The 1071484-nt window shown below is 42.9% G+C and overlaps 2 protein-coding genes across 8 annotated transcripts; both read right to left on the reverse strand.

Annotated features, from left to right (window-relative positions):
* Positions 1 to 84986: 84986 nt before the first annotated feature.
* On the reverse strand, positions 84987 to 972379 carry LOC140476930 (receptor-type tyrosine-protein phosphatase mu-like). 7 transcript variants are annotated; one of them, XM_072569878.1, is made up of 34 exons: positions 972140 to 972379; positions 806556 to 806681; positions 699671 to 699942; positions 674900 to 674978; positions 642019 to 642134; positions 631877 to 632051; positions 586452 to 586745; positions 455687 to 455995; positions 442891 to 443000; positions 406792 to 406993; positions 401161 to 401263; positions 338258 to 338531; positions 326357 to 326393; positions 323203 to 323277; positions 314883 to 315018; positions 306302 to 306331; positions 243418 to 243569; positions 243254 to 243331; positions 231703 to 231729; positions 228389 to 228576; positions 187336 to 187423; positions 180112 to 180188; positions 176566 to 176602; positions 142985 to 143082; positions 129382 to 129498; positions 128170 to 128324; positions 126538 to 126673; positions 123707 to 123856; positions 120672 to 120845; positions 118341 to 118472; positions 99371 to 99496; positions 97063 to 97226; positions 93709 to 93844; positions 84987 to 90978 (listed from the first exon to the last, which is right to left on the reverse strand). In XM_072569878.1, the coding sequence occupies exons 1-34, from the start codon at positions 972210 to 972212 to the stop codon at positions 90925 to 90927; spliced, it is 4500 nt and encodes a 1499-aa protein (XP_072425979.1). In that variant the 5' UTR covers positions 972213 to 972379; the 3' UTR covers positions 84987 to 90924. The 7 variants fall into 7 exon arrangements, with proteins under 7 accessions (XP_072425979.1, XP_072425981.1, XP_072425980.1 ...); XM_072569880.1 differs by lacking the exon at positions 306302 to 306331; XM_072569879.1 differs by lacking the exon at positions 231703 to 231729.
* A 45213-nt stretch (positions 972380 to 1017592) lies between these two features.
* Positions 1017593 to 1022182, reverse strand: LOC140476731 (uncharacterized). The gene is made up of 2 exons (XM_072569550.1): positions 1021940 to 1022182; positions 1017593 to 1018770 (listed from the first exon to the last, which is right to left on the reverse strand). Exon 2 carries the CDS (start codon positions 1018710 to 1018712, stop codon positions 1017813 to 1017815), a length of 900 nt encoding a protein of 299 aa, XP_072425651.1. The 5' UTR covers positions 1018713 to 1018770; positions 1021940 to 1022182; the 3' UTR covers positions 1017593 to 1017812.
* Between the last annotated feature and the right edge of the window lie 49302 nt (positions 1022183 to 1071484).

A 1071484-nucleotide genomic window follows, 5' to 3' on the forward strand; every position in this document is an offset into this window, starting at 1 on the left:
TTTAACTTTGACACCTTAAGTTTTAACTTCAGATAAGTGAAGAGATGAGCAAATTTGATATAAAAACAAAAGTGTTGGAGAAACTCAACAGATCTGGCAGCAACTGTGCAGTGAGAAACAGAGTGGATGTTTCAAGTCCTATATGACTTGAAGCTATTTCAGATTTCTAGCATCTGCAGTACTAAGAGAGGAGTAGGAGTTGTTTTATTTAGAGTCGTGAGTTTAAAGGTAAATCTAATAGAAGTCCATAAAATCATGGTAATTGTTTAAATAAATCAGGAAAAACTGTCTGGCAGCATGGATCGTACCCAGAGGACACAGATTTACAGAAGGTGTCATGTTATACAAGAACAAAGACAATGGAGAGAATTACAATAACTGCGAGTGCATCTCACTCCTCAGCATCCCGAGAAATGCCTTTTCCAAGGTAATTTTATCGCGCTTGACTAGCCAATAGAAGATTTTGAGCAGCACAGTTTGGCTTCAAAGAGATCGATTCACACTGGCCATGATCTCAGAACATAATATCAGTGCAGTGAACAGCACACAGCAGGCAGCACTCTTCTTTGGTTTTGTACATCTCACAAAAATATTGAGTATCATGTGTTTGATGGGCTTTTCTTGGATACTGGGGAAAATTGGCTGTCCTCCCAAGCTTTGCCAGTTCATACCATCCTTCCATGACAACATGCACAGCATAAATTAGTTCAATGGCTGTCGGCTTTCAAATCTAGCATTGGGTGACATAGGGTTATAATTTCAAATTAGCAGTGCCTTTCAGACCCTGTATTATGTTTGTCTGTTATTTTCATTCATTGGGAAGGCCTTGAGCCATGACCATGCAAACTGGAGGTCAAGGCCTTAAATATGAGGAAATTTGAATTTCCTCTTCAGCCCCAACCAATTCTGTGCAGTGTGCAAGTTTTGGAAGCTATCAAAACAAAAAAAAAATCTGTTTCATTAGAGAGATTGTGACTATCAGGCAAGCCTGCTAAAGCGTTAAAACCTTTCAGCAGATAGGTGTTTATTTAGAGATGTTCAGCATAGAAACGAATTCTTTGGTCCAACTCATCCATGCCAACCAGTTATCCTAAACTGATCTAGTCCCATTTGTCAGTACTTGACCCATATCCCTCTAAATCCTTCCTATCATGTACCCATCCAGATGCCTTTTGTTGGACTTTGGCTCAATCTACCAGCTTACTTTCCTCTATGTGTGAGCCGAGTCCTGCGTGTTCTTTCAATGAAGCAATAGGAGAAGATATTCAGTCTCAAACTCTTAGTTTATTTTAGCAGTAAGTGGATAAAGTATAGAGAGCTCTGGGTCTAGGTCTTCCTGTCCCTGACAAACAGCAAAGTGTGTCAGTTCATGAAGTCCAACGCATTCCTGTCCCTGACCCAGTCTTTTATGTAGTACAGAACGTCATGCAATCACTGAGGTGGGATTGTCTTCTGATTGGGTGTTGATCTGACTCCATTCTCCGCCTTCTCGCGTTCCTGGATGTCTAACCCCATGTGACCTCCTTTTGCCCGCGAAACAGTATCCATGTGACCTCCTCTTGCACGCAAAACAGTCTAGCACATTCTGATCTGTGTTAACAGTTTTTTCGATTACAAGTCCCCCTTTTGGTCTCCCTTCTTGCCAGAGCCATAGTTTCGGTCTCCATCTGTGACATCTGGTAGGGCGGGGGAGCCTTCCCTTCAATTGCTGTGATGATTACCCTGTTTAACAGAGATCGAATACAGGGAATACAACAACATCCACACAACACTAATGTAGTCATGATACCAACGAGGGACATAAACACAGACACAATCAATCCTTTCCATTTCCCAAACCATGAGTCGAAAATGCCTCCTAGAGGGTTGTCAATACCTGAATGTTCATGCATTTCTTCAGACAAGATTCTTAGTCCTTCCAGGGCTCTGTTTACCAAGCCATCAGGTGCTGTATTGTTGGGGATGAACGTACAACATTGATCTCCGAACATAGAGCACACTCCCCCTTTTCTGCCAACAACATATCTAAGGCCATTCCATTTTGTACTGTCATCAATAAGGTCGCTGCCATTTGTTCAGAGTCCCGCCACCACGTCTCTAGTTCTATTGGCTAGCCCAAGTACATTGTAATGTACATAGTTAATTCGGTTGATGTTTTTATTCGGTGTGACTGGGAATAGAACCCCGATAATTGGGAGATTCTCAAATCCTGCTGCTACCTGGTCTGCCAATTTATATTCATCAGGTACACCGCGGGGAACACCTATTGCAAGTGGTTGAGCCAGAAGTGACATCAAACAAATCCCTGCGTTTTCGTGCATGCAGATTTATTCCCTGTTGTCGTTCTCCTAAGAGGAATAAGGGTAACCCTAGCCTGACCATTGCACAGGTTCCAGACCAATCTGGAGGTAGACTAATATGCAGTGTTCTATCTCCACAGTACCAAAAAAGATCAGCTCTGGCCCAAACCATTGTGCTAGCATTCTGCCAGCCGGTTACATCAATCGTGTCCTGACACCAGTCAGTGAGCATGTCTCCCAAGATTGTATTAGAATTTCGAGCGAAACAAGTGTAATTGTTGGCCCTTGGGGTAAACACTGGAGGTAATGTGGAATTCTTTACAGGTGGGAAAATAGCACTTAAGGTGGTACAATTTGGCGGGTCCGCCTGCATGGTGAGTGCCATCATGCAGTGAAATCCTGCTGGGTCTATATTAGGGAACAATGGGGCTGGGGTAGTAAATAGGGTTGGCCTGGCCGAGGAACACGCGACGCAATTACTCATATTCATTGAAGTTGCGGTCGCTGTCATCCAGTCCAGCCATAGGTTCTTATCCCCGTACCCGGTGGCTAATTTAATAATGATGTCCCTTCTCGTGAGGTTGTTGTAGTCTATTACCACGACTCCTGAACTTGGTTCTACCACCATACTTGTTGTGTTTTCGGTTTGTGGCTGGTTCGTAGGAGGGTCCACCAAGGTTATCTTCACTAGTCCCATGGTATCCACTCCTGATTGATCTACACCTATTACAAAATAAAAGCTTCTGTCATCAATCCCACAGTAAATCTGTACCTCTTTGGGACCAGGGTTAATGTCGAATCTTGTCAGGGTTAACAAGAATGGATTTTTTAGCTCTGAGGAATGATCGAGCTGCCCCTTAGTCAGGCTCACATGGTCTCGAACTTTCCATCTATTATCAGAGGGTGATGACTTCTTGGGTGTCCATCGTACCCCAGTCCATGTTAATACATGATCCCACAATGGGCATGGGTCATAGTAAATGGCATAGATGCAAAGATATACATCATACCCCCTCCAGTTCCCTGTATCTTGGCCACAGTCAATTACTTTGCATAAGTCAAACTGGTATGTTGTACCACGCGTTTTATCATGTCTGATGTGTACCTGGCTCCCCGCCTCCCTTAAACATTTGTCTGCCTCTTGTCCTGTTGATCTTTTGTTCCTGGGATTTTCTCCCTTGCCTGTGTGTTTGTCCCTCGTGGTTGATACCCTTATTAATAGCGGCATTACATTTATACATAAAATAATAGCAAAAACTCCCTACTACAACAGCCTAGGGTCGTATGGGCTTCTTACAGAGATGAACATTATGTCCTTTACACAACTTTCCTATATGTTTTAAACAAAATCTTCTTGTGTTCCGGTCCTGTCCTCACTTATGCTCTCCAGAAAAACCTTTCCTTGGAGATCTTTAGAACCTCTCCCCCTTTTTCCAGGACCCTCTTTCTGCAAAAGTTAAAAGTTTAAGACCCTTCTGCTTTTTTTCTGTTCTTATTTGTTCTCGAGTTCTCGTTGGCGGTTCCGTGGCTGCACACTGGCTCCAATGGTACCAGCTTTCCCCTTTCCCCTGTAGTCTGACTGCATGAGATGTCCTCTCCACCACCTTGTAAGGTCCTGTCCACCTTGGCTCCGAGCACTTCCGTTTGATCACCTTCAGCAGGGCACAGTCTGTGGTAGATGGCGCCTGGCTCTGTAGGTCCCCCTTTGCCGATCCAACCTGTTTGGAGAAAGCTGACACCAAAGCTGTTAGTTGGTCATAGTAAGGTTTGTACCTTAGAGAGGGTCCTCCTCCCTCTAACATCTGTATTCCAGCTCCCGGTCCCGGGAACTGCTACCCTGTTGTTAGCTCGTATGGGGTGAACCCTGTGATAGAGTTTACTGAGCTTCTAATGGTCATTAAAGCTAAGGGTAGGGCATCACACTTATCCTATTTTTCCTTTTATGGACTGATTCATTCTTTCCACTTTTCCCTGTGACTGAGGATGGTACACTGTTCCAAACACATGTTTCAGTCCTAAAGCTGCTTCAATTTCTTGCAGGTCTTTGTTCTTGAAATGTGTGCCATTATCTGACCTGACTCTCTTTGGAAACCCATGCATTGGAATGTATTGGTTTATCAAGAATTTGATCACTGTTTTCGCGTCTTCTTTTTCGCAGGTATCGCTTCTGGCCAACCAGTGTATGCATCCACTGCTACCAAAAGGTACCAGTATCCGTTTACTCTCTCTATCATGTCAGTGTAGTCAATCACTATTTCCTGACCTGGCATTCTTGGGAGAGGGAATTTTTCCCTCGTGTGGTTTCACTGTTGCTTTTACATTGTATTCTGTACATGTTCTACATTCCCTAATATAATTTTCAATCATTGCCGGCAAGAACGGATGCCACCAATGTGTCAGATACCTCTGCATCTGTGTTTTTCCACAGTGTGTCAACCCATGAGCTTCCTGAAGCATGGAAGCTATCAAACCTGGGGGTAGGACTGGTCTGGGGTACAACCAGTAAGGTGGTCCCCGCAGAAGCTTCAATCTGCTGTATTTTCCCACATACTCAATTGCTTGCCCAACTATGCTCTCCAGTCGCCCATAGCTAACTTGTTGCCGAGTATATATTGGCAAAATTTAGTCATCCAGGGCCCTCCTCCCTCCGTGGGTGGGGGCATTTTATCCAGGATGCAGTTCACGTCAGTAAATGTAAAGGACTGATAAACATCCCCCATGTAGGAGCCTCTGTAAGTTAATGGCATTTGGTGGTGCTGATACTTTATGGGTTGTCATAATGTGTCTCTTTGAAGCAGGTTATATCTTGTTTCAGGTAGGGGCTTCAGTGGAGGGCCGTGTTCCGTGTGCGTTGTGAGTGAGCCTGTGAAAGTGACGGGGTAGGTGTGTGGATCATCATCTGTCAGGGATTCTTTGTCCTCAATTTCCGTACTATTTTGAGACGCCTCCTCATTCAATTTCTCTCTGTCTCTTTCTTCCCTCAACTCTCTCCTTCTGTCTGAGAACCTGTCATCTAGTAACTGACCTGAGTCATGTAATCTTCCCCTCTTTTCACTCTCAGCACTATACGGTGTCGAGTGAGCATCTGGCTCTTGCACTGATGAATGTCTCCCCTCTTTCGGTTGTTCTTTGTTTCTGCTGTGAGTCATTATCACCCTGCTTGCTTCCTCCGCCTCCTTAACTGTCTGTTCGGCTTCTAGTCTTAGTTTTTCTACTTTTCTGATGCTTTCTTCTACTGCTTCCACCAGTCTCTCTTTTGCTACGTTGTACTGTCTTGTTCCTACTTCTTGCACATCTAACACCCCTTCTTGAACATACATGAGTGGCATTTGTGTAACAGGATATGGGGGCAGTGGTTGTACCCCAGGCAGTTTAGGATATAATGGCACGGATGGTCCTGCCTTTTCTGTCTCCTTTACCAGTTCTGTTTTAGAGGTACCACCAACTCTCTTTTGTAATGTTTCTACCGCTACACAGGCTAATGTCATGTTGTGCAGGTGAATCCTCCTCTCTTCTTTCTCCTCGCCTTCTTTCGTCCACTTTCTTCTAACCAATATTGACCCTTTTTTTCCCTTCATGTGCTCTTCCACTTCTAGTTTAGCTTGCTCTTCTGCTTTTCCTAAAAATGGCGACAATTTCTTCCTCTCCTCATCTTTAGGGACTTTGGCCTGTTTTTGTAATTCTACCCAAACCTTGTCATATTTCTCCATCATTGTTTTTTGTTTGTTCTTTGCGAGCCCACTGACTAACTGACTTCTGGCTTTACCCCACTGATGTTTTACGGGCAACATTAAGTTGGAAAAACATCCTCCGTATTCTTCACATTCTTTATCAAATTCCCCTTCCATTTTATATGTTTTTTAATCCTCGCGTCCAGTAGTCAGTTGGTTTGGGTGTAATATAACCAAGCAACCAACCCAATCAGAGACAAATCCGGTGGCCAGTCAGTTTGTTTGGAGTACACCCGAGCAACTGACCCTTTCACTGAGAATTATCAGCAGTTTCGTTGTCACCGTTAGGTTTCCACTGCCGACTCTCTCTCTCGCTGAGACATCACCATCCTTGTCTCCAAGACACTATTGGCTTTTCTGCCACCCTCCATACGTTGCCCAATATAATTTTAAAACTTACAACACATCAATCATAAACCAAAATTTGTGAGCGTTGCTTTTATGAGATCCTGCTCAATGGACTTTAAACCTCCTCACACTTACATACCTTGTTGCTTTTATGGGGACTCTAACCCCACGGGACTTTAAACCCGTACGTATTATACCTTGTTGCTTTTATGGGGACTCTAACCCCACGGGACTTTAAACCCGTATGTATTATATCAATACTTTATCCACTTACTATTACTAGGACACTTGCAGTATAATGACAACAATCAATTTGATATCTCCAATTGCAGAACTTCTATATAAACAGGCGTCTGCTCACCTTTTTATGCGGCGCCGCTTGTTGTTGTCATCAGACGTCAGTTGTCCGTTGTTTCTATTTTTCTCTCTTTTCCGTCACTTCTCCGTCTTCATCACGTCGGGGTCACCAAATTGTTGGACTTTGGCTCAATCTACCAGCTTACTTTCCTCTATGTGTGAGCCGAGTCCTGCGTGTTCTTTCAATGAAGCAATAGGAGAAGATATTCAGTCTCAAACTCTTAGTTTATTTTAGCAGTAAGTGGATAAAGTATAGAAAACTCTGGGTCTAGGTCTTCCCATCCCTGACAAACAGCAAAGTGTGTCAGTTCACGAAGTCCAACACATTCCTGTCCCTAACCCAGTCTTTTATGTAGTACAGAACGTCATGCAATCACTGAGGTGGGATTGTCTTCTGATTGGGTGTTGATCTGACTCCATTCTCCGCCTTCTCACGTTCCCGGATGTCAAACCCCATGTGACCTCCTTTTGTCCGCGAAACAGTATTTACGTGACCTCCTCTTGCCCGCGAAACAGTATCCACGTGACCTCCTCTTGCCCGCGAAACAGTATCCACGTGACCTCCTCTTGCACGCGAAACAGTCTAGCACATTCTGATCTGCGTTAACGATTTTTTCTATCACACTTTTAAATGTTGTAATTGTACCACTTCCTATGGCAGTTCATTCCATACACATAGCACCCTTTGCTTAAAAAAGTTGCCCCTTATGTCCATTTTAATCTATCCCCTCTCACCTTAAATCTAGGTCCTCTAGTTTTGGATTCCCCCACCTTAGGGAAAAGACCTTGGCTATTCATGCAATCCATCTTAATGCATTGGTTTTAACATTTGTTCTTATGACTCAGGTTCAAATTTTGCTTGGTAATGCTGATCTGATGCATCCTGGGACATTTTCCTACTCTAAAGGTGCTATATAAATGCAAGTTGTTCATGTTGTTGGAACTGGCTGTCTGAAATAAATGCCTATTCAGAGAACCTGGTGGCGACAGGGTTAGAACCTTTTAGGTTTGTATGCTGAATTTAAAAAGGTGCTGGTGATATTAGAATTTTGCTGTTCTCTGTCTTAGATGGTTTTTTTAAAATTAAGCTACCAGCATAGTTTAATAGACAAAGTAATTTTCTTCGGAACATCTGTTTCCGAAAGCAATGGTCAGGGTGCACCTCGTATTAATAGACCATGTTAACAATGTTCTGGCAATCTGAAGTATTTTTTAACAGTGATGTTGGTGCAGCATTTCAGTAGGTGGCAGCAGAAGATTACAGACTGGAGATTGTACAAAATCAGGTATTGAGAGTCCAGAGTGTGTATGCTGCAGCTGTCTAACCAATGAGCTCCTTATTAACAGTGCGATTTTAAGAGAATGCTGGGCCTTACGTTCCCTTATACATAACAAACCACAGTACTTGTATTTCAGAAGTACAGTCGGTATTCTCATGCAGGAAATGTGGCAGCCAATTTACAAAGAGCAAGGCCCCTGAAGCTAAATTGAGATCGTGGTGAGATCATCTGTGCCGACATCATCATCAATCAAAGTCCCAGTTAGTGTGACTCGGCACCAAGGACTTATGTGTACATCAAGAGATAAACTCCAACCAGAGTGAGATATTCACACTTAAGGGGATCAAGGGTTATGGGGAGAAAGTGGAAGAATGGGGGTTGAGAAACTTATCTGAGAGGAGAAAGTGAGGACTGCAGATGCTGGAGATCAGAGTTGAAAAGTGTGGTGCTGGAAAAGCACAGCTGGTCCGGCTGTGCCTTCCCAGCATCACACTTTTCGACGATTGGGAAACTTATCAGCCATGATTGAATGGTGGAGCAGACTTGACAGGCTGAATGGCCTAATTTCTGGTCCTATGTTAATGGTCTTATGAATGGCCCTCCATCACCTTTGCCTTTATGATATAGAGAAATACCGCTCATAACCTCAGGAATTCCTAAAGTTTGGCATTCGACCAAGTGTTCTTCAAAAAAGTGCTGTGGGACATCTGTTATATACACCTAGGAGAGTATCAAGTCTTTGGTTTAATTTAACATGAGAAAAGACAGCACCTTCAACAGTGCAGTATTCCTTTAGTACTGCATTGGTGTGGTCAAGATTTTGTGCTTAAGGATTGGGACTTGAACCTACAGTCTTCTGATTCAAAAATGAAAATACTGCTGACTGAGCCACAGGTAATACTATCATTGCTATTATAAACATTTTTCTAATCATGTGGGATTTGGGCATCATTAGCTGGCTAACATTTATTGCCTGACCCAGTTGACTAGAGAAGGTTGTGGTGGTGACCTGCCTTTTTGAACTGCTGCAGTTCATGTGCTATAGGTTGACCCACAATGCCATTAGGGAGGGAATTCTAGGAATTTGACTCATTGACAGTGAAGGAACAGTGATATGTTTCTAAGTCAGGTAAGTGGCTTCGAGGGTTATGTGCAGGATGGTGTTTCCATGTATCTGCTGTCCTTGTTTTTCTACATGGAAATGATTTGAAACATGGTATTTAACAATCCTTGGTGGACATTTGTGGATGTGGTGCTAATCAGTTGGGCTGCTTTGTCCTGTATGGGGTCAATTTTCTTGAGTTGTATTGGAGCTGCACCCATCCAGGATAGTAGGGAAAATTCTATCACACTTCTGATTTGTACCTTGTGGATGGTTTAAGGAGTCAGGAGGTGAGTTACTCACTGCAGGTTCCTAGCATCTGACCTGCTTTTGTAGCCACAATGTTTATATAACTAGATCAATTCAATTCCTGATCAATTATAACCCCAAATATGTTGATAGTGGGAGATTCAGTTATGGTAACTTAATTGAATGTCAAAGGGCAATGGTTAGATTGTCTGCTATTGGAGATTGTCATTACCTGGCACTTGTATGGTGTGAAGTTACTTGCCATTTCACAGCCCAGTCCTCAATATTGTCTTCTTGCATGCAAATATGGACTGCTTCAGTATCTGAAGAGCTGTGAATGGTGCTCTACATTATGCAATCATCAGCGAACATCCGCACTTCTGAGCTTATGATGGAGAGGAAGTCATTGATGAAGCAGTTGAAGATGGTTAGGCTGGGATAATACCCTGAAGAACTCCTGCAGAATTATCCTGGAGCCAAGATGACTGTCCTCCAACAATCACAACCATCTTCCTGTGTGCCAAGTATGATTCCAACCAGTAGAGAGTTTCCCCCTTGATTTTCATTGACACCAGTTTTGCTAGTAATCCTTGAGGCCACACTGGGTCAAATGCAACCTTGATGTCAAGCGCTGTCACTCTCACCTCACCTTTTGGAATTCAGCTTTTTTGTCCATGTTTGAAACAAAGTGTAATAGGGTCAGAGCTGAGTGGCCCTTGTGGAACCCAAACCGAATGTCAGTGTGCAAATTAAAGCTCCTTGTGCAGAGTTTCACATACTGGAAGTGCAGTTTGGCAATTCTATTTCATTTATGCAAATCATGCACGGTGTTCTGGCCTCCTCAATCTTTTTGTAATAACTACGATGAGGAGGTGCCAGTGTTGGACTGGGGTTGACAAAGTTAAAAATCACACAACACTAGTTATAGTCCAACAGGTTTATTTGGAAGTACTACCTTTCGGAGCACTGCTCCTTCATCAGGTAGCTAGTAGAGCAGGATCATAAGACACAGAATTTATAGCACAAGGTCATAGTGTCATGCAACTAATCTGATGTTAAACAAACCTAGATTGTTGTTAAGTCACATTCCTGAGATAACTGAAGGTTTTATAAAAAAGGTAACATCTCAGCTCAGACAATGCATTAACGGTGTGAGGTTGAGTCAACCTCATGGAACCTTCAGTTATCTCAGGAATGTGACTTGAAAGAAGTTCTGAGATTTCTCAACATTTTATTAATTCTGCTTGAGAAGGCCTTTCATATTGGAGAAGCTGTATCCTAAGTGTAACCTTCAAAATGAGTGAGTGCCATTTAAACCGTCAACAAACACAAGTCTTTTTATGAGGTAGAGCAAATACTGTTAGTAGTTCTCTTTCTCAAAGGAGCAAGCCAAATACTTACTTGTGAAGTGGTAAGTATGCCAGCTATTAACCCAGTAATATGAGTGCCAGAATAACCTTATGTAAAGGTGTACAGAATAATTTATTAGAATTTTGCACGTAAGTTGCATTTTAATGCATTTAATTCACTGCAAATGTTAACTCCGGGTGTTGCACTGCCAGGATAAATCCAGAATACTGATCAGCAGAATGGGCAAAGAGTGGAACCTTTGTCATCTTTGCTTCTTTCATATTGGATTCATTTTAAGATATAGCTATCAGGGGACTGTTCAATAAACTTGCTAATTCATCGGATGAGTTGAAAACAGGACCATTTATGTGAATGATACCAGCAGCAGTAAAAATGCCTTCTCAATGATTATGAAGAAAAACAAACAAATTACAATGTCTGATTTACAACTTCAGGAGGAAGAGAACGTTGCCTTTATCTGACTCATATATGGTTGGAAATCACTGTCAAACTTGATGAAACTGAGCCAAGTTTTCTTAATTGTCTCTTTTAAACTATTGCATAATAATATATTACCTGGCTACAAAGTTCTTCATTTTTAATAGATTGTACATGTTAATAAAGCAGAGAAGAAATGAGATCGGAAGTATAAATACATCAATCTTTAAAGATGTGAGTGAAGGTAGGTGAAGGAAACAAATGAACACAATGTGAATTTGGTCCTGGGCCTCTCAATTTAGAGAATATCTGTATGAGTAGACCATTTGGCCCTTTGAGTGTACTGCATTATTCAATACAGAATCATAGAATTATGGAGATTTACAGTATAGAAGGATGCCATTTGAACCATCGAGTCTGTACTGGTTCCCAAAACAGCTACCCAGCTAGTCCCATTCTCCAGCCCTATCTCCGTAGCCCTCTAAATACATCACTTTCAAATATATATCCAGCTTTCATTCAAAACTTCCTGTGGAATCCACCGTCACTGTCCCAGCTAGCACATTCCAAATCCTAACAACTCTCTGAGTAAAGAAGTTTCCACTCACTCCACTCCTAGCTCTTTTGCTGAAAATCTTGCATTTACTGACATACCAACGAGTAGAAACAGAATATCCTTCTTTACTCTGTCTAAACTCTTCATAATTTTGAACACCTTACTAAAGTCACCCCTTAATCTTTGCTCCAAAGATTCTCCTCCTCGATGCTGCCGATTCTCCTGCTCCTCAGACGCTGCCTGACCTGCTGTGCTTTTCCAGCAACACACTCAACTCTGATCTCCAGCACCTGCTGACCTCACTTTCTCCAAGGAGAAAAAGCTCAGTTTCTTTAATCGTTTCCTGTATCTAAATCTTTCCCTGCACTATCTTCAGGGCTTTAACGTCCTTCCTTAAATAAGGTGCCCAGACCTTAAGACAGAATTATCATGGCAGATTTGAGAAATAAGTAAGTAATTGTGAAACAACACAGCAGACCAGATAGCATTGGAAGAACAGGAAAGTCAACCTTTTGGGCCAGGACCCTTCATCAGGACTGGGGAGGGGGAAGGGAGCTCAGAACTAAATAGAGGGAGGGAATGGGGCTGAGGTAAGGTAGATGGGATAGCGATTGATGAATGCAGGTAGGGGATTATTGTGATTGGACAGTGGGAAGGATGGAATGGATAGGTGGGAAGAAAGATGGACAGGTTAGGCTAGGGCAGCTCAAGGTGGGGAGGAGAGGGAGGTCTGGGCATGGGATGAGATTGGGGTGGGGAGATTTTGAAAGTGGATGTCTATGTTGAGGCCATTAGGCTGTAAGCTCCCAAGGTAGAATTTAAGGTGTTGTTCCTCCAGTTGTTGTAGTCTCATTTTGACAGTGGAGTCGCCAAAGGTGTGGGAGAGGGAGTTGAAATGGCTGGCAACTGGAATTGGTGTTGATTAGAGCATACAGAGCCCAGATGTTTCTCGAACAAGTCCCTGAGTCTGCTCTTGGTCTCTCCAATGTAGAGGAGACCACATCGGGAACAGGGGATGCAATACACCAGGTTAGAAGTGCAGGTGAATCTCTGCCACATTAGGGATGATTGTTTGGGGCCTTGGATGGAGGTAAGAGGGGAGGTGTTCCAACTCCACATTTTATCGACTCTGACTTCCAGCATCTGCAGTCCTCACTATCTGGAAGTGATCTTGAATGTGGAAAAAATCTGTTCGGCCACATTTGGATTATTTCATGTCTTGAGGCTATAGTTTTAAAAATTAATTCTTGGAATTAATTCTTGGAATCCAAGCATCGTCAGCAAGACCAGCATTTTATTGCCCAACATTAATTGCACTTGAGAACCAATGTAGTCTGTGTGGTGTAGGCATGGCTACTGTGTTTTTCTTCTATAATAGTTTTTGCTAAGTTATTAAAGAGGGCAGTTAAGAATCAAATGCATTGATATGTGTTTGGAGTCATATGTAGGCCAGACCAGGTGCAAAGGCAGATTTTCTTCCCAGAAAAGCACCAGTGAACCAAATGAATTAAAAAGCCTTATGATCATTATGACTTAGACAGGCAATACATTTCAGGTTTATTCACTCAATTTAATTTCTTCCAGTTTCTGCAGTGGGGTTGAACTCCATTCAATGCAGCGCCAGTCAGGATGTCTGGATTACTAGTCCAGTGACATTACCACCATGCTCCTGTCTGCAGTAGCATTAGGTGGTTTCTCTGACAATTGAAGGTTCAAAATGTTTGTGATTTTTAGAATAAGTTTGTTATAGTTGTGAGACTCTACAAGGCACTTAGTTCTTAATATCAGGTGAAATACAATCTGCTGAAATTTGGGATAGTGATCATACTGAAGTTTACCCAGAGACAGGCTCAGGTGATTCCTGAAGAAGGGCTGATGCCCGAAACATCGATTCTCCTGTTCCTTGGATGCTGCCTGACCTGCTGCGCTTTCCCAGCAACACATTTTCAGCTCTGATCTCCAGCATCTGCAGTCCTCACTTTCTCCTCAGGTGATTTTGTTATCAGGAAGACAGAGACCGAGGTTGAAGCCTATCAAAACTCAAGTACTAGTTTTTGCAGCTTGATTACAAGAGGGCAACTGGCCTTGTTGGACAAACACCCTTAGACAGACAGCGAGGCTTGGAGTGGTAGACTGAAAACAGTACCTAAGTGGAGAGAAAGATTGTGTGTTAACCACCATGCAAATGTCTGGTGAGAGCAAATTCTCTGATTGACATTAAAGGGACTTCTTAGAATTCCAGCAGTACTCCAGAGATTCAGCAAAGGGACTTTTAAAGTGGGTCACTTGAAGACTTGCCTTGTTGGAAGAGGAAGAAGAGTCTATTGAATAGCCTGGAAGAACTTGTATCTTTATCTACAAGGCTTTATATCTGCTGAGAATATGGAGAAATGAACTCTGGTGGGTTTCAGTTGTGTACAGAATGCTAGGAGCTGCAAACCAAAGTCTCCAAGATGAGATCTGGGCTTTGGCAACCCATGTGGAGACAAATGTGGAGATCTTTATAAAATTCAAAAACAACATTAGCCTTGAAGCTGACGACCACTAAGCTGCTTATTCTCACCATTCACATTTCATTCATAGAGTCATAGTCAGAGAAGATTGATTTACCTTCACAATTTGGACAGCTATTGCAGATTGCATTAGGAACAGTGATTTTATTTTTGCAAAGAATCAGTTATCATTCTGTTCATGATTATTGGACTGAATATGACGATTTTTGTCATGCAGCTCCATTCATTTGATGGAAACATAGTGATTGGGAAAGTAATCTTTTCATTGGTTCATGTATTAGTTTTTGACTATATGAAATTTTTTAATGATTTACAATAAAGTCTGAAAACATGAACTACATGATTATTTTGTTACTTGGTGAGAAATTCATATCCCTTCAGTCATAAAGTCATTGAGACATACAACACAGAAAAAGGCTCTTTGGGCCCATTAGAGCGGTGCCAGTCATAATCAAGGACCAAAGTATTCTAATCCCATTTCCCAGGATTTGGTCTACAGCCATGTATGCTTTGGTATTATAAGTGCACATCAAAATTTTAGACAATAGACAATAGATGCAGGAGTAGGCCATTCTGCCCTTCGAGCCTGCACCACCATTCAATATGATCATGGCTGATCATCCTTAATCAGTATCCTGTTCCTGCCTTATCTCCATAGCCCTTGATTCCACTATTCTTGAGAGCTCTATCCAACTCTTTCTTAAATGAATCCAGAGACTGGGCCTCCACTGCCCTCTGGGGCAGAGCATTCCACACAGCCACCACTCTCTGGGTGAAGAAGATTCTCCTCATCTCTGTCCTAAATGGTCTACCCCATATTTTTAAGCTGTGTACTCTGGTTCGGCACTAACCCATCAGCGGAAACATGTTTCCTGCCTCCAGAGTGTCCAATCCTTTAATAATCTTATATGTCTCAAACAGATCCCCTCTCAGTCTTCTAAACTCAAGGGTATACAAGCCCAGTCACTCCAGTCTTTCAGCTTAAGGTAGTCCCGCCATTCCAGGAATTGACCTCGTGAACGTACGCTGCACTCCCTCAATAGCCAGAATGTCTTTCCTCAAATTTGGAGATCAGAACTGCACACAGTACTCCAGGTGTGGTCTCACCAGGGCCCTGTACAGCTGCAGAAGAACCTGTTCGCTTCTATACTCAATCCCTCTTGTTATGAAGGCCAGCATGCTATTAGCCGCCTACGCTACCTGCTGTACGTGCATGCTTACCTTCATTGACTGGTGTACAAGAACACCCAGATCTCTTTGTACTGCCCCTTTACCTAAATTGATTCCATTTAGGTAGTAATCTGCCTTTCTGTTCTTGCCACCAAAGTGGATAACCATACATTTATCCACATTAAACTGCATCTGCCATGCATCTGACCACTCACCTGACCTGTCCAGGTCACCCTATAATCTCCTAACATCCTCCTCGCATTTCACCCTGCCACCCAGCTTAGTATCATCAGCAAATTTGGTAATGTTATTACTAATACCATCTTCTATATCATTAACATATATTGTAAAAAGCTGCGGTCCCAGCATTGATCCCAGCGGTACCCACTGGTCACTGCCTGCCATTCCGAAATGGAGCTGTTTATCACTACTCTTTGTTTCCTGTCAGCTAACCAACTTTCAATCCAAGTTAGTACTTTACCCCCAATACCATGCGCCCTAATTTTGCTCACTAACCTCCTATGTGGGACTTTATCAATAGCTTTCTGAAAGTCCAGGTGCACTACATCTACTGGATCTCCCTCGTCCATCTTCAGAGTTACATCCTCAAAAAATTCCAGAAGATTAGTCAAGCATGATTTCCCCTTCATAAATCCATGCTGACTCTGACCTATCCTGTTACTACTATCCAGATGTGTCGTAATTTCATCCTTTATAACAGACTCCAGAATCTTTCCTACCACTGAGGTCAGACTAACTGGTCTATAATTTCCTGCTTTCTTTCTCCCACCTTTCTTAAAAAGTGGTACAACATTAGCCACCCTCCAATCCACAGGAACTGATCCCAAATCTATTGAACTCTGGAAAATAATCATCAACGCATCCACGATTTCTCGATCCACCTCCTTCAGTACCCTGGGATGTAGACCATCAGGCCCCGGGGACTTATCAACCTTCAGACCTGACAGTCTCTCCAACACCAATTCCTGGCAAATATAAATTCTCTTAAGTGCAGGTCCTTCAGCCACTGTTACCTCAGTGATTGCTTGTGTCTTCCCCAGTGAACACAGATCTGAAGTACCAATTCAATTCTTCCTCCATTTCTTTGTTCCCTGTAATATATTCCCCTGTTTCTGTCTTCAAGGGCCCAATTTTAGTCTTAACCAATTTTTTGTCTTTCACAGACCTAAAAAAGCTTTTACTACCCTCCTTTATGTTTTTAGCCAGTTTACCTTCGTACCTCATTTTTTCTCTGTGTATTTCCTTCTTAATAATCCTCTGTTGATTTTTTATCCTATGTTTTTTAAATGTTGTAGGTTTTATGCCTCTATCTCCCTTACAGGCAGCGAGTTCCAGATTCCCATCATTCTCTGAATGGAAACAAAATCCTCACAACCCCTCTGAACCTCTCAATCTTGTTTAAAACTTTTTTAAAAGCCTTTGCATGTGAAGTCTGACCAGTGGCTGAAGGTGGGATGGGGCAGGCAATGAAACCTTGGAAATGTGGCCCCAAAGCCACACAAAAGGTAGATTGAAGATTCACTGAAATAAAATCAGGAACAATAAGTTATGGGAGCTCCCACTCAAATTGAAACGAAGTTTCCAGTTAGAATGAGCTGCATAGACTGGACGAGCTGCATAGACTGGACAGCCAATTGTCAGTTTTGCCTTCCCGACCTGCAATTAATCAAATCCTTGCTGTTTGTACATAGAAAGAGCAAGAGAGTTGGTGTGAATTTAATGAGCCAAATTATTTTCTTTCTGTAATTTTTTTTGATAGATTCAGAGAAGAATGCCTATATCAGTGCATTCCAATAATGTTCACTGCTGCAATTAATGGTTTTGAAGAACCACAATTATCATAAATAATTTAAATCCACCTAATGCAGTCAACCAGCAACCATATCTAAACCCTAGGGTTAACAATGACTTTTATCTTTCCACAAATTGGCAAAATTATATTAACTTGCTTTTGAACATAGCATTTTATTTTAATATAGTGTTTAGACCACATTCTAATATGTGAACCCAGCAATAGATCAGGTCATTTTAACAGTTTACCTAAATGGATTAAGTGTTGTCATATAAGCACTAGCCTCAACTTTGCAATTTCACTTAAACCTTGTAGTAGCTTTACTCTTGCTGCTCAGAAATACATCCTTTTAGTATCTGCAACTTGCCAGTCAGAACCAGCCTTCTTGAAAGAAAATGCAAACATAGGTACATCACATTTTAACACTCAGAGCTGCCAAATCCTATATGTGGAATATAGCAGGTTCCTGTGTAAAAGTATTGACGTGTGCTCCAGTTTATAATTGGTGTATGGATATAATTTGGGATTTTATTCTTCTCTAGCATCTAATCTCTGTATTAATTTTGAGTTGTGTGAGGCTGTTAAAATTGAACAATGCACTTCTACACTGAGGTGCGATGAATAATTAATAGCTGGGACCTGCCTCCTATTGTCTGCTAAAGTGAAGAACATTCTGTAGAAGGAAATAGCTAAGTGAGGATGAGCAAGTTGCCTCACTTGCAATGCCGTCTCAGACTTCACTGACTCCCACTGTGGTTTTAATTTGAATTGTGCAAACTGCTGTAGAGAAATTCAGGCAACAGGAGAAGTAACTAATGAAGAAGTGGCATTTTGCTCTCTTAAAACTGATAGACCTAAGGAGAAACCACAGGGAGGAGGAATGTGTAATGAGGAAATGGTAGTGGGCAGGGAAAGGTAGTTGGGTTTACTACATATGCAGCTTTAGAAGTTCATGAGCAACCGAAGGCACAGTTTTCCCTTTAGATCTCTGAGAAGGAAATTTTAATGTACCTGGCATTGTAAAGAAATATGAATAGAACAAAACTAGGAAATTATAGAAGGCTGGGAAAAGGGTGTGCTACAGAAGCAGGAACAGCAAAGAAGTACATGACCCTTCACACGCAAAATAAACAGAAATTCAGCACAATTATATCAAGCCGTAAATAAACAAACAAAGTCAAGAGACTTTGATTGAAGTACCATACATAATAAGGAAGCTTTGGGTATGGAGGTTACATGGAGAAGTGGGAAGAGAAGTGTGTAGGGGCCAAGGACCTTTGTAATGAATAGTTTATGGCAATATCCTGGTAAAGGAAAACAGATTTTCAAAGTAGCCAGCTCTTGCCTAAGATCTGTCTCAGGAAGCAACAGCCCTGCTTCCAGCCCAACCCTGTCTCTCCTGAGGCTTATACTAAGATGTGAATGTAAATTTAGATAGGAGATAGGGATATGGTGTAGGAAAAATGGTCAGACTTTGAATTCCTGACTCAAATATAAAAAATCTAGCCATAAATTTCCAGTTGACTGACTAAGCGGTTGAAATAATCTTTCATAACTTGCACTCAAAACTCTTCTATAATTTTGAACACATAATAGCGTCCCTCTTAAATCCTCTGGTTCCGCTGAATCAAGTAGTAGCTTTTTTTCAAGTCAATCATCATAATTACCACTTCACATCTCCAGTATCATCCTAACCATTTCAGAAAATGTTTTGCCATGAGTTCTTAGCAAGTAGCTGTACAGACACAAACAGCTGATACCCATAAGGCTGTGCAGCACTAGTTGAGCAAATTGCTAAGCCTTCATCAAGGGATCGCTTATCTCCAATCATACTGTCTGCTCAGAAAATGAACCAAATATTTCTTGTAGATTTCCACCAGGATTTTTCTCACAAATTGCTTGCTTGCAACAGCGAGCAGGAGATTTACCCTCACATACAAATCAGGAGTAGAAGTAGACCATTCAGCCCATCGAACCTGCTCCACCATTCAATAAGATCATGGCTGATATGTTTGTTCTGAATTCCACTTTCCCGTCCATTCTTGATAATCTTAGATTCTTGTTAGTCAGGGGAAATCAATCTACCTTTACCGCAATGATATTCTGTGACCCTGCCTCCTCCACCTTCTGAGGCAGAGTTGCAAAATCATATTTTCTCTGAGAGAAAATAGCTTCCTCTGATCTCTGTCCTAAAGGGGTGAACCTGATTTTGTCCCCTAGTTCTGAAATTACCTATCCATGTGCACCTTGTCAAGACCATTCAGGATCTTACACACTTCAATTAATTAACCCCTCACTCTTTTAAAAACAAGCCCTTTAGTATTAGGAGATCCAGTGCAATGCCATAACTATTTTGAATTGTGATTGCATGTATCATCTCATCATCAGTGTCCATGATGTTTGGGTAAACCATCTATCTGTCCCTCTTCTCTTGTTTCTCCATTTGTCTTTCTCCTCCCTTCCATCCATTAATCACCTAAAACAGGACAGGTATTGAACCAATGTTGTCGGCATCACTATGTATTAGAAACCAGCATCCAGTTAATTGAGCTAATCAATTCATGATCAACATACAACAAGCAAATGGGCATCAGATTTTATAACAAGCAGGCATATTAGGGCTGGAATTTCATTATAATAAACACTAAAAGCTAATTTAAGTATAATTGCAATAATCCGTTTGCTCCCTATTTATTTAGCAGTGTAAAGATTATGAAAAATCATGCTAAGACTCACTAAACCCAATTTCTTGACCCCCCCGATCCCATTAATTTTAACATAACTTAGTGATCAACTTTTAATATTTAACCTTTAACAAAGTTAAATCTGATATAGAGTTATTTACTGGGATAGAAAAAAATTCCTCATGATAATTGAAGTGCAGCTAATAAACATTTCAGTTGCAGGTTCAGATTAATGCTTATTATAATTATACAAACCAGTGGGAAACCTGACTGAATGAGAGATGGAGGTGGTGCAGTTACACCTTCCAATGCTGGGACATTGACATCCTTTGTTCATGGCACAATGAAAAAGACACTCTTGACATTAATATAAAACTAGCGTGCAACTTTATGGATGAAGTGCAGGTACCAGAGTCAGGTTTTAACATTTCACTGCCATGGGCTTTGATGTGGAGCTTCAAAAGTCATTATGCCAAGTCTGTGCAGCTTGCACTGTACGCAGGGACAGTGATTTTCTGAGCTGCATTGTATTGTGACCTCTGGACTATCCTACTAATCAAACTTTGCCTCTGCCAACTCCAGGAAAGCCAAGCAATAATATCATAGCAGGAAATAGGTAGAAGAGTGAGGTTGAGAGGCATATCAGCCCTGATCAAATGGCAGAGCAGATTCGATTGACTAAATGGCTCAATTCTGCTCCTATGTCTTATGGTTTAATCTTTATAAGTCAGAAATCGAAATTATCGAAGACATAAGATTTGTTGCTATGAATTTATTAGAAATTAGAGTTGTCTAATGGTGTTGGGGCAGGTATAAAAGTTGGTGGACATCACTACATTAAAGCTGACTATTGATGCATTTCACTGTGTCTCCACCATATTTCAAAGGTTATGAAAAGGATGACATAGATGGACCGGTCTGTTAAGAGTGTCATACTTCTTAGTCAGTGGCATCTGTTGGAATTGTTAACAGTTAGGTAATGAGACTAATGCATTTCCTTTACTGCTGAGTTAAATGGTCTCCGGTCTGGTCAGTGTATTGTAAATAACTTCAACACTGGAAATGTGAGAGGGCGGGATGAAAATATTAGCAGTGTCCTCAGTCTTCATTGTTTTCCAGCTGTCACATACTGGGGCAGGATTGTATTTCTGTACTGCATTAACAAGGAAGTAAATTTGCTGAATTTTTTTATTTGCAAAAAAAAATACTATATTCACAAAAATTATCTTCTGTACAAGCACAAGGTACTAAAACAGTTCTGCACAGCCTTTGCAGAGGATAAATAAATGCACATTATTTGACAGTCCTCAGGATTTCCCTGCAGTTGCAAACAATGGCATTTTCTACTCACACAGGATATTACTTATGTATATTTTGAGGCAACGGGAGGTCTAATAACTGAACAGCCCTCTTTATACTTTGGCAGAGAGACCTTAGATGGTGGTTTCTTCAGTTTGATTAATGTACTCTGAATGTATATTAATAATTTTTCTAACCTCCCTACACTTCATGAACACTATGTTGGATGCAGTTGTGATGCTCTCTGTTCAAATGATCAATCTGTTTGCATTTGCTGAATATTTTCATCTGTGGTTCGCAGCCTCCTGGGTATTGGAGATTGTGCCAATCGAATAAAGGTTATAACCCAGCAGTATGCAAATTAGGGGAGAAAACAGTTCCTTTAATTTACGGAAACTGACTTGCATTTTGAGTGCTACCACTTCCCTGAATAACAATTACTGCTTTATGATTTTTCAAGTTACTGATTAGACAGGTTGGCTTTAGTGCAGAAATTTTGTGTTTATTAGGAATGAAGGTGCAATCTAAACTCCACATCACTGGTACCAGTAAATTAAGAGTCTACCTCCTTTCAAATTTAACCATGCAATTATCTCATACGTAGAGACATACAGAAAAAGGCCCTTTGATCCATTGAGTCTACACTGATCAAAAACGATCACTGAACTAATCTAGTCCAATTGTTCAACACTTTGCCCATAGCATTATATACCTTGGCATTGCACTTACTCCTAAATACTCCTTAAATATTATGAGTTTCAGTGAGTTCCAGATTCCCACCATTCTCTGGATGAAGATAATTTCCTCACATCCCCACTAAACCTTCTGACCCTTACCTCAAATGTATACCCCTGGTCATTCATCCCTCCATCAAAGGGGAAAGGTTTCTTCCTGTCTATTTTAATTTTATACATCTCAGTCAAGTCTCTTCTCAATCTCCTCTGCTCTAAGGAAAGAAACCCCAGTCTGTCCAATCTCTCTTCATAACTGAAACACTCTAACCCTAGCAACATCCTGGTAGATCTCCTCTGCACCTCTCTAATACTATCACATATCTCTAATACTATCACATCCCTCCTATAATGTGGATTCCAGAACTACACACAATACTCCAACTGCAGCTTAACCAATGTTTTATAAAGTTCCAGCATAATCTCCTGACTTTTAAACACTGCATCTCAGCCAATAAAATCAAGTATTCCATCTGCCTTCTTAACCTGTTTCACTATCTTTGACGCTTCCCAGGGTCCAACTGTTCGTCATGTATTGCCTTGATGATGTACTGGTACAAACACGTATGACAATATATTACAACAAAAAGTACTGTTCAACTATATGTTTCTATCATCTCCACATTCAGATTTTGTTTTTATTTAGTTTATTTAGCGGGCAATATTAGATGTCATGGCCCCTTATAGGAATTCTACTAAAATGGGATTAACTCAGGCTTGTCACACTTCATCTTAATCCATTTGTCCTGGACTGATTCAACTTTATTGGTATGAAAGTGACAACTGTAGATGAGATGATTGCTCCGAGGAAGTCAGTTTTCTACAATCAAAGTGAACTGTGTATAGATGTGGCAATATAAAACAATTAGTTACTGACAAGAGAATAATCAATAGTGTTTGGTAGAGTGCGTCTTCTGAGTCCGCACATACATGTCTGTGTTACGTGTGTGTCTGTGTGTGTCTGCATGTGTGTATGTGTGTAAATGTGCATGTGTGTATTTTTGTGTTTGCATGTGACTGTATGCATAAGAATCTGTGCTTGTTTGTAGATTTTGATGTCTGTGTTTATGCGTGTGCACATGCATCTGATTGTGTATGTGTGTGTGTGTATACCTGTATGCCTATGTATGTGAGTCTGTATGTATGTGTGTGCGTATCTATGTGTCTGTATATACGTCTGTGTGTATGTGACTGCAGCTGGGCTCAGCTTTGGAGGTGCTGCATTTTGGAAAGGCAAATCAGAGCAGTTAATGGTAAAGTTCTGGGGAGTGTTGCTGAACAAAGGGACCTTGGAATTCAGGTTCAGGATAGTGAAGAAGGCATTTGATATGCTTGCCTTTATTGGTTATACTGCATTGAGTATAGGAGTTGGGAAGTCATGTTGGGAAGTCATGCTGTACAGGACATTGGTCAGGCCACTTTTGGAATGCTGTACGCAATTCTGGTCTGCTTCCTATAGGGAAGATGCTGTTAAACTTGACAGGATTCAGAAAGGACTTACAAGGATGTTGCTTGGGTTGGAGTGTTTGAGCTATAGAGAGAGACTGAAAAGGCTGGGGCTATTTTCCCTGGAGCATCAGAGGCTGAGGGATGACCTTGTAGAGGCTTATTAAATATTGAGAGGCATGGATAAGGTGAATAGTCAAGGTGTTTTCCCGAGGACAGAGGAGTCCAAAATGAGATGGCATTGGTTTACATGAGACGGAATGGATTTAACAGGGGCCAAAGGGGAAACTTTTTCACACAGAGTGCTGCATGTATGGAATGAGCTGCCAAAGGAAGTGGAAGAGGCTGGTACAAATACAGCATTTAAAATGCATCTGGATGGTTATGTAAATGGAAAGATTTAGAGGGATATGGGCCAAATGCTGGCAAAATGGGATGAAATTAATTTAGGATAACTCGTCGGCATGGATGAGTTGGACGGAAGGTTCTGTTTCCAAGCTGTAACTTTCTATGACTCTTGAAAGGATTCAGAAGCAACTTAAGAGGATGTTGCCAGGGTTGGAAGATTTGAGCTATAGGGAAAGGCTGAATAGGCTGGGGATATTTTCCCTGGAGCATCACAGGCTGAGGGGTGACCTGATAGAGGTTTGTAAAATCATGAGGGGCGCGGATAGGGTAAATAGCCAAGTTCTTTTCTCCAGTGTAGCAGAGTCCAAGACTAAAGGACATAGGTGTAAATTGAGAGGGGAAAGATTTAAAAGGGACCTAAGGGACAACGTTTTCATGCAGAGGATGGCATGTGCAGGGAGTGGCCTGGCAGAGGATGTGGTGGAAGCTGGTACAATTACAACATTTAACAGGCATCTGAATAAGTATATGAATAGGAAGGGTTTGGAGGGACATGGCCCAAATGCTGGCAAATGAGACTTGATTAGTTTTGGATATCTGGTCAGCATGAACCAGTTGGATCATAGGGTCTGTTTCCGTACTTTAGAGTTCTATGACTCTATGACTCTAATATGTTTGTGGATTGACTGTGACTACTGCAACATTTTAGAGGATGAGCTTTAGCTTTCCTGTTATTTTCTCCAGTAAAAACTTAAAAGGCTTAATTTTGTTAATGCTTAAAAAAACAGATAATGCAAACACCTCATCTAGAGGAAGGCATTTCACTCATCATGTCTGTACCACCTCTTTAAACAGCTTTTCAGTTGTTCTCAATCCCCTGCTCATTCCCTTCACTTTGATTCCAATTCAACTACATTCCAGATCAGAACAGCTTGCTCCCTTTAATCTTTCTGTTCCTCATGTTGTGCCCATTGTTTTCCAACCCTTCTGTCATGAAAAGTACTTTCTTCTTTGTTCTTCTATCAAAGTCCTTCTAGCTTTTTAAACAGATCAATTCAATTTTCCTCTTAACTCTTTTCACTCTTCTGAGAACAGGTCCAGTGTCTCTAAACCTTCATATCACTGAGGTCTTTCCTCCCTGGTATCATTATATTAAATCTTCTTTGCTCCTCTAAACTGAGTATTGTTGGTAATAACATTATAATTGTAATATCATTGTAATCTTCTCTAAAAACAAGATACCCAACGCACAACTCACTGAGTAATAAGAGCCCCATGTAGCTAACCATCTTGATTCTTAAATGAATCTGTTTCTTGAGGTCTCTGTTTAAGCAAGGTGCTAAGGACAAGCCAGGGAACTATAGACCAGTGAGCCTGACATCGGCAGTGAAAAAGTTGTTGGAGGGAGTGCTGAGGGACAGGATGTATTTGGAAAGGCAAGGACTGATAAGGATAGTCAACATGGCTTTGGGAAATCTTGTCTCACAAACTTGATTAAATTTTTTGAAGAAGTAACAAAGAGGATTGATGAGAGCAGAGCAGTGGACGTGATCTATATGGACTTCAGTAAGGCATTCGACAAGGTTCCGCATGGGAGACTGGTTTGCAAGGAATACAGGGAGAACTAGCCATTTGGATACAGAACTGGCTCAAAGGTAGAAGACAGAGGGTGGTGGTGGAAGGTTGTTTTTCAGACTGGAGGTTTGTGACCAGTGGAGGGCCACAAGGATCGGTGCTGGGTCCATTACTTTTCATCATTTATGTAAATGACTTCGGTGTGAGCATGAGGTATAGTTAGAAAGTTTGCAATTGACACCATACTTGGAGATGTAGTGGACAGCGAAGAAGGTTACCTCAGATTAAATGGGATCTTGATGGGCCAATGGGCTGAGAAGTGGCAGATAGAGTTTAATTCAGATAAATGTGAGGTGCTGCGTTTTGGGAAAGCAAATCTTAGCAGGACTTATACACTTAATGGTAAGGTCCTAGGGAGTGTTGATGAACAAAGAGAACTTGGAGTGCAGGTTCATAGCTCCTTGAAAGTGGACTTGAAGGTAGATAGGATGGTGAAGAAGGCGTTTGGTATGCTTTCCTTTATTGGTCAGAGTATTGAGTACAGGAGTTGGGAGGTCATGTTGCTGCTGTACCAGGACATTGGTTAGGCCACTTTTGGAATATTGCATGCAAATCTGGTCTCCTTCCTATTGGAAGGATGTTGTGAAACTTGAAAGGGTTCAGAAAAGACTTACAAGGATGTTGCCAGGGTTGGAGGATTTGAGCTATAGGGAGAGGGTGAACAGGCTGGGGCTGTTTTTCCTGGAGCCTCGGAGGCTGAGGGGTGACCTTATAGAGGTTTATAAAATCACGAGGGGCATGGATAGGATGGATAGACAAAGTCTCTTCCTTGGGGTGGGGGAGTCCAGAACTAGAGGGTATAGGTTTAGGGTAAGAGGGGAAAAATATAAAAGAGACCTAAGGGGCAACTTTTTCACACAGAGGGTGGTATGTGGATGGAATGAATTTCCAGAGGAAGTGGTGGAGGCTAGTACGATTATAACATTTAAAAGGCATTTGGATGAGTATATGAATAGAAAGGGTTTGGAGCGATATGGGCCAGGTACTGGCAGGTGGGACTAGATTGGGTTGGGATATCTGGTCGGCATGGATGGGTTGGACTGAAGATCCTGTTTCCGTGCTGTACATCTCTATGACTCTATGAGATGAATGCAATGAGATGTGTGTGGGAATAAAGGTACAGGTACAGGTTTGATCGAGGTCTAAGTGGGTCTTTTCCAGATCTCTCCCCATGTGTATCTTGAAAATTCTGTTACTTAAATATGTTTCCATTAAATTCATAAGTAGTGCTGTGTCTAACCTGAAATAAGACAGTTAGATACAGCATCCTGAAGAATTAATTCTGTTCACAGATGTTGCCAAAATGTTTCTAGTCTTTTCTGGTTTTGTTCAAAATAAAATAACTGCTTTTTGATTTGACTGCAGCTTTGGAATACAATGCAAGTTTATCATTTATCATGGTCTTAACAAGGTATACTCTTACTTTATGGAGAAAGTGAGGACTGCAGATGCTGGAGATCAGAGCTGAAAAATGTGTTGCTGGAAAAGCGCAGCAGGTCAGGCAGTATCCAAGGAACAGGAGAATCGACGTTTCGGGCATAAGCCCTTCTTCAGGAATGAGGAAAGTGTGTCCAGCAGGCTAAGATAAAAGGTAGGGAGGAGGGACTTGGGGGAGGGGCATTGGAAATGCGATAGGTGGAAGGAGGTCAAGGTGAGGGTGATAGGCCGGAGTGGGGTGGGGGCGGAGAGGTCAGGAAGAAGATTGCAGGTTAGGAAGGCGGTGCTGAGTTCGAGGGATTTGACTGAGACAAGGTGGGGGGAGGGGAAATGAGGAAACCGGAGAAATCTGAGTTCATCCCTTGTGGTTGGAGGGTTCCTAGGCAGAAGATGAGGCGCTCTTCCTCCAACCGTCGTGTTGCTATGGTCTGGCAATGGAGGAGTCCAAGGACCTGCATGTCCTTGGTGGAGTGGGAGGGGGAGTTGAAGTTTTGAGCTACGGGGTGGTTGGGTTGGTTGGTCCGGGTGTCCCAGGGGTGTTCTCTGAAACGTTCTGCAAGTAGGCGGCCTGTCTCCCCAATATAGAGGAGGCCACATCGGGTGCAGTGGATGCAATAGATGATGTGTGTGGAGGTGCAGGTGAATTTGTGGCGGATATGGAAGTATCCCTTGGAGCCTTGGAGGGAAGTAAGGGGAGAGGTGTGGGCGCAAGTTTTGCATTTCATCGCTCCATCTCCTCCATCGCCAGACCATAGCAACACGATGGTTAGAGGAAGAGCGCCTCATCTTCCGCCTAGGAACCCTCCAACCACAAGGGATGAACTCAGAATTCTCCGGTTTCCTCATTTCCCCTCCCCCAACCTTGTCTCAGTCAAATCCCTCGAACTCAGCACCGCCTTCCTAACCTGCAATCTTCTTCCTGACCTCTCCGCCCCCACCCCACTCCGGCCTATCATCCTCATCTTGACCTCCTTCCACCTATCGCATTTCCAACGCCCCTCCCCCAAGTCCCTCCTCCCTACCTTTTATCTTAGCCTGCTGGACACACTTTCCTCATTCCTGAAGAAGGGCTTATGCCCGAAACGTCGATTCTCCTGTTCCTTGGATGCTGCCTGACCTGCTGCGCTTTTCCAGCAACACACTTTCATACTCTTACTTTATACCAGCTTTTTCAGCTCCCCCTCCGTGCATTCACTTTTCCACTTTTAATTTAGTTCTTTAAAACAAATAAATTGGAGCTGGGAGTGGAAGGTGAATGCGGAGAGGGCTAGGCTTTGTCTTAAACTATTATGTCACAAAAAACGGGGAAATCAATACTTATAATTAAGCCAAATAATCCCAAGACTAGAACATTAAGATTGAAACTAATGATCTATGGTTTGTCTCTAACTGAGTGACTTGGTGAACTGCAAGAGTGAACTTTGATACATAGCTGTCATTTAAATCCTCAGGGTTTAGTTTGAGTTAATTTGTGTATGCATTTTGCTGACAGTGACAGTCATGGTGAATGCCAGCTGATAGTCAGCTCCTTTTGAATGAGGAATGCATTTTGGTGACAAGTTTCTTCAATTGTACCATATGAAAGAAAAGCATTTCTCTATGAAAGGCCTTTGTCTGCTATTTTAATAGACACACTGACTCATTTAAAAGAATTTGACTAGCACTTCTATTAAAATGAAAGACAAACAAATTTCATGCAAATGTGTGAAAAGTACTCTAATACAAGAAAAGCCTAATTTCAAGCCAGTGTTCACCAAATGATTCTGATGTGATCATTACAAGTTCATTGAACATTAATCCACAGTTGAAAAAACAAGTTCAGTAATGTATTTAGTACAGTGGATTAAAATTCTCTATGTTATAGTGTACTGGTACCCTGATATGTAGTAAAAACAAATATTGGGATTAAGGTCTTCTCCATGGAAACATGGAAATCTGATCATTTTAGAAATATAGTTGCTGTCAGCAGAAAACACGAGAAGTCAAATTATGCTCAATATGTTGAAGTTTAGCATGGAAACAGAAACATCTGCCTTATGATTTGCAATATCTTACGAGAGTGTAAGAAATACCTTTCTTTAGTTATTCACAGGATGTGAGCATTACTGGCTTGGGAAAGTTGTTGCCCATCCCTAATTGCCTCCAAATGGAAATTAAGATAGGACTGTCTGGACATACTGCTGACTTGACAAATCGATGAAACAAATGGAATATGCTTTTAAAATTTGTCACTTTTGGTAATCTGTGTAGATGATATTGTATCTCCATTACTTTTTGACACTGCATAATAATGGTTTATCCTTACTAAACACCATCGGGGTTGGGCAGGGATCCAATGTCATTTCAATCTCAGCTGCACAAAAGGAGATAAGATTCGAGGGATCATGTCCTCATTGTTAACAATCTTAAGACAAATGTCAGTTCCTCTTATTGCATTACTGCATTGACAACCACCAGTTATGTGGCATTTTTAACTGAATAAACACACTGTGAGGAGATTAGTGAACACTCTTTTTGACAATTCAATCTATCAAGCTAGTTAGAGGGGATTCCAGAAAAATTAATTCATAAGAGAACAGTAACTATCTGTTTGATGATCAAGTGTTTCTAAGGTTGAAAACAAGAACAATGTTGAAGTAGCTAGCATGTGGAAATATATCTAGAAATGAGCATCAGTATTCCTTCTTTCTGCAGTTTTACATGGAATTGATGTGCTTCAAAATGACATTTTCTGTCTGCGATGACAGTCTAAAAATTGTCAACTTTGAAATCACAGAGATGGCACAACTACCTGCTATGGGACGATTTTCCACAGGTTTCCACTTCCAGAAGGCATGTATGAACTGATTTGAATTTATTATTCGTTGATATAAGCAGCCTCATGTCAATATAATTGGAAAGAGCTCCTCAAGAGGCAGACAAAGACATAAATGGAAGATATCATATTGTAAAGAATTATCTTAAAAAAAGCACCTGAGATAACTTCAACTTGAATGCATGTTTTATCCATTCCCTCAAATAATCAATGTTGACGTGAAGCAGATGCTTCGCAGGGAGGAGTTTCACACTGACACTAGCTCAGAGTGTGTAATTTACAAGAGTCACTTTACTAAGCTCATTAATCACGTAACAATAAATGGCACATAGAAACAATTGGAAATGGTAAGCAATGTTGAAACCTATGCATGACAGAAGACAAGGAAGCTGTAGAAGAGAAAGGCAGCTTTAGCAAATGGATTAGTTCTATCAATTGAAAATTTAGATTGTAGTTCTTATTACCTACTTACAACCTACATTAAGAGAATATCAGTGAAAGACTGTTTAAGCACAATTAAACAAGAAGCTACAATCATTTCAAACAGATATCAATCAAACTGTTGACCTTTATGGAAAAGTGGCACATCCAAGATTTTCTTTCCCAATTTGTCTTTTTCCAGAATCACTGCTTTGAGTTAGGTCTGTGATCCTAATAACATCTCCTGCAGAGAAGGAGAAATTGTACAAGGATTCTGTAAGAAAACAAAATAATAAAAAATTGCCAAATAAATGCTTGACGGATCTATGAAACAAATAACACTCTTTCATTTGTGTATTCATACTACATGCAATTTAATAAATTTGCTGGCCTAGTTTCATTTATTCTTTAAAGGGATGTGGGCATTGCTGCTAAGGCAAGTATTAGTCCAGCAGATTTATTTGGAAATGCTAGCTTTCAAAGTGTTGCTTCTTCTACATCCGAAGAAGCAGCACTTCGAAAGCTAGTGCTTCCAAATAAACCTATGGACTATAATCTGGTGTTTGATTTTTAACTTTGCCCACTACAGTCCAACACTGGCTCCTCCAAATCAAGGCAAGTATTTGTGTCCACGAACTGATTTCAGAGAATGGTTGTAAGTGAACCACATTGCTGTGGATCTGGAGTTACACAGATGTCAAACTTGGTAAGGATGGCAGATTTCTTTCAGGGCATTATTGTTTTTACGACAAATGTATATAATTTCATGGTCACTGTAATGGAGTGCAACTTTGCATTCCAGATTTTTAAAATGAATTTCAATTCCATCAGCTGTGGACTATGAAACAGTGTTCCCTTTGGCCATTATTTCCGCCATGATGGCTTTGATTCTGTTTAGGTGTGGTTCATAGGCATTAGGAGCTCTCTGCTTCATTGAAAATTGTTCCTTTGTAAGGAAAATGATAGTCGGCAAGTTGTTAAGGCATCATGATAACTGAATCCTATGCTTATCTGATGGCCATGAAACATAATGTTCCATATGAATCACTGCATCACACAGTGCTACAGTATGCCATTTGGCCTATCATGACTGTGCCAGCTTGTTCAATTCATCCCCGACATCATGTTGTTTCACATCAGGTCTGCAATTTTCTCTGCAATTGACTTTGCTACATTCTTTGTGCATTACAGATCATAACAACTTGCTGTGTTAAAAAAATCCTCATCTGACTTCTTGCTGTTTTGCTAATTACCTTAAAACCTGCACTCTCTGGTTACTGACCCTTGTGTCAATAGAAACTACTTCTCTTTATATATTGCATCAGAGCCCTTTGCAGAAAGGACAAACCTAGATTGCTATTTTTAAAATTCCCAGCTCATCAGAGCTGAGACAAGAGCTAACTAAGATCAGCTAACGTGGTACAAAGGGGATTGTATCAAGGACCTGTGGTTTGTGGGTTTCAGGTGTAAAATCATTTCATTTTGCCTTTAACTATCAGTTATAGAATTGTAGAATTTGCAGCACACGAGGAGGCTATTCGACCCATTAAGTCTGCAATGGCTCTTGAAAGAGCTACCCAGCTAGTCTCCTTTGTAGAATCAAACCAGCTAATCAGCGTTACGAATTGCCCACACAAGTAATAACTTCTGTTCTAAAGTTATGATCTATCAGAGAGTGTCATTTTCGGAAAAACAATAATTTAATAATGAAGAATTATGGTCAAACTTGTCAATGAAAGTCCAAAATGGTCTTGATCCTGTTCCATGTACAGAGGTAGAGGAATACAAAAATAACTCAAATAGAAAGTCTAATGTCTATTTTAATGTACATCTCAATGTACAATATAAACTTGTGATTACTGTCATTATGGTCTTTGGAAGATGGAATTCTGATTCTTACTACCTCTGGGTTAAGAGAGGAGGTGGTTAGATATATAAAGCAGAATACAGAATGTTCTGGAGAGAGAGGTAAAAGGTATTGTTCTAGTCACTAGTTATCAAGTATTATTAGATATACTTTATGCGGAATTTTCCCATTTTTTTTCTAAGTTTGGGCAAGCATGTTGGATGGCAATTAACATATCACCCTCACTGACGAGATAGTTCACCTGATCACCTGGCGTTCTCAGTGTGACTGTTGAGGTTCTTTTAACAAAGTACATTTCACTACCATTTTAAAAAGTCATTTTGAATATTCAGTGGGAGTAGTCGGATCTTTAATGGTCAAGTATGGCCAAGCTGTCAGTGGCTTCATCATCTGCTGTGGATCTGTTTGTACAAAGAGACCATCTTTGCTGGTGTATTTGGGGATTCCTGCACAATTTCATTACAATAGGCCACTGTTCATGAGTCTCCAGTGCACTGTCACCTAAAGATAACTGGGTAAGTTTTACTACGATCAGAGCAAGATTCTCACTCTGATCAGAATATCTGGGCCATTCCATTATTGTCATGTCAGTCAATAGATAAATTTTGGCTAAGATACCATGGAGAAATCCTTGCTCTCCTTTGAGCAGTGTTATTGAATGTTTGCATCCACCTGTCAAAGGAGCCAGTGCAATGGCCTAACGCTTCAATATTGAGCTGATTGGCATTTTCAAATTTCTGCTGGTGTCACTGAAATGGAACTTAATCATCAAAATTTCTGGTGCAGAGGTGAAAATAGTATCACTAACCAAGGCTAACGCTTAAGTTTGAAGTGTTTGTCAATCATGAACAGTAGTCGCTGAAGTTTCATTTTGATTTTTTAAATGACTTTCTTGCTTTTGATGTGTTGTTTGTTGCAATCTACTTTCGTTACTACCAAATCTTGTGCTACAGCAATGCGTTGTACTTCTTGGGCATGTTATTGATTTAAAATGTTCTGATAATCCAAATATACCTGTGATATTTTTGATGAAGTATCTGCTTAACAAAAATTAACAATCCTTTGCAAAACAATTGTGTATTTATGGGCAGCACAGTGGCACAGTGGTTACCACTGCTGCCTCACAGCGCCAGAGACCTGGATTCAATTCCCGCCTCAGGCGACTGTCTGTGTGGAGTTTGCACATTCTCCCCGTGTCTGCGTGGGTTTCCTCCAGGTGCTCTGGTTTCCTTCCCCAGTCCAAAAATGTGCAGGTTAGGTGAATTGGCCATGCTAAATTGCCTGTAGTGTTAGGTGAAGGGGTAAGTGTAGGGGAATGGGTCTGGGAGGGTTGCGCTTCAGTGGGTCGGTGTGGACTTGTTGGGCCGAAGGGCCTGTTTCCACACTAAGTAATCTAATCTATTTGCACCTTGCTTAAGTGCTCACTATTTTCTATAGAAAATGTCCACGTCTTGAATTAACTCCAATGTGGCTAAAATCAAATGATTTTTATAGTACTTGAGTAGATATTATACTGATCAATAACACAGGCAGACATGCTATTATAAATAAGGAAAGGTTTTGCTAGTTGCTTACCTTGTACGTAAGTTTCACTGATCACCTTCACTGTCCGGTTCAGGTTGTTTGGATTCAGAGATTGGATGAAGGAGTGCCAGACGTGTACTTTCTGTTCATCGCATTGATTCATTTTCTTTCTTTTTCACATTAACTGAACAAGAACCCTGTTGGAACCACACAAATCTGAATACATTTAAAATGGCAAGGTGGATTTTGTTTACGATTTTTCTGAGCAAAGACAATATATTCATTAAAAAACTGGTTCCTGGAAAAAAAAGTGTAGTTAATAATCACCCACTTGTTTGCAATCATCCACAATGCTTAGAATGTGGTTTTGGGCTGGCTCCAATAATTTGTTCAGACCATGAAACTGTGTTATCCTGGCCACATAATCCTGGCCAAGTCTTCATATTTATGAAGGTCTCCTCTGTATTTAGTGATTCACATTTCCTTATGCACAAGTCATAGGGAAAACACTAACAATAACGACTAAGCTAATTGCACACCAGTCAAATATCAATGTCTTGCCGTGCTGAAATACTTGTTTAACATGAAGCCTCGTTCACCTAAAATACAAACTGCTACTATTTTGTACTATTTCTATTGCGTCAGTGGTGGCTCAGCTGATAGCATTCATGCCTTTCAATTACCAGATTCTTGGTTCAAATATCCCTCCAGGTTTCAAGACATAGCAATTGTGACTAGTAGAAAGAGATCATTGCAGTGAGACAGCATCTCGGACTCCTGGAGGAGCTGTTAAATCTGCCTAATGGGGGAACAATCCAGTAGTGCCTGACAATGGGGCGGCATGGTGGCTCAGTGGTTAGCACTGTTGCCTCACAGTGCCAGGGACCCAGGTTCAATTCCCACCTCAGGCAACTGTCTGCGTGGGTTTCCTCCAAGTGCTCTGGTTTCCTCCCACAGTCCAAAGATGTGCAGGTTAGGTGAATTGGCCATGCAAAATTGCCGTAGTGTTAGGTGAAGGGGTAACTGTAGGGGAATGGGTCTCGGTGGATTGCTCTTCGGAGGGTCAGTGTGGACTTGTTGGGCCGAAGGGCCTGTTTCCACACTATTGAGAATCTAATCTACATAGTGGATCTTCAACAGGACAAGTTAGACCATAATGTCTCATTCACCAGTTTTATGAATTTCTTTCCCTCTTGGTGTTCAGGTGAACAGTACTCAGATTATGGCATAGTTGGAGAAGATCATTAGAATTATTCTGACATCTGACCCATATACGACCCTCAACTAACATCACAAATTTGGATTACTCTGCAGGGTTTACGTGATTAACCACATTTCCAAATGTTGGCAGAATACAAATGTACATAGAACAGTACAGCACAGTCCAGGCCCTTTGGCGCTCGATGTTATGCCGATCTTTTATCCTACTCTAAGATCAGGCTAGCCTACTGACCTTTCATTGCATTATCTTTCACGTGCCTGTCTAACAGTTGCTTAAATATCCCTAATGTACCTGACTCTACTACCATGGCTGGCAGTGCATTCCAAGCATCCACCATACTCTGTGTAAAGATCCTACCTCTGATGTCTCCCCGAAATCTTCCTCCAATCAACTTAAAATTATGTCCCCTTGTGATAACCATTTCCACCCTGGGATAAAGTCTCTGGCTATCCACTCTATCTATGCCTCTCATCATCTTACACACCTCTATCAAGTCACCTCTCATCCTTCTTCACTCCAATGAGAAAAGCCCTTGCTCCCTCAACCTTACTTAATAAGACATGCCTTTCAGTCCAGATAGCATCCTGATAAATGTCCTCTGCACCCTCTGTAAAACTTCCACATCCTTCCTATAATGTGACGACAAGAACTGAACGCAATATTCCAAGTGTGGTCTAACCAAGGCTCTGCACAGCTGCAGCATAACCTCACGGCTCTTAAACTCAATACCCCTGTTAATGAAAGCCAACGCACCATATGCCTTCTTAACGACTCTATCAACTTGGGTGACAGCTTTGTAAACCTATGCACATGGACCCCAAGATCTCTCTGTTCCTCCATGCTGCCAAGAATTCTGCCTTTAACCCTGTATTCTGCATTCAAATTCGACCTTCCGAAATGAATCACTTCACATTTTTCCAGGTGTAACTCCATATCTGCCACTTATCAGCCCAGCTCTGCATCCTGTCAATGTCCCTTTGCAACCTACAACAGCCCTCCACACTAACCACCACTCCACCAACCTTTTTGTCATCTGCAAACTTACTAACCCACCCTTCCACTTCCTCATCCAAGTCATTTATTAAAATTACAAAGAGCAGAGGTCCCAGAATCAATCCGTGCAGAACACCACTGGTCACCAAGCTCTAGGCTGAATACTTTCCATCTACTACCACCCTCTGTCTTCTATGGGTCAGCCATTTCTGTATCCAGACAGCCAGATTTCCCTGTATTCCATGCCTCCTTACTTTCTGAGGAGGTGAACCTTATCAAACACCTTGCTAAAATCCATGTACACCACATCCACTGTTCTACCTTCATCCACATGTTTTGTTACATCCTCAAAAAATTCAATAAGGTTTGTGAGCATGACCTGCCCCTCACAAATTCATGCTGACTACCTCTAATCAAGCTATGGTTTTCCAAGTAGTCATAAATCCTGTCTCTCAAAATCCACTTCAATAGTTTGCCCACCACAGACGTAAAACTGATTGTCTGTAGTTCCTGAGATTATCCTTATTCCCTTTTTTGAACAAGGGTGTAGTTTTTGCTGCCCTCCAATCTGGCACTACTTTAATGGACAGCGAGGACGCAAAGATCATCCCCAAAAGTGCAGCTGTTTCTTCCCTTGCTTACTGTAGTAACCTTGGGTATATCCATCTGGCCCAGGGGACTTACTTATCCTTACGTTTTTCACAATTTTCAGCGCATCCTCCTTCTTAACAGTAACCTGTTTGAGCATACCAGCCTGTTTTGTCCTCTCAAACATCAAGGTCCCTTTCACTAGTGAATACTGAAGCAAAATGTTCATTAAGGACCTCCCCTATTTCCTCCAACTCCAGGCACAAGTTCTCTCCACTATCCCGGATCGGCCCTACCCTCACTGGCCATCCTGTTGTTCCTCACATAAGTGAAGAATGCCTTAGGGTTTTCCCTAATCCTACCCTAGCTTTTTCATGCCCACTTCTAGCTTTCCTAAGTCATTCTTCAGTTCCTTCCTGACTACCTTGTTACCCTCTAGAGCCTTGCCTGATCCTTGCCTCCTCAATCTTAAGTAAGCTTCCTTCTTCCTCTTGATTAGAGATTCCACATCCCTTGTCATCCATAGTTCTTTCAACCTACCATCCCTTCCTTGCTTCAGTGGGACCAACCTGTCTAGCACTCGCAGCAAGTGCTCCCTAAACGACCTCCACATTTCTAACGAGCATTTTTCTGAGAACATCTGTTCCCAATTCAGGTGCCCCAGTTCCTGCCTAATAGCATTGTAATTTCCCCTCCCTCAATTAAACACTTTTTCATAGCGTAACAGCTCATGGGATCCAAGAAAGTACAGAAGTGATTTGCCAGGTTGTTGCCTGGGCTGGAGAGTTTCAGTTATGAAGAGAGATTGGATAGACTGGTTTGTTTTCTTGGAGCAGAGGAGACTGAGAGGGGCATGAGTGAGATGTGTCAAATTATGTGGGGCATAGACAAAATAGACAGGAAGAAATATTTCCCCTTGATAGAGGGATGAATGACCAAGAGGCATAGGTCTAAGGTAAAGGTCAGGAGGTTTAAAGGAGATGTGAGGTAAATGCTTTCAACCCAGAGGGTGATGGGAATCTGGATCTTACTGCCTATAAGGGGTAGAGGAAGATCTCTTCTTAACATTTATGTAGTATTTTGATGCGAAAGCATAAAAGACTGTGGGCAAAATGCTGGAGGATGTGATGAGAATAATTAGGTGGTTGTTTTTGATTAATGCAGACTCAATAGGTCAAAAGGCCTTTTTCTATACTGTAGGTGTCTGTGGCTCCATGTTGGACTTACCTTGAAGTCTGGTTCTATTACAGCAAATTTTCCTTAAGAACTGCTACAGTCCCGGTAGTGGCCATCATTCTTGGTGGCACAGTGCAGACCAGAGACTTGCCAGCTATTTTACTGGATCTCAGAGTTGGGACTTCTTCTCTGGTTGGGGTAGAATACCTGCCTCAAGCCAGTTACTGGCTTACCGGTTATTAAATGGCTGTGGGACGACTTCACCTATGGTAAGATTCGTCTCAATGTGTGCAGATAGCATTGCTGATGTATGATGATGCACTGTGTAACTAACTTCTAACAAATCCCCTCAGCATCATATTTTATTAAATTTTCTGAATTCATGATTTGATCATGGAAGTAAATACTACATTAATAAATAAAGTAAAGAATCAATGTTGTACATTTGGATCTCATAAAGATACTATCTTAGAAATGCATTGTTGGCAGGTCCACATCACAGACAAAATGACATCAAATGTCTCTGAACATTTTAGAAACAATTGGAGTTGTAGCTTGGCATATCACCAATAAATGTTCTTCTCCAAAATAGCTATCGCTTTGTGCATCAATAGAACACAGTATAGTGTTGCTGGAGAAAAACAGCCCTGTTATTAATAGCAGACAGATTCTGATAAAGAAACACTGTATTTACTCCATCTGGGAACCATATTGAATAGGAACACAAATTCAACATTTTCATCAAGAAAATGATTATTGTATTACCTGCTACCTCTTAGGGCTCCATCAGCTTACAAAATGACAAGCTGAACAACTTAGTAAGACACAAGCAGCAAAAATGCAGGAATGTTACCACATGGAAGTTCCACACACCCTCATCCTACTTGGAACTATATTGTCATGTCTTCACCTGCCACTGGGCCCAAATGTTGGAATTGTTTTTTTTAACAGTACTTGTCGTCATACAAAGGGCTATTACAACATTATCACTATTGCCTATTATGAGATAAACTTTAACAAGACAAATGGACAACATTTGCAAAGGAAGAATAAGTAATAATATTGAGAAAAGGGAGAGAAATGGGATGATTGTATAATGTATCTGTTGAGTGAGCAATTACATGCACATGATGGGTGGAATGGCCTCTTCCTTTGCTTTAATTTCACTAACTTTGTTTATTCCCAGGGAGTCAAAATTCACACATCAGGTTATAGTCCAACAGGTTTATTTGGAGGAAAGCTAGTACCTACAAATAAGCCTGTTGGGCTATAGCCTGGAGTTGTGTGATTTTTAATTTTGTCCACCCCAATTCAACACCGGTACCTCCAGGGTAGGGTGAGCACCTGGATATTACTTTTTGATCCCTTTATCCATTCTTCAGTTCTTGCATTTCCAATCTTTATTGCAACAGTTGAAATTTGTTGGGCCTAATTGAGATTATTGAAATTGTTTTACAGTAAACAAGGATTATTACCTTCAGCACCCTTTCTCATATAAATTATGTGTAACCTATTTGTTTGATTACTAACATTCAATGAATTGTAATATGAAAACTTTATTCAAAATGCCTTGTAACCTAATTAGGTTAGCAAGGGAGATGGAATTGTTGCGATTGAATTCAGTCAACGTGAAGCATTTCTTATTCATGTACAATAGCTGTATAGAGTGTAAAACTCCAACTACTCTAACTCGACAATATCCATCAACACCTCAGTTGAATATTTCTGACTGGATCGTTTTTCCACTTCTGACAAAGTGACCTTGAGTTATGAGTGATGTTGTCAATTGAAAGCAGAAACTCAGGGACATACAGAGCAGGTCTGCCAGCTTTTGTGGAGTTTCAAATCGTCAGCTTAACATTTTACTTTCTCAACAGAAATTGGAAGGAGGCAGCGCATTTGTTTTTCATTCACTCCTAAGATGTGGGTGTCTCTGACTAGGCCTGCATTTATTGCCCATCTCTAATTGTCCAGAGGATAGCCACATTGCTGTGGGTCTGGAGTCACCTAGCAAAGTCTGTGTAAGGGGGATGGCAGTTTCCTTCCCTAAAGGAAGTTAGTGAATCAGAGGAGTTTTCCCAACAATTGACAATGGTTTCACTGTCATCATTAGACTCTTAATTCCAGATTCTTCCACCTGCCATGGTTGGATTTTAACCCAGGTTCCCAGAACATTAGATGAGTTCCTGGCTTAATAGTCCTGTTATAATGCCACTAGGCCATTGCACACCTTTAGAGCCAACAGTCAAAGACTTCCATGCCATTAATCTTGGCTGGGTTTGAATCACATCTGAGAAGTGAAATGGCCATATCTAACATATTTTACTACACATTGTCCCTAAGTTTGAATCTAATGATGATATGTCATACACATTGGCAAATCAAAGGGTGAAGAGCATACCAGATGTTCAATCATTGCTCCTTATTGTGGTTAGTGAATGTATATTACATCTTGAAATGGTCAAAAATATTTTAAGGCATTAAGAAGGATGAAGGAGATGTGCAATTCTATCCAGTTAACTCCATTCCTCATGATTCTGTTGTTCAACTGAGTTTCAGATGACAAAATATTCGCCACAGTGGGAATTGCTGTCAGTACTTCAATTCTTTAAAGTGTCTTGGGGCATTTTATTTTGTTAAAAGTGTTAAATAAATGCAATATGCTGTTGTGATGGTTACTTGACGCTGATTCAAGAGACCAACCCAATAAATGCTCAGGTTTAGTAGCTAGGTAAAAACAATGACTGCAGATGCTGGAAACCAGATTCTGGATTAGAGTGGTGCTGGAAGAGCACAGCAATTCAGGCAGCATCCGAGGAGCAGTTTCGGGCAAAAGCCCTTCATCAGGAATACAGGCAGAGAGCCTGAAGGGTGGAGAGATAAGTGAGAGGAGGGTGGGGGTGGGGAGAAAGTAGCATAGAGTACAATAGGTGAGTGGGGGAGGGGATGAAGGTGATAGGTCAGGGGGGAGGGGGGAGTGGGGAGTGAATAGGTGGAAAAGAAGATGGACAGGTCATGGGGACAGTGCTGAGCTGGAAGTTTGGAACTGGGGTGAGGTGGGGGAAGGGGAAATGAGGAAACTGTTGAAGTCCACATTGATGTCCTGGGATTGAAGTGTTCTGAGGCGGAAGATAAGGCGTTCTACCTCCAGGCGTCTGGTGGTGAGGGAGCAGCGGTGAAGGGGGCCCAGGACCTCCATGTCCTTGGCAGAGTGGGAGGGGGAGTTGACATGTTGGGCCACAGGGTGGTGTGGTTGATTGGTGTGGGTGTCCCGGAGATGTTCCCTAAAGCGCTCTGCTAAGAGGCGTCCAGTCTCCCCTATGTAGAAGAGACTGCATCGGGAGCAATGGATACAATAAATGATATTAGTGGATGTGCAGGTTTAGTAGCTGATAATTACTGTGTCCTCTAGTTCAGGATAAGCTGCAAACACTTTCACATGCTGGGCTTGTGTTGACACCGATCATCAAGGAGACCACTGTCTCAGTCTTTTATGTCTCCAAATCCATCTAGAATTTTTCATCCTACATGGAGAGATATTCTGAAAATGCCATACTTAGTGACAAAAATTGATCATGAGACTGAATCTCATGACTGAGACACATGTGACTAACTAGGCAAAAATGAGGACTGCAGATGCTGGAAACTAGAGTTTAGATCAGAGTGGTGCTGGAAAAGCACAGCATGTCAGGCAGCTTCCAAGGAGCTGAAAAATCGATGTTTCAGGAATATTCCTGATGAAGGACTTTTGCCTGAAACGCGATTTTCCTGCTCCTGGGATGCTGCCTAACCTGCTGTGCTTTTCCAGCACCACTCTGATCTAAACACATGTGACTAACTGCTTGGGCTACTCCTTTTAGCATCGTTAATGTGTATAAAGGACCTTGACTTAGTGCAATCTGTAAATGATGTCTGTATATTCTTCTTAAATTATACTTTCTGTGTAACTCCATAATTTGCAGTTTATGACTCTTTTATAGAAAGTGATAAGTGCTTTAGGTACTTCAGGGTTCACCAACAATCGATTGGGACACTGGAGATTCAGATGTCTCTAAATTGTATGTTCTGGTGGCCCAGAAATGTAGCAGGCTACCCGCTTTTAGCTATCCCCTCCAAAGTCCAATGTGTCATGCAGAGCCCATGAAGCAGAATAGCTACACTGCAATACTCAACTTGATCTTGATTTCACTGAATTAAAAACAGACAATCCCGGAGAAATATAACAAGCCTGGCAACGTTTTCGAACAAGAAACAGAGTTAATGTTTTGATTCTGATATGACCTCTTCAAAACTCTGAATTGATCTCCCTTTGTGGACTGCTACTCTATGACTTTTTCAGATACTTACAGTTTCTTCAGGATTGCAAAGATAAGTAGAAATGGTTCTCCTTTCTTATTGACTATCCTGTTGCGCAGGTGATACAATCCATATTTTACTCCATAGATTTAAATGACAAAACTATGGAAAAAGTCATATATGTAAATTATCTGTTAACTGTTAACCTATAACTGTTAACTTTCAGCAGAATCAGTAAACTACTAAATAAATAATGCTAGTTCAAGTACAGTGAAGTAGTTTAGGTTTCTGTATTTTGCAAAATGGTGTCAGTAATTTGATGCAACGCCTCCACATTGCATTCCAGATATTTTTAGCACTTTGACAGTGTTAGACTGTCTGTAACACTCATTTACAAAGGCATACTCTGTTGGTATTCTATTACTTCGAGGCTGTTTTAAGCTGTCTAAAACATCATACAGAAAGTTCTAAATTGATGCATTTCAAGTTACCATAATTTTTGAAAGATACTTGAAAGTTACTACCATCTAATCAGTTACTCAGGATAGAGCACAAACACTATTGTAGAATATTGAGCTTAATAAAAGATTTTAAGGTGGGATATAAAGCACTAGATATACAGCAAAATGTAGGGCCATAGGAAGTAATGATCTGGATCAGGTAAGTATCTGCAAATAGCTTATCCTTTCTTCGTATTTCACAGTTTCCTCAGGGTCCTTGTGTTAATTCCTCAAAATCCAAAGGAGTCTTCCTTCAGAGTCTCTTTCCATCACCCACTGCACTGAGCTTTTAAAAATGTTTCTCTTGATACCATTTTGCAAGAATAGATACCTGGATGGATTATTGACACTCTATAAAGATTTATTTTAGTTTTAAAAATCACGTAGCTCCTTGCCTAAACCTTGGATTGACCATCCTGTCTTTAGTTCATCTGTCTTCTTAGCATCTGCAAATGCTGGCTGGCTTTTATTCATTTTTCTTACCTCATTTGTGCCATCTCACATCTCAAACCAAGAATTAGTTCGGGGTCAGAGGTTGAATGTTGCGAGGCAGGGACAAAAGGCTAGTTTGAGAGACCCCGAACTAATTCTCTTTCTGATTTGGAGGTGCCGAATGTTGGACTGGGGTGGACAAAGTTAAAAAATATGCATCACCAGGTTATAGTCCAACAGGTTTATTTGGAAATATTCAAATAAACCTGTTGGATTATAACTTGGTGTTGTGTGATTTTTAACTAATTCTCTGACATTATTTGTGTTGAAATCAGTGATTTCTGCCTAAGGCTACTTGTCAGACCTCCTAACAAGCTACACAGAATGGTCTCTAAGGTCAGTAATCTTTAATCATCAGCAGGCTGTTGAAATTGGCTCTGTTCTCTAAAATAAATGATCTGCTACCTCAATAGACAATTAATTCATGTTTGTTAATATTACTCAAACTAACCTAAATAAAAAAACTTAACATAACTGAGTGCTATGATTGTTTTAAGTATTCGCTGGTTGCTATCACATAATTATAGGAGTCCACACCTATCCAAAGGCCTCTTTTTTTGAGCTAACCAAGGCTAATTATCGCATTGGCATGTTTCTATGGAAAGGAGTTAAGTAATTTTCAGTGAAATAAATCTTGCAGTACTGCCCAATTCCTTTTTCAATTTCAAGCTGATTTTAAATGTGTACTTAGACACATTTAATATCCCAACTGCTTCCCCTAAGCCCACACCTCTGCTTCTTGCCAAGTTGTCTGCCAGGTACTCCTGTGAGGAGAGAGAGCAGAGAGCTAAGAGTGTTCATAATGTATTGGGTTCAAACAGGGAAAGGACAATATTTCTGGAAGGAAATTGTGTGGTGTAGGTATGAGGTATTAGGGTGAATATAGGCTTGGCTGTTCAGAAGTGGATCTCACTGGAAGAGATCAGAAAGGCACAACGAGTGGAACTGCAAAGCCACTGTCATTAGTTGGGAAACCTGAAGGTGGTATCCGTTGTGTAAGGGTGTTAGGACCCTGGAGCAATCTTGTGATGATGCAGAAAACATTATTGAATCTTTCTTTGATAGAGTTTCTACCCACAGATCTTTGGAAATCCCTCAGCCTTCTTGGAAAAATAATATTTTCATCTGTTTCCATGATGAAACAGATCATCATGGATAACAACATTTAAAACAGCAAAAGCATTAACAGCTTTCAGTTTTAGTACCTGAACTTTACAGCAATAAAAGTTTAATAGTAACTTTCAAATAAAAATTAATAGATATTTTTATTGAAAATTTAACATGTTTTTACAAACTTACAAAATAATACACACAAATACAAACATTAATATACAATTAAATAAATAATAACCAAAACCTAACAGACAAAAAGAAGAGATTAAAAAAAAACAAAACTCAACTAACTACTAATCTAACCTATAACTAACCAGAGCGTAAAATAAAATAACTTACATTACTCAAGAGAACAAAAAAGGATAACATAGTAATTAAATAGTAAAGTACACGCTTGGAATGAATTAACATCAAGTCATAATAAAAGCCGTATTTATGCGGGATTCCTCCCCCAAGGGCCCCTGGACCAGCCAGAACCGCGACCACAACTAGATGAAAGCCATTGACAAAATGGCCGAAATATCTATCTATATAATTCAGGAAGGGCTGCCATACTTTATAGAATAATTCAGTTTTTTAGTGCACCATATTTGTAAGGAAGTCAAGGGGAATACATTCCATAACCAACCTATACCAATTTGAAATTCCTGGAGTGCCCTCAGCTACCCAGTTTACTAAGATATTTTTCCTTGCACAAAAGGAGAGAATGGAAAATAATTTCCTCCTGTGCACACCCAGGGAAGACAAGCTCAAAAAGCCCAGGAGAAGAGATACCGGATCTACTCTAATTTCCGTTCCCAAGGTTTCTGTCAAAGCATTTGCTACTCTGACCCAGTATTTGCAGATCTTATGACATGTCCATCAGCAGTGTGTGAGAGCACCCACCTCTATTTTACATTTGGGACACATTGGAGATGCTCCTGCCCTAAATTTTGCCAATCGCTCCAGTGCTGTAAGAGTCCTATGGAGTATCTTTAACTGAATGGCTTGGGTTCTATTACAAATGGAGATTTTCCTGGCATTTTCCCAGATGTCGTCCCACATTTCTGTGGATATTTCCAACCCCAATTCCTGATCCCATGTTCTAAGCAAACGTTCCATGTCTGCTGAAACTTCATTATGTAATAAATGATAGAGAGTGCTGACCGAGGGTAAACCCATTGGTCACAACACTCTTTGTTCCCTATCTGATTTATAAAGGCTATCTAATAACGTAGGAGAAAGTGAGGACTGCAGGTGCTGGAGATCAGAGCTGAAAATGTGTTGCTGGAAAATAACGTAGTCTTCTTCTGTATGTAATCTTGAATTTGGAAATATCGAAAGAGGTCTCCATTAAGTAGTCCAAATTTCTGGTGCAGCGGTTCAAAAGACATCATGACCCCCTCCTCAAACAGATCCCCTAAACTAGAGATATCCCTGGACCTCCAGGATTTAAATGTGGCGTCTGTGAGCCTCGGTTGAAAACCCCATGCCCCCACTATAGGAGTATAAGGGGAGGTTTTATGTGAATTACCTTCGTTTTGCCGCATTATCTTCCAGGCTTTAATTGTGTTAATACTATAGGGTTTTTACAATGGTCCATAACGACTTTCATCTTATCCAAAAATAAGAGGTTAATAAGAGGACACTTTGCTTGAGAAGCCTCGATGTCCAGCCAGAATGATTGCGGGTCAGACGAGACCCAATCTGCTATGTAGCTTAGTAGAGAACTCAGCTGATATTTCCTAAAGTCTGGAAAATCCCGCCCACCCCTTGCTTGTGGAAGCTGTAGCTTCTTTAACTTAATGAAGGGCCGTCTATGGTTCCAAATGAAAGAACCAAGCCAACCATATAATTGCACAGTGCCGGCCTCAGCAGCATCACCAGGAGCATTCTCATAGGGTATAAGAGACGGGGCAAGACATTCATTTCTACCTATCCAAGAAATTGGAAGATCCCCCCAACATTGAAGGTCCTGCCTTATCCTTTCCAGTAGATGCACAAAATTGACCTTGTACAGCTGACCAAATACTGGGGTGATAAAAATACCTAAATATAAAAAACCCTCCAGAGACCACTGAAAGGGAAAATGAGATCCGTCCAATAAGTGGGGCATACTAGCGAGACCACCCATCATCCTCCAATTTTGAGAAATTAATTTTGTAACCTGAGAATGCACTAAATAAATTAATAACTTGGATCAGGTGAGCCACGGACATCAAAGGATTACCAAGAAAAAGGAGAACAACATCTGCATAAAGGGTAATTTTATGTTTACCTGTGTCAACCTTCGGGGCCGTTATATGAGAATCAGCCTGTATAGCTTCCGCTAGTGGCTCAATTATTAGCGTGAATAGTAACGGTGAGCGAGGACAACCCTGATGGCAGCCCTTACCCACACTGAAGCTATCCGAGCCTAAACCATTGGTGATCACGGCTGCTTTGGCATCATTATACAATGTTGAGACCCATTTAGCGAATACCTTTCCAACGCCAAACCTTTCCAGTGTATAGAACAGGTATGACCATTCAACCTTGTCGAATGCCTTCTCCGCGTCCAACGAGACTACTGTTCCCGGTATTCTTTCCTGATGACAGACTTGAATCACATTCAAAACCCTTCTAATATAATTAGATGATCTACAGCCCTTGATAAACCCCATCTGGTCCTCTTTTATGATATATGGCAATACCCTCTCCAGCCTCAATGCTAATGTTTTAGAAAGAATTTTAAAATCTACATTTAGCAAAGATATTAGTCTGTATGATGCGCAATCTTCTGTGTCCTTTCCTTTTTTGAGAATGAGAGAAATATTTGCTTCTCTCAACGAAGGTGGGAGGCAGCCCTGACTATATGAGTAGTTGTAAATGTCCATAAGTGGACCAGCTAATACCCCTGTAAACTCTTTGTAGAATTCAACCTGAAATCCATCTGGACCAGGTGCTTTACCACTCTGAAGCTGCCTGATTGCGTCAAGTACTTCCTGGGTTGTTAGGGGAGCATTCAGGACCGACACCTGTTCTGGGGTTAAATCCGGAAAGGCCAGGCTTTTAAAAAAGGACTCCATCTTCCCGGTTCTATCTTCACAATCCTGCGATTTATACAAATCAAAGTAAAACTTTCTGAAGATTGTGTTGATCCTTTTATGATCATGAGTCAGAGTACCAGCACTTTCCCTGATGGACATGATAGCTTGAGGGGCCTTTTCTTTCCTTGCGAGAAACGGTAGGTATCTACCAGGCTTATCGCCATGTTCATATAATCTTTACTTTGCAAATAATATTTCCCTCTTTGCCGTTTGGGTAAGCACAGTATTCAGGGCTGTCCTAAGGGCTGTAATCCTTTGTAATTTAGCAACAGAGAGCCTATCAACATACGCTGTCTCAGCTGTCTTTTAGCGAGCCTCGAGTAGAAGCTGTTGTTTTCCCTTATGTTTTTTCTGGGTCACCAAGTATGAAATGATCAGACCCCGCGCATAAGCCTTAATGGTCACCCACAACATCGATGGGCTACTAGCCGTATCTGAATTAATTTCCAAAAAAGGTTTGAATTCTTGAGAGAAATATTTTACGAATTTACTATCCTTCATTAAGAAAGAGGCCATACGCCAATGTCGGGGGGCTGTCTCATTGTTCCTAGTCTTGATTTCCATATACACTGCAGTGTTATCAGCAATTATTATATTACCTATTTTGCAGGATAATATGGAATTCAAAAAGGTCGGGGGGCAAAAAACATGTCAATTCTAGTGTGACACTTTTGTGGATTAGGATAAAAAGAGAAATCTCTGCCTTGCGGGTGGAGGCACCTCCACACATTTACTAATTCTAGCTCTTTATTCAAATCCGCCAATTGCCTGGATCTGGGGGATATACCTGCAGTACTTTTGGGTTTCCTGTCTATCTCCGGGTCCATAATGCAATTAAAATCTCCTCCTATAATTGTGTGTAACGAACCCCGAGAGCCATCAGTTTGGAGAATGCTTCCATTATAAATTTGAAAGGATGTGCTGGGGGACAATAAAGATTCAAAATCCCCATATTCCTCTCCATTTATAAGGGCTTTAATCAGTATGTACCGTCCAGATTCATCTTTTATCTGACTTAAGATTTTGAAAGGGAGATTCTTCCGAATGAGAATAACTACTCCCCTACTTTTTGAACTGAAGGGTGAAAAGAAGGCCTGATCAAATCCACCCTGTTGTAATTTCAAGTGCTCTTTATCCAGTAAATGTGTCTCCTGTAAGAGAGCTATATCAACCCTTCCTGTTTTGAGGTTTGAGAGTATTTTCTTCCTTTTTGATTGGCGAATTACTCCCCTTGACATTCCAGGTGCACCATTTAAATGAATGACTAACCATAATCATCCAGGCAAGTCCAAGACCGCCCCCTGCCCCGGGAGGAAGAACCCCATCCAAAACACCCTGAGCATAGACCATAGAAAATTCACAAAAATTGAGATTCTTTAATACACTCACACCAATATAGTAAAAAACTATTTCTAAATAAAAAAATTAAAACATATTTAAAAGGAGATTTTCCCTCTTGCTTCTAGGGGGCATCACTTCCTATCTGAAAACCCATCGTATCCTCTCCCAACCAGTGCCCCACCCTCAACCCAGGCACCCCATAATAAAATAGCAAAATTCAAGTGTACTATAAAGCTAAAGTTAACGGTGAGCATCCTACACCGCCCCCCCCACCATACTAACACTTAGATATATTTAGTAATGATAATACCATGTATAAACATATAAAGCTATAAAGTTACAATCTCAGTAGGTAATAACTAAGTATAATAACACAAAAATAGAAATAAGGGGAAAAAAACCCACTCTAAAAGAAAAAAATAAGATAGGACAAAGCAAAAGCGCCCTCTCACCTGAATCAACTAAACCGCCCGGCCTATTAAAAAAAAGGAAATCGCATAGTGGAGAACAAATAAGCCCCCCCCTCCCTACCCACCGGAGATGATATTAAACAGTAAAGGAAATAAGGGAAAAGAAGAAGGGTAAACCGGGGGGGCGGGGGGGAGGGGAAGCAGAACAGCATCATTAACCACACGGATTAATTCTTACAATCTCTTTAAGAGAGTCCAAAAATTCCTTGGCCTTCTCAGGCGATTAAAAGTTATAGATGGATGCTTCGTGGTTAAAACGCAGCGTCACTGGGTAAAGCAAGGAGTACTGAATGTTTAAGTCCCTTAGACGCTTCTTCATTTCATCAAACTCCCTCCTCTTGCGGACCAAAGCTGGGGAAAAATCCTGAAACAGCATAATCCTAGATCCCTTGTATGTCATGGCCTGGGTATCTTTCCCGAGGGTTCTGGGGGCTTCCAGAAGCATTTGCTTCTCTCTGTAGCACTGAAGCCAGAACAGGACCAGGCAGGGGTGCTGGTCCGACCCGGGCCTGCGTATTGCAACCGATTCTCGAGGTCATCGATGTGATTTTTGAAGGCCTGGACTCGGTGTTTGAGAATCTGGACCCGACCCACGGCCAATTCTGCAGCAGCTTCCAAGGTTTAGCTCCGTCCCTCCACTTGATGTTTGCTTTTTTCAATATCTAGGTCGTGCTATTGTAGCGCAACTGAGAGCAATTCCCACCTGCTTCTGGACTCCTATATGAAGACATCAATCTTCTCTTCCAGCTTGGTAATTACAGCAACAAGGTTCGCCACCATAGGTAAGTTCCCTGGGGCGGCTGCGGACGTCTCTGCTGCAGCTGGGGAGGGTGGGTGAGGGGTTCCTGTCTGCTGTGAGCTGTCGGCATTCTTTCCCTTAGTCATTTTAACAAAGCACCAAACTACTCAAGTTTGATGCAAGATGACTAACTGTATTGAATAAAAGTTATTTTGAATGGTTTGGCAGGTGTGGTGGAGGCAGGCAGCTACTTTGCCTGAGTCTTGGGCAGAGCACTACAGACTCAGACTTGCTGGGGGGCCGCCATCTTGGATCTCCTAATAGTAACTTTAATTAACAAAATTATATCATGGCAACAAAATGAGTATAGTACAAAAATGTCAATAATTATGCAATCAAGAAAATAATCTGCAACTTCAAAAGCTTATCAACTATCAAATAATACAATTAATTTTTCCACCAGAAAGTTTGAAGCTTTCACATCCATTTGGTCGATTACTAAGTTAGAAGATGTTGATGTTATCTAAAATTCCGAAAGTGTTCAGCATTGGGCACAGAATCGAATGCACAGCAGGTTGGTAGACTTCTCTACGACGTGGAATAATTTTTTTATTTACACATGTGTTATGAGAATTGCTGGTTGACCATCCCTAGTTGCCCTTAAGAGGATGGTGGTGAGCTGATGCCCGAAACAGCTGCAGTCCGTGTACTATACGTTAACCCACAACGCCCTTTGGGAGGGAATTCCAGGGTTTAACAATGAAGGAACAACAATACATTTCCAGTCAGGATGGTGAGTAGTTTGAAGGGAACTTACAAGTGATTGTGTTCCCATGTTTCTGCCATCCTTGTCCTTTTGGATGAAAGTGATTGGAAGATATTGTCTGAGGATTTTTGGTGAATTTCTCCAGCACATCTTGTAAATAGTACACATTGCTGCTGCTGAGCATTGTTGTCAAGGGAATGAATATTTCTGGATGTGGTGCCAGACAAGTGGGCTGCTTTGTCCTGGATGGTGTTGAGCTTCTGGAGAGTTATTGGAGATGCAACTATTTAGGTAAGTGGGAAGTGTTCTGTCACACTTCTGACTTGTGCCTTGTAGCTGATGGGCTTTGGGGAGTCAGAAGATGAGTTACTAGCTGCAGTATTCCGAGCCTCTGACCTGTTCTTGTAGCCACTGTGTTCGTGGTTCAGTTAAGTTCACAAGTGGGAATGTTTGCCAATGAGTGCACAATGTTCAGCTCCATTCATGTCTCCTCAGATACTGAAGGAGTCCGTGTTCAAATACAACAAGACCTGGACAACATCAAGGGTTGGGCTGGCAAGTGGCAAGTAATATTGGTAATGGTAACAACCATGGATGTAGGTAGTGGCACTCTCAGTGATGGTATTACCACTGAATGTCAAGTGGCAGTGGTTAGATTATCTGTTATTGGAGATAATCATTGCCTGGCATTTCTGTGGCGCCAATGTTACTTGGCACTTGCCAGCCCAACCCTTGATATTGTCCAGGTCTTGTTGTATTTGAACACGGACTCCTTCAGTATCTGAGGAGACATGAATGGAGCTGAACATTGTGCACTCATTGGAAACATTCCTACTTGTGACCTTATGCTAAATGGATGGTCACTGATGAAGCATCTAGAGGTAGTTCAGGACACTGCCCGAACAAACTCCAATGGAGAAGTCCTAGAACTGAGATGACTGACCTCCATCAATCTCCACTATCTTCCTGTGTGCCAGCTATGACTCCCAGAGTTTCCCCCCAATCCCCATTGATTCCAGTTTTGCTAGGGCTCCTTGATGTCAGGGGCACTGTGATGATGCTGCTCCTTTAACAAGATGATGTTGTCTTTGTTTCGTTTTTCAGGAGTTTGTAAAAACTCAGGTTCTGAAATGTCTGGGGTTGAAGAAACTTTTAAGTTAAAACAAAACACTTGTCCGATGAAAGGGGAGTGGCTAGTTGCCTAAGCTCAGCTTTTCTCTGTGTTTGGAATGGTTTTAGCAAGGTCAGTTGTGAAGCTCCTGGACCCAAAGAAACAGGTCCATGCTGATTCTCTCTCTCTCTGACATCTCTCCTGTAAGGACCTGTGTTTGATTTGACCATTTTTACCAAGGTATGTTTATGGCGAGTGTTGCAAGTATTTGAAAGAGCAGCATTAAATTGAGATAATCTGTTGGTTTTTCAGATAGGATAAGTTCCATGTTCTGTTCTTTTTTGTTTGTTTCATTTGGTAATCTTGCAAATAAGTTCTGTTTGTGTAAAACTAAGTGGTTGGGCCAGCTGCATCACTCTTGGAATATCCATGTTACACCTACTCAATACAGATCGCAAAGTTAGGGTCTGGGCTATTTTATTGAAATATTTCAAGGGGTCTGGCATGGTCCATAACAAGCACTCTCACTTCAACTCTGGAATTCACCTCTTTTGTCCATGTTTGAACATAGGTATAAACAATGACTGCAGATGCTGGAAACCAGATTCTGGATTAGTGGTGTTGGAAAAACACAGCAGTTCAGACAGCATCCAAGGAGCAGGAAAATCAATGTTTCAGGCAAAAGCCCTTCATCAGGAATACAGACAGAGTGCCTGAAGGGTGGAGAGATAAATGAGATGAAGGTGGGGGTGGGGAGAAAGTAGCATAGAGTCCAATAGGTGAGTAGGGGGTGGGGATGAAGGTGATAGGTCGGGGAGGAGAGTGGGGGAAGGTAGAAAAGAGTACAATAGGTGAGTGGAGGTGGGGATGAAGGTGATCTGTCAGAGGGGAGGGTGGAGTGGATAGGTGGAAAGGAAGAAAGGCAGGTAGGGCAAGTCATGGGGACAGTGCTGAGTTGGAAGTTTGGAGCTGGGATGAGGTGGGGTGAGGGGAAATGAGGAAACTGGTGAAGTCCACATTGATGCCCTGGGGTTGAAGTGTTCCGAGGCAGATGAGGCGTTCTTCTTCCTGGCATCAGATGATGAGGGAGTGGCGGTGAAGGAGGCCCAGGACCTCCATGTCCTCGGCTGAGTGGGAGGGGGAATTGAAATGTTGGGAGCAACAGATACAATAAATGATATTGGTGGATGTGCAGGTAAAACTTTGATGGATGTGGAAGGCTCCTTTAGGGCCTTGGATGGAGGTGAGGGAGCAGGTGTGGGCGCAGGTTTTGCAATTCCTGCAGTGGCAGGAGAAGGTGCCAGGAGGGGAGGGTGGGTTGTTGGGGGGGCGTGGACCTGGCCAGGTAGTCACGGAGGGAACAGTCTTTGCGGAAGGCGGAAAGGGAAATATATCCCTGGTGGTGGGGTCTGTTTGGAGGTGGCAGAAATATCGGTAGATGATTTGGTTTATGTGAAAGTTGGTAGGGTGGAATGTGAGCACCAGGGGCGTTCTGTCCTTGTTACGGTTGGAAGGGTGGAGTCTAAGGGCGGAGGTGCAGGATGTGGACAAGATGCATTGGAGGGATGCGTTGCTCCCGATGCGGTCTCCTCTACATTGAGGAGATTGGACGCCTCCTAGCAGAGCACTTTAGGGAACATCTCTGGAACACCTGCACGAATCAACCACACCACCCTGTGGCCCAACATTTCAACTCCCCTCCCACTCAGCCAAGGACATGGAAGTCCTGGGCCTCCTTCACTGCTGCTCCCTCACCATCCAACGCCTGGAGGAAAAACGCCTCGGAACATTTCAACCCCAGGGCATCAATATGGACTTCAACAGTTTCCTCATTTCCCCTCACCCCACCTCACCCCAGCTCCAAACTTCCAGCTCAGCACTGTCCCCATGACTTGTTTTACCGGCCTATCTTCCTTTCCACCTATCCACTCCACCCTCTCCTCCCTGACCTATCATCTTCATCCCCACCCCTACTCACCAATTGTACTCTATGCTACTTTCTCCCCACCCCCACCCTCCTCTCATTTTATCTCTCCACCCTTCAGGCACTCTGCCTGTATTCCTGATGAAGGGCTTTTGCCCGAAACATCGATTTCCCTGCTCCTTGGATGCTGTCTGAACTGCTGTGCTTTTCCAGCACCACTCTAATCCAGAATCCATGTTTGAACATAGTTTGTAATGAGGTCAGGAGCTGAGTGGCCCTGGCAGAACCCAAACTGGGTGTCACTCAGCAAGTTATTGCTGAGCAGGTGCTACTTTCTAGAACTGTTAATGACACTTTCCATCACTTTACTGATGATCCAATGAATCAGATATGTTTCAATAAGGTCTCTTCTCATTTTTCATGTATAGTCCTATCTACTCTCTTCATGACAAAGTCCCTCCATATCCAGGATAATCCTTTGCTGGACTGCCTCCACCAGCATATTTTTCCTTAGGTAAGGGGAACAGAATTGCCTACAATATTCCCAATGAGATCTTACAGGAGCCTTTTGTAGTTTTAAGATTTCCCTATTTTTATACGAGATTCTCTCTGAAATACAGATCTGCATTCCATTTGCCTTCCCTATTGCTTGCTGAACTTGGATGCTAGCTTTTTGTGATTCATCACGCAACATGTAATGTTAAATATTGTATGGATCAGGAAATAAATCGTGTGATAGCATTATATTTTAACTTGAGTAGATGCTTGCTCTGCAAAATGTGCACGATGTACTTCCACTGAGGAAAGTAGTGGCATGCTCCATGATCCATTGGCATAGGGGGCTGCAACCTGTAACTTCATTTGTGGCTTTTCCAGGGGATTGCAATAAAATGAACAATTCTGAAAGATATTTACTTCATGAGAAGCAAGAGCTCTTTTTTATTGTAATAAAAAACTAATTGCTATACTACACCTCATAGCTTCAAGTAATTTTTGTAATGAAAGGTATCAGAAATCTTGAAATAAACTGAGTTGTAGATGTCTTTTGCTTGAAGAACAGGTTTTATGGTCTCAACCATTAGTCCTGCTAATATAACTGTGATAATAAATTATTCTGCATGTACTATTAGAAGTGTTTTTGGCCAATAGCCAAAAACATTTTAAAGTTAGGTCTATTTTAGTAATCTACCAATACATAAATCAAAAACACAAGGAGGAAGCACTGAGGGTGCCAAGGATGCAAAATGTACTCTGAGTGGGGGAATTTCAATGTCTAGCACCATGAGTAGCTCAGCAGCACTTCTGTTTGAGCTAAAGGACATTGCTGCTAGATTGGGTCTGCAGCATGTGGTAAAAGAACCAACAAGAGAGAAAATTTGACCTCATCTTTACCTATCTGCCAGCTGCAGGTGCATCAGTCCATGACAATATAGGTGAAAGTGACCACTGCACGGTCTTCGCAAAGCCAAATCAGCAGGAACATTCTCTGTCGTGTTGTGTGACACTGTCACTGTGCTAACTGGTACAGACCTCAAACAGATCTAGCAACTCACGATTGGGCATCCATGAGGTGCTGTGTGCCATCAACAGCAGTAGAACTCCAGCACAATCTGCAACCTCATCACCTTTCTCAAAAATTACCATCAAGCCAGGAGATCAACCTTGATTCAACGGAGAGTGCGGTGGGCATGCCAAGAACAGCATCAGGCACACCTAAAAATGAGGTGTCAACCTGGTAAAAATACCAAACAGAACTACTTGCATGCCAAATAGCAGAAGCAGCAAGTGATTGACAGAGCTAAGCGATCCCACAACCAACAGAGCAAACCTCAGCATTCACACCTCATCCTGCCATGAATGATGGTGCAAAATTATACAAGGAAGAGGCTTCCCAACTATCCCCATCCTCAATGATGGAAGGGCCCAATAAATCAATGCAAAAGATAAAGCTGAAGAATTCACGGCAATCTTCAGCCAGATGTACCAAGTACATGATCAGTCTTAGTCTCCTCCATGATGACAGTCTTCAGCCAATTCGATTCACTCCATGTGATATCAAGAAACAGTTGGAGACACTGAATAGTGCAAATGCTAAGGGCCCCGATATTATTCCAGCAATAGTTTTGGAGACTCGTGCTGTGCTCCAGAACTTGTTGCTCCCTTAGCTAAACTGTTCCAGTCCAGTAACAACACTTGCGTCTACCTGGCAATGTGAAAAATTGTCCAAGTATGTTCTGTACACAAAATCCAGCCCAGCGAATTACTGTCCCATTAGTATACTCTTGGTTCACCTATGACATCAAGCCCACACTTGATAGTGGCATCAAAGAACCCTGGTAAAACCTGAACAATGTGAATCGGGGGCAAGTAACATTTGCACCACACAAATGCCAGGCAATGATCATCTCCAATAAAAGGCAAGCTAAACACCTTCCCGCTAAATTCAATGGTGTTGCTATTACTCAGTCCCCAACTATAATTGTCCTAGTGGCTCCATTGACCAGAAATTCAACTGGCTATAGTGACTATGAATACTGCAGCAAGTAAATCACCTCCTGATTCCCTAAAGCTTGACAAGGCACAAGTCAGGAGTGCAATGGAATGCTCCTCACTTAGCTTGAAGAATGCAGCTCCAACAATACTCAAGAGGCTTGACATTCAGGACATAGCAGCTTGCTTGACTGGTACTACATCCACAAGCATCTACTTCCTCCACCATTGGTACAGAGCAGCAACAGTGTGTACTATCTGCAAGATACACTACAGAAATTCACCGAAAATCTTTAGACAGCACTTTTGAGACCCACAACCACATTCATCCAGGAGGACAGGGCAGCAAATACATGGGAACACTACCACGTACAAGCTCCCTTCCAAGCCACTCACCATCCTGACTTAGAAAAGTATCACCATTCATTCACTGTTGCTGGGTCAAAAACCTGGAATTCCCTCACTAAATGCATTGTGTGTTTGTCTACAGCACATGGAATGCTGCTGTTCCAGGTGGCGGCTCAGTGCCACTTTTCAAGGGTAATTAGGAATGGACAATGAATGTTGGCCAGCCAGCAACATCCATGACCCCTGAGTGAATAAAAAAAATCTAATATATATATTTTTCTACATATGGAGGTTATGCATTCTATCAGAGTCACTATTTGTCTTCAAGATACCTTTTTTTTGTCTTTCAACTTACAATAGCTTGTATCTTAGGCAACATTTTTAAAAGACTCTCTGAGTAAAAAAGAAATGGTGGTTTTAATTGTCTGTCTTGTCCTGAGCAAATGGTATGGTGAATTTAGAGGGAGGTAACAGGGAAGAGTCATTGACTTAGCCCAGTAACTCATCAGCTTCCTCAGGCTAAAATCCAATCTGCTCCCATGTTTAAATACAGAATATGCATTACAAAAGCTGCAGCTGTTTTGTTTTCAAAATTGAGTGATAGAAAACTGTGTAGCAACAGCGACTTGACTGAGAACGCCAAACTGTGACCTTATTAAGCCTGCATCTATGGAGCACCTCTACAGAGGCAGGGGCAGACTGCAACAAATGCATGGAATGTTGGAGATTATCAGTAGATCTGGCAGGATCAATGAGGAGAGAAACAAAATTAACGTTTTGGAACAGGTACGACACTTCTTCAGAACTAAAGGTGTGGGTAATTTATTTTAATTTTAACAGAGGTAGAAACCCAGTACAAAAGACAAAGGTGTTGTTAATGGTGGAGAAAGGAAAAAAAGAGTTGTAAAATGGGTGTAAGTTAAGGTTTGAAAGGGAGAGAATTACTCCTCTCTAACAGTAAAATAACCAAGATAAGGTTATGCAGAGATGTAGGAATGCAGCTATAAAATGGTCAGTATCTGAAGTTATTGAATTCCATGGCGAGACCTTGAGAGTGTAAAGTACGTAAGCTGAAAATGAGGTTGTGTTCCCTGCGCTTGTGTTATGCTTTGTTGGAACATTGCAGCAGGCCCAGAAAGAAATGCTTGCATGTTAGGAGTAAAGACTGAATGGGGTTTGCCTTTGCTGTCTCAGACCTATCCTCTTAACAGGGCAAACTCACCGCTCCAGGTGAATGTTACTTCCATCAGTGGTCACTTGTTATTAAACCAATAGTTTGTGTTGGCTTGGTCATGTTTATCAGATGAATGGTTGCCAAAGAGCTGCTGTGCAGTGAATTGGCCATTCGGTCGCAATTTCCTGGAAGATCATTTATCTGCTACAAGGGCACCTGCAAGAGATATGAAGATGATGGATGTTAACAGCAGGTGGGAGATAGTTGCTGAAGGCTATGTCTCTGGAGGCTGACTGTTTGGAAGGGCATTGAAAGATGGATGAGCAGGAACAAAAGATAACTTGGCTAACTGCAAAGAGGACCAAAGGAAAAGAAAGGCCAGTAAACTGTGCACTTCGTCAGCTCACAATCTGCCTCCACAACAAATGCAGCAGAGACTACCATAGCAGAATGGGGCTCCTGAACCATACCAGGTGGTGCTGTATACTGTGTTGACCTAATACAGAAGGATGCCACCACTATTTAAATACAAGATCCTTGTTCCTATCATTGACTTCTCAACTCCAGTCTTTTTCTGCAATGTTATAGAGTCATAGAGTTGTACAAGATGGTAACAGACCCTTAGGTCTATGCTGACCAGATATCCTAAATTAATCTAGCCCCATTTGCCAGCATTTCACGCATATCCCTCTAAATCCTTCCTATTCATAAACCCATTGAGATGCCTATTAAATGTTGTATTTATACCAGCCTCCACCACTTCCTTTGCCAGGCCACTCCATGCACATATCACCATCTACATGAAAAAGTTATCCCTTAGGTCCCTTTTAAATCTTTTCCATCTCAGCTTAAACCTATGCCCTCTAGTTTTGGACTCCACTTCCCTGGGGGAAAAAAACCTTAATTATTTACACTATCAATGCTCGTCATGATTTTATAAACTTCTATAAGGTCATCCCTCAGCCTCCAATGCTCCAGGGAAAATAGCCCCAGCCTATTCAGCCTTTCCCTGTAGCTCAAACCTTCCAACTCTGGCAACATCCTTGTAAATCTTTTCTGAACACTTTTGAGTTTCACATCAAATAGCAGGGAGACAAGAATTAATCACAGTATTCCAAAAGTGGCCTAATCAGTGTCCTGTACAGCTGCAACATAATCTCCCAATGCCTCTACTCAATGCTGTCCTCACTTAAAAACAAATCAAGCAAAACGTCAGGATGATTGCTAAAGGTTAGGACTATCACAGATGTAAGGATGGTCGTTTAGACCACCTAGCTCACTCTTCCACAGAAACCTGTGATTTTCCTGCACCTCAAACCACCTCTTAAAGAATATTAGAATTTTCCCTGCAGTAATTTAGCTAGAAGATCACAGTTATGAAATGCCCGTAGGATTTCCTAATAGTCTCCCACTGAAGATTTCTGAGTGTAGCTATTAATCAGTGTGAGGAAGTTTTTGGTCATATTCATTTGAACCAGTTCAGATGATGGGTCACTGGACCCAAAATGTTAATTCTGATTTCTCTCCACAGATATGACCAGACCTACTGAGCCTTTCCAGCAATTTCTGTTTTTGTTTCATTTGAACTTGCCTATTAACAGTTCACTATGTCTCCTTGTTTTGGAGTCAAGGTATAACTTCAAATTGTCTGATGTGAACTGTCTAAGTTTTGTGCAGATACCAGAATCCTGAAATCTCATTCATGACTGAACCTGGTGTTCAACTGGCTGTCAATGGTGGACAAGTACAGAAAGCATCTTGTATGTGTAATATTATCCCTTTAAAATCACAAATATGTCAGGGAATAGTCAGTAATTTTAAAAAACAGAATCAGTAATGCACAAAAGGACAGCATGTGATGATGCACCTAATCTTTCTCTTGTGCTTCACTTACAAAGTTTGATTTGTGATCACTGTTACAGCAGATACATTGTCTGTTGCAGACAAAAGGTTTCCTGCTGGGAGTTTGAATTATGATTTAATAATTGTGCAAGTCACAACTTCTGTTCTCCTTTCCCCTCTCCCAGTTTAATTTAGACAAAATAATTATGACATTTTGTTTCCATTACATTTCCAGTCATTGAACTCTCTGAGGAGGGAGTACACAACATCCCATCGTACCCAAATCACCAGAGCAGCCTGAGGAAATGACGGTGGGGATAGCTGGGTAAGAAGTGAGGGTAGGGATATCTGGGTAAGAAGTGAGGGTAGGGAACTAGGCAGGAAGTGAGGGTTGGAATATCTGGATGGAATGATGGTTTTACTGGGCATGCAGCAGAGTTTGCCCTCACAGTCATCTCCCAATCCTCTCAGACATCTTTAACATGTTAAGTCCAGGTGTTTAGCACTATATTGATCCCACATATTAACAGGTTCTTATTGCATATGTGGAGTGGGAAAAAAAAACACTTGCCAATCTGGTCAAAACATTAACCAATATGTATCTGCTTGCTCCCTCATATTAGAACAGAAATTGACCCATCTACGATTGATTGCAGTTAGAATTATGTATAGTGGGTTTTATTTATGGACCATTATAGCAGGAATGTCTACTCCCTGCAAATTGGGTCCTCTGCTGCAAATCAGTTAGCAAGTTTCAGAAATTGTATCTCTTAATCCCATGACTCTGCTGCCCATTTGTGAATTAATATTGTGGAAGTTGTCAACATGTATAGATGTTTCCAGCAAGATTTTGACCATCTATTTGATCCATTTATGTTTTCAGGAATGACTTAGACATAGTTCTTAGGCCTAGAAGGATCAAAGGGTATGAGAAGAAAGTGGGAGCAGGGTACTGAGTTGAATGATCGGCCAAGGTCATATTGAACGGCAGAGCAGGCTCGAAGGACCATAAGGACTATGTCTGCTCCTATATTTTACATTGCTGTTTTATTCTGTTGTAAACAATCTTCTCACGGTGTAGCAACCAAAGAAAACTTATTCACCATAACAATTATTTGTACATTACAAATATATCTATATATACATATTAACAGGAATCAAATACAGTTGCCGGAGTTCAACATATTGGCTTCAGATTTATTAAATCTCTAGCTCAGTTTGGATTTATTGACTGCTGTTCAAAAATGACTTGCAAATTAATTCTGTTATCTAATCAAGGAATTTTGTTATACAGTATTTTGAAAGAAGCCCATACAATTGTTGCATTTAAATTCATGCTAAATATTCCACATTTCCCAAGGTCTTTGTGGTTGGTTACATCCTGTTCTTGAATGTGGGTTCAGTTACTTTACTGGCTGAGGTTACCATCACTTTCTCAACTTCGCCCTCTGCCTGAGTTAATTCTCAGGTAAAACTCATCACCAGTCATCTCTCTCTTTGTCTCTCTCTCACTCTTACTATCGCAAGAGTAGCCTCCTGACCCTCTGGGGTCATAAAGATTTTAAGCTTCATTTGGGGTAACACTCACTGTGCCTCAAACCTTCCTGTAAAAGCTTGTGCAATTGAATCTGGCAATATGGCAATGCTTCATGTAATGGACAACAGCTCCCGAGCCTGCTCGAGATGGCCACCAGCAGGTTGAGATAGCAATCCGAGAGTATTGCTTGGCCTGAATGACTTTGGCTACTGTTCCTTCTCTGCTGTGTCATTGGCCATGTATTAATGGAGAAGGTGAATGTGGTGTTTGTAAAAACCAAAGGGAACCTAATGGTTAGGTAGAAGTAGTGAGTTGATTGGATTCATCATCTTCCAGAATGTCATTTTAAATTGACTTGTTAAGTCTATTTTTAAAGACCTGCATTCTTGTTATAGTGGATTAATCATGGCCATTTCATGTGGGATGGGTCAAAGGATGTATAACTGGACTCAAACTGTGGTTAAAAGCAAAATACAACAGATGTTGGAGGTCTGAAATTAAAACAAGAAGTGCTGGTAAAACTCAACAAGGCTGGCATAATCTGTGGAGAGTGTTATGATCCCAACTGATGTTATTACTGGATAAGTCAGATCCCAGACTGAAACTTGGCTTGATAGATCATATTTTGCGTTGCTTTGGTGCTAAAAGGTGGTCTCTTACTGATACATAAACACACATTGTTGCAGATTTTGTTTTATAAAAACGGAAATTTATTAAACAAAAGAAATGAAGATCAAATAAAAAAAAGCTAAACCATTTACTTATCACACAATTCCAAAGATTTTTAAACACATTGTAAGAGTTAATCTCAGGACTACTTAAAAATGTATTCATTAAATGAAAGTGTTTTCCTTAAGCTTGAATAAAATCTCTTATCTTCTAAACTGGAGCTTGTTTATTTTGTTCAGTTGTAAAATCCTGCCAATGCACATAAAACCCATTAATTCTAAAACTCAGACTCAAGCACTGTTTCAAAAGAAACCACCATGGCTGTAGAAATACTTGCAAGTTAATTATTAAATTACATGTTACTAACTTAAACCAAAACCCAAAAAAACAGAAACAACAGTGAACATTTCCAATCCAAATTGATTCATCAAAAGATGAAGCAAGGCCTGTTTCAACACTGTAGGAATTCTATGAAAATGGGATGAAGAGATGTGTAAAAGAATCATAATGGTTTAAAAAGTTTCTCTGTCCAGATGTTTCAGATTTGTTGAGTTTCTGTAGAACTTTCTGTCTTTATTCCAAACTGTGAATGTTGGTTTAGGAGGTGCCTGTTTGTAACTGTAACTCTGGAAGTATATAGAAATAGAAAATAATGAAGATCCAGGTTAAATGCAGTGAGCCATACCTTCAGGTTGATTCATGGGAGCAGATATGTGCTTAACTAGATACCTGCATTAACTAGTGTTGTTTTCCCCTCAGCTGTTGGAATACATTAATAATAAAATGGGTGTGTATGCAATATCTAAATAAACTAGTTCTGGCTTCCAATATTATTTTCATTTAGATAAGCATGGGATTTACATATGCACATGGGAAAATTACTTCCCATTGCTAAGCAGAGAAATTCTACTGAGAGAACTTCAATTAGACCATATTGACATGAAAAGTAATTCAGAAACAAACATTAAAAGGGACCTGTCAGATAAATTGTTGCAACCATCAAAATAAAATTTGGAATATCTGGGAGTGGAACGGCTGTGCACAAAGGAAGGAAAATGAACAATTTGCAATTGCACATGACGTAAATTCAAGGATTTGTGGTCTATATTTAGATTGGAATCAGATAGGACAGAGAGTGAATATTTATTGATAGAGAAAACAACTGACTGAGTAGATCAAAGGCAGAAACATCATCTAGGTGGTTAGAAGAATCAAACACCTTGTTAGAAATTCTCCATTAATTTTATATCGAAATTTAAAAAAAGTTTTCTTTAATTATTTCAACTACACACATTTTTGGGTGGAGGGGGACATGCAAAAACTACAAATTAATTAGCAGTAAGTTTGACAAATGCATTGGTATCCATCATTAGAAATGTGAGAAAATCTTGAGAGTAGTTTTGAGTTCAATAAACAGATCACCTTAGTTCTTTTCAGACAATGATACATGATTCAAATGAGCATCAAGTGTGGCAAATTCAATGGTCGGAGAAAGAGAGTTACCACATCTGATTAATGAATTTTCACTGGAAGTGGTGCATGGTTTTGAGCAGAGATTTTAGAAAGGAAAGAGGAAGTGAGGGAGAAATAAGGGGCCGAAGCAAGACGACAAAATGTGGCTGAATCTACAGTCGATGACATGGCAGGAAGCTGTTATCGTTATTCTATTTGAATTGTTCAAGACAGGAAGCAACTTGATGACAATGAATTGGCTTAAGATTTGAGACTGTACATCAAGGAGGAAGAATGAAAGTCAGTGAAGTAGAATGCTAGTCTGGCTGGAAAAGTCATTGGCAACCCCTAAACTTGTCAGGGCCACCATCTTAGAAGCAGGAATAGCATGAAGCTGATGAGAACCTTGTTGAAAATGGCTGACTGGAAGCTCAGAAAGATCCACTGGAATGTGACAGACATGATCTTTGTTATTTGATAATCGGTCGTAGAATGTAAAAATCATATAACTTTTGGTGGCTCCTTGACAAGAATGTTCACTATGCACTTTAAAAAAAATACAAGAATTCAGAGCAGGACTAGATCAAATGATCCCATTGAACCTGTTCCACCATTCAGTAGGATCACGGCTTATCTTCTGTCTCAACTCTACTTTCCTACCCACTGTCCAAATCCCTTGATGCCCCAAGAGTTCAAAATCGACTTCATCCTTAAATATATTCATCTAATGAAGCGTCTATAATATTCCTGGGTAGCATAATCCCAAATGGTTTGAGAGAAGAGATTTCTCCTCATTTCAAGATTCAGTGATTGGTCTCTTCTCTTGAGACTGCGCCTTTGTATTCCAGATTCTCCAGGCAGAGGAAACAACATCTTAGTGTTCATTATTTCATGACTCACTAAATAAAAACATCACTTTGCATTCTTCTAAACTCCAGCGAGCGTGATATAGGCCGGTTCATTTTACCCAATATCTCAACATCGGACAACTCTTTGATTTGAGGAACCAAACTAGTGAACATTCAATGTGCAATGGCCAAGGGAAATATATCCATCTTTAGATATGGAGACCAAAACAGCGCACAAGTCTGAGCATTTTGACAATTACAATGGAAGACCTCATGCTTATTAAATGCCCCAGAAAACAGAAACATTTGACTGAAGATCCATCAGGTGAGTTTTGAGCATTTGAGTAGCCATCCAGAATGTAAACAATGGCACTGATGTTGTAAGAGTTGTTGTGGCAGCTGAGATCTGAACTGGACTTGATAAAAAGTATTCCTTCACATTGTTTTTATTGAGTGAAGAAGCTGGAACAATGCAAACCATACTCTATGCTCTCACCCAATGTATATAAGTTGCCACTGGTTCAATTAGACCTCACAAAATTGAACTCCATATATCTAATATCATTGCTACTGCTTATGTTCTGTACTCCCCTTACTTTACCTGCTGGGTGCTCATCAAGGAGATGTGCTATACAGGAGAATGACAGATGTTCCTTAATGACACTTTCGCCTTGTTTGGCTATTTTTATATCAACTCATACCTTCATACATCACCTGTAGGTAGAGCAGCGAGCAACCTAATTACAGAGTTCCATTGTGTTCTAAACCTGACTGCTGAGCCATTTTTATGTAATTTTGCTGCTAAAGTTGAACAATGTACTCAGAGACTTACAGCTTCTTTACCTCATTACCAACCATACAGAATGACAGGTTGAGCAAGCAGGTCACATTGCAATCGTTAGGAACAGTGGATATATTGTGTTTGCTACATGAAACATTCTGGTACTTATTCTTACTTTCATCAATAACTCCATTCCTGCAAGTTAGTTTGATAGTCTTTTACCTTCCAAACAAAAAACACAGAGGTGAAACACTGCAGATGCTGGAAATCCTAAATTGAAAACAGAAAGTGCTGCAAATGAACATCAAGTGTGGCAAATTCAATGGTCGGAGAAAGAGAGTTACCACATCTGATTAATGAATTTTCACTGGAAGTGGTGCATGGTTTTGAGCAGAGATTTCATGTTATGGCAGTTCAAGAAACATTGAACGTCTTGGTGATATCTCTAATAAAAGGTAGATTGGAAAACACGAAGGATGGAATTTTAAGTGGATTTCATGCATATTGATTCAGATATGGAGATGGTTGCTGGGAAAAGAGATGTAACTGCGAAGATAAGTTTAGGTAGACATTTGGTGGCATTAATCCAAACAATTATGTGTGCCTCTGGATTGTTATCCAGTGACATTACCACTATACAACCTAGCGCTAACCCTGTTAACCTCACGCTAACCCTGTTAATGAAGCCATTAGTACACTCTGGATTGTTAAGAAAGTGCTGCACAGTTGTGAAATTACATCTAATAATAGATGTTTTGGTTTTGGCTGATGAAGGTTGGTGGAATATAGTTAGTGGTATTGTTATTACCAACAATCCAGATAACATGCTATTTGATATGACCAGCCAACTGAATATTAAAGGCACTAACGTGATCCTCCCATCAGTCCAAAAAGATATTCTGCTTTTAAAAGTCAAAACATTCATCTAAAAATTTCAGATATATATTTTATTTTTACTCACCCAATTCTAAACCACAGCTGCAACAAACTCAGTGAAGTGGCAGAAAATTATAGTGGGAAGGGGTGCTTGGCTTAACTGCCCATCCGGAAGAAAAGTTAGCGATAGGTCATTACCAAGCCTGACCCACAATAATAATGCATTGCAGTTGGGCTGAATTAATGGATAACTACATTTCCATTGCTGTCTGGAGAAAAAAACTCCCATCCCATTCAGAAATGAGTGCTGCTGGGACTGCAGAGTAAAGTAAAACTGAGAACTTTTGGGCAGGGATGTTTTTGATGCTTCTGGGAGGGGTACAAGGGATTAGGGAGGAGCAGGTACGAAAGAAAGGGGTAATCTCTTTCCAGAGGTGACTCCAAATGAACATGCAGACGGTACTCCCTTCCTTCTCTCACCTCAAAAAAGGAAGAGCTGCTCACTCCTGCTTGCTTTCCCATGTCTCCCACATTATTGCATGAGCAGAATAACATTGCGTCAATTGTGCTTTTAAAAAGCCTTAATAAATGTGACGTGCTGCATTTTGGTTGGGCAAATCAGGTTAGGACTTATACACTTAGTGGTAAGGACGTGGGAAGTGTTGCTGAATAAAGAGACCTTGGAGTCTAGGTTCATAGTTCCTTGATAGATAGGATAGTGAAGAAGGTGTTTAGTATGCTTTTATTGGTCAGTGCACTGAGTTTGGGTTTGAGATATCATGTTGTGACTGAACCGGACATTGCTTGGCCACTTTTGCCATACAGTGTTCAATTCTAGTTTCCCTGCTAAAGTTGTTAAACTTTAAAAAGTTCAGAAAAGGTTTACAAGGACTTTGTCAGGGTTGGAGGGTTTGAGCTATAGGGAGCGGCTGAATAGATTGAGGCTATGTTTCCTGGAGCATCGGAGGCTGAGGGGTGACCTTGTAGAAGTTTTCAAAATCATATAGGGTGACTAGCCAAGGTCTTTTCTCCAGGGCAATCATGTCCAAAACTAGAGGGCATAGGTTTATGATGAGAGGGGAAAGATTTAAAAGGGACCTAAGGGGCAACATTTTTCATGCAGAGGGTGGTGCTTGTATGGAATGAGCTGCAGAGGAAGTGGTGGAGATGGGTACAATTACAACATTTAAAAGGCATCTGGATGGGTATATGAATAGCAAGGATTTAGAGGGATATGGGCTAAATGCTGGCAAATGGGACTAGATCAGTTTAGGATATCTGGTTAGAATCCAAAGTAAGGAGCTGGAAGAACACAGCAAGCCAGATAGCATCAGGAGATGGGGAAGTTGATAATTTGAATCTAACTCTTTTTCAGGAATAGAGGTGGGGATAGGAGAGTTGCAGGTAAAGAGGGCGGGGGGGGGGGAATGTTATGGGTGGGGATGAGGTAATGATAGTTGAACACGGGCTGGGTACAACCTACTTGGTTGATAGGAGGAATGATTTTGGTTGGTAGCTGGAAGGAGGAGTGGGTTGGAGGGATGGAAGCGAAGAGGCAGGGCTAGAAAGGGAGTCAGGGAATGGGTGGGAAGGTTATTTGAAATTGGCAAATTCAGTGTTGAGTCCTCTGGGCTGTAGGCCACCCAGGCAGAAGATGAGGTGTTGTTTCTCCAATTTGCAGTCTGGTTCACAGTGGCAATGGAGGAGACCAAGGATGGACATGTCGAAAAGGGAGTGGGAAGGGAAATTGAAATGGGATGAGTTCGACCAAATAGTCTGTTTAATGCTTGTACAGTTCTATGACTCTATAACTAAATTACCCTTAATTATTTACTTACACAAGTTGGTGGGTTGCCAATTTCATAGTCTGCCCACCTTCTGTATTATAGAAGTGAGCTCAAGGGTGCCTGGGAAGCTGGTGGCATGTATGCAACTTATATTATGTCACTTTCTCCCAAGAACACACCTGATGAGCAATGTAATAACGAGCCTGATATATTTGAACAAAACCGACTTATAGTTTATACAGTCATTGTGTCATACAGCATGAAAACTGTGGTCATAAGTCCATGACAACAGTTCCCAAACTAACTTAGTTCTACCTGCCTGCATTTGGCCCAAATCTTTCTTATCCAAATATCTTTTAAACTTTATAACTATACCTGCATCAGCCACTTTCTCTGCAGTTCATTCCATACACAAACCATTCCCTGTGTAAAAAATGTTGCCCTCATGTCTTTTTTAAATATTTCGCCTCTCACATTTAAAAAAAGCCCCCCGTTTTGAACTCCCCGCCCTAGCAAAAAGATCCTTGTCTTTCACCTTATCTATGCCCCTCATAATTTTATAAACCTCAATAAATTCACCCCTCAATCTCTTATGCACCATTGAAAAATGCTCCTGTCTTTCCAGTTTGATTTTATATTTCAAACCCTCCATTCCCAGCAGGATCCTGGTAAATCTTTTCTGAATTCTTTCAAGCTGAATAATATCCTTCCAAAAATAGGGCAATCAGAACTACACACAGTGCTCCAGAAGATAGGATAGTGAAGAAGACATTTGGGACACTTTCCTTTATTGGTCAGAGCACTGAGCATAGGAGTTGGGCGGATGCTGCCTGAACTGCTGTGCTTTTCCAGCACCTCTAATCCAGAATCTGGTATCCAGCATCTGCAGTCATTGTTTTTACATAGGAGTTGGGAGATCATGTTGCGGCTGTATGGGATATTGGTTAGGCCACTTTTGGAATATTGTGTGCAGTTCTGGTCTCCCTTTGATAGGAAGGATATAGTGAAACTTGAAACTCATTCAAATTATTTATATTAATGACAAACAAATACGGACTCAGTACCGATCCCTGTGGAACACCACTGGTCACAGGTCTCCAGTCTGAAAAACAACCCTCCACTACCACCCTCTGTCTCCTTCTGTCAATTTTGTATCCATTTGGCAAGGTCACCCTGAATCCTGTGTTACCTAACTATACTAATTAGCCTTCAATGAAGAGCCTTGTCAAAGGCTTTACTAAAGTCTACGTAAGCAATGTCTACCGCTGTGCCCTCACCAGTGTTTTTGGTTATTCATTAAAAAACTCAATCAAGTTTGTGAGACACAATTTTCCTCACACAAAACCATGCCGACTATCTCTAATAAATTCTTGACAATTTGAAATAATTTTGTTAGCATTAACAAAACTCTGATTTTTTTTAATGCATTCTGGTTTCTCTGCTCTCCATTGACTTCCTCCCATTATTACTTTCCCTGTCCTGCTCTTGTTTGTAATTGACCTGAACAGTTGTCAATTTGATTCATTCTGACCTACCCCAGTCCCCACTAAAACAAACACCAGCAGACTCAAGAGTATTTTCCTTCCTGGGCTATTGTTAATCTGAACCATGCAGCTTGAAGCTCTTTTGCTTTTACTTCCTTTTGCAGGATGCAGCACAGAAGTCTTTCATTACTACAGTGCTCTGTTTTCTATCCACCTTACTCTGCATTGTTTCCAGAAATGCTACCATCTGTGTAAGGTCCCTGATCCCTTGTTTCTGCAGCTCCAAATCCAGGAAGTGGTGATCCAAAAAGGAATAGTTTAAATATTAAAAAGGTGGAAATTAACATGTGAATGCTGAAAGATATGTTATACTTGCCACAAGGTTCCTAGTACAAATCCCATTTTAAAGTTTAAATTCAATCCCTTCTGCACTACTGAGGGAGGCTGGCACAGCTGTCAGAAATGTTGTCCTTCAGATAAGAGAGTAAACTGAGGTTCCACCTGCTTTCTCTGGTGAATGCAAACGATCTCATGCAATTCATTTGAAGAAGAGCAGTGGAGTCATCCCTGGTGCTTAGTCAATTTAATTTCCTGGCCAATACCACAGAAACATGATTTGCTCATGATCACATTGGTGTTTGTCAGAGTTTACTATGCACATAGTGTTTGCCATGTTTTTCATGTTACATTAGGCACCACACCTCAAAACTACTTCAGTGATTGAGAGAGTGCTGTGAGAGGTCTCGTGGCCGTGAAAACTGTGATATAAATGCAGATCTTTCTTCAAGGTGCCTATCTGTACAGGCCTGCTGTAGTGGCTATTACTGCAGTGCTATTTGCCTTGCTATATGACTGTTTCCTTTCTCTCATCTTCATGGCTGGGCAGTAAACTGGCATTAGCAAATTAACAGACAGCAAGGATGTAGACCAATCATAGAATCCCTACAGTGTGGAAACAAGCCCTTCGCCCCAACAAGTTCACACTGACCCTTTGAAGAGTAATACACCCAGGCCCATTCTCCTACCCTATTGTCTGATAATTACCCCTGACTAACACACCTAACCTACACATCCCTGAACACTATGGGCAATTTAGCATGACCAATTCACCTAACATCTTTGGATTGTGGTAGGAAACCAGAGCACCGGAGGAAACCCACATTGACAAGGGGAAAATGTGCAAACTCCACGCAAACAGTTGCCCGAGGCTGGAATTGAACCTAGGTCTCTGGCCCTGTGAGGCAGCAGTGCTAAGCACTGAGCCACTGTGCCACCCCCAAAACAGAAAGTTAAAATCACCAATGGAAAGTTAAAATCTACATCTTTGGCTTCAACGAAGCTTGCATTAGCCCTCAGAATGCAGTTAACGTCACAGTCTTAACAATTAAGGACACAAATATGTGAGTGATACCTCTCCCTTTGCCGATCTGCATTGATCTTGGTGGTGATTAACTGGAAAGACGGATGATTTTGTGGTGGTGGATAATCGGTGAAAAGTGTCATGGGTGATTTGATGTGGAAAAAAAGCTATTTGGCTGTGTGTGTTAACACTTTCAGATATTGAGCCATACAAGTCTATTGATAAGCCTAAGGTAAGGCTGAGCAAACAGTTAGTTGTCATTCATACTGAAATGACTAGGATAGCAGCTGAGAGAAAGAGAAATGTGTTGGCTTTGTGATGGGAACATTAGGATTGAAGAAAGAGAGATTTCATAGTGACTTCCTTTCTGTTGTGAAGTAAATGCTATTATTGCTGTTCAGCTGCTCTATCACAATCAGGATCATAAAATCTTCAATGTTGTAGGTTCTAGTTTAATACCATTTGCTTAAATGTATTTTAAAATATCGTTGACTCGTGTGAATCAACACGAGCCAATTAGTGTTACTTTGAGTATCAGGTGGTACTGCATATCGAATGTATGGTAGATGAAGTATAATGTGGATAAATGTGAGATTATCCGCTTTGACGATTAAAAACAGGAAGACAGGTTATTATCTGAATAGTGAAAGGAAAGGAGGAGGTGCAGTGAGACATGGGTGTCCTTGTACACCAGTCACTAGAAGTAAGCAATGCAGGTGCAGCAGGTGGTGAAGAAAATAAATGGTATGTCGGCCTTCGTAGCGAGAGGATTTGTGGACATGAGCAGGGATGTCTTGCTGTAGTTGTTCAGGGCTTTGGTGAGATTACACGGAGAGTATTGTGTGCAGATTGGGTCTACTTATCTGAGCTATGCAGAGAGTTCAAAAAAGGTTTACCAGACTGATTTCTGGGATGGCAGGACTGACATATGAAGAGAGATTGGATCGCTTAGCACTATATTTACTGGAGTTTGGAAGAACGAAGGGGTGGGGAGAATCTCATTCCAATCTATAAAAATTCTGAAAGGACTAGACAGGCTAGATGCAGGAAGGATGTTCCTGATGACTGAGGAGTCCAGAACCAGGGGTCACAGACTGAGATATGGGGAAGACCATTTTGGACAGAGATGAGGATAAATGCCTTCAGCCAGAAAGTGGAGAGCCTATAGAGTTCTCTACAACAGAAAGAGGCTGAGGCCAAAGCATTGAATGTTTTCAATAAGGAGTTAGATATAGTTTTGGAGGCTAAAGTGATCAAAAGGTATGGGGCAAAAGTGGCAACATCGTACTGATGTGGATGATCAGCCATGATCATACTGAATGGGGGAGCAGGTTTGAAGGGCCGAATGGCTGACTCCGATTTCTATTTTCTATGTTTCTATCTATTTGAAGAGGCCTTCAAAAACTATTGTTAACTATAGTCATTGCTAGATTCTTTGAATGCTGGTATTGGAATTAAAGGTACAGGTTTGATTAATAGTTGGTGTTTCCCTACTTTTGCGATTGATGGCATGCCTGGCAAAATTTCATTTCATCGTTATGTAATTCTAATCAACAAAAAATGTTTTAATATTTTAGCCTGTATTTTCCCTATACCTCAATGAGCTACTGTTGAAATTTTGCTCGCTGCTATGATACCTATATATTTTGACACTATTTTTCCTTCCCTTGTCCAGTCATTCTTTTGATCTGTGATTCTTTTGACACTTTATGTCAGTTCTACAATTTCTAGTTTCTATTTCTATTATCTGTATTTCTGCAATTGTCTCTTCACTATGGATGTGCAAAAGTGGTGGCACTGGCAAAGTAGACAGTGTTTGGAATCCTGAGCCAGTCTGCTACAGACAGGCCGGTTCCTCCCTTCTTTCCTTACTCTTTGCATCTTCCTTCTTTTTAATTTTTCTTCATCTTTTTCCTGTGAGTGGCACTGGAGAAGGTAATTTCATGAGGAGGACAGCCAGAGCTAGACTCTTGGCGAGGCAGCATCAGCCTAGCCTGTCATCGGGATCTAGAAGCTACTGGTTGTGATAGGCCCAGAGTGAAGACCCCAAGAGTTGGCGAGGTGGCACTACAGTGGATCCAGGGATCCCTGGTTGTGGTAGGCCTGAAGAGCAGGGATTGCTGATTATTGGCAAAGTGGCAGCAGTGGCAGTGGAGCTGGGGTCTCCTGGTTGTGGGGTGAGTGTTGGTCCAGCACAAGACTTGGCATCAGTGGAGGCATTGGTGATGTGGGCCCAGCAGCAAAGTGATGGAGCCTGAAGAGTGGCAACTCCTACATTGGTGCATCTGGTGCAGGTGGCAGCATGGTGATGGAGGAAGGATGGTGTTGGTGTTGTTTGTCAGCCGGCGTGGGGTTGAGGACTCTCTTTCAGCTACATCTTTTTATTCTTTTCAACGTCCCTCTTTCCCTCACTTTGTTCAAATAAAAGGTTGTTACTCACATGTTACTCACATGCTCCCCCATTATGTCTATGTTTTTGTTCCAGTCCTACCCAGGTTCCCTCCCAAAATATTTTCTTTGTTGCATTAATGGCATCATGGGTGCTGCTTCCTATTCTTGTTCAGAATTGTAAAAAATAAATAGATTTGTTTCTAATTTTCATTCTTCTCTCACCTTCCCTGAGCCATCTCTGACTTCTCCCTTCGCACCTTGACCTTACAGTTTTCATTTCTGGGTAGAGGTTGTTCATCAACATCTATCACAAGGATACCATCCTGTGGCATTCAAAGGATCATACTCTGCCATTTCCACCATCTCTACCATGGTCTACAACAAAGAAGTCTTCTCCGTCCCTTCCTTGTCCCCTTCCTCAGGGATCATTCCCTTTGTGGCACTCTTGTCTACTCCTCCCACTTCCAATACCTCTTCACCTTTCCATGGCATCTTTCCATGCAATTGCAGGAGGTCTATCACTTGTTCTTTTACCTCCTCTCTTTCCACTATCCAACCCCTGAACACACCTTCAAGGTGAAGCAGCTCAAAGTATATTTACAATGGCGAGACCAAACTGTGACTGGGAACACCTTTGCTCTAATCACAATAATGATCCAAACTTCTAATTGCTTGCTATTTCAACACCCCATCTTGGTTTTCCAGTGAAGGCCTGCTGCAATTTTTGAACAAAGCCCAATGCAAGCTGGAGGAGCAGTACCTAATTTTCAACTTCAGAAATTTATAGTCCTCAGGACTCAAACATTGAGTTCAGCAACTTCAGAGCATGAACATTGCCCTCCACTTTGATTGCAATCTCTCCCCAAACCCCACCAGTGTCCTGTTTGCATGGGTTTGCTCTCAGCGGAGCTGACCTATTTTCTGCAATGAAAATTTACCATTAACACTTACTCTTCCCTGATATCATTAGTGCATCTTTTACATTTCATTTGGGCTCTCCCGTTATCTGTTTCATTTGCTCCTGCTCTCCACTTATTGAACTGTATAAAAAACATCAGTTTTCCAGCCCTCCAGCTCTGAAGAAGTCATGTTTAACTCACAATGTTAATTTTGTTTCTCTGTCCACAAATGCTGCCAGGCCTGTTGAGTTTCTCAAGCACTTCCTGTCTTTATTGGTTCACCTGCTGATTGGAAAGATGAGGAAATATCTTTCCCTTCCTAGTAGATTCCAAGGGAATATGTTCCACCTGTACTACACTACCCATTTATTTTCGTGATATACCCTTTTCTGAAGGTTCTTTAGGAATTCCACCTACTTTAATTGGTCTCTCATTTAACTTCCAGCAATGGACTTTAGTAGGTTCAGCCTTATTACAATGCAAGTATTGTACTTTCTTTCTACCACTTTTGTGCTTTAAACTTTCTCTTTTATTATTAAGGCAGTCTTTTGATTAATCCCCAAAACTAATAGTTTTTCAAATATCAGCTTTGCTATTCCTCCAATTTCATTGCTGCTGTCTGTGTGAGATATCACAGGTTTCTGCCAGAGCTGCTGCTTCTTGGATCTTTAATACTTGATGTTCAATTGAATAGGTTTAATGCTTATTGAAGCGGTATTTCATAATTCTTCCATTTTCATGATTTCCCTTACATTCTCAATTCTGTTTTCTAATTTCCATCATTGTTACTGGTGCAACAATATTTCTTTCCATTCTTGCAATTCAACAGATTTCTTTCTTAAAAGTGCAACATTTTAATTGATAAACTAGAGATAAGTGCGTATTCATTGTGTATTGTTTTCTATGAACAGTTTAGTACACTGCAGGTTTCTAATCTGAAAAACTGGTGTAAACAGTCATAGCTGTACCTGTCATGGCACTCTGTAACAATAAGATCCAAACATCAGTTGGTCAGCTACCTTTTCAACCGACTTGTGGATAGGAGAGATACCTGGCGATACTAGCCTACTGTAGTAGGTATCAAGTTAAAAGTCATACAACACCAGGTTATAGTCTAACAGGTTTAATTGGAAGCACTACCTTTTGGAGTGCTGCTCCTTCATCAGATGGTTGTGGATGAAGAAGTGGAGCTCCGAAAGCTAGTGCTTCCAATTAAACCTGTTGGACTATAACCTGGTGTTGTGTGATTTTTAACTTTGTGCACCCCAGTCCAACACCAGCATCTCTAACTCATGTAGTAGGTATCGATTGATTTGGCTCAAGATGTCTACAGAAATAGGACTTTGCCATCGTCTGCAAAGAAGCAATGAAACATCGTGTGTAATGAGGCAGATCCCGGTATACATTGTAATGGCTGAACCTTCTGGTCAGAGTCAAGATTAGAGTGGTGTTGGAAAAACGCATCAGGTCAGTCAGCATCTGAGGACCAGGAAAATCGATGTTTCAGGCAAAATCCCTTGATCAGGCATTCCTGTTGAAGGGCTTTTGCCCGAAACATAGATTTTCCTGCTCCTCAGATGCTGCCTGACCTGCTGTGCTTTTCCAGCATCACTCTAATCTTGACTCTAATCTCCAGCAAAGGCAGTATCCACTTTCGCCTTTCTGGTCAGAAACAACCTGGTACAGAGATATCTACTACTAGACAGGCCAGTTTCTGGCAGAGGAGCAGTCACATCATGGTATGGAGGAGATACAGAGGGATTGTGAACCTTCCCTCCACCATGCCATCATCTTCCTTATTGGCCTCCCATCCCTTTTACCATGAGAAATGGTAAGACAGGAGGGGGGATATTTTAAAGGAGATGTGTGAGGAAAGTTATTTACACAGAGGGTGGTAGGTGTCAGGAACATGTTACCAAGGGTGATGGTAGAAAAAGATATGATAGCAAAATTTATGAGTCAATTTGGCAGACATAGTTAGAGGCAGGGAATAGAGGGATATGGACCATATGCAAGCAGATGGAGATTAGTTTAGAATAGCATCATGGTTAGCACAGACATAGTGGCCCAAAGGGTCTGATCCTATGTTCTATGTTACTTATTTATTCTTTGTGTTTGCCACTGTATTGACTGCATATTGTGTTTTGTACCATTTGACCTGATATTTATTGTTTGTTCTTCATTTTTTAAATATATTTATGCCTTTAATTAAATGCGGACTGTTACAGTTCAGATTTGTTGTTTGAATGATGTGTTATTTATTAATAGTGCTGTTTATCATTACATAAGTATTCACATTTTCCAATACTCAAGTTACACATTAGCAGTCATCTTTGTAAAGTGTCCTGAAAGATTCATGAAACTAAAGAAAAGCATTATAAAATGCTAAATATTTGAAAACACAATTTTTTTGTCTAACCTTTCACTTAGACATCTGAAACTTTAACTTATTTAGCACTAACTTACTTTGAACTTGCATGTTGATACTGAATTAGAGTAATTTGTTTAAATAATAGTTCAGTTGTCTTTATTCAGGATAGAGGCTGGGAGAGGGAGTTGGCCTAGCTGGAGGAGGGAAGAGGATTGTCAGTAGAACCCACACTAATCTGTAAACTTTCTGCCAGACTTGCCTTCCTCTGTTAGTCTGTGGTCAGTCACTGGGCCTGTAGAAAGGGCACCGGATGGCATCTCCCAGGATGGTGAGGTCACACATGAGTTCTAGCACAGAGGATTCACTTGAAGACTTGGATTGAAAAAAGAATGCTGATGACTGTTGTGATGAAATGCTTGGGCATTGACAGGATTTCCAAAAAGCATTAGTTGCTGCTGAGGAGTGTCGAGGATGGGCTATGTGTCAGCGGAAACACAAATAGTAGCCACACATTGTCTCAGCTGGTTGCCATGAATGCCTAACTCATTGCCATACAGACTTAGACTGTTCTCATTTTGTGGATACCAACGCTCAAAAGTTCTTGCAGGCTCCAACAATGTGGTCCTCCAGTAGATTACCAAGACTGCTGAGGCTCTGCCCCAGAGCGATGGCAGCAACTCCATGAACTCTCAGGATGACGCAATTTGTGTGCCCACAGCTGCCACTCTATCTAATGTAAGGCTGTCCTTCAGCCAGCCACATTGGGCTGCTGCTATGTTGAGGTGGTGCAGTCGAAAGCTGGGCTTTCCTGATGCAAAGCTGCTCCAAACTGACTCTTACCAGGGTAAGTGCAATGTTCTTCAGTCAAAGTCAGCAACCTTCCATGCCTACACTGCAGCCTCTGGTCTGATATTCTGTGGGAAGGTGATAGGCCAGACAAATACAACCAAGGTTAGCCATCAACAGAATGCATAAAACTGACTCATTGAGTTCTTTGGGATGGTCACTGTAGCTAACAGGGTGCAGTGATGGCCAATAATAGAGGGAAGGTAGGGCTAAAGTTGGTATGACCTAAGGATTTGGGTTATGTTCACTAGAATTTGGATGGAGTGATTATGGACGGCGCTGTCTGAAAGGAAAGTTGGTAATAGTCTCCCTTCTTCCTCCCTGCTTTTTCTCCTCCTTCCAGACGTTGACTGCACCGTTGTTCTTGGGTTGAGTCACAAGATGGCAAGGTTTTGTTCATTGAATTGTGAAATATGCTATCGTGACTACTGCAGGGATCCTCCAGAAACGCTCAGACAGTCGGGATTAGCTGGAGCACTACAGTGGGCTGTTGATGATATTATGTGTGACAGAGTACTCTCAAAGAGGTGTTGGACACTGGAGTTGTGAGGCATTTGGTCAATGGATAGTCCACACCATCATGCAACCATGGTATGATTTAACCATATTGCCTCACATACTGAGGAGAGATGGGAATGGTCCAGAATAGAGCATTGTAACTGTTTCTGGGGTACAGCTTAGAGTCTACTAACAATAGCATTTGCACTGTTTGGAGGCACTTCTTTGCCTCAGTCCTTTCTCAGCTTTGTTCTGCAGTGGCCTTCTAATTTATCCCAGCACATAGAGTCATAGAGTCGCATACCCTTTGGTACAACTTGTTCATGCCAACCAAGTTTCCCAAACTAAATTAGTCCCACTTGCCTGCATTTGGCCCATATCCCTCTAAACCTTTCCTAATCATGTACTTGTCCAAATGTTTTTAAATGTTGTAACTGAACCTGCGTCTACCACTTCCTCTGGCCGTTCATCACAAAATACTAGAGGGCATAAGTTTGAGGGGAGAGGGTAAAGATTTAAAAGGGACCAAAGAGGAAACATTTTCCTGCAAAGGGTGATGCGTGTATGAAATGAGCTGCCTGAGGAAGTGGTGGAGACTGGTACAATTACGACATTTTCAAGGCATCTGGATGAATATATGAATAGGAGGGGTTTGGAGGGTTATGGCGATCAGAGTCAAGATTAGAGTGGTGCTGGAAATGCACAGCAGATCAGGCAGCATCCGAGGAGCTGTGTGGAAACAGTTGCCCCTCAGGTCCATTTTCTCCTCTCACCTGAAAAATGTACCCTCTTGTTTTGAATGCCCCTACCCAAGGGAAAGGATCTTTGCTATTCACCTCAATACCCCTCATGATTTTATAACCTCTATAAGGTTACCCCTCTGTCTCCTACACTCCCGGGAAATCATTCTAATAAATCCAACTTCACCTTATTACTCAAGCCCTCCAGTCTCAGTAACATCCTGGTAAATCTTTTCTGCATCCTTACCAATGCACAGAATTGAAACTGGAGAACTTAATTAAGCTTCATCTTGATAACATAGCTTGTTCTGAGCTATCATTAACTTGACCTTTAAGTTAAGGAATCTTTATTCACAATTTCTTCTTTGATCTGATGAGATAAATGTGCTTACTATGATGGATGGACTGAACATGGTCATGAACCAACTGAGCTTCCAGGAATGGAAACTTGTGAGGTTGTGGTGCATTTCAGAATATGTGTGCAGTCAATAACACCTGAAAAAGTCATATGTGCACTCTGCTTCTCTTTGGTATGAGAAAACATTACGTACCCCTTTTTTCTGACATAAAGTGTGTCACTCGGCTTTGCCATACAACAGTGACAGAAAACTGGGAAATGTTAGACTTGCTAGAAACCCTAAGCTTGTGTGCACCTCTTCCCTCTGTGATCATTTCCTGGTACATTGGTCAATCACCCTGTCAGACTGCAGCCAAGTCGACGTTAACCCCTGCTCCCACAACTGGGACAATGTGGTTTGACCAGAAATTGGAACCCAGGCTATGCAACTGGCAGATACATCACTGCTTGCCAATTCAGATAGAGTCAGTGGAAGTCGAACAGTAACTAAAGTTGATGATCTCTCCGTAGACCTCATGGAGATTGGTGGGTGGGCGATGATGTTTGTTGTATTGTGGGGAATTCATTTCTGTTGCTGAATACAGTTTGCATGTTTAAAAAGGGTCATTAGTTGGAATTATATCACCATTCCTTCATTGTCGGTGGATCCAAATCCCCGAAACTGTGGTGTACCTACATGGACTGCAGAGGTTCAAGAAGGTGGCTCAATAATAACTTTCTCAAGGGCAAGTAGGCATGAACTGTGGGGTAATTCTCATTGCTATAATAGTTTAATAAGTGAGTTGTTGGCATTTCAGTGTATATATTTCTCTGTAGCGTTATGAATACTATTTTATGGCTCGTGTTTTAGTACATAATTGATTAAATTTAGCAGCTAGAAAGGTAGAAACATAAAACAGCAGGTGGCCTTGCTGAGTTGAAGAGCTGGAGTTTCCAGTCTGCACAGCTGGTGCAGAAATACGGTCCAGCGAAATTGGTTTGGGAATTAAAACTGAATTGTATTAAATGTATTTCTTTAACTCTGATAGGTAGAAAAACCAATTTATCTCATCATATCAAAGAAGAATTGCAAATGAGGCATACTTAAGTTGAGGATAATGATGGTTCAGAGTAGGCTATATCGGCACAGAGATGAGTGAAGCTTAATAAAGTTCTTCAGTTTCAGTTCTGTGCATTTGCTGGGAAAAGTTAGAAGGCCATTGTAGAATAAAGCTGAAAAAGGACTGCAGCAAAGAAGTCAGGGAGCTCAAGAGGTATTGTTAGCAGACTCCAAACAGTGAGGCAGGAGATGTTCAGAATGCTAGAATTGTTCAAGCGTAGACGGGGCTCCCAATCTGAGGGTTCCTTTCTGCGAGCCCCCACAAATGATGAAATGCTTTCGTGTGGAGCTTGATATACATAGAATACAAAGAAGTTAAAAATCGCAGACAAGTGAATTTTGCTTGCGGATGTTGATTTTGCTTGTCAGTTATTTTTTGGCAATTTTGTGATTTGTGATTTCACAGATACAGAAGACTTACTGTATTTACATGATGGAACGATGAAATATTGGAACTCAGAAAAACCTGAGGCATTGTGTCAGCTTACACATGCAGTCTATGAAACAGCTTTAACTATGCCCATGAGCAGGTGCTGGAGAGAACCTCAGAAATCCAATAGAACACAATTGCAAGGAAAATGATTAAACAAACTGGATTTCTTTAAACCCATGTATTGGACGTGAGCATTGCTGGCTGGCCAGCATTTATTGCCAGTCCCTAGCTGCCCTTCGGAAGGTGGTGGTGAACTGCCCTTTTGAACCACTGCAATCCACATGCTGTAGGTTGACCCACAATGCTCTTAGCTGGGAATTCCAAGATTTTGACCCAGCGACGGTGAAGGAACAGCAATGTATTTTCAGGTCAGGATGAATAGGTTGGAGGGGAACTTGGAAGTGGTGGTGTTCTCATGAATCTGATGCCATTGTTCTTCTAGATGGAAGTGGTCATGGGTTTCAAAGGTGCAGCCTAAGGATCTTGGGTGAATTTCTGCAGTGCATCTTGTAGAAACTGAGGGTCAGTGGTGAAGGGAATGGATACTTGTGGATATGGTGCCAATCAAGTCAGCTGCTTTGTCCTGAATGGCTTCAAACTTCCTGAGCGTTGTTGGAACTGTGCTCATCCAGACAAGTAGGCATTATTCCATCACACTTCTTGCAGATAGTGGACAGGCTTTGGGGAGTCAGGAGGTGAGTTATTCCCAACACTATTCTTAGCCTCTGACCTGCTCTTGTAACCATTGTGTTTATGTGGTGAGTCCAGTTGAATTCCTAGACAATCAAAATCCCAAAGATGTTGATAGTTGGGGATTCAGTGATGGTAACACCAATATCAAAAGCTATTATTGGAAATGGTCATTGCTTGCAATTTTTGTGGCAAGAATGTTACTTGCCACTTGTCAATCCAAACCTGGATATTGTCACGATCTTTTTGCATCTGAACATGGACTGCTTCAGTATCTGAGGAGTCAGAAATGGTACTGATCATTGTATAATCATCAGTGAACATCCCCACTTCTGATTTTATGGTGGAGGGAAAGGTCGTGATGAAGCAGCTGAAGATGGTTGAACCTAGGACACTTCCTTGAGGAACTCCTGTCATGCAGCCGAAACCTTTTTTTTTATAAAACCTTTTATCTCAAGAATGTGACTTAAAAGAAGTTCTGGGCTTTACTTATGAATGAACTAAAACCTACAACCCATTCTAAAAGCTGCAAGACTAAATACAAACCTTATGTTTGTTCAATAAATCATTTCAGTTGCATGACGCTGTAACCTTTTGCTATAAATTCTGTGTCTTATGGTCCTGATCCACAGTTACCTGAAGGAGCAGCACTCTGAAAGCTAATGCTTCCAAATAAACCTGTTGGACTATAACCCGGTGTTGTGTGATTTTTAACTTTGTCCAACCCAGTCCAACACCGGCTCCTCCACATCACCGTTGATTCCATTTTGCTGTGTCTTCTTGATACCACACTTGATCAGATGCAGCCTTGATGTCAAGGGCTGTCACGTTCAGCTCACCTCTGGAATTCAGCTCTTTTGTCCATGTTTAAACAAAAGCTGCAATGAAGTCAGAACCTAAATAGCCTTGGCAGAACCCAAATTGGGAATCACTGATCAGGTTGTTGCTCAGCAGATGCTGCTGGGTAGTACTGTTGATTACACCTTCCATCACTTTATTGATGATTGAGAGTAAATTGTTGGGTGGTTAGTGGCCAGGTTGGATTTGTCCTGCTTTCTGTGGACAGGACATATCTGGGCAATTTTCCACATTGTTGGGTAAATGCCAGCGTTGTAACTGTACTGCAATAGTTTGGCTAGGGAAGCTGCAAGTTCTGGAGCACAGGTCTTCAGTGCTATTGTTGGAATGTTGTCAGGGTCCATGCCTTTATAGTATCCAGTGCCTTCAGCAGTTTCTTGACATCATGAAGAGCGACTCGAATTGGATGAAAACAGTGTGATGCTGCTGATGCTGTTGGAGGCTGAAATGGATTATCCATAGATCATCTTGGCACTTCTAGCTGACGAATGCTGTGAATGCTTCAGCCTTATTGTTTGCACTAGTGTGCTGGGCTCTTCCATCATGTAGGATGGGGATGTTTGTGGAACCCCCATATCCAGTGAGTTGTTAAATGTCCCCCATCATTCACAACTGGATGTGGCAGGACTGCGGCGCTTAAATCCGATTCGTTGTTTGTGAGATTGTTTAGCTCTGTTTATCACTTGTTGCTTATGCTGCTTGGTATGAAGATAGCTTCAGCGGGTTCCTGATGAAGGGCTTTTGCCCAAAACGTCGATTTTACTGCTCCTCGGATGCTGCCTGAACTGCTGTGCTTTTCCAGCACCACTAATCCAGAATCTCATTTTTGAGTATGCTGTTGCTGCATCTGCCCTCCTGCACTCTATATTGAACCAGGGTTGATCCTATGGCTTGATGGTAATGGTTGAGTGGGGGAACGTCAGGCCAAGAGGTTGCAGATTGTGCTGGAGCACAGTTCTGCTGCCGCCTCATGGATGCCTTGCCTGGATTTGCTGGATCAATTTGAAGTCTGTCTTATTTAGCATGATGTTACTGCCACATAACACAATTGAAGTTATTCTCAAAGTGAAGATGGGACTTTGTCTCTACAAGGACTGTGCAGTGATCACTCTTACCGATACTGTCATGGACAGGTGAATTTGCAGTTGGGAGCTTGGTAAGTATGAAGTCAAGTATGATGAGCAAAACTAATGTAGTGTACAAAATCCCATGCAAGGACTGCACAAAACACTACATCGGACAAACAGGAAGACAGTTAACGATCCGTATACACGAACACCAACTAGCCACAAAACGACACCACCAGCTATCCTTAGTAGCCACACACACAGATGACAAGCAACATGAATTCAACTGGGACAATGCTACCATTATAGGGCAAGCCAAACCGAGAACAGCCAGGGAATTCCTAGAGGCATGGCACTCATCCACAGACTCTATCAACAAACACATCAACCTGGACCCAATATACCGGCCACTACAGCGGACAGCTCGAAATGACAACCGGAAGCGGCAGAGACAGGCCACAATAAATGCCGGAAGAAACAGCACAGAAACGCTTCACAGGAGGCTCCCAAGCACTGAGGATGTCACCTCGACAGGGGACGAAATGTTTGCAAGATAAATTCCCAGCTCGGCGAACAGAACCACAACAACGAGCACCCGAGCTACATATCTTCTCCCAAACTTTGATCAAGTATGATTTCACTCTTCTTGGTTCCCTCATCACCTGCTGCAGACCCAGTCTAGCAACTGTGTCCTTTAGGACCTGACCAGTTCGATCTGTTGTGCTACTGCCGAGCCACTTTGAAATCCCCAACCCCGAGTTCATTTTGGATTCTTGCCATCCTCAGTGCTCCCTCCAAGTTTTGTTCAACATGGAGGAGTACTGAATCATCAGCCGAGGGAGGACATTATGTGGTAATCAAAAGGAGGCTTCCTTGCTCATGTTTGACCTGAAGCCATAAAACTTCATGGAGTCTGGAGTCAATGCTGAGGACTCTCAGGGAAGCTCCATTCCGACTGTTTCCCATTGTGCCACCATGTCTGCTGGGACTGTCCTGCTGGGACAGGACATATCCAGAGAGGATGACTTTTTAAAATTCACTAATAGAATGATGGCATCACTGGCTGGGCCAGCATTTATTGCCTATCTCTAATTGCCCAGAGGATAGTTAAGAGTCAGTTGCTTTGCTGTGAATGTGGTGTCATATGTAGGCCAGATCGGGTAAGGATGGCAGATTTCCTTCCCATTAGTGAGCCAGATGGGATTTTCCTGACCATTCACAATGGTGTCATAGTCATCATTTGACTCTTAACTGCAAATTTTTTTTAATGAACTCAAGTTATTTGAACCCGGGTCCCGAGAATATTGGCTTAGTTTCTGGATTAATAGTCTAGCTATAATACCACGATGCTATCACCTCTCCAGATAATAGTGTCTGGGACATTGTCTGACAGGTTTAATTCTGTGAGTGTGACTATGTCATGCTGTTGCTTGATGAGTCTTTGAGACAGCTCTCCCAAATTTGGCACTAGCCCCTAGATGTTAGAAAGGAGGACCTTTCAGGCTTGACAAGGACTCTGCCGTTGTCTTTTCTTGTGCCTAGACTGATGTCAGGTGGTCTGTCGATATTCATTTCTTTGTTGAGACTTCATAGTGACTACACAACTGAGTAGCTTGCTAGGCATTTCAGAAAGCAGCTGAGGGCAACCACATTGCTGTGGGTCATGGGTCATATGTAGGCTGCACTAGGCAAGGATAGCAGATCTTCCTTTATGAAGGACATTAATAAACCAGATGTGTTTTTTTGTGGCAATCGATAATGGTAGACTCTTAATTCCAGATTATTTTGATTGAATTCAAACTCCACTGACAACTGTGGCTGGATTTGAACCCAGGTTTCCAGAACATTAGCTGAATTTCTGGATTAATAATTGAATGACCATACCACTAGGCCATTGTCTCCCCTTAAAATATGGCAGGTGTGAGCAGTTATTGAGGCAGTCGGTGACAGGCAGTTTTTGAGGTAATTCTGAAGCGAGATCTTCAAAAGTGAAGAATTGGAATCTCTGACAAAAGAGTGATTTAGTGACTTACAATGTCATTAGCATCAGAGTATTACCTGTTTTGACTCAAATGGCCATTTAAAGTACAGGAGACCATAGTTTGATAGTAAACCCATATTTTCCTCATCTTAATTATAAGCTCTAGGTTGTTTTGCTTTTCTAACTCGTATGATAAAGTTTAGTTTGTTTTTTGAAAACCATGGAAACTCGTGGCTAAGTTCTCATAGTAAGTACCTGAGATCAAAAATTTTGTTTTTTTAAAAATTACCTGCTCCTAAGCAGATCTCATCCAGGATTATAACAGTAGAAGCTTCACAGATGACTGCAATATAGACCATGTAGATACTAGTTACTAGGAGTCTGTGAGTCTGATCCCTAAGTGAGTAGTTCTTAGCTCAAGCCTGTGACACTGAAACACTGTCAGATGAGATATCAACCTTTGGATTTTCTGGGCTTGTACTTAGCAATGTATTCATAAAGTCATGTGAAGACAGCAGCAGGAGGAAGCATGTGTTTAACTAGTTTTGATTCTACTACATCAACCAAAAATTAGTCTGGTGAGGTACTTGGTGAGGTAAATAAATGGAAATCTCATAACATTTTGTAAAGAATCTGTGAAAGGTCCCAAATTTGATAAATCACTTGCAAAAGAAATTTCACTTCAACTTTTTGGAGAATATTTCGCAATCAACAGCTTCTTAAACACTAACCATTTTTAGTGCTATTTGAAAGAATTGTGAACTATTCAATTGGATGAGATGTGAAAATTTTAACTTCCAATTCATTTTTTTGAAGGATTGTGAATGAAAGTATACAATGTCACAGCAGGAAGACAACAGGAGGGGGAAGATAGAGCACAAGGGAACAACATGCAGAACACTAGACTCGTAATTCTTTATTGAACAATTAATTACTGAAATACAAGTTAAACAAAAAGTTGACAATATCATTCTGTGGACAATAGTAAGGTTTCTGGAAAAAATGATTGTCACTTACTGTGCTTCACATAAAGAGTGTTCTTCATGAATAAATAATCAGATGATTCATAAATATTTACAATATAAACAAATGAAGGAACAAAATAAAGCTTTGGCTCATTCGTTTAGGGCTGGACTAATTTCTGGCTTTTGTTTTTTGTCATAGCTGCACTCAGCATTAAATCTAAGTTGACAAGCAGATGAAATGATAAAGGTAGCAATCACTGATTGAACAAAATAACCAAAAGATTTACATGTACAAATAGTCTGTTAAGTCTATATTAGCCACATACACTAAGTGTTATTTTCTTTTGAATATAAGGATAATAATTTTAATAAAGAATTGTATTCCCCACAAAATGGAAATACAATTTGATCCTTGAACAGAGGTTCGTTCAGTGACTCAGTGCCACAAGCAATCTAGTTTATCGCTGGAAGTTGACTAACACCAGTGAGAACAGACAATACTGTTAGAACTAAAGCCTTCTCAATGACAATTACTGAGAGATCGGTCTCCATTTAAATAAATTTATATAAAGCCAGTGTCATCCACTATATTGTTTGAGAGACTAGAGCATTACAATGTATTTATCATATTAAAAGGACTACTTTTAACTTTTGTTTCCTTCTCAATCAATTCCTTAAACACTTCAAAATGATTTCTAAATGTCTGGTGCACCAACATTTCAGGAAGTATGGGAACATTAAATGCTGATAATTTGAGAAAAATGTAAGAAAGGATGAAATGAGAAATAAAGTTTGCTTGCCAAGTCAAAATCCATCTTTCTGGAGACATGTACAACCTATTGCACCATGTACCCTTCTCAGCCTGGTAGCATCATCATTCCAACTACCAATACTGTTAATGGTTTGATGGAACCGAGCTTAAATAATTGATAGTGAAGAGTAAATTGACACTTCCTTTTGACACTACACAAAAACACCACTGGGCATGAGTGGATACAGAGATTAGAATAAGTATTTTAATGTGGTTCTGAATACCCAAAATATTACAGGAGGTCTGGAGAATTTCATGGCCATTGCGAATAAGAATCATAATCTTAAGATAGTAATTGTGGATACAGTTCTACTTTCATTTTTTTTAAAGCATTGCTCTTTTCTCTAATCATTTTTCAACTTGGAACTTGATGTCAGAGCTCATGCATATGTTCCACAGACAGAAATAATAACACCTTTGACTGGATTCTTCTCTATTAGTGCTTGGATAGAGCAGGGTCTGAAAGTCATTAAAAAGGTCTTGATAATACGACCCCTATAAAGCATCAGATGTGTTGTTTGGGCATTCTGAGTGGTTTGATGTGAAAGAGCTGATCTTGCTGGTTAAAGGAAGATGAACTAATTTACAGCAACACCTTGCTTCAATGTATTGCCTTTAATATAATAAGACATTACACAGCAGCACACAAAGAAAACAAAGATAGCCAGCCATTTGAGATTGTGGCTAAAATGTTTGGTCTGAATAACAGAGGAGGAGAGAGAGGTGAAGAGTCAGGAAGTACAAGACTGATAAACAAATGGGTTTAGTTTATGTTAGGGTATAAGAAGCAGAATTTGGATAAGTTTAGGTACATAGTTGGTATAAGATGGAAGGCCAATCAGGCGAGCTTTGAGCCTTTCGTAAAAATGATTTCACAGGACATGTGAACCAATAATTGCTCCTGAAGTGAACAGCTTGCTAGGTCATTTCAAAGGGCAGCAAAGAGTCAACCAGGTTGCTGTGGGCCTGGAGCTATGTTTAAACCAGACCAGGTGAGACTGGCAGATTTCTTTCCCTACAGGACTTCAGTGAACGTAAGTTTTAACAAGAGCAATAGTTGTCATGGTCACAACGATACAAACCAGTACTAGATCCTTTTGATTAATGCAGCTTAAACTTGATGAGCTGTCATGTTGAGATTTGAAATGACAGGTAGCCTGCTCCTCAGGATTACTAGCTGTTTGAGATTACCAGTATGTCACTTTTCCCTTCCTTAGGCAGCAAAAGCATAGATGAGGCTTTCAGCATCAGCTGTGGAAATGGGTGGTGATACAGAGATAGAAGGAATTGATTCTGGTAATGGAAAGGATATGGGGTTAGGAGCTGAATTCAGGAGACTATATAAATCTGGCTCAGCCTGAAGCAGTAGGCCAGGAAGGGGGATGGAATTGTTCGCTAGGAAGGAGAGTTACTCCTTTATTTAAATTCCTGGCATCCCATTGGTGTTGCTTATGATTTGTTACAATCAGTATATCTAGAATTTCACAGTAGCGAAGGGCTGTTGACAGTCTAGCTTAAGATAATAAACAACTTTTATCCATGGAATTGGTGATTGTCACGAGTCACCACTGAGGCCATTTGAGATTTAGGACCTGCCCCGGCTTCAGGAACTTTGTTCCTAATTACAAATGTTGCTCACTGAGCTTTAGTGCACTGGAATGTAAGCAGTTGGATAGTGAGTTGGGAGTATCAACAAGCTCATGTTTCCATGAACTCCTTAGGCCCTAATTGTCTGGCCCCAGGAGGGTGGGAATGGGGGTAGCCAGTCAATATCAATATCACTGCCAGGCTGCATGCTGGCTCTACTCCACACTGCCACCATCCTGCCTCCCCAATCCCCAAGCCTCCCCACTCCATGCCCAAGCATCCAGATTCCAGGCAGTTATTGCAGAGGCAGGTGTATGGGGGGTGGCTAGTCTGGGTCACTAATGGCCTTTTATAAAGGTTCCACAAAATGAAGCCAGATGAGATTTTCCAATTGGCATCTGCCATTTGACCACCCAGAGGCAACCTCCCACAGCCACAGACAGGGCAGCCAGTGCTCCAGGCTCTCATTGTCCACTAAGGTGCGCAAGCAGCCACATGAATGCATTCTTCCTGAACAGCAGCAGCCAGGTTGCAGAGATAGTAAAAGCTTGGCTGCCTCTGTTTTTGAGCTCCCTCTCTTTGGCTCAACTTGTGTTACTTCCTGCTGTTATGTTCCAACTAGACTGTCTCTGACTGGGCATCCAAATTTGAAAGTCCACATTCTGGTCATGAACTGGCTGCTCTGGGATAAACCATACTGAATGACTCTTCAGCATGTGGAGGCTTCTACTTGAGCCTGGCATTGGGTTCAGGAGCCCATAGAGAAAGTGAAGCTGCTTGAGTTTGCATTTTAAGGGTCTACATTCAGAACTGTTTTAGATCTGTAAGGGTTTTATTTGAGGTAAGTAGCCTGCTTACAGTAGTTTTCTAGTTTAGTATATATAAGACCATAGAAAACAAAGAGATTAGAAGCCTAAGTAGACCATTCAGCCCCTCTGATTGCTCTGAGCTGATGTGATAATCCTCAACTCCACTTTCTTGCCTTTTCCCCATAACTGCCAAAACCCTTACTAATTAAAGATCTGTCCATATCAGTCTTGAATATTCTTAATAACCCAGCATTAGTGGCTCTCTGCGGTAAGTTATTCCATAGATTCTGACAGAAGAATTCTTCCTCATTGTCTTTAATGTGCATCCCCTTATTCTGAGATTATGTCCTCTGTTCCCAACTCTCCCACAAGGAGAAGTAACCTTTCCTTTTCTTAAGTCCCTGAAGAATCTTGTATGTTTGAATAATTTATAATTGGACAGTATCTTAATTTGAGGAATTCTGAATCTGTATTCCCAATATATCAGCCTGGAGTTACTGGGTTGTGGGCACAGTGTGACTATCATGATGCCAGCACCATTTCCACCTCATGAAATTTAAGCACAGGCTCCTTAGGGACTACTTACTGCCTTGATCTCATTGTATACCTCAATCCTATGTCAGGTATCCTCCATCATAAAATTGACTGTTGGGTGATGCGGCTAACTAGTGCCTTCCTCTTCTAGCAGCTTTTCTACAGATCTGTCAATTAAATACTAGTGCATCTATCAGTATTAAAGACACACTGTGCTATCACCTCAATACAAGTTATCACTCTTGCCACCAGAATCATTGGCCCTTTTAGCATTCAAAAACAGATGTTTGTCTTCTTCAATATGAAAATCTGGAGTCAATGCTTCCATTGTAGAAAGCTGTCGTCAGGTCTCCATCAGGATTACTGCATACAGTTTTGGGCAGCAAACCACAAACGTAGATTCACCAGACTCATACTAGGACTTTGAGGGTTAGAGTATGAGAACAAATTGCACACACACAGTTTGTATTCCTCTGACTTTGAAAACTTGAGAGATGGTCTGATTGAGATCTTGAAGACAAGGAGGATTTACTCAGATAAAATGATAGATTTATAGAGGAATGAGATTCAAGGCTATGATAGAGAGGTTTTTAATCAATAAGTAAATGAAGGTGTTAGGAAAGTGGAGTTGAGGAATATTAGTTGAGAATGGCAGTGAAGACTCAATGGGCTGTATGGCCTACTTCCGTTCCTACGTCTTATGAGGCCATTTGGTCCATGTGCTTAATTGATAGGGAGTTTTTTTTTGGCTGTGGAGTCCTAGAAGAAAAAGTATTATCTTCACAAAACAAAACCCAAAACTTCAAGAAATGGGAACAGGAGTATTCCATATTGCTATGGCATTTAATACAGTCTTGGAAGGTCTTGGAATTCAAATCCTCTTTTCTGACTACTTTCCATATCCTTTGACTCCCTGAGAATCTAAAGGTTTATATATCCCAGCCTAAATGCATTAAATGATAACCCCGTGGTGTCAAGAACTCCAAAGATTCACAATCGTTTGACTGAAGTAAGTTTTCCCTAAGATCTTAAATATTTCGAGTGGAACCTGTTTACATGTGTACAGCAGGAATCTGAAACTCACTCTCTCAAAATATTGCCAAATGCTAGGTTTGTTAGCATTCTTACAATGGAGATTGATAGTATTAATTAGGTCAGGTTATCGAGCGAGTGGAGGAAGGTTGGGTGAATGGATGAGCTGCAAATCAGTCACGGCCTCATTGCGTGGTGGAATACGCCTGACGAGAATGAATGCTTTTCTCCTGGTCTTATATTCCTGTATCAGAAATTGGGGCTAATGTGGAATTACTTTAATGTAATGAAACACCCCAAAATGCTTAACAGAGACATAATCAAGAAATGACGATGGATGGAGATGAAGGAGAAATGAAAATGTTTTAAAAGTGTAAAATAATGAAGGAGAATTGGAAGAAAGAAGCAGCCAGAAATGGCGATTGAAGAAACTGGTTCTAAGTCTCAACTTTTTTAATCAATGGAATTGTTCATTAATTCATTAACAGAATAAAATGGCACCAAGTACATCGATTGCAGAATATCTCAGATCATTTTGCATGGCAAAAAAAATGGAGAGACTCCAAACCAGTAAGTGAGAGATAAATGGGATACAGACATAATGCTGACAAGGTCTGGAATAGGTTTTTTTTAGAAAATTGTACTTAGAGCCAAGAAGACACATCAGCTAAGGCCAATGGCCTATTCCTAATTTTCACTCCTGAATATTAGTCAACTCCTCTGGACTGCCAGTAAAATATCTTGCATTAAAACAAAAATGTGCTCTTTAGTTACACCAGCTAACTAACAATGCTCTGAGTAATGTGTATACATTTAGTATGAATACCAATTTCCTTTTAAATATCAAACAGCTGCAGTATGGAGAGCTGCTGGTTTAAAGTAAATGTTTGGCAGTGCAAGCAGATTTTTTTTTACAGTCTCTCTCTGAGACCCCAGAAGGGACCCAGTTTGTGGAATTAAAAACAAAGAGAAGCGTTGGCTTGTAGAACTGATGGCCACTGATTTATAGCTCTCTTGTCATAGTTTACCAGGAGCCTGCGCATTGTTTTCTGGATGTGGACGGGAGGGGCCTCATGTGATGCCACGGATCTTGCATCAACCAGAATTCAAGCACTCAATTGCCACTTCATAGCAGAACTTATACTGTTCCTGAAAGAGAAACACAATTCAACATTTTGAGAACCATTTTAATGTCATTTTATATTTGATTCATGCTTAGATCTTTCAGTGTTGGTCATTGATCAGTCAGGACAGTATGTACAGTAAAATTCAAATTATCTGGCATACACCAACATTGGTTGTTTCCTGTAAATTCAAAATGCTGGGTAACCTACTGTAGTTTGTGTGAATATTAGGAATCGATCAGAAAACATATCTCAACATACACTGCGCCATGCAGAGAATTGGACCTTGTCCATCTGTGACTCTTTTCACTCAGGGAAAATGCTTCAACCTTCATCCAGTTCTTTTACAATCGCTTCAGACTGACCAGATTGTTATTTTATGTAGTCCCAGGAATACATGTTTCATCTGTCCTGCTAATGGGTTATTTTGGTGGCATGGGAATCATTGATGAGTTTGTGTCCTAAACATTTCTAGCAAATTGGAATTAGGACTGCAGTTCCAGCTGAGTTCTTTTGTTTGCTTTCCCAAGATCAGTATATCATGCTTTTGCGAATTAGTTTTGAAAATTATAAATCTGTTGGTGTTAAAATTTGTTTTATTAACAGGCAGCTATGGCCCCAGAAGTGATCAAGTACTCCAGATGATTAAGAGGTTCACGTAATCAACGTAAAAACACACATTAAGCAATAGTTATGTAACTGAGAGAATATATATATATTACTGTTATACTTTATTTACTGTGTAAATCAGTGAAATTAAAATGTTACTTTGCCTTGAATAAAACTTACCAGTAGAGAGCCTTCCCACTCTCACCCTCAGCTGAATACTCATACATCATTGTGGAAAAATTTACTTGAAATTGAATTAACTTTTTATATTTCATGTGGCCATTCAGTTGAACAAGTATAATTACACTGAGGTAACTAAATTAAAAACTATAATAATTGGACAAAATAATACAGTAAATTTCATCGGGTTTTTTTTCCAGTTTACTGAGAATACCAGATTGTTAGCTGTTGGATAAAATAAAGTTTACTGGATATTAAAAGTCTGAGAATTACAGTGATTTCTCTTTTGTGCTACTTTTTAAATGCACTGGCTAGTGTGTCTAATGTCTAATGCCATCCTTGGATTAGGCTAGCTTGTGATGGTTTGCATGTGTCCAATACAGGCATAAAAATAGACACAAAAAACTTTTAAGATAGCTGGCTACAACATCATGTGTTTTTGACAATATCTGCTCCAGGTAGACCTAAAACTCAGCTAAATATTAGAATATGGACAGTCATATTCACAAGTCACTTTGTTGAGAATGGACCGTCAGCAGAACAAGATTGTCACTTATCAGTCAACTCATTTCTCTATTTCACTTTGGGCAGTAGAGATACCAAATGTCAGTGTCTCTTCCTGAAAGGCATTCAGAAAGGTAATTTGGAATAGGTTTTCTATTTATAAATTCCTAGTTGTCTCAAAGTTTTGTAACACATGATGTAAGAGCCCAAAGCACTATATTTCCTGAAAGAAGGATTTTGGAATTGTAATATGTTATATGGTTAAGGGATGCTAGTTTGTTACATGCTGCTTTAACAATGACAAGAACTATTCTGATGACAAGAAGCATAATCAGAAAAAGCCATTAAACCAGTTACAAGGCAACTATGCAGCCAAGGTAAGAAAACTATATATTGAAAATCACAGAGGAACTTTTCTCAATCCAGTTCCAAAGTTAAGGCACTTAATGACAAGAAGACTTGTAGATTACTGAGAATTCTTTTCTTTTGTTAAGTTAAAAATCACACAACACCAGGTTATAGTCCAACAGGTTTATTTGGAAGCACGAGCTTTCGGAGTGCTGCTCCTTCATCAGATAATTTGTTAGACTTTCACTCTAGACAAAACATCAAGTCTTCCATGAAACTACAGGCTTGCTACAAAAGAGATTGAAATTATGACTACTTGTATTATTTTTCTTTACTTCCTTTATATCTGATCTTTATGTATAGGATAATTTGTGTGTTATTGTATTTAGACCCGCTGAGCAAGTGTGAGATAATAAATGATCTTTATTTTTAAATACACAAAAGCTTGCTGCTGAAGAGTATTTAACTTGGGAGAAACCTCTCTTTAGATATGAACATACATTTAACTCACTCGTGAGTACACCTTGATCATGGACCATAACAAAACACATGAACTCTGTCCTTAACATATGAATGAATAGATTGCTAGCACAACGTCTGCACTTACGTTGAAAAATATAGCCTATTGAGCAATGTATGGAGAACAGGGCCCACAGGTATTAATTATAGCTTCAATTGATCAAGCAAAAAAATAAGATAAGAACAATTCTTTTTAATAGTATCCTACTCTATTCAATGACAATTATTATAATGGAACTTTGATGACCATACAATAGCCCCTGATCTTAGCTGTCCACATGGATATAAAGAAACCATATTTACTTATAAAGTCAGTTGCTAGTTAGTACTACACAGGGGGATGAAGATGGATGGATGGCTAAGGTGCTGGTGGGGAGAGGGCTGAGGCACGGAGAAGTTTCTTAACATTTTACACTGCTACTTTGGGCCTTTTACTGATTTCTCACCAAAGTTACAGTGAGAGATTGGGAAAGGCAGTTGGAATGTTGAGCCTATTGATTGCTCTATGGTCTCTGAATGAAAGATGCACACTTATTATCCATGAAAAATAAGTAAAATCGACAGGAATTCATCTGCATAAAGGTTTTGTACTCACCAGCAGGTCCACCATATTGGGCTTGTTGTTTCTCAGTGTTTTCACAGCATGGAACACATCGACTGCTCGCTGGTGTCGGAGCATCTCACACACGATACTGATGGCACAGAAAGCTCCACTGCGCCCTCCACCATTCCTGCATTTGTGTTAATGTTTGGACATGATTCAGTGCTCAGCTCAGGAAGATCCAATTGTCAGTACACACATAATCCGCAGTCAATTCATCCTTCACAAACTGACAATGTACAGTGATTGCCAAATGGCATTTGTTGCTGTATTAACACACAATCTATCTCACACAAAGCAGCAGAAGCCACATTTTCCAAGCTCTCCTGAGAAATGTGAATCAACATCGACTACACTGTGGTATCCAGGTTTCAGTTTAATTGTTTTCAGTCCCTTATCTAAGCTGTGCTGAATTGGGTCTGGTGTATTGTTCAGTATTTCCCCAAGGATATATAGTTGGGGATTGGGGGGGAATAATTATAGATGGAACATTTCAGACGTGGCTCAGTTGTTAGCACACTTGATTCTGAGAAGGCTTAAGACTCTTCCTCAGTAAACTTAAGCACTGAGTCTAGGCTGACACTCTGGAACAGTACTGAGGGAATGCTACACTGTTGGAGGCATGGTCCTTCAAATCAGATGTTAAGTTGAGGATCTATCTACACTGTCAGATGGATGGCATTATTTTGAAGAACAACATAGTCCTTCATAATATGCCAGCCAATATGTTTACCTCAACTAAAACCACTGAAAGGGATTAACTAATCATGTTTACATTGCTGTTTATGAGAGCTTGGTACGAACAAATTGACTGCTGTACTTCCTATGTTAAAGCAATGAAAATACTTCAAGACCACTGAATTGGCTGTAAGAGATATTGGGATGGCCTGAGATTGTAAAAAGATGCTAAGAAAATGCAATTTTGGAAAAACCAGTCAGACATCAATGGGAACCATACTGACGGCCTAGAAAAAAATCCATGTGTATGTGGAAAAGGGGAAAAAGATGAATTTTTTTAAACAGGACTTCAAAAAAAGTTTATTTATTGAACATTTATTATCCATTCAGATCACATCACATATTGAGACACAGGGTAAACACAGGCATTGGAATCTGTGACTACTGAAGGAATGACGAGGAAATAGCTCCAGATGAAGTTGAAAGAGGCCAAGTAACTTGCTAGACTTAATGCTGAGCATGTTCAACTAACAGAACAGCAATCAACAAAGCAAACAGAATGGTGCACAAACAGAATGGTGCACAAACAGAATACAAGTCAAGGTTTAGTGAGCCACAGATTAAGTTGGAAGTTGCTCTTACCAGACTGTAACTTTGGGTCAGGTTTCTGATAAACAAGGGAAGTATTCAGATACTGGAAGCAGCACAGAACAGCGCTGGAAGGCTGATTTTTTTTTAACCAGTGGTGGTGGGGGTGGGGGGGGGGGGGGGTGGGGGAGGGGTTTGAAATCTGAAGAATGACCTGAGATTCAGCCTTTCCAACGACAACCAATGGGATGAGAAACTGGACACAATCAATAGTTACTGCGTGCCAGGTTCCTGTCCAGTCAGCAAAGTTACACACTTCCTTCAGATTATCAGTAATGTATTGTCAAAGAAATTCCATATAAGAAGTGATATTGAAGGGTTCATCTTGAATGTAACTTTAAATTAAACATAGAAATTGGACAGGCTGATGTAAACCTGGATATGAACAAGGTAAGGAGACAAGTACAGCAAGCGCTATTGGTGGGAAGAAGGAGCAATTGGTTTCTGATGGGTAAATCCCACAACTTCCACATTCCACAGCCGCATTCCTCTTTTATCACGATAACCTACTGCCTGGAAGTCAACCTGAATGATGGGTCTTGGCTTCTAGGTGGCCAGGGAGCACCATGCAGATAGGTCTATTCTATGATGCAGCAGAATGGGCAAGGGGGAAAGGTAAAGTGACCTGGTTAGAGGGCAGGGTGCTTTGGGAGTTGGAGCAGAAGAGCTCCTGCTTCTCTTGTCCCACAAATAGAGCAGTAAAAGCCTTCTCTTTGTAGATGATGCAAACATAGGTGAAGGGGCAGGTAGTATTGAGGAGGTGGGGAGTCTTCAGAAAGATTTAGACAAGTTGGAATGTGGGCAAAGAAGTGGAAGATGGATTACCACGTGAAAAAGTGTGATGTCATGCACTTTGTAGGAAGATAGAGGAATAGACTATTTTCTAAATGAGGAAATTCAGAAATATGAATTGCAAAGGGACTTGGGACTTCTAGTCTAGGATTCTCTTAAGGTAAACTTGCAGGTTGAGTTGGGAGTTAGGAAGGCTAATGTAATGTTGGCATTTAGTTCGAGAGGACTAGAACATAAAAGCACGGATGCACTTCTGAGGCTTTATAAAGCTCTGGTCAGACCACATTTTGAATTTTTTGAGTAATCCTATCTCAAGAAGGCTGTGCTGGCCCTGGAGTGGGTCCAGAGGAGGTTCACGAGAATGATCGCAAAAATGAAAGGCTTAACACATGAGGAGCATTTGAGGACTCTGGGACTTTACTTGATGGAGTTTGAAGTGCATTCTCCCTTATCGACAACAATAGGCTGCCACCTCTCTTTGTGGTGGTCATCCTCCAATATCCATTCACCATGTCAAGTCCATCAAGGAATTAGCCAACTCTGGAAACATCAATGTAGGGACCTGTACCTGACTCCAGTGTCAGTATCTCGACCCAAAATACAAAAACCTGCCCATGGGATTGTGTTTGTATTCAAACCTATTATTCTATCTATGAGCTTACAAACTCAATAATGTCAAGATTTGTACAAATTCAACTCTCAGTAACATATGGTGCAAATCTATTGTTATTTGTGTGGAATAATAGAATCTGCCTTCCCTTTTCACTGGTTATATTCCCACTTCTGAGTCTCTTTTTTGAACCTCATTCCAGACAGGCCAGAATTTGGTGACAAGAGCTCTGAATCTGAATTCTGGGTTAACATCCAAAGGGCAAGTGAGAACAAATTTTCTCCTTGTGCCTGCTACTTCATATGGAAGTTCATTGAAATGCTGTCATCATACTGGTCTAATCACTCTACTGATTGATATGAAGGTTGTTATGGCTATGGATAGAATGCTCCAATGTTAAGGCTGTCTACCAATCCTTCCACTGCAAAGGAAGAGTACAACCATAAGGTGACAGTCAAACCTCCTCAATCCAAGTTGTCCAACATTTGCAAGTCTACCTTTCCCATCACATCAACACCAGGTGCACAAAATAGGAATCCATTTATTTGGGGGAACTTCCAAAGTCTAATCAAAGCATAAAAAAAATGAGAATCATGCTGGAGAACAGAAAACACACTTACAGACAGTGTACAACGGTGCGTCCCTCTCCACCATCATATTCCTCCTGCCACTTCTCCACCTGCCTGATGAGTTTCAGGAAGGAACGCTTTGAGACAGGATTGTCACGGTACATAGGCCAGCCCAGAAACTGGAACTGCTGAACCATTCGGTAACCATCCTGAGGCTGTTTGAGCACACATATCAGCCAATAGGAAGACATGAAAGGAAATAGACATCACCGAATAAGATTTTTCAACTTTATTCATTAATATTTACTCTTATCTATAATCTTATTAAATCTTTTTTTCTGACATAATTGAAAGTTAGTTAAAAACAATATTAAGAAAGTGTCAATGTTTTCTGAAAGTAAAGTGCAGCCATTTGCCATTTTTCTAATTGCTTTTGTTGGAAGTGTCATGAACATGCTCAATTCCTTTGCTTGTGCTTATTACATGGTAGAGAAAATTTTGACAGAGAACAAGTCCAACGAGGGAGAAGAGGAGGTGCTGAAGAAGTCATACTGGACTTGAACTGTTAACATGGTTTCTCTCTCCTTAGATGCTGCCAGGTCTGCCTGAGTTTCTCCAGTGTTCTCTGTGTTAGTTCCAGAGAGGGAGAATTGAGGTGGACAGCTCCATCAGAGTAAGGACAGATGGACACTAACAACCTGATCTAAGATTAATTTGATTAATAGGATGACAAACCAATTGAACTGGTGACAATCATTGACATTTCAGCATCATGTAATAAACAAATCAAGGAATTAGCCAACTCTTTCTCAAAGTGAATGAGCTTACTTTTCCTGAGATTGTAACCCTCTAATACCTAGAATCTTATGGTTCTCCTACGTTGCCTATTCCCCACCCCACCCCATGCCAACATTGTTACCTTTCAAAGCCAATAACCAGAATAGTGTTCAAAAATGTCCTCTTTTGAATTCCATTCCATACCCCCAGCCAATTTAATATAACACCTGATTCATGTTGTTACTTTATTACAGCTAGTCTCTAGATTGATGTATTTATTGAGGGAGATGGGTCTGGGTGGGTTACTCTTCGGAGGGTCGGTGTGGACTGGTTGGGCTGGAGGGCCTGTTTCTGCACTGTAGGGAATCTAATCTAATCTAACACTGGCTTGGGTCCACCACCACTGAAAAAAAGGGGGTGGCACAGTGGCTCAGTGGTTAGCACTGCTGCCTCACAGCATCAGGGTCCCAGGTTCGATTCCAGACTCGGGTGACTGTGTGGAATTTGCACATTCTCCCCGGGTCTGCGTGGGTTTCCTCTGGGTGCTCCGGTTTTCTCCCACAGTCCAAAGATGTGTAGCTCAGGTGAATTGGCCATGCTAAATTGCCCATAGTGCTAGATGCATTAGTCAAAGGGAAATGGGTCTGGGTGGGTTGCTCTTCGGAGGGTCGGTGTGGACTGGTTGGGCTGAAGGACCTGTTTCCAAACTGTAGGGAATCTAAAAATATAATATTATAAGTTGATGATTACGAAATTTGCAACACAAAAAACTAAATCAGTTCAGTGCCGTATAATAAAATATTGATCAAACCTAAAACAATGGTTGGGTGGGGGGGGTGGGGGGAGCGGTGCAGGCAGGGAGAGCGATGTGGTGGGCTCAAGAGAAGCGATGTCAGTTACATCCATTCAACCTATCAGTATTTCAAGCATCCTGTTTTTTAAGATTTTTTAATTAAAACAGAAGAACATTTCTATTACACGATGTTTAAACTCATGCTCTGTTAAAAACATTTGATAACAACTGTTAACATGAGTATATTCAGTGTTGATAATAATCCTGTTGCAAAATTATAATACTTCAACAAACATTTCATCCATATAATGGAATTTTTAATATATCCTTCAGTTTAAAGTATGGTTACTTTTTTAAACGGTCCCATTTTCAGGATTTAAGTAATGTCCAGAAGTATGATTGATATGTGTGGTTTCTCAGACCGAATACAAGTCTGACATTCTTTTTACATTAATATATAGAGACCTTGAATAGTGTTCCTTCTTGAAGTAACTGCACAGAGTCTGGTATCCCATCACTAACTCACCCTTTACTCAAAGCCACTCCCTAGAATGAGGAGACCTTTTGAATCTCCTGTCTAAATCTATCATCTGGGGCTCCCTGATTTGCCCAGGTTAACAAATCCAATCAAGGATCTCAGAGTCAATGAGATCCACTTGGCCATGGTTCCAATCACTACACTTCTGAACTACTGTTGATTACAAGTGAGGATGAAAAACAACATGGAAAGTCAAATTTGAAAAAGCTTGTGAGGATTTCAATAGACTGTGACAGAAAACAGGTTCTTACCCTGGATGCATTGTAAATTCGGAATATTCTGCTGATAATGTCTTCCTCCAAGTCAGCAGACACAAACTCAACCTGGAGGGGACCATGCCGATGGACACCATTTTCTGGCCAGTACTGGGGGCACAGCTATTTTGAGAAAAGACAAGAGGCATTTATATCTGCTAAATAGTATTAATATCAGCATTATTAAACGGTTTGCAGATGTGTAGTGTCTTATGACAGCTTTCAGAAACATCTCAATGTGCTTCTGTTGTGGACCAGATCAGACACCCACGAAATATTTTAAGAAGATAGTGTAGACCCAAACCTTTTCTTATTTTAAATGCAACTGTGAAGTGTCTGTTCCCAATGCAATGTGTTAAGGAATAGGCCAGACGCCTCAAAACATTTCAAGAAGGTTGCCCAGACCCTACCTTTGCTAGTTGTTTTAAGCAGGTGTAGAGTGCATATTCCAGGAGAGATGCCACTGGTCAAACCACTTAGTTTTAAATAAAAAACAGAATTTCCAAAAGAGAACAGAACACCGAATAACTTAACCTATCTGAAAACCCAACAGATCATTCCAACTTAATGATGCTATTCCAATACTTGCAACAATCCCCCTTGGTACAAAAGGTAAAATCAAACATAGGGTCTTACAGGAGAGAGGTCAGAGAGAAAGTACCAGCCTGGACCTGTTTCCTTGGGTCCAGCAGCTTTTTTTCACACCATTACTAAAAACTAAATCAAACCAGAAAAAAGCTGAACTGGGAGAACTGACTAATCTCCTTTTATTGTACAAGTGTTCTTTTTAAAACATGAAAGCCTTCTGGCTGAGGCAGTATCTGTTAGCAATTAACAAATTGGCTCTGAAACCCTTCAACCGCAGACTTTGCGTAGTCTGTGTCTTTTATGACCTCTCTGAAAAAAAGCCAAGGACACCACAGCCTTGTTAAAGGAGCAGCTTCGTTATAATTGCAACTGTCAAACTACTTGACATTAAGCAAAATGCAATTTATTTAAATACCTTAGTTAACACTCAACCAAAGAAAGAGGAGTAGAGAATAACAACTTTATTGGATAACTTAACAGAATAATAGATACAGTAACTGTTACGCATTAACTGTTCTTATATAGGGTAAAAACAATGACTGCAGATGCTGAAAACCAAATGCTGGATTAGTGGTGCTGGAAGAGCACAGCAGTTCAGGCAGCATCCAAGTAGCTTCGAAATCGACGTTTCGGGCAAAAGCCCTTCATCAGGAATAAAGGCAATGAGCCTGAAGCGTGGAGAGATAAGCTAGAGGAGGGTGGGGGTGGGGAGAGAGTAGCATAGAGTACAATGGGTGAGTGGGGGAGGGGATGAAGGTGATAGGTCAGGGAGGAGAGGGTGGAGTGGATAGGTGGAAAAGGAGATAGGCAGGTCGGACAAGTCCGGACAAGTCAGGGGACAGTGCTGAGCTGGAGGTTTGAAACTAGGATGAGGTGGGGGAAGGGGAAATGAGGAAGCTGTTGAAGTCCACATTGATGCCCTGGGGTTGAAGTGTTCCGAGGCGGAAGATGAGGCGCTCTTCCTCCAGGCGTCTGGTGGTGAGGGAGCGGCGGTGAAAGAGGCCCAGGACCTCCATGTCCTCGGCAGAGTGGGAGGGGGAGTTGAAATGTTGGGCCACGGGGCGGTTTGGTTGATTGGTGCGGGTGTCTCGGAGATGTTCCCTAAAGCGCTCTGCTAGGAGGCGCCCAGTCTCCCCAATGTAGAGGAGACCACATCAGGAGCAACGGATACAATAAATGATATTGGTGGATGTGCAGGTAAAACTTTGATGGATGTGGAAGGCTCCTTTAGGGCCTTGGATAGAGGTGAGAGAGGAGGTGTGGGCACGGATTTTACAGTTCCTGCGGTGGCAGGGGAAAGTGCCAGAATGGGAGGGTGGGTCGGAGGGGGGTGCGGACCTGACCAGGTAGTCACGGAGGGAACGGTCTTTGCGGAAGGCGGAAAGGGGTGGGGAGGGAAATATATCCCTGGTGTTGGGGTCTTTTTGGAGGTGGCGGAAATGTCGGCGGATGATTTACTTCACCAACACATTCCACCCTGACCTTAAATTTACCTGGACCATCTCTGACACCTCGCTCCCCTTCCTGGACCTCTCCATCTCCATTAGTGACGACCGACTTGACACTGACATTTTTTACAAACCCACCGACTCCCATAGCTACCTGGATTACACCTCTTCCCACCCTATCTCTTGCAAAAATGCCATCTTGCATTCCCAATTTCTCCGCCTCCGCCGTATCTGCTCCCAGGAGGACCAGTTCCACCATAGAACACACCAGATGGCCTCCTTCTTGAGAGACCGCAATTTCCTTTCCCACGTGGTTAAAGATGCCCTCCAACGCATCTCGTCCACATCCCGCACCTCCGCCCTCAGACTCCACCCCTCCAACCGTAACAAGGACAGAACGCCTTCCACCTTCCACTCTACAAATCTTCGCATAAACCAAACCTTCCGCCGACATTTCCGCCACTTCCAAACAGACCCCACCACCAGGGATATATTTCCCTCCCCACCCCTTTCCGCTTTCCGCAAAGACCGTTCCCTCCGTGACTACCTGGTCAGGTCCACACCCCCCTATGACCCACCCTCCCATTCTGGCACTTTCCCCTGCCACCACAGGAACTGTAAAACCTGCGCCCACACCTCCTCCCTCACCTCTATCCAAGGCCCTAAAGGAGCCTTCCACATCCATCAAAGTTTTACCTGCACATCCACTAATATCATTTATTGTATCCGTTGCTCCCGATGTGGTCTCCTCTACATTGGGGAGACTGGGCGCCTCCTAGCAGAGCGCTTTAGGGAACATCTCCGAGACACCTGCACCAATTAACCAAACCGCCCCGTGGCCCAACATTTCAACTCCCCCTCCCACTCTGCCAAGGACATGGAGGTCCTGGGCCTCTTTCACCGCCGCTCCCTCACCAGACGCCTGGAGGAAGAACGCCTCATCTTCCGCCTCGGAACACTTCAACCCCAGGGCATCAATGTGGACTTCAACAGCTTCCTCATTTCCCCTTCCCCCACCTCATTCTAGTTTTAAACTTCCAGCTCAGCACTGTCTCCTTGACTTGTCCGGACTTGTCCGACCTGCCTATGTTCTTTTCCACCTATCCACTCCACCCTCTCCTCCTTAACCTATCACTTTCATCTCCTCCCCCACTCACCCATTGTACTCTATGCTACTCTCTCCCCACCTCCACCCTCCTCTAGCTTATCTCTCCACGTTTCAGGCTCACTGCCTTTATTCCTGATGAAGGGCTTTTGCCCGAAACGTCGATTTCGCTGCTCATTGGATGCTGCCTGAACTGCTGTGTTCTTCTATAGTAACATCCCATAAACACATCCCTTGGCGGAAAGGACAGTTCAGACACAGATTCTCACATGCAGTTCCCCAATCCAGGAGGAAAAAGAACATAATGAGAACATTCAGAGAGAGTAGCAGCCAGGAGACATTCACTAAGGATTTGAAATCCTTTGAGACCTCAATAGCTTCCGCTTAAAGCTAAACCTAAAAAAAACTCGAAAGTCTGGTTTATGAAAGCCAGCCACACTCAGGCTGCTTCCATTGTTCCCACTTTTAAAGCAAAACCCAAGTCCTCACAAACTGTTTACTCAAGTGGTCTTCAGTCGCTGGCTCTGTATCTCTTCTTCAAAAAAACCAGGACAAAATAAACTCTTTAAAGCCACATCATCATCCGACTTCACATGCAACAACTTGTTTCAAATGCCCTTTACTATAGCAATATAGCCATACGCAACATTGAAGATTCAATAAATAGTAATTGGGTGAATGGTTATCAATCTGCTTTTGGTATGGGCTTTTGAGGAAGGCTATGTTGGATACAACACAGGGAGAGGTCCCTTCTTTTTCTAAATCATCTCTTGGGTAATGGAATCTCAATTCAGGAACTTCAAAGGATTGAGGAGATGGTGAGTAAAGTGAATACATCTGTTCAGTTACTGACAATACAATGAGTGGTATATTGCACTAAACAATCCTACAATGTTCCCTATGCCACAGCCAAAGCCTCTCCTTGACTGATTTTAACCTTCTGCGAATCCTCTTGCAAGGATGCCTTCCTTGAAGAAGCTCTCCTCGTCCCTCTACAAGGATCTCAGTGAGTCCCTCTCTCACTGCACCCCCCAGGTCATCTCCTCTGCCCTGAAGCTCTTCAGCCACATCCTCAAACAGACTAGCCAGACCATGGCAACACGACGCCTGGAGGAAGAGCGCCTCATCTTCCGCCTAGGAACCTTCCAACCACAAGGGATGAATGCAGATTTCTCCAGCTTTCTCATTTCCCCTCCCCCCACCTTATCTCAGTCCCAACCCTCGGACTCAGCACCGCCTTCTTGACCTGCAATCTTCTTTCTGACCTCTCCGCCCCCACCCCCTCTCCGGCCTATCACCCTCACCTTAACCTCCTTCCACCTATCGCATCACCTTCCCAACGCCCCTCCCCCAAGTCCCTCCTCTGTACCTTTTATCTTAGCCTGCTTGGCACACCCTCCTCATTCCTGAAGAAGGGCTTATGCCCGAAACGTCGATTCTCCTGCTCCTTTGATGCTGCCTGACCTGCTGCGCTTTTCCAGCAACACATTTTTCAGCTCTGATCTCCAGCATCTGCAGTCCTCACTTTCTCTTCCCTGCTCCATTCACTTTGTAAGTTTGTCACTGAAGGCAGCTCTGATTTTGACTGGACTATTGGGATGTAAATGAGACAACATCCCCCACTTCAACAGGCAGTTATAAGAAGGACACTGTAACCAGAATTAAATGGAAACAGCTGCCTCTGGGTCTAGCCACCAATTTTCAGGGTCATGTTACCCTGGTATATTGCTGGCTGGTAAGAGCATCCATCTGACTTTAGGGAAGGATGGAAGGCTAAAGTCATAAAAAGTATCATCTAAACAACTGCACACATGCAAACACAGACACTTGCAGCTGTTTCTGTGTTGCTGTCAATGCTCCATACTCCAGGGTGAGTGACAAAGATTCCAGAATAGTAGAATTCCTTGGATGTCTTCCTCCCATTTAAAGATGTTTAGCAATATGAACTTGCCATATGTTGTGCAACTGGATATTTCCACCTTTGTATACTCAAAACAGCATTTTAGATAAGTGACTTAATTAGCTAGCACTGACTGTGCAAGTGATGAGTTTTGAAGTGGACCTCTGCAAATATTCATCAGAGTTAAAAAAAACAAATCTTGAGGACTGTTGTAGCTAGAGAGCAGGGACTTGTTCCAACTATCTGGACCCTAGTCCCTGAAATGACAGGTCAGTATACAAATACACCAATTCTCCAGGGAAAAGATGTGGCCTAATGATGACTGCAGGAAAACACATAATGAACCTCAGTCTGTTATGGTTCTGAAGGTTAGCAAAAAGCAAGCTGATGCCAGTCATTTATGGTTTGCGGTCCATAAATTTCCTGAAGTCATGAACGATTTTGCCCCATCAGATTCCCTATCTAACATTTGCTTTCAATTCCACCACAGGCATGAAGTGGTATTCATAATAGAAACAAAGAAATAAGAGCATCAGTAGACCATTTGGCCCTTTAAGCCTACTCCACCATTCTTTATGATCATGGTCGACTATCCAACTCAATAGCTTATTCCTGCTTACTCCCCACATATTTTTGATCCTTTTAGGCCCAGCCATTATTATCCAACTCATTCTTAATATCATACAATATTTTGGCCGTGACTGGTCTTTTATCTGGTAGTGAATTTCACAGGCTCATCATACTCTGGGTAAAAGAATTTCTCCTCATCTCATACCTAACTGGTTTACCATGTATTCTCAGATTGTGACATTCTCCTGGTGCTGGACTTGCCCATCACTGGGAATATCCTTCCTACACCTTACCCTATCTAGTCCTTAGATTTAGATTAGATTAGATTCCCTACAGTGTGGAAACAGGCCCTTCGGCCCAACAAGTACACACCAACCCTCTGAAGAGTAACCTACCCAGACCTATTCCCCTACCATATATTTAGCCCTGACTAATGCACCTAGCCTACACATCCTGAACACTATGGACAATTTAGCATGGCCAATTCTCCTAACCAGCACATCTTTGGACTGTGGGAGGAAATCGGAGCACCCGGAGGAAACCCACACAGACACAGGGAGAATGTGCAAACTCAGTTGCCCAAAGCTGGAATCGAATCCTGGCCCCTGGCTCTGTGAGGTAACAGTGCTGACCACTGATCCACTGTGCTGCCCTGTTAGAATTTTATAGGTTTCTATCACATCCCTCCTTAATCTTTTGAACTCTAGTGAACAGCATTCTAATTGATCCAACCTCTCCTCATACGTCAGTCTTGCTGTCTCGAGACTAAGTCTGATAAACTTTTGCTGCACTCTCTCCACTGGAAGAACATTCTTCCATCGATGAGCTGCACAGAATACCCCAAGTGAGGTCTCACCAAGGCCCTTCATTCAAAAACAACAAGCATAAATAATGTCACTGCTCGTAACAGAGTGTAAAAGGAAGTTAGGAACATCATACCTGGCATTTTTAAAAATTAACTCGTGAGACCTAGGCATCGCTGGCTGGCCAACAATTATTGCCCATCTCTAGCTGCTCTTGGGAAGGGAGTGAAAGGACAACTCTTTCGAACTGTGATGAGGAGGAATGTTTTTCAGCCCGCAGGGAATGAATCTGTGGAACTCCTTACTGCAGGAGGCTGTGGAGGCCAAGTTATTGGATGGATTTAAGACATAGATAGATAGGTTCTTGATTGGCAAGGGGATCAAAGGTCACTGGGAGAAGGTAGGAGAATGGATTGAGAAACGTATCAACCATGGTTGAATGATGGAGCAGACTCATTGGGTCAAATGGCCTAATTCTGCTCCTGTATCTTACGGTCTTATGTTATCTGCCTTTTTGAGCCACTGCAGTCCATTTGCTGTAGGTAGACCCACAGTGCCATTAGGGAGAGAATTCCAGGCTTTTGAACCAGTGTGAAGGAAGGATGGAAATTAGGAAGTATTATTATTGTAGAAGGCTTTACATGAGACTACACCTGGAATAGAAAATGCTATTTTCATTACCACATTTAAGGAAGGATATATTTGCATTGGAGAGGGTACAGCAATGGTTCATTAGTTTGTTCCCCTTGGTGATTGGTTTCCCTATGATGAGAGACTGAGTAAATTAGAGATAATTTTCCAGACTACTGAAGAATAAGAGGTGATCTCATTAAAACATACAAAATTCTGAAGGCGCTTGAGATGATAGATATTGTGAGGTTGTTTCCCTAATGGGGAAATCTGCAATATAGTATCAGAGTAGAGGGATGATCATTTAAGACTGAAATAAGGATATCTTCACTTAAAAAGTTGTCAATCATTGGAATTTTTATGGAACATGGAAGTCACTGGGTACATTAACATTTATTGTCCATCTGGTTGACTCATGCCCAGAGTGCAGTTAAGAATCAACTAGATTCACAGGAGGCTCCCAAGCACTGAGGATGTCACCTAGACAGGGGACAAAACATCTGCAACACAAATTCCCAGCTCGGCGAACAGAACCACTACAATCAACTAGATTGTTGTGGATCTAGTCATAGGTAGGTCAGAGCAGGTAATGATGACAGATTTCCTTCCCTAAAGGGGTTTAGTGAACCAGTCGAGAGGGTGGTGCTGGAAAAGCACAGCCTGTCAGACAGCATCCCAGGAGCAGGAAAAGCGACATTTTGGGTAAAAACCTTGGAAGTTATCAATGTGAATCTGACAAGTGAATAAATGCCAACAGGAGAACAACAGAGCTTGCGTAGATTCTTACGTGACAATAGAATTTGCCTGAAATGTTGATTTTCCTGCTCCTCAGATGCTGCCTGACCTGCTGTGCTTTTCCAGCACCATACTCTCCACTCTAAACTCCAGCACCTGCAGTCCTCACTTTCGTTTAGTGAACCAGATGGGTTTTATAACAATGGCTGCATCGTCACCATTGGTGACCATCTTACCATTTCAGATTTTATTGGATTCAAATTTCATCAGCTACCACAGTAGCATTTGAACCGACGCCCTGAGAATATTTACCTGAGGTTACCTGTCTCTGAACATGGACAAGATGAAAGAGATGGTTGTTAACTTCAGGAGGGCACGGAGTGACCACTCTCTGCTGGACGTCGACAGCTCCCCGTTGAGATTGTGAGATTCACCTGGCAGAGAATCTCACCTGGTCCTTCAACACGAGCTCCATTGCCAGGAAAGCCCAGCAGCATCTCTACTTTCTGTGCAGGCTGAGGAAAGAACCCCCACCCCCCCCGATCTTCCCCACATTCTACAGAGGGTTCATTGAGAGCACCTTGAGCTGCTGCATCACTGCCTGGTTTGGGGATTGCACTGTCTGGGATCGTAAGACCCTACAATGGATCGTGAAGACAGCTGAGAAGATCGTTGGGCTCTCTCTTCCCTCCATTAGAGAAATTTACACCACACGCTGCAACCGAAAGACTAAGACCATTGTGGACGACCCCATACACCCTCACTCAAACTCTTCTCCCTCCTGCCATCTTGCAGAAGATACCGGAACATTCGATCTCTCACAACGAGACTGTTTCTTCCTTCAAGCCATCAGGCTCTTTCACACAGTTTGGTTGGATTCTTTCCCATCTGAAATTCTTTGCATGACTTCAAATTGCTGCTAGAAAAATGTCTATTATTATCATTCATCTATTATGCTGTAACTTGCATGTTTTGCACTTCTTTTACACTTTATGCCATGCATAATTGTGCAGTTTGTGCTGTCCATGTAGCACCCTTGGTATTGGAGGGTGTCTCGTTTTTACTGTATCAGTTGTATATGGTAGAAATGACAAGTAAAAGCTAGTCTACTCTATTAGTCCAGTGACATTGCTTGATTGTTGTACTAAGATACAGTGAAAAGTACTGTTTTGCGTGCTGTACAGGCCGATTGTACCACGCAAAGTGCATCAGGGTAGCTGAACAGAGTACAGATTACAGTCTTACAGCTGCTGAGAAGGTGCAGAGAGGGAGAGATCAGAATTAACATCTGAGAGTCTGTTCAAATTTCTGACAACGAGAAAGAAGTTGTTCTTCAATCTATTTGTACGTGTATTCAAGCTTTATATCTTTTGCCCAAAGGAAGAGGGTGCAAGAGAGTATAGCTGGGGTGGGAAGGGTCTTGATTATATTGGTTGCTTTCCCAAGACAGTGGGAAGTATAGACACAGTCAATGGTTTAGGTGGTGGACTGGGAAAGTGAAATTGAAGCTGAAGACAAGCCATGATTGTATTGATTGGTGGAGCAGGCATGAGAAGCTACCCTGCTTCTAACTTTTATATTCTCAGTCCTCATGTTCAAAAACCTTTAAAGTATATTTTGCAGATAGACAAGTTAATGGTTTAGAAATAATTGATTCTATTTCAGTTTTACAAGAGGCTAAGTAAATAAGTTTGATCTGTAGAGAATGATAGAGAAAAAATAACTGATGGTTCATGAATAAACATCTGAAATCATTGTATATATCACAGTGCAAAATCTGTGCTTTTAAATCATAGTAGCTACCCCTGCTGTTAATTGATGAATGGTTGAATTTTCATTCATATTTACTGCTTGTCGAAATTTGTTCTTTTATCTGTGTCTCACACTTCCCCAGCAGTTAGCTTCTTAATAACAGATCAGCTAAATTGTAAATCTCTGTACTCCCAGGAGGGAGGGGTGTGGAGAGGGGTAGGAAGGGGTTGCTTTCAATCTCCAGCTGATGTGTTGGTGGCAAATGTAAACTGACGGGCTTTGAACAATTCCAGAAAAAATATTGCATCAATATTTGTAATGCAGGATCAGGGTGCTTTTGGGAGCAGGGTCACCAGTCAGAACATATGGAAATTCTTGCTAAAACTATACAAAACACTAGATAGATCACAGCTGGAATATTGTGAACAGTTTTGGGCCTCTTATCTAAGGGAAAGATATACTGGAATTGGAGACAATTCAGAGAAGGTTCACTAGGCTATATTATGTCTAGAGGGACTGTCTTATGAGGAGAGATTTAGTAGGTTGGGCCTCTACATATTGGACTTCAGAAGAATGAAAGGAGACCTTATTGATAGATATTTGAACAGTAAAGGAATTAAGGGTTATGGTAAGCAGGCAGGTGAGTGGAGCTGAGTTCTTGAAAAGATCAGCCATGATCTTATTGAATGGCAGGGCAGGCTCAATGGGCAGATGGCCTACTCCTGCTCCTAGTTCTTATGTTTTTGTGAAACATACAAGATTCACTTTAGACTTGTAAAGGTGGACATGGAGAGGTATTTTTTTCCCCCTTCTGAGAGAGTATAGGATTACAGGGCATGATCTCAGAATAAAACGTGCCCATTTAAAACAGAGATGAGGTGGAATTTCTGCTTCTCTCAGGGGATAGTGAAATTGTGGAATTCTTTACTACAGAGGGCTTTCAAGGCTGGGTTGTTAAATATATTAAGACTGAGGTAGGCAGAGATTTAATCAGTAAGTGAATCAATGGCTACGGGTAAACGATAGGAATGTGGATTTGAGGATTACCAGATCAGCCACGATCTCATTGATAGTAGAACAGACTTGATGGGCTGAATGGCTTACTTCTGCTCCTATGTCTTATATACATCAGGCAAATGAAGGTTTGGGCCAGTGGATTCCATTACCCTGTCCTCTAAGAATCTTTTGGCCCTGATTAAAACTTTCTGAACAATATGAGCACTCTGCAGCACACAACAAATGTAGAAAGCCATAATAATCATAGGCACATATCAAACAACCAATTAAAAAATCCCACTGTACTTTGAAATCAACTGGTTTTATTGGCACTCCACTTTAAGATAAACAACATGGGTTGGGCCAGTATGGATTTCTTTCAGCTGTGCACCAAAGCGAATGATATTTGTGAATGAACTTATCATAAGACAAATAAAGTTGAAAAGAAATTAGAAATTCAATGATTGTGTGAATAGGAGGATGGAAAACATGCTAATTATTTTTAATTCATCCTCAAAGAAAGGACAGAATGTTTGGCTGAGAGACCCAAAGAATTGGGCTGAATTTTCCAGACATAGGGCAGAATCATAAAGGGGTCTGAGTGATGTTGGCTATGACAGAATTGGGGAATAAGTACGGCAAGACCAATATTGACGTCAAGATTAACTCACTCTAGCGTTTCTACTTCTCAAAAGTGGCCTGATGAGATTCTCACTAAGCAGCGTCAAACTGCCAACTGATTATTGGTTGTTGAATGCCATGTTAACAGGCCAACCCATCTCATTAATATTCAACCTTCCATCTTACCAAACTCACCAAACAAGCTTAACATCAGGAAAACTCAACAATAAAACCAGAGCCTGATGGATTCAGCTCACCGCTTGCTTTGAACGACCTCCATGTTAGAGACTTGGCACCAATAACTTAGGGTATGCTCCATGGGCACTAATATCCTATTTACATGGATATTGGCATCTAACATGTCAGCATCTAAGAATTCTCATGCATCTCTCTAAACCACTTACAGTACGCATCTGCACACTAACAGGAATTCTGATTGTAATGCTGCAACAAGTGTACTGTGCATTCAGGGACACACACCTAGCTCATGAACCAGATCAGGCTGTATCTCTGGCCTGAAAACAACAAATGCTGGAGATCACAGTGGGTGAACAGCATCCATGGGGAGAGAGCAAGCTTGTGTTTTGAGTCTAGATGACTCTTCATCAGAGTTGAAGTGAAGTGTGTAGGGAGCAGCATTTATGCTATAGTTTGGGAGAGGTGAGAGTTGAAGTAGTGGGTGAAAGGTGCTGATGAAGAAAAGATGTTGATAGTTCAGATTAAGTGACTGGAATGTGAGAATGGCAGAAACAGTGGTGTGTCTCCTGCCAGATCGGAGTGGAATTGGAGGGGGGGAGCGGGGGGTGGGGGGAAGGACATGATAACAAGAAACGAAAGGAATGGGAGTTGGTTTGCACTTTAAAGGTGTTGAACTCAATATTAAGTCCAGAAAGCTGTAAAGTGCCTAGTCTGAAGATGAGATGTCCTTCCAGTTTGTGTTGTGATTCACTGGAACACAGCAGCAAGCTAAGGACAGGCATGTGGGCATGTGAGCAGGATGCTGTGTTAAAATGACTGGCTATAGGAAGGTCAGGATCCTGCTTGCACAAAGACAAGAGGTGTTCTGCAAAACAATCACCCAGTCTGTATTTGGTTTCTTAATGTAGAATAGACTACATTGGGTATAGTGAGTACAATACACAAGATTGTAAGAGGTACAGTGACATGCTGCTTCACCTGGAAAGACTGTTCAGTCACTTGAATGATGAGCAGAGACGAGGTAAAGGGGCAGGTATTGCACCATCTGTCGTTACATAGGAAGGTGCCATAGAGAAGGGGATGTTGTTAATGGTTGTGAAATGGACTAAGGTGTCCTGGAGGGAACAATCCCCGAAAAGTGTAGACACGAGTAGAGAGGGAAAGATGTGCTTGGTGGTGACGTTTTCTGAAATGGCCGAGGATGATCCTTTGAATGGGGGTGGTGGGATGAAAAGTGAGGACAAGGGGAACCTGATCACTCTGTTATGAGTGATGGGAAGGGACAAGGGCAGAAGCACAGGTGATAGGTCGGCTGTGGTTGAGGGCCCTGTCAACCATGGTGGGTGGGAAGCAAGCCATATCAGCAGCGTTGTTTTAGAAGGTGGCATCATTCAAACAGATATGACATAGGCGAAGCAACTGGGAGAATGGGATGCAGGTCATGAAATGTGAAGAGCTTAGTGAAGGTAGCTATGGGAGTCAGTGGCTTTGTACTGGATTGCAGTGGACAGTTTATTCAACAAAATGGAGACCGAGAGGTCAACGAAAGAAAGGGAAATGTCTGAAATGGATGATGTGAAAGTCACAAAGGGGCGAAAATTGGAGGCAAAATGAATGAAGTTTACAAGATCCTGACGGGAGCATGAAGCGGCACTCAGACGTCACTAGTGTACCGAAGGAAAGGTTGTGGGAACAGGCCAGTGTAAGACTGGAACAAGGATGGTTCCACATATCCCATAAAGCAGCAGGGCATATTTGGGACCCATGCGGTGCCCATAGCCATTCTTGGATTTGGCAGAAGTTAAATGAACTAAAGGAGAAATTGTTCAGTGAGAGAACAAGTTCAGCCAGGCAGAAGACAGTGGTGGAGGATGAGGATTGTGCAGACATCAAGTCAAGGAAGAAGCCGTGAGTCCATCCTGGTAGGGAATGGGGTTATAGAGGGATTGGACGTCCATGGTAAACAGGACGCAGTTAGATCCAGGGAACTGGAAAATGTCAATATGGTGGAGGGCATCAGAGGAGTCGCGGATGTAGATGGGCAGGGTCTGAACAAGTGGACTGAAGATGGAGTCAATGTAGAAGGAAATGAGCTCAGTGGAGCAGGAACAAGCTGATACAATGGACTCACTGGGGCAGTCTAGTTTGTGCATTTTGGGAAGAAGGTAGAAGTGGGCAGTCTGGAGTTGGGAGACCACAAGGTTGGAGGCAGTTGGGGAGATCTCCAGAGGTAATGTTCAGATGTGGGGTCATAGCCTGGGGATGAAAGGAAGGACTATCCGAGAATAGGCACTGAACCTCCACAAAGTAAAGATCAGAATGCCAGACTACAACAGCACCAACTTTGTGAGCTGGTTTGATAATAAAGTTAAGTGTTGGACCTAAGGGAGTGAAGTGCGGCAATTTCAGAAGGGGACAGGTTAGAATGGGTATCTCTGGCCTGTTTATTTTCTTTGATAGTGCTCACTCACTCTGAGCCCATCTAGTCGAATTATATTGACTTGCTTTTTTATGCCTTTTTTTGCACCTTTCCCCCTCAGCCAGCGATACCAGGCTCTTTTTACTACAGTCCTCAGTCAAGTCAAGAGAGATAACCTTTGCTCTGTGATTCCAAGCACAGTAAGTCAACAGCAGCCTCCAATACCTGTCCAGGCCTGTGTTGGGGTGGTCAGGGTCAGGACGCTCCCCTTATTAGAGGTGAGGAGCGAAGTGACAGCTAGTACACCATCAGTCTTGGCTCTTTCTGCCCTAGCGTCAATTATTTTGCTCATCGAATGAGGGAGAGGCAGGTATAATGGAAGATGAAAGTGGGTGGCACAGCTATGATTGCTGATGCAGGTGGGCAGGTGACCCGAGTGATGTTGATAGGAGTTGGGATGGGTGACACAAAGTGGGGAAGGCATTTCAGGCAATAGTAAGAGTGGTAGAATAAGAGTCCTGATGGGGGGGTGGGTACCTTAGTAGTCCAACTTGTCTGGGTACACAATGGGCTTTTAAAGAGGCTGTTTTCATTGGAGAAAAGAAGGTTTAGGGGTGACTTGATAGACGTGTACAAGATGATTAGGGGTTTAGATAGGGTTGACCATGAGAACCTTTTTCTGTGTATGGAGTCAGCTATTACGAGGGGGCATAGCTTTAAATTAAGGGGTAGTAGGTATAGGACAGATGTTAGGGGTAGATTCTTTACTCAGCGAGTTGTGAGTTCATGGAATGCCCTGCCAGCAGCAGTGGTGGACTCTCCCTCTTTATGGGGGGCATTTAAATGGGCATTGGATAGGCATATGGAGGATAGTGGGCTAGTGTACGTTAGGTGGACTTGGATCGGCGCAACATCGAGGGCCAAAGGGCCGGTACTGTGCTGTATTTTTCTATGTTCTATGTTCTAGATGGAACGGATGTAAGCAATACTGGTGAATTCCTGCATAGCCACATAGCGAGCTGCTCTGGGAATGGTGTGTGGTAAGATGTGGTGGAAATTAGACATAAGAGATGCCAAAGTGGCATGATGGGAAAGTAACAAGGCGAAAGTGAGGACTGCAGGTGCTGGACATTAGAGACGAAAGTGTGGTGCTGGAAAAGCACAGCAGGTCAGGAAGCAGCCGAGGAGCAGGAAAACCAACATTTCAAGCAAAAGCCCTTCATCAGAAATGAGGCTGGGAGCCTCAGGGTGGAGAGATAAATGGGAGGGGGTAGGGCTAGGGGGAAGGTAGCTGAGGTGCAATAGGTGGGTGGTGGTGAGGGTGAAGGTGATAGGTCAGAAAGGAGGGTGGAGCGAATAGGTGAGAAGGAAGATAGACAGGTGGGTCCGATCATGAGGGCAGTGCTGAGCTGGAAGCTTGGAACTGGGATAAGGTGGCGGGAGGGAAAATGAGGAAACTGGTGAAATCCACATTAATGCTATAGGGTTGGAGGGTTCCAAGGCAGAAGATGGGGCGTTCTTCCTCCAGGCATTGAGTGGTAAGGGAATGGTGATGGAGGAGGCCCAGAATCTGCATTTCCTTGGTGGAGTGGGAGGGGGAGTTGAAGTATTCAGCCACGGGGCGGTGGGGTTGATTGGTTCAGGTATCACAGAGATGTTATCTGAAGTGCTCTGTGAGTAGGTGTCCTGTCTTCCCAATATACAGGAGACCGCAATGGGAGCAACGGATATAGTAATTGACATGTGTTGAAGTGAAGGTGAAACTTGGATGGATGCACGGGGGGAGGCATGGGTGCACGTTTTGCAATTCCTGCAGTGGCAGGGGAGGTTGATGGAAGGGGACAGTGGGTTGTTGGGGGGGCATGGACCTGACCAGGTAGTCATGGAGGGGATGGTTTTTACGGAAAGCAGATAGGGGTGGTGAGGGAAATATATCTCTGGTGGTGGAGTCCATTTGTAGGTGGCAAAAATGGCAGAGGATGACGTGATGTATATAGAGGTTGGTAGGGTGGAAGGTGAGGATTGGGGGAATTCTGTCCTTGTTGCGGTTGGAGGGGTGGGGTTCGAGGGCACAGATGCAGGAAGTGGATGAGATCTGCTGGAGAGCATCATCAACCACATGGAAGGGGAAATTGCGGTCTTTAAAGAAGGAGGCCATCTGGTGCGTTCTGTGGTGAAACTGGTCCTCCTGGGAGCAGATGTGGTGGAGGCAGAGAAATTGGGAATAAGGGATAGCATTTTTGCAAGAGGCAGGGTGGGACGGGGTGTAATCCAGGTAGCTGTGGCAGTTGGTGGGTTTGTAGAAAATGTCAGTGTTGAGTCAGTCACCATCGATGGAGAAACAGTCCAGGAAGGGGAGAGAAGTGTCAGAGATAGTCCAGATGAAGTTAAGGTCGGGATGGAATGTGTCGTGAATTAACGAGGCAAGTTTGGTAAGACACGGTGAGATAACATGTGCAACCTGGATTTGCTATTGACTGGCTCCTGCTTGCTGCTGGTTCGTCACATAGAAACTGCTCCTGGAAAAAGTGGCAGAAGCTAGGACCATATTGGGTAACTGATTTATGATTCATGCTCACTCCCAGCCTCAGTCATTGAAATAGATTCAAGACACAGATGAATGGATTTCTACAGATTAAGGATTTCTACAGATTAAGGATTTCTACAGATTAAGGATTTCAAGCGATATGGAGATTGTGCAGAAAATGGCGTTGAGGTATAAGATCAGCCATAACCTAATGAATGGTGCACCAGGCACAAGAGGCTAAATGACCTCTGCCTGCTCTTATTTCCTATGTCTCCAAACCCTCTTCCCAGTGCCTGGTAACATCCCTGCCATTAATTCTGCTTCTGTAATCACAGATCCTGTCAGATTTGCTCAGTATTTCCAATGGTTTCGGTTTTCATCACAAATAAACTAAGCAGCAGCCAATGAGTAATGTGTACCAGCAGCTCTCAATATTACAATAAATATTCACATGGGACAAAATATTGATGGAGAGAAATGTAAAGCATAATGTTGCTTGTTTGTTTAAACAGACAAATGGATTCTAATCAATTAGGACGAAAGAGTAGGAGTTTGTTCACCTCTCTAAATGTCCACTTTGCAGACCTGACAACAGCTGTGACAATAACCTGTTCCCAAAGAACTGAGATCTTGTAAAAAGGCTTAACTGTCAGTAAATCTGTCACTTCCTTTTACCTGAGTCTTTTAATTTCCCATTTTCTGTTCAACCCCCATTGCCCATCTCACTTATCACCATTTCATGCCATCAGGAGAAAGCTTTATTAATGAGTATCCCAAGGTGAATAAATTCTAAAGGAAAATCAAGCTTGCACAATTCCGAAGAGTCTAACCTGTTACATGAGTATAATTCTTTTGCTTTTCAAACTCTCACTGATTTCAATTTGAAGAGCTGAATGCCTGCACCTCATGTCAGTAATAAAATGCCATTGGTCAAAGAAAACATTCGATGAAGAATTTAAACAAAGTGCCCTTAAAGAAGGTCTATTACAGTCCTTCAGTGTTGTCTTCAATTTATGTTTTTCATCTCATGAAAACCTTACTTTCTGTGATTACATTAATTTTCTATCAGGAAAAGAAATTGGCAGGCACAAAATAGGTGTGAGAATTTATTATTTTCCCTCTCGCACTTACTTTGATGAAGAGTTTGGAGAAATTCAACTTCTTTCCAACACTCTCTTTTGTTTGAGCAAGTTTCTGGAAAATAGGTCTTTACACAATTTTCTATTCAACCTGCTCAGAGTGATGTTGGAGAAGCAAGTAGTGACTTGACTGAAACATTGAAAATGCTGGGGTGTTTGACAGGATGGATGTAGAAAGAATGTTTCCTCTTGTGGGAGAATCTAGAACGAGGGGTCACTATTTAAAAATGAGGGGGCATTGTTACAAAATTTGATACACATAGAAGTATTTTTTTTCTCACAGAGGGTCATGAGTCTTTGAAACTCTCTTTCTCAGAGGATAGTGGAAGCAGAGTCTTTGAATATTTTTAAGGTAGAGGTAGATAGATTCTTGATTGGAGTGGTGCTGGATTCTTGTTAAGCAAGGTAAGGGGGTGAAAGGTTATTTGGGGTAGTTGGGAGTGTGGTGTAATTAGACCTCACTAATTGGCAGAGCCTTGCAGCCTGCTACTGTTCTGAGTTGGTCTGAACTTCACAGTCTAACAGATTCTTCCCACAAAAAGCCTTGCTGCATTCTTCCTGCACATACAAACATACAACTTAGGAGTAGACTATTCAGCCCTTCAAACCTGATCGGCCAATTGACAAGATCATCGTGGCTTATCTGATTGTGGCCTCAACTCTACTGTTTTGTATACTGGATACCTTTTTATTCCCTTGTTAGTGAAGAATCTATCTAAACCAGCCACCACCACTGCCTGGGAAGGATTAATGACAGTCTAAGGAAAAAAAAATTGCTCCTCATCTCTGTCTTAAATGGGAGACCACTTATTTTTAAATCAGTGAAGTGAATCTTACTAGAACTGCTCCTAATGCAATCATTTCCTTTCTTAAATAAAAAGAACAAAATTGGATTCAGTACTCCTGATGTGGTTTCATCATTGTTCTATATAACTGTAGCAAAACATCCCCACTTTATACTAGATTTCCTTTGCAACAAACATTGACATTCAATTTTCCTTCCTTCCTCCGTATCCAGAAACTAGCTTTCGTGATTCATACACCAGATATCCAAGTATGTAGCACAGAGCTGTGCAATTTCTCTTTGCTCAAATGGTTTGGTTTGCCATTTTTCTATTCTTTTTGCCAATGTCGACAAATTCTCACTTCACTACATTGTGTTCCACCTACCAAATTTTTCTCCACTCACTTAAACCTATCTACATCCCATTGCATATTCCTATCCTCTTACGATTTACTGTCCTTGGCATCTTTGAGTTATTAGTGACTGCATCCAAGTTATTGATATAGGTCATAAATTGCTGAGGCCCTAGCACTGATCCCTGTGGTTACAGCTTGCTAATGTGGAAATGACCTATTGATTCCTACTGTCTGCTTCCTCTTAACTAACCAATCCTCTATCCAAAGCAAACAAATTAGAAACAACCCTGCTTGTAAATCTGAAACGCACCCAACCTGAAGTGTTTCTCTCTCCAAAGCTACTGTCGGATCTGCTGGATATTTCCCAATTCTTATTAGTCTTATGTTTACACCTACCTGTGCAGGGTCCATATCATTGAGCATGACGATTGAAGTACAGTGGTAGTCTAACACGAGCCTCCAGAAGTCCTTCACAGTGTTCGGTAAGGGATGTTGAGTAACAATGAAAGCTGAAGGTTGCTTGTAACTCTGTAAGTGGGAAATAAGAGAAAGGATGATACAACTGGCTTTTTCTTTCCTCGCTGCACATATTGTCAGAGGAACCCCAGGCCTACAAGTAGCTGCTGGTACCCCGACAAAGTCTCTCAACGTTGACCCAATGTTTCCATTGTTTTCATTTCTCAACACTGCCAAAAAAACTATACTTTCCCAAATGGCTGAGTAGATGAATCACTTATGTGGTGTGGCAGTGAGTCACGGAAAGCAGGAAAGTTCAGTTTCGTTCCTCTGTTATGTTTGTTAATCCCAGCTGAGTCAACAGTTGAGATGTCAGGTATAGCTTACTCCTGCAAACCAAACATTTCCTGGTTTCAGTCCAGTGGCACCTACTGGGAAGTATGAGTCTGCCTATGGGTGTATGTATATGCGATGATATGTGCATGTGCCCACGTGTATGGTATGTATGATGGTGAGCATGTGTGATTATGCTTGAGTGTGTCTGTGTGTGCATGTGAAATGAGGACAGCATCAGGCTAGGCTGGGCAGGACAAAGAATTTGACCAGTCCTCCTCATTTCTCAGTGATCTTTCCCTCCTTGCTTTCGCAAATTCATACATGTCATGATTTACACGCTAGCCAGGAGGTCTAACAGACACTGCCAGTTGAACACAGCACATAGTAAAAGTATGAGATCAGCTGGAGTCGGTTCATCCTCTGCTTCTGATTTTCAATTTGCCTCTTCCCCTCTCACAGTGGCTGCCCCCAACTGGCACACATCCCTGCTTATGACTGAAAACTTGCTATGTGCTGAATTACAAATTGCATACTCTGTGTCCTACTACTGCTTCTAACCCGCCAGACAATGGGTTTGGGTAAATGTTTCTAATCGATCATTTTCTCTATTCTTTCCCTTCATAAAGATGAGATGTCCGTTTTCCACAGGGCAAAGGACTAGTCAAAGCAACTGGATGGCATTCAATAGATGCTTTATGGGTTGCTTGAACTATAGCACCACCATACAGTGCTGTATAATTAGCAACAAAGGCTGGAGGAAGGAGCAGTTAATGTAGTCAGCTTGAGCAATCAGAATATGGGATGTTGGGTGAAGCAATGGTAATGTCACTGCACTAATGATACAAAGGGCCAGGTTAGCTCAGGCTAATTTCTGGGAGGATGTAAAAAAAGATACAAATTAGGAGTGGGATCAAGTCATTCAGCCCATTGAGCATTTATAGACGGTTCGTAATATTATGGCAGATCTGGCGTGGTCTGAACAACATTTTCATGCCTGACATGGCAACCAATAGAATTTAAATTCAATCAATTAGGAAATAAACACAGAGCCCGCTGTAGAAACTCAGCAAGTTTGTCAGGATCTGTGGAGACAGAAACAGAGATAATGTTTTATGATTCACCTTCAGAGCTTAAGAAGTCATATTGAACTTGAAATATTAACTGTCTCCCACTCTCCACAGACCCTGACAGACTTGCTGAGTTTCTTCAGCATGCTCTGCATTTGTTTCAGATTTCCGGCATCAACAGTATTTTGCCTTTTTTTATATTTTTGTGTTGGACACTGAATGCTGGAAGCCTCCATCCCACTAAAGAATGAAGTAAAAGATAGTTGCCACAGGCCGGCAGAGGAAACTCAACCAATGAAGAGCATGTGCAACAAGACATAGCACAAGAACAGATCAGTAGCTCCTCGCTGTAGTTCAGATCGATAGTGGTGACACGTCTGTAGGGTCTCACTGGGTGAATATTTCTAAAAAGCTCCAGACAAAAAACAAGAAGCTCTAATAAGATGTTTTGACTCTGGCAAATCCATGCTCTAAATGCAAATTTTGGTGACAAAGAAAGATTAGAAAGGTTCATACTGAATGATAGAAGATTTTTGTGAAATATGTTTAATCGTATCGTATTTTATTGAAATCATAGGGTGTGATCCACATGGCTCAGCTGTAGCCATGCCTGTGGTAAACCAACAATTTCTACCACACCACATTGTTTAAAACATAGGATTTGTATCCATGACATTTGAATTTATACTCCACTGATGATATATATAATGAGTGATGAGATGTATTTAATATATTATCTTTAAAATGATCAATAAAACATTGAAGACATGGAAAAAATAAAAAAGTAAGTGGGAAATAGAAAACAGAAAATGCATTGTCTTGAGGCTTCTTGTAGATCTCATTATTGGAAAGAACAACAGCTACTTACATCCATTAGGGCAGCGTTGATGTAGTTGCTACTTTCACCATCTATTGTGATCAGGAATGGGAGGCATCTATCTGGTGGGAGGACATCCATGCATCGATTCTTCTCATGGTTTCGTGGTAGAAGTGCTATACTGCAGTCCTCCACTCGTAGGTTTGGGGTCACCATGTTAAGAGTCTTATGAAGATAAATGACAAAAATTTGACACAAGAATATGGCCTGAGAGGAGCCCCTTTCACCCTTTGACCCTATTCCTTCGTTTGATAGGTTGTCTTGCTGTAGACTCTATCCAACTGATTCAAAAGGCAAGTGACCTCTCAGAGGTAAAGCCTCTTGTTTCAGGACACCAAATTCATAATTATCACCAAATCATTATTGTGGTTTACATCACAAATATGGCACTTGAACTGTGTATTTATCCAGACCCTCACATGTTAATCTGTCTAATTGTTAACTTCTCCACTGCTGCCACAGAATTAATTTTAAAAGTATTTCCACTTATCATCTTGAATTTTCCTTTCTACATTCGTTTTTACCACCAATAACTATTTACTGAAAGATATGTGCGCATATGTCAGGGTTACTGTTGCTCACCCACCAGCTCCCTTTTACACCCACCTCACCTGCCCTCCACAATGTTATATCCTTGATTGGTCCATTTCACCCAAACAAACTTTTGAGAGCATCCTGTTCGATGAGTGGTTGAGTAGATCCAGCAGATCAAATCAGAGGGAGTAGAGGGGAGGCAATGGCCAAGTGGTATTATTGTTAGACTATTAATCCAGAGATCCAGGAAATGTTCTGCGGACCTGAGTTCGAATCCCACCCCAGCAGATGATGGAATTTGAATTCAATAATAATATGGAAATAAGAGTCTAATGATGACTATCAAACCATTGTCCATAGTCATGAAAATCCCACCTGTTTCACTAACTTCCCTTTAGGAATGAAATCTGCCTTCTTTACCTGGTCTGGCCTTCATGTGATTCCAGACCCACAACAATGTGATTGACTCTTAATTGCCCTCTGGGCAACTGGGGATCAACAACAAATGCTGGCCCATCCAGTGATGCCCACATCCTGTGGATGAATTTAAAACAAAAATCAGATCCACAGGTCCAACTCGATAGTTAATCCCTCCTTGATGGAGATACCTGTCATCGGCATCCCCAGTCTGGAGACTATGCTCAGATTGGAACTTGCATTCTCTCAGACCATGGCATTGGCTCTTCATCTCTGGTATATGACACATGGCCCTGCTTCCTTTGCCCATTTGTGGTGTGAACAAGATTGTGATTCACTGTGAGAAAACCTGAAACAAGTGCCACCCATTTTGGATCTAAAAGTGTCAACTTCAATGATATATTGGATTCTATTAGATAACCCCAAGAGCTAAATGAGTTTGTGATTTCTCTCACCCTATTTAATCATATCAAGGTTATTTGGTTCTTGTTCTAGTTTGGTGATGAATGCAAGATGATGCAAATATACTCCTTCTGTCTATTAACTGACATTGTAGAGCTTTAAAATCACCTCACTTCTCTATCAGCAACAGCTCCCTCACCACCACCCCAAAGTTTCCCTGCACCCCAACGCCCACACTGGCTTTTTGGTAAGTGAAGCAAATTCGATCAACATTGCGGATGTGGATTTGTTTTGATCAGGATTTGAACCTGAGTAAGATAATGGCCCATAGTGTTAGAGGTAAGGTGCTAGTATGGATATAAGATTGGCTATCTGGCAGAAAGCAGAGAGTTGGGACAAAAGGGTCCTTCTTAGGGTGCTAGCCAGTGATAAGTGGTGTTCCGCAAGGCTCAGAGTTGGAACCGCAACTTTTCACTTTATACATTAACGATCTAGATGAAGGAACTGAGGGCATTCTGGCTACATTTGCAGATGATACAAAGATAGGTAGAGGGACAGGTAGCATTGAGGAGGTGGGGAGGCTGCTGAAGGATTTGGACAGGTTAGGAGACTGGGCAAAGAAGTGGCAGATGCAGTACAACATGGGAAAGTGTGCGGTTATGCAGTTTGGTAGGAAGGATAGACTCATGGACTATTTTCTAAATGGGGAGAAAATTCAGAAGTCTGAAGTGTAGAGAGACTTGAGAGTTCCAGTCCAGGATTCTGTCAAGGTAATCTTGCAGGTTGAGTCAGTAGTAAGGAAAGCAAAAGCAATGATGGCATTTATTTTGAGAAGACTTGAATATAAAAACAAGGATATACTTCTGAGGCTCCATAAGGCTCTGGTCAGACCGCATTTGGAGTATTGTGGCAGATTTGGGCCTCATATCTCAGGAAAAAGGTATTGGCCTTGGAGCATGTTCAGAGGAAGTTCATAATAATGGTCCCAGGAATGAAAAGCTTAGCATATGAGGAATGTTTGAAGACCCTGGGACTATATTTGATGGGGTTTAGAAGGATGAGGGGTGGCTCAAATAGAAACTTACAGAATATGGAATAGCCCGAACAGATGTTGGGAAGAAGTTTCCATTGGTAGGAGAGAGTAGGACCCGGAGGCTCAGCCTTAGAGTAAAGGGAAGATCTTTTAGAACGGAGATAAGAAGAAACCTCTTCAGCCAGAGAGTGGTGAATCTATGGAATTCATTGCCATAGAAGGCTGCGGAGGCCAGGTCATTGAATATATTTAAGGCTGAGATAGATAGGTTCATGTGTATCAAGGAGATTAAGGGCTACAGGGAGAAAGTGGGTGAATGGTGTTAGAAACTTATCAGTCATGATTGAATGGTGGAGCAGGCTCGATGGCCTGAATGGTCCAATTTCTGCTCCTCTCACTTATGGCCGTATGGTCTTTATGGACATGGAACTCCTTATCAATAGCACTGTTGGTGTCCCTTCACCAGATGGCCTGCACTGTTCAAGGCTCATCATCACCTTCTCAAACAGTAATTAGGAACAGGAAACGAATAAGGGCCAATCCAGTGTTGCTCGGATCCCACGAATGAATTGGTCAAAAAAATATGTAATTGGCTTTTACAGAAAACACTTTTTCATTGTTCACAAGTGCTTTTGCTTACCCTATACTCCTCCTTTATCTGTGAGGAGTTAGTCTGTGGCTCCAGTTTATTCATCTCATAATATGCAGACCTGAGCTGAGAGGCTGGAATTGCTGTGTCTCCACACAAACAGGCCTCCAGGATAGCATCATGGATGAACACATACTGCTCCTGTTGAGTTTGAGAAGAGAGAGTGCAGGCAATTTTCAATCAAAGTGGAATCATTTTATGTGCAGGAATTAATGATTCAAAAAGGCTTTTCACAGCTGCATTTTCTGAACACCAAGTTTAATGATTTGTTGCTGAGTAAGATGTAATTCATATCACAGCAAATGATCTGGAATGGTTTCAGTGTACATTAAGCAATAAACTACGGCACAATAATAGCCTCAAACATAGTACATCTGATTTTTATTATCCATTCACTGCAATCCTAATTTCACATTCTTTAACTATTTGACTGCTGATTAATCATATTGTCAGACATAACCCTCCACCTTCCTGTACAAGAAACAGTCATCATTTCTCAGCTGTAGAATTGTGCAGAGCACTGTCACATAAGTGGCTCTCTAACGTAATGTTAGGATGCGATTGGCAGTAAGTCAAACTGCCAGTGCTGTTACAGAACAGATTGTAGAGTGTTTCATCTGACCTTCTTTCCTCTCTCCTTCCAGTGCAAAAGAAATCATCCATTATTGGAAATGTTATCATCATAGGGAGCTGAGGATTATCTTCTTGTAGTCCAGTTTGACCTGAGTTCTTTGCAAATATTAATACCACCACCAAAACCAAACAAAATACTTGCCATCAAGAACTCAAGCCTCATTTGTATAGGAGTCAAATTTAGGCAAACCCTTAGTGCCCATTTTTAACTATCACAGAGACCCCACCATGCTTGCAAACTACCATCCTACCTCTAACATACTATTTCTTTCCAAAGACTTTAAACACACTGGGTTTTTGAACTCCGTTCCCATTGTTCATAGGGGCGGCACGGTGGCTCAGTGGTTAGCACTGCTGCCTCACAGTGCCAGGGACCCAGGTTTGGTTCCAGCCTTGGGTGACTGTCTGTGTGAAGTTTGCACATTCTCCCCGTATCTGTGTGGGTTTCCTCCGGGTGCTCTGGTTTCCTCCCACAGTCCAAAGATGTGCAGGCCAGGTGAATTGGCCATTCTAAATTGCCCATAGTGTTAGGTGTGTTAGCCAGAGGGAAACGGGTCTGGGTGGGTTATTCTTCGGAGGGTCAGTGTGGAGTTTAGAGTAGATTACTTACAATGTGGAAACAGGCCCTGCAGCCCAACAAGTCCACACCGACCTGTCGAAGCACAACCCACCCACACCCATTCCCCCCTACATTAACCCCTTCGCCTAACACTACAGGCAATTTAGCAAGGCAAATTCACCTAACCTGCACATTTTTGAACTGTGGGAGGAAACCGGAGCACCCGGAGGAAACCCACGCAGACACGGGGAGAACGTGCAAACTCCACACAATCAGTCGCCTGAGGCGCTATGAGGCAGCAATGCTAACCACTGTGCCACCGTGCCGCCCACCACTTGTTGGGTCGAAGGGCCTGTTTCCACATTGTAGGGAATCTAATCTAATCTAAACTCCATGCCTGAATCTCTACCATCAGTTTTCTGCCCTTGTCACAGTACTAATAATGACAGAAAGTGAGGATTGCAGATGTTGGAGATCAGAGTTGAAAAGTGTGGCAATGGAAAAGCACAACAGGTCAGGCAGCATCCGAGGAGCAGGACAGTTGGTGCTTCGGACATAAAGACCTCCTATGTGACTGTGACACAGGTAAATTTCCCATCTTAGTCCTTCTTAACAACCCCTGGTTACACTATACTTCCATACCCCTCTAATGCCTCTCCATTGTTATCAAGCTGGGTGGAACTGCTCTCTGTGGTTCCATTCTTAACCATTTAACTATCATTAGACGGTCACTTGCAATGGCTTCATATGTCTTGCTGCTGCACCACTACCTTTCGTTCCCTAAGAATCTGTCTTTGCCCTCTCCTATTTCTCATTTGCATGATCTGAAAATGTGTTGCTGGAAAAATGCAGCAGGTCAGGCAGCATCCAATGAACAGGAGAATCGACATTTCGGGCAGAAGCCCTTCTTCAGGCTTATGCCCGAAACGTCGATTCTCCTGTTCATTGGATGCTGCCTGACCTGCTGCGCCTTTCCAGCAACACATTTTCAGCTCTGATCTCCAGCATCTGCAGTCCTCACTTTCTCCTCATTTGCATGATGCCTCACAACAACAACACCAGATGGCACCCAGTAGTACCTCAGCACCATGCCTCCTCACTCTACTACTACTAAATTATTTAACTGTTCATAATAAATATAGAACCATGAAATATACGTGCAGAGTTAGGCCATTCAGCCCATTGAGTCTACTCCTCTATGCTATGAAATCATGGTTGATTTGATAATGCACAAGTCCACTTTTCTGCCTTTTGCCCATAACATTGACCCCCATACTGATTAAAAATCAGTCTCTCTCAGCCTTGAATATACTTAATGACATAGCCTCTTGGTAGTAAAGGATTCTACAGATTCACTCCACTCCGAGAAGAAATTTCTCCTCATTGCTGTCTTGACCAGATGACATGTTCATTTGAGATTCTGCTCTTTTGTCCGAGAATTTCCCACAAGGAGGAACAACTTCTCTTCATCTTATTGGGATCCACCCCCAAGTTCTTCTTCTCTAGTGATAGGGATGGGCAATAACTGCTGGTATAGCCAATGATACCCCCATTCTATGAATGATTAAAAATGACTCATAAACAATATAGATGGAGGTTAAGTCTTAAAAGGATCCTGTGGATTTAGTACCTCTGTCTGGACCATGTTGACCCGGCGTGAGCGGAGTTCCCTGACACAGTTGTAAATATCAACAACCCCTTCTCTATCTGCCATGTCCAACATGATGTCAATGACCATAAAGCAGCCTGTTCTTCCTGCTCCAGCACTGAAAGACAGAGAGAGAAAATTAATATGAGCTCATTGTTCCCAGCCTGTCAGAAACACTCAAACATTGCATATTCTAAATGTGATAGATTTACCAATTCTTACTTTTTTTTAGACACTGTAATGCCTATAGAATGAATACAATTTATGACAAACTAAATCATCCCAGATCTGTTAATGGTCTTCATTAATTTGGACATTGTCAGGTGGGCACAATTTATCAGTGCATTATTCTCTTCTCAACTTGAGATGTTTCTTGGGAAAATTAAATCTGCGCAATCGCCTCACATAAATCATGTACAAGAAGAAATCTCGCATTTATACAGCACCTTTCATTACCTCAGGCCATTGTATAGCACTTTACTAATTAAGTACTGAAATGTAGTTCTAATGCAGGAAACGGGGAATGGGGCAATTGGCACATGAAGTATCCCACAAATACGAAATATGATAAAGATCAGATAATCTGTTCAGTAACAGAATAAGAAAGTGCTGGAGAAACACTGTAGATCTGGCATCTGTTCTGAAGAAGAGTCATAGACTCAGAATCTTAACTCATTTTCCTTCTCCATATATGCTGCCAACCTAGTGAGTTTCTCTAGCAATCATTGTCTTTATTTCAGATCTCCACTGCCTACAGCATTTTATTTTTACATTAATCTGTTCAGCAATGTTAGTCGCAGGAGGCATATCTGCTTGGTCTCCAGAACATCCTGATTCTGTTTTGAAGGACAAGGGCGGCAGATATATGGGAATACCACCATCTGCAAGTTCCCCTCCAAGCCAATCAGCATCTTGATTTGGGAATACATTGCCTTTCCTGCAGTGTTGCTGGATCCAAATCTTGGAATTCACTCCCTCATGGAGTTGTAGGGCAACCTGTAGCAAAGGGATGGCTGTGGTCCAAGAAGGCAACTCCTTCTCAAAGACACCTAGGGATGGGCAATAAGTGCTGGCCCAGCCAATGACATCCATGAGTCAATAAAATAATTCACCACTCTACCAATTTTCATGTCATTGATGAACTCCTTGAATATACACCCTAAATTTAATTCCAATTCATTCAGGTACACCACAAACAGAAAGGGCCCCAGCACCAAGCCTTGCAGAACCCCAATGGAAACAGACTTCCAGTTAGAGAAATACCCCTCAATTATCACCCTCTGCTTCCTGCCGCCTATTCAATTTTGGATCCAGTGTGTTGCTGTATAATATTGCAAGTTGCTTTTAGAATGCCTATTTTAGGGCTCATTGTCAGATTTCCTTATTAATTAGTAACTGCTTTGGTGGCAAAGCCAATTCTGGGGCTATATTCCTAAGGATTATCAAACCTAAACCTTTTTGCTCAGAGATATGGACTTCTATGCTACAGGAGTCCTTAAAGGAGCACTGAAATTGAACCAAGCTGCATATTCTGCCAAAGTCCAGGACTAAGCCAGACACTTACTAGATAGTCAGTCTAACTCTCTCCCAACTGAGCTGTAATGGTTGACCTACCTGCAATGTACCACAATAGGGCCAGCACCCGCTGGATTCTTTGTCTTTACCCGCCGTACAAAGCCCAGCAGTCCTGTAGCATGGTATGGAACACCATGGTCTGGCCATCCAGTGAAGTGGAGCTGTCTAATCTCTCGAATCTCATGAGCACCTCTCTGTTAAAAGGTGAAAAAGTTAAATTAGCTACTTTCAGAAAAGTGTAATTAAATCCAGGGGAAACAATGACTAGAAGGATGTAAAATATAAATATAATAGGTAAGGAGGAAGAACTTTCATAGTTCATGAGCAAATTTCACATCATTTGAAATGAAGTCAAATTACAACTAGCTTCTGATGTATTAAACATTGCAGTTACGAGATAGAAGTTTGCACTTAGATAACAGAACTGAGATAGCAAGGATTTGTTTTCTGGTGGCAAAACTTCAAATAGAGAGATGAGGCAATCATATTGAAATAACAGAGATTTGCACTGAATTCACACAGAGAATTGACATTGAGATAGCAGGAATTGGATTGGGAATTCAAGCCATATATAAATCATGTCAATGTAGCAATTTTGCAGTGCATTATTTTCTGGAACTCTATTAAAAGGAGGAAAAGTTGCAAATGCCTTCAGAAGAACTACAAATCTATATTTGGAAAGAAATAATTTTGATATGATGATAAAGATTCAATCATGGTAGCTCAGTGGTTAGCACTGCTGCCTCACAGCATCAGGGACCTGGGCTCGATTCCAGCCTCGGGCAACTGTCTGTGTGGAGTTTGCACATTCTTCCAGTTTATGTGTAGGTTTCCTCCCACAGTCCAAAGATGTGCAGGTTACGTGAATGGACCACGCTAAAAAATTGCCATAGTGTTTACAGGTGTGTAGGTTAGATGCATTTGTCAGAGATAAATGCAGAGTAACAGGGTGGGGGGGTGGGGGGGGGGGAGGGTCGGTGTGGACTTCGGCCAAATGGCCTGTTTTCACATGTAGGGATTTTTAAAAAAAATTACTCTGACACTCATTAATGCACATCAGTTTGCAGGCCTTGACCTTTCAAATTGTAATGTAAGTAGCTAATCCTTTTTAATCTATTACTTAGAAGCAATACAAATTGCTCAAGCAAACACAATGTGACCATGTGTAGATTTCACCAATAGATTTCTCCAGCCATCGGTTTGAAATCAATATCGCTCTTCATTCCAAATTTGTACATTCAAAAGGTTTACCTTCTCTACTGCAAATGTCCTTATCACATATTCGGCCAGCAGCTCTGTCTCAATGAGAGTTACTTTAATGTCTCCGTAAATTTCAGTGTCATCGGGCCAATACTTGCAGCACTTCACCTGTTAGCAGAGAGCAATATTAAAGTAACCTGAGATTGCAGACTTTTCCCTCTTTTTATATTCCACACAAATTAAGAAATTGAATTTATCTTTAGAAATTTTAAAACAAGCCCTGGGAAAATGCTCAAAAATATGTCACTGATTCAGCTTCCTTTGTTAATGCAGATATGGCCTTCGGAGATGATTTGATCCATTACCTGGCAATCTCCTCAGTCTTTTTGTATTGCAGCAGAAATTTATCTCCTCACTGGTTTGAGTTGCTACTTACGTGGATTTGTGAAATTGTACTTTATCCTGCAAACTTTACACAAAAGCAAGTGTCGAAAACATTGCAGTTCAGAGTACTTGCAGAGATTCTTGTGCCTGAACACAAATGCATCTTTCTCCTAATCTGCAGAATCTTGACATTATTCAGATGGAAGCATTGACCTTTCTATTAATATTCCTGTAAATTTCACTGAGCTTCAATGATCTGGAAATTGGCAGTTTTCTGAGATTTAAATTATTGGTATTTTAAGTTCTCATTATTGACCTGTAATGCATTTAATTACCACATTAGATTGGAACTAGCTTCTTACACCAGATCATTCTTCTCCTTCCTTCTTGAAGTAAAAGCAAGGCTAGGGATCTCAGCAAAGCAAACACACTCCTTGTGTTGTGTGAGGAGCAGATATTCAATTCTGAATACGTCCCCAAGAGTGGATGAATTTTATTAGCAAAAGCTATGCTTTTAATGAATTGTTTTATTGTAAGATATTAAGAGGGTCTTCATTTCAGCCCCAGTGTAAGTCAAAAGCTGCTCTTGATTTCACTGAAAGGCCATAATCTTTAGAATAGTTCACAAGATTCTGCTAAACCCTTCAGGCTTGGTTAGATGTAATCAACATGGAGTTTTAAAATGAAACCCATCCCAGTTCTGTCTTCCTTTCATTTCAGGCACCCACTGAAGCATTAAGCTCCCTACTGCTGAGTTTGGTTTTCTTATGCCAAAGGCCTTTTAGCATCTTGGTGCCTAGTGTGGTGTTGTCCTGATTGTCACTGCTGGTACCTCATGGTATCTACTGCCTCAGCCAGGTGGAAGGCTTGTTTGAGGCATTTCGCTACCACCATGACAAATCCTCTTTTGCCAATACTGTATCAGGGCCTGTCTAATAATCAGTGGCAGAGGATAGATCACTTTATAGAAGAAAACAATGTTCTTTGTTAACAAGATGAATTATTACATGATAGCAGGAAGAACAATTACATTACAATTAAGGCATAATTACTGGGATTCCCAGGAGCAGTGTGGAATATCTTTGCTCCCTATGAACTCTAGTGTGGACCTCACTGTTCCTACCCAAAGGCTACATGTGACATTATCAGAATGGATGGAGCTCAATGTATCAACAACATTAGCTCCTTTGGAACTAGCATCTTCTCCAATACTTAGTTTTCTGATGCAGTGCAGCTGGAACGGTTGCTTTATATGTAAAAGTTCACTGCAGAAAGTGGTTTCTACAGCAATCTGACCTTAACAGAATAAGGTGTTATGGTTGACTCCTAATGAAGTTTCCTTCAACTCTTCTGATCTTCACGCCTGCTCAGTTTTTCTTGGATAGATGCTCAGCCACTGATGGTTTACATTGGTTGGTCAACATTGTAAATGCTAGAGCTTGGCGGAGAGTTTGCCCCCAATGTCCATTGATTCCAGTTCTGCTAGGGCTCCTTGGTATATTATACTCGGTCAAAACCCTTGATTCAAGGGTTGTCACTCTCACTTCATCACTGGAATTCAACTCTTTTATCATGTTTGAACCAAGACTGTAATGAGGGCAAAAGGCTCCGATGGAACCTAACTGGGTGTCACTAAGCAGGTTATTGCTGAGCACCCATTGTTTGATAGTACTGTTGTTGACACCTTCTATCACTTTACTGCTGACTGAGAGTAGACCTGTAATTAGCTGAGTTGGATTTGTCCTACTTTTTGTGGATAGGACATACCTGGGCAATTTTCCACATTGTCTGGTAGATGCCAGTGTTGTAACTGGGGTGGAACAGCTCAGCCAGGGGGACAGCAAATTCTAGAGATCAAATCTCTAGTACTATTGCCAGAATGCTGTCAGGGCTAATAGCCTCTGCATTATCCAGTGTCTCTGACCATTTCTTGATATTGCACAGGGTGAATCAAATTTACTGAAGACTGGTATCTGTGATGCTTGGAAGCACTGGAGATGTTGGGATGAATAATCAACTCAGCACTTTTCGATGAAAATTGCTGTGAATGGTTCAGCCTTGCATTTTCCACTGATTTGTTGAGTTCTTCAATTATTGAGGATGGAGATATTTATGGAGCCTCCTCCTCTGTAAGTTATTTGTTTGTCCAGCACCATTCACAAGTGGATGCAACAGGACTACAGAACTTCAATCTGATCCATTGGTTGTAGGATCATTTAGCTCTGTCTATCACATGCTGCTTATTCTGTTTAGCATACAAGTAATCCTGTTTTGTATAAACACCAGGTTGACACCTCATTTTTAGATGTGCTCGGTGCTAATCCTGGCATGTCCTCCTGCACTCTCCATTGAACCAGCATTGATCCCCTGGTTGGATGGTAAGGGTTGAGTGGGGATATGCCTGACCATGAGGTTGCATATTGGGTTGGAGTACAGTCCTGTTGTTAATGGCCCACAAGGCCTCATTGATGTCCAGTCTTGAGCTATGACATCAGTTTGAAGTTTGTCCTATTTAGCACAGTGATAATGCCACTCAACACATTATTCTCAATATGAATGTGGGACATTGTCTTAACAGTGGTCGCTCTTACCGATACTGTCATGGACAGATGCAGATGCAGTCTGCTATGCCATTTAGGACCCAACCAGCTCAATCAGTGGTACTGTTGCTGAGTCACTCTCAATGGTGGTCATCCAAATCCCCCACTCAGAGTATCTTTTGTGACTTTGCCACTCTCAGTGCTTTCTCCAGCTGTTGTTCAACATGGTGGAGTACTGATTCATCAGCTAATGGAGGACGGTATATGGTAATCAGAAAGAGGTTTCCTTGACGACATTTAACCTGAAGCCATGAGACTTCTTGGAGTCTGGAGTCAATGTTAAGGACTCACAGGGAAATTCTGTCCTTACTGTATACAACTGTGCCATCAGTCTTAGCATCTTGGAGTTCCTTTGCAGAGGGAATCCATGTCTTGTGGGATTTGTATGTAGCTGTCTAAGCTTCAACATCTCCCCTAAACCCAGAAAGGTGCTTTTCCACAGCTTGAATGTTTTGATCATTCTGTTGGTGGGACAGGACATATCCAGGGATGGTGGTGTCTGCGACTATATCAGGCTGTTTCTTGACTAGTTTGTGATACAGCTCTCCCAGTTTTGGTACTAGCCTCCAGATGTTAAGAAGGACGACATTGCAGTGTCAACAGGACTGCTTCTGCTGTTGTCTTTTCTGGTGCCTAGGCCAATGCCAGGTGATCCGACCGGTTTCATTAATGTTGAGACTTCAGAGGCAGCTGAGAGTCAGCTAAATTATTGTGGATCTGCAGTCCTGTGTAGGCCAAATCAGATGAGGTTGGCAGATTTCCTTCCCTGAAAGACATTAGTGTGCCAGGTAGTCCAAATCCTGGAATATGGGACCAGTGTACATAGGTGAAGGCAGGCTCGATGGGCTAAAGGGCCTCTTCTTCACTATATTAGTCTCAATGACAATGTAATAAATGAGGGGAGTTTATGATGAGCTGATTTCCCCACTAATTATTTCAACTGCCAAAACAAAATAACTACTATAGGAATAGTGGACTCTCCAAAGTACTGCAAACAACACTTTAATTCATCACTCTCGAGCATAAAATGGAACAATAAACAGTGACTGAAAAAGACTGATAAGGTACAAGGTTTAAATCTCAATTCAATGCATTTGCCCCTTATAAGCCCTGCAGGCTGACACACTGCTGCCAAAACAGCAATCAAAAAACTCTTCACCAGGCAGATGCTATTTAAAAACAGCAAATTGCCGTCAGCGTATTGATTAGCAGCAAGGTTTTCATTAGCGTGTCACTCGCACTGATCCAGCCAATAAGATTTCTTCATTAATTAGACTATTAAACTTTAATTTTTCAACAAATTACAGCCATGAAAATAGAAAATGAAAACCGTTGTTCTATTATACAGTTCCCTAAATGACTTTGATGTTGCTCATAGTCTCCTGCTGAAGATTGGGCACTTTCACTGCTACATCTAATTATTTTGCTCCATAATTGGACAACTTGTCCATCAGTCACCATTGAGCCTCCAGCAGCAATAGAAGTACATTCTGAGTGGAGTGATATAAAAAACAAATCGTCTAATTTAAGAATTAAACAAAATGTAACAGTGCACTATGGTAAAAAGGAAGCTGCTTGACATCTGATCTCATCAAGTCAGAATATTCTGGAAAGGCAGGGTAGGTTGAAAGGTCGTCAGAAAGAGTGACAGGTTAATATTTGAAAAGCTGTCAGGTAACCATTGAAATTACAGACCACAAAGTGGCAATTTGACTGTTGTGGCGGTGGCTGTGTTTGCTTTTCATTTGGAGTTTGCAACCGCAATCCCCTCACCCTTGGAAAATGCACAGATCGTCAAGTAATAAACACAGGGAGAAACACACTTTAGAACATCGGCCATCATATGATTGATCCTTCTTACCACAGAAAGAAAAATATTGCGTACAGGTCGTTCTGCCATAATATGTGTTTCATTAACATGAATTTGCAATAATACGATTGACAAATTGGGGACACTGTTTCCAAAGCACAAACTTTTAAAACATGTGTTGGCTGTAATATGATTACATCGCTGACATATTAAGCACTATTTCTAAAGTGAGATTTTTCTATAACGCAGGGTTGTACAAGAATGCAACTGTCATGTTATAGACAAACTACCTGTATTCAGAGGCAGTGGGGCTGAATTTTTTCAAAGATTGTTAATTTTGATGAGATCCATGGAGGGTTTCTCTTTGTCTGAACATTCCCACTTCTGACCTTATGACGGAGGGAAGAACATTGGTGAAGCATCTGAATGTCGGATCTAGAACATTACCCTGGAACTCAGAGTTCTTGCGGTGTAGTGGTAATGACCCTACCTCTGAGGCCAGGTTCAAGTCTCACCTGCTCCAGAGATGTGTAATATCATCTCTCTGAATATGTCGATTTGGAAAATAACTACCTGAGGAACCCCTGCAGAGACATCTGGGAGCTAAAATGATTGATCCATAACAACCACAATTATCTTCCTCTGGGGGTGATTCTAATTACTGCAAAGTATTCCCCTGATTCGCATATTGAGAAGGCTCCTTGATGCCACACTCAGTTAAATATGGCCTTGCTTTCATGGGTGGTCATTCTGTCTTCTGGAGCCCAGCTCACTTGCTCATGTTTGGAGCAAGGTTGCTAAGGGATGGGGAACCGAGTGCCATCTCTGTTGTCTGGCTAGCTGGTTTGCAATGCAGACCGATGCCAAAAGCATGGGGTTCAATTCCTGCACCAGCTTAAGTACTATGAAGATCCCACCTCCTCAGCCTTTCCCCACACCTAAGCTGTGGTGGCCCTCAGGTTACCCTTCCACCAGTCATCTCTCTCTCTCTCTCTCTCTCTCTAATGACAGAGCATCCCTATAGTCCAGTAAGAGTATTCACAACTTCACCTTTACCTTTTATCCCTCTGGAGCACATATTTTCAGTAGTATTGTACTGTAAATAAAATCTGTCCAACATTTTCACCTAACACAACCCCTTCATCCTAGAAATCAGACAACTGAACACCTTTTGAACTGCTTCTAATGCAGTGACATCCTTTCTGAAGAAAAAATGTTTTAAAACTGATCCTTGCTACTTTTCTGGCCTCAATTCCACTTTCAACCTGTCACCACAGCAACAACAAAATCCAGTGCAAAGTTTGAAAGTGATAGGATTCTTTTCAGAAAAAACTAGCATATTAATAAAAATTCCATAAATGTATAAAACATTCAAAAAATGTCTTTACAGAAATGAAACCCATCACCACATTATAATAAAGGCTTATCTAGTGAGTATTTAAGAGCAACTACTTGCAGGTTCCCTTATCAAAGATCATTCTATGAAAAACACTAAATCCCAATGAAAATTCTCTTCAATTATCCTGGATGAAAGTGTTTACAAAAAAAAAGAATAATATTTGGAGGCTTCAAGCAGATTTTTGCAGAAAAAGAATGCAAACACTTTATCTAATAAATGTTGAAATGAGTGAAATCACAACCAGAATTTAATTGGTTGAGATTGCTGTTCTTCTGTCCTCTCCAATTTCAAAGCTCCTTGAGAGGTCCTTGAGCACTTGGTCTCACAGCACAATGAACAACAGATTGACGCTATTTTATTTCCTTAAAACTACTCCCCCACCTCAACGTATTGAATGTGCTAATATTTCTAACCAAATGCATAGCAATTCTAGTGACCATCATATCTACCAAGCTCTGAGGCCATGGATTTATGTCTCCAATAACATTGTGACAAAGACATACAAGTTAGTTTTGTTCATTGTTTTTCTTGCTGGAAAGGTCCATACCAATTGAAAAGATTTTTGAAATTCTGATAGGTTTGATGTAACAAGTACCGCACAAAGCATGCACTTACCCACCAAAGCAATATCTCAGACTTCAACACTGAGATTTCACACCATGCAGATAATTCATTAGGTTTCTCAGCTGGCTCTTATTAATTTAATGAAAGGAAAGTACTAATGGTTTCCCTGCAGCTTTAAATTTGTTGGACTGTATGGAATTCTGTTCTGTCATTTCCGTCAATATCATGAACCATTGTCAAATATTAAAATAAATCAGATTTCCAGCATTTTTAATGTCATTACTATAACTAGGAGTTGTCAGATAAGATTAGTTGGTGGGCTGACAGGACCATACTGCAGTTGGGGTAAGAAAGATGCCTCAGTTCCTGTTGGGCCTGTGGCAATCTGACATTCCCAAAAGTACCTTTGATTTGTGGATCTCCCTTGAGTTTTCGATTGGCAATTCAGTGCCAAAGGTGTGGTTTTGCTACCAGCTTACAAGATTTCATTTTCACACACATTTTATTAATCACAAGAAAACAGGGTTAAGGCATTGTCACAGTTGGTCTTGCTCTTGAGGTGGAATCTGACTGACAGAAATAGGTAACTTATTAAGAACAACTAAGTACCCTTCCTTCCCAAGTTTGAAGTCTGGTGGGTAACAGGCATTTTAATCTTTGTGCCTGGAGCTGTGGGGATCAGAGGGCTAGGGCTGAGGTTATAGATTGGCCCTCCACACTGGTAATCTGACAGCTGTGGCCATACCTATTTGAGACAATACAAGAAATCTTCAGACAATACCTACACTTGGATGTGCCGTTTCATCCTCTGTCCTGCACCAGTGATAGCTACCTCTTGTGCTAGCGTTCAGTTATCCATAACATTCGGTGCTCTGATTGCCTCTTCTGCTGCAGAGTGGGCACCCCTAACCCCAGCCTATCCCTAGTTGGACCATTGGCTCGCAGAGGTTGCATATCGACCCAAAGACCAAAAGATTTTGAAGTTGGGAACATTTCAACCCGAGATTGCACTCCAATGGGCCTTTGCTGACTGACTTACAGAGTCCAAGCAATCGAATTCAGAGGAGGAGTTGTAGGTCCTCAGAATATTTAGAACAATAAGAAAGTGAAAAAGAGATTGAAATATAGGCATTAAAACAGTAAATCTGAGGATTTCTGGAACCAAGAGTCACTGCAGATCTGCGAAGATAATCGAGATGGAAATGCAGGATGTCAACAGCAGAGTTTTATATGAGTTGAAATTCACAAGGCATGGAGGATGATTGTGAGGATGATTGTGACATAGGATGTAGGACTTTGACTTAGAAGCAGGAGTAGGTCATTCGACCCTTCACACTTCACCATTCAATAAGGTTTTGAATGAACTGATTCCAGGTGACACCAGTGTCAGTGAAGACTTCATCACAAGGTGGACTCAACTAATAGTGATATGCCTGAAGAGTAAGTAGATTCTATGGTTAGAAGCAAAGTCCAGTATTAAACAGAAAAACAAGACTGCCAACAGTTCAATTTAGTCTGACATGGTTATTAGGGAAGTGAAGGGGGTTGAGTGGTGATGGGACACCTGTGATGGGGTCACTGGTAATTGCTTCAGTTTTTCCTTTGTTTAGTCAGAGAAGATAGATTATCTCTGTGTGAATGCTGGACAGCCAGTGTGATGACACAATGAAGGTTCTCAGAGAGATATTGGAGAGAAAAAGAGTTGATAGTCATCAGCAGACAAATGGAAGTGACTGTCCATGGAGGCCATTTTAAATTAACCCAGTCAGGGAGAGAGTGACAGATTTAAATGATTGAGTAATTTCCATAATCTTGCTTTCCACTGAAGAAAACCAATGAATATGATCCCAGTAGGTTTTACCCGACCAGGTAGCATTGCCAATGGACAGTATGGTGATGAAAAAGAGGGGCAACTTTGGATGGACCTATAACAATGGACTAGACAGGTATGAAGGGATTGTCTGATGAGTGGAAATTGAACAGGTTAGACCTGTGCTCATTGCAGTTTTGGAGAGTGAGAAGAGATGTTTTGGAAATGTAAAAGATTCTTAGGGGAAGGCAAATGCAGTAAGGTTGTCTCCCCTTATGGGATGGTTTAAGAACTGCTGGCATAATCTCAGAGTAAGGGATCAGACAAAGATGAGAAGGAATTTCTTCTCTCAGAGGGTACTGGATCTGCATATTGATAATTTTTCTATTCAGCATATATTTGGTATGGAAAGATCCTTGAGAAATTGTGCTAAGAAGAAAATTCTAATAAATGTTTCTCAGGCAGCTGATACCACAGGTTACAATGGGCCTGATACACAAAATAATGATTCACTAGATACTGAGATGATGGCTTTTCAAAGGTTCCTGAAATATGCCATTTCACCATCTGAGCAAACAGCAGGTACTGATGAGCTCTCCATTAAACCAAATATATTTTACTGCTAAACATATTGAAAAATCATTAAGTAAAATTGCCACTTGAGGTTTTGCAGTAATAGGAATGTTGGCAGAGGCAGCAGATGGATCTTTGTTAACAGTCTATCAGAGGTTTTAGTCCCAGCACAATTGGGGCAGATGTGAGCAGCTGTGTGATATGCTATTCGATAAATGGGTTATGGCATCTCGTGTGGGTTCATTATATGAAAACAGCCAAAACAGAGCTTCTGTATGACTTAAACAGCTGCAATAGACAGGGCAGCTGGCACAGGGAAATCTCTCAGACAACCTTCCTTCACAAATGGCATACAAACAGGGAACTGTGTCCATATTCATGAGCAACATTTTGAACATGACAGGCAGTGACAGATGAGCCAAATCCCAGCATAAAGTTCCTGAACGTCCTGAATCATTGGCAGCAGGTGCACATCCACCTTCGGGAATCTCATACTAGGACACTGCTCCATTAGTAATATTGAAAAATTGTTTAGGGAGTACAGGTGGGCTAGCAAAGAGGAATATTAACTCACAGACACAATCTAGATGGAAAAACAGCTCAGATTTGCCTAGTAGAAAAGGTGTTGCTAGTTTTTGGACTGCCCTTTCAGTTGCCAATTCTTCCCCACTGTGGTGTTAAGATTTGACTGAGAAGCTCGATCATGTAGTGTTACAAAATTGTGCTTTTAGTAAGTTCACTTCTTGCAAATCAGAAACTAAAAAAAAACCGTGAAGAGGGCACTGAGGACAGTTTATGTCTCCATCATGATGTGAACCTTATTACAACTACATAGTTCTTCTTTGTGGCTTTTGTCTGCCTAATTGATGCTCCATGAATACAAATCTGAAAATGGAAATCTGTTTTATTGAGAGGTTTCATCGCATGCTTCAGGCCACTCCATATCCAACAACCTGCTCAGAAAACTCTGCTCCCATTTTGACTGCTCTGACAAATACCACCACAGCAGTTGAGACAATCTCAGCATTCTAAAACAACAACCAACAACACTCTAAACGAAAGGTTCATCTGGCCTACTCCCACATGGTAATGGACACTTTACAAAGTCCCTGGATGCAGATCAACAACTTCATCAAAACCAAACAGCATATCCTTGAACCATGTTGTATTTATTTACCCAGGATTTGTCCATTAGTTTTGAGATATATTATTGACAAACAGATTACCAAACAGTGACAAAAACATTAGCACTGCCACCATTAATAAATAGAAGTAATAATGTAACCAAGTAACTAAATAGATGCATGTGCAGGTTAATTTTACATCTGTATTTGATTGAAATTGAGCTTCATCAAATTACACCCTGACCTAAATAATTCTGCTTCAGGCGAATGTTTTTGGTTGAGCCAAAGACTCAGAAAACTGGTGTAACTGTCATTCCCTGCTTTTTACCCAAGGCTCTTCTGAAAATGTGCTGGTAAGATGGAACCCCACCCCCAACAACTGTTCAAATCCTTCTCTCAAAGAAACTCTCTCAGCCTGGTTAGACATTTGAGGCCTTTGGAAGTAAAATTTGTCACTGTTTCATCAGTTTATCTCTCGTTGGATATAAAATTCCAGCAGGAAGAATTTGCAGGTTGTTCTGGCATCATGTGCCCATGAACACTGACCCCTGTGATGAAGGGCTTTTGCCTGAAACGTCGATTGTCCTGCTCCTCAGGTGCTGCCTGACCTGCTGTGCTTTTCCAGCACCACTCTAATCTTAACCTTGTGAAGATATCACTTGGGATGCTCTGTTGTAAATAGAGGTATGGTTAAGTGATGTCACCCCCCCCACTTCCAGGTCACAGTTGGGGGTGCAAGCCCCTATTGAAGACTCAAGCTCAAAGGTTAGGGCTGAAGGTCCTTTGTTATACCGCCAAAGGTTTACATGAGATGTTAATATTAAGATGTTTGCTGACGACACCATCATTGTAGGGAAGATCTCAAACAATGACAAGACATTGGAGAAAAGAAGGTTTAGGGGTGACTTGATAGAGGTGTACAAGATGATTAGGGGTTTAGATAGGGTTGACCATGAGAACCTTTTTCCACGTATGGAGTCAGCTATTACGAGGGGGCATAGCTTTAAATTAAGGGGTGGTAGGTATAGGACAGATGTTAGGGGTAGATTCTTTACTCAGCGAGTCATGAGCTCATGGAATGCCCTGCCAGTAGCAGTGGTGGACTCTCCCTCTTTATGGGCATTGAAACGGGCATTGGATAGGCATATGGAGGATAGTGGGCTAGTGTAGGTTAGGTGGGCTTGGATCGGCGCAACATTGAGGGTCAAAAGGTCTGTACTGTGCTATATTTTTCTATGTTCTATGTTCTATGTAAGAAAGAGATTGAGAGCTTAGCGGCATGGTGTAAAGTCAACAATCTCTCCCTCAGTGTCAGCAAAATGAAGAAGCTGGTCATTGTTTGCATCAATGTTGCTGAGGTGAAGATGGTCAAGAATGCAAAGTTCCTGGGAGTGATGATCACTAACAATCTGCCCTGTCCACCCAGACTGATATAACGGTCAAAAAAGTACAACAACAACAATGACAACATCCCTACTTACTCAGGAAGCTAAATAAATTCAGCATGTCCCCAAAGACTCTTACTAATTTTTATAGATGCACCATAAAAAGCATCCTATGTGGGTGCATCAGAGTATGGCCGCTGCTCTTCCCAAGACTGCAAGAAACTACAGAGTCATGAACACAACCCAGTCCATCACATAAACCAGTCTTACATCTGTTGATTCCATCTATATTTCTCACCAACACAAACACAATCACAGACCTCTCCCACCCCAGTTATACTCTCTTTCACACCCTTCTGCTAGACAGACAATACAAAAATTTGAATACATATTTGAATAGATTCAAGAACAGCTTCTTCCCTGCTGTTATCAGACTTTTAGATGGACCTCATAAATGTTAATTCTGATCTCTCTCTCTCTCTCTGCACCCTCTCTGCAGCTGTAACACTGTCTTCTACCCTGATGTACTTTGCATGGTACTTTGTGCCTGTACAGCACGCAAAACAATTTTTCACTGTATCTCAGAACATGTGACAACAATAAAACAATCAATCAATCAATCGATCGACTGGTACAGTTTTGAAAAATGGAGGCATTCCTGATGTCCTATTAACTACTTCAATCAACAGATTTCAACAATAGATTGTCTGGTCATTATTGAATTTTTGTTTATGGGAGTTAGCCATGTGAAAATTGGCTGTTATATTTCCGACATCAGCAAAGTGACTACATGTTAAAAAGTACTTATTTGACCATAAAGTGCTCTTGGAAGGCCTAGGTGAAAGGTGAAATATAAATTCAAGTTCAAATTCAGAGGAGACAGTGGCATAGGGTTAATGTTTTCCTCAGATGGCCAGACTGATCTGGGATTAGGGGTTCACATCAGCTTTGAAGGTGGTGACATTTAAATTCAATTAACAAATATTGAACTGAAATCTTGTCTTGGTAATGACAGTTTGAAAGTATTGTTGATTGCTGGAAAAACTCATCTGGCCCACTAATGTCCTTTGGGACCTAATGCTTTACCTGATCTGGCCTACAAGTGACTCCAGGCCCACAGGATGTGATTGATTCTAACTGCCCTCTGAAATGATCTAGGCAAGCTAATATGTTCATACACTGACCTTGCCAGTGATGTCTACATCCCATTAAAAGAATAAAATAATTGTATCTTTTTTATTTGGCACAAACTGTTAGAGTGGCATGGTGGCTCAGTGGTTAGCACTGCTGCCTCACAGTGCCAGGGACCTGGGTTCAATTCCTGCCTCAGGCAACTGTCTGTGTGGAGTTTGCACATTCTCCCTGTATCTGCGTGGGTTTCCTCTGGGTGCTCTGGTTTCCTCCCACAATCACAAAGATGTGCAGGTCAGGTGAATTGGCCATGCTAAATTGCCCATAGTGTTAGGTGCATTAGTCAGGGGTAAATGTAGGAGAATGGGTTTGGGGGCCTCTTTGGAGGGTCGGTGTGAACTTGTTGGGTTGAAGGGCCTGTTTCCACACTGTAGGGCATCTAATCTAATCAAATCTCAAATACAAACAACTAACCACCCATTAAATTGGAGTCTCAACTCTGACAAACTGAACTTGAAACAATAAGCTCTAAATCTCTGTGGCTGCTACCAGTCCTGCTGAGTCACACCAACACAATATATTTTTATGCAGAATCCCTCCTTCTGTTTCCAACCCAATGCCTCCTGCACATGTGACAGCTAAATGGATCAAACGCAAGAACAATGGATTGTGTGCTCAAACACTCATAAACCATTACTCAGGAAAGAAGAAACAGTTCCTTCTTGAAAGGGAGGGGTGATTCCTGGAACCAAGGCACATTACAGGAGGGACAGGAACAAGACCGAAACACATAGAAGCATCAGTTAGACATAAATGTCTGTGTCAAACCCTTGTAAAGCAAAAGGGAAATCCAGAATCTGTGTGATATACTCACTCTTCCAACTTCCACCAAGTTTGTAACCATGACGATGGTGGCTGAGTTTTCTTGCCAGATCATCCTCCAAAAATCGTAGACAGTCTCTTGCATTGGTCCTGCACATAGACAAAGGGATTTAAAACTCAACTAAGTGACAAAAAAAATACATCGAAGCAGACACTTCCATTCCACACTCAGAGCGAGCAGAACTGGCCTGACAGTGAGAACACAGATCAGATTCCAGTCTCCCAAGGGATTAGGCTTTCATTGTGAAAAATGCTAGAGGTAAAAGATATGGTTCTAACCATATTTTAAAATAAATCTTGGATGTCAATGAAAACAGAATTGCAGTTAAAGACTCATTATTTTACAGCACCACATAGATTCAAGTTTCCTTTATATCCATTACAGGAATTTAGGTTTCCATGAGACCTCATTTTTCTAAATTCCGATGAGTATAATCTTAACTGATCCAGACTGATTGGTGGGCTATGGTCTATAAGTTCACCCGGCACGGTGGGCACAGTGGCACAGTGGTTAGCACTGCTGCCTCACAGCGCCTGAGACCCGGGTTCAATTCCCGCCTCAGGCGACTGACTGTGTGGAGTTTGCACGTTCTCCCCGTGTCTGCGTGGGTTTCCTCCGGGTGCTCCGGTTTCCTCCCACAGTCCAAAGGTGTGCAGGCCAGGTGAATTGGCCATGCTAAATTGCCTATAGTGTTAGGTAAGGTGTAGATGTAGGGGTATGGGTGGGTTACGCTTCGGCGGGGCGGTGTGGACTTGTTGGGCCGAAGGGCCTGTTTCCACACTGTAAGTAATCTAATCTAATTCATGCTGACAGTTTACCTAAATGGCCATACTCCATTTTGTCAGTTTGAAGTAATTTTACTTTTCATTGATTGACCAGGATATTTTACAAGAGTGTTAAAATGGAGCAAGCAACAGAGCCCAACATTGCAGGGGTCATTGCTGTAGTTGTCTATTTCAATGGCCATCCAAATTAATCTGTTCCATCATTTGATTGTGTTTTGCAGACAACCAAGGAATAATCTGAGAATCTGCTAAAATAGGAACAAAAGAAATGTTGCATGAGGTAACGGTCCTGAAACGGTTACAATTTAGAAGTGGCTGTTCGTTTACCAGTGTAAACCAAATAAGCATTTAGATGGAATCAAGGAAACAGGAATGTCCTTTTATCCATAAAGACCATAAGAAATAGGAGCAGGAGCAGGCATTAGACCCACTGATGGCTTTGCCATCCAGTAAGGTCATGCTGGTCTGGTTGTGGTGTCAAATCCATTTTCCAGGCTGATGCTGATAATCCCAGGCACACCTGTCAATCAAAGATCGATCTAACTCTACCTTGACTGTGTTCAATATCACAAACTCTACTACTATCTTGGGAACAAGGTATCATAGATTAATAACCCTCTGAGGGAAGAAATCCCTCTTCATCTCCACTTTAAATGGAGGACTCCTTACTCAGAAATTTGATTCCTCCAAACTTCCTCTCAGCATCTGCCCCACCAAGACCCTGCCGAATTGTATACATGCCAAGAGGATCATAGAATCCCTACTGAGTGGAAACAGGCCTTTGGTCCAACAGATCCACAGCAACCCTCCAAGACCCATTCATCTACATTTACCCCTGACAAATCACTTAACTTACACATCCCTGAACACTATGGGCAATTTAGCATGGCCAATTCACCTAACCTGCAAACCTATGGATTGTGGGAGGACACCAGAGCATCCAGAGGAAACCCACGCAGACAGTTGTCCAAGGGTGGAATCGAACCCAGGTCCCTGGTGTTGTAAGGTAGCAGTGCTAACCACTAAGCTACTGTGCCACTGCATTGAGCCATTATTAGGGATTATAATATATAGTGGATCAGTTAACCAAGAGGAAATAGGAAGATTAGATTATTTTCAGATTTACAAATTGAAAAACAGTAGGGTAAAGGGATTAATGCTGGGTCTTCAACTGTTTCCAATCTGTACTAATACCTTGAATTAAGGAACTGAATGTATTGGAGGCAATGTTGCTGAATATGCAAAGATAGTGGGAAGATAAGTTATGAGGAGGACATAAAAAATCTGGAAAGAATGGAGGGTGATCGCTGGCTGGCTAACATTTTTTACTGTCCATCCCTAGCTGCCCTTGAGAATGTGTGGTGAGCTGCCTTCTTGAATTTAAGCTATCAATACCCCTTTCCAGAGTTTTTATGTCCTCCTCATAACTTATCTTCCTACTATCTTTGCATATTCAGCAACATTTCCTCCAATACATTCAGTTCCTTAATTCAAAATATTACCACAGATTACAAACAGTTGAAGACCCAGCATTAATCCCTTTACCCTACTGTTTTCAGTTTGTCAATCTGAAAATAACCTAATATTCCTATTTCCTCTTGGTTAACTCGTCCATTATATATTATAATCCTTAATATATCTACACACACACACAAAATCAGCTCTTATCGTGTGTAGTAAACTTTTATGTGGCACCTTATTGAATACCTTTTGGAAAGCCAGATACACCACTACATCTCCTGTTCCTCTTAATCCATCCTATTTGTCACGTCCTCATAGGAATCTAATAAATTTGTCAAACATGATTTCCCTTTCATAAATCCACATTGATTTTACTTGATTATAAATGTTTGCTACTACTGACTTAATGATGGATTTCAGTATTTCCCAACAGCAGAAGTTACACTGACAGGGCCTTTCTGTTTTCCCTCCTTTTTTTGAAGCTGTATTGAAACTGTAGCTGCTATAAAATATTACTTCATACACAACGTACTCCTTTGAAGCACAAAGCAATTTGATTTATACATTAAAATAGAGCATCCTCGGGTAAAGACGTTGGTATCATCTCTATATTTGCAACCTCCACCACAGACATAACTTACAGCAAGTAAGTTAAAAATACTATATGGGTAATGCATCAATCCCCCAACTTCTTCACCTTAAGCATTTCACTTCTGTTCCCATCTAATAAACTGTCAACACAGCCTGGATGAAACCTGCTAACTTTCTCTATACTTCTGAAAATGCTTGATATTGTTCTAAGTCCCTTGTCGATAGAGACATCACAAATGCAGTTCAATATCTTCCTCGCTCCTTATGCATGACTCTCAAACTCCTGTGGTGAAAGTTCCAATTCTTTCATTGTAGTAACAACATGATTATTCAACAGCAGGGGTTTCTAGAAATAATGAAAACCTCAGTTTGTCATGGGTCAGAAATGCTCACAAAAGTTCCATGCTGCACTTCAACCCAAATTTTGTTCAATAAATGAACACATTTAGCATAAGTAACCTTCCAATTTGACAAAATGCCCTTGGAAATACCTGGCATTTCATATAAAATATAACGCAATTTGTGAAAATATTTAACCTTCCATAAAAGGAAAATTCCAAAGGAGCCATTTCTTCCTCATGATATTCTTTATAATGCTGAAACCCTCTCCAGAGCTCTCATTAACAGTCTATCTTTGCCCTGTTGTTGTTTGATCCCAAACTGATTTACAGTGAAGTAAATTTACTCCTTGTTGCCTTGCTTTCAATTGGAGAAAACTACATTTTGAAATATTTATGCTCTGCTTTCTTCTCAGAATTGACAGGATTGAGTGGTTTTGAAACTATTTTCCCTTTAAAATTGTTCTTTATAAATAGCAAAAAAATTAATAATTTCCATCTAGACTGTCTGCAAACATTCTGTCATAGTGTTATCTTTAATAAGTCTGTGATTGGGATTCGTTGTCAAGGCTTCTCTGCATCATTATGAACGTTCTTTTTTTTAGTGTTATCTGAACTTAAGATAGACATTAGTACAATTCCTGTTCTTTTGTCATTCTAAGGTAGCCTGGTCTATATTATGTTGCAGAGCTGCATTCCTTGGAAGCATGCACGATCCCTATAATCAAAGAGTTCCTTATCTATCTTGGGAACTGCATTTCAGAAGCTGCAACAGGAAGAATATCAGATGTTTATCTGCGAGGAATCATGGTTTGATTTTCCATTGTTATTTTTGGAAATGCAATGAAAATCATAGCAATTACTGTACCACATAGCGGTGAAGTCCTATTTGAGGTGGAACTTGTGGCCCTAACGCACAACTTGGGTGCAGTTATCTACCCTTGACTTATTCTCTATTCAAATACTGAAGCACACTGCAAGTTGGAGATACCGCCATTCAGATGAAGTCTTTAGTGGAAATTCCTGGGGATGTAAAAATCCATCCATTCGCAGCATTTTTCTTGTTATGTAGCTCAGTACTTATCCTTCAAACATCATGAGATAATAATATTGTCACAGTTGCTTGTGTGAGCCTGCTGCATCCAAACTGTTTGCCACATTTCCTAACACAACAGGGGCCACCCTTTAAAAATAATAAAAAAGCTTTCATTGATACTGAAGCTATTTGGTCACCCTGAGGGGAGAGCACTGTGTCAATGCAAGCTCGCTCTTCCAGAATATGTGGAAGGTAAAGAAAGGATGGCTTACTTGTGACTACACTGCATTTACAAATTCTGTACAGTTCAAAGTTCTAACAGAATAGATGAAGATCTCAGGCATGTACACACACTTCCCTTCCTGAGCTTTGTATAAAATGTATAAAAAGCCGCATTCACACTGTGTGTGATGATGATTTACTTTCACAAGAAATGTCGCTAGGCTTGAGTTCAGCCTGCACGAGTGTGTCACGGAGAAATAATACTGTAATTACACCGAAGGGAAAGGAAATGAAGGAGCAAATTAATGCAGATGCTGGTATCTGTACTGGCAACAAAAAAAATGCTTGTGATCACAGTGAGTAAGGCAGCATCCGTGGAGAGAGAGCAAACTAACATTCTGAGTCTAGATGACTCTTCAACAGAGCTCTGGGTGCTGCCTGACCTGTTGTGATAAAGAACAAAGAACAAATAAAAATACAGCTCAGGAACAAACCCTTTGGCCTTCCAAGCCTGCAACAACATATTCTGCCCTTCTATATCACTTACACAATCCAATTCCCTTTATTCCTGACCTATTCATGTAATTATGCAGGCTCTTCTTGAATGCTGCTATTATGTCTGCTTCCACCATCACCGCTGGCAGTGTATTCCAAGCACTCACCACCCTTTGTGTGAAAAACATGCCTTGTGCTTCTTTTTAAACTTCCCCCTTGCACCTTGAATCTGTGTCCCCTAGTAATTGACCCCTCCACCCTGGGAAAAAAGCCTCATACTTTCTACTCTATCCAGTCATTCACAATCGTATCAACTTCTATCAGGTCATTCCTCGTCCTCCTGCGTTCCACTGAAAACAAACCCAGTCTATCCAACCTTTCTTCATAGCTAGAGTTCCCCATACCAGGCAACATTCCAGTAAACCTTTTCTGTACCCTTTCCAAAGCATCCACATCTTTCTGATAGTGTGATGAACACAAATGTAAGCAATATTCCAAGTGTGATCAAACTAAAGGTCTGTAAAGCTGCAGTATAACTTGTCTATCCTAATACTCAATGCCCCTCCCAATGAAATGGAGGAGCTGGTGTTGGACTGGGGTGGACAAATTTAAAAATCACACAACACCAGGTTATAGTCCAACAGGTTTATTTAGAAGCACTAGCTTTCAGAGCACTGCTCCCTTATCAGGTGGCTATAGAATGGGATCATAAGACACCGAATTTATAGAAAAAGATTACAGTGTCATGCAACTGAAATGATATGTTGAACAAACCTAGATTACTGTTAAGCCTTTCATCTTTTATAATGGGTTGCAGGTTTTGGTTTATTATTATATAAATCCCAGAACTTCTTTTAAGTCACATTCTCAAGATAACTTAAGATTTATAAAAAAAGATGACATCACAGCTCAGACAATGCATTGAAGATATGAGGTTAGAGTCTGTATCCCAATCTTGAGTCAGACTAGTTCTATTTCCAAAGTCAGAATTTATTACATGGATTTATTGCCTGCATTGACTTCCTATAGGTTGTGCATTTTTTGAACAAAATAGAATATATCGGCAAATATAATTCTGCCTCCAAATAAACCTGTTTGATTATAACCTGATATTGTGTGATCTTTAACCTTCCAATGAAGGCAAGCATGCCATAGGCCATTTTTAATACTTTATTTACCTGTCCTGCCACCTTCAGTGATCTGTGGACCTACACACCCAGATCCCTCTGCATATCAATACCCCAAAAGGTTCTGCCATTCACTGTATAATTCCCACCAGTATTGACCTTCCAAAATGCATCACCTCACATTTGTCCAGATTAAACTACATCTGCCATTTTCCTGCCTATGCGTCCAACTGATCTATACCCTGTGGCAACCTCTGACAATCCTCTTCACTACCCGCAACTCCATCAACCTTTGTATCGTCTGCAAATTTATGAATTAGACCAGCTACATTTACCTCAAAATCATTTATGTGGATCATGATAGCAGAGGTCACAGCACTGACCCCTGTGGAACACCACTAGTCACAATGCTCCATTCTGAAAGGTATCCTTCCACTGCTACCCTCTGTTTCTAGTGGCTAAGATATGGAGGTGCCGATGTTGGACCAGGATTGGACAAGGTCAAAAATCACACAACATCAGGTTTTGGTCCAACAGGTTTATTTGAGAACACTAGTTTTTGGACCGATGCTACTTCACTACATGGTAGTAAGACAGGAAGACCTTAGGCACAGAATTTATAAGGAAAAGATCAGAACTAAGCCAGTTCTGTACATTGCCAGCTAACACCTGATACCATGGGACTTCTCCTTTTGTACCAGTCAGCCATGAGGGACTTTGTCGAAAGCTTTACTGAAGTCCATGTATACAACATCAGCTGCTTTTCCATCATCAACCATCTTTGTCACCTCCTCAAAAAACTCGATCAAGTTAATGAGGCACGATCTCCCTGTACAAAACCATGCCTATTGCTAATAAGTCCATTTGCTTCAAGATGCATTAGGATCTTGTCCTCGAAAATCTTTTCCAATAATTTCCCTACCACTGATGTGAGGCTCACAGGTCTGTAATTTCCTGGATTATCCCTGCTACCCTGTTTAACCAATGAAACAACATCGGCTATTTTCCAGTCCTCTGGAATTTTACCTGTGGCCAAAGAGGGTACAAAGATGTCTGTCAGTGCTCGAAGGAATTTGTTCTTGTGCCTCCCTCAATATTCTGGGATAGATCCCATCAGGACCTGGGAATTTATCTACCTTAATACTTTTTAAGATGCACAACACCTCTTTGTTTTTAATAGCAATTTGACTTGGAAATTTGACACTCCCTTCCCTGAAATCATTTTCCACCAATTCCCTCTCTTTGGTGAATACTGACACAAAGTATTCATTCAGGATCTCACCTACCTTGTCTGGCTCCACACATAGATTCTCTCCTTTATCATTTCCTTGGCTACCCTCTTGCTTTTCATAAATGTATAAAAAGCCTTGGGATTCTCCTTAATCATGTATGTTAATGAATTTACATGACCACTTTTAGCCATTCTAGTTCCCTCATTTAAGTTCTTGCCTATTTTCTTATATTATTCAAAAGTTGATCTCTAGCATTTCTTGTTTTCAGGAAAGGGAATGAAAGAATCCTAAATTTCATGTGGTATAATCTCTGATGCTGAGGATACCTCTTGTACTCAGTACTCAGCAGGTGAACATTGTCTTTTGGATCATTAATTATCTGGAGTATTGCAGGAGCATTAAAGTGAGAAGTAGGTCCATCTTGCAACATTTGCTTCACCTCTCATGCATAGATTTGTTACGGTAATAGTTAAGCTATATATGCAAAATGAACACATTTGTATTATGACGAGCTGGTACTTTTACTCTAATTAAGAACTATTATGATTAAATTACTTTCAGGAAACAAATTATGCTGCAGCACATTACTTGTTAAATGTCACGCATGCCTGATTTCATGCTTTTCCTGGGGACATATAATAACAGCTTACAGTAAATTATACTAATGACTACCATATGTGTTCCTATCCAATAAGAAAAGAAGACAGGTTTGCATTTATATTCCCTTTCCCAACCCGTAGGATGTCTCAAAGTGATTTACAGCAATGAAATATTCTGGAGTGTAGTTACTTGCTGCAGTTTAGGAAATGCAGTAGCGAAATTCTGTATAGTAAGGTCCTACAAACAGCATTGTCCAGACACCTGTTTTTAACAATGTTGCTCAAGAGATAAGTATTAGTCAGCACATTAGGGCGATTCACCTTTCTCTTCTTGCTATTGTATCATGAGATCTTTTACATCCACTGAGAAGGCAGACAAAGATATCTTAATGTAACATCCAAAATCACATCTCTGACAATATACGGTTCCTTCAGAACTGCACTGAAGCTGCAATTAAGGATAAACATGGATTCAAGATTGCACCACATCCTTGTTTAACATAAGACAATGCTCAATGTGTATTGTGAAACATGTGGTCACGACAGTTGCTGACTCTCATTGTCAACATTTTGGCTGCTTGAACGTCTGTGCAGTGGCTATAGAAGTTTTACCTCATTAAAGACATTATATAAGTGGAAGTTTTGTGTGATGGCATCAAGGCAGCTTTGCTGTTACGCCACATTCAGTGCCATAAGATTGATTCTGCTGTGAGTTGCCATGTTACAAATTGCTGTTCATTATTGGCATCGTGTTTCCCAATGTCTGGCCCCAGCCCTGGTCGTGGATCTTTGAGGAAATGTCTATTGCTGGATTATTTACTATGCCCTCACTTCAAAGGGAACAGAGCACAGAATAAGGACAGAAAGAAAAACAGAATTACTTTGGCTTGAAGTCCATGGAATTTGGCCAAACCTTGGTTACAATTGGAAAAGCATGAATCACCTTAGCTCATGGCCTTGGCATTACTTTGCTCAGGGCCTAGCTTAGACAGGACTGCACAGCTTTTCAAAAAAATGCAATTTCAGTTTTATGAAGCACATTCTATCCACATTACATCACAATGAACTGTGGATACCAACTACTGGTGGCCTTTAGCTAAGGTTTCAGCTACCAATCCTGTTCTGAGTATAAGTGTCTGTGTAATTATCAGTGAGAAAGAAGAGTTGACAAGAGACTTAACAAGAAGAGGCACTTGAATTACATAACAAGGCATGTTGCGGAGTGGACTCAATGGGCCGAATGGCCTTACTTCCACTCCTATGTCTTATAAGTTATAACATTATAACAATACATACAATTAATGAGTCTGGTAAATTACAACTGTGAAGAGTCAGAAATGACATGTGCCTCCAGTGGGTCCTTGTGCAAGACTACCTGGTTGTCCACTCAAAATCTGTGTGGCATCATCAGAATTGGTAGGACTGAATACAAATTCAGCATTAATGTTTGGAGATCCCTAGCATTCCATTGACACTGGAACCCTGGCTCCGCACTTCGTAACCCACAAGTGTCCCTGGAGAATCTTAGTGAGGATGTTGTCCAACAGCAAAGTTGGAGTGACCTACATTTGATCAAACACCAACAAATTATTGATAGTGGCGAAATGTTGGTGTTCAACATAGAGTTTCATGTACAACCACTCATGTTCTTTGATCTGGCAATCCTCCAATACTATACTGACAAATGGCAACACCTGTTTTCATTTGTTCCAGTTGAATTTGATTGAGCATTGGTGTGGCTGAGCAAAAGATTCGGTTTTACCAGCAAGGCTATTGGCAACCACTCTGGAGAGAATATGTACTATTGTTTGTAGCTTCCCCTATACAAATTTGGCCTCATAGCAAGCCTCAGAAGGTGGAGTTGGAACTTCTGTCTCTGTGAAGACATCTATGCATTGATTAGGAAGACAAAGACTTTATCATCTGTTTCCAGGAGAACCTTGAAGATAAAGAAGTATTCTGAAAATCTCTTGCATGCTCACGTGACAAAAAGAGACTCTTTATTTATTACTGCTTTGTGAATCTCCATGTCTGACAGTGCCTTGGAGACATGACACACCAGTGTCTGATGCCCATCTGGTTGCTCCTGATGCAGCACTGTACCTATGCTAGTAGCTGAAGCATTCATATGATTGCTGGAGAGGATGGATTTCAGTGTCTGAGATAGCCATGCAATGCATCATGTCTTTGATTAATTGGAATTCATCCACTTGAAGTGAGTCCCAGTACCAACTTTAAGGGCACGTCTCAAGAATTCAGACATTGGTGCTCCAACCTAGAAATCTGTGCAGATCATAAACTGATTTTGCAGTAGAAAACTCCTTAACAAACTTGTTTTCTGTCCAAACAGATTTATCTCAAGCAGTGAACAAGTTCTTTGGAAAGTTTGCATTTTTCATTGATGATAAGGTCTTTGGCTTGTAGACAATTTAGAACTGCCTCTAGTTATGTACTCCATCTTTCATTGTATGTGGCCTTCTAAACCTTGTAACATACTTGACATCATCCGTTGGATGAATCAATCCTAAATGACAATCAAATGATATGAAGTCTCCCAAATGGGATGAGAAGTGTAGTCTGGAGGCTTACAGTCATACAGTCATAGAGCACAAAAACAGACCTTTTGGTCCAACCAGTTGACGTCAAACATAATTCCAAACTAAACTAGTCCCACTTGCCTGCTCCTGGCCATATCCCTCCAAACCTTTCCTATTCATGTACTTATCCAAATATGTTTTAAACATTGTAAATTTATTTACATTTACCACTTCCTCAGGAAGTTCATTCCACACCTTTCTCTAAATTAAACTCCATCTGCCACTCCTTGACCCATTGGCCCATCTGATCAATATCTCGTTGTACTCTGAGATAACCTCCTTCACTGTCCACAACACCTCCAATTTTGGTGTTACCTGCAAACTTACTAACCATACTTCCTATGTTCACATCCAAATCATTTACATTAGATTATCCTTAGTGTGGAAACAGGCCCCTTGGCCCAACAAGTCCACACCGACCCGCCGAAGCGCAACCCACCCAGACCCACTCCCCCACATTTACCCCTTCACCTAACACTACAGGCAATTTAGCATGGCCAATTCACCTGACCTGCACAATTTTTGATTGTAGGAGGAAACCGGAGCACCCGGAGTAAACCCACGCAGACACGGGGAGAATGTGCAAACTCCACACAGAGGCGGGAATTGAACCCGGGTCTCTGGCGCTGTGAGGCAGCAGTGCTAACCACTATGGCACCGTGCCGCAATGACAAAAAACAGTGGACCCAGCACTGATCCCTGTGGCACTGGTCATAGGCCTCTAGTCTGAAAAGCACCCCTCCACCATCACCCTGTCTATTGCCTTTGAGCCAGTTCTGCATCCAAATGGTTAGTTCTCCCTGTATTCCATGTGGTGTAAGGCTGTTTTAAATCAGTAGTATAGAAATGCTGCTTGTAATCTGTTGTCTTCAGCTTATATTCTTTAACTAAATCTATGCTGTTCAAATTCTGTTCTCTTATATTTTCTTCAGACTATTAAACTCTATTACAATGATTTTACATTATTCATTTTGTCTGCAAGCATTTAAAAATGAACAAATATTGGCAGGTAAAATCAAGGAAAACCAGGAGTGCTTTTATCAGTACATTAAAAGCAAGAGGGTAATTATGGAACAGGTAGGGCCCTGCAGAGATAAAGGAGGTAACTTATGTGTGGATATAGAAGATGAGGACAGCATCTTAATGAATACTTTGTCTCTGTGTTCACAAAGGAGAGATGCAGATTTTCTCGTTAAGGAGGAGGAATGTGAAATATTAGATGTAATAAATGTAATGAAAGAGGAAGGACTGGAGAGATAGATAAATTATCAAAACCATATAGATTGTATCCCAAGCTATAACAGGAAGACAGGAGGAAATGAAGGATGCTGTGAGGATCATGTTCTAATCCTCACTAGGTACAGATTAGGTACCAGGAGATTGGGGGTTCTGTGAATTATGCAATTGTTTTGTAATTCTAAGCCAGTCAGTCTGCCTTCAGTACCAGATAAAGTATTAAAATCAATTCTGAGACACGAGATAAATTGTCACGGAAAGTGATAGTGTGGTTTTGTAAAGGGAATGTCATGTCTTATTGCCTTAAGTATATGTATTGAAGAAATAACAAGGGGGATTGGTGAGGAGAGTATACTGCATCTTGATTACGGATTTTGGTAATGTATTTGACAAGGTTCCACATGACAGATTGGTCAGGAAAGTAAAATGTCTTGGGACATAGGGGCAAGTGGTGAGCTGGATCTGAAACTGGCTCAGTGACAGGAAAGAAAGAGTAATGGTTGATGGACAATTTTGCAGTTGTAAAATGTCTTCCAGTTGTAAATCCTTTGCTGTTTGTCGTACACGTGGCTGGATTGAACTTAAATGTGGAAAGCATGTTTATGAAATTGCAGATGATATAAAAATTGAGTGTGTAGCTGATAATGAAGACAATGGCTATTGACTTGAAGATGGTCTCAATGGTTTAGTTGAGTGGGTGCTAAGTGGGAAATGGAATACAATCTGGAGAATTGTGAGGGAATGTATTTGGAGAAGGCGAATAAAGCTTGGGAATACCCGATAAACAGAAAGCTATTGAGGGGTAACAGAAGGTGAGAGATCATGGACTGCAAATACATAGGTAGCAGGACTGGGAAGATAAAGTGGTAATGAAAACATATGGATGCTTTCGTTTAATGGATAAGATATATGCTGTCAAAGCAGGGATGACATGTTGGAACTATGTAAGACACTGGCTAGGCCACAGCTGGAATTTGTGTTTAGTTCTATTCATCATGTCACAGGAAGGACTCAATTGTTCTGGAGAGAGTACAGAGCTCGGGCTCGGGCTTGAAAATTGTAGTTATGAAGAAAGATTGGACAGGTTAGGATTGTTTTGCTTAGAATAGACAGATACTAAAAGGTCAATTTTGGCTTGATAAATCATATGCTTTTCAAAACAAAGGCTAACACGATGGACACACAATGAAAAACATGTACAAAAGACATGTTATTTCCTTAAAGCAGAACAGTCTTCTTTACACAACAGAAAACAAATGAGTAAATAACCAGGTAATGTAAATGTAGAACAGAGTCTGAAAGATCTCAAAACATACAGCAAAGCAAAGTCTCATCCTGTTTGTCAACACTATTTGTTTACAGAGATACAAATCCAGAGAAGTTATCCCTCTATATCAAATGCTTAGGTTTGATTTAATTGTTTCTCCCCAATCTTTTTCCCCAGTAGATTGTTCTCACATGAATACACAAAAAATTGAAAAGTTAGAGTTTCTCAGCTTTAAGCAACCTGAAATTTCTAACCAAAAACTTCTGGTTGTATCAACTAAATTTTGCACTGACTAATTATGCTTTAACTGAACTGTTGGAGACCCCCTTCGAGTTAAAATCAGAAGTCACATGACAGCAGTGTGATTGCTGTCACACTGGGTGGCACAGTGGCTCAGTGGTTAGTTGTTGTGGTTCTGTTCGCCGAGCTGGGAATTTGTCTTGCAAACGTTTCGTCCCCTGTCTAGGTGACATCCTCAGTGCTTGGGAGCCTCCTGTGAAGCGCTTCTGTGCTGTTTCCTCCGGCATTTATAGTGGCCTGTCTCTACCGCTTCCGGTTGTCAGTTCGAGCTGTCCGCTGTAGTGGCCGGTATATTGGGTCCAGGTCGATGTGTTTGTTGATAGAGTCAGTGGATAAGTGCCATGCCTCTAGGAATTCCCTGGCTGTTCTCTGTTTGGCTTGCCCTATAATGGTAGTGTTGTCCCAGTCGAATTCATGTTGCTTGTCGTCTGTGTGTGTGGCTACTAAGGATAGCTGGTCGTGTCATTTCGTGGCTAGTTGGTGTTCGTGTATACGGAGCGTTAACTGTCTTCCTGTTTGTCCGATGTAGTGTTTTGTGCAGTCCTTGCATGGGATTTTGTACACTACATTGGTTTTGCTCATGTTGGGTATCGGGTCCTTCGTTCTGGTGAGTTGTTGTCTGAGCGTGGCTGTTGGTTTGTGTGCTGTTATGAGTCCTAGTGGTCACAGTAGTCTGGCTGTCAGTTCAGAAATGCTCCTGATGTATGGTAGTGTGGCTAGTCCTTTGGGTTGCGGCATGTCCTCGTTCCGTTGTCTTTCCCTTAGGCATCTGTTGATGAAATTGCGAGGGTATCCGTTTTTGGTGAATACCTTGTATAGGTGTTCCTCTTCCTCTTTTTGTAGTTCTGGTGTGCTGCAGTGTGTTGTGGCCCTTTTGAATAGTGTCCTGATGCAACTTCGGTTGTGTGTGTTGGGGTGGTTGCTTTCATAGTTTAGGATTTGGTCTGTGTGTGTGGCTTTCCTGTAAACCTTTGTGGTGAATTGTCCATTCGGTGTTCTCTGTACCATCACGTCTAGGAATGGGAGTTGGTTGTCCTTTTCTTCCTCTCTAGTGAATCGGATTCCTGGGAGTGTGGCATTGATGATCCAGTGTGTGTTCTCTATTTCTGTGTTTTTAATGATTACAAAGGTGTCATCCACATATCTGACCCAGAGTTTGGGTTGAATTTGCGGTAAGACTGTTTGTTCTAACCTTTGCATTACTGTTTCTGCCATGAGTCCAGAGATCAGTGAGCCCATGGATGTTCCGTTGATTTGTTTGTATATTTGGTTGTTGAATGTGAAGTGTGTTGTGAGGCACAAGTCCAGTAGTTCAAGTATGCCGTCTTTGTTGATAGGTTCAACGTCCTGTTGTCTGTTATGTCTGTCCAGCAGGTTGGCTATTGTTTCTTTGGCTAGGGTTTTGTCGATGGAGGTGAACAGTGCTGTTACATCGAATGAGACCATAGTTTCTTCCTTGTCTATGTGTATATTTCTGATGATGTCCAAGAATTCCTGTGTCGATTGTATAGATTGTCTGGATCCGCTGATCAGGTGTTTCAGTTTCTGCTGTAGTTCTTTGGCCAGTTTGTGTGATGGTGTCCCTGGTAGTGATACTATGGGTCTGAGTGGGATGTCTGGTTTGTGCACTTTGGGTAGTCCATAGAATCTGGGGGTGTTGTTGCTTTCAGGTTTCATTCTTTGTAGGTCAGACCTGGTTATCTGTCTGTTTTTTTGTAGATTCCTCAGTGTGGAATCCACATCGACAAAACCCTAGCCAAAGAAACAATAGCCAACCTGCTGGACAGACATAACAGACAACAGGACGTTGAACCTATCAACAAAGACGGCATACTTAAACTACTGGACTTGTGCCTCACAACACACTTCACATTCAACAACCAAATATACGAACAAATCAACGGAACACCCATGGGCTCACCGATCTCTGGACTCATAGCAGAAACAGTAATGCAAAGGTTAGAACAAACAGTCTTACCACAAATTCAACCCAAACTCTGGGTCAGATATGTGGATGACACCTTTGTAATCATTAAAAACACAGAAATAGAGAACACACACCAGATCATCAATGCCATACTCACAGGAATCCGATTCACTAGAGAGGAAGAAAAGGACAACCAACTCCCATTCCTAGACGTGATGGTACAGAGAACACCGAACGGAGAATTCACCACAAACGTTTACAGGAAAGCCACACACACAGACCAAATCCTAAACTATGAAAGCAACCACCCCAACACACACAAACGAAGTTGCATCAGGACACTATTCAAAAGGGCCACAACACACTGCAGCACACCAGAACTACAAAAAGAGGAAGAGGAACACCTATACAAAGTATTCGCCAAAAACGGATACCCTCGCAATTTCATCAACAGATGCCTAAGGGAAAGACAACGGAACGAGGACATGCCGCAACCCAAAGGACTAGCCACACTACCATACATCAGGAGCATTTCTGAACTGACAGCCAGACTACTGCGACCACTAGGACTCATAACAGCACACAAACCAACAGCCACGCTCAGACAACAACTCACCAGAACGAAGGACCCGATACCCAACATGAGCAAAACCAATGTAGTGTACAAAATCCCATGCAAGGACTGCACAAAACACTACATCGGACAAACAGGAAGACAGTTAATGCTCCGTATACACGAACACCAACTAGCCACGAAACGACATGACCAGCTATCCTTAGTAGCCACACACACAGACGACAAACAACATGAATTCGACTGGGACAACACTACCATTATAGGGCAAGCCAAACAGAGAACAGCCAGAGAATTCCTAGAGGCATGGCACTCATCCACTGACTCTATCAACAAACACATCGACCTGGACCCAATATACCGGCCACTACAGCGGACAGCTCGAACTGACAACCGGAAGCGGCAGAGACAGGCCACTATAAATGCCGGAGGAAACAGCAGAGAAGCGCTTCACAGGAGGCTCCCAAGCACTGAGGATGTCACCTAGACAGGGGACAAAACGTTTGCAAGACAAATTCCCAGCTTAGCGAACAGAACCACAACAACGAGCACCCGAGCTACAAATCTTCTCCCAAACTTTGATCAGTGGTTAGTACTGCTGCCTCACAGTACCAGAGACCAAGGTTTAATTCCAGTCTTGAGCGACTGTCTGTGTGGAGTTTGCACATTCGCCCCGTGTCTGCGTGGGTTTCCTCTGGTGCTCCGGTTTCCTCCCACAATCCAAAAGATGTACAGGTCAGATGAATTGGCCATGCTAAATTGCCTGTAGTGTTAGGTACATTAGTTAGGGGAATGGATCTGGGTGGGTTACTCTTCAGCGGTTTGATGTGGATTTGTTGGGCCGAAGGGCCTGTTTCCATACTGTAGGGAATCTAATCTAATCAGTTTATAATCCAACACGTTTATTTGAGGTGAAGTGAGTCCACTTGTGATTTCACATAAATCTTTTGAACTATAACCTGGTGTCATGTGACTTCTGACTTTGTCCACCCCAGGCCAACACTAACACATCCACATCCTTTCTAGTTAAGAAACTATATTTACTTCTGACCATGTACAGGGGTTTGCTCTGAACTCTGTCTAAAAGCTTTCAATGTCTGGGTTTCTTAAACTAAAGGAGAAAGTGAGGACTGCAGATGCTGGAGATCAGAACTGAAAATGTATTGCTGGAAAAGCGCAGCAGGTCAGGCAGCATCCAAGTTTCTTAAACTAAAACCAATATTTAATTATCCTAAACAAAAAAACAAGTTAGTTAGCTTCCAGACTTGCTGAGTTTCTCCAGCTGTTCCTGATCTTTGATACATGCTGGACAGGTCACTGTCCTTCCAGGAATGTCTGACCTAGTTAATATTTATCTTTTGAAAAAAAGTTCATTAAAGTACTGACCCCCATATGCCACTATTTTAAAATCTGAATCCTAAAAGTTTTATTTAATATATTTCAATCTGATACCTTTCATAACACTCTGTGTAACTACTTTTGTCCTTAGCTTGCAACGAATCTGTTTAACATAGATCTGGCATTCTCAATTTTAAAATAAACAAGAACAATTCTTATTTGCTTTGAACTTTGACCAAAATTTTGTGTGATGCAATGTCTCCTTAATTTTATTCTTTAAGTTCAGCTCTAATTTTTTTAACGATGCTTCCCAGTTTGAGTTCTCCCAATGCACTCTGTCCATTCATCTTGACAGAGGGTCCTGTCATGCAATTGGCAGTATCTCTAATCTACCCAGAACCTCTGGGTTCAAGTTCCAAGGACTTGAGGGGCAAGGTTGGTGTTTGATGAAGGTAATGGTTTAGAAGGGGTTAATGCTCATCTTCCATTGCCTCCCACCCACTCTACTGTCGTTTCATACAGTCTGTGAATGGAGATAAAAAGTGCTATTCAAGTTTTTGGAAGGAGTAGATGATCTGTACTGGTTCTGTAAAGGTACTAGCAGCTATGACTGAACAACGTACTTATTGTTATCATGCAGTAAACTTCTTGTTAACTAACTACAGGGCCACTTCATTCAATCCCCTACCATATACTTTTAGATTGCCTTTGCTTTCTCTTAGGCCAAAGAAGGATTGGTAGCAGTGAACTACCTTAATCAACCTTTATCATAGAATGCTTCATCATAAAGTGTGGAAACAGGCCATTCAGCTCATCAAGTCCACACCGACCCTCTGAAGAGTATCACACCCAGCACCCCCCCCTCCTCCTCCCACCACCACCACCACCACCACCACCCTATCCACATAACCCTGCATTTCCCATGGCAAATCCACCTAACCTGCACATCTATAGACTGTGGGAGAAAACCGGAGCACATGGAGGAAACCCACGCAGACACAGAGAGACTATGGAAACTCCACACAGGCAGTCACCCGAGGGTGGAATTGAACCCTGTCCCTGGTGCTGTGAAGCAGCAGTGCTAACCACTGAGATACTGAGTCACCATGCCACCCTTATTTTACTCAGTGTCACGTACTGGCAGAATTAGCAAATACCACAAAGTATCAAAAACAATCATCTGTGAAAAATCACAGAAGTTGCATTCAGAATTCATCCAAGAAAGTTGAGTATTAACCTATAAATCGTTCCTACACACTACAATAGCAAGTGGTAAGAATATGAGTGATTCTTGGGTAGCCATTTACTGTGGAAAGAATATTGGAGTCTCTACTGGCTGTGCTTCCATTAAATAAGTGGAACTGCAGGACAAAAATCTTAAAATTCAGCCCAAGAATCATGAACAAAATGATGACTGATCGTGTTGTAAAAAAGTGTCACTGTTTCCTAATGCAATCTGTAATAGTCGTCCAAGTTGGGAAGTTAAACCATTCAATCAACTGAAATGTGACTGGTGAGAATAAACAGCTTAAGCTGTCATGGCTTCAAGGTTAATATTGTTTCCAATATTGTTTTTGAATAGAGACCATTCTCCTCATCTGTCTGTCAGTTCAGTATCATCACGATATCATCGCTGTACCACAGGCATGTTACCTGAGGATACAAAGTTTTATACTCTATTTTACCTAAGGATTTCTTGTAGCAGATCATACTACTCTGCCTCTGCTCTATTCTAATAGCTGAAGGTTGTGACTGTGAATGTGCTGTTGTATAGAAAGTTGAAATTAATATCCGTTTGATTCTTCAATACCATACCCATGCCTACATGACGGGGGTGGCATAAGCATTGCCACGTTAGGTAGGACATCCTGCTGGAGGCAAAATCACACCATGATCATCATTATCCAAATGTCAACATCTATGTAAAAATGCATGAAACCTTAGCCACCTAGACTCTGAGTGAACTGTAACTCACGATTAACATTTCCTTTAATAGAGTCATAGAGTCACAGAGATGTACAGCACGGAAACAGACCCTTTGGTCTAACTCATCCATGCCAAACAGATATCCCAACCCAATCTAGTCCCACCTGCCAGCACCCGGCCCATATCCCCTGGAAATCCTTCCTATTCATATACCCATCCAAATGCCTTTTAAATGTTGCAATTGTACTAGCATCCACCATTTCCTCTGGCAGCTAACTCCATACATGTTACACCCCCTGCGTACCTTGAAACTTTTGATCAGGTCTCCCCCTTAAGCCTTTAAATTCCAGGGACCAATTTCTAGCCTTCTCCAGCCTCGCTAGGTCTTCAGCCTTTTCATCCTCCATTATAGAGGAGCCATCTGATCCATTTGTCACATATCTTGTTAAATCCTATATTTTTTACAGGAGTCAAGTGTTCCAACCCTATTTAGGCTAAACCTTTTAATAATATTTAGAAAAAATGATTTACGAAAGGCATTAGTGATGGCAAACCCACATGTGGAAAGTTTGTGTCATATTAATTTCTGGAACATATCTGGCTCCTGACAAGAGTTACTTAAAGGGAAAGGAAAGTCTCGTGGGAGTTCCTTTTGCCCTGATTGCTCCCTGCTTTTTATTAGCATGGTTTCCATGGCATCAAAATAAATGTCTGTATTTATATTATTTTTTATGAAAATAGGGGAGCACATATTCTGAGACATTCTCCCAAAGACTTTCAGTTAGCTTTCATCATGATTATTTTGAATCAAAACAGACTGCAACTCAATTAGCTCCACATTGAAGTACATCTGGGAACCAGATCAGTGGTGTACAAGGATTGCTGTGTTTGAGACGCTGTTAATAATCCACTGTAAATACCAGGGTGAAGCAGGGCAGACAGACTGAAAACTACTGCTATTGACTTTATTATTCAGGATTAAATCACTAGCATAAACCAGTGGGGCTGAATGGCCTATTTCAGCACTATCTTTTGTGTACTTCTATGCATTGACATCAGTGTAGGATAATATTTTAAAACAACATCGTAATAAAATGTTATTGGGTTAACAAGAGATTAGCTATACTTATACTTAAAATGAAAGTAAGACATTAATATTAACTTTATATAACAATATAAAGACTGTAAGTACCACATCACATGTTTTCTTTAGTCTCTGGGGAATTATCAACTGTCATAGGCACCACTTGGTCCTTTAACTCCTAGCTCAGGGCAGAAAGTTGTGTGTTAATGGGTTTGACCACTCTCCTGGTTGACATTGCAGTGTACTGAAGAAAAGATGCTTTGTCCGTTTTGAGGATGATTCAGTTCAAGGTCCTCTCTGCCTGTTCTGACCTTGCAAATCAATCTGAATCCCACTATTTGAAGAGTTAGTAGTTCTCTTGGAATTCTGGTTATATATTCCCCTTGTAACCAATATAATTAAAAATAAACCCCCCTGGTCACATATCCTATTAGTGACCTTGGGATATTTGTGTCTTTGAACTTGTTTTAGGAGGACTGTCCCTTCAAGTAGCAAAGAGGCCATCATTATTCAGAAGACCTTTACTGACAAGCTGTGAACACCAAACAGGTCCTGATGAAGCTCAGTCTGGGTCAGCAGAAGATTGCCAAGTTTATGTGAAGCCAGATTAGTGTGGCTGCTCCCACCAGCTCCACAAACAAGATTACATTTGGGAACACTTACACAATGCGCTGTCAGTAAATATTGGGCTGTGTGGTTTTAATGCAAGCTCTAGACATTGGTCCTTCAATCAATCGAATGTCCACGTCTAATTTAACCGGCCACCTTGGAATATGTTGCCAGCTCCATCCCTGGAGTTACTAGGGTGATAAAGCTACCTATCTAACTTTGTGGTCATTACACTTCGATTAAGAGTAGAAGTCAAAATGGACCTCACTATTCACAAAATGGCTGCAATTTTTGCCAGCATAACTGTGCTTCGATCGTATTAATTTTATGTGGAACACTTTAACATACCACAATTTCTGTTGTCATGATTAGGCACCTAATCAATTCAGTGGGTAGGCTGATTTCTTGACAAAGCTGCTGAGCCAAACATAACTTTCAACTGCTTAAACAAGAAAATGAAAGAACTGTGGATGCTGGAAATCAGAAACAAAAACAGAAACAGAAATTGCTGGAAAAACTCAGCAGGTCTAAGTTAACCTGGAATGTTAACTCTGATTTCTCTCCACAGATGCTGCACAAACTGATTAGTTGTTCCCTTGCTGGTCACTTTGCCTCAGTGTAAACTGAGTGATCTCAAAAGGCATGCAGGCCTAGACTGTCCTACTATTACTTTAAGTCTGGAATCGGGAAAATTTCATGGAGTGAAACCCCTGCCTTGCTTTATAAACTGCTTAGCAGCGGATTGACTTCCCGCAAGATTACCATTGGAATTCTGAAGTCGGACCTGGTAATCCCACCCACCTGGAGCTACTGGCCAATCTGAAACTGGTATCTCTAGCATCATGGATATTGCCAGGATACCTCCTCTCAGAGCCCGAGGCAGAGAAAGGTAAGTGTTGTTTGTGCGGGGTTTCTAAGGTCAGGGGATGTGGTTTTGTGCATTGGGGGGGGGGGGGGGGGGGGGGGTGAGAATAAGGGGCAGAAGGGGGTGGTTCTCAGAGGCCACCTGACTTCCCAATGTCAAGATTCTCAACTGTGCACAAATCAGAACAGATCAATAGAATATCTCCATGCTGCCTCCACACTTCCACATCCCCCCACAAACTGACAGGTTTGCCCTCATCAGTTCACCTGTTCGTTTGGTCAACTCTTTCTCGTGCTGCCTGGAGTTTTAATAATGGCAGTCCAACAGGATGACATCCTTATGACCATTTAAGGGCCTTCTTTGGCAGATCAGGAAGGTTGATCTTGGACCTTCTTACCCACAACTTTGATATCTGAGGTGGCGGGACATCCCAAGTGATCAGTATCTTCCCGGTGCCAAACCTCGCCCCCTCCCAACACCTCCCCCCCTCCCCCCCCCCCACCCCCCCCACCCCGCCCGATTACTGCCACTACCTTTGGGAGGGAAAGCCCAAGTTGGATGCAACAGAAATACCGGATCAAGTCTGACTGGGTATACATTAACTAATTTTCCCATTAATCCTGCAGAATTACAGACAACAGATCTCATACTACTCTGAGAAAAACATAGAAATGAAACCATCTTACTTCAAACAAGGGATGCATACAAAGTTCTTTCAGGATGAATCACATTAAGTGACTCTCTTTGAGCAACCCTTTGTATTTATGAGGGCCTTGGAACAAAACAGGCTCTTTTTTTTTGTTTAATTTGAAGATACAACTAAACAATCCTTCCTGACTTTACACTCGAATCACTTCCATTCTAATTTTCTTCAATTTGCTGCTTCTCACACTCAGTGTGAGCTGGAAATGAAACAATCTCAAGTGCACATTTGTTCTCACTAAGTACTCACTAATTCCGTTCCTTTCAGAGTAGAGCAAGTCGAGGAGAGGAATAAAACAGAGTTCAATTGTTTGAGGTATGTAAATGGCACAAATTTAGAGACAGGAACTGCGAACAGTTAAGGACATCTCCCCAGCCTTGAACTGTCACTGAACCAAGAATGTACAAGCCCACCTGCAGCACTTTGGTCATTGTCTCAGTGGTTATGTTAAGTGCTAAGTGGAGTTGCAGGTAGACAGGATAATGGAGAAGGAATTGTATATGCTGGCCTTTATCGGCCAGTGCACTGAGTACAGGAATTGGGAAGTCATGTTGTGACTGCACAGGACATTGGTTAAACCATTTTTGGAATACTATGATCAATTCTGTAGGAAGGATGTTGTGAAACTTAAAAGGTATCAGAAAAGATTTAAAAGAATGCTGCCAGGGTTGGAGGGTTTGAGCTACAGGGAGAGGCTAAATAGGCTGGGGCTATTTTCCCTAGAGCGTTGGAGGCTGAGAAGTGACCTTATAGAGTTTATAAAACCGTAAAGGGCATAGATAGGGTGAAAAGCCAAGATTATTTCCCTGGGGTGGGAATAAGGCATAGGTTTAAAGTGAGAATGGTGTGTATGGAATGAACTGCCAGAGGAAGTGATGGAGGCTGGTACAGTTACAACATTCAAAAGGCATCTGGACAGGTATATGAATAGGAAGGGTTTAGAGGGATATGGGCCAAACGGGTCTAGAGTAATGTAAAACATTTGGCCAGTATGGACGAGTTGAGCCGAAGTGTCTGTTTCCATATCGTACATCTCTATGACTCTAAGAGCAGAGGAATTTCCTCAGTACGTCATTGACTATATCTACCGCAAATAATAGCATCACTCTTATCATTGAACTGACATTTCTGGAACATTGCTATGCACAAATTAGTAAATGAAGGCCAAAAGTAATGTCTTTTTGTGATCTGGTCACCAAGGTGAGCATGGCCTCAATGATCACCATCCTTTGAATGGACATCACGGCATCTAACTTTACAATTTTTGTAATTCAGAGGCCCAGGTAATATTGTTGGAACATGGTTTGTATCGCATATCTGCAAAATTCAATTCATAAATTCAAGAATTGAAAGCTACTCTTAGGTGATGATTTTTGTTTTATTCTTTTATGGAATGTGGTGTTGCTGGCTAGGCCAGCATTTATTTTCCATCCCTAGTTTCCTTTGAGTAGGTGGAGGTGGTGAGCTACCTGCTTGAACCACTGAGGGAATGGTGACACATTTCCAAGTCAAGATGGTGAATGACTTGGAGGTGGTGGTGATGTTCCCGCATAGCAACTGCCCTTGTCCCTCAAGATAGTAGTAGTTGAGAGTTTGGAAGGTGCTGTCCAAGTAACCTTGGTGAATTTCTGCAGTGCATCTTGTAGATGGTACACACTGCTGCAACTAAGCACTGGTCGGAGCATGCGAATGCTTGTGGATGTGTTGCTAATCAAGTGTATTGTTTTGTCCTGGATGGTGAAAAGTGTCTTGAGTGTTATTGCATTCATTTAGGCAAGTGAGTGAATACTTCATCATTCTCCTGGCTTGTGCTTTGTGGATGGTAAATAGGCTTTGTCAAGAAGTGAGTTACTTGCTGCAGGATTCCCAGTCTCTTACTCCTTTTACTCTTGCCAGGTGTAGTATGTGTAGTTTTGGTTTCTTTACCTCAGGAAAGATATTATTGCCCTCGAGAGAAGGTTCACTAGATTTTGTTCCCAGGATAGCTTGACTATCTATGAAGAAGATTGGGGAAATTGGGACTGAACTCTTTAAAGTAAGAATAAAAGATAGACCCATTGAAACATACAAAATACCTAAAGCGATAGACAGGGAATGCAGACAAGATGTTTCCCTGGTTGAGGATTCTAAAAATGATGTCATTTAGGGCCAAGATAAGGAGAGATATGTTTACTCAGAGGTTGGTCAATCTTTGGAATTCTTGATTCTGGAAGACTGTGGAAGCTTAGTCTTTGAGTATGTTTAAAGGGAAGGTGAATAGATTTCTGATTATCAGTGACATAAAGGGTTATGGGGACAGTGTGTGTAAAAGGTACTGAAGGGCTTGATTAGCCACAATTATATTAAATATTGGAGCAAATTCAATGGGCTGAATGGCCAACTATGTTCCTACATTCCCAAATTAGACAGACACTATTTCCCCTCCAACAATCTATGTTGGCTGTTCCTAAACAAACCAACTGTTTTCATGTGACTTTTAATTCTACCCCAAATAATTGTTTCCAGACCTAAAACAACATGGTTGATACTTACTTGTTCTCTGGGACACCCGCACCATACAACCCCACCGCTCAGTGGCCCAACATTTCAACTCCCCCCTCCCACTCTGCTGAGGACATGCAGGTCCTGGGCCTCCTCCACTGCTGCTCCCTCACCACCTCACACCTGGAGGAAAAACATCTCATCTTCCACCTCGGAACACTTCAACCCCAGGGCATAAATGTGGACTTCACCAGTTTCCTCATTTCCTCTCCCCCCACCTTACCCCAGTTCCAAACTTCCAGCTCAGCACCATCCTCATGACCTGTCCTATCTGCCAACCTTCCTTCCCACCTATCCGATCCATCCTCCCCTCTGACCTGTCACCTTCATCCCCTCCCCCATCCACCCATTGTACTCTTTGTTACCTTCCCCCACCCTCCTCTCTGACCTATCGCCTTCATCCCCACCTCATCTATCTATTGTAATCTTTGCTACCTTCTCCCCAGCCCAGTTATCTCTCCACCCTGGACGCTCCCTGACCTTTTCCAGCAGTCTAATCTAGACACTGTCCTTTAACACGGCCTAACAAGCCACTCTGTTCAAGGGCAGTTAGAGATGGCCAATTGCAAAATTGCAGTGATATCCAAACCCCATGAAAAAATAAAAAAATAAATCTACAAGATTTGAAACAGCCTACTGTTTTCTTACTCACTGACCCCATTCACAAGATCAGTGACCATTCTTTGTAACAAAAAACAATATCAATTAATTTCTGTCATTGTTGCCTTTGTCTCTACCATTGTAATTCAATTGAAAACCATGCTGCAGATTAAAATCTTCCATTGTGCTTAATATTTTATAGATCACCATAATTCTCTTTTCATTGGCCCCTTGTGGCTATGCAGCCATGAACCCAAATCCTTATGTTCCATGATGTTCTCTTTTAAGAAATGCTATTTGCTTAACAGATGTTTGAAAAGCACATTGACTAAGCCAATAAAACATCTGCTTGCTGAGGCAGGTAGATATGCTTTCAGAATCTGTGCTAATGCGATGCGGCTGTTGTCTCAATAAAACACCATCATTAACTATGTCTGAATCATATGACACATTTTACTCATCTCCCCATGGGGTTGCCAATAAGAAAGTGATCTGTAGAAGCCACACTCAGATATAGCGCAGAAAGACAAAATTCCTGAGAGGGATCAAAATAGCTTTTCCTGGCACTAATCCAAGTCAACAAAACTCAACAGGGGTAGTAAGAACTGTGCTTGTTTTGTGGTTTACTTGTGGCTCTTTTCATCCTCTGGTACAGTGTTAAACCAAGCTTCTGTGTATGTGACTACTTAGCCTGTAAGTTTACAATATCTGTCAGGGCTCGCTTTGTGTTGAAGTCAGAGGGATGGTTTCCTGGTCTTTTATGCTGGGAGAAAAAATGTGAAAAAGGCAAGGAGAGGCTGAGGGACTGGGATTTGGATGTAGAAGTCCAGGACCAATTTTGTCCAGATCATTAATTCCCCTTCCTTTCTATTATGAGTGACCTGAGGAATAGTATCAATTTCATGCATCAGTTTCTCCTCGCAGGGTACTGAATATCAGATAAACAATCTGAAAATTTTAACACACTGGATGTAGTTGACAGAAAAGATTTACAAGGATATTGCCAGAGTTGGAGAGTTCGAGCGGCAAGGAGAGGCTGAATTGGCTGGGGTATTTTCCCTGGGGTGTCAGAGACTGAGAGGCGACCTTATTGTGCTTTATAAAATCATGAAGGGCATGGACTAGACAGCAAAGTTTAAAGTGAGAGGGGAAAGTTTTAAAAGGGACCTGAGTGGCAATGCTGTCGCACAGAGGGTGGTGTGTGTATGGAATGACCTGCTGGAGGAAATGGTGGAGGCTGGTACAATTACAACATTTAAAAGACATTGGATGGATACATAAATAGGACGTGTTTAGAGGGATATGGGCTAAATGCTGGCAAATGGGAAGAAAGTAATGTAGAATATCTGGTCAGCGTGGACGAGTTGGACTGAAGGGTCTGATTCTATACTGTACATCCCTGTGACTCTAAGTAGTGCTGAGTGGAGGAAAGTTGGCTTTAAATACAGGAGAATTCACTCCTCTTCTTTGTACCATACTCTGGTGATATTCATCTTAATTAACAGCTGGCATCTCCAACAATGTAACATCCCCACAGTGGAGCACCAGGGTATCAGCACAAGTCCTCTTGTTGTCGTTTTAAAAAATTCATTCATAGAATGTCAGGGCAGTCACGAGTCAACTGCATTGCTGTGAGTCTGGAGTCACATGTGGGCCAGGCTAGATTAGGGCAGCAGACTCCTCCCTAAATGCAACATTTTTTAACCTTGCAGTGAGCATGTGAGCTCGACATTATCCTTGACATCTCCTGTACGTTCTATAAGTACATGCTTAAAGAAATGGTTGTATTGCCAGAATTGTGTGGATCAAGAGAGGTGCAAATGTCATGCTAATGCATCATGTTCCCAAAAGAAATAAACATCCTGGTCACAGATTAAATTACAACTTCACCTTGCTGTCGTGTTGCTATCCAGCACTACGCATGGAGACAGCCCACAGGACTTAAATAAATCCTCGCATACTGCGGAAATGGCAACACACTAATGAACAGGTAATTATGTAACTCCCCAGTCTATTAAAACCAGATTGCAAGTCTATTACAGCTGATTACATTTGCCAATTTCAGCTGCATCCATTTACATTTGTGCATCAACACTTGTGCTAAAAGGAACTCAATAAGAATTTTGAAACAATTAGATGTCATTGAATTTAACTCTGGGGGAATTCAGCACAGTCGTTTCAAATGACATTTGTCAGTGGGAATAACAAATGAATGTAAACTGCGGTCTGAATAACTTTCAAGGCTAACAGATCTGTCACTTTACTCTTTTATTTAGACATTGATGATGTTGCTATATTATTTGTGCTGTTATTGTCATTATTCCCTCCCTCACATTTTCAAGTTCTTTTATATTACAGAAATCTCCAAATACATCTTGTCAACTAGGGATTCAAACCACAAAAAGAAACTATTGATGTACTAAAAAACATGGATCATGAAACTTAAAGAAGAACCCAGAAGAAACACCCTCTTTTAACTGTGACAAAACAACTTGGATTCATACAGCACCCTCAAACTAATAATAAAACCCAAGGCATTTCAGAGGGACACTAGAAAACAGAACATTAAACTGAGCAACACAAGAATTATAGATATTTTTAATCAACCTGCTCAGACGTGTTATGATACAACTCTGGAATAGGTAGGACTTGCATCCAGGCCTCCTGGCCGATATGTAGGGATGCAACCATTGAGAGAGCTCAGACATATGGAGTTGTTGGCTGGGATTTTCATTCCCGGTCAGGAGTGCTGAAATAGAAGAATTCCCTGCTCTGTGAACCCAAACCTAAGCGTGGCCATCCAGCCAGCGGATCAGAGGGGGCAGGCTGGGTTAGAAGCTAGGTTGGGTAATCCTGGAAGAACAGCTGGGTGTGAGGGTCGGATAACCACAAGTCCTGACTTGGGAACTCAGCGCAGTGTCCAAAATTAAAAACTGCCCTGAGCTCTCACTACTCCTTCCTACAACCCCATATACTCCCCATTCTTCATCTATGACAACTGTCTCATGCCTTTCACTCAACACCTGAACATGCCCTCATGCATCTCATGCCAAATGATTATCCCAAAATAACCTTTATGTCCTCTTGCCATCTATCTTCAGGTATTCACATCTGCCGTCTCCACCATGACATTTTGTTTGGTCCTTATCACAGCTCATGCCAACTTATATAACCCGCTCACCACCCTTGTTCATAACACCTACCAGGCCAACTCACCTAGTATTTACTATGGCAGACCTAAGGAGTCATTGCATAGATGAGATAAAATAACTTTCTTTCAAATAAATTTCTAAGTATCTTTTGCAGACTTTACTGAATTGTATAAAAGAACTCTCATTCATAAACAAACAGTCATTTACTATAATTGCTTACATTCAACAAAATAAAGCCTTATAATAACATTTCACTCAAGTGTACAATCTAATGCAGCAGCAAGTATTAGAAATCATAATCCACAGCCATAAGTTTAGAAGCACTTATAGCTGTCAATCAAAATATGAGATGACAGGGACCTTACTGTGATAATGGATGGTTATAAATTCAGTTATGCAGCATCAGACCACAGATTTTTCTTATACTTTTGACAGTTCATTTTGACAGATCTGTTGGCAATTCCAATGAACTTGGCAGTAATAGGTTTATGCATCTTTAAACACACATTCATACCTATTTCCAATAATTTTACGTGCAGTTAGACCTATGTTCAACAATTCCAAAGAGCAACTGACTAATCAAAATGAACCCTGACCTCTACCAAAAGGCATGTCATGTCCATCAAAGGTGCCACAGGACCAGATTCAAAGTGGCACTATATTTCTTCAAAGAAAGAAATGCACACATTTCAGACGTACCCTTACTAAGTCCATTCCCGACAGTCGGGTTTCACAACACTGGGCTGCCTTAAGTGAGGGCAGCTGTTGATTTAGGTTGTCAGCTGCCTCCTTGAACGGAACAGGTATGAATCTGGACTGAACCCCATTGCCACTCCCTGAAATGAGAAGTGTTATGTCTAGGCCAGACTTTCATTTCTCGGCTCATTCGCCATTTCTGCCCACATTGTGGTGAATATCCGAGCTGTTAAGTCAGATAAGCAAAGGTTCAGTCAAAGAGACAAATTTTAAGCAGTGCACTAAAGGAGGAAAGTGTGATAGAAAGGTTCAGAAAGGGAACTCCAGAGCTCAGGACCTCAAGTCGTGTATAAATTAATGTCACGGCTGCTTAAGGATCCTCAATTGGAGGGATATTTCAGAGGGTTGTGGGGCTAGGGGAGGTAACAGAGATAGGGAAGGGCATGGCTGCAATGAGAATAGATAACAACAAAGATGATAGTAAACACAATATGCTCTTTGTCTGGAAGCATGTGAGTTTGGTGTGAGTTAGGACATAGGCAGCAGAGTTTAGGGCTGGCTTTAGGTTTATGAGAGGCCAGCCAGGAGTGTGTTGGAATTGTCAAGCCCACAGCTAACATGGACATGATAGAGAGTTTCTGCAGATTAGATGCTGTATAACTTGAAGTATGTTATGAGTCTTTTCTACGTTTGAGTATAAGAGCTGGCAAGTCATGTTAAAATTGTACACAAAGTTGGTTTGGCTGCATTTAGACTACTGTGTACAGTTCTGATCACCACATTACCAAAAGGATGTGGACGCTTTGGAGAGGATGCAGAGAAGGTTGCCTGGTATAGAAGGTACTAGCAATGAAGAGAGGTTGAGTAGCTTAGGTTTGTTTTCATTAAAAAAAAAGGAGATTGAGGGGGCGACCTGATTAAGGTCTACAAAATCACGAAGGACATAGACAGGGTGGATAGAGATAAGCTTTTTCCCAGGGTGAAGGATTCAATAATGAGAGGTCATGCTTTCAAGGTGAGAGATGGAAAGTTTAAGGGGGATACATGTGGCAAGTGCTTTACACAGAGGGTGGTGGGTGTCAGCAGAGGTGGTAGAGACAGGCACGGTAGATTCATTTAAGATGCATCTGGACAGATGCATGAGTAGGTGGGGAGCAGAGGGATACAGATGCTTAGGAATTGGGCAACAGGTTTAGACAGTATATTTGGATCGGCTCAGGCTTGGAGGGCCAAAGAGCCTGTTTCTGAGCTGTAAATTTTCTTTGTTCTTTGTTTACTGAAATTTATTGAAATCATAGTTTTTCGTTTATGTATTGTGACAATATTATGCAAGCACACTTATTTGAGTTTCATCGTATCATTCTGTCATATTTATTTACAGAGTAACATTGGGAATGGACCTGTATTTATGATAGAATGGTTAAGCTCAGACTTATAAAGCGTGACATTAAAATTCCAGACTTAGATTTATCAGGCTGTTGTTATTGTTGAACTTGGATACATGTTGTGGTTCTGATTTATTTTCTAACATGGTCACACAGTGATTAATTACAAAGTGATACTGTGACCAGACCCAGCCATATTATAGAGTGACACTGTGAATGGGTACACAATGTTTTATAATGAACCATGGCTCAAGTCAACCTATTACAGAGTGACTGAATGTATAGGACAGGATTTAAGGTAGGAGCAAATTGCTGCAGATGCTGAACTCTATATTGAAAACAAATGCTGGAGATCAGAACCGGATTTAATGCTCCTTTGCTGGCAGGTTTGGGATGGTGGGTGACCTTAACTAAGTACATTCATTCTTTTTATTTGAAAAAAAATTGTAATGCAACCTATTGCATTAATACTCTTCACAATTCAAAGTTAAAAGTCACCTTTTACCTGACTATCACCTGATGAAGTTGCTCCGAAAGCTAGTGTGCTTCCAATTAAACCTGTTGGACTATAACCAGGTATTGTGTGATTTTTAACTTTGTACACCCCAGTCCAACACTGGCATCTCCAAATCAATCTTCACAATTCAAGTAGCCATTAATTGTCAGAACTGATTTAAACAGACCAAGCTGTAATATCCCTCACTCTACTCAGCTAAAAATACCTATTGCCATCCAATCCTTTAGTGTGGAAGCAGGCCACTTGGTCCATCAAGTCCACACCAGCCTCCAAAAAGCATTCCATCCAAACCCACCCTCCCACTGATGCTATTCCTATAACCCTGCATTTCCCATGGCCAATCTGTCTAGCCTGAACATCTTTGTACTGTAGGAGGAAACCTATACAGACAGAGGGAGAATGCGCAAACTCCACACAGACAATTGCCAGAGGCTGGCATTGAACCTGAGCCATTGGCGCTGTGAGGCTGCAGTGCTAACCACTGAGCCACAGTGCCATACCTTACTCCCTATACCTGAAACTCAGAGGTCAGTAAGTGCTCATTTTAACTAATTGGTTCCCTATTTAACTTCCTTCCATCCTATCTTCCTCATTTTAAAGATGAAATATGAGGAACCCACTTGGGCTTCTCAGTTGGGATCATTTAGTTATTTTTCTATGTTGCTTCTTTGTGTTTTTTCAATTTCCAGGATCCAGCAGTGTTCTGGCTCCCAAACTCTCCTGTCTGCAACTTTTGGCCCCACTTTTAACACACTCAGAGGCCATTCACTCACAGTGAGTTAAAATCGACCATGTCTTTCTCTGTCTTTCTACACCTGTCTCTCCTTGCCTATCATCTATTCTCTCAGTCCCCTCCACATCCACTTTCTGGCATCTGCGGCTCCTTTCTTTCATCATTGTATCTTCTTCCTTTCAAAATCATCTTAAATGAAAGAACACGATCAGTTTGGCTTCTCCACTAATGCTCCACCTCCGCCTGCCCAAAAGATTCTCAGATATGTCTTTTGCCCCCCGTTATAATTTCTCTCGTAACTTGTTTGATTCTATCCAGGCCAGCACCAGCTTCACTCTCTCCCCAGCCACTTTCAGGATACAGCACATTTTAACACTAAGGCAGCCCAACAACATAGCCCAAAGTTAAGTGGCAACGTTTTAAAAGAAGTGAAGGATGTGAGTGGTCATCACATTAAGTATAAGTGTGTTTTCTGAGTGATGAGAAACTTTGAATGGCAAAACAGTGGCAGATGTAGGTATTCAATCACACAAATCATAAAGACTAGTGTATTGCAAAGGAATTGAATATAGAATGAGTGGAATTCATGCAACGATTATATAAAACTCCGGTTAGAATATTCAGTTCTGGGTACCTAAACTGAGAAGTGTACAAATGAAACCAGCATTGAAAGGGTTAAGGACAGGTTGCATATATGAGGGCTTGTATTTCTATGCCTGTAAAGAATAAGGGTGAACAAATGAAAATACTTAAGATGTTTAAAGGAGTTAATTCAGTCGATAAAAATGAAATATTTCCTTTGGTGGGGAAATTCCACAAAAAGGAGATAGAACTTTAAAATTACAGAGAGCAGAACCGTTCAGAAGAACTGTCAGAAAGCACTGCTTCATGAGCAGAATGGTCCTGGCAATCTGGACTTCTTGGCCCCAGAACATGAGTGAGTTTCAGTCCATTGGAGATTTCAATACAATGTTTGATAGGCCTTTAAAGGGCAAAGATTACAGACAAAGACATACAAATAGATTTATGATACAGATCAGGATAGTCTAATGGAATGGTGGAATACCTCCACAAGGTTCAATGGCCTGTTTCTGCCTTTATGTTACCTTTCGGGATACAGAAACATATTGGGAAAGTTGGTTTTCCCTGACCGATTGGGAGACAGCAAAGCCGGAATGGCGGTGGAAATGTTTTATTTTCTAGTTGCTTGCAGACAGAGGATTCAGATCATTCCCTCTTTGGCAGCAAGTATGAATCACCCAGAGCCATTTGCTAAGAAGCAGAGATGGAGGAAAAGACAGCAACCCAGCTATAATCACAACACTCAAACAACAGTGTGCACACAAGCCTACACTCAGCCAAATGATGGGTGATGTAGAAATGCCTCACCACATAAATGGGGTATGGGGAGAATTCCAAGCAGCAGGAGGTATTTAATAAGAACTCCCACTCACTTGAAGAGCTTCTCTACAATTAACTTAGCAGAAGTGAATGTAATTGATTTATATTCCTCTATTAATGTAAAGACAGCATAATGTTAATGCAGGGAAACATATATTTACACTGATTCTTTTCAACTAACATTATAAAGTGGTAGAACATTTAGCACTTTGAAGAGGTTTTAAAAGTTGCTTACCTTGTGTGGCGATATAATGGTTTGGTCTGTGATAGCCCTGAAGAGAGAAAATAAAACATTAAACGCCTTTAGCCGCATAATGCAGAAATTGCAAATGGCTCTCAATGATATTTCTTTTGACCTAGGTTAGTGAATTACTCTAAAGCAGGTCAAGGAGTTGGAACATCAAATTGCTTGAAGATTATGACAGGGGTCTTCTATACCAAACTAAAATGCATGCAGCAATTATGCAGATTATTGGTATTTATGTTGGATATTTGGTCTTCTATATCTATTAGCATTTTTAAAATTCTTTCTTCATGGGATGACCAGCATTTATTGCACATCTTTAATTGCCCAGAGGGCAGTTAAAAATCAACTGCATTGAGGTAAGTATTTTGGTAAGTTGAGGTAAATTGGTTTAAAAAAAACTTCTCTTTCCTTTTTTGTAACTTTAGTCTCAACTTAGGTAAGTCTTAAAATTAAGAATGGCAGGAGATCTCAGACCTGTATTATGCTCCTCTTACTCAATGTGGGAGCTCAGGTACACAGCTGGTGTTCCTGACTCCTTCACATGCAGGAACTGTGTCCAGTTGCAGCTCTTGTTAGACTGCATGATGGGTCTGGATTTGTGGATGGACTCACTTTGGAGTATATGCGATGCTGAAGGGGTCATGAATAACACGTTTAGTGATTGGTCACACTGCAGATTAGGATTGCTGAGGGAGAAAGGGAGTGGGTGACCAAAAGGCAGAGAAAGAGCAGGAAGGCAGTGCAGGTGTCCCCTGCGGTCATCTCCCTCCAAAGCAGGTATATCGTTTTGGATACTATTGAGGGGGCTGGTTCACCTGGGGATGGCAGCAGTAGCCAGGTTCAGGGCAAGATGGCTAGCTCTGCTGTACAGAAGGATGGGAAAAAGAGTGGAAGGGCTACAGTCATAGGGGATTCAATTGTAAGGGGAGTATATAGGTGGTTCTGTGGTCAATAATGAGACTCCCAAATGGTATGTTGCCTCCCAGGTGCACAGGTCAGGGATGTCTCGGATTGACTGCAGAAAATTCTCAAGGGTAAGGGTGAACAGCCAGTTGTCATGGTATATGTAGGCACTAATGATATAGGTAAAATCACAGGATGAGGTCCAACACAAAGAATTTAGGGAATTAGGAACCAAGTTAAAAAGTAGGACCTCAGAGGTAGTAATTTCAGGATTGCTACCAGTGCCAAATGCAAGTCAAAGTAGGAATGATAGAATATTCAGGATGAATGCATGGCTTGAGAGATGATGCAGGAGGGAGGGGTTCAGATTTTTGGGACATTGGGACCAGTGGGGGAGGTGGGACTATTACAAAATTGGATGGTCTACACTTGGTCAGGACTGGAACCAACGTCCTTGGGGGTTCTTTTGTTTATGCTGTTGGGGAGGGTTTAAACTAATGTGGCAGGGGTTGGAAACGAAATGAGGAGGTTAGTGGATAGTAACTAAAGCCTGTAAAGAACTAGATAATGAAGTCAGCATGACAAGGGGAAGAGTAGACAGGAAGCGGCGGATGAACACAGAGGAACTGGTGGTCTGAGGTGCATTTGTTCCCCAAACAACAGTGAACAAGTGAACAAGTGCTTTTAAATACTAAACATAATTAAAAATACAGTTAATACTAAGTGTGAAATGAAAGCTTTGATACTACAGTCATGGAGATAAATGTTATCCTTTGTCGATATGTCTGTCAACAGAATAGCAAGAGTTGCTCGAAATTTTCACAAACTAACATCTTTCAATTCTTTCCATTAAAAAAATTAATTAAAAATAAACAACTCTGTACTACAGAGGGCTGAAAATCAACTTCAGTTCAATGGGCACTGTTATATGTTTAGAAATTGAGGTATGCATGTTCCATACTTACCCTGTTAAATAATTGCTTTTCTGAAGATAGCAGAGGTGTAATACAGCTTATCTACAGAAGAAAATAAAATTGTTTTCCTCTTTTGGATTTGTGTTCAAGCCAATGCCTTTGATTTCTGCTCCAAATTCCATTCTCTGGTTAATGGCCCCATCCCTCTCCCCAGTCGCTGCTTGGATAAAGTAGATTACCCATGCCTTTGGTGTCATCTTTAACCCAAAGGTAAGTTTTCATCTGCATTCTTGCATCATCATGATTTCCACGTCTTAAACAGTGCCCAACATTGTCCCTGTCTCAGTCCAATGCTGCTGAAAGACTCATTCATGTTTCCCTTGCTAATCTATCCTAATGAACTCCTGACTAGTCTCCCACATTCTACCCTCTGTAAACTTGAGATCAATCAAGCACTTAACTCATTTTAAATCATATCAAGTCTTGGTCCCTTGTCACCCTTGTGCTCACTGACCTACTGTGAGTCCCATTCAAACAATGAACTGTTCTTAAAATTCTCATTCTTGTTTTGCAAATCCCTCTATGGTCTCCTTATCTCAAGAATCTCTTTCAGCCCTAAAACTCTGTGTGATATTAGTGATTTTCAAATTTTAACCACTTGACCATGCCCAACCTTAATCACTCCACCAAGTAGGCCATACCTTCAGATGATGAGGCCTTAAACTCTAGAATTCCGTTCATAAACTTTCTACATCTTCAACTTGCTTTCTTTTAAGAACCTACTTAAAACCTATCTCTTTAAACAAGCTTTTGGTCATCTGGCCTAATATATCCGTGGGTGGCTTGATATTTTGTTTTGTAATGATCCTATGAAGTACCTTGGGATTGACTAATACATTAAAGGCGCTACAAATTAGAAGTTGTTGTTGTAATGGTGTTTACTTCTGCAGATTTGTAAATGTGTTCACTAACGATTCGTTTAGCATGATGTGTAGATTGACATTTTCTCATGTTTTTCACCTAGCATCATCTCCAAGCACTCCTAGGTCAGTGCAGCATGATGAGATATAAAATAAGCAACCGTCTATTGTGCTATTACGATGGATAAGAATGTACCTATATTTATGAAGAAATCGGTATTTCAATAAATTTCTTTTCCAAAGTGCTCATGATTCCATGAGAAGTAGGATGACTAAAACCTTCAGAAGCGCATTTATATTCTTACACAAAGCAATCACAGGTATTCTTCGCCACAATAGACTCAAACCACAACACTAAAAGCACCCCCTAAAGTATAATATTCAATCCACCGCTCACACTAAAGGGATGAAAGCAGTGACTCTCTGGCAGTTAGCAAAGAAAATGAATTTGTGACAGTCAGTTCCTAATGGGCACAAGCCCATTGAACAAAACTGCCCATAATCAGCATCAAACTGACAGCTTCACTCTTTGAAGCCACAGAATGACTAGTGTGGGAAATGCAAGTAGCACGCTGGTATAGTGGGACATGCTGTTCAGAGATTGTCAATTTGTTACAACAGAGTGAAAAGAGCTTTAGTCTGAATCTACTTGATGTTCTACCTGACCTGAAAGCATTTGATGTTGGCAGTTTTTACCAAAAGTGAAAAAAAGATTTCTTCATTCAGCAATGTTGACTCGTAACCAACTAAAGAAAGAAACCAAATTCAGGTTTACATTTAATAATTTCAATACTTACTTCCACATAGTTTGCATTAATATAGTCAGAGTTTGAATCTCCCTCCAATGGTTGCAGCCTGACCCGAGAATGATCATCTGAAAAAGAGATAAATCAAGATTCATTCATGAATCACCTTGAACTGTAAAGGAAGACAGAAATTTGCTTTTGGACTGAGCCATGAGGAGGAGACATGGTGGAGCACTGAATCTTCTGACTTTCAAACATTATCGTTGGCAGCTCAGACCAAAATAATCGTGGCCTGATCCTAACTTGCTACTCACTTCCCTTGAGATTCCTCTCTCTCCGTGCAGCTCTCCCTCATTCCCCACCATCTCCCATGCCACCAACTCCTCCATCCCAGAGCTCCGTCTCTATTTTCTACATTCCTAGACTTGCAGAAGGCACTGGCTAAAGAACTATAGTCACTACCACTCTCTCAGTATGAAGAAAGGCAGGAAATGTTATGGTCATAGAATGAGAGAATCCCACAGTGTCGAAGCAAACCATTCAGCCCAGCAAATCCACACCTACCCTCTGAAGAGCATCGCACACAGACCCTACCCTGTAACCCTGTATTTTTTCATGGCTAATCCACTTGGCTTGTATATCCCAGGACACTATGGGCAATTTAGCAAGGCCACTCCACCCTAATTACAGCTTTGGACTGTGTGAGGAAACCAAAGCATCGAGAGGAAATTCAGTCAGACACAGGGAGAATGGGCAGTCACCCAAGGGTGGAATCAAACACATGTCCTGGTACAGTGAGGCAACAGTGCTAACCACTGAGCGACCAGGTCCATCAGCCTTTGTCCCAGTTTCACATATTGGAGATCTTCCAGCATGATTCACCAACTGAATGCAGAAGCTATGGTATATAAAAGCAAATTTGGCCATGATATATATTTAAAAATTGCATTTTCTAATGGTCCCCACAGATTCCACCCTCCCCAACATAAACACTGCCACTCAAACAAAAGCAAAATACTGCGTTTGCTGGACATCTGAAATGAAGACAGAAACTGCTGGAGAAACTTAGCAGGTCTGAAATCATCTGTGGAGAGAAAAATCAGAGTCAACGTCTTGAGTCCAGTATAACTCTTCTCCAGGGCAGAAAGGAGTTGGAAGATAGTAATTTTGCGCTGTTGACTGAGGAGGAAGAGTAATAAGTGAATGAGAATGTGTGTGCTCAGAGCAAAAGACAAAGGGAGTACTAATGGTGATAGAAGAGAGACATAAAATCAATGTAAATGATTAGTGTGAAAGTGAGAAATGGGTCCTGTCTGCTGACAGTAAGGTTAACAAGCATAACAAAAACATAGCAAGGCATGGGCCGTCGGTTCTGGTGTCAACAAAATGCAGGTCAGAGAACATGGTCTGAAGTTGGTGGATTCAATATTAATCTCTAGAGCTAGAAAGTATCTAAATGGAAAATGAGGTACTCCACCAGCTTGCATTGAGCTCTATTGGAATACAGTAGCAGGCCAGAAATGATAGCAAGATGCCCTACTGAAATGGCAAGGTTGGGGCCATTCCTTCAGACAGAGTAGAGATCCAATTGCAGCAAACTATGTTGAGTCCAACTCAAAATTAACATGCACTTTGTCCTCAAACTTCAACCTTTCCCTGCAGATAACTGTGGAAGGAGCCATGAGTAGAACCTCCTTCATTCTGGCCAAGTCTACAAATCCAGAGGATCGTTAGGAACACCTCATCTCATTATCCCACAGGATATTGGGGCCTGCTTACTGACTGAGACAGGCTGATTAGTGCAACAATTGTTACGGATGAAGGGAGTCCCTCCTGTGACGACCTGGTCAGATCACATCTGAGATACTCAAAATGAAGAGCGTTTGGTTTGAACCCTACACTGTGGACAAGACAGGCAGCCTGAAGAGCAACATAAAAGAAAAGAATGCAGTTCTTCATTCAACACTCCATTCATTGGTCACAAGAGAGATCAATCAACAAACAGAATCACTAGCTTCCTCAGCATCACAAATACAAACTAACCCATGAACAAATAAGCTGCATTCATCCTTGACCTGCATTGGCCTGATAGCTGGTGATTTGACTGTAACACGAGATTCCTCCTGCAGGATGTACAACGACTTCATAAGCTGCATATGTACGCTCATCAAAATGCATTTATTTTTGCACTTTAGTAAGGCTATATAAATGATCAAAGTAAATATGCCATCAATTGTATAACAGCTTCCTAAAGTAAAGATATATTTGCTTCATAAAATGTCAATGTAATTCCTTGTGTCTGCAATTAAAAACAAAGCAGAAGGAAAAAGGACTAGCAAATTTGATTTTTTTTCTCCAATCTACCGTGAAGTCCTACAATCACAAACCACAGCACAGGTATATGTTCAACCTGAGCAGCAGCTTCCCAATGTCTTTCAAAGCCTTGTTGGAATCAGATGCCTGCCTGCTTCTCATGTAATAGCCCTGGGACACTCCCTATAATTCATATCTGTGGGATTTTTTAGCAGCAGTTTGGGAATAACATTCGGAATAAAATCAAAAGACAGTTTCCTTCTGATTTAATATTAACATATTTGCTGGTCATACAGTCATACAGCATCAAAAAAGACCCTTCGGTCCAACCAGTCCATGCCGACCATAATCCCAAGTTAAACTAGTCCTGCCTCCCACGCTGGGGCCATATCTTTCCAATTCATGTACTCACCCAATTGTCTTAACCAAAGCTGGTTGGTTTTTGGAACATGTGTGGCCTGCCTGTTTCAAAATGCTCCATTTGACTATGAAGGAAATGCTGGTGAACAACTTCACTCCAGCTATTTGTTTTGGTCATACCTCATTTCATCATATTTAAAGTTATGGAGCTTGCTTCTGCTCTCAGGTATTTCTGACTACTAAGGGCAATTTTAACTGAATCTCTGATCAAGTGAGTGGGTTCGACACTAGATTATGTCGCATTTATTTGTTGGAGGAGAATACTGAGCCGAGTGTGTGAATACTACAGCCCTCAATGTTATATCACTTCCATCCTCAGCCCTTGATCTTAACTGGAATGGCGCTTGGATGTTACAATTAGCTTCAGTATAGCTTGGCTAAATCAAGGAGAAAAATGTTTTCCTGATTCCTTCTCCCAGCTACTGTCTAATGCCTGCTGCTGGGTGGCGTTGAATGAGAACAGAATTAGTCTTAATTTCAGTCAGGTTGTCTGACCTGGATAGTCAGGCTCAGCAAAGAAGAGTGGGTTAATGAAGATGCCAAACATTGACCAGCATTCATGGAGCTCCAGTACTCTCAGCAAGGTTCCGGAATTGCACAGCCCTGGCATTTTTACCAGTACAATTAGGGAATATGGCAATGACTGTAGCTCCGACTTTGAGCAAGACCTGACACCGCTGCTACACAAACCTAATGTGACTGAATACGGCTGCAAATCAATTTCCATATAGACAGCGTTGCTAATAGGAAAACAAGTGATTTAAATTGGGGAATTCTGGCTGCTCCGGCACAGAGAAATGGATGGTGGTTTCATGAATTAATTTCACATGTAGAAATCACAAAGGAAATGCACCAGCTTATTTTATCACAGTGATAGCCTTCAAAATTCTAAAAGCTCTTTGTACCATGGGAATTAATGTCTTTGCAATTGCCTCAGTCATTTTACCTTTGTCTCAGAGCTAAACAAATACGCTTAATATCCATGGAACAAGGGATTGGATATTAATGTCCTCTGCCTACCCATTCCCCCCACAACAATTTATCTGCATGCTTACAGGGAAAAGAGGCATCAGGCTGCCCTTTTGGGCTATTCAGATCCTTTGGTGGCCAATTAATGGCCATTTAATTGGCTAGATTTAACATTTCCTTCAGTGGACTTGAAGGCATTGGGCTCAACCCTATCACTAATACTGTTGGCTGCCTTTTCTTAAGGCATGCTCTCTAGATTGTCAATGAATGATTATAGAATCCCTACAGTGCAGATAGAGGCCATCTGGCCCATTGAGTCTGCACCAACTCTCCAATGAGCATCCCATCCAGACACACTTGCTCCCTCCCATCCCCCTGTGCTAATCCACCTAATCTGCACACCCTTGGACACCACAGGGCAATTTAGCATGGCCATTCCACCTAGCCTCCTGATCCTCGGACTGCAGAAGGAAACCAGTGCACACAGAGAAAACCCATGCAGATACAGGAGTAATGTGTAAACTCCACACAGATAGTCACCCAAGGCTGGAATTGAATCATTGTGAAGTAGCAGTGCTAACCACTAAGCCAACCTGGTTTTAATTCAAGTTCAAAAGATGCTGGAATGGATGATAAATCAACTTGTGATCTGCAGACTCTGCTACATGTGGGGCAGGTAATGCTTTAAGAGTTGGATGGCTTAGATGTCCATGCACTCCCTCCAATATTTCAACTTCACATTCCTAATAAAGTCTCTTGACATGTTCATTGCCTTTCTGATTGGACCTTCTATATTTTGAGTTGACCAAAAGCTGGGTGCTGGCATGATTCAGTGAAGGCTATTTGCCCCTTTCAGGGATCGCCAAAGTATTTTTGCTGTGCCCGGCAGGTCTCCTGCATGACCAGGTTCTGAGGATGCAGTAGTTTTGAGAGTTTGGCGTCAGGGGAGATGGCTTTAACTGATTAGCACCTCCATGCTGGATGTGCGTGTTTGGAAGAGGATTTTGTTATTGGTCTACCTTTCTTGCCACTGAATTTGAAGGACTTTGGAGACCCATGCTCAGCTCCTTGAGATGTTTGATGTCAGTTGTCCACATTTCCACAATGAAAATAGCATCAAGGAGGTCCACCAACCTGTGGAAAGCCCATACCCACTTAAGGGCTTCCTCCTGATACCACAGAGGGACCCACACCAATGTGTCACCTCGATAGGTTTCCCTGCGTGGGCTGGTGGTGGCTTACCCTTTGAGCCCAGTTGCCCCCACATTCCCCCATTCACACCTTTCCTTCTGCACTCACCTCTCTCTCTCTCTCATCACTATCTCCAGCCCCAGACTATCTGGCCGTAGGGTCTAGATTAGACTGGTGCTGGAAAAGCACAGCAGGTCAGGCAGCATCTGAGGAGCAGGAAAATCGATACTTTGGGCAAAAGCCCTTCATCAGGAATCTATGAGGTGAAATGCTGTATTGGGGAAAAGGGCTTTCCTCCTCCCTCCCTTGACATGGTATTGCTTAGTTGACAATGAAACATGAAAGTAGAAAGAAGAATTTTAAGTGAAAATTAAAATAGACAAGTGGAAAACTTTGTACATAAGGAGGAAAACTGTTCTGAAGAAGGGTCACTGGATCTGAAATATTGATTCTGCTTTCTCTCCACAGATGCTGCCAGGTCTTCCAACTTTTTGTTTTTGTTTCAAATTTTCAGTGTCTGCCATTCTTTATTTTATTTTACTGAAAGAGTTAAATATGTATTTAAACTTTGTGGCAAGGTAGACATTTGTTTATCATTGCTCCCATTTTCTGGCAGGAAATAGGGGTAAAATGACCACAGTTTCAGACAATGCTACAAACTCAAAATGCTGAAATACATGACGAGACTTGAGAACAAATTCTGCTGCATACCTTAATTTCTGTAATGTTATTTATTCTTCTGAACAATGAGAATCGTTACCTCTGTGTGAGTTGACTGTTTTATATCTATGAGCATGTTGGGGTGATCCAAGGCTGGATACCTGTATCTTTAGCACGGATATTCTTCAATATTTAATAATATTGCTTTACCAATAGGTGAGAAGATGTCATATGTGTGGGCCATTCAACTGATTTATTTCACAATGACATGAATGTACAGTGTAGTTGTTTCACATTCATGAAGGTTTTTGGCATATATTCATACAAAATAATGAACATGTAACAAAGAAATGAGTTGTTATATTTGATAAATATAGATCGCCTCCTCTGCTGTAGCCTGGGGCCAGAACATCCTCTTATTATTTACATGAAGTACTGGATTTCACAGAGTAGTGCTGACTCTGGAGGCCATTAAAAATGGCTGGAATGAGATGAGGTTTAAATCATACAAGAAACTGAGTCATACCATTTGAAATTAATGCTGAGGTCAAACAGGTCTCTTTTTCATTCTTTGATGGATCATAACCTGTCATGTGGAAGTTACAAATATATGGAAGTGACTAAATGCTCTTGAAAGGCAGGTAAGGTCTGTTAAGTGTCACAGTTTCATGTTATTTAAATCCCTAGTCCTTTAAACTTTGTTTGATTGTTTCTGAGTTAAAAAGGCACATACATTAATGGACATCTAGCCAGAATTGATTCTGATGACGCGATTTCATTTAGCTCTGTTGAATGCCCTCTCTTCATTATCGGCCCGGTCAAGATATCTCTCGTCAATATCAGTTCACTGTGCTATAGATAGGGCAAATGCAACATTTTATATATGTACAGTATGTAACAGAGCATTAATATGGTTGTCAGTGATGATGGAAGTGAAGTAAGAGTGGAATCAGATGATAAGGTAACCTTGTCACTGAGTTTGTGAGACAGGAAACTGGAAGGCTTTCAACACCATCAATTGTAATCAATTGTTTGAGGTTCATGAAACAACACGAGATGCGCCACATTTGGAGGTGGAATTCACCAAGATACTGCATATGAACAGAAAGCACAAGAAATGCACAAGAAATTATAGCCATGATGTGGAAGTGCTGGTGTTGGACTGGGATGGCCAAAGTTTAAAAATCACACAACGCCAGGTTATAGTCCAACAGGTCAATTTGGAAGCACTAGCTTTCTGAGCGCTGCTCCTTCATCAGCTCCAAAAGTTAGTGCTTCCAAATAAGCCTGTTGGACTATAACCTGGTGTTGTATTATTTTTAAAGAAATTATAGAACCAATAACTATTTTCACTGAACAGTATCCTTTTTGTCATGTGCTGCAATTGGAGACAACTCTGTCTCAGAATAACCTCACTAAGGCAAAGGAGAAGAAGCTGTACTGATCACAGAGTTGGATGGCATTGACTGTAGTTGCCAGAGGCATGTGGGGCAAGAAATCTCTGAAGCTAACAGACAGAGGGCTGTAAATAACCACTGGGCATTTACATAAATAATGAAGCAAAAGACAGGAGAAGGATTCTTAAAAAGATTTATATGCATTCACCGAGGAGCAATATAAACCAAGATCAGACAGCAATGCCGCAGCAGTGTCACTGAATTCATAAAATAATGCAACCTTTAAGTAGAGTTGGCATCATTTTTCAAGAGAAACAGTACTCACAAGCAATGATATTCCCATATCTATTCTTCATCCTGTTTTCATCTTTCTTGGCAGAATCCCATGGGGCAGACTGTCCTTCATAAAAACTCTGGAACACACAAATGTTACAATTAGCAACAATACTTAAAAAAGATGTTTGATTATAGGTAGGACGGGGGAGAGAAGTAGACACATAGGCCACAATAACAGTGTCATGCTCCAATCGTGCACACAAAGGGACTGCAAAAATAAAACTAATTTCTTGTCAAGTGAGATCAAATCTTTGAAGTTGCTCTTCAGATTGATCACAATTAAACTTCCATTCTATTATGGGCATGTATTATTTAAGCTTAATGTAGGAGCCTTATAAGGCTAATGTTACAAAGCTGTGCTACAGATGAAGAGGATACCATGGTTGTTCATGGATTTCTACCCTTCCATTTTAATGGAAGCGAAGTTATGGGCAATTCACCTTTGGCTACATGCAGCAAGCAAATGATGTTGCATGACACTGATACAGATTGAGAATTGTTTACTTTTTTAGGTGATAGTGTAAAATGGACAATATTAAATGGCTACTGATGGGAAGGAACGGCAGGTGTCCGATATTGTTCGCTCCTGACCGGTCTAAATTATCCCTCCCTATCACCTTCCCATCTCACTCCCTTTATTTCTAAGATGGTTCTTACTTAGTTCTTCAGATCAACTGTAACATTCCTGCCACCCATGCTACCTCAGCAAAAAAAAGGATTGAACTGTGGGGATGGTCTGAGCCGAAAGACATCAGGACTCTTTCCGTTTACCCACGAATCCACTAAGAATCCGAGCTGAATGGATTCAGTGCAGCACTTTGAAAGTTTATTGAATTGCAGTTTGAAAACAACTGCTGAAATACTCACTTTACAATCACCAAAAACCAATGCAAACAACATCTTAAATGCAATTGAGAAAATGTAGCAGGTGGAATCAAATATTTGTGTCTGAGGTTGATGGCAATCTGTTTATTCCTGAGGGAGCCCTTTTATAAGCTGACAGGCTGTTCAACCATGAAATGGTTGTATTTCTCCTCTGGAATGTGTGTGTTTCTGTGTGCATTGTGCAATTTCAACATCTTTTGTTGCCAGTTTGTTTCTCTCCGACTTGATGCACAACTTAACAAGGAATTCTGTCAAGACAGGAGTGGTCACTACATGGCATAGTTGATTCGCATAAAGAGTTGGCAACCTGCAGTAAAACAGAATATTTGGACTAATTTGACCTTTGCCCATCCTGGAAGGAAGATTGTATAACATTAACATGCAAATTTCACGTGGGTTAGATGACTTTATTGTTGGTAATTATCCAGATATTAAAGTTTAACATTTCCACTCTTGGATTTGCAAGAGGAAGATTGGTCAATACTTATGCTTTGTAACTTTGTTGAAACCAGTAATCAGGCCTAACAGACTAGCCTGCATTTACACATTGTGCACTTTATGTTTGTATTCTACAAGAAAAGAACCATTTCATATAGTTCCAAAGTACGCCAAAGCTAATAAAGTACATTTGAAGCATTGTCATTGTGACGCGGACAACAGGCAAACTAATCAGTCCACAGCAATTGTACCCAGACAGCAAAGTGGTAAGAACAAGATACCATATTGGCTGAAGGATAAATATTAGTCAGGATACCAACTGCTCTTCCAAAAGAGCATGACAGAATGTTTCTGTTCATTTCAGTGGGTAGGTTTGATGTCAGTTTTAACATCTCATCTGAAAGATACAATCTGGCAGTGTAGCCCTCTCAGTAATGCCAGTTATGGAGTCAGTGATTCATACAGCACTGAAACAGACCCTTTGGCCCAACTCATGCCAACCAGGTTTCCCAAACTTAACTACTCCCATTTGGCCCATATCCCTCTAAACCTTAGCTCCAGTGTATCCAGACTGGGCTATGAAACATCAGACATATTTTCCATTGTGGAGGTGGGTACTGCAGATGCTGGAATTTAGAGTCAAGATTAGAGTGATGCTGGAAAAGCACAGCAGGCCAGGAAACATCTGAGGAGCAGGAAGGGCTCCTGATGAAGGGCTTTTGCCCGAAATGTCAATTTTCCTGCTCCTTGGTTGCTGCCTGACCTGCTGTGCATTTCCAGCACCACTCTAATCTTGACTCATATTTTCCAGTGCTGCTCAAATGACCAATGGCAAAAGTACTTGAAGTTCAAGTGAGGATTAATAATGATGCTCTAGCATAGCCAAACATCACACTAATACTCGCTGTCAAAGCTCATCGCTTAGACATGAATAAGGGTGTCTTGGAAAAGGTATTGGAGGAAACCTGGAGGTAAAGCCTATAGGAGAGGAAGCAAAGGAAGAAATTTGGGAGAATATCATTTACAAGCTATTTCAAAAAAGACTTTGCAGATGAAAATTGGAGCTTAATGCTTCTAATCACAATTGGCCAGCCATGGTCTTCACCTACATGTTGAGTTCCAGCTAATCTCACCTTGACCATGTGCATTCCTTGTATTTATTGGATTCACAATGTAATGTAGGATTGTTGTATGTTGTTATTATTTGGGAACTTGGATTCAAAAGTGAAGGAAAAACAGATTTAAGATTATAATTCCATGAAGATGATTGGTTTGAATAAAGGTCAGAATGTCATTTTTGAACAGAGAGTTTAAACATAATTTCAAAGAAAGCATGTGAAGTAATAACTAATTAAAACTACCTGCATAGTTTTTATTAGTTCATGGGACATGGGTGTTACTGGCCATGCCAACATTTATTGCCCATCCCTAATTGCCCAGAGAGCCGTTAAGTATCAGCCACATCGCTGTGGGTCTGGAGTCACGTGTCAGTCAGACCGGGTAAGGATGGCAGTTTCCTTCCCGAAAGGACATTAGGGAAGATGAGGATTTCCCAACAATTGACAATTCATGGCTATCATTAGACTCTTAATTCCTGACGTTTTTTAAAATTGGATCCAATTGCCACTATTTCCATGGTAGGATTCGAACCTGTGTGCCCAGAACATCACCGGGGTCTCTGGGTTAATAATCCAGTCGGGTCTCTGGATTTATAGTCCAGTAATTTTACCAGTACGCCATCACATTCCCATGAGGTGATGAATTGATTAAATGGTTACAAAGTTGAACTTTGATGACATATGGAAAATCAGACCAGGGACCACAATCAGGATTCAGTTTAGAACAAGTTTCAGACTAATAGAAGAGCAGCTTAACTTGTGGCAGTCCAGACTTTCAGAAATGGAAAAAAAACGTAACTGCTTTAGCAGTTTTAAGTAGACAGGGTATTTTTAAAAATTCAATTGCGAAAAGTCAGTGATGAAGCTGGCGTATGTATATTTTGACAAAGAGAATTGCATTTGGTGAGCATATAAAACATTGCTGAAGGGAAGGCTTGCAACTTTGTCAATCAAGTGTGAAACTGAAGAGTTGAGGTAAGACTGCTGATGCAATGGGGTTGAATAGCTATAAAGGATACGAGTTGGGAAACGAGTTGAAATTTTCTTTTTGTTGCTAATGTTAAAATTTTCCTAACTTTTCATACATGTCTCTAGCTTTGATTTTTTTAAAGTTTGTGTTATAAACATTTGATAAAAGAACATTAGCAGCCTCCCGTGGATTTGATCATTGACTGACCGATGTGGTAACCAAACCGCAAAAGTAAAACTTATGGTCTATGAAACCAGGTTTCACTCTGAGATCTGACTTGCCTATCAACTGAGGATCATATCTCAGTCAATCTGGGGAACGTGGTCAGGAGGCAGCATTGTAAAGAGGGGAATTAGCTAACGAATTAGATAGTGAATTAGCTGAAACGAAGCATATAGTACAGAGCTAGCTGCTATCAGTTGAAATAAATTAACTGTGGATGCTGGAAATCTGAAACAAAAACAGAAAGTGCTGGAGAAACTCAGCAGGTCTGGCAGCATCTGTAGAGAGAAAATTACAGTTAACATTTCTGGTCCTGTAATCCTTTTTTCTGCATAATTTACAGGAATGGGAGTCTGCCCTTTTACCCTTCAAGCCTGCTCCACAACTCAATAAGATTAGGGCTGATACATTTTGGCTTTCACCCCATTTTCCTGTCTGTCCCCCATATATCTTAGCAAGCAAAAATCTGTCTAACGCAACCTTGAATATATTCAATATCCTTCACTGTTCTCTGGGGGAGACAATTCCAAGGTTAACAAGTCCCTGAGAAAATAAATTCCTCCTTATCTCTGTCTTAATGGGCGACTCCTTACTTTTAACCAGTGCCAACTCATTCTATATTCCTCCTTGAGGAAGTTATTATCATTAGTCTTTGATCTCATTTAGATTTTTAAAACAATGTTTCTAAGTTAAATAATGATCCTGACAAACAAAACTATGTAGAGCTTTCACTTTGGGCACTATCAGGAAATAGGTCACAATAGGAGTTTGACATTATGTTAGGCTTCACACTCACACCAAAATTCATCATTAGTTTAGTATAAATGTAAATGTTCTATGAATTCCTGCTACCGAGAAGTGTAAAAGAATGTAATTATTTTGTTTTATATTCTATAAAAATGTATTCTTGGACATTTTTGAGAATGGTAGGCTGGTAGAGTTTACTAATGGAACCGAAAATTATAAACAAAAATAAATATTTTTAATAGGTATGTCCAAATCTCTATTGCTGCGTCACTGACTTTAAAATACCAGAAATTGACTTTAAAAGCAATACCCAGCCTTTTAGCAGTTTCATTAGCATGGGACTGATAAATCTGTTTCTATATAAGTTTTTTTGAGATGGAAAAGCTTTTAAAAATTTACATACTAACGTTCACCTGTCTGCCCAGCCTGAAAAATCAGCTTTGTTTGAACAGCTTTCCCGAGGCAGTGGAATTGAAAGAATTTTAAGACTTGGGGCAGAACTCAATTTGTTACTTGCATGAACTGAATCTTGAGGCTGAAGGATTAAGGGAAGCACAAATAAAATTTTGTTTTGAAGATTAACAAGAAAATGACATTTAATGGTCCTAACCTTTTGCACTGTCTGATCGCTTTGACCTAATTGGAGTTCAATATCACCAGTGGAATTTCGGCTCCAGGTTATTCTGCAATACTAAAAGCCTGTTTTACAGTTCTGATGAAAAGAGAGACTTAGAAATGAAATGTATCCATGCCTTATTGCTTTGGTCTATAGATGGAGCTGTAGAATTGGAACTTGCCTTTGGCGAAACATGATCAAAGTTTCCACTTTATTTGTAACAAAAGGTGTTGTGATGGCTCCATATGATAGACTTTCAACAAACTACATGATGAGCAAAAAGCCCTCAGGCTACAGCAAGTCTTAAGACTGTTCTTTTTGCAAAGTGAATAATCATTTCAAGCCTAAAAGAACCAATGATTGCAATTTTGGTAATTAATTCTAATTACATTGATATAATACTAAACAAATCAGAATCAATTATATCAGATATAGCTTTTATCCCCCTTTCCTCAATATCTTACTGTCAAAGTCTTAGTTGGAACTTCCTGAATATCTTATATTTTTCACAAATAATTCAGAGTCTCCATGTAGTGAACCAGGGGAATATATTTTGCTGTCTGAAACTATAGCAAAAGTATAAACATTACTTACTGAAGACGGTATTAACTCTCTCTGAGCTGCATGATCCTTTTGGCACAATTTATAGGTTTAGAATCGGCTTTTCCTCCTCACTCATCCAATGTTTGTCACAGAGTAAAACAGACCCTTCATTTGTGAATGATGACATTAAAGTAATGGACTCATAAATCCAGAGCTTTCCAGCTGCAAAAAATGTTTGTTTTTCTATCAAGGAAAAATGTCTAACTATCCTAATACAAGTAGTACAGTCCTAGTCAGTTTGAATTGCTTTGAAATTGGATGGAATGGAATTGAATAAGTTATTGTCACATGTATTCAATGTAAAATACAATGAGAAGTTTATACTGTAACCATGAATTGGCACCATTCTCATTAAATTAAGATAAATTCAAAGATAAAGAAAGATAACTAATAGCCCTCTTTAGATCTTATACAAGATTTTCTTTCCATCACCCCTTCACATACTAAATTCACTTTTCTGTGGATTGATTTTCCAATTCAACAGCTTGGCCAGCAAATTTTTGAATTTCCATCTAGTCTTCCTCTCACTGTTGTAAGTAACACTTTTTAAAAAAAAGGTTATCTTGTTGGAGTGGAGAGGTTGTAGCACTCTCGTCCCTCCTGTCTACTGTCTTCTGCTTTGCAGAATTCACCACTCCATCCCTGAGTTTGGGGCCGGTAGAAAGGTTATCAGGTGGTCACATACTGCATTTTACTGGGCTCTAAGTCTTCAGTGAGGGAGCATAAAATTCAGGCCTTCTAAGGAGTTATTGCAAGAGGATTTGAGTACAGGAGCAAGAAAGCCTTACTGTAGATGTACTGGGCTGTGGTAAGGCCGCACCTGGAATATTGAGGGAGGAAGTGAGGACAGCAAATGCCGGAGATCAGAGTCAAAAAGAGTATTGTGCACAGTTTCGGCTGCTCGATGAAGAAATGATGCATTTGCCATAGACAGAAAGTGCAGCAATAATTCACCAGCTTGATTCCTGAGATGGTAGGTTTGCCATATGAGGAGAGATGGAGTAGACTGTGCCTGTATTCACCAGAGTTGAGGAGATTGAGGGGGTAAGCTGATTGAAAAATATAAAATTCATACAAGGCTGAATAGACTAGACACAGGGATGGTGTTTCTCCTTGCTGTCAAGGTTTTTTTAATTCACTCATAGGATGTGGGCATCACTGGCTGGGCCTGCATTTATCACCCATCCCTAGTTGCTGGAGGGGCAATTAGAAGTCACCCACATTGCTGTGTGTCTGGAGTCACATGTCAGCTGGATCAGGTAAGGATGGCAGTTTCCTTCCCTAAAGGACATCAGTAAATTGGATGGGGTTTCCCCCTGATAATCAGTAGCAGTTTCATGATCAATTTAACTTAATTCCAGATTTTTAATTGAATTCAAATTCCACCATCTGCTATGATAGGACTTGAACCCAGATCCTCAGAAAATTACCTGGGTTTTTGGATTAATAGCCCAGTGATATTCCTGCTAGACCACTATCACACCTGTTGCTGAGCTTGGTAGTGTTGGTGTTGATAATAACAAGTGGTCATGGTCTCAGGATACAAAGTAGACCATTTCAGATTGAGATGCAGAGAAATCTCTTCACTCAAAGGGTGGTGGCCCTATTTACATTTCTACATGAAGGCTGTGGAAACAAAGTCACTGAATATATTTGCAAAAGAAAAAGACAAGGGTGTGAAGAGGTATGGGCGAGATGTAGAGTATTGCATTGAGATAGATGGTAAGCCATGATCATATAGAATAGTGGAACTGGTTTGATGGGATGAATAGCCTATTCCTAGTTCTTGAGTTACTGAAAATCTAGGAAACACAGGGTAGAGCCTAAGTTCTCAGAGTGTTCTATGGCTTGGGAAGTGGAGATATAGGGATGAGTGAAGCCATAGAAAATGAGTATGAGGAATTTCAATTGAAGTGTTGGTGACCAGGAGCTAATATAAAGGAAATGAGTGTCAGGGTGAACTGGATTTGATGTGAAGTAGAATATCAGCAGAAGAGTTTTGTAAGACCTAAAGCTTTTGGAGGATGGAAAACGGTGATCAGTCAGGAAAGCATTGGAATAATTGATCTTAGAGAGAACAAGAAAACTATTGAGGGTTTCAGCAGTAGACACCCTGAGGCAATGACAGTGATGGTTTTTGTTATACTAATGGAACCAGTTTGTCTTTACAATAGAGAAGCTATGGGTTGAATTTAACTTTAATGGCAAGGGGCCTGATCTCTGTCCTGAAATCTAGTGGCAACCTTGTGAATACAATCACCTAGTCAGGAGCCCTCTCACTGGGTCTCACGATACATTGCACAGGGAATGTGGTGATCACTGGACGGGTAACCTAGAACTCCAGACGAATGTTCTGGTGGCACGAGTGCAAATCTCTTCACGTGAAAGGGTGAAACTTGAATTCAATAAAAATCTTGTCTCATGGTGACCATATAATCACTGTTGATTGCTGCAAACACCTGTCTTTTTCAATAATGTCATTGGGGAAGGAATACCTGCCATTGTTGCCTGGTCTGGCTTATATGTGACTCTAGGCCATCAGTGATGTGATTGCACTTAGCTGCTCTCTTGGCAATTATGGATGGGCAGTAAATGCTGGCCTGGCTGGATTGAGGATAATAAATAATGTTCTTTTTTGATGGGGTTGCATTAATCAGCTGTAAATCAAATGCCCTGTGCAAATGTTAAATAGGGCATGGTGACATTGAGTCTGTGACCATTATACCAGTGTCCCAAACTGGAGAAGGTGAGCAGCACAGAAATTGTCAGACACCCATCATTTTGAAGTGAATTATTTAGATTTTGAATGACTCAACCATCTATAATGTTTTGTTATCTGCAATGACCACAAAAAGGATTCAAAGTGTTTTGTGACAACTAAAGTGAGTTGGTTCAATGGCAGGCAAAAAGACACACACACCAGCACATAAGCTGAGTGTGGCAGGAGAGCCCACTGCCAAAGGGTAGCAACTTGTATATGGTTTGTTTTCCAATCTCATTATTTTCAAATGTTTTGGAGTCTGATGTAAGAAGTTAAGAAAAATTCTCAGTACAAGGGGAAGTTTTCTAAGCTTCTGACTGGTTTCCTGTTCTCTCTGTTGTACTATGTCTCAGGCTACAGTCACAATTGGATCCAGAGCAGCCCCTTTTGCTTTTCTCATTGGCTTCCTTCCCACTGAACAATCATGTCAGCCATCTGAAAAACTGAGAAGGGAGGGGGCAGGAGCAAACTGACCATCCGTTACCCCCCTTGCCTCCTTTGCCCAGCCAAGAAAGGAAAGATTCAATATGTTGAGATAATTTAATCAACTCAGAGTTAAATGGGGCATAGATCAGGCTGGTTCAGCCTGAAGTTAGAGGAATGCAAGCAGAGGGTGAGGACCAGAGCTGACGAATTGATTGGAATGAAGTGAAGAGGCTTCATTCTTCTCAACATTCAACTGAAGGAAGTTTGATCCTATTCAAGACTTTGTCAGAGCTGTCATTCAGTGGTGGCACCACCAGAAGATTGTGGCTTCTGACCCCACTCCCTAAATATAGGCTGACCCTGCTGTGTAACTACACAGTATTCGATTAGAGCGGTGAAGGGAGACTTGAAATGGAGGACCCACCTCAGTTTGATGCCGAAGAAAATCTCACAGCAGTACTTTGAATTTTAGCAAGGAAGTTCTGCCTGATGTCCTATCAACACTTAGCTCGCAGTCTATATCACCAAAACACCCGATGCAGTTTGTGTGATCTTGCTCAGGATAAATTGCCTGACATACCTCCTCCATGACAACAGTGACTACATTTTAGTGTTGCTTCATGGGTCTGAAATGCACTTTGAGGCATCTTGAGAATGTGAAACATCCTTCTTTTTCTTTGTTTTGAACTTCAGAAGCAACGGAGGAGGTGGTGGACAGGTAGAGCCAGTGTCGTCAGCTATATTTGGAATCTAACATCACAGTTTAGAAGATATTGCTGAGGGGCAGCTTGGAGGAATTATGCAATTTTGTAAAGGCTTTGTTCCCTATCTCCTGACTAATGATGAGCTATAAATCTATGGGGCCCTCATACACTCTATTATCTCAGGTTGAGACCTGAGTAACAACTCTGCAACCACAGGGTCAATGTAACCCCATCCTGTGCCCGTTCAATAACTGCCTTCAAAATCAGGAGATAAATCTGAAATAAAATCCTGGCTGTGTTTCCTTCCCTCTCAAACTTTCATATATGCAGTCAACTCCGTTTTGCCATCTCTAGATGCACCAGGTAGCACAACCCTGCACCTGTGAACAGTATTCCACAAATCTAGAGTAAAGGAGCATGTGTCAACATATTTGTGAATTGCTGAGACCTCAGCACTGCTGGAAGTGCTTTGCAGTGAGATATATTATAGACTGTGCCATGAAGTGTGGAGAGTTTAGTAATAATCAATTCTGCTCAGTTACCTCAGCCTCACCTCATGGCAGTTAATTATTGTCCTTTGGGCTATCAGTTTATCAGTAAGGCTCATAGAATAAAACGATAAAGCTGCCAAAGCAACAACTGTGTTTTCCATCCTTCGGTGAAGTCAAATGTTTACAAAATTAAAGCTGCTAAATTTCAGAGATAATTACAGTCTGTGAAAGATTCAGATTGAAATATTAGTAAAACATGCCTCATTGAAATGTTTATTAGATACAAATCATTTCAAAGCTCAGGTTGTTATTCAAGAGTGTTAGAGTCAGCTGGATTGCTGTAAAATGCTGGAGGATATACTCTAAGCAATTCTCTTATCCTTTCACCACAAATACAATATTTAATTGTCTTCAGCAATAAAAAGATCCATCTTGCAAACAAAGAGACACAGCAAATGACTCTGACAGTTGATTAAATGATATGAAAGTGAAGAACATTGTGGAAGATCACATTTTGCCTCTTTGAGTTGGCCCAGAAACTTTTCACATTTGCCATATAATATTGCAAATCACTTACACAGTCAGCCACTGTGTTGTGGAATGATTGAACTGTTCATCTGTGTTTGCTGTGGAATTTAGGAGTTCATACCATCTCCAGCACTTAAAGAACTCAGCACTCTTACTTATGTAATGCCATGGAACTTTTAACATCCACCCGAACCACTGGAGCAGGCAAAGAAAGCATCCCCAACATTGCAACAGTCCCTTAGAGTGGCCACTGAAATGTCTGGATGCATTCTTCTGCCTCAGGCAAGCAAGTGAGGGAGTGCATGTAGACTGATTACAGGGTGGCTCAGTAGTTAGCACTGCTACCTCATAGCACCAGGGTCCCTGATTTGATTCCAGCCTCGGGCGACTGTTTGTGTGGAGTTTGCACATTCTCCCTGTGTCGGTGTGGTTTTCCTCCCACAGTCCAAAAGATGTGCAGGGCAGGGAAATTGCCCGTTGTGTTAGGTGCATTAGTCAGAGGGAAATAGGTCTGATGGATGGGTGTGGATATGTTGGGCCGAATGGCCTATTTCCACACTATAGGGAACCTAATCTAATGTATTACACTTATTGTCAAGATTTTGTGGTGTTCTATAACATAATAGTATTGGATATCAATCTACATTTACCTTTATTAATTAATAACTAGTTAATTAATTAGTTAATTTCCTAACTAATTATCTTCTTCAGGATGTTCTGATTCTGTTGGAGCAGTGCTCCAAGAACTGAGACCAAAGATGGAATCTCAGGGTTAATCAATTTGTTAGCTCAGTTCATAAGTTAGAGGAATAATAATTGGCAGTACAGAGAGAAATCACAAGACTGAGATTAAACTCAATTCTTGTGGAGAGAAAAAAAATGATGCTGATGAAATGGAAAAATGGTTGTAATTTTGAATATAGCAGAGAAGACTTCCAACTTTAATCAGTCAGTCAAACCTTAGATTTTGATTTTGCATCAAATGGATATTGCTCTGTCACAGGAGGGAAATGCATTAAATAAGCTTTGGTTGTGATCTTTCTATTGTCCAAACTGATTTGAAATGTATGGATCATAAATAAATTGCTGGCCCAGTTGAGTTTTTGGTCAATGGTAATGAGTTTCAGGTATGATGAGAAGATGAAGCTCATCAAGTGTTCTCTCCTAATAGATAGCATACATGAGTAAATATTGATCTTAATCTGTGACTCTCCAAGAAATCAATTTGACTGCTATTAAATATAATCCTGGCAATGAGTTAGTGGGATGAGTTAGCGGGCGGCACGGTGGCACAGTGGTTAGCACTGCTGCCTCACAGCGCCATAGACCTGGGTTCAATTCCCGACCCAGGCGACTGACTGTGTGGAGTTTGCACGTTCTCCCAGTGTCTGCGTGGGTTTCCTCTGGGTGCTCCGGTTTCCTCCCACAGTCCAAAGATGTGCAGGTCAGGTGAATTGGCCATGCTAAATTGCCCGTAGTTTTAGGTAAAGGGGCAAACGTAGGGGAATGGGTGGGTTGCGCTTCAGAGGGTCGGTGTGGACTTGTTGGGCCGAAGCGCCTGTTTCCACACTGTAAGTAATCTAATTTGATCAGGTCTTTTAAAGAGGAAACATAGAAACAAGAATAGACCTTTCAGTCCATCGAGTCTATCCTGCCTTTCAGTACATTCACGTCTGATTGAACACTTCAATGCCATTTGCCTACCCATTCCATTAGTTCTGTATGGTATTGGCAATGAGATATCTATCAATCTCTACCTTAAACTCAGACTGAGCTTCTGCAGTTCTCTGTGGTAGAGGACTTCAAAGGTTCACAATCTTCTGAATAAAGCAATTTCTGAAAATCTAAGTATGCTGCATCCATAAGCTTTCCTTTATTAACTTTGCAATTAACATCTCTAAAAATCATCAACATGTTTGTCAAATATGATTTCCAATTCACAAATCAATGCTGGCTGTGCCCAGTTAGACCATTATCAACCAGGTGGCTATTTACCTCATCCATTCTAATAGATTTTATCATTTTCGCTAACACATCCGTAGTTTTCTGTTTTCTCTCTTGCTCCCAATAGAGGGATGACATTTGTTCTCTTCCAATCTGCAGGAATTCTTTCAGAATCTACAGAATTTTGAATGAAAGTCACTAATGCATCAACTTTCTCTATAACCACCCCTTTTCAACACAGACAACATTGATGTGATGGACTGAATGCTCACTTTCATCACAGCTCAACATTGCCTCAATAGATGAACATTTCTGATTGGGTGATAATTTGACAAAGGTGAGGTATATAGGTGAGATACTTAGATTCTCAATGACATACTGAGAGATAATAGCTAGAGTCATTCAAAATAAGGAAGCACAAAAAAGAGGGGTCACAACAACAGATGATGTCAACTATGAGCTCTCTTTTGTATTTTATGACAAGACAAAGCATTTCTTGTCTTGATGCAATGACAAAAGATCCTAGGTCAATAGTCCAACTGTGCAATTACACAACTCCTTTTGTCTCTTGACATTCAGGCAGCTCTCTCCCCGATTTTACATTTAAAAAACATACAAATCTTTCACAATCAACTGCAAACATCTGAAGGCTGATAACTGGAAGGCATCAGCAGTCGACTTATTTGTTGCGAGAACACTGCTGTATTATCTCAGAATAAACCACACATCAATCACCATAATACAGCAATTGTGCTTTGTGGGTGTCACATCTTATGTCTCACATCCAGGAAGTCTGATATTTAGATAATGTCAATTACAAGCATTGGACTTTTCTCCTACAGCTTGTACCTATTCAGAGGGAAAAAAAATAGCAATTCAATCTGAGGTGTTAACCAATAGCGTTCATTTATTTTGCTTTGGTAGTTGAGTATAGGAGTTGGGACATCATGTTGAGGTTGTACAGGATGGCGCCACTTTTGGAATATTGTTGATCGCCCTGCTATAGGAAGGGTATTATTACATTGGGGATGGTTCAGAATAGCTGTACAAGAACATTGCAGGAACTTGAGTTATAGGAAGAGGCTGGATAAGCTGGGACTTTTTCACTGGAACACAGGAGGTTGAGAGATGACCTTACAGACATTTATAAAATTATGAGGGGCATAGACAAGGTCTTTTCTCTCGGGTGGGGAGTTCAAAACTAGGAGGTATATTTTTAAGGACGGGGATAAAGATTTAAAAGGGACTCGAGGGGCAACTTTTCGCATAGAGGATGGTTCATATGTGGAATGAACTGCCAGAGGAATTGGTAGATGCAGGTACAGTTATTGTATTTAAAAGACATTTGGAAAGGTACATGAATAGGAAATGTTTAGAGGGATATGGGTCAAATGCAGGGAAGTGGGACTGGTTTCATTTTGGGAAACACAGTCAACATGGATGAATTGGACTGCGGGGTCTATTTCCATGCCGAATGAATGAGTTTATGAAAGGGTTTCACTTACTATCAATGTACCAGTCAACATTTATACCTTAAACAGTACTACCAAAGCAAATTAACTGGTCATTCACCGGAATTTTATCTGTCAAACCATGCCTTTTGAAAAATAGCTTTCCTGCATCTTTTTTGTAGATTCCATGCCCTCATGCCAAGTTATACTTCAGAAGAACTTCCTTTCTGTTACAGAAGATGGAGATTACTGAAAAGAGAATCGTGTGGCCAAAAGTTTTCACCTTATAACTCATCAGAATGAATGATCAGGACAAGAACACCCAATAGAGGGCAATACATTGATATACAGTACCCCACGTTGAACACAACTTCGAGGAAGTACAGAACGTGGAAAGATCTCAAATTTACGATAAGGTGGAAACCATCTAGAAAGATGAGGGCAGCAGATACATGGGAACACCACCACCTCCAAGTTCCCCTCCAAGCCAGTCACCATTCTGATTGGAAATATATCACCATTTCTTCACTGTCGAGGGGTCAAAATCCTGGAAATCCCTCCCTGTTGTGAGTCAATTAGCAGCAAGTGGATTGCAGTGGTTTGAGAAGGCAGCTCACCAGCGTCATCCCAAGAGCAGTTAAGGATGGGCAATAATTGCTGGCCCAGCCAGGATACCCACATCACATGAGTGAATAAAATAAAAATTTTAAAGCACCAAATGATGTAACTGGCCACATGTGCCTTGATTGACCACTGATTCTCTTCAAAACTGGTGAGGGAATGAGAAAGTGACGTGAGGGACGGTGTGAAAACAACTAGGATTTTAGCTAATATGGGAATGTGTATGACATTAATATTAGCAAGAAGGGAGTTCAATGGGAACTACAGTTGGGGACTGGGAGAGGAAAGTCTGAGTCAGGTGGTATCTGATGCATTCCTTGTAGGGCTTAGGGAAGATCTCTTGCTTCTACTGGCGTACCAGAAACCTTGATAGACAAATAGTTACAGGTACCAGTGTCTTTTCTTGCCACAGCTTCGTGTTGCCAGGTTTAGGACCAACACTGGGAGTCACAGCCTTAATCCAGAATTAAAATTGTACCTGTATCTGAACCATGGACATCAAACCCATCAATTAATTGTCTAAGAGGTCCCTGCAAGGCTGAGGAAACGTTCTGTCCGAAAATGATGAAAGAAATATCAGATGTGATCGTTTAAAGAAGGCAGATCACCAGCATATACTCGAAGATAGTTCGGAATGGACAATAAACGTTGGCCTAGCCAGCGATGACGACATCCTATTAATGAATAAAAATGTAGCCAACACAGTTGATTTGAAAGCCCTATTCCTGACAGGCAGGCAGGATTAAAATGGGAGTTTACCTCTCTGAGCACCTCTGCTTTTTCTTCTGCTACAGCTGAGCTTGATTCTCAAATGTGAAGTTCTCTGGGAAGTTTGCTATCGTCAAGGCTTGAAATGATTCAAGGTCACTGATACCAATATCCCCAACTCACTCTTGCAAATATAACCTGGTGTGAATTTGCTGAGAAATCATCAGAGCATAAACGTTACAAGACCCTAGTACCTGAACCTTTTCCACCTTCTGAAAAGTGGCAGTTCTGTCAAGGTCTATGCATCACCAAGAAAACAGTTGTCGATTCTAATGTAGCTTTATAATGACAGTGTGTTAAATCAAAAAAGGTGCAAAATGACATACTTGTTCATTAAGTGAGGACAAGCAAAGGCAACAGTACCTCATAGATTCTGGGGAGGTCAGCAAAGTCTGAATAAAAAGCATATTTGGATAAGTAACACTTGAGAAAGTTTCTCCTCTTGTGTTTTTTTTAAACTTTGCAGAAGCATGCTGAAGTAAACAAAAAAGTCTCTTCAGAAAATAGCTTAAAAAACCATTTACTGCAAATTACTCGAAGTGGCTCCATCACACCATGGGATCTGCCTGCTGGATCCTTCCTCACATTTAAGTGATTACCATTTAACTCGTGCTGTTCATTTGAGGTCATTTATTATGTCCTGCATGAACACAATTCTTGCTGCTATCTTACATAGCACGAAAGAGGTTTTCTTAAAGGCGACAAGTTCCATTTTTCACATACTCCTGCTCTCTTACTTGTAAAAGCCTGGAATACATTCCCTTCCCTCATGCACACGATCCACTCTGGTCAAACTACTGATCTTATAAATATAAACAGGAATAAAGAGAAATGAATCACAAAACTGAGTGTTCATTAATGCAGAGTTGCTTAAACTAATAGGATTATAATTAGTGTAGAATGTGTTATCACTGTGTTTGTCATATTCCCTATAGATAGCACTGACACTGATCAGTTTAAACAGAAACGATGGAAGTCAAGATACAGATCATTGGGTTTTATTTATAATCATATCAAAGGTCTCAACATTGTCCCTTGACATTTATTGCTCTGATCTTTAAAATATAAATTAATAGATGGTTGACTGAAACCTATTATTCTAAGTGACAGACCTCCGTTCACAAGCTTCTGTTGGAGATGTTTACATTTTAGGGTACATTTTGAATGCTAGCCCAAACAGTCTGGGTGAAGCTGCTCAGTTACATTTACCAATGAAGCAAATCATTGCATCAGAAAATGCTGGAAAAGCTCAGCAGGTCTGACAGCATCTGTGAGAGAAATAGAATTAATGCTTCAACTTCATAGGGAAATGGTTCTTGGGAAATTGTTCAATTCTAGAGAAGGTATTTAGTATACAACCATGCAGGTTAGCAGGCAGGTACATCTGATAATTAGGAAGATAATTGAAATACTGGATAATAATGCAGGGGGATAAAGCATGCAAGCAGGAAAGAGATTTCACAACTGCATAAGGCATTGATAAGACCACACTTTGAGTATTGTCTACACCTTTTCTGTCCTTACTGAAGACAAGGCATACTTGCATAGGAGGTAGTTAAGTGAAAGGCCACTTGGTTGATTCCTTGAATGAAAAAAACGTCTTATGAAGAAAGTTGAGTCAGTTAGAGTCCAGAAGAAGTCCATTTAAGTATGAGTGCTGAAAAATGTGTGCTGGAAAAGCGCAGCAGGTCAGGCAGCATCCAAGGAGCAGGAGAATCGATGTTTCGGGCATAAGCCCTTCTTCATAAGCCCGAAACATCTATTCTCCTGCTCCTTGGATGCTGCCTGACCTGCTGCGCTTTTCCAGCAACACATTTTTTAGCTCTGATCTCCAGCATCTGCAGTCTTCACTTCCTCCCTCATAAGTATGAGTGGTCTGATAAGCTGAACAGGAGAGATGCTGAGAATGTGTTTCCCTGAGCAACCACGGGACATAATTCCAAAATTATTTGTCGGATTTTGAGGGAAGACTGTTCAGTGGTTAGGAACCATTTGACCTGTAAAAGGTCATAATATTATTTTATGAAGAGTACATTTTTAATGTAGTAATTTGGAATTTATTCAGAAAAGGTAAGTGACCATTGATTTGACCAACATTTGAAAGTGGAAAAGTATTCAGAAGTAATGGATTACTTTATCCTTTGGATAATGTACTCTTCTACATTAATCGCTACAGTACTACCATTAATTGTCATTAAAACCCATCTGTTTCACAAATGGGGGAACAGTCCCAACTTCTTCAGTCTACCCTCAGACCTGGTTTTGTGAGTGATGCCCCCATTCTGCGAATAAATGAAGAAAAGGTTTGAAACCTGTATGTGACCACACCAATGGTCTTAACTTCTGAAATAGCCACTCAGTTAAAGGGAAATTAGGGATTGACAATAATACTGGCCTTGATGCTATGCCCGCATTTCCCAAAAAGAATAAAGAAAAATTTCCAATGTACCGTGATCTTAATGAACAGCAGAGGCAAAGTCATAATCTCACTGAACTAAAAATCTTGAGTCTTAGCTGAATATTTAGTGGATATGGTTCCCCTCCCGCCGTGGCAAGTGGTTAAAAAAATTTGAAACGATAAGAATTTGGACTTAAAGCCATGGTACCATTGTTGTAAATACCCATCTTGTTCATTAACTTCCTTAGGAAAGATAATCATCCAGCCAAAGCCAGTCTGGCCCACATGTGAATCCAGCTCCAGGGCAATGGGGATGATTTTGAACTACCTACTAAAATGACTGGCAAGTCATTCTGTTCAAACAGCAATTAGAAATAGATAACACAAAATCACAAAATTGGTAGAGTGCAGAAATAGGCCAGTTGGCCCATCGTACCTATATTGGTTCTATTACCTCTTGCTAATCTCCTGCATATCCCCCATAATCCTGCATACTCTTACTCTCCAAATAATCATCCTATCTTTTTTTGAACTTGTCTCTATGACATTCCCATTCCATTCCATTTCCTAACCACTCGTCATGTGAAAAAATTGATTTGTTTGATTACTTTAAATGCACGCCCCCTTGTTTTTTCATTTTTTTTTAACGAGTGAGAACATCGTCTCCCTATCTGCTCCATCCAGCCCACTCATAATTTTGAAGAACCCCTCAAATCTCTGCTCAGCCTTCTTCTCCACAAAGACAACAACCCCAACTTCTGCAAATTACCCTCAGACCTGGTTTCTTGAGTGATGCCCCCATTCTGTGACCAAATAAAGAAAAGGTTTGATAGGTCAAGTAACCTATCCTCCACCTGTTTCTGAAGGAATCTAAGACAATTTCACCTTGACAAGGCCAGGTTGCTTGAATGGCCAATTGGCTGGCTTAGTTGAGGTCACAGTATCTGTGGGATGTAACCGCAGGAGGGTTGCATCTTATTGGCATCTTCCTGATGCCACTAGGGCCAAACATAGGATTGAGCCCTGCATCAGCATTCATTTTACTAGTAGTGGTCAATAAAGATAGCTCTTTTGGGACTGCCATCGAATTGAGGATAGTATCATGTCCCTGGAAACCATCAGTCTAATCAGAGTAAAAAACAAAAGAACTTTGGATGCTGTAAATCGGAAACAAAAACAGAAGTTGCTGGAAAAGCTCAGCAGGTCTGGTTGGTCAGGTGAAGGGAAATTAGAGTTAAGTTTTGGGTCCGGTGACCCTTCCTCAGAACACTCTGCCCATTACTGGTGACCATTGCTCAGGCTCCCATCTCGGTGGCAAGGTTTGAAGATAGGATATGTTTTGTTGAGCAAATCAGGCCCTGGCACTGTCTGCAAGGAGCATTGTCCAGTCTTAGCCACTGCCACTGGAGAGCCCTTCCCTGGACCAAGGAGCAGCAAGAAAAGAGGAACACCCCCCCCCCAACCTCGTAGGAGGCTGGCCATCCCCATGTGGGCCAAATATGGGAATTGCAAATAGCCTTAATTGGCTACCACCGAGGTACTCATGCTGCTGGAAATACAGTGTCTATGGGAAGATGCTGGGTTCTCATTGCAACAACCTCACCCATCATACAATCAGCCTCCCTGCTACCTGACCTGCCTGCACACGGCTGGTAAAATACACCCCATGATTTACTTGATCGGTGTTGCTCAGTCACACATCAATTAATAATTGGAAATATTCCGTACTCAAGTTAGCACATATGTTAAAGCACATACGACCAGACATCTTCAAGGACAGTAGGCACTTCAAAGACAATAACTTTGCGACAACTTGGGATTTGATGAGTTAGCCCAGTGCTGTGGCGACTGTAACCTCATAGAATATGAGTTCCCTGAGTGGGGCTGTCTGGAAGACCTGTCTGACAGATAAGAACATCCATCCTGTTCTCTCTGAGAGCTGGCTCTGAGGGAGATGGATCAGTATGAAGGACTCTCCCCATGTAAATAAAGGATGACTTGGTGAAGCGATACTGGTCTCTGTGGAGTCGTTTCAATTGCAACACCACAAGGTTACAGTACCTGACAAGGTCAGAGCAAATCCAGAGATGGATTTTGACGCAGAATTTCAGAAAATCTGTATTAGAGTTACAGCATTTAAAGCATTAGCTCCCAGGAAGTATAGGGTTCGTTATGTGTGAAATACCTGTGAGTGCTTTTAAATTGCTTTTCTGATAGGAATCAGTTGATTTCAATGAGTGGGAGCAGTTTGCACTCTGCTTTATTAAGAGATGAGGGAGTGTTATTAGAGTGCAGATGGAGGTTGTGTTTGTAATCATAATACATCAGTATTTTTGAAGAAAGGACTGTGACCTTATTATATCGGGAAAAGGATGATCGCCTGGGAGTGTGGCCTCTGACTTTCCACACTGCATTAAAAAAAATTAGGTATTAAATGGGCCTATTACCACCTCCACAGGGATCAAAACTTCCCTTTAACCAAAGCCATGTACTTATCATTGAACGTTATCCATCCATCTCGACTATAATTCACTCAGATTCTTGCCTTTTCTGTCCAATATAAATCAGCCACTCCTCATAATAAGGTTCATACAATCTCTTTTGAATGCTATGGCTATAGATGAACACAATTCATTACAAATGACTATGGCCTCAATGTCAGCTGCTCCACAATAGCAGGAGAGGGCCAGTGGATGGTGATTTCAAGACTCTACAGACTATCCTCCTCTCACCCATTACCAACCTGCCAGGTATTTTCATGACCTTCCTCACGGCATCAGATAACATTTTGTGCAAGTATCTGGTTCTCAATTTCACAGGCTTCCAGGTGAGAAATGAAAGACAAAAAAAAAGTTATTTGACAGGACCAATACATCTGAGGGTCTTGCTGGGTTGATTCCCATGAGCTTTCCTACACTCTTCCTGTCCTCCCATGACAGGGCTATGGCCTGACTCACTCCTGACCCATATTGAGCTTGCTGTTTCTTACTGGCAGCACATTTTCAGCTCACTGGTTTGCAGCTGCCAAATCATTAATAGGGCAAGATTTGATCAGTTCTCTGGTGACAATCTGGGAAGCCTCCAAAAATGGAGGAGGGAGGTGAACCAGTCATGGTACGATGGGCCAAATGGCCTCCTTCTGCACTGTATCTACTCTGTGATTCTGCTGAGGTATCAAGACTGAAGCCTGCTGTTTCGCCGCTGACACAGGAAAATGTCAGTGGTGTGCATGGCTGCAGCCTGGCTGCCTCACCAACCCGAACGGGTCACCGATTAAACTGATTCATGAAAAGCAAAATACTGCCAATGCAGGAAAGCTGAAACAAATACAGTCAATAAGAGGAGAAGCTCAGCAGGTCTGGCTGCATCTATGGACAGAGAAACAGAGCTAATATTTTGAGTCCAGTAAGACTGTTCTTCAGAACTGCAAGGTGTTGGAAATTAAAAAAAAATACTTTTGACAGAGGCAAATGCGGAGCAAGGGCTCATTGTGTAGAGGTCCATTGCAAAAGACAAAGAGGTAGTTAATGCTGTTGTAGATGAAAAAGAAATATAAAATGGGTGGAAATTCAGCTGTGAAAGAGAGAGAATGGATCCTGTTTACAAAGAGCCAAGTAAAAATGACACAAACAAAAAACAAAAGCAGAAACTGCTGAAGGGTCACTGGTGCAAGTGTTTTCTTCCTTAATGGAGGCTCCTCAGTTGAAGTGGAGGGTAATTCCCCCATCCCCCACCAATTCCATCAGTAATGGCCACCTCCACCAGCTCTGTCACCGATTGCTGGGGGACCATCAGTCTGGCCTTGGCACAGTGAATATCAGGCCTCAATGTGGAGCCTTCCTTCTTCCTGTAGACATCCCTATGACTCTACACCTCCCACAGTCCTCCACTTTAACCTCTCTTCAACTGGGGCAGCAGGGTGGCATGAATAAGCCTCTGCCCAAAGTCCTGCCATTCATCCGCACAAGCTTGGGTATCCACGTTTTGGGTCCCATGTCTAATAAGCCTGGGCTTTTGGTAAATTCAAGCCACAGAATCCTCACCATGCGAAAATCATAGAATTTCCGCAGTGTGGAAACCAGCCATTTGGTCCAACAAGTGTAAGGTGTGTTAGTCAGGGGTAAATGTAGGGTAGGGGGATGGGTCTGTGTGGGTTACTTTTCGGGCGGTCAGTGTGGATTTGTTGGACCAAAGGGACTGTTTCCATACTGCAGGGAATCTAATCTAAAGTCCACACCAACCCTCCGAAGAGTGTGCCACCCAGACCCATTCCCTTACTCTGCTACTCTACATTTCCCCTGACTAATGTACCTAATCTACACATCCCTGAAGACTACGGGCAATTTAGCATGGCTGATTCACCTGACCTGCACACCTTTGGACTGTGGGAGAAAACCGGAGCACCCAGAGGAAACCCACGCAGACACGGGGAGAATGTGCAAACTCCACACGGACAGTCACCTGAGACTGGAATCAAACCCAGGTCCCTAGTGCTGTGAGGCAGCAGTGGTAACCACTGAGCCACTGTGAACATTTCACTGTGTAAAATTAGTCTTGAGAATCAAAAGTGAGGCATTTTATGGAATGATTCTCCCAGTGTTCTGATTCTATTCAGATGCTCCAATTGTAGAAAATAAACCAAGAGATTCGAGGAGGTCTGCCTTCTAGCCAAGCCATTAAAGATAGTTAAAGCTAAATTGGACTCTCCGGCAATAATTTTGACCCTTTTTTAAAATCCATGTTCCTCTCTTGAATTCTTTCGGCACCATTGCACCACACAACACTGCACCTCACAGTACTTCAATGATCTCTCTGACTGAATGCCTCATCTTTAATTCAGAACACAAATAAATTAAGGCTTTTCAGATGCGCGTTTTCTAATTTATACTTCAAGTATTGATTTCTCACAACATTAATGTCAATCATTTGAGAAAATCTGATGAGTTCAATTGCCTGGGCACATTTTTATAAGATTAAAGTTGCTGAAGCTTTTCACCTTGTGCTCTCGCAGGATGAACATAAGAATGACCAAATTACAAACAATCAGAACAATTTATATCACGGGAGTTGAGTGGTTCACAAGTTAACTTTGATTCGTGGAGGCCTTTGAGATAGGAGCAGAAGTAGGCCATTCAGCCCACTGAGTCTGCTCCAACATTCAGTGAGATCACAGCTGATCTGCAGACTTACATTTTATTTTGCGCATAAACTGCATAACTCCATGAAAGATTCTGTAAATCCCACTTTAGAAATAGAATCAGTCTGACATTAGGACATAGACAGACTTTAATTTCACACCTTCAATGCATTGTCTGAGCTGAGATGACACCTATTGTTAAAAGCTATCTTGAGAATGTAACTCTAAAAAAGTTCTGGGATTTACATATGAAGGAATCGAAATCAATATGGTCATTCTAAAAGATGAAAGACATATTACATTCCATGACACTGCAATCCTGTTGTCATAAATTCTGTGTTGTACGATTCTGCTGCACGACAGCTGATGAAGAAGCAATGCTTTGAAAACTAAATAAACCTGTTGGACTATAACCTGGTGTTGTGTGATTTTTAAATTTGTCCACCTCAGTCCAACACCGGCACCTCCAAATCATGGCTGATCTGATAATTGTCAACTGTTCCTCAACTGTTGATTCCCTTACTGTTTAAAAATCTGTCCACCTCAGCCTTAAATATGCTTAATAACCCAGCCTCAACAGCCTGCTGCAGAGATGAATTCCACAGATTCATTACCCTCTGAGAGAAGATATTTCACTGTTTTAAATAGACAACATTTCAGTCTGAGATTATGCCCCCTGGTTCTGGACTCTCCCACAGTGGGAAACAACATTTCGGCATCTATCCTGTCAAATCCGTAAGAAATGTATGTGTTTCAATAAGGTAGCCTGTCATTTGTCTGATGTCCAAAGAGTACAAACCCAACCGACTCAATCTTTCCTCATAAAACAGCCCTTCTAAGCCCAGAATCAATGTAGTGAACCTTCTCTGGGGGTGTCCAATGTCAGTATATCCTTCTTTAGATAAGGGGACAAGAAATACTCTTGATATTCCAGTGTTGTCTGACTTAATTAGATGTGGCAAGTTCTTCCTTTTTTAAATCTCCAGTTCTGTTGGAAAAAAGACCAACGTTCTATTTGCCCCCCCTATTTCCTGCTGAACATGGATGCTAGTTTATCTGTGATACAGAATCCAAATCCGTTTGCTTTGGGTGTACAAACATGAGCTGGTTGAACGTGGTCTTTACTCAGTGTATTATGAACAATGGAAAGATTAAACTGTTTGAGTTGATCGCCCAATCCTGTCTTTTATGGGCTATGTTTCCAGGTTACACAAGCTCTGGAATTTATAGATGAGGTCACTCAGCTGTGCTGTTGGCCCAACAAGGACACAGTGGGGAAAAAAAGAACTGTGGATGCTGGGAATCAGAAAGGAAAAACAAAGTGGCTGGAAAAACCCAACAGGTCTGGCAGCCTCTATAGAGAGAGATACAGAGTTAATGCATTCGAAGAAACAAAAAATATCTACTTTTGGAAGTGATTGGGCAGAACATGCTGAACAAGCCTGAATTTGGCTAATAGCCAGACTAACAACCAAGTTAAGAAATTCAGTCAAGCACATAACATGGCTCATTTATACTTGGAGAGAAACATCCAGTCTATGGACAATAATAATGCTGCGGGTTATGGGACTTACATACTCCCTATCATAGAAAACTTTGGAAACAGGGTCTTTGAATGCTTTTTTACAACAGAGGCAGATGGATTCTTGTTAGACAAGGGGACCAAAGGCTTTTGGAGGTAGATAGAAAAGTGAAATTCTGAACATAAACAGATCAGCTAGGACCTGTTTGTGGAATGTTGGAGAAGGCTGAAGGAGCTGAATGGTTTACTTTGTTCCTATCTCCTATCTATACAGGACATTATCTGTGAAAACAGAAGAAGGATATTCAAACCTTGCACATTGAATTATATGGAAGCTTGGAAAGCCTATAATTCCCTTTTGTGTTCTCCATCACCACCCCTCAGAGTTGGCTTTAACCCAATCAGATCCTGTTTAGTAAGTTGTTGTGATTGTGAGAAATTGGCATTCTTGCACTAGTCCTGATCAGAGCAAGATTAGATTCCCAACAAATCCACACCGACCCTCTGAAGAGTAACTCATCCAGACCCATTCCCCTACATTTATGCCTGACTAATGCACCTATCACTATGATAAATTTAGCATGGCCAATCCACCTAACCTGCACATCTTTGGGTGGTGGGAGGAAACCATACAGACACAGGGAGAATGTGCAAACTCCACACAGACAGTCGCCCAAGGCTGGAATCGAACCTGGGACTCTAGTGCTGTGACGTAGCAGTGCTAACTGCTGAGCCACCATGCCACCCATGAAAAACTTCAGTGAAAAGTCTCTCTTTTCAGCAATATTCAGCTTCCGTATCAGTGAGTGACATTTAATATGTTAATGGTGTTTTATGAGGGCAAAGTTTGTTTTTATGAATAAGCTCATGGAAATAACAGAGTGAAGATTGATCTTCTATTTCACAGACTAGGGCTAGTTTGACTTTGTGATTGTTTAAAAAAGGGCAATAGCAATTAAACTACCAGTTTAAATCTCTTCTGATTTGTATTTTCAGTGACAGCACTATTTCGCCGCTCTGAAATGAAACAACAGAAGTTAAAGGGGTTGGCTTTGGAAATTATGGTTCAGCTGGCAACGAAGGGTTAATCCTTTGGAAGAAAAGAACAAAAGACTAATGGTATTGAACAGTTCCCACCGACTATCAAATTGCTCAATGAGCATTTCTCCTTCATTTATGCTTATTATTTCCCCTTGCTTAGCTTTTGAAAGTCTATTAAGGGCATATTAATGATAATAATTATCTATAGTCTTAATGTTGAAATGATAATGTAGCTGTTTAACCAAAGCCGTTTTCAGCAATTATTTTAATTGGTGCTGATAAGATAGTGATCCTGAAGGATTACTAGACTTGATGCTTTCTACTTGAAATCATCCTCCATCACTTTGTTTGATTTAAGGAATTTGCTTTGTATATAAGCTTTCCCATGTGTGTGCATGAGTGTAGAGTGGTCTAAGTCTCTGAGAGGATGCCTGTGGGAGTGTGGGAGTGTGTGTGTCTGTAAGGGTGTGTGTGAGTGTCTGTGTGCGTGTCTGTGTATATGTGTGTCCATGTGTATGTGTGTGTATAGGAGTGCCTGTGCTTGTGTGTGTGTGTGGCGGGGGGGGGGGGGGGGGCGAGTGTGTGTGTGTAGGAATGTCTGTGTGTGTGTGTATAGTATAGTGCAATGGTGGTCACCTATAATGTGACATGAATCCAAGGTCCTGGTTGAGGCCCTCCCTATGGGTACCGAACTTAGCTATCAGCCTCTGCTCGGCCACTTTTCCCTGCTGCCTGTCCCAAAGTCCGCCTTGGAGGATGGTCACCCGAAGGTCCGAGGTTGAATGTCCTGGACCACTGAAGTGTTCCCCAACTGGGAGGGAACACTCCTGTCTGTTGATTGTTGTGCGGTGCCCATTCATCTGTTGCCGTAGCCTCTGCTCGGTTTCCCCAATGTACCATGCCTCCGGGCATCCTTGCCTGCAACATATAAGATAGACAACGTTGGCTGAGTCACATGAGTACCTCCCACGTACATGGTGGGAGATGTCCCCCCATGTAATGGTGGTATCCATGTCCACACTCTGACACGTCTTGCAGCGCTTTCCGTGACAGGGTTGTATGGAGTTGTCCTGAGAGCCGGGCAGCTTTCTACGAACAATGATTTAAACAACCGCCAATCCTCAAACAAATCATTGTTTGTAGCAACCTGCCTGGCTCTCAGGACAACTCCATACAACCCAGTCACGATAGGCGCTGCAAGACGTGTCAGAGGGTGGACATAGATACCACCATTACACGTGGCGACACTCCCACCTTGTATATGGCAGGTACTCATGTGACTCAGCCAACGTTGTCTATCTTATACGTTGCAGGCAAGGATGCCCTGAGGCATGGTATATTGGGGAAACCGAGCAAAGGCTACGACAACAGATGAATGGGCACCGCACAACAATCAACAGACAGGAGGGTTCCCTCCCAGTTGGGGAACACTTCAGTGGTCCAGGACATTCAGCCTCAGACCTTCAGGTGACCATCCTCCAAGGTGGACTTCGGGACAGGCAGCGGGGAAAAGTGGCCGAGCAGAGGCTGATAGCTAAGTTTGGTACCCATAGGGAGGGCCTCAACCAGAACCTTGGGTTCATGTCACATTACAGGTGACCACCATTGCACTATACACACACACACAGCCACTCCTACACACACATTTGCGCGCACACACACATGAACACACATATACACAGACACGCACACAGACACTCACACACACCCTTACAGACACACACACTCCCACACTCACACAGGCATCCTCTCAGAGACTTAGACCACTCTACACTCATGCACACACATATACACTTTCTCTCACAGACACTCAGAACCCCCCATCCCAGACATGCACACACACTGCCACACTCACACATGCACCCCCTCACAGATTTAAGACACTCTACACTCACTACACACACATATACACTCTCTCTCATACTCACAACCCCCCAACCCAGACAGACAAACACACACAGACAGACCAAGACCCACATGCACACATATATTTTGTGGGGTGAATTTGTACTTGCAGAGTTACATTGCACTTTGCTCAAAAACTGCATGAATTCATATAAAACTCTGTTATCTCACTTTTTAGATTAGAATCAATCTAAACATCATGGCACAGACAGAGAACACAGGGGGCTAACACCTTCAACATATTATCCAGTTAACACCCATTGTTACAGCTAAGCTGAGAATGCAACTTTTTAAAAAAAAAGGTTTTGTGATTTACACATGAAAGAAGTGAAACATGGTATTCGAACAGATGAAAGACTCAACAGACAATCAAGATATTTTTCAATGTATAATTTCAGTTACATCACACTGTAATTTTTTGCTACAAATTCTGTGCCTTAGAATTGTGTCCTCCACAATCACCTGATGAAGGAGCGGTGCTCTGAAAGCTAGCGTGCTTCCAATTAAACCTGTTGGACTATAGTCTAGATTAGAATGGTGCTGGAAAAGCGCAGCAGTTCAGGCAGCGTCCGAGGAGCAGTCTATAACCTGGTGTTGTGCAATTGTTAACAAAAATACACGTCTTTGAGCTGAGGATCTTTTCAAACTTACCTCGATACCTATAATGAAAGTCTGGCATAAACCACTTTCAAGTAACTATTCAGGCTGACCATTCATTATCCACCTGAGATTATAAATTCATAAATTAAAGGAGCAGAATAAGGCCATTCGGCCCATCGAGTCTGCTCTGCCATTCGACGATGGCTGATCTGCTCCTCACCCCTATTCTCCTGCCTTCTCCCATGTGCCTTCACCCATCACCAATTAAAAATCTGTCAAACTCCTGCTTAAATTTACTCACTGTCCCAGCATCCACTGCACTTTGGGGTAGCAAATGCCACAGATTCACATCTCTTGGAGAAAATGTTTCTCCTCAACTCTGTTTTAAATTTGCTACCTCTTATCCTAAGACTATGAACTCTCGTCCTAGAATGCCCCACAAGAGGAAGCATCTGATCCACATGTATTTTATCCATTGCCTTTATCATCTTGAATACCTCAATTTAACATCCCCTCGTTTTCCTGAAGTCCAGAGTATAGGCCTAAACTGTTCAATCTTTATTCATAGGACAAACCACTCATCTCTGGGAGCAATCTGGTGAACCTCCTCTGAACTGACTCCAATGCCACTATAGCTTTTGTCAAACAAGGAGATTAAAACTGTGCACAATACTCTAGGTACAGTCTCAACAATGTTTTGTATAGCTGTAACAATACTTCCTTACCTTTATATTCTATTCCTTTAGCTAGAAAAGCTAACATTCCATTCACTTTCTTTATTATCTGCTGTACATGCATGCTAGTTTTCTGTGACTCATGAATGAGGACACCCAGATCCCTCTGGACTGGAGTGCCCTGAAGTCTTTAATAGGTCAATCTAAATGGGGACAGACTTCAGGCTGCTACACCTTCCAATTTTTCCAACCAAAATGTCTGACGTTACACTTATTCACGCTAAACTCCACCTTCCACACTTTTCCCCACTCTCTTAACCTATCTATATCCCTCTGTAAGATTCTTATTTCCTCATTGCAATTTATTGTCCTGCCTATTTTTGTGTCATCCGCAAATCTGGCAATAGAGCCTTCTATCCCTGTATCCAAGTTGTTAATACAGATACAGTTAATACAGATTGTAAATAGCTGTGGGTGAGGACCGAATCCTGTGGCACCCATTAGTTACTTCTTGCCATCCAGCCAATTGGAAAAGTCCCTGAGGAAGTTTACAATGATGATATCTGGAAACTATTGGGTCCCATGTAAACATATTACAGATCTGAAGAAAAAGATAAGGCATGAGCAGAAGAAAAGACATATATTTTATGTTGCCCTTCAGAACTGCTGGAATGATAATTCCACTAATTCACCAGCCTGAGGAATTTGTGCTGAAGCTATGGATAGAGGAACTGATAGATTTCATTAATGACATTAAACGCAGCATGCAGGGAGGATTCTACTTTTAGATTTGCAGCATTTCTTAGAGTAAGAAGCCAATTATTTCCCACATGTCGGCAGATAAGGCAAAATAAATACTTCTGGTTGATAAATATCAGTGTCATTGTATGTCGGTGATTGCCTAACACTGGAAGCTCTTTTGTGTACTTTGTAATGTTCTTTCCATTGTTAGGAAAGATCAGTACTTACTGTTCTCTGCAGCTGTTTATTGGGTAGAATGAGTCCAAAAATAGGCAGTATTTTTGGACGTCACACTGAATACCCTGACATTGAGCTGTAAATGGTTTTAGGAAAAGTAATATAAATGAAGATTTGACTATAATATGGAAAGTCAGTGTCTGCTATCCTCTACGTGTTAACATTGGATGATTGTAGCTGAATAATCTGCACTGTTTCCTTCACTCACTGTTACAGAAAACTCAGAATAGAATCACAACACATTCACCCCACTGTGCTTGCATTAGTTGTTTGAGAGAATCAACCAAAGAGTCATAGTGCCATTACAGCATAGAGGAGGTCATTTGCACCATCCATTGTTTGTAAAGCAATCCAATCAGTCCCACTTACAGAGTCATAGTCATAGAGATGCACAGCATAGAAACCAACCCTTCAATTCAACTTGTCCATACCAATCAGATATCCTAAATTAATCTAGTCTTATTTGCCAACATTTCGCCCATATCACTTTAACTCTTCCTATTCATGTACTCGTCCAGATGCCTACCAGCCTCCACCATCTCCTCTGTCTGTTCATTCCATACACACACCTCTGTGTGAAAAGATTTCCCCTTAGGTCCCTTTTAAATCTTTCCCCTCTCACCTTAACCCTATGCCCTCTAGTTCTGGACTCCGCTTGCCTGGGGAAAAGACCTTGTCTATTTACCATATCCATGCCCCTCATTATTTTATAAACCTCTGTAAGGTCACCCTTCAGCCTATGACGCTCCTGGAAAAATAACTCCAGTCTATTTAGCCTCTCCCTTTAGCTCAAACCCTACAACTCTGGCAATATCCTTGTAAATCTTTTCTGAACCCTTTCAAACCCTTGGTCTCACCCATTGTCCTACAAGTTTATTTTCCTTACATGTCCATCCCATTTCTTTTTGGAATCATTCACTGTCACTGATGCAATACCTTCAAAGATACTGCATTCTAGGGGTTACAATTGTTTAACTTTACAAGACCATTGTGTTTTAAAATGTTTCCTTTACTTTAAGGTGAGGCAGAATATTCCCAATAGAGATGCGGCAATCATATTAAACCTCTACCTGGAGACAAGCTCTCAGGTTTGGAAAATCTTTCTCATCTGTGTGTATTTGCTGATCTTGAGACTTTCCTTCATTTAGTTCATGAATACCCTGCATTTTTCCTTTGTTCACTGCTCACAATCATTGACACTTTTCATGCTATTACACACAAACAGTGCTCACATTTTTGCGGCTTCTTTCCTCTCACTCTCAGTCATCACTTCCATTAAAATTTGCTGGAACATTATCAAAATTTGTTGAGTTCTTGAAAAAAACTCAAGGCTTTTCATCTGCATTTATGAAACCATTCAGATTTGCTTTTGAACAGTCTTTGAAGGTCTGCACACTTGGAGCTCTGCACATGTCCTCCATTTCACTGTTTTCAAGGTTCAACCTACACAAAGGCTGTAATTTAATACTCAAACCAGAACCAAGCTAGAAGGCAGGGCAGGTGACATAAAATGGAACATGAAGGCTCACGGTGAAGAACAAATCAGCTTCCCCAGTAAATCTGGAACAGCAAGTGTCAAGAGTAACCTTACTGCTAGGACGCCAAATGAAGCCTTCAGGTAGGGCTTAGACTTTGGCAGGTGACTGTGTGGCACCCTCTTTCTACAGTGCTCTGTGACTAACTGAGGCTGGAGGGAGAAAGTGAGCACCGCAGATGCTGGAGAGTAAGAGTCGAAAAGTGTGGCGCTGGAAAAGCACAGCAGGTCATGCAACATCCGAGGAGCAAGAGAGTCAACTTTTCGGGTATAAGTGTTGCAGAGTCTTCCAGTGTCTTCCTGATTGTCCCCACAATCCTGCCCCACTTACTTACATTCCAGTGCCCTTACCTCATCCTCAGGTGGCAATGTAGTACTAGCAGTAGCCACTAGTCCTGGTGGTGCCACTGGTCTTGCATGGCTTTGGGCATATGATTGGCTATCAGTTGCCAGAGTCAGCACTTGGGAAGATTTTGCAGAAGGATTTCCCCCTGCAGGAACTGTGACCCAACAAAGGAAGGCAGTAGACACTTGCTATAATCCCAGGGAATGGCTGAAGTGGCATTGTCATAATTGCACCAAGCGAGCATATTTAGGAGTGAACTGGAAAGTGGGATTGGACTAAAGGCCTCAACTGGAGAAGTCATAGAATGGCTGAGATTGATGATACGCTGAGGTATTCAGAGGAACATTTACTACAGAATTCTGTTGTTCTCTAATAGATTACAGTTATCCCTTCCTAGGTAGGCATGCCATGGGTTGCTAGCCAACACATACATGACTGTAATGCAAAGACTGCAGCAATAATATATACTTTTAGAATGGATACAAACTGCTCATATTCCTGCTTGTCCCTGTTTATGTGGTTGTTATGCAGTCCATATTGAAATCCTTTTCGTTAGAACAGGGGATGGCAGATTTTTGTGTGGTTGCACAGAAATAACAGAATGGTTATGGTGCACAGGGAGGCCATTGAGCCCATCTTGACTGCCTGCTAGAATATAGTTCAAAGCCTGCTTTCAGTCTCACTGTAATGGTGTCTGAGCAGCCATCCCTGCGCATAATTACATACCAGATGATCATATACCTGGTAAAAAGACAGACATCATCACCATGGATGCGTAAGTGCTAAAGTTCATGATGTGAGATCAGTTTGTGTGAAATTAAGGAATGGCAAGGGAAAGAATTCACAGGTGAGAGTCCTCTATAAGCTTTTTAAAAAGTTTCCTCAATGTAGAATGAAGTATAAATCTGGGAATAATGGGGGGACATAGAAGGACACTAGAACTGTTATGGATGATTTCAAACTGCATATTGGTTAAAGGTGACAAGGAATATAAGTTTGTGGAGTACAGCAATGTTTGTTCGTTCGAAGACTACCTTGCAAAACCTCATCAGGAAGAAGTTACTTTGGATCTAGTAATGTGCATTGGGGTGGGATAATAATGAGGTCTCATATTAAGGATCATCTGGGAGGTAGCAATCGCATCATGGTGGAATTTCAAATTCAGTATGAGGGAGAGGAATTTGAGTCTCAAACCAATATCCTCATTATAAATAAGACTAAAATAGAGGGACGAATAGATAATTCTCGAAAGCTGGCTGAGGGGGTAAAAGTCAATATATGAGCAATGGCAGATGGTTAAGCAGCGATTTCATAATCACAATTATTCTGGTGCAGAAGGTGGCCATTTGGCCCATCATGCCTGTACTGGTTCTACTGCCTAGTTTGGCTCTTTTCTTTAGTGCCAATCTCCTGCCTTTTCCCTATCTCTCTGCACATTATTACGATGCAAAATGAAAACCCGTGGGCGGCACGGTGGCACAGTGGTTAGCACTGCTGCCTCACAGCGCCAGAGATCCAGGTTCAATTCCCGCCTCAGGCGACTAACTGTGTGGAGTTTGCACGTTCTCCCCGTGTCTGCGTGGGTTTCCTCCGGGTGCTCCGGTTTCCTCCCACAGTCCAAAGATGTGCAGGTCAGGTGAATTGGCCATGCTAAATTGCCCGTAGTGTTAGGTAAGGGGTAAAGGTAGGGGTATGGGTGGGTTGCGCTTCGGCGGGGCGGTGTGGACTTGTTGGGCCGAAGGGCCTGTTTCCACACTGTAAGTAATCTAATCTAATCTAATCTAATACCCTCCTGAATGTCTCAGCTGAACCTGCATCCGCCAACATTTCGAAGCAGAGCGTTCTAGACCTTAACTACTCACTGTGTGAAAACGTTTCTCTCACTGAAACTGTTCCTTTCGATTGAATAATTGCAGATGTCAACTTGTGATAATGTGCACAGCGTCACACATGAAGAAATGGTAATTTGAATGTATCCTAGGGAATGACCTGTATTTGTGGAACCACCTCTCGTAAGACTCAGCGTTTTGATCAGACAGCAAGGGAAAAGGGTCTGCAAGGAGTTTCTTTCTATCGAGCATCAGCAAGTTGGATAATGTATGAATGCAGCTCTGCTGTAGATTCCCACTGCGGCCACAGATCAGCCATAAAGCTCCAACTCCCTCCTTTCTGCTGGAGTAGATGTGATCTAGAAACCAACATATTACTGAATAAACTGCACTTAGTTTCTGATAAGTCACTGTCAGCCTAAACTTGAAAACACATTGATTTCTATGTGCTGCCTGTCATGTCTGCTAAATGTAGATCATCTTTCAGTGCCAGAATAACAGCTGTATCACGTTTAGCGTAGCTAATCGTTATTCTCTACTGGCAATGACCCCCAGCTAAGTACAGATAGAGTTGTGACTTGTAATTGATTTGCTGTGTAACTGCAGCTGTCAGTAAGACATATCTCTTCTTTTGCATGTTCTTATTACTTTAGCACTGACTTAGGGTAATACAATACAGACAGGGTTGCTTCTTCGTGCCCCGATGAGAAACTCTGAGAAAAAAAGTTATTTCACTGCACTTCACATCAGTTGAAACTGCCCAGCATCACAATGTCTACCTAAACCTGGGGTATTAATTATATCCTGATTTGCCAATGCCCTTGCAGTAGAGTCAAAGGTATGGCGCAGGAAAAGCACAGCAGATCAGGCAGCATCCGAGGAGCAGGAGAGTCGACATTTCGGGCACTCCTGACGAAGGGCTTATGCCCGAAATGTCAACTCTCCTGCTCCTCGGTTGCTGCCTGACCTGCTGTGCTTTTCCAGCACCACACTTTTTGACCCTAATCTCCACCATCTGCAGTCCTCGCTTCCTTCACTTAAAATAGAGGGTGGGTTCAAAAATAAACTGATATAAGGTCAGGCTGGATTTTCTCCCTTGAATTCCACAGGAGATTTACAAAAAGGCCATTCAGCACCCCAGGGATGTTGCTAGACTTATCAAACCTCCAAGGTTGGCATGCAGACACCGGGAATGATGGAAAAATCTCCAGGAAAAACTCAGTACTGCAGTTGCTGGAAACCAGAGTCTAGATCAGAGAGGTGCTGGAAAAGCACAGCGGGTCAGGCAGCATCCGAGGAGCAGGATCCTGCCTGACCTGCTGTGTTTGTCTAGCACCTCTCAAATCTCCAGGAAAGTGCAGAGAGCAACTCATGAAAACAATTATAGGGGCAACAAAGAAGTGCAATTTTAAGAATTTTCTTTTTTGATGGTACTTTACTCATTGGGAAAACTTTGAACATGGTTAGGAAGGTTGTTTTGCCAAAAATTAATGAATCAGGTATGACGAAGAGCTGATTCATTTATTGGCGGCAAAGAAAGTTGGTGTACCATGAGAATAAACATATCAGGAGAGCAATAGTGAACGTGGAGGTGTGGTGCAGGCCTAGCGGAGAATGGAGAGCAACAAGGAAATCATGTGGTTAACCTGAAGTAGGATGTTCAGCCAGGATTAATGAGCAACAATGGGACAAATTTGCAGCTACTAGATGTTGCAAAAATCAGTGAATTGAAATTTCGATTGGAAAAGGAGAGGTGCAACGAGACCTGGGTCTTCTGGCATGATGGCTCAGTGGTTAGCACTGCTGCCTCTCAGCACCAGGGTCCCAGGTTCGATTCCAGCCTCACGCAACTGTCTGTGTGGAGTTTGCACGTTCTCCCCTGGGTGTGCCCACAGTGTTAGGTGCATTAGTCAGAGGGAAATGAGCCTGGGTGGGTTCCTCTTCAGAGCGTCGGTATGGACTGGTTGGGCCAAAGGGCCTGTTTCCACACTGTAGGGAATCTAATCTAATCAAATCAAAAAAATCACTGAAAGGAAGTGTGAAGGTTCAGCAGGTGGTGAAGAAAGCAAATGATATGTCACCTTCAGAGTAAGAGAATTCAAAGGCAGGAGGAGGAAAATCTTGCTGCAATTGTACAGTGCCTTGTTGAGACTATACCATTTTCAGCAACCATGGGAGCGGTGACAGCAAGGACCAGGGGGCTGTTGGGAAGGTAAATTTCCCTTTAAAAGGACTTATCTCGAGAGTCAGTGGCCTCCATTTTGCAGCAGTGGAGGCGATGAGAGTGAGGAGCTGAGTGGGAACGGTCAAATTTCACTCTGGGAAGGTGAGTGAACTGAAATGTTTGGGCAGCGACTAAACGTGCATCACATGTTCGTGCGTTACACGCGACATTACACGTGCAGTGTGTTTATAAGGTAAAGCTTTTTTTAATTGTGTGATTGGTAAAAATTTTTCCTTTTTTCTTCATTTGCCTATTATTTAATATTACTGTTAGACCAAGATAAGGTTAAGATTAAAAATAGCAGAGATGTCAGACCCGTGTTATGTTCCTCTTACTCAATGTAGGAGCTCAGGGATGCGGCTGGTGTTCCTGACTCCTTCATGTGCAGGAAGTGGGTCCAGTTGCAGCTCTTGTTAGACCGCATGATGGCTCTGCAGCTGCGGATGGACTCACTTTGGAGCATATGCGACGCTGATCGGGTCATGGACAGCACGTTTAGTGAATTGGTCACACTGCAGATGAGGACTGCTGAGGGAGAAAGGGAGTGGGTGACCAAAAGGCAGAGAAAGAGCAGGAAGGCAGTGCAGGTGTCCCCTGCAGTCATCTCCCTCCAAAACAGTATATCGTTTTGGATACTGTTGGGGGAAATGGCTAACCAGGAGAAGGCAGCAGTAGTCAGGTTCATGGCACCATGGTTGGCTCTGCTGTACAGAAGGGCGGGAAAAAGAGTGGAAGGGCTACAGTCATAGGGGATTCAATTGCAAGGGGAGTAGATAGGTTGTTATATGGTCAAAAACAAAACTCCCAAATGGTGTATTGCCTCCCAATACACCATTTGTATTAGGTCAGGGATGTCTCAGATCGGCTGCAGAACATTCTAAATGAGGAGGGTGAACAGTCAGCTGCCGTGGTGCATATAGGCACCAATGATACAGGTTAAAAAAACGGGACAAGGTCCTACAAGCAGAATTTAGGGAATTAGGAGCCAATTTAAAAAGTAGGACCTTAGAGGTAATAATCTCAGGATTGCTACCAGTGCCATGTGCTAATCAGAATAGAAATGAAAGAATACGCAGGATGAATGCGTGGCTTGAGAGTTGGTGCAGGAGGGAGGGGTTCAGATTTTTGGGGCATTGGGACCAGTTCTGGGGAAAGTGGAACTATTACAAATTGGATGGTCTACACCTGGGCCAGACTGGAACCAATGTCTTTGGGGGTGCTTTTGCTAATGCTGTTGGGGAGGGTTTAAACTAATGTGGGCAGGGGTTGGGAACCAAATGAGGAGGTTGGACAAGAAGGCGGTAGTAACTAAAGTTTGGAAGGAACGAGATAATGAAGTCAGCGTGACTAAGGGGAAGAGTAGGCAGGGAGCAGATGATGAATGCAAAGGGACCAACAGTCTGAGGTGCATTTGTTTTAATGCAAGAAGTATAGTAGGTAAGGCAGAAGAACTTAGGGCTTGGATTCGTACCTGAGAGCATGATGTTATTGCTATGAGTAAGACTTGGTTGAGGGAAGGACATGATTGGTAACTAAATATCGATGTTTCAAGTGGGATAGAGAGGGAGATAAAAGGGTTGGAGGAGTTGCATTATTGGTCAGTGAGGATATCACAGCTGTGCTAGGGAGGGCACTATGGAGGACCCGAGCTGTGAGGCAATAAGGGGAGAGCTCAGAAATAGGAAGGGTGTGGTAACAATGTTGGGGCTGTACTACAGGCCTCCCAACAGCGACGGTGAGATAGAGGTACAAATATGTAGAGAGATCATAGAAAGATGCAGGAGCAACAGGGTGGTGGTGATAGGAGATTTTAATTTTCCCAACATTGACTGGGATTCACTTAGTGTTACAGGTCTAGATGGAGTAGAATTTGTAAGGAGCATCCAGGAGGGCTTCATAGAGCAGTATGTAACTCTAACTCAGGTAGGGACCACACTGGACCAGGTGTTGGAATATGAACCTGTCCAGGTGGTCGAAGTTTCAGTGTTGGATTACTTTGGGAATAGTGATCTCAATTCCACAAGTTTTAGAATACTCATGGACAAAGACAAGAGTGGTCCTAAAGGAAGAGTGCTAAATTAGGGGAAGGCCAGCTATAGCAAAATTTGGCAGGAGCTGGGGAATATAGATTGGATCAACTGTTTGAGGGTAAATCCACATTTGATATGTTGGAGGCTTTTAAAGAGAGGTTGATTAGAGTGCAGGACAGACATATCTCTGTGAATGAGTGATAGAAATGGCAAGATTAGGGAACCATGGGTGACAGGTGAAACATTGAGAGTAGTGAAGAGGAAAGGGAAATCATACAGAAGGTCTAGGTGACTGAAAACTGACAAAACTTTGGAAGAATATCGGGAAAATAGGACCAATCTGAAATGAGGAATTAAGAGGGCTAACAGGGGTCATGAAATAGCCTTAGCAAACTGGGAAAATCCCAAAACCTTTCACTTGTTTATAAGGAGCAAGAGGATAACTAGAGAAAGGGTTGACCTACTCAAGCACAAGGGAAGAAAGTTATGCATGGAATCAGAGAAAATGGGTGAGGTTCTTAATGAGTACTTTGCATTGGTATTCACCGGGGAGAGGAACATGATGGATTTTGAAGTTAAAGATAGATCTTTGATTACTCTAGGTCAAGTCAGCATAAGGAGGGAGGAAGTGTTGGGTATTCTAAAAGACATTAAGGTGGACAAGTCCTCAGGTCCAGATGGGCTGTATCCCAGGTTACTGAGGGGAGCGAGAGAGGAAATAGCTGGTGCCTTAACAGATATCTTTCAGCATCCTTGAACACAGGTGAGTTCCTGGAGGACTGGAGAATTGCTTATGTTGTCCCACTGTTTAAGAAGGGCAGCAGGAATAATCCAAGTAATTACAGACCTGTGAGCCTGACGTCAGTGGAAGGGAAGCTACTGGAGAAGATATTGAGGGATAGGATCTATTCCCATTTGGAAGAAAATGGGCTTATCAGTGATCGGCCAGATGGTTTTATGCAGGGAAGGTCATGTCTTAACAACTTAATAGAATTATTTGAGGAAGTGACAAAGTTGATTGATGAGGGAAGGCCTGTAGGTGTCATATACATGAACTTCATTAAGGCATTTGATAAAGTTCCCCATGGTAGGCTGATGGAGAAAGTGAACTCACATGGGGTCCAGGGTGTACTAGCTAGATGGATAAAGAACTGGCTAGGCAGCAGGACACAGGGAGTAGGAGTGGAAGAGAGTTTCTCAAAATGGAGACCTATGACCAGTGGAGTCCCACAGGGATCCGTGCTGGGATCACACTGTTTTTTATGATATACATAAATGATCTGGAGGAAGGTACAGTTGGTCTGATTAGCAAGTTTGCAGATGACGCTAAGATTGGTGGAGTAGCAGGTAGTGAAGAGGACTGTCAGAGAATACTACCAAAATAGATAGATTGGAAAGATGGACAGAGAAATGACAGATGGAGTTCACTCCAGGCAAATGCGAGGTGATGCATTTTGGAAGGTCCAATTCAAGAGCGAACTATACAGTAAATGGAAAAGCCCTGGGGAAAATTGGTGTACAAAGAGATCTGGGTGTTCAGGTCCATTGTTCCCTGAAGGTGGCAATGCAGGTCAGTAGAGTGGTCAAAAAGGCATACAGCATGCTTTCCTTCGTCGGACGGGGTACTGAGTACAGGAGTTGGCAGATCATGTTACAGTTGTATAGGAGTTTGGTTCGGCCACATTTGGAATACTGCGTGCAGTTCCAGTCGCCAAATTACTAAAAGGATGTGGATGCTTTGGAAAGGGTGCAGAGGAAGTTCACCAGGAAGTTGCCTAGTATGGAGGACACTAGGTATGAAGAGGGGCTGAGTAGATTAGGATTATTTTTATTAGAAAGACAGAGGTTGAGGGGGGATCCTGACTGTGGTCTCCAAAATCATGAGAGGTGTAAACAGGGTGGATATCAAGAAATTTTTTTCCCAGAGTGGGGAACTCAGTTACTTGGGGTCATGAGTTCAAGGTGAGAGGGGAAAAGTTTAAGGGGGATACGCGTGGAAAGTTTTTCACGTTGAGGGTGGTGGGTGCCTGGAACATATTGTCAGCAAAGGTGGTAGGGATGGGAATGATAGCATCATTTAAGATGTATCTAGACAGACATATGAATGGGCAGAGAGCAGAGGGATACAGATCCTTAGAAAATATGTGGCAGTTTAGATAGGATCTGGCTTGGAAGGCCAGAAGCCTGTTCCTGTGCTGTAATTTTCTTTGTTCTGGAATATCGTGTGCTGTTTTCTTTATTTGAGGATGGATGTTCTGGCTCTGAAGGGTGTGCAATCAAGGCTTACCAGCCTGAGTCCTGAGATGGTATAGCTGATGTATGTAGAAGGGACTGGAATGGTTAGGACTATATTCACTAGAGTTTAGAAGAATAAAGGAGATCTCACAGAAACTGATAAAATTCTAACAGGACTATACAGGCGACCGGGGAGTCTGTAATTAGGTGCCACAGTATAGGAATACAGTTTAGGCCATTTAGGACTGAGATACGAAGAAATTTCTTAACTCAAGAGTGATGAGTCTGTGGAATTTTCTCTCACAGAAAGTGGTTAAGGCCAAACATTGAATTTTTTCAAGAGGTTAGATTTGGTTCTTAGAGTAAAGTGTTCCAAGGGTCTGGGGAGAAAATAGGAACAGGGTACCGAGTTAGATGATCATCCATGGACATATTGAATGGTGAAGTAGGGTCACATGGTTTGCTCCTGTTCTTATTTTCTCTGTTTTGTATGTTTATGATCAGTCCAGTACCAATTTTACAACATGTACTAACTATAAGGCCTCTCCAGTGTCAGGCCATGGAAGATTTGAGAATCAAATCTCTCCCGTCGATCAGTCAGAAATTAAGATGGCAAATAGTATGGCACCACAGGATCAGGGGAGTCAATGTTTCAGGTCAGGACCTGATGAAAGATCCTGACCTTAAACGTCGACTCCCCTGCTTCTCTGATGCTGCCTGACCTGCTGTCCTTTATCAAACTCCATACTTTATTGACTCTGACTTTCCAGCATCTGCAGTCCTCACGATCTCCACACGGTATGTCACAGTAGGTTCTGAATTATCGTCTCTTATCTCCGAGTCTTGGCTTCAAATCAGCTGAAGCTTTCAGTTATCTGTTCACCAACCCACTCGACGTGTGGCTAAATATTGACTGTAACGCGTGGCGGAACAATTGCAAACTGCTCTTTGAGAAACTGTATCGTGATGTTGTGGGAAATGGAATAAAGTGTTTACTTCCTGAGGATTGAGGCGCTGCATTGATCAGAAGTGAAAAGGAGAGGGAGAGATTTCCTCTGCATCTAACAATGATGTCCCTGTACTGAGTCTGCTGGATACTGATGTCAGTCACCAATAAATAATATGGACTGGATCTCACAACATCGAAATTAAGCCCATTTTTGTTACCTTTGGGAAATGTGAGATAGGTGCCAGAATCAGCAGAGCTAGTCTAGCTGTTGGCATGTATTGGAGGAGTTTTGTACACAAGACAATACCAGGCATTGCAAGGTTTTACTCTTGAGCTCCATGACCTACCTCATATTCCTCTTTGAATCCATAGCCTTCAGCACATTTCATCTGGGTAATATGCTGCAGCAGGTCTGCCACTCGTATGGCTGGATGAAGCTGCCCAGTTTGATAAGGTACATCCACAGTCTCTCGCTTCTTATAGGGATGTGGCTTTCCCAGGTTGCTGGCCTCACTGGTGACTGTGTGATTTTCATCTGCAGGTAAACAGTGACAGTGATAATTAACTGTTGCTCATCCAAGCTGGTTGTAAACGCTCCACTTCCGAAGTAAAATGGTCGTAGATTTGAATTAGTCAAACAAAGTGAATCAATGTATCATTTTATGTTTCGCTTTGGTTGGTAATTTTAAAGTTGCAGTTTTACACAGACATTTAGGTAATTGGCATAAATGTGAAATGGCATGTCCATTAAAGGGGTCAGGGTGTGGTGCTGGAGAAAAACAGCAGGTCAGGCAGCATCCAAGGAGCAGGAGAATCAACGTTTTGGGCATGAGCCCTTCATCGGGTCCACAAAAGGGTTCGATTTTAATGGATGGAGAGCAAATGTGATCCAATTCTATATGTGGATAGATAAAAGGAAATGACTACATTTTATGGCAGAAAAGGTCTACCATGTAGGTCAAGGTAGTCTCAGCTTTAATGATTTGGAGACCGTTGTTTAACTTCATCCTTAAATAAGTCATGGAATTAAGGGATATTGAGTTGTACAACTGTAAAATCACAGCATGAAGAATTTAGTGTTTCTTTAATGGGGATTGGCAGTGATGGGGTGGGGGTGGGTGAGGAGCGTGTTGAGTAGGTGTGGATCACATGAGAGAACAAGCTTTGATGGGCTGAATGGCATTCCTGTGTTTGAGTTTGTTAGGGTTTGATCTCAGCTTGAGACATCAGCTGGGGATGTTGGAACTGCACTCAGTGCCAACTGCTGTTCAACGACTCCTGCCGGAAATGGTAAATGGTGGTTTCAGCTTGGTTAAGGACATGACTGTAGTGAGCTGTGATGCTGCTTCCAGTCAAACAGCCTGTTAACGTTAAGGTGTCTGCAACCCCAGCTGCATGATGGAAAGTGTTTCAAGGTGGTCAATAAGTTATTAGTAGCAGCAAAAAGTGTCAGTAGATTGAGGAATAAAGGTGCAAAATAAAACTCAATTGAAAATTGATTTTAAGTGAATCATATTTCGCTGAAAGTGAACATTTTATTTGAAAGGAGCCACTTTTTCTTGTTTGGGAAGTTACATTATACCATTACCTCATGCAATAGTAACATACTGCAGCCTTAGAATAGTCCCAAATAATTAGAAAATTAAATGCATCCCTCACCGTAGTGGTCATGCCAATAATCAAACAGATTACAAATTATTGGCAAGGTGACCGCCAATAACCACAAAAGTTCAATAATCATACCAAGTACAAGCAACCAATAAGCTCATCAATTAAAATGAAATCTAGGTTCAGAAACCATTCCAGCTCTTTTCACTTAAGAGAATTGAGTAGTTAAAAAAAAGTAAAACAGCAACTTTTCCTTGTTAAACAAAATGCTCTTGGGTCAGATGGGCCAATAAAATCTTTATAATTCAGGAAAGGGTTTCCTCCTTTTCTCAATTATAAAGCAAAAATCAAACATTCACAACAGATCCTATCACATTGTATAGAACACTTAACAAATCAGTTCTCATTTTTGGCCTTGATTTCATTTTTTAAAAAATCACAGCAAGCCAAGTCAATGCACATTCGGAATGAAGATGACACGTTCAATGGCTCTCAAGCTCAGCTTAAACAAAAATTACAATGAAAGGCCGGGCGTAAAACATTCAACGGAATATAAAATGGGAAATGCAGTTGGGGTCCATCAAGGGTGGGGTGGGAGGATTGTGCGGTGGCATAGAGGGAGAGAAATGGGGAAGACAGGGTTAACATCTTCAACACTTACTCAACATGCCATGTAATGAATGGCTTTATGAGTTATTACACAGGGCATGAAATGCTATATGTCAACTGCCATGCAAGTCAACACACAACAGAACTGGCCAGAATCGGGTGAGCTGGAAAAGGCACCTCTGGAACAGGGCAAGCAAGTAACTTACCATTTATTGGCACTTTTTAAAAAAAGATACGTAAGAGGTCAATGTGGAGAGAGAAAAAAAAAGAGGAGGAGAAAAGGAAACAGGGCATAAGCAACAATATTGTGAACATCCTTAAAATGTCTTAAAATTAATTTTATCTGATTTTCTTTTAAAGAATAAACAGCTCTTCACCAGTTCATTATAATATCGATGGAAACGTTATATTATAAATAAATTTGTTTTTATTTGGTTACTACTTAAAGCCCAGTACCCCAGTGGTCCCTTTAACACTACAGTAATTATCTCATTGTTGGACAGACTGCTTGAAGGCTGAGGGGATGCTTCAAATTGTCAAATGACTGGAATATTTTTTAGTTTAATATTTTGTGGATCTCAGTACAAATCTATGGCCATGGTCTTCAGAGACAGCTATGACTGACTAGTGGTGTGGGGACATTGCATCACAATTTCAATAGCATGTCATGCTCAAGTACCTTTAACCAGCAATTTCAAAATACCCAGTTCCATTAATTCAGTTTGGATGAAATAAACAGAAGGAAAAAAGAAAAGAGTGGCTGTTCGAAATAAGAGAAGTAAAATCCCGAATTTCATTGCGACTGATAGGGAATATTGCTTTTTTTAAAAATGCAGTTTGCATTGCTGACTTCAAGATAAGATCAATTGCAAAGTGACGTGGGTGTGCATTTATGTTGCAGGTGTTCTTTTCCTTTATTTCTAACCTCCCTCCTCCAGCCCCCAATCCTTCTCCTTTCCTGAGGTTCAGGGTTTTTTTCTGGTATATAATCCCATGGGAGCCAGCAATCTTCCAAGGGCTCAAAATGTGGCCATTCTCCACATGTGAGCATTGGTGAACACAATAGTTGAGTCAACCCTTACGTGATGTCCACACATGCGTAGTTTACAGGCGTGTTCTTGGTGTGGGGAAACAGATAAGAGGGTGGGTAACTGGACAGCAGATAGGAGCAGGAACCCTGGTTGATGTTCTCCTCCCTGACCCATTTATCACACCCCTTTCTTTCACCAGCTCACTCAACGCAGACCAGGAATCGAAATTGGGAATCTCCTGGGCACTGCAGCCCAGTTGCATGCCAGCCAATGCATCCGGGAGTATTATTTAAGGGAGATGTGTTAAGTTAATTCGTCTTTGCCAGATAACAAATGCAACACAAGCCACTGTATTAGTTTATTTCATCTCCTTAAATTGCAGTAAACTGGGAGAAAAACAGAAAGGTCCTCACCTAATATTGCAGTTGGCACGAATGGATCTGGTGAGTAGCGAGTAAGTAGACCCAAGTCACAAGGTGGTACCATACCAGAGAAAAAACTGCAGTTAGTTTCATTTTAATTTTCTCTAAGCATTTATACCCTATACCTTCATTTTGAATTTTTAAAATGAATTATAGTTTGTGACAGAGGAGTGGTTAACCTTCACATCACCAGATTTGTACTGGATTCTATACACCTGTAAGCTTGTCATAATATGGTTACATTGAAAATAGTGGAGACCTGGAAGTGACTGCAAGGACAAATTGAAGGGTTAACAATATCTAATTGCAAAATAATGAAAATGTGGAATTAATAAGTCGGCAGGATCTAACCTCTATCCAAGCTATTATAATTTTCATAGAAAATAATGACTAATTAGGCATGATTGTAATGCAATAATTTAATCAAGGCTTTATCTTGCTTTGAAAATGAGGGCTCATGGATTGCTGTAATCTTGTTTGCCTTAGGATTTGGCTTTGATCAGCTTGTAATGATTGTAACAAGGTCAGCCAGGTGGACCTTAAAGACCTCATGGGGCTGTTAACCTGGTCCAATCAAGGAGCTCTGGCTGACAGATATAAACAGGAGTATTTGGTGGTAGAAACTGAATAAAGATTTGTGCAGAAAACCAAAAAAGAAACAGGAGATTGGAGAGGTGACCACTGCAGGGAGTGGAGTGTATTATTTCCCCCTCCAATTCTATTTTGATTTAATCCTTGTCCTCCCCTTCACTGTTTGATCACACAGCATTGTCTTCGTTTTGATGGGCATTACTTGTCACTGGCCACTTGGGTGCCTTGTTTCTTCCTGGTGGTAGAAACTGAATAAAGATTTGTACACCTTATTCCGCACCTGCACACACACAACTTGGGTGCTGGGGAAAATATAAGCACTACTGCAGTTAGTGTAGGGGTTTAAAAAAATTTTGTGAGAACATTTTTTAAAAAAGAAATAAAAATAGGACATTCAGAGAGTCTCATTAAAAAACCTTTTTTAAAACAGGAGTGTTACACATGCTGGTCTGAGAGCTGGCTCTGAGGGAGCTGAATCAGTGTCACGGACTCTCCATGTGTAAGTAAAGGGTGACTTGGTGATGGGATACCAGTCTCTGTGCCATTATTTCAAGCTATTCTGGAGTATTTCTAGATTTACCTTTCTAGAGGGGTAGACAGGAACTACACTAAAGACAAGTGAAACAGGAATCAAAATGTGTAGAACTGAACATAGATCAGATTGTACATGAGCCTTCTTTATGTCCATTTAGTAAACTATCCTCAAATTACTGTTGGTAATATTGATGAATATCATTTTGATGGAGGAATTACTCCATTAAAAATGGACACCACCATTGAAATATCTAATGGCCAAAGTCACAATTTGTAATTTGTAGCTGACAGAAAATAATGAAGAACAGGGTATTTCACTCTTGTGTGTGGTCACTTCCACACAGAAAGGTTAAGACATGTCAAGCTAAAACTGTACATTTGTTAAGAAATAGTCTGCAACTTTTTCTGAAATCTAAGTCCATTACATATTCTAATGACTACAAAATGGCAGTCACTGATTTTCCAAAAGTAGTTATTGACGGTTTGGTGTAAAGCCTTGAGCATGTTGTATGAATATCAGTTCCATTTCCACTTGAACAAGTTGTGCACTATCTTACATGCTTTTAATATGATCCATGGAACATGCATGGGAACAAAACCATAGGATCACAGGTTAGAAAGAAACCTTCATTTGCAAGGCATGAAACCAGTAACTTTGAAATCCTGCGGTCAACTTTATTATGCTGTTCACATATTGAGGACACGTGAATCAGTTCACAGCCAATGTATTACTTTTGAAGTGGAGTTGATTTGCTGGTTTATAACTTAATTCAAGTGTTTTCAAATGGCAAAAAGTGGAAAAAAAAATTAGTCAATTGCTGGTTGATGGAGAAGTGTTGACCTGGACTCTGGGAGAAAACCTACTCGTTTCATTTTTCTACTGATGGGATGTTGGTAAGGCTAGAATTTATCACCCGTCCTGAATTGCTCTGGAGAAGCTGGGGGCTGAGCTCGTGTGATACAGATACACACGCAATGTTGTGAGGGACGGAGGTCCACGATGTTGAACCAGTGACATTGAGGGTAGTGAGTAGTCAATTTGGTTTTATCATTATTAGACATTTCCACTACTGTTAGCTACAACTCAGGGCTTTGCTAGGCCATTTGGAAGGGCAGTTAAGAGTCAACCACTTTGCTGTGGGTCTGGAGTCCCATACGGTGTGATGATGGCTGATTTCCTTCTCTATAGGATATTGGTGAACCAAATGAAATTTTGCAACAATCTGCTAGTTTCAGGGTCAACATTACCGATAGCAATTTTTATTTTAGACTTTATTAGCTAGTTTTGGATTCCTTGGTTATCAAGATGAAATTTGAACCAATTTTCTAGATTGTTAAGTCTTGGTCTCTATTATGTTACTGTACCAGGAAAATAGCCAGTCTTTAAATTGCCTCTTGTAAGGCCAGCTGAGTTCACATTGCTCACACAATTCTAGAAGTATTCTTTAAGCACTCATGGGACATGGGTGTCTGTAGCTTGACCAATATTTATTGCGCATCCCTAGTTGCCCTTGAGATGGTAACAGAGAGCTGCCTTCTTGAACCACTGCAGTCCATATGCTGTAGGGACATCCACAATGCTGTTAGGGAGGGAGTTCCAGGATTTTGACCCAGCAACACTGAAGGAGCAGCAATACATTTTCAAGTCATGATAGTGAGTAATTTCGAGGGGAACTTGCAGATGGTGGTGTTCCCATGTCTCTGCTGCCCTGGTCTTTCTAGAAGTAAGTGGTGGTGAGTTTGGAAAATGCTGTCTAAGAAGCCTTTGTGAACTTCTGCAATAGATCTTGTCAGTGGTAGACACTGCTGCAACTGAGTATTAGCAGTGGTGGGAGTAGGAATCTGTGGATGCTAGCAGCTTTGTCCTGGATGGTGTGAAGCTTCTCGAGTGTTGTTACAAATGAGTTGGGAGTATTCCTTTACACTCTTCACTTGAACCTTATAGGTGGTCAATCGGCTTTGGGGAGGTCAGAATGTGAGTCACTCGCTACAGAATTCCTCGCCTCTCCAGGAACTGTTCATCACAGTAAAAAAATGAACTCATTTGTGACATTCTTACAACAATCTTTCAAATAATAAGATAAATAATTCTGGATTGTTTTATAATGCTCCAATCTTATCAGTATCTTCCCTTTCAGTCTGTGATAATGCTGAAAATGTTCTTTTTTTTGGATCATCCCTCCAATTTCCTCCCCTCCACTTGACTGATTCATTTAGATTTTAGATTCCATCATCCCGCATACTCAAGTACAGGAGTACAGCGAAAAGTGTATAATGTCACCACACATCTTAGGTACCAAGGTACCTGGGTACAAAAAAGAACTTAGGGACAAAGTATCAAGAGAAATGAGAGTTAAAACGTTCAGCATTATTTCACAGAATTGTAGAAAAATAATGAAATAGGTAATAATCTACACAAATGTCTTTTGTAGTTTAAACTAGGAAAGTAAAGGTATAAGTTAAAAGTTCAACAGTCTTTGATGAATCCTTCACTTATGAATTTTCTTGCTGTGTGTTTGACTGATTCTTGCTGTCCCCTGGTTTCTCACTCAAGTGAAAGTTTCGCATGTTTAAAGATTAGAAGTTGATAGCCAAAGACTATGCTTTTATTTCCAAGGAGTGTACAGGGAATTAAAAATTACGGGAATCAAAAGTTATGGGCAAAGGCAGTTGAAGATTATCAGATCCATCGTGATCTCACCGAAAGGCAGAGCAAACTTTATGGGCTGAATGGCTTACTTCTAGCCCTTTGTCTCATCAGAACCGAATTTGGATTGTGATGTGTAGATAGGGGTAAATGCAGGATTCATTGGCAAGAATTCAGGAGCAATCTGTTTTAGTCCCTGTTGCTCCCCAGTTTCCCGTCTGCAGGCACGATATCATCTCCAGCCAAATGCTAGCCAACCAAAAGTAAGAAAACTCAACACGGAGTAGACTTAGTATTTAGATGTTATTGCTTCTCAAAATATGATATACAATCAGACAATCATAATCCCCATAATAATCCAGTGTTTCAACAAGAATCAGTCTGTTTGAAACTGATAAGAAGATTGCTGAATTTGTCTATATTAAGCTGCTGTCTGGGCCAGGATCTGGAATTATTTGATGGTAATGCATTAATTTATTCTGTCAGCCAATGTATTTAGTACTTACATTGTGTCATCTTTTTCCATTATAAATTTCTACCTCAACCATGATAATGAGTTTGAAATGAAGACATCAAAATGAAGACATAATTAGGTGGTTTTAAAATGGAACATGAAGTGTATCTGAATGCTCGCTCTAATTATTCTCCATCCTCCAATCTTGTATTTATTCAGAGACTCCATTTGGTCTGGACTCTCCCAATGCAATGCCACTGTGTTTGAGTTTCCACATATGCTTATCATCATTAAAGGCACCTCTCTTTGTTGTGTTGATCACAATTGGTTCAGGTTGGTTATTGAGATGTACAGCATGGAAACAGACCCTTCAGTCCAACCTGTCCATGCTGACCAGATATCCCAACCCAATCTAGTCCCACCTGCCAGCACCCAGCCCATGTCCCTCCAAACCCTTCCTATTCATAAACACATCCAAATGTCTCTCAAATGTTGCAATTGTACCAGCCACCACCACGTCCTCTGGCAGCTCATTCCATACACGTACCACCCTCTGCGTGAAAAAGTTGCCCCTTAGGTGTCTTTTATATCTTTCCCCTGTCACCCTAACCTATGCCCTCTAGTTCTGGACTCCCCGACCCCAGGGAAAAGACTTTGTCTATTTATCCTATCTATGCCCCTCATAATTTTGTAAACTTCTATAAGGTCACCCCTCAGCCTCCAACACTCCAGGGGAAACAGCCCTAGCCTGTTCAGCCTCTCCCTGTAGCTCAAATCCTCCAACCCTGGCAACATCCTTGTAAATCTTTTCTGAACCCTTTCAAGTCTGAAAAACAACCCTCCACCACCACGCTTTGATCCAGTTCTGTATCCAAATGGCTCGTTCTCCCTGTATTCTGTGAGATCTAACCTTGCTAATCAGCCTCCCATGGGGAACCTTGTCGAACGCCTCACTAAAATCCATATAGATCACATCTACTGCTCTGCCCTCATCAATCCTCTTTGTTACTTCTTCAAAAAGCTCAATCAAGTTTGTGAGACATGATTTCCCATGCACAAAGCCATGTTGACTATCCCTAATCAGTCCTTGCCTTTTCAAATACATGTACATCCTGTCCCTCAGGATTCCTTCCAACAACTTGCCCACCACTGAGGTAAGGCTCACTTGTCTATGTCCGGCCTTGTCCTCACCACCCTTCTTAAACAGTGGCACCATGTTTGCCAACCTCCCGTCTTCCGGCACCTCACCTGTGACTATCGATGATACAAATATCTCAGCAAGAGGCCCAGCAATCAATTCCCTAGCTTCCCACAGAATTCTAGGGTACACCTGATCAGATCCTGGGGATTTATCCACTTTTATGCGTTTCAAGACTGTAGAACTATATGCCAAAACATTTTTTCATCGAAAAGTTATGGAGCAATTGACAAGTCGATTGGAAACCCTGGATGAATGGACAGTACCCTGGATTGATCCAGCCACTTTGACATACTTGTGCTAGTACTGAAGGTTATGGAAAGAGTAATATTTCATTTGTGCTTCCATCTGTGTTCAGTGTGTCACAGCTGTATCAAAATTACTTTAGCTTTTTGGTACCACTCTACAATGTTCCACCACACTTCAGACAGTTGAAATGAAGGCACGATGGCAAGTGTGAATGGAACAGACGGTAAATATATATATATATGGTAATATGAATCCATGTTGGTGATCACATAAACCTTCCAGGTGGAGATACAAATAATCCTTATTTTCTAACATAGGACACAATAATGGTTCCTGAGTAACAAATAGATGACTTGCTTAACTCAAAGAAAGTTCTGTCGGACTGTCTTAATAGCAAGACAGGATGGGACTCTACACATTGGAATTCAGAAAAATGACAGGTGATCTCTTTAAAACATAAAGAGTTCTTAGGGAGCTTGACAGAGTAAATATCAAGAGGTTGTATCCTCTCAAGGAAGAGTCTAGGACCAGAGGGCATCATCTCCAAATAAAGGGGCATCAATTTAAGACTGAGATGAGGACGACTTTTTTCTCTCAGAGTGTTATGAGTCTTTGGAACTCCTTACCACAGAGATTTTTGGGTGGGGCAGAGTCCTTGTGTATATTTAAGGCTGAAATAGATGGATTCTCATAGGCAAATCAAGGAATGTGGGGAAAGAGCAGGAGAGTGAACGTGAGGAACACTGAATCATCTATTAAGTGGTGAGGCAGGTTCAAGAGGTCAAATGACCTAATCCTGTTCCTATTTCTTATGGTCTAATGGTCTGTTACCCTTTCATTTTGATGTTGCTGCTAAGTTCTAAAAGTACTGATGTATTTGACCATGATGGATAATGTAACCACAGATAGAACCACAGATTTACACAGAATAGAAACAGACCCCTTAGCGCAATTCGTACATGCCCAACAGATACCATAAGCTGATTTACTCCTGTTTGCCAGCAATTTGGCCCATATCCCTCTCAACCCTTCCTATTCCTTCCCAGATACTTTGTGATTGTACCCACCTCTAACACTCTCTCTGGCAGCTCCTTCAATATGTACATCAACCTCTGTGCAAAAACGTTGTCCCTCAGGAAGTTTTAAAAAATTTTCTCCTCTCACCTTAAACCTATGCCCCCTAGTTTTAGTTCCTCTACCCTCATCTTCTAGATATTTATAGGTGGGCAATAATTAGGATGACACTGGAAATACTCTTAGTTCTAACTTGGAAGGAGCCCATTGCCAACATTCAGGCCTGTTCAGAGTTTATCACCACTAGCGACACTGCACCAACTTTAATTGTAATGCAGAAATTCTTGTCACAGTCTGCCTTGTAAACTTCAACTTTCCCAGGGATTTTTATCACCAGCAGGAACATTGCTTGATTTGGAGAACTCGCGATGCTGCAGCGCACTGAGCACTGAAGGCTTGGTGCACATACCCGTCCCTGTTGTTTTTGATAATCAAAAATCCTGTCCAGTGAAGACTGAGCCAATACTTTCCAGGGCTGAATGGCCTAATCCTGTTTCTATGTTAAATATAAGTAAAGAATGAAGCCATCATTTGGCTGTCTCTTCCTCTCCCGCTCCACTCTGGTCAAACTAAGCATAGCTTTACAGGTACTTTCTAGGTCTAAAGAGCAATAGGAATGTAAGCCCCCTGATATAGCCACCTGTGTTATATCTTCATTTCTTCGCTTTCTCTACACCTCTTTCAACCCGAAACTCTTTGCTAATACCCTTGACATACCTTAAATCTTGACTGAAAATGGCAGAGTATTATTTAAGTGGAGATAAATTTGGAAATGTTGATGTACAATTCAAGGAACCTGGGTGTGCTTGCACATCAGTCATTGAAATGGAATCTGCAGTCATTGAAATCAGATTAAAAGGAAAAGCATCACATCTTTCCAGCCACATTCACTTGGTTTTCAAATCATATCACAGACTTGACAATATCGTAGTCATGATTTGGAGATGCCGATGTTGGACTGGGGTGGACAAAGTTCAAAATCACATAACACCAGGTTATAGTCCGACAGGTTTATTTGGAAGCACTAGCTTTCGGAGCGCTGCTCCTTCATCAGGTAGTTGTGGAGTATAAGATCTTACAGATAAGTAATTTCCCATTTAAATGATACAGTTTGGTACTATCCGTGGTAGGTCTTGGAATGTATCACCCGCGGACACAGGGTGACACCTGTATAGCCTTTAAAGAAGTAAAGCATACTAAGTTGCTTCATAACAGCATAATCAGAAATAAAAACTTGACACTGATCCAAAACATTAGAAAGTTAGTTAAAAAACTTGTCCAAAGTGCCACGTTCTAATCAGGACTTGAAGGAGGAGAAAAGTTGAAGGAGGTGCTGCTTGAAACACGCATTCTTGACCAAACTTTTAGTCATGTGTCCTAATAGTTAGACTTGGCACCAAGTTTTGCTTTACTACGTTTCTGTGATGCACATTAAAATGCTTTATGCTGAAGGTGCAATGTAAATGAATTGTGTTATCTGCAACATCCTCCAGCCCCCCCACTCTCAGTTTTCTACCATTGATCAGAAACTCATCTATGTTATATTATATCATTGTTGATGCATATTGTCCATGACATCCATTTCCTAAATCCCAATGGCTAAGTTTGTAGGTGGCTTCTCATTCCGTAAGCTACCGTTCATACTGAGTTAACTGTTCGCTATAGAGTGGCAGGATGAGCACTGAAAGCGACCTCAGCAATACTGAAAGTGGGAAGGCTGACAGAAATCAAGCACTGTTCCTGGTTTGCATCACTGTCCAGTGACCAGGGATCTGCAAGTTTAGACTTGCTAATGAGCTCTCTACTGTATTCTAACACCCACCCAATTGTGTCTGTAAGTTTAGCCAGCAGAAGTAAAGGCCAAGCTCTACTGACTCCTGGACTGATGTACTGGAAACACAAGTTCAAACTCAAACCCAGCAGCTCACTTGGATTCAATTAATCATGGTGTCAAGATATGACACTTCCCTGTAGAAGGAAGATGGGAGATGGGTTGTTTCCTGTGAAATTCAACAGGTCAAGTGTGTAATAGTGCAGATATAGGGTTGAAGAACAATGAAGTAGCTCAATTGCCATAAAATGCCATCTCATTTATCTGAATGGAGGAAATTTGTATTTATGTGTGATTTGACCCCTAGCATTACGGTAGACTCTTAACGGCCCTTTAGTCCAACAGGGAGAAAGTGAGGACTGCAGATGCTGGAGATCAGAGCTGAAAAATGTGTTGCTGGAAAAGCGCAGCATCCAAGGAGCAGGAGAATCGAAGAAGGACTTATGCCCAAAACGGCGATTCTCCTGCTCCTTGGATGCTGCCTGACCTGCTGCACTTTTCCAGCAACACATTTTTCAGCTTTAGTCCAACAGGTTGTATTCAATGGACAACAAGGGATGATCAATAAGTGCTGGCCTTATCTCCTTGAGAATGAATATATATATTTTTAAAAACTGCCTGCAGTCCTGTATTGTAGTACCAAAGAAATAAAATGGCTTTCAGGAACGGAGGGGGACAATTACAATGAGGGATAATTTATGGTAACAGGTTGCCTTGTATGTCATGCTGATTATATGTAGAAAGGCAGGGCCCGGGAGCACTCACGCTATTTTCTCAATGCCATTTGTATCTGTTTCTGTACATGGAAGCATGTGATAATAGATGGAAACAACATCATTATTCGCAGGGCACTTATACTAATGGACAGGTTGTCAGCATGCAGCAAAACAAAGCTTTAAGAGTGTTATTCTAAACAGGATGATGTGGCAGAGTACATTATATTATGCGCAAGTAGGAAGAAATACATGAAACTAGAGCTTTTCACGGTGCAGAACTTGGTAAGCGTTGAAATCAAAACAAGTCTTTGTGCTGCAGGTAATATCAGAGCAGGCTTGTATCTAGGAATCAGGCCTTTGTTGCTCGTGGATACATGAAGTGAAACAAGTGTTTAAGCTATCAGCTCTTAAAGTAGTAGGAATCAACCTTAGCAGTTTAAGGGGAAGACCACTATTCAGAAATACAAGTTAGACAAAAGTGGGTACTGCAGATGCTGGAGATTAGAGTCAAGAATAGAGTGGCGCTGGAAAAGCACAGCAGGTCAGGCAACACCCGAGGACCAGGAGAACCGATGTTTCGGGTAAAAGCCTGATGAAGGACCTTTGCCCAAAATGTCGACTCTCCTGCTCCTCAGATGCTGCCTGACCTTCTGTATTTTTCCAGAAATACAAGCAACCTTACTTGCTGCTTTTAAAAGAATTAACATCTTCTTTGGCATCCTCACCAAAGCCTTGTAGAATTTCCTTTAAAAAAAGGTTGTGCTGAGGATTATGTCCATTTTTCCCATTCAATGTGGACCAAAATGATGGGGAAATTCCCATTTCCCAATAACTAATTTTCTGGTTAACAACTGCTAAAGGATTAACATGCACTGACCCAGAGCACGACTTTGTGTGGTGGTATAAAGTGGATATGGCGATTGCAGAAATTACAACAATCAGAGATACTGAAAAGGCTCCTGAACTTGCACCAAGATCAAATCAATCCCCAGGCACTTTTGTTCTTTATATTTTTAAAAATAACACCAAACTATTTTGGCTTTCTCAATGATGTTTGAGCCCATCTAGTTCAACTGCCTCTGAAATGATCACAGCCGGTGAGATGGTAAGTGCCCGATAATTAACCTCAGAGTACAGAAAGGAGAACAAAAAGAGAATCACCCAAGGTTCTGCTCCTGATTTCTATCCAGTTTCCCTGCTGGAGGGTGTGGACAATAAGTGAGGATGGGATGTAGCTCACCTGTAAAGATCTCAGTGAGAGGGTCAGAAAGCTATTGGGCTAATGTTCACACATGGAGAACAACGCTAACACTCACACCTGCACAGTGGTCACGAGAAGGAAGCAACACAGGACTAGATGAGTCTGTGCCTTCAGTAAAGGAGGGCAGAAAGCTGGACTGGTTTTTTTTGTAAGTAATGCAGTTACTCCGTTTTTATTTTGTGAAGTGTGCCATTTTTAAAGTGGCCTTCTATGACTACATACAGGCCAGAGTTAGACTTTGCATTTATACAACTCACGATTTGGGAATATCTGAAGTTTTGGTTTTGCAGCTAGCTGTGCATCTGTGAAATTGATAAACTGTAGATTTATTTTAACATAATTTTTGGATCTGTGACAAAAATATATTTAACCTAAGCAGTAAACCTGATCAATTTCCCCAAATGTAACAGACAATATGAAACTCTGGCAATTTGAACATGCATGGACACTTGGTAGCAGCTTTAGTATTGGATTTATTGATTGCACCTCATTGTTGACCATGACAACTAAAAATAAGACATAAATCAGTTGCAAGATTGCTAAGTAAAGATAAAGTTGCCACAGTCCTTAGAGCTGCTCCCTCATTGGAGAGAGAGAGAGAGAGAGAGACAAGTGGTAATTAATTAGTCTGAAGGTCACCATGACTCAGGTGAGGGGAAAAGTTGAGAAGGTGGGACCTTCATCATAACCTCAGCCAGTGCAAACAGTGAACTTATGCTGTTGGTGTTACTCTGCATCACAAACTAACCATCCAGCCAACTCAGCTAACTGGCCTTAAAAACCTACCTTAAAGTCGTTACAATGATTTGACTAACATTTGAACAATGATAGGCAAACCAGAACATTTGACCTGCCTGTAAGTTATATTTTCAATATATTATGAAAGAAATTATTCTTCAAATGACCCGGGATGTAACATAAATTTTACAGTTACGATGTCCTCTCAAAAGGATAATGAAACTTTATAAGAACAAGCAACTCAACTACCTGGGTAGTAGGAATTCTGCATAGATGGACTCTTCAGTGTATTTGTCTTCACAGTAAATGAAGACGGTGAGGACATGGCTAAGAGAAAATGAGAAAGAATATATCAGTGATTAATACAGTTCAGGGACAGTTTCATTAAATGATGGAGGGTCTTATGAACTCACCTCTCCCATTCAGATTGTGGGTATCCATGAAGGAGAATGCCTCATCACAGTTAGTACCTTGCTCAGTAAAACTCTTGTCCATTGAATTGACCATCACAGTCATCTCCTGACGGGTGCTGCTCAGGGTATCCTTTCGCTTCTTTGCCAGTTTCCTTGAAAGCAAGGAAAGAAATAAAGCCCAGAGTTTACTCTTCAATGAAACATGGACACAACATTTGAATTCTATTGTTTCTTAAAATGAAGTTTTCTGAGTTACCAACTAATTCTAAAGGAGATTCCTTTACATTTGCTTAATGTCCAAATATATTACTCACACTGTTTAAATTCAGACCCCTACAAGAACTGTACACTGAGGGTAACTCTGAGGAGCAACTTTAAAGCAAAAAGAGTCCAGGAACAAGGGAGTTAATGAACATACCCAATGAGTGTACGGGAGTCTTCCCTTCTAACATGATATAACCTATTCATTCTGTAGTTTAGAGATTGGAGTAATGTTTTAACTTTCCAATTAGCTGGTACCATAAGGAATTAGAAACACAGAAACACAGAAAATAGATGCAGGATGAGGCCATTTGGCCCTTTGAGCCTGCACCACCAATCATTATAATCACGGCAGATCATGCAATGTCAGTATCCCATTCCCATGTTCTCCCCATACCCCGTAATCCCTTTAGCTACAAGGGCCATGTTCAGCTCCCACTTGAATATATCTAATGAACTGGCCCCAACAGCTTCCTGCAGAAGAGATTTCCATAGGTTCACAACTCTCTGAATGAGGAAATTCTTCCTTATCTCAGTCCTGAACCGGTGACCCTTTATTATTAGACTGTAACCCCTAGTTCTGGATCTCCCCAACATCTGGAGCATTCTTCCCACATCTAGCCTGTCCGGTCCCATCAGGATTTTATTTGTTTCTATAAGATTCCCTCCTCATTCTTCTAAATTCCAGTGAGTATAAGCCCAGTCAATCTATTCTTCTTCATATGTCAGTCCAGTCATCCCAGGAATCAGTCAGATGAACATTAGGGGCAGCATAGTGGCTCAGTTGGTAGCACTGCTGCCTCACAGCACCAGAGACATAGGTTTGATTCCAACCTTGGGTGACTGTCTGTGTGAAGTTTGCACATTCTCCCCGTGTCTTTGTGGGTTTCTGTTGGGTGCTCCGGTTTCCTCCCATAGTCCAAAGATGTGCAAGACAAGTGGATTGGCCATACTAAATTGTTCAGGGATGCATAGATTAGGTACATTAGCCACTGGAAATGCAGGGGAGGGGATGGCTCTGTGTGGGAGTGTCAGAGGGTCAGGGAGTACTTGTTGGGGCGAAGGGCCTGTTTCTACACTGTGGAGATTCTATGATGAACTGAATGACATAGGAACAACCAAAATTACCCTTGACAATGACAACTTCAGGTTTTGCTTCACAGTGTCAGCTGGCAAGCTTGTTATTGAGCTCATTCTTTCCTGATGACTTTCTCTGGTTCTACAAGTGATAGCTGCTCGTTGGTATTTTGCTCAAGCCCATTCTCAGTATGTTACCTTTGACTGTGAATGTTGGCCAGCTGTTAACTGGATTCGTGCCTAATTCAGTCCTCATCTGGATTCTGCACACTGCATTTCTGGAAGTGAGGTTTACATGTCGCAGTCAGAAGAAGGAACCAATGCTGTCCTTCCGAAGTGTCTCCTTCCTTAGTCTACATGCTTATAATCAAAATATTTTCTGAACAAGAATTCCAGTGCTATAGCAGGCAACCATATTTATTTAAAACTTACTCATGGGATGTGGGTGTCATTAGCTAGCTAGCATTTATTGCTCATCACTAGTTGCCCAGAGACCAGTTAAGAATCAGCCATAATGCTGTGGGTTTGGAGTCACATGTAGACCCGACAGGGGAAGGATGACAAATTTCCTTCTCTGAAGAACACAATGAACCAAATGGGGTTTACAATGATCAACAGTGATTACATGAATAGCATTAGGATAGCATTAGCAAGTTTTGAGAAGATTTGTAGCTCAGATTGAGGTTCTGGATGTATGTTTGCTAGCTGAGCTAGAAGGTTCATTTTCAGATGTTCCGTCACCATACTAGGTAATACCATCAGTGAGCCTCCGATGAAGCACTGGTGGTATTGCCTGATTTTTATTTATGTGTTTAGGTTTCCTTTGATTTGTGATGTCATTTCCTATGGTGATGTCATTTCCTGTTCTTGGCATCATAGTAGCCCACAAACTCACCAACACACTAAAACAGCAGCTAATAAACTTGAAAGACCCTATACAGACAACAAGCAAAACTAATGTCATTTACAAGTACCTTGCAAGAACTGTAACAAACACTACATTGGACAAATAGGCAGAAAATTAGCCACCAGGAGACATGAACATCAACTAGCCATAAAATGACAGGACCCACTCTCACTAGTATCTTTTCATACAGATGAGGAAGGACACCTTTGACTGGGGCAACACATCCACCCTCGGACAGCCAGAGACAGGCATGAGAATTTCAAGAAGCATGGTACTCCAACCAGAACTGTATCAACAAACACACTGACTTGGATCCCATTTACCACCCCAGAGAAAAATAACAGGAAATGATGTCAACACAGGAAATGACGTCACCATAGGAAATGATGTCACCAACCCAAGGAACCCCAAACACATAACTAAAAAGCGGGCCATACCACCAGTGCTTCACCAGAGGCTCATTGATGATGTTATCTAGTATAGTCATGAAACATCTGAAAATGAACCTTCCAGCTCAGCGAGCAAACGTATATCCATCAGGCTTGCATTTTCTTAAAATTCCATTTTCTTTGATTGAATAAAACATTCACCACCTGCTATGATGGTATTTGAACCAAAACATTATCCTGGGGATTTGGATTTCTAGCCCAGTGACATTATCATGATGTTCCTTGAATTCAATCTTTGGTCTGTGAAGGTCTGTGCTTGTACTAGAGTCACTCTAATTCCAGTCAGTCACTGGAATTTGTGGCTGAAATGTAATTTCTCACTGCATTTGAACCTGAAGCTAATGGTGGTGGAGTGATGAGCCAGGGGTGTGGGGAGGGTGGGGGAAGACATTGGTGAGGAATCAGGATAGAAAATTGGGGGGCAAGAAGTGGGTTGAGGTCAAGGATACTGGATTAGTGGTGCTGGAAGAGCACAGCAGTTCAGGCAGCATCCAACGAGCAGCAAAATCGACGTTTCGGGCAAAAGCCCTTCATCAGGAAGGATAGCTTGTCCTCACAGAGGCCGATTGAAGCCTGCAAGCCCAAAAGAATAGGAGCAGAAGTAGGCCATTCAGCCCATTACATCTGCTCCACCATTTAATGAGATCATAACTAATCTGATAATACTCATCTCCAATTTCCTGACTTAGGCCCATAACCCTTACTGACTAAAATCTGTCTATCTCAGCCTTGAACATTCATAATAACTTAACCTCAACAGCTCTTGGTGATAAAGAATTTCACAGACTCACCACCCTCTGAGAGAAGAAATTTCTCTTCATTTCTGCCTTAAATGTGTAGCAGTTTATTCTGAGATGAAGCCCTGAGGTCCTAGACTCTCCTACTGATTCTGGAAACCCTACTGGAACTGATTTGCTGCTGGTCCTCTGAATGTCCTGGAGCTCTTGAAGAAAGAGATGTTAACGTTGAAAGGCATGGGACCCGCAACGGAAGGCAGTTCTTCCAGGTCTCTGAAAAGGGTCATAATGTGGATGATCTGGTTTACTGGCTACTACATGGAGCCTCTTCATTAGCCATTGCTTTGAGCCCTGAATGTGTGGAATTCTGTTTTCTTGTATTAAGCTTGTTATTAATAACTCTATGCTGTTATTGGCTATTCTAGGGGCATGGATGAGCACTTGCTACTATTCAGTGCTACATTTTGCATCCCAACACAAACCTTCATCTTCTCTCTGTCCCATCTGCCCTTGCTCGAAAAGATTTACATCTCTCTTTTTCCCAGCTCTGACAAGAGATCATTGACCTGAAATGTTAAGAGTGCCCTCTGAGTATTCACTGCATTTTCAGTCTTTCTTTTAGATTTCCAGCAGCCGCTGTATTCTGCTTTTCGATTAGTCCATTTCATTTCTGTTGTCTGCCAAGGAATGTTGAGGAGTTTCTCCTCTGTTCTCCTTCCGTTAATCTTCAAGCGAGGCAATACTTTGTGATGGAGAAATTGATTGATCACCACTGGGATGAAAAATCACATCTTCTGGATGACATGGTGGGAGTAATATCAGCATGAGGACTATGATTGTTCAAAGCAATGGTCCAGCATTACCTTCTCAAGATAGATCAAGACCAGCTACAAACATAGTCTTGCCCAACCCATGCCCACCTCCTGAGAACAACTAAAATAAGAACAAGATGCCAGTTCACTGACAAGAAGCTTTGCCCTTTCTTTGAGAGTCTGAGGAAGGAACTTTACTGACAGATATTTTTAAACGTAATCTAGGCAAATTTCCAAGTCCTGGCTCCAATGACGTCTCAGATCTGAGCCTCTGCACAATATTGCTCTTGGCAGGCAGCTAAATTAACAGGCCAAGGCATACAAGGCTATGAGCCAAGAATAGTTACAGAATCATCGAATCCTTACAGTGTGGAAGCAGGTGATTCGGCCCATCAAGTCACACACAACCTCTGAAGAACATCCTACCCAAACCCATCCCATCCTTGAAATCCTGCATTCCCCAATGGCTAATCCACCTAACCTGCACATCTCTAGCCACTATGGGTAATTTAACCTGGCCAACCCACATAACCTGAACATCTTTAGACTGTGGGAGGAAACCAGAGCACCTGAAGGAAACCCCATACAGACACAGGGAGAATGTGCAAACTCCACACAGACAGTTACCCAAGGCTGGAATCGAACCTGGGTCCCTTGCGCTAGCTACTGTGCTGCCCAGGTTGGTTGCTTGTTTTGGACTGGTGCAGAATTGATTGGCCACAGGGTCTTTTTCTGTGCTGTGGACCTCTATGACTCCTTCAGGAGCTGCATCCTGTCAATGAACAGTGGGTGGACGGCACTGCCAATGGGAGCGTCTGATCTGTCGTTGGCCAGGAAGCCCAAGAGAAGAGCTATATGTTGCTGATGGAGGACGGATCCATGGGACTGGCTCTAGACTCGCAGAACCATCTAGGTGACTTCTGAATTTAACAAAAAGTTAAGGTATGTCTGCAGGCTGCCAGTCCAATACAGTAAAGGATCAATCACTTCACAAGGCTCCACCTGGACCATTTTCATAGCCCCCTCTGTATGACTGATCATACTCTGACCTAAATGAATAGCTCGAGTGTCCTGTAGATTAATTCCACATTTAACACTTGCCTTATTGCGATTTCTGCTGTGATTTATAAGCTATCTACATTGCTTCAAGTATTTTCTTTTCTTTCTAGGTCATTCTATGAAGAATTTTGTCTAAGATGCATTCTGCAACAGAAAATCCATTACTGTTTTTCTCCAGTGCTTTTGTACATCAAAGCAACCTTCTGATTTGGAAGCAAAAGTCATTTTCAATCACTTACTACTCAAAAACAAAAATTGCTGACTGACAAAGCCAGTCTTTACATTTCTCCTTAAGGCTAAGCCTCAACGCACATTCTGAAGCAAATTAGTTCCACTGCAATTGAGTAGTACAGGTAATATTTTGTCATATTCTAATACTAAGTGATGTGGGAGGACATTTGAATAAGTAACAGTGTCTATCCTGCAAGATTCATTTAAAACCTGCATTTTCTCATAGTTGTTTTTGCCGGAATGGTTTTGAGTGGCCAGAATATGTAATGTTTGCTGATCAAAGGCAATTCTGCTGGTTATGGTATTAGAACGAAGCTTTCTCATATATGGTTCAGATTTTCATGTATGTAGTAGCTTTTATCAACCAGGACTGATGTTTCTTATATTTAAAACACTTATTCACAAGTTACATGATATAGGATATAAGGATGCAGATACATCGCTAAGCACACAAATGCCTGTGTGCAAAGGATTCTTGCACAAATACACAGAAGGCAAGTCTTATTGGGAGATGTGCTCTCTGCCCCACCCTCACCACTGCCTGAGAGATCAGATCAGGTCAGGTCAGAGTGGGGAAAGGCAGCCTCAAGGGTGGCTGGAAACCTAGGGGGAGGAGTGTGTGCTGCTGATGTAGGAGGGACACCATGGGATTCTCTCCAGACCACACAATCATCTGGAGACTTGGGCATGTTTAAAAAGAAATTAATATGCACCTACAGCTGTCAGTCCCTCACCTTTGAAGATCAAGACTCAAGGTGAGGCTCCACAGTGTCCCTTTTTGCACGTGGCTCAATTAACAGGCCAAAGTATACAAGGCTTCAGGCCAAGGGCTGGGAAATGGGATGAGAATAGTTACATGTTTGTTTTTGACCATTGCAGTGGTAGAGTCATAGAGATGTACAGCACGGAAACAGATCCTTCGGTCCAACCCATCCATGCTGACCAGATATCCCAACCCAACCTAGTCTCACCTGCCAGCACCCGGCCCATATCCCTCCAAACCCTTCCTATTCATATACCCATCCAATGGGCTAAAAGGCTCTTTTCAGTGTTGTAGATCTCTACAACCTTTCGCACTCACCAACCACATTCACACCTATCAACAACCGACACACGTATATTAGATTACTTACAGCGTGGAAACAGGCCCTTCGGCCCAACAAGTCCACACCACCCCGCCGAAGCGTAATCCACCCATTCCCCTACATTTACCCCTTTTACCTAACACTATGGGCAATTTAGCATGGCCAATTCACCTGACCTGCACGTCTTTGGACTGTGGAAGGAAACCGGAGCACCCGGAGGAAACCCATGCAGACACGGGGAGAATGTGCAAAGTCCACACAGTCAGTCGCCTGAGTCGGGAATTGAACCCGGGTCTCTGGTGCCGCCCATATACATATCCTGCAATCCTGCAATCTTATGTTGAGTCACCTAAAGATTGCTGAAAATGGGAATGATGGTGAGAATTCTGAAATCAGGTTCCAGCTGCCCCTTTAAAACTGCTTCAGGTTGGTTCAAACCAGCAAAATTCAATGTTTAATGTTGTATTGACGTTTAACATCCCTGATCGTCAGAGATGCATGACGCTGTGGCTATCAGCTTGAACAACTGTCAATCCTTTCCCTCTTTAAACCTACAGCTGTATCACTCTCCCATATTGCAATAGTGAGTAGACTTCCATAGCACTTCAACAGCATTGTGTGTGAAGTGCTAAGTGCATGGAAGGTATTATCTTTCTTAAGCTACAGTTTCTCTGATCTTTCTCATCAACCACAGTCATATTGCTCTTTCCATATCTCCTTGACCCCTTCACATCTACTTGCTCGTTTCTTATCTCCCTGCTCATAGCTCATTTCACATCACCTCGCCCCTTTCATATTGCCTTGGTCATTGTTCATTTCATATCTTTTCACTCATTTCATATCTCCTTCCCCATTTCTTCCACTTTCAAAAGAAACCATTCAGACCATTCCTTAAGTTTTTCCACTTCCCTGCACCATCTCGGTGATAAAGTGATCACACCATTTCTTGCTTCTGCTCTACTTTCAGGCATTTCAATCCTGTGGGAGCTCTTATTTTCTTCAGTCATCCCGTTCTCCTGCATTTCCAGCTTTTGAAGTGAAAGTTAGATCTCAGCAAAACATTAATTGATCTATTTAGTTACCATCTGGTCTTTTCAAAGACAGGATGCCAGGGAACCTTAATCCTTCAAAGACACCACAATAAAAACAGAGATAACACTATTGCAACAGTATACATGGAATATTCATTGTCTACAGTACTCATTTTTTTGCCTGTGAAAATGATGACAATTATGAATGACTCCTCATAACCAGTATGGCATTGCAACTCTAAGGCTCATTTATTCATTTAAGTGGCATTGACATTCAATATGGTACGTAATTTCTGTTGTGTGAAACTGCCAGCTAATGCAAAAAAGCAACAGGAAGCTAATAGTTTCACTGATGTATAATTTATACTTAAGAAAACTTTTTTTTAACTATGTTGGATCATGCTGCCTTTAATGTATATTACACCACCCAGGGAGGCAATATTCATATTTACCTCTTTTTGTTAAATGCAGAATTAATATTTTGGGTCCACTGCAAAGGTATGGAATTTTGATACGCACAATTATTTAATTCCTTGTAATAGCAAACAATTAAGTAAGACATCTTCAGAATGTCTTGATGCATGAGAATCTTATGTGGTGTAATTTAGATTTTTAGTTTAATGCAGCAAACTAATTTTCTATGTTAAGTTAATGATCTGGAAAACATCTTTCCAGCTCCTTAGTGGGCACAAACAGAGTACCAGTACTCAAAACAAGCTTCTGTGTATAAATTACCAGGCTGACAAACCACAAAGCTAACTCAGACTCTTTGGAGTTTATTCATTTTATTCCCCAACTCCACAGAGGCCAATGTCCCCTTACCAAGTCCCCCTTTATTTACATGTGGACATACTGACTCAACTCACTCAGAACTAGGTCTCAGAATGAACAGGATGTCTGACACTCCTGTATATATCTGTCAGCCAGGGCTCCCTGATTGAACCAGATTAGCAGCCTCAATCAGGAAACTCATATTCTATGAGGTCCACCTGGCTGACCTTGTTACAACTACTACCTCCCTTCCACTCTGAGTCCGAGGACATAGCTGGATCCTTTTTTTTTGTAGTTCCTCCTGGGGCATTTTAGCACTGGGTCAGGTTCCTTCATCTCTGCTTCTGATACGGGCAGCGTGTGACGCACAGTAGCTCGCCCCGTGAGCCCTGAGCATCTCAGAAGAAATTCATTCTCTTCTTCAGGTGGGCAAAGGCGTTGAGACAGCAACATCCACCGTGTCTGTCCCAGATTCTGAGGTATCTTCAACGCTTGACGGAGACGGAGATCCCCTGAGTTTTGGAACAGTCAGAAAGGCTGTTGAGGAGCCTTTTGCAAGTTTGCACTGTTTGCAAGTTTGCAGCTTTCATATGGTCCACGTGCTTGTTCAGGATGGTCACACCTACCCAAGGTCACTGGACCTGACCTTGCATCGAACGTGCCTCTTACCATCGCAGGGCCAATTCCCGTGGTTCCGACATTAAACTTCATCCCCTAAAGTAAACTGCCTCTCTCGTTTACCAGTATTGTCAGCTGGGACCAGAAGTATAGCCAGAGGGTTTAAAACCATTACTTCTCTTCCAGTGGTGGTATCTGCCAAATTGCTTTCTGGTCTCAGGGATAAGTTAAATCACCTCAGTAGACCAGTAAGGTAATATGCTCCAATTGCACACAAGATCCTGAAGGGGGAAGGAGGAGGAGACTAGCAGTCAACATGCCCATAAGTAGAGCAGAGGGTATTTGCCAGATGTTGTTGTACAGTAGGGAGGAGAAAGAAACTGAGGCCAAGACTTCAGATGGAAGGATGTAAGTGGACTGGACTGGAAGTGGACTGGGGGACAAGATTCTTGGGACAGGCAGAGTGGGGGTAAGTAGGGTACAGGGCTGTAAATGTTTACCAAGGTGAGGATAGTTGGTCAGTGGATCCCACTGTTGACGTCCAGCTAACCTCAAGTCTCATCCTTGCTCAGAACAGGAATATCCAGGAGCTCCTGCAATATTCCGGGATGAAAGAGAAATTCAGAATCTCTGACCTAGAAGAGGGTAGGAGGTGAGGTTGGAAGGTAGGTTACGTTAGGGAGGGAGGCAACAGGTTGTTGGGAAGGGGCGCAGCGAACAGGGGAGCCCAGAACGAATAGGTTTGCTGGTCTTAACTGATTGCTAATAAAGTTACAGTGGGAACAGGCAAAGGAGAGGAGGAGACATCTGTACTTGAACAAAGTGACCTTGGAGTGCAGGTTCATAGCTCCTTGAAAGTGGAGTTGCAGGTAGATAGGATAGTGAAGAAGACGTTTGGTATGCTTTCTTTTATTGGTCAGAGTACTGAGTACAGGAGTTGGGAGGTCATGTTGCGGCTGTACATGAGATTGTTAGGCCACTGTTGGAATATTACGTGCAGTTCTGGTCTCCCTCCTTTCAGAAGGATGTTGTGAAACTTGAAAAGGTTCAGAAAAGATTTACAAGGATGTTGCCAGGGTTGGACGATTTGAGCTATAGGGAGAGGCTGAACAGGCTGGGGCTGTTTTCCCTGGAGCGTCGGAGGCTGAGGGGTGACCTTATAGAGGTTTATAAAATCATGAGGTGCATGGACAGGATAAATAGACAAAGTCTTTTCCCTGGGACGGGGGAATCCAGAACGAGAGGGCATAGGTTTATGGTGAGAGGGGAAAGATAGAAAAGAGACCTAAGGGGCAACTTTTTCACGCAGAGGGTGGTACGTGTATGGAATGAGCTGCCAGAGGATGTGGTGGAGGCTGGTACAATTGCAACATTTAAAAGGCATCTGGATGGGTATATGAACAGGAAGGGTTTGGAGGGATATGGGCCAGGTGCTGGCAGGTGGGACTAGATTGGGTTGGGATATCTGGTCGACATGGACGGGTTGGACGTAGGGTCTGTTTTACTTGCTGTACATCTCTTGACTCTGTCACTCTGTGGGAGGATGTGAGGCAGCATTGAACTGAAAATAAAGATATCAGACAACTAAACAGTTGCATGTGAATGTCTTGGCTTTAAATAGGCAATAAAGCAAATGAGGGAGTGTGGGGGAGCAGCTGGAGTGTGGAGTGTGTATCCTAGGGGAGCAGCCAGATTTAGAAACTCAGAGTGGCCTTTGTAGAGGGCAGTAGGGTAAAACCACTACTGAATTACTGGGGCAAGCTGGTCAGAGAAATCACTGCAGCTGGAACATTTCAGAAATGCCCAACAGAGCGAAGGCAGCAGAGGATAGCCCAGTCTGGGTGAAATTCCTTTGGAAGTTTAATGGTTCAGGGTGGTCATCGCCACCTACAGTAGGTTATGGTTACAGTAGAGGCTTCAGTTGATGGGATAGACTTCTCAGGTTTTAGTGTGCCAAAGATCAATACAGGTAAATGGATAGATAGAAAGTGGTTGAACGGGCAGCCAGACAAGTATTTCGCTAATTCTGATCTTAATTAGTCTCAAATTCAGGAGGTGGGGGGGGGAATTGATTCTTCGGAATTAAGCAAGAGTGACACAATCTGACTCATCTGATTCTTGCACCTTTTTCTCTGTCTTTGCTGATTCCTACGTTGATAGAAAATAGAGTGAGGAACAGAGATGGTGCCTGCCAGCTTGCAGCCTTAAATCACAAATTTCGATTGGTTTGTTGATGAGAAAGCAATTTGAAGAATCGCAATCAGTCCTTCTCCACGGTCAATCCTAATGTTGCATGTTCACAAAGCAAAACAGAGGACAGCATTGGCTGTAGCCTGTTATTTAAAAAGCAGCTCTATGCACACACAAAAAAACAAGATCCTCACAAAGTACACAAGCACTTCTGAAATGATTGTGATCTTTGAAAGAACACCATCGATGAACATGGAGCAAGACAACTGAGGAGGTTTCACATGCTGTGGAAACTGGATTGTTAAACACTGCACTGGGGTGAAACCTGATATCAAAATGCCTGGTCATATAAGCATGCAGCATAATTGGTTTAACCTCACTGATCTTTGTGAACAGAAAGCTTCTCTGGCTATGTATGCGATGAAAACACATTAGCTCCACAACAATCGAATCTGCTCACTCTGTGGTGAGAAGTTGTGGATAGACTCCACAGGCTGGGAGTTCTAAGGACAGCAGGATTTGAATATCTTCAGAAGAGAGCAGATGGTACGGAAAATGATTTTTTTGTTATCAGCTTAGTACTCTCAGCTCCCAGCCTGTATTATTTGGTTTTGTAAATGTCATGCTTATTACAGTGTGGGGAATGGGACACTTAACATTTCCACGTTCAGTCCACCCCGTCACCAACCACAGAGCTGGTTGATAAAATGCAAAGCAGCCTTTAGTCTAGCCCAGTGACATGCCTCTGTCCCAACCTCAAAAGAATCATTAGGGCAGGTTTTCCATTTAATCCATATCATGCTGGATTATCTCTGATCAAAAGTGATCTTTAATCAAAATTAGCTGAAGGTTCGTCAATTTTTAAAAAGGTATTTCCTCACAAGGTGTGGGCATCGCTGGCTGAGCCAACATTTATTGCCCCTCCCAAGGTGCCCTTGAGAAGGTGGGGGTGAGCTGCCTTCTTGTACCACTGCAGACCATGTGCTGCCGATGGACCCACAATGTCATTAGCCAGGGCCTTCTAGGATTTTTTTTTAGATTAGCTTCCCTACATTATGGAAATAGGCCCTTCAGCCCAACAAGTCCACACCGACCCTCCGAAGAGCAACCTACCCAGACCCATTCCCCTGATTAATGCACCTAACACTACGGGCAATTTAGCATGGCCAATTCACCTGACCTGCACATCTTTGGACTGTGGGAGGAAACCGGAGCACCCAGAGGAAACCCACGCAGACATGGGGAGAATGTGCAAACTCCATACAGACAGTTTCTCAAGGTCGGAATTGACTCTGGGTCCCTGGCGCTGTGAGGCAGCAGTGCTAACCACTGAGCCACCATGCTGCCCCATGGAAGGTCCTGTCCAAGGAAATTAGTAAGTTTCTGCAGTGCATCTTGTAAATATTGCACATTGCTGCTTCTGAGTGTCATTGGTGTCGGGTGTGTGCAGATGTGGTGCTAAACGTTTGTCTTGAATGATGTCAAGCGTCTTCAGTGTTGTTAAAATTGCACTCTTCTGAGCAAACGGGGAGTACTGTATCACATTCCTGACCGTGCCAAATGGTCTCACACTGTGCTGCAAAACCTGCCGTTTGTAAATAAACACACTGTTGCAAACTCATTTACTGATTCAGCCTGGTGCAAATTCTGGCAATGATATGCTCCCTGTCGAAGAGTGTGGTCCTGGAAAAGCACAGCCAGTCAGGCAGCATCCAAGGATCAGATATATCCACTCCACCCTCCTCTCTGGCCTATCACCTTCGCTTCATCTTCATCTACCTATTGCATTCCCAGTTACCTTCCCCCTCAATCCCCAACCCCCTCCCATTTATCTCTCAGCCCTATTCAGCCTCATTCCTGATGAAGAGCTTATGTCGAAACGTTGATTTTCCTGCTCCTCGGATGCTGCCTGCTTTTCCAGCACCACACTCTTCAACTCTGATCTCCAGCATCTGGAGTCCTCACTTTCTTCTAATGATATGCTCCCTGTCAAGCATTACAGTATGTCTTCAACATGAGTCAACATCGAATTGATTTTGAGTTCTTGTTCCTTTGCTAGGATATGTTCATGAACAAAGCAAACAGAATGAGAAACAAATTAGCCAATGGAGGATATCTCCTTAACCAGTAAGTACAGACTGTACAATATATTAGAAATTTGCCAGACAACACCCTCCAACCACTGATTAACCTCAACTGCTGGGGTAATTGTCCCTAAATAGCATAGAATTAGCAAGATTAACCTCCCCCAAAATTCCAGGGAAATAAAACAACTGTCCTTCCCCCAATGCTCCACCATTCTAATGTAAGAGGTATTTCTTGGTACCAACTAAATTTGTCATTTGATCACCGAAATCTACTGAAATTTGCAATCACTAATCGAATCTGAGATGAAAAGAACTTTGCAATTTTCACTGAACGACATCAAAAAGGTAACCTTTGTACAAAGCAAGGTCACAGATTGTACATTGCAAAATGTTCATGGGCTTAAATTAAGCCAAGTATAGCTGTTTGTTCGTCTCTACGTTCTGGTGCAATTTATATCAATTTTGTTATTTGGAACGTTCAAAATGTTTCTTTACAGAAGACAGGATAAATATTCATTGCACCACAAGACTTCATCTCCTTGAACATCATTTGATGTGCTGAGGATAAGACATATTCAATACTCCCTTCATCCCAACATTTTGATTATACTGCTGCAAAACTTGAAAGAGGTTAATTGCACTTCATCAGTTGTCTACCATCACTATATATTTGACTTCAGGGACTAGACTTGTGATAAGAACATTCAAGGTTCAGCCTATGGTATGTTAGTTGGCTTTAGTCAGACTGATGGTCAAGTCTGGTCCAGCATCCTATGCCATGAGGGAATGGGGAATCAGTGAGGACTCTTAATTCTGATCCCTGTCCATTTACCGAGTGTAGACATTGGTTAAAACTAATATCATGCGCATCCCTCATCTTTGCTTTGTTCAAACAGTTTTCAGATTAGAAGCATTTACCTTTAAGAAAAAGATCCAAAAATTGTGGTGTATCAGCAAGCATTGAATGTCGCTGATGCCATTGCCCTGTTAAGTGTCTTAACATCAAGCCCATGCCCATCACCTCATGCACACCAACATATACACACATCATATACAGACACTCACTGATGTAAAAATAGTCTTGATATCAAAGTGAGTCATATTTAATACGGAAGCAACACTTTCAAATTGAATATTTAATTTAGAAAACTTCACCTTAGTTGAAAAATGACATATTGGAGTGTATTGCTACTGCCTGCAAATGATAAATTATTCAGATAACCCAAACATGCAAATTAACAGAGAATAAGAGAAGACTACTTCAACTCCCCCAGACCTGCCCTGTCATTCCAAAGATCAGGGCTTGTCTGATTACTCCATAGTCCTACCTATGTTTGTTAATCTGCCATCACACCTGTTCATCAATAATCTATCTAATTCTGCCTTAAAACAAAACAAAGACTCAGTTTCCACCAGCTTGTGAGGAAAAGAGTTCAAAAGATTCACAAACATCTCTCAGGAAGAAAATCTCCTTATCTAGTTTTAAATAGTTGGCACCTTATTTGGAAATAGTTCTAGATTTTCCCACAAGGAAGCAATGTGACTGGTGACTTCAATCAAGCCAATCTAAGGAAGGTGTTGCCCAAGTACCATCAGAACATTACCTGCTCCATCAGGGGCCCAAACATATTAGACCACTGCTACACTACTGTGAAGGATGCCTACAGCTCCACCCCCGCCCTCATTTTGGGAATTCTGATCAGTATGTCGTGCTTCTTCTCCCTGGCTTCAAGGCAAAAGCTCAAGCAGGAGACCCCCTTGTGAATACAGGTCCAGTGATGGTCGAAGGATCAACTCTGGTGCTGTCTGGAATCGGCTGATTGGGCCATGTTCAAACAATCTACACGTACCTTGGATGAGTACACCACCACCAACACTGACTTTATCAGCAAGTGTGTGGAGGACTGCATACCGAGGAAGTCAATCTGGGTGTTCCCCAGCAGGAAACCCTGGATGATTCAGGACATACAGAACCTGCCAAAAACCAGGTGTGAAGTCTTCAGATCAGGAAACCCACTCAAATATAAGGAATCCAAGTATGACCTTCGCAGAGCCATTAAGACAGCAGAGGACCAATACTGATCCAAACTAGAGACCCAGACAGACACCTGGCAACTATGGCAAGGACTGAGTGACATCACAGGTTCTAAAAAGAGACAGTGCAAGATAGCAGACAATAACATATTCCTCAGCGCTTTCTATGCTCGCTTTGAGCAGAATTTCGGCAGAGAGGTAACACCTATTCAGAGAAGTCCTGACGAACCTATCCCAATAGTCACTGCATCTGAGGTCAGACCAGTTTTCCCTTGTGTGAATCCAAGCAAAGCAATGGGACCAGACGGAGTGTCTGACCATGCACTCAGAGCATGTGCAGATCAACTGGCAGAGGTCTTCTCAGACATCTTCAACCTTTTCTTGCAGCAGGCCCCTGTCCCTGCCTGTTTCAAGAGGACCAACATCATCCCTGTGCCTAAGAAGGCTCATGCAGCATGTCTCAATGACTACCGCTCAGTGGCCCTAACCTCGGTGGTTATGAAGTGCTTTCAAAGACTGGTCATGGCATTAATCCACGCCAGCCTCCCCACTACTATTGACCCACTCCAATTGGCCTATTGGACCAACCGATCTACGTCAACTGCCATATCACTTGCCCTTCACTCCTCCCTAGAACATTTTGACACCAAGAACAGCTACATCAGAATCCGACTCATTGATTACAGTTCAGCCTTCAGCACTATTATCCCCTCAAGGCTGATTACTAAACTTAGTGATCTCGGACTAAGCCCCACTCTCTGCAACTGGATCCTCAGTTTCCTGACCCACAGGCCACAATCAGTGAAGACTGGGAACAATATTTCATCATCACTAACACTCAACACTGGAGCCCCCCAGGGGTACTCAGCCCCCTACTTTACTCATTGTATACCCATGACTGTGTCGCCAAATACCTGACTAATGCCATTTACAAGTTCGCTGATGACATCACCGTAGTCGGCCAAATCTCAGATGGCAAAGAAACAGACTACAGACGGGAGATGGAAGATCTGGAAAAATGATGCACTGAGAACAACCTAGCTCTCAATGCCAGCAAAACCAAGGAACTCATTATTGACTTTTGGCAGGATGTTACTCATGCTCCCCTAAACATTAACAGCACAGAGGTGGAACGAGTGGAGAGTGTCAAAGTCCTGGGAGTGGTCATCCACAACAAGCTTTCATGGACTCTTCACGTGAATGCACTGGTTACAAAGGCCCAACAACATCTCTTCTTCCTCAGGCAGCTGAGGAAATTTGGCATGACGGCGAATACCCTTGCCAACATTTATAGGTGCACCATCGAGAGCATTCTGTCCGGATTTCTCACTACCTGGTATGGCAACTGTACCATTCAAGATCAGAGACGGTTACAGAGAGTGGTGAACTTGGCCCAGACAATCACAAAGGCCAACCTCCCGTCTATAGAATCCATCTACCAGGCCCGCTGTCAAGGAAAAGCCGCAAGCATTCTCAAAGATCCATCCCACCCTGGCAATGTTTTTCTACAACCTCTACCATTGGGGAGAAGGTACAGAAGCCTGAACACACGCACCAGTCAGTTTCGAAACAGTTTCCAACCTACTGTTGTTAGAATACAGAATGGACTCACAAACTCTTAACATTCACCTGTACCTGTGTTTTTAGTTTTTGCCGCTGTTTACCTATTATTTACTATCTATGCTACTTAACTCTGTGATCTGTCTGCATTGCTCACAAGACAAAGCTTTTCACTGTGCCTCTGTACATGTGACAATAAATTCAATTCAATTCATCTTTCCACACCCACTTTGTCAAGACCCCTGAGGATCAGAGATTGATCAAGTCACCTCTTACTCTTCTGAACTCTAACGGATACAAGTCTAACTTTTTTATTGCCCATCCTTAATTACACAGAGGACAGTTAAGAGTCAACCACATTGTTGTGGTTTTGGAGTCACATGTAGGCCTGACCACTAGCATCTGGTAAGGATGCCAGATTTCCCAGTGAAGTAAATGGGATTTAAAAACCATCAACATTGCTATTTATTTCAGATTTATTTTTAATATACAGAATTTAAAATACACAACACCCACTGTTTCTCCCTCATCTATTCTACTAGTAAGGTCCTCAAAAAACTTCAGTATGTTTGTCAAACATGATTTCAGTTTGACATGACATGGCCACCTACATGCACAGAAGAGGCTAGTGTCCTTGCTGGTCATTATTCACCTGCCCTCAACCCCTTGCAATTATTTACATGTCCCATTGTTTCCATGATGTCTTAGAACCTCAGAGCAAGCTACTAGTTCGGTCCTCAAAAAACTTCAGTATGTTTGTCAAACATGATTTCAGTTTCATAAATCCATGTTGACTTCATGTAATATTGTAGCCATTTTGTGAGTCTCCTGTTAGCACTTCTGTTATATCAGGCTCCATATTTTCCCTATGCTCATGTTAGGCTAACTGGTCTGCAATTCCCCATTTTCTCCTTCTCTCCTTTTTACTAAAGCAATGCCAGCAGACTGAAGGGTCCTGAAGAAGGGTTACAACCAAAACATTGACTTCTCCACCTCCTGTTGCTGGCTGGCTTGCTATGTTCCTCCAGCTTCCTGCTTGTCTACTCCAGTCTGCTGGGACTGTTTCAGAAAATTGACAATCAATACTTCTACAATTTCCATGGCCAATCTCCTTGAAAAATCTGGGATGACGATTATCAGGGTCTGGGGATTTATTAGGTTTCAATCCCACTAGTTTGTCCAGCACTTTTTTTTTTAAGAAAGAGTAATTTCTATCAATTCTTCTTTCCCAAAAGACCTTAGGTTCCTTTGCACTTCTGAGAAGTGTCTTCTTCTGTGAAAATAGAACAAAAGCAATTTTTAATTGCTCTGACATTTCCTTATTCTCTGTTGTCAATTTTCCTGTTTCAGACTTTAAGGGGCTGACATTTGTCTTCTAGTGTCCCGCTAACTGTAATCTCTGATGTAACATAGCAGCCAATATGCACGCAGCCAGCCCCCGACAAGGCAATAAGATGAAAAGGCAAGGTCACCCTTCTCCTTAGGTGTTGTTTAAGAGATAAATTGTGCCTAGGGGGACACAGAGAACCCTCCTGCATTTCTGGGATGCTTTACGTCCAACTCAGGAGGCACACGTGACATCTCATCTGAAAGATGGCACCTCCAATTATACACCATTCCTTTGGTACTGCGCTGAATTATTAGCATGGATAACATGCTCAGATCTTTTGAGTATGACCCAAGGAAGTTAATTAAACCTAGTGCCTGGGACCTTTCAACAGATTCAACAGAACTTACTTCCTGACAAAGGATTGAATAGACTAGGTTAATGTTCCTTACTTTTAGAAGAATGAAATGTGATCTTACTGAAACATATAAGGGACTTGGTTCAGTAAATGCTGATGTGTTTTTGTCTCCTTCCCTTTTTGAATAAAGGTGTTTCAATCCTTTTCTAATTCTTCAACACTTTTCCAGAGCCTAAGAATTCTCACTATTAATGCATCCTCTATCTTTATAGCTATTTGCTTTAGTATCCTAAGATGCAACCCTCAAAGTTCATTTTTTTCCTTTGTCGTATTTTCCTAATTTTTAAGGCTTTCCTAATCTTCTGGCTTGCCTTAATTTTGGCACATTGTATTTTTATTTTTATTTCAACTTAGTGACTATACTTATGCTCCCTGATTAAGCATAGTTGGTTTATTCCTTTTTTGTCACTGGGATATATCTTTGCTATGAGTTATCAATTATTTAAATATCAGCCATTGTTCCTCAACCATTTTTGCTGCTGAACTCCTTTCCCAATTCACTCCAGCTAACTCTGCCCTCATTCCTTTGTGATTACTCTTCTTTAAGTTTAGTACAGTTGTTTCTGACCCAAATTTCTCACTCTCACACTGAATACTAAATTCCAGCATGTTGTGATCACTGATTTCAAAGGGATCTTTTACTTGGAGATTGCTTATTAAACTTCCCTCTTCACAAATTGCTTGTTGACCAGCTCTTTCTAACCTGGCAACATCTACCAATATAGAAAGACAAGGACAGTGGGTACATGTGAATAGCATAAAGTTAAAAATCACACAACACCAGGTTATAGTCCAGCAGGTTTACTTGGAAGCAGATTTATTTCCAAATAAACATGTTGGTCTAAAACCTGGTGTTGTGTGATTTTTAACTTTGTACACCCCAGTACAACACCGGCGTCTCCAAATCATGTGAATAGCATCACCTGCAAATGTCTCTCCAAGTTACATACCCTCTTGACTTGTAACTGTATCACTGGGTCAAAATCCTGCAACTGCCTCCCTAACAGCACTGCAGGTATACTGTACTAACACCCCAAAGCCTACAATTAAAAATGAGCAATAAATGTTGATCTATCCATTGATGACCACATCCCATAAGAGAATAAGAAATGCCTCACTTTAGTTTTTCTTATGCCACACTGAGGTCAAATATACCTCAGAACACACAGCAAAGCATCAAATATATTCTATAGAACGTGCTCATGTTACTCAGGGAAGAGTAACCCTAACGTATATTTGTGGCAGCAGCTAAACTAATGAGCTATTGCTTCTCAGTCTGCTGTTTGGTTTAACCCCCAAGTACAATACCTCAACTAGCTTCATGTATGAGTAATTTGCACATTGGTGTTGCAGATTGATGTTCTGCAGTGACAGTTGTTTCATTAATTCTGGGAACTCTTAGTACATGTCAGAGTAAAATAGTGCAAGCATGAAAAATGTGCCACTTTGCGTTCTGAGAAAGAAACATCAGAATTGCAGCCTCTCCTGCCTTTTTGTTTCCAAAACCTTAACCCCTGTGGTGCGATAACTCATTGCTTCACCTCACTCCTTCACAGGACTCCATTTGTCACTGTCAATTCCAATCTGTTTCAGTTGTGTTAGGTTGAAGGCTGGGAGGAGGAATCCTCTCCCCTGTGAAGTGCAGACTAAGTGAAAGATAAACAATCTTGCTTTATAATACATCAGACCTCAGCCTCTTGGTCCCTACTGGGGTTATAGCAGGCACAATTCCATGAATATAATAAATTTTGCCATCTTATAATCTATCCAGAAAAAAAACTTTATTCTTTAGCTCATGAAGGACCTTGCATAGCGAAGTGATTTTCCCTGATTTTCCACTTCGTGCATCAGGGGTTAAGTATCCTACAAAATCAATTGGAAAGAGGGACCAATCATTCAGTGAGCCCCTCATTTTTCCTGCCGATTGCCTTAACGAGTCAGAAATTAGAAGAACCATTATGGTACTTTCTTTCCCACCACATTTCCGGAACTCACTGCACTCTGGCAATTTTAATTCCTTCTGCAGGTTACAGGAATATACTTCACCAAGAAGATAAGTGTTTGGACCTTCTTCTAATGCTGCCAGCACCACTGATCAAAACAGCAGATTTAATGGGATGAGGCCAGAGCAAAGTATCTGTTGACTCAGGAGGGATTTCCTTATTCCACTCCTGGCAAGTTATACCCCTGCCAGCAATAAAAAGAAACTAAAGAAAAATTTGTATCAATAGTACCTTTCCATAGAATCCCTACAGTGTGGAAATAGGACATTCAGCCCAACAAGTCCACACTAATCCTCCGAAAAGCATCCCATGGCTAACACGCCTAACCTGCCAATCCCTGAACACTATGGGAAATTAGCATGGCCAGTCCACCTAACCTGCACATCTTTGGACTGTGGGAGGAAACTAGAGCACCCGGAAAAAACCCACACAGACATGGAGAGGATGTGCAAACTCCACACAGACAGTCGCCTGAAGCTAGAATTGAACCCAGGTCCCTGGCGCTGTGAGGTAACAGTGCCAACCACTGAGCCACTGTGCCTTCTCTGACATTAAGATCACATTCCCCCCTTCCCTCACATTCAATGAAGTACTGCTTGCTTTAGTATTGGTCCATATGCTCAGATTAGCTCAGACCTGAACTTAAGGTGCTTCTTCAAACAGTATTTACATTTTTTGTATGCAGGTCTTGGAGCAGGTATCTCTGACCTAAGTTGCTCTGGTTCCAGTCTTCCAACAGAATCCTCCCAGATGACAACAGAGGTATAGCAGACCTCAGAGACTCATTTATTTATTTATATCCTACTCTACTAAAGGTAAACATTATTCTACTGTAGGAAACACAGCAGCTAATATGCATGCAGCAAGCTCCCACAACTGCAATGTGACAAAGTCCGAATAATCTGGTATTTGCTGGGTTGATAGAGACCTAAATGTTGGCCAGGGTGATGGACAAAATTTCCCTTCTCTTCTTTAAAATTGTGCCATTAACTTTTTTTTCTGTGAGGGGAGAGTAAAAGGTTCAGTTCATGTCACATGTAAAGCCACACGAAAAAACCCACAAAACAATGCACACTCCTAGTTGCCAGTTGTAACAATAACAGCAGACATTTCAGTTCAGTGAAACTATTGTTCCCATTTGAACAGATGGTATTTAAGAGGGATTAATGCTAGTGTTTTCATGCAGAAAGGGATCATCAATCTCTTTGTATATTACATATACATCGTTAGAGATATGTAAAGCCAGTTAGATGCCAGAACATCCAGTTGCTGACTGTGAGTGTGAAATTGATGCGTTTATTGCATTTCTACCAGGAGAAGAAAGGACAATTACGGGCTGCCATCAAAGCAGACAAGCCAACAACAACACTCAGAGAACAGCAATTGGGGAATGTGCAGACAACATAGCACATTAAATTGCTAACTGTCTGAAAACAAGACATCGTGTTTGATTGGTATCGTAGTACATTGTTCAATTGTTTCACATTAGTGCCAGGTCTCAGAAAACAGAATACGTCAAATACTATTTTATGCAATCTTAACAGGTTTCCTTTTAAAAAGGAATCCTCTTTTCAAATCACACTGTGAGAAATCCTAAATTCAGTTTTGAATGTTAGCCGCTAAAACTCTTCACATACAGTACACCAGCACATGAGGTTGATTCCATTGTTACAAAAATGGGCGAAATGGAAAACTGCTAAGTCAATTTCTTCAGAATACAAACTGGTAAATGATTAACAGGAAATAAATCTAAATAAATATCTCATGTGAATTCTGACAAGCTAGCATTTAAAGATCATCCCTCTGTGCGTTTTTTTTATTCACTCATAGGATGAGGGTGTCACCTGCTTGGTCAGCATTTATTGCCCATCCCTAATTGCCTTGACAACAGTCTAAGAGTCAACTACATTGGCTTTGGGTCTGGAGTCTGGAGTCACATGAAAGACTGGCCATTTCCTTGCCTAAAGGATATTAATGAACCTAAAGGATATTAAAGACCAGATTGGTCTTTCCAACAATCTATTAGTTTTTTTCATTCCAGATTTTTATTAAATTCAAATTCCAAGATCTGCTGTGGCAGGATTCAAACCCAAGCCCCAGGACATTACTTAGGTCTCTGGATTAATGGAGAGTGAGGACTGCAGATGTTGGCGATCAGAGTCAAAATGTGTGGCGCTGGAAAAGCACAGCAGGTCAAGCAGATCCGAGGAGCAGGAGAGTCAATGTTTCGGGCATAAGTTATGACCGAAACATCAATTCTCCTGCTCCTCAGAGGCTGCCAGACCTGCTATGCTTTTCCAGCACCGTCCTTTTTGTCTCTGGATTAATAGTCTAGCGATAATACCACTAGACCATCACTCATGGTATAGTTTACCAAATTGTATGGAACTGAAATAATGGAGTAGGAATGCTGGGTGCCCATCCTTTGATTGATGTATTTGCTCTGTTAGACATATACACCAACCTGTTAATTTCCTTGGTTGATTTTTATGTCCATGCACAAATTGAATTCAATTTCACAATTGTCCGATGTGGGATCCCCTCAGATGACAAGCGTCATAACTATTGAATGATACTATCCAATAAGAAGGATCAGCAAGTAAAAGAGAAGTATGGTGAAAAGTAAATTTGCAATGGAAAGCAAGAAAGCCTCTCTTGTCAAAAGATGCTGAATGCTTGTGATACACTAAGCGAGATAATGGGATAAAATGTTGGAGTTGTTAAAAATGCAATGAGGTGTTACAAAGGGACTAACACAGTCACGCTGATGAGCATCAACAAGCCAAATGTCATTTTTTAATCCTTGACTATTTGTATCTTCCAATTATAAACCATATTGCAGCAAATTGCAAGATTAAGATCTTCCTGACAACAGCTACTTCAGTCTGAAGGCCATTGCAACAACAATCATAAGGCTTAAATACTTCACTAACAATTCCTTAATTTAAACATAATTCACAACTTAAATGTCTTTATGAAGCAGTGAAATAAAAATTTAACAAAAAGCAACACAAGGTCTTACCTATATTGGGTTTTGCAAATAGCAATTAGAACAGCATAACTAACAAATGCTACATAACTAACAAATAATTGAATGTGCTCTTTCTATCAAGTAACATTTCTACCTTACATGCCTTGTCCATCACACTTCATTAAATTTTGTTACTCATTACTCTGTGGGTAATTAATCCATGGAGTGAGAGATAATGAGTGTGAGAGATTGGATTGAAGGGAGTGCATTTGATTGATGGGAAGAAGGAGATTGGAGTGTGAGGGGAGAAAAATTGAAATCCAGAAAAAAAGAGAATATAACATGGTGGGGAGAGATTCGTGGTGGGGGTGAGAGATTGGATGATTGGATCACAGGAATAGAGGTTGGATCATGGGAGAGAGATCAGATTGCATACAGAGACATCAGAGAAAGCCATAAAGAAGTTCACACCATCCAGAGCAGAGTTACTTGAGCTCAATATTCAATATTGCAGGAGCAGACTGACTTTGAAAGACTTTCACAATGGCTCTAACACTGAGAATGACAACAGCCACATATTGTTGCAGAAATAGTCAACTGCAAACTCTCCTCAAGTTACGGAGCTTCTCGATTTGGACATTCTATCACTCTTCCATTCCCATTTCTAGCATCATTGTGGGAGCATCAACAGCACAAATTCTGCAGCAGTTTAAGAAGGCAGTCTGCCATTACCTTTTGAGGATTTGTGATAAATGTGTTATTGCCAATATTGTCCATATCTGTTTTGCAAGTGTTTAGTAAATGTGTGTGATTCAGCATTGGGAGGATGATTGACTTCTTGGTTCCTGGTTTAAGTAGGAAGATACAGTCCCCAAGGTGTCCCAATCCTGACTCCTGCCTGGTGATAGCTGTTGAAGGATCCTTTTGTGCAAATGCGCAGGGAGCTCTGGAATTGGCCTCAGGCTCCATGCACTCCGCCCCAACACCCCAACCCCCCCCACCGCCAATGCTCCAAACAGCCTGTTGAAATTTTGTGTCCAGCTCAGACATGACAACCAGCTCCCTTGGTCATGTAGTAAAGAGTCATCACTAAATCCATTCTTCAGTTTCAACTTCACTCCTTTCACTCAGGGACAATTTGAAGGTAGATCTTCTGCTCTGCTTAGGAGATGAAAACTGTGACTGTCAAGTCCAAAATCAACAACCTGTTTCCACTGATCATCGACAGAGAATAACTATAGCAATGAGTAAAGGAAACATTTATCATGTGGGCCAAGGTGTTTGAACTGCCCAGAGATTTTCCACATCACAAATGACAATAAATGAATAATAGGATTAACAGCCAGATATGCAGCAGTATGAAGACAGCAGAGCCATTCCTAACACAGCAAGGGTGCAGAAAGATATAATTTACTACTGATAGTATTTTGTTGGAAGAACAGCTGGAACACATCAATGGAAGTAGAATGCAGTTGCATTACCTCCCACTCCTGTTATTTTCTGAGAGTTGTGTAATAAATCACTCCAGCGAGGCCATAAAACAAATAAATGTACCTATCAAAAATACCCCATAGTGCTACTGACAAGTAATGAAGAACTGTTATGTACTCAATGACATGTAATTTTTTGTTATGGAATATTTGACAGAAAATTGTGGAAACATTATTATTACACATTGTCAAAAGACAATCTATGATTTAACCAATATAATCCTCACAGTTTTGCAGGAGTCCTGCAGCAGAAATGCTTTTTGTTTGCAGCAAGGAAGAAGATAGGAAGATACATATAGAATGAGCCTCAGATGTAGTAACTTACAAAGTACTGACATAAAGCGCCATGTAGCTAAGACAGACAAGGAGAAATGCAATTTTGCTTGATTTGTAAAGAAAATGTGGATAAGTAAATTGGGAATTCTAGGATAAACTTCCTTTATTGTGCCGTGTTGTACTTTTCAAAATAATTTTTAAAAATTGATTGTCAGGAAGCAGATTTCAATGGTATAATCTTATCCCTCTTTAGTGAGATTATTTGTTCTGTGATTTGCTGGATCACTATAGAGAAAATAGTTAAGAGTCACACACATGGGTGTGGAATGGAGTCACATAGCGACCAGACCAGGGAACAACAGCTTATTTCCTCCTCTCAAAGAACATGCCTCAGTTTGTTGGATTTTTGAAACAATTGAATAGCTTCGTGATCGTTTCTACTGACTGTGGCTTTTCATTTATAGATGTTTCTGAATCGCAACTTAAGTTCTTATATTTGCATTGTGCATAGAAACAGCCTTTCAGCCCAATCAGTACACGCCAGTATTTATGCTTAACTCAACTTTGTATCATCATTCTTCAGCTAAAATCTAGCATTATAATCATCTATTTTCTCTCTCTCTCTCTCTCTCTCTACTCTCTCTCTCTCTTTCTCTCTCATGAGCTGAATTCACCTTGATATGCACCTATACCATTCACTTCAACCACTCTCAATGATGGCAGGTTTCACAACCTCACCATTCTTTCAGGAAAGAGGTTCCTTCTAAGTTCTCTATTGGATTTCCTTGCATTGTTTACCTTGCATTGATGCCCTCCAGATATGCTCTTCCCAAAAAAAGGAAACATTCTCTCTGTATCGATCAAAACATTTCATAATTTTAAATATCTCTATTATGGCATTACTCAGCCTTCTCTTTCAATAGAGTACAAACTAACCATATCAACCCTTTCCTTTTTTTAAATGGCCACACAACTTTGGTGTCATCCTTGTAAATCTTCTCTGCATCCCTCTCCAGTGCATTGTATTCTTTATATATGGTGGCTAGATTGTATGGCGTATTCTAGATGTGGTCCAACTAAGGTTCGATGCAGATTTAGGACAATTTCTTTTCAAGGTTAAACCATTAGAAATAGCATCCAGTTTGCTTCATTGATGGTCTCTGAACCAACCATTATTGATTTGTATATTTTCTTGAAATCCTTCTTGTCTCCACCTCACCTGCATATTTCTATTTGTTAATGGGAAGTGGGCATCGCTAGCTGAGCTAGCATTTAGTACCTGTCTCCCAGTTACCTCTTGAGTAGGTGGTGGGGAGCTGCCTTCTTGAATCACTACTGTCATTGTGCTATAGACCAACAATGCTGTTAGGGAGGGAATTCGAAGATTATGAGCCTGCAGCACTCAAGGAAAGGCGATATGGTTTCAAGTCAGGATGGTGAGTGATTTGGAGGAGAGTTTGTAAGTGGCAGTGCTCTCATGTATCTGCTACCCTTATCTTGCTAGATGGAAGTGGCTGTGGGGGTTTGGAAGGTGTTGTCTAAGTAGTCTTAGTGACTTTCTGTAGTGCACCTTGCAGACAGTACACATTGCTGCAACTGAACATCAGTGATGGAAGGAATGGATGTTTGTGGATGTGGTGCCAATCAAGTGGGTTGCTTTGTCCTGGATGGTGGCTAGCTTTTTGAATGTTGTTGAAGCTGCACCCATCCAGGTAATTGGGGAGTATTCCATCACACTGTGTCTTATAGGTAGTGGCTTTGGGGTGTCAGGGGATGAATTACTCACTGCACGATACTTAGCCTCTGATATGCTCTTGTAACCATTATATTAGTATGATTTGCACATTCCAATTAATATACAGTCTCCCTATTCTCCCTAATAAAATGGGCCAATTCTCATTTATCTTCTTTGAATTCATCTATCAATTATTTGCCTATTCTGAAATTTCAATGACATCCTGCTGTGACCTACAGTAGCTGTCCTCAGCATTGACTATCTAAACCTAAGTCCCTGACCCCAACTCAATTTGGCATTACCATGAATACAGAGGCTGTGTTTTTGATTCCAAAGTCCAAATTGTTAATTTTAATTTTCTTCCGTTAGTAATCCAGGTTAATTCAGTGGCACAATCAGCACATTAATAGGTGCAACAGCATCACACATAGCAAATTACTTGAAAGTGCAATGGCTGCTGATATCCAGGCAAAAGAGTGTGGCTGGTGAGCTCTCACTGAAAGCAATTGATACTCTACAAAGTCTGCATTTATCCACTAAATTGATCAGGAAGACAACAATTTGTCAGGGAATGGTTTTGTTGCTGTTATTTTGGTGGATGAATAATGTTTTTGGGGATTGGGATTTTACAAGGGAAATCACAATCTTAGCCAGGCATTAATCCTTTAATCTTCCTAACTTTCAGAGCTTGATCCCAGCCAACCTTCCTCATTTTTTGAGCTGTGCTTGTGTTCTGATAAATTGGGCATGAAGTGGAATATTGAATTTTTAATTATGCCTTTCAATTTTTTTTGTTTTGTGCTAATGCTCAGACTTACTCTTTATGTCATGAAAACTAAAGTCTGCAGCGGACAATTCTCCTCTGTTCAGACTCTAGTTGTTTTACTGCCTTCAATATTTGAGTCTCTCAGAGTATAATTCAGTTCGACCGAAATAAGGTTCCTCTTGCATGGAATGTTAAACAATTCAGTCTTAAATATCAAATTAACCTTTTCTCTTCACAGCTCTGGTGTGTTCCACATCTTTGAACACTCTGTTTTATAACCCATAAAAATGCTGCAACACAAATAATTTTTATTGGGATTGTATGCCTGTCTCTTTGAAAAAGAGTCTGTTCTACTGAAATGAGTATTGCCGTTCGAAGTTTGGCTATTGTCTTGGAATACATAACAGTACAATCAACAATAGGTAAAAGTCACCACTGTCCCAGAGGGCTTCTCTCTCATTAGAGAGGGACAACAGGTCACAGTTCAACCTGAGCATCACCACAACTCAAACAGGGGGAACAAGGCTGAGAAGGGAGGACTGTAATAGTAACTTCAGCCAGTCCAGAAATTAAGCACACACTGTTGGCGTCCAGCTAACTGAGATGATTGACCATGGTGTGAATAATCACAAATCCCAGAAGACAACAGAGTGGATAGGTTAAGAACCCATACGGGATACTTGCTTTTATTAACCAAGGAATCGAGTACAAGACCAAGGAGGTTCTGCTGGAACTGTATAAAACACTGGCTAGGCCACAACTGGAGTACTGCATGCAGTTCTGCTCACCACATTGTGGGGAGGATATGATTGCACTAGAGATGGTGCAGAGAAGGTTTACCAGTACACCGCCTGAGCTGAATAGCCCGAGCAATGCAGAAAGATTGGATAGCATGGGTTGTTTTGCTTGAATCAGTGAAGGTTGGGGTAGGGCTTGATAGAGATGTATAAGGTTATGAGGAGCATACATAGAATGGTTAAGAAGGCATCTTTCCCTTTGTACATAAGCAGGGGCATACATTTAACATGAGACAGAATGATAAGAGGGGAAACTTCCTTTCACTCAGAGGGTGATGGGAGTCTGTAATTCACTGTCTGAAAGAGTGGTTGAGTCAGTAACTCTGAGCCAGGGTGTGTCAGCAAACAGAGGGAAGACAGAGACATGGAACTTGCTGTGAGCTAACATGTAGGCAGCAGGGTCACTTTACAGGATAGAATGTGAGAAACATATCAGGGATGCTTTGGAATTAGTTAATTTAGAGGTAACAGTGGTACATGAGATTCAAATAAATCGTAATGATGGAAGTGATCACATGACTCTGATATCAGTGAAAGAGCAGACACTAGTCTAGAATAGGCATGTGAGAAGAAAGAGGTTTTCGAAACCAGACAAGAAAGCTGTTTTTGAGAACTTGCTTGGTAAAATGCAAAATGAAGGAGTATTGCATAAGGAGTCAAAGACTTTTAGTTAGTGATAGGGAGAAAGTGGTCTCAGAACTGTATATGTGCACACACCAACAGCCAAGGTCATCCAGACCGGTATCTCAACATGCAAGTATTGGTATAAAACAGAAGATAAAGCGGTAATAAAAGCATCAATGATAGTTTCAGCAGCAGATGAGCTGAAACAGATTTTATGTTATAGAGATGGAAACAAATGGCTTTAATGATGTTGCGTAGCTGAGGCTGGCAATTCAGCTAGGGTCTACAGCTCAGACTATTGCCATTAGAGGGATAGAGTCAGTAGCTATGGATTAGAATCTGGAGCTCCGACAAAATGTTTAACTGGACAAAATGTTTCCCAGTGTTTAATTAGAGAAAAATAGCTGTTGAGTGAGCAGTCTCAACATTTAGCAACAGTACAGGAGCTGAAAGAAATGGTGATGGGCAGAGCTGGGTGTCATCAGTTCACATTATACAGTATGCACTCTACAAAAATAGCTGCATGTAAAATTCTTTACATTAGTACAATGAGTTCACATAAAAAGTCAGAGGAATATATGTTATTCTGATAAGCATTTACGAAAGGGCTTGCTGTTACAAACCATTCTCTCTTTGAAAGGCACAATCATTGGCTATGTTTTTGCTCACTTTATTTCTTTTTGACCAAGGCATCCTGATACATCAGTATGGAGGAGAATGGAGCAACTAAAAGGCATACATTTGTAATCAGTTGTCACAGGTACACATTTTAGATTGGGGAAAAGGCCTGTCATTTTTTAATGCCAACTTACTAAATGTGTCACCTCGCTATATCTTCACTGTATTGAAATTAGGTTTCCTCCCATTGCCTGTTAATCATTTTTTGTTTCCCTGAAATTCAAAGCCATAGAACTCCTAAACTGCTTCAATTCTCTCTTTCTCCCTCTATTCTCAGGCTTTTAAAAACTGATCTCAAAATTCTATAAAGGTTGCTTCTTGATTTGTTTCTTTTTCTCACACTACTGATTCACGTGGTCTGGTCATTACTGATGAGGCAAGCAATTATTGCCTATTCTAAATGGTCCTTGAGAAGGTGGTGCTGAGCTGCCTTCTTTTGACACGTTCAGTATGTGGTTTAGGTGAACCCACACTGTGCAGTTAGGGAGAGAGTTCAATCTTGTTATGAGGGTAGAATTTTCAACTTTAATGTTCTGTGTCACTTATTTTAGCTCTTGTGTTGGCTTCTTCACAGATTAAATGCAAGACAACGCCAAAGCTCAGAAGCTGGTTTGATCCACAACACATGATCTCTGTCTGCGTATTACAATTGGCACGGACCAGGCTGGACCCCCCTCAAAACATTTCAAGAAGGTAGCCCGTTGCTACTTATAGAGTCATAGTCAGACAGTCATAGAGATGTACAGCACGGAAACAGACCCTTCGGTCCAACTTGTCCATGCCAACCAGATATCCCAACCCAATCTAGTCCCACTTGCCAGCACCCGGCCCATATCCCTCCAAACCCTTCCTATTCATATACCCATCCAAATGCCGCTTAAACGTTGCCATTGTACCAGCCTCCACCACTTCCTCTGCCAGCTCATTCCATATACGTACCACCCTCTGCGTGAAAATGTTGCCCCTTAGGTTTCTTTTATATCTTTCCCCGCTCACACTAAACCTAGTTGTTTTAAGCAGGTGTAAGGTGGATATTCCAAGAGTGTTGCATCTGGCCCAACCACTTAGTTTTAAACAAATCAAAATTTATTTACAGGATTACTGAATGAAACACAAACAAAAGAGAACAGAATATAGAATAACTTAACCTATCCAAAAACCCAACAGACTATCCCAAATTAATGATGCTGCTCCAAATTCCTGCAACAATCCCCACAAACACCCCTCGGCACAAAATGTAAAATCAAATACAGGGTCTTACAGGTGTGATGGCAGAGAGATTCAACATGGAACACCTTCTTCCATGTAACTGTTTCTTTGACCAGCAGCCTCAAAACTGACTGATTGCTTTCTCTAAACAGCCAGACTGCTTAAACCCAAACCCAACCCAAACTAAACCAGGGATAAAAACGAGCTGGGAGAACTGGCCAATCCCCTTTCATTGTATAAGTGTTTCTTTTTAAACTTAAAAGCTTCTTCAAGTAGTTCAAGTCAGACATTTCGGAACCTGTGTCTTATAAAACACTTCTGGAAAAAAACCAAGGACAACACAACCTTGTAAAGGAGCAGCAACATCACACAATGAAAGCCCTAAAGCTGAAATTATGTAATCTAGCTACTGTTACATTAATCGTAAAACTGATTCAAAAATTTGCAGCAATTCAGCTGTGTCTGTAGCATCTCAATCATTGAACATCAATTAAATACTCTCAAAATACCTTTACCACTTCAATGAAATGGGCATGGAACATAGAACATAAAAATGTTATTGATTGTTTGAGGTTATACAATAACAAGATTCCTAACATTCAAAAATGAAATATTGATCTTTAATTGTATTTGTTTAGTGCTAATCTTATGAAGTTGTTGTTTAACAAGGCAGTAGAATAAATAGAACCTATTCATTTAAATTACTGGTGACTGAATGAATAAATGACTTAATCTTTGCGGAGGGTCAGAAATAGCCAGATATATGCTTACACTAGGCAGACTAGGTGATGTTATTTGGACAGTGAAAAGGATGTCTTTCTACTTTGGTCAGTCCACTCTGGATGAGTGCTGCATATTATTGGCATGTCGATCATTTACTGAAGAGATGAGGAAGCTCTGTAATCTTGAATAGCTTTCAGTTATTGATGTGCAAGACTTAAAATTGCTCCTTTCAAAACAATGCTGAAAATTATACCAGCACTTCAAAAAGTAAAACATAAATACATTGATGATTTTTATTATTTTTGGTGACAAAATAAGTGCTGTGTATTTCTACGAGTCATTTGTTTTTTTTGATGGATAATGAACACCTCTGACATTACAGAAGTTCTGTGATTACAACAGATTGGATGCAGAATTTCAAAGACAATAACGAAAACAAAACCAAAATAATCCTTTCTGTGTTATGCATAATGAAATGGTCAATCTATTTGTAAAGAACAGATTTATGATTTCATTACACAGTGCAGAAAAAGTACTCCCTCACTCTGAGCGAAGATGATGAAGTTCCAAATAACATTCCTGCATTATGCATTCTAAAATACATATATCTGCTTATTTTATTGTTTGACTGAAGTGTTGCAATCAGCCATGTTATTCTCATGCACTGCTCTGTACAGCTGACAATTCTTATTTTCCTGATACATTTAAAAGCCTGTTGAACAGTAGTTCAGGAAGCAGAGGTTCTGTTAAAGGTTAAATTTCCTCCCGACATCATGGCTTCCGGAACTGGTGCAGTTCCATATGTTGGGAATGCTTTCCCCATTGTTGTAAGTTGAGGAGCAGTCGTCCAATATTATATTTGACACACACAGCTCCACAAACTAGCTCTCAGGGAATGGTGATCAGCAGCTAAACCCTTGACTGATTCACCGACTCATGAGTTTGCATCAGGAACATGACAAATCTGGTGCTGCAGTAGAAATATTCCAGTTTCCAGTTGATGGTTCATGGTGATACCATTCCCTGTTTTCTTTACGTAAAGTTGCCATTTGCTCCATGATGATCAAGACAATGATAGAAACTCAGTCCTAGGAAGTGGGGAATTATTCCTATTCTCTTTTTCTCATTTATGTCATCTCAACCATATATTAAAATATCAACCCAAAACTCTGCATCTCGATTTTCCACTACTGCACCAATGTGATATTCTACAATTCCCGTACAGCGATTTCCATGAATCTGTAGCTGAGATTGCCAACAGAGCACATCTTTCTTTGTGACTGAATAATTTTGTTTGCTGGAACGGCCTTGACAGAAAAGATCTCAAATGTCATAGACTTCAGTCTGAGGAAGCAGGTACAGGACTAAGTGTGGCCCACTAAGGGGATGGGTGGAGATCATGAGGCAACATGGATTGGCAGAGGAGCAATTAAGGGCTGTAGGGGTGGAAGTGGGTGGGGGGGGGAGGGTTAGTGGGCATAAGTAGGCACTGAGTTGGAATTGAGGAGGCAACCTTTTGAACTTAGCTTTCAAAAGGTCCCTGAATCTAGGCAATGATTCACAGTGAGATGCTGCAAATGAAGCATCGTCCCAAACACCATGTCATTTCATAGAATCATAGAATCCCTACAGTGTGGAAGCAGGCCCTTCAGCCCATCGAGTTCACACTAAGCCTCTGAAGAGCATCCCATTAAAACCCACCCAACCCTCTAACCTTGCATCTCCCATGGCTAATCCACTGCTTTTGTAGGGGAACATTTACAGGGGCAAAGGACAGGCTTACCTTCCTTAATGGAACTAGTTGCATCCAAAGTGCAGGGGGCTAGCTCGTTAACCTCATCCTTAACCTGGACCAGTGAGAACTTGTAGGCTGGGAATGAGAACACGGATCCTGGAACCAGAGCCTGGCCGCTATAGTTTAACACCTCCAGAGTTGTCCCGACTCCATAAAAACGCAGGCTTGTTTAGTGTCAATCAATGTTAATTTTCTACCCCGAATCCATGTCTATCAGGTGGCATTACCTCAACGAATCTTTCAGAGTATTCTGACAGTCAGCAAACTAAGGCACTTTCACTTCATTGGTTTGGACTGGATTTGAATGTATGCTACAGTAGTGAAAGGCACTTTGTGGATCGATCTCATCATCTAATAGTTAAACTGTGAACAAACTAGACACAAAATATTTGTTCTTTCAAACATATCACTCATACATGATGATTTATGTTTTTTTCTCAAATCTTCACATTACCACTGACATCAGAGGCACTCAGGGAGTTTTGTATTGCCCTTCAAGAGGGCTGACCATATGCGTCCATTGAATCTATTTATGACTGGGGTCAATATATATTTGGATTCTTGGGAACTTAGGCTTCAGCTGATAAGCGACTAGTAAAACTTTTAATTGTGCAAGGCAAGGACTACCTTTGGAAAGAGAGAATCTAACCATCTCCCCTTGATATTCAATGGTATTACCATCATTGAATGACACACTATCAATATTCTGGGGCTTACTATTAACTAGAAACATACGCGAATCTCTCATATGAATACTATAACTACAAGAGCAGGTCAGATGCTGCTAAATCTGTGGTATGTAACTCAACTTGCTGAATCCTCAAAGTCTACAAGGCACAATTCAACAATACCCTCCACTTGCCTGAATGAATGCAACTCTAACAACATTGAGGAAGCTCAACATGATCCAGGACAAAGCAGCCAACATATCTGAAACTCATCCATCTGAGATCACTACCACCTAGGATGACAAGGACAAGGGCAAGAGGTGCATGGAAATACCAGCACTTGTAAGTTCCCCATCAAGCCACATCGTACTTTGTACAATATTGTTCTGTTATCTCAGTCCTTTCATCAAAATCCAGGAGCTCCCTCCCAAACAGTACTATGGGAATACATTCATCACAGTAGACTACAGAAATTCAAGAAGGCAACATACTACCAACATCTAAAGGGAAATTCGTGATGAGTGACAAAAGCTGGCTGAGGCAGCCATGACAACATTCCCTGAAAGAATAAACAAAAAAACAAGTTCAACAATGCTGCCTTTCTTGGACTGGAAACGTACTGCCAATAAGAACATAAAGAGAATAAACTCTTATTTTGAAGATGTTATGTCAGACTTAGGTTGATGATGATGTCAGAAAGATGGAGGAAACAGCTACTTTGCTGCACGATACATATGAGACTTATTGCAGAGTCAGTTATGGAAGAAATCTCACCTAAGGACAGAGAGAATTGGAGCAGGAACAGGGTACTAAATCTCTGAACCCTCACTGTTTAATAGGACCATGTCTGATCTTTTTCATAGGAATCTCCCCACATCCTTTATGAAAGTGTAAGTGATTTCCTCTCAGGTCACGGAAATGAGAAACATTAAAGAAATTAAAGTGCAGCTGTGGTTGCTGACAGTGGAGACACTAATTTTCTATGCCCTTGCTTTTCTTCTATTAGTTCAAGAGGTGTGGGCATTTTTGGCTGGACCAGAATTTATTGCCAATATGTAATTGTGCTTGAGAAGATAGTGAGATGCCTTCTTGAACCACTACAATCCATGTGATGTCGAGACACCCACAATGCTGTTAGGCAGGGTGTTCCAGGATTTTTACCCAGTGACACTGAAGGAATGATGATACATTTCTAAGTCAGAATGGTAAGTCGCTTGCAGGTGATGGTGTTCCCATACATCTACTGTCCTTTGGAATCTAAAGAGTAGAGGTCTTGATTTGGAAGGTACCATCTAAGGAGAATTGTTGCAATGCATCTTGTAGATAGTCCACACTGCTGGTGGTGCAGTAGGTGAATAGGGCGCCAAACAAGTGGGCTGCTTTGACCTGTTTGGGATTGGGTTTTCTGAGTATTGTTGGAACTGGTTACAGGTATTAAATAAATAAGAAAAGTCCCAGGGCTGACCGAATACTTTTGAGCACCCAAGCAATGAGGAAGTTGGTCAAAACAGAATGTACAACAGAAGGCAGCAGACTCTCTGTGGCACCACGGTAACATATCATTTTTTCATTCCAAGAAAGCAGTCAGGTGCTCAGGCAAATGTGAAACTTGCCTATTTATAGCCCAATGCATGCTTTCTGCAGCTCACTGTGAATGAAAAAAGATTGCAGCAAAATGTGAGAAAGCTGAGAGCTGTAAGAGTTCACGAGTAAGTGACAGCCCAATTGAAAGTCACACAATAGACCCTCACTGCTATCACTCGAGAAAGGAAGCAATAATCTTTGGAATAGTATATCAGTCAGACTACCAATTGTATTGACCAAACGAATCCACTTGCGAGCTTTTATTAGCAAAACTGACCTTTTCAAAAAGCTTTCTGTTACTGGGGATTGTGTCACACCCCCAACCCCCATCACTGTCCACCCACCCCCCCCAACCCCCACCCCCCCCGCCCGTGGTTACTAATTTCTGCAGCCCTGAGATCAAATAAATTCCTTTCATTGACTTTCAATCAACATGTTTCCAGTATTAATTTGTCTAAATATAAAATAGTTAGCAGTGTTTGCGCTGGCTTGGTCAAACATGCTATTTAGGAAATGAAAGAAATCGTGCTTCTTCAAAAAAAAGCAAAGGTGGCTGTGACCTCATAGCAGTGAGGATTAAATGAACAGATATATACTTCTACCTTCAAACCACTGATAATCACATTCTTCAAAATAAGCCAACACAAGGAATGGAGATGGACAGCTCAAATCTTCAAAGTCAATTGATGTGAACAGTTGATTATGTTTCTTTCATGAACTTTTAAGGTGGTCCCTTGGGATACAGAATGACTTCTCCCATTCTGGTGTGACGGGTTCAGAACTGTCTGATGCTCCCAATCTGCAGGTGTTGGCACCTTGTGACACTCAAAGAGGTTGGCTGTGCACTCCCTTCAACCCGATCAACATTGCCTCCTTGCGGCCAAGCAAGCCTTCTCCACTTCCGTTAACTATAAGTCTCTCATCAGTTGGGTTGGGTTGGGGGGAACGTGGTGGTGAGCGAGAGTGGGGCTCAAACACATCTTCTTAGATGTAAAGAATAACATGGTCCCAAGTGACAGGCTGGGGTGGGAATTTAATGGCTGGAAGTTATATGGAAACAGACAGAGGAAGGAAAGGTTATTAGAGGTTATGAGGTATGAGGTGATTGGGTTAGGATGGGGTTGTGCAGAGGCTTAAAGCAATCAGCTTGACAGGCCCTGTGCAGGACTTAAGGCTTTCAGGCTGGAGGTGGTGGAGGAACTGGAGGAGATCAGGGTTCAAGGGGAGGGGATTGGGAAAATACGCTATATCTTTGTGTGAACAATCCAAATACAGAACAAGACGATCAATCCATGGAACGTCTCCACACAGAAAGTGGTGGATCTCCTCAGGATCACTGTTACAACTTCCTTCCCATTCTCATCTTGAACTGTTATAATCTCCGACCAAATTTTCAATATTTGCTTCAGCATTAATAATATACCTTCCTCTGTGGCACCCTTCGTCCAATTGGAGAAAAGCTGACTTTCCACTTTAGCCTTCTAGTTTCATCTCAGAGAGAACCAGGGAGTGCAAGAAATATGCAGTAGCTTCAACTGTGTCTGGTGAGGGGAGCCGGGCTATCTTTTTTAAAATGAACCAGTTGTCAGTTTTAAGACAGGAGTCTTATAGAGGCAGTGATGAATCCCTTTCTCTTTTGTTTTGGTATTGGCAGCACTTTATTTTGGGTTACATTAATTCATTCTCAAGGTGTGGGTGTAAGTGGTTCGACCAGAATTTACTGCTCATCAGTAATTACCCTTGGAAGAATTTTGAAGTTGATTTTATTTTCATGTGTATTTTATAGTAAAAATACAATAAAATACAGTGAAAAACTTTCATTTGTTACAGCAAAACTGTGAGCTACCCATCAGGGATGTGTAGGTTAGGTGGATTAGCCACAAGATAGGGTAGGGGAGTGAGTCTGGGTGGGATGCTCTTCAAAGGGTTGATGTGGACTTGATGGGCCAAATGGCTTGCTTCTGCACTGTAGGAATTTTATGACATTTCCTGCATCTACTTAAATAGCGTAGTTGGCGAACTCAGAGGGAGTTTAAGGGTCTACCAAATTGCTGTGGTTCTTGAGTCACCTGCAAACTAGACTGGATAACTTTGGCAACTTTTCTTTCCCTTAAGGGTGTTAGTGAACCAAATGATAATCGAGTAGTTTCATGGTCACCCTTACTGGAACTAGTTTTTCTTTTTTCCAGATTGATTTAACTAATGGATGAAAAATCTCCAGCTGCAGTAGTAAGATTTAAACTCCCTAGGGTTTAATGACTTTATATCATTATATCAAGCCTCAGGGTTACTAGTCTAGTTACATAACTATGATGTTATTGTGTGATGGCAATGTCATTGGATTAATAACCTAGAACCACAGGCTAGTGATTTGGAGATAAAAACAGAAGTAACTGGAGAAAATGAAGAAGGATCAGAACTGAGAGATTACTTGCTGGAAGAGGGGTCACTGGACTCATAACATTAACTCTGCTTTCTCTAAATAGACACTGCCAGACCAACTGAGTTTCTCCAGCAATGCTGTTGATGGAATTGTGTGAAGTTTATGCTGCCTGCCACAGATCAGCTCAATATGTGTCTGCATCTGGGGATTCTGAAATGGTGCTGAATATTGTGCCATCTTCAGGGAGCATCTCTAATTCTGACCTTGTGGTAGAGGGAAGCTCATGATGAAGCAGCTGAAGATATCTGGGCTGAGAACCATACCCTGAGGAACTCCTGCAGAAATCTTTTGAGGTTGAGGAGAATGACCTCCATAACCAAGGCTATCTTCTTTTGTGCTAATTAAGATTCCAACCAAGAGAGAGTTTTCCCTGATTCCTATTGGCTCTACCCTTGCTGGGGTTCCATGCTATGGTCAAATGCTAAACTGATATTAAGGGCAGTCACTCTCACCCTTAACCTCTGGATTTCAGCTCTTTTGAGTATGTTTGGAGTAAGGCTGTAATCAGGTAAGGAGCTAAATGGCCCTTTCTGAATCTAAACTGAGCACTAGTGAGCAGATTATCACGAAATAAGTGTTGTTAGGCTTATAAATGACCTTTTCCACTATTTTGTTGATGATTGAGAGTACAGTCATAGGGCAGTAATTGGCTGAGTTGGATTTGTCCTGCTTTTTGTGGACAAGTTACATATAGACAACACTCCTCATTGCTAGTTGGATGCCAGTACTGCACTGGTCCCAGTACAGTCCAGCTCAGGACCTTTTTTTGGTTCTTCAGCACAGTTCTTTATATACCAGGTTTAATTTAAAGTTAATTTCAATCAATCCACTTTTGTCACTGCATCGGTTACCATTCCTATCCTTTTAGCTTTTCACTAAATGGCTTACTTGTTAAAAAGTGCTTGTTCAAGGCCATGTGAATAATCACTCACTATTTCTCTTTACAGTGGCTAACTGTATAATTCCACAACTCCTTGTTTCTTTTCAGAGTTCCAATGTTTGCTCTCTTTAATTTCTATGACTATTCTTGTTGCCTCTTTTCTAAGAGAGAAACAGTTGCCAAAGGCAAAACATGCATGGCTTTTAAAACTGACTCAGAAATACACATATATCATTCTAGCCATGTTCCACCTCAAGATTCAAAGTTATTACTCAACTTTAAAGCAAGTCATCTCTTACAGGTGCTTAGCATGTATTACCCTTTGCTTGGATTGGAGTTAGGGAGCTTGCTCTTCTGTTTAATGAAACACAAAAAAACAAAATGACATGAGCAATACCTTGCTTGCTCTTGAGAAGCTTAGCAGCAAGAAAGCTTTTCTCAATGGAATCTATTTGTCGAGTTATTAGCATAAAAATAACATCACACAGAAGACATCAGTGACCTTCATATACATGCAAAATGATACAAGATTGTTAACGTGAGTGTGGGTAGATCTTCAAGAAAGATACACATATCAGTTGACCTTGTCAATGTAGATCTCCAGGCTTGTCACAGACTGAAATGCAAGTGCCCTGTTGCAATTAATGTATTTTTTTCTGGACAAGTAATACCAATGGAATTTAATTAATGCTACCATCCCAGTGTGTGTCCTGAAACCACCAGAATGTAATAGCTTTGCGTTCCTTCTCTGTGAATAGCGTATCTGAGCAGTGAAGGTTACCAATTTCGATACTAACCCGATTTGACAGTCAGCAAGGAGTTATTATCTACAACAAGATTTTAATTTACTTCCACTTTCTGGTTTTAATGGATTTTCCCAAAAATTGGTTTCTGCTGTGAGGATATTCATTAATATCCGCTGCTGATTAATTCTGTTTTTATTTTGTCTGCCACTTCCCCATATCAAACAACCTACTCGTCTAAAGTATAGGAATGAGTTGCAACTGTTCTATTCAGCAGAAATATGTCTACTTGTGGTGCTGTGAAAAAAAACAAGTGTGACTTCAAACACATGGCCACATGGTCAACACCCAAAGTCGGAAGAAGGTACGTGCTCAGAGACGTAGAAAATTCTGGGTGACCACCTCCTCATCCTCTCACCTACAATGACAAACTATCGACAATATAAGTTTAATGACAAAAATAGAATTTGCTGGAAAAGCTCAGCAGATCTGGCAACATCTGTAGACAGAAATCAGAGTTAGCATTTCGGGTCCTCTGAGATACCAGACCTGTTGGACCATCTCAGATGAAGGGTCACTAGACCAGGAACATTAACTCTCGATTTCTGTCCGCAGATGCTGCCAGATTGGCTGAGCTTTTCCAGCAATTTCTATTTTTGTCTCTGATTTACAGCATCTGCACTTCTTTCAGTTTAATAAGTGTAATGATGGCCATTTCAAAATGGATTACCGGATGTAAGCTTGCTGGTAAGACTGGCATTTATTATTCTTTGTTAGCATATCATGGTCACCTTCCATGGCACACTTGAACTCTTCTCCTTCCTGCCTCCGTTACTCAACTCTATTTCAGGGACAGGCTATTAAGCAATGCTTACTGTAAATCTACTAATTCCCAGTTACCTCGAATACATCCTGCTTCATTTATTGACTCTATTTCCCAGTTACTACAGCTCAGTGCCATCTGCTTTAATGAAGCAGCCTTTATATCATTCCCCCCCAACCCCCCTGATATGCTCTGCTTTCTCCTGAATGATAATGACCTTGTTTGACAGAGATGCTGACTGTCATCATCCGTTTCCCGTTCTTCGACTCTCAGCCCCTTCTCCTCACTGCAAGAATCATGACAGGGTTCCCTTTGACGACGAGAGTGAGCTGCTGGAAAAGCACAGCAGGTCAGGCAGCATCCGAGGAGCAGAAGAGTCGAGGTTTTTCCAGTACCCCACTCTCGACTCTGATCTCCAGTATCTGCAGTCCTCACTTCTCTTTGACATCAGGTTGCATCTCACCAGCCTGTGTTGTTCATGGATCATCCTGCATTAGTTCGGTTATGTCCAGCATGACATCACGACTAAACACATCTCCCCCTCCTCATTCAGCAGACTGAAGGTGCTGCTTAATCCATTACTCCATGGTCCACTCGTCAATCACCCCCAAAGGCCCTTGCTGTTCTGGTCCCACGGCATCTTCCCAGGCAAGTCGACCCTTATCTCCCCCTTCTCTATTCTCCTCAAACTGACCTTCAATACTTAATATTCAACAGGCTCAGATGGGAACCTTTAACCTCATTTCTTACTTCTTGTGTATTTTGCAGGTTTTATTTTGGATGGAAGCTCCTGGACACAGTTCTGCAATTTCGATTTACACCTCCTCTGGTACGTACTTTCTTTCTTAACTTATCCCAAATCCACCTTTATTTGTCTTGCATTATCTGCCCTTTCTCCTTCATCCCTTCAACCTTTCAGAGATCTTCCCTTTTTTTAAATTCCCTTTCCAGCTTTCCTCTTCCACGCCCCCCTCCACCCCCATCCCAATCCCTCACCCCCTCACTGTTGAATCCAGAAGTAGAGGACCCAGCCTCAGGTCATTTAGAACAGAGATGGAGAAGAATTTCTGCACTGAGAAGGTGGTGAATACTTTGCAATTCTCTCCCTTGGTGGGCTGTTGGAAACTCAGTTCAAGAAGACAATGGCAATTTTGACATCAAGGAGCTTGGGAATAAAGCCGGAAAGTCTCACTGAGGTAGATGATTAACCATCATGGAGAATGATAAAACAAGTTGGAGAGGCTGAATAACCTATTCCTGTTCATGTGTTCCTTGTTTAAGAACAGCTAGATCTCAAAGCAGTCCCAGCTCTGAAGTTATCCATTGATCTGAAATGTTGACTCAGTTTCTTTCTCTGTAATGCTGCTGAGCAATTTATTTGGAACATAGAATCTCTACAGCATGGAAGCAGGCCATTCAGCCCATCAAGTCTACACTGACCGCTCCCTCCCTGCCCCCCCAAAAACAGCATCAACGTTTCGGGTCGGACCCCTTCATCCTGCTCCTTGGTTGCTGCCTGACCTGGTGTGTTTTTCCAGCAACACACTCTCGACTCTGATCTCCAGCATCTGCAGACCTCACTTTTTCCTGGTCGATTTCCCCCAAAAGAGCATCCCACCCAGACCCACTCCCCCTATCCCTGCAGCCCTGCATATCCCTGGTCAATTTAGCATGGTCAATCTACCTAACCTGCACGTTTGGATTGTGGGAGGAAACCGGAGCATGGGTTTCCTCCGGGCTCTATCCACAGTGAAAGGGGTCCGTGCCACTTCCATGCTTAAACACAATCCCAGAACCTCACTACAGCATTTTGGAGCAACTTCAGAGAGAATGTACAAACTGCAGACAAACAGTCGCCTGAAGGTGGAATCGAACCCAAGTACCTGGTGCCGTGAGACAGCGGTGCTAACCACTAAGCCACTGTGCCACCCCAAATATTATTGATTGACCATTCCTAGCTTCTCTGAGAAAGTGGTGCTGGGCCTTTTTGAACTCTAGTTTTTGTGCTGCAGACATACCAAAACACTACAGTGAGGATCTGGGATCTAGACCCAGCAATGAAGGGCTCTTGATAATCTATGTCCAAGTCAGGATGTTTGTGCCAGTCAAAAGGGATCATGGAAGTGACGCAGACCACTTGTACCAGCCGCCTGTTTTTATAGGACATGGGCGAGCTGGCATTTATTGCAAATCCCGAGTTGCCCTTGAGAACAGGGTGGTGAGCTAGCCTTTTTGAACCTGAGTGGTCCATTTGATGTAGGTAGACCCACAATGCAGTTGAGGATGTTTGAGGATTTTGGCAACACTGAAAGAACAGCAATATATTTCCTTATCCTTCTTGTATGGAGATCAGGCTTTGGGAGGGGTTGTCAAAAGAAATGTCAGTAAATTTTATATCTTCTGGATAGAGCATCTTCCAGTTAGGACACACTGAAGCCACAGTCCACTGTTAATAAAATGTGGTGATATTGATTTCCGTGGATGAAGCACCAATTAGTTAGTTGCTGGAAGCATTGCTCTTTGTTGTGTCTAATGCAAGCTCCCAAAAGGGAGGAATGTGATAAGATTCACTCTTCAAAAAGTTTAAAGGTTGGGAGGTAATGTTGCGGCTGTGCGGGACATTGGTTGGGCCACTTTCGGAATACTGTGTGCAATTCTGGTCTCCCTCGTATAGGAATGATGTTGTGAAACTTGAAAGGGTTCATAAAAGGTTTACAAGGATATTGCAAGTGTTGGAGGGTTTGAGCTATAGGGAGAGGCTGAACAGGCTGGGGCTGTTTTCCCTTGAGCATTGGAGGCTGAGGGGTGACCTTATGGATGTTTATAAAATCATGAGGGGCATGGATAGGGTAAAATGTCAAGAGCTTTTCCCTGGGTTGGGGGAGTCCAGAACTAGAGGGCATAAGTTTAGGGTGAGAGGGGAAAGGTTTAAAAGAGAGCTAAGGGGCAACGTTTTCATGCAAAGGGTGTATCAAATGAGCTGCCAGACATGGTGGAGGCTCATACAATTACAACATTTAAAAGGCATCTGGACGGCTAAATGAATAGGAAGGATTTAGAGGGATATGGACCAAGTGCTGGCAAATGGGGCTAGATTAATTTAGAATATCTGGTCAGCATGGATGAGTTGGACTGAAGGATCTGTTTCCGTGCTGTACATCTCTATGACTCTATGGATCTTTTGTGTTGTCCTGTGAAGATAGTTGGAAGGCCTTGGCTAAACTCTCAGACAAAAGACAATACCTCCAACAGTACAATGCTCCAATACTGGAGTGTCATCCTTGGTTTTTATGTTGGAGTTTCTGAAAATTCCGGTCTCCTTCCTATCGGAAGGATGTTGTGAAACTTGAAAGGGTTCAGTAAAGGTCTACAAGGATCTTGCCAGGGTTGGAGGATTTGAGCTACAGGGAGAGGCTGAACAGGCTGGGGCTGTTTTCCCTGGAGCGTCGGAAGCTGAGGGGTGACCTTATAGAGGTTTACAAAATTATGAGGGGCATGGATAGGATAAATAGGCAAAGACTTTTCCCTGGGGTCGGGGAGTCCAGGACTAGAGGGCATAGGTTTAGGGTGAGAGGGGAAAGATATAAAAGAGACCTAAGGGGCAATGTCTTCACACAGAGGGTGGTACGTGTATGGAATGAGCTGCCAGAGGATGTGGTGGAGGCTGGTACAATTGCAACATTTAAGAGGCATTTGGATGTGTTTATGAATCGGAAGGGTTTGGAGAGATATGGGCCGGGTGCTGGCAGGTGGGACTAGATTGGGTTGGGATATCTGGTCGGCATGGACAGGTTGGAGCGAACGGTCTATTTCCATGCTGTACATCTCTATGAATCTATGTCTCTAAGTGGAACCTGAACCCAGAATGTTCGAATTCTGAGTCACAGCTAACAAAGGATGTCTGGTGCATTCATCCATATAATGATAGCCAGCATATTAAAAGTAACTAATAATCTCCTGTTCGTCAAGACATTTTAACAATTAAAGATGTTATGTACTGCAGTAATTTTTAAAAATAATTTTATGTTTGATTAGATTACTTTGCTGTGTACAAACTCAGAACAATTATTTTACACAGGCATGATTACTGTATTTAATTTCAGTTCAATTAAGGACGACTACACTTCAATTAGTCTTTACATCCAGGTACATGGCTGCACTCAAATGTGTGATTCATCCACTGATATTTCCAAGGGTAGAACTCCAAAATGCCAAATGGCTTCCCTTTGAGTGAACTTATTCTTACATTAATTGCATTTCTGATCTAATTCCATATTAAACTGTCTGCTAATTAATTACACTTTCAGTGTGATCAACAGTAATAGAACCTTGCATTATTTTCATTCAAAAACTATGTACAACATTATTTGACAACCACATCGATTTCAGGAATCAGAAAAATGTGCTTAATATCTTTCATATGAGACTGAAAAGACACAAGCTTTCAGCTTCAGGCATGGGGCATTTTTTTCTTTGATAATGAAGTGTTGTCTAAGATCTAATTCTCAGTCTGATCACTTGCGCAAATTAAATTTCTGAACATTTATGGAAGTAGCAAAGCCAGCTTACTACGCAGTGCAGTGAATGGTTGAGAGAGTAACAACAGATGCATTTATGTAGCTTCTTAAAGTGATAAGACATCCCAATGGGCTTCAGAGCAACATTATCAAATGAAATCTAGTAATGAACCAAATAAAGAAATATGAAGATAGGAAATTGGTGTCAAGGAGCATCTTAAAGTAGCAGAGAGATGGAGAAAGAATTCTCAAGCTTAGGAACTAGAATGAGACAGCTGACAGCACTTTGACTAGTGGTGGAGTTATTAAGGCTGGGATAGACAGTGTTCAGAACTGAAGGAGTGTAGACATCAAAGATGATATCAGAGTTGGAAGGATTTCCAGAAATATAGGAAGACACTTATAAATTTCAGAAATAGATTTCCTTTCATCACATGACAATAAAAAGATTTCTCTGATCTTAAGGACTCCTTAGGCACTTTAATACCAATCCAATAAAATGCAACCAAGTATTTTGATCAGATTCTTTGTTTCTATCCCCACCTATCATTTACTCCTTACCACACCTCTCCCCCCCCCCCCCCCCCCACTCTCTCCCAGCCTATCTTCCACATATAAACCAACATTTTCCAAGCTACCATCAGTTCTGAGGCAGGATTGGACCTGAAACGTTAACTCTGATTTCTCTCCACAGATCCTGCCAGACCTGCTGAGCTTTTCCAGTAATCTCTATTTTTTTGTCTCTGATTTATAGTTCTTTCTGTTTTTATTTGATCAGGTACTTGATTGATTCAAGGTATATTAGGTGATTTTCATATTAAAATGCAATGACATGGTGCATGTTTCTAAACATCTATAACACAGATTAAATTAAAAGAACTGCTTTGTTTAAATGCAATGTAAAATAGCTATGGTCCCAGAGGAACATAAAGCTGCTCTTTCATCAGAGAGACTGTGGTAATTTAACCTGAATATTTACTCCTCAGGCAAGGGCTGAGGTTGCAAAGGTGTGAACTTTATGATAACCTCAGACAGTGCAGGAATTGAATGCATGCTCTTAACATCAGAAGTCAACTGCCCAGTTCTCACTTTCTCCTAGCTGATGCCCAGTCAACTGAGCTAATCACTAGAGTACCCACTGCTGTCGAAAGGGGTTCAGAAGTGCTAGTGGACACTGCTTACTCCATCTGCAAGAACATCTGGGAAACAGACAGCAACCAAGGTGAAAAACCCCGTGTCTGCGTGGGTTTCCTCCGGGTGCTCCGGTTTCCTCCCACAGTCCAAAGATGTGCAGGTCAGGTGAATTGGCCATGCTAAATTGCCCGTAGTGTTAGGTAAGAGATAGATGTAGATGTAGGGGTATGGGTGGGTTATGCTTCGGCGGGGCGGTGTGGACTTGTTGGGCCGAAGGGCCTGTTTCCACACTGTAAGTAATCTAATCTAATCTAAAACTGAGCTCACAGCAGCTATAGGAAACAGCATTACAAACCAACATTCTCAACATTATGCCATCACATCTGCACCTTGGACAACATTGAGCTTAGGATATGTTCATTGATTGCTTAAGGAGCTTATTGGCTGGCAGATTTTCAACTCAACTTTTCTGACAACATTTATGTGCTGGGGTGGTGAGTTAGCAGGGTTACTTTCTGCAGTCTATGAGGAGCAATGTGAGGTAGAGAGATGGAGAGAACAAATTTCTAAGCCTGGAGACTTGGCAACTTCAGCTGATCAATCAACTGATGTAGAGTCCATGAGAAGGCGCAAGACAAGTTCACAATGAGGACAGTCATGACTGAGATCAAGAGATTTTCAGAATGAAGGGACACAAGGGGTACAGGGAGTAGGATGGGGAAGTGGAGCTGCTGCAGAAGGTCGATCATGATCTTTTGGATTGCTGAATAGGGTCAATAAGCCATATGCTGAAAATGCGTTGCTGGAAAAGCGCAGCAGGTCAGGCAGCATCCAAGGAACAGGAGAATCGACGTTTTGGGCATGAGCCCTTCTTCAGGAAATTTCCTGAAGAAGGGCTCATGCCCAAAACGTCGATTCTCCTGCTCCTTGGATGCTGCCTGGCCTGCTGCGCTTTTCCAGCAACACATTTTTCAGCTCTGATCTCCAGCATCTGCAGTCCTCACTTTCTCCAATAAGCCATATGACCAATCCTGCTGTGGGATTCTTACGTTTTACACATGTCAATAGGTAGGGAGAAAGCCTACCAACTGTCTCCAGTCTATGTGTAGAGGTAAGCTTCAATATTACAAACTAGATGTCTTTATCAACCCAAGATGTCAACAGAGTTTCTCCTTCAGTAGATGCTGTCAGGCCTGCAGAGGATTTCTAGCTCTTCCAATCTCCAGAATTCAATCAGTGGATAAACTATTGCTTATTAATATAAAAACCCTTGGGAATGAATTGCCTTTAAATTGCTTGAGCAGGTAACAAAAGTGTAAAATGCCCTTGAATGTAACCAGTTAGTCATCCCAAAAAATGTGCTTTCCATTTGAAGCATCCAATGGCTATATTATTCAGCTAGCCATTTATGGGCAAAATAATTTTTCTATCATTTCTAATGGTCTTAACTCTGAAGGACTTGAGGCGGTGGTACAGTGTCGCATTAGAACATCTTGAAAACTAAACACTCAATCCAATTATAACTGCTCTTTCACAGCACCATAAATTACTGAGCTGGTCTGGCTCGGATAACAGGAAGGAGTAAAGGAAAGATTTATCACTGGGCGCCCACAGCTCATCACTTTCTGGTTTGCAAAAGGTTGAATTTCACAATAAGTGTCAAGGAATTCTGAAGGGATTTATAAAGCCTATTGAAAGCCTGACAAAAGTCCAAACTAAAATCTCAAGGCTCTCCATTCAAAAAGCAAATGCTGCCTCTATAAACCTGGTAAACAAAAGCTCTGATCTAGCTTGAGTAGAAGTGCAAGTCCTTGGTCAGAAATAATAGGAGACATTGAGCCTCCTGGTATCTATGCTTTTAATAATGATCTGTACTCAATAATAAGCTGTTGAAATAATTAATACTCAAATCAAATGGTATTTCGGCAAAGTGACCACTTTAATTATTGAGAGAGCATTCAGCCATATGGTCACCTTTTGTTAAAGCAAAAATAATTAGTTTCAAAAGCTGACCATTAATTTTACTATCGTTTTGCTTCTGTTGCTTTTATGAGTACATCTGCGTAAGCTGCAAATATTAATACAGCCAATGAAAATGCCTTCCTTTTGTGCTCTTCACTCCTTATTTTCCAACCTATCTTTGTGTCAACAGTAAATTTAGCAACTATATCTTCAGTCCCTTAATAAAGTCCCTTCAGTTCCTATATAAGTTGTAAAAGTTTGATGTCCTGGAACTGATCCCTGTCACTTGTTACACCTTGCCAACCTGCTAAAGACCCATTTATGTCCACTCTCTTTCCTGTTAGCTAGTCAGTCTTTTTTTTCATTCCTTCATGAGATGAGGGTGTCACTGGCTAAGCCATTCCAGAGGGCAGTTAAGACTCAACCATTTTGCTGTGTATCTGGAGTACCATATAGGTCACACCACATAAGGATGGCAGTTTCCTCCCCTATAGGACATTAGTGAATCAGATGGATTTTTACAACAATCATTTCAAGGTCATCCTTAGACTCTTAATTCCAGATTTTTACTGAATTCAAATTCTATCACCATCCACAGTGGAATACACTACCTGGGTTTCTGGATTAACAGTCCAGCGATAATCATCTCCTCCATTCTATTCATACCAACACTTTATCATCTACAGCTTCAGATTTTATTTTCCATAATAATCTTTCAACTGACATCTTATCAAATGCCCTCTGGAAATCCAAGTACAGTATATTCACCAGTTCCCCTTTATCCACATGTACATTACTTCCTGAAAGAACTCTAATAATTTGCTGAAATATGATTTTCCTGTTCACCAAACCATTTGGATCCTGTCTGATTAACTTGATTTTTTTAACTATGTCCTGCTATATATCCTTACTAACGCCTTCTCTAAGACAGATACTAAGTTAACTGGTCTGTAGTTTCCTGCTAACTGTCTCTCTCCTCTTCTGAATAATAATACATTCACTATCTTCCAATCAACCAAAACCTCCCCAAATCTTTTGAACTTTCGAATTTTAGAACCAATACATCAACTGTCTCTTGTCACTTCTGTTAAGACCTGGGGATAAAGTCCATAAGGACCCAGGCCCTTGTCAGCTTGCAGAGACAACAATTTGCTCAGTACAGGGGGTCCCTAATTTATAAAGGTCTGGCTTAGCGACAGCTCGTACTTGATTTGCTTTGTTTTATTACTGACACGTGTACCAAGGTATAGTGAAAAGTGTTGTTTTATGTGCTTACAGGCAGATTGTAGTATACAATGCATCAGGGTAACACAACAGAGTGTAGGATACAGTGTCACAAGTGGGGCAGCACAGTGGCTCAGTGGTTAGCACTACTCCCTCACAGTGCCAGGGATCCAGGTTCAATTCTTGCCTCAGGCAATTGTCTGTGTGGAGTTTGCATATTCCCCCTGTGTCTGTGTGGGTTTCCTCCTACAATCCAAAGATGTACAGTTCAGGTAAATTGGTCATGCTAAATTGTCCATAGTGTTAGGTGGCTTAGTCAGGGGTAAATATAGGGTAGGGGTTTGGGTGGGTTACTCTTAGGAGGGTCTGTGTGGACTTGTTGGGCTGAAAGGCCTGTATCCATACTGTAGGGAATCTAATCTAAATTGCTGAAAAGTTGCAGAAAGAGATCAATGTTAGTATTTCTCAAAAGCCTGACCAGAGCAGGGAAGAAGCTATTCTTGAATCTTTTGATTCGGAGATGCCAGTGTTGGACTGGGGTTAGAACGGATGAAAGGCTTAACAGACAATCAATTCTTCAATGTATAATTTCAGTTACATCACACTGCAAATTTTTGCTCTAAATTCTGTGTTACAATCGAGCCCTCCACAATCACCTGACGAAGGAGCGTCGCTCCAAAGGCTAGTGCGCTTCCAATTAAACCTGTTGGACTATAACCTGGTGTTGTGTGATTTTTAACTTTGAATCTTTTGGTATGTGTATTCAAACTTTTATATCTTCTGCCTGATGGAACTGGATGGAACAGAGTACAACCGGGGTTGGAGGGGTCTTTGATTTTTTGGTTACTGTCCCAAGGCAGCAGGAAGTACAGATGAAGTCAGTGGATGGGAGGTTAGTTTGCCTGATGGCCTGGGCTCTGTTCACGACTGTCTGCAGATTCTTCTGCCCCCAGGAAGAGTCTTTATGCACATACTGAATTTCCTTAGCCTTCTCAGGAAGTAAAGGCATTGCTGTGCTTTCTTGATCATATTGTCAACGTGTGTGGACCCTGCAAACTTGATCTCATACATGATTGTAATTTTAAAGATCTGACAAACAAACATTTCCTTTTCTTATGAATGACTCCTTTATAATGTCCTGCATTGTACTCCGACTTGCATATAAATCACTTGTGGACAGATTCCGGAAGGGAATCCATTTTCAATCCAGGGACTGCCTATTCCTGGTGATTGTGATTTTCTTAAGTTCCTCCTTCCAATCCACTTCCTGATTTACAGCTAATTTTGTAATTTTTTTTACTTGCTGTTTTTTATACTGTGTCGAATCATCTCACCTGCCACCTATTTTTGCACAATTTGATGTTTTTTTCTTTAATGTTGGTACTGTCCGTGGCTGTGAACCTGAACTAATTACACAGCTGTCATCATTTGTCCCTGAGGAAAGAAACATCAGCAGCAGCAACTTGCTGTTAGGTCCCATTTTTAATTCAGTAGGACCTCCAAGTCCCTTATTAAGAGTGCTCTCAGTTAACATTTGATGTCATGTCACACAAAGAGGCATCAGACAGGAGAAGACAGAGATAGATAAAGGCTTCCTCAAACAGGTAGGTTTTCAAGAATCTCTAACTAAAAGAGGTGAGTGAAGTCAATAATTAAGCAGAAGAGTTAGGGAGAAAATTTAGACCATAAGATATAGGATCAGAAATTAGGCCATTCAGCCCATCGAGCTTGCTTTGCCATTCAATCATGGCTGATAAGTTTCTCAATCCCATTCTCCTGCATTTTCCCTTTAACTCTTGATTCCCTTGATACTCAAGAACCTCTCTATTTCAGTCTTAAAACTCCTCAAATACCTGGCCTCCATAGACTTCTGTGACAATGAATTCCATAGATTCACCACCATCTAGCTGAAGAAGTTTCTCCTTAAATGCATTCTAAAAGGTATTTCCTTTACTCAATAACCTAATTTCAAGACTTGGAGCAAGGCTTGGTCGTTAATTATGAAGTGGTGATAATTGGAGACATGCAAGAGGCCTGCACTGGAGGAACACATAGATGTTGGATAGTTTTCGTCAATGTTCACTGTAAATATTTTTGCAGATATGTAGTTCAAGTACTCAGCCCTTTCCAATATATTTACAGGTCCAGCAATAAGCAATAATAAAGTGAGGAGAAACGGTGACTGGCCTGGACAGGAACCTGAGCGGCTGCATGACCTGGAAAGATTATGATTTGTCGTGATGCAAAATGCTAGGGAGGGAGGGTGCAAGTGAGGCTATGGAGGGATTTCAAAGTAAGACTGAGACCTTTTGAGAAGAGCACAAGAAATGTGCATCATTGTGTGCGTGATGATATCTGTGTAATGTGATTTATGTACTGCCATTTCTACTCAGCAAACAAGTGTAAGGTTTATTGAAGAGGTTCCTCTGTAAATTATTTTACAATAACAACAGGGCTACAAAGGCAAAGCGTTTTAAATCTAAACTCCACTCCTGAGAGGATAATACAACAATGAACATCTGTGCTTCTCAAGTGGATAATTTCATTTTTAATACACCTGAAAGGCAACAAAATGAAGATCTTTAATAACAGGCTTCCTGACCAAAACTTCACAGAGATAGAAAAGCCGGTCAATCCCACATGTCATTCAAGTGAAAAGGAGCTGCATCTTTCCTCATCCTGAATATATAATTTAAATTCACCAACTCACTAATAACTCCGATTTGAAACCTGAGTGCCACAGTATCTTTGAATTGAGTTCTGATATTTAAATGCAGCTTCAGATTATTCTCCCTCTTTAGGAACTGTGACTTGATTCATATTAATTCAAACCTTTCAAGAGCTTGGACTCAGTTATTCCTTGCACTTCTTTGAATGATACCATCTGTGCTTAAAGGCTTTAATATCTGGATTCTTTTAAGCATTTTTCAGTGAATTGCTTTCACCCCAGCTGGCCCACGATCATACGTCTGATTCTCCTCTGGTGTAAACAGATACAATTATAAAGGGAACGCGTTCTGTAAGATTCAATACTGTTCCTGAATGGTACTGTTTCTGCACTTGCCCTGCTGTCCACATTAAATGTTTGTGAAGCTTTGTGCAGCAATGTGTCTTTTATGCAAAAAAATCTTTGATGTCTCAACATGTTGCCTCTCCTCTGACAGCACAAGATTCAGTTCAAGGTGCGACACATTCCAGATCTGCTACTTCAGTACGATATAATTCTAGCCTTTTGGATCATTTAACTGTCAGCAGTTGTAGTCCTGTATTTGCAAATCCTGTCTCCCTTACCCTCTCAAAATTTCAACATCTCTCTCCTCCTTGGAGATGTTCCATGCCCTAGCTAATGTTTATCTCTCAGCAAACAGCCTTAAAACAGATGTTTTAAATCCACTCACAGGGGAAGCACGGTGGCTCAGTGGTTAGCACTGCTGCCTCACAGCACCAGGGTCCTAGGTTTGATTCCAGCCTCGGGCAACTGTCTGTGTGGAGTTTGCACATTTTCCCCGTGTCTGCATGGGTTTCCTCTGGGTGCTCTGGTTTCCTCCTACAGTCACAAAGTTATGCAGGCCAGATGAATTGGCCATGTTAAATTGCCCATAGTGCTTGGTGCATTAGTCAGAGGGAGATGTGTCTGGGTGGATTGCTCTTCGGAGAGTTGGTGTGGACTTGTTGGGCCAAAGGGCCTGTTTCCACACTGTCGGTAATCTAATCTAATCATATGGATATCCCAATATTTATTGCCAGTCACTAAATGCCCCTTGAGAAGGTGGTGGTGAGCTGTCTTGTTAAACCGCTGCAGTCCATGTGTTTTATATAAACCTACAATGCTGCCAGGGAGGGAAGCCCAGGATCTTGATCTGGAATGTCAGGATTCCAAGCAGATCTGGAATGTGTTGCACCTTGAACTGAATCTTGTGCTATCAGAGGAGAGGCAACATGTAGACAGTAAAGGAACAGCAATATATTTCCAAGTCAGGATGGTGGGCAGCTTGGAGGGGAACTTCCTGGAGATGGTCAAAAATCACATGACACCGGGTTATGGTCCAACAGGTTTATTTGAAACTGCAAGGTTTCTGAGTCCCCGCTCCTTCCTCAGGCAGTTAGTGAGAGACAATACATCGGACACAGAATTTATATCGTAAAAGATCAAAGGATCATACAACTCATGTGAATGTATTAAACAAACCTATTAAGCTATGAAGTCTTTAATCAGTTAGAATGGAGTTGGAGGTTTCGATTGATTAATATATAAATCCCTGCCCCAAGATAACTTTAGGTTTTATCAGAATAAAGGTGACACCTCAGGTCAGACAATACATTTTAGGTGTGACACCATGTTTCAAGTCTGCTTGTATCTCATCCAGGAGCTAGAATTGTTATAGTTCCAAAGTAGAAATTTATAAAATGCCACATTGACTGACTCTCTACAGTTTTTGTGCCTTTTAAGCAAAATAGTATGAGAGGGAGAGAGTGCATGTGTGTGAGAGGGTGTGTGTGTGCATGCATGGGTATGAGGAAGAGAGAGAGAGTCTGTGCGTGTGCTTGAGGGGGAGTGTGTGCGAGTGTGAGGGAGTATATGGGTGTGAGAGCATGTGTGTGATTGTGTGTGACAGTGTGTCTCATACATACAGACTCACACTCTCTCACAGGCATATACTCCCTCACACTCGCGCATACTCTGTCAAGCGGACACACTCCAACATATTCTCACACATATATAGACCCTCACACTCACACAATCTTTCTCAAGAACACCTGCAGACGCACACACATACATGCACACACACACTCTCTCTCTCAGACACAGACACACACACAAACATACAGCCACACATATAAAACTATTTGATGAATTTGCATTGGCAGATACATCCTATTTTGTTCAAAAAGCATACAATCTGTAGACGGTCAGTGAATGTGGCATTTCATAAATTCCTACTTTGGAAATAAAGCCAGTCTGGCTCCAGGATGAGATACAAAAAGACTTGAAACATGGCACCACATTTAAAATGCTGAAAAAGCGCAGCAGGTCAGGCAGCATCCAAGGAGGAGAATCAATGTTTCGGGCATGAGCCCTTTTTCAGGAATGAGGAAAGTGTGCCCAGCAGGCTAAGATAAAAGGTAGGGAGGAGGGACTTGGGGGAGGGATGTTGGAAATGCGATAGGTGGAAGGAGGTCAAAGTGAAGGTGATAGGCCGGAGTGGGGGTGGGGGCGGAGAGGTCAGGTTAGGAAGGCGGTGCTGAGTTCGAGGGATTTGACTGAGACAACATGGGGGGAGGGGAAATGAGGAAACTGGAGAAATCTGTGTTCATCTCTTGTGGTTGGAGGGTTCCTAGGTGGAAGATGAGGCATTCTTCCTCCAACCCTCATGTTGATATGGTCTGGCGATGGAAGAGTCCAAGGACCTGCATGTCCTTGGTGGAGTGGGATGGGGAGTTGATGTGTTGAGCCACGGGGTGGTTGGGTTGGTTGGCCCGGGTGTCGCAGAGGTGTTCTCTGAAACGTTCTGCAAGTAGGCGGCCTGTCTCCCCAATATAGAGGAGGCCACATCGGGTGCAGCGGATACAAAAGATGATGTGTGTGGAGGTGCAGGTGAATTTGTGGCGGATATGGAAGGATCCATTGGGGCCTTGGAGGGAAGTAAAGGGGGAGGTGTGGGCGCAAGTTTTGCATTTCTTGCAGTTGCAGGGGAAGGTGCTGGGAGTGGAGGTTGGGTAGGTGGAGGGTGTGGACCTGACAAGGGAGTCGCGGAGGGAGTGGTCTTTCCGGAACGCTGATAGGGGAGGGGAGGGAAATATATCCCTGGTGGTGGGGTCCATTTGGAGGTGGCGGAAATGACGGCGGATGACACGCTGTATATAGAGGTTGGTGGGGTGGTAGGTGAGGACCAGTGGGGTTCTGTCCTGGTGGCGGTAAGAGGGCGGGGCTCAAGGGCGGAGGAGCGGGAAGTGGAGGAGATGCGGTGGAGGGCATCGTCGATCACGTCTGGAGGGAAATTGCGGTCTTTGAAGAAGGAGGCCATCTGGGTTGTACGGTATTGGAACTGGTCCTCCTGGGAGCAGATGTGGCGGAGACGAAGAAATTGGGAATATGGGATGGCATTTTTACAGGGGGCAGGGTGGGAGGAGGTGTAGTCTAGGTAGCTGTGGGAGTCGGTCGGTTTATAGTAAATGTCCGTGTTGATTCGGTCGCCCGAGATAGAAATGGAGAGGTCTAGGAAGGGGAGGGAGGAGTCTGAGACGGTCCAGGTGAATTTGAGGTCGGGGTGGAAGGTGTTGGTAAAGTGGATGTGTTCAACCTCTTCATGGGAGCACGAGGCAGCGCCGATACAGTCATCGATGTAGTGGAGGAAAAAGTGGGGGGTGGTGCCAGTGTCCCTTGGGGCCTTGGAGGGAAGTAAGGGGGGAGGGGGGAGACAGACTGCCTACTTGCGGAAATGGGGAGGCAAGCCGCCTACTTGCGGAACGTTTCAGAGAACACCTCTGGGACACCTGGACCAACCAACCCAACCACCCCATGGCTCAACACTTCAACTCCCCATCCCACTCCACCAAGGACATGCAGGTCCTTGGACTCCTCCTTCGCCAGACCATAGCAACACGACGGTTGGAGGAAGAACGCCTCATCTTCCACCTAGGAACCCTCCAACCACAAGGGATGAACTCAGATTTCTCCAGTTTCCTCATTTCCCCTCCCCCCACCTTGTCGCAGTCAAATCCCTCAAACTCAGCACCACCTTCCTAACCTGCAATTTCTTCCTGACCTCTCCGCCCCCACTCCCACTCCAGCCTATCACCCTCACCTTGACCTTTTTCCACCTATTGCATTTCCAACGCCCCTCCCCCAAGTCCCTCCTCCGTACCTTTTATCTTAGCCTACTGGACACACTTTCTTCATTCCTGAAGAAGGGCTCATGCTCGAAACATCAATTCTCCTGCTCCTTGGATGCCGCCTGATCTGCTGCGCTTTTCCAGCAACACATTTTCAGCTCTGATCTCCAGCATCTGCAGTCCTCACTTTCTCCTCCACATTTAAAATGTATTGTCTGACCTAAGGTGTCACCTTCATTCTGATAAAACCTGAAATTATCTTGGGGCACGGATTTACATATTAACCGATCAAAACCTGCATCTCCATTCTAACTGATTAAAGACTTAATAGCCGCCTGGGTTTGTTCAATACATAAGTTGCATGACCCTTTGATCTTTCACTATAAATTCTGTGTCCAATGTGTTCTCTCTAACGAGCTGACTGAAGAAGGAGTGGGGGGTCGAAAGTTGGCGGTTTCAAATAAACCTGTTGGACTATAACCCAATATTGTCGGGTTATTTACTTTAATTTTTGACTTTGTCCACCTCAGTCCAACACTGGCATCTCCACATCATTTCAGGAGTCGGTATTCCCAGGTAACTGCTGTCCTTGTTCTTCTAGATGGTAGTGGTTGCTCTCTTTGAAGGTGCTGTCAGAGGAGCCTTTGGTGAATTTCTGCCATGCATCTTGTGGATGAAGCACACTGCTGCTACTGGGCATTGTCATTGGTGGAATTTTACACTCGCAGGCAGGTGGGTTTAAAGCTGCATTGGGGGTGGGGGAGAAGAGGGTTGTAAAATCCACCAACAATTTTCCTGCATCTACCTCCCCACTCCAGCCCCAACACAAGCATATGGGCAGTGAGAGGGGCATTGGATGGCTTGCTTACCCCCCTGCCAATAGACTGGCCAAATAAGAGTTACTTGTCACTTTCTTTGATCAAGGCCAGTGATGTGCCAGAGGTCCTAAGACTGCTCAAGCTCCAGGAGGGCAATGAATTAAACTCCATTTGCCACTTCTCACGTTTATTGTTATTATCAATCACTGATTGGCCAGCAGCCAATTGGGGAGTGGGACTTCCTTCCCCAGATGGAGGCAGAGGTCTTGCCTCAAAGTCATTCATAGCTCATAGAATCATAGTATCTCAACAGTACAGATAGAGGCTATTTGGCCCATTGAGTTTGCACCAACCTGCTGAAGAGTATCCCACCCTATCTCCATAGCCTTGCATTTTACCATGACTAATCCATACATCCCTGGACACTTAACATGGGAAATTCACCTTACCTGCACACCTTTGGAGTGTGGGAGGAGACTAGAGCATCCGGCAGAAACTAGAACACCCGGCAGAAACCCATGGAGACAAGGGGAGAATGTGCAAACTCCACACAGTCACCTGAGGCTGGAGTTGAACCCAGATCTCTGGCACTATGAGGCAGCAGTGCTAAGCACTGAGCCACCATGCTGCCATTGCAGACCTGAAATAGAACATAGAACATCACAGCGCAATACAGGCTCTTCGGCCCTCGATGTTGCGCTGGCCTGTGAAACCAATCTGCAGCCCATCTAACCTACACTATTCCATTCTAGTCCATTTGCCTACCCAATGACCATTTAAATGCCCTTAAATTTAGTGAGTCTTAAAGTTTCAGGCAGTGCATTCCACAACCCTACCAGTCTGAGTAAAGAAACTACCTCTGATATCTGTCCTATATCTATCACCCCTCAATTTAAAGCTATGTCCCCTTTTGCTAGCTAACACCATCCAAAGAAAAAACACTCTCACTGTCCACCCTATGTAACCTTCTGATTACCTATATGTCTCAATTACCTCAGTCACCTCTCAGCCTTCTTCTCTCCTTCGAAAACAGCCTGAGGTCTTTCAGCCTTTCCTTGTAAGACCTTCCCTCCACATCAAGCAACATCCCAGTAAGTCTCCTCTGAATCCTTTCTAAAGCTTCTACATCCTTTTTATAATACAGTGACTAGAATAGTACGCAATACTCAAGTGTGGCTGCACCAGAGTTTTGTACAGCTGCAGCATGACCTCATGGTTCTGAAACTCAATCCCTCTGCAAATAAAAATTAATACATCGTATGTCTTCTTAACAACCCTATCAACCTGGGTGGCAGCTTTCAGGGATTTATGTACATGAACACCAAGATCTCTCTGCTCATCTGCACTACCAAGTATCTTACCATTAGCCCAAGGAAATGGTACTCTGCATTCTTCTTATTCCTTCCAAAGTGAATCACCTCACACTTTTCTGCATTAAACTCCATTTGCCACCTCTCAGCCCAGCTCTGCAGCTTATCTATGTCCCTCTGTAACCTACAACATCCTTCATCACTGTCCACAACTCTATCAACCTTTAGTGTCATCCATAAATTTACTAACCCATCCTTCTATGCCCTCATACAAGTCATTTATAACAATGACAAACAACAGTGGACCCAAAACAGATCCTTGTGGTACACCACTAGTAACTGAACTAGGATGATTATTTCCCTTCAACCATCACACTCTGTCTTCTTTCAGCTAGCCAGTTTCTGATCCAAACCACTAAATCACCCACAATCCCATGCCTCTGTATTTTGTGCAATAGCCTACTGTGGGGAGCCTTATCAAAGGCCTTAGTGAGATTCATATCCACACATCAACTGCTTTACCCTCAACCAGCTGTTTGGTCACCTTCTGTGACATATGGTCACAGAAATTTGAGGGTGCATACATGAGGATCAGTGGTTGGCACAACATCGTGGGCTGAAGGGCCTGTTCTGTGCTGTACTGTTCTATGTTCTATGTTCTATGTTCTATGTTCTAACTCATTAAGGTTTGTGAAGCACAACCTACCCTTCAAAAAACCATGTTAACTATCCCTAATCAACTTATTCCTGTCTAGATGATTGTAAATCCTATCTCTAATCACCCTTTCCAACACTATACCTGCAACAAAAGTAAGGCTTACTGGTCTGTAATTTCTAGGGTTGTCTCTATTCCCTTCTTGAACAAGGGAACAGCATTTGCTGTCCTCCAATCTTCTTACATTATCCCTGTAGATAATAATGACATAAAGATCAAAGCCAAAGGGCTCTGTAATCGCCTCCCTGGCTTTCCAGAGAATCCTAGGGTAAATCCCATCCAATTGAGGGGACTTATCTATTTTAACACTTTCCAGAATTGTGAACACCGCCTCATTGTGAACCTCAATCCCACCTCGTCGAGTCGCCTGTATCTCAGTATTTTCCTCAACAACATTGTCTTTTTCTCGTGTGAGCACTGATGAAAAGTATTCATTTAGCACTTCCTCTATCTCCTCTGACTCCATGCACAACTTCCCACTACTATCCTTAGTTGGCCCTAATCTTACTCCAGTCATTCTTTTATTCCTGATGCACTGATAGAAAACCTTAGGGTTTTCCTTGATCCTATCCACCAATGACTTCTCATATGCCCTCTTTAGGTCTTTCCTGGCTAACTTGTAACTCTCAAGTGCCCTAACTGAGTCATCACATCTCATCAAATGTTATCTCTATTAATCTCTGTACTGATCTGTTGAGTTTTTCCAGCGCTTCATGTTCTTATTTCTGATCTCCAGCATCCAGAATAATTTTCTGTTTTGATTTTGTTTTCGTCCTCATTTAGAATTGGCTTGAAGAGGGAAGGACAACGCAGATGCCTCACAAAAAGGGAAAGTGAAATGGAGGGGGCAGTGGAACAAATATGCAAGTGATGCAGCTATGACTAGTGAACGGATAGGGAGAAAAAAGTGCATCAATGAATGGAACATAGGAACATTCAGTTCCTCAAACTGTTCACTATTCAATTGGATCATTAATAATTCAATTCATCGATCAACTTTGGTCCTGTAATCCTTAATGCACTTGTCTTAGAAATAACCATTTGACCTGGCTTCTTTTTGGGGAAAAGAGTTAAAATTTTCCACAATCTTTTGCTAAAGATGTGTTTTCTGACAACATGCTACCTGACTCTCATTTTAAGGAACCTGTGTTCAGGTCATCTCAACCAGAGGAAATTGCTTTTCTCTAAATACCTTATCTTTGTCATTTCCTATGCCTCAGTTAGATCTTCTGTATTCAATGGCATTGTGTGCGCTGTGATGCCCACCAATACCAGCATGTGGTTGGAGTAGTTTCCTGTCCCCATCCTCTTAGTTTGTCTGGGTATGAAGGTCTACTTGGTTTATAGTGAAAAAGGAACAGCCGCTAGGGTGCTTCAACATGGAGAGGCTCTTGACCTAAACAAGGTGCAGCTTATTGCATTGGTAGCTGTCGGGTAAAAGTAACATTAATAAGCTAAATATGGCATCAAGTAATACCCTTCTATGATTAACATCAGAAGCCCACCAAGAACGTGGCTAGTACTGCTGCCTCACAGCGCCAGAGACCCGGGTTCAATTCCCGCCTCAGGCGACTGACTGTGTGGAGTTTGCACGTTCCCCCAGTGTCTGCGTGGGTTTCCCCTGGGTGCTCTGGTTTCCTCCCACAGTCCAAAGATGTGCAGGTCAGGTGAATTGGCCCGTAGTGTTAGGTAAGGGGAAAATGTAGGGGTATGGGTGGGTGGCGGGTTGGTGTGGACTTGTTGGGCCGAAAGGCCTGTTTCCACACTGTAATATAATCTAATATACAATTCAGTGAATAAATCTTAAAATTACCTGGAGAAATCAAAGAATTTTGATCTTCTCATGCCAGTGTCTCTAAGTAAAATGTTACTTTCAGTGAGGTAGCATAAAGAGACAGTGGGATAAACTCTCAACAGAGAGATTTTTTTTAGCCACATTGAAAATGCAACTGACCTATGGTTTATTTATTACTGGCAAAAATTACATTGTGTAAAACAGGGATTCTGATGGTAGATCAAGCATGCTGTCAAAATATTCAATAAGACTTTGCCTTTAACTTTCTCTTCAATGGCAAAAACAGAAAGTGAAACAAAAAAAATGGATTATTCTTCATACCATCTGAAGATAAATGAATTCCCGCTGAAGATGCGGGACTTATCAATATGGTAAGCTCCAGACAGCCACATTGTCCTTTGAATACTTCACATCACCATAGTCTACAGGAATATCACTGTCCAGAATGGCCAGGAACAGTTTTTAGTTCTACTTTTCATTTGTGTGTATGCTGGACTTGACATTGATTCTATGCTGATGAATATAGCAAGAGCTTTGGTGCTCAATCCGTTGTTATTTAATTCTCTGCCTCATCTATTGTCCTTCTCTAATCTTGACTATCTGGACTACCTATATTGCACAAAGAATGACATAAATTAGAAAGACCTATAAAAAAAATCCATGTTTATAGTTCCCTAAATACTTTTGAAACCATTTGCAATTACTGCCCTTTATCTTTTCAGGTTCAATAAGTCATTTTCCCCTGTATCGTGGGTCTGCAGTAATATAGTATGGTGAAAGTGAGGACTGCAGATGCTGGAGATTGGAGTCGAGAGTGTGGTGCTGGCAAAGCGCAGCAGGTGAGGCAGGATCCGAGGAGCAGGAGAGTCAACGTTTGGGGTAAAAGCCCTTCATCAGGAATGAGGCTGTGAGCCAAGGGAGTGGAGAGATCAGATAGTAGTGGTAATATAGTATGTAATTGTCAATACAATGTGATAACCTTTTCACACCCACAAACTATAATTACGACGTTTTGATATTGTTTATATGGCAAGTCCTTTTGCATCTCACATGTGGAAGGTCTTGGGTTCATTGCCCTAACCTTGGGTTTAGTCTTGCCTATGGTGCACTGCCTTCCAAATAAAATTGTTGTCTTGTTTTTCAGTTTTTTTTTAATTTGGCTCGTGCCATGATGCAGTTAATGGGAGCCAAAAACTCTGCGGTATCTTGTCCCAAGTGTGTGCCTTGACAGATTATGAGGAGATTGCAGCTGAGCCTCATCCTTTGCTCTCACGCAATGTCCACTTAATCTTGATCAAGATTGGGTACACTGTGTAGCCCACAGATACTGAGAGCAACACAATGAATGGAAGCAATGAAATCAGCTCCAAAGAGGGACTGAAGTGTTATTCAGTTTGAAAATGGAATGTGTACACTTTATACTATGTGGGTCACTCCTCAAAGCCACGTGAATTCAATAACACCTTTGATTAATGCAACTTGATCTGCAGAATTTGCAGAACCGGTACTCCACAATATTCCAGGAAAGTTTCTTAGGAGCAGATGAAATTAGGCGAATAAAACAAACAAGAGATAGTAAATCTCGGCGGCATTTCAGAATGCCTGCTATAATTGCAGATACCTGAGGAGAAAAGCCATGAATAAAACAAATGAAGTGCATGGAACAGAAGGAATTAAAGCATGGAGCAGTTCATTTGCAAAGCAGTTACTTACAGATAATAAGTGTAGGACTGGGAGCTTCTTCTGCCGGGTGGGATGGTTGGAGGATTTAGGCAGTGAGGGGAAGGATGGAATGAAAGGAAAAAAAAACAAATATTAATGGATCAAAAGAAAACTAAAAAAAAAACTTGCTTCCTTAATTAAAAGAAACTGTTAAAAGCTGTGATGGTTGATGCTTAAGTGAAGCTCGTGGTAAAGCAGAGAATCACACATTGTGGTACAGTTAATGACAGGCACAACAAATTAATTGGAGAATGAGAACAATACACTAAGCATTCCATTGCCTTGAAAACCTACAGAGCATTAATATCTCACACTGGCTGTACAGTACAGTGTTAAGCCATTGCTGCTTTTATTAGTGATGTTTAAATATGGATACATGGGGAATCAATTTTCTGGAGCTGACTTCCAGCATTTACAAATCCATTCCTTTCTCCAAAGCACAGATTGTTCCATTCATTGCTTTTTGTTCACGGCTGTTTGATGGGGTAAAGGAGCTGGATTCAGTTGTGAGCTCGCACCATGAATCCCAGGATTGCTGAATCTGAATTCAAACAGCAACCATGCAGAGCTCCTGCTGCAAAGATGTTAAAAATGACTTCATTTGTTCTGTGTCTGAGATGGATGGGTTTGGGAAGTCCAATTATTTTCTGCTAAAATAGCTTGTCAATACTTGGCACAAGACAGCATTAGATTATAATCTTATTTATAACAGCAGGTCTTTTTTTGTCAAGACTATTTTGCAGAAATATTGAGGTTCCAGAAATCAATATGGGGAAGCTCGTTTTAAAATTTATGAAACATTATGAAAGTACTGGGCAGTCACAAGAACGCTCAACTTCACCGCAAGGGGATGTTAGTGTGATGGTGCACTCCTGTTCAGATCCCAGTCTGAATGAGAGGAGTACAGTCCAAGATGTGGCACCTTCTTGAGGAATGGGAGGGAGGAAGCAATCAGATGGAAGTGGCCTTATATCTCTGAGTACAATGCTTCCCAAATGTCTTCCCACCATGAGGTTTGGAAAAATGCAGTGATATCTTAGTGGAAATGATGAGAGGTGGGGTAGAGGGTAGTGGCGGGGAGACAGCAGTCAGGGTAGAGGTGGACAGGGATAGGAAACGTCTGTGAGTGCAGGGTGGAGACTTGCCAGGGCCAGGGGAGTGGGCTGCTGTGAGAACAAGAGCATAGCTGTTGTATTGCAGTGAGAGACCTACAATGGCCGCTGCTGCCTCCGAGCACACCAACCCAAACTTTCAGCCCGTGACCCCACTTGGGGTCCTGACTCTCACTTTGGGAAGCTCTGTTCTTGTGGATGGCTGATACAAATATTAAATGTGTGGAAGATATGAATGCAGGTGAATTTAGTAACATGGGGATAAATTCTGATTAAGGAAAAAAACAGATTTTTAGGTAGGCTACAAATCTGAAACAATGAAACTGAAAATGCTGGAAATGCTCAGCAAGTCAGTCGTATGTGGAGGGTGAACCAGAAATCAAAGTTTATCATTGTTAATTCTGTTTCTAGTGCATATTGCCAACAGTTTCTACTTTTATTGTAAACTTCATTGTCCCCTCTCATTTACTTAAAACAATTTCTGGTTGTGAATTTCCACAGGGCTTTCTCCAATTATTCACTGTAAATTCTGCTTTAAGAACATAGGAATGGAAGCACAAATTGGTCATTCAACCCCTTAAACAGTCTCTGCCTTTGAACCTGACCATGGTTGATCACCTATTCCAACACCTTTTTCCTGCATTGTCACCACTTCCCATAAAATCTTTAATATCTTCAATCTGTTACGACACGGGGTAAATACCTCTGCTAATTTAAATCTGACACACAGAGAACCTCACCTCTGTTAAATTTTGAGAGGCAAAGAACTATCCCAGAGGTCACTATTTAAAGCAAAAAATTAACAACTTTATTCTTTAAGTCCACAAGAGAACATTAAACAACTATTTACAACTCCTTTCTCTTAAACCTATCTTTTACCTCCCACTCTCCAATACTGGTCGGATAAAAACCCCGATTAAGATTTACAAAAAAAAAATTAAAATTTCACGGTGGCACAGTGGTTAGCACTGCTGCCTCACAGTGCCAGAGACCCGGGTTCAATTCCCGCCTCAGGCGACTGACTGTGTGGAGTTTGCACATTCTCCCCGTGTCTGCGTGGGTTTCCTCCGGGTGCTCCCGTTTCCTCCCACAGTCCAAAGATGTGCAGGTCAGGTGAATTGGTCATGCTAAATTGCCCGTAGTGTTAGGTAATGGGTAGATGTAGGGGTATGGGTGGGTTGCGCTTCGGCGGGGCAGTGTGGACTTGTTGGGCCGAAGGGCCTGTTTCCACACTGTAAGTAATCTAATCTAATCTAATCTAATCTAAAACCAGCCAGCTGTCAAATCTTCTCTTTGTATCTTCCTCTGTAGCTTTTCCTCTGCCATCTTTTCTTCAGTATATTGCTTCACAGGTCTTTCATATGAACAGATACCATTCAGAGGGTTATTCGTTTGGCAGTCTATACTTATTGGTTTTGTTGGCAGTTCTCCCTCTTACTGTTCAAAATATACAGTTTTTTACCCCAAAACATCGGACCATTTCATTGGTTTGATGTCATCAAAATGCTAAATTCAAATTCAATTGGATTTTGGTATCTGGGGCATAATTTAAACTGTTGGCCGAACTTTAATTTGTTTTTGTTCTGTGGCAACACAACTCCAGCTATTTGTTTCGACCAAGTGTTACATTTTTACTTTGTTCAGTACACTCTGGGCTTTCAGTCAGTCCTTGTTAGCTTCCTCTTTCTCTTAAAGGTACAGTACACCTTAACACCTTCATAACAGATCTCCTCCATGAAGTTATACAGTCCCTCGAGATAGAGAATGCCAATGATTTACTGCTCTCTGAGTGAAAACGTTAGTCCACATCACAGTCTTAAATGGGCACCTCAGACTCTGAGACTGTGACCCTGATAATTGATTCCTCCTACCCAGGACAGACATCATTCTGGGATCTACCCTGTTAATCCTTGCAACATTTTTGTATCCTTCATTTTTCTGCTGATTTCTCTAAATTTCATTTTCTAAACTGAACAGAATGTCGACACAGTCTCTTCAACCCCTCCACTTGAACAATGCTGTCATTTCAGGAACTGTTCTAATGAAGCAATATTTCATTAGATAGATTTCTTAGGACTAATGAGATTGAAGAGTATGGGGACAAAGTGGTTACGTCACTGAGTTGGATGACCATGACCATATTGAATGGCCAAATGGCCTTTGCCTGCTTATATTTTCTACGTTTCTAATGTTAAGTGATTAAGTGAAATGAGACAGATGATTTTAAGGAAGTTGTCTTTGCACGGTGGGAAGTTGGATGTTAGTGGTGGGGGATAGTGCAAATCTAGGACATTCTCCTTAAAACATTGTTGAGGTTAGGTCAACTGAAGTTCTTGAAGCTCACGTTGTTTTATTAGACTGGGTGTTAAGAGTTTTGGAACAAAGGTAAGTTGCCACAGTCTTACCAGACCGTTGGACTGCTGTCTCATTGGACAGACAGACAACTAGCGGTGGTTTAACCTGAACGACAGTGTGGTGCTGGAAAATCACAGTGAGTCAGGCAACATCCCAGGAGCAGGACAATCAACATTTTGAGCATAGGCCCTTCATCAGGAAGGGCTTATGCTCAGAACTTCACTTCTCCTGCTGCTTCGATGCTGCCTGACCTCCTGTGCTTTTCCAACACCACACTTTTCAACTCTGATCTCCAGCATCTGCAGTCCAAGGGGAGTACAAGGCTGGGGGGCAGGGGTGTATGAGGTTTGGGGGGGAAGGGAGAGTATGAGGCTGGGGGGGAGTGGGAGTATGAGGCTGGGGGGGGAGGGGGAGTACGAGGCGGGAGGGAGGGGGAGTACGAGGTGGAGGGGATGGGGAGCATGAGACTGGGGGGAGGGGGAGTACAAGGCTGGGGGGAGGGGGAGGGGCAGTACAAGGCTGTGGGGGGGAATACGAGGTGAGGGGAGGGGGCGGGGGAGTACAAGGTGGGGGGGAGGGGGAGGGGGAGTACAAGGTGGGAGGGAGGGGGAGTACGAGGCGGGCGGGAGGGGGAGTACGAGGCTGGGGGTGAGGGGGAGTACGAGACAGGGGGGAGGGGGAGTACGAGGTGGGGGGAGGGGGAGTACGAGGCGGGGGGGAGGTGGAGTACGATGCTGGGGGGGGAGGGGGAGTACGAGGCGGGGGGGAGAGGGGGAGTACGAGGAGGGGGGGAGGGGGAGTACGAGGCTGGGGGGGGGGGGGGAGGGGAGTACTGGATTAGAATTGTTTTGACTAGTGAAAACACAATGGGCCAAAGGGCCTTTTGTTTTAACCTCTGTAGGTTTGTGTATCTGTTCATCATCCTGACCTGCCTTCCTGTTCCTACTACGCCAGTTCTCCTGCTGTCATTAGGCTGAGATTCACTGCTAATGAATAACAAGATGGATCACCACAACCATTATTCAGTAATCATTTCAAAATTAGAAAGCTTGAGGTACTATGTAAACCAAATTGAAAAATGTCCGTAGAAAATGTTAGTAACTACTCTTTGGATGTACATTTGCTGAGAAAGGTTTCCCCTGGACAAACTACAAACTGAGAAGGTGCTGCCACACTGTTTTTTCAGTTTGCTGATTTTTGACCAAGAAAAGAAAGATAATCTCTAATTTTGTGTGTTCGGGAGAGATGGGGCTGGGGGGCGGTGGTGGGGGTGGGGTGGTTGCAAACTGTGCTCCAAGGGAGAGATTGACAGCTCATGGACGAGTGCAACTTCAATAGAGCGAGTGCTGACATTGCAGAATTCAGCCTCTCACTACCCAATAAGCACCGAACAGAGGTATGGTCACAATGTCCATATGGTGAGCAGTGCTGTTAATATGCCAATAAACTAAACATTTCCATCAGCTAGTGACCTGAAGAAATAATTCTCCCTTGAAATTCATTGATTATTTGTGTGTACACTGGTTTGAACCCCATATAGGATAAGTGTGATCAAACGGATGGCAATGCAAACTCTACTGTGCAGTTACAAAAGAGACAAGGGACTGGGATGACAGAACAGACGGGGTGGACCCATAGGACAGGGCGCTGTGCCTGTCACCACCCTGCAGGCCTCTGAAATAACTCCACGGTGGCCAATATCCCATCACCAAGTCACCCTTTAATACATGTGGAAAGATCTGATTCTGGCACAGCCTCATCTTACAGTGCAGATGATGGCCATTCAGTCAATTGTGCCTAATTCTGCCAGGATCTCTGTTCTTTTTTTCAGGAGAGGCTCAGCAATATTTATTAATTTTTTTTCTTGTTCCCTCCATTAAGTTATCTCTACAATGCACAGTCCAACTAAGAGCGAGCAGTGGAGAGCTATCTCCTATACATGGCTAATGGAAAATATATTCAAATACCAAGAGACATAAAAAAAATCCCAAACAATTCAAAGTGCAGTGATAATTTTCTAGAATCTCTGTTCTTATCTGTTGGCCAGGGCTCCTTGATTGGACCAGATTAACAGCCCCAATTAGGGAACTTGCCTACTCCTTGGATGCTGCCTGACCTGCTGTGCTTTTTCCAGTGCCACACTTTTCGATTCTGCCTGGGCAGAGTAAATAGAGTGAGAGTGTTCCCATTGGCGAAAGGATTGAGAAGCAGGTGGTACCGATTGCAGCTTTGCACCAAAAGAAGTCACAGAGACATGGGGAAACAGCCTTGCACACACACAGTCGTTAATATCGGGAAGGCTCAGTCTGGGAGTGCAGTGGAGATTGAGATATTTGGGAGAGAATTAGATTACTATTTGAAGAGGAATATACATCAGGTTATGAGGAGAAGGTGGGGGGGATTTAGATAAAGTGAACCACGACAGGCACAATTGACTGAATGGCCATCATCTGCACTGTTAACACTGAATGACTTCATGAACTACTCCACACCAACCCCTCCCCCAACACTCTTACCATTGGTTACCTGACAGGTTCATCTCCAAATATTCCCACACCACTTGGAAAGTAAACAGTTGTAATTGTTTGATTGAATGGTTCTTTACTGACAGTCAAAGTGTCATTAATCCCTCCTTATCCAATTATTTCAAACCCGGAGACAGATGTCTTCAAAACCATATTTGTCGGACAAATGGCCCACTGGTTTTCCTCTGGGCTGGTCATATCAGCTATGGTCGAATGGTTGCGTAGACTCAATCTGCTGAACAGCCTAATTCTGCTGCTAGATCTTACAGCCCAGTGATTATTGCTCAAAACAGCATTGCAGTCATGGAGGGCTGGCAACGTCAGTATGTAAGGACAGCAACCCCTGGAAAGTAAGGCCTTCAGCATCTCTGGGTATGACTGAGATATTTTCAAATCAACTCAGTCCAAATGTAGTGGATGGATTGTGTAAAGGTTCAAAAAAGTCAGAGAAACTGGGAAAAGCATTTTAATGGGGAAAGGGGTCTTCTTGTGAAATTCCTATGTAAAATAACATTTCTGTATCATTTAATCCCTTCATGTGGAGTTAAGGTAACAAATGTGGATATTTTGAGAGTACAGAATAGAGGAGCCTTCGGATTGCTGTTCGATCTCGATATCCATCTGAAGTCAGCATTCTGCATGCAGCAATTCTCACTCGGCCACTCCTGTTCTCTTGTAAGAAAACTACATTGTTTGAAGTGGATGAGAACAAATACCTGTGGCACTTAATGAAGTAGCTGGAGAAAACCATAGCTGCTGGGTTGCAAGGTCTCTGATTGCAGGCTTCTAAAATCTAAACCCTCCAGTTGTATTTTGCTCACTTTATTTCCACTATTCTTGTCAAATGTTCTCACGCTAAGAGGCCTTAGGGTCACTCTTCCCATTATAAAATATCAACTATATTCAGTCTTATGAGAAATGAGGGCCAATTGTCATGGATGACAATCGATGGCACTTTCTAGGTCGGTTCAGCAAGCCGGCAGAGTTTTGCCTCAGAGTGCAGCCTGGAGCAATTCAATGCTTGATTATACACAGAGCACTATATTATCTGTATCCTCTCGGCCTTTGTCTTTACAGCTCACCTTTCATGTTTAATCTGCAAACTGCAAAGGTTCAAAATAATACATTAAACTGTAGAAAGAGACCACTGAAAACCCAGACTTGGTTGGATGGTGGGTGCTTTGATATTACAGCACTCAGATGCAGCATTTTCAAATGATTTCTGTTTTGTTATCTTTGAGACACATTTGAAAACCATCTGCGGTAAACTTCACAAACTGCACTGAACAGCCTGGTTAATTTCACAATTACATGGGACTTGCCTGGAGCAATTTGGGTGCACTTTTCACAAGATGTCTTCTAATCTTTGAATGTGCACAGGACTCAATCAGGCACAGCCCTTTATAAAACCTTTCACTTGCACATTTTCCTCCACATACCCTAATCCACATGTTAGATAGTGATGGATTATGATGGTCACTTCTGCAACTCACAGGCATTTCCTGTGAAACACAAACCTGTTAATTGAGACCAGTTTGAGCTGAGCTGCATTGCTATGGCAATATGTGTTACATGTCACCACTTCCAATTAGAATAGAAGCCTAGATCCTTTGTGAATTCTCAAAGAGGATGAGAATGAGAGTTGCTTTATTTTATCTCACCTTTAAACATGTTTCAGATTAGCTTTTATAAGAACTAATTGCATAGATATCACGCTTAACTGTATACACCAAACAACATCCTACTTCAATGACTGGTGTCTCCTTCAACTATTATGTTAGGACTGAGTCTGCTTTTTTCTTGTGAATGCTCATGGCCACAAAGGGCCATAGTAACTGACAGCAAAGCCCACGGTGATTAACGTGATAAAGGATAAGCTATATTCTGCAGTGTTTATAACCAAGTATTGATCATAAATAATATAACCGTGTCTCTTTGAAAGACGTACTACATTTACTTCGTGCATAAAGTAATGGATAAGTGACCCAAGAATTTAGAGCAGATGTTAAAGCTCTTGATCTATCTGGTTCTCCGAGGGGCTCACTCAATGACGGCAGACCACAGACATACTGGATTAGATTGATGTAGACAAATCACATAGTCAGGATCAGGGCACAAAATGCTCAAGGATCCTTGTTAAGGCCACATTTTCACCCCACAAATTGACCAGAGATAATAAACTGCACCCTCCCTTCTTTAGAAAACAAAGAAATTTGTGTATCGTTTTACAATAGTAGTTCCCAGTGACTTGCAAGGCAAATCCTTGTTACATGGGATCCTATGTGATTTATCAACATTTTAGGGAGTGTATTTCATTATTTTTATCGTTAAAGTGGAATGCCAGTGGCCTTGACAATAGATTTACCTTATGCACATTTTTTTAATGAGGAATAAATATGTTTGCATTTTAAAAGATTGATCCATTCAAGTAAGGGACTGTTAATAAATCCAAGTCAATCTCTTTACACAGACTGTGGTGCCACATTCCTCATAACTATACAAAGCAAGGGTTACTCTTGAGGAAACGGATTCTTTTTGCTACGGTTCCACCGCTACTGCTGTCTGTTGTCTAACACATACCTTTTCTTCATGACCAAAACTATGCCAAGGAAAATGATGACAAACAGCAGAATTCCAGCAATAACCCCAGCGATTTTTACAGTGTGGTCTGTCTGTTTTTCTGGTTCCTCAGCGCTCGGTTTGCGAGTTGCACCTCCTGAAAGGCAGTAAATTCAGACAGGAAGGAAATTAAAGAAAAAAGAAGTCCACATTTATTCTTACTTCTACCTAGGGAAGAAAGATCTTCCTTGATTATTATCTCCCAAAGACACAGAAGAAATAACCTTGGCCTCAAAATTACCCTGTGAAGATTAGCATAATGACCACCTCTGACATGTTTGAATTTAAGAAAAGGTGGCAGTATAACATACTAATTCTTTTATTTTAATCGGGTTGGGGTGAGTTTGATCTAATTAAAAATCCATTCACTTAACTGAGTAGACATGAGAGGTTATTATTAATGGATTGAATATTCTTTATTATATAAAAAGAAATATAGTATGTAATTGAATTCATAAATTTGCTTATACATTTGCCGATCTTAAACAGCATTATTTTGAGGTCACATTTCTTTAAACAAAAAACACAACTTTTAAAAATACGTTGTTCTTTCATATATACTTTATTGTGAAATATACCACTATGATGACCCATAAAATAAAAGAATACATGCAGTGTATTCCTTTCTATGTTGGTAGTTATCAAGCCACAAACAGCAGTGTGCCTCCATATGAACTGACATTGTCATAAGTGGACACACTGGACCAAGAAATAAATGAATTCTCCATCCACTCTTCATGAATTAACTCTCACTGCGCCCCCAAATACGGAAGTGTCAATAATTCTTCATCTTGTTGCTCCTGTGTCTGAAGGAGTGAGATAAGCTCATTTATCATGCATTCCCTCTCTTTGTTTTTCTCTAAGCTCTACAGGTCTTGTCACTTTTGAGAGATCCAAATCGTAGCTATACATCTCGCCCACAAACTTTTATTTCCTAACAATTTATTCATAAACCGGCAGCCACTGAATGATCACAGAATCACTTAATATCTGTGTGAATGAGATAACTAGCATCGTGTAGTGAGTGCCTTAGCACTTGGAGGCTTTCTTTATCAACTTCCATTTGCACTGTTTACCACTTAATGTGATGGAATGTCAAAAGTACATTTATCGAAATTGCCTTTCTCTCATGTAAGTCAGATAACGAAAAAAAGTGCCGGGAACATTGAATTTATGTTGTCAATGCCTCACATGCTCCACTGTAACACAGTATCACAGTGCACAGAATGAGGCCATTCGGCCCTATTATGAACTCTAACTTTTGGAGATAAATTTGGAATGGAGAAGAATGAGGCCTGATTGGAACACACAAAATTCTCAAGGGATTTGACAAGGCTGATGTGGAAAAATTGCTTCCCTTTGTGGGAGAGTCTAAGACCAGAGGGCGTAAACTCAACATAAGAGGCTTATTTAAAACAGACATGAAGTTTGTTTTTCCCTTATAAAGGTTAGTGAAGTGGTGAATTCTTTACTGTTGGGTCATTAGGATATTCAGGGATTAGATTACTTACAGTGTGGAAACAGGCCCTTTGGCCCAACAAGTCCACACGGACCCTCCAAAGCACAACCCAGGGCTGAGATAGAGAGATTTTTGATCAACATGTGAATAAAGGTTTATGGTGAAAGGGTAGCAAAGTGCAGTTGAAGATTATAAGATCAGCCATGATCTCACTGAATGGTCGGACAGGACTAAATGGGCTAAATGGCCTGTGTCTAGTTCCACATTGGACTCCTCAATGAATAGCCGAAAGGATGACATGACAAAGTTTCACATTTTATGAGTTTCATTGTAACAAAGGTCTAAACGCACAATTGATAAGTGCTACCTTTGTAGAAAATTAATACTTTAAACCACAAAACAGAATGTCCAGTTTTCCTTTTAACGCCAGTGAAAATACAATGCGCACATGTATGCTCCTTTATTTAGACATTTTGTTCTTTTGGAATCAGTCAAAGGTGATTCTTAGCTCCCAAGGGTTTACCTCTGGTTGTTTCCTTTGTCAGCCTGGGAATATTTAATCTCAACTCTGTCTGTCACAGTGATGAACTTCCACTGGAGGTTCTTCCTCTAGTACAGACTAAAGGAGTTTTTTTTAATCCTTGTTTTAACACCTCATGATTTGCTCTGTTCAGCATGAGTACAAGCTCCTAACTGCAATCCTCCCTCGTGAGGGACAGAGTCTTGCTGCTTATAGGTGTCTCCCCTCTCCCAAAACCTGGCAGGCTAACCTTGTCAGTTCAAGGATATCTGAAACCCTTCCTCTCTCAGAGCCCATGAGGTGAGATTGAGGAGACTCAGCCAATCAAAAGATTCACATTAGTTTCCTGGCAGATCTCAGAACAGGACGCAAGACCCCTTTTTTTTAAACTTAAATTAAGATTATAGTCCCAAAACCTGACACCCTCAATAACTTCATAATTCTAACGGTGTTTAGATTAGAGTAGTGCTGGAAAAGCACAGCAGGTCAGGCAGCATCCGAGGAGCAGGAAAATTGATGTTTTGGGCAAAAGCCCCTCATAATTCTTGCAGCCGATTGTGCCTGTGCTAATACTTTGGTCAAGATCATATATTAGCTCCTCTTCCCTCTGTCTTTACAGAGCTCTGTAATTTATTTTCTCCTTAAGCAATTATTCTGTTTCCTTTCCAAAGTCCCAGTTGTGTTTTCAGGCAATGTATCCCAGATTACGACATCTTGCTGTGTTAAAGGAAAACTTTGCTCATATCGCTTCTGCGCCTCACATCGATACTTGGAGATCTCATCATCTCATCTTTGTTTATTCTTGACTTAAAATATTAAAGCATGAACCACACAAGTTACCTCATTGTTAGAAAACTGACATGAATTTTACAATCGCTGGCATTGTCAGTTCATCAAACAAAAACCTCCAAGCTTTTCTCTTGCCTACAGATGCCTACTTGAAATGGGGTGGAGCTCAGTCTGTTCCTTTTTGTTCAAGATGCCCAGTGCTGGAACGATATATTTGGCTGACAGCATCAGCTCCAAATTAACTCGATTTCCCACACAATCACCATTTGCCAGTGAGAATGGGGGAATCTAGGATGACTTTACATTTTCACATTAGTTATTACAAGAGGTCAGCTGGTAGACCACCTACTCAACCCCTACTACATTCCCAAACGTAATCACCTTGAACCATATCAGGAATAAAATCTGTTTCCTTCTGAAAAATGTGATTAATGTACACTAGGAAGTATCAATAGAGAAAAAAGAAGTGACTATATTTGGTTAACATAAAAAAAGCAGCAGGAGTGAAGTTAATTGTGTTTTTAGAGTGAACTAAATGTACAGAAAGCAAAGATGTATTGCCAGGTATTTGTTTCAATAAAGTATTATAGACCATTCTTACATGGGTGCCCACTATGTCGGCTCTTAACAGCTTCACATTACTGTGCTGTGTCATAGCTTGGAAAACCACAGTTGAAATATAAATTTATCACAGAAATACAAGAAAAAGTGGGCGATAAATCATAAATGACATTGGAAAGCATTAAAATGCATTTGGTTTGTATTGCAGAAGGTATGAAAGTCTGTTTCAGCTTACATCAGACTCCTTTGAGACAGTTAACCCTGACCCTCTGCAATTGTACCCACAGAATCGCACGAGATTAAAATATAAAACAGTTCACCCTTTACCCAGCACATCAGGCCAGATGAGAAAAATCCCCCCACCCCCCACCCCCAAGTTGCTAAAACCTTTTAAATAGGGTAAACTAATATTTAAATAAATTACCACTTCTTTCAAAGTTGGATAAGGTGATAGCATATGGCTTGTGCACTAACTAATGCACATTGTCACTTTGGTAAGATTGCTGGAAATCTACTTCTGTTGGTTTATTTTTAGGTATCACATGTCAATTTTGGTGCCATATTAATGTGTTGGCAACTATGAATCATACCCAAAGGTTATGACATCCTCATTACTCTTTTGCAGCCTACTGCCACCAATCACCTTTCTGATATACTGGTCCCCATCTGTACTCAGTCCTTGGAACACTTTTCATTGAAAGACTAACACAGTAAAGTACTTTCTACCTTGGCTTTAACTTAATCAGAACTGACCTGGCAAGTGGAGAGAGTCCTTGCCCGCTGTTCAAAATAACTTAATATTTCATCAATCATCTTCTGGTTTTGGGTAACGTAAAAACAGATTTAAGGTCTGGAGGACAGTCACTCTTCAAACAAGGCAGACTTTTCCCTAAGTAAATACTTCCCGTGGAAATTTGGCGAACATTGCAAACACAAAAAGATGCTATTCCACTAAATGTTGCCATAATGCGTATTATTTCTAACTTGCGTTAATTTGACCTATGATTCTTTGATCTTCTAGTTAGGTACTTCCAACAAAATACAGTAAAAGGTTTATTCCTGATCTCCAGCCATTCCAAACCACCTTACTGTCAATGGAGTACCTTGGAGTGTAGACATTATTGTAATGTCAAAAACATGGAGGCAAGTTGCACAAAGAAGATTGTGTGAAGAGAATGTCATAATGACGAGATAACCTCTTTTCAGTTGTGTTGGTTGAAAGATAAGCAGTGGTTGAGCTATTTGCAAGAATTCATCATCCCTTCTTTGAATTAATATCACAGGATCTTTGAAATCCATCTCTTGGGCTGAATCCTCAGCCAAAAGGTAGATGAAAGTGAGGCATTGCATTTTAGTAAAAGAAACAAGGGCAGGACTTATACAATTAATGGCAGGGGCCTGGGTAGTGTTGTAGAACACAGACACCTGGGGGTTCGGTACAAAATTCTTTGAAATGTACGTCGCAGGTAGATGGGCATTTAGCAAGCTTGCCTTCATTGTTCAGACTTCTGAGTGTAGGAGTTGCGCAGTCATGTTAAGGTTGTACAGGATGTTGGTGGGGCCACTTCTGGAGTACTGTGTACAGTTCTGGTTGCCCTGCTATAGGAAGGATATTATTAAACTGGAGAGGGTTCAGAAAAGATTTACTAGGGTGTTGCTGGGAATGGAAGGCTTGAGTTTTAAAAATAGGCTGGTACTTTTTCATCAGAGTGCAGGAGTTTGAGGGGTGATGTTATAGTGATTTATAAAACCATGAGAGGCATAGTTAATGTGAATAGCAAAGGTCTTTTCCCTAGGGTGGGGGAGTTCAAAACCAAGCGGCATATTTTTAGGATGAGAGGAGAAGGTTTCAGAAAGGATATGAGGGACAACTTTTTTACACAGAGAGTGGCAAGTGTGTGGAATGAACTGTTAGAGGAAGTGGTGGATGCAGATACAACATTTAAAAGACATTTGGATAAGTACATGAATAAGTACATTGTTTGGAGGGAGATGGGCCAAATGCAGGAATTAGTGTTGTTTTGGAAACATGGCCAGCGTGGATTAGTTAGACCTAAGGATCTGTTTCCAGGCTGCATGAATCTATGAGTTTCTGACTTCCAGACATGCAGTGTGCCGAGGAATGGCAGATGGAGTTTAATTTTGAATAATGTATGATGCTGCATTTGGAAAGGCAAATCAGGGCAAGGCTTATACACTTAATGGTAAGGCCCCTATGGAGTGTTACTGAACAAAGTGACATTGGAGTGTAGGTTCATAGTGCCTTGAAAGTGGAGTCCCAAGTGGACAGCATTGTGAAGAAGACATTTGGTATGCTTGCCTTTATTAATCAGTGCATTGAGTGTAGGAGTTGGGATGGCATGTTGTGGCTGCACAGGATGCTGGTTAGGCCACTTTTGGAACATTATGTGCAATTCCAGTCTCCCTGCTATAGGAAGGATGTTGTGAAACTTGAAAGGTTTCAGAAAAGATTGACAAGAATGTTTCCAGGGTTGGAAGGTTTGCAATAAAGGGAGAGGCTGAATAGGCTGGGGCTATTTTCCCTGGAGTGTCGGAGGCTGAGGGGTGACCTCATAGAACTTTATAAAACCATGAGGGGAATGAATAGGGTGAATAGACAAGGTCTTTCTCCCAGGGTAGGGGAGTCCAAAACTAGAGGGCATGGGTTAAAGGTGAAATGGGAAAGATATAGAAGGGATCTGAGGGGCAACCTTTTCATGCAGAGGGTGGTGCATGTATGGAATGAGTGGCCAGAGAAAGTGGTGGAGGCTGGGGCAGTTACAACATTTAAGTGGCATCTATATAAATTGGAATGTTTAGAAGGATATGGGCCAAATGCTGGCAAATTGGACGAGATTAATTTGGGATACTGGGTCAGCATGGACGAGTTGGACCAAAGGGTCTGTTTCCATGCTGTACAACTCTATGACTCTAAGACTCAGTATGGCAGTGGAATGCCAGCCTAGATTTCATGCTCAAGTCTCTGAAGTGGGATTTGATCTTAAGAATTTCTGATTCAGGTATCAGAGCACTGCCAGCTGAAACTTAGGTAACACTTTCAAATATTGAGGCCTTATAATAGATCTAGACTATCCAGAAAGCTACAGTGAAAATAGACATTCTTCCACGCCACCAGGATAGTTGAAAATTGCTCAGACAGCATTGCAGTTACAATGTTTAAGTTCTCTGTTAACTTCACTGGTGAATGCACAATTTTGGGTAGTCAGGAAGGCAGAATTGTCTGAGCAAACAGAGGTTATCTGATTTAATATGGAAGGCACAATAATTGTTCATTATGTTGCTGAGATGGGCAAACGAGATATCAGCCAGAATTCTCTCTGCAGGGCAATTTCAGTTGACTACTCCTGGAAAGTGAGTATCTGCATATATTCAATGGCAAGAGATCCTCTCAGCTGCAAAGGAGATGGATGGGAGATTTAATAGAGCCATAGAGTCAAAGAGATGCACAGCATGGGAACAGACCCTTCGGTCCAACCCGTCCATGCTGATCAGATATCCCAACCCAATCTAGTCTCACCTGCCAGCACCCAGCCCATATCCCTCCAAACCCTTCCTATTCATATACCCATCCAAATGCCTCTTAAATGTTGCAATTGTACCAGCCTCCACCACTTCCTCTGGCAGCTCATTCCATACCCATACCACCCTGTGTGTGAAAATGTTGCCCCTTAGGTCTCTTTTATCTCTTTCCCCTACAGTGATACACGATTGTGATAGATTTAGGTAAGGCAGAAAGAGGAAAGCTATTTTTAGTGGATAATGCTGCAAAGGTTTTGAGTAAGAAATGGAGGGGTGAGTCTGAGGAGTAACCTTTTTTTACACAATGAGTGGAAATGACCTGGAATTTGCTGCCCTATGACAGTGCTGGAAGTGGAAACAATGTACCATTTCAAAATGGGCACATGAGGGAAATAAATGTGCAGGACTCCGCAGACAGAGTGAAGGAAGAAGACTCAGTGACTACTCAACAGAGAACCAGCAAGGACTCAAATGGCCTTCGTTTGAGTCATAATGATTCTGTAATTTCCCTTCTTAACCCTAAATGGCCATCTGAGATGCTGAGCCCTAGTTCTCAACTCAATAACCAGGGAAATGTTTTTTCCTGTAGTTACTCTGTGAAGCCCCTTTAAAAGTTTATATTCAATTGCACCATCTTTCATTTTTTGGAAACTCGAGGGAATATTAGGCAATTCTCACATCCTTGGAATCAGGCTATTGAAACCTGTGGGGATCCAGAGCTGGATTAGTGGTGCTGGAAGAGCACAGCAGTTCAGGCAGCATCCAAGGAGCTTGCTGCCTGAACTGCTGTGCTCTTCCAGCACCACTAATCCAGAATCTGGTTTCCAGCATCTGCAGTCATTGCTTTTACCTCGGGATCCAGAGCTGTCTAGAAGCAGAATATTAAATTTTTAACAATTCATTCATGGCATATAGGCGTAGCTGACTAGGCCAGCTATTCCTGCATCAATCTTCTCTCTACATTGACTCCATGGATGCAAAACCATACTTGTGGAATTTTGGATGAATTGTTCCAAAATACTAACTGTGCCTATAGCATCCAAATAGTACCCTTGTTGACTATGTTAGAGGCTGATTTTGCATTTCTTTCTTCGAAAAATACACAAGCAAATGCAGTTTTTCTCTGCTCAATTAAGACTTTGCATTAGGTTGGGTTTGTCACATATTAGGCCCAATTAACCGTTCACAGACAAAATGCAATTTGAAAGCATGCAGTGGAGAGAGATCCTACGTGCATTGGTTAGTTGCAAACTTCCAAAGGCAGACACAACACAATGAGTTTGCTGTGTGGAAGGTAACAAGAGAAAATAAAATCTCTAAAACTGAAGAGAGAGAGAGAGAAAGAAAGGGAGTGAGTGAAGAAGAGGCAAAAAGAATGGCATGATGATTTGGTCTGTACTTGAACGTCTGACCTGTTAGTTGGTTGTCGCCTGCAGCAGGGGCGATGCGAATGTATGGTGTTGTAAGCTGAGTCACAATTATCGCAGCTAAGGCAAAGGAAGATTTTCCAGGTCAGCATGCATGAGAAAAAAGCCAGACTGAAGCTAGACTAGTAACAAGAATTACTTAGCGATCATATATAATATGCTACCATATGTTTAAGAAAGTGAGCAATACAGACAACTTAACTTGAACATTTCTGAGAAGAGGGACATGTGGCCAAAGCTTTCTGCTGTGCACATATCAGGGTGAATGCAAGAATGCAAATTTCACATGATCTCAAGAATTTGTACAACAGGAGAAAAGGGTGCTGTCTGGCGGGTGCGTGAACTCAAATTGGCCAAGGCTTTGACATGGGGAAACCAATGGTCTTGCCTTGGCCAATCCGAGGACTTGTCAGCCAATCAGTCTCCTTTCCTACTGTAGTATAAATTGTTGTGATTGGTTGAAATTCGGCATTCTCGCATTTGTCCTGGAGATCGCAAGATAAACAATTTTGGTGACATATCTTTCTTTTTAGTAATATTCAAGTTCTGCACTACCAAGTGACAATGTTACTTATTCTGTTGAGAATCCAAATAGTTTGGATATAAAATAACATAAACTCTTGCATCAATTTATTAACCCTTAAAGAACTGTATTTTTGTCTGATAACATTAGAGGTGAAAGAAATAATTGTTTAATTGGCTTCATAACTTACCGTAACATAGCTACTGTGCAAATAAAAATGGTACTGGCTTTTTCCTCATTTATTTTCCAGATATTTTCCCGTCCCTTCTTACACCATGTTCCAGTCCTCAGCTGAGAGCACAGGTGTAAGCCTTTTGCATTTCAGCCAGAATCCATGCAAATGAGTTCATTTTAAATAGGCCTCCAATTTCTCTCCTTCTTTCAATATGATGTGTAGATGTCAGTGTTGGACTGGGGTGGACGTAGTTAAAGATCACACAACACCAGGCTATAGTCCAAACGATTTATTTGAAAGTATAAGCTTTCGGAGTGCTGCTCCTTCATCAGATGGCTGTCTGTTTCAAATAAGCTGTTGGACTATAACCTGGTGTTGTCTTTGAACATGGATAATGTTTCCCTCTCTCTTCTTGGTCAGTCATTTGTTCTTACCCAATTTTTCCCTCTACTATTAATAATGTTCTTTGTCCCATTCAATGCTTTGTTTTGGTCAGGCTTCCCCACAACTGGGATTGTGATCATATTATACGGGGTGTCATGGACTGTAACAACTCAGTGCTTGCAACCTAGAATATAGTATGCTATTTAAGCCAGAACTACCATAATTGTGACTTAAATTTTCTCATTTTAAATTGATGTATTCCTTTCCCTCTTGTTGTCTCCTGAAAGTTAACTCCACAAAATAGCTCCAGCTTTTCTGACAGAATGGCTGGACCAAATCATTGGCTATTCCACAGCTGATAGCAATCTTGGTCTGCCTGGCAGTTCAAAAGGTGAGCTTGTTGAAGGGAACAGCACTAATGCCTAATGTAGCGACAAGATTCTTTCTAATTATGTTGCTGATGGATTGATTGATGAGGCCAAGATACATAATAATTTTATGCTGCTGCACTGCTGCCTCATCACCTTAGGTTTTAAATGGTACTATTGTGTAAGTGGTCGCCATAGTGACAATTACCATTTCTTTTGTTTTGCTTCAAGCAGAGCTGTTCTAGAAACGGAAACACCGAGATAATGATTTCTTTTCTCGGTTCAACTTAATTCTTATTTGTGAGAAAGGTTTGGCAATTTGCAGTGGGTGCTCTGCACTGCATGGACCAGGACAGCACTAATTAGGATTATGATTGACCTGGCAGCATTGATGGCATTGTGCAAGGATGGACAATGTTGAAATGACAGCGTGCAAGCTCAATGACACGTTTTAAATATATCACAGTTACAGCAGTCATTCCAGATTAAAGACAATGCTTCATCAAGCCACGCACGCTTAACGTTATTCACACAGTGAATTTAAAATGATCACCCTTCACTTTTGAACAGTGCACTCAAAGGTTGTCCATTGTATTACTGGCCATGTTTTCAAAATCCACAAAAATAACCCCAAAATGTTTGGTACATCCAAGTTCTCCCTTTTTCTCTTGAATCCACTAGCTTTCACCAGGGTATGGTTCCCAACTGACCAAATGTAATCCTAGAGAGGGAGGTTTTGAATATCCTGCAGGGTTTCTCCCCACTCGACAGAATAACTGCAACTAAGTGACATAAAAATCAATGACTCTGTTTCGGAGTGTCTCAATGGCTCTTCCAATGAAATCAAAGCCAAAAGAGGAATTCCCCTGCCTAATGCCACGCCCATGCAGACATTCACAATTGGAGCACAGAATTTAACTAGAATGGAGGTCTGAACAATGCCTGATGCTACCTGTGCCTGATATCCAGGCTCTGGTTGAAACCAAATGCTGTTGCTCAACAGTTGCCAAGACTGAGGTAGTTATGTCGCCCAGCACTGTGCTTGGTTTGGCTCAGCATGACACAAGACATTAAAACTGCAGTGGGGTTAACACATATCATGTATATGTGCCTGGTAGTTTGGAAATGAGAGTCCTGCTTTAACACATGGGTTTTGTGCTCCCATTGTAAATCATTTCATAATTCAGAAGAAGACACCGGCTATCAAATTGGAAGTAGTCCTTTGAGGGTTAATAAAATCACAGTAAATGGGTACCGCAGCAAACCAGGAAAACAACAATAGCAGAGAACGAGCAACAAAATTCATCAAGTTACCAATATACAGTCATATTCAGATGCATGCTAGAACCAATCTGATCTATGTACAGCAGAGTACAGTTAAGCAAGGAGAAACTGCCACAGAACTAATTATCAGAATCATTTTCAGGCATTCAAAGGTAAATAAAACTTGTGTTGATGAGCTGATGAAACCAAAATATACACACAAGTTTTGAATAATCAATTTATAAAGAATTATCAAAGCATGTAGGAGACTTAATGTATGAAGGTGAAAAGAAAACATTTTCGCTGACATTTTGGCTGTTGAGAACATACATATTGTCATGCATTTTAAATGCCTTTTCAATTAGAAAGACAAGAATATAATGGCAGATGTCTGCAGTAAGAAGAAAGGTGAGAACTAAGACATACCTTTTGTGGCCACCCTGACGCAGTCAATTTTGGTTTCCTGTGTTAAATGAAAAGAGAAACTGTCAATTTTGGTGCATCAGCTAAAGCAAACATAACCTCATCACTAACTCTATTTAAAATCCATCGATAAGACTGACTTGGAGGAACAGGGACGTGTTTGGTAACATATTAGCAATAGCTCTTAACAAATTCAGAATGTATGCCAGCTGTTGACAATTGGAATGAAATGTACTTGGCATTTTAGATAAATACTTCAGTTAACATTTATCTAACAACCAGAGATATTAATTGGCAAAGGCAGAAAACAGCCTTCACTTCAGCACCTCTTTGACCTTGAGTGATGTACAGAGAAAGCCTCTGCGACATATCTGACAATTATTAAAAAAAAAATCAATGGTGCTTCAGCTTGGCATTGGCACAGCAATGTGAAAAGGAAGCCATCACTTTGCATAGCAAAACACTTCCAGATTGCTATAAATAAGCAGAGTTCATCAGAGGCAATTTTTACACGCAATTCCTGCAGAATTTATCAGGCAGCCACGAAGATAAATTTGATTTGCTTGAGTCTAATTCACAAGTTCTCATTTATTTAAAGTGAACCCACAATGTAACAGACAAATACAGATGTATGGACTGACATTCTGGGGTAGAAGGATATTGAAGTGCTCAGAACTGATTACTAAGAAAGCATTGGGAACAGAAGTGTGCAAGAAATAGAAAAGGTCATTGAGCATATTGTACTCGTCACTTCTAAATCACATGTAAAATCTGCTTCGTCATGAGCTTTTCCAAATCATGTTATCTACAGACAGAGAAAATATTTTGTGTTGTTCTTCCCTTTACTTCAAACGGAATGAGAAAATAAATAAATCAATCCTACAAATCTTTCAATAATTACATTTTAAGTTGCCTTTCTGAGCAACACACTTCCATGGTCCTATCATCTCAGAATTTGTCTTATTTTGGAACAAAGGAACATGGGTAAACCATTCTGTCTATCGAGTCAACTACAGTATTCAATGGGATCCTGAATGATCATCTGAATACCACAATGTAGATGTGACCGTCCCATACTAACTGCAGATCTACTCAGTCTCATATCTTTACACAAAGGAAAGTGAACCTTTGGAAGTCTCGATCCAGAGAGCTGCAGAAGCTCGGTCACTGAATATGTTCAAGGCGACAACCAACATATTACTGTGCTGGGTCAAAATCCTGGAATTCCCTCCCAAATGGCATTTTGGGTCAACCCACAACAGGTGGACTATCGCAGTTCAAGAAGGCAGCTCACCGCTGCCTTTTCAAGGACAACTAGGGATGGGCAATAAACGCTGGCCACCGATGTCCACATCCCACAAATGAATAAAGCAAAAGAAACGTTCTCGCCTATCCAAGTCCCTTGAAGCCAACTTGCATTTTATTCCCACCTCACAATTTTATTTCTACCTTTTTTTTGTGTCATAGAAATAAAGAATATAGGAGTTGGAGTTGGTCATTTGAACCGTTGCCTGCTCTTCCATTCAATATGATCATGGCTGATCTTCATGCTCAACACCCTAATCCCAGCCTCTCCCCATATCCCTTTATCCTTTTAGCCACAGCAGCTACATCCACCTCCTCTTGGAAATGTTTTGCCCTCAGTCTCTGTGAGAGTGAATTCCACAGGCTCACCATAATCTGGGTGAAGACATTTCTCCTCATCACAGTCCTAAAAGGTTTACTCCTTATCCTTAAACTATGATCCCTGGTTCTGGATACCCCCACCATCCATTCTGTCTTAGCCTGTTAGGATATTACATGCTTCTATGAGATGCCCATCCTTCCTTCTCAACTCTACTCAATAAAATCCTAACCGACATCAGTCTTACCATCCCAGGAATAATTGGTAAATTTTCACTGTACTACCTCCATTGTAAGAAAATTCTTCCTCAGATAAGGAGACCAAAACTACACACAATATTCCAAGTGTGACCTCACCATTGCCTGCTTAAATGCAGCAAGACATCATTTTTGCTCTGCACCTATACCTAAAGAAAATATGAAAATTGTTCCCCACATCCAAAACATTGATATAGATTATGCATGGATGTGAACGCAGCACTGATCATTGCAGAATTCTGCTAGGTACAGTCTGTCAATGTGAGAATTATCTGTTCACCCAACAACCCTGCTTTCAGTATATTAACCAAATCTCAGTCCATACTAATATAATAACCCCATTAGCTATACTTTTGTTTATTAACTTCTCGTGTGGGACCTTACCAAAAACATTCTGGAAGTTCAATGCATGCAGTAGAGGGAATGTCACTGGACTGGCAAGACAGAGGACCAGGTTAATGTACTGGGGACAAGGGATTTGAATCCCACAGTGGCAGATGGTGAAATATGATTTAACTAAAAATCTGGAATGAAAATCTAGTCTAATGGTGACCATGTCACCATTATTGATTGCTGAGAAAATCCATTTGGTTTATGAATGCTCTTTGGTGAAGGAAAGCTGCTATCCTGACTTACATGTGACTCCAGACCTACAGCAATGTTAACAAGTTGTGAGAAGATTTGTAGCTCAGGTTAAGGTTCTGGATGTACATTTGCTCGCTAAGCTGGAAGATTTGGTTTCAGACGTTTCATTACTAGGTAACATCATCAGTCAGATTCCAGATGAAGCATTGGCGGTATGGCACCCTTTTTATTTATGTGTTTAGGTTTTCTTGGGTCAGTGGTGTCATTTCCGGTGGTGATGTCATTTCCTGTTCTTTTTCTCATGGGTGGTAAATGTGTTTGTTGATAGAATTCCGGTTGGAATGCCATGCTTCTAGGAATTCTGACGTATGACTCTGTTTGGGTTGTCTTAGGATGGATGTATTGTCCCAATCAAAGTGATGTCCTTCTTCATCTGTATGTAAGTATCTTTACATTTCAGTTATTCAGGTTTCCGAATCTCTTGATCATGTAATATTTCTGCAAGATTGAAAACCCCAGGACCTGATCAGGTGTAACCTAGAACTCTGTGGGAAGCTAGGGAAGTGATTCCTGGGCCCTTTACTGACATATCTGGATCATTGATCGTCATAGGTGAGCTGCCAGAAGTCTGGAGGTTGGCTAACGTGGTACCACTATTTAAGAAAGGTGGTAAGGACAAGCCAGGGAACTATAGACAATAGACAATTGTCTATTGTCTATTGGAACTATAGACCGGTGAGCCTGACATCAATGGTGGGCAGTTTGTTGGAAGGAATCCTGAGGGACAGGATTTACACGTATTTGAAAAGGCAAGGACTGATTAGGGATAGTAAACATGGCTTTGTGTTTGGGAAATCATGTCTCACGAACTTGGTTGAGTTTTTTGAAGAAGTAACAAAGAGAATTGATGAGGGCAGAGCAGTAGATGTGATCGATATGGACTTCAGTAAGGCTTTCAACTAGGTTCTTTATGGGAGACTGGTTAGCAAGATTAGATGTCATGGAATAGAGGGAGAACTAGCCATTTAGATACAGAACTGGCTTGAAGATAGAAGACAGAGGGTGGTGGTGGAGGGTTGCTTTTCAGACTGGAGGTCTGTGTCCAGTCTAGTGCCACAAGGATCGGTGCTGAGTCCATTACTTTTTGTCATTTCTATAAATGATTTGGATATGAACATAGGAGGTGCAGTTAGTAAGTTTGCAGATGACACCAAAATTGAAGGTGTAGTGGACAGTGAAGAAGGTTACCTCAGAGTAGAATGGGATCTTGGCCAATTGGCCAATGGGTTGAGGAGTGGCAGATGGAGTTTAATTTAGATAAATGCGAGGTGCTACATTTTGGGAAAGCAAATCTTAGCAGGACTTATACACTTAATGGTAAGGTCCTGGGGAGCATTGCTGAACAAAGAGACCTTGGAGTGCAGGTTTATATCTCCTTGAAAGTAGAGTCGCAGGTAGATAGGATAGTGAAGAAGACGTTTAGTATGCTTTCCTTTATTGGTCGGAGTATTGAGTATAGGAGTTGGGAGGTCATGTTGTGGCTGTACAGGACATTGGTTAGGTCACTTTTGGAATATTGCATGCAATTCTGGTCTCCTTCCTATCGGGACGATATTGTTACATTTGAAAGGGTCAAAAAGATTTACAAGGATGTTGCCAGAATTCGAGGATTTGAGCTACAGGGAGAGGCTGAACAGGCTGGGGCTGTTTTCCCTGGAGCTGAGGGGTGACCTTATAGAGGTTTATAAAATCATGAGATGAGTGGATAGGATAAATAGACAAAGTCTTTTCCTTGGGGTAGGGGAGTCCAGAACTAGAGGGCATAGATTTAGGGTGAGAGGGGAAAGATATAAAAGGGACCAAATAAGCAACTTTTTCATGGAGACGGTAGTGTGTGTGCATGGAATAAGCTGCATGAGGAAGTGGTGGAGGCTAATATGATTGCAACATTTAAAAGGCATCTGGATGGGTATATGAATAGGAAGTATTTAGAGTGATATGGCCAGGTGCTGGCAAATGGGACTAAATTAGATTGGGATATCTGGTCGGCATGGACGAATTGGACCGAAGAGTCTGCTTCTGTGCTGTACATCTCTAAAACTCTGCGACTCTAAGACAGGTGCAAGTAATTATTTATTTTCTCCGCCATTTCCCTGTTCTCCATACTGCCACATTTGTCCCAGATAGCCTAGATTTTACAGTCGGTCTTTACATTTCTTGTCAACTTGTATTCATAATCTATTTTCCATTTCTTTATCAGTTTCTTTACTGCATTCTAAATAGATTCAAATTCTTGAGCTTCTCACTTTTTATGACTTCTTATCAGCCATTTCCTTCAACTTTTAACATCTTTTGTTCGCCACAGTTGAGTCACCTTTCCCTTTGGCTGTTTGTGTCTTTGAAGAATGGATATATATTGTAAACCATGAAATATTTGTTTGAATACTATTTATTACCTGCCCACTGTCAAATATTTTAGTGAATTTTCCCATCCACCACAGCCAACATGCCCCGATACCCTTGATTTCTTTTACTCAGATTTTAGACTCTCGTTATATAATGAATTATATCACATTAAAACTAAACGTGAAATTTTATGATATTATGATCACTATTTCCCAATGTTCCTTTATAGCAATGTTATTAATTAATCGTTTCTCATCGCTTGTTATAAAGCGAAAATAGAAGACCCCCCAGCTGGTTCTTTAACATACTACTGCAGAGATTCACCTATCTCATGCGGTCCCATTTGCCACAGAACCAGTCAAAAATCTAATGCCCTTCTTCCTATACCAGCTCTCCAGCTGTATACTCAATAACTCAATTCATTTATTCTTGCGCTCTTGAGGTCATCGGATTTAAAGTAGTATTGAGCTTAATGTCTTTGAGGTCCTAATTTTTAGCCTCTTTTCTTGCTCCCTAAAATCTGCTTTCATCCCTCTTCCTACCTAAATTATTGGTACCAATGTGAACTATGACCCTTGGTTGTTCTTCCTCCCCAAGAAAGATTTCCTGTGACTGCACTGTGATAGCCTTGGCCTGCCATCAGAGAGGCAACGTGTCATCCTGCAGTCATGTCTATAACCATAGAAATACTTGGCTGTTCTGTTCACGAATGAACTCCCTATCAGTACTGCCTTTTCAATTTTCCTCCTCCCCTCTTGTGCAGCTCAGCCACCCTTAGTGACACTAACTTGATATAACTGCACTCCTCTGGGGAACCACAGCCCTCATCAGTATCCAAAATGGAGAAGAGACGAATGACCGGGATACTCTCAGCAGATTCCTGCCTAGCTTGTTAGGCTGTCTGGCAGTCAGTCCTTCCTCTTTGAGCTCCCAAACTGATGGTGTGACCAACTCTCTCAATGTTCCATCCGCGTAGCTCACTGCTCCCATTGGCTCCAAAACCCAGAGCTCAGCTTCTGCAGCTGGTAAGACTTGAGTATCTTTTGGATATCAGAACCAATACTTGAAGGGCCGGGGGCAGAGATATCGTGAATGAAGAACAATCTCTGGTACAACTAGGGCTAAGAAGTATTTCTTGTTACTCTGTAGCTGTAGTAATTCTTTTAAACAGTCAATGCCTTTGGGTATCAACAGGCCAGCATTTAGTCTACATCACTAATTGCCTTTGTGAAATGGAAAGCTGCTTTCTTGAACCAGACCAGGTAAGAATGGCATATTTTCTTCCCTAAAGGACACCAGTGAACTAGATGGATTTTTAATGGCATTTTGGGTAGGGGATTATATGATCTCCACTGCTAATGCTAATTTTTCATCTCAGATATTTTGCATGCAGATGGTATTGAACTTAATAAAGACAGAGTAAAATAGCTTACTCTGACAACAAAGTAAGTTGATTAAGGGATCTGTGCTATGAAAATGAATGAAAACATAGCAATGGAAGGGGTGGCACAGTGGTGAGCACTGCTGCCTCACAGTGCCAGGGAACCCCGGTTTGATTTCACCTCACTGCCTGTGAGGTGTTTGCACATTCTCCCCATGTCTGGGTGAGTTTCCTCCCACAGTCCAAAGATGTGTAGGTCTGGTGGATTGGCCATGCTAAATTGCCCATAATGTCCAGGGATGTGCAGGTTAGTGGTTTAGCCATGGGAAATGCAGGGTTACAGGAATAGGATAGGGGAGTGGATCTGGGTGGGATGCTCTTTGGAGGATCAGTGCTGACTCGATGGACTGAATAGCCTGCTTCCATATGGTAGGGATTCTATGAAGTTGAAGGATAACTGCTGGCCACTGTTTCTCACATGTCCTGTTCACAAATGCACATCTGCGAGTCAGAATGCTTTCTGTATTTAGATATGGGAGATTAGAGGAAAAGACTATAAAATGAGGAAATGTACAACAGGCAGTTAGTATCTGCGGTAAAAATAAGATAGGTTAATATTAACAGGTCCCAGCATTAAGAGATGAACATACACATTACTGGAATGAAATAGAGAGAGGTGGGTGTGGGTGAAACATAGGGAAACAATGAAACAAACACAAAGAAGAACTGTTCAGAAAAAGAGTTGCGAGATACAATAGATCATCTCAGAGAAGGAATAGGGATAACAAAATTGAAGAAATGAACCTAAGCACATGGTAAATATAAGGTCAGTGGGAGACCTGACCTGGGCAAGAAATGGGTGAAATGGAAGTGACAGAATCAAGGCTGTGGGTCAGGCTTGAAATATAGAGAGAAAATCCATTAAAGTACAGCATGTTTGACAGTGCCTAAAAGGTAGAGAACAAGCAGACCCTTATCTCATACCAGCAGACTGTGCTAATTACGAATATCTAGATTAGTTTCCCTGCAGTGTGGTCCACACTGAGCCTCGCACTCATTTCCCTATTCACCCTGACTGATGCACCTAACAATTTAGCATGGCCAAACTACCGAACCTGCACATTTTTGGATTGTGGGAGGAAACCAGAGCAAACCCATGCAGACACGGGGAAAATGTGCAAATGCCACATAGATAGTTGCTCGAGGCAGGAATTGAACCTAGGTCCTTGGTGCTGTGAGGCAGCAGTGTTAACGATTGAGCCACCATGCTGCCTGAAACAACAAAGCTGCTCCCTTCTGAATCACAGAATCCTTACAGTGTGAAAACAGGCCCTTTGGTCCAACGATTCTCCACCAACCCTCCAAAAAGTATCCCACCCAAACCCATTCCCCTACCCTATTACTCTACATTTCCCCATACCAATGCACCTAACCTACACATCCTTGATCACTATGGGCAATTAGCATGGCCAATTCACCTAACCTGCACATCTTTGGATTGTGGAAGGAAACCGGAGCACCTAGAGGAAACCCACGCAGACACGGAGGGAATGTGCAAACTCCACACAGACAGTTGCCCGAGGCTGGAACCAAACCTGGGTCCCTGGCGCTGTGAGGTAGCACTGTTAACCACTGAGCCACTGTGCTGCCCCCAGAGCTGATCCACATCATTAGAAAGTCCTGCTGTGAAAATCAAAAGCTACAGCTGATGTTTGAAGTTACCGGTCAGTCCTCAGGTCAGAAGTTGTTAAGCTTACAGCAGAAAGATAATTGATCATAAAACCTGTGATACACTTTACTGTGTCAAGGCAGGGCAGAGGACAGAAACATGAGAGAATTGGAATTAAAATACGAAAGCACAGTAAGATCAGGGATGCTGTTGTGGACAAAACTTGGTCTGAAAAAGTAACTATCAACTTTGTAATGCGGAGCAGAATACAGCAGTGAATACAGGGTCCTACAGCAAAGGAAGTGCAAGTGAATTCTAATGAAGAGCAAAATATATGTGACTGTAGGCATTGGTGAAAGGATGAGATGTATTGGTAGGTACCAGACACCAGAAGGTTATGGATCAGAGAAGAGTGAACCAGAGTCCCTCATTAAAAAAGGGAGAAGCGCAAGATATATTTGGTGACTGGAATAAACCACAAATATTGGAAATGTAAAAAACTGGTGGAACAGTTGATGAGAGTGAAAGGGACCTCGTAATAATTTGCTGAGAGGAGGGGGAGGATGTGTGCTTAGAAATGGAACAATTCAATCCGGCTGCATATCACTTTGAAAAGCCAAAATGCTTCAGGTAATGCACTACATTTAGAACTATTATTCCAATACCTGCAGAATCTTTAACATCGAACCAATTAGGCATATTATTTTAGAAAATTAAAATAAAGAGGATGCACATGGCAAAATATTCAAAGGAACGGCAAACTTCCTGTTTTGCTGAAAGTAACTTAAGAAAGCATTCCCAACTGACACTTGATACTCAATTAAAACATTGTCAAAGATCAGCATTGCTTCAAGGTGTAACAACAACACACCAAAGGCCAAATTATAAACATGAATTAAAATCATCCAGTAATTATCTCCTCAAGATGAAAATAGTTATTTTCTTTCAGTGTCTCTCTAGATTTGTTAAATGCTAATAGGCAATTGCTTTTAAGTTTAGGCTACTTTTTAAGGAATATTTATCATCCTTAAGGAAGCTGGAATAAATACACACTTAATTCAATGCAAACTGCTTTACTTCAGTGATTACAAGTTGGTCCATTTTTAATTTTTTTATCCTCCACCTCCCCTTTTCTGATTCAGAGGATTGGCTGTCATGCCTCACACAACGTTACCTCATCACCAATGCTCAATTTTATCCTACAAAACACCTGAGGTGACTCAACATCCTATCTTTCATCTCATCCCATTGGGAAATCTCTCTACTTGATATGCATTAGCAGGAGTTCTGACAAGTTAACTCTGTGGAATGAGGGCATTTTACCTTTTTACTTTGTGCGTGTTCATTATTGTACTAAACAGCCAGCTCCCCGGACTTCCAGATCAATAGCAATGCAACTTTGAAAACAGCATGAATTATCGGTGAACAATGCAGCTTTATTTTTAAATAGCTATGTCAATTGAATACAGGGGGTCAACACCTTCAACATATTGTCTAGCTATCACCATTGTTAACAGCTAACCCGAGAATGCAACTTTTTAAAAAAAACGTTTTGTGATTTACACATAAAAGAAGTGAAACTATCATGGTATTCAAACAGATGAAAGACTTAACAGACAATCAATTTTTCAATGTATAAATTCAGTTACATCACACTGTAAATTTTTGCTATAAATTCTGTGTGTTAGGATTGAGCCCTCCACTATCACCTGATGAAGGAGCGACACTTCGAAAGCTAGTGTACTTCCAATTAAACCTGTTGGACTATAACCTGGTTTTGTGTGATTTTTAACCTTGTACACCAAACTGGTTATGCATTTAAATACCAAGGCGTGTTTTGGTTTAGAAAAACAGCAATACTCTTCTTCATTAACTTTCATAGGAACCCTGGTGAAAATGAACTCTTTGGACAACAGCTACTTGGATGCTGCCTGAACTGCTGTGCTCTTCCAGCACCACTAATCCAGAATCTGGTTTCCAGCATCTGCAGTCATTGTTTTTACCATGTCTGAAAAAGGCTTGGTAATGCTGTACCCAGATAATGACCAGTCCAGCAACATTTACTTTCACATTATTTCACATTTTGCTATCACACACAGGGTGATTGCCATTTGGTGAAATGCCAGAAGATTGGGCATTTCTTTAAGTTTGCTCCCTCTCATGATTAGCACACTGAATGTAGAGTAGGAAAAACTAGAAGGGTGGAGAAGTTTCAATAAAGAATGTTCAATTAGCAAACTAACACGCTTTATTACCAGCTTTCCGAAGAGTTATTTCTCTCGCCATTGGATATGGGCATTGTTGGCAAGATCAGCATCAATCGCAATCCCTAATATCATTTGAAAAGTTGGTGGTGAGTTGTTTTCTGGAAATGCTGCAATCCATATAATGTTGTGTTTTTCTACAGAGAGTACCAGGCTTTTGACCCTGTGACAGTGGTGGGACAACAACATAGTTCCAAGTCAATATGGACCTTTGACTTGGAAGGGAGTATTCAGATGGTGGTGTTTGCATGTGCCTGTTGCAAGTTTTAAAGGCTTTGAAAGCAAATGTTAAAGAAGCTTTGATGAGTTGCTGAAGTGGATTTTGGAGATGGTGCCCGTAATGGAGGAAGGGAAGACTTAAGTTAGTCGTTATGTGCCAATCAAGCAAGGCAGCTTTGTCCTGGATTGGTATTGAGCTTCTTCATAGGAATGTAGCAAATAGATACAGGAGTCGGCCATTTGGTCCATTGAGCACATTCTGCCAGAGGTGTTGCTGGGCCTGCACTCACCAAGTAGGTGAAGAGTACTCGAATATATTCATGCCTTGTGTGTGTAGACATTGGGGTGGCTTTGAGGAATCAGGATGTAAGTTACTCACCACAGATTTCTCAGTCTTTCCCCGTTCTCATTGCCACTGCGTTTACATGATTTATCCATTCAATTTCTGGTCATTGGGCACCAAATTGATTATTGAAACCAGGATGTTAATAATGATGGAATTCTACAATAGCAATTTAGTTTAATGTTGAGGGGCAGTGGTTGGATTCTATTCTGTTGGAATCACTGCCTGGCACTCATGAGGCACAAGTGTTCCTAGTAGTTGGCAGTTGCTACAGGAGATAACAGTAGATGTGTTCCTTGAATGTAGAAAAGCTAATTTATTGTACTTCAAACAAAGCTGCTTTATACCAACTGAACTCTTGCTTAGTTAGTTCCCAGTTCACGTAACAGAAGTGTGCTAAAGTGTGGGTATATAAAATACCCAGGACACCTCTTGTGGTAGAGTGATAGAGTTCCTACCTCTAAGTGAGGAGACTGGGTTCAGTCTGTGGTTCCTGATGTGCGTATAATGTCTCTGAACAGATTGATTAGAAAATCTCCATAATACACAGGAGTAATTACTGAGCTTTTACTCCAGATGGCTGTCTGCGCTTTCGGTCAATGTTTGAGCTGGTTACTTCAATTTTGCAACTTATCCTTGCTAATATGGGGCATTGCAAGCTTTGCTATTGCATGGTCAGCATTGAGCTCAGTACAGACATAACCACCAAGAAGCAGACGATAACCTATTTTATGAGGAACCAAATGGGCAGACCAATGGTTTTTCATGTTTAAGTAAGAGGCAACATGGCCATTGTCCTATGAGACCATACGGCTGTTCGCTCCTTAGAGAAAGAGATGACTAGTGCTCGTTTAACCTAAGGGTCACATGCAAGAGGTGAGATTGAGAAGGACAATCCTTCATGGTGACTGCAGTTGGTGTGTGAACTGCTATTGGTGCCACTGTGAATCTCAAACCAGCTTGGCTTGCCAACTGAGCAAAACCAAACCCCATTACTTTTCAATTTTACATGCACTTTATAGATAAATGATGGCAATATTAGGTAATGTATGGAAATAAATGGATAAATGATGGCATATTCATTAATATATGAAAACAAAAATAATCATTGACTATCTTATGGTTGTGCTCAACAGTTACAGCTATGGACACTTACCCTATTGGCTTTGCTCACTGCCTGGAAGTAAATGCTGTAGCTCTTATGAGGGAGTAAGGGAGCATTCCAGTAGCCACTGTAGGTCTTGTTATCTCCAACAATAAATGGTTGGGCTACTTGAAGAGCATCTGGTGGAAATTCTGCAGCAAAGTAATGAGGGGAGTCTGAAATCGAGGCGTTTTGGTAGGTGATGGGGACAAAGTAGCAGTCCAGGACATCAGTGGCCTTCTTGCTTCTGCGTGGGTGTTCCTCTTCCACAATGACCTGATAGGCACTGATCATAAAGCGGAGAGAAAAGAAAACATCAACTAAAATATTTACAAGATTAATTGATTGTACAACAACTACTACCTTCCACGTTGGCACATACTCTTTTGCAATTTTCTCATTTGGTTGGGATTTTGACTCATCATCCCATGGAAAGAACCTTAGGCTGATTAAAATTAAAAATCAAAACAGAAGTTGCTGGAAAAGCTCAGCAGGTCTGACAGCATCTGTACAGAGAAATCAGAGTTAACGTTTCAGCTCAGGTGAGCCTTCGTTAAAACTTCCCCAATCGTGAGGAAGCATCACTGGACCCGAAACGTTACCTCTGATTTCTCTTCACAGAAGCGATCAGACCTGTTGAGGTTTTCCAGCAACTTCTGTTCCTGTTTCTCATTTACAGCATCTGCAGTTCTTTCAGTATTTATTTAAAATTAAAAATGTTACTTTTGAACTCGTTCTAACTCTCAAGCAATTAAACTAACCACAGCAGAAGCAGTTCTTTCTAATCTACTTCTTCAGATGTGTTATGGTACACCTCTGGAGAACCTGGGTTTCCTGGCTCAAAGGTATGGTCACTACCAATGTGCCACAAGAAAGCTACAATGTGCACTTTAGCTATATGGATCAGTTTGTAGCATGTTTCAACTACTTAGAACCAGTCCAATGAGACCAGAAGATCATAGGAGCACAAATTTGGCCATTCAGCCCATCAAGCCTGCTCCACTATTAAATCATGGCTGATGAGTTTCTCAACCCATTTTCCTACTTTCTCCCTGAACTCTTGATCCCCTTGACAATCAAGAACCTATCTATCTCCGTCTTAAACATACTCAATGACCTGGCCTCCACAGCCTTCTGTGGCAATGAATTCCATAGATTCACCACTCTCTGGCTAAAGAAGTTTCTTCTTATCTCTGTTCTGAAAGGTTTTCCCTCTACTCTAAGGCAGTGCCCTCAAATCCTGGTCTCTCCTACCAATGGAAACATCTTTCTATTATCCACTCTCTCCAGGTGATTCAGTATTCTATATATTTCAATTAGATCACCCCTCATCCTTCAAAACTCCATCGAGTATAGACTCAGAGTCCTCAAATGTTCTTCATATGTTCAAATCCTCTCAAAATAAATACCATCATTGCATCCTAACTACTGACTCAACCTGCAAGTTTACTTTGAGAGAACTCCCAAGTCTCTTTGCACTTCAGACCTCTGAATTTTCTCCCCATTTAGAAAATTATCTATACCTCTATTCTTCCTACCAAAGTGCATCACTTCACACTTTCCAACATTATACTCCATATGTCACTTCTTTGATGACTCTCCTAATCTGTCCAAATCCGTCTTCAGTCTCCCTGCCTCCTCAATACTACCTGTCCCTCTACCTATCTTTGTATCATCTACAAACTTAGTCAGAATGCCCTCAGTTTTCTCATCTAGATCATTAATGCATAAAGTGAAAAGTTGTATTCCCAACACTGAGCCTTGTGGAACATCAGTTATCTGCCACTCTGAGAAAGACCCTTTAATCCCCATTCTCTGCTTTCTGCCAGATAGCCAATCTTCTATCCATACCAGCACCTTGCCACTAACATCATGGGCCCTTATCTTACTCAGTAGCCTCCTGTGTGGCATGTTGTTAAAGGCCTTCTTGAAGTCCAGGTAGATAACATCCATTGGCTCTCCTTGGTCTGATCTGCTTGGTACCTCCTCAAAGAACTCTAGCAGGTTTGTCAGGCATGACCTATCCTTGATGAAACCATGCTCTATTTTACTGTACACTTTCTTGCATTGAGAAATCTCATGCTTCATGATGGATTCCAGGATCTTACCCATGACCAAAGTTAGGCTAATTGGTCTGTAATTTTCCATTTTCTGCCTTACTCCCTTTTTAAATAGTGGTGTTACATTAGCGATTTTCCAGTGCTCAGGGACCTTCCTTGATTCTAGTGATTCATAAAAGATTACCACTGATGCCTCCACTATCTCTTCAGTTATCTCCACTAGAACTCTGGAATGTAGTCCATCTGCTCTAGATGACTTATCCATCTTCAGGCTATTCAGTTTTTCTAGCACCTTCTTCTTGGTGATGGCAACCATACTCAGCTCTGCCCCTTCACTCTCTTGAATGTTTTAGACATTACTCATGTCTTCCACCGTGAAGACTGATGTGAAATAATTATTCAGTTCCTCAACCATTCCCTTGTTCCCCATTACTATCTCTCCAGCATCATTTTCCAATGGCACAATGTCCACTTTTGCCTCCCTTTGCTCTTTATTTATCTAAAGAAACTCTTACAGTCTTCCTTTATATTACTGGCTAGCTTACCCTCATATTTAATTTTTGCCCTCCTTATTTCTTTTTTGTTGCCCTCTGTTGGTCTTTGTAAGCTTCCCAATCCTCTGGTTTCCCATTGTTCTTCACTACTTTATATACTTTTGCTTTTGCTTTTATGCTTCCCTGACCTCCCTGGTCAGTCATGTTTGCCTCATCCTCCCTGTACCATGTTTCTTTTTCCTCAGGATGAATAGTTGCTGTGTCTCCTGAATTACTCTTAGAAACTCCTGCCATTGCTGTTCCACTGTCTTTCCTGCTAGGCTTCTTTCCCAGTCAATTCTACTCAGCTCCTTCCTCTGTCGTTGCCAATATTCAGCTGAAATACATTTTCTCTGATTCTATATTCTCTCTCTCAAATTACAGAGTAAATTTGCTCATGTTATGATCACTTGCTCCTAAGGGTTCCTTCACCTTAAGCTCCCTTATCAAGTCTGCCTCATTGCACAACACTAAATCCCATATTGCCTGTTCCCTAGTGGACCCCATCGCAAGTTGCTCCAAAAAGACATTCCACAAATTTCTTTTCTTGTGAACCACTACCAACCTGATTTGCTAGTCCACCCACATATTGAAATTTCCCATGATCACTGTAACTTTGACTTTCCTTTGCATCTTTTCTATCTCCTGGTATATCGTATGCCCCAACTCCTGACACTGTGAACAACTTATATATGACTTCAACGTTTTTTTTAACTTTGTGATTTCTCAATTGTATCCACACAGATTCTACACCATCTGACCCTACTTTGTTTCTTACCATTGACTGAATTTCATTTCTGACTAATCAGGGCAACCCCTCCCTGTCTGCTCACCTGCCTATCTTTTCGATAGGATGTATATCCTTGAATATTCAAGTCCCAATCTTGGTCCCCTTGCAGCCACATCACCGTGATGCCTACCCCATCAAACCTGCCAATTTCAATCTGCGCCACAAGCTCATTTACCTTATTCCTTATAGTGTGTGCATTCAGATATAAAACCTTCAGTCCTGTATTAACTGTCCCTCCTTTCATTGTCATTTATTTGCCCAGTCTATTTGAAGTTCGACCGCGAACTCTTTCCAAATGCTCTGTCCTGGTTGTGTCTGTGCTGCAGATTTTAATAACCGCTCCTGAGTTCTGCACTCTTCCCTCCTCCTTTTAATTCAGGATTTCGAATTCCCCCTATAACTGAATGAGAGTCAATTGCCTCAATCCATACGCAAGTCAAAATTGTACTATTAATTTTGAGAACTACAACTGCTAGGGCTGGAAATTTGAAGTTTAACTTGATAGACGGATATTGAACTCCCCTGCCCTATTTTCTTGCTTTCTTTTCTGTTGGTTGTGCACCATCAAAAGGTCCTCAGGATCTGTTTTACATATGCCACAAAATAGAATGAGTTTGGAAATCAAGGGGAATCTGTGCAATCAATCAGGTTGAATGAAAGCAAGGAACATTTCCCATCGATCATCTTTAAATCTCTCATCATCTTGTTGATGTTATGAAAATTAAAGAACAAAGCTGTCAGACAATTACTTGTGCACATTATGCAAAACATGTTTAAGAAAGTACAACTGTAGAAATATTTCTCTTCTTGAGATGCCAGTTTGTTTGGGATAATTAAAATTACAAAATCGTTGACAGTTCAAGGCAAATGGGGCACTTGTATACAGAGAATATATTCATTTGACAGTACTGAATCTGAGTATTGCTATAAAAAGGACATATTTTGTTGAATCTTTTTATTTTTCTTTCAGAGAATGATAGAATCTTAAGTACAGAAGCAGTCTATTTGACCCATTTGTATCTATACGGGCGGTGGTGGGGGGGGGGCGGAGGCGGTGGAATATTGAAGTATCACATATATGTTAGTCCTCAAACCACCCCTCCCCTGGGCTAAATCCCAGGGAATCAGGAAGTTGGTAGGATCTCCACTCTCCAATAAATGACCACTCCTCCCCCACATTCAAGACAGTACATTAAGTTGCATTGTGTAAAAAATTAGGGAAATAAATTCAATGGCAACACTAAAATGTCAATCTAATAAGCAAGCACATTATTCACTGATGAGAAAAACACTTTGATTGAATATCTATTTATAGATGTGATTATTCATGCAGAGACAAGCCATCAGCCAAATAACAGGTTGAGTAATGTAAGTTAGGAGCGAATCTTCTTTCTTCTCTTTCCATAAGTTAATATTTTTTCTTCACTATCTTTAAGTTAATCACACCATTACACCCCTCTCTGAACATCTCTGTCACACTAGAAATATCTCTGAACTGGGCAACAATGTAAGGCTGCAGACTGATACAAATTGGTTAAGTAGGTGGGCAAAAGGTCTAGCAATGGAGTATAATGTGAAGTTTTTCTCTTTGGCATTTAGGATTTAAAAAAACAGAGTATTAGTTAACTGGAGAATGACTTATAGAATTCTCAAGTGTACATCAATCTAGGATCTTTAGCACATGAACCACAATAAATTAGTACACATGTGAATAAGGTTAATGGAATAATTATAAGAAAAATTGAACATAAAGTAAGAATGTAATGCTTTAGGTATTGATGGCATTTGTGAGGCCACCTTTTGATTACTGTGAACAATTTTCTTCTTCTGATTTAAGGAAGAATGAAAATGAATTGGAGGTAGTTCAGAGGAGGTTGACTATGTTACTGGCCAGAATGAGCATGCTATCTTCTAAGGAAGGATTAGACAAACTGGACTTCTTTTCAATGGAGTTTAGAAGAGCTAGGACAGTGATTTGATTGACGTTTATGAACTGCCAAATGGTATTGACAAGGTGGACATGGAAAGTATCTTTCAGGTTTGTTCAGAACTAGAGGAAATTAGTTCAAAATTAGTGGTCACCCTTTTAGGACAGAGGTGAGAGGATTTTTCTTTGTCTCAGAGGGATGTGCAGCTTTGAAACTCTCTACATCAAAGGCAGTGATAGTGGGGTCAATGAACGTTTTTAAGGAAGAGACAGATAGATTCTTGTGAGGCAGGGGAATTAAATATTGTTGGCTGTGGATGGGGACTATGGAATTTGGAACACAAATAGATCTTATTAAAAAGCAGAGCAAGCTTGAAAGGTTGAATGGTCTACTTCTGCTCCTAATTCGTATGCTCTTATCTAAATGGGCAGTGCTGAATTGGCAGACCATTTTATAGCTCTTGTGAGTTTTGTTTTCATTGATGTTTTGGGGGAGATGTAAAGCAAGCCAACGATGCATTGTTGTCCACATTTTCTGCTGGCTGAATTTAGAAGTTGTCTCAACACCTTGCTCATAAGAAATTTGGTTCTAGGACTCAGTTACTCAGGAATTTCACCCTGTCTAACTTCTGACAGGAAAATCATGAGATTGTCCTGGGTTTCCTCCGGAAATGCAACCTGATCTTTCCAACTGTTTCAAGCTGTGTAAAATTGTGAAAACAATAGGACACTGGTCAAAGGTATTTCTGCTTCGTGTCAGCTCATATCAGTTGTCTTATATATTCCAGGCAGCATATTAGTGCAGCAAATGACGTAATGAAAAAAAAGTTAATCAATTCATCTGCGTCAAAAGTGCCTTTAAACCACACAAAAGAAAATTGCCCATCCATACTACTACAATGTGTATCAGTACAGGTCTACAGTAATATGCAAACCAGAATTGGTTTTCCTCAATACATCACATTACAATATAGAGCAACACTGTTCTTTTGAGAGATCATATTACACTGTACTGCAATGGTTTTCAGGTTACTCTAAAACACACATTACACTGCATTATCATGGCAACAGTGAGAAACATACTGCAGCATCTCAATGCACCATACTACAGTGTGAACCAGAACTGTCTATACACATTACACTGCATTGTAGAGTTATCTCAGTGATGTGATTACTGGACAAGTCACAAACCAGAGTGATGTCTAGCTTAAAAGAACATATTTTGTTTTGTTTTGGTTTTAACAAGGTAATCATTTACTGAAGCATAAGTAAATAATGTTGCAGATTTGGTTTTAACAATAAAATAGAAGTTTATTAAGCAAAAGAAATAAGATCAAGTAAAATAAACCAGACAATTTGCTTATAACATGGTATGGTTCTTAAAAGCACCCCTTTCACAGTAATAACATGTACTGTGGTGGTGTAATTTGCCACAAATATCAATGGTTCCAAAAACCTAGCAACTACTTTATTATCCAAATGTCATTTATTTTTTCCTCACTTTTTTTTCATCATGGCAGTAGTCAGGGTTGCTGGTTTGTACCAGTCAGATTTTCATAAGATTAGATTCAGTAATATTTTTAAATCTCACATTTGTTCTGCTAGGTTTCTCCCCAAACTTATTTTCTGATTTTTCTACATGGATTATGTTGACTATCCCATGTACTGTTGTCCTTCTTACTTCCTGGGAAAGTGGATAAAAAGTATTCATTTAGCAAGTCTGCTATTTGAATTCATTCTTCTTGACAGGCACAAATTATTGTTTCTCAAGGACTTTTCTTGAAATGTTCTCAAGGAATAATTTGTGGATTTTGGGGGCTCCTTCTTCAATAATTATCAACCTTCAAATTAAAGCCACAATAAGCAATAAGAACAGTCCCTCCTCAAATGGCTCAATTTTTAAACTGGTACAAGACAACAGGCATGGTTAGTAACAAAAGATTTTGTTTCCAAAATAACTGATACACATTTCTACAGTCAAAAAGCCACCATTCTAAATGCACATTTGACAGACTGGTGAGGTCATAGTTAATGTATTTCCATTGCTTATGCAGAAAGTTGGAAAATTCTAATAAGGTAGATAGTACGCTTTTTAGCATATCTCAGATCCTAACCTCAGATTTGAATTGTACAATGAACAAAGTTTTCACAAGAATATTATTCACTACAGTATTTCCCCCTCCAGTAGCTCCTGAATATATATATCTTAAGATAGGAATTCCACATACATTTGCAAGGGCTACATTGGTGTTTCTAAGTTTCAGAGGCTCCCCTAGTTTGCAGACTATCTATTTGTTGACAAGTTTATAACTGTTTTCTCTACTTTGTAGCCTCCCTCTCATTCTCACACTAAGCTCACATTCATTTCCCCACCTTCTAGCTGCCGCTTCTCCAAACCTCTTGCAGTCTCCCTCTCAGTCTCCATCATGTAATCCCCTCTTACCTCCTTCTCACCCACTAAACCCTTGCAGTCTCCCTTTCCACATGTTCACCTAACCCTTGGAACCTCCCTTGATACCTCTTTCTCACATATACAGTCAACATGAAGGGTCAGCACCAAGTGAATAATCAAAACTTCAAAGGTCATTATATCTGAGTAAATGCAAATTGGCATCGGGAAAAATAAGATTGGAGACATGAATGAATATTCTAAAGACTGAAATTAAATAGCAAAGGCAATGAGTTGAATTTGGAAAGCTGTGATAAATCAAAGAGTTACAGTCAAGGCAAGGGAGAAAGGTAAATATGGGAAACAAGCAACAGACTGTAATAGGAAGGACTGCGAGTACAAACTAAGAATAAATCAACAGATAAAGCTAGAGGCTACAAAAATAATAAAAAGGACAATGCCAAAGGCTGGACTATTACTTGAAATGGGGTCGAGAGTATAGTGTTGGGAAAGCACAGCAGGTCAGGCAGCATCCAGGAGCTGGAGAACTGACATTTTGGGCAAAAGTTTCCTGGTGAAGGGCTTTTGCCTGAAACATTGATTTTCTTGCTCCTGGCTGCTGCCTGACCTGCTGTGCTTTTCCAACACCACACTCTTGACTCTAGTCTCCAGGATCCGTGATCCTTACTTTCGCCTATTACTTGGAATGGTTAAATTGCTGGTCTAATATCTGGAATGGATGGGTTGACTTATGAGAAAAGGTTGTATAAGCTTGACTTCTAATCACTGGAGTTTAGAAATGCAAGAGGCTACTTTGCTGAAGTGTATAAGATTCTGAAGGGTCTTGAGGAAGGTATGTGTGAAAAGGATGTTTCCTCTTGTAGGAGAATCTAGAACCAAGGGTCAGTATTTCAAAATAAGAAGAGGACAAAGAACAAAGAAAATTTACAGCCCAGGAACAGGCCCATCAGCCCTCCAAGCCTGAGCCGATCCAAATGTACTGTCTAAACTTGTCGGTCAATTCCTAAGCACTTGTATCCTTCTGCTCCCCACCTACACATGCATCTGTCCAAACGCATCTTATAAGAATCTACCATTCCTGCCTCTACCACCTCTGTTGGCAATGCATTCCAAATGCCCACCACCCTCTGTGTGAAGTACTTGCCTCGTGTATCCCCCTTAAACTTTCCACCTCTCACCTTGAAAGCATGACCTCTTGTTACTGAATCCTTCACCCTGGGAAAAAGCTTGACTCTATCCACCCTGTCTATACCCTTCATGAGTTTGTAAACCTCAATCAGGTCCCCCCCCCCATCTCCTTTTTTCTAATGAAAACAAACCTAACCTAGTCAACCTCTCTTCATAGCTAGCACCTTCCATACCAGGCAATATCCTCGTAAACCTTCTCTGCACCCTCTCCAAAGTGTCCCCATGCTTTTGGTAATGTGGCGACCAGAACTGTACACAGTATTCTAAATGTGGCCGAACCAATGTCTTGTACAATTTTAACATGACTTGCCAGCTCTTATACTCAATCTCCCGTCCAATGAAGGCAAGCATACTATATGCCTTCTTGATCACTCTATCCACCTGTGCAGCAACCTTCAGGGTACAATGGACCTGCACTCTCAGATCTCTCTGCCCATCAACATTTCCCAAGTCTCTTCCATTCATTGTATTCACTCTAGAATTAGACTTGCCTAAATGCATCACCTCACATTTGTCTGGATTGAAAGCCATCTGCCACTTTTCTGCCCAACTCTCCAGTCTATCTATATCCTCCTGTATTCTCTGATAGTCCCTTATGCTTTCTGCTACTCCACCAATCTTTGAGTCATCTGCAAACTTGCTGATCATACCAACAGTGCCCTCTTCGAGATTATTTATGTATATTACAAACAACAGTGGCCCCAACACTGACCCCTGTGGAACACCACTGGTCACCTTTCTCCATTTTGAGAAACTCCCTTCAACTACTACTCTCTATCTCCTGCTGCTCAACCAGTTTTTTATCCACCTAGCGAGAACACCCTGCACACCATGTGACTTCACTTTCTCCATTAGTCTACAATGGGGAACCTGATCAAACACCTTATTAAAGTCCATGTATATGACATCAACAGTCCTTCCTTCATCTAACAACCTGGTCACCTCCTCGAAGAACTCTATTAAGTTGGTAAGGCACAATTTCCCCCGCACAAAACCATGCTGCCTATCACTGATAAACTCATTTTTTTCTAAATATAAATAGATCCTATCTCTCAGTACCCTCTCCAGCAACTTTCCCACCATCGATGACAGGCTCATTGGTCTGTAGTTACCCGGAATATCCCTACTACCCTTCTTGTACTGGGGGACAACATGAGCAACCTTCCAGTCCTCCGGCACCTCACCTATATTTAAGGATGCCACAAAGATATCTGTCAGGGCCCCAGCTATTTCCACTCTCGCCTCTCTCAGCAACAAGTCCTGGGGATTTGTCCACCTTAATAACCTCTAGCATACCCAACAGATCTTCCTGACTTATGCCAACGCGATCCAGACTTATCAAACGCCTATCTCTAATCTCAAGATTCATCATGTTCCTCTCCTCAGTGAACACTGATGCAAAGTAATCATTCAGAATCTCATTCATTCTTTCAGGTTCGGCACACAGCCTTCCTTCATTATCTTTTAGTGGACCAATCCTTTCTCTAGTTACCCGCTTGCTTTTTATATAAGAATAAAATGCTTTGGGATTTTCCTTAATTCTGCTTGCTAAAGCTATTTCATGATCCCTTTTAGTCCGCTTGATTCCTTGTTTAAGACTTGTCCTACTCTTCTGATATTCCTCCAGGGCCCATTCTGTTAGCTGCCTAGATCTTACGTGTGCTTCCCTTTTCCTCTTGGCTAGTTGTACAATTTCTCCTGTCATCCACGGTTCATGAATCTTGCCCTTCCTATCCTTTGCCTTCAATGGGACATGCCTATCCTGCACTGTCTTTAACCTACCTTTGAAAGCCTCCCACATCTCAAACGTGGACTTCACTTCAAATACCTGTGTCCAATCCACATTTCCCAGCTCCTGCCAAATTTTGATATAATTAGCCTTGGCCCAGTTTAGTACTCTTCCCTTAGGACCACTCTCTTCTTTATCTACAAGTATTCTAAAACTTACAGAATTATGGTCACTGTTCCCAAAGAAATCCCCCACCACAACTTCTACTACTTGTCCTGGCTTGTTCACCAGTACCAGGTCCAATATGGCCCCAGTATGGTTGCTAATTTAACACACAGATGAATAGATTTTCCTTTCTCTCTCAGAGGGCCAAAAGGTGACAGAAGCTGAGTCTTTGCATATTTTTAAGGTGGGCATAAGGAGATTCTTGTTCAGGGAAGGGGTAATAGGTTAGTGGGGTATGTGCGATTGTGGAGTTATTAGATCAGCTATGATCTTATTGAATGGTGGAGAAGGCCCAAGACACTTTTGGCCTATTTATGCTCCTAATACATTTGTTTACATGTTATTTTTATTCTCTCAAACCATATTGGCATTGCTGGCTGGCCAGCATTTACTGCTCATCCCTGGTTGCCCTTGGGAAGGTGTTGATGAGCTGCTTTCTTGAACCACTGCAGCCCATGTGCTAAAGGTGTACCCATAATGTTGTCAAGGAGAGAATAAGAAGATTTTGACCAAGAGACAGTGAAGGAACAGTGATATATTTCCAACTCAGTATGGTGTTTGGCTTGGAGGAGAGCTTGCAGGTTTTGGTGTCCACATCTATCTTTCTCAAATGGGATATCATTGTTTTTCCACTTTAGTCATTCACAGAATGTGGACATCACTGGCTAGACCAGTGTTCATTGCCCATCCCTAACGTTCAGAGGGCAGGTAAGAGTCAACCACATTGCTGTGGGTCTGGAGTCACATGTAGGCCAGACCAGGTAAAAACAATGACTGCAGATGCTGAAAATCAAATACTGGATTAGTGGTGCTGGAAGAGCACAGCAGTTCAGGCAGCATCCAACGAGCAGCGAAATCAATGTTTCGGGCAAAAGCCCTTCATCAGGAATAAAGGCAGTGAGCCTGAAGCATGGAGAGATAAGCTAGAGGAGGGTGGGGGTGGGGAGAGAGTAGCATAGAGTACATTGGGTGAGTGGGGGAGGAGATGAAGGTGATAGGTCAAGGAGGAGAGGGTGGAGTGGATAGGTGGAAAAGAAGATAGGCAGGTCGGACAAGTCAAGGAGACAGAAACTGAGCTGGAAGTTTGAAACTAGGATGAGGTGGGGGAAGGGGAAATGAGGAAGCTGTTGAAGTCCACATTGATGCCCTGGGGTTGAAGTGTTCCGAGGCGGAAAATGAGGCGTTCTTCCTCCAGGCGTCTGGTGGTGAGGGAGCGGCGGTGAAGGAGGCCCAGGACCTCCATGTCCTCGCAATATCATTTATTGTATCCGTTGCTCCCGATGTGGTCTCCTCTACATTGGGGAGACTGGGCGCATCCTAGCAGACCGCTTTAGGGAACATCTCCGAGACACCCGCACCAATCAACCAAACCGCCCCGTGGCCCAACATTTCAACTCCCCCTCCCACTCTGCCAAGGACATGGAGGTCCTGGGCCTCCTTCACCGCCGCTCCCTCACCACCAGACGCCTGGAGGAAGAACGCCTCATCTTCCGCCTCGGAACACTTCAACCCCAGGGCATCAATGTGGACTTCAACAGTTTCCTCATTTCCCCTTCCCCCACCTCATCCTAGTTTCAAACTTCCAGCTCAGTTACTGTCTCCTTGACTTGTCCGACCTGCCTATCTTCTTTTCCACCTATCCACTCCACCCTCTCCTCCTTGACCGATCACCTTCATCTCCTCCCCCACTCACCCATTGTACTCTATGCTACTCTCTCCCCACCCCCACCCTCCTCTAGCTTATCTCTCCATGCTTCAGGCTCACTGCCTTTATTCCTGATGAAGGGCTTTTGCCCGAAACGTTGATTTCGCTGCTCGTTGGATGCTGCCTGAACTGCTGTGCTCTTCCAGCACCACTAATCCAGTGTAGGCCAGACCAGTCAAGGACAGCAGATTTCATTCCCTAAAGGGCATTGGTGAGTCAGATAGGTTTTCTTTTAAAAAAACAATCAATAGCATTTACATCCCAACATTAGGCTAGCTCTTAAATCTATTTTCTTTCTTAAACTCAAATTTCACCATCTGCCATGGTAGAATTTGAACTTATGTCCCTCGAACATTAGCCAGAGATTCTGGACTGCTGGTTCAATGATATCATCCCTCCACTACCACCTGCCAAAATGTGATAATATAATATTCACTCTTTGCAAGATGCTCTCTCACTAAGAAAACCATTCCCCAATTCATAAGAGAAATTTTAAGGGTTTTACTAGAGATATATTCCACCAGTCCATAAAGAAATGAAAATTGCCATTACAACCACAACATGTTTGTTACGTTGTTCATTGATCTTAGTGTTTATATGCACACCTTCACTATATTATTATAAAGGCACAGTTGGCTCAATTGGTTGTACGGCTGGTTTGCACTTCAGAGTGTTGCCAACAGCAACACAGTGGCTCAGTGGTTACCACTGCTGCCTCACAGTGCCAGGGACCTGGCTTCAATTCCATCCTTGTGTGACTGGCTATATGGAGTTTACACATTCTCCTTGTGTCTTTGTGGGTTTCCCCCACAACCCAAAGATGTACAGGCTAGGTGGATTGGCCATGGGAAATGCAGGGATAGGATAGGGGTGTGTGTCTGGATGGGATGCTGTTCGGAAGGTCCGTGTGAATTTGATGCGAAGAATGGTCTGCTTTTACACTGTTGAGATTCCATAACAGGTTGGATTCTTCTCCCTCACCAGTTGAGGACACTCCTTCTTGACCTCTCCCCTTGCCTGAAGTGTGGTAACCCTCAAATTAAACTAGTACCAGCTATCTCTCTGTAATGAGAGAGCAGCTGCGTGGTTGTTTGGGATGAAGGTGATTTACATCCTTTATACTATAGCATTGTGATTAATAGTCCAAAGAAAACTCTGTCAGGTATGGTTCATTGTTCCACAGTGCTACTCATAGGACATCCACTGCCTCATCATTCTTCCTGAAAACCCTTCTTTCTAATATCACCTTTTCCAAAAAGTTCAAAGACATGGCCTTGGTGATGATTGTTGCTGAGTTTCTGTGGTACTTTCCACAAAAGGCCATCATCCATACTAAATTGGACCAATCAACTAAATACTATTGTGAAAATAGCAGTTCAGAAGCTAGGAACATTGTGCTAACTCATGTGTCCACCATCTACAACATGACATCCTAAAGCTTCAAAAAAACACTCAAGAGGTTTGGCAGCATCCAGGACAAAACATCCCTACATGTTTGGCATCAGATTCAATACCTTCAACATTCACTCTCTTCATCACCCATGTTCAGTAGCAGCAATGAATAGCATCTACAAAATACATTGTAGCAACTCACCAAGGCTCCTTCAACAGCACCTTTCAGACCCATGATATTTTTCACCTAGAAAGACATGCCGTACCATCCTGATTTCGCGCAATAATGCCGAATTTTACTGTCACTGGGTCAAAATCTTGGAATTCGCTTCCTAACAACACTGTGGGCATCCTTAAACTGTAAGGATGGCAATGGTTCACTCAGACAGTTCCCCATCATCTTCACCAAGGCAATTAGAATATGGACAATAAATGCTGGTTTAGACAGTGATACTCACACAGAACATAAAACATAGCCAGAGACTTTTCCCCAAGGCAGGATTGACCGGTATGAGAAGTCATAGTTTGAAGATATTAGGAGGACGGCATAAAGGAGATGTCAGAGGTAGGTTTTTTACTCAGAGAGTTGTGAATGCATGGAATGCGTTGCCTGCTGTGGTGGTGGAAGCAGAGTCATTAAAGACATGCACATGGATAGCAATGAGTTGAGGAGTGAGTAGGTTGTTACTATATTTGACATTAGGATTAAATCTCGGCACAACATCATGGGCCAAAGGACCTGTTCTGTGCTGTACTTATCTATATTCTATGTTCTAGAACATTACGGCGCAGTACAGGCCCTTCGGTCCTCGATGTTGTGTTGATCTGTGGAACCAACCCGCACCTCATCTAATCTACACGATTCCATTCTCATCCGCATCCCATGAACAAATTAAAAAAGAAATGGGTGGTAGTATGGTGGTCTAAAGAAAATTACATTGTTCTTTTGTAATGTTTTGATGTCATTTTTAAAAAAAAGTAAGTAGAATTAATGGTACTACAATAAAACCTGATACCCATACATCATGCACATCAGTTTGATATTATATAGGAAGAGAGAACTAAGTGGATTCTATTTTTATTTGACCCGTTGAATGTTTTCCAGCTATTTAAAAAAAGACGTTCTGATTACATGGATTCATGGTATTTTGCTATTGGTTTCTATTTCTGCCACTTTTTACACACTTTGCATGCCAGATCTTTTAGCAGCTCATGGGAAAAAAAAAGAAGAAAATAAACACAGAACAGACCACTGCTCAAGTCAGCAAGCCTCCTTTGATAACACCTCCGGAATCCCTAATCTCCACCATCCAGGAGGACAATCCAGCTGATGACTAGGAACAGCACAACCTGCAAGTTCCCCTCTGAGGTACACATCATCCTTTCACAGAATGGTACCTCCATTGAGTTGAAATCCTGGAACTCCCCACCCTAACAGCACCTTAGATTATTTTAATTGGTTCAATTAGATTTGGTTCAATGAGAAGTTAGGAATAGGCAATAATGCTTACATCTCAAAAAAAGAACAGCATTGTAATTAAGGCACTGCAAGAATTTCATTATATACAAGGAGAACTAACATTTACATGCAGAGGAGTCACCACTTAAGATCGCAGACATACTTTGTTTATTAGATAACTCATTCCAAGTCTAACTGTCAAACTGACTTCAAGAGATCCGATGTTAAAAGCTATAAGGCCCTGACATAGCAGCATAACATGAACAAGTGAAGATTAATGACCTTGAATCTGTATTGATGTTAGTTCATCTCATCTGGCTTGTTGGACTTACTACCCTTCTTTGGGTCAAATTTCTGATGACGTGATCCATAGTCACTGATGTGACCCTGGGACCTTGTAGTCTGCACAGTTTAGGAATTCACTATTCAGCAGATTCTCTTATAATAAAAGGACTACAGGAGACATAGGCCCATTTGGGATGAACAATGTCACATGGATAAATAATTGAATGGTTAACTGATATTGTTCTAAGTGGTACATGTCAAAAGTCAGAAGCTCACAACAATTCCTCTCAAAAGGACAACTGTTTGAAAAGCTTTTGAAATCTATTTAAAAAACACTCCAACTGTGATGTGAAGAAAATAACTTTTAGAATTGCAAATGTTATTGTAAACTGGAAATCTTTCAGTGTAAAATTTATTCTGATGTGAGCATGATATTTCAGTCGAACTTCAGCATTTATACCAGTGCTTTAATGAGTTTGTGTTAATTTTGGTTTGATTTGTACATGAAGTGATATTCTCCCTGAGCTGGATGAACCTCTTAAGCTAAATTAACATTCATCTCTCCACGTCATTTGATGATTCAATCCCTGGCTCCAAGTGCAATGCTCCAATCTCAAATCTTTACTGACATTTGAAAGTGTCCAGTTGTTTCAGTGCTGAGGTCACCAAGCAGAAGGCTGGAAGAACACAGCAGGCCAGGCAGCATCAGGAGGAGGAGAAGTCGGGTATAACCCTTCTTCACCAACTCACATTGATCTTCCTGCACTCAAACTCAGGGCAAAAATTAACTGCTTCCATTTCAGTCAGAGTGTTTTGTGTCATTAAAATATTGCAAGACACAACAGCACACATGAACAGAACTCAATCACCAGTGACTGCTTGTTTAGGGGGTGGGGGGCTCAGTGGGGGCAGCAGGGGTGTGTCGTCCAGCTGACAAACTAGCTCATGGCCTCAGTTGATTCCTGAAGAGGCAATCATCAAGGGCATGGACTGCTCTATGTGAAGATTGGCAGCATCCCCAGCCCTGGGTTCCTCGCGACTGCACAATCAGGTGAGTATTTTTTGTTCGAGAAGCTCACCTGTCTGCAATCCTGCTGAGATCCTGGATAGAAGCTATTTTGAAAGCAGTGTTCAGGGCAATTTCATTTTAGATTTGGATCCTTGTTAGTATGGCAAAGGGGCCTATTACTACTTTTAGAATACCCGTGGAAATGCCTCTACAGTCTTTGGAAATCTTAATTCTACAGCAAGCCATCATGACCTTGAATGCCCTGCCTTGGGGTGTGCTGGGCATTAATTCAATTGTGATGCTTAAAGAAGATTGGACATTTATCTGAGGAGAAAAATATTTCAAGGCTCCAGGGAAATGATGAAGTAGTGGGACTAGGTGAGTTGCTCTTATATAGAGCTGGAATGGACACGAGGTTCAAATAGCCTCCTTTGATACCGTAGCATCTCTTTGGCTGCTGCTGCGCAAGGATTAGAGTTAAAACATAGAGCAGTGTTGAGAAAAAAGTTTCACATACTTTATTATTTGAGTTCCTAGTGTTTAAATAGGATTTTCTTTCACTTCACAGTATGAATCATGATTTGTATTTATATATGCGCTTCAACACAATGTAAAGTGATCCAAATCCAATGAACATAATGCAAGCAAATAGAGGAAACAATTTCCAAACACAAAATTCTACAAATAGCAACTAAATTGAAGGGCCTCGTGGTGCTGAAGTGGTATGGCTAAGTCTGGGTCAGAAAGCTTGGGTTCAGATCTCACTTCAGGATGTAATGGTCACAGAAGCACATCAGACAGATTACAGCTTTAAAACAAATTAGTCACTCAATTTATCAGGATGTTTCTCTGGTGGTGGCAGATGGGAAAAGTTAACATCGATAATAGTGACGAAGTAATGATAACTTTTCATTGAGCACTGATCGACCTAAAAGCTGAGGAAAATTGAACAAAATAAGCTCACTGTCCTGATAATTAGGTGGTCTGATCTTAATAGAGGATGCTGTTACACTGTCCATTAAGTTCCACTCCCTACCTGACAGGTTTACCAAGCCTCTGCGGCCTGCAATGGTTCCAGCAGGCAGTTCACCGTCACCTTGAATAAAGGTCAGTTAGGGGTGGGAAACAAATGCTGGCCCAGCCAGAAAAAGCTCACATCCCATGATCAAGCTGAAAAAATGCAGCAAAGCAAAAGATGCATCAAGTAAAATCTGAAAAAAAAAATTAGTTTGGGAAAGGATCATCTAGAGCTGAACACTGACTAATGTTTGTGGACAGAAGCAGAAATTTTAGGATGTCAAGACACATTGGGGAGGCACAGTAACTCAGTGGTTAGCACTGCTGCACTCATAGTGCCAGGGACCTGGGTTCGATTCCAGCTTTAGACAACTGTATGGAGTTTGCACATCCATCCATGTCTGCGTGGGTTTTCTCCGGGTGCTCTGGTTTCCTCTCACAGTTCAAAGGTGTGCAGGTTAGGTGGATTGGCCATACTAAATTGCCCATAGTGTTCAGGGATGTGCAGTTTAGGTGGATTGGCCATGCTAGTTTGCCCCATAGTCTTATGTGAGTTAGCCATGTGAAATACAAGGATAGGATGGGGTGGATGAGGATGGGATGCTCTTCGAAAGTTTAGTGTGGGTTGAATGGTCAGCTTCCACACTGTAGAGATTCTACATCTTAAGAGGAAGCCATATGAAGACTGCTCAAATTTTGATCAACCAGTTTTCAGCCACTGAGGTGGTAAATTAACCAATTATATAATATAAACTCGTATCTTATTCCTTGTTTTCAAATCCTTCTATGGCCTTGTCTTCCCTATTTCTGTAATTCTTCAGAGCCTACCCACTATGCTTATCTAATTCTGATTTATTCATGTGGTCTGGGTGCCATTGGCTAGGCCAGCATTTATTGTCCATCCCTACTTACCCAGAGGGCAGTTCAGAGTCAACCATATTGCTGTTGGTCTGGAGTCACGTGTAAGTAAGGGTAGTAATGAACCAGATAGATGCTTGCCCAAAAATTAACAATGGTATGTTCATCACTTGACTCCTAATTCTAGATTTAAAAAAAAAATCAAATTCCACCATCTGCCCTGACAGGATTCAAACCTGAATCCCTAGAATGTTACTTGGATTTCTGGTTTAATAATGTAGTGATGTTACCACAAGCTCATTGCCTCCCTACCTTGCTTCATCATTAAGGAACACACCTTAACTTGCATAAGCCACAAACTCTGGAATTCCCTCCCAACTCCTTTCCATCTCCTCACACCAAATACTCACTTAGGTACACACCTATTACCTGCAAATCTGCTTTACATTGTGCTTGAAGACAATACTACTACCAGCACATTGCGATAGCAGTCTAGAATTTCTCAGTTTTCACATACACTGTTCCTGAGGCTGCTTGCTCCTTATGTTCTGGAACATATGCTCATCTCTCTTCTTGTTGTCAGAGATGAATTGATGAATTATGTGAGTCTCATTGATCAAGCAAGTGCCTCCTAATACCCAATACCCCCTTCTGTATCTCAGTGTCATACCTTATTTTATAATGGCCTGTGAAACAGTCTGGAAGTTTTCATTACATTGACAACATTATATAAATCATATAGTAGTTGCTGTTGGATGAAGAGGCTTTTTCTCATTCCATGTCTTCTCATATTCTTAAATATCAACTAAAGGGATTCATCAATGACAAAATTATTAGCAATGTATCAAAATAGAGAACATTGAAATTTCTGAAGTACTCATGTAATCTTATTTCTACTTTCGGCTTAGATTGAAATCAGTAATGTGTTTAGATTTGAGCTCCTTTAAAGCATCAATCTGAAAGCCCCAGGTGCTGACAATCTGATGCACAGCATGTGCTCTTATTATAGAACAAAGGGGAAATGATGTCCATCTGCAATCACTGAGAATAAATTGGATACAAGTTCTTTGGCATGATTTGGAGTATTTCTTTCCACTTTCAGACACATTGTTATGGCTTCCCCACACTTGGAAGGAAAATGTATTGTCTATGCTTCAAACATAAGAACTTAAACTGGGTGAGCTGACACTGGATGAAACCATTCATTTTCACTGGATGGTTACTGATCCACATGCAACATGGAACAAAATGCCATTCATCAAAAGTTTGATCAGTATTTGTGTGATGCTGAAAATGTGAATCCAACTTTCTCTAGTCTCAAGTGGAAACATGAATGAAAGACCATGCTTAAAATTCAATACACTACATTGCAGCTCCTGTTTATTAATGCCCTTCCATCATGTTAAAGAGTTATGACATCCAAAATTTGAAGGTAGAAGATCACTGACTGGACAACCATATTTACCTCTTGAAATTTCAAAATGAATGCTTTGCAAAACAAAAGACACTACTTTCAGCAGCAACAATGTTGTGTTTTCAAGAAATGGACACAGCAAGTCCACATCAGAGAGTGGTCACATGACTCACTTTGGGGTTGATATAAAATGCCAGAGTTGAACAAAGAGAGATAATTTGCCTGGAGTGACAATCTGTCCACTCCTCTCTATTTTCTGTGAAACTCCACTCAAAAATGTGTGAATAGTAAATCCACTGGAAGACCTCATCACCACAAGTGGACAGTCGCTAAAGGAGAATCCAACATACCATTCATCAAATGTTTGATCAGCATTCGCAGCAAGCTGAGAATCTGATTCAAACTTGCTCCAGTCTCAAGTGGAAATATAAAATGAAGACCACATTTGGAATTAAGTATATTACATCGCACACTACAGCCTCTGTTTTATTTGTGTTCTATTTATCTTCTTGTAAAATTGTGGCATCCAAAATCACAATATATAATCCAATTGACTGGACAGACCAATAGTTTTCCCAGAAAAATGATCAAGGAATCATAATTGATCAAGGAAGTAGTCCCACTGCCAACACCTTGTGTGAAAAGTGACTTTGACTGCAGACTACCATCTGGGACAACCTGTGAACAATCAGTTCTTTTCTGAATTATAAAAAATTGACAATACTAATCCTGCTTTTAAACTCAATTTTTGCTGGGACCATTGGCGGAATGAGATAAGGAAAGAGTCAGTTCACCCCTCCTAACTGGATTGTAACAATCTGATGAAGTGAAAACAAACATCTCCATACTGTGTTATATTTCTAGCACGGTGGGGGTGGGGTGGGAGGTAGCTGGGAAGGCAATAGGTGGGGGGGTGATAGTGATAGCTTGGAGGGGGGTGCTGACTGGTTACATGGGACAGAAAATGGACATTCAGACCATCACAATTTGGACCTGAGTGAGACACTTACTGCCTCCAGCAAATCCACAGCCTCCAGAAATGGTTCTCCTTCCAGATGCTCCTCTCCATGCTCACAGCTCTGTGTCGCCACCTACTGTCCCTGCAGTCAGCCCTGCCCCAGCTCAGGGCCACACTCTCCAAGACCTGCAAAGGACCTCTGCTGTTCTTCATCCTGACAAGGATCCACACACTCAACAAGTACTTTCTCATCAGCTACCTGTCCATCTTCCTTCCCACTTATCCACTCCACCCTCCCCTCCGACCTATCGCTCTCACCCTCCACCTGCATCTACCTATCACCTTCCCAGTTATCTTCCCCCCACCCCACCCCACCCCCACCCTCCTAGTTCTCTCTCAGCTCCCTCCCCCCACCAACATTCCTGATGAAGGGCTTATGCCCATAACATCGATTCTCCTGCTCCTTGGCTGCTGCCTTACCTGCTTCCAGCGCCACACGTTTCAACTCTGATCTCCAGCATCTGCAGTTCTCACTTTCTCTTATGCTATATTTATATTGAGCATCCCATAAGACAATTTGCTGTTAATTAAACTGCTTAGACATCAATGTATTTGAAATATTCTGAACAAAAAATTTACATGGCCACCTTTGGCTCATTGAGGCAACTACAAATTCAATGCACATCATGTGTACTAAATCAAAAATATCATTGCATTTTGACATTTAGCAAATATTCCTCTACATGAAAATGGTTTACAGTTTAACATTACAACAGCATAAGAGCCCAGTTTTGTTCATTGAAGCCTTGTTAAAAAAAAAACAGCCTGGTGAATTCCATTAGGTTTTGGAGTCATTTCACTGAGCAATCATTTTTAACCAAATTGTTAATCTGGTTGAAGTGCTCAAGTAAATTGACATTCTGCTCCAAAGAATACAGGTTCGAATTAGGTTTATAAGAAATATTGCTGAAAATGTGTTGCTGGAAAAACGCAGCAGGTCAGGCAGCATCCAAGGAGCAGGTAAATCGATGTTTCGGGCATGATCCCTTCTTCAGGAATGAGGAAAGTGTGTCCAGCAGGCTAAGATAAAAGGTAGGGAGGAGGGACTTGGGGGAGGGGCGTTGGAAATATGATAGGTGGAAGGAGGTTAAGGTGAGGGTGATAGGCCGGAGTGGGGGTGGGGGCGGAGAGGTCAGGAAGAAGATTGCAGGTTAGGAAGGTAGAAACTAATGTATGTTGTCTGATGAGGCTGCCAATTTGTCAAAGGTTAGCTCAGTTTAATGAGCTTTGTGCTTAGCTAATTTTATTGAGGGCTAGATACTGACCAGAATTCGGAAAGTACCCTTCAAATAATGCCATGGACTCTTTCAGATCCTGAGAGTCTAGAGAGTCTTTGTTTGTGACAAAAGAAAACAAAATCTTTCAGTCAAATCTTAAAGATATTAGTAAGGATCCTCTGACAGTGGAATATCCTACACTTCTTGCCCACATCCCCCCCTAATATATGTGCATCTGACAAGATTCTAGTTTTGTTTTGTCAACAGTTACAATTGCTACCCTACAAGTTCCCTTCTCTTAAAAATATAAACAGCATCCAGAGTAATTGCATGGTGTCAATTTATGAAATGGCTGCCAAGGGAGTGGCATGTGGCTCAGTGGTTAGCACTGTTGCGTCACAACACCAGGGATCTGGGTTTGCTTTCACCCTCAGGTGACTGTCTGTGTGAGTTTGCACATTCTCCCCATGTGTACATAGAGTTCCGTGCTCTGGTTTCCTCCCACAGTCTAAATTTGTGCAGGCTGGGTGGACTGGCTGTGCTGAAGTGCCCATAGTGTCCAGGGATGGGTTGGTTAGCTATGGGAAGTGCAGGGTTACGGGGGTAGGATGAGGAGGTGGGTCTGCGTGGGATGCTCTTCAGAGGGTCGATGTGGACTCAATGGGCCGAATGGCCGCTGCCACACTGTTGGGATTCTATGAACACTGAAGAATCCTGAAATCGCAGACACATTTTTCAATGACCATATAATTTAGCTCCTCAAAATATTTTACAATGAAGTTGACCATAAGGAAACTTATTGCTCGGGCAATTTGTATTTCATTTGTCCATGTCTCATACTGTAAAATTAAATTGCACATTTTCTCACATTTATAATTCAGAATTTGTGGCTTTAATTCTGCCCCGTCCCTTCACTATTGGGATTAGATCTGTAATAAACTGCTGCAGAATATTACCTAGATACTGTAAATGTGCTTTGTGTTCCCTCAACCATAACTCATTACAGAGAACTTTCATTGTGTCAATAACTCACCATCACTCTTTGGTTGAGCTCAATACACCGCCTCAATAGAGATAAAATCTGATGTAATAAAATATTAATTATCACTGAAAGGTTGCACTGGAATTATGAAATCAATTATGGCTCACATACTGTGTATGTAGGGCAGGACGAAATAGTCTCACTGGCATAGAAGACTCAGTCTTTAAAAGTGCCGTGAAAGATTAGATTTAGAATGATTTCTTTTTGTATGAGTTGAAGAAAACAATATTTGTGATGGAATGTTAATGCAAAGTTACTGTTTCCCAGTTTCTTAATACTTAGAAAGTTTTGACATAAACCTAACTTGCTCTTACCTTTTTATATTCAGCTAGCAGTAAAACGCAACCTTTGAAGAAAGAACTAACAATTTGCTTGAGCTAGTCCTGATACTGCAGTTCCTCCGGTATCACATATATCTCACAACTTGTGCAGTTCCCTGGGGCAGATAGTTAATAACGAAAGGCAATGAAGTAATAATTTTAAAAAAAGAACTGCAGATACTGGAAATCAGAAATAAATCACTGGACCCGAAACATTAACTCTGCTTTGTCTGCAGAGATGCTGAGTGTTTCCAGCAGTTTCTGTTGGCAATGAAATAATCCTTGTCAATGTTTTAGTAAATACCGAGAAAAGAGATGGTACATCACATCATTCATTACATTTAACAATTAATGGAGTACTGTGGCATTGCAGTACTGTCACTGGGTAGGCATAGGTTAATACTTTGAGTACATGGCTCAAGTCCCACAGCTGGTGGAATTCAAACTCAAGTAAAAAAAAACCTCAGTAATGGTGGCCATGACAATTATCATCAATTGCTGTAAAATTCCATTGGGTGCACAAGTATCCTTGAGCAAAGGCAATCTGTTGAGACCAGGTAAGGTCGGGAGACTTCAGACCTTTAGCAAAATGGCTCACTCTCACGTGACTCTGAAATGGCTGAGCAAACATGCTAGTTCAAGGACATTTAGAAATAGGCAATGAATGCTGGGACTGTGAGTGACATGCACATTCCATGGAACAACAAAATATTACTCCCCTTATATGAGACATATTGGCCTGAAATTGTTGCACTTCAGCTCTCTTCATGTTTTTCTATCATGAACCATAAATGAAATCATTTAAATTGTTTCAGTTGGGTGAACTCAAAATCGCAACTTATCCCTAGGAGGCATTCCTACTTGGCTTCTAAGGGCAAGCAAGGATTTTGGAAACGGGTCAATGTTCCAATGTAGACACTTCTTCAGCTTCTTAATAATCGTTGTCATCTAACTGCCTCAACACTGTTACAGTGAAAACATGCGAGCATTTAATTCCTCTGCATTATTGGAAGAAGAATAGAATCTCTACAGAGCAGAAAGAGGCCATCGGACCATTGAGTCCACACTAACCCTCCAAAGAAGGATCCTAACCCAGATCCTTACCCTATCCTCGCAACGCTACATTTACCAAGGCTAATCCACCTAGCCTGCATGTCCTTGGACACGATGGGGCAATTTAACATGGCCAATCCACCTAACCTGCACAGATTTGTACTGTGGGAGGAAACCGGAGCACCCGGAGTGTGAAAACTCCACACAGACAGTCACCCGAGGCTGGAATGAAATCTGGGTCCCTGGTGCTGTGAGGCAACGGTGCTAATCACTGAGCCACCCACCATGCCAGCCCAAGTGTTTAACGCTTTGCAGTTTCATTCCAGTCTGCGTATATATTTTTAACAAAGCAATTCCTTACTGAGAACAAAAACAATGCAACCACTGAAGCAACACAGACAGGAATGTAATGTGAGAATTTCATGTGAATATGGTGATAGGACAATCCAACAGTAAAAATCAAAAGAACTGCAGAAGTTGGAAATCAGAAACAAAAATAGAAATTGTGGAAAGTTATTTCACTGAAATGGACTGTGCAATGGCAGGCTCAGGTCTCTTTCCTCCCTTGTGGTTCTTTTTATTCATTCATAGAATGTGGACATCGCTAACTACGTTAGTATTTATTGACCAGAGGGCAGCGGGGATAAGGACTGCTCTTTGTTAACATACAGAATCAAACTCTGATGATTCTTTTCCACAGTGATCAGCTATGGGATGGGCACGCTTGCCCGTGTCTGTGGTGATATTAATGAATTCAAGTTACACCATACAGACATATCAATTGGAGGCAGGAGGAGGCCATTCAGCCGCTCAAACCTGCTGTACCTTTCAATAAAATCATGGCTGATCTGACTGTAACCTCACATCCACATTTCCATCAATCCCTAATAATCTTTCAACCCCTTGTTGAACTAGAATCTATCCACCACTGCTTTCAAAATATTCAAGTATTCTGCTTCCACTACCTTTTCAAGGAGGGTTCCAAAGACTTACAATTCCCCGGGAAAGGAATTCTTAAAGTGACCCATAAAACTAGATTTCCCCATAACAGGAAACATTTTCTCCATCTCCACCCTGTCAAGACCCAATTAGGATTTTATATGTTTCAGTCAAGTCTTCTCTTACTTTTTGAAACTCCAGTGGATGCAAGTCTAGCCTTTCCAATCTCTATTCATAAGATGGCAGCCCATTCCAGGTATTAGAGTGGCAAACCTTTTCCAAAGTGCCTCCAAAGCATTTATATCCATCCTTAAATAAAGACATCAGTACTATGCACAGTACCCCAGTAGTGTGGTCTTTTTAGTGCCCTGTATAACAGAAGCATTGTGTTCTTACTTTTGTATTCAGTTCTCCTCACTATAAGCAATTGCATTGTATTTGCTTTTCCTGCTGTACCAAAACTTTGACTTCTCCACCTCCTGATGCTGCCTGGCTTGCTGTGTTCTTCCAGCCTTCTGCTTATCTACCTTGGATTCCAGCATCTGCAGTTTTTTTGCCTCATACCAACACACTAATCTTTTATTATTTTGCATGCACACTGGATCAAAATCCTGGAATTCCCTCCCTAAGAGCATTATGGGTCTCCCACAGCAGTTGGACTGCAGTGGTTCAAGAAGCAGCCCACCACCAGCTTCTCTAGGGTAACGAGGGATGGGCAACAAATGTTGGACTGCCAGCCATGCCCACATCCCACAGATGAATAAACAAAACAGCTTCCTCTACATCTCAGAGCTTTGCAATCCCTCACCATTTCAATAATACACATCTTCTTTATTCTTTCTACCAAAAAGAACACGTTTGCATTTGTCTCATGTTGTACTCTGTTTGTCAGAGCTTTGCCCAATCACTTAACTTCTCTGCATGTTTTTGTAACCTCCTTTGTGTTTTCTTCACAATTTACTTTCCAACCTATCTTTGTGTCATCAGCAAATCTGGCAACTATACCTTCCAGGTATTAGGCTAGGAAACCTTCTCCAGGGCTAGTAAATCATTATTCAAACGATTTATATAACTTTTAAACTGTTGAGGCCCCAGCATTGACCCTCGTGGTGCACCACTTGTTTTATCTTGCCAATGTGAAAATTACCTATTTACAGCTTCTCTCCACTTCCTGTTAGCCAGCTAACCATCTCACCTTCCATCCCTTCCTGATACACAGCACATCTTGAGCTTTCACTTTCTTCAATAGTTTTCCAACATGCCCAGCAGCAACTCCTTCCAGTCACGGAAGGAAATTCAAATATGCAGATTTTAATAAACGTTGCTACTGATCACTTCTAATCTCTCTGACTGTCAAACACAATCTTTAACCACCCTGCCTGACAAACAGAGGCACAACAGACAAGTAACATGACTTTCAATTGCCACAACCTCAGCTGCATTACCTTTCCGTTCACCTCAACAAATCCAAGGGCAAGTTGCACAGCAGAAAAATGGGACTCGAGCAGATAGCTTCAGGTGAAGAGCTATCAGCAGCCCTGGTATAATGAGCTGAATAGCCTTGTTCTGTGCTGTTACTTCTCTGACACCTGCCTCACTTTGTCACATTACAGAAACCATCGTGGATGTTGTCTGTTCTCAATATCCGCAGGGCAAAATTGTAGCAATCTTGCCACAGTCATATTCCGTTTATTATTGCTACAAAATACATCAGCTTGCGTGGAGCTATGTAAAATATTTATTGGTTGCATCATTATGTAGATCACACAATTAGTGGTGATTGACCTGAAATGGTCTATCTTCTAACTTTTAACATTTTATGCTTATTTGAATATTTCCGCTGAGGAGAAAGTGCGGGAAAAATACCAATAAATTATTCGATATTGAGCGTGATAGGTAAGAAAACAACTACACAATGCAGCAGAGAAGGGAAATGTCATCAGGTTGTCAGTTGGTGTAATTCTGCTGGTTCATAGAACATTGAGAAAGATACAATAGGTTTTTGCAAATAAAACTGCCTATTCCAAACAACAGAAGAAGTAATTTGTTTGTGTATAGTTATTCAGAACTTGTGTGTGATTAGCATCACCAAGTTATTTTAAAGCTTTTGAATTTGTGCAAATAGACACGGTCAACTCGAAGGAGGATTAGTATAAGATTGTTTGGAGAGGAAGTGATCAGTCTTATGATCTTTCATTTTGTGAGGTACCCGTTCCAGTAATTTTGAGTTCCTTTAAAACTGTTTCTTTCAATATAAAATATATGTTAGCAAGAATCAATCCAATTAATGCACCGAATACTTGGTCCAAAGTCGAACTCTTGTCTCTGAATCAGAAGGAAGCAGGATTAAGCTACAATTCCCATTATTTTGTCCAACATTTGCCCCTCAAGCAATTCTGCCAAAATAAAGTCACTTTTCTCATTGTCAGGTTTTGTTGTGTTCAAAATAGCTCCCTCATGTGCTTACAGAATAAGAATAATGACACACTTAAATTCATCCAACTCACTGAGTAACTGAGTTTTTTTTTATTTCAAACATATACTTTATTCATAAAATTATTTTGATATCTATACAATCGGTCATGCCATACACACGTATACATTCCATTTCTTTACATACAGAGATTGGAATTAATAAGTTGTATGTACAAGTCTGGACATTGACCATCTCGGTATTTAGCTGAAGTGTCAGCGGGGCCCAATTACTGAGAGGACTCCCTGTTCTTCTTAGGCAGGCAGACCTTACACAGTGGTCTTTCCCCAACGCGCCTTAGCGGCAGCTGCCCCAAGGTTCAGCGCGTCCCTCAGCACGTAGTCCTGGACCTTGGAATGTGCCAGTCTGCAACACTCAGTTGGGGTCAGCTCCTTCAGCTGGAAGATCAACAGGTTTCGGACCACCCAGAGAGCGTCCTTCACCGAGTTGATGATCCTCCAGGCACAGTTGATGTTCGTCTTGGTGTGCATCCCGGGGAAGAGACCGTAGAGCACGGAGTCCTGAGTCACGGAGCTGCTCGGGACGAACCTTGACAAACACCACTGCATTCCTCTCCAGACTTCCTTTGCATAGGCACATTCCAGAAGGACGTGTGTGACAGTCTCGTCCCCTCCACAGTCGCTTCGGGGACAGCTTGCAGTGCGGCAGAGAGTCTTTAAAGGCTGTGTAAGCTCATGCTGGGCAGCCACCAAGCAGGAAGGTTTGTGGTGGTACCAAACTGACTGTAATGTCACATTCATATTTATTGATAGGTTGGTGTCCCTGGCTCAACTGGCTAGGCTCAAAGCAATTCCTCTTTTAATCCTCTCTTGTTCTTTTCTCCATAATGCAGGTTTTTGACCAATCTTTTGGCCACCTGCTCATGGAGCTCGATGTAAATTATTTTTGATAACACTCCTGTGAACTTGTTTGGGATGTTTTACGAAGGTAAAGGCAGTGTATCAATGTAAATTGTTGTTGTTGATGACTTAGATGGCATTTTCATCATAAATATTGAACTGTCTGGTCGAATAGACCGTTTCATTGGCTGTACAAAATACAGAGAGTCAGGAGGCGACCAGTAAATTAGCTGACCCTGGATTATGAGCTGTCAGTCAAACCTCATTACCTTCTTATTTCCAGTACAGGTCTAGCACCAGGATTGCACCTTGTGTGGCCTGATATTTATAGCTGCCTTCCTAACCCATCACCCCCAACCAAAGTTTAACTCTTAAAAAGGTTAAAAACTCCATCTTTCTAACAACCACCTAAAGTGCAATATTCTTGCTTTGCAAAATTACCAGTAAAAGATAATGGAGCAAGTAAAGCAAACTAATTTCTTCGGAGACCCAGGATGACACCAATTAGATCTCGCAGTAGTACCCCGCCAGATATATTTCACTATTCAGACTACAGAATGACAACCAATTACTTGGTTCTGACGTGGCCTGAAATGCATTGTGACCTGGGAAACAGATCGTTTTTATGCACTTTGACAGGAAAGCATTTACTTTCAATTTAGACAGTTGAAGAAAAGCATTTAAATCTCATTTACCAGCTTCTAATATTAATCATTGCACCTCTCACATATCACTGCCATTGATCGCTGGAGTGTTGAGGCCCTAAAGAATATTTCTACGGCCCCTGTGCCTTGTAAGTCTAAAAGGTTCCGTAGGCAGATAATACCTGACCCTGCACGTTCACTTTCAGAATTACATAATAGTTGTCATTTAGGAACTTAAATGGGTTGGGAAAGTCATACAACAAAGACCACTGAAGGAATGCACACTATTATCACACAAATCCTACACTAAAGTGCTGATAGAATGCTTCATGTCAAAACAATTTGATTGGGTCAAGATTTTCAGGGTTTTAAAAATTTGTTAATTTTACTGCCATTATTTTCAGTAAATGTAACAAGAGGTGACTGTCTATGTGCTGAGAATCTTAACTTCACCTATTCAACGAACAATGTTATATCCAAGAACTGGCTACATGAACACTCCAGGAGCTGAAGAATTTTATGTTGAGCCTATGGTATATACAGGATGTTCCTTCTCATCTTCTCCTGATGTTGGTAACATCAGAGTTGCCAGTTTTCAGTTAATTCAATTCACTCCGCAATGATATCAAGAAACAGCTGGACACAGCAAAGGTTACAGCACTAGCAACATTCCCCATGTAGTTTTGGACACCTGTCATCCAGAAGCTGATTCTCACTAAGCTGTTCTCACACTGACATCTCCCCCAAGATGTGCATGTTCTCCCCGTGTCTGCGTGGGTTTCCTCCGGGTGCTCCGGTTTCCTCCCACAGTCCAAAGATGTGCAGGTCAGGTGAATTGGCATGCTAAATTGCCCGTAGTGTTAGGTAAGGGGTAGATGTAGGGGTATGGGTGGGTTGCGCTTCGGCAGGGCGGTGTGGACTTGTTGGGCTGAAGGGCCTGTTTCCCCACTGTATGTAATCTAATCTAATCCAACAATATAGGAAACTATTCGGGTGTATCCTGTCCACAAAAATACAGTATAAAATCAAAGACAAAACTAGCTGGAAAAGCTCAACAGGTCTGTGGTGAGAAATCAAAGTTAACCTTTCAGGTCAAGTGACCCTTCCTCAGTATAAAACCAGCTCAGCTAGTTACCCAACCCCACCGGCTGAGTGAGGGAAGGAATTGTCAACTTGTTGCTGTTAACATCAATGATGCAAAACCATCATAGCCCCAGAAGACATTTAAGAGGCATTTGGATGGATATATAAATAGGAAGGGTTCAGAGGGATATGGGCCGGGTGCTGGCAGGTGGGACTAGATTGGGTTGGGATATCTGGTCGGCTTGGACGGGTTGGACTGAAAGGTCTGTTTCCATGCTGTACATCTCTATGACTCTATGACTCTAAGACCATAAAGCTGCTGCCTCATTAGGAGAGGTGACCGCTAATGGTTCAACCTGCAGGTCACCACTGCACAGCTGAGGGGAGAGGTTGAGAAGGTGGGACCTTCATGGGAACCTCAGATGGTGCAGGAATTGAACCCATGCTGTTGGTGTCACTGAACCAGCCAGCCGGATGGCATTCTGTTCCTATAGGTGTCTACCAGTGAAAAGTGGGAGCGTTAACCATGAGTGTCCCAATGATGAGCGTGTGATAACAGTGTGGCTATCTGTTGGGGCACATTTTCCGATGTACTATGTGGTTTGACATGGAATGAGTGGAATCGATGTGGCTCAGATCTTAATGAGCAGCTTAAGATGACTTCTTACCCTGACAAGTAATTTTTAAAATCAATGGCTGATAGTCCTGCCTGATTTATGGGCAAAATGAATGGGATATACAATGGACCACTTAACCAAAACCATCTGCTTTACACCCACTGATGACAGTGAGAACGATCTCTCAATTTGCCATCAGACATTGAAGTGCTTCCCAGATTGTCCAGATGGAGATGGAAGTTATGACACTGTGATGCTGCTGTCAATTCAGGCTCACAGTCTTAGAGTGACTGATGTGCAAATATCCTGTTTCAGATATTAAAGGCATCAAGGTGAACAGGAAGAAAGTGAAAATGTTGAAATAGAGATTAAGCCATATCATATTAAATGGATGAGCAGGCTCAAAGGACAGAATGGTCCATTCCTGCTCTGGTCTCTCTGATTCTAAGGGAAGGACTTAAGATAATTAGACTTATCATTAAAGCAGGTAATTTAGCTGCTTTAATGAAACTTAAATGCTTTGTCAAACAAATTGAAAATGATTAGAGTTAAGCAGAGGGCGAACAAATCAAACTAATGTAATAATATGAAACAAACAGGTTTAAAATTAGACGTGCATTTGATTTTTTTACATCAAAGATAGAAAACCTTGTATTTGCATAGTGCCTTTCAGAATGCACAATGCACGACACAGCCAATTAAATATGTTTAAATGTGCTTACAGATGCTTTAAAGGAATCATGATAGCAAACAGCAAGTTCCCACAAACAGCATTATGAAATTAGATCATCTGAGGTGCTGACTTAAGGATAAATATTGACTAAGGCAAGGGGGAGTCTCCCACGCTCTTCTTTTGAAGAATGTTGCAGGACCTTTCACATCCACCTGAAAGATGGGGGTTTCAGTTTAACATCTGCCCTGAAATTCCACCAACACTGCAGCACTCCCTCAGTACTGAAATGGAGTGTCGGCCTGGATAGTGGATTCAATTCGAGAACTTGGTGCTGGAAAAGCACAGCAGGTCAAACAGCATCAAAAGAGCAGGAGAATCGACATTTCAGGCATAAGCCCTTCATCAGGATTCCTGATGAAGGGCTTATGTCTGAAACATTGATTCTCCTGCTCCTTGGATGCTGCCTGACCTGCTGTGCTTTTCCAGCACCATGTTCTCGACTCTGATCTCTAGCGTCTGCAGTTCTCACTTCCTGCTAGTGGATTCAAGTGTCTACAGTGAAGCCTGAACACATGACTTTATGACTTAGATGTGAGACTGCTAACTACCTATTGATGTTACATCAAGTTCTATTCATTTGTGTATGAATGCCGTATCCCATTTGTGGTTGAAAAAGTGTACTTGGAGATTAATTTAAATTTAAACAAAAATTTAAATTGAAGATCAAATGGGCCTAAACATCTTCATCTGCTTTATCAATGACTTCCCCATCCCTTCTGTTGTCAGCACCATTCATGATCTCATCAGATACTTTAGCGTTCCATGCCACATTTGGGCTTTAGTTGGTAGATGGGAAGTAACATTCATGCCACACAAATGCCAGGAAAGATCATCACCAGCGAGAGAAAATTTAACAATCTGTTCTAGAGATTCAATTACATTGCTGAATTCCAAGTTATTCATGTTCTCTGGGTTACTATTGTCCAGAAACTCAACTGGACTAGCCATACATAGACATTGGCTGAAAGACCAGTTCAGAGGCTAGGAACACTGTGGCAAGTAATGCATCTTGTGACTCCCCAGATCATCTACAAGGCACAAATTAGGAGTGATAGAATACGCCCCACTTGCCACAGCTCCAAAGACATTCAAGAAGCTCAGTATCATCCAGGTCAAAGCAGCCCACTTGATTGCCACCACATCCATCATTTTAAACATTCATTGCCTCTAACACTGATGCACAATGGCAACTGTATGCAACATCTAGATGCATGACTGAAACTCACCCAGGCTCCTTCAACAGCACCTTCCAAGCCCATGACCTCTATTACCGAGAAGGATGAGGGCAGCAGATATATGGTAACACCATCATCTGCAAGTCTCCCACCAAGTCACTCAACATTCTGACTTGGAAAAATATCACTGCTCCTTCAGTGTCACTGAGTCAAAATGTGATTCTCTTTCTAACAGGTTGTGGGTGTCTCTGATGTGGTGTGGACTGCAGTGGTTCAAGAATGCACTATCTTCTCAATTTAGGATTTGCAATGAATGCTAACTCAGCCAGCAATGCCCATATTCCATACATATCTAAGGTAGGAGTAACCCTTCTGATTTTTGCACACACCTGTATCCCAAGTGCTGGCCTCTGCTTCTGTCTTAGGCTGTGGTCATTAAAATCTGTTATGAAGGCTACTGAAGGAATCCATCCTGTTATCAAGTCATCTGCCTTGGGTACATGACTGAGGTGCAGGGCCTACACAGCTGCACTTATTTGTTGATCATCCACCTCTTTACTCAAGAATATTACCTTTCCAATCAGTTGCACTAGCCTGGGCTGCCCATGAATATTTACATGAATTGAATTAGTATCACTGGATGTAAGGAGGGTGCTTTCAAGGACAAAGGTGTGGAAAGTGGAGGAACAGTTCACAAACACCTTCCACCCTGACCTCAAGTTCACCTGAACCATCTCGGACACCCCTCTCCACTTCCTGGACCTCTTCATCTCCATTTCCAGTGACTGATTCAACATGGACAACTACTTCAAACCCACTGACTCCCATAGCTACCTGGAATACAACTCATCCCACCATCTCTCCTGTAAAATGTTATCCTTACTCCCAATTGCTCCACCTCTGCCGCATCTGCTCCCAGGAGGAACAATTCCACTCCGGAACATCCCAGATGGCCTCCACTTCAAGGACCACAATTTCTCTTCCCATGTGGTAAACAATGCCCTCCAGTCCATCTCCTCCACTTCCATCCTTGAATCCCATTCCCGGTCCTCACCTTCCACCCCACCAATCTCCAGATACAATGCATCATCCCCCACCATTTCCGCCACCTACAGTCAGACCTCATCACTGGAGATATATTTCCCTCCCATCCCTATCTGTGTTCCGCAGAGACCACTCCCTCCACGACTCCCTCGTTAGGTCCATGCTTCCCCCCACCACCAACCCACCCACACACTCGACACTTTCCTCTGCCACCACAAGAGATGTAAAACCTGTACCCACACCTCCCCCCTCACCTCCATCCAATGCCTCAGAGGATCCTTCCGCATCGAAAAGAGATTTTCCCACACATCCCACACATCATCAAACACATTATCCCGACCAGGGATAAGGCGATTCTGGATCTGGTATTGTGTAACGAACCAGAATTGGTCAGTGACCTCGAAGTGAAGGAGCCATTGGGAAGTAGTGACCATAATACAATAAGCTTCAATCTGCAATTTGAGAGAGAGTGGGTACAATCTGATGTGACAATATTTCAGTTGAATAAAGGGAAATATGGAGCTATGAGGGAGCAACTGGCCAAAGTTCAATGGTTCAATACCTTAACAGGGAAGACCGTGGAGGAACAATGGCAGATATTTCTGTGTATAATGCAGAAGATGCAGGATCAGTTCATTCCTAAAAGGAAGAAAGATCCCAGGAGGAGACATGGGCGGCCGTGGCTGATGAGGGAAGTAAAGAAACATATAAGGTTAAAAGAGAAAAAGTATAACTTAGCGAAGATAAGCGGGAAAACGGAGGACTGGGAAGCTTTTAAAGAACAACAGAGGATTAGTAAGAAGGAAATACGCAGAGAAAAAAATGAGGTACGAAGGTAAACTGGCCAAGAATATAAAGGAGGATAGTAAAAGCTTTTTTAGGTATGTCCAAGGCAAAAAAATGGTTAGGACAAAAATTGGGCCCTTGAAGACAGAAGCAGGGGAATATATTACTGGGAACGAAGAAATGGCAGAGGAATTAAATGGGTACTTCAGATCTGTGTTCACTGGGGAAGACACAAGCAATCTCCCTGAGGTAACAGTGGCTGAAGGACCTGAACTTAAGGGAATTTCTATTTGCCAGGATTTGGTGTTGGAGAGACTGTTAGGTCTGAAGGTTGATAAGTCTCCGGGACCTGATGGCCTGCATCCCAGGGTACTGAAGGAGGTGGCTCGGGAAATCGTGGATGCCCTGGTGATTATTTTCTAGAGTTCAATAGAACCGGGGTCGGTTCCTGAGGATTGGAGGGCGGCTAATGTTGTGCCACTTTTTAAGAAGGGTGGGCGGGAGAAAGCAGGAAATTATAGACCCGTTAGTATGACCTCAGTGGTGGGAAAGATGCTGGAGTCTATTATAAAGGATGAAATTACGGCACATCTGGATAATAGTAACAGGATAGGACAGAGTCAGCATGGATTTATGAAGGGGAAATCATGCTTGACTAATCTTCTTGAATTTTTTGAGGATGTAACTCGGAAGATGGACGAGGGAGATCCAGTGGATGTAGTGTACCTGGACTTTCAAAAAGCTTTTGATAAAGTCCCACACAAGAGGTTAGTGAGTAAAATTAGGGCGCACGGGATTGGGGGCAAAGTACTAGATTGGATAGAGAATTGGTTGGCTAATAGGAAACAAAGGGTAGTGATTAACGGCTCCATTTCGAAATGGCAGGCAGTGACCAGTGGGGTACCGCAGGGATCCGTGCTGGGACCGCAGCTTTTTACAATATATGTAAATGATATAGAAGATGGTATCAGCAATAACATTAGCAAATTTGCTGATGACACAAAGCTAGGTGGTAGGGTGAAATGTGATGAGGATGTTAGGGGATTACAGGGTGACCTGGACAAGTTAGGTGAGTGGGCAGATGCATGGCAGATGCAGTTTAATGTGGATAAATGTCTGGTTATCCACTTTGGTGGCAAGAACAGGAAGGCAGATTACTACCTCAATGGTATCAAATTAGGTAAAGGGGCTGTTCAGAGAGATCTGGGTGTTCTTGTCCACCAGTCAATGAAGGCAAGCATGCAGGTACAGCAGGTCGTGAAGAAGGCTAATAGCATGCTGGCCTTCATAACAAGAGGGATTGAGTATAGAAGCAAAGAGGTGCTTCTGCAGCTGTACAGGGCCCTGGTGAGACCACACCTGGAGTACTGTGTACAGTTCTGGTCTCCAAATTTGAGGAAAGACATTCTGGCTATTGAGGGAGTGCAGCGTAGGTTCACGAGGTCAATTCCTGGAATGGCAGGATTGCCTTACACGGAAAGACTGAAGCGACTGGGCTTGTATACCCTTGAGTTTAGAAGACTGAGAGGGGATCTGATTGAAACGTATAGGATTATGAAAGGACTGGACACTCTGGCAGGAGGGAACATATTTCCGTTGATGGGGGAGTGCCGAACCAGAGGACACAACTTAAAAATACGGGGTAGACCATTTAGGACAGAGATGAGGAGAAACTACTTCACCCAGAGAGTGGTGGCTGTGTGGAATGCTCTGCCCCAGAGGGCAGTGGAGGCCCAGTCTCTGGATTCATTTAAGAAAGAATTGGATAGAGCTCTTAAAGATAGTGGAGTCAAGGGGTATGGAGATAAGGCTGGAACAGGATACTGATTAGGAATGATCAGCCATGATCATATTGAATGGCGGTGCAGGCTCGAAGGGCAGAATGGCCTACTCCTGCATCTATTGTCTATTGTCTATTGTCTATTGTCTACTGTGTCCATTGCTCCTGATGTGGTCTCCTCTACATTGGGGAGACACGACGCCTACTTGTGAAATGGTTCCGGGAACATCTTCGGGACACACGCACACAACAACCCCACCACACTGTGGCCGACCACTTCAACTCCCCCTCCCACTCCATCAAGGACATACAAGTCCTGGGCCTCCTCCAACACCAAATCCAAGCCATTTGACACTTGGGAGAAGAATACCTTATCTTCCGCCTTGGGACCCTCTAACCACATGGCATGAGCGTCAATTTCACCAGCTTATTCATCTACCCTCCCCCCACCTTATCCCAGTTGCAACCCTCCAACTCGGCACCACCCTCGTGAACTGTCCTACCTCTCCATTTTCCTTCCCAACTATCCGCTCCACCCTCTGCACCAATGTACCACCATCATTCCCTACCTTCTTCCAACTATTGCCTTCCAAGCTACCTTCTCCACAGCCCCACCCCCCTCCCATTTATCTCTCAACCCCATGGGCACTCCCCACATTCCTGATGAATAGCTTATGCCCAAAATGTTGACTGTCCTGCTCCTCGGATGCTGCCTGACCTGCTGTGCTTTTCCAGCGCCACACTTTTTAACACTGGATTCAAGACGTTTTCCTTAGATAACACATCTATTACTGTCGTTAACACATCATTAACTTGCCTGGACAAACGTGCCTGTTCCAAATATTGAGGGGTATATGAGAGGTCAGTTGTAACTTCCAGTGTGGAAAGGCATCTCGACTCATTTCCTACTTCCACTACCAAATTTTCGGAACGCCATGGAAAATGCTAACCTAGATTTCACTCATTGATACTGACCCTCAGAGGCACCATAGTATAGCTCACCTGGGAAATCTGTTGCTGGGGTTGAAACACAATCTGGGGACAGAGGGAATTTTACTCCTTATTTCTTGAGCTCTGCCTGGCCTCAGTGGTTCTAAGAAGTAGATGATCCATCCTCAGGTGTTGCTTTCACCCAGCTCAATACTAAAGTCTGCTGAAATTATATGTATGCAAGAAAACCTTACACTTAAATTTTCTAGCGATTTCCTGCAGATTGAGTTCTGATAATGCTGGATGTCATCACATAGTTAAGCATTCAATAACAATGTCACCACTCATTAACTACAGGAAACTAGCCTTCCCTTGCTAGCCACGAACCATCTTGCATCCTCTCACAGATGACAGCCTAATAGATCAGGCAGTTTCTTTAGTAATCAAAAATAATGAGTGCATGGGACTGATTATTATATCATCGCATCTGAACTTGAAGGAAATGATTCTCTTCCCATCATTCACACTCTGACATTGCAATCTACTGTTCTTCTGGAATTGCATGGTATTCATTATGAGCATTGCCATAGCAACTGCCAAAAGTAGCAAAAGCAACTGTGGGAAGGCAGGGGGCATCATTTTCTCTGGGATCAAAGAGTGAGTGAGTCCCAGTCGATACCTGAGCACTACTGTGTGCTTACTCCAGGTCACCTCCCTACGTTTCACGTTGTTAGTGGGTCCCCTGTGCAACTGCTCATAAAATTCAGAAGAATGAGAGGTGATCGCATTGAAATACAAAGGGTTCGTAAGGTATTTGACAGGGTAAAAGCTGAGAGGATGTTTCCTCTCATGGGAGGAGTCTACAACTAGAGGGCATAGTCTCAGAATAAAGAGGTGCCAAATTAAGACTGAGATTAGAATTCCTACAGTATGGAAACAGGCCCTTTGGCCCAACAAGTCTACACCAACCCTCCAAAGAGCAAAGCACCCTACACTCATCCCTGACTAATGCACCTGACCTACACATCTTTAGATTGTGGGAGACACAGGGAGAATGTGCAAACTCCACAGAAACAGTCACCTGAGACAGGAATTGAACCCAGGTCCCTGATGCTGTGAGACAGCATTGCTAACCACTGAGCCACTGTGCCACACCAAATGAGGAGGAATTTCTCCTCTAAGGGGGTTGTGAGTCTTTGGAACTCTTGACGCAGAGAGCAGCAGGGGCAGACTCCTCATGTGTATTTATGGCTGAGATAGATAGATGCTTGATCAGTCAGGAAAAGGGCAGGACAGTGAACATGAGGAGAGTCAGATCAACCATGATGGTACATTCAGCTTAAGGGGCCAAACTCTTGTTCCATTTTCTTATGGTCTTATACCCTGTATTCCACCATGTAACACACAATACAGCATCAAAATATTGATCATCTGTGAGCAGTTCACAAAGTATTACAAGGATAAGCCACAGAGTCATAGAGATGTACGGCACGGAAGCAGACCCTTCAGTCCAACTCGTCTGTGCTGACCAGATACCCTAACAGAATCTAGTCCCACCTGCCAGCATTTGACCCATATCCCTCAAAAACTTTCTTATTCATATACCTACCCAGACACCTTTTAAATATTGTAGTTGTCCCAGACTCCAATACTTGATCTGACAGGCCATTCTGTACACATGTTACCCTCTGTGTGAAAAAGTTACCCCTTAGGTCTCTTTTATATCTTTCCCCTCTCACCCTAAACTTATGCCCTCTAGTTTTGGACACCCCATCCTGAAGAAAAGACCATGTCTATTTATCCTATCTATGCCCCTCATGATTTTATAAACCTCTATAAGGTCACCCCTCAGCTTCCGATGCTCCAGAGAAAATAGCCCCAACCTGTTCAGCCTCTCCCTATAGCTCAAATCCTCCAACCCTGGCAATATTTAGTAAATCTTTTCTGAACCCTTTCAAGTTTTACAACATTCTTCCTATTCCAGTGAGACCAGAATTGAATGCAATATTCCGAAAGTGGCCTAAATAATATCCTCTACAGCCACAACATGACCTCCCAACTCCTATACTCAATGCACTGACCAATAAAGGAAAGCATACCAAACACCTTCCTTACTATCTTGTCCACCTGCGTCTACACTTTCAAGGAACTATGAGCCTGCACTCCAAGGTCTCTTTGTTCAGTAACACTCCCCAGGACCTTACCATTAAGTGTATAAGTGCAGCCCTGATTTGTCTTTCCATTATGCCGCACCTCACATTTATCTAAATTAAACTTCATCTGCCACTCCTTGGCCCATTGGCTTATCTGATCAAGGTCCCGTTGTACTCCGAGGTAACCTTCTTTGCTATCCACAACACCTCCAATTTTGGTGTAATCTGCAGACTTACTAACTATACCTCCTATGTTCACCTCTAAATCATTTATAGAAACAATGAAAAAAATTGGACCCAGCTCTAATCCTCGTGGAATAGTGCTGGTCACAGGCTTCTAGTCTGAAAAACAACCCTCCACCCCTCTATCTTTTACCTTGGAGCCTAAGTTATGTATCCAAATGGCTAGTTGTCCATGTATTCCATGTGATCTAACCTTGCTAGCCAGTCTACCATGAGGAACCTTGTCAAACGCTTGACTGAAGTCCATATAGATCATGTCAACTGCACGGCCCTCATCAATCCATTTACTACTTCTTGATACAACTCAAGTTAGTGAGATATGAGTTCCCACACACAAAACCATGTTGGTTATCCCTAATCAATATTTCCAAATACATGTACATCCTGTCCCTCAGGATCCCCTCCAACAACTTGCCCACGACTGATGTCAGGCTCACTGGTGTATAGTAACTTGACTTTTTCTTACCACCTTTGTGGTCCAACCTGAAGTCTATATTGCAGGAATAGCATTGCTTGACTCATTTCACAACCTTCAATTCTCACAGTGGAGTGCTCTGTGCTCGCAGTTTGATTGATAGAACCAACTTGTTATGAGCACTTTAAACAGAACCATGAATTCCAGTGCTTATTTTTAGAAGGAATTAAAGGAAGCCAGATATGATATATTTTAGAGATAGTGAATCCTTCAAGAGACACCTGAAAACTTTATTTGGTCTCATCTTGGTATAGGTACTAAAGTCTGAATATGGTTAGTGTAAATGGTTGATAGTGCATGGTTGACTTAAGTTGGCTCTATGTTGGTGTGGGGCTTGAAAGGGCTTTGGGTGAGTGGAGGGCAATGGTTGCTAAAGAAGGTGAAGGGTGATTGGGGAATGAATACAGGTGAATTACATGACTGGAGGGTTTGAGGGGACATACACTGGAGGGATAAGGGTATGAGGTGACGTGGGTTGGCATGGATGGGGCCTGAGGTGTTTTTGGGATGATGTGGTGGGGGGTGTTGTGAGGGCTGAGGTCAGGAGAGCTGCTATTTATTTTATCGACTTTTGCAAAACTCTTTGACAAAGTGCTGCTGCACTGAAGCTGGTGTTCTATCCAGCCCACCCCAACATTCGGCAGCCTCTGCACATTTTCTGGAATGACACCCCATGATTTCTGGGCACCCGAGCAGCTGCCCCCTCCTCCAAACATCCCCACCCTTTCTTGCACCCTGAAATGGAAAATCGAAGTTCTGGGGCACTTAAGTCCTGGACTAGGTCTTCAGATCAGAATTTGCCACAACTCTACATTCACTACCCAGGAGTGAAAATTCAGACTGAACATGCAGATTTTGTTTGAAAAGCAAAACACCACAACAACTGATTTGAAGCCATTGTGAACCTGAAATTTTGACTCTATTTCTCCCCACAGATGTTGCCCGACCTGTCAAATATTTCCAGCAATTTCTGTTTTTTATTCCAGATTTGGATCTAATTGAACAGAAGGAGGAGTGAGGTACAAAAGTTTGTTAGTTTAATAGATTTGTAACCTCGGAACTACATTTCTTGCTGAGGCAACTACCAGAATGCAACTGGACTGTTCCAGCAATTTATAAAACCTATGTGTCCAACAACACTAAAGATGCTGTCATGTTTCACACATAAGGTGATAAGCCTGTACCAAGCAGTTTCTAATTTTGTTCCAGAACTGAGGTATTTACTCTGTTCTTCAAACGAATGGAGTGTGATAGCACAGGACACCAGGCAGGTTTGAAAACTGAATGATAAAATGAGTGAAGGAAGTCTTAATGTGGATAAATATAAAATAGGGGAAATTATGTCAGACACAGATCTGAGACTTGGTGAGTACCAAGAGAGAAAATTTCAGTGCAGTGAGCGTTATAATTTGTATCAATCAACAGACAGAACAAGGGAAAAATTGGAGGATAAGGAACGAAAGAATGACTTAAACCGATATACTTATTCTATTATATTGGGTATCCCTTGCAGGTGAAAATAAGCTTTTCTTCAGCCTGAAAATGGCTGTCAAGGTTAAGAGGAATCTACCGACTTGATAATGTATGGCATTTGTTATCATGTGGCATGTCTGGTTGTTTATTAATAGTTTGCATCGTGACTTAGCTGTCCCTTCTTACTTTGTCACTATTGGTTCTTAGAATACTGGAATCCATCCCACAGACTCAGCTGCCTTCTGGTCTTGGTCCAGGTCCATGATCCCCAACAATTAATGTCAATGGTGGGAAGCAATAGTCTAGTGGTGAGATCGCTAGATCATTAATATAGAAATTTAGCTAATGTTCTGGGGACCTGGCTTGGAATCCCACCATGGTAGATGGTATTTAAATTCAATTATAATTATATGAATTTAAGAACCTATAATAGCCATGAAATGATTGTTGGGAAAAACTCATCTGGCTTTGGGAAAATGTCCTTCAGGGAAGGAAATCTACCATCCACCATATGACTCCAGACCCACTACAATATGGTTGACTTTCAACAGCCTCTGAAATGGCCTAGCAAGCCATTCTCTTGTATCAATTGCTACAAAGTCCCAACAAAGAAATTAAACCAGACAGACCATTAACATTGACGTAGCCATCGGAGAAGACAATATCTCCTGTAGATTCCTCCTTACTAACATCTGGGGGCTAGGGTCAAAACTGGGTGAGCTGTCTTACAGACTACTCAAGCAACAGCCTGATACAGTTATACTTACAAAATCATACCAGACAATGTCTCAGACACCACCTTCACCATCTCTCACATCGGCAGCACAGATCCAACAGAGATAGCAGCATAGTCGTGAATTTCCAGTTGGAATTTTGCAGCAATCTTCAGCCAGAAGTGCCGAGTGGATGATTCACCTCCAGTGGTCCTCAGCATCTTCAACCAATTCAATTCACCCCATGTGATATCAAGAAATCACTGGAGACACTTGATACTGCAAAGGCTATGGTCCTTGACAATGTTCAATAATACTGAAAACTTGCGCTCCAGAACTTGCCGCTCCCCACACACCTGCTGTTGGTCCATATCCCTTAATAACCTTGCTTCACAAAAATACATCTATCTCAGATTTAAAATTATCAACAGATCCAGTATCCACTGCTATATATGCAAGCGAGTTCCAAACATCTACCACGCTTGTGTGTAGAGTGGTGCCATGGCATCTTTACATTTACTACAGAAAACAGTTGGGGCCTGAGTTTAATGTCTCATCTGAAAGACTGCATGATCCTCCTTCAGCACCCATGCATTGCTAGGCTTGACTATTGCGCACAGCCCTGAACCCTTTGATTCAGAGGCAGAGGTACTACTATCTGAGTTATGGTCATGAAGTAAAAAGAGTCAAGTCAAGAAGTGAAGCAAGGATTGACAATCAGAAAACATGTTGTCTTTTTGTAACTTCACCATGTGAATGAAAGTAGAGCCTTTCCAGATACAGGAAACGTTACCACAAGGTTTTGAGTAGACTTTTAGAGTAATAGATGCTGATAAACCAGGATATAAAACTTATTTCATCTGACTAAGACTGTTTCTCGACAAACCACCAGAAGTTGAAGAGCAGAACATCAATACTCATTGTCATTGCTGAGGTTAGCTGTTACCATAGCAATTCATACCATAATGATTGAACTTGGTTCTCTTTGTATTAGTATGACAAAGAAATCATAACATGGTAAGTAGTGGAAAAAGTCCCTCAAAGATTCAGTAGCAGTCAGCGTGTAATTGAACAATACAACCCAGAGTATTGAAGCTTAATGTGGGCTCTGGTAGCTAATCCCAACTTGAAGTAGCAATAGTATCTTCAGCAAGCTGGTCTGATGAAGAAAAGCCAACTTGTTGATTGTGATTGCTATTAAGGATCTTTCCACCCAACACTGTTAAATAATCTGCCAATGCCTCTGTGCTCTGCACTTCAGACCCACATTGGATTCTGGGCTAGCAAGTCCTCAACCTTCCAGCTCTCATCACTCTCTCTCTTCAAATCCCTTGAAAGCATTCACAACTCCCTTTCTATAACTTGCTCCATGTTACAACCCTACAGGATCTTTGAGCACTTAATTTTTACAGGTCTGTCATCTCACCTCCAGGACACTTACGTAGGATTTCCTCAGGGTGGTGTCCCAGACCCAATCATCTTCAGCTGTTTCATCAATAACTTTCCCACCACCATAAGGTCAAAAGTGAGGATGTTCGCTGATGATTTTACAATGTTCAACACCTTTTGCAACTCCTCAGATACTGAAGCAGTCCATGTCTAAATACAGCAAGGCCCTGACAATATCCATGCTTTAACTGACAAATGACAAGGGACATTTTCACTACATAAGTGCCAAGCAATGGCACCACCAACAAGAGGGAATCTAACCATCTGTCCTTGATATTCAACTGCATAAACATCACTGAATCCCTCTCTTTTAATGTACTGTGGGTTAGTAATGACCAGGAACAGAACTGGACTAACCAGTTTTGCTATGGCTACTAAAGCAAGACAGAGGCTAGAATTTAGCAGTAAGTAATGTACTTCCAGTCACTCTAAGCCTGTCTATAATCTACAATGCACAAGCCTTGAGCATGATGTTATACTCTCCATTTTTCTGGATAGGTGCAACTCCAACAACCTTCAAGATGCTCAACACCATCCAAGACAAAGCAGCCCACTTGACTGGCACCACATGCACCACCTTCAACATTCACTTTCTTTGCCACTATCCACTGTGGCAATAGCGTGTACCATCTAAAACACAGTAACATAGAAAATAGATGCAGGAGGAGGCCATTCAGCCCTTTGAGCCTGCACCACCATTCATTATGATCATGGCTCATCATGCAGTTTCAGTATCCCATTTCCTCTCCATACCCCTTGAACCCTTTAGCCTCAAGGGCCACTTCCAGCTCCCTCTTGAATATATTTAATGAACTGGCCTCAAAGGCTTCCTGTGGGAGAGAATCCCACAGGTTCACAACTCTGAGTGAAGAAATTCTTCCACATCTCAGTTCTAAATGACTTATCCCTTATTCTCAGACTGTGATGCACTTATCTAGGCACCTTCAACTGCAATTTCCAAATATAGGATCTTTACCATCTTGAAGAAGAAGGGGAAATGAGGCATGGCAATGCTATCCCCTGCAAATTCCCCCCACGTCACCCTGACTTGAAAATACATAACCGTTCCTTCAGTGTCATTGGGCCAAAGTCCTGGAATTCCCTCCCTCATGGGTCTACTACAGCACATGGACTCAGGTGCCTTAAGAAGGCAGCTCACCACCAGCTTCTCAAGGGCAATTAGGGGATGGGCAATAAATGCTGGAGTAACCAGCGGTGCCCACATCCCATGAATGAGTTTAAAAATGTGATGGTTTCTTACACACAATGACATCCTCTTTTCCATTATTCAAGGACATGCCTTCAGTTGCCTCATGCCTTATCCCTCCTTAAGTCTCTAATACCTCTCATTCTTTATTCCTTTGAGATGCTTCTTCCAAACTGCCTCTTTGGGCTCCTAACTTAATAACACCTTTGTGTGGCTTGGTGTCAAATTGTGTCTGCTCATGTTCCTGTGGAAGGCTTTGGCATTTTTTCACATTTGAAAGTTGTTGATACCAGTGTAAATTGTTGATACCAGTGTAAGTTGTTGATACCAGTGTAAGTTGTTGATACCAGTGTAAGTTGTTGATACCAGTGTAAGTTGTTGATACCAGTGCTAATTACTCAGTTTCCTACAACATGAAGATCCACAAGGTAACAGAATGCAACCATTCCTCACTGCACAGCATTGTGACCTGAGTTGGCAATGTAAGGTAATTAATTTTTGTGGAGTAAGAGCAACTTAAAGGAAAATTCTTAATGCTGGCTTTCAGCATTTATCAACATCCTATCTCTCACCATGGCAACCAAGAGAATAACTTCACCTACCTTATCATTACACCTTCATTAGCATTACTGCTTCAATAAGTCTACCATAACATTACCACAGTCTGCTTCTGAAGTATGGTATTTACCTAATTAAATCATGGTTTTACAAGTTCCTTCTTAATTTGCTGTTGCTTGAAAACTCAAACATCAAAATAGAACCAAAGGATGTAAACTTCTCAGCTCAACGATAAGCACGAGTTGAAGGTACAACCTTAAATTCTTTCTATCCTGACTGTCCAGATCAGCTAAATAGCTGAAAATGTGTTGCTGGAAAAGCGCAGCAGGTCAGGCAACATCCAAGGAGCAGGAGAATCGACGTTTTGGGTATGAGCCCTTCTTCAGGAATGAGGAAAGTGTGTCCAGCAGGCTAAGATAAAAGGTAGGGAGGAGGGACTTGGGGTAGGGGCATTGGAAATGCGATAGGTGGAAGGAGGTCAAGGTGAGGGTGATAGGCCGGAGTGGGGGTGGGGGCAGAGAGGTCAGGAAGAAGATTGCAGGTTAGGAAGGCGGTGCTGAGTTCGAGGGATTTGACTGAGATAAGGTGGGGGGAGGGGAAATGAGGAAACTGGAGAAATCTGAGTTCATTTCCCCTCCCCCACCTTGTCTGAACTCAGAATCAATGGGTGTCATAGAGTAATAGAGATTTACAGCACAGAAACAGACCCTTCGGTCCAATTCACCCATGCTGACCAGATATCCTAAATTAATCTAGCTCCATTTGCCAGCAATTGGTCCATATCCCTCTAAATGCTTCCTATTCATGTACCCATCCAGATGCCTTTTAAATGTTGTAATTGTACCAACCTCCACCACGTCCTCTGGCAACTCATTCCACATACACACCAACCTTTGTGTGAAAAAGTTGCCCCTTAGGCCCTTTTAAATCTTACCTTAAACCTATGCCCTCGTTCTGGACTCCCCGCCCCAAGGAAAATACCTTGTCTATTTACCCTATCGATGCCCCTCATGATTTTGTAAACCTCTATAAGGCCACCCATCAGTCTCTAATGCTCCAGGGAAAACAGCCCCAGCCTGTTCAGCCTCTCCCTCTCGCTCAAACCCTCCAACCCTGGCAACATCCTTGTAAATCTTTTCTGAATCCTTTCAAGTTTCACAATATCCCCCCTATAGCAGGGAGACCAGAATTGCACAGTATTCCAATACTGGCCTAAACAATGTCCTGTACAGCCGCAACATGAGCTCCCAACTCCAAGGCTCAATGCTCTGACCAATAAAGAAAAGCAAACTAAATGCTTTCTTCACTATCCTATCTAGAGTCATAGAGATGTACAGCACGGAAACAGACCCTTTGGTCCAACCTGTCCATGCCGACCAGATATCCCAACCCAATCTAGTACCACCTGCCAGCACCTGACCCATATTCCTCCAAACCCTTCCTATTCATATACCCAAGCAAATGCTTTTTAAATGTTGTAATTGTACCAGCTTCCACCACTTCCTCTTCCTCATTCCATACACGTACCACTCTCTGTGTGAAAAGGTTGCCCCTTCGGTCTTTTTTATATCTTTCCCCTCTCACCCTAAACCTATGCACTCTAGTTCTGGATTCCCCCACCCCAGGGAAAAGATTTTGTCTATTTATCCTATCCATGTCCCTCATAATTTTGTAAACCTCTACAAGGTCACCCCTCAGCCTCCGACGCTCCAGGGAAAACAACCCCAGCCTGTTCAGCCTCTCCCTATACCTCAAACCCTCCAACCCTGGCAACATCCTTGTAAATCTTTTCTAAACCCCTTCAAGTTTTACAACATCTTTCCAATAGGAAGGAGACCAGAATTGCATGCAATATTCCAACAGTGGCCTAACCAATGTCCTGTACAGCTGCAACATGATCTCCCAACCCCCTACTCAATACTCTGAAAGGTAAAGGAAAGCATACCAAACAATCCTTAGGAACAGAAACTCTCCAGAACTCAGAAATTAACTTGAAGCCAGTGTGTGAGCTTCTCATCAGTTATGCTTAGTATTTCCAGCTGTGGGTCTTTGCCACCAGTATTTCATTACATTTATGAAGAAGCCCATCTTTAACTCTCAGTCACCAGTTGAGGAGAAATAACTTGCACATCACAGAGACTTCAAAATATTTTGTTTCCCATCGACCTTGTTTTAATAGGGAAACCTAGCAACTAGCAACACACAAACAAAGGCCATGTGACATTTTTTTTCAGATGGCTACTCCCAATACATTGTGGTACTTGCCATCTCTACCAATCTGTGGTACTGGGAAAGGGTTGATAACCCTCCACCACCAATGCTCCTTTGTTTTTGCTTTAATTTGGCTCTATCTCATGATTAATGGTAGAGTAGCTACCTTAGAGGCACTATTCTTTCATAACTGGAAGATTTATTATATGACAGCAATATGTACAACTACATTTGATGAAACATAATTACTCAGACCATACGGAATTGGTACATATACTTCTGGGCTCTCCTTAAACTCAAAAAGAATTCCTTGTCTCCATCTACATTCTGTGGGTGTAACAGCTGGAATGGGTGGAGTCAATGTATTGCAAACATTAACCCCTACAGAAACATTCCCCTACACAACAGTCCCTACAAGTATTATTAAGTTAAATGGGTGCAGGTGCAGGGGGAGGGTATGAGTTAATGGACTGGCCTTAATCAAAAAGTGTTGCATAATTTTTTTTCACGACAGACAAGGAGAAGACCTTTATTTAAGGTCTCACCTGAAAGTTTGCATTTCTAACAGGACAGCACCTTAGCAGAACTACATAGAGCAGCCAACTAAATTATCTGGGTTCGCCCGCTCATCCTTTGTATTCTGGCAAGTAAATGTAGAAGCTGCAGAAAAGCAGTATAGGCACTAGCATCTACCAAAGATTTACACCACTCCTCTAAGGTCTGTGGGACCAATGGGCGAAACCTGCACTGGCAATTTACCCAAGTGGTGCTTGAACCTTCGATTTCTGCCCCAGGAAATAAGACTAGCACCTTCATACATTTGATGACTATGCTCAAGTCATTGGATCTTTTTCCTACTTCCCCATTGTTCCTCTCAAGAGAAGTACCGATCAATAAACTGCCAGTAATGATATCCTTCTGACTGATTACACAGTAGAACTCAAATCGCACTGTGAGAATGTAATAAGATCAATATGAAAGCTGTCTTCATGTAAGAGAGGTATAAAAATGAAATGAGATGGATTTTCAAGTTGAGAATGGATGGATTTTTACAAGAACCAATTTACTGATGAGATTCGTAATGAACATAATTGTGTGTCTGTTAGAATCTGCAGAATAACAGTCAAGAGAAATCATGAAGAATGATGGTGTAACAAGTTTCCACACCAGCCCAATACAATCATGTTGAGGGCTGTTTTATTTTTGGACAGGTAAAGAGTTGTACTGCATGTTAGTGTTGGAGGCTTGGGAGGAATGAGGGATTCAGTGGCATAATGTCACCCAGGCTAGCAATGTAGAACCTTGTAGGTGAAATGTTCTGAGGACATCAGTTCCAATCCCACCATGGTGAAAATTTGTATTGAATAAAGGATAGCTTAATGGCAACTATAACCACTGTCAGTTACTGTTTAAAAACCTTTGTTGGTCTTCATACTCTTAAAGAAAGAAAATCTACCTTCCTCACTTGGTCTGGTCCACAAGTAACTCCTGTAGTTATGGTTGATACTTAACCATGGGGGATTGAATTCTGGCTTAAACAATGATGCTCACATCTTGTGAACAAATAAAGGCCACAGCTTAGTCTTGTTTTCAAATTCATTCTTGAGGTGTGGCCACAGCAGCAAGGTCAGCATCTATTGTCCATTCCTACTTGCCTTTGAGAAGGTAGTGGTGACGTTGCTTTGTTACATGCTTTACCAGTCTATTTCAGAGGGCAATTGACAATCAACTGTGCTGCTGTAGGTTTGAAAACAAATACTGAATAAGGATCACAGATCTCATCCCTGAGGAAGATGAGTGGCAATCAAATATTTTCATGATCAGTGTAAATGAGACGAACATGTTATTCAGAACTGATTAAATAACTGATTTTAAATTCCACCTCTCCCCACCTCCAGCTGCCGTGGTGAGAACTGAACTTACAGGTGGAAAGTTATGCTCTTAGAGGTGGCAGGCAATTAATCAGGAGGGATGGTGGATTACATGAACCTCAACACCTTTCCATCCCACCACGTTAAATCCTGTGCAGAAAGGTCAATGGTCAATCGTTCAAACCCGCTGCCAATTAAGGCCTTCACATGGGCAAATAATGACCACCCCGAGGCCTTAGCCCAGAACTGCGCAGGTTAACCTGACCGGAGCTGAGCTTTGTGAAATTTCATCTCAGTAGCAGAGAGCCTCACCACCACAACAAATATTTGCCACATGTCTCAGGTCAGCAGGTCAGAATTACCAGTTCAGTAACAATGCAATTCTACCGAGGAGGAGGTTATTAATAGAGGGGCTCGTGGATTTCTTTTGGGGCATATCACACTTTCCAGAAGTAAAAACCAATAACATTTGCTCAACTAATTCAGAGAGTCAGCACAGAAACAGGCCCTGTGGCCCAACATGTCTATGCCAACCATAATACACCAGGCCACACCAATCCCATTTCCCTGCATTTGGTCCATAGCCTACTATGACCTGACATTTTAAATGTTCATCCTGATTCTTCTTAAATGCTGCATGAGTACTTGCCTCCACCCACCTTCTCAGGCAGTGCATTCCATATTTCTACCACCTCTGGATGAGAACATTTTTCCTCAGATCTCCTCAAAACCACTTACTCCTGACATTAAACTTATGCTCTCTATGCTTAGACATATCTGCCATTGGGGGGGTTGGGGGGGGGGGGGGGGGAGGGGAGTCGGAGAAATCACCACTTACACTAGCTATGCGTCTCATAATTGAGAATCCCTCAATCAGATCCCATCCCTCAGCCTACGCTGCTCTAAGGAAAACAAATCCAGCTCATCCAATCTCTCCTCATAACTGAGACTGTTGGCAGCATTCCTGACAAGTTGCTATCGCGCCCCCTCTCCAGTGCCAACCTGTCCTTCATATAGTGTGGGGACCAGAACTGCACACAGTATTCTGTGGTCTAACAAATGCTTTATAAAGTTGTAACAAGACTTCTTTGCTTCTATATTCTGGACCCAGCTAATGAAGGCAAGTATCCCTTCAGCCTTCTTCACCACCCTGTCTACGTGTTGACACCTCCAGGGATCTCTGGACTTCTACACCAAGGTCATTTTGTTCCTCAGCACTCCTTAGGGACATACCATTCATTGTGTACATTCTTCCCTTATCAGAGCTTCCAAAATGTATCACCATGCACTTACCAAGAAATTCCATCTGCCATTGCTCTGCCTAATTTGCCAGCTTATCAATAACAGTCTGTAGCATGACATCATCGTCCTCACTATTAACAACACCACCAACTTTCATGTCAGCTTCAAGCTTACTAATTATAACTTCTACATTCATATCCAAGTCATTAATGTACAGCACAAACAGCAAGAGGACAAGCACTGATCCCTCCATTACACCACTGATCACAGACTTCTAATCATAAAAACAGCCCTCCATCATTACTCTTCTCCTATTTGTAAGCCAATTTTGGATCCAGTTTGCCAACTTGCCTTGGATCTCATGGGATCCAATTTGGACTAGACTTCCATATGGGACCTTGTCAAAGGTCCTATTGAAGTCCATGTGAACCACATCAACAGTACACCCTCAAGATATTCAGTTATCTTTTCAAAAAAACTCAGTTGAATTGATCAGACAGGATCTCCCTCTAACAAATCCATGTTGACTATCCCTGATCAATCCCTGCCTTTCCAAGTGTTGATTAATCCTGTCCTTCAGACATTTTCCCAGTAATATGCTGACCACTGATATCAGACTGCAACTATTCATGCTACATATTGATAATCTGGATGAAGGAACTGAAGGCATTGTTGCTAAGTTTGCAGATAACACAAAGATAAGTGGAGGGATGTGTATGTGTTAGGGAAATGTGGAGGCTGCAGAAGGACTAGGACAGGTTAAGAGAGTGGGCAAAGAAATGGCAGATGGAATACAATGGAGTGAGGTTATGCAGTTTAGTAGGAAGAAAAAAAGCACAGACTATTTCTAAATGGGGAAAGAAATCTGAAGCACAAAGAGACTTAGGAGCCCTAGTTCAGGATTCCCTTAAGGTTAATATACAGGTTCAGCTGGTGATTAGGATGGTAAATGCGATGATGCTATTCATTTTAGCAGGGCTGGTATACAAAAGCAGAGATGCACGGTTGAGGCTATATAAGGCTCTGGTCAGACTGCATTTGGAATATTGTGAGCAGTTTTGAGACCCATATCTAAGGACGAATGTGCTGATGTTGGAGGGGGTCCAGATGAGATTCAGAAGAATGATCCCATGGATGAAGGGCTAGTCATATGAAGAGTGGTTGAAGACTCTGGGTTTGCACTCAATGGAATTTAGAAATATGAGGGGGGACCTGAGTGAAACTTACAGAATACTGAAAGGCCTGGATAGAGTGGACATGGAGAAGATGTTTGCAGTACTGGGAGACGAGTACTTGTGGACACAGCTTCAGAGTGAGGGACAACTCTTTTGGACTGACATGAGGAGGAACGTTTTAAGTCAGAGGGTGGTTAATCTTTGGGACTCATTGCTGCAGAGAGTTGTAGAGATGAACATATTGAGTGTATTCCAGGCAGAGGTAGGTAGGCTCTTGATTGGTCAGGGGATCAAAGGTTACAAGGAGAATGGGATTGAGAAACATATCAGCCATGGTCAAATATAAACACTATGCCTTCAAGGGCAGGGCAGAGGCTAGGAATTGTGCAGTGAGTAACTCACCTTCTGACTCCCATATCCACTATCCACCAACTATGAGTCACAAATCAGGAGTGTGATGGAATACTCTCCACTTGCCTGCAATACTATGGTCTATCAACACTTAAGAAGCCCAGCATCATCCAACACAAAGTAGGCCACTTGACTGGCACCCATCCACCACCTTTAACATTCATTCCCTGCACCACTGATGCTCAGTGATAGCAGTTGTACAATCTATAAGATGCCCTGCAGTAATTCGTAGAGATTCCTTCAACTGTACATTTTAATTCTATGACCTGTACTATAAGAAGAAAGAGAGCAACACTACCTGCAAGTTCCCCTCTAAAACACACAACGTTCTCCCTTGGAACTGTCATTGGATCAAAATCCTAGTACTTCCTTTCCTAAGAGCACCGTGCATATATGTACACGTCATAGACTGCAACAATTCAAGATGGCAGCTCACCGCTACTTCCTCATGCGTGATTGGTGATGCGTAATAAATCTTGTCGTTGATGCTCATACCCAGGAATGCATTAAACAAAAGCCTGGAGCCTAATCAAAGGGTTCAGAAAAGATTTACAAGGATGGTGCCAGGGTTGGAGGGTTTGAGCAAGAGGGAGAGGTTGAAGCTGAGGACTGACCTTATAGAGGTTTATAAAATCATGAAGGGCACAGATAGAGTGAATAGTCAAGACCTTTTCTCCAGGGTAGGAGACTCCAAAACCAGAGGGCATGGCTTAAGATGAGAGAGGAAAGATTTTAAAGGGGCCTAAGGGGCAACGTTTTCAGCAGATGATGGTGCATATTGAAATGAGCTGGCAGAAGTAGTGGTGGAAGCTGGTACAGTCACAACATTTAAAAGGCATCTGAATAGGGACATGAATAGGAAGTGTTTAGAGGGATATGGGTGAAATACTGGCAAATGGGACTAGATGAGGTTACGATATCTGGTTGGCCTGCTTGAGTTGGACCAAAGGGTCTGTTTCCATGCTGTACATCTCTATGACTTCATTTGTAAAGTACAAAAGTAGTTTTGTACTTTAAACCTGTAGCTAGAAAGCCAAACATCTTCTTAACGCATCTTGCCACACGCAAAAATACATATATCTATATCCCCAGAATCTGCTGTTCTTGAAATGACTTTAACAAATTACATTTAGTTTCTATTATCTCTCCTAGTTTTTCCTAACACATAACATCACATGTTTCTGCATTAAATTTCATAGATCATACATCTCCCCATTTTATGAATCTGTCTTTGTCTTCCTTAAGTTCCCTCATCATTGTCCAAATCTTTTGCCATTTTGCTATGTCATCTGCAACCTGTGAAATTATGTTCTTGGGAGGCTAAAAGATTGGAGAATATTAAAATGGCAGGGTGGAATTTCAACACAAGTGATAAAGATTGATTATGATTGCGGATCCATGATTATGAGTATTGCTCAATTTAAAGACAACAGGCTTATCCTAACATCTGAATGAAGAAGTGAGTGATCAGACCATGAAATAATCATAATTTGCAAGGTAACACACCACATTTAAAAAGCATACTTTCATAAAATGTCACATCCTGAAGTATATCTTAAGGAGTGAAATAACTCATGCATATATCTCTTAACAAATATATTTCCTAAGCAGATTACTACCAAATACAGCAGTAAATCCATAAATCAATGTCAAATTCAGTTCAGTGTTAGTGTTGATGATAACCTAATGTTTGCTTTCCACAGGGTAAATGAATCAATTGAATTCTGCCTTGTGGCTGCCAATTGCTATTTTAGATAATGTTTTCTACTTGTCTAATTATATAATGCACATCAAATTGGAAAGCACGTTTCCCACAACATAGCCACCTCCACATAACCATAAAAAACAATTTTTGTCAACGGTGCCAATACTAAGCTTTCAGGGGTGTGTCTAGATATGTAGATGAGATAGCATAGTTGATATCATCTACATGGACATCTGAAATACTTTGACAAGATCTCGCATGACTGGCTAAGACAGTAAGAGCCCATGGGATCCAGGGCAATTTGGCAATTTGGATCCAAAATTGGCTTGGGTGCAGAAAGCAGCATGTGGTAGACAACACTTGCTTTGGTGACTGGATGCGTATTACCCAGGGGCCTACTGTCAGCCTTAATGATCCAGAGATGAATGCAGGCAGTTTGATCAGTATGCTCGCAGATAGCATGAAAATTGGTGGTATTGTAAATAGCAACAAAAAGAGCCTTAGACTACAGGATAATATAGATGGGCTAGTCAGGTGGACTGAACAGTGACAAATGGAATTTAATCTCGAAAACTGAGCGGTAAAATACTTTGGGAGAACTGACAAGGCAAAGGAGCACATAGAGTCATAGAGATGTACAGCACAGAAGCAGACCCTTCAATCCAACTCGCCCATGCAGACCAGATATCTGAACCTAATCTAGTTGCATTTGCTAGCAGTCGGCCCATATCCCTCTAAACCTTTCCTATTCACATACCCACCCAGATGCCTTTTAAAAGTTGTAATTGTCCCAGCCTCCACCACATCCTCTGTCAGCTCATTCCATACATGCGCAACAATCTGTGTGAAAAGGTTTCCCCTTAGGTCCCTTTCAAATCTTTCCCCTCTCACCCTAAACCTATGCCCTCTAGTTCTGGACTCTGCCATCCCAGATAAAAGGCTTTCTCTATTTACCCTATCCATTCCCCTCATGATTTTATAAACCTGTACAAGGTGACCCCATCAGCCTCTGATGCTCCAGGGAAAACAGCCCCAGACTATTCAGCCTCTCCCCACAGCTCAAATCCTCTAACCCTGGCAATATCCTTGTAAATCTTTTCTGAACTCTTTCAAGTTTCACAACATCCTCCCAATAGGAAAGAGACCAGAATTGCACGCAATATTCCAAAAGTGGCCTAACCAAAGTCCTGTACAGTCACAACATGACCTCCCAACTCCAAACCATCCACTGACCAGTAAAGGAAAGCATACCAAACGCCTTCTTCACTATCCTATCTACCTGCGACTCCACTTTCAAGGGACTATGAACCTGCACTCCAAGGTCTCTTTGTTCAGCAACACTTCCTAGGACCTTACCATTAAGTGTATAAGTCCTGCTAAGATTTGCTTTCCCAAAATGCAGCACCTCACATTTATCTAAATTAAACTCCATCTGCCACTTCTCAGCCCATTAGCCCAGCTGATCAAGATCCTTTTGTAATCTGAGGTAACCTTCTTCACTGTCCACGACACCTCCAATTTTGGTGTCTCTTCAAACTTAACTAACTATACCTCTTATGTTCACATCCAAATCATTTATATAAACAGTGAAAAGCTGTGGACCCAGCACTGATCCTTGTGGCCTCCAGTCTGAAAAGTAACTCTCCACCACCACCACCACCCTCTGTCTTCTATCTTCGAATCAGTTCTGTATCCAAATGGCTAGTTCTCTCTGTATTCCATGAGATCTAACCTTGCTAATCAGTCTTCCATGGGGAACCTTGTTGAACGCCTTACTGAAGTCCATATAGATCACATCTACCATTCTGCCCTCATCAATCCTCTTTGTTACTTCCTCAAAAACTCAATCAAGTTTATGAGACATGATTTCCCACGCACAAAACCATGTTGACAATCCCTAATCAGTCCTTCCCTTTCCAAATACATGTACATCCTGTCCCTCAGGATTCCCTCCAACAACTTGCCCACTACCAACGTCAGGCTCACTGGTCTATAGCTCCCTGGCTTGTTCTTACCATCCTTCTTAAACAGTGGCACCACGTTAGCCAACCTCCAGTCTTCCGGCACCTCACCTGTGACTATCGATGATACAAATATCTTAGCAAGGGGCCCAGCAATCACTTCCTTAGCTTCCCACAGAGTTCTAGGGTACACCCGATCAGGTCCTGGGGATTTATCCACTTTTATGCATTTCAAAACATCCAGCTCCTCGTCCTCTGTGATATGGACATTAATCATGATATCTCCATCTATTTCTCCATATTCTATATCTTCCATGTCCTCCTCCACAGTAAACACTGATGCAAAATACTTGTTTAGTATCTCACCCATCTCCAGCGGCCCCACACATAGGCTGGCTTGCTGATCTTTGAGGGGCCCAATTTTCTCCCTAATTACCCTTTTGTCCTTAATGTATTTGTAAAAACCCTTTGGATTATCCTTAACTCTATTTGCCAAAGCTATCTCATGTCCTCTTTTTGCCCTCCTGATTTCCCTATTAAGTATACTCCTACTGCATTAATACTCTTCTCAGGATTCAATCGATCTGTCCTGTCTGTACCTGACATATGCTTCCTTCTTTTTCTTAACCAAAACCTTAACGTGTTAAATAATAGGACCTTAGGAAGTACGGCATCCTAAGAGAATCACAGGGACCTTGCTGTGTCCATTCATAGATCCACAGTGAAGGCCACAGGACATGTACATTAGGTAGTTAGGAAGGAATATGGAATACTTACCTTCATTAGTCAATGCATTGAACACAAGAGTAGGTTAAGATGGAGCTGTAAAAGATGTGTATTCAGCCACAGTACAATCACCATGTTATTAGAAGGATGTGATTGCACAAGAGAGGATGTGGAGGAGATCCACCATATTGCCTACATTGAAGTGTTTCAGCTATGAAGAGGGATTATTTTCCTAAGAACAGAGAAGGCCAAGTGGGAACCTGATTGAGGTGTACAAAATTACAAGTGACACAGGCAGGGTAGGTAGGAATAAACATTTCCCCTTTGTAGAGGGATCAATCAGCAAGGAGCATGGATTTAAGGTGAGGGACAGAAGGCTAATAGGAGATTTAAGGAAGAATATTTTCACCCGGAGTTTGTGGGTGTCTGGAACTCACTGCCTGAAAGGGTGGTAGAGATGAGAAATATCTCATGAGTTATGAAATATTTAGAGGAACACTTGAAATGCCACAGCGTACAGAGCTATGGACCAAGTGTTAGAAAATGAGACTGGACCAGATAGACGCTTAATGAACAGAGTGAGACGATGGACCGAAGGACGTCTTTCCATGTTGCAAAACCCTGTGACTACCTTTGACAGAACCAAATGAAGAAGCTTTTCATTCAAGCAATGTTAACATTTGAGCAAAACAGAGGCACATTGCTGCAGGACGAACGAGGGTTTTGCAAAACCAATGGCTCCAACACCCCAAGTTCGTATGCAGAACCTGCAATCTCTCATGCAAATTGAGACTTGGTCGAAGATCACATGTGAGACGACATCAACCTGGGTTGCAAACCTGTCTTTGTTTCTTTGTTGAAATGACAGGAGAATCCATTATATGCTGCAATGCATTAAACATCAGCATCATTATAATGTGGTCCTTAATTGAGAGGCTCAGACACAAAACAAAATGTTTAATCTAAAATTCATTCAATGTTGAAGTTTCCACAACCCTGGAGAGTAGAGGATTCCAAAGATTCAGAACTCTTTGAGTGAAGAACTTTCTCATCTCAGTCCTGAATCCCCTAGATCCCTTAATCCTGCAACTGTACCCCATTGCTTTAGATTCTCCAGCCCAGGCAGCAGCCTTTTAGTATCTACCTTGTCTAGATTCTTAAGAATCTTGTGTGTTTCAATCTGATCACCTTTAATTCCTCCAAGTTCAAAAGAGTATAAATTCAGTTTACTTAGTCTCTCATCACTGGATAACTCTTTCATCCCAAGACTGATTTAGTGAACACTCGTTGTACTGTTGCCAAAGCAAGTATATCCATCAAAAAGCATGCAAACAAAAATTACATGCAGGTGTTTCCTTACCAAAGCCCTTTATGCTTGTGAAAATACTTATTTATTCTTGCACTCCAATCACCTTGCAATGAACGGCAATAAACATGCTACTTGCCTTCCAAATTGTTTGTTGTAACTAACTCCACGTTCCCTGTGCAAATAGTTGCAAATCTGTTGAAGGTTAATATTTACATTTCACACCTTTGAAAAAAAGTTCTGTTTTCCTATTCTTACGAGCAAAATGAATCAGCTCATATTTCCCCATATTTTACTTCATTGACTAACTTGCTGCCCACTCATTTAACAGAACTATATTTCTTTGCAATCTCCTTACATTCCTCTTATGGTGCACCTTCAACCTAGCCTTGTATCGTCAATAAATTTAGATACATTGCTCTATTTGTGTAAGTCAACAATATGGATTATAAATACCTGAGGTCCCAGCACTGATCCTTCCAGCGCTTCTCAAGTCATATCCTGCCAATGTTAATGTGGAGAAAGTGAGGACTGCCAATGCTGGAGATCAGAGTCGAGAGTGTGGCGCTGGAAAAGCACAGTGAGTCAGTCAGCATCCGAGGATCAGGAGAATCGATGTTTCAGGCATAAACCCTGCATCACGAACAAGCCTCGTGAACGGGTTATGTCTGCAACATCGATTCTTCTGCTCCTTGGATGCTGCCTGACCAGCTGTGCTTTTCCACAGCACCATACACTCAACTTTAATGTGGCCCATTTGTCCCTATTCTCTGCTTTTGTACATCAAGCAATCCTCCATCCATGCTCACGTGTCACTTGCAACTCTATAAACTCTTAAGCTTGTGTGGCTTGTTATCAAATGCCTTTTGATGTCACAAAATCCAATGGCATGGATAATAGTATATCTACCTAACATGGATCATATAGTTTTGTTTAAATTGGAGTCTGAATGGGGGGAATGTCTCAGTGACACTTACCCTTTCAGGCCAGACCTACTATGACTTGAATATGGGTCACAAGATGCCAAGGTGTGCATGTTTTAAAATTTTATTTCAGGCATCCTTAACGTCCAGAAGAAGGTGTGCTATTCTGGGCCACACAACAATGCTTTGGACCTCCCTTTTCTCGGATATTTTTACGGCAAAGATAGATTTTTGAACAATAAGGGTATTTGGAGTGATGGTGACTGGGAATATAAGTCGACGAGAAAGATCAGCCATGATCTTATTGAATGGCAGAACAAGCTCAAAGGGCCAGATGGCCTACTCCTGCTCCTATTTCTTTTGTTCCTCACCTGTCCCACTTGACGCAGCCTAGAGTTCCCACTGACCTGGCTGCTTTGGATGCCATGCTTCCTGACATCCAAATTGCAGCTCCAGGCCAAAACCCAGGGATCTGGCCGAGCTTGATTCAGGCTGGGTTCAGAAAATCTGGCACCGAGTGGACTTCTAAAACAAAAACCAAACAATGCGGATGCTGGAAATCTGAAACAATTACAAAGAATTCTGGAGGAACTCAATGGGTAATCCTGGGATATAAAGAACACAGTCACCTTTGGGGCTCATGTGCATCGCATTCAGTCCCTATCCAACACTACCCATTCCCTTTCTTTTAAAACCATGTCCATGATGTCATAGTGTATGCCCACAGTCCAAACATTCATGGCACCATCACCAAAAATGTATTAAAATCAAGCAAAGTCTTCTTTTGTGAATAAAGGTACAACTACATTTATATAAATATATACATTTATATAGTTAGCTTCCTGCAAGAGAGATTGTTTTCTTGAAAGTTTTGTATGGCCTGGTCAGTTCATTTCATACCTTCAGAGACTGGGGAAATTGAGGTTACCCTGGGACTGACTAATTGTTCATGATGGTTAATCGGTGCACAACACTGGGTATCCAGTAACATAACAACTAATGCCTGTGCAATCTGGGGGCAGAATACATTAAGGAAAAGATCCCCTGGATTAAGTCTACGTGTAACGTCAATTCTTTCCTAGTCAACATTTAGCAAGTTCCTGAGACATCATCAAAGTAATGACTGAAGTTTCAAGGAGATAGCCAGTGCCAATAATAGTTATGAGCAGGTTGCTAGGAGATGAGTGAGAGGAGTACATATTGATTTACAGACTAATTTACCTCCTTTCTGAGATGTGTGCACCTAACCCCTCACATGATATTTTCTGAAATAATTACAGCAATTTAAAAAAATGGCCTTAAGAGATAGTTAGAAAGCTGTGTGTGCCTGCATATTACTGGGAAGCTCAGGAAGCAAGCCGAGAACTGGAGGAATTAATCATTGCCTATTCTCTGCGGAATTTCAATGCCATTTGCTATTCAAATATCGACACAAGGAAAATCTTTGACAAGGTATAGACTTTAAAATGGACACACATTTCACTATTTAAATAGTAGCTGTTACCAACTAATGGTTGTGAGTAGAACAATAACATTAAGCAATATCTGTATCACTTGTTTTAATCAGCACTAAACTATAACGTCTGAGAATTTCCAAATTTGCACATCTTATTGGTGAGCTCATATTTTACTCAACTAAGATCAGCAAATTCAAGAACTTTCTCAAAGCCTTGGGGGGGGGTGCCAAAAATATGCAGCGTGGCAGCTACCAATTAGGTAATAGCATGGTGGCACGGTGGTTAGCACTGCTGCCTCACAATGCCATGAACCCAGGTTCAATTCTACTCTCAGGCGACTATACGTGTGGAGTTTGCACATTCTCCTCGTGTCTGCGTGGGTTTTCTCTGGGTGCTCTGGTTTCCTCCCACAGTCCGAAGATATGCAAGTTAGGCAGATTGACCATGCTGAATTGCGAATACTGTCCGGGGAGAGGCTAGAGGGGTGAGCCATGGGAAGTGCAGGGTTACAGGGATGGGAGGGTAGTCTGGGTGGGAAGTTATTCAGAGGGTCGGCAGATGTTTATTCCACAGCACTCAACCCAAAGAGACCAGCCGTCAGCTGATTGTCAGTCTCCTGATAAATGTCAGCTCTCCTAAATGGGTCACAAATGCCTGCAGCAAGTGGGCATTGTCAGCAAGGTCAGTATTTACTGTCAGCCCTTAACTTCCCCTTGAGAAGGTATTGCTGTGCCTCTTTCCAAACTTGCTTGGCCATTTCAGAGAGAGGTTGAGTCAACTACATTGCTGTGAGCCTTGAGGCACCCATAGGCCAAGTAATTTTGGCAAATTTCCCACCTTGAAGGGCATCAGTGATCCAAATAGACTTTCCGGGGAATCTGATTATGATTCCAATTTCCCAAGGATTCAAGGTCGAACTTGAACTAACTGTCCACAAAGTTGGCAGAGACCTCATATCTGTCAATTATGCCTGCCCTGACTGAAGTTCCCATATCTCTCAACTGAATACAAAAAGAATTGACACTCCGAGGGGCATTAACTAACTGGAGGCAATACTTGAACCCTCAGTGGGGAGGAAGTCCCACCTCAGAGTTTCCTGAGTGGGTGGCAGTTCTGCTGGGAATGGTGGCTACTATGAGGACTTTAAAAAAATTCCTTGTAATTCATTCACCGGGATAAGAGCATCACTGGCAGTATTTATTGCCTGTCCCTGATTGCTGAGAGGGCAATTGTGAGTCAACCACATTGCCATAGGTCTGGAGTCCCCTGTTGGTCAGACAGGGTAAGGACAGCAGTTTCTTTCCCTAACGGACATTAGTGAACCTGATGTGAGGAGGTGCCTCCCCACCTTCCCACCCAAGAACAGCCTGGCTGGGCTTCCTGTAGTCCTTCAACTGCTCAAAGCTGAAGCTGGGGCATGGAAGGCAGCCTTTAAGTTGGTCATTAGTTGGAGAGTTTTTGAACTTTGAGAAAGCGCAGAGAATTTTACAGGCTGTCCATCAAGACCGACAGCATTCTCTCTCTGATGCACACCTCCCTTTCCCCAGACATGAATACCCACTGGACAGTGCCCATCAAATACATTACCTTAGCTCTGGACATAGGGACACGTCCCTGGATTACTATTGCTACGTTTCTGTAGCCCATATTACAGACATCAAGTTTCAGCATAAGACCTTTACCTTTGCAGGAATCCTTTGAGGCTGATTCAAAGCTTTGTCAAACTCCAGGGCAAGTTACCCAACATGAACATGAAGCAGTTCATTCATGTCAAAAACACACACCGCAAGCATTCTGAGGCACTGCATTAATCAGATTAGCACGCTTGACAACATGTTATGAAATCTCTCACGCCCCCATCCCCGCCCAGTCCCCTTGTCAATATTGAAGATAAGAAACAAAGACAATTCCCAGTGAAAGATATCATCTCAATTAATCTACCTGACTGGGGCTCCTCTGCTCTGAGCAGGCTTCAGCAGAACAGTCACTGTGCTGTCAGTCTGGTTCAGTGGTGCGTCATAATCATATGCTGGCATGGATGGTGCTACAAAAGGTGACAACAAGAGCAATATATTGTTAGGTCTTTTTGCCATGCAATTTTCTCAAATACATAAAAGTACGTCATCTATTTTTTAATTGTCTTCAACGTTGCACAACACATTTACTATTAAATCTGAGGTAAAGCTGCACACAGTAACTCTGGAATCATCGTGCCATACCAATGATGGTAACTAGCTCTACCCGTGCAAATGTTAACATTCATCTGCGCTGCCAGAATATCTGAGGCAGAAACAGATGGTAGATACATGCACATTCACACCAAAGAAGCAGGGAAGCAGAAAACAACTGGAAACAATAAATTAAAAACTAAAAGACAGAATGCCATGAATTGAAGATGGCTCCATGGGGCTGGGCTTTGAAATATTCTAAAAGCTGCTAAAGTTCACAATTTTATCTGAATCTTCTGCGAATGCAGCAAATACTGAATGCTGGAGCCTTCTACTTGTTAGAATTCACGTTTGGGTAGATGACACATTAAGCTTTAAGTGGAAGGGACTCCAATGGTCTGAAATTTGGTTGCAGTAATTTGTCACAACAGCAGCAAAAGGCATTCCATGCTAAATATCCACAATGTCAGGGAGCCCAAGCAACTGTTATTCTCGGTAACACACATCAGGCTAACTGTTATTATCTGTGACATATTTCAAGCTAATGGATATTCCCTGTCACGTGTTCCAGTTCAATGGTTATTCTTTGTAACACTCTGCAAAGCAGCTGTTATTCTGTGTAACATTCTGACAGTCCTCTGCTTTCCTGTACGAGATCTATGGTCTCTATTAATGTCCTAATAGAAGATTATCTGTGTTCAGCTACTAAAACAAAATAATGCTGTTGCTGGAAATCTAAAATAAAAACAGAAAGTGCCAGAGAAACTCAGCAGGTCTGGTTGCATCGACAGAGAGAGAAAGTAAGTTAATGTTTCGAGTCCGTTATGACTCTTTCACAACATTTTTCTATGTTCTTGCTTCTTTTCTATGAAAATGATGCTAGAGGGTTAGGAAGCATTAATGTAATATTCAGATTGCTTTTTTAAAATTAATTAAAACCAAAAGAACTGCGAATGCTGTAAATCTGAAACAAAACAGAAACTGCTGGAAAAGCTGAGTGAACGGGGCTCTGAGAAAGGCTTATGAGACTCGAAATGTTCACTTTGATTTCTCTCCATAGATGCTGCCAGACCTGCTGAACTTTTCCAGCAATTTCTGTTTTAGATGCTTTTTTTCTTAGTTTTGGCAAGTTAAGAAAAGCCATGTGACTACATAAAAAATGTTATGTTGCAACAAATTCCTTACATAGAAGTATAAACTAGAGCAGGACTAGGCCATTCAGCCCTTTGAGCCTGTTCCGCCATTTAATATGATCAAGCCTGATCTGCATCTCAATGCTTTATTTAAGGCAAAGTTGTATAGTTGATCACTATATAAAGTGATTTATGCTGTAAATAATGCATAACATTGATGTGTTCACCCCCTGCATTATGTTTCTATTACTTAGTGTGTTTTTATATTGATTATGTGGACCTCTTGATTATCCAGAATATTTGATCAACCAGCACACTCCTGGTCCCATAGGTGTCAGTAAATAAAACAGTTGATGTATTATAATAAAGTAACTGTACAATTCTTCATAAAAGGAACACATTATTACATCTCTGCACTTTAACACCTTCATCTTGAACAATTTCACCTGAAATCTTTCGCCAGGGGACAGCTATCATTACAGCTTCCAGATTCTAAAACTTAATGTGAATTCAAATGGCTTTACTGCAAGTGTCCAATAAAATCAGTGCAGCTATGTAAATGATTGGTTCATGCTATTATTTAAGAAACTTTCTAACTTGTATCATTTGTTTCACAAAAATCTTTGCTGGAAAGAAGTTCAAGAAAAAATCAGATGTATTTTGTCAGCTTGTTTTCTTTATACTGTACAGACCATTGAATGTTCTCATACCTCTCTTGATATACTGGGTAGAAGTCCATTGGGTTCAGGAGTCTGTGATTGAGACTTCCTTACTGTCTCCCTGTCAGTAATCTGTAGTAGCTTGCCCCATCAGTAAAGATGGTGTTGTAGTGCTAATATCACAGGCTTGTAAATTAAAGACCACACTAATGTTCTGGCAATGCACATTCAAATCCCACTGCAGCAGCTAGTGGAATTTAAATATAATTAACAGAAGGAAATTGGAACCGAAAGCTTCTGCCTATAGCAGTCACCCTGAAATTAGCATTGATGGTCATTAAAAATCCTATCAGGTTCACCGATGTTGGTCAGGAAAGGAAATCTGCCATTCTTGCCTGGTGCCGTGACTCCAGACAATCTGGCTGATTCTTAATCAAGTCTGAAACAGTCCAGCATTCCACTTTACAAAAAATTCATTCACAGGATGAGGATGTCACTGGCTGGACCAGCATTCGTTGCCTATCCCAAAGGCCAGTTAAGAGTCAAAACATTGCTGTGTGTCTGGATTCACATGTCAGCCAGACCAGGTCAGGATGCCAGGTAAAGGGCCTTAGTGAACTGGGTGGCTTTTTCCTGATAATTCCATGGTCATCATTAGACTCTTAGTTCCAGTTTTCATTTAGAGAAATTCAAATTCCCACCATCAAGAACCCAAGTCTCTGAAACATCCCTGGGTCTCTGGTCCAGTGATAAGGCTACAAAGCCATCACCTCCCCTAATTCAAGCTTGGTTCAAGAAATAAATGCCACTCACAACCCATCAAAGAATATACAGGGCTTTGATTGGAAACATCTGTGCCATCATTAAATCTACTCTCCACTCACACACTCTTTCACAGTAGAAGTCACAGAGTAGAGATTTCAAGAGCAAACACTGATTTTTATTTCCCTCTCTCTGGAGTCTAAAATTTCAACATAATCTATTTGGATGACCTGTGTGTTGAAGCCAATTTCAAGCCTGTCAAATTTGTTGGTAATGAAGAAATAGATTAAATCAGGGCTGAGGCAAAGGATTCACAACACAGTTTTGATTGGCTATGTAATTGCTCAGACATGTAGTAAATCAACTGTTTCACAGATAAAATGTAAAGACATTGCACAAAGATTGAAAAGAATTGCCGTGCATAAATCAGGATCAAGTATAGTAGTAGTTATGCTGCAGAATTAGTGTTCTTGATCTGGATTAATACCCTGATAAAATGAGTTTAAAGAAACAGCATAGTTGGAGGCCATTCAGCCCATGTCTTGCCTGTGCTGGCTTTTTGAAAGAGTGGACTGCCGTCCACAGCAGTTTTGAGAAACTGAATTCAGTTTGATTCACAAATTGAAATTTCTCACACATTAGAGAGTCCATGATCAACACTTAAGCAGGAACAATAGGAATTTCTACACATTCTCTTCCTGAAAGCAGGTCTTGAGCTCAATGCCTACCGATGTTTTATCTTGAGCTGAAACAAAAACAGAAATTGCTGGAGAAACTCAGCAGGTCTGCCAGCATCTGTGGAGAGAAAACAGAGTCAATGTTTCAAATGCAGTGTTCTGACAAAGGGTTACTGAACCCAAACCATTGACACTGATTTCTCCTGGAGATGCTGTCAGACTTGCTGAATTCCTCCAGCAATTTGTTTTTGTTTTGGATTTTCAGCATCCACAATTCTTTGTTTTATTTCACCCTGAGCTGTTTTCTTGGTAAATAGATGGAAGTGGTTTGAGAAGAAAACCTCCCGCCCGTTTCTCAATGGCACGTAGGGATAGGCAGTAAATGCTTCATCAGCAATACCCACATCCCATGGATGACTGAAAGAGAAGCTTTTTCCAGCCTTAGTTTGCCATTGCCTTTAGCACTTAGGTGCAGGGTGAGGAGGCCAATCCCAAGTCTACATGAACTAGAATGCAACCTATCCACACTGTTGGTGTTATTCTGAACTACATGGTAGTCATGTAATCAACCGAACTAATGGACTCCCAAATCCTATACAGTTAAGTTCCTGAAAAAAATCCTTCACTCAGAAAATGCCCTCTCTTCTTTCGGTGCCATTTGTACATGAGTTTTTTAACTCACGATGTCCATTTCATTTCAGTTGCATTACACTGTAATCTTTTGCTATAAATTCTGTATCTTATGACCTTGTACTCCACAACCACCTGATGAAGGAGCGGTGCTCCGAAAGCTAGCGCTTCCAAATAAATCTGTTGGACTATAACCTGGCGTTGTGTGATTTTTAACCTTTTAAATTCAGCAGTAGGTCTAGGGTCTCTCATAAACTGGGAAATGAATTTAATCTGCACAAAACTTTAACTTGAGTTTTCACATCTAATGCCATTAGGAAATTGTCAAATTTGACATTTTCTGCAGCATGTTTTCATTTGTCCTTCACCTTATAAATAAACAAAAATCACTGTGAATTTTAATTAGTAATACAACTAGGTTCAAACGCTGGTTCTTTGAAGTCTTGTTGATGTCTACTTGTTATGATGAATTTTGAAAGCTAAGAATTTGGCTGTTCATGTTACTAGTGTGGCAATCCCAGTGTTAGAAAAAATTCCAGGTCAGGAACCTGGAAGCAAAAGTGGTGCAACATCTAAGTGATCTTCCCAGACGCAGCCTATTAAGACTCTGCCTTCAGAACAGCTGACCAATGGGGGACACACCAGTGACAGCTCGCTTATGTCAGTGGTGACTTGCTGCATTGTAACAATTCTGTGACTCAGACAGACATGGATGTGGGAAGAACAACTAGCAGTCACCATCAGAATGGTGTATGTTATGCCCCAAGTGGAGGGGGTGCTAGTAGTTAGAGGCATGCTGCTAATGCTGAAACCAGTGGACAAATCCCAATACTCACAAATATCAGACATATTCATCCATGAGGAATCATTGGACTCAAAATGTTTACCCTAGTTTCTTTCTCCACAGAATGCTGAGTTTCTCTAACATTTTCTGTTTTCAATTCAGGCAGAAATTTCCTGTTGACCCTCCTCGTCCAACAAGCTTTCTTTTCAATTCTCCATTGTGTTTACTTAACATTGCCCTCTAGTAATCCATGGTATTTTCCTCAGTCAATTCTTTTAGCAAAATCCACATTCTAACAATTGTCTATGTAAAGACATTTATCGTGATTTGGAAACCGGATTCAATAGAGACTACGTAATATTTATAACTCCTAGTTTTGGTTCCAGATGGGTGAAAAATATCTCTTCTGTATGGTTCCAATTGCAATTCACTACACGATCACACTTTGTTTCATTCATATTAGTTGCTTTCAAACACTCTAAGTACTTTGGAAGAAATCTTATTTAAATATTCATCATCTAGCCGAACATCTGAAGGTGAAAGAGCATTTATCTCTGCATTGGACCAAATGGTGAATTTTAATAACGCAAGGCTGTGTGGGTATCAGTTTTCCAAAATGTGATGAGGTTTGAGACAGTTGGTTCTGTCCAAAAGACAATTTTGAGAAATAATCTTGAGTGTCTTCATACCCTCCTTCCAACAAAATAAATGAGTCTGAAGTAATAAATAGTAAAAGATGCCTGCATTGGAAAACAATACCTGATATCTTTGTGGTAAACTGCTTGGTTACAGGGTGTCCATAACCTTTGACAGTGCTGGCACTGATAGTGAATGAATAGGTGGTCCCTGGGTACAAACCCACAAATAGATGGTGGGTCTCATTTCCCAGCTTGAACACTCGGCCACTTTGGTTCGATAAGTCAATCTCAGGATCAAAGGAACCAATGCCATTGTAGGAAACCTGTTTGGAGAGTTAAAAGAAAAACAAAGTGAGAAAAAGGCTTTGCAGATTGAAAGAGATTGCATGATTATCCAGTAAACCCTCGTGATTTATGCACTGTCAGGTTTTCGATATTGCGTTTTTGCAAAACCTGGATTCTGATGTATAGAATGTCAGGTAAGGCAATAAGTCCCAGAGCATTATTACAAATACATATTCAGAACTTTTTTTTTGATAGGTAAGCAGTTCAACTTTTTTTTCCCTTTAATAACCTAGTGATTATTTGATGTTACAGAGTCAAATTCCTAATGTGTTTTTTATTCTTCTTCCAGACTGAGGATGTAGGTAAAATGATGACCAGCAGAGGTCATTTTATCAATCAGGGCAGTAAGTGGTTGGTTTAACAGCTATTCATGTGCAAATAATGAGCAAGTCATGTGAAATTGATCTTCTCTGAGCCGTTTGCAGTTGTGGAAGAAATCTCTATCATCACAATAACAAAGGCATTCCGTACAGAACAGACTAGCTGCACACCTACAGAGCAGGAGAACCGAACACAGCCTTATGAAAACCAAGATTTGGAGATGCCGGTGTTGGACTGGGATGTACAAAATTAAAAATCATACAATACTAGGTTATATTCCAACAGATTTAATTGGAAGCACTAGTCTTCGGAGCCCCGCTCCTTCATCAGGTGGTTGTGGAGGACACAGTCATAAGACATAGAATTTATTGAAATTTGTTAAAGAGCACTTCTCCCCCAGGTTATCACCAATCCTGAACAGGCCATGCTGATGGTAAGCTTGGTTAAAGGGGGCCATTGGAGTCTTGGCAAAATGTCTTTCATTTCATCAGGTTTATTTTCTTTTCCATGCTGAACTTGAAGATCCTCAGGGTAATTTTATCAAAGGTGGGTGGAGATGTGTGATTTAATGTCACACTTTTTTTGCAGCATTATCCATGGTCGACATGGCCTCTATTATTCTTTTCTTACAACCACAGAAATTTTCAGCATTAAAAGAGGCCCTTTGGCCCATTGTCCCTGTGCTTTTCATCGAACATCCATCTATTCTGATCTCATTTTCCAGCCCAAAGTTTAGTATGCTCTGGCATTTCAGTACTTCTTCATAGGTCTTCCAACCTCTTCTACTCTTTTAGGCAATGCGTTCCAGATATCCATAACCTTCTGATGAAACAACCTTTCCTCTGAACCTCATGACCCTTATCTTAAGTCTGTGTCCCCTGGTCATTGATTCATCTACTAAGGAGAAATGTTTTTCTGTATCAACCCTATCTAACATCTTTACATCTTAGTATGCATCAATCAGATCCCCCCTCAGCCTTTTCTGCCCTTAAGGAAACAATCCCTGCCTATCAGAGGGTTAGATAGGGTGGACAGGGAGAGCCATTTTCCAAGTATGGTGACAGCAAGCATGAGGGGTATATAGCTTTAAATTGAGGGGTGATAGATATAGGACAGATGTTAGAGGTAGTTTCTTTACTCAGAGAGTAGTAAGGATATGGAATGCTTTGTCTGCAACGGTAGTAGATTCACCAACTTTAAATACATTTAAGTCATCATTGGACAAATACATGGACCTACATGGAATAGTGTAGGTTAGATGGGCTTCAGATTGATATGACAGGTCGGCGCAACATCGAGGGCCGAAGGGCCTGTACTGCGCTGTAATGTTCTATGTTCTATATCCGGTTTCTCTTTATAACTGATTTGCTACAACCCAGACAACATCCTGGTGAAGATTCTCTGCAACATCTGTAGTGCAATCAAATCCTTCCTATAGTGTGGTGACCAGAACTGTACACAGTGCCTGAACAGTAGCCTAATTAACTTTGAATACAGCTCCATCATAACTTCCTTGCTCTTGTATTCAAATGTTTAACTAATAAAGGCAAATATCCCATTTCTCTTCTTAATCACATTATTTGCTTTTTTTGCTACCTTCACCGATCTGTGGTCATGAATACCAAGGTTCCTCTGCACCTCTGTCTTCCTAGGGTCTTATATGTACTCCTTTACCCTGTTCATCCTTCCAAAATTCATCACCCCACACTTTTCAGCATTTAGCTCAGCCCACCTGCATCATTCACTAGTCTAAAATTATTTACCATACCACCAATTTTCGCACCATCTATCATTTTGTTGTATAAGCATTTCCCAGGTGCATGTTATTCTTGACAGTAATGGTCACCTTTCATGTGTAAGTCCATCAGGGCACCATCAGCAGAATGGACAGCACCACGGCTGTCCCTACTGCTATTCCTATCCTATATAAAATCCTGCTGGTCTTTATGGCTCAGTGCTACTTTTCGGAGAATCAACTGATTTTAACAACAAGGTATTGTTCTCTAACACCTGGTATGTTCCAGGATGCTTCTCAGAAGCATAGTAAGTCATAGAAGGAAATGCATGGTCAGATGACCAACATGCCCATGCCATAGTCATGGCTTTGAAAAAGTGACTTCAAGGAGGAGTGAGTTAGAGCCAATACAGTAACATATCTGACCTTGACTTTTTTTTAATCTCTTTTGGACCTCTCTGAAGGCATTTGTTGTTTTCAGTACAGATTCCAGAATCTGCAGTAATTTGTTCCCACCTATTCCAGTTTCTTGGCTACAAGACATGCATGTGCCATAGAGAGCTCTGTGATACTAAAACTGTGTTGTACAGTACGGACTGTGGTTGGTGTGATCAACAGTTGAACACAGATTCAGGACTAGGGGAGAAAAGCATTAATGATTAATGAACCAGTCCTCAAAGAGATTATTCCATATTGGTTCAGAGATTGAATCTGTACACAAATGACCCACAGAGCTGGGACTATTCCTCAAAGCCAGCTTTAACTTCTGCTTGACACCAATCACTAATATTCAAGGTTGAAATAGAAATTAAAGAGACAAGCCATACACACAATCAACATGGAATAGTTAAAACATATGCCTGGGCTTTGTTCTTGAATGTAAATAATACTATGTTTTTCACTGTTGAATATTTACCAGGGAAAACTGATGCCTTTATTACAAGAACTGGCATGGACAAAATTTGGGAAGTAGCCCAGCATAGTCAGGAAGTTCTAATCAGACACAACATAGCTGGTATGTCTTCACTAAAGCTCTCAGGGTCATCACTTTTCTAGATAATGTTAATTTAGCTTCTTCACACTCTCAGATTCAATAACTCCTTCCAACTAGTTCCTTTGAATAAGCCATCTGAAGTCATCATTTAATATCAAAGAATTCGAAGATCAACAGAGTGAAAAATGACAACTAACATTAAGGAGCTCTTTTCAGCTAAATCATTAAATGGTGAAACTCCTTCTTCAACGTAGTAAGAATTCAAATGTCCTGCTATGTTAATAATCAAATGTACCATTCAGAAAATGTCTTAGATTCAATTTCTATCTGTGTTGAGTTAGTTAATAAGGGAACTGATGAAACTAATCTTAACATGGTTCTCAGTTGCAAGAGTATATTATGAATGTATAGTCAACACCACTCCCTACATACATAAACAGTATTCCTGTTCAGAAGAGTCATACTGCACAGAAACAGACCCTTTGGTCTAACCACAACACACCAAGCGTAATCCCAAACTAAACTAGTCCCACCTGCCTGGACTTGCCCATATCCCTCCAATGTTTCTTATTTGTGTCCTTATGTAAATGTTTTTAATTGTTGTAATTGTACTTGCATCCCGCACTTTCTCTGGAAGTTCATTCCACAAATGAACCACTCTCCATGTTAAAAAAAAAATGCCCCTCATGTCTTTTTTAAATCTTTCTCCTCTCACCTTAAAAATATGGCCCTAGTCTTGAAATCCCTCACCCTAGCGAAAAGACACCTGCCATTCACCTTAGCCATGCTCCTCATTATTTTACAAACCTTGATAAGGTCACTCCTCAACTTCCTATGTTCCAGTGAAAATAGTCCCAGCCTATCCAGCATCTCCCCATAACACAAACCCTCCATCCCCAGCAACATGCTGGTAAATCGCTTCTGAACCCTCTCCAGTTGAGTATTATCCTTCCTATCATAGCGCCACCAGAACTGGACACAAGAAGAGGCCTCATCAACATCTTCTACAACCTCAACATAAAGCCCCACTCTTCTATTCAAAGCTCTGAGCAATGAAGGCAATCATGATAAATGTCTTCTTAACCACTGTATCAATATGTGATGGAAACTTCAAAGCATTTTTTACCTGAATCTCTCGGTCTCTCTGTTCTACAACACTGCCCAGGCCCGACTTTTAATTGTACAAGTCCTGCCCCTTATTTGCTTTACCAAAATACAATCTGTCACATTTATCCAAATTAAATTCCATCAGCCCATTGATCCAATTGATCAAGATCTCATTGTAATCTTTGATAACGTTCTTCACTGTCCACTATACCAACAATGTTGGGTCATCCACATACTTACCAACCATGCCTTAATAACCAGTATGTGGATGCTATGTGTTAATATAATGATGATTTGAAGTGTAATAGGTTTTAAAGGTACATTCTTTACTTTTCATTCAAAGGACAGAAGCATAACTGGCTTAACCAGAATTTCTTGGAACCCGAACCTGCCCTTGGGGAGGTGGTGTAAGCTGCCTTCTTGAACCACTGCAGTCAGTTTGGTGTGGGTTGACCCACACCATGTATTCCTCTGACCTTCTAGATGGTAATGGTTATGGCCTGGACGTTGTTGTCTAAGGAACAGCAGTAATTTCTGCAATGCTTCTTGTGGAAGGTACACTCTGCTGTTCCTATGTATCGATGACGGAGGGAGTAGATGTTTGTGGATGTAGGGTTTATTGCTACCAGATAGATAAAAGTCAGTTAAATTCCAGTCAGTTGGTTAACTCTTAATTGTGATGCTGACAGAGGCTTTCATCATTGTAGTTTCAAATTGACATTTTAGCAATTTGAGCCAAAGTTAAATTACGTAGTTTGTTTTATTTTAAGCCAAAATTTAGATTAATTTCAGTCTTCAAATATAGATGTTGAGTCTTTTTTTTAAAAATAGACGGGGCAGAGGAAGGAAAGGAGATGACGAGGAGTGGGCCCCACCCAGGATTGAATGAAGTACTGCAAAAATGTGCTTCTTGTTTTCCCAGTTTTTAGATTCTGTGAAGGAATTGAAAGATTACAGCTGGAATTGTGCAGGAATGCTTATAATTTGGTTTGTGCATATGATGCTGGTATCAAGTTTATGCTGATATTGTAGAGGTTTTAACCTTGTTTCTTCAAATTCAATGTGATTTTTTATTTGTAAGGATCACAAGAGACTACCTTACCTCACTCTATCCGACCTCACCAGGAGCTGCTTGTTTCCAATCACTTTCATTGGAAACAGTTCATTTTAGATTTCAAGATTTCTTTCCACATGAGGGAAACCTATTCACTCTCTCCTTCACTAAGAAGCTATGGCTGTCCCCTCAGCATGTTGGTCTCTTGAATGGTTCGTGGAATCTGTGGGTGGAACCTTCTCCTCTCAGATGCTTCTCAGGTGTCAGGAGTATGTGATGACCTCAATAGCGATGGTGTCCATGCCCTACCTGTGTGTGCAACTTCTTCCTGGACCCTTCCAGCCACCAACGCTGGGAGCTAAGGCCCATGAGACTGCCCATTGATGTGGGAGGAAGGTATTGTTATAGTAGCTGGCAAACCATAAGGATTAAAATCAACAAGGTAAAAACAATGACTGCAGATGCTGGAAACCAGATTCTGGGTTAGTGGTGCTGGAAGAGCACAGCAGTTCAGGCAGCCTCCAAGGAGCTTCGAAATCGACGTTTTGGGCAAAAGCCCTTCATCAGGAATAAAGGCAGTGAGGCTGAAGCATGGAGAGATAAGCTAGAGGAGGGTGGGGGTGGGGAGAAAGTAGCATAGAGTACAATGGGTGAGTGGGGGAGGGGATGAAGGTGATAGGTCAGGGAGGAGAGGGTGGAGTGGATAGGTGGAAAAGGAGATAGGCAGGTAGGACAAGTCCCAACAAGTCATGGGGACAGTGCTGAGCTGGAAGTTTGGAACTAGGGTGAGGTGGGGGAAGGGGAAATGAGGAAACTGTTGAAGTCCACATTGATGCCCTGGGGTTGAAGTGTTCCGAGGTGGAAGATGAGGCGTTCTTCCTCCAGGCATCTGGTGGTGAGGGAGCAGCGGTGAAGGACGCCCAGGACCTCCATGTCCTTGGCAGAGTGGGAGGAGGAGTTGAAATGTTGGGCCATGGGGCGGTGTGGTTGATTGGTGCAGGTGTCCCGGAGATGTTCCCTAAAGCGCTCTGCTAGGAGACGCCCAGTCTCCCCAATGTAGAGGAGACCACATCGGGAGCAACGGATAAAATAAATGATATTAGTGGATGTGCAAATAAAACTTTGATGGATGTGGAAGGCTCCTTTAGGGCCTTGGATAGAGGTGAGGGAGAAGGTGTGAGTGCAGGTTTTACAGTTCTGCGGTGGCAGGGGAAAGTGCCAGGATGGGAGAGTGGGTTTTAGGGGGGGCATGGACCTGACCAGGTAGTCACGGAGGGAACGGTCTTTGCGGAAGGCGGAAAGGGGTGGGGAGGGAAATATATTCCTGGCGGTGGGGTCTGTTTACACCGGCACCATTCCCCACCTCTTCCTCCGCTACATTGATGACTGCATTGGCGCCACCTCGTGCTCCCGCGAGGAGGTTGAGCAATTCATCAACTTCACCAACACATTCCACCCTGACCTTAAATTTACCTGGACCATCTCTGACACCTCCCTCCCCTTCCTGGACCTCTCCATCTCCATTAATGACGACTGACTTGACACTGACATTTTTTACAAACCCATCGACTCCTACAGCTACCTGGATTACACCTCTTCCCACCCTACCTCTTGCAAAAATGCTATCCCTTATTCCCAATTCCTCCGCCTCCGCCGGATCTGCTCCCAGGAGGACCAGTTCCACCACAGAACACACCAGATGGCCTCCTTCTTTAGAGACTGCAATTTCCCTTCCCATGTGGTTAAAGATGCCCTCCAATGCATCTCGTCTACATCCCGCACCTCCGCCCTCAGACCCCACCCCTCCAACTGTAACAAGGACAGAACGCTCCTGGTGCTCACCTTCCACCCTACCAACCTTCGCATAAACCAAATCATCCGCCATTTCCGCCACCTCCAAACAGACTCCACCGCCAGGAATATATTTCCCTCCCCACCCCTTTCTGCCTTCCACAAAGACCATTCCTTCCGTGACTACCTGGTCAGATCCACGCCCCCCAACAACCCACCCTCCCAATCCTGGCACTTTCCCCTGCCACCGCAGGAATTGTAAAACCTGCGCCCACACCTCCTCCCTCACCTCTATCCAAGGCCCTAAAGGAGCCTTCCACATCCATCAAAGTTTTATTTGCACATCCACTAATATCATTTATTTTATCCGTTGCTCCCGATGCGGTCTCCTCTACATTGGAGAGACTGGGCGCCTCCTAGCAGAGTGCTTTAGGGAACATCTCCGGGACACCTGCACTAATCAACCACACTACCCCGTGGCCCAACATTTCAACTCCCCCTCCCACTCTGCCGAGGACATGGAGGTCCTGGGCCTCCTTCACCGCTGCTCCCTCACCACCAGACGCCTGGAGGAAGAACGCCTCATCTTCCACCTCGGAACACTTCAACCCCAGGGCATCAATGTGGACTTCAACAGTTTCCTCATTTCCCCTTCCACCACCTCACCCTAGTTCCAAACTTCCAGCTCAGCACTGTCCCCATGACTTGTCCGGACTTGTCCTACCTGCCTATCTCCTTTTCCACCTATCCACTCCACCCTCTCCTCCCTGACCTATCACCTTCATCCCTCCCCCACTCCCCCATTGTACTCTATGCTACTTTCTCCCCACCCCCACCCTCCTTTAGCTTATCTCTCCACGCTTCAGGCTCACTGCCTTTACTCCTGATGAATGGCTTTTGCACGAAACGTCGATTTCGAAGCTCCTTGGATGCTGCCTGAACTGCTGTGCTCTTCCAGCACCACTAATCCAGAACCATAAGGATTCCCAGGGTGCACGTGCCCTGTGAATATGTAGTTAACTGTTCAAATTCAATGTGACCACAGCTGCCAGGTCACCAACACTGAAAGGCAAATCTCTCCCTCCATTTATCCCAGCATCACCCAACCTGCTGCTAAGAAGCTGCCCTTCAGACAGCTGCCAGCATTCAATTGCAGAGGGGGTTAGCTCAATTGGCTGGATGGCTGGTTTGAAATGCAGGCTGATACCAATAGCATGGGTTCAATCTCTACGTTGGCTAAGATCCCTCTGAATGTACTTACTTTCACAACCTTTCCAGTCACCTGAGGCATGGTGACCCTATGGTTAAGCTTACCACCTGTTGTCTTTCCCTCGTGAGAAAGCAGGACAACAGCAACATCATTTGGGAAATCACTCTTGGTATTATTCTCAGTCAGAAAACTATTCAGTCTTATTTTACCAATTTGCAACAGTGCCCTCTTGGCTCTTCAAATGGAGACCGATACAGTTAAGATTTCAATCAGTAACCTCTATATGATTCCACTATTTTTAAGTCTGAGAAAGCCATCACTCTGACCTATTGCGACCTTCTTGTGCATGGCCCCAGGGTTTTGATATTTCCCATGTGTGTGTGTAGGAGCCTTGTAGGATATGTGGGCGTGTGCTGACTACTGCCCAGTTCGTAGCTTGAGTTGGTAACATCCAGCCAGGCACCCCAGGGAATCAAGTTTAGCCCACAGTCAATAAAATGTCAACTTGAGACTTTGTGCTGACATATGTCAGATGCATTTCAAATGAACCAGCCCTAAACAATAATCTGACCAGAGTTTGAAACAATCAGCCTTATTACATGCTGTAAAACTGTGGAAGATTCCAGAGAGATTTAAAATGTGCCCTCGGCTTCTGAGCAAATATAAAACTCGTCCTAACACAGTGGTTTATGGCTTTGTCCTTCGCTGTGAGGACCTGAGATCGATCAATGTCAGACTTGTGGGATGAAACGTTTCCCATGTCATTCACAGCAGCGAGGACACCATGTGAAATAAATGGGACAGTTTTAATATGGCTTCTGGTGAACGCAAATGTACAGCATGTAAACAGAATTCATAAAGAAGTCAGTCGCCTATCAAGGACAGCTGGTTTAGTGAGATTATTTTTTATTCATTCATAGGATGTGGGCATTGCTGGCTGAGCCATCATTTATTGCCCATCCCTAATTGCCCCTGAATTATAACAGTTTGCCATTTCAGAGGGCAGTTAAGAGTCAATCACATCAAAGGATAGCAAATTTCTTTCCCTCAAGAAGTTGAGGAGTTGGATAATCAGGACGTTGGTGAGGCCTCTTCTGGGATTCTGTACCCTGCTCTGGTTGCCCTGTTAAAGGAAGGATATGATTAGGCTGGTGAGGGCTCAGAAGAGATCTGCCAGGATGTTGCAGGGCATGGAAGGTTTCAGTTATAAAGAAAGGCTGGACAGGCTAGGATCTTTTTTCACTGGAGTGTAGGAGATTTGAGAGGTGACCTTATGGAGGTTTACGAAATCATGAAGGGTTTCGATAGGGTTAATGGTGGATGTCTTTTCCCTAGGATGGGGAATTTCAAAACTAGGGGGCACGTTTTTTAAAATAAGAGGAGAGAGATTTAAAAAAGACATAAAGGGAGAATGTTTTACATAGAGGGTGGTTGTTATGGTTCTGTTCGCAGAGCTGGGAATTTGTGTTGCAGACGTTTCGTCCCCTGTCTAGGTGACATCCTCAGTGCTTGGGAGCCTCCTGTGAAGCGCTTCTCCATTAGGTGTTCTCTGTACCATCACGTCTAGACGTCTAGAACATCTAATGGAGAATTCACCACAAAGGTTTACAGGAAAGCCACACACACAGACCAAGTCCTGAACTACGAAAGCAACCACCCCAACACACAAAAGAACTTGCATCAAGACACTGTTCAAAAGGGCCACAACACACTGCAGTACACCAGAACTTCAAAAAGAGGAAGAAGAACACCTGTACAATGTATTCACCAAAAACGGACACCCCCGCAATTTCATCAACAGATGCCTAAGGGAAAGACAATGGAATGAGGACATGCCGCAACCCAAAGGACTAGCCACACTACCATACATCAAGAGTATTTCCAAACTGACAGCCAGACTACTGCGACCACTAGGACTCATAACAGCACACAAACCAACAGCCACTCTCAGACAACAACTCACCAGGACAAAGGACCCGATTCCCAGCATGAGCAAAACCAATGTAATGTACAAAGTCCCATGCAAGGACTGCACAAAACACTGCATAGGACAAACAGGAAGACAGCTAACGATCTGCATCCATGAACACCAACTAGCCACGAAACGACACGACCAGCTATCCTTAGTAGCCACACACTCAGATGACAAGCAACATGAGTTCGACTGGGACAACACTACTATTATAGGACAAGCCAAACAGAGAACAGCCAGGGAATTCCTAGAGGCATGGCACTCATCCACAGATTCAATCAATAAGCACATCGACCTGGACCCAATATACCGGCCACTGCAATGGACAACTGGAACTGACAACTGGAAGTGACAGATTCAAACCACTACAAATGCCGGAGGAAAGATCACAGAAGCGCTTCACAGGAGGGTCCCAAGCACTGAGGATGTCGCCTAGACAGGGAAAGAAATGTCTGCAACACAAATTCCCAGCTTGGCGAACAGAACCACAACAACGAGCACCCGAGCTACATATCTTCTCACAAACTTAGAGGGTGGTTCATGTGTGGAATGAACATCCTGACAAAGTGGTGGATGCAGGCACAGTTACAATGTTTTGAAAAATTTAGGTAAGTACATGAATAGAGTTTGGAGTGATATGGGCCAGGAACAGGCAGGTGGGGCTATTTTAGTTTGGGATCATGTTTGGCATGGATGAGATGGATCGAACAGTCTGTTTCCGTGCAGTCTTACTTCAAAACATGAGAGTTGAAAGGTTAATGTGGGTAAATTAAGGGACACATACTTCCTCATTGCATGCAATGTTGCAAGATCTTGACTGAGGTGCAGTATACATGTACTAACAGACCCAAGAGACCAACATTCTGAAAATTAGGATGTCATAGACAGAGTTGTACAACTCAAAAATGGCCCTTCTGTATTTCCCTCACAGCAGTGGTTTGTCGCAGTTGGTTGAAACATAATTTCATACTTCCCTGTGCTGTAGATATCTCCACCCTCATGGTAGGCTTCCATATCACTGATGGAAAGCTCCCTCAACCTCAACTGCACCTTAGTCCTGCTCTTCATGTGTAACCTCCTGCAAGTTTAGAAATGTAAAGTACTCAATGCCCTCTCTGAGTCAAGTATTTTGTTTTATTCTTTCATGGGATGCTGGTATTTATTGCCCAATATTAATTGTCCTGGAGAAGATGTTGGTGAGTTGCCTTCTTGAAACGTTGCACTCTTTCGGGTCACCTTGCTGCCAGGGAGGCAACTCCAGGATTTTAACTCATTTCAGCGGTTCCAAGTCAGGATGGTGGGAGGATTGGAAAGGAGCTTGCAGTCCCATCACCTGCCCTCCCTGTCTTTCGAGCCGGTACAGGATGCAGGTTTGGAAGGTGCTATTGGAGCAGCCTTAGTGGGTGAGTACAGTACCTTGAATTGATGGTACACACTGATGCCACTGTACATTGGCAGTGAGGGGAGTAAATATTGACGGCTGTGAAGAGGGTACCAGTCAAGAGAGCTGCATTGTCCTGGATGGTGTCAAGCTTTTAGAGTATTATTGGTCCCAAGTACGAGATGAAGTCAACAAGAGATATTGAGTGGCTCATGTGAAGCTTTCTGCTGATGGACAATTGTTAGCATATAACTGAAGAAATATGAGTAAAGAAATATTCAGCCCCATCAAGCCTGTTCTGCCATTTGAAATGATTATGGCTGACCTTCCGTCTTAGCTACACCATCCCATACTATTTTATATCCCTTAACTTCCTTAGTACTGTAATTCCAAAATTCCTTCTATCCAAAATAGTACCAATCTGTGTCTTTAATGTATTCAACAATAGAAAATCCACAGTTCTCTGAGATTGAAAATCCAAAGACTCTTTGAATGAAAAAATTTCTCCAGATCTCAATGTAGAAAGGCTGATCCCTTCGCCTGAAACTGCAGCACCATGTTCTTTACTCTCCAGTCAGAGGAAGCAACTTTCAAATATCCAAACTCACAAACCTTTTAAAATTGCTCTATGTTTCAAGAAAATCACCTCACTTTTCTCTAAATGCCAAGAAATGTAAGCCCATTTCATTCAAAATCTCCTCAAGCCTAACCAGTTATACAAGGTTTTCTGAGTTCCACTGTCCGAGGATGGGAAATGAAGAATGTTTGGTGACATTCCACATAAGCAGCTAATCCATAATGACTTATTTAACACACACGTAGTCCATGGGGTAAATTTGCATTTGCAGAATTGTATTTGTAGATACATCCATTTTTGCTCAAAATACGCATAACCTGCAGGTAGTCAATGCAGGCAGTCAATCCATATAACATTCTATTAATTCCTTCTTTGGAAATAGAACCAGTCTGACTCAAGATTGGGATGCATACAGACTCTAACCTGACACTTTTAATACATTGTCTAAGCTGAGATGTTACCTTTTTTGATAAAACCTTAAGTTATCTTGAAAATGTGACTTAAAAGAAGTTCTAATATTTACGTAGACTTAACAACAATCAAGGTTTGTTCAAGATAGTGTTTTAATTGGATGACAGTGTGATCTTTTCCTATAAATTCTGTGCCCTACGATCCTGCCCCACTAGTTACCTGACTAAGGAGCAGTGCTGTGAAAGCTAGTGTGTCTAAATAAACCTGTTGGACTATAAGCTGGTACTGTGTGATTTTTGTATTTAAAGTGGTCTATTTAAGTGAGGCCAGGACTTGAAGGGGCTGCTCCTCAGCATAAAATTTCACAGTCTGACAATGTTGCTTTTCTGAAACAAAATGGTAGTCATGATGCAGAGATGCCGGTGCTGGACTGGGGTGGACAAAGTTAAAAATGACACAGCACCAGGTTATGGTCCAACAGGTTTATTTGAAAGTACAAGCTATCGGAGCTCTGCTCCTTCACCAGGTACCCACCTGACAGAGGAGCGCTCCAAAAGCTTTTACTTTCAAATAAGTGTGTTGGACTACAATCTGGTGTTGTGTGATTTTTAACTTTAAACAAAATGGACAGAGCAAGCAGGCTTATCTTGGTGAAACCTGTAATCTGTAGGTCTAAGATTGCTTCAATCGTATTCTCTGCCTGTTTACTTATATTCAATGACCTGCAAAATGCCTGCGTGACCATAAGACATAGGAGCAGAATTTGGCCATTCAGCCCATTAAGTCTACCCTAGCATTTGATCATGGCTGAAATGTTTCTCAACCCCATTCTTCTGCCTTCTTTCCATAATCCTTGATCCCCTTACTAATCAAAAGCCTATCTTTTTCTTTCTTAACCACACTCAGTAATTTGGCTTCCATCACCCTCAGCAGTAATGCATTTCACAGATTCATCACCCTCTGGCAGAAACATGGAGTACAGAGTGTCACCAAAACTTCTTTGAGGGCACTGTTGGAAGGATGCCACTTATAAAATGGTATTCTGTTTATATAAACTTAAATTCTTATTTTCAGGTCAATGAACAGCCTGTTAGATAGGTCAATTATGTGGATGTTTTCTTACAATACCCACTTTGCTAAAGAAAGTATTAATGAACCATTGGACACTATATGCTCTGATTGTGTTTTCACCTCAGTAATTATTAACCTTTAAACGTCTCAAATTATTTGGGAACTTGCAGAGGATTACTCTAATCTTTAAAACATTTTAGCTTTGCACAAATTAAAGTGAATTCAAACTAATAACTGTTAGATTAAATCTAGGAAATGGTTGGAATTAATTATCTTGGGAAGGTCATTACAGGAATGTACATATCATTTTCATAATCCAGTGTTTCCAGAGACAGCATCATTTGACCCTGGAAAGACCAATGTATACAATACTGTACATATTTACAGTAAATGGTTACTTCCATCAACACTCGATTTCTATTAAGAGAAGCATCTAAGCTCATAGTCCTTCAAGTTTGTTCCACCATTCATGAAGATCATTTCTGATCTGAATCTTAACTCCACCGATCTACTTTGGTTGTATTAGTCTCATTAAAATTATTCAGTCCCAGTTTCATATTTTTGTTTGACCTGACACCAACAGCTTTTTGGGAGATCTACACGATTCTCCTTCAAAGGATTCTTGCCTGATATCATACCTCAAAGAGCAGATATTAATTTTCAGGTTAAACTCCAGCATCTTGGACTACCCCATAACTCCTCCCTACCAACTCCTGCACAGAGGAATAGTTTCTCTCTCTCTATCCTATCAAGCCTCATGGCAATGCCTCAAAATACCTCACAGACAACTGATTACTTTGAAGCTTATTGACTATTGTTATTTCGATACATAAGTTGCTGTTGAAGAATAACAAGCTCTTTCTCAAGCAGCAATGGAATATATTAACATCAATCTGTTTCAGTGATGTTGAGGAACACTGGGAGCACTGTTTGCACATTCTTGCGAAGTTTAATGCTCATCTCAAATCACTGGGCAAGCAGTTGCAAAACTTGTCTCATTTGAAGGACATACCTCGGACAAGTCAGTGCTCTCCCAACACTCGACTGAAGTGTCGGCTTAAATTATGCAGTTAAATCCGAGCACAGAGCTGCAACCCACAAGCTTCAAAACCTGAGGCAAACGCACTACCCACTGAGCCAAGGAGACAATGTCAGACACAACTGAAGCGTGAGGTGCTTTCTGACTGGAACATATCACAGGATGGGGCTACAGTTAAGCTTGTGTGGAATTTAAAAGATGAGTTTAATGGATGGATCTGTCAGACAGCAATCAGAAACAATGCAATCGGTGCACATGAGGCTGTTAAAATCGCCTCGTCATCCTGTGCTTATAATTAGTCAACAGTTCCTGGCCCATACAGAACACGTATGGCCCAGTAACATTTCCCAAAACTTTAAGGCTTGCCTTCATAACAGAAAATTGATGTGTTCAGAGAAAAAACAGAATTTAAAAATGCACAGAACTCTATAATATAAGTAAACATTGCGATCAATTGGAAATCATTATAATTTACCACTGAATGAAGAAGCAATATCCAACACACATAGCGCATGTCAATAATCGTGACTGTGACACTATTAAATTGTCTTAAAACAAAACATTTAGTTGACTGATATCATTTAGGGAAGAAAGAATGTAAGAATACAAGGGACCTGGACTAAACCACCAAACTCTTCCAGCTCTCACGTTCTGATCTGCTGCCTCAACTCTATGTTCTGACCCATTCTTCATGTCCCCTGATCTTCCGAGACATGAAAAATCTGTCTGGTTAAACCTTGAATATAGTCAATGATGGAATATCTGGAGTAAAGAACTCCAAAGAATCACAACCCCTTGAGTGAATTTTTCTCCTCATTGCAGACCTAAATTACCAGCCCCTCATAATGTTTGGGACTTCCCAATGACAGGGGAAGCAACCTCTCAATGTATCCCCTGTCCAAACCACTGAATTGCTTTGTATTTCACAGAATCCCTCCAGTGTGGAAGCAGGCCATTCAGCCCATCGAGTCCACATTGACCCTCTGAAGAGCATCCTACACCCCCCCCCCCCCCATCCCCATAACCTCTCATATCCCTTGGCTAATCCACCCAGCCTGTACATCCCTGAACACTATGGGCAATTTCCCATTGCCTATCCACCTAACCTGCACATCTTTTGACTGTGGGAGGAAACTGGAGCACCTGGAGGAAACCCACACAGACATGGGGAGAATGTGCAAACTCCACACAGATAGTCACCCAAGGCTGGGATTGAACCCAGTTCCCTGGCACTATGAGGCAGCAGTGCTAACCACTGTGCCACCATGCCACCTAATTCTACTCCTTCTCAACTTCAATGAATAGAGATTCAATTACTCATCACTCATTATCGGACAGTACTTTTATCTCAGGGACCAACTCAATGAAACCTCACTGCACTGTCTTTAAGTACATTCCTTCAGCTATGTCAAGTAAGGCTGCACAAATAATTGTATGTGTGATCTTACTGAATCCTTAATGCAATTGTTGCAAAGTTTCCTTATTATTGCAATAAAGGCTAATATTCCATTTGCTATCTGATGGAATACACAGATCAAAATTTGCATTTTTTAAACCCAACTCAAGTTGAAAATGAAATCAAAGGGAACTGAGACCAACATAGAGACTGGAAAGTAAAACCTCTGAGGAAATGAAAACTGAGATATGAAACCAAAACTTTAGGACTGACTGACACTGTTTGAAACGAGAAAAGAAAGAACTCAGAACTCAGGTGAAGATGATGATCCTTGCAATGCAGAACATGCGAGCTGAAGAAAACAAACCCCTCCAGTTTTGGCTTTTGTTGGTTTTCAGGCCATTAACTTTTCCCTTGCTAATATCTCTGGTATCTATTTTCTGCATTCTACCATAAGGATAGGTACAAAATATTTCTTCAATGTCTTTTCCTCACTTCAAATGCTGATTGTTCCCATTTCGAGCTCCAGATACTTGATGTTTATTTTAGCTACTTCCCTCCGTACATATTTGTAATATGTTTAAAAACAATGTTTATATTCCTGGCTATCTTGCTGTCAAATTATCATTTTTTCAGCTTTTTATCACTGATCACTCTTTAGTGGTTTCAAAACCACTCCCAATACTAAGACTCAAAACTATACTTCACAATATTAATAGCCTCTTATTTTAGTTTCACAGTACCCTTCACTTTTAATCTATGGGTGGATGTTTCTTGTCAAGCATAATTTTTCTTCATGAAATTTGTTTTCCTTGGACACTGAATCATTTCTTGAAATGTTTTCTATCTTTATTTACCATTGTACCTATAACCTATTCAAACAAACCACCTTCGCCAACTATCTTGTCATATCTAAACAGAGGCTTTGTCAATGTGCTGCCATATGCAGAAGCTTGAGGAAATGCCCATTTATAAGTATTGCAAGCTGATGGGAGCAAACTGGTACTTGAACCCATTGATGAGTTGGCTCAAAATGGTCAAATAAATAATTAGCTGTTTATGTTTGCCTCTACTGGGAGCCAGAAGCATCAAACAAAATCCCTGCTGAGTGGAATTATATGCAGTGTAATTCATTAAGTTACTCATCCTACCTAACTAATTGACAATCCAGAAAAGGATAATGTATTTTGGATGAGTAAATCCAAGGTGTGTAAGGCACCATTATAAGGAATTTGATCTCAAGATGTGTATTTGCATGCTGCATGCATGTGTAATTTATTAATTCATGTGAGGCAAAATAGAAAACAGAGTGTGCAAATAGTTTTTGACCCTTTTACATTCCTTGCTTCCTTTGTACTGGACGCTTATTAAAATTATATGAAAACACCAACAATATCACATGTTGAGAGTCATTTTGGTCAGTTGCAATAATTCAACTCACCACGCTAGACTATTGGCATTATCTGACCCAATCATTAAAAAAGAATATCCAGTGATGTATGGCATGGATCGGGAGCAGGGGTGGCGGTATGGGGTGTCACTGTGCAAGTCAGCATTCTCAACAAATACTCTGATGAAGCCAGAGTGTTGCTTGCAATGGCTGGATGACTTCAGGAACCAGCAGTACTCTATCCATGAATTTGTGGAAAAATTCCAAACTTTGGTGAATGAGAAAAGCTGAAGTTCAACACTGAGCAGAGACAGATACGTTTATCTGTATTTTGTGGCTGCATTAAGATCGACATAAGAAAGAGTTGCCTTTATATCACTTTTTTCATGACTGCCAGCTTTCTCGAAACACTTTGTACTTACCTATAGTTTTAGTTTAGAGTGGCATGATGGTCAGTACAGATATGATGGGCAGAAGGGCCTATTACTGTGCTATGCTGTTCCATGTCCTTTGTAAAACAGGGTTGTTTAACCATTTGTGCTGGATGAAACTGTTATAGTGGAGGCAACATCAGTGTCTCTGGCAGAGTCCAGCTTTCAGAGACAGCAGAGTGAATTATCCCTGAACAGAATCATTGTGGAAGTTAAGTGTGCCTGATTGTACCAATTTATATTTATTTATTTAATTCCATCAACAGTATAATGTCCCTCCCATTTTCAGTGGAGTTGGAACATCTGTCAGAGCATCAGTGCCATTTTGTTTCGGTGATTGATTGTCAAGAGGCAACGTTGAGTTAATTAGGATATCAGGATCGTTCAGAGTGAATCTCAAGAACTCCTCACAGTTAGTTGATCTGATCAGATGACAAGAAAGTACAGGGCTAATTTTCTTTCCAGTTCAGCACCTGTGGCCCACCTATAGCACAGCGTGACATTCACTCAACGTAGTCCTCTATTACTTTTCTCCGCAGTTATTTATTTAGCTCCACAGTAAAGATACACATGGGAGCAGCCTCAAACATTCTCTGACTAATCCAATCCAACCCAAATATTCACCGTCTTGGAACTAAAAGCTTTGCATATTTTATCCACATCATGAATAAAATATAGCTTTTTAACCTTTGAATTGGGTTTACTCATATCAAAGGTCACTTAATGGAGGCTTTCCAATGGTCAACACACTGTTTTTTACTTACTTAGTGTGGAAACAGGCCTTTCAGCCCAACAAGTCTGCACCTCCGAAGAGCAACCCACCCAGACCCATTCCCCTACACCTAACACTACGGACAATTTAGCATGGCCCATTCACCTAACCTGCACATTATTGGACTGGCGGGGGAAACCAGAGCACCCAGAGGAAACCCACGCAGACAAGGGGCGAATGTGCAAACTCCACACAGACGGTTGCCTGAGGCAGGAATTGAACTGGGATCTCTGGTGCTGTGAGGCAGCAGTGCTAACCACTGTGCCACCATGCCGCCCAAGGTTTTAACAGATATATAACTATGGTGAGGTGCCTGATGACTGGAGGATGACTAATGTTGTACTTTGGTTTAAGAAAGGTTGTAAGGTGAAACTGGGGAACTATAGACCTGTGAGTCTGACTTTGGTTGTGGGTAAATTGTTGGAGGTGATTTTAAAAGAGATGATTTATGGACATTTAGAGAGGCAAAAATAGTCAGCATGGTTTTGTGTGAGGAAAATAGTGTCTCACAAACCTGATTGAGTTTTTTGAGGAAGTTGCCCAAAGGATTGATGAGGGCAGAGCAGTAGATGTTGTTTACTTGGAATTTAGTAAAACCTTTGACAAGGTTCAACATGGCAGACTAATTAATAAGGTTGGGTCACATGGGATTCAGGGTGACCTTGCCAACTGAATACATAATTGACTTAATGGCAATAGACAGAAAGTGTTGGTGGTATGTTTTTGAACTGGAAGTCTGTGACCAGTGCTGTTCCACAAGGATCAGCCCTGGGTCCTCTTTTGTTTGTCAATTTTATAAATGATTTGGATGAGATTATAGAAGATATGGTTAGTGGCATAGTGGCATTGGTGGCATAGTAAACAGTGAAGAAGGTTTTCTAAGATTACAAAAGGGATGAATGGCTGAAAAATTGTAGATGGAGTTCAATCTGGGTAAATGTGAGGCATTGTATTTTTGTACAACAAACAAGGGTAGGGCTTATACCATTAATGGTAGGGCCTTGGGTAGTGTTATAGGACAGAGGGACTTGGGATGCAGGTACATAATTCTTTAAAGTTTGTGTCACATATGAACAGGGTGGTTAAAATGGTGTTTAGCATGCTTGCCTTCATTGCTCAGTCCTTTGAGCACAGGAGTTGAGAAGTTATGTTGAGTTGTACAGGACATTGGTGAGGCCTCTTCTGGAGTACTGCATCCAGTCCAAGTCGCCCAGTTATGGGAAGGACATTATCAAGCTGGAGAGGATTCAGAAGAGATTTACCAGAATGTTGCCATGTATGGAAGGCTTGAGTCATAAAGAAAGGCTGAATGGGCTGTGACTTTTTTCACTAAAGCATAGGAAATTGAGAGGTGACCTTACAGAGGTTTATAAAATAATGAGGGGTATAGATAGAGTTAACGGTAGTTCTCTTTGCTCTAGAATGGGAGAATTCAAGATGATGGGGCACATTTTTAAAGAGAAAAATTTAAAAAAGACAAGAAGAGCAAATTCTTGAAATAGAGGGTGGTTCACGAATGGAACAAACTTCCTGAGGAAATTGGATGTGGATAGAATTACAACATTTAAAAGACATTTGGATAAGTACATGAATAGGAAAGGTTTTCAGGGATCTGAGCCAGGAGCAGGCAGGTGGGACTAGTTTAGTTTGGGATTATGTTCAGCATGGATTGGTTGAACCAAAGGGCCTGTTTCTGTGCTGTATGACTTTGTGACACTGTCCCCCGCTCTTGATAAAATAAATAAAATCAAATTGCATATGTGAAGTGTCCATATATCTATAGGCAACACTAAACACTTACAAGGGTTTAAGTTATTCACGTCTTTGATGATCTCACATAATTTAAGAACCTGTCAGTATTCTTAACACCATAAACCATTTAACTTAGTTTATAAAAACAGAGATATAATGAATGGATTTTAATCAGAATTCTTTCCATCTTTTAAAAAATCTGGTTTTGGATAAAAAAGCAGATCAAAATCTTTTCATAGAAAGAATTATGATTGAAAAAAATGAGTTATGCTGCAATCTGTGTTCAAAAAGAGTTCATTAGAAAGCAATGTCAAAGTGATGTGAAGAGCAAAAAGGTCTTTTGAGGATGTTGGAATATCAGGAGATTTTACCTCCTGTACATTCAATGTTTTACAAGAAGTGTTCAGTGAGATCAAACAATGATTTCGTGTACAGAACCTGCTGATCTTGTTGTGATGTAGATTTCTTTGGTTTTAGCAGATTTTATGGTTTAGCTATAGCAATTAGTCTGTAATACAGTGTTCTTCTTTTTAAAAAACTGCAATGTTAAGATTTGAACTCAAAGCACGATTGGTGACTTTGTTAATTTGCCAGTTTTGGGGAATAAGTATTTGTGTGAAACTTCCACCCTAAGAAATAGAAGGGTATATAGGTGGGAGGGAGCTTCACACCCCAGCTCACATGGTTTGTTGTAGGGCCAACAGCATGGTTAAAGTAATGGAACAAATTATGCATTATGTGCATTAATGTACTGGTCTATTTGAGTTAATATTGCCGTATGTAAGAATAATGAAAGAGAATAACTGGGGAGATAAGATGGAGACCTGAAAATTCATTTGCAGAAGATTAAAGGATATGAGGAATGTAAGACTGCTGTTTTGAAGAAGTGAGCTACTAACAAATATCAATCTTAAAACCTTTGGAAAAACATCTGCAAGAGCCCAAGTATTGTGGCATACGGAATCAATGGATACTCAAAACTCTCAGCTCGATCCAGTCATATTGATCAGGACAGACTATGGTCTAATATGGCAGGGCAAGGGTCTCATTATGGAGATAAAAGAAAGAAGGTAGAAGACATCATTGGCTCACATCAACAAGACAGACAATAGTAAACAGAATACAGTGAAAGAAGAGGAAAGTATATTTCAGAGAATTTGGAAGCAAAAGCTATCAGAGTCAAGTGTATTACAAGGTGGCACAGTGGCTCAGTGGTTAGCACTGTTGCCTCACAGCGCCAGAGACCCAGGTTTGATTCCAACCTTGGATGACTGTCTGTGTGGCGGTTGCACATTCTCCAAATGTCAGCCAATCCAAAGATGTGCAGGTTAGGTGGATTGGCTGTGCTAAATTGTCCATAGTGTTCAGGCCTGTGTGGATTAGATGCATTGTTTAGGGGAATGGGTCTGGGTGGGTTACTCTTCAGAGGGTCAGTGTGGACTTGTTGAGCTAAAGGGCCTGTTTCCACACTGTAGGGATTCTAACAAATTCTTTGATGAAATGCTATTAAGTATTACCTTTTTAATTATTTTTTATACTTAATAAAGCCTCTGACTTAAGTAAAGAATATGAATCTGTATCTCGTGGGTCAGAATTGGTTAAAACCTCTGAGTGAGATGGGTTGGGGCAGCCTGTGACATGCAAAAGTGGAGAATGTACAGTGGAGAAAGTAAAGTTCTAACAATTATTAACTGCCTGCCTAGTGACAAACAATGTTCCAAAAAGAATGCCCCAGTCCTCCAGAAGACTTTAAACAGGGTTGCTCTCCTGTTAAATGATTGAATTTGTTGCTTGACCATGTTATAAAGGATAAGACCAAAGGCCCAAGTAAAAATACTTCAGTAATTTATTGAAACAAGATCAGTCCTGAGTGATCTATAATAAACAAGATCAAGTGATCACTTTAGACTGGCCTGTGCTCCAGCTGAGGCATTTCCTACAGATATTTCAGTCAGCAGTAAACATACATCCGACTGTAGGTTCTTGATAAAATAACAGAAAATTACGTCAAGTGGAGTCGTGGCTTTATTGTGCAGAGCCACTTTATAAAGCCATCAGCTGTTGCCATGATCTTCTCTGCAATTGGCAGCAAGGCCCAAAGCATGTCTGTTGCTTTTGACAGGAAAGTAGGCCCATTTTTTAATGGAGTCATCAGGGGGACCTGAAGTTTAGAGAGTAAGCATGATAATGGGCAGACTGACCATGACTATATAACCTCTGTACTTCAGCTCAATCCATAACATGGGTCATCTTTATTCAAGAGTCTATGAAGACTCATTACAGTGACATCAACTCACAGCAACTCAACTTCCCATGACAATAAAGCTAATTCATTTACTGTTGTTTAATTTTTTTTTATTGAATTAAATTGACATTACACAACATGCAAGCTCCTAGCAACAAGCAGTTGTGTGAAAGTGAGGGGAGACATGGTACTTTAACCACTGTGGCTTCACTTTATCTGCTCGTTCAATTTCCTCAGGTTATTGGGCTCATAGGCTCTTTCTGAACCATTACTCTATTTTCCTAACTGCTGACTTTGTTATTGGTAATAAGTATGCAAGAGGATTTGCATCAAATTCCCTGTCCATCATACTAACAGATACTAACGATAGGAATTCTATGAATGTAACATTTAAAACTACTAGGTGCACTTGCGATGGGAGTGCTACTTGAACTGCTATGCTCTTCCAGCACCACTAATCCTGAAAATTTTCAGCACATCAGCTTCCTCTATCTCTATCCATTCCAGCATGCACACCTGCTCTTCAAAGGTTTCATTCACTACAAAGTTCGTTTCTTTCGTAAAGACAGAAGCAAAAAACCCATTTAGGCCTTCCCCTACCTCCTCAGACTCCACACACAAGTTCCCTATACTATCCCTGATCGGTCCTACTCTTTCTTTGACCATTCTCTTATTTCTCACATAAGTGTAAAATGCCTTTGTGTTCTCCCTAATCCATTCTGCCAAGCCTTTCTCGTGCCCCCTCCTGGCTCTCCTCAGACCATTTTTGAGCTCCTTCCTCGCCTGCCTGTAATCCTCATCCATTAATATCATTTATTGTATCCGTCGCTCCCGATGCGGTCTCCTCTACATTGGGGAGACTGGGCGCCTCCTAGCAGAGCGCTTTAGGGAACATCTCCGGGGACACTCATACCAATCAACCACACCGCACCGTGGCCCAACATTTTAACTCCCCCTCCCACTCTGCCGAGGACATGGAGGTCCTGGGCCTCCTTCACCGCTGCTCCCTCACCACCAGACGCCTGGAGGAAGAATGCCTCATCTTCCACCTTGGAACACTTCAATCCCAGGGCATCAATGTGGACTTCAACAGTTTCCTCATTTCCCCTTCCCCCACCTCACCCTAGTTCTAAACTTCCAGCTCAGCACTGTCCCCATGACTTGTCCGGACTTGTCCTACCTGCCTATCTCCTTTTCCACCTATCCACTCCACCCTCTCCTCCCTGACCTATCACCTTCATCCCCTCCCCCACTCACCCATTGTACTCTATGCTACTTTCTCCCCACCCCCACCCTCCTCTAGCTTATCTCTCCACGCTTCAGGCTCGCTGCCATTATTTCTGATGAAGGGCTTTTGCCCGAAACGTCGATTTCGAAGCTACTTGGATGCTGCCTGAACTGCTGTGCTCTTCCAGCACCACTAATCCAGCACTTGCGATGCCAAGGCAAGCAAGATTATGGGCCAGGTGCTGGAAAAAGGAAATAGAATAGGGAGCTGATTTCGGCCATTACAAATTCAATGGGTTGAAGGGCCTTTTGCTGTGCTGTAGACCTCTATGACTTTGGGGCAACACAGTGGCTCAGTGGGTAGCACTGCTGCCTCATAGCACCAGGGACCTGGGTTCGATTCTAGCCTCAGGCAACTGTCTGTGTGGAGTTTGCATGTTCTCCCCGTGTCTGCGTGGGTTTCCTCCGGGTGCTCTGGTTTCCTCCAACAGTCCAAAAATGTGCAGGTTAGGTGAATTGGCCATGCTAAATTGCCCGTAGTGTTAGGTGCAGGGGCAAATGTAGGGGAATGGGTCTGGGTGGGTGCGCTTTGGCGGGTCGGTGTGGACTTGTTGGGCCTGTTTACTGTAAGTAATCTAATAAAAAAAGATGTGTTAACCCACTTATTTTAAATGGGTCAATGCCCCCGTTGAAATAATATATTACGCAAGCACACTTCGACATTGTGACCAACGTCACACATCACATGAATTAAAGCCATACTTGTGATCGCTAGGAATCTGAAACAAATGCAGAACATGCTGGAGAAACTCAGCAGGTCTGGCAGCATCTGTGGAGAGAGAAACAGAGGTAACATTTCATGTCCAATATGAATCTTCTTCAGGATGGAGGATTTTTTCTTTGAGATGAGAATTTGTCCTTTGAGAAGGTGACCAAATAGGTAGATGAGAGTAAAGTGATTGATGTGGTGTATATGGATTTCAGCAAGGCGTTCGATAAGGTTCCCCATTGTAGGCTATTGTACAAAATGCGGAGGAATGGGATCGTGGGAGATATAGCAGTTTGGATCAGTAATTGGCTTGCTGAAAGAAGACAGAAGGTGGTGGTTGATGGGAAATGTTCATCCTGGAGTCCAGTTACTAGTGATGTACCGCAAGGGTCGGTGTTGGGTCCACTGCTGTTCGTCATTTTTATAAACGATCTGGATGAGGGCGTGGAAGGGTGGGTTAGTAAATTTGCAGATGACACTAAGGTCGGTGGAGTTGTGGATAGTGACGAAGGATGTTGTAGGTTACAGAGAGACATAGATAAGCTGCAGAGCTGGGCTGAAAGGTGGCAAATGGAGTTTGCGGACAAGTGTGAGGTGATTCACTTTGGTCGGACTAACCGAAATGCAAAGTACTGGGCTGATGGTAAGATTCTTGGTAGTGTAGATGAGCAGAGAGGTCTCAGTGTCCATGTACACAGATCCTTGAAAGTTGTCACCTAGGTTGACAGGGTTGTTAAGAAGGCATACAGTGTTTTAGCTTTTATTAATACAGGGATCGAGTTCCGGAACCAGGAGGTTATGCTGCAGCTGTACAAAACACTGGTGCGGCCACACTTGGAGTATTGTGTACAGTTCTGGTCACCGCATTATAAGAAGGATGTGGAAACTTTGGAAAGGGTGCAGAGGAGATTTTCTAGGATGTTGCCTGGTATGGAAGGAAGGTCTTACGAGGAAAGGCTGACGGACTTGAGGCTGTTTTCGTTAGAGAGAAGGTTGAGAGGTGACTTAATAGAGGCATACAAGATAATCAGAGGGTTAGATAGGGTGGACAGGGAGAGCCTTTTTCCAAGTATGGGGACGGCGAGTACGAGGGGGCATAGCTTTAAATTGAGGGGTGATAGATACAGGACAGATGTCAGAGGTAGTTTCTTTACTCAGAGAGTAGTAAGGGTATGGAATGCTTTGCCTGCGAAGGTAGTAGATTCACCAACTTTAAGTACATTTAAGTCATCATTGGACAAGCATATGAATGTGCATGGAATAGTGTGGGTTAGATGGGCTTCAGATTTGTATGACAGGTCGGCGCAACATCGAGGGCCGAAGGGCCTGTACTGCGCTGTAATGTTCTATGTTCTATTTTCAAAGTGAGAATGCACTCAGGAGGGTGGTGGTTGGAGAATGTTATGGCTCTTTTCAATAAAAGATGGATGGCCTTCAGCCCACCCTGATGGGGGATGGATATGTAGAGATATTGCACATCCTGGGGGAAAAGGAGGCAGCTGGAAACTGGAAATTACACAACTCACACAAAGTTGTAAAAGAATCAGCAATGTGAGTGGGAAGAGATTGAACAAGTGGGAGAATAGAGTCTGGATAGTACAACAGGAGCAGGCTGAAATGATGGATCTGCCAGGGTAGCCACGTTTGTGAAGTTTAAGAGGTAGAAGTGGGCCTTGCAGGGTTGGGAGACTGAGATGGGAATCTGTGGAGATTTAACATTTTCCAAGTCAGGATGGTGAGTGACTTGGAGAGGAATCTGCAGGTGGTGATGCTCACATGTGTCTGCTGCCCTTTGTCCTTCTAGATGGTAGTGGTGTAGGTGTGGAACTGCTGTTTATGCAGCTTTGCTGAACTTATGAAGATGGTACACACTGCTGCTACTGGGTGTCAGTTGGTAGAGCGAGTAAATGCCGTTGGATATGAAGCCAAACAAATAGCCTGCTTGGTCCTGGATGGTGTTCATCTGTTGATTATTGTTGGAGCTGAACTCATCCAGAAAAGTAGGGAGTATTCCATTGTACTTTTGATTTCTGCCTTGTAGATAGTGGATTAACTTTGAGGAGTCAGGAGGTGAGTTAAATGCTGCAGTATTTCTAGCCTCTGGCCTGCTCTCATAGCCAAAATATTTGTATAGTGAGTCCAGTTCAGTTTCTGTTGAGAGTGGGAGATCCCGTGATAGTTAACGTCATCAAATGTCTAGGGTTGGTGTTTAAACTGTCTGTTATAATAGGTGTAATTGCCTGGCTAAACATTGCAGCATAAATCTGGATATTGACTCCAATCTGGGGAGATTTTTCCACTTGAATCCCAGGATGTCCAGTTCTGCTAGGGCACTTAGTTGGCCTTGATGTCAAGGGCTAGCAGTCTTACCTCAGTTCGGGAATTCAGCTCTTTTGTCCAAGTTCAAACCAAGGCTGTAATGAGGTCGGGAGCTGAGTGGTCCTGGTGGAACCCAAACTGGGCATCACCGAGCAGGTTATTGCTGAGCAGGTGCTACTTGATTGCATTATTGATGGCACTTTCCATCACTTCACTGAGAGTGGACTGATGGGGCAGTAATTGACAGGTTGGACTTGTTCTGCTTTTTTGGTGCATACTTGGTCAATTTTCCACATTGTTGGGTAGATGTCAATGTTGTAACTGTATAGGAAGAGCTTGGCTAGGGGAGCAGAAAGTTCTGGAGCACAAGTCTTTAGGACTATTGCTGGAAGGGCCCATAGCCTTTGCATTATCAAGTACCACCAATCGTTTCTTGATATCACATTGAGTGAATTGAATTGGCTGAAGACTGACATCTGTAATGCTGGGGACCACTGGAAGAAACCAAGATGGATCATTCACTTGCCCTTCTGGCTGAAGGTTGCTGTGAATACTTCAGCCTTGGATTTTGTATTGAGGTGCAGGGTCTCCCATCACTGAGGATGTGGATATTTGTGAAGCTGTCTCCTCCAGCGAGTTGTTTGATTGCCCACTACTTTTCATGGCTGGATGTGGCAGGACTGCTGATCAGTTGGTTGTGGGATTTCTTAGTGCTATCTATCATTGCTATTTATGCTTTTTGACATGCAAGTAATCCTGTTTCTGAGTGGCTTCACTTGGTTGATATCTCATCTTCAGGTATGCCTGGTGCTGCTCCTGGCATGCTGTCCTGCACTCCCCATTGAACTAGGGTTGATTCCTTGGCTTGATGGTAATGGTTGAGTGGGGAATTTGCTGGGCCATGAGGTTACAGATTGTGCTAGAGTACAATTCTGCTGCTATTGATGGCCCACAGTATCTAATCGATCCACAGTCTTGAGTTGCTAGATCTGTTCAAAGTCTGTCCCACTTAGCATGGTTACAGTACCACACAACACGATGCATCAATGTGTCGGTGAAATTCCCCACAAGGACTATATGGTGGTCACTTACAACAGTAATGTCATGGACAGATGCCTCTGTAGATGGCAGATTGGTAAAGATGAGATCAAATATGTTTTTCTATTATGTTGGTTCCCCCACCACCTGCCGCAGATCCAGTCTAGCAGTTATGTCCTTCAGGACCCAAACAGCTCGAGCAGTAATGCTGTTGCCAAGTCATTCTTGGTGGTGGACTTTAAAATCCCCCATCCACACATATTTTATGTTCTTACCACCCTCAGTGTTTCTTCCAAGTGTTGATCCACATGAAGGGGTATGATTCAAGTAGGATGGTATGTGGAAATTAGCTGGAAGTTTCCTTGTCCAGGTTTAACCTGAAGCATTGGGACATCATGGTGTCTAGAGTCAATATTAAGGACTCCCAGGGCAACTCCCTCCCAACTTTATAACACTGCCTCCATCTCTGCTGGTGGGACTGGGCACACCCAGCAATGGTGATGGTCTATGATGTCATCCATAAAGTGCGATTCCACATGAACGTCTATATCAGTTGTTGCTTGGCTCGTCTGTGAGACAGCTCTCAGTGATTTTGGCATGAGCCCCCAGATTTGAACCTGGTTCCCACGACATTGCCTGAGTTTCTGGATTAATAGTCTTGCAACGATACCATGAGACTATCACCTTCCCAGGGTCAGCAGGTTCATGGAGGAGAAGAAAAGGATGGCAGGGGTGGTGTTATGTGGCCCATAAAGGAGTTACCCCTGGCCTATTATTGTCTTTGAACAATGAATGCTGCTTGGTTTCACTCTTGGAGCCAGCCTCCACCCACCATCGGATAATTGTGATGGGAAGTAGATGGAATGGGCATTGATTGCCTCATTTGGCTCACGGGCAGGTAGGTGACCTCTATCTTGTGTAAAATCATGTGAGAGTCACTAAAAGCAGCCCTGGTAATATGCCCCATCTCCTGCCTGCAAGCCCAGTTCCAAGGTAAGCATAAAATTCAGCACCACGTTGCTAAAAAGCAGAACTTGAGGAATAGAATTACAGATTAATTTCCATCCTCTCTCTGATGGAAACACTGACTTGTATTTGGCTGAGCCCCACCAACCTCTACCTTATCCAGAATCCATCATGAGTGAGTCTAAATAATAAATGTTAGCAGCTTTTTGGCTTTTCTGATGAAGGGCTTATGCTCGAAACGTCAAACCCCCCCCTGCTCCTTGTACACTGCCTGACCTGCTATGCTTTTTCCAAAGCCCCATTTTTCAGCTTGTGACACCAGGTGCACCAAGCCTATGACCAACTCAATTACATTCAGCTGGCACAGCAGAATGGGAAATGCAGGGTTACAGCAATAGGGTGGGTCTGCTTTGGACGGGCTGTGTGGACTCAATGGGCCGAATGGCCTGCTTCCGCACTGTAGGGGCTCTATAATTCTACAATAAGTGAAAGGATAGAAAGTATACTTTTCTTCTCTGACCAGGTTGTGATCCTATTTTGTCAACACTGGGATAACTCCAAGAAAAGGACAAGAATGCCGAGTCAATTTCTAATTGTCATAAAACTGGTGTGTCACAGGGGGCTGTGGTCAACTGGGATCAGGAATTCCTGATGAAGGGCTTATGCCCAAAACATCAATTCTACTGCTCCTTGCCTGACCTGCTGTGCTTTTCCAGTGCCACACCTTTCAACTGGGATTGGAGGTCAATCAAGAAGAAGGAGAGCCAGTAAATAGAGTGATTGGTCTGGGAAGGAGTGTAATGTCAGAGGACTGTGATCAGGAGCAGGGAAGGTTTGCTCCCCTGAAGAAGAGTGGCAGCAGAATTCGGGGTCCTGCCAGCTATCAGCCAGCAATGGTCCACAGGCTTTTAGGGAGGACTCCAAATTGTTGTGTATATTTAAAGTGCACACCGTGACCCGCATCAGTGTCTCTGAGGGTCACATGCTGGGCTCCATAAGGAGCTTTCTCTTCTCTGTCCTGCTGCTACCAGCTGCCTGCTGGCAATCCAACTTCAAAAAGATGGCAAGAAAGTTAGCTCAGTTGTTGCTAAATAGTTGAACCCTAGCCACACTTCCCCCCACCATCCCCCCCCACCCCCCCACCCCCATCCCTGACAAGTCCAGTGGTTGGTTGAGGTGAAGGAATTCTAGTTGTGTTTGAATCATGATATAAAAGCCCCTTAGGACTGTGGTAAAGAATATGGTCCTCAGATCGGATGGGGATATACTTAGCATCATCAACTTAGATGAGTCAGCATAGCCAGTAATGCCTACAACCTTCCAGACTCACGTTCTGCAAGATAGAATTGAGAATCTATTTCCTGAATCATTGAAGAGTAAAATAGCACAATTTCAAGTTGCTGAATGCCACTGTGTTATTTTGATATTTCTAAAACATTTACAGAACAGTACTGGGGTCTGAATCTTTTCTAATATCTTAGTGTTCTCATATGGTTCACTGCATAAAATAAAATCCGTGAATTGTGTGGGACCGAACTATAGAGAGAAGAAATGTTTGATAACCTGTGTGTGCCTGATAAGTTATTGTTGGTTAAAGACATCATTCTGACCTATCCATTGACCTCAATACGTCTTGAATATGAAGATGAAAGAACAATTAGCTTGGGCTTTTCTCTTAAGGACAGAACTGGATTTGATTCTGCTGCACACACGAACCTCACTCCTAACTCTCCATGCCAATTCTCTTCATCTTGAGTCACAGATGATAAGTAGTTACTCAAGGCTTTATGTATAATATGCAATGACTTATTCAAGAAGGATAATCACACTCACTGTTCCACAAACCATCACAAAAAATGCATAATACCCCAAACAGACCATCAAAATGGCCAATTTGCCTGACTGACTACTACTCCGGGTAACAGCAACTAATACCACAGATTTTTTCAATAACGGCACAAAAACCCCTATTTCTTGTATCACAGTTAAGTTGAACAAGATCAGTGAAAACAAAGGATTAGAAAACAAAAGATAAATGACTTAACACACATACCATGGGTGGAAAAATCTGACAGACAAGATAGACAAAATGCAAAGATCAAAAGTCCAAATCATTGGATAGAAAATCACCTTTCTCACAGTCCCTTGAATTTTTGCAAGGATGATATACTGTTATCTGTAGCGGTGCTTTGATTTGATCACTGATCAGGTGAACTCAAGATCTTTCTTCTATGAATTGTTTTTTTAAATTCTCTTGATTTTTCAGTCTCTTCCCAGCATGTAAGGGGGGTGGGGGGAGCGGATTCGGGAGGGAATAAGTGGGTGGATGCTTTCTGTCTGCAGGCTGTGGAGGTTTCTGCCACTTTCTGCTGCTGTTGGAACTTATAGTCTGCTGTTCAACCCGTCACAGAATTTCCTTCAACTGGAAGATTCTCAGCGCTGCTTCGGCTCAAATTCTTCCTTTACTTCTTCCAAAAAGCAGTAATGAGTTGCACAGCTCACCAGCTTGATTTCCAAGTGGCAAAACCTTCCAGGTATTGCACTTATAGCAGTATTACTTGGGGAGGTGATGGTGTAGAGGTAATGTTACCGGGGTAATGATCCAGAGTTCAGATGAGGTTTTGGCAATATGGGAAAATGCTAGTAATTACCCTAAACGCCATCACCCAGCAAGCTTTATATTCTATTGTAAACATTGTATGTTTAGGTGTATAACTGATTTTATATTTACCACTTCCTCATCTCCTCACAAGTCTCTGGCATCACAAATTCGGATAGTCTGGAGGTTACAACATTCTTCCAGAACATCTTCCCTTCAAACTGGTAATGTTGATAGGTCTGTGAATTGAGGTTTGTTGACCTTGATTCTGATTGTCTACAAATGGTTTGTCCACTGGAGGATCGTGGCAAATAGGAACAGGAGTAGATCCTTCAAGCCTGGTCTGCCATTCAATGTGATCATGGCTGATCATCCAAATCAGTACCCTGTTTATGGTTTTCCCCCAAAGCGTTTGATCCCTTTAATCCTAAAAACTATATCTGCATCTTTGTTGAAAGTCATCATGTTTTGGCCTCGATAGTTTCCTCTGGCAGGTAATTCCACAGTTCACCACCCTCTGGGTGAAGAAATTTCTCCTCATCTCATTCCTAAAAAGCCTAGCCCTTACCCTTCAGTTGTCACCTTTTGTTATAGACTCCCCAGTCATTGAGAACATCCTTCCTGCATCTGCCCTGTCCAACCATTTTAAGATTTTAAGGGTTTATATGAAATTCTACCCCTTCAATCTTTCTGAACTCCAGTGAATATAGTCCTAACTGATCCAATCCAGTCTTTTCCCATATTTCAGTGCTGCCATCCTAAGAATCAGTCTGGTAAACATTCTTTGTGCTCCCACAATAACCATAACATCTTCCTGAGACAAGGAGACCAACACAATGCTCACCAAGACCCTGCATAATTGCAGTAAGACATCCCGACTCCTGTACCTGAATCCTTTCCCTATGAAGGTCAATATGCCATTTATCATCTTCACTGCCATTTACACCTGCATGCTTACTTTCAGTGAATGGTGTACAAGTAAAGCTAGGTCTCATTGCACCTCCCCTGTTCCCAATCTATCACCATTCACATCATAATTAACCTACTATCAAAGTGGATAACCTCACGTTTATCCACATTATACTGCATCTGCTGTGTATATTAAAGAGTAAATGCTCTTAACTTTAATTTGTTGTTCAGATTGGATTTCTTTATTCACCCTCTGCTGATGTCTTCCTGGTGAACTGGATGTTTTCACATGCTCAATCATGGCAGGAGAATAGCTGGTTACTTAACATTGTCACATTATCACTGAAAGACATGATTCTTCTTTGACGGATGAAGGACTGAATGTTGCTCTCGAGCTTGTATTAGTACAGTTTTTAAAATCCTTACATGGGATTTACTGCAGAACCTAACTCCATTTTAAACATTGATTCCCATTTGAAACAATGTTTCACTCAGAATTGTGATTTTCAGAAATTTAATTGCAACTTTCAGCAAGTACATCCTAAACTTGTTCAGTTTGAGGTTTAATATTTAATTTTGATACAATTCTACATGTTTAGAACTGATTTGTTTTCTCCCTAAATGTCCAATGTTGTGGTCTGTTTTGTCCATCTTAGACATTCAATCTTTATTGCAGTATTCTTTCTCTTGTTTTTCCTTTTTATTTATTCTTTTTTTCCTATAAAACTGCAACATCACAACGTTGTTTATACTCTGATGAACTTTATGCTTTTATTCATGTATACGATCAATGTTGCTTCTTTGTGTTCAGGGTTTTACCCTTGTGCTGGACAGAAATGCTATCATATTAACCTGTTGCATGCTTTAGATCAGTATTATAATAATGTATTATTTGCTTCTAATAAGGGCACTAGACTATCTATTTTAAATACTGAACTAATCTTTAAATCTGTGACACAGCAATCTATATCCCTGTGCTCTGTGTGGGTTTTTCTGATCAAAGTGATGATTTCTCACCCTCGCTGGTTAAAATGGAGATTTCCCTGCCTTCTGTAACCTAGATGGAAGATTCTCAATTATTCGTGGGCAAATCAGCACTTGCTGGCTTTCGTTTTCTAGTACCCATTGCCTGCCCCCGTCAAATACACTTCTGGGGCTATGGCCTTAATAAATCTTCCCACCAAACCTACAGTTTAAATTACAGATCCCCCGATTGTATCACAGACTTAACATTCTTCCAAGTATCTTCTTCTGTCAGCCTCCGTCCTCGAAATCTTTTAAATTGCCCTTTTATCACCTTCTCACAGCTCTGTGACTCCTGATGCTGCGGCCTGGCTTCTAATTAAACCTATGACCCTTGCCTCTGCTATCGTAGCCATGCCTCCTGGTGCCCATTTGTGATAGCAGCAATGCTCACTGTGAACAGCAAGTGCTCCTTCTTTACTTGTGTCCTTGCCAACCTGGTGTTTTGTGCCATTATTTTAAAGATTTTCCCCTTCCCTACAAAGAAAACTCTATTCTTGAAGGTCTGAAACAGCTGTTTCCCTGCTGATCCTCAAACAGGGATATAAGCTATAGATTCTGCTTCTCTAAAGACTCTAATTGCTAAGTGTGTTAGTTTTTACTCTCATAATAGCTCATATAATATTTTCTGTGCCTCTTACCAGCTCCATTAACCCACTGATTTGAATATGCTCCACAATTAAGCATTCATAGCTCTCTGGAATATCGGAGCAACCAAGTACACAGATGCCCTCAATTTAATATTAGGGGCCTTCGTTCTTTCAAGATTAGTGGGAGGGTAACTTTGATGGGTGTGGAAGGCTCCTTTAGGGCCTTGGATGGAGGTGCGGGAGGAGATGTGGGCGCAGGTTTTGCAGTTCCTGCGGTCTCCTCTACATTGGAGAGATTCGGCGCCTCCTAGCAGAGCGCTTTAGGGAACATCTCCGGGACACCCACACCAATCAAGCACACTGCCCCGTGGCCCAATATTTCAACTCCCCCTCCCACTCTGCCGAGGACATGGAGGTCCTGGGCCTCTTTCACCGCCGCTCCCTCACCACCAGACGCCTGGAGGTAGAATGCCTCATCTTCTGCCTCGGAACACTTCAACCCCAGGGCATCAATGTGGACTTCAACAGTATCCTCATTTCCTCTTCCCCCACCTCACTCTAGGTCCAAACTTCCAGCTCAGCACTGTCCCCATGACTTGTCCTACCTGCCTATCTTCTTTTCCATCTATCCACTCCACCCTCTCCCCGCCCCCGACCTATCACCTTCATCCCCTCCCCCACTCACCTATTGTACTCTATGCTACTTTCTCTCCACCCCCACCCTCCTCTAGTTTATCTCTCCACGCTTCAGGCTCTCTGCCTTTATTCCTGTTGAAGGGCTTTTGCCCGAAACATCTATTCTACTGCTCCTCGGTTGCTGCCTGCACTGCTGTGCTCTTCCAGTACCATTAATCCAGATAGTTAATCAGAAATGCATGACATTTCTTTTCGCTGGCAGTCAAATGGAAATCAGTCCTGTTTCATTTCCCCCTCAATTTTCTTTCCTACATGACAACAACAATGATGAGCGCAGAGTTCCTTTGAATTTACAATACGTTGAGATAGCTTTGGGAATAAAAAGTCAGCCTGTGTAATTGTATCATTGGTCAAAGGCCCCCTGATGGAAAATATGTGTGTGGATGTCAGGGTGTATAGATTTTTTTACCCAACCTGTGCTGACATGTTATTGCACACCTCTGGAGCTGCTGGGGCTTAAAGCAGGCCTTGGATTGGGTCCTGCTGTAGCACACAAAGTACCTTTAGATAAACATTTGGCAACACTGAATATCTAATCCTCCACATGAAGGAGGTTCTCACATCTTCTACACGTCACTCATTGCAAAGCCATAAGTACCCATGTAAATAACAAGCATTGGCATCTTTTAAAGAAAGAAAGGCGAAAACTTGAGAATAAAAATCGTTAGCTTATTCATTTAGGAAGGATAGCCTCCATAATGTGCACAAATACACTAAATCAGGAACCGAATTGAAAGAATATATTCGTACGTTTACAGTGTTTCATAACAGGAGAAGGTGAGGACTGCAGATGCTGGAGGTCAGAGTCGAGAGTCAGGTGCTGGAAAAGCACAGCAGGTCAGGCAGCACCCGAGGAGCAGGAGATGAAGGGTTGATGTTCAAAACCTCATGCTCCTCGGATGCTGCCTGACCTGCTGTGCTTTTCCAACACCACACTCTCAATTGTGTTTCATAATAGCCAACCTCAAATACATTGTTAAGGTTATAGACAGGAAAATCAAAAAAAAAATACATCTCTGCATAATGTTTTTGTGCGAAAGATAGAATAGTAAATTTTAAAATTGCACAACCACAAAAAATATATCTTTACCTCGTAAAGTGTGATAATACCAAATGTTTCTATTGGCTCCTTCCACTGTAGATATATCTTCTCCTCAAAGGTGCTTCCTTGAACTGAGTCTATGGGGATTGCACCAGGCACTAATGGGAAAACATAAAAAAAAGTCAAAGAAAGAATAACAGTTTTTCTCTATCCTCATGACAGTGACACAGCAGCTTCATGTCCCTAATGGCATGTAATGGTGTGTAACATCCACTCATTGTGACTGGCAGCTCAACCTAAAGAGTATACTTTTATGACCTTAGCATCCACGAGACACTTAATAGCGTTGCAGGCAATCGAGCAAGTTCAGACACAAGCCTTAACAAAGGGAAGGCATTACCATAGCCCTGACTGACTAACTCACAACTGACAATCACAGGAGAATTATGGTCCAATTCCTCAGGCTCGATAAAAGTCAATTTACTCTGTGCTGCTCCTTAGAAACGTTCAATAGATTTTAGACATAAACATTTTTAGATTTCCTTTCCCCTTAACAAATTATCTTTCTCTTGCTTTCTAACCTGGAGGAAATAGATGTACTTATTGAGAGCCAGTGCATTGTCACTTCTTTGATGCAGTTAGATGTGGACCGATTGCAGAAGTCAGTTTATTTGACGCAGTACTGTACTGTAGACTTGTTAGCCAAGTGAAAACTCATGGGATTAAGGGATCATAGAGTCATAGAGATGTACAGCATGAAAACAGACCCTTCAGTCCAACCTATCCATGCCAACCAGATATCCCAGTCCAATGTCGCCCCAGTACCCGACCCATATCCCTCCAAACCCTTCCTATTCATATACCCATCCAAATGCCTTTTAAATGTTGCAATTGTACTAGCCTCCACCACATCCTCTGGCAGCTCATTCCATACACGTACCACCCTCTGTGTGAAACAGTTGCCCCTTAGGTCTCTTTTATATCTTTCCCCTCTCACCCTAAACCTATGCCCTCTAGTTCTGGACTCCCCGATCCCAGGGAAAAGACTTTGTCTATTTATCCTATCCATGCCCCTCATAATTTTGTAAACCTCTATAAGGTCACCCCCAGACTTCGACGCTCCAGGGCAAACAGCCCCAGCCTGTTCAGCCTCTCCCTGTAGCTCAAATCCTCCAACCCTGGTAACATCCTTGTAAATCTTTTCTGAACCCTTTCAAGTTTCACAACATCTTTCCAATAGGAAGGAGACCAGAATTGCACGCAATATTCCAACAGTGGCCTAACCAATGTCCTGTACAGCTGCAACATGACCTCCCAACTCCTGTACTCAATACTCTGACCAATAAAGGAAAGCATACCAAACGCCTTTTTCACTATCCTATCTACCTGCGACTCCACTTTCAAGGAGCTATGAACCTGCACTCCAAGGTCTCTTTGTTCAGCAACACTCCCTAGGACCTTACCATTAAGTGTATAAGTCCTGCTAAGATTTGCTTTTCCAAAATGCAGTACCTCGCATTTATCTGAATTAAACTCCATCTGCCACTTCTCAGCCCTTGGTCCAGATCCTGTTGTAATCTGAGGTAACCCTCTTCGCTGTCCACTACACCTCCAATTTTGGTGTCATCTGCAAACTTACTAACTGTACCTCTTATGCTCGCATTCAAATCATTTATGTAAATGACAAAAAGCACCGATCCTTGTGGCACTCCACTGGTCACAGGCCTCCAGTCTGAAAAACAACCCTCCACCAGTGGTAGGAAGGTTAGAAAATTGGCCAAGGGGCAGGAACAGAGAATAATATTGAATGAATTATTTGTTTTCAGACGGGAGGGATATATACAGTGCTGTCCCTAGAGATTGGGACTGAGACAGCTTTTCTTTTTGAGATATAATTCATGGTCTACATCTGGATTTAAAGGGTAAAATACAATATTTGTCGATGATATGCAACTTGGGGATGTGTCAAGCAATCAGAACAGTCACAGACTTCAAGAGGATATCGAAAAAAACTGGTGAAATGAGCAGATACATGGCAAAATAAATTTAATGCAGAGAACTACAAAGTGACACTTTTTGGTAGTGTCATGCCAAGTACAAAGATATTGGGTGATGACCTTTCAGTCAACAAGTTGAAAAACTGATCACGAGTAAGCTATTAAAAATGGCTGCTGCAAATCATGTGACCTTTGGCATTTGCATTACAAACAGTACCAGATGTCAAGCTAATATGAAAAAATTAAATATGAACTTTCCCAGCCACCTGGAGAATTCACACATCTCTTTGTTTAAGGATGGATCAAGTCAACAGAACTGGAGAATTTCTAGATTGCCTTACATTCTGTTTCATTTTGAACTAAAGAGAATGTCGAAACTCAATTTATGGTTGATGGAAGTGAATGGACATTGTTAACCTTCCATTCTATCTTGTTGGAATTTCTCAACCAAACTAGGCTGTGCGAACCTCAAAGCTGTTAAACCAGAATACAGAATATTGGAATCAATATAAAACCTTTATTTGGAAAGGACTTTCAGCTTATGAAGTGACACATGATGAGGCAGCCATGTTTTCGCACGCTTTTCAAAAGCAAACTAAAAGCTATTTGAAAGCCGTTCCGTCAAAAGCCATTACCAGAAAGCTAGACCATTATCCATGAGTGAGCAAGCAGTTAATGTAATTAAGAAAGAGTGAGATCCCAACAGAGAGAGTAATTTTCCTAAAATATACTGACTTCATGTTTAACTGAGAACCAACTCTCTGAACATTTCACTAACAGAAACCACACAACCTTTCTATGACTATCACTTATATTAAAATATCAAAATCCTCCAAGATACTTCAGGCCTGCTATGTCGAAGAACTAAATATGTAGTTCAGAGAATGCGATTATTATAGATATTTTCTAATCACACTTGCATAGTTTTACTAAAACCTCCCTATACAACAGGATGTTATTACATAGCTCTGGTGGGATTTGAACTCACAAGAACACTGGAATGAGATAATGACAATCTGTAAAAATGCATTACCTTTACTGCTGCATTGCAAAATATCTAATAAGGTTTTGTTTGGCAACTGATTGGCCATTAACACTAAGCTGTAAGATTTGGAGGGCATGGGCTACTGCTATAAAGCCAGAGGAGCTGAATATTATTTAAATGGAGAAAGATCACAGAAGGCTACAGAACAATGGTTTATTTAATAGGACATGGGCTTTGCTAACCGGGCTTTTCACCCAGCGACACTCAAGGAATGCAACACATTTCCAAGTCAGTTTTAAATATTGGCCTTCATTTCAAAGGGAATGTGAATAAAAGTAGGGAATTTTTGCTAAATATATTCAAGCCACTAATTGGACCACAGCTGGAATGTAGTGAACACTTTTTGGCCCTTATCTAAGGAAATATATATGAGCATTTGAGGCAACCAAGAGAAAGTTCACCAGGCTGATACCATGTATGGAGGGACTGTCTTCTGAGGAGAAGTTGAGTAGATTACATCTGTACTATATAACAATTTGATTGGACGAGAGGCAATCTGATTAATACATACACGATTCTTAGGGGGACTCAACAGTGTAGGTGTGAAAAGATTGTCTCCCTTTGTGGGAAAGTCAAGGAACAGAAGGCATAATCTCAGAATAAATCAGAGATAAGAAGGAATTTATTCTCTCAGAGGATTGTGAATCTGTTACAGCAGAGCTCAGTCGAGGCTGGGTGGTTCAGTATATTCAAGGCTGAGGTAAACAGGTTTTTACTCAATAAGGAGATCAAGGGTTATTGGAAAAGACAAGAAAAGACAAGAGTTGAGAATGATCAGATCTGCCATGGTCTCACTGAATAGAGAAGCAGACTTGATGGGCTGAGTAACCTACTTCTGAACTGTATCTTATGGGCTAATGGTCGAAATAAAATAGAATGGAATGTTGCTGCCAATGAGAGGCATCTAGTAAGTTGAAGATGGAAGGCGCTGCATTCTCCATGAACATTAAGACATACGATGGATAAGTTCAAAATCATGGATAATTTTGATGAAGTAAATAAAGAGAAATCATTCTTAGTGGTAGAATTTTATGAATGCATTTGTCACAGTGTTAAGGTGAAGAACCATACACCATTGGTAACATAGAGAAATGCTTTCCAAATGGAAGGTTATTGTGATTGGGAATGCATTGCTAAAAAGGCTGATGGATGCAGAATCATGCATCAGGTTCAAGGGGGAACTGACCAAGTACTTGAAAAGACCAACCTTGCAGTGCTGTGGAGAAAAAGTGAGGGAGTGAATCAAGTTGGAAAACTTTATGGAGGAGCTGGCAAAAGCATGATGGGCCCAATGGTCTCCTTCTGTGTTGAATCATTCAATGATTCAAATGTAAATTGAATTGGTGAAAGCTCATAGCAGAAGGGAGCTACTGCTAAAAGCTGATGCTCTCAGCCTGCAAAGAATTACTCAAGTTGAAATATTTGCTTTAAGTTTCATTTCTCCTGAGTGAGGAAATGGGAGGAGATGACTGGTAGTTTACAAGACCTTCAGCCAGCCCATTTAGTATTCCAAAAGATAACTTGTGGCATAGGGGAAATGTCACCGGGTTGATAATCTTGAGCTGAGGCTAATGATCTGGGAGCTGGTGGTCTGCATGTGTTCTGGGGTGAAAAGCAATTGGTTGTGGAGGATATATAGACGGAAATAGCGGTCAAGGTAACTTCAGGACAAATGGCCCTTAGCTGCAAATATATATAGAAAGCCTGTAATCATTCAATTATGGGACGTAAAACAGAATCCTCTGGGATTACCACAATAATCAGACCATTTCCAGGGGGAAGCACACAGGGACAGGGCTGTCTAGTGCGGAGCATCAGAAAAAGTAGCTGATGATGAGAAAATATGATTTTCATTCCTCCCATTATATCAAACCACACAAAGAAAGCTGTCAAAACATCAGTGAATAGTGAAGGCTGAATATTAGCTGAGGGCCAAAAACAGCTAATTTATTAAGTGCCTTTCTACAGAAGTCAATTTAAGGCAACTTTCAGGGAAGGTTCTATTGAGAACATAAACTTTAGAAATTATTCAGCCGCATCTGTCAGCCCCCTAAAAGAGGGGGGGGGGGAGTCTGAAACCCCAACCCCTCATCTCTGGGACCTGTCCAACATACTCCTGCTCAGGACATTGGGTCTTACCACAGAAAGGAACAGGACCCAGTTTTGTCAGGTCTAATACATATGTCACAGAAGGCAGAATGGTCTGTTGTGGTTGAGACGCCATCATCCTAATGAAATATTTAACATGCAGAAAGCAGTCCCTGCTTTCATAGATCCAGCAGAAGTCTACTTGCTGAGGCCAACCTTGAGAGTTGTGCAAATGGTGCACACCTGGTATTCCTGGCCAGGACTGTGGCCAGGTCAGGAGTTACTTTTAAATTAGTGTTCTTTAGAAGTTCCATTTGTGGATGGAGACACCAAATCCCTACATGAGCAGGTAAACTGTGTCAGACTTTTCTCCCCTTAGGGAGCAGTGAGCTCCTTGGTTCTACCCCAGTGCTTTTGACTCCCAATGAAAAGCTTCTTCAATGACCATGAAATTTGACTGAATTTGTGAGACCATGCAATCTGACATGTCCATCAAGATAATAGAACCCTCCCCTCAGGCATACAATTTGTGCCTTCAGTGTTTTATTTCTGTATTTCATAGAGAGCGACACAGTCTTACAGCATGGTAACAGATCATTCGGTCCAACTAGTTCATGCCAACCATGTTCACAAATTAAACCCGTCCCACTTGCCTGCATTTGGACCATATTTCTCCAAACCTTTCCTTCATGTGCCTAGGCTCTGTAGGTTTGTCAGAACCAGTTAGGCTCATCCTGCCAACCAGTCAACACCCTCATCTCATGCAGTGCACATGTGTGTTTCCCTCTTGAATTGATATTTTTGCAAAACGTCCTGATGAGTGCAAGTTGAAAAGATTTGACAAAATGTGTCTTTATTCAGCAACACTCAAGTTTTATCCTTAAATTAAATAGCACAGAAGGAGGCCATTTGGCCCATTATGTCTGTGTCAGTTCTTTCAAACATGTGTTCCATTAATCTCAAAGCCCTTTCTTGCCTGATTTCCCAAAATCGCTATGCATTTTTTTTGTAATTTTCAAGCATTTTCCCAACATTCGATTGAAAGTTACTGTTGAGTCCATTTCCACCGGATCTCTATTTCACTTCAGAAATTGCCTACAATTCTGAACAGGCTGGTACTTTAGTAAAAAAAATCGTTAAAGTCACAGTTGTGACATTCATTCAATAATAACAATGCACAAACATAACAGAACAGTTGCTGTCAAATTGGACCCACAAAGCTGGTATGAATGCAATGCCCCCTGCTGCCAGGGGTCAGTAGAGCTAATAACAAACAGATGGTTATTAGGAGCAGGAGTGTAGGCTGTCTTTTGTGGGATACCCTGCTGCTCTGACATGGCTACCCTGATACACTGCAAGCTAAGACAACCTGGTTAGAAATTATTTATACAGAAGTAAAATTAAAAGTCTACATCTTTGCACCAGCTGAAGAACATACTCCAGAATTACATTTTAATTCACCTTTCAAATTGTCAACGAAAATATCTTCAGTACTATATGAAAACCTCAAGAGACCCATGAAAATTATCCTATATCCTGCTTAGTGCAGTCACATTGTATAAAGACCTAGAATGATAAGACAACTAAACAATACGAGAGTGTTAATGTCATGGATTTATAGGCCATTAGCTTTATAAATTGCAGATTTTACACAGATTAGTACTTATCCTTGTTAGATATTTATCCTCTGTTTTCTTCTTCTGTTTACAAATTGCACTTCACTTAATTTCTGCCTCATTTCCAAAGATACTGACTGAAGCTGGGATGGTTTAACAGCTGGTTGCTACTGATACTGGTAAGTCAGTGCCATGGCTACCTTTTCTTGTCAGCTTCCTCTACCATTTCCTCAGTTCCTTCTGATTAAATTTAATCTGTGGTGCAATATGATCCAGCAGAACAATTTTCCTCAACCAGGTGACTATTATTCATATTTGAACCGGGACTAGTTGAACCTTTGAACCCTAATCAATTCCTTTCTTCATGTTAACATATGATGCTGAAGAGCAAATCAGAGTATTGCCTTTGTTGTCCTTGCCCATATTAACCAATTGTCCACAGAACTGAACTTGTAACATATCTGGTCATATAATTTAGTGACCTTAATCCTGCACCCATCCACTCCCAGTCCTTCCATTCCCACTTACATTCCTGATGCACTTTTCATCATGTCTTCATACTCCCTCATAGCTTTAACCCCCCACCCATCATTTCCCCTATCAAGGATTCCTACATAGGGCCAACTAATCCACACCGACCCTCTGAAGAGTATCCCACCCAGACCCATTCCCCTACCCTATTACACTGCATTTCCCCTGACTAATGCAAATCCTGAACACTACGTACAATTTAGTATGGCCATTTAACCTAACCTGTACATCTTTGGACTGTGGAATGAAACCGGAGGACCCAGGGGAAACCCACACAGACACGGGGAGAATGTGCCAACTTCACACAGACAGTCGCCCGAGGCTGGAATCAAACGGGGGTCCCTGGTGCTGTGAGGCAGTGGTGCCGCCATCATATGTCCTCTCATTCTCCCTCATGTTCTCAATGCCTTCATTATGCTCTCCATGTATACTCCATACCCACCTACCCAGTATCCACAATGAGCAAACCTCAGGATATCTTTGAAATGAACATTAAGAAATCAACTTCTATCAATTTATTTTAATTCAGGTCAAAACACTCTCCTTCAAAAAGAGATCAAATCTCCACAACTGATCAAATAGTTGACAAACAAATAATGACCAAAATTAAGACAATTAATCGCTTGGTGACATTTTAAAATTGTCAGGCACATGCCGACACAGCACTCTGCTGGGATAAGTGTTTCTTGGACTTTTGAAATTCAGCCAAGCATTCATAATGATCAATTGTCATAATAAAGACAATGAAACCTATTGAAATTGTAAAAGCATATCACTTTTTTTTAAAAAAGGTACACCAGCTTGTCTGTCAATTAAATAGTCTAGCAGAAATCTTTTTCTCAAACTGATCTGTTTCTATTTTAGCCAGCATCTGCAGTCATTGTTTTTACCTATTTTAACAAAGCAGTCAAATCACTGAAGATCATTACATTAGTGATCCCAATGACTGTAGCAAAAGCATCTTTCCTTTCAGTACAGCACCTAACCACTGAAATGAAAACAAATTATTTTATTTGCCTCATATTTTAAAGTCTGTCAATGAACGAATTCCAAGACCAGAACTAAGGTTTCCATGTCCTCTAAAAGGTAACTAACCATGTCTGCTTACTTAAAGAGATCATCTCCCTCAAAATTGGGGTGAGACATTGAGGAGGTTTTAAACTGCCCACATCTATAATGCAAAGATGGAAGTGCTGTACAGCAGCATGTGAACTACGCCTGTCCTTACTTTATGCCTGTAAAAATTGCCAGAAAATGAGATGGAGGTATGAATCCAGGAATTGAGCCCTGACTGTCATTTTTTTTAGATTAGATTACTTACAGTGTGGAAACAGGCCTTTTGGCCCAACAAGTCCACACCGACCCACTGAAGCACAACCAACCCAGACCCATTCTCCTACATTTACCCCTTCACTTAACACTACAGGCAATTTAACATGGCCAATTCACCTGGCCTGCACATTTTTGGACTGTGGGAGGAAACTGGAGGAAACCCACGCAGACACAGGGAGAATGTGCAAACTTTACACAGTCAGTTGCCTGAGGCGGGAATTGAACCCAGGTCTCTGGCGCTATGAGGCAGCAGTGCTCACCACTGTGCTACCCACTATATTTTGTTTCTGCTCATCCCTATGCAGTGAAAACTAGGCCAGAATGTAAAGCAGAGAAACAGGCCCAATTAGCTGATTAGTGCTGTCAAATGGGATGAGATTAGGTTAGGATATCTGGTCAGCATGGATGAGTTGGACCGAAGGGTCTGTTTCCATGCTGTACATCTCTATGACTCTACTTACTTGTGCCAATGTCTATGTTATACATACATCCTGCCAAATATTCAACTCATTGAGGAACAAGAAGTCTGGTCCACCTCAGAACACAGAGAAGATTATAATTGCTAGGAACAAACTAGTTTCAGTCAAATTCTCATTTGTCCTCAAAGGCAAAGGCTTAGAGCTGTTGTTTCAGATTGAAGGCAATAATATTCAGGACATTGAAGAATAAGTTACTTCATATAAAGGATTAAAATTGAACCCTACACAGAAGCATAGAATTGTTACAGCACAGAATAAGTCCATTCAACCTGTTGTCTGTATGTCTCATATCTGAATCAGCTATTTACCTAAAGCCACACTCCTGCGTTTTCGCCTTAGCCTGCATGTTCTTCCTTTTAGATAATAATCAATTTCCTTTTCAATACCGCTCCTGAACTGGCAGTGCATTCCAGATCCTAACCACTCTGTGTGAAATTGTTTTATCTCTTGCCGTCCTTTTCCTGTCCTTCCACCAATTGGAAAACTTCTAGAAGTATTTTCTTCAGAGCCCTCCATTAAATGCCTCCATTAAATTTCCTTTGGGATGCAAAGGGATTTAGGTGTCTTTGGGCATGGATTGCAAGAGGTTACTATGCAAGTACAGCAAGTAATTAGGAAAGGTCATAGAATGAGATAGTGCTAGAAAAGCTAAAAAGTCTTAAAATTGATAAATCTCCTGGCCCCGATGGGATACATCCTAGAGTTCTGAGGGAGGTGGCCGAGGAAATAGCGGAGGCATTGGTTGAGATCTTTCAAGAGTCACTGGAGTCACGGAAAGTCCCGGATGATTGGAAGATCGCGGATGTAACCCCATTGTTCAAGAAAGGATCAAGACAAAAGATGGAAAATTATAGGCCAATTAGCCTAACCTCGGTTGTTGGTAAAATTCTAGAATCCATCATTAAGGAGGAGGTTTCTAAATTCTTAGAAGAGCAGAGTCTGATTAGAACAAGTCAACACGGATTTACTAAGGGCAGGACATGCCTGACAAACCTGTTGGTATTCTTTGAAGAGGTGACAAGCAGGTTAGACCAGGGAAACCCAGTGGATGTGGTCTATCTAGACTTCCAAAAGGCCTTTGATAAGGTGCCACACGGGAGGCTGCTGAGCAAGGTGAGGGCCCATGGTGTTCGAGGTGAGCTACTGGGATGGATTGGGGATTGGCTGTCTGACAGAAGGCAGAGAGTTGGGATTAAAAGTTCTTTTTCAGAATGGCAGCTGGTGACGAGCGGTGTCCCGCAGGGTTCGATGCTGGGGCCACAGCTGTTCGCATTATATATTAATGATCTGGATGAAGGGACTGGGGGCATTCTAGCGAAGTTTGCCGATGATACGAAGATAGGTGGACAGGCACGTAGTACTGAGGAAGTGGGGAGGCTGCAGAAGGATCTAGACAGTTTGGGAGAGTGGTCCAGGAAATGGCTAATGGAATTCAACATGAACAAATGCAAGGTCTTGCACTTTGGCAAAAAGAATAAAAGCACAGACTACTTTCTAAACGGTGAGAAAATTCGTAAAGCCAAAGTACAAAGGGATCTGGGAGTGCTAGTCGAGGATTCTCTAAAGGTCAACATGCAGGTTGAGTCTGTGATTAAGAAAGCGAATGCGATGTTGTCACTTATCTCAAGAGGGTTGGAATATAAAAACACCATTGTGCTACTGAGACTTTATAAAGCTCTGGTTAGGCCCCATTTGGAGTACTGTGTCCAGTTTTGGTCCCCACACCTCAGGAAGGACATACTGGCACTGGAACGTGTCCAGCGGAGATTCACACTGATGATCCCTGGAATGGTAGGCCTAACATATGAGGAATGGCTGAGGATTTTGGGATTGTATTCATTAGAGTTTAGAAGATTAAGGGGAGACTTAATAGAGACGTACAAGATAATACATGGCTTGGAAAGGGTGGATGCTAGGAAATTGTTTCCGTTAGGTGAGGAGACTAGGACCCGTGGACACAGCCTTAAAATTAGAGGGGGTAAATTCAGAACAGAAATGCGGAGACATTTCTTCAGCCAGAGTGTGGTGGGCCTGTGGAATTCATTGCCGCAGAGTGCAGTGGAGGCCGGGACGCTAAATGTCTTCAAGGCAGATATTGATAGATTCTTGTTGTCTCGGGGAATTAAGGGCTACGGGGAGAATGCGGGTATGTGGTGTTGAAGTGCCCAGCAGCCATGATTGAATAGCGGAGTGGACTCGATGGTCCGAATGGCTTTACTTCCACTCATATGTCTTATGGTCTAATGCTATCATTTATTATGAGGCAAATTGGAAACAAAAGTAGGGAGGTTCTGCTCCACTTATACAGCGCATTGGTGATAAAACATCAAGTGTAGTGTGTGTGGAATTGTTCACCTTATTTAATGAAGGATGTAAATGCATTGGAAGCAGTTCAGAGAAGGTACGCTGGGCTAATATGTGGAATGGATGATGAGGAACGGTAGGCCAGGCTAGGCCTGTATCCACTGGATTTTAGAAGAAACAAAAATGACTTGATTGCAACATGTATGTTATTGAGGGGTTTAACAGAGTAGAGGTAGAAAGAACAAACTAGAATTAGGGATTACGTTTTATAAAATTAAGACTAAGAATCTTTTCTTACAGAGTCATGAGACTTTGGAACTCTCTTCCTCAAAAGGGAGTGGAAACAGAGTCCATGAATATATTTAAGCCTGTGGTAGACAGAGTCTTGATAAGCAAGGGGGGGTGATGAAAGGTCATCAGGGGAGTATGCAGAAGTGTGGATTCATCAGATCAGCCATGATCTTATTGAATCGTGAAACCGGTTTGAATTCCTAATTCCATGTCTGTATGCACTGAGAACAACCTAGCTTTCAATGCCAGCAAAACCATGGAACTCATTATTGACTTTTGGCAGGATGTTACTCATGCTCACTACACATTAACAGCACGGAGGTGGAACAAGTGGAGAGTGTCAAGCTCCTGAGAGTGGTCATCAACAACAAGCTTTCGTGGTTTCTTCATGTGGACGCACTGGTTACAAAGACCCAACAATGTTTCTTCCTAAGGCAGCTGAGAAAATTTGGCATGACGACGAATACCCTTGCCAGCTTTTATAGGTTCACCATTGAGAGCATTCTGTCTGGGTGTATTACTACCTGGTATGGCAACTACACCATTCAAGATCAGAGATGGTTACAGGGAGTGGTGAACTCGGCCTGGACAATCACAAAGGCCAACGTCCCGTCTATAGAATATAGAATCTATCTACCAGTCCCATTGTCAAGGAAAGGCCGCCAGCATTCTCAAAGATCCATCCCACCCTGGCAATGTTTTTCTACAACCTCTACCATCGGGGAGAAGGTACAGAAGCCTGGACACACGCACCAGTCGGTTTCAAAACAGTTTCTACCCAACTGGTGTTAGAATACTGAATGGACGCACAGACACTTCGCATTCACATGTACCTGTGTTTTTGTTTCTTGCCGCTGTTTACCTATTATTTACTTATCTATGCTATTTAACTACGAGATCTGCCTGTATTGCTTGCAAGACAAATCTTTTCACTGTGCCTCGGTACACGTGACAATAAATGCAATTCAATTCAATTCAACCAACACTTTTCCAAGGAAAACTATTCAGACCTATCCATGCAACTGAATGTCTCATTCCTGGAACTTTCTCAATCTTCTCTGACTCTCACATCCTCAATTTGTACAACTTGAGATGCCATTGCTATCCAAGGCATTTGACTCTTAAACTTACAAAAATGAACAGGTAGTATTCATTACTTACCATCTTCATCCGTCTGGATCACAAGCTCATCACTTTCCTTTCTTCCTTCTGAGTTCATTAGGACCAGTTTCACACTTACATTGGTGTAAGGTGGTAGACTGCGCAGGGTATATTGTGGTTGAATGTGTCCTGTGTCCTGGCAGACTTCTTCACCCACATGCTCTTGACCTCCCACTGCATACCGGTATTGAGCAGTAAGGTTAAAGCTGTGGCAACGGGTCACATTGTAACCGAAAGGCTCCCAGCGGATTGTGATTTGTTTGGACTTGATCTTTACAACTTCTATATTCCTCGGCCCATGCATGGGATCTGTTGAAACAAAAGAAAATATCTGTCACTGATTCAGATTATCTATCCAGGGGAATGATTTCCTCAATAAATCTGTGCTAAGGAACGTTTTGTGATTCTGTTCAACAGAGAGCAAGAGGACAATATCCCACCTCTTTCTGAAGAAAGAACTAATCTTCTAAACCATACAACTGTACACAAATTGCCACCATTTTAACATTCATAGACCAATGTTATTTGATAAATAATCACCGTGCCTCTTAAGCTACACTTTATAAGGAGACAGTCGGTTGTCTCAGTGGTGAGCACAGATGCTTTACAGTGCCTGGAATCTGGTTGAATTCCACCCTTGGATAATTGTCTGTGCGGAGTTTTTACATTGTCCCTATGTTTGCATGGGTTTTATCCCACTATCCAAGATGTGCAGGCTAGGTAGATTAGCCATCAAAAACACAGGGATGGTGTGGGTCTGGTTGGGATGCTCTTGAGAGAGTTGATGTGAACCTGATGGGCCAAATGGCATGTTTTCATACTGTAGGGATTCTATGATTATAGTATGTGTAGTGAAGTGAGGACTTGAGGAAAATACCATGCTTCATTCCTGCCAGTAGTTTGCTTGACAATGCTATTGATTTATTCTCATTCTTGATTGGATATAAGGTTTCAGGTTCAATCACTGGTGTGTGCTGACTTTAGTGAGCTGAAACAAAGCAGCAGTATGCACCACACACATGGTTTTACGGTGCTTCTGCTTAAGAAGGAAGCTATCATCCATCATTTCTGATCCATATCAAATTACGCCTGTTGGACCCATGTATGTGGGAAGTTGGAAATAGATCTTCCATGGTTGAGATGCTGCCATAATTGACTGTTCTCCCAACACTTACTATTAAGCTTCACACATAAATAATGGCCATGTCTAATGCAATGGTGGGATGACAACTGGCACTTTTAGAACTGAATCTCAGGAAGTGGATAAAACTATTAATTATTGGGGAGACCTTGTAAGTGTATTAAATTGTAGTCTCAGCAAACAAGCTTAAATATAACATTTTGAATTTATTATTTTAAAAAAACATCTCTAGACAGGGCAATTTTAAATGGTAACTTGCTCACCCTTCTATGTTTTCACTCAGATTTACACAGGTGGTGAAGTGTAAGCTTGGTCTTTATTGAGAGCTTGTCAGACCAACAAATATGTACCCCACTGGCCCGCTAACATGACCAATGCCGCAACAAGAAAGCAAGATCACATCACTTGACCAGATGTGACTCAATCTGGCTGCTTTTCCCCACCTGTTGCAATACATAAGTCAGCACCAACTCACTCAAGGCTAAAACAATACATTCACTTGGAGCACTGAAGTTGTCATTGTGAGGATGTTTGATCAATGATGACAAATAATTAGGTTAGAGCAAACAACATGTCATCATTTGTGGTTCTGGGGTATGGAGAGGTAAGCCTTATTGAACCTTGTGTGAACTTCAATCCAGTGGACGCCATTTAACAATCAATTTTATTTCTGTCAAAAGCTAACATCCTGGTTAAATAATGCCTTCTACACTTGCTGAGCAAGAAAGATCAGGATTGGATAATAACAGAGTATTACCTTATTTTATGTTTTTATACTTCAGATTTATTGTTTGTTTATTCATATGGTAGATGACATTCATTTTAAAACCACAAATCTATTCATACAAGAACAAAGGATAAGTCTAAAAAAGGGTCTGAGTTAATATAGTCATATTTCTTTCAATTGCATTAACCAAGGGGAAATCAAATGCAAGTAGGAATGAATTTAAACATCTTAACCTTGCCTTATTTTGAGATAGTTAGCTGTCAGGTGACCAAAACATTTCTTTGCTGTGACAATGACAGACAGTAATCATTCACAATGGATCATGCATCAAAAGGAGAATATATCAACTAAACGGTCTTGATCAATGCCCAGTCTTACTCAAGCATGTACTAGGCTTTTGTACAAATGTATTTTGCATTTTCATTGACCCGGCTGACAAAATGTATCTGCAGGGAAATGAAAAAAAAGCTGTAAATTAATTCAAAGGAACATGGCCAGAAGTCAATTACTGAAGTGTTTTAGATTATGCTCATTTGCTGGGATAAAGATAATTACATTTAGACAGTGAACCAAATCAGTGAGGTATTAGTCATGAAAATAAGGATTGCAGTTATCTTAGTTGAGTTGTTCTTTTGAGCACTTTGTCGGGTTTAATGCTCCATACGATCATCTGCCAAAGAAGAACAAGTCAATATGGATTTAGTAAGGGGAGGTCGTGCCTGACAAACCCGTTACAATTCTTTGAAGAGGTGACAAGTAGGTTAGACCAGGGAAACCCAGTGGATGTGGTCTATCTAGACTTCCAAAAGGCCTTTGATAAGGTGCCACACGAGAGGCTGCTGAGTAAGGTGAGGGCCCATGGTGTTCGAGGTGAGCTACTGGCATAGATTGAGGATTGGCTGTCTGACAGAAGGCAGAGAGTTGGGATAAAAGGTTCTTTTTCAGAATGGCAGCCGGCGTCCCACAGGGTTCAGTGTTGGGGCCGCAGCTGCTCACGTCATATATTAATGATCTGGATGAAGGGACTGGGGGCATTCTAGCGAAGTTTGCCAATGATAGGAAGTTAGATTAGATTAGATTATTTACAGTGTGGAAACAGGCCCTTCGGCCCAAGTGGACAGGCAGGTAGTACTGAGGAAGTGGGGAGGCTGCAGAAAGATCTAGACAGCTTGGGAGAGTGGTCCAGGAAATGGCTGATGAAATTCAACGTGAGCAAATGTGAGGTCTTGCACTTTGGAAAAAAGAATACAAGCATGGACTACTTTCTAAACGGTGAGAAAATTCATAAAGCCAAAGTACAAAGGGATCTAGGAGTGCTAGTCAAGGATTCTCTAAAGGTAAATATGCAGGTTGAATCCGTGATTAAGAAAGCGAATGCAATGTTGTCATTTATCTCAAGAGGGTTGGAATATAAAAACACCATTGTGCTACTGAGACTTTATAAAGCTCTGGTTAGGCCCCATTTGGAGAACTGTGTCCAGTTTTGGGCCCCACACCTCAGGAGGGACATACTGACACTGGAGCGTGTCCAGCAGAGATTCACACGGATGATCCCTGGAATGGTAGGTCTAACATATGAGGAATTGCTGAGGATCCTGGAATTGTATTCATTGGAGTTTAGAAGGTTAAGGGGAGATCTAATAGAAACTTACAAGATAATACCCTTGGAAAGGGTGGATGCTAAGAAATTGTTTCTGTTAGGCGAGGAGACTAGGACACGTGGGCACAGCCTGAGAATTAGAGGGGGTAAGTTCAGAACAGAAATGTGGAGACATTTCTTCAGCCAGAGAGTGGTGAGCCTGTGGAATTCTTTGCCACGGAGTGCAGTGGAGGCCGGGACGCTAAATGGCTTCAAGGCCGAGATTGATAAATTCTTGATGTCACAAGGAATTAAGGGCAATGGGGAGAATGCTGGTAAATGGAGTTGAAATGCCCATCAGCCAAGCTTAAATGGCGGAGTGGACTTGATGGGCCGAATGGCCTTACTTCCACTCCTATGTCTTATGGTCTTATGGTCTAAGAATAAATCATAGCCTTGCAACGAGTATAACTTTGTGTTTGTGAGACAAAGGGAGCTGTCCTGGACTATCATCATGAAGCAAAGGTATTGTGCTTTTTTATTTCACAATCCAAAGGAAAGACATTTACTTCATATCGAGAAAGTTTTCAGGACTGTTTGTATAATTAGTGACAGTCGTGTAAGAAATATCACTTGATTTATATCAGACACTCGTTAAAATATAAATCACCTCTATCCAAATAATTATTCTGCTGAAGAAATATAATTTGAGAGTTAGTTCCTTTTGGATTTTTACCACTGTTTTTTTAAAATCAATTTTAATTGATGTATACAAATTTTATGCTTGCTAAAAATAGTCGGATTGAACCAGTAAACAGTCTTGCATTGGCAGCACGCAACTCAAGAGGCATTTGCTGCTGTGCATCTCAATGTTTAACTCTGAGTTACATTTGAATATTTCATATTTATTGATGGAGGGAACAAAACATGGGCAGATGCTAACCACTCAAGAATTGAGATACCATCCAAGACCAACTGCCCACTTGATAGATATCTCCTTTACCATGGTAAAGATTTACCAACGATGCACAGTGGCAGCCGACAAAGCAACTAACCTTCTTCAATAGCATCTTGCAAACCTGTTCCATCCTCTGGTAGAACATGGGCAACGGATACTTGGGAACAATACCTCTGTCGAATTCTTCTTCAAGTCACATACTACCCTGACTTGTAACTATATTCCAATTCCTTTGTTGCACTGGTACCAGAAGGCACAACACCACCTTCTGAAGGGTAATTAAGAATGGGCAATAAATGTTGTCTTTGTTCGAGATGACCACAGTCCATGAACAAATATCCAACAGATGCTCCAGCAGTACTACATTGTCCATTTAATACCCTCTCCCCATCAATAGTCTTCTGATCACTGAAGTCATGATTTGGAGATGCCGGTGTTGGACTGGGGTGTACAAAGTTAAAAATCACACAACACTAAATTATAATTCAACGGGTTTATTTAGAAGCACACTAGCTTTCGGAGCGACGCTCCTTCATCAGGTGATTGTGGAGGGCTCGATCGTAACACAGAATTTATAGCAAAAATTTGCAGTGTGATGTAACTGAAATTATACATTGAAAAATTGATTGTCTGTTAAACCTTTCATCTGTTAGATTAAAGTGAAACTATCACTGTATTTTAACAGATGAAAGGCTTAACAGACAATCAATTTTTCAATGTATAATTTCAGTTATATCACACTGCAAATTTTTGCTCTCAATTCTGTGTTACAATCGAGCCCTCCACAATCACCTGATGAAGGAGCGTCGCTCCAAAAACTAGTGTGCTTCCAATTAAACCTGTTGGGACTATAATCTGGTGTTGTGTGAATTTTAACCCTGATCACTGAAGGCAGTGTCAATGCCTCTGAGGAGAAAATAATAATGAGCATCTGGAACGTATCAAAGACAGGTCAAAATGAAATGAATTGGTATCTTCAAAAAAGATGAAATATGTCGGTGACCCAGTGAAGTTTCCATGACTAGGAAATGGGTTAACAAGTTTAGTGCTGGCATGTTTTTCACTGGGTTCAAACACCAGAGATCATCATAAATTAAGAATAAGGAGGGAAGTCGATGGATTTATTTCCACCCATACAAGAAGCAGTGTTATAGAGACTTTGACAGAACATGGAAAACAAATGGGGTCAAGAAGCGTTCGGTGTTCTGGAGACAGAAGGGAATTAGGAAAATATGTGTCGTTTACAAGAATGCTGGGTATAGCATCCCTAAACTTATGTTTTTAATTGCTTGCTGGAGCTCAGGTTGAACATTAATTAGTCAGAGTAATATTTCCTTACCTTCATGTTTACCTGCATTTCCTGCACTGTTATATTTAGAAAGGAGGCATGACTCTCTAGAATACTTGAGAAATAGTGGTGTGTTAAAATGAATAAACAAGCTCATTTATTCACCTTGACATAGCACAAACTTAATTATAATGTGTAGTATCCAATACCTGTGACTGTCCAATTGCCTGGAGCAATGGGAAGCAATGACAAGATGACTAACCTTTTCTCATCCTTCGTCTGCCTTAAATAATCAGCCGCAGCATTTTGAAACACAGAAAGAAAAGCAAAGCAAATTGCTTTCCTGGGTTGACAGCAGCAGAGGAGATCTGCCATAAAGCACAGCAACTGCATTTCCTTCCTGATACTCATCACAGTCAGGCGTTTCAGCAAAGGGACTGGATCAGATTTTCAACCAGTGTTCGTTTTTGCTCTCCTGGGTCAAAAGTAGCACAGCCAGAGGCAGGTCAGACACATGCTTCTGCACATCCCCAGAAAACTGTGGCTAGCCATCCAGCTGTTTGATTTTTCTGAGTGATGTTGTAAATTTGGTGCCAATTAGCAGGCAGCTTCAGGTTATGGCCTCAGGCTTTTTAGGACCTTGGCCGGCCCTTCTCAAACTCAACTCACATAACGGTGTCCTAGTTGTTTCAGGGAGACTCGAGGGCAGGCTCCAGAGGCACAAATGAAAGGGGCAAATCAGAACACAGGCCTCAGCTGTCTTTTGACATCCCATCTGATACCTGTCAGGCATGTTCACCACGCAGTGCATGGCAAGATGACAAACCCAACAGACGGACTAACAAGTCTGTCATTCTGGTGATCAAATCGGAGACTGTTCCAGCTGGGTTGGAGGTGTTTGATGGTTAAAATAAAATTCCAATTTGTCAGCACGGCATGACACCAATCCCATTTGTAAGCATATAGCAATCCCATATAACCTCATCACAGTTCTATTCATTGTGTAGTTTGTAAAAGGCAGTGCCGAGTCCACACAGCAAGCCCACTTTGTGCAATAAGTTCCATTCTGAATGCCAGTTGAGATGAAACAGCAGTCTCCAAGCTGCCAAACGGAGAATAAATAAAAGGTAGACAGTGCCCCAGGTTTTACTTTAGGAGCTACAGAATGTAAACATAAAGATATATCTACCCAACAGTGTGGTGCTGTGATGACACAATAAGCATAGTACACAAAGAAGCTGACTATAAAATAATGATGGATACGTTCATTCCCTGAAATAAAGAATTTCTCAGACTTCTTTGAAGAGAAAGACACAAACCAGACCAAACTTTTGCGAATAAGGATGGAAGGAAGGGTGGTTGAACTTGAATAACTCTGATCTATATTCAGGGAAAATATATGGTTCGATCTGATATTCGGCCATGCAATGAGCGATTACCCTGCATCTGGTCCCATTGACACAGGCAGCATGTAAACTTAAAACTGGCTGCATTTCTATTGTCAAAATCACCATCAACATGATGACCAGCTACAAGTGCATCTAGGAGAAGGTGAAGACTGCAGATGCTGGAGATCGGAGTCAAGAGTTGGGAAAGCACAGTAGGTCAAGCAGCTCCGAGGAGCAGGAGAATCGACATTTCAGGCATAAGTCCTTTATCAGGAATCAGGAAGGGCTTATGTTTGAAACGTTGATTCTCCTGCTCCTCGGATGCTGCCTGACCTGCTGTGCTTTCTCAGCAACACACTCTTGACTAGATGTGCAGTTAGCCTGAATGCCCAGCTTAACAAAGGCTAAATATTGCAGATGCTGGCAATCTGAAAGAAAGGATGCTGTAGAAACTCAGCAGGTCTGACGTGCTGCACCAAGGAGGTGGTGATGGCCTAGTACCAACATCAGTGCACTGTTAATCCGGAGACCCAGGGAATGTTCAGGGCAACCAGGTTCAAATCCTGCCACGGCTGATGGTGGCATTTGAATTCAATTTTTAAAAATCTGGAATTAAGAGTCTAATGATGACCATGAATCCATCATCAATTGTCAGGAAAATCCCATCTGGCTCACTAGTGCACTTTAGGAAAGGAATCTGCCATCCTTACCTGGTCTGGCCTCTATGTTACTTCAGATTCACAGCAATATGGGTGATTCTTAACCACCCTCTGGGGCAATTAGGGATGGGTAATAAATGCTGGCCAGAGACCCCCTCATCCCATGAATGAACAACAAAAAGGTATGACTCTTCTTCATTGTTTCTCTTAAAGACAGCTTACCTCTCTTAAAAGAGAGATTCGCTCATGCGACCGCAGCTGGCAGGACAGGCTCAAGACCTTTGTGACAGATGGAAGAATGGTTTCACAGCAGCAGGCTGGAGGGAGATTCCCAGATTCTTGAGTGTGTCATTCAAGGCTTTAGTCACTTTCTTCACTTGCACACCACTTTAAATCTATGCTGCTTTGTTCTTTTTAAATTATTAACAGTGGGTACAGTTTCTCGTTATCTACACTGCTCAGCCACTCATGATTTTCAAAACATCTACCATATCTCCTCTCAGCCTTCTTCTCTCCAAGGAGAACAATCCCAACTTCTTCAATTGATCCTCACAACTGAAGGTGAGCATTCCTGGAACCATCCTTGTAAATCACATCTGCATCGTCTCCAATGCATTACAGCCTTGGCTCAAACATGGACAAAAGAACTGAATTCCAGATGTGATGTGAGAGTGACAGCCCTGGACATCAAGGCTGTATTTGGTAAAAACAATGGCTGCAGATGCTGGAAACCAGAGTCTAGATTAGAGTGGTGCTGGAAAAGCACAGCAGTTAGGTATTCCTGATGAAGGACTTTTGCCCGAAACATCGATTTTACTGCTCCTCGGATGCTGCCTGAACTGCTGTGCTTTTCCAGCACCACTCAGATCAAGGCTGTATTTGACTGACTGTCAAAAATTAGAATCAATGGGAACCAGGGGAAAGCTCTCTGCTAGTTAGAGTCTTAGCTAGCACAAAAGAAGGTGGCGGTTGTTGCTGGAGGTCAATCATTGCAGGACTCTCTATAGGAGATCCTCATAGTAATGTTCTAGGTCCAAATATCTTCAGCTGCTTCATCAATGACCTCTCCTCTATCATAAAGTCAGAAGTGGGGATGTTTGTGATGAATGCATAACTTTCATATATTCAAGCAGTTTATGCCAAAATGCAGCAAGACTTGGACAATATTCAGGCTTGGGCTAAAAAATGGCAAGAAATGCACATGCCACACAAATACTAGGTAAAGACTTTCACCATCAAGAGACAATCTAACCGTCACCCCTTGACAATGGATGGCATTGCCATTACTAAATCCCTCGTTATCAACATTCTGGGAGTTACAACTGACCAGAAACTGAACTGAAGTAGCCATATAAATACTGTGGCTACAAGAGCAAATCAGAGGCTAGGAATTCTGCTTTGAGTAATTCAACGTCCATCTTCTCAATATCAGTCCACCATCTACCAAGTACAAGTCAGGAGTGTGATGGAATATTCTCCATTTGCCTGGATGATTGCAGCTCCAATAACACTCAAAGCATGATACCATACAGACTAAAGGCAGTTCCTTTGAATAGCAAGACAGTCACAATATCCACCCCCTACACCAATGTTCAGTAGCAGCGAGGTGTACCACCTACAAGATGCGCTACAGAAATTCAGCAAGGCTTCTTAGATAACACTTTCTAACATGATGATTAGTAACATCTAGAAGCAGCAGAATACACTTCACCTCCAAATGACTCACCATCCTGACTTGGAAATATATTGCTATTCCTTCCGTATTGCTGGGTCAAAATAGAGTCATAGTTTTTACATAATGGAAAGAGGCCTTTCAGCCCATCACATCCACGCCTGGAACATATGGTCCAGAACAGATAATGGCAGTGGACACCAGTGGACCAGATGGGTTTTAGAACAATTCAATGGTTCCATGCTCACAATTGTTGACAGTGGGTTTTACTCTAGATTTTTCTTCTGTTCACTCTAATAACATTCCACAACAAGAAATCTGTGGGATTTGAACTCCTATCCCTTGACCATCAGTCTTGCTTTCTGAACTATTCATCCAGCAACATTAATACTGAGTAATGGTACTCACTTACAGATAATGCAGTGACTGGTTACTACCCATTGAGATTTTATTTCAAAGTGAGCTCTCGTCCAGCTTTTCCTTCAGAATAAATTCTCCCACTTAACTTATTATTATCGGTAAATTTGGAGACATTGTTAAGGTCAGCACTTTATCGATTTCCCACTTTGCAGAATCCCTCCAGTACTCAGAGATCATTCCATAATTACAATAATCCTTCCCCAAATTTAGTTCCTCTCTCTACTCCAGAGCTAGGGTATTTCTCAACTGGTCCCTGGAATATGTTAGTCATTCAGTTCCCTTATATACCATGTCTACGATGTGCTCATGGTGAGTTCCCCATGGACAGCCAAAAATTCAGTCAATGGGTTAAACTGCAAAGAATGATAGTGCAGAAACAAGCCATTTGGCCCAACAGATTTATGCTGGTCTTTGTCTCCATTAGACTTCTTGTCACCTTGGAACTGACCTGTCTATATCTTTCCTGCTCCAATGTAAAATATTTCCCCAAGTTGTTGGCAGTATAAAAGCAGAGCAATCAAAGCACATAGTCCTGCTTGATTTAGATCCCTACTTACACAATAGGGTGGCACAGTGGCTCAGTGGTTAGCACTGCTGCCTCGATGTGACTGTCTGTGTGACAGTCTGGGTTTCCTCCCACAGTCCAAAGATGTGCAGGTTAGGTGAATTGGCCATGCTAAATTAGGTGCATTGGCCATGCTAAATTGCCCATAGTGTTCAGTAATGCACAGGTTAGGTGCATTAGTGAGGGGAAAGGTAGAGCCTAAGGTAATGGAATGGGTCTGGGTGGGATACTCTTTGGAGGGTCGCTGTGGACTTGTTGGGCCAAATGGCCTGTAGGGGTTCTATGATTCTATGATAAAGCACTAAAACAAGAAACAAGACATGAGGACCAGCTGTTCTATGCAAGTACTCATGCTCCACGGGTATCTCTCCCCTTCGTTTTTTATCTAAACCTATCATCACAACATTCCATTCCTTTATCCTTCAATTATTTGTTTAGTTTCCCTTTAAAATCTATCTATGTTATTCACTTCAGCCAATTCTCTTGAGTTCCACGTTATCAAAACTCTTTGGGTAGAGAAGTTTCTTCTGAACTCCCAAATGGATTCTCTGGTGACTTTCTCGTATTGACGACTCTTCTCCATTGTCTCTCCATATTCTTTCTATAAAAACCTTTCATAAATAGTTCAGTTCTGGTCACTGCATTATAGAAAGGATGTGGAAGCTTTGGAATGGGCTCAGAGGCGATTTACTCGAATGTTGCCAGGTATGGAGGGAAGGTCTTCTGAGGAAAGGCTGAGGGAATTGAAGCTGTTTTCATTAGAGAGAAGAAGGCTGAGAGGTGACTTAATTGAGACATATGAGATAATCAGAAGGTTAGATAGGGTGGACAGTGAGAGCATTTTTCCTCAGCTGGTGATGGCTAGCACAAGGGGACATAGCTTTAAACGGAGGAGTGATAGATTTAGGACAGATGTCAGAGGTAGTTTCTTTACTCAGAGAGTAGTAGGGGCGTGGAATGCACTGCCTGTAACAGTGGTAGACTCGCCAACTTTAACGGCATTTAAATGGTCATTGGATAAATATATGGATGAAAATAGAATAGTGTGATAGATGGGCTTCAGATTGGTTCCACAAGTCAGTGTAACATCGAGGGCCAAAGGGCCTGTTCTGCGCTGTAATGTTCCATGTTCTATGTTCTATGTTCTAAATTTAAAGACATCTGTTAGATCATTTTCACAAGAGGAAAGAAATCCAATCCATCCATGATACATACAGCTGTGCATTACTGAAATCACTTCTGAGCTCTCCAGAATATTAAAGCCTATTTTATCATCATAAAACAGGGACCAATCATCAGAAAGTAGTTGCCTGTTAACCAAAGGCATCCCTTTATTGCACCCTGGAGATAGTTCAATAAAGAAATATCATCAACATAATGGTGGCCCACTGCCAACACTGGGAGATTACAGGAGCATCATGACATTGTAATTTGCACTCAAATAGTTAGCAACAACAGCACTAGATAACTAATATGGAGATAATTTTACAACATTAAGCTTACCCTAATGTAGTGCATTTTTATTACTGCACTACATCAATGTTCAGATATTACTGCCCTCAACCAGTACAGCCTCCAGCATGGTCGTCTCAAGTACATGTTGGCTAATGGCTTGTTAATTGCTCTGTTTGCATCAATTAGAGAATCAATTTGGTCTTTCCCCAACATTGCATGTACAGTATTTAAATTGTTCTCACGCAGCAATAAGAACATGATTGGCATGTTTCACAAAAATGCCTCAAATTCGGGAGAAAATATTAAAAACATTTCAGCTGCTTAGAGATAATTTGGGCATCACACCTCAGCTGAAACTAAAATGGATTTGGAGAGTCACTTTTGATGTTTTGCAAGCCTTCCTTTTTGCATCAGTAATGGAGTGGTAGCAGCTGAAGGAAGCTCAAACACACTGGGGCTGCCTTTCTTGGTGGTGTCAGTACAATGACCAATAGCTGGCATTCACTGCATCTGTTATTATGATGAACAGAAACAGGGGAGGTAATACATAATCAACTACTTGAATGTACTTTGAAGTGATGGCTTATAATGAATATTTCCTGCCAAGTATTTTGCATAACTACCCACTAGGTACAGTCACAGTTAAGATTGGATAATTGTGTCATTAGTCTACCTCATGATATGATGGTGTGGTGCGCCTCTATCACAGACTAACAATTGCATTCTTACTATGTGACTGACAGCTCAGATCATATCTTGTCAAGTAATTTAAAACCAATTCCATATTAAGTGTGTCCAACACAGAGTCTTAGAATAAAAAATAGCAAAAGAATTGTGGATGCTGGAAATTAGTAACAAAACCAAATCAGAAATTGCTGGACAAATTCTGCAGGTCTGGCAGCATTGGTGAGAGAAAGCAGAGGTAATATTTTAGGTTGAGTAACCCTTCTTCAGATCAGAGTTTTTGAAGGGTGAAAATGGGTTAAAAATTTGAGCAAAAATATATTTTTGAAATCAATGTTTACTATTACTTTCATGACCTTCTGTATTATGATAGTTAGGCGGCATAATCTGAGTGGTTTAACCTTCCAATGGCTCAGGCCTTGTCCTGTCAAAACCAACTTCAAATTCAAGTCTGTGTTATGTTGGTCAATCACAACCAGAAACCTTGGCTAAAGGGAGAATCGATCTAGATACTGTCTCTGGTTGTTATTGAACCACAAGATGGTACAGCACAAAATCAGGCCATTTAGCCCATATGGTCTGCAACAGTTCTTTAGAAGGGCTAACCAGTGTCATTCCGTGCTGTTTCCCTATATACAATCAATCTTTATTTTAGTATTTCTCAAATTTCCTTATGAAAAATACTGTTGAAATGTTTTCATGCCACTTTATCAGGTAGGCCGGAGGCTGGAAGAACACAGCAAACCAGGCAGCATCAGGAGGTGGAGAAGTCGATGTTTCAGGTTTAACGCTTCTTCAGGACTGGGGCTGGGTGTGGAGGGAGCTGCAGATAAAGTGAGTGGCAGGGCAGGGTGGTAAAGTGGGGACAGGTGAAGACAGGTAGAGGGTATAACCTGGTTGGTCAGTTGGAGGAATGAATCCAGTTGATGGCAGGAAGCAATGGAAGGGAGGGGAAGGGGCTAGGAAGGGAGTCGGGGGATGGGGAGGGAGATTGTTTGAAAGTGGAGAACTCAATGTTGAGTCTTCCGGGCTGTAGGGCAGAACACAGCAGGCCAGGCAGTATCAGGAGGTGGAGAAGTCAACGCTTTGGGTGTAACCCTGCTTCAGGACTGCCCTGTCTATTTTGGCCTGACTTTTGCCCGAAACGTCGATTCTCCTGCTCCTCGGATGCTGCCTGACCTGCTGTGCTTTTCTCGCACCACACTCTCGACTCTGATTCACTCCAGCATCTGCAGCCCTCCCTTTCTCCCTGTCTATTTTGGATTCCAGCATCTGCAGTTATTTTTTGTCTCTAACTATATCAGGCAGTCCATTTCAAATTCTATCTAGTTATCAGAAAAAAATAAATTTTCCTTATTTGGTCTATCACTTTAAATCCATAATCTCTGGTTAGCAACCCTTCAGGGTTTAATCTATTTAATCTCTCTAAACTTTTCATGATTTGGACAGGTATCAAAACTGCTCTTAAGCTTCTCTGCTCTATGAGGAAGAAGCCTTTTTTTTGTGCCTATCTCTGCAACTCGAATCCTTCAACCTTGCAATCAGTTAGAAAATCTCTTCTGAAGCATCTCTAGGTGGTTCACGTTCTCCTGAAAGTGTGCTGCCCAGAATTGAACTCAATACTTTATCTGGGCCCAACAGCATTTTACACATGTTTATCAGAACTTCCTGGCTTTTATATTGCATTGCAATATCTTCTGTTGAAATTAACAAATGTGCGAATGTTAAATGAGCACATGATCAAAGTCAATTGCATCGCACTCCATTCCAAATCAAAAGGACCTGGTCGTGGAGAACTTGAGTCAGGGGTCAGAGAGAAACTGAAATTTGTGGGATCCTATTATGCAGGTCAGTAATAATTACAGACAGGAAGGGACGTGAGGAAACTGAGGAACACCGGCTGCTGGAAGCAAAAAGAAATAAGTCATTTTCAATACCAGGCTATGTCTATGATCTTTGTAACTTCATTATTGAGAATGTTTTTAAAAAGTGCTTTGAAAAAGCAACTGCATAATCAAACCAACCGTCCAGCCATTATTTATCTTCATTTAATTTCAGAGAAAGGAAATTTTAGAAACACAGAGGAAGGGACAAAAACACTACGATCAAAGTGACTTTGTGCAGTTAACTTCGACCAGAATTGAACATTGCACCACAGTTAAACGTACAGAGGTTTCATTTTTTAATCAGACATTCTCACCTCTAAAAGGATTGACCTCTGCAATAAAGTCTTAATTTCACAGTGTTTTTATGATTCCTTAAGAATTATTTTGTATGGAAGAGGAGTTATTTTTCTCAAGGTTTGTGAATAACATTACACTCTTACTGACAGAATTAGCTGAAGAAGATTGCATCAAAAAATTTGTTCAGATACAACTGGTCAGCATATGAATGCTAACTGGTTTAAATATCTATTTACAATTTTCTGATAAATGAAGCAGCTTTGAATGCCTGACATTAAAGACCCACGTAAAAAGTTCAGGGTTATGCAAAGTGTCAATTGTTGGAGTAGAAAGGTACAAGCCCCAATAATAATTCTGCTTCTTAAACAGCACACAGCTGCCAGCATCAGCCCATTTTCCCATTTCTACAGCATTGTTACAAACACAATTCTTTGCCAGTTTACTTCCTAGCTTTGCAGGAATGTCTAATAAGAAGATAATTGCCATCCAACTGCTCTCTGCATTCGCCTTCCCTCCTGGTTTAAAAAAACCAAAACTCCTGCAACTAACTAGTATTGCTAAGCGATGTGGGACAGCTCCTGCAGGTCTTATCACCACGAAGAGTACAAGAGTTCTATCAGGAATATAACATCAGCTAAGCCCAGAAAGGCTGAGCCCTGGTATAGCTGATGCTCACCATTTGGCATTCACTCGATAGTTCCTACAGCTCTGTAAATGGTTTCTTCGATATCAATCCCAACCCCGCTTCAACAGTAAGATGTTATCAGTGACAGCAATGAGGCAAGAGAGCTTTCAGCCTAGCTTCTAGCCCCTGGCTTGTTTCACTCCACATTTAATCAGTACAGTTATAGATTTGAGCTTTGGGTTTTTTTTCTCTAGAAGAAAATTAAAAAGGACATGAACTAAAATGAGTGATTGGATCAATTTTCATTTCAGGTCCAGTTCACAGCACATTCTAGTGGAACTTTACACTGTAAGTTTCATTACAAAAATCAGTGCTGTTTTGGAAGTTCAATTTGAAGGAGCCCTGTAACAATTGGTTTGATTTCAAAGTACCATGGGCAACAGTTAAAAGCAGATTGAATAATTTCTAAGATTTCTGGAAGAATACATTCAAATTTCATTTAATTTGATCTTTGTAAAATGAATCATTGAATCCCTACAGTGTGGAAAAAGGTCATTCAGCCCAACAGACCCTCCAAAGACCTATTTCCATCTGAGTAATTCTGTTTTTCCCATGGCTAATCCACTGTACCTACACATCTCTGAATGCTATGGGGCAAAGTTAGAAATCACACAACACCAGGTTATAGTCCAACAGGTTTATTTGGAAGCACTAGCTTTCATAGCACTGTTCCTTCATCAGGTGGTTGGAAGCTAGTGCTTCCAAATAAACCAGTTGGATTATAACCTGGTGTTGTGTGATTTCTAACTTTGTCCACCCCAGTCCAACACTGGCTCTTCAACACTATGGGCAATTTAGCCTGGCCAATCCACTTAACCTGCACATCTTTGGACTGTAGGAGGAAACTGGAGCACCCGGAGGAAACCTACGTAGACATGGAAAGATAGTTGGCTGAGGGTGGAATCGAACCCTGGCACTGTCAGGCAGCAGTGCTAACCATTGAGCCACAGTGCCGCATCATTACCACAGAGAAAAGCACAGATTTTTGCGACAACAGAAAGCCTTTCTGACATGGCGGGAATTATGGAAGGGATGAAAAACCTGAAGTCCCGATCCTGAACACAGCAATTCTCATCTTTGTGGGGAGCGAGAGGTAGGACACGTTACATAAGTGCACATTTTAACAGAGCAGCTGACCTTTTATAAAGGTCAAATTTTCCTGCCTCTGTGCACCTGACCCAAGAGCTAAAATCCAGGCCTACTTTTTTTTTGGCATCAGAGAAGTCAATTAGCAGGGACGAGGAGGAATGTATATGAAGGCTGGTTAATTTTCGTATTTTTTCCATACCAGTTAACATCACTGGCTAAGCAAGCATTTATTACCCATCCCTAACTGCCCTGGAGAAAGAGATACTGAGCTGCCTTCTTGAAACATTTCAGTTCAGCTGGGGAGGGAGCTTCAGGACTTTGACCCATCAGCAGTGAGGAGTGTTGATATAGTCCCAAGAGAGGAGTCTACACAGCTTATAGGGGACACTGGAGGTGACAGTGTTGCCATGCTTCTGCTGGCCAAGACGGAAGATGAGGCGTTATTCCTTCTGTCGTCAGGTAGTTTGGATTTGGGGGTGGAGGAGGCCCAGGACTTGCATGTCCTTTTGGGGAGTGCGAGGAGGAGTTGAAGTGGTTGGCCATAGGGCTGTGGGCTTGTTTGGTGCGTGTGTCCCAGAAATGTTCCTTGAAATGCTCCACAAGCTGGTGTCCTGTCTCCCCGAAGGAGAGGAGATCACATCGAGAGCAATGGACACCGTTGATGAGATGGGTGGGTGTGCAGGAAAATCTCTGCCAGATGTGAAAGGAGGGGGGCCTTGGGTGGAGGTGAGGGGGGAGGTGTGGGTGCAGGTTTGACACCTCTTGTGGCAATTGGCGGATCTGGTCCTTACTCTCAACAACTTCTCCTTTGAATCCGCTCACTTCCTTCAGACGAAAGGAGTAGACATAGGCTCCAGCTATGCTTGCCTCACTAACACCTTCTACCCTGATCTTAGGTTCACTTGGACTTTCTCAGACACCTCCCTCCCCTTCCTGGACGTCTCCATCTCCATCTCTGGTGATTAACTCAACACGGCCATCTATTTCAAATCCACTGACTCCCACAGCTACCTGGACTCCCACCCGTCCCAACCCCTGTCCAGTAAAAACGTGATCTCTTATTCCCAAATCCTCTACCTCCACTTTATGTGCTCCCAGGAGGAGCAATTCCACTCCAGGTCATCCCAGATGGCCTCCCATTTCAAGGACCAGACATGATCAACAATGCCCTCAGTGCATCTCCTTCACTTCCCACACATCCGCCCTTGAATTCCACCCCTCTAACCACAACAAGGATAGAACCCCCCTGCTCCTCACCTTTCACCCTACCAACCTCTGGATACACAGCATCATAGAGATGTACAGCATGCAAACGACCCTTCGGTCCAACCCGTCCATGCCGACCAGATATCCCAACCCAATCTAGTCCCACCTGCCAGCACCCGGCCCATATCTCTCCAAAACCTTCCTATTCATATACCCATCCAAATGCCTCTTAAATGTTGCAATTGTACCAGCCTCCACCACATCCTCTGGCAGCTCATTCCATACACGTACCACCGTCTGTGTGAAAAAGTTGCCCCTTAGGTCTCTTTTATATCTTTCCCCTCTCACCCTAAACCTATGCCCTCTAGTTCTGGACTCTCTGATCCCAGGGAAAAGACTTTGTCTATTTACCCTATCCATGCCCCTCATAATTTTGTAAACCTCTATAAGGTCACCCCCAGACTTCGACGCTCCAGGGAAAACAGCCCCAGCCTGTTCAGCCTCTCCCAGTAGCTCAAATCCTCCAACCCTGGCAACATCCTTGTAAATCTTTGCTGAACCCTTTCAAGTTTCACAACATCTTTCCGAAAGGAAGGAGACCAGACTGCATACGATATTCCAACAGTGGCCTAACCAATGTACTGTACAGCCACAACATGACCTCCCAACTTCTGTACTCGGTACTCTGATCAATAAAGGAAAGCATACAAAACGCCTTCTTCACTATCCTATTTACCTGCGACTCCACTTTCAAGGAGCTATGAACCTACACTCCAAGGTCTCTTTGTTCAGCAACACTCCCATTACCATTAAGTGTATACGTCTTGCTAAGATTTGCTTTCCCAAAATGCAGCACCGCGCATTTAACTAAATTAAACTCCATCTGCCACTTCTCAATCCACTGGCCCATCTTGTCAAGATCCTGTTGTAATCTGAGGTAACCCTCTTCGCTCTCCACTACACCTCCAGTTTTGGTATCATCTACAAACTTACTAACTGTACCTCTTTTGCTTGCATCCAAATCATTTATGTAAATGACAAAAAGTAGAAGACCCAGCACCGATCCTTGTGGCACTCCACTGGTCACAGGCCTCCAGTCTGAAAAACTACACTCCACCACCACTCTCTGTCTTCGACCTTTCAGCCAGTTCTGTATCCAAATGGCTAGTTCTCCCTGTATTCCGTGAGATCTAACCTTGCTAATCAATCTCCCACGTGGAACCTTGTCGAACACCTTACTGAAGTCCATACAGATCACATCTACCACTCTGCCCTCATCAATCCTCTTTGTTACTTCCTCAAAAAATTCAATCAAGTTTGTGAGACATGATTTCCCACGCACAAAGCCATGCTGACTATCCCTAATCAGTCCTTGCCTTTCCAAACACATGTACATCCTGTCCCTCAGGATTCCCTCCAACAACTTGTCCACCACCGACATCAGGCTCACTGGTCTATAATTCCCTGGCTTGTTCTTAACACCTTTCTTAAATAATCATACCACATTAGCCAACCTCCAGTCTTCCGGCACTTTACCTGTGACTATCAATGATACAAATATCTCAGCAAGAGGCCCAGCAATCACTTCTCTAGCTTCCCAAGGAGTTCTAGGGTACACCTGATCAGGTCCTGGGGGTTTATCCACCTTTATGCATTTCAAGACATCCAGCACTTCCTCCTCTGTAATATGGATATTTTGCAAGATGTCACCATCTATTTCCCTACAGTCTATATCTTCTATATCCTTTTCCACCGTAAATAAGTACTGATACAGTACATTATCCTCCGCAATTTCCGCCACTTACAATCAGACCCCACCACCAGAGATATTTTTCCCTCCCCATCCCAATCTACAGTCCGCAGAGATGATTTCTCCATGACTCCCTCATTAGATCCAAGCACTCCCCCCAAACCTCCACACCCGGCACAGTCCCTTGCCGCCACTTCAGGCGTAAAAGCTGCTCCCACACCTCCCCCCTCACCTCCCCCCAAGGCTCCAGAGGATCATTTCACATTCGGCAGAGATTTTCCTGCACATCTATACACCTCATCTACTGTGTCTGTTGCTCTCAATGTGGTCTCCTCTGCATCGGGGAGGCAGGACACCAAGTCGTGGAGAGTTTCAGGGAACATCTCTGGGACACACACAACAAACAACTCATCACCCTTTGGCCAACCACTTCAACTTCCCCTCCCATTCTCCCTAAGGGCATCCAAGTCCTGGACCTCCTCCATCAAATCCAAGCTGTCCAATGACTGGAGGAAGAACGCCTCATCTTCCATCTTGGGACTGCCCAACCACATGGCATCAATGTCAACTTCACCAGTTTTCAAATCTCCCTATCCCCCCCCATCTCATCCCAGATCGGATCCTTCAACTCAACACTGCCCTCATGAACTGTCCTACCTATCCATCTTCCTTCCCATCCATCACCTTCCCAACTACCTTACCCCCAGTCCCACCCCCACCCTCCTATTTATCTCTCAGACCCCTTCCTCCATCACATTACTGATGAAGTACTTATGCCGGAAACATTGACTCTCCTGCTCCTCAGATGTTGCCTGACCTGCTGTGCTTTTCCAGCACTGCACTGTTCGATTCAGACTTTAGGCAGAGGGCAGGTATGGCTGGCTTTCTTGCTTCGCTGCAAGAACTCTTCAGGCTAACTGGAGGCTGTCTCACAGGCATCAGATTGATCTTGAATAGACCTTCTCAGGCTCACTGGTTACCATTGCTGCCTCAGAGCATCAGGTACCCCGGTTCGATTCCACCCTCGGTGACTGTGTGGAGTTTACACATTCTCCCCATGTCTGCGTGGGTTTCCTCCAGGTGCTCCCATTTCCTCCCACAGTCCAAAGATGTGCAGGTTAGGTGGATTGGCCGTGCTAAATGCAGGGTAATGGGGATAGGTGGAGCTGGGGTTGGGTTGGGTAGGATGAGGGGGTAATTGAGAGGAGTTACCGGGAGTTGGTCACTCCTAAGGCTCAGGACAAGGATAAATGGGTTACAGTTAGGGGGAGGAAAGGGCCCAGACAGACAGTGCAGAGATCCCCTGTGGACATTCCCCTCAGCAATAAGTATACCATTTTGGATACTGCTGGGGGGATGACCTACCAGACAGAAGCCATAGCAGTCAGTTCTCTGGCACTGAGCCTGACACTGTGGCAAAGAATGGAAGGGGGCAGAATAGAAAAGTACTCGTGGTAGGGGACTCGATAGTTAGGGGAATTGACAGGAGATTTTGTGGTCAGGATCGGGATTCCTGGAAGGTATGTTGCCTCCTGGTTCCAAGGTCTGGGACGTCTCCGATCGGGTGTATAAGGTTCTAAAAGGGGAGGGCGAACAGCCAGAAATCTTGTTACATATTGGCACTAATGATATAGCCAGGAAAAGGATCGAAGATATAAAAAGTGATTTCAGGAAGTTAGGATGGAAGCTGCAAAGCAGGACGAACAGGGTAGTGTTCTCTAGTTTACTACCGGTGCCACGAGATAGCGAGGCGAGGAACAGGGAGCGGGCACAGCTTAACACGTGGCAGCGCAGCTGGTGTAGGAGGGAGGGCTTCAGATATGTAGATAATTGGGATGCCTTCTGGGGAAGGTGGGACCTGTACAAGAAGGACGGGTTGCATCTGAACTGGATGGGGACCAATGTCCTGGGTGGAAGGTTTGCTCAAGTAGTTCGAGAGGGTTTAAACTAGTATGGCAGGGGGATGGGAACCTGAGCTGTATACCGGAGGTGAGAGTTGATGCAGATGAGGCAATAGCAAGAGGTAGACCAGCTAGTGGGAAAGACTTTCCTGGGAAGGAACCAAGGGATCAGTTAAAGTGTGTTTGCTTTAAAGCAAAGAGTATCAGGGATAAAAGTGATGAACTTAGAGCATGGATCAGTACCAGGTGCTATGATGTTGTGGCCATAACAGAGACATGGGTTTCTCAGGGGCAGGAATGGTTGCTGGATGTTCCAGGGTTTAGAGCATTTAAAAAGAATAGGGAGGGGGGAAAAAAGAGGAGGGGGTGTAGCACTACGAATCAGAGAGAGTATCACAGATACAGAAGCTTCCATTGTCGAGGAAGATCTGCCTACCGAGTCATTATGAGTGGAAATTAGGAAAGCAAGGGAGCAGTCACCTCGTTAGGGGTTTACTACAGGCCCCACAATAGCAGCAGGGAGATGGAAGAAAGCATAGGTTGGCAGATTTTGGAAAAGAGTGGACGTAGTAGGGTTGTTGTAATGGGTGACTTTAACTTTCCCAATATTGATGTGAACCTCCTTCGAGCAAAAGATTTGAATGGAGCTGTTATTGTAAAGTGTGTTCAGGAGGGTTTCCTAACTCAGTACGTTGACAGGCCGACGAGGGGAAAGGCCATTCTAGACTTGGTGCTCGGAAACGAGCCAGGGCAGGTATCACATCTTGTGGTGGGACAGCATTTTGGTGATAGTGACCACAACTGCTTCACATTCTACACAGCTGTGGAGAAGGCCGGGATTAGGCAAAATGGGAGGATATTTAATTGGGGAAGAGGAAACTATGATGTGATTAGACATGAGTTAGGAAGCATGGATTGGGAACTATTGTTCCATGGTAAAGACTGTTTGTGGAGACTGTTTAAAGAACAGTTGTTGCAAGTGATGAATAAATATATCCCTCTGAGACAGGCAAGAAGTGGTAAGATAAAGGAACCTTGGGTGATGAGAGCAGTGGAGCTTCTCGTTAAAAGGAAAAAGGTAGCATATAACATAGAACATAGAAGAATACAGCGCAGTACAGATCCTTTGGCCCTCGATGTTGCGCCGATCCAAGCCCACCTAACCTACACTAGCCCACTATCCTCCATATGCCTATCCAATGCCCATTTAAATGCCCATAAAGAGGGAGAGTCCACCACAGCTACTGGCAGGGCATTCCATGAACTCATGACTCGCTGAGTAAAGAATCTACCCCTAACATCTGTCCTATACCTACCACCCCTTAATTTAAAGCTATGCCCCCTCGTAATAGCTGACTCCATACGTGGAAAAAGATTCTCATGGTCAACCCTATCTAAACCCCTAATCATCTTGTACACCTCTATCAAGTCACCCCTAAACCTTCTTTTCTCCAATGAAAACAACCCCAAGTGCCTCAGCCTTTCCTCATACGATCTTCCGAACATACCAGGCAACATCCTGGTAAACTTCCTCTGCACCCGTTCCAGTGCCTCCACATCCTTCCTATAGTATGGCGACCAAAACTGCACACAATATTCCAGATGCGGCCGCACCAGAGTCTTATACAACTGCAACATGACCTCAGGATTCCGGAACTCAATTCCTCTACCAATAAAAGCCAGTACGCCATATGCCTTCTTCACTGCACTATTTACCTGGGTGGCAACTTTCAGAAATCTGTGTACATGGACACCAAGATCCCTCTGCTCATCCACACTACCAAGTATCCGACCATTAGCCCAGTACCCCATCTTTTTGTTACTCATACCAAAGTGAATCACCTCACACTTACCCACATTGAACTCCATTGGCCACCTTTCTGCCCATCTCTGCAGCTTATCTCTATCCCGCTGTAACCTGACACATCCTTCCTCACTGTCAACAACTCCACCAACTTTCGTATCATCCGCAAACTTGCTCACCCAACCTTCTAACCCCTCCTCCAGGTCATTTATAAAAATGACAAACAGCAATGGTCCCAAAACAGATCCTTGCGGAACACCACTAGTAACTGCACTCCAAGATGAACCTTTACCATCAACTACTACCCTCTGTCTTCTTCCAGCCAGCCAATTCCTAATCCAAACCTCCAACTCACCCTCAATGCCATACCTCCGTATTCTTTGCAGTAGCCTACCATGGGGAACCTTATCAAACGCCTTACTAAAATCCATATACACCAAATCTACTGCTTTACCCTCGTTCACCTCCTTAGTCACCTTCTCAAAGAATTCAATAAGGTTTGTGAGGCACGACCTGCCCTTCACAAAACCATGCTGACTATCCTTGATCACATTATTCCTATCCAGATGTTCATAAATCCTATCCCTTACAATTCTCTCTAAGACTTTGCCCACAACAGAAGTGAGGCTCACCGGCCTATAGTTACTAGGGCTGTCCCTACTCCCGTTCTTGAACAAGGGAACCACATTTGCTATCCTCCAGTCTTCTGGAACTATTCCTGTAGATAACAAGGACATAAAAATCAAGGCCAATGGCGCTGCAATATCCTCCCTTGCTTCCCAGAAAATCCTAGGATAAATGCCATCAGGCCCAGGGGACTTTTCTATTTTCACCCTTTCCAGAATTTCCAACACCTCTTCCCGACATACCTCAAAGCCGTCCATTCTAATTAATTGTGACTCAATATTCACATCGGCAACAATGTCCTGTTCCTGAGTGAACTTACGTAAGGTAGAGGAAGCTAGGGTCAAGCTCAGCTCTACAGGATTACAGGCAGGCGAGGAAGGAGCTCAAAAATGGTCTGAGGAGAGCCAGGAGGGAGCACGAGAAAGGCTTGGCAGAACGGATTAGGGAGAACACAAACGAGAATACTTATGTGAGGAATAAGAGAATGGTCAAAGAAAGAGTAGGGCCAATCAGGGATACCATAGGGAATTTGTGTGTGGAGTCTGAGGAGGTAGGGGAAGCCCTAAAATTAGTTTCTTGCTTCTGTCTTTACGAAAGAAACAAACTTTGTAGTGAATGAAACCTTTGAAGAGCAGGTGTGCATGCTGAAATGGATAGAGATAGAGGAAGCTGATGTGCTGAAAATTTTATCAAACATTAAGATTGACAAGTCGCCAGGCCCAGACCAGATTTGTCCTCGGCTGCTTTGGGAAACGAGAAATGCAATTGCTTCTCCACTTGCGAAGATCTTTGCATCCTCGCTCTCCACTAGAGTTGTACTTGAGGACTGGAGAGAGGCAAATGTAATCCTTTCTTCAAGAAAGGACTTAGGGAAATCCCCAGCAATTACAGACCAGTAAGTCTCACGTCTGTCATCTGCAAGGTGTTAGAAAGGATTCTGAGGGATCGGATTGATGACCATCTGGAAGAGCATGGCTTGATTAAATGCAGTCAACACAGCTTTGTGAGGGGCAGGTCATGCCTCACAAACCTTATCGAGTTCTTTGAGGATGTGATTAGAAAGATTGGTGAGGGTTGAGCTGTGGATGTGGTGTATGTGGACTTCAGCAAAGCATTTGATAAGCATTGTAGGCTCATCCAGAAGGTCAGGAGGAATGGGATACAGGGGAACTTAGCTGTCTGGATCCAGAATTGGCTGGCCAACAGAAGACAGCAAGTGGTAGTAGAAGGAAAATATTCTGCCTGGAAGTCTGTGGTGAGTGGTGTTCCACAGGGCTCTGTCCTTGGGCCTCTACTGTTTGTAATTTTTATTAATGACTTGGATGAGGGGATTGAAGGATGGGTCAGCAAGTTTGCAGATGACACAAAGGTTGGAGGTGTCGTTGACAGTATAGAGGGATGTTGTAGGCTGCAGCAGGATATTGACAGGATGCAGAGATGGGCTGAGACGTGGCAGATGGAGTTCAACCTGGATAAATGCGAGATGATGCATTTTGGAAGGTCAAATTTGAAAGCTGAGTACAGGATTCTTGGCAGTGTGGAAAAACAGAGGGATCTTGGTGTGCAGGTACATAGATCCCTTAAAATGGCCACCCAAGTGGACAGGGTTGTTAAGAAAGCATATGGTGTTTTGGCTATCATTAACAGGGGGATTGAGTTTAAGAATCATGAGATCTTGTTGCAGCTCTACAAAACTTTGGTTAGACCACCCTTGGAATACTGTGTCCAGTTCTGGTCGCCCTATTATAGGAAAGATGTGGATGTTTTGGAGAGGGTTCAGAGGAGGTTTACCAGGATGCTGCCTGGACTGGAGGGCTTATCTTGTGAAGAGCTTGACTGAGCTCGGACTTTTTTCATTGGAGAAAAGGAGGAGGAGAGGGGACCTAATTGAGATATACAAGATAATGAGAGGCATAGATAGAGTCGATAGCCAGAGACTATTTCCCATGGCAGAAATGACTAACACGAGGGGTCATAGTTTTAAGCTGATTGGAGGAAAGTATAGAGGGGATGTCAGAGGCGGGTTCTTTACACAGAGAGTTGTGAGAGCATGGAATGCGTTGCCAGCAGCAGTTGTGGAAGCAAGGTCATTGAGGACATTTAAGAGACTACTGTACATGCATATGGTCACAGAAATTTGAGGGTGCATACATGAGGATCAGTGGTCAGCACAACATCGTGGGCTGAAGGGCCTGTACTGTTCTATGTTCTATGTTCCATGATGGTCTTCAGAGGATCAATGTAGATTTGATGGGCTGAATGGCCTCTTTGTGCACTGTTAAACATCAATGATTCTATTATATCTTCTCTGTCTCAATACCAGATAAGTCTTTATGCTGTAAACTGACCCAATATTCAACATTCTTCCACAACTGTATGAACAGATGGATAGGGCATGCATTGTGGTAGAAGTTACAGTTGCATGAGTTGTCAACTGTCATATTACCTGACATTACTCTGAACCTTTGGAAGACACTGAAATAACTGAATGGATGAGGAAAATTAAGTCAGAGTGGTGGGGATCTTTGCATTGCGCATTGAAATATTCTTGGGTCAACTCTAATGAGGACTAATATGTTATCTTGCACTTCTTTTGGATATTTGTATCAATATTTTACCAGAATAATTGTTTTCTAACCAATTCACGTTAATGCCAAGTCGAAATGGTGATTATTAATTTTGACCCTGAATTTCTTCCATTGTCATTCCAGCAATACTTCACACGATAGTTAGAGTTTAAACAACCAAGCTCAGAAAGATAAACTCAATGTTTTTTTTCCTTCGCTCCTCCTCTCTTTTTTCATTCTTTCATTCAATCACAAGCAAGTATGGTATTTGCTGTTTGTCCAACTGCCTTTAAGAGCAGTCCAGAGTCAACCACTTTATTGAGGTAACTGAAAGAACTGCAGATGCAATAAATCAGAAGCAAAAACAGAATTTGCTGGAAACGCTCAGCAGGTCTGGCAGCCTGTGTATCTGGTGCCTCTTTATGGCCAGGTCAGAGTGACTGGTTTCCTTCAAGGTTGCTGGTTAAGTAGCTAGGTGTTTATAATAGCCAGCAATAGTTGATCGGCTTTCAATTGCACTAATATTTATTTTATTAATTCATTCAGTTTAAATTTCTAACAGATGCCATAGCAGAGTACAAATCTGTGCTCACCTGAGCAGTGGCTTGGTGCTTAGAATTACTAATCCACTGCACCACCATGCCCCCATCTCCCTTTATACTACAGTCAAAGATTCATACAGCATACGAACAGACCTTTGGTCCAAACCGTCTGCGCCAACCACACACCCAATCTGAACTAGCTGAAAATGTGTTCTGGAAAAAGGGCAGCAGGAGAATCGACATTTCGGGCGTGAGCCCTTCTTAAGGGCTCACGCCCGAAACGTCGATTCTCCTGCTCCTTGGATGCTGCCTGACCTGCTGCACTTTTCCAGCAACACGTTTTCAGTTCTGATCTCCAGCATCTGCAGTCCTCATTTTCACCCAATCTGAACTAGCCCCATTAGCTAGCATTTGACCAATATCTGAACCCTTCCTGTTCTTTACCCATCCAGATGCCTTTTAAATGTTGTAATTGTATCCCACTCCACCATTTCCTCTGGCAGTTTATTCCATACTCGCACCACCCTCTGCGTGAAAAAGTATCCCTTCGGCTCTTTTTTATATATTTCCCCTCTCACCTTAAACCTATGCCCTCTATTCTTCGACTCACATACCCTGGGAAAAAGACCTTATCTATTTACCCTGTCCATGGCTTCTTCATCAGGTGACAACCACTTGATAAAGAAGCAGCGCTCCGAAAGCTAGTGCTTCCAAATAAACCTATTGCCCTGTAACCTGTTGTTGTGCGATATTTAACTTTGTCCACCCCAGTCCAACACAGACACTTCCAAATCATGTCCCTCATGATTTTATAAACCTCTATAAAGTCACCCCTCAGCCTCCAAAGCTCCAGAGAAAGTAACCCCAGACTTTTGAGCCCCTCTCTCTAGCTCAAACCCTCCAGACCCGGCAACATTTTTGTGAATCTTTTCCAAACCCTTTCAACTATAACAATATCTTTTTTATAGCAGGGAGACGGTTTTTTTTACAATTAAGAATATACAAAAAGGAGCATTTCATTTATCTTTCATTGCATTTCGCCCCAGAGCTCTGAAATCCACAGCTGCCCCTTCCATTCTCTGTGGTTTGCTCTGGGCTGTTTGTTGGCATTTACCAAGTGACTTTAATTTTGTTCTGGTTCGCAAACGTGGGTATGCTTCACTGACTTACAGATAAGCCGCCTGTTATATTGCAGGGATCATTTTCACTTAACTGGACGCCTCTTTAAAATTACCTTCTCTTCCGTTCACTACAAAACAAAGGTTGAGCTTATCCATCCTGAAGAAGTTGAGTTCATCCTCCATCAAACCATTCAACACAATCTTAAATAATTCCATGACGTTCACCTCCACTGTGCTTTATACTTCACAATCACACTTTGAATGAAGTAAATATGCTCAATATCCAAAGTCATAAATTTCTCCTTTTCTACTTTCAACTTCTGTCATATTGTAATGGTTCAGACTGAATCAATTGTTTCCATAACATTTATGAACTTACATATCTTCTTTTTCTTAATTCATTGGATGTGGTTATTGCTGGTTGGACCAGCATTTATTGCCCATCCTTAATTGTCACGAAGAGTGTAGTGGTGAGCTGTCTTCTTGAATAACTACAGTCTTTGGGGTATGTGATCACCCATGATGTTGTTGGAGGAAGGGTTTGGGGGTATGTGGTGGTGGTGGTGAGGTGGAGCGAATGTGGAGAGAGGGGGAGTGGAATTCGATGTGACTCCAGACCTACAGCGATGTGGTTGAGTCTTAACTACCCTCTGAAATGGCCGAGTAAATCACTCAGTTATAACAACTGCTCTCAGCAAAGGAATGAACCAGATGGACTACTTGGCATCAAACAAAGCAACAGATACAACAATGGCAAAAAGAGCCCTGTTGACCCTTCAATATCTTCATTATTGATATCTGCACATGCTAAAATTGGGAGAATTTTTTTTCTCAGACTACTCAAGGAACATTTTCATACTCATGGAACTATACCTTGCAGTTAATGTCCCACCATCACTGAAAGAAGCACTGAGGGTGATAAGGGTACAGAATGTACTTTGGTTGGGCGATTTAAATGTCCACCACTAAGAGTGGCTCAGCAGCAGCACTACTGGTCAAGCTAGTCAGGTCTGCTAGATTGTGTCTGAGGCAGGTGGTGAGGAACTAACAAGAGGAAGAATATACTTGACCTCATTTCTGCAATTTCTGTTTCAGATCTCCAGCATCCACAGTTCTTTCTGTTATAGTACCGTGGCAGATGGACCTGCCCTTGACAGTATTGGTAAGAATGCCATTGTGGAGACCAGTCCCATCTTCACATTGATAATATCTTACATTGTGTTGGTGGCACTATCACGGTGCTAAATGGGACAGACTTCAAACTGATCTAACAACACAAGACTGAGCATCCATGAGGCATTGGGGTCATCCACAGGACCAGAATCAACACAATCTGCAACTACATGACCTGGTATATCCCCCACTCAACCATTACTATCAATCCAGGGGATCAACCCTGGTTCAATGGAGAGTGCAGGAGGCCCTGTCAGGAGCAGCACCAGGCAGGCCTAAAAATGAGGTGTCAACTGATGAAGCTACCAAAACAGGACTACTTGCATGCAAAACAGCATTGGCAGCAAATGATAGACAGAGCTAAATGATTACACAGCCAACAGTCAAGATCCAAGCTCTGTAGTCCTGTCATAACTACTCATGAATGGTGGTGGACAATCAAACAACTCACTAGAGGAGGATGTACCACAAACATCGCCATCCCCAGTGATGGAAAAGCCCAGCACGTCAGTGCAAAAGATATGGCATTTTACTGACGTGAAGAGTGGATGATCCATCTCAGCTTTTTGCAGACGTCCGTAGTACTGTTATGGACCAGACCACACCCCCTCAAAACATGTCAGGCAGATAGCCTTGACTCCAACATTTTCTAATTTTAAAGGCAAGCTCCTGGAATTGCGTTCCAGATGCAATTCTATTGGTTAAGCTGATAGGATCAAAACAAAACGCACTTTATTCACACAAAGTTAAAAATCACACAACACCAGGTTATAGTCCAACAGGTTTATTTGGAAGCACCAGCTTTTGGAGCGCTGCTCCTTCATCAGATGATTGTCAAGAATAAGATTGTAAGACACAGAATTTATAGTGGCAACGGATGAATGGACACCACAGAGCAATCAACAGACAGGAGGGTTCCCTCCCAGTCGGAGATCACTTCAGCGGTCCGGGACATTCGACCTTAGACCTTCGGGTGACCATCTTCCAAGGCGGACTTCAGGACAGGCAACGATGAAAAGTGGCTGAGCAGAGGCTGATAGCCAAATTCGGTACCCATAGGGAGGGCCTCAATCGGGACCTTGGGTTCATGTCACACTACAGGTGACCCTATTGCACTATATGCATGCACAGACACACACACGCACACACGCACTCAAACTCCCCACCGACATGCACACATACAAATATAAGTTTGTATATTTTACTTTGCTCAAAAACTGCATGAATCCATGTTAGATTCTGTAAATGCATTTTTTAGATTAGAATCAGTCTGACAATTGTGGCACAAACAGTCTCACAGGGAGTTAACACATTCTGGGCCGACATGACACCAATTGTTAAAGTGAACTTGAGATTGTAACTTTTAAAAAAAGTTTTGCAATTTACGTATGAAAGAACTGAAACCAACATGGTCATTCTAAAAGCTGAAAGCCTTAACAAACAACCCGGTTCTTTTTCAATATATAATTTCAGTTACATCACACTGTAAACTTTTGCTATAAATTCTGCGTCTTACAACCTTATTCTCCACAATCACCTGATGAAGGAGCAGCGCTCCAAAAGCTAGTGCTTCTAAATGAACCTGTTGGACTATAATCTAGCGTTGTTTGATTTTTAACTTTGTATACCCCAGCCCAACACTGGCATCTCCAAATCATTTATTCATACACTATAGTTAAATTACAAACAAAAGAAAGAAGAATTGGAATAAGTTAACTCTCTTTGGAAACTTAACAATAATGGATTATTTGACAACTAAACAGCAACTGTTCCATGTAGTATCCCATAAACACACCCTTGGCAAAGACAAATTCAGTAAATAGATTGTCTCACATGCAATTCTAGTAGTAGGAAGGGAACCCCAGCTTTTAGCTGTAACATAGACAGGAATAAAAGCTTCCACATCCAGCTTCAAGAGCCTAACAACTACTGAAAGTAAAACTAAAAACACTGGTTTTGTGGGAGCTTGACCCCACCCATTCAGGCTGCTTCTATTGTTCCAACTTTTAAAAAAAACCAAGGCCACACCAGCTGTTTATTTTCTTAGCTTGAAGCAGATCACTCTGTACCTCTGTGTCAACCTCACTTCCGAAAAAAATCAGGACAAAATATATCTCAAAGCCACAATATGATACAGCATCCAGACTTCAGCCAACTTTAAGTCACACTGTGTAATATCAAGAAAGAGTTGGAGACATTGGATTCTGAAAAGGCTGTGGATCCTGACATTCCTGCAATAGTACAGAAGGTTTGTGCTCCAGACCTTGCTGTCCCCCTTAGCCAAGCAGATCCAGTGCAGTCACAACACTGGCCTCCACCTGGCAATCTGGAAAAAATGCCTAGGTGTATCCTGTACACAAACAGCACAACAAATCCAACCCAGGTAATCACTGCCGCATCGATCTACACTTGGTCATCAGTAATTTAGTGCAGCATTCCGTTTGACTGTGCTAAGCTTAAATAAGAGTAATTACAAAGAAAAGAGAGAAGAGGTGGCTAGTGCGGGCTGCAGAAGAAGTTTAGCACCAAACTGATTGAGGAACAATGACAGATATTTAAGGAATGACTCGCGGCAAAGACATATTCCAGTGAGGCAGAAGGATTCGAGGAAGGGGATAAGCTAATCATGATTAACCAGGGAAATTAAGGATAGTATTAAATGTTAAGAAGAAAGATACACGATGGCAAAGATGAGTGGTAAACTGGAGGATTAGGGAAGTTTTATATAAGGACCAAAACAAAGAGAGAAGGAGGAAATAGATAACAATTTGCAAGTAATACCAAGAAGGACAGCAAGAGCTTCTTTAAACATATAAAAAGGAAGAGAAAAGCCAAAGTGAACATCTAGACCTTCTAGAGAATGATGTTGGCGACATAATAATAGGGAACCAGGAACTGGCAGCAGTTAAATACACTGCATCAGTCTTCACAATAAAAAAACATTAATAGAATTCCAAAATTACTGAATAATGATTACCAGACTAAATGCCTAGACAAATGAAATTTTCACCACGGCTTTCACTCCTGATCATTATTCAGAGATCTCTGAGAGATCTCTTGCAATTATTGTGCATCGACCATCAGAGAAAGATGAGACTGCATTTGGTTGTAATGCATTTCATGTAAAATATCCCAATAATACGCAAGTTCACAAGTCAAATGGCCAGTTGAGGTGTAATATTAAAAAGGTGACTCGTGTTCCTTCAAGCGTCAATGAGTTTATCTTTGACCTCTGCACAAAAAGAGAGCAACTTTGACAAAACTGACATTGTCCACCTGCTTGTTGTTCTCAGCTTGATGCCAGAGCTACGCTAAGGCTCAGACCTCATGTCATAAGTCATCAGTGAACTCCCTAACAGCAATCAGGCAATTGACCAGATCCAGTGCTGAGTCTGCAGGAGGGAAGAGATCCTGGAGGGGAGGAAGGGATGAACACCTCGAACAAGCTGGTAGTAGGCTGTAGTCTTGGTGAAACTATAAGTACCCTGAGCTTTTCCATGAACAGTCCACCAATGGTCCCTTTAAATTCCTCATTCCATAGTGCACTGGAGAAAGCATGCTCACCATCACACTCTGCACATTTGCATTTGAAAACGACAGTTTGAGTCCAGGACAGGATTCGTATATTGAGGCAGTTTTCTGCCTGTTTGGGCAGGATGAGACTCTCACCCGTTTGCACATCACTAGGCCTTGGGCCAAATATCCCTGATGTTTTAACTGGAAGTATTCGGGTAAGAATCAAGTTCTAATTTACTGTGAGTTGTTGGACAAGCCTTGGCAGCTTTAACTGCATGAGAAGGGAAGATATATCCAGAGTTCCTGGGCATATGAATACAATGGCTGTGCGGCCTCATTCTGTGCTGTAAACCTCTGAGATATGATGAGGAATGAAAAATATTTTGCCGTACAACAGTCCCGCTTAAATATAAAGTTGTTTCTAATCCCCAAAACATATATGACACAAAGAGTTCCAAACACTTCAAATTTCATGACACTATACTGCAGTACACGTTTGGATTATTAAAGCAATAGACCAAACTGATCCCATTCCAAAAGGTTACTGCAGAGTTCAGCTCAGACATGCCATAAACAATCACAGCTTGAGTTCTTTTGGACAACCACCAAATTCACATTTTATGAGCATAGCTCGACTGTGAAAGATGATGTAGGCACCAAACAGTCCTTCCTATTTTATGAACTGCATATGTTTACTAAATTCAGATCACAGTGCACAGCATGGAACAATGCATCAATGTAAATCTATTCAATCATGTCGCAGAAGGTGATATAAAAATATGTGGCTCGTTTTTCAAGCCATTACAAGGGGGACTGGCATCTAAGAATGGCATAAAATTAAGAAAAGGAGAGTTCATTTGAAAGAGAACAGGATTATGTAGAAGCTTTGAATCATTTGAATTGAATACTCTTGAGATTGTCTCCAATGCTGATTTTGCAGGGTGACGGCAATATGGAAACTGTAGCATCATTAATTCAAACCTTATGGATGAATGTTCAAACGCCACCTGCATCAGCCCAAATCAATTTCGGATGGTTAGGCCTCTGGCTTTCACAGCTCACCCATGCCTCCTCCATTCCCCCTCATTACTCCCACCTCTCCCTGCAATGTTCTGCATACCGACCATGTGACCTCATATTGATTTAACTTTGTTGATTTAGTTATTGTCAAGTATGTCTTGTTGCAAAATGAACCTGGTGGACAGTATCGTCACTCTCCAATGCCTATCTCAAAACACAGAAAAATAAACCAAAACATAGAATATAAAGGCAGAAAATTTAAAAATAAAGGAAACAGCTTCCAGCTTTCCAGTCCAGTTTGTTAAATGCTCCATCATGCGCCTGGTATGCAGGCACGAGTCCCCTTCGCCACACTGCCACTGATGAACCATTCTTCAGTGTCATCTCGCCTCAACTAATGCTCTCACCATCACCAGTCCTCACTGGGCCATGTGAATGCAGACACCACCAATGTTGCCGGGTACCGCACTGGCCCAAACTCAACTCCGCTGCCGCCATGTGCCCACTTCGGGTCCACCTCACCAGTGCAACTGCTGATGATGCCAGTAGGTCTCATACTGGGCCCAAATCATCCCCCAAAGCCACCTGCCTGAATCTGTGCTAGACACAGCCGCTGCTGGGAACCCAGACCCTCCTGTGCAGAGGCAGCCATGAGTCAGTGCTGGGACCATCTCAACTGAGGCTGTTGGGAACCCAAACCCATCTCTGATGTCACCATCACAAGTCCACGCTTCTGGGTCCAATTGCTGCCATCAATGCGGCTGCCGTGACCAAGCTCTTCCCCAAGAGGTAAGTAGAGGAAATGAAACGAAAAGCAGACAAAGCAGATGAACCCTGACCTAGGCAATGACCCAGCAGCATTATTGCTGGACTGTTAATCTAGAGACCCAGGTAATGTTTCAATCTCACCATGGCAGATGGTGGAATTTAAATTCAATAAATATTTAATGGTGGCCATGAATCCATTGTTGATTGTCAAAAAAGCCCACCTAGTTTGCTAATGCCCTTTAGGGAATTAAATCTACTATCCTTACCTGGTTTGGCCGACACACGACTCCAAACCACAGCAATGTGGTTGACTCTTAACTGTTCTTTGGTCAATTAGGGATAAGCAATAAACACTGGCCTAGCCAGTGATGCCCTTATCCCATGAATGACTAATAAAAAAAAAGCCCTATTCCACTGCCACTTTACTAGAAGTATAGAGCATCTACATATCCCATCTCCCACCTGTACCTTCTGACTCTATTACTCCTTCACACCCCGGCTTTACCATTACCACCAGGCTGCTTGCTTGCTACTCATGTTACCTCTATACGATCCCTTCCAGCATCTACCATTTACATAGCCAATAAATAAGTAATACTGCAGACAAGGCTGCAAATGTTCCTTAATCTGAAAAAAGAAGCACACTTTGACAATCTCCTCCAAAAATAACTCATTGTATAATCTCATAAACGAGGTCAACCAAAAACAGCTTTTCAGAGCAAAAAATGTCAAAATCTTTTGTCACCTTATCATCTCTTAATCTTGTCCAAGTAAGCAAACAGGAATTGACTAAAAACTATATCATAGGAAAAAAATAACTTATTGCATCCTTAATAAAAGTGCCAATCATGTGAATCTAGCACTCCCTTTTGCAACTGCATAAAGAGGCCCCTGATATCAATCTTGGTGCTCCGCCAAGGACTCACAATGAGGCCATCTGGATAAAAAAAAGACTTTTGGCCATTTATTTAAAAATTTTCTAATCAACATGTTCAGAGATGTCATTGCACACCTCTGGAGCACATGGGACTCAACTCCAGGTTTCCCAGTCCAGAGATAGAGACACTAACACTACACTATAATAACCTTAATTTGGCCAGTTATTTATTGAATTACGATTTATGCACCCGCAGGCTATCAAGGAAACTTGAAAAGACACATTGGAACTTTTCGATGCTAGGGTGATGAGATATTAGGAAATTGGGCACCTGTATTTTCAAGACTTTTAAAGAATAAAGTGAGCTCATTGAAAATTAGGAAGTTCTTACAGGGTATGTTAAGATGGATGGAGTAAGGATGTTTCTCTTGGCTGTGGATTCTAAAACAATGCTTCCTTCTGTGACCCCATCTTGAGGCTTGAAAATTGTCATGACCCAGAGTAAGAACATTAAGACTGGGAGTACAGCAGGTCAGAGCACAGCTCACACCTCCAAAATTTCAGCTTGTGATTCTAATAATCCCAGGCTCTATTTTGTGATGCACTGATCTAGAACCAGGGATGCTGTCTCAGAATAAAGGACAGGTCTTATAATACTGAGGTGAGGAGAATTTCTTCACCCAGAGATTGTGGTGAATCTTTGGAATTCTCAACACTACAGCTATGAGGCTCAATCAGTGAGTATGTTTGAGACAGACATCAATAGTGATATGGACACTAATGACATCAAGAGTCTGGGTGATGGTGGGAAAAGATGACAGAGAGGGAGATGAGCACCCTTGTCTATTTGAATGGTAGAGCAATCTCAATGGACCAAATGGCCTATTTCTGCCATTATTTCCAATGTTCCTACATTAAACCATTGGTTGGATACACTTTCTGTCATTTAAAGTCAGGTTAGTTAAAGGCAAAGCAGCGATTATAAATGCTGTTTTTGGGTGTTTAAACCCATTTTCAGATGCATTAATCAAAGTGCACCATGTTGCCATTCATAAATATATGAAAAAATGTTTTAAAGGCTGCATTAATATAAATACAATTAAAATGCTGCTTTATTGTGTTGGTTGTAGCTCAGTTGACTGGACAACTGGTTTTGTGATGAGAAGTGAAAAAAATAGCATGATTTCAATTCCTGCAACAGATGAGCTTACAATGAAGGAATCTCCTTCTCAGCATCTACCCTCTCCTGAGGTGTGGTGACCCCCAGGTTAAGCCACCACCAGCCATCCCTCTCCGTCTCTCTAAAGAGAGAGCAGCTCGATGGTCTGGTAAAATGATCAGCATTACCTCTTAGTGTGCTGATTAACGGCCTAGTTTGCTTTCGACAATATGTAAATACTTTTGACCAAAAAGAGCCATTTTCAAAACAGAAACAACTGGTGCCTGCCTTGTTGGCTGCATCCCAAACAGAAACTCTTGGCCAATGCTTATATGTGTTGTTGCCCTCCTTCCCACTGAAACCAGAGGGAATCTATTTGCCCTTATTGCGGGTCAGGATCATACAGGCCACTCCCATCACACTGAAGACTCATATGATGAGTTGAGGTATCAGCTTCCAGCAACAATTCCCATTTGCTGCTCAATGGCACTGCAGCATCCAGAACTACAAGTCAGAAACCATCTCTCAGATTGTGCTTTGAGTGCTGGTGGAGACACCTCACGTATATCACAGTGAGTTGCCATTGGTGAGTCTGGGCTGCCTCCGGCAATGCCTTGAAATTCAAATCAAATTTTAATGATGTAGAGAGCAGAAGTGATGGCTTGCAGAGTCTCTGCTGCCATAGTTACCATCTGTGAGTGGGCTTAATGTATTGAAAGGCAGTCACCATTCAAGGACTCAAGGTGAAACAAACTGGAAAGCTCAGTATTGTGACACCAGTTAGTCTAGATCAGTGCCATTATATTACTTCGGATTTTCAGCATTATATGTTATTGCCTCCTTCACTAACTCTTCAAAAAGATAAATGATCAGGATTCTGCATGAAATACTGAAGACAAAATATAAATTCTCAACTTTCAATTGGACGTGTTTTCCCAAAAGGTAAAAAAAAATGCCCTTCATGAGTAAGTGCCTGGAAGGATTGTTAGAGAATAAGGATTGAAACGTTTATACTGCAAAATATCCTAAAGATTTTCAGCAAGTTAAAATGGTTAAATGACAAGTTCAGTTTTACTCCTAGATCCATATTGGTTAATACTCAGCCACAGGTGTTTCATCTATGAGCTTAGTCACCTTCTGAAAGTACTACTAGTTAACTTGAAAATGACAGGCTTGTAATGGTATGAGCAGTCATACACAGTGAATCACAATAAGGCTCTTGAATCAATGACTTCTTTGCGAGTGCAGGAGATCAGATTTCCAAATCAATATAAAACCAGGACGTTATCAGTTATATATCCTTGTGGAAAACAAAAGAACCAAAGATACTGGAAATCAGAAACAAAATCAGAAGTTGCTGGAAAAACTCAGCATATCTGGCAGCGTCTGTGGAGAGAGAGCAGAGTTAATGTTTTGGGTCCAGAGACCCTTCTTCTGATTTTATACCCTAATGTAGACTTGACGAGAAAAGGATTGCACATTTCCTTCCCTCGATGGTATCAATGAACCAGGTGGGTTTTTGAATAAAAATAGATGATCTTTCATGGTCACCACTCCGAAGAGCAACTTTTGATTTCCAGATTTTGTTCGTTGAATTGAAATTTCACCAGCTGAGGTGGGATTTGGGCCAATGCTCTGTAAGTCCATCCAGTGGCATTGCCACAGCACCACTGCTTCCCCTATATTGACCAGCCAGTTTGACCCATTGTGGGGAAGCAAACTTATGCAGGTTGAGGGGGGGAATGCAGGAATGAGCAAAATAGAAAAATGTTCTCAGCAGTTTCCACATTGGTCACTTTGATGTTCAACACCTCCAAATGCTGAGATCAACACTCACCCTTTGCACTCTGCTCCCTTCCCATGAGAGATAACCAAGGTCTGTTTTGGAAGTTTGAAAACTTTCTGTCTGCTTTGATTTGGGTGCTCGTAGGATTGTCAAACTTCCAAGATTGACTTGGAGTTTCCAGGAATTGACAACTAGTCTCCATGGTATTGCCATGTGCAAGCATAGGGACATTAAAAAATAATGCTTTTTTTTGTCTTCTGCTTTGAATGTTTCACTTTACCCGATATTAAAATATTGAAAATGGGCAAGCAAAGAGGCTGTTGGGCTGATAGTCAAGCATCATCATCCAGTTGGGTAATGAGCTTTTCGATTGGCACAGGAAGGCAGTGGGTCACATAGATGGATATGTTGCTCAACTAATGGATTGGGCAGAAAGGCAAGTCATGTAATGAACCGCTAAGTATACAGTCAACCACAGTGGGTCACCTTAGATACTAGGCTTCCCCTTAAAGACTGGCTTGAAAGTTGAATCAGGAAAATTGAATCCAACAACAAGAACTGATATCGATAAAACAGCTTTAGTGAAACAAAACATTCCAAGGCTCTTCACAGGAATATTCTACAGAATAAAATGTGGCACTGAGCAACATTAGGAGACAATAGGGTAGGTCTCCAAAAGCCTGGCCAAGACTTGATTTTAAGGAGCAGTCATAAACATGGAAAAGTGAGGTGGAGAGATGCAGTGCAGGAATTCCACAGCTCAGGGCCAAGATATCTGATATCATGGTCACTAATAGTGGAGTGATTCAAATCAGGAATTTTCAAGTCCAGAAGTAGAGGGCATAGGGCTTAGGGTGAGAGGAGAAAGATATAAAAGAGACCTAAGGGGCAACTTTTTCACGCAGAGGTGGTACGTGTATGGAATGAGCTGCCAGAGGAAGTGGTGGTGGCAGGTACAATTGCAACATTTAAGAGGCATTTGGATGGGTTTATGAATAGGAAGGGTTTGGAGGGATATGGACCGGGTGCTGGCAGGTGGGAATAGATTGGGTTGGGATATCTGGTCGGCATGGACAGTTTGGACTGAAAAGCCTGTTTCCATGCTGTACATCTCTATGAATCTATGAGTCTATAAGTTGCTGCATTTAGAGGAATACAGATTCCTGAGAGTGTTGTGAGGCAGGGGCAGGTTCCAGGGATAGAGAGGAGGGAGAACATGGAGGGTGTTGAAAACCAGGACAAGGATTTTAAAATCAATACATGTGTTGACCAGGAGGCAATGTAGGTGAAAGTGAGAACTGCAGATGCTGGAGATTTGAGTCAAGATTAGAGTGGTGCTGGAAAAGCACAGCAGGTCAGGCAGCATCCGAGGAACAGGAAAATCGATGTTTCAGGCAGGATCCCTTCAACAGGAATGAGGCTGGAGAGATAAATCGGAGAGGTGGGACTGGGGAGAAGGTAGCTGGGAGTGCAATAGGAGGATAGAGGTGGGGGTAAAGGTGATAGGTTGGAGAGGAAGGTGAAGTGGATAGGTGGGAAGGAAGATTGGAACTGGGATAAGATGGGGGAGGAGAAATGAGGAAACTGGTGAAATCCACATTGATACTATGGGGCTGAAGTGTTCCGAGGCAGACAAGGCGTTCTTCCTCCAGTGTCAGGTGGTGAGGGAGTAGAGGTGGAGGAGGCCCAGGACTTGCATGTTCTCGGCAGAGTGGGAGTGGGAGTTGAAATGTTCAGACACAGGTGGTGGAATTGAGTGGTGCGGGTGTCACGGAGATGTTCCCTGAAGCTCTCTGCGAGTAGGCGTCCTGTCTCCTCACTGTAAAGGAGACCGCATTGGGGGGCAACGGATACAATAAATGACATTGGTGGAAGTGCAGGTGAAAGTTTGATGGATGTGGAAGGCTCCTTTGGGGCCTTGGATGGAGGTGAGGGAGGAGGTGTGGCTGCAGGTTTTGCAATTCCTGCTGTGGCAGGGGAAGGTGCTGGGAGGGGAGGGAGGGTTGTTGGGGGGCATGGACCTGACCAGGTAGTCACGGAGGGAACAGTCTTTGCGGAAAGCGGATAGGGGTGGGGAGAGTAATATATCCCTGGTGGTGGGGTCCATTTGTAGGTGGCAGAAATGTCAGCGGATGATACGGTTTATGCGGAGGTTGGTGGGGTGGAAGATGAGGAAGGGGGCTGGGGGGGAGTTCTGTCCTTGTAGCAGTTCGAGGGATAGGGTTTGAGAGGGGAGGTGCAGGACATGGATGAGATGTGTTGGAGGGCATCTTCAACCACATGGGAGGGGAAATTATGTTCTTTAAAGAAGGAGGCCATCTGGTGTGTTTTGTGGTGGAACTGGTCCTCCTGGGAGCAGATACAGTGGAGGCGGAGCAATTGGGAATACGGAAGCAATGTAACTGATTGACCACAGGGGTGAAAGGGGAATGGGACTGGCTCCAAATTAAGACATGGATTACTCTATTTTGGATGACCAGAGGTTTAAAGAGGGTAATATGTTGGAGGCTACCAGAATTCTGTTGCTGATTACCAATTATAAAATAATGTGTTGCTGGAAAAGCGCAGCAGGTCAGGCAGCATCCAAGGAACAGGAGAATCGACGTTTCGGGCATAAGCCCTTCTTCAGGAATGATTCCTGAAGAAGGGCTTATGCCCGAAACGTCGATTCTCCTGCTCCTTGGATGCTGCCTGACCTGCTGCGCTTTTCCAGCAACACATTTTCAGCTCTGATCTCCAGCATCTGCAGTCCTCACTTTCTCCTCGAAAATTATAAAATAATTACATGCAATTAGTTTGGCAACAGAACTGACACTTCAATTTACTCCAAAAGGGTTCTGTTTTTGAAGGTATGCTCTCCTTAATATTTTTTATTCATTCATGGGACATGGACATCACAGGGTGGCCAGCATTTATTGCCATCCCTAATTGCCCCAGGTGAGCTGCCACTTTGAACTGCTGCAGTTCACATGATGTAGGATGACCCACAATGCCCTGAGGGAGAGAGTTCAGGATATTGACCCAACGACAGTGACGGAATAGTGAAATATTTGCAAGTCAGGATGGGGGGGGTGAGGATCTGGGACGGGAACTTGTAGGTGTCGGTGGAAGTGGCTATGGGTTTGAAGGTGCTGCCTCAGGATCTTTGGTGAATTTCTGCCCTGCCTCATGTAAATAGCATACACTGCTGCTGCTGAGCATCAGTGGTGATTGTGGAGGTGATGCCAGTCAAGTGGGCTGCTTTGTCCTGGATAGTATCAGACTTATTGTTGGAGCTGCACCCACCCAGACAAGCAGGGGGTATTCCATCATAATCTTGACATGTGCCTTGTCGATTGAGGACAGGATTTGGGTGTCAAGAAGGAGTAACTCACAGCAGTACCTCTGGCCTCTGACCTGCTCGTGTAGCCAGATGTATTCAGATGGCAACTCCAGTTGAGTTTCTTATCAATGGCAAGCCCCAGGGTGTTCATAGTGGGGGGGTCAGTGATGATAATACCATTGAATGTCAAGAGACAGTGGTTAGAGAGTCTCTTATTGGAAACAGTCATTGCTTGGCATTTGTGTGGTGTGACTGTTCATTACCACTTGTCAGCTCAAGCCTGGATATTGTCCAGATTTTGTTGCATTTGAAAATGGACTGCTTTAATACCTGAGGAATGGCAAATGCTAGGTGCATTGATCCTATACTGCATATACAATACTTGCTTTAAGAAAGCATTATATTACAGTTCTGCAGGAAAAAAAAAGTGTTGCTGATAAATGTGAAATGCATTTATGTTAGTTTTGTTCACTGTGTGTTGCATGTAACACATTCACTGCTGAATGATGTCCCAATTATCTCCCTAAACTCTGTAATACTAAGGGAGGAGATAATTCCAGAGCAGCTCTCTTTCCACTTTTATATTGGCAGTCTTTCCTGTGAGAGCGAGATCTGCTGGATAATTTCAGCACCATCTTCCAAGTGTTGTAATGGAAAATGTGACAATTGGGTGCATATGCAGCAAATCAATATAGATGGGACCAGCTGTCAGAATGCAAAGAATAGTGTGAGATCTGTATATTACGCAGCATGTCTGGGAAAGGATATCAGATTAATCATTGACAGAGAAACTCAAGGAAGCGTTTGGAGTGGGGGATGGTGGCCCAGGTTAATGAGGTGGGGACACAGGTTCAAAATCTACTGTGGCAGAAGGTGGAATTTAAATTCAAATAAGTAATAAAAAGGAAGCCTTGATTTGAAAACCAGTCTCTGTATATATATGAAACTATCAGTGTTGTAAAAATTGTCTGTATTGTTGTTCGGAGATGGAATCTGCTGTTGTTCCCCACTAAGCCTTTTGTATCGTGTCTCTCAGGTATTATGCAGTGGACCTTTAGGAGACTTGTCCATGATATTATTACCCTGTCATAGCATGTGACCTGAAGGTACAAAGGTCTCAGCCTCCAACTTAACTGTGGCCTCTCTAAGCATGACATGCTGATCGAAGAGTGCAACTGTTGGTAACTGAATAGTTCAGAATATGTCAGATTTTGATAGACCTGTACATATCATGAATTGTAAAAACAAAATTATTGATTCTTTCAGTACTACTTTATCTACATCTACCTCTTACTGCAGTGAGAGGTTAGCCAGGTGGACTGCAAACAATATGAGTTCCCTGATTGGGGCTGTTAATCTGGTCCAATCAGGGAGCCCTGACTGATAAATATAAACAGGAATGTTAGAGGTTCTGTTCACACTGAGAGCTAGCCCTGAGGGAGCAGGATCAGTGTGAAGTACAATGCACATGTAAATAAAGAGTGACTTGGTGAAGAGATACTGGTCTCTGTGTAGTTATTTCACTTACATTCCAGGAGCTAACTCAAGTATTGCCTTGCCAGGTGTAAACACCATGTTGAAAATAAAGGCTCACATTTACAAACGATGCACCAAATGACAGAACAATGCTTTCATGTGACTGGTTAATCCTCAACTGGTCTAGCAAGCCAATCGGTTTTACCAAACTGCTATGGAGCTGGGATGTTCTCCCACTGGGATAGGGGAAAAGGGTCTGTCAGAGGAAGGTGAAAACTGGAGTTTGTGCTAAACTAGATTTACAATAAAACCCTTGTATACCTCAGGCTAAACATCCATCTTCAAAGTGATAGAAGGGAGCATTGATAACACTCACACTACAATAACCTACTTCCTGACACTCAGTTTCCTGAGCTGAAGAAGGCAGAGACTCAAACACCGGAGAGTGGTTAACTGCCTTAGTTTTCCTAGGTAGGTAAATCTTCAAACAAATGATAATTCATTTGTTACTGATCTTACTTTAAGATTAATACTAGCTCTACAGAGGCCAGTATTCTGTCACCAGATCACCCTTAATTTGCATATGGAGCGTCCTTGACAATGATCCAGCTCCCTCAGAGCCAGCTCTCAGAGTGAACAGGATGTCTGACACTCCTGTTTATATCTGTCAGCCAGTGCTCCCTAATTAGGTCAGACTAACAGCCTCAGTCAGGGAAGTCATATTCTATAAGGCCCACCTGGCTGACCTCATTACAACAACGATACTGACCTCTGTATATCCTCAATTTTATCCATCTATTCATTCACCCCATTATGTGAGCCCCACTCCCACTCCTTCACCTCAAGTCTTGGTTCAAAGTTCTGATTTCTTTCCTTACACCTTTCCACCTCTCTACCACACATACCCTCTTCAACATCCACTTTAAAGTCTACCTCTTTGACCAAGCTTTTAGTTATTTGACTGAATGCCATCTGATGTGCCAAAACCTTGTTGTATAATATTCCTGTGACTTCTACATATTGAAGCTGTTTTGTTGTTGTCATTGATTGCAATGAAAGCTTCATATATATGGACCTGAAGTTTTGGTCATTGTGTTTGGAGCCATCGTGGCATTGATATGAATGTTAAAAATAAACTTAGTTCCAGATGTCTGGCAGAATAGATAAACTGAGACCAATACCGTGAGGTTCAATCCTTATCCTGAAGCACATGATTTACAGGAGGCTTTGTTTTGGTGACTGACTTGGCTGTCAGAACATCTGTCTGCCATGTTACAATTCCACATGCGCATGGACCGAGGCAGAAACTGCCAGGTCTTTAATCAGTTTCAGATGATTAGGCCAACATTCCCCCAGAGTGATGTAAATGTGAAGTTCAAATGGAGGCCACTCTAAGCAATAACATTGAGCAAGGAACTGGTAAAGAGGCTTAGGATGCAACATGCATTCCAGCTCCTGCTGTTGGGAATAATAACCCACTCCCTTACAAATAAAATCTCAACATGTTCAGAAATGAAGATTTGAAATGATCACATTCGAAATGGAGACTGGTGTGTGAGTGAAATAAAATCTAATCATGTCATTAAATAAGCTCTTGACATACTATAATGTACAAGGCTCACAGCTAGTTTGTGGTCCAGAGTGATACCAACAGCGTGGGTTCAATTCCCATCATTAGCTGTGATTCCTGTGAAGGAGTCTCCTTCTCAACCTCTCCCCCTGCCTGGGGCATGGTGACCTTCAGGTTAAATCACCACCCGTCAGCTCTCTCTCTCTCTGATGAGAGAGCAGCCCTATGGTCTGGTAAGACTATGCAACTTTATCTTTTAGTTTTTTTTTACCAAGCTATAGGCCAAATGTTGGAAAATGGGTTGAAAAAGGATGGATGTTTGATGACCAGTATAGATGTGATGAGCCAAAGGACCTCTTTCCATGCTGTATGAACTCTGAGTCGGTAATCCTAATACTGTAGATGGAGTAAGTGCAAAAACAAAATCTAGGCGCACTACAGTAAACTCTTTGTTGTGGATGTTAATTTCTCAGTTCTGATTTCCCAAGGCACTGCATTGCCATCATGGGAGACAGTTTTGACATCAATGGCAATATTTAGGGATACCATGACACATTAGAAGCTAAAATGTAGAGATGGAAGAATGCTATTTAAAGGTTCCTGGTACATCATGAACAGTAAAAGGTTTAGAAAGAAGAAAACCTGAAGAAGAAAAGCTCTAGGCTTAGGCAGGTAAAGGCGCACCCACCATTGGTGAGATGACTAAGATTAAGGAAGAGCAAAAGGCCCGAATGAGAGGATGGAGGATTGTCTTAGATTTTACAGGATTAGGGGAGATTACAGAGATACCTAGTTGCATAGCAGGTGAGAATTTGATGAGATACAAATTATTTATGGTGCAATGGCATCAGATGTTTGTGTAAAAATGTTGGATCAATTTCCCAGTAAAACCTCAGTGGTTAGCACTGCTACCTCACAGCACCAGGGACCCAGGTTCGATTCCAGCCTCAGACAAATGTCTGTGTGGAGTATGCAACATTCTCCGTGTGTCTACGTGGGTTTCCTCCGGGTGCTCCGGTTTCCTCACACATTCCAAAGATGTGCAGTTTAGATGAATTTGCCATGCTAAATTACCCATAGTGCCAGGGAACCACAGAGTTCCTGTACTAATCCAGCAAGTGATGTCCTTTCTGAGAGAAACCTCCAGTTTGGGGAGGACTTTATTTTGTGCACCCTTTGATTTGACTAGAATAAATTAAAAAATTGCACTTAGCTTGCTCTTATTGAGATGTTATCCTCTCCTATAGAACATTTGACTAGATTCCCTACAGTGTGGAAACAGGCCCTACGGCCCAACTAGTCCACACCGACCCTCCAAAGAGTAACCCACCTAGACCCATTTCCCTCTGACTAATGCACCCAACACTATGGGCAATCTAGCATGGCCAATTCACTTGACCTGCACATCTTTGGACTGTGGGAGGAAACCAGAGCACCCAAAGGAAACCCACGCAGACACAGGAAGAATGTGCAAACTCCACACAGACAGTCACGCAAGGCTGGGATCAAACCTGGGACCCAAGGCTGTGAGGCCGCAGTGCGAACCACTGAGCCACTGTGCCACCCATTCTTTGATCGTCCAGCTTTTTTCAATGTTATACTCTCCTACACTCTTTCTTCCTCAGTCTTTTTTCACATCAAGGGGTGGGCAATTCTGTTATTGGCTCTTCTGGATGTTTCATCACATGACTCCCACACGGCCCCAGTGCCAAAACTCCAATAAATGGCTTATTTCAATAACCGTCTGATATTTCTTAGGAGCACCTCTCAGCAGCACCAAGGAAATTAATCTTCCGTTTCTGGAGACACCAAGGCAATCTATAAGTGGATTGCACTTACTGTGATTGACAAACTCCTAAAACTCAAACCTCCCATCAGTAGTCATCTAAACCTTCCACTGTTCTTGGTTCCAAACAGACTATCCACAAACTTTTCATTTAGCTGCCAAGTCTCTTGCTCTAACTTAACTTTTCCTCAAAAAATATAGTTTTTTCATGGTTTCTCAAGTGTTTTCCTCTGTCCTTCAATCCTTTAATGCCTACTTAACATTTCCCAACCATCTTATTCACCACATGATCTGAAGAGAGATAGAGACATGAGATCGAAACTTTTTGCCTTGCACTCATCAGGACAAATGCAAGAACACAAAATTTCAATAATCACAACAATTTATAATCCAAATAAAAAGTATACTGATTGATTGGAAAGTCAAATCTGATTGACCAAGTCATTGCGATGCAGAAAGAAACAGGGAATGGTTGGCTCGACTAACAGACTAGTATCAGAGGACATGATTTATAAACAAGGGGTCTTCCAATTAAAATGCAGATGCTAAGAATTTTTTACCCATAGCTGCCCTATGAATCTGTAGAGCTTCCTTCTGGAGACAGCAGCAGAGGTGGGATCACTGAATATTTTTAAGGTAGCAGTAAACAGATTCTTAACTAACAAGAGGGTCAAAGAGCATCGGGGGCACATAGGAAAGTAGAATTGAGGCCATATGATCTTACTGAAAAGCTGAACATGTTTGAGAGGCAAAACAGCCTACACCTGCTCCTAATTTGCATGTTTATGCAACAGGGTACTGCCTTAACACAATTGAACAGTATCATGTATTTATTTATATCAATGCAATGTCCACTGAAAGAGGGAGAAAGGACAGTATGGGTTTTCTAATAAACACAACTGTATATAATTACATTGAGGAGTGAACATGTTATGATATAACTGGCTAACATAGGCATGTGTACTAACCAGCATGACAAACTATGATGAACACTGTTGGATAGAGATATGGGTGAGTAAATGTATGACCTTTTAATTAGAAGTTTATTGCTTGTAGAAGCATGGTAAAACCATTTTTTTGATCATGAAGTTATATGGCACCTTTGATGGGTACACCTTCAAACAAAGAAACCTGAAAGACGATTACAGGGTGAAAATCACTATTTGAGGTGGACGAACTAGTAATTAGCTGGTCCAGCTGAACAGCACGTCCCTTCAGTTGTTTATTTTAAAAAAAAGAGTACAGACCATACTCAACCAGCCCTCACTGGAAAAACTCAAAACAAAATGTCAGGTCTATGCCATTCTGTAATTAGACAGGCAGGAGGCTGGGAGAACATAGCAAGCCAGGCAGCATTCGGAAAAAGGGTTACACCCAAAACGTCAACGTATCCACCTCCTGAGGCTGTTTGGTTTGCTGTGTTCTTCTAGTCTCCTGCTAGTCTAATTTGGATTCCAGCGTGTGCAGTTTTCTTTTCTCTCTATTCTGTGATTAGACGGCATGTTCTAAACAATCCTGACTATGCTAATACTTAGGAGAAAGTGAGCACTGCAAATGCTGGAGATCAGACTCAAGAATGTGGTGCTGGAAAAGCACAGCAGGTCTGGCAGCGTCCGAGGAGCAGAAAAATCTATGTTTGCGCATAAGCCCTTCATCAGGAATCAGCTGATAAAGAACTTATGCTCGAAACGTCAATTCTCCTGCTTCTTGGATTCTGCCTGACCAGCTGTGCTTTTTCAGCACCACACTGTCTATGTTAACTACACCAACAACTAATTTAAGACCATAAGTCAAGCACTGGTTCATGAACACTTGCTAGAGGAACATGATTTCATACCCAGGGCCCCATTCTCTGCCAGTGAGAGGAATATATTCAAACTTTGCTCATTTTCTCAATTATCCCAGAGACTGGGGGGGTTTACAACTCCCTGTTGCTTTCACCATGCAATGCTTTAACCCCCTCCCCATTAGTAAAAGAAAAGCTGAACCAATCAGAACCCTTTTGATTCCTGCAGCTGATATTGGTGCGCCCATTTGAAATTTGGTATTCTTGCATTTGTCCAGATGAGTGCAGGATGAAAGCTTCAACAACATTCATGTGCATTTAAATCGTTCCGACCTTGTTGATGCAGTGGCTAGGAGTCTTCCACTTTGTTTTCTTCCTGAGGAACTTCCGATGCTTTGGGCTATCGAGTGTTAAAAGTATTTTCTGGCCTTCGTCTGCAGCATGCCTGAAGTTTTAGACCATCTATCAACTCAAGCTTCCTCAACTGTTTGATGTCTATTTTCCAGTCTGCTGCTTCTTGTTAGCCCAGGATTATAATTGCTTTTATTATTATTGGATGCTAAGGGTTGACGTGGTTGTAAATCTAACAAAAAAAAATCCATAGCTATTAGCAAAATATCTGCATCATAATTATCAGCAGGAATGTGAAATTCCCTATGGAATTGTGTCAGCTTCTCACAGAAAGCGATGGACGCTCGGCAAGTGGTTTAAGTATGAATTACCGCACAGAAAGAGGCACCGAGTGTAACTGGTGCACAGGGGTGTTCATGCTCCATTGAAACTTCTGCCTCTGCTATTTCACAAGTTTCCAGTCCAACTTTCTAATCTTTTCTCCCTCAGATACCTATCTAAATGTACATAAGTTAAAACAAGGAAAATATCATGCAACAAGAAAAACAAAAAGCATCGGAAATATCAATCAGGTATTTTTAAAGAAATAAGTGGAAAACATACAGAATGCTTCAGGTTGAGACATTATCTGCATGTTCTGTTTCTTCTTCTTCAAAAAACTTCTGCTTATTTTCTTTAAATAGTGGAGACACAGTTGCATTGGCAGCACTGATTGAAGAGAGACAGGTGTGTCTTAGGAATCTGCTATTCCTCCGCTGTTTAACGAACAAGCTGTTTGTAATGCTGGTGATTTAAGAGATACCTCACAGAAGGTGAGTAAACTGATAACAGAAGCAAAGTACTGCTGATGCTGGGAATCTTAAACAAACCAAGAGAATTCTGGAGAGACCCAACAGGTCTGATAGTACCTGGAGAGAGAGAAACAGAGTTAATGTTCCAAGTCTGATGCAGTTCCTCTTCAGAACTGAAGAACTCAGTTCTTCCAGTTCCTCTTCAGAACTTCCGAGAGTCATACAAGACTCGAAACATTATCTGGTTCTCTTTGCTGCCAGACCTGCTGAGTTTCTCCAGCTTTCTCTGCAATTGCCTCAGTAAGCTAATGGATGCTTCCAGATTTCTCAAGATAACAGGGATTCATTTGGAAGGAAGTTGCTTCTGATTCCAACCCTTAATGTATATTTTGGATAAAGCACGAAAATGTGGAATCCTTAATGACTTAGAGCTGAAAAAAATGACAATTCTTGTTGCAGCATAATCAATTACAGTTGCCACCTTTAGATGGACATATTTCTGTCAATGTCATTTCATGGCATTCACTCTGATTGCTCTGCATGATCAAAGATGCATTTTGCTTTATCCAGCACTTTTATGATTAATAAATGAAATTGCCGAAGTTTTCTCTCACAAATAAGTCACTTTTATATGTTCCTATAGATTTTCATGTGCTGCCCATGCCGGCGTTCTCGAGATTAATCTTTAATTCCTGGAGAGCTCAGGTTAGCAACCTGTAATATCGATTTACAGACTGGAGTGGTACAATGTTCAGTTGTTGCTCTCTGCAGCTAGCTAAGCTCACCAAGGGAGTAATAAGATCACTCAAGCTGACTCCAGCCCTATTTGGCAAAGGTACAGAAAATAAAAATCAAACACAGCTACTGCTCCTGAACACAGGAATATAAACCGCATATAAACTGAATATAAACTGACATGCATTAAAGATCTTGGCAGTCATCCTCTAAGCTCCCATAAGTCAACTGACTGCTGGGATGCGACAGAGATTGTTAATCGTGAAAGATTGAAACACAGATAATAGGAGCAGGAATAGGCCATTCAGCCCTTCGAGCCTACTCCACCATGCAACATGATCATGGCTAATCATCCAACTCAGAACCTTGTTTCCTCTTTCTCCCCATGCCTTTGATCCTTTTAGCCCTTAAACTATATCTAACTCCTTCTTGAAACAGGAAATATTTTGGCCTTTCTGTGGCAGAGAATTTCAATGCTCTGTCACTCTCCAGGTGAAGACATTTCTCCTCATCTCAGTCCTACCCTGTATCCTTAAGCTGTGCTTCTGAAATTGCAGCCGACCAGGAACATCCTTCCTGCATTTACCCTGTCCAGTCCTGTTTGAATTTTATACATCTCCATGAGAATCCCCCATCATTCTTCGAAACTGCACTGAATATAATTCCAACCAATCCAGGTTCTCTTCATATCTCAGTTCCACTATCCCAGGAATCAGTCTGGCAAACTTTTATTGCATTCCCTCCTTGGCCAGAACATCCTTCCTCAAATAAGGAGGCCAAAAAGACTTCTTCCTCTCCTTGAGTTGTCTGGTTGCAGGCAGGTCAGACCCATACTGTCATGATCTCCACCATGAAACAGGTTCAAAATCCCAGTGAGCCAGAGTTGGGTGATCCAACCATCTGCTATTGACGCCAGTTTGATCCACAATGGCCATGCAGCCTAGTGGCTGCAATTATCTGTGGCAATATCTACATTTACACGTGCAATTCCAGCCTGGGTGGTAATGGTAGAGGCTCCAATTTCTTTGTACTACCTGGGCTGCCCAGGAATCTCTTTCAGTCTTTCCCCACTGTAATGTGCACCTGCCTCAGCCCTGAAGCAGGACTTGAACCCAGAGCAGAGACACTACCCACTGCACCACAAAGATGTCGGAATGGGAAGAAATGTCAATGATTTCAGAGGAAGGCACTGTAATGGGGGAAGATTTGAAGAGGATTTCATTCTGCAGTGGATAACCGCACTGTCTAGTGTGGTAGTGAACTGCACACAACAATGCTCCAGATCTTAAACTTGTTGGCCTGGCCAAGTCTTTGCTGAAGCCAAAAGAATGGGACAAACCACCTTGACCCAATGGAGCAATAGGTAAAATCAATAGGTTCTCCTGAATATCCCAGTCAGTGCCCGGTGCTGACAAGAACTGCAGAAGCCAATCAGACATGGCTTCCCTGTGCTACCTTCAGTCAGCAAAAGGCATTCGAAACAACTGCCAAAATACAATAGGTTCTTCATGAAGAAAGATGCTTAGTAAGGAGGTATGTTAAAGTTATAGAAGGTAATCAGGAGAATAGAGTTCTATCAGTTTTTGTGGCAACAGCCAGAGAAAGCCCAAATGTCCCATGTCAGTGTTCTGGGTTCTTAGATTAACCAATGGCTGAAAGATCACTTCAATAACAGAGGGACTGTGAAATATCTCAGCAGCCATCACTGCTGTCCAAAAAGGGGGAGGAGGGAAATAGGCTTCATTCCCAATGTGAAACTGTCATCACATAGGAGCCAAAAGATGACTCAAAAGTGTAATAATGGGACAATAAGTTCCGTAACTCACTCCCCCTCTAGCAACCATTCAGGCAGTTTACATCAACAATTTCACAGCCAAGTGGAGAAATGAAAATGACGTTTTTCCCTCCCCACCCCCATTCCATTCAGCAGCCAGCAGTGACTGCTAAAAGACATTTGTCTTCTTCCGTCTTTATGATTATAGCACGCTGTGACTCACTCAGCAAAAAAAATAGTTGCAACTGAAGCAGCTTCTTGATGCAAACTGTAACCACCCACAAGAGAGCAAGTAGAGGTTGGCAACTCACAGCCAGTGAGGTCCATATTGCAGTAACAAATGAAAAAAAGGAGCAACTCATGGGTGGTTCAGGAAGGTTGAAGATCATGTGGACCGACATGACAGGGGAGATAGGCGCCCTGATGGAGAGTACGTGGGTCAGGAAAGATTCCGCTTTGTTCCAGCCGATTACAGAGGTCGGAACAAGGTTGTGGTAGCCATGCCTGAATCAGCCACAATGACCCCAGATTGAAACACGGTGGGATGTGTATTCATGGTCAAGTGAGCAAGTGCATTTTGAGCGAGAACAAAATGCAGCCAGGCAGCTGGGATGTGATGTGAGACAATACCAACACTAACTGTTTTGGTTCGCTAATGTAAAGAGTGCAATATTGCTCTCAATCTGAAGTAAATGCTGGAAATACTCAGCAGGCCAGGTTGCCTCTGTGGAGAGACAAGCAGAGGTAATTCTTCCAGTCAATGACTCTACATCGGAATGGTTCTGTGGGCATCTGGTTAGTGGTACCATGCCCTTCACCTGTCCAGCCACTCCCTCATCCCACTGGATGTTTCATTCACAGAGAGGGAGGGAGTATTCCCACCCCATAGGCCCTTAGTGATTAGTTCACAGCCTTTTAAACGTCCCCTCCCATTGTCACAGGAACTTCACCCATGTCAGAAAAGGACAATTCCTGGTTACCAAGAAGCTAATCAAACCTTGGTCAGCCATTGCACTCAGCTTAAGGGGAGGGAGGGGTTTGCCTCCTAGAGCGGCACCTGTAGTAAATCTAATGAGAGCAGCCATGTGGACATCATAGAATATGAGTTCCCTGATTGGGGTTGTTAACCTGGTCCAATCAGGGAACCCTGTCTGATAGATATAAATGGGTGTGTCACACATCCTGTTCACTCTGAGAGCTGGCTCTGAGGGTACTGGGTCAGTGTTGAGGACTCTCCATGTGTAAATAAAGGGTGACTTGGTGATGGAATACCTCTGCGGAGATATTTCAGAACGCAGTGCTCCCTCCAATATGAGAACCACCCATTCCCCCAACTGCTTCTTTTTTTGCCCTTTCCAATCAGGCCCACAATTCACCTCTCAACAAAGGCTTGTCAATCCAAATTTGGCAAGACCCCAGACTCATCTAACTTCCTGGTTCCACTACACAGGCTCTTTCCTCTTGTCCTCACTGCAGTACCAGTTGTGGCCACCACTCCCAAAGGCACTGGCAGGGCATGCTGTTTTAATTGGCTGGTAGCTCTCAGAGGCGGGACTTCCATTTGGTCAGGGTCCTTTAGCTGCTGGATGGTTATTCAGAGCTGGACTTGCCCTAACTTTTATCCAAAGGAGGTAAAAATGAGGACTGCAGATGCTGGAAACCTGTGTCTGGATTAGAGTGGTGCTGGAAAAGCACAGCAGATCAGTAGGCATCCGAGGAGCAGGAAAATTGATGTTTCGGGCAAAGGCCCTTGGAGAAGAACTGCAGCCCCTCGTGAAATTTCAGCCCAAGGATTCCAATAGCACCTTGGCAGCAGAGATAATTCTAAAATATTGATTGAATACATCTGGAACAAAATTAATAATGATCATGCAACCACTGGACTATTGTAAAACCCTCAGCTGATTCTATAATATCCTTCAGTGGGGGAGGGGAAGGAAATCTGCCAGCCTTAACTGGTCTTGCCAATATGTAACACTAAACCCAAATAATATACAAATAAATTTCTCTCAGCAAGCTGCTCAATTGCAGCAAACTACTTCAGAGAGCACTGTGGGTGTGTCTAAACAATATGGCCTCCAGAAGTTTGCTCATCCTTCCATCAACAAGAGTGAGATGAGCAATGCACGTTAGCCTAGCATTGATACTCCGTCAAATCTTTAGACAATGATTCCATCCAGTGGCCAGTCCTTTTTGGTAAGGAGGTGACCCAAACCATCTGACAGAAATCCCAGAATTGCCCATGTTGCCGATTAACATGGTTGTGCAGTGGTTAGCACTGCTGTCTCACAGTGCCAGGGTCGCAGGTTCAATTCCACCTTCAGGGGACTGTCTGTGTGGAGTTTGCAGATTCTCCCTGTCTTTGCATGCTCTGGTTTCCTCCCACAGTCCAGAGATGTGCACGTTAGGTGGACTGGCCATGCAGTGCTCAGGGATGTGAAAGCTAGGTGGGCTAGCCATGAGAAATTCAGGATTGCAAGGATGGGGTGGGTCTGGGTGGAATGCTGTTCGGAGGGTCAGTATGAATTGATGGGCTGAATGGCCTGCTTCCCTACTATAGGGATTCTATGAATATAACATTTAAAACTACTAGGTGCACTTACGATGCCAAGACAAGCCAGGTGCTGGAAAAAGGAAATAGAATAGGGAGCTAATTTCGGCCATTACAAATTCAATGGGTTGAAGGGCCTTTTGCTGTGCTGTAGACTCTATGACTTTATAGTCACTCTAATGACTTTGGAGCAGCACAGTGGTTAGTACTGCTGCCTCATAGCACCAGGGACCTGGGTTTGATTCCAGCCTCAGACAACTGTCTGTGTGGAGTTTGCACATTCTCCCTGTGTCTACATGAGTTTCCTCCGGGTGCTCCAGTTTCCTCCCACAATCCAAAGATGTGCAGGTTAGGTGAATTGGCCAGGCTAAATTACCCATAGTGTTCAGGGAGGTGTAGAGTAATAGGGAATGGGTTTGGATGGGTTACTCTTTGGAGGGTCGGTGTGGACTTGTTGGGCCGAAGGGCCTGTTTGCACACTGTAGGGGTTCAATAATTCTAGAATAATAACTGGAACTAGTCTTGATAATTGTGCTCTCACTGAGGCTCCACAGTCGGATAGGGAAAAATAAAAATGCAAGTAGGCTGGTTGTGAAAGGAGATGAAGGGCATTAGTCTTGGGTGAGGTACAGTAAATTGGGCATATCTGCATAAGTCAAGAACTAACAAAGGGTGACACGGATTGAGAGTTGAGCTCCATTGCAGCACCTCTGCCTGTGGCAGGTCAAAGAAAAATAAACCTGCCAAATCAAAAAATGTCCTTGCACGCCTAGGTGATCCTGTAAGTGCTGGTCAGGAAAATGAGGTAATTTGGAAACGGAAATTCAGCATCAGCTGTTTCTCTCTTCACAAAGGGCACCCACTGTGGGTTGCTACAGCTACGGCAGCTGGTGGTTACTAACCTTTGAACAAACTCTATGGCCAGGCTTGTGAACTACCAGCTTCACATAATGCCTTTTTATTTAGTTTCCAAAAGGGGTTCAAGGAGTAGCTGTTGCTGTTTACCACGCACGCTGTTGCAGCATCAAGGCAAAGGCTTTTAAGTTTAGGATCTTAACGTCTCCTTCTCAAACCAGTCCAATGCAGCAGATGCCTGGAGCTGCCTTGGGCAAAGAAATCTTAATGTTCTGTGACAAAGACAAAACAAACCATCACTTCCTCAGTGCCACCCACCCATTGCCATAGTCGTTGCTTTTTTTTTTAATCAGAAAGAAGAGAATTGTCATTAACTATTGAAGCTCACTGTATAACATGTAGGCCTTTGAGCAAAGCATTAATTTCAGAAACAGAAGTGTGGTTAGAGCTTGGTTTTCCAATCATGTCTTTTTGAAAATGGGAATGCATTCCTGATGATTTTGTTCAGATAGGGCTTCTTCAGAGCTTTAAACAGATCTGGCTGACACCTCCTGATAACAGGATGAAGGGGGAATCGCATGATAGCAGTCAATTCTGAAGGTCTATTGATGATCTAGTGGCAAAAGTGACAATCTGCTATGCTTCTGTACTTCATAAAGCAGTCTCTGATGAGTTAGCTGAACTTGGCACAGCATCAGGGATAGTGAAAGTTAAATTAATAAGTCTCTCGCTCGCACTGTTATCAGCCTTATCGAAATGGAACATGAAGCCGAGGTCTCATCTTCACTCTCAGAGAGCAGGACATTTCGAAGAAGGGTTGGGGAGTTCCCTCAGGTGTTAACCAGTGAAAACAGACTATCCAATCAATGTTTTTTCCCTGTATGTGGGAGATTCCTGTGTGCGAATTGACATCCATTGTATTTCCTGAGGTACTGCATACATCATTGGCGATAAAGACATGAGGCACTCTCAAGTTGTGAAAGTAGAGTGCAATATAAATGCGCATCTTCCTTCAGTTCACCAATCTGAAAAATGTTCTTGCAGCAAGCTTTCAGATGAGGAGGCCAAAGTCAAGAATGTCACCAAAGCATTGTTCAGCACTGGATTTGCCAACTTGTCAATTCACAGGGATATCAGCTTCCATTGAACTGTTTGTGAACTGTCAGGGGTGGGGGGTTGGAATTAGAGAAACTGTCAGAGAATTTAGCCCAATTAATCAAAGATTGCAAACATACAGATTGGACTGAGAACTGACAAGGATTTATTTAACAAACAGTGACATCGCACAAGACACTTGACCCCACTGAAACAGTCACTGAAAGGCTGTTTAGAAGGGGCCACAGCTTCTCCCCTGAACAGAGAATACTGTGGAGTTTTATACCCTTACAACAATGAAGTGCGAGTTATGAGACAACGGTGAGAGTTGTACAACAAAGAGAAATAAAATTCATTCATTGAAAAGATTCAAGTATCCTGTGTCTGACAATGAATTTCTTAATTGAGTCAGGAGATTCTGAGCTGAAAATGTGTTGCTGGAAAAGCGCAGCAGGTCAGGCAGCATCCAAGGAGCAGGAGAATCGACATTTCGGGCATGAGCCCTTCTTCAGGAATGAGGAAAGTGTGTCCATCCTTGGCTGGAGTAGGTGTTAGTGGGTTTCATCCTGGTATCAATGTGTTCGTATTGTTGAGGGAGCAAGTGAAGTACCTTTGGTGCCTCCTTACCTGGGTATCCTTTGTGAAGGCTTGACTCTTGTGGAGCAGCTGTGCCTTAAGGACATCAGAGGTGCTGGGCTATTGTGGAGTGCGAAGCTCATTATCAGTTAATCTGAAGTATATTCTCTTGGTCTGGGGTTGGACGAATCGTATCCTGAGGTATGTGTGATGTGGGGGGCAGCTGGTTTGGCCAATTTGATGCATTGTGGGTAGGCTTAGTGGCTAAGTACAGACATTTTGTGTTACCTGGTTTATGGCCATGTCATGGGGAGGCCGGGACCTGTATTTTCTCCCACAGAAACATTTGGAGCAAAAGTCTTCCATTTTTGGTGAAAGCATTTTGTTGCGTGAGAGTCATGTCTGCTGGCCTGGCATGGCTGGGGGGGGGGTCACGGTCCTCTCACAATCTTCTGTTCCTCACTTTGTGCAGCCAGGCTCTGAGGTTTGTTTCGCAGAGAGTGAGATAGCACCACAGCTGGCACCTCCTGGTGTTCACGCCACTGCCACTATGTTTAAAGCTCAGCTGTGGACCACCTCAGATACCGCGAACGCCCGAATTGTTCCTCACAAGGTGGTGTTCACGCCTCTCCCTTCAGGACACAAGGCTCACAGGAAAGGAATGTTCACTCCTGCTTCCCAGACATCGACCTGCAGGTGCTGGGAGATGGGGTGATAGAGAGGCGGGCAGTACTCTTCCTACAGTCTGCCACTCCATCAAGCCAGCTGGACCCAGATTGCAACCTGAGTTAGGGCTATCACAGGGGTTTACAAGACAAAAAAACGGCTCATTGGCCCATTGAGTCCATGCTCATCAAAAAACAAGTAATTATTCTAATCACCCTTTCCATGGATTGTCTCATAGCCTTCTATACATTGGCATCGCAAGCCCTTCTTAAATACTTATTCAATGGTCTGAGGGTTTCTGCCTTCACTATCCTTACAGGCATGAGTTCCAGATTCCAACCACCATCTGGGTGAAAATGTTTCTCCCCACAACCCCTCTAAACCTCCAGATCCTTACCTTAAATCTATGCCCCTGGACATTCATTCCTCTCTCTAGGGGAAAGCAACACCAAATACACAGAGACTGGCACATTCAAATAAACACGAAAGGGAGAGGACACCAAGGAAGCAATCTAAGAGACTTAAAGCACATGCTGCAGGTGTTGGGGAAGTCCAGAACTAGGGGTCACAGTTTAAGAAAATGGAGTAAGCCATTTAGGACTGAGATGAGGAAGAATTTCTTCACTCAGAGTTGTGAACCTGTGGAATCCTCTACTGCAGAAAGCTGTTAGATGTGTTCAACAGGGACTTGGATGAGGCCGCTGTGGCTCAAAGGATCAAGGGGCATGGGGGGGAGGACGGGAGTGGGATACTGAAACTGCACAATCAGCCATGATCACATTGAATGGTGATGCAGGCTCAAAGGGCCGAATGGCCTCCTCCGGAACCGATTTTCTATGTTTCTGTGTTTCTATATCCGATGCAGATGAGACGCCAGTCTGTCCCTGTGCACACAGTGACCCGAACTTCCAGCTTAAGTGTGGAAGGGCAGACGTGGTGTGAGGACCAGCAGAGTGATGCAGTGAAGCTGGTGGCTGGTCAATGTTGCATTGTGTGGATGAAGGGTCGAGGACAATGGGGTCCAGGGACATTGTAGTGAAGAAGCAGCTCAATAGCCAGGAGAAGCACTCTACAAGTTGCAGCCTCTAGCTACCCTTCTTTATTTGCTAGCTTCCCGGGGAAGTGGGAAGAATTGGAAGTGGCTAGAAGCAAGGTGAAGTGGAGCGTTAACGAGACACGAGTGGGTGGAAATAAGATCATGGCTACTCAATGACGTGATATTGAAGTTGACATTTCAGGCTTGAGGGGAACTTAGAAAATTGTGATCTCGACGTCAGGCTGGTGATTTTTGTCATTCTGCCTGTAGTTTCCTACCTTCCTCATCACTGGTTACACCATTCCAAGAAGGAGAAAGTTACACTCACAGCAATCAATGTGAGAGGCTAGCATTTTGAATAGAAGCCCACATTTTATATAACCCTCACATTCCATGCAAAGTTCTGGGGTGTGGAGTCAGGGTGGGGGGTGGGGAGGGTGTGGTGGTAATGAAATTCAGCATCCTTGGAGGGGTGTTGAAAGGGTAGCAGTGAATTGGCTATCTTTTTGTTTTAACTTCTATTGGAGAGTCAATCTGTTACTGCCTAACATGTGGTTCCTCTATGTCCAAGCTCCGAGGTCTATCCCCCCCCCACTCTATTCTCACTCCCTGGAATCATTCACAAGTAAGGAATGGGTGGCAAACAGTTAAAGTCATATTTTAAAGCTGGAAATGAGATCAGCATTTGGGCAATGCAAGGGGGTGGAACTCAATTCACAAGACAGATGCAGTAGGACACACACCAATGCAAGGGGGTGGAACTCAATTCACAAGACAGATGCAGTAGGACACACACCAATGCAAGGGGGTGGAACTCAATTCACAAGACAGATGCAGTAGGACACACACCAATAACCACACCATTTCACTGCACATATCCCGACTCTCACCCATGATTATTTGTGCAAATGCAAAGGGGACACAGCATTTTCCGCTTGAACAGAAAAGCAATTTACCTGCGTTATCTCAATTAGCTGTGTGTAAAATTTTCCCTTCTCATAGCAGCTATTTGTTACGTATCTGCATCAAATTTGAACACTTGCATTGGAGATTTGAAATTTGGGTAGTGTGAACTATTACTGTGTCATACCGAGAGTGGAAGCACACCAGCCAAGTTCTTATGGAATCATACATGTTTCCTGTAAAGATAGCCAATAGGTCAGAGGTTGCCCGAACAGAACCATTCAGTAAACATCACATAATACCATCTTGACATGTTCAGTTTGGTCATCAAACCAGGAGTGGGATTTTTCCCATGCACTGAATGACATGAGCATTCATGAGAAAGTCAGGAAACTCACATGAAATTGTCAGTGAGGATTTTCTCGTAGTCAAGAGCAAAAAGTCCCATTTTCCAACCAAGATGAGATTCTTGTTAGTCAGCGGCAAGAGGCCAATTTACAGACACGAACACCTCAGTGTTATCTCATTTGGGTGCAGCTTCCCATTCTACAACTCACCAGTTCGAAACTGGATTGTATGAAGGTGAAAGTCAGTGTGGTACCTGGGCAACGCCAGTTTGATGCTCGTGTTTCCATCATGGACACCAGTCACCAACATCTCAGGAAACACTCTGTGAATCTCCCAAGTGAAAACATTGGTCTCACTGCACTCTCATTGTACATCTCCTGCCCACTTACTATACTGTCACATGCTTCACTTTGGAGTGCGCTGGCACCTTTCACTGTAATGTTGCTACCAGGACACCTTGCATGCAGGGACAGAATCTCAGCTCCTGGTTTCAAGCATCTCAGGGCTTCCCACTTGCTCTCTTCAACCTCACTCATTTCCCACCTATATTGATGCTCATAGCACCTTTTTGTACTGTGCTTCCTCAGTACTCCTGACTTGCTTTAACATTTAGCCCGCAGGCAAAGCCACGAAACTTATCATGGTTGTCAGCGGTAATGAGTCAAGAGGGTGAACATGTCGCTGTATAGCACTCAGCTTCATCAATCCCACACCTCCCCCATACGCCAACACCTTACATGGCAAACATTGCATGGGCTGCAACCAATCGCTAATGTCTCAGTGTACAAGGGGATTTACTCATCCAGTCAAGGGGTCCTGGCACAGTAAGTGCCAGTAAGTATCAGCCAGAGGGTCCTGGCACAGTAAATCAAGGGCAGCCTCCAATATCCGTCTGTGTTTGGGCATGTTCAGTTGAGACGCTTGGAGTGGTCAGGGTCAAGATCTTCTGCTTTCAGTGGCATCCCATCATGGATCTTCTCTCCTTTAGCTTTATTCTGGGCCTTTTTCTCATGTGAGTCACAGGGGTGATTGAGTGAGCTGCATGAAGCTGTGGCAGAGCTGTTAGTGTTGGCGCAGATGGAGGGAAGGTGGCCCAGTCTCCCAAGTGAATGAGTGAGTAGGCAACACAGAGGCACACAGTGGGTTTCAGAAAAGTTGGGGTGGGTGAGAGTGAGTGTGGGCAGATGTTGCAGGCGATTGTGAGAGCGATGGACTGTGTGCCTGGGTGGGAGATGGATACACTAGCAGTGATAGAGTGAGTGTGAGATATTGGAGAGAAGATGTTGGCATCCACACTTGCCCTGGTGAAGCACACAAGGTCATCACCGTTCTTCCTGCATTGCTGGGCATTCCTGCAGACCATCAAAAGAGCACCAATCGGAATGGTAACTCAGATGGTCCTGTGAGGCCCCTGGGGCAGCAACAGTGCATGGCAGAATACAACTGGGGCAGTTATAGAGGTGTGGCACATCGGTAAATTTGGGAAGGCAGTGAGAGAAATTTACTAGGCCTCACGAATAGAAACCTTCTGTATAACTTGCCAAATTTGAAACTTAGCCAATTTCTGGCAAAACTTAACCCCACATCAAGAATGCAGAATCTAATTTGGTCCCCCTAAAAGAGTGACCTTAGTCTGTAGAAAAGCAATTCATTTTATCTGTTGTTACGTATTTTTTTTATATTTGATCATTTTTATCGACTCGAGGTTGACACATTGTGGAATTGCTTGGATTATTTTGTTTTAAAGGTCAGTGAAAGGACACATTGGAACCGTTTCTTGAAACAAAGTATTTCTTGGAAACCACACAATTCTAGATAATTGCTGGTGTTGGGTCCATAAACCTACTTCAGGGAAAATACCTCACGGTTTTACAATTGGATTTTATTTGATTTTTTGATTTATTTATTGTCATGTGTATCTTGTTATAAAATACAGTGAAAATAGTTATATTGTGTCACTACTCTCCAGTGGCATCTTAAAACACAGAAAAATAAACCAAAACATAGGATATAAAGGCAGAAAAATGAAGAAATAAAGAAAGTATCCAACTTTACAGGCCTTGTTCAGTGCCCCGTAATGGGACATGGGCCTGGTGACCAGGTGTGAGTCCCCTTTGCGTACTGCTGCTGCTGAAATTAATATCGCCCACTCTTCGGCGTCATCTCCTCTCCACCAACGCGCTATCCACTATGCGTCTGTCTGGATATCGCCAATGTAGAAGCTACTAATCCTGCTGGCTATTGCACCGGTCCAAACCTCATTCTGCCACCGTCATCAGTCTGCTTCAGGCCCACCACACCAACGCAGCTGTTGCTCAAGCCACTGGGTCTTGCACTGGTTTCAAATTTGTCTCTGCTGCTGCCTCCATGAATCGGCACAGGACACAGACACTGCCAGGAACCCAAACTCGCCTCTGACACTACTCGGGCCTACTCGAGTCCATGATGCTGGGTCCATTCGAGTCCATGCTGATGGGCCTACTCGTGTCCACGCTGCTGGACCGACTCGTGTCCACGCTGCTGGACTGACTCGTGTCCACGCTGCTGGACCGACTCGTGTCCACGCTGCTGGACCTACTCGTGTCCACACTGCTGGGCCTACTCGTGTCCACACTGCTGGGCCTACTCGTGTCCACACTGCTGGGCCTACTCGTGTCCACACTGCTGGGCCTACTCGTGTCCACACTGCTGGGCCTACTCGTGTCCACACTGCTGGACCTACTCCTGTCCACACTGCTGGACCTACTCGTGTCCACACTGCTGGGCCTACTCGTGTCCACACTGCTGGGCCTACTCGTGTCCACACTGCTGGGCCTACTCCACTCCACAGTGCTGCGCCTACTTGTGTACATACTGCTGAACCTATTCGTGTCCACACTGCTGGCCCTACTCTTGTCCACACTGCTGAACCTACTGATGTCCACACTACTGGGCCTAACCGTGTCCACACTGCTGGGTCTATGCTTGTCCACATGGCTGGGCCTAATTGTGTACACACTACTGGGCCTACTCTTGTCCACACTTCTGAACCTACTCGTGTCCACACTGCTGGGCCTACTCGTGTCCACACTGCTGGGCCTACTCGTGTCCACACTGCTGGGCCTACTCGTGTCCACACTGCTGATCCTACTTGTGTCCACACTGTTGAACTGACTCGTGTCCACACTGTTGATCTGACTCGTGTCCACACTGCTGGGACTACTCTTTTCCACACTGCTGGGACTACTCTTGTCCTCACTGCTGGGCCTACTTGTGTCCACACTGCTTGACCTACTCGTGTCCACTCTGCTGGGCTTACTCGTGTCACAGCTGAGCCTACTCTTGTCCTCACTGCTGGGCCTACTTGTGTCCACACTGCTTCACCTACTCAAGTCCACGCTGCTGGGCCTACTCGAGTCCACGCTGCTGGGCCTACTCGAGTCCACACTGCCGGGCCTACTCTTGTCCACACTGCCGGGCCTACTCTTGTCCACACTGCCGGGCCTACTCTTGTCCACACTGCCGGGCCTACTCGTGTCCACACTGCTGGGCCTACTTGTGTCCACACTGCTTCACCTACTCAAGTCCACGCTGCTGGGCCTACTCGAGTCCACGCTGCTGGGCCTACTCGAGTCCACGCTGCCGGGCCTACTCTTGTCCACGCTGCCGGGCCTACTCTTGTCCACGCTGCTGGGCCTACTCGAGTCCACGCTGCTGGGCCTACTCGAGTCCACGCTGCTGGGCCTACTCGAGTCCACACTGCCGGGCCTACTCTTGTCCACACTGCCGGGCCTACTCTTGTCCACATTGCTGGGCCTACTCGTGTCCACACAGCTGAACCTACTCGTGTTCACACTGCTGGGCCTACTCTTGTCCACACTGCCGGGCCTACTCTTGTCCACACTGCCGGGCCTACTCTTGTCCACACTGCCGGGCCTACTCGTGTCCACACTGCTGGACCTACTCGTGTCCACACCGCTGGGCCTACTCGTGTCCACACCGCTGGGCCTACTCGTGTCCACACCGCTGGGCCTACTCGTGTCCACACCGCTGGGCCTACTCGTGTCCACACCGCTGGGCCTACTCGTGTCCACACTGCTGGGCCTACTCGTGTCCACACTGCTGGGCCTAATCGTGTCCACACTGTTGAACCGACTCGTGTCCACACTGCTGAACCTACTCTTGTCCACACTGCTGGGCCTACTCTTGTCCACACTGCTGGGCCTACTCTTTTGTACACTGCTGGGCCTAATCTTGTTCACACTGCTGGGCTTACTCGTGTCCACACTGCTGGTCCTACTCTTGTCCTCACTGCTGGGCCTACTCTTGTCCTCACTGCTGGGCCTACTTGTGTCCACACTGATTGACCTACTCGTGTCCACACTGCTGGACCGACTCATGTCCATGCTGCTGAGCCTACTCGAGTCCGCGCTGCTGGGCCTACTCATATCCAAACTGCTGGGCCTACTCTTGTCCACATTGCTGAACCTACTCTTGTCCACATTGCTGAACCTACTTGTGTCCACATTGCTGAACCTACTTGTGTCCACACTGCTTGGCCTACTTGTGTCCACACAGCTGGACTTACTCGTGTCCACACTGCTGAACCTACTCCTGTCCATACTGCTGGACTTACTCGTGTCCACACTGCTGGACTTACTCATGTCCACATTGCTGGACTTACTCGTGTCCATGCTGCTGAGCCTACTCGAGTCCGCACTGCTGGGCCTACTCATATCCACACTGCCGGGCCTACTCTTGTCCACACTGCCGGGCCTACTCTTGTCCACACTGCCGGGCCTACTCTTGTCCACACCGCCGGGCCTACTCTTGTCCACACCGCCGGGCCTACTCTTGTCCACACCGCCGGGCCTACTCGTGTCCACACTGCCGGACCTCCTCGTGTCCACACTGCCGGACCTCCTTGTGTCCACACTGCCGGACCTCCTCGTGTCCACACTGCTGGACCTCCTCGTGTCCACACTGCTGGGCCTACTCGTGTCCACACTGCTGGACTTACTCATGTCCACACTGCTGAACCTACTCGTGTCCACACTGCTGGACTTACTCGTGTCCACACTGCTGAACCTACTCTTGTCCACACTGTTGAACCACTCGTGTCCCCACTGCTGTCCCTACTCGTGTTCACACTGCTTGACCAACTCGTGTCCACACTGCTGAACCTACTCTTGTCCACACTGCTGGGCCTACTCTTGTCCACACTGCTGAACCTATGTGTGTCCACACTGATCGGCCTACTCATTTCCACACTGCTGGGCCTAATCGTGTCCACACTGCTGAACCTACTCATGTATACACTGCTGGACTTAATCATGTGCACACAGATGAACCTACTCATGTCCACACTGCTGGGCCTACTTGTGTCCACACTGCAGAACCTACTCTTGTCCACACTGCTGGGCCAACTCTTGTCCACACTACCGGGCCTGCTCTTGTCCATACTACTGGGACTACTGTTGTCCACACTGCTGGGCCTACTCTTTTGTACACTGCTGGGCCTACTTGTGTCCACACTGCAGAACCTACTCTTGTCCACACTGCTGGGCCAACTCTTGTCCACACTACCGGGCCTGCTCTTGTCCATACTACTGGGACTACTGTTGTCCACACTGCTGGGCCTACTCTTTTGTACACTGCTGGGCCTACTCTTGTCCACACTGCTGGGCCTACTCTTGTCCACACTGCTGGGCCTACTCTTGTCCACACTGCTGGGCCTACTCTTGTCCACACTGCTGGGCCTACTCGTGTCACACTGCTGGGCTTACTACTCGTGTCACACTGCTGGGCTTTCTCTTGTCACACTGCTGGGTTTACTCTTGTCCACACTGCTGGACCTACTCATGTCCATACTGCTGGGCCTACTCATGTCCTCACTGCTGGGCCTACTTGTGTCCACACTGCTTGACCTACTCGTGTCCATGCTGCTGAGCCTACTCTTGTCCACACTGCCGGGACTACTCGTGTCCACACTGCTGGGCCTACACGTGTCCACACTGCTGGGCCTACACGTGTCCACACTGCTGGGCCTACACGTGTCCACACTGCTGGGCCTACACGTGTCCACACTGCTGGGCCTACACGTGTCCACACTGCTGGGCCTACACGTGTCCACACTGCTGGGCCTACACGTGTCCACACTGCTGGGCCTACTCGAGTCCATGCTGTAGGCCCTACTCACTACCGCTTATGTAGTTTCTGTGACCGAGCTCTTCATCATGAAATATATAGAATAAAATAGAAGATCAAAAAAAGAAAAATGGAAAGAAATGCAAAGAAAAGCAGACAGAGCAGACAAGCCCTACTTCACCGCCATCTTAACAGAGGCTTTATGGCTACTCTGTTTGAACAGTGTTCACAGGTTTAGAGTTTGAGTTTGTATTTTTTTAAATAAAAGATAGCCTGCTACAGGATGAGCTGCTCAGCTTGTTTCTCCCATCTTTGAAATACTTTTGTTGTGATGTCAAGGTAAAACCTGTATGTTCTTCTGGAAGACTGACGTTGTGTCTGTCAAGTCTCCAGAGGGAACTGTCTATGGTGAGTAACTTGACCACAAGTTCAACATCACCAGACCAACAGACTTCAGGGCATTGTATGCCTTCACCTTTTTTGACCTTTAAGAACAACCACCACTGGTCAGAGAATATTTTCTTTTTCAAATGATTCTCTGCAGAGGTAAAAGCAAATTACTGCAGATGCTGGAGTCTGAAACCAAAAGAGAAAATGCTGGAAAATCTCAGCAGGTCTGGCAGCATCTGTAAGGAGAGAAAAGAGCTGATGTTTCGAGTCTAACTGACCATTTGACAAAGGGTCAGTTAGACTCGAAACATCAGCTCTTTTCTCTCCCTACAGATGGTGCCAGACCTGCTGAGATTTTCCAGCATTTTCTCTCTTGGCGCTGCAGAGGTTAGTCTGTGTTTGCCCTTTAGCTGAAGTGTGTATGCATGCATTTGTGTATGTTTTTGGCTTGGTGAGTTCAATATTTATACTTTCATGTTCCAAACTATGTATGTTAACTAATTCTGGATCTTCCTTGATGCGTTTTGTTCGAGCCACCAGAATGCCGTTAATTAGCCAATTTTCTTTTCACACTATAATCATCCCGAGCACCAGGAATTCTTATTTACTGCGGTAACTTTACATGTGACACCTCATCAAATGCCTTGTGGAAATCCAAACATATCTATTAGTTCCCCTTTATGCACCCTGATTCTCACCTCTTCAAAGGATACTCATAAATTGTTCAAATATTGTTCCCTTTCACAAAATCATGTTAGCTCTGTCTCATTGCACTGCCATTTACTAAATGCCTTCCTTCTATCTCTGTAATGATGGGTTATTGCATTTTCCCAATGACAGATCTTTAGCTAACTAGCCTATAGTTTGCTGCTCCCTGTATCCCTCCTTTCTTGAAAAGAGGTTATGTTGACAGTTATAATTCATGATAGCTTTCGCCAACCTAATGTCCAGCACATTTTCAGCACACTTAACTGGTGAGTGATCCACTGGGAAAATCCTGGCAGGAATGCTGTATGAATTCAAGGAATCATAGCAAATTCTGGGCACAGAAAAAGGCCACTTGGCCCTAAATCAAATTAGGAATCAAATCCAAACCTTTCTGGTTTTCTGTGTGTCTCAGGGCTGTGCATTTATCAATAGAACTACCCAGGGTAGCAGCAACATTCAAAAACAAATCTTTGTCCGCACGCACAAGGCTGTGAAGAATGCTGCTTAGAAAACGCATAGGGAGCTGGAAAACTCTCTTCGAGCACAATGACTGAAGCAAATTGCAAAAGCTTCACTCGAGACACTTGCATTTCTGTAAACATCAAACCGAAAATTTCAATTCATGCTATAGCCTTGAAATTATCCAGATGCTAAGTACCCCTGCAGGAGAAATACACTCAGTTCTGCAAGTGCCATGCAAGAGCAATGAACCACTTTCAACACTCACAAAGCATTTGTATAACGAGCCACACGCTCAATCTTTCCCTGCGCACAAAGTGTAAAATTAAATAGAGAGAAGTAAAAAAGATAACAGACCAATGAGCTGAGATTTCCTTTTTCATTTGGTTTGAAAGCATTAATGTATCAGAATTGGATTATTCTTATGCAATGATTGGGGTCAGTTTGCTGCAGATTGCACGAAGAGCCACAAATGAATTTTTACACCCTCTGGACTTTCAGACTGGACTATTAGTTGGCCAATGTATAGATTATTTGCTGCATTCCGTCTGAGAGGAGACCATCCTCTGCTGTTCAGTGAACTGATGAAAGCCAGATCCAGAGGTAAAACCCAAACATTACACTGAGGGCCAATAGTAGACGATACGCAACATTAAAAACTGCAGGAACCCTTGAATCAGCTCAGCAACTGACAGAATCCCTTTAGATCATCATGCACAGAAACATGTGTTATTCTGTGTGGGGGTTCAATAGCCAGAGTACATGACATTTGGTTTCCTCAATCGATTGACCTCTGTTAGTGCCCACAGATGAGCTGCTTCAGGCTGATGTTATTCTCAGAGTGCCATTTCCAATCTCGATATCCAGCAAAAAAAGGTTTTATGATATTGCACTTGAACCTGAATCTGACAGTTCCCTGTCTCAATGATAACTGCCCGCGCTTCGGTTTGAGAATGAGCACATGTGCGATTCTTCTCCTCCTCATCGGACGTTGAGAAGGTTTTTGTCAGGAAAGTGCATTAAAGGGCATGAAATCAAGGTGGACAGTTGCATATAAGATACAGGTCAAACATGATCCAACTGAATGCAATGCTGGGTATGAGGGGCTCATGGCTTATTTCTGTTGTTGAGAAACTTCTTTGATCTCGCCCAAGATGGCATGCTGCCTAATTTCAGCAACTTCTGTTTCCAATTTAGCAAGTATAATTGCCAGCTAAAGAGACCTATTGAAATAGGTATTGGAGTAGGGGTCATGTCTCAACCCAGACTTGGTCCTTAGCTGTCAGCAAACAGGAGCAGTAAAATTTACCTATGTTTTCTGACAAAGGCCATGCTGCTGGAGATCACTCACAGATACTGCTCCCCACTAGATGAGACAGATAGACTCTCTGCTCCATCCAACCTGTTCCCCATAACTGTGATACCTTATGCATCACAATAAATGCCAGCCATGCCTTGTTCAAACCCATCTGCTTTACTGGGAGAGTTGATACACCAGATTATAAACCTGGCCCAGTTCAGAGGAAATAAAATCTAAAGAGATTTCTCTCCTCTGATCTATCCAGGTGACAGAGTTGTCCGGCCATGAATTCACTGGAATAGTTGTCTTTTGTAAGGGTTGATCTTGTCCCTCAGCAGCAATCTGAGTTTCGGATTTTGGTGATACTCTGTCCCCTGTGCTGATTATTCCAGCTTGTAAGAACATTAGAGCTATAATTCTATAACTAGGAGCAAGAGTAGGTAATTCAGCCTCTCCAATTGGCTCTGCCATTTCATACGATCATGGCTGATCTAATCTCCAACTTTCCTGCCTGCTACCCCTAACCCTTCAACCCATTACCAATTAAAAATCTGTTTATCTCCTTTTAAAATTCAATCAGTATCCACCATACTTTGAGTTGTGAATTCTTTCCTAAGGTAATTCCTCCTCTTCTCTGTTTAAATCAGCTAGCCCTTAGCCTAGAACAATGACCTCCTGTTCTGAATTGCCCCACAAAGAGAAACTGGAACAAATCATCAATTCAAATGTAATCCATTCTCTTCATTATCTCATAAATCCAAACCCAATCACTACTCAGTCTAGGTTTTTCTAAAGAGACTCAATTCGTTGTTACCTATCTTAATAAATGGAACGATTTACACTGGAATGAATCTAAAGGTTCTCCTCCGTACAGTCCCCTCCAAAATTCTATCATATGAGGAGATTGATGATAGACAGTGTATTTCAAGTGAGGGCTGACCAAGGTCCTGTACAAAGCAAAATGCTATAATCTTATCATAATCTGAACACTATGATCTTATAATCAGTTGGCCAATGAATGGACCAGTACAGATAAACAATAAAGAGCTTAGTGCCATGGTGTAAAGATGACAATCTCTCCCTCTGTGTCAGCAAAATGAAGGAGCTGGTCATTGACTTCAGGAAGCAGAATGGAGGACATGCCTCTGTCTGTGTCAATGGTGCTGAGGTAGACATGGTCGACAGCATCCGGTTCCTAGGAGTAATGATCATCCACATCAACACCACAGTTAAAAAAGCACACCAATGCCTCTATTCCCTCAGAAGGCTAAGGAAATACAGCATGTCCAAAATGATCCTAACCAGTTTTTATAAATGTGCAATGGATGCATCACGGCTTTGTATGTTAACCACTCTGCCTGAGACTGCAAAAGAACACAGAGTTGTGAACATTATCCAGTCCATCACGCAAACCAGCCTTCCATCCACTGACTCTGCCTATACTTCCTGTTGCCTTGGGAAAGCAGCCAACATATTCAAAGACCCTTGCACGCCAGTTATATGCTCTTCCACCCCCTTCCGTCGGGCCTGTTTTACTCAGTGAGTCTGCTCCTCCAGTAAGATTTACTTCAAATTCACCATCAACTGTCACTTATTCTGAAATTCAAAAAGTTCTAAATTCCAAAAACCAGCTAGTCCCGAGCATTTTGCATAAAGGATTGTGCACCTGTACCAACAGATTCAAGAACAGCTTCTTCCCTACTGTTATCAGACTTTCGAAAGGACCTCTCAAATATTGAAGTTGATCTCTCTGCAGCTGTAACACTGTATTCTGTGTTCTGTTCTATTACCTTGATGTACTTTTGTAAGATATGATCAGCCTGAATGGCACGGAAAATAATACTTCTCACTGAATCGCAGTACAGGTGACAATAATAAATCAAGTCAAATCTTAACATCTCAATAAAACATCCTATTTGCTCTGGGTATTCCTTCATTGCATTGTTATGCTTCTTTAAATATGCATCTTCCTTAATGCTTATGCTATGGATGCATATTTGATAACCTTTAGTATTCCCTTGTCCACAGGCATATGTTCCTGCATGGAACATGCTAGAATCTCAACTATGGCCCTATTAATGTTAGTTCACTACAATGACAGTGTCATGAGTGGATAAAATAAACTTGTGTACACACATGGTGTCTGTTTGTAAACACATTCAGCAGCCCCACAAAGATAGCTGCTATAATCATAGAACTTGACTTAGCAATAATTTTCCAAAAGCTTCTCAAAAGTCAACATCAGCTGGACAGCCAACATCCAATGTACCTCCCGATAAACTGGAATGCAACAGTTGTGTAATAACCTGCTTCAAAGATGATTGCCTTCAAGAGAAAACCTCTACACAAGAAGATTCCATATCACACCTATACTAATCAAAGCTGTACAACTGAGTCCCCACCATCCTTTAAGACGGGACATAGACAGTTGGTTATCTGTGATATAAGTCGGTGCTGTGCTGTAACTGTCCTGCCTCTCCCCACCCCACTAAGATGCCATGGTCACATGAACCCAACTCCCTTTTAACCATATTATTTTGAAATTGTGGCCAGTTGTTGACATCAAAGGCTTAAATCAGGGTTACAAAGAAATGGCCTCTTGTCTGTAAGAAGCAACCAACAACCTGTATTTGTACTCTCTGCATGTAATACATGTTCATTCACCAAAGTGCTGAAGCAGAAATTACAGCAATATCCTCAGGAGATCTTTACAGACATGAAACTACCAATAACTCCTCAACTGCTGGCTAACCAATCAACTGCCCAGAGCAATAGAATTCCAGATTGATAATGCCAGTTTCAGGCTCCATCTTAAAAGCACACACATTGGTACAATCATATTCCTCAGCCTGGCTACATTTAGGTTGTTTCTGGCTGAATAATCTCTTTTTCATCCTATTTGGTCTCTCTTTGGATGTTTACGAGCAGCCTGTATTGCGACTTATTTCCCTGCATCTAAGAATGAGCGAAATAAACTCTCCTTTGCTTTAACATTACAACAGTGTTGTTGTGGTCATTACAACATTGGGGGGCTGTAAACAGAGTCAGTGGGAGAAAGTGCACTCCTATTGTTTGAAGAAAAGGGCGAAAAATTAAACCACAGGCAGCTGGTGAGAATAGAGAGAGACTCATTTTAAAATGTTGTTTCCGTCTGTGAACAGGCAGTAAAATGAAATAATGACTGCATAGACAAATACATTATAATGAACGAATTAAGGACTCAACACTGTCACTGTTCAAATACATGATTTTGTTTAAGAACAGTTCCAATTTTTGACAATTAAACTAGAGAGTGCTTTTTTCTTAATGATTTTTTGGACTTAATGGGCTAGAATTTTATGTCAGCATGACAGTGGGGTTAATGATGCTGATTGTCATTTACACACAAATAATACTGCAACTTCAGTCGAGGAGTAAGTGCATGGCTAAACCTCAATGTCTAATATTTACTCTGCAAAAATGGTATCAGCCTGTCTGCCTCACCATTGAAGTTCATTGAACAGCATGCAGTTGCTGTGTGTGCATGGCAGATATCAGACAAACTCTTAAGTTACCATCGATCACAACAAGAGCAAGTACTCCTCTGATAATGTGATAGGGTTAATATGAACAAATTCATCCAGACACTGAAAACTAATTGCTCTAAGTGGGGAGTTTCTATTCTTCAATATTTTACGACTGTGGACATTTTATAAATGTTACCTTAGTTTCAGCTTTCACTTTTTATCTTTTTGTCCCCACTTTTCTCTTTACATCTTTCTCTCCTCTCGACAGTCTGGTCTTTTCTCCTTCAGATTGTAATCCCAGTCTCCAATTCAGGAACCTGGAAGTGGCCATTGGAGGGGGGGGGGTGGGGACATTCAGTGTGATCTTATTCACAAACTGACCAATTAAGAAGCCCCTTTAGGCAGCCCCAAATGGGGTTGTCAGGTGACTAGTGATCATAGAATGCCTACAGTGTGGAAACAGGCCATTTGGCCCAACAGGTCCACACCGACCCTCTTAAGAGCATCCCTCCCAGACCCATTCCCCTACTACTCTATATTTCCGCAGACGAATGTACCTAACCTACACATCCCTGAACATGACGGGCAATTTAGCACGGCCAATGCACCTAACCCGCACATCTTTCTACAGTGGGAGGGAACACACGCAGGAAACCTACTGTGGGGAGAATGTACAAATTCCACACACAACAGTCTGGAATCAAACCCAGGTCCCTGGCACTGTGAGGCAGCAGTGCTAGCCACTGAGCCGCTGTGCCGCTCAAATGTGAGAGACCCAATCAAACAGCCCGATCTGATGCATGTTCACAATCCTACCAGGATGGGATGTAACTGCTGGGTTGTAATAAAGGTACAAGTCACTCATGGCAACAGCTAGCAAACTGGTGATGTGGGTCTATGCTTGGGTGATGGAAAGGAGGCAGTGATGACCTCTTGCAATGAGGCTCCATTCAGCTTAAATCTCATCCCTGGCCTCAGTGGAGGATCAGTACAACATTGGGAAATCCTGATAGCAGCAGGGTCTCTGGCTCAACTAACCCAATCTGGTTACTTCATGTTAGAGTCCTGGGGAGTGTTGCTGAACACAGAGACCTTGGAGTGCAGGTTCATAGTTCCTTGAAAGTGGAGTCACAGGTAGACAGATTGTTGAAGAAGGTGTTTTGTCCATTTGCCTTGATTGGTCAGTGCACTGAGTATAGGAGTTGGGATGTCATGTTCCAGCTGTACAGGACATTGATTTAGCCATTTTTGGAATACTGCATTCAATTCTCGTCTCCTGCTAGTGAAAAGATGCTGTTAAACTTGAAAGGTGCAGGAAAGGTTTACAAAGATGTTGCTGGGGTTGGAGGGTTTGAGCTACAGGAAGAAGCTGGTTAGGCTGGGGCTGCTTTCCCTGGAGTGTTGGAGGCTGAAGGTTAACCTCATAGAGGTTTATAAAATCATGAGGGCTAGAGTGAATAACCAAAGTATTTTTCCCAGGGTAGGACAGTCCAAAACTGGACGGTGTAGATTTAAGGTGAGATATAAAAAGGACCTAAAGGACAACTTTTTCATGGAGAGAGTGGAATGAGTTGCTATAGGAAGTGATGGAAGCTGATACCATTAAAACATTTAAAAGCCATCGGGATGCATTCACGAATAGGAAGGGCTTAGAGGAATATGAGCCAAATGCTGGCAAATAGGATGAGATTAATTTTGGACATCTGGTAAGCATGGACAAATTGGACCAAAGAATCTGATTCTATGCTGGACAACTTTTTGACACCATGGCTAGCCCGAGGATGATAAGTCTATCAAGTTCCACCTGCCCCTGGTACAACTGCTTTAAAACAGGAACCAGTGGGATGATCCTATATGTCCTATTCTACTTTATATCGCCTTTCCTTCACTGTCATGGGTTAAAATCCTGGCACTCCCCCCCTAATGACATTGAGAGTCTACCGACAGCACATGGACTACAGTGGATCAAGAAGGCAGCTCACTGTCACCTTCTCAAGGGCAATTCACATTCCAAGAATGAATTTTAAAAAAAGATCCAGAAACGTGTCAAAACCCAATTATTTCTACATTATAAAATTAAATTCACTTCACTAAAACTACAGAAAGTGGCACAGGCTCTGGTAAGTTTACCATGAGAAACTATAGAGAAGCTACAGAAACACAACTTACATCAGCATAAATGCAAGCACGTCTACAACTGATACGGTCTTCTGATTTTCCAGGTACTGACTCTGCGGTGGAGAATAATTTAATGTATTGACTTTGATTAACAGTGATGTTGTGACATTGTGCGAGGTAATGTGGGTGTAAAATTGACCAACTGTGTGACTTGAGTGATACAATATGGATTGAAATACTGAATATTTATTTTCAATTCAGGTTAAAGCATTAAGTGAAATGAAGTGTAAACCATCCAGGAGATGAAAATGCCCAGCCTTCATCATGCATTGTGATAGGTTTGAAATGGTTCGTGTTCAGCTTCTCAGCAGTTCTCATGAGAATGTCAATCCTGTAAGTCAAGAAATCAACTCAAAATGATGAGACATCTCCAAAATGATTCACATTCTCTGTCTGCATTGTTCTCGTATTTATCTTTCCTTTGGGCTTTTCTTTTTAAAAGGGTGCTATGATAAATGGCTGAATTCAAAACTTAATAATATTTTGCTCTCTGTTACGGCCTATGATCAGACCACCAAAAATTAAGTATTGATTTTTTAATCTTGGCAAAGATACATAAAGCTAACATTGCTGTGAGGCCGCACGACAATGACAGATCATTATTGGAAATACTACAACGTCGCGGCCGATGCGTTAGCCGTCAGCTGTAGTTCAGTCAGTAACACTGGCACCTCTATTGATTCAAGCCCCAATGCAGAGAATGGAGTACACAAATTCATCTGTTTCTTTGTCCTACTTAGGCGTTTCAGAGGATAATAAAAAAACAAATTCCCAGTCACGGGTCAAAAACGTGTCCATAACTTCAGTCATCTCCTCCATGGCTCCTCAACTGTGTCTCAACCCCCCAGCTTGCCAGCCATTGAGTGAGGGTGGCAGAAAAACATGCCAGTTCTGCTAGAAGGTGGATTTCAATTGATACTAGCTTCAGGCAGTGTGGCAAACTCTGCCCAAGATTGAGATGTCTGCAGGGAGTGCATATGTGACAAGGATACCAATTCTGAACATGGGCACATGAGTAGGAGGGCAGTTCCCAAAGGGACCACAGCAGTCAGTGAAGGGCTGTTGGGAACAAACTGTACAGGGAGATGGGGGGGGATGGAAGCAGTGAAGGAGGTGGGGAGGGGGAAGCAGTGAAGGAGGTGGAGAGGGGGAAGCAGTGAAGGAGGTGGAGAGGGGGAAGCAGTGAAGGAGGTGGAGAGGGGGAAGAAGTGAAGGAGGTGGGGAGGGGAAGCAGTGAAGGAGGTGGTGAGGGGGGAAGCAGTGAAGGAGGTGGAGAGGGAGAAGCAGTGAAGGAGGTGGGGAGGGGAAGCAGTGAAGGAGGTGGTGAGGGGGGAAGCAGTGAAGGAGGTGGAGAGGGAGAAGCAGTGAAGGGGGTGGAGAGGGGGAAGCAGTGAAGGGGGTGGAGAGTGGGGAAGCAGTGAAGGAGGTGGAGAGGGGGAAGCAGTGAAGGGGGTGGAGAGGGGGAAGCAGTGAAGGAGGTGGAGAGGGGGAAGCAGTGAAGGAGGTGGAGAGGGGGAAGCAGTGAAGGAGGTGGAGAGGGGGAAGCAGTGAAGGAGGTGGAGAGGGGGAAGAAGTGAAGGAGGTGGAGAGGGAGAAGCAGTGAAGGGGGTGGGGAGGGGAAAGCAGTGAAGGGGGTGGAGAGGGGGAAGCAGTGAAGGAGGTGGGGAGGGGAAGCAGTGAAGGAGGTGGAGAGGGGGAAGAAGTGAAGGAGGTGGAGAGGGAGAAGCAGTGAAGGGGGTGGGGAGGGGGAAGCAGTGAAGGAGGTGGAGAGGGGGAAGCAGTGAAGGAGGTGGAGAGGGGGAAGCAGTGAAGGAGGTGGAGAGGGGGAAGCAGTGAAGGGGGTGGAGAGGGGGAAGCAGTGAAGGAGGTGGAGAGGGGGAAGCAGTGAAGGAGGTGGAGAGGGGGAAGCAGTGAAGGAGGTGGAGAGGGGGAAGAAGTGAAGGAGGTGGAGAGGGAGAAGCAGTGAAGGGGGTGGGGAGGGGGAAGCAGTGAAGGAGGTGGAGAGGGGGAAGCAGTGAAGGGGGTGGAGAGGGGGAAGCAGTGAAGGAGGTGGAGAGGGGGAAGCAGTGAAGGAGGTGGAGAGGGGGAAGAAGTGAAGGAGGTGGAGAGGGAGAAGCAGTGAAGGGGGTGGGGAGGGGGAAGCAGTGAAGGAGGTGGAGAGGGGGAAGCAGTGAAGGGGGTGGAGAGGGGGAAGCAGTGAAGGAGGTGGAGAGGGGGAAGCAGTGAAGGGGGTGGAGAGGGAGAAGCAGTGAAGGGGGTGGAGAGGGAGAAGCAGTGAAGGGGGTGAGGGGGAAGCAGTGAAGGAGGTGGGGAGGGGGAAGCAGTGAAGGAGGTGGGGAGGGGGAAGCAGTGAAGGGGGTGGAGAGGGGGAAGCAGTGAAGGGGGTGGAGAGGGGGAAGCAGTGAAGGAGGTGGAGAGGGAGAAGCAGTGAAGGAGGTGGAGAGGGGGAAGCAGTGAAGGAGGTGGAGAGGGGGAAGCAGTGAAGGAGGTGGAGAGGGAGAAGCAGTGAAGGGGGTGGAGAGGGGGAAGCAGTGAAGGAGGTGGAGAGGGGGAAGCAGTGAAGGGGGTGGAGAGGGGGAAGCAGTGAAGGAGGTGGAGAGGGGGAAGCAGTGAAGGAGGTGGAGAGGGAGAAGCAGTGAAGGGGGTGAGGGGGAAGCAGTGAAGGGGGTGGAGAGGGGGAAGCAGTGAAGGAGGTGGAGAGGGGGAAGCAGTGAAGGAGGTGGAGAGGGAGAAGCAGTGAAGGGGGTGAGGGGGAAGCAGTGAAGGGGGTGAGGGGGAAGCAGTGAAGGAGGTGGAGAGGGGGAAGCAGTGAAGGAGGTGGAGAGGGAGAAGCAGTGAAGGGGGTGAGGGGGAAGCAGTGAAGGAGGTGGAGAGGGGGAAGAAGTGAAGGAGGTGGAGAGGGAGAAGCAGTGAAGGAGGTGGAGAGGGAGAAGCAGTGAAGGGGGTGAGGGGGAAGCAGTGAAGGAGGTGGAGAGGGGGAAGCAGTGAAGGAGGTGGAGAGGGAGAAGCAGTGAAGGGGGTGAGGGGGAAGCAGTGAAGGGGGTGGAGAGGGGGAAGCAGTGAAGGAGGTGGAGAGGGGGAAGCAGTGAAGGAGGTGGAGAGGGAGAAGCAGTGAAGGGGGTGAGGGGGAAGCAGTGAAGGAGGTGGGGAGGGGAAAGCAGTGAAGGAGGTGGAGAGGGAGAAGCAGTGAAGGAGGTGGAGAGGGGGAAGCAGTGAAGGAGGTGGAGAGGGAGAAGCAGTGAAGGGGGTGAGGGGGAAGCAGTGAAGGGGGTGGAGAGGGGGAAGCAGTGAAGGAGGTGGAGAGGGGGAAGCAGTGAAGGAGGTGGAGAGGGAGAAGCAGTGAAGGGGGTGAGGGGGAAGCAGTGAAGGGGGTGAGGGGGAAGCAGTGAAGGAGGTGGAGAGGGGGAAGCAGTGAAGGAGGTGGAGAGGGGGAAGCAGTGAAGGAGGTGGAGAGGGAGAAGCAGTGAAGGGGGTGGAGAGGGGGAAGCAGTGAAGGAGGTGGAGAGGGGGAAGCAGTGAAGGAGGTGGAGAGGGAGAAGCAGTGAAGGGGGTGAGGGGGAAGCAGTGAAGGAGGTGGGGAGGGGAAAGCAGTGAAGGAGGTGGAGAGGGAGAAGCAGTGAAGGAGGTGGAGAGGGGGAAGCAGTGAAGGAGGTGGAGAGGGAGAAGCAGTGAAGGGGGTGAGGGGGAAGCAGTGAAGGGGGTGGAGAGGGGGAAGCAGTGAAGGAGGTGGAGAGGGGGAAGCAGTGAAGGAGGTGGAGAGGGAGAAGCAGTGAAGGGGGTGAGGGGGAAGCAGTGAAGGGGGTGAGGGGGAAGCAGTGAAGGAGGTGGAGAGGGGGAAGCAGTGAAGGAGGTGGAGAGGGAGAAGCAGTGAAGGGGGTGAGGGGGAAGCAGTGAAGGGGGTGAGGGGGAAGCAGTGAAGGAGGTGGGGAGGGGGAAGCAGTGAAGGAGGTGGAGAGGGGGAAGCAGTGAAGGAGGTGGGGAGGGGGAAGCAGTGAAGGAGGTGGAGAGGGGGAAGCAGTGAAGGAGGTGGAGAGGGGGAAGAAGTGAAGGAGGTGGAGAGGGGGAAGCAGTGAAGGAGGTGGAGAGGGGGAAGCAGTGAAGGAGGTGGAGAGGGGGAAGAAGTGAAGGAGGTGGAGAGGGAGAAGCAGTGAAGGGGGTGGGGAGGGGGAAGCAGTGAAGGAGGTGGAGAGGGGGAAGCAGTGAAGGGGGTGGAGAGGGGGAAGCAGTGAAGGAGGTGGAGAGGGGGAAGCAGTGAAGGAGGTGGGGAGGGGAAAGCAGTGAAGGGGGTGGGGAGGGGAAAGCAGTGAAGGAGGTGGAGAGGGGGAAGCAGTGAAGGGGGTGGAGAGGGGGAAGCAGTGAAGGGGATGGAGTGGGGGAAGCAGTGAAGGGAATGGAGAGGGGGAAGTGGTGAAGGGGTGGAGGGGGGAAACAGTGAAGGGGTGGAGAGGGGAAGCAGTGAAGGGGGTGAAGGCGGGGAAGCAGTGGAGAGGGGATGGAGAGGGAAAGAAGTGAAGGGAATGAAGAGGGGAAGAAGTGAAGGGGATAGAGAGGGGAAAGCAGTGAAGGGGATGGAGAGGGGACAGCAGTGAAGAGAGCTGAAAGTAAGCATGGAAGGAATTTGGGGATGTTGGAATAGCAGTGAGGTGAGCCTTTGTAAAACATCATTGTCTATTTTCCATCCTTACAGGAGAAGACATCATATATTATCAATTAGAGGCAGGGAGCAGGCAAGCGAGGTGTATTGGCCCACCAGTGACAGGCAGCTTGCTGGTTCTTGCCAATGTACACTCATGTAGTCTTGCTTCAGGAGGCTGCAGATGTCAGCAATGAGCTGCAATGAGAGACTGAGCATATAGATGGTTTCGATTCAGACAGGGTGAGCGAGCTGCCTGTATATCTGATGTAGATGACTTTGCCTCCTTCCAGCTGGATATTGCGACGTACCAGGAGAAGATAGCCGGTTCCAATGTCTTGCCTATTGCTGCTACTATGGACGGTGTTGTTATTTCCCTCAGAAGTTCAATGCATAAATGTTTCTTTCATTAATTCATAGGATTTGGGCATCACTGACTGGGCCAACATTTGTCACTGATCCCTGCCTGTCCTTGAGAAAGTGGCAGAGAGCTGTCCTCTTGAATTGCAGCGGTCCACATGGTGTAGACACAATGCTGTTAGGGACAGAGTTCCAGGAGTTTGACCCAATGACACTAAAGGAACTGTGATATATCCCCAAGTGGCTTGGAGGGCAACCTGTAGGTGATGGTGTTCCCATGTTCCTATTTCCCCTACCCTTTGGAAGGCGCTGTCTCAGAGCCATGGTGAATTTCTGCTGTGTATTTTATAGATAGTATATACTGCTGCTGCTGAGCATCAGTGGTGGAGGGAGGGAATGTCTATAGATATAATGTCAATCAAGTGGGCTGTTAATCTACATAGTGTCAAGCTTCTTGAGTTTTGTTGGAACTGCACCCATCCAGATAAATGGGGAGTATTCCATCACACTTCTGACTTGTACTTTGTCGATGGTGGACAAGCTTTGGAGGTGAGTTACTTGCTGCAGTACTCCTAGCCTCTGACCTGCGCTTGTAGCCACAATATTTATGTGGTTAGTCAAATAAAGTTTCTAGTCAATGGTAACTTCAGGCTGTGGATAGTGAGGGATTCAGTGATGGTGATAACATTAAATATCAATGATCTCTTCTTAGGGACAGTCATTGCCTGCCATTTGTGTGATATGAATGTTATTTGTCACTTGTCAGCCTAAGCCTGGATACTCTCCAGATCTTGCTGCATTTGCCCACAGACTGCTCATTATCTCACAAATGGTACTGAACATTGTGCAAACACGGATGAACACCCCCACTTCTGACCTTATGGTGAGGGAAGGTCATTGATGAAGCAGCTGAAGATAGTTCTACCCTGATGAATTCCTACAGAGGTGCCCTGGAGCTGAGATGACTGACCGCCAACAATCACAACCATCTTGCTATGTGCCAGATATGCGTCCAACAAGTGGAGAGTTTGTCCTTGATGCTTATTTACACTTGTTTTGCCAGGGCTCCTTGATACCTACACTTGGTCAATGCAGCCTTGATGTTAAGGTCTATTGCTCTCACCTGCCCTCGGGAATTCAGCTCTTTTGTCCATGTTTGAATGGAGGCTGTAATGAGGTCAGGAGCTGAGTAGCCCTGGCAGAAACCAAACTGGGCATCACTGAGCAGTTTATTGGTGAGCAGGTACTGCTTGATAGCACTCTGACGGCACCTTCCACCACTTCACTGATGATTGAGGAGAGACGAATGGGGTGGTAATTGGCCTGATCAGATTTGTATCAGACATCCCTGGCCAATTAACCACATTGTTAGATTGATGCCAGTGTTGTAACTGTACTGGAAGAACTTGGCTAGGAGCACAAGCCTTCAATACTGTTGCTGGAATGTTGGCAGGGCCTATCACTTTTGCAATATCCAATGCCTTCAACCATTTCTTGATATTACACGAAGGGAACCAAATTGGCTGAAGACTAGCAAATGTGATACTGGAGACTTCTAGAGCAGATCAAGGTGGATCATCCACTCAGCAGTTTTGCCTGAAGATCACTGCAGATGTTTCAGCCTTATCTTTCTTACTGATGCACTGGCTCCCCCATCACTGAAGATGGGGATACTTGTTTAATTGTCCACCACCATTTGTGACTGGACGTGGCAGGTCTGCAGAACCAAGATCTTCTCCCGTGCCTTAGGGAAGGCTGACGGTATGGAAATGCAGCTGAAAGGGAGCTAAATGCAAAGAAGATGAAGCAATTTCCAAAACGTTGTACACTGAGAGTGTATTGGGAGAAGGAGTCCTCCGAGCAGCCACCTCTTACTTGGCCCTGGTTGGACCTCTTCGATGTAACTAATAAAAGACTTCCCAGCTCCCAGTTTCATTGACGTAGCATGTTAAGCTATGCACTTGGTGAACTGCTGAATACCCAGAAAACAGATCTCTGCCTGTTACATCTATAATATTTGGTTAGAACAAGTGTTAATTGTTTATTATAAAAGTTGAAGTACTCTTTTTGATTACTGCATTGGGATTGAACATTCACCATCAAAAACATTGGTGAGAAACCTGGAACAAGGAGGGACGATTTCGAGTTTCCAGCCCAAAGTTATTTTTAGGATATTTAATACCCTGCGTGCACCAAATCCTGCATCACCTTGGCAGTGGGAAATCTGCCCTTATTCCCAATGAATATGCAGAACTATTAATCTTCCTTTGATAGTTTCTCATCTCAATTTTGCTTGACATAATGGTCCTTGCTTTTTTCTTAAACTGAAAGTCAACTTTTCAAATATGTGTCATGACAAAGCCTCACAGCTGAAATCAGTCACATCCCTCTTCAGAATACAAAGCAAATCGAAGGGCTTAAAGGAACAACCAGAGGCCATCAGAACTGATAACCACTTGAAGGCTGAAATCACGGGCTGTCAGAACCAAACATTTTCTCTGGGGATTGGCCGCACACAAACCTGAAGCTGAAAACTTTCAACTGATTTGACAATTTCTGTTGGGTTTCAGCTTTTAGGCAATGACAGTCATATGTAACAAATAAGCTAAAATAGTGTTTAAAACAACATTCCTCTTCCGAGCCTTTCTGGCAGTATCTTAAGGTTTATTTTCAAGACTGACATTAGCTGCTCAGTTTGTGAATAAAGAACATATTCCCTGGTGCTGATTCATTGATTAGTCTTATTAAACATTCCTTTCACTGCAGCAGAGGCACTGTCAGAGTTTGGAAATAATAATTCATGAACAACTTCTGCCAAAATTCCCAAGTTCAGAATTTTGCTGAAGTCTACCAATGCAGATTGTCGAGTGAGTCATTTAATTGTTTTTGCAGCGTCCTTGTCTGGTTACGTTTGGTAACTTAGTATCAGATAGTTTATGTGCACATCGTTCAAGCCCTTCAGTGCTATGGTGTCATGAGGTGAGGGCCCACACTATCTAATAAACCTGATCAACATCCACAGACACGGGCACAGACTGATAACGATAAAATCAATAAGAATACAATAGATAACCACTTTTCAACTAGAGTCAGGTTGACTGAGAACTCAAAATTGAATTCCACATGCCCCTTCCTGGAAACCAACTGGAAGTACTTTACTTTTAAGATGATTACAGTGTACAACTGAAATTCAAAAGAACAAAGTATGCTGGAATTAGTATCAGTGGAAATTAAGAATGGAAGGACATTGACATTTTTGCTTTCCACTTAACTTGTAAAGTCAAACTGACATCCATGCAATATTCCTACTTTCAAATGTTTAAATTGCTAAACATTTTGTGTTGAACTCTGAGTCTGGTCGAGAGTGGTGGTGTTGGATCGCATTTTGAATTCGTCAAACATCTGGGAATCAGGTCACCATATTCACCAAATGATACAAAATACATGCAACATTAATAAAACCAATTCCTAAACTTTTGAAAATAGGTTTAGTGTTTTCGGGTTTTAAGGTCAGCATTCAAGACTGATATAACAAGAGCCAGAGGAAAGGGTTTTGCAATCCATCTGTTCTACAAACTAGTCTGCTGTACAGTCAAAAGGTGGGGATAATCTATTCACTGAAATATCTTGTTTCTGACAGCATGTTCCAGTTTTCTGTTTAAAAAAACACATTTCTCCTAGTGTAAACTGTTTCAACTTTCTCAGAATTGATATATTAGGACACTCAGAGAGTTTCTACATGTTGGTTTCTGCACTCTGTAAAGGAGGTGGTCATATAGTGATAGTAACATTGTACTAGGAACCCAGAACCCCAGGCTAATGTGCTGGGGATATGAGTTTGAATCCTAATATTGCAGGTGATAAATGTGAATTTAGGAAGATAAAAATATGGAAATAAATTCTTGTCTCATGGCAACCATTTAACCATTGTCAATTGTTGTTAAAAACCCATCTGGTTCACTAATGTCCTTCAGGGAAGGAAACTGCTGTCCTTACTTGGTCTGGCCTACATGCGATTCCAGACCCACAGCAACGTGGTTAACTCTTAACTGTCTTAATGACAATTAAGGATGGGTAATGAATGCTGGCCTAGTCAGTGTTACCCACATTCCATGAATGAATAATTTTTAAAAACGCATCTTGCTTTGCTGATTTTGTGTCTCATGTCATTTCCAAGCACAAAGTCCAGAGATTTAACAAAACTATAGCTCATGGCCAACCTTCTGTACTCCCTCAATAGCATTCTATTCCTTTTAAATGACTTATTTCCAAAGATCTATTAAGATGAAGTTGGCCAAATTTGGTTATTACTACAGCAACTCAGCAAGCCAAAATTCAATATTTCAAATCTCATTAACAGCCCTGCAGCACCAATTGTTGCTCTCACAACTCAAGTTCTTTGCAAAATTCATCAACCAGGAGCTAAGCAAATTCTTTGGCCACCATCCCCTATGTCACTAGATTCTTGGTTAAAATCTCAAAGCAATTAGAGCATGTTCTCCCAGAGGGTGGCCCTGTTTTCACAGAGTGATGACGTGGATCTGTATGTACCATCATTGAGTACCCGCTCCCTAAACAATAGTTGGCTGAAGATTCAAAAATTGAGGGAAACACATCTGAGGTATGCCCACTTTGGATAGGGATGTAGAATTAGCTCCATCTCTAGGCCCAACTCCAAATCACTGCTTCAAAAGAAAAACTTCAGGAGTCTGCCAATCTGCTTCTGTAATTGGGAACTGAGTTGTATACATGAGGTTAATTTGTCAGCTGTCTTTTCTAAACCCAGTTTTCAGAGCACATCGTTATTGCTGGACTGGCAGAATGTGTGCACCATTGCTATTCCCCTTGAAAAAGTGAGAGTACTATTAGGTATCAGTCATTTCCAAAAGGTGTGCCTGAAATTGGCAACTTATTCTTGGGGGGGCCAGCTCCTCTGGCCTTACACTTGGCCATCTCATTTGGAACATCAGTGGACCATAATATCAGATCACCCTTGGTCACCCTTCATTAATAGCCTCAGTCCACTGGAACAGTCGGTGAATGCAGTGGGGCTATCTAAATACTATTAAACATGAATCATGTTCAAGACAGGATCACTTTGCCAAATCCCAGTACTGCAATCTGCTGCATCAGTGTATTTTGATAAAGTAGGAATTAGAAATAGCCAGCTTGCAACTTTTTATATGACAACCAATTTAATCATTCATTTCACAATTCAATCAAAACAGAAACAACAGTAAACGCTCAGCAGAAAACTGTGCATGATTTTGATCACAGGCCTGTCTCCAGTTAAATGATACTTGATTTATTTTTGAAAACTGATGGGTGAGCATTGAACATTCCTAATGATAAACTGGCTTTGCAATATAGTAACCATCTTTTCGTTATTGGTGTCCCATTTTTAAAGAGCTTTTCGAATTGTTTCTCTCCTAGTACAAATATTAGTGCTCATTGATTCTATTGAGTGAGTGGATGGTTCTTTGATATAATGTAAATCTGTGAGACAATGAATGAGAAGAAGATTGCACACTGAAATTCTGATGGGGAATTCTGTACATGCTTAATGAATGGGAGGTGAAGTAGCATATATTAGAAATGTTTGTGAAGTCAATAAGTGTTAAACAATTTGGCTTACTGAGAACTTTTTGCTTGGAGAAGCATGCGGCTATACAGAACATTGGTTAGGCCACTTTTGGAATATTGTGTGCAATTCTGGTCTCCCTGCTATCGGAAGGACGTTGTGAAACTCGAACAGGATCATAAAAGATTTCCAAGTATGTTGCTAGGCTTGGAGCATTTGAGCTGTAGGGAGACGCTGAATAGGCTGGGGCTGTTTTCCAGGGGTGACCTTACAGATGTTTATAAAATCATGAGGGTCATGGACAGAGTGAATAGCCAATGTCTTTCCTGTGGGGTGGGTGAGTCAAAAACTTAGATTTAGGGTGAGAGCGTAAAAATTTAAAAGGGGTTTAAGGGGCAACTTTTTCACACAGAGGGTGGTATGTGTATGGAGTGAGCTGCCAGTGGAAGTGGTGGAGGCTAGTACAATTACAACATTTAAAAGGCATTTGGATGTGTACATGAATTGGAAGCAATTATAGGTATGATGGGCCAAGTGCCGGCAAATGGGACTAGATTTATTTAGGATTTCTGGTCAGTGTGGACAAGTTGGACCGAAGGTTCTGTTTCTGTGCTGCACATCTCTATGACTTCATGTTGTCATTGCAGCGAACTGTCCACTTTCAATTGTAAAACCTCAGCCTCTACACAGAATAATGCCATCAGTCAGGCTGGTCACATCACACAATCTCAGAAGCTTCATGGTGCAAAAAGGAAGCAATTCGGTTCATTGTGCCTGTATTAGCTTTTTAAATGACTGTCCTTCCCTTGTACTAATTTCCTGCTTCTTCCTACCCAACCCCCACCACCACCCCCCCATCTGTGCTCCATCACAATTTAACAGCAAGCTCCCCCTCTTCGAGCCTCCACATCTGTTTGCCGGTTTTGACTTTCCAAATCTTCCTATGCACAGATTGCCCTCCCCAGCCAGCCCAACGTGATGCTGAGCTGCCATATGTCACATGACTTCCCTCCCTTTCTCTGCCTGCCTTAATGCTGTGTCTGATAAAGCCACTTGTTCTTGAATTCTGACTCAAAAGTACCAGCTACAGTCTGGAAATAAACACGCTGTGATTTAATAACTATTCCCAGCTGCCAATGATAAAGCAAGTCCCAGCAGGTTTATGTTCAGGTGACAGCTAGCTGTTGGAAACTCACTTGGCAGATGCTGGCATTAGCAACGTGGATCTCCTACAATGAAATCAATTTAATAGCACTTATCTTTAGCTATAGAGGAATAAGTCCTGCCTGTAACAAAGTATTCAAGCCTTTGCTTTACCGGGTGCAGGTGAGCTTTCGTTATTTGAGCAGCAGCATTTTAAAAAGCCACCAAAGGAATGATTTTACTCTCAAATAGATATGAAAAAAAACATTTGCAGAACAATAGAATGATTACAACATGGAAGAAAGCCATTTTGATCTTCTAACCCATGCTGGCTCTCTGCAGGAACAACTCAAACAGTGCCAGTTCTCTTCCTCATCATGTTACAATTGTTTATCCTATCAGATAATTGTCTAACTTCTTGTTGAATGCCACAGTAGACTCTGTCTCCCCCCCCCCCCCCCCCCCCCCCCCACATACTACGGCAGTGCATTCTCGAGCCTAACCACATGCTGAGGTAAAAAGGTACTTTGTTCTTCTGTTTGTGTTCTGTTGCCATTCACTTTGAATCAGTGTCCACGAGTTCTTGACACTCTGCTAATGGGAATAGTTTGTCCCTGTCTACACGATCCAGATGCCTCATGATTTTGAATATCTTGATCAATTCACCTCTCAACCTTCTCTCCTCTAAGGAGAACAACACAAGCTTCTCCAAATCTATCCATATACTGGAGTCCTTCATCTCTGAAACCATTCTAGATTCTGTACCTTGCCTAATATCTTCACATCCTTCCAAATGAAGATGGCTAGGATCGGACACGGTACTCTAGTTGAGACCAAAGCAGCTTTTTTAAAGGTTCCCTATAACCTCCTTGCTTTTGCATTCTATACCTGTATCTATGAAGGATGTCATATGTTTAAATCCACTGTGCCACCCTCAACAATGTGTGCATATGGACCAGAGGATTTACTGTTCCTGTACCTGCTATGAAACTGCACCCTTTATGTTACATTGTATTTCGTCCACTGAAAATGTACCATTTCATCTTCGTCTACATTAGATTTCATTTGTCAATTGTCCAACCATTCCAAAAGCATACTTCTGTCATCATTAATGTTCATCGCTATCCTCCTCAGAATGCACAGTGCTTCCATGTTTTGTGTCATCTGCAAATATTGAAATATTGTCTCCTGTAGCCCAGGTCTAGGTCAAGATACGTATACCAAGAAAGGTCGTGGTGAGGTTTCGTGAGGCCTACAGAGACATTAACCTGAGGAGTGGTTAAGAACTTGGGGCGGCTCACTGGATGAGCCCAGGACTATGTGTTAAAGAAGGCTGGGCCTTGCTTGCGGAAAGTGAACATAGAGAAATCTGCAGGGCTGGCAGCTTGGCACGTGCCTCTCATGCCATCAGAAATGAATTGTCCAGTACAAGGCCATAGTATGCCCATTCAGCCACTGGTACAACTGTGATGAGGCCACAGCAGCAGGCAAGCCACCCACTATATTTATGAAGCACCCCACCCTGCCCGGCCCTGCTTCACATCTTACTTACTTCACATTTTCTAACTTACTGGCAGAGTATCCAGCCCCATGTGTAATTCCACTCTTTTATCTTCAAGTAGACTCCAAGATCATAGTGTCATCAGGATATACAGCACAGAAACAAGACCCTTCGGTCCAACTTGTCCATGCCAACCCAATATCCTAAATTAATCTAGTCTGATTTGCCAGTATATGCCTCTAAACCCTTCCTATTCATGTACCCATCCCAATGCCTTTTCCTATATTTGTTCCAAGTTCTTTTCTCAAACTCTCTCTCTCTCTTAGCTTCTCTTTTTTTTAATTACTTCCCCTTTGAATCCTTTATATTCGACTTGAATTATCAACAAGACATTTACCATTCTGCTTCATCTAAACTCATCATGACTTTCATCATACGGACACTGTAGTTTTGTTTGTCAAACCTTTTCCCAAATGTAGTAATATAGCTTGATTACACTTCAGAAATCCTTAGATTCATAGAAAATAGTAATAGGAATAGGCCACTCAGCCCTTCGGATGTGGTCCACTATTCAATATGATCATAGCTGCTCATTCTGCTCAGTACTCTGTCCTACTCAGATGAGGTTTTCTTCCTCTGGAGAACACCTCCAGGACACACTCACTAAATAATCCCATTGGCCTGTAGCCAACCACATCATCTATGACTCTATGACTCTATAGCTCCCCCTTCCACTCCCACCAAGGACATGCAGGTCCTGGGCCTCCTCCACTGCCAAATCCTAGCCACCTGACAACTGGAGGAAGAACATCTCAATTTCTGCCTTGGGATCCTTCAACCACACGGAACCAATGTGGATTTCACCAGTTTCCTCATCTCCCTTCCCTCCACCTTATCCCAGATCCAACCTTCCAACTTGACACCGCTCTCTTGAACTGTCCTACTGTCCAACTTCCTTCCCACCTGTCTGCTCCACCCTCTGCTCTGACCTATCACCATTACCCCCATCTTCATGTATCTATTGCATTCGTAACTACCTTCTCCCCAGACCCACCCCCCTCCCATTTATCTCTCAGCCCCCTTGGGCAACCCCCCCCCCCAACCTTCCTCCAAACCCCCATCCTGATGAACTGCTTATGCTTGGAATGTTGACTCTCCTGCTCCTTGGATGCTGCCTGATCGGCTGTGCTTTTCCAGCATCACACTTTTTGATTCTGATCTCCAGCGTCTGTAGTCCTCACTTTCTTCTAGATTCTCTCCTTAACCCATTTAGGATAACTTCATGCTTCAGTACTGTAATGTCCTCCTTAAAATTAATGCTGTTACTCTTTTATCCTTCTTTCTTTTTTCTCTCCTTGGATTCCTTGATAAGAACTAGGAGCAGGAGTAGGCCACCTGATCTTTTCGTGACCTCAGCTCCACTTACTCTTAATTCCTTTACCTTTCCAATAATTCCCTACCTTAGCTTTAAAAGCATTTACTGAGGAAGTCTCAACCACTTCACTGGGCAGGGAACTCCACAGATTCACAACCCTCTGGGTGAAGAAGTTCCTTCTCAATTCAGCCCTTAATCTGTTCCCCCTAATTTTGAGGCTATGTCATCTTGTCTTGATTTCCTCCAACAGTGGGAACATCCTCTCCATGTCTATCTTGTCTACTCCCTTCATAATTTTACATGCTTCTATAAGATCCCTCCTTACTCTTCTAAATTCCAATGAATATAATCCCGGTCTGCTCAGTCTCTCCTCATAAACCAATCCTCTCAACTCCAGAATCAACCGAGTGAACCTCCTCTGCACCCCCTCCAATGCCAGTACACCCTTTCCCAAGTAAGGAGACCAAAACTGCCCGCAGTACTCCAGGTATGGCCTCACCAGCACCCTATACAGCTGAAACATAACCTTTCTGCTTTTAAACTCAACCCTTCAACAATGAAGGGCAAAATTCCATTTGCCTTCCTAATTAACTGTTGCACCTGCAGACCAACCATCGATGATACATGCACAAGGACACCCAGGTCCCTCTGCACAGCAGTGTTCTGCAATCTCTTACCATTCATGTAGTAGTCCTTTTTACTTTACTCCAATTGAAATGGATGACCTTCCATTTGTTAACATTGTACTCCTTCTATCTAAGAATGGTTGGTACCCAAACTGGCTCTGTTTTGAATCAAGTTTTCATGATTGCCACAACGTCACATCCCCATGGCTATCTGTGCCTTGAGCTCTCTGGCTTTACTTAACAAAATATGTACATCCACAAGCCCGCAGTTTTACAATGATATTGGAAATGAACAACAAAAATATACAGGAATTAAGTTACGTCGACAGCCAGAAAAAAAAGTTACCTAACCTTGAGCTTAGTCATTAGATTTTCACAGTTATGAAGAACAGAGATTCAGAATTATTTTGTCTTCTGACTGCAAGTTATATGTTAATTCAGTGTTTCTGAGCTACACTTGATCCTAGTGAGCCTTCAATACATTAAGCACATAAGCAGCATTAATCATTTTGCTCTGCTCATTAATATTGATCCTATGCATTTGAGAATTGAGATTTTAGTCTCACCTATCCACATTCTTTCTAAGGCATTGCAACTTCAGCCTTTATATTCATGTCTTTTCTTTAAGGACTTCCTTAAACCTTCTGCCTTTGGCCAAGCTTTTTATTATCTGATTTAATACAACTTTGTGTCTGATATTGTTTGAAAATGCTCTTGGGTGTTTTACAGCATTAAAGATTCTGTATGAATGCACGATATTATTATTATTGCTGTTGGCATTTTTGCTAGTGCCCTGTGATTTTCAAAGAAGACAATATGACTCTCAGATCATAACTTTTTTTTCAATACAAATAAACAGGCGACCAACAAAGGCAGATACAGAGGAGAGAGGCACTGAAACATGAGAGATTCGGACAGCCTCATTGTTAAGTATGCATGCATGAGACAGAGAAGTGAAACAAGAGATGGAGAGTGTTAGGTTCTTTGAGCTAAAGCAAGAAAGGTCAAACATGCTAAAATGGATACAACGGATACCAGAACTACATAGAGATAAAACACAAACAGCCAGGAGTCAAAGAACATGAAAGGTGAGGAAACAAAAGAGTCTTTACTATTCACTTTAGTAGGTAAAAGAAAGTGTACCCGTGAAAGCAAATAAATATTAATAATGCCAAGGTACCTTCTGTTAATTTCTGAGATTGTTTGGTTATTCCTGGGAAATATGACAACTATATTTATTTAAACTTCATGAAGGTTAAATCTATAACACATACTGCCTGGGCTACCGATTCCACTCATAGCATCGTCTGTGAAATTCAAAAGATTGCTAGTTTGCTGTAATTTACACCAAGTTATGTGGTGGGGTCTGCAGTGACAACACTTACATTTCCAGGGTGCATTCAATTATAGTCAAGCATCCCAAAAGTGTTTCATGGGAGCATTTTCAAACAACATTTGCAAACGTTTAAGACGGATAACTCAAAGTATGGGCAAAGAGATAGACTTCCTGTTACGCCCAAAGAGAGATTCAAACAAGAAATTCTAGAGGCTTGCATTATGGTGGCCAGTGGGTAGGGTGATGATAATTGGGAATGTGCCAGTGAGTAGAGCGTAGGGGCATCAAGCCCTCAAATGTACAAAGGACTAGAGAAGATTATAGGGACAATGACGAGGTGAAACTCCGAGGAAATGTTTGAAAATGCTAAAGACAAGGGAATGCTGCACCAAGTACCAATGCAGATCAGCAAGCAGAGGGCTGGTGGGTGAACATGATGAGCTGTGATTGAGTACAGAGACTGCTCATGACAACTGAAATTAAATATTGCACGTCATATGCACAGCTGATGCTGACTAACATGTATTGCTATCCTGAGATATATCCACATCCTGAGGTTAAATACCTCAGTTACCATCTGGTGGGCACATGGTCAAGTTAGAACAGCCGTGCTAAGGAGGCATGGGATATAGGAATTGGCTGTTAATAGCCTAATCTGCCTAATGACCATCTGAAACGTAATTCTTTGTCTTAATTGCCTGCTGAAGTGATTTGCTGTAATCGTTCGTGAGCATACTCATTCTGTAATGTACAGTACAGAATCTTAAAGGACACCTCATTAATGGCAGCTTCAAAGAAGCTATTTCTATGGATAAGTGCAGCCAGTGGTAATTTAAGTAAATCGAAATCAAAACATTTACTCAGCACATCAACCTTCATTTGCATTTCTTGTGTGGCATCTCACATTTCATTTTTTTCACTACATTTAATGTCCCTAGATATACAGTTAAAGAATGATAAGAGCAAAATAGGGAATTTATCCCTTCAATTCTGTTAAATGAGACCTTGGCAGATCCTCTATCTCAAATAAAAACAGAAATTCCTGAAGGAACTTAACAGGTCTGGCAGCATCTGTCTCCATCTTTCTGTACTACACCAATATATCTCTTAGTTCACTTGCTACTCAAATATCTATCGATCATTGCTGTGAATATATTCAAAGGCTCTCTAAAGTCAAAGAATCCCGAAGAGCCACAACTTGTTGAGTGAGGAAATTACATTTTATCCCATTCTGAACAAGCCAACTCTTTAATCTGAGACAGATTACATGTTGTAGACTCACGATATGAACCAGGCGATATGTCCTCCCAGCTTCCAAACTTCATGTTACATATTTCAATCAGATTACATCACACTCTTCTGAACTTCAGGGAATATAATTCTATTCTACTTAATCTCTCCTCATAGCACAAATCTCTCATCCCAGGAACCAGTTCAGTGAACATTTACTGCACTGCCTCTAGGTAAATAGACCAAGACGGCATATCATATTTAAGCTGTGATCATAACAATGTCCTACATCATTACTATGTATCGCTTTTTTACAAGTAAAACTGGTAATGTACATTTACTGGGCTTTTTGAAGTAGTCCTGAACCACTTGTACATTGCTCCAATGTCCTGCTCATATTGCTGATTCCTGGGTTTCATTGCAGTCAGTCACAAGACAAAGTGAGATCACGAGATCTGCTGATGACACACTTGTTAACTTGGGCTAACAAACATGGACATTTTTATTTAGTTAATGTTAATGCCAGCTGTGCAGGCCCTAAGCATATCGTACCAGTGACCAGCCATATTGCACTGATGGAAAACCAGCCCTGTGTCTTCTCTGGAATCAACACCAGAGTGGTGAGTTGACAGAAAGTATGAGGATTTCCTCTGTGTGGAATCCAGGATTTTCCGACACTTAATTCAAATTACTGGATAGTCTATACTGCAGTGAAGCCAAAACATCTGTGTCAAAGTAACATACATAATCGACTGGAAGCATACAGTGTAAAACATTGGGTGAAACAGCCCATTTCTCTTCCAGTCTTTAACCTCAACAGCAAAGCAGCTGTCAGAGAATGGGAAATAATCGAAGTGTACAGTGTCCTGGTCAGATGATATTTTGGGTACAATGTTCAGTTCTGGTCAGCACAACACAGAACTACCAAGCTCAGGTTAGGGTCACTCAGCTATAAGGGAAAACAGTTTTACTGGGAAGCAATGTTAATAGAGGTAGGTAACATTTTTAATGGTATAACATGAGAAGTAAAAGATTGATATTAGAAAGTTTTACTTCATATGAGGAGTGCTAAATATTTGAATGGATTCCCAACTGGAATTCTGGAAGCAAAAGTCCTGAAATCACTTAAGAACCAAATGGATGCTGTACTGGGAGAACCTCAGGGTCATTCAGAGTAAGTCAGTGTGATGGAGAGCTAACCATTTGCCTTGATTTCAACTAAGATAGGGCATTGCACTTGATTCACACCCCATTCACAATCATAAACACTCATTCTCTCCACCACTTGCATTCCCTGGCTACCTTGTGTATTATGTACATTATAGACTGCAGAAAGATGCCATCATTTCTTTGGCAAGACTTCTCAAGTGCCCAACTTTTACCAACAAGAATTGCAAGGTACACAGGAAAAACATCACTTCCAAGCTCCTTTTTCAACCTCACACTGATGTTGACAGATATTGCTGCTCATTAATGGTCTTGGCATGTACCTACTGCTTACATTCTTTGAGACGATAGGAGGCTCCTGTTGAAGAAGCTCTTGTCAGTTGCGATTGTGTAACTGGTGGACTGTACACGCTGCAAGACTGCATGTTTATGCAAGGGATGCTCTGTTTAATCTTGGACATAAAAAGAGAATGCTGGAGAATCTTAGCAGTCCAGCAGCATTTACGGAAAGAGAAACAGATTTAACATTTTGAGTCTTGTTCTGAAGGAATCATACCCGACTTGAAATGTTGATTCTGTTTCTCTCTCCTCAGATTTTGCCAGGCCTGCTGAGATTCTCCAGCATTCTCTTTTTATCCTTTCTGACTTCCAGCATCTGCAGTATTTTGTTTTTATTCGAGTATTTTATCTTGGAGGTTGTCAAGCTTTTTGACTGTTCATTACAAATGTTATTTACACCTAAAGTAAACAACATAACAATGTGGTTATTTTTTGTTTCTCTGTAAAACATTTTGACAGGATACTCCCACACACGCTGTTTATTTCCATTGTTAAGCAGTGGATGATAAAAAAACTGACATTGGTTTCCATGAGGTGAACTTTCTTTTCACGAGAGTCTCAGACTGAATGGAAGTAGCTCAATTAATTTAACTGGATGTCACAAGCTGGATGAATAAAGTATAACTAATCAGGAAACTCTGAACTCTGCATTAATGGTACCATGGAATTTGTTGTGATCTCAATTCCATGTCGCTCACACTTTTACACTGTGCATCAGAAAGCTTGGTCCCTTCATAAAACATAGAACAGAGAACATAGAACATACAGCATACAACATAGAACAGAGAACAATGTTGCGCAGAACAGGCCCTTTGGCCCTCATTGTTACGCTGGCCTGTGAACTAATCTAAGCCCATCCCCCTACACAATCTCATCATCACCCAGGTGCTTATCCAAGGATTGTTTAAATCTCACTAATGTAGCTGAATTAATTACATTAGCAGATAGGGCATTCCATGCCCTTACCACTCTCTGAGTAAAGAACCTGCCTCTGACATCTGTCTTAAATCGATCACCCCTCAATTTGCAGCTATGCCTCCTCATACAAGCCAATGTCCTCATCCTAGGAAACAGACTCACTGTCCACCCTATCTAATCCTCTAATCATCTTGTATGTCTCTATTAAATCCCCTCTTAGCCTTCTTCTCGCCAATGAGAACAGACCCAAGTCCCTCAGTCTTTCCTCATAAGACCATCCCTCCAGATCCGGCAACATCCTAGTAAATCTCTAATGCACCTTTTCCAACGCTTACACATCCCTCCTGTAATGGGGCGACCAGAACTGGACACAATATTCCAAGTGAAGCCGCCCAAGTGTTCTGTACAGTTGCAGCATGACATCACAGCTCCAGAACTCAAACTTTCTACCAATAAAACTTAACACACCACATGCCTTCTTAATAGCATTATCCACCTGGGTGGCAACTTTCAGGGCACTAGGGACAGGACCCCAAGAGCCTTCTGTACATGCACACTATCAAGAATCTTTCCATTGACCCAGTAATCTGCCTTCCTGTTATTCTTCCCAAAATGAATCACCTCACATTTATCTGCATTGAACTCCATTTGCCACCTTTCAGCCCAATTCTGCAGTTTATCCAAGTCTTTCTGCAACCTACAACATTCTTCCACACTGTCCACCACTCCACTGACTTTAGTATCATCTGCAAATTTACTAACCCATCCACCTATGCCTGCATCCAAGTCGTTTATAAAAAATAAATGGGCCCAGAATGGGCCCAGAACAGATCCTTGTGGCACACCACTAGTAATTGGACTCCAGACTGAATATTGTCCATCAACCACCACTCGCTGTCTTCTTACAGAAACCCAGTTTCTAATTCAAACTGCTAAAATCATCTTCAATCCCATGCCTCTGCATTTTTTTCAATAGCGTACCATGTGGAACCTTATCAAAGGCTTTACTTAAGTCCATGTACACCACATCAACTGCACTACCCTCATCCAAATGCTTGGTCACTTTCTCAAAAAACTCAATGAGGTTTGTGAGACATGACCTAGCCTTGACGAATCCATGTTGACTATTTCCAATCAAATTGTTACTTGCTAGAGGATTATAAATCCTATCTCTTATAATCCTTTCCAAAACTTTTCCTACAACAGACGTAAGGCTCACTGGTCTATAATTACCTGGCTCATCTCTACTGCCCTTCTTGAACAAGGGCAAACATTTGCAATCCTCTGGTATTAAACCTGTAGACAATGACGACTCAAAGATCAAGGCCAAAGGCTTGGCCACCTCCTCCCTAGCTTCCCAAAGAATCCTTGGAAAAATCCCATCCAGCCCAGGGAACTTATCTACTTTCACACCTTCTAGAATTGATAACACCTCCTCCTTACTAACCTCAATCCTTTCAAGTCTAATAGCCCATATCTCAGTCTTCTCCTCTACAATATTCTCCTTTTTCTGAGTGAAACAGATGAGAAATATTCGTTTAGTACCTCTCCGATCTCCACAGGTTCCACACACAACTTTGCACTTCTGTCTTTGACAGGCCCTATTCCTATCCTTGTCATCCTTTTATTTCTCACATATTTGTAGAAAGCTTTAGAGTTCTCCTTTATTCTACCTGCTAAAGACTGCTCATGTCCCCTCCTTGCTCTTCTTAACTGTCTCTTTAAATCCTTCCTCGCTACTCTGTAACTCTTCATCACCTCATCTGAACCATCACGTCGCAACGTCACATAAGCCTCCCTCCTCCGCTTAACAAGAGATACAATTTCTTTGGTAAACCACAGTTCCCTTACCATATCACTCCCTCCCTGCCTGACAGGGACATACTTATCAAAGACATGCAATATGTTTTCCTTAAACCAACTCCACGTTTCTATTTTCTACATCTCCTGCATTTTGCTACCCCATTCTATGCCTCCTAAGTCTTGCCTAACCGTATTATAATTGCTCTTTCCCCATCTATAACTCTTGCCCTGTGATATGTACCTATCCCTTTCCATTACTAAACTAAACATAACCGAATTATGATCACTCTCTCCAAAGTGCGCAGCTACAACTAAATCAAACACCTGGTCTGGTTCATTACCAAGTACCAGATCCAGTGTGGCCTCCCCTTTTGTCGCCCCCTCGACATACCATGTCAGAAGACCCTCCTGCACACATTAGACTAAAACTGATCCACCTGACATATGAAAGTCATAGCATTTCCAGTCAATGTTGAGGAAGTTCCTTTCACTCCTGCTCAGAATTGTTTTGCCAATCCTCTCCTCCATATCCCTGGAACTTTGTGAAGGTCCATAAAAATCTCCCAGCAGTGTGACCTCTTCTCTCCTGTTTCTAACGTCAGCCCACACTACCTCATGATGAGTCCTTGTCAAACGTTCTTTCTGCCACCGTTATACCAACTTGACTAACAAGGCCATTCCTCCCCTCTTTTACCACCTTCCCTGACCTTAATGAAAGATCTAAACCCTGGAACCTGCAACATTCCTCACCCTGCTCTATCCATGCCTCCGAAACGGTCACAATATCGAAGTCCCAGGTACCTATTCATGCTGCAAGCTCACTAGCTTATTCCGGATACTACTGGTGTTGAAGTAGACACACTCCAAACCAGCTTGCTGTCTGCCAGCACACTCCTCTGACCGTGCAATCCTAACCATGTCCTCCCTCCTCTCGTCCTCCTGTGTCCTGGAACTAAACCACAAGTTCCCATCCCCCTGCTGAGTAGTTTAAAGCCGGTGAAGCCCTGCATCAGCCACAAAAGCTTTCTGTCAAAGCAAAGAGAGGAAGACACTAGAATACGAAACCAACAGAGCAAAGGTGAGCGAAAGAAAAGATAAATAGAAAGTGGAAGGAGAAATAGATAGAGAGAAAAGAAAGGGAGACACAAAGGATGGAAAGTAAGACAGAGACAAAGACAGAAACAATTGAAGATAACAGGATAGCCTCATTCATTGTTCACTAAAAAAAGATTAACTTCCATCAAACCTATGGCTATAAGTGCACTAAGTACGTTGCAGATTTCCAGCTTTCCTCATTCCAATTTGATCAACGTTTCTTTTCATTTTGATGTAAAGTTGCAACTGGAACCTGAAAGAGTTAAGCTTTTTTTCTGCTGTCAGGCTTAAGGTTAAGGGGTTGTGTAAATAGTTATTTTCTGCTCCTTGCTTCATCAAATATCTTTGTGACACTTCAGTTGGTCAGGGTTAAATGTAACAGTGGAAAAGTGTTGTATTACAAAGCAGATCTGATGCTCCAGAAAATTCCATGATCTAACTATTGATTCCAGCCTTTAGCTCAACCAACAAACAATAAATCCTGTGGAATCATCATTCCCTCAACAGTTCCATGCTGTGTCTCCTTTTCAATGTTTTTAAGCTGTTCAAAATTAAAGATTAAAGAATTTGATATAAAAGCAGTCAAACAGCAATGATTTTCTCTGGTCGGGAGTCCACAAGAAGGAATTAGATGATATCACACAAAAGGGTAAAGGAAATCTGAACTTGTCTCCTGTACAAAGTCTGTGAAAGTGAACTCAATGGAAACCTCCATATTTAATGTACTGATTTTTGTTAAGTACGGATATTATTGGTGGCAGACCCAAAGCAGGGAGATAGGGATTAGCCATGCCCTAGTTGTACACAGAAATGGATTTTGAATGGTCTACATATCTGTCCATGGGCGGAATTTGACCAGCACATGGGTGGCAGACTGGGACGTGTAGCAAATGGAGTAGCAGAAAGCCATGTTCAGATAGCTCCCCAGTGCCATGCTGTTGGTGCGATGTTTTCCACTGCCACAGGCTGTGCCAAGCAGGTTGGTAAACTACTTTGTGTATTTGTACCCTTTGGTTTAATGGAGGCAATTGTTCTGTGGCACGGTATAATCGAAGAGAGGACCACAGTAGCAGACTAGAGACTGCCTCACTGACCTCAGCAATCCTCCTGAGGTGAGCTCCACCTCTGACCTGCAGTTCCCTCACTCGGTTCATTCATGATTTATCTGTCTGAGATTGCTAACCTTGCCCATCCCTGTTATAGAACATAGAACATAGAAATGTACAGCACAGAACAGGCCCTTTGGTCCATGATGTTGTGCTGAGGATTAATCCTAATGTAAAATAAAATAATTTAACCTACGCACCCCTCAATTCGTTGCTGTCCATGTGCATGTCCAGCAGTCGCTTAAATGTCCCTAATGGCTCTGCTTTCACGTCTACAGCTGGCAATGCATTCCATACATTCACAACTCTCTGCATAAAGGACCTTCCTCCAACATCCCCTCTATACCTTTCTCCTAATATCTTAAAACTATGACCCCTCGTGCCAGTCAATCCTGCCCTGGGGAAAAGTCTCTGACTATTGACTCTATTCATGCCTCTTATTATCTTGTATACCTCGATCAGGTCACCTCTCTTCCTCCTTCTCTCCAGAGAGAAAAATCCAAGCTTAGTCAACCTCTCTTCATAAGGCAAGCCCTCCAGTCCAGCAGCATTCTGGTAAACCTTCTGTGCACCCTCTCCAAAGCCTCTACCTTTCCTATAGTAGGGCGACCAGAACCGGACACAATATTCCAAGTGCGGTCTCACCATGGATTTGTAGAGCTGTAGCAAAACCTTACGGCTCTTAAACTCGATCCCCCTGTTAATGAAAGCCAAAACGCCATATGCTTTCTTAACAACCCTATCCACTTGGGTGGCAACTTTGAGGGATCTATGCACTTGAATACCAAAATCCCTCTGTTCCTCCACACTGCCAAGAATCCTGTCTTTATTCCTATATTCAGCATTTGAGTTCGACCTTCCAAAATGCATTACTTCGCATTTATCCAGGTTGCACTCTATCTGCCATTTTTCAGCTCAGCTCTGTATCCTTGTCTATGTCGCACTGCAGCCTGCAATAGCCCTCAATACTATCAACCTCAATACTAAATCTGGTGTCAGCAAGTCCAAGCTGGGAGCCTGCTTTGCAATCCATAACTGGGATGCAGAAACCCTCAATGATATTTAGCCGTGTGCTTCTACACCCAGTGATCAATGAATACAGAACCAGAGGAGCACACTCCTACCTTTAATGCTCTGATATCATTTTCATATTTCACAGGCCAAAGCCTCTGCACTGATATCGCCCATCAGCTAAGAAGAAAGTAAATTAAAAATCCAAATCCCTTCTTCACTACACTAAACAACTGTGAGCTCGTGTGAGAAGTTATTTTTAATTTGCATAATGTGCACAGAATGCAAAGCACTTTGCATAGACTGAAAAATTGTAATTGATGATAGCATCTAATGACAGAAATGTAATTGCCAGAGTCAATTTATATTTGGGAAAGAAACAAAAATTGGTTTCCGTTAAGTCTTTACATCATGAATTATAACTTACATAGAGCTGTGGAGGAATTCACTATCTTTATGAGTCAAGTGGTAAACACATTTGGATGATCGCTGAATTTTGTTGACTGAATGGAATTCAGTTATATCCTATCCCTGTTCACCGTCTTGTATTCCCACTGCCAAGTATCACTGTGGAAATGGGATCAGGGTCAGCTCGAAAACAATTGTACTCATAAGGTGCTTTAACACTGGAGAACATCCTAAGGTTCTTCACGGGAGAGTTATCAAACAATATTTGACACTAGCCACACAACAGAGATATTAGGGCAGAATACCAAATGCCTGGGCCATGAGCTAAGTATATAATATGAAAGAAGGAGAGAATGTAAAGAGGTGTGAGGAGAAAAATAAATACTTTAGGGGCTTGGCACCAATGTAGAGTCATAAAGATTATGATGTACAAGAGATTGGATTTGGGGAAAGATAGGGAATTTTGCCTGAGAGTGTATGGGAAGAGTAGGATAATGTAGGGCTGGACGGAGTTGCAGAGATAGAAAGGGATAGGCATTTATGGGCATATTCATATTACTCAGAATAAGTTTGTTTTTATTCATTCATGAAATGAGGCCAGCATTCATTGTCCATCCCTAATTGCCCAGAGGGCAGTTAAGAATCAACCACATTGCTGCAGGTCTGGAGTCACATGTAGACCAGAACAAGTTATGACAGCAGTTTCCTTCCTTACAGGACATTAGTGAACCAGATGGCTTTTCTGACAATCAACATTTGATTATCATTAGGTCATCATTAGATTATTAATTCCCGATTTTTTAAAGTTGGAAATTATTTCAAATTCCACCATCTTCCTTCGCAGAATTTGAACCCAGGTCACCATGATATTACCTGGATTAATTGTCTAATGATACTACCACTAAGCCACCATCTCCCCCATTCGTATATATTCTTACAATAAATAAAAACTCCAAAGGAAGGACACTGTAATTGTAGTCAACTGAAGAAGTTAGGGAAAGCAAAGTTAAGGAAAAGATATGGCAGGACAGATGATAGGTCAGAATATAAAGAAGAGCAGAAAATGGCTAGAAGTTAATCTGGACAAAAGGGAAGAGCTAAGAATGTAAGACTAGACAGCAAGAGTCTCTATAGGTATCTAAAACAGAAAAAAAAAGTAAAGTCAGTGTTGGTCCTTTAAAGAGTAAGGATAGAGAGTTAATAGTCAATAGTCAGGAAATGACTATGACCTTGAGTTCTTTTCCAGAGAGGGGATAATTGACCAGGCTCCAACTAGGCTGGGTTTGAAAGGCTTATTGTGGCCCTTTTTGTTTATCCCAAACAGATAACGCCTTCGGCCTAAGGCTTTCATGTCTTAAACAAAACCTGTATAATCAAAGAGGAGTGACCAGCTTGTTGTGCAGCTAGCCTTCATTTAGATTAGAATTTTGGATTCAGTTCAGCAGCTGTGTGTGTGAAGAAAGGCCGCTGGGACAAGTCCAGCTGGGTACACTGTCTCTTTCTCTCTCTCTCTAACCTCAAGCCTGTAAGCCCTGGTTTGTCTCATTTTTACTCTTTGTGCTAAGGGATGTGTTTATTAGAGTCATAGAGTCATAGAGATGTACAGCATGGAAACAGACCCTTCGGTCCAACCCGTCCATACCGACCAGATATCCCAACCCAATCTAGTCCCACCTGCCAGCACCCGGCCCATATCCCTCCAAACCAATCCTATTCATATACTCATCCAAATGCCTCTTAAATGTTGCAATTGTACCAGCCTCCACCACTTCCTCTGGCAGCTCATTCCATACACTTACCACCCTCTGCGTGCAAAGTTGCCACTTAGATCTCTTTTATATCTTTCCCCTCTCACCATTAACCTATGCTCTATAGTTCTGCCCGACCCCAGGGAAAAGACTTTGTCTATTTATCCTATCCATGCCACTCATAATTTTGTAAACCTCTATAAGGTAACCCCTCAGCCTCCAACGCTCCAGTGAAAACAGCCCCAGCCTGTTCAGCCTCTCCCTGTAGCTCAGATCCTCCAACCCTGGCAACACCCTTGTAAATCTTTTCTGAATTCTTTCAGGTTTCACAACATCTTTCCGATAGGAAGGAGACCAGAATTGCATGCAATATTCCAACAGTGGCCTAACCAATGTCCTCTACAGTGCAACATGACTTCCCAACTCATGTACTCAATACTCTGACCAATAAAGGAAAGCATACCAAACGCCTTCTTCACTATCCTATCTACCTGTGACTCCACTTTCAAGGAGCTATGAACCTGCAGTCCAAGGTCTCTTTGTTCAGCAACACTCCCTACGACCTTACCATTAAGTGTATAAGTCTTGCTAAGATTTGCTTTCCCAAAATGCAGCACCTCACATTTATCTGAATTAAACTCCGTCTGCCACTTCTCAGCCCATTGGCCCATCTGGTCAAGATCCTGTTGTAATCTGAGGTAACCCTCTTCGTTGTCCACTACACCTCCAATTTTGGTGTCATCGGCAAACTTACTAACTGTACCTCTTATGCTCGTATCCAAATCATTTATGTAAATGACAAAAAGTGGAGGGCCCAGCACCGATCCTTCTGGCACTTCACTGGTCACAGGCCTCCAGTTTGAAAAACAACCCTCCACCACCACCCTCTGTCTTCTACCTTTGACCCAGTTCTGTATCCAAATGGCTAGTTCTCCCTTTATTCTGTGAGATCTAACCTTGCTAATCAGTCTCCCATGGGGAACCTTGTTGAACGCCTTACTGAAGTCCATATAGATCACATCTACTGCTCTGCCCTCATCAATCTTCTTTGTTACTTCTTCAAAAAACTCAATCAAGTTTGTGAGACATCATTCCCCACGCACAAAGCCATGTTGACTATCCCAAATCGGTCATTGCCTTTCCAAATACATGTACGTCCTGTCCCTCAGGATTCCCTCCAACAACTTGACCACCACTGAGGTCAGGCTCACCGATCTATAGTTCCCTGGCTTGTCTTTTCCACCCTTCTTAAACAGTGGCACCACGTTTGCCAACCTCCAGTCTTCCGGCACCTCACCTGTGACTATTGATGATACAAATATGTCAGCAAGAGGCTCAGCAATCACTTCTCTAGATTTCCACAGAGTTCTCGGGTACACCTGATCAGATCCTGGGGATTTATCTACCTTTAACTGTTTCAAGACATCCAGCACTTCCTCCTCTGTAATCTGGACATCTTGCAAGATGTCACCATCTATTTCCCTACAGTCAATATCTTCCATATCCTTTTCCACAGTAAATACTGATGCAAAATATTCATTTAGTATCTCCCCCATTTTTTGTGGCTCCACACAAAGGCCGCCTTGCTAATCTTTGAGGGGCCCTATTCTGTCCCTAGTTACCCTTTTGTCCTTAATATATTTGTAAAACCCTTTGGATTCTCCTTAATTCTATTTGCCAAAGCTATCTCATGTCCCCGTTTTGCCCTCCTGATTTCCTTCTTAAGTATACTCCTACTTTCTTTATACTCTTCTAAGGATTCACTCAATCTATCCTGTCTATACCTGACATATGCTTCCTTCTTTTTCTTAACCAAACCCTCAATTTCTTTAGTCATCCAGCATTCCCTATACCTACCAGCCTTCCCTTTCACTCTGACAGGAATATACTTTCTCTGGAGTCTTGTTATCTCATTTCTGAAGGCTTCCCATTTTCCAGCCATCCCTTTTCCTGTGAACATCTGCCTCCAATCAACTTTCAAAAGTTCTTGCCTAATACCATCAAAATTGGCCTTTCTCCAATTTAGAACTTCAACTTTTAGTTCTGGTCTATCCTATTTTAAAATGAATAGAATTATGGTCGCTGGCCCCAAAGTGCTCCCCCACTGACACCTCAGTTACCTGCCCTGCCTTATTTCCCAAGAGTAGGTCAAGTTTTGCACCTTCTCTAGTAGGTACATCCACATACTGAATCAGAAAATTGTCTTGTACACACTTAAGAGATTCCTCTCCACCTAAACCTTTAACACTATGGCAGTCCCAGTCGGTGTTTGGAAAGTTAAAATCCCCGACCATAACTACCCTATTATTCTTAGAGATAGCTGAGATCTCCTAACAAATTTGTTTGTCAATTTCCCTCTGACTATTAGGGGTCTATAATACAATCCCAATAAGGTGATCATCCCTTTCTTATTTCTCAGTTCCACCCAAATAACTTCCCTGGATGTATTTCCGGGAATATCCTCCCTCAGCACAGCTGTAATGCTATCCCTTATCAAAAATGCCACTCCCCCTTCTCTCTTGCCTCCCTTTCTATCCTTCCTGTAGCATTTGTATCCTGGAACATTAAGCTGCCATTCCTGCCCATCCCTGAGCCATGTTTCTGTAATTGCTACGATATCCCAGTCCCATGTTCCTAACCATGCCCTGAGTTCATCTGCCTTCCCTGTTAGGCCCCTTGCATTGAAATAAATGCAGTTTAATTTATTAGTCCTACCTTGTCCCTGCCTGCCCTGTTTGACTCGCTTCTGTTCTCAACTGTACCAGTCTCAGATTAATCTCTTTCCTCACTATCTCCCTGGGTCCCACACCCACACCTTACTAGTTTAAATCCTCCCTAGCAGTTCTAGCAAATTTCCCTGTCAGTATATTAGTCCCCTTCCAATTTAGGTGCAATCCATCCTTCTTGTACAGGTCACTTCTACCCCAAAAGAGATTCCAATGATCCAAAAATGTGAATCCTTCTCCCATACACCAGCTCCTCAGCCATGCATTCATCTGCTCTATCCTCATATTCCTGCCCTCACGAGCTCGTAGCACTGGGAGTAATCCAGATATTACTACCCTTGAGGACCTCCTTTTTAAATTTCTACCTAAATCTCTGTAATCTCCCTTCAGAATCTCAACCTTTCCCCTTCCAATGTCATTGGTTCCAATGTGGATAATGACCTCCTGCTGGCCCCTCTCCCCCGTGAGAACATTCTGCACCCTCTCTGAGACATTCTTGATTGTGGCACCAGGGAAGCAACACACCGTTCTGCTTTTTCTCTGCTGGCCATAGAAACGTCTGTTTGTACCTCTGACTACAGAATCCCCAAACACAAATGATCTCTTGGAAGCCGAAGTACATCTCGTTGCATTAGAGCCAGTCTCAATACCAGAAACTTGGCTGTTTGTGCTACATTTCCCTGAGAATCCATCAGCCCCTACATTTTCCAAAACAGCATACCTGTTTGAAATGGGTATATCCACAAAAGACTCCTGCACTAGGTGCCTACCTCTCTTACCCTTCCTGGAGTTAACCCATCAATATGACTGTATCTAAGACACTCCCCCCTTCCTATAACTGCCATCCATCACATACTGTTGCTGCTGCAAATTCCTCATCGCTTCTATCTGTCTCTCCAACTGATCCACTCGATCTGATAAGATTCGCATCCAACAGTATTTATGGCAGATATAATCCGCAGTAACCCTAAACTCCCACATCTGACAAGAAGTACATATCACTGCAAAGGCCATTTTTGCTCCTTCACAATCTACAGACCCAGAAAATAACACCGTCTTATTCCTCTACAAGCACTGCCCCAGGTTAAATTAATAGCTATGGCTTATATTTTAAGTTTAATCAAGAGACTTATCTCCAAAAATATATAATCAAGAAAGAATCCACTGTACTCACTACTGCAGCCTTTCTCTTGGACAGACTTAAAACAACGACTAACTGATCTGATTCTGTGCTGTGAACTTCGCCCAACAGTTCCTCTAAGATTAGTTGTGAATTTCACTGTTTTTTAATTTTCCCAGATGCACTCCGATGTCCAGTGATACACGAATTCAAACAGCAGAGGCGGTAACTGGTGCAGGTTCTCTCTCTCTCTCTCTCTCTCTCTCTTTCTCTCCCCTGCACTGACCTCATCATGTGCTTCCTTTGTCTGCTCTTCTCCCTTTTAAAACTGCTGTTGTTTTGACTTTTTTATTCCAAAATTCTAAAACAATGCAACAGCATATAAAACAGTAATTGCTGCTCCTGGAATTTGAGGAAATTACCTCCAACACCTAAAATACCTCAAAAAAAGAGCAGCATTTTACAGCCAGAAATTTTTCCCATCCTCCATCTTGGATTACCCAGAATAAAAATCTTACACAGAATAAAAATCTGGAACTGTTCCAAGTATTTTCAGAACAGCACCATTAAGCCAGGAGAGTCTGTCGGGTTTTTGGATGGGATAAGTTATCTGGTATTCTATTTTCTGTTCTTTGTGTTTCATTCCGTAATGTTATTAATATATTCTGTTTATTTGAAACTCGGCAGTTGGACCAGCTAATTCACTCCAGGAATAGCCACTATATACTTAACTAAAACAAATTGCAATGTTACGGCCTGGGGTACCTGCTTAAAAATGTTTTGAGGGGTCGGGCCTGGTCCATAACATGTCTTCACCGTAGAGAATAAATAAAGCCTGCCAATGTTAGCTGCAATCCAGCTGACTTGTTTTCACTAGAATTTAGCAAATGGAGGGATGACTGGATTGACATGTATCACATCCTGAATGGTCTTGACAAGGTGGATGTGGAAAGGATGCTGTCTTTTGGAAGCAGGTTCAGAACTAGACGGCACTGTTTAAAACTATGTACTGCCCATCAGGACAAAGCAGGAGAATTCCTCTTTCTCCCAGAGTTTGGAACTCTGCCTGAGAATGCAGTGGAGTTAGCATCATTGAATATTTTCAAGGCAGAGGTAGTTTGATTCTTTTGTTGAACAAATATCTAAGGTTATTAGGGGTAGATGGGAATGTGAAATTCAAAACATGAACTGATCAGCTGTGATCTTACTGAATGGTGGAGCAGGCTTGAGAGCTGGAATAGTCTACTTCTGCCCATTTGTATGCGAAGTCATGAAGTGATTTGGAAACAGGGCTGACAGCAGAGGTCAATAAAGTCAGCGGTCTCAAGGGAGCTCCACATCACATTGCCTGTTAAAAGGTGAACAATGGCTACACCCAAACCAGAGGTTCTGGGGAATATCTGCATCCTTGTGCGAACTCATTCTGCAGGAGAGACAATTCCTTGCATCCCCTCCGAAGTATCAGCCAGACTTTGTGTAAAAGAAAGCACTAAGGTTTTTCATTGTTTGTTATACCCTGTTCATTACATCAGGATCATTTATCTCTCTGTATCATTTCTGTCAGAGACTGAGGCTGTGAGCATGTTGTAGATCATCTTTGTTTAGTTCCTCGCTGGCAGTTTGCACTAATGGACTTGTATGTACCAGCTGGAGATTGTAAAATCTGAACACTGGTCATTCGGAGAGGTTATATTCAAAACATTTGTATAAATTAATTACATTTCCTGTCAAATAAATCGTTGTGATTCAACTGACAAAACTAGAGTTCGAACTCCCTATGAAAAATGAATTGGCTCAGTTTCCCACTGAAACAATTCAATCACTTGCTAGTTTACAGTAAGCCAATTGGTTTCTCTGACATGTTTATAACCTTGTTGAATAACCTGTTTAAAGATTGTGAAACTTGTTAAGCATGGGCCAGTCTGAGTTCTGTTTCCACCTCTGTCATATTGCTGAACTTTGCCCCTGTCTCAGCTTATCCACGACTATAAAATCTTCATTGATGCCTTCTTCACCTCTGGACTCAACTGTTCAAAATGCTCTCCTCACTGGCCTCCTACATCCTAGATATGTTCTAATCAACTTGCTCAGACATATAATTACACATCCTATCCTCTGTAAACCTGACCTTAATCAAAACTCCACTATCCATGTCTTAACCTGCAAAAAGATGCCATTCTCCTCACACCCCTGTGTGCTCACTGACTTATATTTGCTCCCATTTAAGCAGCATTTTGATTTTAAAACTCCTCTCTGTCCTTACCCCTCCTCTACCTCTGCAACCTTCTCCAGCCCCACACTGTCCAACATATGGGAAGTCCTCTACATCTAACCTCCAGTTAGAAGGCCATTCCTTCAGTTGTTTAGCCCCTAAGCTCAGAAATACTATACTTTCTTCTCCTCTCTGCCTCCCTTTCCTCCTTTAAGACATTTCTTAAAATTAGACCTTTTTTAATCAGCTGACCTAATATCTCCTCATGCAGCTGAAAGTCGAACTTTGTTTTGTAATTCTTCTGTGAAACACCTTGGAATGTATCACTGCATTCTGTACACTATATAATTATAAGCTTTAAATTTACTTCATTATTCGTTGCAAAAGTTTCAACTCTTGCCAGGAGCTAAGACTAGGGAGGCAACAGGTTAAATGACACATGAGTGCAGCAGTTTTGTCGTCATGGCGACTTACCAAGCACATGCTAACTGCTTTGTCTTACAGAAAAAGCATAAGCAGAAGGAGGGAATATTGCCAAGCCAGGCTTTGTAAATATACAAGGAGTAAACACAAGAGAGGGCAATTTGATTGCACATGTGAAGGCCTAGGAAGAACCAGGTGAAAGAGACAAAATTAAAAGGGCAACAATAAGGGTCGGTGATGGCACAATTGTAATCTCACTGGACTAACAATCCAAAACACCAATTGATGTTCTGAGGACTTGGATTCAAATCCCACTATGACGGCGAATACCTTTGCCAACTTTTATAGGTGCGCCATCAAGAGCATTCTGTCTGGATGTATCACTACCTGGTATGGCAACTGTACCTTTCAAGATCAGGGGCAGTTACAGAGAGTGGGGAACTCGGCCTGGACAAGCACAAATGCCAACCTCCCATCGAGAGAATCCATCTACCAGGCCCGCTGTCAAGGAAAGGCCACCAAAATTCTTAAAGATCCATCTCATCCTGGTGATATTTTTCTACAACCTCTACATTGGGGAGAAGGTACAGTAGCCTGAGCACATGCATCAACCAGTTTTGTAACAGTTTCTACCCAACTGTTGTTAGAATACTGAATGGATTCACAAACTCGCAACATTTGCCTGAACCTGTGTTTTTGTTTTTGCCCCTGTTTATCTATTATTTACTTATCTGTGCTACTTAACTATGTGATCTGCCTGCATTGCTTGCAAGACAAAGCTTTTCACTGTACCTCGGTACACGTGACAATAAATTCAATTCAATTCAAACATTGTGAAATGTGAATTCAATAGTGGGAAAAAAAAACAAGCTGGTGCACTAAAAGCCATCTGGTGCACTAGTATCCTTTAGGAAAGGGAATGTACCATTCTTGCCTGGTCTAGCTAACATGTTCAGAGAATCATAAAATCCCCACAGCATGGAACATGCCATTCAGCCCATCAAGTCCACACCAACCCTCTGAACAGTATCTCACCCAAACCCAAACTCAAGCTCCTACCCTATTACTGTAATCCCGCATTTCACATGGCTCACCCATATAGTCTGCACATCCCTGGACACCACAGGCAATTTAGTATGGCCAATCCACCTAACCTGCACATCTTTGGACTGTGGGAGGAAATTGGAGCATCCAGAGGGAACCCACACAGACTTGGGGAGAATATGCAAACTCCATAGACAGTTGCCTCAGGGTGGAATCAAATCCAGGCCCCTGGTGCTGTGAGGCCGTGCTAACCACTAAGCCACCATGTCGCCCTAGTGCCATCCTGGTGTTACTCTGGACCCATAGCTATGTCATTGGCACCTAGCCCTCCTCCAGGCAATTAATGGCAGCTTAGCCAGCAATGCCTATTTCCCAAAAACCATTAACAAAACTAGGAAAGAAGGAAGAGCAAAATACATTTGGAGTAGGAAAGAGCCAGCTCAATTCTGTTTTCAGCTTACTCCATCCTGGGGTTTCAACTTCAATGAAGCTTGTAACGGAATGGCCACCAGCTAAAAATAACAGCTCATGCAACAATCTGAAAGTATGAATTGCACCTTAAAGGCAGAAAGTGCACAAGAACTCACAACTCAGAAACATCACACATAATAAGGCTTCCAACCTTATTGTTTGAGAAAGTTGACTAAGATAATGCACAAGATATTGTATGTAGGGGCTTTGACAAAGAAGGCTTATTAATAAAGTGAAGACTGTGAAATCATGCCATAGTGGTTTTGTGAAGATCAAAGCTGCTCAATTCTGGAAGTAAAGCATTTAATGGATGGGTGTTTTACACTCTGGGCAGTGTTTTGCATTCATATTCCTCAAGGGTAACTTATGGGTCCATTACATTTTTCAGTTTTTATTAAACACCTAGATCCAGGTAAAGGTAAAGGGGATAGTATTTGCAAAGTTTGCAAATGATGTGAAACTTAGAAAAGTATTGGATAACGCTGTGGATAATTGGAGGTTCCAAAATGGCATAGGTGGGATGATTTGCTTACAGACAGACAGGATAATTGTGGTGGAGGTGGAATAGCTTTACTGATTAGAAACAAAATTACTTCAATGATGATTGAGAGAGGGTATAATGGAGGGAAAATATTCAGTGAAGATCTTATGGGTGGAACTGAGGAATGTTACAAACCCCAGGTTGTGAAGTGCTAGATTATACACATTCATAAGTTAGGCAAGTGTGCAGCCAGGCCAGTGTAGTATTAATGGTGGATCATACCTTGACCAAAGATTGGAAAGCAAATAAGCCTCTGTCAAAAGGTAGCGAATTTCTGAAGTGTGTCTTGGACAGTTTCTGACAGCAATATGTCTGAGTTGCAACAAGAACAAGCAACATCAGATTTAGGAAAGAATAATGAGCTGGATTTAATTAGTTACCTAATTGTGTGTGAACATGTATCAAATAGTGATCATAACACGATCAAGTTCAATGTAACATTTGAAATTGAAAAGCATGAACCCACTACTAGAGATTTAGATTTAGGTAAGGACGGGTTTCAGAAGATGAGACAGACACTGTCCATAATAAACTGGGAAAATCTGCTAATAGGTAAAACAATTAAATAACAGTAGAGAATGTTTAAAGTAACATTTAATAAAATACTAAACCAGTTTCTACCCCTAATGAGGGAAAAAACTCCACTTCACAGAGAAAAAAAACAATTAACGAGAAAAGGTTCAGTACTCTAACTAAAAGAAAGGGCAGACAAAAATGCAAAAAAAAACTGAAAGGGCAAGACTATGACAATGTCAAAGATCGGGGAAATGGCAGGCAATTTAAAGAATCACTTTGCCTCAGTATTTACAGTAGAAAAGGAGAATAACTTACCAGAAAGAGAAGGAAATTAATAGTGAATCAGGAACAGGGACTGAATAAAACTAATGCAAGTAAAACAAGAAGTAAATTCAGAGAATTAAGGAGTGACAATTCCCCGAGACCTGACCATATCCATCTGAAGTTGTTAAAGGAAGTAGGAGCATACTCTGTAGATATCCTAACTATAATCTTCCAGTGTCCCTAGATTCAGGAGTGGTCCTCTGGATTGGAAAATTGCACATCAGCCCATATCTTAAGAAGGACAAGAAAGGAAAACCAGGGAATTACAGGTCAGTTAGCTTACAATTTATGGTGAGAAATTGTCGGAGTCTGGAATCAACGCCTTGAATATTTTCAGTTAATCAGTGAGAGCCTGTATGGATGCAGATAGGCCAGGCCTGATGAACCTGATGAATCAAGTTTTTGAAGAGGTGACGAAGGTAGCAGACAGGAGAATGTCTATCGATGCTGTTTAGAACATAGAATATAGAACGTGACAGTGCCGTACAGGTCATTCGGCCCTCAATGTTGCACTGACCTGTGGAGCCAATCTGAAGCCCATCTAGCCTACACTATTCCATTCTCATCCATATGCCTACCCAATGACCATTTAAATGCCCTTAAAGTTGGCGAGTCTACTACTGTTGCAGGCAGTGTGTTCCACGCCCCTACTACACTCTGAGTAAAGAAATTACCTCTGACATCTGTCCTATATCTATCACCCTTCAATTTAAAGTTATGTCCCTTCATGCTAGCTATCGCCATCTGAGGAAAAAGGCTCTCACTGTCCAACCTATCCAACCCTTTGATTATCTTATATGTCTAAATTAGGTCACCTCTCAACCTTCTTCTCTCTAATGAAAACAACCTCAAGTCTCTTAGCCTTTCCTCATAAGACCTTCCCTCCACACCAGGCAACATCCCAGCAAATCTCCTCTGGACCCTTTCCAAAGCTTCCACATGCTTCCTATAATGCAGTGACCAGAACTATACACAATACTTCAAACATGGCCGCACCAGAGATTTGTACAGCTGCAACATGACCTCGTGGCTCCAAAACTCAAACCCTCTACCAATAAAAGCTAACAAGCTGTATGCCCTCTTAACAACCCTATCAACCTGGGTGGCAAATTTCAGGGATCTATGTCCCTGGACATTGAGATGTCTTTGCTCATCTACACTACCAAAAATCTTACCATTAGCCCAGTACTCTCATTCCTGTTACTCCTTCCAAAGTGAATCACCTCACACTTTTCTGCATTAAACTCCATTTACCATCTCTCAGCCAGGCTCGGCAGCTTATCATGTCCCTCTGTAACCTACGACATCCTTCATCTTTATCCACAACTCCACCAACCTTTGTGTCATCCATAAATTTACTAACACATTCTTCTATGCCCTAATCCAGGTAATGTATATAAATGACAAACAACAGCGGACCCAAAATAGATCCTTGCGGTACACCACTAGTGACTGAACTCCAGGATGAATGTTTGTCTTCTTTCAGCTGGCCAATTTCTGATCCAAACCGGTAAATCACCTTCAATCCCATGCCTCCATATTTTATGCAATAGTTTACCATGGGGAACCTTATCAAACCACTGTGAAGAAGGACATGGAAGATGTGGAATGTGGGGAAATAGATGGTGACATCTTGAAAAATGTCCATATTACAGAGGAGGAAGAGGTGGATATCTTGAAATGCATAGAGGTGGATAAATCCTCAGGACCTGATCAGGTGTGCTCTGTGGGAAGCTGGGGAAGTGATTGCTGGGCACCTTGTTGAGATATTTGTATCATTGATAGTCACAGGTGAGGTGCCAGAAGACTGGAGGTTGGCAAACGTGGTACCATTATTTAAGAAAGGTGGTAAGGACAAGGCAGGGAACTATAGACCAGTGAGGCTGACTTTGGGGTGGGTAAGTTGTCAGAGGGAATCTTGAGGGACAGGATTTACACATATTTTGAAAAGCAAAGACTGTTTAGGGTTGTCAACATGGCACAGGAAATCATGTCTCACAAATTTGATTGAGTTTTTTCAAAAAGTAACAAAGAGGTTTGATGAGGGCAGAACGGTAGATGTTATCAATATGGACTTCAGTTAGGTATCCGACAAGGCTCCCCATGGGAGATGAGAAGTAGCCATTTGGATACAGAACTGGCTCAAAGATAGAAGACAGAGGGTGGTGGTGGAGGGTTGCTTTTCAGACTGGAGGCCTGTGACCATTGGGGTGTCACAAGTATTGATGCTGAGTCCACTACTTTTCATTATTTATATAAATGATTTGGATATGAACATAGGAGGTATAATTAGTAAGTTTGCAGATGACACCAAAATTGGAGATGTAGTGGAAAGCGAAGAAGGCTACTTCAGATTACAACAGGATCTTGATCAGATGGGCCAATGGGCTGAGAAGTGGCAGATGGAGTTTAAGTTAGATAAATGTGAGGTGCTGCATTTTGGGAAAGTAAATCATAGCAGGACTTACACACTTACTGGTAAGGTCCTAGGGAGTATTGCTGAACAAAGAGACCTTGGAGTGCAGGTTCATAGCTCTGTGAAAGTAGAGTTGCAGGTAGATAGGATAGTGAAGAAGGTATTTGGTATGCTTTCCTTTATTAGTCAGAGTATTGTGTACAGGCGTTGTTGGGAGGTCATGTTGCAGCTGTACAGCTCACTGCTTAGGCCACTTTTGGAATATTGCATGTAGTTTTGGTCTCCTTCCTATTGGAAGGATGTTGTGAAATTTGAAAGTGTTCAGAAAAGATTTACAAGGATGTTGCCAGAGTTGGAGGATTTGACTAATGGCTCTAAATATCTTACTGAAATCCATATACACCACATCAACCACTTGACCCTCATCCACCTGTTTGGTCACCTTCTCAAAGAACTCAATAAGGTTTGTGAGGCATGACCTATCCTTCACAAGACCATGTTGACTATCCCTAATCAACTTATTCCTTTCTAGATGATTATAAATTCTATCTCTTATAACCCTTTCCAACACTTTACCCACAACTAAAGTAAGGCTCACAGGTCTATAATTTCTGGGGTTTTCTCTACTCTACAAGGGAACAACATTTGCTACCCTCCAGTCTTCTGGCACTATTCCTGTAGACAATGATGACATAAGATCAAAGCCAAAGGCTTGGCAATCTCCTCCCTGGCTTCCCAGAGAATCCTAGGATAAATCCCATCCGGTCCAGGGTCCGTATCTATTTTTACACTTTCCAGAATTGCTAACACCTCCACTTTCTGAACCTCAATTCCATCTAGTCTAATAGCCTGTATCTCAGTATTCCCCTTGGCTACTTTATCTTTTTCTAGTGTGAATACTGATGAAAAATATTCATTTAGCACTTCCCCTATCTCCTCTGACTCCGTGCATAACTTTCCACTATTATCTTTGATTGGCCCTAATCTTACTCTAGGTTCTGGAGCCCTTCATCAGGGGCCTTTGCCCGAAACGTCGATTTCACTGCTCCTCGGATGCTGCCTGAACTGCTGTGCTTTTCCAGCACCACTAATGCAGAATCTGGGTTCCAGCATCTGCAGTCATTGTTTTTACCTAATCTTACTCTAGTCATTCTTTTATTCCTGATATACCTATAGAAAGCCTTAGGGCTTTCCTTGTTCCTATCCACCAATGACTTCTCATGTCCCCTCTTCTTAGCTCTCTCTTTAGGTACTTCCTCGCTAACTTGTAACTCTCAACCACCCTAAGTGAGCCTTCATGTCTCATCCTAACATAAGCCTTCTTCTTCCTCTTGACAAGAGATTCAACTTCTTTAGTAAACTACGGTTCCCATGCTCGACCCCTTTCTCCCTGTCTGACAGGTGCATACTTATCAAGGACACGCAGTAGCTGGCCCTTGAATAAGCTCCACATTTCAACTGTACCCATTCCCTGCAGTTTCCTTCCCCATCCTATGCATCCTAAATCTTGCCTAATCACATCATAATTGTCTTTCCCCCAGCTACAACTCGTGACCTGTGGTACATACCGATCCATTTCCATCACTGAACCAAATTGTGTTCACCATCACCAAAGTGCTCACCTATCTCCAAATCTAACACCTGGCTGGGTTCATTACCCAGTACCAAATCTAATGTGGCCTCTCCCCTTGTTGGCCTGTCTACATACTGTGTCAGAAAACCCTCCTGCACACATTGGACAAAAACTGACCCATCTAAAGTACTTGAATTATAGTATTTGATCTGCAATCTTCTTCGCAACCTCTCCGCCCCCACCCCCTCTCTGGCCTATCACCCTTACCTCAACCTCCTTCCACCTATTGCATTCCCAACACCCCTCCCCCAAGTCCCTCCTCTGTACCTTTTATCTTAGCCTGCTTGGCACACCCTCCTCATTCCTGAAGAAGGGCTTATGCCCGAAATGTCGATTCTCCTGTTCCTTGGATGCTGCCTGACCTGCTGCACTTTTCCAGCAACACATTTTTCAGCTCTGATCTCCAGCATCTGCAGTCCTCACTTTCTTCTTATAGTATTCCCAGTCAATATTTGGAAAGTTAAAGTCCCCTGTCACTCTCACTCCTATCGAGGATCATCCTTGCTATCCTATCCTCTACATCTCTGGAATTATTTGGAGGTCTATAGAAATCTCCCAACAGGGTAACCTCTCCTTTCCTGTTTCTAATCTCAGCCCATATTACCTCAGTAGACAAGTCCTCAAACATCCATTCTGTCACCGTAATACTGTCCTTGATAATGCCACACCCCCACCTCTTTGACCAATTTCCCTTTTCTTACTGAAACATCTAAATCCCAGAGCCTGCAACAACCATTCCTGTCCCTGCTCTACCCATGTCTCTGAAATGGCCACAACATCAAAATCCCAGGTACCAACTTATGCTGCAAGTTCACCCACCTTACTCCGGATGCTCCTGGTGTTGAAATAGACACACTTCAACTCAGCTTCTTGCTTGCCAGTGCCTTCTAGCGACCTTGAAACCTTAGTCCTCACCTCACTACTCTCAACCTCCTGTCTACTTGAACTACAATTCTGATTCCCATCCACCTGCTGAATTAGTTTAAATGCACCCAATGAGTATTAGCAATTTCCTCCCCAGGATATTGGGTACCCCTCTGGTTTAGGTGAAGACCATCGTATTTGTAGAGGTCCCACCCACCTCGGAAAGAGCCCCAATTATCCAGGAGTCCAAATCCCTACCCCCTGCACCATCCCTGTAGCCACGTGTTCAACTCCTTTCTCTCCCTATTCCTCATCTCACAGGCAACAAACCAGAGATAACAAGTCTGTTTGTTCTAGCTCTAAGCCTCCACCCTAGCTCCCTAAATTTCTGCATTTAATCCCCATCTCTCTTCCTATCTATGTCGTTGGTGCCTATGTGAACCACGACTTGGGGCTGCTCCCCCTCCCCCTCAACAATCCCAAAAACATGATCAGAGACATCATTTACCCTGGCTCCTGGGAGGCAACACATCAACTGTGAGTCTCTCTCATTCCCACAGAACCTTCTCTCTGTCCCCCTAACTATGGAGTCCTCAATGACTAATGCTCTGCTCCTCCTCCCCCTTCCCTTCTGAGCAACAGGGACAGACTCTGTGCCAGAGACCTGTACCCCACTGCTTACCCCTGTTAAGTCCTTCCCCCCAACAGTATCCAAAATGGTATATTTGGTGTTGAGAGGAATGGCCACAGGGAATCCCTGTACTGCCTGCCTGTTTCCTTTCCTCCCCTAATGGTAACCCATCTTCCTTCTTCTTTTACCTGAGGCGTGACCACCTCCCTGTTTATATGGACGTCCAAAAGGAATTTCATAAAGTCCCACATAAGAGACTGTTAACTGAGGTTGAAACCGATGAAACGGAGGGAAAGTTAGTTCCTGGATAAGGATCGCTCGAAAAGCAGGAACTCTAGCCACTTATCAGTTCAATGCTCAAAAGTAATAGCAAAAGTGCAAAGCTGGCCTAAAAATCAGCTAATTTCCACTTTGGTTCAAAAACCCAACTTGGGGCTCTAATCATATTTCCACAAATGTATATAAACTTGCCTCCTTATGCCTATTCATACAAAGGAAGACTATTTTGATATTATTTTCCCTTGATTACCATTTCACTTATTTTATGCAGCGCATTCAAATGAAGAGGCACCAGCAGCTGGACTTTTAAAAAGAGAACTACAATGTATTTTAACAAGTGCAATGAAGCTTAATTGTTCAAAATTGCTCCAAATGTAACATTTTAGCAGATGGTGACCAGGCAGTGTTTATTTTGTGGCAGTTAAAAATGCAAGGTTTTCTCTGGCTATCACACATCAGTTTATCATTATGATTATATCATGCTCCTTTGCTGAATAACACATTCCACTTTAAATGTTTCACCATTCTGTTGACCATCATTTCACATTGTAATCAAACACATTCAGTGCCACCATATGCCACTCTCATTCTGCTTAGTTCAGCAGCTGACGCCACTAAGAAAGTAAAACGTGACGTGCCAGGAGTGATGAGATGTCAGTGCACATTGTTTCAATGTTCATCAGGAATGACAGCTTCCTCCCCTTCATTGTGGCAGTTGGGATGATCAATTCTCAGTGACTCTGGAGAGTCAGTCTCCTACTGTACTGTGCCTCTGACATTTGCAAGCAGAGTCCTAGCCAGAGAAGGTTTACAGCATAGAAAGAGGCCTTTTGCCCCTTCACAAACATGTTGGTTGTCAAACAACCGTTCACTCCAATCCCATTTTCCAGCACTTAGACTTACGTACTGTAATGTTTCAAGTGCTCATCTAAATAGTCCTTAAATGTTGTGATGGCTTCTGCCTCTTGTACCTTTTGTTTTTAGGAGGTGAGTTCCAGATGCCCACAACCCTCGCCAAGAATAAAGACCTTTCCTCAAATTCCCTCTAGCTCTCCTGCTTCTTACCTTAAAACTCAGCCCCTGGTTACTGACCTCTCTGCTAAGGGGAAAGGTTTCTCCCTATCCACCCTGTATATACCCCTCAGGGCTTTGTCCATCTCAGTCAGATGCACCCAGCCCCAAACATCTCTGCTCCAAGAAAACCCCCTCAGCCTATCATGTCTCTCTTCATTGCTGAATTGCTCCAGCTCAGACAATGTCCTGATGACCTTCCACTCCACCCTCTCTTGTGCAATCACATCCTTCCTATAATATGGTGACTAGAATTGCACACAATACCCTAGCTGTAGCCTAACTAACTTCTTATAAAGCTCCACCATAATCGCCTTGCTCTTGGATTTCAATGCTAATTGACTAGTAAAAGGCAATAAGCCCATATGCTTTCTTAATCACTGTATTCACTTTACCTGTTGCCTTCAAACGTCCATGGACATGCACACCAAGGTTCCATTGATTTGTTGGCCTCTACATTTTCAAGCAAAAAAGCTAACTGGACTGGACCTTATGTTAAGAAATCTAAGAGCCCTTTAAAATTGTCACCCACATTGTACCCTGCTGAAAATTATGTCATGGCTTTACAACACCTGCACAGTTTTCCTGGGATATATTATTATTGTTGTCTGGCATCACGACATTACATAACAACCCGTCTTCAAAAATTACAACTTTTTAAAAACTTTAAATGGTTAATTACCATGCTGCCAACCTGCCTTGTCATAAGGAAACACATGTCATTGAACTTGATATCAAAGAGAAGCAGAGAGAATAAAACACATTAACACATTAGTGTCACAACCTGTTATTACACGTCTTCTGTAATTTGAAACCAATTTGGCATAATTTCTTTGCATAACAATTATTGCAGCATTTTCCATGGGTGGGTGGGGGGGTGGGGGTGGTGGTGGAAGAGGTACACAGATTCAACCTGTTAACTTGCAGCATGCAGGTCTCTGACTGGCTGCACTTGCCACATTATCCGAACACGATTGAAACCATAAAGATTATTAACTGTCTGCTAGGCTGTGCTTGCAGTTTAAATCTGGTTTGCAATACCCTTGGGCGAACTGCTTAAAGTGTACAATTATCACAGTAATTAAACAGGTGCAATGATTCTCTTCATAAATGACTGCTGCTACAGATTCCACTATTGAGGACGGCAGCATTTTACTCCTACCCAACTTAATTACTTTGCCATTACCTTATCAGCCTCATACAGCCCCTGAAGCCAGTTATTAACATGTCACGTGCTCCTTGGTGACCAATATCTGCTTCACACAGCTCGTGTGTATAAACAAAAATAAAATCTGTAATGGCAAGCAATCTTCTTCCTACTAGAGAGTGTTCAGAATTCAGCTTTGCTCAGATTTCCTTCACATCAAAAACCAGTACATGGAGGTTAACTGTATGATTCACAATTAACTAAATAATGAAAGTGCAAGAGGCCTGAGCTCAAGTCCCACCTGCTTCAGAGATGGGGATTAATATCTCTCTGAACAGATTGTTTCAAGAATGTCAAATAGGATGTTGCTCAAAATCTAAATAATAATGGTTGCACTCAGTCAAAAATAAACCCAACAAGTCTGACAGGACATCCTGCCTTGGATCTTCAGGTAAACACCTCCAAGGCAGACTTCGTGATACACAACAACTCAGAACAGAAGCTGATAGCCAAATTCGGGACCAATAAGGATGGCTTCAATTGGAATCTTGGGTTCATGTCACACTACAGGTGACCCCACTACACTAGACACACTCACACACACAAGCACATGTACACATACACCCTCACACAAACACGCACACACACTCACTCTCACAGGCATATACTCCCTCACACTCGTGCACACTCTTAAGCACACATAATCCTGCACACACTCACACGTATGCTCTCACACATATATACTTCCTCAAACTCTCACACATTCCCTCTCAAACACACACACAAACACACACACACTCACACTCTCTCACAGGCATATAATCCCTCACACTCATGCACACTCTCAAGCACACATAGCCTCGCACACACCCACACGTATGCTCTCACACACATATACTTCCTCAAACTCACAAATATTCCCTCTCTAACACACAAACACACACACACACAACTCAATGGAGTGAATTTGCATTTGCAGATTTGTATTTGCAGATACATTCTATTTGGTTCAAAAAGCACACAATCTGTAGGCAGTCAGTGAATGTGACATTTTATAAATTCCTACTTTGGAGAGAAAGCCAGGCTGGCTCCAGGATGAGATACAAACAGACTTGAAACATGGCATCACATCTAAAATGTATTGTCTAATCTGAGGTATCACCTTCGTTCCGAAAAAACCTGAAGTTATCTGAGGAAGTGACTTGAAAGAAATCTTGGGATTTACATATTAATCAATTGAAACCTCTGCCTCCATCATAACTTATTAAAGACTTAACAAGCATTTAGGTTTGTTCAACACATTCAGGAGTTGTATGATCCTTTGACCTTTTACTATATAAATTCTGTGTCCGATGTATTCTCTCTCACTAAGTGCCTGAGGAAGGAGCGGGGGCTCTGAAAGCTTGCGGTTTCAAATAAACCTGCTGGAATATAACCTGATGTCATGCGATTTTTGACTTTGTCCACCCAGTTCAACACCAGCACCTTCACATCATTCTCTGATAGTCACTATGCATTTCCTCCAGTCTGACACCAAGACACTTGTGTTCCACATTCGACTGCATGCAAGTTCCGCAGAAAAATTGTATTGAACTTGGGATTATTAGATTAGATTAGACTACTTACAGTGTGGAAACAGGCCCTTCGGCCCAACGAGTCCACACCGCCCCGCCGATGCGCAACCCACCCATACCCCTACATTTACCCCTTACCTAACACTACGGGCAATTTAGCATGGCCAATTCACCTGACCTGCACATCTTTGGAGTGTGGGAGGAAACCGGAGCACCCGGAGGAAACCCACGCAGACACAGGGAGAACGTGCAAACTCCACACAGAGAGTCGCCTGAGGCGGGATTATAGAGTCATAGAGAGGTATAGCATGGAAACAGATCCTTCGGTCCAACTCATCCATGCCGACCAGATATCCTAAATTACTCTAGTCCCATTGGTCAGCATTTGGCCCATATCCTTCTAAACTCTTGCTGTTCATGTACCCATCCAAATGCCTTTTTAAATAGCAATGCTATTTCTCTCTCTGCAGAAGCTGCCAGACCTGATACATATCTCCAGCTTTCTCTGTTATTATTTCACTGCACTGTTTGCTGCTTGTGGTAGTGAGAGTTCAGCTCCCTTGGGAATGCAAGTATCAACTAGAGTTCCCAACCTGTGTGGTGATCCAGTGAGTGCTGTCAGCAGATTGTGGAAAAAGATCCTCTATATAAGCATCACTATTGTAGTCTCTATAAATGATTGGCTAGCTAATAGGAGACAAAGTATACCAAGTGCAAAGCTGCAGGCCTAGGTGCTGTGGCTTCAACCTTTTATAAATCATGGACACGAGTTGGAGAAAGGAACAGAAGGTATGGTTACTAAAGAGGAAAATGTGGACAGGCTCATATTGTATTGGCTGGAGTTTGAAATAGAGGTGACTTGATTGAAACAAATAAGATCCTAAAGGATCTTGACAGGGTAGAAGACTGATGAGAGAAAAAAACTTTACTCAAAACTTTTAAAATTAGTAATTATGGTAAGAAATGCAACCCTTCGAATTGTGGTGGAGGTCGGTTCAATTCCAGAGGGAATTTGGTGATTATTTGGATAAAATAACGTGCATGGGTTTAGGGGAAAAAAACAGGAAATTGGCAACAGGTAAGAATGGTCATTTAATGAGTTCCAGTAGGCAACTTGGCCTCTTCCTGCACCAAAACATTTGTGACCCTGAGATGAGGAAAGGATGGTTCCTCTGTGTGAGATTCTTGAACTAGGGATTGCTGTTTAAAATCAAAGGACTTCCTATTTAAGTCAAAGATGAATGGAAACATACTCCCTAAGGGCTGACAGCCATAGAATTCCTACGGTGTGGAAGTGGGCCATTTGACCCATTGAGCCCACACAACCCTACAAAGAGCATTCTACCCAGACCCATCTCCTACCCTAACCCTTTAACCCTGCATTTCCAATGCCCAGTGCACATAACTTGCACATCTTTGGACTGCGGAAGGAAACTGGAGCAGACACAGGGAGAATGTGCAAACTCCACACTAATAGTTGCCGCAGGCTAGAATTGAACCGGGACCCCTGGCGCTGTGAGGCAGTGGTGCTAATCACCGTGCTGTCCCCTTTGGGGTGAGTCTCTGGAACTCTTCCTGAGAAGGCGGTGGAAGTCGAATCTGAATATTTTTAAGGTACACTCTGATAGATTCTTCATAAACAAGGGGCTGAAGGCAGGAATTGGGAGAAATCAAAAGTTTTGCAGAAAAGGCAGGCAAGTGGATATGCAGATTGTTGGATGAGCCATGATCTGTTGAATGACAGAGCAGGCCCGAAGGGCTGAGCAGACTGCTCCTGTTCCTATTTCTTCTTAGAAATAGATAATTAGATCAACCGGGATCTGACTGAATGGTGGAGCAGGTTCAAGGGGTCGAGTGGCCAACTTCTGTTCCTAATTCTCTTATTTGTGTACTCGTACAAATAATCTATCAGTGACCAGCACTTAGGCATACATGCTAAAGGCAGACGCTTGGTTGAGATACCAGAAAGTGACGAATCTTTGAGAAATGATCCCTTTAAGCAGAGGAAATCTTCAGAGGGAAAGAAAATAATGCATACAATGTTATACACTGCCATAAGGATTCTCAGAAACCCATGATACATTGGGACCAACCCATTGTGTCCCAATGGAGGCAATGAGAGCAAAGAAGCTTCAGAGTCAGCATCTTATTGAACTTTTTTAAACTTAAATTAGGCCAGTAACATAGCTTAAGTACTTCAAAAAACATCCTCATGTTTCTATCTGTGATCAAGCTATTCTTTCCCACATTTCTTGCTGTTCCACCGTATTCATGTTAAATCCAAGAATTTCGCTCTCAGCTTACACACTCAAAGCAAAGGGTTGGACTCTTTTCCAGTGAAGTCACTCATATGAGCTGTTGAACAATGAACATTTCAATGCAGTCTGCTGGCACACTGAATTTAATAAAAAAACACTTTCCGGTCATTGAAGGCACTGAAAGCATAAACCTAATGATTAGCAACACAATCTCTTCCTTGGATACAAAAGGCTAAAAATTGAACTGCTTCCATTTTTGAGCATGCCAGTCCCAGCTCATGACTATGCCCTCATCGGATCTTACTGATGTACAAGTTTTGTGCTGCCTCGTTATTTGATTTCAATGTTCAATCCAAACTCAACCAGCTTTTGTTAACTGGCATAGTCCTCAGCAAGAGGGCCTAGCAACATGCTTACTTATGGTGTACTCCAACCAGACTAGGCTTCTTCAAAGCAGTCTAACCCTGTTACAAAGGGAGCCTTGGTGAGACAGAAACCACCATCTGAGGTAAAATTGGCTATTAGGAAAAATGACATAAATGCAGCAACAGGCGATAGAGAGAGAGAGAGAGACCAAGTAAGCAAGAGAGAAGGGGGAGGCCCAGATTCTCAGTTGCAGTGTGGAAGCTTTAATCCTGCGGGGCCATTTTTCTGCATGGGCCAGAGGTTCTCAAGGAACATCTGGGAATGGGGTAGAGACAGCTGGACAGGGTGATTAGCATCTGGGGTCTAGTCCTAATCCCCTGACAGTAGTGCCAGAAAGAAACACCACAGTGGTCAATGTCAGTCAATGCATCTTCGTCAATCCGCTACAGTGCCACCCTCTTCCTGCTCAGTGCACCATCCTTCTCTCACTCAGCCATTACATTCTTTATACTCACACAGCCCACAATAAAAAAAAACAGCCGCACACCTATCTCTCACAGTCTATCCGTACCTCTGAATATTTACATACAGCATGCATGTCATGCAAACATAGTGCAACACATCCATTGGTATTCTTCTCTCCCTCTTGCAGGGGAAAGTAGCCCCAGAACCCCAGGCAAAGAGTAGAACTGCCAAGGGGTAAACACAGCTCCATTGCTCAGGCCCATCGGAGAAGACTGTGTTGGGCAGCACAGGGCCAGTTGTGACAGAGACTGCTGAGATCACCAGGATGATGGTATAATCCTGTCTCCTGGACGTTTTTGCAGCCCAACTCAACCTTATCCTGTCGTTCAGTATTAAGTGCAATCTGCTGAGGGTATCACCATGGTCCTCTTGATTTCCACCTATTTCCACTTACTTCCCTCTCTGATTTTCTGCTTTCAGATTATCAAAAACTACAGTCTGTCCAGCTACACCTTCCTCATAATGTTGGACAAGAGCTTAAGAACGCTAATGTACCCGCCCGTCATCATTTGCCTGTCCTCCCCACATTGGTGGCAGGGAGGGCATCAAGGGTCAAGAGTAGAGGATGTTGTTCCCAAATATCTAGTTCTCCTTGGTAGTCTGAGGACAGTAGGAATGCTAATACCATCTCAGGATGAAGGTGTCGTGCCTGTTGCCAAGGCACTGGCACAGTAGATTGCCAACAGAAATTGCATACAAATAGAGGAACTGCCCCTTGGGTACCTCTGCCCTGTTGATCTCTGTGCTCCAAAGTGCCATCTATGTGCAGTCAATAATTTTCTCCAGCTCTGGGAATCTTTGTACTCCAGCAAAGCCACATGCCAGCTTCTTAATTCTCCCTGGCATAGAGAGGGTATTGTGAACTCTCCTCTCCTACAAGGCTTCTGACATCACTCAGATAGAATCACAGAGTCATCGAGATGTACAGCATGAAATCAGACCCTTCAGTCCAACCCATCCATGCCGACCAGATATCCCAACCCAATCTAGTACCACCTGCCAGCACTCGGCCCATATCCCTCCAAACCCTTCCTATTCATATACCCATCCAAATGCCTCTTAAATGTTGCAATTGTACCAGCCTCCACCATTTCTTCTGGCAGCTCAATCCATACACGTACCACCCTCTGCGTGAAAATGTTGCCCCGTAGGTCTGTTTTAGATCTTTCTCCTCTCACCCTAAACCTATGCCCTCTAGTTCTGGACTCCCCGACCCCAGGGAAAAGACTTTGCTTATTTACCCTATCCATGCCCCTCATAATTTTGTAAAACTCTATAAGGTCACCCCCAGCCTCCGACACTCCAGGGAAAACAGCCCTAGCCTGTTCAACCTCTCCCTATAGCTCAAATCCTCCAACCCTGGCAACATCCTTGTAAATCTTTTCTGAACCCTTTCAAGTTTCACAACCTCTTTCCAATAGGAAGGAGACCAGAATTGCAAACAATATTCCAAAAGTGGCCTAACCAATGTCCTGTACAGTGCAACATGACCTCCCAACTCCTGTACTCCATACTCTGACCAATAAAGGAAAACATACCAAATGCCTTCTTCACTATCCTATCTACCTGCGACTCCACTTTCAAGGAGCTATGAACCTGCAGTCCAAGGTCTCTTTGTTCAGCAACACTCCCTATGACCTTACCATTAATTGTATAAGTCCTGCTAAGATTTGCTTTCCCAAAATGCAGCACCTCACATTTATCTGAATTAAACTCCATCTGCCACTCTCAGCCCATTGGCCCATCTGATCAAGGTCCTGTTGTAATCTGAGGTAACCTTCTTCACTGTCCGCTACACCTCCAATTTTGGTGTCATCTGCAAACATACTAAATGTACCTCTTATGCTCGCATCCAAATCATTTATGTAAATGACAAAGAGTAGTTGACCAGCACCGATCCTTATGGCATTCCATTGGTCACAGGCCTCCAGTCTGAAAAACAACCCTCCACCACCACCCTCTGTTTTCTACCTTTGAGCCAGTTTTGTATCCAAATGGCTAGTTCTCCCTGTATTCCATGAGATCCAACCTTGCTAACCAGTCTCCCATGGGGAATCTTGTCGAACGCCTGATTGAAGTCCGTATAGCTCACATCTACCACTTTGCCCTCATCAATCCTCTTTGTTACTTCTTCAAAAAACTCAATCAAGTTTGTGAGACATGATTTCCCACATACAAAACCATGTTGACTGTCCCTAATCAGTCCTTGCCTTTCCAAATATATGTACATCCTGTCCCTCAGGATTCCCTCCAAAAGCTTGCTCATCACCAACGTCAGGCTCACTTGTCTATAGTTCCCTGGCTTGTCCTTATTACGCTTCTTAAACAGTGGTACCACGTTTGCCAACCTCCAGTCTTCCGGTACCTCACCTGTGACTATCGATGATACAAATATCTCAGCAAGAGGCCCAGCAATCACTTCCCTAGCTTCCCACAGAGTTCTAGCATACATCTGATCAGGTCCTGGGGATTTATCCACCTTTACCCGTTTCAAGACATCCAACACTCCCTCCTCTGTAATATGGACATTTTGCAAGATGTCACCATTTATTTCCCTACAGTCTGTATCTTACATATCCTTTTCCACAGTAAACACTGATGCAAAATACTTGTTTAGTAGCTCACCCATCTCCAGCGGCTCCACACATAGGCTGGCTTGCTGATTTTTGAGGGGCCCAATTGTCTCCCTAGTTACCCTTTTGTCCTTAATGTATTTGTAAAAACTCTTTAGATTCTCCTTAATTCTATTTGCCAAGCTATTTCATGTCCCCTTTTTTGCCCTCCTGATTTCCCTATTAAGTATACTCCTATTTTCGTTATACTCTTCTAAGAATTCACTCAATCTAACCTGTCTATATCTTACATATGCTTCCTTCTTTTTCTTAACCAAACCCTCAATTTCTTTACTTATCCAGCATTCCCTATACCTACCAGCCTTTCCTTTCACCCTAACAGGAATATACTTTCTCTGGATTCTTGTTATCTCATTTCTGATGAACTGGATGATGAACTAGAAAACACTGACAATGTTTAAGGGTAATTAGGGATGGCAGCAATTGCTGACATTTGCAAGTTATTGCCATACCCCATGAAAAAGTTAAAGAAAATTCTGGAAGCTGAGGTACCAGCCTCTGCTACAGCCCACAAAGAGTACATGCTCATGTGACTTCAGCGCTGAAGAATATAAGTATCCATAGACACATCACATTATCATCTGTGTTGAGTAAATATTTTAAGTGTCAACAGTGAAATGGCTCCACTTAAATGTAATAGGACACTGTAGATTCAACTAATAAGTAAATATGTTCTTCAGGGCACTCTGAATAAGAATGCATGAATAATAAAAGAATCCAAATGAATTCATTGCAAATTAGATAATTAGCTGTTTGATGGAGGGCCTTGTGTTGTACTGTGCTGTACAGATGAAGTCAGTCTTGTTGCACAGCATTGCACTTGTAAAAATGGAGTCATATGTGATATTCCACACCAAATGGAGACATATGTGATATTCAGCACTGCATATATGAACCCAGGCAGTGTTAAAGGCTGCCAAACATTTCCATTTTCCACTCACCCAGCCAAATGCAAGAATGCAAAACTACAAACACAGCAATAATCCTCACTTGAAAAACGTATACTAGAGGGGAAAATGGTTGTGAAGTTGACTATGAATTGCCTGAGTAAGCAACAGGTAATAATGAGGTCCCGAAACCTCTTGGTCATCAGGAAAGACACAAGGCTTGAACATATTCCTTTGGTCTGCAGAGAGTGAATCCCTGTCTATTGATTTGGAGATGCCAGTGTTGGACTGGGGTGGAAAGTTAAAAATCACACAACACTAGGTTATAGTCCAACAGGTTTAATTGGAAGCACACAAGCTTTCGGAGTGCTGCTCCTTCATCAGGTGGCACTCTGAAAGCTAGTGTGCTTCCAATTAAATCTGTTGGACTATGACCTGGTATTGTGTGATTTTTAACTTTATCCCCGTGTATTGTTATGAAGATGTGGGTGTACTTTACCTTTAAGAAAGTTAAAAGCATCAGAACTACCATGCAGAGACTGCCCAAAAAATAACTCTTTTAAAGGTATCTTTACCGATCAGTAACCTATGAAGCAGAAGAAAAGAAGACAGGAATACAGAGAAGAACCGAAAGCTGTCTGGTTTTGAGATAAAAAGTTCTGTTTTGTAAGTCTTAATTGGGGGTTTTATCAGACTAGTATTGTAGAAGGAGAAGGTAAAAGATTGTTGGAGGAAGGAGTTGTAAATGGTTGTCAGTTAATTATTTTCTGTTATACTTTAAATAGTTCTTGGCCTCTCGAATTTTCACAGATTACTGTATTGGATAAATCTTTTCTGTGTTGCTGGTTTAAATTAAGCAGGAGAGTTTACCCCATGTTGTAACAATATAAATGCATGATGCTTTTAGTTAGCATAAATTAACTGTGTAATGTGCTTGTCTGATTATCTGAAAATGGTTATTAGCACTCAGAACTATTCAGCAAGTGCTGCCAATCGTGGAAGCAGAATGATCTGACAGTCGATGTTCTGGTTTGGGTTTGCTGGTGCAGGTTTATTGAATACAGCCTGTACTCTACCTATTATGGACAGCTTTCCCCAGTGTGTCAGCTGAAAAATCTATGAAAGGGTTTTCAATTACTGTCCACCACAAACACGCATTCTCTGGTCAGCATACACTTTGGTAGTTGCATAGTTCAATACACAATGCAACTAGGCTAATCAACAATTTTATAAATAGGGCCCTCGTCATCTACTCATCCTGCAAGCTTGATGCAGAAATCGAGCCCACCCAGGCTATATTGGGGGACGGTGTCTATCCTGCTCTGGTCATTGATTGTATGTACTCACAAATTAGCTAGTCAACCACATTTCCAGATATGAAAAGTAGCAGGTTTATCTCTAATTACTTGGAGAAGGCAAACTATCGCCTGAATAACCAGTTAAAGAAGTCATTACATACTGCAAGTAGGCCCTATTACATGACGATGTGAATGTTATTTTGCGAGAACAAGATGACGGTCATTAGGCCAGAAAGACATTCTGCATATTGTAGAATTTAGCAGCATCGCACATGCATTTCAGAGCCAGATATGGAGATTATATATCCCGGCATTCGATGTTTGAATCAGTTTTCGAACGAGTAGATACTTGTCATTCCAGTGTAAATGGGAATTACACATGGGGACCTGTGGAATCCCCATTGCAGCAAACTCCAACCAGATTGCCTGGGAAGTTGTAGATTCCATAATTCATCCATACTTGGAACCTTCTGATGGTATCCATTTACGTTGAAGGGTTCAGAGTGTTCTGGTGAGATTCAGTAAAGTAGTTACGTGGAGAACATTAGACACTCATCTACATCTTCTGGTCCAGAACCCACACCCACACCCCCGACCCCGACCCCGACCCCGACCCTAACCCTAACCCTAACCCTAACCCTAACCCTAACCCTAACCCTAACCCTAACCCTCTGTAACTGACACAGCCTCCCATTCCCTGCCTGTCCAATATGACCCATGCTATCCAAATCACCACCACCCCGATTACCTGACCTCCCAGAGACCTGGCTAGTTTCCCAAATAAGGAGTGCCCTCTGAAAACCACCTGTTCTTGATCTTGTCTCCCACACCCTAATCCCCCCCAGACCCTCCCTCTCCTCATTACTGTTACTCCATGTGAAGAGGATAAAAAATTACTTCACTTCATACACCCAGTAAGCAGGTCTCAACAAGGTGGACATTAGGACCTGCAGGTTTCTGGTCTCTGATTGGTTGGCAGCTAAAAGTGACCTGGGATGCTCTGTACTGAGGTCTGTGAAGCTCCTCTAGCTTCTGCCTGTCAGCTCTTAATGAGCAGATTGGTGGATGATATGGCATGTTAGTCACCACCCTGACACACTTGACCCTCACATTTTAAACTAAAATGGGAAAATTGCACTGTTGGATATGCACTTGAGGTGTTGTAATCAACAGGGCTACACATCAAGTGCTGGAAAGTGGCTTTAGGTGAGGTAAGTGCTTTTCAGATGCCACAGCTGCAACAGACTAATTCATTCAGCATGTACATTTTTCTAAGTTTCTTAAATGGCTCGTTGTTGTCCCTACATTCCACGCTCCACAGCATTTTCACCATTTATCCTGATCCAGGAAGCTAATAAAGCATTTAATTTCCAAACCTCATTGATTAATTGGGCAACTGCTAAGTCTGCCTGGAAAAAGGCCGAAGACTGATATCCTTTTCCAGCTAAAGGGCTGTTCCTTCTCTCATGCAATCGGGTTTACTTGTGATTCTGATCAGCTGCAAAACTGAGAAGCTGTCTGTTTGCTTTACACTCTGCAGGTGGCACACTAGTCCAGGGGCGGCAATGCCAACTATGTGTTGCCACCTGTATCCAGCCAACTCTGTATTTAACCAAACCTCAGACTCCACCAGCTCTGTACGACTCAATCATCTAAATATTGAACCAGGAGAAGAACTTAATGAAAGTATTTACTCAGTATTAGATTAGAAAGCAGAAGATTGATCCTGACCTCATGCCTGAACCAAAGACAAATTGACATGATGACAGTTTTCCTCATCTGATTGCCAAGTTCATCATCAGATTTCACCTTTGACCACTGGTCTTACCTCCACACTTTGTTCTCATTATGAGAGGAGGGCCAGGAGCTCCCCTTCCACCTTCCCCAGGGCGGGTGAGAAGTACTCGGATTTCATACTCAGTGTCAGGGTCCAAATGGCCAATTTTGTATTGATGGCTGTCCACTGGCTGTATATCTGTCCAGCTCCCACTTGTGCTGCGGTAATCAATGTCCCGCTGGATGATGGGGCCATCGCCACTAATGGAGTTGGCATTCAGCTGGATCCATAAATATGTCGCCCCGACAGAATTGAGCTGAGGAGGAGCTATTGGAGTCGGCGGATCTGTGAAAGAAAAGTTTAACAGCATAAGGCCTTCTACACATGTCTCATGAGTGAGTGTACAGATATGGACTTCAAAAGTAGCAGACCCCATCTCACACGTTGAGCTGTGCCTAATGCAATCGACTGGACTTGTCTTTGTTTTAAAGTGGTTGTCAAGAATGTCTTTTTTTTTGTTTCATGTCCCTTCCCCAAGGAACCACTGCCTGATTGAGGAGTCTTGTGAGACAGTGGTATTGTCCCTACCTCTGAGTCAGCAGACCCAGATTCAAGTTCCCACCTGCTCTGCACCATATCATTTCTGAACAGACCAATTGAGAAAATGTCTGCAGGAAATGTAGTGACAAATTAGAACATAGAACATAGAACATAGAAGAATACAGTGCAGTACAAGCCCTTTGGCCCTCGATGTTGCGCCGATCCAAGCCCACCTAACCTACACTAGCCCACTATCCTCCATATGCCTATCCAATGCCCGTTTAAATGCCCATAACGAGGGAGAGTCCACCACTGCTACTGGCAGGGCATTCCATGAACTCACGACTAGCTGAGTAAAGAATCTACCCCTAACATCTGTCCTATACCTACCACCCCTTAATTTAAAGCTATGCCCCCTTGTAATAGCTGACTCCATACGTGGAAAAAGGTTCTCACGGTCAACCCTATCTAAACCCCTAATCATCTTGTACACCTCTATCAAGTCACCCCTAAACCTTCTTTTCTCCAATGAAAACAACCCCAAGTGCCTCAGCCTTTCCTCATACGATCTTCCGAACATACCAGGCAACATCCTGGTAAACCTCCTCTGCACCCGTTCCAGTGCCTCCACATCCTTCCTATAGTATGGCGACCAAAACTGCACACAATACTCCAGATGCGGCCGCACCAGAGTCTTATACAACTGCAACATGACCTCAGGACTCCGGAACTCAATTACTCTACCAATAAAAGCCAGTACGCCATATGCCTTCTTCACCGCACTATTTACCTGGGTGGCAACTTTCAAAGATCTGTGTACATGGACACCAAGATCCCTCTGCTCATCCACACTACCAAGCATCCAACCATTAGCCCAGTACCCCATCTTTTTGTTACTCTTACCAAAGTGAATCACCTCACACTTACCCACATTGAACTCCATTTGCCATCTTTCTGCCCAGCTCTGCAGCTTACCTATATCCCGCTGTAACCTGCCACATCCTTCCTCACTGTCAACAACTCCTCCGACTTTTGTATCATCCGCAAACTTGCTCACCCAACCTTCTAACCCCTCCTCCAGGTCATTTATAAAAATGACAAACAGCAATGGTCCCAAACAGATCCTTGCGGAACACGCTAGTAACGGCACTCCAAGATGAACATTTACCATCAACTACTACCCTCTGTCTTCTTCCAGCCAGCCAATTCCTAATCCAAACCTCCAACTCACCCTCAATGCCATATCTCTGTATTCTTTGCAGTTGCCTACCATGGGGAACCTTATCAAATGCCTTACTAAAATCCATATACACCACATCTACCGCTTTCCCCTCGTCCACCTCCTTAGTCACCTTCTCAAAGAATTCAATAAGGTTTGTGAGGCATGACCTGCCCTTCACAAAACCATGCTGACTATCCTTGATCACATTATTCCTATCCAGATGTTCATAAATCCTATCCCTTACAATTCTCTCTAATCTTTGCCCACAACAGAAGTGAGACTCACCAGCCTATAGTTACTAGGGTTATCCCTACTCCCCTTCTTGAACAAGGGAACCACATTTGCCATCCTCCAGTCTTCTGGCACTATTGCTGTAGACAACAAGGACATAAAAATCAAGGCCAATGGCTCTGCAATCTCCTCCCTTGCTTCCCAGAGAATCCTAGGATAAATGCCATCAGGCCCAGGGGACTTATCTATTTTCACCCTTTCCAGAATTTCCAACACCTCTTCCCTACATACCTCAAAGCCATCCATTCTACTTAATTGTGACTCAGTATTCACATCGGCAACAATGTCCTGTTCCTGAGTGAATACTGATGAAAAGTATTCATTCAGTGTCTCCCCAATCTCTTCAGCCTCCACACGCAACTTCCCACTACTATCCTTGACTGGACCTATTCCTACCCTAGTCATTCTTTTATTCCTGACATACCTATAGAAAGCCTTAGGATTTTCCCTAATCCCACCAACTAAGGACCTTTCATGTCCCCTCCTTGCTGCTCTTAGCTCTCTCTTCAGGTCCTTCCTGGCTACCTTATAACTCTCAATCGCCCCAATTGAACCTTCACGGCTCATCTTTACATAGGCCGCCATCTTCCATTTAACATTGGAAAGAAAAGTGAAACAAGGGGAGAAAGCAGTCCAAAATGTGCAGATTAGGTGAATTGGCCATGCTAAATTGCCCGTTGTGTAATGTAGAGGAATGCATCTGGGTGGGTTGCTCTTCGGTGGGTCGGTGTGGACTTGTTAGGCCGAAGGGCCTGTTTCCACACTGTAAGTAATCTAATCTAAAAACAGAAATTGCTGGAAAAACTCAGGTCTGGCCACATCTGTGGAGACAAAGCAGAGTTAACATTTCAGGTCCAGTGACTCTTCTTCAGAACTGAGAATGAAAATCACTTCTTGATAAGCCTCATCCTTAGTTATTCATTTTAATTTAATGGAGTTCAATGTAGTTCTCAGGGCTAAAGGGAAAAAAGGGTATAAGGAGATAGTGGTAATATGATACTGAGTTGGATGATCAGACATGATAGTATCAAATGGCAGAACAGGTTCAAACGGCTGAATGGCCTATTCCTGCTCCAATGTTTGATGCTTCACTGTTTAAATTTTCCCAAATACATGGGTAAAATACAATCCCATTAATCCCAACAGCAGTGGGCTCAGTGGTTCGCACTGCTACCTCACAGTGCCAGGGACCTGGGTTCAATCCCAGCCTCGGGTGACTGTCCGTGTGGAGTTTGCACATTCTCCCAGTGTGTGCATGGGTTTCCTTAGTGTGCTCCGGTTTCCTCCCATAATTCAAAGACGTGCAGGTTAGGTGAATTGGCCATGCTAAATTGCCCATAGTGTTCAGGGATGTGTAGATTAGGTGCATTAGTCAGGGGTAAATATAGGGTAGGGGAATAGGCCTGGGTGGGTTACTCTTTGGAGGGTAGGTGTTGGGCTGTTTCCAAACTGTCAGAATTCTAATTCTAGCACTCCTTACAGTTTTCACTAGAGAGAATTCCCTTTTCTCTCACATCTATAGGGCCTAATCAATATGGGGCTTCAACTCTCAGTCTTGAGAATCTGGCAGCGTCTTCTAGAATCTTCATATAACTGAGCTCAGATTTTCTCAGCTTCAAATAATTCCTTCAGAGTTTTAACCAAACACTTATGGACTTATACACTTAATGCTAAGGTCCTAGGGAATGTTGCTGAACAAAGAGGCCTTGGACTGCAGGTTCATAGCTCCTTGAAAGTGGAGTTGCAGGTAGATAGGACAGTGAAAAAGGTGTTTGGTATGCTTTCCTTTATTGGTCAGAGTATTGAGTACAGGAGTTGGGAGGTCATGTTGCGGCTGTACGGTCTCCTTCTTATCGGAAAGATGTTGTGAAACTTGAAAGGGTTCAGAAAAGATTTACAAGGATGTTGCCAGGGTTCGAGGCTTTGAGCTATAGGGAGAGGCTGAACAGGTTGGGGCTGTTTTCCCTGGAGTGTCAGAGGCTGATGGGTTATCTTATAGAGGTTTACAAAATCATGAGGGGCATGGATAGGATAAATAGACAATGTATTTTCCCTGGGGTCGGGGAGTCCAGAACTACAGGGCATAGGTTTAGGGTGAGGGGGGAAAGATATAAAAAAGACCTAAGGGCAACTTTTTCACTCAGAGAGTGGTACGTGTATGGAATGAGTTGCCAGAGGAAGTGGTGGAGGCTGGTACAATTGCAACATTTAAAAGGCATCTGGATGGGTATATGAATAGGAAGGGCTTGAAGGGATATGGGTCGGGTACTGGCAGGTGGGACTAGATTGGGTTGGGATATCTGGTCAGCATGGACAAGTAGGACCAACGGGTCTGTTTCCATGTTGTACATCTCTATGACTCTATAACACTTCTGGACTAGAACTTTAAAATGGAAATGCTGTTCCATTGAAGTAATCTATTTTAGAGCAGTTCTGAACTATCTCCCTTCTTTAGGAGCAAATAGTTTACACCTCAGGCTTTAGCCAAAAACCTTTGCAACACTGACAACTCAAAAAGTCTCTCTTCAATCTATGGGTGTTTATTCTGAGCCAGAAACAAAATTCTAGAATCTTCTAACTGGAGCCTAATCATATCCACATTTATTCTGGTTATTCATAAAAAGCCTATTAAAAAAACATCACTAGCCTCCATGAAGTCTCTCTCCTTCTCTCTTTTTCATGTAGCTTTTTAAGAAAAGAAAAGTCACGATGGCTACGGAAATGCTTATGAGTGAATCATTAAACCCCTTCATAGACACGGAAAATCCACAAGTCGCCAGTTGAAAATCCAAAAATGCAAAATAGGTGATACTAAAATAAAGAAATCACACATTTCACACCGCACAAATGAGACATTATTTGAAAAGAGACATTAAACCTAAGCTATCAAGTGGACTGTGTTCATTTGAGAACAATAATTAGGACCATGGAATCAATTATGGGAATTTAAGCCCAAGATTTTTCCAGCCCTGAGTAGTGGACTTGGGGGTAAAGATACTGGAAAAATACAAGGAAACCAGGTCAAGGTGACTCCCTGGTGCTTTCCTGCTGTGAGGAATGTACTTCAGGCATATTGGAATATGGATGTGCTGCCCACTGTAATGTGGCAAGCTGCCAGTTTAACCAATTAAAAGCCCATTTAGAGATTACAAGGTATTTATCCAAAGGGGAAGCCTAGTGCAGGCGGTGTTCCTGCAGCAGGTTATGAGCCTTCAAAGCCAGAGACCACATCTCCCAAACTGGAAGTTGCAGGGAGCACAGCATGGCCCCACGCCATCAAACAGAGGGATTTCCCTTCCAATCAGAAGCTGTCCATCCTTTTCCATCACCAGTAGTTATTTTGATGGATTGGGAGGGAGTCTCCACATTGAGTCTCCTCCCAACCTCCTGTCCATTTCTCTGGATGGGATTGCTCAGGGTTTTGCAACTACTGGTCTTTTGATGGAAAACTCATGTGCCATCCTTAACAGGGCAGGTCCTGCTGCCAAGGGTCCCAGTGACTGTGGGGAAAACTTCCCTAATTGTCAAGGGAACCTACAAAGGAAATTCAACCACTGAACTAACAATGGCCATATATATTCTCCAAAAGAATAAAGCAAGTATGCAGATCCCAACACCATATAATGGGAAAGAGTGAAATTTAGAGCCAAAAGATGGAATTTACAACTACCAACTTCCAGCAAATGGGGACAGCAGCAGTCAGTATTCTCATTATGCGAAACAACAACAGTATGGTATCCAACATGTCCATGCCGCAGGGAAAGTGAAGCCACCATCATACCATGGATCCTGAGATCCTGGAGGTTATTACTGGGTGGTTGTGGAAAGGATGTTTCCTCTTTGGGAGAACCTTGAACTAGAAGTCACTGTTTTGAAACAAGGATGTAAATCAGAGATGAAACAACATTTGCTCGCACAGAGTCTTCAGAACTCAAATAGAGGTGGAAACAAAGCCTTTGAGCACTTTTAAAACAGAGGTTATTGAGGGGGGAGGTGTTAGGTGGGAATATAGATTCAACAGACCAGCTGTGATCTTACTAAATGGCAGAGCACATTCGAGTGGTCTATTCGTGTTATGTGCATGGGGAACAATAGAGTCATAGTCATAGAGGCATACAGCATGGAAACAGGTCCTTTGGTTCAGCCAGTCCACGCCAACCATGTTCCAGTAGTGACTGACTAAAGCTCCTGCCAGGTATTTTCAGCAAAAGCAGTACACATCAAAACAGAAAACTAAGTACGTGCAGCGGCAGCATTACATTAAAACTCAATAACCATCAGATGATGCTTTTAAAAATCAAATTTTATGGCTAAGCCTCTATGAATCCTGTGCCTTTGAGAATCTGCACAGAGCCCATATCCAGTTTTGATTTTCCTTGGCATTGTATGAAAACAAATGCCATCCATTTTGTAAACTTGAGCAAATGTAATTTTAAAATGCACCAAGTAGCATTAAAACAGTAATCTGAGCAGCTGGTGAGATGCTTATCATGAAATTAGAATCATCTTAACACCATTGGAAGCTATGGTAATTATTTCCTATACAAGTGTGCAGATTAAATTGTTACAAGGCAAGAAAAAGATAGCACGTCAAGTAAATATCCTCATGATCGTTCAGCAATCATATACTATGTAGTGTATAGAACGCAAGGGATTCCTACTTCAGTCCAATCATCCAAGAAATCCACTGCTGTTGGATGACCTATTAGGATGCAAATCAGATCCTGTGCAAAAGGCGGCCAAGGTTAACAGTTACATCAATTAATTCTGAACACTGCAACAATTTGAAGTAGACTTTGTTTTATTAGCTTCCGCCCCTCGAGGCTAGGATTTGATTTGTACGGTAAACTACTTGCAAGAAAGGTGAGCTCCAGCCATTTATCTGGTAGAGGAGACTGAACGCTGTTGAGAGAGAATAGCAATGCTACTTGGAGAGTTATGAAATTGTGACTTATTTTGGATCAGGGTACCCTGCCCATTGAGCAGTTAAACAGAACACAGTGGCACATGACGGCTGAGACTGACTGCTGAATACATGCGAATTTATACACAACCCAAATTCGACCTTTTTATCCCCCACATAACACAGATCACATTTTTACAATGCAGCTTAATGCCACTTCCGATTTTTGTCATGAGTGAGAAAAGTTGGTGTTAATGAAAATAAATTATTACCTATTCCTTCAGTGACTTCAGGATTTTAATAGCTTTGAGAAGAGAGGTTTTGAAATAATTACATTTTTGCACTATTAATATTGAAAGTTGGAGATTTATTCTCTGGGTGATGTTATCAAATCGAACTTTATTAAAAATAGCAGGAAACCACTGGAATGGCAAACTAATATTGACCTAAAAGAAAAATTTGAAGAATATAATAAGCTAAAATGTTTATGTATGACCACACTGCTAAAATATTCTTAATTTCCCAATTGTTCAGGTTAATATTAAACACATTATATCTTAATGTTACAGCACTGATTAAGGCACTGCTGTGCCAAAAAAATTCACAATGCCACAAAACAGAATCACGGAAACACTGCTCATGCAGTTCATTCCATAGTATAAAGTAGGCATTGTGTGCAAATCTTATTCTAGATACATAGAGTTTGTGTGTATAATTTGGGGAGGCAGGAAAAGAGATTTGAGGCCCCAATTAGATCAGGCATGACCTCATCTCTTTGAATGGCAGAGCAAACACGATGGGCTGAGTGGTCTACTTCTGATCCTATGTTTTACGAGCTTACCAATAAGACCACAAGACATAGGAGCAGAAATTAGACTATTCAGCCCATTGAGTCTACTCCGTCATTCAATCATAGCTAATACGTTTCTCAACCCCTTTCTTCCCTTAACCCTCGATCCCTTTGACAACCAAAAACCCACCTTACTCTGACTTAACTATACTCAATGACCTGACCTCCACAACCTTCTGTGGCAATGAATTTCATAGATTTCCCACTCTCTGGCTGAAGAAGCTTTCCCTATCTCCATTCTAAAAGGTCTTCCTTTTACTCTAAGAGTGTGCCCTCAGACCCAAGCCTCTCCTAATAAAGGAAACATCTTCCCAACATCCACTCTTTCCAGGCCATTCAGTTTTCCATATCTTTCAATTAGCTGGACAGCACGGTGGCTCAGTGGTTAGCACTGCTGCCTCATTGCAACAGGGTCCTGGGTTCGATTCCCATCTGTCTGTGTGGAGTTTGCACATTCTCCCTGTGTCTGCGTGGGTTTCCTCTGGGTGCTCTGGTTTCCTCCCACAATCTAAAGATGTGCAGGTTAGGTGAATTGGCCATGCTAAATTGCCTGTAGTGTTAGGTGCATTAGTCAGGGGCAAATATAGGGGGGGTGGGTTTCTCTTCAGAGGAGCAGTGTGGACTTGTTGGGCCGACGGCGTGTTTCCACACTGTAGAGAATCTAATCTAGATCCCACATCCCACCCCCATCCTTCTAAAGTCCACAGAGCAGAGACCTCAAATGTTAAGTTTTTCATTGCTGGGACTATTCTCATGAACCTCATGGGAACACATCTCACTTCTCGCTACATTTACTCATGCAGAAGATTGTTTTTCTTCTCCATACTGATATATCACATTTGGTTTGAACCGTACTTGGAAACATCATAACATTTAAAGTGAAGATTTGGAGGAGCCGGTGTTGAACTGGGGTGGGCGAAGTCAAATGTCACACAACACCATGTTCTAGTCCAACAGGTTTATTTGGAAGCACTAACTTTTGGAACACTGCTCCTTCATCAGGTGACGCGTGGGACAGGATCATAAGACACAGCATTTATAGCAAAAGATTACAGTGTCATGCAGCTGAAATAATATATGGAACAAACCTAGATTGTTAAATCTTTCATCTTTTCAAATGGGTTTGCTGGTTTTGGTTCTTTAATATGTAAATCTTTAAAGTTATGTTAATGTTATGTTATCTTTAATGTTAATATTTAAAGTGGAGTATTGTCTTATCGAAAGACAGAGTACGCTTGAAGGGCTGAACAGCCTACTTCAGTTCCTTTTTATATATGTCTTGTGTTTATCTTCTTCTCTAAGATATGTTTGAGTGGGTCACATGAGAGAAGGACCCAGCTATTCACATGAAGAAGTCCTACAAATCCAGGTGAGAAACAAAAGCTAGACAAAGCCAGGATATAAGGAAAAAATACAACAGAATGACATAATCTGGAGATGCCGGATTGGACTGGGGTGAACAAAGTTAAAAATCACACAACATAAGGTTATAGTCCAACAGGTCTAATTGGAAGGACTAACTTTCGGAGTGCCGCTCCTTTGTCAGGTGTTTGTGGAGCAGAAAGACCTAGTGAGACAGGGAACCTAGACAATGGTAAACAGAAAAAGGTTAGATTAGATTCCTTACAGTGTGGAAACAGGCCCTTCGGCCCAACAAGTCCACACTGACCCTTCGAAGGGCAACCCACCCCACCCTGACTAATGCACCTAACACTATGGGCAATTTAACATGGCCAATTCACCTGATCTGCACATCTTTGGACTGTGGGAGGAAACCCACGCAGACACAGGGAGAATGTGCAAACTCCACACAAACAGTTGCCCGAGGCTGGAATTGAACCTAGGACCCTGATGCTGTGAGGCAACAATGCTAACCACTGAGCCACCATGTTGAAGATGAAATGATAGTTATGTACATTAGATCCACAATAAAGGATAACTTAAACTGGGAAGTTAGACAATGGGGCCTTGATTAGATTAAACATGTTCTGATGCATTTAGTGATGCCACTGTGGAACATAATGTGGGAAATATAAGGTTATGGCTTTCACCAGGAGAACATAGAGGAGCTGAATATTATTTAAATGGAGAAAGATTGGAGAAAACTACAGAATAGAGAGATTTGGTTGTTCTCATGCATGAACAACAAAAAAACTAGCATCTGAACTTAGTGGTAATAGGGAAGGCAAATGGAATGCTTTGTTGTTTCAAAGGGAATGGAACACATAAAATAAGGAGGTTTTGTGAAAATCATACAAGGCACTGTACTGTGTTTGGAGTCCCAGGTTTAAAGAAAGATATATTGGCATTGGAGGCATTCCAGAGAAGTTCATTGGGCTGCCAGCAAGTATCGAGGGATTGTCTTATGAAACAAATTTAGAAGAATGCGAGGCAACCTTATTGAAACATATAAAATGCTGACAGAGGTTATTTCCCTTGTGGGAGAGTCTAGGAGCAGGGGGCATAATCTCAGAATAAGGGATCGTACATTTAAGACAGAGATGAAGAGGAATTTCTTCTCTCAAGAGGGAAGTGGAATTCTTTCTCACAGAGGGCTATCAAGACTGGGTGGTTAGGTATATTTAAAACTGAGATACATAGAGCTTTAATCAGTAAGGGAATCAAGGATTGTAGGAAAAAGGCAGGAAAGTGGAGTTGAGGTTTATCAAATCAGCCATGATCTCTTCAATGATTTGATGGGTTGCTCCTACGTTTCATGGTTTTACCAATCCCATTTCTCTCTAATTTGTTTGTGTACACACTTGTGTCTCTTCTCCGTACTGATTAAACACATTTGGTTTGAATTGTCCTGGAAGATACAATATTTAAAGAAATTATTGCCTTTAATAGTTTTTGAATGTCAAGTTCAATTCTTTCTATTGCTGATACGCATTCCATACACTGAGTATTCTCTCAAACATAGTGGGCGAGACTTTCTGTGACTCATGAATAAATAACTTTTGCTCATTTAAACTGAATGAAACTTTGCAATTGCAACTGTCAAATGGGTGCACCATGGTTCTTTCTGCAGGGCGTCTGGGACCCAAGTGAACAGAGCAAACAACTCCAGTCAGAATGAAGGAGTCAAGATTGAATAGCACAGAATCGGCACCAATGAATCCAATGCCAAATCAGCTATAGAGAGTGAAATAACAAAGAAGGAGAGATATTACTTCGAGGTAGAGCAATGAGACAGAAGGGAAAGAAATATGAAAAGACAAATATTATGCAAAATCTCCAGCAATTAAAAACTAAAGGAATGTGACCCCATGCTTGTAAATGTTAATTTTCAGTGCTAGAGAGGTTGTTTAGCAGAGGGTAAGACAGAAGCTGCCATTAAAAATGATACTTAGACTGAAATGGATAAGTCGTCACTTTCTACAGTGAACTTGGCTTGCGCCTAGGATGACTGTATAGATACATTTGAATTGGGAACCAATTAATTAAATGCCATTTTCGGAAACGAATTGCAGTGAGCCACAATTTGGACAAGAATTCCCAAATTTTAATGTTTAACAATGCATCTGATCTATTCCATTTGCATAAGAACAGCAGCATGCACCATTAGCCTCATCATTACTTTGACCACAGTGTTGCCTATTGCGAAAAATGTACTTGCTTCCAGATGGTAAAAAAATTCTTACACATCTAAGGGATGTGGGTGTCATATTGTCCATCGGCCAGTAAAGAGTCAACCACATTGCAATGGGTCTGGAGTCACATTTAGGCCAGACCAGGGAAGGACAGCAGTTTCCTTCCCTAATGGACGTCAGTGAACTAGATGGGATTTTATAATAATCAACGCCTGTTTTCATGGCAATCGTTAGATATGAAGCGTTTTCATAATTTAATTGAAATTCCACCATCTGCCATGACAAGATTCAAAAATGGGTCCCTAGAACATTACCTCTGGATTAATAGTCGAGCAAGAACCCTCGGCCATCACCCCCCTTTTTGCTGAATTCTGCTGAGGTTGCATTAAGACTTCAATTGTTGCCACTAGAGGTCAGTACCAAGTCAAAATGTGATCATTATCTTTCCACATCATAAAAACAGAGGGTTACAAAACCTCACAGCCATTGCAGTATTTACAGTTTACAACTTACCGTTGTACAGTTTGACAGTGCAATGCAGGTGGCAAAATGTTCTCAGCTGCTTAACAAGAGTGACATCAAGAGAAACGTAAGCACAGAGGATGTCTGACCAGCTGAGTATTTGCAGCATTTTCTGCTTTTAGCTCAGATTTCCAGCATCTACAGTATTACAGCTTCCAAGAGAAACACAATCTGACTCCTAGCCACAGAACGAGAAAAGCAAGTCGAATCATCAAAGGTTTACTCTCGGAGGTAAGTTTTAAGGAGTATCTTAGAGGACAACAGTTGGCGAGATGGAAGGGAGATTTAAGAAGAGAGTTCTAAAGCTCAGTGCCAAAGCAAAATAAGGGACAGCCACCTGTGGTGAACTGAATTAGAACCAGGAAAGCACAGGAAGGAAGATTTGAGGAGTGCAGAGATTGGGTTTGCATTTTTCTCTCCACTGATGCTGCCAGACCTGTTGAGTTTCTCCAGCATTCTGAGCTCGTTTCAGATTTCCAGCATCTTCTTTTCGAAGTCTTGCCGGACTAGATGAGGTGAGAGAGATAACTGGGGTGAGGCAATTAAGGGATTTGTAAAACAGGAGAAGCCGTTCAAATCAGCGACACGGTTGAACCAGGAGCCAGTGTAGGTCAGTGAGCAGAGGGATTGAAGGGGGAAGACATCATGATATTAATAACCAATGGTGCTTTTAGATGCTGTTAAATGGGAGGCCAACCTGAGAAGCATTGCAATTGTCACAACTAGGAAGGAGCAAAGGCTTCACAGACAACTTCAAATGGTAGAACTTGGTGCTGGAGGGCATATGTGGTCAGAATGACAACACCTAAAATTGCAAGTTGTCTTGCTCAACTTCATGCTGATTCCAGGGATGAATGCATTGTCCCAGAATGAAGCTTGTGTCTGGCAGAGATCAGCCACAAATCTCAACCTTCCTGTCATCACGCCAGATAAAATCTCAGCCCATATAATGTGTGGATATTGAATAAACATTGTCATAAATCAGAGATGTTGATGATGTTGGGGAAGTGGTGATGAATTAGAGCTGGTGCTTTCAGCATATATGAAGGCTCTGCTGTTGGCCGGAATGTAATGCCCTCCTGAGAGGCATTTAATCAGGTCTGAAGGTGCCAAGTGAGTACACCACTACCTTTTCACATCTACCTCCATGCTGGGAAGGCCCACAAACAACCCTTCTGTCCTGCTGACAGTGGGCAATTAGGAGAAAGTGAGGACTGCAGATGCTGGAGATCAGAGTCGAGAGTGTGGTGCTGGAAAAGCACAGCAGGTCAGGCAGCATCCAAGGAGCAGGAGAATTGATGTTTCGGGCACAGGCCTTCAGTCAGGAATGGACAATTAACAGCCCAAAAATGTGTGGAGTGATTTTTCGAACAGTAAATGACAAACACAGTGACATACACAGCTGGTTATAGTATCAGGACACCCGAAATAAACTGACTGTTTCCAAGTTTGATTCAGACCGAAAAGAGACTGCATTCACATTACAATTGTAGCATTGCAGGGATGGTCTTGGAAGGTTTTTAATTTAAATTTGTTTCCTTACTTGTCTTTTCCCTAACATTTTGTATCTCTCTCTTAATTTGCTCTCTCAGCTCCTATCTTCACTTATGCTTTTGCATCTAATTAGACTTGAATTCTCCTTATGCTCTTCTCCACTGTTTCGTTGCTTATTCCCTTTTACATTTTGTTGGTTAAGGAAACATTGGGTTGATATTCATAAGGCCCTGATGTAGGGGTCAGTTAGTTCAGTTGGCTGGACAGCTGGTTTGCAGTGCAGAGTGATGCCAACAAAATGGGTTCACCGACTGCGATCACCGCGAAGGACTCTCTTCCTCAACCTTTCCCCTCTCCTGAGACCTAGTGACCCTCAGGTTAAGCCATTACCAGTCATCTCTCGTATGAGAGCAGTCCTGTGATCTGGTGACTCTATCTCTTCTGACCTCAGTGCACACTATCAAGTTGTATGTCTACGAATTTCAGCACAAAAATAATATGGACTCACAGGTGAAGTAAAAAAAAAATCCAATTTACAGTGTTCACTGCTAGATGTCTCACTCCAGTAATTTCTAGACGATTGTTTCAGTGCCAGTTCAGACCTCACAAACCAATTTATAGTAAACATGTAGTATGAATGAACTTAGAGCTTTTTGTTCCACAGTTTAATAACCTAATATTCGGTATGTATCAAGTGTGTCTGACATAATAAACCATCTTGTGCACTATCTTCTTCACCATTCTTCCATCACATTAATCTCCCTGCTGGCTTGACAGGTTTAATTGAGGTCGCATAGGAGTGCAGATGGTGTTCTATTCATCCCCCAGTTGACTGACCCCACAAGTTTCTTTTTAATCAGTGACTTTACAGTTTGATTTAAACTTTACCTACCTTGAACCCAATAAGTAGGCTGATTTATCTATTAATCCGTTCCCTTCTCAGACAGACACATTCTGTTCCTCTGCATGCAATATTAAGGGCTCTCAACTACTCTGAAAATATTTGTCAAAAGGAAGGAACACAACAAAAACTAATGAGTCAACCTTGGATGGGCAGATCAAGGAGATTCCTGAAAAAAAAGATGCATACTGTCAATGCTTTTTAATTTGCATTTATCAGAACAGAATTGCAAGAATACCAGGTCTCAAGGGGCAGTATAAATTATGGTTTTGGTTGAAATTTGGTATTCTTGTGATTCTGTCCTGATGAGCATTTGACAAAGTTTCAACAGTATGTCTCTTTTTTCGAGCAATAATCTATCATGTTTCCCATATCTCTAATAAATCCTGAGCTGTACTATAATTTAATTTTCATTCAATCTACAGTGAAGACTAGACAAAGAGTCAAACATTAATAAGTGAGCATTTGAGTAAACTGACAAGTTATGTCCTACAATCTGGATTAGACATTGTCATTTCCATTGAATTACCTGACAGGAATGAAGAATGAGTTCTTCTAAGACAAAAATTGACACAAAAGAACATGATTAGGTTTCTGTAATTTCTGCATTTGCCATTATTTCAGGACTTCTTCCAAACAACAAGATCTCCTCCTTATACCGTCTCTGACAGGAGAGGTTAACGGTTTGTTTTTCAAGAGTTATTCTTGCACAAAACAAATTCTGGTAATACGCCAAACTGTCAAGCAAATAGAATGTATCTATTAAACATGGACTTTTCTCTTCATCAGTCCAAGTGTACTGTTTATTCATGAAGTGAGCTATTTTGCATTTCTGACAAGCCATGCATGTTAAATATATGAAGGAAATTAGAAGGGGCCCAGTTTTAACCTTTCAGTCAAAATGCAAGAAATCATTGACTAAATAAATTAACAAATAAGGTCCCCATTTCTTCTGAGCATTTAATCCACTTTTATGCATCAACACAGTACTTAACCAAGCAAAGATTATTTGAAAATGTTGCTCAACACTTATTACACTGGAGGTCATTTGACTCTTTATGACCAACAGCTCCCAGTAAGGAATTTGTTTAGCAGCACAAAACATATTTTATACATAAGATGCGCATTTAAATCTTTTGAGTATGAACAAACAGAATGTTTTATAATTTTTTCTGAAGCATATCATCTATTTGTACGGTATGCCCTGCTCCAAGTCAGGTGTTAATGAAAGACGAAACATTACTGAACATCTTATTAGGGAAGAGTAGATGAGATGATTTCTCTTTGTCTTCCTCTTTTTTTTATCTTTGGCGTATCTTCTCCAACTGGGACTGCAATGTAAGCTAAGGAACTCGAATAGCCAAGCACAGAAAAGATAGCAGCAGGAATTGACAATTTGGCATTGAGCCTCCTCTGTTAGTCAAGAAAGGAGAAAGTGAGGACTGAAGATGCTGGAGTACCAAAGTTGAAAAATGTGGTGCTGGAAAAACACAGCAGGCCAAGCAGCATCCGAGGAGCAGGAGAATCGACGTTTCGGGCATAAGCAGAAGGCCTTCATCCTGCTGTGCTTTTCCAGCACCACACACTCTCAACTCTGACCTCCAGCATCTGCAGCCCTCACTTTCCTCTACTAGTAACTACCTGGGAGGATAAATGATCAAGGAAGACACAGTGGGAGCTTGTTAAAGGGAGTATAGTGATTATTATGTGGGAGTTTAACCAAGGTTTAGACTGGAAAAATCTGATGGGAAAAGGTAGTGAGGATCAGGAATACTTTGAATGCTTTCATACAATTTCTTAGATGAGTATGTCATGGCACCAGTCAGAAAGGCGGCACAGTGGTACAGTGGTTAGCACTACTCCCTCACAGCACCAGAGACCCGGGTTCAATTCCCACCTCAGGCAACTGTCTGTGTGGAGTTTGCACATTCTCCCTGTGTCTGCGGGTTTCCTCCGGGTGCTCCGGTTTCCTCCCGCAGTCCAAAAATGTGCAAGTCAGGTGAATTGGCCATGCTAAATTGCCCCTAGCGTTAGGTGAAGCGGTAAATATAGGAGAGTGGGTCTGGATGGATTGCTCTTCGGAGGGTTGGTGTTGGGCTGAAGGGCCTGCTTCCATACTGTAAGTAATCTAATCTAATGCAGGCTATACCAGATCAGCGAGACTAGAAAAGAGATAGGATTAATTACTGATCTCATAGTAGGTAACAGTGACCATAAAATGATTGAATTTTACACATAGCTTAGGGGAGAGAAAGGTGGATCCAAGACTGCAATTTTGAATTTCAATAACAGCAATTATGAGACACTAAAGTAAAGTTAGCAAAGATGAATTGGCAATTTAGGAATAATAGAAACAACAAGAATGGGTGGAGTCAGGCTCCCACACGACCAAGGTTTGAGTTTAGCTTTCAGCAGTTGCTGGGGTTTTGATGCTGGTTGTGGAAGCTGCAACATCGTTCTTTCTGTTATAGCTAAAACCTGGGGTTTTATTCCCACTGCCAGCGTCATGTGTGAGACAATCTGTTTTATTGAGTTGGCCTTTGCCAAGGGTGTGTTTGTGGGATGTTACAATATTGGAACAATAACCTATTATTCTGTTCAATTTTCCAATAGAGTTAAGTTATTCCAATTCTTCTTTCTTTTGATAAGGATGAGAATAAAGTGTGTTTTGCTTAAAGCCGAGTAGTGTAACCAATCAAATTACATCTGGAACACAGCCTTTACATTTCCCCTTAAATAAGATAAAAGTTAAGGTCTAGGCTATCGCCTTGATATACTTGACGTCCATAACACGAGTCAGGTCATACTGAATAAATTGTTGTGACTGTGAGTTGGCAAGTTGCCAGGTCCTGATGGATTTCATTTAAACTTCAAAAAGAAGTATCTAATGAGCTGGTTAATGTAGAACATAGAACATAGAACAGTACGGCACAGAACAGGCCCTTCAGCCCACGATATTGTGCCGACCACTGATCCTCATATATGCACCCTCAAATTTCTGTGTTGGTTTGCATTTTCCAAAACTGATTAGATTCATGGAAGGTTCCTTTAAATTGGAAAAGAGCTAATGTAACTCCTTTACTCAAAATTGGAGGGAGACAGAAAGCAGCAAAGTATAGGCCAGTTGGCTTTACAGTTGCCAGAGAAAATATTAGATGCTATGATTGAAGATCTGATAATTATATGCTAATGTCGTTAATGGGATGGAGTGCACAATTTGCTCCCATATTTCCCATATGACATTATCCTCCATCATTAATTCCATGATCACATTCCACTTTCATCCTTTATCTTTCCTTTTCCCTGAGGGAAACTCTGGAATAAGTGTATTCAGATAAACCGTAAACCAGTTAGTGAATTTACCTTTCAATTCAGTTAATTCAGCTTTTGAGGGTGAAAAATTAATCAGATAGTTAACTCCAATGGAGAACAAATATTTAATGATGAACGATAAGTGATTCAGAACCTAGGTAAGAAGCTACAACAGAGTCATACAGCATAGAAACAACACATCCATGCCAATCGGATGTCCTAAAGTGAGCTAGTCCTGATTTCTAGCACTTGGCCCATATCCCTCTAAACCCTTCCCATTCATATACCCATCCAGATGTCTTTTAAATATTGTAATTGCACTAGCCTCCACTACTTGCTCTGTTAGAGACCAAAAAACTGGAGATGCTGGAATCCAAAGTAGACTGGCAGGAGGCTGAAAGAACACAGCAAGCCAGACAGCATGAGAAGATGGAGAAGTCAACGTTTTGGAAGTAACCCTTCTTCAGATCTGGGGTGGGTGAAGGGGGAGTTGCAGATAAGGGGGGGGGGGGGTGGCTTGGGAGCAGGGTGGTGAAGTGGGGACAGGTGGAGACAGGTAGAGGGTACGACCTGGTTGGTCAATGGGAGGAATGAATCTGGTTGGTGGCAGGGAATGGAGGTTATTTGAAATTGGAGAACTCAATGTTGAGTTCTCTGGGTTGTAGGCCGCCCAGACGGAAGAAGAGGTATTGTTCCTCCAATTTACGGTTTGGTTCATTGTGGCAATGGAGGAGGCCAAGGATGGTCATGTCTGAAAGGGAGTGGGAAAGGGAATTAAAATGGGTGATGACTGGGAGGTCCGGTCGGCTGCTGAGATGCTCGGTGAAACACTCCCTTAGTTTACGTTTTGTGTCCCTGATGTAGAGAAGACCACATTGGGAGCACCTTCACCTGGAAGGGAGACAGGTAAACCTCTGTCTCATCTGGGAGGACTGTATGGGGCCCTGGATGGGGTGCTGTACAGGCAGGTTTTGCATCTTTTTCTGTTGCAGGGGAAGGTACCTAGGAGTTTGGGGTGTCTGTGGGGAGGCTGGCGCAAACCAAGGTCTGTTGAAGGGAACGGTCCTTGCAGAAGGCAGTAGAGGGTTAGGGAGGGTAAGATATTCTTGATGGAGGGGTCTAGTTGGAGTTGGCGGAAGTTTTTAAGGATGATGTGTTGGATGCGGAGACTGGTGGGGTGGTAGGTGAGGATAAGGGGAATTCTGTCTTAATTGCGTTTGGAGGGAGGGTTTAGAGCAGTGGAAGGGGGAATAGCTGTCATGTGGTGGAGCCCTCCTATATTCAATGTATTGAACAATGAAGGAAGGCATGCCAAACCCCTTCTTCACCACCCTGTCCATCTGTAACTCTACAAGGAACTATGCACCCACACCCCAAGGTCTCTTGTTCAGCAACATTCCCCAGGGCCCTATCATTACCTTCCGCCTTGGAACACTTTAACCCCTGAACGCCTCATCTTCCAGCTTGGAATGCTTCAACCCCAGGGCTTCAATGTGGACTTCACCAGTTTCCTCATTTCCCCTCCCCCCACCTCACCCCAGTTCCAACCTGCCAGCTCAGCACCGTCCCCATGACCTGTCCTACCTGCCAATCTCCCTTCCCACCAATCCGCTCCACCCTCCTCTCTGACCTATCACCTCCATCCCCACCCCCATTTACCCATTGTACTCTTGGCTACCTTCTCCCACCTTCCTCTCTGACCTGCCACCTTCACCCCCACCCCCATTCACCTATTGTACTCTTTGCTACCTTCTTCCCAGCCCCAACCCCCTCCCATTTATCTCTCCACCCTGGAGGCTCCCTGCCTCCATTCTTGATGAAGGGCTTTTGCCGAAACGTCGATTTTCCTCCTCGGATGCTGCCTGACCTGCTGTGCTTTTCCAGCACCACTCTAACCTTAACTGTATAAGTCCTGACCTGATTTGCCTTACCAAAATGCAACACCTTACATTAATCTAAATTAAATTTCATCTGTCACTCCTCGGCCTATTGGCCTATCTGATCAAGGTACCATTATACTCTGAGATAGCCTTCTTTGCTGTCCATTCCACCACCAATTTTGGTGTCATCTGCAAACTTACTAACTATACCTCCTATGTTCACGTCCAAATCATTTATATAAATGGTGAAAAGCAGCAGACCCAGCACCGATCCCTGTGGAGCATTTACAGCACTTCATGCTCATATTTCTGTCCACAATGCCAAACATGTCTTTGTCTGGTATGCTTTGCAATTTGTATTTTACCAGTGCCAGACTTAAAAGTTTCAATTAATCTTATCTCCAATGGTGTTTCCAGGGAGTGAATTCCAGATTTCCCAAATCCTTTGAATGAAATAGTGTTTCCTCACTCCAGCCCAATTCTACTTTTCAGATAATTGGCCTGGATTTTGTCAACCTAGATGGGCAGGTCAAGTGGGCAAATTCCCCAACTTGCTGGATCTACCTCAGTTTAAAGTGCCTTGTAAAACTACCTTTGCTTTGTTGGGGGTAGCAGTGGGAAGTGGCATGGAACTGTGCCCACTGAAACGGCAAGGACACAGGAGCAGCTGAGAGCTGAGCCAGACTGGTTAAAAGGCCTAATTTAATTCTTTGGGGACTCATTCTAGTTGTGTTGGATCATTATAGGTCCTCAAGTCCAGAATCCTCATAATCTTCCACCCAGCCCATACCACTAATGTCCCTTATACCCTACAAGCCAATTCAATGCCAACCTATTCCTCCACCAAACCCTCCCAAGGCCTCTCATACACTCCATGCCAACTCTTTAAGTGGTTATGATATGTTATCTCTTTTATCTCTGTTATCTCTTCTGTGATCTCTTTTATCAATGTCTCAATGTTTATTTAGATTACATTCCCTACAGTGTAGAAACAGGCCCTTCCACCCAATGAGTCCACTCCGACCCTCCGAAGAGTAACCCACCCAGTCCCATTTCCTTCTGACTAATGCACCTAACACTATGGGAAATGTAGCTAATTCACCTGACCTGCACATCTTTGGACTGTGGGAGGAAACCAGAGCACCCGGAGGAAACCCACACAGACACGGGGAGAATATGCAAACTTCATACAGACAGTCGCCTGAGGCTGGAATTGAACCTGGGACCCTGGTGTTGTGAGGTAGCAGTGCTAACCACTGAGCGACCGTGCTGCCCTACAAGATTTGTAAAAGATTAAGAGATGTAATGAGTTCAAAATTTCACTTACCAATACTTAAGTGGCCTCTGAGATTTATGCAGGTACACAATCCTTATCCAAAATTCCAAAATCCGAAAAGCTCTGAAATCCAAAATTGTTTCATGGAGTGTGAAGCATCTTTTTGGGGTGTGAACAGGTGACCCAACTCTACAACCACTTGAACCACATCACTCAGAAGTGACATGGCGGCATGGCCTAGTACTGGCTGGCATCAATTGTGTCTCAGTGCTTGTACCATTAACACGTGCATCTGCTGTTAGGTAATTTTTTTGTTTCCCTGCGAAAATGTCATTTATTCTGAACTCCGAAAAATTCTGAATTCTGAAAAGCAACTGGCCCCAAGGATTTTGGATAAAGGATTCTGTACCTGTACTTCCATTGGAGGAACCAAAGGTCTTTTTATGAAAATGGAGATTTATGAATGGAAGTGTTTTTCTTAATTTTTTTTAGCAGTTCCAAACTTGCCATTGTTATTAAATGGCTCATTGATTATGCACACATGCATCTTCTCTCCTTTGTATTATTTTCTTGGAACAAACAATATACACAGCTCTCTCCTTTGCATAGCAGATAGTCCTCAATGGCACAGAGAAGTAAGAGACTAATAAGATTAGATTCCCTACAGTGTGGAAACAAGTCCACACTGACCCTCCGAAGAGTAACCCACCCAGACCCACCTCCCTCTAAGTAATGCACCTAACACTATGGGCAAGCTAGCATAACCAATTCACCTGACCTGCACATCTTTGGATTGTGAGAGAATGGGTCTAAAGGATCAGTTGGCTGGGGAAAATGAATGAGTTGGCATTGAGTTAATGTGGACTGTGTGACAAGTGTTTGGAATGCATTAAGTTGGCAAAAAAGACAGGGCATTGTTGGCATGGGGCATTTTTAAGAGATTTTGAAAATGTTCCCCATACCCAAACCATGTCTCTTATCTTCTCTGAGGGTCAAGGCAAGGCAAGAATCCTGAAATTGGATTCCACCAACCAGTTTTAAATGCCTCTAAAATCCTTCCAACTTTGGGAAGGTCTGGGCCAAGACCCTTTTTATTTGGATACCCACTGAAGAGAAATTAATTTGCTCTCTATCTGTCCTATTGAATTTCTTAATTATCTTAAGTACTTCAATTAATCTCCCCACAACCCATTCATTTAAGGTTGTGCAGCAAATCCTCATAACTAACCGTGTAAGCTCAGGCCATTCAAATAAAATTATTTTCCAAATGTGAAATAATAAACTATGGAAAATCCAGAAAATAACTCACACGTTTAAATCCCGCTTTCAAAAATGTCTTAAGAGGTAAGAGCCTTTTTAATTATTTTCCTTTCTCAGTTTTTTATGATGGCTTAGATGTTGATGAAATTGCATCTTTTACTTCCAATATGTTTGCAGGGGCATACTCTGATGTAATGAGTTTGTCGACACTTACTATTACAGTAGTCTTACATATTCAGGATCACGGTTCCATATATTGTCAGCTTCTGCATTTACACACAAATGACCCTCCAGATCCATTCTCTTGCTTATTAATCTTTGCTGCCATACAAAGGACAGCACATTGTTTATTGTTTGTTCCAGAAGATTTATGTTCTCCTGTCGTGAAGCCATCTCTTGCACTGCAAACATGCAGATTAAGCATTTCTAAGACACATGCCAAAGCAGATATCTTAAGGCAGCAGTGCACAGTTTGTTGTGAGGAATCATTGCTCGCCCAAGGGTTACACTTCCAATAAAGAAATCTATCTAACTGGATACAAACATCCTAGCCACAGCTGCTATGAAGATATTTGGGCTTCCCCACAGTGAGAGACAATTTCTTCAATGTGTGTAAACTGCTGTTGCCTTTTACCAAGATTCAGCCCCTCCGATCTTTCTGTTTCTGATTTGAACGTGCACAGCACATATTCCTGTCACATAATTGGAAATATCCTTTCACAGTGGATGGGACTGAAAAGAGTAAGCCTCCTCAGCAGATCTTTAATAGCAAATAAATACAAGTCAACAGCACTCAGCCAGGATTTAATTTGGGAGCACTAAAGAGATCTTCACTGATGATTATATAAAATACAGACTTGGGTGGCGACAGTGTAGATTACTGTAAGTGGGAAGTAGATATATTGTTGAAAGAAACAATTGAGGGATGGCAAGTAGATAAGTTTGGCATCTATTAAAAAAGGGAATTATTGGTTTATGCCTATTCCAACATTTTTAGGGCAAATTTCCCATGCTTACGTGTGGACACTTTATAATCCCGTTATCATCGCAAATAGAAAGGGAATGAGTGGAGAGATTGCACATCTACAGCAAAAACCATCGGGTGTTGCTTTTTTTTCTGGCAGACTTAAATGGACTGAAACTCAGAGAGGCTCCAGGGATCCATATGTGAGTGAGTAAAATTCCCCTTCTTGTGTTCTGTCCAGGGTGATGTGCAATGTCTTGCACAGTAAAAGTTAAAACAAAAAGTTCTCTTCTCTCAGCTTTGAAAATTGCATTGTTCCCAGGAACCTCCAGCCAGTGGGAAAGCTTTGCAGATGCCCTTTTAATTGGAATGGCAACATATTGTGAAATAACTCTTGATTACGCGTCTCCACGGAAAAGGTTTATACACATTTTAACTGCTGTCTAATCTGCTGTGGATTTACTGTCACATTTCCACCTGTTCCACATCGCCCACTTGTTCACTCTTCCTTCAATTTGTTCTGAGATAATCAGAAAGAGGCATCCTGACTAATTGCCTGGAAATCAGTCCCCAGGACACCCTGGGGATGATTCTGCCTTTATTTTACTGCTCCTATTTGAAACAAGAATGCAATTGAAATTTGCCTGACTCTTCCTTTATCCAAATTAATTATTTCCTATTTTCTGTACTCCTTAAAAGAAACAGCCAAATTACCTCAACAAATCCATCAGGACAAATAGGATAGCTGGATATTTGCCTCTCTATGTAAGCCAAACTCAAAATAAACATTTGTCAGGTTACGAACTCTGTAGAGCTCATACTGGAACTGTTCATTTCACTAAAATAACCATGTGGTTGAAACTTCTGTTGGCTCTCTGCAATGCCATAATCGTATGGAAGCTGCCAGGACTGGAGAATTTTCGTTATGAGGTAAGGTTTGAAGGACTGGAGCTGTTTTCTTTGGAAGAGAGGAGGCTGAGGGAATATTTTATCGAACTATTTAAAATTATTCACAGCCTAAATAGTGAGGCCGCAACACAGAAGTCAATAGCCAGGGGCCACAGGTTGGGTGCACTCATCAGAAGGATCTGAAAGGAGTTAAGGATCAAACCGTTCATCCAGACTGTAAGTGTTTTATCCAACCCACTCTTGAGAGATGCAGCAGGAACTCCCATCATATTTAAAAACTACTTAGACATGCACTAAAATTACCGTAACCTCCAGGCCTACTATCCAAGAGGATAGCTCTTCCTGGCACAGCCTCAATAGGCTGAATGGTTTCTTGCTGTGGTGTACATTTTCTGTTTATGTCTATATATGTCTGAACTGATACAAGTACAGATTCAAAACCAACAGATGGAAATTATTTTCAGTTCCAACTTTCCTTTAGATGCAAGAAACAGCCTTGCATGACTTCTCTCGTGCATTGCTTCCAAACCTCTTCTGTGACATTTTTTTCGCTGGTTGTCAGTTCCGATGGTAATATTCTTATCTGGCACTTAGACAGAGAAGTAGTTGATGGCCACCCAATGTGAAACTGACATTCTGTTGTTTCCAAGATCAATCTTTTTCAAGGCGAACTCTAACCATGAGCACAAGCAATAGTAAGAGCTGTTTGGAACTAAAGTGCTGCTGCAGAATTAAAGACTTGCAGCATCTCAAGAACCTCAGCTAGTTTCGAAGCAAAGCCAACATAAATTGCCCATCCCCTAAGTCCTATGCCGCTATCCGAATCTTAGAATCTTGATAAGGTAGTGGTGAGTGTTGAATGGCAAGTTTGGCCATTTGCACAGATAGTCAACCATGGGTCAAGGTAAAAACAATGACTGCAGATGCTGGAAACCAGATTCTGGATTAGAGTGGTGCTGAAAAAACACAGCAGTTCAGGCAGCATCCGAGGAGCAGGAAAATCGACGTTTCGGGGAAAAGCCCTTCATCAGGAATATTCAGGAATACAACTGCTGTGCTTTTCCAGCACCACTCTAGAGATACCTGAAGGCCAGGGCAGGAAGTCTGACATGGCAGCACAGCATGTCTGTGGTGCAGGCCTCTCTTCAGTCCATCAAAAAGCTTTTTCTTCAATTTCAAATATACTTTATACATAAAGAATATTTTTATATGTACGCATAGTCACAAAACGGAGTTCAGTTCTGTTCAGTAGCATATCAAGGAAGCAAACAAACATTGGAATTTGACGCTATCCAAACAACCCAACGACATCTCTCACTTGAATCAGTCTACGTTTACATGCATTTGAGGCAGCGGGAGGGCCGGATATCTGAATGGACCCCCATTTACCTTCAGCTGGAAGACCTCAGACAGTGGTCTTCCCCTCGACAGAAGCTGCCCCAAGTTGTAATGCATCCATCACCACATCATCCTGGACCTTTCAATGTGCCAGACTGCAATGTTCGGTCAAGGTCGACTCATTGTTCTGGCAGACCAACGTGTTTTGGGCATTGCTGCCCACCTTCTTATTATGATGTGGAGGTGCTGGTGGATTGAACTGGGAAGGACAAAGTCAGAAGTCACACGTCACCAGGTTATAGTCCAACAGGTTTATTTTAAATCACAAGGTTTTGGAGCACTGGTCCTTTGTCAGGTGAAGTGCACCTGAAGTGGTTTCACAGAAACCTCGAAATCGACGTTTTGGGCAAAAGCCCTTCATCAGGAATAAAGGCAGTGAGCCTGAAGCGTGGAGAGATAAGCAAGAGGAGGGTGGAGGTGGGGAGAAAGTAGCACAGAGTACAATGGGTGAGTGGGGGAAGGGATGAAGGTGACAGGTCAGGGAGGAGAGGGTGGAGTGGATAGGTGGAAAAGGAGATAGGCAGGTAGGACAAGTCCGGACAAGTCATGGGGACAGTGCTGAGCTGGAAGTTTGGAACTAGGGTGAGGTGGGGGAAGGGGAAATGAGGAAACTGTTGAAGTCCACATTGATGCCCTGGGGTTGAAGTGTTCCGAAGCTGAAGATGAGGCGTTCTTCCTCCAGGCGTCTGGTGGTGAGGGAACGGCAGTGAAGGAGGCCCAGGACCTCCATGTCCTCGGCAGAGTGGGAGGGGGAGTTGAAATGTTGGGCCACGGGGCGGTGTGGTTGATTGGTGCGGGTGTCCCGGAGATGTTCCCTAAAGCGCTCTGCTAGGAGGCGCCCAGTCTCCCCAATGTAGAGGAGACTGCATCGGGAGCAACGGATACAATAAATGATATTAGTGGATGTGCAAGTAAAACTTTGGTGGATGTGGAAGGCTCCTTTAGGGCCTTGGATAGAGGTGAGGGAGGAGGTGTGGGCACAGGTTTTACAGTTCCTGCGGTGGCAGGGGAAAGTGCTAGGATGGGAGGGTGGGTCGTAGGGGGGTGTGGACCTGACCAGGTAGTCACGGAGGGAACGGTCTTTGCGGAAGGCGGAAAGGGGTGGAGAAGGAAATATATCCCTGGTGGTGGGGTCTGTTTGGAGGTGGCAGAAATGTCGGCGGATGATTTGGTTTATGCAAAGGTTGGTAGGGTGGAAGATCAGCACAAGGGGCGTTCTGTCCTTGTTATGGTTGGAAGGGTAGGGTCTGAGGACGGAGGTGCAGGCTGTAGACAAGATGTGTTGGAGGGCATCTTTAACCACGTGGGAAGGGAAATTGTGGTCTCTAAAGAAGGAGGCCATCTAGTGTGTACTGTTGTGGAACTGGTCCTCCTGGGAGCAGATCCAGCGGAGGCGGAGGAATTGGGAATACGGGATGGCATTTTTGCAAGAGGCAGAGTGGGAAGAGGTGTAATCCAGGTAGCTGTAGGAGTCGGTGGGTTTGTAAAAAATGGCAGTGTCAAGTCGGTCGTCATTAATGGAGATGGAGAGGTCCAGGAAGGGGAGGGAGGTGTCAGAGATGGTCCAGGTAAATTTAAGGTCAGGGTGGAATGTGATGGTGAAGTTGATGAATTGCTCAACCCCCTCGCGGGAGCACGAGGTGGCGCCAATGCAGTCATCGATGTAGCGGAGGAAGAGGTGGGGAGTGGTGCCGATGTAATTACGGAAGATCAACTGCTCTATGTAGCCCACAAAGAGACAGGCATAGCTGGGGCCCATTCGTGTGCCCATGGCTACCCCTTTGGTCTGGAGGAAGTGGGAGGATTCAAAGGAGAAATTGTTAAGGGTGAGGACCAGTTCGGCCAAACAAATGAGAGTGTCGGTGGAAGGGTACTGTTGAGGACGTCTGGAGAGGAAAAAACGGAGGGCTTGGAGGCCCTGGTCATGGCGGATAGAGGTGTAGAGGGATTGGATATCGACACCTCCTCCCTCACCTCTATCCAAGGCCCTAAAGGAGCCTTCCACATCCATCAAAGTTTCACCTGCACATCCACTAATATCATTTATTGTATCCGTTGCTCCCGATGTGGTCTCCTCTACATTAGGGAGACTGGGCGCCTCCTAGCAGAATGCTTTAGGGAACATCTCCGGGACACCCGCACCAATCAACCACACCGCCCCGTGGCCCAACATTTCAACTCCCCCTCCCACTCTGCCGAGGACATGGAGGTCCTGGGCCTCCTTCACCGCCGCTCCCTCACCACCAGACACCTGGAGGAAGAACGCCTCATCTTCAGCCTCGGAACACTTCAACCCCAGGGCAACAATGTGGACTTCAACAGTTTCCTCATTTCCCCTTCCCCCACCTCACCCTAGTTCCAAACTTCCAGCTCAGTAACTGTCCCCATGACTTGTCCAGACTTGTCCTACCTGACTATCTCCTTTTCCACCTATCCACCCCACCCTCTCCTCCCTGACCTATCACCTTCATCCCCTCCCCCACTCACCTATTGTACTCTATGCTACTTTCTCCCCACCCCCACCCTCCTCTAGCTTATCTCTCCATGCTTCAGGCTCACTGCCTTTATTCCTGATGAAGGGCTTTTGCCCGAAACGTCGATTTCGAAGCTCCTTGGATGCTGCCTGAAATGCTGTGCTCTTCCAGCACCACTAATCCAGAATCTGGTTTCCAGCATCTGTAGTCATTGTTTTTACCTCACAGAAACCTGTTGGATTATAACCTGGTGTTGTGAGACTTCTGGCACATTCTTATTGGGAAAGGTGTAAGCAGAGAGCCTCCCTGAGCATTTCTGATATGCTGGATTGTGGCTTGAAGCATCTACCTTTTAAATGGGGGCGGCACGGTGGCACAGTGGTTAGCACTGCTGCCTCACAGCGCCAGAGACCCGGGTTCAATTCCCGCCTCAGGCGACTGACTGTGTGGAGTTTGCACATTCTCCCCGTGTCTGCGTGGGTTTCCTCCGGGTGCTCCAGTTTCCTCCCACAGTCCAAAGATGTGCAGGTCAGGTGAATTGGCCACGCTAAATTGCCCGTAGTGTTAGGTAAGGGGTAGATGTAGGGGTATGGGTGGGTTGCGCTTCGGCGGGGCGGTGTGGACTTGTTGGGCCGAAGGGCCTGTTTCCACACTGTAAGTAATCTAATCTAATCTAAAAAAAAATGGCATGAGTGGGTCGATTAGAAAAACAGAAGTTGCTGGAAAGGTTCAGCAGATCTGGGAAGGGTAACCTCCGGGTTTGTTTCTGATTTGCAGCATCCGCAGTTCTTTCAGTATCACAATCGAGGATACATGATAGGCATCAACTGACTGAAAAACCTGAGGACGTTCTAAGAAAGTCTGCCGTGGCACTGGGTATTGATTAGGGAGAAGGCTGACACGTGTAATGGTGTATTCTGTAAAGGAGTCTGGTGCTAAGTGAGAAAAAGATTGGCATCTGGGTTTCCTACTTCATCACCTAGATTTGGAGTGAGTTAATAGCTGACAGGGACCACAGATTGGAAGGCAAGGAACGACTAATGAAAGAAAAGAAGGGAATGAATGAAAATAAAGAAGGGAAACAACCAGACTGGGGAGTGATTTCAGTGGAATCAAGCTGTGAATGGACAAAAGCGGGCAAGAGAAACAGCAAGAGAAAGAATCGCACATTGATATTCTATAAATGTGTGGCTGGTGTTTTACATAGAGATGGCAAATTGTGGCATCCATATTGATTTATCTGTGATTAGTTTATTTCTGCATTTGAAACAATAACAGACACATGAATCCTAGCAAAGGAGGAAGGGAAACGGCATCAGACTTCGAACAATTGCATTCCTGGAAGAAATTGAATATGTATTGTGCGCCGCAGCTGGTGTTCATTGTTTTTAATAAAAACACAGCATGAAGAGTGGCCGTGAACATTTCAATATTCATTTTCTGCCTCATTATTGATTTATCTTTGTTCCAAGCTGATCAGTTTGTAGAACATACATTACAATTTGTACAAATTTTATGATATCTACTTGGCAAATTAATAAGGGGAAACACCAGAGGCAGCAGAACTGGTGGGACAGAACGCAACAAAATAATCCGAGGGATATTTGTCAATATCTTTTCAGTGGAGACAAAATCTCAATGTTGAAATGGCACAGACCAACTATGTTGCTTTCTAACTGAATCTTCAGAAACGATCTTGTCCATAATCAATAACGAAAGAAATATCCCCATATTTTCAAAGACCTACCTTGTTTTTAACTGCTCTAATCTTGGATGTCCTGAACTTCCACTTGCGGAAATATTCTTTCTGCACCTAAATTGTTCAACCTTTTCATAATTTATTTTCTCAGAGAAACTCTCCTCCAAATCTTTCCTTCTCTAAAGGATAACGTCCCAGTGTGTTCAATCTTTTCCAACAGCTTGCTGCAAAATCTTGGCTCATGGCTTACCTGGTTTAAAATGTAATTTTAGAATAAAAGTTTTAACAATAGATAAATGGGGACACCTACTTGAGGAAACCGTAATAACTCTGATATAAAGCTCTTTCAAAACAGCTCAGAGTTTGTTACAGTTAAAAATGGCAATTTTATCTCTCTTCAAGGTCAGAGTTAACAGTAATAATACAATTAAAAAAAAGAGTTCTTTATCTTAGTATAATGGAGTCATAAGGCCTGTCCTTACTGCAATAACAAATGAAATTATGGATGTAGTTTGCAAATAAAAGCTAGAAACCGCATTAGCATTGGGTTCCTTTGTGGACTCAAGGAACCTACAAACAGGGTCATAAAACAACAATAACAATATAAATGATTAACAGGAGTAACAGAATCAGAGAGTCATGCTGGAGGTAAAATAATTTGTTTATATCTTTTTGAGAATGTCCCATATCATGCCACAAATTCAAAGGGAAAGTTTTGGGAGTGGTAGGTTTCTTTGTTTAATTTACCTGTGTGGATTTACTGTCAAAAGTAAGGAGCTTAGTTTGGAGAGCAGACAAGGACAGTTGCAGGTTTGCTGTGGCGTAGATTCTATTTTACCAGAGTGAGAGGACCACAGCAGTGAGATTTTACCAGGCTGAGAGAACCATGGCAGTGAGATTTTATCAGACTGAGAGAACCACGGCAGTATGATAGTGAGTTAGACCTTCAGGAAAATAAAATGTTTATTTCACCATACACCACCACAGAATGTGGGTGAGGGTCAATCTCAGTTTGGATTTCATGTGGTAATGTCAGCTCAAAGCTTTATCTTGGAAAGAAAAGGAGAATTCCACAATGGTCCTCATCAAGTTTTGTGACAGGAAATAGTAAGCAAGGTTATCCTGGAAAACTCTGGAAAAACAGTTGGGTGTCTGTCAGCAACCTTAGCAAGGAATTGAGGCACTTTATTCCTGATGAAGGGCTTTTGCCCGAAACGTCGATTTCGAAGCTACTTGGATGCTGCCTGAACTGCTGTGCTCTTCCAGCACCACTAATCCAGAATCTGGTTTCCAGCATCTGCAGTCATTGTTTTTACCGCATTCATGGATGTGTCAAGGCAGAAGTTTGAGTCCTGAAGAAGGGCTTATGCCCGAAACGTCAATTCTCCTGCTGCCTGGCCTGCCGTGTTTTTCCAGCATCACATTTTTCAACAGAGGGTTGAGTAGCCAAAGGTCAATGGAAGGGAGGAATTTGGAGGATAACGGAGGGCAATTAAAGTAAATTCTGGAGGACTATAACATACCTTTATGATGGTCGCTGGGGGAGTCAATGCACCATTGAAAATATTTTAATATATTAGGAAATTCTTGGGAGTGAAAACATAAAACTGAGTTCATAATATATAGTTATCAACAATAATGTTAAATTAGTTAAGATTAGAGTATTTTCCCGACAGTGTGGAAACAGGCCCTTCGGCCCATCAAGTCCACACTGACCTTCCGAAGAGCAACCCACCCAGACCCATTCCCCTACACTATACTTACCCTTGACTAATGCAGCTAACATTATGGGACAACTCATCATGACCAATTCACCTAACCTATGCTTCTTTTGTGATTGTAGAAGGAAACCCCACACAGACACAGGGAGAACATGCAAACTCCACACAAACAGTCACCTAAGGTGAGAATCGAACCCGGGTTCCTGGCGCTGTGAGGCAACAGTGCTAACCACAGTGCCACCATGCCGCCAGATTACTTTGCTAATTTTTTAAAGATTGTTTTTCTTCAGATTATGTGTTCTTGTGGTGTGGTTCAACTGTTTGGATTTCTTCTTCAAGTAATCTCTCAGTTGTGTTACAACCTTTTTAAATATTTTTACGCGCCCTGCTGTGTCTCTATGTGCTTTCCACAACATAGAGACCAGAACTATAACAGTGTTAAATACAACCTGGCCTCAATTTTCTACATATGTTGAAATAACTTCACTACTTTTCAATGCTATACCACTAGAGATACATCCCACTGCTTCATTTGTATTTTTGTTTTGCTGACCTATACTGACATTATTAATGGTTTTTCACCAGTATTCCAGATTCCTTTTACCACTATCAGTTTCTCATTTTTGAAAGCACAGGCGTTATTTCAATTTTTCCCACCAAATTCCATAACTTTGCATTTATTAAAATAAAGGCTAATTTGCAAGAGAACTGCCCAGTGCCAATGTTTCTAATGTATTCATGCTTGATGTTGTGTTCTTCCACAGTATTAGCTTATACTGCCTTGCTTGGCATTCGCTAAAAATTCTGATACATTTGCAATTCAGAATCATTACAGTCAATTCTGGTTAACAATTGTCCCAGCACCAATCCTTATGGAACACCATTTTCCACTTCTTTTGATCGGAATAGCTGTCTTTTACCCCCACTTTCTGCTGATGTCTTTGAGTCAGTTTGGGATAAGATGCAATTTGGGTACATGTTACCTTTAAGTAAATGCATTCACTCAGACTGATAGTGGAACCTTTGTGGAAAATATAAAAATTGCTTTCATTACTTTGTTGATTGCTGCTCTATAATGACATGTTAAATGTTGAGTTAAATAACAACCTTACATCTCTATAAATGCACCTTTCATATTTTAACACCACTGTTGAACGATGTAATCAATTGTTATGAGATGGGATGAAAGGTTCCTTGGTAAGCAGGCAGGCTGCACTGTTAAAAATCACACAACACCAGGTTATAGTGCTCCGAAAGCTAGTGCTTCCAATTAAACCTGTTGGGCTATAATCTGATGTTAAAATCTTCTAGGAGAAAGTGAGGACTGAAGATTCTGGAGATCAGAGCTGAAAATGTGTTGCTGGAAAAGCGCAGCAGGTCAGGCAGCATCCAAGGAGCAGGAGAATCGACGTTTTCGGGCATGAGCCCTTCTTCAGGAATGAGGAAGGGTTCATGCCTGAAACGTCGATTCTCCTGCTCCTTGGATGCTGCCTGACCTGCTGCACTTTTCCAGCAACACATTTTCAGCTATAACTTGATGTTGTGTGATTTTTAACTTTGTACAGCCCAGTGCAACATCGGCATCTCCAAATCAAGGCTACACTGTATATATTGTATTATAGTGAGTGAGTGAGTGGTGAAAGCCAGCTTATTTTGGGAATTACTTATTTGTTTTCCTATTTTTAAATCTGTACATGACACACAATGCTTCCAGAAACCTTTGCTGCAGTATTAACTAGAACATGGGCAGTTCTGGGGGTCTATGGCATACCTTTATGCTGGACCCTCCACAGAAGCTAAACAATCTGTTTCTGTCATGTACTCCGACTTTGGTTTGGTTTCTGAAGGTCAGGTCAAAGTTTTGTCCTGCTCTCTTGTAGATTGATAAACCAAATCTTCCCCCACCTTAGATTAAATTCCCCACAGTGTGGAAACAGGCCCTTTGGCCCAACAAGTCCAAACCGACCCTCCGAAGAGTGACCCACCCAGACCCATTTCCCTCTGACTAATGCACCTAACACGATGGGCAATTTAGCATAGCCAATTCACCTGACCTGCACACCTTTGGACTGTGGGAGGAAACCAGAGCAAACCCACTCAGACATAGGGAGAATGTGCAAACTCCACACAGACAGTCACCCAAGGCTAGAATCGAACCGAGGACCCTGGTGCTGTAAGGCAGCAATGCTAACCACTGAGCCTCTATGCCATCCTTATGAGATCTGACATATAGAGTCATAGTGATGTACAGCATGGAAACAGTCCCTTAGTCCCACCTGCCAGCACCCTTTCCATATCCCTCCAAACCCTTCCTATTCATATACCCATCCAAATGCCTCTTAAATGTTGCAATTGTACCAGCCTCCACCACTTCCTCTGGCAGCTCATTCCATACACGTACCACCCTCTGTGTGAAAAAGTTGCCCCTTAGGTCTCTTTTATATCTTTCCCTTCTCACCATAAACCTATGCCCTCTAGTTCTGGACTCCCCCACCCCAGGGAAAAGACTGTCTATTTATAATATCTATGCTCCTCATAATTTTGTAAACATCTATAAGGTCACCCGTCAGCCTCTGTTGCTCCAGGGAAAACAGCCCCAGCCTGTTCAGCCTCTCCCCATAGCTCAAATCCTCCAACCCTGGCAACATCCTTGTAAATCTTTTCTGAACCCTTTCAAGTTTCACAACATCTTTCCGATAGGAAGGAGACCAGAATTGCATGCAATATTCTAACAGTGGCCTAACCAATGTACTGTACAGCCGCAACATAACCTCCCAACTCTTGTACTTAATACTCTGACCAATTAAAGAAAGCATACCAAATGCTTTTTTCACTATCCTATCTACCTGTGACTCCACTGTCAAGGAGTTATGAACCTGCACTCCAAGGTCTCTTTGTTCAGCAACACACTGTAGGATCATACCATTAAGTGCATAAATCCTGCTAAGATTTGCTTTCCCAAAATGCAGCATCTCACATTTATCTGAATTAAACTCCATCTGCCACGTCTTGGCCCATTGGCTCATCTGGTCCAGATCCTGTTTCATAGAATCAGAGAATCCCTACAGTGCAGTCCATTTAGCCCATCAGGTCCACAACCGACCCTCAAAACAGCAGTTCTCCAGACCTGCTCCTTCCCCTCCACCCCGCCACTACTCTATCCTTGTAACCCTGCATTTCCCATGGCTAATCCAATTAGTCTGCACATCCCTGGACACCATAGGCAAGTTAACACAGCCAATCCATCTGACCTGCACAAAAACCAAAAGATCGGCAGATGTTGGAAATCAGACGCAAAAACAGAAATTGCTGGGAATGCTCAGCAGGTCTTGCAGCATCTGTGGAGAGAAATCAGAGTTAATATTTTGGATCAAGTGACCCTTCCTCAGAACTGTTAACTCTGATTTCTCTGCAGAGATGCTGCCAGATCTGCTGAGCTTTTCCAGCAATTGTTGTTTCTGTACTTAATCTGCACGTCTTTGGACTGTAGGAGGAAACCCACACAGACATGGGGAGGATATGCAAATACCACAAAGACAGTGGCCTGAGGCTGGAATTGAATCCAGGCCCATACCATTGTGAAGCAGCAATGCTAATCACTGAGCCACCATGCCATCCATTTAATTGAAATTAGCATTGCTGCCAATCTCATGTTCCAGCCAATATTTACTTACCTCCATCTTAACCTTTGCTCAGGATGTTGAATTGTGGAGCACTGATTATCTTAGCTGTTCGCCTATTCTAGGTATTTGGTGTGAATGACCATTGACCTGAAATGTTAACTCTTTCTCAGCACAAATGCTGCCAGAGCTATCAAATGTTTCTAAAATGTTTTCTCTCTGTTTCAGATGTTGGCAACTTATGCATTTGTCTGATGCAGAAATCCCTGCTGATAACAAATTGAACCTGTTCAACATTGTACCTGAGGATCTCCAGTTTTACAGTAACAATCCAAATAAAGTAATCTGCTTGTGGTTACATTAACCTATTCCTCTCTTTTAGAATGCTGCATAGTTAACTTTCAACCTCCCCCAGCTTAATTCTTTTTAACGAAGTAATGATTGACTTGGGAGACAGTTACACTTATATAGCTGTCTTCCTGGATATGATCTGGGAACTGAGTCAGTGTCTGTAGACCATGCAGTAGGAGTAAACATCATATTACAGCCCAGTTCCGTCTTACTCAACTGCCATATAAGTCCCAGTTGACATTGAGGCCCCCAGTATGGCCATTGGAATTAGGAATCCTGGCTACTTTCTTCTTTTCTCAACTTGAGAGTAAATTTGCAAAACCTATCAGCAGTTTAACAGTTAGTCTTCAAGAGTTATTTTTACCAAAGCATATCCATGTAAATATAACATTTCTGACCTTCAGACACCTCAAATAATTTGCAGGTTTAGTGTGTGTTCATTACAAGCACAGTTCAAAGACAAGCTGTTAGATACAGGGATGGTAAAATGGCTTAGAGGAAAGATGACATCTTTATTAAAGGAAGGTTTGTATTTCTACAGCAACTTCTCTACCTCAACATCCCAAAGTGCTTTTGAAGTGGAATCATTGTTGTAGGAAAAGTATCAGTCAAATTGCACAAATGAATCCCACAAAGATCATAATGGACACACAATATCGGCTCTTGTTGTTGGAGGGAAAAAATATTGCCCAGATTATTGGGTTACCTCCCCTGGTGATCTTTTTGGAAATAAAGTTGTAGAATCCTTAAATCCAAATAAGGTGTAAATGGAACCTCAGTTTAACATCTTTTTTCAAAGTTGGTATTTGGTAGCAGTTCAGCTTTCCCTTAATACTGCACTTCAATGTCAAATTTCATTTTCTTTTGTTAATGTCTCTTGAACTGACAACCTTATTACACGGAGTCAAAATGTCCTACTAACTGAGGTTGGCACTCAAATTAATATTATTTATAATGTGATCCTTTTAATTCAAATTTAATTCAAATCACTTCTTTGATACTGGTTGATAATTTCTTTCATTTTGAATTCCTTCCTGGTGTACCATTTTAGGAGTCTGGCCATCTTTGAACTTTGATAGATTCAAACAACAACTTGCAATTATATAGCAGTTTTAATGAGGCAAAATGCTCCAATAAGGCACTTCATAGGAACCTTATCAAACAAAATGTGACAAGACCAGAAGACCTAGGTGCAGAATTAGGCCATTCAGTCCATCAAGTCTGCTCCACCATTCGATCAAGGCTGATATGTTTCTCAACCCCATTCTCTTTCCTTCTCTTCATAAACTTTGATCTCTTACTAATCAAGAAGCTATCTATCTGCGTCTTAAATACACCCAATGTCTGTGGCAATGAGTTTTACAGAATTACCACCATCTGGATGAAGAAATTCCTCCTCATCTCAATTATAAAGAGTTGTCCCTTCCCTCTGAGGCAGTTTCCTCAGGTCCTAGTCTTTCTTATTGGTGAGAATACCTTCTCCATGTCCACTCAATCCAGGCTTCACATATTCTGTAGGTTTCAACCAGATCCCTCCCTCATTCTTCTCAACTCCATCGAGTACAAACTCAGAGTCTTCAACTACGCCTCATATGACAATCCCCTTCATCCCCCATATCATTCTTGTAAACCTCCTCTGGACCTCTTCAATGCCACCACATCTTTACTTAGATACTTGGCCCAAAATACTCACAATATTCTAAATGTGGTCTGACCAGAGTGTTATATAGCCTCAGCAGTACATCGCTGCCCTTGTATTTTTGCCTTCTTGAAAATGAATGCCAACATTGCATTTGCCTTCCTAAGTGCCAACTGAACCTGAATGTCAACCTTAAGAGAATACAGAACCATGACTCCCAAGTCCTTTGTGCTTCAGATTTCCAAAGGAATTTCCCCATTTATAAAATAGTTCATGCATTGATTCTTCCTAACAAAATGTATAACCTCAGACTTTGCCACTCTGTATTCTATCTGCCACTTCTTTACCCACTCTCCGAGCCTTTCCAAGTCCTTTTGCAGCTTTCTCACTTCCTCAACAATACCTGTCCCTAAATGTATCATTGTGCCATCTGCAAACCTATCAATAATGTCCTCAGTTCCTTTGCCCAGATTGTTAATGTATCATGTGAATCGTTGCGGTCCCACCACTGATCCCTGCGGATCTCTACCGGTCACCCGCTGCCATCCTGAAAAAGGTCATTCTTTGCCTTCTGCCAGGCAGCCAAACCCCTATCTTGCCCCTAACTCCATGGCAACTTGCCATGCAAAGAGGTATTAAGACAGATAATCTAATGTCTGACTAAACAGCTGTTATTGAGGAGAGGCAGGGAGAGAAGCAGAAGGCTTTAGGGAATGGGTTTTTGAGTTTACAGGCTGAAGGTATAGCCATCAGTTAAGTGCAGAAATGTGGAAATGTGCAAAAGGTTCAGAATTGGAGGAGCGCAGATCAGGGATTTGTGGAGCTGCTTTGTTTACAGAGAACAGGAGGGCCAAAACCATGGAGAGATTCAAATTTTAATAAGTATATGACGAGATTAGATGTGTGCAAGGCAGGTCTTTGCAAACAAAACCCCTTTGCAGCATTGCTCATAATCAGGTTGGGCCAATGAGATTGCACTGTGAAGCTCATGTAGTGCCTCATCAATATACATTAATGAGCTCTTGTCAATATTCATAAAATACATGCAGTATTTTAATACTTTAAGTGTTGTCAGGATTGGAGATTCAACCCGCAAACTGGGCAGGCTCCTGTCATGGGGCATGTACACAGTTTGCAATTATCCTAACTCTATTGCTAGTCCATTACTGCTCTTGGAATTATGCCCTTGAGCTGCTCCATCAGTTTCAATGCTGACTGCAAGTGTTGTGAGAATTATAATGTAAAGCTAACAAAAGAAGCTGTAATTATCCACTGCCTCATGAGCAGCGTGTTTGATACTTCGTTGAAAGATCAAAGCTCATCTTGTCACTGCTCTGGAGAGGCCAAGTGCTGCTCCATATGCGAGTGGAAATGAACTAAAATTAAAACCAAATGAAGGAGCCTGATACATGGAAATGGGTGTCGCAGTTTCACAAATATGAACCAGTACAACTACAATCACAAGTGTTCAAAATCTCCCTCTGCGTTTTCACACACACGTGGGGAAATCCACCCTACATTCTCCAATCTGGAAATAAGAGAGACCAATGTTTGCCTGAGGCAAATTGATTGCTTCCTTCTCATTCCACCACCTCCTCCTATACCAACTGAACAAGCCTAACAATAATAATCTAGCACTTTGCAAACTGCCATTGCCAGGAGGTTAATGAAGGGCTTTTGCCCTAAACATTGATTTTCCTGCTCCTTGGACGCTGCCTGACTTGCTGTGCGTTTCCAGCACTACTCTCATCTCAGCTCTGATTTCCAGAATCTGCAGTACCCACTTCTGCCCGGGAGATTAATAAAGCTTTGTGGTGGATAACAAGGATGACAGTGAAGAGGCATCTCAAATCACATTTTTGACGCAAGCTGATTAACACCGCGGGCAGGCATCTTTAATTTTGCTGGAGCAGATGACGCAAAATAATAGTTGATTTTTCAACTTTAATTTCCACCTGCCTCAACTCTCCCTCTTGTATAGGCTCCATCCTTAGCAAAAAGTTTAGAACCTTCTTTGATTCTAACCAGACTGCCCTTTAACAAACCCAGCTATCTGCTTACCATGTTGCAGACAGCTGCTATGGGAAACTTCCCTGGCTGTGGAAAATCTACCCTCTCCATTCCCTACCCTGGCTGTAGAAAATCTACCCTCTCCATTCCCTACCCTGGCTGTAGAAAATCTACCCTCTCCATTCCCTACCCTGGCTGTGGAATATCTACCCTCTCCATTCCCTACGCAGCCAAGGCTGCCACTGTGGTCCTAGGAAAATTCAGCTCCCATTTATTTCTCTCCACTGATGCCTTCTGACTTGTGGATTTCGGGCATTTCCCACTTTCATTTTGGATTCCCAGCATCTGAAAGATTTTGGTTTTGGGCCTGTTCGTTTTTATGTGGGTTTTGTTTGAGGAAGGCTTGGCTTTCACGAAAACGTGATCTCTTGTTTCTGCTACAGAACATTCAGAGTATTTTTACAAAGGTGCCCGATCGAGCTGTTGTTGGGGTGGTGGGAGGAAGGAGGGAGTTTTGGGGGGGGGGGGGGGGGGGGGGGGGAGTGGTTTCAGAATGGTTTGGAATTTTTGGCTGTGAACTTGACTGTGGTGGTCTCTCAAGATGTACCCCTTGAGAATTGATAGTAAATAGAACTGGTGAAGAAACCTCGTCAATAAGCTGATGTGGAGGCTACTGACAGATAATTCACAGTGACTACACCAGAACAAAGGACCACAGATTTTCAGAAATTAATTTTACTTCATCCTGTGAAGTGAAAGGTCAACTATACTTTACAGTGATGATAGCCACTGAGTTTGTGCATAAGGAACTATGGCATGATGCCATCAGATCACATAGAGCTACAGTATAAGTGGGTCAGGGTCCATATATGTCCTCTCTTGCCATCTCTGAGTGGATAGTTTATCCTGAATAAAGATTGCTCACTGACATGGGTTTCCTCTATCCAGACCTGATTTCATTACAAGGTGGCAGCAGTGATCATAACCAGAAATGGCTGCAAGCAACAAAGGGTCAGCTGAAGAGAAGCCCAGTGACAGTGCAGTGAAATGAGTGAAGGATGAGGCCAGCCCAGCAAACCAACGGGAGCAAGAGACGAGAAAACTGAAGGGAAGCAAAATTGAGGCAAAGGACTTCAGCACCTCACCAGCAACGGCTTAATAGCAAAAGCCTCGGTACAACACTGTCTGCTAACAAAAACACAAGACAATGAAATATCCTTGTCTTTATCATATTCATCCTGGACAATGCAGCCAGCTTCAACCTAACCCCACACTGGCACCAAGACCTTAGCAAAAACCAATAATTATCAATATGGAACATTGAGAAATGAACTGGTAATGGACTACATCTTAAAAGCTGCATCTTCATGTTTACAGTATAAAGAGGGTCTTACAATGATAAAATGTAGTTTATTTTCATTCCTGGGTCCACACTATACTCTCCGAGTGGATTAAGTTTCTTAATTAGAGAATGACTCATATGCCACTAACTCAACAGGTGCAACAGGACAAGGTGCAGAAACCTCACTCCCTCTCCCAGCCCTGAGTCTTGACCTCACACTGGCGGGAAAGCTCCACATCAGTGGTAACACTGTCCAGCCAGCAATGCTGAGGGCCATGTTGACTAAAAGGGGCAGACATTTACAATAGGCTTGCTGAACCAACATAAGGATATTTCTGCCTGTGGGACAAAAGTTTAAGCACAAACCAATAAAATGTGTCGTCATCCAAGAATTTAATGCTACTGTGGAACAAGACACATTCTTCTTGGAGAATGTCATGCACCTTGAAGCTAATTCCTGCTACTCTGACGTCGTGACTGATTGCAAGAAAATAAGTTTTAAATTGGACACAGGGGAAGGCACCTCTATTGTTTCAGATTCAATACCAATGATGAAACTTCAATTTCTCCAACGATCTTCCAAGGCACAGGAGGTATGGCAACAAGAAAGCAAGGGTACATGCACAGTCTCCTACACTGCAACCTAAAGTGATTGCTAGAACATCAAAGTTAAGCTAACAAATGCTGGAGGCCACCGCGGGTCAGACAGCATCCATGGAGAGACAGCAAGCTGGCCTTTCACGTTTAGATGACTCTTCATCAGAGCTGAAGTAAAGTGTGGAATGGACAGCATTTATGCTGTAGTTGGGGAGGTGGGGGGGTGAGGGTGGAGTTGCTGAGGGGAACAGTGGTGCTGGGGGTGTATGCTGCCGGTGCTTACTCAAGCTGAATTAGCAACATCGTTTCTTCACCGGCACCCTCCACCCACTCCCCCCATAGCACAAATGCTGCTCCCTCCACAATTTACTTCAGTTCTGAAGAAGAGTCATCTAGACTCAAAACGTTAATTTGCTCTCTCTCCACGGATGCTGTCTGATTCACTGCGATCTCCAACATTTGTTGTCGTCAATACAGACTACAGCATCTGCAGCAATTTGTTTCTACATTGAAATGAAGCGTTGGCTAGACCAGAACTTTGAAGAATTATACATTAGCTACCTTTTCTTTAACCAATGAGGCTCTGACTGAGAAAATACATAATGCTGATGTTGTACTTTCAGGCAAGTCTGAGATCAGAGCACTATGCAGTGCCTTCCTATTGATTCCAATTCAGATGCAGGTGTATATATATCGCAGCTTTCTGGGTCCACCCACCCCCTCCAACTCATCAGCAAACCCTCCCCCCACTCCCCTCCACCCGCCCACCACCCCCCATCCCCCTCAACTCAGCCTTCTCCCCATCCAATTTTTGAGGCAATTTTCTCCTGTGTCTCTCTGCATAACTTAGAATCCTTGAACTGAAATGCAGCCCAAACCTTCTGTTTCCGAGGTCATCTGTAGAACAGCTTTCATTAGAACTGAGGAAAGTAAGGGAGAATTAGTGAAAGCTGGTTTAAACTTTGGAAGGAATTGAGGAAGTCATTATGAGCAGCCTCTGCCCAGTGACCAGGGAGTGCAAAATGAAGAGAGCCAGTTTCATGATTACGTGTAAGATATTTTGTACAAAGAAGCCAGGGCATGAAAGATTGTGTTGCTCCAGAATTCATTGCCAATGTTAATGACTGTCATAGAGAACGTGTCAAGGTTAGACTGTCAGCTGAAGACATGGTGAATAAAGGGATAAGGGGACAGAGAAGGTACATGGAATTAGGACTGGTATTCCTCATGATATACACTGATTCGACTTTTTGAGTTGTAAGATCAGTTTCTGTGTTCCCAGATAATTTTTATGTAGTGCTGTTCCAAGTTGCCTGTCAAAGACTGAGAGAGCACTACATTCCCAAAAACTATGAATCAAAGCATTACTTTATCCCTATCTCCCTGTGCTATTCCCCTCCATCATCGACTGAACTCAAGAACACATATTAACCCATTTTGTGCTAGAGTGCTCTATCTCAATAGTAGTGATTTCCAAACTGTCTTATGTCACAAACTGAACTCATGTGTTGTCTACATTCTCGTCCTGTATTTGGTCTACTGTTTTTTGTCATTTATATAAATTATATGGATGCAAAAATAAGAGAAATGGTTAGTAAGTTTGCAGATGACACCAAAATGGGAGGTGTAATGGACAGTGCAGAAGGTTACCTCAGGACCTCGCTCAGATGGGCCAATGGGCCGAGGAGTGGCAGATTGAGTTTAACTTAGATAAATGTGAGGTGTTGCATTTTGTAAGGCAAATCAGGGCAGGACCTATACACTTAATGGTAGGGTCCTGGGGAGCATTGCTGAACAAAGTGACCTTGGGGTGCAGGTTCATAGTTCCTTCAAAGTGGAGTCACATGTAGACAGGGCATTGAAGAAGGTGTTTGGCATGCCTGCCTTTATTGGTCAGTGCATTGAGTATAGGAGTTGGGATGTTATGTTGCAGCTGTACAGGGTTGATAAAGTGTGGCACTGGAGAAAGTACAGCAGCATCCGAGGAGCAGGAGAGTCGACGTTTCAGGAAGGACCCTTCACTGGGCTTGGGGAGGGGGAAAGCGCTGAGAAATAAATAAAGGGAGGGGTGGGGCTGGGGGAAAAGTAGGAGGGATGGTGATAGGTGAATGAAGGTAGTTATTGTGATAGGTCAGTGGGAAGGGTGGACCAGATGGGTGAGCAGAAAGATGGACAGGTAGAACAGGTCAAGAGGGCAGTGCTAAGTGAGAGATCCATTGGGAGAACAGTTTCTGGAGGCTTTGGTCTTGCTGTAGGAAATGGTTGGCCCAGTTTGGTACAAATTGAGACTGTCTCAACTTGGACCAAACTGCTGCCTACAGCAAGTCCAAAGCCTCCAGAAACAGTTCTCCTAATGGATCTCCGACTCAGCACCACCTTCTTGACTTGTTCTACCTGTCCATCTTCCTTTCACCTATCTGCTCCACCTTTCCCACTGACCTATCACAATAACCCCCTACCTTCATCCACCTATCATCAACCCACTTACCTTTCCCCCAGCATCAATCACCCTCCCCTCTATTTATTTCTCAGCCCCATTCCCCCTCCCCTGTCCTGACGAAGACCTTATACCCAATACATTGACTCTCCTGCTCCTCAGATGCTGCCTGACCTGCTGCACTTTGTCCAACATCACACTTTATCAACTCTGACTCTTCAGCATCTGCAGTCCTCACTATCCCTTCCTGTGACTGTGCAGGACATTGCTTATGCAATACTGTGTTGGACTCTGCAATACTGAGTTCAATTCTCATTTCCCTGATATAAAAAATATGTTGTTAACCTTGAAAGGGTTCAGAAAAGATTCACAAAAATGTTGTTGGGGTTGGAGCATTTGAGCTATAGGGGGAGACTGAATAGGCTGGGGCTGTTTTCCCTTGAATGTCGGAGGTTGAGGGGTGACCTTAGAGAGGTTTATAAAATCATGAAGGGCATGAATAAGGTAAGTAGCCAAGGCCTTTTACTCAGGGAGGTGCATCCAAGACTCAAGGGCACGGTTTTAATATGAGAGAGGAAGTATTTGAGGGTCAAATTTTTCATGAGAGGGTGGTACGTGTGTGTGGAACAAGCTGTCAGAGGAGGTGGTGGATTAGATGAGATGAGGTCCCCTACACTATGGAAACAGGCCCATCGGCCCACCATGTCCACACCGACCATCCAAAAGGCATCTGGGTGGGTATATGAATAGGAAGGGTTTAGAGGGATATGGCCAAATGCTGGCAAATGGAACTAGATTTATTTAGGATATCTGGTCAACGTGGATGAGTTGAACCAAGGGGTCTGTTTCCATACAATACAACTCTAAGGCTCAATGACTGAGAGGTGGACACACTTGCAACAAATGACTGACTGTGCTGTTCTGTTCCAGATTCATTTGACATACTGAAAATAAGAAAGCAATTTGCTTTCTCACAGCTGAGAAGAATGTTTCCACCAATTACAATTTGTGGGGAGAAAGACAAATTTTTAAAAAATGAGAAAAGACATTTTGTCAAATCTTTGGTAATAGCACAGCTAAGTCAGCCTGTCCTGTTGTGAGAACACCTTTTGTTAGCTAATTACCCTGTGGAGCTTTTCCGAATGCTCCATTGAAAGAGAAGGAGTGGGATTTATGGAGCGATAGAAAAGGTGAGGGAGGAATATGGGATAAAAATACAAAGAGATGCAAAGGTGTTATGAAGCCTTGTGCACGGAATGGAATGGTTGGCTGGCAAAACTGTCATTTCCTGGCAGTCTTCAGCTTGTTTCTGTTTAGCCCAAAAATTGTTCACATTGTTTGCAGAAGAATTGAATCTCCAAAATATCTCTCTTTGGCAAACACCTACGGTGCCCATTTTGAAATAGTCTTTCTGCCAGTTTCAAATTGATTCTATTCACAGACAATAAATCATGTAATTTCAGAGCAATACTATCAATTAACACGTCATTACAACAAACTTACAGACTGCAGGTTTTTACTGCTGATGACTTTGAGGGGCTCACAGCTACAATGCCTGCAAGACCAGAATTTTCTGTCTTAAACACAGAGAAAATTTCTATGCTTTCTCTCTTCCAACTAGTTACGTTAATAGCCACAGTGCTAGCAGCTGAAGTGGTAACTGCCAATGAAGATCATCCTGTGCAGAATAATCTTGGAATGAAGAGTACCAATACTATTTCGGTCCTTGACAGTGTGTAGTAAACATGTAAAACTTCTAAACTTTAATTATGCAATGTCTATCCAAGTGGCTCAGCTTCCAGTGGGTACATGTTTAAAGAGAATCTGCATTTCAAAAGCATATTACAAAACTGTGCCACATTGTTGCAGTACAAAAGGAAACCAAATTTAAGTTTCTTGCCCAGTTCGCGCATCCCTTGTGGACATACACCCAGCTATGCCTCCAGTTTGCTGTAAATACTGTGCACATCCAAATCCTAATAATGACCTTGCATGCATATAATCTTTACAATGGGTGCAACTTCGATTAACTCTTTCTGTCTCCAGAGATGTTGCTGAGTTTCTCCAGCAATTTCTGTTGTTTCTTTCAGATTTCCAGAAGTTTACCTTTATCCAACAATGTTCTGATTTTTTTTTTAACAGTGAGCTTTGTGAAAAGTAATCTTGGTGCTGCATCAACTTTCTTTCCGATTAACAAGGGCATTCTCATCAGAGGCCTGGGAAAACAAACCTCACGTTAAGTGGAAGAGGATAGAGAAATCACAAACAAACCTTTCACAACTAATTCGGCATAGTTGGAAACACCAGAGCCTCCCTGGGATTCAATCACGCAGCGATAGTGGTCAGTGTCACTCCGCACGGTGTTCGCCACATTGAAAGTTGCTACAAATCGACGGTAATTCAGCACCTTCGTCTCCTTCATGGGAGTGTCCTTCCCACTGCGTCGCTGGAAAGAAAGGAAGGAAATATGAATTGACTAGTAAAAGGAAAATGCACTCATTCCATTGTTACATACAATCAAACAATACTGTCTTTGCCAGGGAGAAGCTGATGGCCAAACAGCAATGGCTCAACACAGATTTCAGTTGAGCTCTCCCATAGGGAACTGACAGGAAGGGTGCCATTAAGGCTGTGGGCTGAGTTTGATGTTGTTTTAAAATTCATTCATGGGATGTGGGTGTTTCTGAAGAAGGGCTTATGCCCGAAGCGTCGATTCTCCTGCTCCTCAGATGCTGCCTGGCCTGCTGTGTTTTTCCAGCACCACATTTTTCAACTTTGGTCTCCAGCATCTGCAGTCCTCACTTTCTCCTGTCTCTGGCTAGGCCAGCATTTACTGTCCACCCAGTTAAAGTCAACCACATTGCTGCGATCTGGACTCACGTGTAGGCCAGACCAGGTAAGGATAGCAGTTTCCTTCCCTAAAGGATATCAGTGATCCAGATGGATTTTCCAACAATCAACAATGGATTCATGGTCACTATTAGACTCGTAATTCCGGATTTCTTTTATATTGACTTCAAGTTCCACTATCTGCCGAGGCGGGATTTGAACCCGGCTCCCCAGACATTAGGAGACAGTGAGGACTGCAGATGCTGGAGGTCAGAGTCGAGAGTGTGGTGCTGGAAAAGCACCGCAGCATCTGAGGAAGAGGAGAATCGATGTTTCGATCAAAAGTTCAGGGCTTTTGACTGAAATGTCGATCCTCCTGCTCCTCAGACGCTGCCTGACCTGCTGTGCTTTTCCAGCACAACATTCCCCTGAACATTACCTGAGTCCAGCGATAATACCACGAGGTCATTGCCTCCTCATTACATTGGTGGCCTGTAAAACTATTCCAACCAACCCTGGGAGTTTCTCAGCTACAACATTTGTTAGAATCATTGTGTCTTTTCCTCCCACTTGGTGATTCGGGATCTGTCCCTTGGGAAATCTCTCACCTTGTCTTGACTTACAACAAAACACCTGGAGTGAAAAGGTATGCGCTTTTCCTGTCCTCTATCTTTACCCATTCTAGCCTCACTGAGGTATATTATGTGCAGCTGGCAGAACGGGTGATGTGAAATGATTAACTGACCATTTCGAATTAGTAGGCCTCGCTGCCTGAGTATATGCTTCCAGGTTGGAATCTCACTAGCTGGAAGCACACATTAGAGCCATTTTGCCCCACTATGTATGATGGTCCAGCTACTTAGCTAACACTTGTACAATTTTCACAACCTGCAGTGCTAACCAATACACTAGAAAGACACCAACTCCAACCCACAGTCTCAGCCACAGGGGAGTTAAATTTCTTTTGTCTCATGTCTGAAGGTTAGATTTATAATCAGCCAAAGACTCCTGCCGCAGATCTGAGCATCCCTGCTGTGAGTGTGTCGATACTGTTTGAAATGATCAGGTTCAACGATGCCATTCTGTGTCTGAGTTACCTGGTGGCACAAATGATCCAGGCTCACAAATAACTAATAAGCACTTAGTCAAGGTAACAAAGGGCACCTGGTGCTCACGTAATCATACACATGCAAAGAGCTTCCCAACCAAAGCAGGAAGAGAAATGACAAGTGACTATTAAGATATTCATAAAGCAAAATCCACTGGGAATTGTTCACAGCTCACAGCTGCTACATAATAGAAAGCATGGGTAATTAAGAATAATATATTTGATTTTACATGTCCTTTTGTACCCTGCTGTTCTTTACAAGTTGCGCCAAGCAGCCTGTCAATGAACACAACAGAGTCTGACCCTGCCCAGACCAACTCTCTATCAAGATGTCATCCATGATTCTCAACTCTCAGTTGGTCATAGAATCATACAGTACAAAAGAGGCCCTTCTTCTATCCCACCAAAACCACATGAGATGTACACAAGGTATCCAGGGTATTTTGGTAAATTGGATATCAAATTGGCTTGGTCATAAAAGATTAAGGTAGTTATAGGGGGTGTTTTTCTGTCTGGAGGTCTGTGACCAATAGGGTTCCACAAGAATCAGTTGTGGGACCTTTATTGCCTGTAATATATGTAAATGATTTGGATGAAAAAGTAGGAGATCTTATTAGTAAGTTTGCAGACAACAGGGAAGTTCAGCGGTTTTGGGGAGCAAAGAAGGTTACCAAAGAGTGATAGAGTTATACAGCATGGAAACAGACCATTTGGTCCAACTCATCAATGCTGGCCAGATATTCTATCCTAACCACCTGATGAGGGAGCAGCAGTCTAAAAGCTAGTGCTTCAAAATAAACCTGTTGGACTATAACCTGCCAGTCCAACACCGGCATCTCCAAATCATAACTACCATCGATGCCACTAATTGCTGCCTTAAAGTGGAGAGGATCTCCAAGAAGATCGTGCATATAGACACAGACGTCAAGTTTCGACAGAAATGCAGGAGAGCAGGAAAGATCCCAAAAGATTAGATTAGATTACTTACAGTGTGGAAACAGGCCCTTCGGCCCAACAAGTCCACACCGCCCCGCCGAAGCGCAACCCACCCATACATCTACCCCTTACCTAACACTACGGGCAATTTAGCATGGCCAATTCACCTGACCTGCACATCTTTGGACTGTGGGAGGAAACCGGAGCACCTGGAGGAAACCCATGCAGACACGGGGAGAACGTGCAAACTCCACACAGTCAGTCGCCTGAGGCGGGAATTGAACCCGGGTCTCTGGTGCTGTGAGGCAGCAGTGCTAACCACTGTGCCACCGTGCCACCCCGATTACAGATCACGAACCTGCTCAAGTTGACCTACAACACAGACTACACAGAGAGACTTTGCCACTGCACCTCTCGCAAACTCCTCAATCATCTCGTGCACCAACTCTACAGCAGGTGCCACAACCTTGAAACTAAGATGGAGTCCACATGCTCAGCCTACACCCAGGACACAGCAGTACAGTTACAGGACATTGCCAAACAGGCAAGGCAACAAAACTACACCACGCACATGCACACCAAGAGCAAGAAACTGGAGAAACTTGGCATCACCACCAGCAGTAGCCAAGCCCACCCTGGCACCACAGTGGATAATGGTATCACCGAGGGGAAGTTGATCGTCAACTTATCAGACCACACCCTTCAACCGGAAGACATTGAAGTTCTTAGCAGAGGTCTCAATTTCTGCCCCACCACCAAAATGGACCCTTTGGTTCTTGCAGCACATACGGAGGAGTTCACCAGATGAATGAGACTCCGGGAATTGTTTCAAGGTGCCAGCAGTGATCCCAGTGACCCACTGAGGAATCAGACCAGTCATCACAGGGATTCTTAGAGGAGCGACCAAAGAAGGTGTCAACTTGGACCTCACCGGAGGGCCGCTACCCTGAGCTTGACACTTATGCTCAAACCATCAGGAAATATATAAATGCCAGATTCGTCAGCCGTACCCACAAGGTAGAGCAAAACATCACCCATTCACAATGCAATGCCATCCATGCTCTCAAAACCAATCACAACATTGTCCTCAAACCAACAGATAAAGGAGGAGCCATCGTCATTCAGAACAGATTACTGCAAGGAAGTATACCAACAACTGAACAACCAGAAACACTACAGGCAACTACTGGCTGATCTAACCAAACAGCACACCTACAAACTAAACACATTGATCAGGACTTTGGATCCAGTCCTTCAGAGTTCCCTACATGCCCTCATCCTACATACTTCTCACATATGACTTCTACTGCCTTCCAAAGACACACAAAACCAACACACCAGGACATCTCATCGTATCAGGCAATGGGACCCTGTGTGAGAACCTCTCTGGAATGTCCAAGGCATCTTGAAACCCATTGTTCAGGGGCCTCCTCAGCTTCTGTTGCGACACAACAGATTTCACACAAAAACTCAGCACCCACGGACCAGTCAAACTGGGAACATTCCTCGTCACAATGGACGTTTCAGCACTTTACACCAGCATCCCCCACAATGACGGCATCGCGGCAACAGCCTCAGCACTCAACACCAACAACTGCCAATCTCCGAGCACCATCCTACAGCTCATCTGCTTTATCTTCGATCACAACGTCTTTACCTTTGACAACCAGTTCTTCATCTAGACACATGGAACAGCCACAGGGACTAAATATGCACCTCAATATCCCAAGATTTTCATGCACAGGTTTGAACAAGACTTCTTCTCTTCTCAGGACCTCTAACCAACACTATACACCAGGTGCATTGATGACATTTTCTTACTCTGGACACATGGTAAGGAGTCACTGAAACAACTACATAGTGATATGATCGAGTTTCATCCCACCATCAAGTTCACCATCAACTACTCTCTACCATCTGTCTCACTCTTGGATACATGCATCTCCATCAAGGATGGGCACCTCAGCACCACACTCTACTGCAAACCCATGAATAACATCATGATGCTACACTTTTCCAGCTTCCACCAAAACACATTAAAACAGCCATTCCTAATGGACAAGCCCTATGCATACATTGGATCTGTTCAGATGAGGAGGAACGTGAGAGGCACCTGGAAGTACTCAAGGATGCCCTCATAAGAACGGGTCAACTCATCGACCACTAGTTCCGACGTGTCACAGCAAGAAACCGGAATGACCTTCTCAGGAGACACACACGTGCTGCAACCGACAGGGTACCCTTCGTTGTTCTATACTTCGCAGGAGCTGAAAAACTACGCCATGTGCTTTGCAGCCAGCAACACATTATCAATGAGGATGAGCCAAGACCTTCCTCACACTGCCACTGCTCGCCTTTAAACAACCATCAAACCTCAAACAGATCATTGTTTATAGCAAACTGCCCGGCACTCAGGACAATACCATACAACATTCTCATGGTAGATGCTGCAAGAAATGTCAGAATGTTAACACAGATACTACTATTACGTGTGAGGACACCTCCCACCTTGTACATGGCAGGTACTCATGCAACTCAGCCAATGTTGTCGATCTCACATGCTGCAGACAAGGGTACCCTGAGGTACATTGGCAAGACCAAGCAGAGGCTGCGGCAACGGATGAATGGACACTGCACAATAATCAACTGACAGGAGTGTTCCCTCCCAGTCGGAGAACACTTCAGCGGTCCAGGACATTCGACCTCGGACATTCGGGTGACCGTCCTCCAAGGCAGACTACTGGACAGGCTACAACGCAAAGTGGCTGATCAGAGGCTGATAGCCAGTTTGGTACCCATAGGGATGGCCTCAACTGGGACCTTGGGTTCATGTCACACTACAGGTGACCGCATTGCACTACACACACACACACACACACACGTTTGTGGGGAATTTATACTTGCAGAATTACATTTTACTTTGCTCAAACACTACATGGGTCCATGTAAGATTCTGTGAATCCACGTTTTAGATTAGAATCAGTCTGAACATTGTGGCACAGACAGTCTCACACAGGGCACCTCACACCTTCAATGAAATCGGACCAACATGACACCAATTGTTAAAGTTCACTTGAGAATGTAACTTTTAAAAACGTTTTGCGATTTACATATGAAAGAACTGAAACCAACATGGTCATTCTAAAAAATGAGAGACCTAACCAACAATCCAGGTCTTTTTCAATATATATTTCAGTTTCATCACACTGTAAACTTTTGCTATAAATTCTGTGTCTTACAATCTTATTCTCCACAACCACCTGATAAACGAGCAGCACTCCAAAAGCTAGTGCTTCCAAATAAACCTGTTGGATTATAACCTGGTGTTGTGTGATTTTTAACTTTGTAACCTAATCTAGTCCCATTTGGCCCATATTCTTCTAAACTCTTCTTATTCACATATCCATCCAGATGCCTTTTAAATGGTGTAATTGTACCCACCTCCACCACCTCTTCTAGTAGCTTATTCCAAACAAGCACCTGCATGAAAAAAATTGCATGTTCCTCTTAAATCTTTCCCCAAAGGATTACAGCAGGATATAGATCAGTTGGAAAGTTGGTTGAAGAAATGGTGGATGGAGTTTAATCTGGACAAGTGTGAGGTGATGCACTTTGGGAGGTCAAATGCAAGAGGAAAGAACACAGTAAATGGCAGGACACTTAGGAATACAAAACAGAGGGATCTTGTAGTCCAAGTCCATAACTCCCTCAAAGTGGCAACCTAAGTGAATAAGATGGTGAAGAAGGCATATGGCATTCCTGCTTTCATCAGTCAGGACACTGAGAATAAAAGTTGGCAAGTCATGTTGCAGCTGTATAAGACTTCAGTTAGGCCACATTTAGAGTATTATATGCAATTTAGGTCCCTGCACTGTAGGAATATGGTGGGAGGCATTGCACAGGGTGCAAAAGACGTTTACCAGGATGTTGCCTATTTGGAGTGTATTAACTAGAAGAAGAGGTTAGACAAACTTGGATTGCTTTCATGAGAGTGTTAACGGCCATAAGGGTGACCAGATAAAAGTATATAAAATATAAGAGATATGGATAGGGTGGATAATCAGCATCTTTTCCACGCAGTGGAAATGTCAAATACTAGGTTTATGGTGAGAGGGGGAAAGTTTAGAAGAGATGTGCGAGGAAGGTTTTTTACATAGAGGGTGCTAGATGCCTGGGATGTGCAGCCAGTAGAAGCAGACACATGAACAAGCAGGGAATAGAGGGATATGGACTATGTGCGGGCAGATGGGTTAGGTTTAGAATGGCATCATGGTCAGTACAGACATAATGGAGCAAAGGGCCTGTTCCTCTGCTGTACAGTTCAATGTTCCATGTTCTAGACCAATTTTCCAAACATTGAGCCATAGCCTTGAATGGTGAGTCATGGGTTTAAGTCCTACTCATAAGGCAATGTTAAAGACAGCAACACAATTTTAACCTGGTATTATGACTTCAAGAACATTACATAAAGAACAGATCATCTGGCCACGTTTCATTAATGCTTATGGGAGTTGCTAGATGTAATTTAACTGCCACATTTTCTACACTGTAATAGTGATTACTTTTCAGTATTCCTCCATGGGACATAAAGCCACTTTGACATGTCATGAGGTTGTGAAAAGAGCTATATTCATGCAAATTTTTCCCTTTGAATGTGTAGAGGGATAGCAATCAAGAAAGGTCCCCAGTTTCAGTTCCCTCCCTAGTTCAGAGAGACTGAGACAAATTAAATATCTGCCAGAGTTCACCTGAAAATCTACATGTGGATTTTGAAAGCTAAAAAAACCCGTTTAATTTAAAATGAACCCAAAGGACACAATTTAGTAAATGTAGTGTATGTATCTACTTCAGAACTCAAAGGGATCTAATAAAATATTAATATTCTTACAACAGAAAGACATCAATAATGCCTGTGTTGAGATACATAGTAAAGACCTATCATGGCTTGCAAAATGGTCACTAGTGCCAGACAAGCTACTCAAGACTTAACAAGCAGCATCCTACATGTCACTTCTTCCATATTACTCCTCGTTTATCTTCCACATTCACTCAGTGATTGCCTCCTTTCTCAGCTTCAAGCAGTACATCAGGTTGGTGGTTCAGCAGTTATGTCGTGAGGCTGTGACAATAGCTACAGTGCTTTAATCACCAAAGTAGTGAGGCCGATTTAAAAGCTGATTTTTTTTTCATTACCAATATAGAAAAAAAAACTTTTGTGCAACTAAAATATTTTATAATAGTTGCATCACTGAACACCCAAAATCTCCTAAAAGAGTATACATTACAAATATGAAATAAATTGGAATTAAATATAAAACTACATCTGATGTGACATTCACATCACCAGCATCATCATTTAATGATACTCTTCGTCTGTTTTGTCTTACCTCTTCCTCTCCTCTAAGTGGTTGTTCATTATTAGGACACCATCTTCAGCTCTCAATGTCTTCACTAATCAACATTAGCTAATTTAATAAAATTCTATCTAGGATGAGGAACTTCAATTATGCTAATACACAGGAGCTGAGTTTTTCCTCCATTCATAACTTATAAGGAGTTGTTCAAAGTGATGAGGTTAAATAATGTAAATAGAGAGAAACGGTTTCCAGTACTAGAACAACAATGAAAAATAGAGCAAGTGGGTTTATTATATGGTAAGGTTTGCCTCCACTGGGACATTTTACTGGATGCACCCAGTAACTGAGTGTGAATATCATGGTATTAAAGGATTCAACAGATGTTTATCACAATCAGTTATAAACAAAGAATACATAGAAGATAGAACATAGAACATAGAACAATACAGCGCAGAACAGGCCCTTCAGCCCTCAGTGTTGTGCTGACCTGTGAACTATTCTCAGCTCGCCCCCCCCCCCTACCCCCCACACTATCCCATCATCATCCATGTGCTTATCCAAGGATTGTTTAAATCTCCCTTATGTGGCTGAGTTAATTATCATGTAGGGCATTCCACGCCCTTACCACTCTCTGAGTAAAGAACCTGCCTCTGACATATGTCTTAAATCTATCACCCCTCAAATTGTAGTTAAGCCCCCTCATAGAAGCTGACGTCATCATCCTAGGAAAAAGACTTTCATTGTCTACCCTATCTAATCCTCTGATCATCTTGTATGTCTCTGTCAAATCCCCTCTCAGCCTTCTTCTTTCCAATGAGAACATATCATTGGTGCATGGAATAATATTCAGCTAATAGGTTACAAAAAGGAGCAAGTGTCCAGTAGTGAGTAATCCTGAAGTAAGGAGGCATATGAGACCTTTATATCCTCCGGTCACATGCTATGATATGGTGTTGATATTGCCGTCATATCGCTTATAGATTTACTGATATATTGACCTTGAGACATATCACAATGTGCCTTTTTTTGTTTAGGAAAGGCCCTTGAAGAATAAGAATCACTTTTGAGCACTGAGCCATTACAATCTTGAAGTCACTGCCAAAAAACAAATTGATTATATTCATAAAGAGAAAGCATTTCTGTCCTATTTAAAAAGTGGTTTTCCCTGGAGCATCAGAGGCTGAAGGATGACCTTATAGAGGCTTATAAAATCATGAGGGGCATGGATAGGATAAATAGACAAAGTCCTTTCACAGAGGTGGGGAGTCCAGAACTAGAAGGCATAGGTTTAGGGGAGAGGGGAAAGATATAAAAGGGACCTAAGGGGCAAACTTTTCACACAGAGGGTGGTACGTGTATGGAATGAGTTGCCAGAGGAAGTGGTGGAGGCTGGTCCAATTACAACATTTAAAAGACATCTGGATGGTTATATGAATAGGAAGGGTTTAGAGGGATATGGGCCAGGTGCTGGTAAATGGAACTAGATTGGTTGGGATATCTGGTCTGCATGGACGAGTTGGACCGAAGGATCTGTTTCCGTACTGTACATGTCTACGACCCAAGACTCTATTGGAGTGGATTGTATTGTTCATACACAGAACCTACATAAGCACATACATCCCAATGACTAGCAACTCATATCAAACAACATGTTTCTTCAGCTGTTCTCACCAAGCAGTGTGCTGACTTAGCCAGCCCATGCTTGGAAAACTCAGAGCAACGTGTCCAACATTAGATGCAATTCTTGTGTTTGGACAATATTTACAGAACATTCCCAAATGTGCTAAGAATTATGCTAACCATCAACTTAAGATCAAATCAATGTCTGTTAGTCAAGCTTGCAATGTGACTCACTTGCGTTTGCTAGAAATAACATAAAGTTATGTGCGAAGACCAACAGGCAAAGGGAATTTGTCCAGTCATTGCACCTTTTCAACCAAATAAAAGCATTGGTACAACTGCTCCCTGTTGCATTTTCCATGCCATTGTGTTGACCAATTATTCTGTTTGCCAACCATTCTGTGCCAACTTTCATCTGCAGTCTAAGTTGTTGTTCCCTTTAAAATGTGATATTCTTGCATTGCTCATGGTGTATGCAAGCTTAGACAGCATGTCTTCTGTTCAGCAATATCAGAGGTCTGTGCTACCAAGTGACTATTAATATCCATTTAATTCTTTTTTACCTGTAGCCACAGTTTGTCAGAGAATGTGGTCTGTCCATTGGCCATACACTGGAAAGTCGCATTCTGCCCAGCATTAACTTCTACGTTTTGTAGGCGACGGAAATGAGGAGATTTGGCTGAGGAGAAGAAGAAGAACACAGTTAAATATGTTTTCAACAAGATCGAAAAAACATGCACAGTACATCACAGCCCATGTGCAATATTATGGGAATCATGTTGATTTTCCAGCTCATGTCACTCAAGAATATGCTCGGAATTCGTTCACAGAGACTTAAACATTTTTGTACAAGGAATACTAAATGCAAGTGTCGGAAGCAATTAAGACAGCAAATGAAATGTTGGTTTTTATTGCAAGGGACACAAGGATAAAGAAGTCATGCACCTCTACAGGGCTTTGATAAAATTAAACCTAGAATAATTTGGAGTCCATGTTTAAGAAAGGAGCTATCCTGGGATATTTAGGAACTCTGCTGTATGGGTTCATTAAGGAATGAGAAGATTGAAGGGCTGGGGAAATTGGGTCTGTAATCTCTAACACTTAGAATAGGAGGTGACCTCATTGAAACATTTAAGAAGGGGCTTGCCTCGGTAAATAACGAGAGGTGTTTTCCCATGGCTATGAACTGTAGAACATGGGGACACAATCTCAGAGTATTGGGCCAATCATTTCAAACTGAGGTGAGCAAAATGCTTTTCTCTCAAAAGGCAATGATTCTTTGGAATTCTACATCCTAACAGGTTGTAGAAGTCCCAATATCAAATGTATTTAAGGCTGTGCGTAGATAGACTTTTGGTCATTCAGGGAATCAGGGAAATGGGGAGTGGGCTAAAAACGGAGTTGATGCCCAAGATCAGCCATTATTGTATTGAATAATGGAGTAGGCTGGACAGCCCATGTGGTCTCATCCTGCAGCTAATTCTCTTCCTCTTCAATTTGAATGATGGTTACAAATATTTTCCTTCAAAGTTTGAAGATTATGTGAAAGGTTAACTGTGTTTTCACTCCACAAATGCTGCTTGATCTTCTGAGCAACCCAGCTGCCTTTTATTTAGTTTCTCATATCGAATGACCATAATGTTTGGACTTTGTTGCACTAGTCTCTCTCAAATTCATCCACGGAGTCAAAGCAATACACAGACAAAGGCGATCCAGAGGTCTGGATCCAGAAGATCCTGCCATATCATACATTACTTTCACAGCACAAGGGAAAGGATTCTATCAGTAGCAGTTCAACATGGGATCATAGGGAGAGGCTGAACAGGTTGGGGCTGTTTTCCCTGGAGTGTCGGAGGCTGAGGGGTGACCTTATAGAAGTTTACAAAATTATGAGTGGCATGGATAGTGTAAATAGGCAAAGTCTTTTCCCTGGGGTCGGGAAGTCCAGAACTAGAGGGCATAGTTTAGGGTGAGAGGGGAAAGATATAAAAGAGACTTAAAGGGGCAACTTTTTCACACAGAGGGTGGTACATGTATGGAATGAGCTGCCAGAGGAAGTGGTGGAGGCTGGTACAATTGCAACATTTAAGAGGCACTTGGATGGGTATATGAATAGGAAGGGTTTGGAGGGATATGGGCCGGGTGCTGGCAGGTGGGATATTTGGTCGGCAGGGATGGGTTGAACCGAAGGGTCTGTTTCCATGCTGTACATCTGTATGACTCTATGTACTGATGATGTAACATCACATGACCAAGAGAGATCTCGTGGAAGAGACACGGCTTAATCAGTTTGGTGTTAGCATGTTATTTGCTGTTAAAATGTACCTAGATTATTGCAGAATCATCTAAAACAAGGCACCCCACACCATTCTCATCACGCCAACCCAAAGAGGAAGCAATGATTACAGTCTTCTTTGGATTATGAATGTATTCATGTACACATCTCTACATGAACACTGAGCTTTGAGTGGGTGTTCACAGTAAGCTGTGCTATTGTTGCATGATACTCAGTGTCAGAGGGACTCATTGATAAGTCTGCCTACGTGACTTAAACACAGCAAGGTTGACTTTCCAATCCTAATGGTAAAGCAGTGGGCTCACAAAGCAGCAAAGTCAATGCCTTCTGATATGAAGGGAGCTGGGCTCTCTTTAAATGATTTTGCCAAGTCAACTTCTTTATGTATTCACAGGCAACTCTCACCTAGGATTGGACCTTCCGCTAAAAGCTTGCTGCTGTCATAGCATATTAGAGTGAAGACATAATGCACAGTAATGGCACTTAAATATTGAATGTGGTACTTAAAGAGGAGACTTTATTGTTTTTGGGAGAATACAGCTGAAACATGGATTAACAATTAAGGCCAAGGACCTTCATTTTAGGATGTTGGTTTGGAGAGAGATGTTTCTGGAAAGAAAGGAAGGAGGAAGGATTGGGAAGGAAGGAAAAGGATTGAATGAACAGGCGTCCATGTGTTCATCAGCCGCTATTTTTTTATTCCAGGGTGGCCTTCCCACAGAAGAACTAAAATGTCTACTTGTCAGCACATGTCAGACACAAAAAAAATCAAGCAATCAAAAGAGATCAGAATGTAGGTGAATTAATCCAGAAATTCATTGTACCGAGAAAAGTTTGTATCCTGCAATTTACTATCTCTTACCCAATTAACCAGAGACTTTGCCAAGTTTTAGACCATAGAATCCATAGACTTCATACAGTATGGAAGCAGGCCATTTGGCCCATCAGGTCCACACCAACTGTCCAAACAGCATCCCACCCAGACCCAGCCCTCTACCCTATCTCTGTAAGTGTACATTTCTATGGCTAATCCACCTAGCCTGCACATCCCTGGACACTATGGGCAATGTAGCATGGCCAATCCACCTAACCTGCACATCTTTGGATTGTGGGAGGAAACCAGAGCACCCAGAGGAAACCTGCATAGACACAGGGAGAATGTGCAAACTCTACGCAGACAGTTGCCCAATGGTGAGTTTCCTGAGTGTTTTACAATTGCCAATAGCATAACCTATATAATTCACTGCCACTTCAAACTGCATTGTTACATTAATATTTAATGTTGTGAACCCAAAGATGCAAACTTAAAATGCAATGTAGGTACATGATACATATTCATCTGCTTATGTATAATGGGATACAGGATGGACTCTTCAGGCACCCTCTATAGGTAACATCTTGAATGACACACCAGTAACAATATCTTTCATTCATATCAAACTCTAAACATGGCAAAACATGCCAAGGCCCTCACAGGACTGTTAACAAAAAAAGGTCATATTAGGAGAGAGAGTCAAACTGAAGAGTAAAGTTTTAAGGAACACCTTCAAGGAGGTTCGAGAAGTAGAGAAATTAAGAAATTTAGGAGAGAATAGAATTTAGGAGAGGAAGGGTTGGAGGCATTCAGTAAATATATAGTTACTGAGCCTATTGCAGTTCATCATCCCAAAGTACTTCAGACACTTAGCTCAGTTGGCTGAATGGCTTGCGACATAGATTGACACCAACAACACAGGTTCAATTGGCAAACCTGCTGAGGTGACCATGAAGGTCCTGCCTTCTCAACCTTTCCTTTTTCTGAGGCATGGAGACATTCAGATTAAACCACCATCAGTCATCTCTCTCTCTCTTAAAAGAGAGCATCCCAATGGGACGATGGTGACTTACTCTTTGCCTTCCTGTATAGATGATTTTAAAATGATTTGCTGATCAGGTAAAGGATAGTCCACAACAATGAAATTAACAACCAGTTAATCAATTTTCTTTTGCCCTCAGTGGAGGGGCAATAATTGTGGAATGTGTGCCTTGTCTTTAAATGAGTTCGCATTTAAGGACTCTGTGTGCTGTGTTGTGGCTCTGGCTGTCAGTTAGTTGCCTGTGAGTCTTCAAGCTATGCCCTTGGAAATCAGTCAGTTAGCTGTAATGTCTACCTCATAACTTGCGATGCCTTTACTGTATTAAGCAAACCCACAGAATTAATCAAATCTTTGATGGCCAAATGATTGCTAGATCATTATCATTAAGGTGACATGATGAACAGCAGTTGAAAGCCTCACAGTGAAGTATATCATTTGTGAACAGTCAGTCAACATGCGAGTGTGCAGCTACAGAAAAGAACTGTTTTGGATTGAGCTAAACTGCATGAGAAAAACCTTGATCTCTTTGTTCATGAGACCATTGGAGAGTGTTGAAAATGTGTTGCTGGAAAAGCGCAGCAGGTCAGGCAGCATCCAAGGAGCAGGAGAATCAACGTTTCGGGCATGAGCCCTTCTTCAGGAATGAAGAAGAAGGGCTCATGCCCGAAACGTCGATTCTCCTGCTCCTTGGATGCTGCCTGACCTGCTGCGTTTTTCCAGCAACACATTTTCAGCTCTGATCTCCAGCATCTGCAGTCCTCACTTTCTCCATTGGAGAGTGTTGTTAACGCATCATGCTAGTAACTAAACAAATTTCTATAAAGATGCCAGTTTAACTCAATTGAGAAAAGGGGCAGCACGGTGGCTCAATGGTTAGCACTGCTGCCTCACAGCACCAGGGACCAGGGTGCGATTCCAACCTCAGGCGACTGTCTGTGTGGAGTTTGCAACATCTTTCTATGTCTGCGTGGGTTTCCTCCGGATGCTCCGGTTTCCTCCCACAATCCAAAGTTGTGCAGGTTCAGGGAATTGGCCATGTTAAATTGCCCATAGTGTTCAGGCATGTGTAGGTTAGGTGCATTAGTCGGGGGTAAATATAAATAATCGGTTAGGGGAATGGGTCTGGGTGGGTTACTCTTCAGACTGACGGTGTGGACTTGTTGGGCCAAAAGGCCTATTTCCACACTGTAGGGATTCTATGAGACCCTGGTCTACAAGTCCCTGGTGAGGCCACACTTGGAATATTGTGACCAGTTCTGGTCACCCTACTATAGGAAAGATACAGAAGCTTTGGAGAGGGTGCAAAGAAGGTTTACTAGGATGCTGCCTGGACTGGAGGGTTTGCCTTATGAAGAAAGGTTGAATAAGCTCGGACTTCTCTGTCTGGAGAGAAGAAGGAAGAGAGGAGACCTGATCGAGGTGTACAAGATAATGAGAGGAATAGATAGAGTTAATAGCCAAAGACTTTTCCCCAGGGCAGGATTAACTGGTACGAGGGGTCGTAGTTTTAAGATATTAGGAGAAAGATATAGAGGACACATCAGAGGTAGGTTCTTTACGCAGAGAGTTGTGAATGCACTGTGGTGGTGGAAGCAGACTCATTGGGGACAGTTAAGCACCTGCTGGACATGCACATGGATAGCAGTGAGTTGAGGAGTGTGTAGGTTAAGTTATATTAAACCTTGGCACAACATCATAGGACAAACGGCCTGTTCTGTGCTATACATTGCTATGTTCTATGTTCTATGATTCTATGAAGAAAGGCTTGCGCCAGATCAACAGCATGCAAGAGAAGGTCAAAGGTACCTTGTCAGAGTGTCCACAATATTCTCTAGTTAAAACTGGGACACAGCAGACTTCCTAACAGAATTCAAACTGCTTAACCAACAGTCAAAGGAATGATTTCCAGATTAAGGAGTGCCCGATGCAGAAGAGCAAGGTATTAAAGTATTCATTGAAAACAAAGATCCACATGGACTTAACATGTCAGGAGAAACAGCTGAAATATCCCAAAATATATTTTTGTGAAAAGAACCCTGAAAGTTTTGGACCATATTAAGGCAAATTTGGTATCATATTAAGCTCCTGGACTTAATGTCTAGAATTCATGCCATTTTTATAAAAGCCAACCATTTTGTGAGCAGATGCAGAGAAAAGGTTTCATCGTGGGATTTTTCAGATGGGGGCTGGCAAAAAGAATCAAAGAACTGTGAAATCTGGAAATCAGAAAGGAAAACAGAAATTGCTGGAAAAACTCACCAGGTTTGAATGGTTCTAAAGAGGCATCAGCGGACCCAAAATGTTAACTCTGCTTTCTCTCTCCACAGATGCTGACAGACTTGCTGAGTTTCTCCAGCAATTTCTATTTTTTGTCACAAAATATATTGTTGAATAAGTGACCACATCCGTGGAAGATTCTCAGACACATTTGTGAGACAATCAATGACTGAAACCATTGAACAGCTACTGAAGGATGATCATAAGTACAAACCAATCCTTGCAGGTTGATGTAGCTTACAGGTCTAAAGAACAAATTCATCAGTTCAGGCACTTGCGAGAATACACAGACATAATGAGACACGTAGAAGGTATAGCCATCTGCATACCCAGCTCTCAAACAATTTTGCAAGGCATGTGGCCCTTGGCAAAGACAACGCACCAGAGCAAAGGCTGATGTAGGTACAAAGAGCTGGGCACTGGCCCAAACAGACCGCACATGAAGATTACCTTCAAGCTACAGTGAAGACCATCTGGTCTCCCACCAAAGGCATAAACACAAAATGATTGACAATCTAGAATCTGATAATGTGCTTAGTTAGATAAAAAGAGGCAAGCACATGTTTCACACCATCAGTCTTGTGGATAACATCCATGTCATCACAACAACCGAAAGTGTTTCTGACAATTGAAATAATTTGTCCTCGGAAAACTAGTGCCAAAGGTTAATTGAGGGGCAAGTGCCAATTTACAGTGTTTATAAATGCTTTAATAAAATATACACACACATTCTCACGGACACAGCAAACCATGAGGAACCTATGAATGTGAAAGTTTGAACATGCAATGGTTCATCATTTCCATGAGCAGGATCAATAGGGCTGGACTGGAGCTACAATCAATTCCGCTGGAGGTTGCAGTGTTTTATATTGTACACACTCCTGGAGCAGTAACTGCAGATATAACAGAATGCTGTGATCTCGCACACTCATCACAGTCCATGGTATCAGTGAGGCATCAGAAAGACAAGCTGCCATAGATCATTCAAGAAACACTTGCTGCACTGAATATGAAGAAAAGTGAAATATTTCACTTTCTTCTGAATTAAAGGTGAAAAAATCAACTCTCTGACTTGGAGACAAATGAAAGGTCAGGGTCAAAGGCTAACCAGCAAACTCAGGATAAATCCAAACTGGAGAATACCCACCTCTAAGATGATGATGCACAGCAAAAATTCACCAAATATTCTCAGATAGCACCTTTCAAACCCACAATCACTTCTATCAATAAGGACAAGGGCAGCAGATACATGGGAACACCACCGCCTTCAAGTTCCCCTCTAAGCCACTCGCCACCCTGACTTGGAAATATGTCACTGTTCCTTCACTGTGGCTGGGTCAAAATCCTGGAATACTCTCCCTAATGGCATTGCGGGTCAACCCACACCAGGTGGAGTACAGTGAGTTCAAGAAGGGAGCTCACCACCACCTTCTCAAGGTCAACTAGGGACAGGCAATAAATGCTGGCCAGCCCACATCCCACAAATGAATAAATAAAAAAAGAAGATGGAGGCAATACCAGAGCATAGACAGAGTCAGGGCATTTGAAGAGAGTGGATGTGCAAAACCATTCAATAACATTATGATTAGAGCCTGGCATATTACAGATTACAGTCCATAAGTGTATCTAGTATTAAAATACAATAAACAGAGTGCTAAAGAAGCTTAAGGCTAGAGACAGTTCTTTACTATGCCTTGTCCTCCAACAGTCTTTAACCCAAACTCATGGTTGTTGGCATGAAATCACATGACAAAAGAATCAGATATGAACAAATGTATGTCAAAGAGATAGACTTTAAGGACTACCAGGAAAGCCGGGAGATAGGAAGGTCGCAGTTTAAATTCATGTTCCTATTGTATTAACTGATCCATGAGGTTTTGACATGATATTTGCACATCAGGGAGCAATGGCGTAAACACAGCCCTTTCCAAATCTTTTGATGAATCAGTCAAGAAGAAACATAAGCAAAAATAGGACCTGACTAGTTCAGGATATTTTACATATAAATTGCCAAGGCTGCAAGTTGAACACCCTAATCTATCCCAGTTGACTTTATTGTTTTAATGGTCTATTTTGCCAGCTTTTTTAAAATTTTAAACGTTTGTCATCTGCTTCTGCAATTCCTTTTAAAGACCTGCAATATTTGTGTTGGTTTCAAATTAACTTGCAGGATAATGTTCGGGCAATGCCTCAACCAATTTCTTCATTTCACCAAGACTAAAACAAGAATGGTTCCACACCAACAACATGGTTCTGAGGAAGGGTCACCGGATCCGAAACGTTAACTCTGATTTCTCTTCACAGGTGCTGCCAGATCTGCTCAATTTCTCCAACAATTTCTGTGTTTGTTTCTGATTTAAAGCGATCATCATTTTTTTTTAATGGTTCTACAACCACTTGCCCATGAACGCCTTCTTCAGTCTCCTTATGTTGTCTAACACTTCTTTCTTCCAGCCGCCCCATCTTCAATATGCCCTTGCACTGCAAAAACTCCTGTACATAAATTGAGTCTTCATCCTTTTAATTCCCCACTTGGGCACATACCTTAACCCGCAACTATCACAGCAACTTCAGGCATTTCCAAAGGGGGATCCAGGAAGAAAAATGCTCCTATATAACCGCTTTATCATGTTTCAACTTAAAAATAAGTAACAGCAAAGCTTTAGTCTTCAACAAGATGAAGGTTATTCAAGTGAAAAGGTTATTTGCCAATACAAACATAAACAAACATCTAAGGTAGGTACTGATAGAGGATACTTATAAACATGCAAGATCAGTCTCTAAGATCAGCCTGTAGCTGAAAGGTTTCTCATTCTAAAGCAAAGGGACTGACACTTAAAGTCAGATAAAGTAGCTGTGATGGCGTCTATAGTCAAATAGTCAGTGTTTGTCTGTGCAGATAGACTCATCAGGCCAGGCGAATCTGGGGGAGGGAAATTTGATTTCTTGTTTTTCATTAGATCTGGAGTTACAATATTTGCAGGTTGTCTGGACTCTTTCATTGAGGCAGCAGTTGGTTTCTGAATTCCTCACTTTCTTGTGCTCTCGCCAGCTGAGAACCCGCGCTCTCTGACCTTGTTTCTCAGAGATCTTCCTGAGGGTTCTGCAGAAAATGGTTTTCACAAACTGTCTTTATCAGAACCAAAGCAAAATGGCTGCAATGTTATTTTCAAATGAGCCACTGATCCACTGGGCAAAGAATTTAATTATGTTGAAATCTTTTCCGGTCTCTTGTTCTACTGGAAGATTTTAATTCTTGCACCTTCAGAAGGACTCATTGCATTGACCAAGGGTTAATTTAATTCTAAATGTCTCCTTTTGTACTTGATGTTCAGATAAGACATCTCGGTAGACTTTGAACCACGTCAATGCAACAGACAGTCGTTTGCTGTGACTCACATCTTGAAAGGACTTCTGAAGCTTAACTTAGATGTTTGCTTTTCAAATTACAGATTTTAAAGCAGAAATGTTCTTTTAACTGTTTTTCGCTTAAAAATCTACAATATTGGAATGGCATAGTTGTGACACAAGCAAATCCCTTTAAGTTTGACTGCAGCTGTTTTAAGTTTTGATGCTTGCAAGATTCCCTTGCCTATCTCTGAGTTTGGTGGACATGCTGAAATATTATTTGAATGATTTGTTTTGCTGGAAACAAGGCAGAAGAAGCAAGTTCTAATAACTGAGGGAGGGGGAAGGGTCTGCATTCACAAGAATTTCTGTGCCAAAAAATGATGCAAACATTCAGCAACTCAATCAGTACTTCAGAAGTGAGCAGACAAGTTACAATTTCGTCAAAAGTGAATGGCTTGCACATGGAACTTCAACATGTGCATTAACTGCACAAAGGTTGATTAACATTTAGATTCGGCTTTCCGTACTTCTGGCTTTGTTTCAGAAGTCAGGTCTGTGGCTCTTTGATAGAGCCATGTACCTGATGTACATCGGTTTCATTGCCAGTGAATCTTGCGGAGAATTTGCCCTTAAGCAGCAGACGTGCAATTTTCTGTAGCTCCAGCCGGCTTGAAGACTTTCTATCAAAAGAGGTGTGCCAGCAGACTACTCATTTTCAACAGCTGAATGAAACCAAAGCTTTTACTCATCAATTGTCACACTGCTTTCGCTGGCACTGCCTCAATTGCAATGCTTAATAAGTACAACCAGACAGATAAACAGGAGAAATATTATCAGCTTTAGCGCAGGTGGCCTGACATTGACAAATGCAAAATGGTTGAAATAAATATTCATTTACTTACTGCAAGGCTGAATTCTACTGTGCTCAAAGTCCCCCTTTAGTAAAAGAATAAAGGAAGAAGAAGCTGGAGGACTTCATTATGAGGAAGGGTTGACAGAAGCTGGGATTGATCTCCTTCGAACAGAAATTCCCATCTGGATGAGAATGTGAATAGGAAGGGTTTGGAGGGGTGTGGGCCAAATGCTGGCAAATGGTACTAGAATCTCTAGTTGGCATGGACCAGTTGGTACAAAGAGTCTGTTTCCATGCTGTACATCTCTATGATTCTAAATGCGCAAGAGGAGATCCAATTGAAGGGTTCCAAATTGTGATGGCTATGGTCAAGCAAACAGAGAGAAACAATTTCCTCTGGCAAGAATGTGAATGACTGGAGGCCACAGGTTTAAATTAATTGGAAGATGAACCAGAATGGAAATTGGGAATTTTGTCGCAACACCTTGTGAAGAGGTGAAGTGTATACCACAGAAAGGATGGTGGATCAGGCTCTACTGGAACTTCCAAAGGTCAATTGGATTGCAGAGGCCTATATTTGATCGCTCTCTCAAAGAGCCAGTACTGACACAATGACACAATGCCTCCTGCCTGTGTGTGTGTGTGTGTGTGAGAGAGATCCTATGATTGTATGAAGAGAAATCAGATTGTGCTGAGCTGTGTTCTCTTAGTGCTGTCAAACCAGTGATGTGCCTTGCAGGCACAGCTAGTTGCATCAGTTGGAAATTGGCAGCTGCCTCTGCATATGGATTGGAAATTAACAAGAGTCTTAGCATCCAGTCCAAGCTGCCATCTCGATTCTGGCTGTCACAACCTGGGACAATCCTTACACGTGAGCTGTCAGCGGGATTATTTTTAATAAGTATTGAGTGAGGGTGAATCTATAATTTGATTTGATGGGCCAAAGAACAGATGTTGACATGCTTACTGTCTATTCTAAGGGCAGGTTTCAAGCTCACTCCCATTAGAAATGTAATCAGGCACTTCTAAGATATTTTAATTGGTGTTTCTAAAGAGGTGCTTCTAGCAACATTGCTTATCATCTGCTGATGGTTTCATCTTTAGAAATCACAGGATCCAACTGATCTAGCTTCACATGCATTTTCTTTTTAATAGAGATCACAACCAAATGGCAAATAATAATCACTCCTGGTTGTGGTAAGTTCTCCTTTACAGTGAGACCAATTCTGCTCTAAATGGCAATAATGAATGAGACATTGATTGCCGCATTGAGCATAACTTGGATAAAGGACTACCCTGAGGAGGCCACAAATTGCAATGACATCCAAGAGCTCCACCCCTGACCTTCAGAGTGCCCCCATTAGCATTTATAACGGTAGGAGAGGGGGTGGAGGTAAATCCTTACCACCTTCTTACTTTTGCCTTCTAAGCTATGGCTTTTCTCTAATATTGTCTCTCCAAATGTACCTTGGATATGCCATGGTTGCGACAGACATGCTTACTTTCAGTAGATGTACTGAATGCCAGTTATACACCCAGCTTCCAGGAGCCAGGGACGTAGGATCCACCCCATACTGGGCATCACACCACTTGCTGCATTGCTCCGCAGATGGTTAACCTCTTCCTAATGTATTTCCTGAACTCAGAAAACATTGGTCAGCCAAAGTAAAGAGTAGGCTGGGAAATTGCAAAAGTCAGATGAAGACATACTCAAACTTGGTAAATGGGCTGAGAACGTAAAGGGACAACCAGAAGATGAGAAAAATGTAGTTTTTGAGGTGTTGCCTACATTCCAAAACCAAACAGATTTAAGTAAAGAGAGGACCAATCCATTGTCTCAACCTAGCTCAGGTTGAATCTATATGAGCTGCATGAGAGTAATGACAAACTTAACACCTTCTCTGTCCGCCTACTTCTGCTCTTAGCTATAGTTACCATTCTCTCATATGTTCAGTGCATGGATTCTCTAGCAAAGTGTGCATACTCCTTCGACTGTTCATTTGTCTTAATCAGTGACCTGGGGGAAGACATCAATACTGATGTTAGTCATTTTTCAGAGAACAACATCGTCTACAGAGTGATTAACTCCTCATCTAAAAAATAAATAGCTACTGAATCACTACAGACAGATATAGACAGCATCAGGCAGTGGAGTGACAAATGGCGTTATTTTCAATGCGAGTGGGATTAGGTCAATACTTCTGTACAGGAAGATTGACTGTGGTTTTGTGTATCCATCTCTCTTCTGCCAAAGCAGCGACATCTCTCCACTCGAAATGCTGAGGATTGGTGTTGAGCCACAGCATTCTCAGACACTAATGCATTGCACCTCATAACGGTTATAGGGCAAGCTTTTTCCAATAATTACCTGAATGTTGGCTTTCTAATCTCGGTTGTGCTGTCAAGGCTAAAGGATAATCAGATATGGACATCTTTCCACAGGGAGGAATGATCACTATGGAACGTTTATTGTTCACATATTCAGTGATAACTGTACCATTGAGAGCTTTGAGGAGGTTACCTTATCACCATTCTGTTCCAGAATGCAACGTGTCACACAGTGTGTTCTTAAAAAGAGTCAGAGACATAGGAGAAAGTATAAAATGTCTTACAAACTCTTCCCCAGAACCATTCCTCACCCTCTCTCATCTACAAAATATACAATTGAAAGTATGCAACGACTACATCTGAGCGAAACTGGGACACACAGAGATCCAGACAAAATGGTATATTGTTTAAGATACCTTGACAGAACTGTCATTGTGCTAAAGACAGACTCAACACAGTTTAACAGGCTGCAGAGTTACTCTTTCGATTTGATATCAAGGAAAATCTCTGAAAACATGAGAATACCAGATTCACCTACTGGCAACATGAAAAATAATATAAAAATTACAACTGGAATTGGAAGGCCAAAGCCCAGGCCTCCTTGGTCATATGAGGAAAAATATTATGTGCGTCTGGTTTGAAATGGCTCTCAGAAAGGTTAAAAGTTTTCAAAGGAACACAGTGCGGAACCTCAGATTCTCTTGCTCAGTTTTTAGATAGGCCAGCTGGAGCAGGACATAAAATTCCCCAGATATCCTCCCCCACCCAGGCTCCCACACACTTTCACAGTACGACGGGTGACGTCTAGGCTGGCCTGGCCAGCTTTGGTTGATTAAGGCCCTGAAGCAACTGATTAATGACCCGTTAAGAGCTATTTCCCAACCAGCCTCAATTTTCAGGCTGTTGTGAGTATTTCAGGGATGAGGGAAGCCTGGAAAGCAATCTTCTGCTCAGGCATTAGATGGGGAAGTGGTGGGGTGTGGAACCTTCAATAATAACCTCCTTCCAATGTTAGTCCAACCACAGTGCCCAATTACAGGTGCTCCCTCCCTTTGGCTGCACTATCCCCCTTGGGTCTTTCCATTGAGAATCACTAAACACATCCCTGCCAGGAACCCCCTCTACAAGCCTGCTCTCACACTCTTGGACTTAGCCTCTGGGGTCTGATCACTGCAGCTTCTGGTGCGACTGGGACCAGAGAGGCTGACAGCTCCATGAGGTGACCAAGTGAGGGTCAGAAGACCTACCTCCATGCAATGAATGCTCAAGGCAGTCAGTATCAGCAATAATGTGTGGGCCTTATTGACTCTTTGGAAGGATTGATGGAAAGACATGTTAAAAATCCTGGCCATGGGAAGAAAGGAACAAGGTGAATCACAAAATCACAAAATTGTAACTGCACAGAAGGAGGCCATTTGGCCCATCGTGCCTGCCCCAGTTCTACTCCGAAGAGCAAATTTCCTGTCTTTTTTCCATATCCCTGCACACCATTGAATCCAAATAATCATCCAATGCCTCATGAATGTATTAGTTGAATCTGCCTCCACCATACTTCCAGGTAGCACATTCCACAGCTCAACTACATCTGTGTGCTTTTTAACAGTATTCTTTTCTAACATTTTTCTAACAGTATTCTTGTTTCATTTGCACATCACTTTAAATCTATGCCCTCTTGTTCTTTTTTTATGAGCAGGAACAGCTTTTTCTTATCTGCTCTGCACAGCCCGCTCATGGTTTTAAAAACCTGTATCAAATCTCCTCTTGGCCTGCCTCTCTCCAAGGTGAACAGTCCCTACTTTTTCCATCTATCCTCACAACTGAAGTTTCTCATTTCTGGAACCATTCATGTAAAGCGTTTCTGCACTCTCTCCAATTCTTTCACATGCCTTAAAGCAGTGCCCAGAACCGCATACGATACTCCAGCTGAGGTTGAACAAGTGCCTTGTACAAGTTCACTATCACATTCTGCTGCTTATACTTCACTTGATTCAGGAGATAGAAAGAGCAATCAGCTCCAGAAAAGGAAGCCCCTGTGAACTGAGAGCTAAATAGTGGGGGAATGGGTCTTTACGCACAGAGAGGATGTTTCTCAGCTGTTGTGGCAGGGACTATACACTGAGTGCAAGGATGAGAAAATTGTTGCTTAAAAGCAGCAATATCATGAAAAGACTAGCTGTAGCAGTTCATTGAAAGTGGAGTCACACGTAGACAGGGTAATGAAGAAGGAACTTGGTACACTTGTTTTATTGGTCAGTGCATCCAGTGTAGGAGTTGCAATGCCATGTTAGAACATAGAACACAGAACATTACAGCACAGTACAGGCCCTTTGGCCCTCGACATTACGCCGACCTGTGGAACTAACCTGGAGCCCATCTAACCTACACTATTCCATTCTCGTCCATATGCCTATCCAATGACCATTTAAATACTCTTAAAGTTGGCAAGTCTACTACTGTTGGAGGCAGTGCATTCCATGCCCCTACTGCTCTCTGAGTAAAGAAACTACTCTGATGTCTGTCCTATATCTATCACCCTTCAATTTATAGCTATGTCCCCTTGTGTTAGCCATCAACATCCGAGGAAAAAGACATTCACTGTCCGACCGATCTAACCCTCTGATTATCTTGTATGCCTCCATTAAGTTGCCTCTCAACCTTCTTTCCTCAAATCATTTCAGCCTCAAGTCCCTCAGCCTTTCCTCATAAGACTTTCCCTCCATACCAGGCAACAGTTTAGTAAATCCCCTCTGAATCCTTTCCAAAGCTTCCACACCCTTCCAATAATGCAGTGACCAGAACTGTAAGCAATACTCCAAATGTGGCCACACTAGAGTTTTGTACAGCTGCAGAATGATCTCATGGTTCCAAAACTCAATCCCTCTACCAATAAAAGCTAACACACCATATGCCTTCTTAAAAGCCCTATCAACCTGGGTGGCAACTTTCAGGGACTTATGTACATAGACACCGAGATCCCTCTGTTCATCTACACTACCAAGAATCTTACCATTAGCCCAGTACTCTGCATTCCTGGTACTCCTTCCAAAGGAAATCACATCATACTTTTCTGCATTAAACTCCATTTGCCACCTCTCAGCCCAGCTCTGCAGTTTATCTGTGTCCCTCTGTAACCTATAACATCTTTTGTCACTATCCACAACTCTATCGACCCTTAGTGTCATCCGCAAATTTACTAATCCATCATTCTATATAAATGACAAACAGCAGTGGACCCAAAATAGATCCTTGTGGGTACCCCCCCTAGTAACTGAACTCCAGGGTGAACATTTCCCATCAACCACCACCCTCTGGCTTCTTTCAGCTAGCCAATTTCTGATCCAAACTGTTAAATCACCCACAATCCCATGCCTCACTATTTTGTGCAATTGCCTACTGTGGGGAACCTTACCAAATGCCTTACTGAAGTCCGTATACACACATCAACTGCTTTACCCCCATCCACCTGTTTGGTCACCTTCTCAAAGAACTCAATAAGGTTTGTGAAGCATGACCTACCCTTCACAAAACCATGTTGACTATCCCTAATCAACTTATTCCTGTCTAGATGATTATAAATCCTTTCTCTTATAATCCTTTCCAACACTTTTGAAGGAAGGCTCACTGGTGTACAATTTCCCAGGTTGTCCCTACTCCCCTTCTTGAACAGAAGAATAACATTCATTATTCTCTAGTCTTCTGGCACTATTCCTGTAATAATGACAACATAAAGATCAATGCCAAAGGCGTAGCAATCTCCTGCCTGGCTTCCCAGAGAATCCTAGGATAAATCTCATCCGGCCCAGGGGACATAACTATTTTTACACTTGTTGCAGCTGTACAGGACATTAGTTAGGCCATTTTTGGAATACCGTGTTCAATTCTGGTCTCTCTGCTATAGGAAATATGTTGTTAAACTTGAAAGGGTTCAGAAAAGATTTACAAGGATGATGACAGTGTTGGAGGGTTTGAGCTATAGGGAGAGATTGAATAGACTGGGACGGTTTTCCCTGGATCATTGATGGCTGAGTGGTGACTTTATAGAGGTTTATAAAATCATGAGGGGAATGGATAGGGAGATTGGTCAAAGTCTTTTTCTCGGGGTGGGGGAGTCCAAAACTAGAGGTTTAAGGTGAGAGAGGCAAGATTTAAAAGGGACCTAAGGGGTAACATTTTCACACAGAGGGTGGTGCGTGTATGGAATGAGCTGCCAGAGGTAGTGGTGGAGGCTGGTACAATTACACCATTTAAAAGGCATCTGGATGGGACGAGTTCGGTATACAGTAATGTCTGCTTCCGTGCCGTACATCTCGATGACTTTATGAGTTAAAACATTTGAAGTTGCTCACATTTACTTAGCTGGAATAGACTATGATATTTTATTCAGCCTCTTTTGGCTGATTTGTGCAAAGTTTTTCAATTTAATTCAATTTTATTCCAGAGACAATGAAACCCATGTTGGATTCGTTCATATATATTTAAAGGTTTTATTCCCATGAATGAGTTTGAGCTGCTGTGTGCAGACAGATATAGCAACAGCTGTGCTCACTGTAATCTATCTGCATGGCCCAGCAGTCACATTTGGAGGCAGTCTTAAAGACGGTGATATCATTGTGCCTGGTAGTAATTTTAAAAATTATTCATTCAGGGGATGAGGATGTCACTGGCTAAGCCAGGATTTATTACCTATTCCTAATTGTCCAGAGAGCAGCTAACAGTCAACCACATTGTTGTGGGTATTGGATAAGGGCCTTCACACAGCCAAGTTTGAACTCAGCACTCTGATCAAATGGCTCTGTCGAGTTTGGGTTACCTTCCTATGGGATCATGCACTCCACCCTTCTCCAATTGGGAGTAGGGGTAGGATTTTCACATCCTGGTCTGGGCACCATTTTTTTAAAGATCTGCAGAGTTTTTCAAACTCCATGAAAACCCTGAGCCTATGGAAGTGGTGATATTAGATTTCTATAGTGGTATATTACCCTTGGGCTGTACTCTGCCTTCTGAGAGTGAAAAAGACAGGACCTTGTTTCCACTCCATATGAGAAAGTCAATGTGCAGTGACTCTAAGTCTTGATGTTGGGTAGGGTCTGGGGCAATAATTTAGAAAGCAGTCTTGGACTAAGCAAAAAAATGCTTAACAATTTTTGAAAGTGAATCCTAAATCTTGTTAATTAAAATAATAGACGGGGCGGCACAGTGGCTCAGTGGTTGGCATTGCTGCCTCACAGCACCAGGGACCCAGGTTTGATTCCAGCCTCAGGTGACTGTGCGCAGTTTGCCCATTCTCCCCATGTCTGCGTCCTCTGGGTGCTCTGGTTTCCTCCCACAGTCCAAAGATGTGCAGCTTAGATAAATTGGCCATGCTAAATTGCCCATAGTGCCAGGGATGTGTAGGTTAGGTGCATATGTCAGGTGAAATGTAGGATAATAGGGTGGAGGAATGCACCTGGGTGGATTACTTGTGGTGGGACAAGAAGCCAATTCATGCAGAGAAAAGAGGACCATTACGGCAGATGTGCTGTTATTAGTCGTCTATAAGTAGACAGGGCTGTAAAGAAGTCCTGAGATTATTAAAAAATCATGGGAAGAAAGCTTCAGTAGAAGGCTATGGAGGTGTCAGAGGGGAAAACATTCTACAAAGCTGTTGAAGACGTGAATTTAGGGCACCATCTTCTGCCTTGTTGGGCCGAAGGGCCTGTTTCCACACTGTAGGGATTCTATTCTATGAATAGATCTTGGCTTGGCAGACAGAAAATAAATGCACTGTTGAATCGAGAGAGATATTATCTCTCACCCTCGAGTGAACAGCACATTGTGACTAATGATGAACACAGATGAAAAATAGCAGAAACATTGTCCCATTCATACTGTACACAGGAAAGCCTGTGTAATTCAGGTTAGAAAAATGTTAAACAAAGAGCATTCCTCTCAATTTGGTCTTGTTGGCCAGGTGTTCTCACTGAAGTACATGAAAGGTAACAAAGATTCCTTTTTAATATAAAAATAGACAATAATGGAAATGCTATGTAGAGAGAAAAGCAGTGCAAGGTTTGTGAAGCAGTGTTACCATAGAATACACACCCCATATCAGGACCAAGTGGTCCTGACCTCATATTTGTCAAGAGTAGCACTGGCTAAGGAATGTACCACAGATTGGTCTTCTGGGTGGTTGTCCCTGAGGTTAGCGTCCTATTGAAGATTGCAGATGTAGACAAAGCTAGCCCAATTAGATTTCCATTGCTCCAGATGTTTGACAACCCAAACAGGAGCAGCAGGCTGTCCTGAGGCACATTGGGTATCAAGCGGGTGAGGCAATGTGGTGCCATTCTCAGAGAATTGAGCATAAAATTAAAGTTCTGGGGAGCCAAGGAGAAAAATACCTCTGGGTGGCCCATTACTCCTGAATGGGGAAGGAAGGACTGTACAGGTTTTCTGATAATCACAAGTATGTGCTTGCAATAAGCAGATGAAAGCATGTTAAGGTAATATAATCAAATGTACTAGTTTGAATATGATTGGATAATTGGTTAACAATCACGCAACACCAGGTTATAGTCCAACAGGTTTATGTGGAGGCACTAGCTTTCAGAGCACTGCTCCTGCATCAGGTAGACAACCACAGGAGCGGCACTCCAAAAGCTAGTACTTCCAAATAAACTTCTTGGACTGTAACCTGGTGTTGTGTGATTTTTAACGTTGTACACCCCAGTCCAACACTGGCACCTCCACACCATGGATAATTGGCACTCACCTGAAATAAATATGTGAACAATGTTGGATGGAGACATGGGTGAGTAATGTGTAAACATCTGGTTGGAAATTTGTTTATATAGAAATAACATCAAACCATTGTTTTTTGTTGTAAAGTTTGAGTTGTGGATCATCTTTGATGGGTACACCTCTCATGAAGAAAAGTTTAAAGAAAGAAACCTGAGTCCATTTGTTCTAAAAGAGGAATCAAAAGGATTAAAAGCACCTTTTTAGAGGACACAGGAGTAGCCTGCCCAGTGAATAACCAGCAGGCTGGAGTGACTGCCCCAAATAGGGATACTAATTATCTATATATTTTTCTCAAAATCCTGATCCAGTCTCTCAGTATTTGTCTGCCCCTGGCAGCCCTTTCAGGCCAGAGTCAGGGAAAATTGCCGAATCTTTCAGGTCAACGTCCTTTTCATCAGAGTTTTGACTGACCTGAAACGTAAACTTTTGTTTCTCTCCACACAGATGTTGTCTGACTTGTGGAGTATTCCCAGTTTTTTTTTTATATTGTTTTCAATTTAGATATCCAGCAATTGCAAATGCTTGCTCTTTTTTGCACCTGTAATTTAACACATTTTATGAAGTTGGCAGGATGTTACTCATGCCCCTCCCCCTACACATCAACAGCCCAGAGGTGGAATGAGTGAAGAGTGTCAAAGCTCCTGGGAGTGGTCATCAACAACAAGCTTTCTTGGACTCTTCATGTGGATGTACTGGTTATAAAGGCCCAACAGTGTCTCTTTTTCCTCAGGCAGCTGACGAAATTTGGCATAATGGCAAATACCCTCGCCAACTTTTATAGGTGCGCCATCGAGACATCCAGACAGAATGCTATCACTACCTGGTATGGCAACTGTACCATTCAAGATCAGGGGCGGTTACAGAGAGTGGTGAACTCAGCCCGGACAATCACAAAGGCCAACCTCCTGTCTATAAAATCCATCTCACAGTCCCATTGTCAAGGTAAGGCAACCAGCATTCTCAAAGATCCATCCCACTCTGGCAATGTTTTTCTACAACCTCTACCATCGAGGAGAAGGTACAGTAGCCTGAACACACGCTCCAGCCGGTTTCGAAACCGTTTCTGTGCTACAGTTGTTAGAATACTGAATGGACTCACAAACTCTTAACATTTACCTGTACCTGTGTTCTGGTTTTGCCACTGTTTACCTATTACTTACCTATCTATGCTACTTAATTCTGTGATCTGCCTGTATTGCTCACCAGACAAAGCTTTTCACTGTGCCTCAGTGCACGTGACAATAAATTCAATTCAAGTCAGCTATCTCATGATACTGACTCAGGTTAGTATCAAACCTGCAGCAGTCACCATCTTTTGCTGTTAGCCTCTGAGTTTGGCAGCTGACAGCAGACAGGACTTCCAACCTTAGGTCCTTGATCCTGGGTAAGGTGTGCCACTGTTTAGAACTTAGATTTGCAGTGTTCCCTTAAAGACAGTCTGTAAAGTTTCCAGCCATTGAGTCAGATTCTCATAATCTCCAGTAAATCTCATGCATTAAATGTCTCAGAGAATTTTTTCCAGCCTCCAGAACTCAAGTGAATTTGAGCTTATTAGGTATGCTGGTGCTACACTCATTGTTTGGATAAATAGCGAGCAGAAAACCTAAAGTGATCACAATTGTCGCCAAAACTCTTGATCATTACATTGGTGATTACACAGAACACTCAATAAGTGTTCTAGAGACTTGACTTTCACATTGTTAAAGATTTCATGCACTCAAATCTAGTTATAAATCAAACTGCTATGTTACAACAAAACTATCAGTGAAATGTAAGCTATTGTTCGGTCACCATTCATATATTATTATCATAGAGACGTGCAGCACGGAAACAGACTCATCCATGCCAACCAGATACATAATTATTGTTATTTCAGAACTTGGGTTCTAAAGTTGGGGATTTTTAGTTTTTAACTCTGTGAAGATCTCTGTGTTTTAAAAGTCAGAACATTATTTTGAAAATTGAGTCCAAAACAACATTTACAAGCAGTCATATGATTTCAGCTAAATGACCAGCATTTCATCTGAGGAGGTAATTGCTAACTGGTAAAACTGCTGAACTTTGGGGCTACCAGAAAGAGAGGGAGAAGGGACAAGAAGCCAATTCATGCAGAGAAAAGAGGACCATTACGGCAGATGTGCTGTTATTAGTCGTCTATAAGTAGACAGGGCTGTAGAGAAGTCCTGAGATTATTAAAAAATCATGGGAAGAAAGCTTCAGTAGAAGGCTATGGAGGTGTCAGAGGGGAAAACATTCTACAAAGCTGTTGAAGACATGAATTTAGGGAATCCTGTTAAATGATAATGAGCTAAGTTAACAGTTTGTTTTGTGTAACTCAAGAAAGCGATACTCCCTGAAAAGAAACTGCATCTGATGAAGATACAGAAATTTGATGAAATCAAACCAATTAAAAAGATGCCATTTGAGGCTTAGCATGGAACCAGCAGTGACTCTTCACTGAGGTTTGACTGAATTTAGGATATTGCTGAGATAAAGAGAATGGATTGTTCTTTTGAATATTTGAGATGAGATTGTTCCAATAGTCCTTATCTAGTGTAATATAATTTGTCTTTCCATTTAGTGTAATAAACTTTTATGTTTGTTTGTTACAAGTACGTTAGCAGCTTCTTGTGAATATGGTCAGTTATCTACCTCGAGAGGAAACGAAGAGGAAAAATAAAACTTCTGGCTTATTAAGTCAGGCCTCATTCCGGGACCTGATTTGCCCAATATATCAGGTGGGATCCTATTATCACAAAATAATTACGGATAAGAAAACCACTGGGCCCACCTTATCCCAACCACCCAGAAATGGCAAGAGGAGAAAAGGCAACTGTATATGTTTGGGAGAGAAAAGTTTAAAGGAAGTGATAAAAAGTTGGAGATTTGTGTATGCTACTTTTAAAAACATGCTGGAAAGAATAGTATTTTACAGCTCCTAGCATGTGCTTTATTCAAACCTGTACCGAGGTACAGAGAAAGACTTAAGAGAGAGCTTAACAGTACAACAAAAACAAAAATAACATAACAGAAAACAATAAGAAGTTATACAGGTCAGGAATGAGAACTAACAGACAAGACACAAGAAAGGAGGAAATTGTGCACCAAGCAAAGTGCATAAGAAAAGGTCCAGAGATATAAAAGAAAATACCTGTCAAGACAAGTGTATGCCACAGTTGTTCCCTATTGGATTGCTGAGGGTGCAGCCCTGTGGAATTCACTTTTGTGTACAATGGAATGCATTTTCTATTGAGCTTTTGTAATAGAGGATTTATGGAACATGAATGTGGAGAATGGGAATGAAAGGCACAGTGTCAGCAATTCTGTCACTTTCAGCACCAGAGTTTTGTAAACTAGAGGAATGCTTTGTTTACATTTAAAGTGGAGAAATTATTCACTTTGCATTATTCATTCACACCTGTATCCACACACAGTGGAGAATTATCGCTCCCTTATAACTGGCAACATTTGTTAATGTACACTTCTGGAGTGTCCTGTTATATAACAGCTATCTTCGATGACAGTGTATTAAATTCACTGATCTATCGCTGAATTTGGCCAAAATGTCAAGTAGTTATTTCTGCTGCAGCTGCATGTGCTTCAGTGAACTTCAACAGCTTAGTACATGAGAAATCAATAGGAATCCTTCATCAACATTAACGTATAAAATAAAGTCGATTTCCTTATTTATGTTTCTTCTGGAACAAACCAAAGGTTTCAGGTACAAAATCTGTTTGGCAAGCAGTGATTAATTTTTACAAATATACTGTTGATCAATTCATTTTAATTCCCGATTGTCAAATTGTTGTGGAAGTTTTTCTTGGCTGCTGTGTTGGAAGTAAATAGTATTTAACTATGTGCAAGAAGATCTTCCAAAATGGTTAAGCCAAATAAATCTTCTTGAGAAGTTCAAAGGCAGTCAAAAATGGACACAGGATGCAGAGAGTACGTGCTGCATTGATAATAATGCTTTATCATTGGGACATATTTAACAATCACACAATACCTGATTGTAGTCTATCAGGTTTATTTGGAAGTACAAGCTTTCGTAGTGCTGCTCCTTCATCAGGTAACTAGTAGGGCAGGATTATAAGACACAGAATTTAAAGTAAAAGATCACAAGATCATACAATTGATGCGATGTATTGAACAAACCTAGATCAAGCACACGCAAGCACACATACACACATACTCTTACATACACTCTCTCTGATACACACACACACACACGTGCGCGCACATACTCACACACTCTCTCCCTCCCTTGCTCCCACACATTCACAAATGTACACGTGCACTCACACACACGCACATATGTATGTATGTAGAAGTCTGTGGGGTGGTTTTGCACGTGCAGATTTGTATTTGCAGATTATTCAAAAAGCACACAAGCTGTAGGCTGTCAGTCCATGTGACAATTTATAAATTCCTACTTTGGAAATCGAACTAATCTGACTCGCGGCTGGAATATAGACAGACTCATACCTCACACCTTTAATGCTTTGTCTGAGCTGAGATATCACCTTTTTTTCTATAAAACTTTAAGTTATCCCAGGAATGGGACTTGAAAGAAGTTCTGGGATTTACATATTAATGAATCAAAATCCTCATCCCCATTCTAAGTAATTGAAGACCGAACAGCAATCTAGGGTTGTTTAATATATTGCATCATTTGTAAGACACTGATCTTTTCCTATAAATTCTGTGTCCTATGATCCTCCCCGACTAGTGACCTGATGAAGGAGCAGCACTCTGAAAGCTTGTACTTCCAAATAAACGTGTTGGACTATAACCTAGTGTTGTGTAGTTTTTAACTTTGTCCATGGCTATCATTGGGAGTCTGTGCTAGGTAAAGAACTTATTGGCATTTGCCAATTTTGAACTCATCTGAATGGCAGCCCTTCCATAAATTGTAAATATTACCTTTAAACGACTTGGGTGAAGTAAGCGACCTGGTGAATGCAGTATCACTGATGATTCACATGTGAACTATGAAATGTTATTGGATAAAGTATTGTTTAACAAACCACTCAGTGAAATTAAATCTCATGTGAATTAAGGGAGCAGTGACTGCATGGATGTGAAATTAGTTAAAGAACAGAGTACACAGAGCTATAGTAAATCATTGATTATTTTTCAAACAGAAGGGAAATGTGCTGTGATGTGCACCCCCCCCCCCCCCTTTCCCACTACCCAATGTCAATGTTGGGACATCTGCTTGTTTGATATTTTTAAAGTGCTTGAACCCAGGGATATCAGCTCATAAATTCAAAGTTTAGAGGTAACATAAAAGTTGAAAGTGCGGTAAATTATGAGGAGAATTGTTTCATGATGATATGAAACATTGACTCTTGACTTTGAATTCAATCATCCACTTTAATGCCTGGGGCTTAAATGGACTGAAATAGTTTAAAAAGGCATCAAAAGCGCTGACTTCAAGTGGGCAAAGGCATCACCTGACCCATGCAGTTGCTAAATTTTATGAAACCATGACGGAAGGTTGCTTTTCTGTGATCAGTGGTGTGCCACAAGAATTGGTGCCGCGTCCACTACTTTTTGTCCTTTATATAAATGTTTTAGATGTTAGCACTAAGTTACTAAGTTTGCAGATGATACCAAAATTGGTGGAGTAGTGGACAGCAAAGAAGGTTACCTCAGAGAATAATGGGGCCTTGATCAGATGGACCAGTGGGCCAAAGAGTGGCAGATGGCATTTAATTTAGATAAATGTGAGATGCTGCATTTTGGAAAAGCAAATCAGAACAGAACTTATACACTTAATGGTAAGGTTTTTGGGGGTGTTGCTGAACAAAAGGACTTTGGAGTACAGGTTCATAGTTCCTTGAAAGTAGAATTGCAGGTAGATAGGATAGTGAAGAAGGCATTTAGTATGTTTGCCTTTAATGGTCAGTGCATTGAGAATAGAAGCTGGGAGGTCGTGTTGTGGCTGTACAAGACATTGGTTAGGCCACTTTTGGAATATTGTTTGCAATTCTGGTCTCCTTCCTATCGGAAAGATAGAGTCATAGAGATGTACAGCATGGAAACAGACCCTTCGGTCCAACCCGTCCATGCCGACCAGATATCCCAACCCAATCTAGCCCCACCTGCCAGCACCCAGCTCATATCCCTCCAAACCCTTCCTATTCATATACCCATCCAAATGCCTCTTAAATGTTCCAATTGTACCAGCCTCCACCACATCCTCTGGCAGCTCAATCCATACACGTACCACCCTCTGCCTGAAAAAGTTGCCACTTAGGTCTCTTTTATAGCTTTCCCCTCTCACTGTAAACCTATGCCCTCTAGTTCTGTACTCCCTGACCCCAAGGAAAAGACTTTGTCTATTTATCCTATCCATGCCCCTCATAATTTTGTAAACCTCTACAGGGTCACCCCTCAGCCTCCGACGCTCCAGGGAAAACAGCCCCAGCCTGTTCAGCCTCTCCCCATAGCTCAAATCCTCCAACCCTGGCAACATCCTTGTAAATCTTTTCTGAACCCTTTCAAGTTTCACAACATCTTTCCGATAGGAACGAGATCAGAATTGCTTGCAATATTCTAACAGTGGCCTAACCAATGTCTTGTACAGTCGCAACATGACCTCCCAACTCCTGTACTCAATACTCTGACCAATAAAGGAAAGCATACCAAATGCCTTCTTCACTATCCTATCTACCTGTGACTCCACTTTCAAGGAGCTATGCACTTGCACTCCAAGGTCTCTTTGTTCAGCAACAATAGAAGTTACAAAATTATGAGGGGCATGGATAGGATAAATAGACAAAGTCTTTTCCCTGGGGTGGGGGAGTCCAGAATTAGAGGGCATAGGTTTAGGGTGAGAGGGGAAAGATATAAAAGAGACCTACAGGGCAACTTTTTCACACAGAGGGTGGTACGTGTATGGAATGAGCTGCCAGAGGATGTGGGGGAGGCTGGTACAATTGCAACATTTAAGAGGCATTTGGATGGGTATATGAATAGGAAGGGTTTGGAGGGATATGGGCCAGGTGCTGGCAGATGGGACTAGATTGGGTTGGGATATCTTGTCGGCATGGACGGGTTGGACCGAAGGGTCTGTTTCCATGTTGTACATCTCTATGATTCTATGACTCCCTAGGACCTCACCATTAAGTGTATAAGTCCTGCTAAGATTTGCTTTCCCAAAATGCAGCATCTCGCATTTATCTGAATTAAACTCCATCTGCCACATCTCAGCCCATTGACCCATCTGGTCCAGATCCTGTTGTAATCTGAGGTAACCCTCTTCGCTGTCCACTACACCTCCAATTTTGGTGTCATCTGCAAGTTTACTAACTGTACCTCTTATGCTCACATCCAAATCATTTATGCAAATGACTAAAAGTAGAGGCTTGTGAAACTTGAAAGAGTTCAGAAAGGATTTACAAGGATGTTGCCAGGGTTGGAGGATTTGAGCTGAATAGGTTGGGGCTGTTTTCCCTGGAGTTTCAGAGGCTGAGAAGTGACCTTATAGAAGTTTCGAAAATCATGAGGGGTATAGATAGGGTGAATAGCCAAGGTCTTTTACACAAGGTAGTGGAGTCCAAAACTTGAGGGCACAGGTATAAGGTGAGACAGAAAAGATGCAAAAGGGACCTAAGACCTGTTTGGAATGAGCTGCCAGAGGAAGTGGTGGAGGCTGATACAATTACAGCATTTAAAATGTATCTTAATACATATATGAATAAAGGGTTCAGATGGATATGGGCCAAATGCTGACAAATGGACTAGATTAATTTAGAATATCTGGCCAGCATGGACAAGTTGGACCAAAGGGTCTATTTCCGTGCTGTACATCTCTATGACTCTCTGACTGTAAGAGATAGTCTGAATTGAAATTCATACTCATCCTTAAGACAGTAAAAATTAGTCAATTTTTCCAGGAGGCATGTAAAAGTCTTCACTTCCCACTTGACTTGTACTATGAGAAGAATCTTCACATGTGGAAGATGAAATACCACCCCCAATTATCAAGCCTGAACATAATGAACTCAGCAGACAGAATATACAAAACAGCTGCTATCATCCTCATCGATGATAACATGACAGAGTCCTTTGAGGTGAAGACAGGAATCAAGCAGGGATGTGTCACTGGCCCCACTCTTCTCTCAACCTTCGTCACCACCATTCTTTACCTTGTCAAGAACAAGCTTCCCAATAGAATGGACAGAAAACCTTTCAAACTCAACTGATTGAAATTAAAGAGGAAAATGACACCAACCTCACTCAGCATGTGAACGGCAATGTCATCTCTGCACTCTTGGAAGAGAATCTTCAAGCCTTGCTTGTGGCCTTCATGGAAGCATACTGAAGAATTGGTCTCAGCCCCAACCTCAAGATGACGCAAATCCTTTCCCAACCTGTCCCAGGTCAAGCTCCGGTCTGTCCCTCCTTTAAGTTCGATGGAAAAATCCTCCCAAATGTGGAGCATTTCAGTTACCTGGGAAGCTACCTCTCATCTAAGGTTGACATTGATGTGAAGATTCAAATCTCATCCAATCTACGAGCGCTGCCTATGGATGCCTAATAATAAGAGTGCTTAACGATCGCGACATCTGCATTGGTATCAAGACTCTTGTTTAAAAGTAGTCACCCTTCCAACTCTTCTATTTGGTCCCAAAACTTGGACTATGTATAAACATGATGCCAAGGCCCTGGAAAAGTCCTGTCAACATTGTTTGAGACGATTTCTCCGCTCCAGCTCAACGAAGGCACTTGAACGAGAGAGGGACAAAGGAAGCACTTCCAAGACTCTCTCTAGAAATGCAACAGATGTCAATGCATGGGAGATTCTCATTCAGAAGAAACTGACTTGAAGGAAGCTTCTGTGTAAATGAACACAATTCTTGAAGTACACCTATCAGTAAGAGGGAATATGGAAGGGAACAGGAGAAAGAAATGCCAACTATCTCAAGGCCATGATCCAATTCCACTCCCTGGGAAGACCTGCCAAATGTGTGGTTGGAGAATGTGGCTCTGGGACTGGGCTCATTGGCCACACAATGACCCATGGAGCCCATGACCAGGGACACAGAATTTCCTAGGTGGACAATCGTATTTGTTAGCGATTGACCCCAACAATGATAATTACCCAAAGCCCATATGCAGAACAAACTTGCTCTTTATAACTAAAGAAAACCTCATGATTGGCTTCTTACTGGTACAATAAAAATTAATTAACTCCATTTTCATTGGGGAAGTGAATAACTTCATGCAAAAAGAGAGCTTCAGTTTTGGCTGCAATCAACCAGGCAAGCTTGGAGAGGAAACGTAATCACTGCTCCTGATCCGGTTGGGACAATAGCAGCAGAGTCCAGGGGAAACGGACACACTGGTGAACTGGTCAGACACACAGCAAATGGAATATAATTCAGAAACACAAGGTGATTTGTGTTTGTCAGACAAATATGAACATGTAACAATTTTACAATTGCAAAAAGTGAGTTAGAAACTTGCAGGGAACTGGTGAAGTGGGTGGAAGGAGGAAAGGATCTTGAGAGAGGGTGCAGTGGAGATTTAATAACTAGGGATGCAGGACCTCAGCTACGGTGATAGCTGGAGAACCTGTGATTATTCTCCTCAGAGCAGTAAAGGTTAAGAGAAAACTGAAGAGGTGTTCAAATGTTTGAATAGGTTCAACAGGGCAATAAATAGGTCTTACAGAGGAAATAAGGGGTAACTGTTTTAATCGGAAAAGAGGACCTAGATTTGAGGTAATTGGTAAAAGACTCAGAGTCGAGCTGAGGAGAATGTCTGCTGTACAGTGAGATGTGGGTGGCATGGTGGCACAGTGGTTAGCACTGCTGCCTCACTGCGCCAGAGACCCGGGTTCAATTCCCGCCTCAGGTGACTGACTGTGTGGAGTTTGCACGTTCTCCCAGTGTCTGCGTGGGTTTCCTCCGGGTGCTCCGGTTTCCTCCCACAGTCCAAAGATGTGCAGGTCAGGTGAATTGGCCATGCTAAATTGCCCGTAGTGTTAGTTAAGGGGTAAATGTAGAGGTATGGGTGGGTTGCGCTTCGGCGGGGCAGTGTGGACTTGTTGGGCCGAAGGGCCTGTTTCCACACTGGAAGTAATCAAATCTAATATGAGCAGAAATGCCCTGTCTGAGAGGTTGGTGAAAACACATTCAACAATAATTTTTAAAAGGGAACTGGGTGACAGCTGAAAGGAATAAAGTTTTAGTGAAAGCTCAGTGAAGTAGAAATAATTGGATCAAAGAGCTGGTACAGACACAATGGGATGAATGGCCTCCTTCTGAGCTGTGTTATTGTATGATTCTATGATTTTTGTTCTCAATCTGGAAGTGTTGAATATTTATTCAAATTAAGAAACCTAGAGCCAAGATGGATTGGAACACTGTCAAGGCTGATAAAGAAATGATGGAATAAAGAGACCATTAGGGACTAGATGGTGTTGAGCTTGGGTGTTAAGAGCCTGTACATTGAGTGCAATGGGGATTTATAGCTGTAATATGGACCTCTGCTCCATGCTGATAAATGTATGTTGCAAATGGTGTTATATATTCTTGGCAAGGTTATTTGTGGTTTGGATCATGGTTGAGTCTATTATTAATCATGTGAAAAGACCATTAGTTGTGATATGATAATGAGGCATGTATCAGTCAGATTGGGGCTCTTTTCTCTACTCTGGATGAATGTATTATTTGACTCCAGCAATGTTCAGAAGTTCCTTTATAATCTTGATTTTTCACCATCATTTATTCTTGTTATGAGAGCTGCTTTCTCTTGCATTCGTCTCTGAACTTGTCGATGTGAATCTCCAGCTGACAAATGCCCCTAGATCCAATGCCAAAGCAGCATTGCCTGGAAGAAGGCAAGCATTTAAATTCATGAAAGATATGCAGGAGACAGGCTTTCTATTCAGTTGAAAGCACCTTCGCTTTCAGTGTTGGTCTCAGAAGTGAATGAATCACCCACAGATTGGAACGGTTTCCCAGAATTAACTGTCTTGCAGATGGGGATATCACAGTGGCATCTACATCCTGTGAGATTTCTATTATTGTTCAGTAAGAAGGAAGCAGAGACAAACGTGTTTCACAAATAGGAGAATGTGAATGCATGTCATAGTCTTCCCGTCATCAAAGCATCAGTCAGAATATTATAGGAGGTAAACTAATCTCTCAGCTGAGAAATCTATCTCATATATATAATGAGGTGGTTAAATAGAAGGGCTTTACTTTTGTGGGTTTAAGGTCAACCTACAATCTGCTGAAGCCAAAAACATACCGAAACATATATCCAGGTTAAATTTCAATTCTTGAGAGAGGAACAGGAGGACATCAGTACATCCCAGGTTACAAAAGCACTGAGTGTCCATTATACTCATTAAAGTATGATGTAATACTCCCTGTTTGCTTGGAATCCTGACCAGGAGATGTGCAGGCTGTGGATTGGTATACTATCAGCAGTTTTAAAGAGTAGTTGCTTTACTACTAAGGTTAGGTTAGGTACCTCACCAAGTGAATCACTTCTCAGTAAACTCAGATCTATTAAAGTAGTTGCCACATACAATTAGCATGCTGCATACTTATTGACTGGCCTACGGTGAGCAAACCTAACTGAACTGATTGTGCTGAACCCCACAGGATGTGGTGAGGGTCAGGACCTCAAACCCTCCAGGTCATGGTTGCTCCTTGTGCAAAAAAGGCTCCAGTGATCCAAGAAGGCAGCTCACCAGCACCTGCTCAAGAGCAGAGTTCCCTTGAAGCTGCATGACCACTCCGTTCCTCCATTCAGCATGCCAACGCATTGTCCTCTGAATCTGGAAGCCGATGTCACACACAGACCTTGGAGTTCGGCGCACTGACAAGAAAATTAGGTGGAATGTTGCTGAAGAGCCTCTGATGACAAGCAATAAATGCTGGGCCAGCCAGTGACACCCACATCCCGTGAATGAATAATAAAAACTATGAGAGAGCTTTTCCCATAATTCCCATTGACTCTAATTTACTAGGCCTCCTTAATGTCACACTCAATCCAAAGTGACCTCAAAGTCAAGGGAAGTCACTCTGGAATTTGGCTTTTGTCCACATTTTGACCAAGGCTATAACGAGGTCAGGAGCTGAGTGCCCCTTGGAGAACTCGAACTGAGCATCGGTGAGAAGGTTATTGGTGAGTAAGTGTCGGTTGATAGTGCTACCAATGTTACCTTCCATTACTTTGCTAATGATCAGGTGTGGACTACTGGATCATTAATTGGCTGGGTTGAATTTATGGCCAAAACATAACAGAGCAATTTTCCTTACTGCCTGGTGGATTGATGCCAGGACTGTAGCTGTACTTGAAAAGCTTAGCTAGAGGTGACAGCAGGTTTTGGAGCATGAGCCTTCAGAACTACTGCTGAAATGGTGTCAGGGCCCATTGCCTATGCAGAATCCAATGCCTTCCACTATTTCTTACTGTCATGTGGAGCAAATTGGCTGAAGACTGGTATCTGTGATGCTGGGTCTCACAAGAAAAGAGATATAGCTTCTGAAATCGATCATTCACTCGACAGTTCTGGCTGAAGATCGTCACAAAAGCTTCAGCCTTGCATTGATGTGCTGGGCTCACCATGGTGAAGGATGGGGGACATTTGTGGAGCCTCCACCTCCAATGATCCTACATGCCCCAAAGAAAGAATTAGAAGGAGGCAAATCACATTTTCTCAGAGATAGTTAAATCTGGGAATCTGTTTCTTGGTTGCCCTCAATAAGAAAGGAATGAACTGTGACCTGAAAGAATCAACCACAAGCTAAAAGATTTTTGGGGAATTTCCTCCAATTCCCTCGGCTATAGGTTCACAGGGGCAGTGAACGCAGTAAGATTTATGTCTCATGTATCTCGATCTGTAACACAATGTTTGTTCTTAGAAGTTGGTGAAATATTTTGGTCATGTCGTGACCTTCTCCCTAAGGAATGTCTTACCAGGCAATCAGATTTTCTGTACGTGACCTAGACTTCATGTTCTACAAACTAATATAAAGGCAATTTCTCAGCCACTTTCTTACTATATAACTGAAGATACTAACTGCTGAGCTCAGTTGTGAACTAAAAACTATCAGATCAGCACTGAGCTCAGTCTAACATTGCTACCTGTTGTGTTGTGCACTGTGTGTTTTCAGAGGGAAATGGGTAGAACAGATGGTAAGATTGATGCATTTATTTTAAACAAACACTTAAGTCAAGTGCTTTCTGACTTGTACAGTGGAACGATTGGGTGGGCAGTGACCAGAGGCTGAATGAAACCAAGCTGTGCCAAGAAGTCCAAGACATCTTCTCAGGAGCACTAACAAACAGCAGCAACATCGCTCCAAACTGCTATACACCACACGAGAGTCAGAGCAGAGTGTGGAAAAGCACAGCAATCAGTAAACTGCAGATCTGGCTATCAGAAGAGGCAGGAGGGAGAGGAAGTGAATTCCTGAGCAGGGTAGACAGACATGGCAGTAGAAATCAGTGTGCCTGCTCCAAGCTGTGGAATGTGTATGGAATGTGTATATTTGAATAGATTCATTAGAGCCAGATAAAACACGTTGTGTCCTCTTTCGGGCATAGAAGCAGTACCCCACACATTTTAAAAAATAATAACTAGAGGGTGACCAAAACCTGATTTCCCCACAGGCAGACCTTCTATTTGTCTGCTTTTAAATTGGATGGAATTGTTACTGCTTGTTACTTACTGCATGGGTGTCCCTGGATTTTCACTTCATCTATGGCGATGTACCCAGACTGGCCTGATGTCACGGCTTCGAATATAACCTAGAATAAAGAAAAACACATTCTCAATAAATCGCCGTGAACCATATAACAGTAAACATCCAAGTGTATTCGCGTACATTCATGAAGCTGCTAAACCAAAGAGAATGATCAAATCCACAAACTCAGATTAATAAAGTCCCTACCATTATACTCTGGGTGTGAATCCAGATTTTTTTTAATGGGATATATCAAATCTGGAGATTTTCCCACCTTTCCATGCACTCATTAAACCTCCTGAAAAGAAGCTATAAACTGATGATTTCCAAGTCCTTTCCTTCCCTTGGGACAATACCACAGGCAATGTACTTGTGACTTAAATAAGTATTTACAATCATCCCAATAACTTGATGGAGGGGTGCACCCTCTGGAATCCAAGTTGATTGATGTGTACTATATTGAAACGAAAAGATCATTCATTCAAATTAGTTAAAATGACAGGTACCTGCACACTGCCCTGAATATGTACAAACTTAAACTATTGAATCAGAATTGAAAACCACATTTATGACACTCAGAGACATTTACAACAGATTCAATCTTACCCATATTTTTGTCAGTTGCATTGACAATTTTGTGATATTGCTGAAAAAAGTGCACAATTTGTTGAACCATTTCGTATTGGACACATCAGGACACTCGCAGGAAACACCAATGTGAAGGAGAATGATATTGTTCACTGTTACATTGGTATTATTGCAGGTGTCCTGGTGAGTACAAGACAAGGGCTTTGACAGGATGTATCTCCTTTCAGAAGGAGAAAGTGAGGACTGCAGATGCTGGAGATCAAAGTCAAAACGTGTGGTCCTGGAAAAGTACAGCAGGTCACATTCTTCGCCGCCGTTTCTCCACTGCATCTGCTCCCAGGAGGAACAATTCCATCATAGAACATCCCAAATGGCCTCTTTGTTCAAGGACCAGAATTTCCTATCCTGCATGGTCAACAATGCTCTCCAGCGCATCTCCTCCACTTCCCGCACCTCCGACCTGGAACCCCACTTCTCCAATCGCAACATGGACAGAAACCCCTGGTCCTCACCTTTCACCCCACCAACCTTCGGATACAATGCATCATACTCCACCACTTCCGCCACCCACAAACAGAGATATATTTCCCTCTCCATCCCTATCTGCCTTCCGCAGAAACCATTCCCTCTGCAACTCCCTTGTTAGGTCCATATTGCCCAACCAACCCACCCGGCACTTTCCCTTGCTACTGCAAGAGGTGTAAAACCCACACCCACACCTCCCCAATCACCTCCATCCAAGGCCCAAAAGGATCCTTCCACATCCACCAGAGAGTTACCTGTACTTCCACAAACATCATCTACTGTTTCCGTTGCTCTGGATGTGGTCTCCTCTACACTGGGGAGACAGGACGCCAACTTGCTGAACATTTCATAGAGCATGTCTGGAACACATGCACTGAACAGCCCCACCACCCTGTGGCTGAACACTTCAACTCCCCCTCCTGCTACGCCAAGGACATGCAAGTCCTGGGCCTCCTCCAATGTCAACATCTAGCCACTGATGACTGGACCTCATCTTCTGCATTGGGACCCTCCAACCACATGGGATCAATGTCGTTTTCACTAGTTTCCTGATCTCCCCTTCCCCAACCTTATCCCACATCCAACCCTCTAACCCAGCACCGCCCTCATGACCTGTCCTACCAGTGCATCTTCCTTCTGACCTGTCTGTTCTACCCTCCTTTCAGACCTATCATCATCACCCCCACCTCCAACTACCTATCATCTTCCCAGCTAGCTTCACCCCAGCCCCACCTCCCGGCCATTTAATCTCTCAGCCCTCTTTGGTTGTCCCCCACCTGGCTCCCATTCCTGATGAAGAGCTTATGCCCGAAACGTCGACTCTCCTGTTCCTCAGGCGCTGGCTGACCTGCTGTGCTTTTCGACGCCACACGTTTTGAGTCTGTATCTCTTTTCAGCAGTTCTCACTTTCTATATTACCAATGAGAATTATGTGATTGAATGAAACAACCAAGAGATACCTGCTCACATGTTGCCTTGTCAGTCCTATTTCTGACTCTCAGGAAGAGAGCTTTCAACATGCAAAACGACCAGGATTCCCCTCTGTGATCAACATGTAAAACGACCAGGATTCCCCTCTGTGATCAACATGTAAAACGACCAGGATGCCCCTCTGTGATCAACATGTAAAACGACCAGGATTCCCCTCTGTGATCAACATGTAAAACGACCAGGATTCCCCTCTGTGATCAACATGTAAAACGACCAGGATGCCCCTCTGTGATCAACATGTAAAACGACCAGGATTCCCCTCTGTGATCAACATGTAAAACGACCAGGATTCCCCTCTGTGATCAACATGCTGTGGCTCCTTAGCAAACAGGGCATGTACAACATCACTACCAACAGCTACATCTCTCTAGTAAGTAGACAACTATCTGAGGCTCACCGAGAGTACTTGTGTGTCCCAGAGGTCACCTCACCCTAAACTCAACGCGACATAAATCTGGGTTTATGCCATGGCATCAAATAGGGGCTTCAACACAAAAGAAATTGGAATGGAACTAAAAACTAGCTACTGGCTTGCTAACGCCTATTCTACACTATTGCACAAGGTCAAACTTACTTGCAATACCTTTGTTCAGGATGTGAAATGAGAAAAAAAATCACTGACAGCAAATGCAACCTTACTGAAAACATTTATTTTTTTTTATCATGAAGTAATTTTCACCATCACTGCCATTGCAATAATTTGAGCTATCCAGCCATTATAAAACACATTCTGTTTCAAGGGGAGGTGAGGGTGTAGTGGTAATGTCACCAGACTAGCAATCAAGAGCCCCAAACTAATCTTCTGAGGTCATGTGTTTGAACTGCACATGGGAAAATTTAAATTCAACAAAAATCTGCAGTTAAAACTTTAGCTCATTGTTGGCCATGTGAAAATGATGAGACCTGTCATCAACAGTGCTATCAAGCAGCACCTGCTCAGTGATGCCCAGTTTGGGTTCCGCCAGGCCCACTCAGCTCCCGACCTCATTACAGCCTTGGTTCAAACCTGGACAGAAGAGCTGAATTTCAGAGGGGAGGTGAGAGTGGCAGCCCTTGACATCTCAAGGCTGCATTCGACCAAGTGTGGCATCAAGGAGAAAATGGGAATCAACGGGAATCAGGGGGCAAACACTCAGCTGGTTGGTTTCGTACCTGGCACATAGGAAGATGCTGATGGTTGTTTGAGGTCAGTCATCTCAGCTTCAAGATAATTCTGCAGAAGATGCAGCAGGATTTGGTTAATATCCAGGCTTGGGCTGAAAAGTGACAAGTAACATTTGCGTCTCACAAATGTCAGGCAACAACCATCTCCAAAAAGAGACAATCTAACCACCCCTTGAGGCATCATTAATACCGAATTCCTCAGTATCACTATCCTGGGGGTTACAACTTAACAGAACTAGACTCAAAGTATTATAAACACAGTAACTACAAGAGCAGGTCAGCAGTTAGGAAACTTGCAACGAATAACTCACCTCCTGATTTCTCAAAGCCTGCCCACCATCTGCAAGGCACAAGTCAGGTGTATGATGGAATACTCCCCACTTGCCTTGATTAGTTCAACTCCATCAACATTCAAGAAGCTTGACACCATCCAGGACAATATAGCTCACCTGTTTAACACCATGTTCACCTTTAGCCCTTTCACCACTGACGCTGAGTAGCAACAGTCTGCACAATCGACTAGATGTGCCGCAGGAATTCACCAACTATCCCCAGGCAGCACCTTTCAAACCAATGACCACTTCCATCTAAAAGTTCAAGGGCAGCAGATACAAGGGAACATCACCACCTGCAAGTTCCCCTCCACACCACTCACCATCCTGACTTGGAAATGTAACACCATTCCTTCACTAGCACTGGGTCAAAATCCTGGACATTGTGGGTCTGTCTACAGCAATTCAAGAAGTCAGCTCATCATCACAAGGGTAATGAAATGGGTAATAAATGCTGGCCCAACTAATGACACCACATTCAACACAGAATGGATCAACAATCATTTCAACAAATGCGAAAAGAGCAATTTAGGGATGGGCAATACTTGCTGGTTTAGCGAGTAACTCATGTGGCCTATCAACAATTTTTAAAAAAAATTATCCCATACAAGGTGAAAAATATTCCACATTAATCTAAATGCAATTTGCAAACTATTTAATAGTGCAATTACATTGAGGTTACAGCACATTTTCACATATTCTGAAAAGAATTGTTGCCTGGAAATGCTAACTCCATTTCTTTCTCTCTACAGATGCTACTTATATGCTGTGTATTTCAAGTATTTGCTGCTTTGATTGTCATATGTGAATATTGACAGTGGACTGTAGTAATGATGAAGCTGTATCATGCATTGTGAGAATAGATTAATATCCATCTGTGCATCATTTCAAGAACTGTTGCATTCAGAGTGAGGTGCCTCCCTCTTCCCCAGACCGCTCTACATTGGGGAGACAGGACACCAACTTATGGAATGTTTCAGGGAACATCTCCAGGACACACGCACCAATCAACCCCACTGTCCACTTCAACTCCCCCTCCCACTCCATTAAGGACATGCAAGTCCTGGGGCTCCTCCACCGCCAAATCCAACCACCTGACGCCTGGAGGAGGAACGCCTCATCTTCCTCCTTGGGTTCCTCCAACCACATGGCATCAACGTCAACTTCACTAGTTTCCTCATCTCCCCTCCCCCCCCCACCTCATTCCAGATCCAAGCCTCCAACTCGGCACTACCCTCTTGAACTATCCTACCTGTCCATCTTCCCTCCCACCTATCTGCCCATTCTCCCCACCGACCTACCACCATCACCACCAACCTGTATTTACCACCCAGCCCCCTTCCCCACACCCCCCCCAGCCCCTGACATTGCTGATGAAGGGCTTATGCCTGAAACATTGACTCTCCTGCCTCTCAGACTCTGCCTGACCTGCTGTGTTTTTCCAGTACCACACTTTTCGACTCTGACCTCCAGCATCTGTAATCCTCACTTTCTCCATGAAATGTGAGAGACAGTGGGCATTTAGCTTTGGTGAGTGTAAAATTGACATTGGATGAACTGATGAAGGAATAATGCATTGCCAAGGTGAATGACGAGGATTAATCCATCTGTTCAGAGAAAGGACTTGGAGGTGCCAGTGGTGGACTGGGATAGACAAAGTATAAAATCACACAACACCAAGTTATCATCCAACAGGTTTATTTGGAAGCACTTGCTTCCGGAGCGCCGCTTCCTCTGAGACAGCTCAGTAACATTAAGGTGACCATCATGCCTGGGCAGCGGTAACTGAAAGGGAAGAAATGCCTAGACAATGGGCCTGGTACCGATAGTATTTTTGGGGGATGCAGACTCAATGGGCCAAAGGGCCTCTTCTGTACTGGATGATGCTATGATTTTATGAAATCGATCCACTGGCGGTGAAGTTGACAGTGGTTTTCAGTTACTGAAGCATTGTTTGCAGCAAGGAGCAAGAATTGCAGAAGCCTTCAAGGTTGAACGCACTTAACATGACCGTGTGATGGTGGTGGGGCGAGGGGGCCAGAATTATAAAGGTTAGACCTGCTCCCAGCTTTCACAGATTCCAGCTAAGGGTCACTTTAAATTCACTTCGAACCATCTGCCTCTTGACCTGTACTGTCCAAGGCTTGTGACTGGGCTAGCAAAACCAGATGAAGATGAAAGTGTGTCAGAGTCTGAACTATAAATATACAAGTCAGTCGTTGCAAGGTGAAAATGAAAAAGAACCCAAAATGTCAAAAGGTAAATGTTGCCATTCAGTGAGTGGCGTGCATTGGAAGGCACTCCCTGAGAGTGCAGTGCCAACTGAATGAAATGTATTTCAAAAAAGAATTGGATAAAAATCTGAAGGGGAAAAAGAAATTGCAGGGGCCATGGAGAGAAGGCGTGGGCGTAGGATTGGCTGAGTTGCCCTTATCAAGGGCTAGTATGGACACAAGGGCTGAAAAGGCTTCCTTCCACTCTGCAACCAGTCTGTGACCGTACAATTGATTCATTTTTCACTTAATTGGTTCACTCTTTGTGAATTACAGACCAACCACAGAAATAAATTTTTACAACTTCCAAATGCCTGTCTATTACTAAAACTTCCTTTCCTTTCTGCTAGGTCATTTAAATTGAGGCTTTCACCCTCAAATCGGTCAGAGCACAGGTTCAGTCATTAGTCTATTTTCTTTGGTTGCAACTCTAACCCGGCAGTATGTAAATTGGCCTCATGGTATTGGGCATTAAAAATAAACAAGTCAAAACAAAGGACGGCTCGGAGATCTTGGAAGGGCTGTTTAAGAAGTTGACATTGCCACAAACTAAATGGCTAATGGAAGGAGATTAGCATTTTGAACCTGGTATTTGATAGAGCAATCCGCCGAGACTGGTGCAACTGATAAAGGACTTAGAGCAAATGAGCCAGCGGCCTCCTTTCTTATCTCTATGGCTCAGCAGCAAGTCGCTGATATTAAATGGAATTTTAGTCTGTCTATATCGGACTGCATAATTCCAATTTCTCCATTTTATTACCTTAGTATGGGACATAACTTCAAATGATAGTATGGCACCTGTTAAAGAGGAAGTCTTAGCTTTAGGCATTCAGTTTAATTAACCCGCAGGTTGCCCCTGCGTTGCAATTAACAATTGCATTCTACAAAACTGGACTCTGTATAAAATCTCACTTTAAGTTCAAGGGAATTGCCAAGTTTGAAGCAAAAGCAAGAGTATTGAATCACTGCAGCTGACATTCTCTTGAATGACTCAACATATGGAAATAGGACAGACGGGCCTACAAGCAATTGTCATTCATCTTTGCACTGCTAAAAGGAGTAAATTGCCAATGCACCACATGTTATCCTCCTACAAAATCCTCTGTGAAGATCCTGATGACTCACACTGGAGAGCGTCAGGATAGATGCTATTTCTGAATCTTTAGCTTCTTGACCGTCTCATTCCTTCCAAGGGTCTCGTGTTGCCATCTTTCCTTCCCAGTACACATCACACACTTGGATAGACCTTAGATGCAGGACCTTGATTTATAATTTAAAACTGAAAAAAACTGCAGATGCTGTTAATCAGGGACAAAAACAGAAATTGCTGTAAAAGCTCAGCAGGTCTGACAGCGGCTTTGGACAGAAATCAGAGGTAATGTTTCAGGTCGAGTAATCCTTCCTCAGAAATGTTAACTCTGATTTCTCTCCATAGGTGCTGCCAGACCTGCTGAGCTTTTCCAGCAATTTCTGTTTTTGTCCCTGATTTACCTTCTTTGCCTTCCCTGGCATTTATTGCCCATCCCTAATTGCCCAGTTACGAGTCAACCACATTGCTGCAGTCACATGTAGGCCAGACCAAGTCAGGATGGCAGCTTCCTTCCCTGAGGGACATAAGTGAATCAGAAGGGTTTTTCTGACGATCAACAGTGATTTCAGGTCATCATTAGATCCTTAATTCAAGAGTTTTAAAAAATATATTGAATTCAAAATCCACCATCTGAAACACCGGTATTTGAAGTCACGCCCCCAGAACGTTAGCTGAGTTTTTGGATTAATAGCTTATTGATAACACCAGTAGGCTATTGCCTCCTGCTGTGTGCGATGAAGGGTGAGGCAGAGGCCTCACTGAATATAGCTTTGGATGTAGTTGCAAAGCAGCCTGGGTAGATGAGAATGCAAGTAAATGTTCAAGGCACTAACCTCCATGGGACAAAGTTAAAAGTCAACATCCTCACTGCCCCCTCAGGTACAGCTCAAGAAGGTTAAAGGTTTAATCCTTGGGGCTTACTAATTTAAATCACCTCCACTGGAGCAGTTTAGATTTCTTACAGTGTGGAAACAGGCCCTTCGGCCCAACAAGTCCACACTAACCCTCCAAAGAGTAACCCACCCAGACCCATTTCCCTCTAACTAAAGCACATAACACTATGGGCAATTTAGCATGGCCAATTCACCTGGCTGGCACATCTTTGGACTGTGGGAGGAAACCAGAGCACCCAGAGGAAACCCGCACAGACACAGGGAGAACGTGCAAACTCCACAAAGACAGTCACCCGAGGCTGGAATCGAACCTGGGACCCCAGTGCTTTGAGGCAGCAGTGCTAACCACAGAGCCACCATGCGTCCCCTGAGCCTGGGAGGGGAAGAACTTTGTGGACGTGCTTTTTTTCTCATCCTATCCAAATTCCACCAGCATGCTAGAAATGCAGATGTTAATGTTCATGAGCTTGGGATAGAGTCAGACTTGGCTATCATGCCCACTACAGACAAGTAGATGGAATCAGTAGCCACAAAATGTATCAATGCTTCCAGGGGAGGAAGGGAGACGACCGGCAAGGAGATTAAATACCTTACAAAATAATAAGAAGAGTTTAATCGGTATGCTTTTTGATTAGCTACCAACAATTTCCATTATAATGACTAGGAACCATACTGTGATTGGTAATTACCATGGAAAAGCAAAGGAATCCAATCAGAACATGTTCAAATACGCAAATTAAAATGTCAAAAAAATAGTATTGTTCAAAGATCTGTGCAAGCTGTCTGCTGATTGGTGTGAGATTCTGTCTTCAATTTGCCTACATTCTCACCCTGAAAAACTGTCTCCTGACCGAAAAGCAGAAGACAGGAATACAGATTAGAATATAACACTTGATGCTGTTGTGCAGATATGAACACACTTCATAATTCTACCCTAGCCTGTCATAGGAGTGGATGTTGGATGTACGTACGTAAACACACACACACAATATTAATTACTGCTGAAGAAATATTAACCTCAGCCAAAGATGGACTTCCTCAACTGAGAATTAAATAATTATACCCTTCACAATAACCACTGAGCACGTGCGTGAGGAGCGTTACCATTGTGATATGAGGTCACATTACACTGACACCTGAGCCTGTGGATTTCCAGAAGTTGTCCTCTCTCCCAGCATCCCCTGTGAGGACTTATGTTTAATGAAGCATATTTATTTTCAATCTGACTAGTGTAGACCTCATCTTCCTACAGAAATAAGATGGTCTTCCAGTCTAACTCATCAATGCCAACCAAATATCCTAAATTAATCTACGCCCATTTGCCAGCATTTGGCCCATATTCCTCTAAACTCTTCCTATTCATATACCCATCCAGATGCCTTTAAAATGTTGTAATTTACCAGCCTCCACCACTTCCTCTGGCAGCTCATTCCATACATGCACCACCCATTACATGAATACGTTGCCCCTTAGGTCCCTTTTAAATCTTTCCCCTCTCACCCTAAACCTATGCCTTCTAGTTCTGAACTCCCCTAGCCTGGTGAAAAGACCTTTGCTATTTACACTATCCATGCCCCTCATGATTTTAGAAACTTATATGAGGTCACCCCTCAGCTTCTGACACTCCAGGGAAAATTGACCCGGCCTATTAAGCCTCTCCCTATATTTCAAACCCTTCAACCCTGACAACATCCTTGTAAATCTTTTCTGAACCCTTTCAAGTTTCACAACATCTTTCCGATAGCGGGGAGACCAGAATTGAACACAGTATTCCAATAGTGGCCTATCCGATGTCCTGTACTGCCACAATATGAGATCAATGTACTGACCAATAAAGACCAATAAATCCTAATAAACACCTTCTTCACAATCCTGTCTACCTGCAACTCCACTTTCTGTTGTAAACTTGTACATTCCTGATCTTCCCATATAGTTGTGATGGTCAAGAAGGCACAACAATATCTCTTCTTCCTTCGGTGGCTCAGGAAATTTGGTTTGTCCAAAAGGGCCCTCACCAACTTCGACAGATGCATAATTGAAAGCATACTGTCCAGGTGCATAACAACCTGGTAAGACCAGCATGGGAGCTAACCTTCCATCCATGAACTGCAGTTACACAGCTCACTGATTTGGAAAGGCTGCCAACATTATCAAAGACCCCAGTAATGGTCTCCTACAACACACAACACCTTGTATTAGGCAGAAGATCCAGAACAACTTGAGGATAGACAAGTCCCCCGGGCCTGACGGGATATATCCTAGGATTATGTGGGAAGCAAGAGAGGAAATTGCAGTACCATTGGCAATGATCTTCTCGTCTTCACTGGCAACGGGGGTGGTACCAGGGGACTGGAGAGTAGCGAATGTTGTGCCCCTGTTCAAAAAAGGGAATAGGGATAACCCCGGGAATTACAGGCCAGTTAGTCTTACTTCTGTGGTAGGCAAAGTAATGGAAAGGGTACTGAGGGATAGGATTTACGAGTATCTGGAAAGACACTGCTTGATTAGGGACAGCCAGCACGGATTTGTGAAGGGTAGGTCTTGCCTTACAAGTCTTATTGAATTCTTCGAGGAGGTGACCAAGCATGTGGATGAGGGTAGAGCAGTGGATGTAGTGTACATGGATTTTAGTAAGGCATTTGATAAGGTTCCCCATGGTAGGCTTATGTGGAAAGTCAGGAGGCATGGGATAGAGGGAAATTTGGCCAATTGGATAGAAAACTGGCTAACCGGTCGAAGTCAGAGAGTGGTGGTAGATGGTAAATATTCAGCATGGAGTCCAGTTACAAGTGGAGTTCCGCAGGGATCAGTTCTGGGTCCTCTGCTGTTTGTAATTTTTATTAATGACTTAGATGAGGGAGTCGAAGGGTGGGTCAGTAAATTTGCAGATGATACAAAGATAGGTGGAGTTGTGGACAGTGAGGAGGGCTGTTGTCGGCTGCAGAGGGACTTAGATATGATGCAGAGCTGGGCTGAGGAGTGGCAGATGGAGTTCAACCCTGCCAAGTGTGAGGTTGTCCATTTTGGAAGAACAAATAAGAATGCGGAATACAGGGTTAATGGTAGGGTTCTTGGTCAGGTGGAGGAACAGAGGGATCTTGGGGTCTATGTACATAGATCTTTGAAGGTTGCCACTCAGGTGGATAGAGTTTGTAAGAAGGCCTATGGAGTATTATCGTTCATTAGCAGAGGGATTGAATTCAAGAGTCGTGAAGTGATGTTGCAGCTGTACAGGACTTTGGTTAGGCCACAGTTGGAGTACTGTGTGCAGTTCTGGTCACCTCACTTTAGGAAAGATGTGGAAGCTTTGGAGAGGGTGCAGAGAAGATTTACCAGGATGTTGCCTGGAATGGAGAGTAGGTCGTACGAGGATAGGTTGAGAGTTCTCGGCCTTTTCTCGTTGGAACGGCGAAGGATGAGGGGTGACTTGATAGAGGTTATAAGATGATCAGAGGAATAGATAGAGTAGACAGTCAGAAACTTTTTCCCCGGGTACAACAGAGTGTTACAAGGGGACATAAATTTAAGGTGAAGGGTGGAAGGTATAGGGGAGATGTCAGGGGTGGGTTCTTTACCCAGAGAGTGGTGGGGGCATAGAATGCGCTGCCCATGGGAGTGGTAGAGTCAGAATCATTGGCGACCTTTAAGCGGCATTTGGATAGGTACATGGATGGGTGCTTAATCTAGGATAGAAGTTCGGCACAACATCGTGGGCCGAAGGGCCTGTTCTGTGCTGTATTGTTCTATGTTCTATGTTCTATGTTCTAAGCCTGAACACATGCACCAGTAGGTTCAGGGATAGCTTCTTCCCGGCCATTATTAGACAATTGAATGGATTCTCTACCCTCAAATAATGCTGATCTTGCTAAATCTCTCTTGTACGCCCTGTGGAATGTTACCTGTATGCCTTTGTCTAAATCTTTTGTTCTGTACTTCCTTGCTTACAATGACCTGCCTGTACTGCTCATAAGCAAAGCTTCTCACTTGTACCGAAGTACAAGTGACAATCAATCAATCACTCAATCAATCACTCAATGTTGATGCACTCACCAAAGTATGAAGCAGCTGTGAGAATGGGTCAATGAGGAAAGCCCACAGTCTAAGGCCTTCCTACATTGAGAAGCTGAAAACGTGGATAACTGTTGGGCTGTATGTAGCACAGAATGTTTGACATAAATATAGATTGTAAATATTACCTGCATTGGCAAGTGTAGTGTGCCCCATATAAGAGAAGAAACAGATCTGTACTCCATCTCAAGTAATATAAAATTTGAAGTCTTATTACATATTTAGAAATGCTATGAATGAAATATATTTTTGAGACATGCAAACACCCACTCACAGAGAAATCTTTAGAAGATTTAGAATTCCTCCCACCATACAGCACTGTTGTAAAAGGTTCTGAAGGGGTTAATGCTCATATTACATTGGCTCCACCCATTCTACTGATGTCACCGGTGCACCCATTATCACTGTAGCTACTTCCTTTAATAACTGTTGTGTTGCATTTCAGGATATAATAGGACGTACTGGTAATAATCTTACAAGAATTTTTAGAATCTGGTAAAGCTACAGAGGATTGGAAATCTGTCAATGTAACATCTTTAAAAAGTCAAGGAGACAAAAATAGATAACTGTAGGCCAGTTAATTTAACGGCTTCTGTTGAGGAAAATGTTAGAATTTACTCTAAAGGATGTAATAGTAGAGCAGTTAGAAATGCATAACAAGATCAAGCAGAGTCATTGTGTCTTTATGAAGGGATCAGGCCTGATAAGTGCACTAGAATTCTTTCAAGAAATAACAACCAGGATAGATTAACATGAAAGTAGTGGATGTAGTTTTTGGATTTTCAGAAGGTGTTTGACAAGTTGTCACACATTAGGCTACCTCATAAGTTGAGTGCACATGATGTTGTAGGTAGTATTAGCATGGATAGAAGATTGGCTTTAAAATAAAAGACAGAGAGTTGGGAAATGGTGGAGGTAGGGGGGAACATTTTTAGGGTTGCAGTGTGTAACTAGCCGTGTGCCACAGGGATCGGTGAACATTGGAACAGGAGTAGGACATTCATTTGCTTATGCCTTTTCCACCATTCAATTAGATCTGTGACCTAACTCCAAATACTTGCCTTTGTCTCAAATCCCTTCAAACCTTTGCTTCACAAAAATGTATCCATCTCAGATTTAAAACTAACCAGAACCCACTGCCACTTGTGGAAAAGACTTCAAAACACCTACCAGCTTGTGTGTATAGAAGTTCTTCCTAACATTTCTCCTGAATGGTCTGGCCCTAATTCTCAGGCCATGACACCTCATCCCAGAATTCCCAATTGTGGAAATAGTTTATCTTTACCTAGTTATTACTAGTTCATGTCTCGGTTATGAAGTCTTCCAAGGTTCTTTTCCCACCTTCCAGTATCTTCTCACTCTTTAACCTTATGATCAATGTCTTCTGAGATTTTGTTGGGCTTTCACATTCTTCCCTGTTTCTGAATATTTTGAATTCTCTCAAACCTGTCCAAGATGCTGCCCTGCCTTAAGAGTCTCTCCTTTGCATCCATGTTCCTTGGGCTCCATTTTAGCTTCCGATCCTTAGAGGGTTGTTTCCTGCGTGCCATGGTGCCTTATTTTGCACTTTAAGCCAACAGTGCTACCTGTGCATTGTGATTCTGACCTGGACTATTTCTGGGATGTGGGTGACACACGTACACTATCCCTGAGGCTACTTTCTTCTTATGCCTGCGTAAGGCTGTTCAACTCCATATGTACTGTAACATTCCCTTTTTTTTAAACTGTTGCACATCATGGGTTATCAAGTTGTAACTCTCAAGTGTAGAATCAAAGACCTCTCTCTTCAATGTTCACTCAAGACTGGTGTCTGCTCTCCCATAAATGTCCGAATATTGTAATTATATACGTCATTATCATTTATGTGAATCTCATATCCCACAATGATTGCATTACAACATACACTTCTTAAGGGGCTTGATAGTGCAGATGCCACAATGAAGTTTCTCCTAGTAAATGGTCCCACAATTTCAGAACAAGGTGTAAGCAAGTTCAAATCAAGATGAGAACTTTCTTCACTCAGTGAGTCGTGTATCTTTGGAATTCTGCAGCTGGAAACGCGGGATGTCCTGTTTCAATATTTTCAAGGTAGATTTTGGACAGAAATTGGATCAAGGGATGTGAAGGTAACACTGGAAGGCGTGACTTAGTGGATCAGCTATGATTATATTGAATGTCCGAGCACAGTCAAGAACTCATTTGGTCTATTCTGCTTCTATTTGATGTTATTTTATGTTCCGAAAATGCCATGTTGGAGAAGCCATCAAAAAGTACTCATAAAGCCATCACAAACAAAATGACCAGATACCTCAGTAGGTAAATACATTGTCCAGTGTCTTTCTGAGCTGAACAATTGGCCTATGCAACTTGAAACTAGAATAAGGAAAAATATCCCAATTGAACTTTGGTTATGGCTGGAAGGTTTGTTGTTCGAGTTGAAATGAAGCTCTTTGTTGCAAGATAACAGGTCAGCATTCATTTTCGGGAAGTTCTGGAGGGTGATTAATAACCAGAATGTATATCAGAATGAGGAAGCATCTTTAAAATAGGAAGAGTAAGAATTTGGAAAAAGGTCAAAATATATGAAAACTGCAATTCTAATATGCCAATTCATTACAGACAGCAATCTAACTTCTGAATTGTCAGACAAATGCTTCATTCAGCTTTGTCCCATCACCTGATTTAATTTGTTTACAGCCTCGTGATGCACAATCCCCATGCGGTACCAAAAGCAACTTCCATCAACACAGCACGCTATTGTAGCAGTCCACAGCAGAAGTCTAATCAAATAAAAACCAAACATAAGCCAAGAAAGGAGAGATTAGGACAGTCAAAGAGTCTGTGTTTTATGATTCTGAGATTCTCTGAGAGTAAGTTAGGTTTCTAATGGGGGAAAAAGTGAGATTCAGGGAGAACACCATGTTGAGATCATTGGCTTCAAATGTGAGGGATGTGAGTGAGAGAACCATAATAATTCAGAATTAGAACAAAGAAAGGAGTAGAGACCTCAGAAATCCTCACATCACTTACAGCTTATGAACACAGTTGAGATTATGTTTGAATGTTTCCTCCATTTTTCTTTCTTAGTCAAAAAACTTATTTATATAATTTGGGACTTCTCCACGTTTTGCTTAGTTGATTAATTGCACCACTACAGAAAGAAAATAACATTGCAACATGCCCAAGACTACTTTTGAAAGCAGTCTTTGTTTTGTAGGCAGTTTCACATTCCAATTTGTGTACAGTACGCTCCCACAAACAACAATGAGACAAATGACTAGATGGCCTGTTTTCAGTGATTTAAGTGCAGGGAAAGATAATGGTGAACACAGAGAGAGAGAGAACTCTCGATGTTCTGCCTGGAATCTTACATTCATTTAAAAAGACCTCCTTTAACATCTCAGCCCAAAGGTTAACTATCTGAAAGTGTAACAAAGCCCCAGCATTTAACTGACCTAGCAGCTTAAACTATTGCCTTAATTAAAGTTTGAACTCATGACTGACTGAATTGTGAGGATACTGACCTCAAACTAAACTGACAATTTTAAGTTTCATTCATCATCCCTTGGTATTCAAAGGCATTACCAGCATTGAATCCTCCTATTGGAGGTTATGGGGGTTACTAATGACCACAAACATATCTACAGAAGGCCCAGAAATCCTGTGGATGTAAGAGCATATTGAATGCTGAAATTTTCACTTTTAGTAGCTCATCCTCTGTCTCCCCAAAGCCTGCCTATCATCCACAAGACACAGATCAGGGGTATGATGGAATATTTTTCTCTTGCCTTCATTTCTGATCCTCCAATATCTCAAAGATGGTCCAGGACTTGATTAGCCCTCCATCCATAACCTTCAATCTTCTCTCCCATCCCCAACATGCAGTGATAATAGAGAGTAGCATCTAAAATGGACTGCAGCAACTGTTCTTTCTTTCTTGTTTAATATTCCAACTGTTGTTTCTCTCAGATGCTCACTCTTGTCCAAGTACATTCAGTATGTCATATGACTGTTTATTTATTATGTGTGAGCTTAAAGATATCATCACCGATCTGCTTGTGTCCTTGTCTTGTGTTCTGATCCAGTGCCAGTGTATAACCTGAGGTTGTGGACAGTGCCATGGTGATATAAAATGTGGACTACTGGTTTTTAAATTCCATTGTCTGATCTGATACCTGGGACCTTCACAGACTGAAATGGTTTCACCAAGAAGCCAAAATAAAACTAGTGACATCACCTTATTGACACATTTTGGCCAAGTTTCCTAAAACCAACATGGTTTGATGAAAGACAACCTGAATGGAAATTAGCTTATGCTTGTTGCCCAAGGAGTTTGAAACCATTCCGCCGGCTGCCAGGGTGATGCATAAAGAATCTTATTTCCTCATGGATTTACACCATAATGAGAATCTCCACATGCTGGAGATGAAACATCGCCTACAATATTCAAGCCTGGGCACTACGAACTCAACAGGCGGATATACAAAAAGTAATTATTTTAAGAGTCTCTCTGCTTGCAAAGCTGAAAGATGGATTTCAGATTGCGGAACAGAAAGGTGTTAGAGAAAGGCTGTCCCTCTGCCTGGTTCCAATGGAAGCAAAAATGAAAAAATATCAGAGAATTGAGAACATTAAAAGTAAATGGAACCTTTGATGCTGCTGATAGTTCAAGAAATCAACTAACTAAATGTGGTCTCCAATTAAAATCATGCAGAGCAAGGTACCCAAAGAACTCCTAACTGTATTTTTTGATCTGCGTATGTTCACTTAATTGTACAGGGGCCCCATGTTTGACATTGTGTCTTTATTACTTTTCACATGGTTAGCAGATAATTAAAAACACTCTTCTTTTGCTCTCAAAGAAACCTTGTAATTGCTCTCTGATCACTTTTGTTTCATTTGGAGAAAGGTATAGTTGTACACTAAAATAACTTGAACCTTCATTGAGACCAACTAGGTTAAAAAGAGGAGAGCCAAATACCCCTTTCTGGGGACAGATGTGCCCCTCGCTTCCATCACTTCATCCAAAAGGTCTTGAGGTTAAACTAATCTGATGGGTGATCTTATAGAAAAAAAATTATAAAATCATGAGGGGCATGGATAGGATGAACAGCCAAGGTCTTTTTCCCCAGGGTAGGGGAGTCAAAAACAGGTTGGCAGAGGTTTAAGGGAAGAAGGGAAAGGTTTAAAAGGGACCTAAGGCGCAACTTCTTTTCACAGAGGGTGGTGAGTGTATGGAGTGAGCTGCAAAGGAAGTGGTGGAGGCTGGTACAATTACAGCATTTAGAGTCATAGAATCATAGAGATGTACAGCACGGAAACAGACCCTTCGGTCCAACCTGTCCATGCCAACCAGATATCCCAACAAAATCTCGTCCCACCTGCCAGCACTTGGTCCATATCCCTCTAAACTCTTCCAATTCACGAACCCATCCAGATGTCTTTTAAATGTTGCAATTGTACTAGCCTCCACCACTTCCTCTGGCAGCTCATTCCACACATGCACCACCCCCTTTGCGTGAAAAAGTTGCCTCTTAGGTCCCTTTTATATCTTTCCCCTCTCACCCTAATCCTATGCCCTCTAGTTCTGGACTCCCCCACCCCAGGGAAAAGACTTTGTCTATTTATCCTGTCCATGCCCCTCATCATTTTATAGGCCTCTGTAAGCTCACCCCTCAGCCTCCGACGCTCCAGAAAAAAACAGCCCCAGTCTATTCAGCCTCCCCCTATAGCTCAAATTCTTCAACTCTGGCAACATCCTTGTAAATCTTTTCTGAACCCTTTCAAGTTTTACAACATCTTTCCGATAGGAAGGAGACCAGAATTTCATGCAATATTCCAAAAGTGGCCTAATCAATGTCATGTACAGCTGCAACATGACCTCCCAACTCCTGTACTCAACACTCTGATCAATAAAGGAAAGCATACCAAATGTCCTCTTCTCGATCCTATCTACCTGTGACTCTACTTTCAAGGAACTATGAACCTGCACTCCAAGGTCTCTTTGTTCAGCAACACTCCCCAGGACCTGACCATTAAGTGTATAAGTCTTGCTAAGATTTGCTTTTCCAAAATGCAACACCTCACATTTATCTAAATTAAACTCCATCTGCCACTCCTCAGCCCTTTGGCCCATCTGGTTGTACTCTGAGTTAACCTTCTTCACTGTCCACTATACCTCCAATTTTGGTGTCATCTGCAAACTTACTAACTATACCTCTTATGTTCACATCCAAATCATTTATATAAATAACGAAAAGTAGTGGACCCAGTACCCATCCTTGTGGCACTCCACTGATCACAGGCCTTCAGTCTGAAAAACACTTCTTACCACTACCCTCTGTCTTCTACCTTCGAGCCAGTTCTGTATCCAAATGGCTAGCTCTCCCCGTGTTCCATTAAATCTGGATGGTATATTAATAGGAAGGGTTTAGAAGGATATGGTCCAAATGCTGGCAAAAGGGACTAGATTAAGTTAGGATATCTGGTCAGCATGGACGAGTTGGACCGAAGGGTCTGTTTCCAAGCTACACATCTCTATGCCTCTGGCGGTCACATATGATGCCTTGTTCAGATGAGCTTGCAGTATTTTGTTTTGCAGTTCACTGTAACAGCGTTTTATACAAACCAAGTTTATGAAATGGGCTGATCTCAAACACTGATGACAACTGGGTACAGGTTTTTCATCCTGTTTACGACACTTATGGGCGGCATGGTGGCACAGTGGTTAGCACTGCTGCCTCACAGCGCTAGAGACCCGGATTTAATTCCCGCCTCAGGCGACTGACTGTGTGGAGTTTGCACGTTCTCCCCGTGTCTGCATGGGTTTCCTCTGGGTGTTCCGGTTTCCTCCCACAGTCCAAAGATGTGCAGGTCAGGTGAATTGGCCATGCTAAATTGCCCGTAGTGTTAGGTAAGGGGTAAATGTAGGGGTATGGGTGGGTTGCGCTTCGGCGGGGCGGTGTGGACTTGTTGGGCCGAAGGGCCTGTTTCCACATTGTTATGTAATCTAATCTAATTTTGAGAAATCGTTGTCGTCAGGAAATAACTCCATTGTGACTGGCAGCTTCTATTCCTGCTCAGTGTCTAAGATGCCAGAAATTTTGGAAACTATTTTTTTTTAAAGATAAAACTTGTTTTGAAATGCTGCAAATCGAAGTCTGAAATTTTCAAGGGTCGATTGACTATTTTTAAAAAAACGGGAATGAACGAGTGAATATTTTTCCATTTTCCACAGGACCTTGCTGGACATAGGGCAGACCTGAAATGCACTTAAAAATCAGTCAGTTAGAGAGGTTTGCAGGGACTACTTGTTAAACAGTGAGATTATTGCAGAAAACAGTGAAACAAATCGTAGGCATAAGTCATTCTTTTGTTAGTTCAAATCTTTTTAGAAAATATTTGACAACCTTATTGGTCAGGAGATGCCTCAGCAAAATTGTACTCTCACCAAGTTGTAAAAAGCAATGTGCATTTTTTTAGCCTGCAAACTATCAGGCAACTAGTAAAATCCTGTGGGCAGTATGGTGGTTCAGTGGTTAGCACTGCTGCCTCACAGCACCAGGGTCCCAGGTTCAATTCCAGCCTTGAGCGATTGTCTGTTTGGAGTTTGCACATTCTCCCTGCCCTTAGTGTGGGGTGCATTAGTCAGAGGGAAATGGGTCTGGGTGGGTTACTCTTTGGAGGGTTGGTGTGGACTTGTTGGGCCAAAGGGCCTGTTTCCACACTGTGGGGAATCTAATCTAACCAGGAAACAGGGTGGTAGCTGGCTCATGCAGATGCCTTGTTCTCTCTGCTTCAGTAAAACAAGTCAAATCTTCCTTGCCATATTTCCAAACGCTGTAATGGTGATGCCACTTACTGGTGAAGCATCAATTAGTAGAACAAACCACCCTTTTCTTAACTTCAGAGGAGCTCGTTTCTGTCAAAGGCAGTTAATATCAAACAGCACAATGTTCTAATTACGCGCCGTAGCTCACATCTGTAACCCTGCTAATCATATATTTGTAGCTTTGCTAAACCCATAAAAAGTTGGTGTGCTGCAGGGAGTTAACTGAACAGTGGGAAAAAAAATCAGTATTAAGAATAGCATCAACAGCCTGGAACTAAAAAGCAAGGTTTAACATCCAGACAATTGACCTCAAGCTCATGTTGAAATATACAAGGTTCTGGCAAGTTAATAGCTTTTCACAGCCCGATTTTCAGCTTTGATCTACTATTACTCACTTTCCCCAGGGACAAGTCTTTATTTGCCATTAATACCCCTTACAGAAGTGAAGAATATATTGCAATTCTCTGGCTAAAGACTTTGTGCAATTTGTTCTGATTTTGGGCAGTCAGGCAACCACGTTAGTGCAAGGAGCAATGTCACAAATGAGTTTTGCTCGGTCTCACAAGTCAAAATGGAATTAATGTAACGTTGACTATCACTCCATTATGAATCCGGCCATTTTGCAGTTGTCTCAGTCTTTGCTGCAGGACCCCTTACTGTTTCTAATTTACATTAACCACTGGAGGTCATCAGATCAAATCCTTCCATCGGGCAACTGAGAAAATTGAATTCAATTATTCCAGTAAGGTGCAGAATTATAAAACAAAGTAGAAAATAAGTCAATATGTTCAGTTCTGTCCTTTGTAGAAGAATAGCTGCTGGCTGATGGAAACTGGGGTCCCCTTTGAAACCCATGCAGCATCAAACCTGACTTAACTGTGTTACAGCACTGTAGTAACAAGCCTTTTGAAAAAGATATACACTTACCCCAACATGAATTCAGTGTTTGGGAAGTGTTAAGAAGTTTTTGTTCTGCTGATGCCTCAGCCAAATATATGTATATATACAAGATTGAAAAAATGCACAGGATTGTAAAGGACAAGAATAAAGTCGAATCTGTGTTTGTAAATATGGACATATGTATGGCATGATCCAATGTACAGACCATCAAATCATTTATGAATAAAGTATATTTTTGAAATAAAAAAAAAAGAAGTTTTTGTTCTGATAAAGAAAGGAAAGCCTACCTTCAAATGGGAGGATCAGTTGGCATTCTGACATCATGAGGAAGTGCCCATGGTCATTGACCAAGAGGGTTTACACAGGTTACAGCAGGTAGCCAGCTCCCAAAATAAAAGTGGGCAGAGAAAGAAAACTGCATGATCCAGGGCACCTTCCTCTCCATCAAACCGAGGGAAGACAAAGAATGTTACCACCAAAGATTACTGTCAAAGAACTGCACAACACTGGGGATAAACACTTCATCACTCTTTGACATTCAACCTACATAATTACCACAGAACAAAAATCAACTCAGGTAATAGGATGGTGAAAGAAACACCGAATTAGTCAGAAATGGTGCTGTCTATGTTGTGCGGGATGGTGATAGGGTCCCAGCTTGAGATACTGACACAAGACATTAGTGGTGAAAGAGTTTGAGGCGATAGTCAAGATGTAGCTGGAGAATTATTTCCAAACAAACTGTGAGAGTAGGACAAGAGGGTATGGGTTCAAATTATTGAAAGGTAAGTTTAGAACTGATGTCAGCAAGACCTAGCTCATAAAGTGACTGACATCTAGAGTAGACAATGGAAATATTTCAGAAGCAGTTAGATGGCATGATGGAATTATTGTAATGTCTTTCTGGATGAATTCCCTAAAACAGCTTAAATTGTCTTCTCAATTGTATCTGCCATGTAAACTTATGATGAGTACATTGTATTGCCATTATCGAGTCATTGAGTCATACCTCTGAGTAGCTTTATCCTTGTTTTACACTTTTGGCTTCAGAAGTTTTGATTATTCTTGGAGGTGAGCCAACAGTGCCTGGCCTTTAATATGCCTGAAACCCGTTGTGAATATAATTTGAACTATTTATAATGAATATTTAGTTCTGATCTTGTTAAAGTGAACATAGTTGAACAGGGAGTGTTAACATGGAGAGTGGGGTCAGAAACAGTCCTCAATAAATAGTCAATCAGTAATTGTGTCATACCTGCTGGCTGGTGCAGGAGAATTGCTGTCTGATTAATTGTGGAGAAAGTGTCCCATTGCCCACTCCTCTGTCTGCTTTAAATGGATGACATCCATGAGAAGAATAGATGGGTTGACAACCCTTTGCTAAGTAAGCCTGACATTGTGGGCAGAATCTTGTTGGGGCCATGTTTCAGAGTGTCATAGACATCTACAGCACACAAACGTGCTGGTCAAAAAACAAGCAGCTAAAATATTCCAATCCCATTTTCCAGCACTTGCCCCATAGCTCTGTGGGCCTTAGCATCATAAGTGCACATTTCAATATTTCTGAAATGTCATGAGAGTTTCTGCCAATGCCACCCTTATAGGCATTAAGTGGACAAAAAGGGTTTCCCTCCCATCTCCTCGAAACCTTCTGCCCTTTGCCTTAAATTTCGGTGTGAGGGGAGTTCCTCATTAGCAGCAGAAGTGCCAGGCAAGGGAATTACTCTATCTCATCCTGGGAAGGCCTACCGAATCACATGCCAATCAGGAATAGATGGGGTGACCAGTGACCTTTGCCTGGATTCAACATCCTGAGTAATGGAAACTCCACCCAGTGAGCACTGCTGGCCAAACTGAGGAGGCCATGGCTGTGGGTAAAAGCGCAGTAAGCAAGCTAAGTGAAGGGATTGGGAGTATTCACATTGTGGGTTTCAAGGATGTAAGGCAATGGGGTCAGAAGAAGGGCAAGAGGATGGTTTGTAGCAAACATATCCACTGCTCAAGGTCCAGTCCATCAATAGGTACGTTTTGTGTTTGATTAAGGATCCCATGTGATGAACTACCCACAGGGCAGCATGTATTAACAACACCAGTTGGGAACAGGTCTGTTTGCAGCTCGGCTAATCCCAGAGGTAGGATACTGTCAATCACCATTAACTGGTGCATTCCTGATGGTAAATCCTGGACTAATCAGAGTCTACTCACCTACCAATTAGCACTGTCCTTTCACTCAATACAAATACCGCTTTCCTTTTACAATGGTATTAATTAGAAATTGTTCTAGTGAATACAAGATGGAAATCTTTGACAAAATCACCTTTCCCCAACAATACTCAAGTTCTGTACCATCAAAGGAACATTTCCATTTAAGGTGAAGCTAACTAACGGCATGACAGCGAAGGGATCAGAGTGATGTGTTGATAGGGTTAGATGAAGAGATGTGGGAAGACAATTGCGTGAAGAATCAACACCAATTGTGCCAAAAGGTCTATTTCCGTGTTCAATATTTCTTTATGTTATTCTGCGATTGACCACATGGAGGTGCTCAAGAGCATTATATCCAATGGTCAGATTGACACAAAGACTGAGAAAGAGCTAAAACAGCAGTATCTCGTCAAAAACTGGGTTAAAGGGACACCATTACTCCTCTCATTCTCTATTGGTCATCAGACCAAAGATCCCAAAACAATAGGAAATTAAATTAGCAACTAAACTAACAGCGCAAATTCCAAATAATTTTACATCTCACAAATATTCAGAAGTGTTCTCACGTAACAGGAGCAGTTCACTTGCATTGAGTGAATATTTGTTCTCAAGATTGACTCTTCTCACCAGTATACAGGGAAAATTGCAGTCACCTCAGGGAGATGTTGTATCTATTATTTTGCAATTTATTGAATTGCAGGAAATTGAAAGCAACAAAAACAAGCTAGCAGCAACTACTTCCTCATCAGCAGATGGACTCAGAGTTATGTTTTTTCACAATGTGGCACCTCTAAATGTTGTCCGTGAAAGAAACTCTGTAATGTGTGTTTCCCTTCCCACTGTAACTGAGACTCTAATCAACTCACACAGCAGGTGCACAAACACTCAAAGAGCTTCTCAGAATGGACTAAGAAAAATGACTATTGCATGTGTTAGCTAAAATGTGTTAATAGGCCATACCCAGCTCTCAAACAATTTAAAAATCATCGAGAATCTCTGATTGCCTTACTGCTAGATTGTGTATTTTTCAAGCTGTTGTTATTCAATGCTTAATAAAGATTGGTTAAAAGAGCAGTTATGTTTGCAAGCTTAGTCGTTCTATTCATTCTAAGCAACCACCACACAGAATGGACTATGACAGATTGGAGGGAGGGTTTGATTGATGTCAAACAGTGTGAGGATGACACAGAGGAGGATGGTGTATATGATCTGAATTCTGACAGATCATTATACTTCTGAACGCATCCAAGACATTGTTTTCTTTTCCACATTCTCCCTTTCCAAAGGTAATCCATCACACTAGGCTCAAATTCAAAGAAACACCAGTTCTTCAGTTCCTCACACAGATGGCCATCATTCAGGTAAAGTGTAAACAGTGAGGGGCTGGAGATTCACAGAAACACAGAAAATAACAGCAGCAGTTGGATATTCAGGCCTTTGAGACTGTTCCGCCATTCAACATGGTCATGGCCGATCACCCAACTCAGTCTTCTCGTTTTCACCTAATACCCTTCAGCCGTTAAGAACTATATCTAATAATTTGTTGACAACGTTTAATGTTCTGGCCTCAACTACTTTCTGCAGCAGAGAATTCCACAGGTCTACTACTCTCTGGGTGAAGGAAGGTCCTTTAACTACCGGTAAATATTCCTGCAGCCAGAATCAGGGGTTACTGTGCAGTAAGTAGCAGTGAGACATTTTACTCTTTCTCACACACAGGGAAGTCAAATTCAGCTTTGGCTCCCTTATAGAGAGGTAGATGTAGTATATGAGAGAGTATACGTGCAATTTATCAAAATTTTTTACAATTTTGCAATAGGTGGTAAAGAGTCAACCTGTATTTGGCAGTCAGTTAAGAAATCCCAGGAAGGACAGATGAATATTGAGTGTGTAGTACCTGATAGAAATTGGGCCAAAAAGTACTAATGGCCAACTCAGCTCTGTTCCAGCTTCTTGTTGTCATTCCAGACACATTCCAGATTGGCTTCCCCAGGGGACCATCATTGACCTTCACGTAAACGTTTAGTAACCCAGAGTTGGCCCCGTCCTTGGCAGATAAAAAGTAATGGAAATCGATGCAGTGTGTGTCATTCTCTTTCAGTTTCGACAGCAGCAGATGGGCTTTTTGTCCTAGCTGTTGTCCAGAGGTGTTAACCATCATAAAGGATCCTGTGCAAAAAAGGTGGAAAATGAAGCTTATTAGAGGCTGTCGCTTATAAAATCAATTCTGCATTGTGAGTATATTACACTGATACAACATATATCAGAAGACACAAGTAAATAATCACTTTACCTAGAGAAGCAACTTATTATCTTGTGTGTGCAGGTCTGTTAAATGATCTAAAAACTATGTGCAGCACTCTCTCTATTCCATTTTGCAGAGAGCCACATTGGCAACATAAACTACTGCTATCGTGTCAGACTTTTATTTTAGGATTACTTTTATTTACATGCAGCAAATCAATGTGTTCAACTCAATAACAACACACATTTTCCTCCTTCTGCTGAAGGTATGAACTCTCACTGAGTTTTAATATGTTCTAACAGCCCATACAATCACCTAGGTTCTATTTTACAGAAAACTGAAATGCATATGAAACCAACAAATATCAGATCCCTGATAAGGACAAGCTGAATTTATAAATAAGTCTTTTCCAGAATGCTGCTTTCAGGAATTTTTAAACCACTCTTAATAATTGACTTGGATGTGCCGGTGTTAGACTGGGGTGGACAAAGTTAAAATCACACAACACCAGGTTATCGTCCAACAAGTTCCAAATAAACCTGTTTGACTATAACCTGGTGTTGTGTGATTTTTAACTTAATAATTGACACTGCAAATGGAGACCACTTCTTCTGGCCCAAATGCTTTTAAGAGGATGGTTAGAAATACAAAGGGGTCACTTCGATTTTTGCTGGAGAATTAATTTTATGTGATATTTTCAAATTAAAATATAGCTTGTAGAATCTTGTTGAAGTAAGCGCTCTCTGTAGAATATTGACACTCAACTCAAATCTCCTCGACTAAATCTACTGGCACTGTATGAGATTGCCTTGGATGTTTCTAATCTTCGAAGGAATAAATCTGTTTGACATGTTCACCTTTTTCTGCATTTGTAATACAGTTTGTGTCATGAGACCCACTCTATGGAATGCCCAGTTGATGTAGGTTCGTTGCAAAACCACAAGTGAAGGTCGTAAAGGAGATGAAGATGTAATGGCTTTTCTCCTGATCTCATTTCCAAGGCTTGAGCCATGGACCTCTCCAGTGGATTTGTCCACATTTCTGGGCAATTTGCTGCATTGATTTATCTCTGCCTTCTGCCTTCCCACTCTTACTCGCTGCCAGACTGCAATCCAAAAGTTTTGAATTTATTGTGAAGCACTCCCTGAGGGCTTGAAAAGTACTGTATAAATGTAAGATGCTTTCATTCTGTTGTCAGGGGTTATAAAAATATCCAATAGTATCAGAAGGTATTATTAAGATAACTGAAAATTCTCAGGAAATAAATTAATTCCATATTGGTAATTGCGCACTAAATGATCTACTAACTATGCACAGCACCCTCTCTATTCCTGATTTGCTGTGAGCTACATTGGCAATATAAACTATTGTTATTGTGTCAGACTTTTATTTTTGAATTACTATGGCACACTGTCCAGATGCTTCCTCCCACTGCTTATTGGCTCCCTACGCTCGAAAAAATAATACTCCAGAATAAATAGGTCCTGCTATCTGAATAGAGAGCCAGGTTTTCAAACACACTCAAACAATTAACAGGAAAGGAGGCTGAGAGGTGCATAGGCTCGGAATAGGCTTCAATAATGTCAGCAAAGAAAAGCTGTTTCCATTAGCTGATGGGTACAAGGAGCAGCTAAACATAGATTTGATGCAGTGGACAAGTGGGGGTGCATGGAAGAATGCTTTTTGCACAGCAAATGCTAATCACCGGGAACTTGCTGCCCACAAGAAAGCAGAGCTAATTAATGATTTCACATGCAAATTGGATGGACATTTGATTGAAATAAATTTGTGGCTGCAGGTGTAAAGCAAGCAGAAGTGAATTACTGGAATAATACTTGTCACGAAGCAATGGGTCAAATGGACTTCTTCCTTCCAGTAGCAATTCTAATTCAATGACAATTGATCGGTGTGAAAATATAAGTTTACAGAGGAATATAGACAGGTGAAGTAACCAGGCAAAACTTGGCAGAGAGAATAGAGTGTGAGACAATGTGAGGTTATGCACTTTGGTAGGAAGAAGAGACAAGCTGAATATTAGTTAAATGGAGAAAGACTGGAGAAATCTGCAGTGCAGAGGGTTTTAGGGGTCCTTTCATAGAAATCACAAAAAAACAAGTATGTAAGCTCAACAAGTAATAAGGAAGTTAAATGAAAAGTTAAATGGAATTTCAAAGGGAATGGAGTCTAAAAGTCAGAAGGTCTTGCTGAAATTATAAAGGCACTAGTTAACCTCACAAAGCAAACTGCTGGAGAAACTCAGCAGATACAGCAGTACCTATGGAGAGAAAAGCAGAGTTAACGTTTCAAGTTTGATATGACTCTTCCTCAGAACTGAAGTCTGAATAAGAGTCATGTTAGACTCAGTGCATTAACTCTATTTCCACAGATGCCACCACACCTGCCAAAGTCAGACCACATCTGGAATACTGTGGACAGTTTGGAAAGATATACTGACATTGGAAGCAATCCAGAGCAGCTTGATCCTGGATATGGGAGGATTTTCCTTATGAGGAGAGTTTGAGTGGGTTGGGCTGCATTCATTGTAGCTTTGAAGCTTAAGGATGATCTTGTTGAAATTTTCAAGATTTTTTGGGGGCAGTATAGATGCTAGGTGAGTGCTTCTTCTTATGGGCATGTTCACTACCAGAGGGCATAATCTCAGACTGAGGGGTCGCCCAGTTCGGGCAGAAATGAGGAGGAATGTTTACTCTCAGAGGACGGTGAAGCTGTGGAATTCTTTACTGCAGAGTCCTTTTGAGGCTAAGATGTTGTGTGTATTCAGGTTGAGATAGACACATTTGTAATTAGTGAAGGAATCAAGGGTTATGTGGACAAGGCAGGAAAATGAGGTTGAGGATTACAATGACATCAAATGACAGAGAGCAGACTTGATGGGCTGAATGGCCTACTTTTGCTTCTATGTCCTATGGTAATTGCACATAGTCCAAGCAAAATGGGGGTTAAATTTGTCTCCAGCAGTAGTGGGCTGTCAGTGATTCTGAACTGAATGCTCCAAGCTCCTTTGCCAACTCTCTGAAAAATAGGCTGTTGATATGCCAGCTCTGAAGATGAACCAATATCCCAATCAAGATGAATGCAAAAACATTTAGGTATTAATTCCTTCCTATTTCAGATTCCATTACTTTGGTATCATTATTGAATGCCTGTGAATGGATAACTCAAAACAGAATAGTGGAATGGCAGTTTTTTTTAATTATTTCTGACATGCAGTTGTTTCTCCCCTGAACTGGTGGCAGCCATTCTCTCATTATTTGTTGTGAACAAGCTGAGGTAGTGAATATTGGCTGGCTATTCAAGGAAGTTCCGCAATAATAAAGATAGATACTGTCCTTTTCACATAGGACATCATGAAGCAACTAATTCAACTGGGAATAGTGGTCAGGAATGCCAAGCTTAAGTAATAATAGAGTTCCCACAACCACACCTTCCATGATGAGCCAGTTCATAGGCCAGAGAGCAATACTCAAGCCTAGACATAAGCACTGAGTCACCAGAGGTGGAGATTACAATTGAATGTGTATCAATCATCATGTATATCTAGCGTTGATATTGGGTAATTAAACAGTTCTGTCAAAGCACTGGCACGAAATCAGCAAATACATCCAGATTCACCTCAGTTCACAAACTCAAATAAATTTGATTCCCTATTGGCAGTGGCTCAAGTAAACTTACCGTCATTGTGGGGTCAGCCAATGCTGCGACACATCGTGGTTTAAAGAGAAAACCAACCAGCGCCTTCTCTAATCAATGATCAATGACAGTAGATAATGAATGGCTTGGGTAACATCTCCCCACTACAGATAAAAAAGGAGTAATTCCACAGCAATACAAATTCTGTCATGGTTAAAGATTTGCTTTGGCTGCCCTACTTTAGGTAGGGTGTCAAGGCAACGAAGATGATGCAAAAGAGATTTATTAAGACATATGCAATGAGAACTCGTTACTTTCAAAGGGGAAGCAGAGAAATGTTAGGAAAATAATTTTGAAAGGATGTGGAGAATAGGCTCTGGAGTGTTCCTTTAGAGTGCTGTCAGAGATGCAATGATCCAAATGATCTCTTACCGTGCTGTAAAATTCAATGAATAACACAGTGTAGATTTCTGAAATATATGTTGGAATGAAGACCCAAACTATTATTGTTTTCTTCTCGCTGTATTGCAATTTACTGTCTGAATCTATTCAGACTGCTCTAACTAGGCATGTATTCTAATTGCAATATCAATAGAGATACAGCTTTTAATATTGAAGCATTCTGTCTCCGGAAATCGAGCTTATGAAAGCTATATGTAGCTGATGAAAATATTTATTTCAAGCTGTACTTCCTTTCCAATGTGCGGTCCTCTTAATCCAAAAGCTCTTAGATTAAAACAGCTTTACCTCGCATGACCATTTCATTTCTTAGCTATTCTTAAGAAGGTTCGCTACCTTAATGGAAAAACAATTGGCTTTGATTTACTTCGGAACCTGTCAGTAAATCCTCTGGGGAGAGAGAGAGAGAGAGAGAGAGAGAGAGAGAGAAAGAGGTGGTAGGGCATATATGCCAGCCACAGGCAGAAATCTGCCCCACATAAACAGATTGGGGACGTTATCAGAAAATTAAATTGATGCTGTACCTTGTCACATTTGTGAATCTTGCTGGAAATGAAAATGTCAATGCAGTGACATAAGTTGTTTGTGTTCCTTAGAGAGAATTCTATTAAAAAGAAAAGTTGCCTCAAAGTTATCCTTCAGACATGGAAACATAAAATCATGGAAACTAGGAGCCAGTGTAGGCCATTCAGCCCTTTTAGCCAATGCTGCTGTATATTATGGTAACGGTGATCCTCTATTCTAAGGTCATATTCCCGCTTTCTCCCCATACCTCTTGATATTTTTAAAATCTAAAAATCTCTTTCTTGAACGTACTCAGTGACTTGGCCTCCACGTCTTCTGTGATAGAGAGTTCCACTGGTCCCCTATGCTTTGAGTGAAGAAATCTTTCCTCATCTCAGTCTGAAATGGTCTACCCCACATCCTGTGACCGTGTCCCCTGGTTTGAGACTCCAAAGGAACTTTTTTGAAAACTAACATGTGATAACACAACTCCAAGACAAGTGGGACTTGAACCCAGGCCTGCTGGCCAAGAGGGAGGGACATTGACTTTGTGTCACAAGAGGTCTCCTAACAAATAAGCCCCCAAAGCCCCCTGACAAAACCTACTCCTTAGTAAACTAAAAGATCTTGGATGGGATGTCTTCTAATGAGTGGAGCTTGTATATCGCCTTAGATAAAAACTTGAAGAGAAACCGATTAGTTCCTGCCATATTCAAACAGATACATAAGGTCAGCGAGCTCAACTGGTTGCCTTACAATTTGGACAGCAGAAGAGCCAGTTAAATACTACACAAACTGGCTGAGGCAGCCACAAAGGTTCTGTCTTCTCAACGTTGCCCCTTGCCTGAGGTGTGGTGACCCCCAGGTTAAAGTCACCACAAGGTGTTTCTGTCTAACAGGAGAGCAGCCAATAGTCCATCTGACATGATAGGAAGTTAATTACTCATCAGGTATCACATGTAATATGTTAATGATTCTCTGCTCTCAGTAAACTTTTTTTTATTTCTCCAACTGAGAAACTGTGAGGCACCAGTCATATTCTTGACCAATTTCATAAATCTTCAGATGATGAATTGAAAACATTGCATACTCATTAGGGGAGTTATAGGAGAATGGGGGAGAGTGTAACTTTGTGGAGATGTCATGTTTAATAAAACTGACAGCCTCATTGGCAACCAACTGCTGAAAAATGGTGCCATTGGTGTCATAGCTGGCCAAGATGAAGTCATCTCCTCTTTGCAAGTTCCCCAACTCACGAATAAAATTTCAAGTATTAACTCCACAGGAGCAAGTAAACCATTTAACCATCAAGCTTGCTGCGCCATGTAATAAGATCGTGGGGGTCCTGATTAAAGAAAACTCCGAAAAAAAGAGGTAAACTGGATTCGGAATTTTGTTTCTCTCTCCACAGGTGTTCTCCAGCACTGTGTTTTATGATGGCTGACCTGATTGCAGCTGAACCTACCCATCCTGGCTATTCCAATAACTGTTAACACATGATAGTCAAAAAGCTGTCTAATGTCGCCCTGAATGTATGCAATGACCCAGCCTCTGCTGCTCAGTCATGAAAAGAATTCAAATGTGAACACCCTCTGAGAGCAGAAATTCCTCCTTATTTCCTTCATAAATGAGACACCCTTTATTTTGTGCTCTTTCAAAGAACAAGCCCAGGATGATGCTCCTCTGACCTGCTCCTCTGCTGTACCATTCCACAATAAGGCTGTTGTTTGAGGATTATGAGGGAAGCTTCTTGGATATTGGAGGTTTTGTAGTTAAAATTACAGATGACTTCCACCTAGCCTGGTGTCAAGTTAACTTGTACAACCTCTTTTGATGGGGAGAACCAGGAGGATAATGGGACCTCACTATACTCTTAGGAGAGAATAGGTTACTTCCTGAATCACAGAATTATTATGGCACTGAAGGAGGCCATTTGGCCAATTGTGCCTGCATCGGTTCTGTAACCTCGTGCCAATCTCTTACCTTTACTCCATATCTCTGTACACCATTTCTATCCAAATAAACATCCAATGTCCCTCTTGAATGCTTCAATTGAACCTGCCTCCACTACATTTCCAGGCAGTGCATTCCACACCCTAATCACTCAGTCTGTGAAAAAAAGTCATTCCTCACTTCACCCTTGCTTCATTTGTAGATCACATTCCAGTCCCAACATGACTAAGGAATAGGTTAGCAGCTTTGTTGTTATTTTCTTCTGAGGCTGGATCATTTGTTGCTGGGTGAGCAGTCTTGGAGGAGACTGGGTGAACGACATTATTAAAGACGGGGTTGCTGGAGTATAAGCTCGATTCAAAGAAACCTTTTCTCACATGTAACTAAATATGAAATTAGGATTAGACACGAGGTCCAGGCTATAGCTTCGATTCTGTCAGTGCTGACATAGCTTTCTATTTCCATTGTTAAGTGATAGCCTTTTTCTCGACAGATAAGAGCAGGAATTACTCCTCCACTTCCCACAGCAACAGGCTGGCCCCACCTGCACTGGGTTGACACCACACAACGCCCCTGCCTCTATCCACTAAAGCGTCTTCAACGTGGACCTGTCTCCCCCATTAGGACTACAGGACAGTTAGTGACAGTGTTGCACAGGAGGTCTCTTGAACACCACGTGAGGTGGGGAGTGCAGACTACAGCCTGGCCCATTGCGCACTGGGTTGCCAATCTTCTTGGATTGCCATGGAGTCTCTGATAAATTAAGAATAAAAATCCTGGGTAACCCTGTGGAAACGGGGGCTATTAAAGAAAGAATGATTGAATTTGAATGCTTTTGTTTACTAGTTATAACAAGTTAGGTTTCGGTTAAAAAAAAGCTGTTGAACTAGGAATTGAAAGTGATGAAACCTCCAGGAATATGCCAAAGTAGAGTTGGCAACCCTATTGTGTAATGTTATCCACTTGAATAATTATAATTATTACAAAGCAAGCCAGGAGGCAGTGAATAAACCTGGAAATATAGGTTAATGTTTTTGACCGGGATATTGTTCAAATATTAACACAGGATTATACCTGGGAGAAAGACTAAAATGTCCTTTCTGATCTGCAATCAATGCTAATGATTTTTATCTTGATTTTTCAGTTGTTCAATCAAGTTAAGTTTGATGTTGACAGCAACATCAGATGAACAAAATGCATTAAATGAAAGATTTAGTAAAACGTATGGCTTGATTAGAAACGTTCACCATTTTTGCTTTACAACAATAGTTTAGAGCAATACTATTAAGATTCAAATGTAATAACCCACCTTGTGCACAACTGTATTATATAAAGTTTGTTGTACACTGAGTATTTTCAGCAACCTGTTTAAATTTTTAAGTCCAATCTACATTGCATCTGGTCCACAGCAGAAGTACCATTAACTTTAAAACTCCCTTCAAATAAAAATACAAATTCATACATTTATTTTGTTCCTGTGCTGCTGCATTGGCATGCAGATTTGTTACAACAGAGCTGGTCTCAATCATTTTTGTCAAATCTTAAAAAATGTGTGATTTCTTATCTCCCCGATCTCATCTTCTCAAACGCAAACCGAAGACAAGCTTATTTGCTACTTTCCCATTTATCAGACTCTTACTACACTTTGCAATCCATATTACAGGCTTTGACTCCTCACCCTAGACCTTTGATGTCAGGAAAGTCACAATGGAGCAGCTATTAAAGTGCATAACTTAGAAAAGTCATCAAATAAAATTGTACACTTTCCACAGACAATCCTCTGGAAGCCTCCATAATTCAATCAATGAAATATTCTATGAGGGAGTTAAGGAACCGATCAAAACTGCCTTTACATGAAACAAGGTTACAATCTCAATTTCATAAATGAAGTTTGCAACAAAAGATTAGAGAGCTGCTGATTTTATTTAGGAAATGAAAATATGAGCCAAAGACAATCTTTCCGTCAGCCACAAGACACGTATTATACTCCTTTGGGAAATATCCTGAGTTGGTTGTATAAGGCAAGATAATTCATGTAGTTTTAACTTAATTGCTGTACTACATCTGTTTTTCTCTTTGTTCTTGATAACTGATATTTTGTCAAACAATCCACTTCTGACGACTCGACCACTGTATTGTTCGCACAGCACGGTTTATCGCATGAGTTGCATTTTTTTGCCTAAGTGCCGGTTGTGTTGAGTTTTTTGGAGGGTTCGTCACTGCATGATCTCGCCAGATTTTGCCAAACTCACTGCATTAAGGAACTACACTGCCCTACGGCATCCCTTATGTCCAATGTCCGCCCCATCATACCATGTTGTTCTGAGAAACATTCGCCGTTCAGCAGGTTTTCACCGATAGACCAGCACCACTTGTGCCCACGTCTACCCGGACAAGCACCAACATGCGATAGTTGACGATTTCCCCAGAAATGGTTGACTGGCGGAAATCGCTTTGAGGAGAGAGTACTGAAGATCCTGCACCTTCCCGAGGACCAGCAATGGAGGCTATAACATCACACCAGGCCAACCTGGTTCAAAGGTGGTCATCCAAGTTAAAGTAGGCTCAGATGAACTAGGAAGTAGATCATTGTCCTTCTCCACTCTGCCAGGGTGAGTTTCACCGTCTTTTCTCTGATATGTCACACTCACTTTGTCTGAACAGACCTCCCAACGAGGTTCATGTTCTATCACTCTCATTATTTCCCTCAGTCCAAAAATGCAAGGTACGGCAATGCAAGGCAGGGATGCTATGGGCATCCAGGGAGGTTCAGAGTGAGTGAGTGCTATGAGAGAGAGCGAAGAGCCCAGAGGTGCAGCCTGGTCCAGTCCTTGGGCCAGGTGTGTGTCCCTGAGCACAGTGTCCTTGCTGCAGTATTGCCGTGCCAGTTGCGAGTGCAACACTAAAATGCTGACGCATCCTGTAAGTGAACCAGAGATATGCCATGAAGGTTATGGTAGGGATATTTCCAATGACAAGCTATGGATGCAGGTTGTGTGTGTGGTCACTTGGGAGTGTGCCCAAGATGTTGGTGCCCGGTCTCCAATCTAGCGACCCTTCGGAGCAAGCAGTGAGATGGTTTCTGCGAGAAGTTTTCTCAACAGCTAGCTTGTGTGATGGGTTTGGGAAAATCGCACACTGTGGCGTGTTTACAAGACGGTTGACAATCAAGAATGAGCATCAGTTGAGAGAACCTCACCAAGCTGCTTGAGAAAAATGAACAAGATGCAGTGAGATAATCCTGTCATCAAGATGGACTTTTGCAAACATCTCACCCAAATAACCTCACACCTTGCCACAGCCAACAGCACTCAGGAGCCTGGTACGACCCCGCCCACTGTCTTCTCTCAACACTTACCTTCTACTTCTGTTTCTCTGAAAAAAGACAAATTTTGTTGAATATATTTGTCATCAAGACAATTTGCAGGAATACCAGCTTAAGGAAAAAAAAACACCAATTTAGACTGTCTGACAGAAGAGTGCTGAATTTGGTTGGCAAAGGGACTTTGATCTAGGTGGACAATCATATTCAGTGGCGAGTGATTCACAATGGCTGTGACGGGGACTTTGATCAGCAGAGGTGTTAGCATGAAAAATGCACCAGTTCACAATGATTGACAGTTAACTGACAGGTTTTGTTTACATTTTAAACTAGGCAGATTAACTCTGATTGGTCAATGACTTGCCCTAAAAAATGAATTGGTGAATGGCTATCAGCTACTTTATTGAATTGAAACAGGAGTAGTCCATGCATAAATTGCTTCTGCCTGCATGTACTGATATTCATAACCTCCACTACATACATGAAAGTGCACCACACTGTGAGCATGTTTGATGATCCTAATTTGGCGAAACAAAAGCAAAATACTGCAGATGCTGCAAATCTGAAATACAAACTGAAAATGCTCAGCAGGTTTGGCTGAGTGAATTGGTGTTAATGTTTCAAGTCCAATGTGATTCTTCTTTAGAACTGGGAGGGGTTGTAAAACGGTGGTCCTTATATTTTTGACATCTGCAGAGGAGGAGCAAGGGGAACAGATTATGTAAAGGCCCAGTGCAAAGGAGGTTGCTAATGGTGATGAAAGACAAAAGAGTTGTAAAATAGGTGTAAATTAAGATATGAAAGGGGGAAAATGGCACTCTCAGCTAAGACCAATGCAAACAAGCCAAGGATGAGGGCATGGGATAACTGGGGAGAATGTAAGAAAAGTGGAGGTCAGACACCATGAGATCAGACTCTGAAGTTGTGGAATTCAAGATTAACCCCTAGAGCTATAAAGTGCCTAAGTGGTAAATGAGGTGACGCTCCCCAGTTTTGGATTTTGCTACTTTAGAATATAGCACCAAGGCCCAGGTCAGCAACGTTGACATGAGAGAACATTAGTTTATTGAAATGGCAAGAAAGTGAAAGGTCACGTTCATTCCCACACACAGAGGTGCTCCATAAACCGGCCACTCAGTCTACCACTGGATTCCTCAATGTAAAGTGGACTGCATTGTAAACAGCGACTACGGTAGACGAGATTGAGAAAAGTGCAAGAAAATTGCTGCTTCGCTTGCAAGGTGTGTTTGGAGCCTTGAGCAGTGAGTGGGGAGGAGGTGAATGAGTGAGCCTTACACGGGATTGCACGGCAAGGTGCCATGGGGGAGTAAGGAAGAGTTAGGAGTGATGGAGAAGTGGACCGGGTGATAGAGAGAATAATTTGTGCAGAATGCTGACAGGAAAGGGGAAGGGCAGCATAGTGGTTCAGTGGTTAGCACTGCTGCCTCATGTTGGCAGGTATCTAGTTTCGGTTCCACTCTTGGGTGGCTGTCTGTGTGCAGTTTGCACAATCTCCCTGTGTCTGCGTGGGTTTTTTCGAGTTATTCCAGTTTCTTCCCACAGTCCAAAGGTGTTCAGATTAGATGGATTGGCCATGCTAAATTGTTCACAGTGTCCAGGGATATGCAGACAAGATGGATTGGTCATGGGATATGCAGGATTACAAGGATAGGGTAGAGGGGGGTTAGGTCTGAGTGGGATGCTCTTCGGAGGGTTGGTGTGGACTCAATGGACCAAATTCCCTGCTTCCACACTGTAGCGACTCTATGATTCTATGTATTTGGTGGTGGCATCTTGCTGGAGGTGGTGAAAATGGTGGAGGATGATCCTTTAAATGTGGTAGAAAGTGAGGACAATGGGCACACCATTATTGTTCTGGGAAGGAGGAGAAGGGTTGAGGGCAGAAATGCGATAGATGTGTCGGAGATTGCTGAGGGCCTTGTCAACCACAATGGGGGAGACTTGAAGAAAGTGAGATGAGGTAAAGGAGCAGTTATTTAAAATGAGAACAAGCTCAGCCAGGCACAAGGAGGGAGTGTGGTGGTGAATGGAAACTATTCATGAGTCTTTTCAAGAAAGCAGTGGAGAACCTTCAGACCAACCTGATGTGGCATGAACATGCAGACGGATTGCATACTCATGGCGAAGAGGAGATGGTTAGCACCAGGCATCTGGAAACTGTCAAGCTAACTGATATTTCCAGAGGAGATGGGATTAGTGAATGCTGATGGGGTCATTGTCCAGGGGGAGATAGGAGGTAGCAGTGGAGAATTGACATGCACCCTCTGCCAAGTCAGCACGCCAGGTGACAACAATGCCAACTTTACCAGCTGGTTTGACAAAGTTAGACTTCCTTAGTTTGGAATGGTATTTTGCCCATCAGCTAGGATCATTCCAATGAGGCAATGGAAGAGTGGTTCAATGGACCGGTGATTGGATTTGATGTTGTAGGTGGACGTGTGAACTTAATTTTATGATTTTATGAGGAAGAAAAGGAAACAGCAAAGGACAGGTCAGTGTTGGCACCAGAGGATGTGAGCAGGGCGCGGAGGAGATGCCATTTCTGGAGGTGGGAAGTTCTCATGAATCTCACCAATTTTTAGCCTTGTTATGATAAGGGTAAACCTGCTGCTTAGCAATCCCTCACTTTGTTGGCCAAGCTTAACTACGCCATGGGCTAACTGCATCGCTAGCGTCCTCCAGATAATCAGTAGCAGCAAGGAATCTGAAACAGGCATTATTAAAGTTCTTAAAGCTGTTGATACATGTGTCTAAGCAGAGCAGTTGCCATACCAAGACGTGATATATCTGGATAGAATGCTTTCTACGGTGCACCTACATTTCCAACCTTCTGAATTTGGGTTCATCAGTACTGCAATGACAGTGTAAAAGCAATAATATATTCTCATCTATGGGGACAGTTTGTAACCTGGGAAGACTTCTCTTTACTTGTTCATGGGATTTGAGTGTACTTAACTAAGCCAATATTTACTGCTCACTCCTAACTATACTGCAGAATGTGCTGGTGAATCACCTTCTTAAACTGCCACAGTTCATCTAGTGTATTCTTACCCATAATACTGTTAGGGAGCAAGTTCCAACTTTAACTCAGCAGATCTCTTTCTGAGTCTAAATGGTGAGGGACCTGGAGGAGAATTTGTTGGTGGTGGTGTTCCCATGCATCTGCCGCCCTCTTCCATCTAGACAGAAGAGATCAGATTAGATTCAGGTCAGATTCCCCTACAACGTGGAAACAGACCCTTCAGCCCAACAAGTCCACACCGACCCTCCAAAGAGCAACCCACCCAGACTGATGTTGTCGGAGGAGGCTTAGTGAGTTACTGCAGTGAATGTTGCTGCCACTGTCTATTGGTAGTTGAGGATATGACGTCATATAAGGTATAAGCACCCCTGCCAGAGGGTTGGCTTCTCTCTCATTGGAGGTCATGACTGTCAATCAGGGCATGCTGCCTTACCCTGGGTGGTGTCAGGTTTATTGAGTAGTTTTATGTTGGCCTTCTGAAATATTCTAACAAACTGAATGGCTAGGCCCTAATGAAGCAAGTCTTCCTTAGTTTGGAATGGTATTTTGGTTCTCCTGCACAGCCAACACTGCCATCACATGTCAGCACTTCTTTGGATTCTTCACTGAATGGGAGAGGAAATGGTTAACAAGTGAAAACGAAAACTGCTGGAGATACTCACATCTGGCAACATTCCCAGAGAGAAACAGAGTTAACACCAAAGTGGAGGGATATTTCCATCATTTCCTGCTTTTATTCCAGGTTACCAACATCCACATTGTTCGGCTTTTGTTTTAAAGGCAAGCATTGATGCTTCAGCCCCATTGGTGAGTATCACAATTGCTTCAAGCCCCAGCTTCCCAAGCACTGATCCTGGAGCAACACTTCACTGACCGGAGATCCTGGATTTGTCAGGTATTCCTGACACCAGTGTCATATTCTAAAGGCTATTGTACAACAGGACAAGCACTATCAATCTGATGCTGCCCCGCACAGTTCCTGACATTGGTCCCAGACATGGCAGACAGCAATTTTTGCCCATCCCTAATTACCCAGAGGGCAGTTAAGAGTCAACCACATTGCTTTTGGTCTGGAGTCACATGTAGGCCAGATGAGGTAAGGTTGGCCGTTTCATTTCCTAAAAGATTATAGTGAAACAGATGGGTTTTTCCAATAATCAACAATGGATTGATGGTCATCGTTAGATACTGAATTACAGGTTTTGTATTTTCCATCCAATGGAAGAGGTTGGAAGAGTTTGTGGGAGATCCTGGTGTAGGAGAGGTCTTTGATTATGTTATGATATGGAGGTGCTGCTGTTGGTCTGGGGTGGAAAAGTCAGAAGTCACATGATACCAGGTTATAGTCCAACAGAGTTTATTTGAAATCACAAGCTTTCAGACCGTTGCTCATTTGACAGATGAAGTTGACATGTTTGTCCAAGCAGTCGAGTAAAAAAGACTTAATCTGTGTGAATGACAGCCAGCGAAGTATTTCTGAAATCCAATCATTGTTGTAGCATTGGAAAAATGGCAGCCAAGTTATGCACAGCAAGACTCCACAAACAGCAATAACTAGATTTCTAAGTGATGTTGATCAAGGGACAAACATTTTCCATGACACATGTGAACAGTCTCTTGTTCTTTGTAATAGTACCATAGGATTCTTTACAACTGGTTGAGCCTTGGGTTCATATTACATCTGAAAGATGGCACCTCCCACAGTGGAGTTGCCCCCTCAGTACTGCAGTGGACTGTACACCGAGTTAATTATGCTTGAAGTGTGCTTTGAACTCAGCGCAGTCACAGAGGCAAAAACACTATCCACTGAGCTATGGCTGACACAACCTCGTACCATTATGAGCACTTTGGTCAGGATAAGTCATTCTTCAATATGCAAACCACAGATGCAGCATTGCATTAGGATAGAGGACAGAATAAATACAGCTCTCAAGAGAATTATATGGTAAATCAGCACTTAGCTCTTTAACTATAGTGTGATTTGTCTCAGCCTCAAACAATGGTTTAGAATCAAATTGCAAGAAAACAGAAGCACTTCCATTGCCCATGGCGCAGAAGATGAAACGATATAAAATGTTGTGAAATGTATGTGTGACACATCAATAACCTGGAGAGCATGCTAGCCCTAGGCAGCACTTACTTACAAGAGTAATTTTCTCCATTTTCTCTCTGTTTCTTTATCTGTGTGACTTAAGGCAGTAATAACACACAAGTGCTTTATCGTATTCACAGAAATTATTGCAGGAATTAAAACACACCAGCAAGCTGAGAAACGGCATGTCGTCAGGGTCAGATATAAAATAAGAGAACGTTACTGGATTCACAATACTCTCTGATGACCTGCAGCTTTTCCAAGGTAAACAAGTACAGTCATGTCCCTGGATGCTTCCTCACAAAATCATTTTTGACAAATGAATGAGTTTTAGGTTCGTGTGTTGCAAGTTGCTATGGAAATGCTTAGATGAAGCAACAACAGGAAAGGTAAATTGAGTTGCATTACACTAACAACACTCCAGTGTCCAGTTTGATGCACAAGGGGTGCTTTTTCTTTGTTTTCAACAAGTACTTCTAACATTAAACATTTGCCTAAGATTTACTGCACAGTATCTCAAACTGTGCTTGTTTACAGATCACAGCTTTTGTTTGCTTGCTTGTAACCATTGAGTTAAGCTGTGATTCCCACTTTGCAGGAGTTTATCCAATACTCGCCATAATGGCCTATAAGTCTGGTGGCACGGTACCTATCCCTCAGCACGCCATGATGAGTAATAAGCACATTTTTGAAGTGTCTGCAGTAAACTGTACAAAATGTATTCCTGTGCCCAGAACAGACACTACATCTCTTTTACTTTCAATGAGTAGGCATCATATGATGTATGTTTAAGGCCTGAACTGCATGATTCATTTATGCTGAAAACCAGACCTTGCAACTGTTGCCAGAGAACATATACTTCCTGTACCACTTTTTTTTAATAAACTCTGGCCATCGTCACTTCTTCAATGTTGGGAACAAACTTACCTTAAACACAATGACAGCCTAAGATTAAGCTTGACCCAGAATGGGAGTCCTTGGTGTGTCGGAGGCTGAGGGGTGACCTTATAGAGGTTTATACAATCATCAGGGGCTTGGATAGGGTAAATAAATGAGGTCTTTTCCCCAGGGTGGGGGAGTCCAAAACTGAAGAGTATAGGTTTAAGGTGAGAGAGGAAAGATCTATAAGGGACTTAAGGGGCAACTTTTTCATGCAGAGGGTGGTGCGTGTGTGGAATGAGTTGCCAGAGGAAATGGTGGAGGCTGGTACAATGACAGCATTTACAAGGCATTTGGAAGGATATATGGATAGGAAGGGTTTAGAGGGATATGGGCCAAATGCTGGCAAATGGGACTAGATTTATTTAGGATATCTATGGTCAACATGGATGAGTTGTTTCCGTGCTGTATAACTTTATGACTTTATGACAGTAATTTTCAGAAGATAGGTTACAAGATTGAGCATGAATTAGACACAAGATAATTATTGCAGAAAACCATGTAATGACATATTTCAGAAGGAAGAATGTGGTTAAAAAGTTTAAAGAGATGAAATGTCATTCAGACATATTTAACTGCTTTAAATTCTGATAGAAGAAATGAGACCAGACAGATCACCTAGCATCAACCAAAGCACCAGAAACAATGGTGCACCCAAACTTACTTACCTGCTTGGAACGTGTAGCACTATTGATGAGCTATCCTATAATCAAGTCAAGCATCAGCCTGGTATCGTTATACCCATGGAATATTATCTTGTAGGTAATGCCCTAAACAGCAACCTTGTCATCACTGGTATGCCCTGTCCCACAAATAAGGCAGGCCCATTAGAGGTGGCGGCATAGAGATGTACAGTTGGCAGAGATTGTGCTCTGAGTCTACAACATTGGTACCAGATCCACAGAGTCTCAACATAGACTAGGAACCCTACTGGAGCGAAGAAAACTGCCGGGACTCCTGCAGTTGGGTTGACTGATCTCAAACAACCACAACCACCTTCCTTTGTTCACTCATAGAGCCAGCATGTATTGCCCATCCCTAATTGCCCTGAGTGCAGGTAAAAGCCAACTACATTGCTGCGTGCCTGGAGTCACACGTAGACCAGACCAGGAAAGGATGACAGATTTCCCTCCCAAAAGGGCATTAGTGACTCAGATGGATTTTTCCAACAATTGACACTGGTTTCATGCTCATCATTAGATCCTTATTTCCAGAATCTTTCTTGAATTCAAATACCACCCTCTGTTATGGCGGGATTTAAACCAGGTCCCCAGAACATTAGCTGAGTTTCTGGATTAATAGTCTTGTGATAATACTGCTAGGCCATTGTCTCCGCATTGCACCAGTTATGACTCCAACCAGTGGAGAGTTTTCCCCTGATTCTCTGTCATTCACTCCAGTTTTCCTGAGGCTCCTCGACACTACATTTGAACAAATGAATTTTTCATGTCAAATGAAGTGACTCTCACCTAACCTTCGTTGACTCTTAATTATTTTGTGAAATGGCTTCGACAGACCAATCAGTTCAATGGAAAGCTAGGAATGGGAAACAAACACCAACCTTAGCAGCGAGGCCCACATCTCATAAACAAAACGTTAAAATTCTGCAATAAGGAGGTCCTTTTTGTCTACTTAATGCTTGCCCACAAGTTAGGATTTGAGAATATGCTCCACATGCCCAAATAAGTGCAGCTCCAACAAGAAGGTTGACACTATTCAAGACAAAGCAGCTGCTTGGTCAATACCCCATTCACCACCTTCAATTATCACTCCTTTCACCACTGATGCACTGTGTGCCATTTACAAGATAACACCAATAAAATTCATCCAGGCTCCTTGGACATCACCCTCCAAACCCATGACCTTTCCCAGCTGAAAGGACAAGAGGGATATTGGCCAGGTGCTGGCAGGTGGGATTAGATTGGGTTGGGATATCTGGTCAACATGGACGGGTTGGACTGAAGAGTCTGTTTTCATGCTGTACATCTCTATGACTCTATAGCAGCAGATCCATGGAAACACCAGCACCTGCAAGTTCCCCTTCAATGTACTCACCATCCTGTCTTGGGAAACATATCACCATTCCTCAGTGGGTTAAGATCTTGGAACCTCCTCCCAAAATGCATTGTGGGTTTATTTACACTCAAGGACTGCAATTCTTCAAGAGGGCAACACTCCAATACCTTCTGAAGGGCAACTAGGGATAGGCAATAAATGGTGGTGCAGCCAGCAATGCCCACGTCCCAAGAATAGATCAATAACTTAAAAGAATCTTTAGAAGTGAAAGGAGAAGTTGATAAAGCTTAAAATAATTCTCATATAGTTTTAGGATTTATAAATAGGACCATCAAGTACGTAATGTTTGAATTTACAGGGTCAGGCAACGTGGGTAGATTTCTAAGTGGGTTCCCCCTGTCATCTGTCAATCCAGGAAAGAAAGTTACCACAAACATCTTAAAATAACAACCTGAGCACTCTACATAATGGTGAACAGCAGAGTTAGTTTAAAGTAAAGATCTGAAGCTTGGTTTTCTACTTTGGAATGTGAGTCACATTATGAGTAGTGCAATTACCAAGCCATGCAGTCTGTGAAGAGTGTATGTGGGGAGGCAGACTGATGAGAAAGCCCATTCAGTTCTTGCCAAGAGCAGCACAGCTCTTAACGTTATTTGAAGATCCTCCTGACCTCACCTCTCAACCCCTTCTCTCCTCGGACCCACTCCTCCAGCTACCCCATGCCTCCTCCATCTACCTGTAAGTATCCTCCATAGCCACTTATCCAGTACCTGGGATGTACAGTCTTCAGATTGTATGCAATACCAATAGGAAACAGGTTAGATTAGATTACATTACTTACAGTGTGGAAACAGGCCCTTCTGCCCAACAAGTCCACACCGACCCACCGAAGCGCACCCAACCAGACCCATTCCCCTACATTTACTCCTGCACCTAGCACTACAGGCAATTTAGCATGGTCAACTCACCTAACCTGCACATTCTTGGACTGTGGGAGGAAACCGGAGCACCCGAAGGAAACCCACAGACACGGGGAGAATGTGCAAACTCCACACAAACAGTCACCTGAGGCGAGAATTGAACCCGGGTCTCTGGCACTGTGAGGCAGCAGTGGTAACCAAGGTTACATTCCTTGGGAAAAATTACATCTCTCACTGTCTTACACAAAGCTCCATCAAACACATTATCATTGAAACAGAGAAAAGAAATGCATTCTGTCATGTGAAAAAATCTTACAATACTTGTTATCCCATTAGCTTTTGTCAACAAACCAGAAACAACATCAAAGGTACAACGTCTTTAACCTTTAAGTGATTATTACAACCTTTTCAAAACTGACATTTTATCTCAGATGGATAGAGCACCTAATGGACTCAAACCCATTAACACTTGAACTCCATCAAGCATTCATAATAAACACAGCTATCCAAAATATAGTGGACTCTCTGAGGTGGAAAGAGCACAAGGTATTTATTCTAATTTCAAAGTGACTGTCAATCAATTTTGCAAATGTCAAATGCTAGGTTAGTTTTTTTTAGCCAGAGCTGCAACTCCATTTAAATTACATGTCAAAGCATGACCACATAGGCTGACAGGAAATCTTTCGCTGCATTATGCCACTTATTCCATTGGCAAACTACTGTGAAACATGCCAATAATTACACAATAATGGTAAATGTAAGGGCTAACTTAGAGGGTAAAACCGATCCCTATGACGAGTCAATGCATATCTACGTCACGATACAGCATCTAATTAAAAACTGCCGAAACATTTTATCCTTAACTTTCAGAATGTTATCAATTCCACAATAGGGTTATTATTTTCTTCAAAACCCTTCATGCTTTTAGGGAGCTTCGAAAATCCTGCACCATCAAAGGGAAAATCCTTTGAAAATTGTGAACCCCTATCTCAGCAGAGGTGAGCGTTCATTTTAAGAGGCAATCCCAATCTGCAAAAACACCAAGGGGAATGGCATTGGGTTGGAAATGAGGAGGAAAATCAGGTTTCTTCCAACAGCGGTACGCAGCCTTGGAAAATGTTGGCTCATTTTCCACATAAAATGAGTTAATTTACTGCATCACAAGTAGTTTTCTTACATGTCTAGCAGCTTTTCAATTCCTAGTGTCTTTACTGAGAGAGAAATGATTGCACAGCTTATTCACTAGATGGTACCATGTTATGAATTTACACAAAGACTCATGGTCTATTGTGTCAAACCGACTGACCACTCACTGGTCCTCACAGCAACTGGGAGTAAGGGGTCACCTCAATGGACAAAGTTCACATATTTCAAATCACACTTGGGGAAAAGAAATGATCTGGACTTATTGCAGTATTTCTGCTTCTGAATAAGTCTGCAATTAAAAATGGCAGGGTCACACCTGTGCTCTATTTAACAATTTCTCACAGGGTTAGAGCCAACCAGTTTCACAAACCTGTTGAGATTTTAACAGTATTTAGTGATATCTACCAAGGTGCATGCTGCCAGAATGTTGACATTGTTACAGGGATCTCAACACTGAGAATGCCAAAATACTGAAGTTTATGCTCTGTTAAATTGGACCTGTATAATGTGATAGTCAATGAGGGATTGTGAACCAAATTGCAGAAGCATACAGAACGGCGGCCAAGAGGCTTTCTATAGTTGTCCTCCAGCTACTTTATTGATCTTGTGGACACCACAGGATAAGTTAACATTGCCAGAATGAAAGCCCTCATGAAGAAATGTGAATCAGTAGCTCATTCAGCTCAACCTGTTTGAGCTTGCTCTTTGCAGAAGTCATACATTTGTCCCAATTTTCTTCTCTTTCTCCATAACCATATAGATATATTTTCCTTGTACATCTTGAGACTGTCACTCCAGCCTCCCTCATTGTCTTAGGTACATCTGTAAAGAACAGCGAGAATGCATTTCAGAGGAAACATAAACTTAGCCTTGGGCAGTGAAAGACTCACCTTGTGGATATTGACATTGGCCCTTAAATATCACAGTCACAGCTTCTGACAACAGAGCTCCCTCTAGGGACAAAGCTGTGCTGTGGAAACTGAAATATAACATGTGAAAGCTTGCTATCTCTGCAAAACATCCAGCCACACCTTTACTTTTAGCTGGTTCAGCAGTGAGTTGCATTTTCCCATCACTGCAGCAACACACCTTCATCAGCAGTGTCCACATCTGTGACCTCTACCATCGAGAAGGACAATGGCAGCAAATATATGGCAACACCACCATCGCCTGCAAGTTTCCCTCCAAATTAAAGACTGTCTTGGAAACACATCACCATTATTCCAGTATCGCTGGGTCAAAATCCTGGAACTCCCCTATTAATAACATTGTGGGTGTTCCCACAACAAATGGGCTGAAAGCTTCAAAAAGACAGGGCACTGCCACCATTTCAAGGGCAGTTAGGGTTGGCCAACAAATACCAGGATAGTCAGCAAGACCCTCAACCCATGAATGAAAATCCAGTGAACTGTGAAAATTGGCACAGAAGATTCCCAGTCAACATTCAATGTTATTGTCATTGTTCGATGTCTGTCGTCAATATGAATATAAATACTGTGGCTATAAGACCAGATCAGACGCTAGGGAATCAGTGGCAAGGAATTCAGCTCCTGTCTCCCTCATGCTTGTCCGCCATCCAAAAGGCACAAGTTAGGACAGTGGTGTAAGGCCCTGCATTTGTCTGATGAGCATAATTTTGATTGATTAAATAACTAAGGCAGCAAATTAACTGGTGGGGGAGGAGTGTCTAAGTGAGGAGAATGTTGGAAAAATTAAGCAGAAGGGTCACAAGGTATTAGTGCAGAGTCTCTGAAAACCAAAGTGCACTAGGAAGGGACGCTGTTTTAAAAATATAAAGGTGCATCAGAAATGGAGTCCGAATCAGGAAAAACGATAAAAAGTTAGAAAGAAAGATCTTTATCTGAACATTCACATCAAGTCATAAAAAAGGTGAGCTGATGATAGTGTAGAGGGATCTTGCATGAGAAACACAAACATGTCAGCATGCAGGTAAAGCAAGTCACATGTCTATCTGACCTGGAAATATATCATCATACCTTCATTGTAAATTAATCAAAACCCTGGAATACACAACTGGACAGCAGAACCTTCAGCTAGAAGGGTAGTCCATGACAGTCACTTATCATCAGCTTCTCAAAGGGAATTATGAGTAAACACTGCTGATGTTCTCAGCAATGTCAACGTCCCGTGAAAACTTAAAGAGAAAATAATGACTGTGCAGCTAACTTGCTCTTAAACCAGGGCTTAAGTTCAATGGCCCTCATTGTAAATGCTATTTCCATGCATCTAGTGCTATAGCTGAAACCAAATTGGTTAAGTAGTAAGACAGTGAATACAATACATTGGCCCCTCTCCTGACTAACCTTTACACACTGTTGGATTTTACTGTTGATCTAAATACGTATAGGTAAGGAAAAGTCGTTGAATGGAAAATCTCCTGATGAGAATGGTATGGTATAAACTGACTTTGGAATCACTTAACTTTTGCACTGCAGTTGGAGAACACTAAGTGAACATGATAAAAGGATATCCAAATACTCTAGGAAAGAAATTACCGTACATTGAATGTGACAACAAAAGACAGAAGATCAATTCAATCAATGGTCCCCTTTGGTGGAACCTCAGTGGGAAGTTTGTAGGCAAATATATATTTGTATTTTTGAAGAATTTGAGTAAAGGAAAACACTTTTCCCTGAAGGGACAGCAATGCTTTCTGTAAATATTCCTCTTTCTCCGTATGAAAACTAATTTGTAGAAGTAAGTGCATCATGCTCAATGTCAAAAAGTGTCTTAGGGTGGCAAAGAGAAAAAGCTTATTAATTCCCTTTCCCCTGTGTAGAATGGTACATCTGCAAGCCGGTTGCTTGCACAGGAACAGGCTTTCGTGGTAAAATAATTGTTCCTTTGAATTTCGTCTCTGGTTGTTTTTTTTAAACCAGCTCCTTCTGATGGGCAGCGGAAGAGCGCAGTTTGAAATCTATGGAGCCATTTTAGATTAGATTACTTACAGTGTGGAAACAGGCCCTTCGGCCCAACAAGTCCACACCGACCCGCCACCCACCCAGACTCATTCCTCTACATTTACCCCTTACCTAACACTACAGGCAATTTACCACGGCCAATTCACCTAACCTGCACATTTTTTGAGTGTGGGAGGAAACCGGAGCACCTGGAGGAAACCCACACAGACACGGGGAGAATGTACAAACTCCACACAGTCAGTCGCCTCATGCGGGAATTGAACCTGGGTCTCTGGCGCTGTGAGGCAGCAGTGCTAACCACTGGCCACCGTGCCGCCGTTCTGTCTGCTGGTAGTCTTGACAGCTGGGATTGTGAGCTGCAACTACAAGTGCCTGAGGCATACCATGATCCCAGCATCCACTTGATCTGGATCCCAGTAACATACTCCAAAAAGGCTGGGATTCTTACTGGGAGGCCCAAGTTTGACGAGTCACCTTTCGCAGTGATACACATACATTGGAGGCAATGCAGCTAACATGGACGTTGAATAGAATAGCAGCCGAGAGGGGTGTCCTGTCATGACAGGCTGAGCAAATTGGACCTGCATCCTCTGGATGTTAGAAGAGTGTGAGGTGAACTCACTGAATCAAAAAGAAACATGCTGAGAGGACTAGACAAGGTAGACTCAGAATGGTTGTTTCCCTTGGTTGGGAGTGAAGGGCTCATCATATTGGAGTGAGATCAGGAGGAATTCCCAGAGCATTGTGGATTATCCAACATTGTGGAGTATTGGGGTGGCACGGTGGCTCAGTGGTTAGCACTGCTGCCTCATACTGCCAGGGACCCAGGTTTGATTTCAGCCTTGGGCGACTGCCTGTGTGGAGTTTGCACATTCTCCCTGTGTCTACATGAGTTTCCTCCGGGTGCTCCGGTTTCCTCCCACAGTCCAAAGATGTGCAGGTCAGGTGAATTGGCCATGTTAAATTGCCCGTAGTGTCAGGTGTGTTAGTCAGAGGGAAATGGGTCTGGGTGGGTTATTCTTCGGAGGGTTGGTGTGGATTGGTTGGGCCAAAGGGCCTGTTTCCACACTGTAGGGAATCTATATTGGATATAGGTAAGGCTCGGATGAGAAGAGTTGTGGCCTCTCAGAGATATGGGAAGCAGGAGCCGTAAATCAGCTACAATCCTACAAAACTGCAGTGCAGGAATGACTGGACTTATGGTCAACTTCTGGTCCTAATTCTTACAATCTTGTCCACATGAACCTCATCCAACCCACCGTCATTCGACTGTATCTGCTGTCCTTGTATTCTTTTCTGCTTCATGTGTTTATCATGTTTCCCAAACATATCGATGCTATTCCTGATGAAGGGCTTATGCCCGAAACATCGAGCTGCCTGACCTACTGTGCTTTTCCAGCTCCACACTCTCGACTCTGATCTCCAGCATCTGCTGTCCTCACTTTCTCTCATATCCATGCTATTTGCCTTAACCCCACCTTACAGAGAGGCCCAAGTGCCAACCATTCTCTGGGTAAAGATATTTAGCTATGTTTCTTCTTCAAAGACATGGACCTCTAAAACATGTGAGCAGAAAGCTGAGACTCGGCCATCATAGAAGCAGAAGCTTTACTATTGAATCCTGTTGCTGGGTTTCAAATATTGTTACAAAAGAAAATGATATTTCTGTCTTGGCCCAACAAGATTAAGTTGATGGAATAAAATGTTGTCACCTGATTGCTCAGCTGATTAACACAATAATCATTAGTTATACAGAGCAGGAAGATCCAAAGATTAATATTGAATTGAGCACTCAATAATATGTTCACTGTATTTGCTCATTAACCTCTCACTAGAGCTGGGTAGGAAAATACCATCTCGAGTGCCACAGTAGTTTCCATAGCCCCGGCTTCAATACCAGCCTCGGGTGACTGACTGTGTGGAGTTTGCACATTCTCCCTGTGTCTGCGTGGGTTTCCTCTGGGTGCTCCGGTTTCCTCCCATAATCCAACAATGTGCAAGTTAGGTGGATTGGCCATGGGAAATGTTGGGCTGTGGGGATAGGGTAGAGGATGGGTTTGGGAAGGATACTTTTCGGTGGGATAGTGTAGACTTAATGGGCTGAATGGCCTGCTTCTGCACTGTAGGGATACTATGATTAGGCTTAACAGGCAAGAAAAATGGAATGGGCTTAAGGAAGCAGTGTCAAAGGCGGAGGGAGTTTGAGAGGAGAAAATGCTCATAGAAAAGGTCGGTAATTAGGAAGATTTATGCAATCTGCTGACCTATCTTGCTGTTTCAGTGATCAAAAGGAGCTGTCTGTTATTTGTTTCTGCAATCACCAATTTCATGACAAGCCAGAAGTTAGTGCCCTCGAAATGAAATGCTCAGCTTCCCACACTCAGCGACAGGATGTACAGTCAACAGGAATCGCTCATACTGCTCGCTTGTATCGGCGTCACCTAAGTGCCTGAAATTGTAGCAATTTGTACAGGATATCTGTGTCATTATGGCTCTGCACCAAGCACTCTGTCTGCAGAGCACAATAATTTACATGTGAAAAACAGAAGTATGTGGATTGTATAGCACAGAAACAGGTCACTCAGTCCAGCTCATCTAGGCCGGGTTTAATGTTCCACATGAGCTTTACTTAGAGTCATGAAGCTGTACAGCACAGAAACAGACCTTCAGTCCAACTCATCTATGCCGACCAGATATCCCAACTTAATCTAGAGGCATTGTCAACATTTGGCACATATTCCTCTAAACTCTTCCTATTCATGTACCCATTCAGATGCCTTTTAATTTTGTAATTGTACCAACCTCCACCACTTCTTCTGGTAGCTTGTTCCATATATGCTCTGTGTGAAAAAGTTGTCCCTCAGGTTCCTTTCGAATCTTTCCCCCTGAAACCTATGCCCTCTAGTTCGGGCTTCTATTCTAACAGAGGTTGGCTATTCACCCTATCCATGCCCATCATGATTTTATACACCTTTGTAAAGTCACGTCTCAGCCTCCAATGTTTCAAGAAAAAGATCCCCAGCCTATTCAGTCTCTCTCATAGCTCAAACCCTCCAATCCTGGCAACATTCCTTTAAATATTTTCTGAACCCTTCCAAGTTTAACAATATCATTCCTATAGCAGGGAGACCAGAATTGATCGCAATACTGGGCAGTTCAGTGGTGCCTTACAGCGCCAGGGACCTGGGTTCAATTCCAGGTGACTGCCTGCATAGAGTTTGCACATTCTCCCTGTGTCTGTGTGAATTTCCTGAGGGGTCTGTTGTTTCTTCCTGCAGTCCAAGATGTGCAGGTGGATTGGCTGTGCTAAATTGTCCATATCATCCAGGGATGTGCAGGCTAAGTGGATTAGGTATGGGAAATGCAAGGTTCGAGGGGTAAGGTGGAGAGGTACATAGAACATAGAACAACACAGCACAGAACAGGCCCTTCAGCCCTTGATGTTGCGCCGATCTGTGACCTATTCTCAGCTCGCCCCCCCTACACTATCCCAAAATCATCCATGTGCTTATGTAGGGATTGTTTAAATCTCCCTATTGGAGCTGAGTTCATGTGGCTGAGGTGGGTCTGCTCTTCGTAGTGTTGCTGTGGATTTGATGGAACGAATGGTCTGCTTCCACACCGTAGGGCTTCAGTTCTAAAAGTGGCCTCACCAATGTCCTGTACAGCTGCAACTTAATGTTCCAACTTTTCTACTCAATGCACTGACTAATGAAGGCAAGCAAGCCAAATGCCTTCTTCACCATGCTATGAACCTGCCACTCCACTTTCAAGGAATAGTGCACCAGCACCTTTAGGTCTCTTTATTGAGGGAAATTCCTCAGGTCCCTATCATTAAGTGTATAAGTTCTGCCGTAGTATGCTTCACTAAATGCAACCAAAATGCCATTCCTCAGCCCATTAGCCCATTTGATCAAGTCCCACTGTACTCTAAAATGTACCTTGTGTGGCTGATTGGGCTACAGGCTGTCTTACATATGCCTCCTGCCATCATGCCTTAGCATTCAAAATAATTACTTACCCTTAGAATGGCATCCAACAGTATGGCACCAACAAGACATCGTCCAAAAGATTTTGGGAATGTTTGCTGAAGGTGCCTCTCTGTCATAAGTACATGACAGAAGTGTTGGTGGAAAGATGAGTGATGATCATAGAAATGTGGAGGAAGTGGCCTTGTTTGAAAGCAACAGATTTTAGTCACTGGGAAATAACAAACGACTGCATATGTCAGACCGCCAGCACATTCCCACAGGACATGTGGTATTTGAACTCTTCGGGTGAAGTAGGTGCAATGTATTTACATGCTGAACAATAGATCCTTGCACTGATGGGTAGGCTAAATGATTCAATGCATGTAGACAACCAGGCAATCTGAGAATAGATTGGGAGATATGACAGGTATGGGAGAGTCAGTTTGTAAAGGTACCACTTAATCAGCACAGTGATTAATCCATCAGCAGTACCCTGATGGTAAACTGGTATCTTTTTGTGGACAGAGTTATTGCAGATTCTGGAAACTGTACTGAAAGCAAAAAATACTGGAGATCACAGCAACAGGAATTCTCCATGGATGCTCTTGACCCGCTGTGATCTCCAACATGTTTTGGACTGTTAGGTGCATAATTGAATAGCCTCCAGTTTTCATTTAGACCTCTCCACCCTGTTATTTGGTTAAAGGATACCAGAGTGTGCAGTGTGGAAATAATCACTTGGAGCTTTTCCCTGGGAGACAGGGAGAACTGGTTGCTGACCAGATTATTTCCAGCAGGTGACCTTGGTGACAGAGCACTTTGAACACCTGCCACAGATTCTGCTTGTGCTGAGCATCCTGATAATGGGCCAATGCATATCTTCCAAGCTCCACCCTTCCACCGATAGCATTCTGCATTTCACTACCCCTCCCCCCCAATGCCCAAAGACTGTCAACTTCTATCAGTATATCTTAAGCAATGGGATCAATCTTCAATGGTTGATGAGCTACCAGGGTAACCCAGTCAACTTCCATCAATTTTTTCAATCAGCCGCGTTTGTCAATGTGTCAAGAAACCAGCTTCGTGAAAAATTCTAACTATTCTCATTAAATAAATGCTTTATGGATTGGCCCGTGTAAGTACATCTGTACACCCCCCCCTATAAAATCCATCCCCCCAACCCACAGATCCCACTGACAGAGTATAACTAACAGAAGAATTGCGGTTACTAAGAAACAGGGCTGTTCCAAACACTATTATGCAGCTTCTCTCAGCAGAGAAAAGGCAGCTTGGTCTATAATTTACTCTGTCCTGTACTGCTCAAACATGATTGCTGAATATGCTTTTGTGTTGCAAGTATCATACACTTGAAGGCACAATCGATAGCTTGCAAATGTAAATAATATTGAATTTATTACTGAATTTATTCGTGACTGGTGACAGAAACTTGTTTTTCCTGTCGGAGAGTACCTTTTACTTTGTTGCCTTAAAATTATCTTGCAATACTGTTGTTTTTTTTAGACTTACTGCAGTAATCCAGATGAATTCAACCAGCCTCTCAATTCTGGTCAGGGTGAGATTGAGTTTTGAAGTGCTCTCTTATCACTTAATGTCTTTATTGAACTGGGGTTCTATTGTCTACTATTTTGCTTCTACCTTAACTTCGGTAAATCTGGTTTCTCCTGTCATGACTGGGATATATCACTCCACCCACAAACTCTTCTCATGTCAGCCCTTGCTGCTTCACAGCATGTCTGAGCATCACTATTTCTTGTGGTCAATGATTGATATGCTTCAATCCCCCATTGTATTTTGAGGGGCTCCAGTTTCCTTACTCTGAGTCAATGGTATAAGATGGGCCTTAAACTACGGATGGGGCTGCCATCCGTATAATAGCAATAGGAATAGGAATAAATAGCAAGCTCCCCACTTCCAAGAATAAAGAGGAATCTCCCACTGAGCAGAAAAATACAATCATACTGGTGTGGGGCCATTATAAAGAAAATGGAATATCTGATGAATATGGGAAACATGACTGCTCATGAAGGCAAAGTGCTTCAGGGAAAAGAAAAGTGATAAAGCAACTAAACCTTCAAGAATACATCCAACCATTGAAGACACAAAGTATGTAGGAAAATGTGAGGTAATGCACTTTGAAACAAGGAATAGAGAAGCTGAACGTTATATAAATGAAGGAAAACTGTTGAAAGCCACAGGACAGAGAAATATGAACATTCTTGCACATAAATCACAAACAAAAAGCATACAAGTTCAGAATCGAATTGAATCCCTGCAGTGTGGAAACTGTAGGCAGTCGCCCAAGGATGGAACTGCACCTAGGTCACTGGCACTGTGAGGCAGCAGTGCTAACCACTGAGCCACTGTGCTGCCTTCTGATGCATTCAGGGAGGCAAGGGGTTGTTGGTTTTCATTTCAACAGAAATGGAGTATTAAAATATGGGCATCTTGTGAAAGCCACATAAGATACTCAATAGACCACAGCTCAAATACTGTGAACCATTTTGGTTCCTTGATTAAGATAAAGTGGAACTGGAGGCAGTTCACAGAAGTCTCACGAGGTTGATCCCAAGTATGGAGAGACTGTCTTATGAGATTATGAGGAGTGTATTCCTCGAAGTTTAGAAGAATGCAAGGAGACCTTAATGAAACATGTAAGGCTGTTCGGCTGCTTGACAGAGTTGATGCAGAATAGGTTGTTTTACCTTGTGGGACAGCCTTGGACCAGGCGACATAATCTCAGCCCATTTAACACAGAGAGAAGCAGTTATTTCGTTGCACAGAAGGACCTTTACCACAGGTCTTTATTGAGGCTGGACCGTTAAGTGTAATCAAACCAAGATGGACAGATTTTTGATCGCTCAGGGAATCAAGTGTTATGGGGAAAAGGTGTGGTAGTGGAGGTGAGGATTATCAGATCAGCTGCAGTCTCATGGAATGGCAACACAGACTTAATAAACAGAATGGCCTACTTCCATTCCGATGTGTTATGCTCCTCAGACTCCCAGGACTTTCTTTGCCTCATGCCTGGTGGGAGAACAGCAGACCCTCTTTCAAAGTAAGATCAGCAGCTGGCCTTCAGGTGGTGCAGCTTGGAGCTGAGGGCTGGCTGTTCATGATTGCTGGCACCTTCTGGTTACACTTCCTCTTATTAGCTTCAAGCACCTTTTTCCCCAGGGCAGCTTGGAAGGGACATCTATTGTTAAAATGAAGTCCGCTCACCAGCTCACCAGGCGTTGACAAATCAGTCTGAAAGGATGCCTCCCAGCAGGGTGTCAGGTCCAAGAATTTTCAATCTCTGCTTTTATTAAAGACCGGTCGCAACATTGTTCGTGTAAAACTGTTTGCAAGGCCCTTTTTACATTGGAAACAAATGAGGACGTAATGACATTGGGTGAGGAGGGAGGTGTTTCCACCTCAGAGTCAGAGAATCCAAAACCAGAGGGCATAGGTTTAAGCTGAAAGGGAAAAGATCTGAAAGGGACCTGAGAACCAACTTTTTCACACAGATGGTGGGTACGTGAAAAGGAAAGGTTTAGAGAGATATTGGCCAAATGGTGGCAAATGGGATTACAGTAGCTCAGGATAGGATCTGTTTCCATGCTGTATAACTCTATGACTGGATACAAACTGGCATCATGATTAGTTACCCATTATAGAAATTGCATTTATAGTTTTCATTGGAAATTATAATTGAGCTATTTTCTTAAGTAGGGGTGCAATCTGGAATATTAGAAGTTATTCTCAGGCTGCAAGTTGTTTAATACTTGGGATTCCATGAATATTGTGTGGCCTTTATTTCAAAGGAAATGGAGTACAAAAATGTGGGTGTCTTGCTAAAACTACACAAGGTACACATTAGACCACAGCTCAAATACTGTGAACAGCACTTATCACAAATGTACCAGAGCTAGAGAATTTCAGCCTGTGGAGTTAGCCCGTAAAGTACTTCAGAGAGGCAACAGTGCCTGCACAAAATGTGAAAATCACAATTGAACAACAAGGAGTGGAGCCTATTAACCTCATTTGTCAGTATTAATTGTGAAACACAGAATAGTTTTCCTCAGATCCAAAGCACCATCAGCCTGTGAGATGACACTTTAACATATCTCCTTGACCTTTCTGTGGTGTAGGGTCCATGGGGAATCTATTCAATGCCTGACAATTAATCTGCACTCTCAAAGTGGCTCCTGACTATTTTAACGGAGCATTAAGGGCATATTGAACTGTACATTTAATCATGTAATTACTTTTTATAACAATCTGAAAGGGGATGCCATCCATATCTGATGTTACAGACCTGCTAATATTTTCGCAAAAACCAACTGGCTTTTTGTTTTGAGTTCAGTATGTTCACAATCAGCCCAGGTGAAACACACAACTAAATTTTCACTGTTGGAAGAATTGCAGTCAGTCGTCTTAATGATTCTTTCATCCAGACCTTGGCATTAATAATTGGATATTCTATATTGTTGAAGTTCAGTATATTTGCAGTGTTCACTTCATTACGGAGGCAGCTCCAATTGTTAGATCACAGCCTGAGATACAAGATCATTAGAGAAATGCAAGTCATTATGAATGAATATCAGACCAGTCCTTAGTTGAGTAAACGTCCACTTTCATTAAACACTAATGCACTGCCACCCCATCACTGGCTGAAGCAAGTAAGTAATATAACTCTATGACTGGTTAAAAACTGGCAATTGTGTATTGGTTACCCATGACAGAAATTACATAATAATTTTCAGTGCAAATTATAATTGAGCTGCTTTCTTAAGTAGGCATGCAATCTGGAATATTTGATGTTATGCTCAGGCAGTAAGTTGCTTAATAATGGGGATTTCATGAATATTCTGTGGCCTTTATTTGAGGGAGAAGAAATCTAACAACTCGAAGATCTCAATCAATAAGTACAGCCAAATTTCCCAAACAATGTCCATAATAGCCTCGGAGGAAAGCGGGTGCATTTTAATAATGTCTTTGTGTCTGTATTCTTAACTGTATTCTTATGGGCAGACTGTGTGTTTCCAGCAGGGAAGATCCTCTCTAGGGCTTTATGGTGGGATACCATGAATGTTGTGGTAGGGAGAGGGGGGAGCAGCTCAATTACCTGACAAGACATCATTAGGACTGGGAGTGAGAAGGAAGCAAAATCATGTGTTTAAGTTTCACAGGCTAGCCACGCACTGTGGAAGCTCTGCCAGGTGTTTATTCTACCTCGAAGCAAGTTTACATCGTGACAATTGGGAGCTATTTGGCTAGAGAAGGCAATGCTGAACAACGCCTGTGCTGATACCTGTGTGTAGTGATCAGCTTCGCAGATAGAGCATGAGATGCGACAGGTTACCTGAAAACACATCTAAATTTTATTATCTCTCATCTCCAAACAAATTACTGATCAAAGCTCAACATCTATACACAATCCATGGACCCACAAGAATAATTTTTTAAATAATAGGTTTTTTTGCTCTTTGCTATTCCACCCTGAGCAGCACAGTGGCTCAGTGGTTAGCACTGCCTCACAGCGCCAGGGACCCAGGTTCAGTGCTGCCCTTGTGCAACCGTGTGGAGTCCTCCCTCTGTCTGTATAAGTTTCCTCTGAGTGAGCTGGCTTTCTCCCACAGTCCAAAGATGCGCTGATTGGGTGGATTGGCCATGCTAAATTGTCCATAGCGTCCAGGAATTTTCAGGCTAGTTGGATTAGCTGTGAGAAATGGGGGTGGATGGTCTGGGTGGGATTCTCTTCAGAGGGTAGATATGGGCTGAATGGCCTGCTTTTCCACTGTACAGTTTCTATGATATTTACAATCCATCTTCAGCTCCGATAGCAATACAGAAACAAGGTTATTGAGCTGTTGATCAAAAACAGTGCAAGAGTTTCAGCCAGGGCTGGGATACTGATTTAATACTTTAGTGTCCCATGATAGTTCATACCACAGAATAGGAACTAGATTTTCCTAAACATTGGCAACCAGATCAACTGGAATCATCAAATCATAGAATGGGTACAGTGCAGAAGGAGGCCATTCAACCCATTGTTTATGTCAACAGCAACTCAATTCGTACCAATTCCATGTCCTTCCCTGTTGCTCTGCAGATTATTTGTATTTTGGATAAACAACATAATAACCTAAATTTGTTCCATGGAAGCCACCAGTGAACGTTGCACCATGCATACAGTACAAGATAGAGAGACTAATTATCCCATTTTCTTTTGAAAGCCTCAGTTGTATATGCTGGCAGGCTGTACATTCCACATCCTGATTGGTTAGTGCTAATAGCTTCTATCTCCATGAATAGTGTAGCTCCCATAGACTCGAGCCTTCATCATTGTACCTCGTGGGATTGGGCCTACCCTGGGGCTCTGGTTAATTTTGGGACGTGGGCATCGCTGGTTGGGCAGCATTTATTGTCTGTCTCTAGTTGCCCTTGAGAAGGTGGTTCATGCCTACATGAACCACTGCCGTCCACCTTCTGTGGATTAAACAACAATGTTGTTAGGAAGGGAATTCCAAAATTTGGACCCAGTGACAGTGAAGGAATGGCAATATATTTCCAAGTCAGGATGGTGAGTGGCTTAGAGGGGAACTTGAAGGTGGTAGTGTCCCATATATCTGCTGCCCTTGTCCTACAGTATATGAGTATTCGTACTGCATCCTGAAGCTGCTCTTCTTAGCTTGGTTGTCTTTATCTCTGTCTGTGCCTGTTTTGTCTCTGGAGGTGATCATTATCTGACTCTCAGTTAATTCTGATCTTCAGAACACTGATTACACTTCTCTGCTTCTTCTTTTCCTCTTTTCTCAATCGCATGTGACTGTTAACATCAGAGCTTGATCATAATCATTGATGTATTTACTCCGACTATGCTTTGTGAGCTATTTGCTGAATTAAAAACATTTTTCCTCATATCACCAGTGTTTCTTTTACATATTGCCTTCATCACTGACATCTAGCTCCTGACCTTTCCTTTGTTTTCCAGCCACCACAAGTTTCTTGGACCCATCTACATAGAGAACTTCCAGAGGGATGAGTGGATAAGCAACAAGTGAGAAACACCCTCCATACCAGGCAACATTCTGGTGAACTTCCTCTGCATCCTATCAAAAGCATCCACATCCTTTTGGTAATGTGGCGACCAGAACTGTACGCAGTATTCCACATGTGGCCAAACCAAAGTCTTATACATGACCTGCCAACTCTTGCACTCAATACCCTGTCTGATGAAGGAAAGCTTGCCGTATGCCTTCCTGTCCACTCCACTGACCTGCGTTGCCACCTTCAGGGAACAATGAACCTGAACACCCAGATCTCTCTGTACATCAATTTTCCCCAGGACATTTCTATTTACTTTATAGTTCGCCCTGGAATTGCATCACCCAAAATGCATCACCATGCATTTGTACAGATTGAATTCCATCTGGCGTTTTTCTGCCCAATTCTCCAATTTATCTATATTCTGTTGTATTCTTTGACAGTCCCCTTCACTACCTGCTACTCCACCAATCTTAGTGTCATTTGTAAACTTGCTAATGAGGCAACCTACGCCTTCCTCCAAATCATTTATGTATATCACAAACAACAGTGTGATCTCAGCATGGATCACTGTGGAACACCACTGGTCTCAGGTCTCCATTTTGAGAAACTCCCTTCCACTACTACTCTCTGTCTTTTGTTGGCCAGCCAGTTCTCTATCCATCAAGCTAGTACACCATGGACCCCATGCGACTTCACTTTCTCCATCAGCCTACCATAGCAAACCTTATCAAACACCTTACTAAAGTCCATGTATGTGACATCAACATCCCTTCCCTCATCAACTAACTTTATTACCTCTTCAAAAATTCTATTATGTTTATAAGACATGACCTTCCCTGCGCAAAACCATGTTGCCTATCACTGATAAGCCCATTTTATTCCAAATGGGAATATATCCTATCCTTCAGTATCGTATCCAGTAGCTTCCCTACCACTAGCGTCAGGCTCTCAGGTCTGTAATTATGTGGATTATCCCTGCTACCCTTCTTAAACATGGGGACAACATTAGCAATTCTCCAGTTCTCCGGGACCTCCCCCATGTTCAAGGATGCTGCAAAGATATCTGTTCAAGCCCCAGCTATTTCCTCTCTCGCTTTCCTGGGATAGATCAGATCCAGACCTGGGGACTTGTCCACCTTAATGCCTTTTAGGATACATAACACTTCCTTCCTTCTTATGCTAGACCTAGAAAAATCAAAGATCTATCCCTAACTCAACATCCACCGTGTCCCTCTCCTTGGTGAATATCGATGCAAATTACTCATTAAGAATCTCACCCATTTTCTCTGACTTCATAAACAACTTTCCTCCTTTTTCCTTGAGTAGACCAACCCTTTCCCTCATTACCCTCTTGCTCCTTATTTGTGAAAATATAAGGCTTTGGGGTTTACCTTCATCCTGCTCACTAAGGATATCTCACAACCCCTCTTAGCCCTCTTAATTCCTCATTTTAGATTGGTCCTACATTCTCGATATTCTTCCAAAGCTTCCAAATTAAACCTGACTCCCTTCTCAATCAAAAATCTGTCAAACGCAGGACTGAATGCATTCAATGGCCCACATTCCTCTTCTGGGGAACAGAATACCAAAGACTAACAGCACTCTGAAGGAAGAAATCCTTTCTTATCTCTGCTTTGAACTGTAACCTTCTGCTGTCTGTCTCCATTTAAAATAAAGTTCTGCATTACAATTCCTCCTGCCGAACCAGTTCAGTATTTTTCCACATTATGCTGCTACTGACAATGTTTAGCCCACTTAATTACCCCGTCTACATGCCTTTGCAAGTTCTTTACATCCTCACCACAACTTAGTTTCCTTTCTATCTTTATAGCATCAGCAAATTTGGCTGCAATATAGTCTGTCCCTTCATCCAAGTTGTTAATATAATGTTATGATCCCAGTATATTATAAGAGTAGACAACTTAGATTATAGTGTGAAATCTGACTTTATAGACTATGAGTTTTACTTTTGCAGTTTGGTTACATTGGCATTCAATCATTGAACACATTCACACAAAGCTGTCAATGTACTTTTAACAAAAGAGCATAGGAGAACTCTACAACTAAAAAAATGAACAAAATCATCAGTGTATATAATAAGTTGTAAAGATCTTATCACAAACAGCAAAAAGATTCAATCTTTTTCTCAGCAAAATCATTTACTCTTGTGAAGTACTACTGTTATATCTACACTTTAGTTTCTTACTCAGCTGAGAAGGTTGCAAGCATTTTTTTGAGATAACTAGAGAATGCCACCCCTCTGGGTAACATGGTGGCTCAGTGGTTAGCACTGCTGCCCCACAGCACCAGGGACCTAGGTTCAATTCCACCCTCGAGCGAATGGAGTTCACAGTGCCTGCGTGGGTCTCCTCTGAGTGATCCAGTTTCCGCCCAGTCCAAAGATATGCAGGTTAGGTGCCCATAGTGTCCAGGGATGTGCAGTTAGGGTAAATTAGCTGTGGGACATCCAAGGGCTATGGGAATAGGGTGTGGGGGTGGTGGATGACAGAGGTGATTCTGTCTGAGTCACAAAACTAATCATTGACATTTCTCACAGAAGTACTCAACAGCTAAATGCACATCTGATGGCATGGATCCCTGCTTCCTCGCTGAACCTCCTTCTGGCCTTTGACCACTCTTTCTCTGGATCACCTGAGCACTTCAGCAAGTATTGCACCAGGTAGCTTTTAAATTTGAGTCACATTTCTTATTAATACTGAATTAAATCGCTGCCTAAAATGAGTTTCTGACCCTTACAAGAAAGTTTCCTTCACAGCACTGAAAACATAATTAAAATTTATTATGCCCTATACTTCTACTCATGTCTCAATTATGATCATTTTGTCATCATGTTGCTGAACATCATGACAATTGTTTCTGTTGTACTATCAACTTATCCACCATAAGATTAAAGGTCTTTACTTCTGTCTTTTTACCATTCTTCCCTACTCTGAGCTTACTTGCTGGTGCACATTAATGTTTGAAAATGCCCAAAGATTTGCAGGTCAAGAGTCAACCATTTTATAGCTGCATTAAGACTGATATTAAAAAAACATACAAAATTCAGTAAAAGTCAACATCAAATCAGGGAGTCGCCCACAACTGGTTTCTGTGTCAGTTTTTCCAATCTTCTTCAATAATTTTTGCAGCTTTCTACATTTTCTTTCAATTTGATACTATTCATAACTTATTTTGTTAACAATGAATATTGCATCTTTTTTGCTGTGTCTTTTTTAGTCATAGAGTGGTGGAGATGTACAGCACGGGAATAAACCCGTTGGTCCAACTTGCCCATGCTGACCAGATATCCCAACCCAATCTAGTCCCATTTGCCAGCACTTGGCACATATCCCTTTAAACTCTTCCTAATCATATACCCATCCAGCTCATTCCATACCCGCACCACCCTCTGCTTGCAAAAGTTGCTCCTTAGGTCCCTTTTATATCTTCCCCCTCTCACCCTAAACATATGCCCTCTAGTTCACGACTCCCCACCCCAGGGAAAAGATTTTCAATACTTATCCTATCCATGACCCTCATAATTTTATAGACCTCTATAAGGTCACCCCTCAGCCTCTGACGCTCCAGAGAAAACACCACCAGCCTGTTCAGCCTCTCTCTATAGCTCAAATCCTCCAACCCTAGCAACAAAGTTATAATTCTTTTCTGAACCCTTTCAAATTTCACAACATCCTTCCGATAGGAAGGAGACCAGAATTGCATGCAATATTCTAAAAGTGGCCTAACCAACATCCTGTAAGCTGCAACATGACTTCCCAACTCCCATTCCTGAAGAAGGGCTTATGCCCGAAACGTCGATTCTCCTGCTCCTTGGATGCTGCCTGGCCTGCTGTGTTTTTCCAGCACCACATTTTTCAACTCTGGTCTCCAGCATCTGCAGTCCTCACTTTCTCCTCCCAACTCCTATACTCAATACTCTGATCAATAAAGGAAAGCATACCAAACGCCTTATTCACTATCGTATCTACCTGCAACTCTTTCAAGGGACTATGAACCTGCACTCCAAGGTCTCTTTGTTCAGTAATACATCCTAGGACCTTACTATTAAGTGTGTAAGTCCTGCTAAGATTTGCTGTTCCAAAATGCAGCACTTCACATTTATCTGACTTAAACTCCAACTGCCACTCCTCAGCCCATTGGTCCATCTGGTCCAGATCCTGTTGTAATCTGAGGTAACCTTCTTCACTTCCAATTTTGGTGTCATCTGCAAACTTCCTAACTATACCTCCAATGTTCACATCCAAATCGTTGATATAAATGACATGAAGTAGTGGACCCAGCACCAATCCTTGTGGCACTCCATTGATCACAACCCTCTAGTCTGAAAAGCAACCCTCCACCACCTTTGAGCGAGTTCTGTATCCAAATGGCTAGTTCTCCCTGTATTTCATGAGATCTAACCTTGCAAACCAGTCTCCCATTGGGAACCTTGTCGAATGCCTTACTGAAGTCGATATAGTTCATATCCATCACTCTGCCCTCATCAATCCTCTTCATACTTCTTCAAAAACTCAATCACGTTCATGAGCCATGACTTCCCATGTACAAAACCATGCTGACTATCCCTAATCAGTTCTTGCCTTTCCAATTACATATAAATCCTGTCTCTCAGGATTTCCTCCAACAACTTGCTCACCACTGAAGTCAGGCTCACAATGGAACATATTTTTGCTGAGTGTTATGAAATAATTGCTACTGAATCTCTATCACCTTGGCTTTGTCCTATTTTTCTATTCCATTTATATTCTTGTAATTATCTTTAATTATGGTTAAAATTCTATTTTCAGAGCTGAATTTCTCATATACAAACTGAATGTGAAATCGTATCATGTTATGATCACTCTTGCCTTTGAGAATCTTTTATGATGATGTCATTAATTAATCCTGTCTCTGGTTGCATGAGCAGATTTAAAATAACTTGTTTCCCAGTTAGTTCCAGTATATATTATTCTATGAAAGAGCACTAAGTACACTCGTTGTACTCATTATCTTGGCTACTTTTGCCAATTTAATTCATTCAATACATATGAAGATCAAAGTCTGTCATAATTATAATATTACCTTTATTACAAGCCTTATTGTTTCTGGATTAGCCAACTCCAACCAACATTGTAGCGATTTTCTGGGATGGCAGTGGGGTGTGGGGGGAATGGACTTTGCAATCACCTACAGCATCCACTGTCTTCATTTCATTGCTATATCTCAGCACAAACAGTTTAAATCTCCAAACTAAGATAATCTCTCACTACAGCACTGCTCATAGAGCCACAAACTTCCTTTTCCTTCCCTCCTGCCCTTCTGAAATCTCAAATATTCTTGAAAATTCTTGAATAGGTTTACCTATTGCAGGAATGGCAGGACTGCCTTCTGAAAACAGATTAGATTGGTTCGGGCTATACTTACTGAAGTTTTGAAGAATGATAGATGGATCTCATAGAAACCTATAAAACTGTATGAAGATTAGGCAGGGGAAATGCAAGAAGGATGTTCCCGATGACCAAGGAGTCCAGAGCCAGAGGTCACTGTCTAAGGTTACGAGATTACGAGGCATGACATTTAGGACTGAGACAAGGAGTAATTTCTTCTCCCAGAGTGGTGAGCCCTATGGCATTCTCTGCCACAGAAACCAAAGCATCGAATGCTTTCAAGAAGGAGTTAGAGCGAAGGGGATCAAAGGCAATGGGGAGAAAAGGGAAACAGGAGAAAGTGAGGACTGCAGTTGCTGGAGACCAGAGTTGAGAAATGCTCCTCGGATGCTGCCTGGCCTGCTGTGTTTTTCCAGCACCACATTTTTCAACAGAAAATGGAAACAGGCGACTGAGCTGGATGATCAGCCATGATCATATCGAATAGTGGAACAGGTTTGAAGGGCTAGATAGTTTACTCCTACTCCTATTTTCTATATCTCTATTAAAGTCTCAATTGTGATCATTTTGCATGTGTTGCTGTAATGAATATCAGGCCAGTTGTTTCTGAATCCATCCATTGTGAGTTAGAAAAATTCTTTAATCCCATCCTTCCCTGCTCTAAGCTTACTTGCTGGTGGACCTTTATGTTTGTATGCTCTGTCCCTTCCTGTCGCACTTCAATTTTCATTATCTGCTTTGCTACGCGGCTACTACACACTTCCCATTTCTTTACACAAACCATCCCTGAAGTGAACTCTCCAAACCATTTCAGTTTAAAGTCCTCTCTACTGCAGCCTCGTTACACGATTCACCAGGACGTTGGTCCCAGGATATTTAGGTAAACATTATCCAAATGGTCCAGCTCCCTCTTTCCTCTCCATGAATCTCGTTCTCATTTTTTATCCATGTTCATATGACTACAGTTGCGAAATAGGCTTCAAGTAAATTGTTAGTGTGGTCCTCACTTGTGTAGGGAAGGCTAAGGGGAAATTTACTTGAGACATTTTTTTAAAATGAATGGTTTCACCAAATTATGTAAAGGGTAACTGGTTTCAGCAGTGAAAGGGCTGGTAACCCAAGGAAATAGATTGAAAATAGTTAGCAAGAAAAGCATTGTTTTTTTACAGCAGGTTGTAACAATCTGAACAGTGCTGCTTGTAAGAACAGTTGATATAGAATTAACAATAACTTTCAGAAGGAAATTTGAAAAGGTTTGCAGTGTTACAGTAAAAAGAGCAGGGCAGTGTCGCTAGCTCGTTCCTTTGAAGGGCTGACATGGGCATACTGGGCCAAATGGCCTCCTATCATTCTATTTCTCAATAATTCTTCTTGACACAGTCGTTTCCCAGTTCATTCAAGTGGACCTTTTCAAGGTTTTACTATCATTTGCAGGTCCCACATTATTTTCTAACATCACCCTTCATATGTTGTAGTCAGTCTATATTTAGCTGCTTCCCCTTCAGCTGGTCAGACATATTTGACCTATTCTCTTGATCAAAGAACATCAGTGAAGTGTTGGTTGAGTTATTGTCTATTCTGCCTTATGTTGCACATCCTGCACGTACAGTATGTTCCGGCTGTAGCAATCTCTTGTTTGTTCTATTGTTCACCGCAGTAACCTTAGTACAGAGTAAAATTAATTTCAATCCAGCCATTCTTTTTTTTGAAAAGAGGCATTTCCTTCACAAAACATTAAGTAAGCTTTTGCATTTGCTCAGGAAGGAAAATGAGCTATGCATCATTTTTGTCTTGACAATCTGACCCACAATTAACAGGATGGTTGTCTGGCTTACTTGTAAACAGATCAAAATATTTCTCAACATATCTCTATGATTCCCATTCTTCAAAAAGGAGCCGATTCTGCCCAGAGCGCAGTCCCACAGGCCCTCCCACAAGCACCCCGTTCCCCACCCAAGAATCTTTATGCAAGTGTCAAAGTGTTGTTTCATACGAACCTCTCTCTGGTCTTGTTTACAAATATGAACCTGGTCAACAGGCTATGGTATGACTTGACTCATCAGTTTGGAAAGGGGTTACTAAAGTAGATGCTGAGACACTATTTCCCTGGACTGAAGAATCAAGGAATAGGACTCATGGACTCAAGTTAAGGGGTTGATCAGTTAAGACTGAGAGAGGGACCTGGGCTCGATTCCAGCCTCAGGCGACTGGCTGTGTGGAGTTTACACATTCGCCCTATGTCTACGTGGATTTCCTCCAGGTGCTCCGGTTTCCTCCCACAGTCCAAAGATGTGCAGGTTAGGTGAATTGGCCGTGCTAAATTGCCCATAGTGTTCAGGGATGTGTAGTTTAGATGTATTAGTCTGGGGAAATGTAGAGTAATAGGGTAGGGGAATGGGTCTGGGTGGGTTGCCCTTCAGGGGGTCAGTGTGGACTTGTTGAGCCAAATTGCCTGTTTACACACTGTTGGGATTCTATAATTCAATGATGCTATGATTCAGACCTCTTTACACAGAGAGTTACAAATCTTTGGAATTCTCTACTCTAGAGGACTGTGGATGTTCAATCATTGAAGATATTCCAGGCTGGGCAACACTTTTGGATTCTAAGGGATTCATGGGGTAAGAGGATTGGATGGGGAGATGAATTTAGCTGTGATCAGTCATGACTTTACAAAATGGTGGTGCAGGCTTGAGAGAGAACCTGACAGCCTACTCCTGCTTCTATTTCTTATAATAGATGCAATAATCAGGTCCAAATCAACTTCACTTTACATTTTAACTCTGGCGATTTGATTGGAATGGGAGCAGAGTCTGCAGCTGATCTTTTTAACCTTCCCTAACATAAGCATGGTCAGTACGAATGGGAAACTTCGGGGGCATTCTCTTTACTGAATCAGACTGTTTTCCTTGTAATCAGCAACATGGAGATAGTGAACATAGGAGCAGGAGTAGGCCATCTGGCCCTTCAAGTCTGCTTGGCTACTCAATATGATCTTAGTTGATCATCCAACTCATTCCACTATTTAGTTTTAAGAGCTGTATCTAACTCCAATACTTGCGAGAAGTACATAATCAGCAGAGTAATAGGAATATCAGGAAATAGTTGACAGTTTACAGAGCAAAATGGGCTTTCCAAAACAAGTTTCAAATCGCTCAGTTTGCCTTCCATTATAAAGACTTCCCTTTAACTTTCCAAAACCTAAAGATGGTTCAAATCAGAGCTTTTACTCATTTCATTGGATGTGATCGTCATTGGCCAGATCAGCATATATTGCCCAGAGGGCAGTTAAGAGTCAACCACATTGGTCTGGAGTCACTGGTGGGGACCAGACCATGTGAGGATGGGAGAGTTTCTTCGCAAAAGGGCATTAATGAACCAGATAGGTTTTTATTAACAATAGTTACCCCTGGGGTTTAGAAGAGTGAGGGGTGACTTGATTGAAACATGTAAGACCCAGGTCATCTTATAGCATGGCAGAGCAGGTTCAAGGGGCTGCGTGGTCTACATTGACATCCATTTTGTATGTTGGTTGGAAGCAGAGTGACATTGGATCGTCATGAAGGGTGACAATAGAGTGAGAACACTTTGGGTCCTGTAACCACTGTATTGAAAATCATAAGAATGGTTTTTCTTTTAGGCATATGGACATATGCAACAAATTAGAGAGAAATTGCTTACTTTCCTCACAGGTATTGCAAATTTTAAAGAGCTGGCATTTGTGCATAGAGCTATGTTAAGTGACATTGATGTTAAAACTTGGGGGCTAAGTTCATCGAAGCACTTACTGAAGTAGACCAGGAAGCTCTGATGATGAACAGTGATCTTTGCCTACTCGGCTGGTGTAACTGTGTAATGGGGCTGCCACATTGAGACCCTGTATTCTAGCGACTGGAAAAATAAAATCCATAATTTCTGTTCAATTAACCTGCTGGGAGTCCTGCTAGGAAATATAAGCTGACCCATGTTAGCCGAGGGCAGGAACGAATTCCATGAGAATCCCTCCCATAGAATCCCTCTGTCCATTGATGTAGCACAATGCCATTGCTCATTATGCAAGCTTACACATATAGACTGGCCACTTGGGTAGCAAGGGGGAGGAGGTGGGAGTGGGAGGGGGGAGGGGAGGTGCCTGGTGATGGCCCAGTGGTATCATAACTGGACTGTTAATCTGGAGTTCATTTGAATTCAATAAACATCTGGAATTAAGAGTCTAATGATGACCATGGATCCATTGTCGATTGTTAGAAAACCCCATCTGGTTCATTAATGTCCTTTAGAAAGGAAATGGCCATCCTCATCTTGTCTGGCCTACGTGTGTCTCCAGACCCACAGCAATGTGGTTGACTCTTAATTGTCCTCTGGTTAATTAGGGATGGGCAATAAATGCTGACCCAGCCAGTGACACCCTCATCCTGTGAATGAATAAAAACACGGGGGGAATTCATCAAGTCAAAATCCTTTCAGGAGAGGTGGAGGAAATGGCATGGAATGATGAGACACAAAAAGAGACCATTTGGCCCACTGTTACCTGTGCTAGCTCCTTACAGTACTTTCAACAATTGTTCCTCACAGCTGCTGCACACTCTTGGCTGACAGATAAGTGATTATTGTTGAAAGGTGAACAAGTCGAGCATTTAAATTTTATCATTAATTTGACTGTTAAAGAGAACAGAAGGCATTCTCATATTGACATGTATTAATTGGCTGTTACTATCAGCAAAATGGCTGTTATTAGTTGATGTATAAGCCACTTACACAGACAAATAATTGTGTTTGAAACCAAAACCATTGTGTTGGGACTACAATGTTGTACTCATCCATTAACTACTTTGTTAGAATAACCACAAAATATTTACTCTCCTTCAGACTTTACAAATTTGATTTCAGTACTGGCAATTACAGTGACAAGCATGGAGAACCAAAGTAGAAGATTGAGTCAAAAGTTGTCGGCCATCTCCAAGGCAGAAAGAGTAATACAGAAAGGAGGTAAATCGGGAAGTAGCTTGCATTTTAATAAACTAAAATATGCAGAAGGAAATATATTTAGGAATAATATGATGAAGGACAAAATAAATATGAAATAAAAAAGAGTGTAAATTTGGAGATAAAGGAAATTATGAACAAATAAAAGCAAATTACTGAGGATGCCAGAAATTTAAAACAAAGAATGCTGGAGAAACTTAGCAGGTCTGGCAGCATCTGTGGAGAGAGAAACAGAGTTAACTTTTCGAGTCCAGTATGACTCTTCTGAACACTCTTGTTGGATTCAAAACATTAACTTTGTATCCCTTTCATTATGAATAAATTCCACTTACTGTTCAACAGTAATGGAATTCTGTATTGTAGGTGAACCCAATGAATGAGAGTCTGTGATTTAAGACCATAAAACTACAAGAAATAGGAAGAGGATTAGGTCACTTGGCTGCTTGATCCTGCTCCAGCATTTAATAGGATCAAGGCTGATCTGACATTCCTCATGCCCACTTTCCTGTCCTTTCCCTCTAACCCTTAATTCCCTGACTGATCAAGAATCTATCTACCTCAGCGTCCAATATACACAAGGACCCAACCCTCCCCAACAGCATCCCCCCCCCCCCCCCCACAGCTGTCTACAGCAAAGAGTTCCAAAGCCTCACAAACATCTCAGAGAAAAAAATCCTCCTTATCTCAGTTTTAAACTGATATCCCTCACAATCTATAATAAGGCAATTAGTAGACAGTTTTAGAATCCCTACAGTGTGGAAACAGGCCCTTCTGCATAACAAGTCCACACCAACCCTCTAAAGAGCAACTCACCCAGATTCATTGCCTCTACCCTATACTTAGTCCCAACTAACACACTTAACCTACACATCCCTGAACACTATGGGACAATTTAGCATGGCCAATTCACCTAACCTGCACATCTTTGGATTGTGGGAGGAAATCCACGCAGACATGGGGAGAATTTACAAATTCTACACAGACAGTTGCCTGATGCTGGAATCAAACCCAGGTCCCTGGTGCTGTGAAGCAGACGTGCTAACCACTGAGCCACTGTGCCACCCTAGTTATAAGATAAGTTGTAAGATTAGTTGCTTTCAGCTACTTTGGTCTCAAGCTGGTATAAGTGGGACATTCTTTCAGCTTACTGTGTTGTCCAGGTCCCCAGAAAACTCAACACACTGATTATCAAAATGCTGCCATCTCATCTGATAAGTGAACACAGAAGCTAAGAATCACAACAATGCATGAACTACTTACAGAGCTATGGAGAAAGAGTAGGAGATTATCGAGATAGATCTACCAAATAGTCAGGGCAGGCATGACAGTCTGGATCATTCTATGGTTCTATAGTATATCCGAGTTTCAAAGCTTGCTCTTATCCAGAAATTGAGAAAAGATAATGACAGAAAAAAGAACAATGTCTGAATGTGTTCACTGCCTCATCTCTTTACAAATGGGTAGAGGTCAGTGTTACCTTGAGAATCCTGTAATTTTTACAATAAACCTTTAATATTCATTTATGTGATGTGGGCATTACTGGCTTAACCAGGATTTATTGCCTCTTCCTTAATCCCAGGACAAAGCAGCCCACTCGATTGGCACCACATCCTCAAACAGATACTCCCTCCACCACAGACACACCATAGCAGCCATTTGGACTGGAACAGTTCAAGAGGTAAATCACCGCTATCTCCTCAAGAGCAACAAGCGATGGGGAATGAATGTTGGCCCAGCCAATGCCATTCACATTTCCAAATTAATTTTTTAAAGGGGTGATAGTTCTCCACTTTCTTGAATCACCGCAGTCCATACAATAAAACTACCGTGCTGTTAGGTTAGGACTTACTATCGCTGAGGAGATTTATTGCCAATTGCCTAAACTTTTCTGCATAGAATTGGGTTAAACTTTGCGATAAAACTCCCCACCTTACAATGCAAATTTTAATCAAGTGTATAGTCAGTCTGATTTTAAGGACATGATTTTAGAGTAAAGGGAAGACTTTTAGAACAGAGATAGGGAGAAACTTCCTCAGCCAGAGTGTGGTGAATCTATGGAATTCATTGCCACAGAAGGCTGTGGAGGCCATGTCATTGAGTATATTTAAGACTAAGATAGTTAGGTTCTTGAGTATTTAGGGGATCAAGGGCTCCAGAGAGAAGGCATGAAAATGGAGTTGACAAACTTACCAGCCATGATTGAATGGTGGAGCAGACTCAATGGGCTGAATGGCCTAATTTCTACTCCTATGTCTGATGGTCTTATGGACAAAGGTGAGGTGAGAAGACTCCAGAAGATGAATACAGCAGCAGTGCATAACATGAAACTAGAACATAACAAGGCATCCTATCTTCCTGTCCTCTAGATGGTCAAACTATTTCAACTTAATTCAAACTCTAAACAGGTTTTCCTTGAACCAGGATCAGTCAGTCAGTCAAATTGAAAGTGTCTCTTCTGCATTATAAATGCTTAGTGTTTTTGTACAGTTTCAACTATACATTCATTTTTGTTCAACAAAATTTGCCTTTTTCACTGTTGGGTTTAAGAATCTCCTCATGACCCAGAGCTCAGATTGCTGACAGTGGACCTCAGGGGTCCCTGGAAGTTGAGTTGAAAGCTGGTTGAGATGTGGGGTGAATCAAGATGCCTGTACAGTTAAGGAGAGCCTTCTGGCTCAGCAGAAAGGCTTTTTGTAATATTTCATCAGCTCCTTGCTGATGATGGACAGAGCAGCCATGGGGGAATCCTGAGACATTTAGGCACATCAGCAGCACGAGCAGCAGATGTACAGCCTCTAATGTACATATTGAAAGATCCTAATGACTGTTTTACAAGTCCATCTTCGAATAAAGCCCCATGAAATGCAGGGAGATCTGGGTCTTCTACTGCATGATTCACTAAAGGTCAGAATGAGGGTAGAGGAAGTAATTAGAAAAGCAAATGGAATATACAGTAACTCGAGTCAGCTATTCAGCCCCATGAACCTGTCCCACCATGCAATGAGATTAATGGCTGATTTGTAGCCTAACTCCATATACCTACTTATGGCCGATATCTCTGAATATCTTTGCTTTATCTATGGCACGTTCAAAACTAGCAACTGATCCACCATCCACAGCCACAGAAACAGAGTCAGCAGATCCAGCGACCTTTCTTCAGTGACCTTTCTTCTGCCATTTGTGAAAGAGAGTTCCAAACATCTGGGATGTTATTGTTTATTGTGAGGGAAACTAGGAGGATTACGCTTCAGTTATTCAGTACACTACTGAGTACTGCAGGACTGGACCGCTATTGAACTCTTCATATCAAGAAGGATGCAAATGCATTGGAAGCAGTTCTGAGAACATTTACCAGACTGATACAGGGCACTGGTGGGCTGTCTCATAAGAAAAGGTTGGATAGGCCAGGCCTATATCCATTGGAGCTCAAAAGGATAAGTTCCTGAGGTGTCTTAAGAGGGTGGATGTGAAAAGGATGACTCCCATTGTGGAAGAATCCAAAACTAGGGGTCATGGTTTAAAAGTAAGGAGTTACCCATTTAAGACAGAGATAAGGAGAATTTGTTTTTCACAGAGGACAGTGAAGCTTTGGAAGTCTCTTCCTCAAAGAGCAGGAGAAATAGAGTCTTTGAATATTCTTAACACAGAGGCAGTCAAGCAAGAGGGTGAATGGCCATTGAGAGGAGGTAGGATTGAGGAATCATCAGGTTGGCTATGACTTTTCTGAGTGACACCACAGGCTATGGGGCAGAATGGCCTCCTCATCCTCTAATTAATAATTCATGTTTGCAGTCAAAACTTTCTTTGAAAAGAGAACGTACCAGAAAAACAATCCATGAAAGATGTCTTTCACTACCAAATCCAATAAACGAATTGGACCTTGTACTATTTCACTTCAAAATGATACTGACTGCAATTGCTTACTAAATCGTGATGAGCTCCTAACTACTGCATTCTCATCACAACTACCTCTTTTTGTATGTCACATACTTCAGCTTCTGCAAAAAGAAGCAGTGAATTGTGGAACACAATCCTGAAATGTGAGTAAAATTTCTAAAAATTCAATGTAATATAAAGTCATTAACCTATTCCACCACCATGAGGCAATGACCTTACTTATGACCCTTTATTTGGAGGTTTTTTTTTCAGTCAACAGTGTTTTTCAAGTTGTCAGCTATTTTGAGGCTTTGTCAGCTTTTATTTCTTTAAGCTGCTTGTCAGCTTCTTTAAGTTGTGAGGGTTGGCACATATGCAGAATCATTTATAGATCTCGCTTTCTAGACATTTTCTTTCAGTAATCAGCATTTCTGTTCCCAGGCTAATTATTTTATATTTATGACATTGAGGACATTACTCTTATCCCTTATTTACTTTACCGATACTGACATACTAACAATGCCTACTGCCAAAATTACAGGAGGAGGAAAATCATCTTTTTTCTATTATTAGCTCAGTTTGCTAGTTTCAGAGCTTCTTAACTATTGAATGGATTGCTTAGATTGTCCTTCTGCAATTTTGACAGGATAGTGTAGTGACAATCACCTCCTTAAAATCATTATTTTAAATCTTTTCTGTGTGTGGTCACCTGCCCAATTTACCACTTGTCCAGCAAAAACCTCTTGATATACAATCTATCCTAATTCTTCAAAATCCATGTTGCTGTCAGTCATGTTTTCAATAACACACAACCTAACTGACATGCTAAAGAATCAATCAGTAAGGAAGTTAAATCGTAAATCTGCCAATGTCTGGACAGGAATCTGATTAATTTGGATGGCTTAAGAATTTCAGAAATGGAAGCAGAGGTAAACCAAATGGTCCCTTGAGCATTATCCACTGTCCAATATGATTGTAGTTGATCTTCCATCTCAACTTCATTTTTCGTACACTTCCTGTACCCCTGGCCTCCTTAAGAGACCGAATATCAAAGTCAGCCTTTAATATAGTCAAGAATGGAGCATCCAAGTAGAATTACAGAATTCCAAACATTCTCATTCATTACCTTTTGATTGAAAACTTTTCATATCATCTCAATCCTAAATGATCAGTTATTTACCCTGAGACTGAGTTCCGTAGTCTAGATTCCCCTGCTAGGAAAATCAGTCCCTCAGTATCTACTAGTCAAGATCCTCCAAGATCAGATTGATGTCAAAAACACCAGGACTCTTTTCTTCCAACGTTCAGAAAGTACAGAAACAATTTGCTGAGCTCTCATCATAGGACAAACCTATTGTCCTAGGAATCAATCTAGTGAACATTCACACCAAGGCAAATATATCTTTTTTTAAATATTGGGAGCAAAACTGCACTGTGTATTCCATGTGTGAATCCAGGAAAGCTCTGTGAAACTGTAGAAAAGTTTTCTTATTATTAATTTCCAAGCTACTTGCAATAAAATGCTTGCCTTCTCAGTCGCTTGCTGTCACTGCATATATACTTTCTGGGTTTCTTTTCTGAGTACTCCAAAGGACCTCTAACCATTGAAAAATTAAACAACAGCTGCCTTTTGGTTATGCCTGTAAAATGCTTCCACTTCTTCGGCATACATGGGAGGCTGACTCTCATCAAGTCACGCACTAGAAAGTTAATCACTGCACCTGAATGAGTGACTAAGGAACTGGCAGAACACATTGAAGAGAATGTCAACTGTCACTCACTTGAAAATACAAGTATTAGTGATATTATCATGCTCTTGCTTGCCTTTGATACAGTTCAGTGCTATTAACCTTGACTGTCAACCATGGAAACTGTTGTGGATAACGTCAAGATACTGAAGTCTCTCTGTGGAACAAATAACTTCATCCGGAAAATCTGGACAGTCACAATTCATGAAGCAGTCGCTCCTATTTATCGAGAGAAAATGATTCATATGAATCTATGCAACTAATGTAAGTAGATATTTTACTCAGAATTGCACAGATTATCTATAATCAACATATTCAGCCTCATTATGCAAGCCAAGTCATCTTTCAATAAGTATCATCTGAGAGCAATAGGTAAATGTTAATACTCTGACCTCTAGGTCAGATGATTCAGGTTTAAGCTCTGTCAGAATGCTGTCTTTCAGGTGAGACACTTTCTGCTCCCTTATGTACACATAAAAGATCAGATAAAAATGGCTGAAAAAATACCTCTCATTCACTAGCATCAGAACCAGTTGTATGGTCTTCTGTGTTACCATCACTATCACAAGAAATAATGTTTAACATCAGATTCAAACTTCCAGTTACTAGCTGAAAGAATGGCACAGCAAAATGGGCGGCACGGTGGCTCAGTGGTTGGCACTGCTGCCTCACAGTGCCAGGGATGCAGATTCAATTCCAGCCTCGAGTGACTGTTTGTGTGGAGATCGCATGTTCTCCCCGTGTCTGTGTGGGTTTCCTCCGGCTGGTTTCTGGTTTCCTCCCACAGTCCAAAGATGTGCAGGTCAGATGAATTGGCCATTCTAAATGTTAGTGTTAGGTGCAATAGTCAAGGGGAAGCGAGTCTGGGTGGGTTACTCTTCAGATGGAGTGGGACCATTTGGAGTGGCCTGTTTGGCACAGCTTATTTTGCCGCAGACCCATTTAGGCGCAGAACTATTTTGGTGCAGATACACGGTAGTCATCAACGAAAATCAACATAATAGTCGAATTATTAAATGAGCAGTTTCCTGTAGTTTGTAGTAATTATTAAAATAACTAGTCATCAAAGAAAAACAGCTGTAGAGGGAACTTTACAAGTGATTAACAAGTGCCTAGAAAATTTTTCAGAATGATGCCTAACAACAGAGCGCTGAAGAAAATGGTTCGTAGGATAAGGAAAGAAATTGCTGCTTCCCCAGTAAATCCAAGAAATTTAGAAGAACTTGTAATTCCAGATAGCATTAAAACATATTCTGTTGGTGAATATAATGAAAAACAATTTTTACTAGCTGACAGTGGTTGCACCACCTGCAGAATTCTTATATTTGGAAGAAAAAGGAATGCCGAGTTTGTGAAACAATCAAAAAAGTTATATGTTGATGGAACATTCAAAATTTCCCCACCTCTATTTTCACAAGTTTATGTTATTTTAGGGGAAATACATAAAGGTATGCTCCCACTGTTGTATGCTTTACTCCCAAATAAGTTACGAACAACATATGATAAATTACTTGAAATGGTTCTGGAAATGCAGCCTGAATGCCACCCTGACATTATCAACTGTGACTTTGAACTTGTACATCACGTAGCAGGGCACGATATTCCGTTTGAAATTAAAGAAATTCAGGGAATTTAATGGGTTAGATTTGCTTATTTTTGAAACTTTGAGGAACCACTGTTAGGAGTGGACTAATCACAGACTAAATGCAGTTGATGCACAAATAACTACAAACTACTGAAAACTACTCATTTAATAATTCTACTATTATGTTGATTTTCGTTGATGACTACTGTATATCTGCGCCAAAATAGTTCTGCGCCTAAATTGGTCTGCAGCAAAAAGGGCTGCACCAAACAGGCCATGCCAAATTGCTCGCACCAAAATGGCTGTGCCGAATCATTCTAAATCCCTCTTCGGAGGGGCAGTGTGGACTTGTTGGGCCAAAGGGCCTGTTCCCATACTGTAGGGAATCTAATCTAAAATCTCATGTTTTAAACATTTTAATGTAACAAATGATGAAAAGCACTATTAATCAAGCACTATTTCCTTAAGCAACCTATTCATTATAATAATGGAAAGAAGCATTCTACTCAATATTCATCTTCCATCGGTATCTCCACCAAATTACAAAGGGCTCCATTAGGTTTCCAGATCCCAATTTCATTGAATAGCAGTTTCAACTGACCATCTCCAGGCATTTTTGTCAATTTTTGTCTTAAATTCCCTACTGGCAGTAAAACCTGTACCAATGATGGCGCACTGAATGCACACTGTATCAGGCCATGGTGGTTCAAAAAGCCAAACAGCCTTCTCCATTCTCATCCACACAGAACCTCAAACAATGACAGAAATTGCTGTCGAACTCAGCAGGTCTGGCAACCTCAGTGGGGAGAAAGCAAAGTGAACATTGTGAGTGCAGTGGCGCTTCATCAGAACTGTTGTCAGTTCATCAGAATCTCTGTTGGCTGTGATATTCATTGATTTGCTGGGTAGCCTGCAACCAGATCCCAAAACAAAAAGCTTTCCTCTGGCACCTTCTCCTTGGCATTGTGAAACAAATTAGTCTTGGATCTGAGAAGAAATATCACCTTATTATCCTTGACCTCATCTCCCCTTCATTGCAGATACAGATGTAAAGTTCACAGTGTAACTGTGCAGCCAATAGTTTAAAAACTTTCTAGGACTTCCGAAGACCCAAAGTCAGTTTCCTGAAAACTCAAAAACTGTTGCCATTGTCTCCAAGTGTAAAGACATTGCACTTTACACATTACACCTAGACAGGTCCATGGATGGGATAGGTATAGAGGGAAATGGACCAAACACAGGCAAATGGGCCAAGTTTAATTGTGAAAACTGGGTGGCAGGGGCAAGTCAGACCAAAAGGCCTGTTTCTGTGCTGTAGACCCCTCGGACTTTCTTCTCAGGCAAAACAATCTAAATCTTCCTTTGACATCTAACAATCAGATCACCCAGAGTTACTGCCTGGTGGAGTTTTGCAGAAGCGATCACACAATCCCTTCAATTCAAACTCCAATCAGTAAAGCCCAAACATCAGCAACACAAGATGATTCCTTCCTTATTGTGAACCCAACCCCTGACCCTTCAAGTCATATTACTCCCAGCTTATAAATCTCAGAATTATAACACACAGCTCACTGTTATTTGTAGGACTCTGCTGTGTTTCAACATAATATGACAATGATCATATTTCAAAAGCATTTCATTGGTTGTGAGATGCATTTGGATGACCTGCAGTTATAAAACAGCACTATGTAATACAAGGTATTTCAAATATTCTTGGTTTCAAAGCAATTCTGGGGAACTATGTGCAGAATCAGCCCAGTCCCAAGAGCTAGGTTGTGGGCTTCAGATTCTATCACTCTTCCACTTTTAATCCGCGTTCGATCAGGCAATGTGAAGTTTGTACATTCTTCCTGTGTCTGAGTGGGTTTCCTCCAGGTGCTCTGGTTTCCTCCCACAGTCCAAAGATTGGTCACAGGAAATGTGGAGTTAGAAGGATAGGCTAGGGGTGTGGGTCAGGGTGAGATACTGTTCAGAGGGGTTGTGTTGACTTGATGAGCTGAATGGCCTGCTTCCACACTGCAGGCATTCCATGATGATTCTATGATTCCCACTGACCAGACAACCTAAGATGGTTCCTTGCTTATTGCCACCCACCTTACTGAGTCTTTAAACCACATTATAGTCACCTCTCATCATGTTTGGCACCAAAAGGATCAGAGAAATCCACTTGAGTCAACTTGTTTTTCGGCACAACCTCCACCTAAAGACTTGCTTTATTGGCAGATCCACTTGCCCTGTGCTTTAGCTTTTTCTGGTGGTGTGATGTGAATCTGTCAATAAAGCAAGTCTTTGGGCGGAGGTTGTGCCGAAAAACAAGTTGCCTCATCAATCGAGGGTCCAGAACTAATCCCCAAACTCACTCCTGCTCCCTTGGAAATTCTGTCTTTGTAAATATATAATGCAGGTAGACAGGGTCATCAAAATGGCATTTGGTACACTTGCCTTTATTGGTCAGTGCATTGAGTAAAGGAGTTGGGAGGTTAAGTTGCTGCTATTTAGGATACTGGCTAGGCCACTTTTGGAATACTGCGGTCAATTCTGGTGTCCCTGCTTCCATAGGAACGATGTTGTTAAACTTAAATGGATTCAGAAAATTTTTGCAAGGATGTTGCCAGGATTGGAGGGTTTGAGCTATGGGGTGAGGTTGGATAGGCTGGGGCTATTTTCTCTGGAGCATCAGAGGCTGAGGGGTGACCTTGTAGAAGTTTATGAAATCCTGAGGGGCATGGATAGGGTAAATAGACAAGGTCTTTTCCCTGGGGTGAGGGAGTCCAGAAGTAGAGGACATAGCTTTAAGGTGAGGGGGGGAAAATTTAAATAGGACAGAGGGTGGTGCGTGCATGGAATGAGTTGCCAGAGGAGGTTGGGGAGGCTGATTAGATTAGATTAGATTCCCTACAGTGTGGAAACAGGCCCTTCGGCCCAACAAGTCCACACCGACCCTCTGAAGAGTAACCCACCCATAGCCATTTCCCACTGACTAATGCACCTAACAGTATGAGTAATTTAGCATGGCCAATTCACCTGACCTGCACATCTTTGGACAGTGGGAGGAAACCCACACAGACACGGGGAGAATGTGCAAACTCCACACAGACAGTCGCCCAAGGCTGGAATTGAATCTGGATCCCTGGGCCTATGAGGTAGCAGTGAACCACTGTGCCGCCCCCAGGCTGGTACAATTACAACATTTAAAAGGGTATATGAATAGGAAGGGTTCAGAGAGATACGCGCCAAATGCTGGCAAATGGGACTAGATTAATTTAGGATATATTGTTGGCATGGACGAGTTGGAGCGAAGGGTCTGTGCATCTCTGCGAGTCTATGAACAAGTAGGCTCATCTGAGCAATGTCAGTAAAAAAAAATTCATGTGACTAGTCATGACAGAGAGAGAATAATGGAAAGAAAACAGCCAAAATCTCTCCTCGGTTTTGTCAAACCTTTCTTCAATCTTCGGTAGCTGAAGATCACTTAAACATGAGATGGTGTTATCTCTTCCTCAAATTTCTAGAGACCTGACTTAAAAATTATTTGGAGTGACAATGAGCTTCCCATGGCCATCACATTTGATCTTGCCATTTATATATAATCCAAAGATTACTTCTGCAAGAGATAACTGACTGACGATATAAAGTGGCAAAGAAAATAATGTAAGCAGACGATCATAACAGCAATTGTACTTTAAAAATATCCTTGCTGAGCAGTTTTCACTTTTGTTTTATTAGAAAACACTCCATTTAACCAATAAAATTGGAGAGACCATAATAAATTTGAGATCTTATGAAACAATAAGATACTCACTGCATTCCCCAGGACTATGAGGTAAACAATTGCACCTTGGGCAACATAAGTGACCATGAATCTGCAATAATACACTCATTCTTCAAAATTAATGCTGTGTATACACAAGTGTAGCCTCAGCAATAAAACTATAGTGTAATTCTGTAGATGGTGTTCCACCAGATATTAGATTCAAGCAAACTGAGACTCCTTGGAATGCTCTGAAATGATCTTGACCTTGGATTTATTGTACATTTTCACAGTTTTTCTCTTTTAACTGACTCGAGCCAATTTTGGCACAGTTCTTGTATTATCTACACTGATCTAACCTCTACCCTTGGCCTTGAGGTCATGATCTTATCTGACACTTTAATACAGTCCTGGGTGAACGCTGCTTTCCACCTGAGGGTGTTAAACTGAAGGGTGTGTTTACCTTCGAAAATGAACATTAAAGATCCATGACATTCAAAGGAGAGTGAAGAATTTTCCGGAAGCTTTTGTCAACATTTAACAATTGTGCAGTACCATGAAAAGCCTTTGGTCGACCTTGTGCTTTGTGGCACCTGGCTATGCACAAATTGAGTGACTTGCTATTTCCCGATAATACAACAGCAATCATCCTTCAAAATAAAGCATTGACAGTGAAGTACCGAATGAATTAATCTTATGAGTTCAGGGCTGTGCAATTTCTCACCACATTTACAATATAACTTACATGAAGGGAGAAGAGAAAAATCTGGCTGTTTTCTGATAGCTGCCAAAGAACATCAATTCACTCAGACCCTTTCCAATCCTTCAACTACGCCAATACACCATTAATATAAGCAGCTTCAGAGTAAAGTCATCAACCTCCTCCTGTCTCTACATCTCCATTTTATGCAATCATTCAGAGGTAACTGTTCTGACTCGACATGGGTGTAATGATGGCAAGGTTTGTTAGGTAGAAAACAAAAGCCTGTCCCCACAAATACTGGAATTTGAGGGCTTTCTACTTCTCTCTGGGGGCTTCTACTGTGCCTTACACATTGTGGATCCCTTAAAGGCACAACATCTGATCAAACTATAGCACACTGTGTCCTAGTATGCATGTAGAATAATCTGGATTGCAAAAGTTCAAGAAGGTAGCTCACCATCCCCTTCTCAATCGCAACTAGGGATTGGCGATCAATGCTGGCTTGGCCAGTGATGCCCACAACTCACAAGTGAATTGAAAAAATATTCAAATTACATGTCGTTCCTGAGCATACACACTTATGCTACACTCTCTGCAAATTGCCCTACACAAGGAGATTATTACAACTGGCATCAGTCATCAACTTGGTGACCTTTTGTAGATATCCTGGGATTCTGTTAAAAATTACACAACATCAAAGTTCTAGTCCAATTGGTTTAATTGGAAACACTAGCTTTTGGAGCACTGCTCCTTCATCAGGTTGTTGTGACAATCATCTGATGAAGGAGTGATGCTCCGAAAGCTAGTGCTTCCAATTAAACCTGTTGGACTATAACCTGGTGCTGTGTGATTTTTAATTTAGTACACCCCGGTCCAACACCAACATCTCCAAATCCTGACTGGGATTCTGTGGCCACAATGATTGACATTACCTCAACTGGCTAAATGTGACAGACTCTAATTTTCCCCAAACATCTAAGAGCGGTACCAAGTCTTTGAAAAGGTTCCATATGGTAGACAATCAGTAAAATTAGGTCACATGGGATTTAAGATGAGCTCTCCAACTCGATACATAATTAGCTTAACAGCAGGAGACAGAGAGTAATGGTGGAGGGTTTCTTTGTGGACTGGAGGCTTGTGACCAGCAGTGTTCCACAGGCATCGGTTCTGGGTCCTCTTTTGTTTGTCATTTATATCAATGGTTTGAATGAAAAGGCATGGTTAGTAATTTTGCGGACAATACCAGAATTGGTGGCATAGTAAACAGTGAAGAAGGTTTTCTAAGACTACAACGGGATCTTGATCAAATGGGTGAATGGATTGAAAAATGGCAGATGGAGTTCAATCTGGATAAATGCGAGGTATTACATTTTGGTACAACAAACAAGGCTAGAGCTTATACCATTAATAGGAGGGCCTTGGGTAGTTTTGTAGAACAAAGGGGCCTAGGGGTGCAGGCACGTAATTCTTTGAAGTTGGTGTCACATATAGACACGGTGGTTAAAAGGGTATTTGGCATGCTTGCCTTCATTGCTCAGTCCTTTGAGTACAGGAGGTCAGATGTCATTGTTGAGGTTGTACACATCATTGGTGAGGCCTCTTCTGGAATGCTCTGTCCAGTTATAGGAAGGATATTATTAAGCTGGAGAGGGTTCAGAAGAGATTTACCAGGATGTTGCCAGGTATGGAAGGTTTGAGTTATAAAGAATAGCTAGAAGGGCTGAGACTTTTTTCACTGGAGCGTAGGAGGTTGTGAGGTGACCTGATAGAAGTTTAGAGAATAATGAGAGGTATAAATAGAGTTAATGGCAGTTGTCTTTTCCCTGAGATGGGAGATTTTAAGACTAGGGGATGTATTTTTAAGGTGAGAGGAGAGAGATTTAAAAAGACATGAGGGTGGTTTGTGTGGAATAAACCTCCGAAGGATGTGGTGGATGTGGGTACAATTATAACATTTAAAAGACATTGGATAGGAACAGGAAGAGGAAAGGTTTACAGGAATATGAGCCAGGAGCAGGCAGATGGGATTAGTCTAGTTTGGGATTATGTTCGGCATGGACTGATTGGACCGAAGGGTCTGTTTCCATGTTGTATTACTTTATGACACAGTTTCAGTCATATATTTATGGATATAAAAGAGCCAAGTAGTTAGCGCATTCAGAGCTGCATTCAGAGCTGCAGACAGAGTGCTGTGCGGTGGCTGCAGGTACTCATGCAGTGAGTGGCAGGTCTGTCTGCTTGATAAGGCACCGTGGGTGTCCCTTCATCACATCAACTGCAATGTTCATGTTTGCAGCTCCCCAGCACCTCCTCAAGTACACGTATACACACACACACACACACACACACGATGACATTCCCATTGCTGTACATTCCACCATCCTAGGGGAACCCAAAACTGGACCTCACCAGCTATATAAATACGGCATCTACAAGAGCAGATCAGATCCTGAGTGTTCTGTGGGGACAAACTCACCTTCTGACCCCCCAAGGCTGGTTCACCATCCACAAGGCACATGGAATACTCCCCACTTGTCTGGACAAGTGCAGTTCCAACAACATTGAAGAAGCTTAACATGGGGAAAAGTAACTACTTAAAAGGCTCATATCCACCATCCTCAGCATTCACTCCTTCTAGCACAGTGGAAGAAGTGACAGCATCTTCCAAACCAGAGACATCTACCGTCTTAAGGAACAAGGGCAGCAGCTGCAGGGGAACACCACCACTGTGCATTTCCCTCCAAACACACATTCTCCTGAACTGAACCTACGTCACTACTCCTCAAGAGTGACTGGGTATAAATCCTGATATTCCCTCCTTGACGGTACAGTGAGTATGACCTACACCACATGGATCGCAGTAGTCCAAGATGGTGACTCACTACTACCTTGTAGAAGGATGGGGAATAACTGATGGCCCAACTGATGAATGACACCCATATTTCATGAACAAAAAATAAATAAGAGATTTGCTTTGATCAATCCTTCACTATACTTAGATACAGGCTTACTGTAATTGTAATTCTGTATATCTTAGCATCCTTTTTCATATTTATGAATTCTCACTTATATCTGAAATCTCAGTGTCTGATGAATAAACAGCTGGGAAACTGTATTTTGACTTTAGTCAGATGTTTGGACAGATAAATATCATCCCACATCATGAACTGCTACTTTTGGATGTGAGGTTAAACCTTCGGGTAATGTAAAAGGTCATCAGTGTCAAGGGGCTAGTGGTCTACCTGAAATGGTGGAACAGTCACTCAGTCATCTCCTGAAACCCTCATGACCATGAAATACTCCAAGGTAAACTGTGACTAGAGAGCAGACATTCAAACTGACAAACAGTGCTGATGTCGGCTGCGCTTCACACAAAAGCAGTCAAAATGGACAGCTGCCCAAGTTTGTAAGAGCCTGTTCGAGGCAGTTAACCATCATTTGCATGTCATGTTTGCCACCATGGGAAGGCTAATTGGTAAAACACAAAGAAAACCCTGCATCAGAAAGGGCTCTTGGTTATGCATTTCTTTGGTGTCACACCAGCCATCCAATCATCTGAGCTAACCAACCACACACCCAAGTAAATGTTCTGTTATTTGTGTAGCTTTCCCCTCGGGAGACTAGACCGGGCCAAGATGACACCATGTAACCAAGAGCCGTTTCTGATGCAGGGCTTTCTTTGTGTTTTACCAATTAGCCTTTTCATGGTGGCAAACATGACATGCAAATGGTGGTAAACTGCCTCTAACAAGCTCTTACAAACTTGGGTAGCTGTCCATTTGACTGCTTTTGTGTGAAGCGCAGCTGACATCAGCACTGTTTGTCAGTTTGAATGTCTGCTCTCTAGTCACAGTTTACCTTGGAGTATTTCGTGGTCATGAGGGTTTCAGGAGATGACTGAGTGACTGTTCCACCATTTCAAGTAGACCACTAGCCCCTTGACACTGATGACCTTTTACATTACCCGAAGGTTTAACTTCACATTCAAAAGCATAATGTGGGATGATATTTATCTGTCCAAACATCTGCACAGGCTGAGGTTACCATGGAAGACTCTCCTTCTCAACCTCTCTCGTCACCTGAGGCACAGTGACCCTCCAATTAAACCCTCTGCCAGTCATCTCTCTCACATGAGACTAAGGGGACTTTACCTTTATTTACAATCTTTGCATGGCCATATTAATCCTTAGCCTGCATGACAAACAATTCCAAGTGCTCAGTCACCCAGCAAGGAAAATTGTCTTCTGTAGAATGTGTACTTACTTCTATAACCATCCACTGAATAGAAATTAGCCCTACCTTCTGACATTGGAATTTGCTGCTATTTCTCATCTCCTTGGTGATGCTCAAGAATCTTCAAGCAGAGCCTCTCCTATAATTTGACCTCATTCCCTTCCTCCCACGCACATCGATATTGCTGGTACATTTTTTCTTTGTCAGAGCCTTTGCTTCAGTCTTGTTTCATGGCTCAGAAGGTACTCAATCCATTGCTAACTATCAGAAGTGGGTCTCCAGCATTCTCTTCCAACATGACACAAAGGGGAGAGAAATTCGAGAGAAGCTCTTTACCAAGTACCTGACCCTGTGACAACACTTCACATAAAGAGGGATGAAATAGAAAAAAAAACCTTTACAAAGATCAGATGTGGTTCAAGTGCTTCCTTTGTGTTCCAATGGAACCATCTATTGTATTTGAAATATTTTCAAGGGAAATTAAACTGAAAAGACCTAGCACCATGGAAATGCAAATTAATCTGAACTTGTTAGAAGTTTAACTACAGTCGTTACAGTTAATTATGAATCTGACATAAGCACATAATTATCATTTAATTTGTGGATATTAAAGCATTTATTTAAGGCAAGTTTCAGTTTTGATTTATTGTGGGATCAGTTCGAAAGCCCGGTGATACAGGAAGCATTCCAATTGTTGCACGGAGTAGGACACAGTCAATCGAAAACAGAGACAATCACCGCGATGACTATTCCTCCAGCTCTGACAGTAAAGGCCTTGCTTAATTAAGGACTGGAGGTTACAGGGATTGGCATCAAATATTACCTCCCGCTACTTTGGCTAAGTGACTGCCTACTGTGTAGGGCAACAGACCAGTTGTGAACATGCCTACTTATAAACAAAGGACAGAGAATGAAAGCAAAAGGCCATCTTGGTAATATAGCTAGTCATAGAGTCATCAGTCATGGCATCCCTACAATATGGAAGCAGGCCAATTAGCCTATCGAATTCATACCGACCCTCCAACCAGCATCGTACCCAGACTCACCCCCCCCCAGCTACCTTATCCCAGTAACCCTGCAGTTCCCATGGTTAAGCGAAAGTGAGGACTGCAGATGCTGGAGTTTAGAGTCGAGAGTGTGGTGCTGGAAAAGCACAGCAGGTCAGGCAGCATCCAAGGAGCAGGAGAATCGACGTTTCAAGCAAAAGCCCTTCATCAGGAGCTCCCATAGCAAACCCACCTAAACTGCACATCTCTGGACACTATGAGCAATTTAGCATGGTCAGTCCTGTCCTACAGTAACAGAATCCACACCAGAGGAGTCAAATAAAAATCCAACAGAAAAGTCTTCAGACCAATTTAGAGTCATTAAGCATGGAAACAGACCCTTCTGTCTAACTTGTCCATGCCAATCAAGTTTCCCAATCTAAGCTAATCCCATTTGCCTGCTATTGGCCCATATCCCTCTTAACATTTCTTATTCATGTGCCTGTCCAAATGTGTTTTAAATTTTGTAATTGTACCTGCCTTATCACTTGCACTGGCAATTCATTCCATACACAAAACACCCTTTGTGTGAAAAAATTGCCCTTCAGGTCCCTTTTAAATCTTTCTCCTCACACCTTAAAATTATGTCCCCTCATTTTGAATTCCCTAGCCCTAGGGAAAAGGCCATCGCTATTCACCCTATCCATGCCCCTTATGTTTTCATAAACCTCTATACGGTCACCCCTCAACTTCCTAAGCTCTAGTGAAAAACGTCTCAGTCTCTCCAGCCTCACCCAATAACTTAAACCCTCCAGTCCTGCTAAAACAACCATTCCTGGGACACCTCATCAATCCCCAAAGATAATCAAACAATCAACTGTTATAACCAACCCTCTGAATATTGCCAATAATATATCTGATCCCTACAGTGTAGAAGCAGATCATTAGGCCCGCTGAGTCCTTACTGCTCCTCCATAGAGCATGTGTTGCTGGAAAAGGGCAGCAAGTCAGGCAGCATCCAAGGAGCAGGAGAATCGACGTTTCGGGCATGAGCCCTTCTTCAGGAATGAGGAACGTGTGCCCAGCAGGCTAAGATAAAAGGTAGGGAGGAGGGACTTGGGGGAGAGGCGTTGGAAATGCAATAGGTGGAAGGAGGTTAAGGTGAGGGTGATAGGCCGGAGAGGGGGTGGGGGTGGAGAGCTCAGGAAGAAGATTGCAGATTAGGAAGGCGGTGCTGAGTTCGAGGGTTGGGACTGAGACAAGGTGGGGGGAGGGGAAATGAGGAAACTGGAGAAACCTGAGTTCATCCCTTGTGGTCGGAGGGTTCCTAGGCAGAAGATGAGGCGCTCGTCCTCCAGCCGACGTATTGCTATGGTCTGGCGATGGAGGAGTCCAAGGACCTGCATGTCCTTGGTGGAGTGGGAGGGGGAGTTGAAGTGTTGAGCCACGGGGTGGTTGGGTTGGTTGGTCCAGGTGTCCCAGAGGTGTTCTCTGAAATATTCCGCAAGTAGGCGGCCTGTCTCCCCAATAAAGAGGAGGCCACATCGGGTGCAGCGGATGCAATAAATGATGCGTGTGGAGGTGCAGGTGAATTTGTGGCAGATATGGAAGGATCCCTTGGGACCTTGGAGGGAGGTAAGGGGGGAGGTGTGGGCGCAGGTTTTGCATTTCTTGTGGTTGCAGGGGAAGGTGCCGGGAGTGGAAGTTGGATTGGTGGGGGGTGTGAACCTGACAAGGGAGTCACGGAGGGAGTGGTCTTTCTGGAACGCTGATAGGGGAGGGGAGGGAAATATATCCCTGGTGGTGGGGTCCGTTTGGAGGTGGCGGAAATGACGGCGGATGATACGATGTATCTGGAGGTTGGTGGGGTGGGAGGTGAGGACCAGTGGGGTTCTGTCCTGGTGGCGGTAAGAGGGGCGGGGCTCAAGGGCGGAGGAGCAGGAAGTGGAGGAGATGCGGTGGAGGGCATCGTCGATCACGTCTCGGGGAAAATTGCGGTCTTTGAAGAAGGAGGCCATCTGGGTTGTTCGGTATTGGAACTGGTCCTCCTGGGAGCAGATGCGGCGGAGACAAAGGAATTGGGAATATGGGATGGCGTTTTTACAGGGGGCAGGGTGGGAGGAGATGTAGTCTAGGTAGCTGTGGGAGTCGGTCAGTTTATAGTAAATGTCCATGTTGATTCGATCGCCCGAGATAGAAATGGAGAGGTCTAGGAAGGGGAGGAAGGAGTCTGAGATGGTCCAGGTAAATTTGAGGTCGGGGTGGAAGGTGTTGGTAAAGTGGATGAACTGTTCAACCTCCTCGTGGGAGCATGAGGCAGCGCCGATACAGTCATCGATGTAGTGGAGGAAAAGGAGGGGGGTGGTGCCAGTGTAGCTGCGGAAGATGGACTGTTCCATATATCCTACGAAGAGGCAGGCATAGCTGGGGCCCATGTGGGTGCCCATGGCTACTCCTTTGGTTTGGAGGAAGTGGGAGGATTGGAAAGAGAAGTTGTTCAGAGTGAGGACCAGTTCAGTCAGTCAAAGGAGGGTGTCAGTGGAACGGTACTGGTACGGCAGGAAAGGAAGAAGCAGATGGCTTTGAGTCCTTCGTGATGGGGGATGGAGGTGTACAGTGACTGGATGTCCATGGTGAAGATAAGGCGTTGGGGACCAGGGAAGCGAAACTCATGGAGGAGGTGGAGGACTAGTCCTCTCATATTTTATATTCCTCAATTAACTCTCCCTTTAGCCTCTCTGCTCCAAAAAGTAAAACCATTTATAGGCAGTCCCTGGATTGTGTCAGGTTCCATTCCTGAATCCCTTCATAAATTGATTTGTACACAAGTCAGAGCACAGTACAAGGTAAGATAGAGCAGCTGCCTGAAGCATAGGAAATGTTTGTATGTCAGATCTTTAAATTTACGTGTCGAGGGTGTAGTGCTGGAAAAGCACAACAAGTCAGGCAGCATCCGAGAAGCAGGAGAATCGACGTTTCAGGCAGAAATCCTTCAACTTTAAAATTGCAGCCCTACATGGAAGCATGTTTGCAAGTGTCAGTGTCCATAAGTCAGAGTTCTATAAATCGGAGAACCCCCTTCTCATTGCTAAATTTGCTCTTCCCGCCTACATCCTTTTAAACCTCCATTGTACCCTTTTGAAAACAACCAGGTTCTTCCAGTAATCTAGTGACCAGAAGGGATGCAGTACTGTAGCTGTGGCTTGGCTCTCTGAAGCTTGGAGGATTTTTTATTTTGGCAAATAATTTCAAAATCATCATCTGAAAAATAAAAAGGAGGTGGAAGAATTTACCTCGAAAAGACGTTAGGTACAATCTGGCTTGTCTTACCAGAAATAATAATAAAAGCAGAATATGTAATTGAATTGAACGTTATTAAAAGGTTATGTTTACAGAATAGGGAGGGAGGGAGGAGTTCAGACAGATGTAATGAATTGGATAGTTCATTCAGAAAATTGCCTGAAACGCAATGAACTGAGTGGTTCTTGTTCAGCAAGAGGGTCAAAACAGTAAATAGGAATTCAAATCACAAATTGATTAGTCATGATCCTTTTGAACAGCAGGGCAGACTTGAGGTCTTCTTCTGCTCCTAATTCACAGGCATTTATCTTTGGCCTCCTTTTGGACAATTCGGTCATCCTACACCTAACAACTGGCAGAAGTCTTGTAAACCCAATCAGATTCTCTCCCTAAAAATAAAACGGGCTATCTTTCAAAGAAAAAGGCACAGTGCAAACTTTAGTGCTGCCAAGGCCGAATTGTTAATTTGCAGTATATTTCCTGTCATTGTTTTTTTTCTTCCCAGCCCATTGTCAATGACTATTAGATTATTTATTAACATACGACAACCGGAATACTTTGTAAAGTGAGTGCATCTTGCAGGTAACCTGCTCCTTTGTGGATTATCTATGGTACAGAGTGGGTGTCTGCCAAGGCCTACAAAGAAATGTGATTAATTTCATGAAAAACATGGTCAATTTCAAACCCAATCCAAACCAAGTGAATCAGTCACATCATCTCCCACAATGGGGAATAAAATTGGTATAGGTAATGGTATCAGTTCCAAACTTGAAACCATAGTCGAGCCTGCAAATCTGAATGCGAGGGAAATGTTAACACCTACCTCCGCAAGATAGAAAAATTAAATTGCTGAAAATGTGTTGCTGGAAAAGCGCAGCAGGTCAGGCAGCATCCAAGGAGCAGGAGAATCGACATTTCGGGCATGAGCCCTTTCTCCAGGAAAATTAAATTACCTCAGTATAATTATGCATGCAAGTGCCTGTGCAAAGTTTAAGACTTGTAATTTGCAAAGAGGTCCTCTGAAAGTCTAAGGTCTCAAGACACAGATAAACACTCAACTGTGTGCAGCAGTTTGGAATATGTTTATATCAAAAATTACTCTGTTGATAACTAATTAACTTTATTTTTGTTATGTATGGCTTATCACATATCTATTGCTCAGCTGGCCATATGTTTGAGGTTTTAGTATTCTGAGGAGCAGCTTGTTTGGAGATTAATTCTTCAAACTGAAGTTATGGACTTGTACTGCCAGAGATTTTTCTAAACTTCATATAATTATGGCACTATGCCAGGACTTGGAGAAAATCAGGAATGTGGCAGTCAGGCAAATTCTCCAAGAATGTTAGCACTCAGCAAGCAAAGTAGGCTTCACTGGCTGGCAGGATGAAGACAGTTACACACATTTATGGGTTTTCCATTCAGTGAAGCAGCTAGAGCTAGATGACCAGTAAAATGCACAAAGCTTCACTTCAAGGATGTGTGACAAAAGGCCCAAAACATTAGCAGCTACAAGAGGAATGTTGCTACATCCTCAGTGAGTTAGCATGTGTCAACATGATGGCCCATACCCACAACTGCTGGCAAGTGGTGCCAACATCAAATAAAACAAAACCTAATACCCTATTCATATACAATGGGAAAACTGGCAGGATCTCTCATGAAGTTTTTCACCTGACGTTGAATTTGCTGCATGTTCATTATCTCACTCAGATGGAAGGATGGCATCGTATGATTCTATGATTTGTCATTTTCCTTTGGTCCCAACCTCACTCATCTGAGTCCACGCATGACTTCACTGAACTGACAGAGTGGGCTTTTCATTGCTGTCTGAAATGGCCAGACAAGACACTTAGTTCCATCAGACCGTAGAAGGTCCACCACCACTTCTTCAGGGCAGTCAAAGGTGGACAATAAATGGTGACCACGTTATTGTTTGTCCTAACTGCACCATTGAATAAAAAAGCAAATCAAAGCTTGTTGAAAGTATGTTGGAGGGAAACTTACATTAAATGATCTGATGTTATTAGACTTTCACTTTGTACAGTTACACATGAATTCCATACCTGTCTCAATCAGAACAAATATCCCTTCAAATCATATCTGGCAGAAGCTGCAGAAATCTCAATCGCACATCTTCAGCAGGGCCATGTGTCTCTGGTTTGTTAAAGCTTCATCTTTATCAGGTTACGTTAAGCTGGATACATGAGAACTTCAGTGAATTTTCAAAGCAGCTATGTTTCTGGGGAGAATGGGATGAATGCAGAGGCTGACACACATAGACCAACGAACAGTCCCCAAACAGATTGTGTAACAAATGCCTGCATTTACTCATCCAAATGTTACTCAGAATCAATCAATCAGAAAGAAAGAAAAACATATTTGTATTTCACAACTTCAGGACGTCTCAGAGCATTCTGCAGCCAACAAGGTTTGCCTGATTAATTCCAGAGATGAGCAGCTTGCCTTAGACATAGACATAGAGACATAGAACATTACAGCGCAGTACAGGCCCTTCGGCCCTCGATGTTGCGCCGATCAAAGCACACCTAACCTACACTAACCCAATATCCTCCATATACCTATCCAATGCCCGCTTAAATACCCATAAAGAGGGAGAGTCCACTACTGCTACTGGCAGGGCATTCCATGAACTTACGACTCGCTGACTGAAGAACCTACCCCTAACATCAGTCCTATATCTACCCCCCCTTAATTTAAAGCTATGCCCCCTTGTGAGGAAAGATCAAACAGTTTAGGCCTTAATTCAATTTGATTTATTGTAGTCACATGTACCTATGTACAGTGAAAATATTTGTTTGTGAGCAGTACAGCTCAATCACAGCAAACATGGACATACAGATCATAGGGTGAGGCATGAGGTTACACTGCACAGGAGATGCGCAAAGCAAGATCAACATTAAAAAGATCAACATTATTTGAAGCTAGAGAGATCCATTCATCAGCCTAATAATGGCTGGGAAGAAGCTGCTCTTAAATCTTGCATGTGTTCAATTTTCTGTATCTTCTGCCTGGTGGAAGAGGTTGTAAATGGAGCCAATGGTTGGAAGGTTGTCTTCTGTGATGGTCTGGGCTGTGTACACAGCCTTCTGTAGTATTCTACAGTCCTGGGCAGAGCAGTTGCTGTTCCAAGCCGTTATGCACACGGACAGGGTGCTTTCAATGGTGCATCTTTTGAAGTTGGTGAGGGTCCTTATGGACATGCTGAATTTCCTGAGCAACCTGAGGAAGAAGAGGAATTGTTGTGCCAAAATTGACTGTCATATCTATGCGAGAGGTCCAGGACAGATTGTCAGTTATCACCACTCTGAGGAACTTAACACTTTCCATCCTCCCAACTTCCGCTCCATTGATGTAGATGAGGGCGTGCTCTCTTCCTTTCGTCCTGTTGTCAATGATCACTTCTCAATAATTAGGCCTCTACTCACTCAAGTTTAGAAAGATGAGAGAGATCTAGTTGAGATAAATAAGCTGCTAAAGAGGATGAGCAAAGTAGATACAGAGAGGATTTGGTCTTTGAGGGGTAATCTAGAATGAATGGTGAAAATGAATTGCTGGAAAAGCTCAGCAGGTCTGGCAGCATTTATGGAGAGAAATTAGAGTTAATGTTTTGCATCCAGTGACCAGTCGTCAGAACTGCTTGTAGCTAGGATTCCTGATGAAGAGCCTTTGCCCGAAATGTCGACTTTACTGCTCCTCAGATGTTGCCTGAACTGCTGTGTTCTTCCAGCACCACTAATCCAGAAGATGCTTGTAGCAGGAAAGGGTTGGTAGATGTGTTAAAGACAGGATGAGGATGAAATGACAGGTGGAAATGGAGCTCAAGGAGAGAGAGAACAGCAGCTGGGCAGACAGGAGAATGGGTAATGGTTAGCTGCTAATGAGGATACCAAGCCACTCCAACACAGCACCCCCTGTGTTCCCTGGTCAACAACTCTGTCCTGGGCTTGCTGCAGTGCTCCAGCAAAGCTCAATACAAGCTGGACCAATAGCATCTCGTTTCCATTACCCGAATCTCCACACACCGTGTCATCACATGGGCTGCCTCAACAATGAACCTATTCTCAGCAACCATTGCACCCCATTTCCAACTATTGACTTTCCCAGGCTGACTATCACCTGCCAGGAGAGATGGACACTATTGTGGCAGGTTGGAAGGCCTGAGGCCACTAAGAAAATGGTGCTCTTGGTGGATATACAGAAGGATTAAAGTTAACGAGGCCGAGGGATCTAAGATGGCGGCGTTCTGAGAAGATCACACTGCAGAGCTTTGCATCGCAGCAGGAGCAGGATGGTCCTTTAACCCACTCAACCCAGGTCATCAGGATTTCTTGGGGCATTGGAAAGATTGTGCAGCCTCAAGAAACATTTAAAAATTGACTTATCTGTATTTTCAGCTGTCCAGAAATGCCTAAAAAGGGAGGAGGAGCATCTGAGGCCGGGCCTGCAGCTCAGCCTACAGCAGCCTCAGAGCCGATTACTCTGCAGGACCTGGTGAACCAGCTCTCGAAACCTCACGAGATGTTGGGGAAACAGATCGAAGAGAAGCTGGCTCCAGTCTCTCTCATGCTGCAGAAGCATGAGCAGCAGCTGGGAGACCTGGAGAAGAGGACGGATGAGGTGGAGCACAGGGTCACAGCGGTGGAAGCTGATGTCAGTTCATTCAAGGAAGAGATCCAAGCCCTGAAGACGCAGGTTCGTAATTTGTGTGACCAAGTGGATGATCTTGAAAACAGGGGCAGGAGAAAAAACATTCGGATCATCGGGCTGCCTGAGGGTAAGGAGGGTGAGCGGCCTGCAGAATTCGTTGAAGATTGGCTTCCGAAATTCTTTGACTTGGAGACTGGCATGAGAGGATTGAAGATAGAGAGGGCTCACTGGGTCACAGCACTGAGGTCGGGTCTGGGTCAATGCCCTCGTCCTTTCCTGGTGCGGTTCCATCATTACCGGGATAAGGAGAGAGTCATGGAGGCTTCCAGACTTCAGGGGAAGGATCCAAAGGCCCTAATATCATGATTTTTCAGGACTTTTCAGCGGCTGTGATACAGAAATGAAAATCATATGATGGTGTCAAGAGAAGACTGAAGGAGCTTGGGATTCAGTACTCCCTGAGATATCCGGCAGTGCTCCGGATCACCTTAGATGGATCCATGCATCTCTTTGACACATCGGAGAAGGCGAGAGACTTTGTGGACAAACTAACCTAATTTAGACAATTGTAGTATGTATAAATATTGTTGCTTGGGTATGTGTTTATCATTCTGTAAAAGAAATGGAGGAAATCCGGTTGGAGCTTTGTTTTTCCCCTTTTTTCCCCTCTATTGGTAATAATTTGGTTCAAACTATGTCTGGCGGTGGTTAAGATGTACATTTTAAATTTCGAAGTTAGGACATACCAAAGGATGGATGGGGTATTTATTCCCCTTTTCTTTTATAAAAGTTTTTTTTATTCATATTGATATTCTATGGGGTGTTTATTCTTTTTAGCTTGTGCTTGCGTTGTGGTTCTAGCTGGGAGAAGTGAAGGTGGTTGAGATGGTTAGATGCCTATTTATGGGCAGTTCGGGATGGGTAGTTGCCCCCTCCGGGCAGGGGGTGAGTTCCCCTACTCAGCGCTATTGGAACTTTATATGTTGGTTTGTTTTCTGGTTTTTGTTATTTTTTATTTTTAATAATTTTGTATGTTTGGTAAATGTAGTGGTTTTAGTTTATGGAGTTTTTATATTTGGTGGACCATGCGACACTAAGGCTCAGCAATTTGTGGTTCGGGTTCCTCCTGTCTGGAATTTAAATGTAATTGCAGAAGATTATGGCTAATGATTTGATTAAATGGTGTACCTGGAATATCAAGGGAAGTCACTCACCAATTAAGAGAAAGAAGGTATTCTTGAGTCTTAGAAAGGAGAAGGTGGATATTGCTTTGTTACAGGAGACACATTTGGATGACAATTACAGCAGAATGGCTTTGACCGAGTTTATTTTTCATCATTTAATACCAGAAGTAGGGGAGTGGCTATATTGATTAGGAAAAATCTCTCATTTAAATTGTTGGAATGTGTTAAAGACACATACGAGAGGTTTGTAATTCTTAAAGCCTTGATAAATGGGGAAGAATATGGCATTTTAAATGTTTATTGTCCCCCAGCTCATCCTCTTAAATTCTTGGTAGATGCTTTTTCTAAATTGATAAGTCTCAAGTCTTGGCACATCATTACAGGGGGAGATTTTAACTGCCTCATGGACCCCACAGTGGACAGGTTGCCTAAAGGTCCCTCAATACCCTCTGCACAAACTAAACAGTTATTGGGTTTGTGTTGGGAATTAGAATTGGTGGACATCTGGAGGTGTCTCCACCCTACAGGAAGGGATTTCACATTTTTCTCCAATCCGCATAGATGTCACATGAGGATTGATTTTTTTTCTGAGCCCTGCGGTAACCCTGGATCTGGTGGCATCCTGTACGATTGGTAATATTGCCAAATCTGATCATGCTCCAGTGTACCTCATGGTTAAAATTAAGGATGTTACAGTGGATTCAAGGTATTGGCAAATGGACCCCTTTATTCTCATGGACAGCAAGTTTGTGGAGTATGTCTCTAGGGAATTTCAGGCATTCCTAGACATCAACATAGGCTCGGTTGATAGCTCATCTGTTCTCTGGGAAACTGCCAAAGCTTATGACAGAGGGTTAATTATTTCATATTCCACAAGTAGGAAGCGGCAGAAGGGTGAGCAGCAACATCTCCTTGAAGCACGGTTGAAAGCAGCCGAGAAGGCCTATTTTGACAGACCCACGTTGGTCAAACTACAGAGGATTACGGCACTGCGGTTTGCACTACATTCCATGCTCACGCAGACGGCAAAGAAGGAGCTGGTTTTTGCAAAGCAAAGGTTATACGAACATGGTGACAAGCCAGGCAAATACTTAGCATACCTGGCCAGAAAGAGAAGTGCCCCACAAACCATTACAGCGATTAGGGGAGGGTCTGGGAACCTAACATGTGATTCTAAAAAGATTAATGTGGCGTTCCAGAGATTCTACTCTAAGTTATATCAGTCTGAGAATTGTGAGGAGGGGCAGGCCAAAATGGAATCCTTTTTTCGAGATCTGAAGCTCCCGAGCGTGACTCCAGAACAACAGTCCTTTCTCAATACCCCATTATCAGAGCAATAAGTGCAGGAAGCTGTGAGGCAGCTTCAGAGTGGAAAGGCACCCATTCCTGATGGATTTCCCAGTGAATTCTACAAGGAATTTATAAGTATACTGTCAGGCCTGAGGCTGAATATGTTTAATGATTCATACAGTCATGATTGTCTCCCACCATCTCTGAGAGAGGCCAATATTTCACTTATCCTTAAAAAAGGGAAGGATCCGGAAGACTGTGCCTCATACAGGCCCATCTTGCTCTTAAATGTGGACTTTAAGATCCTCTCTAAGGCTCTTGCGTTAAGGCTGGAGACTGTGTTGCCCTCTATTATTAAAGAGGATCAGACAGGCTTCATAAAGGGTCGCAGATCCTCCAATAATATTAGGAGGCTGCTTAACGTAATTCAAGCATGCCAACAGCAGTCAATGCAGGGATTGGTGATTTCTTTAGATGCAGAGAAGGCATTTGACTGAGTTGAGTTGCCGTACCTTTTCTATACTCTAGACCAGTTTGGTCTGGGCGAAGTTTTCATAAGATGGATAAAGGTTCTCTACAGTGTACCTCTCGCTGCGGTCATTACCAACGGGGTACGATCAAGCAATTTTAATATTTCTAGGGGCAGCCAGCAGGGCTGTCCCCTTTCACCATTACTTTCTACGTTGGTGATTGAACCGTTGGCAGAGGCCATTCATGGGGATCTCAATATATCAGCTTCAGAAGTGGGGTCAAAATTACAGAAGATCTCGCTGTATACAGATGATGCTCTAGTTTTCTTGACAAATCCAGCAGTCTCAGTGCCTTGCCCGATGCAATGCATTCACGCGTTTGGCGCTTTTTCAGGGTATAAGATTAATTTTGCTAAATCAGACGCAATGCCAATGGGTGGTCTTACGAAAGAGTTGGTTCTTGAGAGTTACTATAGATTCCCATTTAGGTGGTCACAGAGGGGTTTTGTGTATTTGCGCATATTCATTACTCCAGTTCTGGATTGGCTGTTCAAAGCCAATTTTACTCAATTATTTGTAAAAATTAAACAAGATCTCCAAAGATGGGAGGCACTTCCAGTCTCATGGTTGGGTCAGATAGCGCTTATTAAGATGAGTATTCTCCCTCGTTTGCTATACCCTATACTGATGCTCCCCCTGATTTTCAATAAACAAACACTCAGGAGACTGAACAGTTGGTTCAGCTCCTTTATCTGGCACCATAAACGGCCCTTCATTAAATTAGCCAAACTGCAGTTGCCTCACAGATGGTGGTGGTGGTGGGGGGTGGTGGTGGTGGGGGGTGGTGGTGGGGGGTGGTGGGGGGTCGGGGGGGGGGGGGGGGGGAGGAAGTAGACCTTCCGGACATTAAAAATTACGAACTAAGCTCGCTTTTGACCTACGTAAGTGATTGGGTTTGTGGGGACCCTCTTTCAATATGGCTAGATATCGAAGTCTCCCAGGCAAGGTGCCCCCTTACTAGTTTGCTGTTTTGGACAAGATGAGGACAGTTAGGGAATATTGCCATAACCCAATAGTCATCAATACTGTTAAAGCATGGAGGGCAATTCGGCAGAGGGGAGGTAATATTGGCAAAACATCTTTGTTTACACCTTTAGTGGGTATGCCAAGTTTTCAACCAGTTATGATAGATTCAGGATTTAAACGTTGTGCAGTTAGGGGTATATCTTGCATGGGTGATTTATATGAGGGAGATGTAATGATGTCCTTCGATCAGTTAGTACAGAAGTACGAGTTACCTAATAGAGACCTCTTTTGTTTTTTTCAAGTTAGGGATTTTATTCAAAAAAGGACCACACTTTTGACTGATCCCTACAAATCTGACATAGAAAGAGGGGTACTAAGGGCTAAGAGTACACTCTCTGTCAGTACTCTATAGCACCAATTGGGGGGTGCCACCTCAGATGAGTATGATCGACTCTGCAAGATGTGGGAAAGAGAGCTGGGTGTTGAAGTTTCTTCAGAGGCATGGGAGGATATTTGGGAGAATGCAAGGAAGATATCAATTTGCAATAGGACCCATGCTTTACAGTTGAAGATTCTCCACAGGGTCCACTTAGCCCCAGACCGTTTGTCAAAATTTAAACTAGGGGTATCTTCAGCATATTCCCAAGTGCAAGGTCTGTATGGGTACTCTTATCCATTGTCTTTGGTCTTGTGACAGGCTTCAAACATATTGGAGCGCTGTGCAATGGAGAGGATTTTAGGTGTAGGGGTGGAGAAGGATCCTATTTCACTCCTTTTGGGCCTACCCATTGTATTTGCTGCAGACTCGCATAAGGCAAAACTTTTCAATATTCTTACATTCTGTGCAAGGAAGAATATCTTGCAAGGTTGGATATCAGAAACCCCCCCAGACCTGTCGGGTTGGCGGAAGATTGTTATGGAGCATATTCCCCTGGATTTTCTCACAAATATGGTACACCACAAAACTGAGAATTTTTACAAGACATGGCAACCCTTTTTGAAATACCTGGACACAGATTTATCTGCCACACTAACAAGGGCTTTTATATAGCCGTAACGATTGTGTTTCATGAGTCCAATATCCAGGGAGGAGGAACTGTGAATGTATGAGTGTTTTGTTTGGCTGGGCTGAGTTATTACTATTTGTTTGCTTGTTGTTAGGTATTTATTTAGTTAGTTAAATAGCTGGTTTAGTTTTTTTTTTAATTTTATACTTCTCTATATATGTTTATACATTTGTATAGGAGGGTGGGTTGGGGAATTTTTTTTATTATTTGGGTTTAGTTTTGTACTGTTTTGAATTGCATTGTTTTGTATTTGTTGTAATATTTAAAAATCTATTTTTTCTTAATAAAAATAGATTATGAAAAAAAAGTTAAAGAGGCCTCACTGATACTTCTGCCAGTGGCCAGTCAATGCCAACATCCAACTCCTGGACAGATTTAGTGGTTTGACCTCCTGCAGCAATTGGCTGGAAAAAGGCCTAATCTCCACCCTCCCATGGAGCGAAACCTCAGAACTTTGTCTGTGAAGGATGGTGCGAGTTCTCCCTTTCCCCCTCTTGGCCATGTATAGAATGCTGAGGCGGGAGCACCACTTTGTGAGTGACAGTTACAGAGCCCAGCCTGGTATGTAGTTGGGAGTTAAATATAGTTCCAGAGGCTGGAAGAAAGCTGGAAGGTGCCAGCAATGAGGAGCACTTGACCTCTCAAGCAGCACGATTCCCTGGGAAAGGGGGCTGAGAGACCCCTTGCATTGTTATTCAAATGAACAGCAGCACATTGTATGAGAAAATTTGCTGCAATGTATGGTGGACTGGGCACCTTCACAAAACACCTGAACAGAAGGTTGGAAAAGACAGCCCACAAAATGATGAGATGACTCTAGGAGACCACTTCATCCATTGACTCTATGCCAACAACCTTCATCTCCTTCGTTTCAAAAGCATGTTGTGAAACTTGAGAGGATTCAGAAAATATTTACAAGGATGTTGCCAGGGTTGGTGGCTTTGAGCTATAGGGAGAGGTTGAATAGGCTGGGGCTTTTTTCCAGTTGGAGGCTGAGGGGTAACCATATAGAGGTTTATAAAATCATGCAGGGCGTGGATAGGATAAATAGACTAAGTCTTTTCCCTCGGGTGGGGGAGTCCAGAACTAGACGGCATAGGTTTAGGGTGAGAGGGGAAAGACATAAAAGAGACCTAAGGGGCAATTTTTTCACGCAGAGGTACGTGTATGGAATGAGCTGCCAGAGGATGTGGTGGAGGCTGGTACAATTGCAACATTTAAAAGGCAACTGAATGGGTATATGAATAGGAAGGGTTTGGAGGGATATGGGCCAGGTGCTGGCAGGTGGGACTTGATTGGGTTGGGATATCTGGTCGGCATGGATGGGTTGGACTGAAGGGTCTGCTTCCGTGCTGTACATCTGGATGACTCTATGACTCTATAACTCTAATTCCCTGTTGAAAACCCAGGATTGAGTCTGCCCCACTTCAGTTCCACGTAGCATATTTTTTGGATCATAACCACTTGCTGTGAAAAAGGATTTTCCTCAAGTCATCAATTTTCTTTTGCCAAGCATCTTACACTTGTGTTCTTCGGTTTTAAATCCTTCAGCCAACTGGAACAGTTTCTCTCTATCTATTCTGACCAGATTCCATCTTCTATCAAATTTCCTCTTACCGCTCTCTAGGATGAATAGTCCCAGCATTTTCATGAACAGAAGTCCCCCATCTCTGGAACCATTCTTATGAATCTCTTCCAAACTCTCTAAAACCTTCACAGCCTTCCTAATGCGCTGACCCAGAATTTAACACAATACTCCGGTTGGGGCCCAGTCAAAGTTTTATAAAGGCTTACTATAATTAATTTTTATCGAATCCCTGCAGTGTGGAAACAGGCCCTTCAGCCCAGCAAGTCCACACTGAAGGTCCAAAGAATATCTCACCCAGACCCATTCCCCTAGTATCTGCATGTCTGCCTGACTAATGCACCTAACTTACATGTCCCTGAACACTATGGGCAATTTATCATGACCAATTCACCTACTGTAGGAGGAATCATTAACTGTATGTTAATGATATAGAAGATGGTATCAGCAATAACATTAGCAAATTTGCTGATGATACAAAGCTGGGTGGCAGGGTGAAATGTGATGAGGATGTTAGGAGATTTCAGGGTGACCTGGACAAGTTAGGTGAGTGGGCAGATGCATGGCAGATGCAGTTTAATGTGGATAAATGTATGGTTATCCATTTTGGTGGCAAGAACAGGAAGGCAGATTACTACCTAAATGGAATCAATTTAGGTAAAGGGGCAGTACAGAGAGATCTAGGTGTTCTTGTACACCAGTCAATGAAGGCAAGCATGCAGGTACAGCAGGTAGTGAAGAAGGCTAATAGCATGCTGGCCTTCATAACAAGAGGGATTGAGTACAGAAGCAAAGAGGTTCTTCTGCAGCTGTACAGGGCCCTGGTGAGACCACACCTGGAGTACTGTGTGCAGTTCTGGTCTCCAAATTTGAGGAAAGACATTCTGGCTATTGAGGGAGTAGGTTCACTCCAATTCCTGGAATGGCGGGATTACCTTACACTGAAAGACTGAAGCGACTGGACTTGTATACCCTTGAGTTTAGAAGACTGAGAGGGGATATGATTGAGACATATAAGATTATGAAAGGATTGGACACTCTGGCAGCAGGAAACATGTTTCTGCTGATGGGTGAGTGCCGAACCTGAGGACACAGCTTAAAAATACAGGGTAGACCATTTAGGACAGAGATGAGGAGAAACTTCTTCACCCAGAGAGTGGTGGCTGTGTGGAATGCTCTGCCCCAGAGGGCAGTGGAGGCCCAGTCTCTGGATTCATTTAAGAAAGAGTTGGATAGAGCTCTCAAAGATAGTGGAATCAAGGGTTATGGAGATAAGGCAGGAAGAGGATACTAATTAGGTATGATCAGCCATGATCATATTGAATGGCGATGCAGGCTCAGAGGGCTGAATGGCCTACTCCTGCACCTATTGACTATTGTCTATTGAAACTGGAGCACCTGAAGGAAACCCACACAGACACAGGGAGAATGTGCAAACTCCACGCAGACAGTTGCCCGAGGGGGGAGCTGAATCTGGGTCCCTGGTACTATGAGGCAGCAGTGATAACCACTGAGCCACCATGCCACTTTGGTAATATCGCAGGCATAATATCTTAGCTATTCAAAAAACTACACCATTTCAGTCATGATAAACTTATGTATAATACATACGATGCAATGATGCCATCCCTCATGGATTTACAAATGTGAGAAAGGATGGTCAAATATTTTCTGTGTGAACAAATGGTGTCTCTGAAGGGCAACACTCAAAAGTGGAGGAACTGTCATTTCCAACTCAGTGACAGTTCTCTTCATTTTCCTCTTCATAGCTGGAAATGTGTTGCTGGAAAAGCGCAGCAGGTCAGGCAGCATCCAAGGAGCAGGAGAATCGACGTTTCGGGCATGAGCACTTTTCCAGCAACACATTTTCAGCTCTGATCTCCAGCAATCCTCACTTTCTGCAGTCCTCACTTTCTCCTATTTTCCTCTTTATACCATGATTAGAGCTGTATCATACAGCTGTATCATACAGCAAAGAAATAATAAAACTCTATTTATTCACAACCTATTTCCACCAATTCCTCACTCTCCTGAAGACAGATTTCGAGGCAGTTCTAGATGGCTACTTAACTGTTTTTTATTGCTTATGACAGGTATTGAAGAGTTGCTTTTTATGGTGTATTTCAGTAACATAATACAACCTGAGACAGCACCCCACAGCTAAGACTGCTAACTTATGTTTTTCTGTTCTTCGAGCAACAGTGGTTTAGATCTACATGCTCCACTGACACATCACAGACATCCGCAAACTATGTTTCTTGGCTGTTTTACGTATTATTTCATGCACTGGAAACTTTGCTTTGTCCCTAAATATAACAGCACGCTAAGGTTGGAAAGAGATCAAGATTTTCACTTATAAAGCAGACTTTAACAATTATGTTTTATCCACTCAGACTGTCTGCTACATCTTCAAAAGTGTCCAGATGCTGAATACCCCATAATTTCAATGTGATTTGTACATTCATACTCGCAACCATCATGGTATTATTTCTATTCTCAATTTCATGTTATTAAACTAGTTGACAAAGCACTATATATCATCTACATTGGCATTGCTAACTGCTCGCTTTTTTTTCCAATTGTGCACAGTTTTCATTGAATATAGATACAAATGTTGAACAGTGTTAGCATGTCAGTAATTAAAATGGAATTCGCTGGACTTCCTGTGATAATCTACCAGGTTTTTTTTAAAAGTTCAATCTCAGGATGAGGGAGTCACTGGCTGCGCCATCATTTATTACCCAGTCCAGTCAGCCACATTACTGTGGGTCTGGAGTCTCATGTAAGCCAGACCTGTAAAGATGGAAGTTTCCTTCCCTAAATGATTCATTGGGAAGTGCCACCACAAATAGGCTCCATGACTCCTTTGGTGTCACTGAGAATCTCTCACCGGCTGTCCGATAATAAAGCATGTACCGTTGTACTGAAACTTGTGTTGTCCGGATTTATGGAGAAAATAATTCACTATTCAATGTGTCAGAGTGTCAACACAGGTACCACCATTATGTGTGGGGAACATATCCAACCGTATATGTGAGTGGTACTCATGTGACTCGGCCATCATTGTCTATCTCATATGCTGTAGGCAAGGATACCCTGAGGCATGGAACATTGGCAAGACCAAGCAGAGGCTACAGCAACGGATGAATGGATATAGCACAACAACCAACAGACAGGAGTGTTCCCTCCCAGTCAGAGCACACTTCAACCGTCTGGGACATTCGCCCTTGAACCTTCGGGTGACCTCCAAGATGGACTTCGGGACAGGCACCCACAAAAAGTGGCCAAGCAGAGGCTGATAGCCAGGTTCGGTATCCATGGGATAGCCTCAACCAGGACCTTGGGTTCATGTCACACTACAGGTGACCCCACTGCACTATGCATACACACACACACACACACGCACATAGACATACACAGACGTACACACACAGACGCACACTCACAGACAGACATACACACACTCCTACAGAAACACACACCTCCTACAGAACCATACACTCACGCAGACCCTCTCTCATACACAAGCTCGGCTCTTATATACACTCCCACACTCTCATGCATACATGCCCCGCTCACAGACTTATACCCCTTTACACTCTCACTCATGCACGTACACATGACGTGGAGGTTTATTTGGAAGCAACAACTTCATCAGGTGGTTGTGGAGTATAAGATCATAAGACACAGAATTTATGGTCTTACACTCCACAATCACCTGATGAAGGAGCAGTGCTCTGAAAGTTAGTGCTTCTAAATAAACCTGTTGGACTATAACCTGGTGTTGTGTGATTTTTAACTTTGTACACATACACACAGTCTCTCACAGACATTCATAGCCACCCCCCACACAAACCCACATGCACACACACACACATATATATAAGTTTGTGGGGTGAATTTGTACTTGCAGAATTACATTTTATTTTACTCATAAACTGCATGAATCCATGTAAGATTCTGTAAATCCATCTTTTAGATTAGAATCAGTCTAAACATTGTGGCACAGACTGTCTCACACAGGGCATCTCACACCTTCAATGCATTATCTGGGTCAACATGACACCAATTGTTAAAGTTCACTTGAGAACGTGACTTAAAAAAGTATCTCTGATTTACATTTGAAAGAACTGAAACCAACATGATCATTCTAAAAGATGAGAGACTTAACAAACAATCCAGGTCTTTTTCAATATATAATTTCAGTCACATCACACTGTAAACATTTGCTATAAATTTTGTGTCCTATGATCTTAGACTCCACAACCACCTGATGAAGGAGCAGCGCTCCAAAAGCTAGTGCTTCCAAATAACCCTGTTGGACTATAACCTTGTGTTGTGTGATTTTTAACTTCGTACACCCCAGTCCAACACTAGAGTCTCCAAATCATCCTTAAATGATGCTAGTGAACCGAATAGTTTTTTTACAACAATTGACTCATGGTTATCATTAAACACTTAATCCCACCTGAATTCAAATTCCACCATCTGCCATGGCAGGATTCAAACCCAGAATAATACTTGGGTCTCTGGATAAACAGTCTGGCAATAATATCACCATGCCGTTGCTTCCCCTATATGTGTTTAGTATGAATACCAATGTCTTAGTTCTGATCTGAGTTAAATGATCTCGGACAACAGAGGATACTGTATTTGCATTGAATCCGATTCTGAGTGTCACACTCCACCAAGAAAGTGAAGCCATTGGAAAGAGTACAGAATTTGGTTATAAGAACAGTTTCAGGGATGAGGAATTTCAATTATGAAGACTGACCTCCGTGAAGAAGAGAAGGTTCGAGAAGAGAACTGATTGAAGGGCTCAAAATCATCAGAGGTCTGGACAGAGTAAACAGGGAGAAAATGTTCCCAATCATGAAAGGATTGAGAATGAGAAAAGACAGATTTGAAGTAATTTGCAAAAGCAGAAGTGACTGAGAAACATTATTTTTATTTAGCCAGTTGTTAGGATCTGGAACGCATTGCCTGGGAGCTTGGTGGAGATAGGTTCAATCAAGACCTTCACAAAGGACTTTGATAGTTTTTTAATAAAAAACAATATGCAGGGTTATGGGGAAGGGCAAGAGAATGGTACTGATTGGATGCTCATTCAAAGAGCCATTTGCAGACATGATGGACCAAATGGCCTCCTCAGCACTGTGACATCTCTGTAACTCAGGGTGGCATGATGGCTCAGTGGTTAACACTGCTGTCTCATGGCACCAGGGACCTGGGTTCAATCCCAACCTCAGGCGATGTGTGGAGTTTGCACATTCGCCTTGTGTCTGTGCAGGTTTCCTCTGGGTGCTCCGGTGTCATCCCACAGTCTAAGGATGTGCAAGTTAGGTGAATTGGCCATGCTAAATTGCCATTGAGTTCAGGAATGTGTAGAACTTGGTGCATTAGTCAGGAGTAAGTGTTGACTAATAGGTTAGGAGAACTGGTCAGGGTGGGATGCTCTTCAGAGGATCAGTGTGGACTTGTTGGGCCAAATGGCCTGTTTCCATACTGGAAGGACTCTATGAAATCTTGGGGAAAGGTCAAGGGCTTGAGTAGGGGAAGGGGAAAAGCCATCAGAGTTTCAACTTCTAATGCGTCTCTAAGAATGGCTACTGAAGAATGAATGCCAGGTAAAATAAAGTAACCTACTGTGGTAGGTTCTTACATGATTTGTTTTAATTTCCTTCATTTTTGGGTGATGGACTGAAACAAACAAGTTAGTGTTTTTAATCAGAGACTGAGTAAAGAGCTGTTTTAATAACCACATGTATACAACATTACTGACCAGGGAGAGCAAAAACAGACACCAAGGTGGCTCACTGCTTGACAACAACATTCTGATTGGCTTCTGATCAGGTGACCACAGCTTGTGTGGGGTCAGTGTTGCAAATAGCCATTCAGTTTTCAAAGAGAATGCAACAAAAAAAATCTGTGTGTGCTTCTATCTCTCCCGTGTGGAGGTATCAGAAGGTTTTCAATAACAGCTAACTGTCTTCCTCCCACATTTCTCTGTAAAACCCATGTTGAAGTAAAAATAAAATACCTTCAAGGATGGTGAGAGGATGAATTCTCAATCAGTGAATGAAAGGGAGCACTGGTGTGCAAGTAAACATTGTATCAAGAACAGAGAACTAAAAGGAACTGGAATAAAAATGAATTAATTCTCATCAAACCCTGTGGTCCAGGCTGCCGCTATCAAAATGTATTTTCCTAATGTTTATTTTTTTTAATCTACCCTTTAAGTCCATATTTTATCTGTTGCCGTGTGTCAGTCTATTTGTTGAGGGTGTATTTTAAGAAAAGCTAGAGCCTAAGTTGTAGAGTTATAAGTTAGCAATTCATTTGTAAAAAGGACAGTCATTTTCTTATCACGTCTGCAAAGTGTTTTCTTTTTACCTGAGTCCGGGTCAATCAGCTAATTTGGGGGCTTCATATGAACATAGGAACAAAGGAACAAGAGCAAGTCATTCAGCTCCTTTTAGCCTGTTCCACCATTCCATGAGAGCACAGCTGATGTGTGGCCTACATCCATATACCTGCCTTTGGCCTACATCCCTTAATACCTTTACTTCAGATATAGTTAGACTAAATTTGTTCACAATGGGAATGACCCGAGGATTGGGGTTTGGTTTTTAGCACACTACCCAAGTGAACCATGGCAATCGCCTGAAGACTGAGAACTTGCTGATACCCGTACAACCTTTTATAGCAGAAATTGGTGCCTCTAGTATTTGTAAAAAGTTGGACCAGAGCACAGACACATTTCTGGTAAGTTATTACTGTGTATGGCGATTGAGGAGAATAGGCAGCTCCAAAACAGTTTCCTTTTGACCTTATCTTTTAATTGGCTTCTGGGACATTATTTACACAACTACTCCAAGGTGATTCCATAGATTACTGCTTGGGAAATGTGAATTCTTTTCACCTTAATGCTAGATAAGGTTGGAGTATCAGAATAAAGAAAAGTAATCTTTATTTATAATATGATATGCTCTGCATTCAAGTCCCACTTTCACTGAAAAGCATTAAACTAACTCGAGATTTTAAAAAGAAATTCTTGCAGCAAAACTCAAAAGTAAAGTGGAGATACATTAACTTCAGTTCTCTTTTTTTTTCACAAGCTTACAGCTTTGCAGTTGTGAAGAGATGTGCAGATTTATTCCTCTTGTTGTATCTGCAGTGTTTCTTTCCAACGAACTTATCAGTAATACTTAAATCCAATAAGTGGACTCATCTGAATATGAATGAACCAGAAATGAGTGATTTCTCATGGTACTTTAATCATCAAACTCCCATTTAAGGTCCTCCAATGATGATCTCGTGGGTGAGCACAATGTGATAACACAGGGTCAATTCATTGTTTAAAGAGCTTGTCCACAGGACATTGATTCATTTCCTATTTACCCAGTGTGTTTTTAAGTCAGGATGATCTTCAACTACCCACTTCCCTTGTTCTTGCTTGTACATCAAGAAGCTGAGAGGGGAAATTCTGGTTGAATCACTTCCATAGCCACCTGATCCAATTTTCTGAGAGGCCTTTAAAATTGCCTACACCCAGTATTTCTTCCCACTTCAGATCAGGGGCCGTCTGATTTTTATTCTTTCATGGGAAATGGGTGTCACTAGCCAGGCCAACATTTCTTGCCTATTCCCACATTCACTTGAGCTCAATGGCTTGCTAGGCTATTTCAGAGGGCAGTTAAGTGTTAGCCTGTTTTGAGAAGATTTGTAGCTCAGGTTGAGGTTCTGGATGTAGGTTTGCTCGCTGAGTCCAGCAGTTAAGAGTCATCACATCAAGGCTGCATTCAACCAAGTGTGGCATCAAAGAGCCCGAGCGAAACTGGAATCAGTGGGTGTCGCAGGCAAACTGGCCACTTGTTAGAGTCATGCCTGGCACAAAGGAAGATGGTCGTGGTTGTTGGAGGGCAGTCATCTCCGCTCCAGGACATCTCTGCAGCAGTTCCTCAGGATAGTGTCCTGAGTCCAACAGTTTTCAGCTGCTTATCAATGACCTTCCTTCCATCGTGAGGTCAGAAGTGGGGGATGATCACTGATGATTGCACAATGTTCAGCAGCATTGGTGACTCCTCAAAGACTGGAGCAGTCCATGTTCAAATACAACAAGATCTGGACAATACCCAATCTTGGGCTGACAAGTGGCAAGTAATTGTCACACCACACAAACGCTAGGCTATGACCATCACCAAAAAGAGACAACCTAACAATTGCCCCTTAACATTCAAGGCATAACCATCACTGAACCCCCCACTATCAATATTCTGGGGGTTACATTTGACCAGAACCTCAACTGGACTCATCATATAAACACAATGGCTACAAGAGCAGATCCGTCCATCATCTACAAAGCACAAGTTAGGGGTGTGATGGACTGTATACCACTTGCCTGAATGGGTGCAGCTCCAATTGTACTCAAGAAGCTTGACACCATCCAGGACAAAGCAGCCCACTTGATTGGTACAACATCCACAAACATCCACTCCATCCACCACCAATGCTCAGTAACAGCAGTGTGTAATATCTAGAAAAATTCACCAAAGATCCTTAGACAGCACCTTCCAAACCCACGATCACACCCATCTAGAAGGACTAGGGCAGCAGATTCATGGGAATGCCACTGACATCAATTTCCCTTCCTAGCCACTCACCATCCTGACTTGAAAGTATATCATTATTCCTTCACCATTGCTGGGTCAAAACTTTGGAATTCCCTCCATAATAACATTGTGGCTCGACCCACAGCAGGTGCAACTTACCCCCAGCTTTTCAGGGACAATAAAGGATGGGCGATAAATGCTGGCTTAGACAGCCAGTTGGCTCACATTCCATATGTGTATAACAAGCAACATCGAAACATAGGAAATAGGAACAAGAGTAGACCACATGGCCCTTTGAGCCTGCATTTAATATGATCATGGCTGATCATACATCTCAATACCTTGTTCCAGCTTTCTCCACATAACCTTTGATACCTTTAGCTCTAAGAACTGTATCTAACACCTTCTTGAAAATGTTTTGGCCTGAACTGCTTTCTATGGCAGAGAATTCCACAGGTTTACTGATCTCTGGGTGAAGAAATTTCACCTCACCTCAAGAGTAAATGATCTGTCCTGTATCCTTTGTGACCCCTGGTTCTGGACTCCCCGGTCATAAGGAACATCCTTCCAGCGTTTATTCCATGTCCAGTCGTGTTTGAATTTAATAGATTTCTATGAGAACCTCTCATCCTTCTAAACTCCAGAGAATATAATCTTAACCAATCCAGTCTCTCTTTGTATGTCAGTCCTACCTTCCCAAGCGTCAGTCTGGTAAACCATCAATGTTGTGGGTTTGGAGTCACATGTGGCCAGACCAGGTAAGAATGGCAGATTTCCCTTCCCTAAAGGCATTTGTGAACCAGATGGCAATTGAAAATGAGAGTTAACAATGTTTTGGCATGAACTGGTTTCTGTGGTGGAGAATTCCACAGGCTCACCACTCTCTGGGTGAAGAAATTTCTCTTCAGCTCTGGGCTAAATGATCTAAAATTGACAATTGACATTCCTGGTGAAGGGCTTATGCCCAAAACATTGATTCTCCTGCACATCAGATGTTGCCTCACCTACTGTGCTTCTCCAGTGCTACACATTTTGGCAATTGACAATGGCTTGGTTGCCATGAAGCCAGCATTTAATTCCAGGTTGTTTTCATTAAAATTTAATCCGTCACTGGGAGATTCGAACCCATGCTTCAGAGCATTAGGCTGGGCCTCTGGATTGTGCACCCAATGGTATTAGCACTTTGTCACCCTCTCTCTAATATCTGTCAGGATTCTCCCATTTTTGTGACCAAAATTTTAATGCTCTATTTAGTGGAGCCTTCTCCATGTATGCTAGGCCGGAGGCGTTCATCTGTCTGACCTTAAAGATGTTAAAGGTTGCAAACCATGGATACATTCAGCATAGAAGGATGCCATTCAGCCTGTTATGCCTGTGCCAATTCTCTGCAAGAGCATCTGGGATAGTCACGTCGTTTCTCCATAGCCCTGAAATTTGTTTTTTCTTCAAACTCTTATCGAATTCTCTTTTGAAAGTCACTCTTGGAATCTGCCTGTGCCCTAATATCAGCATTCCAAATCCTCACCATTCACTGTGATTTACTTCCTTCTTTCAGTCTCACGGTTCTTGTTCTTCTTTAGAGTTGACATGTTAACCTGGTGTCATTCCATTGGTGAAGTAAACCTCCCAGACAGGAAAAACAATTCATGTTCAATTGCCAGTTAGTTAATCCCAGTTGAGAGACTATAGGAGTTTTCAGAAGTACCTCTGTGTTCAGGCAGAGGAAACATGTGTTGACTGTGATCAATAACTCATAGTGAAAGTGTGTTTCGGTCCTGTATGTGAGGCATGGAGCTTACTACGACCTCCTGCTCTGTGGAGACATGCAAAAGGTATCTGTCCCAAATACCAAGGGTTTACCAAGACCCAGGGTTTGTGTCCCAGCCAAGGAGAAAGAGGACTGCATGCAGAAAAGTTGGACATGTGAAAAGAGGGGGTTGAAATTTGTGATGACAGCAGGGGGTCCTAACACTGTGCCCGAAAGCAGGGGTAGGCATAAGCCTCATTGGAGAGCAACAGGACTGGGAGCACCATTTTGTCTGCAGCCACTGATGACGGGCTTGCTCAGCAGTGCCCTAGAAATGGTCCCCACTGTTGTATATGGAGAAGAGTGCAGCAATGGACGTGCACCTTCACAACTATACTAGTGTTGTGGTCACAACCACAGAGAGTTGTGAACACAGCCCAGTCTATCACGCAAGCCAACGTCCATCCATTAACTCCATCTATATTTCTCAGTTCCATCTATATTTCTCAGTGCCTCAGACAGGCAGCTAGCATAATCAAAGACTTGTCCCACTCTGGGTTATAATTTCTTCCAACCTCTACAAAGATACAAAAGCTTAAACTCACAGGCCAACAGATTCAAGAACAGCTTCTTCAATGGTGTTACTAAACTTCTGAGTGCACCTCACAAATTTCAAACATAATGTTGACTTTGGTTTTTGTGCACCCTCTCTGCAGCCGTAACACTGTATTCCTCCCACTGTACTATTACCCTTCTGGACTTTGTATGGTATGATCTGCCTGCACTGCATGCAAGACAAACATTTTCCCTGTACCTAGGTATAGTTGCCTCGGTAATAAAGTGTGGTCTAGAGACACCAAAGTAACTCAGGCAGATCCCTGGAAGAGGAGGCTAGTATTGGTGCCATCACGGCTGATGGTTTGGGCCATTCCATTGCCACAAGGGTCTACTCTATGTGCCAAAGAGTGCCCACCAAGGAGGACACCAGAGTCCAGCTGGTGATTTCACCATGCGACAGACGGCCTCCTCCTGTTCATGGTTGGATACCAGTAGAACTGGCCATTAAATGACCACCTAAGCGGTTCAGTTAGGCTCAGGGTGGGAGGATCATCCGCCATTGTACCCGCTACACCGGGCAAGGTGGCATGGCCAACTGGACCATAACAGACACTCCGACATCTCTCTTCATACGTCATCCTGCCAGCTCATATCCAACAGGTTGATTCAATCCAGCTCAAGGGAGTCTTAACATCAAAGCCCCTTTAGCAAAATGAACGACATTATCATTTAACAAACTTAGCTTCTGTGATTTTATAGCAACAGCAATCTTTAAATAATCCTCAGTGAGTATTAAACAATATTAATTCTGTTGTCGTGATTTTACTGCGAAGGAGGTCTGTCAATCACATACGGAGAAAAAAAGATATCAAACTGTTAAAAATGTTCTGTATTTTCCAGCATTGTCAATTAATTGATTTGAAGCACCAGTGGTGTGTTGAACATGAATGAATGCAATGATGCACACTGCTCTAAATTAGAAGTAGGTTTTTCATTTATTTCTTTATCAGCAGTGGGCTGTTGGACTGCCTCATCTGCTCCATCTCACTATTAAAATTCTGCTGCTACACTCTTGAAAGCATCGTTCCCACCATTAATCTCCACTAGTGTCTTCATTATCAGTCCCCAAAAAATTGTTTTTTAAATTTACAATCACTCAGTGCGCTGCCATGTACTGTCTCCAAAACTGTCTCATAAAAATTAAACTTACAACTTACTTGTGGATTCAGAAGTAATCAAATAAGCGTGCTAGCAAGCATCTTATGCTGATCACTAACCACTCTAGTGGCCTTTCAACAGCGATGTAATTCAAAGTTCGAAAGCCTGAGTTAAAATTCCAGCGTGTTTTGAATTAAGAAGTGCCTACATTAATTGTTCTTTTTAAAGCTTCTTCCAATTTTCCCCTTGCTTTTACTGGAATGCTGATTCAGTTTTAGCGAATTGCATCGGTCCCTCTCTCAAACAGCCATTTCGTCCATGTCAAACCTGCACGGCAACTTTCAAAAGCACTCTTCAGCTGCCTAATTCCTGACTCTTGTGACGCGGTGGTAGCGTACCTACAACTGGACCAGCAAGGCCAGGTTCAAGTCTCCACCTGCTCCCATGAGGTGTTCTCACATTTCTGAGCGTGGACTGCAGAAATTCAAGAAGGCAGGTCACCACAAGCTTCTCAAGGACACCCACATCCCACAGGTCAATAAGAAGGAACAGACTGATCAGAAAATATCTGTCCTCCTCCAGCCTTACAACTGACCGGGACCTCTGCAGTGCTCCAAAATCTGGCCTCTCCGTTTGGCATGATGGCCTTCCTGCTCGGTGTAGTGGTCTCTCAGTGCCCTCAGTGTGGACTCAAGGTGAATCCTTGAAGTGCAGTCCCATTGTGGCTGAGCACTCAGACTACAATGTTTGAACTTTCAGCTTTATTTTCTACTTAAAACTAAGAAGGTCTGAATTGCGTAATTTTTAACTTTATTTCATGCATTTTACACTATACTATAAATACTGCAACTCTTAACTTTGTTCTTTCTTTTTACCTTGTTCTTAAGATTCTGTACCTAGTTACTTGTACCTAAGATGGCGCCTGGTTTGGCAACATTATACACTTTTCACTGTATTCGTGTATACGGGACAATAAAATTAAACCAAATCAAATGTATGATTTCAATCACTCCAACATCAGCAGTTCTGCTTTCAGTTCCCCTGAGCCCCAAGTTTTGAAACACCCAAAGCTGCTTTGACTTGCCTCCTTCTCTGAATCACTGATGCCAGTATCCAAGCTTTTGGATCCGTATCTTCAGGGGCAGATTTTTGGGAGTTCCTGCCACATGTGGTGAAGTTGGGCAGAGAGGGTGGGGGGGGGAGGGGACGTCACAACACTCTAATATTCCTCACCCGACCGTCGTGCCATCTACCCTCCTGCCCTGATCCATTTGAAACTTTAGGAATAGACTTCCTTCATGGGATGAAGACATCACTATGTCAGCCAGCACTTATTGTCCATTGCTAATTGCCTGGAGGGCAGTTAAGAATCAAGTACTTTGTTGTGGGTCTGGAGTCACATGTAGGCCACACTAGGGAAGGAAAGCAGTTTCCTTTCTCCCAAAGGATGTGTGTCAACCAGGTGAGTTTTTAGGACAACTAAACAAGTCGCCATTAGGTGACTTTTCAGTTTATTATATTAATTGAGGTTTCACTATGTGTTCTGGTGGGATTTGAACCTACATCCCAAAAACATTCACCTGTGGTTCTGGTTTACATGGCCAGTGTCATTACCACTACACCACAGCACACCTACCCTAACCCTAGTTGGGAACCTTAAGTGGTCAATCAAGGGTCGTCCTCTATCCAGCCGCAATTCTGAAGAGGATAGTGGAGAACACACGGCAGGTTACTCTGCTCAGGTCTCAGTCAGGAAGAGTGAGACCTGGTCAAGAAAAAAGGAGCAAGCTGTATATGAAGACTGTGGACATGGGTGAGGTCTTAAACAAATATTTCTCATTTGTATTCACAGAGGAGAAAAACATTGTAGATGGAGATATCAGTTTGATGAGGTTCTAAACCCGTTAAAATTAATAAGGCAAAGGTATTAGATGTATTGGGGCATAAAGATGCATAAATCCTCAGGCACTGGTTAGATGTATCCCCGACTGCTATGGGAGGCATTGGAGGAGATTGCTGGGCCCTGGTGGAGGTATTTAGTAGTTCACAGCCATAAGTGAAGTGCCAGATTACTGGAGGAAAGTTAATGTGGTTCCTTTCTAAGAAGAACTGCAGGAAATGCCAGTTAGTCTGGCATCAGCGGGAGGGAAATTATTGGAACAAATTCAGAGACAATGGGATTAATCAACACTTGGAAAGGCAGGGATCAATTCAGAGCAATAAGCACAGATTTGTTCAAGGGAGATCTTGAATAATTTGAGTTTTTTGAAATGGTAACTTCAATATATTAACACAGAGCACAGAGTCATAGAGATGTACAGCATGGAAACAGACCCTTCAGTCCAACCTGGCCATGCCGACCAGATATCCCAACCCAATCTAGTCCCACCTGCCAGCACCCGGCCCATATCTCTCCAAACCCTTCCTATTCATATACCCATCCAGATGCCTCTTAAATGTTGCAATTGTACCAGCCTCCACCACATCCTCTGGCAGCTCATTCCATACACGCACCACCCTCTGCGTGAAAAAGTTGCCCTTTAGGTCTCTTTTATATCTTTCCCCGCTCACCCTAAACCTATGCCCTATAATTCTGGACTCCCTGACGCCAGGGAAAAGACTTTTGTTTATTTATCCTATCCATGCACCTCATGATTTTATAAACCTCTATGACGCTCCAGGGAAAGCAGCCCTAGCCTGTTCAGCCTCTCCCTATAGCTCAAATCCTCCAACCCTGGCAACATCCTTGTAAATCTTTTCTGAACTCTTTCAAAGTTTCACAACATCCTTCCAATAGGAAAGAGATCAGAATTGCAGTTTATGTGTTTTATGTGAAATTACTAGGGCTTTTGACAAGGTCTCACCTCGAAGGCTGGTCCAGAGGGTATGAGACCATTGGATCCAAGGCAAATGCAAATGGGATCAAAAATTGTTTTGCAAATAGAAGGCAAACGGTTATGCTGAAGAGATGTTTTTGAGATTGGAAGCGGGTACCATAGGCTCCATGATGTGACCCTTGCTGTTTCTTTATGTACATTATGTTACATTATGTACATTAATGACTTGAATGTGAATGAAAAAAGTATAATTAGTACATTTGCAGATGAAATTGGTGGCATGGTTGACAGTGAGGAGGATAGTCTGATTGGGCAGAGCAATGGCAGATGGAATGTAAGTGCAAAGTGATGAATGTTTGGAGGCCTAATAAGGGAAGGAGATGCACAATGAATGGTAGGTACCAAGGAGTACTGTGGGATAAAGGGATACAAGTCCTTGCATTCCTGAAGGTGTTAGCACAGGTGGACATGGTGGTGAAGAAGGCATATGGGATGCTTGCCTTCATTGACCAGGGTGTGGAATATAGGACCAACGAAGTCTTGTTACAACTTCATAAGGCATCAGTTAGACCACAGATGGAATACTGTGTGCAGTTCTGGTTGCCACACTATCGGAGGGATGAGGATGCAGAGGAGATTCACCAGGTTGTTGTCTGGGATGAAAATTCTCAGTTATAAGGCAAGACTGGATGGCCTGGATTTGTTTTCCTTGGAGCAGAGGAGGCTGAGGGCGGATCTGATTGAGGGATATAAAATATGAGAGGCTTTGATAGGATAGACGGTGAGAATCTTTCCCCATGGCATAAGTTTAAGATGAGGAGTAAGGGGTATAGAGGGGATCTGCGAATAAGAAATTTACACCTAGATGGTAGTAGAAATATGGAATGTGTTACCTGAAAAGGTGGTGAAGGCAGATACTCTCACAACATTTAAAAACTATCTGTGAGCACTCAAAATGCATGGGCACCGGAGAATATGGATCAAGTGCAACTAAATTTGGATGAATGTAGTTTCGTGTTTGTTGGTCGGTGTAGGCAAGGTGGGTCGAAGGGCCTGTTTCCATGCTGTATGATTCAATGATCATTCAGATCAGTTGCCTTCTTGTTTTTGCTTCTAAGATTAAAAATGTCACCTTTATCCAAATTATACTCCAACCGCCACGCATCTGCCATCCACTCACCTTGTCCAAACCATAATGAAGTACCTCTGTATCTTCCTCACAGCTCACCCTTCCATCTAATCTTGTTCTGTTCAAGGCTGAGATCGACAGATTTTTCAATACTGAAGGAATCAAGGATTTTTGGGAAAAGGCAGGAAAGTGGAGTCAAGGATAATCAGATCAGCCATGGTCTCACTGAACGGCAGAGTAGACTTGATGGTCCAAATGTTCTACTTCCAATCCTAGGTCTTATGGTCTTGTAGCCCCTGACATCAGCAGGGATACGTTCTCGGTGACTTTTCCTTTGGCAGGGCGGGAAGCCATCAGTAAAATTGTGCCTAATGTCTCCTTATGTCTCCTCAGTGTCAAGCCTCATTTGTTCATCAATTGTGCTCCTGTGAAGTGCCTTGGAATGGGTTCCTTTCATGAAGGCGCTATGTAAATGCCAATTGTGGTGGTGCAAGTCTGACACAATCACTACCCGCACAGATGCCTATTCCCACCTTCTGCCAGAGGAAGGTGATTGGTATTAACATCCTGACTGCCCTCTCCCCTCTCCTTGCACCTCCACCAATGCAGCGTCCAACAGCAATGGCTGAGGCAAACTCACCTAGAAAAGGCTAAGAATCAAAGCTGCAAGGTTCTACTCTTAACCTTTTGAAGCATCAATAAACCCACTCTTCATTGCATATCTTCACCTGGTGACAATTCCCAATTGGGTACTCAACCCAATTGACCTGAAATATACTGATGTCTCCATGGAGCTAAGTAACACCAAAGACAAATACAGAAACTTACAAAAATAATGCAAAAAAAATGCCAACACCATTGAAGTAGCATTTAGAACACTTAATGAGATTTTAACCTATCGTGTAAGAAGTGTGGATTTGCTGGTGCAATTAAAAATCCATCAAAATCTTCCCAATTAATTTAAAAGGTCTCAGTGGTTGATTAATGGAGGTTAATGGAATTAACCTTCCTCAGATTCAGACATTTTTTAATCTTGCCGTGTTCACAGTGAAATGGACTTTGTGTTAAAGACTTTCCTCATTGAAACATTTTCTTGTTATTTTCTTTGTTCCCATTTAACTGTCAGTAAGGTTGTTCCCTCGGTGTTCCTTCATGTACTATCACCCTTCCTTACTCCGTGACTGTTTGATGCCCGGTTTCATTGTCCCGTACCCAGTCCAGTGATTGTTTACTTGCCTGTTTTTTTCTTTGCCCCATTTCTCCTGGCTCTACCTTGCATTGATCTCAGCTTTGTACCACATGCGACTGAAACCAGAATCCCAACAACCTGCATTTGTGTAGCACCTGAGAAGTAAAATGTTGCAAGGTTCTTCAATGAAATGTTATCAAACAAAATCTGACACTGTGCCACTCAAAAGGAATTATGCAGACAGATCTCCAAAATGTTTGATCAAGGAACTATTTTTCAAGGAGTGCCTTAAAGAAGCAGAAAGAAATGGAAAAAGGAAGAAATCCAAAGTGATTTTGGAGCTGACAGATGTGGATGTTGTTGTTAATAAGGCAGAGATTTATGGAGTTACAGGACTTGGAAACAGGCCCTTCGGCCCTACTTATCCATGACGACCAGGTTTCCTAAACTGAACTAGTCCCATTTGCCTGCATTTGGCCCATATCTCTCTAAAACTTTCCTATCTATGTACCTGTCCAAAAGTTTTTGAAAGATTGTAATTGTACTCACCTCTACCACTCCTTCTCGCAACTCATTCTGTACATACACTGCCCTCTATGTGAAAACGTTGCCCCTCAGATCCCTTTTAAATCTTTACCATCTCACCTTCATTCTATGCCCTCTAAATTTGAACTCCCCCACCCTGGGGAAAAGACTTTGACTATTCGCCATATCAATGCTCCTCATGATTTTATAAACCTCTGTCAGGTCACCCTTCAGACTCCAATGCTCCAAGGAGAAAAGTCCCAGCCAATCCAGCCTCTCCTTATAACTCAAACCTTCCAGTCTTGGTAACATCCTTGTAAATCTTATTTGCCCCCTTGCCAGTTTAATAACATCCTTCCTATAGTAGGATAATCAAATTATATGCAGTACTCCAAATGTGGCCTTCCCAATGTTTTAAACAGCTGTAACATGACATCCCAACTTCTGTACTCAATGCTCTGACCGATGAAGGCAAGTGTGCCAAATGCCTTCTTCACCACCGTGTTTACCCTTGATGCCACTTCCAAGGAACTATGTTCCAATCCCCCTTGATCTCTCTGTTTGACAACATTCAACAGGGCCCTATCATTACTGTGTAAATCCTGCCCTGGTTTGCCTTACCAAAATACAACCCTTTGCATTTATCTAATTTAAACTCCATCTGCCATTCCTTGTCCCACTGGCTCAGTTGATCAAGGTCTCATTGAACTCTTAGACAACCTTCTTCACTGTCCACTACACGGCGAATTTTGGTGTCATCACAAATTTACTAACCATGTCTCCCAATTTCTCATCCAAATTTTTTATATAAATGGCAAATAAAAGTCGATGCAGTAACAATTCCTGTGGAACACTGCTGGTCTCAGGCCTCCAGTCTGAAACAATCCTTTACCATCCTATGTCTCCCATCATCATGCAGTTTTGTGTCCAATTGCTCTCCCTGGATTCCAGGTGCTCTAACCTTATTAGCCAGTATGCCATGTGGAACCTTGTTGAAGGCCTTGCTAAAGTCCTACCACACTGCCCACATTTATCTTCTCAGTCACCTCTTCAAAAAACTCGGTCAAATTTGTGCGACACAATTTCCCACACCCAGAGTTTGAAACTGGGGATGTGCAGGAAGCCGGAACTGAAGGAATAGTTTGTGCACAGATAGGAGGACTTTGAAAACAAGGGTGTCAAACATAACATCCTAGTATTGCCAAACCAGGAGCCAAAGATGGCAAGTAAATATGGGTGAATAGTTCAGGGTGTAGGTTAGAAAACAGAATCGTAACATTTAGAAACGATTGAATAATGTAACATAACATTCCAGGCTGCTTTCAAAAGAAGACATAAAGGGAATCCATTTCAAAGTCAGGAAAAAGTATGTGAATTTTTTTAAAAATGCTTTGTTCTCTGATTTATTTCATCAACTCAAATTTTCATGAGCACCTATACCTTTCCAAAGTGATCATTCTATAAATGTTAACAAAACAGTGAGAGTATCTGTAACTTGCTCAACGATGAAGCTTAGCACCACCATCCTCAGTGTTGCCCTGATCATCCAGTGTCTTTATATGTGCAGTTTGCAGCAGAATTCATTGAAGTATATTTTCATGCCCAAAGTCAACATTAATAACTTAGGGGCCTGTCCTTTCAAGGCATTTCAATCACTTAAACTTGTTGAAAATAGAAGAATCAATATTGCAGCTATTGTATAAGATCCCGTTAAGTTATATTGGAGTGCATCAGTGTTAGAACCTCAACTACTTACAGTTTAGATACAAATGACTTGGATAGAGGAAGTGCGTGGTTGCTGCATTTGTTCATGACGAAGTTAAATACAAAAGGAAACTGTCAGGAGGACTACTGAGTTTAAAAAGGAATTTAGTTTAAGTGAGTAGTCAAAAATATGGCAGTTGAAGTATAATTTGGGAGAATATAATTTCATCTACTTTGGTAAGAAAAGTCAAAAATCAGAGTAGAGAAGTAGAAATGGAAAAAGAATGGCTAAACTCTGCAGCTTAAGGGAATCTGCTGTCCTGGTACATGAATCACATGTAGCTAACATGCAAATGCAACATGTTATTAGGAAAGCAAATGGATGTTGTTGCTTATCAGGAGTAAATTTGAATACAAAAGCAAGGAAGTTTTGTTGCAATTATGTCGGGTGTTGGTGAGTCAACGTCAGGAGTCCTGCACACAGTTTTGCTTCTCCTTACCTATGAAATAATTTAATAGCAATAGATTCAGTTTATAGAAGGTTCACTGGACTGTTTTCTGGGATGGGGGGTCGGGGGGGTTACCTTATGAAGGAAGGTTGGATAGTGTTGGACCTCTATCAGTTGGAGTTGACAAAGTCTGAAGTCACACAACACCAGGTTATAGTCCAATTGAGAAAGAGAGGTGAATTTATTGAGAAGTTTAAGGGAATTTAACAGGACCTGAAAAGTTGTTTCCCCACCCAGGGTAGACTAGAGCTAGGAGATCGAGTTTATAAATAAGGGATCTCCCATTTAAGATGGAAATAGGATACATTTCTCTGTGAGTTGTTGTTCTGTGGAAGCTGGATCATTGAATATTTGTAAAGCTGAGATAAATAGATTGTTGATTGACAGGGAGTCCAAGGGTATGGAAGTAGATGGGAAAGTAGAGTTGGAGCCACAATCAGACCAGCCAAGGGCTGAGCAGACTGAAGGGGCTGAATGGCCTATTCACAATTCATATGTTCATAGATTTGAGAAGCAGCATCAAGAAAAAGAATTTTTGTTTTTGAACCAAGCAATATTTCGTTGCCCAATTCAAAGCTAAATTCTCAACTAGCTCAGCAGCGCTGGGCTAGATACTGAGCCACACAGAGTGATCCTGTGCTGATTTGTTCAAATTCAGTCTTGGCACTGGTCAGGTTACATAAGATCTACTGAAGTGGATGACTTGTACCCACTTTCTGCTATTGATCCCACCAACATAAGGAAGCAAGTTACAACAGGAGTAGAATGGACAAAGGAGAAGAGTGAAGATTAGAATGGTGCTGGAAAAGCACAGCAGGTCAGGCAGCATCCGAGGAGCAGGAAAATCAACGTTTCAGGCAAGAGTCCTTCATCAGGAATGAGGCAGGGAGCCTCCAAGGTGGAGGGATAAATGGGAGGTGGGTGGGGCTGGGGAGAAGGTACCTAAGAGTGCAATAGATGGATGGAGGTGAGTGAACCTAGTTGCCCTTCCTTCTAGAAAGTTCTGGAAACAAAGAGGCTGAAGCATTGTCCACACTCGCCACAGGCCCAAGAACTGCCACCCTGCTGACTGGTTAACACACGTACAGGAAAAGACATACAAATTGTCTACAGACCAAGAGGAATTCCTTCCATCTGGAACTGGCCAAAAATAGCTGAGTCTTGCTTGTGTCGGCCACTGTTATGACCTCATATAGAAATAGGGATACAGCAAATCAAGTTATATCAACAGTGGTGGGAAAAGGGCATCCCAAAATGATGAAAACATCTCCCAGAATGCTCTTTACTACTATAACCATGTAGCCCTGAAGATCTGAAGAGCTTCAGCTCTTGAGTCACAGCCTGTCTGAAAGAGTGGCAAGGGAAGGTAGGACAACAGATGAATTGGTGGGGATAATCATAGTGGTATCAAGATCTCCAGGTGAGAAAAGAAGGATTTAAAGTAATTAAGCAGCATTCCTGCTCCTGATTGCCACCCACCGCTTAACCAGGGCTGATAGAAAGTCATTGACCTGAAGCAATAACCTTGTTTCTCCATCTATAGGCACCGTCTGATCTTCTGAACGTTTCCAGTATTTTTGGTTTTGATTATACGATACACTTTTCCTCTATTCCATAGAGTCAATCCTTAATTCATAGGTTTAATGATCTGGCTGCTCCAGGAAGTCAGATAACCAGGATTGCATTTATTGTTGCCCTGAATGTCATCACTCTTTTTTAACCTCATAGATTTCAAGGATCTCGCATCCAAGTATATTTTTTAATCTACATTATGTTTCATGAGCCTACAGCACTCAAGTTAACAGCACCAGCCCAGACTTGTTCAGTTACTGAAAGGATTTTGTGTGGGACACATCAAACAGCAGAGCCTTGACCTGGGGCTTGCTAAAATTGCTTGCTGCGTTTATTTACCAGGCGAGAGAATATTTGGCTCAAAGTGTAATCAGTTCAAGGGCTGTGTCAAATGCTAAATAACTGATGTGATTCAAATTATTCAGCTCGTGGTGGGATAACCTAGAATAAGCAAAGTAGCATGCAAGAGTTCAGTCTGTCACCAGCAATAACCTATCTGTAGGAGGTTAATTACTCTCAACAGTCAAAGCCTTCAAATGTGTTATTAATATATTCAACTTCAGTCAAACACCCTTTATTGATGCCATCGAAGGCTTTCCCTTTTGAATACAGCAGGGGCCCTGGTAAATAAGCTATTTTAACACATTAAGTCATTCTCAGTATATTCCAGTACAATATGAGCCTATTTTGCATTCATAAGCATCATGTCTTTTTTCCTGTAACCGACTCCCCTGATCTCTTCAAATCACTGGCTCCGACTGAGCTATCTCACCCGTGTTTACAGCATGGATTGAGAGAATCAGTTACTAGATTATTGCTGTTCCTACCCTCATCCAGTACCCACACAATGATACTCGCCAGCTTCAATTCGATGGAGTAACACTGGCTCATTTCTTCCCTTCCCCAATGAAAGGCAGCAGTTATAGTACCTGAAACATTGACACAGTGAAAATGAGCTAATTCATCAGGTCTCAAGAATTGAACCTGCACACATCTGCTTTGTTTGACTCTGAATGAGTCGAATGAGAGAGGTTGACTGAAAAAATCTTTATTGTGTCAAGGCAAAATAATGATTTAAGCCTGACCAAGCATTTGGAACTGAGTGAGCCCATGGCTGAATAGGCAGGAAGGTGAGAACTGGCCAAAAGTAATGAAGTCTGGAGCAGCATTGAAGTTAGGAGTGGAATAGCATCTGAAAAGCAGAGAGGCATGTGACACATTGGGAAGTATTGCACAGATTTCAGAATGACCCATCTATGTAGCTAACACAGGAGACAGTCAACTGGTAGGGGAATATTGATGGGGGGCACTGAATCTAAATGATGTTTAAAGACAGCCCAAAAATGTCGAGCATGTCCTTTACATGTTCTGTACAGCATGAACGATCATCCAGCAGTCATCTGCAAACTGGTGTCATGGATGTCCATGGTGGTGAGCTTTGTTCTTGCCCACAGCTGATTGAGGTTGAAGACGTAATCCGAGAAAAGGTCGCTCGACCCGAAACATCAACTCTGATTTCTCTCCACACATGCTACCAGACCTTCTGAGGTTTTCCAGCAAATTCTGTTTCTGTTTGTGTTGAAGAGATCATTTTGGATGCTGACACTGGGTGGATAAGGTGGATGAGATCTCATACATAGCCCAAGTGAAAGAAAAAAACTCCACTCTTATCAACGATCCAATCCATTGTTTGAGCCAATCTTTTCAATAAACTTCTTCTAAGACATTTGCCAGAAAGAATATTCCTCCATTATGTTAAAAGATTATTTCAGATATTTCATCAGTACTGTCCATTTTTAAAATCTACATAAGGGTTCTGAGTGACTCACTGACATTTGAAATGATGCTTTATGCACGAGTCACATTAAGAGTGTCTCAGAAGATACAAATATAGGAAAAGCAGAGATAAGCAGAGTTTGAATGGCAGAAATCAAGGAATTTGTTTACCTCAGTCTAGATAAGAGCCAATCTGATCAATTATTTAACTCACAAACCAATTAAATGGACTGGAATAACTAAATATTGGAAATAAAACCATCTAAATATTTTAAAGTGCTCAGAACAAAATGCTTGTTATTTGATATCTGCTTCCTCTCTCAATTTACTCAGTCTGCCCCATCTCTTTCTTTTTCTTTTATCAGTGCTTTGATTGACACTATTTCTTCATTCATTTTCCTAACTTGCAAAATACCTTCCATTTTCCTGCAGCCTCATGTGATCAAACCAAGGCTAAATATACAGTCTGCTCACTTTATTTCCTCAGAACCTCAAATCTGTGGGACCACTTACACCCCTAAGCCTCCTCTTTCTGATGTTATCTATAGGTTTTTACAAGTTCGGCTCAATTTCATTTCAATAGTAACACTGCACGCCTTCATTTTTAAAAAAAATATCTCTTGTACCTCTCCTCTTTTTTTTCATCCTTCATAATGTGTTCCCCTGTTGTTCCTGTCCCTGTCCCTGCGTATACATTGTCCAGAATAAGAAAGGAAATGATTTGTTTCTCCAAAATAAACAGAATACGAGAAGCAACAACATGAAAACCTAAAAAGTGAGAACTGCAATCCGTTTGGCACTCTGAGTCTGTTCCAGCATAAAATAAAATCATGGCTGAGCTTCTAACTCAACCCTACTTCCGACGTTATCACCATTACCTTTAATTACTCTAGTGTCCAAATATCCATTGATTTCTGCCTTGGTTATACTCAATGATTGAGCATCCAAAGCTTACTGAGGTATAGACTATTTATGCCAACGTATGGGTGGCACGGTGGCTCAGTGGTTAGCACTGCTGCCTCACAGCACCAGGGACCCAGGTTCAATTCCAGCCTCCATTAACTGCCTGAGTGGAGTTTGCATCTTCTTCCTGTGTCTGTGTGGGTTTCCTCTGGGTGCTTTGATTTCCTCCCACAATCCAAAAACTTGCAGATTAGGTGAATTGGCCATGCTAAATTGCCCATAGTGTGGGGGATTGGTTGCCCTTTGGCGGGTGGGTGTGGACTTGTTGGGCCGAAGGGCCTGCTTCCTCACTGTAGGGATTCCTAATACTCTTAACTCAGATTCCAGCAAAACATTCCTCCCACAATGGCCTTCCCTAGCCAACTTTGCTCTTTCAAGATTTTCATTTCCACTTTAAGTTCTGGTTACTATAATGTTTCTCATTTAGCCTTTTAGTCGGAGGAACCTTATGGAGTGTTGAACAACATTATTAATTTATGCTTCTGTTCACACTGATGTCTTTAAATTAATAATAGTGACACTTTGCAAATAATTGAAGTAAAATATTGAGCAAAGTATCTCTCAGTAATTAACAGGGACAATCAATATCCCAAGTTGCAATTTCAAGTTTGGACTTAAGGGACAGAAGTAAATTAAGTTGGAACAAACAGAACCTAATGTTGCATTGTGAATGTTTAGGTAGAAGCTGGCTCTGGAAAGGTCAGAGTAAATGAAGTATATAAGCTGCTTTCTCTTGGCTTTGAAAAAATTTGTTCCTTGGGTTTCCAGTCTACATCACGTTTACCCCATAGAAACTTGATGAATTCACTGTGACCTGACAACATTTTGTAATAGCAGAAGCTGGTGTTACATTGGAATTGTTGCTTTAAGGTGAGACACATGGTGTGTCAAGGGGCTTTCAAAGAGATGGCTGGGAAAAAGAGGTGAATGCGAAAATGTTAAACAGAAAGCTTTAATAGATAGCAGCCTGGAGTTTAAGAGATGAAGGAGGAGTGCTACTGCATCGCAACCAGTGTCTCTGCCTGTGGGCCCAAAGAACCAGCTGAAATGTCCCACCTGCCCCAGACATGAGTCATAATTTGTCTGACCCAGTTGATGAAAAAAATAAAAGAGTTGGGTTCTTGCATGGGCCATGAGTGGATGGATAAGTGTGACCTCTAAGATTGTGATTTTATCAAAAGATTGCAGGCTTGGGTCCTGCTGCAACCTTGCTAAGGGTTTCACATGTGACAGTGGTAACACCCTTATTCCAGTTCAAGTCCCACTGCCCTCAATATGGGTCTGAACACCCTGATTAAAAACACACAGTAGTGATCTGATCACGGGTGTTGAAAATGCTAACAGGATTTGACAAGGTAGTGACTATGGAGAAATTTATTTCTTCTGGTGTGGAAATCCAGGGGAAGAGCTTTTGATCTTATAATGAAGGTCAAACAAGGAAAGGTTGAGGGACTTGAGGCTGTTTTTGTCAGAGAGAAGAAAGTTGAGAAGTGACTTAATTGAGACAATAAAATAATCAGAGGGATTGATCGGTTGGACAGGGAGAGCCTTTTACCTCTGATGGCAATGGCTAGCACAAGAGCACATAGCTTTAAATTGAGGGGAGACAGATGTCAAAGGTAGTTTGTTTACTCCAAGAGTAGTAGGGGCATGGAACGCACTGCCTGCAACAGTAGTAGACTCACCAACTTTAAGGGCATTCAAATGGTCATTCGATAGGCATATGAACTAGAATGGAATAGTGTAGGTTAGATGGGCTTCAGATTGGTTCCACAAGTCGGCGCAACATCGAGGACTGAAGGGCCTGTGCTGTGCTGTAATGTTCTGGTGTTCTATGTTCTAACATGGCATTGCAACTCCTACACTGAATGCACTGACCAATAAAGCAAGCGTACCAAACTCCTTCTTCATTACCCAGTCCATGTGTGTTTGAATGACTCTGTGGAGAAAGTGAGGACTGTAGATGCTAGATTTATGAGAGTTGAGAGTGTGGTGCTGGCAAAGCACAACTGATCAGGCAGCATCCGAGGAACAGGAGAATCGATGTTTCGGGCAAAAGCCCTTCATTGGGAATGAGGCTTGTGGGCCGGAGGGCTGGGGGAAGGTAGTTGGGAATGTGATAGGTAGATGAAGGTGATAGGTCAGAATGGAGGGTGGTGCGGATAGGTGGGAAGGAAGATGGACAGGTCAAGAAGGCAATGCTGAGTTGGAGGCTTCGGGCTGGGATAAGATGGAGGGAGGGGAAATGAGAAAACTGGTGAAATCCACATTGATCCCATGTGGTTGCTCTTTCAAACAGCGGACTTAAGCATGATGGCCTCCTTCCATATTATCCATGATTCCCCATTCATTCTGGAGTAGGAGTACCTTTCCTGCCTTGCTGTCATAAGGTCTTATTTAATACTGCAAAATACAGCAGGAAACATGGGAAAGATTTTCTTTCATCAGTGGATAGAAACACCACTTTGCAACAACCATACATGGCAGAAGTGCGCGTGCTGGTTTGAGGAGATGCACTGGCCAAGAGACTCTGTGAGTGCTCTCCTGAATGGTTTCATGGTTCTAGTTTTCTGTATTACCTCTTTATTGCAGAGAATCCTGAAGCATCCTACCTTCGTTAGGAGGAGACAGCGTGCCACCGCTGCTTGATAGGACAGCTTTCCTGACTCAGTGTTGAAGGCACTTGCTCAAATGTCTTCACATTCCCAGCAATTACGGGGAGAAGCCATTTGGTGGAACAGGTTTAACATGGGTGTCTTAACATTGCTCCTGTCATCTAGAGAAAGTTGTAGCAAGTGAAGTACAATCAACAGGAGGGCATCCACCAGGGTAAAGAACAGGGAACATCCCAGCTTTAAAGAATTGATTATGATTGTGATTCTAAGCACAATTAGCTGCAACTGCTTATTGTTTAATGTAATGTCTTAAAAGTAAAGACAATGGTTTTAGGAATTTACAAACATTAAATAGGAACAGTAGTAAACCATTTGGCTCCTCAAAGCTTCTCCACCATTCAATACGATCATAGCAAATCTGTCTGTGTTTAAACTATTATATTCACATCTACCTCTGATAATCTTTGATTTATTTAGCTCACAAGAGTCTTTCCACCTTGCCTTTAAATTATTCAATGACCCTGCCTCCATTACCTTCTCTGCCAGAAAATTCCAAAGTCACACAACCTTCCGATTAAAATAAATTCTCCTCATCGCTGTCCTAAAAGGATAGTTCCTAATTTTAAAACAGTGCCTTCCAGTTCTGGACTCAATCGCAAGAGCGTGAAAGCAGGCCATTTGACCCATCAAGTCTACACCAACCCTCTGAACGGCATCCCATTCAGACCCACCTCCCCACTACCATATCCCTGTGAACACTTCATTCCCCATGGCTAACCCACCTGGCCTACATATCCCTGGACACTTTTAGCATGCAAATGCACCTGACCTGCACATCTTTGGACTTTGGGAGGAAACTGGAGCACCCAAAGAAAACTCAAGCAGACATGGGGAGAACATGCAGACTCCACACAGGCAATCAACCAAGGCTGAAATCGAACCTAGGTCCCTGGGGCTATAAGGCAGCAGTGCTAATCCCTGAGCCACCATCCCCAGAGCTATCAGCCTTTTCCACATCTTTTCTGTTGAGACCATTCAGGATCATATATACGTCAATCAAATTATTCCTCACTTCCAGTAAAAGTAAACCCAGCCTGTCCAACCCATCCTCAAAAGACAACCCACTGATTCTGACTTTCTATCTAATAAACCTCCTCTGACTTTCTTCCACAGTATTGACTGCCTTCCTTAAATAAAGAGATTAAGGATCCACACAGTAATGGAAATGTAGGCTCACCAATTCCTTGCTGTAGAACGTCTTTACTCTAATGTTCAATACTTCTTGCAGTAAAAGGTGGCATCTCACTAACTTTCTTAATTTCACACCTTAACTGCATGCTAACCCTTTAAGAATCATGCACCTGATGCACCTAAATCCAACTGCACTTCAGAGTACTGTAGTTGTTCACCATTTAAGTAATACACTTTATACATTTTCATACTTATTCTAAAATGCTCCCGAAAATGTCCTCCACTGTATTCGAAATAGTTTCCTAATCAAACTGATCAGATATTGATTCAACCTCTGAATCAGGCCACCTGATTCAGACACTGGTAGTGCTCATAAGAGCCCCTGTGCCCATAGTCTTTCTTTCGATATTGTACGCCAGCCAATGCAAGTAAACAAATAGGTGCAGCAAGCAATTAGGAAGGAAAATGGTATTTTAATCTTCAATGCAAGAGGATTTGAGTTCATAAGTAGGGATACCTTACTGCTGTTATGCAAGGTCTTGGTGAGGCCACAGTTTGGTTTCCCTAAAAAGAAACATCCCAAGAAAGTATTCTGTGAAACTCCACATCTAGACCATTATCATCAATCTGATTTTTACAGTTTATATGCAATGAAAGTCACTGTCATTATTCCCATCCCTTTATCTCAAGCACCCTGGGCACACGGTGGCTCAGTGGTTAGCACTACTGCCTTATAATATCAGGGTCCCAGGTTCAATTCCAGCCTCGGGCAATTGTCTGTGTGGAGTTTGCACATTCTGTGCGGGTTTCCTCTGGATGCTCTTGTTTCCTCCCACAGTCCAAAGATATGAGGTCAGGTAAATTGTCTGTAGTATTAGGTGCATTAGTCTGAAGAAAAATGGGTCTGGGGGGATTTTCCTTCAGAGGTTCAGTGTGGACTGGTTGGGCTGAAGGGCTTGTTTCCACACTGTAGGGAATCTAATCACCCAATAATGTGGGTTAAAATCTGAATTGATAGATTTTGTTTGTTTTGGTTTTAACAAGTTGGTCTTTCAATGAAGCATAAGCATAATTGCTGCCAGTTTGTTTTATGAGTACAACAGAAGCTGATCACATAACAAAACCAAACTATTTATATCTAACAAATTTAAAGATTTCAAAACAAACAGTAAAATATAATCCCATCAAACTAAACAGCATCCCTTTACAGTACTCCCACCAGAGAGAATTTCTTTAAAATGTAACTAACGCTTCAATTCTTGGTCTTTAGACTAACAGCCTCGTTTCTGAGCTGAGACTTTCTCAGCTTAAAATAACCACTTCAGGGTTTCACCCAAAAAATATCTGACCTGGAACTTTCAAATCAAACTCTTTGCATTGAGGGAAACTATTTTTAACAAATGTAATCTATTCATTTTCTTCAGGTACAACTTCCTTACACACCTAACTCTACCCAAGGTTTCTGAAAATTGAAACAAAAAAAAAGTTTCCCAAGCTGTGGGTGTTTCCCCTAAGCCAAAGAAAAAACATCTAGATTATTTGACCTTAAGCCTAATGCACAACTATTCATAAACCTTGCTCAATGTAAACAAAACTCTGTTACTCTCCAGAAAGTCTCTCTTTCTTTCATACTACGTTTTAAATGAAATCTCACTGGCTATGGAAATACTGACAAAATAATTGTTCAAACCCTTTATAGACACAGAGCAATCACATGCCACTAGTTTAAAATTCAAACACTAAAATAGATTATATTGAAAGGTATACAAACCATCCACTTTATGCAATCAAAAGTCATATGACACCAATTAATATTCCAACAAGTTTAATTGAAATCACAAACCTTTGGAACACTACTTCTTTATTAGGTGATGATGGAGCAGCATTCCGAAAACCTGTGATTTCAAATAAACTGTGTGATTATAACCTGGTGACTTCTGACTTTGTCCACCCCAGTCTGACAATGGCACCTCCACATCACATACATCAGGGTCATTCCCTGAAATATAGGCACACAAAGCTGCAGCTAAAAATCAATACTTGATTATTCTAAACTAAGAGTAAATTAATGTCTTGCAATGCTTATTCCCTGTGGTAAACTCCACCGTATAAACAAACAATTTTCAATTAACATGCCAGGGACCTTGCAGTCACCTGATCACTGACACACTAAATTCGGAAGTGATTCTGAAATAATACTTATTTGTCACTGGCTTGAAATCCATGCTTTAAAAATAATATTTGTATATCACACAACTTCCATCACATCTTCCCAATGGAAGCATTACGATAAGTGCGCGATTTATACTTACACATTAGCTCAGAATCAAGCTGAAACACATACCTGCACTCAGATCAGTGACTCAGATTAGACAGGTTCATGTAAAACACCCAGAAGTTAATTAAGAAGGTCAAGCATTAACAGCACAAGAATAAAAGCCAATTCCAATCTAACTTCATAGCAGCAAGTAATATAACCACCAGCATCGTGTTGCAATAAATAGAGGTTTTATCATTTGGTATCAAACAGGATACAATAAGCCATATCTGACAATCAGATTAGCATATGCTTTTTTGATCCCATATTACAACAAACCTGTTGGTATCCATGGATCCAGGGAAGGCTTCACCATTGTGTTGATCTGCTCCCAGTCAAGGTCACTACCTTCCATTCCCTGGGTGTAGCCGCAATCACTGAATGGTTCATCAAAGGTACAGCTTCCTGTTGAGCCAGAGGAAACCAAAATGAACAAAAGGAAAACCCATTTTAATTTAAAATGTATTCTTTCATATCTTCTTAGTCAGAAATTTTAATTAAAATTCCTTTTGATAAAATGACTGGGAAGCCCATTCTTCACTCTGAATAGCCTGCCCATCTAGAATACACTGAAGTCATCTTTAATGCAATAATTCAAACAAATGCCCAATCAGGCAATCTTAACACTCTCATTCACACACCACTCTCAAAGCCATTGAGATCCTGTCTTCATTAATTTTATGAAAAACTGAAGCCGAGTAAAATGTTATTACATTTTTCCTATTAGGATTAGCCCAAGATACGAATTTTATCCATGACATGTGAGAATGAATTCTTAATTTCCATTTTCTAAAGGCATTACTCCATAACAAGTGTCAGGGGCCAGGCTAGGAGCAATAAATTCAGATTGGAGGGCGGGGTCATATAGACATTTACACTAATTAACCTGCTCTGAGATGCTATTGTATATCTCTGGAGCCAGTAGGACTTAAACCCAGGTCTCCTGGCTTTTCCAGCAACACATTTTCAGATCTGATCTCCAGCATCTGCAGTCCTCACTTTCTCCTCCTGGCTCAGACATGAGGTACACTACCATAGCACATTTCAAACATCTCTGACACCTGGGTTAAAATGATTTCAGACTGACTGGATGAACTTTTTTCCTGTTAGGATCATGTGTAAAAAGAATCAGGTGTTCTTTATGCAATTGCAACGTTATAAACACAAAGCTATCCCACTGCATTTTAGAATTATCTGACACTAAAGGCTCATTTCGCTCTTTGCACACTGGTTATGCTTTCAATGGGTTTTTTCAACTCAAGTTGCTGCGATGGGAATTTTAGGAAAGAAAAGCTTTTCCCATTATTAAATATTCTTCAATCCCAAGTGCACAATGAATGGAAAACTAAGAGCCACCAATTCTCAATCATCAATTAACATTTATACAAGTGCAGGCATATTTATCTAATAGGACTGCCTTCCGATAAATGGGCACAACTGCCAACCATCTTACACTTCTTACAAGTCCACTTTGCCTATCCAGTTAAGCTGAATATAATTTTTAGTGTTAAACTGGAAGTAAATTGAAGAATTGAGGTGGCCAAATTGTTTCAGGCTGTGAGTGTAAGCAGTTGACCACTGAGTATTCCAACATTTCCTTGGTCATATTTCAGTCTCCATGGGCTTCAGCTCCTCCAAAGATCTATTGCCTGTATTTCAAATCAAGACTCAGTCAACCAACAGCCCCACACTCACTGATCAACATGAGCTCTTGCTCCACCAAAGCCTCCATCTTAAAATTCCAATCTTTGCATTCCCTCGATGGTCTCATTTTTTTCTACTTTTCCAGCTCCACAACTGTAGTGGATCTTCTTGAATGAGTTCCTTGGTGAGGGTTGTTAACGTGGGCTAATCAGGAAAGCTGACCATTATAACATTTAGAAGCTCCTCAGTTCAAAGGATTGACTCCGAGCTGGCTGGCCACAGCCAATGTACTGTGCACGAGTAGATAAAGGGTGATTTAGTGATGGGATACCTCTGTGCAATTAGCTCAACAATCCTCCAAGATTGCTACACCCTGTCAATTCTGCCGACTTGCTTATTCATGGTTTTCTTTGATCCACTTTTGACATCAGTGCCTTCAGCTATTTAGACGTTAAGCACTGCTATCCCCTCTTAAAGCTCCCAGCCTCTCTAATTACACCTTTGACTTTGAATCCTCTCCTGTTGATCCACTTTAGTCAACCGTATCAGGGTCTGATATAAGCTATTGTTACTGTTGGGGAAGACATCAGGAAAAATGTGAAGGCTCCCAAACAAACAAGTCCAGGCTAGACAGTAACCCCCACAAATAAGACTGCCGATTCTGAGAGGTAGCTGCCCAGTGGAATTTTAAGCAGGTCTTAGGAGAGCAGTCAGGAACTTTTCATATCTACTCCTTCCAAAATGAAATTATTTAGGTGGCAAAAAAAAATAAAGAACATGACATAATAACACTGGAATTTTTGTAGCTCTCCCTGGTGCTATAAAATAACGTAATGGGAAAAAAAAATTAACGCAGTGCAGGAATTAAGTAAATCTGCATTGACATAAATTGCTACTTAGCAATCACTTAACAAGTAAAGGATGTGTTTATCCACTAACATGTTCGAAATATTTACTCCGAGGAAAACGCGTAGGAGGACTGATAAAAATTAATGCTCGGCACTCAATTTGCTGCTTTTCAAGCTTTAAGATGATGCTTTTCTTCTTTCTAACACAAAGAAAGCAGCTTGCACCAACAAGCACCAGAAAAACAGGTACATTTATTATCTCTGACGATGTTTGGATTCAGTCCCTCACCATAGCGATAAATACAGCCAGCCATCGAAACCAGCTCAACTATCACATTCTTTTAATTCAGTACACGAATGAATGAATTCAGCAAGCAACACAGATGGTTGAGGTCTTTCGCAACTATTCAGCCACATATAGTTGATCATTCTTGATAGCACCTTTGTCCTTCTCTTTTTGCAACCAGCCAGCTTGTATTCTGCTTGCATTTCACCCCAGGGAAATTGCGACTACAAGGAGTATTGGGAATGTTTAAAACCTCTAATTGTTAAATTTTCTTCTACTATTTTTAACTACTCACTGGGAATTATCTGAGCCAAATGTTGTGACGAGTATAATGGAGGCTCATCTGTGTTAATATGTACACATAGGCCAATCAAGTCCTTCTGCAGGATTGACAATAATTGTATAAGCGATTTGGTTTGTATATATTACAATGTTGACAAATTGATTGGTGATACATGTTCCATGTTTCTAATTTTTTTTATTTATTGCTGAGATGTGGGCATCACTATGAAAGCCCCCATTTATTGCTGTCTCCTAACTGCCCTTGAGAAAGTGCTGCTAAGTCGCCTTCTTAAACCACTGCAGTTCAAATGGTGTGTAGCCTCACAGCACTGTTAGGAGAGAGTTCCTCGGTTTTTACCCAGGGAAGGAATATTTCCAGTTTGTAACTTGAAGGGAACTTACAGGTGGAAGCATTCCCATGCACCTGCTATTTTTGCCCATCTTGAATTGAAGATGTTGCAGATTAGGATAGCGCTGTCAAATAAATCTTGGTGAGTTACTCCAGTGTGTCTTGTTGACACTGTGCATCGGTGATGGCTGAAGTACATGTTAAGAGTGAATGGAGGGCTGATTGAGTGTCACCATCATCCTGGAAGGTGTCAAGCTCTTTAAGCTTTGCTGGAGCAGCAGTCATTCCAACAATTTGAGAATATTCCATCCCACTCCTGACTTGCAAGTGGCGGGTCTACCTTAGCCCATTATTTTCCTGAAATTCCAGCTTCTATGAGACTGCATCACTTTGACAGATGTCTTACTGATGTGCTTTAGTTAGCACCAGTGAAATTAAGCCAGTTTCATATCACTATAACATAGTATTTGAGAGAAAAGGAAGGCCAACATTTACATATCACCTCTCATGATTACCAGATGTCTCAAAGCACGTGACAGCCATGTTGCTCAAGTGAGGGCCCATCCACTCTCAGATAAATGTGTCATGAGTGCTCTTACAGGGTGGCACATGTTGGATGCCAATGTTTATGGGCTTTGTGTAGACAGTGTCCATGGAACGTTCCTAATGCTTTGCAGCCTGGTCTCCATCATGGAGGTCCATTGGACAAAGTGGTGAGCTGGACTTGCCACATACCTGCACTGACTTCCATGTCAAGAATTATCAATACCCAGTTTTCTTACAGTGGATGCAAAGAACAGAAAACTACAGGTTAATTTGACGTTAATCAGGTCAAAAAGCAATCATCCCCCTTAATAAACAACTCACCTGGTTAGAATCTTGCCTTTACATCCAGAATTTTGTTAAAAAATATAATAGGTTGCTCCTGAAAGGCCTTTTCTGGACATCTCGTGTGATTCTAGCAGATTTCTCCCCATACCCCCGTCTTTCAAGCCTCAATAGCATTCAGCCCAAATGTGCTAATATTGCTGAACTGATAATCCAGAGGCCTAGCTTAATGTTCACGAACAAAAAAGAACAAACTCCACTCTGGCAGCTGTGGTTATTTCCATTCAGTTCATTGATACATCCAGATGATCATGCTAATCTCATTCATAATGATCATGAAACTACTGGATCATCATAAAAATTCATCCGGTTCACTAATCTGTTTATCTGACTGTAAAGTATTTCCCTTAACTATGTCTTATATCTAACTTATACTATAAATAAGGTAATACAACCCACCCAAACCCATTGCCCTCTGACTAATGCACCTAACACTATGGGCAATTTAGCATGGCCAATCCACCTGACCTGCACATCCTTGGACTCCAGTTTCCTCCCACAGTCCAAAGATGTGCAGGTCATGCTGAATTGCCCATAGTGTAAGGTGCATTAGTCAGAGGGAAATGGGTCTGGATGGGTTACTCTTCGGAGGGTCGGTGTGGACTTATTGGGCCAAAGGGCCTGTTTCCACACTGTAGGGAATCTAATCTAATCTAATCTAAGGGTACTTTGTACCTAAGATAGCGCCATGAAAGGCAACACTAACAACTTTTCACTGTATTCCTGTGCTTGAGTTCATGTGACAATAATACGTCATTCTAATTCTAATGCCCTTCAGGGGAAGAAATACGCTTTCCTTGCCTAGTCAATCCTATGTGCGATCGCAGCAATGTGGCTGAACCTTAATTGGCCTCTGAAATGGCCAAGCAAATCATTCAATTGTATCAAATGGTGACAGCACTGTATGGTTATAAGTACATGAGATGGACTGCAGCAGTTATAAATGTCACTTAATAATTTCTGCTGAGCATTTGAAAATGACATTAACTTGCATGTATGAATATTCTCAAGGGTTAGGGTCAATAGCTAGACTCTTGAGCCTGCAGTATTCAGTTATACACACCTGCCATGTGGAAAGATGTAGTGGCATTGAAGGCAGTCTGGAAAAGGATCACTTGGCTGATCCCAGATAAGGAGGGACTGTCTTGTGAGGAGAGGTCATGTAGGTTGGACCTTTACTTGTTGGAATTTAGAAGAATGAGGGGCAGCCTTATTGAAACATATAATATTCTTAGGGGACTCAATAGAATAGATGTGGAAAGGTTATTTTCACTTGTGGGAGAGTTTACACCAGAGGGCATAATTTCAAGTAATGGGTTGACACAGAGGTAAGGAGGTAGGGAGGAATTTCAACTCTCGGGGCATTGTGAATCTGTGGAACTCGTTACTACAGAGGGCTGTTGAGGATAGGTCATTAAGTGGATTCAAGGCTGAGATAAACAGTAAGGGAATCAAGGGCTATGGGGTAAAGGCAGGAAAGTGGAGTTGAGGATTATCACATCAGCCATGATATCATTGAATGGCAGAGCAGACTCAATGGGCTGAATGGCCTACTGCTGCCCCTATACCTTATGGTCTTACGACATCCCTCCCCCATTGTGTTCCTGAGTTGTTATTGTTATGTAGTTTTTTTGAACACCAAATTAGAATCGCCATATAAGTTCAAATGTGAGTCAGCATTCAATATGACCCTGAAATGAGGCAGCCCAGAGATACTGCCATCTTTATTCCAGGGTTAGATCAGAACTTTACTCTATAGTAACAACACATACCTTTAGAAGCAAAATGTATTTTGCTCATATGCTAAACTGCTTCAGATTTACTTGGACATACAGCACAGAAAGTGTTTATTTGGCCTAACCATGTCATTTAAATTCCAACTTAATTCCCCTCTCATCATTAGTCATCCAAATCCATCAGAAGAACATTTGTTTCTCTCTTTCATTTGCTTGTCTAACCTTTCCCTAACTACATCCAAACTCTACAGCGCAACCATGTCCTGTGATAACAGGTTCTGCAATCTCACCACTCTTCCAGGCTCCTTTCAAATCCCTCATTTAATTTCTTCATGAATACCTTATCACAATGTCGTTTAGTTTTGCCTGTCTCCACAGTGGAAACATTCAGTCCGTATTCACTTTGTCAAATCTTTCCTGAACTTTAAACACCCCTGTTAGATCAGCCCTCTGTTCCAAGAGAGAAAAGATCTAGTCTGTTTACCTTTGCATTTCAGGAATTAGCCATGCAAATCTTTTTTGAATCCTTTGCATAGACACTACAAGGTGACCAGATTAGAACATAAGGTCTTAGGAGGACCTGCCAAGGGAAATGGGACATATGTACTTCCCCAATGTGAGAGACTAGATATAGGAACACAGGTTGAAAATGGGCATTCATGTCAGGGAGGAGAAGAACTTGTTTTCTCTCAGAGGATAGATAGCTAGAGATGCAATGCCTAGCACGGTGGAGATGGGGTCATTGATATATATTGAAGGTGGAGGTAGATAGACTCTGGGCTAATAAGGGATACAAAAGATGGCAGAGCATATGCCGGATAGTGGATTTGAGGCTCCAATCAGATTAGTCAAGAACTTATTTAACAGCAAAGCAAGCTCGAAGGACTGAATGGCCTACTACTGTTCTTAATTCGTATGTTTGTATATACACAGTACTCCAAAGGTGACTTGACCACAGGGTTGAATTCAAGCTTTGTATAGCTTCTCTACATTCCAACTACTGAAACATGAAGCCGAGTTGGTCTGTAACGTAAACACACCTTGAATTTAATCAAAAGATTGAGGCATTTGATGACATTTGTTGAAAATTCTACTCTAAAACAGCAAAAGAGTTTTATTAAATTCAATTTATTATGCATATTGGTTTTGAAAGCAAAAGAAAGGGATTCTTACAAATGACATCCAATTTAGGGCTACATTTGCTTGGGAGGAATATATTTTAATGATTAGGATTCTCCGAGGGAGGACCCTAATGATAAATGACAGGCTTCTCTGATGGACAGAATAGCACTTGGGATGAGCTATGTTTGGTGGAATAACATTAAGATTTTTTTAGGATGACTTGAAATCCTTTTAAGATAAATAGTTATTTATACTCTTGACTTCCCTCCAAGCTGTTTCTTTGTGTTTCTGAGGAATTATTTTACTTTTTCATTCTGGCTTTGAAAAGACCATTCCTGTGAAGCACAGGAGGTCCAAGTTCAAGTAGGATTGGGAAGTGTGAATTGTGAATTGTTAAATATTGACATCATGCATGAGCAAAGTCTCCTCTCTGAGGACCCTATCCAAAGAAGCATTCAAGTTGGTTCCTGAGCAGTTGGCTATTAATCCAGCACATGCTAATCAAGTTTTATACAGCGACAGAATAATCCATTAGTGCTACAAAAAACTGCACCATGAAGTGGAAAGGCTTCAGTTCATATCCACATCTGCTCAGACATCAGATTCTGTTTCCATACTGTGAGAGTCAACTGAAGAGAAGCCAAAGGCTCAAAAGCTTCTGTACAAGAACGGAAGGGATATCAGACAAAGCATCGCCATCAGGACAGTTTTTTTTAGAGACCCTAATTAAATCAACTGACGCCAGATAGCAATCAATCCCCCCTGACTTTTCAGCTAGGATATTATCTGAAAGGCAAGTCGAAGCTTGACATGAATTACATAGCATAGCTAATGTGTAAACAAGTCATTATGTTACTCAGGGAATTATAGCTGCCGTGACTAGTTGTAACTTTCTGAATAACTTGTCTGGATGTTACTCTGGCTCCAAATCAAGCCACTGATTCTATCAGAGATCAAAGGCAGGTAGAAGGAGGTCATTCAGCCTATCATTGATGGGCCATTGCCTGAGCTGTCCCAATTTCAGTTCCTTTTCTTTCCACAGCAGCTATTCAATGTTTATTTTGGATTTTTATCTAATTCCCTTTTAAGAGCTCAAAAGGTTCCCACCCTTTTTGATTAGATCATAGAATCCCAACACAGTGTGGAAACAGGCCATAGGGTCCAATTAGTCCACACCGACCCTCTGAAGAGTAACCCACCCAGACCCATTTCCCTACCCTATCACTCTCCATGTACCTCTGACCAAAACACTTAACCTACAATCCCTGAACACTGTGGGAAATTTAGCAAGGCCAATTCGTCTAAACTGAACACCTTTGGACTGTGAGAGGTAACCAGAGCACCTGGAGGAAACCCACGCAGACACGGGGAGAATGTGCAAACTCAACACAGACAATGGCCCAAGGCTGAAATCAAATGCAGGTCCCTTGCGCTGTGAGACAGCAGTGCTAACCACTGAGCCACTGTACCAGCTTATGTCCCCAAACAATTGCCCATCTCCAAACAACTCTAGCCTTTCCTTCTGATCGTGATCTTGTAGTTATGCCTTTAGTTACTGACTCATTGCTTACCAGAATCAGGGTTTCATTACTTACCATCAAGACTCCTCAGGATTTTGAGCACTTCATCAGGTCCCTTCTTCACATGTTCTCAGGAAGGGTCACCCAGTGTAAAACGTTAACTCTGATTTCTCTCCACAGATGTGGCCAGATCCGCTGAGTTTTTCCAGCAACTTCTGCTTTTATCCCTTCTTAACATTCTTTGTTCAGATTCTCATGCCACCTCCCTTTTAACTAAAGCTCTAATCTTGGTATCAAGCTGGTAAATCTCTCAACAGTCTTGATTTCCTTCTTAAACTAGCTACCCAACAGAAGACAATCTAACTGTGACCCACCAGTGATTTGTCCATGTTCAGCACTCATTCTTCTAAAAACTAATTTCTGATGGTAATTTTTTCCTCCTGCCCACAATGATTCCAATATCAAGTCCCTAATTTTCACCTCTCCCTGCTTCTTTTATTAATGTGCATTTCCTCTTTTTTTCTTTCTTGTGCAATTACCTCAGGATACAGAAGACAACAAAATACTGATGATCACATTAACCAATGAAACTTCACAAAAATAATTGAGAATGGTGATATCAAACCAATTTATCTCATATTGTAGGTTTTAAAATGGCTAGAAGGGCAAATTTAATTCTACGAATGAAATACCAGAAAGCAATACTTATTTGAACCTGAAAGTAGCATATTAACAAAGTGAGAATTGCTAGCGACTTTAACTGCATTAAACACCAGTTCTTCAAAGCTCTTGGAGCTGCAGTGACCCAGGACCAAAGTTCAGAGGCTGGGGAAGTGGACAGTGAATCAAAGGAAGCAAAGTTACAGATGGTCAATGTGAGATTAGATTAAACCACAGATGACTCAATGGATAACGCTCTCACCTTTCAGCCAGAAGGTCATGAGTTCAAGTCCCACTCCAGAGATTTGAACAAATGAGCCTGGAAGGCCAGTGAAGTACTGAGGAAATATATGGCTTGAGATGTTAACCCAGATCTTGTCCACCCTCTCTGGTGAACATAAAAGATCCTACAGCAGTACATCAAAGAGGAGCAAGGGCTGCCTCACAGCATTTGGCTAATAATTATCTCTTAACCAGCATCAATAAAAACAGACCTATATGGCCTTTATTTCATTTCATTTGGAAGACCTTGCTGTGTAAAATTGGTGTCACTTTTCCAATATTAGAACAGCAATTATGCTTTATAGGTTGCAAAGGGATTTTGAGAAATTCTGAGATCATGAAAGGTGCCACTTTTAAAGAAGAATGTAACTGAGCTCCAAGCTCATGAACAGAGTTTGCATTTTAAAATTTCAGTAGCTCTTGCTCAAAATTTCCAAACCTATCCTTAAATTATCTTGCTCACCTTATCTTGGCTCTTGTCCAAGTTTGACCTGTCATACAGATTATTCCATCAAAAGACACCAAGAACATATCAGAGAACAAACTCTGAGAACAGGTCCTTGTGGTCGGCAGGCAGTGAGAGGTCAAGGTAAATTTGTCAAAAACGTATTGGACATACAAATAGGATTTGATTGCCCATTATTTGTCAGAACTTAAAAACACTTTGTTTCCATTTGGGGATTCACTTCAATGTGAACAAGCAATTAGCAAGAAGAACATTATAATCTTAAGTCATGAAGCAAAAAACAAAACAGTGAGAAGAATATCGGGAGTTTCTATCCAAAATATTAACCTATTATATACTTTAAGATTATGTCTGACCTGCCATGCATTTCCAGAGTTTTCTGTTTTAGATCTGATTTCCATTATTCACATATTTCATTTTATAACTGGAGTAGGTTAAATAGAACTGGTAAGTTTATGGGCAGCACGGTGGCTCAGTGGTTAGCACTGCTGCCTCACAGCGCCAGGGTCCCAAGTTCGATTCCAGCCTTGGGCAACTGTCTGTGTGGTGTTTGCACAATCTCCCCATGTCTGCATGGGTTTCTTCTAGGTGCTCTGGTTTCCTCCCACAGTCCAAAGATGTGCAGGTCAGGTGAATTTGCCATACTAAATTGCCCGTAGTGTTAGGTGCGTTAGTCAGAGGGAAATGGGTCTGGGTGAGTTACTCTTCGGAGGGTCGGTGTGTACTTCTGGGCTGAAGGGCCTGTTTCCACACTGTAGGGAATCTCAAACACAGTAAAGAAGTTAAAGTTGCATTGAACTTTGACGAAACCACACAATTCTGGTTGTCACATTACATAAAACTGTACAGATCAGAAACAGGCCATAGATGTTGTGCCAAAAATGATGCCAACTTAACCTAAACTCTTCTACCTGCCCTTAGCCCATATCCCTCCATTTGTTGCAGATTCATAGAGTCACAGAGTGGTACAGCATGGAAACAGACCCTTCAGTCCAACTCGTCCATTCCAACCAGATATCCCAACCTAATCTAGTCCCATATGCCAGCACTCAGCCCATATCCCTCTCAACCCTTCTTATTCATATATCCATCCAGATACCTTTTAAATGTTGCAATTGTACCAGCCTCCTCCACATCCTCTGGCAGCTCATTCCACACAAGCACCACCCTCTGTGTGAAAAAGCTGCCCCTTAGGTCCCTTTTATATCTTTCCTCTCATCCTAACCCAATGCCGTCTAGCTCTCGACTCCCCCACCCCCAAAGAAAAGTCTTTGTCTATTTATCCTATCCGTGCCCCTCATGATTTTATAGACCTCTCCGACACTCAGCCCCTGACACTCAAGGGAAAACAGCCCCAGCCTATTCAACCTCTCCCTATAGCTCAAATCCTCCAACCCTGGCAACATCCTTGTAAATCTTTTCTGAACTCTTTCAAGTTTCACAACATCCTTCTGGTAGGAAAGACACCAGAATTACACACAATATTCCAAAAGTGGCCTAACCAATGCCTTGTACAGCTGCTACATGACCTCCTAACCCCTGTACTCAATACTCTGACCAATAAAAGAAGACATACCAAACACCTTCTTCACTATTCTATCTACCTGCGACTCCACTTTCAAGGAACTATGAACCTGCACTCCAAGGTCTCTTTGTTCAGCAACACTCCCTAGGACCTTACCATTAAGTGTATAAGTCCTGCTAAGATTTGCTTTCCCAAAATGCAGCAGTTAACATATATCTAAATTAAACTCCATCTGTAACTTCTCAGCCCATTGGTCCATCTGATCAAGATCCTGTTGTAATCTGTGGTAACCTTCTTTGCTGTCCACTACACCTCCAATTTTGGTGTCATCTGCAAACTTACTAACTATACCTCCTATGTTCACATCCAAACCATTTATATAAACGATGGAAAGTAGTGGGTCCAGCACCGATCTTTGTGGCACTCCACTGGTCACAGGCCTCCAGTCTGAAAAACAATCCTCCATCACCACCTTCTGTCATCTACCTTCGAGCCAGTTCTGTATCCAAATGGCTAGTTCTCCCTGTATTCCATGAGATCTAACTTTGCTAGCCCGTGTCCCATGGGAACCTTGTCGAATGCCTTCCTGAAGTCCATTTAGATCACATCTACTACTCTGCCCTCATCAATTCTCTTTGTTACTTTTTCAAAAAATTTAATCAAGTTCGTGAGACATGATTTCCCACGCACAAAGTCTTGTTGACTATCCCTAATCAGTCCTTGCCTTTCCAAATACATATACATGCTGTCCATTAAGATTCCCTCCAACAACTTGCTCACCACCGACATTAGGCTCACTGGTCTATAGTTCCCTGGCTTGTTCTTAACACCTTTCTTAAATAATCTTACCACATTAGCCAACCTCCAGTCTTCCAGCACCTCACCAGTGACTCTCAATGAAACAAATATCTCAGCAAGAGGCCCAGCAATCACTTCTCTAGCTTCCCACAGTGTTCTAGGGTACACCTGATCAGGGGATTTGGGAATTTATCCACCATTATCCATTTCAAGACATCCAGCACTTCCTCCTGTGTAATATGGACATTTTTCAAGATGTCACCATCTATTTCCCTACAGTCTATATCTTCCATATCCTTTTCCACGGTAAACACTGATTCAAAATACTTCTTTAGTACCTTCCCATCTCCTGTGGCTCCACACAAAGGCCATTTTGCTGATCTTTGATGTGCTCTATTCTCTCCCTAGTTACCCTTCTGTCCTTAAGGTATTTGTAAAAACCCTTTGGATTCTCCTTAACCCTATTTGCCAAAGCTATCTCACGTCTCCTTTTTGCCCACTTGATTTCCCTCTTAAATATACTCCTACTGCCTTTATACTCTTCTAAGGATTCACTCGATCTAGCCTGTCTATACCTGACATATGCTTCCTTCTTTTTCTTAACCAAACCCTCAATTTCTCTAGTTATCCAGCATTCCCTACACCTACCAGCCTTTCCTTCCACCCTAACAGGAATACACTGTCTCTGGACTCTCGTTATCTCATTTCTGAAGGCTTCCCAAGGGAACACCTGCACCCAATCAACTTTCAAAACTGTTCATGTGTTCATGAACACATTTATCTGAAAGTCCATTAATGCCGCTAATGTATCTGCCTCCACCACCACTCCGGCAATATTTTCCACACTCCTACCACTCTCCGTGCAAGAAAAACCTCCTCTCACATCTCCTTTGAACTTTCCCCCTCTCACCGTAAATGCATGCCCCTTAGTTTAAGACATTTCAACTCTGGGAGAAAGATTCTGACTGTTATCCCTATCTCATAATTTTACAGACTTCTATTAAGTCTCCCCTCAGCCTCTGCCACTCCAGAGAAAACAACTCGAGGTTTTCCGGCCTCTCCTTACAGTTCATACCCTCCAACCCAGGAAAGTCCTGGTAAGCCACTTTAGGACCCTCTCCAAAGAATCCATATCCTTCCTGTAATACGCCGACCAGAATTGAATGCAATACTTTAAGTGTGGCCTAACCAAAGTCTTACAAAGCTGCAACATGACATCCTGACTCTTGTACTCAATTCCCCAAACAATAAAGGCAAGCATGCAAAACACCTTCTTTACCACCCTATCTACTTGTGTGGCCACTTTTAGGGAGCTATGGACTTGAATCCCTTTGTACATCAATGCTGTTCAGGCCCCTGCCATTAACTGGATGCTTTTCCTTAACATTTGATTTCCCAAAATGCAGCACCTCACACTTATCTGGATTAAACATCATCTGCCATTTCTCTGCCCATACTTGCAACTAATCTATACCCCGCTGTGTCCTTTGACAACCTTCTACACCATCCATAATTCCACCGATCTTTGTAGCGTCTGCAACCTTACCAACTCACCCAACTACATTTTCATCCAAGTCATTTATATATATCTCACAAATAGTAGAAGCCCCAGTATGGATCCCTGTGGAACACCATTAGCCATGGACTTTCAGCCAGAAAACCATTCTTCTACCATTACTCCCTGCCTTCTATGGGCAAGCCAATTCTGAATCCATGCGGCAAAGTCAGAGTGGATCCCATACATCTTAATCTTCCAGATAGGCCTACCATGAGGGGATATAGCTATCAGAGGAGGTGGAGAGTGGTTATTTAAGAAATGCTACACTTGCATTTAAGATTGAGATAGTCAAATGCAATGAGAAGGGATAGAGGGCTACACTGATAGAGTTGGATGAGAAAAATTAGGAAGAGGCTAGAATGGGGCATTAAAAATGATATGTCACTTCTTGCATTGTATATACTATAGTTTGAAATCCATCTGAATGCAGAGAGGATAAATGTATATTTTTAAGGGCCATTGCATGGAAGCCAAACCATGGATGTAGTGAGGTTAGACAGATTTTCTGGACTGATTTTGAATCAGCAGTGAAATTTCCGCTGCCATGACTATGTAGTTTGCAGAAAGTCTCTATAGGATCAATAGTACACAGTCATAAAGGGCAAATGGCCTGTCCCCAATCCAGACGTACGTATATACTTTGACATGATTCCTTGGAATACAAAGGAGAATCATTTCCAATGAAAAGTATGAGACTTCATCTCAAAATATCTAGGCAACTGTTGTTTTACTGGTACTAGAATAATAAGGGCTACATTTGCATAGCAAGGCAACAAGAGAGCACTCTGTACATGAACCGTCCTATTGTGGCAAAGAGAAGGAAAGACAGAGCTATCTGAACGGGGGAATGCAGTGAATTGAAAAGGTCTTTCAAAAGATATGCACAGACCAAATAATTTTCTTTTGTGCAGAATTCACGCTATGATTCTTTCCTCTCTAAATTGTAGCATAGTTTACCCGACAGTGGTCTCACTGTCATGCTGCTTTGATTCATTGAGAGAGCTAGCAGGGTAGTTATCTTATTTCAATCAGGAAAGATGCATTGGGTGGATTAGGACACCATCCAAATTTTAAGATGCAGGCAAGCTGCCGCTACTTGTAGTGCATACCAAAGTCAATCAGCTCCAAAAGTGCAGTAAACAAATGCAAATGGTTTCTTCCAACAAGAAGCAGTTCATCAACTGACAGCTCAGTGAAATGGTAAAATATGGTAATTTTAGCTTTACTTACCTCAAAGAAACGGAAACATATGACTAAGATTTATATAGTACCCTGCATGAATATAAGAGGCATCATCGTGTTAACGTCAGGAAACACATGTGTAGTGATTATAATGAGGTCAACCAGGTGGACTTCACAGACTGTATGAGTTCCCTGACTGGGGCTGTTAATGTGGTCCAATCAGTGAGCCCTGGCTGACAGATTAAAAACAGGAGTGTTCGGGGTTCTGTTCCCTCTGAGAAAACTGGATCAGTGTCAAGGACTCTCCACGTATAAATAAAGGGTGACTTGGTAACGGGTTACGGGCCTCAATGGACTTATTTCAACATCAACCATTTGTGCAAAGTGAGGTCCCACAATGGTAATGTGCCAGTGCTAGACAATTTATCTTTAGTGATGTTGCTAAGGGATAAATATTGGCTGTGGGATCCTTTATGTCCACTTAAGTGTCAGATAGAATTTCGGTTTGACATCTCCTCCAAATGATGGCACTCCAGTCAACATTATGGGTGAGATGTTCAATTAATGAGATCGGTAGGTCATGCTGAGAAATGTCCCAACTTAATAGACCCACTTCGATGTAAAGAGCCCAGGAGGGTACGGAGATGGGGGAGGGAGAATGAGTCTAAAGGGACACTAGTTGGCACATTGAGTGGCATAGGGGATGACAGAATATTAGGAAGAAGAACTAAAGAGCCTACCTCCATTGGAAATTACTGGGACAACATTCCGGGGAACCAAGACAGATCCAACATGACACTTCCCTTGTGGTTAATAGTCCCAACTCATCACACCCTGCTTCCCAAGAGCAAAACATGGATCTAACAGGGCCCTTCAACTGAGGATTGGCATGCTTTATTGGCAAATATCCCTCAGCTGAGCTGTTCAACTCAGTAGCAAAGATCCTGCTGATAAATTGCGATTCCTAAAGCTCAGGTATCAGAGGTTAATTTGGGATTTAAGAACGGCTGTTCTCTCTAGATTCCTTTTAAAATATCTAATTCAGATAATTAGTGTGTACGTGCACAGATTATTGCTACCCCTCTCGACCAACTGATTCCAGTAGAAGTAACCCCGTTGATCATCAGTGCTGGGAAACTCATTGCACAAGTTTCTTTTGGATGGATTCTCTCCAATGACCACGTGGGGTTTGAGAGATCTGCTTTATGACCTTTCTAGTCAGGAGAATAACTCCAAATACTAGAGAAGATTCCTGCTGACGAGGGTGACTAGCAAAACCCATTGTGAGTCCACACAAGGAGGCTGGATGTTTACCCCAACCACAACCAGAAACTATAACAACATTTGAAGTTGTTGGCAACAACATTGCCACTTCCGATGGTAACATTTGGAGACAGGCACTCCACAAATGATAGTCACTCACTGTGTAATGTTGAAATTAGAGATGTTGTTGGAAGAAGTGCTGGAGGTACTGTTTATTGGCAGGTCGAGTTGCTACCCTTTAATGTGAGATATACATTTCATGATATTTGAAGGGCTAGACAATTAAAAGTTGCACAAAAAAACAACACACAAAGGAGTGATACCTTGCAACAAGGACATTCTATGCAGCTGTATTGTAAGTCATTGAAACATCAGTAACTTTATAAATAGAAATTGCACCCTATTGGGAGGTTAAGTCACCCCAGCACAGATCGACATGACTGTAAGTTTAGATGTAATAAATTAAAGGAAAAGATTGAGGAAGTGACCTGCTGGAAATCGTTAAAATGATTGGGAGGTGGTGTTGATAGGAGATAATGAGGAAAAGATGTTTCCACTTGTGAGGAAATCCAGAACAATGGCTCATAAGTACAAGTTAATCACTAATAGATGTAATGGGGAATTCAGGAATCATTTTACCAAAGAGTATCTCAGTGGTGATGGGACGGGCTGTCTCAAGGATTTTGTTTAGGTCAGGAAGTGAACAGATGACATTGCTGCTTATTTATGTAATCACTGTGGTTCATATGATACCAGAATGTGGAATGGTAAAAACAATGTACAAACAAAATACTGTCTTGCTCCCCAGGACCACAATATCCTGACTCTTGCTGGACACATTTTCACAGATCCAGCACCTCACCAAAGAGAGCCTTTCTTCATAAGCAAGGCACTAAGAAAGAGACAAATAAAAGAGAAATAGAAAACAGACTGCCAGATACCAACTATCCACAATTAGATCAGTCAATAGACTTTTTTTTAACATTGAGTGATGGAACCATATCTAATGGACTATCACAAAGGATCTAATATTCTCCCAGTGAGTATTCTATTATATAGGGGCAGTGACACGGATACTGGAATAATAATGTGACCATCACAAATTTCAGTAAAGGAGTTCACACTGTACAAGACAGCCTTAGTCCCTGTCATTTTATATTAATCATTTTCTCCTTTGACGTTTTGCATTCATCAATTCCAAATTCAGTGCTGTAAAGGTTTGCTGCGATATTCCCACAAGACCCAAGACTCTGCTATTAAAAAATATAAATTGGGAACCCATTCTCATAAAACTCTACATTATTAATTGTTTTCTAACACTTACTATGAGGTACAGTGCTCTGACTATTTTCAAATTCATCGATCCGCTGTCTGCTGGCCAATGCAGAGAGAACAAAAAGCACAACATCAGAGTGTTTCAGTGCTCCAGATTAAAACTATTATCTTGTACCTCAAGTAATTTTTTTCCCCAAGGTAGCTATCACCATCAATATATAGATGTAATTTTTGAACGCTTACAAGTTCTTATTTTAACAAATGACTTATTCGATTCTCTACTCAGAGCACCCAGGCAGCTCATGAATTGATTCAAATTGCTTTTACTCTCTATTTTATATTAAAATCAATGCCTGTGGAATTCTTCCTATACACTCCCCCCCCCCCCCCCCCGCCAACCTCACCCCCTTCACAGACTGCTGAGAGATGCAAATGTCATGAAAATTTCATACATTCATTTTTGGCCTTCAAGTGTTTTACCTGTCTCTCCTTGATAAACACAATTTGTTGTGACCTTTTCCATCATCTATTAAAATTCAGATAAAGACAGAGTACTTTTCAAAGTGGTAAAATAATTACTTTGAACTGGGGGAGAGAGGGGATGAGGGACAGCACAGAGTTGGTGAGACATGGATTCCCTATGGTCCAGTGATCATGATGTACCATCTGTTGTGGAAGTGAACCATATACATCGCAGTGTCAGAACACAAACGTGTGCTGATTTAGTGAATGCACCACAACAGGCTTCAGGTATGGCTTGCCTACATGTGAAAATTCACTGGAATTTCAGAACTCTTGTCGCACAGTGGTAGTGTCCCTCTCTCTGAGTCAGAAGGCCCAGATTCAAGTCCCATCTGCTTCAGAGGTGTTTAGTGATATTGCAAATGAGTTGATTAAGGGATATCTGCACTGTAGTTACGTAGTAAGAACCCTGGTTCAGTGGATAGTTCTCTTGTTGCTACAGTAGAAGGTTCAGTATTGTCTCCACTCGACTGTGAACACTCAAACACACGCTGAGGCAAGACTGAAGGCACTGCCATCTCAACAGTGACTTGTAAAACCATCTCATTGTTATCTCGCTCAGGCATCTCAAAATACTATGATAGCACTCAAACAATAATTTTCTCCTAGCATTCTGGTTCATGGCAGAGTTGTGGGGGGGGGGGAGAAATAACTTGTGTAAAAAGATAAAGAGATGTCAAGAGGACAACGAAAATATAAGAAAAAGACACATGAAGTATAATGTAACACTCTCTACTCAGTCTGGGAAACAGGAAAGCCAGAATGCCCTCTGAATGGTTAGGGGTTGGGTAATATTGGTGATCAGAAGGACTTGGGCATTATGGAACATGAATCACAGAAAGTCAGCAAGCAGGTACAGCATTAAGAAAACAAATCACACAAAAGAAGTTCTGGGAATTACATATTAATGAACCAAAACTTGTAACCCATTCTGAAACATGAAAGACTTAATAGCAATCTAAGTTTGTTCAATATATCATTTTAGTTGCATGACACTGTGATATTTTACTATAAATTCTGTGTCTTATGATCCTGCACCACTAGTTACCAGATGACGGAGTAGCGCTCTGAAAGCTTGTGCTTCCAAATAAACCTGTTGGACTCTAACCTGGTACTGTGTGATTTTTAACTTTGTCCACCCCAGGCCAACATTGGCACCTCCACATAATATCTAGAATGAGATGAGGATAAATGTCTTCCCTAAAGATCTCCACTAAGAGTTGTGCATGTTCACATGTTGATTATATTCAAGGTAAGTGTCAACATATTGTTTTGAACTGAGGGGATCAAAGGATATGGCGATTGTATTTGAAGGAAGCTGAGATAGAAGATCAGGCAAAATCTTAATGGAAGGAAGAACAGGATCAGGATGGGGGGCTAAGTGGCCAGCTTCTGCTGCTATTCTTTTACATTTTTATGTGACGTGTATCACTCAACTACTTTCATTAAAAACACATGATTTGGTGAGTTTTAAGAAGATTTTTAGCTCGGGTTGTGATTCTGAATGTAGATTTGCTTGCTGAGCTGGAAGGTTCATTTCCAGACATTTCGTCACCATACTAGGTAACATCTTCAGTGGGCCTCCAAGCGAAGCACAGGAAGTAAATAGAAAGCAGGAATCATCAGCAGTGCTTCACCCAGAGGCCCACTGAAGATGTTCCCTAGTAGGGTGATGAAATGTCTGGAAATGAACCTTCCAGCTCAGCAAGCAAACCTATATTCACACATGATCTGGTTATTAGATTAGATTACCTACAGTGCAGAAACAGGCCCTTCGTCCCAACAAGTCCACACCTACTATCCAAAGAATAACCCACCCAGACCCATTTCCCTCTGACTAATGCACCAAGCACAATGGGCAATTTAGCATAGCCAATTCACTCGAGCTGCACATCTTTGTGACAGTGGGAGGAAACCAGAGCACCCAGAAGAAACCCACACAGACACAGGGAGAATGTGCAAACTCCACACAGACAGTCACCCGAGGCTGAGAATCAAACCTGGGACCCTGGTGCTGTGAGGCAGCACTGCTATCCACTGAGCCACCGTGCCATTTGTTGCCACGCCATGTTGCTAATTGTTGTGCCTTCCTGGTGGAAACCAGTCACTCCATTTCCTCCAGTGATTGCACTTCAAAGGTACTTCATTAGCTTTGGGATGTCCTGAGGTTGTGACAGGTGTGATATAAATGCAGGCTTGTTCTTTCTCCTTTCCCAGTTCCCCTATCCCTTAATGAAGTGGATGTGTGTGGAGGTCACGTGAGAATAGGAGTGATTACAATGTCCTTAGCAGTGATGTAGCCTATTCACTGTCTAGGATTATGGGATAACTTTTGTCTCATGGCACTGGGCACCTAGCATCTCTTAACTATGCCCTCCCCAGAGTTGGCGCTTTCAAGACACGAACGGAATAAACAGCCTTTACCTTGGCACTTTACCTGATACAATACTAAGAAATGCAGCAATGTTCTCTCTTGCTTTGTTCTCCTGCCTACTCAGCTTTTATCAGCCTTTCATGTGCCTTTTTAGCGTCTGCACAGTAAACCACAAGTGTGCTTTTTGCTCAATCTTCCTCCACAGTGCTAGTCACTTTAATGAACATCTTGTCTTTGTGTTCCCCAGAGGAGAGAAACCACAAATCAATCTCAGGTAATTTAAAACCAATGTCTGATGACTTCTCCATCCACTGTCTGCTTAAACCTGAAATCTTTCTGCTATACCCATTGGGAAATACAGGACCATTTTAGTCAAATCCTGCAAGACCAGTCACATTAGAAGTTCCTGCTGGATTGATTGTGTCAATAGCAGTTGTCAGTGTTTGCACTTTCAGATGGATTGAAAAAGTCACTCTCAATATCGTGACTAATCTGAAAGCAGAGTGCTCGCACTGATTGTGATAAATAAATGTTTGAAGCCTGATTTCCATGGTTAATCTTTTTTCCATTTATTCAATCACATTTCCAGCTGTTTCTTCACTTGCTTGCAACCTGCTACATTACAAAGGCTCAGATAAGGGATTAGCCAGCCTTTGTCCTTTTTTTTAAGCCCCTCATCTCTGGATCATCACTCTTTGTGGTATGAAAATAATGTCAAGCTTTCAAATCTTGTTTGTTTACATTAATATTATGCTCTTTCAATGGTAGACTGACTCATTTTTGAAAAAGGAATATGTGAGTTATGTAAGAAGGAAGCACTGTCTCTTGAAGTATTAAATTATCAACCCTCCTTCTGTTTTATCGCCTTTACTGCGCCTTTACTGGATAAGGGAGTGAAACTAGAGGAAGTCAGAGAAAGACTCTGGCCAGTCATAAGGATCATGAAAATGATCATGAATTGTTGTAAAAGTAACCTATCTGGTTCACCAATGTCCCTCAGGAAAGGATATCTGCCATCCTCATCCACTTTGGCCACCATGTGACTCCAGACTCTAGGCAATGTGGTGCATTTTTGACTGCCTTCTAAAATGGCCCCAGCAAGCCAGTCCATTGCATTAAGTCGCAACAACAAAGTTGAAAAAGGTCAGAAGGAGCATCTAGGTACTGGAGAAACTCCTGCTTACCCACACACTTGGTGTACCTATACACCACACTGACCCCAGCAGTTCAAGAAGACCCTTCACCAACACTCTCTCAAGGGCACTTAGGGATGGGCAGTAAATATTGGTCTACACAGCAACACCCAGGAGCCATTAACTAATTTTTTAAAAACCATGATACCTACATTTTATGTTATTGTAAAGTTCTTGTCTAATATTAGAACAAGCAAGAACTATCAAAGGAGAGCCATCATCGTGTTGCTAAGGGGAATCAACATCTGACTAACCTGGCTATGAGTTTTGACATGGTATCAAAGAGAGTAGTGCAATTGATGGACATGGGCTTTCAAAAGGCATTTATCAAGGGACCATACAAATGGCTGGAGTTTTACCACCAGACCATGGGGCTGGGTTGGCAGGGCATCGAACTGAACACCATAACAGTGGCACTTTGCCCATCACCTATCTTTCTTAGCTGGAATCTCACTCACACCATGGGGTGGAGAGCTGGTGGACCAAGTGAGGACCTTAGAGACCAATTAGCTGTTCACTTGACCTCCAAGCACTCACTCACTTAATACCAACCTATATGCTTTATAGTATCTATACCTGGCCTTGCTGTGCTGTGCCAGGCCAAATAGCTTCAGCCAGAGCCAAAAGCTATCAGGGCATGTTATATTGATACGCTCTTTTGCACAGGCACACACAAAGACTGCTTGTCATACTTGCCAGCAGGAATTTCCAGCACCATAAAAGCAATGGGTATGGTAGCAGTATAGGCCATTCAGCCCATCGAGTCTGCTTCATCATTCAGTGAGATCATGACTGATCTGATAAATCTCAATTCCACTTTCCTGCCTTTGCCCAATATTCAATAATTCCTACACTAATTAAACATTTGTCTGTCTCTGCTTTCAATACACTTAAATTCATAGCACAGAGTGTGCCACATCACATTGGTCTACAGTGTGGACAGTGGAGACAAAGTAGCAATGACTTAAAGTAGGGTGGTTGGACAGGATGGAGCTAAGGTTCATTACCTCTTTGAGCTAGTGGTTAAACAGTGACTAGGGTGAGAGGATGGAGTCGTACATGCGAGGGACTGCCAGCCATGTTGGCTACATGCCATGGGTGGCCAGTTTCTAGCTGCTGTGCGATGACATTGCCAGCAAAAGGCAATGCTCATCCGGGCACACAGAAATGGGTGGCACTGCCCCCTCACAGCGCCTGAGACCCGGGTTCATTTCCCGCCTCACTGTGTGGAGTTTGCACGTTCTCCCCGTGTCTGCGTGGGTTTCCTCCGGGTGCTCCGGTTTCCTCCCACAGTCCAAAGATGTGCAGGTCAGGTGAATTGGCCATGCTAAATTGCCCGTAGTGTTAGGTAAGGGGTAAATGTAGGGGTATGGGTGGGTTGCGCTTCGGCGGGTCAGTGTGGACTTGTTGGGCCGAAGGGCCTGTTTCCACACTGTAATGTAATGTAATCTAATCTAAAATCTTCTAAAAATAGCACGGGGGCAGGGGTGCCACTGTTTTGGCAGATAACCAGAGAGGTGAGTTGTTCTGAGAACAGCACATGCTCAGATGGGGATGGAGGGACATGAGGGACACCAAGGGAGGGGGGGGAGGTGGTGTTGGGGGGAGCTGGGGGGGCACAGGTTTGCAATTAATGAGTCATGATTTGAAGATGCCGGTGTTGGACTGGGGCGCACAAAGTTAAAAATCACATAACACCAGGTTATAGTCCAACAGGTTTAATTGGACGCACTAGCTTTCGGAGCCCCTCTCCTTCATGAGACAATAACCACCTGATGAAGGAGCAGCACTCCAAAAGTTAGTGCTTCGAATTAAACCTGTTGGACTATAACCTGGTGTTGTGTGATTTTTAGCAATTAATGAGGTGAGTTTGTTAAGACATGGTGAAAAATCCAACTAGACTTCACAATGAATGACAATTTGAGAAACTTGATGCACTTAGCCCCAAAAAAAGTGAGGTTCTGACACTGATGTCTCAGGGACTGTCTGTGGCCACACCAGTGACCACTGTTCACAGGGGCACTGCTCAGACTAGAGAGCTGTCAGATTCACTAACAGTTCTCTGAATTGGGACTTGCTCTCCAAGGGGCTAAACATCTAACCACAAGACAATTGACTGCCCAATGTCAAATGGCAAGGAAGTCACCCAAAATGGATACAAAACCTGCGAAAAACAAATGGTTGCTTTTCAGACTGGAGAGAGATATATAGTGGCTTCACTGGATGTTCAATATTGGGAACATTGATATATATAAATGACTTGAACCTGGGGCACAAAGCATACAATTTTAACATTTACAGATGACCAGTTAATTTTACTCTGTCGTTGGGAAATTGATGTGAATGTGCCGATGTTGGACAGGTTTGGACAAAGTCAAAAATCACACAACATCAATTGAGAAAGAGAAATAGAGTTAATGCTGCAAATCCAGTATGAGTCTCCTTCAAAACAATGTTTTTTCCTCTCTCTACAGTTGCTGCCAGACCTGCTGAGTTTCTCCATCAATCACTGCCTTACTTTCATATTTCCAGCATCCACAGTAAATTGCCTTTATTTTAGGAGTAGGGAGTGATTCATGTGACACAACCCCTTGGATAAACAACAATTGCCTAAAAGTTCAATGCCTGAACTGCCCCATACTAAAATCCATCCATTACGTCATGTGCGAAAATTCCAACCACACAATAAAGATTCCAAGGTGCCCTTTGCTCACACACATTCTCGGTCTCATTAATCAACCTCCTCTTCCCAACCAAGTTTTCTTTTGCGCCAGGACAGTAGAATAGGTCAGGGACATGTCTCGGTGGGCTATAAGGAGTACTTGTCCACGAAAGTCCACTGTGCATCTGTCTGAGATTCCCTATTCCTCCAATTGCCACCACGACAGTGAGAACCACTGTTTGTCAATGATCAAAATCTAATAAGAATTTCAGGGGAACCCTCTTTACCCAGAATCCAATTTGAACATGGAACTCGCTGACATGAGGAGATACTGAGCTTAGGTGTATTCAAGGGAATGTCAGATAATCACACCAGGATGGGATGAACTTGAAAGATTGGTTGATGTTTCTTACTGAAAAAGTGTAGAAGGAAGCAACGTCAACACTGCCACCGAAAGGCCTGGTTTTGTTCTGTAAATATTATGTAACTAAATAATTAAACCTACCTTCCCTTTGGAAAGGTACACAAAATGTCCTTTGTCTTGCTACTCGACAGCTCTCCATGGTAACCTGTAACAGTACTCTGCCCCCTAGCAGAGCTGTTAGATTTTGATTGGAAAAGTTTCAAAATGAAGTAGCAGGCACTGTTTCTAATGTAATTGGACTGGCTTGAAATTGTGATCCTAGCATGAACTTCCTGCATCCCTCCAGCACATTTGTGTTACTAACAAAACTCCTCATTCGGGGGTGGGTCTGGTTTCAAATCACAGAGCAGTGTCAGAATTGCCAATAGGTTCATGACCAGTGGCAGATGGATAAACAGGCACAATTCCATTTCAAATTAGCAATGTGAGGTGCTGCATTTTGGGAAGGCAAATCAGACCAGGATTTATATACTTAATGGTAAGGTCCTGGGGATTGTTGCTGAACAAAGAGACCTTGGAGTGCGGGTTCATAGTTCCTTGAAAGTGGAGTCATAGGAAGATACGATAGTGAAGAAGGCGTTTGGTATGCTTTCCTTTATTGGTCAGAGTATTGAGTACAGGAGTTGGGAGGTCATGTAGCGGCTGTACAGGGCATTGGTTAGGCCACGTTTGGAATATTGTGTACAATTCTGGTCTCCATCCTATCGGAAGGATGTTGTGAAACTTGAAAGGGTTCAGAAAGATTTACAAGAATGTTGCCAGGGGAGAGGCTGAACAGGTTGAGGCTGTTTTCCCTGGAGCATCGGAGGCTGAGGGGTGACCTTATAGAGGCTTATAAAATCATGAGGGACATGGATAGGATAAATAGAGAAAGTTTTTTCCATGGGGTAGGGGAGTCCAGGACTAGATGCCACAGGCTTCGGGGAAAAATTTTAAAGGGACCAAAGGGCAACTTTTTTCACATAAAGGGTGGTACATGTACGGAATGAGCTGCCAGAGGAAGTAGTGGAGGCCGATACAATTCCAGCATTTAAAAGGCATCTGGATGGGTACATGATTAGGAAGGGTTTGGAGGGATATGGGCCAAGTGCTGGCATTGGGACAAGATTAGGTTAGGATATCTGGTCGGCATGGATGAGTTGGACTGCAGGGTCTGTTTCCGTGCTGTACATCTCTGTGACCTGAATACTATTCTGAGAGCCATGCATGAAATGAATGTAAAGCCAATGTATCTGATATTCTTTTCTCAGATCAAATCTGTTGTTGTTTATTGGTTATTAGGACCTGGCAGAAACCAGAACAAAGTGCATCACCACATTAGGACTGGACATTTCCAAACCTTTCTATGGGACAGATCTATCCAAATGTTACAAGCTCAGAAACACAATGCTAACACAGCTTTGCTGCATGATCACAGGCAGTCTTGTGTGAGAAGTGATGCCAGTTGGTGACTTGCTGAACCTGCTGGTCCTTTTCAATGAACACTGCAGCTACTTGGAGATTGCTCAGCAGATGGGGTTGCAAAACCTCCGGGATTAGCCTGGAATATGAGAGCAACTCACTGAATATATTCAAGAGGGAAATAATTAGATTTTTTTACAGTTGTCAAAGTGTATGGGGAGACGCATGTGGTGTTTAAACTAAGGATCAGGCATCGTCACATTGAAAGGTGCCGTTGGCTCAATGGGCCAAATGGCCCACTGATTAGATTACTTACAGCGTGGAAACAGGCCCTTCGGCCCAACAAGTCCACACCGACCCTCCAAAGAGCAACCCACCCAGACCCATTCCCCTACATTTACCCCAGCACCTAACAGTACAGGTTTGGACTGTGGGAGGAAACCGGAGCACCCAGAGGAAACCCACGCAGACACAGGGAGAATGTGCAAACTCCACACAGACAGTTGCCTGAAGTGGGAATTGAACCCAGTTTCTCTGGCGCTGTGAGGCAGCCCACTGCTGCTCCTATTTTCTATATTTCCATTAAATATGAACACTGCTGTAAGCGACCCAGGAGAAATGTTACAGGTGTATTCAAAAATGCTTTATTTTCAGTTTTTAAAGTATTCGAGATTGGGAAAAGGGTCTGTATGAGAGGGGACGGTGGTTGAAACATGTGATATATCCTCCACAAATGCTTCCAGTCAGAGTTGGCAACATATTGCCCATTGTCTGTTGGTCAACCTGCCATGTGATACCACAAGTGACACACAGAAATATCAAATATTTGCTTCAGCCTGTCCAGGAACACTTCCTAGAGTCCTTCACCTACAAAAACTGAATGCTGGAAATCCGAAACATAAAGAGGAAATTCTGGAAATAGTTAGCTGAGTGACAAGCTGAGCATTCCTTCATGTTTTCTCTTTTCATTCTTTGCCTAAAACTGTTTTCTCATGGTGAATGCATCAGCTTGGTGGAGCATTGGGACTTGCGTTCGAGACAGAAGGGTAACTCTGTTCAAGCAGTGATTTGCTTCTGCAGAAATGGCAATGGTGAAGGAATTGACAAGAGGGTGATCAGGTAACTGGTGAAGGATGGTTCCAAAAGTGGAAGTCCTGCAGCAATGCAAACTGGGACAGCACAATTCTGACCTCTGGACACTCGCAGCTCTGCTAACATTTCCATGTCTGAACCTGAAACTGACAGCTCAAATGATTTTGATTTTCTTCCAAAGCTCTTTTGAAAGTCCAAGTCAAAAGCAACATCTGTTTAACATGAATCTGAGGACATTTCTCTCGACAGACAGAATGGCAGCCTGTCTTATCCTTGTTACTTTGTTTAAATTGTGATAGATGAGTGCATTAAGTTTTTTAACAGCAATGTAAAATTTCACAAACTAGTTCAATGCAGTTCCAAATGTATATCCTATCAGCAAATGTTTGGTATTTATCACAATCTGAAACAATTTGACATTTTACATTTGCAACAAAGCATGACTGCCTCAAACAATTTGTAGAGAGTCCCCTGTGATACGTGCATTATGTCATAAAATTTGCATTTCACTGCTTAGAAGACCCAGTGAAAAATGTTCAAGTACTGTACTGTAATTATAATGTATTTTCTTTTGCTGATTCAGCTATTTTGAGACAGCTCAGCTTTTTCATAGCCCTCGCAGCCAATAATGTGATTGTTGCATTGGATCAGCAACCAAACCAACTAAAATTAGCCATTTCTTACAGCTTATTTTCTCTTAACACAATCATGATGTGGAGTTCTGCCCAGTGCATCACACTCCCTCAAAACAATTATCTTGCCAGGTAATGTGATTATATGTATTGTGAATGGTGATTAACTGTTGAGCCACAGAATAATTTCTTGTTAGTGTGGATCATCTGCAGCCTTTCAATTCCTAACAAACAGTTAACAAATCCTTCTCTTTCAAATTGATATTCTGCTGTGAATACTTACTTACAGTAGAATTCTACTGCACATTCCCTACTGCTGCCTGGCTTGTGTGTGCGTGTACCTCCTACCTAATGGGGCAATGCTTCTGCTATCTCCTGTACTATATGTAACTGGGCAGGGATACCATGGTATTGAAGAATCCAACAGACATTTATTACGATTAACTAAAATATTATATATATTGCATAGTATAATTAACTATTACATATTATCATATATTCAATATACAATTGACCTATATAACATATATTTTACATACATTGCATTCCTCAGACACAAATGTCTAACCTAAAATTATACTAGTACATTACCACAGACTATCACACTTCTACTAGAGTGTCATGCTTCAAGTGGTCTAAAGTAAGATGGAGGTAGATCTTTATCCCCTCAGCATGTTATGATAGTGATGACATAATAAGCACGTCTCTTAAGGATACGCAGACATACTGACTTTAAGATGTAACACAATATAGGGACTTTGTGAATGTCTACCATCCTCCAACATTCACACGATACAGTTTTAATGTTATCAAAATGGAAAGGGGACATGCAGCTCTCTATGAGTACTGGTATAATTGTTTTTAAAACTCACAGTAACACAAATGGTATTATTACCCAATTGATGTTATGTCTCATGTTTTGTGCTTTTATGTTAAATAAAATGTATTTCTTTTAAATTGAAGTGCTGGTGAACTTTATGGTTATTCCAGTGTTGTTGCCTGGTTAACAGTGGCTGAGTGCACCTGTCATTCACATCTTTCAGTCATGGGTTCACTCTTGAGCCACTTAAGAGACTTGAGCTTATCGTTGCAGTTACCAGATCCAGTGCATACTGAGCAAGTGTTGCATTGCCAGAGAGGTTTTCAAAAATTAATTGATTAATACAATGTATGCTGCTGGCAAAGACAGACTCATCTACCCTCTCAGATGGAAATAAACCACCAAGGGTGGACACACAAGAACTTTCCTGGCCAAACCTTAACCTTTGATTGGTCATTTTGTGGCTGTTTGTTGTATCCAAAGTGATTGTGAAGCTTTCCGTTTCAGGAATACTCTGGATATCAGAATGAATTTTAACCCAACTCCCAAACACCAGAAAATAGGTATTTCAGTCGTAAAAATCTCTCACTTAACCTGGCTGCTCTGGAGCCAGTGTAATCTGACCTATTGCAATTTACACCAAGACTCCTCAGCAGATGAAAAGAATAATCATCTTTTTAACCTATGCATGTCGCATCTTAATGATGTTGCCACAACCTGACTGCAGGCTTTACAAGGCAAGGTGAACAAGAAGTGACAGTGAAAACCCCAGCAGACCAACTCAGCGAGGAACTCACCACAAGAGGCTCAAAGGCTAAGATTTATAACTCTTTTTTTTTAAATGTTCCTCATTGCACTGGAACCCACAATGAAAGCTTCAGATTCATAGAGGGCGGCACGGTGGCTCAGTGGTTAGCACTGCTGCCTCACAGTGCCAGGAACCTGGGTTCAATTCCCGCCTCGGGCAACTGACTGTGTGCAGCTTGCATATCCTCCCCGTGTCTGTGTGGGTTTCCGCCGGGTGCTCTGGTTTCCTCCCACAATCCAAGGATGTGCAAATCAGGTGAATTGGCCACGCTAAATTGCCCACAGTGTTAGGTGTAGGGGAATGTGTTGGGTGGGTTGCTCTTCGGAGGGTCGCTGTGGACTTGTTGGGCCGAAGGCCCTATTTCCACACTGTAGGGAATCTAATCTAATCTATAATAATTTCACCTGTACCATCCCCATCACTTTGACCCCTCCCACAAGTCAAGTCAGCAGTCACTTCCACTGCTTCATATTTCCCACATGGATATCAGTGGATTTAATGTGCCTCAGACCAGACGGCATAATCTCAGTGTGAGGGGTCATGCAGTTAGGACAGAGAAAAGGAGGAATTTCTTCTCTCAGAGGATAGTGAGTCTGTGAATTCTTTACCACAGACTGTTGTCGAGGTTGGGTTGTTAAGTATGTTCAAGGCTGAAAGAGACAGATTTTTAAACGGTAAGGAATCAAGTCTTATTGGAGAAAAGTCAAGAAAGTGGAGTTAAGGATTATCAGATCAATGATCTCATTGAATAGTGTAACAGACTAGTTGGTCTTCTTCTGTTCCAACGTCTTAGAGTCTAACACAAGAAAAGAGAAAGTTGTTCAGTTGTTGCTGTTTAGGAAAGTTTTGTTACATTAGCTCAGTTGCCTAAATAGCTTGTGTATGGTGCAGACTAATGCCCAAAGTATGAGCTCAATCCATTCATCAGCTCTGTTATTTATGGAGACCTGCCTCCTTACTTACTCCGCACATGGTGTCCTTCAATAATACCATTAAGCATCTCTCTCTAAAGGATGCCTTTATTATCTCCTTTGTGGACGATGGCCAATCTTTCAAAGCTGACTAAAAGGTTTTTGGCTATTAGCTCTCATTGATAGTCACATATAATTTTATAGTTGATGAAAAAAAGGTGCATTGATGATGTTCTTAATGATGTGCATTAACTCAGTCTGGTATTTTTGTATAAATAGCAAGGTATTAATAAGCCAATTGATTGAACATACAAAGAAATAATTTTGTTTCCAAAACATGAAAGAAAATATGTTTTCTTTGTTCATTCATGTGATGTGGGCATCACTGTCTGGGCCGGTATTTATTTCCCATTTTTAGTTGGCCTGAGAATGTGATAGTGAGCTGCCTTCTTAAAATTTACAGTTTGAAAGTTAAAAGGTTTCCACTTTATATTTCGATATGTTCATCAACAGATTTGTGGGCACACATCTTAATAGATCAATAATATCATATGTGTCTGACTTAATTACATTCAAGAAGGTAGTTGATGGAAGAAGGAGTGTTACCCCTACTCGTTTAGGATACAGTTCCTACATAAGACCTGTCAAACCAAGACCTCAATGCAATTAATAAGGCAAAAACAAACAACATCATTAGAGTGAAGGTTTCCTCAATTATAGGCCAACGTGTGCCTTGACCACAGACCACAAAGAATACTACCCCTGCACCTGAATATCATTTCCAGTGTTCCCACCTACTATTCTTGCAAGATCTCCGGGGCTAGTCAGTTTTAGTTGTATGCAGATACTCATTACAAATTAACTGAAAATATCTCAACTTATTTAACTTGACATCCTTACAACCGACAAAAATAGGAGACTTTCAAACTATTATTAAGAGCTAAATTAACACTCTGGCCTCAGAGGAGGAAGAACATTATTTGATATCAGTGTCCCACCCAATTCTTTAAGTAATTGACATTGATGTATACAGTTCTTCAGACTATACAATGTAGCAAAGGCTGGAAGATTTCACTAATAGTCCATCTTAGATGGTTTCCTTTGTAATTTTGAAGATCTGAAGAATGTACATTTCTGATAAACAATCCCACCCTAAATTTATCCTGCACTGTGTTTTTTCAGACAACAAAAATCCAGAGATAATGTAAGCACGACTGACAACTTGCCAGCATCACAATTCCCCAGCGTCAGTGTCTTTTTGCTGAATCTTTCTTATCTTGAAGCAGGACTGACATTTGTCCTTCATAAAAGTGTATTTTATTTCTTAGGATTCATTTCCTCCATTTAAAACTCAAATATCATTTATTTTATGGAGGTCAGCTCACCCCTCTCAACCCATGGAATGATGATACTATTCAAAACATTTCCCAACTAGACAGAATCTAGAAGATAAGATATTCATTTTGTGAATTCCAAAAGGTTAATATTCTGTCTTCACAGTGTAACATAAAACATATCACCATTTTTTAGAATTTAATCAGTGCAGAGAGGAAACTTTCTCAGACAGATTTCTATCTACTTAACAATCATATGAGGATCATTGGCTCACAGATTCTGTTAAGGGTTCTGAAATGTGTGGTTTAATTTGATTCTTGAATGTAATTTTTAAGGAGCTGAATTCTAAAGAAGCCTAGACAAGATGCAAGTGAGAAAATGCAGTCTCTGATAAGTAAGTGTCCTCTATTGTCTCTATCTTCACTTTCTCTATCAGAATCCTGTTTCTCTTGCTATTTTAAGAACATTGAAATGATGAAAAAAACAAAAGGTTGATCAGAGGCAAACATCTTTGCTCAATGAGTTATTATGATTTAGAAAGAATTGTTTGAACCATTGGTTAAAACAATGTCAGTAATTCCTTTGAAAAAGATTTCTGAGGTGGCACAGTGGCTCAGAGTTTAGCACTACTGCCTCACAGTGCTAGGGACCCAGGTTTGATTCCTGCCTCGGGTGACTGTATGGAGTTTGCACATTCTCCTTCAGGTGCTCCAGTTTCCTCCCACAATCCAAGGATGTGCAGGTCAGGTGAATTGGCCACGCTAAATTGCCCATAGTGTTAAATGCATGAGTCAGGGGTAAATATAGGGTAGGGGAATGGATCTGGGTGCATTATGCTTTGGAGGGTCAGTGTGAACCTGTTGGGCCAAAGGGCCTGTTTCCATGCTGTAAGTAATCTAATCTAATTTTGATTAAAACTTGAAGAGAAGTGATTTACAGGGATATGAGAAAATAAGTAGGAAAGTGGGCCCAGTTGGATAGCTCTTTCAAAGAGCTTGCACTGGCACAATTGGCTGAATGGTCTCTTTCTATGTGATATCATTCTGTGATTCTCAGTTCACCCTACAAACTTCCCTCTCTTAACCATCCGAATATAGAATCTTTCATTCTCTACCTCCTGTCGTTTTCACTGATCCATGTTTCATGGAGACCTCAGACCTTCAATACATTTCTTTCACCTTCCTGTTGTGTTCTTTTATCTCCATTCAAAAACTGTTTTCCTAATTCATTCACGGGATCTGGGCTGAGGCCAGCAATTATGAATCTCCCCTCAATCCTGTTAGGAAGAGAGTTCCAAGGTTTTGATCCAGGGGCAAGGAAGGCACGGTGATCTAGTTGCAAGTCAGGATGGTAAGTTGCTTGGAGGGAAACATGCCGGTGGTGGTGCTCCCATGTATCTGCTGTTCTTGTTCCTCGTGAGATATCAAAGGAGCCTTGGTAAGTTACTGAAGTGACCTTTGTGGATGGTACATAATGCAGCCACAGTAGATCATGATGAAGGGAATGAATGCTGAAGTTTGTGGATGTGGTACCAATCAAGCAGGCTGCTTTGGCTGGATGGTATTAAGCTTCTTGAGTGTTGTTGGAGCTGCACCCCATCCAAGCAAGTGGGGAGTATTCAATCACACCCCTGACGTCTGCCTTGTAGATGGTGGATAAGCGTTGGGATGTCAGGAGGTGAGTTACACACCGCAGCATTCCTCTGATCTGCTCTCATAACCACAGTTTTTAAATGGCTAGACCACTCAGTCAATGGTAACCTGCCAGGATATTGATTGTTCCTTCAGCCCCTCAATGCTTCTTCTTAATTGATAACCTGCAACCTTGCTGACCTTCCATTTGTTAGAATCTCCAATAAATGCTCTTATCCCCCCGTGTGATACCCAGTAAGAATGGTCAACATCTCAGCTTTTCTTTCCAACTCCAAGTGGACCATTTTTAAAATGTAAGCTTTCAACAGTTTACTTCTTAAATACACCATTCCCTCTCTTCCCCTATTCTACTATAGTATTGCCCTATATTGTGAGGTTCAACATTTTATTTAAGTTTCCCAAATGTTGAAGTCTTGTGGCACTGAAAAGGTATTATATAACAGAAAGGGTCATTCTGAGTCAGTCATTTCAGCCAAGTCAGGCTTTCTCTAACATGGTCAGTTAGTTCAGATAATTGACACATGACATGACCAATGTTCCCTGAAAAGTGCCAATGCTGAGCAGCACATGGACAAAATGAATCCCAGTTCCATATAAAAATCAGAGGTCTGCTCAGTGGCAGGAAGAATTTGAGAAACATAGGACATGACTACCTAAGACACAAATTGTATAGGATCACTTCAGAAATTCCACAAAGAAAATAATTTCTAATCAACCTCTTTAGAAAAGTTATTTCTTACACATCTATGGTGCAGGCGGGACTTGAACTTGGCCTCTTGACTCGGAAATATAGAATCCCCACAGTGTGGACAGAGGCTATTCAACCAATTAGGAATGCATCAAGCATCCCACCCAGACTCAGACCCCCACTACTTAACTCTACATTTCCCGTAGCTAATCGCCCTAAGTAGCACATCTCTGTACTGCTAGAGGAAACCCACACAGACCTGGGGAGAACTGTGCAACCTCCATGTAGATAGTAACCCAAGGCTGGAATTGAAAGCAGATCCCTGGTGCTGTGAGGCAGCTGTGTTAACCACTAAGCTACCATACCTCCATGAATGGTAGGGACACTATCTCTGCACCACAAGAGATCAAACTCCTCAGAGATCTATTCTTGGGTCAATCATCTTCAGCTACTTCAACAATCAAGTCTCATCATAAGGGCTGTACTTCTCCATGATTCTCAGATGCATCATCTTCAATCAACTCTGTCTCCATCCTCTTGTCTCCAATCATATGCAGTGTGCCAATTCATTTGTGGTTCTGCTATTGTGCTCTTAAAACTTGATTCAAGTCATAGATAGCCAACAATTTTTTTAATGCTATTTGGGTAAGATCAGAACACAGCTCTCCAGCCCCTGACAGAAATTTTGCAGCTTAGCTCCTGGTTTACTGTTCTCCTGGCTACATATTCATATTGAGCCCAATAATGCACAGGCTCAACCCAACCTGCAAGGCCCTTAATCTCCATAGGACTCCTCACATCCTTTCTTGTGATGTGACGAAGCTGCATCAGAACATTATTTCAATCAGCCACCACACACTGCAACACAGAGGAACTACGCAGAGTAGAGGAAAATCACCAAAACCGTGTATTCAAAAAGAATGGGTACCCAATGAACACAGTCCGCTGATTTCTCAGCAACAAACCCAAACAAGCAGACAAAATGCGTCCAGAAAGCTTAGCCACTCTCCCCTACATCAAAGACATCTCAGAAATGACTGCTAGACTACTCAGACCCCTTGGCATCATGCTAGCCCACAAACCCACCAACACACTAAAACAGCAGTTAATGAACTTGAAAGACCCTATACAGACAACAAACAAAACTAATATAATTTATAGAATGCCATGCAAGAATTGTAACAAATGTTACATTGGACACACAGGCAGAAAACTAGCCACCAAGATACATGAACATTAACTAGCCACAAAGTGGCATGACCCTCTCTCACTAGTATCCTTACATCCACTTCAACTGGGACAACACACCCATCCTAAGACAAGCCAAACAGAGACACACATGAGAATTCCTAGAAGCATGGCATTCCAACTGGATATCTATCAACAAACACATTTACCACCCCCTGAGGAAAAGAACAGGAAATGATGTCACCACCAGAAATTACATCACCAGAGGAAATGACATCACCGACACAAAGAAACCCAAACATATGAATACAAAGCAGGAATCATCAGCTTCGACTGGAGGCTCACTGAAGATGTTATCTAATATGGTGACGAAATGTCTGAAAATGAACCTTCCAACTCAGCGAGCAAACCTAAATCCAGCTTTGTCACCTGTTTTGTGACCAAGCCATTTTATAAAAAAATTATGCACAGGAAGTGGCCGCTGTTGGCAGGAACACCATTTATTGCCCATCCCTAACTGCACAGAGGACAGTTAAGTGTTAATTACATTGCTGTGGGTCTGGAGTCACCTGTAGGCCAGGTAAGGATGCCAGTCTCCTTCCCTAAATGATATTAGCAAACCATATAGGTTTCTCCCCGGACAATTGACAATGATTTCAAGGTCATCGTTACATCCTAAATCCATATTTTAATTGAATTCAAATCCCACTATCTGCCATAGTGGACCTCAAAACCAGATCCCCAGATCAATACCTGGGTCTCTGAGTTAATAGAGTAATAATAATATCACTAGGCAAACACCTTCCCTCCCCCTCATCTCATCCGTCAGTCATACCACACGTTCCTCTACCACAAATTTCAATCCACACAGCCTTTTCTATTGTCTCTCAACCACATGCTTCAACATGACAATAGTAGACCCTTCATGTCTCTGACCTGGAATATTCTTCCAAATCCCCTCTCCTCTTCCTTTAAAAATCACCAAACTGTCATTCACCTCCGCACACCTGGTCTCTTGCTCAGTGCCTTATTCCCCATTTCGAACCATCTATGACTCTATCTCACTCAGTGCAAATGTCTAAAGAATGGTAGCGATAGTGTTGCTGTTCAGCATGGCAGGTCGTTTCCCATTCTTTCAGTTATTTCACTCAATGGCCCTAACATCGGACAGTCGGTCTACACACTAAATTGGCTGACCTAATCATTTCCATTAGTCTTGTAGAAAATGCTGTTTCATGAAGACAAAGATAAAAATCTATTCAACTGTGATGGCTGAATGCTACAAACAACCAGCACTTTTTATTTGGAGAGATAAATTAGTAATTAACTATGTTAATGCAATTCTTTGGGACATAGAAAGGCAAGAACCTTTCATTCAAGGGGGTCGGGGTTGGGGGGGCAGTTTTAAATCATTCACTGTTCACTAATAAATGACTACAATTTAAGCAAAACCAATTTAATTAGTTCTTACATGGATAGCACTTGACAAGGTGCATTATTATAGTATGCTATCGTACATTATTTATTTTTGTTGATGTGTTGCCTAGTTTTCTCTTCTGTGTTCAAGCGACTAGCTATCCTTCGGCATATCTCTCCTCAGAATATACAGTTGCCTGTTTGAAACAGAGATGAGAAGGATTTCTTTTACTCAGAGCGAGGTGAGTCTGTGCAATTCTTTACTCTGAAGCTGAGTTGATAAGTATATTCAAGGATGAGACAGACAGATTTTTAATAAGCAAGGGAATAAAGGGCTATGGGGAAAAGGCAAGAAAGTGCAGTTGAGGATGATCTGATCAACCATGATCTCATTGAATGGGGTGGCAGATTCAATGGGCTGAATGGTCTATTTCTGCTCCTACGTGTCTCCCAAATATCAAGAGGCAACTCCACCCGGAGGAAATACAAGCTTCACTATTTTCAGCAGCAGTATTAGTAGATAATGGCGAGGCGTGGGAATCTTGACTCAAGTGGAAAAAAGCAGACTTTTTTTTCATACTTATCTTAATCAGTTAAGTTCCCACCGTGACGCAGATACTGCAGTGTGGGTTATTTTTACAATTGTGGGGTGTAATCCCAGCTGCCACGGCCAGCATTATTATTCATTCCCAATTGCCTTTGAGAAGGTGGTGGTGAGCAGCTGCCTGGAACTGCTGTAGTGTGTTTTTGTAGGCCCACTGTGCTGTTAGAGAGGGAGGACTATTAGAGAGCATTTTGCTACAACTTAGAAATTTTAATTTTGCAACCAGAAGAAAACCTGTTCAATGCAACTTCCCTTTAAAATAGTTCAAGTAATTGAGTGGGGTGGGGTGAGGGGCGTGAGTGGGGGAAATGCTAAGAAGAGGTTGCTATATTAAGAGAATGACTTATTATTTCTATGCAAGTCTTCTCAATATAACAGTTACAGATCTACCTGATGCTAGTATAGGTGACTGCTGCTTATCAACTCGTAACTAATATTAAACACTTCACTCAAAGTTGTGCCAGAGGGTTTAGTTATGTTGATCCAGCTCTGATGTAACCTCCTTCCACATGCTGCAAAACAGGTGGTAGTCTCTGAATGACATTATAAGGTTTGCTCATAATGCTAATTGGCATTTTCCTTTGAATTCCCCGCTTCATGTTCATGATTCTGACTGGAATGCTTCAGGAACAGCTTTATTCTCTATGAACTGTGACAGTGCTTGGCTTAAACTGGCTACAAAGTCCAAGACAAACTGAGCAGTCAGGAGGGATAAAAGAATTGCAACAAATTCCCACATGTTCACCACCTAAAAATGTTACACTACAAAATGTGTAGCAAAGTACAAGTTCTCCGAACAGGAATTAAGGCATGGGATACTGAAGATGCCAAAACTGAAGACTAAGGTTGAAGATATCAGATCCAGTGGAGGGTGGGAATTGAGAGACACAGTATGAATCATCCTATCTCTGTAACCTCCTCTCACGTCCTGAGATTTCCATTCCTTTGACTCTAACTTCCTATGCGTTCTGCCCGACCCTCAACCCAAAACTGGTGGCTGTGCTCTCAGTCATCCAGACCCCGAGATCTGAAACTAAATCTCTAAACTTCACTTTGCCTCCACCTCTTCTTCCTTCCTTAAAATCCTCCTCATCGAGTAATCAGCTTTTTCTTGGCGATCGAATATTAGCATTGATAGTGTACAGCCGTAACAGTGAATGTGAACAGGTAGTTTTTGACTGCACGAGGTGAAAAAATAGGCATCACAGTTGAATTCGACCCTGGTGATCCTGCCAATGTCAGCACACATGTCCCTCAACTCCCTCCCATTGAATTCAGCCATACTTCTTTATAGCTTGACTTTTCATGCACAAAAGTCATTGGTGGTGCATTTAAATGATTTATGCTTTGTACTTAGCAAAAATTATATTTTTTTCTATTGGCTGAATAATGATCTAAACTGTGGCTTAATTTCCCAACAGAATAATTATTCAGATAAATGTGTTGCATTTATAAATAATGGTATGTATTTTAACTGTAATAAAATTTATTCAACTGTGTTTACATTTTATTATCAATATCGTTTAATTAACTGCTTCTTCATTTTGTTACAATACATTGACTGTGTCAAGGATTAGTTTATCAAATCTACGTTTTGCCATCAGATTAATAAACCACAAATAATTTACTCTATATTTAATGATTTTTTTTCCCATTTACACTAATTAGCCATCTAATTTATGAAAACAGATTTTAAGAGCTGTTTCACAGCACCACTACTAATTCATCTTAATCTGTGACATGTATATATCCATTGGGGAACAGTTAATGTAATTAGAGACCAGCAATTGCTTCTGGAGATTGGTAGACCTAAGCTATACTGGTAGTTCTATTACTCTAGTTACAGATACAAAGTTAATTAGTTTGTTATGTTATATGGTTGTCAGTTTAATTTAAGGTAAAATGGAATAGAGAAATTAATCATGTCCTGGTTATGTCTCACAGGTAAATAGTAAGCATGTCAGGTTTTATAAGTAATTATAGTTTAGATAGTTAATTTAATTCCAAAATGGAATGGAGTTGGAGGCTTTAAAAATAGCTTTCTACCTGGATACAAAGTACATGTGATTCACAATGCCATAGAGATGGCCTTTGTAGTATTGGCTTACAGGGTTTTCTTACATTCAGATCAGGCTGTTAGAATCTGGGAGATCAGAGATACAGAGACAACTATTCTCTATTGTTCATGCTGCAGCACATGACTGTGAGCTCATGGTCAGTTTGAAACAATCAAGTTCCTGAGCATTTAGAGTCGAAATGTGTGGCGCTGAAAAAGCACAGCAGGTCAGACAGCATCTGAGGAGCAGGACTGTTGATGTTTCGGGCATTCATTAGGAATGGATATATCCCCAATGGATATATATATGTCACGGATAAAACTTTTCCTGATTTAGGGCATATACCCGAAACATCGACTATCCTGCCCCTCGGATGCTGCCTGATCTGCTGTGCTTTTCCAGCGCCACACTTTTCAACTCTGAATCTCCAGCATCTGCAGTCCTTACTCTTTCCTGAACAAACCTGGAAGATTTGGCTAGTTTTGAAATGAGTAAGAAATCAGTTTAAGCATGGACTACATGAATTGAATTGAATTGAATTTATTGTCGTGTGTACCAAGGCACAGCAAAACGCTTTGTCTTGCGAGCAATACAGGCAGATCACAGAGTTAAATAGCATAGATAAGTAAATAGTCGGCAAACAGCAGCAAAAACTGAAACACAGGTATAGGAGAATGCTGGAATATTGGAAAATTCCGCAGCACCTCATTCCAAATAGGTGTTTGTAAGTGTGAGGTTGCAAATTCTAAAATGAACCTGTTTGATAACAGAGGTAGCATGATCCAGTCTTTAGTCGGTGTCTAGAAACAGTGTTAGTTTTCACATGTATGTTGATGACACCACGCTCTACTCTTTAACACCCCCCTCCATGCCCTATTGCTACATTATGAAACTTATCAAATTGGATCTCCAACATGCATTATTGGATCAGTCAAAATTTCCAATGAAATGTTGGGAAGACTGAAGTTATCATTTTAGTCCCCACTTCCAACACTGTTCCCTAGTTCCCACCTCTATCCCTTTCTCTGCCAACAGTCTGCGATTAAGCCAATGTATTTGGAATCTGTGTCACATTTGTTCTTGAGCTTAGCTTCTGTTGTCATATTTGTGCCTTCACGAAAACCACTTATTTCCACCTCAATAAAATCAGACACTCACTCCTCAATTCATCAGTTGCTGAAGCCCTCATCTAGACTTGACTATGCCAGTGCACTCCTGCCTGATCCCCCAATCTACCCTCCATAAAATTCAGCTCACCAAATCTCAGCTGCCCTGTCCTAACTTGCAGCAAGTCCTATTTCCCTATCACCCTCGTGTTCACTGACTGATATTGGCTCCTGGGCAAGAAATTCTCCTGCATTTTTTGCAATTCCTCTGTCCCTCCCTATTTCTATAATCTTCTCCAGCCCAAAATCCTCTGAGATATCTATGTTCCCCACATATTAGCCTCTTTTGCATCAGTCATAGTTCGTTCACCGCTGGGAGTTGTCCCTTCAGATGTCTACACTCTAAGCTCTGGAATTCCTTTCCAATGACTCTCAGCCTTTTCTATTTCACTTCCCTCTTTTAAAATACTTCCAAAAACCTACCTCTTTGATCATGCTTTTGGTCACCAGACCTTATCTCAATTTATGTGGTTCAATTTTATACTTTTTTTTAACACCTCTGCCTTGTGAGGTTTCCTTACACTAAAGGTGCAATGTGAAATTATTGAGATGATTTTATAAATGTATAAGTAGTTGCAGCGTGTGCAGTCATGTATCTCAATGTGTGGGATCTGTTAATTTTCCACCAGATTAGCCTATCAACTTACAGTAATGTCACAATCAGCAATTCATTCGTCTGAACACCATCAAGGAAGTGAAAATGTAACCTTTTTTTCAATCTTACAGACACTATCTAATATATAAAAATGAGCTGGCTAAAATTGAAACCATATATATTGTGCACAACAGAGTTCAACCTAGTAATCTGGGTTCATCTGGTGATTTTAAATCTCTCAAGCATTGCTCCCTGAGTTGTGATATATTTGGAACCCCTCAATTAGATTACTGCCTCACAATGACTCCCAGGTTCTATCTTTTGATCTTTTATAAGTCAATCTTTCCCATTCAGTGTAACATACTGATGTGATTGTGTTCCTATGACCATGTTCTTAACAACATACTGATCTACTTCATAAGCTATAACTAGTCCAAAGTCATTGATTTGAATCCAATTCAACTTTTGGCAATGTAGAGGTCTTTAGCTGATTTGCATTGCAAACCTGTCGATGGTGAAATAGTGGACTCAATTGACATTCCCTGAATTTCATCTACCGTTGAAGTCAATTGGATGTAAAGCAGGTGGGCTCATTCATGCCACTTTTCCCATCCAGAAAGCTACTTTCATCTCATTATAGTCAATCTGTCACCAACAAAACTTCCCAATGGCTGCAGTACAATAGTTACTGCTTTACCACTTCAATGTATGAAGTTTTCCAGTGTTCTACTAGATCAGTTAATGAGTTATTACTCTCACCACAGAGACAATGGAGGGAGTCTCTTATGGTGTAGTGGTAGTGTCCCTACCTCTGAGCCAGGAGGCCTGGTTCAAGTTCCATCTGCTCCACTGGTATGTAACAATATCTCTGAATAGACTAAGTTTAAAATCAACAGAACCCAGTCAACTCTTTGCTAACTTGAGAAAGATAATCAATATGTTAGAGACTACTGGACACAGTTCTGATCATTGGAATTGATAACATACTTGCAGAGTTTCACTTTCCTCAAGTACAGAGGAGTGAAGTGTAGAATATATAAGGCGGATTACAGGGTAGAAGAGAAGCAGACAGAAGAGAAAGGAGGGAAGGGACGAAAGAGGAAGGGAAACTACACACCAGTCAGCCTCTAACTGCCTGAACTGTAGTGAGAAACTAAGGTAAGTGTAATTCCAATGACTTCAACCCTATTTCCCAATCCACTAACACTCCCTATCTCCCTCTATCACAGACTATCACACTATCTACTTGGTCATAATGCAAGAAACAAAAGTCTAGACAGTGTAAACACTTCACAAACAAACTTATAGACATGTTATTGTGCACACACTTCAACTAATCACCTTTAATCATTCCTGTCAAGGCTGACTTTTATTTTCAATTTGACCCTGTTATTGCCAGCTAAAAGTCCATTTTTATTGACTCTCCCTAATTGCCCTGGAAAAGGTGTGGGACAGCCACCTTCTTGAGCTGCTGCAGTTGATGTGATGTGATACATCACACTGCTGTATGTGAGGGAGTTTGAAGATTTTGACCCAGTAACACTGAAGGAATGGCGATATATTTCCAAGTCAGGGTGGCATGTGACTTGGATATGAACCTGTAAGTTGTTGTGTTCCCGTGTACCTGCTGCTTTTGTTCTCCTAGACGGAAAGGCTCATTGGTTTAGAAGATGCTGGGAGAGAGGTTTTACTGAGTTAGTATGTTGCATCCTGTAGATGGTACTCACTGTTGCCGCTGTACATGAGTGGTGAAGGCACTGAATGGTGAAGGTGTTAGATAGGGCACCAATCAAGCTGGCTGAATTGTCCTGGGCTGTGTCAAGATCCTGAGTGCTGCCTACACTGCACTCATTGGGAAAGTGGAGAGTGTTCCATCACACACCTGCTTTATAGATAACTGACAAGCTTGAGGGAGGCAAAGGTCCGCGGAATAGCCTCCGACCTGCTATTTTGGTACTGTATTTATATGGCTGGCTTAGTTCAGTTGCCACTCAACGGCTACCCCCAAGGGCTCTCAGCAACAGTAATGTCAAGGGACAATTCCCTCTTATTCATTCAGAAGCAAACAAATGCTCCTTGCACAGGTCTTGTTGCATATGGGCACAGTCTGCTTCAGCATCTGAGGAGTCGTAAACAGCGCTGAACATTTTGCATTCATTGGCAAACATCCTTACTTCTGAGCTGATGACGGAGGAGCTGAGGATAGTTGGGTCAGGGCACTAGTCTTCAATACACCTCGGTCCATCCCAGTGCAGCGCTATATCAGTGACTGCTGGGAAGGCTGCTGACTTTCAATGTTGGTGACTGGCCTTGGAAGTCGATTATGGGCAGCTCAGGCCAAGAAGGCCCAGTTTCAGGCTATAGCATCTCGCTGTGGGGCAGCAGCAGTCTGAATTGACTGGCTAAGAGGGCAATGATGGAGTGGCAGTGGTGCCAGTGCCATCACCCTGAACGTTGGAGCTACTGCCACTCCCATGCAGTGCTGCCTCATCCATCCCAGCCATCCACTGGAGGATAGATTGGTTGACTGCTGTGATATTCACAAGCCATTGTGAACACTGGAATCCACAATGGTGATGAGAACAGGCTTGCCTTCCCAGGCAACTGCATCAAACTTGAATGCGCTAACATAGGTTGAGCTCAGCCCAAGTTCCCACTTAGACTTCGTCTTGAAGCTGCTTGTGTTCCAGTGAAAGCTGAAGTATCAGCCTATAGTGAAAAGGAGAGGCACAGAACTCTTTTGCCAAGTTGGGACTGAACTCATCCATGCTCCTTGACCCCCACCACAGGTTTGCTGACAGTTTTTCAATAGTTCAACCCAATGTGGTTCTCCTTTGAGTCATCTGCAGTAGAACCTGTGTGATGCCTTGCTCTCCAGAAACTTGTATTTGTGCTGTTCTTGCCTTTTGCCTTTTGGCCTTATCCTCTGCAGCTCTGTGCTCCCATTGCATTTTCATTGTATTTCTAGTGAGTCCTCCCAGTCCTGTGCAAATGCAGGATATCTCTCCATCTTTCCATCTCCTCCAGCGCATCATTGGAAACCCAGGTTGACCACATTCCGCCATGTTCCATCATGTGTTCTCATTCCCAGATCAGGTTCAGCTCACAAACCACTCTCAGCTTCTACTTTTTAAAAAGTACAGTCTAGCTTTAAGCACGGCAGGCCGACTTTAATGAAGACATCTCAATTTGTGGGTGCCCCAATTGACCTGTCCATGCATTCTACATCACAGTTAACCCTGAATGCATGCTAATGCATCAAAAAAATATCCAGAATCACACAGTCCACATCTACTTGCTGTACAAGATAGCTTCATTTAAATACTGAACTGATTTTTGTTTGGCACATCCTCATTACCCCCAACAAGTCAAAGTCAACCAAGTTTCATCTGCAGTCTCAGAGAGCTGACAAAGATGTCAGAGTCAGTCCCATCTTGAGCCCAAAATGAATGAGCCTCAGATTTGACAGATCTGACTGCCACTTCACATGTTTATCCAGCTATGAGTCCCAATTTGTGGATGTCAGACGAAGATGGGTTCAGACTCAGTCATGAAACTGTACATAATTAAATACTGTATTGACACTTACTGCCAAGCCCCGAATACTGAGGAGATGACAACATCTTGACATGAACGGGGACCTCCAGCAACGAAAGAGAAAGGGTTAGGAAAGAAATGGGAGCGCAGAGTGTTTTTAATTGCCGTCCTCATCTTCACACAAATTGCATTCTTAAATTGAAAAATAAACATAACTTTGTTTGAATTACGACATGCATGTAAATTGCTCTTTATATAAAAGCGTGGAACAAGAATAATTATCCAAACATCTTAAAAGTTTTAAATCTGTTGGAGGTAACAGATTTAAAGCCAATGATTTTTAATGAAAGCCATCCAGAATTTTTATCCTCTGAAATCCTGCAGGATTTCTTTGAAACATGATTGACGAACTTGTGAGATATAAGAAGGTCTCCCTGTGGATATTTTGTTTTACAGACAGACACTCCAGTAGAATTATTGCTGGTTTAGTTGGGCTCATAAGACACTGTGTTGCAAAATCCAATTTTATTGTCAGTTTTTCAGTCACATTATTACACAAAAATAATTTAATATTGATTAGTTGTAGGCTGCTGCAGTCACTAAAGATTTTGTCTACCTTATTAGTCATGCCAAAAGCCCTTAGTTATAAATCGTCACATCTATGAAGCTCCCTAGACATCTGTACACACAATCCAATGTGTCTCACTACCCTAGTAAACTATCAGGTTTTCATCTCCGATACTTAATAGCCAGGATTTAACCCAGAGTATCTTTGCACCACAATCACTATTTTTATTGCATGGTCACTGAGATAAGAAGATTCCATCAATAAATTGCTCCCCTGAGAGCTGTACTCATCTCACCAACTCCAATTGAAAAAGCCCATGACAAATCAATCGCTCCCTATTTAATGAACTGCTGTATTTAACCTGAATATATTACCTATGATAAAGCCAGACAACCATGCAGTGTATAACATCCACACCATCAGACTGCAAATGCTCTGAACTGCACTACCCACCCGACTCCCGCTCTTCATTTTCAGATGTTACCTTTTTGACTCAGTCTCTTTTTGCGTCTTTCATCTGCTTATCCTCAGAGGAACTCTCTGTATAAATGCTTAAATCATCTGCGTGACAAAATCGTGTCTGGCAGATAGTGTCAGTGCCCAGCTGAAATCTGACACTGCCCCATGCTACAAACCTAACAAAAGGAAATTAACCCCAATTCCGCGTCTGCATCATTTCAAATCTATAAAAGAAAGATATAGAACCAGGTCTATATCCCGCGTTTCTGCCTTCAGTGATGAAGGCATTGGAGAGAGTATAAAATCCTTTCTTGCGAATGTTTTCAGGGTGAAGAACATCCATTATGAAGGTTGACTGGAAAGAGCTTGCATCTGTAGTGGAGAGGAAGAACTGGGAAGAGATTTGACAGATGTATTCAAAGCATAATCAGACAGAATCTGGACAGAGTAAACAGAGAGAAAAAGGGAAGAAACTGTGCCCATTAGTGGAAGGTTGGAGAATGAAAGGGTAATTGTTCTGAGAAACAAGGGAGACCTGAGGATACCCCTCTCATGCAGCATTTCAGTCCTAGAGATGGAGGTCCAATCATGGCTTTTAAAGGGAATTGGGTTATTATATGAAAGGGAATTTTTTGCAGGGTTACAGGGTAAGGTCAGGGGAGAGGTGATGGCTGAATTGCTAATTTGTAAAGTCAGTACAGACACCATTGGCCTCCTCTGTGCTGGAAGCATTCTGAGAAAATATTGCAGCTCCTGGAAAGTCTGTGACAAGTTGGAGTTTCATTTCCTGAATCCCCCCTCAAATTCACAGTCCAACCAGCAATCACACTGCATCTAAACAGTCTGCAGAAGATAAAGGGGTCGAATGGGTATGACAGAGATCTACATCAGCTTGTGACCCAGTTACTGGCCTGGTCTCCACTCATTTTGTCTTGAAGGTTGGACAGTCTTCGGGCCCTCATTCTTGGTGTCACCCCTCAAGACTAGAGGAAGCAAAATTTCCCTCTCAGAATGTCCCCAGTAAATTGTACATAGACTGATTAACCAGGCTTTGATATATTCCTGGAAGTTACCCAATGTGACCATAACAAGAAGCATCATTAACATTATAAAACATTGAGCAAAATTTGACACAGAGCCATATGTGGAGATATTAAAATATTATTTTGGCTGAAGAGGTAGGTTTCAAAAAGTAATTTAAAAGAGGAGTGGGAGTGGAGAGGTTGAGGGAAGAAGTTCCTGATCTTAGGGTTAATGATGGAAACAAAACAAAATCAGGGCTGTGCAAGAGGCCAGGATTCGAAGAGTATGAAGATCTCAGAGGCTTAACACCCCACCTCCAACTTCCCCATCCATCCCCAAAGTTCTGCTACTAGTCACATCAAAAGGTAACAAACAAACAAAGGCAACATACAGTGAATGCTGGAAATCTAAAACAAACACAGAGGTCAGTAGGTCTGGCAGCATCTGGTATAGAGAGAATCAGAGTTAATGCTTGAGATCCAATGGGACTCATCCTCAGAGCTTTGGACTCGAAACGTTACCTCTGTTTCTCTCTCCACAGATACTGTCAGAACATGCTGAGTTTCTCCAGCCTCCTCTGTGTTTGTTTCATAAGGTAACAAATTTTTTGTTCCTTGACTGAATGACTTCATTGACAGTCAACCTACTCACCCTATCTGTGATATTTTTATATCTAGTCAATGTAAATTTCAGAAAACAAAGATAAAAATAGGCTAATACCCTTTATGTTGTTTTATGGTCTATGGTATTGTCTGGGGAGATTAGTCTTTGATTCAAGAAAAGACGGCACGGTGGCACAGTGGTTAGCACTGCTGCCTCACAGCGCCAGAGACCCGGGTTCAATTCCCGCCTCAGGCGACTGACTGTGTGGAGTTTGCACGTTCTCCCCATGTCTGCGTGGGTTTCCTCTGAGTGCTCCGGTTTCCTCCCACAGTCCAAAGATGTGCAGGTCAGGTGAATTTTCCCGTAGTGTTAGGTAAGGGGTAAATGTAGGGGTATGGGTGGGTTGCGGGTCGGTGTAGACTTGTTCGGCCGAAGGGCCTGTTTCCGTAATCTAATCTAAAACTTCTAATGCTTAACTCTAAAAATACATTATACCAATTCTTTGTGGCCAACAAAATCAGTCAATCCAGCACAGAATGTTATAACATTCAAATCTGCGGGTTAATGTTGGAAGGTGGCATGAGTGTACTTGATGGATTGAAGGGTCTTTTCTGTGCTTTATGACTACGCGAATAGCTGAATCTCTCTGGTCTGATGGGGTCAGGAGTTAAATAATTGAATCACTGAGGTACTCCTTGGCAATAAAAGCTAGTGCAGGAAGACTTCCTCTGAACACTGTATGTGGCAAAGTTACAGACCTTTATCATGGAAATCTTACCTTCACTTACATATGAAATCAAAAAAGATACAACACTTATCAGTTTCCAAGGATCAATGGTTTCTTGTAAACCACTGCAAACCTGATATGCCTTTTTGAGACATGAGTACACAGTCCAGGCTGACACTCCAGTGAGGCACACTGAGATTGTCAGAGGTGTTGTCTTTCAGATGTGACATTAAACTGCAGCTTCATCTTTCCTCTCTGACGAACATTTTGAAAGATCCTACTGTAAAACCTACCAAGGAGATAGGGGGTATGTCACAGCACCCTGGTCATGTCTGGGACTCAACCAACAACTTTAGAACAACTTGCAAAATCATTTATCTCTTTTGCTGTTTGTGAGATGCTGTGGTGTGCAAATTGGCAGCTGTATTATCTTAGTTCAAAGCGAGAGGGGAAAGATTTTCAAAGGACATGAAGGGGCAACTGTTTTACAAGGAGTGTGGCTCATGTGTAGAATGAACTGCAGGGAAAGTGATGGATACAGTTGCTACATTTAGAAGACATTTGGTTAAATTCATGAATAAGAAAGATTTGGAGGGATATGAGCCAAGCGCAAGCAGGTGAGACTATTTTAGTTTGGGAATATGGACTGGTTGGACCGATGGACCTGCTCCCATGCTGTATGACTCTTTGACTCTGACGAAAACACTGAGTTTATTTCAATAATACAGTGCAGCACAGACCTAAGGCACTCACAGATGAGAGCTAACTACAAAATGTGAATGTGTTTTGACAAATATTATGTGCAATAAAGGAAAACAAGAGGAACATTCAAGCAAATTACATATATCAGGCAGCCTTCAACATTACAAATCCCATTCACTGATGGTATTTTACACTTTAACATCACAAGCCCTTGTCAATCTTTCACAAATTATGCTTATTCAATAAATGCCAATTACAATTTTGTTTCCCCAAAGTTTATGACCATGAAATGTAAAGCTTATATTGTTAATTCCAGGCAAGATCTGAGACAATGCCGATTATATCTAAAGAGTAGCATTTGACCAAATTTCACAACGCCCTTAAGTGATTGTTTTTTTTTTAATTTGACAATGGGATGTAGACATTGCTGGCTAAGAAAAGGAGTCACATGTAGACCAGTCTAGATAAGTGCAGCAGATTTCCTTCCTGAAGACATTAAGGAAACAGATCGGTTTTTACAACAATCAATAGTGTTATATGTTCACCATTGGGTTAGCTTTCTAATTCCAGATTTTGTTGTTGATTGAATTTAAAATTTAACATTTGCCATGGTGGGATTCGAATCATTCCTGATGAAGAGTTTTTGCCCGAAAAGTCGATTTTCCTGCTCCTCAGATGCTGCCTGACCTGCTGTGATTTTCCAGCACCACTCTAATTTAGACTCTGATCTCCCGCATCTGCAGTCCTCACTTTCGCTTTTGTCCTAGACTACTAGTCAAGTGACATGACCACTACGTCACTGCCTCCCAAAGTTGAGGGTTGCCTCCCAAGTTTGGATGACTTTACACAAATGAGTAATTGAATATGCTTATTATGTTGATGTTATGGAAGTAGAAGTTACCATTTAGAGATGTGTTTGCAGGAATATTTTAAATATTTACCAGGTAAAATAAAGTGATGATGATCTTTGTGACCAAAACTGCAAGGACCATTTGGAAAATACAAATAGTTACAAGACCTAGATAGATAATGTTGGTCTTCAAGAGTTTGCAATTCACAGTTTCGCAGTATGGGTACTATTTCACACTTTGGGAGTCACTGTTGGACATCCTGAGATCATGATAGGGCAGAATAAAAATGTACCTTCTTTCATTCTAAGTCTTCCAATATCCATAATTCGATCAGATCAAGGATGGCACCAGTAAAATTAACTGTCTTTTCTCTTCTGCAAAATGTTGCAGCCCTTTTTTATGCCTGGTGGTTCTTTTTTGTGACTTTAGATGCTTTTCTTCCCAATGTAGTACGTGTTGAGCCATTATGTTAGATGGGGCATGGACAAATAACCTGTAGCCTCGACCTTATGGTTTGCAGTTGAGCCTGTCCTGACAGTGTTTCAATTACTTTTACGCTGCCTCGTACTGCCTCCCAGACATGACTAATCATTTCAGCCACTGTCATTCAATCAACACGACACTAAAACTGATGAGACTAACCTTCTCTCCCAATTCATGGAAGAGCAGTGATTAAAGTTTGATTGTGGTTGCAGGCAGCTCCCATTCTTTTTTCCTAATAGATTTGGCAGAGTGCATGCTCAGCAATACATAAATATCAGCAAATTGAGCAGTATTTTCATAAATGGCATTTTAATTACTTTTACATGGGTATGCAGGGTAAAATTTCAAAATTTGCCGATGAGGCAAATCCGGATATGGTAATAAACCGTGGAAAGGATGGTAACAAACTTTAGGAGGATGTAGATACGTTAATGAAATGTGCGGACACATGGCAGATGAAATTAAATACAGTAAAATGTCAATGACTACATTTTAGTTGGAAGAATGAGGAGAAACAACATTAATTGCATGATAATCTTTCAGAAGGGGTGAAAGATTTAAAGTGACTTTTGAAATTCTCTGTGTGAAAAGGTTAAATCTTTCCCCTCTCATTTTAAACCTATGCCTTCTAGTTTTCGTCTCCCTCGGGAAAAAAATACTTTAGCTATTCACCCTATCCATGCCCCTCATTATTTTATAAACTTATAGAAGGTCACCCCTCAGCCTCCAAAGTTCCAGGGAAAATAGCCCAGTGTATTCAGCCTCTTCCTCTAGCTCAAACCCACAAAATGTAGTGACATCCTTGAAAATCTTTTCTGAACCGTTCAAATTTAACAACATTTTTCCTACAACAGGAAGACAGAATTAAACGCAGTATTCTAAAACTAGCCTCACCAATGTCTTGTACAGCTGCAACAAAACATCCCAACTCCAATACTTAACAAACTGACCAATAAAGACAAGTGAACCAAACACCGTCTTCACCACCAGTCTGTCTGCGACTCCACTTTCAAGGAACTATGCACCCCCACCCCTAGGTCTCTTTATTGCCCAGGGCCCTACCATTAACTGTATAAGTTCAGGCCTTGTTCATTTTACTAAAATGCAATCGCTCACACTTATCCAAATTAAACTCCACCTCTTCAGCCCATTGGTCCATCTGATCAAGACCCTGTTGTACTCTGAGATAACCTTCTTCACTGTCCACTCCACCACCAATTTTGCAAACTTACTCACCATGCCTCCTATGTTCACATCCAAATCATTTATTTAAGTGATGAATCCAGCAACAATCCTTAAGGCACAGCACTGCTTGCAGTCCTCCAGTCTGATAAACAACCCTAAACCACCACCCTCTGTCTCCTACCTTCAAGCCAATTTTGTAACCAGTTGGCTAGCTCCCCCTGTGATCTAACCTTGCTAACCAGTCAATCATGCTGAACTTCATCAAAAGCTTTGCTGAAGTCCTGTTATGAAAGACAAAAGCCTCTTCTGATGAGAGTTCTTGGTGCTTTACCCTTCCTTGCTGATTACTGAACAACACCTTGTATCATTGGACAGAGGATTGACAACAGCACTCTACACCAACCGCAGGTCCCCAGCCATTACACTGGACCACCTCAGAGTACCAGTGGTGTGCATCAATGCATAATACCACAAACATGAATCTGTGTTCACTGACATTCTCAGCAATTCCACTCATGGGAGCAGTTTTGCTCTCTTCATTCCATCCAGGCGCCTTATGAATTTGACCATCTCTATCAAATCTCCTCTCCACTGTCTCTAAAGGGAGCAACCCATCCCCAGCTTCCATCTATCCACGTGACCCAAGTACCAGGTCGCGGGAATCATTCCTATAAAACCTTTTTTGGGATTTTCCTTTCCTCACCTCTTATAACCTGTGTTCATCAATGTATCAATCAGGATACCGGAAAGAAATTCCAATAAATGCTTTAGGTCAAATGTGTGCTGGGATTTTCCACATTTACCTCAGAGAGCAGACAAGGCTCCAGTTTAACATGGTACTGCCAACACTGGTGCATTTTTTCAGCAGTGCACTGGAGTGTCTACCCAGATTTTGAGCTCTTAGGCTCTGGAGTGGGCCTTCAACCTATGAGATCCTACAGTTAGATATTTTCTAGACTGTTTCGACACACCTCTGGAGGAGGTGAGACTTGAACCCAGGCCTCCAGGTCCAGAAGTAGGGAAGCTCATCACTGTATCACAGACGCCGTCAAAGGATGCGATGCATAAGTGGATCCAAATGAGACACAGCTAACATTTTGATAAACAGTTCACTATATAGTAGAAAATTTCCACTTACAATACTGTAATAACGTGGTAAAAATGGAATGTAGCACCAGTTAGCTACTGCTGATTAAATTTTCAAGCAATATTATATTCAGATGAGATTGCTTTGCTAATAAGAAGTGTCCTTCCATCCTACATCATCCCTTCTGTAAACTAATGACATTCCAATTAGTGCTGTCCTGCGGAAATCAATGAATTGCAATCTGAGGGTCCTAAGCACAAACACCAGGAATAGACAAACATGGAAACACAACTGAAAGTGATCCCTGCTCCACTGAACTAAATGTTGGCAGGTTAGTCTGAAAGACAACACGCAAGACCACTGGTAATAACTGCTTCCTGTGTTTAATTGACGACGTGGGTCATAATTCAGGCTCAAGTCAGAAAAACAAAGGCTCCATCAAAGAGTTCATTATTCCATGTCAAAGTCATTGTGCTGTTGCTCCAGAAACAACAGTTGATTTTAAGCCGTGTGCCAGAATGTTAAATAAACAACAAGAAGACAGTCTCAAAAACAATTTATAGATAGATTGTTTATTGATGCAAGAAAAGAACAGCATGTTCCAAATAGAATTGGGGATATAATGTTGGGTTATCATTTGTGCATATTGTTTAACTGCAAAATGGAAAAACGCAACTCATCTTGCACAAGATTTGCACAAGACCAAATTTAAAGCAGAGAAGTTTATTAAAGGCATCCTCTGTTTTAATTTTGGATCAGCAATGACAATAGATAATTATACCAGCTCCCACTCAATGGAAACCTGCTTTGAGGAGCAACAGTTCAAATGGAGATGGGTGACTTGGATGCTTTCTCTCTGTGCTGTTGCAATTTCAAAAGGTTAGTTTTTTGACGGCTTTCAAGCAGTCACCTGGGTTAATTTGCATTAATAGAATCCTGTTGACATTTTAACTTTGAATGTGATGTCACCGTTTTAGACAATGGGGTGGTGGATTTAATACAGAAGATGAGGTGGAATCACTTCCCTCAAATCTGTGGAATTCGTGACCTCAGAGAGTGAGCTGGAGGCCGGGATGCTGAATACATTTAAGGAGGAGATAGACAGGTGCTTAATTGGTAACAGTTTAAATCTTGATGGGGAAAGTGGAATGGGGGGCTGAGATGAGATTAGCCATGATCGTATTAAGTGGCAGAGCAGGCTCAAGGGGCTGAATGGTTCATATGTTCTTACTTGAGTGATAACAAAGCTGATTCTAAATTCGAACCTGGAAATGTGTGATCCAACGATAACCTGGTCAGACCACCAAAGTGGTATCAAAAGGCTCATTCTGAACATGGGGTTTTCCTGCCTCCACAGAGAAAGGTTGACACTCCTCGTCCTGCCAGGACTGCCCCATCCACCGATTTTTCCAAAGCATTGACAAATAACAGAGCTGGAATGGTCTTTCTGACTGAACATTACAACTGTCAGCTGTTGCTGTTCACTGTACTCAGTATCCTCAGTCTTCCCCTGGCCAATTCCCTCACCCAGAGCCTTCAAGTCAGAAGATCCTCAGGGCCATGTAGGGGCTTAATTTCATCCCTAAGATCATCTGCTTCTCCTGGGAATCAGGAGGGTCAGTAGCTTTAGTGGGAATAAGGTCAAGGGAACAGGAGGTAACCCTTAAGATGAGCTGAGTGCAGAGTGGGCATGAGAGAAAATGGAGAAATGTGTAAGTTCGGGATCAGGGCAGATAAAGGCTGCATTGTTCCAGAATTGCCTCATCCATCTTTAATAAATTCCCTGCAATTTGTTTTTCTTTACGTAAGTGTACACTGTGTTTTAAAACAAAATGCCTAAAGGTAATTAATTCATTCCGTTCATTATGTGAAGAAAGAAAATGAACCAAAATTACGAACTTGTCAAGAAATGTTTAAGAGTAAACAGAGTACTGATTGCAAACAGGATTTTATTCTGAATAGCTCAGAGTAGCATTGGGCTAAAAGAGTGATGGTAGAACCATAAGAATCATATAGTACAGCAGAGGCCCTTTAGCCATCAAGTCTGTATTGCCAGAACTGTATGAAATTCAAACGAGCCCCACTTTCTAGAACTGGGTCCGTGGCTTTGAATGTCATGACGTTTCAAGCGATCATCCAAATATTTTTTAAAGACTTTTAAAATCATATTGGATTCAAAATGTTAATTAAGTTCCTCTCTCCCCAGAAACTGCCAGACTTGCTAAGTTTCTCCAGCTTTCCCTGTGTTTTTTTCATATTTAATACAGCCTTGCTAAGCCACTTCCAGCATCGGCAGTGTTTTGTTTTTCTTCTGTTGTGATCTAATATTACTTTATAATGGCAAAGCGAAGGTATGTGTGTAGCAGTTTGTGAACTTTGCTATAATTTACTGAGTTAAAAGCTTCCTAATACGCCATGTCTAATATATCTAAAAGTGCAGCAGCATTAAAATGGTAAAACCATTTCTCTGCGTTCAAATTCAAATGAGTTTGGAACTGCTCCAAGACCAATAAACAGAAAACAAATTAAATAGACTGCCACAACAGTAAGTAAAATAATTTCAAACCGAAAAAACCCACAATCTGGTGCATATATAATAAATGATAATAGATGCAGGCTAGTAAATTAAAGGCAGAATCCAATTCCAGATCTTGGATGATGCACATTAACTGTTCTCACAAATTACCATGTCATTTGAGCCCGTGGATTAGATTACTATCATGTAATTCACTTATGGCTTCCCTTTAGGTACTCAAGGAGGGTTATGGACATAAAAACTGGATGATTGCAGTAGGATTGTCATCAAGTAGATCCAGGTGAAGATTTCCTTTGCTCCCATTGTAATTATTTGCAATAATTGGAACTGAATCTGTGCAACGTTGCTAAAATGCCCCTTGGAGCATTTGGGACCAGGGAATCGTTTCCCTCCTGTCTGCTTCCTGTAAAGTGTGGCACTCAGCAGTTTTTCCCCAAAACTATTATGGACTTCCAAGCCATTGAGATATTTGGCAAAAAATAAAACGAATTAAAGTTTTGCATTCAAGTAACCATTTGGATTTCAGTTAGCTTTACAGATGACTTTTGAAGGAAGGCTTTGGAGGCTTAGTTGTGAGTAAAATTGGACAAAAACGTGTAATGCTGACTGTCTAATTAAGCCCACCTCCTCCTATTCCTTAAATTAAAGTAACGGGATGGTGGAAGTCCGAAACAAACACAGACATTGCTGGCAACGTCTGTGGGAAGAAAGCAGAGTTCACATTTTGAGTCTGGTCACTCTTCATCAGAACCCATTCCTCTCATGTTTCCCCACCCAGCTGTTTTATATTCTTCATTCACAGGACAAGGACATCACTGACTAGGCATTTATTGTCCTAATTGCTCAAAGGGCAGTTAAGATTCAACCACATTGCTGTGAGTCTGGAGTCTGTGAGCATGGCAGCTTCCTTCCCGGCAGGGTATGAGTGAACCAGATGGGTTTTTCCTACAATCGTTTCACGGTCATCATCAGACTCATAATTCCAGATTTTTATTCAATTCAAATTCCATCTTTTGCCTTGGCGGGATTCAAACCCAGGTCCCCAGAACATTCTCGGGGTGTCTGGATGAACAGTCCAGCAAAAATACCACTAGGTCATCACCTCCCTTAACACAAAGTAATGGAAAGTCAATCGAACCTGTTCAATGGATAATTACCAGCACGTTTCTAAGGATGCTGACAGTTTGATTGCATTGTATGGTTCCAAGTCATGTCAGAATCTCAGCTGCTCAGAGCAGGTGGATGTAGCAGGCAGGCAGAGTATCGCAATGCTGCAGTTTCAGAGTACACACAATAAACCTCAATGCATCTGTGAGCTAGAGCAGCTCCTTGAGATTACCCTCACACACAGGAAATGGGCTGCAGAGATAGCCCTTAGCCCTAAGCCTATACACTCCATTGTCCTTCAGGCCATTCAGCCTGCTCTGCCACTCAATCAGATCATGACTACCTTAAAATCACTTTCCCGTACTATCCCATATCACTCGATATTCGGCTCCAGAAATCTAGCTGATTCTGTCCTGACCATGCTCAATGATGAAGCTTCCACAGGCGCCTGGGGCAGATAATTCCATAGTGGATTCTGAGTTAAGAAATTCCCCCTCATCTCAGTTCCTGTTCTGTGACTGAGGGAGAACATTCGGGGCTGGTCTGTTACACTAGGATGAGGGCTGGGGCAAGTAAGGGGTTAATTCAGAATCTTGACACTGGGATGAACTTTCACAATGAAGTTGTCAGAGATTTAAAGGCGGGTCATGCTTCTAGACACCTTGCAGGAGTGAGTAGTCACTTCCTTGTCTTGTTTGGGAGCCAGTGGTTAAAACCAAGTGGTTACTGCCCAAGGTGAATGAGGGATGGAGGATGACTGAGAGAGGGAAGCTGCAGTGTAATGAACCTGGGATAAGGTGAAAGGATCCTGAGAAGTGCAGAAGGGTGATATATGAATCTAAATGGTGCTGCTACGGGGGAGGTGCAGGGACAGTGGTGGACCATTGTACCTGTGAGAAACTATAGTTCCAAGAGGTTAGTTTATCCTGGTTTTTCTTTGAAGAGAGGTTTTAAGGTGGAGATTCTGACCAGAACCATGAGAAAAAACAGCCTGTGAGTCCTTGGGTTTGTTTTTTAAGTTGGAACGATTGAAGCAGCCTGGGTCGTGGGGGTCAAGCCCCCACAGATCTAGGATCTTTAGTTTAACTTTCAGCAGTTACTGTTGGAGCCTTGAAGAAGTGAAAGATGTTTTTTCCCCTCACTCAGTTTTACAGCCAAAAGCTGGGAGTTCTCTTCCCGCTGCTGGAGTTGCCTGTGAGACAATCTGATTTCTGAATTTGCCTTTTGCCAAGGGTGTGCTTATGGGATGTTACTACATTGGAATAATTAGTGATAATTACTACATCTATTAGCGAGTTTTGAGAAGATTTGTAGCTCAGGTTGAGGTCGTCACCAACCCAAAGAAACCCAAACATATCATTCTCAATGGAGAAGCTCTCAGGGCAACAGTCTTGGCATTGCTACCACTGGACTGTGCACTTTCAATGCACTCCTATTGACCAGGAATCATGAACAGTATTTCGCCTGGAGGCCCACTGAAGATGTTGCCTAGCAGGATGATGAAACACCTGGAAATGCACCTTCCAGCTCAGCAAGCAAGCCTACATCCAGTACTGCATCTATTATTATGTTAAGTTTTCCAATTGAGTTAAGTTATTCCGATTCCTTCTTTCATTTTTTTATAATTTAACTCCAGGTTGTTCTGGTATAACACACGTTTCGTTAATACAAATTGGCTATAATGCGATTGATGAATTGTGGATGCTGTTTGGATAACATGAACTTGTACAGCGATCTTGTACAGCATGATTTTCTATAGCACGGGTTTGCTGTTGTATTATAACAGAAAGACCTGTATAGTGGATGTATAAAGTGTGGCTTGCTTTAAGTCTGGTAGTTTGACCAATTAAATTACATTTGGAATGCAAACGTTACATTTACCTTCAAAATAAGAAACAGTTCAGGTCTAGAATATTTTCTGAATATTTTGAGGTGGTTTGGTCTGGTCCATAATAGTACCTCAAAGGGTGAGATTGGTGATGTCAATGGTGTGGAGTACTGGAATGTAGTTTGGACAGAAAGAGGGAGGGTAAGATACAGTGAGTGGGGGGCAGAAGAGGGAATGATAGGGTCAGAGGTGGTGTCATGGCAAGTGTCTTTAAAGGTGAAGAGCAGGTAGCTTTTGATAATGGGAACAGGCTCAGTCTGTGCACAGAGATAATGACGGATGAGACTCAAGGGAGTGCAAGATGACTACTGTCCTGGAATCCAGTGTAATGGGCAGGAGGCTCCAAGTTTACATGAGATGGTCAGACCTAACACAGGCATAGTCAAAGATGATTGAGTGGTGGTGGTGTTATGGCGGGGGGAGGGGGTTGATAGGTGAGAGTAGGGTAATATAATGTGGTGGATTTTCTCCTGAAAGTGATGTGCAAAATTGCATCTTTCTTTGGCTCAGAACACTTTCTCATTGACAGTGAGAAATAGGAGGAGGGTCTTTCAAATGGGAAGAATTAGTGTAGTGCCCTACAAACTGACTAAAGGCAAATCCGTGTCATAATGAGTCAAATGGATGAAAATCACCCTAAGGTTTGTTTCCATCGCAATGGAGAAGCTCGCAGGGCAACAGTTTTGGCATTGCTACCGCTGAATCGCACACTTTCAACGTGCTCCTATTGACCAGAAACTAAACTGGACTCAACATATAGAGGTACATACATTGGCTAAAAGAGCAGATCAGAGGCTAGGAATCCTGCAGCAGCTAAGTCACCTCCTCAAAAACTGTCCACCATCTCTAAGGCAGGAATGGGATGGAATAGTCTCCACTTGCCTGGATAGATGCAGCTCCAACAACACTCAAGAAGCTTGACACCATCCAGGACAAACCGACCTGCTGCATTGACACCACATCCACAAATATTCACTCCCATAACTGCTGACACTTATGAGCAGTAATCTCCAAGATACACTGCTGAAATTTGCCAAGGCTCCTTCGAACAGCTTTCAAACTCACAACTACCATCTGGAAGGATAAGAGAAGCAATTACATAGGAATGCCTCACCGCAAGTTTTGCTTCAAGCCACTCGCCATTCTAACTTGGAAAAAAAATTGCTGTTCCTTCACTGTCACTGGGTCAAAATCCAGCAAAGACCTCCCCAACAGCATCACGGATGTCCCAGCACCAAATGGATTACAGTGGTTCGAGAAGGCAGCTCATCACCACCTTCTCCAGTGCAACTAGGGATAAGCAATAAATGTTGGCTCAGCCATGATCCCCACATCCCATACATGGACAAAAAAAAGTCTTTTTGTTTGATGTCTCAAGGGTATCATGATACTGAGATCTCCAGCAAGTTTGGGAGCTGCTTTTACATTTGAGATGAAGGATATCTGCTGTTGTCTGGGGCAGGGACAGAAAGAGAGCGGCAAAAAAAAACTGCAAAGGGTATTCCCTTCACATCAATCATGCTGCACCTGGCTGGGACAGGAACGAGTGAACCATACCTCTACTAGCTAGTGCAGCGGCCAACGATGAACCATGTGGTCACTCTCTGTTGTCCCTGTAACACCTCTGGGTGCGGTTGTTGAAGATGGAGGGAGCAAATCAGATGCTTGTGGCTAGCAGTGCAAGATGGCCTTTCAATGTGGTATCAGGGCCCTCCAACCAGAACAGTTATGGTAGGGAAGAGAACTTGGTGCCCGTTTGCTCCAATGAATTGCCATTAAATTTGTATATGTATATATAATGAGAGGCAAAGCATGCAACCCTGTGTGACAATTTAACATGTCCACTAACAGAATACCCCATTTTCACAACCAGTGCCTTCCTTGGACTGCAAAATGGAAGATACTGCCATAGGTACCCTGCATCTCGACTCATCACTCATCATGTCACGTGTGCATTGTAACAATTTTGTAAGTTTCACAGAGATCATCTCTCCTTCTCATGATTACAGGCCCAGTTTCCTTAATATCTCCTCATGAAATAATCCCACCATCCCAGTGATTAATCTGGTGAACTTCCACTGTGCTCACTCCATGGCAAGAACATCCTTCCTCTGAAAAGCTGCCCACAATACTCTGTATGCAGTCTCATTCACCAAGGCTCGATACAATTCCAACAAGCTCTCTTTACTCCTGCATTCAACCTCCTATGAATATTGCACCTTAGCAGCACATTGGCACCCCAGCTCTGTACTGTCTGGTCTCCCTCCTCCTCAATCCACCCACCCTCCCGCATTAGACAGTGAGATTAAAGCTAATCTGTTAATTGATTAATTTCTGAAAAATAGACCTAGTTTGTGTGCAGTCCTGGTGACCTGGATACGGGGTTATATATATTCTAGCTGGTTTGGTCTCTGTCCAAAATTTCAACCAATTGGGCCAGTCGACACCACCTTGGGGTTCACAGCCCATTGATGCACATCATGATGCTCAAACACTCCAAGGTGCCCTTGATCATCCTCCTCCTCCTTATACTCTCCTTCTCGCCAATTCTTGTTCTTCACCCTCCCCTTCCACTATCTCATCTGAGCTCTTCTTAGCAGGTCTCCTTCCACTAAGCCCTTATCCGAGATCACTATCAACCGAGCAATAGACTTAAATTGGATGCAAACTCAGAGACAAGAAAGGAAACATGGGAAGTTGGCACAATGGAAGCTGAGGCCCAGCGGCTCCTGTGTGAATGTGCACTGAAAGCACAGTCTCATTTTTCCCCTAAAATGCGCTGTAACAAATCACTAGCATTGTGGAAGGGCTCTCTTCTGACTACACTTCTCCTGCAATTAGGATTCGGGGGAAGAATGGCTGCAGTGGTAGAGACATTCTGGGCAATGCAGAGAGTGAAAGAGCAAGTCTAGCACAGGTAAGTGGAAGACGTTGCGTTCCAAATGCAATCCAATTGGTCAAAATACTCAACTTTAAGCGACACATGCTTTAATTTTACACTCCAGTTAAAATACAAAGTAAAAATCAAAGGAAGAAATTGGCTTAACTCTAACTCTATCAAAATGCTTAATAAAATAATAATATATATGAAATATTAATTGCTTCAAAACAGTAACATCCCATAAACACACCCTTGGCAAAGGTAAATTCAGTAAAATAGACTGTCTCATATGCAGTTCTAGCAGCAGAAAGAGATTTTCAGCCTTTAGCTGTAATAAAATGAGGAATAAAAGTTTCCACATCCAGCTTCATGACCCCAACAACTGCTGAAAGCTAAAATGAAAAATTCTGATTCTGTGGGAGCTTGACCTCACCCATTCAGGCTGCTTCTATTGTTCTAATTTTAAAAACAAAATGCCAAAGCCTCAAATATTGTTTATTGGCTTTGAGATAACCACTCAGAAACTCTGTCACAAGCATTCTTCATTAAAAAAACTGGACAAAATAAAGCTCTTAAAGCCAGAGAGTGGTTACACCTGTGTCCATTGGAGGCACACTCCTTCCACCCAAAAGCACAGTTTTCCCTTCATCACCCCTTGCTGCCTCTAAAGTAAACCTTCCTGACCCTTTTGCTGAGGCCAGCCTGCCTGAAAAATGTTCCTCTGTATTTATCTAATGAAAGACCTCAGCCCAGAAGGGTTCTGACTCATTGTCCAATCTGTACTGCGTTAGCTCATCTCAGCTGAGGGAGTGTTAGAAGTGTGACCATTATCCTCAACGTTCTGGACTCACAGAGGAAACCTTATCTCGGGTCTTAGTACAAGGGCAACTCCTGCAGAAAATGCCCTTTGACTGAAGACGGCAGGTGGGCAGCAATATCATTTGTATGATTGACATTCACTGTCAGGGTTCACACTTCCTAACCACCTCTTGAAAGAGAAATCGGAGAGCAATCAATATCCACAGAACCAGACCCCAGCACGGACTCAATACCTTCAGGGACCGAGGAGGGAAATAAAAAAATCTTTTTTTTTCTAAGACTTGAGTTCATGTAATGATCAAAAGCAGGAAATTTCTCTTGTCGATGATCTTGTAGAAAAGGCTATGTAAAATTATCGACAGGTAGAATTTAAGCACCAAAGGCCATGGGTACACAAAGGCAGGAATTCATGTTTCCTCTCGCCTTTCAGTCAACAGCATTCAAACATTCTTCCTCTTGTTACTGGGTGTGAAAAACTGCTGCATGGATTGGTAAAAGTCAATATGCAGCTTGTCTTTTACAAAGTGAAGTGAAGCAATTCTGCTTTTCAGAGATACACAGACTCAGTAAGGCTTAGCACAGCACAACGATATTCTATCGAGAGAAGTTTTTATTTAATATCCACATTCCCAACTGAAGCCCAGAACACCCTAGCCATGTTTCCTTCCACCCTTCTTAACTGCTAATGGTGGCTGAATGGTTTTCCAAACCATGTGCCAAGAATAAAAGGGAATTGAGATTATTGTGTGTTTTTAATCCAATAAAGTTGGTTGTTAGGTGAGGTGAGAGATCAACATGAGAGCTGAATAGAGAATGTCAATGCCGGACCAACAGTTACCTTTTGCAATATGGTCTCCGTGCAGTCACTTGGCTGTAAAACCTAAGGTGAGACTGGAACTCATATTTTTACACCCTATCTTTTTGCGTTTGCTGATAGCCCTGAAATCAGCAGACATCGCTGAAGGAGAATATAACACAATATAATTGTCCTACTGTGTCCAGGGATGTGTAGTTAGGTGGATTAGCCATGGGAAATGCTAAGGATGGGGATAGGAGGGTGGGTCAGGTTGGATGCTTTTCAGAGGGTGGGGGGGGTCTTGATGAGTCGAATGGCCTGCTTCTACAGGAATTCTATGATTCTGTGAGGGAATCTCATTCCCTTTAATGTCAGCAATGACATACAGACAGTGGTCTTGCCATTAAGTCATGGTGGCTCAGTGGTTAGCACTGCTGCCTCACAGCAGCAGGGACCCAGGTTCGATTCTAGCCTTGGGTGACTGTCTGTGCGGAGCTTACACATTTTCCCCATGTCTGTGTGGGTTTCCTCCGGGTGCTCCGGTTTCCTCCCACAATCCAAAGATGTGCAGGTTAGGTGAATTGGCCATGCTAAATTGCCCAAAGTGTTCACAGATGTGTAGATTAGATGCATTAGTCAGGGGTGAATACAGGGTAATAGGATAGGGGAATGGGTTTGGGCGGGTAACTCTTCAGTGGGTCGGTATGGACTTGTTGGGCTGTACGGCTTGTTTCCACACTGTAGGGATTCTATTTTTAAAAAGTCAGAAAGCCATGGTTTCACAAAAATCAAGTTTTTCATGGTAGCCCCCATCGTGTTGATAGTAGAGGCTTCTACAAAAGTGCTGCCATTGAATGTCAAGTGGCAATGGTTAGTTTTTCCCTTGTTGGAGATGGCCATTGACTGGCACTTGTGGCATGAATATTATTTGCCACTTGTCAACCTCAACCTGAAGACAGGTATTTCTGGCTAAGGAGGAGCCCATTCTGTCCCTGCTTTCCATCCCAGTCAACAAAGATCTCACTACACCAAACCATTTTCCATGCTCTTGGTCTGTAACGCTGGAAGCTATGACAAAACAAGGAAATGTCATAATACTGCTTAGATGTCATGAGAGTGAATTACCTAATACTTCTCTGCATTTAATTCTATTAGCCATTGTTCTGCCCACCTAACCAGTCCATTGATTCCCTGCAGCAATTTACATTTATGTTCCTCACTATTCACCACATTTTCATGTCATCAGCAAACTTCCTACATTTAAGTCCAAATGATTAAAGTATCCATATTTAAATATGCAACTGATTAATTGATGCAAAGACCCCAGCATTGAGGACTGCAGAACCCTCATAAGAAATAGACATCCAGTCATAGAAACATGCCTTTACCATCACACTCTGCTTTCCACCTCTCAACCACCATGCCACTTTGCCTTAGATCCCTTGCTCTCTTACTTTCTCGACCAGTCATCCATGAGGGCCATTAGAAAAGAATTGCTAAAGTTCAGTGTAGATGACATCAAATGTAATACTCTCTTCAACATTCCTAACTACCTCTGCAAAAAAATTCAATCCACGTTGTCAAACATGAACTTAGCAAATCCATATTTTGCTAAATTTGGACATACCCTCAGTGTCTGAGGAGGCACTAATGGTGCTGAATGTAGTGCAGTCATCAACAAAAATTGCGCTTCTGACCTTAAGATAGAGAGAAGGCCACTGATGAATTAGTTGAAGATGGCTGGTTCTAAGACATTACTCTGAGGTGGTCTTGTGGACATAATGTAGGCTGACTGAAGGAGTGCAGTACAGTCACATGAGATGGTTCAGACACCCTACTGGTGATGATTAGTGAAATGGCAATAAATCCCTTTCTTTCCCTTTGGCTATGCATTCCCCATTCTGTTGGAAAGAATGATCAAAGAGAAGCTTCCTGCATTTGTTTACAATGCTGCAGTAGCCGGAAGAAAGGTCACTATTACCTGTCCTTATTCTCCCTCTTAGCTTACCCAATTACTTGAAGATTAGTCATTGTCCATAAAACAGCATTGTACCATTTCTGAGTGACATGCCGTAGAGTTATATAAATAGAGTTGCATATGATTCAGGGTTAATTTCTCAGAAGTCTCTTGATCTCATTGTCTATTCTATTTAATATGTTCTCTTTTAATAGTTCAATCGTCAATTTGCTCATGAAATGCGCAGTCTGATTCCTTCCCCAAAGATATTGTGATTAGCAGTGTCTGAGGAACTATTCTGCTTCATAGGTCAGCACTTTCACAGGAAAATTATCTGAGTAAGACAGATGTCAGAAATAGGGGCATATGCACGAAAACAGATGGCTATATTGACAAATAACATAGTTAGATTGACATCATAACCCACAACAGGAAACTCTTAGTTATTAACTTTGAGGATGTTTATAAATAGCACTTGGGTCATGTGACCTCCTGGATTTGTTTTTGATCACCTGAAGGGTTGAAGATTTTTTTTTCTTAAATGTTCTCTCATTAAAACTGTACAATGGCTACAGTACGCAGGAGGTCATTTAGCCCCTTGTCGCTGTCTCAGCTCTCCAAAAGGACAACTCAGCTAGTTTCATTCATCCACTCTTTCCACACAGCCCTCCAATTTTTCCTACTTGTGAGTATGTCCAGAAGCCTGGATTGAGTCAGCAACCATCTCAGGCCATTTATTCTAGATCCTGACTGCTCGCTGCACTAATAGCATTTAGCTCATGTTGTAATTGTTTCTGTTTCAAACCAGCTTAAATCAGTGTCCTCTCTTACTCAAACCTATTTTCTATTGGATTAGTTACTCTCTCTATTTGATTTGACAAGAGCCCTCATAATTTTGAACACATCTATCAAATGGCCTGTTAATTTTCTCTTCTCTACACAACAATGTTCCCTTTTAGCTACTTAGCCATTCGGGGGTCCACACATGGTCAGTGTGTAGGAGTATTGACTTCTGGTTTTAGAACTCGCTGCAATGTGTGGACCTTGCAGTTCCACACAGCAGCAGGAAAATGTAGAGGGAACATAACAAACAAGTACAGTGCATGATTCACCATTCTACACTTGTTTGTTCCCTGGAACCAATGCAGTCATCATTTCTGCAGCCTCCCTAAGGCTTTATTGTCCTTCCATACTTGCAGTGCCTGGAACTGGACACAACTTAGATTAGATTACTTACAGAGTGGAAACAGGTCCTTCGGCCCAACAAGTCCACACCGACCCTCCGAAGAGCAACCTGCCCAGACCATTCCCTGACATTTTCCCTTTCACCTGACACTATGGGCAATTTAGCATGGCCAATTCATCTAACCTGCACATTTTTGGACTGTGGGAGGAAACCGGAGCACCCGGAGGAAACCCACACAGACACGGGGAGAATGTGCAAACTCCACACAGACAGTTGCCCTAGGCGGGAATTGAACCCAGGTCTCTGGCGCTGTGAGGCAGCAGTGCTAACCATTGTGCCACCGTGCCGCCCAACATTTCAACTTGGCTAAGTTCGGTACCCACGGGGATGGCCTCAACCAGGACTTGGACTGAAGGGTCTGTTTCCATGCTGTACATCTCTGTGACTCTATGACACTATGTCACACTACAGCTGACCCCATTGCACTATATACACACACACATACACAAACATACAGACACTCATGCACACACAGACACTCCTACACTCATACCCACACTCCTACAGTCACACACACTCTCCTACAAATCCATATACTCACACAGACTTTCTCTCACACGCTCACACATTCACTCCCACACTCACACATGCACCTTTACACTCACACTCACACTCCTGAAGAAGGGATCATGCCCGAAATGTCGATTCTCCTGCTCCTTGGATGCTGCCTGACCTGCTGCGCTTTTCCAGCAACACATTTTCAACTCACACTCACACACATACATACATTTTCTCACAGACACTCATAACCACCCACACCACCCCCGCACACCAGCCCCCCCCCCCCCCCCCACCCCCAACAAACACACACATAAACATATACGTTTGTGGGGTGAATTTGCACTTGCAGAATTACATTTTACTTTGCTCAAAAACTGCATGAATCCATGTAAGATTCTGTAAGTCCATTTTTTAGATGAGCATCAGTCTGAACATTGTGGCACAGACAGCCTCACACCTTCAATGCATCATCTGGGCCAACATGACACTAATTGTTAAAGTTCACTTGAGAACGTGACTTTTAAAAAAGTTTTGCGATTTGCATATGAAAGAACTGAAACCAAAATGTTCATTGTTAAAGATGAGGGACTTTACAAACAATCTAGGTCTTTTCCAATATATATAATTTCAATTACACCACATTGTAAACGTTTGCTATAAATTCTGTGTCTTGCGATCTTATACTCCACAACCACCTGATGAAGGAGCAGCACTCTGAAAGCTACTGCTTCCAAATAAACCTGTTGGACTATAACCTAGTGTTGTGTGATTTTTAATTTAACTCACTAATATTTGCCACTTGCTCTGAAAGATGTGCAATGAGGACAAAGAGATCCTCGATTCCTCAAATAACAACATTCTGGGCACATGCTGCAGACTTAATGGATGGAAAATTAGCTTGGCAAGCAAAATAATCAGCCACATCAGATGGGCTGGCACCAGTGCAAATTAAACATCCCTGAGGGGTCCGAAAGGTTATAGGTCATGCCAGAAGAAATATAGGATAATCTCTCTTCTAACAACCAGGCAGTCATTTTTGGTTGGGCTAACAGCTCTCCAGTGAGGAACTGTTACTCTTACTGTCAATAATTGACATTAAGCAGGGATGAAAGTTCTTCACAAAATGATAAATTAATTCTAGTCACATAATCTGAAATGCAGAAATCAATGTTGTAGCATAGAGTCTGGTCCCTCAACCCAACCAGCCTGTGTGTTGGTATTCACTCTTCAAGCTGGCAAACTATTCTAATCATATTTCCCCATCCTGTTCCTTATATTGTCAACCAGTTATCCTCTCAGCCATCTATACAATGTAATCTTGAATATTACCATCTTGCTGCACCAGCCACCAACTCTGAATGAGAACTGCAAAGTCTGACAACTCTCTGTCTTCTGTTGTAAACCTCTTTGGCATGAAGAAAACTGAGAGAACACTTGGTAGAGGTCTTCAAACTCATGAATGGTCTGGATAGAGTGGATAAAGAGAAGCTGTTAACGCTCAATAAAGACAAAGGAAATGAAATGGCATGGATTCAAAGTGATCTGCAAAAGAAGGAGGGGTGATTTGAGAAAAACCTTTTGCAAACAGGGAGTAGTTAAGGTATGGACTGTACCGCCTGGAAATGTGGTGGAGACAGGTTCCATTGAAACAATCAATAGTACATTGGATGGGTGTTTGGGAAGAATCGTATGTAGGAATATGGGGGAAAAGCCAAGAGATTGATGTTAAGTAACAGAACAGGTAGAGGCACGATGGCCCGAATGGCTTTTTCTGTGACAATTCTATGATTCTGTGACAACGGTGGTTCACCAGAAAATAAGGAAGATTTAAGGGGTTTGATTATGAGCACTGGTTACATAAATGCTGTATATGTTACCAGCCTATGTATAAACAGATGTTTAAAATGATAAATGGAATTGATTGAGTAACTGGAGAGTGGAGAATTCCACAGCAAAGATGGCTAATTGCAAAACCACAATTAGGCTTCACGGCAGTAAAGTTCAAGTGCACTTTTTTCAAACAAGAGGTCACAAACATCCATAGTTATCTTCTAATAAAGTCCTTGGATTCCTCCTCAATCGATATTTTCAAGTCTAAGATCAATATATTTTTATTAAAGGGATGGCGATCAAAGGCAAGTAAACAGAATTTGGTACAAATCAGCCATGTTTTAATAGAAAGTCTCAAGGGTCTGAGTGGACTCTTTCTGTTTCTATGGCTACTAACTTTGCTTATTATGCTATATTTTCTGCCCCCTTTACCACCCAACCATATCACAATAATGTGACAATCAATCTAACATTCTTAAAGTTTTCAGAAGCATCAACCTTTCTATAACACACCAATGGATCATAACTAAAGATATTATATAAGTTTATATAAAAAGTGTTGGAAACCTAGTTGTTTCTATTATTATTTCTAGCTTTGAAGTCACTTGTGCTATGGCTGCAAAGAAAATACAAGTCTCTGTCGACTCGCCAAATCTTCCAACATTAATTTGCCTCCAAAAGGTCTACTTTGCACCTCAGCTTCAAAGGGGCAGACCAGGTTATCAGATAAACCTGGCAAATGAAATTCTAAATTCCAGACTATCCAGGAGAAACATTAAAGATAATGAGATACCCAAAAGCTATAGTTGATGACTTTTGACACCTAAGTATTCACAAACTACAGAATCTCACAAACATTCATCTGACACTTAATTTGTTCATATCACTTGTGCAGAGTTGGGCAGATCATTGGCAGATGGAATTTAATTCTAACACGTGTCAGAAGTAACAAGACAAGGGAGTACTCAATGAATGGCAGGATACTGGGAAGGAATGGTGGTATCTTGAGGTGCATGTCCACAGATCCCTGAAGATGACAGAACAAGTCAACAAAGTAATTAAGAAGGCATACAGGACATTTACGTTCATCATATTGAGGTAAAGACACTGACATCATTTGAAAGGCAACTGCACAAATATAAGATAAATATAAATATAATATAAGATAGTCATCAATAAATCTGACAGGGAATGGGGGGGCACGGTGGCTCAGTGGTCAGCTCTGCTGCCTCACATCACCAGGGTCCCAGGGTCAATTCCAGTCTTGGGCGTTCGTCTGTGTGGAGTTTGCACATTCTCCCCGTGTCTGTGTGGGTTTCCTCCGAGTGCTCTGGTTAGGTGAATTGGCCATGCTAAATTGCCCATAGTGTTAGGTGCATTAGTCAGAGGGTCTGGGTGGGTTGTTCTTCGGAGGGTTGGTGTGGACTTGCTGGGCCGAAGGGCCTGCTTCCACACTGTAGGGAATGCAATATAATTCAAGAAAATCCTCATAACCAAGTGTTTGGAACGTGGAACTGCATACCAGAAGGAGTGCTTGAGCCAAATAGCTTTAAAAAGAGAAGCCAGATAAGTGTATGAAAGGGAAAAAGCTCAATGGCCTGTCTCTAAAAAGTTCTATATGATCAATCCATGTACTCTATAAGGATTTCCAACAAAGGTATATAAAAGGTTACGCGGTAAAGGTGGAGAATTAGCTTACAGCTTCAGTTGAAAAGTAATAAAGACGTAATTGGCCAAATGGTGTCCTGTTTAATTGCAATGATTTACATTACAGCTTACAAAAGCTGGAAAGGTTGTGAAATTTATGTGAGTTTATTCAAGAAATTGATTAATCATGAAAATGTAATTAAGCCAGTCTAAATGACATTCTCCTAATTTAAAATACTTTTATTGCCATTTGTCCATCAATGTCAAGTGCTTTGGATGCAAATCGTTTTTAAAATGATAATATAATTTCAGCTCCTAGCAAAGGTACCAAAGCAATGAAGTATGTTGGATATTGTTTCTCAATTGTCTGTATAAATGCAGCCTTAAAAGTAAAAACCTTTACATATAAAACTTCTACCCATCACCAAGACATGGAAATTCACATCAATTTCCAATACAAACATTTTGCCAATTCCAGATTTTGACATTCAGCAGGAATACAAGCAGCTGGTGTCGCTGGTCGTGGATTGCTGGCAAGAAACTCACTAAAGTGCATTGCCAATTGGCACCTATTCCAGTTCTGGATCCCAATGAGATAAAACGGAGCTAGCCAACTTCACTGATGCTCTTGTTTACGCAAATGTCCAACTGGACTCATGCTCACTGCTTATCTCCAAATATTAATCCAAAATTGGGAAAGGAACAAAGGACATTGTTTTTATTCTTTCATTAGAAATAGATATAGCTAGCTAGCCGAGCATTTATTACCTTCCTCCTGATAGAATCTGTGCCTGATATCATCTTCATGGTGATTCACTTAACTTCTATAATCATCCTAAAATGTTAGGATATAATTTCTGACTTGCAATGTCCACAAACAAGTCCCTAATGCACTCCTACTGCATTCCTTAGGGGACAGTAATCTAATGGATGTCTAAAGATAAGGATGAAGGGCTTTTGCCCGAAACATCAATTTCGCTGCTCGTTGGATGTTGCCTGAACTGCTGTGCTCTTCCAGCACCACTAATCCAGTTTTTACCTTAAAGATAAGGACCCACTAGTGAAAAAAAACTAAACCCTCATTCATGAACTTTGGTGATTCCATCTTCCTGTGGCAAACTAGGCAAAAAAGAAGATTTACTATTAGGCTACCTGTTCGAAGTCAAGTTGTTACAAAGGATTTTTCTAACAAATAGGATATAGTGAGTGTTTCAAGAAGCAGCATGTTTGTTGGACTGAACACTCTCCTTCTGGACTGAACACTCTCCTTCTGGACTGTTTTATCCTACAGTTCTTTGACTCCCAGTAGGTTCAATGTCTTCTGGTTGAATTTATTCATGTTGAGTTCTGAAAATGTTTTGATCTAAATAGTTTCAATGTGAGGTCATATTATGGGAACAGTTTCGCTGGTGTTACAGGGCCAGGGGTAATCAGGAAGCTGAAACAGAATTTACAGCTAACCACGCACATTTCAGAGTCTGGAACATTTAAAATGCACGGAGGCACTCAGCTCTGTTTTAGTGTGTGGTTCAGCAACTCTTCCTACCCAGTTTGCCCGCCATATAATTAACACTTACAATTGTAATAAAGTTATTTTCAAACAGACAGGAAAAAAATCAAAACTTTTTGCAACTTCTAAGTCCCTTCCTCTCTCTGAAAACAATCATTTAAATTAAAACATCACGAGAGACAGGGTGTTATAAAGCCAAAGAGTCATTGAATGCACTGAAGGAAGCCATTTGGTCCTTTGAGAACATGCTGACTTTCTATGGAGTAATCCAGTCAGTTACAATTTTCCAAGTTTACTTTGTTCAAGAGTCCAACCAATTTCCTTTTGGAATTATTAATGGTTTCCACTGTCTACCAATCCTAGTCATAGAGTTATTCAGCACGGAAACAGACCCTTCGGTCCAATTCATCCACCCCGATCAGATATCCTAAACTCCCTGTAGCAACAGATACTGGGAACAATTTTCCCTTGCCTTCCTGATTTAAATTGTTCATAATCTTGTACACTCTGATCAAAGCTCTCTTCAGACTGCTTTGATTCCAAAGAGAATTATCCCACCATTCTTGACTGAAACTTATAATTAAACTTCCCCCAATTGCTGGAACCATTCTGACAAATCCATTCCCCAAAGATCCCTCACATACTTCTTTCTGATATCCTAGTCCTGTCGTCATTCCTCACTTCCAAGTCAGGTTCATAGCAACTCACACAAGAATTTCCTCAGAGATATGTACAAAGCTGATTAGGTAGCATTTAACAGTAAGCATCTTGACTGATTTACTGTCTACTGCCTAGGCAAGAGCTGTAAGATCATAAGACATAGAAGTGTTTGTAGACCATTCAGCCCATTCATTGAGATCATAGCTGATCTGATAATCCTCAATTCCACTTTCTGCCTTTTCCTCATAACTTTAACTGATTAAAAGTTTGTCAACTTCAGCCTTGACTATACCTAATGACCCAGTCTCCACAGGCTTCTGAGGTAAAGAATTTTACAAATTATCTATCCTCTAAGAGAAGAAATTCCTCATCAGCTCTGTCCTCACTAGTGGCCTCTAACCCAGAGATTATGCTCGTTTCACTACAGAAGAAACCTCTTTGCATCTTTCCTGCCAAGCGCCTTTAGAATCTTACATGTTTCAATAAGGTCTCCTCTCAATCTCCTTTAATAGACACAGGCCCAATCTCACCTCATAAGAAACTCCCTGCATATCCGGTATTAACAATTCTCCAAATGCCTCTAATGTTCATATATCTGTCTTTAGGTAAAGGGACCGAAATTGTTCATTGCATTCTAGGCGTGGTGTGATTTACATTGTTTTCACAAGACCCCCTTATTTTTATACTCCAGCTCATTTGAAATAAAGATCAATATATGATTTGCCTTCCCAATGACCTGCTGAGTTTTTATGGAGAAAGTGAGGACTTCAGATGTTGGAGATGAGAGTCGAAAAGTGTGGTGCTGGAAAAGCTCAGCAGGTCAGGCAGCATCCGAGGAATAGGAGAGTCGATGTTTCGAGTATAAGCCCTTCATCAGGAATGAGATGAAGATATTCCTGAGTAGGGCTTATGCCCAAAACATCAGTTTTCCTGCTCCTTGGGTGCTGCCTGACCTGTTGTGCTTTTCCAGCACCACACTTTTCGCTGCTGAATTTTGGTGCCAGCGTTTTATGATTTATGCATGAACACCCCATATTCCTCAGTGTTGCAGCTTTCTGTTCATGTTTCTTCATTTAAATAATATTCAGCTCTTTCACTCATTCTGACAAAATGCATGAAGTCGCATTTGTCCACATTGAGGTCCATCTGCCAAGTTTTTGCCTATTTGTTGACCTGATTATAACTCTGCAGATTCTGTGTCATCCTCCCCACTCACCTTCCCACATACTCTCTGCAAACTTAGCTATTGTAGATTCAAGGCCTTTATCAGTATCATAAATATATATTGCAAATAATTCTGGTCCTCAACTGATATTTGTGGCACCCCACTTACAGGTTGCCATCAACAAATGCCCCCCCCCCTTACACTAACCCTCCATCTTTTATTAGGTAATGAATTCTCTATTTATGCTCTTATACTGCAGCCAATACAATGGGGTCTTATTCAGTAGCCTAACATGTGGCAATTTATCAAACACCTGCTGGAAATCCAAATACATTATATCCACGCGTTCCCTTTGATCGATCCTGTTTGTTAACTCTTTAATGAATTCAAATAGGTTTTTCAGGTCTGATTTTCCCTTCATGAAGCAATGTTGACTCTGCTTGATTATGTAATGCCTTTCTAAATGCTCTGCTATTGCCTTAAAAGCTGTCCTAGAACAAATGTTAAGATAACTGGCCTATAGTCATCTCCCCTTTTCTGTCTCCCTTTTAGAATGACTATGTCATTTTGGTAGTTGTCCTTGAATACATGCTACCCCAGATCTCCCTACCTGCATCACCTACAGTCACACACCCCTGTCCCTGACCACAGAACAATTTTGAATTACCTGCTCTGAATGGTGTGACCCTCAGACTATTTTTAGTGTGTCTGTTATTATCCCAGCTAAGGTGAGATCGGTCTGATGTGTTTGTTCACCTATGCCATCTGAGGAGCTTGTTCTTTGATTTCCAGCAGAAACATCAGATGATGAGGTCTGGAAAATCTTCTGCAAGTTATATATTGTGCATGTTTCACTGTCTTAGCCTGCAGTAGGCAGGTAATGAAGGGGTGGTTATTTCATGATGTTCCCTTAAAACTCTAGAGTTTTACCTTAAATATTATTCATTGGAGTCCATTTCTTAATCTTGTTTATTTTTCATTTATTCTTTGTACCAAAGGCAGACCGTTCCCATAAAGGCAAAAATTGCTATTTATGTTAATCAAATCTAGTTATTTCATCAATTAAACAGATGGGACTTGACTTTAACGCAGGTTAATAAGACTGATCTGCCTGTATTCCTCCCTGTATCTCTGCACTACTAAACATGTGCTTTCTCTCTTTCTCTCTGTTGTGCTGATTGATTTTCTTTCTCTCCTTGTCATTTGTTCATCCATTCTCTCTAGTACAGTCCTCTATCTCTCTCTCTCTCTCTCTCTCCCTAATTCTCTGTTACTGGAGCTCTCTCTATTCTTGTAGCAATTGCAAAGCATTCCAAACAGCTGCTCTTTTCTACAGCCAGCTCTTGCAACTTTATATTCATCAATGTGCATGTTGCAAATGATACTTGGACTCTCTCCTTCCCCAAGCCCCTGATCTGTGAATCAGCGCAGCGTGTTAATTTATACTCTATTCTCCAAACACTTTATGCAGTCGATGAGTGTGCTGTGTACGTTGCTTTGTCACTCCATGGACTAGTTACCAGCAGATCAGTATATGTCTAACTACTTAGTAAAATTGGAAAGATAACTCAGAGTCGGTCAGAACTATAGAGCTCAGAATTGGGAACCTCACAAGCCAGAGATTCCCTTAACCCACAGGATGGGGTTGAGCTCGCTCCGTTTAATATAACACGGAGCTGAGACTTGTCCGTAAACATCCTTAGTCCACAATGCAAGTTTCCACTGTTCTGTATTGTACAATATCGAAATTTTACTTCATGCCTTTTTCGTGTAGGTTCATGGCTGGAGTGCAATCGGCAGGTTCCAGGAGACTGTTCATTCATGCATGAGTTTTTTTGCAATGACTTCTAACAACAGCAAATTGCATTTTAAAAGCACCATTGGTACCAAGCTGCTTTACTGGAGAATTATTGAATAAAATTTAGAACCAAGCCATTTAAGGAGATTTACGTCAAAGAGGTTTTGAGGAGGAGAGGTAGAGTGTTTTTGGAATGGAGCTCCTAAGCCTAGACAGCTAAAATAGAGATGGTTATCAAAGATGAGGAAGAGGCCAGAAATTGAGCAACGCAGAAAGCACAAAGATTTGCGAAGCTGGAGGAGGTTACGAATCTAGGGCAGGAGGAGGCTATAAGATTGTGAAAGCATCGTAGATGATCCTGTTCAGACCTAACCACCATGCAGTGGTGTGGCTAGATTGTAGTATGGAAGGATTACACCATTAGACATTTCCCCTCCTCAACATGTTCACATTATTAATCAATCTCCTGCCTATCGTCAGAGCAAGGCATCAAAGTTTGTTGTAAAGCTCCAAAATGACACCACACCTGAAATCAGGAGATTAGCATTACAACAGCTAATTTTCCACGGACGTGCAAACTAAAATTACAAGACATGACAACTTAAATCCAATGACAAAATTACATCATGACAGAGTCCCACACATACTGTGCTTTATTAAGTATGTCAAATCTGTTATCTCAGAGATTCTGACATTGCACAACCTGCTAGGGATGTACCTGGGGAGAATAAAATTCCCCAAGGATGGAATTGCCTGTCTTTGTAATAGGGGCCGGGGTAATAAATCCAAACTGACAGCTATTCAGAGACTGAAGCATTATTCTATCAAATGTTTTTAAGTCAGCTGCATACAAGTCAAGCATAGGTTCCTTGGAGATTTATTAGAAATTTACCCTGCAACATGTGATTACTCACTCACTCCTGCCACAGAAAGCATATCTATGTAACTGAGTTTGTCGCCTGTAAAATTAACTGCCATCTTTAAGAAGACCCTCTGTCTTCACCACACTCAGTCTGGGAAGACCAGAAGTGTAACATAGAGAGAAAAGTAATCATTTATGTTAACATGATTGCATTTCCTACCACAGAATGAAATCATTTATTTTAACCTTTATATGACTTCAATATTCCACTGATGTCTAATCTGTCCCACATACCTTTTACAACCATATAAAAAGAGCAACCAAAGCCTACTCTCCCACTCAGTTCATCACCTTATTTTAGTATCAAGCCAATATCTCTATTGCACTTCATCAGTGATTAAATTTAAAAGAAGTCAGTGGGGAAAGGAATTCAAATTGTATCCATGAAAGATGACACTAGTCTCAAATTTTTATTTTTTTTATATATCATTGAACAGTCTTTCTATCTATTCATCATAAAATCATGTTTGCTTTCTCTTATCCTCAGTTTCAAGGTGTGTGACGTACCCAACTTGATTTACAGCTGAAGATTAATCCAAAAAAAATCAGTGTGTCCCAGTTCTTTCGTCTATTGACACTCATACAGCCTCTTGAGATTGCAAATGCTGAAAGAAATTACTGACAGCTGGTCTTCTTTGATATAAGACCAACCCTTTCCAGGAATGGAGGTCATGCTCAGCCTGTGAAGGGTGATGGATCTTACCAATTAAATCCATATGCAACCTAACCTCCCTCTGCTCTGACCATATTTCAAGCTCTTGAAACCAAGTCAGGGGAACTTGTCAAGTGAGCTTAGTGGCCTAAATAAAACCATAGTTGAGCATCGTGAGTGAAGGCTCACTTTTGGGAACTTCAGCTGAGCCAAACAAAACTTCCAAGGCCCGTTTCCCAGCAGTGCTGGATCTAGGCCTTGCCTGACATTGTAACTTGCCTTCAGCGAAGAGATAATCCTTCATGGGCTGTGGGTGTCATAGACAAGTCATTATTACCCATCCCTAATTGTTTTTAAACTGAGTGATTTTCTAGGCCATTTAGGAGGATAGGTAAAAGTCAATTGTGTTGCTGTGAGGCTGGAGTCACATGTAGGCCAGACCAAGTAAGACTGGCAGATTTCATAGAACATAGAACATTACAGTGCAGTACAGGCCCTTCGGCCCTCAACTTTGCATCGATCTGTGGAACCAATCTGAAGCCCATCTAACCTACACTAATCCATTCTTGTCCATTTACCTATCCACTGACTATTTGAATGCCCTTAAAGTTGATGAGTCTACTACTGTTACAGGCTGTGCATTCCACACCCCTACTACTGAGTAAAGAAACTACCTCTGACATCCTCTATCTATCACCCCTCAATTCAAAGCTATGTCCCCTTGTGCTAGCCGTTGCCATCTGAGGAAAAAGGCTCTCACTGTCCAACCTACCTAACCCTCTAATTGTCTTATATGTCACAATTAAGTCACCTCTCAACCTTCTTCTCATCAACAAAAACAGCTTCACGTCCCTCAGCCTTTCCTCGTAAGACCTTCCCTCCATACCAGGCAACATCCTAGTAAATCTCCTCTGAACCTTTTCCAAAGCTTCCACATCCTTCCTATAATGCGGTGACCAAAACTGTACGTAATACTCCAAATGTGGCCACGCCAGAGTTTTGTACAGCTGCAGCATGATCACATCGTTCCAAAACTCAATCCCTCTACCAATAAAAGCTAACACACCGTATGCCTTCTTAACAATCCTGTCAGCCTGAGTGGTAACTGTCAAAGATCTATGTACCTGGACACCGAGATCTCTCAACTCACTACCAAGAATCTTACCATTAGCCCAGTACTCTGCATTCCTGTTACTCCTTCCAAAGTCAATCACCTTACATTTTTCCGCATTAAATTCCATTTGCCACCTCTCAGCCCAGTTCTGTAGCTTGTCTATGCCTCTCTGTAACCTTCAACATCCTTCATCACTATCCTCAATTCTATAGGCCTTAGTGTCATTCGCAAATTTACTAACCCATCATTCTATGCCCTCATCCAGAACATTTATATAAATGACAAACAGAAGTGGAACCAAAATAAATCCTTGCGGTACCTCCCAGTAACTGAACTCCAGGATGAATATTTCCCATCAACCACCACCCTCCATTTTCTTTCAACAAGCCAATTTCTGATCCAGACTGTTAGTTCACCCACAATCCCATGCCTCTGTATTTTGTGCTCTGGCTACCGTGGGGAACTTTATCAAATGTGGGTGGCAACTTTCAACCATCTATTTCCTTCCCTAAAATGCATAAGCTTATAAAATCATAAGGAGCATGGATAAGGTGATGAGTCAAGGTTTTTCGCCAGGGTAGGGCAGTCCAAAATTAGAGGGCATAGGTTTAAGGTGAGAGGGGAAAGATTTAAAAGGGGCCTAAGGGGCAACACAGAGGGTATGGAATGAGCTGCCAGAGGAAGTGGTGGAGGCAGGTACAATTACAACATTTAAAAGGCATCTGAATGGGTATAGGAATAGGAAGGGTTTAGAGGGATATGGGGTCAAATGCTGGCAAATGGGGCTAGATTAATTTAGGATATCTGGTCGGAATGGAAGAATGGACCAAAGGGTCTGCTTCCATGCTGTCCATCTCTATGATTCTAGTGAAGTAGATAAGATTTTGAGAAAACTGTCAATCACTCCATTGAGTTACTGGTTCACCAGGAAACTGGCTCCTGATTATAATTTCTAATTGATGGTTCATGCATGGGAGCACTGGGGTGAGGGACAACATCAGACAATGGTATCTTCGTTCCTGAACAGGCACTCCAATGTCAAGATTTATATACATAGAACAGTGGGTTGGCTAAAGCAGAAAACTTTGGCTGGTTTTGGGTAAAGTGACATCTACCCAATTATCACCTTCAAACAGGAGAAGAAAAGAATCAGAAAAGAAACTGGAAGCCTTCAGTAATTCAATGGCACTACTCAAACAATCTGTATTCACAGAACTTTCCAAGTGCAGGAGCTCATTACAAGATAATAATTCAGCTGTGTGTGAAGCAGAGGGGATCAATTGTTGTGATTTAAATATCAGTCTTGACTTTAAATGTTGCTAAAATAAGTGAATCTGGAAGCTGTTATTGATAGGAACTTTGACAAAGGAGTTAACTTCACTTTGTTAAATTATGTTGCTAATATTATTTGTGGTGATATCAGTGAGAAACTTGCCTCCATTTTAATATTATTAACCCATTTGCTCCATGCCTGCATTTAAAAAAAACGGAGAAAAGTCATTCAAATTTGTTTGAGCATTTAACTACTTAGACTAACAACCTAGGTTTTAGGTTACAAATGTGAATTTAAGTGTCTGCAGTACTGTCTACCCTTTTATGCCCTCCCTACAGTCAAATAAGGGAATCACATGAACATTATCTGTCACAGAAACAACAGCCCTTACTCAGAATGAGTACTCTAGCTATAAAATCAGGCCCACAGTCAGAATCATTGTTCCACAGGGACTGAATAAGTCAAAGACCCTTTCAAACTGTTCGCAATTTCAGGACCTCGAGCTGTGTTTTGCTGAGTGCACCCCACAAGTTCACCCACTTGCAATTTAATGCCTTGTTCTACAGTGACATAATCACATAAGTCGCATCCGCCCCTCAATGATCTTATCCACTTGAGAAGTGATGACAAGTCTTCAGAATATCGGCAAAATATCACAAGATAGGACTGAAGGTAATACCTCGCTTTGCAGAATAGTGACACCAAGGGTTAAGAGTTAACACACCTCTTTTCAACGCCGGCCCTGTATGAAGGCAGATTCCTGAGGATGAAGTTCTGTCCCTGTCCTACAATAAAGCAAGTAATTGGAAGCTAACTTCCTTAATGCTTGCTTCACTTGACTTAACTGCCTGCTGGCTAATATGAATTAATCATACAGGTGACATGTGGTCTCTATGCGATGCGTGTAGTAAATGTTTTCTTTTCTTAAAGCACTCATGCATAATGATTTGTGGTAGTCTTTGTCAACACCAGAATGCAGGATGCCATGACCTGGAAGAAAGTGCTTGCAAGTTCCCAGCCAGTATTTAATGTATGTCATTTAGTACCCGGCCTGACAGAGGCGGTTAGATCTGATGGCCTGGAGAGTGGAAAGACTGCTTCACTCCTTGAACAAACAGCCACATCACCAAAATGTAACAAATTCACGTGGTTTCTTCACCTTTTCCATCCCCTAGAACACCTACGACATTCCAAAGCTGCACAGCATCTTCATTCATGAATATGTGTTACTTGACTCAATACTAATGTGCAAAGTACTAATCGTGAATGAAGCAAAGTATTCTAGTGCGATATTTTCTTTCCCAGTTTGTTCATCATTTAAGATAATCTTCGAAAATGTGAAGGGAATGTTAAGTGGGATTCTGACCTGTGCTGTCTTTTTATTAATTGAATCTTGTGTTCACTTGTGAATGATCAGACTCCCAGTGCTGAGTGAAAATGAATAAATCTTTTCAATTTAGGAATTAAGTGGCTCTGATGGTTTTCTACCTGAATGATAGCATAGCTTTGAGCTGGACTTCCATTCTGAGCTCTGTTGCCCTGGCTCAGCCCAATATCAATCAGAATATTGGTAAGGGAGCTACAAATCCTTAGTATTCATGGGCTAGATGGCGGGGGGGTGAAAGAAATCAGCCAATTTTCCTAATATTACAATACTGCCACTCAAAAAGCACATGACCAGTAATGGATCTGTGCCTGTGGTTCAAAGTTCTCACATTTAATTCAGGTTTCAAGTCCAAACATCGAGTGCAGTACTGAAGGAGTGCTGGACTGTTGGCAGCGCCAGTTTTAACTGAAATATAATATCAGGGTTCCAGTGTCCTATTGGCTGAGCATAGACAATCCTGTAGTGCCAGGTAGAGTGGGAGAGCTATCCCCAGCACCAGTGTCACCATTCATCCTGCATTCATCCTGTAGGACATTCGGCCCATCAAGTCCACACCAACATGCTGAACCGCATCCCACCCAGAACCACCAACCTACCTTATCCCTGTAATCTTTCATTCCCATGGCTAATCCCCCTAAACTGCACATCTTTGGACTGTATTAGGAAAGCAGAGTACCTGGAAGAAACCCTTGCAGACAGGGGGAAGAACGTACAAACTCTACACAGACAGTTGCCCGAGGGTGGAATCAAACTCATGTCCCTGGTATTATGAGGCAGCAGTGCTAACCACTGAGCCACCATGCTGCCCTGAGGAAACAAATTATTTCATTAACTTGCCACACTTGAAATCCTCAGTTGCTCCAGCTTCAGGAAATAGGCTTTTGAGATTAATATTATATTGCTGCTTGTGGGAGCCTACCATGTGCAAACTGGTTGCTGTGTTTCCCCATTACAACATGAACAATACTGTAACAGTTCTTCATTGGATGCAATGTATGTTTGACATCTGGTGGTTGTGTAAAGCACATTTTTAATGCAAGTCTTTATTCTTCCTTTGGTTCAGTTCTGATTTTTCTCCTCTTTTTCTTCCTTTATGAAAATATTTACACCCATTCCGCATGTCTCCTTGTATATTAGCTGTCCCACTGGATATTCCAGGCTGGCAGCCAGAACGTACCACCATGGAAACCCCGACATTAAGCTGTTCCATGATGCAATCCCTATGAGACTGAGTGCCAACCTGAAAGTTGGCCATAAAGCTTGAATTGAATTTCTATAAATGGATGAAAGAAAACAGTGTGTGAAAGCCAAAACAAAAACTGAATATGGTGGAAATGCAGAATGTGAAGGAGGAGGGGAAAAAAAACCGGATTAAAGTACATCGAGGAACCTTCAAAGGTCAATTCCAGTATTCCGTAAAGAATTCTAGACTTGCAATTTTACGTACCCTTTCATGATACCAAAACTCTCAAATGTTTTACAGGCAATGAAATAGTTTTGAAATATTAGTCACTGTTGCCCTGTAAGAAACATAACACCAATTTGCACACAGCAAGATCCCACATACAATAATATGACAATGACCAGAGAGTTTGCTGATGTGATGCTGATTGAGAGATAAATATTAGCCAAGACAGCAAGAGTAATTCCATTGCTCTCCGAGTGCCCAAGAATCTTTTGTTGTGCACCTGAAAGGACAGGACCTCAGTTCTAAGGTCTCACACAAAAGGCAGCACCCCCAACAGTACATCATTCCCTCAATATTGCTTGGAGTGTCAGCCTTGATGTCGTTGTGCCCCAGTTCTGGAGTAGAAATTGAACCAAAACCATTCACCTAAAAGGCAGCAAGTAGTCATCGCTGACACTACCAAACTGCAACTAAGTTTACAACAGAAACTTACAACTGACTTCAACAGAAACAGAATCTTCTGCTTTCCAATGTTTATTGGGTTGCTGTGCTTTGTTAACATTATCTGTATCTTGTTGTTCATTTTAGTTTTTAAAATGTTTATAGGATTCTCATGTTTTAGGACTGTGTTTTCAATTTAAGGAATGAAAGGGGCCATGTGACCTGTTCTGCCTGACAGCAGTTTGACTGTTCGAGATCAAATAAGGCCCAGATTGTTTAACCTGGAGGAAAGTGCAAAGTATTTACAGATAGAGAGAATGGCAGCAGCAATTCTGCTAACAGTGAATAGACTGAGAGACTTCAAAGTCCCAGAAAAGTGTTATGAGTGTAGAGTTCGGAATAGTTGTGCTTTAAGTCAAGATAAAAGAGAGCTGGGGTTTCAAGGAAAGCCATCTTAGGACAATACCTCATGTAGTCATACAGTCATAGAGATGTACAGCATGGAAACAGACCCTTTGGATCAGATATGCCAACCAGATATCCTCAATTAATCTAGTCCAATTTGCCAGCACTTGGCCCATATCCCTCTAAAACCTTCCTATTCATATACCCATCCAGATGCCTTTTAAATGTTGTAATCGTACCAGCCTCTACCACCTCCTCTAGCAGCTCATTCCATACACATGCCACCCTCTGCATGAAAAAGTTGCCCCTTAGATCCCTTTTAAATCTTTACCCTCTCACCTTAAATGTTTGCCTTCTAGTTTTGGATTCCCCTACCCTGTGGAAAAGACATTGGCGATTCATGATTTTATAAACCTCTATAAGGTCACCTCTCAGCCTCCAATGCTCCAGGGAAAATAGCCCCAGCCTTTTCATGTCTCTCCTTATAGCTCAAACCCTCCAACCCTGGCAACATCCTTGTAAATCTTTTATGAACCCTTTCAAGTTTCACAACTTTTATCCTTTACCTGTGTGATTCAAGGCTCTCAGAATGGGCAATATCCTTGAAAACTCACAGACAACGTTTGTCTGCCAGGACAGGGATAGCACTTCTAAGCAACGAGAAGTTATGGTTCATCCTGCTGGTAGAACACCACACTCCAAGTGAAAAGAAGGTATTCATGAAGAGTTAAAATGAGATGAGATCATTCACCTAACTCACACTGGAGGAAACATCTCGAGGAGAAGATACCCCATTGTAAAAGACAGTTCTGAGATTAAATGTTCCCAGGCTGAGAATGGAAAAGAACAGAAGTAAACCCTTGAGAGGCAAGAATCACTTTGGACTGGTTCCAAGAGAACTGAATATCTGCTTAATAGTGCAAAGTATATCTGGAAGGTGTGTTTGTGCTTGCAACAAAACAAGTAGAATGTTCTAACTTGTGCTTTGAAGTACAAATTGCCTATGAAGATACTGTTTGGGCTTTGTGTCTGTTTGTTAAAAGTTTCAAAATGGGATTTTTAATGTTATTCATTTGTCTATTAACTAGAAGTCAAAATTCCTTTGTGAGAGTTATCAGTCTCTACAGAGATTATAAGTACCTGACTCAATTGAGAGTGGAATATTGTGAATAACTGATTATGTGAATTGCTGTGAGTAAATAGTCAAGCAAGTTGACTGAAGCAAATCAATATCCTATTAACGTACATTAAGAACAAAGTCTGATGTCCTTTAAGAATCCCAGAAAATGATGTCTACTTCAGTTTTAAGCAAACGGTTCAACAGCACAAAAATAATTTGCCACTGTAAGATATTGGTGTGTTGTCAGTTCTCATCAAACTGTTAGATCGAATGCAAGATGGAGCAAGTCAGTGAAGGCCAGGGCAGAAAACAGAAATGAAAAAGTCAGCAGTTTGAGAAAACTGTTAAATGGCAGAGAGTGCCTGGCTGGAGTGTTTGCTTACCCATGTGCTCTCTGTCTGTCTAGATTTGTCACTTTAAAGGACACGGAACCTCAGGAGAAAGCTCTGCCTTAAGTCAGCACTAAGCAGCGCACCATCACAGCTCATCCCGCCTCAGGCAAGTGCATGCCTGTCAGTCTGTTGCCTTCTCTACAATCTGCCCTCTGTCAGGGTAGGACAGGACCAAAGCTATGAGATATGACTAGCGGCCTTCAAATTGATGAACAGGGGAGTTTGCAAATGTTAGACTCGAGGAAGAAGATCCCATCCTATCTCAGCACTGCTATGTTCCTCAAACTGTTTTGGAGTCACTAAAGGTCACATTTGCAATCTAAATAACAATGACTTGCTTGAATATCATATATATATTAATAGTATTATGCTGCTTTTTTAGAGAACCAAACTGAAATAATAAATGTTTTTTTTCAAATAAGCATGTAAGCAAAGCAATTTTCCTCAATAATATTCTTTAACTTTTGATTTACACGGTTTATATCTGCAGCAAAGGCCATCAGAAAGTCGTGCCACATATTTTATTCTGTGATTCGATCTCCCTTGTTTCCTCCTCCCTAACTCAGGCTCAACAAGGGTTAAGGAAAATAGTCAAGAGTGTGGTGCTGGAAAAACACAGCAGGTCAGGCAGCATTCAAGGAGCAGGAGAGTCGACATCTCAGGCAAAAGCCCTTTATCAGATCCCTGGTGATTCCTGATGAAGGGCTCTTGCCCGAAACGTCGATTCTCCTGCTCCTCGGATGCTGCCTGACCTGCTGTGCTTTTCCAGCGCCACACTCTTAACTCTGATGTCCAGCATCTGCAGCCCTCACTTTCTCCAAAGATTAAGGAAAAGACCATTCCAGAGGTCAAGTGAGCTGGAACTGTCCTGATGACTTGTGGGCATCCCATGGTAAGGTGTGTACCCATCCTTCCATCAGAAAATAACTTCCAAAATTGATTAGTTAGTGCACAAAATGAATGAAATTCAATTAGTACAGAAATATTCACAGAAAAAGTAGACTTTGAAGCAGCACTGAACATATCAGTGTCAGTCTTGAGACTGTCAATGATGCAACTTAAAAGTACTGGAACATGGGAACATTGAATGACAATACTGAGGTGGTACAGTTCACTGGGCGGATGATACTGTGTGCTGTTCTGGACACCACAGGGATGTCTAATGGAAAGGAGCTTCATCAGCAAAGAAGAACAAAGTAGGTGAGGAGTTTGGATCACAGCGTATGTTCAGAAGTATGCCATTTGAACCATTTTTTAAGATCCTGGATTGTGCAATAATCCTCAACTCCAAAGTCCTGCCTTATTCCCATTCAATAATCCCCGTAACCCTTGATCCCCTTAACGATTTACAAAAATGGTTCCAGGAGTGAGAAAATTCAATCGCGAGGAAAGATTGAAGAAGTTGAGTCTATTGGCCTTGGAGAGAGGAAAACTGAGAGAAGATTGAGTAGACGTTTTGAAAATCACGTGCAGGCTAGACAGCGTAGGGGAGGGAGAAACTATCTCATTCATAAAAGGAACAGGAAAGTGAGGGCATTGACTTAAAGTGAGGTGCAAATGAAGCAAGGTTGATGTAAGAGAAAATGTTTTTACATAGTGAGTGGTAAGGGTATGGAATATCCTGCTGGAAATATGGTGGAGGTATGTTCAACTCAGGCACTCAGAGGGAACTGGATAATTACTTGGGTAGAAACGGTGTGCACAGAAAAATAGGGAAAGGGTCGGAAATTAACATAAGGTCATAGAACCAGTACAGGCATTACAGGCAGAATAGCCTCCTTATTCATTGTAACAATTCTGTGATTCTGTAATATTGATGAAAAATCTATCTATCTTGAATGTATTTAGTAAACCAGCCTCGACAGGCCGCTGCAGTAACAAATTCTATAGATTCACTAACCTCAGAGAAGCTATTCCTCCTTTACTATTTATAGAAATACACAAACTCTAAATTCTTTAGAGATCACAGGATGGTTACTAGACTGAAGGAGGCCAGCCGACCCATCGTCTCTATCCTACCTATGTAGGATGTTATTTTAGGATGAGATGTGAAGGCTCAGTTAGGGCGCTTGAGGGTTACAATGTAGTCAGGAAAGAAGTAAAGAGAGAGCTCAGAAGAGCCAGGAGGAGATATGAGAAGTTGTGGGCGGATAGGATCCGGGTAAACCTTAAGGCTTTCTATCGGTACTTAAGGAATAAAAGAATGACGAGAGTAAGATTATGGCCAATCAAGGATAGTAGTGGGAAGTTGTGTGTGGAGTCAGAGGAGATAGGGGAAGCACTTAATGAATATTTTTTGACAGTATTCACTCTAGAAAACGACAATGTTGGCGAGGAGAATACTGAGATACAGGCTACTAGAGTGGGTGGGATTGAGGTTCAAAAGGAAAAGGTATTAGAAATCCTGCAGTGTGAGAATAGACAAGTCCCCTGGGCCGAATGGGATTTATCCTAGGATCCTCTGGGAAGCCAGGGAGGTGATTGCCAAGCCTTTGGCATTGATCTTTAAATCGTCATTGTCGACAGGAATAGTGCCAAAAGACTAGAGGATAGCAAATGTGGTTCCCCTGTTCAAGAAGGGGAGTAGAGACAACCCTGGTAATTATAGACCAGTGAGTTTTACTTCAATTATCGGTAAAGTGTTGGAAAAAGTTATAAGAGATAGGATTTATAATCATCTAGAAAAGAATAACTTGATCAGGGATAGTCAGCACGGTTTTGTGAAGGGTAGGCCATGCCTCACAAACCTTATTGAGTTCTTTGAGAAGGTGACCAAACAGGTAGATGAGAGTAAACTGGTTGATGCGGTGTATATGGATTTCAGCAAGACGTTCGATAAGGTTCCCATTGTAGGCTATTGTACAAAATGCGGAGGAATGGAATTGTGGGAGATATAGCAGTTTGGATCAGTAATTGGCTTGCTGAAAGAAGACAGAGGGTGGTGGTTGATGGGAAATGTTCATCCTGGAGTCTAGTTACAAGGGTCGGTGTTGGGTCCACTGCTATTCGTCATTTTTATAAATGACCTGGATGAGGGCGTAGAAGAGTGGGTTAGTAAATTTGCAGACGACACTAAGGTCGGTGGAGTTGTGCATAGTGACGAAGGATGTTGTAGGTTGCAGAGAGACATTGATAAGCTGCAGAGCTGACTGTTTTGTTAAGAAGGCATACAGTGCTTTAGCTTTTATTAATACAGGGATCGAGTTCCGGAAGCATGAGTTTATGCTGCAGCTGTACAAAACACTGGTGCGGCCACACTTGGAGTATTGTGTACAGTTCTGGTCACCGCATTATAAGAAGGATGTGGAAGCTTTGGAAAGGGTGCAGAGGAGATTTAATAGGATGTTGCCTGGTATGGAGGGAAGGTCTTATAAGGAAAGGCTGAGGGACTTGAGGCTGTTTTCGTTAGAGAGAAGGTTGAGAGGTGACTTAATAGAGACATATAAGATAATCAGAGGGTTAGATAGGGTGGACAGGGAGAGCCTTTTTCCAAGTATGGTGACGGCGAGCACGAGGGGGCATAGCTTTAAATTGAGGGGTGATACATATTGGACAGATGTCAGAGGTAGTTTCTTTACTCAGAGAGTAGTAAGGATATGGAATGCTTTGCCTGCAATGGTAGTAGATTCGCCAACTTTAAGTACATTTAAGTCGTCATTGGACAAACACATGGACGTACATGGAATAGTGTAGGTTAGATGGGCTTCAGATTAGTATGACAGGTCGGCGCAACATCGAGGGCCAAAAGGCCTGTACTGCGCTGTAATGTTCTATGTTCTATGTACCTCTGTACATGAGCAACTCACTTAGTGCCACTCCATTGGCTTTTCCGTGTGGCCCTGCAAATTTTCCTTCTTTGGAAATTGGCCTAACTCCCTGTTGAAAGCCATGAGTAACTTTGCCTCCATCACACTTTCAGGCAGTGGATTTCACATCTCAATGTCCCCCTGCAGGATAAAAGGGTTTACTTCAGTTGCCATTTGTTTCTATGAGCTAACGAGCTTAAACATGCTCCATCTCATTCTTGATCTGACTACCAGTGGGAGCAGCTTCTCCCTATAGTCTCTGACCCCACCTTTGATGACTTACAGCATTTCAATCAAATCTCTGCTCAGCCTTCTTGAAAGAGAACAGCCCCAAAGTTACCCATTCTAATGGAAATCTGAAATTCCTCATGCCCAGAACCTTTCTTATATGTCTTCTCTAGACACTTTCTAATGTGTCCACGTCTCCCTTAAATTGTGTGACCAGAAGTGGATGCAGTAGTGTTTTATACAGAATCATCATGACATTATCATTTTTATACTCTATATCCCTATTCGTAATGTCTAACAAAAATAAATATGATTTATTATCCATCCTTTCAAATTGCCCTGCTACCTTCAATGATTAGTGCATATGCATAGCCAAGTCACTCGCTCTTTCACCCCCCCCTTTGTACCCTTTAATTTACATTTTATCTCCGCATTCTTCCAAGCAAAATTAATTACTTCACCCTTCTTTGCATGAAAGTTCACCCACCACTTATCGACCCATCCCCCTACACTGTCCATGTCCCCTTGAAGTCTATACTATCCTCCACATGATTCATAATATTTCCCAGCAACAACCCCTTGTTAGTCTTCCTTCAGTCTGACTATCAACCGATCACCATTGCTATCTGCTTCAGTCAATTTCATATCTATATTTCTCCTCTCTCTTTTGTGCCCATGAACTCTAATTTTGCTTTCAGGTCTGGTGTGCAGCATTTTATCAAAAGCCCTTTAGAAGTCCATGTACACGACATCGACAGTATTATCCTCATTGAACCTCCTGGTTATCTTAGCAATAACCCAATTGACTGAACTACACAAGTCACCAGATCTGAGACACCCCTAGCTATTTGGGGGCCATCGAATGAGAAGGAGGTTCCAGCTCAACAGCGCCAAACAGAGGGTTGGCAACTCTCCAGCACTCTCCGGGACAGAGGTACGGCTTTGCAGTAGGATTTGGCCAAACGCTCTAGGATACTGTCAGGTGTCAAGCTGGCATGCCCTGCCAAGAAAGGGGCGGGGGGGGAAAGATCAAGATTAAAGTTGGGAGAGAGGAATAAAAATCAAGGAATTGGGGGAGGCGGCTAAGGTTGCTGTGGGGTTTTGGATTTAAGAGGCCCCACACCGGGAGTATAATGTAAGAGGGAGTGGGTAAACCTTGAGGGACACCCACCAATGGGCTCGGGTGCAGGCACTGCTCAGGAGGGATACGTCTTGTTACCTCCAGGCAGAGAAACTTTCCGAGCTACGTGTTTTGAGCCAGTTAAATCCCAGTTGCAGCAAGAAAAGGTCCTTAGGTGGATATCAATTGCCCACTTTAAGGATCGTGATTGGCCTGCTAATAAACCCACTATCTTCAGATAACAATGCAGAAGTGATGGGAGAGACAGGGCTAAGGTTGCTGGATTAATCATCCCAGCCAACTTCAAATCCATTGGCAGGAGAGCGCAATCAAATCAAATATGATTTACCTGGAACAGATCCATACTGGATTAGTGGTGCTGGAAGACGACAGCAGTTCAGGCAGCATCTGAGGAGAAGTAAAATCGACGTTTCGGGCAAAAGCCCTTCATCAGGAATAAAGGCAGAGAGCCTGAAGGGTGGAGAGATAAGCTAGAGGAGGGTGGGGGTGGAAGATGAGGCATTCTTCCTCCAGGCGTCACCTGGAGGCATTCTTCCTCCAGCTCCCTCACCACCAGACGCCTGGAGGAAGAACGCCTCATCTTCTGCCTTGGAACACTTTAACCCCAGGGCATCAATGTGGACTTCAACAGTTTCCTCATTTCCCCTTCCCCCACCTCACTCTAGTTCCAAACTTCCAGCTCAGTAACTGTCCCCATGACTTGTCCTACCTATCTCCTTTTCCACCTATCCACTCCACCCTCTCTTCCCTGACCTGTCACCTTCATCTCCTCCCCCACTCACCTATTGTACTCTATGCTACTTTCTCCCCACCCCCACCCTCCTCTAGCTTATCTCTCCATGCTTCAGGCTCTCTGTCTTTATTCCTGATGAAAGGCTTTTGCCCGAAACGTCGATTTCACTGCTCCTCGGATGCTGCCTGAACTGCTGTGCTCTTCCAGCACCACTAATCCAGAATCTGGTTTCCAGCATCTGCAGTCATTGTTTTTACCTGGTTTTCTTTCCTCTCAATCCATGTGATTTATCAGTCAGGTAACAATAGCATGAAGCATGGATATTATTATTATTAATGGATTGGCCATTCCAGAAAACATGATCTCAAAAACTTGTTGAGGCATCCTCAACCGAATAATTAATCTGCATTTACCTATTTACTAGCTTTCTCCCAAAATCATTGTTTCCAGAAGTTGTCCACTGCTGAGGTTAAACTGACTGGCCTATAGTTGTTGAGCTTACCTTTATACCTTTCTTTAAATAAAGAAGTAACATTTGCAATTCTTCTCTAACACCACTCCTGCTTTCTAAGCGTGGATTGGAAATTTATGACCAGTGTCGCCTAATTTCCCTCAGTAACCTTGGACGCATCTCATCCAATCCTTCTCCTTATGACCTTTAAGCACAGTTGGACTATGTAATACTTCCTCCTACCATTGAGTGCCTGAACGGCCTTCACCTTCACTATGATCTGGGCAGCAATGATGCCTTGAATCACTCTTTTGTTTTAAATTCATATATCAAGAAGTGGCTTTGGGATCCATTCAGGGGAAACCGCAGCTGATGAATTTAAAATAAATGAAATTACCATTGCTAAATCTCCCCTCATCAATAAAAGCCAAAATGCATTTAGTATCTCAGTCATATCCCCTTTCTCCTTGTGTAAATTACCATCTTGGTTCCTAAACAACCTCCCTCTTCCTTGTTAAAAATCACACAACACCAGGTTGTAGTCCAACTGGTTTATTTAGAAGCACTAGCTTTCGGAGTGCTGCTCCTTCAATAGGTGGTTAATGAAGAACCACCTGATGAAAGAGCAGCACTCCGAAAGCTAGTGCTTCTAAATAAACCTGTTGGACTATAACCTGGTATTGTGAGATTTTTAACTTTGCACATCCCAGTCCAATACCGGCACCTCCAAATCATCCCTCTTCCTTGAATCACCCCTTTTTTTAAGTTCATATATCAATCGGTGGCTTTGAGATCCATTCAGGGGAGACCGCAGTTAATGAATTTAAAATAAATGGAATTACCGTTGCTGAAGCTCCACTCATCAATAAAAGCCAAAAGAGCTGCGGATGCTGTAAATCAAACAAAAGCAGAAATCGCTGGATAAGCTCAGCACATCTGACAGCATCCGTGGGGAGAAATCAGAGTTAACATTCCTCTGATTTCTCCTCATAAATGCTGCCAGACCTGCTGAGCTTATCCAGCAATTTCTGTTTTTGCCCCTCTCATCAATCCCCTTCCCCAATCAATTTCTTTGAGGTGATCTGCAGATGAATTGACAAAACAATGAAATCAATCAGCAAGAAATGACCAAGAAAACTCTTGGGTGTTCATTGGGTAACGATACATGGTTCAGGGCCACACCGACCAGGAAGGTGCCAAGGACTGAGTCAAAAGATCCCAGTTTTTGCAGCATATAGAGACCTACAATGGAGAATTAGGAGCCAAAGAGGCAGACAATGCCTCAGTGCGAGCTCTGCTGGGCGCTATCCAGTGATTTGTTGTTGGCACGTGTAGAGATGTGAAGCGAGGACAAGTTCAGGCTGGGCTTTGATGCAGCCTGCCAATTCTTCCTTGTCTGGGCTTGTTCCTGAAGAATGCTCACTTAACCAAGTAACTGGAGGGATGCCAGGTACAGACTTGGGGCCAATATTATTGAAAGAGGAGGAGGAAGTGTTCAAGAGCAGGGATTGGGGTTGGGGTGGGGGGGGAGGGGAGGGGAGGGGGGAAGAAGAATTCAACTTGAGAACATTTCTGTAAATAACTATGTATCCAAATGATCAAAGCTGAGGAGACTGCAAACAGTCCAACCCATTAATTAACAACAAAACTCTCAACAGAGAATCCTCATTATTATAAACTCAGCTCTGATCAACCATTTCCTGGAACAAAGTTCTCATCTGCCCCTTCTCTCAAACACCATTACAGTCACTGGAGCAATTTTGTTCTCCAGAAGATGAACTCCTGATAACAAGTACAGTATTATGCTGTGGATCCCTATACGTTTATAATAACAAGGATTGACTGTGCTCGGAGTCTCACAGAAAGCAATATCATTTGCAGCGTTTGAAGTGCATTGTTGTTTTATATTGAAGTGAAGTTGAAACATTGCTATAGACTTTTGCTCAGGTCAATCAGAGAGCAGGTGCTAATATGTCACAAACCCTACATTCTGATGAGGACTTTAGTGGAGATGGAGGAAGATTTTATTCAGTACTCTCCAGACACCTCAGCAGGTTAAGGTCATGACCAGCTGAAGGATGTAGAATTCCTGAGCTGTGCTGAGTCAGCTTAAAGCAGCTTAGCCAGGCTGTAGGGAGTGGGATGGCAGGGGACAGGAGGAGACTGTGATTAGATTTAGTTCCTGGCCTAAAGACAGACCACTCTGGACAATATTCAGTTGGACTTGTGCTGGAATATATTGTTTTTTTTGTCCTGCTAATTGCAAAAGGTAAGACTATAATTTGATGAGGGGGCATAATAAGGTGAAGAGCAGGAGGTTTAGAGGTGATTTAAGGAAAACCATTTCCACCCAAAATGTGGTGGGGATCTAGAATGAACTGGCTGGGTGGTAGTTGAGGCAAGAAATCTCAAAACTTTTACAAAGTACTTGGAATGTCATAACACTGAAGGCTATGAGCTAAGCGCTGGTAATTGGGCAAGCGTAGATAAGTCAGTGCAGACTCAATGGGATGAAGGGCCTCTTCTGTACTGTATGACTCTATTGCGGGTTCTTTATGTCAAGATAACACTGTACACACACATCTGGCCATATATCTGTGGATTAGAAAGCGCTCTAACCCCGCTGAGCCCACAGGGAGGCCTCTGAGATTCCTCAGGTAATCTCCTCATGCAGAACCTGCCACTGGTAACATTGCAGTGATGGCGGGAAGAGGCTGGGAATTGGTAACTGAAGTGGTTCAATTGATGTCTCGGTAAATGGTCGCTCACTACCTGCCACCTGACCTGTGCAGTTTCTTCCAGCATGACCCACGAGTATTATATACCAGTCAGGCAGTTGAGAGGCCACCTGTGGACCTTCGGGATTACAGACCATTCCCTTATGAGCTCTTTTGCTCAGCAGCGTACCAGAGTGGCAATGGCAGCTGCCATAACAGCACTCAATGGCAAACTAAGCCAGAAGTCAGAGGTGGTGGGAGTTGGCTTGTGAGGGATCAGCAACAAGGCTGGCTTTTAAGTAGGTGCCAATACCTGGTCTCCTGATCACAAACTGAATGCCTTTGAATGAGGGGTCTTTCTTCCCCACAGTGGAGCAATGCACACTGGTTTGCTTGTTGTGCTCGCAGGCCTGTCAATAAAGCCATCAATGGGCAGAGGTTCTCAATTGGGCATTCAGTGGCTCAATTGCTGACAGGGCACGAAGTCCAACAATGGGCCCTCTGGGATTCAACCCCTTTATCCCCAAGCATTATCCTGGTGTTGTAGATTACTAGTCCAGTGACATTATCAACGATACACCTCCTCTCCTGTCATACTGTGCCTATTGTAATTATACTCACATATGGAATGTGAAACATACAACAATCATAATCTACCTGAGATGGTGACAGGGCCTCATCAAAAGATGGTGCCTTTGTCTGTGTAGCAATTTCTGAGTACCCTGTCAGTCCAAATTATGTACTTGACTCCCCTACTGAGGTTTGAACCCAGACCCTTTTGACTCAGCATTTACATTGTTTTGTATTTACATTTGCATCAGCTACCAGGCAAAGGAAATCTTTTCTATATAATGAGATATAAAATCTGATTTAGCAATATGTTCCGCTAAGTTATTGGCACCTTGTCCCTTAATTTTTCTCACTGACGAGAAAGTACTGGCTCCTGCCAGGAACCAGTAAAATTAGATATTAGCGAGACAGGATTAAGGGTCAGGAATGACAGTCGGATTTGGAATTATTGTGCTGTGGAAATGCTGCTTTTAAGAACATCATCCACAGCATTTGTAACGGATCAGGAAAACATATCACAGCGAAGATGTATCAGTCAAAACAAATCTGAAGCAGACATGAATATGGGCTTAATCTTCAAAGGAGATTAACCTCTAAGAATACAAGTTACTGGAAAATCTTTCTATGGATTGTTAAGCTACTAAACAAAAATAAAAGTCTCACAAAGAAAGACCATGTCGGAAAGCCACTTCGTGAAGAAATGATTTGGAGATGCCGGTGTTGGACTGGGGTAGACAAAGTTAAAAGTCACACAATACCACGTTATAGGCCAACAGGTTTATTTGGAAGCACTAGCTTTCGGAGCGCCGCTCCTTCATCAGGTGGTTGTGGAGTGAAGGAAAGTGCTGAAAATATCGAGCTGGTCAGCAACGACCCATGCAGAGAAGGGGGCAAGTTTCGTAGTTCTGGTCCCAATGAACCCAAGATTCATTTAAAGTTACATTTCTGGAAACAACCAACTGTTTAAAGGTCAAATCAAGAGGCTATCTTAACAGTTCAAAATAAAAGAACGAAAAATACAGCATTCACCTCCCCCCTTCCAATAAATGAATTCTTTCTTTAATTTTTAACCAAAGAGTGGTCAATAAGTCACTTGATTTATAACCTCACAGACTTCTCCTTCTCTCAAGATCTCTTTCTGCTTTTAAGATGCCCCTACATTGCCAACCTGTTTGATCATGGTTTTGGCCATCTATTTCCGTATGTTTTTCCACATAAAATATTTCTGATAACATTCCTCTGAAGCTTTACAATGTTAAAGCAAAGAGTTAACAATGACCAAAAACTCTCCACTGAAAATGAAATAAGAACGCATTCAAGTTATAAGCATGAGAGAGTTAACTGCACTCTAAAGATTTGGCTCAGCTCCCCTAATCTTCATTTGTGGCATGATTAATATTGTGGTTTGGAAAAAGACCACAGGACACTACATTGTATACGTGGGTTCACTCTATCGAGCCAGCTTGGGGATGTTGGCAAGCTCCATTATTGGTTCCACATGCCTTTATTTGTTGTGGTATTGTATAGTGTCCAGAAACAAAAAGAACTTCAAAAAACAACAAAGAGCTTTCTGGAAACCTACAATGGCTATTCTAAGTTAATTTGCTCTTCCCAGTCACAAGGGCTTTATTTAGATTTGTATAGAGGTCAAGTGTTGTATTACTCCTTGTTCATATTAGTGTGCCAATTCTGTATTCTTTAAAAATGAGTAGGGCAGTGTTTTCTGAAAGTGCTGCTCCAGCTGATGAGATGACAGGACTCCCAATAGATATAGAAGAAAACAGTTCAACTTTTTTGAATAAAACTAAAGAAACAAAATGGATATACTTACTGCCTCAGTGGCATTTCTCTTCATTCACCCTCAGCTGTAGCCAAATTAAATGTGTGCACTGTATTTAAAGTATTTTTCAGTACACAGTTATAGGCCATTAGAAATATTCCTTCAGGCACATCTGTGACAAATACCTTACCAAGCAATTTGAAAGAAAAGAAAAAAGCATCGAGCCAGTGTTTAAATGTGGTTTAGTGTAGGCTTTCCTCTCTCAGCTATTAATGCCCTTGCCATGTATACAACGCAATCAAACAGACAAGGTTGGTTTCTTTCATTCTTTCACAAGCCATGAGTGTCGATGGATGAGCCAACATTTATTGCCCATCCTCGATTGCCCTTAAGAAAGTGGTGATGAGCTGCTTTCCAGAGCCACTGCAGTCCATTTGGTGGGGTCCACCATCAGTGCTGTTAGGGAGGGAGCTCGAGGGTTTGGACCAAGCAACAATGAAGGAATTGCAATATAGTTCCAAGCCGCGATGGTGTGTGGTTTGGAGGGGAAACTGCAGCATCTGCTGCCATTCACAGTCTAGATGGCCGAGGTCGTGGGTTTGAAAGGTGCTGTCTAATTGAACTTCTGCACTACATCTTGGAGATGGCAAGCACTGCTGCTCCTGATAGTCACTGAAATGTTCTCACCCAAAGGAGACCATTCAGTCCATTGTAGCTGAAATGGTTCATTAAATGAGCATCATAAGTGTGTGCCGGTCTCTTGATTTTTCTCCATATTCTTGCACATTATTTTTATCCAAATAATCACCCAATGACCTCTTGAATGTTTCAGGTTGATGTTGGAGGGAATGAATGTTTATGGGTATGATGCCAGTCAAGCAGACTGCTTTTTCTAGGACAGTAGGTTAATGACATGGATCCGTGGGTCAGAAAGATTTTCTCTTGCTTGGAAATGATCACTGTTTGACACCTGTACGGAAGAAATGTTATTTGCCACTGATCAGCCCAGGCCTGGATGTTGTCCAGATCTTGTTGCATTTGAACACGGACTGCTTCAGTATCTGAGGAGTTGTGAATGGTGCTTCGGATTTTATGATGGATGGAAGGTCAATGATGAAGCACTGAGGATGGTTGGCCTGAGGAGACTATCCTAAAGAGCTCCTGCCTGGAGCTGAGATGACTAAGATCCAGCAACACAACCATCTTCCTTTGTGCCAATATGACTAATCAGCGGAGAGTTTGTGCTCAATTCCCATTGATTTTAACTTTACAAGGGCTACTTCATCCCACATTCAGTTGAACATGGCCTTGATGCCAAGGGCTGTTGCTCTCCCCTCGTCTCTGGAATTCAGCTCATTTGTCCATGCTGGAACTGATGCTGTAATGAGGTCAGGAGCTGGGTCACCCTGGCAGAATCCAAACTGGGTGGCCCTGAGCAGGTTATTGCTGAGCAGGTGCTGCTTGATAGCTCTGTTGATGACACCTTCCATCACTTTGCTGATGATCAAAAGTAGACTGATGGTGCAATAATTGGCTGGGTCGGATTTGTCCTTCCTTTTTGTGTACAGGATATAACTCAGCAATTTTCGACATTTTCGGGCAGATGCCAGTGTTGTTCCTGTACTGAAGCTTCCTAGTTAGGGGTGGGCAAGTTTCCCACCTCAGAGCCAGGTGACCTGGGTTCAACTCTCACTAACTCAACCACTTGATAAAGGAGTGGCACTCTGAAAGCTAGTACTTCCAAATAAGCTTGTTGGACTATAACCTGGTGTCGTGTGATTTTTAATTTTGCCCACCCCTTTCCAACACCAGCACCTCCAAATCATTACTCAAGAGTGTGTCATAACATCGCTGACCAGATTAAATAGACAATATCTTAAGTTACATCTTACCAATATGGACAGAGCTTGTTAGATGTATCTCTCATATAACTATTGACTTTCCTCTGTCTGTCTCTGCATGTTTCATGAAAATATGCAGCAGATGAATTATTAATATTTATCAGAGTATGCATTTTTTTTCATTGACAAGAAACACTGAGGTCATCGATTACATTCCTAGTAGGAAATTCAACTGATGTTCTTTCTCACTTCCAGCAACTAGCATCATTCATTTGCCATAACCTTTTCCCAGCTGAAAAATGTGCTGCTGGAAAAGCGCAGCAGGTCAGGCAGCATCCAGGAGCAGGAGAATCGACGTTTCGGGCAGAAGCCCTTCTTCAGGAATGATGAAGGTGTGCCAAGCAGGCTAAGATAAAAGGTAGGGAGGAGGGACTTGGGGGAAGGGCGTTGGGAATGCGATAGGTAGAAGGAGGTTAAGGTGAGGGGATAGGCCGGACAGGAGGTGAGGGCAGAGAGGTCGGGAAGAAGATTGCAGGTCAAGAAGGCGGTGCTGAGTCCAAGGGGTGGGACTGAGATAAAGGTGGGGGGAGGGGAAATGAGGAAGCTGGAGAAATCTGCATTCATCCCTTGTGGTTGGAGGATTCCTAGGCAGAAGATGAGGCGCTCTTCCTCCAGGCATCGTGTTGCCATGGTCTGGCGATGGAGGAGGCCAAGGACCTGCATGTCCTTGGCGGAGTGGGAGGGGGAGTTAAAGTGTTCAGCTACGGGGTGGTTGGGTTGGTTGGTCCAGGTGTCCCAGAGGTATTCTCTGAAACGTTCCGCAAGTAGGAGGCCTGTCTCCCCAATGTAGAAGAGGCCACATCGGGTGCAGCGGATGCAGTAAATGATGTGTGTGGAGGTGCAGGTGAATTTGTTACAGATATGGAAGGATCCCTTGGGGCCTTGGAGGGAAGTGAGGGGGGAGGGTGTGGGCGCAAGTTTTGCATTTCTTGCGGTTGCAGGGGAAGGTGCCGGGAGTGGAGGTTGGGTTGGTGGGGGGTGTGGACCTGACGAGGGAGTCACGGAGGGAGTGGTCTTTCCGGAACGCTGATAGGAGAGGGGAGGGAAAGATATCCTTGGTGGTGGGGTCTGTCTGGAGGTGACGAAAATGATGAAGGATGATCCGATGTATCTGGAGGTTGGTGGGGTGGTAGGTGAGGACCAGTGGGGTTCTGTCCTGGTGGCGATTGGAGGGGCGGGGTTCAAGGGCGGAGGACTGGGAAGTGGAGGAGATGTGGTGGAAAGCGGGAAGTGGAGGAGCTGCGGTGGCACAATGCATTTTGTGAACAGTACACTTTAAGTAAATTCACCAATTAAATCTCTCAGGTACATCTTTGCAATATCAACACAAGTCACAAAGGAGAAGTATCCTGTTGTCTGATTGTGTTTGTGTCAATGTTATCTTTTCTCTCTGAAGTGGCCACTCATTTTGGATTGCTGTTTCATCAGTGACAACCATCCACCCAATTGGCCATCTTTATACAATGAATCTACACAGACTCCCAAAACGTCAATTCTCTTGCTCCTTGGATGCTGCCTGACCTAATGTGCTTTTCCAGCATCACACTCTTGACTCTAATCTCCAGCATTTGCAGTCCTCACTTTCGCCTACAGATTCCCAACAGGCAGCTGAGGCTTCACAACAGAGTTTGGTTCTTCCTTAATCTAACATGCCCAGGTGCCCAGCATTTTGGCATGGAGTGGGTCACTGGTTAGTGATTGAGAGCAAGGACTGAGGTTCATTAATTTTATCAGTGATATTGCTGGGCAATTTAGTGTAGTGGGTGATATCACATGCAGCTACTATATCCCATACTACTCCATATTCCCATTATGTTCAACAGAAATGAACGATAAATGAAATGAGAAGTGGAAAAGGTAGCATCATAGAGCATGGAAACAGCCCCTTCAGCCCAACTCATCCATGCTTCAAACCAGTCCTATTTATCTGTGCTTGGCCATATCCTTCTGAACCTTTCCTATCCATGTACCTGTCCAGATGTCTTTTTAATGTAATTGCACTCAACTCTACCACTTCCTCTGGCAGCTCATTCATTTAATGCACCACCCTCTGCATGAAACAGTTGCCCCTCAGGTACCTTTTAAATCTGTAGGGATAGGATAAACAGACAAAGTCTCTTCCTTGGGGTGGGGGAGTCCAGAACTAGAGGGTATAGGTTTAGGATAAGAGGGGAAAGATATAAAAGAGACCTAAGGGGCAACTTTTTCACAAAGAGGGTGGTACATGTATGGAATGAGCTGCCAGAGGAAGTGGTGGAGGCTGGTACAATTGCAGCATTTCAAAGGCAACTGAATGGGTATATGAATAGGAAGGGTTTGGAAGGATATGGGCCGGATGCTGGCAGGTGGGACTAGATTGGGTTGGGATATCTGGTCGGTATGGACGGGTTGGATCGAAGGGTCTGTTTCTGTGCTGTTCATCTCTATGACTCTATGACTCTTTACCTTGTAATTTTGGATTCATTATCCTGGGGCAAAATCCTAGGCTATTCACCTTATCTCTGCCCCACATTTGGTCACCCTGTTGTAGAAAGGATATTATTAAACTTGAAAGGGTGTAAAAAAGATTGACAAAGAAGATGTTACCAAGACTGTAGGATTTGAGTTATAAAGAAAGGGTGGATTGGCTGAGACTGTTTTTCCTGGAGCATCAGAGGCTGATGGGTGACCTTATAGAGGCTTATAAAATCCTGAGGGGCATAGGTTTTCCCTGGGGTGGAGGAGTCCAGAACTAGAGGGCATAGGTTTAGGGTGTGAGGGGAAAGACTTAAAAGGGACATGAGGGGCAACTTGTTCACACAAACAGCAGTGCTAATGTGGAATGAGCTGCCAGACGAAGTGGTCGCTGCAAGTTCAGATACAACATTTAAAAGATATTTGGACAAGATTGGAAAGGTTTAGCAGAATATGGGCCAAACACAGGCAAGTGGGACTAGTTTAGTCTGGGAGACCTGGTCAGCATGGACAAGTTGGACTGAAGGGACTATTTCCATGCTGTCTGACTCTATGACTTTTTGATATGTTGGGCCAAATTGTCTCCAAATGCACAGTAACAATTCTGTGGTTCTCTGCAAGTATTTTATTACTCAGTCATGTGGCATGGGTGTCACAGGCTGGGCCAGCATTTATTGCCCTTGAGAAGTTGGTGTGAGTTGCCTTCTTGGACCGCTGCACCCTATGTATTGTAGATTGACCCACAATGCACTTAGGGAGGGAATTCCAGGATTTTGACTAAACAATGCTGAAGGAACAGTGATATATTCCCCAGTCAAGATGGCGAGTGGTTTGGAGGGCAATTTCCAAGTGGCCGTGTTCCTATTTTTCTGTTGCCATTGTCCTTCCAGATCATAATGATGATGAATTTGGAAGGTGCCATTAAGAGATCTCTGACAAATTTCTGCAGTTCATCGCAGAAGTGATCCAGGATTACTGCAAACTACAAACTGGGTGTGAACCAGCCATCTTCCTGCAAGGTTGGCGGGTAAGAGTCTCAATGCAATGAGTTAAAATCAATGAGGTAAAAACAATGACTGCAGATGCTGGAAACCAGATTCTGGATTAGTGGTGCTGGAAGAGCACAGCAGTTCAGGCAGCATCCAAGGAGCTTCGAAATCGACGTTTCAGGCAAAAGCCCTTCATCAGGAATAAAGGCAGTGAGCCTGAAGCGTGGAGAGATAAGCTAGAGGAGGGTGGGGGTCCATCAATGTGGACTTCAACAGTTTCCTCATTTCCCCTTCCCCACCTCACCCTAATTCTGAACTTCCAGCTCAGCACTGTCCCCATGACTTGTCCAGACTTGTCCTACCTGCCTATCTCCTTTTCCACCTATCCACTCCACCCTCTCCTCCCTGACCTATCACCTTCATCCCCTCCCCCACTCACCCATTGTACTCTATGCTACTTTCTCCCCACCCCCACCCTCCTCTAGCTTTCCTCTCCACGCTTCAGGCTCACTGCCTTTATTCCTGATGAAGGGCTTTTGCCCGAAACGTCGATTTCGAAGCTACTTGGATGCTGCCTGAACTGCTGTGCTCTTCCAGTACCACTAATCCAGAATCAATGCAATGAGTGACATACGGTGATAAAAAATGAATTTCTTGACTTCTTTGGCAACATGAACATGTTGCTGGAAAATTATGGTAATATGTCGACTTAGTAATTGCTGTCAAGACCTTTATTGCCTCATATCGCTAAAACAAATGGACTGCATCAGCACTGTAAAAAAAATGGGCAGGTTGAATTTAACTGCTTGACCTGAGAAATGGTCAAGGCACATCACATCATGAGAGATATAAATGCGAGGAGGTGTTTAAAAAGCGTGGGTAAAAAAGTCATTTTCTATACTTAGTCTCAGCCATTTCATAAAGAGTACAAATTATGTAAGAATAATGTCAACACAGGTCCCTTCCCCCAGCTCCCAGCCAATAACTGTCATGCTCTGGGTTCATGGCCCTCTATAATTTACATCAAATATAATATATTCAAATTATTTGCATATGACCTATTCTTTTTTAACACTATGGGTGCGACTAAGTGCAATCCCAGAACGCTGTCAGGAGAGCAGATGTTATCAGCATATAAAAGGAACATGATGGATTAATACACAGCACAGTAAAACCATCAGAGCAGCCCTTTGCTTTCATTTGGAATGCCTCTCTGCTCTTCACATCCTTGTCTCAATAATTAGCAGTGGCAGCATTTCATTTATCCATCAGCTTCCTGATGGGGCACTTTCTACTGTACCACAGACAACAGACAATTATTTCACAAAATCTCTGGTTAAGTCCACCAATTCATTAGTGGGAGTGCTGCTGAGGCCACAGGTGGCAAAACTGTCCTGGTATTTTCACTGATGGTCTACAATCTGGCGCCTGTCATTACCTTTTTTAATGACATGTTACAGCACAAAAGGTGCTGTAGTGTCAATAATAATAGCACTGAGCAAAACTACTGCATAACAGCCAGTGACTTGATAACTGAATTATGGATTTGCACTCTGAAAAATCTCACTTGCAGCTTCATTGGGCGAAAGTTGTTTTTCTTAACCCCAAACAAACTAGAAACAGACTTGCATTAGTAAGTAAGGAAATTATTTTTGGATGAACAACATAATACTCATTAGATTAGATGAGATTTCCTACAGTATGGAAACGGACCATTCCGACCCAACAAGTTCACACCGACCCTCCAAAGTGTAACCCACCCAGACCCATTCCCCTACCCTATATTTCCCCCTGACTAACGCATCTGACAGTATGGGAAATTTAGCATGGCTAATTCACCTGACCTGCACATCTTTGGATTGTGGGAGGAAACTGGAGCACCCGGAGGAAACCCACACAGACACAGGGGAACATGCAGACTCTACACACAGTCACCGGTGCCTTATAGAAAATTACTTTTACCCAACATGAGCACTGTACATGCAATGTAACTGGTGTAAGTGTCAGCTAAAATTATGTCCATTTCATTTTCAGGATTTATTTCTGGCTCCAGGCAAGCTACTTAATTTTTTTGCACAATGATTACATATCAAGAATATCTCTGCCCCTTTCTACCAAGCCTTGTAGGATGCTTCTAAGCCTGGTGACTGATGAGAAAAGTCACAGAAACAAAGTAACAAATTTCTGCACTTGTAGTTAAGATGTCAACCTCGTCAGCCTTGGAATCGGAGGCTCGTGAGTTTCAAACCCACCACTAGCGATTCAGCACACAAGTCAGACTGACAGTTCGGTGCTGTGCTGGGCTGTCAGAAACATCCAGTCAAAGTAAGGTTATGTCCATCCTGTCAAGTGGATGTAAGAAATCATAAGGCATTATTCAAAGAAGAGCAGCAGAGTTTTCTCAATGTCTTAGTCAATATTTGTCCCTCAAACTCAAGTACTCAAGAATAAATTTCAGTTGGTTCCCTCAATGATGTGTGTCGAATCTTTCTGCACCTGAGTTACAAAACACGAGTGTGACGCACTTTGGGATATCCTCCAGTTGTGAAAAAACACAATTTCTTTCTTTGATTTTTGTCATTCTGCTGTGATTGTAGAACAAGACTGCTCCTTCAGGGAAATGCATGCATGCTCAAAAACATCTTGTCAGTATTAAAGGAAAGGGATGGCACTCTTGATTTTTTTATTAGTACTATTTTAAGTCGAACATTTTATTGTCTGACACATGCTATAATTATTGGAATAGTGTTCCATTGCTTTTATTGTCACTTGATGCTCACTATCATGTTTTTCTAAAAGCTCCAGCTCCTAACTATTGACTTACATTGTCTGTGGATCTAATGATGCTACTGGTTTCCTTATCAACTCTCACTGACTGACACTGCTCTACACCAAACCCTTCACACATGGTAATTTCTCTTTCAATTCACGGGTGCTTGAAGGTAGTTTCACATCAAAGACCAAGATGAAACAGCTGAAGAAAGGGATGTGATTCTTCACACTATTCCTGCTGGTTATGACCGTGGAATGTTACTGTTCACTCAATCAATACAACTCACTGAAGATCTTTGAGCACTTCCTTGAAATGCAGTCGGCTCTAACACAATCTGATGTACTCTTTTTCATTCAGCATACCTATAATGTGGGAGCTTTCCTTCCATGTGGGGATGTCAATATATCACTAAATTATTACAACTTTTCGAAAGATTATAAATACAATTAGTTATTTAACGAAGAATTCAAGAGGAAAATGGTTAGAATCTGAAACTTGCAAACACAAGAGGGGTGGATCGGGCAAATTGCTTTGATCATTTAAAAGGAAGTTTAGAGCATAAAGAACAAAGAACAAAGAAAATTTACAGCCCAGGAAAAGGCCCTACGGCCCTCCAAGTCTGAGCTGATCCAAATGTACTGTCTAAACCTGTCGGTCAATTCCTAAGCATCTGTATCCCATTGCTCCCCACCAACTCATGCATTTGTCCAGACGCATCTTAAATGAATCTACCGTGCCTGCCTCTACCACCTCTGCTGGCAATGCGTTCCAAACACCCACCACCCTCTGTGTGAAGTACTTACCACTTGTATCCCCCTTAAACTTTCCACCTCCCATCTTGAAGGCGTGACCTCTCATTATTGAATCCTTCACCTGGGAAAAAGTTTGTCTCTATCCGCCCTGTCAACACCCTTCATGATTTTGTCAACCTCAATCAGGTCCCCCCTTAATCTCCTTTTTTCTAATGAAAATAAACCTAACCTACTCAACCTTTCTTCATAGCTAGCACCTTCCATACCAGGCAACATCCTTGTAAACCTTCTCTGCACCCTCTCCAAAGTGTCCACATCCTTTTGGTAATGTGGCGACCAGAACTGTACACAGTATTCTAAATGTGGCCGAACCAATGTCTTGTACAATTTTAACATGACATGCCAGCTCTTATACTCAATACCCCGTCCAATGAAGGCAAGCATACTATATGCCTTCTTAACCACTCTATCCACCTGTGCAGCAACCTTCAGGGTCCAATGGACCTACACTCCCAGATTTCTCTGCCATCAACCTTTCCCAAGGCTCTTCCGTTCATTGTATAATTCGCTCTAGAATTAGACTTGCCTAAATGCATCACCTCACACTTTTCTGGATTGAAAACCATCTGCCACTTTTCTGCCCAACTCTCCAGTCTATCTCTATCCTCCTGTATTCTCAGATAGTCCCTTTTGCTTTCTGCTACTCCACCAATCTTCGTGTCATCGAAACAAAGAAGAGAGAAACAATTAGAGGATGAGCTGACAGAGTTGTTTTGGAGTTAAATATAGTTCCTAGGACTAAAGGGATCAAAGGGAGAAAGCAGGAACAGTTGGATGATCAGCCATGATCACACTGAATGGCACAGCAGGCTCCCAGGTCCTAATGTCCTACAATTGTTTTTAACATTTCTTATGTTTCTATATACCTGCCTTGCTTTTAGTCTGTGTAATGGAGTTAGTATAGTGGTCTTCAGTTGGTCAGCTATATGTGTACTATATACAATAAGATCAGTAAGCACACAACTTCAATACATGCTTACATTTGTATGTGTTAGCTATTTAAGTGATTGGGGATGCAAATAAACTCCAAGGCATTAATCTGTACAAGAATCCAAATTTTGGAAACATATGTTTCATGGGTTAATGGTGGAGATAAGTGAGTATAGAAGGTCAGTATTGACAGCTAGTTAAAGGCAGAAAGTGGACACTGAAAGCTAAAATGGTGACTGCAATTGCAGCAGGTCTGAAAAATATCTTTTCTCAACAGACGTCTATTATTGTCTACGTTCACAGCTGAAGTTACAAGGAACAACCAAGAGTAAAGCGCTACGGCATAAACTAAAGGCTTCGAGCCTCTCCTGGAGTAGAGTGAGTACTCTATCACTCGCTCTTTTCCAAACAAATTACAACTTACATGATGCTGAGGACAGCTCCAATTAAAAACACAGCAACTAAAAACTGCTGAAAGATCTAAGATCCTAGAACTAATCTTAGAAACTGATGCTAAACCAAGACCCAGATTAAAATGTTTAAAAGTAATATTTTCTATATTAAAGAAGCATTATTTGTTTCCAGATGTTGTTGGATTCCATCATTTCTTTTTCTGAATTTGACTGTTAAACAATGGCACAGGTGATGCTGTAGAATCTGAGCTTATACCATGGAGAAAGGCCTTCGGCCTACTATGTCTACACTGGCCATCGAGCATCTATCTGTGTAGCACGCACAATTTGCCAAAATGCATCAATGCTGATGCTGGTACAAATACCTTTATACATGAGATATGTTCAGGAAATTGGTATAATGTGGTTCCACACAAGATAAACTAACTGATTACCAACTGGTCTGCTATCCCTTGAATGGGCATTATCTGTGTTAGATGTCACTATGGATTTTCAGGATGGACATACAAAGCACCACCTAATATCAGTCTGCCATTGTGCATGGATCTACATATTAACACAATTTAACAAGTGAAAAAACATCCACGACAACACCAAAGATTCCAGACCTCAACATCAAGTCTATCTATCATCTGACTAACCTTTGTCTAGGCAGGTTTAATGCTACAGAGTTGAGAGTGTGGTGCTGGAAAAAAACACAGCATGTCAAGCAGCATCCATGGAGCAGGAGAATCGATGTTTCAGGCGAAAACCTTTCCTGATGAAGGGCTTTGCCTGAATCGTCAATTCTCCTGCTCCTCGGATGTCGCCTGGCCTACTGTGCTTTTCCAGCACCACACTCTCGAACCTGATCTCCAGCATCTGCAGTCCTCACTTTCCCCAAGTTTTCAAGATGCAGGAATTTCTCCAGTTTTGATGCCGTGAATTGATATCGATCCATACACCTTTCCCTGGAATCACAGGAACAGGCATCTTTTCGACCACCGTTTGGTAGATTCCGTTTCCATCAGCTGGGCCATGTTCCAACTTCTGGATCATATAATTGAGAATCCACCAAGTTGTCCCTGCACTGTGGATGACAATGCAGCTCTCCAAAAACTAAATATTAGCTTTGGCAAACCTTTCCATTAGCTCAGGACAGCAGCAAGGAAACATGGCTTTATTCTCAACAATACAAAATGTCAGGACATGAGCCAAAACAACTTTTTCATTTCAATTTCCATGTCAACTGGTTTTAGTTCCAATCACCCTAAAGTAGAACACATAGAAAAGGTGCCCATAGGCAAACAACGGTGACTTACAAAGGCTTCTCATTTCGCAATTTTTTTCATCTCCATTTGTTCCAATTTTGCAATCAAGTCATCTCCTCCACAAAACCAAATCATACGTGTGGTAGGAACATCAATGTATGGCACGGTGGCTCAGTGGTTAGCACTGCTACCTCATAGCACCAGGGACCTGGATTTGATTCCACCCTCAGACAACTGTCTATGAGGAGTTTGCACATTCTCCCCGTGTCTATGTGGGTTTCCTCCGGGTGCTCCAGTTTCCTCCCACAGTCCAAATATGTGCAGGTTGAGTTTAAATTATACAAAATGTCCAGGCAGATGTGGGTTACTTGGATTTGCCAAAGTAGGTGAGGAGTGATAGAGTAGGGGGCTAGGTCTGGGGTAGATGTTGTTTGGAGGGTTGGTGCAGACTCAATGGGCTGAATAGCCTGCTTCCACACTGTAGGGATACGATCACCAGTTCCTTTTTCAATTTCAGAAATGCTCTACCCTTCAGTAAATGTGTACTTCAGTACAATGATCTCGCTAGTCACATTCGAAACAGATGCATTCCAGAACAGCCTCAGAGCAGGTCTATAACAGGATGATAAGTCTATTGCATTTGGTTCTGAGGTCTTTATGCTGGTCAGACAAACTACAGTGAAAGACAGACCCTTGCTCTGGTTTTCAAGATACAATTCTTTTATAGGTATCCATTTAGCATTGTTTATACCCATGATTTTAGGTCACTAATTGTTTCCTTTACCTTTTTAGTCTGTGGAAAGTCTTAGTTATAACAATCAGATGATGGAAGTGAATGGTTGATTGTCCAGTATCATAACACCTCCCCATTGCAAAGAACAAACATGAACAATATTTCTTCTTTTTGATTGCACTGAACAAAATGTTACAAAGTCACTATGAAATAGCAATACAAAGATTTGGATGACATTAAAATCATCCCTCCTTAAGGGAGAACATGTGGTTGCTGATGTGAGAGATACAAAAATGTCACACTTGTAAATACACCTGGAGATTGAGAATGGGGATTGCTGTTCAGTAAAGGAGGTGGAAGGTTTATTCTTCATGTGGTTATACTAAAGCTGCTGAGATGGTGTCCCAAGATGTTAAGTTACCTATTCCCCAGCATGAGCATTAGTCACTGTGGTACTTTCTGAACTATATCCTTTCATGGGATGTGGTCATCTCTGGTAAGGCCAGCATTTATCATCAGCTCTTAATTACCCTGAGAAGATAGTGATGAGCTGCCTTCTTGGACCCACATTGCTGATAGGGAAGGATTTCCAGATTTTGACACAACAACAGTGAATGTAGGTGATATATCTCCAAGTCAGGCTGTTGTGACTTGAAGGGGAACTTGCAGTTTGAGCTATGGCCTATACACCATTCGCCCTTGCTCCTTTGGCTCGTACAGCTCTTGAATTTGGATGATGCTGCTTAAGAAGCTGGACAAGGAGATACAACAGCAAATTGTACATCCTGTATTGGCGCATTGTTGGATGGAATGAATGTTTAAAAGGATATATAAAGGACCAATTAAGCGGGCTGCTTTGTCCTGAATGGTATTGAGCTTCTTGAGTGTTGTTCTAGCCACTTCCCAGACAAATGGAGAGCATTCCATCATATTCCTGACTTACGTCTTGTAGATAAGGACAGTTAGTAAGTTTGCAGATGACACCAAAATTGGAGGAGTAGTGGACAGCGAAGGGGGTTACCTCAGATTACAACAGGATTTGGACCAGAGGGTCCAATGGGCTGAGAAGAGGCAGATGGAGTTTAATTTAGAAAAATGCGAGGTGCTGCATTTTGAGAAAGCAAATCTTAGCAGGACTTATACACTTAATGGTAAGGTCCTTGGGAGTGTTGCTGAACAAAGAAACCTTGGCGTGCAGGTTCATAGCTCCTTGAAAGTGGAGTTACAGGTAGATAGGATAGTGAAGAAGGCATTTAGTATGCTTTCCTTTATTGGTCAGAGTATTGAGTACAGGAGTAGGGAGGTCATGTTGCGGCTGTACAAGACATTGGTTAGGCCACTGATGGAATATTGCGTGCAATTCTGGTCTCCTTCCTATCAGAAAGATGTTGTGAAACTTGAAAGGGTTCAGAAAAGATTTACAAGGATGTTGCCAGGGTTGGAGGATTTGAGCTATAGGGAGAGGCTGAACAGGCTGGGGCTGTTTTCCCTGGAGCATCGGAGACTGAGGGGTGACTTTATAGAGGTTTGCAAAATTATGAAGGGCATGGATAGGATAAATAGACAAAGTCTTTTCCCTGGGGTCGAGGAGTCCAGAACTAGAGGGCATAGGTTTAGGGTGAGATGGCAAAGATATAAAAGAGACCTAAGGGGTAACGTTTTCACGCAGAGGGTGGTACGTGTATGGAATGAGCTGGCAGAGGATATTGTGGAGGCTGGTACAATTGCAACATTTAAGAGGCATTTGGATGGGTATATGAATAGGAAGGGTTTGGAGGGATATGGGCCGGATGCTGGTAAGTGGGACTAGATTGGGTTGGGATATCTGGTCTGCATGGACAGGTTGGACCGAAGGGTCTGTTTCTATACTGTACATCTCTATGACTCCATGACTAGCTTTGGGAATTCAGAAGCTGAATTACTCACGAGGAACTCCCAGCTTAGGGAACAGTTAAGAGTCAATCACATTGCTTTGGATCCAAAGTGACATACAGGTCAGAGCAGCAGATTGTCTTCACTAAATGACATGAGCAAGCCAGATGAGATTTTATGACAATAAGCTAGTTTCTAATTATTTTAACTGAAAGCAGCTTTTTAATTACAGTTTCATTCATGACCCAAATTTTCAGGTCCCGAGCTGCCCTGGTGAGTTACTTACCCGACTGTGTACAGATAGTAATCCTCAGTTAAAGCTATTTGGAAATTTGCAGGAGGATCACTTGCACTGAGATGCCCAGATTTCACAGCTTACAGCTACAGCAAGATCAACCACTGAGGATTCTCCCCTTTGATATAAATCACTCCTTAGTCCATATACATGAAAAACCTAAACTGCGATGTATGACAACAGGACCCAAAATTGTTGTGAGGCACTCACCATTCACGCTATTTAGGAAAATAAGTGGCCGTTCCAATTTTTACAATATGTGTTTCAACTATAAGTGGCTGATTTCTTCATTCCCAGCATAAGGCTTACCAGAGAAATATGTGAGATGAGGGAATTGCCCTAACAGGGGAGATTAATAGAATAGCCTTATGTGCCCTGAAGTTTAAAAAAAATGAAAGCTGCTCTCAAAATATCCGAAGATTCTTCAGAAACTTGACAGTTGAGATGCTGAGAAAATGTTTCCCCTGACTGGAAATACTAGAACTTCAGCTCGCAGTAAGAGGCGAGTTATTTAGGATTGAAATCTGGATAAATTTCTCCACTGAAAAGCTTGAAAAGCTCTACCATTTTCCACCTCAGAGAATTGTAGAAGCTCAAATGTTGAATAAATTCAAGGCAGATCAATACCTTTTGGGATCCTGTTGGAATTGAGGGATATGGGGAAAGGGTCCAAGGTAAAGTTGAGGTAAAGGTCAATCATGATTTTAGCGAATGAAAAGTGAGCTCAAAAGGCCAAACAATCTACTCCAACTGCAGTTCTTATGTTATGTGTGGGATTGGAGACCTGTATCTTATACTGTAATGGCAATCTCCTGTTGAATTGTGCAATTTTGACTGTCACTGGTCGTGCCATAAATGGTCCATTGATGGTACAGTCTGTTGCACCACCAGTTTGATAAGACAGGGGTGTACGTTTGCAAGTCGAGTTCCCAACTTCAATCCATTTATTGCCTGCATAAAGATTGCCAGCAAAGGAAGGTGAAGAAAAACTCAAAGCAATTAATTTTGATTACTAGAAAGGATGAGACCAATGAACTGATTGGGAATAGATTGTTGAGATAGAGCAGATCCAAACAAGTGAAAGAAACACAAGTTGTCAAATGGAATACAAAAATAACTCGATGAAAATATCACCACTGAATTAGTCACTTCAGCAGAAGGCATCATTCTGACCTTGCTCTTCAAATAACAGGACAGCTGAATCAAAGAAGTGGCATTCTTCTTTCAGAAGTATTCAGGTTTTGTTGGGTAGATTGTGTTTACATGAAAAGAAGCAGCTCTTATTTTTACATCTTCCTGTTCAATTATTCAATTTGTACAAGGCAAGTCACAATCAGAGGACGGCGCATTCACTCCCAGCATAGCTCTGACAAAATACAAGCCTCATCTATCAGTAAAATGTTCACGAATAAATGCAAGATGCCTCATTGCACCTTATTTTCCTTCATAAAATATTATTAGAAACTCTTTTATTGAAATCATTTCAATACAAGCACCCAACCTTGAGAAAAGGCTCAATGAACTGTATCTCTGAAACAAACATTAATTTTATTGGAACTGCTATCCCAATTCTGGAATTGATGGTGGGCAGGTAGCTGTGGGGATTCTTGTGTTTTGCTGTTGGAGGATCTTTGTCTATACTCCTACATATATAAGTCTGAGCACTATTCCCAGACAGGTATCTTATGGAGACTTTGCCAGCATTTTATCTGTATTAAGGGACATCGGGTTGTTGTTTACATAGAAGCTTGGTCTTCGATACTTTGAAGTTTGCATCACATACAGATATGGTGGTTAAGAAGGCATTTAGCATGCTTGCCTTCATTGCTCAAACCTATGAGTATAGGAGTTGGGACGTCATGTTGAGGTTGTACAGGACATTGGTGAGTACTGTGTACAGTTCTGAGCGTGCTTTTATAGAAAGGATATTATTAAGCTGGAAGGAGTTCAGACAAGGTTTATCAGGATATTTCCAGAAATGGAAGATCTGAGTTATAAGGAGCGGCTGGATAGGCTGGGACCTTTGTTTGACTGGATCGTAGGAGGTTGAGCAGTAACCTTTTAGAGATTTACAAAATCTTGAGGGACATAGATAAAGTAAATTCCAGGTCTCTTTTCCCTAGGGTGGGGGATTTCAAGAATTGGGGACACAGTTTAAGGTGAGAGGAGAAAGATTTAAAAAATACATGAGGGGCAATTGTTTTTAATGTTGAGAATAGCTCATGTATGGAATGAACTTCTAGAGGAAGTGGTGATTAGAGTCATAGAGATGTACAGCATGGAAACAGACCCTTCAGTCCAATCCGTCCAAGCCGACCAGATATCCCAACCCAATCTAGACCCACCTGCCAGCACACGACCCATATCCCTCCAAACCTTTCCTATTCATATACCCATCCAAATGCCTCTTAAATGTTGCAATTGTACCAGCCTCCACCACATTCTCTGCCAGCTCATTCCAAACACGTACCACCCTCTGCGTGATAAAGTTGCCCCACACGTCTCTTTTATATCTTTCCCCTCTAACCCTAAACCTATGCCCTCTAGTTCTGGACTTCCCGACTCCAGGGAAAAGACTTTATCTATTTATCCTATCTGTGCCCCTCATAATTTTGTAAACCTCTATAAAGTTACCCCTCAGCCTCCGACGCTCCAGGAAAAACAGCCCCAGCCTGTTCAGCCTCTCCCTGTAGCTCAGATCCTCCAACCCTGGCAACATCCTTGTAAATCTTTTCTGAACCCTTTCAAGTTTCACAACATCTTTCTGATAGGAAGGAGACCAGAATTGCATGCAATATTCCATCAGTGGCCTAACCAATGTCCTGTACAGCCGCAACATGACCTCCCAACTCCTGTACTCAATACTCTGACCAATAAAGGAAAGCATACCAAACGCCTTCTTCACTATCGTATCTACCTGCGACTCCAATTTTAAGGAGTTATGAACCTGCACTCCAAGGTCTCTTTGTTCAGCAACACTCCCAAGGACCTTACTATTAAGTGTATAAGTCCTGCTAAGATTTGCTTTCTCAAAATGCAGCACCTCGCATTTATCTGAATTAAACTCCATCTGCCTCTTCTCGGCCCATTGGCCCATCTGATCAAGATCCTGTTGTAATCTGAGGTAATCCTCTTCGCTGTCCATTACATCTCCAATTTTGGAGTATTCTGCAAACTTACTAACTGTACCTCTTATGCTCACATCCAAATCATTTACGTAAATGGCAAAAAGTACAGGGCCCAGCACCGATCCTTGTGGCACTCCACTGGTCACAGGCCTCCAGTCTGAAAAACAACCCTCCACCACCACCCTCTGTCTTCTACCTTTGAGCCAGTTCTGTATCCAAATGGCTAGTTCTCCCGGTTTTCCATGAGATCTAACCTTGCTAACTAGTCTCCCATGGGGAACCTTGTCGAACGCCTTACTGAAGTCCATATAGATCACATCTACTGCTCTGCCCTCATCAATCTTCTTTGTTACTTCTTCAAAAAACTCAATCAAGTTTGTGAGACATGATTTCCCACGCACAAAGCCATGTTGACTATCCCGAATCAGTCCTTGCCTTTCCAAATACATGTACATCCTGTCCCTCAAGATTCCCTCCAACAACTTGCCCGCCACCGAGGTCAGGCTCGCCGGTCTATAGTTCCCTGGCTTGTCTTTACCGCCCTTCTTAAACAGTGGCACCATGTTTGCCGACCTCCAGTCATCCAGCAGCTCACCTGTGACTATTGATGATACAAATATCTCGGCAAGAGGCCCAGCAATCACTTCTCTAGCTTCCCATAGAGTTCTTGGGTACACCTGATCAGGTCCTGGGGATTTATCCACCTTTAACCATTTCAAGGCATCCAGCACTTCCTCCTCTGTAATCTGGACATTTGTGGGTACAGTTTTAAAAGACATTTAGATAAGTAGATGAATAGGAAAGATTTGGAGGGATTTGGGCAGATTGGATTAATTTAGCTTGTAATTATGGTCAATATAGACTGGTTAGATTGAAAGGTTTGTTTCCCTGTATGATTCTGATTGTGACTATGAGGAAATTTTATTGTCTATAGAAATGTACTGCAGATAGAAAGGAATTGGTATCACTTATCATAGTATTTAATTGCTATGAATTTCAGATTGCTATGAGAGTTTAAGAAGATTTTTCTTTACACTGTCACCATGGAGGATGTTTGAAGGAACCTGCAAGTTCCCCTCCAAGCCATTCTCACCATCCTGTCTCTGAAATATATCACATTCCCTCAGTGTCATCGCGTCAACATTTTGGAATTCCCTCCCTAACAGTATTATGGGTTTACCTACAGCAAATGAACTGCAGTGATTCGAGAAGGCAGCTCATCAACCATCTTCTCAAGGGCAACTAGGAACAAGCAATAATTGTTGGTCTAGCCAGTGATATCAGAATCCCATGAATGAACAAAAAAAAGTATGAAATAACACAGCTAAACAACAAAGATTAAAAGGCAAAGCGGCAGAGGAAATATGGACATACAAACACAAAATGGTACAATTTAGGAACAAGAGTAGTCCATTTGACCCCTTAAGTCCTCTCCGCTATTCAGGAAGATTATCACTGATCTAATTGTGGCCTCAATTGAGAACCTTGTTGTCTACATCCCAATGACCTTTAACTTCCTTGTTAGTGTTTTATCCATCATTGCGTTAAATGAATTCAATAACCATACTTTCTGGAGAACAAAGTTTCACAGAGTAACAACCCTCAACAAGAAAGCAAAGTTGTCTCATCTCCACCATAAATGGGACACCATTTAATCTTAAAATGTGCCCCCAATTTCTAGTGTCTTCCCAAGGAGAAACATCCTTCAAGCAAGGATGCTCATATACTGACAGCATTTCTTATTTAAGTTTAAAACACTAGCCTTAGATTCACTCTTCTCTTCCTCAAACTGAATGCAAAATGCAATCATGTTATGTTCACTGCTACCTAAGAACCTCTTCACCATGGGTTCATTCACTAACTCTGTCTCATTCCTCCTGACCTAATCTAGAATAGCCTGCTCTCTGGCTGGTTCTAGAAATGTTCACTCATCACAGATACTGCCTGACCAGCTGATGGTTTTGAAGAGTTTTAGTTTCCATTTCAGATTTCCAACATCTGTTGTATTTCCCTTTTTCACAAGAGCAACTTATTTACTCAAACTTAAATGAATCTATGAAAGCTTATGATAAATATGAGCAATTGATCTTGAGGCGATGTGAACGCAGAGTTTAGTTTCAATCAATTGTAGGAGAAAAATGGGATGGAGGTATAGAAGTTAAAGAGGACACACTGCTTTACATCTGTGACTGTAACCATGAACATTAACATGGTGTGACTGGGCATGGTTTGGGATTTTAATCTATATTCAGATTACAACATAATCTCTTTGGAAGGAAGAAGAATATTTTATCCATTTTGTGAATGTTTTTGACTGCAGACAGGTACTTTTGTTGATTTGGACTTGGTTGAGTGTTTCCTGGTTTAATTGGGTATTTGGTTCAATGTGTTTTGATGTGGCTGCGCAGCTTGTTTTAGTTCAAGATCATTTTAGCCTAATTATTGTGGCTACACCAGCTCCCAGAAAGTAATCCAGTTTGGAATTTGACTATGAGTAGCTTTGGTGAATTAATAATATAAACTTCTAATTTATTAAAATATCATGTGCACTTGCAGATGATACAGACAACATCACAACTCCTGCGTCACACTTTATAGAACTTTGTTGTCATTTTTCCAGTCAATTTCCTCATATACAATTTCCTCACTTTTCCTGAGTTGGCAGAATGGTGGTAAATTAGGTTATCCGTCACATCTGCTCATTCTGATACAGGCAGCTTGTTAGATTCATTCTGCCTGCTACTTTGAGTGACTACCATTTGCAGCCAGCACTGTTTGTCCTGTACAGAGATTGTGAAAAGTGCCTTATATTGCGAATCACTAGCACCATTCAAGAGCAGTCTGTAACCTTTAAAACAGTTAGATCTTTGCAAGACATAAATATGAAAGATGAGAAATGTGAATCATGGCATTTTGATGAGCAGCTGATTATGCCAAAGAATGTGGAACAGGGTTTTCTGAAAATGGATCAGAGGCTTCAGCGCCAAACACAAAGAGAAGGTGAGACATCCTATATCAGCAATGAAGCAGGAAGACAGAGCAGTGTAAGTCAGTGCCTGGTATGTTCTCCAAAAACATGAATGCAGTGCCGAATGGAAAGTTCACAATTTCCCTCATATTGTCCAGGTGAGTGAGTTTATCTTGAAGTAACATTGAAAAAACAAATCGAACCATCAGCCTCAGCCACAGATCAATTTGTTACACATCCAACAATCTTTATCAAACAGTATTCAACTGTTGGATACATACATTGTACCTCACCCTTTTAATTTAGTATTGTCACAAGGCTTGCACATGCATCTCGCACCTTGCACACACTGGCAGATTTTCACTCACATTATCCGAATACAGAGAACAATGCTCACTCACATACTTCCCACTTGTTGGAAATAGTGACGTATGACAGGCTGCAGCAGGATGGAACTGGAGGAGGACACATGTACCTGTATGCTTTAATCCCATGGGGAGACAGAATGGTCAATAATCTGACCATTATTGGAAAGGGAATCCCAGTGCCTAAGGCCACTGGCAGGCTAGAGAGAGATTGATGATCAGATTAACTGTGTTACCCAATCCTCCCTCTCCCTCATTCCACAATCACTTCTGACTCACAAACTCACAATGGTGACAGTGCAGTTCTTACTTTCTCCTCTGCTCGCACATTCTGCCTTTTTTATTTCAGATTCTGGAACTTTCTCAGTCTGAGGAGGTAGAAGAAAAGGAAAGTGAAGATGAAGGGGCACTGTCATCTAACTTAATAATTGTATAATTCACAGGATGAGGGCATCACTGGCTCCGCCAACATTTATAGCCTAGAGGGTACCTAAGAGTCAGCCATGTTGCCGTGGTTGTGGAGTCACATGTAGGCCAAGCCAGGTAAGGACAACAGTGTCCTTCCCTAAGGGACCAGAGGGTTTTTTTTAAAATCAACAATCAATTCATGATCATCCTTAGACTCTTAATTCCAGATTTTTATTGAATTCAATGGTGAGCTTCAAACCCAGATCCCAGAACATTCCCTGGGTGTCTGGATTAGCAGTCCAACAATGATACCACTCAGCCATTGTCTCCCCATTGTAATGTCAGCCACCAGCTGCAAAGGTACAGGAATCATTGTGTAAGTACATATTTTGGGGAACAGAGTGACTTGTTTCATTGCAGCCCTGGATTAAGCGATCACTTGCTAACATATGGGTGGTGTTTGCATACCCTAAACATAAATTCCTCAACCTTTCGACAGAGTGACTGGCAGCATATTTCAGAAGATATCTAAACCGGACCCTACACTGTCATATCTCAGAGGAGATGCAGAGACAAAGATCAAGCAAAAATAAAAACTCACAGCCTAAAAGGGTGGTAGAGGCAGACAGCATGCAAAGCTAAGTGCCTGAAAATGTGATTAGAATCAATGGATTTCTGATGGCTGACACCGACATGATGGGCCAAAGGATCTCTTTCCATGCCGTAAAAATTCTACGAATCTCTGACTTTAAGAAAAAGTTGAACTCAACATTTTAATACATTCAGTACTTGCCAAATTTATTGCTTGCCTTTGCATGACAACATAACTCTTCTGTGAAAGCAGTTATTAGGATTTTAGTGTAATCCCTGTAGGATATGATTCTGTCTATGTAGTGAACTCCTCCAAAGCCCAAAAGGTTTTATTATTTAATAATCTGAAAATATCCCAAGCATTGCAGCCATGTCATTCCCTTTGTGGGCTGCACTGTCAGATACTTGTCACATCCTTATGGCTCTGAATTATTTATTTCCCAATCTCTATGCAAGTCCCTAAGCAGCAATATAGGCAGCGAGGTTTTAGCTGTTTGATGTTATATCTCCTCAAGTGACTAAAGACAGTGCAAACCAGCCAATGGTTTAACTGTGCTGAACTAGTTCTAATAGTGGCAAAGTACGACCCATTCAAACTGCTAAGTAAATCCTCTGAGCGCCCAGAGACAATTCAGGCATGAAGGCAACAGTTAAAACTTGACAACATCCAAAATTGTTCCCATTTAATCCCACTCCCAAGGTGAAGAATAATTATAAGTAAACATATGCCTTCATTATTTGCTTTACTGGTCTCTAATACCCAATCTCTTCCTCACACTAAATATGCCAGCCAAGGATTAAATGCAATCGCTGCTGGATTTTACACATTTTGAAATAGAAAAATCTATTCGTTATGGGGATTGTGATATGTATTTCTGTTCATTTCTATTTCTTTGCCTGCAGAGCTTCACTCCACTGAAATTTTTCAGGCCATATGAGCACACTGTGTGCAGTTTAAGAAATCGACTGGTATTTTACAATTTTTTTTAACATATTACCTACAGTATGGATCCAGCTAAAATATAGACACCGGGAAGTACAAGAGCTGTAGGCTTTCTTGTGATAAATAGGATTTCTAGCTGATTTTTTAAAATACAGGAGGGGAGATTTAGCCAAAGCTAAAGTACCCAGTAGCAATTTATCATTTAAAGTATCATTTTAATACATGAATGCACCAAATTTGACTCATGTTTCATATTGTCAATTAATGTGATCTTGTTGATTAAAAAAAAGTGATTCAAATCTTGTCATAGAATACAAATAACTTTTAGCAGAAACTAGGGTTAGCTATGACTCTGAATGATGGCACAAAATGTGCAAAACCACCCCCTGTACATATTTCTTCCTCCCCTCCTCAAAATTGTACTTGCCTGGATGCAATATTGCCCAACTAATGCATTGTAAGCATTGTGATTAGTGTTCCCTTTCTTTGATATGAATCAGAAATAGGCCCCGCCAAAGGAGCCTTCCTCATCCATCAAAGTTTCACCTGCACATCCACCGATGTCATTTATTGTATCTGTTGCTCCCGATGTGGTCTCCTTTACATTGAGGAGACTGGACGCCTTCTCACAGAGCGCTTTTGGGAACATCTCCGTGACACCCGCACCGATCAACCTCACCGCCCCGTGGCTGAACATTTCAAATCCAATGCGCCCCCCCCCCCCCGACTCTGCCAAGGATATGCAGGTTCTGGGCCTCTTCCACCGCTGCTCCCTCACTACCTGACGCCTGGAGGAAGAACGCCTCATCTTCCGCCTCGGAACACTTTAACCGCAGGGCATCAATGTGGATTTCACCAGTTCCTCATTTCCCCTCCCTCCACCTTACCCCAGTTCCAACCTGCCAGCTCAGCACTATCCTCATGACCTGTCCTACCTGTCAATTTTCCTTCCCACATATCCGTTCCACCCTCGTCTCCGACCTATCACCTTTACCCCTACCTCCATCCACCTATTGCTGTCTCAGCTACCTTCCCCCCAGCACCACCCCCCTCCCACTTATCTCTCCACCCCGGAAGCTCCCAGTCTCATTCCTGATGAAGGACTCCTAACCGAAAGGTCGATTTCCCTGCTCCTCAGTTGCTCCCTGACCGGCTGTGCTTTTCCAACACCACTCTAATCTTGACCCCATTCAGCTCCTCAAGTCTGCCCTGTCATTCAATAAGATCAGAGCTGATTTGATTGTAACCTCAATTCCGACCCATGATAACCTTTCACATTTTTGCTTAACAAGAATCCACCTATTTCTGCCTTGAAAATAATCAAGGCCTCTACTTCTCCCACTTCATCAGGTACAGAGTTCCAAAGACTCATGGCCACTTCAGAGAAAGAAAACTTGCCTCGTTATTTTCAATGAACTAATGGTCCATATCTCCAATGTGAAGCTCTGAAAAATGTATCAAATATACGAACATAAAATACACAAACTTTAAGGTCATTTATGATAAATTAGCTTGCAGCTGAAAATGTGTTGAACCTTGTAAAGCTTCATTTCTGCTTGTCATCATTTAGCTATTTTCAGCCAATCAGGCTGATGTAATCTGCTTCCAGCCATGGTACTGGGTGTAAGGACTTCTGGACAAAAAAATGGTCAGTTTTCATCCCCATTCCCCAGCATTTCTCAAAGGCTTGCATCAGAATATCCGGTGCAGAGACCAGTTCTCTCTAGCTTTAGAAATTGATTTTGGAAGTTCCTCAGTGATGGTTGCACAAGGCCCAACATCCAAAGAGACCTGAAAGGTTTTTATTTCCACACATCGTTCAGCTATTGTTTTCTTTGAAAGGTGTGTCTGCTTACGAACACACGAACAAGGAACAAGTGTAGGCTATTCGGCCCTTCAAGACTGCTTCACCACTCAATAAGATCATGGTTGTTCTGGTTTTAACCCAACCTCTACATTCTTGGACATCCCCAGTAATGTGACAAGAAACAATGTCTCTCTGCCTTCAAAATATCTCAAGATTCTGCATCTACTGCCTTTAGAGGAAGGGGATTCCAAAGACTCACAACATTCTGAGAAAAAAGAAGGCCTCATCTCTCTTTTTAATGCCCCCTCCCCTCTTATTTTTAAACCATGACCAGTTCAAGAATGTCCCTCAAGACATCCTTGTGGGACATCCTTTCCACTTCTACCTGGTCAAGATTAGGACCAATCAAGGATAGTAGTGGGAAGTTGTGTGTGGAGTCAGAGGAGATAGGGGAAGCACTAAATGAATATTTTTCGACTGTATTCACTCTAGAAAATGACAATGTTGGCGAGGAGAATACTGAGATACAGGCTACTAAACTGGGTGGGATTGAGGTTCAAAAGGAAAAGGTATTAGAAATCCTGTAGTGTGAGAATAGACAAGTCCCCTGGGCCGGATAGGATTTATCCTAGGATCCTCTGGGATGCCAGGGAGGTGACTGCCAAGCCTTTGGCATTGATCTTTAAATCGTCATTTTCTACAAGAATAGTGCCAGAAGACTGGAGGATAGCAAATGTGGTTCCCTTGTGCAAGAAGGGAGCAGAGACAACCCTGGTAATTATAGACCAGTGAGTCTTACTTCAGTTGTCGGTAGTGTTGGAAAAGGTTATAAGAGATAGGATTTATAATCATCTAGAAAAGAATAATTTGATTAGTGATAGTCAGCACGGCTTTGTGAAGGGTAGGTCATGCCTCACAAACCTTATTGAGTTCTTTGAGAAGGTGACCAAACAGGTAGATGAGAGTAAACTGGTTGATGCGGTGTATATGGATTTCAGCAAGACGTTCGATAAGGTTCCCCACAGTAGGCTATTGTACAAAATGCAGAGGAATGGGATTGTGGGAGATATAGCAGTTTGGATAAGTAATTGGCTTGCTGAAAGAAGACAGAGGGTGATGGTTGATGGGAAATGTTCATCCTGGAGTCCAGTGTACTGCAAGGGTCGGTGTTGGATCCACTGCTGTTCGTCATTTTTATAAATGACCCGGATGAGGGCGTAGAAGGGTGGGTTAGTAAATTTGCAGATGACACTAAGGTCGGTGGAGTTGTGCAAAGTGACGAAGATTGTTGTAGGTTGCAGAGAGACATAGATAAGCTGCAGAGCTGGGCTGAGAGGTGGCAAATGGAGTTTAATGCGGACAAGTGTGAGGTGATTCACTTTGGTCGGAGTAACCGGAATGCAAAATACTGGGCTAATGCTAAGATTCTTGGTAGTGTAAGATAAGCAGAGAGATCTCAGTGTCCATGTACACAGATCCTTGAAAGTTGCCACCCAGGTTGACAGAGTTGTTAAGAAGGCATACAGTGTTTTAGCTTTTATTAATAGAGGGATCGAGTTCCGGAAGCATGAGGTTATGCTGCAGTTGTACAAAATACTGGTGCGGCCACACTTGGAGTATTGCGTCCAGTATGGTCACCGCATTATAAGAAGGATGTGGAAGCTTTGGAAAGGGTGCAGAGGAGATTTACTAGGAAGTTGCCTGGTATGTAGGGAAGGTCTTACGAGGAAAGGCTAAGGGACTTGAGGCTGTTTTCATTGGAGAGAAGAAGGTTGAGAGGTGACTTAATAGAGACATATAAAATAATAACAAGAAGATGGGGTACTGGGCTAATGGTCGGATACTTGGTAGTGTGGATGACCAGAGGGATCTTGGTGTCCATGTACACAGATCTCTGAAAGTTGCCACCCAGGTAAATAGTGCTGTGAAGAAGGCATATGGCGTACTGGCTTTTATTGGTAGAGGAATTGAGTTCTGGAGTCCTGAGGTCATGTTGCAGTTGTATAAGACTCTGGTGTGGCCGCATCTGGAGTATTGTGTGCAGTTTTGGTCGCCATATTATAGGAAGGATGTGGAGGCACTGGAACGGGTGCAGAGGAGGTTTACCAGGATGTTGCCTGGTATGGTAGGAAGATCGTATGAGGAAAGGCTGAGGCACTTGGAGCTGTTTTCATTGGAGAAGAGAAGGTTTAGGGGTGAATTGATAGAGGTGTACAAGATGATTAGGGGTTTAGATAGGGTTGACCATGAGAACCTTTTTCCACGTATGGAGTCAGCTATTATGAGGGGGCATAGCTTTAAATTAAGGGGTGGTAGGTATAGGACAGATGTTAGGGGTAGATTCTTTACTCAGCGAGTCGTGAGTTCATGGAATGCCCTGCCAGTAGCAGTGGTGGACTCTGCCTCTTTATGGGCATTTAAATGGGCAATGGATAGGCATATGGAGGATAGTGGGCTAGTGTAGGTTAGGTGGGCTTGGATCGGCGCAACATCGAGGGCCAAAGGACCGGTACTGCGCTGTATTTTTCTGTGTTCTATGTTCTATAATTAGAGGGATGGAGTGGACAGGGAGAGCCTTTTTCCAAGTATGGTGACGGCGAGCATGAGGGGGCATAGCTTTAAATTGAGGGGTGATAGATATAGGTCAGATGTCAGAGGTGGTTTCTTTACTCAGAGAGTAGTAAGGGTATGGAATGCTTTGCCTGCAACGGTAGTAGATTCGCCAACTTTAAGTACATTTAAGTCGTCATTGGGCAAGCATATGGACGTACATGGAATAGTGTAGGTTAGATGGGCTTCAGATTAGTATGACAGGTCGGCGCAACATCGCGGTCCAAAGGGTCTGTACTGCACAGTAATGTTCTATGTTCTATGTTCTAAGTCCTCCATATTTCGATTAGGTCACCTCTTACCTTTCTAAACTCCAGGACGAGCCTGTCTAACCTTTCCTCATAAGATAACCTGCTCATTTCAAGGATGTGTCAAGTAAACCTTCTCTGAACCGCTTCCACGCATTAGTATCTTTCCTTAACTACAGTGGTAGGAGCAGCACTCCAAAAGCTAGTGTTTCCGAATAAATCTGTTGGACTATAACCTGGCGTTGTGTGATTTTTAACTCCAGTGATCAATACTGCACATGGTACACAAGATGTGGTCTTACCTTATAACTGAGACATAAACTCCCTATTCTTGCATTCAATTCCCCTCACAATAAAACAAAACATTTTATCAGCTTTCTTTGCTATAGCTGAATACCTTCAGCTAGATCCTTTAACATAATTTTATTTATTTTGTTTTCTTTTATCCTCCTCTTTTTATGATCAGTTTTCTCTAAAACCTCTGCCATCCACGCTATCTGGAGAAAGTGAGGACTGCAGATGCTGGAGATCAGAGCTGAAAATGTGTTGCTGGAAAAGTGCAGCAGGTCAGGCAGCATCCAAGGAGCAGGAGAATCGACGTTTCGGGCATGAGCCCTTCTTCAGGAATTCCTTTTCCAGCTTTTCCAGCAACACATTTTCGTCTCCATGCTACCCACCCACTTCCTGCTAAGCTGACATTCCTATAGAAACATGGGAACAAAGATAGATTACTTCTTGCACAATCATGCTAGTCTACCTCAGCCCATTGTAACTTTCAATGTACCTAGTTAGCTCCAATCACTGTAAATCTCAGATCATTCAAAAGTTTACCCCAACCCTCCCCTCATACTCTATCATGAACCACTCAACAATCACCCTGTCCTCACTGATCTACATTATCCCATAGCCCCCTAGTTGCTAAAATTTAAAATCATCACCTTGTACAAAAATAATTCAGCATTTCACCCTCTTGCATCACAGTAACTCACTCAAACAAAAAACCTAAAAAACTACGGATGCTGGAAATCAGAACAAAAACCAGAAATTGTTGGAAAATCTCAGCAGGTCTGATAGCATCTGTGGAGAGAAAGCAGTGACCCTTCTTCAGAACAGGTCAGTTCTGAAGAAGGGTCAACGACCCAAAATGTTAACTCTGCTTTCTTTCCACAAATGCTGCCTGACCTGCTGAATTTTTTTTAGATTAGATTAGATTAGAGTCCCTAAAGTGTGGAAACAGGCCCGTTGGCCCAACAAGTCCAACCCGACACTCAGAAGAGTAACCCACTCAGACCCATTTCCCTCTGACTAATGCACCTAACACAATGGACAATTTAGCATGGCCAATTCACTGCCAATTTCTCTGGCAATTCCTGACAATAATTGTTTCCAGCCTCTGACAATTTTAGATACTTTCTAATCAACCTGTACAGAGATGATATTGCACACCTCTGGGAGAGACTTGAGCCCAAGCTTTCTGTTTCAGTGGTAAGGATACTACAATATGCCTAAAGAGCCTTACCCCCCTGATAATTGTATCATACTTAAATACCTAATTGGGTATTAACTGGGGATTCACTTGTGTATCCTGTTGTAGTTGGGTTTAGTGAAGCACATTTGTATCTCTGTCAATGAAGGCTTCTGACATATGGAAAGATTAAGCTGCAGTTTCATCCATCACTGCTCAATGGTTCTGGAGCTGAGTAGACCCATAACCCCAGTAAATCCTTCACTCCCCTTACTCGGCACTGCCTGATACAGTGGGCACAGGTCTACCTTGTAAAGGACACATTACCATTGTCAGCCCACCAGCCTTGACAAAAATGTGACTAGTCCCACTTGGATGGCCAAACGCATCGGGGGAAAATCCATCATTTTGGTGTAGCATTAATACATCTTCTGTTACTTTCTGCCGCTAGCCTCACACACAAAACTGGAATAATTGGAGCATGGAATTTTGATTTCTCTCGATTTCATCAAGGGGGGTTTGAATGAACCTATTGCAAAAGAGTTAAATGTGATATGGATAGCGAGAAATGGATCAATGGCTCTTTTCTTCAAAGAAGGGATCTTAAGAGCCGTATTGATGAACTCCTGGGAGGTTAAGCTGAACCGCTTTGGTTTCACCTACTTGTTTGCAGCAGGACACCATTTTGTGTCACAGTGTGAACACAATAACGCGTGAAAACCAGAGGTGAATGTCGCTGCTCTGACAACATCATAAGAGACTGGCTTTCCTGTGTCATCAGAGCACGGTCATTTGTGCAACGTAATCTTCCCCATTACAGACAATGGTGGCAGAGCAACTGATCAGCCAACAGTCACACTCTTAAAATATTAAAGCCCCTGTACAACTCTTGCTACTGACAGATCACAAGATAACCATCTCTTATACATTAGGAAAAGAGGAGGTTAAAAGATATTAGAAGGTCATTGTTTTGTGGTTTAAGTTGAGGGAAACAGAGTAAAAATTGGTAAACTTTGGTAAAAATCTCAGAAAATCCTTGAATCAAGTAGACTTTGGCACATTCAGTGACTACAAATCCCAACAATGTAAAGACAACAGTTGAGGGATGCGATTCCTCAAATACTGGTCAACATCCTAACAATGCCTTAACAAGCAAAATTTAGCTTATTCAGGCACCATAACCCAGTGACCTTGTTCAGTGGGGCTCAAAGTGAAGGCTTTCCAATTTTGAAACGTAGCTTTTGGCTGTTTCTTTCTTCTGCTGGGCTCTCCAGTCAAAAACGTAATGTAGATTCATCGAAAGGACCAAGTGCTAATGCATTAGTGACTGGCAATTGGCAGGGACACTGAGGCAGGCAGATGTAAGTTGACATTAATGGAAAGTTTTGCCTGTGGTCATGTGCCAGAGAGAGAAAAAAAATGGAGCCACCTGCCTCTTGTCTTCAACCTGGTAATCAGATGTCAGACAGGATTAATTAGCAGCCTGCAGTTTTCCTGTTCTCCATTGATAGGCACAATGCATCTCCATAACGTGAGAAAATATTAAAGTTCGTTGCAAATCAGGTTGACACTGAAGGAAGCATTTCTTTATTGCTGCTGCTCGCTGTATTTTACTTGCCTGTGCACTTTATTTCAACACAAACGCTTCAAGTTTTGAAAATTCTGACAAAGGAAGGATTCAATCACTCTTTGTGTCCACCTTTGCCTTTCTATCCCTACAGCAACAAAGAAGCACTGGAATGTTTAGGATAACCTTTTGGGCTCCCATCAAATCAATAAAATCCACTCCCAATACTCCCCACCAGGCACAAAACCATATTCCGCTCTGATTCCTGTTTTAGGCTGAGTTCCCCAGTATTATTGTGAGTAAAATAAAGAGGCATACAGTGATCCAGCAACAGGCATCTTATAGTGAGCATCGTGAATTGGATTTTACACCATCCGATCATATTTCCTTTAGACCATAAATTTCTCCCCTGAAAAAAATGTGTGGCTTGCTATGTTTTCTCCAAGGGCTGTTATGTGTTAACCACATTTGCTGGGGGTCAAGTACATAAGAGTCGCATTTGGCAAGACCAAGGCAAGGATAGCACATTCCCTTCCTTGCAAAAAAGAAGTTTGATATTCAGCATTAATGGGGTGAGCATTTTATTCCCACTTATGAGTCAAATGTAAATCTCTTCCAACTGCCATTGTTGGATCTCAACTTGTGTCTCCAGAGCATTGCCCGAGTAATACCACTTCTAGGCTTCACCCATCAGTTGTACACAATATTGGGAGCACTTTGTGTGAACATGTCTGAAGTATCTTGACAGTACAAGAGTAGGAATCTGACCAATCAGTAAGTGCCTGTTTTGATCAGTGCGTAGTCATGAGGCCAACCAACATTTAGCAAGCTTTTAGTCTGAACGAGGCTCACTGTGGGTTTTTGACTTCGGTAGAGTGAAGGAGGACCATACCATAACAAGGTTGACATTAAGGCACAGTGGTTCAGTGGTTAGCACAGCGCCAGGGTCCCAGGCTCAATTCCCACCTGGGGCAACTGTCCGTATGGAGTTTGCACATTCTCGCTGTGTCTGCGTGGGTTTCCTCTGGATGCTCCAGTTTCCTCCCACAATCCAAAGATGTGCAGGTCAGAGGAAATGGCCATGCTAAATTGTCCATAGTGTTAGGTGCATTAGTCAGAGAGGGTGGGATACTCTTCAGAGGGTCGGTGTGGCCATGTTGGGCCGAAGGGCCTGTTTCCACACTGTAGAGAATCTAATCTAATCACCCAATAATGTACTATGGGGAGTATTTTGGGGGAAAAAGTGGTACCAAAGACTAACAAGACCTGTGGATTATTTAGGTGAGAATTGTGATCAACAAATTAGCAATGTTAGGTTAGACTGGCCAAGTAATAATTCCAAACATGAACGCAGCTCTTCCTGACAAAACTGTCATCTCTCCTCATTCACCTGATTTACTACTTTCCTGTGTGGTCTTCAATTTCTCTGTTTGTGAGAGACATATTTCATTGATTCTATTTTGGTTGCAAGACTACAACAAAAGTCCAAGTAACTTTCAAACTTTCCTCAACATTCACTCCAGTTTTCAAATAATGAATATTTCTCAATTGACACGGTATAGAATGGACTTTGGACAGTGAGGTTCTCCCATCAGTGACCACTCCTCTTGGTGCAAGTAACTGGACATTCAGGAAACAGTTGGTAATGTAGATCCAGGAATCGTGGCCTCAGTATCAATCCTACTTTGTCAGGGGAAGGAAAGGGATAGTTACAAATGTCCATGGCAGCAGGTTTCTTGTTAATTATTGAATTCAAAGGCTTGCACAGTGCAATTGGCAGTCAGAGTTAAACTAACAGTTCCTCAGGACACATGGAGACTCATCAATGCGAATGAAATGGGAGGTGCTAGCTGTGGAGTGAAAGTGTCTTCTGCAGCACTCCCCGTGGACCAGTCTGAGCAGGAATATTTTCACAACCTGACAAGGGGTCCTTCAACCTTATCTCTGCTAATCACCCTCTCTCTCTCTTTCTTCCCCCGCTCTAAATAGCCAAATTCTCCTTGTGATTTTGTGTCTCATTCACTCCACTGTTCCAACAGAGTCAATCCATGAGTATTCCTGGCTGAGACCTCTTGCTGCTTGTTTCCTATTCAGCAGGCTTCGGAATGCAACCAGGAAGTGGAGGTTTTGCTTTTAAATTCAGCAGGACCTCTATATGCCTATCCTCCCTACATTCCCACACACATTCTTCACCTCCACATGAATGTTGGTGCTGTGGGACTACAAACCTTGACTTTACATTAAACCCCCTCAGTGTAATAGCGTGTAAAAACACATACGACTTCATTGATGGGGTGGTCTAATGGAACTATTGCTGAACTAGTAATCTGTAATTCCAAGCTAATGTGTTCAAATCCCATCCTGGTAAAATTTGAATTTAAGAAAAGGAATTGATCTATTGGAGACCATGTGACTGCTGTCTATTGTCATAAAGCTCTATCTGGTTCACAAGTGTTCCCTAAGGAAGGAAACAGTGGCACGGCGGCTAGCGCTGCTGCCTCACAGCGCCAGAGACCTGGGTTCAATTCCCGCCTCAGGCAACTGTCTATGTGGAATTTGCACATTCTCCCCGTGTCTGCGTGGGTTTCCTCCAGGTGCTCCGGTTTCCTTCCACAGTCCAAAAATGTGCAAGTTAGGTGAATTGGCTATGCTAAATTGCCTCTAGTGTTAGTTGAAGGGGTAAATGTAGGGGAATGGGTCTGGGTGGGTTGCTCTTCAAAGGGTCGGTGTGAACTTGTTGGGCCGAAGGGCCTGTTTCCACACTGTAGGGAATCTAATCTAAAAATCTTCTGTCTTTGCTGGCTCTGGCTTACATGTAACTCCAGACCCACATGTTTGATCCTTGCCTAAACTCTGGGCAATTAGGGGTGGGGAATAAATGCTGATCTAGCCTGTGACACCCATACTCCATGAATCAATAAAAACAAAATCAATTATGCTTGCATTTTAACAGGGTTTTAATCTAACCGTGATACTTGCATGAGTGGGTTGTCTTATGAGGATTGTTTAGACAGACTGGGCATGTTTCCACTAGTGCATAAAACACTACATAGGACAAACAGGAAGACAGCTAACGATCCGTATCCATGAACACCAACTAGCCATGAAACGACACGACCAGCTATCCTTAGTAGCCACACACACAGATGACAAGCAACATGAGTTCGACTGGGACAACACTACTATTATAGGACAAGCCAAACAGAGAACAGCCAGGGAATTCCTAGAGGCATGGCATTCATCCACAGATTCGATCAACAAACACATCGACCTGGACTCAATATACCGGCCACTGCAGCGGACAGCTGGAACTGACAACCGGAAGCGGCAGAGACAAACCACTATAAATACCGGAGGAAACATCACAGAAGCGCTTCACAGGAGGCTCCCAAGCACTGAGGATGTCACCTAGACAGGGGACGAAACGTCTGCAACACAAATTCCCAGCTCGGCGAACAGAACCACAACAATGTTTCCACTAGAATTTAGAATAGTAGGGAATGACTTGATTGAAGTGTGTAAGATCCCGAATAGTTTTGACAAGACAGATATAGAAAGGATGTTTCCTTCTGTGGGTGAGTCAAGAACGAGTGGGCACTGTCGGATAAAGTAGGATCACCCTTTCAAAGCGGAGATTTGGAGAACGCTTTCTCTCTGGGAGATGTACAACTATGGAACTCTGTACGTCAAAGGTGATGATAGTGAGGCCAGTGAATATTTTTAAAGCAGATTTTCCGGCTGGAAATTCGAGGGTTGTCAGGGATAGATGGGAATGTGGAATTCAAAAGACAAACAAATTTTCCATGATCTTACTGAATGACGGAAGAGGTTCTGGAGCTGAATTCTGCTTCTATTTTGTACGAGCAAATGGATGTAAAATGGAGTGGAATATATAAAGACATAAAACTATAACAAATCCAAACCAATTCGCACCTGTCTTTAATTCCTGGTCTTAACCTAGTTACTCTCAGTTGAAATGTTGTTGGGAGGGTAAGCGCTCCAAATATTAGTGAGCCCTGATTGGATTCTTGTGTTTTAATTGGCTGTTAAGAAGGATACTGCCTGCACATTGGGCTACAGCAGGTTTACTCGGACTGAGACCTCTCTTTATGCTGAATCAGTTGAAGTGCCTAGATTCATGGATGTAGAATGACCATGGGGTAAGGCAACAATTAAGATTATGATGTTTTACGCCAACATGATGAATAACCTCAGAGGACAGAGATGACTGGAAGAAGAAAACTCATTCCAAAACCATAATGTTGTTGTTGGTACATTCCCCCTTTGGGCAGTGGCTTCTCCCACACAATGATTACTGATGGACAGGAAGAGCGTGTTTCCTTTGACAGATGACACATCGCTCAGTGATATAATAATACTTTCCAATCCAGTGAACACTCGATTCCAATGAACTAGGATCCATGCAATGATTAACTTGCAAAGCATTTAAATATAAACTAAAAGCTGGCTGGTTGAATGTTGGGGAAAACTGTAACGTAATCTAATGTGCTCTTAAACCAAAAGAGTGATGTTCAAACATTGGATAAGGTCATCAGTTCACTTGCTGGCGATGTTATAGCTCGGTCTTTGCCAGATGTTTCAGACATAAACAACTGTAGTCTTTTGAAAAAGGTTTTAAAAACCATGCTGGCAAATTAGACAATGGTCTTTCACCTCATGGATCTCAGCATGCAAGCAGCCCAGGCTGAAGGAGATAAAAATCACTTCCATCTGCCACTGCCTTCTAAAATCAGTACTGACATTTATAAACCATCTCCCACGACACCAGGAGTCAGCCTTTAACTCAGTGGCCTTGCTCAGAGTCAGAAGGTTACGTGTTCCAGCAAAGCTGTGTACAACTTCAAGATGATAATCCAGTTGAAATGGTTGTGTTGTTTGGATATGATGTTCAAGGCTTTAACTACCATTTCCAAAGGATGTAAAAGATCTCATGGCCCCATTGGGGCACCTTGGTGTCTGGAACACCTCACAGTCATGGAAATTAAGTCCCACTATTCCCCAGGTCATCACAAATGTTAAAGGTTTTATAAAAATACACAAAATCCCAAAAATATCTGTCTTTTAGTCCCAGGTTGACAGTAAGTATAGACCACGTTTCTACATTTTACAAGAATGATTACTTATTACAAATAAATAGATTCTAGCTACAGGTAACCAATTATGAACATTTGACATATAACTCTCCTGGTTGGGACTCTAACTCCCTTAAAAAAACTCCCTCACACACATATATAGGCAGATGCTGACCAGAAACAGAAATAAAGGGTGTGCTGGGCAGAGGGTAAGACTGGGAAAATAAAAACGGAAAGAACTGCAGATACTGTAAATCAGAAACAAAATCAGAAAATGTTGGAAAAATTCAGCAGGTCTGGCAGCATCTGTGGAGAGAAATCAGAGTTAACATTTTGAGTCCAGTGTCTCTTCCTCAAAACTGGGAAGTCTGGGGAGGCTATCCAACGCTCCCTGTTCACAGGGTTCACTGATCCTTTCAGCTTATCAGAACATCACCTTGATTTTCCTTCTCCAGATATTTTCACTTGCTTGCAGCAGGTACAGGATGGCTAGTTCACACTTACATCATCTCTGCTTTACTGGTTAAGAGCTTACACCAATGGCTGAGGAAAAATAAACTAGCTATGTTCAGAATTGCGATACGTTTCTACTACAGAGCAAAACACAGGTCTTTTGCTTTCAGAGGTCTGATGGTTTGTGCCGGTAATACCTCAGGAAGCCTGACTGAAAAGGAACATCATTTATTGTTGAACACCAAACGAGAGTCACTCCTCGTGCTATACATAGGCTAGTGCTAGCCTGGGAGACACAGTTCTGCAGACCCATCCCTCAGTCTACTTTATAAAGGTGATAAACTCCAGTTGGGCAGGCCATTGTCTGTTACTAAAGGAATTCATAATTAACGAGCTCCACAAGGAAGCTAATTAGTAATGCCCCGTGAGCCTTGTGGGTGTTACTACTCTGCGAACACATTCACACCCCCATTCAGTTCATCTACATACTAGAAACAATTCACATAGCTGTTGGGAGCAGTAATTTGTTGTTATTAATAACTGGTCACTTGTTCAAAGACCAATGGCTAGTTGTTGCTAGCCTAAGTACCATTCATACACACCTCCCTGCAAACTAGGCTTCGACTCCTGCTTCAACCAGAAGCTGTGTGACAGCACTCATAGTGAGTGGCACGTCACTTATTTCGAAACAGCACAGCAACAGTCCTTGGTTTTTAAACCAATTTGTTTGCCATTTCAATCAACAATGGAAAGCACAGAGAAATAAAAAGATAAAGGGGTCTTTACACGTCTTACACAATGGCTGTCCCTCAGCCAAAATCAACAAATGCAAACCATCTGGTGATCAGACTGCTGTTTATGGCAGCTGGTTGTATGTAATTGGTTACCCTGTTTCCTTCATCACGACAGTTCAAACTTCAAACTACTTCACTGGAAGTTAAGTCCTACAATTGTGAAAGGCAGTGTTTAAAAATCAGTTTACAGCAGAAACCTTTCTGCTAATAAGCACTAATTCGCTAATGTGGAAACCAGCTTGGAAAGAGAAGGTTCTGAAAGTCATTCAGTACAGAAGAGACCCTTGAGCCCATTGAGTCTATACCGATGAAAACTCCTCCAAATCTAAACTTGCCCCACTTTCCAACCTTTCATCGCTAAGCTGCTCTATTCCAGGCAACGTCCCGGTGAATCTACTCAGCACCTTCTCCCAGTGCAATCACTCCTTTCCCACAGTGCCATGACTAGAACTGCACACACTACTGCAGCCTAACCAACTTCTCATACAACTCCAACACACAAACTCCTGCCCTTATAATCCATGCCACAACATACAAGGGTAGATACTCCGTACACTGACAGGATGAATGGGAGATGGGGAAATGGCACACTACCTCTGTGCTGCAAGAGGTGCTTTAATGAGGTTGAGCTGAGATATTATTGGAGCAGAGTGCAAGGAACTTTGCTTTGCATTGAACCTTAGGTAGGACTGCTTGGTATTCTGAATGAGAATTGGCTTAAGAATATGTTCTGTCCCTTAGTATTCAGACTCTGACTATAATGTTCACAGACAAAACAATCAAGATGAATTTTTTTTATGGCTGCATTTCAATTGATGCACATGTCAATAAAATCTCTGTAAGTTGGAAGTGATCTTTTCACAATGTTCCTGTCCTGCAAGTAATTATTTCTCTTTTTTTCTCCTGTTAACCATGAGGTTTGGAGTGGGAGATGTTTCGAGTAAACAAGGCAAGATTCACCTCAGGGAAAGTTCACTTATTCCCCGGAACCTTGGAACGGGGCTAACATTAAAATTTGATGAGCGCCATACTAGCCCACATGAATGGGTTAGACTAAAGTTATCTCTATGACTCTCAAAGAGTATTTAGTTGCGCAAACCAGAAATTTTGTATTCATGTTAAAAATGGATTGAATATGGTCACTAATGTTATCCAATAATCTTTATGCTTTTCTAAATGAAGCTATCCACAGATGGGTAACATTATATAATTAAGATGTGAATTAGCCAAACTAGTTCAATCAAACTTTAGTCCCGATGGGCACCATTGGCCAGATAAAGCAGACATGTTCCATGTGGTACTGATCAGTACTATGCCCAGGAAGAGGCTATTCAGCCCATTGTGCTTGTCCTTGCTCTTTGGTAACTATTCAATTCACCCACCTCCTTGCCTTTCCCATAGTCATGCAAATGCATCAAACCAAGGAGGGAAGGTGATCTTTTTTCAGAGAAGGAAATAAACATTATGAACAGAACATAAAATGCAAATTAGGAACATATTTTCCATGTTCCACTGCCCATTTTCTCTTTAAAAAGCAAATTGGAAAAGATGCAAAATATTTAACATAGCTTGGGTTCCTTTTCATATTTTAGAACACAGGTGCTTTTGTCAGGAGGGCTTAGTGAGCTCAGATACAGACTGCTTTCTAAAAAGCTAACCATACAGACTACCAACTAGTATTAGGCCAGCATCCGCACAGTGCACTATTGATAAGAAGCCTTCATATTCTACTATGCTGCAAGCACTCTATAAACCTTCTTTATGTTGGACTATTTAACTTTTCTCATTTTCAGCAAATAGGTGCCCGTGGTGAGAGTGTTATCTTATTACTCATTCACAGGATGAGGGTTTCGCTGGCTAGGCAGCATTCATTGTCCGTTCCCTAATTGCCCAGAGGGCAGTTAAGAATCAACCACATTGCAGTGGGTCTGGAGTCACATGTCGACCAGACCAGGAAAGGATGACGGTTTCCTTCCCTAAACGACATCAGTGAACCAGACGAGTTTTTCTGACAACTGACAATGGATTCATGGTCACCGTCAGACTCTGAATTCCATATTCCTTTTAAATGCCTTTATCCAAATATAAAGAAATAATGCTAAAAATGCACAATGGATGTGTCAACATTTAAAAAAGAAAATTCGACTGAATTCCAGATATTTATTGAATTCAAACTCTGCCCTCTGCCATGGTTGGATTTGAACTCAAGTCCCCAGAGTATAATCTGGGTTTTTGCTTTAACATCCTAGTGATAAAATCACAAAACCAACACATCCTCACAAGTATGTGGGGCAGCGTTTGAGACACATTATTTATTACTTCAGTATTTATTCTGGTCAATGCTTGCTTTGAGTGCAATATCCCCAGTGCTTGATGAATACGTTCTGGAAAATTTTAGCAAATAGATGCACAGCACGGAAACAGACCCTTCGGTCCAACTCGTCCATGCCGACCATATATCCCAACCTAATCTAGTCCCACCTGTCAGCACCCAGCCCCTCCAAACCCTTCCTATTCTTATACCCATCCAGATGCCTTTTAAATATTGCAATTGTACCAGCCTCCACCACTTCCTCTGGCAGGTCATTCCATGCACGCACCAACCTCTGCATGAAAAGGTTGCCCCTTAGTTCTCTTCTTTATCTTTTCCCCTCTCACCCTAAACCTATGCTGTCTAGTTCTGGACTCCCCCACCCCAGGGAAAAGACCTTGTCTATTTACCCTATCGATGCCCCTCATGATTTTAAAAATGACCTCTCTCCATTAGTGCCCTGCACTCGCGCCCCTGTCCCTCACCCCTACACCCCAATCTGCAAACTGATAAGAGTTGTCATAACCATATTGAATCACTCTTAACTATTGGTCAAAGCCATCAGTCTTTATTCTCATCTCTGTCATTATTATTACCGATAAACTGAATTAAACAAACTTTATGTGCTTTAAAACAATGACAAATTGTTTATAATCCCCACCACATCCACGTCCAACATGAATTTTCTCCTGCGTTGCTCCAGTGGTTTTCAGGAAATTAATATTTAGTCACAGGAGGCTTCAGGCAGCCCTGAAGTTAAACAAGTCTGTACTTGTGATTGTACTTGCGTGAGTTAAACAAGTCTGCACTTTCCAAACATCATCAGTTAGATAGAAGTGTCCAGTTTATGGCTGGTTTGCATAAGAACATAAAAGATAGGAGCATGGTGGCACAGTAGGGCAGCATGGTGGCACAGTGATTAGCACTGCTGCCTCACAGCGCCAGAGACCTGGGTTCAATTCCCACCTCGGACAACTGTCTGTGTGGAGTTTGCACATTCTCCCCATGTCTGCGTGGGTTTCCTCCGGGTGCTCCAGTTTCCTCCCACAGTCCAAAGATGTGCAGGTTAGTTGAATTGGCCATGCTAAAATTGCCCATAGTGTTAGGTGTAGGGGAATGGGTCTGGGTGGGTTGCTCTTCGGAAGGTCGGCGTGGACTTGTTGGGCCGAAGGGCCTGTTTCCACACTGTAAGTAATCTAACCACTCAGTCCTCCACTAACATCCTGGTTGATCTTCTACTCAGCTGCATCATTCCCACATCCCTTGATTTCATCATTTTCCCATTCTTGATCCAACCTGGAGTGTTCCATATAATATTGGGAGGAGGGATGTAGCTGGTTTGGAGTAGGTCCATAGGACATTCACTGGATTGTTTCCAGAGATGATTTGTCTTTTGATAGAGACTGAGAGCCTGTACTCTCGAGTTTAGAAGAAGAAGAGGAGATCCACTTGGGGGATATAAGATGCTAAAGGGGTTTGACAAAGTAGACATGCCAAGGATGCTCTCCTCATGTCGGACAACCTAGAATAAGTGGTCATAATTTTCGGATAAGGGGGTAGCAGATTCAAAACAGAGCCAAGGAAAAATTACTTCTCTCAAATGGTCGTGAGTCTGTGGAATTCACCGCCCACAGTGCAGTGGATGCAGGGCATTGAGTACATTTAAGGAGGAGATAGACAGATTTTGAATTTATAATGGCTTAAATGATTATGCATTGCGGCAGGAAAGTGAGATGATCATAATGAATGGCAGAGCATGCTCAAAGTAGTGATTACCTTCTCCTGTTCCTAGTTCTTATATCCTTGTATTGCCGAGGCCATTAGTAAAGTTACCTTTGACATTAGACACTAGCTCAGATTAGATCAGAGTGGTGCTGGAAAAGCACAGCAGGTCAGGCAGCATCCGAGGAGCAGGAAAATCGATGTTTCGGACAAAAGCCCTTCATCAGGAATGCAGGTAGGGAGCCTCCAGGGTGGAGAGATAATTTATCTCCCTGCCTCCATTCCTGACGAAAGGCTTTTTGCCCGAAACGTCGATTTTCCTGCTCCTAGGATGCTGCCTGACTTGCAATGCTTTTCCACCATCACTCTAATCTAAACTCTGGTTTCCAGCAACTGCAGTCCTCACTTTTGCCTACTTGCTTAGATTAGGCATGACTCCGAAAGGGTGGACTCTGGATTAGTGGTGCTGGAAGAGCACAGCAGTTCAGGCAGCATCCAAGGAGCAGCGAAATCGACGTTTCGGGCAAAAGCCCTTCATCAAGAATGGGCCGCTCCTTGGATGCTGCCTGAACTGCTGTGCTCTTCCAGCACCACTAATCCAGAATCTGGTTTCCAGCATCTGCAGTCATTGTTTTTACCTCCAAAAGGGCAGACCCCAATCTATAGGAAAATACCCTCATTATGCAGCAAATGCTTAGAATTTAGAAAAGAAAACAGAAATTGCTGGAAAGCTCATTGGACATTAAACGTTAACTCTGATTTCTCTCCGCAGATGCTGCCAGACCTGCTGAGCTTTTCCAGCAATTTCTGTTTTTGTTTCTGATTTATAGCAGCCTTGGTTCTTTCAGTTTTCATTTAGAATCTAGAAAACCCTGGCTGTGAGTGTGGTGTGGTTGAATTCAATTGTGACTTTCAGAAAAGAATTGGGTAAGCGAGAGAGATTGCAGGGCTATGAGGAGAAGGCAGTGGTGTGGAACTCCCCTCGAGGCAGCCAAAACATACATGATGGGTCAAATAGACTTCTTCCTTGCTGGAAAAATTCTTTGATTCTGAGAATTGCAGGGCTCACTCCCACATACCTTGGTGCACTTGCCAATTCAACAATCGAAGAAACAACATTTTTTGTAAACAAGGTTCTGAGGATGGATCAACGCCGATTATGTCACTGTACCCTTGATCCCAATGTCCCCTCTAAACTGCACAGCCACTCAGAAAGACCGAAGGCACATTGACTTCCAGTTACTGAAGTCACTGCCATGCTCGAACCTTGGAGGTCTGCACAGCAACAGGCAAATTTGAAGGGAACGTTACTTCATACTCAAGCTCTCCCCTAACAGTAAAAATGTCACATCATCATGCACCTTCAAATAGCAAACCCTTACCATTCACAGAGGTATGTCTATCTATCCTCAGAATAGTTGTGTTCAAAAACATCCTGTTTTCACAAAGATACTGAATACAACTTGTGTTCCTTTTTACTTTCCATTTACACATTTACTGGGAAATATAAACACTCTTCTACATTTCTGCCAGTGAAACTTTAAATATTGACAGAACGCTTTTGCTCACCGGTGCAGAAGAGTATGTGCAAGCACAACATCTGTCCTGGTAATATAATCATATCACATCCTTGTTACACTGATAAACAGGACATGTGAACATGCAAGTACAAATATTCTTTACTCCGCACCCTGTTTGAAAATAATCCCTGACGTTGCATTCAATATAGATGCTATGCTACAGTTTGTGCAGATCTAAAGGACAAAGAAAAATGATGGGACAATTGAAGTCAATAGAACGGAAAATCGAGTAAGATGTATGACACCAGGATATTTCCCACGAATGTGGAACTTGCAGCCACAAAGAGCAGTTGAACTGGGTAACATGGCAAATTTAATGGGAAGTTGAGTAAGTACAAAGGAATAGAAGGCTATGATAACTGGGTTTAGGTAAAGAGGGGCGCAGTAGATTCAAGCAGAGCAAAAATGATAGCACAGGCCAAATAGCCTTTTTGTTGAGTCATAGTCATAAAGTCCAGCCTATCCTCGCCAAACATAATCCCAAACTAAACTGGTCCCACCTGCCTACCCCTAGTCCCTATCCCTCCAAACCTTTCCTATTCATGTACTTATCCATATGTCTTTTAAATGTTGTAATTGTAACAACATCCACCAATTTCATTCCAAACACGAACCACCCTCTGTGTAAATAATTTGACTCACATGTCACTTATACATGTCTCTTCTCTCACCCTAAAATCATCTCGTCTTGAAATCCCTCATCCTGGGGAAAAGACAACTACCATTAACTCTACCTTTACCTCTCATTATTCTATAAACTGCAAACAGGTCGCCTCTCAACCTCGTACGCTCCAGTGAAAAAAGGTTCCAGCCTTTCTCCATAACTCAAACCCTCCATACACGACAACATCTTGATAAATCTCTTCTGAACCCTCTCCAGCTTAATAATATCCTTCCTCTGACTACTTTCCAAATTCTACACAATTTCATCTAATTCTTCTGCTTTTATTGAATTCAGAAAACTTAGTTGTCAGAAGTGATTTCACAATCTCATCCTGCCAGAGAGGGCCAGAGTCACCAGAAACACAACTCAGAATATAGGCGAAAGTGAGGACTGCAGATGCTGGAGATCAGAGTCAAGATTAGAGTGGTGCTGGAAAAGCACAGCAGGTCAGGCAGCATCCGAGGAGCAGGAAAATCGATGTTTCGGGCAGGAGTCCTTAATCATGAATGAACAATTCAGAATATAGCAACGAGCTTACAGCCCAGATTTCTGCAGCCCATACTCTGAGTGGCTTCCTGCTGGGAGTGCAGGATTCAGACATTGCCATCTCTGGCCAGACAAATCCCCAGAAATTGCAACACATGCATCCCAGCTTCCAACCTCCTTGCCCCACGCTCCCTCCATTGGTGACCCAGTCTGTCGATCTCAACATCTCATCGTTTTGTAAACACAGGCATGGAAGGATCACAGTTCTTCGAGCACGACCTTTAATTCCTCACGGAGAGGGGATTGCAGAAGCTTCCTTGTGAATTTGTCTTCCAGTCCCGGGAAGCCACAGAATCAGGAAAAAGTGAGGACTGCAAATGCTGGAGTTCAGAGTTGATACAGCGTGGGCTGTGAGCATGGGGCTGAGGATTCGGAGGGAGAACTGTTTCTGGAAGCCTCGAGTTTATCAACCCTCTTAACCTGGCTTCAAAAACCAAGGCTGGAAACACATTAAAAATAAATAAATTGAGGCATAACCATTGCAAGCAAAGAAACCTTGCTTAATAAATAACTGTTTTCTGGTAACGCAGTGTAAAGAGGTTATTTCTCCCCATAGGCAGGAGCTTAGCAAAAGCAAAGCATCTGTTGAGCTCTTCACTGCAGTGTTAGGGTTAGGGTTAAGGAAGGCAGCATTCCAACAGTGTTGAACCGAAATAATCCCTCAAATGATTTGCAATATGATGATCCAATTTACTCTGGATCATTTAAACGATTTTCCAACAAAAACAGCACAGGAGCTAGCAGTGGCCTTTTAATCATGTTTTCTTGTTGCACTTACATTGGGGTTGAAAGTTTCCTGGTGGAACTCCCCCTGAACATTCATACCCTGTGTTTGGAACGCGCCAGGGGCAAAGAGCAAGGGTCAGAGGTAGCTATGAACAAACTGCAGCTTCGAGGCAGTGACCTCCCCCCGCCCACCAAAACCCTTGCAAACAGCTTCATTAACAATAGAGAAATGGATGACAAACAGTGGGATAAGTCAGTGCCTTCAGCTCCTGGTTACATAGCAAAATAAAGCATAGGCCTAACGTGTGACAATTGTGGGACACTGCAGATTTAATTGCAATCTAGTCTAATCAAAAAGAAGGACTGGATTATAAATAATAGACTGAAGGCTTAAAAAAGATTCATTCAATAGGAAATCAATCTTAACAGATGGACAACAGGAATGCAATTTTGTGGGGGGTTTTTTTGTTAGTGCTGCCCTCTGCTGGAGTGGAGTTCGAGCAGACTAACCTGAAAAACAACAGTGGATTGATTTTAACCCAGAACCCAGCAACACAGGAACAGGAGTAGGCCATTCAGCCCCTTGAGCTTGTTCCACCATTCAATGAGATCACGATTGATCTGTGGCTTAACTCAATATCCCCAGTTACGTAATCAAATATTTTACCCATTACAGGCACACTTTAAGTTTTTATTGATGGCAAAGTCAATGGAGGTCAAGTTGGTTGTAAAATGAATGACTGACCCAGGGTCAAAGACAGAAATCATGGCCCCTGATGCTACTCCAGACTCAGTCTGAACACAATAGACCTCCCTCGAACTCCAGGACTCTGCCTATGGGACCCTGATGTATTCCCTCATTTCCCATGCCCAGGGCTGAACCATCAGCATCCCATTTGCAACCTGACAAGCACGGTTAAAATTGGACTTTAGTCACTGAGTCTCACTGTGAGTATATTGTTACTGGAGGAAATCAGATGCATAGGTCAAAGCCTTTCACTTTGACCATGGTACGCTGCCTCTTGTTGGCAGGGTTGCTTTGTGATGGCATCAGCAAACTCTGAATTTGATCCCTCCATGAGAGGTTTCAGGGGACTGGCACTCTTGGTTAGGCCCCAATTCATGTCAAATGAAGTCATAGATATTTTCCAGTCAACCAGTTCAGAGATGTTACTAGAGCAGATGGGACTTAAACATAAAAAAATAGGCATGATTTGGAGGAGCCAGTGTTGGACTTGGGGGGACAAAGTTAAAAATCACACAATAACCAGGTAAAGTGAAAGCTAGTGCTTCCAAATCAACCTGTTGGACTATCACCTGGTGTTGTGTGATTTATAACATAGAAAATAGGAACAGGAATCATCCAATTTGGGCGGCATGGTGGCACAGTGGTTAGCACTGCTGCCTCACAGCACCAGAGACCTGGGTTCAATTCCCGCCTCAGGTGACTGACTGTGTGGAGTTTGCACATTCTCCCTGTGTCTGCTTGGGTTTCCTCCCACAGTCCAAAGATGTGCAGGTCAGGTGAATTGGCCATGCTAAATTGTTCGTAGTGTTAGGTAAGGGGTGGATGTAGGGGTATGGGTGGGTTGCGCTTCGGCAGGGCGGTGTGGACTTGTTGGGCCGAAAGGCCTGTTTCCACACTGTAAGTAATCTAATTCCTACTGTTGTTTCTCTCAGATGCTCACTCTTGTCCAAGTACATTCAGTATGTCATATAACTGTTTATTTATTGTGGCCGGCACGGTGGCACAGTGGTTAGCACTGCTGCCTCACAGCGCCAGAGACCAGGGTTCAATTCCCGCCTCAGGCGACTCTCTGTGTGGAGTTTGCACATTCTCCCCGTGTCTGCGTGGGTTTCCTCCGGGTGCTCCGGTTTCCTCCCACAGTCCAAAGATGTGCAGGTTAGGTGAATTGGTCATGCTAAATTGCCCGTAGTGTTAGGTAAGGGGTAGATGTAGGTGTAGGTGTAGGTGTAGGGGTATGGGTGGGTTGCGCTTCGGCGGGGCGGTGTGGACTTGTTGGGCCGAAGGGCCTGTTTCCACACTGTAAGTAATCTAATCTAATCAATCAGCTCTGTGAGCCCTGTCAGCCATTCAGTGTAATCATGGCTGATCATCCAAACTCAGCACCCTGTTCCCACTTTCTCCCCATACCTTTTGATGCCCTTAACCCTAAAAACTATATCAATCTCCTTCTTGAAAATATTCAATGTTTTGGTCTCAACCACTTGCTGTAGCAGAGACTCACAGACTCACTACTCTCTGAGTGAAGACATTTCTCCACATCTCAGGCCTGACTGGCCTACCTTGTACCCTTAGTTCTGGACTCCCTGGTCATTGGGAACATCCTTCCTGTGTTTACCCTGTCTAGCGCTGTTGGAATGTTACAGGTTTCTGTAAGATCAGCTGTCCTTCCTAGATACTTCAATGAACATAATCCTAACCGATTCAATTTCTCTTCGTATGGCAATCCTGCATCCTCAGGAATCAGGCTGGTAAACTCCCTCCATAGTCACGCTTCCTTGCTCAGATCCCTCGTGCTGTGAGGCGGCAGTGCTAACCACTGAGCCACTGTGCCCACCCTCCCCCCTACCTAACTGTACGCATTGCTCTATGTGCGGTCTCCCTAAGGCCCTACATAATCGCAGCATGACATCCCTGTTCCTATACTCGAATCTACTTAAGGCCAATATACCATTTGCTTTCTTCACCTACTGCACTTGCATGCCTGATTACTGGTGTGTAAGGACACCCAAGTCTCATTGCACAGCCCCCTTCCCATTCTATCACCATTCACATAATAATCTGTCTGCCATTTTCTGTAACTAAAGTGGATAGTCTCACATTTATCCACATGATATTCATCTGCTATGCAGTTGTCCAGCCACTGTCCTCCATATGAACCTGGGTCTCTGGCTCAGAGTTAAGCACACAACCACAACAGCCCTTAATTGTAGTCTTACCTGGTGTGTTTGGATGAAAACTTAAATGACTAGCTGAATGGTGATGAAGGAAATACAACTGAAATGCAGATTTGCTGATAACTGGAATACAAAATTCCCAAGTTAAGCAAATGTTTTCCGATTATGATGTGTAATCCCACTAACACATTATTCAGAAGTTAAAGATGGAACTCTGGCTTAAAGGAACAAAGTTTTAGGGCTAAAATTCAACTTTGATAAGGAGACAAACAGGCTGGAATGGGTCAGCCATCCAGAAAAATGACTGGAAGACAACAGAAAGCAAATCAGGCAAGTGCATAAGTGCCCAGGTACACGAGTAACTTCTCAAAAGGACATGACATGTACTTTCAGCACAGAAGCAGGACATTTGGCTGGCAATTCTGGTCCAGTCTCTCCTCTCCCACTTTATTTGCCTCATTTCCATCCTATCGATACATTCTATAACCCTTGCTTCCTCATAAACTTAACTTTCCCTTAACCGCATCTGTGACATTTACCTCAATTACAGCAATTTTCACATTCTCATCACTCCCTAGACAAAAGATATTTCTCCTGAATTCCCTACAGTTTTTAATGACTGGTTCATATTTACATCACCTCATTTTGGACTACGCCTCAAATGGAAACAGATTCTTTCTACAAACCACTTTGTAAATTAAAGACTTCCATCAGGTCACTACTTTTAAAGAAAAGAGGTCTGTTCAGTTTTGCCCTGGATAATTACAATCTCAAAGTCTGGTTGTGACTCTGCTGTGGTAAGTATCAGCATCACAGGACGGCTGGGGGTTCGGGGGTGAAGGGTTGAGGTGGGGTGGGGTGGGGGGGGGAGGTGGTGGGGGGAACCGAATAAAATAAATCTCTCCAATCAGAAGCTTTCCCTGGCAGTATAAGTTGTAATGATGCTGCTAATGCCGTACAAAATCCAAACAATTTTATACAATCTACCAATCACACAGAAGAGATCAAACAATGACATTGGCACACATCAGTGACATTATTTCACACCCTCTGAATTAGAAAAGAAAATGACAATGCTCCTTTTACAAAAGCCTCCAGGCAGGCAATATTTTAGAAAGCTATAATTGGTTGTGTTGCTAACATACTGGGTACTGCATGGAAATAAATGAAACTGAATATGTTATTAGGTAAAGAATGGGCATCTAGCCCAGGCTGATGGGATGAAAATCTTTCATCTCTTTCTCTATCTATCTATCTATTAACTGTAAGGCTTATTTGTGAAATGATTGGTAAATTGCGATTCGGCTGCTGGTAGTTCTGAACTTGCAGAACCAAACAAGCCCCATTTTCACAAAATGTACAATCTGACACATAAAAACCTGCAAGGTAGTTTGTGTAAGAAACTTGAAGATTCGTACTGGTGCAATCAGGATTAAGACGCTCTGTTCAGTTCAAGACAAAGACACCTTGACTCTGCAACCAACTACTTCCATCAAGGTGAGAACATAGGCAAAATTATTCCACACTGTGAGACCGAAACTCATCATCTCAACCAGGAGAACATTCACCAGTATCAATTATTTGCATGAAAATTATTAGCTATTTTAGAGATGTCCACCTCCTTCACTATAAAGTTGTGTTGTGGTTTTTATGTAATTATTGGTAATTTCAGGACTGCTCCAGATATTCTTGAGTTCAATATTAAAAGATTTTCCTGGATGTGGAGCCTATGATTGGGAGTTTGATTTTACTGCTCGGTCTTTACTCATATGACCCAATGCTACATTAGGAAAACCCTTTCTTGGAAGAACTGTCCATTCTAAACTTGCACCAATCCCCCCAAAATGCACAATGAATGTGATTCTGGTGATGTGAAGTCAAGGAGACACCAGAAGATTGGTTCACATGCTGTATGGCTGCTGCTGGAATTTACATTCAGAATACAGGACACAAGAACAGAGCGACAGGAGGAGGCCATCGGCCCCTCAAGCTTGGCCTGCCATTCAATGAGATCATGGCTGATCTGCAGCCTAACTCCTTAGACCTGCCTTTGACCCATATCCCTTCATACTTGACAAAGACTTACCTCTCTTGGATTTAAAATTAATTGATCTAGCATCCACTGCTGTTTGTGGAAATGAGTTTGAAACCTCCACTACCCTTTGTGTGTAGATATGCTTCCAAACAACTCTTCTGAAAGGTCTGGCCTGAATTTTCAGACTATGCCCACTAGTTCTAGAATCTCCAACCAGCTTATCTTTATCTATTCATTTTTATCTATTCTGTTCCCTAATAATATCTTAAAGACTTCAATAGATCACCCCTAAAGCTTGTATATTCTAGAGAACCCAGGTGTAATTTGTATAATCTCTCTTTATAATTCGATCTCTACAGTCAAGGGATCATTCTTGCAAATCTACATTTTAATCCCTCCAAGGCCATTATACCTTTCCTAAGGTATGGTGCCCAGATCTGCTCAAAGTACTCCAAGTAGGGTCTGAACATGGTTTGGTATACCTGATTATTTAATTAATTTTTAAAAATCTGAAATCAAAAGCTCTCTTCAGTAATGGTAGCTGTGAAACAAGGCAATTGTTATGAAAAACACATATGGTTCACTAATGCCCTTTAAGGAAGGAAATCTGCCATCTCAGCTGATGTGATCCACAGTCATGTGGTTGACTTTTAACGACCCTCCAAAAGCAAGGCAACCCATTCAAGGGCATATAGGGATGGGGAACAAAGGCGGGCCTTTCCAGAGACACTCCCATGACATGAAAGGATACAAGAACAGACTTGTCTTCGGAAGGATGAATCCTAAAATTTAACTTGTTTTAGTATGCTTCCCCTAACAGGTTAAACAACAAAAATGCAACATTATTCCAGTTAGTGGGCTTTCTGAACACTTCCTGGTTAACATTTTCTCTGAGTCTGACTGGTTCTATCATAAATGTAGGCAGCTTTGTGAGCATATCACAGTCACCCAACCCCTCGTAACCACCCCACCAATCCTTCTTGGAAAACAAATATTGTTCCAATGGCTCCAGTTATTTTCTCTGTCAAAATATCAAAGAACACGGGGTTAATGTTGAGGTGGGAGTCATTGTCTCCCAATGTAAAAACTGGCAGAGAGGAAGATTCAGCTATTTGATGGTTCTAGGCTTTTCATTGTTTTAGAGGAGATCTTCAAATCTCTTCTGAGAAAAGTGAACCTTTGTCATGTCATTTTATCCCACATCTAAGAGTTTGGATTCAAGACAGATTGGGGAAGACAAGGTCAAGAATTGTCTTCAGGCTTGAGCTTCTTTATAACTTACTTGCATTTTATAACTTGCATTTTCATAGTAACTGTTCCTACTCATGGTAATCTGAGACAGACTAGGCTTAAACTACTGTTATTCTGGATTAGTGGTGCTGGAAGAGCACAGCAGTTCAGGCAGCATCCGAGGAGTAGTAAAATCGACGTTTTGGGCAAAAGCCCTTCATCAGGAATAAAGGCAGAGAACCTGAAGCATGGAGAGATAAGCTAGAGGAGGGTGGGGGTGGGGAGAAAGTAGCATAGAGTTGCAGTGGGAGAGGGACTCCCTGAGATTCTTGTAGAGAGAGGAGGAAAACTTCTTCAAGGCAGGCATCCTTGCAAGAGGATTCGCAGTAGGGTTAAAATCAACGAGGTAAAAACAATGACTGCAGATGCTGGAAACCAGATTCTGGATTAGTGGTGCTGGAAGAACACAGCAGTTCTATTCTCCTCTTGTTTCTCTTTCACGTTCTCTTAACCTGATCCAATCTCATTTTATTGAACTTCTTTCTATCTAACTAATTTGACCCATACTGTGGCTTTTATGCCTAGTGAGGAGCATCCCTATGACATCATCACAAAGTTGCCCCAGGTTCTGAAAGTCCTCACTCAAAATGTCCTGCCTCCGAGAAATGTCATCCAATCGGAGGGCAGGCAGCTCGCTTGTCATGGTGGCACCGCCCAGGAGCGGGGGCAGCTGCTGGGACTATGGCAGTCATGATGAGTGGACATCAATAGAACCTGATTTATTGATAAGGCTAGTTCTCACAAAGACTAGTGTTAAAGCCTTAGCAATGAAGGTGATTTCGGCTGCAGGAGAGGGGGCATTTGGGGATTCTTGCAGGCACAGTGCAGAATTACCCTGGGGAGACATGTGATGGGCACTGGATATGCCGGATGGGCACCTGAAAAGGCAGTACCTCCTTGCCTGCCCAGCAGACAAGCTGGTCACTGGTCACAGTAACTCCTCCCACAAAGCAGTGGCTGGAAGAAGCCCTTAGGTAATCATTGCTTGACCACTTTAAGGTGCTTGATTGTTCCAAAAGGTGAACGGACTTCCTAATACTTACCATGCCACTGGTAAATTCACTGTACGATAGATGGAAGGCAGGTGCCTGACTTCATGATGACCATCTGCAGTCCGCTGCTGGTGAGTTCTAGAAAATTCCAATCTTTAGCATTCACCCCTAAAGTTCTCAATCTTTATCAGAAATAAAACCAATCCCTCTGATGTCAAGGAGTCAGGCATTGCCAAACATTGGCATGATACAATGTAAAAGCTAGCACTTGTGGATGCGTCATAGAAGGTGACAGTGCAGACAATAACTGTGCCCAACAAGCTCTTTACTGAAACAATCCAAAACTAAACCAATTGACTTTCTCTTTTTCCACAGCCTTGCATTTTTCTCCGCTTCTGATATTTATCGACATTTCCCTTAAAAGGGAAAACATGCTGTGGCCAAATGCACAAAGCTGCAACAAAACTGTTAAACTGATAATTCCTCTTCACTGATTTCTTTAAGAGAGGAATTATTTTTACGTCTATTCATCCTATCAAAATTTTGCTCAATACACCTCAATAAATCCTCATCTCAGCTCTCTGCTTTGCAGTCAAATTGCTCCCAGTATCTCAAATCCTTCTGTTAATCTCTGCTATCAACTTGGTGAGTCTGCATTGCGTACCGTCTATGGCATTAATGTTTCTTCTGTGATAGAGTTCTCAAATCAGCCCACAAAATTTTAATAGTTTTCTAATCATTGATTTGAACAAATTTATCATCACTTCTTCACTCCTGAACATCATGACTTGTCATATAAAACCCAAAACGTTCCCTGTGATTTTTTTATGGCTTTGGATCTACCTCCATTTACAGTTTGAGAAATTTATACATTTTCAGACTCTATGTTCCTCTGTTCCTCTGTTCACACTTCCTTAGCATCTTCCTATTGATTGCATACTTCAAATGGGTTGAAATTGTGCATTGCATATCGCTAATACATCCTTTTGCCCACCATTTTACAGATGCGTGCGCTTATTTGAACCAAGCTAAAAGTCCTGAGGAATCTGCCACTATTAGGACACGGTACTATTTGAACCCATAACTGTGCACAGGACTGGTTTATAAGCCAGCAAAACACACTGCTGCCAAACAGCTGCACAGTAGTCCTTAGGTTGCTCCAGTAACTGCCTTGTGGTAGCTCCCCAGAAAGCCAGAGGCCACAATAAGGAAGAAAATCCACAATTGGATACCACAATGCCAAATAAAGTTCAGAACCTGCCTATAAAATTGGTAAGAAAACAAACAAATTAATTATTGCAGGCTTATGCTTTTTTGATTTTTCGTTAATTTTTGCAGTACTGTGTCACTGTTCAGAACCAGTAGATTGATGAAACTTCCAAGTTAGGTTGCAGCCTCATAATCATTCACTTGGCATCCATTCTTCCAACACAAAAATGTAAATCTTTTCACCCAAATCACTCACGTGATGGGAAATGCTGCGACTTATAATGACACTCGCTCAAAATTCAGCATGAGCTGAAGTAGTTGGGGATGGGGGTGGTGGGGGTGCGGCATGGGGGGAACACATAGGAGCAGGTGGATGTATTGAGATTGTCTTTGAAGAGTGCTCTCATCCTTGGTTTGGATCACCAACTGTGAGCAACACAAATGTCTTTGTTTAAACAGATCAGTTGGTGATGTGCCAGCTGCCGAAGAAGGACTCACAGAGCAGTGGATACAGATTAATTAGCTACCTGTTGCACCAGCACAGGCCAGCTATCACATTGCTGCACAAAATACAAGAACGTGATCCCGATTCATAGACTGAGAAAATAACAGCGTGCTGCTCCCCCGCAACTAGACGCGCTCAGAACCATGTCACCACTGACTAATCAACTTACAAGGAAATATAAGTTCAGCAATTAGAATGAGAGACAGTAATAAACAGTAATGGTTCACTCTCCTCCCACACATGCCCTTAAGTCAGCCATAGTCATTTAAAAATCTCTGTATCTTTTGTACAGTCAAAAAAGAAATCACTTCTCGGTGGCAATGTGTAGAAATGTTGTCAACAAAAGCAGGAAGATTTCTTTTGGTTATTATTGCTATTGAGATTGTACATAACACTGAAAGAAAGGCCAACTTTGATGTTTCAAGTGACAATTCCCTGAGCCTGCTGCCTTTTGTGTCTCAGGACATCAATGAAGGTACAACTTGGTATTTTGGCGAGAGATCCTTCCACACCAGCTCGGATTTGGCTTCTTCAGTATTATCAGTTCCAGTTATGGATGTGCAATATTTCTGGTTTCCCTTTTGTGCCGGTTAAAGTGAGGGGAGGTGTTGGTGGCTGTAGATTTCTGGTACCCACAGTTAGCATCCTGCACTCCCAGTTCAAGAGACTGAACTAAACTGCAACTAAAATGGAGGGCAAAGTGCCCACTCTTTGGTGTCTACTTTACCTGAAGGAAAACACACTTCAATGCCACAGGAGCATTTTCCCACTTTACACACCGAACATCATGAGTGATATTGAATTTATCACTCTGGATTTATCACAAGAGCAAAAACTGCTGAAAATAAACCAGGCAACATCTGTGGAAGGAGAAACTGAAATGTTACTGGTTGATGACCTAACATCAGAACTGATGTTAACATTAAGTTCTTTTCTCTCTCCACAGAGGGTGCCTGGCCTGCTGTGTAACTCCAACATTCTCTGCTGTTCTGTCAGACTTCCATCATTTGCAACATCTTGCTTGTGTCAAATTAGCGGCGCTGCTCTGTAGCTCGCAACATGTGATCACCAAGAACTGGACTGAAGTTATCTGTAAAGGGACACAGCGACCAGACCAAGCAGTTTTTAAATCCGTTGGTGGTCGGCCACATCTGATTTCAAGGACCAGAAGCCGAGCTGTGTAAGAGCACTGTCAAATTTACTGCATCGAGCAATTTTGGGCTGGCATTGGGCCTCACATTTGCTCAGCACTGATCCTGGGATCAAGAAACAGATCCAGATGAATGCTTACCAACCTCACACCAAGTCTGGACGGTATTTATACAACAAATAAATGCTTTCCACAATGTTTAGACAGACGTAAAAATGTTCCCTCCTGTGTTATGCCTATGCATTTGTTACTGCATCTCGATACCTCTAGTAATGTGGACTAACTCAAAAGAAAACAATTAGCAATTGGGAACATATTCTAGCAAATCTAAAATACAGTAAGCAATTTTCAAAGTTAGAAATTGTTACATTTACTTTCCTCACCATACAATAACCAGGCATAACTAAATGCAACTGTTTGCAAAAGATTAAATCCGACTGCAAAGTAAAATGCATCAATTTTCTGTGTTTTCTTCCAAAGGAATTCTCTGAGTGCTTCTGTGTTTTATCCAATTCATAACAGTCTCACAATTGCCAGGGAAATACAAACAGTTCCATCACTTAATATGTATTGAGGACCAATTGTAGTGAGACTCAAATAATGAGCTGGTGCAGTTGTAAAAATGCCGACTGCTACAAAACGGGTGAAAATAATATGCCACAATCATTAATGTGCCTAATATAGTGGAGTCACAATACATAATGTGATATCACAATATTGTAGAGAACATGTCAGGAGTGTGATGAAATATTCTCCACCTGCCTGGATGAGTGCAACTCCAACAACATTTAAGAAGCTTAATACAATCCAGAACAAAGCAGCCTATTTAACTAGCAACCATTCCACCATCATCAACATCCATTTCCGCCAGCTCTGACACACAATGTACAATCTACAAGATGCACTACAAAAATTCACCAAGGCTCCTGAGAGAGCACCTTCCAAAACCACAACCCCTACCATCTAGAAGGAAAATGGTGGCAGATCAATGAGAGCATCACCACCTACAAGTTCCCCTCCATGCCACTCACCATTCTGACTTGGAAATATAGAAGTATTCCTTCAGTTTTGCTGGATCAACCTTTTTTTTTATTTCTCCCGTGGGACATAGTTGCCAACAGGATAAGCATTTATTGCCCTGTCCCCAGTTGCCCTTGAGAAGGTGGTGCTGAGCTGCCTTCTTGAACCTCTGCAGTGGTTCCATGTGATGTAGGTGGATTCTCAATGCCACCCAGGGAGGGAATTTCAGGATTTTGAACCAGCAACGCTGAAATCCCTTCCAAATGGCCCTATACAACATGAAGTACAGAGGTTCAAGGAGGCAGATTACTAATCACCTACTCAAGGGTAATTGGAGATGGGGAAAAAATGCTGGCCTTCCCAGCAGTGCTCTCAATTAAAGTATCATTTTCCTTTAATTTCGACAGTTTCCCCAGTTGCTCAAAATATATTGTCCAGTGTTGCTCTGAGACCTGACCAGGAAAGATCCAGCACTAGAGTCGAAAAGTGTGGTGCTGGAAAAGCACAGCCGGTCAGGCAGCATCTGAGGAACAGGAGAGTCCTTTTCCTCAGATGCTGCCTGACCTGCTGTGCTTTTCCAGCACCACACTTTGCAACTCTCATCTCCAGCATCTGCAGTCCTCACTTTCTCCAAGATCCAGCACCAGATTTACATGGCTCTATGTAGGTGGTCTTTAAGAATCGCAAGCAGAGCCCTATTCTGGGATTCCTGCCCATCCCTGTTACTGATCACTTCAATCAGTGAAGGAGAAATCGGGAGCACACATCGAGTTGTCACAATCTTGCCAAATTCATTACCAAAGTTGACATTTCAAATCTTCTGCAATTTTCACAGAACCGTAGTAACATATGAAGGCAAAGCAGTCCACACCAGCTCTGACGGGTTGCCTTAGGTTTGAGTCACAACTTCAGAGTCAAATTTCACGTGCCAAAATGGAATTCTGTATGATCAGTTAAATTCTTCTTACTACAATAATTAATACGTGGGTGTTGTTCTGAAAAATGGCCATTAAGTTGAATGGTATTGTAAATGTATCAAGTATTCAGATTCTTTAAAGCACATTATCCACTAGGTAAAGTATTAGTTTACATTGTACAATGTTTAAACTCAAACTTGACTTCTTATTTAATACCTCCCCTCCCCGACATTCCTGACTTCCTTGAACCTTAGTTCAACTATCTAGCTGTTTCACAGCTTCAAAAGTTGGTTAGCCTCTTTGAATTACACCTCAGCTAACTGTCTGGTAATTTCAACATCTTGACAAACGGCTAAAATTCTGCTGAGTGGCATTTTTGACACAGCTGTCTAGCTGACTGTAAGCTTGATTACATTGACAGATTTATAATTTTGAAGAGGATTTTGAAATGTTGCATGCTTTCTCTACAGGCTTATGAGTTTCTGAGTGACGTTTCAATATTATTATAGAGCCAATGAGATAGTTGCATGGTGAGCACTGGGTCAGGAATAATGGACTGTCCATGATTATGGAGGAGGTATTGTGATGAAGGGCATGGCAAGGTATGAGAGGATACAGAGGAGGAGGGTGCTAGTATGAGCCAGGATGGTGGTGATGTTCGGGAGTAAGGGCTCTGAGGGTAGGGAGATTTCACTTGTACATCAAGCTGAGTCAATATCTCAAAAAACCTTCTAACCTAGCTGCCCCAGCCTTCACACCCCCAACCACAGTGAGCTCTGTCATTCACAAGGCAGGATCACAACTTGGGGAAATCCCCCAAACTGCAATTCTTTGCCTCCTGGTTGGGAAATGGAACCACCTTCTGAACTTTTGTTTCACAATTGGAACACTAGCTGCTGGTGAGCCTGCCAGCACACATTATGTCAACGCAGAGGAAAGAGGGGTCATTTGGGCAAGATATCAAAAGCACAGGATTAGTGATAGCTCCGATGTGACTCAGCACCTTTAAAAGGTGCAAGTGAGAATGAAGCAAAAGCAAGAACAAGGAACAATTTTCTGACGTTGCGCAGCCTTTCCTGTCAGAAGTGTACATTGGAAATTTAAGGCATTTATGATTCTCAAATCATCAAAATTAATGCTAAGAAGATTGAACAAAGTAAACACTCCTGATGTGGAGAATAAGTTCTGAAAATTAAACCTTAATCCAAACTGGTTTTATCGAGACCAGAGATTAGTACCAGCAGCTCCATGCCCCAACAACTGAAAACATATTTATCTGTCCAATTCTCTTGGGCTGGTTTTCAAATAGCTTAATACGCCATGCACAATGCTTTTCTAAAATGGTACCCATAGTGCCCAGATCTGTATTTTAAACTGTCTTGCCATCCAGCTCAGGCAAACCCCTTACTGCAAGCCACTGAGAAAGGTCACGGTGGCCTTAATGGCAATAATGGCAATGATGGCACAACACATCCACTCTCTTCTCAGGCACACACTCCTAAACCTGCAGACTCAAAATCAATCCCACTGTTATTGCTCTCCCACCTCTAGTTCAACCCCTTCCTCCAGACTGGAGCTCAGCTGGGAGACCAGTACTGCAGCAGAATGATGGGCACATTCTGTGGCCACTCATTTTTCATCCCCAGTCTTCCGGCAAGATTGAAATGAGGCTGCTCCCTCAACACTGACATGGTCTCTTACTGAATAACCAACAGCAAGCTGATCCCCTCCACTAGCTGTAGGCACATTGTCCTCTCAACATGAACATGTACCTCATGTATTGATGGTTTACTTGTGAAGAATAGCATGATAGAAAGATTCCTCTATCTTCCTGAAAGAGGAAGGTGGTGCAAAATGCTAACCACAATTTCCTTCCACCTTCTTTTCCCAGTTTCGCCCCCTTAGCCTTCTTCTCCATCAGCAGGTGGGAATTATTGCCCCAAGAACTATGTAAGGTCTCAAGCCATCTTTAGCATCTGACCCAAGTGGCCATTCCTTAGGTGTTGATAAGATATTCCTCCAGCTGAAGCATAAGAGATGGGCCTAACTCTAATATCCAGTCCTTTACATTGTTTGGAACTGAATACAAATCAGGAGCAGAGACCTGTTCCCTTGTCCATAGCCCAGCATTGCTAACACCGATTTGGAGGTCACGGCTCAGTTCAGTTAGCCTATTACAGAAACAAAATTATAATCTGAACTCCCTATGGTTTATATGGTTGCACACCACACAGGACAATGTGTTTACCAACTGAGTCATAGGAATTTGAGTTTCCAACCCAAACTCTGCAAAATACGCTTTGCAAGATAATTACTGGCAGATGTGACTAGAGACGCACGGCATGGGTTTCACCGGTCACAATGCTTTACAGCACAGGAACAAGATGTTGCAAGGGAACTCTGCAAAATGCCTTAAACATTTGGAGACGTGTTAACTCTGTCCATAAGGCAAGCCGTTTTTGAAAAGGTTTATCTGACCAGGATCGATTCCACTACAATTATAAAATGAGCAACATTGTGTTTCAGACGCAGTAGTTGCTTTGATTCCACTGGCCTTGTAGAATATTTCGTAATTTAGCAGACGTTAAATCGGAAGAAGAACAAGACAATTTTAAAAGGATTGAAAGAGGCTTTTGGCACTCAAAGGGTTTGGGCTGCCTGGGGGAATAGAAGTGTATAGAATTGTGCCAAAAAATCAGGAAAGCAGGCAGCTGCTGACTCAAACTTTACACACTGTAAAACAATGCAAGGCCCTTACCAACACTGATTGACGTTGTATTATGAAAGGAAGTCAGACTAGCGACAAAATGAAAGACGCCTATAGGAAATAGCTGATCCCAGGGCAGTGGTTTATTTTAGGATACTGTCTGCCTGCCACAGGTTTTATTATGGTGGGAGCAGTGGGTGGGGTGGCTGAGTATGAGCTGACACTGTAAGCTGGTACGTTGGTCAACTTGTGAACTCTCAATGGGAGCTCCATTTGAAATAACACTTGACTATCTTGGGTTTGTCATTTAATTCAAATTGAAATCCAGTCCTGGCTTGGCAGATAATGGTAGACAGTAGCAGACAGACAACAAAGTACTTTCAGATCTATTGAGTACCTTTCCTGCAATACAAATGGCCTATGCAGACACTGAACATTCACTTACATTGAAAGCCATGCCTCCCAGCATACAACCTGGAACCTCTTGAGCAGCCTGTCGTTGTTGAGACACCTGTTGTAATGCAGTTATCAATGCAGCAATTATTTGCTAAGGTCTGAAAGGAGAAACCCCAAATGTTATTGCTATGGTGGAAGGACAGTGAACAAAACAGATACTTTGCCACAAAAGCATTCCCAATTAACCAATACTGCTTTTGTGAAGTAATCTGTTATGTCATGATAAATCGCTGAATTCCATCAGTTCATTTGGTATCTATCATGCTGATGTGACTATGAAGCTGTAACTCAACAGATTAAAACCTTCATATAAATATGTGTACCGCTGCCAGTTAACCGTCAATCAAGTTGACTAACAATCGAGAGCCATTATGTGGGAAAATGCTGTCATTTCCCTTACTTCCGGATCTGTTCCAATTGTGTAACTTCTCATCCAAAAGCTTAAAACTGGCATTTCTGTGATCCCATATTAATTTTAATTTGCTGATTAAAATGATGAGTATTTGAGAGCACTTCCGATGTGAGATCGTGGGATTCACCAGAATAGGTCCTACTTTGCATCACTATTGTTCATGTGCGTTCACACTATTTCCACATCTCATAAGATATTGAGAGAATTATTCAATCCGCCCTGATCTGCGACAGTAAACCTGTTGGAGTCAGAGTTCTTAAATTTTCTTAAGTTAGAATGGATAGATTCTTGTTCAACTATGGGGAGAAAGGTTACCAGTAGTAGGGAGAAATGTGGATTTATATCACATTCAGATCAGCCATGAAGGAGTGAATGGACTAATCCTGCTCCTGATTGCACGTTCACCTGTTCCTCTGGATTGCTCTGTGGAAAAACACTCTTGACTACCTCCCGCATTTCTTTTTAATGGGCCCATCCTGTGACATTCCTCCCCTTTGGTTTTATTCCTACCTGAATGAGTCCAGCCAGGAGATCTTCTGCAATGGATTCCCCTCCCATTGTTAAAAGACCACGCTGGATATGCCCCATTCTTCCTCCCCAGCCCTTTGCTTTTACTCCTCTACATGCCCATCAATGGTGTTGCAACTGATGAGGTAGCCTCCCAAGCCAGTCCTGGAGAAGGATTACACAGAAAACATTGACTTCTCCACCTCCTGATGCTGCCTGACTTGCCGTGTCCTTCCAGCCTCCTGCTTATCTTTCAAGCTATTCCAGCAGCAACAAGGCGTCTGTTTCCTCTGTCCCCCTCACTTCTCTGACCACAATGAAAACCATAAGATGTAGGAGCAGAAATGGGTCAAATGTAAGCGCACTCACCGAGCTCATGAATGGTAGTAGGATCAATGCCCTCAGTCTCCACATACCATTCAGGGCAAACTTCAGACAAGGCGTGGCCTCTGGCTCATGGCTAACATATTACCAAACCCCTTGCTCACATGACAGGCTGAAATTCAGTCTACCTCTTGGGGAAGACAGAGGATAATAAGATATAGGAGCAGAAGTAGGCCATTCTGCCCATTGAATCCACTCCACCATTCAATTATATCATGGGTAATCTGATAACCCTGGAGTCTACATTCCTGCTTTAACCTTATAACTCTTGATTCCTATATTGATTAAAATTCTACCCAGCTCAGCCTTGCCCAGCCTAACTCTCTGTGGTAAAGAGTTCCACAGATTCACAAACCTCTAAGGGATCCAATTCCTCCTCATCTCTATCTTAAAAGAGCAATCTCTTATTTTGAATTACTTCCTCTGGCCCTAGACCCTCCCAGAAAGGGAAGCAACCTCTCCACCTCTCCCCTGTCAAAACCCCGAAAGGCCTTATCTGCTTCAATAAGGCTGCCTCTCATTCTTCTAAACTCCAATAAGTGCAATCACAACCTTCTCAATACCTCCTCATAAGAAAATCCTTCAATAACTGAAATTAACCTGCTGAACCTTCAATGGGCTGCCTTCATTGGCAGTCTATCTGTCATAGAGTCACAGAGATGTACAGCACGGAAACAGGATCTTCAGTCCAACTCGTCCACGCCGACCAGATATCCCAACCCAATCTAGTCCCACTTGCCAGCACTTAACCCATATCTCTCTAAAACCTTCCTATTCATATACCCACCCAGAAGCCTTTTAAATGCTGTAATTGTACCAGCCTCCATCACTTCCTCTGGCAGCTCATTCCCTCCAAACTAAAGGCTAACATTCTATTTGCTTTTATTATTACCCATTCTTTGGGTCAAAGTCCTGAAATTCTTCACCAAACAGCACTGTGGGTCTACCTAGCCCTCATGGACAGCAGCAGTTGGAGAAAGCAGCTTACCACCACCCTCTCAAGGGTAACTAAGGATGTACAACAAATGCTGCCTGAGTCAGTGATGCCCTATTAGTTAATAATTTAAAACTTTGTTGATAGGTTTTTGTAATGTATACACAGAGATGACCAAATCCCTCTGTGCTGCAGCATTCTGCAATATTCCATCTTTGAAATAATATTCAGCTCCTCTATGTTATGTGCACTGTTCTATATTTACCATTATTGTCCCTTTTCCTTTTTAAGTGAGAGTGTGACATAAGTAGTTTTCCGATCCTCCAGCCACTAAGGATTCTTGGAAGATTAGTACCAGTGTATCCATTATCTCGGAAGATATTCTTTAACAGTGGACAGTGAAGAGGGTTACCTCAGATTACAGTAGGATCTTGATCAGACAGACTAATGGGCTGAGAAGTGGCAGATGGAGTTTAAGTCAGATAAATGCGAGGTGCTGCATTTTGGGAAAGCAAATCTTAGCAGGACTTATACACTTAATGGTAAGGTCCTAGGGAGTGTTGCTGAAACAAAGAGACCTTGGAGTGCAGGTTCGTAGCTCTTTGAAAGTGGAGTCGCAGGTAGATAGGATAGTGAAGAAGGCATTTGGTATGCTTTCCTTTATTGGTCAGAGTATTGAGTACAGGAGTTGGGAAGTCATGTTGCGACTGTACAGGACATTGGTTAGGCCACTGTCGGAATATTGCGTGCAATTGTGGTCTCCTTCCTATTGGAAAGATGTTGTGAAACTTGAAAATGTTCAGAAAAGATTTACAAGGATGTTGCTAGGGTTGGAGGGTTTGAGCTATAGGGAGAGGCTGAACAGGCTGGGGCTGTTTGCCCTGGAGTGTCGGACGCAGAGGGGTGACCTTATAGAGGTTTACAAAAATTATGAGGGGCATGGATAGGATCAATAGACAAAGTCTTTTCCATGGGTTGGGAGAGTCCAGAACTAGAGGGCATTAGTTTAGGGTGAGAGGAGAAAGATATAAAAGAGACCTGAGGGGCAACCTTTTCTCTCAGAGGGTGGTATGGAATGAGTTGCCAGAGGAAGTGGTGGAGGCTGGTACAATTGCAACATTCAACAGGTATCTGGATGGGTATATGAATAGGAAGGGTTTGGAGGGATATGGGCTGGGTGCTGGCAGGTGGGACTAGATTGGGTTGGGATATCTGATCGGCATGGATGGGTTGGACCGAAGGGTCTGTTTCAATGCTGTACATCTCTATGACTCTATGACATCCCATCAGATGGAGAGGGCCTAACAGTCTTTATACCCATTAATTTCTCTATATCTTTTTTTCCAGTGATAGCTATTGTATTAATTCTCTCTCCTCCTTCTACACTTCTCCTGTGAAGATGAAACATATTTTTTTATCTCCTCTGACATTTCCTAGTTCCCCATTATTATTTCCCCAACTTCATTCCCTAAGGGGTTTATGTTGACCTCTCTCTGATATTACTTGCAGTTTACCCTCAAAGTTCATTTTCTACCCCCCTTTTGAGTCATCTTTGTCTGTTTTGCAAAGTACCTAAATCCTCCTGTTCACCACGAATCTTGGCCACATTGTATGTTTTTTTGTTTTCAATTTGTTGCTAAGTGCTGAACCAACTGTTAACTCAGTATTAAAAATGAGCAACAACTTCCAAGAAAATAAGGTGCTCAGGAACAAAGGCATCTCGTTTAACTCCTGCCAAATCCTTGGCATAGCCCAGGAGTCTACAAACAGTGGCTTGGAGCAGAGTGTGGCTCATTAAGGACTCAAGCATGCGTTCTACCTGGATCACTTTGATGGTAATTAAATGGCTTGTTTGGTTTCTTTAAATTCGTGTTAACAATTTAAGAAAGCATTGTGCAACCAATTTGTTTTGATTATAAAGATCTTGCAAATGTCGTTGAAATGTGTCTCTGTTCTTATTGTTTACCATTATTGACAGTTGAATGATAGCATTTCACCCCTTAGTTTATTTTTAAAAGTGGCTCTTGTCATTAAGGATACTGACCCCCAGCTCAGTCCCTGCTCTCATTATTCCATCACAGCTGCTCACCTCCTAATGCCTTGTTTCCCCTCTTCACTGATCAACTGGCCTTTATTTGGTTGGTTTTGGGGCTTGTCCTATTTTAAATGGAACTCATGCCAAGTCTCAACCACTGAGCCTTCTATTGGAACCCAGTCCTACAGACTAGACTCAGAGAACCACTGTTCGCCATTAAATAAACACCAGAGTGCAATTGGTTTGTCTTTGTGCATCATTCAAAGAGCAGGAAGACGACTTTCCAGAACATGTTATGAGGAAACTCTGAGGCTACTGAGAGAGATAATAGACAATAGACAATAGATGCAGGAGTAGGCCATTCTGCCCTTCGAGCCTGCACCGCCATTCAATATGATCATGGCTGATCATTCCTAATCAGTATCCTGTTCCAGCCTTATCTCCATACCCCTTGACTCCACTATCTTTAAGATGGGGGCAAAGGGGCCAGTTTAGGATTGCTATATAAAACCCAACACAGAGGGGGTGGTGAGAAGGGCCTCCATCCGTGCTACAAACCCGTCCTTGATTAGAATGATACAAGAGTCACACAATCTGATTTTAAAAAACAGAAAGGGTCTTTGCAAATGAACTGGCTGCAACATAGCCAGGAGTTGTTTCCCCCTGTGTGTTGTAGGGAGTGGGAATGGAAGCCAAAACTGGTGTTCAATCCCAGAGTCACCGTAAGGAAAGGCACAACAGTACAATATCTCCCCAGGCCCCATGTCTATTATCCTGGCCCCAATGGAGTCAGTTCCGTTTGACTGAAACTGGTCTCAATCCCGCTCCCCCAGCTGTTCGTGGGTGTGGATGAGGTGGACAGTTGGACCGAAGGGTCTCTTTCCGGGCTGTACGTCTCTATGACTCTTTAAAACGCTTCCCTTTCGATCTATGAGGGAGGAAGAGAAAGGCAGCCTTTCACCTCGATCTGCTGCCTGGAAGGTAAACTTCATTCGGCCCGTGTGTGTGACCGTGAGCTCAGGAAGTTTCCCGGCTTGAAGTTTTCGGTCCGTTTAACACAATGCAGGAGCCGGAGCTCTGTGCAGAACCACCCCAGTCCGGCTATAGTCTGGATGGAAGGTGGTTCTCACTTGGTAACTAAGGCAGTGTCAGGACAGGAGCTGGATATAAACTGCAGATAGCACATGGCTGGTTAAAGTGGCGTGTTAAATTCAACTGCACTCTCTCCCGCATGGCTGTACACCTCCGCTTCTCCCTGGGAGAGAGGTGCTTTCGGAAAGGACTGCGGAATAGTGGATACGAGAAAGTTTCCAAGAGGCGGAATGGGATCCGCGAATCTTCCCCAAGACTGATTAAGCAAGATGCAATTCACACGCTTTATTCCGAGCGGAATCAAAGTGGAGAGAACTGTGCTTTGATTTCTGACCGTCTCTGATCAGAGACAGAGCTCCCAGTGCGAGATATTTTCAGCAGGAGGGCATGGGAATATTAACACCGGCATTTCAGCACAAAGCTAACCCCAGACAGCCGAGTGCAATGCCGGTCTATTCAAGAGCAGTTTCGCTCATAATCCCAACACTCAGGTCACGACACCCAGCGTTTGATGGAGTCATTAGTCAGGAAGGTCCCACATTAACTCTGGGCACATCTCCCGCTGCACCTGTGGGAACTGATGTCAGAGAGAGGGGGGGAGGGAGAGAGAGAGAGGGTGGAGGGGGGGGAGGAGGGGGAAGAGAGAGGGGGGAGGAGAAGGGGGAGAGACGGGAGGGGGAGGGGGGCAGAGAGGGGAGGGGGGCAGAGAGGGGAGGGGGAGAGAGGGGAGGGGAGGGGGAGAGAGGGGGGAGGGGGTGGGGGGAGAGGGGTGAGAGGGAGGGGGGTGGGGGAGAGGGGTGAGAGGGAGGGGGGTGGGGGAGAGTCAGGGGAGGAGAGGGAGGGGGTGGGGGGAGAGTGAGGGGGGAGTGTGGGGGAGAGGGATTGGTTGGGGGGAGAGGGAGAGAGGAGAGGGGGAGGAGAGAGGAGAGGGGGAGGGGGGAGAGGGGGAGGAGAGAGGAGAGGGGGAGGGGAGAGGGAGGGGGAGGGGGGAGAGGGAGGGGAGAGAGAGTGGGGGGAGAGGGAGGGGAGAGAGAGTGGGGGGAGAGTGTGGGGGAGAGGGAGGGAGAGAGTGTGGTGGAGAGAGTGTGGTGGAGAGAGTGTGGGGGATGGGGTGAGGGAGGGGGAGGGGGAGAGAAAGGGGGGAGAGAGAGAAAGGGGAGGGAGGGAGAAAGAGGAGAGAGAGAGAAAGGTGGAGGGAGAGAGAAAGGGGAGAGAGAAAGAGGGGAGAGAGAAGGGGGAGAGAGAAAGGGGGAGAGAGAAAAAGGGGGAGAGAGAAAGGGGAGAGAGAAAGGAGGGAGAGAGAAAGAGGGGGGAGAGAGGAGGAGAGAGAGGGGGGAGAGAGAGGAGGGAGGGAGAGAGAGAGGGGAGAGAGTGAGAGAAGGGGGGAGAGAGAGGGGGAGAGAGAGAAGGGGGAGAGAGAGAGAAAGGTGGGAGAGAGAGAAAGTGGGAGAGAGAGAGAGAGAAAGGGGGAGACAGCCCAAGCCTGTTCAGCCTCTCCCTGTAGCTCAGATCCTCCAACCCTGGCAAATCTTTTCAGAACCCTTTCAAGTTTCACAACATCTTTCCGATAGGAAGTAGACCAGAATTCCACACAATATTCCAACAGTGGCCTAACCAATGTCCTGTACAGCTGCAACATGATCTCCCAACTCCTGTACTCAATACTCTGACCAATAAAGGAAAGCATACCAAACGCCTTCTTCATTATCCTATCTACCTGCGACTCCACTTTCAAGGAGCTATGAACCTACACTCCAAGGTCTCTTTGTTCAGCAACACTCTCTAGGACCTTACCATTAAGTGTATAAGTCCTGCTAAGATTTGCTTTCCCAAAACGCAGCACCTCGCATTTATCTGAATTAAACTCCATCTGCCACTTCTCAGCCCATTGGCCCATCTGATGAAGATCCTGTTATAATCCGAGGTAACCCTCTTCACTGTCCACTACATCTCCAAATTTGGTGTCATCTGCAAACTTACTAACTGTACCTCTTATGCTCACATCCAAATCATTTATGTAAATGACAAAAAGTAGAGAGCCCAGCACCAATCCTTCTGGCACTCCACTGGTCACAGGCCTCCAGTCTGAAAAACAACCCTCCACCACCACCCTCTGTCTTCTACCTTTGAGCCAGTTCTGTATCCAAATGGCTAGTTCTCCCGGTATTCCATGAGATCTAACCTAGCTAATCAGTCTCCCATGGGGAACCTTGTCGAACGCCTTACTGAAGTCTATATAGATCACATCTACTGCTCTGCCCTCATCAAGAAGTAACAAATTACTTCTTCAAAAAACTCAATCAAGATAGTGAGACATGCACAAAGCCATGTTGATTATCCAAGATAGCCATGTTGATTATCCCAAATCAGTCCTTTCCAAATACATGTATATCCTGTCCCTCAGGATTCCCTCCAACAACTTGCCCACCACCGAGGTCAGGCTCACCAGTCTATAATTCCCTGGCTTGTCTTTACCACCCTTCTTAAACAGTGGCACCACGTGGAGAGAGAGGGGGGAGAGAGAGGGGGGAAAGAGAGAGAGAAAGGGGGAGAGGGAGAGAAGGGGAGAGAAAGGGGGAGAGTGAGAGAGAGAAGGAGAGAGAGAGAGAAAGGGGGGAGAGAGAGAAAGGGGGCGACAGAGAGAAAGGGGGGAGAGGGGAGAGAGAGAGAGAGAGAAGCGGATACCGGGAATGTGTAGTTTATTCCGTTGCCTTGTGAGCCCAGTACAGCGCCTGCTCTCACAGGCTGAAACCAGAACCCCCCTGGGTGGGCTGTACCACCCCGAGCTCAGTAAATCAGCAACTCCTGCTCCCCTTCACACTAACTCCCAGCGCTGAAGCACAGACCAGGCACCCTGTGAACATTCCCGTGTAACTTTACCTCCGCTCTGTTTCACTCTGTCCTCTCCTTCATGAAACACCACGACTGACTGAAAAGTGGCTTTCAGTCCCCCCCATCGCATCCCACTCTCCCCATCCACCCTGGAGTATCCCGGGTTGGAATCCCTATATTTTTCCCCGAAGCTAAATTTGGGATTCCCGCTTTGTCTGAGTTTTCACCGGGACAGTCGGTCCTTCCCACATTTTATGGGTAACTTTGTACACACACACACTTTCAATAAGATGTCAGCCCTGCCAACATGGCCATTCTCGCTCCCGTCCTAGCCCCCACATTCTGGGGCAGTCAATGCCTAAATTCTGTGCCTCCCTTCCCGGGGCCTGGAACAGTCTCTGGCTCTCTCCAGCTGTGGCCGACTTCCAGGAGAACTTGCAGTTGAGTTTTGCGACATCTTGAAATGTTCTGCTAACGCCATTTATAACTGTTTCCCAAAACCAAAACAACAGGAGGGAGAGTTTCATACACCCCCACCTCCCCCCAACACACACACACACACACCAAAAATAAAATGTTCAGCACGTTTCAAATCTCCAAATCCTTCCTTGGAGTATCTGATCTCCAGTTTCAGTGTGTTGAGAGTAATATTTCACTGCTTCATTCTCATTGCACAGGCTGCTCGCTTACTCAGCCGGGTATGAACGGGTAGGGTGTGGAGGTGGTGAAAAGTTTAACTTGCCGGGGGTGGGATTTGGAGTAAGTGGACAGAGGGCTGGGGAGTGGGGAACAGTGATTGGGAGAGAGCTGGGAGTGGGGAACACAGAGAGAGAGACAGAGAGCTGGGGAGTGGGGAAGAGAGAGAGAGAGACAGCGAGCTGGGAGTAGTGGACAGAGATAGAGAGAGAGAGAGCTGGGGAGTGGGGAACAGAGAGAGAGACAGAGAGCTGGGGAGTGGGGAAGAGAGAGAGAGAGACAGCGAGCTGGGGAGTGGGGAACAGAGAGAGAGAGAGAGAGCTGGGGAGTGGGGAACAGTGAGTGGGAGAGAGCTGGGAGTGGTGGATAGAGAGAGAGAGAGACAGAGACCTGGGGAGTGGGGAACAGAGAGAGAGAGAGAGAGAGAGACAAAGAGCTGGGGAGTGGGGAACGCAGAAAGAGAGAGACAGAGACAGAGAGCTGGAGAATGGGGAACACAGAGAGGGAAACAGACAGACCCGGGGAGGGGGAACAGAGAGAGAGAGAGAGCTGGGGAGTGGGGAACAGTGAGTGGGAGAGAGCTGGGAGTGGGGAACACAGAGAGAGAAAGAGACAGAGACCTGGGGAATGGGGAACGGAGAGAGAGAGAGAGCTGGGGTGTGGGGAACACAGAGAGACAGAGAGCTGGAAATTGGGAACATAGAGAGAGAGATGGAGACAGAGTTGGGGAGTGGGGAACAGAGAGAGACAGAGAGTTGGGGAGTGGGGAACACAGAGAGAGAGAGAGAGATGGGGAGTGGGGAACAGGGAGTGGGAGAGAGCTGGGGAGTAGGGGAGGGACAGGGTTGTCTGAAGTTGGAACTTCCCAGGGTGGGAAGCTGCTGAACCAGAAGCCCGCCCCGAGGCTGCAAACTTCCGCCCGCCACTGCTGGCCGGGGATGGGGTAGGAGTCAGTCTGATGCACGGTCCAGGGACCGGGAGCCGTCCCAGACTGGGGAGAACTCCGAGCGGATCTCAGTGTAACACAGACAGCTGGTGCTGGAACCAGGGCACAACAGGAGGCCAGGAGCTGGGACAGGGACAGGGAGGGAGGATGGTTCCCATGCTCCAAGATTTGTTCGCTCTCGTTCAAATCTAAAGTTGACACAACTGGAGGGGCTAGAGGATAGGGAGGGTTCTGGAGGGGAGGGGGCTGGAGGAGGGGGCTAGAGGAGAGGGAGGGAAGGAGGGGGCTAGAAGGAAGGGAGTAGGCTGGGAGGGGCTTGGAAGATAGGGAGGGAGCTAGAGGCTGAGGAAGGGGCTAGAGGAAAGTTGTCCAGAGGGGAAGGGAGCAGGGAGCTGGAGGGGGAGGGGGCTAGAGGGGGAGGGGGTAGGGGAAAGGTTGGGTGGGTGGGGAAGGGGAGCGGGGAGAAGATGGGATACCAAAGGGAGGGGGATCTCAGGGATGGGGAAAGGATCCCACAGGGAAGGGGGGAATCTCAGGGACAGGGAAAGGATCCCATGGGGGGGAATCTCAGGGACAGAGAAAGGATCCCATAGGGAAGGGGGGAATCTCAGGGATAGGGAAAGGATCCCATAGGGAGGGGGGGAATCTCAGGGAAAGGGTGCCAGAGACATGGAGGAGGGTCCCAGAGACAGAGAGGGGATTTCAGGGATAGTGACAGATTCCCATGCCTGGGGAGGGTAGTAAAGGATCGGGAGGGTGGTGGGGTGGGGGAAGCTATGTCAGGAGGTGGGAATGGATAGGGGGTGGGGGGAATCCGGGAGGCGATCCCAGTGCGAGCTGCTCTCTGGACAGGGTCCCAGACAGAGCTAGAGACAGACAGAGGAGCTCCCAGAGCAGGGACCCCTGGGCTGACAGTATGATAAAGAGTGGGCTCCCAGAGACTGGGGGTGAGAGAGGGATAGTGTGGGGGGGAGGTGAGCAGGTCAGGGACATGGTGGGTTCGGGCTGTCAAGGGTGGGAGGTTTACAGGCGAGCTGTTTGCAGGAAATCACTTTACTGCACGCATCGAGCTTGCTCTTACCTGCAAACGTCTGTCCTCTGACTCCCAGGGAAAGATTCAGCCCCAGCAGAAGGTAAGTTAGAAGCGGCTGCATGCCGGAGCCTAGATTGGGAAGCGGCTGCAGAGTGGGAGAGGGAGAGAGCAGCAATCCGCCGGCGCTCTCTGCCCAAGTTCAGCTCCTCACACGCTCCGCTGTATTTTCCACTACTTCTGGTGACTTGGCTCTGACAGTCTGGCCAGCAAAGAGCTGACGTCGGGGGGGGGGGGCGCGTGCCCGCCGCCCGGCAGGCGCGTCCGCGCGCCCGTCATCGCCTTCCCTTCCCTCTCGGGGGCGTGCGGCTCTCGGGGACGCGCAGCGCTCTCAACTCCAGTCCGGAACCCAGCTCGACAAAAAAAAGCCAATTGGTTTCAATGGAAAGTGACAGCGACCCGGAGAGGAGATGGGTGAAGGGTAGAGGGGGAAGGAAGGAGAGGAAGAAGAAAGAGAGAGAGGGAGGAGAAGAAAGGAGGAGAGAGAGAAGAGAGGAAAAGAGAGAGGGAGGAGACAGAGAGAAGAAAGAGAGGGAGGAGAAGAAAGAGAGAGGAAAAAGAGAGGGAGGAGGAGAAGAAGAGAAAAAAGAGAGGGAGGAGGAGAAGGAGAGAGAAGAGAGAGGAGAGAGAAGAAAGAGTGAGAAAAAAGAGTGAGGTGGAGAAGGAGAGAGAAGAAAGAGAGAGGAAAAAGAGAGGGAGGAGGAGAAAGAGAGGAAAAAGAGAGGGAGGAGGAGAAGAAGAGAGAAGAAAGAGAGAGGGCAGAGAGAAGAAAGACAGGAGAAAGAGAGGAAAAAGAGAGGGAGGAGGAGAGAGGGAAAAGAAAGAGAGAGGAAAAAGAGAGGGAGGAGGAGAGAGGGAGAAGAAAGAGAGTAGAAAAAAGGGAGGAGAAGAAAGAGAGAGGAAAAAGAGAGGGACGAGGAGAAGAGAGAGGAGGAGAGAGAAGAAAGAGAGGAAAAAGAGAGGGAGGAGGAGATAGGGAGAAGAAAGAGAGTGGAAAAAGGAGAGGGAGGAGAAGAAAGAGAGAGGAAAGGAGAGAGAACATAGAACATAGAAGAATACAGCGCAGTACAGGCCCTTCGGCCCTCGATGTTGCGCCGATCCAAGCCCACCTAACCTACACTAACCCACTATCCTCCATATACCTATCCAATGCCCGCTTAAATACCCATAAAGAGGGAGAGTCCACCACTGCTACTGGCAGGGCATTCCATGAACTTACGACTTGCTGAGTGAAGAACCTACCCCTAACATCAGTCCTATATCTACCCCCCCTTAATTTAAAGCTATGCCCCCTTGTAATAGCTGACTCCATACGTGGAAAAAGGTTCTCACTGTCAACCCTATCTAACCCCCTAATCATCTTGTACACCTCTATCAAGTCACCCCTAAACCTTCTTTTCTCCAATGAAAACAACCCCAAGTGCCTCAGCCTTTCCTCATAGGATCTTCCTACCATACCAGGCAACATCCTGGTAAACTTCCTCTGCACCCGTTCCAGTGCCTCCACATCCTTCCTATAGTATGGCGACCAAAACTGCACACAATATTCCAGATGCGGCCTCACCAGAGTCTTATACAACTGCAGCATGACCTCAGGACTCTGGAACTCAATTCCTCTACCAATAAAAGCCAGTACGCCATATGCCTTCTTCACTGCACTATTTACCTGGGTGGCAACTTTCAGAGATCTGTGTACATGGACACCAAGATCCCTCTGCTCTTCCACACTACCAAGTATCCGACCATTAGCCCAGTACCCCATCTTTTTGTTACTCTTACCAAAGTGAATCACCTCACACTTAGCTACATTGAACTCCATTTGCCACCTTTCTGCCCAGCTCTGCAGCTTCTCTATATCCCGCTGTAACCTGCCACATCCTTCCTCACTGTCTACAACTCCTCCGACTTTCGTATCATCCGCAAACTTGCTCACCCAACCTTCTAACCCTTCCTCCAGGTCATTTATAAAAATGACAAACAGCAATGGTCCCAAAACAGATCCTTGCGGAACACTGCTAGTGACGGCACTCCAAGATGAACCTTTGCCATCAACTACTACCCTCTGTCTTCTTCCAGCCAGCCAATTCCTAATCCAAACCTCCAACTCGCCCTCAATGCAATATCTCTGTATTTTCTGCAGTAGCCTACCATGGGGGACCTTATCAAACGCGTTACTAAAATCCATATATACCACATCTACCGCTTTCCCCTCATCTACCTCCTTAGTCACCTTCTCAAAGAATTCAATAAGGTTTGTGAGGCACGACCTGACCTTCACAAAACCATGCTGACTATCCTTGATCACATTATTCTTATCCAGATGTGCATAAATCCTATCCCTTACAATTCTCTCTAAGACTTTGCCCACAACAGAAGTGAGACTCACTGGCCTATAGTTACTAGGATTATCCCTACTCCCCTTCTTGAACAAGAGGGAGGAGGAGAAGGGAGGAGAGAGAAAAGAAAATAGAGGACGGGAAGAGAGAAGGGAGAAGGAAGGGAGAGGGAAGTAACGAGAGTGAGGAGAAGAAGATAGGAAAAGTGGAGAAACAAGGAAAGAGATACAGAGAGAAGAAAGAGAGTGGGAGGAGAGAGAGAATAGATAAAGGAGAGAAAGAATGGGAAGAGGAGAAAGAGGGAGAGGTGGAATGAGGAAAAATATCAGAATGCAGAGAAATTCGAGGAAGATGTGAGAGGAGATGAAAGGGAGGGAATGTGGGAGAAGAGATAAATGGAAAAGAGAGAAGGAATGAGGAGAGTGGAAAAACAAGGAAAGAGAGAGGTAAAAGAGGAGAAAGGAGGTGATCTAAGTGAGATTGAAGAGAAGACAGGAAGAGAAAGTGGAGTGGAGAACCAGGGGGGTGGGGGGGGAGAAAGAGCAGAAAGATGGTGAGAGAAGAAAGGGATGGAATGAGAAGTAAGGAGAGGAAAGGGGGAGAAAGAAGTGGGAGGACAAGAGAGAGCAGAAAGTGAGGGTCTTACCCTGAGTGATAACAGCTGTATGATTGTAGTTGAGACCGGATTTGTTTTTTGCTTATTTTGGCTTTTAGTTTACTTTAACTGGGTGAGGGATTTCTCTGCTATATTGGTGATTGCCTTAAAAGGGGAAATTCCTTTTTTTGGCTTGTTTTGGGACAATCAAAATGACCCACCCCAAAAAAGTAGTCAATTTCCACAGAGTGCTGGTTCACTGACACTAGACGAAAATTACACACTTCAAACCAAATTATAACCTAGACCTTGAAGCAACAGATGTCAATGTGCACAGGGGTTACACGGTTATTTGTGTCGCTGTGTTGAAGATTAGTAATGTTTAAACCTACTCTTCGGCTAAAGATATCACCCTCAAATATTAATGTACACAGAATTACTTTGGACTGTTCAGGATTTTTTTATTTTCATTCAGTTACTTTTTTGTCTCTACCTTTATTGGCCTTAGCTTGTGTAAGTGCCAATGACTGACACTCCTGCAGCTGGTACAGTTTGGTTTGGAGGTTTTTGCTCCAAATTGACTGGGCTAGCCCGAGGCCGGAAATGCCTTCTATCCAGCTCAGAGGAAGTGTTGGCAGATTGGCTTCTTATCAAAATGAAGCCAGTTTCATGGGCTCTGATTCTCCATCTTTTACTTAGTTCAAAGTTTATCTGAGAACATCTTCAACCAATGGCATACGTCTGTATCACACAATTTGTTCCTGATCACCATAAAGTAAGTAATTGGCATGTACAATAAGTAGTAATTCCTTTCAAAAAAAAGATCATAAAGATGTACCAAATTGCCATGATTCTCTCCAACAAGGGAACTGTGTTGGTTGGTGGGGTGTGGTTCAGCAGGGAATCCTAAAAATACTCTCCCATCAAAATTAAAATGCTTGAACCCCAATATCTACTAGGGTGGCCAACTCCGTAGGATTCCCCTGGAGTCTCCAGTAATTAATTAAGCTCCGAGACAGCAATTACAGCTATTCTAGAGAAAACATAGTGGAGCATCAAAAACAGTGTCCTTTTTAAACATTTTTTTTGCAAGTTTTCATTTAATAGTTATCAAAATTGTTAACATGTTCCGTTGCTGCCATGTTGGACAATTTTCGAGTATTATGAGTTCTTTGGGTCTTCACAGAAGCTCAGGCTTATTATTAGTAACAGCCAAACTGTGTTTATTATTACATCGTACATGATGTAGAGGTGCTGGTGTTGGACTGGGGTGGACAAAGTCAGAAGTCACATGACACCAGGTTATAGTCCAACAGGATTTCATCTGATGAAGAAGCAGCGTTTTGAAAGCTTGTGATTTCAAATAAACCTGTTGAACTACATCTGCTGTGACTTGTGACTTCTGACACTGTACACGATAAGGCAGTAGATTAGATTAGATTACTTACAGTATGGAAACAGGCCCTTCGGCCCAACAAGTCCACACCGCCCCGCCGAAGCGTAACCCAAACATACCCCTACATCTACATCTACATCTACATCTACATCTACATCTACATCTACATCTACATCTACCCCTTACCTAACACTACGGGCAATTTAGCATGGCCAATTCACCTGACCTGCACATCTTTGGACTGTGGGAGGAAACCGGAGCACCCGGAGGAAACCCACGCAGACACGGGGAGAACGTGCAAACTCCACACAGTCAGTCGCCTGAGGCGGGAATTGACCCGGGTCTCTGGCGCTGTGAGGCAGCAGTGCTAACCACTGTGCCACCGTGCCGCCCACGAAGATGTTGCAGACTGTATGGGGTACAACTTCTCAATAGAACACTCTGGGATTAAAATAGTTTGGTGGTTGTTTTTAGCAAGGCAGAGTTGATGGACAAAGACCATATTCTTTGCTGTGAACCTGTGTTTCAAAGACATGTCTACTGATGGCACAATAATATCACTTAGAAATACAGAAAATCAGAGCAGGAATAGGCCACTCAGCCCTTCAAGCCTCCTAACACAATTTATGTGAGAGGCTTATCTGCTATGTTCGTTAAACTATATCTCTACAAAGGTCTTTGGGAGGGGTTTTGAGCAGCAGAAAAACTGTTCAACAGATGCTAGATTAGAGTGGTGCTGGAAAAGCACAGCAGTTCAGGCAGCATCCAAGGAGCAGGAAAATCGACATTTAGGGCAAATAGATCTATTCCTGAAGAAGGGCTTTTGCCCAAAACATCGATTTTCCAGCACCTCGGATGCTGCCTGAACTGCTGTGCTTTTCCAGCACCACTCTAATCTAGAATCTGGTTTCCAGCATCTGCAGTCCTTGTTTTTACCCTGTTCAACAGATGCTCAAGCATCACCCAATTTAGTATTGAACAATGTACTCTTTTTCAAATTGGGGCCTGTAGAATGGTGGTAAGCAATAGCAGGATCTTGTGAATGGGGGATGGATAATCACACAATGAACCCTTCCAAATACATCCCCTCAGAATTCACAACACTCCCAAGCTGCCATTTCCTCCCAGATAAATTCAGTACTGATTTCAATTCAATTTAATTGATTAGAAAACATGTATATTGAACTATTTACTGCAGGTTCTGCCTGGGATTGTCAAGAATGCAGACAGCATTTTTTTTACCATAAATAGTTCAGACACACTTCACAAATCTGGAGATAGGAACTGAATGCTGAAGCAGGAAAGGTGAAAGGGATAAAAGTGGAATAAGTTCAGAAGAACTTCTTAAGGTGGCACCAGTTGACTAGATGTAACCAGACAGTAATAACATGTATGAAGTGGCTAAAATATGATAAAGCACACCAAGTGATTTACAGGAACATGATAAAGCAAAGTTTGACACCAAGTTGCAATACGATAAAATTAGGGCTGATCACTAAAAACTTGTTCAGAGAATATGTTTTGAGGAGCAAGCTAAAGGAATGAGAAGAGATGGTGAGTTTAAAACTTTGGCATTGGGAGGAAGAGAGTCCGAGACGTGTAGGAAAGGTACTGCACAGTTTAGAAGTTAGGAAATAGAAAGTGCAACCGTCAAATTATTAAAATCAGGGTGTGTAAGAGGCGAGAGTTAAAGAAGCACAAATATCTCGGGGTGTTGTGAGGCTGGAGGATATGACAGAGATAGGAAGGGAGAAAGATATGGAGGCATTTGTAAACAAAGATGAGAGTTTTAAATTGAGCCATTGCTCAAACAGCAGCAATATAGGTCAACGAGAACAAGAGTGGTAAGTGAATGGAACTTAGTAAATGTTCGGACGTGGGAAATAAAGTTTGAATAATCTCAAGTTTATCGAGTGTAAACTGTGGGAGTCCAGCTGGAACTACATTAGAACAGTGAAGTCTGCTTGTACCATTGGCATGGACCAGCCTGGTGAGCTAAAGTAGGATCAATGTTTTCAAAACGAAACTGAAAGGCACGTATTTTCACTGAATCTAATCCGAAAACAATGCCAATGTCTCTGTCAGTCCTAATCCTGAAACTTAAGTACAGTTTTACACTGGCCCTAAACAAAAACAGTGTTTATAATTATCCTAATCCTCAAATAAAGCACTGTCTATTTTTGCTGTAATCCTAAAACGAGACTTGTGTTTTTTTTTGCTAACCCTGGGCTTGTGTTGTGGTAAAATTAATACATAAGTATATCCATTGGAGGCAGCAATAAGGTCATAGATTTCCCTCACCAAGAGCTTAGAAAAGCAAATCTGCTTTGTTTCAGGGAGAGAAGATTCACAAAAAAATCCTTAAAACAGGATTTGAGGAAAAGGCAGTAGCCACATCAATCACCTGTGCCTAATGCACTGGACGTGGCATGTTTATAGCTGTTTTTACACTATACTTGGAATCACACAGTATAAACCAAGGCCAGTCATACCTATGCTACCTCTTTGGAGAAAAACAACCCAGCTTGTCCCATTGTCTCTCTCTCTCTCTCTCTCTTTCTCTCTCCATTAATTTTTCAAGCGTATATCCAATTTCTGCTTGAAAGTTACCAAATAAATCTCTTTCCAATCCTGTTTTGGGCTGTGTACTCCAGATGGTAACAATTCACCACGTTAAATAAAGATGCCCTAATTTCTCCTATGGCTCTTTTGGCTGCCAGCAATGGCTGAAAGATTAAACCATGTCTCTGTCAGGTAAGGGTAAAAGATCCCATCGCTTTGCCTGAAAGAAGAACAAGGGGATTCTCTCATGGCTTGAGCCTCTCAATCAATAACTGGCCATTATCACGTTGCTGGCCAAGGGAGTTTGCTATGTGCAGATTCGCTGCCATATTTTCTACACCACAGCAGCAAGTACACTTTAACAGCACTTCTTTGGCTATAAAGCACATTGGGATGTCTTTGTGAAAGGAGATATATGGGGTGGGATGCTTTTTGGTGGATCTGTGTGGACTTGATGGACCGAATGGCCTGCTTCTACACTGTAGGGATTCTATGAATACATGTCCTTTCTTTGATATAATATAAAAATACCTTACTCCGAAATATACTTTCAAATAATGCTGTTCAAAAATGCTATCACACACCTCTGGAGCAGGTAGGGACTTGAATCAAGGCCTCCTGGATCAGAGGTAAGGATGCTACCACTGCACCACAAGAATTGCCAAATTTATTGAATCGCCAAATTTATTGATATCTGTCATAGTTTCATTCAAACTCATGTCCCAGAATAATAGCTTGTTGTATGAGATTATCAATCCAGTATCGGTACCACTGTACGTTCCCCTTAACTTCACCACTAAAGATCCTGGAAACAGATTCCACTGGAACTTACAATGAACAATTGGACGTGAGTTTGAAGTGGATTAATTTACAGTTTTGTGAGGAAGAAGTTGGCACTTGGGACAAAATTGAAAAGCTGTTTGAAAGAGCCAGGATAGACACAATGGGGTGAATGGTCTCCTTTCGTGCTTCAAGATGACATGATACTACAGAGTATTAGGCCTTCAGGTATTGGACGCCTGCTGTCTGAATGGTGACTAAGATCAAAAGCAAAGCAGGTTATAACAGTCCAGATATAAGTAAATCAGAGTTCTCAGTGTAAGTGAACCAGGCAACAACCTTGTTGAATGCATAAGGACACTGTCTCCCTCCCAGTCTAAACCATTCAGCCTGTTCCAATATATAGCCAAAAAAACTGGATAGTTGACATTGCAGCTCAGTTTCACTAAAGATGCTGTATACCTCAGCTGTACCAATTGGGAGCCACAGGCTTGGTTTTTGCTCTGTCCACAATTTAATAATAAAGATTTTTTAACTTCTCTGAACTGGTTCTGAGAAAGACCCAAAGACTTATTGTGTTTTCATGCACCTCTGCTCATTTACCTTACTGTAGTTCTCCAGTCAAAGCCAGACAATTGAAAGTGGGGACTGCAGATGCTGGAGATCAGAGTTGAGAAGTGTGGTGCTGGAAAAGCACAGTAAATCAGGCAGCAGCCGAGGAGCAGGAGAACCGACGTTTCAGGCATAAGCCCTGCATCACGAATGAGCCTTGTGGACCAGGGGAGCTGAGAGATAAATGGGATGTGAGTGGGGCTGGGAGGGTGGTTAGCTGGGAATGTGGCAAGTAGATGAATAAAAGGTGATAGGTCGGAGTGGACAGTGGAGCGGATAGGTGAGAAGGAAGATGGATAGGTCAAGAGGGTGGTGCCCAAGTTGGAGGCTTAGGACTAGGATAAGGTGGGGAGAGGGGAAATGCGGAAACTGGTGAAATCCACATTGATCTCGAGGGGTTGGAGGATCCCAAGGCAGAAGTGTTTCCAACTCGTGGATAGGAAAGAATCCAGCTCTTTATGTTTCAGTGGAGATTTAGAGGCACCTCATAAAAGCTATAATTAACGTGGCTCTTAAGCAACATCAGGTTTGCAGTGTTCCTCTACTTTACAATATCTTCAGACATGGAACTGTTGGCCTAAGGGACTGACCACACTTAAAAGCAGCTTCAGCTAGGGCTCTGTAACTGGCCTCAGTGTTCCTGAATTATGTAAAAGCAAATAATACAAGTTTCTTGCTCCTGACTACTCTGAGCTTTTCTTTACTTGGTCTGTGTGGAACACAAATGTGTAGGTTCACACCTGAAATATGGCAAGTTGGTTTAGGCCCTGGTGCAATGATGGTGCCTTGGAAAATGATGTGTTGCCAGAGTTAAATCAGCCTTTAAAAGATAAAAAGGAAGAAATTGTAATGGAAAGGAAGAGAATCGAAGGTATTCAACTAACCAATAACAACATATAAAAGCAAACTCATCTCAACTGGACCAGTTTGTGTTTAGGAATGGACATGATCTACCAATGAAAAGTTAGAGTGGAGTTGAACCTTGAAAATACAAGAAGGAAATAGAGAACCAAGTCATATCATGGGCAAAGTATAGCAAAGGGTAACCAATATAGTTTGTGTTACATTTGACTCATTAACTTCTTTGAAACAAATATTATTTTATTCATAAAATGAAACAGAACTGTGGATGCTGACGATCTGAAACAAAGCAGAAAGTGCTGGAGAAACTCAGCAGTCCAGCAACATCAGCAGAGAGAGAAACAGAGTTAAGATTTCAAGTCTAGTGACCCTTCAGAGCTGGATATTTTTAAATCCATTTTGACTGAAACAGACTGCTAGGGGAATACAGTAAACAAACATGATCAACATAAATTGTGGTCTCGTAGATTTTCAGGAAATCACATTGTTTCCTGTCACGCAGAAGCCCAGCATTTAAACAAATGCCTCTGTAGTGAGACAGATCTGATAAATATATTTCTTATTGACTATGTTACTTATTGAATTGATTTTTGTTGTTAAACTTTGCAGAGGATAAGTGAAAAGCCTCATTATCACTTGAACTTTTATGACTTTTGAAATGTATTTTTTTGGCCTTCATATCCCAGTAAAATCTCATCCGTTGTCACAGTTTGAGCTTGTCAACTTTGGGAAAGGGTATTTTCCTTTTTGAGAGACTTTTCTCCTATTTCATCTGAATAGATAAGCCACTTCCTGACTGCAATGGCCTTGCAAACTGCGCTTGAGATCATTTAAAGATCACTGCTTAAGTGAACATTATGAAGCCAACTGTTGGTGTACAGCCTTTTCGATCCCATGGCAGTGGTGATCCTCAAAGGCAGAGCTTCTTTTGACAAGAAGTCAAATTTTTTGAAGCTGGATAGGAACTCAGATCCAAGTTTTGGCTGTTTACTGTGTTTCTTTGACTAATTCAGAAAGGAATGTTTTATACTTGGCACAGGCCAGCTCTCCTCAATAGATATTTTAATGCAAGACAAAGAAAATATAGCTCAATCGAAATAGTTTGGCCAGCTGAGTAACAACAAAGTACACGCTAAGTGACTCCTAACTGTTCTCTGAAATATCTGAACATGTCACTCCGTTTAAGGGTAATTAGGGATGGGCAACAAATACTGACCTTGTCAGTGATGACCACAACCCATGAAAGAATGAAAATCAGTCTCAGAGTCAGGGTTTTGTTGCCTACTTGGATTGTTTATCGTGACTCAGTTTCATCTGAGCTATTGGCTGGAAGCTGCAGGTACTTTGGTAAATGTGCAGCCATTTGCAAAATCATCTAAGCTTAATGAGAATCAATGTAACAGACAATTTAAACCCTTTTGGTAATATCAAGGCAGACCAAACGCAAAATGAAAAGCCATCGACCCTGACAATTCTTTCTGGGTCGTATCTTTTAACTGTGCAATTAGAGTCATAGAGTCTTAGAGTCATAGAATTATAGAGTCATAGAATCTTAATAGAGTCTTAGAGTTGTGCAGCATGGAAATAGAGCCTTCAGTCCAACTCCACCATGCCAACTGGATATCCCAAATTCATCTAATCTTATCTGCCAGAATTTGGTCCACATCCCTCTAAACCCTTCCTATTCTCATACCCATCCAGATGCCTTTTAAATGTTGTAATTGTATTAGCCTCTACCACTTCCTGTGGTAGTTCATTCCATGCCCACAGCACCTTTTGCATGAAAACGTTGCCCCTTAGGTCCCTTTTAAATCTTACCCCTCTCACCTTAAACCTATGCCCTCTAAGTTTGGACTTGCTTACCCTGGAAACAAGATCTTGGCTATTCACCCATTAAAGTCAACTTCTGAGGCTCCAGGGAAAATAGTCCCAGCCTATTCAGCCTCTGTGAAAATAAGTGTTTCTGTGAATCAATTTATGTCTGTGTTGGTCTCTTTGAGTCTCAGTGTTTGCTTGATACCCAACTGAGGAAAGGACTATTAGTGGACATGGGTCTCAAACAGCAGAAGAACCACCAGGAGTGCCTTTGCAAGATCCTCTAGATCTTGTTACAGCAAAGGCAGCCAACAGTAGCATCCTCTCGTCAAGCAACATGTCCAACATCGAGACTCTGACCACTCAAAAGCAGCTCCACTACTCATGGTTTTCATATGCCTGACTCCAGACTCCCAAAGCAGCTGTTCTAAGATGAACATGATGCCTGGCAAGTACCATACACACACACACACACACACGCACACACACACAAATATACACAGTGACAGACGTGCACACACACACTCTCTCACACACACACTGACAGATGCACAACATGCACACTGACGGACGTACAAACAGACACACACACAGACACACACACACACACTTCCACACATACACAGACACAGACACAGACATACATAGATACACACACACACATACACAGTCACACGTACACAGACACACACAGGCCTCCAAATGTGTGTGAGAGAGAGAAATCTATAAGTGTGTATGTGTGTGAAAGAGAGAGAAATCTATAAGTGTGTATGTGTGTGAAAGAGAGAAGGAGATCAATGGAGGTGTATGGGTATGAGCGAGAGAGAGAGAGATCCATAGGTGTGAATGTGTGTGTGAGAAATCTATAGGTGTGTTTGTGACCGAGAGAGAGAGATCTGTTGGTTATTGTGTTTATGGCAGAGTCTGCAGCCAGACCACCTCCGAACCCACAGAACTGGAGTGGAAGCAAGTCTTCATTGATCCTGATCCTAAGGGATTGCTTATGAAGTTGACCCAGCATCATTCTAATATCCAGACCAAATCACAGGCACTTTCTACTTCTGTCAGCATGTTTAGATGGTTTTCTTGTATGCGCAATTTTGTGTATTTCTTGTCAATGTGTGCATGTTCCTGGTCCATGTGTTTTGTGTGTGTTTTGTGCACATGTCATGAGGGTGCGGGTATGTGTTTCTTATCTCAGTGTGTACACTGTATGGTTGATTGTGTCCACCTTCACCTATAGGTGTGTGTATATGTGTGTGAGAGAGATCTATCGGTGTGCGTGTCTGTGTGTGAGAGATCTATAGGTGTCTGTATGTGTATGTGAGAGGGATCTATAGGGCTATGTGTGTGAGAGATATCTATAGGGGTATGGTTATGTGAGAGAGATCTATAGGTGTGCGTGTGTGAGAGAGAGATCTATAGGTGTGTGTGTATGAGAGACAGAGATCTATAGGTATATGTGTGTGTGAGGGAGAGATCTCTCAGGGTATGGGTGTGAGAGAGAGATCTCTCAGGGCATGTGTGTGAGAGGTCTATAGGTGTATGTGTGTGAGATAGAGATCTATATGGGTATGTGTGTGGGAGACAGATCTATAGGTATCTGTATGTGTGTGTGAGAGAGAGATCTATAGGTGTGTTTGTGTGTGAGAGAGAAGATCTATAGGTGTGTGTGAGAGAAAGATCTATAGGTGTGTGTATGTGAGAGAGAAAGAGATCTAAAGGTGTATGCATATGTGTGTGAGAGAGAGAGAGAGCTGTATAGGTGCATGGAAGAGACATCTATGTGGGGGGGGGGCGAGAGTTACAGAGGGATCTACAGGTATATGTGAAAAAGTCAATAAGTGTTTGTGAGAGAGAGAAATCTATAGGTGTGTGTGCGTGAGAGAGAGATGGGGTTGGGGGAAGGGTAAAAGAGAGGGAGATCTATTGGTGACTGTGTGTGGGTGTGAGAGAGAGATGGAGGGAGGGTGTGAGAGAGGGAGATCTATAGGTGAGTATGTGGAGGTGTGAGAGAGAGAGGGAGATATATAAGTGAATGTGTGTGAGAGAGAGAGGGAGATCTATAGGTGAGTGTGTGTGAGAGAGAGAGAAAATGAGATCTATAGGTGAGTGTGTGTGTGAGAGAGAGAATGAGATCTATAGGTGAGTGTGTGTGGGTGTGAGAGAGTGAGATCTATAGGTGAGTGTGTGTGAGAGAAAGTGAAATCTATAGGTGAATGTGAGAGGGTTTTAGCAAATGAGTTCATTTTTGTCTTCTGTTCCTTTGGACAAGTTCCTCCGGGTCAGATCGAGTATCGTTCAGCTAAGGTCGATACCCCCTCCTCAGGAGCAGGAGAGCCACGAACACACAGAAAAAGGGAAGGCACCTCGACTTGGTAATGTTATTGAGTTCCAGAGCAGGGCTGGACACAGCAAGCCTGGTTGAAGTGGAACTATCAGACATGATCCAAGGTCTGACTCTGTTAGAGACTCAAACAAAACTGCAGATGCTGGAATCCAAAGCAGACAGGCAGGAGGCTGGAAGAACACGCGATCCAGCCTGTCTACCACGGTCTGACTCTGAGCAGATATTTACCAACATGCCAATGAAATCCCAAGGGATCCAGGGTCTATATGCAACACTCAGCACAGACCCCTCTCTACTCCTTTAAATAACGTCTAAACAAGTCTAAACATCAAATGGTCAACAGAAACGGAAAGAACTTTCAGAGAAACTTATCACAATTAGACTAAGGGTATTGGGTTTGTGCATTCCTTAGCACAGCCAAATCGGACCAGTTCCTACACCACTCGGTACAAGCGCGTGGGGAATTACATTGGGCAGCCCCGACTGTGCTTTTCAGGAGATTTGGGTTGTGTCTCCTGAGCCGAACACCCTGAGTGAAGTTAAAAATCACACAACACCAGGTTATAGTCCAACAGATTTAATTGGAAGCACTAGCTTTCGGAGCTAGTGTGCTTCCAATTAAACCTGTTGGACTATAACCTGGTGTTGTGTGATTTTTAACTTTGTACACCCCAGTCCAACACCGGCACCTCCAAATCACGACCCTGAGTGAAGGTTGTGGTGTGCCCGCCTGAATGAATCAACTGATCTGAGAGAGAGAGAGAGAGAGAGAGCGAGAGAGAAAACAGTGGCTTTTTAAAAATAAATCTGTACAAAGACACACGCTGGCGCGAACTGCTGGCCAGGACTGAGAGTTGTTGTGTGCACTCCGTTTTAACTGCATCTCTAAAAGGCAGCTTGTGGCTATGAGCTTTGAATTTGGGTTTGTGGTCCTCTTCCTGAACTCTGGAGTATGCAGGGACAGCGAGCGCTTGCAGCCTAACAGCGCACTCTGCTGATGCGATGGAGAAACTAAACCAGGAGGACATCTGGCTGAGCATCTTTCTTTTCCCCTTGCTGTGAAACAGCCTCTATTTTATTCCAGAACCGTGTCATATAGAACAAAATGACCCTACCTCCCCATCCCCCCCACCCCCCCCCCACAAAAATCGCAGGTGCCTCCTGCAGAGGTCAGGAAGATGGTTATTTTTACGTGATGTTTTATAGATATAGGACAATCACTTCTGAGATGCTGGAGTTCAGGTTCACACTGCAGGAAATGAATCCTTGCCAAATTCGGGTGCACTCGATGTTGCCCAGTTATTTGGTAAAGGCACACTTAGTTCTAGCCCTGATAGTCAGTGTTGGTGGGCATCCCTCTCAACTCCTCCTCTTCCAAAACTCATGCACCAATTGGCCTGTCCTATCTGCCCTTCCAAGTCTACAGTTAATGATAGTGTGCAAGCCTGGAACCCTCATTGCAGGAGGGATGTGATAGTACTGGATGGGTGCAGAGGAGATTTACCAGGGTGTTGACTGGGCTGGAGAGTGTTCGTTCGAAAGAGAGATTGGGCAGACTGGGGTCACTTTCCTTAGAACAGGAGACATGAGGGAATTGTATAAAATTATAAGGGACATAGGTCGAGTAGACAGGGAAAAAGCTTTCCCCTTGGTGGGGGGATGAATGACCAGAGGCATAGTTTTGAGGTTAGGGTCAGGAGGTTTGGAGGAGATGAGAGGAAATTTCTTTTCACCCAGAGGATGATGGGAATCTGGGACTCACTGTTTGTAAGGATGGGAGAGACAGAAACCCACATAGCATTTAATAAGTATTTAGATGTGCACTTGTGATGCCTAGGTATATAAGGTTACAAGCCAAGTGCTTGAAAAATGGATTCAAATAGGTAGATATTTGAGTTTCGAAAAGCCAAAGAGCCTTATTCTGCATTGTAGACATCTACAACTCAATGCCCTTAGATTAAATGGCAGCCTTTCTTTCAGGTTTTAGAACTCTCACCTCTGAATAAATGTGAAGGTTGTTTGCTCAGGTCTTACTCCAGACGCTCAAGGTGTAAAGATATAAAAGAGACCTAAGGTGTAATGTTTTCACGCAGAGGCTGGTGTATGTATGGAATGAGCTGCCAGAGGAACTGATGGAGGCTAGTACAATTGCATATATGAATAGGAAAGGCTTAGAGGGATATGGGACAAATGCTGGCAAATGGGACTGGATTAGGTTGGGACATCTGGTCGACATGGATAAATTTGACTGAAGGGTCTGTTTCTCTGCTGTACATCTCTATGACTCTATGTAATGCAGACCCACACTTCAGTGCAGTGCTGGGGTAGTGCAACACAGTCAGCAATGCTGGCTTTCAGTTAACATGTTCAACTGAGGTCCTGTAATCTCTCTAATGTAAGCAAAACCCAGCAGAGATTGAACATTTGAAATACCAACAGGAAATGCTGGCAGAACCCAGCAGATCAGGCAGCACCTGTGGAGAGAGAAGTGGAGTTAATCTTTCAGTTTAATCACTTTTCTTTCACCTCAACCAACGGTGAAGATCCCATGACTCCAATTTGAATTTTATCCTTCGACCAACATAACTAAAAGCAACATCTGGTCAGTACCTCTTTAGTGTCAGTGGGAGATTGCCATGTGAAAATACTGCTGTGTTTACTACATTACAACAGTGATAACACTGTCAAATGCTTTATTGGCTGTATAGTGCTTTGGGACATTGAGAACAGAAAGATGATCCATAAATGCAAGTACTTTAACTTTTCAAGTCTGCCTTACGCATTTCAGAACATGAAGCTAATATTTGCGATAAGCATTTATTTGAATGGCTTTTACTTCTGAGCATAGATTATGAATGACTCGACTTTAAAAATAACTTAATTACTCAATTTTCTTTGTTAAAACTCACCCCTGCCACCTTTCAAAGGTAACTGGGGCTTGGCAGTAAATGCTGGCCAGCTACAATTGAATATAAAAACTTTCATTAGGCTGTCAAAACCTTTGCCGTGTGTGTACAAAGTAATATTTGCATTTGTCCAGCACCTTTTATACCCTCAGGGTTACACTGTTGTAATTTAAGAAATGTGAGAGCTATTTTATGCACAGCAAGCTCCCACAACTACAAATGTGATCCGAACCAGATAATCCATTTCTCGGATGTTGATTGAAGGATGAATATTGCCCAGAATACCAAAGAAAACTGCCTTGTCTGTCTTCAGATTAGTACCGTTGGATCTTCCATGTCCACCTACAAGTGCACACGGGCCAATGGTTTAAGATCTCATGCAAAAGAAAACACCCCCAAGGATGCAGTACTCCATCATAGCTGGATAGAAATTTCTTGAGTCCAAATCTGGAATTCATAACATCTTGACCCATTTTGACTTTCGTGAAATTGCTTCCCAATAGTCATGGCCGGCATCAAGTGGAGTTGTTTGACGCTAGTGCTGTGGGGAAATGAAAATTACATTTGTACAGTACTTCACATGATAAAGGAGAGCTATGGAACATCCTATTACCCTCTAGTTCTGGGCACCCCCACCCCAGGGAAAAGGCCTTGCCTATTTACCCTATCCATAACTCTCATGATTTTATAAACCTCTGTAATGTCACCCCTCAGCCTCCGACACTCCAAGGAAAACAGCCCCGGCCTGTACAACCTCTCCTGATGCTGAACGGACCTCTCAAATTTCAAATCTAGTGCTGTTCTTGCTTTTCATGTACCCTCTTTGCAGCTGTAATTTTGGACAGAGCCAGGAATACAATCACCCTGTGATCTTTGTATGTTAAGATCTGCCAGCACTGCACGCAAAATAAAACTTTCCGCTTTACCTAGGTATGTGTGACAATAATAAATCAAATCAAATCACCCCCCCCCCCCCAACCCCCAACTGTCCCTCAACATTGCGGTCACAGTCAAGGGCCACATTAGACTTTGCTTGACCCTCTGTTAATGTGGAGGTGGGAAGCTTACCAATGAATTAGACAGGCCCATCCACTTCAGCAGGATGAAGTTCTCGCTCTGCTAATTTACTGGGACGCTCCCAGCTGGAGAATTGCTATGTTGAAAAGCTCGTTCAGATTTCACATGGTTGTTCCTGCAGCTGGATGTGCTTGCGGGTACTTTCCTGAACACGTGTGTACCCGGTTGAGTAACCCATCGTTTGCCCAGGAAGAACAAATGCGTTAGAGATACTATCTGGGACAAACAGAAATGAAGTGAAAGATATTTTGAAAGTGAAGTGAAACATTGAATTTCAACTCAGAATTGGAAAATAAATATTTTGTCTAAATGGCCTCCTATGATATTTTGAAGAGAAATTAATTAGTGCAGAGCTGTCAGCACAAGGGATTCCAATCAGTATAATCACCGGCAGCTGCCTGCACTTTCAGATCACTCCCCAGTTAATGTCTTATTTACTTCTTGTGGTGTTTTTAATGTGTGACTGATAGCATGCTGTGATAGTGCTATCGTCACATTACCTTAATTGATCTTCCCTTCTGTGTTCTGCTCCCTTTTCCTGCAGTGACATACACATTCAGTTGGAAAAGTGAGGGCGATTTTATCCATTTCGACGCTAGGTGGGCCCTGAAAGTCGTAACTCTAATGGATGCTGCACTGTTAACAGTCCAGCCCCACAGGATTTCCCAGAGTCAGCCTCCATAAACGTTCAGAAGGAGCTTGCCTGTTTGTTCGGTCTGACATAGGGAACTCAAAAAACAGAGGTTCACAGCTGTTAGCTGGTGATGGGCTGGCAATGCTGTTGGATTAGCCTGCAGCAGATCCCTCTCCCTTTTATTCGCTGGTTACCTCCACCCCCTTCTATTGTTTGTCTTTAGCTGACATGCTAGCAAACATAACCCCTCTGCCAAACTGCTGTAAAGTAGATTGGCTTCTATCCAACTGCTTGTTCCCATCATGTTGGCTTCAGGCCAATTCTGAGAACTTACACTTCATCGAACATAGAGCAGTACAGCACAGTACAGGCTCTTCAGTCCATGATGTTGTGCTGAGCATTAACCTTAATCTAAGATCAACCTAACCTACACCTCCCCTCAATCTACAGCCGTCCATGTGCTTGTCCAGCAGTCGCTTAAATGTCCCTAATGTCTCTGACTCTATTACCACCATTGGCAGTGCATTACACACACCCAACACTCTCTGCACAAAAAAACCTACCTCTGACATCTTCCCTATACCTTCCTCCAATCACCCCTCATGACAGCCATTTCTGCACTGGGGAAAAGCCTCTGGCTATCTTCTCCACCTATACCTCTCATTAACTTCTACACCTCTATCAAGTCACCTCTCTTCCTTCTTCTCTCCAGTGTGAAAAGCCCTAGCTCACTCAACCTCTCTTCATAAGACAAGCCCTCCAACCAAGGCAGCATCCTGGTAAATCTTCTCTGAGCCCTCTCTAAAGCATCTGCATCCTTCCTATAATGAGGCGACCAGAACTGGACACAATATTCCAAGTGTGTTCCAACCAGGGTTTTATAGAGCTGCAGCAAAACCTTGTGGCTCTTAAAATCAATCCCCCTGTTTTTGTTAAATACATTTTTATTGAATTTTTTTTAATATTACAGCTAACACAAAGCAATACAATTAAAAACAATACAAAGGAAGAACACCAAAAAAAAGCTAAAATCCCAAGCTGCCCTCATGTACAAATGTGTATATATGTACATAAAAAAAACCTAACTACTTAACTAAATAAATAATAACTAACAACAAACTAATAAATAATAATAATACAGCTCAGCCAAACAAACCACTAACTCCTGAATATCGAGAGCATTAATTTTCATCTATTCATATGTTCGCAGTTCCTCCCCTCTGGATATTGGACTCGTAAAGCATAATCATTACGACTATATAAAAGCCCTTGTTAGTGTGGTACACAAATCTGTGTCCAGGTCTGAAAGAAATTCTCAGTCTTGTGGTGTTCCATACTTGTGAGAAATCTAAGGGGATATGCTCCATAACAATCTTTCGCCAATCTAACAGGCCCAGGGGATTTTCAGATATCCAACCTTACAAGATATTCTTTCTTGCGCAGAAAGTGAGGATGTTGAAAAGTTTTTTCTTATGCACATCTACAGGGAACACACTGGGCAAGCCAAGAAGAGAGATCAGGCCCTTCTCCATCCTTACACCCAAAATCCTCTCCATTGCACCCACCACCAGGCTCCAGTATGTTTGAAGTCTACCACAGGACCAGAGACAATGGGTAAGAGTGCCCGTACCAACTTTACGCTTGGAACATGTTGAAGACACCCCCAGTTTAAGTTTTGACAAATGATCTAGAGATAAGTGGACCTGTGGAGAATCTTCAACTGTAAAGCATGAGTCCTATTGCAAATTGATATCTTCCTTGCGTTTTCCTGAATACCTTCCCATGTCTCTGAGGAAACCTCAATGCCTAGCTCTCTCTCCCACACCCTGCAGAGTTGATTGAACTTATCTTTGGAGGCACTCCCCAGGTGATGATATAAAGTGCTGGCAGAAAGTGTACTCTTAGCACTGATCACCCTCCTCTCTCTGTCGGATTTATAGGGATCAGTCAAAAGTGTAGTCTTTTTTGAATAAAATCCCTAATTTGAAAAAAAGGAAGCGGTCCCTGTTAGGTAGCTCGTATTTCCACGCTAACTGATCAAGGACATCATTGTGTCTCCCTCAAATAGATTGCCCATGCAAGACACACCTCTAGCTGCCCAATGTTTGAGTTTGGATCCTGAATCCATCTTCCCCGGTCGAAAATCCGGCATGCTCACTTTTGGTGTAAGAAAAGATATTTTGCCAATATTGCCTTCCCTCTGCCGAATTGCCCTCCATGCTTTAACAGTATTGATAACTATTGGGTTATAGCAATATTCCCTAACTGTCCTCATTTTGTCCAAAAACACCAAGCTAGTAAGGAGGCACCCTCCCTGAGAGGTTTCAATATCTAACCATATTGAAAGAGGGTCCCCACAAGCCCAATCACTCAAGTAACCTAAAAGTGAGCTTAGTTGATAGTTTTTAATATCTGGAAGATCCACTCCCCCAAGTCTGTGAAGCAATTGCGGTTTAACTAATTTAAAGAGGGGCTGTTTACAGTGCCAAATAAAGGAGCTGAATCAGCCGTTCAGTCTCCTTAATGTTTGCTTATCGAAAATCAGGGGAAGCATCAGTATAGGGTATAACAAACAGGGGAGAATATTCATCTTAATAAGTGCTATCTGACCCAACCATGAGACCGGAAGCGCCTCCCATCTTTGAAGGTCTTGTTTGATTTTGTCAAATAATTCAACAAAATTAGCTTTAAACAATCGATCAAGAATTGGAGTGACGAGTATGCCCAAATACATAAAACTCCCCTGTGACCACTTAAATGGGAATCGATATTCACCCTTAAGAGATTGCAACTTCATAAGACTACCCATAGGCATAGCCTCTGATTTTGCAAGATTAATCTTGTACCACAAAATGGTGTGAAACGAGCTGGTGCATTGTATCAGGAGAGGCACCGAAAATGCTGCAGTTGACCAAAAAAAGAGGATAACGTCCGTGTACAGTGAAATCTTATGTATTTTTGACTCCACTTCTGGAGTTGATCCCTACGAATGGCCTCTGCCAATGGTTCAATCACCAACGTAAAAAGCAGTGGCCCTGCTAAACCACACCGTATTGGTGTTGACCGCAGCGAGAGGGTCACTGTAGAGAACCTTTATCCATCTTAGAAAGACTTCGTCCAAGCCAAACCACTCCAGAGTATAAAAACGATACGGCCACCCAACTCAGTCAAATGCCTTCTCTGCACCTGGAGAAATCACCAATCCCTGTACTGACTGTTGTTGACATGTTTGAATTACATTAAGCAGCGTCCTAACATTAATGGAGGATCTGCGGGCCTTTATGAAGCCTGTCTGGTCCTCTTTAACAATAGAAGGTAACACCGTCTCCAGCCTTAACGCAAAAGTCTTAGAGAAGAGTTTAAAGTCCACACGTAATAATGAAATGGGCCTGTACAAAGCACAATCCTCCGGAACCTTCCCTTTTTTAAGAATAAGCGAAATATTGGCCTCTATCAGAGACGGCGGGAGACAATCATGACTGTATGACTCATTAAACATATTGAGCATCGGGCCTGACAACACGTTTATAGACTGCTTATAGAATTTGCTGGGAAGTCCATCAGGACCGGGCGCCTTTCCACTCTGAAGCTGCTTCACAGCCTCCTGCGCCTCTTGTTCTGATAAGGGGGCATTGAGAAAGAACTCTCGTTTGGGGGTCTCACCCAGGAGCTCCAGATCCTTGAGAAAGGACTCCATCTTGGCCCACCTCTCCTCACAACCCTCAGACTGGTATAACTTAGAGTAAAATCTCTGGAAGGCCACATTTATCTTTTTTGGAATCACATGTTAGGTTCCCAGACCCTTCCCTAATCGCCATGATGGCTTGTGGGGCACTCCTTTTCCCAGCAAGATATGTTTAGGTACTTGCCTAACTTGTCACCATGTTGGCATCATATAGCATTTGTTTTACGAAAATAAGCTCCTTCTTTGCTGTCGGTGTGGGCATGCAATTCAATGCAGACTACAGCGCCATAATCCTCTGCAGCTTGACAACAAGGGCCTGTCATAGTAAGCCTTCTCGGCTGCCTTCAACCGTGCACATCCTTCTGCTGCTTCCTACTGGCAAAGTAGGGAATAACTAATCCCCTGGCATAGGCTTTGGCAGTTTCCCAAAGGACGGACAGACTACTTACCGAGACTGAATTAATGTCTAAATTCCTTAGAGAAGTGCTCCACCAATTTCTGAGGATAAAGGGTTCCATTTGCCAGTGCCTCGGGCCCACCAAAGCATCCTTAACCTTAACCAACAAGTACACTGGAGCGTGATCAGAGATGGTAATATTACCGATCGTACAAGATACCACCAAGTCCAGGGTTGCCACAGGAATCAGAAAAAAAATCAATCCTGATGTGACATCTGTGTGGATTGGAAAAAAATGTAAAATCCCGGCCTGTAGGGTGGAGACTCCTCCAGACATCCACCAACCCGAAGTCCACATACTGATCCACTAATTGTTTAGTTTGTAAAGAGTGTATCGGGGGCTTTTGGGCAATCTGTCTACCGTGGGATCCACAAGAAAATTATAATCTCCCCCTGTAATGATATGATGGGGCTTGAGACTGATCAATTTCAAGAACACACCTACCAGAAATTTGAGTGGATGGGCCTGAGGGCAATAAGCATTTCAAACACCATATTCTTCTCTGTTTATCAGGGCTTTAAGAATTACAAACCTCCCATGTGTGTCTTTAACACAATCTAGTAACTTAAGTGGGAGATTCCTCCTAACCAATATAGCCACTTCCCTACTTCTGGTATTAAAAGATGAAAAGTAAACTCGATCAAAGCGATTCTGCTGTAGTTTCAAATGCTCCCTATCATCCAAGTGTGTCTCCTGTAACAAAGTAATATCCACTCTCTCCTTTCTAAGACTTGAAAGTACCTTCTTCCTCTTAATTGGTGAGTGACTCCCCTTGACGATCCAGGTACACTATTTAATAAAGTCATTGGCCATAACTTTCTGCAGTAATATTTGAATTCCAGAGAGGAGGAACTCGAACCACAAATCGCCAAGCCTTATTTGACACATGGTAAAGTATGGTAAACCAGAGAATTTGGTTTTCCCTATAGAGTCATAGAGATGTACAGCATGGAAACAGACCCTTCGGTCCAACCCGTCCATGCTGACCAGATATCCCAACCCAATCTAGTCCCACCTGCCAGCACCCGGCCCATATCCCTCCAAACCCTTCCTATTCTTATACCCATCTAAATGCCTCATAAATGTTGCAATTGTACCAGCCTCCACCACTTCCTCTGGCAGCTCATTCCATACACGTACCACCCTCTGCGTGAAAGAGTTGCCCCTTCGGTCTCTTTTATATCTTTTCCCTCTCACCTTAAACCTCTGCCCTCTAGTTCTGGACTCCCCCACCCCAGGGAAAAGACTTTGCCGATTTATCCTATCCATGCCCCTCATAATTTTGTATACCTCTATAAGGTTCCGACGCTCCAGGGAAAACAGCCCAGCCTGTTCAGCCTCTCCCTGTAGATCAGATCCTCCAACCCTGGCAACGTCCTTGTAAATCTTTTCTGAACCCTTTCAAGTTTCACAATGTCTTTCCGATAGGAAGGAGACCAGAATTGCACGCAATATTCCAACAGTGGCCTAACCAATGTCCTGTACAGCCGCAACATGACCTCCCAACTCCTGTACTCAATACTCTGACCAATAAAGGAAAGCATACCAAATGCCTTCTTCACTATCCTATCAACCTGCGACTCCACTTTCAAGGAGCTATGAACCTGCACTCCAAAGTCTCTTTGTTCAGCAACACTCCCTAGGACCTTACCATTAAGTGTATAAGTCCTGCTAAGATTTGACAAATGCAAAATTCTCTGTTTTCCATTCCTGCTTTAAAACATCCCTGAACCCAACCTCCCACCCCGCTGCCAATACTACAGTCTGGGCATTTAAGTACCTGAACCGGGCATAAACTGCCCATAAGTAGGCATCTAGCCATCCCAACCAATTTCCCTCCTCCTAGCTAGAGCCGCACCCCAAACACAAGCAGACAAGAAAGAAAATACACCACGGAATAACAACGTGAACAAATAACTTTTGAAAAAAAGGGGTTAAGTGTCCCACTCATCCTTTGGCATAACTTAACTTACAAATTAAAGTTACACATCCTAACCGCCCCTGAACATAGTTTAGACCAGATAATTACCAATTTAAAAAATAGGGAACGAAAGCCCCAACCGGGCTTCCTTATTCTTTCAAAGAAAAGCAGAGACATACACAAGCAACACTACAATTTGAACATCCTAAATTGTCCAGATTAAGTTAATTTGTTCACAAATTCTCTTGCCTTCTCTGATGTTTCAAAGAGATGTACGGATCTATCTAAGGTGAACCGAAGCACCGCTGGATACCTCAGAGAATACTGGATCCCAAGTTCCCTCAGTCTTCTCTTGACACCGTCAGAAGATTTTCTTTTCTGGATCACTGCTACTGAGAAGTCCTGGAGGAGCATAATTTTAGAGCCCTTGTAAACTAGGGGCTTCAGATCCTTCCCCTGGATTCTGGAAGCTTCCATGATTCTCTCCTTACCTCTCATAATGAAACTCCCCTCCAAGATAAGATGAGGATGTTGACCTGGACCTGCCCTTTATGCTGTGAGCCACTGATCCCTCTCAATCCTCAAGCCTCTCATTCCAACCTCCAAGTTAAGGAATTTTGGCAACCACTCCTCAATAAATTCCGTCAGCCGCTCCTGTGACTCTGTGCTCAACCTCATCCGTCCTTTTCTCCAGGTCCCCAGCTGCTATTCATGCTTCTGCAGCATGATGGAGATCGGGGCCATCTTTTTCTTTATCTGCTTACCCAACATCTCGCGAGATTTCGTGAGCTCTTTCACCAGGGCCTGGTAAGAAGTTGAGTCAGAGGATCCTGCAGGCTGGGCTGCAGGCCCAGCCTTGGGTGTACCTCCTCCCTTTTTCGGCATCCTGGACTGTGAAAATCCAAGTAAGTTGATCTCTGGCCGTTTCCTGGGACTCCACAGGATATCGCGGTGGTCCGGGTAGACGGGCTAGGACATCATCCCACTTGCAATGTAGTGAGGAGCTCTGCAACGTGGTCTTTCTAGATTGCCACCATCTTGGATCCCCCCAATCCCCCTGTTAATGAAAGCCAAAACACCATACGTCTCAAATAGAAAGTTGCTGAGTACATCCCAGTATATCATTGAAGTTAATTGCTATTGGACCCTCTTAATGGTCTTGCCACAGCTTAGAATTATAGAATCATAGCTTACAGCACTAAAGGAGACCATTCCACCCACTCTTTCTGTACTGGCCCTCAGAGGGACCAATTTTCTCGTAGCACACGCTGATTTTTCGCTGTACCACTACATGTTCTTTTATTCTCAGATGATCATCTAATGCTGTTACAAATATCTTGGTTAAATATAATTTCACCACATACTCAGATCCTAACCAGTCCTCACTATTTAATCTCACCACACAACTGAAATTCCTCATCTCTCAAACCATTCTTGTAGAAGTTGAAACAATGTTTTATACACATTTAAAAATCCTCCTTGCTTTTACACTCTAAAAAGGCCTAGGATTTTTTTTTGATTTATTTATGGCTTGTAGGTGTCACTGGTTAGATTAGCATTTGTTGCCCTTTCCCCCATGGTCCTTGTAAAGTAGTGGCAAGCTGCCTTCTTGAACTACTGCAGTCAATTGGGTGCAAGGATATTGTTTATTAACTGTTTTCTCAATCTGTCCCGCCACTTGTAATGATTTATTGGTATATGTACCCAAGTTCCTCTGTTCCTGCACTCCTTTTGGACTTCTACACAAATTTTTACATTTACTCTCTGTGTTCTGTGTATAAAAATGAATGCCCCACCCCCAATTCTCTGCATTAAATCTAATCTGCCACTTGCCAACCCATTCCACAAACTTGTCTATGCCCTTTTGAAGTTCTACACTATCCTCCTCACAGTTCACAATATTTGTAAGAGATAATGAGACTTTAAGAAGGACTCCAGTTACAGAAGCTTTGGTATGTGAGAGACAGCTGACAAAATTGGACTTGATGCCAAAATCCAAGATTTCACGCAGGATTATAGAGTTTGGGGGCCTTGTCGATCTTGGTGAGGATAAGGCAGGAAGGTACGGACGAGCAAAGGTCTATAAACCAGTGTGAGAATTTTAATTCTGTGGGGTTCGGAGACTAGGAATCAAGTCTAGAGATAGCAGGTGCACTGATAAAAGTGCTGGTGGATAGAGCTACATTGGGGTCCGAGTGATTTCACCAAGGAACAGCAAGTAATTAATTATATTGTTGCTGTTTTAGGAAACGTTCCAGAGGCTGGTTCATAGAATTCCCAAAGTGTGGATACAGGCCATTTGGCCTATCTAGTCCACACTAACCCTCTGAAGAGCATCTTACCCAGACCCAATTCCCTAACCTATCCCTGTAACCTTGTATTTCCTATGGCTTATCCACCTAGCCTACACATCCCTGGACACTATGGGCAATTTAGCCTGGCCATTCCACCTAACTTGCTTTGGACTGTGATATGGTTATTTTGTTTCTATGTTGATGTTACATTAAGCAACACAAGGATGTTTTAAAGGACACTGGATTTTGAATTTTAGGCCTTGCAAGTAGGATAAAAAAAAATTTGTTGTAACAACTTTGAAGTCCTGGATGCTTATTTTTATATTGATAGAAATGTAAATTCAGGAGCATTTGTTCACCAACTCCACTTCTTAAACCCTAATTCTAAATCCTTTCTCAATTTCCCTTGCTGGTCTTAGAACATAGTACAGCACAGCACAGGAAGACAGCCTTTGGCCCACTATTTATATGCTGACCGTGACGCTGTTCAAAACTAATCTGCCTACATATAGTCCATATCCCTTTATTCCCTGCCTGTTCCTGTGTCTGTCTATATGCATTTTAAATGTTGCTATTGTATCTACATCTACCACCTCCCCTCGGCAGCGTGTTCCAGGCACCTACCAACTTCTGTGTAAATACTTGCAATTCATCCTTTAAACTTGCCCCCTCTCATTTTTAACCTGGTGTGCCCTCTCGTATTTGACATTTTCACCCTGGGAAAAACATGCTCGAACTAACCACCCTGTCCATGCCTCTCATAATTTTATATATTTTCATCAGGTTGCCCCTCAGCTTTCAACATTCCAGCAAAAGCAAACCTCTCCTTATAGCTAATATCTTCCAATCCAGGCAACATCCACATAAACCACTTTTAACCCTGATCAAAGCCTCAATTTCCTTCCCACTGTGTGGAGACGAGAACACAATACTCCAGATGTTGGCTAACTGAAGTCTTTTACAGCTGCAATATGACTTGTTAACTTCTATACTCAATAAGGTAAAAACAATGACTGCAGATGCTGAAAATCAAATACTGGATTAATGGTGCTGGAAGAGCACAGCAGTTCAGGCAGCATCCAACGAGCAGCGAAATCAACGTTTCGGGCAAAAGCCCTTCATCAGGAATCAAGGCAGTGAGCCTGCAGCATGGAGTCCACACCCCCCTACGACCCACCCTCCCATTCTGGCACTTTCCCCTGCCACCGCAGGAACTGTAAAACCTGTGCCCACACCTCCTCCCTCACCTCTATCTAAGGCCCTAAAGGAGCCTTCCACATCCATCAAAGTTTCACCTGCACATCCACCAATATCATTTATTGTATCCGTTGCTCCCGATGTGGTCTCCTCTACATTGGGGAGACTGGGCGCCTCCTAGCAGAGCGCTTTAGGGAACATCTCCGAGACACCCGCACCAATCAACCAAACCGCCCCGTGGCCCAACATTTCAACTCCCCCTCCCACTCTGCCGAGGACATGGAGGTCCTGGGCCTCCTTCACCGCCGCTCCCTCACCACCAGACGCCTGGAGGAAGAACGCCTCATCTTCCGCCTCGGAACACTTAAACCCCAGGGCATCAATGTGGACTTCAACAGCTTCCTCATTTCCCCTTCCCCCACCTCATCCTAGTTTCAAACTTCCAGCTCAGTAACTGTCTCCTTGACTTGTCCGGACTTGTCCAACCTGCCTATCTTCTTTTCCACCTATCCACTCCACCCTCTTCTCTTTGACCTATCACCTTCATCTCCTCCCCCACTCACCCATTGTACTCTATGCTACTCTCTCCCCACCCCCACCCTCCTCTAGCTTATCTCTCCATGCTGCAGGCTCACTGCCTTGATTCCTGATGAAGGGCTTTTGCCCGAAACGTTGATTTCGCTGCTCGTTGGATGCTGCCTGAACTGCTGTGCTCTTCCAGCACCACTAATCCAGTATTCTATACTCAATACCCCAACCAATGAAGGCAAGTTTGCCGTACACCTTGTTTATCATCTTATCCACTTGTATTACCACTTTCAGGGAGCTATTGACTTGGACCCCAAGATCCCTGTGTACATCTGTGCTCCTAAGTGTCCTGCCATTTATTGAATTCTTTCCTCTTGCATGTGACCTCCCAAGATGCACCACCTCACACTTGTCCAGATTAAATTACATCTGCCATTTCTCCAATTAACTTTCCAATGATTTTACAGTATGTTTCGACAACTTTCTTCAGTATCCATAACTTCTTTAATTTTCATGTCATCAGCAAACTTACTAATCAGGCCACTTATATTTTCATCTAAATCATTTATATATATTACAAGCAACAGAGGTCTCAGCATTGATCCTTGCAGAACACATTGGTCACAGATCTCCAGTCAGAAAAACACTCCTCCATAACTACTCCCTGTCCTCTATGACAAAGTCAATTTTATTTCTGACTTGCCAACATACTGTGGATCCCATGTCACTTAATCTTCTGGATCAGCCTACCATGAAGGACCTTGACAAATGCAAAGCAGCAACGAAGCACACTGTTAATGGAAAGCTTTGCTCACTATTTGAAGAAGGCATACAGACATCAGTTGTATTTTGTTATGAAGATGTGGATGTACTGTACCTTTAAGAGAGTGAAAAGCTAGCAGAACTACCTGACAGCACCAAGTGTTCTGAATAAGGTCATAATGTTACACTTGGTCGAAAGCTAGACTAACTGTTTCGTATGCTGTTTTGGAAAATGTAGGGGGTGATGGATTCTCAGGGGAAGGTAGCACGAACAGCCAATTTCTGGTATTGAGACTGGCTTTAATGCAATGAGGGGTATGTCGGGTTCCAAGGGATCAATTGTGTGAGGTACAGACAGACGTTTCTGTGGCCAGCAGCGAAAAAGCAGAACGGTGTGTTGCTTCCCTGGTGCCAGGATCAAGGATTTCTCAGAGAGAGTGCAGAATGTTCTCATGGGGAGAGGGGCCAGCAAGAGGTCATTATCCACACTGGAACCAACAACATAGGAAGGGAAAAGGTTGAGATTCTGATGCGAGATTACAGAGAGTTAGGCAGGAATTTAAAAAGGAGGTCCTTGAGAGTAGTAATACCTGGATTACTCCCAGTGCTACAAGCTAATAGGGCAGGAATAGGAGGATCGAGCAGATGAATGCATGGCTGAGGGGCTGGTGTATGGGAGAATGATTCACATTTTTGAATCATTGGAATCTCTTTTGGGGTAGAAGTGACCTGTACAAGAAGGACGGATTGCACCTAAATTGGAAGGGGACTAATATACTGGCAGGGAAATTTGCTACAGCTGCTTGGGAGGATGTAAATTTGTAAGGTGGCTGGGGGGTGGGGGGAGTCGGTGGAGGGGGGGTGGGTGGGACTCAGGGAGATAGAGATGAAAGAGATCAATTTGAGACTGGTATAGTTGAGAACAGAAGCGACTCAAACAGTCAGGGCAGGTAGGGACAAGGTAGGACTAATAAATTAAACTGCATTTTTTTCAATGCAAGGGGCCTAACAGGGAAGGCAGATGAACTCAGGGCATGGTTAGGAACATGGGACTGGGATACCATAGCAATTACAGAAATGGCTCAGGGATGGGCAGGACTGGCAGCCGAATGTTCCAGGATACAAATGCTACAGGAAGGATAGAAAGGGAGGCAAGAGAGGAGGGGGAGTGGTGTTTTTGATAAGGGACAGCATTACAGCTGTGCTGAGGGAGGATATTCCTGGAAATACATCCAGGGAAGTTATTTGGGTAGAACTGAGAAATAAGAAAGGGATGATCACCTTATTGGGATTGTATTATAGTTCCCCTAATAGTCAGAGGGAAATTGAGAAACAAACTTGTAAGGAGCTCTCAGCTATCGTAAGAATAATGGTTAATGTAGGGGATTTTAACTTTCCAAACATCGACTGGGACTGCCATAGTGTTAAAGGTTTAGATGGAGAGGAATTTATTAAGTTTGAACAAATAAATTTTCTGATTCAGTATGTGGATGTACCTACTAGAGAAGGTGCAAAACTTGACCTACTCTTGGGAAATAAGGCAGGAAGGTGACTGAGGTGTCAGTGGGGAGCAATTTGGGGCCAGCGACCATAATTCCATTAGATTTAAAATAATGATGGAAAAGATAGAACATATCTAAAAGTTGAAGTTCTAAATTGGAGATAGGCAAATTTTGACGGTATTAGGCAAGAACCTTCAAAAGCTGATTGGAGGCAGATGTTCGCAGGTAAAGGGATGGCTGGAAAATGGGAAGCCTTCAGAAATGAGATAATGAGAATCCAGAGAAAGTACCATTCCTGTTAGGGTGAAAGGGAAGGCTGGTAGGTATAGGGAATGCTGGATGACTAAAGAAATTGAGGGTTTGGTTAAGAAAAAGAAGGAAGCAAATGTCAGGTATAGACAGGAACCCTTAGAAGAGTATAAAGGCAGTAGAAGTATTCTTAAGAGGGAAATCAGGAGGGCAAAACAGGGACATGAGATAGCTTTGGCAAATAGAGTTAAGGAGAATCCAAAGGGTTTTTACAAATACACTAAGGACAAAAGGGTAACTAGGGAGAGAATAGGGCCTCTCAAAGATCAGCAAGGTGGCCTTTATGTGGAGCCACAGAAAATGGGGGAGATAATAAACGAGTATTTTGCATGGAAAAGGATATGGAAGATATAGCATGTAGAGAAATAGATGATGACACCTTGCAAAATGTCCATATTACAGAGGAGGAAGTGCTGGATGTCTTGAAATGCAACAAGGTGGATAAATCCCCAGGACCTGATCAGGTGTACCCTAGACCTGGGAAGCTAGAGAAGTGATTGCTGGGCCTCTTGCTGAAATATTTGTATCATCGATAGTCACAGGTGAGGTGCCAGAAGACTGGAGGTTGGCTAACACGGTGCCACTGTTTAAGAAGGGCGGTAAGGGTGGTAAGGACAAGCCAGGGAACTATAGACCAGTGAGCCTGACGTCGGTGGTGGGCAAGTTGGTGGAGGGATTCTTGAGGGACAGGACGTATGTGTATTTGGAAAGGCAAGGACTGATTAGGGATAGTCAACATGGCTTTGTGCGTGGGAAATCATGTCTCACAAACTTGATTGAGTTTTTTGATGAAGTAAGAAAGATGATTGATGAGGGCAGAGCAGTAGATGTGATCTATATGGACTTCAGTAAGGCGTTCGATAAAGTTGCCAATGGGAGACTGGTTAGCAAGGTTAGATCTCATAGAATACAGGGAGAACTAGCCATTTGGATACAGAATTGGCTCAAAGGTAGAAGACAGAGAGTGGTGGTGGAGAGTTGTTTTTCAGACTGGAGGCCTGTGACCAGTGGGGTGCCACAAAGATTGGTGCTGGGTCCTCTGCTTTTCATCATTTACATAAATGATTTGGATGTGAGCATGAGAGGTTCAGTTAGTAAGTACACCAAAATTGGAGGTGTCGTGGACAGCGAAGAGGGTTCCCTCAGATTACAATAGGATCTTGATCAGATGGGCCAATGGGCTGAGAAGTGGCAGATGGAGTTTAATTTAGATAAATGCGAGGTGCTGCATTTTGGGAAAGCAAATCTTAGCAAGACTTTTACACTTAATGGTAAGGTCCTAGGGAGTGTTGCTGAACAAAGAGACCTTGGAGTGCAGGTTCATAGCTCATTGAAAGTGGAGTCACAAGTAGATAGGAGAGTGAAGAAGGCTTTTGGTATGCTTTCTTTTATTGGTCAGAATATTGAGTACAGGAGTTGGGAGGTCATGTTGCCTCTGTAAGGACATTGGTTAGGCCACTGTTGGAATATTGCGTGCAATTGTGGTCTCCTTCCTATCGGAAAGATGTTGTGAAACTTGAAAGGGTTCAGAAAAGATTTACAAAGATGTTGCCAGGGTTGAAGGAGTTGAGCTATAGGGAGAGGCTGAACAGGCTGGGGCTGTTTTCCCTGGAGTGTCGGAGGCTGAGGGGTGAGCTTATAGAGGTTTACAAAATTCTGAAGGGCATGGAGAGGATAAATAGACAAAGTCTTTTCCCTGGAGTTGGGAGTCCAGAACTAGAGGGCATAGGTTTAGGTTGAGAGGGGAAAGATATAAAAGAGATCTACAGGACAACCTTTTCACACAGAGGGTGGTATGGGCATGGAATGAGCTGCCAGAGGAAGTGGTGAAGGCTGGTATAATTGCAACATTTAAGAGGCATTTGGATGGGTATATGAATAGGAAGGGTTTGGAGGGATATGGGCCAGGGGCTGGCAGGTGGGACTAGATTGGGTTGGAATATGTGGTCAGCATGGACGGGTTGGACCGAAGGATCTATATTCATGCTTTACATCTCTATGACTCTGTGACTCTATAACTGGGTTGCCTGGAAACAACAAAACAGATTTGAATTAGGCTGATCAGTTTGAATTACACCCCGAAAAATACCAAACTCCAATCAAGTTTGAATTTTGTATATTGACAATCTTAAAAGCCATTGAGACAATCCAATGCTTTGGGGGTATAAGACAAGGGAAAATTGAATAGTTGGGAGGAGAATTGCCAAGCCAACGACATCTGCAGACTGCTTGGAGAATAACTCTCTTCAAAGTACCTTTATCGATCAGGAATCTGTGAAGCAGAATTCTCAAAAAGAAGAAAAGAAGATTCAATATCTGGCTGGTTTTTGAAAAGTTGAACTTTGGTAAATCTTAATCAGGGGTTTTGTCAGACTGGTATTATAGAAGGGCAGGTAAAAGATAGGTTAGAGGAAGGAGTTGGAAATAGTTGTTAGTTAATTATTCTCTGTTATACCTTAAAAAATAAAGTTGTTAATTTTTACTTTAAATAGTTCTTGGCCCCTCGAATTTTCACAGCTTACTGCACGGGATAGAGTTTTTCTGTGTTGCTATTTAAATTAAGCAGGAGGTTTTACCCCATGTCGAAACAGTTTGCAATTTTGATCTCAATGGTTCTAACAATAAAGTGGCACAATTACAACTTTTAACCTGATGTGCATCAATGTCCATGATTTAGGGATCAAATGAAAATATATTGAACAAAAGTTTTTGAAATCAATCAACATTTAAAGGACAACTGAGGACAAGCAATAAATGCTGCACTTCCAATGAAAGCATTTTAAAAAGCTCATTGGCATAGAGCCATACAGCATAGAAACAAGTCCATCAACCTGTCATGTCTATGCCAACTGACCAACCCGAGGAAGGGCTGTATGCTCGAAACGTTGATTCTCCTGCTCCTCAGATGCTGCCTGACCTGCTGTGTTTTTCCAGCAGCACACTCTCGACTCTGATCTCCAGCATCTGCAGTTCTCACTTTCTCCTCCCTGAAGCCTCCAACTTGGCACCGCCCTCCGGACCTGTCCATCATTCCACCCTCTGACCGATCACCTTCTCCATCATCTTCAGCCACCTATCACTTTCTCAGTTACCTTTCCCCCAACCCCATCCCCCGTCCCATTTATCTCTCAGCTCCCAGGCCACAGGCCTCATTCCTGATGAAGGACTTTTGCCCGAAATGTTGATTCTCCTGCTCCTCGGATGCTGCTTGAGCTGCTGTGCTTTTTCAGCACCACATTCTCGACAATCATCAACAAACTACATTAATCCCATTTACCTGCACAAACCGTACTATGACCTGGCACTTTAACTATTCATCCAGATGCTTCTTAAATGTTGCAAGACTGCCCACCTTCACTCCCACCTCAGGGAGTATGTTCCACATACCTGATACCTCTGGGTGAAAACATTCTTACTCAGATCTCCTCTAAATACTTTTCCTCACTTTAAACATATGCCCTCTGATTTTAGACATGTCTGCCATGGTGAAAACATTCTCACAATCTACTCTGTCGCTGCCTGTCATAATTTTACATACCTCAGTCCCTTCAGAACATATCTCCAGAATGGGATCAACTGCTGGATCTGTGCAGATGAAGCCATTCATTTGTGTATCGCGATGGAGGTGACCTATAAAGACAGTTGAATTGAAGTTGTCATTGACCATGTTGGGCTGCATGTAATTAATGCATGGTCCAAGTATAAAAGCAGTTATTCAGATAATAGTAGGAATGAGCTTTGTTACATGAAAATTGACTTCCTCTCAATTTTGTGTCAGTGACTCAGATGATCTCTAACTTACATCCAGTCTTTTCTTATTTTCAGCTAGTTCCTCAAGATTTTGCCTCAGATATGCATTATACCCCTCTGTCACAGTCTGGAAGTCAACACTCAGAGTACAAAGGGACCTTGATCAGATGGCCCGAAGAGTGGCAGATGAAGTTTAATCCAGATAAATGTGAGGTGCTACATTTTGGAAAGGCAAATCAGGGCAGGACTTATGCACTTAATGGTAAGGTCCTCTGTAACATTGCCAAATAAAGAGACCTCGGAGAGCAGGTTCATTCTTTCTTGAAAGTGGAGTTGCAGGTCGACAGGGTAGTCTTGACCTGCCCAATCAGTCCATTTTCCATCCCATCTATCCACTCCACACCCCCCCAACCTATCACAATGACCTCCCCACTGCGTCCATCGATCACTGTCCCATTTACTGTCCCCCCAGCCCCGCTCCCACCCTCTTATTTTTCTCCCAGTCCCTTCCCCCACCCCACCATATTCCTTGTGAAGGGCTTATGCCTGAAACGTCAACTCTCCTGCTCCTCAGATGCTGCCTGACCTACTGTGCTTTTTCAGCACCACATTGTTTGACTCTGACTCTCCAGCATCTGCAGTCCTCACTTTCTCCTCACTTTCTCCTCACTTTCTCCCCAACAAGATGGTGAAGAAGGCAATAGGTACAGAACGTAGAACACTGTACATTAGAGCGCAGAACAGGCCCTTTGGCCCTCGATGTTGCACCGACCTGTAGAACCAATCTGAAGCCCAACTAACCGACACTATTCCATTCTCATCCATATGCTTATCCAATGACCATTTAAATGCCCTTAAAGTTGGTGAGTCTACTACTGTTGCAGGCAATGTGTTCCACACTCTGAGTCAAGAAACTACCTCTGACATCTGTCCTATATCTATCACCCCTCAATTTAAAGCTATGCCCCCTCGTACTCACCGTCACCATACTTGGAAAAAGGGTCTCCCTGTCCACCCTATCTAACCCTCTGATTATCTTATATGTCTCAATTAAGTCGCCTCTCAACCTTCTTCTCTCTAACGAAAACAGCCTCAAGTCCATCAGATTTTCTTCTTAAGACCTTCCATCCATACCAGACAATATCCTGGTAAATCTCCTCTGAACCATTTCCAAAGGTTCCACATCCTTCCAATCATGCGGTGACCAGAACTGTATGCAATACTCCAAGTGTGGCCGCGTCAAAGTTTTGTACAGCTGCAGCCTGATCTCGTGGTTGCACAAATCAATCCCTCTACCAATAAAAGCTAACACACTGTACGCCTTCTTTACAATCCTATCAACCTGAGTGGCAACCTTCAGGGATATATGTATCTGTAAGCTGAGATCTCTCTGCTCATCTACACTACCAAGAATCTTACCATTAGGCCAGTGTTCTGCAATCCTGTTACTCCTTCCAAATTGAATCACCTCACACTTTTCATATTAAACTCCATTTGCGGCCCCTCAGCCCAGCTCTACAGCTTATCTGTGTCTCTGTGTAACCTGCAGCATCCTTCAGCACTATCCATTCCTTAGTGTCATCTGCAAATGTACATCCCATCCTTCTACGCTCTCATCTCAGTCATTTATAAAAATGACAAACAGCAGTGGCCCCAAAACAGATCCTTGTGGTACACCACTAGTCACTGAACTCCAGGATGAACATTTCCCATCAACCACCACCCTCTGTCTTCTTTCAGTGAGCCAATTTCTGATCAAAACCGCTAAATCACCCTCAATCCATTCCTCCGTATTTTGTGCAATAGCCTACCATGGGGAACTTTATCAAACACCTTACTGAAATCCACATACACCACATCAACCGCTTTACCCTCATCCACCTGTTTGGTCACCTTCTCAAACAACTCAATAAGGTTTGTGAGGCATGACCTACCCTTTACAAAACTGCATTGACTATCTGTAATCAACTTATTCCTGTCTAGATGATTATAAATCTTATCTCTTTTAACCCTTTCCAATACTTTACCCACAATCAAAGTAGGGCTCACTGGTCTGTAATTACCAGGGTTATCTCTCTACTCCCCTTCTTGAACAAGGGGACACCATTTGCTATTCTCCAGTCTTCTCGCACTATTCCTGTAGACAATGACGACATAAAGATCAAAGCCAAAGGCTCTGCAATATCCTTCATGGCTTCCCAGAGAATCCCAGGATAAATCCCATCTGGCCCAGGGGACTTATCTACTTTTACACTTTCCAGAATTGCTAACACGTCCTCCTTGTGAACCACAATCCTGTCTAGTCTAATAGCCTGTCTCTCAGTATTCTCCTCAACAACATTGTCTTTTTCTAGTGTGAATACTGACAAAAAGTATTCATTTAGCACTTCTCCTATCTCCTCAAACTCCACACACAACTTCCCACTACTATCTTTGATTGGCCCTAATCTTACTCTAGTCATTCTTTTATTCCTGACATATGTATAGAAAGCTTTAGATTTTCCTCTATCCTATCTGCCAATGACTTCTCATGTCCCCTCCTGGCTCTTCTTAGCTCTCTCTTTAGATCTTTCCTCGCTAACTTGTAACTCTCAAGCATCCTAACTGCACCTTCATGTCTCACCCTAACATCTTGACAAGAGATGCAACCTCTTTATTAAACCACAGTTCCCACACTTGACAACTACCTCCTTGTCTGACAGGTACATACTTAGCAAGGACACGCAGTGGCTGGTCCTTGAATAAGCTCCACATTTCAATTGTGCCCATCCCCTGCAGTTTCCTTCCCCATCCTATGCATCCTAAATCTTGCCTAATCACATCATAATTGCCTTTCCCCCAGCTATAAGTCTTGACCTGCTATCCATTTCCTATGCTAAAGTAAATATAACCGAATTCTGGTCACTATCTCTAAAGTGCTCACCTACCTCCAAATCTAACACCTGGCCGGGTTCATTACCCAGTACCAGATCCAATGTGGCCTCGTCCCTTGTTGGTCTGTCTACAAACTGTGTCAGGAAACCCTCCTACACACATTGGACAAAAACTGACCCATCTAAAGTACTCAAATTATTTCCAGTTAATATTTAGAAAGTTACAGTCCCTCATAACAATTACCCTGTTACTCTGGCTCCTATCAGAATCATCTTTGCTATCTTTTCCTCTACATGTCTGGAACTATTTGGAGGCCTATAGAAAACTCCCAGCAGTATGACCCCTCCTATCCTGTTTCTAACCTCAGCCCATCCTACCTCAGTCGAAGAGTCCTCAAACGTCCCTTCTGCCACTGTAATACTGTCCTTGACCAACAATGCCACACCTCCCCCTCTTTTACCACCTTCTCTGTTCTTACTGAAACATCTAAATCCCAGAACCTGCAACAACCATTCCTGTCCCTGCTCTATCCATGTCTCTGAAATGGCCACAGCATCAAAGTCCCAGGCACCAACCCATGATGCCAGTTAGAGTCATTGAGTCATAGAGATGTATAGCATAGAAACAGACACTTCGGTCCAACTCGTCCATGCCGACCAGATATCCCAACCCAATCTAGCCCCACCTGCCAGCTCCCAGACCGTATCCCTCTAAACCATTCCTATTCATATACCCATCCAAATGCCTCTTAAATGTTGCAATTGTACCAGCCTCCACCACATCCTCTGGCAGCTCATTCCATACACGTACCACCCTCTGCGTGAAAACGTTGCCCCTTAGATCTCTTTTATATCTTTCCCCTCTCACCCTAAACCTACGCCCTCTAGTTCTGAACTCCCCGACCCCAGGGAAAAGACTTTGTCTATTTATCCTATCCATGCCCCTCATAATCTTGTAAACCTCTATAAAGTCACCCCTCAGCCTCCGACTTTCCAAGGAAAACAGCCCCAGCCTGTTCAGCCTCTCCCAGTAGCTCAGATCCTCCAACCTTAGCAACATCCTTGTAAATCTTTTCTGAACCCTTTCAAGTTTCACAACATTTTTTATTCCAGATGCTCCTGACATTGAAGTAGACACACTTCAAATCACCTTCCTGCTGGCCGGTGAACTCCTGCGATCTTGAAACCTCATTTCTGACCTCACTACTCTCAATCTCCTGGACACTGGAACTATAATTTAGGTTCCCATCCCCCTGCTGAATTATTTTAAACCCACCCAAAGAGCATTAGCAAATTTCCACACCCCTCCCCGAGGATATTGGTACCCCTCTGGTTCAGATGTAGGTCATCTTGTTCGTAGAGGTCCCATCTATCCCAGAATGAGCCCCAATTATCTAGGTATCTGAAACCCTCCCTCCTGCATCATCCCTGTAGCCACGTGTTCAACTCCTCTCTCTCCCTATTCCTTGCCTCACTACCAGGTGGCATGGGCAACAAACCAGAGATAACAACCCTGTTTGTTCTAGCATTAAGCTTCCACCCTAGCTCCCTGAATTTCTGCCTGAAATCCCCATCCCTTTTCCTGCCTATGTCATTAATACCTATGTGAACCACAACTTGGGATTGCTCCCCCTCCCCGTCAAGGATCCTGAAAAGACAATCCGAGACATCACTGACCGTGGCACCTGGGAGGCAGCACTCCAACCGTGAGTCTCTCTCATTCCCACAGAACCTCCTAGCTGTCCATAATGACCAATGCTCTGCTCATCTCCTTCCCTCCCTTTTGAGCAGCAGGAGCAAATTCTGTGCCAGAGATCTGTACCCCATGGTTTACCCCTGGTAAGTCTTCCCCCTCCCACCCCACACCAACAGTATCCCAAACAGTATACTTGTTATTGAGGGGAATGGCCCTGCACTACCTGCCAGTTCCCTTTCTGTCCCCTGAGTGTAACTCATCTGCCTTTTTCTTGCCCCTGAGGTTGACTACCTTTCTGTAACCCCTCTCAATAACCCCCTCCACCTCTGTATGCTTGGTCAGTGCATTGAGTATAGGAGGTGAGTGCTCATGTTGCGGCTGTACAGGACATTGGTGACGCTACTTTTGGAATACTGCGTACAATTCTGGTCTCCCTGTTATAGGAAGGATGTTGTGAAACTTGAAAGGGTTCAGAAAAGATTTACAAGGATGGTGCACAGTTGGAGGGTTTGAGCTAAATGGAGAGACTGAATAGGCTGGGGCTATTTCCCTGGAGTGTCGGAGGCTGAGGGGTGACCTTATAAAGGTTTATAAAATCATGAGGGGCATGGATAGAGTGAATGGTCAAGGTCTTTTCCCCAGGAGTCCAAAACTAGATGGTATAGCTTTAAGGTGAGATAGGAAAGATATAAAAGGGACCTAAGGGGCAATATTTCCATGCAGAGGGTGATGCGTGTATGGAATAAGCTGCCAGAGGAAGTGGTGAAGGCTGGCAAATGGGATTAGATTAATTTACGGCTTCTAGTCGGCAGGGACCAAAGGGTCTGTTTCCATACTGTAAATCTCTGTGACTCTATGCCCAATATCATTTTGGTTTTCACCACCCACTCAGCATGTCACCCACTCAAAGGGACTGTGAACGATCAGACAGCATCATTTATGAGGTGACTTTCATACAGGCAACTTCTTAATTTGCAATATTCTTCTTTAAAAATTGTCTTGAGGATGCGGACAAAACTAGAAAGAATGTATTTACAGACCGTCCCTCATTTCATTTCAAGAGTTAGGAGTCTGCAATATATTGAAAGTCAGGCACGATAGGGGTGGTGAAGAATATTAGTGTGTTGATAGAATTTTTAGCAGGATTGTGGGCATTCTCTGATGCAAGTCCATAGCTGGCCAGCTTTATTCAATCCAGTTTCATAATTTGTCATGTTAGGTTTGAAGTTACAACCTCTTGCTCATCTACTGCCATACCACAATCCCTCATCTACCATGCCATATCACTTACCAGTCATTCATGACTCATTAGTTATAGGCGCTTGCCTTTACAAGATAGTTATTTTTTTAAATTAAATTAATGTGAAATAGAATGCTCTGAAAAGTAGAATGGCGAGATTATACTAATCAACTCAACTCTGAGACAGTCCCATGTGATCTAATATTCGTGGGGTCGAAACTTAAGCAGAAACCAGTTTGGACAATTGGTAGTTCTAACACCTATACACAGTGAGCATAAAATGAGGGCAGCTGCTTTTTGTCACACAGGGAGAGAAACTAAACAATGAACGCTGTATTGTGAAGAGAAGCATCTCCATCTGAGAAGAATAAAAATGAAGTTTTTTTGTGTTAGCAACCAGATAGGAGGCTGGTGAGTGTTATTTTTCAGTTTAAAAGGAAAAGGTTAGAACCAATTCTTTTACATTGCTTCAGTGAAGACACTGTACACATAGAGCTATTGATCAATGAACATGTGTGGCCAAACTTGCATTTCATACAGTTCTGGTATAACTAGTTTGCTCTTATGTTCCATACTTTGCACTGAGTAGCTAAACATTGCCAGTTCCCAAGGAGTTCTCTTTTTAGAAAATCTATAGTTTGTTTCCTTATATATCAAGAGAAGGCATGCTTGCTATTTCAAATCCCATTGTGTATCTATGTCACAGAAATGATATCATAGACAATCTGAAAAATGACCAATAATTTTAATCAATAGCAAATAATCAAATTTTAAGTCTCAAATTATATTTTGAAATGTAAGTGAAGCATAAGTGACTTGGAATGTTTTGTAGAATTACTTCCAAACTGTTTGGAGTCTTTCTCTGCTATTTGTGCAAATGACCTAACCATTACTTCACCATGTTTGTTAAATGAGCTGCACATGATCCCTTGTGACTCTCATAGTTTCTCCAGTGAAGAGCTGAGTTAACCAAACCCTGGTTCTGTGAGAATGGAGCAGCGGACATACAATTGCACCATTGCTGGGGAAGCCATTCCCAATTTGTCCATTCGTTTCTACCTTTTTAATTCCTGCTGGAAGTGGATGTGGAAGAAGAACAGAATTTTGTTCGGCTACCATGTTCCAGAGAGTGAACTTGTTGCGTAACAATTTCTGTCAGAGCTCGCTTGTGAATAATAGTCAGTTGGGTGAGTTATCAGAGGACACCCAGCAGCTCTCTAATTATATGTCAGCGAGGTGTGAATGAGATAAAGTAGCTAAAATAAATTGTATTTCTTTTCATGAGGAAGCCAACGTGAAAGGCTACTGGTGCAGGAAATCACTTTAGTCAAAAACGGCAAGCACCGACAGGATAATTTGGAGACATCAGTGTTGAGTCTGAAACTTCCGGGAAGGAGGAAATTATTTTTAGAAAAGTTCTGAAGCTTTTGTGAAATTCAGAGAAAGAGTGGATTGGAGCCAAGGTGAGGTTTGGATCTTATTTTCTGAACTTTTGTTAAACAATTAATTTTGAAAGAGCAGAAGCAGAAATGGGTAAAGGAGATATTGCTGGAATGCAAGCAAAAGCTTTGATAGATATATAAAAGGGAAGAGAGTCACTGAGGTGAGTGTTGGTTCCTTGAAAGATGAAACTGGAGAGTTAATAGTGGGCAGCACTGAAATGGCAGAGATGCTGAATTAATACTTAGCCTCGGTGGAAGGGGCAAGTCAGAGGCAATAGAAAGGGTAGAACTTAGAACAATCAACATCAATAGGGAAAAGATACTCAGCAAACTATTTGGATTAAGAACAGACAAGGGCCTGATGACCTACATCCTAGGGTAATAAAGGAATTGGCAGCGGAGACAGTAGATCCATTGGTTACAGTGTTCCAAAATTCCCTGGAAACGGGTAAGGTTCCTGTGGATTGGAAAATGGCAAATATATCCTTATTATATGTCTTATTCCAAAAGGGAGAGAGGCAAAATGTGAGAAATTACAGACCAGTTAGTTTAACATTTGTTGTTGGAAAAATGTTAGAATCAATTATCAAGGATGACTGGAAAAGCGCAGCAGGTCAGGCAGCATCCAAGGAACAGGAGAATCGACGTTTTGGGCATCAGCCCTCCTTCAGGAATGAGGAAAGTGTGTCCAGCAGGCCTGACCTGCTGCACTTTTCCAGCAACACATTTTCAGCTCTGATCTCCTGGACACACTTTCCTCATTCCTGAAGAAGGGCTTATGACCGAAACGTTGATTCTCCTGTTCCTTGGATGCTGCCTGACCTGCTGCGCTTTTCCAGCAATACATTTTCAGCTCTGATCTCCAGCATCTGCAGTCCTCACTTTCTCCTCAATTATCAAGGAAGCAAGATCAGGAAAATCAAAACGCTATCCATCATGGTTAACATGGTTTTATGAAGGGCAAATCATGTTTGTCTAATTTGCTGGTATTTTTTGAAGTAAAGTGGAGAATGGGGATCATGTGGATGTAATAAATCTGGATTTCCAGAAGGCGTTTGATAAGGTGCCACACAAAAGGTTAATTCACAAGGTTGGATCATATGGGATGAGGGGTAATTCATTAGTCTGGATAGATGACGGCCTGATGGACATGACACAGAGTCAGGATAAATGTTTTCTTTTTCTGGATGGCACGAAGTTACTGGTGGGGCATCATGGGGTTTGATCTTTGGATCCCAGCTATTTACAATCTACATTAATGACTGGGATCCAGGGATAGAAGGCTCTATAGTCAAATTTGCAGACAACACAAAAATAGACAGAACGGTAAATTGCAATGAGGAAATAAGAACCTTTCAAATGGACATAGATAGGGTAGGAGAGAGGGCAAAATGTGGCAGATGGAGTTTAATGTGGATAAGTGTGAGGTCATGTATCTGAGTCGAAAAAATGGGAAGGCAACCTATTACCAAAATGGGGAGAGACTTCGGGCTGCTCCAGTCCAGAGGGATCTGGGTGTCCTCATTCATGAGTCACAGAAAACTAGCATGCATGTACAGCAGATAATAAAGAAAGTGAATGGAATGTTAGCTTTTCTAGCTAAAGGAATAGAATATAAAGGTATGGAAGTACAATTGCAGCTATACAAGGCATTGGTGAGACCGCACCTGGAGTATTGTGCACAGTTTTGGTCCCCTTATTTGAGGAAGGATGTGGCATTGGAGGCAGTTCAGAGGAGGTTCACCAGATTGCTCCCAGAGATGAGGAGCTTGTCAAATGAAGAAAGATTAAACAGTTTAGGCCTATACTCTCTGGACTTTAGGAAAACGAGGGGAGATCCAATTGAGGTATTCAAGATGATAGAACGTGTGGATAAAATAGACAGGGAGTAGATGCTTCCTCTTGTGGGGCATTTTAGGATGAGAGCTCATAGTCTTAGGATAAGAGGTAGCAAATTTAAAACAGAGTTGAGGAGAAACCTCTTCCCTCAAAAAGTTGTGAATCTGTGGAATTCGCTACCCCGAAGTGCAGTGGATGCTGGGACAGTGAGTAAATTTAAGGAGGAGTTAGACAGAGTTTTAATTGGTAATGGGTGAAGGCTCATGGGGAGAAGGCAAGAAGATAGGGGTGAGGAGCACATTAGCCATGCTCGAATGGCAGAGAAGGCTCAATGGACCGAATGGCCTATTTTTGCTCCTATATCTTATGACCTTATGACTATTCCAACAACATGATTTGCAATTTTCTGCTTGAATGGATACCTGTAACTGAAACTTGTGGTGCTCACTTTTAAGTTTGTTTCATTCTTTTCTGTCCAAAATATTTGAGCACTCCTTTCATTTCTTTGCAATAAGAACACTTCTGTGAAAGAATGTTTAAATTTGCAGAGCTCTGTCTCCTACACCATTCTCAGGCTAACCATTTTGTTTTCACCATTAGTATTTCCTCTGTCCACTTCCTCAAGCAGAGACTTACCTTCTTAATTGCTGCACATATCCTGTAATTCTCATCCCTTTTATTCATTCATGGAGTGTGGGTGTCATGTTTAGGCCAGTATTTATTGCCCGATCCTAATTGCCCAGAGGGCAGTTGAGAGTCAACCACATTGCTGTGGGTCTGGAGTCACATGTCAACTACACCAAGTAAGGATGGAAGTTTTCTTCCCCAAAGGGTGTTAGTGAACCAGATGGTTTTTTCTGACAATTGGCAATGGATGTATAGTAGTCATTAGGTTCTTAATTCTAGATGTTTATTGAAATCAAATTCCACCATCTGTCATGGTGGAATTCGAACCCAGCTCCCCAGAACATTACCTGGGTCTCTGAATTAACAGTCCAGTGGTAATATCAGACCAAGTAAGGACAGCAGATTCCTTCCATAAAGGCCTTTAATGTACTATTAATTCTGAGGGAAAGTCACCGAAACGTTAACTCTGATTTCTCTTCACAGATACTCCCAGACCTACTCAGCTTTTCAAGCAATTTTTGTTTTTATTTCTGATTTCCAGCATCCACAGTTCTCTTTGTTTTTAATGAACCATTAGAGTTTGTTTTTACGACAAGCAAGAGTGGTTACATAGTTACCATTAGGCCAGATTTTTAGTTTCAGATTTTTTAATTGAATTTTAATCTGCCAATTCCCCAGAACATTAGCTAGTGCTCCAGATTACTAACTCTCCCAACATTACAACTCCACCACAGCTTTCTTTTCATACACTGCTCTGTAAATTCCTCCCAATATTTTTTTCCATATCTTTCTCACTAGTTGATCTATAGGCTCCATCCAATAGTGTAATAATACTTTTATTGTTTCTTATCTGTAATCAATTAGATTCAATCCTTTGCTCCTCGAAAAATCTCCTTTCATGATAAAGTTCTCCTTAATCAAGGTTTGGAGGTTCTGGTGTTAGACTGGGTGGACAAAGTCAGAAGTCGCACGACACCAGGTTATCGTATGACAGGTTTATTTGAAATCACAAGCTTTCGAAGTTCTGCTCCTTCGTCAGGCGAAATGTCAAGTGGCTTCATCTGACGAAGAAGCAGCGCTCCGAAAGTGTGCGATTTCAAACAAACCTGTTGGACTATAACCTGATGTTGTGTGACTCCTGACTTTCTCCTTATTCAAAACAGACATTTCTCCCTCCACCTTGGGAGAGATTTAAGTGATACTTGGATCTCGCAAGACTGTGGCTATCCTTTCATGGCTAAAAGAAAATTGACACAAATTTGTGCTCAATGTTTTATCAGGTTGTAATACCAGGATAACAAATGAACAAGAGGATTGGTGGATACCAGTCACAAAAACAATATCAACTGTTTCAAAATGCATAAAAGCAATACAACTTCACAAAATAAACAAGAGAAACAGTTTTGAATTTATTCTGAGCTTTTGAAAATACATCCAGGGTATATTTTCTAAGACATGGTTTGTTTTCATTCACACAGTGGGTGATTTTGCATGACATACACAAGTTGTGACTCTGTATGTTTAAGTGTAGGAGCAAGCTAATAGATGCAAAATGAAAGCTGTACTCAAGACCCTCCAGGCCACAAAACATTCAGAAACTGAAAAAGAAACCAATTCTTATTTATTGTCCCTTTTGGGCTTCAAATAATCATAGAGGGGTTCCAGCCCCTCCTGTATGAGGTCTGGCAGTGGTTTTGCTAGGGGGTTGCACTTGACATGAAGGCCCTTATCGAGTGAATGACAGGCTACCCTTTCCAACTCAGTCAGCATGGGCAGGCTTGTCGGGAGATTTTCAATCTCATTATAGTTCACATTAAGGAGCATGAGTGGCCTCAACAGACAGATTGATTTCGGCAGGAATCTGAGCCTATTCTTCTCTGCAATAAATATCCTCATGTTTTCCAGTTGGCCAACGCTTTCAGAAATGTTTTCAATTTTGTTGCAGCCGATGTGCAAGAAGGTTAATCTCCTCATCCGGTAGACACAGGTGGGCAATTGCACAAACCGGTTGTTGCTCAAATTGAGCTTTTCCAGTTGCCTCAGGTCTTCGAAGCTCTCTGGGAGCGATGAAATCATATTGTAAGAGAGACTGAGAACCTGGAGTTTTTTGCAGCGGCTCAGTTCTTGTGGAACTTCTCTGAGACAATTCCAGTCGGCAAACAGGACCTTCAGTTTCCTCAAAGACCCAATTTCTTTTGGCAAAGCAGCCAACTGGTTTCCCAGCAAATTTAGAATAACCAGATTCTGAAGGTTCTCAACACTGGGACTAATGCTCAGAAGAAAATTATGTGACACATTTAGTTTCTCTACCTCCGTTACCTGCCATGTAATTTTAGGGATTTCTGTCATTTCCATCATTGCTAACCCCAGGGAGTTGTGGCCATAAACAGTCTTCAGCTGACTCCTCAACTCGGCAACCAAAAGTGCTTCATCCTCTTCTGAAGGTACTGCTTTTTGCCTTTTGATTGATTTCCTTAGCTCTTCTTTTGAAACCTCCTTTGACACACACATTCCCATCCTTTAATGCCCAGCCTGCGATATATTTTCTGCCAAGGTTTAATTTAGAATTGTTGACCTAAAGACATAAAATTTGCAGTATTCAATATTATAGACATTATACAAAGCCAACAAACTCAATAAGACTAATTGGTGGTCAACATACACAAGTTGAATTGTAAACTTATTGCAACCTAGTTAAAAATTGCACAACACCAGGTTATAGTCCAACAGGTTTAATTGGAAGCACTAGCTTTCGGAACACTGTTCCTTCATCAGATGGTTGTCCTATTTTGTGTCAAGCACGTGCCGCAGTAGGAAAGTTGGGAATAACGGTGTTGCTATCTTTTGGAATTGTTCATGTGTAACTGGTATTGTGGAAGGATCTGCCAGTCACACATACCTACATTACAAGATGTACCAGCTTTCAAACTGACTCACAGAGAATGAGAGCCCATGTTGCAGAACCCAGTAATGAACATCGTTATGCCAAATTCAGTACATTTCATAAATGCCCTGACTGCTGAAGTCCACGCATTTGGCTCACAGTATTTTGTTATTTATTCAAGGGAATGTAGCCACCTCATTGATTGCCCATTCCTAGTTGCTCTGGTGGGGACTCCTGCAGGCTGTGGTGTATCCAGAACCCATGGTGGTTATAGGAAGGATTTTGACTGAGCCACAGGGAAGGAGTGTAATATACTTCTATGTCAGGATGGTGAGTGGGTTGGGGGGGAACTTGCAGGCAAGTAGTGGTGGTGTTTCCATATATCTACTGCCCTTGTAAAGAACACAGGGTTGGAAGGTCAACTCAAAGGAGCCTGGATGAGTTGCTGTAATCCATCTTGTAGGTGTCACACACTGCTGTCAATGTGTATCAGTGGTGAAGGGAGTGCATGTTGAAGGCAATCAAACAGATTGTTTTGTCCTGAATGGTATCAAGCTTCTGCAGTTTTGATGGAGAGGTGCTTATCCAGGCGAATGGAGACTATTCCACTGCACATCCACATGTGAGTTCTGGATGGTGGACATAAATTGGGAGGCAGGAGGTGAACCACTCACCCAGAATTCCGAGCTTCTGACAATTGTTATCTAGCTGGTCCAGTTAAGTTTCAATTTCTCGAGTGTGCACTACTTAAAGAAAGAGTTGGGGAATCTAGGAAGACTCAAGATCACAGCTTTCAGTAAAAGGTTTTCATTTGTTCATGGATTGTGCCTGCTACAGGTAAGACCAGAATTTATTGTGCATTCTTAATTACTTATGACGAGCCTTCTTCAAACACTGCAGTTCATGTAATTATAGTTATGAACTATAGTTCCAAGTCTTGGCCCAGTGACAGTGGAGGAGTGATAACATATTCCAAGTCAAGATTGACTTGGAGCAGAACTCGCTGGAGTGGTATTCCGAGGTACCTTTTTCCTTTCCTTTGCTAGGTGTTAGAGACCACAAGTTTGGAAGCTGCTGTCGAAGGAGCCTTGGTGAGCTGTAGTGCATCTTGGAGATGGAACACACTATTGCTGCTTTATGTCAGTGTTGGAGGGAGTGAGTGTTGAAGATTCAAAGCATTTGTATCCATCCTAATGTCTGATGCCCAATCATCCAGTCAGTATGTATCACCTGAATTCTCAACATTGTTTTAATGTACTTACATTTAGGTAAAAACAATGACTGCAGATGCTGGAAACCAGAGTCTAGATTAGAGTGGTGCTGGAAGAGCACAGCAGTTCAGGCAGCATCCGAGGAGCAGTGAAACCATTTAACCTAGCAGAGAGTTTAGTTGAGTGGAATTGCATTGTTACCTTCCTGATGGTACAAGGCAAGGAAACAATCTACTTGGTGCTTTATTTTATCTTTGCACTTTCTTCCTGAAATTAATTAAGTGGACTTTAAAATACAAATAACAGATAAAATTAGATGCTAATCCATGGAAACTACCTTGAACATTAACTACGCATTGACTGCATTGTGTGCCTATATAGTTCTCCTGATAATTAGCTAATTATGGCTTCATTTAGCTGCTCAAGAACATTCTCTTGACTACCCATAAGCAACGCCACGAGGCAGTATTTTCACTCTGTGATGTATAATTCATACCTACACACTTTCTTTTATGGTGATCAAAGCATTGATATGTTAGCTGATCTCTTTGAGTGCTGCTCATGATATAAGTCAAAGGCTCAGCAATGGAGCTGTTTGTCTGTTAAAGCTATTGTTAACTAATAGAATGAGCTTGAATAAGTTGGTATTAATGGTCCTCTGACCATTATTGTCCATTATTATACATATACATATAAGGCCCACTCCTTTACACAGGAATCTGCTCAATTCTTTCCAGTTTTAAGGTTAAGAATGCATAGCAGGGATCACATGTAAAATATATCAGTTGATGTTAAATTTCAGAAGGAGGGACTTGATTGCAATTTTGAATATTGCAGTTCTGGTTAAAATCCACTGGAGGGACGGGTCAGATAAAGGAAAAAGCCTAATCCACCACATTTCTTCGAGCAAAAAAAAACATTAATTCCAAAAAAGTCTTAATCTGATGGGAGATGGAAGTTTTGTGATATACAATGGGAAGGGATTGTCTGAATGCGTTACCCGACATGTGGTAATTACTGTATTTAGGTACCAACTTGTGTATAACAAGACCTCTTCAGCAATCTCGTGAAGGATGCCCTACTTGGCAGTCTCCAATGAAATTGCAGCAGAAAAACCCCACTTACCACAGTAAGTGGTGTCATAGCAATGGAGAGGGAGCAATTCAGCAAAGTGCACAATGTTACTTTGCTTATGGGAAGTCTATATGTTGTCCACACACGACACAAAGGATAGGGGAAAGACCCAACTCAAACTTGAATATTACCTAATTGTAAAAAAATGCTATCAGTTTTCAGAAGGCTATGGCAGTAAGAAAATAGAATGGCATAAAATAATCTGGAATCTTAGCTATTCATGCATCACACGGGAGCCATTTTTAATCTCCTTACTTCAGTTTTATTACTTCACTTCCAAAGGTTTAGTAAAATGCTTACATACACACCACGATTCTAACAGATGTGTATATATAGAGAGACAGAGAGAGTTTAAAATGTTTAACACTTTGTGTCAAGTACAGAACTCCATCAAATCACAATTCAGTTGTGTCCACTCCACAAATATTTAATAATCACCAACACTGGAGTTGCTCAAAGCAGAATTCAAATTAGGATAAAAATATGAGTTGCAATATTATTTTTTAAATACTTACGATGAGTAAATTCAAGTCCTCTAGTTGAACTCCGTCTCACAGGCAGCACTTTTGTAAGTGTGGATGAGGTTAGTTTAAGTGAGACCAAGTTTTAGAATGCAGCTGTTTCTGTCACTTGGCTTCGTGGAAGAGTGGTAAACCTGCTGGTATACAAATAGATCACTCATATTACTCTGGTGGAGAAGGATTCTAAACAGGAGTCTGAGTCCCATGTTCAGTAACGTAAACAATCTTTATTCCTACGTGTGGGAGAGTCCAGAGACTGCCCTGAGTCTGACTTTCACATGGGGCCCAGTTGCTGTCTAAATTAAATTTCGGATTGGAGGTCAGTGACACTCTACCTTTCCCAGTAAAGTGCAGGATATTTATACATACTGTGTTACCATGTTTACATGCAACATTGACATCAGTGTTTGCCACGTCCCCTCTGACCTAAACATCCAATCCTGTGTATACACCATCAATGATGGGCAACTCCATGGTCCACCTTATGTCCTCCCACCATCTTGGGATGTTTGCCAGACCCCCAATCACCTATGATTATTAACCACATTCCAACACCAATTGTTATGTGCCTTCCTAGAATTCTGCCAGCAGCAATGTATACTTGCTTACTACTATTTACTTTTCAAACTCGGTCATGCAATTCATACCCTTTGCTGACCTTTGTACAGAAGATTGAAAAGGGATGTTTATTTCTACCAATTATTATAATATTTGTAACATCAGCTCTAATGTCAAGTTACTTATAAAATTATACATAGTTAAATCTAATGCTATGATTCTGTGACAAAACTAACTATTATGGGAACAGCTTCTCTCTTCTCTGACTTGCAAAGCGGCTCTTGAGGTCATAGTGACCCTAGTTCAAAACTGTTTCTGACCCCACCCCCCAACCTTGCTGTATTATTTGTCTCTTGTTTCTATTTCAAGGCTACCTTGTTTATAACTTTTTTTGTTGTTCTCATCTTGATGACGGAGGTACTAACTGCCTTCAGAAATTTAATTCTCCGATATTAAACTCCTATCCTTGTGTGAATATGTGTCTACTCTAATATGGAATTATAATTATTTAAAAAGCTTCATCCCAGGTAGGTCAAACTTTCTCTTTCGAGTTCATATAAAAGTCTGAAATCTCAGATCAGATGGTTTCCGTCTCAGTTGCCTTATCAGAGTCTTACTCTAGTCACATCTTACTCCTCCTCAGAGACATTTTGTTGTCTTGCTGTGAAGGTTTGAGTCAAATGAAATGCAGCATCAGCTAAAATTTCCTTGCAATGTCTGTGTTAATTGAAAAGATAACCCCTAATAGCCATTGTGTCATACTCAGTCAGGGCAGCTCTGATGAAGAGTCATCTAGACTGGAAGTGTTAGCTTGCTTTCTCTCCATGGATGTACCTGACCCACTGTGACTTCCAGCATTTTCTTTTTATTTTCAGTTCACCTTGACATCATTGTCTTATATGCCGACTTTGGCTCGAAGGTTGCTTTGCAATGTGGAATGATGCTGACAGTACGGTTCAATTCCTGCACCATTTCAGGTTACCATTAAGGACTCTCCTTCTCAACCTCTCTGCTCACCTCAGCCAAGGTGACCCCTCAGGTTCACACACCAGCAATTGTCTCTCCAATAAGAAAGCAGCCCTATGAACTGGTGCCTTTACTTTAACACGAAATAATGTGACAATGGGTGTGTCGTCTCTTCACTTTCCTCTGTCCTATCTAATACATGCTTCTTTAATACATTTCATTGCTACAGAATTTCAGAGTATTGTATTTTGACAGCACAGGACCAATCACAGAAATAAAGCTAATAGGAGCATGTGTAGACTATTCAGCCCACTGCTGTATTCAGGAAGACCACAACTGATCTACATTTCCTGGGTCTAGATGAGAGTGGTGCTGGAAAAGCACAGCAGGTCAGGCAGCATCTGAGGAGCAGGAAAATTGATGTTTCGGGCAAAAGCCCTTCACCAGGAATCCTGAAACGTCGATTTTCCTGCTCCTTGGATGCTGCCTGACCTGCTGTGCTTTTCCAGCACCACTCTAATATAGACTCTGATTTCGAGCATCTGCAGTCCTCACTTTTGCCTGATCTACATTTCCACCTACTCCTGATAACCTATGACTCCTTTGTTAGTTATAAATCTATTTACCCCTGCCTTTAAAATAATCAGTGACCTGATGTCTACGGCTCTCTGGGAGGAGAGAGTCCCAAAGTCTCACTATCCTTATTCTTTTTGCCAAAGTGGTCAAGTTCATATGTTCCCACATTATACATCCATTTTGCCATTTTGCTTAACCTAACCTTATATCCTTGTCACAATTTATTTTTTTGCCAATCTTTGTATCACCAGTAATTCTAGTAACCATGCATTTGGGTCATTCAGCCAACTCATTTATATAAATTCGAAACAATTCCTGCTCCAACAACAATCCCTGTGGTACTTGACCTGTTCCACCCTGTCAACCTGAAAATGACCCAGTTATGCCCAAACTATGCTCCCCATAAGCCATTTCTTCTCTCCTCTAATACTCTATCCATGCGAAAATGCTACCCTGTACACCATGAACCTTTATTGTGCAGCAGCCTTTGATGTGGCACCTTGTCAAATGCCTTCTGGAAACTTAAGAGCACTTCATCCACAGGTTCGTCATTATCCACATTGCTCGTTACTTCCCCAAAGAACTCTGACAAGTTCATTAAACATGAGCTCCCTTTCACAAAACTGTGCTGATTCTGCCTCATTGTACTATGGTGTTTTAAGAGCCCTGCTAGAACATCTTTAATAATAAATGCCAACTTTCTTCCCTGTGACAGATGTCGGATTAGTTTAGTTTCTTGCTTTCTGTTCCCCTCTTCTCTTGAATTATAAGATTCACATTTCCAACCACACATTCTTTTTACCATAAAGATAAGTGGGAGGAATGATTTTGGGACTTGGGAGTGCCTGTGGGACTTGCCCGTTTTATGATATGGCACCCTTTACAGAAGTGTCACGGTGACCTTTAATGAATAGGAGTTCACCGAAGGGCCTGTTTCACACTGTAAGGAGTCTAATCCACTGTAGGCCTGATGTGAAATCTCCACTGCCATCCTTTCAACTTCCCCTTTCTCTCCAACTTCCTGGAATCCCAAATCATCGCCTGTCTTTCCTGATGTAATCCCTTCACAATCAGGTTTTCCATAGACCAAATTGGCATATATCAAAGTCATAAATGCCATCCTAAGTGACTGTGGCAAAGGTAAACCATGCCTTTTATCCTTTCGCATGAGTGACCATACCATCCCTCTCTAAGTTACCCCACCCTTCTCCACCCAGTGGAAATTACACTTGGATGTTTCCATTTGTATCTTCATCCTACCAGCCAGGGAGTCACCTCCTGATAACAGAATAGAATCCCTACTGTGTGGAAACAGGCCATTTGGCCCAACAAGTCCATACCGACTCTCTGAGGGAGTAACCCATTCCCCTACCCTATTACTCGACATTTACCCCTGACTAATGTACCTAACCTACACATCCCTCAACACTATGGGCAATTTAGCATGGCCAATTCACCTAAGCTGCACATCTTTTGGACTGTGGGAGGAAACCGGAGCACCCGGAGGAAATGCACAAGGAGAATGTGCAGAGTCCACACAGACAGTCGCCTGAGGTTAGAATGGACCTGTGTTCCTGGCACTGTGAGGCAGCAGTGCTAACCACTGAGCCGCCGTGCCACCCTGCTTCTTGCCTCACCTCTCCTCACACTTCCATACCGCGGCTTTTGCCAAAGATTGACTCTCGGTCACCGCCTATTCCCCATCAATGTGCTGTCCTTCAGAGTTGGTGTCAGTTTTCATACAGAGGGACTGGAAACGGGGGCAGCGGCCCAGTCACAGCAGCTAGCGGTGAGACCACGTGGAGGCCCCCAGCGTTGGTCTGATGTGGAGAGCCTTCAGAAAGAGACTGTGATGTTTGTCTTTTTAAGTTTGCTCCTGGTTTTTCTGACCTATGGTTATACCATGTATGGCTGTAACGTACGTTTTGTTTTCTTCATTTCTCAATTCGGTAACTAAGGATTGTACCTCGGTACCATTGTACCTAAGATGCGACTGCAAGTGACAACTTACAAACTTTTAATTTGCTCTTTTGAGTACCTGTGATAATAAAGCTAATTCAATTCAATTCACCAGCTTCTATTCTCACTGTTGTGAAAGTTTTCAACTGCAGATCTGACATTACACCACTGGCTGAGCAGAAACTCTTTCCAACCAAACTCTGGGAAGCACACAGTCAGTGTCTTCAATTGCCACTACAAACTCATTCCATAGCGACTGGCCTCATCCTCTTCCCTGGCAACCATGGGAGGCTCAATGAGACTAACTGCAATTTAGTAGCCATATTTGATGCTTCAAGCTCCTGTCTGCTCTCTCTCTAAAAACATCCGTTTTCACTTGTATACCTTTGCTCGGCTTTATCTCTGCCTCTGATTATCTGATGCAAAACGGTCCTCAATGCCCTTCTTAGACCTAACCATTCCAAAGGATACTTGCCTGGCTTCCCACATCCTGCTCTTCAGAAACTTGTCAAAATTTCAACAACACTGTTACCCATGTCTTAACCTGCATCCATGACCGTTTAACTCATTATCCTTGCTTAATGACCTTAATGGTCGGGTTAAATAAAGTCTCGATTTAAACATCCTCATCCTTTTCTTTCAAGTCGCTGGGACATTCCCCAACTCTGGAAGGGGCATGCACATCTTTGAATGTTCCTAATGTTAACCACTCCACCATTGGTAGACACATTTTTACCCCAGAAATCCCGCCCTAAACCTCTTCATCTATCTTCCCATCCCTTCTCCTAAGCACTCCAAAAACTCTACCTCTTTAAACTGAACTAGCGTTTGCTTGTACCTTGTAACTACGGTTCAATATCGAAGGGTTTATCGATGCCTGACCTTTCTTTCTTCACACATGTGCCCTTCCCTTTCTATCTGTTTGCCACCTTCTCAGATATAGTCAATTAGTGAGGCATGCCTTGCCCTTTGCAGGTACCTGCTGACCCTCTCTGATTAACTGGTGCTCATCCACATGCTCAGCCTCTATCTCCCTGACAATGGTTCATTTGAATGCTTAAATGAATAGGAAGAGTTCGGAGGGATATGGGCCAGGTGCTGGCAGGTGGGACTAGATTGGCTTGGGATATACTTAGATTAGATCACTTACAGTGTGGAAACAGGCCCTTCAGCCCAACAAGTCCACATCGACCCGCCGAAGCGCAACCCACTCAGACCCATTCCCCTACATTTACCCCTTCACCTAACACTACGGGCAATTTAGCATGGCCAATTCACCTGACCTGCACATTTTTAGACCGAGGGAGGAAACCAGAGCACCTGGAGGAAACCCACGCAGACACGGGGAGAACGTGCAAAGTCCACACAGAGAGTCGCCTGAGGTGGGAATTGAACCCGGGTCTCTGGTGCTGTGAGGTAGCAGTGCTAACCACTGTGCCACCGTGCCACCCACATCTATGGTCGGCATGCACGGGTTGGACCGAAGTGTCTGTTTCTGTGCTGTACATCTCTATGACTCTAAGTTCCCTACAACCAATGTCAAAATTCCATGTCCATGATTTCCTAATGCTTCCCTTCCGTTTCTCTGACATGAGAAAGTAACATAAGTCATTTTGAAAGAAAACACGACAATTCCAGATAACTCTGGTTGTTAAATTTTGTTTGCTAATTCTCCACGGAAGTGCTTTGGAATGTTTAACTGTGTTAAAGGTGCAACTTAAATGCAAGGTTGTATTGTTGTAGCTGACACCTGGGCTCATGATCTGAATGATGACCTTTCCGTCTCCATGGCTGCAAGGGAGAACGAGGAATAAAAGGGAAAGTAAAAAGGAAAAAGTCAGGAACATCATGGTGAACAGCAAAATCTTTGTATAAATATATTAAGGGAAAGAGGGTAAGGAGAAATGTGAGAGCATTAATGGGCAGCACAGTGGTTAGCACTTCTGCCTCACAGCACCGGGGTCCTAGGTTCAATTCCAGCCTTGGGCAACTGTCTGTGTGGAGTTTGCACATTCTCCCTGTGTCTGTGTGGGTTTCCTCCGGGTGCTCTGGTTTCCCCCCACAGTCCAAAGATGTGCAGATCAGGTGAATTGGCCATGCTAAGTTACCCATAGTGTTAGGTGCATTAGTCAGAGGGAAATGAGTCTGGGTGGGTTACTCTTCGGAGGGTCGGTGTGGACTTGTTGGGCCAAAGGGCCTGTTTCCACACTGTAGGGAATCTAAAGGCATTTATTGGTCAGACAGCAATGAGAAAGAAAGATTTGTACTTGGTTATTTGTAGAGCAAGTCACAAAGGCACTCTGCAGCTGATGAAGCAGTTGTTCAGAAATATAGTCACTGCTCTAATGTCAGAAACGCAGAAGCCAAATTGCATGGAACGAGCTCCCAACGAGCAGCTATATCATGATGCCTGGATAAGCTGACATTGGACAATAAGCAACAGTAAAACTGTTAAAATTTGTCTGTGGCAGACAAAGAAGACAAAAAACTTAGCAGCAGAAAAGGGGAACTTCAAAGTAAGTCAAAGGTGAGAATTTGTTTTGGATTTAGTGTACAGTTTAAAAATAGGTAGTGCAGAAAATAATGGGAGTTTAGACAGACAAATCTCCAAACCCCTGACAGTTTCAACCACAAGGTCACAAACAAAGAAGAGGAAATTATAGATGTATTGCTCGTGGGTTTCCAGTGATCCGGAATTGTCCTTTTCTTTTCCTTTCAAAATGACTTATGTTACTTTCTCATGTCAGAGAAATGGAAGGGAAGCAGTGGGAAATCATGAACATGGAATTTTGACATTGATTGTAGGGAACTTATTAGAATCCATTGTCAGGGAGATAGAGGCTGAGCATGTGGATGAGCACCAGTTAATCAGAGAGGGTCAGCAGGTACCTGCAAAGGGCAAGGCATGCCTCACTAATTGACTATGTCTGAGAAGGTGGCAAACAGATAGAAAGGGAAGGGCACATGTGTGAAGAAAGAAAGGTCAGACATCGATAAACCCTTCGATATTGAACCGTAGTCACTATTATTATGGAATCATGACACCAATTCATACTCTGAACCTCTTCCAACAGCAATGAGTTACAGCGAGTCAAAGAGGTTTACAGCATAGACACAGGCCCTTCAGCCCAAATTGTCCTTGCTGCCCAGTTTATACAACTAACCTACTTCCATATGCCTACATCTGGTCCATACCCTGTATACCTATCCCATCCATGTATCTGTCCAAATGTTTCTTAAATGACAAAATTGGACTCCCCTCCACCACTACCTCTGACAGCCTGTTCCAGACACTCACCACCCTCTGTGTGAAATAAAATGCCCCCTGGACCCTTTTGTATCTCTCCCCTCTCACCTTCAACCTATGACCTTGAGTTTTAGACTCCCCTGCCCTGGGGAAAAGCTGTTGACTATGTACCATATCTGTGCCGCTCACGATTTTATAATTTTCTATAAGATCACTGCTCAGCTGCCTATGCTCCAGGGAAAAACAGTCCCAGCCTCTCCTCATAACTCAAACCTTTCAGTCCAGGTAACATCCTGGGAAATCTTTTTCTGCACTCCTTCCAGTTTAATAATATCCTTTCTTTAGTATGGTGACCCGAACTGCACGCAATAATCCAAGTGTGTCAGCTAACCTGTTTTAATGGTGCTGGTTGAGGGATACATATTGTCCAAGATACCAAGGAGCACTCTCCTGCCTCTTTGAATGAGGCTGTGGATCTGATATATCTGCTCTCAAGAACACAGCCAGGTGCTTGGTACAAGAAAGGTGATACTTCCAACCGAGCAACAAAGCCTCCGTTCAGCTCTGAGATACTGGCCTGGATTATTTATTGAAGAAGATTGTCTATACGATCTTCCTGAAGCTACTGCCATTCAGTCAGCTGCAGACTTACCTCTGAGGCTGTGGGATAAACTACTGCTCTGTAGATATGAATACAAAAAGCCAGGCTCCCAGACAGTGTAAACAAGGGTATTATATTCTGTTGGATAGAATGTGATCAGTGTTTTGTGCCCACAGTTTTACTCTCAGCCTTCAAAACCAGCTTTTCTCCATCGTTTTACCTCACTTTGTCTTCTCCATCATAAGAACGTAAGAACTCTGAGCAGGGGTCAGCCAATCAGCACCTTGAGTCTGCTCTGCCATTGAATATGATCATGGCTGATCTCATCTGGGCCCCAACTCCACTTTCCTGCCTGCTCTCCATAACCCTTCAACTCATCACTCATTGAAAATCTATCAATCTCCTCCTTTAAACTTATTCAGTATCTTAACATCCACTACAATCTGGGGTAGAGAATTTCACAAAGTCATCACCTTTACGTCTACTCTATGATGATCACTATTGCATGGATGTTCATCTACCGCACAGTTGGCGTATTGCCTCCCAGGGGCCCGGGTCCGTGATGTCTCAGATCGTCTTTGGGGTCCTGAAGGGAGAGAGTGACCAGCCTCAAGTCGTGGTGCATGCAGGTACCAACAAGATAGGTAGGAAGAGGGATAGGGATGTAAGGCAGGATTTCAGGAAGCTAGGGTGGAAGCTGAGAGCTAGAACAAGCAGAGTTGTTATCTCTGGTTGGTTACCCATGCCATGTGATAGCGAGACGAGAAATAGGGAGAGACATCAACTGAACACATGGCTGCAGGGATGGTGCAGGAGGGAGGGTTTCAGGTACATAAATAATTGGGGCTCATTCTGGGGAAGATGGGACCTCTACATACAGGATGGTCTTCACTTGGACCAGAAGGATACTAATATTCTGGGTGGGAAATTTGCTGGTGCTATTTGGGTGGCTTTAAACTAGCTCAGCAGGGGGATGGGAACTTGTGGTTTAGTTCCAGTACACAGGAGGACGAGAGGAGGGAGGACATGGTTAGGATTGCACGGTCAGAGGAGTGTGCTGGCAGACAGCAAGCTGGTTTGGAGTGTGTCTACTTCAACACCAGGAGTATCCGGAATAAGCTAGTGAGCTTGCAGCATGGATAGGTAACTGGGACTTCGATATTGTGGCCATTTCAGAGACACGGATAGAGCAGGGTGAGAAATGTTGCAGATTCCAGGGTTTAGATCTTTCATTCAGATCAGGGAAGGTGGTAAAAGAGGGGGAGGAATGGCCTTGTTAGTCAAGTTGGTATAACTGTGGTTGAAAGAACTTTTGACAAGCACTCATCGACTGAGGTAGTGTGGGCTGATGTTAGAAACAGGAGAGGAGAGGTCACACTGCTGGGAGATTTTTATAGACCTCCACAAAGTTCCAGGGATGTGGAGGAGAGGATTGGCAAAACAGTTCTGGGTAGGAATGAAAGGAACAGGGTGGTCATTATGGGGGACTTCAACTTCCCCAACATTGACTGGAAATGCTATAACTCTCATACGTCAGATGGATCAGTTTTTGTCCAATGTGTGTAGGAGGGTTTCTGGACACAATTTGTTGAAGGGCCGACAAAAGGGGAGGCCACTGGATCTGGTGCTTGGTAATGAACCAGGCCAGATGTTTGATTTAGTTGTAGGTGAACACTTTGGAGAGAGTGATCATAATTCAGTTACGTTTAGTTTGGTGATGGAAAGGGATAGGTACATGCCACAGGTCAAGAGTTATAGATGGGGGAAGGGCAATTATAATGTGATTAGGCAAGACTTAGGAGGCATAGAATGGGGTAGCAAAATGCAGTGGAAGGGGACATTCGAAATGTGGAGCTGGTTCAAGGAACAGATATTGCGTGTCCTTGATCGGTATCTCCCTGTGAGGCAGGGAGGAAGTGAAAAGGTAAGGGAACTGTGGTTTACTGACGAAATTGCATCTCTTGTAAACCGGAAGAGGGAGGCTTATGTGATGTTGAGCTGACATGGTTCAGATGACGTGATGGAAAGTGACAGATTAACTAGGAAGGATTTAAAGAGTGAGTTAAGAAGAGCAAAAAGGGGACATGAGCAGTCTTTAGTACATATAATAAAGGAGAACCCAAAAGTTTTCTATAGGTGTGTGAGGAATAAAAGGATGACTAAAATACAGAAGTGGGAAGTTGTGTGTGGACCCTGTGGAGATTGGAGAGGTGCTAAATGAATATTTCTCATCTGTTTTCACTTAGGAAAAGGAGAATATTGTAGAGGAGAAGACTGAGGTATGGGCTATTAGACTTGAAAGGATTGAGGTTAATAAGAAGGAGAGTGTTATCAATTCTAGAAGGTGTGAAAGTAGATAAGTTCCCTGGGCTGGATGGGATTTATCCAAGGATTCTCTGGGAAGCTGGAGAGGAGATGGCCAATGCTTTGGCCTTGATCTTTGAGTCGTCATTGTCTACAGGTTTAGTACCAGAGGACTGGAGGATTGTTCAAGAAGGGCAGCAGAGAGGACCCAGATAATTATAGACCAGTGAGGCCTATGTCTGTTGTCGGAAAATTTTTGGAAAGGATTAAAGGGATAGGATTTATAATCAAGCAACAATTTGATTGGAGATAGTCAACATGGTTCTGTCAAGGGCAGGTCATGCCTCACAAACCTCATTGAGTTTTTTGAGAAAGTGACTAAGCATGTGGATATGGGAAGGGCAGTTGATGTGGTGTTGTGGACTTCAGCATAGCCTTTGATAAGGTTCCACATGGTATGCTATTGGAGAAAATGCGGAGACATGGGATTGAGGGTGATTTAGTAGTTTGGATTAGAAGCTGGCTTTCTCTAAGAAGGCAGCGAGTGGTGGTTGATGGAAAATATTCAGCCTGGAATCCAGTTACTAGTGGTGTGCCACAAGGATCTGTTTTGGGACCACTACTGTTTGTCATTTTTATAAATGACTTGGACACAGGCACAGGTGGATGAGTTAGTAAATTTGCAGATGACACTAAAGTCAGTGGAATAGTGGACAGTGTGGAAGAATGTTGCAGGAGGACTTGGATAAACTGCAGAATTGGGCTGAGAGGTAGCAAATGGAGTTCAATGCAGCTAAATGTGAGGTGACGCCCTTTGGGAAGAATAAGTTTCTTGGTAGTATGGACTTGCAGAGGGATCGTGGTGTCCATTACGGTGTGTTAGGTTTTATTGGTAGAGGGATTGAGTTCTGGAGCTGTGATGTCATGCTGCTACTGTACAAGATGCTAGTGCGGCTGCACTTGGAGTATTGTGTAGCTTTCTGGTCGCCCCATTACAGGAAGGATGTGGAAGCATTGGAAAAGGTGCAGAGAAGATTTACTAGGATGCTGCCTGGTCTGGAAGGATTCCTGATGAAGGGCTTTTGCCCAAAACATCGATTCTCCTCGGATGCTGCCTGACCTGCTGTGCTCTTCCAGCCCCACCACAATCTCGAGTGTCTGTTAAACATTGCAACTGTGCCCACATCCACCACTTCCTCAGGAAGTTCATTCCATGTGTGAATGTGTAAAAGAATTGCCCCAATGTCTTCTCTAAATCTGTCATCTTAAAAATATGCCCCCGTGACTTGAAATCCCCCGCCCAAAGAAAAAGACCATTAACCATATTTAAACCCCTAATGGTTTTATAAACCTCCATAAGGTCATCTCTCAACCTCCTGCATTCCAGTGAAAAATGTCCCAGCCTATCCAACCTTATTTATAACTCAAAGCTTCCATACCCGGCAACCTCACGGTAAATCTCTTCTGAACCTTCTCAATCTTAATAATGCCCTTCCTATAACAGGACAACCTGAACTGGACACAGTATTCCAGAAAAGGCCTCACCAATGTCCTGTACAACATCAACATGTCTTCCCAACCCCGGTACTCAAAGGACTGTCCACTTGGGGGCCTTGCAGCCTTCAGGTCTCAATATGGAGTTCCATAATTTTAGAATCTGAACACCTCCTTCCATGTCTATGAACCACCCTCACACCCCAGTGCTATCATGACTTGGGTTACTTTAAGCACAGCCAACCCATTTTCACTCTCTCATTGTCCCCATTATGATTATCTAGCTTTTCTTCTTATCTGGCATACTATCGTCTAACTTTCCCCTTTCTCTCTCTGCTCTCCACCTCCCTCCACGTCTCTACCCACCTCCTCTCATCAGAATACATCCCACATTTTTATCGCTGCTGTAGCAGGGTCACTAGTTGCAAAACATTAACTCTGTTTCTCTCTCCACCGATGCTGCCAGATCTGTTGAATTTCTCCAATAATTTCTGTTTTGGTTTCAGATTTCCAGCATCCACAGTTCTTTCGTTCAGTCATGCATTACTCTGCGTGTATTGTCTGTGGCCACTAGAGGGAGCAGGATGACCCACTTGCGCTTCACTCTCAACCCGAATGTCAGTCTCATAACATTAACAATTAACACCAGCCAGCAGTAAATGCCATCACTCTCTATGAGCCAAATGGAAACTACTATTCAAAGAATATGTCTGTGGTCAGACCTAATATGTCTGTGGATAGGGCATTGTAACTTACAGTAACATGTTAGTAACAGCTACATGATTTAAAGAAGTGTAGGATTTCACTGTATTGCCTTTTGAAACACCCTCCATGATAGTAGGTAGTAAAATAGAACCAATGATTTAATCTCTCTCACAGTTGGAGAAGGGTATCGAATATGTATGCTTCAAATAGCAGGAAAAAGCTCAGTTCTTGTAAATGGTGTTAATTTTCAGCACTTGGGTGTAGACGTCCTTGCTCTGCCCCAGTATATTGTTCATTGAATATTGTCCCCTGGCGATAATCATATGTCCACGTAAATGGAGCAAGGACATTCATTAGCGATTGGGAATTTGGTGTAATAGACTAAAGGATGTTGATTTCTAAACCATAGCCAATGCTTCTCTTCACTGAAAAACATTCTATTTAATTCAGAAACACTAAAACAAGATAAGACTGTGTCCAGTCTGCAACATCTCAGATCCAAAGAGCAGAATGAAAATATTCCGGCATAACTCTGGCAGTGTCTTTTCAATAAAACCAAAGAACAGAACAAAACAAAAATCATCTCCACTCCATCCAGTGCTTCCAATATATATCCATTATCCCCAAGGCAGTTTGTTTTAATGAATCATTGTCAATTGTGCTTTTTGTCTTTTTCCCTTTATCTCTACATCTGTGCTCCTATTGCCACTGTAATGTTTAAATTTAAGTTCTTTTACGGCTTCGTAAAGATGCCTCATAATGTAATTTTTTAAACCCACGCAATTTCATAATCAAGGATAACCAATTTTGTCTTGTAGGAGTCTAAGGAAATGTACAATTATTGAAACGAGTTGTACAATTCTCCCAAATTAATTTATGCCATCAATTCTAAAAATATTGCTTTTGTGTCTGAGTTATAATTTGCTGATATGTGCTGTCAGAATTTAAGATTACTTTCTTATATGAAGCATATAAGCTCAGAATGCTAAAGCTTTTGGGAGCTTGTCATCATTGCAAACATGGTGGGTGAGCCTTGGAAATAGCAAGCCCAGTTTCCCAAGCGTGGCATTTGCCACTTTCATAGGAGTGGGTCACATTTCACATGTGGGAGTTTCAGGGAGGTATCCGGACATAGAAATCTGCATCCCACCTCTCCATCCGCAACAAGGACAGAACACCCCTGGTCCTCACCTTCCACCCGACCAACCTTCGGATACATTGCATCATCCTCCGCCATTTCCGCCACCTACACAATCAGCACCACTCTCCACCTTTTCCTCCACTACATTGATGACTGCATCAGTGCCACTGCATGCTCCCACGAGGAGGTTGAACAGTCCATCAACTTCACCAACACATTCCACCCCGACCTTAAATTCACCTGGACCATCTCTGACGCCTCCCTCCACTTCCTGGACCTCTCCATCTCCATTAATGACAACCAACTTGACACTGACATTTTTTATAAACACACCGACTCCCATACCTTCCTGGATTACACCTCCTCCCAACCTGCCTGCTGCAAAAATGCCAGCCCATATTCCCAATTCCTCCGCCTCCGCCGCATCTGCTCCCAGGAGGACCAGTTCCACCACAGAACACACCAGATGGCCTCCTTCTTTAGAGATCGTAATTTCCCTTTCCACGTGGTTGAAGATGCCCTCCAACGCATCTCGTCCACATCCCGCACCTCTGCTCTCAAACCCCACCCCTTCATCCGCAAAAAGGACAGAACACCCCTGGTCCTCACCTTCCACCCCACCAACCTCTGTCTACATCACATCATCCTCCACCATATCCGCCACCTCCAAACGTACCCCTCCCCACCCCTTTCCGCCTTCCACAAAGATCGTTCTCTCCGTGACTACCTGGTCAGGTCCATGCCCCCCACCAACCCACCCTCTTCTCCTGGCACCTTCCCCTTACACCGCAGGAATTGCAAAACCTGCGCCCATACCACCTCCCTCACCTCCATCCAAAGCCCTGAAGGAGCCTTCCACATCCATCAAAGTTTTACCTGCACTTCCACACGTCATTCATTGCATCCATTGCTCCTGATGCGGTCTCCTCTACATTGGGGAGACAGGATGCCTACTTGCCGAGTGCTTCAGAGAACATCTCTGGGACACCCGCACCAACCAACCCCATCACCCCATGGGCCAAACACTTCAACTCCCCCTCCCACTCTGCCAAGGTAATGCAGGTCCTGGGCCTCCTTCATCGCCACTCCCTCACCACACGACACCTGGAAGAAGATCTTCTGCCTTGGGACCCTCCAACCCCATGACATTAATGTGGATTTCACCAGTTTCCTCATTCCCCCCACCTTACCCCAGCACCATCTTCATGACCCATCCCTATCTGTCCATCTTCCTTCCCACCTATCTGCTCCACCCCCCCCCACCTATCACCTTTACCTCCACCTCCATCCATCTATTGCACTCTCACCCACCGTCCCCCCCAGCCCCACCCTCTTCCCATTTATCTCTCCACCCCAGAGGCTTCCGGCCTCATTCCCAATGAAGGGCCTTTGCCCGAAGCGTCGACTCTCCTCGGGTGCTGCCTGACCTGCTGTACTTTTCAAGCACCACACTCTCGACTCTGATCTCCAGCATCTGCAGTGCTCACTTGCGCCGATAGAAATCTGCAGCTCGCCCCTCCGCTCGGGTCCGATTTTGGTCGCTTCAGAGTGTGAAACCCAAAGACTTCAGAATAAATCTGACAATGCAGGGTCAGAATTTAGTGCATCCATTTGGAAAGGCGGGTTAGTCCTTTCAAGAGATAACATAACCTTCACAGTATGTACACCACTAGGGGGTGGCCAGGTGCCCTTTTGTGGGAGGTAAGGTGATAATTGACATTGATACAAGTCGGCATGAATACGTGTGAAAACTGCAGAACCTCATGAATGGTCAAGCTGAGGAGACCTGTTTAAAAACAACTGTGAAAGCTGTTCAGAGAAATGTCGAAAGGAACTGTCTAACATATCAAACGGACCTACAGCACTGAGCTATTAAAAAGTGTCAAGAGGAACTGTCAGTGGAGCTGTCAAGTATTTAAAAATCTTCATTTGGAGATGCCGGTGTTGGAACTGGGGGGGTACAAAGTTAAAAATCCCACAACACCAGGTTATAGTCCAACAGGTTTATCTGGAAGCACTAGCTTTTGGAGCACTGCTCCTTCATCAGGTGGTTGTGAGCAGCGCTCCACAAGCTAGTGCTTCCAATTAAACCTGTTGGACTATAACCTGGTGTTGTGTGATTTTTAACTTTGTCCACCCCAGTTCCAACACCAGCTCCTCCACATCACAGTCCAACAGGTTTATTTGCAAATATTCTCTCATGCTTCCAAACGGACCTGTTAGACTATAGCCTTGCGTTGTGGGATTTTTAACTTTAAAAACCGTAGTCTTTCAATCTTTGAAAATAAAGTCTGGTATGATTCCTGATGAAGGGCTTAGGCCTGAAACATCGATTGTCCTGCTCCTCAGATGCTGCCTGACCTTCTGTGCTTTTCCAGCACCACACTCTTGACACGTTCAACAAAACCTTTGCTATTTCACTCTCATGACATGTGCCTGAGTTTTTTGAAGACATGATTAATTTCACAGCCATCCATTAGCACGACTGAGTGCCTGCCATTTCACATAAGACCATAAAATGTAGGAGTAGAGTTAGGCTATTCAGCCCATCAAGTCCGTTCCACAATTCAATCATGGCTGATCTGCTTCTCAACCCCCTCCTCCTGCCTTCATTCCCTTACTAATCAAGAACCTAGCTCTGCCTCCAGTCCCTTCAGTGGTCTGGCCTCTCTGTGACGATGAGTTCCACACATTCCCCACCCTCTGACTGAAGAAATTCTTCCTCATCACCGTACTACAGAATTGTCCCTTCGCTCTGAGGCTGTGACCTCAGGTCCCAGTCTCTCTTACTCATGGAAACACCTTCTCCATGTCTACTCCATCCAGGGCTCTCCATTCCAATGAGATCCCTCCTGAACTCCACTGAGTATAGACTCCACAGAGTCCTCAACCACTCCTCAGGTGATCAGCCCTTCATCCTGTCATCTTGATTGAAAACTCCCAAAGGGAGTTGAAATGGGACGATAAATTAATCTGATGCTTGTTGGTGGAAGGAATGGTAGACATGAATTCATTGCTTGTTGTTACAGGCTGTAGTTCATTGAAAGAACATAAATGTCATTAAAGGTTTCTCATGAATGAGACTACATTTCCCTGATAGTGAGTGTGCAATAGCTCCTGAGGAGATTTGGTTGTTTTCTCCCTGTGTGCCCATGGGGAATGATTGATGAGTTGGGATTGTTGCTATCTTCAGAGATGTTCCTTCTCCATTCTGCGGGTGGTCTCAGACTGTCCAGCAAGACGGCAGCAGGAGACCCTCTGCTCCATCTGTTCTTTTTGCCTTCCGTCCTGTCTTTTACCTTGTTCTCTCCTCGTAGCCCCTGAGGCAGCATCATGAGGCTGCGAGTCGAGGAACGGAGTGCGGGATGCGGGTCCCGGAACGGAGTGCGGGATGAGAGTCCCGGAACGGAGTGCGGGATGAGAGTCCCGGAACGGAGTATGGGATTAGAATCCCGGAATGGAGTGTGGGATGCGGGTCCCGGAACGGAGTGCGGGATGCGGGTCCCGGAACGGAGTGCGGGATGAGAGTCCCGGAACGGAGTGCGGGATGAGAGTCCCGGAACGGAGTATGGGATTAGAATCCTGGAATGGAGTGTGGGATGCGGGTCCCGGAACGGAGTGCGGGATGCGGGTCCCGGAACGGAGTGCGGGATGAGAGTCCCGGAACGGAGTGTGGGATGAGAGTCCCGGAACGGAGAGCGGGATGAGAGTCCTGGAACGGAGAGCGGGATGCAAGTCCCAGGACGGAGTGTGGGATGCAGGTGCCAAGACGGAGTGCGGGATGCGGGTCCCGGAACGGAGTGCGGGATGCGGATCCCGGAACGGAGTGCGGGATGAGAGTCCCGGAACAGAGTGCCAGAACATGATTCCTGGAACGCAGTGCAGGATTCGAGTCCCGGAATTAGGAGTGGGACGTGAGTCCCAGAACGAAGTGCGGGAACGCAAGTACCGGAACGGAGTGCGGGATGAGAGTCCTGAAACAGAGTGCGGAATGCATGTCCCAGAACGGAGTGTGGGATTCGAGTCCCGGAGCGGGATGCGGGTGCCGGAACGGAGTGCGGGAATCGGGCCCAGGAACGGAATGCGGGATGTGGTCCGGGAACAGAGTGTGGAATGAGCGTCCCGGAACGGAGTGCGGGATGTGAGTCCCTGAACAGAGTTCGGGATGCGGGTGCCGGAACGGAGTGCGGGATACGGGTGCCAGAATGGAGTGCGGGATTTGGGCCCAGGAACGGAATGCGGGATGCGGGTCCTGGAACGGAGTGCGGGATGCAGGTCCTGGAACGGAGTGCGGGACGCGAGTACCGGAACGGAGTTCAGGATGCGGGCCCAGGAACGGTGCGCGGAATGAGCATCCCGGAACGGAGTGCGGGATGCAGGTCCCGGAACGGAGTGCGGGATGCAGGTCCCAGAACGGAGTGCAGGATGCGGGTGCCGGAACGGAGCGCGGGATTCAGGCCCAGGAATGGAATGCGGGATGTGGGTCCGGGAACAGAGTGTGGAATGAGCGTCCCGGAACGGAGTGCGCAATGCGAGTCCAGGAACGGAGTGTGGGAAGCGGATGCCGGAAACGGAGTGTGGGATGCGGATCCGGGAACGGAGTGCGGGATGCGGGTGCGGAATGGAGTGCGGGATTCGAGTCCCGGAATGGAGTGTGGGATGTGGGTGCGGAATGGAGTGCGGGATTCGAGTCCCGGAATGGAGTGCGGGATGTGGGTGCCGGAAACGGAGTGCGGGATGCAGGTCCAGGAACAGAGTGCGGAATGAGCATCCCGGAACGGAGTGCAGGATGCATTTCCCTGAACGGACTGCGGGAATGCGAGTACCGGAACGGAGTGCGGGATGAGAGTCCCGGAACGGAGTGTGGGAATCGAGTCCTGGAACGGACAGCGGGATGCGGGTGTCGGAACGGAGTTCGGGATGCGAGTGCGGAATGGAGTGCAGGATTCGAGTCCCGGAACGGAGTACGGGATGCAGGTGCCAGAATGGAGTGCGGGATTCGAGTCCCAGAACTGAGTGCGGGATTCAAGTCCCGGAACGGAGTACGGGATGCGGGTGCCAGTACGGAGTGCGGGATGAGAGTCGCGGAATGGAGTGCGGGATGCGGGTCCGGGAACGGAGTGCGGGATGCGGGTGCCAGTACGGAGTGCGGGATTCGAGTCCCGGAACGGAGTGCGGGATGCGGGTCCGGGAACGGAGTGCGGGATGCGGGTTTGGGAACAGAGTGCGGAATGAGCATCCCGGAACGGAGTACGGGATGCATGTCCCGGAATGGAGTGTGGGATGCGAGTCCCGGAACGGAGTGCGGGATGCGGGTGCCGGAACGGAGTGCGGGATGTGGGTGCCGGAACGGAGTGCGGGATGCGGATCCCGGAACGGAGTGCGGGATGAGAGTCCCGGAACAGAGTGCCAGAACATTATTCCTGGAACGCAGTGCGGGATTCGAGTCCCGGAATTAGGTGTGGAACGTGAGTCCCAGAACGAAGTGCGGGATCGCGAGTACCGGAACGGAGTGCGGGATGAGAGTCCTGAAACAGAGTGCGGAATGCATGTCCCAGAACGGAGTGTGGGATTCGAGTCCCGGAGCGGGATGCGGGTGCCGGAACGGAGTGCGGGAATCGGGCCCAGGAACGGAATGCGGGATGTGGTCCGGGACAGAGTGTGGAATGAGCGTCCCGGAACGGAGTGCGGGATGTGAGTCCCTGAACAGAGTTCGGGATGCGGGTGCCGGAACGGAGTGCGAGATACGGGTGCCAGAATGGAGTGCGGGATTCGGGCCCGGGAACGGTGCGCGGAATGAGCATCCCGGAACGGAGTGCGGGATGCAGGTCCCGGAACGGAGTGCGGGATGCAGGTCCCAGAACGGAGTGCAGGATGCGGGTGCCGGAACGGAGTGCGGGATTCAGGCCCAGGAATGGAATGCGGGATGTGGGTCCGGGAACAGAGTGTGGAATGAGCGTCCCGGAACGGAGTGCGCAATGCGAATCCAGGAACGGAGTGTGGGAAGCGGATGCCGGAAACGGAGTGTGGGATGCGGATCCGGGAACGGAGTGCGGGATGCGGGTGCGGAATGGAGTGCGGGATTCGAGTCCCGGAATGGAGTGTGGGATGTGGGTGCGGAATGGAGTGCGGGATTCGAGTCCCGGAATGGAGTGCGGGATGTGGGTGCCGGAAACGGAGTGCGGGATGCAGGTCCAGGAACAGAGTGCGGAATGAGCATCCCGGAACGGAGTGCAGGATGCATTTCCCTGAACGGACTGCGGGAATGCGAGTACCGGAACGGAGTGCGGGATGAGAGTCCCGGAACGGAGTGTGGGAATCGAGTCCTGGAACGGACAGCGGGATGCGGGTGTCGGAACGGAGTTCGGGATGCGAGTGCGGAATGGAGTGCAGGATTCGAGTCCCGGAACGGAGTACGGGATGCAGGTGCCAGAATGGAGTGCGGGATTCGAGTCCCAGAACTGAGTGCGGGATTCAAGTCCCGGAACGGAGTACGGGATGCGGGTGCCAGTACGGAGTGCAGGATGAGAGTCGCGGAATGGAGTGCGGGATGCGGGTGCCAGTACGGAGTGCGGGATGAGAGTCGCGGAATGGAGTGCGGGATGCGGGTGCCAGTACGGAGTGCGGGATTCGAGTCCCGGAACGGAGTGCGGGATGCGGGTCCGGGAACGGAGTGCGGGATGCGGGTTTGGGAACAGAGTGCGGAATGAGCATCCCGGAACGGAGTACGGGATGCATGTCCCGGAATGGAGTGTGGGATGCGAGTCCCGGAACGGAGTGCGGGATGCGGGTGCCGGAACGGAGTGCGGGATGTGGGTGCCGGAACGGAGTGCGGGATGAGAGTCCCGGAACGGAGTGTGGGAATCGAGTCCTGGAACGGACAGCGGGATGCGGGTGTCGGAACGGAGTTCGGGATGCGAGTGCGGAATGGAGTGCAGGATTCGAGTCCCGGAACGGAGTGCGGGATTCGAGTCGCGGAATGGAGTGCGGGATGCGGGTGCCAGAACGGAGTGTGGGAACGTGGGTGCCGTAACAGAGTACGGGATGAGAGTCCCGGAACAGAGTGCGGGATTTAAGTCCCGGAACAGAGTGCGGGATTCAAGTCCCAGATCGGAGTGTGGGATGCGGGTCCGGGAACGGAGTGCGGGATGCGGGTTCGGGAACAGAGTGCGGAATGAGCATCCCGGAACAGAGTGCGGGATGCATGTCCCGGAATGGAGTGTGGGATGCGAGTCCCAGAACGGAGTGCGGGATGCGGGTGCCGGAACGGAGTGCGGGATGAGAGTCCTGGAACGGAGTGTGGAATGCATGTCCCAGAACGGAGTGTGGGATTCGAGTTCTGGAACGGAGAGCAGGATGCGGGTGCCGAAATGGAGTTCAGGATGCATGTCCCAGAATGGAGTGTGGGATGCGAGTCCCGGAATGGGGTGCGGGATGCAGGTGCCGGAAACGGAGTGTGGGATGCGGGTCTGGAAACAGAGTGCGGAATGTGAATCCCGAACGGAGTTCAGGATGCATGTCCCAGAATGGAGTGTGGGATGCGAGTCCCGGAACGGAGTGCGGGATGCGGGCCCGGGAACGGAGTGCGGGATGCGTGTCCGGGAACAAGAGTGCGGAATAAGCATCCGGGAATGGAGTGCAGGATGCAAGTCCTGGAATGGAGTGTGGGATGCGAGTCCCGGAACGGAGTGTGGGATGCAGGTGCCGGAACAGAGTGTGGAATAAGCATCCCGGAATGGAGTGTGGGATGCAAGTCCCGGAATGGAGTGTGGGATGCGAGTCCCGGAATGGAGTTTGGGATGCGGGTGCCGGAACTGAGTGCGGGATGAGAGTCCCAGTACGGAATGTGGGGTGCATGTCCCGGAACTGAGTGCGGGATTCAAGTCCCGGAACGGAGTGCGGGATGCGGGTGCCAGAACGGAGTGCGGGATCGCGAGTACAGGAACGGAGTGCGGGAACGTGGGTGCCGTAACAGAGTACGGGATGAGAGTCCTGGAACAGAGTGCGGGATGCAGGTGCCAGAACGGAGTGCGGGATTCGAGTCCCGGAACGGAGTGCGGTATGCGGGTCCGGGAACGGAGTGCGGGATGCGGGTTCGGGAACAGAGTGCGGAATGAGCATCCCGGAACAGAGTGCGGGATGCATGTCCCGGAATGGAGTGTGGGATGCGAGTCCTGGAACGGAGTGCGGGATTCGGGTGCCAGAACGGAGTGCGGGATGAGAGTCCCGGAACGGAGTGCGGGATGAGAGTCCTGGAACGGAGTGCGGGATTCGGGTGCCAGAACGGAGTGCGGGATGCATGTCCCGGAACGGAGTGTGGGATGCGAGTCCCGGAACGGGTGTGCGATGCGGGTGCCGGAACAGAGTGCAGGATGAGAGTCCCGGAACGGAGTGTGGGGTGATGTCCCGGAACAGAATGTGGGATTCGAGTCTCAGAACGAAGTGCGGGATGCGAGCCCGGGAACAGAGTGCGGAATAAGCATCCCTGAACGGAGTGCGGGATGCAAGTTTCGGAATGGAGTGTGGGATGCGAGTCCCGGAACGGAGTTCGGGATGCGGGTGCCGGAACAGAGTGCGGAATAAGCATCCCGGAACAGAATGTGGGATTCGAGTCTCAGAACGGAGTGCGGGATGCGAGCCCGGGAACAGAGAGCGGAATAAGCATCCCTGAACGGAGTGCGGGATGCAAGTTTCGGAATGGAGTGTGGGATGCGACTCCCGGAACGGAGTTCGGGATGCGGGTGCCGGAACAGAGTGCGGAATAAGCATCCCGGAACGGAGTTCAGGATGCATGTTCCAGAATGGAGTGTGGGATGCGAGTCCCAGAACGGAGTCCGCAATGCGGGTGCCGGAACGGAGTGCAGGATGCGGGTCTGGGAACGGAGTGTGGGATATGGGTGCCGGAACGGAGTGTGGGATGTGGGTCCCAGAACGGAGTGTGTGATGTGGGTCTGGGAACGGAGTGCGGGATGCGGGTGCCAGAACGGAGTGTGAGATGTGGGTCTGGGAACGGAGAGCGGGATACGGGTCCCAGAACAGAGTGTGGGATGCGGGTCTGGGAACGGAGTGCGGGATGCGGGTCTGGGAACAGAGTGCGGAATGTGCATCCCGAACGGAGTGCAGGATGCATGTCCCAGAATTGAGTGTGGGATGCGAGTCCCAGAACGGAGTGCGCAATGCGGGTCCGGGAACAGAGTGCGGGATGCGGATCTGGGAACCGAGTGCGGGATTCGGGCCGAGGAACGGAATGCAAGATGTGGATCCGCGAACAGAGTGTGGAATGAGCGTCCTGGAACAGAGTGCAGGATGCATTTCCCGGAATGGAGTGCAGGATGCGAGTCCCAAAACGGAGTGCGGGATGTGGGTGCCGTAACGGAGTGTGGGATGAGAGTCCCGGAGCGGAGTGTGGAAATCGAGTCCTGGAACGGACAGTGGGATGCGGGTGCCGGAACGGAGTTCGGGATGCGGGTGCGGAATGGAGTGCAGGATTCGAGTCCCGGAACGGAGTGCGGGATGCGGGTCTGGGAACGGAGTGCGGGATTAGGGTCCCGGAATGGAGTGCGCAATGCGGGTGCCGGAACGGAGTGCAGGATGCGGGTCCCAGAACGGAGTGTGGGATGTGGGTGCCGGAACGGAGTGTGGGATGTGGGTGCCAGAACGGAGTGTGGGATGCGGGTCCCAGAACGGAGTGTGGGATGTGATGTCTGGGAACGGAGTGCGGGATACGGGTCCCAGAACGGAGTGCGGGGTGCATGTCCCAGAACAGAATGTGGGATTCGAGTCCCAGAACGGAGTGTGCGATGCGGATGCCGGAACAGAGTGCGGGATGAGAGTCCCGGAACGGAGTGTGGGGTGATGTCCGGGAACAGGATGTGGGATTCGAGTCTCAGAACGGAGTGCGGGATGCGAGCCCAGGAACAGAGTGCGGAATAAGCATCCCGGAACGGAGTGCGGGATGCAAGTTTCGGAATGGAGTGTGGGATGCGAGTCCCGGAACGGAGTTCGGGATGCGGGTGCCGGATCGGAGTGTGGGATGCGGGTCTGGTAACGGAGTGTGGGATTCGGGTCAGGTAACGGAGTGCGCGATGCAGGTCTGGGAACAGAGGTCGGGATGCATATCCCGGGACGAAGTGCGGGATGCGGGTCCCGGAACGGAGTGCGGGATGCAGGTGCCGGAACGGAGTGCGGGATTCGGGCCAAGGAACGGAATGCGGGATGTGGATCCGGGAACATAGTGTGGAATGAGCGTCCTGGAACAGAGTGTGGGATGCATTTCCCGGAACAGAGTGCGGGATGTGAGTCCCGGAACGGAGTATGGGATGTGGGTGCCGTAACGGAGTGTGGGATGAGAGTCCCGGAATGGAGTGTGGAATTCGAGTCCTGGAACGGACAGCAGGATGCGGGTGCCGGAACAGAGTTCGGGATGCGGGTGCAGAATGGAGTGCAGGATTCGAGTCCCAGAACGGAGTGCGGGATTCGAGTCGCGGAATGCAGTGCGGGATGCGGGTGCCAGAACGGAGTGTGGGAACGCGAGTACCGGAACGAAGTGCGGGATGAGAGTCCCAGAACGGACTGCGGGATGAGAGTCCTGGAACGGAGTGCGGGGTGCATGTCCCAGAACAGAATGTGGGATTCGAGTCCCAGAACGGAGTGTGCGATGCGGATGCCGGAACAGAGTGCGGGATGCATGTCCCAGAATGGAGTGTGGGATGCGAGTCCCAGAACGGAGTGCAGGATGCGGGTCCGGGAACAGAGTGCGGGATGCGGATCTGGGAACCGAGTGCGGGATCCGGGCCGAGGAACGGAATGCATGATGTGGATCCGGGAACAGAGTGTGGAATGAGCGTCCTGGAACAGAGTGCGGGATGCATTTCCCGGAACGGAGTGCGGGATGAGAGTCCCGGAGCGGAGTGTGGAAATCGAGTCCTGGAACGGACAGCGGGATGCGGGTGCCCGAACGGAGTTCGGGATGCGGGTGCGGAATGGAGTGCAGGATTCGAGTCCCGGAACGGAGTGCGGGATGCGGGTCTGGGAACGGAGTGCGGGATTAGGGTCCCGGAATGGAGTGCGCAATGCGGGTGCCGGAACGGAGTGCGGGATGCGGGTCCCAGAACGGAGTGTGGGATGTGGGTGCCGGAACGGAGTGTGGGATGCGGGTCCCAGAACGGAGTGTGGGATGTGGGTCTGGGAACGGAGTGCGGGATACGGGTCCCAGAACGGAGTGTGGGATGCGGGTCTGGGAACGGAGAGTGGGATGCGGGTCTGGGAACAGAGTGCGGAATGTGCATCCCAAACGGAGTGCAGGATGCATGTCCCAGAATGGAGTGTGGGATGCGAGTCCCGAAAGGGAGTGCGCATTGCGGGTGCCGGAATGGAGTGTGGGATGTGGGTCCCGGAACGGAGTGTGGGATGCGGGTCCCAGAACGGAATGTGGGATGTGGGTCCCAGAACGGAGTGTGGGATGCGGGTCCCAGAACGGAGTGTGGGATGTGGGTCCCGGAACGGAGTGTGGGATGCGGGTCCCAGAACGGAGTGTGGGATTTGGGTCTGGGAACGGAGAGTGGGATGCGGGTGCCGGAACGGAGTGTGGGATGCGGGTCCCAGAACGGAGTGTGGGATGTGGGTCTGGGAACGGAGTGCGGGATATGGGTCCCGGAACGGAGTGTGGGATGCGGGTTCGGGAACAGAGTGCGGAATGAGCATCCCGGAACAGCGTGCGGGATGCATGTCCCGGAACATAGTGTGGGATGAGAGTCCCAGAACGGAGTGTGGGATGCAGACCAGGATACGGAGTGCAGGATACGGGTCTGGGGACGAAGTGCGGGATGTGGGTCTGGGAATGGATTGCGGGATGCAGGTCTGGGAACAGAGGTCGGGATGCATGTCCCGGGACGAAGTGCGGGATGCGGGTCCCGGAACGGAGTGCGGGACACGAGTCCCGGAACGGAGTGTGGGATGCAGGTGCCGGAACGGAGTGCGGGATTCGGGCCAAGGAACGGAATGCGGGATGTGGATCCGGGAACATAGTGTGGAATGAGCGTCCTGGAACAGAGTGTGGGATGCATTTCCCGGAACAGAGTGTGGGATGCGAGTCCCGGAACGGAGTACGGGATGTGGGTGCCGTAACGGAGTGCGGGATGAGAGTCCCGGAATGGAGTGTGGAATTCGAGTCCTGGAACGGACAGTGGGATGCGGGTGCCGGAACGGAGTTCGGGATGCGGGTGCGGAATGGAGTGCAGGATTCGAGTCCCAGAACGGAGTGCGGGATTCGAGTCGCGGAATGGAGTGCGGGATGCGGGTGCCAGAACGGAGTGTGGGAACGCGAGTACCGGAACGAAGTGCGGGATGAGAGTCCCGGAACGGACTGCGGGATGAGAGTCCTGGAACGGAGTGCGGGGTGCATGTCCCAGAACAGAATGTGGGATTCGAGTCCCAGAACGGAGTGTGCGATGCGGGTGCCGGAACAGAGTGCGGGATGAGAGTCCCAGAATGGAGTGTGGGATGCAGGCCCGGGTACGGAGTGCAGGATGCGGGTCTAGGAACAAAGTGCGGAATGTGCATCCCAAACGGAGTTCAGGATGCATGTCCCAGAATGGAGTGTGGGATGCGAGTCCCGGAACGGAGTGCGCAATGCGGGTGCCGGAACGGAGTGTGGGATGCGGGTCCCAGAACGGAGTGTGGGATACGAGTCCCGGAACGGAGTGTGGGATGCAAGTTCGGGAACAGAGTGCGGAATGAGCATCCCGGAACAGAGTGCGGGATGCATGTCCCGTAACATAGTGTGGGATGAGAGTCCCGGAACGGAGTGTGGGATGCAGACCAGGATACGGAGTGCGGGATACGGGTCTGGGGACGAAGTGCGGGATGTGGGTCTGGGAACGGATTGCGGGATGCGGGTGCCGGAACGGAGTGCGGGATGTGGGTACCGGAACGGAGTGTGGGATGCAGGTGCCGGATCGGAGTGTGGGATGCGGGTGCCGGAACGGAGTGCGGGATGCGGGTGCCGAAATGGAGTGTGGGATGCGGGTCTGGGAACGGAGTGTGGGATTCGGGTCTGGGAACGGAGTGCGCAATGCGGGTCTCGGAACGGAGGTCGGGATGCATGTCCCGGGACGAAGTGCGGGATGCGGGTCCCGGAATGGAGTGCGGGACACGAGTCCCGGAACGCAGTGTGGGATGCAGGTGCCGGAACGGAGTGCGGGATTCGGGCCAAGGAATGGAATGCGGGATGTGGATCCGGGAACATAGTGTGGAATGAGCGTCCTGGAACAGAGTGTGGGATGCATTTCCCGGAACGGAGTGTGGGATGCGAGTCCCGGAACGGAGTACGGGATGTGGGTGCCGTAACAGAGTGTGGGATGAGAGTCCCGGAATGGAGTGTGGAATTCGAGTCCTGGAACGGACAGCGGGATGCGGGTGCCGGAACGGAGTTCGGGATGCGGATGCGGAATGGAGTGCAGGATTCGAGTCCCGGAACGGAGTGCAGGATTCGAGTTGCGGAATGGAGTGCGGGATGCAGGTGCCAGAACGGAGTGTGGGAACGCGAGTACCGGAACGAAGTGCGGGAACGTGGGTGCCGTAACAGAGTACGGGATGAGAGTCCCGGAACGGAGTGCGGGATTCGAGTCCTGGAACGGACAGCGGGATGCGGGTGCCGGAACAGAGTGCGGGATGAGAGTCCCGGAACAGAGTGCGGGATGCGGGCCCGGGTACGGAGTGCGGGATGAGAGTCCCGGAACAGAGTGAGGGATGCATGCCCCAGAACGGAGTGCGGGATTCCAGTCCTGGAACGGACAGCGGGATGCGGGTGCCGGAACAGAGTGCGGGATGAGAGTCCCGGAACAGAGTGCGGGATGCGGGCCCGGGTACGGAGTGCGGGATGAGAGTCCCGGAACAGAGTGCGGGATGCATGCCCCAGAATGGAGTGTGGGATGCGAGTCCCGGAACGGAGTGTGGGATGCGAGTCCCGGAACGGAGTGTGCGATGCGGGTCCCGGAACGGAGTGCGGGATGCGGGTCTGGGAATGGAGTGCGGGATTCGGGCCGAAGAACGGAATGCGGGATGTGGGTCCGGCAACAGAGTGTGGAATGAGCGTCCTGGAACAGAGTGCGGGATGCATTTCCCGGAACGGAGTGTGGGATGAGAGTCCCGGAACGGAGTGGGGGATGTGGGTCCCGGAACGGAGTGTGGGATGCAGGTGCCAGAATGGAGTTCGGGATGCGCGTGCGGAATGGAGTGCAGGATTCGAGTCCCGGAACGGAGTGCGGGATTCAAGTCACGGAATGGAGTGCCGGATGCGGGTGCCAGAACGGAGTGCGGGAACGTGGGTGCCGTAACGGAGTGCGGGATTCGAGTACCGGAACGGAGTGCGGGAACGTGGGTGCCGGAACAGAGTGCGGGATGAGAGTCCCGGAACATAGTGTGGGATGCGGGGTGCCGGAACATAGTGTGGGATGAGAGTCCCGGAACATAGTGTGGGATGCAGCTGCCGGATCGGAGTGCGGGATGCATGTCCCGGGACGAAGTGCAGGATGAGTGTCCCAGAACGGAGTGCGGGATGAGAGTCCTGGAACAGAGTTCGGGATGCATGTCCCAGAACAGACTGTGGGATTCGAGTCCCAGAACGGAGTGCAGGATGCGGGTGCCGGAACGGAGTGTGGGATTCGGGTGCCGGCACGGAGTGCGGGATGCGGGTCTGGGAACGGAGTTCGGGATGCATGTCCCAGGACGAAGTGCGGGATGCGGGTCCCGGAACAGAGTGCGGGACGCGAGTCCCGGAACGGAGTGCAGGATGCAGGTGCCGGAACGGAGTGCGGGATGTGGGTCTGGGAACGGAGTGCGGGATTCAGGCCAAGGAATGGAATGCGGGATGTGGATCCGGCACAAGAGTGTGGAATGAGCGTCCTGGAACAGAGTGCGGGATGCATTTCCCGGAACGGAGTGCGGGATGCATTTCCCGGAACGGAGTGCGGGATGCGAGTCCCGGTACGGAGTGCGGGATGCATTTCCCGGAACGGAGTGCAGGATGCGAGTCCCGGAACGGAGTATGGGATGCGGGTGCCGGATCGGAGTGCGGGATGCGGGTCTGGAAACAGAGTGCGGGATGCATGTCCCGGGACGAAGTGCGGGATGCGGGTCCCGGAACGGAGTGCGGGATGACAGTCCCGGAACGGAGTGCGGGGTGCATGTCCCAGAACAGAATGTGGGATTCGAGTCCCAGAACGGAGTACGGGATGCGAGCCCGGGAACAGAGTGCGGAATGTGCATCCCGAACGGAGTGCAGGATGCATGTCCCAGAATGGAGTGTGGGATGCGAGTCCCGGAATGGAGTGCGCAATGCGGGTGCCGGAATGGAGTGCGGGTTGCGGGTGCCGGAACGGAGTGCGGGATGCGGGTCTGGGAACGGAGTGTGGGATGCGGGTCTGCGAACGGAGTGCGGGATGCGGGTCTGGGAACAACGTGCGGGATGCATGTCCCGGGACGAAGCGCGGGATGCGGGTCTGGGAACGGAGTGCGGGATGAGATTCCCGGAACGGAGTGTGGGGTGATGTCCCAGAACAGAATGTGGGATTCGAGTCCCAGAACAGAGTGCGGGATGCGGGCCCGGGAACAGAGTGCAGAATAAGCATCCCGGAACGGAGTGCGGGATGCAAGTTTCGGCATGGAGTGTGGGATGCGAGTCCCGGAACGGAGTTCGGGATGCGGGTCCCGGAACAGAGTGCGGGATGAGAGTCCCAGAACGGAGTTCAGGATGCATGTCCCAGAATGGAGTGTGGGATGCGAGTCCCGGAACGGAGTGCGCAATGCGGGTGCCGGAACAGAGTGTGCGATGCGGGTCCCAGACGGAGTGCGGGATTAGGATCCCGGAATGGAGTGCGTAATGCGGGTGCCGGAATGGAGTACGGGATGCGGGTCCCAGAACGGAGTGTGGGATGTGGGTGCCGGAACGGAGTGTGGGACGCGGGTCCCAGAACGGAGTGTGGGATGTGGGTCTGGGAACGGAGTGCGGGATGCGGGTCCCAGAACGGAGTGTGGGATGCGGGTGCCAGAACGGAGTGCGGGAACGCGAGTACCGGAACGGAGTGCGGGAACGTGGGTGCCGTAACAGAGTACGGGATGCGGGTGCCAGAACGGAGTGCGGGATTCGAGTCCTGGAACTGAGTGCGGGATTCAAGTCCCGGAACGGAGTGCGGGATGCGGGTGCCGGAACAGAGTGCGGGATAAGCATCCCGGAACGGAGTGCAGGATGCAAGTCCCGCAATGGAGTGTGGGATGCGAGTCCTGGAACGGAGTGTGGGATGCGTGTGCCGGAACAGAGGGCGGGATAAGCATCCCGGAACAGAGTGTGGGATGCAAGTCCCGGAATGGAGTGTGGGATGCGAGTCCCGGAACGGAGTTCGGGATGCGGGTGCCGGAACAGAGTGCGGGATGAGAGTCCCAGAACGGAGTGCGCAATGCGGGTGCCGAAACGGAGTGCTGGATGCGGGTTTGGGAACAGAGTGCGGAATGTGCATCCCGAACGGAGTGCAGGATGCATGTCCCAGAACGGAGTGTGGGATGCGGGTCTGGGAATGGAGTGCGGGATGCGGATCCCGGAACGGAGGTTGGGATGCGGGTCTGGGAACGGAGTGCGGGATGCGGGTCTGGGAATGGAGTGCGGGATGCGGGTCCCGGAACGGAGGTTGGGATGCGGGTGCCGGATCGGAGTGCGGGATGCAGGTCTGGAAACAGAGTGCGGGATGCATGTCCCGGGACCAAGTGCGGGATGCGGGTCCCGGAACGGAGTGCGGGATGAGAGTCCCGGAACGGAGTGCGGGATGAGAGTCCTGGAACGGAGTGCGGGATGCGGGTGCCGGAACGGAGTGTGGGATGCGGGTCCCAGAACGAAGTGTGAGATGTGGGTCTGGGAACGGAGAGCGGGTTACGGGTCCCAGAACAGAGTGTGGGATGCGGGTCTGGGAACGGAGTGCGGGATGCGGGTCTGGGAACAGAGTGCGGAATGTGCATCCCGAACGGAGTGCAGGATGCATGTCCCAGAATGGAGTGTGGGATGCGAGTCCCAGAACGGAGTGCGCAATGCGGGTCCGGGAACAGAGTGCGGGATGCGGATCTGGGAACCGAGTGCGGGATTCGGGCCGAGGAACGGAATGCAAGATGTGGATCCGCGAACAGAGTGTGGAATGAGCGTCCTGGAACAGAGTGCGGGATGCATTTCCCGGAACGGAGTGCGGGATGCGAGTCCCAGAACGGAGTGCGGGATGTGGGTGCCGTAACGGAGTGTGGGATGAGAGTCCCGGAGCGGAGTGTGGAAATCGAGTCCTGGAACAGACAGCGGGATGCGGGTGCCGGAACGGAGTTCGGGATGCGGTTGCGGAATGGAGTGCAGGATTCGAGTCCCGGAACGGAGTGCGGGATGCGGGTCTGGGAACGGAGTGCGGGATTAGGGTCCCGGAATGGAGTGCGCAATGCGGGTGCCGGAACGGAGTGCGGGATGCGGGTCCCAGAACGGAGTGTGGGATGTGGGTCTGGAAACAGAGTGCGGGATGCATGTCCCGGGACCAAGTGCGGGATGCGGGTCCCGGAACGGAGTGCGGGATGAGAGTCCCGGAACGGAGTGCGGGATGAGAGTCCTGGAACGGAGTGCGGGATGCGGGTGCCGGAACGGAGTGTGGGATGCGGGTCCCAGAACGGAGTGTGAGATGTGGGTCTGGGAACGGAGGGCGGGTTACGGGTCCCAGAACAGAGTGTGGGATGCGGGTCTGGGAACGGAGTGCGGGATGCGGGTCTGGGAACAGAGTGCGGAATGTGCATCCCGAACGGAGTGCAGGATGCATGTCCCAGAATGGAGTGTGGGATGCGAGTCCCAGAACGGAGTGCGCAATGCGGGTCCGGGAACAGAGTGCGGGATGCGGATCTGGGAACCGAGTGCGGGATTCAGGCCGAGGAACGGAATGCAAGATGTGGATCCGCGAACAGAGTGTGGAATGAGCGTCCTGGAACAGAGTGCGGGATGCATTTCCCGGAACGGAGTGCGGGATGCGAGTCCCAGAACGGAGTGCGGGATGTGGGTGCCGTAACGGAGTGTGGGATGAGAGTCCCGGAGCGGAGTGTGGAAATCGAGTCCTGGAACGGACAGCGGGATGCGGGTGCCGGAACGGAGTTCGGGATGCGGTTGCGGAATGGAGTGCAGGATTCGAGTCCCGGAACGGAGTGCGGGATGCGGGTCTGGGAACGGAGTGCGGGATTAGGGTCCCGGAATGGAGTGCGCAATGCGGGTGCCGGAACGGAGTGCGGGATGCGGGTCCAGAACGGAGTGTGGGATGTGGGTGCCGGAACGGAGTGTGGGATGCGGGTCCCAGAACGGAGTGTGGGATGTGGGTCTGGGAACGGAGTGCGGGATACGGGTCCCAGAACGGAGTGTGGGATGCGGGTCTGGGAACGGAGAGTGGGATGCGGGTGCCGGAACGGAGTGTGGGATGCGGGTCCCAGAACGGAGTGTGGGATGTGGGTCTGGGAACGGAGTGCGGGATATGTGTCCCGGAACGGAGTGTGGGATGCGGGTTCGGGAACAGAGTGCGGAATGAGCATCCCGGAACAGAGTGCGGGATGCATGTCCCGGAACATAGTGTGGGATGAGAGTCCCAGAACGGAGTGTGGGATGCAGACCAGGATACGGAGTGCGGGATACGGGTCTGGGGTCGAAGTGCGGGATGTGGGTCTGGGAATGGATTGCGGGATGCGGGTGCCGGAACGGAGTGTGGGATGCGGGTCTGGGAACGGAGTGCGCGATGCAGGTCTGGGAACGGAGGTCGGGATGCATGTCCCGGGACGAAGTGCGGGATGCGGGTCCCGGAACGGAGTGCGGGACACGAGTCCCGGAACGGAGTGTGGGATGCAGGTGCCGGAACGGAGTGCGGGATTCGGGCCAAGGAACGGAATGCGGGATGTGGATCCGGGAACATAGTGTGGAATGAGCGTCCTGGAACAGAGTGTGGGATGCATTTCCCGGAACAGAGTGCGGGATGCGAGTCCCGGAACGGAGTATGGGATGTGGGTGCCATAACGGAGTGCGGGATGAGAGTCCCGGAATGGAGTGTGGAATTCGAGTCCTGGAACGGACAGCGGGATGCGGGTGCCGGAACGGAGTTCGGGATGCGGGTGCGGAATGGAGTGCAGGATTCGAGTCCCAGAACGGAGTGCGGGATTCGAGTCGCGGAATGGAGTGCGGGATGCGGGTGCCAGAACGGAGTGTGGGAACGCGAGTACCGGAACGAAGTGCGGGATGAGAGTCCCGGAACGGACTGCGGGATGAGAGTCCTGGAACGGAGTGCGGGGTGCATGTCCCAGAACAGAATGTGGGATTCGAGTCCCAGAACGAAGTGTGCGATGCGGGTGCCGGAACAGAGTGCGGGATGAGAGTCCCAAAATGGAGTGTGGGATGCAGGCCCGGGTACGGAGTGCAGGATGCGGGTCTGGGAACAAAGTGCGGAATGTGCATCCCAAACGGAGTTCAGGATGCATGTCCCAGAATGGAGTGTGGGATGCGAGTCCCGGAACGGAGTGCGCAATGCAGGTGCCGGAACCGAGTGTGGGATGCGGGTCCCAGAACGGAGTGTGGGGTGATGTCCGGGAACAGAATGTGGGATTCGAGTCTCAGAACGGAGTGCGGGATGCGAGCCCGGGAACAGAGTGCGGAATAAGCATCCCGGAACGGAGTGCGGGATGCAAGTTTCGGAATGGAGTGTGGGATGCGAGTCCCGGAACGGAGTTCGGGATGCGGGTGCCGGAACAGAGCGCGGGATGAGAGTCCCAGAATGTAGTGTGGGATGCGAGTCCCGGAACGGAGTTCGGGATGCGGGTCCCGGAACAGAGTGCGGGATGAGAGTCCCAGAACGGAGTTCAGGATGCATGTCCCAGAATGGAGTGTGGGATGCGAGTCCCGGAACGGAGTGCGCAATGCGGGTGCCGGAACAGAGTGTGCGATGCGGGTCCCAGACGGAGTGCGGGATTAGGATCCCGGAATGGAGTGCGTAATGCGGGTGCCGGAATGGAGTACGGGATGCGGGTCCCAGAACGGAGTGTGGGATGTGGGTGCCGGAACGGAGTGTGGGACGCGGGTCCCAGAACGGAGTGTGGGATGTGGGTCTGGGAACGGAGTGCGGGATGCGGGTCCCAGAACGGAGTGTGGGATGCGGGTGCCAGAACGGAGTGCGGGAACGCGAGTACCGGAACGGAGTGCGGGAACGTGGGTGCCGTAACAGAGTACGGGATGCGGGTGCCAGAACGGAGTGCGGGATTCGAGTCCCGGAACTGAGTGCGGGATTCAAGTCCCGGAACGGAGTGCGGGATGCGGGTGCCGGAACAGAGTGCGGGATAAGCATCCCGGAACGGAGTGCAGGATGCAAGTCCCGCAATGGCGTGTGGGATGCGAGTCCTGGAACGGAGTGTGGGAAGCGTGTGCCGGAACAGAGTGCGGGATAAGCATCCCGGAACGGAGTGTGGGATGGAAGTCCCGGAATGGAGTGTGGGATGCGAGTCCCGGAACGGAGTTCGGGATGCGGGTGCCGGAACAGAGTGCGGGATGAGAGTCCCAGAACGGAGTGCGCAATGCGGGTGCCGAAACGGAGTGCTGGATGCGGGTTTGGGAACAGAGTGCGGAATGTGCATCCCGAACGGAGTGCAGGATGCATGTCCCAGAACGGAGTGCGGGATGCGGGTCTGGGAACGGAGTGCGGGATGCGGATCCCGGAACGGAGGTTGGGATGCGGGTCTGGGAACGGAGTGCGGGATGCGGGTCTGGGAATGGAGTGCGGGATGCGGGTCCCGGAACGGAGGTTGGGATGAGGGTGCCGGATCGGAGTGCGGGATGCAGGTCTGGAAACAGAGTGCGGGATGCATGTCCCGGGACCAAGTGCGGGATGCGGGTCCCGGAACGGAGTGCGGGATGAGAGTCCTGGAACGGAGTGCGGGATGCGGGTGCCGGAACGGAGTGTGGGATGCGGGTCCCAGAACGGAGTGTGAGATGTGGGTCTGGGAACGGAGAGCGGGTTACGGGTCCCAGAACAGAGTGTGGGATGCGGGTCTGGGAACGGAGTGCGGGATGCGGGTCTGGGAACAGAGTGCGGAATGTGCATCCCGAACGGAGTGCAGGATGCATGTCCCAGAATGGAGTGTGGGATGCGAGTCCCAGAACGGAGTGCGCAATGCGGGTCCGGGAACAGAGTGCGGGATGCGGATCTGGGAACCGAGTGCGGGATTCGGGCCGAGGAACGGAATGCAAGATGTGGATCCGGGAACAGAGTGTGGAATGAGCGTCCTGGAACAGAGTGCGGGATGCATTTCCCGGAACGGAGTGCGGGATGCGAGTCCCAGAACGGAGTGCGGGATGTGGGTGCCGTAACGGAGTGTGGGATGAGAGTCCCGGAGCGGAGTGTGGAAATCGAGTCCTGGAACGGACAGCGGGATGCGGGTGCCCGAACGGAGTTCGGGATGCGGGTGCGGAATGGAGTGCAGGATTCGAGTCCCGGAACGGAGTGCGGGATGCGGGTCTGGGAACGGAGTGCGGGATTAGGGTCCCGGAATGGAGTGCACAATGCGGGTGCCGGAACGGAGTGCGGGATGCGGGTCCCAGAACGGAGTGTGGGATGTGGGTGCCGGAACGGAGTGTGGGATGCGGGTCCCAGAACGGAGTGTGGGATGTGGGTCTGGGAACGGAGTGCGGGATACGGGTCCCAGAACGGAGTGTGGGATGCGGGTCTGGGAACAGAGTGCGGAATGTGCATCCCAAACGGAGTGCAGGATGCATGTCCCAGAATGGAGTGTGGGATGCGAGTCCCGGAAGGGAGTGCGCAATGCGGGTGCCGGAATGGAGTGTGGGATGCGGGTGCCGGAACGGAGTGTGGGATGTGGGTCCCAGAACGGAGTGTGGGATGCGGGTCCCAGAACGGAGTGTGGGATTTGGGTCTGGGAACGGAGAGTGGGATGCGGGTGCCGGAACGGAGTGTGGGATGCGGGTCCCAGAACGGAGTGTGGGATGTGGGTCTGGGAACGGAGTGCGGGATATGGGTCCCGGAACGGAGTGTGGGATGCGGGTTCGGGAACAGAGTGCGGAATGAGCATCCCGGAACAGAGTGCGGGATGCATGTCCCGGAAGATAGTGTGGGATGAGAGTCCCAGAACGGAGTGTGGGATGCAGACCAGGATACGGAGTGCGGGATACGGGTCTGGGGTCGAAGTGCGGGATGTGGGTCTGGGAATGGATTGCGGGATGCGGGTGCCGGAACGGAGTGTGGGATGCGGGTCTGGGAACGGAGTGCGCGATGCAGGTCTGGGAACGGAGGTCGGGATGCATGTCCCGGGACGAAGTGCGGGATGCGGGTCCCGGAACGGAGTGCGGGACACGAGTCCCGGAACGGAGTGTGGGATGCAGGTGCCGGAACGGAGTGCGGGATTCGGGCCAAGGAACGGAATGCGGGATGTGGATCCGGGAACATAGTGTGGAATGAGCGTCCTGGAACAGAGTGCGGGATGCGGGTCCCGGAACGGAGTACGGGATGTGGGTGCCGTAACGGAGTGCGGGATGAGAGTCCCGGAATGGAGTGTGGAATTCGAGTCCTGGAACGGACAGCGGGATGCGGGTGCCGGAACGGAGTTCGGGATGCGGGTGCCAGAACGGAGTGTGGGAACGCGAGTACCGGAACGGAGTGCGGGATGCGAGCCCGGGAACAGAGTGCGGAATAAGCATCCCGGAACGGAGTTCAGGATGCGGGTCCCGGAACAGAGTGCGGGATGAGAGTCCCAGAACGGAGTGCGGGATTAGGATCCCGGAATGGAGTACGGGATGCGGGTCCCAGAACGGAGTGTGGGATGTGGGTCTGGGAACGGAGTGCGGGATTCAAGTCCCGGAACGGAGTGCGGGATGCGGGTGCCGGAACAGAGTGCGGGATGAGAGTCCCAGAACGGAGTGCGCAATGCGGGTGCCGAAACGGAGTGCTGGATGCGGGTTTGGGAACAGAGTGCGGAATGTGCATCCCGAACGGAGTGCAGGATGCATGTCCCAGAACGGAGGTTGGGATGCGGGTCTGGGAACGGAGTGCGGGATGCGGGTCTGGGAATGGAGTGCGGGATGCGGGTCCCGGAACGGAGGTTGGGATGAGGGTGCCGGATCGGAGTGCGGGATGCAGGTCTGGAAACAGAGTGCGGGATGCATGTCCCGGGACCAAGTGCGGGATGCGGGTCCCGGAACGGAGTGCGGGATGAGAGTCCTGGAACGGAGTGCGGGATGCGGGTGCCGGAACGGAGTGTGGGATGCGGGTCCCAGAACGGAGTGTGAGATGTGGGTCTGGGAACGGAGAGCGGGTTACGGGTCCCAGAACAGAGTGTGGGATGCGGGTCTGGGAACGGAGTGCGGGATGCATGTCCCGGGACGAAGTGCGGGATGCGGGTCCCGGAACGGAGTGCGGGATGAGAGTCCTGGAACGGAGTGCGGGGTGCATGTCCCAGAACAGAATGTGGGATTCGAGTCTCAGAACGGAGTGTGCGATGCGGGTGCCGGAACAGAGTGCGGGATTCGGGTACCGGAACGGAGTGCGGGATGAGAGACCCGGAACGGAGTGTGGGGTGCATGTCCCAGAACAGAATGTGGGATTTGAGTCTCAGAACGGAGTGTGGGATGCAGGTGCCGGATCGGAGTGTGGGATGCGGGTGCCGGAACGGAGTGCGGGATGAGTGTCCCGGAACGGAGTGCGGGATTAGAGTCCCGGAACAGAGTGCGAAATGCGGGTGTCGGAACGGAGTGTGGGATGCGGGTGCCGGAACAGAGTGCGGGATGAGAGTCCCAGAATGGAGTGTGGGATGCAGGCCCGGGTACGGAGTGCGGGATGCGGGTCTGGGAACAGAGTGCGGAACGTGCATCCCAAACGGAGTTCAGGATGCATGTCCCAGAATGGAGTGTGGGATGCGAGTCCCGGAACGGAGTGTGGGATTCGAGTACCGGAACGGAGTGCGCGATGCGGGTGCCGGATCATAGTGTGGGATGAGAGTCCCGGAACGTAGTGTGAGATGCAGACCAGGATACGGAGTGCGGGATGCGGGTCCGGGGACGAAGTGCGGGATGTGGGTCTGGGAACGGATTGCGGGATGCAGGTCCCGGAACGGAGTGTGGGATGCAGCTGCCGGATCGGAGTGCGGGATGCGGATGCCGGATCGGAGTGCGGGATTCGGGCCGAGGAACGGAGTGCAGGATGCATGTCCCGGGACGAAGTATGGGATGAGAGTCCTGGAACGGAGTGTGGGCTGATGTCCCGGAACAGAATGTGGGATTCGAGTCTCAGAACGGAGTACGGGATGCGAGCCCGGGAACAGAGTGCGGAATGTGCATCCCAAACGGAGTTCAGGATGCATGTCCGAGAATGGAGTGTGGGATGTGAGTCCCGGAACGGAGTGTGGGATGCGGGTCCCGGAACGGAGTGCGGGATGCGGGTCCCGGAACAGAGTGCGGGATGAGAGTCCCGGAACGGAGTGCGGGATGAGAGTCCTGGAACGGAGTGCGGGGTGCATGTCCCAGAACAGAATGTGGGATTCGAGACTCAGAACGGAGTGTGCGATGCGGGTGCCGGAACAGAGTGCGGGATGAGAGTCCCGGAACGGAGTGCGGGATGAGAGACCTGGAACGGAGTGCGGGATGAGAGTCCTGGAACGGAGTACGGGGTGCATGTCCCAGAACAGAATGTGGGATTCGAGTCTCAGAACGGAGTGTGCGATGCGGGTGCCGGAACAGAGTGCGGGATGAGAGTCCCGGAACGGAGTGCGGGATGATGTCCCGGTACAGAATGTGGGATTCGAGTCTCAGAACGGAGTACGGGATGCGAGCCCGGGAACAGAGTGCGGAATAAGCATCCCGGAACGGAGTGCGGGATGCAAGTTTCGGAATGGAGTGTGGGATGCGAGTCCCGGAACGGAGTTCGGGATGCGGGTGCCGGAACACAGTGCGGGATGAGAGTCCCAGAACGGAGTGTGGGATGCAGGCCCGGGTACGGAGTGCGGGATGCGGGTCTGGGAACAGAGTGCGGAATGTGCATCCCAAACGGAGTTCAGGATGCATGTCCCAGAATGGAGTATGGGATGCGAGTCCCGGAACGGAGTGTGGGATGCGGGTCCCGGAACGGAGTGTGGGATGCGGGTCTGGGAACGGAGTGTGGGATGCGGGTCTGGGAACGGAGTGCGGGATTAGGGTCCCGGAATGGAGTGCGCAATGCGGGTGCCGGAACGGAGTGCGGGATGCGGGTCCCAGAGCGGAGTGTGGGATGTGGGTGCCGGAACGGAGTGTGGGATGCGGGTCCCAGAACGGAGTGTGGGATGTGGGTGCCGGAACGGAGTGTGGGATGCGGGTCCCAGAACGGAGTGTGGGATGTGGGTCTGGGAACGGAGTGCGGGATACGGGTCCCGGAACGGAGTGTGGGATGCGGGTTTGGGAACAGAGTGCGGAATGAGCATCCCGGAACAGAGTGCGGGATGCATGTCCCGTAACATAGTGTGGGATGAGAGTCCCGGAACGGAGTGTGGGATGCAGACCAGGATACGGAGTGCGGGATACGGGTCTGGGGACGAAGTGCGGGATGTGGGTCTGGGAACGGATTGCGGGATGCGGGTGCCGGAACAGAGTGCGGGATGCGGGTACCGGAACGGAGTGTGGGATGCAGGTGCCGGATCGGAGTGTGGGATGCGGGTGCCGGAACGGAGTGCGGGATGAGTGTCCCGGAACGGAGTGCGGGATTAGAGTCCCGGAACGGAGTGCGGGATGAGAGTCCTGGAACAGAGTGCGGGATGCATGTCCCAGAACAGAATGTGGGATTCAAGTCCCAGAACGGAGTGCGGGATGCAGGTGCCGGAACAGAATGTGGGATTCGGGTGCCGGCACGGAGTGCGGGATGCGGGTCTGGGAACGGAGTTCGGGATGCATGACCCGGAACGCAGTGCGGGATGCGGGTGCCGGAACGGAGAGTGGGATGCATGTCCCGGGACGAAGTGCGGGATGCGGGTCCCGGAACGGAGTGCGGGATGCGGGTCTGGGAATGGAGTGCGGGATTCGGGCCGAAGAACGGATTGCGGGATGTGGGTCCGGCAACAGAGTGTGGAATGAGCGTCCTGGAACAGAGTGCGGGGTGCATTTCCCGGAACGGAGTGCAGGATGCGAGTCCCGGAACGGAGTGCGGGATGCGAGTCCCGGAACGGAGTATGGGCTGCGGGTGCCGGATCGGAGTGCGGGATGCGGGTCTGGAAACAGAGTGCGGGATGCATGTCCCGGGACGAAGTGCGGGATGCGGGTCCCGGAACGGAGTGCGGGATGAGAGTCCCGGAACGGAGTGTGGGATTCGAGTCCCAGAACGGAGTGTGCGATGCGGGTGCCGGAACAGAGTGCGGGATGAGAGTCCCGCAACGGAGTGTGGGGTGATGTCCCGGAATAGAATGTGGGATTCGAGTCTCAGAACGGAGTGCGGGATGCGAGCCCGGGAACAGAGTGCGGAATAAGCATCCCGGAACGGAGTGCGGGATGCAAGTTTCGGAATGGAGTGTGGGATGCGAGTCCCGGAACGGAGTTCGGGATGCGGGTGCCGGAACAGAGTGCGGGATGAGAGTCCCAGAATGGAGTGTGGGATGCAGGCCCGGGTACGGAGTTCGGGATGCATGACCCGGAACGTAGTGCGGGATGCGGGTGCCGGAACGGAGAGTGGGATGCATGTCCCAGGACGAAGTGCGGGATGCGGGTCCCGGAACGGAGTGCGGGATGCGGGTCTGGGAATGGAGTGCGGGATTCGGGCCGAAGAACGGATTGCGGGATGTGGGTCCGGCAACAGAGTGTGGAATGAGCGTCCTGGAACAGAGTGCGGGATGCATTTCCCGGAACGGAGTGCGGGATTAGATTAGATTACTTACAGTGTGGAAACAGGCCCTTCGGCCCAATAAGTCCACACTGCCCCGCCGAAGCGTAACCCACCCATACCCCTTCATTTACCCCTTTATCTAACACTACGGGCAATTTAGCATGGCCAATTCAACTGACCTGCACATCTTTGGACTGTGGGAGGAAACCGGAGCACCCGGAGGAAACCCACACAGACACAGGGAGAATGTGCAAACTCCATACAGTCAGTCGCCTGAGGTGGGAATTGAACCCGGGTCTCAGGCGCTGAGAGGCAGCGGGTGCCGTAACGGAGTGTGGGATGAGAGTCCCGGAACGGAGTGCGGGATGCGGGTGCCGGAATGGACAGCGGGATGCGGGTGCCAGAATGGAGTTCAGGATGCGGGTGCAGAATGGAGTGCAGGATTCGAGTCCCGGAACGGAGTGCGGGATTCAAGTCACGGAATGGAGTGCCGGATGCGGGTGCCAGAACGGAGTGCGGGAACGTGGGTGCCGTAACGGAGTGTGGGATTCGAGTACCGGAACGGAGTGCGGGAACGTGGGTGCCGTAACGGAGTGTGGGATTCGAGTACCGGAACGGAGTGCGCGATGCGGGTGCCGGATCATAGTGTGGGATGAGAGTCCCGGAACGTAGTGTGAGATGCAGACCAGGATACGGAGTGCGGGATGCGGGTCCGGGGACGAAGTGCGGGATGTGGGTCTGGGAACGGATTGCGGGATGCAGGTCCCGGAACGGAGTGTGGGATGCAGCTGCCGGATCGGAGTGCGGGATGCGGATGCCGGATCGGAGTGCGGGATTCGGGCCGAGGAACGGAGTGCGGGATGCATGTCCCGGGACGAAGTATGGGATGAGAGTCCTGGAACAGAGTTCGGGATGCATGTCCCAGAACAGAATGTGGGATTCGAGTCCCAGAACGGAGTGCAGGATGCGGGTGCCGGTACGGAGTGCGGGATTCGGGTGCCGGCACGGAGTGCGGGATGCGGGTCTGGGAACGGAGTTCAGGATGCATGTCCCAGGACGAAGTGCGGGATGCGGGTCCCGGAACGGAGTGCGGGATGTGGGTCTGGGAACAGAGTGCGGGATTCAGGCCGAGGAACGGAATGCGGGATGTGGATCCGGTAACAGAGTGTGGAATGAGCGTCCTGGAACAGAGTGCGGGATGCATTTCCCGGAACGGAGTGCGGGATGCGAGTCCCGGAACGGAGTGCGGGATGTGAGTCCCGGAACGAAGAGCGGGATGCATTTCCCGGAACGGAGTGCGGGATGCGAGTCCCGGAACGGAGTGCGGGATGTGGGTCTGGGAACACAGTGCGGGATTCAGGCCGAGGAACGGAATGCGGGATGTGGATCCGGTAACAGAGTGTGGAATGAGCGTCCTGGAACAGAGTGCGGGATGCATTTCCCGGAACGGAGTGCGGGATGCGAGTCCCGGAACGGAGTGCGGGATGTGAGTCCCGGAACGGAGAGCGGGATGCATTTCCCGGAACGGAGTGCGGGATGCGAGTCCCGGAACGGAGTGCGGGATGTGAGTCCCGGAACGGAGAGCGGGATGCATTTCCCGGAACGGAGTGCGGGATGCGAGTCCCGGAACGGAGTGTGGGATGCGGGTGCCGGATCGGAGTGCGGGATGCGGGTCTGGAAACAGAGTGCGGGATGCATGTCCCGGGACGAAGTGCGGGATGCGAGTCCCGGAACGGAGTGCGGGATGAGAGTCCCGGAACGGAGTGCGGGATGAGAGTCCTGGAACGGAGTGCGGGGTGCATGTCCCAGAACAGAATGTGGGATTCGAGTCCCAGAACGGAGTGCGGGATGCGGATCCCAGAACGGAGTGTGGGATGCTGGTGCCGGAACGGAGTGTGGGATGTGGGTCTGGGAACGGAGTGCGGGATAAGGGTCCTGGAACGGAGTGTGGGATGCGGGTTCGGGAACAGAGTGCGGAATGAGCATCCCGGAACAGAGTGCGGGATGCATATCCCGGAATGGAGTGTGGGATGCGAGTCCTGGAATGGAGTATGGGATGCGGGTGCCGGATCGGAGTGCGGGATGCGGGTCTGGAAACAGAGTGCGGGATGCATGTCCCGGGACGAAGTGCGGGATGCGGGTCCCGGAACGGAGTGCGGGATGAGAGTCCCGGAACGGAGTGCGGGATGAGAGTCCTGGAACGGAGTGTGCGATGCGGGTGCCGGAACAGAGTGCGGGATGAAAGTCCCGGAACGGAGTGTGGGGTGATGTCCCGGAACAGAATGTGGGATTCGAGTCTCAGAACGGAGTGCGGGATGCGAGCCTGGGAACAGAGTGCGGAATAAGCATCCCGGAACGGAGTGCGGGATGCAAGTTTCGGAATGGAGTGTGGGATGAGAGTCCTGGAACGGAGTGCGGGGTGCATGTCCCAGAACAGAATGTGGGATTCGAGTCCCAGAACGGAGTGCGGGATGCGGGTCCCAGAATGGAGTGCGGGATGCGGGTGCCGGAACGGAGTCTGGGATGCGGGTCCCGGAACGGAGTATGGGATGCAGGTGCTGGATCGGAGTGCGGGATGCGGGTCTGAAAACAGAGTGCGGGATGCATGTCCCGGGACGAAGTGCGGGATGCGGGTCCCGGAACGGAGTGCGGGATGAGAGTCCCGGAATGGAGTGCGGGATGAGAGTCCTGGAACGGAGTGTGGGATGCGAGTCCCAGAACGGAGTGTGGGATGTGGGTCTGGGAACGGAGTGCAGGATACGGGTCCCAGAACGGAGTGTGGGAAGCGGGTTCGGGAACAAAGTGCGGAATGAGCATCCCGGAACAGAGTGCGGGATGCATATCCCGGAATGGAGTGTGGGATGCGAGTCCCGGAACGGAGTGCAGGATGCGGGTCCCAGAACGGAGTGTGGGATGTGGGTCTGGGAACGGAGTGCTGGATGCGGGTGCCGGAACGGAGTGTGGGATGCTGGTCCCGGAACGGAGTGTGGGATGCATATCCCGGAATGGAGTGTGGGATGCGAGTCCCGGAATGGAGTGTGGGATGCGGGTCCCAGAACGGAGTGTGGGATGTGGGTCTGGGAACGGAGTGCTGGATGCGGGTGCCGGAACGGAGTGTGGGATGCTGGTCCCGGAACGGAGTGCGGGATGTGGGACCCGGAACGGAGTGTGGGATGCGGGTGCCGGATCAGAGTGCAGGAGGCGGGTCTGGGAACAGAGTGCGGAATGTGCATCCCGAACGGAGTGCAGGATGCATGTCCCAGAATGGAGTGTGGGATGCGAGTCCCAGAACGGAGTGCGCAATGCCGGTGCCGGAACGGAGTGCGGGATGCGGATCTGGGAACCGAGTGTGCGATGCGGGTCTGGGAACGGAGTGCGCGATGCGGGTCTGGGAACGGAGTGCGCGATGCGGGTCTGGGAACGGAGGTCGGGATGCATGTCCCGGGACGAAGTGCGGGATGCGGGTCCCGGAACGGAGTGCGGGACACGAGTCCCGGAACGGAGTGTGGGATGCAGGTGCCGGAACGGAGTGGGGGATTCGGGCCAAGGAACGGAATGCGTGATGTGGATCCAGGAACAGAGTGTGGGATGCATTTCCCGGAACGGAGTGCAGGATGCGAGTCCCGGAACAGAGTACGGGATGTGGGTGCCGTAACGGAGTGTGGAATTCGAGTCCTGGAACGGACAGCGGGATGCGGGTGCCGGAACAGAGTGCGGGATGCATGTCCCAGGATGGAGTCTGGGATGCAAGTCACGGAACGGAGTATGCGATGCGGGTGCCTGAACAGACTGTGGGATTCGAGTCCCAGAACGGAGTGCAGGATGCGGGTGCCGGAACAGAGTGCGGGATTCGGGTCTGGGAACGGAGTTCGGGATGCGGGTCTGGGAACGGAGTTCGGGATGCATGTCCCAGGACGAAGTGCAGGATGCGGGTCCCGGAACGGAGTGCGGGATGCAGGTGCTGGAACGGAGTGCGGGATGTGGGTCTGGGAACGGAGTGCGGGATTCAGGCCGAGGAACGGAATGCGGGATGTGGATCCGGCAACAGAGTGTGGAATGAGCGTCCTGGAACAGAGTGCGGGATGCATTTCCCGGAACGGAGTGCGGGATGCGAGTCCCGGAACGGAGTGCGGGATGCGAGTCCCGGAACGGAGAGCGGGATGCATTTCCCGGAACGGAGTGCAGGATGCTAGTCGCGGAACAGAGTGCGGGATGCGAGTCCCTGAACGGAGAGCGGGATGCATTTCCCGGAACGGAGTGCGGGATGCGTGTCCGGGGAGGGAGAGCGGGATGCGTGTCCCCGAACGGAGTGCGGGATGCGGGTGACGGAAACGGAGTGCGAGATGCGGTTCCCGGGACGGAGTGCGGGATTCAGGCCCAGGAACGGAATATGGGATGTGGGTCTGGGAACAGAGTGTGGAATGAGCTCCCGGAACGGAGTGCAGGATGCATTTCCCAGAACGGAGTGCGGGATGCGAATCCCTGAACAGAATGCGGGATGCGGGTGCCGGAACGGAGTGCGGGATGCGTGTCCGGGGAGGGAGAGCGGGATGCGGGTCCCCGAACGGAGTGCGGGATGCGGGTGACGGAAACTGAGTGCGAGATGCGGTTCCCGGGACGGAGTGCGGGATTCAGGCCCAGGAACGGAATATGGGATGTGGGTCTGAGAACAGAGTGTGGAATGAGCTCCCGGAACGGAGTGCAGGATGCATTTCCGAAAACGGAGTGCGGGATGCGAATCCCTGAACAGAATGCGGGATGCGAGTCCTGGAACGGAGTGTGGGATGCGAGTCCCGGAACGGAGTGCGGGATGCGAGTCCCGGAACGGAGTGCGGGATGTGGGTGCCGGAAACGGAGTGCGAGATGCAGTTCCCGGGACGGAGTGCGGGATTCAGGCCCAGGAACGGAATATGGGATGCGGGTCTGGGAACAAAGGGTGGAATGAGCTCCCGGAACAGAGTGCGGATGCGGGTCTCGGAACGGAGTACGGGAAAAGAGTGCGGACTGGAATGGATTGTGGGTTTTGGGTCCCGGAGCACAGTGTGGGCAGTGAGTCCCAGGTGAAGACCAATTTGAGGGAGTCAACAATGTCTTCTTTCTAACTTACTTTTAAACTATTTTAGGCAGCCATTGTAAAACCGTTTCACTGTACTCCTACAATAATGGATATTCTATTCTGAATCTTCAAAGAAGAGCTCTCATGGTGGTCAAAGCAAAGGCTGAAAGGACACTAGGAGGTTTCCATTACGAGTGTTGTGATGGACATTGGGTCCTGGGAGAAACTTGTCCCAGCTGGTACAACGAAATGCAAAGTAGTGCAGCTTTCTTCAAAGGAAAGTGCATATTAGACGGAGAGAGCAAACACAAAGAGAGGAAATCCTGTTTTAGCAGCTCATCCAAAACTCAACCGGCTACGGGACCCTGTCCCATCTACATCAGAACATTCCAGATGCAAGTCGATTTGAGAAATCACCGAGATATTCACTGGAACCCTACCTCACTGAGCACTGAGCATGGTCACCTTCACCCTCTACGGGGTTAACAAGGGAAGAATTTCACACAGTGGCACCTCCAATAAATTCAACAATTTGAGGCAAATAACATTTAATTTCTTTCCCTGCAATCCTTTCCTTCATCCCAACATCCCAAAAGAACAACAAAAACCACTAAAGACAAACAAAAGTGCAACTTGAGTTATCATGGATGTATCCACTTACATTTGCTTGGATTTTCCTAATTGCATGGCGGCTAGAGTCAGTTCCTCATTTATATTTATTTTAGCAATAATTAGTCAGAGATAACAATAGTTTGAGCAAGCACTGTTCAGAATATTTTAATGTCCTTTCCAGCACTAATTCCCTCACAGTTAGATGCAAGGAAAAGAATGTGAAAATAAAGTTCTTTGCAAATTACTCTGTTTCCATTCTCTAAAGTCTGATTTGTAATGTTATGTCCACCAAGACATTGTTACTTTAAACAAGGCACGGTAATGTGCCAGACACATTCCCCTGCCTCCAGCTGGATAGTCGACATTTTTAACCTTGTCTACAGATCTTTCAATGAGTTGACCAGATGTCCAGGCCTTGTGTTCCGGTCGAGATGGAATCGAGATGGAGGATTATCCTGGGGATTTCGCTTCATTTCAAGTGAGTGCGGCGTTGAAATCTTTCCAAGACATTTTGACTTCCTGACTTTGACTCTTCCCGACAGAGATCAATGAAGCTGTCTAGCCAAGTTGCCATGTAAAACCCGCCCTGGTGGGCAAAGTGCACATGTAAGTGTACAGGATAGGAAGTTCTCTGGTTCATTTCCCAGTATGTGCTCAGTCGCTTGGGGCTGCTGCTGTGCTGCAGCACTTGCATGTTTTTAGAATCCTTGAATATTACTGTCTGCGAGAAGACCTTTTGGCCCATTGCGTCAGTGCTAGTTCTTAGATTAGATTACTTACAGTGTGGAAACAGGCCCTTTGGCCCAACAAGTCCAAAGCGACCCACCGAAGGGCAACCCACCCAGACCCATTCCCCTACACCTAACACTACGGGCAATTTAGCGTGGTCAATTCACCTAACCTGCACATTTTTGGACTGTGGGTGGAAACTGGAGCACCCGGAGGAAACCCACGCAGACACTGGGAGAATGTGCAAACCCCACACAGACAGTTGCCTGAGGAGGGAACTGAGGCAGCAGTGCCACCGTGCTGCCACTCGATTTTTCTAAACACTGCAATTATTTTCCCTTTAAATATTGCCAATTCCCAGTTGGAATTCCAGGTGACTTGGAATCTACTTGCTCCAATCTTGAGGGAATGCATTCTAAAAAGCTTTCTCTTTCACTGTGGGTCTGAACGAACCTTCCTCCTGCTTCTTAGGTGCAAGTATTTCTGGATATTTCAGCATTCTCAGAAGTTTGTTTTACGAATGTTTGATGAGTGGAACTCTCTTCCACCGCAGCAGCAGATGATTGATCAGTGTTCATAATAAATCTCAGACAGATAACTTGCTGCTCAGCAAAGTTATTAAGGGACATGGGCCAAAGGCAGGTCAGTGGAGTTAAGCCCTAGATCAACCATGACCTCATTAAACAACAAAACAGGTTCAAGGGGTTGAATGGCCCACTTCCTATGTTCCTATGTACGAAAGGAATCTTAGTTAACTACATTTACTGCCAGAAGCCAGACGAATCTGCTCAAAACAGTCAATTGAAATAAAAACATTGTAAAGAATTTCCAATAGGACGTTATGAACAAGGCAAAAGTATAATTGCCCACGTATGCCTGGCTTTTGTATTAAGGTTGACATGCTCATTCTGAAGAGATTATTTACACTTTCAACAGCTTTACAACTGCTGAATGATTTATCCCTCTAAATCATTCCTATTCTCATTCCCATCCGGATTCCTTTTAAATGTTGTACCCACCTCCTCCACTTCCTCTGGTGGCTCATTTGATACACACAGCACCCTTGATGTAAAAAACTTACCCTTAGGTCCCTTTTAGATCGTTACCCTCTCACCTTCAACCTATACCCTCTAGTTTTGGACTCCCCTGCCCTGGGAAAAAGACCTTGTTTATTTATCCTATCCATGCCTCTCACGATTTCCTAAACCTCTATAAGGTCACTCCTCAGCCTCCGACGCTCCAGGGAAAATAGCCTCAGCCTACTCAGCCTCTCCCTACAGCTCCAACCCTCCAACCCTGGCAACATTCCAGTAAATGGTTTCTTCATCTTCCAAGAGATAGCTCACGGAGCTCTCCATCTCTGGTTTTTAAAGATTGCAACAATAGTGGCTACAACACATAAGTATTTCATTGGTCACAAAGCACTTTGGGATGCCTGAGGTGAAATACAAATGCAAGTCTCATTCAATTGATAGAGATGAGGATATCCAAGAGTTGTAGTGTAATGAGAAAATTACATATAAACAATTCTTTAAGTGAGCAAACTTCATTGGGTCTATTTTTGCTTCCATAAATTTTCTGAATTAAGCTGAAGTAACCATAACATAGATTAGCAGGAGGGTAAGGTGATAACCTGCCAGCATATTGAATTCCACGTATCTGATACATCTCCAAACATCTTTACTGCTAACGAGGTTCCAACTCTAGAAACGCACCAACCTTAAAACAAAAGAGTTCAATTCAGAGTTACAAGCTCCTCAGTTAGCTAAAATTAAAGCTCAGGGAAATGAAGTCAAATTATTTACCAAGCGAAGTTTTTGTTTTCATTGATAGGAGGCAGGCTTCGCTAGTTGTGTTACCATTTATTCCCCACGTCTGGTTGACCTTCAGAAGGTGGTGGTGAGCTGCCTTCTTGAACCACTGCTCCCCTTTTTAGTGTAGGCTCAGAGGAAGGAGAAAGGAAGTTGTGATCATTGTCGGGGGTCCAACTGGCAGAATGTTAGTAATGGCGTCCCATAGGAGACTGTGCTGACACATGACACATTCACTGTATTTATTAATGACTTTGGTGAAGAGGTAGAAAACCACATCATTACGTTTAAAATCAAAGATAGGTGCCAATGTGAACAGTGTAGATGGCAGCGGAAGATCACAAAGCTATTGATAGATTAAGTGACTGGATGATACTGCAACAAATCGATTAAGGCAAGTGTGACTTAATCCATTTTAGGTCTAAAGATGTTATATCAGCAGGGTCAGGCTCCAAGAGGGTGGAAGTTACATTAGAGCTTTACAACGTCTGGCTTAGTCCAGCCACAGGCCACAGGGTTCATGTAGTTTACTAAGATTTGACGGAGAGCACATTAAAGGCAAAGTCAACTGCCTGTCCAACATTTGATTGGTATGAAGTGTTAATTTATTTGTAGAGTCATAGAGATGTACAGCATGGAAACAGACTCTTCGGTCCAAATCGTCCATGCCGACCAGATATCCCAACCCAATCTAGTCCCACCTGCCAGCACCCGGCCCATATCCCTCCAAACCCTTCCTGTTCATATACCCATCCAAATGCCTTTTTAAATGTTGCAGTTGTACCAGCAAATGTTGCAAATCCACCACTTCCTCTGGCAGCTCATTCCATACACGTAGCCCCTCTGAGTGAAAAAATTGCCCCTTAGGTCTCTTTTATATCTTTCCCCTCTCACCCTA

Source organism: Chiloscyllium punctatum, chromosome 5 (assembly GCF_047496795.1).
Source record: "Chiloscyllium punctatum isolate Juve2018m chromosome 5, sChiPun1.3, whole genome shotgun sequence".
NCBI lineage: Eukaryota > Metazoa > Chordata > Chondrichthyes > Orectolobiformes > Hemiscylliidae > Chiloscyllium > Chiloscyllium punctatum.

Bases quoted from the DNA above. Each gene is read 5' to 3' on its own strand.
- LOC140476930 (XM_072569878.1), bottom strand. From the start codon at position 972,212: ATGCAGCCGCTTCTAACTTACCTTCTGCTGGGGCTGAATCTTTCCCTG. The intron at 642,135-674,899 runs GTAAGTAACAAG...TCTTCTCCTCAG, and splicing joins AATCCAGGGACACCCATGCA to CCAAATCTCCTCATTTCCGT. The intron at 586,746-631,876 runs GTTTGTTTGTGA...TTTCTTTCACAG, and splicing joins TGCCGAATTAGTTGTGAAAG to ATCCGCCGACTCCAATAGCT.
- LOC140476731 (XM_072569550.1), bottom strand. From the start codon at position 1,018,712: ATGGGAATGTGTGTGTCAAAGGAGGTTTCAAAAGAAGAGCTAAGGAAA.